Here is a 1,121,167-nt window from a genome sequence, read left to right as displayed (position 1 = left end):
AAAGCTGATAAACAAGATGAAAGTAAGCGATATTCAAAATTATTGCGTTGGAAATATTGAGGCAGCAGTAAAAACTGGCCGCTGTATGAAATCAGTGGGAAGAAAACGTGGCATAGGACAAGGCAAGATGTATGCAGTGAAACATGAGCAGGGTGATGACATCAGAAATTTCGCTGATATAATAAAAACAGAATTATTCTATACTGACCTGTACAGTACCTAGAGCGGCGACGCAACCTTCATTGTAAGTAGTGATGAACAGGGTACAGTGGGGGGCTCATACTGTAACTAGCTATGAAAGGTTTTGCAATATGTGTTCCAGTGAAAAGACACAGGAGAAAACGGAATAACAGTCGATTTAACCAAAATTAAGGATATATTATGCTTGAAAAGCTTGCGGCCTTTTATATACAGTGTTTCATGACTTGGCACCAGCGAGCTGGAAGAATGCGAACATTATGATAATTGATATGAAGGGAGACGTTAAAGAATTTAGGAATCATAGGCAAATTAGCTTGGTTTCAGTATTCTATACCATATTCACAAATGTTGAATAGAAGCAGAATAACACTTGACTTCAATCAACCAAGATAACAGACTGGTTTCAGGAAAGGATATTCTACATTGGACCACGTCCATATCATCAATCATGTAATCGAGAAATATGCAGAGTACAATCAACTTCTCTGTAGGGCTTTGCGGTAAATTATGAAAATGAATTTGATTCAATAGAGGTTCCAGCAGTCATAGATGCATTGAGTAATTAACAGAACAAGAGGCATACGTGAATATCTTGGAAATTATCTGCAAAGATTCCATGGCTACCTTCGCCCTTCACAAGAAAGGTAGAAAGATACCTATAAATAAAAGGGTCAGGCAAGGAGAAGCAATCTCTCCAATGCTATATACTGCATGCTTAGAAGAAGCGTTCAAGCTATTAAGCTGGGAAGGCTTAGCAGTGAATGAACGGCGAATATCTCAGCAAACTTTGGTTTACAGATGGCACTGTCCTGTTCAGCAACGTTGGGAACGAGTTACAACAAATGATTGAGGACATTAACAGGGAGGGCGTAAGAGTGGGATTGAAGATTAATGTGCAGAAGACAAAGATAATTATCAATAGCCGGGCAAAGGAACAAGAGTTCAGGATCGCCAGTCAGCCTCTAGAGTCTGTGAAGTAGTACGTCTACCTAGGTCAACTAATCACAGAGTACCCTAACCATGAGAAGGAAATTCACAGAAAAATAAAAATGGGTTGGATCGCATACGGCAGACATCGTGAGCTCCTGACTGTGAGCTTATCGTTATCATTGAAAAGTATACAATCAGTGTATTTTACCGGTGCTGACATATGGGGCAGAGGCTTGGAGACTGACAAATAAGCTTGAGAAAAAGTTAAGGACCACGCAAAGAGCGATGGAACGAAGAATGCTAGGCATACCTTTGAGAGACAGAAAAAGAGCGGTTTGGATCAGAGAGCAAACGGGTATAGACGATATTCTAGCTAATAGACACTAAGATTTAAAAAATGGAGCTGGGTAGACCTTGTGATGCGTAGGGCAGATAACCAGTGGACCATTAGAGTTACAGTATGGGTGCCAAGAGAAGGAAAGCGCAGTCGAGGACGGCCGAAAACTACGTGGGGGGATTAAATTATGAAATTTGTTGGCGCAAGTTGTAATCAGCTAGTGCAATAGGGATAATTGGAGGGCGCTGGGAGAGAACTTCGCCCTGCAGTTACTTGATCTTAAAAAATAGAATGATCATGATGGTGATGGTTTGTGTCTTGTAGTATACATATATGGCAGGGGGGGTATAAACCGCCAGCATGCTTCCTTTATTAAAGCTCTTCAGTGAACCAACCAAATACGTAACCTCACAATGTTTCATATAAAGTAAATCAGTGCTTTGTCGGCTCACCATGTTCGTGTGCGAAGACGAGTTTTATTCATAAGCTCCTTCCAAAAAAGTAGCAAGAGCAAAAGATAGCAGATATAGACTAGTGTGGTTTAAAATCTTAAAGCCACGTGTGGTTATACATGATTGTCATGTGTGCGGGGAGCTGCGAATTCATTTTAAGCGCTTGTAGCATTTCAGCAGCAAGGCTTTTTATTTACCCGCCACGGTAGCTTAGCGGCTGTGATTTCGGCTGTGATTTCGGTCACGGGAAATACCGGCCATGGTGACCGCCTTTCTATATAGGGCGAAATGCATAAAGCGCCCGTATCTCGCGCATTGGGGGCCAGCTAAAGGTCCCTTGGTGGTCGAAATTCATCCGACGTCCACAACTATGGCGAGCCTCATAATCAAATCGTGGTTTTGGAACGTAAAACCCCAGGATTCAGGCTTTTTATTTTATTGCGCACGCATTCGAAGAGATCGCCTGACTCTTCTACGTTGACTCTCTAGTATTCTGCGGAAAGATAAGGCAGTGATGGTGGCTTATTTTGTGATGGCCGGCGAATTTGTGGCGATTTCATCATCTACGATCAGGGGCATGCGTACACTACGAATGCCAAGAGCGAATTTGATTGATAAATGGAGTACTTGAAGAAATTGATAATCTATTGAAGAAAACAGCCAATCTCAAAAGTTTTCTCATCATCAGTTTTTTCAATCTCATTTTCCCTTTCTTAAAAGTTTACCCTATTATCAATGGTTGGTTATGCACGTGCACGAATAAGTTATTTGAATTTGATTGTTTAGGCTAGCCTTCTGACTTGTGCTCTGTGGGAATGCAGGTATATAACGCGCTGGGTACATGTAGAGGAGGGACAGTTAGTTCCTTCCATCTGGCAGCGCATTTTGCTGTACGTCATGCTGAAACTTTCTTTCTGCCGCAGATTACTTCAGTTGCCCTCTTTGGGCGAGGCAGTTGACGGTGTCGGCGGCACGCAATTGTAAACTAACGAAAGCACGTGGGATTTTGTCCCCTATACGGGAAAAAATCCCACGTGGCCATCGAGCGCAATCTTTCTTTTATGCAACTAGGAAAATATATCTGTGTTTTCACGTTAAATTACGCTGTATTGTGGTAGTGCAACATGATTAACTGCTGTATTTCTTGACGTCGCTTACCTGACCATGTCGCGCAGGTGGCACGATGCAGCCGCCACTTCTCCTTTCTCTACTTCTGACCTCCCCAACTGACTTTGGGCTCAGTGGTAGATGAGGAGCCTAGACGTTAGTGGCACATACCCACTCTGGGGAATTGGCCAGGAACCGGGTGGTTGCATATAATAATAAGAAATAGTAATTATAAAGTAACTGTAAACAAAATCGGTGAATAAATATATGGAAAGTAATAGATTTTAGCTTATTATTTCAGTAGAATGGGGGTATAACTTAAAAGAAAAGCGCAGCTAATGTAATGGATTTTGAAAAATATAAGGCAACCTCAAGTTATGATTTTATAGTCGAAATCTTTCTGATCCTGCAATAAAATCATGGATGGCATCGCCAGCCTTCTTATCGCTGTGCGCAAGGGTCGAGGCCCCCAGAGTTAGTAAATATTTTAACATTTCAATCTAATATAAGAAGGCGGAACGACGTTCTTAATGTTCTTTTTTGCAATTCAGAATATCTTTCACAATCAATGAAAAAATGTTCTATTGTTTCATGTTCCCCGCAAGAGGGGAACATGAAACATGAACATGAGTGAGGGAGCCAGATCATCTCTGCGTAAGTAAAAATTTAGAAATGGAATTCGGCAGCGTAGTTTAGTGATTGTGACTTCATGTGCTCGCGTGTGACAGAGTTTACTATCACAATAATGTGAGAAGTGCTGAAAATCTGTAGAGTTTGTTCAAGAAGGGGCATGAAATTCACGCAGCCTCATTTGCCTTCGGAGTCTCGCCCCTGTGATGAAAGCTGATGCCGGTAGGATTTCAATGACTGGGTCCATTCAGGTTCGCTTTCACTAAAAAATCTGCCATTTCGTTTAGAAATAGACCCTTATGTCCTGGTACCCAAACTAATCTAATCAAAGCTGAATAAGGAGGCACTAACGATTTCAAAACTTGTAAAACCTGGGAGTCATCGGAAGCAGTCAAGGAGGAGCACAGCTATAGAGAATCCGCAACGACCACTGTGGAACGTGTAAGTGTATTTAGTTTAGGAAGGGCTAGAGTTACGGCTAAAAATTCTGCTATAAGAATCGGCAGGAACTCTGGAGGCTGAAGAGAAACCGACCAATATAGAATAGGAGAAAATGATCTGATTCCACACTTTTCTTCATTTTGGGAAGGGTCAGTAGCAATAACTGTCTTGATAGGTATGTGCAGAAAATAATCATTTAAAACAGAGCTGAGCATGTGGTAAGATGGTAAGAAACCTTTCCGTTTTTAGGGAACATATCATCGAACTGAATTTTCATTCTTTTCAGGCACTTCTGTTACTTTTGCAGTTTGTTTGCATGCGCGTTTTTGGGGCATATTAACCTTTCTGCCTTCTAGCTTGCGCTTTACGTTGTCTTTCCCTTGCTTCAGGGCATTCTAGCCAACCAGGCGTGCCACCTTATAGTTCATTGTTTTGTTTACAAACAATAGGTTAGTGCACCACAGGGATCAGGGATATGCCAGCAGGCAGGCGTCTTTACAAGTGCTTTATTATTATTATTATTATTATTATTATTATTATTATTATTATTATTATTATTATTATTATTATTATTATTATTATTATTATTATTATTGCCAACTAAAGCATAGAATGTTGAGAATGTTTGAGGCGTAAAAATATGTGAGACTAACAAGGTCAAATAAATTTTATCTTCATTTGGTCTCGGTGGTGCGCATGGGGTTTTCGCTTAATTTGACAATATTGTTCCTTCAATAGTCATATTCAATCATTTCCTGCTACCTTTTATTTTGGTTACTGCGGAAATGGTTTTTCTCAAGGTATCCCGCAAATTTCCGTTTCACGGAAACATCGTCATCGCCCTACACACTCAACAGCCGACAGCGCATGCACATCGAGTCGGCATGTACACTCCTTCCCCTCGGAGGAGACCCGCCTCACCACTTATAAGGCGCTCGCCTTGACCGCGATCTTGGCAAAATTGCTCCTCGCGTCGCCTTTGTTTCGCGGTGGTTCGACGGTCGGGCAGCCAAGGAGCCCGATGTGTTGCGTGGTGAACTGCAACAGCAGCCACAAAAAACACCCGGAGTACCTGGAGCCGCCAGAGAAGTTGCACAATTTCCCGGGTAAATGGCATCAAAAAGAAAGCAGGCAGAAATAGATAACCGCCGTCCGCAAACTCAAGTCGAAATGCGAAAGTTTGCCGTTTTACCTAACGACTGCCATATTTTTTTTTTTTTCGCGGCAGCGTTATCGCTTCGCCCTGTAGCTCAGTCATGACAGTTTGCGCGTGACGATGAGAATGTCGCTGCAGCTCCACCTCGACCTGCTTTGAGGGACGCATTGAGCGTCGGCTGATTTGCGCCGTCGACGCACATTGTTCTTTCTCGTGTTTTGTCTGGTACAGCGCTCGCTTGATCGGTAACATTTTCGTATAGCGGCAAGTTGCAACCTATGGAGCATTTGTCACAGGTGTAAGATTAGGTAGGCCGTTTCTGAAAAGAATGCGCTCCGCCCTGTGTGGCATCTTGACTCGGCGAGTTGTGCTACGGGCGGAGGGCAGCGGCGGTTTGAATGGTTTTGGCTCTCGGTCGTTCTTTAGTACTGGTCCAACACAGGCACTTTCGATCGCGATCAAGCCCGATAGGGGAGAAATATTTCGGCGGCGATCAGGAATGGTAGTTGTTGGACGGCCAAACAATCCGGACCGAAGTTAGTTGAACTCCCCCAGCACTACAGTGCAGACGACAGCCTACGATCGTGGTCTACTGGATCCGGATCACGCAAAATTTTGATGGGAAGTGCCCGTGTATAGAAGCACCCGATCCAGATTGGACTCAAGAGCGCTCCCAAGTGCCGGAGTGGCAAGGGCTCATTATGGATTCAGACACATCACGTACGTCATAGTCGTGTCGCGCAACGCGATTGTAAAACTCTCTCTCTTGGTACTTGTGAGGCGGCTTTCCACCGCGTGTTTATTCGTGATTTTTTTGTAGTGTTTGACGAATTATTTGCCTCTTTCTTCGTTTTCGTTTTTAACATGCAATGATATCGCATCACATCACGCCACGCGCTTCACCGGCTAAAGCTGCCGCTCCTGCCGTCTCTCAGCGGCGGCTGTGAGCCCCCAGTGTCCCCTTTAATAATGGAGTCCAGTTGCATGCGAGAGCCCCATCGATTGACCGCGCGACACGGGTAAAAAAGTATCGCATACACAAACGTTAAAAAATATCGGCATGCGAAAGCAAACAAGCGCGACTTACTTGACTGTGCCAACAGCAGCAGCGGTGCACGTTTCATTGTCTCCCTCTCTTTATTGCACTATAACTGCCCGGAAGTGTGTGGAATTTCACGGGATGGTGCCGGCGCTTCGTATCTTCGAGGCTGTTGTGGTGGCACCGAAAGGCAGGCTTGCGCGGACAAATACACGGGAGTAAGCAACTGGCAGTCCGTGCTCCTGGACACAATGCGCCTATATATATACGCAACCGCGCTGACTGGCGACGTTTTCTTTTTTTTTTCATTTGCTACCGCCAGCGGCGCTGCTCGGCAGCATCAGCAGTGCCACCAAGCGCAGGTTGGGTAAACTGTAGCAATCTGTGCTAACCCTGGCTTCTGCCAGGTCTGTACTCTGCCGAACTGCACAATGATGCAACCCCCCATGTGGAATCCCAGTGGCTAGTATATATACGGGTCGCGCGTGAGGTCTCCGGTTAAATGCAGGCAGCGGCGACCGCATTTCGATGTGGGCGAAATGCAAGAACCTTGGTGCACTTAGATTTGGGGGCACTTTAACGAACTCAAGTTGGTCTAAATAATTCTCGATCACCCCACCCACAAGTTTTACTGCGGCGCGTGCTGTATAATCAAATCTTGTTATTGCACGTAAAACCCCGAAACATTTTAAATAGCACAACACTAACTAAACATCCTCCATGCAAGCAATGTCAGCATTTAATGCATTTCTTTATTAAACAATATCATTTCTTCGAATTTTCAAGCCGTTATAAATTGAATAGCTTTGTTATTTGGCTGGTTTACGTGCTCAAAGGTGCACGTTCGTTGCCGAACTCTCCCGTTCTTGAATAAGTTAATAATATGATAACAATCGAAATAAACCAATTGTAAAGCTGCCAGCTTGGTCAGTCCCCTTCAGTGGGCAAGTAAAGTAAAAGTCATTGTGGGGTACAAAACGACGCATGCGCAGGTCTCGCTGAGAATGATTTACTTGCATTCTTAGTGGCGTTAGCTGATTCACGAAGACAAAGTGTAAACTGTTATCAATGTACAAAGCATAAAGGTATAATCCGCGACATTGTATTTTTTTTCTCACTACCTTGCTTTCTGCACTCGTGAACCAGTTTATCTCATTCGATGCATCTATATGCTTCTCACTCCTGCGTTTGCCTTCTCTTCGTCGCCATTCTAATCACTTCACACACCACCATCTATCTGATCTACGGTCCACATGACACACCTAACCCCCACTCCATGTTCTAAATTTAGTTATCAGTTGCCACAATCCAGAGTTCTTTCGACTACAAGCACAGATTGAGGCCATAGGCTAGTAGTCTCTCGAGTTACCAATAGCTTTCGCTGTAGGATGTGGAGCTGCCGTCCACAAGCGCCGAAATACCACAATTTCATGAAATTTCGTCACATTATCGAGATGAATTGTCAGTTTCCGACATGTTGTGGTCACTACCGCTTCAATTACTCCAACTACGGTGGCAGAATCAGTTATATCCCTGTAAAACAGGTCTTAAACGAGGAGGACACTTTCTGGCTTCAAACGGCCATCACGGCTAAATTATGTAATTGTTTGCATACGGACGTACTTTGCTAGAACTTGGCTATTGCAAAATGTATTTTTCCCAGCAATGTTGAGCTGTGGATCTTTCTACCTGTGTATGTTGTATATATATGGTGTGTCAATGTTTCGTTTGTTTGAAAAGGGCTTACCAATGTACTCTGTGTAACCTCTCCTGCTTGGACAGCGTAGCTGCCTGCCAGTATATTAGAATAAATAAGCCAATCGGGAAATTCGCAGGAAATTCGCAGTGGCGTCTACTATCGGTTATTGGCCTCAGGCTAAGACACTGTGCATCGATTTTTGCGAGAGCAGTCAATATCAGTTTTCTCTGTGAATTGGTTTGGCCGTAGGACATGTGCCTGTACACACACAAGCGCTAAGGTCGGCAGTGCGGTCCTCAACGCCACGGCTATATCCATTCGGCGATGGCCTGCCTGGCGGCCTCCCTCGCGTTCCGGTACGAGCGAAGCTCATCGCGGTGCGAGAACTGTAGGTCCACGTGGTGCGCCGCGCCCTTGATGAGCAGGTATCTGGTTTCCGGTGTGGGAGCCCATTTCAAGCTGTGCACAGCCCATGGATCTAGGTCGCCGTCACTGCAGTGCAAAGAAGAAAACACAAAAAGTACGGTTATCCTCCTGAGACGACTTGTACATTTTATTTCACAATGTGATATTAATCCTTTTTAAAATTAACTCGAAAGCGACACCGTAAGCTATACATCTCCCATACGAAGGCAAACGCTGTGTTAAACGCTTGGAAATAGTTGCCATACTCGTGCATTCCAGCGCATTTGGGACAATTCACATTTATTTGATCTAGACTGTTCTGTTGCCACAGGCGATGAGAAACATCCCCGAGGTTCATTCCGAATACGATGAAATGACGTGGAAATCCAGGATGCATTGTCAACACGGAAATTCACAGCGCGTTGTTGCGTCTTAATCTTTCCTTTTTCTTTTTTGTTCCGGCAAAGAAAACCAGTTATTATAGTTAACATGAAGAGACGATTGCTTTACCCGCCTACATGGGAATGTTGCTTTCCGGTACTAATCGTGTTACTTAAGTCAATAAAAAATTATTTTTCGCGTTCGTAACGTATTAGTCGGGACTCAATAGTAAGGACCAGTATAAAAAGTGGTCGCGCCTTCGTAGTTGCCACCGCTTTTCGAGAAGAAAAAGCATGGTTTTATAAACGCTATAACTTAAGGGCCCCGTGTCGTAGAAAATGCGGTGTCGGTGTCAGCGTCCGACGCCGCCGTCCCCGTGAACGAAAATTCCCGTTTGCATTTAGGTATCTGTATATTCCACGCCTTGCTATAGAAGATGCCCTATATGTAGGTTATAGTGCCACACCATTCTATCGCTAAAGTTGCTCATACCTTGTCTTACATTCTTGATAAACTTATTCCTCGGAATTTTCAGAATGGCAGCCCAGATACAAAAAGAAATATGTCGTGAAACGAAACGCCGACAGCGCATGCCTTTTATGTTAAATCTGCTCAGACTGAAATATTAAAAATGCGATAAAATAGCAGCATAGTTATCATTAAACCTCAAAACGAAGGAATTTCGTTGGCGCGGCTGTGTACTACCTTCAAGATCGACCCACGTAAGAGGCCGCGTTTCTACCACAAAGCTCGCCTTCGTGCATCGCGTTCGCTGCCAGCGTTTCCCGGTAAACACAACGGTTACATAAGCTGAAGTTCTCGGAAAGCGTGAGAAACAGTCACGCATCTTTGAATGCTATCGCGTTCCACTCTTAAAGGCGAAGCTTAAGCGTCCTCCGACGTTTTGCTTTATTTGCAGTGGACAAGGTTACCCTGTGGACAGTGATCGGTGTCGCGGACAGTGTGCAGTAATAATAGACACAGCTTCGTTTGTTGCGAAGTTCTGTTGTGCTGTACCTTGAATTATTAAAGTAGCCTTCCAACCACAGCCATACCGCCTCCCACAGTTGCCTGTTTCTTGTGAAGCGAACCATACACATAGAAGCGAATTCGTCTGGGCCTTCGCGCTTCTTTTTTTCTATGAGAAAGAAGGGAGTAAACTCTTCCGGAGAACGCAGTCATGTCCGACGCGGTGCATTTTTGGAGCATACGTTTCTTTTTTTGTATATGAACGGGAATCTGTGCACTAGCTGATATAACGTATACCTGAAAAATATCTTGGACGCCATCTCGAAGTTTGGGATCGGGTACTTTTTGAGCATCCCATCGAATTCAGGCGTAACCCCGAACCTCTTTCGGCACCGTTCGGCAAATTTCTCGGGATCCCACTCTTGAGGATAGAACATGTCTTTCACACCGTCACTACACGTCGGGTGTATGAGCTCGGTGCACTCCTGCGCAGAGGGTTAAGAGCAAGCTTCGCATCGGGGGGCTCCTATACAAGCGCACGGGAACAGAGAGTTCTTTTTTTTTTCTCGGCATCCACAGCACCAAATTAGATGGTGCTTGTTCATTTAAATGAAAGATATTATTATCTCCAGGCAGTATTTACTTATTCACGTACAATACTGCCGAACGTCTTCATTTGAGGCTATCACATAGAAGTGGGAGGGGGGAGGGGCAATAAAACAAACACAAAAGCGACAACGATGTAGTAGTCGCAAAAAACTATAGGACGAAGTTCAGGTTTCTTTATTTAGGCATTCGATCTCTTTGAACAAACGTTTTTGAATATTGCAAAACAAAAAATACAAAAGAAGACTGAAACGTACGTCAACTTCAAAACTTTGTTACTCAACAACAGAAAACAATATCAGAATTTTGTTAGCTGCGGCTATTCAGACATCTAAAGCGAGCAAAATTTCTGCATTGTATCCCACTCTGATATATATCACTAATCTGCGAGTAGGGCTTTCTCCAAACCCTCATCATCATTGATAAAAGTTCACAGGGTGTAAGCTCCTATATCAAATCTGTCCAGTACAGATGCGCTAACAGAAGGAATTTGCAGAATAGCGATATCTGTTTTTATTGCGCAGTCACCAATTTCTAAACTATATGCTTCAATGATTGCTTGCTTGCTTGCTTGTTTGTTTCGTTTTTAAACTTGGCAATCTGTGGCAACGTTCGCGAGAAGTTTCAGGCTCTAGATCAAAATCATAATTATTTTTCGTACAGTCGGTAAAGCTCTGCTTTCTGTCTTAAAGACCAAGCGCAATTAAAAGATTTTGGACAACGTAAGAAAGCGCAGTTTAAGAAAATGTAGATAAAAGCGTATGCGTCAACAGCAGAAAATGCCGCTATTAGAGTGTTTCAGTTGAGCGTCCTTACGGTACGCTCCGCTCCAAGTGGCCCCGCTAAGCCAAAGCGAAGCGGCGGGCGATTTTCACGTTTTAGTTATACGTTTAGCGTAGCGGAGCGGACCTTTCGTAGTTGCAGCGCCCTCTGGCCAAATTCAGGGTAATAAAAGAAAATAAAAACACCTATTGATCAGTTTTACACAGTAAAACGTATATATGTGTATATATAACTTATTTCTCCATGAAGTATCTAGACGTGCGCTTGTAATGCGTTACCGGCCCACTTTGCCTAATGGAATATGAAGCGCCGTCTCGGTGAACGCCACGTGATAGCCAGTGTGCTTGCTTTTTGTATCCAATCCAATCCTTTCTGACGCCAACGCTAGCCAAAGCACTGCGCAGCGCGCTCCGCTCAGGCAGCTTCTCAGCGGACCGTGTTCCTCGCTCCGCTATCCCGCTTAAGGCTAAGCGGACGCCGCATGCGCATTCGCGCTTCCGCTCCGCTTAGCTGCTTAGCGGAGCATAAACACGCTCAACTAAAACACTCTATTACCACTCGCCGAATATGACGCAGAACGTGGGACGTTGAGAACCAGCGAGGCTCATGGACACGACCTTAGCGTGCAATAAATATCGGAGGTGTTGTGCGAAGATTTACGTCGCGTCCACTAACCAACCAGGTGCAAGCGTCGTCGGCTTCGCGCGTCGTCTGCTGTGGTGGTATGTAAAGCTTGTCAATGAGAAAATTAGACACCTACAAGCTTTGTAGCTTTGTGGCAGTTGCTTTAATACTGCTCATTTATTACCGATTCAGCTGTGTGAGAGTCGGTTTCGTGGTATTTAACCTTATTTTAATCATTTCTATTTGTTGTTTATTCCCACGAAAGAAAGCTGGCATGTTTGCACCAATTCTATGAACACCAAAGCCACAGGCTAGTTCTGAACCAGTGTTCTAAATGAATTCAAACAATTAAGACATGCCAAAGACAGAAAAAAATGTCATCCGCAACAGGAGGTACGTATACAGTGATATGCGCGCACTAATGTAGCTCAACATGGTCTAGGCCAGAATGTATATCCCCCAAGAAAAATCATCATAATCTAAAAATTATCATAATTAAAAAGTCCGAAATTCAGTGGATAGTGAAGTGTTATACCTGAATCACTAAATATTTTGAAGAATCAGTAGGTCTACTGATATTTGCCTGTAGCACCACTGGCATGACTACAGCAGTATTTGGGCACCCTCGGCAACGCAATCTTTGGAATTAAACCCCTCCACTACCTAAATTTTAATTTCTTAAATCCTCATAATCTCCAAAGCGAAAGTTGTATAAAGAGCGTTCAAGTGTGTGCACTTCAGTGTCAAATGACAGCTCACCTGGAACCGGTAGGCATGCATGTTTGCCATGAGGTAAACGTTGCTGCACGGGCTCTTTCCGGTGCCGTTGTACATCAAATTCATCACTTTGGCGACTGCATCTACCATGTTTTCGTCAGATTTGGCCCCGCTGCGCAAGATATTGCACGCCGCCTGTAAGGTACACGGCAGCAACAAAAAATTACAAAAACAAATCACTAGTGCAAGTCTAGAGCACAATACGATACTCTGAGAAGCTACGTTCGTTATACGCTAGGGGATCTGACTGAATTAGCGTCGAGACGAGTTCAGTTAGTTTGCCTACAAACCTGCTTTGGCGAGTTACATGTAAACGCGGTCCGGTCAGGACGGGCCAGCTTGGCTTCGGAATCCCCCCCCCCCCTGCCCGCTTCATCTTCTAGTAATTGCTTGCAATGCTAGTGCCAGTGTGAGCAAATCAGTAACTAGAGCCGGCTAGTCTTCCAGAGGAGACGAGAGTGCTCGCAAATCGACTGCACTAAACTTTTCATGGTGGTTCCATTCAACCAGCGTCATGCGGAGTGCAATCACGTGTGTTTAATGGAGGAGCACTTCTGGTTCTCTCTTCTGATTGGCTAACGTAAACCATAGCTTTGGCTGCACTGCATGAGGTTTCTAAGATTAGGCATGCGGGTACGGTAGGCGTGCCTGAGCAGAAACGCCATCGTGTTTATTAATGAACGCTTCAGTCTGATACTGGAAAGGCAATAGTCATGCTGTTTATTTACATTCTTCCTTGCGGAGCGTTCGATGGGTGAAGTGTTCAGGAAGCAGTATCCATAGCACTTTGTTATTTTTGTATGTATGTCTTGCGGACGCAGTGAGTAGCATTTGTCCCCGTATTTTTGAATTCGTGTTACACAACTTACTATGAGTGGTTATTGGACGAGGGACTAAATTCAACTTCTTTAATCATATGACATGAACAATGCGCCCTGAAAGATTTCGTTGATATTCCGTTGTTGTCTCAGAGAGATACGTGTTGTTGGTATCGTAACATCAGCCATTGACGGCTTACCAGCGGAAAACTAACGGAGACAAAGCAGACATTGAGACATGGACAAAAGCCACACAAGTTACAGTCCAAGCCATTCCATTTCTTAGGGTTGATTGCTTGAAGGAACGAGTATTGAATCATTTCTGTGGTTTTACGTGCCAAAACCACGATTTTGTTATGAGGCACGCCATAGTGTGCGATTCCGGACTAATTTGACCACCAGTGGATCTTTAACGTGCCCCAAACGCCACGGCAGTTTTTGCATTTCACCATCATTGAAATGTGACCAACGCGACCAGGATTTGATCCCACGACCTCGTGCTTAGTAGCGCCGCACCATAGCCTCTAAGCCACCAAGGTTGATGAAGGGTCGAGTACTAGTTTCATGACAGCAAAGGGTGTGTAGTTCGATGTTACAGAATTCCACTATTATTTATGTAGGTATTTCAGGAGACAAAACAATTTTAATGCCGAAGTTACGGTGTAATAAGACGAGAAAATAATTAAAGCAAGACCAAGATAGGAAAGATATCTTTCTTCTTCTGGTCTTATTTGGCATTGTTTCGCGCGCTATCGTACCATCGTAAATATAACAATGATGTTTATTTTCGCATCAGTACAGTGTAATGACACGAAGGGGCGTGCGGGAAAAGCTATCATGTCAACAGTTTGACAAAGCCGCAGGCCCCCGCATTGGTGGTTACAGCAACAACCAACACAATCAGTTTATAACTTTTGAAAAATTATGCTGAAGAACTACGCAAATAACAAAATGAAGTTGTGTAGCCAAATTCAAACTTACACAATCTTACAGGTATACATGAAATATAAGCATATATTCCTACAGAGACAAATGCATTTTTATATAGAGATGCAAAAGAAGAAAAAAGAAAGCCGAAGGTTTACATTATTATGCAAATATATTTTGCTTGATGCCGAGCAAGAACGAACAAAGCAAACATGCTGCTCTTGTCCAAAAAAATATGAACCAGCTAGCCCAGTGACAAGTAGCGATATGTTACATTTAGTACAGAAATTTCAGTCAACGTTGGTCAAGCTAAGTCCGGAGCCCTCGTCTATGCGTCTCTGATAACCGTTTTGTTACTTTCGAACGTTAAAACGCGTCATCCAGTCAATCAATCAATTTGTAAGCAGACCTTGCAACTTAGCCTCTCCCTGAGCGACGCAGCATTGGCCACTAAATATATCTGAGCTCTGCGAGAAGACGCAAGAAAGCTGCAACCACTGGCGGCATGCGGTACAATTACCTTGACCGGATGAGCAGGGATGGGCCCGAGGAAGGTTGCGGCGAACGGGTAATTTATGATGGCCAGTATCGAGTACGTGTCTCTGATCCAGTCACGGAATTCTGGGTAATTGCTGGGCTCCAGGGCGTGACAGGTACAAAACTTGGCTTGCAGCGTCTTGCAGCCCTCCGCTGTATCACACGTCCCGTAAGAGACACATAGGGCATCGAATGAGAGGTCAGTTAATATTTATTTATTTATTTATTTATTTATTTATTTATTTATTTATTTATTTGTACATACCGCAGCGCAATGAGCGCTATAGCAGGAGTGGATTAACAGAGAAAAATTATACACAGAAAAGTACGAAACAACGATGAGGCTGATCCGCTAGGACCATTCAGCTTGGATGGCAGATGCAAAACTTCGGGGCGAGCATGAGCGAATAGACCCTGGTAAGGAATTCCAGTCTTCTATGGAAAGAGAAAAAAAGCTGAATTTAAACATATTAGTGGCGTGCAAAGTAGGACAAGTTGTGATGTCGTCTCGTCGATGATTCTGGTGCGAGGTTAGTATTGTTGTTTGTCGAAATTCTAAAGGAAGAATTGACGATGCTGTGCAATAAATCTAAGGATGCTGTGCGGCGACGTGAATTGAGCGCAGTTAAACTAAAGGAACGAAGTGCAGAAGAGGGTGAAAAGTCATGATCATAACGGTGACATATAAATCTTACAGCTTTATTCTGAAGTGCTTCTAGCCTGATAATCTCACACTGCTTATGAAGGTTCCAAACGACACATGCGTAGTCAACTAAAGGACGGATTAGCGATTTATGTAACATTAACTTAGTATCTTTCGGAGAGTTAGATAGAGTACGATGTATGTAACCTAAGTTGTTCAGTGCTCTGTTACAAATGTAATCAATGTGATTAGACCATGACATGTTATGCGTAAAAATTGCACCGAGATACTTATACTCAGATACCTTACACACAGCGCAGTTATTCAAAGAGTAATGAAAAAGAGGAGAAGATCTTTTACAGAAGGACATAAGGACGGTTTTATCAAAGTTAATGTTCATTTGCGAGATGCTGCACCAAATGCGAAACCTAGAAAATGACTTTTGAAGGCGATAATGATCATCAGAAGAGTTATTGGCTGGATATAACACAGTCATCGACATAAAGACGAATGTTAGAAGAGATGCTAACAGGCAAATCATTTATGCAAATTAAAAGAGCAGTGGCCCATGAACGGAGCCCTGGGGCACTCCTGATGTCACATCAATAGCAGTAGAGTCGGTTGAGCTATAAGAAATGAACTGGGAACGAAGTGAAGGATCATGGGACTGTTAAAATAGCGTTACAATGGATCGAGTTTGTTTACAGGTATGATTATGATGGCGTGTCTGTTGAACATCGAACCGCTTAAAGCACTCATCAGCGTGGTCCTTTTCTTTCACCCGCCTGAGCACTCTGGAGCAGAAACATTATTGAAGATGGAAGCTGCTGCTATTAACCTGAAACGGCCAAGTGTCACGAGGTAAGCAGTAAAAGAATAAAATGGATCAACTGGAAGTAGAACGGACCATAAAAAGTGAAAAAATATACAGAAATAAAACATTTCAGGAAGAAGTTAGGCTGAAGTAAGGCATGTTGTTGGGCTAGTTGGTTCATGGATTCAGCAAAGTGTGTGCACGTCTACGTTTCTGTTCATCTCCTGTCTTCCTCGCGCAGTTTAACATTTTGCTGAAGTTAGACTGTTTAGAGCGTATACTCTAGAATTGCGCTGTATTTATATATGCCTCAAGAAATGTTGAAGAAATATCATATTGCACTGAGAAGAATGAACTGCAGGGAATGTAAATGCAAGTTAAAGGTAAAAAGAATGGCAGACTAAAGTGGTAGCCGAGAACACAGCTATGCGCAGCACCAATCAGCCACTGATGTTGAGGAAGAATGGTGACAGTCGTCTTGGACAGTACAAGGCCTTAGAGATCCGTTGGAGCAAGTCTTCGGGTGGCTCAAAAGCAATAGTTTTGTACGCAAGAAGATGTGCGCGTACGCCAACATGTTGTTTTCTCGTGTTTCTTGTTCCGGAAGAATATCAGGCAGACAAATTTTTCTGGTCATCCTGCAGGCAGCCATGTGACTCCTCAAAGCAGGCATGGAGGGGGGGGGGGGGGGGGGGCGGAGTATCATGTAAGTGTCCACATGTTCATTTCGTCCACTGCTGAAGTTCTGATTGGCTGGGCTAGGGCACGACGCGTGAGAAGGTGACGGGCGTCCCCAGCCAATCACCACTTCGATAGCAGGCGAAATGGCACTACGTGGACGCTTACAGAATACCCCCCTTCCCCCCTGATCTCGCATCACGCCCAAAATTCACCGAGTCTCAGCTGTGGCGCTTCCCTCCTTGAGTGGAAATGAGCAGGCATATCAACCGTCTGGTTTCCACTGGGTTTATCTTCGTACATCCACTAAATCATTAAAGCCTTTCAAGAGACACTGTCGAGAAACACCAGTTTTGACTATTACATTGACCTCTCCAAACTCTATTGTGGCGTGTTTCATGGGTATATGTTGATAATTAAAGACAATTCTAGTCAAAGTTTCTTTCTTTTTTAATTTCGCGCCGGAACTCCCGCACATGTTCGTCATTGCTACACCATGGATTTCGGAACAAGAGAGTGGTTCACAGGAGTATGAAGGCCTGAAGTGATTAGCGTTGGTATAAAGAGGAATGTCGCTAAATTTACCATTTAGACAAGAGCGCTACGGGGCTGTCCTGACGAAAACAAGTCCCCTTGTCGTAACGTTGGTTTAGCAACATTTCTTGTTCTACGACTATTAATTATGTCATGGATTTGAAAAGTTTTTTTTTATTTGGGCTCTTATTCTGGCACTGTAGACATTCTTAAAACTTGCTAACTTCACTCTTCTGTGTGTTTAATGTAATTCATCATCAGCGGTGAAAAATTAACTAGGTCCGAGAAGATGCCTTTGGAAAACTCGCTTTCCAAACATTCATTTTGCCACAGTTAGAATTCTCCTCCCCAATTTGGTCCCCTCATCAAAATTGCCTAATAAATATGACGGAAATGATACAAAATAGAGCAGCCCGGTTCATATCCCGTAACTACGGTATAAACTCAAGCATTACACAAATTAAAACTAGACCTACTGTTGCCGCCATTAGATGTCCGCCGCAACATCGCTCTTCTGTGCTTATTCCACAAATATATTTACACTAATAAACGAACCCGGTTACAACTACAAATATCCCACTCTTTTTCACGCAGATTACATGATCAGTTCAGTTTCATGCGCATATACGGTAAAACAAATGCATTTAATTCATCTGCACTACCACGTGCCATTCGTCTCTGGAATGACCTCTCTGATAACATAGCCTCCATATTTAATCCCGACACGTTCCGCTCTCAGTTACTCATGCTTTTCCCATTTAACACCGTTCACGAGTGGCCAATCTAGTGTATGTTATCGTGCATTTTTGCCATGTTGTATATCATTTTCACAAACGGTATTCCTTTGCTCTGTTAACAGTAACAAGTGTTCGTGTGCCGTCAGATATTGCTTTGTATTCCTTGTGCCTTCAATATTGTGCAACACGGTAATCTTTTTATAGCACTGTTCTTGTTAGAAATTTGTACTTTTTATACCTTTACTGTTTAATATGCCCCCCCCCCTACTTTATGCCCTGTCATAGGGCCTGTAAGGTTCTTTTGAGTAAATAAATAAATAATTAAATAAATAATCTGTGACACCACCGCGGGCTAGTGTGGGAACTTGAACGTGGCGTCATCGCTACCATTCTTTTGTTTTTGCGTTTTTTCTGCCCTATTAAGTTTCCTCTCTCGGGAAGAGTGGCTTTGTGGAAGGGTAATGTACTAATACAGCTGAAGTTAATTTTCTCTTCAGTGATTATTTTTAACGTCACTATACTTGCGTACACTGGCTTGAGCTGCTCGTCGAATTAAGATGAGCGCTAAAACCGAGTTCCATTGTGGACAGTGATGTATTGCTTCCCTAGAGAGACTTGGGAGCGTGTCCGGGATGTTATAGTGCCTAGTCGGGGAACATAGTTAACTTCGTGCGGATCAGTGTCCTATATTTGTTCGTACAGTTGAGGACCTACGTTTTGTAACTTCGCTAATGATCAGGCTTTTAGTGCGCATAAGTGCACTTTTGTTCCCTCTTCGTAATTTGCACAGTTCTTATAGTCGCTCGAACAGGTTGAGCTCATCCAGAAGCGAGTGACGCGTGTATATCCGCTTAATTTTTCGACTGGAGCTGCAAAGAGCGCTCGCCATGTCCCACTGTTTTGAGGGGCCTCGAGGAGACAGGGAAAAAGAATGCGACTCGGACGCAGTCACTAGCCCTAAGCACATGTTCTGAAGTCTACGCTAAAGATGTGCTTACCTAGAACGAAAACTTCGCCCTAGCCTTAGCCACCAAGAATTCGTTGTAAAAATGTATTGCAAGATTTTTCTCCAACCAGAGCCTCAACAGGATATCAACTGGCACGGTATTCCGACATTCTTAGGTTTTACCGCTAAGCCTAACGGGCTGTCTCGAAAAGCGAATGAGAGAAGCGTATACATTCGCGATACAAATTTCTTTGCGCCGGAGTTACTGCTTTTTCTGTGACTAACTCAATTTCCGAAACTTCTCGTACTTCTCCCTTCACCCCCCTGCCCCCAAACAAATCGGACACGCTTACGCAGTTTGGCCCCAAGCAGAGTAAGCGTACTCTTTAAGGCCGATCCACACGACGGACCAAATTGCTCTTTTGGAACGCGGTCCGCGTTTCCCGTGATAGGACGTCACCAGTTCGTGCGGACCGACGTTGGCCCGAGCAAGACTGCGGCCCTCGCGGTCTTGCCTCGCCGAGGCTCTTCCCGCTTCACTTTTGGCGGCGGACCGCATGCAAACCGCAGCGATTTTGGCGTGGCCAACGAATGTTGTCCGACAACAGAGTGTCTTCAGACAAATCTAATCTAGTTTTCGGTTCAGCAAAAGCCAGTAGTTTCATGTCCGCCTACACGTGCGTGCAACAAATATATTTTTTAAACACCATGTCCATTTAGAGTGACGAGGAGGTTTTTTTATTTTGTATCCCTCGTTGAGCAGTTCCCGGCTTTGTGGGACTCGAGCCGGAATGATTACAATGATAACGCGAAAAAGCGCTAGTGTAGCTGGTTGGTCTGATCTGCCGTCTACTATGGCGGTCCGCCGTGTGGATGGGCTCCGAGCCGGACCGGACCGCGGCGGGCGGTGACGTCGCATCACGTGACCGATCTGCCCGCAGATTTGGTCCGTCGTGTGGATCGGCCTTTAGAGGAGTGTCAGGACCGTCGTAAACTTACTCCAGCACGGAATTACGAGGAAACGAAGTTACCTCCGAATAAGTTACTCCACCACACTTGGAAGTTCCCGTCGTTCTTTAAGTGCGTATATCTTCGTGGAAATGTGGAGCGCTTTCTCGGCATCATGTCGTTTCCAGCGTCACGCTGTTTATCATGCAGTCGGCAATATGTGACTAGCGGGCTTGTTAAATCGACAGTCTCACGTGTCGATCCGAGCTTGTCCAGCACGGGCCAGGTGCGGGACACGGCCTTTTTGCATCCCCAGGACGACTTCTCGAATGCCTGCGTCACGCCTATGTAGTACCGGTCGCAGGAACCGAGACCGGGAAACATCCTGAACGGGGCGCTGCTGGCCAGAGCGCTGAGAAAGGGCAACGACGACGTTGGCAAAGTGACCCCTTTCTGTGCATATAATTAAGCAGATAAATGATTTAGAAAATATTCGCAGCAGTGAACACAACCAGAAAGTGAAACACCCAAAGACGAGCGCTTACTGAGGTCTGTTTATTTCCAGGATGGCACCACTTTCGAGAAATTATTTCCCAAAGTGGTGGGGCGAAATACATGGGCGTTCTAGTTACATTTTGTGTTTCAATGCATAGCAGAGCGTTTTGTTAAAAAGTAAACGGAGCAACAGTGCATTATTACGGTGAATTTCATGGCGTTTATCTCCAAACTGGTGTCATTCTGGAAATACATTCTAAGTGCATACGCCTTCAGAACTCACCCGCTACGGTTTGTAAATTACAATATGTGCCGTAATGTAAATAATTGAGCCATTAATTATTACATTTTCGCAATTATTTGAATAGGTGTCTCTAGTTCTCGTGCAGCAGCGGGCTATTTTTAAAAATTATGTAAAGGTTAAAAATGATTCCCCTGTGTATGTATCAGGCCAGTTTCCAACCACAGTGATCGCTGTGTAGAACAACGTCGTCGACCTCATACAGGAGGCCAGCTTAGATATAGCATAGTAGTTTCAAGCCTACTAGACTTGAAATGTGTGAGGGTGATAGCGGCAACTTCACACAAATATTTTATGGCGACTAGCTCTAATATGTTTCGTCTATATGCAAGCGACGAGGAGAAAAGAATGACAACAAAAGCGTTGAAAAAAATGCTGAGGCACTTGCTAGAAGCAATACGCGTTATCTGCGGTCACAAGACTCCGTCCGTTAAAAGCGCCTTGCAGGCCCTCACCGTACTGGAGCCGCTTATCGCAGCTCTTTAATTAGTATTGTGAAGTGTTTCATCGGCGACTACGCTGCTCACGCAGAATCCCTTATACGAGACTCTTCTTTGCGCCTTTTTTTGTGAAATTTCTAAACCCCATGCCTTCTGGGAATACGTTTGAGAAAGTCATTTTTGGAAATCTTTTTGATAATCATTAGAAGGGTGAACTTGCCTTCACCGCTGTGCATCCCTCTTCTGCGTCATCGTCATCCCTCGTCACAGCTTTACGTCCCCATTCTCCTGTGCAAAGTAGCAGCGTAGAGTGCGCTGGCTCAGGCCAACGTTTCTATGTTCCTTCGAACATTTACGTGCAGGAGCCTATCTTATCTAACCTGTAACCTACACGATGAAGTTTTTTTCTGCAATGACAACGGCTCTTATAAGAGCTTTGTCGGACTACTAAGGTGTCCGAATATTGATTTTTGTTGTTCTCTCACAACTGGAAGAGGGCTCATAAAGGCCGATCCATACGACGGACCAAATTGCTCTTTTGGACCGCGGTCCGCGCATATGGTGATAGAACGACACCAGTTCGTGCGGACCGCCGTGGGCCCGCGCAAGACCACGGCCCTCGCGGCCCAACAAATCGCCGAGGCTTTTCCCGCTTCAGTTTTGGCGGCGGACCGCATGCAAACCGCAGCAGTTTTGGCGTAGCCAACGAATGTTGTCCGGCAACAGAGTGTCTTCAGCCGAATCCAATCTAGCTTTCGGCTCTGCGAAAGCCAGTTGTTTCATGTCTGCCGTTCCGCCTACACGTGCGTACAGCAGATACATTTTTTTTAAGCACCATGTCCATTTAGAGTGACAAGGAAGTTTTTTATTTTGTATCCCTCGTTGAGCAGTTCCCGGCTTTGAGGGACTCGAGCCGGAATGATTACAATGATAACGCGAAAAAGCGTTAGTGTGTAGCTGGTTGGTCTGCTCTGCCGCCTGCTATGGCAGTCCGCCGTGTGGATGTGCCCTGCGCCGGACCGGACCGCAGCGGGCCGTGACGTCGCATCACGTGACTGATCTGCCCGCACACTTGGTCCGTCGTGTGGATCGGCCTTAAGGAGTGCTGGCAATAACAAAAGTATTTGGCCTCGTGGGGCCTCAGAGCCTATTTCATATGGCGCTAGTAAAGACACTATAGGGCATCTAGAAATTGACCAAGTCATAAGTGAATTGACGTTCCGGAACCCCTATCGGTTCGTTGTTCCCACCACCATAGCCATAAGTTCGTCGTCTCTCGGTTGCGACGCCTTGTGAATATGCATTTCCGCAGTTCACCTAGTCAAGAGTTCGACGAAAACTCATCTGGTCAGGTAACGTATAAGAAAAAAAACAAAGCATTCTGGTTGCCAAAAAAGTCAAAAGCGATATTAGGAACTCATGTGGATTCTTTCTTCAAATTGCAGTAGACGTTTGTTCACCAGCATATGACGTCGTTGTCATAAAGTCGTCATACGACACTGTTGTAGCCTTGAAGAGAGAAGAATATGACTCAGTCAATCATGTCCCCAGCGCAGTAGAACTAAGGACGTTGTTAGAATATTGTCACATGACACTATATGTATGTCTGTGAAAGATATAACTCAGTCAATCATGTCCTACGACCTCAGTAACGGATAATCGAGGAGGCACCTACGCTGTGACAACGTGGGGATACTTCATCCGCATCCACGCAGCCAGCATGGCTCCGTAAGAGCCGCCAAAAGTGACCACTTTGCTGTGCTTGGCTCCTGGAAGGTTCCCCTTGAGCCATGTCAACAGATCGACGTAGTCAGCCATGGCCTGCTCACTGGCCAGATACGCCATGTGATCCAGATCCTATGAAATGAGGACGAGACGTTTAAAGGTGGACAACACGACATGGTTATACTTTATCACGATGGAAATTTAAGTATCATCTTCAGTTATGGCCAACAAATTATGGTGTTGTGCAGATATGGTGCAAAAATAAGTGTTTGAATTCTTCCGTTAAACCTTAGTTATGTGACTAGCGCTTCGGCTATGCGTTTCCTTCGTCTCATGTCACGTGTCACGTTTCCTGCTGACTAAATAATTTCCTCAGTGGAGCACTTTTGCGTTGAGCGTGTATTCTGACAGGATAATCGGTGCTGATACGAATATACACTTTTCGGCAGCAGTAGGAGCGCCCACCACTGCGGTCATCTGATCTGTTCGCTCACCTTCGATTCGTGATAACGCTTTATGCCGTACCCTATGGGATATACAATTTGTGCTATCTTTGACAAGCACATTTAATTTCACATTATTGCGACTACCTATTAGAAATTACGCACTCTAAGCTACTCATGGTAACAAGGAGTAATATAGCATATTTAAATATGAAACAAAATACCCTCAGGATCAAAAGTTTTGATGCTTGCACAAAGAATGTTACCATGATAGGAGGGTGGTAGTCGCCGCATGCGACGTATCTGCCATGTGCTGCCGACCTCACGAATTTATAACTAACCATTACTGACCATGTTCGATATGCCAGACTTAGGTTAATATGAGTGAAACAAGCTAAACAGCGTCGTAGTCACTCTTCAAGAATGTGAGAATTGGGAGCAAACAACGTTGAAATTGAAGTTTAATATTGGTCATAAACACCCATTGGCACTTTGTTCATTGTGCCTATATGTTATCCTTCAGCGGATTACAGCCATTTCTTTTACCTTAAATGAGTCTTTTCCGAAGGGAAGAGACAGGCCGTGGTAGCGATGCTCAGCGAACACCAGAAGAGCCTTGAATCGTGGTGCCCATTCCCACATAATGCCCTGGTATCAACATAAGCGAGAAGGAGGTTATGTTATAAAGTGCCACTTCAGGAAATGTAATAGTGTAAGCGCTCCTTAAGCTCATTAGGCTCCTTCTATATTGTATTGCACGTCACTTTCGATCCCTCTCAAAACTAACTAGGAAGCGATTCCGTAACGCATACACCACGTATAGGTATGATCTCAGATGCGTGCGAAACTGTACGGTAGGTGGTTTAACCATGTTATGGTCACCAGCTTTCGAGACGATAATCGACACTTAATTTACATAGGCCGTTGTGCCCTCACAGATGAAGAGAGGTCAACGCGAAGTGCGCATCTGATACCGCGAAATAACGAAAATTCATGACACAACGTAAATATGCCAACCCACTGCAACCCGGCTTAAAGCTGCGAAACGAGAAACTTTCTGAAGAACTCCTACGGGTTTCTCAGTAAGAAAGCCTCGCAGTTAAAGAATAATTTGTCCTAGTGCAGGGTATTGAACGCTGGACCAACGTTTTTCTGGGTCTGTCACTCTGCCATCTGTGCTGACCAGGAGGCTAGCAGATCGCAATGCAGGCCGAATTAATCGACAACTCTAAGCAGAGGAACGCTGTACATAGAAAATATGTGCTCTGGAAGCGTGTCAGGCGGAGAAAAGTTTCGTAACCAGGGAGTCGCAGGACTAGTCAAGCTGCTAAAATGCAGTTGTTTTTTTTTTTTCACGATATATCCTCACCATTTATGTACATTCTGCTCTGTACAGATGTGCCGACGTGTTGAAATGAACCAAATCTCAAAGGGAAAATTGTCAACCACCCTGCACGAATCTACAAAGGAGGTGGATGATAAGAAATCCTCATTAGATTTCGCTTTTGATTATTTTTGCATAAAGAAAAAGGTCGATCTTCGGTTAAAGCAGCGTGTTTCCTCTAATTACGACGTTAAGTTCGCAAGCGCGTGCATTTATCCTGGTCTCAAGCGTTGCAGTTTCGTAAGCCGTCTATCTTTACGCACTCTTCGTGAGGCATTCTCACTGATTAGTGCGGCCTAAGTGTTTCAGTAGAAGAGCTTGATTTTGCTTTTTCCAAAGCTGAGCGGGGCTAACACACGCGCAACCTCTTTCCATACTCTCGCGAAAGCGTACCGTGCTCTGCACGAGGGGTTCAATTCTCATCTCGTTTCCGGAGTAGAAGAATATCGGCCCTTTCGTTTTGTCCCAAAACTTATCCGCCATGATGTACCTCATCTGGAACGTGGCGTTGTTGCCGTACGAGAAGTGGTCAATCTGAAACAGGGAACCAGGCGCAACGGCGCACGTTTAGTGTATGTAAATTATTTGCATAAGCATCTTTGTCTATGAGTCTATATGCTTATACGTTCAATGTCTACATGTCTTGAGGTATGTGTCTATACCACGCTATATTTGTTCTGTTTTTGTTGTTGTTATTGTTGTTGTTTTCTATTTCTCCATGTGTCTTCCATTGTGGTCGTGCCCTTGAGCTGCGATATGTCTTTAAGCAAACTCCAACTTGCCCAACATGTCCTCCCGCGCATGCATATTTTGCGTCCAGAACATTAAAATAATATGCGCGCCCCGCCCCAATATTAGGTAGTGTATAAAAGGCTTCAAAAGCATATATCAAAGTTGCCTCAGTTCAGGAAAGGGCAGTCCACTGTCAAGTAAATATTCTCAATAATTTCCTTCTCAGTGACTTTGTCAAATACTCAGAATACTTCCGTTGTTCTCCTTGCGCAACAGTCGTACATCAAAATTGTGTTGTAACTCGGCCTTATTTAATGGAATTTATCTAATGAACACACGAGAAGGTGTCCAAGGCATAGAGGCGTGGCATATGGATCACTCCAACATTACTGCGCCCAGAATATGTTGAAACAAGCGGGCTCGATTTATAATTTAGCGAAGCTATTAAAATTCTTACGCACATAGTTTACCTCCCTTAGTGGGCTGAATGCGAAACACGTTAATTGACAAATTGAACGTTGTTGGCGTACTTGCTTCTATGATTATGCGCTTTAATCGAGTGGTATCAGTGTCCGCGCGTAAAACGACATGCACCCTTTCTTTAATTAAAATAATTAGGATCAGCGATTGTAGGTGAGGCAGCGCTCCTGTTCTCTTTCTTTGTCAAGGCCCTATTAATTCGCGGCAAGGTTCCCTGAGATATTCTCACCCTGAAATCATGCACCGACGCTGTGGTGAGGTTTTCCTGCCATATATTAAGCATCAAAGCAGGCACTTCGTTCCTCAAAGATTCACCAGAGGGAGCTACAAAACTACGGCGATAAGAAAGTTGGCCATAAGGTACAGATGTAAACAGTCGTCATTGAAAAGAAAGTGAAAGAAATAGAGCAGTGAAGTGGGTGCAAATGATGGCTATAGAGAGTTAAAGTAACGGCAAGAAAGAAACTGGAACGAAAATTTGTGTGATAACACACGGGCAGTGCCTTGCTATTGGAGGCTCGAGCTGGTTGCCTTTAGACAAAAACAAACGGGCGCAAATATTCGCAACAAGGTGAGGCATGTGTGTGATGCAGCAATAGCAAATACGTTCAGAGTATCACAAGAACGTTTTCGCAAGAAACGTTTAGAATATTGGGGGAATAAAACTGGCGAAGAAATTCGTAGGACCGGATTGGTTGCAGGCACTGACGAGGTAGACATAGGGCTATTAAAGTAGTGTGAAAAAAGGTTGGGGAGACAGACAAAATGCTCGACTGATAAATACCTATGGATAACTTTATTAGTTCAAGCACACTAGGCAACTATTTTTCGTCGCCCAGTTTCAAAGGTGATGCCAAATATCATTATCATCGAGACATTAGACATGTCTGCGCGAATATGCGTCGCACCCTTCCGATTTTGCTGCACCCGATCTCCAGGCTGTGTGCTCCTACAGCTGTCACCGTGGAAAGGTTCAGCGCAATATGTCTGCAGGCGAACTGTGTGCTCGTAACAAAGGACAGCGATGGGGTGACGAAGGGTTCCGTACCTAACGTCGTTTTTTTTTTCTTTTTTCAGAATCTTGACGCTCAGCCAACTAGGCCAATCTCGCAGTCTTGTATATGTTGAGCATACCTTCGTAGTAAAGTTGTACAGTTCGTAAGGAAGCGCTCTCTGCTGGGCAGCCACGTCGAGTGGAGCCAATGTGAAGATCAATAACCCCACCGCCGCGGCCACCCGCAGGCTTGTCATTTTCGAAATCTGAAAAAGATAAATTTGTGAACATGAATGTTTGCTTTGTCTCTTCTATTTGACTTTATTTAGTAACACTTACGTTTGAATTAATACATGTTGGTTTTTTGTTGTTTGAGCCCATTTCATCAAATTTATGCTGCCCCTATACGTGCTTATTAACAAAGTTAATCATCCAGCCATTCTAACTGGCGTCACTCGATGGTTGTCACTTCACCGCTTCGGCCACGCAGTAAGATATACAGGAGTGCCGAATCTGGAGCACTCGCCGATACGTTTGTTCGGTTCCCTTACCGATGCCGAGAACCAACTCTCTCTCAATGCACTCTGCACGCAGTCGTACTCTCTCCCTCCGCTGCTGGTCCTGCCTTCGCTAGTGTTTATTCCCGCCTCCTCTTTTCCAGGCTGCTAGCATAACTACAGCACCCTACGTGCCGTCGAAATTAGATATTAAACAGCCAGCTTGATAAGCGGCTTTTACGCAGTCAATGGGAGCAGCAGCAGCAATGAGGTCAGTCCGATTGCAAAAACGAGCTGTATATGGCACGGTTCTGCGATAAGTTTTGCAAACTCAAATATGCTGCTTACGTTAGATAGCGATTTGTCTCGACCGGCTGTCATGCTGCGTATAGTCGCGGTACGCTGTTTGGTTTCATTTGTGGTTTGTGTTTGTGTTTGTGGATTGTGGATTGTCATTTGTGGATTGTGTTTTCAGTCGGCACATGTTGACTTTCCTGTGTTTTGTTGGACGCAAAGTGATTTCTCGTCGCGCGTGTAATGACATTATGTTGTTAAGCTAGTTCGACGGTGTATTAGCGAAGTCATGAACTGTTCCGTTCCCTGACGGCGGTGCGGATACGGCAAAGGCGACGAAAAATTTCCTCTTCGCGCCACCTACGGTTCGACAGTTTTTCAGTGAGTAGAGCACGAACATTTCTGAGAGCTCCTCCTATGTTCCTAACAACACAGCTGTCAAACGGAGGGCACATGAAGGATTAGTTTCCGGTCATATAGATTTTCTGGTCCCGTTTCTTTGCTCTTTTAAGTGTTTTCGCCTACGAAGTTAAAGATTTGTACCGTTGTTTCAAATAATCATTGTGCCATGAAATCATGCGCAACAGTTACGCATTCCCATTCAAAACGCATTCAAATTTTATAGCAGTTGTCGAGCGACAACATTTATCTCAAGGCCTTTAGGCGCGATGACACAGAAGCAAAAGAAATGCGCCAAATCTAGCGGCTGGCGCAGATGGAAGGATGGTGGATGGATGTTATGAGCGTTCCTTTGGAACAGGTAGGTGGGTTGCGCCACGAAACTCTTGCTATTATACTGCCTAATGCCCTACCTAGGTTAAAGAAGAAAAAAAAACAGTAAGAAAGGAAAACGCACAATTAATTCACATAACCAAATTTTCTGACCCCCTATTGTGAACTTTGTTTTTTTACGTCTCCGTTTTCTGTCGTTTCTCTACTTTTCTTCCATCAATGTTCCAATCGCCTCGTACTAATCTCTATTGCGGACTTGTTTACTTTTCCCCTACTCTCGCTGATCCCAAGGGCTTCAAGGAGTCCAGTGGTGGCTAAATTCACATTCTAATAAAACATGCTCTATCGTTTCCCTAGCTTTACCGCAACAAGCAGATGTTTCGTCTTCGTTCTTATATCTCGCTTTATAGCTGCCTGTTCTAAGGAATTCTGATCTCGCTTCGAAAAGTAATGCGCTTCCTTTTGAGTTATCATAAATTGTTTCTTTTTTCACTTCGTTTTTTCCTCTTAAGTAGTTACTCATGGCAGGTTTCTTTTCCCTTGCCGCCATCTATGAGACTATTTCAACCTCCCCGACTTTCAGCTTGATGTTCTTTGTTGCTGTGTTGCCCACCCTACAGGCCGCATACTTGCTGGTAAGCTTCGTAGTTCTTTTTCTCCACTGTGAATCAATGTTTTTCATGTACAGATACAACGACGCTCTCCCAGTCCATTTACTTTCTTCCATATTTCTCAGTCGTTCTTCATACTCAATTTTACTGCGAGCTTCCCTCACTTCAAAACTAGTCCAGTCCATATCACCCTGCGCAGCTTCATTTGTAGTCTTCCCGTAAGCGCCCAATGCGAGGCGACCCCCTGACCTTTTGTTCCTATCGAGTCCGGATTGTACCCCTGATTTAAAGCAAACAACCGCATTCCCAAAAGTAAGTCCTGGAACCATTACACCTTTCCACATACCCCGGAGCACCTCGTGTCTATTGTATCTCCCTAGCGCTCTGTGCTTCATTGTGGCTGCATTTCGCTTCCCTTTTACTGTTATTGTTTTTTCCTGTGTTCCCATATAGCTATTGCCTTCGTTTATCCATATGCCAAGATATTTATATTCTTTTACCTGGGGTATTTCCTGACCCTGTATTGCCACTGTATGTTCACTGTTTTCATTGAATACCATAACACCTGATTTTCTAACGCTAAATTTCAAACATAATTTCTCGCCTTCCTGTCCACGCATATTAGCCAGACGTTGCAAATCACTTTGCTTGTTAGCTAGCAACACAATGTCGTCCGCATAAAATAAACCTGGAAGCTGCTGCTCTACTACTGTACCCGCCTGTTTGTAGGAGAGATTAAACCCGATATTACTTCCTTCTAGCGCCCTCTCCATCCTCCCCATGTACATCATAAACAGCAGTGGGGATAAGGGCATCCCTGCCTCTGTCCCTTGTTGATATCAACTTTCTCCTCGCTCCTCATCCCTTCCCATTCAACGCAAACGGTATTTTCTCGGTAAATCTCTCTCAAAAGCTGTAGACAATCGTCGCCTAAGCCTTCACCTTCCAGAATATCCCACAGAATGTTGCGGTCTACATTGTGATACGCTCCTGTAATGTCTGAAAAGGCCACATATAGCGGTCTGCTTTCTACTCTTGACATTTCAATGCACTGAGTAAGAAAAAATAAGTTATCACCCAAACGCTTACCTATTCTGAAGCTATTCTAAAGTTCTCCCAAAATGCCATTATTCTCTGTCCATGCTTGCAGTTTTAATTTGATTGCCTGCACTGCTAATCTGTATATCATCGATGTAATGGTTAACGGTCTATACGAGTGAATTCTGTCTTTCTTCCCCTTACCTTTATAAATTAAATTCATTCCACTATGTCGCCAACTGTCTGGTATTCTTCTATCTTTTGAAGTTTTTTCCACTGCTTTCACCCGACCTTCCTTACTTTTAGTCCTAGTTCATTAAGCAGCCTAATGGGAACCTCGTCTAGCCCTGTGGCTGTGTGCTTAGGAATTTTCTCTTCGGCTTTCTTCCAGTTGAAATTTGTCAGCACCAGCTCCTTTTTCATATGGTTCTCTTTCATGCTCTTTTTTTCTTCAAATACAACCTCGTCAATGCCTTGGAACCATTCGGGTGCTATTTTTCGGATGTAACTTATTGCCGCTTCCCCTTCCAGTTTGTTTCCATCCTCGTCTAGGATATGTTGTTGTATTGTTGTTGACTTCCTGCCTAATAATTTTATGTGGTTCAAAAATATTCGAGGTGCGGCGTTCTTCTTCTCACGTATTTCTGACAACCTACGTTCACTTTCACTTTTTATCTTTTCTTGCACCAGTATTTGAGCCAAAGAATTTTTCTCTAGGCATATTTCCCATTTACTGGTCACTTCATCTTCCGGCAACTGCGCCTTCTTTGCCTGCCTGTGCTCTCGGGATGCTTTCTGTCGTTCGGCGATCGCTTCTCGTATCTCCCTGTTACACTAACTTTTCGGTTTCTTTTTTCCTTTCCAACGAACATGTTGTTTCTCTTTCCCTATTTCTGTCGTTATTACACTTAGAAGCTCACTACATTCCCACTCTTTACTTGGCCATTTGCAAAGTTCTTCCTCGACTCTTGTGAATATATTTGCTATTTGTTCAGCGTTCAAATTTGGACTGGTCATTTCGCACTCCGTGCTCTCTTTCCCAACTACGTATCCCATTTTAGATATGATGCATTTATGGTCATTCCCTATGCTGCTATACCCTTCCTCGCCAATGACCATTTCTCTCAACTTATCTCGAATTCCTTCTGTCATCAATGGTCGATTGCCGATTTCTTGGTCTTCGCGGAACAACACCGAGTGTCGCCATCTGTACAACGTACAAGTGGCAAAACTGCCCTTCCACAGCATAAAAAAGGGACACCATTATCAGAAAAGCGGCGCTACTGTTTACATTACTCCGTGGTTGGGACATATCGCTATGGCAAGCTAGACGCTCACGTCATTGCTTACAAAGCTGCACTTAGTGACAGTGCAGCTTTCTAAGCAAAGCTGCACTAAACAAAGCAAACAAACAAACAAAGCGCATCGGAAGTACATCAAAGCAACTTCTCTTTAATAACGCTTCAGCACCGAGGGTGTTCGCAATATAGTTAGAGCCTGCGTACTCAATAAAGCCCCAGTCCACCTGCACCTAACAAGGCATTCGACGTGTAACGAGGCAACGATGAAAAAAAGATTCGGTCTCAAGCAATGCCACTAAGATAATATCATGGCTATGATGTCCGAAGCTCACGAACCCCTATCGAAAAGGTTTTTTTTGGTCATTTGGTCAGCAGCGAGGTGATCCCCCCTAACTCTCCTTTTTTACTTTTGAAAACTTAACGGCAAGGCGCACTGTTTGTGGCACAGAGGGACACACGGAACTATGCGATTCTATGCGTCCACTAGTTATACACGTGTGCTCGCGTTTCCGAGTGCCTCGAGTAGCGTGCTTTACCATGAAATATGGCCAGCTAGTCTCGTTTGTAGGCTTGACAACTAATTACACAGGCTTCGTTAGGAATGCAAAACTTGGTTTCGGTGAACGCACATTTGCGTGCGGCATCTGGAAACGGCCTACTCACACGTCCGAGTGAATTTCCGGTCTCCTAGAAAGAAAGAGCGAAAACATTCATCTAATATGCCTAGCCCTGCGTTTAGGCCCAGAACCGCCTTGGGCATTCTCGCCAGCGCTTTCTGGTAGAGGCAGCGATGGAGTGAGCGAGTCCACGTTCGCCTCAAAGCACGGTGCGAACGTCGCTCCTGGAGAAAGGAGGAACACGCGTGACTCTGGCGCGACACGTCCAAAACACTGTAACCGCTGAGTCAGACCATTCTGGGTGGCGCTAGCTAGACTATAGCGAAGGAGGTTCAAAACAGGATTTCAAAGCGAAGCTTACTTTGCGAACCCTCTGCGCCTCTATTGCTGACCATGGCTGCCGCCTCCTGCTGCTCCTGTTCATGCGTTCTTGCCGAATAGCTCACATACGGCTGCGGGACGGCGGCGCCATCTTGGAGCGATAGCTAACACTACTTCGCCCGCAGCAGTATAAGTTAGAGGGTAGATGCCGGCCTGCGCATGCTGGTCGTTGGCCGCTGGTGAAGTGGGCGAGTGAGCCGCGGCGCGGAGAGCCGCGATGACACGGGAGAGAGGACGTCACGGAAATGGCCTCGCGTTGTGATTGCAAAGCGCAACGTGGCAACCGCGTGGACGGTCGCATCTGCGCCTCCAAGGGGAGGTCGGGTAGTCCGAACAAATGGCGCAGAAAGTCAACTTGCCTCTTTCAGCCCCTATAAGACTGGTTGCGTTCCAAGGTGCATTGCATTGCAGGGCTTGTCGTTCGGGTAATCCTTGAGCGAGGTGAGAAGGTGCGCGTGAACTAGTGCCTCGTAAGCTTCGCTATATATAGGTTCCAACAGCACACGTGGGATATGTTAAATTTTTTAAACCTCCTCCACTATAGCGGAGGCATGCTGTATAAAGGGCTTCAAAAATAGTGCATCTTTCTCTCCACAATTTCTCTCTCTCTCATTCAGAACACAGCTACGCAGTGTCGATGGGCAGCTGCCTTGGCTAGGATGTGTCGCATTGCCTTGGTGCTCCACGGGAATGGCAACACTTTGAGGACGAATCGGGGACGTCTTATGTCTTTCGGACCATTAGACGTGAACAAAACACGCTGTAACCTGCATGTGAAACTATGGGGCGGTCCTCGCACCTTTTGGGACGACCACAAAGCAGACAATTCTATAGTTGCAGCCCGTTAGAATGAAGGGTATTGTAATTGTAATTGTAATTGGTAATGTAATTGTACAAAACAGCGCCGCCAGTACCTCCGTTCGCAAGACTTCCTACGCTTCGCTCACTAGACGTGAATCAAACAGAATGCAACGCGCACTTCGAACTATAGGGAGGGCCTTACATATTTCGAAGCGGCCACATAGGAAACAATAAATTCAAAAGCTACAACTTGTTTGGAAAGGTAGGTGCAGGAGAAAACAGTGTCGAGAGTACAATCGTTCGTAGATTTAAAGAAGCTGATTACTTTTGCAGATTGCAATACGAAAAATTCTGCTCTCTCGTACAATTATTTGTGGGTATAATTTTACAAAGTTCATTTTCCCGCATATGCCATTGTCGGCTACAATTTCCCTGTGGCCTTAATAACCGGGTGCTTCTTTAACGTTAAAATTTTTAATTGCCTGTGGCATATAGCAAAAATCTACTCGTTGATCAGGATTACTCGAAGATGCGGACATCATTTACACTAAATGCATAACTGACTATTTAGCAAAATCTCACTAATAAACTTTCTGACTAGTTAGTTTACCGCACGTATTTATATGTACGAATTGAACACATCGATTTCACAAGCCTCAATCATTTTCAACGAATTTTGAAACTAGCACCAGTTTTTGTATCAGCGCTGTCAAACTTGCGATAACAATGCACTATTGTTCCACTTACTTCTTTAACAAAATGGATTTTTGTACATTGAAGCCCACAAGTTATTGAAACACTAATGCATTTCGCCGCAAATTTCGGGAACAAATAACTCGAAACTGGTATCATCCTCAGAATTCGTTCTGAGTGGATATGACTTTTGAAGTCGCCAGCCGCAATTCGTGAATTGCAATGGGTGCGGTAAAGTAATTAGCTTAGACAGTAATAAGAAACACTTCTTTAATTAGACAAATATTAATTTTCATTGTAGTACAAATATCCGCCTCTGTGAGTAATCTATCTTACAAGTAGAAATTGCGCTACATGCAACGGGTGATCTTTAATCTTTAAATAAAAGAACACTCCGTATCATACACTCCAGCAAAATAAGAAGGTAATCTGTTCCTCACATTGGAGGCATTTCTTTTGCAACACGAAAGAAGCGACAATTGTGTTCATCTGATATGCTGCAGTCACGCTTTTGTTTTGTGTGATGGATTATTCCAGAACACCAAACTGGTGCCGTGACTAAACCAGTTTCGTATATATGCTCTTACAAAAAAAATTATACATGTCTAAACGGAGTGCCTTTGGTCAATATTACCGGGTTTATCATACCAGAATCTTTCTAGAATGTTTTTATTTGATAGTCACCTACCAGGCCTCAAATAAGAAATCGGCAGAACAGCAAGCATAGGTTATGCTTACCCCTTTTGAGTCGCAAGGGGAATGCCAATTCCCCCCGAATTCACGGTCCACTTCTCGAATGTACCTGAGCGACATGAAACAAACACTTAGGGCAATACGTTTTTGTCTTGTAGTGTCTTTATATACATATATAAAAACGTTATAAAAGGATATTACACACTCGTGAGAGAACCAGAGATATACACAACCTCACAGAGCTTCATGCAGAGCAGATCAGCGTTTTATCGGCTCACCATTTACGTGTGCAGAGACGAGTTTCATTCCTTAATTCCTCTAAAAAAAGAGCAATAACAAAAGATAGCAGATAGACTGGTGTTGCTTAACGTCGTAAAGCGACGTGTGGCTACAGACGGCCACTGCGCTTGTGGGGATTTCGCAATAAATTTTAACTACGTGTGGTACTTGAGCACCAAGGCTTTCTTTAATTCCGCGCGCATCGCAGTACGGCCGCTTCAGCCTTCTCCATCGATCCTCGAGTTATGTAGCCGTAATAGATAAGGTGGTGTTCTTGATTATTCTGTGATGTCTGGTAAAACTGTCGCGATTTGGTTACCTATATGGCCCAGGGCGAGCAGATACTCTTAAAGGGGCAAGAGCCAAATGATTCACAAGTGGAGCAAATGAAGGAATCACTTGATCATCGATCGCAGGAGACAACCGATCTCAAGAAGGTTTTCCCTATTATCAATGGTTGCTTATGTACGTGGACGAACCAGCTAACCTGTACCTGGCAGCTTAGGCACGCCTTCCAATGTGTGCCAGCAAAAATCGTATTCAGACGTTGGGCACAGGTAGGCAACGGCATGCAGTGTTGTGCACACAGAAGTGGCACCTCGTTCCTACTTTCTCGCAAAGCATCTTGTCCTACGTCATGCCGAAACGTTCTGCCCTTGCACACGGATTAGTGCAGCTGTGCACCGGGGACGAAGCAGTTAATGGTGCATGGTTGCCTACTAATATTAGCAACAACTTTGTCCTCTTCCTCCATACTAACACGTTTGGCTGCGGACCGAAAAAAAGCCGCGTCCCCTAGATTCCCAACGCCGGTGACTTTAGCGTGGGGCTACAATTTACCGTTTCCGTTGCCACGCAGCCACCTACAAGCATTTGCATACGCTAGCAGAACTGTGCCCCGCTTTGCGTGGGAATAACTGCAAGCTGCTCGAGTTGGTACAGTAACTGCAAACGGTGAAAAAGATTCACGCAGAAACTCCTCTGGTAGTTTCCTAAATGTGCGTAAGCATTGTACCGCTTGCTGAACTCCACGCGTAGCCCGGTGTCATTATTAATGTTATGGAACTTGATCCGACCAGTACAAACGACAGCGCTGCGGCGACACTAACTGGTGTGGACGGAGGCGCAAGGTGAATTGATGACGCAAGCAGACTACTACAGGTGGCGGCGCCAGGTGCACTGATGACATTCCGATCAGTACAAGTCGTTATCGCTCTTGAGCGCCTTATCCATCGACGTCGAACCATTATCAACCGTGATCAGCCGTACTCCGGCGGCTGCTGCGTATGGCGCGGCCGCGCGGGTCCTATCTTGAAAGTGATCTGCGATGGGGACACAGTGCACCGATTGCTGATAGCTTCGTGTGCGCTGTGTCCTCCCCGCTTACTTCGAGTTGAAGCGAGAGACATGAAGATCAATTCGCTCGCTGCCGCGCGCCTTATCTTGAAAGCGATCGTTTTACGTGACGGATGGACAGACGGACGGATGGAGGCTTTTTCGTCGGGTAGGCATAGAAATGTCTAAGCTTTTATAAAAACGGTAGTTTTACCCCACTGCGCATTCTCACGTGAAAACATCCGGGGATACTTTGACTTTCGCGAGGTTTTGTACGACTATAGCGCCCGGCGCGTCGGCTTCAACGGTCGACAGCGTCTCTATAGCGCGGTTCTAAGGCAGCGTGCTTGGCACTGAGTAAAGAATGCAGTCGCTCGTAAATGCCGCTCCATCCGAGGCTAGCCACCCGCAATCTCGCAAAAGTACCCGCAAAGGTGACCGCCCAAGACTACGGCCCCAGGTACATGACGCCGCATGATTTTATTGCGACAGCAATTATACAGACGCTCGATGCGCGTTCGTGCGCCATTGACGTTCTCGTGCTGTCATGTACGATATCGACATCCATGCAAAGCCCACAGGTAGCGCATTAGGAGTTCTCCGGAGGAGCGCAGTGTGTATGGTCACAAATGTGACGGTTAAGCTGCGCTCAATCGACTTTGCCGGAGCCAGTGCAGCGATTTGTGGCTTCCATTGCTGGCATGAGCGCTATGTGCAAGCCACACCGTGGTTTGAAGATTGGTCCGAGTAGAACGGACAGTAAACGTCAAGGTGTCGAACATGCCTATCTACTTATCTCTTTTGGCGCTGACGAAGACCGGTGGTATTTATTACGTCAAGGCATCGGTGTGCCACGCCCGCAACATCATTGCGGATGCTGCTCGTCACGCCACCGTTCCGAGAGGCCGTCGGCACAACAGTAAACGAGCCACCACCTTCAATGCATCGTCTTCGTACGACATTCACCGATTCTTTATGCAAATAAGAAACTGTCACCGTTTGTTCGTGTACAATTATGCTATATTCCAGAGGCGCAACAGAATAACATACGGAAATTCCTGTCATCGCTTACCTGTGCCATGTCGACCTGCGCTCCCATGGTGGTGCCGCCACTTCTGTTTCTTCTTCTTCTGTTCTCTCCTAATGGCTTAGAATTTCGTGATGACAGTGAATTTTTTTTTTTTGCACTTGGGTTACTTTCTTGACTTCGTGCTTTACGGTTGTATTGTTTATTGCTTCAGCACATTGTAACCAACCGCAGGTACGTCCTTACGGTTGAGCTACCAGCCACTCCTCTTACCACTTGTCATATTTGTTTGATTTACAATTCATAGTAATATTCTTCTGACAGTCATTTTTGTAATGGTGATTCACCAAGTTTTCTTTACATTCAATTACTTTGACGATGTTAGAATAGTTGACAATGCTCGTCGCCTACTTTTCCACGGGTGTTCTTCGAAGGAACACTTTAGATGCGACGATATGAAATGACGCATTCACCTGAAAGACGTTTGCTGAAATGTCCGGTTTTAAATAGAGGTGCTTCAAGTGAATTCCTTGCAAAAATGCATTATAGTCGTTTTTCTTCTGAACTCAAATTTTCTTTCCCTTTCATTTTGTAACCTTCAAGTGACATCAGTGACCGTCTCTGCAAACGTACCTAGTCAGTACCAAGAATGGCCAGAACGCAGTAAATAAGGTCCCTTAGCAATAGATGAAGTACAGAACCGCCTGTGCACTGAATTGGACGCAACGCTCCGGTAACGGTTGCTTCCGACTATTCCTGAGCACTAGTTTTTTAAGTATGCTCCCTTTTATACATAACGTGCAACGCTGTGGTGTCTACGCAAGAAATTCGGTTATAAAAAAAGTGTCACTCCGCGCGGTTTGTTGTCAAGTGGTTTAGAGATCCAGCTCAGAATGAAAAGGGCGTGGCCTCGACACCTCACTTCGGCTATTTCCTTGGTCTTTCTTTCTTTATGGACAATTGAAAAGTTGCCTCGCCTGAATTTTGCCCAGCGTCTTTTGAGCATCATACCATATCTGTGAGATGAAGCACAAGACCGCGAAGCAGGAGTATACTTATCGGCCAGTCTGTCAGGGCGTTTACATAAACCCAACAGAAGTGAGTCGAGTCGGCTTATTGGATTGGAAACGGCCTGTCGAATTCCTGTAAACGCGAGCCGGTCGGGCTGAACGAGCGTCGAGTTGGACTGAGCCAGCCCGACTACATGGAGTAGGTGGATCCAGCCCGACCCGTTTGCAGCGCGCATGCAAACGCGGACGAATGGGGCCAGTTAGCGCTGACACTTGGACAGGACCAGTAACGTGGGAGCGTCTAATGCGCCGGCAGATGGAATGGTATCATGACAAGTCAAAGACAAGCAATCCGCAGTGCAAGATCACGGTAACGACAATATTCTATGAAACAGAGCTGCTGCAGAAGGCGGCATGAACCGGAAGCCCTCTTAGACGCGTTGATGTATCGGCTCGACGCTGCGTGTCGCCGTAGTCCAACCTCGGCAGCAATCAGATTATGTAAATGCGGTCTCACTGAGACCGACTTCTGACTCGATTCGCACGCGGTGGGTTCATGTACACGTAGACTATGCTTCGCTGCGCTCCAATAGCGTACTCTCACGCGAGCATAAGCACGAGTCTGCAGCGACGTGCTGCCAACGAAGAACCCCAAAAGTTAGACAACAAAAAGCACATTGATCTAAAACAACGTACTCGCATCCCTGTAGCACAGTTTGTCAGCTTTTAAAGATAAAAATTTTTTCTCGCTTAATACTTCGCCTACATAAAGAAGAGTTTCACACACCTGCTGCAAGAAACCCCGAACTATTTGTGTGTGTGTGTGTGTGTGTGTGTGTGTGTGTGTGTGTGTGTGTGTGTGTGTGTGTGTGTGTGTGTGTGTGTGTGTGTGTGTGTGTGTGTGTGTGTGTGTGTGTGTGTGTGTGTGTGTGTGTGTGTGTGTGTGTGTGTGTGCGAACGCAGCCACTGTAAAAAATATATGTAGCCTCGACAGTGTTCCACCCGATCTGTAAAACGGAGCATAGGCACTTTCATTGTCTGCATAAAGGCCGCGAAATGCAGGGGGTGTTTTTAAAGCAAACCGTTTATCGCAAATATCACCGAGGAGCGAAGTGACTATTATTAAAGAATTTCCAGCGCTTGCTGGAAAAGAACAAGGAAGGCAAAACGATAGAAAGCAGCTGGACAGAAGGAGCACTAGACGTCCGGTTGCTTTCTCTGGTACACAGGTCTGACTAGCTCAACTTTATGTGTTGTCGTATTGACTACTTCAGCCTTTGAGGCGCCTTTCGGCGGCTACTGAAGGAACAACTACCCCAGGCACAGGACGCGGCCCCGATCTTTGGTGCGTGCGCTCGGAACTATCGGCCCAGGTTTCCTACAAAAATTGCTCGAGGGAGCTCTGGCGCTGATGTGTACAGAAGTGACAAGCATGGCGATCCACATAGAAATTATGGGTAACAAAGGAATTTGCCTAATCTTCATTCTTCTAGCATGAAATGGCGTTCTGACTTCGGAAATTTATAATTTTCAATAAAATATTGCGTTACCAATGCAACAATTCTCAATAGTTAGGCATATCTGCAGATGCTTACATTGTGTTTGTCTCAAGATTGTCTCAATATTCCAGTAATATAAAGCGCAAAATATTGCGCTAATTATGCTTGGGCGCTGAGATTTATTCTATGTAGAGAACTATGACTGCATGGAAATTTTAGAAAAGTAAAGCGTAAATAACGATACAAGAACGCTTGAAGCCCCAATCACGAATATTGAGCAAATCCATAGACTTTCCATCTATCCCATGGTGGCAGAACGACCGAACAGAGCTCCCTGAAGTAATTTTTGTATGTGCCCAGTGGTCAGAGCTGTCTGGACATCGTCGACCCTTTGCGCTTTCGGCGTCTTTCTTGGGGGTAGCTGTTGAATCCTGGAACCCACGACCTTATATAGGAGCCCAACGGGCCTATGTGGCACTTCGCTCTACTCGACTATAGGTACACGTTTACACAAACATGACGCGAGCGGGTCGTGTCAGGACTCAGAAGACGAGCTGATCCAGTCTGACCTGACCGCATTTACATGCATCTTGCGAAGCGGGTTAGGCGAATCGGCCGACCCATTGCAGGCGGGTTGACCGAACTTGCCCCGACGCTAGCTCCGTCCGACCAGCTAGCGGTGACATGAGCCCGACAGCTGGACTTCGGCGCGAAAAACCGACTTGACTCGGCTTTATCAGGTGCCCGTTTAAAAAAACATTTAACACACCCTTGTGTAAAATAAAGAAGATTCCCAGGGAATTTTCTTCTGTTCACTACAGTTACTTTATGTAGCAGCAGAGCACGCCCAATTGTTCACATGGCATATTTGTACACTCGATAGAAACAATACGGCAGTTATATCACTTAGCGAAATGATCAACGCAATCACAGCATGATCAACACAACCAACTGCTATGAGGGAGGCCATGTCTGTACCAACTATCAGCTGAAGCTAAAAATAGGTGAACAATTAACGAGTAATATTAAGAACGCACTGCCTCAGAACGATGACACAAATAACACAGAAAGAAGCACAATTGAACAAGATTGCTTTGCTGTCATTAAACGAGCTTGCTAAAACCGACTCCCTGATTCCACAGCAACAAAATGAATACAATCCAATGCAGATTGCGCCTATACATTGTCTTCTGGTGAACTTAGACACAGGAATAGTAGCACAGATGCTGGCACACACCTGAATGTAGTGTTAGCCGCCCATCCAATGTTCTTCCCGCCGAAAGACATTACGCCTCTGTAGTAGCTGGGCCGAATGCCACATTTCCTCTCGCATTCTTTGGCGAACTTCGTGCTGTTTCACTCCCGAGTGTAGAGCATGTCCATGACACCAACAAATGTACCAACGCTCTTACACTGATACCGTAAACTGCGCGAGACCATTGTTTGAGGTCTGGCCCTTGCGTATACTTCATCAACCAGTCAACTGCGTACTCCCTGCAATAAATATAACAAGGTTTGAAACGGTGGTGTCTGAAGGCACAGCGGCCTTTCCCGTCCTTTCCCAGTGTATTCACGGTTGTGTTCCTAAACACCGCTTGGCAGTTGCCCGCCGAGACAGAGAGGAAGAGGGGATAGAATAATTTTTGCAGAAACGTTGACGATGACTGTCAGTGTTAGCGAATAACCAAACGCTTCCAGAAAGCTATTCTCTTTGTTAAAGGAATGGCGCGCTTGATGACGTATATTGGTCGCAGTGAGGCTATTTAGGTTGCGTTTGTTTTATTGCGTCATTTCGTAGAGATCAGAACCGTTAGCCAGCCCATTGTTAGCGATAGTGCAGGGGAAGAGCAAGGGCGTCTAAAAAAAAGGTTGACTCGCCATCCCGAGCTTGTCAAAGCGAAGCTGTTGCAAAACCTCCACTACCACTGCTGAGGGGGTTATGCAATGCTCTATTGATCGTTCTGACGCTTGTTTTGAGCTTGTTCTTTATTGAAGCGTACGCTGTTTTGTACGTTGTACGCGTGATTCCGATGAGTGTATGCACTGTTCGCTTCACTTTGCTGAGCGCTTGTACCCTCTGCCTTGCGAGCGGGATGAGTCATTGCATTTTTGCTTGCTCAGGAGTGTATGAGCCATTACTGGTGATTATAATTTTTGTTCACGGGCGGGCACGAAAAATGCCGACCACCGAGAGTCTAACAGCATCGCTGTAAAAGTTGGAATAATTGGTGTTTGGCAAATAGCTTGCCCTGCGGGACGCGATAGTTACAGTAGGTGCCACCTGGGCTCGCTCTGCGTATGCTCCACCGAGTCATGAAAATGAACTTCAATATAACCTCCAAACTGATATTTTGCACTAAGGCAAAGTGTCGTTCACACTTTAAATAAAGGAACGCGTCATTATTTATTGGTCCCTTCATCAGCTGCCCTTTCTGCCATCCTGTGAAGCACGCAAAGCCGGATTCTGTTTACGAAAATAAAAACATGTAACTCTTTCTTCCCTCACGTCGCAGTGTAACTCAAATTTCTCCTTTCGTCATCAGATATTCCTGGTGTCGAAATTTTATTTGTGACATTATCGAAACATGTTTATTTCGTACAGTCAAGTGTAGTCCACGTCCGCATACAGCTACTACCTTCTCAATATCGCTGTTGTTTCGGAATCAACTGCGGCATGCGATACTGCGAACTCCTCCGCGAACAGTAAATACTCAAACTGCGGCACGTGAACTGGCACTGTACTCATAAGGGAACACAAATATAAAGAACTTTTCAGATATGGATATGCCTTCTGTGATATGGATGTGGATCTTCTGCTGCGATGTGGATATACCTTTGGAAGAGGCAACTGCCTCTTCGCAAGGCATTTGACAACCTTCCTCTTCGTGTTTTCCGCGTCGAACAAAAACAACTGGCTATGCTTCAAGTGATTACTCGACTGCGGCTTTTGATATACTACCGCTTATTAAGCTGGCACAAGTTATCCGCTATTCCACAAGACGTCGCCCACAGTGGCAAAGCTGTTTCTAGCTGTCAAGGTTGCAGTATTACGAGTCGCAATATTACTGGAGGTCCTGTGTTCGAATTATGCCTTCGGACAATATTAATAGTGATTATTTATTTATTTATTTATTTATTTATTTATTTATTTATTTATTTATTTATTTATTTATTTATTTATTTATTTATTTATTTATTTATAACGAAGTGCTTAGATTAAAATGATGAGCTTAAAAAGTAACGAAGCCGTTTGAAGGCCGAAGGAAGAAGTTTAGACAAATCCATGTACTAACCGTCATTCTCATGCTGGCTGCCCCAACCCGCTTGCAGCTCCCGCAGACACTAGCATCGGAGTTCCGTACGAAACTCTATGGTCTGGACTTTGGGCGCATGTGTGTCGGCACGTGGTGGCTTTCTGACTAAATGTCGCCTCGGGCGCTCGTGCACCCCCAACGAGGTGACGGCAACAGCACACAGAAGTTTGTGTATTCGGAGAAATTCGCCTGTTTGAGCGACCCGACCGCTCTCGCTCGTGTTTGTTTTGTTTGCTTGGTTTGGTCTCCTTCGCGCTTGTTTCGACTGTCATGGTTTGCGGTTGCTTTGTGATCTAATTGTATGCGCGACGCGAATGGTGTAGTACTTTCTGGAAGCCACGCGGCGCCAGCGGCTACACTGGAACCTTCGATGAGTAATGTATAACAGCCGACGCGCTTTACCCGTAGATCAGATTTTTGACGATTGCCAACTCTGCTGCAACTCTCTCTCAAATTCTTTGCCTCAATATATCGCGAAATAAAAACACGTGTAGAGCTGCGCTCATTTCGACCTAGGCAGTATCGTAATCGTCGGTGAATGTTGTTCTTTCTTTATTGCACCAAAAGTGTAACAGCACCCTTAGGAGACGCTGAACAGAAACAAGTCACGTTTGACCTAACACAACGTTCCTTTAAATCTAGTTTAAACTTCTTAGGAAGACGGCTGATCGTGAGCGGGAATAATTGGAGTTAATCATATTTTTCACACGGCGCCTAAAGCGTGTCGCCGTAGCGTCATAGTAGCTCACGGTATTTTCGCGTCTTCGGTGGCTTTCCTAAAGACCATCGAATATTAACAGGTTGTGCATTTCATAGTTCATTACTCTTCAATGCAGTTTAATCGTTTTGGGTTGGTATTGTTGATGACGTAATGGCAGTAATGATGATGATGATGATGACGACGACGTTAAGCATCTGCCAAACTCGGAGTAGACGTTCCCAAAATAAATTACGCGAAGCAAGCGCTTTCTACCTCTCCAACTGATCACCGGGTTCTCTTGGTGTTTACGTCATAGGTAAAATTGAGTGGGAATTTCAAAGTAGCGTCTCTGGGCCGTCTTTTGTTACTCGCGTGATTTTTGACTTGCCAATTTTCGCTTCCAATAGGATTAACTTATTCGCGATCGTAGTGCAATATGTTAACCAAGGTTAGCTTGATATACCTCTTATGTGCACCGACATGTGTGCACCGTCATCACATTTCGTTCACAAAACTGATGAACCTGTGCATAATTCGACCGGCGCATTAAGAAAAGAATTGCGCCAACATGCAGGAAAGCCAACACAAATACCTTCCACTTGCCTTCAACTTTCGGGTTCATTTACCCGTCTCTCGTAAAAAATTATGTTCGTTGACGCAAACCGAGAACTGGAGGCACGCCTGAGTAAATGCAGGAGTCGAAAATGAGAGCTCTGTGTCGTGTTCATCTGATTTCTATGTATTTTCCTTAACTCGCTGTTGTATTCAATAGCATGCCAGACGGCGTCAAGTTTTGTGTCAGACAAAAGCGTCCGGGATGATAGGGCATCAAACGAAGCCGTGTATTTGGAATGGACGACAATGGGCTATCAGATGGGCACGTCAGTGGCCGTAGGCCTCCTTGATCCACTTGACGATGTATTCCGCCTCGATCTTCCTCGCATTGACGACGGACTCCGGGTCGGCTGGGTTTGACCCGCGCAAGTCTAGGTGGTGGGCAGCTCCTTCCATATATAACGCAATCACGCTGTCCGAGATGGTGTTGAGAACCCCGCCCGCTGACCACGGGTCCAAGTCTCCGTTACTGCGTATGACATAGTAAGAATAGACGCAATGATCAACAAAAGTGAAAATGTGATATCCATTAACGAGTTTCTTTTGGCTATAAAAACTTGTGGGAGTCACAAACGATTTCAGGCATTAACTGGTCTTGGGTGTCATTGGTGAGCATGTTAAACAAAGTTCACAGAGGAAACATTATGTAGTAGTGGTATAGCAACCTGTAGTTTGTGGAGGCTTTGCCGGACAGATAGCAGGCATAGTACTCACAGAGTCCGAATTATTGACCTTATGCATGGGATGCATGCACAATGCAGTAGATGCTCGGTCTTTTGTTGACATCTACTTCATCCGCGCTTCCATCTACTATCAGCAGCATTAATTTTGTCGGGAAAGCGAAAATGTACTGAATTAACTGGTCCGAATATAGGAATCGACTTGTTACGTTTAAGTATATCATTCTCGCCGTATGGGTATTCGTGGAATTAAACAGCCAAGAAGAAAGCGCCATCGATGCTGGATGACACAGAATTTACCAAGTCCAGGTGTCACTAACCATACTCTCCCTTAGTGTCTTTTGGTTAATAATAGTAACGTTGTTCATTTGGAAGCAGGGCTACACCATTAACATACTACGTGTCACTATTTTATGCCGTCGTCCAGGAGTATCTCATTCTCCACTAACTACTTGCCTCGTAGCACTCAATTCTGTTGTCCACAATACCTGTGATTGTTGTCTAGGATATTTCCAAAATAATGTCACCTTCACGCAGGCAGTTTCAATGCTCGTTCAAGTCACTGTGCACTGAATTTATCGGGCGCAGTCGATGCTCAGAACACGGTTGATTACAGGAAGAACGAAATGACGCGCGAAAGTGTGCTGAAGAATGAATACGGCAGCGCAAGTTCTTGGTTAAGTTATATCCACATGGACGTTCAGAAATGTCCATGTCACAAGGATATTACAGTTCGTTACTTAAATGGCGACACTGCCAACCTGAAGATGATGTTGGACGCTGCCGAAATATTCCTGCCGCCAAACATGAGCGCAGCCTTGTAGACATCGGGAGTGACGTGGAAGTCTTTCTCGCACTTTTTCCGGAACTCGTTCAGGTCCCAGTCGTTCTTGTAGAACATGTCGTTGACGCCGTCACTGCACATGGGCATCACCATCTCGTTGCAGGACTGAAAACAGAGACGCAAACAGGGAAAACAGCGTTCACTTTTTTAGCATGCTTTTCGCACCACACAAATTGAGAGATGCCAGTGTGGTTGTTTAAGGAAAACTGTGTCCTGCTTCGAGTCTCTTTTTTTTGTGCAGCGGCCGTGCTTTAGTTAGTTAGACCTGATTGCGTAACGGCGATGTTAGCGTGAGGGTGGTGTTTTATTCTTTGTATTTTGTCGAAGTAATTCAGTGTGTAGAACAAGCGTCACGATCATTTATGCATTCATTTTGGTGAGTCAGCAATAAAACAACGAAGTAGTGAGAGAATAGAGAGATATATTTAGTAAAAGAAACGTAGAGAGGTCGGCCTGAGCTAATTTGCCAAAGCGTGTTTTCTTTCTTTTACACTTTAACTTAGTCTTCAAGTCCTAGCCACTGACTTCTTAAGGTTATTGTACCTTAAAAGCCAACTTCAACAAAATTTTGAACCACGTAACAGGCTTAGTTCCAGGTAATATAAATACACAGCAGCCTTCGAGAAAATTTTTACGTATAAAATATGAGTGGATTGGTGGCGATAAGGCCCCAAAAATAGACGTTTTGCACAACGAGACTGAAAAAAAAACGCCATTAGCACTGGCCGGAAGTGACGCATGACCCAGTAGATTGAGAATCCACTGCGTCTCCTTGAGATGACCACCGAGATCAGGCACCGATCGCGGATGTCCGCGGCTCTATGCGAAAATCTCGCAGGCAACGTGCTGGGACTTGCATCTCATTCGCCAGCCACAAAGTGCTCGCGTCTTTCGCTGAGGTGCTACTTGAAGGCTGCTAATAAGAACATTAGACAATTATCAGATCTTCAGCATTGCCGCGATTTCTTCAATATTATAAGCTACTCATTTATACAGTAAGGCTGAAACTTGGGCTAGTTGGTTGAAAAGCATATTAAAACGGCAGTGCAAACGAGACAGGCAACATAGAGGAGAAGCACCGCAAAACACGGCGCTGAACTATCAACTAATCTATTCTGAGATGAAGCTGACTTTTCACTATCATATGTTATTTATTTCATCATAGAGTATTCGTCATCAGTTCATCTGTTTACCTGCTCATCAGAGACTGCATCGCGGCCTCTCGTGTGCGTATGTCCGTGACTATGCATTCACGTAGTGTACAAACTCACTGGGGTGTCACTTCCCTTCGCCTTTTATATCTATATCATCATCTGTATCATCTGTGTACAGGACTCTATGCTGTGGATTTTAGGCCTAGGACGTTGTTTCTCTTCCTTCATATATATATATATATATATATATATATATATATATATATATATATATATATATATATATATATATATATATATATATATATATATATATATATATATATATAGAATACAGGGAGTTTCTTTAGCTGCACCGGATGTTTAAATATTGCCCGTGGCAAATAACCCAATCCCAACCCTTAATCTAAATTACCCGATCAGGTGGTCATTACTTCTACTTACTTCAATCATTACTTCATCCTTAACTATTACTATTACTTCAATCCTTAACTAGATAATTAACATAAATACGTTAATTAAACGTTCACTTATTTGCTTTTACGCCCCATATTTCAGTCTGCCAATAGTAGCTAGTCAGTTTGCAAGGCATATGACTTGTAATGAATTCTGACGATGACACTGGATTCGAGATATGTGCCGTCAGAATTGCGGCAAAAATTCACTTGTTCCACTCACTTTATAAAGAAAACGGCTGTTTTATAGATTGTAGCACGAAATTAACTGGAATGCCGACGCATCTCATTGGACATGTTGAAAATTAATATCTCGAAACTGGTGGAGCCCTTAGAATTCATTCCAAGTGGATATGCCTTGCGACCTCACCGGCTATGATTCTTAGTTCTGCCGTAAATAATTAAAACTATATTTAGCGTAATTATATTAATTATTCAATTAGGAATTGTCATTTCTTCTAGAAGTAATGGCCACCTCGTTGAGGAAATTTATATCGAAGGTTAGAATTATACTAACTGCCACAGGCAATTTTTAATAGTGTGGCGAAACTAAACACCCATCAATATATATATATATATATATATATATATATATATATATATATATATATATATATATATATATATATATATATAGTTTTTTTGGTTTTTGTTAACCTTTTAACCATATATATATACGAATAAAGAAAATCGTTATTGGAGAGGAGACAATGAAAATGCTCACCTAGCACAACATTGAGCCGTTGAAGGTGTGCCCCTAACTTCAGTGAGGCATCAGTATTCAAACAGGATAAAGATCAGTTAACGAGAGAGCTGATTTTTTTTTTCTAAAGGTAAAAGAAGGATATGTCTATTACCATCAATCACGCTTTTCGACTACGAGTGCGACGTCCGCCGAGACACCAGGCTACACCGTCTTTTCTTTTTTTTTTTTTGTCATGTTTGATTGTGTTTTTTTTTTCTGTCATACTTCAGTGCATGCGTGATTCTAACCTTAGGTGCACTTATATTTTTCACTTCTTTCAATAAAGATTAGTTGCAACTTCACCGCCGTGTTTTGTGGTCCTTCTCATCCGCGTCGTGTGTGATTTGCGCCAGTGTAAACTTATACGATCAATTTAGCCAACGTGAAATGTGGTTGCAGTTGGCTTTTAAATGTGATTGCTTACGTCATTGCACTCATTTAGTGAAGCTACGTGAGACATGCAAAATTTGAAAGAGCTCACCTGAAAGTTCCAGCCATCCGCGTCCAAAGTTCCCGAACCCTTGGAGAGGTCGTTACATTGTGTCTGCCCCGTGTAATTTTGAAAGACGCTTATTGCCTGGTATATACCGTCCAACAGTATGTCGTCGTTATCAAACGTCTTGTTCAAGAACTTGCAGGCCTCCTGCAATTATCGAAAACATCATATTTGCCATTGTCGTTAACGCTTAGTCTCAAAATGTGATTTAGCAAAATTAGTACCTGTGCTTTATTTTGCTGTTTATTCTACTGCAAGAAATGAAATGTTCGCTCTAATTACTTGCAACGATCCGTGTCTAAGCAGAGTGTCGCTGTAGATGGTTTAAATATTCCGAGTCTCTTTACTTTGATGCCCTTCCTTAGGCAGTCGCGAACCAACTTGTCTCAAATTTGTTTGCCTCTAACACAGTATTTTTCCGGGCTAGTTGATGCATATTGTTTGGTTGGGCCAGATGAGCATCACGCCGGGAACAACATAATGAAAACAACTACCCCCACCACTGGGTAACAATAAAGTTCAGTTGTTAGTCAGCGCTGTTCTCGTTTTCAGTGAAATTTTGCCGTTAGTCAGCCGTATAGTTGTTTTCTTCACGTCGTCAAAGTGTAACGTTATGCTGACTGAAACAGTACTTCCAAGAGTAAAACCAACAGTAGAAATATAACGATACTTTATTAACACGCAGGTATTCAGGCCCGACCTATAGAGCCACCAATGACTGGACCGTCAGTTTTTGACCGACAGGTAAGCTGTTACCGAGCACGAACGATGCCTTCAGCACTTCCCCCAGCCCCTCGGAATATGTTAACGAGCAGGAATTGAAGGTATAAAGATTGAAACAGAATTGTTAGCGTATTGCGCGTCTCGATTTACTGGCGTAACAAGTAGTGCGGGAGTGCTACCAGCAGTTGCTTTCGGCTTAGCAAATGTTCTAAAGTTCGAGTGCTATATCAATAACTCTGCAAATTATCGTTAACGTTCACAAGCTATAAAGAAAACCCATGCGGGTTTCTCCGAACGAAAGCTTCACAGTTAATGAAAAGAATGTTTCATGGACCGAAGCCGGGACCACCACCTTTCCGTGACGGTCGCTCTACCGTCTGGGCTAACCGGGAGGCTATGGCAGATTGCCGGGCGAGGCTGAACTGATCGACAACTCGACGTGTAAAAGCACTGAATATGGCAAAGCGGTTCTGTGGAAGCCCACAAGGTGGGGGAAACTTCAGGAAAGGGAAGAACTGGCACCCACCTAAACAACCACCTGTTACGAAGCTACAAAGGGAACCCATGCTGAATTCTCCTAAAGGAAGCTTCGCGCTACAGCCATCCTCCTGGACTGCAGCATCTGCTATACCCTAGTGGTTGCCTATCTTTTCTTTTAATAAACTTACTCTACCGTGCGGGCATCCGCAGAACTGATTTTCCATATTTATAATTAAATAATACCTACCGCATATCCTTTGAACCAATACATCAACGCGCTGACTCACCCTGACTGGGTGACCCGGTACTGGGGCCAGAAAGCTGTTGTCGTACGGGTAGTTAACCATGGCAAGGTTCGTGTACAGATCAGTCATCCAGTCCCGCAGAATCGTGAAGTTCCTTGGCGTGTAGTTGCCGCAAATGTGGAAGCGTTCGCCGATGGCTTGAGCGCCTTCCGCTGTTCGTTGGAGGAAGAAAAGGATGCGAAATGTAAATCGTCGGATGTTTCTGTCTCCTGAGCGCATGGCGCATGGACGTAGCACACAAGGCCATTTCGGCATGGTCATAAAGCAATTTTCGACTACGTCGGTTATTAGAGTTCCGTAATGTTCTGTCCTATAGGCTAAGCAGGAGACCGTAAGTTTCAGTAGAGTGTTCTTGAATTACGAGCGTTAAAAGCGCGTAATGATTATACGCAATATAGAAACATGCCATTACTGGGATTTTCAAAATTTTCGTACACCGGGAGTCTTCTGATACACTAAATGCATTGAAAATATATGGTTATCCAAAACACAAGTTTACAGGGGCGTGCTTGGTTTTCAACAGAATTGTAGTGGCTGCAAAAGTGCATTTTAGCCACCAGACGTCGCCAGTATTCGAGGAGCTCTGGGCCTTCTGAAGCGTTTTTTGCCCTTATGTCATTGTGTTGGAGAGGGTACTTTTTTATATCTCTACAAAACAACTATTTGTTCATTATCGATGGTCACCTGTAGAAGACATGTTTTTGATGACGTCCCATGACTTTCTGATGGCCTCAACGCACAGCTCAGATTCCTTCCTGAAGGCTTTTGTGACGACAGCGTTCAGGGCACCGCAGGGTGTGATGCCTTGGAACTGCAGAATCGGAGCGCTGGCTGCCAGTGCTCTGCAGAAAGAAAAAAAAGTAGTGGGCGTTATGAGCTGAACGCGACACACAATAAGACATGCACTAATGAGTGATTTATCTGATGACCGAACCCCGTAAGCCTTGTTATCGAATTGTGTATCTTGTTTTTTTTTTCTAATCTTTGCTTTTCGTTGAACAGCTTGGCTAACGCAAGCCAGGACATACGGTATAATAAACATTTTGTAAGCAATCGGCTACGGGGACAGAGAGTGGACGCTAACAAATGCGCACGAAATGAGAGAGCGTAACTAGCAATGGAATGAGAACTGATCGGTGCAGAGGGCAAGAAGATAAACGTCGCCGTACCAATTGCAGATTGAATGCGAGTATAATAATAATATTTGGGGTTTTACGTGCCAAAACCACTTTCTGATTATGAGGCACGCCGTAGTGGAGGACTCCGGAAATTTTGACCACCTGGGGTTCTTTAACGTGCACCTAAATCTAAGCACACGGGTGTTTTCGCATTTCGCCCCCATCGAAATACGGCCGCCGTGGCCGGGATTCGATCCCGCGACCTCGTGCTCAGCAGCCCAACACCATAGCCACTGAGCAACCACGGCGGGTGAATGCGAGTATACGATATTGTCGTTGAGACGAACTCTCGTCCGCTCAAAAACCACTTCCCTTCTCCGATTCTTCGAAATTGAATTGTAGTATTTAACTTCCCCAAACTGCACAGCGGATTATGAGGGATGCCGTCGTGGAGGGCTCCAGATTGCGGCCACCTGTGTTTTTCTTTTCTTCTTTCTTTTTATCGTGCGCCTAACTCTAAGCACACAAGCATTTTTTTTTCTTTTCCTTTCCTTTTCATCTCGCTCCCATCGAAATGTGGCTACTGTGGCCCGGATTTGAAAACCATGACCTCGTCGTGTTCGGCAGCAAAGAATGGCGTTTGCAAATAAATATCGCTCGTCGTCGATTTGTGGAAAACAGCGCCTGTCGACTCAAGTTGCTGACGCTTACTCCACGCCAAACGTCAGAAAAGTGTTTATACACTCACGCCACGGTCACGTGCGGGTACTTCATTCGGAACCAGGCAGCGAGCATGCCACCGTAAGAACCTCCGAACGAAACCACTGGGCTGTCTCCGGCTCCGGGCAACGTCTCACGTACGTGCCGCAGCAAATCCGCGTAGTCGGCCAACGCCTGCTCCACTGTGAGATAGCCTAGATGGGCGGGACTCTGCAAAAAGTAAAGCAGCCCTTTACAGCTGAAGGATGCACCGCCTTGGTGTTACCGAACAATCATTCGCAAGGTGTGTGTCAATCCGAGCAAACTGATACGTCAAAGACTGCGAAGCTTTGTAAGCGACTTCTCACTCTCTCCGGAAGTGTTTTAAGCGTCTGCTTGCGCGCGATTGGTCGCGGACGTCCTGGTCAATCGGCCGCTTCGGAAATTCCAAGCAGCCGGTGTTGCTGGACAACGCCATCTGCTTCCCCCTCCGCAGCCGTACAAACTCCTATATATATATATATATATATATATATATATATATATATATATATATATATATATATATATATATATATATGAGAAGAAAGGGGAGTTAACCGAGGGGCCCGATTTTTATTAGTCATATCATAAGAAGCCAACAAACACTGACACCGAGGACAACATAGGGGAAATTACTTGTGCTTAATAAATGAAATAAAGAAACGATAAATTAATGGAAATTAAAGTGGATGAAAAAACAACTTGCCGCAGGTGGGAACCGAACCCACAACCTTCGCATTTCGCGTGCGATGCTCTACCAATTGAGCTACCGCGGCGCTGTTTCCCCATCCACTTTGTTGGGTATTTGTGTCCTAGTGGAACCTTGGGAGTGTTTTTCATCCACTTTAATTTCCATTAATTTATCGTTTCTTTATTTCATTTATTAAGCACAAGTAATTTCCCCTGTGATGTCCTCGGTGTCAGTGTTTGTTGGCTTCTTATGATATGACTATATATATATATATATATATATATATATATATATATATATATATATATATATATATATATATATATATATATATATACACGATCGATTTTTTAAAATAATATCTTTAGTTGAGAGTCAGCGCTCGTCCTGTGTATCTCGTCAACTTCTTCATCTCTTTCACGCTACAACAAAACTATGTTACCCCACTAACTCGCCCGAATGCCGCCGGGCCGTGAGAGTATGAAAATGAATAAATCAATAAATAAAACATCAACGCTAGTGCTTCAATAAGCTTCAAATTAATTTCGACCATCCCGCGTTCCTTAATGTGCACCCAGAAACAGAGTATAGGCGAGCGTTTGTGCGTTCTATAACTGCCCCCCCCCCTCCCTCATCAGAATGCTGCCGCCACAAAAGGGAATCGCACCAGAATGGGATCTCAAACGCTCGACAGAAGAATGCATGGCCACTGAGCCACCGCGGCCACTTATATCGGTAACTATTTATTTCGAACAACAGCATAATACACTATAACGGTGATGCAGCCTCAAACAGCGACAGCCTCCGCGCGCGCTGGGAGTCTGCGTTGCTCAGCTCGGACCTGCAGCTGGGCCGTCCAGCTAGCCGAGGAAGCCTCAAGGGCCAACAACCCTTGGCCGAAACCTATATGCGGGGTCCAGGCCCACTCCGCCAAATCGCAGGGCACTCAATAAATTTAGCTGAATTAATTCATTAAATAATGAACAGCAGAAAATGTGTTCACTTAATAAAAGAAAGGCTGGCACGACACTGAAGCACAGCCTGCTGGCCTCCAGATCGCGGTAAAAGGGTCGCGGTAAACTTTGGAACTTTGGATGCCGTACCTCGAACGAGCGTGCTCCGTACGGCATCGATTTACCGTAGTACCGGTGCTCGGCAAAAATCAGCAGTGCTTTTAACTCCTCAGCCCACTCCCACATCAGCCCCTGGAAGAAAAAGAAAATATGGCAGTATAAGCATGTACCCTTATTTTGTTTCGGTACGGCACACTTCCATTTTCGCCGTACAGCAACGCAAATTGGAGCGAATGCAGCGGATCTACGTGCGCTTTGTCCCTTTTGAAACTTACGGTGTTGTTCGCGAACGTCGTGATGCTGCCTTCGTTTCCCGTGTAGAAAAATATGGGGCCTCCCTTGAGCCAGTACTGGTCGGCAAACAGGTAGCGCATCTTGTAGGTGTCATTGTTGGCGTAACCGAAGTGGTCCACCTGAAAATAGAATGCACGTGACGTTTGCAGTCTTGTACAAGTAGAGCGGCTGAAATGAACAAGACCATTACGAGCAGATCACGCTGTATTCCTTCACGTTTGCTTGCAGATTGCACAAACTGACTTATCCTTTCTCACAAGCTTACTCCTGTACAATGCAACTTTATTAGACATAAATTGACATTATGCGCCAAATAGCCTAACCTAACAGAGATCTAATGACACTCCGCAACTTGAATTGCGCGTGAAAAAAATTACGGCTCGAATTTATTTCCCGACTACTCAATAACAATATAACGCTCGACCCCTCAATGTACATAAATTCGCAGTTAACGAGACCAACTCGTCACCGTCATCAAGATGCTTTAACGCCATATTTTGCCCGAACTAACACATTTAAATGCTCTTTTTTTCCCCGCGCAGAGTTGCTCACTGGGACTGCTTAGGTCAATCGCTTAATTAGATAACTTTGTGACAATTGTATTCACACCTATGAAAATTTTGTGTATGTATGCACATGTTTGTGCATTGATCTCTCTCATATATTGTGACCTCGCTGCATAGACCTCGAGTCAGCATTGTGTATTATATGAATTAATGAATTATTAATGCTTTGGTTTTCCTCTGTCCGTCTCATGTGGTTGCATGCTGTAGTGCATTTTGTAACTCAGCAGTATGTGTTGCTGCGCTAGTCGGTTCATCTTGACCAGTTTCGGACCATAAGACCTATGGCCACTCAGGGCAAAATAAAGAAGTAAAGGTGGGGGGGACAAGGTAAGCGCTCTCGCGTTTTTTCTTCGCTAGATATCACATGTGCACTTCACTTTTCTTTCCGTCGAAAACACTTTAACAGTGGAGGTGCGTATGATGCCTGGATACGTGCCTTCTTTCCATGCGACATTTTCCAACTTCAGAAAATGGTTTTCTTTTTCTTAAACACCCTGCGCAGCTTCCCGCTAGAGACATTACCTTCAGCGCGTGGTCGACAAGTAATATCATAATAAACGCGATAACTTAGAGGGAGGGAGGTTCTGGGTGGGGAGAGGGGGTGGGAGGGGGTGAAAGAAGAACCACGGGATATATTTTTGGAGGGTCACGTACTTTCGGTGATGTCACTTTCAGTGCACGCTTATTGGTTGGTTGAACAAAATCGGATGAGCTGATTGGCTGGTCGAGCACTATACGTCCCGCGAAAGCGCCAGCATCGCCGCAATAATCGTGTGAGAATACGTCCCCGGGCACGCGAAGGGGCACTCCCGGCATTTCAAGTGGCGATATATTCAAACCTTATTGAAACCTACGCTGTTCTGTACGTTGCTTGCGTGATTCCAATGAATGTATGCACTGTTCGCTTCACTTTGCTGAGTGCTTGTACCCTCTACATTACGAGGGTGGTGATCCATTGCATTTTTTACTTGCTTATAGGGGTATGAGCCACGTGGTTTGAACTTGAATCAAGTTTAAACCACGTGGGAAGAGCAGGTGTTGCTGTATAGCGATGATCCCTTCGATTTGGAGCGGCAGGTATTGAGGCAGTTTTAACAAGCGCCTTTGTACACACGCAAGAAAAGATGGAGAACCACACTGCCAGTTCTCGTCTGCGGCGTCTCGCCTCTGCGTATTTCACGCTATAGGTAAGTACGTCTCCATCCTGAAATGCTCACCAACAAGCCCAAGTTTCTTCTCTAACCGACTGGTAGTTTCGTGTTCTCGGTAAATGAAAGCCCTCCGTAAGCAGCTCGTCTTTATCGTCGCTATTTGTTCTGTCTTTATCACTACGTGGCTGCGTATGTACATACGCACTTGATTAAGTACGATTCGGAAGGCCATAATCGATCCGATAACTTGCTTGAGCTGGTTTCCCTCTCTATATTCCGTGCTACACGTTTTGTAGATCTCGAACTTAAATCCATTCACCCTGCCTGTGCGACAATAGTTGACGCGCTGTGTCGATATCGATAGATGCAATTGAGTGCGATGACTCCCAAACGGAACATATGAGCTAAAACAAGAAAAAGCAATAGAAAATTAAAGTGTTTCTGATATTGAGCCGATGATGCAGAAGACAAGAAATATGGAAGATACGACGCCACTCTTGCGGAATGAACTCACGAGCGGATTACGGATACATGTGTGACTGATAATCATTAAGAAATCATAGGTCTATTTAGTTCTGAAAATTTAGTTTTATAATTTTTTTCCATCTTTGTCATCTTTAAAGACAGCCAGCACGAAAAGGTAATATTTCTTATGTCATATTATCTCTAGAACTGTGAACACACCGCCTGAATTTCGAACACTATTTCAGAGGAGGGAGATCGACTGTTTCGTGTGCAATGTTCTTAGAAGTAGTAAGTAAATTCAGAAGTTCGTGCGATGTAAATAACAACTGTCAAAAGCAAGAAAAGAAAACGTAAGAAAACTCGCTGAATGACCGCGTACATGGCCTCATTTGAAAGCACTCAAACGTCAATTTTTCAGCGCCTTTATTACAGCGAAGCTGTTAGCCTCTCGGTCGTAGGCATTTTTCGTGTACGTCCGTGAAAAAGAATTATCATCATCAGCAATGGCTCATACCCGTCTAAGCAAACGAAAAATGCAATGGCTCATCCCCCTCGTAATGTAGAGGCTACAAGCACTCAGCAAAGTGAAGCGAAAAGTGCATACATTCATTGAAATCACCCATACAACACACAGAACAGCATATGTTTCAATAAAGAACAAGCTAAAAACGAGCATCCGAGCCATCAATAAAGCATTGCATACCACCCTCAGCAGCTGTAGAGGTGGTTTTGCAACAGCCTCGCCGGGCATCCACTTTCACAGGGCCGGAATGGCGTCATTATTTTTTTTTTTTTAGTCGACCTGACGTATAATAACGAATCTTTAAGAAGTGGTCTGCTAAGGAGCTTAGCTTAGCAGAGCAGTTCATGATTAACTGAAAATAACTTTTGGTGTCATAATTTTTTGCTAATCCTTGTGATTGCTATAGGTACTATGCTGGACAGTAATATTGCGGACGAGGTGTCATAAATGAATAAACGAATTGGCAGCCTGCCTCAGCCAATAATCTTCGCCATCTCACCTTTGTCTCGAAGAATCGGACCTCGTAGGTGTAATCCGAAGAAACAGACGCCACGCAGACAGCTGTTGCGAGCAAGACGATCCTCCAGGACGTTTGCATCGTTTACCGTCGTACACGAACACTACTTTGGAACAAGATGCGAGCCAACACGAACCACCAATGTCTCTCTATAAAAGAAAAGTGGCCAAACGTTTCCGCCAATGTGATCCCGAGACAGAAGGAAGGCTGAGCACAGCCTCGGACTCTGGGTGAAGTGAAAGAGTGCCGTGTATCACCTCGCAAGCAGTTCGGCGGCTCAGGAACGGACAACAATGGCCTCTCCACGACGCTGATACGATAGCCGTGTCTCTCGTTTCGGCGAGGAAGCGAAAGATTACAGGTCCCGCCTGTACGTTGTCTCTCCCCGCCGTCGCTAAACCTGTGCAGTACTGTCAAAGCTAGAACTTCGCCGCGGCCAATAAGGACAGCAAGTTCGATGTCGCGCTTTCATTGCACCCCGACGTACACATCTCGAATAGATGTGTATGCACATCGTCTGCTCTGTAGGGCACACTAAGCAGGCGACACGCTTCAAACGCTAGAAGCATGACGACAATGTGCTTATAAGAGCAAGATCTTGTGCTTTGGACATTCCCAAAAATGCAGCGCAAGTGCTGTCGAAGCACGGTGATGTATACTTTATCCAGAGTACTGTCGACCTGCTCTAGACGCCACGCAGCTTTCCCTCGCACTGCATGGCTCAACGACATATACCACTAGAGTTTGCCATCGGGAGCGACTCCGCTGCATAAGTGCCGCGCCCTGTGAAGCGCAAGCGTTTAATGGAATCATGCCAGATACTCGACGACATCTGACGCTTTCTCCGAACGCTTCCGCGAGACACAATGATTACCGTGGATAGCCGGACTCTTATTTTTTTTTTTTCATGGGTTACCGACATACGATCAGGTCGATAGAACAATTTCCAGATCAATCATGGGGGTCCCTGTGTCGTTCACATTGCTGCATGCGTAACATTCGTTTTCTTGTTTGCATTGTGAACGGGTCACAGCGACGAGGGACATAAGGAAGCGGATGCTAAGGATGCAGTGAGGGGCGTTCAGCTAATTAAGTGATCACTCAAAACATATAAATCGACTTCTCGGAACCTATATACCACTTGCGCTGGTATGTAATAAAGACAAAATTCATGGAAGCCAAGGAAAGTACAGCGTATTCGAGTGTGTTTGTTTGCCTAATATATAGGAAGAAATTTTATGCGCTTATAGTCGGACGGGCTTGGCTTGCCCAGTGGCGTATTGTCGTCTATTCTTCCTATCACTCAGCTTTTTCCCTACATCTCAAATGTGAGCCAAATTGTAAAATAACCCTTTTCCCCTACTCTTTACAAGTAATGACCCACGAAACAGACTAAGAGCTAAGGGACCTCCGAAATACGTCTTTAAAAGATAAACGAAACGTATAAAGGAAGTCTGAGCTTAAACTTTATTTAAATGTACACTTCCCGAAAACCTCATGCAGCTGTGCTAACGCCAATTTAGTAGAGGTCTAAAAAACTCCTGGTGACATTCTTAGAACATTATTTGCCCATAAATTCGACATCAATAAACGCAAATAGTTTATATCAGGACCAACAAGAGTAGTCATTCATGCGATCATAAAAAAAAAAAAGCACTGAGAAGAAAAAAAAAATGTCTGCCACGGCAGGATGGGACTCGCAGCCTTGCGATGCCGAATCATATGCTTTCACCACTACACCATGTCAGCTCTGTTCTGTAAATAGAAGAGCGGAAGCATACCATACAGTCCAACGCGCGTACGTATCTGCGCATGCCATGCCAGCGGGAAGTCTGGCGTCGCACGTAGTTGCGCCCCCCCCCCCCCATATGCAACTGAAAAAAAAATAAGGACAGCTGCCTGGTTTGTCCTAGAAGGACTAAACATTTGACATACAAGCGTATTGCGTAGCGAAAACGGGGCATCTAAAGGTCAAACTACATGTACGCTTGCCGGCGCGTAAGCTCGCGCCCACGCGCCCCGCGCATGCGCGGATGGTGCGGTACAGATCGTGCGCGTCGTAGCTCGGCGCAAGCACAGGTATCTTCTCGAGACAAATATGGCCGATCTGGCTCCCTCATAGAGTTTCCTATAATTTTTGTAGGAAACTCTATGGGCTCCCTCACAAAAATACGAAACGATGTCTACCGAAGCGAAAATAGTGATCCCAGTGGGCGCAGCGCTGGCGCGCTTCCATGCAGCTTCCACTCGTGAGGCGCAGCGAACACAAGGCGCGTGAACCGCGAGCTTTCACGCGTACGTGTAGTTTGGCCTTAAGGCGAAAGGCCAAGGCTATTTTGTTGTCATAACTCTTGCGTGCCCCTTTTGCGCTACACATTGCGTAATGCAGTATATGCTACAGTTCATCAGTCTGTTCGGCTAAGGCTATGTTACAAGAAGTGTTAGCAAATGAACAGGCTCTGCACATATATCTACGTGTGGAACGGCATAACAGCTTTGTTTTGTGTATAGACACATCGATCTCGGAAAACGTAATTTTATTTGTTTTATTTATTTATAACGGTTAGTTTTCTTTTTTCACCTCCACGGCCCTATATTCATGCGATTCGCGAATTCTATTTTGCTGAGCCTATTTAAACGCATGTGATTCACTCTTTGTGGAGGATTGAGGACAATGCAGCCTTTCAGGAACCAAATTACACTTTTTAATTATAAACTTTAAGATACAATGTACGACACGGTCTAGAAAAATAATACCTAAATGTGGTCTTCGATACAGACATTCTGAAAACGTTTTCAAAAACCTACAAACGTTTATTCAACATTTTGTTTATTCAACGCTTCTTGCGCCTCTCGTGATCGCTGGGTTGCCAAATGCAGTCACAATGCCCAAGAAAAAACTGCCTCTTTTAAATGGTACAAAAAAAAAAAAAAGAACGCGTCAGCCCACTATGCCGAATGCGCCCACCTGTGGCACAGAAAGTGCCGGCAGCCACGCGCTCCGAGTGTCGCGTTTCAAACGTTGAGCGCTGCCCACAGTTCGTCTGTTGTTTGACGCTAAGCGAGCAAATGCGTTGCAGAGAGCAACTCGCTCAAAACTATACGCGGCCAGCTCGACCAGGAAATTTGTCACTCGTCCTCGCGTTCCCCCTTTGGTGCATTAGCTCTCATGCTAAATCCAACACGCAGCCTGGGGACGTATTCTGCGACGATCACTTTCGGCGATAGCATCTCCTCAGCGACAGTATCGCCATCAGCCGCGCGCTAATTGGCTGTTTGAGCAAAATCGGATGAGCCGATTGAGCCCGACGTCACGCGAAGGCGATAGTATCGCCGAGGCGATCGTCGCAGAATACATCCCCTATTTATGCGCTCCATTTACCCCCTCGTCGTTTGCGGCCTCGATAAGAAAAATAACGCTTTCAATCACGAATTACGATCGACTGTCGATAAATGCACGAAATTTTGATAATTTCATGCCAAGGTGCTGCAGTCTCCATTAAGAGCAAGTCAAGGTGGTAGAATAACTCTTTCTGCATTTTACGTTGAGTCACCATAAATACAGAGGGATTAAGCATCTAATTATTGTGCATGATACTCTTATGTCTCTTAATACGTCTTTGTGATGATACGTGTCTTCATAAAAAAGAACTGAATCATTAGTGTGAATTACCTGCACAAGTTGATTATTGATTGCAAGCTTTACTAGAGAGAGAAAAAAAAATATTCTGCAAATGCTGCAGAAACGTCCCACATTACACCTCCCATCAAAGACTGCAGTGCCTTTCCAAGGCAATATGCGGTAGCGATAGATTTCCCTCGGAAGTAAAATGAAGGAACTTTAGGTTAGCAGAACGTTTATTTACCCTAAGATCAGTCTTTGTAGTCTATTCCTTTCCACAACTGCATAGAAATAAAAACAAATGGCGTACAAAAGTGTGTACACCGTGACTGAAGGGGATAAAGGGAACAAGCAAACCGTCGAGGTGGCCCAGCTCAGTTGTGGCGTCCTGCTACTAAGTGTGATGTTGAAGTTTTCTCAACTTGAACCTCATGGACTCTGAAAAAGGTGCTCAACTGGCGCCGTATTCTGAAACGGTCCCCTTCAGCAGTATTATCACCTCGGAGATAGTATCGCTGTCAGGCGCGAGCTGATTGTCTGGTTGAGCAAAATCGGATGATGTGAATCATACGATTTTGCTAAAGGAACCAATCAGTGCGCACAGTTGGCGAAGGTGTGGCCGAGACGATAGTATCGCCGAAGTGGATCATTTCAGAATACGACCCCTGTATGCGTCGTGGGAGACACCGTGTGCACACAGCTGCCAGAAGCGTCTCTCGCGCTTCGACACACACCGTTCACTACGGGCACCACTGCCATAGTGACCTTACGGGTGCGACGTCAGCAATAATGAAATGGAGCAGCGGCAAAAAATGTGCGTTGCTGTAAGCTGTAGCTGCGTTACTATGACTGCCATACCTGAAGTTCGCTGCTTTCGCTTAGCGCCTAACACCGCCATTTTCTTCCTAAGTTGTTCAATTTGAGCGTTCATGTTTAGTCCACGTCAGTGATCGTAGAACGCGAGAATGAGCGCTCTTCAAAGGAAATAAGTTTGATAGTTATCCCTTCTAATATAAAAAAAACTTAATACTTAGCAATTCTGAATGGTGAATTCTTGAACAGCATAGACTATTCCATACATATCCCAAATTTTGAATATTCGTACATCACTAGTTAAAACTATAGTTCGTAAAATAACTTCAGTTTCATTATTTTTGTGTTTTACGGGAAAATGCTGAGCCATGCACATAGCAGCATGTGCAAAGAAAATGCGAAATAATTCAATGGACACACTTTTGAAAAATAATGTTTTTATTGTAGAAGTAGCGGATGTCACAAGTATGAGCAGCACTAAATGGGACAAGGCAGTGTTCTGTGAGTGAGTTCCCTTTGTTGCTTTTGCCCCACTTATTAGTGCTCGTTCTGTTACATACCAGCACACACCAACTACTTTCGTCAGCAGATGTCATGATGTGGAAGCCACACTTTCGACGAAAGGGGGAGGTTCCTCTTCGTCACTGTCAAACTCAACATTCTCGTCTTTGACCCATTTGCCATCTCTGTCCAGCTTCCAGCCAGACCTGTGGACAAATGAACACAAGGGCAGTTCAAGATATGGCTGGCCCTTATCTCTGCTACACGCTTACACGCTTGCCTGATAATCAGTGAAGAGCACAATGGGTACAGCATGTGCTCTCGTTAATTCACGAGTTTTGCCCTCAAAATTTTCCATCAGCGTAACGAAACAGTTGTTTCGGAACACTATGCCTACAAACCACACTCACATGTTTGACTTGCAAGCTAGCAAGATGACAGCTGTGGAGTTAAGCTGCATATATTATTACTAATATAAAAACAAAAGTATTGTTGAAGTTCCTGCAGGACACCAAGCTTGACGAGCGGCTCTAGCGAGGCAACTGTCTCATGTACATAAGCACTCACCACCTCTCTTATCATCATCATCCATCCCAATACTTTCACTCTCCTTCCCTCTTCCCCAGTGCAGAGTAGCAGACTAGAGCGCACTAGCTCAGGTCGACCTCTCTGTCTTTCCTATCAATAAATTTTATTCATTACTAATATAAAATTATATTCTCTAAACTTGCACGCCGCAACCACAATATGATTATGTGGCTGGCTATAGTGGGCACTTGAGATAAATTTTCACCACCTCAGACTTTCTTTAATATGCATATAAATCTAAGTACATGAGCATTCTTGCATTAGCCCCCACAGAAATGCAGCTTCCGCAGCCGGGACCAAGACCAAGACCTCGAGCTTAGCAATGGAACACCACAGTCACAAAGCTACTGAAGCTGGTTATTACTACTATATTACTTGATACATATACCATATAACACTACTACAACCAGGCAGGACAGTACTACTCTAATGGCTATACATTGTGTGAGAAAAATTTGAGGAACTGAGAAGTGCGGTCTTTAGTTTATTAACAACCAAATAAAGCCGAAAGTGAAGTCAAGGAAAGCTATGTAAAAATTTTTTTTTGACATCATATCCATTAGACCTTTTTTGGCTATACTGTCTATACCTTAATACACCTGCAAACACACAGATGGTGTTTAATTAGTGCTATGGATTTAAGTGCATAAAGATGCTCTCACATATTGCTGCACATTCAGAAAGGAAAAGTCTAAAGGAAAAATTGTCATCCGCACAACTGTAACATCTGCGTAAAAAGAAAACCCAGACGGGCTTTTCAGACAGAGGGCTTTGCAGTTGAAAAAAAGTCATCCTAACCCGAGCACTGAACCCAGGATGAACACCTTTCCGAAGTGGTCACTCTACTATCTGAGCTAACCAGTAGGCTAGAAGATTCCAGAGAAAGGTTCAATTAACCAACAACTCGAAGCAAAGGAACACTGAACCCAGTGGTCACCCGCAGAACTGATTTGACATGCAATGACGTTGTTTGCAATGAGCCAACGCTTAAGTAACATATTATTCCAGGTTGTGAAAGAAACCTGCAATGTATAAGATGTCACTGCATGCTTCTGCAGCCAGATTGAAGCGAATTGAAGCTCTTTTAACAGTGGTTTAAGCAAATTAAGTCCTTGTTTTGACCAAATTGATGTGAATAAGAGAGATTCCATTAGCTTTTCTCAAAATCCTGTCATGTATTAGCTGCTGCAGTTGATGCTTTCCATCATAACGTTGTTGAAAGCTACCTACGCTCGATGCTGTGGTCTATTGCTACTTTTCTGCTTCCATGGACACTTTGTTTATTGAATGGATGCATGAGAGCACTGCATTTCAATTGCACACGTACAAATTGAAATTATTTTATCCTATTTTGCAGCACCCATCCAGAACTTAGAAAGAAACTATGCAAGCAGCAGCTTTCTGCAAATACAGTCGCCGACCGATTTTCCGGACTCCGAAAATTCGGACATGCCCGATTATTCGGTCAGCTTCGCGGCACCGCCATTCTCCCCATAAACCATAATGTATAACAACTGCCGAAAGTTCGGACACCTTGCAACCTCTCGTCTGATTTTTCGGACACTCCTTGAGCGAACTCGATCGAGAGCACCATGCACCGACTCTGACCGGCTCATGGCTCGACTTGCTAAACGCCATTTTTGTTTTGAACGGAGCCTCCTTGCTGCCCCACGAAGTGGCGCTACTGGAAATCCCCGCTCATCATCATCGTTTCTACTGGTTCGATAGAGTGGCTCTACAGCAGTTCCGGTTTCAGCTTAGTAAGCCATGTCAAGACAATCCAGCAGCTGATTTGTTTCTTCGCGCACGACGCTGCGAGTAGGCCGCGTTTTTCGTTTGTGCGACTGGTCTCGGCACGGTGGTGTTTGCTTTGTGCGCTGTGCCGAGGTTTCGGTGATCCAACACGGCATACGGAAACATCGCGTCAAGTGTCTAATGGCGCCGACAGTGCCCGCGCAGACTGCGCTGGGGAATGCCGGCAAGCGGGTGCCGGGAGGCCTAAGATTTGTCGCCTTCCGATGTGCTCCCTACTGACGCGGAAAATGTTGTGCCGAGACCTGCGCAGTGGTTGCATTGCGACTCCGGACACCGTCTCATTTGACAGTTTCACAGGTGCCGACACAGCTGTACTGACGTGCGCAGAACTCGACGACGGCGAGATCATTCGTCAGATTTCTGCTGCACCGCTGGACGATGACTCTTGAGTCGGAAGATGACGCACCATGTGCTACGCTGCCGTCGCATGCGGAGCGTGTACAAGCAGTGACTGTGCTTTCAGCCACCTATAGTGATCGTACGACCCTCTCCGAGATCAGGCTTATCCGATTGCACGTAAACGGAACGGCGTGCTACGGCGCATTCACGATTTCTTCAAGCCTACTGCCGAGCCCGAATAAGTGCGTGGAAATAAAGGATTTCATTTTTTTTTTTCATAATCTGCTTTTTCGGACACCTGTTTATTCGGACATTTTCGCTGTCCCCGCGAGGTCCGAATAAACGGTCGGCGACTGTAGCTGAACATGCTCTAAATGTGCTAAGAAACTTTTCAAGTAACTCTAGCCTAGCAATAAAACAATTTAGTTTGTTATTTATGCTCACAGCAAACAAAGGAGGACTGGCTGGTGAAAAGCTACCAGCTTACAATACACCACTGGTCTCATTAATGTATGACACACTGTGTTTGCATAACACTGCACGAGCTGGTTGAAACTAATACAAAATACAAACATGTATTGAAAACTATTGGTATTAACAGCTCATACTGTGGATGCGATCGTAGACACATTGAAATTTTGTTTCAATAGCTTTGGGTTGAGATTGAGGCTGCAGCTATTTAAAAAAAGAATGCAAGCTTGTTTATTATCCTTCATGAAAAAATGCACAAGTTCATATAGTTCAGATTAATTTCAACTAAAGGTTGCTTTGCTTTTTTCTGCACAGTGCTACCAAAATTCAAAAAACTGCATATTGTTGGCATGGCTTGAACATGTGTGATATCTCGTAGTGTCTGTATTTTTCATTGATATACACAAAACTGAAATACTAGATCATACTAGCCAGGTAAATTCTGCGAAAACTGGCAAGGTAGAGGATGACTCAACAAGGTAAAACCTACAATCCATCTGAAACTAGCATGAAGCAACAACAAAAAAAGTTTTCTCTTGGAAAAAAAGCTGCAGAGTATGTAATTTTCACAATTAAGATGCAAATTGCCAGTCCTCAGTTAGCTGTTTAACACATTTCCAAATGTCTTAACAGTCTGCATTGCCCCACTGTACATTCATGATTAGTTGGGGCATAAACTGCCACTCCGGAAAAGCGTGGTCCATCACACACATGATCATGTATACAGGCTTTGTAGTGTGTAAATATCACATAGCTCAGTATGGAGAGGGTTAAGGGAACAGATTTATTTATCTATTTATTTATTTATTTATTTATATTTATATAATACTGCGGACTCATGGCCTAAGAAGGGTGGTCGATACAAATGCAAGAAATACAAAAGAAACAGCAACGAAAAAAGCAATGATAACACAGGCTCAGAAAGGTTATTTCACAGTTGGACCACTTGTTTTGATAAGGCAGTTCCATTCACTAATGGTTCTCAGGAAATAAGAAAACTTAAATATGTCTGTGCGAGCAAAATATGGTGTTAGGGCGTTTTCATTGTGGTGTCGGGTGGGCCTGCTAGTTAAGGGTGACAAATATGTTGATCCATCTAGTGCTAGTTTGTTTTCCAAAAGTTGGGAAAGAAATTCTAATCTAAATTTTTGCCTTCGTGCCTGTAATACAGGAATGCCATTTGCCTGTATTAAATCAGAAGGTGAATCTAATGCCGAAAATTTGTTAAAAATAAACCTTACGGCCTTTCTCTGAATACGTTCAAGACAAACAATGTTGCGTTTAGTGTGGGGATCCCATATAATGCACGCATATTCCAGTCTTGGCCGCACAAGAGCAGTATAGCAGAGCAGCTTAACATTAGTGGGAGCAGTTTTAAGTTTATGTTTAAGAACACAAAGCTTGCGGAAGGCGGATGAACAAGCATTATATATGAAGATTCCAAGACAGGTTTGAAGTGAGTGTTACCCCGAGATATTTACAGCAATTTACTTCTTGTAATGGTGAAGGCCCTAATATGGAGGTATAGCACAGCGGATTTTTTTGGCGAGTTACTGGAAGGGAGACACATTTGCTCGTGTTAAGGGTCATTCCCCATTTTATACACCATTCATGTATATTGTCCAGACTAGTGTTGAGATCATTGTAATCGTTAGTGGAACTAATTTCTTTAAACAAAACACAATCATCAGCAAACAGCCTTCAGCAATCAGCACCAGGGCAGACAACATCAACAATATCATAAATATACAGTATAAAGAGCAAAGGCCCTAACACGCTGCCCTGAGGTACACCAGATGTGAGTAGAAGACAGCCCGAGTGTTGACCCGCTACATCAACGTACGGTATTGTTTGCGATTACTCAAATAGTCTGAAATACAGTCAACAAGTATTTGTGGAATGCCTGTTGCTTCAAGTTTGACAAGAGTTTACTATGGCGAACTTTATCGAAGGCTTTGCAAAAATCTAAGAAAAGCATGTCTATCCTACCGTGCCTATCAAGGGTCAATGCCAGAGAATGAAATAATGTGACGAGTTGAGTTACGGTTGATAATCCTTTCCGAAATCCGTGCTGATATTTGGTCAATATGCAGCGTTCCTCGAGGAAGTTTGTTATACTAGTAGCTATGGATATCGGTACTCTCATGGCCAGAGGCATTGCAGAGAGGAGGGGCATACAAAATCGACGGCAGTTTTCTTAAATTTGTTGACATCAGTGATGGCAGCGATGAAGGCAGGGAGATGGTTCCAGTCGTAAGGATGGTGCAGGCACTAACTTCCAATTAAAATTTACTGTGCAGTGATGAAAAATGTTGTCACTAACGTAATAGAAAGATTGCCTCTGACATAATGTCTTTGTTTTCCTTTAGCTTCTGCAAACATTTTCCTCTGCCTATATCTTCTACCACCGCACAATAAACTTTACTTGAACGTCCATGCCAGTGTCACCCGTTTCCTTAATATGCGTCCTGCTTTTGCACTGTCTGCTGTATCATGTTGCCATACTAACCAGCCCAACTAACAACCATATTTATGTACATGAGCATTTCTGCATTTCGCCACCCTCAAAATGCTGATGCTGTGGATGGGAATCAAGCAGGCAACATCACACTCAGTAGGGGAATGCCATTGTAAGAGTCACTGCGAGAGGTAATTAAGGCTGCTCTACTCACATTCGTAAGTTGAGAAAGTAATGAGCTTTCGCCTTCTCCTTGGCCTCTTCTTCAGTAAGATCTTTTTTGACTCCCTTGGAAACAGGCTTCTTACGCTGTGCTATGCTTTCGTCAACGTCGCACCATTGACTACTGCCACCTAGCCGCAGACTTGTAGATGGCATCGTACTGCTGCGCTTGTTTTGTTCGACAACGGTGGCAAAGCTGTTCTTTTGTTGGGTTTTCTTGATGTATGCCTTGACTAGAGGGTTCTCTGCATTCTGCGATATGGCTGGCATCTTCACCTCTTCCAGTCCTAAGTATTGAAGAAGAATGATACGCAAAATCAATTACTGCTGTTGCAAGTGTTGTTGCCATGTTTATTACACAAATTTCACTAAAAGACATTTATGTGGTATTTTGTCTCATGCTTTGGCGTGCCAGGTTGCTGCAACGTAATGCCGATGCATTTAAAGAAAGCCTAAAGAGAAAAATTAATTTGGTTTAGACTGATAAGGTATCCTTTCAAAGCTCTATTTTAGTTGATTTTGCGGTAGCAGGCTAACTATTAGAAAAGAAAAGGAAGGTCAAAGTTCCATTTCTTTAACTTTAAGCCAAATCCCCAGCACAGCTTTGTTGAAGTTCATAGCCTTCACAAAAGCAATTATAACAGAAAAAAGAAAAGGGAGTGTGGGCAGAGAGAGGGAGGAGAAAAAGAAAAGAGTTTTGTACGTTTGCACAAGTTCTTGCTATAGTACCATTTTCTAATTTGCGAGTGCACTTCTTGGCCCTGCCTATTTGCCTTCCTAATGGCACCACAGTCATGGTTGAAATGAACATGAGGTGCTAGCTGCACATGCTGAAGCTTGTCTCTTGCGCATGGTTTCATAACAAGAGCCACGCCTACATTTTCCATGACATAGCACGAACAAGTTGTGCTTGAGAGCACTGTCTGAAAAGATTACTAGGCCAGCATTTTTTAGGCAATCTGCCTTGCAAGAAAACTAGCTTTACAAGCTCAAAAAGGATCTGTTGTGTTCGCACTGACGTCTGACATTGCTCTGTGTGCATTACAGTGAACTAATACATCACCCAGGTGCACAAATGCATTGTTGTCCCACCAGGTTATTAACTGCTGAATGACTGGCTGGTTTAAAATTCTGATAACTATTTCTGCTGATAACTTACAATAATTTTCAAAAACATTTAGGCCATGCTTTGCCCACACAACAAAGCTTCAAAGAGAATCTGCTACATCACCAGTACAGCCAGAGATGCAGATTGCTGTTGATGGCACTGAGCTAGCAAAAAGTCTAACAACATTCCTTACTTGAGAAGGCTTCAAAATAAATACAGTCGAAACCCGCAATAACGAAATCGCCGGGGAAAGCAAAACATTTCGCTTTTGCGGGAATTTCGTTAGCGCGAGAATAAGGCAGAAAAGACAGGGAAGGGAATTGGCTTCCAAAAAAAAAAACAATTTATTGCCAAAATTCAGTCAGCTTACTTTGCCAAGCCTTGCCTTGCAGCAATTTTACTGCTCTCGACTCGCACTGCAAAAAGTGGTCTATTGCCACGTCGTCATCATGCTCACTGAAAAATGAACGAATTACTTCGAAGGAATTCAACACATCCCGCGGGTTCGCAGTCCTCTCATGATTAGGTGTCTGGTGGTCGTCGGCGTCGTCGGCACCTAGGCAAACGCTACTTATGATGACCTCATTGGTCATATCTTCATGCACGACAACACCTTCATCCACATGAACGAACTCATCAATGCTGAGGCCATCCGGAACACCATCTGTCCCGGCAGAAAGTGAATCCCATGCGTGGGCCAGCGATTGGCGGCACTACGCCGTCAGCACTGTCAACTAGTGCACCTTCAGGCGAATCTTCTTGCAATGCCACTGGATCAGCACATGATGCTTGCCGAGTGGCAATGAAGTCGGCATGGTTAATACAATTAGCTATCACGGCTGGCGACGTCGCAAGCCATGCGGCGGCCACCATCTCACGCGGCATGAACATGTCCACTACGGTGGGACGCTTCAACTGGAGGTTCACCAGCAGACGCTGACTCAGCCTTGCCCTGTAGGCGCACTTGACGCTACGAATGACGCCTTGATCAAGCGGCTGCAGCACGGAAGTGCAGTTTGGTGGAAAAAAACCAAGCGCACGTTTCCAAGTTCCACGTCATCAACATGAAGGGCACTGAAATTGTCCAAAAAAAGGCAGACCGATCTGCCTGCCTTCCGCATGTCCGTATCGAAGGCCTTGAGCCAGCTGCCAAATATGGCCCGGGTCATCCATGCCTTCAGGTTCGCGGTGTATTGTACAGGCAGCTGACGATTTCCCTTGAAGCAGCGGGACTTCTTACTTCTGCCGATTACAAGCAGTGGCCGTTTATCTGTGCTGTCCATGTTAGTGCACAACAAAATTGTTACATGCCACTTGCTGTGTTTCCCCCCGCGGCATTTCTGGCCTTATCAGTTCAGGGTCTTCAATGGCAGCATCTCATAGAATAAGGCCGTCTCATCTGCATTATAAATGTCCCAGGGCTTGTACTGGTCCAATACTCTTTGTTGGTCAGCAGCCATGACGATGTTGTCACAGGGTCGATGGCTGCTGCTTCCCTGGAAATGACTTTGGCCACTATATCGTGGCGGGCTTTGAAATGGCTCAACCAACCAGGGCTAGCCTTAAAATCAGCGTGCCCGAGAATGCACGCGAAGTCCAGCGCTTTCTGCTGAAGAACTCTGCCAGACAGCGGCACTTTGTTGGCACGCTGTTCACAAAACCATGCAAACACCACCTTGTCTACGTCTGGAAATGCCGCAGCGCTCACCGTTTTGTTCTTCGCACTCACACCACTTCCGAGTGCGTCGAGAATGGGGGCCTTGTTTTTCAGAATCGTAGATATTGAACTGCATGCAATTCCAAACTCTTCAGCGATATCTATTTTCTTCCTGCCCTTTTCAGCTTGGGCAATAATTGCAGCCTTATCCTGCAGTGTCATAAGTTTCCTCTTTTTGGCTGGAGGCGGCATCTTAGCAGGTTGTCAAAGCAAATGGCCCGATTGGCACACAGACACACAATTGACGCACTCTAGCACCAATGACACTGAGCACACGACCATGTGCGGTGGTACACAAAGCCCACTGATAAAGCGTCATCCGGGTTATCCGAGCCTTCACGTGTAGTAGATGTCGATTTGGCTGCCACGCACGCAGGCATTTCGTTCTGCATTTAGCACATGCTGTGATGGCACACAGGATTAAATAAAATGTGTTCACTGCAAGATCGCCTACGGTTCTTGTCTTTTTTTTTTTATTTGTATCATTTAAATACTAATAATTGCATTTTTGGCTTAGACACTGCGCAGTCACCCGTTGCGAAGGGCGAACGACCACCATCTTCATCATCGCTGTCGCCTGCCACGAGGTGGTGCGAGGCTTTTTTTTATTGTAAACAGTGATGGCGGTGGCCACGCAAGTGTGCTGTGGTGGTAGTTAATGCAATTTAAGCGCACAACGAATGCATTTGAGCAGTTTCCGAACATAATTAGTGTTACGTGAGTAGATTATTTGCGGACTGTCGTTTCAGAAAATTTCATTAATGAGGGATTGCTATAGAAAAAAGTTTCGTTGTCGCGAGATAGGAAATGCATTGACTCCTATGGCTGTTCGCCGGGGATCCAAAAATATTTCGTTGCGGCGAGAATTTCGTTCCCTCGGGATTTCGTTACCGTGGGTTTCGGCTGTAATGTGAATAGGTAATTTTGCAGAATATTGAATTATTTACACCAGAATGACATGCAAGGTGGCTTTTTCATTATAGGAGCCAACATCACTGACTTTTTCTAAACATTATTATGAGCCACCCATTCTGCAGACGAAGAGGAAGAAGGTGCAGTATAGCAGACGAGAAAGAGGACGAACTGTCCCGGCCTGCCATCTTTGTTGTAGTGGCACCATTCGCTGTCGCTGTGTAAATATGCGTACAAACCCTTTTTGACATGTCCCCATATCATCTTTGGTGGAGGTGCGAGGTACAAAAGAAAGTTTCAGCTGTAGAAGGCCAGATGAGCAGAGTCATCACAGTCCCTCAGAATGATATCCCCTTAACAATATTTGTAACTATTTTGGAGGAATCTCTGTCATGCTAAGTGCCAAAGTGACAATCATGAATGAACTACACTCATTCAAAAATGAGAATAGATTTTCACATATGACCGGGGTATAAGCGTTGCCTGTGAGTTCTTCTCATGTACCCAGTAATGGCAAAATGTCACCTGTAAAAATTTTCCCGCAGAGGTATTAGCATTAGTATAAATATCATTGTCTACTTCCTGCAAGCCTGTGCACCTGTTAGCTTGAATGACTCTGCAAGTAAATGCAAACCACACAAAAAAGACTTGGACAGGCAGAGTGCCTGTGCTGTTCATGTTTCCTTGTGCTTATTTGCACAGTCACTCAGTGCTAACAGAAATGCATCATCTAGCTCACCAGGGTATCGTAGTGAAGCTTACATGTGTGCTATGCTTCTATTTTTCTGGTCTATGCTACGAGCTCCAAGTGTGATAAAATTTAGAAAAAAAATAGAGCAGCCATACAGTGAAACAACTTGTCTTGATACATTGTTACCAGGAAGCAGTAAACACGCTGGAATAAGGTTACATGAAAGACTGAGTGACTGTACTTTACATCCCAGAGTAACAGCTGGTCTATGAGACACATTGTAGAGGCGAGCCATGGACTTTCATGACCTGAGGCTCTTTAACCCGTACCTAAATCTACGCACAGCGTGCACCAAAATCTCACTACACAAGTGTTTCATTGCGATGGCAATTATACATATGCTCAAGGCACATTTTCACTGTTGTAGCGGGCATTGTCATGCTGTCATGGTATCGAAACACATGTGCAGCCCACTCATGCAAGGTTAGGTCTCCAGAGACACGCATTACATGTGATTGCAAAAGCGTGAAAGCCAAGTGGCTGCACCATTACAGTCTGCCCAATCAGCTCTGCCAGAGTCAGGGCTGCAATATGGCTTCCGCTGCTGGCATGAGTGCTTTGGGCACACACATTAGCATTCCTATTAAGCAGCTGTATGCATACAGTGGTCTGAGCAATGCCGACAGTAAACCTCAAGCGAAATTTATGTACTAATCCTTTCTTTGGATTCTGACAAACACCGGCAATTTTTCTTCAATGTCATCTCATGCACCATCGAGGTGCAACACTTGCAATGCTGCTGGTGGTGCTCTTCGTCATGCCAGCTTTCTGAGATGCCTTCAGTGCAACAATAAACCTTGCTATCGCCTGTTTAATGGTCTGCCTTCATGCAAAATTGCCAGTTTTTGCCTTTTGTTCAGATCGGAGTGCAAAATTACTGTCTGGGAATCGAACCCACATCCTCATGATCAGCAGTGAAATGCCACTGCTACAAGATGTGTGAAAGAAAAGAAGGGTTAAAAACAGGGCTCACCACTGGAACCAGTGGCTCCTTGGTCACCTCCTTTCTTTTTACAACAGCTGCTATAAGGTGCTGCCTTCATAAGCTTGAGGCGTGGTGCCTTCTTTGTGGCCTTCACTGGCGCAGAACCTAAAAGCTGCGAGCAAGGTAGCACCAGACAATAAGGGTCCCATCCAAATTTTTTAAAAAGTGGTAGTAGTACACAGTTCAAAAAGTGAAAATGCATGTATACACATTAGATGTTTTTTCAAAAGTAAAAGATCTTATCTAGCATTTCACATTGAGTTGTAAAAGTTTACGTCCTTGAGCACAGCCTCAGTGTTACCACAGCAACAACACATCATTGCAAATATAGTCCGCAACAAGTCAATAATGCAGCGGCAAGTGCCCCTCAACGGGAACATATATATGCATGTGCCAGAGAATCCCTTCCTCATCCATGTCTTGCTGTCTTTCCCAATCCTATGTATTCAGGTCCATACCTGCCAACCTGTGAACTTTAAGAGCACATGCCTTTTCAGGAATAGATTCATAGGAATAGATTTTTAGGAATCTAAGGATGATTTATCCTTAGACACAGCACACAAGCTGCAAACTAGGGACAGCACAGTGACTTTTTCAGCAACCTTGAAGCTTCCAATGTCGCATGCTTCAAGAACTTAATTATTTTAACCTTTGTGTGATGTCCTTTCTAACGTGATGAAGCTTTCAAAGAAAGACTCGGAAACCAGCGAGTGAAGCTTTTTTGCGGACAGAATATACATTTCGATAAAGTTCACACAAGATTGGTAAAATAAAACAATCGGAAGAGTTGGCACATATGCATGTCCTCACATTTGCTTCATTCAAGCAATTTCTTATCATAAGACACCCATGTCCATGAGATCAGCTGGGCCATTCCTTTTTTGTGCAACTCCTAGATGGATCACACACAATGCATGGGGAAGTGGCAGTGGCAAGAAAGCACTTTGGACAGAAGAGAAACCAATCTCTAATCCCGTTTCAAACTGCACATTTGTGCTGAGAGCTGTTTTATTCCTCCCCACACATGACAATTGGGGCTGTTATACATGTGCCATTATCACAGCATTACAACTGTTTGCTTATTTATTTAGTATACCTGAAACATTCCATACTAAGGCCATTACATGAGGTGTGGGAATAGAAATGTACCAGTTACGTGGCATGACCTGACTTGTGGTTTTCCAAGATAGTAAAAAAAAAACAATAGTGGGGTTTAAGAGCCTGGAACTTCACAGTGGATTATGAGGAAGGCTGTAGTGGAAGACTTTTGATATATTTTGATGACCTGGGGATTTTTAGTGTGCACTTGAAGCACAGTACATGAGTGTTTCAGCATTCTGCCTTAATTGGAATGCGTTAAACATGACCAGAAATTAAACCCCAACCTACCTTTTGCTAAACAGCACAATGCCAAATCCACTCAGCCAGCATGACAGTTCTTTATATTATTTTATCGAACAAGTGGGTCATCTTCTCTTCATGTCAATGGTATTTTAATGAAACTACTACTTGAAGCTAACACTATGACTTGGAAGTTAACAAAGAAGCTTGAGAACAAGTTAAGGACTATGCAAAAAGTGATGGAACGAAAAATGTGTGGCATAACGTTAAGAAACGAGAAGAGAACAGTGTGGATTAGAAAGCAAATGGGGATAGCCAATATTCTAGTAGACATTAAGAGAAAGAAATGGAGTTGGGCAGGCCATGTAATGCGTAGGGCAGATAACCGGTGGACCATTAGAGTTACAGAATGGGTGCCAAGGGAAGTGAAGCGCAATCGAGGATGGCAGAAAACTAGGTGGGGTGACGAAATTAGGAAATTAGCAGGCATAAGTTGTAACCAGCTAGCGCAAGACAGGGGTAATTGGAGATCGCAGGGTGATGCCTTCCTCCTGCAGTGGACACAAAGATAGGCTGGTGATGATGATGGTGACTTGAAGCATGAAAGGACAGGCTTGTTGTGGTTATTTAGAAAGAGTTTTTCCTGCAAGCTTGACCAACTGGTTAGAGGAACTCTGATCATAACAGGCCCTGTTCAGATCTGGTTCTGGGATTCGTGGTTCGGAGTCAGGCGTCACACAGAGAAGCACTTGCCTAAATCCCGGAATGCCTAAAATGTGGTAGCTGGCCTGGCCTATACAGAGGCATCGCATTAAGCTGGCTAAGCACACCTATACTATCATCCATTTCTATCGCCAAGAGTTGCATGTTGGCAAGGAGATGAGGTCGGGAAGTTGAAGGAAACGAGAAATGGGTTTATTCTACATATTGACAACTGGCTCCATCGCTCTAGGAGTCGATTGTACCTGAGTGGTCTACATGATTGAATCAAAGCACACTGAATGCCGGAGCACACTACTACAAGCCTGAGCAATTTACTTGGCTGAGCATGCACTGCACAAAGCATTCAAGATGTCCACTTTTAAGCAGTCGTTTACTATAGATCACTGGACGAGGAAATGGCCATATCCTGACCAATCAAAATGGTCTTAATGTTCGCAGCGCTATGCCCACTTTGTCGCATCTCCTCCCCAGACTTCGCCTCTGATGGTGTGTGTTCGCCCCCACATATGACACAATGACGAGGCACTCGGAAAGCAGCAGTCAACACCGTACTCGCGGTCTGATGCTGGCTCCTTTCAGCAATTAGCTGGCTCTCTGTGATGGCCAGCTTGGGCTGCTTGCAGCAATTTCGGTTTCTCACGAACATCTCCAGATGACAGCTGTTTGACATTTGACAAACGCACAGCTTTCAGCAGACAAGTTTCACAATGACGGCAACATCAGGTTGCTTGAACAGAGAGAGGCTCGTGACCGCATTGCAAAGCTGAGCACCCTCCTGCTGGAATGCTGGGCTTGTCAGCAGATCTATGACACCCGCAACTAGTGGTAACAGCCCCTGTAAACTGCAACAGCTGAAGCATGTTCACATGATGCCCTTTGTTCAACATTCGTGTGGGTGTCAACAGACAGATGTAACAATGTACATCTATGTACATGTATGCAGGAGAGTGCAATAATGCAGGAGAAGCTGCTTCCACAAAAGTATATTTCCACTTGCTCTTCGTCCCTTTGTTATCCAAGAAACAGTCTCTTACTATTCTTGAGGAGGACTTTGATGATGAGTGAAGCAACTGGTTATCTTGATGTTGCTTCCAAGTCTGCCTCGTTTTGGAATAGTGAACACCAAGCTTGTGAGCTGCAACCAAGATGACATGCTACTGGAAGCCTAGTCGACACTTCACAGACGATGAACACACCAGAAAATATATTTTTTTCTTGACGAGTTTCGGTTTTGAGCATGGTATTTCAAGTTGAGTGTCTTTGGCCAACCTTGACCAACAGGCAGCAAGTGCCGCTTGTTGGATTAGAGCAGGAACAGAGAATGAAAAAGAAACTTTGGCACACGACTCACTTTCTTTTGAAAACGCCTTCAGATGAGAAAGGTCAGTGCAAGGTCACTGGCTGCAATGGTATCATACAGGTAATGTAGAGGAAATGCAATGTACAGCTGTGTTTCCCATTCAATGAGAGCTGTCTGTACGAATTCCATATGAAGCCATAGGTTTCGTGGGATGAAGCTTTCTTCCAGCGTTGCCCACCGATTGCAGAAAAAATTTCTGCAAAATACTTTTTCCATTCGTTAAATATCTCTATTATCAGTGCATTTTGCACATTTAATAAAATTCACACATTTTCTTCTGGCATTCTTGTCCTTAAAGGGTTAATACTATGGGCGGTGGAATATTCGAAGTTTCAAGTACGAATTGAATATTATACACTAATTAGCCGCATTTGTATTTGAAAATAAACTATTCGGTAGTTTAGAATATCAAAATTAACCAAATACTTCACAACAACCAGCTGTTAAATTTCAGTTACTATTCTGCATCTGCTAAACAAGGTATCGCAAATTACAATAAGTGAAACGACATCAGTTTCCAAAGCAGTGCAAAATAAAAAGAGAACTGCACACTTTGTTTTTTGGTTTCATGACGGAAACCTACAAACAGATGGTGACTTACACTTGTAGTCTATCCATTGGTGTTTTTGCAGTATAGTCATGTAGCAGTAGCTTTATCTTTCATGCTACAACCAGTCATGTTTTCCTTGCAACGAGCCTTTCTACATGTGTCTAAGGCACGTATGTCCTTCAGCAGCTTTTACTTTTCCTTTTCCAGAACTTCTGATCATTCTTCAATTACTATTACTTAGCATTGTCAGAAAACTAGTCATACAGTAGCCATTTATTCTTGTAAAGCTTGTTTGCAAACCAAGTTCTAAAGATGCTGAGAGAGGAGTTCTGCAGTTGTTTTAATGAAAATCAAAGGAAACCATTAAATCAGTGATACTGTGTTTAAACCTTGTGTTCATTGTGCGTGATAGTTTGCAGTTTTTTTTTCACTAGTCAGTCCATGCATGGTACCTAATAACACCTATATATTGCTGCTGCAAATATATGTGTCTGCTTGTGACCACTATTCAATACTCAATTTGATATTCTATACTTGCTATTTGTAATTCAATTCATATTCAAGAAAGCTGATATTGTCCTACCTCTAGTTCATACCTTTTCAGCAATTTTTTTTTTCTTTTTTAGCATATCTGATAAAAAGCTGCATCCCCTAGTACCACAGTGGTGCATGAAAAAGCTGGAGTCATTGATTGCAGCATTAGGTGGCAAAATTTGAGAACTGCCTAGCCTCTGTACACAAATTCCCTTTGAGCTGCATTTACCGCTGCATTCCTGAGTTGTTAGCAATATACGCAGAAAGGCTGCACCAGGCATGACAAATCATGCTCAAAGAGAAAGCATGCTTTAAGAAAAAGCTTCCACTCCTGCAGCATTTATGCATGACTGGTAACAACTATGCATGTCACAATATACTCAGGCTAAAACCCGTTGAAGAAAAATAATGACACAAGAATTTGTGCCAACGTGCAAGCTTTGCTGTTTCTTTTTTTTTTTTCTAATTTTCTGGTTTGATCTACTGCTCATTCCAGTTACACTCCTACGTGTCTGGTTGCCAAGATGATGAGCATGTAATTTCCAAGCAGCGAATTTCTGTCATATCACAAACTTACATTTTGTTAAATTTTACTATCACTGTCATTTAGTTTTTAAAGCAGTTGCCCAAATCTTAGTCATAGTTTACTACTGTCTTATAATGCATCTGCTTAAGCACAACATTGACTTCATACATTTTTATTCATGGAGCCACACAATGCCTCCCATCTTACTCCTACTTTGTGACATAAAAGTCGCAGAACAATGTTTAACTAAATCTTTTTCTTGACCCCTTCAGGTGCTGTGTACACAACTGCACATGCCAAGACAGCGCGTAAAAAACAAAAGTACTGATGAATTAATGATGTTTAGAATGTGAGGCACACCGCAGTAGGGGACTCTAGATTAATTTTTACCACCTCAGGAAATTTAACGTGCATCCTATGCATATTGTACACATGTGCCTGGCCCATTGAAATGTAGCCACCATGGCCAAATCGAACCCGCGTCCTCAACCTCAGCAGTGCAATGCCAAAGACACTGTCTTAGAATAGCAGGTCATGCTGCAAGTTTCAATAGTATGTGTAAAGTTTTTTAGTAAAACAAGTTAGAAGACAGACGGCTTAATGTTCACTCGCGGTGTTGGTGTGTCATCATGTAGTAAATTTGCATCCTATGTTTTTCACTATGTTCCACACATGGCACCTGGCGCATTATTTAAGTGTTTGGATAGTGCTTTCCAAGTGTGTTAGAGATGAAATAGTCGATATTCTCACATCTGACATTCCTGTAGCAAATTCTCCCATTTAGTCCATGTACTGTAAACTTCACAAAACTCGCTGAAGAAATGAAAATTCTTGAACTGTTGTGCAGCTGTATCCTTTTCACAAGTCTGTAGATGCAAAAAATGTTGCAATATTCAATGGAAAAAATTAATTGGCACCTCAAGGGTGTTTACTGCCACTGACAAAACCTCCATCGGTTTTGCTAATGCAGTGTGTCTTACTTTTGTACGATCAAAGCTGGTTGCCATTGCTCCTGACACTGCATTCGCCTCCTGTAGCCTTTTTTGCAGCTCCTGCTCCTTCCATTTCGTATGTGACAAGTGCCGAGTCAAATCTGAAAGAAAACAAAAAAAAACCATTTGACAACACATACACACATATTAGGTGTTCCGCCTAATGTTCAGACAGGAAGGTAGCGGTGTGAATTAGAGAGCAGATGGGGGTATCCATTATTGTAGCTGACATTAAGAGGAAAAGCTGGAGCTGGGCAGACCATGTAATAAGTAGGGCAAATAACCAACAGTCTATTAGAGTGCCAAGGGAAGCGAAGCAATGTCGAGGACAGCAGACAGTTATGTGGTGTGATGAAATATTAAAAATTTGCAGGCATAAGATGGAATCAGCTAGTGCAAGAAGGGGGTATTGGAGATCGCTGGGAGAGGCCTTTGTCCTGCAATGGACATAAATAGGCTGATGATGATCAGGCACATGCAAATGTTCTTCACTTATGCCTAAAGTTAATCGTTCTTTGTAATTTCGCAACACAAGAACATCAATATTCTTCACTTATAATTAAAGTAGTTGGCCTCTGATGATTCTCTGATAAACAGAGGCTGGGTCAGTATAATGTAGCAATTTCGCTCGATTTTATTCCTTTCTGAACATCCACCACTCATGGCTGGATGACTGTGGTGGTAAAGTAGGTGGAGCCCTGCTTCTGCTACTGACAAAGTGCAGAAAGGAAGTTAATTGTAATCGAATCGCTACATTATCCTAGCCCTGGTTTCTTTAGGACTTTCTTGCGGAATGTGATCGAAATGGCTTCTTGTGAATTGTACAATATCAATCAATGAATCAATGCAATTGTTATCCCATTCCAAAAAAACTGGAGCAAGGCAAGGGGTGAAGAAAATGTGCTCACTTAATCAGTGAGCCCTCGTTTACTAGCAGCCGTCATCAGCATACGACAGTGGTGCGCAACACACATAACAATACAAAAATTTAAACACAGAAAAGTGTGACGCTCCAGATAAAATCACAAATACAATAATTAAATACAAACTCACAATGTGAATACCATGGCTGTACATGTACAATTAATCGTCCTCACAGACAAAGCAGAAGTAAAAAAAGGACAAGGCACACTTCAGCAGTATTGTCGGCTTTGAACTACTTTACTGTTACAACAGCAGGTTCTCACTGCGCACACAGCCATCTTCCCAAGAACAACTTCCTTGTGACACACATAACATTGCCCTTGTCTGAAACCATACTGCCTGCCATGGCCTGTGAAATACATGCACAGACAACAACAATTTTCCTCACTTACGAAGTCACACTGTTATACTTTGAAGCAATTTCAAGCTTTTAACTGCTGTGGCAGTAAAAGAAAATGTGGGGGGTGGGGAAGGGGGGCAGTGATAAAATTCATGTTTAGTAAATTAGTTTATGAGCATGGCATCCATCTCACAGAAGAGGAAGGGCATGTGAAGCAAAAAAAATTCAGTGTTATTAATGTAATAGTTGCATTTCCACTATTATTTATTCTAAATTTTAATTAATCCGGATTATGAAAGAATCTGTAGAATACCCCTCCCCCCTCCACCACCAAATAAAGTTAAATATGTTAGTACTCGTATCTCTGTACTCGGTTTAGCAAATCCACACCATGTCATCTGCTCAGCATCTGCTTGCCATCCTGTTACATGCTCCATGGTTGGTGAATTGACGCAAAAATCTTTTCACGCTGTAACCATAGGCTGCATTTACATGCATGTAACCGCAGGGCTTCACTTTACCTGTATGCTTTCCCTGCAGTTACCCTACAGCCTCCTTAGCAAATAGTACAGGTGAATGCCCTTACAAATTGCGCCACAGCATCTGCTCAGCATCTACTAGGCATTTGCTCGTTACCGTAATCAAGTACCATGCTAGAGCAGGGTAGTGAATTAATGATGCAGTGAACAACTAGGCTTTTATAGCGTTCCGCTTCGTCAACACATCACTAATGCTAATGCTGCGGTGCGGTCTGCTAAATAGAAATCAAACCAGTTTTACGGCTCAGTGCCGTGCCTGTAGGCCCAGCAGCGTGAAAACAAACAGCTGATCTCAATAATTACGACATAACATGCCTAATTATTCGACTTCAGCTTGAGATGAGACTTAGCGATGATGAATTTTGCAGCTTGTTTCTTGCTGATAGGGCACAGGGCCAGTAATAGGCGTGAATTCGGATTTAAGTGAGTGGTCAGCGCAGTATGGACGCTGCCATGTTGCCACAGTTAGGGTGGCTATTATGGTTAGCGGCGGTGACAAAACATACCTAATGATTTGACCTCAGCTTGAGTTGAGACTTAGCAACACAGGTGGAAGGAAAAATATAGGAGGAAGCATTACTTCACGCAGCCAGCCTTGGCAATCCCACACTCTGTGAAGCCACTGTGGTGGTCCAATACGTGGTCTCTTTAGTCGAGATCACGGAGCAAGAATTGATAGATTTGCTGAGACATTTTGTTTCCAGTAGCTATGCCAGTAGTTTTTATTCTGTGCGCGCTTTTTTCAGCTGCCTCACCGTGGCTCTGCCTGCAGAGCGGGAACACTAAAACCAACCGCGCTCTCTGACGTGCGATCACGTGTTGGGCCACCAGGTTTGGCTCCAATCGAGTTGAAGTGTGCTCCCCCATATCTTTTCCTTCCTCCATGTTTAGCGATGACGGATTTTGCAACTTGTTTCATGCTAACAGGGCAGAGAGCCAGTAACAAGCGCGAATTCGTATTGAAGCGAGTGGTCGGCGCTCTATGGACGTTGCCATATTGCCACGGTTAGGGTAGCTATTACGGTTACCGGCGGTAACTACGGTATACGACAGCAGACGGCGGTATACGACATACAAGAGCAAAGGTCCTAACGTGTCATGTATCGCTGTACCGTATCATGTAGCGAGCAAAAATAACAGTCTCTAGTGTAGCCAATAGAGACTTTTAGCCTGTCCGCTATTCCGGCAAATGGGGGTGGTTTGGGCGGATTGCCGGATTTGCGGGGGCGTAAACGTGAGCAGCCAGAGCAGAGCAGCTGCCTGGTGGCGTAGAGTTCAACCAGACAAACACAGAGCTAAAACTGCAGTAACCCACTATACCCTGCTTTGCTGCTGGTGCAAATTTTTGGCAGCGGTATAATTGTGAACACGATTACGCCGCTGTCGAAAATTTGCACCAGTAGCTAAGCAGAATATAGTATTTTACTTTGTGTTTGTGTGGTTGAGCTTTGCGCCACCAGCTCGCGCCACCAATCTGGCCAGTCACGTTTACGCCACCGCCAAACCGGCAAACCGCCCGCGCTTGCCGGGATACCGGACGCACTAAAATTCTCTAATAATCAGCCAGTTACGCCCGGAACTATATAGCGCTACGCAAGCATATTGTCCGTGTATGCCTCGTACCTTCGGCAGTGCTACAACCAGCTTGTGAGATGGAGCATCGATGGAGTATAGACACGTGAACTCTCGTGAAAGTGACCTTATCCGCGAAAGTTGCCCCATTTCGCAAGATGTGGGACTAATGAACAACAGCAACGAATATTGAGGAAAATACCTTACTTATCAAGTGTCGTTTGCCCTTTCTGTGCATGGCAAGCATTTCAATGGTGTCGAGGACTGGTCGATGCGAGCACAGTGTACATGCGTATCTGAAATATAAAGCAGGTTCTCAGGCTCGATAACGATGAGCATCACTGAGAGAACCTTGTCTGAACTTACTTTCCATTCTTGAGTAGAAGAGCTTCATCCTCCGGTATGTGGCTGACAAGAATTTCGCTAACTCGTCGTTTCTAAATATAGAATAAAGCAAGGAATCACTGATCAGTAGCCTGAAAGCTAATGCTCATCTGCTTTAACTAGTTTCGCTGTGCGAGTGCGCTTGTGCGATTAAGTGCCCCAAACAGAACAAAACGATCGGTTATGAAGGACTTGTATATATAGAGCTAGTTAACATCAATTTTATAAAGTAGAGAACGCTCACCTGCAAATCTTGCAACAGCGCTGTGTCCGTGCCCTCTCGTTTAAACGCCATTTCTTGTTTACAAAACGCGCATGGTGGATTGTCTGAGGATCAGCTCGTGGTGACTACGTTGTAGTCTTGTTACTGACGGTTCTGCTTCTGGCATAAAGATTTCTACAATATTTCGGTAATTACTGATGCTGTATGTATAGTACAGGTTTTACATCTCGGTTTTATAATTAAATAACAGCGAAATTGTGGTCTATGAGATTGGCTGAAACATGTCAATGCATATACGCAAATGCATTGCCTTCGAGATTTATATTTGCTACTTCGAAGAAGCTGTCGCTGGAAGTCGTGATGTCGACACAACTTATTGTAAAATTCATTCTCTATTTTTTTTAGTTTTAGTGTGTGCGATGAAACTTTTATACGGTTACGTTTCTGAGAAAGCGAAAGTAAAGCGCAGCAAAGTACTCCGAGCATAGAGTTTCTAAATAAATACCATAGAGGGAAATGTGGCGCTAGTGTCTACTTTAATCTTTAGATTAGTGGCGTTTGCTTGCGGCACAGTAAACAAAGCTATACTCAAATATTATCGCATAAAACTTAATTTTATTTCTGCAGTATGTTATATAATCTACAACACGCTACATAAACTTTGCATCACTTTGAAATGGAAGCATGGTTTACTATGGTTTATCACCAGGACACACCAGGGTATGCATTCTTGTGCCATTCTGTTCCGGATTTAACGTCAAAGAATAATTATTTATTTGTTTTTGCAACAGCAATAACAACCGTGCATGTACTTATACAAAGATACTCATCAAGTATTTATGGAAATAAACATGATGTATTGTGAGAAAGTGTTGCGCCCTTGAGCGGAATGTTACAAGTGTCGTCTGCTACGACACCTGCTCGCAGCAAACGCAAGACTTTTCTCGCAGATGACAGGCACTTGCGAACTATCTCACTCTTTCGAAAGGTTGCGTCGGCTGTCACGATTGCTGAACGTCTTCAAGTACTTTTAAGCACATCTGCTGCAGTGCTAACTAGGACGCTTGTGGCCTCCTACGAGTATGCTTCATTATATATTATATTGACGTACCGCTTCCGAAGCGTGGCTTTGCACTTACCTATTTTGCGACACTAGACTACAGCCAGGAAGCAGCAACCTTTCCTACCACAAGTAAGTTTGTGTTCTCAAAGTCCTAAAACACGCATTTCCATGAGCACATAAACGAGCAGTGCATAATGAAGCCCTCAATAAAACTTGATTGTGAAGCCACTAGAAGTACAACTGTAGATGTCTTGTATCAGTAGTGTCTTCTTTTTCCTATTCTGAAGTTTCATAAAGCACGTAACGCTACAGGGCCAACCTAACACACTTAACAAACTATGGTCCAAACGCTCAAAACATGTTCTTTCAACGTTTACGATGCCGTCGCTTTCTCGTCAGGACTTCGACACCACACCGCGACACAAACATCGTCCCAGTGGCTGGCCCAGCACGCTATCGCCACTTCGAGCAACATAACAAAGGCAGAGAGCTTTGCGTTGCACTGTCCCACTGCAGGTTATAGCAATTGCGCTTGAAGCGAAACCAAAACTGCCAAAAAATACTTGTATACTAGTTTTCCAGTCAACAGAATGCCAACGCAGCACCAGATTTCCCTCTAGGTATACTGATATGAAACTCTATGGTACACAGTTTTAAGGGAGACTACGCTGATCTGTAAATTCTGCTTTGAAAATTTCTACTACCTTATTAAAGAAACCACTGCACTTTTAGGTACTTCGAATGGTATGCTTTCTATTGAGCTACAAAATAGAAGGTCCTTGAAAAACGATAGACAGTCTCTTTAAAACTGTAACGAATTTTAGACCGCATAAAATAATTTTAGTCTAAGATATTGTAAATAAAAAGAACACTCCGCGCAAATTTTGACATTTCAAATACTAAGGGAAGCGTCACAACAAGCTCGCAAAAATAGTCGATTTTGGTATCGAAATTAAAAAAAAAAAAACGCCGCCCTAACTGCTCGCCGGTTGTGACGCAAGACCCAAGATGCGCGGCTACTCAGCATGACCTCCGAGATCCGGCGGTGCCCATCAGCGTGCTGAAAAATCTCGGAGCCAAAGTAAAATTTCGTTGAAGTAGGTCCCCAAGAAATGTTCTAAGAGCAACAATATCTTGAAGTCCCGTGTTCCCTCAATACGGCTTCTCCGGCGAATGTGAATTTTGACTCTGGTCGCCTGTCACCAAAAGCGGAGGCGGCACGAATGAGCCCGCGACAAAAGTGAATTTTGTTCTCCAGTTTCTTCTTTGACCCCGTGGTTGACCGACGGAAAGCGCCGCGTCACTGTTGCGTCTTTCAGACGCTGTTTGGTGGTCGTCGTCAGCAAGAGGGAACGCGGGGTGGATGTCAGTGCGCCTGCGCAGGTTTACTTATTCGGGGCGCAGTCATACTAGCGTTCCGGAGAGCGCGACAATACAGTCACTACCAGTGACCTTAACGGCCACCCTCTTGCGTTCCCCGCGATATTTTGTGGGCGAGTGTGCGTTCATACAAAAAATAATGAAATGGTATCCGAGTAATAAATTGTGACCGTAGTTACTATAACTGAATTGGTAATTGTTTGCTGGGATATCCACAGCTGAAAAACTTTGCTCTTGAGCATGTCAACAACGCTACTGAGGGTTTTGCGTTTAGCTTCCCGCGGATTTCGAGGTGTATCGTTTAGAACGTGTGAGAATCGCGTGTTGTCAATCGCATCGAGTTTCCTACAAAAGTAATTTGTAGGAAACTCTATGGTCAATCGTTCACAAGGTGTTCCGACTTTCATTTCCAATCGAACGTTGGTCCTTCCTTGCCGACTGAACTCTATCGTCATGTCAGTGCGCTTCGGCGAGAGCATTTTTAATTCGCGAAATAATTGAAGAACCGGGAAAAATCCAGCTTCCGGTGGGGACAGAGATAGTTATAAAATTGGCAGACGAAGAAGCAGACATAGCAGGCCAGGATGGGTGCGATGCCGCCCAGAACGATGATAATGCGACACCACTGCGACATCGGCGCCTGCTTGTGCAGTCGTCGCACGAAGAATGCGGTGCTGGAAGGGCTCGGCGGACTGCCGGGACGCCGCCGATCCCGGAGTCTTCGTCGCGCCTCGTACACGGCAGTCTCGAGCGCGTCTCTGTTCCGGTCCCGCTGGGACGCTGCGTGCGTGAAGGCTAGCACGAGGCGACAGTGGCGGCCCCTTGCTTTCGAGACCGGCAGGTAGCCGTGGGGCTGATCGCTGGCTGCGATCACGGCACGACCACACTTGGAAGGAACTACAGCCTGCGTGGAGATGATGGAGTGTCTGGAAATTTCATAGAGATCGGGCTGCTTTGCACAAACGTTGCCTTCCGACCCCTTCGGCACTCGAATGAGGTCGTAATGGGAATATAAAGCAAATTATATACAAGAAAACACACACGCAATAAAAAAAGTGGGGGGGGGAGGATTGGGGGGGGGGGGGTTGGGGTGGAGGCGGACGACACGGCGCTGATTTTCAGCAATGTGCCCTGTAGCAATCTACATGATGACGCTGAGGCGGCTTGAACATGGTTTGGGTGCCAAATCAATACCAGCCAAATCATCGCCGTCAACTTCTTCCGTTCCTTCAGAGACGACGCAGCGCGTGTGTAAATGAGTAGTTGCGACTTCGCTAGCTTGTCGGTTTGACGTGGTTTCGTGTATAGTCTCTTCAAAATTTAATATTTCCACATGCCATCTGTGAGTATTCTGCGCTAGAAAGGCTCACGCTTGGCACAGAAGAAAAAGCTAGATGATACTTTTTTTTATGCCAAGCGCGTGCGTTTCTAGCCCAGAAGGTTCACAGATGGCACTTGTCTATGTATCTATACATCGATACCGGCCTTCCTCCGCAACACTGCAAGAATTCCACCCGACGCAGTGACTTCCTGGCTGTCGGGTTCTGTTCCTGATCATGGCGTCGCGAGTTCGACTCCCAACCGCAGATGCCGCCATTCGATATAGGGGCAGAATGCAAAATCACTGGCGTACTTGGAAAATCAGTTCTGCGGAATCCCGTAAGGTGGAAGAAGTATCATGAAAGGGGAAAAATTGTAATCCACCCATCCCGGACCAGGACAAATTTTTCATCAACTGCGAAGCGTTCTTTCTGAGAAACCCGTATGGGTTTCCTTTGTAGGTTCATGCTACGTTCGGGTTGATGGCAATTGTCTCCCTTTCACTGGCGTACTTGTTTTGCATGCATGTTGAAGAACATGTCGGCAAGCCCGGAATAGCGATATCTAGGTGTTCTCCTTTTGCATGGGGGCAAGTGAGATTAATTCACTTCACTTCAGAGTCTTCACAGACTCACCTCGCAGATTCACCCGGATAACCTTGTAGGAGAGTTGCAAACCCAAGATGAAAGCCAATTTAAAGGGCAATGCTTTTAATGCGCCAGAGCAGTGTGGTTTTTCTGCGCCTGGAAAATATTTTTTGACAGTTTTATACACTGCTAACGGATATTGCATCACTTTGAAATTTGACCAACCAGCTTTATGGCTACAATTCTGAAACTCTCTTTAAACATTTGATACTTTTTGAACGGGTGACCCTAATGACAGTTTTCGTAGCGATACCCGATGGTTCATGCATGTCGGTATGCTATACGAGAGATGACCCGTGCACTTAGAAACGCTGTTTTTCTGTTGAGTATTGTCCTTTGACGTCTTGAAGGTTCCTAACATGTGTAATTATTTTATAAGGATAGCTTATATTAACGTTCGTATTTGGCTTTGCTAAAGCCATGAAAATTACTGAACTAAATTTCCCTTAGAGTCGCTTTAAAACAACCATCTTACTCGTAAAATCAATTCTTACTCGTATTTTGGATCCAGATTTGCCGATGAACACGAGGTGGCCGCCTTTTGAATCGTCATTCAGGAATAGGGTAGCGCTGCAAGGATAAAATAGAATGTTGACTTGTGTCGATTTCCCCTTTCGAGATCTGAACGATGACATCATCAAAGGTCACATGACGAGGGCATTGATGTGGATCCGAGCGTGGCAGTACATCATCATTATCTTGTGACATGAGTTTTTTGGCGTTGACAAGCTGAGGACGCGTGCCGGCTAATGTGCTCTACGCATTAGGAGGAGAGACTTGAATACGAACAGTAAGAGTTCAATAATGCACACAGAGATGTAGTGTATGAACACGGCGAAGGTGACGGGTGCGCGTATCGACAGACAAGTTATTCTCCTGACTGCGCGGTGACTTCACCGACATAGTTCAGCAGGCAAGTCTTACATAATTGGAGATTCATGCACAAATAATCATAGAGAGGCATATATTCAGAAGCACGTATTAATTTCCATAGAACCAGTCACTGAATAAACGGTCGATGCCGGGCATTATACCTCAGTCAACACGCCCCATGACATGGCGTCAGATGTGATGTGGTTTCCTGACGGGGTACTGAAACCTCCTTGTTCAATTATATACAGATGTGTATCTTGATGTTTCGAACAGCCATACGCGGTGCACGCGTATGGCTGTTCCATCGCAATGGCAGACTGCCCATGGGCAGTCCGCCATTGACACAGAGTTGTCGCGGCCCCAGGTTAAGACTATTTACACACGAACACTGGTCGAGGTTAGGAGAACAGGAGAGTCACCCGCCGTGGTGACTCAGGGGGCAAAGGTCGCGGGGTCGGTCGCAGGCCGAAACGTTTGCAATCCGACGCGGGCCGTAACCAAGCTGTACAAGTGCACGTCAAAGAGCAGCGCGTGGTCCGAATTAGTCCGGAAACCTACACTACGGTGTCTTTTACACGGGCCCTCCTGAGTTGCTTTCTAATGTTAAGCCCCGTGATTCAATCAGAGGCAACTAACGGCATAAAGGTGCTGTCATATTGCACTTGCAGCACTGATACTGCGTAGACCTGGCATCCTGTTTTTCCGAACGCGAAGCAGCAAATTCGACATATGACCACAGCAGCCGCCGATGAGAGGCGCAGTATACAGGTTAACGCTCGTGCATTTTGATCTTTAGGCACGCTGTTGAACGCGAGGCGGAAAAAAGTTCACCCGGAACCACTTAGATATACGGCTTCTGTTCAGGTGTAACCCATGGCGTAGCTTTTAAACGTTAAATGTTACAAATTACAAATATACACTGCACGTCTACGTCACATCACCGTTCCCCTGTTCTTGCTTAAAAAAGATATCTGTCACAAAACTACCACTTTGATCCGTAAATTTAAGCAGACTTGTGAGTGGAAGTTTGTGAGAGAATAAATCGCGGAAGAATATTGGATAGTTCGAGGAGGTGCCGACTGACCTGTAGTTTTGCGATTTAGCATTGGAGTCCCGTTGAAGACACGCACCGTTTGGTTGAGGCTCGCAGCTGGCCGCTTTACTTGATTCACGCTCGCTTTTCTCAGTGGATGGCGCTGTGTTGGAATGCGTATGTATTACAAGAGGTGAAAAGCTGCACATTCATTCGCGCATTCCTACATTCAAACGCTTGGAAGAACGACCTATTTCCCGTAAGTCGATGAGACATCTGTACGAAATCTAAAACGCAATAGAAAGAGAAGGAAAGCAGACCCTCCCTGCTCAGAGAGTACGTGACTGCCAATAAATTATATATGACTGCTAATTTGATGCAGCTGTACACTCTGAATGGGAACCATCTTAATGGGAAAATCAATCTGAATGGGACCTTACTTATACTCTGAATCTACACTCTGAATGGGGCATCAATCTGAATGGTAAAACAACGTTTGTTTAACCAGTGATTCCTGCAAATGTGACAACTAGTTTTCGTGTTGAAGTATTCCTCTGCCATGGTGGTACCTTTTCTTCTTTTTCACGGCATAGGAGAAGGAAAATTACCGGCTATAAATATTGATTTGGTGCTCGCTTTTCATTGGTTCACTGAGTATATAAGTACAAAAGCAAAATCGCAGAGGCTGTGGCAGAATGGAGAACTTCACTAATAATGGCAACATTATTTGCTGTACACCGTTAACAATGACAGTGACTACCAAAGCTGACACGGCAGACACGCGTGTAATAGTAGCCTGGTCTATCAAGTGTTGCTACGCGTCGGTGCTTTAAAATTTGCGGATGTTCATTTTCACTGATTATCGCTGTCATCAAGTGGTCGCTTGGCAGAAGACGCGCCTGCAGTATCAGAACTTCCTTGAACGTTGTGTCTGTTGAGATTGCGCTCGCTTCGCGAATAATGCACTTTCTCCAATATATGCGAGCGCCAGCGATTAAGCGGGAATATGCGCGGTGAGGTACGTATAAACTGTGGGCGGCTGACTTGGGAATATGTGCGGTGAGATACGTATAAACTGTGGGCGGCTGACATGACCCTTGACCCGTGAATTTAGGTTCGACGGCCGACGATTGTTCGCCGCTTCGCAGTTTTGTTAACTTTTGTTAAACAGCTACCTTACACTCTTGTGGTTGCCGGGTTCTTCAAATTGACTATTTCATTCTTTGTTTTTGTCTTTCGCCGTTTATTTTGTTCTGAACAGCACTACAACTTATGGGGAACTGCAGATAGTTTGCCTTATAACGGTACAGGAAACAATTAAATGGCTTAGCATGTTCTTGGGTTGATCTAATTTCGATACGTTAATTGACTGACTAGGTGGATGTTAGGGAAGTGTGTGTTCTCGAATGTCACTTAGCACTACGTGGCTCTTCTTCCTTTCTTTCTTTCTTTCTTTCTTTCTTTCTTTCTTTCTTTCTTTCTTTCTTTCTTTCTTTCTTTCTTTCTTTCTTTCAGGTATGCAGCAGTGTTTGCGTACAAGACAGGCTTGCCTGCCTTCACAGGGGAGCCTAAAGGTGCAAAGCAGCGTGTGTATGACAGAGGAGAGACAAGGCAAGTTTTTGTGACAATTATTGAACGCTCACTTTTCGAGGTCACGTGACACTCGAGGCGAGTCGTGTGAAAATGAAGAGGCGAGCGTAACGCGAAGTAGGCTTCCACGTAGCGACGAATTTTGCTCGACGAAGTCAGGATGAGGCTTGCGACCCCTCGAGCGCTGGGCGAATTCTGCAGTGCCTGAAGGGATAAATAACAAAGAACAAAGAAAAACAAAATTGACCGGAATGATACGCGGCGGACGTGTTGTAGACACCTAAGACAAGGAAGTTGCTCGACATACGAAAAATAAAATGCCAGAAGTGCCAAAAGTGCAAATGCTAAAAGTTGAGAGTGTCATGTTAGTCATTGTTCCGAGCAAACATGAAAATATATTTTTATCACCAACACTGCTCTAGCAATTTATGTTTGCCCTTCACTACTATTATATCTTTAATGTTTCGCGGGCTCACGGATTACTTTATTCTTGATGACTGTTGCATATGCCGAGGTTCTTAACAGGACGCCGGAATGGTATACAGATGTAGGTGACGAGAAGTGTCGCTTGGTGAATATGTGCCATAGTGTCATATCGTCCGTGGTGACAACTGTTACAGTGCTCCGCACAGTTGAGCACATCGTAGAAGTCTATATTCAGTGACAACACAAACATTTTGTACAAGCTCTGCCCGCGAAACCACACTGAATTTGCCCTCCATGCCTCGATCCGCGCTCCGAAACAGTTCCCGAGAGACGTTAATACGCACTGAAAGTAGTTCGCCTCCACAGTGACGTCACCGAAATAAGTGAGCCTAACTGGCTGGCTTATTTACCCGAATTCTCGTTGAGTTGGACGACGCTGTATTTTCCACTACATTCTTAGGTTTTCTCGGACTATATAGGGTTCGCTTAATTTATTTTCGACGTCAGAATTTCTTGCTGGTCCGGCGTGTCTAGGCGTGTCTGCCCTTAAGGACCATGAGTCTTACCACTCTGGTGTTACGTCACATGGTGGCAGTATAGGATGCAGAAATCAAGTGTTTTGATTTGATGCGCCTTGATGCGAGCACCAAGACTCGATAATCTGGTGCCATGAGGCAGGGTCTTTTACTAAGGCCTAAATAACATGCTGCGCCTATTGCAAAGAGTGACTCCAATCTAAAGAGTGACTCCAATCCAAGAAGTGACTCTTGTTTTAGTTAATTTATTTCCAGAAAACATATTGATACGGAACATGGGCTAACAGCTAAATCAACAGCTTGACTAGGATAGAGGAGTTGAATAAAAGAAAATAACATGACAACTATCGGGAAGTAGGCTGTAACGTTTGCACAAATATTGTAAGTGATCACAACTATAGATTACCTGATAAACGGTAAATAATATACACCACGGTCATGCAGATCATCAAGAAAATTATTTTAAAATTTGTGAGGCTTACCTCAGTGAGCCACTTTATGTCAGCGCTCCTGACTTGGTAGTCTCGAGACTCGAAAAGAGCTCTGTTTCCTTGACCTTTGCTGTGCAAAGCTGTCACCTGCGTCTCCTTCAGATGAAAACAGGCTTGCCAAAAGAAATGTCTCTATCCAGCCGTGAGAAAACAGTAACATACGTCCATGGGCAGTACGACAGGCGCGAAACCCATATTTGCATACAAGATGTCATAGCGGCCCAGCAACTATGCTGTAGGCTTCCCTTCCCCTTTGAAAAAAGTACCAGGTGCCTTGGTAACAGAGCTGTGCCTTTTCACCATTAAACGTTTTCAACATTTTCGAAAAGACAGAATGTTTGGTGGAAAAGGCAGACTTTACGTTACGTGTTACGTTTGAATCCATTTATCACGAGTAATTGTCGTCCAGAAATTCTGTTAAGTTATGTTAGGTTCACTTTCAATGTTCGCTATCACTTTTTTCACCGCTGTATATACGTGCAGTTGGCACGAATTAAAGGTGAACGAGGTGAACGCTTGTCTGATCTTTCGTGTTCCTGAACGTGGGTTCACCGCCCACCCAGAAAGTGACGAAAAGTGTCTATGGATGATCCAAGAACAACGTGTATGAAATGAAATGAAGTATTCTGTAACACAAAACACTGCTGCCGGGGAAGGTTCTTTTTAGCTGTTAGCAAGAACGGCGACATCCAACAGCTGAAATTTTTACGCTAGCATTCGCAGCGTATATGTGACTGTTGTAAGAAACTGTTGTAAAATACAGGTACAGCTTAAGAGACTATCAGAGACAGGCTTAGGAGTGTTGCGAAGGCTACGTGATATTTCTGCCATAGAACAAAGAATTTGCTGCACTGAAAAGGGAGCTGGCCAGTGAAAAGCGTTTACTAGCGCATGCAGGTCGAATTTGCGCGCGCTTTCTCCAGTCATGTGAGGCCGCCTATAGGGTAAACCACGAACCGCATCTCCGTTCAGTACCGTCTTTGCAAAAGAGGTGTCGCTTCAAGCGTCATGGCCGTCAAGATGGCCGGTCGAGCTATGCAGCCGAACGATAGTGCACTGTCCATATAAAAGTCTTCGCCATTGTGCAAAAAATTATCGCTTATTATAACCTCCACATCAGACCATGTTTCACGTGGCACCTCGTGTAGTGGATGTGCTTTTATGTTTAGTACTTGAAGTCTAAAATCTGTAATATGAAAAAAAAAAAAAAATGTGAAGCCCTGCTGGCGTTCTTCACTATCGTCTGAGACGTATTTTATAGGATGCTGCCAGAATGGTCTAGACGTACCATTGGCGGAACGAGTTTATCACGTTACTATTCCTAATCCTTTGCAGTGCTGTGTCGACAACAATTCGTCGTTCTCTGCACATTCCTTCGAATGTAACTTCGCCTAACTAGCAATGGCATTTATGCACCCGACAATTGGCAATGCTAGAAAATTGTTCCCGAAAATAGCTCCTGCGCTAAAATACGGCAAGCACGCGAGAGTGCATCGCTGCAGAAATTCTGTCACCGAAATAGTATATCCGTTAACCGTTACATATCCCGTACACTACTTTATCGGAATTACTTACATTCTCGAGTCTGTATAAAGTTAGGATCGCTGTATAGAACATAGCTGCAGTTAAAGACAAGGGCGTGATGATATTCGCTGTAAGTGTTATTTCGCAATTTCCGTACTGATGGACAGTAGGAAGTTTCTTACAGATAATTTAGGTATTCACAATATCAATGGCATTTGCCAGAATATATATTCGTCACTAACATGCCAGTAGCGACGCAGAAAGGTCGATCCCGTCCTGGTTCGTTTCGGTGAATTTTTGTTGTTTCTGATACCGTTTCCTTACAACCTGTCGCCTATAAGAATTCTGCCACAAAGGAAATTTCCTTCTGCACTTACAAACAACCTCGTAATCTGGCTGCAGTCATGAGGCGAGAGAAATCCTTCGGCCACCAGCCTCTTCGGTCCGTTCAGGCAGTATTCGTCCCTGGTCAGCCTGATGCCTTCGCCAAGGAACTCTGCGTCGCAATGCTGCCTCTGTCCCTGGATCATTGAAGTAAGTGAAACCGCATAACAATATTCTGTGCGGTATTCACTGCAAGCTACTCTTCAAGAAAGCTTAGTAAATCTGTAGTCAAGCTTTGCCTTGTCACAAGAAGTTCGACAATCACGTTGTTTCCCATTTGGCGGCGTCAGCCCATGTCTCGTTAATCTTTTACCGGTAAAGATGGCCTTCATAGTATTCTGAGATAGTCAAAGACTGAATTTGGCAGGCTTCGTGAATCCTAACTGCTCTAGAAAGGTTGCTTGCTGGGCTAGTTGGTTCGTCATATCTTATGTAGCAGCGCGAAACGTGAGGAAAGGACAACGAATGCTCTCTTTTCACTCAGTCTCTATCGTCGTCCCTTCCCTATGTTTCGCGCTGTAACATAAGTTGTTCTATAAAGCACCAAATACGAAAAAATAAATACTTTCGAATTCGTCACCTAACATACCAATGCGAGGGTTTCGGTGCGTAATTATAACGAGAAATTAACTAAAACAGAGTTTTGAAAGAATGCTATGTATGAACCGGTTGCATTGATACGTACGTCCTTTCTCTTTAGTGTCCTTTTATACGAAGTGAATGAATGAATAAAACATTCATTCATTCATTCATTCATTCATTCATTCATTCATTCATTCAAATCAATGAAGCAATCAATGAACGGTCGAAATGCATACCTTCAGGCAGACTACCGCGGCCGCGGTACTGTTGAGAAGAGGCGAGGAGGGCAGGGGGAACCGCTTCGTCTGTGGGCTCTTGTCGGGGCAGCCCGAGTTTACGACGTCTTCGAGTAGCTGGAGGCCGTCGGCGCAGAACTTTTCACGCCGGCCACGGTGCGAACACGGCGACGTCTCTGCGACGTCCTTGCGTCGGCGTGAAATGGACGACTCGTGGTACTCGACGTTGTCCAATGTGGGAAGCTGCGCTGGCGAACGTGGAACAACGCTGGTTGCCGATGAAATGGGTAGGAGGAGGATCGCCAGTCCGGGTAACAGGGTTCGAGCCATGTGTCGATGTTGATGCAGAGCCCGTTACTAACGACACGTACCCACAAGGTTGACTGATTCGTCGAGTCTAAATAAAATGGTCCGACCCACTACGAGGGCTAGGCCAAGAAACATGTAGTAGGAGATAAAGAAATGTAAAGAGAGTTCTTTAAAAGAAAATAATGGCAACAATAGTCAATGAATAAAGAAGTAAATAGAGCGAAGGAGGAAAATTAACACGTTGAGCTGTTAAAACTCCAGGGACGAACAAAAGGAGATGTCAGTGACCGCGTTTACTGTTCTTCGTCAATGAATAGAAAAATGGCTACAGGGATGCTTGCGCCATAGTCCAGGATTTTCTATAGTAACAAACGACTGCCTCTTAAATTTGTTTTTGCTGTTATTATTTTTAAGTTTATGTTACCCGACTCACTTTGTTTTTCTTTTTACTCACGTTGTTTTCCAGTAACATTAGATTTTGCGCTATATTTTACGCAGATGCGTTTCCTGTCTGAGCTTGCTACTTGTTGATGACGATGATTCCTTGAACGGTGCATTGCACAAATCCACTGTGGGGGATAGGCCATTAACAGGGTGGCAATATGATAAAATAGAGAACAACGGAAAATAAATCAATAATCAAAAATGAGAAAGACACCTATAGTAAATGAAATAAAATAGTGTATAATAGGCCTGTGAGAATCGTAAGTGCGGTCTGCAATCTTTATTCTTCTGCAGCTTCTGCTTCTTCTCCTTGTCATTATTTTTCTTCGACTCCGGAAGGGAGCGCATGTTCATCTCTTCAAGCATTACTTGATGAGGCGAACACCGAGCTTGCTCGATAAATTGCAAAGTTCACTCAGTCATTCATACGATTAGATTTAATACACTTTCGGTAGCTTGTCGGAACTGCGTACAGGAATATGAACAGTGCTCTAGGCATGCTCATTTAGTTAGAATCCTAAATCTATCATTCGCTTCAGTTACCCACGCCACCACGTGCCGCGAAATGCATTTGTTCTCCAGTGCTTATTCTACTGCTGGTAACTATAGCGGCGTGCGAACATTCGAAATTTCGAGTACGAATCAAACAGTGTTTGCTATTCTGTACGTGTTCCACTTGTGAATTCGCTACTCGAATTTGTCGAATATTCATTTCGTTCGAATACCCTATGGGACAACAACAGTTCTTGCAGCCTACAGGGAGAAACACTTGCAGATGAAGACGTCTCAAAGATTCTTGTGCAGTGGAGCCACGGTTGTGGCGCAGACGTTGAAATTTGTGACTGATAGCATGTTCACTTGAGCGCAATGCAGTTACCAGCAGTTCAGTAAGCATGTCTTGCCTTAAGCAGCCTAAGAATTCGCTATCCCTCTTGAAATAAAGCGGTTTATTACTTGACCAATATCACCATGCGTGTTTGCATATGGTTCTTAGTTCTTTCAACGAGCTCTATATGCATGCATGCGTGAGGGGATCTGCTCTTTCTTTCCTTATTTTTTTTTAAAGGTCATTCGCTCAATGCACCAGATATGATCATATTTTCCGTACTTTCTCATTTACAAGTTTCTCATTTGGCCGAACGTGCCGCTATTAATGGTATTAAATGTATCAAATAATGTAAACAAACCTTTACTGCCGAACAGACGCTATGGAAATTCTAATTTCACTTTTTTTTAGGCATTTGGGTATTCAACGGTCGTTTGTTACTCGAATATTTATATTCGATTTGTTTCAATACTTTCCCTGTTTCAAACTTCCCTATTTTAAATTTAGTTTCATCGCGCAGGGAATAAGGGAGATTTTTATTTGTCTGTTTGTCTGTATGCTGCTTAGGGGTGGGAAAATATTTTGATGTCAGTTGTACCTTAGCGTATGTTGTGAGGATAAATATTGCGTATACATATTGTTGGAGTCAATTTTTTTATTGGTTTCTTGCAAACGGGCGTGACCGTGGCACCGGCTGATTTCACTTGTGCAGTTGTAGCATGCAGCTTAATACGTATAAAAAAGTCACTTTACTGATGCGTATTATCAAAATGCTCACCGTGATTTATTCTGCTGATGTCCGCTACTTTAATCACTTCGCATGAAGAGGCCGACTTGCGGAGCCAGCCACAGGGGATCTCTTTTAAAATATGTACAGCAGTGACGTATGTTTCGTTACATCGACTGATTCCGAGACGTGTATAATGTGAGGTGGTATAACTGAACTTACCTCGCCGCAAGTGGACGCTTGAAGCCCTGTGCTCATTTACATTTGCGCGCTGCAGAATGCCCGTCGCGTCCGTCTTCACCTAATTAGCTCCTTAATAGTCTTATAATGTATTTTTCAACAAGACCACATGCACTCATACCACAGTGTCTATGTGCTTGTCGCATGCGCGCCAGTGATCTTTGACTGCCCCTGAATGACGCAAGCCACACAGAGCAGGGAAATTCTAAAAAGTCGCCTTTATTTGGTAGTGAGATCCAGTCTACAGGTACAGAATAATTGTTTTTTTTTTTTCAATACAATCGCGCGACGGCAGCGGCATCTACAAAAAAGAAGAAACAGCACCCTGACGATAGCATCTGCATAGAAACTGCAATTATCGGCGCAAGAAGACAGAGAGACCGCACCCCTGCGTGCGGCACGATTACAGTAGTTATACACAACGCCTGCCAGGTTACTAGTAATATTATTACTATTATACGTCTCCTCGAGGTACGCTACGAGAGTACCGTGAGCATTACTTAGTGCTTGATCCAAGAGCGTGAAATGTGAACACACCCTGCAGTGACAAACAGATGATGTACGGAGCTAACGGAGCTCCATGGTGGCCTTCCGCCGCCATATTGGCAATGCCCGTGGCGACATCTGTTGCCGGCGCGGCGAAGCAAAACGACGTCACGGCGCAATTCAGCACGTTCACGAAACGTTTAACTCTGCCTTCGACGAGCGTTCTCTTCTGATCACTATCAACTAGCAACTATTTACTAACAGCTCTTCTGATCACTATTATTGGCGTGCTATCTGTGGAATCGCGGGTATTGCATACCCCCAAAGCACGGCCTCCGAGATATGTGTTCTGCTTTAAACTCGGAGGACATAAGCAGAGTCACTCTGCAACAATTAGCTGCAGTCGACGGTACTCGCGCTGTCAAATGCGGTGCTCGTATATTCTGGTCCATGAACAACGCTACAAAACTGGAAATGTCTGGTAGTCTTTGTGAGTGCACAGACGTCTCGCTGCACATTTATGTGACAACGTTCGTCGAACACAGCAAAATTAACGTACATCACAATCTGTCAAAAAAGATGTCCCAATGATGGACCACCGCCAATGTAAGTTTTAGCAGACACACATCTTCGCGGCACAACTGTTCAGCAAACGATGAATGTCTTACCGCGAAAATCGCATCAAAAATAATGTGTTGGTTTTTAACAGCGCCAATATGAAGTAAGAAGAGCGAGTGTATAAGGTCGAACTGTTGCGCAAGCCCATCACATTCTTCAACTGCTTAAAGTTTATGAACACAAATATCTCTGAAATTGTATTTCAGGGATGGCAGCCACGCTAAATCTAATCCAGTTCTGTAGCGTCGGCGGTTTGAAACCACAACTTATGTTTTACATTCTTTGACATTTTTCCTTTGACAGCGCTGACTTTCTTCGACAGTGCTGGCCAATGCCAGAACTTTCAGCATCCTCACGTCAACACTGCAGTGTACCAATGTACAGTTACGCTCCAGTGTAAATTTTGCAGTTGTGCTGTTCATCGCATGACTACTGGCTGTTTAAAAAGAAAAGAAAATGTCATGCAACGATTACCATAGCTCCGCTGTATACTTTTGTACCATTTTGTTACTTATTTTCAACAGAATCGTAAAAGTTCTTTTTTTTTTTTATCTTTCATCAAGACAATGCAATACTTTCAATGATTTGAGCCTGCGAATATTGACTTGCATTCGCATTTGTACTGGGATACTCGGTCCTGTTGAATTCGGCAAGCCACGGCAGCTTTCTGATTACGTACCTTGCAGCAGCTCCTCACGTTCTGAACGACAAAACTATCTCGAACGGATTTCTGTTCAGTACCGTGGTAATTGATACCGCCGTCGGCCATATTATGAAGTCATTTATAAACACAAACATATATAGAAAACACGGCACATCGACTTAACTTTGATCTTTAGTTTGGAAGTGAGCGTTTCGCACGCCATACTGCTATATGTTTACAGCAAGTGTGCATACATCTCTGAGAAGATTATTTTTAGCACAACGTTACCGTTCCACCGCTACCGATATTGTCTGCTGCGAACTGCACATGCGCATTTGTTAGTACGCGCTAGCGCTAACACTAGAATGCTAACGCTATCGTGGAGTAGTGTGAGACTGCATATGCAAGGTTTCCACAGAAATAAATTAATAGGAAAGCTCTGTGAATCACAGGAATAAGGAAGAGCTGACGTATATTTGAAATGTTGCCGTCGCAAGTAATTTGTCAAACGAGCGAGAAATGCCAGCGTCATTCTCGAGAGCTGAAAAATCATTGCCAGAGCTCAGCGTTTGGGAAAGCTGTAAACCTGGAACTAACTATAGAATCTGCATAACACTGATGTTTTCTGAGCAATGACATGTGCTCTATGAACTATGGCATATGTAACTGAATGCAATTGCTGAAGAAGGAGGTGCGACTATGCTATCAGGAACCGTTGAGTTTGATATTGCTCAAAAAAGTATATGGCAGTTTCCCGCGGGTAATATTTGGCGCCTTTGGATTAGAGCAAGTCCATTACGGATGTAGTCCACATTGCTCCTGCTGTGTCCATTCCTGCTTGAGCAATATTTTCGGAAGAGGCTTTTACAACAGAGAACGTATTAGTGCCTAAATGGCACTACTAATAAATATTAAATTAGGCAATTTACCACGGTTGGCATTGATAATAAATCAACCAGGCCGTGAGTGGTGGCCTGGTAAGCTGTAAAGAATACAAAAACAAAACACTATCGGCTGACGCCATCTTGAAGCTTCCGCACAAGCTCCCTGTGACGTCATATTTTTGACAGCACCTACTGGCGGGTAGTTAATACTTTATCGTACGACGAATTGCATGCGAAAGTCCGCAAAGACATCATGTGCCATGACTTCATGACTTGCAACCAAAGAAATGAACCAGGACACTTATGATGCTTTTCGTGAACAAAAAGGAACCCGATATGCGTACATGTTGTCGATAAGCGAGGTGGCAAGATGTAATCGGCGACGTCGTTAGTGGGCTAAAATTGAAAAGGAAGCTTTTGTCTTTGGTTTCACCGCTATAATCGAATCCATCTCGGCTGAGGAACTGCAAATAAAGTTTTCCGTAACTACCGTACCAAGCTAAATTGATTTAGCGTTCCCCTTTATAGCGTGCTCCTGATTCGCTCATTTCCGTTCTGGAAATGATGTGCCTTCGCTCAGATTGAAGATAAACTGTGCCTTGGAATGCGAGCACATTAAATGCAGGCTATCTGTCCTGATATTCGAACAATACGCGGCCGTCGTTGGCGTTAATAACATGGTACAGTTTTGGTTACCAAGCGTTAAGGTTGCGGTATAGCAGCCGGCTCAACAGATGCGGATATCTTAACACATGCTCGCATTTAGCGCTTGTATTTTGCGCGTAACCGCTCGCCAAACAGCTGGCGCCTCGTAACATTCCGAGTAGTGCATTTACAAAATGTAATTTCGTGCCAACCAATGTGGATTGAGCGCATTCTTGTGCAAGGCATTCATTGTGAATTACTGCGGCACCATATGACCAATGTTCTGCCAATTTCAAAATTGAACGTGAAATACGAATTACAAATGGTTAGTGAGCAAAACGACTGTGAAAGTTAGGTGCCTCACGATTACGTTCCTACATTTACCGTTTATCCGTTCTGTGTCTCTTCGCCGTAATATAGGTTGTATTGAGTCGTAGTCTTGCAGAACGTAACAAGGGTTATTACATATGCCCATTTTCGCTTATTCAACTGTTCTGAACGCTGTTGATTGGTCTTGCCGTCGGTGTATATTAAAGCAAGAAAAAGATGATGCGATTCGGTGTCCGATCCGACGTACTAGTTGTACCAACGACCGGATCCTACATGTTTCTTTCAAGTTCCCTCATGGTTCGTCAAATTCCACTAGGTTCGATCCACCAGTACGAGCTGACATGCACATGTCAGGCCCGTCGCACATCGCGTCGGACGCCGCTTCGGACCATGCGTCTCCTGAGTAACGCACGCAGCATCATTTAATGAAGACACCCAAAACTTCTGCGCATGAAATGCCATTGTGAGTGCGTTGGCACATGTAATTGAGTTTGAGCACCTCTTGTGTACGTTATTGCGAGTACTCAGAGAAAATACTGACTTCGTGGAGAGCATGTAGACGCGAAAAAAAATGTTTTACGAAATGTTTCAAAAGTTCGTTTGGCAGATTGTAAAGCTTGTCTCACGTTGCGCTAATTCGCTAGTCACGAGAAAAGTACCGTGCTGTTCTCGCCGCTGATCCCTCGCACCTGCAACGACGGGTCAGTACTTTGTCGGGTCGCAAAAGAAATGCGCTACTCAGGTTTTTAACGTAACCGGAACATTTTGTAAGAGTTAACGCTATAACAGCCTCAGTGATGGCCCTTGCGTCCATCAAGTGGAAACGCTCAGCTGTTCTGAGCCTCGGCATCCATCCAGATCTCTGGCTGAACTTCGCTTCAGGGAAAACGGTCCTTTGACTTTCTCCGTATGTTGCATGTGACCTACGAGGGAAGAAGCAGTTGCCATTAGAGATCTGCCGATGGGACAGGAAAACAATTTTCATCGTTAACTTTTTCAGCGCAAGGATATTAACAAGGAATAAAGGGACACCGCGCGACACGAGCGCTGACTGCTAAGTGAACGTTCATTTTGAAAGAAGGTTTAAATAAAACAATGAAACAGAAGATGCGCATTTGTATTGCGGACGAGTTAATTCAGTGGAAGGGCAAACGTTGCTTTAGGGAAAATCAGGATAAACTGCATTGGCGAAAAAAAAGAGTAAACCACGGATTCATTGCTATCTCTTGTCATCTAGAAAAGGGTACCTCTTTGGCATGATGTGATAATGCGTGCTGGTTGAGACACGTCGCAAAGACAAGTGCGCTTCTTTTGTTTTGTTGCTTTCTTTAACCCTTCGTTGAAAATGATCGTTATGTTGATAGTCAGCGCTCGCGTGGTGTAGTCTCCCTTTAGCCCTTGTGTATTTTCGAGTTGAAATACTTGATGACAATCACCTACCCACTCTCTCAGCTCACCATACTTCTATGTGGCTTTCGTAAGGAGATAATGACGCTCAGGAGCGGAACTAAGGGACCATCGGTGACGACTTCATGTAGATGCTGTTTATTGTTTTCTCGGCATTCAACTACGAAACAGCGCGAGCAGTACTTCCCTATTTCTAAACTGCTATCTGATTAAGAGAATGTTTCACTTCAGAGAAACGAAAACACGCACACACACGAATGACACAGCACAGTCTCTTCGGTATGACAATTTCATGTATAGCTTCCGATTTCCACCTCTGGCATGAGCAAACCTGAGCTCCTTGTCTAACACACAACCAACTGGCCATCCTTGCACCGCAAATTGAATGTAAAGAAATCTTCCTACAAAGCACCCAACGTTCATATATAGTATACTCTTCTTCAAAACTGTCACTACCACATGCTTTCCTTCTTTAGCACTCGCTTCCCCCCGTAAAATGCATCGCCGATGACGTTACAACCACGAAATATATCCTAATATTCATTCTGCTGTAACGCCGACATACTACGCCTATAGTTTCGATTTCATCGCTATACTGCACCTGTAGTCTTGACGCACCTGGCCAGCTGGCCAGACACTGCTGTAGAGAACGTTTCCTGCTAGTTTCTTGCAGTGTGTTGCGGTGGTGGGGGCCTGCGAATATAAAAATAAAATACAGTGAGGAAATTTTCGTTTCTGCTATTACTCCTTTTTTTTATTGCTGATCGATGTAACTGTTACATGTGCTGCCGTTTCTGGAAGCGCATCAACACGCGAACAGTTCAGCAGTGGCCTGAGCGTTGAAATTTACACTGCCACGCTACGCCGGGCCAAGCCCAAAGCAGAGCAGCAGGGGGGCACTGGACTAGGCCCTCTCTCAGTCAAACGATTGGGGAAAATAATGTATTTTTCTCTGCCGTTTCTCATCTGCTACTTGACTGTGTACTTCGAATAAGGAATACTTGATTTTGTAGCTGAAGAAGGAACCTTGCGCTTGTTTTCTTTTTTTTTTTTTTTTTTTTTGACGCATTCGATTCTGTTCAGCGGCGCCTGTCGGTGGCAACACATTTCTCGGAAGCTGTTGGAGTCGTTCGAACAACGATTTCATTCGCTAATGTAGATGCTTCAGTGACCGTGTGAAGAAGGTGAACAGTAAGCGCAGTCATCTCCGCAAGGTGGCGCAGCAGGCCAGAGGCAAAGCTCCGCCGGGTGCACCCACCGCCTTTCAATCATACTAAAATGAAACTATTAAAGTAGTTACGTTAATATTCAATCGAAGATGTTTCTGCATTCTGCAACGGCCACATTAGAAACAAAGTACTATACAAATAAAAAAAACTGCCTTGCAGTGCTGTCTACGATAGTTGGCGACTTGCGCATGATAAAAGGTACCATATATGTTCCGGTTTCAATGGAAAATCTTCGTCGTGGCTAGGTCCCACAGCAACCTCCTGCTCAAAACCGCAATGGAAGTTTCACCGTAATAGCCGCAGTTTGATCGTAAGGATTAGGAAGGCAAAAAAAAAAAAAAAAAAAGAAGGAAGGAAAAGCCTACAAGGACGCATTCTCAGCTTCGGGCCCCCTTCCTTTTATTACTGTGCTGCTACCAAGGAATATTTTCTCCTTCGTTCTCCCCATTTGGCTATGTGTTAGCATCGTTATCTTCACTGTTTCTTAACTACTACAGGTCTCGTTCAGGCCATATTTTTTTAATCCCTGAAGCACTTCCTGGCCAGGTTTCCTTTAGCTCTCTATAAAATTCTGTAACAAAATTTATGTCACCACTGGTACGAACTTAGAACGGCAGTGCTCGTTTTGATTGACACACTGCCGAATTAGTTAATGAATGTACACTAGAAACTTCGCTTGCACGTGGCTTGCGCCTTGGCCAATAAGCTTTGATCTTGAAGGCATACCAGCTAGCCCCACAGCTTTTTCACGAAACGTCGAATAAGCACGCGTGTAAAACCATCGTAAGCTGATACAATATTCCCTACGATCTCTTTCTGGGATTTAAATTTAAATGCGCATTGATTTTATCGGCAAACGGAAATGAATGCGACGAAGGAAACGGTACTATTAGCACAATCGTCATTTTCACGCCGCCTAGTTATTTTTTCTTTACATAACCGTTATTTTCACGTGGCATAATCGTTACACCACACCGCATAGTCCTGACACAGTGACACCATGCACTGGCACCGACAGGCATCACGTCAATGCGACGTATTCACCGCCAATTGCTTTTGAAGGGCACACTCTTGCGGGACGTGCCTGAAACCCGACAGGCGTCATGTCGACGCGACGAAGTGTGTGGGCCCAAAAGTGACTCGAGGGCGAATACGATCCGTGGTCCGCGACACTTTATGCACGCATGCGTGTATCTTCCTGAAAGCATGCACCTGTGAAACATGGACAAACCGGGCGTTCCTTACTTTTGGCACGTGTCGCCAGGAGCACTGCACTTCCAGTGGCCACAAATCACGCGACAGCGTCAATATGCAGTTTCTTGCTACGAGTCTACCACCGTTGCCGAGCGAAATTACAAAGATGAAGGCTTCCTCGGGGCCTCGACAACTACACGAAACACGCCTCTACACTGCTGTTGCGGAATGCGACCGCCACGCCGTCGCTCGGCCGGCTCTATCCGACGATTGACACCGCGCGCCGCAAGCTATAATAACGATTCACGAGACGACTCTAACGGGCTCTCTGCTGCTGCTTGGAGGTTATTGAGCGTGTGTGTGCTGATCGACGACACGGACGTCTCGACTGACGTCCCACGTGGACAAACTACAAAACGTATAGCGCCGGGCGAGCACTTCGAGGCAGGCACGCCTCGTTTCGATTCAGTCGACCATCTTCCGGCGCCTCTTTTTCCGCTTGGGATCTGTCGTCGCGCACTTCAGCATCGACGCCGAGTGACCCGCTCGCCGAATGGCGTTCACTTGGTCGACGAGTAGCTCAGCACCCACCGAACGAATACGAGCAAGCACAGGCCTATGGCGCACCATATCACGAACAGCACGAAGTAGTAGAAGCCGCTCTTGAAGCTCATCGAAGACGGCAGGAGAGTGCGCCGAGGAGCCAGTTGGGAAGCGATGAACGGCGACGATCTTGTCGCCCCGTTCGAAAACGGAAGAGTCTCCTTTTTCCTATGAGCACGCAAGGAAAACGAGGCGTGCTTTATGCGCGACTCTTGGTGAACCTCCGCACGGCGCCTCTCGCTTTTTTTTTTTCCTGGTGGAACGTGCGGCAGTCTCGGCTGCAGGCCTAGTGCCGACCCATCCAGGTTTCCCATGATGCAATGCGAGCACGAGCGCGCCATCGATTTCTGTGGAGAAGACTACCGCCGCTTTTTAGTTCAGCCTTCTCAGTTCTTTTTTTAAAATCGTGCCTGTCACGTGGTAGAGAGCCACGTGACCACATAGCCTCCTCTTTCCCTAATGTTCCCGAATTGTTTTCGTTGGGATATTTTGCCCTCTCTTCTGCAGGGCCTTCTCTCGCTGCGCTGTTTTCTCCTCGGGATAGGGGAGGCTTTGCGGGACGATCGAGCGAATTCAGGTTTCTCAGCTCGCAGTCAAAACGTCTTCCAGTCACCGATTTTTCGGAAGCTGGCAGACTCACGCGCCACCTATAAGCGAGAAACAAATAAACTTTTGCGCACGCTCTTGGCGATTCTACGAACGACCGTTTGTTCAGCAATTCACCTCACGGTGGCGCAACGTTCTGTAATCCCGAAATTTTGTCACAATTTGCGCATTGGCTATTGGGAAAACTACTGTCCGAGGCATGTTTCTAGAACGAATGGGAGGTATTCGTTCGTTCCCCTCTCTCTGCTTGCATTGCCGACGCTTCCCCGTGCGCTCGATCAGGATTTCCGCGGTTGCGTTTTTCGGAATTCAAGAACCTGTCGACTGCGCCAGCGCTGCGGTGTCCGTTTGTAGGCGCCGCTGCTTCATTGCTCTCGTCTCTCGTTCTCGCAATATTTCTCGGTGCGTTTGACGGGGTTCACATGCACGAAAACCACCCCCACCGTTGTCGTCTCAGAAGTGCGGGAAACACGGCGGTGGGGGCATCTTATCCGTCGCCCTCACTTCTCTCTCTCTGAAGCTGTGCAATTTCAGGTTTCCCGGCGCGGCGCGGACAGAGGGAGGGGAGATGATTGAAAGAGAGATATAAAGGAGAGGGTTGTCGTCCTCCCCCCCCCCTCTTAGCCGCTCTTTTCCTTTCGAGACGACGATGAGAGCCTCCGGCGAGCGGCGGAGAAGAGCGGCAAAGCGAAGCCTGCCGGCCGCACTGTAGAAAGGGGGGAGAACCCGAGACCCGGTCAGGGCGTTCGTTCGTTCGACTGCGGCGCTGAAAAAAAGAACACTCCCGCATCCCAGAGCGGCCGAAGGCAGCAGCTGTCCGGCAGGCAAGGGCGGGTTCTCTTCTGGTCGTGGTGGCGCTTGGTGCGTTGGGAATCGCCCGTGCCGTACGGCTAGATCGCACTTGAGCTTCGCGCAGCGGAGCCGCGGAGGCTACAACAGACGACGCAGCGCGCGCACTGGTGCGCGCGCGCGGGTGTGTGCGTGTTTGTGAACTGCGGAGACGCCGCGCTCCTGCTCTCTCGCAAGCCCCACTGGTGTAGCGCGAGTGTCGTGGTTCTGTTCACTGTGGCGGCAGTGCCGCTTGGTTGGTGTTCGTTGTCGAGGTCAGCGGTGTTGACGTTTTCGTGAAAACCGACGAGCGGAGCGCACTCTCGCGCTGCGCGCGCGTCTCGCGCAGCGTGCAAGTAGCGTGTTTGCGCGACGACTGTGTTTCCGTCGCGGACTGTTGTAACGCACATCGGGCTGTTATTTGTGATCGCCAGCCTGGATCAGGTGCCGACAACGTGTCGCCGTTTGTGAGAGCATCGCGTCCATCTCGCTGTCACGCCAAAAGAGGAAGAACGGATAAAAGTGTTGCTTTCGCCCAGAAGAAAACGTTTTTTGGCTCCTCTCGGTCGCCTTTCCCGTTCAGTCAGCAGTCTGTAATCCTGACCGCCACCAGCTGACGACCCCTCTCCGCAGTTCTACATCGTGATTTGTGACATCTTCCTGCGTTCATCTGATTGGCGCTGTGGGAAACGAGAAATAGTTTCAGTGAGTGTTGCTTTCGGCGACGAAGACGTTTCGGGTCGGCTCCTTGCTCTCCGCGTCGCATGCAGACGCGTCGTCGTCGTTCAACGACTACTGCCTGTGACGGTACCAGCTAGCAGCCTCTCTCTTCCCACACTTACGGCGACCACGCGGCCGCGGTGCCATTAGGTGAGTGGAATCACTAATTCATTAATTACGTGTCTTTCGTCGTTCTACGTGCGACGCAGGATATTTTTCTCATTCGCGTCCGGGGTTGTCGTACCCTGACCTTCCGGAAGGACGTGAGAAGAAGCGAATGGGATATGCGTTTCGCTTTGCCCTTGTGTACACAGGCGTGTGTACGTGCGTGTGTGTCGCTGGATCTTTGTGCGTCCGTTTCGCATTTCTCCCGCGCTGTTTGCCTCGCTTCGCGCCCATTTCACGGCCGAGCGCGCTGTGACAATGTTGTCCTCACCCTGGGAAGCGCGCGAGCTGCGCGGTAATATAGCGGTAGCATGGCTGACCTTTGCCATCTTCCGGAGTCGAGCGTTCGCGCTGCTGTTGCGCGCGAGTTTCTGGCGGGACGTCGGGATGACAGTTTACGAGGCCGGCGTCGCGTTGGAATGCAGCTTTCGCCTGCTCACATACTCAGGATCATTGGTGAAATTGGTCGCTTCGAAGCCGTTCGGTGCGAGCAACGACTTCCTTTGACAACTTATCAGAGGGTCGACGCTATGGTCACGTAGCTGCAAGAGCTTTGGCAGGCCGGAGGCATATTTCACGCATGCACGATGCAGATTCCAGTGTTACCGAGGTTGCCTAGCTGTGCTTGTCGTTGCAAAGCTTGTAATAGGCTACCTTGAAATGTATATTTTATGTCCTATTACTTCGACCTGCACTCTGGAAGCACCTGAACCGCTAGTTGCGGTGGCTTCTGCACATTGAACCATAAAATAGCAGTAATTGAAAATATTTTACATGACTAGCCTTTAGATAAACTTTCTGTATACTGTGCTAACTTCATAAAGACATTTTAGACATTTAGTCCCATATTTGTGCTCCCAGCTATGCCCCGTAGACTTCTAGCTGGGCTCTGTACATCTTGTCGACCACTCTATACCACCCTATCTTGTGCCGTCTTCTCAATCCTTGCTTAGGATAAATGCGTTTTTTGGCGTTTTTTGATCCCCGATGCCCTTGCGGCGTAAAACCCCATCAATCATCACCAGTTCCGGCAGGCGGCGAAAAAATACGTCTCAACACAGGAATTAAACCCTACCTCTGCCTCTTAGCCCAGTCGTACAGCAAAGTGTTAATGCCAACTTTCCCTTAACACGGTGAGTGCCTGCGCATGGAAACAATGTGGGACGGAAGTTGGATGAACCAGGATAACGTGGCTCAGACAGGTTAGCCGACATTTCATTAGGTGGGCCTATCTTTGTGAAGGGTGGCAGCCTTTGACAAAGGTAGGTTCTCCGGTCCGCACATCGGCCAGCCTGTGTCAAGTGCTTTAGCTTGGTGCATCCAACTTCTATCCAACTTACCCTTTTCGTAGAACTCATACGGTTCATTATTTAGAGTTTAAGCTTGCGTTTGGTGCCCGTACCAGGGCGAATTATTCGTGATGTCCATGATTGTGCAGCACACACAAATGAGTGACGGATGAAGAAGGTCGAAATCGCTATGTAATCAGGAAACAACACTTGACAGATATTTTCTTTCACTCATCTCATTGATTCCGAGATGGGTCAGCGATAGCAACAGTTTCGTCACAAATTTCGACGGCAAACTTGTGGAGGGTTCCGCCATGGAATAGTTCTGCCTTATAATGTACCACGCTCGTTACAGCGTCGGGTGAGTGCTTCAACGAAGATGACTAAAATCAACGAATGTGCGCCTCTGTATGTGCCGGTAAGTGGCGCGCGGCTTTTTGTTTACATTCGCTGCGAACGACTTCAGAAGTGCGCTGTCGGTTTCGTCGCCTCGCGGAAACAAACAAAACAGAGAGAATGACAGAGTGATCCAGCGTTAGAACCCGCTTTTCCTGCGTCTCCGTATGTTATTTTATTTTGTACAGGGTGTGTGACCATGTTTCGCCGTCTTTGTACCCGTCACCATATGTTGTCCGAAATAAGCAAGGCAGACGTTCACGGGAAGATGAATGTTTGAAGTGACCGACGGTGACCGAACAAGCAACGTCGCTGGAGCCGATGTTTCGACGAGCGGACTTGGTCAAGGCGTCAGTTGATTCCCTGGCGAACGCTAGTCCCTTTGTCGGAATGTCGGCTCTAGCGACATTCGTTCACTGTCCAAAGAAAAACAGAAATGCCGCTGTAGTTACTACCTAGTTGTTACAGGATTTGCTACATCGCTATAACTGCAGTTGATAACGGTAGAGTTAGTAACATTACTGATTAAACAAGGTAGTCGTTGTTATTAGTGGGCCTCAGCTGCCAATTCGAAATGCAGTTAGCACTATCGGATAAATGGTCCTAACCTTTAGCGCATATATCGGACCCACTCTGGAATATGTCAGTAACATTACTGACTATAAACAAGGTAGTCCGACATCGTTTATACAGTAGTGTTGCTAACTCTACCGATATAAACTGCTGTTATATCGTGATAATGTGTGCTGTGACAACCAGGTAGTTAACTATGACGACGTCCCCCTCCCCCATTTTTTTCATTTTAAATATTTTCTTTAAGAACGTTGTTCGGCCACTAGCTGTTAATCAAACCCTTGTTCGACTGTTGTTGATAACATCTATACTATAGACAGCCATATTGTGACGCGCTGTGTGGCGACACTTTTACACTCCACTCTTTTGAAGAGCCTCTGAAGAATAAACGACTAAGAGCAGTGCGAACACGGTGAGGCAGTGCGGTTCGGCCGCTTTGTTATGGTGGGGAGGCGACCTACAGGAGGGCATGACTGCTCTGATTGCCTCAATTTAATCGCGCTCTGCGAGCAAGTACCGCCCATGCACCCGAAAAAAAAAAAGTGGCTTGCGGCGTAATTTAGTAGCGACGCCAGCTCCCTACCGCCGACGTCGCCGTCTCCGCCATACCTTGCGAGAACTGAGCGCACTGGAACGAACGGCGCACTGTTGGCCGATTTAACGGGGCCGCCTCAAGGACGATCGATCGAGCCAAGGTCTGTTCTCTTTCCTCCTCCTCCTCCTCCTCCTCCTCCTCCTCCTACTCCTCCTCCCCCCTCTCTCTCTCTCTTTCGCCGCATCGGGCTTCGTGCGGCCCGGTGCATCTTCTCCTCATAACGTTTTGTAGGGCATACCAAAAGAAATAAAGTGGAGGGGGTCGAGGAAGGGGTTTGAAAACAACATCCTTTCTCTTCTCGCCACCTCGGTACAAATGGCCGGCCGTTCTCCCCGAGATCACGTGGGCTGTTCATCTTCATTTAGCGGCACTCCGAGGAGTCAGCGCGCACTCGGTGTAAATGTATTAACGCGGATTCGTTTGTTATTGACTGCTGGTGCTAGCAGCGCCACGACAAGAGCACAAAGAGGGAAACTTACACTTCCCTAATTACGACGCTATCGTGTCGTGAGGTTTTGTAGCAGCGCAAGCGGGGAACATAAACGCTGGAGATAGAGATAGAACCTAAAATATGAAACACGGGGAGGTTAGGTAACCGGAGTAATTGTTCAGTTCGCTACGTCGCACTGGGGGACGGCAAGGGGTAGAAAAGAAGATGAGAGAAGAGGGTGTGAAAGAAATATGCCCGCACCAGCACGATCGAGGGAGGCAACTGGAAAGGGATACAGTCTTTCATTTCATTCCGCCCTCACGTTTAGACACGCATGTACGCACACGCACTTGCGCATTTAGAGGATCTCAAGTTGACGTCGGCCGGTACCAGAGCCCAATATCTTTGTTTGCCGTGAGGGGGCGATTGGCAAGGTTGTCGAACGGGGTGCAGACACATGGCGGACACAGGAAGACACGTCAACACTTGTTGCTAGCTGGGCTTGTTGGTTTCTACTTATTGCAGTGTGTAATAGGAAAGGAAACACGAATACGCGCATACACGGATGCTGTTTGTGTCTTTTTGCGTCTGTATTGCCGCTTGCGCCACTGACTGCCTTACGATGTAACAGTTCTAACGCCATTCTGGAAACGATTTTAACTGCGCGTCACAAGCCTGAATTCTGACTCTCTCAAATTGCAATGCGTACAGTCAGCGTCCTCTATCATTTGTCCTTGTGAAAGAGATATAGAGAAAGCGTATATACGAGGACAAGAAAGTTAACCACAGGTAGTTTCTGTGCACGGGCGGAAGGGGCAGGGGGACAGAGAGAGAAGCACGAAAAAAGTAAACTGCGTACACAATCGCGAGCGACGTACCCTGCTTTACTGAAAGGCTTCCAAACAACCAATGTAAAAAAATAACTTTAATGAAACTAAGACTGACAGGTGAGCGAGTTGGAATGACTTCATGGTGCAAATAACATCGCAAAAGTTACGGCATGGACAGTACAAGAAGAGACCGAACAGTACAAGCGCGTAGAAAACGGCTACTATTCCTATGGATTGCATTTTGCGCTGACATCGATGCTAATTATGCAGACGTATGTTCGTCCTTCCTGCACTGCGCAGGCTGTGTCATTCAAGAACAGACACGCGTCTACAAACAAAGCATTTCGTCTGACTGCTAGCTTCTAAAGTAGCCAACCTAAACTGCAGGCGTAACAGAGGAAACGCAGACGGTGGGCACGTAGTATACGCCATCTCCAGGATCAACAAACAGCAGGACACGCGCTATCGGAGATAGGAGAGTCCGCGCTGGGTGTGACCGACATATTCAAACCCTTTATCATCTCGCAGACGCCGAGAGAGAAGTGCCTTCTTCTTTGTCCGCGGAAGCGCCTCTTAATCCATCAGGCGCGAGTCGCCTCTGGCGCCGCGGCGGCACCATCGACTTGTTGTTATGGCTTTCTTTTTCCTTGTAGCGCTTTGCGTAGGGGGCTCCTGTGACAAATTGCTCGCACACTTCGCAGGCGCCGTTCTCGACGTCGGTATGTGTGTGGCGGAGACTGAGCGTGCCTCTGCAGTGTCGCGAAAGCGTACCGTCCACTTCTCGCATTAACCTTGTTCATTTGGTTCGCAGTTCTTTGTCTACGCTTATGAGTTTCCTTCTATTGACTTTGGCCGACGCGCCGTGTCTAATGTCACGTTCGCATCCGCGCGTTCTTCTCGTTCGTACAGCGAAGCTTAGCCACGGCTGCTCTCGATCCCGTAGTGCACCGCGCGCTGCCCTTGACGCGGGTCTGTGGCATAGACGGCGCTGTGCATATGGGAAGGACGGGACATCTATAACGAGCCTTGTATAAGCAAACATGTCTCGACATCGTTCGGGCAACGTTATTTCAAAAGGGGTGAACGTACGACAAGCAATGCGAGGCTAAAGGTTACGTCTCCACAGGGACGACGTTCTGTCGGCGCCGAGTCTGGACCGATTAGGTTTTTCCTTTTCTTTTTTCCTCAGTCGGGTCGGAAATCTTAGGCTCGCCCTGTGCCTCTTCGAATACCGGGCGAGCGGCGCTGCGCGTTTGTGTATGACGCAGTTGTTTATTCGAGGCCGCTTATAGCTGCGGGTTACAGAGATAGCCTGGCGGCGCATGGCAGCCTCGGCGCTCGAGCCTGACTCCGTGTCCCGCGACGCCTCTTTCTTTCGAGCGGAATGTCCCGACCGTATAGAGCGGGGCGAGGTTTGTTTGGCCTGGAGACGCGCGAAGGAAACCAGCCGCCACGTCGATGCAGGGAGTCACCGCCCGCTGCATGAAGCGGGAACGAGCACAAGCGGCGTCATTATCGGAGCCAGAGCGATTAGTTGCGGTTATTGTAGATACAGATTCGAGCATCCTGATTTCCCTTTTTTTTTTTTTTGCGAGACGCTTGTAAAACTATCTGTAGTGTTTAACCGAGCAGAAGCGAGTGACGCTGGGCTAATTGGTTCAACACGCTTGCGACAGCAATAATTAAAAAAAAGAAAGAAAGAACAAAAAGCAGAAACGCAGGACACGAAGGCAGACACCCGGAACCGTGGCACACACCACAAAGCGCTTTGTGGTGGGTGTGGTTTTTTTCTCCCGCATCTTCGTCTTTTGAGCTGTTTTACCGTCACAAACGTCGTCGAGCACGGATAGCATGCATGAACCGGGCTCCGTGCATCATAATCATCATAATTGCCAGTCTGTTCATGTCTTGAGCAGGATTAACGATGGCGCTCTCTCGCAACGGGGGGTCTGCATTTACACTTACCCTCCGCCAACTGAACCTGCCTTATGCGTATGCAGATTCCCTCCGATGTAATCGTTCCAACTTATCCTCCGCCGTTCTCGAGTGATTCACACTTTCCGCGGCGCTAATTTTGTTACTACGTTGACATACCTGCCAACTCCCTCCAATTTCCCGTAATATTTACGTGTTTGGGCTCGTCCTAAGGTTTTACGAATGTCTCGTCAAGTTTTATGAAAAATATTTTGTTCGCGGAAAAGTTGATCTCGTCGGTCACCAGGTGGGCACCTGTTCCGAACTATAGTTGGTTCAGACAAGTTTCAGCAGCAGGTAAATTGGCAGCAGCAATGTCGCAGAAAAAAGTCAGTGTGACCTAAAAACTGTGTGCTGCTTGTCTGCTTGTGCTGTTCCATGTTTGCTGCTTAATTCTGCGCGTGTGATGCGTCTGAAACTAAATCATCGTAGATAAAGTGGGTATCTATCCTGCAAAAGGTGCGTGTTTGCAGCAAGCTTTAAGACGTGCATGCTATCCCCCCTCTCCTCTTCCGGTGTTGTGTGCGACAGATTTCTCACGAATTTCGAATTTCGCAGATTTGCAGAGGTGCTGCGATAGAGCCCCTCTATTCGGTTCCACGCGTTTCATGACCAGCACGACTCCTGTGCTTCCCCATAATATCACCTAAAAATGAAAAAAGAAAAACCAGCACGCACACAAAAACAACAACAAAACAAATCTATACATACAACGTGTCCCAACTATCGTGCGTCAACATTTAAAAAAAAATGAATATTCCACGTAGCGGGACGGAACCCAGGGAATGTTGTTTGCCGTCGCTTGTAGATACTCAGATTATCTTATGCATACCGCCCACTTACATAATCAGTCTTAATTAATTAATCGATTTCGCAAATATTATAATTAGGTGAAAAGCGTCAATTAGAAAATTGTATAGCAACATGAACAACTCCAGATACAACTTTCTGTTGATCAATACGTGGTACATAAAAGTGGTTTTCAGGTCGAACCCCGGCCAAAACGTAAAAAATAAAGCATCGTTTTTCTCGTACGTGCGTCCTCAACCTGAAAATGCTTATATATATATATATATATATATATATAATATGATGTAGATCCAAACCATCGTGATTGTCAATAATAGAGCTCGTTTCCTTGAAATCTGCCGGCATTCGTTGAGCGGCAGTTATACCACCTTAAGGACGAAACAAGGACAACCGCGCCACACATCCAGGAACACGTCGAGTTGATGATCAAGTGGACGCGGTGATTCCACCTCGTTACCCCGCCACGTGACCCACGTGACCGCGGGTTATCTCCGGCATATAGACCTAGTTTCGATTATACCATCTCCGCGATCAGCCCACTTTGAAATTAAACTGTCTCCAGGATCAGCCCAGGGATCAACCCAGGGAAAGAAGGCACCGAAAACATCGCTCTAGTACAGGAATGATTCGTGGGAAGCCCTATGTTCGTTGCAGCGAGATTATTTAGTTGCCGTTTGCTGTTTCATTGCGTAATCCCCGAGAGAACAGAGCCAGTCGTCAGAACATGGGTAGGGGTATAGTAGAGATGGCTCCGTGAGGCTATTTGTTGCACGTGTGCCACATCCCGCCTCTTACAGCGTTCATAGTCAGCGACCAAACAACTTGAAGGATTTTGAAGGAAATTGAAGGATTTTGTAGTCGCAAAAGAAGTCAATGCTTCACGTGAACTGCGCGCTTGTCTGCCCTCTAAGCTGGGGCGGTATTCTCGAGCGATCACTTTCAGAGACGCTTTCAACAGCGACAGAGTTCTTGCGCAACTGTCTTAGCACAGTCTGTTTTGTATCTGCCCAGCCACTACAGGCCTCCTCTGTCCCTACGGTTGGAAGCACTGTCGGAAGAAACAAGCGCCCCTCTTTTAGAGAATGTCCTAATGATTCCTACTCGGCTTCTACCCCCTCGGGAGTGGCAGATTATCTAGTATGGCGTCTCTTTCGTAGAAATATGAAAACGAACACCTGAGGCACATATACATTCACATTTTCTTGAACTTCAGGAGAAGTGTTACTGTACTGAATTTAGTACCGATGCTTCGAAGTCTCCCACTGGTGTTGCTTACGCGCAGGTCTATGACCATCGTTTTTAATATCTGGTGCATTGAATCCACATACATGTATTCTTACGACGCAAGTGTACGCGATACTTTCTGCAGTTAAGCGCTTCAAGCAAACGAATACGACTAGGGTTATTGTCTTCACGGATTCATTGAGAATCGTCCGAGCTCCAATGAATGTACGAAACATAAAAACGCTGTCTTTAACGAGCTATGTGCATCGCTGAGCTCAACTTATAGGGGTGAACCTGTCATCGTAGTAGGTTGGGTACCTGGCCACAGCGACATAAAAGGCAATGAAGCTGCCGACGACAATGCTACCTCAGTAGCTTTTAGCGACACCGACACAGGCATACCATTTCCAGTCACCGACATTAAACCGTACTTACTTGCAGAAGTTGAAGAAGCACTGGCAGAAACAGTGTCCAATAGGTCACAGGTGTCCAATAAGCTGAACTACACTTGATAAAACCTAAACCAGCCGCTGCATATCGGAGAAAACAGCACGATAAAAGGAAGTGATTGTTTGCGGATTAAGAATAGGACACAGTTACGGTACTCACTCTTACCTCTTGACGGGAAGCAATCCTCCGACATCTAGTGAGTGTGGCACTACTCTAACAGTTATACATGTTCTTATCCAATGCCCTACTATAGGTTCTATGGAAGCAGAAAGAAAGAAGTTTTTCCCTTCCGCATATCGTGAACACACCCCTCTGCAATGAAAACTGTTTCAAGCTTTTTAGCCGAAACAAACATCCTGGAAATCATTCGGTCAGGATATTTCTAGCATGTGCCTCTAAGAGCACTCTTGTAGCAATGTTGCTACTGTCAGTGATATGTTTTCTTGCATCACCTATTCTTAATGGAATTCTGTTTGTTATAGCCGTACTAGTCATTGTCATTATTTTATTAGCTATACATTTCACGCTGTTTACAGCGACATATCTTTAGGCATTTTACACTAATGTTATTCCAACCGTTAGCACTCAACTTTTTTCCCCCATTTCATTCAGAATTCAATGACAACACATAATCGTGTGTCGTGGCGCTCTTTGCATATCTGGCCCTTGCTCCATTAAACACCGCGCATCATCAGTGTCACCACAGCCAGCGTCACCTATGATATTGACATGGATTTAGGAAACGAGGACCTGCCTACGCTTATAACGCCTGATACCGAAGGTGTTGACATCGTGCACATAGGCCGCCTTATGTGAACACGCGCTGTGTTGAGGTTACATTTAACGGCGACTCCATCCCCGCATGTGTCGAGGTCTGCCGTGCACTTACGACGCATACAGTTCGCCCATTGCAAGCCCACTTCAGCGCCGCAAGTGCCTGAAGCTTGGTCGCGTGAAGGTCTTGTGTACAAGCTCAGTAGTGTGTGTGCCCGGGTGCACTGAGAACCACACAAAAGACACTTGACGCGGAACCGGGGCTCTCGTGATGCACTGTCCTCAAATTAAGCTTCAGTTCGGGACCAAGTTCGATGCCGCCGATTCAAGTACATGCAGAAAAGCTTTTCCGAGATAACTTCTTGACCGGTTTAAAAAAAAATGTACTGCATTTAAAGAGATAAATTTCAATTCCAGTGGCAGTGGCAAGCAGAATTGCGATTTATTACCCAAATTTTTTTTTACCAAGATTGCTGAAAACTGGGAAGCTTGAAAAAAAAAGAAAAGAAAAGGAACCACAAAGTCTACACTTTTGCTGCTCCGCCCCAAAAAAAGATGTCGCAGTTCTATGAACTGCATTCGTTGGAACGTCTAAAGCAGACAAATTTGGTTTATTAATTTGCGGTTACAGTTACAGTAGTTTGCAGCAATTTGCAGTTACAATGTTTACAAGAGCCTTGCAAAAGTAATGTGCACTAATTAGCGATACATTTAACAGTTGTGTATAATATATTAATTATGTCCGCTTCATTGAGTTGAAAACTGCATTATTAAATGCAGTTTTGAAAATGTTTATATCGTTATTCATTGCCGAGTTCCAGACTTGCAAACTTAAGACTTTCTTTTTTAGGAATTTTGCAATTTTTAACAATTGTTATTAAAGACTCGATGGCGCAATAATAAAAGAAAATTCGCTCCCTGCGCTATATCTCAAGTGGCCATCTCCCCTACTGGTATAGTGCCGTCGTTTGTTTTACTTTCTTCGCTTGACGTGTGATATATGCATGCTACGCCGAGTGTGATGCGCCGAACGTCTGATCGAAGCGCGGGAAACTCAATTCAAAGCCCATAGTTCCGTTTTTGATATGCTGGAGTGAAGTGTTCGCTGTGGATAATTCAACAAATCAATTACTATATAATGAATTAGTACTCGAATTAACTTATAACTGAAAAAAAATTATTGCTTTCTTTTTCTGCTAATGTGATCCCCATGACCAGAAATAAATGTCAAGAATTTGTTCGGATTTGCTTGATCTGTAACTGTTTGGGCATCACAGGGTTATTATTATTCTTTTTTGTGGCAGAAATTACAATTTCACGAGCATTACAGAGCTTGCATGCCGAGGCAGGAGCACCTAGCGCTTACGAGACGACTCGCGCCATATTCCCAGGCGCATAAATCCATCGTGAAGGAACTTGGGTCGCACCGTATATACGTACCGTTTGACATGGGGTGATGAATTTATCGTTACTCGCTGACGGAACAACGTGTTCTGTGCCAGTGTCGTGCCGTGCATCGCCTCTGTCCGATACCCTCCCCGCTGGCAGATGCCGGCGAGCCTCCCAGTGCACGATGAAGAAGCGGCTGCGGTTGTGTTCGAGACGTTATTCATCTACTTAGTGCTAGAAACCCCGCGTCTTGCCCGCGGGTATTTCAGTGGAGCGACAACCCTCTCGTGGCAGATTCTGGGCGTAGATATCTGGCTCGGTGCCTCGCGCACGCGGTGCAGTTTCCTACGAGGAAACGCGTCGATTTATGCATCCAAGGCGCGAATGCGTCCATATATTTGAAGCCAGGCGTCGCCTGAGGACGGATATAGCATGTTTCCCATAGTACCTGCATGGTTTCCCCCCTCAATAAGAGATTCCAATCAGGAGCCGTGACGCTATCGAGAAAGTGCATGGCCATCGGGATGAACACTGGAAGAGCTTATTGAATTCGTCCTTTCAAGGCGGAAATCTGTGCTCCCCGATGAGTGCTAGGTATCAGAAGTCCGCGCACGTGTTGATACTTCCTCCAGTGTGGTGTTTTCCCGCGGAGGGAGGAGAGTCGGAACTGCAGGAGCTTGACATCGCTGATTTGGCTGCACGATGCGGCACATTTGCAGCCCTGTGCGACGCATTGCAAACGGGAGTGTCCGCAACTCGAGAAACTCGGAAGCGAATATGGAACCGACACGGCTAGTCATACCGTTTAGAGAACGAGAAAGCACTGTTGCTTGCTCTTATGAAGAACGCGGCAGCATTCGCCGTCGTTATCCAGAACGAGCACGGAACGTGGTAGCCATTTCTGCGTCGTTACTCAGAACGAGCTATACTTTGAATCGTGGCCTAGTAGCGAAAAAATAGCAGTTTCGCCCGAAGGCGAATCATTTGAAAGGGATAGCCAGGTTTAGCGTAGCGGTAAAGGCGTCTCGGAAAGCTGGCGTGATCAGGTGCACCGGCCGACGGCATTGCAGCCGTCGCATGCCGATGGCGCGCGAGACCAGACCGATCGAACACCGTCGGGGTTCGTCAAAAGGTCTAGATTATAGGCTGACGTCTACTGTTTGTTCCGCTCAGATCTGTGTGCACGCACCACGGTGTAGGTAGCATGACGCATAACTGCTCAGCACGATTGCTGTTATGTGTACGTGCAGCGGTCATGCTAGTAGCGGAAGCCACAGCGCTACCTTGTGGTTAGATCCGACTGAGCGCAGCGTGAAGCTGCGGCCCCTTGGCTTCGTCGCTCTTGCACGATGATGACTTGTGGGCATCCCCTTCGAAATGGGGTGGTGACAAATGGTCAGCTAGCCTGCCTTAGATAATCAGGTATGCTATACGGGCTTCTTATTCTGGCATTTTGCATACATCTTAATCTTTTATCTCTTCCTCAAAACTTCTCCGTCTACCTTCTACCGCGACCTATATATATATATGTTTATCTATCAATCACTCTATCAATCGCTTCCCCGCTTTTCTTTCCACCAATTGCCTAAACGTCTCTTCAAGGTGTACGTTACTTACGGGTTTTACTAGTTGGCACTGGTCTCACTTTCGCGTTCCGGTAAGATGTGCTGAGTGGTCTCCGGATTTTTGCTGCAATGAACGCATGCCTAATCTAGTTTCGAATATTTACTCCGGCGTGTTTTTGTCCTTAGGCAACCAGCTCCAGCCTCAAATAGCCATTCACTGCCCATTGTGTTATCGTACACTAATTTATTTCTTCTAATACTCGTAAATCTTCATGGTCATTTTTGTTTCCATTCTTTGCATCCAATTCGCTGTCTCTCTTTCTCCCACTTTCTTTCTGATTACTGCTGGTTGTCTGTCTACGCTTTCAATTACCCTGCACTTGGTTGACGACTTTCTTGACCTCTTCCTCCGTTCTGTGTCCACGATTTTCAAGTACAGATACTTGTGCACTTTAGCTGTCCAATTGTTTTCATCCGTATTCCCGAGTCTTCCTTCAAAACCAGTTCCTAAGTCCCCAACGACGAAACAGTTCCCAAATTTTCCCCTAAAGCTAAACTTCCATCAAAAATAGGCGCGCTGCCAAACGCACTGCGCCCCTCTAGAGATCTCACCCTCCACACGTGGGCCGCGCATGCGCGTAGACCTCGTATCAACAACAACGGCGAAGGCGCAGCGTCCGTGTAATTGCTATTGGAAAAAAAAAAAAAAGATTGTCAGTCGCTTCAGTATCCTTACGTGATTTGAATGCGAAAGCATTAGAGCTTGTCTAATTTATCACCTTACATTAATACTCCACCTTAATCTAGCTTAATCCACCTTGCTCTAACTTGTAACAACCCATTTTAATCCAATTTTGGGAGTGGGCCACGGCGTCCGTCCGACGCCGTGGCTGTTCACTTTCGCAGTGCGAGCAAGCAGCAGGTCCAGCGCCGGGAACGTGATGTCATTTGGTCACTTGAGTTGTCCAGCCATCGGATATCAACGCCGGAAGCTCGCCGGATTTCCCGATTCACGGGTGATGGGGGAAGGCATATGAGGCTTTCGCCTTAAGAAAGCTAGACGCCCGTGTAGGCCTATGTCGGTACACGGCTGAAAGTTCTGTAATGTTAGCTTGCGTGCAGTGTGCAGAGAGCGCAACAAGGCACGTTCGGCGACCAGCTAGGAAAAAAGCTGTTATTCCGTTCCCACGCTTCCGGCGCTCCCAGCGTGAAGTCTCCGTTGCGCGGTGTCGTCTTGTGGGCAATGCTTGCTCTGCCGGCTGCTGGAGCGTCGCCTCCTCTTTCGCCGTCGTTGGCGCCGAGGGTCACGTGACTCGCAGCATGCAACACAATTCACGGGGGGGTTCGCAGTTGACCGGGGACCACGTATAGCGCATGTTCGCGTTGACGTCAAACGCTGCCAAGATGACAGCGTTGACGCTTTGGGGCTAAAATTTAGATTAGTTTGCGCGTATTCTAGGCTGTTATATAGAATTGTCTGCGATGTCGCATTAGTTTAGAACGATAAGCTGAGTTGAAGTGAACAGTTTCTAATTCCGAAGAACAAAACTTGTTCTTCCATCATAGAGAAAAATTGCCAATGCATAGCGAATGTTCTGTGGAAAATTGCAGATTTGTGTATATGGACTGTAACATAGTCGCGGCCGTTAGGCCACGGCAGGAAGGAAACGTACGCATACGCCTCGGAACGAGACAGGTAAAAAACCAGCGTTTCTTGTCAACAGCAGGGTGGTTATAGAGTAATCCAGGAGAGAGGGGGAATGGAAAGGGAACATAGCGACATGACACAGCGGCCGATACAACACTTCTCCCTCCTAAAATCGGTCAACCGGTCTCCTCGTCCTCGTCGAACGTCGTAGGACTTGAGCGGGTTCGCTTGGCACTACTGCTCCGGATGACGGAAGTGCCGGGAAGGCGCGGTCAGCATGATGATCCCCAACTGCAGGCGGCAAGGCAGATGCTTCCAGTCTCACATCGAGCTGTGGCGCGGATTCCTATGGCCTGACTGTAGCGCCGTCCGGGCATGCGCCTTCCGCAGTGTCGGGTGACTGGGCTTCTGTAGGCCGACAACGCACCTGGTCCACGTGCCGCCGGACAATTGCTCCAGGTGTTTCTACTGTAACCATTCGGGTCCCAGATGTAGATGTCACATGTCTTGGTATCCATTTGTCTCCTGCCCCATAGTTGCGAACGTGCACACGGCTCTCTAGTTGGGGCAGCCACTCCTGGTTATCAAACGGTGCGTCTCCACTACCCTTCGGGAAACACGTATCCAGGCGCGATCTAATCTGGTATCCGAGAAGCATCTGTGATGGCGACTTCCCGCTCTTCTGGGGCGTCGTTCTGTAAGTGAGCAGTAGCCGCATTAGTTTGTGCTCCAATTTTCCTTCCTTCAACTTCCGAAGACCATCTTTCACTGTTCGGACAACTCTTTCGGCAGCCCCATTAGATTGCGGGTGGAAGGGGGCGGTCCTAACGTGCGACATTCACGACTAGTGAATTGTGTTCCGTTATCGGAAACTATCGTTCTGGGCACGCCAAATCTGCTGAATATGTCCCGCAAACTGAATTGTAGCTGTCGTGGTAGCTTGCTTCAGAGGAAGCGGTTCTATCCACTTGGTATGCGAATCGATTAGCACAAGCACCATCTTGCCTTCTATCGGTCCGGCAAAATCCACATGGATGCGCGACCACTTCTCAAACGTTTGTGGCCAGCTTGCTGGTGGAGCGGCTGGCGGCATGGGCAAATTGTCGATGCAATTCTTGCACTGAGCCGGTGGTCTGTAACCAAGGTGAATTCACGGCCCAACAGATAGTCTCGGAATCTCGTGACCCCAAAAACGAGCGCCAGCGTCTCACGCTCCAGCTGAGAGTAATTCCGTTCGGCTTTCGTGAGAGTGTGTGAAACAGTACTGCGCCAATGCCGTGTGGGGAAGCGTCGCACTCCAGTTTCAGCTCCTTTAACGGGTCAAAATGGGCAAGCACTTCGGCATTCTTGCGACACTGTTTGGCCTTGGCGAACGCAGTTTCCTGGGGCTGGTTCCACTGCCATCGCGCATTCTTTTCTAGTAACTGATACAACGGGGACAACACGCTTGACATGTTCGGCAAAAACCTTGAATAAAATGTTAGCATTCCGACAAACGAACGCAGCTCGCTCACGTTACGAGGGCTCGGTGCTTTCATGATAGCTTCCAGGTTCTTTTCCGTCGGGTGAAGACCGATACGATCGATACGGTGTCCCAGATAAGTAACCGATAGCTGGCTGAAATTGCATTTGTCGTATCGCAGCTTTACGCCATGCTCTCGAAACCGCTGCAACACTTTTCAGCCGAGCTCCGTTGTCTGCCGCCTTTTCAGACACAAGCACATCATCTAAGTATGCCTGAACTCCAGGCAGGCCCGCTAGAATGGTATCCATCTTCCTTTGAAATATAGCAGGAGCAGAGGAAATGCCGAACGGCAGCCTGTTGTAACAGAATAGGCCTTGGTGCGTGTTAATGACGCACAGCTTGCGTGAAGCTTCGTCTAGTGGCACCTGGTTGTAGGCATCTTTCAAGTCGAGTGTACTAAAAACTTCACCACCGCTTAAAGACGCGAACATGCCTTCAATCACCGGAAGGGGATACTGCTCAAGTGCACAAGCATGATTCAAGGTGGCCTTAAAATCCCCGCAAATCCGGACTGTGCCATCTTTAAGCACTGGTACTATGGGGGTCGCCCAGTCGGAATATTTTATGGGCGATATTATGCCTAGCGACACTAGCCGATCCAGCTCTTTTGCCACCTTGTCGCGGAGCGCGTACGGAAGCGGTCTCGCTTTGCAAAGCTTGTTTACCGCACCGTCCTTGAGCACCAAGCTGGCTGGGGGTCCCTTCATCAGGCCCAATTCCTCCGAGAAGACATCTTCGTAGTTACTGCGTAAGGCGTTGATGTGGCTGATGGCTTCTCCCGTCACCGGCACTTCTTTTTTACTGACTTGCAGTACCGGAACTCCAGCCCTATCCAGCAGGGTTAACAGGTCTCGACCGCACAGGCTTGGTCCGGTGCAGTCTAGTACTATGAGCGCGCATTCAACTGACACCTCGGTGCGCAACAGCTAACCGAAGCTAGCCTAACACAGGCAGCCTTCCAGCGTAGCACGAAAGTTTCAGATGTGAAGGCTTCAAATTTGGCCAGTGTTTGCAATGCTTATCGAAAACCTGTCGCGCTATGACGCATACTGGTGATCCTGTGTCTACTTCCATTGCCAGTTCTACGCCTCCCCAATTGAATGTGCGGCGAATTGGCGGCTCGAGACACCTCGCTCGCGCCGACAGCAAAGTCCAGATATGAGCATTTTCATAGCAATCTTCCGATGTGGTTTCCTGCACTGTTAATGTTTGGCCACGAGGCGCAGGTGCAGCAACCGCGAGTTGCTTGTCGCGGCGATTGGGACACATTTTTGCGAGAAGTACACGTTGACCACAGTGATAACAGCGCGCTTTGGTCCAGCTGCAGCTGTTAGCGTCATGTTTGAAGCTTCCACATCTACTGCATTGCCGACACGCTGCATTTTCGGCGCTTTTTCTGGGTGTTGGCCGGCGTCGCGCTCGCACTTTCAATAGTGGCGTGACTTCTGAGGAAATCTTTAGCGCATCGTTTTCCGCGGCTTCAGCCGCTATTGCTGTCGCTTCGGCTTCTTCTAGCTTGAGCTCTTTCTTTGGCAAGAGCTGTTTCCGTACTGCACTTGAGCGTACCCCGCAGACAATCCTGTCTCTGATCATCCTGTCAAGGCAACTGCCGAAGTTGCAGTTGTCTCCGATGCGGCGGATCTCGACGAGGAAAGCCTGAATAGATTCTCCTTCCAGTTGGCAATGACTGAAGAATTTGTAGCTCTCCGAAATTTCGTTCCGTTTAGGGTCATAGTATTCATTCAAGGCTTTGATAACTTCGTCATAACTCAACGAGTTTGGCGCGCGGGGAGCCACCCTTCCGGCAAGGATTTGAATAGTCTGCGTGCTCAGTGCAGCCACAAGAAGTGCTCTCTTCTTACGTCACTCAACAATGCCATTTGCTTCGAAATATGCCTCGACTTTGATCAAGTACGGCTTCCACTTATCTGTGCTTTCGTCGAAGCTCGGGAGCATCTGGAAAGCCATGGAAATCGCTGGCACGGCTGTCTTCAGGGCCGGGGTGTCTGGGTCTGCCTTGACTGCGTAGGTGTCGTCTTGACTCGTCGCCACTGTAACATAGTCGCGGCCGTTAGGCCACGGCAGGAACGAAATGTACGTACACGCTTGGGAACGATACAGGTAAAAAACCAGCGTTTATTGTCAACAGCAGGGTGGTTATATAGTAATCCAGGAGAGAGGGGGAATGGAAAGGGAACATAGCGATTTAGAAAGAAAACTTCACGCTTGCGCAGTGTGTAGCCCGCACTATGACACAGCGGCCGATACAACATGGACTATCTTATATTCAATCGATGGGCTTAATGGCCCGTCATAGCATGCTAAAATATTGGTCGCTGAGCTGAAATGCTTTGTAGACCCTTAAATGACCTACTGACGGGCACGGCCATTTTTGAAAAAGAAAGGAAACAGCTTGTATTGTTTTCTCAGTTTAGTTTTAACTAGCGCTAGCCTCACCGCGCTTGCGCAGTATACGCTCCGTCTATACTAGTACTTTGCTTTCCCTCAATACGGAAGGAAAGCTTCCATAAGTGCACTTTATTCGTTCATTCAGGCAGACATGCAATTCATACAGGGTGGTTGTATTGCAGGGAATGACAAAAAAAAAGGCAACTTGATCGAAGCGCCCCCGTAAGAAGCTTTGTATACGCGGAGCAGTGTTTATCCTTGTCTTGACTTTAAGGGGTCGGACCCTGTACCCGACTTCTTTCTTTCTCACGCTGCTTAGAATGGAGAAAGTCGTCGTTGTATAAAGACACTAGTACAGGAGAATCTCCTTGCAGTCCCTTAGGACGTAAGAAAAAAAAAAAAGAAACTCCTCGATATGATGAAACAACGGCGCCTCTGTCCCGATCGAATTCTCAATTCATATGAGGAAGAGAGGAGAGAAAAATCGCGTATGAAAAACTAGATGAATTTGTTACTAGGACGGTCGTAATAAGTACATAATAAGTAGTAAGGACCCTCTTTACCGACAGAACGCGTTATATCGGAACGATAACAGGGCCGAACTTCCATCGGCCCGTGCAAGGTATACCAATGCGTCACTGAGTTGATGGTGGATTTTGGCTAATCTTCGTATCGCCTACCGACACAACCTATCGTTTCCGATTAACGCTGTTGAAGTTTCGGTTTAAGCGCTGGCGCGGCGCGACAAAAGATCTTTGTTTACCAAGTTCCTTACTGCAACATAATTTAGGTTTCTGCCACGTCTTTGTCCTGTATTGATGAGCTAATAATCAGTTTTGCGAACGTTTAGAGCAACTTTTCTGGCTATATACCGAATCTTCGGAATAACTCGCATGACTCCCATTATAAGGAAACTCTCGATGTAGCACCTATCTTTCTAAGGCCACCGATTGGTCTACTGTAACGGGCTTCGATGACGCTTGGGAACGTCGGCTAACGGATGTCGTTCGGTCGGCCACTCTAAATATGCCGACGAACCTCCATCCCTGACCACTGTCCTGGCCGCTCTAAAGTCCTGATGGGTGAGTGTGCCTTGTTGTCTCGGTCCGTCACTTATTTCGTGCGTCCTTTCTCCGGTCCTTTCTTCTATTACCAAACGGTTTATTCGGCTATTACGAGATGCATCTGCTTGGGTCTGGGCGGGCTGTTCACATTGATGCTATTGTTGCGGTCCTCAAGAGAAATGGCGCAAACACAGCAAGTGAGCGTCGGGGTAGGGAAAGGGGCAATTAGGGAATAATCAGGCGGGAACCAGCAACTATAACGAAGCGTTGAGAAAGCTAGCATTCAGCACCGCAAATCGATCGCTTATGAAAGTGGAAAGCACGTTACTACAGCAGATTGCACGTATACCGATGTACACGTACTTAGCGTGCCCCTCAATGTGCGCATATAAAAAAGTATATCTCTCAGGTTCGTTCTGATAAAAACTTTCATTTATCTAAGCACCGAAATACCCGCCACAGAGTGGTTCGTTATTGTGGACATAATTTATGCTACCTTCCAGCTTAATCTTGTAGCGTTTGAAACATAACTCAAGGGTGTTTTTCGTCTTTGGGATTTTCGTTAAAATCACACAAAGTAGGAAAAATTTCCCTGAAAAGCCTGTGCTGTGAGACGATTAGACCACTTACACACCGCTCTTTTCTACGTTTCTATATATTACCTGTTTAGAAACGTTTTCGAAATGTGCTGTTTTGCCAGGATGTCTTTCGTATCACCGGATGTCAACATGCTTTTATCATTGAACATTTTATTCCTTATGGAGAAGCTAGTAAAGTATAATAGTTGCGATAATTCCCGAATTAATAAAAAAAAAATTCTCCCCCACTCACAAGTGACACACAGTGCTGCATGAATTTGGCTCTGAGTTAAACAAGTTCTGTCTCTGTTTTTTTTTTTTTTTGCTTGCCTCTTTTGGTTTAAAGGAACAATAAGAGAAAATTTTAAGTATAGCTAGATTGAAAGATTTGGCTTCAGCAATAACGAATTCGTCATTCACCGTTACAACAGAGCTTTTGTAAGCGAGAAAATGGCGAAAATGGAATATCGCAGTGGCACCACTTGCAGTGGACGATGATACCTCTCATGTGACGACAGAACTGATTGATTCACAGAGAGTGACATAGAGGGAGGTCGCGTGAATATTACGTCAACTCGTCCGTTTTCGCGCGGGCAGCAGCTGGGACATTGGACAGCAATTTTCTACGCAAAAAACAAAAAACAAAAAAAGAGGGGGGGGGGGAGGTATTGGCGCACACAAAACGGGGATAGGCTCATAAACGAACAATTTATCGATATAGCGTGACCTAACATTTTCCTCTAGTGTCACTTTAATAGTGAGTACGATGGAAGACGATGTACGCGGGAATACACTCGATGCTAAAACGAAGGGGGCGTGGGATGAGCAACTCGGAAGTCGCCTCCTTTTCATCTTTCGTACTTTAGCGCGCGTCTCGGATCCTCTCTCTTAGTTGAACGCTCGTGTGATTCCTCCAGCACCTGGAAAGCGTACACCTCTTACTCGAAAGAAAACCTCGCCTAGGCTGTTTCGTTGTTTTGCAGTGGGGGAGGGAGGAGGGGGTTTCATTGTTGTTGTAACCCCGCCCCTTAAAGGATACTTCTTTTCCTTCCTCTTTTTCAGTTTAAATGTCCCTGCGCCCTTACCCCGCTTCTCATCGTTTTCTGTTATTGTTTTGCCACTCTTGTCGATCTTTGGTCTTACACCCGCCTCTGTACTCTCGTTCTTTTGCTGCTTCGTGCTTTTCTCGTATAGCCTTTACTATATACAACGCCGCTCTTCCCCTTCGATTCAACTGTTCTCTTACGCTTCGCGTCCTCCGTACAGTTTACTTACGCTTTGTTGTTGTTTTCTTACTGTATTTCAGCTTATAAGAAGTCGATCTCCGCTCGACAATCCTCCCGCTGGAAGGAAGCTCAGGGGGAGCGGTAAGGTTGAACTCTTTCTTTCTGCGTTCCTGCCCTCCCGTCTCCTCGCGTCCTCCACGCCACCGTTATTACCGTGCCACGATACGACCTTCAGTACAAGCGGAGACGCTGTATAGGTTCAGCCTCCCAAGAAACCACTTAGGCATCTGGATATCGTTCGACGCTCTCATTTTTCTTTTCTATTTCTTTCCGTTTTCGCGTCTTTTCCTCGATACCTTGCGCCCGATCGGCGGTCTGGCTTCCTCGTCTCTCAAAGACGATTGCTTTTTCAAGGTTGCCCGGCCTGGTCCGTGCTTGCCCAGGCCGGACTCGGAAGAGGCGGCGTTTAAAGAGCGGTAGGGCGGAAACGCATTTCGACGGGGTCCGAATTGATTTCCGCTTTTTGTACGCAACACGGACGGCAGTGTACGAAGCGCATTTTTGAACTTCAGGTTTCTGCGCGGCTATTGTTCCTGTGCGGGCAGTGACGTTCAAGCTTGCAACGCATGGGCGGTCTGCGATTAGGTTTGCCTCCTTTTGAACTGCAGGTCAAGGATAACATCGACGCGCTGCTGTCGCAGGGTGCCTCAGAGCAATGCGTTCGGCGTGTTGCGATCCAGGAACAATGCCAAAGCGTGTTCGCTTTCCGGTAAGCAGAAAAGAGAAAGAAAGAAAAAGAGGACCCCTCTTTTCAAAAGTCAAATTGGACAGCCTTGGTTACTGGGATGAACGCGAACACTCCATATCAGAATGTGCGTTTGGATGCGAGTATACGCGGTGCTAAAAGGTATGGCCGCACCATAACCGATATGACGTCCTGTCTTCTTGCCCAGTCTGTGTTACTCTGTATACTGTAGAAGTCTCAGTAAAACGAGCTTCGAAGAACCTGAAAGAAACTGCTCCCTTAGGTGAAAGTTCGTTGAAGTGAGACGTAAATGAGGGGATGGTGTGGAAGACGACGTGCTCGGTCTTTTTTTTTTTTAATTCGTGTAGTTCGTTGAAGGCATATGTTGACGCAAGTGGCATTTCCATGTATGGCGATCTTCGACAACACTGTGCAGCAAGCAATTTGACCGCAGGTCTTTCCTCCACGAAGATTATGGTTGAAGAGTTCGCGCGGCAAGTGTCACCCACCACAACCTAGAGGCTAAGCGAAATCAACGATTCTGTGAAAGTAGATATTGAAGTTCTGAGTAAAGACTAATGTGACAGCTTGACAGTCTCTCTCTCTCTCTCTCTCTCTCTCTCTCTCTCTCTCTCTCTCTCTCTCTCTCTCTCTCTCTCTCTCTCTCTCTCTCACACACATTTTTTGTTGTTTTTTTGTCACGCAGAACGATTAGTGATTTTCCTTGATGTGTCGTGTTAGCTCAGTGATCTTACCTGTTCGAAATGCTATACAAATGAGCATTAAGGTACACTGCGATAAAGTAATTCATCGTTTGAAAAGTCAGGAGTAGAAAACACGGGCCCAAGAGCAACGAAAAGGACGATCGGCACAAACGTGCCGTCCGTATTTCCTACGCTCGAACTTTTCAAACCATGGATACTTAGCCACTCCCTCAGCTTGCTGTCAGATGTTCTGTGATATACGAAATCGCACAAAGGTAAATTTAGGGAACCCTTTCTTTTGGTGGGAGTAGAGTTTGCGGTGGGAGGCCTTTTAAACCGGCAAGACTGCCTTTTCTACCGTGCGTACAGGACGCAATGGTATCGCGGGTTGGTCGGAGGTGGTGGATAAATCTTGTCATCGTCAGCCCAGATAAGTCTAACGCTGGACATAGGCCTTTCCCAGAGACGTTTAATCAAAGCTACTACTCATAAACCGAAGACAGCATCCACGGCAAAATTGCTTTCTTGTTAACCGATCTAACCGTCTTCCACTTTTCATTGCGTCCCTCCCCTTGGAACCCATGCTGTTGCCCTATATAGTACATCGCTTAACAATGCACACCCCACTGAGATAGTACCTATTCGTCGTTTTATTAGCGCTTAGAATTCACTGCTACTTAGCATTATGTTTCAAGTCTCGGAAGGCTCTGGTCGAACAGTCACACACAGTAAACGTTAGGGAAGACCAAGCGAAAATACGCAGTGGTGAAACTAAATGTATTCGCGATCGTCCTGCCGGGAACGTTTGTAGCGCTAAGCGACCGTGATCGAGATGCCCGCTGTCAACCAAATGGTTACGCTACGCCGCAACGGAAGGGGATCATATGCGCGTTGTACTGGCGGCCTCGCGCACTTGAAGCACGCCCTTTCACGAGGCCATGGGAAAGAAAACCCGCATGCCGGACGTATTACGAGTTGTTCTAGTACGCAGCGAGGCATTCTGCATTTCTCCGGGAACGATAAACGTAATGGTCGGAACGTAGGGCGATATATTTCTTATTGCTCTTTGGTTACGATTGGGTAGCGCAGTATGCAGTCCTCGTGCACTTCGACTTTATATTTGCGGTATATTTGGGATCTATAGCGCAAGGAGGCCCATGCTCTGTCACAATCGTCGGGCTATCTCGACAAGTTGCCTTTAAGGTCGTGTCTGTAAAACATTGCAAGCCATTACGTGCGCAGAGTACACTAACGGCAACTGCTGGGCTTTCCCGACTGCCTGATTCTTTGTCGCAGTAAATGTGTGCAATCATTAAAAAGCTGTAGCTGGCGCCTACCGATGGCGCGCCAAATACACAGAATTGGTGGTACTTGAAAACATTTCTCGATTCGCTCGCACTCAGCTGTAGCCAATCTATTGATTAGTAGGTTCAGTTCATCCGGTCAGTCCAGCTGGCAGAGGGATAGTAGTTCGGTCGCTTAATTAGTAAGCTGACCACTCGGCCAGCCACTAAGTCTTCACTCAGTTGGTCAAAGTCAGACTGCCATTCATTCATTCATTCATTCATTCATTCATTCATTCATTCATTCATTCATTCATTCATTCATTCATTCATTCGCAATCAATAAATTTTTGTTTCACACGTACGAACAGTTTCGAGAAGTCTCCATGTGACTGGCCTGCGCCAGCTGTAGCTTTCATGTCATTGCACGCTTTTAGTCTTGCGCAGAGGCTCACCTGCCCTTGGTGCTGCCTAGATAATACGTGGTTTCTTATGATAGCCACTGACAAATGCGCTACCGCCAGCCATCTATATGCAAATGCGCAGTGAGTCAGACTGTGGGGATTTTCTCCCGTAGCGCTTAGCCGAGCTAGGGGTATCCGGGAATGCATTAAATTTAGAGAGGTTCATTGCTCGCGCCCTTGGACGGCGGCGGTGGAGACCTGGTAATCTGAATATTTAGGCTTCATGAATGCCTTCATGCGTTAACTCGTTGGGGTAGGTTGAAGGTGGACGCATTTCGTCTCTCTCCGCTGTATCTTTTGCAGCTTCGGCATTCTTTGAAACTTGAAACGCGCTGCATCTTAGGCGTTAGCGCGACTCGTCTGAAATTCCGCGGCCCGTTCAGTTTAGTCACGGAAGGCGCTTGAGCAGGCATTCTCTACGAGTGATGACGGAATTCTCAGACGTCATCTTTGTTTACTTTCTGGAATCGTAACCACGGGTGGAGTCAACCCCTTTAAACTGTATCTTGTTTTATTGGTGACTGTGGCACATATATATTTACTTGCCGGCCAAGCGCGACTATTAAACTATTGAATTACACCTGTCTTACTATATTACTTTGCTTGCTTTAATTCGTGTCTCCTGGTGGGTGTCAACGTCTTAATGGAAAATAGTTATTACCATGTGTGTACGTTGCGGCCAAATAACTGTCGGGAGGAAATGTGCACATCTTCTAAGCATCATTATATCGTCGCTCCAGGCGCTGTACTTGCAACGAGGCTGACCTCTCTGGCGCTCTTAGAACCATCTTTCTTGCTTCACCGGTGAACCCAACAACGCGATTTACGCGTCAAATTTACGGTGTAAGGTTAAGTCGAGGTACAGTTGCATCTTCTTGCTCCTTTGGCGCGACGATCGTTCAGCGAAGGAGTGGGTGCTCGCTCTTCCGATTCAATTAGCTCCTCCTCCACTTGCACTTTATCGCGACCGACTTACTAGCGATCCCATTGCTCGGTATACACCTACGAAAGATAGGGATTCCTCCCGTCACCACATTCGTGGTAACCCAAAAGACACGCGCAGTGCAGCTTCCTTGATGAGACGACGGTTATTTGCGGCGCGCAACAACAACAACGGCCGGCATGCCTGGACGTCAGCCTGTCCTCTCGTGATAAACAACCTTTTTCCTTATATTTATTTTCTTTCCTTCTGATCGGCCGCCTTCCTGCTCACGGCTTCGCGAGACTCTCTCCGTGGCGCTCCAACCCCGCAGTGGAGCCGCCCAGCACAGACAACAAACACTCGCCACTGACAAGCGCTCTAGACTATGGACAACACCCTTTCCCGCGTCTTTTGGAAGTGGCAATATCCGTCCAGTAGTATGGGTGGCAGGGAATCCTCCCCCTTCCATTGGACGGGCGGCTGCGTGACACAAAAGCCATAACACGGGCGATGTCAGGGGTGTCAAGAGATCGTGACGCGAAGAGAGGATAGAGAGAGAGTGAAAGGGATGAAACCGGCGAAGGGGATGCAATGGAGGCGTTGTGCGTGCGTTGACCCTTCTCACTTCGGCGACGAAAGAAAAAGCTGTCGTCGCCGGCGGTGCACGTTCCAGCGTCTCCAGTCCAGTCGCTTGTTGTCTTTGGATCCACCGACACAAAGGGCGCTCCGGCTGTATCAACAAGATTCCTTTTGTGCTCACTTCTTAGTTCCGCTGTGGTCGCTAAAGCCCTGCGTAGAGCCGACTTTGCTTATACTAGTGTACGAGTATGTCGGAGTTGCTTCGGCTTCGGGGAAGCCAGCAATTGTGGAATAACAGTTCGGCTAATCAAAACTGATGGGCAGAAGTTAAGAGAAAATGATAAGAAGACAGGGAGGTTAATATCCAAAGTCACACATGGTTGGTTACCCTACACGTGGGGAAAGGGAAAGAGGGAAAGAAAGGTAAGAAGTTTTAGGCGGCTATAGAAGAGCGCGAGTTACCTGTTGAAAATTGAGAGCAAGAACACGGTTATTTATTGGGTGAGCTAATGATGATTCACCTTCTTGGAAGGCAGCGCAAATAGATGGCAATATGTTTGTCACCGTGTGTACGTCCTTTTTCATAAAGAACGAGTAACAGCGCCAGGGACAGGGCATTCAAAGGAGACGCACGAAGCGCTCTCCGTATCCTGCTGATCTCCAATGCCTGGCGCAGTTACTCGTTTTTTATGCAGCGTGTGCCAACCGGTCCAAAATCACACTTCATTATTTTTGCCTACGTTGACTTATTTTTCAATGATCTGTGTGTAACTGGAAATCGTCGCTATTGTTTTATCACTGGATTCTCCAATAACAATAATATTCTAATTGATTAAACGACGATACCGTCAGGTGAAATGAGAGCCCTCATTGAGGGAGTTATTTTTGTCATCTCGGTGAAGTGCTCACACCCAAGTTAATAACTGACCGTCTCGTTCCATTCGATGTCAGCCTGACTGCACCCACAGGTGAAACTACCAGCGGCGAGATAGGGCCAGAATTCGGAAAAATTTAATTGTCCGAGGGTTCATTAAACTTCGCGGATTCTTCAATAGCATGCGATCTTTTTTTTACTAGCAGAAATTACCACCGCCATGGTTATGAGAGCTGAACGGGTGACCTCAATGACCGTTCAGCCACCTCACTTGTCCTACCTGATTTCTATTTCATTTCATTCATTTTATTTATTTTTGCAGTTGACCATATATTGGGTAGATATTTATGTCAGAAGTGAAGTCATTCTATCTCAACAAGCACTACCAAAGGCATAAAAGTAATAGTAGAAAGCATGCTTAACAATACAACGCAGTACAAAACTGAAATGTTATGTCATGCAGTATAATACAATAAAACACTTATAATTATACTTCAACTGGTACAAGTAATCATAGGGGCGGAATTTCTGGTAGAATAGCGAAAGTCGTTTATGTTTAATTCAATTAAGTTCTAGGGTTTTGTGAGCCAAAACCACGATATTATTATAAGACTCGCCGTAGTGGGGGACAGCGGATATGTTTAGACCACCTGGCGTTCTTAAATGCGCAGCCAATGCATGGTAAACGGGCGTTTTTGTATTTCGCCTCCATCGAAATAAGGCCTTCGTAGCCTGGATTTGAACCCGCGACTTCGTGCTTAGCAGCGCAACGCCAAAGCCCTTAAGCTACCTCACGGTGGTTGAGTTGTTACTGTTGAAAGGGTTACTTAATTCAAATGAATTTTTAATCATAAATGAACGCCACCAGGAAGCAGCTTCATCCGAGCAGGGAACGGAAAGATTCCAGTTCAATGATTGCCGCCAAGCGTGCTCGCCTCGCTTATAGGAAAAGCAGCAATGACTTGAAAATTAGGCGCCATCTCTCGGAGGTGGAGGGAGAAGAGGGCGATGAAGTGGGGGTGGGGGAAGTGCACTAGTTACTTCTTCTGCCAGTTCTATGAACCCTAGAGCAGGGACAAACTTCGGCGTGCCTCTTGGCTTTTATTTCTTTTTCCATTCTGTTTGCCGAGAAAACCCTAACCATTAAACACGACCGCGACGGACTCGTGACTCGCGACTTTGCGGTGGCTTCGTATCGGTTAATACGGGTTTGGCGAGTCTCCAGGATGGAGGAAAGAAGCAGGAGGTCTTCGGAGATCGAGGAGGGGAAGTGTTCCTCTCGCATTTAGCTCGAGACCTGATGTGGTCCAAGCTTACGCGCTCGGTCTAGTTCGTGCACTACGCTTTGGAACACGATTTGCTATAGTCATCTGCCTGCCGCGCTGTTGGGTTGTAATATTATTTGTTTCGCTTTGCGTATTACGACCTTCTTTTTTCTGTTCTCTTATTGTCGATCTTCTACGTAGAGGTCTCGCGCCATCGTGTTGGACGAGGAAAGAAGGGTCGATAGCTCGATCTATTTATGCTTTCGCTGTGTTTCCGCCTCAGAAAGTAGAAAGTAGAGGAAAGCGTAGACGCGGAAAGAAGGTACAGCGAAGACACGAAGACGAAGAACGAATAGAAGACAAAAAACATCGAGAGAAAGAAAGAAAAGAAGGGAAGAAAGGGGAAGATAAGCGCTGGTCTACAAGCACCCGGATTTAGACCGCGTGATGTAAACAGCACACAGAACGACCGTCTGCATGCAGCGGAGCGGAGCAGTAGTGCAATGGAGAACAGTGACTTCGGCGACCTTCAAGGTATACGACAGACGTCGCGCGTGGAAAACCGTGACACAAGGAAACAAAGCAAAAACAGAAAGACACGGAGCTTTCTATAAAAGAAAAGTATAGGCGAGGTTGGCAGAAAGCACCACGTACATGTACTGACGCGTGGTTAAGCACTGGTGTCCGTGCATAGCTTGTCCGGTGTGTGTGTGTGCGTGTGCGTGCGTGCGTGCGTGCGTGTGTGTGTGTGTGCGTGTGTGTGTGTGTGTGTGCGTGCGCGTGTGTGTGTGTGTGTGTGTGTGTGTGTGTGTGTGTGTGTGTGTGTGTGTGTGTGTGTGTGTGTGTGTGTGTGTGTGTGTGTGTGTGTGTGTTTTAGTCGTTGTCGTTGTTGTTTTTGTTAACATCGTTGTCCTGGATTTGGTTGGGTAGTTTGAGTGTGAGAAGACCTCGGTCAACTGATTTTACTCAACTGACCACGGTTTCGCAGTGCGTTACGGCACTTCGAGCCAAAATAACCTCGTCGCAGCGGGCGACTGCTACGGGAGAGTCGCTTCGCGGCGGACTTGAAAGCGTGCTTTGTGGATTTTGCGGGAGAGTTCTCGCTCAGTGCACGGGCGCACCGACACCGCGGATCTGCCGCTGACCATTACTGCTTGGTCAAACGATGTTTCGGTCTGATAGCACGTGTGCTCGAAAAATACAGGACCACCGTCAGGCTTCGAGGGTCGATCGTTAGAGGGACATTAAGGGTGAACACTGAACCTATATCTGCACTGATGCATTGCTTCTTTGGAAACAAGAACAAGATATATTTCCAAAGAAGCACAGTGGGACGCCTCCACAATTAACAACGAAATGACCTGTGTAACGTAGGACTGATTGCGTCCCGGCCAAATTCCTATCCTTTATAAGTATTGTGAACGCCTCTACAACAAAGACCACTGCAGCAAATTTGCCTGTACAACGAAGGAACCTAGGCATCCCCGGTGGCTGATTTGTTGCTTTGCAAAAAACGCCACGTCAAACAGCGTACGCGGCAGCGCTGAAGACGCATTCGACGATTGTTCCGATGCCATATAGCGAGTATTGCAGTCTTGCTGCTCTGCTCTACCAGTCGCTCAACTCGTATGCTGTTTGCTGTAACGCACCAGTGCGTACAAACGTCTGAGGAATACGTCGCAGTTGATGACGACGTGATGATGTAACCGTAACTGATTACTGACGACGTCATCGAAGCCATCGAGAGCGGAAAGGACGTGAATGTCACGAAGGCACAGCATTGAATAGCTGGTAAACGAACGAATAATTCTGACATAGAGGAGATTTGATAGCGACATTCGACTACCACAATCTTTACCTTTCTTCGCTTTCGCGTTTCGTTGCGAAGCATGCCGTGAACCTCTGTGGAATAATGTCAGTTAAAGTCGCATATTCCGTCAAACAAAGTGTGCACAAAAAAGTAGCTACTGATTTCACGAAGTCCCCCTTGAGTGCAAGCGAAATATTATGTTCCTTCTTTTCGAATGTGCTTAACCTGCTCTAACGGTGTGCATTCTTTATAACGAAATGACCTACGTAAGCAAGAATTGCAAGATTCCAAGCACTTCGTTATAAAGGCGTCTGACTGTAACATCAATGGATAAAATCAACGAGGTATTAGCAGATCAAGGCTGTCGTTACAACTTCGCTTCTAAAGAAACTGTACTTTTGTTGACTTGAAAAAGATCTACTCTGTGCCTGTCCGTCTGGCGTTATACCCTTAATAACCTATAATTACAATTAGTACACTCAATCTTGTACCTTTAATGTCGGGGAAGCGACCCGAACATCGGATAACGCCCAGCATGACATGCGGAGGTCTTAATCTTTCTTTTTTTTCTTTTTTTGAGCTCTGCTGCCGCACCTGATAGCATAAAGGCATGAATGTTAAAAGGTAGAAAAATTCAGGTGTTTCGGTTGCAAAATGTTTAGCATGAAGTTCTGTAGTTCACCGTAACGATGACAAATTAGTATGCTTCTTGTAATTTTACGTATACGTATTTCGTGTGCGAATCGAGTTGATCGTGTTTGCACCAAAAATTAACACAAGAAGCCATGAGGCGAAATCGCTGACGCGGCACCGTATCAATTTTAACTCTCTGTGGTTTTTTAAAAGGCACCAGCGAAATATTTCTGCGGCAACACATAGCGAAGGCATGTGTGAACACTCTCGTACACAGCGCCGGCCGTTTTATCTCACTTTTGAGTCTCATATAGTCATTGCGATGTATAGTGACCTGTCACAGGGTACATGTCATTTCTATTCATTTATATTATACTGGTGTTATTCATTTATTTTATACTGGTGTTATTATGTTATTTTATTTTATTATACTGGTGTTATTCTTCCAGTCGACAATTTTGGCATCCTGACTTCGCAATATGAGCGAATTTGGACTCGGTATACTTAGATAGCAGTACAGTGCATGTACAGCATAAGCAACGTAGTTTTTTCTCATTAGATTAGGATATGATGTCACTCACCTAAAATTTACATAAGGCTCTAGTTCTTACAGTCTTCAATGTTGTGGAGTGGCAAATAGCATGCGCGGGCCTAATTCAGGTCCGACTGAGGCGAGAGCCCGACCCGGACCCGAGTCAACAATTGCTTACCCAGTCCGACCGCAGGCCGGGCCCGGACTTTCGGACCAGGCCGGGGACTTGCAGTGCTCTACGCTGCGGTGCCGCGGTGGTTCACGATGCAGCTGTGTTCAAATGCGCAGCAAATGAAGAGACACATCCACTGTCTTTACCGCGAGTGTGTTGTCAAACAATACAGGACACCAGTTATGTTAATTCTAGTTAAGGCATAAATCCTGTATACGTGGGCTCTGCGTAGTTTTTAACAGCGATTAAGCATTCAAGTAAAAGATTAACCATCAAAAGCGGCTCCCAATACTTGAGTCTCGATAACGCCGTGTACAGGATGACCAACTTCACTGCGGAAATATGCGATAACAGGAAATTTATTCTACGCAGAAGCACTGGAACTGGAACTTTCGTCATGGATCAAGTCGCGGCACTTTAGCTTCACTTTTTGTGACCTTAAGATGCAGCCCCAAGCTAGTTTGTTTGTTTGTTTGTTGGTTTGTTGGTTTGTATTGTGTTTTTAAGGTATATTCTTGCTCTGGACTGGTATTTCTCAGCCGGAATGGTGATGTAGCTAGGTTCCTATAAGGGTGACGCCGGAGTTAGGTTTCTCTGCTGTTGTCCTGATGATGATGGAGCTATCCTCACTGCTCGAAATTCCAGAAGGGTTCTCGCGCTCCCGAATCGCAATCGTGTATGCAGGAAAAGTAGGCCACCACCTTTTCTTTCTTTCTTTTTTTTTTTTGTCAATGGTCTTCAGAAAGAGCGGGCGTAAGCCGCATACAAATACTGGCATATACCTTATAGCAGTAGCGTCAGTGGCATTGCGCATCCTCGGAACCTAAACTCGGCTCAGACTAATTCCTGCGCAGGACCTGACAGCGTCGACTAGCTTTCGGTCCGCCATTTCCAAAGTCCTCTGACAGCAGCTGGTCCTTAACTCAGCAGGCATCAACAACCACTGATTGATTCCGCCGGGGCACATCAAGCCGGCCTCGAGGCGTGCCCGAGAGAAGGTCTTTATCTGTCATCGCCGCTGCAATCTGTACGGCGCTGGCGAAAGGAATCCATCTCGTTGACAGAGCGGGACTCGAAAGTCGACGACACTGGGGCGCTCTTTCTCCCTTAATGGATTACATCCGCACGTGCGCGTAGGCGGGGACCAGCGGAAGAGGAGAGAGTGAAGGAAGAGTCCAGCGCAGGGGGGTCGGAAGTGAGGCAGAAGGACGAACCGCTGGGTTAACGGCACCGCGCGCATACCGTACTACGTATACCGCAGGATGAAAGGCTTTTCTTCTCTGGCTGGAGTGCTTGGCTTGGCTCGTCGTCGCCAGTCGGGGCGGCGTTCAGTGTCGTTCCGCGGAAGCGGGTTGACGCCCGGCGCGCCCCCGGGAAATCTGGGTCGACTGCCCGTCGTTTCGGGAGCGACCGCACTTGGCGCTGCTGTCGCGCGTCTGGAAAATTGCGTGGAAATGGCGCAGTAACCATATGGTGTTTTGTTAGCATGTGGTCAGCATTCATCCAGAGGTAAATGAGGGCTTAGTCACCCTGCCCGAGGTCATGCACTTTAATTTATTATAATTAAAGCCCGCAGACAGAGTAATGACGAGGAGGGGTTAATGAATCTGCGGTGGAGAATAGTAAAACATGGCAGGAGCGTTGGCGGGCGTTAAGGCGGGAAACACGAATACGTAAAAGACATTACTTTTCAGTGCGCTTCACTTCTCGTCAAGTTCGATTGTTTACCGCGAACCATATGGACTTAAGAACGTATAGTAAGCTCAGAAGAAAAGTAAAAATAACGAGCTTGGCGGCACCAGCCACCACCCCGTTTCAAATGGTATGCTCGTGATGTCCATCCATCTAACAATGATCATCAATTCATTCATCGGTTTCTAAAAGAGGCATCGCAACCACAGACGTAACACGAAGCAAACAGACGATCAGACCGGACGAAAGCTCTAGAAAATAACTGTTTCCTCCAACAGAAACGCAATTCTGTATAGTGAAATTTACGACAAGCTTCACATCCTCAATACAGGAAAGCCGGTGCTGCCATGGCCTTGGGAGCAGGGATGATGACAATTATTTCCTTTCGTAAAACTTCTTCATTCATCTTGCGTATTTCTGCAGAATTGATTTGCTTATTCAGTGCTCCGGCACTTGGAGGTGTCGAATAATTTGGCCTTGTGTTGCCATCTGTCGTCCTGGGTAACCTAATTTAAGATTATGGGATTTTACGCTCCAAAACCACGATCTGGTTATGAGGCACACCGTAGTGGGAGACTCTGGGAATTTGGACCAGCTGGGGTTCTATAATGTGCGCCTAAATCTAAGTACACGGCTGTTTTCTCCCCCATCGCAATGCGACCATTTTGGCCGGGATTCGATCCCGCGACCTCGTGCTTAGCAGCCCAACACCAAAACCACTAAGCAACCGCGGCGGGTCGGGATAACCTAGGTGAGACAGCAAAAGTCTCGGAAAAGTGTTTTTCCCAGGTTTGTCCCTTGGGCCAATACGATATTTTCTTCAGCTGTGAATTTCTGTATATATATATCGTCTTAGTAGGTTTGTGCTACATGCTTTCTGTTGGCTGCCAGTTTTATTTTTTTTTTTTCGAAGCGAGGCTTTCTTTGCCTACTCTCACGCGTTTGGCGTGGGCGCTGCAGGGCCGGTCCGTATCTCGGCGGATATATTTCTGAATATATAGGGTGTCCCAGCTAACTTTAGCCAAGCTGTTCACCGAGAAAACAGAAGAGATTTACAAAATACGGCGCAAGATTCGATCTTAAGATCTATGGTGTTCGGTCGTTAGACCTCTAACGACTGAGCGCCGTAAGTCTTTTATAATTGTATCTTCCTTTCTAAATATTCTTTCGATTTTGACATTTTGGCTAACATTAGCTGGGACACACTGTATACATGAAGGTTATACCTGCGTCGAACCCAAGCACTAGCAAAGGGGCTTATATAACACCCGTATGCTGACCGACAAAGTATTGCCAGAAAGGGCATCGTAATTGTTTAGCATAATAAATAAAAGTAAATAAATAAATAAATAAATAAATAAATAAATAAATAAATGCAGCGCTATATAATATCTGAACATCTCATAGGCTCATAGGCATCTTGAAAGCACATCGAGGTCTTAATCACGTTCTTTGATATACTTATTTTCTTCGATTTATTTGATATCATTCGGTCGGTGCCGCCGGGTGTGTGCCAATGCTCTCGAATGCGTATGTGCCACTGTGAAGCAAGAGTTACAGAATCCTTAAATGTAGCCGGATATGTGTCGTACTTTTCTGTGCCCCTGCACCTGTCGTCACCATTCTTCTCTCGACAGGCGGCGTACGTCGCCTTCGTCCTCCTGACATCGTTGCGTAGACGTCTCACACTTTTCATCTGCCTGACTTGGAGTTTGCATTGCGGCATAGCTTCTGAGCGGTGTAGTGCATAAATATACAAATTTTACGTCATTAATGTCGTGACCATTGTGAAGGATAAGCAGAAACATTGCTCGAGGTTGCACACCGCATAGGATAGAAATAATCAAAATTGTACGCACCGCCCTTGGTTATATAGGATTTAATAAACAACACTCGCGTTGGACTAAAGCTCCGCTTTCCATAGATTCCAACGTGCGCGTCGGATCTGCATGTGTATTTTTTCTGTTCATCTGTTTGACCACTCAATCGCTCGCATGTTGTGTTTCTGTTGAGGTAGCTAGCCGCCTTTGCCCGAACCCACCGTGTCACTCTGCCGCCGGCAGTGTTCTAACTCGGCCGGCTGGCACTTGGGCGAAGAAAGAGCGCTTTTCAAAGGAACAAGAGCAGACGACAGACCCTAACGCTGACTAGCAACTGCAATGTTCGTTCGTATAGTGGAAGGCTGCTCATATGCGGTATCAGCGCAAGCAAGTGGCCGCTTATAAGTAGCCTGCCTGTCGTTTCCTGTCTTACCGTTCCAAAAGCGTCTGTTTCATCGCATAAGTCTGCCCTCGCTGACGTGTCTGCATGAGATCCATATCCATCACACTGTTCCTCGAAAGCGAATCGCACTCCGTTTGTTGTTCTCCTCGGCCCGATCGAGTTCGGCTATCGCCCTGGAGGTCCGACGCACGCTAGCCTGCTTCTTCGTATGGCCTGAAGGACGTTCGCCGATGGGCCGAACCGCCGGCACGCCATGTGCCGTGCGCAAGTGGGGAGGGATCGAGATTGGGAGGGATCGAGAGTTACTTGGAACAAGCTCTTCCGCGGCCCAGCAGCGGCCTTGCACGATCGTGCATAGCGAACGGGCACGTTATTATTCGGTCCTGTATGTGCCAGTGCGTCGTCTTTCGGCAGCGTCCGTGAGTCGTCGTGCTGTTGTACGTTTAATGAGAATGGGTAACCAATCAAAGAATGACCACTGCCGTTTATGCGCTACAGTCTACAGGCCACGGCTCTTCCATTCGCAACCTCCTCCATCGTTTGTGCAGGCCTGCCTTCGGTTGCTGCGCAATACACGTTACCGTTGTGACCCCAACTTAGCTAGGTACCCTTTTCTCATATCATTATTTTTTTAAATATCGAGATCCTAGACCGTTGAACTAGAGCACGGCGTTTAGAGTCGAATCGCTTTTGCACTGAATAACATACATGCTTCTTTTTAAACATTTTTCTGAAATTTGGTTACGTAAAGACGGGAGTGCGTTGCGTCACGGCGGCATAAATTTAGCGTTAATATAGCGCTAAAATTCTACAGCCTTCATGTAGGTTTCATTAGGCTTTGTTATTTGAATCCATTAGGTTCACCCTAGGAAAAGGATTAGAAAAACGAGTATGGTGGCCCCAAGACGCGGCCTTACATCATCGTACGCCCGAGGGGTCACGTCCATAGTCATATTGCTAAATCTCGACTCTCGTGAGGGGCGTAAGTGATTGCGCTGATTCATCTAAGTAGGATCATCAGCCAGATAAGGGCCAAACACAGCCCTGTGGCTGTTGCAAAGGATCGATACTTCTTCACAGCCGTTGTTGTTTAGATACCTCTGCCTTCGAACACCAACAATGGTGTTCGAAGTGGAAAATGTACTTAAATCCAAAAAGAGTGTCAGATTATCTCTTTCACGCGCAGGCATCATCCTTTCCTGGCCGAATATGGATTAGATTCTGTCCAACTCTCAAGAGTATCTGATTACAAATACCTTGGCGTTTGCTTCTCCTCCGACCTCACATGCAATAAGCACGTTGAGCACGTTTCATCTAAAGCTTGTGGAATGCTGCATTTTTTATGACGAAATTTTAAAACGGCACCGCTAAAAGTTATGAAGAGCTTCTACATTTAACTTATGTTCGGCCTATATTGGAGTATGCTTGTGTTGTTGGGATCCCGCGAACTTTATATTTAACCGACATGCTTGAACGTATACGAAACTGTGCCGCTCGATTTGTATCAAGAGATTATAACTTCCGTAGTAGTGTTACTAACATTAAACTAACGTTTGGATGGGAACTATTATGTACTTGCGGAAGGAACGTTCAGTTGGAAATGTATAAAATCTATCACGGCAAAATAAATATAGAGAAAGATATTTATTTCCTTCCACCGATTTCATGTCGAATAGACTTGACGGATGGAAAATAAGAGAAATTAAATGTAAAGCTAACACTTATCAAAGAACATTTTTTCCACTTACAGTTCGTGAATGGAACCGGTTGCCCAAACAAATTGTCGAGTGCCGATCTGAACCAATGTTTCGGGCCTTGTTATCAGATGTATGAACGAGTGCAGCTGTCTTCATTTAGTACTTGCTTGTCATGCCTTGTAGTCATGTAGTCAGTTGCTTGTCATGCCTTGCGCTTGTCGCCTTTCGGTTAGTTATGTATCCTCCCCTCTCCCCCCCCCTGCAATAATGCCTTTGGGCGCTGCAGGTATTTGGAATAAATAAATAAATAAATAAATAAATAAATAAATAAATAAATAAATAAATAAATAAATAAATAAATAAATTACTAGCGTCGCCATGGGTCAGCATGTAGGATTAATATATGACGTTTGTCATGCTGCCTTTAGATATTGAATATTAAGAGATTACATTGATTACCATTACTTGTGAAGGGATTAAACGTACATGACCGTGATTGAGGCCGCGGAGTTGCATTCTCATAGAACGGAACGTCATTGCCCAGCATTCCTGAGCGTGTCCTTGCTCTCTCTTCACCTTTCGGAGTTGCTTGCAGTTCGATATTTCGGGAACACCGTCGACTCGTTTAGAAGTGGTGTGTCGTCGTGGGGGATTTCATAACTATAAGTCGACGACCGCAGCTTTCGTCACTGACGTATTACCTCGAAAAGAACCCAGTATAGACATTCCGTAGCTGCTATCCACGACAACGTATACTTTAAACGAATTTTCTAAATTCCTTATAGGACGGTGGCCTGTGCAACTTCGCGTGTTGATACCATCGCCGCCACGGTTAGGGCTGCGAAGAGAAAAGTGGCAAGTGGAAGTTCAGCTTTACACTGCGATTTTATATATATATAGAGAAAGCAAGGACAGGAAAGGCAGAGAGGTCAACCAAAAGAGCACCCGGTTTGCTACCCTACACTGGGGGTGGGGGAAAGGGGAATAGAAAGAGAAAAAATGAGCCTAATATGTCGCCTTCATGCACGTGAAGGCTACACGTAGCTACAAGCAGAGGTAACGTTTGACTTGTTCGAGAAGGCCTGTTTCATCGGCGCAATTCATCTTCGCGACACAGCGTCGAGAATCTCTAGAGACCCGGAGCGGCGGCGGTCCGCCGGTCTCCCGCTTCCTCGCAGACAGCCCCTTCGCGACACGTTCGTTCCGAGCTCAACGACGCCTTGGCCGCCGCTTTTAGAATCCATCAACGCCTTCTATAGGAAAAGCAATGCGCCCTGTACAGTATAACGCCGTCCTTAAGGCTGCAAAGACGCCGTGCGGCGAACACACACAAAGCAAAGAGGCCTCGAAGCATGATGATGATGATTATTATTATGATGATGATGATGATGATGTGATTTCATAACGTGGCTCGCACCGACATGGAGGATGGGCCAAGAATCGGGTGGCTGTACGCGCTGTTAATGAATTCAGAAAAGTACGCTTAAAAAAGTAAAACTGCGAATAAAGGAGTAGTGTGTAATTGAGGAGTGATGATGACACTTTATCTATTGGCCCAAACCCACTGTGCACGGTGGATAGGCCATCGACCTGGTGGTAATATGATATTTAAAAAAATAATGGAAATAGGTGTAATCGACGATGTGAACGAAACCGATAATAAGCAAAATAACATAGGATATAGTAAGGTAGTCAGCCTTGCATAAACAGGTAGAGTAACAATAACTCAATATTGAAGATACTTAAGGTAACTAGTCGACGTAAAGAATAAGTAAGTTAACTTTTGAATAATTATATTATAAACGTTATTATTTTGAATTTGTCTTCTTCATATTTTAATTTTGTATTTATTCAGTTTATTGAAGGAGAAATAAATCAATCATGGTAGTGTCGCAGAGGCAACTATAGATGGCTCGGCAAACGTTCCTGTGGCTGTATCTTAATAGCGATGCTCGAAGTGAGAGTAGAACAGTACTGTATAAATGGCAGTCCTTGATTACAAACGGAATTTCCAAACATCGTTTTCGTTGAGTATAAAACCGCCGGCACGATGATAAAAATGTGATCGATGGATTCCGGCTCATTGCACAGATAGCGCAAAGAAGATATCGCCAGACCAAATCTTTGCAAGCAAAAATTAAGCGGTGGGATACGGCAACGCATCCTTGTAAATGACACTTTGAATTGAGAAGTGAGATCCAGTGGATGGACTCTCGCCTGTCTCCTACTTTCCTTGCCCCTGTGCTTTTATTAATGTACTTTGGGTGTGGGTATGTGTTTGTCTGGAGTCGCCTATGTAGGCTCTGTTTACAAACAGGGACACTCACACACATAATGTGGGAATGCACCTCGCTCCCGTTTTCTCATCGTCAGCAACGAGACTGACTGGACAGCCGTCGACCGACAGCTTGAACTGGTGGACTGGGCGGAGAAGGCCAAGCAGGCCCAGGGCCTTACTTGAGCCAAATCCCTCAGTCACCTCCCCTTTCCACTTCCCCTTTTCAATAAAGTTTACCACCACCACCTCCTACTTCTTCTTGATGATGATGATGATGATGATGACCGTAGCATCAGTGGCACCTACGCACTCAGGGCGGTTAGCCAATAAATCAGGCGGATTTCAGAAATGTGCTAGAACTACGAATTTAGAAATATCCAATTATGACAGTTAAGTGGAAGCGAGCGGATTATGGCATATTTTTCTAGAACAGTCATTGCGATTGAACGAAAAAAAAAATATTTCTTTTCTTTCTTCCTGTGGCAGCTAATGATGCCCTCCGCAGGAGCGGCGTATCTTTGACACCGGGCTCGGAACTCGCCACTGATCACTGCCGCCCAGACATACCCGCTTTTGCTCTCTGTTTTTTCTTCTTCTCTCTTTCGTACACTGCTAAAACGAACGTTAAATACATGATACTAACTATCATTTTTACTGCGTTTCATTAGCGTGCCAATCTAGATTGTAAGCCAGTTTTTTCTTACTTGAACTAACACAAATTTTATGTACTTGACCCCCTACTAGCCTTTTGCTATGGGTTTAGATAAATTTTGTGTATTTTCCTATGATTTAAAAAGATGGAGTAAATTGAATTCAATACCCGTTTTCATAACATGACAATTTTTTCACTCTCTATGGCGATGCACATGTGCTGTGGAAGGGTCACGCCGAGAACCGCGCCATCATTCGAGCGCAGCTCAGATGGAAGTCGGTGCATTTTCTCGATGAAAAGGTCCCGGCCGTACAACCGTTATCAATATATTTTCTGCCTGTCTCCTCCCTTTTTCAAGGACCAGAAAACTATGCCTCAGTAACCCTAGAACAGATTATGCTATGTCAATGAACTAGTGTGCATCGAACCATATACAACGGCGTATTCCTAACCGGGACTGATGCTTGACAAACTGGAGGTTGAGACACGTGATGATTTGCAAATCTCGGTTTCAGCAGTGCAACGCTATATCCCCGTGGCTATATAGCGTCGCGCTGCCGAGCTTGGGGTTGCTGGTTCAAACTCGGCCGCGGTCGGCCACGTTTAGGTGAACGTTAAAGAAGCACAGGTGGTCAGAATTTATCCGGAGACCCGCACTACGGCGTGCTTCATAATACTATCGTGATTTTGGAACGGAACTGTACGTGCCTTGCAGCGGACACTATAAGGGTCCCGTTGGGGCAGACACATCAGCTTCTTGCCGGTAGGACGGTTACCATGGAATGATTGAGAGGTGGACAAGTTGGGGTGGATTCTTAGCTATAGCATGGACAGCGTAGGTAAGGCGGAAAAAAGGATATAAAGGAGGTGATAAAAATACAAGGGTAGCGCACGGCCCTGTCTAATTTCATCGTCCCTCCTGTCCGTTTTCCGTGGCGCTGCCCAGCTATAACAATATATGATAGTTACTCTTCATTCGGCGATCACAAGTGGTGTCTCTCCCAATAACTGACCATGGCGAATGCGGGTTATAGCGTTTGTGACCCGACCAAAACCCGCACCCTCAGCACGGAGTGGCTGATACGGCCTTATTCTGAACACACTTCCGCTGTCTATTTCACCATCTCGCACTTTCAGATTGGCTAAGAAGGCCGTTATTCACTCCCTCGTTGACTCGAAAAGTACAGAAACTCGGACTACTTGGGGAACTCGCCGATGTCCAGAATAAGCGCCTCCTGTTGTCTTTCGGGGCTTGAATAAATTTTGATCTCCTTCTCTCCCTATGAAGACGACGCATAGCCCTTAACGGCGCAAGGGTCCAGGTATGGCCAAAGAGCGCCAATCTCTCCCTATACCTGCCTCGAGACAAGCGCTTCGCGACAGGGACTTCGTTTTCCCTCGCGCCCCCCGAGCTCACGACGACGTGGTGGTGTCTCCGCTTTTAGGACCCATCAACGCCTCGAAGAAGGAAAAGTAATGCCTCCTCCGCATATACGCCGTCCTCCACGGGGTGCGAAGGGGACGGCGAGCCTAGGACGCACCACAAAGCAAAGAGGCCTCGAAGGACCTCTCCCGCCTTCTTTCTTTCGCTGTCCTCTCTGTGCCGGCAGTTGATGATGTTTCCAGCCGAAGCGGCGCTGTGTCCTCGATCTACACCGCCACCACCACCACGAGACCTGGCAACGACTGCGGCGCGCTCGGATCACGCGTTCGACTGCCTAGACGGCTGCCATGCGTGTGGACGTCCCGTGCATTTGCCGCGCGTGCTTACTTTCTGCGTGTGTTTATTTCGGTTCACTTGTGTTTTCTTTAGACGCGATATTGCCAGGAAGAAAAAGGAAGCAACGAGGAGGAGGCCGCGTCTCGCAGCGCTGCGTCCTCGGTGCTCTTGCGTGCAGTGTACTTGGGACAGGGTGTCTGCCATCGGAGAAAGCGGGAAATTTTTTTGAAGGAATTGGTCAGTTCTGCGGAATTCGGGGGAGAAACACTGCGAACTTTCACCCCGGCTGCTCTGAATCGGAGAAATCGGTGCCTACATTGGTTATATGATGTAGCTAGAGGTACGCCAGGAGGAAGCGAAGTTTTCGACTGAACCTATATACGCAATCCGTGAATAAATATCGGTGTCTTTCGCTTGTTTCGTGAATGTGAGCGTGGCTGTAATATCGTTAAAGGCATGACCCAGTCAAATCCGACAGAGCATCCAATCTGATTTGCAGCTTACTAGTAGTAGTTGTTCAAAATGATGAGCTGGCATAGTAACTTGGCTAGCTATAAACCACCAGTTCTTGCTCGCGCCTGTACCTCTAAAGCGGTCAGCTATATATATATTGTAGTACACCTTTCAGTAGCTGCTCTACGATCAGTCACTTGGGTTGTTCACCAGTGATGATGACAATGTGCTGTAGGACAGCAATGCAAATAAGGTTGAGATCATGCACTCGCACTTCGAATCTCTCAAAGCGCATTTCATACGAAACTGGACATTTCCGTAACGCGCTTTTGGCATCACCGATATGAACAAATGTTTCTGTGTATTTTTGTATGGTGTCGCATATCCACCGGGTCTTCTTTTCTAATGCGTTAGTAGTGCACGCACTCGGGAACCCATATCTAACGAAAACCCAGCTTGATACCAAAAAATAATGGTTACACGACAAATTTCTATCATGGTTCGGTATCCGCTGTATATTCGGTCGAACGACGGCCTCTCTTTCATTAAAGTCCAAGTCTCGCTTTTTCTGTGCTCTCACTGCGTGAGATGAAGGGGTATTGATTCCATAACAACACAATTTCGCGCAAGGTCTCGCACACTGCTTTTTCTCACCCTTAGCTTTGGCGACGTTGCCTGGAACTAAGTCGAAACTGAACGCGCGTCCTCGCTTGAGGAGCTGTCTGCGGTGCCCGGCCTGGTCACGGCCGACGCGTTTGCCGACGTCGCTGTCTTTCGGGGTGTGATCTTCATCGCCGCCTCAGACATCTCTCTCTTTTCAGAGCCCAATGATTATTTTTATATATATATGTTTTCAGTCGTCTTTCTTTCCCTTGGACGTGCCCGTCGTGCTGGTTTATTATGTGCTTTGCTGCGGCCACTTTCCCTCTCGGCCCCTTGCGCTCTGTATTCTTTTTTTTCACGCCGAAGCCAATGAAGGATGTCATTTTCCCTCCTCACACATACTTCAGCATTCAGTTTCCTGCCATAGTTTTCTGCCGATGGTTGTGCCCCGTTTCTTCATTCGCTCGCATCTTGGTCGTGCGCTATATGGACTCCGTCTGGGTCACCAAACGTATACAAAGGTCACCAGCCTCGAGTCTGGAAGGAAGCGCAGACGATGATCGCCTGCCTTCCCTGAAGCAGGCAGTGCTCTTCGAATGAAGAAGACGACACGCACCCCTCTCGTGAGGATGACGAAACAAAGTATCAAAATTATGAGATTTTTGTTCTTCTCTTTTTTTTAATAGCTGAATAGTGCGCATTTTTCCATTGAGGCTCGCATTATGACTCACGCGAAGCTGAATCCACTGCTATACGCAAATAATATGATGACAGGTTCCGACAGCGCAAAGCTTCTCGTAATCTACAACACCGTGACGTCACAGTATGCCGTCACATGGCTGAAAAAAAATTCACGCAGAAAGTCTTCTGGGAGTTGAGCAAGTGATACAATGTTTACGCATACTTATATAACTCCACGTAGCCCAGTGTCGTTATCAATGTCATGAAAATCGACACAACTGGTATAAACGACAACGCTGCGGCAACACGAACTGCTGCGGACGGCGGCGCAAGGTGATTTGATGAGGCAAGCAAACTGCTGCAGGTGGCGACGCCAGGTGCGCTGATGGCTTTCCTATCATTATAAGCTGGTATCGCTCTTGAACACCTCATCCATCCGCGTCGAACCATAATGCGCCGCGCGCACCATATCTTGAACGCGATCAGCGATGCAGTCAGATTGTGCCGACTGCTGATAGCTTCGCGCGCTGTGTTTTCGTCGCTTCGCGTCGAAGACAGACGCGCGGGCGCATATCTTGAAAGTGATCTGCGAATGGGGCAGGGTGAGGCGTGTGTAGATACATTTGTAAACGCTGTGTTCTCGCCGTTTCGTTCGCGTGGAAGCGACAGGCAGCACGAAGGAAAATTCACTCGCTGCTGCGGGCTCCATCTATATAGTATGCGTGATCCGAAAGAATTTATGCACTTTTCGCTTCACTTTGTTGAGTGATTGAAGATTGCTTCACCACTGGCGTGGATCGGCCCGGTATTGCGCTATCTCCGGGATCGGCCTACATTTTCGTCTTGCGTGACGGATGGTTTTCGCGTTAGATAAGCATATAAATGCTTGCGCATTTAAAAAAAGTATATGCTGTAGTGCGTACATGAAACGAAAATGCGCCACGGACTAAAGGTAAGCTTGGTCTCCGTTATGAGGCTAGGCCCATCAGCCCCAACGCTACCTGCACCTGCGCAGTTTTGATGTACTTATCCTATTTTGCAATTTATATGTGCGTGTCGCGATGATTGTGTGCTCTGCCCTATACGTTTAATTTGATTTCATTTGCCTGTAACAATGGCACATCCCCACAGTGAGGTACTGCATTTTGTTCATGATGTCTTGCGTATTTCTTCCTTTTTTTCGACCCGGAACTGACGCTGGGTAACCTCCCCGCGCATACTTGTGGGCATTCTACCGTAGTCCTTTGAGCTGTCCACCTTTGACCGTATGCATTGGAGCCCGTGTGGCTCACGAACCAAGGTGACGTCATCGTCTCAGCGTGCAACGTTTTGCCGTCTGGCAGCGCCGTAGGGGAGGCATGCATCGTAGTGCGGGAGTCCGGATTAACTTTCGCCAGCTGGTGTACTGGTTTAAGCGCCCAATGCACGTGGTACATGAATGCTTTTTCATTTCGCCCCCATTTGGGAATTCGGCGAATTCGGCCTAGTATCGAACCGTAGACCGGCACGTTAAGGAACCATAGGTCCTCGAAATTAATCCAGAATCCCCCCATTACGGCGTACCTCATAATCGTATCGTTGTTTTGGCACGTATGACACAAGAACCTGGTACCTCGAGTTCAACGGCTGAACGCCATAGCCACTTAGCCGCCCCCACAGGTCCACACTGTGACGTCATCGGTGCCGTGTTTAAGTTTAGTTTACACGTGCAGTTGAGAAAGGAGGTGTCTTGCTCTCTTATTATGATTTTTTTTTCTCGCCAGTAAGCCAGCTCTTCACTGGGAGCAAACGCCGGCAACTATGATGAGTCATTCACCTTTAGGTTACCTTCAACTCTCGCTCTTCTTTCTTTCGACATGAAGCCGATGATGGTTGTTTGCGCAGTCGATTCCGCCGTCTTGACCCGTGCTGCTCGGTTCGTGTCATCCCTTTACCTCGGTCTACCGGGCGCTAGCTTTCTGGCCGTGCGCTGTGGAGCCTGACTGGGTCACCGTGCGCAAAGGTGGCTGTAGAGCCTTCGGCGTGGAACGCAACGGATACGATCGTCTGTCACGCCTGCGCGAGGAAGACGGCGCCATTGAAGCGGAGTAGGCGAAGCTCCTCTCTCTCCGAACATTAAACAACGCTCCGATGTTTGAATCATTGCTTCGATGCGTTCAATGAGCCACGCAGCCTAACTGCACTTGGTTGCTTTACTTGGAGGCATGAAATGCGGGGTAAATCTGGTAATATTTCAATTCAATTTCAATTTTATTTACAGACATGAAACTTGCAAAGTTGTCAAAACCGGTTGAACCCATCGCCTAACGCTTATTGCGGATTGGTTGGAACAGTAACAGTCAGGCAAGTACTGGCATCGATTATATACAATATGGTATGGGCATATCACTACATAGGAGGCTTTATGGAGGGCTCCACAGCCACCGTAGTCCTCCATAAAGCAAGCAACAAAATCCCAATAAAGAAAGGCGTCAGGCAGGGACATACGATATCTCCAATGCTATTCACAGCGTGTTTACAGGAGGTATTCAGAGACCTGGATTGGGAAGAATTGGGGATAAAAGTTAATGGAGAATACCTTAGTAACTTGCGATTCGCTGATGATATTGCCTTGCTTAGTAACTCAGGGGACCAATTGCAATGCATGCTCACTGACCTGGAGAGGCAAAGCAGAAGAGTGGGTCTAAAAATTAATCTGCAGAAAACTAAAGTAATGCTTAACAGTCTCGGGAGAGAACAGCAATTTACAATAGGCAGCGAGGCACTGGAAGTCGTAAGGGAATACATCTACTTAGGGCAGGTAGTGACGGCGGATCCGGATCATGAGACGGAAATAATCCGAAGAATAAGAATGGGCTGGGGTGCGTTTGGCAGGCATTCCCAAATCATGAACAGCAGGTTACCATTATCCCTCAAGAGAAAAGTATATAATAGCTGTGTCTTACCAGTACTCACCTACGGGGCAGAAACCTGGAGGCTTACTAAAAGGGTTCTACTCAAATTGAGGACGACACAACGAGCTATGGAAAGAAGAATGATAGGTGTAACGTTAAGGGATAAGAAAAGAGCAGATTGGGTGAGGGAACAAACGCGAGTTAATGACATCTTAGTTGAAATCAAGAAAAAGAAGTGGGCATGGGCAGGACATGTAATGAGGAGGGAAGATAACCGATGGTCATTAAGGGTTACGGACTGGATCCCAAGGGAAGGGAAGCGTAGCAGGGGGCGGCAGAAAGTTAGGTGGGCGGATGAGATTAAGAAGTTTGCAGGGACGGCATGGCCACAATTAGTACATGACCGGGGTTGTTGGAGAAGTATGGGAGAGGCCTTTGCCCTGCAGTGGGCGTAACCAGGCTGATGATGATGATGATGATGATATCACTACATGTCACAAGTAAATACTTCACATGAACACATATATCATTTACACTTTGCAGTATTAACAAGTCAGGCATATGTTGGAAACGCATCATAATTTAACATAGCACATAAATACACGGTTAACAGGCAAATATAAACACAAGCACTAAAAACATCAAAGCATCAATATACCTTTGGAACCATCGTTCCTTTGCGGGCTTCAATATCGTATTATATGACAGTAGCACGACATGATAGTTGTACTACAAGATAGTTGTACGACATATTATTACATGACACAACATTTTGTCGCCTTCTTTGAAATAGCCTTCGTGCTTGTAAATATATGTGCTATCAGCGTAAATTGAAGAACGAATTGATCTGAGCGCCTATGACGCGCATAATTAAGTGAAAGTGTGACTTGAAATCACACCTTCGTCGGTTTCTAAGCTCCGTACAGACGCAGATGTGTGTTTTGGGGACAGAAATAAGCCACTGGGACAGCTGCAGTAACTGATCGAGTCAAAATTTAGCCATTGACGAATGCTGGTAAATATGGAAGCGTCAGAGTGCATATTACGCGCTTTCGAAGTGTTCGCGTTTGAATTTAGTACGTATAAGGTGTCTTTGCCGCTGGTTTTCAGTTCACTAAGGTTTATTCCCCCTCATAGGGGACGCCGTCGTCATCGTCGTCGTCGTCGTCGTCGTCGTCGTCATCATCATCATCATCATCATCATCATCATCATAATTTATTTATTTAATTATTTGATTATTTCGCCTTTGGAAGGCAGCTTTCGAGGTTTACATAATGGGGCGGGAGGGTGAGAGAATACTAAGAACAATTGATATATTGAAGCATGGTTGCATAACATGTAAAACAACTACTCTTGCTAGGCATACATATATACGTATACACTTCTGCCTCCCCCCCCCCCCCCCCACACACGCATAACTACACACATACTCGTTCCTTGCTGCTCCAATGTTGGCGTCACGAAGAAGGCCAGATATCTCTCCCCCCGATCGGTGCGCACATTTATGCCTCGTCTTTCAGTGTGTTTCCACATGCACTGTCCGCTATCGTGTCTTATATTTCTTATATATTGTTAGTGTCGACCTTGTTTCTTTGTCCGCGATCTGGCTTTGCGAAGTCTACGTACTGTCGGTCCGCGCGGTTAGGCGCTCTATCCGTTAACCGTGGTCTACACACGACTTGTGTGAAAGCTCGTCACGAACATGGTTCGCCTTATTTATCTAGACTTCTGACGCGGCGGCATTCATCGCATCCCTCACCTTCGTCAGTCTGGAAGCTCGTGCAGCGAAGCTTTCGGTACACGGTAAAGCTCATGATTGTATTGCACTTGGTATTACACTGACGGAAGAACTGAAGAACGAACATAAAAGAACGCAAAGTGTACGTCCGTCAGTACAATACTATGTGCAATGCTAATCGCAATACAATCATGAACGTCCACCAAATAGCGCCGTTCAAGAGAACAGGCTGGTTGGCTAGTTGGTACTTCATAACTTGAGGTGAAGCGCAAGAGAGCATGTAGGACAACAGAAGGGAATGGTCAGTCTTCGTTGTATTGTCCTACGCGTTCTGTTGCACTTTACCTCAAGTTAGCCCCGTTCATTGCTTTACTACACGGTAAAGGGCTGTCGACTACGTACGCACCGTGCGTACGTCTTTAAAAGGAGCCCGGTGCACTTGCAATAATGCCCATACAAATTGCAGCATTTGTTTATATATCACAGTAAAAAGGGCCCGGTATGAAGGGTTTTAGAATACAGAACACCATCCCGTGACGAGCACTAAGAGCACATTAAAAAGCTATTTTAGGACAACCTTCACTTATGGTACACCGCAAACGCGGAATCGCTTAAGAACCGCAAATCCAAAATTAATCTCTTGATTTCCTGCGTTCATACGCACACATGATTTCGCTGTATTAAATATAGAAACTACAGTGCAACTCAATGTCATTTCTTGCTTATTTTTGTGTTGTCGTTTTTATATGAAGAAGCTTGTGCAATTGACTGCCCTGCCATGTTGCCGTTCGACAATGGTAAGTGCAGCATTAAAATGAGGAAGGGTGTTTATTTGCAACCTGCGAGGAAACCCCGTGCTACATTCAGTTTTTATCGCAGCTTCTGTGCTCGGGAAACATTCCGGAGCAAGTGCGTATGTGCAGTGGCGTAGCTAGGTCGTCTGGCACCCGGGGCCCATAGGTCTTCTGTCACCCCCCTCCCCGGGTGTAGCCGGCGGAAAGAGGGGTGTCTTCAGACGTATATGACCCTCCCCCCCCCCTCACTGGCCCCTTGCACCCGGGGCCCACGGCCCCCCGGCCCCCCTGTTGCTACGCCACTGCGTATGTTGCGAATAACTTTCATTTCTTCCGAAGCTTACGGCGTCATGCATGTGAAAAGTTTGTTCCGCAGTGGTTTACACAATGCCTCACGAACATCAATTCTAGAAAGAGCTTGAAAAACCCCGTTGTCACGAGGAAAAACGAAAACCAGAAATAAAGAAAATGAATTTTGTGAAAACTGTCCGGCTACAAAGATTCGACATGCCTCCAAGGTTTCGACATACCGCCAAAATAGGCGCAAGCCACGGCTTATGAGATGTGGAAGCCACCTCTACTTGTGTTGCTCGTAAATTTCTGTTCGCGTGTCTGGCTTCTCGAACAGAAAACTCGGTAGTTGGTGCCTATAGCGTTATTCCCTGCCTGTTTCTTCATTGTCTGCTACATTTCTCTTTCTTTGCGCCCTCTGCAACGGAAGCACCGGCCTAGTCTACCTTTCCTCTTCAACTATTCACTCGGCCTGGCCGGCTATACGTTGAAAAATTCACCACCCTGCGCCCGCTGCGCTCCGTCTCACGGAACACTGTCACTGCTGCTCGCTTTTCGAGGCGCCTTCATTCTCTCGACGCGGTGCTGCGTCGTCCATCCTCATTTTGTGCTCGGCTCCTGTGTCGCTGTTAGTGAATTTTACGGACCTAATTTGTTCTGCTCTCGACCTCGAGTCTGTCCCGCAACTCTTCCGAGGCTTGAAAAGCGCCAGAACCTAACGCGTTCTAGATACTAGCTCGCATTGTTTGCTTTTACGTATAACCTGCACTGGACGGGCCAGGCTTTCTTTCTTTCTTTCTTTCTTTCTTTCTTTCTTTCTTTCTTTCTTTCTTTCTTTCTTTCTTTCTTTCTTTCTTTCTTTCTTTCTTTCTTTCTTTCTTTCTTTCTTTCTTTTGTGCAGCTGACCAGCGTCACGCTCATCCTTATTGAGATTAATGAGCAAGCTTGGTGTTGACCTCTGAACTTTGCCGGCCGGCTTTCTTTGTGCCGGTCTGGAATTCAGCGGTAGCAAGGCAGTTGTGGAGTTACAGCCATTCAGCACTTGCTCGTTATGCGCACTGACTTGGGCTGCAGTGGCTTCATGAGCGTTCTTTCGTCTTCTTTTGCTATGTGGAAGTGGGCTGAAAAAATGTAAAAACTTGCAAAGTGGCGTTCGCACGTTTTAAAGGATAACGAATGAAAAAAAAAAAAACGGGGGCGCGAGTGGGGAGGACTGTACGATCCTGTAAAAAAAAAACTCGAGGTCTCCTCTTTTTTTCTCTCTCTCTTTGTCAATTCGCTTATTTCTTTCCTTGAATTTTTGGTCCGTATATTTGAATGTTGTATAAGAACTCATTGTGGATACCATTGACCATGCGAGTTTTCTGAGCCTGGGTTCGCAGGGCGCTTGTCGTAACTGTCGCAAAAGTTTTCACGTCAAATGACCAGCAGTAAGACGCGACACAGAAGCCTTTTAGAGGCTCTGCGGTTTATCGAAATTTCGTTGACCTCGTACAGTAAAAAGAAGCCCGTGATTCGTACCGAAAAAGTCTAACCAAGCTAACGACTGCAGCGCCGTCACGCGGTTTTATGTGGACCACTGAATCCGTGAGCTTTTTTTGATGTGCGAATATGTCCGACGCGCCGAACTTCTGTTTACGTGCTCCAGTGTGCGTGAGTGTGAATGAGATACAGGTAGATGGCGTGAGACGTTGTAATATACCTTTTCATATCTCTCAAACCTCGTAAGGGATTACGCGAGGAAACACTCGTCGTTTATTTTGTTTACGCAGCCCTGCACTGGCCTCAACCCATTTAGGGCTGGTGGGTAAGTTTTAGTTTTCGTCCTTTTCTTTTTCATTAAGACACGGCCGCCGTTTGCTCCATGCCACAACGCTTTTGTTGTAAAGCGCCATTCCCCTTCCTTTTTATTCTTTGTTCACCGCGTTTGAAAAGCCGTTCTTCAAGCTCGCTTTTCTTACGCTGGGCGAGCGTGAATTCACCGGAACTTTGTTGTCATGCTTCCGCTTTTCAGTGTTACATAGGATTAAAAAAAAAAAGCTACGATTAAAACTCTATTTTACGCATGAAATGCAATGGAAGTTCGGGTTTCCCCTTTTGCACGTTACCCCTGATATGCGTGCTCATCCCTCGGGTGCAGCCTGACGAACCTGTGCTAACAAGGCGCAGACACATCGGGCCTCGACGAAGCCTCTGTTGTTTTAATTTTTTTTTTTTTTTTGGTGCGACTAGGCATACTGCGCCACCTAGCATGCACGCGGCGATCGATGACTGTTGCCTTCGGAGATGTTTGTGCATATATTTTTCTACGAGCGTTTCATATACGAAATCGCGTGGATGTTGCGATACTTCCTATCCAATACATAGGTTAATAACCGAGATACCGAAACACATTTGCCGGATTGTCGCTAGTGCATCCGTCCGGCGAGCAATTCACTTCGTGTCGAATTATCACGTGCGCAGCTGCGCCAACTCGTCGGAAGGCAGTGTGGTATATAACCTATTCTCACATGTCGTGCTTGTGGGCAACCTTCTCGGTGCTTTTTAAGCCATGCCAGACTTCCCGCACCGCAGCACGACTTATCGGCTCACGTCCTTCTTCACTCGCGCAGAGTGTGCAAAGAACCGAGTAATATATTTAGTCTCCAAGAATGCTCAGACGAGCTCGAAAAGCTGCTGAAGGGCATCTTGACCAGATGCTTTGCCATTAACGCCGCAGCACGAGCTGTAGACGGAACGACTTCACCCATCTTGTATGCAGTAATTTCACATGCATCCAGTCATCCTGAGAGTATACGCCAAAGATAAAGAAAGAGAAAAAAAATGGAGGAGCTCACTCAAAACGGCTGCCTGAAAGCAACACTAAAAAGACGAACACTGAATCAGTTTATACTGTTTAAATAGTGTTTAAAATCTCTACTTTCGTTAACTTCGCGATGATATGTTGATTACTAGTAGAGAAAATGAAAGTCGAAGTTCCGCTTTCTTTTGTTGCGCACCGAAATCGTAACGACGCTATGCCAGTGGGACTTCCCTGATTTCGAAGTACGAGTATACTTACCTATTTGGAGCAGGGTTGGGGCTCAGTGAAAGTTCCACAAAACCTGCCGAGTTCAGTATTTTGTTCCTTTAGTATACAACGTAGTTAATGTTTATCGATAAGCAGTTAACTATAGGCCCTAGCAGGTGCTGTCAAGATCCGTGGCGTCACGGCGTGCTGGTGCGGGAACTTCAAGAAGGCATCGCCACCTGTATTTTGTTTTTGCGTCCTTTCTGGCTTATCATGCCTCCACTCTTGGTAAGAGAGCGGCCTTTTTTTTTATTGTATTGTAGACGGGTGATTTACTAGCTGAAATCGTTTTCCTCTTTAGTGTCCCTTTAAAGTTTGGTGTGATGCAGCTGCCAGAACAAGGCTTTGGCGCTTTCGATACTGCTTGAACTGCAGTAGATTCCGCATAATGCGCTTGCTTGCAAAGAGATAGTTTAACTACGTTGTGCGGTTTGCTACCCTACACTTGGGGAGGGTGGATGAGGAAGTGGTCGAGAGAGAGAGAGAGGTTGGGGGGGGGGGCAGGAGTTCGGACCATTCACGCGCGCTAGACAAGGCGCAGCATGTCCACTGCCGGACACTAAAGTCGGTCTCCTTCAGGTACTGTAGTGTGGTGCTCTGTGCTGACGAGATTTGAGATCACGCTCCCAGAGCCTTTGCTTCTGTAAAAGACGGATCGTGCAGTGTATACTCAAGGCACACTGGAGAGTCTGGTGTTGTTTGTCGAAGCGGAAACAGTGGCTGAGATGATCGATAGTCTCTTCACGTCTGCACTGAGCGCAAATAGGTAAGTCAGCCATTCTGACGCGATAGTTGAATGGGTTAGCGAAGGCTACTTCGACCTACAGACGACACAGCAATGTTGTGGAGTATCGTGAAAGCTTTGGTGGTAACTTTCTTCGCCCATGTTCTCGAAGGGGCAGCTAACACGCGCCAGTATACCTGACGCTTTCAATATTAGTCCTAGCGTCTCCTGTTGTATATCGGACCACAAGCTTGTGCTGGTCAGTAGTAGGCTTGATAGTTGTGAAAGGAAGCACGTTAAGCCCTGCAAAACTGTTAAAGACTTTATTAATGCCAATGATCAATCTATCCTTGATGAACTTTGGAAGCTGGTCGATAACTTACCAAAAACTGATGTTACTTCACTATGGCTTGCGTTTGTGACCTGCGTTAACTACTGTATTGATGCCTTCGTGCCGACAAAACTTATTAAACCACAACGAAGAAACCCATGGATTGACAGAAAAATTATGCATACAAAACGCAGGTTGAAACGCGCCAAAAAACGCCGGAACAAAAATCCTGAAGTTATTAGCCACCTGCAAGTCCAGCTTTCAGACGCATTGTCTTTTGCCCGTCAAAAATATTTTTCCACTACTTTGCCTAATTACATAAAAACCAGTCCCGATAAATTTTGGCGATATCTTAGCAGCGCTAACACACATTTGCAAGAAATAAAGCAACGCGACATTGTGATCACCGATCCTCAGGAAATATCTAACATAATGAATGAATATTTCCATTCTGTGTTCACCCGCGCTGATAGAGCCATGGAGGCTCCTTCTTCTCTGTGCCAAGTGTCAGACTTCATATCTTTTGAAGGCGTGTTTTCCTTATTGCTTAATGTTAAAGAAAAATCTTCCGGGGGACCGGATGGCATACCAAATTCTTTTCTTCGCCGTTACGCCGAGCCTGTTGCACACATCTTAACAGCTGTCTTTGCTTTATCTATGACCACAGCGATTTTACCTGATGACTGGCGTGTGGCTCGTGTCATTGCAGTTCACAAGAAGGGTGATCGCCTAAGCATTGAAAACTATCGCCCCATTTCGTTGACATCCACGTGCTGTAAAACACTAGAACACATCATCGCTCATTATATAACTAATTTTCTTGAAAGTAACAACTTGCTCTCCCCATTTCAGCATGGCTTTCGAAAGAAACTGTCGACATCTACGCAACTTTTAACAACTATTCACGAAATCGCTCTAACGCTTGATTCTTCCGGACAAGTTGATCTTATCTTCCTTGATTTCAGTAAAGCGTTTGATCGCGTCCCTCATGGTAAACTTCTTGAAAAACTTACTAAGCTCGGCCTTCCTGCATTTATCATCAATTGGATAAGAGCCTACCTTTCAAACCGTAGCCAGTTCGTAGACGTTAACGGCCATGCTTCTACTGTATTACCAGTTCCGTCCGGAGTACCTCAAGGAAGCGTACTCGGCCCGATCCTATTCCTAATCTATGTTAATGATATAACTAGCACAATTCATCCACACGTTAACATCAGATTGTTCGCAGATGATTGTCTTGTCTTTAAAGAGATTACTTGCCGTGATGATCAAGTTCACTTAAGCACTAGCTTAGCCAGACTTAATGAATGGTGCACCACCTGGTCTATGACCCTAAATGCTGACAAAACTGTCTTACTTCGTGTCACGAACAAAAAGCAACCTATCGCATTTCCATATTACATCAATAGTACACTAATAAAGGAGGTCTCTGAATATAAATATCTAGGCGTAACGATTACCAACACTCTATCGTGGTCGAAACACATTGCGAACGTTTGTGCATCTGCCTCTCGAAAGCTTGGCTTTCTGCGTCATAAACTGAAAAGAGCACCTTCAAATTTAAAACTTCTAGCATACAGGACTTATATATTGCCAAAACTAGAATACGCCTCAATAGTATGGGACCCGTATTACATGAAGGATAAGCATAAGCTTGAAATGGTTCAGAGGCGAGCAGTACGGTTCATTTTCAACAAGTTTAGGTCTACTGATTCGCCGTCAAAACTAATGACCGAAAACGATATCCCTACCTTAGAAGCACGAAGAACTGTGGCACGACTAAAATTTCTTTTCACGATGTACGACAAGTCGCTTGAATTTAATGGACGAACATACATTCAACCTTACCTGTCACGCGCGTCTCGACACCGTCACGCTCACAACTTGCTCCCTTTCCGCGCACGCACTAACCTCTTTAAAAATTCATTCTTTCCTCGTACAGTTGTTCAGTGGAATGATCTACCCTCAGAAATTTTCTCTGCTGATAATTTTGAGCAGGCACTACTCATGTATTTTGCACAATGATATGGAATGTTATTTTTTCCCCTCTTTTATTCATGTTATCACCTATGCAAGTGCATTTTGTTCTGACAAGAACTTTTTATTTTGATGCGATATTGACTATCCCAGTGCATTTTTATGATAGTGTGAATATCGTCCTTTGCAATACAAAAATGCCAACTTGTTACTTTTTTTCTTCGCTCTCTTCCTTTTCCTGTTCCATATGTCTAACACAAGAGCATATATTATTCTTGTCCTACATGATTGTTTGCGGAAATACGCCCACCTGCTTGGTCTGTATAGACTGCAGTATGTACAAATAAATAAATAAATAAATACACTAGACTCTGCTTATGAACACAATTTGAAGGCACAGAAGAATGTGTCTCGTTTATTCGAAGTTTCATTTAAGCGAAGGACACAGAAATTACCAACGACAGTTTTATTCGAAAAGCGTCCGAATGTTTTGATATTACTCAGTGGGGACAAAAAAAAAAAAGACATTACTGCGCTCTGCTTCTAATATTGTAGCTTCTTTTGCGCAAGATTGTGTTCATGCGCAAAAGATTTCCAAATAACTCTGCGCAGTCCTCGCGTTCAAGATAGCGCTGCAGACTTTTAACTACATCTGTTTCCTCTGGTACGTCTGTTTCGTCGCCTCAGAGCAGGTGACAAGGGCATCCTTATTCCTCTCTGTGGGAACGAAGCAGAAGGGGTAGTCTGACTGCAAGATCCTATAAGTACTCAGTAGTGCTCTCTTCTTCTTTAAGGATCATTACTTGCCTTGCAAGTCTTCATGATGGAAAGAAACACTGTTGCAACTTCGACACCTTTAATTTACATATAAACGTCCTGCAGCTGCCCAGTGGATTAGATTTTCTAGACTGCTGTAGCATCACCATTCGACATGCTTGTCGGACTTTTCCTATTCCATAGGCCCATAGATGCAAGCGGTAGTTTTGGTTAAAGTTTCATTTAACCGGAGTTCACAAAATCATGTGTTCCGTTTAACCTAAGCTTGCCACGACTGTACCTATGGGCCGCCAGCCAAAGTTAATACTGTCGTTCTGTTTATCGGGCACTTGCGTTTATCCGGAGTCCACTGTATTGCGGCGCTGCAGCGGCAGCGAATGTTCGGAAACCTTCACACGCCATGGCGTAGTCCTAAATGACCCCGCGTGAGAATATTAGCTATTGCCGCTTTACTCGGTGCCTATTAAACCTCTCTCAGACCGTTTCACGGGTCAGCGGAGGCAGTAACGTGCCTCCCCAAGACTTCGAGGCTTCGCCGACGCCCTTCTGTGCACCGTGTAACGTATTCTTGCATACCTCGGTGCGTCTGCTAACAGGCCTCATCTTGCAAGACGGCCCGCGAAACAATCACAGTCTCGCGAGGCAATGAGGAAAACTTCGTTCGCAAGTGCACGCACGGGCCACTCTCTTATTGATCACTGATCGAGACACCGGCCGCGGCGCCTCCGCTTTTACGGTTTCCTTCCTGCTGCTCGCAAGATCGCGTGTGTGCGGTTTCGGGCTACGTCGGAAGCAGCAGTTAGTGCGCACGCGTTAGGATTAATCTTACATCCGGGGTGGTAAAACCAAGCCCCCCTCTGATCAAAACAAAAGTGCCTCTCTCCGGTGACGTTGACTGAGCCAGGATCTCACTGCGTACGATGTCTCTGGGCGTCGCTGTATCTGTAGGAATTAAGTGCCAATCAAGGAGATGACCGAAACGCGCTTCGATTCGTGCACTTATATGCGCTTCGGTCATCAAGTAGGAGAAACCTTGGTAGCGATGCAAAACAGGCTGACGTATAATACTGACGTATACTGACAGTACTGTCATAGTACTAACGTATAGTATAACGCACATTTGTACTGGTATAGCACGTTAGTACATAAAAGCGCACAAAGAAACAGAAACGCTGATGGTGATGTCTCTTGGCTCTTGCGCGAAAGTGGGCCGAATGTTTGTCACTGTAATGACTCAATTTATAACTGTATACCACTGATCTGCATGCTATGGTGCGTTAGCAGTAGTCTAGCTGTGTGTCTTGAAATATTACGACATACGTCTATCTTGAACGTTTCCTTTGTGCTGAAACTTTGTAATAACGGGGCGCCGAAATGTCATGTCCATTGTTCATTTAATTACCATCCAAACTGCGGATTTTATGTGCAGAAAGCTAGCTTACATAGCACCTACTACAACGATCCTTATATTTCATCGGGTACTGGTAGCGACGGCGAACGTGCGTTAAAGTATTATGGTAGGAATTATCGTTGAAGTGCATTAATTCGTGCCACCTCAAGAGATCACAGCCGTGCGTTGCTCCAAATACGCATTGTTTGCACCCATTGTAGTGGTTCTTCTCTATGGCAAATTAAAAAGTACAAGTTGAGTTTGGCAGCACATGCGGCTATGACCAGACAGAATAAAATAAAACACAATGAGAAAAGCGTACAGACACATTACAACAGGCATTTCATGTGAACGTTGCTGCAACGACTGGTCGGTATTAACCCTGTGGCTAAGAACAGCAGGTGGTGGTGTAACGATTGAACAGAGGGGGAATGGAAAGGGAAGGTAAATACAGTCGTTCACAGGCAATGAGGCGGTGCGATGAGATAAGAAAATTCCCAAATTTAAGCTGACGGGGCTCTCCAATAACAGGGATTACCGGAGAAGAAGAATTGAAGTGGAGTTAATTAGGCGGGTATGGTGGCAGCAGCTTATAACACGCGCTGAAGGACCGGTCACATGCTGGAGGGCCGTTAGATCAGGTATCCTTCTCTAAGAAGCTACGCAGGTTTTTTTCGTAATATGGCACGAAAAGAATGAAAAATATCGAAAACTTTGGAAGTGATGAGTGAAGGCTACTTCGTTGGAAAGCCACTACGCTCTTCCGCCCTTCGTGCACCCCGCCCCACGCAGTCAGACACTGCCTCCCTTGGGGTGTCCCTTAAATCCACACTCCCTTGGTAGCCCACTCATACATGAGGCCTGTCAACAAAGGTCGCGATGACGCGTCGTTTGTTAACGATTTTTACAAGGGCTTTCACTTGCATCCGAACATTAACGCCCGAATCTCATCAATTCTCGCACTTCGCTCGGGGAGCACGCGTGACTTCGTTCCTTCCTTCCCTTTTAAGCGAGGTCTTGCATTCCCAACCGGGAAGTAGTCCCGCGGGCCGCCCTCGAACGGGAGTCTACCGTGTAACGGGGCGGATCGATAGTGTGTCTGGCAGCACCGCCAACAAGGTCGTTCCCCTTGTATTCCCGGCACAGCACGGGAAGAGGGAAACAACACCTTATTTGGGTAGGCCGCTCCCCATCTTCCGCGCCTGCGTGCTCCGGGGCCGCTCCCCGGGGAGTGTCGCCCCGTCGTTGTCGTGGCAACCGCGCCGCGACCAGATGGGCCCAGGGAACCACCTTCCCTATTGAGGACGATGAGTCCCCATATTTTAGGTAAGAATTTGTGGCGCAGCTCTCACAGTTGTCGTTTGCTCAACGCTGGTTTCAGGCGGCTGTTCTCGATAGAAATAGTGTCGTAATTGGTGCGTCATAGTTATTATATATAGTTGTTTTCCAGGATTCGCCTTCATAATGAGTACCGTTATGACTGGGATTATGTAATAGGTCTCTGCGTGGGTGGCATTCAAGCACCCTAAGTAATTTTCTTGATAGTAAGAAAGGATTTCTCGCATCGAAGGCAGTATTATTCTCACTGAAGGCGAATTAATTGGTGCCTTGACCACTGACGTGGTTTTGGATTTCCTTTTATTTAATCGCGATTCCTAGGGAGTAATGGAGTTCGTCTTTGCTGTTGAGAAAAATCAAGCGACTGTAATTCATTCGAACATGTTTCCGTCTGCTACCTGTAAGCGACCATGACAGACTAGGAGGAAATAAAAGGCGAATGATCAACAGGCAGACGTTTCGAGGTTAGCCCATTCCCCACCGACTGCCGACAGAAGCGCCGTCGGCCCTTCCCCGTTTCCCTAGACTTGGGGAGATGGCTTCCCCCGCTAGGGAGGCCTCAGCCGTAGGTGGCGGCTCGCGTGATTCACGGCGATCGAAGTGGCTAGCGCGTATACGTTCGCCAGGCCTCTTCGTTGACGTGCGTGCCTCCGCGCGGTACCAGTGCGCGGGGTCTGCGCACACACCCGTGTGTTTTTGGCCTCCATAACGTTCCGAGAATTCGGAGCAACCGGGCAGCTGCTCGGGGTTCAAGTGCAGAAAGGTTGTCGGGGAAGACTTGAAAAGGCCCGCCGAGCAACAGTCGAGTTTTTTTTTTTTTTAATCATCGGAAGGTGTGTTGTGCGGTAACAAGTCCTGATGGAATAGGAATCCGTGCGGGGTTGTGCCGAGGGCTGCGGCTGCCGATTCCAGCAAAGGCGTTCTTCCTCTTCGGATCAGTGAGGCTCGGTGTCATTGCCCTCGGCGCCGGGCTCGCTGGCCCCGGGCTTCTCGGAGAGATCGATCGAGGGAGCCGCATCGCGTGTGCTTCGAGCGGGGCCCCTGTGCTGGACGGTTGTATAAGAACCACCATGGAGCACCGGTCGGCATTCGTCTTTCTGGTGAGAATTGTAAGATTACTCGCTGGTCGGCGTTTACTTCTAAAATTCTACAGTTATCTCTGACATAGACACGTAATAAATGTCACGACTGGGCTCAATTGCCGACGAAGTTTTATTTACATTATAAATTCGGGTGTGTAAATCCAGAATGTAGATTACATTTGCAGTGACAGAATTAGTCTAAAGCCGATATGAACACAGTATCAGCATCAGAGTATCTTGCTTTCTTCCCTTCTCTAGATTCCGTATGTGATCTTCAAGTTCTTCATAAATACTTTAGTTTACAGGTCGGCACTCTGTTTTCTTTTGTTTACTTTTCGTTCAATTCAGGTATGGACAATATTTTAGAAAGAACTGATGACTATTATACCGTACGCCTTTTTTTATTACATATTGTAGTTTGTTAAAACCGATTATTAGCGAAATACCTATATATTCATGTCTGCGCTGCCCACTTGTGATCCTCACCTTGTGAGGATCACAAATCACAGCTCGTCCGCGGAAAGTGATCCTCACCTTGCCACGTTTCTCCTTCTCTATAAAAAAAATGGTTTTAGCAAGCCGGCGCATGTATTAAGGGTTGCAGACCGCTCCAGATATCCTACGCGAACTGCGAACAGCTTTTTCTGAATACATGTTCTGTGGTTCGCCACTGACTTGGTGCAGTGCCGCAGAAAGGCACTCGTGAAGTTACTGTCAGCAACCTACAAAGATGGACTTGACATTTGTCTTTATTGAAAGAATATTGCGCGTGCTTTTAAACCCAAATCGTTAGCCGATAAATGAAGAAGTATTGGTGAAAATTTTGGAGGTCGTACTGTCGATCGGCAATATATGTCAGCACACCCTGTTGCAGGGCTTCTGCTGTAAGCCCAGGCTGTCCGAAAGTGAAGAGTCTGGAAAGTACTGTCCCTTTTAGGCTTCTGCGGCTTCAAAACGAGGAAAGCATTTACATGGCTTGCAGCACGTGGGCGTACGGTGCATCCGTTCACGCTTGCGTGGCTGCGACACTTTTGAGAAAGGCCGTACATTGTGAGAGAGCTGCCCATACCCAGTGATGCGAGTATCCTGCCTTCTGGCGCATTGTTTAGCATCTTAGTGGCTGCAGCTGCACTGCGCTTCCGATAAATGTACGGTAGAGAAGGTTAACTAGACTTTGTCCAGTTTGCTACCCTACACGTGGGGAGGGGGAAGGAGGAGTGAAAATTTGTTGGGGCACACGTGCTGCGAAATAAGGGGGAAGAAAAGTAAATTGATCCGCACGTATTACGACAAAAAATGCCTTGATTGTTCCGAAAAAAAAATTCCTAGCAGCTTCTGTGCTCGAGCGTAATAGAAGAAGCAAATATAACGTGCGGTGCCGGGAAAAAAATAAAGTTAAAGTGGCACTAATATATTTAGAAGGTTTGGGCACTGCAGCGTTGAACTTTATCTCCAGTTCATATATGTTGGCGAGAATATATATATGCATTGCTTTCCAAGAGGACGTTTTAAAAATCCGGCAAGCTGTTCCTAAAGCGTGGCGAAGCGTTGAGGAAATTTGACATGCACACGGCACTCGCCATATATGCTGGAACTTACGCGCCCGCCGGACGATGATGTCAGATGAGCTTACCTGTCATTCAGGTACGTATAACGATGATGACGGTTATTAAACGCGACAGTTTGGAGTAGAGGAATATGAAGCAAAATTGCCTTCCCGAGTGGACGCGGCTGTCGTTTCGGCGTAGGAAATTATGCCCAAAACATACAGCTATAATAAATTCTTGGACCATTCGATATACTGCGTTCAGACCATTATTACTTTTCTCGTGGCTTTCTCTTCCAGTTTTCGTTTTGTTACCTTTGAAAAAAGAAGTAAGGAGATGCGGTTGAGTCGCGATTATAAGCCGACGCCCGATAAGCACTCAGGTCGTGGCCAGTCACGCATTTCCCACTGCGGGTATGTGCCACGAACATTCGAGACAACGACGACCCGATAGTGATGTTTCTCGAACAACGATCGAACGATGTGCCACTGACATCTAGGCTCTACACCTTCATCTATGATCGAACGTGCGGAGTTGCTTCCAGTTAAGGGTTCCCACACTCGGAAAACGGAGAGACCAGTAGTAGTGGTACATTCCGATGCAACATGTGGCTTTACGCCCTTCTGGCTGTACCTTTCATTTTTTTGCCTCTCCTCTCGGGGCAAGAGTAACCTATCGCTTTTGATTGGAGCGCGTCTTACTAACACAGCTTAACATGACGTTCCCCTTTAACGTCCCTTTAACAGTGTTTTCATCGTTGGCGTGAGAGCACGTAACGAGGACACATAACGACCAACCTTGGCAGCTATTACGACGACATACTGCGACACCTCGACTTCAGCTGCGGCGTCTATACAGCATCTACCAGCCGTACTAAACCAGCGGGCCATCCCGCACGCTCACCGGCGTGCATACTGTTATCGCACAGCGAGACTCGTACACACCGCCCCGCGACTCGGCGACCGCCGCCGCCGTGCGACCACAAAAGACTAGCCTGCCGGCGCGCGGAGAAGCATGAGCATTCGAGGCACGCACCACACACGGTTCGGGAAAATGCATCGGCGGCAGTGGCGCTGCTGCTGGCTGGCAGTGCCGGTAGTGCAAGCCCGTGCCCTGAATCACGCCCTTAACCAGAATAGAAGGGGACGTGGACGGACGAGCGGCGATTCTGCCTCGCTCGTCCATCGCGCGTGACTCATTCTCTCTCTATGGCATGCGAAGGAGCTTGTGCGCGAGCAGCCGCTCGCGCAGCACTGAATAAGGGAAGGCGTAGACTGGCGAAACCCTCTCTCTCTCTCTCGGTCCTTAGCGTGTGCGATGCTGGCCTGGGAGCCCCAGACGGTAATGAACCGTTAGAAGGGGAGTGGGCGGTCGTTCGGACCACCGTCCGCGTGTGCTTGTGCGCGCACGATCGAACAAAAGCGCTCCTGCGGGGAGTAGTAGCGGAGTAGTAACGGCGTCTACGCTCTTGGCCCGTTGCTTTTGGTGCGGATGGTGAATGCTTCGGCGGAGAGCAGAAGACTAATGTGACCACGTCTCTATTCGGGGTTCTATGGGGCCGCGACGGTGTGTGTTGAGCGCAGAATCGGCACTCGTGAAAACTTGTGCGTGGTTGAACAGACCCCTATATACGTGGTCTCGTGGCGAACGCGCTGCCGCATGAGCGCTGTGCAGTATTTCTGCGCGTGAAAGAGACCAGTGAGTTTCGGCTGCTAACTATTCTAAGAGCTCAGACAGACTCGAGGTTTGTTGAAGGACGTCTCCGAAGCTATCTGCACGGCGCTTTTTGGTGACCGGAAGCAGCAAATTATCCGCGTCTCTCCATATTTATGGAACGGTGCGCGGCGTGGTGGGGTTAAGCAAATATAGTTCTCCAATCATCTTTGGCAAATGTGTGATTGCAGTGACAGTACACCATCTGTTACTTGAAGACATCATTACTGTATGTTTGGAACTTGACATGCGTATACATGCAGGTATTATGCTAGCTTTGAGATTTGAACACCTGAGACGATTTTTGATACATAGCTTTTCATTGGTGAGTGCTCTTTGCTAGCGTAATATGTTCAACGTCACGATTGGCTGCCTTCTGCTTTTACGAACGATTCTATAGCGTGAGAACTTTTTTTCCTGAATGCTTGATCTGATAACACGTCGAAGTGGCCTGTACCGCATAATTTGTACTGCCGCATACTGCGACACATCTCGTGTTCGACGCAGACGAGTCTCTAGTCGTTGGGTTTCTACACGTCTGAGGTTTTATTTGTCAAGCCTCTGGGTGGGTTGCATATCTATACTGGCAGCGCTTGTTGGCCACTCTACAAGATGTGGTAGGACTTAATCTTTCGATACACTGCACATCTACAATCGTAGGCTGATTCGTTATGCATACTTGTCCAGAGAAAATGACACTACTAAAACGGAAAGTGAGCTTTCCAGGAGGGATCGTCTGATTTCGAATATGCACGATCAGCAGATAGTCTGTAAAATGCTCTTGGAATGACACATTCGTGTAAAGGCGCGTCTGCGTTGGTCATGCGCCCTTATTGAACTAGCCCGCAGGAATCGCGCCACTGGCAAGTATGCACAGAACCGCAACACGTACATTGTTCACCATCAGTGGCCACGTAGTCACTACTCTCCTTAGTCGAGAGCCCAAGGGACTCTGCAACTGTCCGAACTAACCACGGCGTCCGCTTTCTCGCAACGAAACACCTCCGCGAAGTCGCTGCTCTGTTTGAGCGCCGCGTTGCAGGAGCGCTTCGCCATGCCGGGCTCGTCGGTGGAGCACAGTACGTGACACCACGTCACGAAGAAGGTCTTCTCCGCGCTGTAGCCGTCGAAGTTCTTCAGTCGCACGTCTTCTCCTCCGCCGCCCTGTAAGGCTTCGGCGCGAAACGCGCGCCACGAACTTTCGAGCGCGAACGCTCGGGAGATGTGGTCGAGCTCTGGCGTAGCGACGCGGTTGTCAGTGTTCGGCTCGGCGTACGAAGCCCTGAGGCAGGCGACGAAATCGGCCAGCAAAGCTGGCAGCTGGCCTCCGTGCGAGGACCTGTACGCCGAAGTAGCGTTCCTAAATATGGCGTCGGCGATCTTGGAACCGAGGCCGGCAAACTTGACGCTCGCGACGATTCCGTCTTCGTAAAGGGGAGAAGTCAGCGCGAACGGAAACATGATCAGTTTGCGCTCTTGAGAATCGTAGACTTCGACCGGCGCCGCGGCCATCGACATCCTGGAAGAGAAAGAGACCGTCTCTCGGTTGAATTGCGAGCGCAGCGAGTGACGCGTCCTCATCGCTTTCATAAAGTTCTCCGCGAAGCTGGCCTTCGTCATGGCGGGATACTGCTCGTAGAGCGACACCATCTTCTCGACTGTTTTCTGAGTTACGAAGTGTGCAGCGGGTGGCGATTCTGGTACGAGCATCGACAATCCGTCATTACCGTTGGATGCGCTGCCGAATGGGGTAGCTTTCCAGACGGCACGAACAACGTGCGTGACGTCATCCACGACGTCGGTGGGAGTTGAGACCGGTGCCCACGCTATCACGCCCATGTATCGCTCCACGAGTCCGAGGCACTGTCGCGCGCGCAGGTCGTGCGAGTGCCTCGAGCCGCCGTACTCTAACGCCGCCAACTCCCCGTGGAACCAGGGTCCCAGGTCCTGCACTATCCACCACTCGAGGCAGCGAAATAGGGACGCGCTGCCCAAAGCAGCCGCTAGTGTGCCTAGAACTTTGAGCGCTTGCCAGTGCGTGACGTTGATACTCCTGACGACACCCACGTGACGGTTTGTAGCCTCCAACCACTCTTCGATACCGAAGCCTCCCATCTCTGCAACCATGTTGTCCAGCGAATCAAAGAAGCGTGTCACCGGCCTGCCTGTCCGGTACGCATCGTCTATATATGGAATGGCAGCCGACTCTAGCGCGTCTAACTCATCAAAGACACTCTTTCGGGGTGAGGTCATTCCGAAGACGGAGCAGTACACTACGTAGTAGCTCCAGTACTTCCCTATGTCTCTCTGCGTGGCCCTCATATCGAATATGCGCTTTAGCTGGTAAATTGGTTCGATGCATAGCTGGTGGCTACTCGCGTTGTAACGCAATTCGAAGACTGGAGCGTATCCTTTCTCCGCTGCCAGATTGATTAGGATGTCCAGTAGCTTCGGCTGTCCGGTCTCTCGCGGCCATCGCAGGTTAACGGCGTCCAGTATATTTCGAAACTGTGGCAGTTCGTCCCTTCCGTGACGAACCACAGCCTCGCATGTCTGGTAGAGTATGGCCGCCTTCATCACTGCCGTCTGGTTTCCGTCACTCCCCGCGGACAACTCGCGGAGGTTCGCGACCAGCTGGTCGAGAAAGGCGTCGGCCATCACTGTGAGCGCTGACGTGCCATCGTGCACTTGACTCCAGCCACCGCAGGCGAACTCGTAAAAGTCCCGACAGGGCTCGCTCGACTCGTTCACCGAAGTCGAGAGACGCAGGCCGTACAGGGCGCAAATCGGCGAGGCGCACACCGCGGTGCCCGGGTCCATGGCCATCGGCTCTGTGAAGAACGGCAGGACCACTACCAGCACAGCGAACAGGACGACGAGGGCACCCAGCGATCCCATGAAGTAACGGACGCGCTTTCCCGCGGCCTCGATGGCTGCGAGGTCGATGTCGTCGTCGTCGTCGTCGTCGTCGTCGTAGCCCTGGCCCGATGGAAGGTTCCGTCGTCGCCTAGTGCTAAGCTCTGGCGTTGCCTGCGCTTTCGCAAGAGAAACGCCAATGTATCCCCCTGAGGCACGTTTCACTTGTTGATTGCACAGTGCATTCAATCCATCTCCAGATGAGCTGGGAAGCGATCATATAACGTATTCGCCCCATGCACCATTCACCCCACTTATGCAGCAATATGATTTTTAAAAGAACGCATGCAGAACTTTGTGGCAGTGGTCTAATCGTATTCTTGGCGCCAGCTTTGGAGGAAATTGGCGCCAATTTTGACATAAGCCGTTGTCTCACTACATACGATGAAAATTGAGAACCATGAAGAGTGTCTGGAGAACCGAAAATGTGACATGAAAAATCTAGGGACGCAGCGCCAACATGGCAACCATGCAACCACAGGATGTTGCACCTTTATCTTTGTGCTTATGCATAGGAAACAGTGTTTACCATAACACACGTGAGGCAGATAAGGTTACTTTGTTCACGCACATGAATATGCTGCTTCTAGCATCGCAACAGTGGTATTTTAAGGAAACTGATTTTTCGCGGTAGTAAAGTACCAGGCGGCAATGAGTATCAACTCTAAAAGAGATTATGTCCCTGAGCTATCTTCAGGTCTCATGAGCATACAATCATTTTTATTGCTTTCGAAAAAGTGTAAACTTCCACGTGTTATAAGGAACCGGTACTTTTTACCTAAAGTATTGATTTTATTCGAGAGTGTTTTATGTTCTGAATATTTTTCTTTGTGCCCGAAATTGACATCCATCTAAGCAAAATTTACAGGAGTGAAGCACACGTAACTGCTGTTCCAGAGCTCATGTTACTACATGCATAACATGATGTCTGGTGTCAAAGTTGTGCTCTTGTTCCTCCTAAAAATTTTAGTAACATGAATGCAATCTTGCAACCGAAGAAAAAATATCCAAGACGTCCAATCCCGCGTGGTTGTTTTTAATGTTTAAGCTGAAGAGCGCTGGTTTAAGATATTAAGATGTACACCTTCATGAAAGTTACCGTGTTTAGATTGAGCATGTCATTACATGCTGACCGTAGACATAAAGTAGCAATTCCACTTTCTAACACAATTCTCCAATTTATAATCAAACTGTCTGCAAAACCGATTATTCCTAAAGCTATCAGGGTTTAGGATTACATCACTGCTCGGGCTCGGGCTTGCTCAAGAGTCTGGGCTCGGCCAGGTGCACGTCCCGGGCTTGAACGGGGCTCGGACCTGACCTGGACCCAAGCCCAGGAGCTACGGGCCCAGATAAGGCCGGCGCTGGAGCGACCCCTTAATAAGCACCGTTATGCTATTTGTAGCTGTGCAAAAATGTCGACTGTGAAAATTGGCTCCCTTACAGAATTTTGGTTCGGTGGCGCCTTCTGGCCAACGGGAAAGCAGGGGCAGGCAGGTCAAGGCACAGCACTGATCATCATCATCACCATCATCATCATCATCATCATCATAAGCCTGGTTACGCCCACTGCAGGGCAAAGGCCTCTCCCATACTTCTCCAACTACCCCGGTCATGTGTTAATTGTGGCTATGTTGTCCCTGCACACTTCTGAATCTCATCCGCCCTCCTAACTTTCTGCCGCCCCCTGCTACGCTTCCCTTCTCTTCGAATACAGTCCGTAACCCTTAATGACCACCGGTTATCTTCCCTCCTCATTACATGTCCTGCCCATGCCACCCCCCCCCCCCCATTTCTTTTTCTTGATTTCAACTAAGGTGTCATTAACTCGCGTTTGTCCTCTCACCAAATCTGCTCTTTTCTTATCCCTTAACGTTACACCCATCATTCTTCTTTCCATAGCTCGTTGCGTTGTCCTCAATTTAAGTAGAACCCTTTTCGTGAGCCTCCAGGTTTCTGCCCCGTAGGTGAGTACTGGTAAGACACAGCACTGGTATACTCCATCAAATCGTTTTAGCGGAGCACTTCGGTCTTCAACAAAATGTCAACCGTACCCACGCGCGCCCAGCTCAACTACCACTGGCATGCGCGCCGACCGCGCCCTCCTTTTCTGCCTCTCGTCGTCACATACTGAGCAACTGTAGTCGGTGTAGCTCCCAGGTTAATACGATCTCGTATTCCCTGAGGTGAGTTTCGTGCTCAGACGAAACACGCACGTTTCGGTCTGTCGTTGCGTGATCAGTGACAAGACATAAATGACCAACTTTAGTATCAAATTAAAATACCTTGTACGCGTTTCCCAATCTTTATACTAGCTGAGTGTCATTGTATTGCCCGCGTGAGGCACGCGGTAGTGTTCCTACGGCTTCTAAATTACGTGCCAGTTCCACACCTTCACGTTCGCACTCAGCTTCTGGAAGGCAGCCTTCTCAGCCATCTCGAACGCTGTCAGGCAGGTTCCGGACGTGTCCGGTGCCGTGGCGGGGATGTCCGGCTCGCCTTGCAAGCGCGTTTCGGTCAATTTCGGAGTGACCGCCGACCACCAAGATGGCGTCTTCCACTGGCTCGACGTCGACGGCGTAGCCTGTGACGTCACCTGAGACGTGGCCCCTGCAGAAGTCCTCTGAGACTTGACCCCTTTCGACGTCCGCGGAGAGCTTCGGTACGGCGTCTGAGACGAAGTAGCTTGTGACACGGAGTCGCTTTCCGGCTTGTTTACCTGCAGAACAACTCACAAATGTTTGTATAGGGGCCATTCTCGGGAGCTTTAGTTCGAGTTCAACTGGATATTTTCCTATTCTATGTCACCTAAAATAAGGAAATGATTTCAATACACAACATAACGGAAGAACCGACTTGCATGAAGTACTTCCATTTGAGAGAGAAAGCGAAGTTTTAGTGACGTTGGAAAGTGAATTTCGATTAGGCCTCAAGATTTCTTTTTCTACATATATTACCGTGAACCTGTAAATTTCAAAAATGGTAAAGCGGGAACTTTACATGCTACGGAGCCCTGCACCAAAAGCTTTTTTGGTATTACCGTTATCTGTGGAATTCTCTTTATCTTTTAAAGGAAATAAAGAAATGCGGCAAGCTCGCTGCAAATACAAGGCCTTTTCTCTTCGGCGTAATCACTTTAGACTATTTTTGCTAGTACGAACACGTGTAAAGAGCAAGGTAGCCTTCTTACATTCAGTTTAGAGAAGTTCTTGCACTTCGTATGCAAGAACTCTAGGTAGTCAAAGTGAACTCACAGCTATCCACTACGACGCCTCATAGCCGCAATATCAATCAATCAATCAATCAATCAATCAATCAATCAATCAATCAATCAATCAATCAATCAATCAATCAGATTTATCAAGGGTGACGCAGCGCCCTTGCCACAGATTACGAAGGCACGCCCGCCGCCTCTGCTGAAGCAGTACAGCCGTCAACTTCGTATTACATCCTGGGCATTTCATGTAGCTTTTTGTCCGAGTGGCAGGCATATAATGAAGTGGATTCAGGATACAAGCGTACTACTTACAAGGCGTTCTCTAAATCCCGTCGGCTTCATCGCTTGAAACTGTGGCAGGCCAAAATAAAGAAGTCACTTTCACCCAGTTCCCACTTTCTTCTTCTCCTTCGTCTTCGTCTTCGCTTCTAGAAATCATGTTGCGGCTATTGTCATGCCCACTTACGGGAAGTTATCCTGCCAGCCTCTGAAACTACTGCACAAATTCATCTATGCCATCTGTACATACTGTCTAGATAATTTCGTCATTTGCATAATGTCCATAGTCTGTTCCTCACCGCCTGGAAACCTATAGCTGTGCAATGCTAATGACCACTATTTATGCGAAGCGTAGAGGCTAAATGTAGGCCATGTAGAGGCCAAATGTAGGCTAAAAGTACTATATATAAAACTCCTCGTGAGTCGTTACTGCCTAAATATTTGTTTTTTAATTGTGGCACATAGCTTTCACATTCCTACAAAGAATATTGAGTAAAAGTTACCATGAAATCTCAAATAGATTTTCCATTTTGTGACCTGCTGGTGTCACTGTAGAAACCGCAAAGTATAAAGCGCGCCGACTGCTGTGAGAGTTGTAGTGAACAGAGAACAGTAATAGCAATACTTTTTTGCTTTAATAATGGCCTAATGGTGGGTATTCTGCAGTAATCTAATTTTGCCTACCTTATGCAGTATTGTAGCATGTCTTAGCTATTTTTCGTCTTCACTCATTGGCACATACGACCGAAATATCAGCGTTATTTTAATATGCCAACCGCGTTTGCGCATCACTTCTTATATTTGTGATGACGATGTCCATTATCTTTACTAGCGCGGGTTTTGGTCCACTTGTCTGTTCTATTACCGTAATTACTGTGTACATGCGAAAGTGGAGAAAGCATCTAAAGTTGAGTAGGGCGGGAAACTGAAATAATGTAATGAATGAATCCATTGAAGGGACTTCGATTGAATACGTACACACGGTCGTGGTCTCCGCCTTCCGGCTGGCCAAATACGTCGCCCATAACTTGGAACGGTGACCCTTTGAAAAACCGCTATGCATTGTATTTGCGAAAAAGTTAAATGATTTCTGAACCACGTGTTGTTGTTGTTGTTGTTGTTGTTGTTGTTGTTGTTGTTGTTGTTGTTGTTGTTGTTGTTGTTGTTGTTGTTGTTGTTGTTGTTGTTGTTGTTGTTGTTGTTCGACGCTAAACGGCCTCGACTGCCGCGGAAGGAGGCTCGATGGGACAGGAAAGATGCGAAAACGAAAGAAGAAAAAAAGAAAGAGGGGACGCGACGCCGGCTTCAAGTTTCCCCAACCAGCTGGGCGTGATGGATTTTGAGAGCGCAGTTGCGTAGGCGTGGTCAACTTTCTATCAATACATAGAAGAAATGCGCAGTTTTCCTGCACCAAAATGGCCTAAGTACGAGCGAACATTAAAAAAATTTTAAATAAATAAAAGGCAAGCTCGTCTTTCGTTTTCTAAACCAGAAATCGTCCCCCTTCCGGCAAACTGAAATACACTTTTGAAATATTACCTCGTGCCAGGCTCTAATTGATGTGGTGCTGCTCTTTAATTGAAGCACTAAAGCTGACTGTGCACCCATGGCTGCAAATTTCCTGTAATGTGTTCGGACGCAAATGGGTTAAATGAACGCTAGTGGCCGATATTTCGAGTGACTTGTCATTTACGTACCAGGTTGTCTCATGAGTAACCTTTATTTCTTTTTTTCTTTTTCTCTCTTTCAGATCGGTGAGTGTTACTCTTGGCTTCTCTGCGGATCTTTGTGGGGGCTGTCGCTTGCGGATTGTCCATACAGGTATGTGGCAGTCATTGTCAAGGCGTTGACCTATGCTTGCATGCGAGCCTTGTCATATTTTTTTTTTTTTTTTTGCCGAGGTTCCTAAACATTGAAGTATCAAAACATGCGTGTCGTGCCACCGTATGCAACTGAGAAGAATCTCTCGGCGAGGTATAGGATGGTGGTTCGGAGATTTATGGCTAGAGAATGCCGCGCTAGAGATGCAAATTTAAGAAGCGCAGAAGGATTCGGCCTAACGTTACAAGCTAAGACAATATACGGTGAAATAACGGGACATTTGTATATTGCGAGTTTTCTTAATTCTTGTACATTCCTCACGCCCCAGGGTCTCCTCAAACGCCAGTGACAAGAACAAAAAAATAAATGGCAGAACACAAGGAACATGTCTAGTGGTGCCAAGCGCGATCTTCATCTTTTGGTTGTGTTGGGATTCGTTTGGAAGCTTTTCTAGCACAATACCCACAGAATACGTACGAAAATCTCAGTCCAGCTCATCGCATATGTTACTTAAACCCTGGAGCAGTGTTGGTAATTTTTTCTCGGACAATGTCGCCAGGTCGCCGCCCAAGGCACTCTTACTTTAGCGAAATGTCGCGAAGTAACGATGGCTTGCTCAGAATTTTGTTTTTGTGCTTTAGTTAGGGGCGTACGAGTATTCGAAACTTTAGAATAGCGAATCGAATAGCGCCCCTTTCGATTTGGTCTTCAAATCGAATAATCCCTTCGTAAATACGGATATTGCTTGGATAGTTTTCGCAGAGGTCAGGACGTCAATTGTGTGCAATCAAGCATAGTATTCGAGCACAAGTACGATAAAAAATCAGCCCCGCGGGTGGAGTACAGTCACAAAACACGAGAACTTAAGTAGTGGGGCAGGTTACGTCGCTCAGGGAGCCAGACTTTACCGGATTTGCAGCGATTATTGGCTCTCTCAAAACGGCTGCGTTGTGCGAACAAACTGCTTATTTGTTCCTGGTGCTCCATTCGGGTTTTTAATGAACAGCCCTTCATATAACACGCATTATAACGACAGGAATTTGTCAACGTTACGAATACTGGGATGTGAAAATTTTTTTCTATATTAATTGTGGCAACGGCTGTTCATTATTCGGAAACTATTCGAAAAGCATTCGATATTCGATTCGATTCGCTTCTGGCGCTATTCGATCCATAATGTATTCGGTCTCAAAAATTCGTATCTGCGCGCCCCCATATTTTTTATGTTTCAATTGCTGAAATATGCATAAATGGGAGAGGGTTAAGAGACGCAAAGAGACGAGAGAAAGCGCCGAGGGTGTCGCTTCATTCTTAGTTGCGCATCAAGAGTAAAGTCGGTCACTGAGGTTAGTCGACTTCAGGAATCTATTCCCTCACAGCCTGTGTAGCTGTCATGAACCCACGAAAGTGTCGAAATAAGGTCGGGTAAACAAAAGCGAACTTCGCCTCCGAGTTTTCCGTGGCCATTGAGTCATTTGAGCGGGAAAGCTCCCCTTCAAAGGAGGCGGGCGCATGACAGCACTTTCACATGTGGGGTCCCTTCCCTGGATCTCGTGAGCGTCGCCAAAAAAAAAGTGACGTTCCTTTATCTTTGTTTCTTTGACGATATACTTTTTTTTTCTCCCTCTCTTTAGCGATCTTCGTTTAAAGTTAGCGTTAAACGACTATCTGCCTTTTTTCTTTTCTTTCCTTTTTTGCGATCGTCGCCTTCCCAGCCAGAAAGGAACTGGTTGATTCACGGGTTGGGACTTTTCTCTCGCGTTTCTCAGCTTTTCGTACTCTCCTCAGCCTCTCTATTTTGCTTTTTTCCTCCGGCTAGCTCCGCGGTGGTCTGTGGTGGCATCCTTCTCCTCTCTCGCCTTCCTCCTCGCCGCTCCTTCATCGGCGGTCGACGTGCGAGGAATGCGCCTGACGTGGCTCCGCGGTCCGGTTACAGGTGTGCGTGCCCGCGCTGGTTGCACCTCGGCGCCGTGGAGCTGTGCGTATATGGAGCCGACGCTCCGCGCTGGGTCACCGTTCTGCAGGAATTCGGAGCAAAAGCTTTCTAGAAGGGACTACCCCATGTTAGGTGAATGTGAAACATTCTATAATCGTTACCGTCATCATTACCATCGTCATTATTGTTATTTTCTTTGTCGTTTCTGCAAGTGTTGGCAAGCAAAAGAGCTGCGGCCGGTTTCACAAAACTTCTCGTAACGACGCCGCCTTCGACTGGCCAGCCACTGCGATCGCATCGGGATCACATCGAGCGCTATCATGAGTAGGACTTCTTGCGGACCTATTACAGGCTCAGCGTGGTAGAAATAGCACAAAGCAAAAGACGACAAATAAGAGTAGACGAGAGTACAGGCGCCAGTCCTGTCGAATACTCTTATTTGTCGTCTTAGTTTTGTGCCGTTTCTACCAAGTTGAATACTATCGTCGTAAGCCCGAGATGGGTACCCGAATGCCGGCACATCAGAATAAATCGTCACTGCTCGTCTTGTCCGTCCTACTTTCTGTATTCAAACAATACAAACGATTCAAAGGATGACGAAAACTTGCATCGATCACCAGTGACCGAACGAGGAAAGCCTCAGGCTGGAGGCAGCCTGTCAACGAAAGGCTGGCTCTTCAGAAACGACCAGGCAGTTACGTACGAAGACAATAGAAAAGAAAGAAAGGAAGCACACGTGGTTGTAACTCGAAACAAGTTCACTGCGACAAGTGTGGTTAGTAGCGCCGCGTGTGTATTTCTCCTGTCGTGCTCTCTCTCTCTCTTTTTTTTTCTTTTTTGTCCATAACGCGTTAACGTAGTCAGCACTAATGGTACTCCAACAGGTCTACATAAGAACCTTAGTTAATTATCGTTTCCTGTGAAAAGAAAATACTTATCGCGCACTCAGTGACGGTCATGATGCCTCTCGTCAAGATGCACGCGATTAGAGGGAGGCGCGGCCGCGGACCCTCTCTGAGTGACACCCAGCGCGTTGCGTGTGCCGCAGTACGACGCCGCAAGACGCACTGCTGTCTCCTTCGTCACCGTTGCTTCGTTGCATAACATCGCTGTCACCTGCAGCTTTGCCTCTTCGAAACCAAAAACTAAACTGCACTGCGCGGACGTAATGCGTGCGTCGCTCAGTGCGGTATTTTTTTTTTTTTTCGTACCCGTCAAAAAATAGGCTCCGCGCACACTTTTGGACGACCCCCGCGGCGAGTCATCATTACGTAACAGCCGAAGAATCGTGCAGCAGTGCTTCGTTTTACCGAGACTGCTCTCAGCACTGCGGCGACGTCGGTGTTCCTTTCTGATGCTCCTTCGGCCTTTCTTTCTTTCTTTCTTCCTTTCTTTCTTTCTTTCTTTCTTTCTTTCTTGCAAGTTTTCCCCGGAAAACGCTCGAAATAGTGCAGCGTTCATTCGCGGTCTGCTAGACGCAAACGCTTACGCCGAACTTGTCTCCGCACGGCGCTGTTCTTTAGATGCACCGCGCTTTCAACGAAGCGTGGAGGTCGTATTAGCTTTGCTGAACAAACAAACAACGGTGTGCGAGCGTACGTACGTCGTGCCTCGAAATCAGTGCAGCGCTGTTATGGGGCTCAGCTCGCCTTCACTTGAGTTGGGGACTCAATTCGCAGTCCTGCTCGATCCCGATGACACTGCATACGCGAAATCGCGAGTACGCCGGCCAAGCGTACGGGAACGCAACAAAGCGTATCGCGTCATGTTTCTTGGCGCGTCGCTTACACGTGGGCAAAACGATGCGCGTGGGAAGGTGCATCGCGTGCGTTTCATCATCGGCCGCTATAGTGAGTTGACTGCATGACGAAGGTCCTTCCCAGAGATCTCCTGGGCAATTTCAATCTTCCGATCTCTAAAATCGGGTGCCTTATCCATTAGACCACTCACTCTCCTATGCGAACCTAATCCGTCACATATACTTGATTCCCTAATCTCGTTAATACATTTAACCCGAGATCTAGTGGATGACACCTCTGGAACCTTGTGTGCGCGCGCTAGCATCTTTGCGCTTTCGCTCGTTAGCCGCCAGAGAGGTTATGACGGCTCCACAAGAGAGCAGCATGTGCGTTTGTGCGCGCGCGTAATTTGGTTCTAGCCCATGCATCTTCGTCATAAGCGTTTCTTTCTCAAAACATGTTTCTTTACGTCTCATATTGAATGCCCTCGAACACTAGCTTGTACCCTATCTTCCTCAGAAGTGCACAGTTCTGGTGAGACGAACTGCCGACGACCACCCGGTGTTCAGGAAATACTCTTTTTAGGAAAAGGTTGTCGCCCTTGGTGACAGCGACGAATGTCCCTGTGTGCTTTCCAAAACGCGCAGCTTTGAGAGCGCATACCTTTCATGTTCGTTGCTTGCCTCAGAGGGTCAATAAACGGGAGGGTAAAAATTCTTCCCACTTGACAGATTGCTCTTGGCAAGTAACTCTTCCACAAGCGCCCGTGGCAGCGGGTGCTTCCGCAAAACAAGACCATGGAGCGGAATCCAAGAACAGAAGCCGATGTCCTTCTATTCCTCCCCGAAGTCGGTGACTGGGCACCAGGGCTTGGAGTGCGCTGGTTGATTTAAAGGGACTATATTAGGTCAAGCTAAAGTGATATTAGTACTCGAGAATATCTAATGCATCATTACTATTGTGAACAGAGCTTTAATAATCGAGAAATTGAGGTAAATACAGGACATGATTAGAGACTACCCCGGGAGATTCAAATACTTGCCCGATGACGAAAGCACTCCTCAGTTAAATTCTTTCACTAGTACTCGACCACTCGTTGCAGAAAAACATCCTTGTATTGTATTATAAGACGAAGTAAAACGCTACTTGTCCACTTCTATTTAATTTTTAGAAGAAATAACTATTTGAAACCACCCTTGACAACGACGCTGGCGGTCGAAAGGTTTTCTTTTCGCTCGACTCCGCGCCACCCACACTTTCGCGTTTCAGTATAGTTTCGTTATCGCGTAGTGCTGCGCTGGTTCTGCTGGCTCGCGAAACTCGCACAAACTGCAAGTAGCAGATAATTCAACTTCCATGCGGTGTAAAGGGATGCCCGAACGGTCTACGCCCACTTGACCAGGAAGCAGCTGCGGCGGCGAATCCGCCGCTCTGTCATGACTCGGTACCGCCGTCTGTCGGGCGCCGTTTTACTCACCGACGGCAGCAAAGGGTGGTGATGGCGTATGCAACGTCACCGCTCCCCCAGTTGGGTGGCGGGAGATTTGAATTTCGAAAGAGGTATTCGGACTCTTCAGATGGACTTTTCTCGTGAACTAAGTATTTTATTGGCACAGAACAAGCGTTGGGAGGTTTCTAGAATGGTATTTGAACAGTCCACGTCGACTTAGTATTTTTAGTGTTCCCTTAAAGCATTAGACATGTCCCAATGAAATGACGATTTTAGTGTCTAAAGCTCTCCACTTAATAAGATAATGATATACAATAAACTCTGCAAACATTCCATATAGCTAGGTTTGGTGACTAAAAGTCTATTATACGCCGCCAGAAGTGCTGTTGTTGGGGGTGGCGATGTTCTCAGTTTTTATTTCCCTTTTCTCTATTGGGGGGGGGGGGGGGGTGATTGAAAGGCGGGAGGTGTCAGGCACAATTTCGCTGTTGTTGATACGAATTATACGTCGTTGTACAATTCGAAGTGTCTGGTAGCCGGCGCGTTTAACGTTTTACGGGAAGATGTGGCATCGTATGTACGCGTTGTGAGTGAGGGAGTGAAACTTTATATTTTAACGGATGACGCTCTGGTCTTGGGAGTTGTGTGCGGATTAAACTGATTGTCTTTGCATAAAAGCAAGCTTCCTCAAATGTTTACGAGGAGTGTTCACAGCCGAACGACGGTAGGAGACCATGAAGAAATGGATCCGTTTATGGCGAGTTGTAATTCGCTTAGTCCTTTTAAAAAATTCTCATCATGGAAACGTCTTTGAATTCCAAAACGTTGTGTTTTTGTGCACGTAAGCGGTAGTTCTTGCTCAAAAGGGTCTGCAGGATCGTTCTATTGAGTTGACATCAAAGGATACTCACCAACATTGATCACCATTTGTATGAGGAATCACGATAGGATGGGCGTTTTGATCTGAGTAAATCAGGTTTCTAAAGCTATGGCATTGTGAATTCCTGGAGAAACCGACCCCCCCCCCTCCCCCACACACGCCGCTGTTTTCATCCTGACAAGTTACGACTACCTCAGAAAGTCTTAGGTCTTCAAACGACCCTTCAAGGTGATTCCTAAATGATCGCGTCGCTCGAAACAGAAAACAAGAAGAGATAGGGATAAAGGAACTGTGTACAAGAGCGCTTGACTTCGTGGCATCTCTCACGACTTCCGCAATCGGACCGTTGTTCGGTCACGTTCCGAGTGACCGACACGTGTGGATCCACCTCGTAGGTGCTGACGAGGAATGTTCTGAACGCCGATTCATATTTATGTTGCTTTCATCATCGAGATCACACCGCCAGATACCTGAAGGGCGATACCGAACAGTCTCGGTCCACACCCACGCTCGAATCGCACGTGGTCCCACGCCGTCGTCGACGTTGGCTAACAGTGCGTGTCGGCAAGGCGGCTCTCACCGTCTCGGACTCGGCGTCGTGCGTCATATCGGCACACACGCTCCGACGAACATCGAGGGCTGGCCGTCGTCTATACAGCCGCCTATAAATCTTTCCTTCCGTGCAGATTGAGAGATCAACGATCGCCGTGTCGTGACGCGAAAGAGCGGCCTCCGTTCACTCCCCCTTTCCCCTTCGTTATTGTCGTCCTCCGACCTTCGTTGTGTAGGAAACAGCCTATAAAGCCGCCACCGCATGATGATGCAACGCGAGAAGCAGCCATGAAAGAAATAATAATAATAAGATATAATAATAATAAGATATAATAATAATAACTAAAATAAATAAAATGTGGCAACTTTCTCTTTCGCCTTCGCGGCTCCATATACTTTTTCTTTCTTGTTTCTACGCGGTCTAGAGGCTCCGAGAGCTCAGTATGTACGACACTACAGCCAGAGACAACCTAAGAATTAAAATCTCTGCTCACAAAACTGAGTTTGATTTGCTTGTACCTCCTCGTTTTACAAAACATATAGTTCCCGAAAGACGACAATATCTGTTTTTCTTTTTCGATTCTGGGAGCTTTCAACGCGACACAATCACAAATGTTTCCTGCATCGAAAGATAATTACCGGGACTCTAACCGAAGTATGCGTTCGGACAACTCAGCGAAGTAACGTATTCTAGTGGACGCAAATATCACGGGACTCTAGGCGGCTGTTGGTGTCGAGTCGGCGATAATGACGCCACACTGAATTTGCCGTGGTTCTCCTTCGCCGTGAAGTCATGAAAATGAGCGAAAGTAATAGCAGAAGGGTTGAAAGTTGACCTTGTTCGGGGCGCAATGGGCTGGCACGTTTATGCAAGTGGGACAGCGGCGGATTTGCTCTGTAATTCTTAGGTTGACACTGTCTATATATAGCGTTCACGTATATCCAAGACGCAGCTGTGTGTGATGGTCGAGGGGGAAGACTTTTGGCTACGGCCATTTGGTATTGAGCGCTTAGTCATTTGTTAGATTACCGGGTTACGGCGCCCGCTATCCGACGGAAGTGGAAGGCAAAAAAAGAAAAAAAAAGAACGCGTTGTACCGTGCACGGTTTGTTTGCTTGTTAAAGAACCCCAGGTGGTGTTAATTGATTTGGAGCTTTCCACATAGGGCATCGAACTTGTGTGTTTGTGTTGTTTGTGACGTTAAACGCAATAAATTAATAAATAAATAAAAAAATTGGAGGACGCTTAAGCTTCGCCTTCAAGAGTGGAACGCGACAGCGTTCCCGTCGACCCGCCAAGGGGTATTGGGCTACGGCGCAGCGACTACGCTCCCCGCATCGGACGCGGTGAGCGTCGAGCAACGCAGCGTTCGGCGCGACAACGAAATGTGCGCCTCAGCAAGCGACGAACGCCTGAGCCTTAGAAACAGCTCGTTTCTAAGGTGACACCGCGTTCACGAGAGACGCTACCTGGGCAACGGAGGATGCACATCGCGTCGCAGCGGGCTCTGCTAATCCACCCTCAACCACCCGGAATCTTTCACCATCAGCACGAAATCGTACAACCATCGTCACTGGCAAGTCACCAGCTTTTACTTGACACCAGTATTTCCGGGCTCGACTCTTTTCTTAGCCCGAGACGGCCGTTTGAAATCCCTAAGCGGCGGTCACCGCGTTAAGCCTAAACGCGCCACCGCGACAGCGGCACGGCGGACGTGGACGCCGCGTCGGCATCCGACGCACCCTGCAACGCGGCTCCCAGGGTAGGGGCCCGAGCCGCGGAGATGTCCACCAGCAATTCCGACCCGGCAGGCCAACTGGACTGCATGGATGCAGACGACTTGGAGCCCGAGCGCGACATCGACTTCTGCGATTACCGCCCCGGCCGGAGCGGAGCAGCCGACATGCCCAATGATACACATCCTCAGCCACCCGTGCCTCACACTCCATGGTACCGGGTGGTCGACGCTCGCCGACGGAGGGTTGTCGCCGAGGTGTCCTTCAAGACTCCACCCGCCCCATTTGACTCACGCGAACGTCGACACGGACCCGGCTGGCCTCGACTGCCGCGCCTCCCCGCAGGGGACCACAAGGTGGTTCTCCGAATAAGAGGAGGTATATCACTACAACAAGAAGCGGTCTTACCTCTGCGAGACGCGATACAAACCGCACTCCGAGCCCCGCTGCCTCCGACGGCGCGCATACGAGTACGCAAGGAACAGAACATCGCACTAGTCAGCACCCCGGATCCTGACCTGGCGGAACAGCTTTGCCACATTCAGACGCTCCTGCTCGCAAACAAATCGTATCAAGTCTCCGCGTACGTGGCTTCCCCGGACAACTCCTGCAAGGGGATAATCACAGGCGCCCTACCTATACCTACCGAGGAAGCCCTCATGAACGATACGGTCACCTACCCCCATGATATCAACATAATCCAAGCCAGACCCTTCGGAACGAACGGAGCATGCCTCTACACCTTCGAGGGCAGGCGAGTTCCCAGCTACGTGTACTTTCAAGGAGTAGAATTTCGATGCAGACCTTTCCGCCCAGTCACCCAAGTGTGCCACAGCTGCCTCCGAACCGGACATCGGCACGACATCTGCCCATACCCACAAGAACGGCGGTGCGGGAACTGTGGCTCGCTTAACCCAGATGAACACCACGAAGGTTGCCTTCCACGCTGTCTTACTTGCGGATCCGATGACCATCCCACCATCGACCTGAGTTGCCCGGCTCGTCAGAGGAGACTCGGGCCCCGATCGGTGAAAGAGCGGCGCCAGCGCCCAAAGGGACCCGATACGACTCCACCGAGGCGGAGTACCGAGATATCAACGACAAACCAACAACCTGACGACATTCCTAAGAATGCCTGCAGCCAAGCACCTCACAGCACAGCCCGACCGAAGGAACCGGAAATATCATACCACGAAAAGAAAACCAAACAAGCACATGTTCAACCCCGAGTACCTCCTGCCATACGGACACCTGCGACCCCACTCACGAACCACCCGCCACGCCCTCCTGTGCAGCGCGGCACGAGAAGCGACGCCACGTGGCCGGCACTCCCGCAACGATTGCCCACCCATGCGCCTGGCTCGGCGGCAAGAGGGGGTCTGAAGATTTCATCTGGTTTGGCAACCGGGGGGCGCCTGGATCCAGACTCACAGCTGCAGCAACGGCAGGACCCCCTGGCCGACACTGGTAAGTCACCCGTTGAGCAGGCCTCCCCAATACCTCCCCATCCAGCACCGCCCCATGCCCCAGTCCTCTCACAACAGACCTGTGCACAATATTTCCAAACTCCAGAATTCACACAAGGCCTCACGCAACTAGTTCTGAAATTTGTAAGCGACAGCCTCGAGGCTGTCAAAACACAAATGGTTAAAGAACAAGAGCAGGCCTTACAAAGAGTGCAGACCGTGTTTAATCAACGCATCGACAAAATAGAATCTGCAATTAATCACCTCTTCGATTTGCATGCCCAATCATCACCCACCCGTAAGCATAAACAGCCCAAACCTGCCGCCGCCGCTCACTCCCCTCAGCCCACGGAGGAGATGACCAGCCCACAGTTGGGGGTTTCGACCCCCGTAACGACTCAACATGGCCAACTCCAATAAGCGACAGAATTCGGGCAGAGTGGGCTTAACTCCTCCGCCCGGAAACCAAACTTTATCTGACCTAATCATATGGCAATGGAATTGTAGAAGCATCAAAAAGAAACTCGCCCAATTGGCCGCATACATTCAACTTTTTCCGAAGCCGCCAGATATACTGGCCCTGCAGGAAACGGGGTCCGCGTCTCTATCCTTGCAGGGATATCACGTGGCATCCGTAACATCGCGTACCGCTATTCTTATTAATAAAACCCTCCCCTTCATAGACCGAACCCCTACCGGGGGTCCTTCAGAAGGAGGAACCGAGTACACCGCTCTGGAGATTATCCCGTCCAACCCCACATCGGGAAAAGGACTGTTGGTTGTCAACATATACAGTCCCCCTAAAGATAAGGGCACAAGGATACCGGAAATTTTTGCTCAAACACGCTATACACATCGAATCATAGTGGGCGACTTTAACGCCCGCCATACAGCATGGGGTTATATAAATAACACGCCGAAGGGCAACCTTACACATAACACTATGATGCACCACACACTTACTTTAATCACAGATCCCACTATACCAACAAGAGTGGGCACCAGTACGGCAAGAGACACCACGCCAGACCTCACGATGACAAGCACACATGTGATGGTGAAAGCACACGAGGTCCTGCCGGACACATTAGGCAGCGATCACCACGTGATACAAACAATCCTAACGCAAAATTCCAAAATTTTTCGGCCCAAAATTCAGACCCTCGTTGACTGGGATAAACTCCGCTCGTACATCGCCGTGGAGGATACCACACCGCAGACCTTAGAGTCTTGGACTCAAAAGATACAACATGCCCTCGACAGAGCTGGAAGAAAGATTAAGAACACCAAGAATGCCCCCCAAGTAGACCCCCACCTCCTCCATCTGTGGGAGGCTCGTCGAAGCCTCTCCAAACGATGGAAGCGCCAGAGATTAAACCGCAAACTTCGCCTTCGTATCGCTGCAGTCACGGAGGAGGCTGCACAATATGCCACCCAGCTTGCTCAAACAAACTGGGCCAACTTTTGCGGCACACTGAAAGGAACGCTGGGCACAAAACGCACTTGGAACCTCCTGAGGGCTCTTCTCGATCCCACTTCCACCAAAACCCATGCGGACACTACTACTCAAAAGCTGATTTACTTAGAGGAGCAAAAGGGCACTGATATTATGGCACACATCAAAAATCTGTATATTCCACAGCCCATACCTACACATCCGAACGCAGCCCCTTTAACACCCCCTGATCCAGACGAAAACCTGGATTCAGATGTCACACTGCCGGAGGTGAAACAGGCCCTTGGCTATATTACCAGGGACACTGCACCAGGGCCCGACCGGATAACGTACAAAGTCCTCCGAAATTTAGATGACATATCTTTGCAGGAGCTCACGGATCTCTTTAACGAACACTGGCGAAAGGGCACACTGCCTGGCGATTGGAAACACGCCCAGATTAATCTTATTCCGAAACAGAATAAATCGTTACTGCTTCAGAATTTACGACCTATCTCTCTCACGAGTTGTGTAGGCAAACTTTTTGAGCATGTGATTGTCCGGCGACTACAACCGCACTTAGAAGCTAAGCATTTCTTCCCCAACACTCAGTTTGGCTTCCGCCCCAACCTATCGGCGCAGGATGTCCTCTTGCATATTAAAGAGACCTTATTAAATCCCAAACGACGGACAGCCCGCACCAGAGCCATCCTAGCATTAGACATACAAAAGGCCTTTGACAATGTAGGACACGACCATATCCTCAGGACCCTTGCCACCACAGGTTGCGGCCGTAGGATCTGGCACTATGTCAAAGCTTTTTTGGAAAATCGTACCGCTGAGATTAGATTAGGTCCACTCACATCGGCCGCCTTTGCCCTTCCAAACAGGGGCACACCCCAGGGAGCAGTCCTATCACCACTATTATTTAACGTAGCCATGGCCCCACTCGCCAGAGAGCTCGCAGGTATCACTAAATTGCACCACGCTTTGTATGCTGATGATATGACTCTATGGGTGTCACAAGGCTCTATTGGGGAGGCCCAAGATGTCCTACAAACAGCTATCAACGTTATCGAACGGCATGTTCGCATAATGGGGCTCTTCTGCTCGCCAGAAAAGTCTGAATTGCTCACTATTAAACCCCACAAAGGCGACCCAGGCATACATCTGTTCATACACGGTCAACAAGTGCCTAAGGTACATAGAATCAGGATCCTTGGTCTGCACATCCAATCTAACCTAGATGCGGGTTTTACACTGAACCTCCTCGATAAACAAATAAAACAAATCTCAGGACTGGTTCGCCGGATTGCGTCACGCAATCACGGCCTGTCTGAAAAGGACACCATGCAAATGATTGAAGCCTTAGTGGTCAGCCGCCTTGCCTACCACCTCCCGTATCACCACCTCACTCAGAAACAAATGGATCAGGCTAATTGTCTAATCAGACGGGCGGTTAAGACCGCACTGAGGCTGCCGATGCGCGCTAGCACTACCCGCCTCCTACAGACTGGTCTCTATAATACCGTCCAGGAAATCATAGAGGCACAGAGGAGTAATCAGCTTCTACGCCTCACCCGAACACCCACTGGGCGAAACCTACTCCGAACTCTGGGGTGTGAGCCAAGCGGCACGATCCCGATGGAAGAGCCGTGGTTCCCCATTCCTGTAAGACTCACAGCTAACATGCAACTCAAACCGTTGCCACGAAACATGAATTCGCACCGCTATCCGGGTCGACGTAAGGCGCGGGCTGATTACTACACCCGACGTTACCAAGATCGCGAAGACGTCCTTTATGTCGACGCCGCGGTCGGTCCGCTCAGAGGAACGGTCACGGCCGCTGCCATGACGGAGGACGGACGCATTAACATCTCTGCCTCGATTAAAACAGCGCGCACCGATGTGGCTGAGGGGGTCGCATTAGCCCTAGCAGTGGCGTATGCGGCTGGGGATTCTGCCATTACAGAAATCTGCACCGATTCCCAAAGTGCATACCGTTACTTCCTTCAAGGCGTAGCACCTAAGACAGTCACACACATTTTGCAAAACATTCCTTCGCTTCCCCACCAGGTGACTATCACGTGGGTACCTGGGCATGAGCGTGTCCCCGGGAACGAGCGCGTTAATGCGCATGTCCGAGGTCTTTCCCTCCGGACCCTGGACGACCACTCACCCAACCCCATGGAAAATCCAGGAGAGGGGATCTGCACCTACCACCAGATTACCACGTATTACAGGGATGGCAGACGAGATTTACCTCCCCCTCACCATTCCCTTACCGCTCATCAGAGTTCAATCTGGCGCCAGATCCAGACCAAAGCATTTATTTCTCCCTATCTGGCACATTTATTTCACCCTGGTCTCCATAATCCACAATGTACCACCTGCCGAGCGCCCCGGGCAGATCTTTTCCACTGTCTGTGGAGCTGCCCCACGCCCATGGCGGTAGAGCCTATTCCCAACCCTTCCTTTTCCTCGTGGGAGGCCGCTCTTCGGGCCACTTGCTCGGATGACCAGCTCTGGCTGGTGGACCGCGCTTGCCTAGAGATGTCGGCCAGGGGGCTCCCGGACGTCTAGGAGCCCAACCACATTCAAATAGATTCAATAAAGTTTTATCCATCCATCCATCCGCGTTCACTAGAGGCGCTTTTGTACCGCTTTGAAGCATGGAACTCGTGGCTCAGTGGTAACGTCTCCGTCTCACACTCCGGAGACCCTGGTTCGATTCCCACCCAGCCCATCTTGGAAGTTGCTTTTTATTTATGAAGTGCCTGCCGTGATTTATCGCTCACGGCCAACGCCGCGGACGCCGACACCGGCTTTTCTGCGACACGAGCTCCTTAACGCTATCGCGTTAATATCGCAGTGAACGAATCAGTAAGCGCCACTGTAGATGTCCAGAATTAATCTGTAATACATAGCACACCAGACCCCTCTTTCCCGCTACGGCGTTTCTTAAAGAGCCAACTTTTCCAGTGCTATTTAAATCTCAGTTAATTATTAGTTTAAGTAGCCGGCTCTAGATTAGTCTACATGTCCACTTTAGTATAACTTCTGTAATAAACAACTGCATTGTTTCGAAACGTGATGTAGTCGTTGCCTGCCACTCAGCGCCAACTATTTGTGCCGAGTCCATCTGTTTGAGAGCGTGTTTCATTTGTGTCCGACGAATGGGGTTCCCAGTGTGAACAGGCCAATAGGGAAAAGAAACTCGATTTTTTCCTCCTAAGGAACAGCAGCGTCCTTACACAACGACGCTACAACGCTCTTGTTTACAAACGAGAAGCAGGTCCGTGGGCGTTGCTGTGAAAAGCGAGGCGGGGGACATGCTTTAATTGTGCGGACAGCCCCGATTTGTCACGTGTGCGGAGAAACGGCGTTTGTCACGAAAGTATACACACGCGACCTACATATGCTCCCTTCGCAGCGCATTCTCTCTCGGAGTCATATGGGGCCGGCCGTTCCTTATACCGCAGGGCTCTCCACTCCTTCAACCTAAATTAGGAAGGAAAGAAAAGCGGACAGGGACAGCGTTAGTACACTCGACCGAGCGACTCGAATTGCTTGCGTAATCCATTCACTGTTTCGCAAGGACCAGCGGTCGCCCACCAGTGCGCGACCTTGGCAATGCATCATCCGGGGCTATACACGAAAGCTTTGAAAGAGGATTCGTCGTTTCTTTTCTGTAGGATGCGGAAGGGTCTATTTGGAGAGCCGCCCTATAGCTGGTGTTCCCGAAGATGCTCTCCATCTGACCGTGCTCTGAATCGAATTCGCCGTCTTCGTTTTCCAGGAGGGCGGGTCTGGAGAGCTTCACTTATGGCGAGGCTTAGCGGCTCAGCCCTCGTCAGTACAAAACGCCTTACAACACCATCTGCGGAAGGAAATCTTGCGCCACTATATGCGAGTTACTCAAACGAGGAGTGAATGCGAGATAGTTGTGAGGGCAGATCGAGGGTGTCATCGAGGCAGGGGTGCTCATAAATTGATAGCGGACGGGGTAAGACGGCAGAGAAGTGGGGGACACTCCTGTTGACGGCGGTATATGTTGTGCTTTCGTGATATACCTAAGGGCACACGCCTCAGTGGACGCTCTATTTTGTCGGCGCACGAATTCGCTGCGCCGCATATATACATAAATTAAGACCAAACTCATGGCTCAAAAGTGCCGGCAATGTCGAGGGAGAAGGGGGGTCTCCGGATCCCCCAGTGGATAGTTGTAACAGACTTCAAGGATGTATGTAGCGCTGCAGAGGTATATTGAACTTAATGACTAACCCCGACAAAAAACACCGGACGAATGAAATCGCCTTTAAAAACTCTGTTGTTAAAAGTGCCATTTAATTTACACCTGTCCATGAAACAAGACTGTCTTGCACCAGCCATGTTCACCGAATAATTATAACCTCATTGAATAATATTCATGCATGTTTTGTAACTTGGGTTATGTACTTTAAGAACATAATTATTTTATTGACTTCCTATTGAATGGTGTTTCTAAAAAGTTAAAATAGTGTGTCTTAACTTTCTAGTAACTTTCTTTTTACATACTGAAGTTAGAAAAGAAGTAACCAACTTTCTTTTGACAAACGTTACTAAACAGTAAAAGTCAATAGGATGTTATTAAAGTCGACAGGATGTTGATAAAAGTTCTAAAGAAAGTAAGGAAGCATTTTTGTATGGGTTAGCCGCCTTAGTGGGTGCGGCGCCCTGATGCTGAGCTCGAGGTCCTGGGTTCGATTCCCGGCTGCAGCGGGTCTACTTCTATTGGTGCGAAATCCAAAACTGATCGGGCACTTAGATATAGGTTTACGTTAAATAACCTCAGGCGGTCACTATTAAGCCGAAGACACCCGCCTCCTTTCTAAAAGAATGCTTCGAGAATTTCAGGCAACTAATAAACGGCGTATCAAGTGAAATCCCTTCGACCCTGCAGTGGCACGTGCAGTAAATGCTGCCTTTAGAGACTGTAACGTGGCCATGTCGTTGTCGTCTCTTCGAATACACAAAAACCACGCGAGGGGATGAGTACAGTGCTGTCAGTTCTGATTTATTTTTAGCAGCTAGTGTGCTATAGGGAATCAGCATATGCGCATGCTTAGTAAACACGTACGCATCTATATAGGAGCAATTTTGATTTTTATTGTTAATCACGGAGACCTATAAACACCGCGCTGTGAGAAAGAGTAGCCGCAGGCCTGGAGCTAGGACACCACGCCCACCGGTTTGAAGAGCAGAAAAGAAAAAGAAGTAAAAGTGGTGAAGGATATGCAAAACAAAACACTTGACGGATGACGACGAAACGTTGCGCCTGCGCGCGCAGGCATTGGGTTCTATACCGCATACGGTATACTGTGAGAGACTGGTGAAAGGCCGTTGCCCCAGGATCCGCTCTGCAGACAGCGCACGAGCCTTCCCGAGCGTGTTGCAAAGCAACCAGCGAAGCTAGAGCTGACGTATTGGTGCGCTCCCCTGGAATCTGAGACGATGCATTCTATAATTGCAGCATGTATGTACGTACGTGGTCTTGCGCTGCACACCGTGCGTTGAAATTTTACGCGACTGCCCTGACTAAACGTAGTCCAACCAGCCGCAGCGAGTTCAGCGCGGCCATGCACACAGATCACTTACTGTAGTTCCGGCGCGCCGCAGGCCTGGACTGAGACCTGAGACGTAAGCTATACGGCCTCACCTATATTGCCGAGTACCGCACAGACGACAGGGCGTGCTCACGCGATCACATGGTGCGCAGAGGAGAACAGTGCAGCATTACCAGTCATACTTACATAATCTCATGTTTCACACAACAAAGGATTCCGTGTTCTTGTGTGTCGCGGACGAACCATTTTCCATGAACTCCGACGATACACTGTTTCACGCAAGAACGCGCGTCACGCGCTTTTGTGACGTCATGCTTGGTTCTCGAGAGCAGGCGGTATAATGGCCATGCCCACATTGTGCCGTGCAGTGATCCGCGTGGCTCTTTTAATTGCGCGACGCAAGTTTGAGCTTCTGTAGTACTGCTCGCTTTTACAGCGAGACAGCGCATGCTCGTATAGGATCTCGGTGGTGTCCGGGTCGTATACGTCCGGTGGGCACGGCGCGTGAACGCTTCTGCGCCGACAAACGCGGCTCTGCGATTCCCGTCTCCGTCGAAACCCCGTCTTTTATGGAGATTGGCGGCCGGCCGGGCTCGCGCGTGGACAAGTGCTTGGTTGGGTGGCGCGTCGGCCTGGCCCAAAATGAACGATCGGACGGCCGCTGTCCGCGAAGCTTGAAGACAGGGGAGGGTCATTGTCTGGCGCGAAGCCTCGCCGCGGTCGCCCGCCGTCGCTCTTCTCCAAGTGCAGGACGGGACAGGCGCAGCCACTGCAGCCGGGGCGTGATCGCCATCGAAATGAGCGCGGCGTCCTCTCCCGTACAAGCTCCCTCTTAATGCGGTTATATATATTTATCCGGGTGTGTGCACGTGCTCGTCTCTGGCTCTTTCTTTGTTTCCTTTGTCTTCAGTCGGTGCTATACCAGTTGTGGCGGGGAAAGCGGGATGGTAAAGGGGCACATAGCATCCGCAACGATTGCACTTTAGAACTGTTTAGCGCAACAGAACACGCAGCATATAGAAAGGCGCGCGCGCACACACCACGGTGGAGTTGCAGTTGGCAACACGGTGCATGATACGGCTTCAAGACCTGCAGTTTTTCGGTCGTTGGACCTCTGGCGACCAAACACCGTAGGTCTTATAGTTCCATGCATTCTTAATCTCGTTTTTATTTTCTTTGAACAGTTTGGCTTTAGCGTTAGAGCTCGGGCACACGGTATGCCTTTCGGAAGGCGACCCTTGCGTTACCGGAAAGCATCCCCAACTCGCTTCAGAAGCATTTCGTTAGCAATACCGGTGTATCTACTGGCGCATTTCGGGTAAGCTATCCCAAAGCTGGTACTAGTCTCATAGCTTTTGTTCAGAGAAATGCTAGCTAATTTTAAGGCTCTAGAGAGCGAGCGCGCGAGAGAGAGAGAGATACAAGACTTAATGACTGGCTGGTCGCCTAGCCGACATGCCTGCAGGTCATAATCAACACACAGTTCCTGTATGGCTTAAGCTCACTGACTAGAACATCTGTCGAACAGTTATGAATTAAGAAATTATTTGATTTCATTATTTAGCAACTTTTTCTTTATTGCAAAAATGCTGACGACCATTAGTACATAATGTGTCGCCGGCAGAAAAGAATCGCCCCTAGAATGTACACGCCGTGTTTCTTGTGTATTGTTGGCATTTCCTTGTTTAAATTAAATTGAATAGTTTCATTTTCTAAGGCTTTCATGAGTGCTTTCGACCAGCCACGCTAGCTATTGAGGAAGTAGTTGTGTTCACAGTCTCTTCCTTTACGAGTTGCCTGAAAGGTTGTCCGTATTGCTCGTCTTCGTACATACACACACCTACACGCACGCATACAAAGAGAGAGAGAGACAGACAGACAGAGCTGATTCCATTTTATGCCTGCAATTTCGTAATTTCGTCACACCATCTAATTCCGGGTCATCTTCGAATGCGCTTCCCTTCCTTTGGCGCCCTTTGCGTGACTTTGATAAGTCAAGGTTTATCTGGCATACGCATTACATCGCCTGCCCAGCTGAATTTTTCCCTTCCCAATGTCAACTTCAATATTGGCATTGCATATGCGATGAGACTAAGAAAGAAGGCCGATATACAAAGAAAGCCGATAGCATACCCGCCTTCGCACGTGAATGTAAGAAAATTATGGGGTTTTACGCGACCACGATCTGATTGGGAGGCGCGCCGTAGTAGTGGAGTGTGGAATACTCTTGGCCGCCTATTGGGTTCTTTAACGTGCACCTAAAAATCAAAGTACACGAGTGTTCCTGCATTTCGGCCCAATCGAAATGCGGCCGCCGATGCGGTGGGGAATCGAGCCCCCGACCCCGAGCTTAACAGTGCAACGACATTACCACTAAGCTATACCGTGGCAAGCCACGCGTGAATTTGAGCAAATTCACGTTTTCGGAAGCGAAAGACTGTGCCGCAGCTGTCAGTTTCTCGCCTCTCGATTCACTGGGCAAGGTGAAAATAATAATAATAATAATAATAATAATAATAATAATAATAATAATAATAATAATAATAATAATAATAATAATAATAATAATAATAAAGGTTCAGCTATATGCGATCCATGTTTTGCTACACTCATTTCCAATGCTACGATCGAGCTGGATTTGGGTCGCACGGAAGAAGAGGCAAAATGCGACCAGCTCCTGCATGCGCCCGTCCTCTTTCGTGCTTCCGTGGACTTCCGCGGCGATTTTTCTTGTCTTTCTTTTTATTTTTCTTCCCTCCGTAATCTGCAGTGCTCGGCTGCTGAGATAGATCATAGCGTCGTCGACGCACTAGCCGTTATATGTATACACTGTAGTCACGCGCGTGGTAATGAAAGCCGGTATCCAGGAAAATTGCTACCTGACGCTGTGATGACTTCCGAGACTACGTCTTTCTTTGCCTTATTCGTTTTCCTGCATGCGTCGTTCCTTCCTCCTTTAGTTGAAATTGTTATCGCTGTAAATAAAAGCAGCAGGGTTTACTGCAAAAGGCCGCAGTGTATACCTGCGCTTCGTCCGACAGATAAATGCGATAGTGTCTTTTCGCGTATCTCATTTCGGTTTCTGCTATCGCAGGCAGTAAATTAAAAGACGCGCGCGCAGCATGCAAAACGGCTTGTGACTGTGCCTTCAAATTTATGCGCGTAAACAGGGCTTGCGAAATATTTCAATGAAACGAGCACAACCATCTGGAGTGGTAATTAGTGTTGTGTGGAATGTCATAGGCTACAGCGATGTGGACTAGAACGGCTCCATTCGAGGCAGTGTATTGCATGCTTCTTGAAACGCTTTGGATTGGACCAACGTTGCAAGTTTGAATAAAATTTTGAAAACACTTACATTTCGCCTTTAAGAGTGGCACGCGATGGCATTCAGAGATCCCTGACTGCTTCTCACGCTTCCCGTCAACTGCAGTTTATGTAATCGCAATGTTTACCGGGAAACTTTGGTGGCACGCACACTATGCGCAAAGGCGATTTTTTCTTTTTTTTTTTGTATAAACGCGGTCTCTTGTGTGCACCGATGCCGGATAAAGTGTCCAGCCGCACCAAGAAATTACATAGTTTTCAGGTTTCTATTATTGTTTCGCACTTTTAACATTTGAGTCTCAGAAGCTTTAACATAAAAGCCATACGCTGTCGGTGTTTTGTTTCGTGACATTTGTCTGTGGGCTGTCATTCTTAAATCTTCGAGGAGTAACCTTGTCAAGAATCTAAGACAAGGTATGCGCAACACATATATAGTGCTGGGGTCGACTTATGGGGCCGAATAGATACTCAGTCTTGCGCTTCCAACACTTCATTAGTACAATGGCCGTGTTTTCTTTATGTGGGGCATCGCCGTCATGCGGCTAGGCTAGCGCGCTGTCTTGCGGGAGCCAACAGCACATTTGGACGGGTTTCTCCGAACCCCCGAGTCGCCGACGTGCACGGGATTCGATATCATCGGAGGGCAAAGGGAGAGGTCGCGGGACGGGAGCTCTTCCGTCATCTAAATTTAGCTGACTCAGAGACCCGATTCCTTCTCGGTGCTCGGCCATGTCGGCCATGAGGTCTAGGCGAGTGAAAAAGAAAAAGCAAGAAAACGGGGTCTTTTTACGTCCCCGAACGCGACATGTATACGGCCGGCAGCATCGTCCGCCGAAAGAGGCGACTGCAGCGCACGGGCTCGGATTCAGTCGTTAGATGGACATTCACTAAAGATAAAAATTACTGTAGCCTTGTTAGTACATCACCCGTCAATACGTGTTAGTTCTGCTGAGATTCGTAACGTGGAGAGAAGTAATTAATAACGGGAAATGAGACGTCCACCCAAACGTAGCTATGTTTCCTGATTAAGTTCCCCCGCTCCTCCCCATTTCCCGTTTTTAATCACCCGTCTGTACTGCGAGGGTGTTGTTTTTTCCGGTATACATGCCGAGGAGAATACGAATCTCTTCTTCAATACATCTCTACATTGTTATTATTAACTGAGGGTCCCGTTGTAGTCTTTGACTTTAGGATCCTCTTCTGTATATTGTCTCTCATCAATTCATTGTATTTAAAGAATAATAAACTGAAACTGAAACTGAAGACTGACGGGTCACGCTGTCTGCCGCAGCGTTTGTATAAGTACACCAGCGTAGCTCGCATACAGCGTAATATTTGGTGATGGTTTGGGCTAGTTGGTTTTCCATTTTTTAGACTGTATAGTACAGCGCGAAGCGGGACAGGGAACACAGTGAAAAAAAAAAGAAAAACGCGTGTCCTCGTTTTTTCCTGTGTCCCCTGTACCGCTCCTCGTTGTACCACACAGTCTAAAAATTTGGTGGAGGTGTGAGGTAGCTCGCTACTACTTGGTACAGGATCCCTCCGTAGCGAACGCCTCATCGGCTCCGCCACGTTGAACACGATGACAGACCCGCTGCGGTGGCTTAGCGGCTATGGTGTTGCGCTGCTAAGCACGAGGTCGCGGGATCGAAGCCCGGCCGCAACGGTCGCATTTCGATGGAGGCTAAATGTAATGAAGAAAAAAGCAACCGTTGTCCCGTGCATTGGGGGCACGTTAAAAATCCGCCTGGTAGTCAAAATTAATCCAGAGTGCCCCCCCCCCCCCCTTTGTTGCGGTGTGCCTAATAACCGAATAGTTGTTTCGGCACGTAAAACCCTAGAATTCAATTAATTTCAAAGCCACGGTGACCAACAACGCCACCACGTTCCATCCAGGCATCATCACCGGTGGTTCTGTTGCATCCTCGTAACCCATTGAGTTTCACCGGCAGAAACCACACTGTCACAATATTACCACAAAAATAAAAGCCTGTCTTACCGTGAGATGAGTCTTGGTAAGAGAGGAAACACGCAAGAAAGCAGGAGACTGGTGGCTACGCCCCCGTCAAGTTCCCGGACCAACTCTCAGTGACGTCATGAACCTTGGTGGGCTCTGATCATGCATACCTAGTCTCTTACCAGCAAAGCTGCTACAGAGTATTCTAAAGGAGATAAAGACTTAATTTGGCAAGTTTATAGAGAACTTCTACGTGCGGCTTCATAACGGCCAATGCACGAAGTGATACTTTGAAAACCCTTGACGTTTTACTAACGTGCCAGCGTTGAGGTGACGGCTCGAAATAAAAAAAAAAATTAAACTTCATTTTATCGTCTAATAATCAGCCTACTACCTTGAAATTACGAAAATATAGTTTCCTGCGCATGCTTTATCGATCTAAACTGATTTAATGTTTCACTTTAGTGGTCTTTACTAACAGGGATGTAGGCCTCCTAGTCAGGAAACATGATTTGTCTGTTTCCTTTTGCCTCATCTCGTTGGCATTATACATTGTTCTGTGTGTACACATGTCAGAATAAACACTATTTAATATTTTTTTTAAAGTTGGCTTTGCTGACTAACACTGCTCAGTGTTGAAGCATTTCTTTATTTCTCAGTACAAATTCGGTTCCCTATGTTCTATTTGCTTTGTAAACACAATTTGATGCCTGTACTACATAGGCATTTTCCTTTCGACCCATTACTAGCTTATGTCTATGGGTCTAACGTGTTTGCCTATTTTCGTGGGTGGTCGGCGGCATTCGCAGAGCCTTTCGTTTGTAAGGTCTTCACCTAAGTAGCCGACTCGTTTTTTTCCCCCCTAATTTATTTAGTTTGCTAGATTGGTTGGCAGTGGCTATAGCGAACATCGCTAGTGAATGAATTGTACGTTTTGAGCGTCACCATTTTCTGCACGCGCAAACATCTTCGTGGACTGTACCTCATAATTTGTGGCTGCGATCTCTGCGATACTGCACGGTATTTGCGCCGCAGAGTCTAGCCACAGCCATTCTTTCTTCCATTTTGCTCTGCTTCTCTCCAAGTGTGACCCACCAAGCCTGGGGGGCTTGCTTGTGTGTGTGTGACAGTGTCTAGCCCGGAAGGAATCTACAGTAGACACGTACCTATCCGCGTGAAGGACTGCGCGACGCGTATTGCGACGTCTCGCGAGGTGATACCCTTGCGGCCCTCCCTCTTTCCCTGTCCCCTCCTTTCGCTCTCGCTTTCACGTGTCGTCGCTACAGCAGCAGCAGCAGCAGCAGCAGCAGCAGTCCCGGGGTGAATGGTATATTTACACCGCGGAGTCGCGCTCATCGTTATGCCCTCCTCCTCCTCCAACCAACACCCCGCCCCCTCAGGAACCCACCGTCCTCCCTCACGGTTGAACTGAACCCTCCGTGGCGCTCTCTCTCCCTCCGCTACCGCAGCGTTGCATGTTCTGCGGTGGAGCGAAGCCGCTGGCTCGGGGGATGCCCGCTATTTTCGAACCACCTAGCGTCGTTTCCGTCCGTCCGCTGGAACCTCTCCACCACCCACCACCACCTCCCTCCCCCTGTTCCTCCGCCCAACCAACCCTCCAAGGTCTCCACAGCGCATGCGTTTCGGGCGCACCTACACTTGTTGTTGCTTCTGCTGCCGCAACCAGCACACGGTCCCTGCGACGTATAACCCCCATGACTCTCTCTCTCCTTATTTTTTTCTTTTTCTGTTCGTGTCTCGTTCAAACCCTGGTTTGTTTGGTTGGCGGCCCCGAGTTCGGACTCCCCTCACGCGGCGGCAGCGGCGGGACGCGTGTAGTGTGCAGCGGTCTGCGCCAGGGGGACTCTGGGAGGCGAGAGGTGTACGTAGTTGCGCGATCCCCGCTTGGGTTGGTTCGTCGCTCGGTGCGGCTTCGCTGGCAGGCTGGCTAACTGACTGGCTGGGAGTTTCCGAAACGCAATTCGTTGCTGGACCTCCGCACTGCGAGCAGCCTTTTTGGCTCCGGACCCTGCGCCGCCCATCGGCTTGCGTCTTTTGCGCGTCGTCAACTCGTCCCGCTTTCCCTTCTCGTGCCGCCGACCGACCCGCGCTCCTGGCCACGTGAGCCCCCCGCGCTCCCTTCGCCGTTTTCGCGTGGGCATAATTTTTCGAGCGAGTTCGTCTCTTCTTCGGTCTATCCCTTCGCCAGTCCCTTGGGAGTTTGTGCCAAGCGCTTCAGCGGGGCCTCAGACAGCGATCGCACCGTCGTCCGCCAGTTGCCACCGGTTGTGCGCGCAGTGCAGTGCGGTTGTCGACGGTACCTCGGGTGTGGAACCGAACCCTGTGCGTAGATTTGGAGCCGTTTCCGGTCGACCGGCGCTGATCTGATCGGAGCCATGGTACTCTCAACGCCGCCCCCGAAGAAGGTGAGGCTCCCCTTGCTGCTTGCAATGTGAAACGAAGGTAGCTGAAAAAAACCGGGACGCCGAATTGTTCGAAATGATGGAAGGTGCAATGCCCGACGTAGTACTCATAGTTGTTCAACCAGTATTTGAGTACGGTGAAGCGGGCTAGACGAGACAATGTAAGGCGAGAGAGGCGGGACAAGCGCTTGTCCCGTCGGTCTCGCCTTACTTTGTCCCATCTGTCGCGCTTCCCCGCATTCAGGTGTGCACAACCAACTGACCCAAAATTGTGTTCTTCTGATGTTCAACCAGTGTATATCCAACCAGTTTATACAGACGTATCGCAGGTGACAGGATGCTCGGGGTAACCCCAGTTAGTCGCCTAGCAGATGTAAAGGCAAGGATTCTCCCTATACATACGGTTAGCTATCGCCGGTCACCTCAGTAGCGTAATTGCAAATGAGCTTCGTCTCGAAGCTGCTCACGCTCACGAAAGTGTGCAATGTTACACTGTGGTCTCCTAGGAATGTTCGGTTTTCTTGCTCGCGCCATACTGCGTGTTGGTGCCTTCTCTTCGTTGACTGTTTGAAAACGACGGCTCATGGTTTCGCACTCTCTTTTCTTCGACGTCCCGCAGCATTTTAGGGAATCGGGGTGAGTGCGCGATAGTAATAGATGAAAGGTTTCGACAAGGCTAAATCTTCTACAGAAGCTTGTGAGTATAAGCACTCGTATCGCCTTCACATCTTCACCTGGCAACAGGGACGTGGCATAGACAGGCTAGCCGGGTCCGCGTAGCCCCATTTACCCGAAGCCTCGTCACGAAACTTACTTGAAATTTTCTTTGAGAAAGTTACTTGGAAATGATTAAGCAACTTCGCATTTTCTTTTAGTTATTGCCTAATTTAGCTTTTTGCAAGAGCTGTTTGTGGTTCCTACTGCGGAGCTCCCGTTAGCTGCGTCGAAAATGCGTGGATTTTTCTCATATTTGTACGAGCGGCAATGCTATGAGCCTTTTGATGCATTTGTCTCACGTCTTATTCCCCGACGGGGCCGTCAGTGTTTTTACGACTGATACAGTAGACGTGCCACCACCTTCCAGCGTTTCTGTCGGAGAAATAAAGCTGACCTTACTTGACCTGACTTGACACCCCTTTCTCCTTTTGGGAAATCAATGACGCTTTTGGTCCCCACGTACTGATTGCTTCACGGCACTGACAAGCATATTTCGGTCATTTCTTTTTTTTTTCTGTTAGCTAGGCCCGCCTCGGCATGCAGAGGCATTACTATATGAAAATGACGCAGCAGTTAAGGGGGGTGCGTTTGCCCACTCATCGCAACTACAACGCTTGCCAGAGCCGAGTCTTTATAGAGACCGTGATTTTGTAGGTCTCAGAAACGACAGCCGATGTACACGCGATACCGTTTAGGTTTCAGTCGCTCTCGTCTTCACCTTTTTCTGGTCGTTCAACCTGACCTTTCTATGAATAGTCGGCGGCGACGCCTGGCCGCGTCGTCTCAAGTGTTGTTTTCTCGACTTGGAGAAAAAAAAAAGGAGAAAGCGAGAGAAACGGTGTTCTCCCTCGACCGTCACGAGGTGAGAGAAATATGCCGGCAGAAAGAGAGCAAAAGAACATTCTTAAAGACAAACAGAGCAGCAAGACGCGGAGTTGCGGACGTTCCTAGAATAAGCCGATGAGTGATGGCGGCTAGGTACTAGCAACGATGCTCTCAGTTTTTTTTTCAAATATTCTTTTTTTAAACTGTTAAGGTATGAGTTGGATGCCGTCCGGAGAAGATCATTGTTGGCTGGACTTGCCATGGAGCAAAACGTGCGCAGTTCTGCCCCTGTTCGCGTTTTTTACTTTTTTTTTCACAGACGTGAAAGGTTAGGTGAAGGCAGGTCTTGCTACTTAAGCTGATAGCATGACCAGATCTTCGAGCATGGAGTGGCCCAGCTTAGTCGCCATTCACAGCGTGAGCCTGTCGATGGTTGGACATCGTCGACATTAAAAAAACGAAACTGGAAACATTGTGGCAGTTGTAAAGCTTATCTGCTCTGTACGAATATTTAAAAGGGAATAACGAACAGGTCTATAAATGAAAATAAAAAAAGCTATAATACGAAAAGAATCCTTGGAGCCGAATAAATTACATAAAGTGTTCTTAACGAATTCGTTCCGGGGGTCTGACAGAGCGTGACATCACAGGCTGGCTGCCAACATCAGGCCTTGGCTTCTCGATTCTTCTTATTGCATTCCTTTCTCATCCTCAAAAGATGTCGGAGGCCTGCATCTTCAAAAAAATTGGAGGTAATTTTAAGTTCCGTTCTATATCGTCATTTCTTATAGACACGGTTGATGGCGTTTCGGTTATGCGCGTTTACGTGTTGTTATTGAGCGTCGCACGAATACTGATTTATCTCCAACGACTCTTTATAAACTGGTCCATTAGCCACTTAGGTGTAATATTTGATTACTCGATCTCAGGTGGAGCGTCTACAGCGCCGAACGATCAAATTTATGTTTCTCGAGAAAAAAGAAGGCCCTTGCTACTGCAAGGCGTACAGACATTTCTGCACAGTTCATTAGACTTTCTAGTGACCATTTCTATAAGTTCCCCGAGATTGTAAATTGTTTACATTCTTGAAGAAGAGCTAATCGTCTGCAAGGCCATAATTACATGCATTGGGTGTATTCCATAGTCTTTTCTCTCAAGTTATTTATGACGTCAACCGTATTTTAATACTCTCCACTCGAGACTACACTACAGCCTGCTTGTCTGGGGCACCACTACTAGGTCTGACATGGAAAGCGTCCATCGATTACAGAAAAAAAAAGTGTGCGCTTTATTGAAAACCTACCGCAACGTGAATCAACATCAATATACCTTACGTAGAATCGCATCTTGGACATTGAATCACTATATAAACTGCGATTATCAGTTTGCAATTGATCCACAACTCTTCAGTTCTGAGGTATACCAAATATGAATCCCATTAAGAATTTAGGAGAACCAATTTCATCAAGTTTAAATGTAGGGCGAATTATGGAACACAGCTATTAAATTGGCAAATTCCTAATCTGTTGTTAAACCTTTATCCGGATCTGATTGATATCATGGAAGCCTGTTTCTCTTTGCCTGCTTTCCGAAAACAGGCGAAGAGTGTTTTCTTGAATCGTGTATAAGCCAGTTGGGATTTCTTCCTTTGGTTGTTTTCTTTTTTTTTTTTCGTCAAGTGAACATGTTTTTCAAGTTAACATTTTTTTGTTGTTGTTGTTTTGGAGATCCAGTTAGGATTCCTTGCTTTGTTTCTTGTTTTTGTTTTTGTCAAGTGAACACGTTTGTAGTGTTTATAAATGTTTAATTTGATTGATTTTAATGTACGGTGTACTTAATTTTTCATATGTATATTGCTGTATGTGAATTGTTGCAGTCTTCCTGTAAGAATTTGTTTGTACTTCGTCACTCACCATGTCGAAGCTGTGCCTGCGTGAGTGCAGGGTGTCTAGGGCCTAGTCAGGTGACCACGTGTGTTACCTTTATCCCTCTTCACCTGGACAATTGTATATTGTCCAAATTTAAATAAAGTCAAAGTCATAAGTCGATAAAGATAATCTACGGATGTTCCGCGTTCTTGCATATACGCATACAATACAGCGAAAAATATAATTATGGGCAAGGAAAGTATCCTATTACATTACCATGAACTGCCTAATCTATTGTTGCTGCATGTCCAAACCAGCCTATGAACACATATTCAAAGCCTATACAAATACGTGAACTAAACTCAATTTAAGACCGCAGGACTTGGATTCTACATGGAGATTGAACTCAGGTCTTATGTACTTAAAACCATTTATTCCGCGATTACCTGCAGAATGTCTGTGCATTCTGCCTGCAATAAGGAAAGGCTATAAAGAGGTGAAGTAGTTCATGAAGTAGGTGAAGAAGTTCATAAGATGTCTATAAACTCTGTTGATCGGTTCTTGTAATGGATATTACGGAGTACGGAGCGTTGTCAACCTCGTCGGTTTCTCAGGGCATGGCTTCGCTTCTTTGGCGGTTTGAGGCGTGCGCCCCCCCCCCCTTCCCCCACACACAGGAATATTCCACGGAGGATTTCTGGCGAGCGCAGTCACACACTTGGAGGTCGACGAACCGCCGACACCTCGGTCGTCGCGTAAACCACCGATGACACCGCGCAATGCTCCTAACTCCATCGCCATTCCTGCTCTGAGCCTGCGCCAAGACCTTCTATTTAGTGATGGTGCTGACCTGGGTGAAGTGGCCTTTTTTTTCTCGTGTTCCCTGAATAGCCGAAGAAAAGAAGAAGAAAAATAAAACTATAATAAAATAGGCAGGGATTCCTTTGTTTCTCGAACTAGGCGGCAGCGGCTATTTCGGTCCAAAACGATGGCTTCTGCCGGGCGCGTCTGTAAAGATTTTTCACCCCGCCGCGGCACCTTTTCTGTTGTCTCGTTTGCCTGCCTTATTATTCGCTCACTTACACGCGTCGTCGGGAGCCGCTTGCCACACCAGACGACAGCTGCCACTGCTTTTAGCCCGTACTTGTTTTATATCTACCCAGCTGTCGGCTTAGGCTCCACTAGTCTCCTTGAAGCCCTTGGGTTTGAGGATAAGTGAACATGTCCACGATAAAGAATAGTAAAAAGTGGTTGGAGGTTTGGCGACAGAAAAGTAGGGAGACGACAAACAACGGAGGCATACAAAGACAACGTTCCCAATAATGGTTCAGAAACTTGGCGCTGCGAAATCTTTATCTGTTAGAAATAAATATGTTCAAGGCATTACGCAAAAAAATAAAGTACCTTGGTGCCCCAACCGACCGCCCCCTTTCAAAGGGGAAGCTCGTAGCATCCATCCATGCATCGATTCATCCATACTTGGGTATGGGATGCTGAAGGGCATCACCGTATACTAGAAGATTCGTAGTTTCCGGGTGTTCACGCTTGCGTATTGCTTTATTTGAGTGTTTTAATCTTGAATTTACGCTCCGTGGAGGCATTCCAGAAGGAGAACGTTAAAGCACAGACCGTAAGCTCGAGTCTTTTACAAAGTCGCGCGTACGTGTAAGCGTGTTTCCGTCTTTAGTATTGACGCCTGTAGTTTTCGTCAGTCCTGCTGACTTTCTTGTCATTTTCTTTCTAAAAGGCGCTGCCTGCTCCAGCTTTTAAACGACGTGCAACCACTCACACGGCTTGTCTGCGATTATTCATGATCGAGTAGTGTTCCCCTGTCTTTGCTGCGATAGCTAGTGCAACCAGACAAGCGTGACGGTTAGACGGACTTCGTGAGAAAAAAAAAGGGGGGGGGGGGAGAAACGGTTGTCGCAAGTACTCGAAAAACAAACAGAACCGCCGGCTGCGGAGGCCTCTGTGGCTCGAAAAACAACTTTCGTCGAACGCGATTGCGTCATCATCAAGTATACCTTGCACGTACTGCCGTCGTCCACAGTGTCTGTATAGGATGTAATTCCAAGTCTCAGACATTTCCATGGATCTCTAGACCTCGAATGCTTTAGCTGGCTCGCGATGTTCCACAAGTTATCGCGTTGAGCTAAAGTGATGGTTAATGCGGAATCAGCTTAAGCTGACGTTAATTTATTCGCGGCAAGCGTCTTTGACGAGTCCATTAAGCTGAAAACTGTAAATGAATTTGAGTGTCCTCGGCGGGTGGGCCTAGTCCTGTAGTGAGCGATGGTTTCTTGTCCAATGAAGTTGCCGTTCGCAAACACGGGCGCATCTCTGAACCGTCCGTGTTTGTGTTGCCGCTTTCTTACTGTATACGAAATGAATTGGAGTCTAAGTTACCCTGTGATCACCAGCTGCTAGTCCGATGACTCTTGTTTTTGTTACCCGCCACAGTATATATCCCAGCTGCTACGTTGCTGAGCTTGAGGTCGCCGTTTCGAACCCGGCCGCGGCGGCCGTATTCCTATGGAGGAAGAATGAAAAAAAAAAAGAATAAAAAAGAACGCTCGTTGTGACCGCACTTTGGGCGCACGTTAAAGAACTACAGTGGGTCAAAATGAATATGGGCATGCCTCATAATCACATCGTGATTTCGACACGTAAAGCCCCGGAATTGAATCAACTAATCTAATTCTTTTGCCCCTTCGCGTGAGGTCTCGCCAAGCGCACTTATAGGCCCCTCGTAACCCGACCTCACCAGCCCCGAGAAAAACGCCAGCTGGGTCAGCTTGAACGGCTTTGCTCGCGCCGCGCTGCGCACGAAGACGTGCAACGCTCGCGTCGTGTCTGCGAGGCGCTGCATGCGCCGCGGCAGCGCGACTACTTCAAAGGCGGGGCGGGGCCGAGAGCCCGCCGGCTATTACGAGCCGTAGTGGCCCGCCAGGCGGCCACTCGCATCAAGACGCATCCTTGATTTGCGCCGTTGGCAGGGCGTCGCGCACACGCCAGAGTGCGGGACTGTGACCCATTGGGATGGATGCCAGCAGTTCCCTCCGCTGCATCTCCTGCTGTGATGCACCTGGCGTAGCTTTCTTCTGAGTATGCTGTGTACTTCTCGCTGCACTACTTTTCTACCGCTCTATGCCCCCTTCTTTGTGCTTTCTCTACCTCTGTCTCTCTTCCTCTATATTACTTCTGTCCTCCCCGCAGTTTTCTATCTCTTCCTCTATATTACTTTTGTCCTCGCCGCAGTCTGTCCCTCCGTGTAGTGTTTTTGCTCCCAGCAAGAAGTTTCGGGTTCGACTCCCGGTTGCGTTAGCCGTATTCCAGTATAGTGCTTGAATCTGTCCCGCCTTATGCGGCATGTTAGAATTCGCAATGTATGGCAAAAAAGGAGAAGATTCATATTATCTAGTGCCAGTAAAGTTAAGCCAAATAATATGGTCCTTTAGCCGCGACAGACGCTATCGCTCCACAAAGCGGCGAGCCCAATCCGGTAACACTTTCCAGAACTTTCCGGAACTTTCCATGCGGGAAACAGGAAACATTGTTCTTGAAGTGTTCTGATGCGTGGAGGATGTCAATTCAAGAACGAATTGTGTGAAACGTGACACGTACAACACACTCTTAGACGTCTTTCAATGCACCGTTGCTGCACGAAGCTATCAAGTCCGAAGCATTCACTTCCAAGCGGGAATAAACAAAGCCCCCGTACAAGCCGTCTGTTTCTCGGTGTTTATGAGCACGTCATTCACAGAATCGGTTTCATTCTTTTTTTTTTCTTTTGCTAAGCTACTCTGTTGCCTTTCTGTGTTTCGCTTTCTCCCGCTTACGAAACCCCTGGCGACATGACGTCCCGCGCAACGTCAGCGGCGCGAATGACGTCATCCCCGGCTTAGAGGTGGAGAGGCGACGAGGGGACGGCCGTCTCGAGTAGGAGCTTTATTTTGACTACCCGATGTACGCGTTTCTTGCGCATGCGCTCGCGAAATGGGGAGAGGGATACGGATATCGCAGTTCGGATGATACGTAGGACATGAATCGTAAGGAACTTAACTGCCCAAAGCAACACTAGGCCTATGAGAGACTCAGAAGTTGAGCGCTTCGGGTAAATTTGGACCACCCGGGTATTTTAACCTGCACGCAGCGCACGGTACACGAGCGTTTTGGCAGGCACTGCACGACGCTTGGGTCTGATACGCGTTACCTGTGCGTATTTACTTGTTCCTGCCCGAGCTCCCGAAAGAGGCTCAGGGGTGGCCTAAAAAGAAAAAAGAAAGAAGAAAATGGAAAAAAGAAAGAAAGAGAAGAAATAAGACGAAAAGAGGGTCGGTTTCCCTTGCTGGAGAAATTGCAGAACACACGTTCGTTGGCGCGTCTGTCAATGAGGTCTTCAGCGCTTTTTTGCTTGGCTGCCTCGGGGAATTTTAAGAAAACATCGAGAAAAGAGAGCGGTTCGTTTTCGTCATGCGGAAGTGCGAAGCTTGGCACGCTCCAGCAGCCATGCGTCTGGGGGGGTTTAAATATATATTTGTCTAGCGCATACCTGCCTGACACCCCTGTGCATTTCATGGGTGTAGTCGTATGTACGCCTACACAAGAGTACCCGTCGGTGAGGCGCTACGTCGGCGTGTTAGTTTATAGCGTTATAGCATTTTCTTGCCTCCTCTTTTTTTCCTGTGTATGAGAGAGACAGAGCATGTATGTGTGTAACCGGGGAGGGGTGAGGGTTCTTAAGATATTCAGCTGCCTATATATACTTCGCCAGAAGCCGTGGCCAGAGCAAACAAGGATCTGCTCCAAGAAGTGTGAGAGGCCCACCTTTGTTTGGTACTCACCACGTCTTCTCTGTGTGCGACAAGTGTTATTGATTGATTGATTGATTGATTGATTGATTGATTGATTGATTGATTGATTGATTGATTGATTGATTGATTGATTGATATTGTTGAACGTTCCAAAGCTACAGAGGGATACGAAAGGCGCCTTAGTAAGAGAGACCGAAGTAATTCTGACCACCTGGGGTTTTTCATTGTGTGCTCAAAGCTAGTTCACGAGCGCATTTACATTCCGCCTCCGTCGTAATGTGGTTGTCGCGGCCGTGAGTCGAACCGGCGACCTTTTGCTGCTGAAGCAGAACGCTATCGACACTGAGCCACGGTGAGGGGCGACGATTATTTCTAAAGAAGTTGTACCGCTTCGCACAGAGTGAGGAGCATAGCTATGCAGCGATGACTATAACCTATACAGTAACTGGCAGCACACGATAAGTACTTTCTGCCCCGTCTTCGTAGAACGCAATCTCAACAACTTCTGCGCGAAGAGTTGCGCAACTACAAGTCGAGCCCGGTGCGGAGTGCGTGCCATCTTCATAGTACGCAACCTATGAGAACGTTGTCGCCGCACTTGTCGAAGGATATACGAGTTTCTAAACTGTTTTGAAGTCCTTGTACCTACAGGGGTTGTTAGTGCGTGTTGGTTTCGCAAGTTGCAGGCGGAAGACGTTATTACCCGCATAACTCCCTCCTAACACTTCCACTTCACCTACCTGGCGGGAGATATCCTGCTTTCGTCATCCACCGTTGAATCAAGGTACTTGCACCTTCGTTCTCGTCCCATTATATCTGAGGTGTTCGCATCGACGGTTTTCGTAATCTGTGTCGAATGCGTTTATCTTCAAACGATCTTTTTCCCCGACGGACTTCCACCATTGAATCTGAAGTTTGCTAAATTTCCTTCGACGCTTTCTTTTAGACGTAGCGCAAAAGGCAACGCAATATGGGCTGACGGTGACGCTCTCTGCTTACCGTGTGCCGCCAGAATATTGAAGACCACCCGCCGTGGTTGCTCAGTGGCTATGGTGTTAGGCTGCTGAGCACGAGGTCGCGGGATCGAATCCCGGTCCACGGCGGCCGCATTTCCATGGGGGCGAAATGCGAAAACACTCGTGTACTTAGATTTAGGCGCACGTTGAAGAACCGCAGGTGGTCGAAATCTCCGGAGTCCTCCACTACGGCGTGCCTCATAACCAGAAAGTGGTTTTGGCACGTAAAACCCCATAATTTAATATTGAAGGCCGCGTTGACAGCTAAGAGACACTAGAAATATCAAGCATATGAATAACTGTTGCAATGAAAGTTCTCGTATAAGTGCTTTTAGATAATAGGCTCCGATCTCTCGCTTGCGGAGTCATCGCCAGGCAAGCTGCCGCTGTTCGCCCCCCGCCCATTTCCTTTTTCTTTCTAAGAAACGCAGGGTGCACATTGTTTTTTCTTGCTTCGGCGGAGCTCTCGTCAGCCTCAACGCTGCAACCAAACGCATTGCGCGCCGTTCAGCGCTGCGCTGCAGCCTCAAACAGGCGCTTCCGCTCCCTCGCGCGTCCTTCGGACGGGCACGGGTTCCTGCGCGTCGCCTGATTCAGCGGAGTCGGCAACAGTGCAATAATGGTGGCGGCTGGAGAAGGGAATTCGGCGGCCCTTTAACGCGGCCCAGGGGAGAAAGGCATTGAACCGCGCGCCGGCGAGGCCTGGTGTCTTTTATCAGCAGAACTGGTCTCGTCGTCGCCACGTGCGGGACCCAACGACGAGAGAGAAGGAGAATAAGGAGGGGGGGGGGGGGAGGGGATCCTCTATTTTGAACTTCGCCGACTAGGCCCCGCTCGGGGTCGCGTTTTACCGGAGCGACAGGACCCTGCACCGTGGAGCCAACATCGCTCACCCATCCGCTTTCCGTGTACATATATATATATGGCTCTCGCGCGACATCCGAACTTTCCAGTCATTTCTTTCTTGCAGCCCAGAACAGACCTGACCACCATCTGTGGATCTATGGTCCACGCCATAGATTTCTGTTGGACTTGAGTTATTTGAACCGACTATGCGTGTACATATATAAAACGCATGCTTTGCGCATTTTATGGCGCAGGGCAAACATTCAAATAACTTAAAGGGTCGCCATAAAGAAGCACACACATAACAGGCGTTAATTCTTACGCTACAAGCAGAACGGACCTTGAGCAAGAAGAGATTTTCCAGCCAGCGTAATATTGTTCCTGTGGACTCTTTCTACCTATGTAGACCTTGTCGCTGTTATAGAATAAATGTATTGAAGAAAAGAAGCGCGCTACATAATTTCTTTAGAAAAATATTATTTCGAAAGATCGTGAGCTGCGATGACGACACAATACCGCAGGACGACACAATACAAGCAAATGCGCACTATACACACTGCTCGTGTTCACAGAAATGTTCGAGTCTACGCGCTTTATACTACAGATTTATTTAAGCCGACAGAAAATTCGTACACTGTTGCACACGAAAAAATATTGTTACATAGGAAGACATGATGTTCTATGTATATGCACACAAGACGGTTATGTACAATTCACGATGTACCAGTGGAAATGTACATATTAATGCAGTGACGGCATAACATGGTTTGCCTTCAAAAATTCACGTGCCGTACATATTACATTGCATATATATTTAGTAGATGCATTGTTGATAAGCAATTAAGCTGGCCTGGAAAGGAATTTACCCGTCTATTCGACAGGTAAGCCTGACAACCCGTCGCCCATGGTCGCATTGTGGGAAACAGGGGCTCGCCAAGGTGCTCAGCTATTCCCCGATTTCCGTGTATAATGTATATATATGCATTATACATAAACATGCCTGGGAATTTTGTACACTGCCCCTTCGGCAATCTGGTGCACTTCATCGCAGTACACCACCGTAGCTTTTTGTTTTTTATTTCTTGTCCGAACGCATGTGCAACATGCGCACGGCTAATGTCGGAACGCTTGTGATGACAAAAGCCTTTCTGGACCGAGTACTGATCACTATACTTCGCCTGCCTCACGGAGCCACACCTTGCTTTTGTATACGGACCACGGCGAGGCTCCCTCGGTGGCCTTCTACTTCAGTCAGGTCCATGAGGAGCTTCTGGGTGCGCTGCTTGAAGCTTCGAAGAATTCGGCCCTTGTCCTTCTTCCAAAGAAATACAGATGGTCCTTGCTCCTCGATAGTCCTCTTTATAGAATCCGAAAGGTGTGAGGAAATCTTGCCATGCACTGTTCGACGTCCTTAGGCGGACGTAGTCACCGGCGGTGAAGTGTCTTTTCCCTCACTGCGCAGTTTAGTTTGCGTAACGCTTTGAAGAAGGTTCTTTCTCTATGACTGAAACACTTCTGTTTTTTTTCTTTGTGCGTGCGTGTGTGTGTGTGTGCGTGTGTGTGTGTGCGCGTGTGTGTGTGTGTGTGTGTGTGTGTGTGTGCGTGTGTGTGTGTGCGTGTGCGTGTGTGTGTGTGTGTGTGTGTGTGCGTGCGTGCGTGTGTGTGTGTGTGTGTGTGTGTGTGTGTGCGCGTGTGTGTGTGTGTGTGTGTGTGTGTGTGCGTGCGTGCGTGCGTGCGTGCGTGCGTGTGTGTGTGTGTGTGTGTGTGTGTGTGTGTGTGTGTGTGTGTGTGTGTGTGTGTGTGTGTGTGTGTGTGTGTGTGTGTGTGTGTGTGTGTGTGTGTGTGTGTGTGGCATCTTGTCATTTCTTGCACCTCTGACGTGGTCTGTGCGAAGCAAGCTATAGTTACGCAATTCCTCTCAGCAGTGAGGCATATACTAATACATCCCAAAGAGCAGACGCGAAAGAAATAGTCGCGGTACATTGGCCACGGCCTGACGAAATGAGCCTTCTGTGCGTGAGGAGGATTCAGGGTCCTGCTTTTCGTACTTTTTTTTTTCCTGCGAGGATCAGTGAGTGCGAGCGAAGAGCGTGGCGGTAACGTCCACGGCGCTCGGCGTTTCGTGACGCACTGCCGTGCGCCGCTGGAAGGCTCTAACTATACACAGCGGGCTGTCAGGTTTAATTTTGGATGTGCAGCAGGCGCAGTTCCGACCTCCAGAGCCCAGACGTGTGGCTGCAGCGCGGCCCAGACGCGCTCCGCCGACTGAAACTAATGTCCGTAGCTCGCCCGCTGCCAAGACCTTCAACTATGCCGAGTGCTAGAGAGCGGTGTTTGCGCCACGATCGCGCTGCCAATGTAAGCGCGCGTTCGGCGTGAAAGAAGGGCTTTCTTCGCTCCACTGAGTGCGCGGACATCGTGATGGACAACTGGCCAGAAGAGATGGCTGGCGAGGTAACGCTTTGCGCGCACCCTGGACACTCCTCTTTTTGTGCCCAGTTCATCCGTCTCTATTGATACTATTCATAGATGCGATGGCGTCTGAACCAATAGGCTGGTGATAGATTGGACTTTCCGCGTTACTTTTGCAGCTTATCTACATTACTTACGCGACGTGTTTAGCAGCAGCATAAGAATGGCTATGAAAGCTATGCTTTCTTTGCCTACCATCCCATGATTTCGTCTGGGTCGATCTGTCGATTGGTCGGTCGGTCAGTCGCTGTGGTCGGGTTCTCGCCGAGTAGATTCCTCCTCATTTTTATCCCAAAAAGAAAAGATCCGCAAACACACTTATACTTCTCTCGTGCCAACAGCAACTAGATCTTACAGATGATTGCCACGTGTTATTTATGATGCTAATTTCTATATTAAAGCACGTATCCATAACGGGGAATCGGCCAAGAAGCGGCCGGCACATTTAAAGTGAACAAGAAGAAATGGAGAATAACAATACACCAATATAAGATTAGTCACATTGCGTGGCACTGGTGCGCGAGAGCGCATGCGCGCGCCACTGTTTGCTTTACGTGAAAGACGCAGGAATGAAATGGGGCATATTTATAGGATTTCGTTAATCACTGCGCGAGAGCTTCGCTCCACATTGATTCCAGCATGCATGTTGGATCTGCTAGCTTTGCTTTTTTTTTAATGTTCGCTTCTACGATTACTGAGAGAATCACAGGCATAACAAAACTATTAGTTCGTATTGGGTGGGTCTGCTTGCTTTATTTCAACTGGAATAGGAATCTATTTTAGTGCCATTGTATATTTGCCGAGATTTTGTTCCGTTGAGGCTGATATTAAACATCTTTAAATATTAGTTGTGATGTACTTGTAATAAATATGGTCCATATTAACGATTTACCTTAACCAGAGTGCCGCTAGCTGTATGCTGGAAACCAGAACCGCGCGAATTAACAGATATCGCGATACTCATCCGTTCGACAGCTAAGCGCTCCCGTGGGAGACAGGTTTCATGCGAATAGATGTGCCTTCATGATGCAGCAGTTTGGGACAAACGGTTGCGCAGCGGTTCGTTCTAATTCCGTAACGCGCACACGTGCCTTTCCCTGGCACTCAATTTGCGCACCCTCCGTCACGTGCAGTGGACACTTTGGCGTTCTGAAACATTGTTGTATCCACACGCGCGCGGACATCACGCGAGCACTAGGGCCGTCGCCTTGTCATCCTCAGCGTCCCCTCCTGCAGAACGCACGGCGTCATCAGAGTGCACAACGTCGCGCGACGCGGTGACAGGTCGAAGGTCGCCCGCTAACTCGCCTTGCGAGATCAACGGTAGCGCGGCGAGGGGAAGCCAGCGTACACAATGGGACGGAAGCGGTGACGCTTCTTCTCCCTTCACCGGGCGAGGCCCGTGCGACGACCGTGCGTGCCATTATAAGCGCGGCGTGTCTGGCCATGTGTGTGTGCGTGTGTGTACCCCGAGGGGAGAGGAACAATGTCCGGTTTCCGTGTCCACCACCCGCCGCGATTCTCGCTGGACCATGTCCACAGAGCCCCCACTCTCCGCACTACAGCTCGCAAACTTCTCTGGCGTAGGCACGACGTCCCCTTCGAAATCAGCCCTCACACAGGGAGCGGATGTGAAGCGATCCGGTGTGAATGGCTCCTCTCTGAATGCCAGTGTCAAAGCTACCAACATACCTCAGATATGTAAATAAATAAATAAATAAGTAAATAAATAAATAAGTAAATAAATAAATAAATAAATAGTGGTGTTGTATATAAAACGACATTACAGTCGCAGCGATAGCTGTGGCGCGTTATGAAACCAACGTATCCTTAAGATGAAAGTAAAGACAGAAACGTTAACCACAGGATATTTACTGTTGGCTACCCTGTACTTGAGGATGGGAAACAACGGGAGTGCGAACTTCGAGGAAAAAAGAGTATCTTGTGCTAAACCTCTCATCGTGTGAAGCTACTGTGTGGGAACCTTGTGACACATCTGGCACGTCTTTTGTTTGATTTCGCCAACAGTTGGCTTGGGGGCACAAGAACACTTACAATTGGTAGTATCATCACACGTCGTCCCTAGATGTCGCTACTGGCGCTCCAGTATAATAGCAAGAGCTTGGTGGCGCAACCCACCGCCCCATTCCAAAGGGGATACTCATAACATCCATCTATACATCCATTCCCGCCGCGCGGCTGTTTAACGTCGCGAGCGATGCCACAAGAAGCAGTTCGCTGAGCTGCGCGGCAAACCTTCCATGTAGCGTGCGTTTTTTCCTTGCTAATTTTTAATATTAAGGGTGTCCGAATATTCCAAACTTTCGAATAATGAATCGAATACTGCCCTATTTCATTCGGTTTTGGAATCATATAGCCAGTATTCGTGGATGCGAATATTTCGGAGTGATGAACTCTGCCTAAAGAAGCATAAAATTGGAGCAAAAGTACGATGACTTTCAGCATTGCGGCCATAGTAGGCATAAAACATGAGAAGTTCCGTAGCGTAGCAGGCTACTACGCTCCGGCAGCCAGACTTGACCGGCTAAGCCACGGTCATTCGTACTCTCCGAAGATTTCTGGGTAAGCGAACAAGCTGCGTATATTGCTGCTAATGCTTTATTTGTGCATTTAATAAGCAAGGTGGGCCTTAATATCGCCCAGTGTAGTGACAGAAACGCTCTAATGTTATTAATAGTGGGATGTGAACATTGGTTTGTAGTAACGGTGAAAACCGCCGTTTATTACTGGGAAACTATTCGAAAAGCATTCGATATCAGCTTCTGTTCGCTTCGCTTCTCACACGATTCTATTCGTACTCGATTCAACCTCACCACTAAATTCACACATCCCTAAAAATTCCATTTTACGCCTGATAGGAAGCACCGGGATACTTAAAACGATTACCTCTCTGGCTTGATGAAAACAGCCATTCTTCTGAAGAGAGAGATAGAGATAGCAAAGAGAGGAAAGGCAGGGTGGTCAACCAGACGAGCGTCCCGTTTGCTACCCTACACTAGGTGTGAGGGAAAGGAGGAATAGAAAAAAGGAGAGAGGAAAGAGGACAGCAATGTGGGTAATCGAGTCACTCAGTCCTATTCTTTAAGCTGCAGCCGTTACGGCGGCCTGACAGTGAAAACTGAAGTGAAACCCCGCATAATCGTAGCACGCACGTTGGTAGCCTACTTCAGGGCCCGTGGTCGGACCCCATCGCGTACTAACGCCTCATCTAAGTGGCTTCCGCGCTCTACGCGGTACATTTTGCTGCAGCGAAATGTGAACGTCTCGCCACATCCGTTCCGTGCGACGGTCCGTCCCCGAGATGCAATGCTCTCCCCGTGCGAAACGGCCATCCCTTTTGTTGCGCTGCAACGCGGCCCGGAGAGGTTAACGACTGCACGCATCATAGATGGGCGCCTCTCTCTAACTTTGAGCACGTGCCGCTCGCGACGGACGCCAGGGCGGCGGCGTCTGCGCACGCATGCGTCACGTGCTCCCCTCTGCGTGTGCGTTCGCGTTTCTCTGGGATCGTGCGCGAGCGCAAACATGGCGGGTCATGCGACTCCTTTGCAAAAGGTTGGCCGGCACGCTGCTTTCCACGTCAAGCCTAGGCTTTGCGCTGGCGTCGGTGTGACGGAAGAGAAAGATGCCTGCTTGTCACGCGAGATACGACGCACCGCTGTTCACCTTCTAGGTCCATTATACGTGCCGCCTCTGCTCTGACAGCACCGGTGCATGTGCTGTGTCGAGCTGCCTGTCTTTGATCTGCGGATACGGCATCGCAGCGAAACGCACGTACTTCTGTAGTTCTCATTTCTTGAACATCGACGGAACCTAACGTCGCATTAAGAGGCCGTGCAAGCGCCACTCAGATCCACCGGTCTGTGTCAACACCTCTAATTGGAACGCGCTTCCTGTTACCCGTTTTCTTTTATTTATGTTTTACATCTCTCTCTCTCTCTCTCTCTCTCTGTGTCCTCTTTCTAACCCCTATTTCCCTTACCCCAGTGCAGGGTAGCAAACTGGAAACTAGCATCTAGTTAAACTCCACGCCTTCTCTCTCTCTCTCACTCCCTCTCTCTGTAGTTCGCATGGTTAGTGTTTTATGAACAGAAGATGGTTATTCCGTCGTTGTCGTCACCGTGAGCCCCATTTTCTTCAACATCTTCTTAACCGACCATATACCCGAAATCCTCGTAATTAAGAAATTAGGATGGTTAATTGTCACGAAGTAACACGATACTGGCTTGTCTTCTGTGAAGGCTCCTCTGATTAGCAGTCAGGATTCTAACCTCAACCGCCACGAACGCGCATTGAAACTTTCATAACGAGCACCTGCCGAATTCTCGAGCGTTGATAGGCATATTTCGCAGGGAAAAAAGGAGAAAGGTACAGTTTAAATAACCTAGAAAAAAAGATTCCTTGGAGATCTGATCAACAGCGTGACAGCCTCATCAGCGTTTGATTCTTTTCTACTTTTAGCACCTCCATCATCCAGGCTCACTTGTGTTCATTACAACATGAATCAACTTTTTCGCATTATGCAATTCTAACATTTCCGCTTGAAGCGTTCCAAAAGCTCTGTTGTTGTGCATGCAACTATCCTAGCACCCATTGCCGACCTTGGTGTGCGAGGCCATCTTTGCTGGAACTTACAACTCGGCAAAAATACAAGCTATTGAGAAAGGGAGCAAACGTAAACTTCTGTCGATTAATTTTTTATGGGTGTTAGTAACCGTCTAAGTGTTATTGCGCATTCTTAAGTGACGAATGTCAGTGGTTCATTCATATGAGGGAAGTTCGCTTTGCGATGTTCCCCGACAAAGACCGCATTGATAAATGCGCGCTGTGCACTTGCGGCGTCAACCCTTACAACCAGCTATCTGACCGCTTTCTTTATGACGGAAGTCAACGGCGATGTCGCTATCTTGGCAGTTTGACAGTGCGTCAGGCCATCCCATAAGCTGACGGCCTCGCCTGTCGTAGGGATGTCGACTGTGTTCCTTGTTTGCCAGGCTAACAGGGACAGGAGTGTTAGAGGCACTGGATCAGAAATTCCAGCGGCACAGCTCACTTGAACGACATTCCCAGTCACTGTCTTGTCAGTCATGCTGTTGTGTTACAGAATTGTATCTAAAAGCGAGGTCGAAGTACCGAGGTCGCCAGGTGACAGCTTCTTTTGGCATCCTGTACTAATTCTGATATGACCTAATATCTACCAGCTTGAAAAACAAGATATCTCCGTGCTAATCGTATCTTCTACGCACCTTCCGATATATCGAAAAGGTCGGGACGCAATCATCTGTTTTCTAACCGCTAAATGCTATCAAGCTGTGCTGTAGTGACTTGCTTGGTGCGCTCCCGGGGAATCAGCGTCGTCGTCTCACATGAAGTTGCGGGAGCATGAACATTATTGCTTGCGCCTATGCACCGAAGCTTAAGGACGAAGGGCAAAGTAAGCGTTCGTCTTTGTTTCTACTATGTTATGTGTATTATGCGCGATTTGCATTCTTTCTCATCAACTTCGTCTGTGGGACGATCAATTTTTAAGACCCAAATAATGCTAACAGCATTCGGCTGTGTTGTCGCTTGTGCTTTCGTGAATTCTCGGACACAACGTTAGCACTTCAGGTTTTCCATCCCCAGGTGCGACCACCAAAATTGTGGCAGGCGCACTTTTTAGCCCAGTTGATATCTCCCCGGCTAAAGCGACGCGTTTTCGGAGACGAAAGGCCAGCCCGAAGTTTTGAAAACTTGAGCCGCCCAACGGTAGGGTTCCAGCCTTTTCACAGCTACGGATGCAGTTTTCTTTATGGTCTTGTTCGAAAACGCATGGGCGCCACCGAAAATACCCGCTTCTTTCCAGCGCCGCCGGAAGGAGGCCACCGCCACTAGAGAGCCCTTGCCTACGCGTCCAAAACGGGCAGCACGCCGGGAGCAACGGTTAGCGAGCCTGGACGCATTCTTCGCCTTTGAAATGCACACCGCGCCAACGGCGAAAAAGAGAAAAAAAAATCATGGAGGGCGCTTTTGTTTTGGCACGCTCCTGCACGTTCACGCCGTCCGCGTACGTGTTTATTGTTCCTTCGCGAGCAGGCTTTCTCGCTGAGTAGTTGCCTTGTGCTGTTTTTCAGATTTTCTCTGAAATACACACGCGCGCGCTCTGCACGTGCCTGTTTCTTCATCCGCTCGCAGGGTATACACACACCACCCGTTTACGTCTACCTGATGTGTCCTCCCAGTCTTATCTGATGGAAGGATTCTCCCGATGTTTGCTGTCCTTGCGAGCCTGCGCTCTTAAGGTCGTGATATCAGCAAATGTGATAGGCGTAATTTAATAGGTCTTGTTTCTAAGCTAGCCAACCAACGACCGCTCGGTCTTGAAATATGTATACGCTATTGACCTGAGATGCAGACACGGAAAGGGAGTAGGCGTGATTTGAGTAATGCTTCCGTGCAGCGCTTCTCAGTCATTGTCTGAAATAATTGCCTCGTGCGAAAATGAGGCATATATAGCTCATCAGGAACTAGTTTGTCGATTTTTGCTTTATGGACTCTCTGTATGAAACGGCTCATTACACCTTGTATAGTAGTCCAGCTATCGCCCGAAGGTGGTTTTCATAACGATGTCAGTTCTGCTTGAAATTCTGGGAGCTAGACACGCTCGGCACCTTTAATGGAAAGAAAACATTAGGCAGCAAAGAACCAATGGGCGATATAACCGAAATTTTAAAAGGGGCGTCGGTTTCCTTCGCGTATGCGTTCATATGAAAGAGGCGCTCAAGCGTGCTTTACTAAAAGCGCGCGCCCTGTTCAAATACGATAGCAGCGGCGCCTGTATGTGGGTCTCTGCAGCAGCAGCAGCAGCAGCAGCAGCTCGAAACGGCGTGAAAAGTAGGGCTGCCAAGGTAACCACCGCAACTACAGGCTGGCGGACATAATGAACGCTGCCTTCTACGCGAAATTAGCCACGGTCGTGTTCAGTCCTCGGGGATAAGAGAGCTATCACCTCTAATTGTTTCCCAACGGGCATTACTCACGGGCCCGCGCATTGAACGTTGGCTTCCAGCGAGGGCTTCGCAAAATGGGTCTCGCCGTACGCGAAGCTTGGCCGAATAGGCCGAATCCATCCACGATGCGCGCGAAGGCCTCGTTTTCTTCTCCAGTGAGCTTGGTAATGCGCATTTGTGAGTCTCTGCTACCTGTCTGCCCGCTTCTGCCGTGGCATGAGCTGCTACGCGTTTATGGGGACGAAATTTCGAGCGTTCGACGTCATGCTTGAACGAGCGCCGTACTTTACCGTGTCTTCTCGGATGCAAGAGCACCACGCCGCACGCGTCGCGAGCAGGTGACATGAAAGAGTATGCGCGCATTCACAAATTGGATTTGATTCGAAATTCTTCCTATGTTTCGTAAACGAGGACAGACAGATGGATGTTATGAGCATGCACATTGAGATGGGGCGGTGGCAGGTGCCACCTATACTTCGTTTTTTTTTTTTTTTACTTTGGCGCTCCATCCTGTCACGTTATCAAAGATCCGTGGTTCATGGATTAAGCATCTTTAGTAGATGGGAGCCCTAATGTAGAAAAAAGTGGGGGGTATTAAAGGTATGATGGTTTGTTTCCATTCGTGGTGTATGAAAGTATTTAGGATATTGAAGGTTACGTGGTAACTATCATGCCTTCAGTATCTCAAATATTTTTATACGCTATATATGGGCGAAGAAAATACATATTGGCATTGCTTCTTGACCTGCGCCAGTGCAGGACTTTGTGGCGTCTTTCGATCATTAGTGGCTCTCCCGTCGTTCTCTCAGGTGAGGTTTTGCGAACCATCAGCCTTCGTGCTTTATAGAAAACACACACAAACGCGAAATAAAACGCACTGCGAAGTTGTCTTACCACCGCACGTCGCGTGTTAGCGCTGAAAATATCGAGTTCTTCGGCTCCCAGTGACCCTTCCGTAGGTAGCAAAGGGTTGCTTGCTCGAGATGCTCCGGCGCGTTTAGGCAGATTCGATCACATCAATATGGGTCCATCCCCTCACTTCCTCCCCTTTTGACACTGGCGACAATCTTACCGAGGTAGGTATCTGCTGTCACTACTTCTGCTGGGTGTCCGCAAAGTAACTGTGCAGCAAGAATGGCGGTCTTAAAGTTTGCGAAGCTTTATTTACCTCAGTGCAGCGGTCACTACAGCAGATGCTGAAAATGCCCACCGCTGGCTCGAATACACGTCTGCACACGACGCGCTGCATATTGTTAAGCATTCGGTGGAGGGCTGCTGAAGTCATCTGAGCAATGTGCTGAGTAATGGCTGCCTGTAGCTCCTGCAGTGTGGGAGGATCGTTCTCGTATACACCCGTCCTTTGAGCGCAGCCCACAGAAGTTATCAGACCAACTATAGGTCTTGCGCTATCACATTGCACGTGAAACTGGGACGTCGTTCCGCAATTATCGTCGTACTTTTTTTTAATTTTTCCTCAACGCACAGTTACTTTCTCGTGTATGCCTGCGTGATCCCCTGTTTCAAACTCGGCACCAAATGCGCCTTACAACCGGGAAGTGACAGCCCACTCCCAGGTATATGTACGCCTACCACGAGAAAAGCAGCAGTGCGGCGTGCCACTCCGGGGTGGCACAGAAGAAAAATAAAACCGTCTCCGTCGCGCTCGAGTTGGCACCGCCGTTGTTTGCACGGGGGCTGCACTGCTGTGAGCTATTTGTCGTCGTCTTACGTAACACGAGGCGGGACGCGCGCCGGGGTGTAGTGCAATGTTGGCGGCGTGCTTTCTGCGAGGGTGGTTTTTCTTTTCTTTTTTTTTTTTTTGCTTGTCGTCTCTGCTCGTTTGTATACGGTCGGCGTCGTGTTGTCGGTTGTCCCGGTGAATTTTTTTCGCGCACGCTTAGTTATACGCGGTGCCCGCACTTTGGCTGGCGCTGCAGCACAGCCAGCACTCGTCAGGCTTCTTTCTTGCCAGTGCTGACTGACTTGGGCGCGATTTGTTTTCGTAGCGGGCTTGTCGTTACGTATGTGGGTAGCCGCGGAAACACAGAGTCTGTGCTTGGTAATAGCTCTCCCGGCCAACGTGGCTTTTGTCCGCGCCATCGTCAAGGGAATCTTGTTCGCGGTGGTGCTGCAGCGAGCGGGGACGTACCTATTGATCCACCGTATTTGCAAAATTATGTTAAACGCCACGACGTCGACGAGCTTCTTTTGTCAATATTGCCAGTATTGCGTAAATAAGTACGTACGTAAAGTACGCAAGTACGTAAATGTTAAGATGAATGGAAAAGAAAGGCGCAGATTCACACTTATTGTTCCGAACAAGTAAACGCACACTGACTTCCTCCCCGCTCTCACTTCGCTTTCTATTTCCTTGGAGGCTTCACGTACAGGGGGCTACATAAGGGGTGGGGTTTACGTTTACAGTGGTAGACGAGGCTTTATCTTGAGTGACCACCTCTAATCTGTCAAGATATTAGTCACTGCTGAAAAATAATCTTGCGGGACGCTATACGCAATACGAAAATCGATTATTTTCTCTTACTCGTTTCTTTATTATTATTTATCCAGCGAAACCTTGACAAAGTCCCTGTTTCCTGCATTTTCGATACTTAGTCTTTCTGTTCTGCTGCTCGCGCTCGCTGAACCGTCAGTATGTGTTTGTGAACACTACTGTTTACTGGCGGGCTGATTGCTTCTGTAGAAAAGCTTTTTCGCATCGGCGCATGCGCCTTCCATCCTCCCTTTGTGTGTGCCTGTGTTGCACGGAAACGCAGGCCACGGCATGCGATTCCTTTGAAAAGGCTATACTATTCTTAAAGAAACAAAAAAAAATGCTTGTCACACTGCAGATAGCTTTCTTGCGTGAGCGTGCACAGTTGCCACTACGACGTGTAGCGAGGACCTTTTACCATTTGCAACCAGTGGCAGTCCTGACCAGGTATTTGCACCTTGAAAGGGAAATGTTGTCATCGGGAGAGATAAGATGCGTGGATATTTTTTTTTGTTTAGTTGTAATTATGTCAAACCAACATTAACATATAACACTTCATTTGTGCGATCACATGATCTAATAGGTTGTACTGCATACGACTGCATACTAACCAATTATCAAAGCAATGGGACGATGCTCGAAATACATTCGTTAAATGTTCTCTTAGGGATGATTCTCGGCTTCTGTGTGGGTTCAATGTTCGTTAGGTTTATGGTGTTATGGATCGTTCACTCTTTATTTTTTGTTAAAGTAAGTCTCAGCATACTTCCATCATAAAAGGTTCAACAGCAATAAAATTTGTATTGACCTCATTAGCGATATCGATAGCTCTTTATTGAAGGAAGTGCCACCGATGTGTATTTCTTTAACAACCTTGCGACCAGCCTTCTCACAAACCCACCCGCCAGAGGCGCCACGCGCAATCTCGTACGGAATTTCTGCTCTACAATGGTACTGTCGCGCCAGCCCTTACAATTTCTTTATAGAAAGTCTATAGACAGTCTATAGACGTCTATAGACTGCCTATAGATTTTCTATTTAAAAATTTTTAAGGGAGTGTACATGAATTTGAACCTATGCAAAGAAAACGTTTTAACGATTGCGTGAATATTGCATGTCGTCATCACACCGTGGAACATTCGTCACCAACCATGCTCTCTGGTTCTCAAACAGGACTACGCATTCACGCCGTAAGAATGCGCTGCTGCTGCGAACACTTGAGCCATTGCCGTTCCACTCGCCCTAGGCTCAGTCCTTGAAGTCCTGGTTGCTTGCTCTGAACAAGGCTTGCTATTCTTCTCCAAAGTCATCGCTCATACTGGGCGGTGATGGTGTCCTTGCAGGCCAAGGAGGGCTTGCCTGTTCCCTACAACCACATGAAGCCAACAGGCAATGAAAACTAAGGAAAGCACGGGAAAAACTATAACTAGTCTTTTAATTGAAATGTAGAATTAAGGCTGAAAGGACATTCCACATCTGCCGCCACGCCCGCCATTGGCGCGGGATAACATTATCCCAAGATTAGATCTTGTGCACCGATACACAGTAAAGTGTATGAAGAGGCAGCTGTCGCCGTAACTCAATTTTTTTAGAGCATCGCACTGGTAACGCGGCGGTTCGGATTCGGCTCGCGCCGGCGTAAGTTGTCGTTTCAACTACTTTCATTTCACTGTGTTTCATTTCTACGTTCCAAGGGAAAGAACAGTTAGTTTCCCCTTGGCTTTCCTTAACTTCCTTGTGTGCGGCCTTCAGCTCCTTGTCACTAACGAAAAATCGAGCCCCTCGATCTGCCTTATTCATCTTACTTAATAGGTACTAACGGGCTAGTAGGGGATCCATGGTTTTGTTGAAGCAGCGCACTTGGAAGAAAAGAAAAAGACATTCATACCAACTTGAATCACGAACAAACATTTATTCTTCTTGCTAATCAGCTGTTTATGACACTCTGGGATATTCAACTAACGTTACTGAGGGACACTGATGACGCAGATCCCCTTGAGCCATGTTGTGCATGCCAGCCTCGTTTCAAACAGCGTGTCAGCCTCGAATGCTTGAGCGTATGCCAACCATGCAAGAAACCCTCGTTTGAGAATCAGCGCAGCACTACGATGAACCAAACGCAATCAAAAGTTCCGCCACTCAGATGCATTCGCCAATCGCGTCGTCAACGCAGTATTTGTTTACATGGCCGAAGGCCGTTACCCGAGCTGATGGAACTCGCCCTCCCGCCGAGGCTTGTGAGATCGGCACCCCGTTCGTTCAGTTTGCGGGCCTCCTTTTTTAGACGCCGGTAGCTTCATCTTCGAACAACGGTTTCGTTGTTCTCCGAAGCCACTGTTTACGTTGCATGGGTGGCTTCTGTCTCTCGAGGAGTCGGCCCCCGTCACCCCAGCGTTTCGTGACATCGTCGCGACGCGCGCTGCTGGAGATTGTCGTCGAGCGAAGGACCGAGGCTCAATAGTCGCGCCGGCGGTGGCGCGACCCTGGCCTGAATTTCCGGCTCTGACATTTGAAGGAGGGATGCGCGCCCGCCTAGTCGGGCGCGTGTGGCAAGCGACGCGAGGCAATGCGAGATCCCCGCCGGTTGCGAAGATCACGAGCACACGCAGCGCGCGTGTCACGACGTGATAAACGGGGTCGCTTTGTGTATTGGGTTACGCGAAGAATGCGTGCGGGGCGCTGAGTCGAACGACTCTTCGCCCGAGTGAACGGGCGGGCGAACGCAGCGATTCCTCGACGTGGTTCGCTGCGCCTCCCTTGGGCTCGCGGGATCGAGGGCTTCGAGACTTTGACGCGCGTGGCGCCGGCGGCAGGAAGAGGGTTGGAGGTGTCATCGTGCACATTTCACTGACGCGTACGTCGCGGTTGGTTGCGCGAGCGCTGATGAGTAAGCGAAAGCGGGGACGGGACTATCGGGCATTTAGCATCTGTAACACGCAGGCTTACCACACTCGTTTTATATCTTCGGAGTTTTGTAGCTTACTTGTTTCGACACCAATCTCTCTACTGCCATGGTATTTTTTCTTCTTCTTCGTTTTCTCTTATTCAAGATGGGGAGACTTCGCATCAACATATAGGTGCTCCACAGAAGACTGTAAATGTGCGTTCCTCGTATGCTGTTTAGCTAGAGCTTGTCGGTTTTGAACGAAGGCCATGTATGGCATTTGGCCATTTGAACTTGAGCACAAGCAGTACTTGTCAAACTGAATGACGCGAAAACATAGAGTGTGAATGAGAGGAGAGCGTCCTGCATGGTAAACTGAAATTTATGCACTGGGGAATGCAAGCCTAAAGATGGAAGCGACTGCGAAGTTCAACGCTCAAGAATGGGATGATTGGGGCGAGAGCGTTCAGCTCGAAACAGCAAATGGTGCTTGTGCTCAGAAAGGCCGGTGCTAGGAAGGCGCCGAAGAGAGTTCGTGATGCAGAGGATATGATGGGGCGGCCGACGGTGAGATTATGAGTGCGTTAAAAACGTGTAACGAAGGCGTTGAGATGATACCCTTTTCCTTGCCATGACACAACAATCCGAGCGAAGAACATCGGCACTGGCCACGTATATGTGTCCCGCACTTAATGCGCCTAGCTTACAATTCGAAGCGCAACGTTAATAGCTCACAAGAGGTTTATGAAGTTTTTAGGAGTAACATGGCTGTCTATGGTTCGTAATAATCTGCTGATATATGTATGTGGTCATTATTGAGGTTACAGCGCTTACATTGAATTGAACCGTGCGCTTGTGCGGCCTGCGTTTCCAAGCCCGGAGTATATCGCACAAATTACGCGGGGTTTGCAGGGTTTAAGCTGTCGCATAGTCATCCTTCCTATACCGCAAAAGCCTTGCAACTCCTACACACTATCTCAAATGCAAACCAGGCAAGTACTTAGCGTGCATAGACTGTCAACCCGCCGCGGTGGCTCAGTGGCTATGCGGCTGGGTTGCTGAGTACGAGGTAGCGGGTTCGAATCCCTGCCGCGGTGGCCGCATTTATATGTGGGCAGAATCTAAAAAAAAAAACACTCATGCACTGTTCTTTGAATGCACGTTAAACAACCCCAGGTGGTCAAACTTTATCTCTATACCACTGCATTAGGTCACTTCTCTCACAACGTATTGTACAAACTCGGGCCGTTAAACTCCTTAATTTAAGACATTGTCGCTGCCTATTCTTTCAAGTGCGCTTAGCGTCAACATCGTTCTAAGGACTGCCCATATCTGGTCTTGCTTGAACAAGGAAAGCACCAGATATTAGCATAACGTTAAATAAAAAGAAAGGCTGAAAACGACACAACTTGAGAAAGACAGACGGACGGAGTAGGCAGCGGTTTGTTTTTCTCGTGCTTCCATAACGGGAACACCACACCATCGTCCCGCGCCTTGCGACGCCCCCTGGAGGGAGCGGCCAGCTCTTGACGAATGCCAGACCCTCGAGCAAAGGAAGCGGGCTTGAGTTCCGAGTTGCTTAGGGGTGCAACATGTCGCAGGCATGCAGCATATGCAGACGAGGCGCACCCGCGCGTATCCATCTCTTCGACAGTGCGCTCGCCTTCTTCGCTGCTTGCGACAGCGCGCGTTCCGCGCTCGCTGAACGAAGCTGCGACGTCAAGGCGGTGTCGATTCCGCGTCCCGGAATGCCGAGATCCGCCGCTAGCTCGATTTTCGCTGTTTATTTAGTTTTTTGCCAACGCAGAAGGGTTCCGTTATTCGTGCGCCGTTGGCGTAAAGCGGTAACCGGTCAAACGGCTAATCATGCAAACGATGGGATTAGTGGCGCAGAAATGGATTATCCCGGCTGCAGAGCACAGGAAAAGACATAAGGTGTATAGTTTCGGTAAGGTCATATATGGAGGAGCGCTTGTGTAACAGTGATACAACGGAATCTCGTTGATACGATTCTGCATATGTTATTTCGGGAATTTTCAGGCGGTTGTTGCGATCGCATTTTCACCTGAAACTGGATAATACTGCTGCAGAAGGGGGTTGTTACTGGCATTTCTAAAGCTCATAGCTTTATATTCTAGTGTACTAGCTAAAATAACATTCCAACGACTCAAGAACAACGTGTTAAGCCCCAGCCACGGTGAAGTAAAAACACGCGAGGTACGCCGCCGGCTGTGAAACGTTGTTGCAGCAGTGCGGCCACACCGACTGGCTGTGCGCTGCTGCTCAGTTGAGTGAGGAAATGGCGGCTTCTTCTTTTTTAACTTCCAGAAGAACTTCTTTACGGACATTGAAAAGAAGTAAGTTCAGCACTAACTGACGAGCTATTTCAACCTTGCTGAATAAAAGTGTGCTGCTTGCGGTTCGCGGGGCATCGAGTGATGCTGCTCCGCATAACGTGTTATGCGGAGCAGTATCACTCGACGCCGTACAAACCTTTGCTATTGAGGTTTACGCCTATGTCCATACTGTTTGCTGTTTTGGATAACACGATTTTCGAAAGATACGTTTTATTTTCCGGTTCCCGTGAAGATCGCATCAACGAGATTCCACTGCATTTCACTTCTCCGTGGAGGCAGGACGCACTGCGAATAAACAATAGCTCCGGATCAGTGTCCATAGTTCAGATATACGAACATTTTCTGCGACGACCGCGGTTTAAGTTTCTGGCTATAACGAATAACGACATGTTGCTGGACTTAAGCTTCTCTAAGCGCCTTACCATGCGCATGCTACGTTTATACAAACGAAGCGCAAACCCTTTGAAATGCCGGAACTTTCCAAAAGTCGGCCGCGGATTCCTAGATTGATAAGCAGCGCGGAATAACTAAAAAAAGAAAGTGTCTTCTTGCTAATTTTTCCAAGCGTCCTAGCCGTATTTCCGGAGCCCTCGTCATTTCATTCGCACTAGGATCAACGTGGTCATTTCATTCGCACTATAGAGCAACGTGAGAAACGGCATACATAATGCCCCTTAAATAATTTAACGGCAATCCGCCGCTATATAGCCTCCAAGAGCCATAACCGGCTCACCTTATGCAGCACCGCGCTTCCGTGTGATTTATCCTATACAGCTCACGCTGCTGGGAGAGCTCATTGCCTTCGCGAGCCGGGCGTTCCGTATGCGTTGCTCATTGTCCACCTTCTCAGACGCGATCCGGCTGCGTGAGAATGACCCCCAGGTTGGCCACCCCCCTCCGAGCGCGTGGCGCTCGGTCAACGCACCTGACCCGCTGTGCGGCTCGCGCACACAACTCGTTCCAGCATTCCCGGGCGTTCAATTGCGAGCGTGGGACGACAACTCGCGGAGCGCCGCTTCTCGTCAAGGTTAATCACGCCGACAGCCGAATTGCGAGCACTGTTAACATCCGGACATGTACGCGCCGTCGAGATGCATACAGTCAGGCCTTTCCTTTTCCCGGCCTTTATACACGAGCCCGCGCCGTGTCTGGCAGCCCGATCACTCTTGGGTGACGGGCCTTGGGCTCCTGTAGTTACGTGCAGTGGAACCGAGAGCCAGCACCCGGGGCTGATCGAATCGAGAGGAAATTGCATGTAACAGGGGTGCGTCACTGGGCGTTCTCCGCCTCCTATCGATCTTCGAATCACTTAGCGCCAATCTTTTGCCCCATGACGGCCAGGAGGTCTACAAACGTGGGTGTCCCCTCGACCGCGCGGTGCGTTTATGAGCAGAGCTGTTTGCAAAACACGCAGGTGTAATGCGGAACTACGTTTAAACGTGACAGTCATCGACATTCTTTATTTTACTTTTCTAACTCGGTTCTTTCCTATGTGCACTCGAGGAATGTCGGATCATCATGATTGAGGACTGAGAACTCAGTGAGTGATAAGCGCCGCCGTTTGTGCGTCAAACTACCTTTATTAACGGCAGAAGAAGAGAAACGAATTGGAGTGGGAGCCAGGTCATCATTTTCTCCTCTAACAAGCCGATTCTTCTTGTTTCTTGGCTAACAAATATGGAGTGTGTTTAGCAAGCATAATGAGTATCGTTTAACTTAGAGTTCCCCACATCCTTCACAGAAAATTTGCTTAAGCTGTCTACGAAGAGAACGTAGACGTTTGGGGGAGGGGGGGTCTGTCAGGTCAATGGTTAACTACAGCGCTAAATTTTCTGCAAACAACCAATTCGAAACCATAAGACCATAATAGACAAAATAATGTAATAGATTTGCTGGCAACCTTTGTTTTTTAGGCAGGGCCTAGGCTTTGCTTTTATAGGGACTTTTGGGGTTAGGCGTGGGTTTTTATTCCTATCGGTTATAGGATGTCCGTGACAAGGTAAACTGGTCTACTAGGTTTCTACAGACAATCTACAGACTGTCTTAACGAATTTGTGAAAGGGTATTGCGCCTTTTCTCTCGTTTGCTGACTTAGCGAGACAGAGGAGGAAAGGAATGCCGACGTATTCCAGGCCCGTTCGCTGCTCATTCGCAGTCGCCACGCACTACCGGCTACGCCTGCCTGGCGCAGAGGTCTATAAAAAGAGCACCGGCGCCGACGAGTCGTAATCGAATGCGACTCAGCGTACGGGCGGCCATGTTTGCTCCAGTACGCACGCCAACACCAAACATCCGGTCCTTTACCGATCGGCCGTCGCGCCAGTGTCGAGACCGACTACAAGGTCATGGTCTTCTTTTTTTTTTTTTTCTGTTTTCCCCGAGCATCGCGGCAGGCAGGTTTAACGCACCGCTGCGCCTATTAGAGACGCATGGTTTGTTCCGAGAACGGTATGTTCCCGCTCGTATATTGATCCTTCGTTCCTTTTGATCTCACCGTGTTGTGCGTGACGCCAGTCAGTGCATTTACCGGCTATAGACCGGAGCCTGTGCAGCGAGGTTGTCGGCAGCATGACATTGTGGCCTGCGGAGCAGAAGACGTGCATTTTCTGTTCAACAATGGTAGGTAAGCTTGCAACATACGAGCATTGGAGAATCTTGCTGTATCATCGTATGGTGAAAATATACGGGGCTAGGCTAGTTGGTTTACGATTATGCTTTCACGCTTGACGCACCGCATGAAAAGCAGAACAGTGATAGAAGAAAACGACACACAAAGGCATTCTTTCACTGGGACGGGTTGTTGTTCACCGGTGTGCACGCGTGTAGTGTTTTCGTTTATTAGCCTTCGCTCGGCGATCTGCGATTTTTGGACGGGGTTCAGTGAACGTGAGTACCAGCCGCTGTTTTGCAATGTCATGCAAATATTCAATTGCGAAAAGCTTCAAAACCATTTCCACTGCTGAGTGCAGACTACGACTACGTGTTTCGTACAGCCTCCACTCTTATACAAAAGAAAAGAAAACATACTATCACTTTTAGAACGTGGGCTCTATGTGACCAAACCTGTCCACGTAGTAAATCTCCCTGTGGAACTTTCGCTGCTTCAAATCTTCTGAAGGTGAATAAACCGTTCTGCTTACTTCCCGAAACTAAGCAGCGTCGGGCGTCAAACAGGAGCACTGTGTCAGGGCCTCACGCGCAACTGGCTCGCGGAATGGCTTCAAAAAACGTTTAAGAAGTCCTTTACGTTTGCTATGCTCACCATTGTCATCTGGGGTTTTTACTGCGATCGAATGAGTTAGCCGTCCTCGCTGGCATCTGCTTTTCCGGTGTCTTGAGAAACCACTTCTGACCATCAGCACTGTTGCCGTCTTTGTTGCTACATCTGTGTTCAATGATTCTTGTGTTATTAGAAGCTGTACATTCTTCCTCTTAGTCGTATTCAGAATTGTAGGTGGTCTTTTAACGTGTGCCATGGTTTTTGCAAGCAGGAGTATCTTGTTGGGACAATTTTTGTCTCTGATACGCTCACTGACATTTCTTTCTCTTCTTCTCGTGCGTAGAAGTCCTCGGCTGGGTACTTGGCTAGACTGAACAGAATTTTTCGGGTCTAGCAGAAAGAAAGAAAGAAAGAAAGAAAGAAAGAAAGAAAGAAAGATAGAAAGAAAGAAAGATAGAAAGAAAGAAAGGAAGAAAGGAGTGGACAGACAGACAGACAGACAGACAGACAGACAGACAGACAGACAGACACAGACAGACAGACAGACAGACAGACAGACAGACAGACAGACAGACAGACAGACAGACAGACAGACAGACAGACAGACAGACAGACAGACAGACAGACAGACAGACAGACAGACAGACAGACAGACAGACAGACAGACAGACAGACAGACAGACAGACAGACAGACAGACAGACAGACAGACAGACAGACAGACAGACAGACAGACAGACAGACAGACAGACAGACAGACAGACAGACAGACAGACAGACAGACAGACAGACAGACAGACAGACAGACAGACAGACAGACAGACAGACAGACAGACAGACAGACAGACAGACAGACAGACAGACAGACAGACAGACAGACAGACAGACAGACAGACAGACAGACAGACAGACAGACAGACAGACAGACAGACAGACAGACAGACAGACAGACAGACAGACAGACAGACAGACAGACAGACAGACAGACAGACAGACAGACAGACAGACAGACAGACAGACAGACAGACAGACAGACAGACAGACAGACAGACAGACAGACAGACAGACAGACAGACAGACAGACAGACAGACAGACAGACAGACAGACAGACAGACAGACAGACAGACAGACAGACAGACAGACAGACAGACAGACAGACAGACAGACAGACAGACAGACAGACAGACAGACAGACAGACAGACAGACAGACAGACAGACAGACAGACAGACAGACAGACAGACAGACAGACAGACAGACAGACAGACAGACAGACAGACAGACAGACAGACAGACAGACAGACAGACAGACAGACAGACAGACAGACAGACAGACAGACAGACAGACAGACAGACAGACAGACAGACAGACAGACAGACAGACAGACAGACAGACAGACAGACAGACAGACAGACAGACAGACAGACAGACAGACAGACAGACAGACAGACAGACAGACAGACAGACAGACAGACAGACAGACAGACAGACAGACAGACAGACAGACAGACAGACAGACAGACAGACAGACAGACAGACAGACAGACAGACAGACAGACAGACAGACAGACAGACAGACAGACAGACAGACAGACAGACAGACAGACAGACAGACAGACAGACAGACAGACAGACAGACAGACAGACAGACAGACAGACAGACAGACAGACAGACAGACAGACAGACAGACAGACAGACAGACAGACAGACAGACAGATAGACAGATAGATAGATAGATAGATAGATAGATAGATAGATAGATAGATAGATAGATAGATAGATAGATAGATAGATAGATAGATAGATAGATAGATAGATAGATACTAAAAATTTGAAGCGGTATGAGCCTATCGATAGAAGATGAAGAAGCGCAAGAGCCTCGGGAGGGAAGGAAAGGAAGATGAAGTTGGAATAAATGTAGACAATATTCTTTGTTTTTTTTTCTAAATCACATTTCTTTACTCTCATGCTCTGCTATTCAAATGTAGTTTCGTTTGAACTCTAAACGTGCTGCAAACCATCTGCTTCTTAGCCAATTCCCAATAGTGGGTGCGCGAGAGCGTTTAGAAACTAGACTAGACAATGGACTCCAGTTTCACAGCGGTGCTTTGATTCTGTTGTGTACTTTTAACTGGGAACGCTACATTATACTAGAGCAGCCAACAATCGACTCCAACGTGTGGGTGACATTTTTCCTTGCGGAGACCTCCGCAGAGAAGATAATCTTTTCGAAATACCATGCTCAAGATGAACCAGCGGTGCAACTACCTCGCGAACTCAACTCGGCAGAACTTGTGAAACTGATTTTCGAGAAGGCTTCTGTGGACACTGCTGAACTACGCACAGGGAGGGTGCTGTGAAAGTAAACTTGTGCCTGGCCGCCTTCGACAAACTAGTACCCATAACGGTGACGCCGAAGAAAGGTGGAACTTTCAGATTGGGCACGTACTACAGGGTTCTCAATCGCCAGACAAAACTTATACCATTTCCCATGCCGAAGATAGACACGATAGATGAGACAGGCGGTTGCCGACGTTTCTCGCTTATTGACTTGTGCAAAGGTTTCTGGAATTATACGAGCGAAAGGCAAGATCTGATTATGAAACACGTCGTAGTGGGGGACTCCGGATTAATTTTGACCCCCTGCGTTGAACTGCCATGAACGCTATGGCGATTGACTTTGATGAGCGGAGAGGTGCAAAGACAGTAATAAAGGAGCTTCCAACATCCAGAAGATAAAGAAACAATGCACTGGACTAATAAATGCGAACAACTCGTCAAAGACAGGAACCTCATAAAGAAGCGCATCGTAGGCGACAGAATACGAAACTTGCCTTTGTTCATGACCGCCCCTGAACAGTGGATAGGGAGACATTGCGAGACTGAAGAAGCTTGGCACGGGCCCTGTTCGTGGTCTCTACAAGTATTTTACGGCTATTATTCATGCGTGCGTACAGCATGTAGTGTTTCAAGAAGTGTGACAAATGCCAAAGGAGGTCTCGGGTTCGATTATCCCATTTTTACGTGGCTGCGAACTCAAGGCTGAGTGGTAGTGGATTTGGTGCTCTGAACTCTGTAATTGTTCAGGTGGAGCTATAACTGGCACTGAGTCTCAGGCTTGTGCCGTCTGTAGCAGCCACCGCCAGACTGCCCCTTAATAGTTCTTTTTGCGCCATGGTTCCGTTTACTGATTCTGCATCGTGGGTTTTGGAACGTAAAACCTGCAGAATGTCCTTTGTGTTGTTGTTTCTGAATAAGCAAGTCGTAAAGTCCTGCAGACTTCTTTCTCTGACAACGTCGGGGCTTGCGTACAGCAGGCAGCTGTGTCTCTGTGAGCGTCCGATACAGACCGTTCAGCGCAAGTGATGTCGGATTCCCTGATGCGCGACAAAGTGTCGTGTCTTTGCATATGCGCTGTCGTTGCGTTCCTTGCGAAATCCTCCATTTTTTTTTTCATTGCGACATTGCTGTGTGCGTCGATGTGTGCCAAGTTCTTCCGCTTGGCTTCCAACTTGCCGCGATGGAGGCCGATGCCCCGATTTCGCTTCGCAGCGGCCCCGCGTCGGTAAAGTAGCGTATTGGCTCTTGCGGAGGCGCTTAGGACAGGACGCACAGTTCTCATCAAAAGTCAACAGGCCAAGTACTGGTGGCACCGGAGTCGCCGCGGGGGCGTACACGTGCGGAGGGACCGCTCAACGAAATCCCCAGCCGCCGCCCAGAGGCAACTTTATCTGGCCAGAAGACGAAGACAACGGTTGCCTCATTTGGAAGCTTCCCTGAATTTGCTCAGTGCCGTCGCTAATCCAGTATCTTCTTTCTTTCTTTTAACGAAACGACGACCACAGCATGAAGACGACGATATGACGACAGTGGTATAATGACAGTGAAAGGAGTACTACAGAGTTAACTATGGAACAACAACAATGACCTGAGGACAACGCACTGACAATGACAGAACCACGGCGACAGCATGTCGACAACGGACGAAGCGCCAGTAAAACATGGTTCATCCATGCGTCTATACCAGGCGCGCGTAGCAAGGAATATGAATAAGCTTTCTGTATTAGTTTCCTTGCGGATCTTGATATTGCTGTTGGTGTTTTAACGTGGCGAGACGTAACTTAAATGCATGCGCGAGCAAAACGACAGGAACAACAACAAAAAAAAAAAGAAAAATAAACTTGGTGCCGGCTTAAAATAAATGGACACAGTTGTGAGGGACGTGATAAGCCTTCACAAAAACTGCTGCAGCGTTTAACTAAACTCGAGAGTAAAAAAAATACGAAAAGGGTGGGCGCAATAATGAATTAGGACCGTTTTCACACAGCGAAGCCAGTGCGCAAGAGAACCCGCGTTGTCAGCGCTGCTGGTTATACGTAAGACACTAGCGCGAACGGACAGCGATAAACAACAGGCCACCGATGGAGGCTCTGGCCCTGCGGTTTGTCTTAAGGCGTGTGGCCGCTCGAGCTATAAGTTGGTTATGTATAACCGCGCAACACCCTTTAACTCGCCCATAGCGGTGTTATCCCCGCACAGCGCGCGCTCTAGATTAATGGGGACAGATGTCTTGTCGCTGGAGGGCTGCAGTATCTCAGCCAGTCTGTGGTGTTCTTTTCTTTTATTTATTTCTCTCCTAACCTTGACTAATACGCTGCCAACATAACCAATTTGGAAGGTACGACGTACATCAGGAGCGTCGCCGTTTACTTGTTCGTGGCTATAGGATGGTTAGGAGTCGAACGAACCCCCTGATCAAAGTCGCCAACAATCGGAGAAGCTTTCCGTTGTGAAGTGAGAATTTGGAGATAAGTTCAGATTAGAGGTGCACACGGACCCTGGCCTGCCCGAAGGCCCGTATCCGGCTCGGCCCACGGGCTAGGCTGGGGCAGTCAGTGAGTGAGAGAGAAATAAAAAGAATGCAAAGAGGTTAACCAGTCAAGAGTCTGGTTGGCTACCTTACGCTCGGGGAAGGGAACAGGGGAATAGAAGGAAGGGAGAGAGAGGGTCAAAGGAATGCGGTGAATGTGAGCACGCGCACTGACATGCACAACTGCGACCCGTGCATATGTCAAGTTTAGACGTTCACGGCAGAGAATTTAGCTGTAGCACTTCTCTCCGTGCGTATATACCCCAACTCACGGAAGCACGCCCGCAGGCGCGAACCTCAATAACGGACAGGCACGCACGCACACGTAAATACGCACGTAAACACACACATACACTCTCACACACACACAGTGTTTTAACATATTTCACCTATGCTGCCGTCCACGTCTCTTGTTGTTGGTCTTTCATCTATCTTTCCGTCTCGGCTCTTCGTCTTTCTTGGCAGTCCTTATTTTTTCTGCCGCTCCGCTCTGTCCATTGCAGCAACAGTCTGCGCCGCCGCCGGCGTTTGCAGCAGCGAATACATCCCCCTCGCATGCTCTTTTTTTTTTTTCTATAATTATACGCGCAGGCGACCTGGCCCTCCTGGCTGCTTTCGCCATCACGCGCCTACTAGCCACCGCGGTTCTCGAAGGCAGCTCGCCAGCAAGCTCCGCACGCGTGCGTTTCTCGCGACCACAGGAAAGCTAGAAACGACGGTGGCTGTGCTGTGAGTGTTGTCGACCTCTGGCAAAGAGTGCAGTACTTCGGGCCAGGCCGCTCAAGTCGTACTTCGAATTTAGCAAGTGCAGAAACGTTTGGTCGGGTTTGTCGGTTTTTCCGCGAGGCGATGCATGCTCAGTGTCATCGCGCTTTACTCGACTCAACGTTCAAAGGTGATCAACAAGCAACTTTCGTCGGGCGTGCACGCCGTACATACATCCGGCATTAGGAGTAGCCCCGTTGGCTTGATGGGCAAGTAGTTGGAAGGTCGCTTGCTGCAGGTGGACCTTGCAAAAAATTGTCGGAAATTGCACCCCTGGAGCGCCGCTTATCAACTGCGCTAGGGTCATGAAGTCCTTCGCGATACATGGGTAACACGAGGGAACACGAATGACGAGGATGAATTTGAGCCGATCCGCCAGAGGGTGCGCGCAATCCATTCCCAAGTCAACCGACTATAGACTCACCGTTGGCGCTCTGAGAGCGAGTATCAGGGAAAAGTTTTAAGAGTCAAATCGCTTCTCTCCTAAACAACCAGCAATCACCTAGCATTGACGACCGCCTCTTACCGTCGTTCAATCATCGCAACGTCGAAGATTATTATGATGCACTATGAAAGTGTCGCTCCGTGCTTCCCTCCTATTGTATATACATATTTTTCTCTTTTTGGTCCCTTTGTTTCTCTCCTTCTTTGCTAGTAGACGGGCCTATAATAAGATAAACTTCGAAAAAAAAGAAGTCAGTGTCGATTTAGCGGCAAATGCGAGAGAAATGCGTTGGTATCACGTTGCACTTCTTTGAGGTCCCGTATTTATGGTTTAAACCACGTTCGCTACATTGCAAAGTGTTGTTGACACTTTCATGTATATATATATATATATATATATATATATATATATATATATATATATATATATATATATATTATATACACGCTCTTCTAAGTTCTTCCATCTCTACCACTTGACCGGCTTCCCACGCTTAACATCCATACAATTTTTTACACTTTTACATTCCGAATGCTAGCGCACTAGAAAGGAAAAATGAGTTCTCTCGTCTCTCAAACGTATTGCGCATACTTTTGCAGGAAACTTGTAGCGTTGAACGGTACATCTCGGACGTCAAAATTGCTTAGTTTCTAAATAAAGCCTGGAAGCGCTGAAAAGGCTTCCAGAGTTTATCCCTTGACCTAGGGATACCTACCTAGCCCTGGCATCACTGGCTACCCGCTGGGGTCGAAGGCAACTCGCCAGCTCTCTCCGCTCCTGCGAAACCTCACCGCCGATGGAAAGCGGGAGCGGTGGCGTGGCGGGCAGGGAAAGCGTTGAGAAAGGCCCTTCTGGCTTCGTCCGCGCCGCTTTGGCGGCGTCCACCAACAGCTCTGTGACGGCAACGGGCGAGCGAGGAAGGAAGGAAACCTAAAGAGAGAGAGAGAGAGAGAGCCCCTGGGATCCTGGCCGGCCCGGCCCGACGCGCCTCGGGCAACTCGGGTTTTACGTTTCAGTTCGTGTCAAGAGTCGAGACCGGCCGGCTGGGCTGGGCTGGGCTCGGTTGCTCGCGGTAGTGTTTCGCGCGCTGCCCTTGCTGCTATACATTGCACTTCCGTTGCTGCGGTCGCTGCACGATCCACAAGTACCACCCACGCCATCAGTTACGCTTGGATTCAGCTGGCATTGAGTGTTTCTTATCGACCCTGTCTGTGTCTGCCCGGTTTCGCCCGATCGTGCTGTGTCCGGTCGTTGTTTTAGGCGATTGAAAGCAAATACGCCACTGTGAGGGTTTCGCAAGAACTGTAGCCGCCATCTGTGTCGTCCGTTCATTCGTCTGAACTGTTTGAAATCTGGATTAATCGTACCTTGCTTCGATTGTGCCCCAGGATTTGTAAAGCCTCTAAGTGTGAAGAAACTTCGATCTCGCTTGGGTACATCCCAACACTTCGGGTACTCTTCGAACCCTACAAGAACTGTCTTTTTTGGAGTCGCCCGAGGTCCACGAAGGCTGTATCTTTCATTGACGCGCTCACATCGGTAATTTCGGTAGCTCAAAATATCCACACTCGGCATGAATCTTCTGGAAGCCCGATAAAGTCACGCGTTATTGGTGACGGCTGTACGACCCAGCTGTTCCAAGCGTGCAGGAACCGTGTCATCCATCGGCGCTTCCGTACTGCTGGAGAGAACTGTTAGCCTACACAGTGGGCGTCCGATTAACGGCCCTGTATAATACAGCCAACGATCAAGAGCGTTCTATTCGCAGCGAACGCCTGTCAAGCGCCGTCAGCGCACTCCCTGCAGCCGCACACCTTCGACGGCAGCTCGTGTCGGCGGCAGTGTGGCATCTTTCGAGACAGGCGAGTGTTGGCCGGACCACCGATGACTCCCGCCCGGCTGTGAGTTCGTCAGTGAACCGTGTGAAGTACCAAGAGAGAACATCCGCCTTCCGTGGAGGAGGAAAGAAGTCCGCGCTTTCGTTTCTCCCGCAGTCAAGAACCCTCTTGCCGACGGACGAGGCAATCGAGGGCACGAGTTTTAAAGCTTGTTTACGGCGTCTTCAAGTCCCTGTTCACCTGAACCATCCCGGTTACTGCGCACGTGCCGTCTCGCCGCTTCCGAAAACGCGCCTGGAGCTCGGCCGAGTTCTTCGACCCTCGTAGAACCCCGAGCACACGTAGTGAAGACAAGTTAAATTTTCCCGCCATCTCACTTGCGCGAACAACAGTGACACAACAGTTTCCCCTCTCTCTCATCCGGACTTCGCTCGGTGCCCGTAAGGTGGAAGTCCCGCGGAGGACGTAAGTATAGCGCCGGTATGCGGCTTTGTTGATTCTAGCGTTTGTTTCGCGATGTAAGGGGAGGGGGGGATCGATTTCTTCTTTCTTTTCTTTAGAAGAACCGGAGGAAATATCCGGTTAGCTACCCTGTACTCGACGAAGGGAGGAATGGTAAAAGCAAAGGGGAAGACCGAAAGGAGGATTACACGATGGGCGCGTTGGTGATTTGCAAATTCAGTACAGGTCAAAGTACATTCAACACAGGCGAAGCCGGACGAAGTCACTGTCGCATCCTCTATCTTTGTTCGTTTTGAAAAAGGCGCGCTGGTCTAATGAAGTAAAAACAGGAACAGCCCGAGCACTCAAGCAGTGAAGCGGATAACAGTGATCGTAGTCTTATCACGTAATCCATGGCGCCGTGTTTCTGTAAAAATCCATAATCCATTTCATTTTCCATTCGCATCTGATTATCCGCTGCGCCTAGTGGCCAATATTGGTGATAACGGGTGGTGCGCAAACGATCGAATCTATCTATCTATCTATCTATCTATCTATCTATCTATCTATCTATCTATCTATCTATCTATCTATCTATCTATCTATCTATCTATCTATCTATCTATCTATCTATCTATCTATCTATCTATCTATCTATCTATCTATCTATCTATCTATCTATCTATCTATCTATCTATCTATCTATCTATCTATCTATCTATCTATCTATCTATCTATCTATCTATCTATCTATCTATCTATCTATCTATCTATCTATCTATCTATCTATCTATCTATCTATCTATCTATCTATCTATCTATCTATCTATCTATCTATCTATCTATCTATCTATCTATCTATCTATCTATCTATCTATCTATCTATCTATCTATCTATCTATCTATCTATCTATCTATCTATCTATCTATCTATCTATCTATCTATCTATCTATCTATCTATCTATCTATCTATCTATCTATCTATCTATCTATCTATCTATCTATCTATCTATCTATCTATCTATTTTTATTTCCAGTTTGCACAAAAACAGCGGTTGCAAGAGTCAAGGGCCAAAACTCCTTTATGCGTAGTACAGCGAGTGTAGCGCATCTATAGCCATTCGGATTTATTGTAGTTAGAACCATTTTCCAGAGCTTCAGGGACAGAATTTGCAAAAGCGTTTCGTTCGCAAATGATGTTGGCCACTGGCCGGCCAACTTCGCTAATTTTCTCTTATGAACAACTAAACGTTAGAGTGTTTTCTGAATACGGGCCCAAAGTTCTAAGAGTGGACGTTCGGTGCATTGCAAAGCTGTACTATTTGAATGTCCTCACCTTAGCGCACGAACAATAGCGCTCGACAGCGCACTAGGCATGCATGCGTGCGGAATTTTCCGTCCTCTTGCATTCCTGCAGCAGAATCTCGCGAATTGGCCCGGCCTCTTTCGCACCGTTCAAGCTCCTTCCTTCTTTTTTTTTTTCTTGTGCCAAAAATCCGAAGCGCCGGCTGGCCCATATGAGTCACGACTAACGGCATGAGTACACGCCTGCCGTTTACGGCGTCTTTCCTGTGTAAGAGCATTCTTCTATGTCGACGAGTCAGCGGTGTATACGAGGAATCCTCAATCCACGCAGCGACTCTTCTTTGACCGGAACGACTTGATGTGTCTTTTTTTCCTACCCTCTCTCGGGCTTTGTAACGTTTTTTTGGCGTGGCGAGTGGCGCGCCATCTATTTGGCTTGACTCGTGCTTCCCGGAACACCACTTCTCGTTTCCCTGGGAGCTTATCACGCAGAGTGACAGCCTGCGGACGTTTGTAAACGCTCTTGCGTCTCTGCGTTCAACGAGCTCGACGCATAGAATTTCGCCGCAACGGCACGCTTCGTGTGTCGCGTGTAGGGTGGTGCAGCCCACACCTATCGTATATAGCTGGATAGGACGTGGACAGCGCTATTTTTAAACACTGGATGTCCGTTTCAAGCCGCACGGGCTGGTCCTAACTGGCAGCGCGGAGCGTTGCGTGCGTGACAGGCTTGCACGTTCTTATTCGCGAGAACGACGCGACATGAATAAGCTGCGAATACGTAACGTCCGTGGCTCGTTCAGGGACGTTTCGGCTAGGCGTCTGCACTTCGTCGGTCGATGGTGCAAACTCGTCGCGGCTGCAAGATCCGCGCGCCGCGCAATCATAATTCGGTACGTGCAGTTACGATTGGCTTTGAGATTGTTGACAGTAGCCTTGCGTTAAATCTTCGCCGACAGTGGGTGAAGCGTATGCTTAATATTTAGTTCATTCCAGCCGAAGATTATACAGCACTATGAGCTGCTTTTTGTTTATTTCACAAAGGAGGAGGGGGGGGGGATAGTCCACTGTTGCACGCATCTGATTTATCGCTCAGTTCCTTTTAGAGCGGCATGCCCTTACCGATTACCTGTGCAGATTACGTAGCGCGTTATGGACAACGATGACATTCACTTATGGCTAATTGCAGAAAGTGCAAAATGCGTCATTTTTCTTACTGTTTCTTTTTCTTCTGTGTTGCCTGTTTAAGCACGTTCACGAAATGCGATTTATTGCCAAATCGTTTTTCATATTTATTTATTTATTTATTTATTTATTTATTTATTTATTTATTTACCCTCAGGGCCGAAGCATGACAGAGGGGAGTGGGTAGAGAATAAACATAGTGCACAATACTATGACAAAGCATGGCAAGGCATGTTAACTCTTAATCATACAATTTTAGCTAAGGCAGATTTAAATCGGGCAGGAAGGAAGGAAGGAAAAAGTGGAGAAGGAAAGGCAGGGAGGTTAACCAGTTTAGCTTAACCGGTTTGCTACCCTACACATGGGAGAGGGATGGGGGTGATGAATGATAGGGAAGGGGAAGAGAGAGAGAGGGCACATAGCACAGCACACACACATCGTCCGTTAGAGTCCATCAATCTGGCATGGTACGTGATATCACTGTCACAGCCGCTTGTCCAATCCCGTCTCTTTCAAAAGCCGAAGTAGTCCCTTCGTCGCCTTCACCTGCGATGTCTTCTGTCGGCGGCATGTGAAAATCGTGTCGAGGGACAATGGTTTAGTGTCAAGGTGCGCTAGAACGGATGCCAGGCACTATCGCTGAACATTATATTCAGGACAGTCGCACAGGATGTGTTCCAGCGTCTCCTCGCAAAGACAGGCATTGCAGAGAGCGTTGTCGGCCATTCCAATGCGAAATGAGTACGATTTCGTGAAAGCCACCCCTAGCCATAAGCGATAAAGCAGAGTCGCCTCTCTTCGGCGGAGTCCAGTTGGCATATAGATATGCATCAAAGAGGGCAGGTGGTATTGACGGTTGCTCCAGTTGGTCTGGCTGTTTGGTGTGCCCCATAGAGAGAGCGTGATCTCCTGTGCAAGCACTCGAAGTCTGCTAGCTGCGTCGGATCATGAAAGCGGTATGGCCTCTTCTTGTGCGTCTTCAAGAGCTGCCCGAGCGGCATTATCGGCGTCTTCGTTTCCAGTGACGCCGCAGTGACTTGGCAGCCACTGAAACGTCACGTGGTGTCCTTTCTCCTGTGATGTATGGAGTAGGCATCTAATATCGAATACGAGCTGTTCGAATGGCCCGCGACGCAGAGCTGATAGTACAGATTGTAGGGCTGCCTTTGAGTCGTTGAAGATTGACCATTGTCGAGGTGGCTCCCGATTGACGAAACAAAGTGCAGCGCGAAGAGCACCTAGTTCAGCAGATGTCGATGTTTTAGGGTTTTCAGTCCTAAAGCTGATGGTAATAGCTTTTGCTGGGACAACAACAGCACCGGGCGAACACTGGATGTTTGTGGAACCATCAGTATAAATGTGTTCACTGCCCGCGTACCTCTCGTGCAGAAGAAGCAGGGACGGTTTCAGCACAGGCGACGACAGTTCAGAATTTTTCCCGATTCCTGGTACACTGAGGTGGACTGTGGGGCTGATAGGACACCAAGGGGGTATCGATGGTTTAGATGCAGCGATGAAGCCCGAGGGAAGTTTGTCGTTGTACTTGAAGATAGTTTTAGAGAATGATGATTGGTGCCTGTCTGAAGGTAGTGTTGCAAGGTGGTGATAGGGGGCACGTGCAAAATGTCTGATGTACGTTCTCAGGGCTTCCACCGTAATGTGAGTTCGCATTGGATGGTCCCGAGCAATCGCAAGAGTGGCTTCTGTTGACGTGCATCTGGGCAAACTCTGAGCGCTTGAGCTTGTGCTGCCTGCAGAACACGAATATTTGTCTTGCAGGTGTTGGTCAGTACAGGTAGACTATATCTTAAAAAATCGAGAAAGAGAGCTCTGTAGAGTTTAAGCATTGCGTCTACTGACATCCCCCACGTCTTTCCTGTCAAGTATTTAAACTGGGAAGTTGCTGTCAGGCGCCGTTTCATGTAGGCCACGTGCGGGCTCCAACAGAGGTCTCGGTCAATAATTACGCCATGAAATCTGTGGGTTCGGACATAGAAAATGGTCCGCCCATTGATTGAGATGACATAAGCCGTCATCGGTTTGCGAGTAAATGCTACTAGTGCGCATTTTTCTGGTGATATGCTGAGACCCTGTTTACACAAGTAGTTCGCTGTCAAAGTGGCCGCTCTTTGAAGTCGCGCACGTATCTGAGGACGTGTGACTGCCGAAGTCCAGACACAAATGTCGTCAGCGTATATTGAAATTTTGATGGTAGTTGGCAAGTATTCAGCAAGTCCAACAAGAGCGAGGTTGAATAGCGTCGGGCTGAGAGCACCGCCTTGAGGAACGCCCCTGCTGGTATAGCGTGGCGTAGTTGGGCCATCTCCAGTTAACACATAGAGTGGTCTTGCAGATAGGTAACTTGCAATCCACAAAAAAACTCGACCACCTAGGCCAACCGTCGCAAGAGCGTCGAGAATGGCCTCATGTAATACGTTATCGTATGCCCCTTTCATATCTAAGAATAAAGCTGCAGATAAACGCTTACGGGACCTTTCGTGCTGGACATTAGAAACGAGATCAACTACATTGTCGATGGAAGAGTGGTCACTTCGGAAACCAGCCATGGGAATCGGATAAATGTTGTAGTATTCAAGGTACCATTCCAGGCGGCCAAGGATCATCCGTTCCATTATCTTTCCTACACAGCTGGCCAGTGCTATTGGGCGGTAAGAGGTGAGTTCTAGTGGGGATTTGCCCTGCTTTAAGAGTGGCACCAGGCGGCTTACTTTCCATTCGTCTGGAACATTTCCCTCCTGCCATGAGGAGTTGTAAAGGCTCAACAATTCTATCCGTGCGGACTCTCCGAGATAGCACAAGGCCCGGTATGATATACCATCGGGTGTTAAATCGGGTGTTATCATTAATGGAAACAATGTCGGAAGGAAGGCGACTCCAATCTTGTGAAGTTCGAGGTAAAAAAGAGTAAACAAAGGTTTTAGTGTGACATGGCTCGACACCAACCTTAAAGCGATGGTCAGCACCATCAGATATAGAATGTGGCTGAAGAATGAATTCGTCACGGAGGGTCGGGTGATAGTAAAGCCAATGAAAAAAGTTCAAGCGAAAATTTTTTCGGCGGGATGCTAGAGATGGAAGAGAGATATCAGATTTCATAGAAGTTATACTGGCAGTGCGGTTATAACAGGTACAGATGAAGCGAGTAGAGCCATTGTGCACCATTTCTAGTGACGCAACCAAATTGTGAGTGCTTGGATCCCAGACTGGAGTGGCGTATTCTAATTTAGATCGAAGGAGTGTTTTATATAACAAGAGCTTTAAAGATGAAGGGGCTGCTGAAAAGCTACGCCGTAAGTAACCGAACATGCTATTAACGTTGTTTTTGATCTTCTCAATATGCAAAGACCAACTTAGATTAGATGTGATATGAACGCCTAAATATTTATAGGATAAAACCGCGGCTAAGGGACAGTTGTTTAGGTAATATGGAAAAGGACTACTAGATGCACGAGAGACACGCGTCACTTTGCACTTGTTAATATTTAATTCCATTAGCCAAGTATTGCACCAGTTAGATATAGAATTTAGATCTGTCTGAAGAATGTTAGCGTCGTTATCAGTAACTATTTCATGTCGTCCCATGTTACCATCTTTTGCTCACTAAAGAATTTATTGTTTGTGGAGAAGCCAGCCGCACTATAGTTTTCAACATTTCCAATTTCATCGAAATAAATAAGCCACTCATTCATAGAAATAGAAAAAAATCATTAAACGAGTTTCATAGCGTCTGTTACGGGCACCATTAATAACATCATCATGCTTGTCGTCTGCATTCTCCTTTGGTATAAAAGCCGTCAAAAACGAAAACTCCCCCCCTCGAATTCATTCATTCATTCATTCATTCATTCATTCATTCATTCATTCATTCATTCATTCATTCATTCAGCTAAGGCTTGAACTTAGGCACACGATGTGTGAGACATCGTACCATTATTATTGTTGTCTGCGCCATTGCGCCTTCGCTATCATTGTCGTCGCCGCGCCTTGTCGTCTAAGGCCAGCTGTAGATGTTTTCCACATGCCACGGTGACTCAGTGAGTAGATAGAGAGAGAGAGAGAGAAAGAAGGAAGGAAAGGCAGGGAGGTGAACCAGACCGAGTCCACTTTGCTACCCTACACGTGGGGAAGGGGATGGGAGAATGAAAGAAGGGGAGATAGAAGAAATGAGTCGGTATTGCACTTCCACATGGATTAAGCTAGGTGCAGCATATCTACAGTCGGGCACTCAGGTCTGTTGCCTTCAGCTACTGAAGAAGCGCTCGAATGGCTTTCTGGGCTAATGAACTGAGGCCAGGCTCCCAAGACCTTTGCTTCTGTAAATGACCTGAGTTCCAGTCTATTCAAGGAACACTGGAGGGAGTGACGTTGATTATCGAAGCGAGTACAGTGGCACAGAAGATGATTGATGGTCTTTTCACACTTGCACTGAGCGCACATCGGTGAGTCAGCTATTGCAATACGGTAGTTGTTGGAGTTAATGAATGCTGTTCCTACCCACAGCCGACATAGCAGTGTTGCGTCACGGCTCAGTGGTAAGGCTTTCTGTTGCTCAGCACGAGGTCTCGGGTTCGCATCCCGACGTCCCCATTTCAGTTAAGAAAAAAAACACGCGTTTATCTTTAGGTGTGCGTGTAAAGAAATTCAGGTGGTCAAAATGAACTTGTCTTTCATAATTATTGTGTTGCTTTTGAGGCATCCCACCCTGAAAACTCAATCATTGTTCTTTTTGCTTTGAAATCACGTAGTTCCTTGCAAAGTCATAGCTTGGCTAACGCCGTAGTTCTTCTTTCGCGCCAAGTCGTGCGAAGTATACCGCTCAATGTTCTCACCCGCACTGACACTGGCATTAGCAAAATAAAATATTACTTCAACGTTATGGTTTGTCGGTGAATCATCTTAAGATATGAATGACGGAGCTCGGGCGAAACACAAGAACCTATACTTACACAGAGTTAATAATAATGGAGCGATAACTGTGTCCGTCCTACCCTTGCCGATCATCTGAGTTGACACTCTTCATTTCTCCGGATGAAACATATATCAGCTTTCTCACATCTATTTTATTTTGTTTGGAGAAACGTTCAGTACAGAAAAGGTTTAACGTAGGTTCGTTCCCTGCCGCTTCTAATGCACGGGCACACATTTAATACGAAGGGCACACACTGTATAAGTTTTGGAGCGAGGCAGAAACTCCGTAATGCCTCAGGAATCCGCGCTATGCGAAGCACAAAGCTTGTTTACGTTTCAGGAGAAGGAAGAGGCAGTGATCCCAGAGGCAGTCTGGGTTTCGTTGGTTATAATAAATGGCCCCACGCCTTTCCCCCCAAGTCGACTCATCGCTATGGTAGGCGCATTCCAGCTCGCAGGCGGTCTTACTTAATTCTCGTTTTCTTTTTTTCTTTTTTTTTTCCCTGTGTGTCCCTGGATTACGCGTGCTTTCCCGATCGGCGGAAACGCACGTGTGTTATTGCTTGGACCAACTTTCTTTGTACCTTTCTTTTTATTTTCCTTTAAAGCTGCCAGCCGTTTAGCTTTTACTGCCCTGGAAGCACTACTCTGTCGTTTGTCTAAGCGCTCGCACCTAGGACGCGGTTATAAAAGCCTATGTTTCTTTTTTCTGTCTTCCCTTTCTGTCTTTGTTTCTTTTTTCTGGCCGTGCTGTTTCCTTTTCGTTATTAATGTTGGCCCGCCTTAGTAGATTTTTACACCATAACTGCACACGAAGCTGTTTCTGGTGTGAATTATAGGGTTCCAGATGTGACACAAATATTTATGTGCTATAGGACTTAATATATGTACTTCTGGGGTGGTCAACACGCCTTTTTAGCAGTTGTACCTTTAGCGTTTATCCGTCCATGCACTTCCTTTTTATACATAGAAAATACACGTTTCAGTTTATATCAAAGCTTTTATGGCCTGTGGTGTAGTTAAAAATTACCGAACGTTAAGATGTCTTGAATTCTTGATCTCTCTCTCTGTCTCTCTCTCTCTCTCTCTCTCTGTGTGTGTGTGTGTGTGTGTGTGTGTGTGTGTGTGTGTGTGTGTGTGTGTGTGTGTGTGTGTGTGTGTGTGTGTGTGTGTTTCCTGATGTCAGATTTAACTTACATATTTTGACTTAAGTACGTATCATGCTCTGGAATCGTTTAAAAGTTTCGGATTGGTCAACTGCGAAATGAGATGTCGGCCTTTAGGTTCTTAAATAATTCGCCCCTTTCTCACCATGCTCAACTATTGAAACTTAGATTTTGTGGTTGGACTTCAAATAACTTATATCAGTATAGACCGCTTACTGCTGCAGCAACATAAGCTTATATTAAACGACCTCTCGTCCTTCTCTATAGGCACCTTGCGTTGAAACTTTCCACAGAATATAGTCGCACCAGAATAGACAACCTATAGCGAGCTTTATGCAAACACGATGGGAGGAACGATATGAACATTAGCCGTGACATTTCCGATCGCTTACCAAGAAGCAAGCGCTTCCGAGTTCTGAAAATGTACAAGTTCGCATATTCCTCACCACTCGGAATACATGCGACGGAAATCAGATGCACGAACATTGCCGAGCTTCGTCTGTGCAAAGCTTTGTGTCTAACGCTCAGACGAACGATAAAACATGCGTCTTCTTCGTTTCTAATGACGCCTGCTTTTCTCCGCATCCCTAGCGGCTGGTGTCGATGACACTGGGTTGATAAGTGAGGGCGTCGTAGTGCCCATTGGCCAGAGCGCGGTGATTATACATAAGGGGTCGTGAGGCTTAGGCGACAAGTCGGACGTTGTCCCTATAGCAAATTTCGAGTCAGCCCACTTTTATTGTTCGTGTAACTTTCTATTGCGCAATTTAGATAGATAGATAGATAGATAGATAGATAGATAGATAGATAGATAGATAGATAGATAGATAGATAGATAGATAGATAGATAGATAGATAGATAGATAGATAGATAGATAGATAGATAGATCATCTATGTGCTTTACTTACTTTACAGTACGTAATAAAATTAATAGAATGCAGTGGATAGCGGTGCTGTCCTATTTGTCCCCTTGTCTCGCCGCCAGCACTATTCGCGATGTTGCAGATCCCTCTGCCCTCTCCTCCCCCTCCCTCCTTCCCCCTCCGAGTAGTCATTGCTGGTGAAATACTAGCATATCGATTCTTTTTTTTCAAGTTTGCGTCTCGTAGCACAGTGTCAGTGATGCGCTGAATCATGAAGCGACGCCGCCGTTCTTTTCCCTCGTTTTCTTTTTTTTCTTCGGTCTTATCGCGTTCATCCTCGACGTGTTGCCATGTCTTTGCTGACACTTTCACGCTTCCTTATCAGATAGGGTAGTGCTCGCGCTGATGACATAAATTTATCAGCTCTCGACGGCACATATATGTAGTACTCATGGAAGGATAAGGCGCGGTGGGCAGGGACACCACCGAGAAGGCAGTACAGCACAGAGCTGTATTAACGGTAGATGTGTCTCCACCCGCCGTGGTTGCTCAGTGGCTATGGTGTTGGGCTGCTGAGCACGAGGTCGCGGGATCGAATCCCGGCCACGGCGGCCGCATTTCGATGGGGGCGAAATGCGAAAACACCCGTGTGCTTAGATTCAGGTGCACGTTAAAGAACCCCAGGTGGTCAAAATTTCCGGAGTCCTCCACTACGGCGTGCCTCATAATCAGAAAGTGGTTTTGGCACGTAAAACCCCAAATATTATTATTATTATTAGATGTGTCTCTGTACATTTAAAGGCGTTGGATTATTGGTAAACGTGTCTCTGTACATTTAAAGATGCTTTTACGCTGCTTTTGAATAAGTTAAATTCATAAGACATGTTACAGGCGTGTGTCACATTTGTAAGTAACGAAGTCAGCTCCATATTTACGAGCACTTAGTTAGGTAATGAAAGTTCCTCCGCACTCTTGTAAGTATGCTACATACATTACTGATGGTCACCGTATGTACTTGCGGTAAACGCCGCACCTTTTATTGCAGTCTTTGCAGCTATGGGCTTTTTTTCAGCTGTAGATATTTTTCCTGCATGGTCCATAAAATCTTTAGGACAGACTAAAAAGAAAAGTTTCCTTACAGGTTGCAGTGGGAATCGAACCCACACCACGGCTGCAAATGTAGCTGATAAACCAATGCGCTAGCCAATGAAACATTTTTGTGGCCGTTAGACTGAAAACTCACTTTGTTGAGCTTGTTTGCCGCTATTTGTGAAATATTTGTATGCCGTATTTTCATGTTCACTCAATGCATCTGAGAATATTTTCGTTTTCTATTTTTTAACTTCTTGCTACCGCTAATTTGCTTTCTGCAGGTTAACTTATGTTTACTGTAAGATCCCCTACCACAGCTTTTACGTTATGCGATCTAACTTTATATACTTGAAATCTATCGCTTTATCCACAATAATAATAAACTGTATTGACCTGTGTCTCTCAGTGACGTTAGTGGTGACACTCAAAAACTAAGAGAGAGAGATAGAGAGAGAGAGATAACTGTACAAAGCGAATCTCAAGCACCGAGGCTTAGTTTATGTAGCTTGCTTTCTTTCTTTTTTTGCCCCTTGCTTCGTGTTATGTACTAATAGCATCTCTGCTTATCCATTCCTTCTCAGCAGTTTCTCCGTTAACGCTAACTACCGTTGACTACCACTCTGACATCGTTACAGGTGCATCTAGCGATAAAACACGCGTTTTGTTTTTCGCTTACTTCATTTTTCCGTGCTTGCTGTTGCACATTTGTTTGCTCAATAGAAGGTGATAACGTTCGTGTCAACACCGTTTGCGCAGATGTCGAGCAACAGCACGTCTCGCGCATTCCATTAGAAGCGCCGAGCGCTTCGTAACGGGCACTCCCGTCCCAGGCTTTCACGCGTAGTACGCTCACGTGGGCTCTTCGGTTCGCTCTGACAGCACTTTACACGCTAATGCGCTGGTCGCGCATTAATTATTCCTCTTGTTTGTTTTTTTGTTTTCTTCTTCTTCTATCGCCGCGAGCTCTGTTTGCGTTGCAGACTCGGGACAGCAGCCGCTTGCGTCGTCGTACGCGCTCCCACTTCTCATCCGCTCCGAGCGCATAAACGTAATTACGAAGAGTACCACGTGACTCGGCTCCCGCCTCAAGCGTACACATTCGATGCTGCGACGCCGCTGTTCGTCGACAAACATGACCAGTCGTTGCGCGTAGGCATAGTCTGCGTGCGAGACTGATCGATCCGTTTCGTGATCGTATTGCAACGTTCGTCTCAATGTTCTCTTGGGCAAACCTGAGTGATCATTTGGCGACGTAACAAGTGTAGGCTTCGCGCATAGATGCCGCTGCTCTGGAAGCGCGTCGAATGAGAAAACGGGCAGAGAAATAATTAGATAGGGAAAGTTTAAATATCATTCAACGAACAGTTCGAAGCCAGATCACGCTGGCTGGGCACGCGTATAGCTGTAGGAGAAAATTATCACGTGAAGACGACTCGTGCATAGCGCGTGGAAACGGTACATAACGGTGAACCTATTTCGTTATAATGTCAGTGTATCCATAAAGCGATACATGTTGAAGCAGTTGGCTTGACTGAAGCGCTAGGCTTGGAGAGCAGTAAGGAAAACGAATCAAAGAGCGCTGAAGACTATAGTAAAGGATAACTTTATGATTGGCGGCCAAAAGGAAAGGGTAACACGAAATGAATCAAACTTCCCACTGTGAATAATGCAGCCTTAAGTGTAAATATATGTGTTGCATATATGTATTGCAATTTCGATATTCAAAGATGCAAGACTCAGTTTGTCATCTTCATGTATTGTGACTCGGGGAGAATGCGGTTCACAAATTATCCTCGCCTGCTTATTTCTCTTCGTGGTGTAATTTTAGAATATTCCTCACGCCGTAACATGATCGGAGTAGGACCTTGAAGAATTGCACGGAAGTGCTTGGAAAAATAGATGAATATCAACTGTAAAATTAAAGTGTCCGATTGCCAGCATGGTCTCACAGTTCCGCGCTTTTTGTAAGACCAGCCTGCACATTTACTCCACTTAAACCTTTCTTTAGCCGTTGTTTCTTTCTTTTGCCTAAAGGCTGTACCACCCGGAGCCGGTTCAGTGGCGAGTGTACGTGAGATAAGACGGCGCAGTCGCCGATGCATTCTCGGCGTTTCTCGGAGGTTATTCACCCCGCAGGGTTCGTTTCGATCGCGTGGGCTAGTCGCAGTTTACTGACGCACGACGTCGCTCGCAATTAAGCGAAATCGTCCTTGCTTATCTGCCCCGTCGTCTCGAATTCTTGCCGTCGTAAACCTCGCTGCTTTATGACGCTTCCCTGAGAACGGCTCTCTGGACGTGTGCCGTACAGGAGTATTTCGTCACAACATTTTTGAGTCGCTATTAACAGTCCTAAGCATTCGAACTTTTGTGAGCAGCCCTATGAAAAGGCAATTAAAGGTATCAAAAAGCACGTGGTTATATATACATAAATCATTGTCATCATAATCGCCGTTGTCCTACATTAAGCCCACCGCCGTAGCAGTGTCCCGCAAAGTTCGCTAACTGCCCATCCTGCGTCAACCGAACCTACCTCATGGCTGAACAGTCCATATTTCCCTACGCTATCGCTGCGTCTAACCGTCGGTCGCCATAAAGCATGACAGCATGCGAGAGGATGAGGAAATAACGTTGAACCAGAGGTTAAGCGGTTGTCTTCAGCCTGAGCTGAGAGGGGGGGCGGGGGGGGGGGTCTCAGTCCGGAGCTCCTGTGGCCTTTGCTGAGGCCTTTGCTGAGATTGACGCTTTTTAAAGAATAGTTCATTGTAACCATTTTCTACCTTGGTATAACTGCAGTTGGTGACGGCAGAGTTAGTAACATTACTGGCTAAACAAGGTATTGATTACTGTTACAGATGGGTCACAGCTACCAATTCCAAATGCACTTAGCACCACCGGATACCAAGCTTCTACCCGATAACGCATTTATCGGACCGGCGGTGGAATATCGCAGAGTAGTGAATGCTGTGACAACTAGGTGGTTAATACAACGGCCCCCTATTTTTAAGAGCGCCTGTTTTAACAACCGTGGCTGGTCGTTCGGATCCTAGCTTATTAGCACGGCCTCCCCCGGCTCAGGTGTAGGGTTGGGGTCTTGAGGGCAGCTTCTACCTTTGGGGCAAGCTTATATGGTAACAAAGGGCACGCCGTAAAAAGTACCTTTTGTATTTTTCATTGTATGAAGGCTCGCGCCGTCTCGTTTAATGGATTGCGTGTTTGCCCGCAGGGTAATGCGTTGCACATTGTTTGAAGAAGCTACCGTAGTTTCAGAAAGCTTATGTATAAATCTTATAGAGCCATTACGAGGTGCAGATTACTAACTACACCTAGTTACGGTAGGCTATGGTCGCCACTACGTTTGTAATACAGTGAGAGCACACTTGCTAAATATACATGTCGTGCCTATTACACCGTTTTGCCGTGACAGGCGTCGCTTAATGCCCTTCCGCAAGAACGTTAGCCCACACACATCTGCATCTCTCACAGAAAGTAGGAGTCGGTCCTACGAGGCCAAATAGCCGGGAGTTAAGAGACGGAGATGCGTATGCTCCCACTCAGCGTTCCCAAAACTTTTTAAGGCAGTCTACTGAAATTCAATACATCTTTTTTTCCTACGAAATCTATTGATAGCCTACATGTCTCATGTGGCACTATTGACTTGCACTTCTCGCGAATAATATGTGCGGACTTTCTGTAATCCCACTCTGGAGCGTGTAGTTCACAGCAGGCATGAGGAAATAGACTTGTTGACAACAGTTGTCTATAGCTGTGTATAGACTTCGTGTGGCTAAAGGAACACGTATACCAGAGGGCAAAGTGGCATTTGAGAAGTCTAGAATCTACCGACTATCTAAATTATTTTGTATAATGCAAGCTCAATATGCGCACACGCGCGCACACACACACACACACACGCACACACACACGCACGCACGCACACGCACGCACGCACGCACACACACACACACACACGCACGCACGCACACACACACACACACGCACGCACGCACACACGCACGCACACACACACACACACACACACACACACACACACACACACACACACACACACACACACACACACACACACACACGCACGCAGTGTGAGTGCCTATATTCGTGCGTGAATGCGCGCGCAAGCTCCTGCTTTTTCATTTTTCCCCCGCTTTGTCGTGCTCACATACACTTCCTGGTAGTACAGTGGTGGCGGCAGTGCCCCGTCGACGCGCTGAATATGCGCATCGGCAAGGCCCTTGGCCAAGTGCGCTTCCGGTCTCCACTGGCGCGGTTCCGCTCTGCCACTGGAAGGGCAGCCGGCGGCCGGAAGTGGAGCGTGCACGCGGCACGTATGACCCGCTATGCGCTCGCCCGCCGGGGATGTGCCCGGGCACAGCCCAGAGAGAACCCGTGCGGTGGCCCTCTGTGCCCGTTACCTGCGAGCACTGCATGGGCTGTGCCACGTCTCGCGGAAGCGCTAATCGCCCACTGAAAGCGTGCGTCAAAGGCAATGACGCTGTGCTTAGCGCTTCAGCGATGTTTAATTTAGACGTGCTGCGCAGGGGACGAGATGGGGCACACGCACACGCTGCGCAGACTTACAAGAAATGCATTGCAAGTCAGTTACTTGCCGCGGTGGCTTAGTTACTATGGCGTTTGGCTGCTGAAATTGTGGTTGCGGGTTCGAATCCCGGCCTGGACGGCCGCATTTCGATGAGGGGACGAAATGTGAAGGCGCTCGCGTACTTAGACTGAGGTGCACGTTTCAAGAAGCCCAGCTGGTCGAAATTAATCCGCAGCCCCCCACTGAAGATTTGTGTCAAACCTTCAATCCAGAGGAAGAGTTACGAAGAGAACAAAAAAAATAAAAAGAAATGTCATCCATATAAGGTCAGCAGCACGAAGCTACAAAAAAGACTCATGCGCCTTTCTCGGAAAGAATGAAGTCTCGCAGTTGAATAAACATTTGTCTTGGTCCAGGAAGGAGCGAACCCGGCATCATGGTCTTTCTGGTATGGTTGCTTTACTGTCTGAGCTAAGCCGGAAGCTAGTAAGCTGGAGAGCGAGGCCGACTTAACGTGTAAATAGGATGGAGAAATGTGCTAGTTGGTGTCTAAACGAGCGAGTATTAACGATAAATATGTAAACAGGTGGTAGGGTAAAATACAAGCAGTCAGCTGTTTAGCATAAACTCATTACAAATTACAGATTTGTACATTCTGACATCTTCAATGAGAATGACAATTCGTAACGCAGATCCCCTCATGAAGCTGTAATCCTAACATTGTCTCGATGGTCAGATGGTGGGGCGTAACTAGGACTCATAAAAGCTGTTTCGTGTCAAATCTTCGTTAGCAGAAATATATTCGGCGCAACTGACACGGCTGAGGTTGTTTAATTAACGAAAATTGTCTAATCATCATCTAATAATACTCTTGGGACAGTCATTGCAATTTGGAGACTGAAGACAAATCCCGAAGCGTAACATATGAATGTATAGGATTCCTGTGACCGGTTATAGCAGTTAGACGGTCCAAACCTAGCTTGTCATGTTCATTCTACCTTGCAAGCCGTCGCGTGGTCGACGTCGTGAAGCTCCTCATTGTTGCCACATGGCAAAGAAAAAAGAAACTTGGTGCGTCCCTGGGTATCGAGACTTCTTGCTCGAAGTAGACGCAGACAGCGGTAAAGCGAGTCCGGGAAGCACCGGAGCATTAGCTAGCAGTTGCTGTAAGGTAACGGTTGTGTGATGCAAATGCGAACGACGAGTCGGTGCGCCGCATTCTGCTCGGGACGCTCCAGTGACATCCTTTGCAGGCCTCGCAACACGCACGGTGCTGTGCGCAATGAACAGAAACAAGGATGGCCCGCCCATTCACTCTTAAACTGCGCGAAGGAACGGTCGCTCTTAAAGAGACCTCGGAAGGGGTGGTCCCTCGAATGGGAGGACGCCGCGGACGACCGTTAATGGTGGTTGTCTTTGCAAGTGAAACCACTGAAGACCAAACCGCACGTGGACACGCAAGAGAGCGAGGGGAGTGTGTGTGCGCTGTTGGCGTTCTTGAAGACGATGCGCTGTAGCTGCAATGCAACTGTGCCGCGTGATTCAGAAGCGAAAGCGGGCCTGCCTTTTTAGCCCGCACCGTGCCTCTCTCTCTCTCTCTGACCTCTGCTTTCGCTGGAGCTCGGCCTTCAGATTCTCTTCGGCTCGTCCTGTTCACGTTTGTGTTGTTCTTCTCGTAACGCATTACGAGCAGCGTCTTCGCTTTCGCAAAAGACACTGTCGAAGCTGTTGGCGTGTGGCGTACCTTGGGTTCCTCTTGTTCGCTCGCGCACTTTTGTTTCCTACATCCATTGTGTACAGTAAATGGCACGGCGAAGCAGTTAAAGGAAAGTTCCGCAGCGGTTTTCGTGCGCCGGTGAAGGCCGACGTGGTCGATATCAAATGTAAATTGTGTGGCACAATGCTCCCTCCTAGTTCTTTTCTTCATTCGTCATATTTTGTGAGGTCCAGCATGACTATAGAGATAAGGAAGGTACTAAATTTAACACCCCATTAGCACACGCCCCATTTTTGCGTGCTGCAGAATTTTATTGATGCGAATGGTGCTAATACAAACGTGTGGAGAGAAAATCGAGAATATAACGGTGAAAAAAAACTGACTGCAAGAAAGCGATGAAAACCACAATGTGATATTCAGGTCATCATAATCAGAACCTATGTTTGTCAACCTTCACCCTTTGTTCCATGTCGCGTTGTGTTACATACCACGCACGTTCCTCACAGCTAGCAATAAATAAATAAAGCAAGATAAGCGCTAGCTTCAGCAGCGCCGCATGGTTTCCGCAAGGATATTAAAGACGCATAGACACACACACACACACACACACACACACACACACACACACACACACACTGTCGTGCTGATCACGTGATTGGCGAAAGCGCGGGCACGCTCCACAGTTTTGGACGTACACCGCGTCGTCGGCGGCGACGTGCCGTCTTTATTTTCGCAACGCTGTGCCTCCCTCCCCCCCCCCCCCCCCCCCCCCCCCCACTCCGGGCGGCCATTAGAAACGGCTTTGACCCCATCGCCGGCGGGACGACGTCGTCGTCGGCGCAGCGGCGATCGTTTGAGCGAGGCGGCCCGCATCGTCGTCTCTGGGCGGCCGCAGCTCGGCGGGGGTCACGTGGCGTCACGCTGGGGCCGCCGAGACGCTGCATGCGCTGCAGGGGCAGCCAGCAGCGGATCTACAGCGCCTCACGCGGAGCGGACGTCCGCCTGCAGTCGCACATTCGCGAGGCGAAAGGCGTGACGACTGGAACGTGCCGGCCCTCGGAGGCCCAGCGGCTTCGCGTCGCGGCTTTGCCACGTGTGCCCTCCAATGAGTTCGTTCGAGCGTAATAGTTCCGATCGCCGGCCAACTTTTGAGTTGCGCCACATTTCCACTCCGACGACGGTTAAGAGCCGAAAGACTCGCTCCTTCCGTCCGCGCGTTTCGTTATCCGTTGTCGTCGTTCCGCCGTCGTTGCCGCTGTGACGTCGTCATCTTCGTTGTCGTGACGTCATCGCCATCATGCGCCACAGTAGTAGTCGTCATCGTGACGTTATCTTTGCGTTGTATAGTGCCGCCGTTGTCGTTGCGTACGTCTGAGGCAGCTGGCGCCGGATTGCGTAAGGTTTGCAAAAAAAAATGTTGGGAGCGTTGGAGGTATAGTTGGGGCAATTTGTTGTGTTTCCGTCTGGCCTGTTAATCGTCAGCCACATCCAACTTTTCTTTCCCGATGTTTTCTCTACGCGTTCCGCGCTACGAAGACATTCTCAACTTTTGTGAGAGACGCCAGTCTCAGCTAGGTGTTTTAATATTGTCTATTGTGTTATGTGTGTTTAGTGTCGTACGTCCTGTTCGTGTCATTTCATTTATCATCGAATTCATATAGATTAGTGTGCTAGTCCTGCCGCCAGGCAAACCTCACAAGTTTGTTTTGTTAAACTATCTCACTCATTCATTCATTCATTCATTCATTCATTCATTCATTCATTCATTCATTCATTCATTCATTCAAATGGAAGCTAAGCGATCACACCTCGATGCAATCTCGGCTGGAAGTGTTCTCTGTGGTCGCGTACCAAGAACATACACCAAATGGTGCGTATGGTGCGTAGGTGCGTATTGTAGCGTTATCAGGAGTCCAAATGGAGAGTTCGAAAGCAGCATGCTGCCAGCTTTCTGCTTAAATGAGAGAAACAGCATGATTATCACACGGCGTAAAGCATACGCGCTGCCGCCGAGACAGGCCACGTCAAAAATGCGACCAAAACTCTTTTTTGAGTGTCTTTCGTCGCTCTGATTACCAATCATTAGGCGCTTGTCCTGTCTTTAATCCTTTGTGTTTCACGTTGCTTACGGGGAGCCTAGTGGAATGACTTAAACCCAACCCAAGCATAAACTTGCCCTAGACGAAATATCTTTGATTAACTTGTCCACAAAAAAACTATGCATATAAATAAAATTATGTCAAGCATAAGGTTTGTTGGCCACTGATTTTCGCTTAATACCAACACAGGAGCTCTCAAATAAAAGTTCTTGCGGCATAAGAAATTCAAAGCCTTAATGACTGGTTATTTCCCGGACCACACAGTAGAGAAAACAAAACTTGGCAATTAATAAAAAGAAGAAATAAAGATCGGGTAGTAAAAAAGCGGTGTCTGACTGTTATAACGTCATAACTGATAAAATTTGACTTAGTTCTGAATGAAAAGCACTTTGTTGCACTGAAGAAACGCTGCGAACTAGGCATACCAAAAATTGAACCTTACAGATCAGTGATGAAACTGAAACTTGACGAACTAACCTATGCCAACTTAGAGAAGCTCATGTACTATATCCGTGACTTCCGCGGTGATCGAGCGATTGCAGCGCCTCATTATCCCCTAGTGGTCTTAGTACGAAACACTAGAGGAAGCACCCTCTCGAAAGCGGCAGTGTTTTTGTTTTGTTTTCATATAAACACGAAGGAAAGGGGGGAAAGTAATCGTTCAGCTGCAAGCGCTTCGTACGCAACAGGTGGCTCAACTCGGGGCAATGCACTACAGCTGTGCGGGGACACAGTTTGTAAATAGATCAGTCGAAAAAGATTAAAACCGTTGATGTTTTATATATATTTGATATCCTTGTCATGGAGAACAACCGCTGCTATTAATCCTCATTTATCGTATAATATGTCGTCCAGGAGGCATCTTACTTTAGCGTCGTTGGCTTTCTATTTCGGCCTGACTCCTTCCTGTACGGTTTATTGCTGAAAGCTTCCACTTTGTAATAGAGAAATAATGATAATGAAGAAGGAGCAGCAACAAGCATTTGAACAGGTAACGCCGTGGACGACATAAGCAGGAAACAGAAGTGCCTTATAAAGCGAAAGACTGAGGGCGCAACTCACTTCTCTCTCCATGCTGGCTTTCGCTTTCTCTCTTCTCCGCATTTAATATTTGGTTGACGTAAAGCGAAACTGATTGCTCCATTATCTCTTGTACATTGTTTGATGAAGCATATCTTTGTTAACCTCATTCAATTCGACCGTTTGTTCATTGTTAGCTCTTTCCCTTTCTTTGAGTTTAATTGTTGCGACGTTCGTTCCGCAAGCCATGAGTGGGGGCTGAAAGGATAGACAACAAACAGACTGACGGGCAGACGACAGGAAAGCATAGCGAAGGGATGGACAGGTGATGCCGACTCGCTTCCACCTATCCAGTCACTCCCTCGCCCTCGTTCTTCTTCCTCGCTCTCCCACCGGTGTGCTCTGAGGCGTGAGCTCTTTCACTTTCCTCTGCGATGGGTCGCAGCGATTCCACTGAGCGTGGTGGACGCCCGGCTCTGTCGTTATTGTTATATCTTCCGTGCCCTGCGGCCTCCTTTCCACTCGTCACGACCGGTTGGCCCGCCACAACCTGATGCAGGCCTCCTCCTAAGCCCCCCCGTGCCAAGCGAGCAGTGCCACGCGATGCTGCTTTCCGGGCGAGCCGACTCACTGCCTGGATAGCCGCCGCTGGCATGTATGTGTATCCCCGAGGCGTGTAACCCCTCGCTCTTTTCTGTGTGTCGTGTATGGCCCCGCGGCAGTACGAATTGTGCCTTAGCGCTACGTCGAACGCGCACGCGTCTTCGTGAAGCCCTGTGGACGTGTGCGTTTGTATAGAGCGGATTGTGCGACTTCTACTTCTTCGGTGCCTTGCGTATCTCCTACCGAGTTCGCAGTATCGCGGTCTGTGCCGTATATAGTGTTACTGAGTCGAAACACGTATCACTGGATTGCGAAAAGGATTGCGCGTTTGCTCCAAGCTCCAAGGCGACCACGACGCGTCGATGGCCGCAGTGATATCGGATCTTCACTTTTACGTGCGTCCCGATTTTTCGGCTGTTCCGTGAACACCGCAGTCTCTGATCTCGCGCAGCATCACTTCGGTCGACTGTGCCTGAGTGTGACGTCGATGCTACGTGAGCTGTTCGGAGTTTAGTGATGTGTGAGGAATGTGGCTGTGGCTTGTAAAGCGAAGTATACGGTAGTCCGTTCATGAGGAGTGCCACAGTAGCCCGCCTCCCATCTTGACGTCTACTCATCTGTTTCTTTTGTTGTCTGGAGTGAAGTTACAAGTGTCGCTTCATCAACGAGCATTTTCACCCCATTATGTGAGGAGCTTGTGAAGGATCCTCGTTACAGTTGTCAGCTTACGGCAACCTACGACAGCGTTGTCGCGTTTGTTAGCACAAGACGAAGCGTCGTGCGCTTGACTTTCAAAACAGAAGCGAAGTTGTATTTTTGAAGCTATCCAGTAACCCGTTCTCTTTCGACAGTTCGTGCTGTCGATGCAGTCACTTTTGCCGGAAAGTAAAATCTTCTTTAAGAGACGTGCTTTCGCGAAGCTACGAGCTTTCCTTCGAGTGAGTCCTACAAGCAAATAGTCAACTGTCCTTCCACTCTTCCACAATCTCCGCTGGATTATACGCCTGACAAGGTGCGTCTAAATACAAGAGATACCGCCAAGGACCTCAACGATCGGATATCCTCCCTGACGTGTTGTTTTCCGTTTGTCGAAAAAGTGTCCTCGTGTGTGCGTCCTCCGCAATACCCGTGAGGGTTTGGTGTCAAAATAGAAAGAAAAAAAAACTAAAGAAAGAAGATGGAGATGTGTCGACGTGTCATTCACAAACGTGAGTATGCTGTATTAACTTCTCATACGCCTGTGTTGCAGGGGCAAACAGCCTGCGGAGAACGTAATGTCTGTCGCGCAGGACTCCCGGAATGAGATTTATTCAACATCTGGAGAAACGGCGTATGTAGCCAGACGGATCGTAATGTCTGAATACCGCCCATGTACATTCGTTTAGGTGAACTCAGGTTTGTGCCTGAAGCCCAAGAAAGGAATTGAACCTTTCCTTTGCGATGAATTTAGCTGTCATCCACTGACAACTACTGGATTCCTGCCTGCTCTGGTTAATATGTCGGTTTAGTGTTTGATTCGCCGATGTTCTCGCAGCAGAACAGAGGTTTCTTACTGTTAAAGGAAAAAAAACACCTGAACCAGTAAGACAGTTCTTCAACTTCAAGACTTACGTTCTGTAGCACCATTCCTATCTCTATTTTATATTTCCTTTTTCCTTCTTTCTTTCGCTCTTCTTTTCGTTTTCGTTTTGCAGCGTTACGCTGCTCTAAATTGAAAGGAGACTCCCTCTCACAAACCGACGCCCACTTCTGTGATTAAACAGAAGTCGTTTGTTTAAACAGAGTTTTTGTTTTTGCTGGAAAGGAAGTGAGCTCGACTCGTCGTCAGACGCAATGTCTATGTTTGCTAACACCACGAACCCGATGCTTACGTGTGAGCTAGGTGCAACCGTGATCAGTTTCCTTGCCCTACTCTCTGTCTGTCTGTCTCTATGAGTGAATGCCTCCGCGTTTGTTTCTTATTCATTGTGACAATATGAACAAGTGAAGTGAACGATAAATATGGACAGTAGGTCAAACATTGGACAGATAACGCAACACTTGGCAACCCTATCACGTTCGCAGCCTGCGATCAAGCGAACACACCGGGCTGCACGTCAGACGTTCTACGCGCCGCAGAACGTGACCTCGTTACGCATGTAAAATACGGAAGCGTCTTCTTTGTTCCCGAGCACAGCAATATGAAAGCCACAACTCAAGCCTGTGGCGTACTCCTTACAGGCGATGCATCCAGTAGTCGGCCGATACGTCCATAGAATGTGCGACCTTCGTACGATTGTACCTCGGGTTTGACAAATGACGGCGACGTCCTTTTTTGCTTCGGAATGGCGCTTACATTACTGGGGAACCACTCAATTTATTCCCTGCAGAGTCGCAGCTCCTTCGGCTGAGCAGTAAGCCCGTATGTGCTCTACCGAGAGAAACAACATGGTCGTCGCGCGCCCTCTGTATGTTGATGCATAACTGCTTGGGGGCATTGAACGTGCAAGGTTATGATTCTTATTGCATGTTATATTCAGCTAAAGCTATGAAAACACGTGGCAGCAACTCTGAATATTCTGGTCTTCAGTTGGTGCTTCACCTCTTCACTGACCTCAGTTTGCAGTCCCTGATAAATTGGCAATCGTCCACTTTCACTACAAAAATTTACAGCCCAGTATTCGTAAACGAACATCGCGAAAATGGCTACCTCTTCGTTGAACTTTCTGCGATCCACGGCCCTGCACAATAGACCTTGGGAACTCTGTTTGATTCTGTTTGGTTCTGTACCACTGAATTGTGTGTGAGATGTACTTCGCTTATGCTCTTTCTTTCTTTTTTTTATCGCCCACTGAAGGCTAGCTAACAAGAAATTCCCCTGCTTAACCTCCCTATTTTTCTATACATTTTTTCTCCCTGATTTTCCTCTCATTAAAGCTTCTTCTCTTTCTCCTTCTCTTAAAGGCTTACCTCAAGAAGGTTTATTGGAACCATTGAACTATATATAGAAACTTCACAGTTGTTTTGCTACTGTGCCTATAGAATTACTAAAGACATGCAGGGGAACATGACGCCACGGTTCTTTATCGACGAATTAGTTTCGCAAGCAATCTCTTTCGAAACATGCGGACCATAATTGGACCAAAGGAAATGTAGACTTGTTAAGCTTTCTCGCTGTAGTCCTTAAATTGTCATGTCAATAGGCCGCTAAACAGGTAAGCAGTATACTTATTAATCACGTTAACATATACAGTTACCGCACAGAGCGAAAACGATCGGGGCTAGCAGTTGTTTCAGTTAAGGACATCAGGCGCACCCACTTGAAAATGGGAAGAAAAAAAAAGAAGCCGAGCAGGAAGGCGCACCACAACGGATCACATAGAACGCAGAGTACGAACATTACAGACTAGATTAGTAAACCCGTGGTTGAGAATAATTCTAGCACAGCTCTCTGAGCCTCGTACCAAGTTGAAGCACGACAGTTAGAAAAAAAAAATTCATTGAGCGCAGTTCAAGAAAGGTCATGTTGCTGAAACTTGCTCACCACCACAAAGCGACAGTTGTTGGTAGTTATAGGCATTCTAAAAGCAAGTGCTTAAGCGTTTCGCTCTAGCGCCCACGAGCCGGGCGCGAAAGGCTGTACTTCAAACTATATACACGATTTGCATACGGCATGGGCTAATCCCTCTTGTTTTTCTTTTTCGTTGTTAATAGTTCGCCCGTTTGTTAGAGGAACTGTGCATTTCTTGTCAGGTTACGGGACATCAGTGGAACTCACTTCTTTCGGGGAGTCGAAGCGCAGCGCAGAAATACAGCCGACCGCGATGACCGCGATCGCAGAGAGATTAGTTTAGCTGCGCTTGGAGAGACGACGCGTGAGAGCACATGCCAAGTCGTGTGGCCAGTCTCGTAAAGTAGAGCGCGCCGGTGACGCCATGGGTGTCGCCGTTGTGAGCGCCGCGAAGTAATTTATTGTGTCAATCCGGTAATCCGCGCCTTATCCAAGGACGCTTCGGAACCTCCTATATGTTGGATTCTCGGTATTTCACCGTATGAGGGCGACAGCATATCGATAAGTCGAGGACGCGGTTTCTTATGTTAGCCTGAATTGAATGCAAAGCTCTCCCAGCTCGAACAGCGCTGTGAAGCTTCTGCGTTGGGAAGTGTTCCTGCCTTATTGGCTTTCGCGCTTTCGCGCTTCTTTGCACTCAACGAAAATCTCGAGCCTAATCTTGGCGTACGTCGGCGTTGTAGTTACCAGCCTAAATTTGACAAATGTTGGGGTCTATCGTCCTATAACAACAGCACAGTGAGGGAGGCCGTTGGGGAGGGCTACGATTTAATTTCGACCATCTGGGCTTGTGTGACGTGCACACAAAATACGGTAAACGAGCGTTTCTGCATTCCACCTAAGACGGACGGCTGGGAGTCGAACTAGCGTCATCGTGCTAAGAAGAGCACCACCATAGCCGCTGAGCCACCACGGCCGCTGTCAACAGCCTAACTACGCCTTCCAATGGTCGCGCTCTACGAGTATACCTAGTATGTCTCGGTGTGCTGCAACTGTAATTTCCCTAAGCTTATCTCTCATCTGATACCTTGCCACCTATTTGTTATTGATACTAACCGGCTTACTCGAAAATATTTCAAGCTATCTCTTCTGTGCGTCACCGCAAATCGCATTTGTTCTGAAGTCCAAACTGTTTGCGTTCGGTTTTACAAACGTCACAAATTTTCTTTCAAGGGCTTTCGCTGAACTCAAAGGCTCGGTTGCCTGGGTGGCAACTACATTTTAAACCGCCATAAATTCTGTTCGTCGCAGTTGCTTTGAGCGGCCGCAGTGATGACGGAACCAAGCCCTCCCCCCACCCCCACCCCTACTGCGTATAGCAATTCAATTTACAATGAAGAAAGCCGCTATCATATAGATAGTGTTTTTACCTATTCGCTGTGTGCGCTCTGCAGCCTTCTGTGCAGTGCTGTATTCATATGTTGCTTAGCTTCACAAATAAAAGTGAAGCCTCTTTCATTTTTATGGTGTAATGGCGCCCATATTTCTTCATTAATATTAGCTACAAGATTCCAGTCTCTGACTTCACGTTCGTGAACTTCTTTCGATTGTGTAGTTTTCAAGAGACTTCAACGGCCTCGTCTTTAATATGTAGGCTTCTGCTATATTCACGCCTCTCCCCGACGTTACTGCGCTTTGTCCATGCACGGTCCATGCAAAAGCTGCTGTGACTTCTTCGTGCGTAGAACTTGGAACACCCTTTCTTGCTTCTTTTTCGAGCTAACGGGAAAACCGTGCCATCATTTGCATAAAGCAAGCCTCCACTCTTTCGCATTGAGCCAGAAGTTGCGTGCGGCCTCCGACTGATGTAGCCACGAAAAGAAACGTTGTTGAAAAAAAAATCTGACAGGGATAAGCAACCTGCGGCCACCAAGAAGGCAATGCGCTACATATTTTACTCTACGGGGACTTTACTTGCAATCGTCCTTGCGGAACGCGAGGAAAAACGCGAAAAACCAGTTTGCATGTATATGCGAAGCGAAACGCAGTTTTGTTCATACGCGTCCCATACCAGTCGCGCAGACGTGGTCGACGCACGCGATGTGCTAAGCCACTTGGTAAGAGACGCCAACAACCCGCTGTGGTGGCAGCTATGGCGTAGCCCTGCCGTGCTCGAGGTCGCCGGTTCGATCCCTACCGCGGTGGCAGCGTTTCGATGGGGACGAAATTCAAAAAGAACTCGTGTGTATCTTGGATTTAAATGCGCGTTAAAAAACTCCGGATGCTAAAAATTATTTCGGTGTCCCACACTATGGCTTGTCTCATAACGAGGTGGTAGTATTGGAACGTAAAGCTCTACAATTCAAGCTTTCTGTCTCCTATTCTTCTTTATCTTCTGCCTTTTATTATTGTTCTTTCGAAGCCCGCTGCACGAAAGGAATAATCGAAAGTGTAGGGCGTATATTTTGTACCCTCTGTCCTCTTGTGCTCCGTAAAGCCGGCGACACTACTTATGCAAGCGAGAAGATGGAAATGATGAGAACGAAAGCGTCGACAAATTGCTGAGGCATCTGCCAGAGTCGATGTGCACGATTCTATGCGGTCTCCAGACTCCGGCCGCTAAAAGCGCCGTGCAAGTGCTCGCCGTACTGTAACCGCTCATGGCAGCTCTTCAAATAGTGTGAAGCCCTTTCTTGGCGCCTTTTTTTATGGATTCGCATTTGAATTAGTGACCCCAGCCAAGACCTAGATCGCGGTGGCTTCTTGGATGACATTTCCGAGTTACATTCTTGAACTATCTTGACAATCAATGAACGGCTGAACTTGCCATCGCCGTTGTGCATCCCTTGTCTGTGCCATCATCACATTTTTACGTCCCTGTTCACCCTTTTCCTGGGCAGAGTAGCAGGTTATAGAAAGAGCGCGGTCGCTCAGCCGACCTCTCTGCCTTCCTTCAAATAAATCATATATATCACTTGTGCTCCATCTTCCTTTCGCGCTGCTGTGTACCCTGCTTTGGTAAGCAGTATACGGACACCTAAAGGACTAGCCATGACGGCCGCGCGGTTCAGTTTCGGCGTGTCGTGAGCACCCTTGACGCGACCTCGGTGACCTTCATTTCCATTTGCGCGCAGCATGAAGTGCGACGAAAGGAACGAGGCCCGAAACCCAGAGCTACTAAGGAAAAGTATGTCTTGACCTCAGAAGTCCTCGGGTTTTCGACGCTTTCACCCCTTTTCGTGCTTCCGGCATTCGCCTGGGATTTTTCTTCTTTTTTCTTTTTTTTTTTCAAGCTATTGTGATTCTCCATCCGATGTTTCCTCTTCTTCCTTTTCCGTTGCAATTTCGAGACCGGTGGTCAATGTGTCTTCGGCTGACCCCGGCGGTCAGAGAGGAGATGAATAGAAGCTCGTTGCGGTGGTCCTGATCCCAAAGTGGAAGCAGTCGTTTCTGTGACTTACGAGAAAAAGCGAAGAATAAGAAGAAATACAGATCCTTCACACTGCGTTGCGAGATCCATGTGTTGACCCAACAGCAACGGCCTGTTGTCTTTTACCACTTCCGCGCACCCTACTTTAACGCTGCTTTGGGATGCCTTCGATAACCATTGTCCGACCTTTGGCTAACTAACGCGTCTTTGGCTCTCTAACTATAAGCTTTGGCTCTCTAACGCATCTTTGAGGCATCACTGGTAGATTTTTTTGGCAATCGTAGAATGCCATTGGCCCTGAGGGAACGCTATAAATAAGTTCTCCATTTCGTTTCACACCATTGCGGGCAGTCTAGTGATCCTCACATATGGTAATTGTTGGTGTTGTCTTGTGGAACAAGGGCCATAAAGCCAAAGTACGCCAGGAACTTGCCTCAAGACTTCGACGGAGCCTGTGTTCCGTCCCGACTCCTGTGTAGTCAACTTTCATTGGACATGAGTACTTACAATACCGGGTACTAAACGACACGTAGTTCCAGCGCGCAATTAGTGTTTTGTTTGAAAAATAACATTTACACGTGTTCCCTCTAGCAGGTTCCCACCTAATGAACCTATTCTAGTTACCGTAAGAACGAGTAAAGCGCACGTAAAACGCCAAAAAATCCGGCCAAAGAACGCATTTGTATACTTTATGGCCGTCAAAAACGACATCTCGACAACAAAAGTAAATACGGAAAGAGGACCCGAAGGGAAGCCACTCTGCTGGGACCTCTCATAATGTTAACTAACAAGTAATCAGCACTGAAATAACGATGGTTATTTCCTATCAATACGAAAATTATGATGGATGGGGGGGAATAAAAGTGACAATCCGCTTGACGGAATTCAAACTCCCATAACAGCAGGCAGCAGCAGTGGGGGCGTACAGTGCAGAAATCGTTGGGAACACATACGTGATATTTGTTCTGCTGTTGAACCAACGAAATTGAAATAACAATGAAAACTGCAACCGTAAATTCAATTTCGGAAGACAATAGAAAGCAATGCATTATTACGTGACACTGTATTGGATCGCCCAAAAATAAAAGAAATGCACGGATATAATACATCAATTGCTGCGTTTCAATAATTTGTTAGTCGTACGCGAAAAGTTTCCACGACCACTGTGATGGATTAACATGGGTTAACTATGGTACCTCGACTAAAATAGTTAGAACATCGATGTTATACATTTTTAAAAGCTTTTCTGTATGTTTTAACATTCATTCTATGATCAATGGCTATCGTTCGTAAATCGAAGGTAACGCGTGAAGTGGGCTTTCCCCAATAAGCCTTTGTAATGCGGTAAAGCCAGCTTTGACGAAGGCTCTTTAGGGCGTGGCTCAAGCAACCATGAAACAACATAGAAACCACGTTGAGCTCTCACATACGGATAAAGTTTCACCTATCAGAATACAATAAAAAAATATAGAACATCTGATCACGGAGCGCGCTTACTTTTGTAAGCCGAAGGCGTATTTTTCGTTACCCACCGTGCGCCCTTGTTATCATTATGTTAATTACCGCGTTATTTTTTATGCACTGTTTCAGCTGACCAACTGTACACTTCTTTATACAAAAAAGCTCAATAAAAAACCTCGCTCTCGATCCGCTTCGCGGGAGCTTGGTTGTTTTGATCCGCATGCAATCCGCATAACTTCCACGTCCCCGTTATCACGGAGTGCTTAATTTTCTCGCCAACGATCCTCGTTTTCTCGCCAAGATCGTGTCCAACAATTAAATGCGTTCGGGTGTTTCGGAGTGTCTCGGCGTGTTCCATGGTATGGTCACGTCCTTTACCCGCTTTCCGAGTCGTCGTTGCTATATTTCTTTTTTTTTCTGCTCTCATACTACAGGAAAAATCCTGCACGCCGCTCGCCGGGCACGTATTGTACTGCTTCTTACCACGCCCGTCAATAAATCCCACTGAATCCGCGGGAGGGGCAGCTGTGGTAGTTGCAAGAAACGCGGCTACACGCCCCGTCTCATTAATTGCGTGCAGTAAGGCGATGCCTGTGGAGTTGGCACGAGCTAATCGGTGGTCATACTGGACTACCAGCGGTGGGCGGCCGGGCGGCCGGTGACATAAGAACGGTCAAGCGAGCAACCACAACACTATCTGTTCTTATTTCGCAACTGGGATTTCTACAGCTGTCACCACAAGCTGTATGCAGGTGCGATCGCATGACATTGGTTTGGCATCGTGGTACGCACATGATCTTGCTGTCGACATGTTAAAAAAGCTTCCCGCGCGTGAGATCTGTTTGTAATTGACTGTTTTCATTGAAATATAGTGGTTATCTGTCAAGGTGACCTAGAGAGCGCCTCTGTGCTGATGAGTAATTCTTTTTAGGGGTGAGCACCACTTTGAACTCCGTTTCTGGGCCCAATGTATTCACCAATTTGCAATAGACGTGCTTCTGAGAGTCGTAATTCAATGAAAAACAAAGGAACTTCCAGCCAAAAAAGAAACAGTTCTTACGAGCGAAGATCTAAGCGAACGTGGTTCCGTATGTGCTGATGTTAGGCTCACCCTGTCCAACTCCGCAGTGCTTGCAGATCCAATGTGGGACGTAGTCACCGTTATACTTAAACCCTGACAGTTCTTCAGAAAGCCGCATCGCAGCGTATTCTTCGTGTTCAGGCTTGTAAAGAAAAAAAGAAAGCAGTGACACCACTACGTTGCCCAACGCATACTGCCGGTTAGGTTCGTTGTGCCGGAGTGGCACGTTATGGTGGACATTACGCTGAGATTGACCACGGCGGTTGAGACACTTCCAGGCGGGCCCCGGCATAAAACGAGGCGAAGTATGGAACGGCCATTGCACGCAATTTCGCGACACAACCAGAGCGCGGCGCTGGGCACAAGGTGCGCACGAGCGTGCCCGCGACCGGCTTTCCCGCGGCCCTGGCCAGCGATGAAGTTGTCCGGAAACTGTTTCCGCTGCAACCAAGAAAATCACTGACGCGGAAACGTCGTTACTTGCCAGTTTCTTCGCCCTGTCTCCCTCGCCTTCGTACTTACGCTACCGTGCGTGCGTTCCTGGCTCTCACGTTCTGTATTGAGCGGACGCACCATCAGAGTACGAAGGGAGGCTCGCTTTGTCTTGTGTGTCGAGGCAACTGCACTGGATGCATCGCCAGAAGCGTGCAAGAAGCTTGCGACGGTTCAACTTAACCCTGCGGATCCCAATGTTTCCATTAGGTTAGGTTAGATTAGATTAGATTATGGAGTTTTACGTGCCAAAACCACGATATGATTGAGGCACGCCGTAGTGGGGCACACCGGAAATTTGGATTGGACCACCTGGGGTGCTTTAGCGTACTGCCAAATCTAAGTACCATGGGTGTTTTCGCATTTCGCCCCCATCGAGATGCGACCGCGGTGGCCGACATTCGATCCCGCGGCCTTGTGCTTAGCAGCCCAACACCATAGCCACTGAGCAACCACGGCGGGTTCCCAATGTTTCATTTATGCTATGCGCTGATTTTGATACCTCGAGGTTATTAGTTAGGCACGCGCAACTCAAAGCATCAAAAAATAAAATTCTGAGGTTTTACGTGCTAAAATCACGATTCGATTGTGAGGCACGCCGTAGTGGGCGACTCCAGAGTAATTTTTACCGCCTGGAATCTTTTTAACGTGCAACGCACTTCACGGTACGCGAGCTTTCTTTCCTTTTTTTTTTTTTTTTTTGAATTTTGTCCCATCGAAATGCGGCCGCCACGGCCAGGATTCGATCCCACGCCCTTGAGGGGGGGATGCAAATGAGAGAAAGGCAGGGAGGTTAACCAGACTTAAAACCTTGAAGCACTGCATATAGTAACGTTCTTGATATCTGGAGTGAAATCTGCAATTGTCAATAGCGCCGAAAACTAATTAATAGATAATTATGCTTAATAATTACTAGCAATTAACAGATATGCTAATTACCTTATAACTCAACATTTCGTGTTTTTTATGTGTTCTCCATGGCCAGAAATAAATGCGAATTTTTTTAATTTTGCGTCATGTGTAACTTTGTTTTGGTGCTACAGGATTAATCTCATTCGGAAGATACTAGAGAAAACTGAAAAGCGGAAATTTGTTTGAGCGAATCATAGGTTCATGGTACACAAAAGGTCAAGTGCCCATCTTATAATGTCCTAATTATGCTTATCTATGGTCTTAAAGACGACTTTACATTGAAGTTACATTTAAGGGACCCTTAAAGCATCTCAGAGAGTGGAAGCAGCTTTTTCATGACGTTCACAAAACTACGTTCGCGTGCCTTTTTGCAGGACGGCTGCATGGTGCGCTTCAACTGTAGTACTTAGATTTTATGGCCAGTTCAGTTGCAGCAGGCATCGTTCCGGCGGAGCCGCTAAAAACTAGATTACGGGAAGCCGTTCATGTTAACTTCTAACACTGAGGGCAAGACGCGCATATATGAACTGAATGCGCTTTAGGCACTCTATTGTATACTGTCACACTTCGTGCGGGGACGACGGATATCCAGCCTAGAGCTGCACAAGGTTCACAGCACATCGACAAACTTGTCCATAACGTCGGCTGAACACAAGCGGGGAGCTATTTTGCATGCTTGTTTCAAGTTCGAGACGCAGCTCTACTTGCGAACTTGGTTGACTAAGCCTAACGGTTTAACCAGACGATGAAAGTCTTCACAGCGAGCATGCACGCTGCGTTTCGCGTACTTTTTTTTTTTTTTTTTTTGTCATGGGGTGTCACAATGCATGTCACTAAGAAAGGCCCTGGATTGATGGTGGTTCAGGATTTCGCTGTCCGGCAGGCCTATTTCAGTCACGTGCGCACTAGTGCACGTAAACAGGCACAACAAAGAGCGTGCTCCAGACGTCAGGAGTGCCTAGTACAAAGTATAAATAACTGTTTCATTCTCGTGACAGCCTCACTGAACTCAAAGCGTAACCCAAGGTTGCACTTCCGTTTTTCCGCTCGTCATCGTCTCGCTACGCAAAGCAACGCGCCAAGAGACCAAACGCTTCGGAAGTGTAACCCATAATTAGCTCCTAAGCCGGCAGGGCGAGTGACGATGGCCCATCTCCTACGGTAACGGTTGCAGCGCGTCGACTAAGCTGTGTCATCCTGAAATACTGCTGTTACGTGCACACTACGTGGTGGCAGCCGTTACACCTCCCCCCAAGACGTGCGTCATTCGTGACGTCTATAGTTGCGTTCCGCGAAAAGGCGATGACCAAGATATCCTAAGGTTGCTACGAAGCCTCCTGTGACGTCTTCAGATCCGTGCCGGAAGCAGACGACTAATAAATCGAAAGTCGGCTGCGAAGCCATCACCTGACGTCTAATAACTTGAAGTCAGCTGCGGAGTTTCCGTGGTTTACCTATAGCTGCGTGGCCCGTATCATGGATAATTCGACGCCGACGAATTTTGCGATGTGGTTTCTTGCATCGCGTCAAGAAAGAAATCGCAATTTTGACGCGGGGGAATTTTTGAGGGCGTGGCTGCCTGAACGTGATTGACAGAAATTTGTGAACATGCGAGTCCCACCATCCCTATGTCTCTCTACATACGCGCACATTTGGTGGAACTCCTATAAGTGTTACCACTAAACTGTAATTCTGCCACTAAACTGTACTGCGGCCCTCCGGATTGTAGCGGCAGTGGTATTAGAGCAACTAATTTACGGGCCCGTTTAGCGCTGAAATGCCTGTCCGTGTCTTGATCCTGACACAGTGGTTTGTCTATCATGAAATATGACAAGATTTGGAAATTTGGCGTTTAATAACTCTCAGCTCGTGCGTCATTGGGAAGCAGATCACTAAGCAGGCGTCCACGAAAGACTAAAGCTAGAACTTGAGGGAAACAAAGCATACTTCAAGTAGCGCTGGGAAAATCAGTGTTGCTGGTGGCCGTTCCTAATATACACTTATATATATGGACGTCATAGGACTACTACATCAAACGGCTACGGCGAATTGATTCGTGATGTCTGCACTTGTGTGTATTTCGACTGGTGCTTCCTCAGAAGACGGCCTGCGAAGCCGTTTATGACGTCACCAGTGGCGCATCGGATCCAGACGACAAATAATTCAGAAAAGCGTGCACGCACACAAAGCCAGGGAGAGAGAAGCATGCCGCAAGGGGCCTGAAGTCTTCGAGATCGGTGAGCGCAGGCACAGCAGAGAGGCTGCGCGGGCAAAAAAAAATAATAAATAAAGCGTTGGGGCGTGTGCTCTAATTTTATCCTCGCACAGGATCCGGACAGCAGAAAGGTCTCGAAGCTCCGGCTTACGGCACACCCTCCTTCCTTCCACTTCACCCCCAACGGCCCGTTTGTGTTGCATGCTCGGGGCCTCTTCCACTGACAGAGCGGCGGGTCTTCTTCTTGGCAACGATTTCCTCCCCTGGAGTCTGCTAACTCTCTCTCTCTCTCTCTCTCTCTCTCTCTCTCTCTCTCTCTCTCTCTCTCTCTCTCTCTCTCTCTCTGGCTCTTGTTAACCGGTAGGCGAGGCGCTCCTTCGGTGCGAGCCTCTTTCTTCTCTCGCGAGCGGAAGAATTGAGCCTTTTGTCCGAAGCGCCTTCGCCCACTGTTGGTCGTCGCTGTTTCAGCTGGGAACATTGTGAACGCCTCTCCGCGACGTTTATATCCTGAGGGTCGCGGTTAATTGGCGTCTCTATTCGTCTCAAGGCTAGAACTCGGCACGGACGTATGGCTTTCCCTGCCGTATTTTCGTCACTTACGATCTACGGTATAGCTCTCTCTTTCTAATCATTGATTATTGTCACTGTTCTTTAAAACCTCCGACTTTCTGACATGTGTCGTGCAATCACCCTCCAAGTATTGGCTCAGAACTAAACTTAGGACTTCAAAAGTAGCCGCGTGTTAAGTGAAACAACGTGTAACCTTTCTGCTGTAAGCTGATGCTTATCAGCAAAACACATGCGCACCAGCAGCAGAAATGCATATCAGTACGGCTAAATGACACTGTCGTAGTACATGGAGACGATAGCTATACAAAATGGTTTGGGTGGTGGATATCTGTCGTCGAATACAAAGGCAGCTCAATCAGCTGCGTGCTGTGATAGACGCCGCAACAACTGAAAATGTACCATTGCGTTGGCGCTTTGTGTCCCTTCATTTATTTTGACGTGAACATTCCGTATGTGAATTCTTGCTAATCTTCCTAAAGCGCCTGCGTATATGTCCTTTCTATGTGTACGTGTACGTGTCAGATGTAAGCGCGCTGCTTCCATATCATGGCTCACCAACTAGCCCATCAGTATCGTTTGAGTAATGTTGCTCTCTTCTTTCTGTGTCGTTGCAGGTGACCATGTCAGACGTGGCCGATTCTGTGAGTAACCCACAGTCTCCGGTGAATGGCATCTTGCTGGATGAACCCCTGACGCTTGACTTTGATCCAATGAGTTTCCAGCTGTCTTCCCCTACCGAGGCAAAACCCCCTGTCGACCTTGTCGACTCGTCCCCCGAGGACCCTCCCTTTGCTAACGAACCCCCAGAGATTGCTAACGATACTAACTACAAATACAACCCAAAGTCCTACCTCCTGGACCTAGAATCGCTGCAGGAACTGCAGGATAACGTGCAATCGACGTCGTCTACGGTTCAAGACGACGACGCGATGGCAGAGGACGAAAGAGGCGAGACGACGTTGAACGACTCCATTGCGCGCGATGGCGCGGACCAGAGGCCGGACCTTCTCGTCGGAGTGACGGTGACTACGTCACCCGGAGGGCACCAAGCCTACATACTCGAGGAGGATGAGGACGAGTTTGACCTCACCGACCCCAAATCGGAGGACGACTCTCGGGAGGTCGATCTCTCCGTGGACGCGTCCGAGTCATCGTCCAGTCTCAACCCGGAGAGTTCGAGTCCGCTGAACGGCGGGCCACCCGGTAGTAGCCCTCCCGAACATCAGGAGGACGTGGTCGGCTCTCCATTGGCTAACCTTCCAGAGGATGGAGTTGACGAGGAAGAAACGCCTACGCCACCCCTGAGAGATGAGAGTCGGCGGGGCGGGAGTTCGGTGCAAATCGTTGACCTCTCTACTTCATCTTTGGACGAAGGCTTGGGCAGTTCCGAAGCACGGGTTAACGGCACGGCAGGAGGACAGCCCATAGCAGTAAGCTTCGCTTACCATGTGACCACACCAGAGGAAAGTGAATCCCGACCGGAAGCAATACCGGAGGAGGAAGAGGAAGTAAATGATGACGGCTTTGGCGGAGTCAGTAGCGCCGTTCAGGAGCTGGCCAGCTTCGTTGGGGAAGGCGCCGACCTGCCACAGGATGGTCAGTTTGTAGATTACGTGGTCAGCACGCCGGAGGACGAAGAGGACTCTGTTTGCAACGTCGAGGACAACAGTTTCACCAGCCCCGTGCCCGAGATGTCCAGAGAGACGTCGTCGGCCATGAGTTCGGACATGGACACGTCGTCGAGGACGACTAGCGTGGAGACGGTGGCGTGTGCCAGCCCGCTGAATGCTCAACAGGACGCCAACATCTTGAGAAGTCCCCAAGGACGGAACAGCACCCCGCTGTCTCCCGAGCGTCACGACGAGGCGTTTGACCCCGCGCGTAGCCCTAACAATCTTTGCACGACCCCCGTGTTGGCTTGCTCACCCACTGACACGGCAGAGGTGGCTGACTCGCCAGAGCTTGAGAGCAGTGAAGATGAGTTTGAGTATACGCCTGTAAGTGCACCAGTTCCTGGCTCAATGCTTCTTGCCCGCTTAATCGGCTCAGCTTGCTCATTTTCTAATGTGCGTTACCCCGCTTCTGCACGAACGCCGCTGTTGATGGTGTGTGACTGAGATGCTTCTAATATCATTGTTGAGAGAGTTCAATGACGGTCCTCTTCTGTACACGAACGGCAGCAGTTAGTGGCTACTCCGAACAGGCTCTCGTGAGTTCTCGCTATGATCTCGGTGGTACAACCGAGATTGGCGTTAGCTATGGCGATACAAGTTTTCAGAGAGTTCCATGTGCCTAACTGCAGTGAAGCATGAGACGATAACAAGTAATTTCTTAAACCCTGTCCAATGTGTAAGGGTGAACTACCATAGAAGTGCTCGATCAATGGTCTATTGTGTAGCGCGGGCGTCAGTTGTCAATATTTGCAATATAGCTTTCCTCTCCAAGCAGCCTCCTGTTGAAGCCATGTAGTTTTCCTCTCGTAGATGGCGTGCCATCGGCCGCCATGTGAAAGTATGAATAACACTAAACATCTGAGCCCCTGTTCTAATCTCATATACAGCAAGACTGCCCGAGCTGCGCATTGAGCTCCACTTTGGCGTGTGGCGCGTCACGTCAAGCTGTCTGTACCGCCACAGCCAGAAATATATACGTCGGCGATCCTGGTAATGCAGAAATTTTTCGATGCACCCAGGCTTAGCTGTGACCAAGAGTCTCAAATTATGTGGACCGTCGCGAAATTCCTATGCCTCAGTGCTATAAATCCTCCCAAGGCATCCGTTCGTTTGGGAATAATTGTTTTTCCTATTTGTTAAGAGCCCAGAAAGTAGTTAACCGAAAACTATGCAGTGGTGCAAGCTGATATTTATCCCTATTTGTTGAAAAAGAAAGCGGAGAGGGAGATCATCAAGAAGTGTGAAAACATGTCGCTCGATAAGAGTGTCGCCAGTTACGTCCTAGGAGAGCCTCACCAGCGGCCGTTTACAACTGTTGTGTAAACGGAGAAATCATATGATTTCAGCTTATCTGCTTTCAGCAGTGACAAATGGTCCTTCCGGGGACATAGAGCTCAGTTCGGTGGCCTAATTCTTCCTCCACGCTTCAGCAGTGATGGTGACCTCGTCGGGCAACCGTCTTGATTTTTGGCAGACCTCTTTTGGCTTATACAGATGGCGCTGAAGGTCGGGTCGTAACGCATTTCCTTTTCGGCTTGTCATACCCAGGCAAAAGAAATAGGGTACAATATATCATGGATATCTCAAAGGGACACTAAAGATTAAATTTAATCTGCGGCAGTAAATTACGCTTGTGCAATCGACAAACAGCCGTTGTTACCGCAATAAAGGGCTTTTCAAGCTAAGAAAAAAATAACTAGAAACTTAAAAACGAAATTCGGGTGGCGACGCCGTACTGAAGTTCTCGCACCAGGATGCCATGACGTCACTGCTATAGCTAACCGCTTATCGGTAGAGAAGGACTACACCACATTCCGAGAATCTGTAGAAGGGGCCTAGAAATATTTCGATAACCTTGTTCTCCATCAAAACGACCCAAAATGCGGGAAAGAGCTTTAAAATACATGACGGCACACTGGCTGACATGCCGCGGCGCCTCATTCGAAGAAGGGCATTTAGAAGACACCACTTACTGTAGCAAATTATTTGGGGAACTCGTACGCTTGCCAGCATTTATTCTGCGAGTTACAAGGTTTCACTTATCGCCAAACTTCACTTCACGCCGATGAAAAGTGACAGGTTTATAAACTGTCCTGTCGGTACTCCTTTAAAGTGTTCGCGATAAATTTCAACCAACTGGCCTTCCTGGTCAGCTTACTACACCATCTTGAGTGTCACAGTAGCGTTCGTCGTGTGGGTGCTCTGTGATGTTGAGTCGTGGACGCGCGCACTGCGACGCAGGCGGGCGTTACAAAGTCCTCGGTCACCAAGAGCAAGCGAGTGGTGGCCAGCGCCCGAACGAGCAGCAAGGACGGCATCACGCTGCAGCAGTCCAGCGTCACCTCGACCACCAGCCTGGACTCGCACACCGAGGTGGTCACTGGCAAGGGTGCCTACGATGGGCTCAACGGCGTGACCGATAAGACCGAGGTAAGCTATGGCTGTGTTTTGGGCGTGCCTTGTACTCCGGTTTAGTCCGCTCTCTATAACACCTGTCGAGGATTATATGAAAGTTCGACAGCAGAGGTGACCATCTCACTCCGCTGGAAAGCCTTCGAGAAAACACAACCTTGTTTTCTTCCCCATCTTGCATGTTTAGCAAAACAGACGCCACGCTTATCCGTACAGCGCAAACACCCTCTCCCCACTGCCCACATTATAGAGCGTTTACAAAACTTTCTGGGAAGTCCCCGCTGCTCTCACTGCCAGAGCTATCCTAACACATAGCATCAGCTGTGAGCCAATTTCCACACCCATTGTATGCTACAGGACATCGTCACCGCCCTATCAGTCCGACCCTGCTTCTGGAACGAATGGTTAAGGCACAAAGTTGGGCTAGTTGTTAGCGAATGGATCGCTTCGCCCTAACAGCTTACGACAAACAAGGTGGAGTCTTGTGGTACAGCCTATGAAGAATTCTTGATCCGGACGACTCCACCAATATGTAGACTCCGGACCTGCAGCCTAATAAATGTGTATCCCTATCTCTCTCACCATAGCACAGCAATCTGATATCTGGTTGGAACATTCAAAGCGATAGCGGTTGTATAGATTATTCACTCATTTCCCTCTCCGATCTGCGTCCGTGCCTTACCAATATCATCTTGCGCGTTAGCAGCAGCATCGCTTTACGAGTTGCGCGATGCAGGACATGTAACAAGCTGCTGTCATTTCAAACATACTCGATGAAATAATACTACTGACAAGATAATACTCGCAGACCTTTTTTGCTAGAATGTCACGGAATCGCATGACCTCATTTAGCGTGCACTTTGATTGGTCGGCGAGAGAATCGAAGCCGTCTTACGTCGTCATCATGACGTACGGCTTTAGAACTCCACTTATTCGATCACGAAACAGCCAGGCGTCAAAACGTCACCGATGCAATAGCCCACAATGAGCGCTATGCGCGACCGATATCAGCGAGAACTGTAGCTATCAGAAAGGGCAGAAAGTCGAGCCGTTTTCATTGACAGCAGTCACGCCTTGACACCACGTACAGTATCCCACCTGGTATTATAGTGTAACGGCGCCAGAAATGCGGAACTTGTGAATGCATTACCTACGTTTTCTCTCTTTTCTCTACTTTTCTCTTTCTTTCTTTCTTTCTTTCTTGTACTATCGCCAAGCTTGACTTGAAGCAGGCAGCCTGTTGCGTGTATACTTCAACAGAAAGCGCCGCTTCACGAAGGCGTGATTGCTGTCTTCCCACGATTGACGTTCGGCGAGGCGCGAGAAAACGTTACACGGAGTGAATGGAAGTGGCGCGGGCGTTCGGCTGTGCCCGGCCGGCGTGATGGCCTGACACGAGCGGTGTATCCGACGCCGCGTGCTAAAACACCAATTTCCCCACGCTCCGGTCTATCGAAAATGCCCGCGAACTTCTCAACGCGCGCGAGCGCGCCAGGTGATGGCAGTGAGGAAAAAAACGCCCGCAAGCATTGCTCGAGCAATGCGGGAAAGTCTCGCGCGCGGCGCTCTCTCTACAAGCCGATCTACGAAAGCGTGCAGTACTGCGAAAGCTTCTGCTGACACCCACAGAGTTTTCAACTAATATTGCTAGAAATAGTACTAGAAATAGAAATAGGATAGTGTTCCCTCTATTCCGCTTTCCTCTTTCTGTTCCCCCTTTTCCTTCCCCCAGTGTAGGGTAGCAAACCGGACGCTCGTCTGGTTGACCTCCCTGCCTTTCCTCTCTTTGCTATCGCTCTCTCTCTCTCTCTCTCTCTTGCTAGAAATACATGCAGCATTGCAATCATACTGCTGCAGTGAAAATCGCGAGTAGCGCAGGCGTATTTCTTCTACGATTTAGCGCGGATGCATGGAGAAAGCACATTGCATCTTCGTTAACTGTCTATTGCAGTTCGGCTGTGCCTTCAGATAGTCTAAGAATTCCTCGAAAGACAAGAAAACGACACATTACGTGCCAAAATTGTAATAGGGCTGACGTCACTCAGAAGCCCCTGTTATGGAGTTTTCGTGGTAGTTATATACGGCTGCCTACCGTAGTTGGCTTGGTTTTGGCCCTTAAAACCTCATTATGTTTTTTTTTTTACCTCTCGTGACCAACTTAACGAGCAGTATAAATTGAAACGCGAAGTGGAAACAAGCGATCACGACACCTATTACGCGTGATCACGTACATGTAGGTGTGACCTGTCATCGCGCTGTGGCCTATTTCTAAGCGTCGAGTAGGCCCAAGTGTACGTTTTGATGTATATGAATGGAGCCACTGTTACAAATGCAGACGAATTTGGCGACTGAACAAGGCATAGGGATAGCTTCGAAATTCTTTGCCTTCGAATATATGCTGATGGTACGTGCCCATACACTCTAAGAAAAAAGAGAGTAAAAAGTGAGTCACGGCAACTTGACTCTCTTTTTTCTTACGAAGACCCATTTTCGCGCGGGTAGAGTCACAAAACAAGAGTCAACATTTGTGTATGGGTCGTTTGACTCTTAATAACACGCGAAGAGTCGTCGTGGAAGATCGCGACTCCTCTGATATTCGAGATGAGTCTGGCGAGAGAAAGATTAAAATGCAGGAAAAGAAATACCAGATAACGTCTTCTGTTTTAGGCAGGCCCTCGGGTTCCTGTCCTGGTTGTAATGCGGTGTATCATTCTTTCGTCCTTGTCATGTTCTGCAATTACATCGAACTCCAAATATCGATTTTCCTTGAACATGTTTGTTAATATCTCACACACTTAAGTGATAGCTGGCTTCTATACTAAGGAATACCCGAATTTGTCACACTGGATTCTGACCATAAGTAAATCTAAAAAAAAAAAGCATTGGCTACTAAAGAGAGCACTGCAACGAGATAACAAGTTCAGTAGGCGCACTCAGCAGTGCCGATTGTAAATGTAATTGCGCTGCGTAAAATTAAATTTTGAGGATTTAGGTTCCAAAATCAAGATCTTGTTATGAGGCGCACGGTAATGGAAAACTGCAGATTTATTTTCAGCAGCTCGGGTTATTTAAATGTGCACGGAATGCACAGTATACGCGCGTTTTCGCATTATGCCCCCATTGGAATGCGACTGCTGCGGTTGTGATTGGACCCGCGACCTCGAGCTGGGCCACCGCAGCCACTGGGCTACCGCAGTGCGTTGCGTTCCGCGACCAGAAACAAACATTAGCGTACGCAGCACTGCTTTTGAACCCCCTAGAAATGTAAAAACAAAAGTGTAGCAGTTTCCCCCCAATGCTGCATGAACCACTGCACGAACAACTGCACGAACCAAGGTTCGTAGTTTCATCGCCTGAATAAAGTGCGGTAAACAATCGCTTACTCCGTAAATTAGCAAGCATGGGGTCACGCGCGCGCGTGCAAACATGAATAGATCTCATTCAATGACCGCGAACACTCGCTGTCACAGCGTCGGCGTGATGAAGGGCGCGAACAGAGCGGACAGAACGCTTCTGCTGCCTCGTCCTTCAAAGCGTCTCCGAAACTTGAAATGGCGCTATAAAAGCGCCCTCCCCCTCTCCCCCCCTCTCCCCCGCTTTGCACCCATCGGAAATTATCGCCAAGACAGAGCGAGAGTGGCGCCAGGCCGGGCTAGAGCAACGGCCAGAGGAGGAGCGTGCTAAACCAGCGCCTCCTTTCCCCGGCTTGCGCGCGTTTTATCACGTGACCACCTATAGATACTTGGGACACCCATCCAGGCACTATACGTCTCGGCTCACTCTCGTACACTTCCTTTAACGCGCACAGCCAACGGCGCAGGATAGGATCTTATCGCACTTGACTATATACGTAAGCTCACGGCAACACCGACAGATATATTTCGGCGGTTGTATCCATATAATTGCTATCGCAAAATTCGCAATAAATAAAAAATTTTACTAAGTACCAACCACGCTGCTTCTCCATGTCGTGATAGAGCGGTGAACTATAGTTCTAGAAAATGTGTTGCTAAATCTCCGCCAAATGACTACGCTCGCATTTGGTGACAGCGGCACACAGTAGCAAGAACTTGTGGAGGAAATACCGGAGTTCTGGCAGCTTCAGGTGCACTAGATCATTCAGTAACATGGGCGGCTTTGTAGTTCTACCTTACATCAGAGCAAACTGCACTCGACAGAAATCAAGGGCAGCCGCACCGTTATATCTAAGCAAATTAAGGACAATTACGCCGCGTCTTCACTTCGATCACGCTCCGACAGCCCAACGATAGATTTCATACGCAACCACACTCGGAAGAGCAAATTTTGCTTCTGCCAAGTGAACGTAGCGGGTATTTCAAGACGCGTGTTAAATTCATGACTGTTTCATTCGTGAACATTACTTAAGTGACGTAAAATTATCAGAGCAAAACAGTTTTTATCTCAACGCGAGGAAACAGAACCGAAACTAGCGCAACTGTTTTGCTCAGTTGTGCAGATACAAAATGATCCAAAGCCGAAGCCGTCAGTAGCATGACGCCATTTTACAGTTGCGCTGCATCACGCGCGAGTACGTTGTCGTTGAGTGGTTCTGAAATCGCTGCGTTAGGGGCGACTGCAACCAGGCGTTGCGGCAAGTTACGGTGGGAGCTTCTGTCCGTGCTGTGTGATTTCAACGAGGGGGACCGCCGCCAGCAGCAGCGTGTCGCCGATGTCGTCTTTGCCGACATCGAGCAAGCGATGCTCGCCGGACCGTTACAAGCGCCCGAAGTGCTGCAGTTTGCATTGCATCTTTCATTGTGATATGGGAGATCGCAAAGGACAGAGACGACCAGATGCATACGAACGACTACCAGCGGGGAGTGACCTGTGCCATATTTCTCTTAACGTCTCAGGTAAGCATATCAGCTTTTGTTCCGAGTTTACAAACGGCGCGTACTCTGCCCTTCCGGTATGGCTACATTTTGCGCCACGTTTCTCATGGCAGTTCACAGACGTTTCTTAGGCATGCGTGCGCGTATGTATGCGAAAATACTACTGGCAGACGGAAGCCTCAGGAGAGCGTCTGAAATTATTGCAAGGCTGTACTGCCAGGAGAAACACCGTTCTTAACGACTCTAGTGACGAGTGGCCTGTCGCATCGAAAAATCCGTAGAATATCAAGTACTGCGTAACTGGATGTGTAGATACAATACTCGCACCAGTGTGACTTTCGCTGGCGAAGACAGGTAGTCGAAAAGACAGCTTGTGTATTCTGAAGATTTACTAGCGCTTTAGGTATATTACGGCGAATAATAAAAGCGCTACAACGCTGTATGGCAGTGTCAGGCGATGTGGGAGCACAGATAATTTAAGAGCGGTAAAGCGGCTGCCTGCTCAAGAGAACAGACACAGCGCTTTAAAAGCGCTGAAACAGAACAAATTTTATGTGCATTTGGCTGCAAGTAGAAAACACATTAGCTCACAATCTAAGCCTATATATAATGTATTATGTTTACGTAATCTTTATTTTCACGCTTGTAAATATTTAAAAGCATGAACTTGCTGCAACATTTATATAGTAAATCCTACTAGGCTTACAAAACCTGGCTGTGTTATGTGGTGAAATTGTAATATTGCTACTGGATTTTTTATATCGAGTCCGGTGTTTTATGAAAAAAGGTTCCTTTTATTTGTAGTTTTATGTTAGTGCGTATATTTGCCAAGCAGAAATGAGTTGATTGCAAAGTTGTACCTTCCAGTGAGCTGCATATGAACCCAAGGTTATCCTGTCTTGGCTATTGTAATGTGCATACAACAATTTTAAGTATATACAGCTGTAGTTGGCTTAATCGCTGCAGCATATTTTGTAAAACTAGAAGGCCATTTATTATTTTGCTGCTTCCATGCAGAAATACCTTTTTTTATACGAAGAAATGCTGACAGTATTGAATGAAATGAAGTGTGGTGTATTTTTCTACTAACTTAATAAAGGAAATTTCGTCTGCTGTGTATCAGAGTTTAGTTTCACTTGTTGTACTAAACAATGCGTTATGTCCTCGGCTACTGCTGTTGTCCTGTGTATTTTTATAATTTTGATATGTATCTTATTTTAGGTATTCAAGAAATGGCAACAGCCAGAAGTTGCCATCTTATCCAGCACGTTATGGGTGAGACAAATTGTAGCAGGCACTTTTGCATATCTCATTAGCATATGATGCTATCTGTTGTAATTTTTGTGTCCACTTTCCTGCCTTTATGCATTTTAGTATTATTGTGCAAAGGGTAATAGTTATACATTGAGACAGAGTAATTGCCAAAAGGGGAGACATGGTTGGAGAAGACAACACACACAAGCCTCCTTTGTCCGTATCTCTATGTTGCGCAGTTACTCTGTTATCTACCAACAAGCCCAAATTCCTCAGCAGCTACACTTACTAATGATCTGTTATTACAATTTCATTGACATAACATTGAAAGTACAGAGGTACACAGGAAGACAGACTTGACATGATGAAGAGCCGTAGAACAAGGAGCATCGCTGGAGCCAATGTTTCGACAAAAAGGAGATCTTTCTCAAAACGTTGGCTCCAGTGTATTTTCTTGTTCTATCACTATTTACGGTTAAAAGAAAGCAGTATTGCTCTTGCTCAAGTATTATGCATTATGGAATAGAAATTAGCAGGGTGAAATATCAGGAATGTCAAAATTCTTGTATATTCCAACGCTAGAGCAAAAGCCAGAAAAACAAGATGTAGAGAACCACATTGTTATTTTTCACTGCCCAGTTTGGCCAGCTTCATTCCGAGCTTGCACTTTGTTGCATTAACGACCACTGGAATTCGTTAACTGAATTAGCTTGGTGATTTACTTATGTTAAGAGATTTTAAACTTGTATTAATGCAGGTTACATAATGCATGTAAAGAAATTTACAATGACATTTTAAGGTGGCAGGCTTGCAGTTGACTAGCAGATCACTTCAACCAAGCTTCCATGCACAAATCGGTTGCACATCTTTTTTCATTGTTTGGATTTTCATAAACTTAAAGGGACGCTAAAGTGTTAAATGATTTCTTCTGCATCAGTAAATTACCGTTCTACAACACCAAAAACACCACTCTTACAACGATAAGACGTTTGGCAAGCCATGAAAAGCGCAGGAACGAAATACAGGTGGCGACGCCTACTTAAGTTCCCGCACCTGGGGGCTGTGATGTCTTGGATTTTGATGGCATCTTCTAGGGCCTACTAATTATATATAGCGGTACAGATTGACTACATTGGGTTCTAAAGGAACCAAATAATAAACGTGGGAAGTTTCGGGAACCTTTATTCAGCCAACACAGCCCAAATGCGAAAAGATGCTTTAGAATCCCTGACGTCACGCTGACGTACCGGCGCTGGGGTTTCGGCGCAAAATTCATATACTGATACTTGGACCTTCATGTTCTCATCTAATAAACTATTTTTTTGAAATGACTGCCTGCAGGGTTCTCAAACAATGCTTCATTAGTCTAAACTGTTTTATTGTTTCACTTTAGTGTCCCTATAAGTACCGTTTCTTTTTTGTCGGGGTTATAGTTGTCTAGTAGGACCTAACTGTTTGCCTTTATTTGTATTGGTGGTCATGTTACACAGACAGCAAAATTTTTATTGTAAATCATGACGTGGTAGAACGAAGAACATTTGTGCAAATTTGTTGCAGGTACACTCTGGCGGCTTCTACCCCTGCGTCCTACCACCACCCTTTCCCGACTACGTCCACTAGGGAGTTGGGAGCCTTTGGCGGCTTCTGCCACTGCATCGTGCCACCACCATGCCCTGAACACGTCCACTAGAGAGTTAGCAGCCTTAGTGATGATGCCAAGTAGGCTGACAGCAGACAGAAATATTCAGGTAAATACCTACAATTAAGCGGCGTCCTTTTGAGTGAAGTGGCTTGTAGCCACTCAGCAATGAAAGAAGTAACTTCGAAGCAGTTTAGACTCGCCTTCTGTCTGTGCAGGGATGCTCAAGTCTATGCATTTTGTCTTAGCTTCCAAGAGGCTGTGTGTATTAGACGAAACGCGATGCAAATTTTCAAACTACAAGGGACCAATTGTAAAATTGTTTTCTTGCGTAACACAAAAACTACTTTGATAAAGCTTTACCAATTTAAAAACAATTCAGTGTACTCTCATACATGGTATTTGGCATAAATTTACTAGGGCTGCCTCAATGGTAAGTAGGCCGATTAACGTACACCAAAACTGACTTCTTTCCCAAGTTCATCCTCCTCTCTCTGCTCTGCTGCATAATGTATCTTTCTGAAACCAGTTCTTGCACACAGCACAAGTGCTAAACACATGGATTACATAAATTTACAGCTTTTGCTGTAGGTCACTTTTGTGAAAATAAAGTTAATAAGCCATTTGGTCCATTTTAATCGGCCATAATAAAGTGAGCAGTGGCTAATAAGCAGTCAAGTTCTTGGTGTAAGGCCTCTCTTCAATGTCGTTAAAAATTTGGCCCTCTTAATGAAGGAACCAATTTTTTGGGCTATGCCATTTTATCATGCATAGTTTGGTGCGTTACACAAAATGTGACAGTGTTTACGCCAGTAAAATTTTTTTTGCTTTAAGTATTGCGTGAAATTGACATTTGTTCTATATTGAAGGGCCCCCAGTTTTCAAAAAGAAATTCCAAGTGGTCGTGTGCCAGGTTGGAACAGCTGGCATGGGATAGCCTACTGACACAAATAGGGAGGGTCGTGTACACTTGACTTTATGTTAAGATACTATTATTGATCTAGAAAAGACAAAATGAAGGATTCCATCCTACAAGCAGCTCTTCAAATTCATTTACACTTTTGCACGTTTATATACCTTGAGTCTGGTGACTTGTATCTGTTTTCATCATCTGCTATGTGCAGATGGTAAACTTCAGATTTGCCCTATGGTGCAGAATATTTTGGTGCTTATATATTTGGATCTGTGTTTTTCAGGTTGCCTTGAAATTTTACCCAAGCCATGCCACGTACTCGGGCCAGGCCTCTTGCGAACTACATATAACCAGGCTCAATGCATCAGTGTCGAGTGAGTCCAGAGATCAAGGAAACCTGCTGTGCAACCAGCGCGCAACACTTGGTGACCCCTCTACGTGTTCCGTCTATTTCACAGCTGTACCTCAGTTTCCATCTATCCAAACAGCATCACCAGCTGTTTCTTATCTTATCGATCACTTATCGAACCATGGATGAATGTTGGGGTGGAGTGATTTGAACAGACATTCTATTTGTCTCTTCAAATTCTTTGCAAATATTTCTATTATTATAATTCATATGTTTCTTACACCTAGTTTTTAATAGTTCCTTTCTCGCAGAGTTCTCACCATCAACTCCTGCTATTATAATGTATACCTGTCTTTATGCCCCGTTTCTCATAGTTCTTTTGTACTTGTGGATGTAATTGATAGGTTCTTGATTCTTGTTGTACAGAAGGCTAAAATGCAAACTTACGGTATTTTTTCTTCCTTTGATAACCTACAGCACTGCAATGTGTTCAAGAAATTTAACATAACATGGGCTCTGGTGCAGGATAAATTTAAGAGCAATATGGAGTACTTATTTCAAGCACCCGTTATTTTTGAAAAACTCAAGGATATAAGAGCACAAGAAAGAAAATATTAAACTAGAGAAACATGGGTTCCCCTCAAAAGTCTGGTAGTAATGTGACTTTTTTTCGCTGCAAAGATACCAGTGGTACTCGCATGCAAAGTTTGAGACATAAAAGCTATGATACCCTTGCCATTTCTCAGTGCTTATTTGCCACACTGACGAATGTCAAAGGCAGCATAGGTTTCATGCATACATTGGTTAAATTACACCTTTTGAGTATTGCATTTTTCAAACACACAGGTTTACAGCAGTGCTTTAAATAGCAGATGTATTTCCTAATTTTCAGAATTTGTTAATGCAAGATTAACGCTACAGATCATGTATAAATAATTTTACAGGCTATATGTCCATGGATGCATGCTTCTTCTGATAACGAAGCAGTGCCATGGTGTCGGGGGACGAATGTCTTTATTTCAGATTTAAACATTGGCTTCCAGGTCTTGGTTAGTCTCCTACACTGAGTATTCTAGGTCAGAGCCCATTTACTAGAGGTAAGTGAATTAAACTAGGAATTGTAAACACCAAAAGATCTTGTTCGGGACAATAATGTGACAGTCAGCAAGGTTCTTTGCGCATTCATTTCCAAATTTGTGAGATTATATTTTGACTGGTTTCACTAACGCGAGAACAAATATTTGTTTGTTCTCACACTAGAGTTGGCTGCCCCCATTGCCACGCAACCCCTTTACAGGCTAAAAATTCAGTGTATTAATAGGCTGTTTTTTGGTTTTGCGCACTCAGTGTTAAGGGATCCGAACGGTGACATACAACAGAATGCAGAAAAATGACTAAGGAATACAAGCAGGGCGTGGGGATTTTTAGGCAGATGCGTGCATGTGCTATTTATAAAACTCCCTATGGTATGCCTGAAGGCATTTTCTAACCCTTTTGTAGAAACACTAACACCCACTTATTAAGGGGAAATGCTTCTGGAAACAACTCTTTTTAATTATTTGTACTAGAGGTTTGAATATACTGCCATTCATGGGGAGTTTTATGTAGATTTGAATTGTCATTGGTTTTTGTATAGCTGGTGTTTTTTAGTTATGTCCTACATAGTGGCAAAATATTTTTATGTGCACTTTCTTGTAAATATTTCCCAATTATTTTTTCAGGCTACAATTTTTGGTAATAATGGTATTCGTTGCAGAAAGGGCTAGTACATGGCATTTAATAAAAAAGGTATTGGTCTGTAGATTTTCTGTCCTCGGCATTTGTTCTGTTCCACAGCTCTTTCTTGAAATCTGAAATGATGTACCCATCTCTTTGTTAGCGATAAACAGGGAAATCTGTCAGTATGTTTTCTTTAAAATGGAGCTGATCAACCTAATAGTTAGGCTATTTGCTAATTATAAATTACAACAATAATAGTACAGGACCATAAAAACAGATTGATGCTGATTAACAGCTGTGCCCAGCTACATCCACACAGCTGTGCCACACAATGTGCATGTGTTCAAAAGAGCCAAATGCCCCAGAGAGAAAGCAAGAGTAACTTGTTGTTTGTCATCTTGTACAAGCAGATTATGCGCCAGATGTAATTTATGCTCAGTAAATACATAAATCAGTCATGTGAGGTGTCTCACCTCAGGTTGCAAGTTCGAACTTCTTGTAATCTTGCTTGTTTTTATTTTGTTTCCTTTGTGAGCATGAGTGACCTAGTTGCCTTGGTACATATTGTCAAAACTGTTTCTTCACTGGGAATGGCAAAATTTCAATTACATACAATATTCCCAGTTACTGATATGGTAGACTTGTATCATTCATTGAAACATATCCATGCAATGCACAGTGGGAACCCAAATTATAAATATCTGTTCTTGCTTTCTACCCTGCTCTACAACATAATGAAGATACAAAGCAAAACTGTAAGTTTGCAATTGTCCCCCATAACCTGAGTTTCGCTTAGAATTTGAAAAAGAAAATTTACATCATGCTATGGTGTGAGAGTTGCTTTGGGCATCAAGTGAACTGCGTAGCACCTGTGCTAGAGTACACAACAAAGCAGAAAATCGCACCAGATTGGAATGACAGTGGTAAGTTAAGAACAGATGTGTTATTTCGCGCAGCATTAATGTGGCCTATCATCTGCTCCTGTTTTGTTTTGTGGGAACCCATACCTTGGGAAGACAATTTTTTGCACCAATCTTACCTTAGCGGGACACCAGAGAAAGGTAGATATCAAGAACAGGTATTCACACTTTGTTGCCCACAGCGTATTATCTGGATGTGTTTCACTCTACAAAAGCCTACTGTGGTAGATAATCATAAAGACAAAGACAAAAGAATTAAAAGAGGTATGTGTCAGTCATCCTTCCATGACCTCCAGTGTTTATAGAAACACTTCTTTCTGTATATGTGCCAAGCCGTTGGGAGGCTTTACGTAACTCAGTCATGCTTTCCAAGTTAAAAATCGGAATAACGACAATCACAAGAACATCATATGAGTGATTTGTAAATGTGGCACCTAATGTAACTTATTTACGTATGTGCTGAGGGTAGATTACAGCCAGTGCATAATCTGCTCTTACAGGATAACTTGTGATGAGTAAAAAAAGCCTTCCTCAGATCTTCCTCTTTGTTTCTTTTGGATCTTGGTGCACAGTGTGTATTGTTACAGCTGCGTGCATGCAGCTGGGTATAGTTTGTTTATGTGTTCTGCTTCCTCCCTTGTCCTCATTATTCATGTGCTATCTTTGCCGTAACAAAATACAGCGGCCTGTGTTACATATTTTGTCAGCGTGTTTGCATTATGGCAAGTTTTGTATTAGTGGTTATTGCAATCTGTGAAATTGTCTGTGTCAGCTGTTAAGCTTCGTCTTGGAAAAGTATGTTTGTCAACATAAATAAACAATTAGTATAAATGTTGCTGTATCTATTTTTGTAATATTATCTGTTGTGAAGCTTTTATACACTGTTGCATGTTGTATGACAGAATAAAATTGATGCACAACTTTTTAATGTGGTATTTTTCAGATCAGTTTTCAACTGACGCTAACACGCACATGTTGTGGGGGAAAAGTGCCAACAAGAGTACCATAAGGTAAGACAGCTCTTTTTACTGTTAGATTGGATTATCAATTGCCAACCAGTTGTTTTCAGCAAGCATAGTATAATGCATAGATTATGTAATCTAAGTTGGAATATTGTTTTTATTGCACTTGATTATCTGGGTCTCCTTTGTACATAAGTGCAGCCTTTTTTATTTATTATGTGTAGCTTGCGTGCTTAAAATGTTAAAAAGTTCTAAATAAAAACACGTCTCGAAGAACAGTGAAATAGGTTTAACTTATAAATGTTTTGACAGAGACTTGTGCAGTACTGAATTGAGCTTCTACATGAGTTACATAATATTTTGGGGTCTCATTATGGTTCCGAGTTGCATTGCAGTGTCATGCATATGCACCTGCAGGCTACATATTGGATGTTTATTTAAGACTGTTTTGCATGGTTGGCTATTGATTCCAGTTTAGTAGTAATGAGAACTGTCTTGCTTTCATGGTGGTTCTGTGCTAATACATTTGAATTTTCCAGAAGACGACAAACGGTGATGAAATGTTAACTTTTTGTTGCTAATCTGCCATGTCCTTTTTGGCAAGTTTGCTATGGGTTCTTTCTTATATGTTGTCTTTTTACAGTAGTCATCTTGAGAACTAGCTGTAGTCGTGTGTACTTACAGCAAAAGTTGGTGACACATTTTGAAAAGCGGCTCGACACTGCCATCCGAGAGTCAAACAACTTACATGGATTAGTTATTTTACTCTATCTGCAAGAGTCCTGCACCACGCACTAAGGGTAACTTGACACACACTGCTGGAGTCATCAGACTCATCAAGAATTGTTACCCGAATCCTTCAGCAGCGGTCATGTGACCCTTTATCTTGAGTCGTCTGACTCATGCAGAATAGTTAACGGACTCACTCAGCAATAGTCGTGTGACCCTTTTGAGAGGGTTAGGAGACTACTACAAGAGAGTGTGCATGACTATTGGGTGTGGAGTCACGTAACCACCTTGTATCGAGCACAGATAGTCTCGGGACTCTCTTGCGAAAGAGTGTTCGCGTGTCTCCCACAAAGTGTGTCGTATACGTGGCGAGTCCAGACTCTCCGAAAAGAGTAAGAGATACTCCTTTTTTTCTTAGTGTGTACCTACATACGAAAAAAAGCTCGCTATCATTTGTTGACGAGACGTCGTGTTGTCCGCCGTTCAATTTATTCTTCCATTCACAGACGGCAAAACAATTTTACGTAATGTAGCGTTTCTCTCGTTCCAATTTCTTATCCGCAATAACGTAAAAACATTAATGCGTGCTTCGTGTTTCACAGATTTCACGAGTGTTACGAAAGCAGAAGTACCGATGTGCTTCCTTTTTTTTGTTTCATGCAATGCTTTGGCGGTGCTGCACCGTTTCTTTAACGGAGCCTCACAGACGCGCTCAACAAAGCGTCGCCAAGCGCGCGCCACCGAGCAACGTGGTCGGCACTCGGCGCGCGTTTTGTTGCCGCCGAGTGCTCGCCTTTGTTCGAGTAGACGTGCAACTTGATGGATCGCTGTTGTCGGCCGACTGGCGCCCGACGTTTTCCGAGCCAGTGAGCCGCGGCGCGAAGCCAAAGCCAAGCCAAAATCGAGCGGATAATGGGGCAAAAAAAGAAGAGAAAATCTCGGAGAGCCCCTGTTTGAGCGCCGTGTTTCGCTCCGTAATCGGTTTCGATGCGACAGGCCCTTTCCACCCCCCACCCCCTCTCCCAATCTATATAGCTCACTGTCTTCATTCTCTCTTTCCCCGCATTTCGACGCCACATGCGAAACCTATCACGTTATGATAGAATACGCTTTCCTTTCTTTTCTTTTTTAATTGGCATCGCGACCTGTTATGAGCTGTGCTTTGATCGCGTGTTCCCCTCCTATCATGGGCGTCAGGCCGGGAGTAGGGACGACCATGCGCGACGTAAGTGAGTGTCTGTCCGTACCTGCTTGACCATCAGTTACTCATTTTCTAAATCTCCATTTCGAGCATGGGTTTGTGTGTTTACGGTGTGTGCATGAGAGTGCTTCCCTTTCTGTGTTGGTTGTCGCGTGTGGCAGTGACGACACAAGTTGGAATAGCGTTTGGCATTTTGCTACGCGGCAACCTTTCAGCGTTTCATGCGTGATCGGAATGTGAGCTCTGAGCAGGCGTGACGCTGGGGTTGAGAGTGAAAAAAAAAGCGAAAGCATTGGCCTGCGAGTGTGGCTTCCCTGCACGTCGCCCGTATAATATTTCCAGAACGCGTCAAGGGTCCTGGGTTTATAACGTGTGCAGGACCGCTCACGTGCATGGTAGTGTAGCATTTGTTTGTTTGTTTGTTTATTTATTTGTTTGTTTGTTTGTTTGCCTTTGTTCATGTCGCCTAAACAGTAAGTCACTGAACGCAACCGAAGAGGGTGGCGATGGGGGCTTGTTGGTCGGTCATCATTGAAAAGTATCTGTATAGCGCAAGAAAACAGACACAAGAAAAAACGAAGACGAAGACAAGCGCTTCTCTTCGTATTCGTTTCTTCTTGTGTCTTTGTTTTCTTGCGCTATACAGATACCTTTCACTGAACGCATACTGCTACTGAACATGTTATTACAGTATGCAAAATCGGAGAATGTCTCTCTACGTAATTCAATTAAGAGGAAGCTTTGGCGCTAATTACCTTCCCCGTTCACGCGCATGTGAAACGCAGAAATGTTGTCATTCATAATCCACAACCACTTAACGGAATAAAGCAATGGTTCCTTTATTTAAAAGGAAACGTTAGATTCTAGCGATTATTGGTTACATGCTTTCTTTTTTTTTTTTGAGTGGGCACATAAACTATGCTAATATTGGCTCATAATCGGTAAAATTAAGCTAATCTCCTAGTATACAGATCCATAACTCCTCAAGGAAAACAGATACGAGAATTATGCATAGTGAAACTTTTAGGACCACTACAACTGACGAAATCGACATGTAATCGTTGCTTATAACATAGAAGAATAATTTTGCACTGCGGCTATTCTTAAGCCTATGTTTACAAAGCGACAATATTACACGAACTGGAAAATGTTGCACTTCGTCCGTTTTAGACACTTTCATACATAAACTTTGTAGAATTATGTCATGTATTTATCCATGTTTCAAAGTGCTAAGTTCTTCTTGTTTCTTTTTGTTCTGAATAATTGTCTGCATTTTTTGGAAAATACATGTATCCCTAACCTTTAAAAAAACTTCTAACAGTCCCTACAATTTAAGCGAAACGCTACAAATGTCATTCGAATTCCTTGAACTGTTGCCTGGCGGGAACATTTCTCCGTATCGCATATGCGTTTGAATGTGGAATTACGGTTTGGCTGAGTAAGCAAAGCTTGCTCTTATCGAACCCTCGAGAGAAAAACGTGATACCGTGTTCCCCGTGTCATCTCTTCGGAACATTCGCAAGCCACGATCGTTTAGTCATGTGTCATTCCCAGGAATATATATAAAAAAATAATGCACTGACGCATGCTTATACTCTTTGACCTTTCGTTTCTAACAGCTTACTAATGGCACAGACGACGATTATTACCGACCCGAAATCGAATGCCCCGTGTCAGTATCGAAGCTGGTAAGCACGGCCTTTTCTTTTGTTCTGTTTTGCTTTGTATTTTGTCTTTTGGCGCTAAGTTCACCTCGCTAATTTGCCTGTTTTTTTTTTTTCTTGTATTGTCCCACGAATTGTTTGTGCTCCCTGCTCGTGATTTGAACGCATGTACGTCGGGATTTTTTCAGTCCTTTCGCACTAGACCCTTTCCATAAATGTAATAACTTGCTTTCTTGCTAGACAGTTTGCCCAACCAATGGCGGTGTAGTAGTATTTCTTTTTCCCCGAACAGCAAGTACATGACGTAGGCGTGTCTCTCGTGGTGAAACTATGTGCGAGAAACAAGCCCCAGCATATGCAGCGAGCACTTCGCCGTCATCTCAACCGTGCCCGGTGGCGCCGTTAGTGGAACAAACTTGCTGTCCCAAGAAGCGCACCTGCTAATTGGGAACAAAGTCTCTTAATATTTTGATGTTAACATCGCCTAAAAAAGCTTTCGGTGCTTATTTAACTTCTACCACGCTTTTTTTCATTGTCCTAATACTCCCCTCACGAAGTCGGAGTGACTTTTACTTCTCGAATAGCAAGTAATGCAAAAACTAACATTGTCGCGTCCAAGGTAAAATTATTCCTTGAAATGTTAGACAGTGGAAGCCAAATCTATTGAAGTTGAGGGTTCGCCATTATGCTTCACCCGGCGCATGCCCAGTTATATATTATGGGAAATCAGACGTTAAGGCGTTTGTTGTACACCTAGGATAAGAACACGCGGCGCTACGGAGTCAGTGCGCAATAGGAATACGACTGGTTGCACGATTCTGGTGTTGAACATGCCAAGGAAGCACAGACAGAAAAGTCGTTAGTGTCGCTTAGACGAGAACTGTTGCTCTAGCTGAACTCTTTAGCTCCCGTGCCGGATACTGAGTGCTATTTTTTTCGGCTATTCATGCGCCTCATCAACTGCCGTACCGCACGCAGAAGGACGTTTACATATCGTCCGGAAAAGACACTGTGGACGCCGAAGCCTTCAGAGAGATCGCCGTCACTGGAATTGACATCAAGTCTCTGGTACGACCTCGTTGTCTCACATTGAAACCCAGTGTTATGTGCTGACATTAGAGAAACCAGGACGGATCCAGAGACTACTTACTATCATGGTAATACCAGCCAAATAATGTTGTCATAGGCCAGGAATGAAGGATCCTTTGTGAAGTCTAGCGATTTTCGAAATTATTCAAAAGCTTTAGAACTTATTAGTGATGTGAGCCTTCGTTGTCCTAACTTTGCTCTATCAGCCATTTCCTGTCTCCCCGGCGACGGTAAATGAAACTTCTGAAGTGCTGTGGTCGGTGTGACAGCAAGAGTTGCGATGTACTTGAAAAGTACAGTAAACCTAAATTGTCGCATATCCCTTTGGCGTGCAGCGTTCTAATACGCCGCCACCAAGTAGTTACCTAAACGCACATGCTGACCACTCCCTAAGAATGCATTCAAATGCTCTTGCTGAGGCACTTACACAGTTGATTTACTTTATTCCCTGCGCACATGACAGAATGGACGGGGATAAAACCGCATGATGGTTTGCTGGTTTTGTTTGACATGTTGGTTGTGCATGCTACTGTGTGCACATTGATTTCCAAGTCGCTCGTTTCACCTGCATCCCCCAATGCACTGCATGAATGGCTTCCAATAGTTCAAGCAAAGCTAAGCTCTGCATTGGCTTATCGTGATAAAATCAAGTTGAAGATTTCGTTATCTTATTTCCGCCACATATCTTCCGTTCAAGGCGATAGTCCAGCATTAGCATGGGACAGACTTAACCGATTCATTGTTTTTTGATGAGCGTGGGAACTTGTCTTGAAGATTTACTTTAACCTTGGGCAAAGCTATGACGTTCTTGTAAGTTCAAAAACAATGACGCGTTACGGAAGCTATTAGCACAATGTATTCACTGCAGATTTATTAATATCAGTCATTTGCTCAACACTTTGAGAAGTATCACGTGCTCCAATGGCTCTTCTAATCTTAATTAATTAGCTTCAAACGAAATCGCAAGCCAAGTAGGTATTATGGTTCAGAGTCTGTAGTAAGTATCTTCGTGCAAAAGCACAGAATAGCTTTTCGCGATAGGTATTCATGGACGGAAGCTTGCCCGCGTTCAACTGCACTTTCGAATGAAGTAAAAGCGCCCATCGGTTTGTGTATTGACACTTTCGGTTCACTTATTGTTGCGTGTTTTTCTGCAATGACTTTTTTTTGTCTTGGCATGAAACGTTTGTGTTTTCTGTGGCATGCGGACCGCCCGATAGAAATGTCAGTACGAACGGACAATCAAGGAGAACGGAATACTGTCGCCGTCACGCGAGGTGATTAACACTGGCATCGACTTCGAGTCTTTGGTAAGTACCGCATGTTCGAGCGCTTTTTCGCTACCTGAGGGCAACAGACTTGAGTGCCCGACTATAGACATCCTACACCTAAGTTCTCTCTCTCCCTCTTTCACTCCCTATTCCCCTCTCCACGTGTAGGGTAGCAAACTGGACTCAGTCTGGTTAATCTCCCTGCCTTTCCGTCTTCCCTTCTCTCTCTCTCTCGTCAGCGAACTGTCTTATGCAGACAAATGTGTAATTCCTATACAGATACGTGTGAGGTCGTCGTGCACGGGCTCGTCTTGTTTGCATGGGCACATATTCTTGTTTTATTTTGTTAGTTTGTTTGTTTGTATGCTTGCTTGCTTCTGTATTTTTAAGTGTCTACTGATTCTTTTTACTGCCTCTGCTTTTCATGCTTGAAAAGTCCTTGTCGCCTTTCCTTACAATGTTAATGTTGTTAGCAAATGTACAATAAGCATACGCGATACTGGCTAATGTAAGTTGTCCTTGCCAATACTAGCACGAATTGGTAGTAGTCGCTTTAAGGCCTGGAAATTTGGTTGTGAAAAGCTTAAATAAACGCGTGTGACTTCCTTATCTGCCGGAATTCTTCGATGTACCTGACTTTGAAATATACATTCAGGATTCGCGCAGCTCAATGGTACAAGGTCGAGATACTAGCAGGACAGCGCAGACACATACGTGACTACCTTGGCGAAAATCATTTTATTAGCATAACAAAAGTTGCACATTCTCAGTGAACGCCAAGGTATTTTCACTTAAAATATCCCTTTCTATATGTATCTTCAGTAGATATACTTGTGAAAAAGACGATGTTCAGCAGCCTGTTTTCAGCACTTGCCCTCTGCGCCATAAGAGTTAAAATTGCATTTTCATAACCTTTCCCAAACTCTGTGCCCGTGTCTACTAACGACAGCTGGCTGTAGCTAACTAATTTGCCTCGCAGCTCGCTCTCAACCGCTCGGTCTGAATCACTTTGTGGAATATAATTCGTAATATACGTTTGTTTCGCAAACATTAACCTGATAAAACGAAACAAGCTTTCGCTTCAGCATTGTCCTTTGTCATTAGAGCTTGTCCATTTTAAAGATGTGTCGAGCGGACTGCTTTTTTTCTTCGTGACTTTGGAGGCTTGTCTAAACCATGCTGTATTTTGAAAGCTAAAGCTGGCGACAGCCACGCAATCTGATTGGAGGCCTCCTGATTCTATGAAATGTTCACACTTAGGAACTCGTGGCGAACTTTAGATGACCTTTGGCTACCGCTTATAGGGTCAGACTTTACGTCGTTAAATTTTTCGGAAATGCATAGCTGCGTCGGTGTGGATAATTAACGAAAAGTTCGTTTCCATGGGCTGGCAACTATTTTGTCACAGCTTCTGCATTGTTCAGCGGTTCTACAATCCATGACCTGTGTGCTTGCTCGCGAGAAGGCAAAAAGCAGGGACGCAAGGACCAGCGGTTCATTTGCCGCGTTCGCTCAAGCGTGTACTAATCATTCTGAAATATCCTAAATAGATAGTCTCTGATTTACGTACTCTGCAACGTCAAGAAACGTCCCAAGATGTCTTGCCTTCTGCAATGTCTTAAATACATCGTAAGTGCATCTTTAAGAACGTCTTAAAACGTCTCGTAAACATCTTAAGCACGTTCTGTAGGCGTTTTACAGATGCTTTAACATCTCAAAGGAGCACGTCGGCTATGAGAGGCGCCGTAGTGGAGAGCTCCAGGTTAATTTCGAGCACAGCGGGTTCTTTAACGCGCACTTTTGCGTTCAGCTTCCCTTAGTAATGTGGCCGTCTGAGCCCGGAGTCGAACACACGACCTTGTGCTGAGCAGCATAACAGTGTAACCGCTGTGCACTTAGTGTCAATAAATGGCTAATATTAGCACGGTTTAACTCGTTGGCGCGTACGGCGAGCGCCGTTACAGCCATCAACCACTAAACAGCGATACTCTGAATCTCCGCACTTCCTGAAAATATTTGTTTTCTTTTGTAGTTTATTGCGATCTTAACTGCTCACAAAATTCGCACCAGATCATTTCTTTTTCCATTTGTAAGTGGAAAGCTGTTTTGAAGCGAGAAGTGCTCGCATTATTTGTAACCACCAACGGTGGCTCGGAGAAAAGTCGCGGGTGGGCCTCACGTCCTCGTTTTGCAAAATGGGGCCACAATAGAGAAAAATGCCCGTATTATGCAAACTGAAATGCTCGTTAAAGATCCCGCGGCGATCGGACGCTTCCTGGAGCCCTTCGCTATGGCCTTTCTTGTATCGCTACGGTAGTTCCCGTGGACTAACTTAATCTTTTTCGACTATCGTAATTGACCAACGTCCTTTTCTCCGACCAACGAGGAACTGCTCTCACTGCTAAATGTTTTATTATTACTTTTTGCCGATTACCAGCCGGCACGGACGCAAGACTCGACTAGTTTTCACGAAGCACGGTTTTTTTCAGAAAAAAAGGCTAGCTCGTTTCTCCCGTTAGTCACGGTCTAATTTTTTTTCTTCTTACGCTTTGTAACGCGTAGTCGCTGCCTCAGGTAACGTCGCGGCACGTTGTATGTAGGACAGTTTATGCCACAAACCGTAGCCTCGTTATCTTTTGCTTTGTTCACGACACTGCCGTTGACCCTGATTGCACGATTCCTTTGTTTTGATTTGATTTTCACTTGATAACGTTGATTGTATGTGCTCATGGCCTGCTGTGCTCTCGGCGCACTTGCACTGGCTGCCGCACGTCCTTTGGCTTCGTTGACATTTATGTTCCCGGCGCCTGTTTTCTTCCTTGCCTCCCCCCTTTTTGTTTTCCCCCCGCTAGAAGCACAGCTACATCTCACCCCTGAATAACAAAAATCAAGTGCTCAACCACCGTTTTGCCGAAGACATCGTGCCGATTGACATAAAGTCACTAGTAAGTTCACTCACTTCACCCATAACCGATGCTACATTCGAAGCCCCTTTTTGTCTCGTTATTTGCCATAGAGAACGCATTGGTGCGATGTGCATATAACTGTCGTCAAAGTTGCTATCCAGCACCGGCTCAATACCACGTAAATTAAAGCTGTGTACACATCCGGATGTGTATGTCATAGAACAGCTGCCGTATTCTCACTACACTGTGTTTACTCCTAGCTTTTATTCACGCATCCTAGTATGTTGTATTTCAATGTGTTGCTATTATTGTTGTATGCCACCACCACTAGCGGCTCTCGAGGTTGCCACCTCAATTTTCCCCGCCTATCTCTACTTTGGGATTTGCTAATGGTGCTATTATTATATGCGTACTGAAGAGTTTGGCATCCCCACAGTAGCTGTTGCACCGCGATTGTTATCTAGTTCAAAGAGGGGTGCCTTTGCTTCGATTGTTCACCACACGAAGACTCACGAACCACGCTGCTATATAGCCGAAAAATAAACCACTCTAGTCGTGTTATTTCAATGTATAGTAGCTGTCCCCAGCCCCTTGCTGGTTGCCTCCATCGCGGCACAAATCTGTTCTATTTATAAGTCGTTGCATTTAGTACATCAAGTCGCGGAGACCACCTGCGTTAGTGGCAAATAGTGGCGAGACTGTTGCTTTTATGCGCAGGGCAGCTCGCTGCGAGATGGTGGTTGCTGTAGTAGATATAAAATCGATTGCGTCCTCTTCATTTTGTGCATGCGGAATCGCTGATCATCAACAGAAACGCAGACTTCGCCAATATACCGATCTTTTTTTTTTTTTCGCAGTATGTTGGCACTGTTCTTTCGGTTGCTAGACTTGCAGCACATAATATTCTGCAGCGTGTAACGTGGCGTCATGTCATGAATGCTCAACATGGAATACTTGAAGGCAGTATACCCTGTCTTTATCACCTGTGTTGCAGGAGATGTTGGGCCCTGTAGGTGGCGCTCCAAAACGATGCAAAATATCGATGTGTATTAGTAGTTAAGTAAAAAAAAATCCCTGCCAAGCATTTCTTCTTCTCTACACTCTCTAACTAGGGCACTACGCGACTGGACAAATGAGAACCATCAGTGCGCCCTTTTTTTCAGAGCTTAGAGAGATGCTTCGCATAGGAAGATGTTTTCACATTCCTATGCCTGTTGAAAGAAATATCACGAGAAACCTAACCCGTGCAAAGAATAACTGCGCAGCTCGTACTACCTACGCAGTGTGCTGCTTCAGATACTTGCACCCTCCTCACGACGTAGTTCAGCGCTTATCGCGAGTTGCGTGTTGCGAAAGAAAAGAAAAAAGGCTGCCCTTACCGTTAGCATAACTTCAAACGCGAACAGGAAAACCAAAACTAATCGCAACACATGTTACGCCTTTTTCAAATAGCGTCCCAATGCAATGTGATGTCACCCCGTATTCCGAACAGTCCCGTATAGCTACGCACCATAGCCCAGAATGAGGACAATATGACATGCGCGAGCCACCCTGAAAACGGAAAGCCTCTTTGCTGTCGATGGTGATGCTGGTGGCGAAGTTGTAGCAACAGGCGGATTTAGCCTGGCGATCAAGGCCGGCGATTGCTCCGCCCGAGCGTCCCTTATAGAATCACTGCGGTGTTCCACTCTCGATTTCTTTGGTTTCGTTGGATGTTGCGGGCACAGCAGGCCACGAATTACCTTCGTCAGCTCCGACGTCACAATCTGCTTGTGGCTTCCAGTAACTGAAAAGCTACCGAGCACGAAAGCTGTCTTAACTACAACCACATGATGCCAACAGACAGTGAAGCCAGAGGAAACAAAAGGAAAATTCACTGTTCCTTTAATCATGGCACGAGCAATAATGATGAACCAACTAGCGCAATGTCGCACACTTCCGTTCTTTTCAATTAAAGTACAGAAATAATGAGGAAAACGGCAATGAAAGTGGGGGAAGAGACAACTTGGCTCAGGTGCGAGTCTCACCCGTATGTTCCGTATTAGGCGGGCGATGCTGTGCCACCGCGCTATCGTCGCGTCCGCTTTGTCGGGTACTTGTGTACTATATACAAATGTTGCCCTGGAAGTCTTAACCAGCGCCACTCGCACCTGTAAAGGAACGCATCCCGCTGTTTGTGTTGCGTTAAATACCACGAGCAGGAAGAGGGGGGGGGGGTTCCATAGCGGCGATTGCGTCGCGTTTAATAAGAGCGGACGAGTGAATTACGTGACTCACATCTCGCAGTCCTCGACTGACAGTGACAGATCGAGAATGCGAGAGGAGCCCCCCCTTCCAACGCTCCCTCGGGCAGCAAGTGGCTAACAGCTGCTCGGGTGAATACCGAGCCTCGCCCTGCAGCGCGCATACGGCCCCAGGCCAGCTGTGGTGCGCACTAAATCCGGTTTCGGAGGGGGCTCGGGTGGTTTTTTTCGCCCGTTGTCATTTGGCCGCTGCTCGATATTGGGCTCATCCGCGTATTCTTGCTCCCTGCAGAAGTCCAGCTTCACGAGCGTCCAGGAACAGGAGAGCCGTCACAGCGAGAGCGGCGTCATCGAAGAGGTCAAGATAGACAAACAGAGGCTGCAGAACAAGTTCAACAAGGTGATGGTTCTACTAAAGCATGTGCTGGCGGGCAGATTCACAATTACAATGTGCAGCGCGGTCTGGTCGAAGACACTGTGAAAGAACACAGAAAGTGCCGTGTGTGTGTCGGCGTCTTTCTATGTCTTCGTCCAGTCGCGCTACATATTGTAATCGCAATGGTTTGAATCTTTTTTTTCCCCTTTTGCTCGCGAATGTTTCTAACTCAGTGTGGTGGCGTAGCGGCTCTGGCGTTGCGCTGCTAAGGCCGATGTCGCGGGATCTAATCCCAGCCGCGGCGGCCGTATGTCGATGAGGGGCGAAATGCAAAAAATGCCTGTGTACTAACACGCACTGGGCGCACATTAAAGATTGATATTAATCCGAAGTCCCCCACTACGGCGTGCCTCATAATCAAATCGTTGTTTCGGCACGTGAACTAAACGCCCAGAATTAATTTTTCTGCTTCATGCGTCACCTCATCCACCAGAGGTGAACTGTGCGTCACAACCCGACAATGAGTCATAGACACGTGCTCATCTATCCGCTACCGCAGCACAGAGCTGACGACCGCACAAAGAAAGCACTGGAAAACGACAATGCTGGCTGTGACTACCGCTAGCAAACTACGTGGTCATCTCTATTATCCTGCGGTCAAGAATGTGTTTAGGTGAGGTATCCAAGACATTTAGCCAAGGCTCAGGTAGATAACTCTGCCACCGTAACGAAGGTAGGTGGACTTAACCTCCGAAATTTTCGGTGGCTGCCTGCCTGCGGCATAAATCCAAACTATGTTAACTACGTCGCAGCCCTATTTAAAGGTTGTCAAAGACAAATGTTTAAATGTGATATCCAGGAATATTCTTCAAATTTGATTATTGTGACCTGCGAAAGAGAGAACGCTGGGAAAAACGCAGGACAGGTGCAGGGATCATTTCTCCATTGCCTTTTATCATACTTTGAATAGACGCAGCTGCCGTCTTTCCGTTAAACGTGATTGAACCACGCCTTGAGCCACGAACCACCCGACGAGAAATAAAGATCTACGACACACGACACTACTTCAATGGCCTCAAGAACCGGGTTTCGAACGCAGACGAGAATGTAGCGGCGGTCACGGTAAAACACTCTCGACGTTACACGTGAAGGGCTCACCGACAAAACGCTTGTGACAGCTCGCATCCAGCAGGAAGCTAGAGTTCACAGTGCGTTAGGAGTTACAACTGCTCAGGAAGCCAAAGGCACGCTGACTGCAGGAACCTTGCTGGCTGTAGGATGGTTCTTCCGAACACATTCCAGTGCGTCGACTGGCGCGTTGACCATCGCTACCCTTTGCAACCCAGGGCCCGATGCCCAGGGGTAGAGCGGTAGGCGTTGGCTTTCCCGATATTTTTCCCACTGTTGTAGCTCGCTTGCAGCGGCACTGCCCTAGCCTGGCACATTGGTAGAAGCGGCTTCCCGTAGTTTCGACATACTGCGGTGTGAAAAGGCGTACATTCCCGACGGCCCGCGCTGACTGCGGCTGCCCCCGCCAGGGTATTCGGCCATCAGTTTCTACGGCGCAGCTTTGACCAGCCTGTGACCGAACATCAACTTTTGCTCGCGCAAATATGCGATGGTCGAGCGCCCTTCATCACAATGCAATATGTGAGCCGACTCTCATAGCAGCCAGGACCGCTTGAGGCGCACAGCCGCGTTCCAGGGAGTGGCTCGAAAGGGAAGTCCTCCTGGATGAGGCGAGTCTTACGTGCAATCTCCTAGGATCGAACTTTGTCGGTCCTTCAAGTACCGATGGCGTCTATATTCGAATTGTGGCCATTGGTTCTGGTTCTAAAGTTCGCTTGCTAGCTCTACAATGGCTTGTGCCAGTCCCATGATACGATCTCGACCACGTGAGGTGGGTCTTCACCGCAAGAATCAGGAAATGACGACGAAGGTGGGCATCGTGATGATGAAAAAAAAAAAGTTGCAAAGATTGTATTCACTTCATTGGTACATTGCTGTGGCTCTCATCCGAGTATCGAGCGATTATGACTAACATAGGGGCCAGGTCGGCCTTAAATAACCCCTGGCGGTCTTCTGGTCGTCGAAGTTTTCTTCAGGAGCCTGTGGAAGTATTGGTGCTTTCGTCAGCTTCTGCCGTTGAGCTCCTGACCTTCGGTTTGTCTCCTTATCGTCCATCCTTTTGTGTCAGCTCCGGGAATAGGGGTGACGCCGTTTCAGAGAAGATGGCAATTATGTTGACATGGGGACACTCGTTTCAACGCTTCTCACACTTGACAGGTCGAGGTCCAGGCTTACCGCAACAGCCTTTTCTGGGACGAGGCAAATCATCTTGTCATGGGAACGTACGCCTGAATATCTCTCACTCTTGACAGGTCGATCATAACACCCATCAGACCTTCAGTGAGAAGCAAAGTATGCTTCGAGAACAATGCAAGACTCGTACCTCGAGTCCGGAACTGTTCCCAGATCTGAAGGACAGCAATGCCTACTACAGCCGCCACCAAGCATACTACGGATCCTTGAAAAGAAAGTCGCAATACCCGGCTCAACATGCGCACCTACAATGTCTTAACGGCTGCTATGCCAACTTGTCAATGACGTCTATGACTTTTGGTCATCATGTTAGTCATTCCTGCAAAACAAGAACCTAAGGCAAGAGCAAGGTTAGGTGTCACTCGGGTAAATGTTCAGTATAATAACGTCTTGCCGCTACCCACGAATGCAAATTGTACTAAAATATACCTTCGTAAAAGCGGCACCAGCGGTTCAGTTACCTCGCTGAACAGAACAGCACGTCATTTTCGAGTGTGCACACGGTAACCACTCCGCCGATAACGTGACGCCGTCGCCGCTTTTGTAGAGAACGCCTGCAATGTGCGCATGCGTGTTCTATCTCGTAGAGCACCGCTTATTGACTTGATAGCGTGGCTGGTCCGTGACACATGGGTCCACATGAGAAGGCACGGTCAAACTGTGCTTGCATTATTACCTCTTGACACGGCGTTGTATACGTTACTTCGCGCTGAATACATCAATCATGATAGAAGAGGAAGAAACAAAACCGCATTGGCCCGCGCTCTCTCGTTCTCCGGCCTAGCCTAAACAAAAACAAAAGCGGAGCGCTTATGACAACGTTTGCTCTGGAGCGCTGTGATTGCCCGTTCTCTCGGCAATTGTGATAACGTGCCGAGTTAAGCCAGAGCTCAAGTTGATAGCGCGCATTCAGTGGAACGTGTGTGATAGTTTGCGCGTCATCAGCCTTGCGATAAGCAACGACACATTTGTGTATAAATGCATCTATATGACTGAATACGCATACTCGTGCACAAATCGTTGATGCGTCGTTGATGCGTTGACAGCACTCTGAGATAAAAGGTGGTGTTTGCAGTGTTTTATTTTTATGTACGGCCTGCCTCATGTTGAACTACATGTTATAGCTTTCTGTTTCTTGGTCGTCTAGGTCCTTGTGGAGTGCACTCAGTCTACTGAGAGTGAACGACTCCATAAAAAAGTAGTGTGGCTCTGAAACGTGGTGTCATGCATGACAGGTGAAGTTTCACTTACAAAAAAAGGAACTTACCAACACCCTCTGTGTTCATAAAATTTCCCTCAGGCGTTGATAGATAACCTTCGGAGACAAACTGCACCAATGAACGCTCCAGGGCGTTTCCATGCAGATATAGCTTACAGTACTCTGATTCATCTTTGCTGACATCATCATCATCATCGATTCTGCCCTTTACGTGCCCAACGCCTCGCATTATGTTCCTCTGTGGGACCTTTGATTCATAAGTAAAAATAGTTTGGTTCCAGGAAAAATGAAGCTTCCTAGAACATTCGCGCTACTCTCGGAAGTGCGATCGACGCACACCTCATATTTCAACATGGTATTTCTTTTATTTATTTGTTGAGAGGTCACATTTCTTGTGCACTTAAACTAGTGGCAAAGCGATCAATCTCCGCACTACAACCGTCCCACTTAAGAACTCAACATTTTAGCACACGGATTCCCAATGCGACTTTCGGCGCGAACGCGTGCGCAGCTCGACCCTGCGCCAAAAGCACGCAGAGCGTCTGTGAGAGGCGTTGTCTCGGTCCAACGGCCGGATGCACCCGCCGTCTCGTCTCGTCTCGTCAAGAGTAAAACCCCGTGGGCATCCGGAAACACGTACAGGGCACAAACCGTTTGCGTAGAGACAAGAGTGCACACGCTTTCTTTTTCGGCCCCGCTAAACACACGTCGCGCACGCCTAGGAAGGAAGGGTGAATGTAAACCGGTGCACGGCCCAAAACAAGCTCGCGACTACACCGTCGGCGGCGACCGCAACGGCAAACGGGCGACCGAGCGCGAAAGGCGAGCGCCGCGTAGCTGCTGCGAGCCACGGCATGCCCCGAGGCACGTCTGGTTTCCGTCGCGTGCTGGGGCTTGCGTTACCGTGTCACTTTCGCCCGCAAGGAACGGCTCGCTTCCGCACGCCTCTACAACGGCGGAGGCCGCCGTCGTGACTGGGCATACAGATACATCGGCTGTCTTGCCGGGCGATCGCGCCTGGCTCTCTCTACCAGTCTGTTCGCCTTGTCCCTCGGCGCTTTCTGGAGTAGCCGCCGTCGAAAGTGGACCGACATCGGCTGCCGTGTCGAACGGCAGAACTCGTTCGAGCGAGTCGGGTCGTCGTTCTATCGCGCGGTGGACCTTCTTTTTTTGAGGATCAGTGGCATGAGCGGCCGACGAAGTTAGACCGGTGTGGGACAGTGCGGAGTCGCGCCCGCGTTTTTGACAGCGGTGCGTGTTCGTTGTGTTCGGTGAGGACGTTTCGTAGAGCAGCCGTCGAAGCGCGGGACGTGTACCATACGCCAGCGATGTCGAGCTGCACCTCTTCTTGTTGACGGTTGTCGTTCGTCTCTTGTGTTCGTTGGGCTTCGACTGATCAAGCAGCCGAAGTCACCTGTCTCGAACGGGACCTGCTTTTACCGCGCTCAGTTTTGGTCGCGACTTTTGAAGAAAAAGGAGCGGAATCGTCGTTGTGTCAAAATCGGTGTAGGCGGCTTTCACCTGCACTGGCCGTTTACTACTGGCCTATTCGCGGCGTCGCTTGAAGGCTGCTCTCGAAGAAGAACCGACGTCCGGTGTCTGAAACTGGACCCTTTCGGGCTAGTTGTCGCCTGTGTAAAATGCCCGCCGGGGACATGTTGAAGGAGGCGGTAGACATGGACGACGTGTGGGTGATGGCCATTTCCTTGGCGTTTGGGTGCGTAGCCCTGTTGTGGGTGGTTCTGTACGCTCGGCTCGGCAAGTCGACGGGCCGGAAGGGTGGAGAGACGAGTGCCGTGAAAGGCAGGCGTCTCTCTTCGGGTACGACGTGGCCCAGGAAAGGAACGTGCAAGTCACCGTCGGCCAACGGCCTCCACTGCGCTCAGGCAAGTGAGTAGTCCGGCGTGTGCGAAATGTAACTCTCGATTCAATGTCGTCGCTGTTCCTACTTTGGAGTAATTCTTTTAGCGATAATCAAGCCGTATAATATGTCTAAATTGACATGCTGGAGAGCACTCCTGGGGCGTTTTCTTACACATGTATGCGGATACCTTCTTTCTACATTTCTCAGTCAAATATCAGACTCGCTCTGTGCGGAGAAATTTCTACAACATCGCCTTAACGCTTGTTCTTCTTTTCTACTTTAATAAAAGACATATATGGCTTTCATGATTGTCGTTAAAATCGACAAGGCAATACGTCTGGCTCCTTTTCACTTTCGGAATAAGGGAGCAGCTTTTTTTAAAAACACAGGAACACAAGAGAGAAGCTAGAAACACGTCTTATAGCTCATTTATTTTGTCAATCGGTTTCTTTGACCATAAACAGCCTTCTAATTCTTCGTTAAACTTTGAAGTGCCGACGGTACTTGTGGTTGAAGTATTTGCGTGCTAAATCGAAAGCCAAACCTATTCTTGATCTTGCTTTTAATTACGAACGACACTTGTAAATAAAAATAAGAAGAAATACTTGGGGGAGCCTAGATATATTTGCTGAGGACGCCAGCCTGTTTTTAAATGCGTAAGCATTTTCATGCTTGCCCAACGAGAAAACCGCCCGTACGCGTCACGTAACACAAAATGTGGGCCGATCCCGGATAATACTGGGCCAACACGCCGCGGAGACGATGCCGGCCTCCAGCACTCAGCAAAGTGAAGCGAAAAGGGTATGCATGCTTTGGAACCACGCATACAATATAGGTAGAGCGCGCAGCAGCGAGCGACTTTACCTTCGTGTTGCCTGTCGCTTCCACGCGAACGAAGCGGCGAGAACACAGCGCTCACAAAGCTCTCAGCACACTCCGCTCACTCCCCCTTTCGCAGATCGCTTTCAAGATGTGCGCCCGCGCGTCTGTCTTCGACGCGAAGCAGCGAGTACACAACGCACGAAGCTATCAGCAGTCGGCACTCTGTCGGCATCGCAGTTTGCTTTCATGATATCGTCCGTGCGGCTCATTATGGTTCGACGTGGATGGACAAGGCGCTAAAGAGCGATGCCAGCTTATAATGATAAGAAAGTAATCAGCGCACCTGGCGCCGCCACTTGCAGTATATTTGCTTGCTTCTACAATTCACCTTGCGCCGCCGTCCGCAGCCGTCCGTCCGTATCAAGTTTATAACATCGATAATGAAATCAGGCTGCGTGGAGATGAACAAGTGGTGCAGTGCTTACGCATAGTTAGACAAGTCCCAGAGCAAGTTAGACAACTCCCAGAGTAGTCTCTGCGTGAGTTTGTATCGCTCGTAACTACGTGGGTTGTAAGCCCACTGAGTTGTTATATTTCACCCTATGCTTGACATTGGGCTTGCAAGTACGCACACACGTCATTTTTGCTTGCCAGTATGGTTCGTTATACGAGCTTCGCCGAGTTGTTGTTGCACTACGTCGTGCCCCCACTGCACTCGCGCGCAGCTCCACTTTGCATCGAATTTCCTTTTCGCAAGTGTTAGTCCCTGCTGAACACTGGACTGTTTCTGTCAGTGTCGGACGCCCTTGAACCGTCCTCTCTGGGGCGTGCGCGCCTTGATTAACAGAGGAGAGTTAACAGAGCATGCGCGCCTTGATAAACAGGGTTGTGTCGAGCGGCAGAGCCTCACCACCGTGGCTGCACTCCGGGGACACAGGATGTGGCGTTGTGCTCCGATCTACTTATTCCAGCGTCGGCGTCGTCTTTCGACGAGCGGGTCGACCTAATTCCTCACCGGAGAGTTATCTCTGGAAAGAGAGGCCCCGCTTTGACGCGGAGACAGTGCAGGAGACCCTGCCTGTCTTGGCGTCTGTGGCACGCTTGCTCGCTGGTGCGACGCTGGCTCCAGCGCTGGGGTTTAGAAGCTGCTGTCTCGCCTTTAGCGACACCCCTGACGGATATGCCCGCGACACCCGTTCGCTGTGGACCGCGGGTTCCTTTCTTGGCCGTCTTCCAGCCATCGAGTTTCACTCCTGGGCCCTGCTTCGGCCCCTCTTTGTGCTGTTGCAACACGTCCGTCCCGTTGCAACTCTTCAATGACGCCTGCACCGTGCTCGTGTCCCTCTACTGGCTTCCTGTCTTTAGCTTTCTCGTGTTTGTGTCTGGCAATGCGTAAATAAAGCGATCGGGAGACAGAGTGACGCACGTGATGTTGTCTCTTCGGACGCTTTGAAGCCACACATCCGTTGCAATTCCGACAGTTATGTGTGAAATGGATAGGTGTAATTGCTTGTAGCTGAGGGTCTTGTAGGCGTCGTTGCAGTGTTGTGTTAGGTCTGTTCATCTGCTACAATGGAATAATCGCTTATGCTTACTTAATCCGGAACAATGCGCCGCGCACTCTCGCCTACGTACGTAGCTCGACAGAACAACGTATGTCAAACCAGGCCCTCCCTATTCAAGTACACTTAAAACACAAAAGGTTAAATGTAATACATGTGCTTCCATATAAATAGGTATAATATACTTTCTACTAGAATGTAGCTGAGAAATACGCTCTGACTATTCACTAGTGAATAGTCGAAGCATATTTTTAAACTACTTCTTTTGCAAGAATAGTCGGAAATAATATCATTATAATAAGTAATACAGAAAAATATTTAAACCCGCCGTGGTTGCTTAGTGGCTATGGTGTTGGGCTGCTGAGCACAAGGTCGCGGGATCTAATCGCGGCCACGGCGGCCGCATTTCGATGGGGGCGAAATGCGAAAACATTTGTGTACTTAGATTTAGGCGCACGTTAAAGAACCCCGGGTGGTCCAAATTTCCGGAGTCGCCCACTACCGCGTGCCTCTTAATCAGAAAGTGCTTTTGGCACGTAAAACCCCATAATTTTTAAGAAATAATGAAGTACCAAGCTTATAACATCGTGACTATTCCACCAAAATAGATGCACTATAATTGTATAAGGTGCAGATATTAGAACAGCGAAGCGTCGAAAGCAACACATCGGTTCCGAAAACTTTTGTCAATGCGACTTCCGAAAAGCTGGCGCACAGGAATTTCACATAAATTGAAATCTAGATTTGTCCGCTTTGGTAGGCTAGTTGAATTAAATACTTCGATGCGTGAATAAGTGCATAAGTGGCGTGGCTTATAATATCTGACGAAAAAATAGATGAGAACATTATTATATTGCAACATCAGCATCAGCAAGATAATTTCATATATGCAGCGGCTTATTCAGGTCGCCGTTGCTATTCAATTTTCATGCGCACTCATTCATATCGTGTCACATTTCTATGAAGCACATTCTTGCCTCGTAGAAGTCAGCATTCTGAAAGTTTTAAAGCCTTTGCATCCTCTTCAAGCGCACTACAATACCATCAAGTGCGTGCCCAAATTGTCAATTGTTTCCTTTCTTTTCGTCCGGATTTTTCTTGCAGGTCACACGTGTTCTCGTATTTTTTTTAAATTTGATATGTGTTCTTTTTATTTTCCACGTGCCCTTGGGTTAAGCCGGCTGTTAGCTTGCCTTGACATACGGTTACCACGTAATAATATCAATAATGGCGTACAGTCAAGTGACCCGGTATGTTACCCATCATGTTACCCGTCGTGCTCATGTTACCCGTCATGTTCGTTCTTCACAGCTTGGTACGAACAGTTTCTGTCTTTTTCTGTTTCTAGTGTTGCTTTTTTTTTTTTTCTTGTACGGGTGTACGACATACACTGCTGTTCTGCCGCTGTTGCCGCTGCCTGTAGGGCCCCAGACCTCGTCAAGCTGCTCAATGAGCCGCTTTTTGTCTGGGGTCCATTTTTCCATGAGGAAAATAAAAACTGATTCTGATTCTGAAGGGGGTTGCGCACGTGAGGACAGTCCAAATTTACCGTGTTTAACATCTGACACCTCATAGCAAGGAAGTTCGCTGTAAAATTATTTTCCGCAGAATAAAATATTGGCCTGCAGAACTCTAATAGACATATCTGCCTTCTTGTAGACCTGTTCTTTTGTCTGCGAAATCTATCTATTGACTAATGCTCGTAGTCATTTAACGTCCTCGTTCATTTTTGTATGCTCTGTGGTTAATACCAAACTTCTAAATGGCTACGGTTTTTCTACAGGCCGTCTTAAGAAAAATATTAGGAGCTACTGATGGCACTTTCTCACTGCCGTAGTTGCAGTCTGCCGTGGTGAATATAAAAACGTAATAGAAATGACATGTGTACGATGCATCTCTGGTTTATATGCTTCCAAATGGTTGCTTTTAGGGAACTGTACCTAATTGTAGAAGAAAAATTTCACGCCGTAACTTCACAGAATGTGTGTAGATATCCTGTAGACTTCGTGGAATCATGCGTATAAAACTTCTACATCACCATTTGCTTAGAAGAGCTGCTACAGTCGTGCGGCTATTTTTGTCCTCTGTGTATATGAGGATCGCATAGCGCCAGCATCTCTGGTTTATAGATTGCGAAATAACTGTTCGAAGACCATCTATCCGCTGTAGTCGAGAAAAAAATGTAATGTCGACAGGTTCCACAGGACGTACGTCTGTCTGTAGATGTCCTGAAGACTTCGTAGACTGATGTTTAGAGAACGTGTGGCGAGCAATTACTGCCGCTGTCTCATCGCTCTGCTCGTCCTCTTTGTAGACCATGATCGACGAGAGCTAGGTGCTTCTGCTGCTGTAGATGTTCAAATGGTTGTTCTTAGACAGTTATGCTCAGCAATCATCAAGCAGTTTCGATTTGACGTCTGCCGCACAACGTCGGCCTGTAGATATCCTGTACGTTTCACAGAATGTCGTCTACAAAACGTCTACAGACGATTCTTTTGCGAGGAGTTGCAGCCGCCCTCATACCGCTCTCTTCGTCCTCCGCGCAGATCAAGATCGACGAAAGCAAGTGCTTCTGCCGCAAGTGCGGGACCCACGTGTATCCCGTGGAGCGCATCATCGCCGAGAAGAACTTCTACCACAAGAACTGCTTCAGATGCAAAGAATGCAACAAGCTGCTCTCGTGAGTGCACCGCCTAGCATTCTATATGTCTACGCATATCTCTGTGCCGTATTTTACCACGTAGTAAGTCACAACACCGAGCTAGTGGGTTCGGAAGCTTTAATTTCAAATATGTCTTTCATTAATCATGAGTATGACGGAAAATAAGAGTCAAAGCATAGACTCAAGGTTGACGTATCGGTATCGGAACGCTTCGATGCACTGACGCGAATTCACACAAAAGTCACGTGAGGATAGTGTTTGCCTGAGTTCGTTGGATGCACATTGTAAACGAAGGTTTCGAGCAGAAAATCCTGACATGGACAGCATGGATGAAGACACGGCCAGTTTAAATTCGGACATGCTTCTTGGGAAGCGGCAAGCACACATTCCCTGCATTTGGTTAGTTTTTGCTCTATGAGGACGCCGTCCTATGAAAGAAGTCGTGATTAATTGATTGGGTTTATCGTGCAAAACCACACGGGGGCGATATATCGGGTGTTTCCTTTTGTTGTTTTCTTTAGGAGGTTCAAAATTTGTAAAGGTGGCCTGTGGCAGACAGCACAATTCTAGTCCGTGAGCTCGCCTACTCGAAAATGTGGGCATGGCGGGGACAAAAAATCGAAATGCGGAGTCGACTAATTCATAAAAATTCACTAGTTCAGTTTTTAACCAATTACTTTATGGCACAAATCGCACTTATAGAGTGAGACTGCAAGGCATATCTACTTGGAACGAATTCGCAGTATATCAGTTTCCAGACAATAATTCCCGAAATTTTCCGGGAAATGCATTGGCGTTCCAGTTAATTTTGTGCTTCAATGCATGAAACAACGTTTTGTTTGAAAACTAAGTGGAACGACAATTCATTTTTACCGCAAGTTCGACGGTGCTTATCTCGTGAGTGGTTTCATCCACATAAATCTTTTCAAGTAGATATGCCTTTCAATCTCACCCGCTAGACTTTGTAAATCGCAATACTGTGCCATAACGTAACTTGGTAAAAATTCATTAGTGAATTCTTTGTTAGTTGGTCGATCATGCATTTCAGTCTTTTTGTTGAAGTAGTGTCCGCCTCGTCGAGTAGACCAGCTCAGCGACTAGAATTGTGCAATCTGCCGCAGGTAATGTAAAAAAAATTTTGGACCTTCTAAAATAGAGACAGACGGTGTAGTAGACGCCACTGCGGACGACTCCGGATAAATTGTGACCACCTTGAAGCCCCTAAACGTGCACCTAAGGTACTGTAAAGTACGGTAAGCGAACCGGCAACCTTGTGCGCGGCAGTACAGCGTAATAGCCATTGACCCACCGCAGTGGCTAACGAAGAAAAGCTTACCAACATGCCGAAAACACCTTTAGAAATAGGCTCTGGCTACGTCTAAAAGCAGACTTATTTACGGGTAGGTTCATTTTGCGTTAATTTGCCTACATCATGACCAGCAGCGTAAGCGAGGAAGAAAGGCAAAGGGATCTTATTTTACCAAGTGTAGTCTTAGCGGATACTTTTCCTCTGAGCGCTCCGGCAATGCCGTGAAGCACGCCGCTCAGGTGCACACTGTTTTCTCAAAGCACCACTAGATGGCGAAGCGGTCTCCTCGGCCGCCTTGGCCACAAAACCTCTCGGCTGGCCTTCGAGGCGCGCGCGTCGGTTAAAATGCAAGCGGCGAATAGTGTTTCGTTTCCGCCTGTAATAACAGCTACGTCATGGCGGCAAATTATAACCAAGCTAAAAAAGATATATTAATTTCCGCAGCGTGTTCTGCTTAATCATATGTTTTCTTATCCTGCATGTTCACTAATCCTACTGTCTGCAAATCAACTCGAATCAATTTAGTATTAGAATTTTATGTTCTGCGGAACGTGGTTGCGACATGTACCTAGATCTAAAACCACAGTTCTTTTTTTTTATTGGTATCTGTGTTCAAGGAGTGGTTAAGAGGAAGCTTTAGCTCGGGTGCTCCTATGTGTATACATGCAAAAGGAGAATTTGTTTTTTTCGGCAACCACTGCACCAAATTTGACGAGTTTTGTTGCATATAAAAGAACTTAAATTCTAGTGACTGTTGGTTTCGAATTTTCGATTTAGGTCGTCAGTATTTTATTAAAAATTGGCAATAATCGAAAATTTTCAGAAAACGAAACTATCAAGTTTACAACTCTGTAACTCGGCAACGAAAAATGATATCACGATTCCGTGAATTGCACCTGATAGTAAATCTAAAGCGGACAAAACTGGTATGTCACATATGAATTTGAAAAAAAATTGTAATATGGAAATACAGCTTTTCCCAACAATCGTACACAACGTAACAAATTCACCTAAGATGCAAAATGACATATGGAGTTTGTCCGCTTTCAATGATCTAAGGATGCTGTTTACAGAACCGCGATGTATGTTCTTGATGCAGAGCTATGAATTTGTAAACTTCGCGGTTCGATATTTTTCAAACGTACAAATTTTTGAAAACCTTTCCGACAAAATTCCGGCCCTAAATCGAAATTCCGCTTCCAGCAGTCACTATAATTTGACTTTCTCTCTCAAATACAGCAAATTTCATTAAAATCGGTCCAGCGGTTATCTCAGAAAAACGTTTTTGCGTTTTACATGTATTTGAATGGGCCGCGTTAGAGTTGGGGCCGAGCTAAAGCTTCCTCTTGAGATCTATGCAAGCAACACCAATATACAAGAACGAGACTTCGAAACAGTAACACAATTATATGCAGCTTTTTACGACCGCAAGAAAACAAATAGAGAGAGTGGTACGGTGTATAAAACATACTTGAGGGTGAGCTTCAATGATTGAACATACAAGTTTGTACGGTTAAGAAAGCAATGTGTGATAGTGTGCCTACAGCGATCAAGCAAAATTTTCACCTCTAAAAAAAAGAAAAAAAAGAAAACAAGGAAGTGGCTTTTGTCTATTCGTTTATTTAACAAAGAACAAACAAAGGCCATGAATAAAAGGCCAGCAAGGGAAGAAGCAACACATGCGAGAATATCTCTGGCCACCTGGAACGCACATTTCGTCCTGTCACGTTTGCGCAAGTGACAAACGCACACATATTTAATGCGGAGCTGTCCTGCGCATGTCTTCCCCGCCGGCAGTGTGGACGGATACATGTCCCATGAGGCGGAGATCTACTGCAAGATCCACTTCAAGCAGCTGTTCCAACCGAAGGCTCGCTTCGACAACGACACCGGACCACGTAAGCAATCTTACCACCGTCCCCTTTGTTTGCCCGGAATGTGTCGCCAAACGGTAACCGTGTGTGTGTTTGTGTGTCGTAATTTAATAACGTTGCACGCAGCCATTAGCTTGCATGCTTAATTAACGAAACTGAGCGGAGCGACGATTTTGTCGTGAATTTCACTTGTTTTACTGAAACTACTATGTTACTTTGTTATATGTAATCACTGAAATAGCTGCTAATGAACAGTCGGACGCGTTTATGTTCGTTTGCTTAGTTGCACGAAATCGTAACATTTTTATGTAAGCACTCCCCTCTGTAATGTCTTTTTACTGTAAGGGTACAATTAAATAATTAGTTAATTAATTAATTAATTAATATAGCGCGTCTGTGTAAACCACGTACTCGGTGCTGTTTATTTTTCTTTCTGCTACAAGTATTGCAGTGCTAACGCTCGGAGTTCGTTACAAGGCATTCTTCTGGCTTACTTTCGTTATTATTCCTATGTTTCATTGATGCGGGAAAAAGCATCACTGGCCAGTAAAGTTGAAGCCTATAAGGTAAAATGAGGACTGCTCGATTCGTGGCGCTAAAGTCGCGGCATTGACGAAGACGTTTGACGCAGTGTCAAAGATAATCATACATGTGAAAAGTAATTATGCAACTGAGCTCAACTTAAATCACATCTTGCAGTTCTGCACATCTGTTATGGCTACCTAACTTTATGCTACTGTCAGAAGTATCCCCTGCAAAGGCAATATTGAGAATAGACACAACAGAGGGGTTGATGCCCTAATGCATGCTGCATGCATATAGTCGGTGCTAGAACTACCTGCGTCACGACTCACTTGCGAAGGAAGTGTGTTTACAGCAATGGGCGTTGCAAAAGGCAGAGTTATGATGTTTACATTGCAGCAAGGACGAAATTATCCTTAAATTGTGCAGTTCAGAGGCTCTGAATGCTCTTCATAGTTACCGGAAAACGGTAACTATGACGGACACACAAATTCTTGTGTGTCCGTCAGCGACGACTGCGCAGAAGCCATTTCGAACGCTTAATAGCTCAAGCTCCGACGCGCCCTTATCGTTTCCTGCTGGTATCCCACTTTTAATGCGCCTGTCGACCTACAGCATCGCTTGCTGGGTGGAACGGTCGCGCTGAAATTCGCGCTGCTCTTTCAAATAGCAGCTGCTGTAAAAGTGATATTCAGGCCCGTAAGGCTTCTTTTTTTTTTTCTATCTCTCTCTTTTCTTTCTTTTGTTTTTAGTGGTAGCTATCTTCGCTTTTTGTAATGCTTCTACGGCCGGGTATAGATGTGAGAAGGAATACAAAGCGCAGGAGAGCGGTGATTCAATCTCCAAAATCCCACTAGTCTGCACTGGAGGTTTGCATAGACTGCGTGGAAGCACGCCTTTTGTATTAGTATCTGGCTTAGCGAATAGCGATAAACTCTCTTCACCAATTGCGGCATGTGTTACTACCTACGGAATGGCCTGGTGTTTTCTTGTTTTTGTTTTTTGCATAATTACCCATAGTTGAAGTATCCAGTGATTACGAGCGTCAAGTACTCTGCAGTAAAAAAAAAGAAGAAACAGAAAGCATGCACCTTTGCTATAATCTCGCAAGATGATATGGGTTTAATTAAAAATGTGCCCTACGTTCATGGTCATTGCTATCTAAAAGCCTCAAAGCTCAAAGCCTGTTACTCGGGGCTGGCGTAGATCAACGTAGCCGCACGTGATCGTAGTTAAAACCATCAATGACGTCTCCGTAAAAGGCTCAAGCCCGAGACACATGGCGCGATTTCGGGTGCGATCGGTCAAGCGACCATTGGCATCGGAAGCCGCACTCAACAGGTTCTCAACCAAATCCGCCGCATGCGGCGCCGAATCGCATGCCGCGCGTGCGACCAACTTGCTGAATATTGTCGTGCGAATGCCGCATCGGTAGGACGACCACAGCCAATGACAGCGCCGGTAGCGTGAACGTCATGGCCACGTAGTAGACTCGGCGGGGCGGGGCCGGCGAGCGAGTGCCTCGCCGCTACGATCATGTCTGTATCTTTTTTTTTTCTCCCTGGTCGAAACGCGGGCGTCTTTCGCCGCTGATGGCGGCACATAATTTGGCAACAATTTGTTTCTGACACGAAATAACTTATAGAATAAAGTGAACTCGAACGAGTGCGTGTTATAAGACATTGTGCGAAATAGTAAATCGTTGGCGTGATTTCTACTCGGACACGGTCAGCGCAGAGGCGCTAGCAATCGTCCATATGAAGCGGCTCGCCTGACTGGTGGGCTTACTCATCCTTACTAACGGCGCCGGTAAAACTAACCACATTTTCACGTAAGAGAAACATAAATGTTCAGCCATTGATTGTGCTGACGAATTTAGGGGCTTTATTGTGAGCTGCGGACGCATTGCAAGGGCCCTCGACCCCGGATAGACAGGCGGCAAGCTAGGCCTACGCCGTCTCCCAGCGATCGCAAGCTCGCCTGGCATGCTCGTTCGCTTCCGTCGGCGCCAATGAAATCAAATGGGCTGCAGTTTAAGCATGACATAACTGTGTACACGTTGTGCCGACTAACATAGGCGTTTCGTTATACGAGCTGCAAGCGATCGTGTCACAAGCGCCACCGGCGTCAGATTCGATGGCCGAGTGAGATAGGTATGCCTGCCGGCTCCTAGCCGTCGGTGGCTGTCCACGGAGCCGATACTGCTAACGCGGCCTTGCGGAAACACATCTACAGGGCTCGCATAGACGTCTTTATATTGTCATCGTTTGTTTCAAACAAGAGAGCTGTGCAAATACGTTTGCTTTCACTTTCTGTTCGAAATTACGCAGCATTCCGAGCTTCCACGCAGGGGCGCTGGTTCTGGGCGGAGCTACCCGCCGCTCGCTCATTCGTACCATGTGTCCCGAATCGCCGCATGCTGCAAGTCGCACACGACGCGCCGTACGACAGATCGCACGGAAAATCGCACCATGTGTCTCGCGCTTCACGCCGGCATGTCGACGAGCTTGAAGCAATGGGGGCTGAACAACTGTTCAAAGCAACTTCGAGAAGAAAAAGAACTTGCTGTAATAGTTCGTGCACTCTGAGCAAAACTTCGCGTTTCATTTTGTGTTTCTTAGCTGCTCGACGTTGCCCTTTGTGGATGCTGACCTATAATGTGCTGCCTTAAGGGTTCAGTGTTCTGAGAGCAACAGGTCGCGTCAGCAGTTGAGGTGAATGAGCGTTCGCGTTTGGCGATGCGTTCTTCCGCGGCGTATACACAGTCTTTGCCACGTCTTCTGCTATCCGGGGTGGCTAGCAGGCGGCAGCAGGTCAGCGTTACAATAATAGGTCTTCGCAACACTGAAAATTCTTATCGAACGTGGAAAGGCGGCCGCTTTGCTAGCCTCTTCAGGAATTTTTATACGAGTTCTTTGTATCATTATTATTATCAGGCGAGTCACCAAAAGTCAAAGGAGGCTTCCGTTTCGAGGCTTCCTTTTATTCTCCCTAAAGGGGAGTTTTAGCGTAGCGTTTCAGCTGATTTCATTGTCGCGCGCAGAACGGCTGCTGCCCGCTGCAACTGTGTCCACGGATTGGCTTTTAGTATAAAGTTTGGCATCTCCACCGCATAGCTTGCGCTAAGCGCCATCGCGTAGACAGGAATCGAAGCGTTTCCATGGCAACAATGGCGTATTCTGTTAAGCCTGATAGACAGATCTCATCGAAAACAGCAGTAAATCGTCCCTAGCACGCAGTCATCGATGTGAGAAGAGACTATGCAAAAGCAGATTTGCCGTTTATGTATCTCAAGAGCACAGCAGCAGCAGTTCTTTTTTTTCCCTAGAAGCGGGCTTCCTGCGCTTCGCTATGTTATCGTGCTATAGCTGCAAAGACGACTCAAACGCATCAGCGCAAAAAACCAGAACGTAAGGACGCGCCTGTAATTAGCAAAGCTCCATTCTGCTAACGGGGGGGGGGGGGGGGGGGGTTGCGAAAAAAAAAAGAACGCCTGTGTTCCGTGTACTGGAACCGCCACGGTAAAGATCCCCTGGTCGTCTCGTCAAAATTACGTTAAAACACTATGGCGTGCATCATACTCAAATAGGGGTTTTGGCACGTGAAACCCTAGAATTCAATTCAAGGCTGAACACGTGTGTGTTTCGTACGAAATCAGAGCCAGTCGTCATCGCGTTCCGCCAGTCTCGGGAAGCACAGCTCTCCGCTGCGATTGCAGTTGCTGGTGGCTATGCTTTGAGGTGCCAGTCAGGATGAGGAATCAGGATATGGACACACGTGTGCAGAAGTGATGCAGCAGGAACTGTGAAAGCTTTAGCAACGCCGTATCCAAAACAGTCAAACATGTACGCGCGTCCATCTACACTTATCGCTTGCAAATAAAGTAAACAGTGTGCATAGTAAAAACATTACAGGCATATCTTCCGAATGCAATCCCTTTGCTCTCAGTGCAAGTAATGAATCTGGCCAGAAAACACGGATAACAGTGCAATCAAGGGCCACAACTATTCCTATCCGCCATTCAGCCGTTTACGCCTAAAAATTAAAAAGAAAACAGTAAATAATGTCTACTATTATTTCTATTATTTCTGTTCTACGACTTGTCGTGGCTGTTCTAAATTGTTGCCCTGTCATGAGCGCTCCACGTTGGTGGTAGCTTGAACTTAGAACCACACCTAGTGCGCAATTTTTGCCTGCGCTCCTGGCGCCTGCAGAGCTTTCTGAATCGCTGCTAACGCTCGTTCGCTAGTCTGGGCAGACCTACAAGATTTCTTGGAGAATGTGTTCCGGGCCGCCATTCCGGGCGCGATAACGTTGCCCTTAGAAGTGCGATTCGCTCTAGCATGCGCTTGTGTTGCCATGTACCGTGCGCTAACACTTGTCCTTGATGTCCTTCAAGTGCTGGCCACGCCCGAAGAGGACGATCCCCAAGAAGGTAGGAGGGCCCCGTTACGCACGTTTGGTTTCTGGTCGCGTGTGCATGCGATACGCCTGCATGTATTTCGCATGAGCTTTTTTTTAACACTAGCTGTACCTTTGCGTGTTTCTTTACCCTGTAATGCCCGACGTGTCCCGTACGGTACGCTGAGTTTGTTGCTCTAAAAGGCTGATTTAAGCGAGGGAAACGCGTGAATTCTATATAGTTGCCTTTTTGAGATGCTGGAATGAAGTTTCAGTTGATGGATAGATCAAGAAACCAATTACCAATTAAATTACTATATACTATATACTATATACTAATTAAGCTCCAACTCGAAAAACATTATTTTTCTTTTACACAAATGTACTGTCAATAGCCAGAAATAAATATGATTAAGTTTTTCCGATTTTCCTTGATGCAAAGCTGTGACTGGGCATTGCAAGGTGAACGTGAACGACACATGTCTGCATTCAGCTTACTTTTGTGTCTGCTTGCACGAAGGTCATGTTGACTATCTGATACCCGAGAATGAACACGTGCTCTGTTCTCCAATTATGACTTGTAACAAACTAATTAGCGTTCGAGCAACGAAAGCGGTAAAAGAAAGGTATGGAAATGGTGGTGCCGATGTTTCTCATCGCTTTTGTCACTCGCGTTCAGGGCTAGCCAGTTAGTTGATTAGCTTTCCGATTAAGTTATCGACACCTTAATGAGTCTAATGCCACCGGATGCTAACGATAGCTATTGATACGCCCGGGTGGACGTTGGGATTAGCCTTGATTTGAACACTTGCTGCCATATTTTAACAAAATTGAGGGCTTTTCTAGCTGCGGTATAGCTAAAAGTGACCGCTATGCTTGTCGCTGAAACCCAAGGATTCGTACTCGTGTTGTTCTGCAGGGATAACTGGCACCAGCGTGTACTGCAACTATGGCGTTTAAGCCAACCTGTTAACTGAGCACTACATGGATTTGGCTGAACTTGTGGCGAATTCGGCAAATCTCGCCGGGGTGACCTGACACGCCGTTTCGTCCAATCGTCGTCGCCCCAGGATGTGCACCCCGGCGTTTTGCCGAATTCGCCATTATTCATATGTGTCTACTCCTACTAACGCTCTTGAAACTAGTATGTCATCACCAAGTCGTAGTGCGGCTGACGTTTGTGTCTGTTATTTAAATGCTACTGTATTTAACCGTTTCAACCACCCTTTCTATAGAAAACGAATCGTTTGAAACCATTTCTCCTTTGTTTTTTGTTTTTTTTCTTTTGCAAGCGCTTTTAAGTATTCGTGTATTGGACAGCAAATGAACGCCGGCGCAAAATCATAATTTATTCAGTGGTGACTGTTGTCCAAATATCGTCTAGGTTTAGCGTCACACGTACGGAGGATCAAGTGATGTGAATGATTCCTTCGCCAGAAATTACGTTAAATAAAGGAACGAGCTTGGAGCGCGAAACGCTTAACGACGCTAAAGTTCCAGAGCCCACGCGCAGCACACCCTGACCTGAAAGAAAAGTCAGAGATGAAGAAAGCAAAATTGAGCATCTGTGCCCCCTTGGTCATTGTGAAAAGAGACCCTCAGAATGGCACTTAAGGCGTCATAACTGTTCAACAGCTACGCAAAAAACTTAGACTTCTACGCGTCTGAAAGCTATGTGCTCTGTGTTGGCATATTAGCTCAGCATTAAGATAATCGTTCCTTGAAAATGTATTTTACGGCAGTGTCTATTCTTCCGGCAGGTGGGGGATCTCTGAAACGAATTTCTCCCGGCACTCACCTCCTATTGGCTCTCGGAAGGTTAGGTTAGGTTGTCGGTTGTTGTTCTTCTAGGTTAGGTTGGGAAACACCTGCAAGCAATTCTTCTCGGCAGTTTGACACGTGACTTCCGAGCGCCAATAGGCGGCGAGTGCTGGGAGAAATTCGTTTCATAAATACCCCCGGCAGCCGGGAGAATAGACGCTCCCGTATTTTACGTACATCGCCGCGTTGGCGCCGTGGGTATAGCGTTTGGCTGCTGAGTACGATGTCGCCGTTATGAGAACAGAATGCAAAGCGCTCTTGTACTTCGATTTAGGTGCATGTTAGAGAACCTGAGGTGGTCGTAATTAATTACATCCCCTCCCCCCCACTACGCGGCCTCCCTCACAACCTACGGCGCCCTTTCGGGACGCTATACCTCACAATTTATTAATTTTTAAATTCGGTTTTTCCCCTCTGCATTGATCGCGCGGGCGCTACCCGTTACTTCCGTTGCGACTGAGAAATTTCAGTGCCTAATTTCCCTCTCACCATTTTAGCAAGAAATCTTATGTCCGAGAGCGAGAACATCCGCCCCTTTCAGCTACACTAGAGCTCTTTCAAACGCTATACTTGTTTGTCTTCGTGTAAACTCCCAATCTTATCCTCGCGCAAATCTGCAACGGGTCCACCGTTCAACCCTCGCAGTCGCATTAATCTCCCTCGTCGTCTGCACGCCGTAGACAATGAACTGTCGCCACAGCGGACGATAGCGCAGGGTCAGACGCCTGGCCAGCCGTTAAGATTCAGTTTAGATTTGAACGGAACGGTCTTCTCACGTGACCTTGAGATTGTATACAGCCTTTGCAGCCGTCTGCAAGCGGTGGTGCATTTCGCGGGTTGTTTTTCGCAGCTGTAGAGCGGGTGCTGCCATAAAGTACGCTTCAACCGCAGCTATATATCTTGTAAAGTTTTCTTGTCCACCTCGCTGTTATCGTGGCGGGCGATAAGGTCATTTTGGCATTAGAAATAATGATGTCGAACAGCCGGCTCAGGCGCACATAAGTGATTTTTGGCGAGTTTCACGTTGCCCGTCTGCGTCGTGACACCGTTTCCTCGTATAATTCTCTCTTCTCTTTCCGCACAGGTCGCCAGCGCCGTCACGAAATGATAATCCGCGAGAACATACCCGAGGAGCTTCCCCCGGATGTCGTCAGATGTGAGTGGTGTGCCCGCCTTCTCGATATAATACCGCGCGCGTGCGCGCCCACGACATCCGTCTTTGTTTCGTTTGTTTGTCGTTTCCTCTCACAGCACTCGACGGTCGTTAAGACTTCTTCGCCACTGTCGCGGCCGTGGTGGTTCCGCGGCACTTGTCCCTGCGAGCTGTAGACCTACACACTGACGGGCTAAGGGTAGGGTACACGGTGTGTATACCGCCGCGTCGGTCCGCGTTTTACGTATCTCCATTGGGTCACGGAGGTGTACGGACAGGGGCGCCGCGGCTCGCTTATATATCGCGATCCATTTTGCCGCGTCCACCCAATGTCGCGGTGGAGCCTGGCTTTCGACGGTGCTCCCGTGTATACCGCTCGTCTGCTCTCCGCTGCGCGCCTGTGTTTCACCGCTTATTGTTAGCACTAAGCGCCGTAAACTGACCGTACAGCACTAGCTGCAACAAAAGAAAAAAATCTTGTAACATGATTAGAGTGCGAGGACGAACGGTTGCGCGTTGGCCAGTTGGACCGTACCGACATGGCGAACCAAGACAGCGATTGCGTGAAACGCACAGCCACGAGTTTGCAGACCACAGCATCTGAGCGAGAACAAAATACATAGGCTACCTGGGAAATCAGACTGGCATTCGGATTTCTAGCTTTCGCTACAGTATATGCGAACAACACTAATGCTGTACGGTTTTACCGGCTTCGGTCTCAAACTACTCGGAAGTTCAGCCTATTCTCAGATCCCATGGTCAGCAAAATTTTGCGGTTGACTGTGCGTGTGTCATCCGAGTTTGTAGACTTGCGAGATGCAGCTGCACTAAGGCGAGATGTTACTGCACTAAGAGCTGGCAATTGTCGGCTTACCGTGGCTCATGCTAGAGGGAGTGCTCAATTTGAAAGCTGGGTTACTTTATGAAGCTTGAATTGCGAGGACGTCGGTTGGATGGTCTTATCATCGGGAGCGTCGACGCTCCTGTCTACCTTCCCCGTGGCTCGGGCAGTGCTTCCGTTTGAAATAACAGGGCATCGTAATACAGCGTGCTACGTACGAATCGTGCCGAAGCCATCATTCCTGCGAGTGCGCGCCACGACCTAAATATTCTTACGTTGTTGCTAGTGATTTCTACTATTCGTCATCTTAATCCAGTCCAAGGCTTGATGGCCAGTTCTTGATGTGACCACTATTGTCTGTTGCTTCATCCCCGTCCCGGTTCACGGTGAACTAGTATAAGTCCACCCAAAACTGATAGGGACTTTTTAGATAGTCTCCAGGGTTATCTGAGTTTTTGAAGCTGATGGCAATATCACCGATCGTTGCGAAATGTTTTACTGCATTTTAATGGTTCAGGCAGTCTCGAATACTCGTATGGAGTACCCAAACAATGTTAAAGCTAATGAAACCTCATTAGCGGGACTCATTTGTCATTTAATGTTTTTTTTTTTTTTTTTTTTTTACGAGCGGGAAACATTCTTTCTTCTTTTCATGCTGTCCGCTTCTTTTCGTTCCGTATCACTGATATAGCAGGCAAATTATTTGTTAACGTTTCTCGCCCTTTTGATTTCTTGTTTTTTAGACACACGCATTAAAGGGAAATAAAAAAAAACCCACACACACAGACAAGCCGGAAGCTTTGATCATAAAATAACATCTGAAATCCCGTGGTAGACAGCTTCTATAATGGCGCTCATATTTCGAAACTCGCCAGTCGCCAAGTGCTCGGAATGCAATAGACGCTTTATCAAAATGCCAAACTGAATTTCCCGCAATGCACAATTGCCCAAAATGTGTGGGCACATACGCTGTTAAATTGCAATTCCCGGGAAGCTGCTGTACTGTTATTGCTTTCGTGCGTTAAATAGAATGAGCAGTGGAAAAGTGCAAGAGCAAGGACGATGCACTGCCTTCGTGTTAATCGGCGTAATAGGAATGCGTGAGCCGCCATATTTTGGGGAATAAGCAATGCGGGAGAGTCATCTTTAGTGCCAATTTATCTGTGTTGATAGCTGCGCTTGCCAAAAGAGCTTCAAGAAGACCCACTGGGTGCATCATGCTAGAACAGGTAGGGTACAAACTGCATTCATCGATTAAAAAAAAAAAGAAAAGGAACGAAAACCACAGACGATAAAACAAATGAAATGCTGGCGTCCGCGCTCTGTACTTGGATGTTTGCTTGAACTGTTGGTTCACTGTTTTGTTACAAGCTGCTCACGAGGAAAGCCCTCCCGAAGGTAAGTTTTGTACGTCAACGCCTGCTTTCTTGACAACACTTTGTCGCACGAACCTTTCGTCACCTGTTCTGCATAGCGTCGCGGCCGAGGCTGACGTGCCGTGACAAATGAACGCAGGTGCGCCGAGCGTTCCGCAGAAATAGCAGACGTCGAACGTGTCAAGAGTTATTCGTACGCAACGTGTTATAACGCACGTTCTCTGACGTCATAGATACCCGTGGTGACGATGATTGCTATACGAAAATACGGTAGTTACGAGATTGGTGCTTGAACCTCAGAAGAAGAAGAAACTTTACTAAAGAATAGTCACACAATTTTTTTTTTCACGAATCTTCTCAAAGATGCGACGTCATTTGGCAATAGCTTCAAGCGTGGTTTCAAGGATATTAGCAGGTGTGTCACGCATTAACTTGTATTACACTGAACACGTTGCTGGGTGCCAGCGTTCAAAGTTGCGCTTAACCAACGGAACATCCTTTGAAAAATCTTACGCTTTAGAAGGCGCACCTTCATATTTCGAGTGCGATATTGTTTCGTGTGGTTGTTCTCTTTATCGCGCGTGTTTTGTAATTGGACCCGCTGCCTTACGAGTTGGTAGCTCGAAACCGTCTTATCGATCATTGTCATTTCTGTATTAACTATACGAAATATCAACCATACCGTATCGCTAGTTGCCTCGGCGGCATACAAAGGCTGCATTATTCGTTATTTTCGTTTCTACTTTCGCGTCATCGACGCGCTTAGGCTTCAGCTCACGAACAGACCATGGAAGAAATGATACCGAGACAAAACGATCGTTGAAAAAGATTACGTTTAATGAGAGCTATCACTGACACGCAGAAGCACAGAATCGATTACCGTGCTCCGTTTGGCGCGACACTGACGTACATGCGTGAACAAAGGAAACTTCAGTCGAGGCAGCTGAGTTGTAAGCGACCCACGTCGCGTGCGCATGAAATCATGAACCGATTTATCATCTCACTTCTCTGGCCCAGTAACAACCAGCCCTTCACTCAAGAAACCTAGCTTGTACGAGAGCACTGCCATTGAAATGCGAGTCACTTATCCCATGTGATCCGGTTATCTGTGGTGATATACGAATTCGATGGCTCTTGATGCACGGACTACAAACCAATTATTTTTATCCACTAGCTGGAAGCTCGAAAAACCCGGAGTCGAAGACCTGCTTATGCGGACGTAAGCTGTGATGCCACTGACGTATAGCAATGCCTATTGCCAGGTGTCCGATAGTCAACGAGGCAGCCATCGGCCGTGTCTCGCTGAATACGCTGGCGCTGAGCAACACTGTCTTCACTCTTTCCTCGGGAGGGAGACGCACTGGGAACGTAAAGCGCTGATGGTTAAATTGTTCACGTGCCCACCGTAACCGAAAGAGTCATGATCTCTGGGTCAGGCAGCTGCTACCTTTGATCAAGCGGTCATGCTACTAGGCCCCTTCCTATAGTTGTGGCTCCAAGATCTAGGTCCTATAGTGCGACTGTTGGCTCACGGATGGTGCCACGAATGCAAGAGTTGCCTCGTGAATGGTTATCCTGTCATAATGTATTGCCTGCCTGCGCTGGTGCACGGAGAAACGTGCGCTTTAAGTTAGCGCCTATCCTGTCCAACATTGGCCAGTTGGCACACACAAAAGACGCTCTTCGATGGGCACTCTACCGATAGATGGGGCACGGATGGTGATGACGACAAGCCGCCATGGTTTCGTCCATGCTTTTATAGGGTTCCCAGCTAACGTTAGTCAAGCTGTTCTAAGAAAAAAAAGGATTTAGAAAACATGGTGTGAGATGCGATTTTAACAACATATCTGGCAACGTGGTTTTATTTTTTATCTTGAGCTTGGATACACGGCACATTGCACGCTATGATTGTGGCAGCAGAAGTGTGTATGTCTCGCCAGTCAACACCATTTTAAGGAATATTAGCATGTCCGCACTTCCACCACGCAGCACAAGGGATCGGAGGTCGACGTCGCACCCGTGACTGGAAGCACGACCGGAAGGGACGGACACCTGTCTTTGTTCATTCGTTTCCTTTTTCCGCCATCGATGCTTCTTCTCAAGTGTCTTGCTTACACAGTTCTTGAGCAAGAGGATCCCTGTATCTGCCCTTCGGTAAGATAGAACAAAACAAAAAACGGGGTCGCGAACCGGCAGCGGGCGACGCCCCGTCGACTTCCTCCGCGTGGTCGCAGCGGACGTCCCGTTAGGCGACGACGCTTGGAGCGATAGCCCAGTCTCGCGGGCGAGTGTTTTTTGTGAGGCATCCGATTCCGCCGGCGCGCTAGCGCGTGTTCTATCTCGCTCGACCTGCATCCGAAACGACTGCGGGCAAGAGGCACAAATCATCGCCTACTTGAAATTCGGGTGAACCGAAACCCCCGTGTTTGTGTCCTGCTCGCAATTGGTCGCCAGGGCATGCAAACGTACAGTCTTTGTCGAAAGGTTCGAATCCGTATCGCTGGGCGGGGATCCTATTGCGCGTCCGGCTGCCCTCAGCTCGGGGGAAGGAGGGACACTGTACCCGTTACTTGAGATCTGACAGCGCGACACCCCGGGAGGAAGCGACAGCGGTGGCGATTGTACGCGTCGTCGCTTCTTTATGCGTCCCTTGTGTGTTTCACAATGCCACAGCGTTTGTACTGTAGTACCAACTCACGCAGGATTTCGTCCTCCTAAATGTATCGGTTATTCGTTGGAACTGTGAACAGAAACGCAGGGACATCAACCCAACGAGAGGCCCTGCCACGCGGTCACTGGCGTAGACCTGCACAACATAGGGTGAAACCGGACACCGTGCTCTGTGGCGACTCAATTCATTTTCGGTTTTCATCAGAAGCGAATAATATGGAAAAATAAGTACCCCGTTAGGAATTGCAAACGTATGCAGTGCCTCAACCTCTTTGCAGATTACGAGTCGTTCACAGGACAGACGAAGTTAAACGAACTTAAAAGCTGTCGCATTTATGCTAAACGTTCCGTCTAAACGAGCACGCGCTCTAACCAGTAGAACAAAGAAAGGCAGTTTAAGAAATCTAACTCTGGAGTGTAATGACCTTGTAACGCATATAACGAGCTCCTTTAGGCAATGTTCTTTAGCATGTCCAGGGTCACGAGTTAATTGACCGACATTTGACGGATCGGCACCCGTCTGCCGTCCCCGAGTCATTTTTCATGCTTAACAAGGAGCTGTCTGGTAAGACATTATGACTAAGTATGCGCCTATGCCGTTGTACTTTTCGCCGTAGTAATTTGAAAAATAATAAGAAAGCAGCAAACAACCTGCGTAACGTTAATTGCCTTTGAATGTAAGTGAGGGTAGTGCCGCAGGAGGCGGTGCTCGCAGCGTTTACGAAAAATTAACACATGTCTGGGCGTTAAAACAAAGCATACGAAACAGGTGTTTCAGTTCCCAAGTGCGGAGCAGTGACGGCGATGTAAACTTATTAAATCCCTAGTAACTTAGAGTAATTAACTCCAGACAGCTTGATCGTGTTCATTTCTGATTTATCGGTTTGATCTCGTGATTTGACTTTAATCGCGATACTGTGTCTGCACGCGACAACACTATGGCGAGGTAACGATTTCGCATCTTCGTGAGTACCGTTGCTACAGTGCGCCTGTAAAGAACTGTCAACCGCACTAATCAGAGGAGAATACCGGTATACACTGGGGGGGGGGGGGGGGGGGGCGGCTCAGACCGTCCTCAGCATAGAGGGCGATGAACGCGTTGCCATGCGTTGCTGCGCTTTTTCAAGACGTATGAACTGCGTGACAGACTCTGAAAAAGAGTTGTCGTGCGCTACATCGCACTTATGCGCACTTTGTTATTCCCATCTCTCATATTATTTAATTCCTTGCGCTAGCGCAAGAGACTGACCCCATATGGCGAAGACGCTGCATGCCAGAACGCGGTTAAACAGCGTGTGCAGAGTCCGCTAACAAGACGCGGGCGCTTACTGTAACGATGACACTTCGATTCTCGACGCACCGTAGAGATGGCGCGGTCGTCTGGCGATCGCGCTGGCGGCGGCACATAGCGGCACTGCTGCGTCGTTGCTTTCGCTTCTCGTCTTGATCGAAAGGTGGCACGCTGTGTTGGCCCTCCACGTTTCGTCGTCGTCGTCATTTAGTCGAGGTGGATTGCCGGGTGGGGGGACGTTCTTTATATACAACACGGTTGTCAGAGTTTTGACGCCTTCATTCATATGGCACTCGGTGTTGCTAATTGCATTCCGGCTGCTTGCTTTATTTGGGCAGCTGACGTCTGCAGATACCATAATACGCAATCCGCACACGTCTTGGGCACTTTTTCCTTCTTTCCGGAATGGTGCTGGGGATTTCTTGTTGGGACGCCTCGAAACGGTTATCTTAATGTATCTTCGTCCCAAGGCCTTCGATGTTTGGTCCGTACGGCTTGCGTGTGTTAGAATTAAACAGCTTAACTTTGGAGTGTCTTGATTGTTCGAATTAAATTTTAACGGCCGCTGTAAATCAGGCTCAATCCTCTTTACTATGAAACGTTCTTACTGTGCCGTCTGACGCCACCCCGCTTTGACATGTGACGTTTGCCGAAGACCGGTCGTTGTTGTTGTTGTTGTTTGTTTATTAAATGACGAAGTTCCGCGAGAATAGCCCATCGAAGGGCCGGCCATCCCACTCATTAATAATGAACTCCAGCGACTAAGGAATGTAGAAATTAACAAACAGGCGAAATAATAAAGGCAAAAAGGAAAAATAGCGAAGCAATAAAATATCGCTTAACTCAGACATAGCCTGCTATGCATATGCATAGTCAAAGCGCGTTGTATCGTCGACATGCGGAGGTACACTCACCCCGTGCGTAACTGTATAGAACAATCTTTATGTGTACAGTCGTTTCATGAAAAAGAAAACAGACGACAATCGTGCACACGCCGAGGAATGAAGCCCGTGAAAAAAATTAAAAAACATAGCGCAAGTTTACGTAAAGATGCACGAAGTCGGATACTAAGCACATTCGCGATTTATCGTTGCTCAAGGAGACTGCATCAGGTCACTATCCATCACGAAGTGCTGAGACAGCATGCCTTTGTTTGTCTGGCCACGACCAGGGACGAAGAACCTACAGGGACCGGTCTCCTCCTTGCTTTCCGCGATTACTGCGATGATCCCCGGAGTTATTTCGTTTTTCGTTTTATTTTTGCGACGAAACAGTACAAGGGGAGGGGGTGCTTGTCTGAAGCAGGCTACGTAACAAGCGAGACGGCCTACGTACCCGCTCGCTGGACCCAATACGTGCTACGCCCCCCCCCCTCCCCCCACCCCCGTCCGAAGTGGAGCAACTCCACGGTAACACGTCCGTTGTTGAGTGAAGAACGCCATCTTTCCGAGGAAGAAGACAGAGGCGGCAGATGCCGAAGAAAATAAAAAGAAAGAAAGAAATGAAAAGAAACGAGATGAAATGTGAAAGGAAATAAGAAAACAAGTGATTCGCACCAGGAAAGTTGCAAGAAAACGAGAAAAATCAAAGCGGCAGAAGGAATGTGCCGAAAGCGGGCAAGAAGCGTGCACGCGCGGTAAAGAGGGAGAGAGCGTTGCACGCGGCTGCTGGAACGTGTGAAAGACGGGCCGCCGACAGGGAACAAGGCAAGACGAACTTGACCCTGATGTCTTTCTTTCTTTTTATCTCTTTCCTCTCTGCGCTATATACATATTCCTTTCTTATTCTTCGTGTTGCTACAAAGCCGTGCAACGTTACCGAAGCTGAGAGGTTTGCAGAGGGCGGTCATTGTTGCGAAGATCCACCTGGTGCCGCACTTTGATTGATCAATTACTTCATGCAGGCACGTTCTGCTGCCAACGCTGAAGATTTCTGACTGCGTATACCCACAGCTAGGAGCGTGCAGCTTACGCACAGTTGGCGAGCAGGAAAAAAAAATGTGTTTCGTGTTTCACGCCTGCATTAACTTTCTGGCGCAGAATAGTTAAGTGTACGGTGCAAGGACGGTCGCAATAGTGACTATGCCTGTCGAGGAACACTGACGTCAGTACGAAACTAAAATGGCCTCTCGCTCACGTGTGTCGCTGGTCAAAGCTTACGCGGTAGTTGACCTGCCCGTTATAGCGGCAGATGTTATAAAAGTAAAACCTCCGCACCGCATTCAGGGATTTTTCATTTGATCTCCGTCTCAAGTGAAGCTACGACCTACGACGCGCATCGCGGGATCGAATTCCGGCCACGGCGGCCGCATTTCGATGGAGGCGAAATGCGAAAACGCCCGTGTACTTAGATTTAGGTGCACGTTAAAGAACCCCAGGTGATCAAAATTTCCGGAGTCCTCCACTACGGCGTGCCTCATAATCAGAAAGTGGTTTTAACACGTAAAATCCCATAATTCGATTTTTTACAACGAGCATTCGGTAACCAGCTATAGATAGAACATATTATGCTGGAATATCCGAGATACTCTCCGATCGCATCTGTCGCGAAGTGCGGCGAAAAATAAGGCCAAGGGCAATATCGGATGCATAACAGACTGATCGATCAGCAGCGCATTTCCTGCTTCTGGTCCAACTCGCCGAATTCGTCTGCGAAGGAAGACGAGAAGAGCCGTCGCCTCAGACGTGATTGTGTTGGAACTATGAGGAAGCAGATCCCCGTAATACGCCTCTCGAATGTTTTAGCGCAATTGAAGCAATACCTCGAGTACACCAAAGATGTTACAGGTGGAAAATTGCGCTTACATCTTGCAGTGACGTTTGATGCTCGTGATTCTTTCCTTAGGAAGCACGAACGTCGATGTCTGCACATCGACCGCGGAAGAGCTACCTACGCTCGTGTGTTCTTTTCTAAAAAGCTCTCTCTCTCTCTCTCTCTCTCTCTCTCTCTCTCTCTCTCTCGCTGTGTGTGTGTGTGTGTGTGTGTGTGTGTGTGTGTGTGTGTGTGTGTGTGTGTGTGTGTGTGTGTGTGTGTGTGTGTGTGTGTGTGTGTGTGTGTGTGTGTGTGTGTGTGTGTGTGCGTGTGTGTGTGTGTTTTGTTCTCTACAGCAGCACACGATGGATTCATGGGCATTCACATAAGCTGACGCGAAAACTCCTGCCATAAGGTCGTTTTCTTTTTTTAACTTAGTATAGCGCGTTCCTCTGGCTGAGTTACTTTTGCTGCCTCGCGGATTTTGATGCTGGGTCCTTAAAGAACACATGGCACATACCCGCGAGGTGGATTTGCAACGCAACGAGAAATTAAATTCAACTTAAACTGACGCTAAATTACACACACACACACACACACACACACACACACACACACAAAGAAAAGAAATACAGATCGAAAAAGAAAATTTTCTTTTTCTTTCTTTCCTTTTTTTTCTCGGTCATCCCAATTGCATGCTGGTCGCATGACTGCCAGTCAAGGCGGGCTCTGACGCCCTCTGAGGGCTCTACCGTGGCTCCCGAAATACGTTTCCTTTTTTTTCTGTTTTTGCTCGTCACTAAGGCACGCCGTAATTTCTACGCTTTTTCGTCTTCTTCCTCCTCTTCCTGTCCTGCTCCTACGTTTTCTGCTGCGTTTCCCAAGGGCTTTGTCATAAAAGCATTGCGATGCCAGGACGGTTTTCGTAATTGTTTTTGTATTTCAGGTAGATGAAGCTTTTTTTTTTTTCTTCATAGGCTTCACAGGCTTTTTTTCTTTTCCCCAAGGTCTTCAAACGTGTGTTGCGGGCATTTTCTTTTTTTCTCTCGAAGCACGCAGACGTGCGAACGTCTCGTCACTTTTCTGTTAGAGTCTTTATTTATTTATTGTTTTGTGCCTATACGAGTAGCGTAAGGAGCAAAGTGCTGATTTCACGCTCCCCTTTCGGGTGAGTCGTTGCCAGCACTTAGATCATCTCCGCCTTTCTTTCTTCCTTTTCTTCTTTCTTTCAAACTTTCGCGTTGCTCTGTTTGCGACTAGACGCCGTTCGTTCCTTCTGGTAGTTAGTTTCTACGTGTTCCGTTCTGGTTGCCTGTCCGACTTAATCCCAAGTTAACTCTTTCGTGACGCCAGCTGAGGAATGGTCAGCCGTATTCACTGGACCGGTTTTTCTCTCGTTCTCAAGGCGAGTCTGGAGTCATTACAGTGCTAGCTCCTCAACGTGATACGCGTTACCGTTATATACCGGGCCACTAGGACAGCAACGGTATAGTGGTGAGCTCCAATTGAACGACTCGTAATTAGGCCGACGGTTGGACATGGAACTAGGCCATCCAATCGCTCATCTTATGTGAACTTTGTCTCCATAGCCCCGTGTGCAGCCATACATGATCACCTGGTGTTCCCATTGGAACACGTACGTGTTCTTATGCGTGACCGCGTGGGATCACGTGAGATTATTGGGTTTGAGAGTTATGGTGCATATGGGGGTTTATAAAAGTGGGGAACGCAGTCGGACTGGAGTAGTCAATAGTAGCTCAGAGGAGTCCAATCATATCGGTCGGCTTCAGAGAGGTCGGCACTATCCGAGATCTGTTTATCTTCTCGTTACCCCTCGCCCAGTGTAGTGCAGCGAACCGGGCTCATTCCTGGTTAACCTCCTCGCCTCTTCTTTGTCTCTCTCGCCTTCTTTATTTATTTATTCAAAATACCCTCAATGTTACTGTGGCACTACAGAAGACCGCCACGTTTGTGGCACATTGTTACGGATGCAGCTATTGAACGCAGACTGATCCGGGTTGCCGATAAAGCAGGGCGGGTGATTGTATTCCGAAGTCGTCTGTGGCACGAACGAATGAAAGTACAAGCTGGCGCGGCAGCTTGGCACCTCTACTTTTAAACTGTGATCAACACGTGACGAGATGCAGGACGGCGCAGCGAGAAGGGGGCGTCACGTGTTCCTGCGCCTCGTGTCGGTGCGGTAAACCGCCTCGGAGCAAAACATCCGCTAAAAGTGAACGTTAGCTACCGGTTGCAAGCACGGGCGCGGTGACTCTCGTCCCATCTCGCGGAGTGGTGGTTACCTTGGGCGTTAGCGCACCACCGGGCGTCGCGGGCGTGAGTCATGCGTCTAGATCCGCTGCCTCGGCACTCCGCACGGCGTCGTCCCACCGCGCCCCTTCCTCCGTAACCCCGCGTGTCGCGACCTCGGCCAAGATGGCGGCGGCGACCCTGACAAGACCGAGCGACGCCGGACTCTCTCGCACACGGCGCTCTTTTGCGCGCGCATAATGACAGCGACCCGCGACCTCTTTTAGGCGTGACTGACCCGTAAAGAAAGAGAACTGCCGCGTCTCGGCGCCTCGCCCTTTCCGTCGGCGTCCTTGACTCAGCCAGCGCGCAAGGGGAGAGAGGAGGCTGCGCACGCACGCACGTGCTTGTGCATTCACCTGCCAAGCCTCACGAATTTTTCCTAAAGTACGCGAATTTGGTACTCCTTCTACAGTGTCGGGGATGATAATTGCGCCAATTCGTACAAATAATAAACTCTGTTCGCCGAAAAAAAAATTCTTTTTGAAGGGACGATGAGGACAAAGATTTCATCACTTTAAACTAATAAAATAATCTTTTGCAACTTTATCTCCGTTGATTTCGCAGCAGTAGGTTCACTATTAAAGTGAAAATCAATCATAGTTCTTTTTTTTAATTTCGCGCCGACACCTGAGCGCCTGTATGTCAGTGTGACGTCACGGATTTCGAAGTATATTCTTCGTACTTAGTGGCTTGAAAATGACTGTTTCAGAACACAACGCAGCCCATCTTCAGCAATGAAATGTGAATTTTTGGCCCGAGCAGACGCTGGCAAAAGCCTATGACGTCACGATGAGCTGGTGCAGGAACTTCAAGGCGGCAGCGCGACCCGTCTCTCGTTCTTGATGTCTGTCCTTGCTTACCAAGGCTTCCCTCGTTGTTGCAGAAGGGTACTTTACTAAACAGCTCAAGTTACTTCTTTTTTTCTTTAGTGTCTCATTAAAGGAATTGAAAGAGAAGAGGTGCAACTTCAAAAACATTAAAGAGACATTGCTGTGGTACCTGTGCCTCCCTCTTGCGACAGCATAAGCATAACCTCCCGAGTACTGTTCTGTGTTCGTGCCTGAGGTGCCACAGGATTGCAGTGATAGTGCTGGGGGATGGTGTCAATTCCAGACACTAATGGCTGAATGCGAACGGACATTTGGTTCTCCTAAAAAGACGTGAATGGCGTTTCGATGGTTGTTTTCCAACCATATCGCTGAACGTTTTCTGATAGTAAAAAGACCCCAAATGGGTACTCGCATCGAGCAAGCTTATCAAGCTCTGAAGCAGGCGAAATCGGCCACAACGAGGGAGGGCGATTTATTAGGAGGAAACGCAAAGGAGGCCGCCCTGAGGTCATAGTCCTTGAGCCGGCTACTCCAGCTCCTCAACTCAGAGGGAAAGGGATGAGGTGAACCAGATGGAAAGTCCCTGAAAATAGTCACTGATCCAAAAACAATCTGTTGCTTGCCAACCTCTGCTGTTACAAGTTTGTTGCTGCTTGTGCGTTCCATTGAAAGGCAAATAATCGATAATGAAGTGCATATCTATCCCACAAATGGTGTTTGTGCGCTCGAGCAAACTTAAAGGGGGAAAAAGCAATGCGGTGAATCGTTGATATTGAAAATTCCGAGGCATGTACACGCCAGAGCGCGTGCGCAGATATCTACAGAAGCGCGCACTCGCATGCACTCCCACAAATGAACAGAATCGCGCACGCGAGCAGGAGCTGCACATATGGAGGGGAGAAAAGGGAGCGCGCAGGAGCTGTTGCAACAACGGAGCCTGCGCGGCATTGCACAGGCCTCTCACTTGGAAGCCTTTTGTTTGCTCGCCTCTCATTCGCAAGCCATTCGGACTCGCTGGAAAGCGTTCGGGTCGGCCCGTTTGTTCGTCGTGGCAGTGCAATTGGCTTGCGATATACGCGAGCACCTTCAATGGCTTTCCGTCGCACCTAATGGATAGCGGCGTATGGCGCTCCCAGGTCACCCGCGCCTCGCGTGAGGTGCTAAAGCGTGCGTCAGTATCTGGCGAGGCATCGGCCGGCTATAGAGCGCCGTATACAACACCCGTTGCGTTTACCACGCAATGCGTTCCACCGGGACGTGTCTTAACGCCTGCGGTTTGCGAAGCCACAGAGCCAGAAGCACTGCAGAGGTATGCTGCGAGGCATTTGCACGTAGCTTTGAAAAGTCGCATATAAGAGAGTGATGCAAGCGGTAAATGGCTTCGGAAAAGTAGTTACAACGGGGTAGGGGTCCGTATAGGCCGTTTGCTCTGACGGTTATTGTCATCAGCCGCGTACATTGTCGCCCCCAGAAAACAACGGCCTGCCATTCCATTCTTGGGTAAGTTTCTCCTGACTTTGAAACCAGAGATGCCTCGAACCATAGATAGCTTTGAAAGCAAAGATGTGCGAGTTTAAATCGAAATAGCATATTCGCGGAAACTTTGCTCCAGTATGAAACTAGAGGCAATTCAGAACCTTATACTCGTGACTATTCTGTATGTGGCTCTCGCCTTAAAAATCCCACTTACATAAATTGTAGTTAAGCCCAGTAACGAGGCCAATCGCGCGCTCTGAGCGCAGTTCTGGTGTTGCTTTTCGCATTGGCCTACCGCGCGCATGCGGACGCTATCCGCGAAGGCGCATCCGAACAGCATTGCGCAACGCGCCGTTGGCATGCCACTTAAACCAGTCAAGCGACACCGATTTGTTTATTTAGAAGGACGACCCGTTTCGCCGGCCGACGCAACACAGAGCCGTAGGCGCCGGCGAGCACGTGGACAAAAAAGGAAGCCCTGCCTGTCTGCCTGCCGGCCTTTCGCGTCTAGTGTGACGTCACCGGACGCATCGCGCCGCAACGCATGATTAAAAGCCCGCAGATCCAATTCCGCGTCGCCCGTAAGAGGACTCCGCGTCCGCCACGAGCGCACGATCAAGTTCTGTGCAACATCCGACGACGACGACCGAGGCACGTGCATGCAAAAGCCACCGCTTTGTCTGGCCGCGACTGTCATCCCTCTATGGGTTTGGTCGCTCGAAGCTCACGCACTGACGCATCTCCGACGGAATGTTCGCCTGTTCCCCGACACCGCGACACGAGCCTTCTCGTGACGTCTCTAGGGCGCGTGCGTGCGTGCATGTGGTTAACGCTTCTTTTCGTCGCAGCTCGTTTTGCCGAGTGCTCGTTCCTGCTATCACGTGACCGCTCCCGCAGTCAACGAGCGAGTCGTGGAGAGCCGAAATCGTTCATCATGTCTCTCGTGCGTTCCTCTCGCCGGCTGCGGCCGGTTGGCCCTCTCGAGACGTAGTCGCTCTCTGTCTTGTCCCCTTGTCGCCGTCCTTACTTTGTCCCGTTAAACAACCGTGCAACGTTGCGCGTGGTACAGCTCGAATCAGCCAAGCGGGCGTACGAAAGCACTGTATTTCGATGTTCGGTGGTGACGAACTATTCCTCGAATTCGCGCATAAGGCGCGAAGGGGGAACCAAAAACAGCGCTCGTTAACAATCGTCAGGAACGCCACTGTGCTGTCACATCACACCTGCTTAGTGCTTACTATATTTCAGTTCTCTTTTTTCTTTTTTTTTTTTTTGACACAGAGCGATAGCAACGACTTAAAAGGCATTATGTGGTTTTGCGTGCCAAAACCGCGATTTGATTACCAGGCAGGCGTAGTGGGGAAATCGAGAATAATTTGGACCACCGGGGGTTCTTTAACATGCATCTAAATCTAAGTACACCGGTGTTAATTTTCGCATTTCGCCCCCATCGAAGTGCGGCCGCCGTTGGCCGGGATTCGATCCCTTGACGGCGTGCTTGCAACGAGTTCAGTAACGAGATCGTGGGCGCTATCCTGCAAGTGTCCACCTATATAGTGGGCACGTCCGCTTCGTCTGCTGCTGATTGGCTGGGGGCGCCTGTCTCCTTCTGGCGCGTACCCCAGCCCAGTCCAGCAGCAGACACGTGGATCAGAAACGTGAAGAGCGTGTTGCAGAACAGGGCACCTACGAAGAATATGCAGTTATACCTACACTACCCCCAATGTATCGGTTACCGGCTCTGTTCTCTACGAAATTACGTGAAGCAACAGCAAACGGTACCCAAACAGTGAGATCTGCTGTCGCTTTCCGTTATCGGACTACGAGCCTAGGGTGCCTCGTGCGTTGTTGATTGACCAGACTTGGCACAGACTCTTCATTATCGCAACTCCCTGACACTCTTGTGTCAAGTCCATTATTTTACTTGCTGCCCAGAACAGCCAACCCTGCGTTTTCTCGCGCTTGTCTTATCGTGCGGCAACCGTTTTCGTTCGGACGCTCAAAAATCAAGATAAATGTTGGGAAAATCCTATAATTAATTCATTAATTACGCGAGTATGAAAAGAGAAACTCAATTTTTCGATGTAAGGGCCACTTTGTGTCCTTTCTGATTAAGCCGGTAGGTGTTTACGATCTATGCCTTTCCGAACTCGGGCACAACTTAAATCTGCACATTTATTTATTTATTTATTTATTTATTTATTTATTTATTTATTTATTTATTTATTTTAACGTCTCAAAGCAAGACCTAGGACGTGAGAGACGCTGTAGAGGGAGAATATGATTAACTTTGATGATTTAAGTTTCCTTAACTACAGCACCTATATCAGAGTGAATGAGCGCTCTTTGTGTTCCTCCTCCATTCGGAACGCGCCAGCCAGGGCCGGGAATCGAACCCTCGGCGACCTGCTCAGCAGCAGGTCGTCAATCACTGAGCCGTATACCGGCGAAAACGTTGTACTCTGTTGAATAATAATAATAATAATAATAATAATAATAATAATAATAATAATAATAATAATAATAATAATAATAATAATAATCGTAGGGTTTAACACCGCGAAGCTGCACAGTGAGTTACGACGAGGGACGCCGTGGTGGAAGGCACCGATTAATTTCAATCACCTAGCTAGGTTTGTTTAACGTGCATTCGAAGCACGCGAAACACGAACGCTTTCGCGTCCCGCCCGCACCGTAATGCAGCTGCAGCCGCGGCCGACAGTCGAACCGGCGACCTCGTACTCTACAGGTACAACGTCGTAGCCGCTGAGCTGCCTCTGCACGGCCTTTCGGCTTTTAGTGTGCTGCGCGGTACTGAGACAGAGTACACCCTATTTGGTTTGCGCATCCATTTCCTTTTTTCTTTGGTCGGGGCACGGGTGTATCCTTCGTCCGCGCTGCTCCTCCTAGTTTCTTTTAAAAAGAAGGAGTAGAAGAAAGCCCCCGTTTCGTCTTGTTTTGCTATTGTTCGGAAGCCCTGTGCATGCGAGGCAGGTATAGCATTGGACACAAAAGGTCTCGCAGCGAGGACGAACGGGGTGGCGGCCGCCTATCTGCCCCCTTCGGTCTCGCGTCTGAGCACACGCCAAAAAAGTCACGTCACAAGGCGGATAGCGGTGCAGCCGAGAGCACTGCATGGCCTCCGCGTGCACTGCGGTCTTGGATCTTCTGAGATGGCCCAGAAAGATCGCAGCGCGCGACGATGGCGGCTGTGGTGGTTCCCCGCAGTGTATAGAGAAGCGGCATGGCAAATTCTCGTCGCCATCTGCTTCTTCTGCTAGTCGGGACGCGTATATATTTACAGCGCATCTCATTTTATTTTTGTCCCGTCGTTTTCTCGAAGCAGTGTGGCGGTGTGCTCGGCGCAGGTGCACGACAGGCTTCGCGAAACGGCGCCCACACCACAGGATGAACCGATGTATAGCCTAAATTAAGATAAAATGAGATTCTGGAGTTGCACGGCGTGCCATAAGCACTATATATATATATATATATATATATATATATATATATATATATATATATATATATATATATATATATATATATATATATATATATATATATGAGAGAGAGAGAAAGATAAAAGGAACTCAGGGATGTTAACCATACAAGAGTCCGGTTGGCTACCCTGCGCTGGGGGAAGGGAGAAAAAAAGCCACGATATAATTATGAAGCCTTCGTAGTGGGGCGACCACAGACTATGTTCGGCCACCTGGAGCCCCCGTCTAAATGTAGCCAGGAGTGGAACCCGTGACCCCGAGCTGAGCAGCGCAATGTCATAGCCATTGGGTAACCGCCGCGGGTGAAACGTCATGGTACATTCCGTTCTTGCAGTCACAGTTCGCATAGGCATAGGCTTCGTCTAAAGGTACGTACTCGAATCTTAGGAGGCGCCCAAGCCCCGTAAGGCATTGAGGGCCTGATACGCCACTAGCAGGTGCCCAAGTTGGCTCCAGAGAGGTTCACTGAAGAGAGGTTCACTGCCCAGTGGCTTTAAATTTTAGACAGCACCATGTTCCGTACCAGCCCACATTTCTTAGTTGGATAGCCGGAAAGAAAACTGCCCTGGCAATGTCAAGAATGCTATTTGCATTAGAACACTTTGCCATCCGCAAACAAAGAAAGAGGAAACATAAGCATCAAAAGCTAGACGCTGCATAGAACAGTCCGTCTAGTATTATGAGCACACGCCGATACTTGTTTAATTCAGTTTTGAGTGCTTCCGTTGTTGTAAGCCCTGACGAAAGATTGAAAGGCGTACAGCTCTGCTGCATTTCGTCGTCATAGCTCTTCCTCTTCGCCTTTATTTGAAATGCGATACAAATCTTCAAACCGATGAGAGAATGTAACTCGATCTGCTGCGAAGGCTTTGTCACATTCTGTTACGAACCTTGGGAGACTGCCCGACTTTCACAGCTATCTATTATAGTCTACGTCTTGTATGTATAACTGTTGCATAGAACTGTTATTGGTTTTAATCGCTTGAAGTAATAATCCTTTTTTGAACAAACATGCGTTCGACATTGGTGCCTGTCACTGTGTTCGTGTGCTCGTTGATTTGTTAAGTTATAGCGCATCAACTCTATGTAGTACATAGCGTTATCCTCCTGGTTGTTTTCTGTCGTCGGCAGCCCTCATAAAGTTCGTGTCGCCATTTCTCTAAAAAAAAATTTTTTTCTATACCGAGACGCTGACGGGGGAGTGATATTGCGTTTGAAAGTGTATAGTTCAGCTGCCTTCATCGAAGCGACACATTACCCGCGACTTCGTAAGCGTTTGTATGGCACTGAGGCTGTGCACGCCGTTTGCAACGCCAAAAGTGCGTCTTGCACGTGACTCTCGCAATGTCGCAACCCCCCCCCTCGCCTTCCCCCTCTCCTCCGTGTCCTACCGAAAGGAATAATAACGAACAAGAAAACGAAAGAAAAAAAAAAGGAACTGTCGCTCTGGAAAGGAGACTGTTTGCGCGTACGGTGCGGGTCTGCGGTCCCCCAGTTCTATTTTAAGGGAGTCGGGTTAACTCGTTCCTCATCCCTTTCTCTCTCTCTCTCTCTCTCTCTCTCTCTCTCTCTCTGCTCGTCGCGCCCACAAGTCGGGCACCTAGGACACTGGAAGCATGAGGCCAGCACGACCAGCTAGCTGTATCTGTCAGCCGTAGCAGCGTGCGCGTTCGTACGGCGTGATAAGTGATTCGAGAAAAGAAAAAGGAACAGCGGAGACCTAAAAAAAAGGGGGGGGGCGGGGGGGGCGGGGGGGGGGGCGACCGGCAGGACTGCATTTCACGGCGCGCGCAGCGAGTTGTCTCGCGACAAATGGATACGCCTCCTAGATTTGGAAGTCAAAAAAGGGGAGGGGTGGGTAGTCGTCTGAGCGTGAGATGGTGTTGTTTAGAAACTGTGATATAGTGTACGTATGCATACTGAACGCGGTGTGTTTACTTTTTTGCCTCTTCGTCTAGCTAGCGGATCGCGCTGTTTTCTGGTCACCGATGTGTTGATGCGCCTTTTTTTTTTTAACGCGAACTGATAACTGTCCACGCAGTTTTCTGATTGCGTGTAGACTATGAAGCAGCGCCCGATTCGGGGAGGCGTGCGACGCAGTACATGCAAGGCGCGCGTTTTGGGAACCCGCGCGCAGGCTTTCTCGTTTCTCCCTTTTGTAGGTCGAACGAGTTTGAACGTGCTCGCCTAATCGGTGCGGAGTTTCCTTTGACGTTTGGCGAGGGAGCGGTTCTGTAACCTTGTGAAACGGCGACCTTAAAGACCGTCCCATTGTGCGGCGCCGAACGTTTCTTTGCGTCGTTTTCTCAGCTAAAGGGGTCGTCGCTGAGTCTATACCGCCATATACCGCGTGCTCTGTGTTCCAGATCAGCACAGTGAACAGAGCGATATGTGGTCCTTCTGGTTCGTTTAAGCCGGTGTTAAGTCACATATCCTTTAGTGATTTGTGCTACCTAGAAACAACTCCGCAAGGACCAGCTGTCTGACCGCCTGAAGGAAGACCTTATTTTTTTTTTTCCAAGTTTACATACAAGAGGAACGGCTGCCCAGATAATGTTGTATACATCTCGCACCCGCGAGAGCTGCTTACGAGTTAGTTTACTGGCTTATCGCATGGCCCCGGCGCAAATAACGTCGTTATCCCTGTTTCCACCTCTTCACGTGACCCTAGACCCAGAAAGCATGTAGCTACTGTAAACTTGTCTAGTTTCCGTAGGCCTTTGTTTTCTTGCAGGGTACATCTCAGTTACGAGAGGTCACTGATGCAGTTCCGTGATAGGTCACTATTCGCTGACCCATATTTATTCACGTTGCTTGCAAGAGTTTTCTTTGTCGCTCCGTGGGCCGTCGACTAGATTTCAGTAAAGCCAGATTCATTGAGATTACAAATTGGCAGCCTTAATCAGGCGGTTACGACTCATTTTACACGGCGGTAGCTACACCATTCGGGATCGCTGAGCAATTGATAACTACGAGCGATCCATGAGCTTGCTTTGTTAGTGTTTTGTCATTTTGTTATAGACTTTTGACAGGGCTTTGTCATTTCATTGCCTGTCTGTCTTTTGTTTTTCTTATGTGTCTGTTATTTTTCTTACCTAAGTTTATGGAACAGCCGGCCCTTCTTCCCGTATTTCAGAGCTACTAAAGCAGCAAATTTACCTCCTCTTCCTTGCAGAGGAGTCAGTTGGGACATAACATGCAGGAATCGCCCGAGTTGGTTTAAGAGCCGGCACTTCAAGCAGCTATACCATAGAGTCACCGTTTGCACGGGTGTTCCTTTCCAAAGACTGCAGTAGCCGTATAGGTTTTAGGCCAGATCCTTGGACCTTAACGAATTATCTTCGTGAAATTCTAATATAGAACTATCGATTCGTATGAATTGGTGGGCTAATTAGTTTGTCGAGCATTCTTCGTGTTTAAGCACAGGATTGACGAGGACACACGAACACGCGGCCGGGATTTGATCACGCGACCTCGTATTTTGCAGCGTAACGCGAAAGCCACGAAGAAACCACGGCAGGTTAATACGCGAAATAACTGAAACCTTCCATGTCAGAAAGTGCGCAGATATCTGCGTTATTGAGATATTTTTAGCTTTCGCAAATCAGTTCTGCGGAAGTCCGCAAGGAGAAGGATATTTCGTGAAGGGTAAGAAATTGTCAGTCGGGTGGATGCCAATTTATGCCCTTCATATCTGTTGCACTCACTGAGAAAGAATTCTCTTTCCTAAACGCCACGTGACCTGCATACATTTGTTTATCCCTGTTTCTAACTTCTTTAACTGAGTTGTGAGCTCACCGCTTGTTTGTTCACAGTTCCTGTATGCTTCGTCCTTTGTGCTTTCGCAACAATGAACAATTACAAACTCGCCCAACTTTCAGTTCTCTCGCAGTGACAAATGCTAGCCTTGACGTGCACCTATGGGTGAAACGCCAACCCGCTTGTTTGTCCTTTCTTTCTTCCTTCCTTTCCTTCAATCCGTTAACCCCCTTTCCCGTTGTATAGGGTAGCAAACGGCACGTGTGTCTTGATGACCTCACTGCTTTTCTTTGTATGTATCGGCGTTTCGCTCGCGTCCTCCAGACTGTCCCTGCCCTAGAAGGTCACGGTCAGTCGATTTTAAACTCCAGCGAACGGCCTTGTGAGTAACGCGGATGGTAATATACGGCACGGCCTCTCGGAGGGACCCAGGTCGCCGAGCGTAACAAGCGGCCGTCGCCTGCTCTTGTCCCGTGTAGATTGATCTCCTGACGGCAGGGCCAACGAGCGATTCGGCGGCACAGGGCGCAGCGCTCGAGACCACCGAGCCTCCATTCGGCTGTCCGCTGGGCTAAGCCTGGCCCCCATTAGTCACGCTGTCCTTCGCCGGAACGGAAGACCTATATAACTCGCCGTGCGCTCTTGACCGGCGCGAAACTGCAGCGGCCTGGTCCCTGCACCGTACGTTGCGTCTCCTGTAGTAATGTGCAGTACGCTGAGAGCCACGGCCGTCGTCAGCTGATCGTGGATGGTGCTGGCCAGTAATACAGTGCCAGTAAGAGCACGTCAGGGTTTTACAGACGGCGTTCCCGGGTACTAATTTCGCAGTGTTGTCGAATTCCGCCATGTTGGCGTTTTGAGCCAATCAGAGAGCCCGTTCAAAAGGGTGTTTAACTGAGCTATGGGATCATTCTTCGAGCATTGTAGCAGCAGAACTTATGGAACGCGGACACTGACACTCAAGTACGCACGTGCACTCCCAAATTTCATGATGTACAAGTCCTGCAAAGGAACGATGGTAGGTTAACTCGGGAGATTCTTAAAGGATTTGAGATTAGTCAAACAGGAGTGCGATGTGTAAGCACACCGTCAGTGACCTTGACAAGAAGTCACCTTCTTGAGAGAAGCCTCAAGTAGATAAGAGACGAGATGTGGCGACGAAATAAAAAGCGTGGGAATTTGAATAAAGAAATAGGTTGACAGTACAGTTGCGTCCAAGTCTAGTCGTTCCTTCAGTGTCCGTGTTACATGAGTTCTGCTGCTGCAATCCTTGAAGAGAGATCCTTGAAGAGAGCCCGTATCAGGCATTTGAACCAATCAGACGGCGAATTTGACAGTGGGCAGATTAGTACCTCCGTACGATATACGTCTGGTGAGCCGTGCATCTTACAGCCTCCACTGCCCTGCTGGACATATATATACAGATTAATTTGCAGCTTTTGTCCGTGATATTGGTTCGACCTCATGGCGGGTCGTTTCGACGTCTGTGCAAGCAAGCAAGCAAGCCACAGAAACTTTTCAATAATTGTTTTTTTTTTCCTTTTCAACCAGTTTTCACTCCATTCTTGTGTTGTTACTTCTTTAACACAGCGTGATGTGCCTTGACTGCTGATCATACATACGAATTAAGACCGTGGTTAGACAGCGCGATCAGCCAATCAAGAACAGTCCCTGCGCGTGAGGGCCTTTGTCCATCGTGCATCTTGTCAGTTGACACCAGCGCCGACTGAATAAGTGGTTTTTATCTGCGAGGGTTACATGGCAGCTCTATGAAGGGAAGGCCCGTGGTAGATCTTTCCGGACACTCGTTTCAACCCTGTGGCAAACCTCGCCACCTGAATGCCCATGTTCCACCGCCATCTAAATGCGTTCCACTGGGAGCGGGACTCGAACTCGCTACTTCGCTATCTGCTTCGGAGCCTTATTGACCTCGAAGTCATAGTTTACTTTTTAAAAATTACTAACGAGAACACTGGCGTTTCAGTTCCACGGGAACTACGAATATGGTGGATTTGCCTAAACTTCGTTCTTCGGGCTTCAAACGACGTTGCGACTTCGCAGACTGATCATGTTCCACAGTATGTCGCGTTATATACGCAACTACTTGCACTGATTATGGAACCGTTCAAGGACTTATTGCCTTTGTGCGTTTAGAAAAGTATGTTTTCTTAGAAATTTAGACAAGTAAAGCATAATAGATATCACGCATCAAGAACGCCTGAAGCCACAAGTCTGAAGATTAAACAATTAATGCACTACCCGTCATTCCCCTGGTTGCGTAACGAACACAGTTGCACAGTTTTTTGTTAGTTTTTGTGGAAAGCTGTGCTCGAAACTTGGCATCCGGGATCGCAAAGTCGATCTCGGAGGCCGCGCGGAGCTACATTGGTCTTATAGGGATGCCACAACTGACTCCTTAGATGCTGCACGCATTTGAGTGAGACAGTAGTGTATAGATAGAGAGGGGGGGATGGGGGGAAGGAGGAATGGGCCGTTGGCGTAGGCTCCATTCAGACGCGTCGCCGGCGGCCATTGCGCTCTCGCCTAGAGGGACGTCCACAATCGTGCAACGAGGCGCCGAAGACGCTGTCGAAAACCGATCATTACGGTGCGCCGAAGGGCGACGACGTCGGGCGACGAAGTGGCGTTAGGTGGAGGGAAGCTTGTCGCCCGCCCTGTGCATCCATTCGGAACAACGGCAGACGACGCGAAGTGGGCGTGCGTATATACCGTTCGTATAGTCCGCTTCTTCTTCCTCGTCTCCTCTGTAAAGAGGGGAGAGGAGGAGTTACACTAGCCAACGACAGCAGCGTCGTCGGGTGTTGTCTCTTCGTGCTGTGGTTGTCTGGGCGCAATCGCCACATCGCGTGCACCGCGGCGCGAACGTCCTTCACGCGGAGGCTTTCGAAGAGTCTGGGGCCGGAGCAGATGACAGGTCTTCGAAGCTCCGAGTTGAGGGAGCTGCCGTACGCTAACTCGGTTGGGGTAAGGAGCGGCGTTGACGCGCGGAATGCCGGCTTTAGTTCGACCCGTGCTTTATTTTTTTTTTTTCGAATGCGTTCCAAATTTCGATACGCGTATACATGGGCTCAACGCGAAACGCTCTTCTGTGCGTCACACTTGTCCCTGGTCACCGTCGATACCGACAGCCAGCTATCGGTGGCTGACGGAGGAGCACATTGCAGGATCACGAATGAACCGAAGTTGCTCGAAAAGGGAACCACCGAGACATTGTATAGCACGCAGTGTTAGATAAAGAGACGAATTCCTCAGGATTAAACGCAGAGAGCCTGGTCTTCTTGAGATAACTCTTCCAGTCGGCTACTCTGATCAGAAGGACGGGGAACAGGTGAACAGGAGGGATGCGAGGAGTGATAGGCGATGAAGATAGGCAGCAGTATACGTGACTATACGGTATGCACATTCCTGTCAAAAGGGCCCGTTCACACCTTCGAATCTTAGCCTGTGGGAACCAAATATTCTAAGAGCACACAGGAAGAGCGGCGGACAAGGAGATGGCTGCGTCTGGGCAGAGCAGCACTATAACGGCAGGCTGTCTATACTCAAGGTGGTATAGCGTTTCAATAAGTGAACGTGTGCGCGTCAGTAATCTAGCCCGTGAGTGGCTTCAGTGCTGCCGAGCAGAGGATTTACTTGCGACTGTGTGTACGCTCCAGCTCGCTGGCTCCTCGGTAGCTCAGTGTGAATGTAGTCTCGTACACCTGAGCACAAGGTTACGGGTTTGATTCGAAGTTGCCTCGCACGACGAGTTAAAAAAATAAAAACTGGGCGGCAGTCGAGAACATAACTTAGGGAGCGAGGTAGCGCAGGCATCAGTTGCCAGAACTCTGCTGTTCCAATATGGCGCGGAGAGCTAGTGGCCTCGCGGCATCCATAGCTCCAATCGGCAACGCCGCTGCCGACGACGCTCCGCGCTCCGTCCTCGAAGTTGAGCTATACGTCACGAGGAGTGAAGTGTCGGCGCAGCAAGCCAGAGAAAAATAAAAGCAGGGACAGCGAGAACCGCTCGCTACCCCAGCCAGTACAGACACGGAATGGAAAAAGAGAAGCACGGGGTCGCCGCTCTGCTCTTGTTTCCACACCGGTGCAGACACGGAGCGGGACTGCGTTCTCTCAAACGGAGCATGTCGGCACGAGCAGGCACGCGCTGTTACACGGCGAAGGCGTGGAGAAAACTCACGAGCGTGAAGAAGAAGTGACCCCCCTCTCCTCCACCTCGTCCTCCTCCTCGATGGAGGAAGGGAGGCCACCGCTATGACTGGGCGCATCTCGACTCGACTCTCGTTCGGCGAGCGCGCGCGCGGCCTTGCGCGTTCACGCTTTTGCATCGTGGCCCGCGCGCTCGTTGCGTCCGTTGCGTCATGCCCGCAGATTCACCTTCGTGTTGTCGGTCCTTTTTTGCCTGCCTTGCTTTTTTTGAGGTGCCTCGCTCGCATCGGTGCCAGAAGGTGGGCTTCGCGGGTTGGGTGATGGCGTGAGGGGCAGGAAAAAGTCTGGGCCAGCATTTCGTTGAAACGTGTTTCGAGAAACCGTTGCGGGCTTGTTGACATTCCTGTAATTCGTTTTCAGTTCTTCTTTGCCGCTTCTTCTCTTCTGTGGAAGCAGATACCAGACTGAGGAGTGGTGTGGGGGAGGGGGGGGTGCGTTGTTGCCTAAAAAGCTACAGTGTGAAGCCGTGCATGTTTGCGTTTTCGTCTTAATTCGTTTTTATCGCTGTGACAACTTATGGCAACTCTGAGGGAAGCTCTTTTCGAAGCGAGATGAGGATTTTTCAGAACCCGTACTTATAAAGCGAGGTACAACAAGGAAGAAGCATGCGCACGCTGCGGTAACGCTACGGAAACGATTTACTGTCAGTACTATTTTTTTTATGAACGGTAAAGCTACGGAGTCGGTTTAGGCTCCTCTGGCCTCCTTGAAGTCCTTGGGTTCAGCGATAGCTGGGGCAAACATGTCCACTATAGAAATTACTAAGACGCGATTGGAAGTTTGGTACGTGGTACAAAAGTAGGGAGGTCACGAACAACAGAGGCGCAGAATGACAAATTTTCCAATAGTGGTTAAGAAAGTTTGATGTTAGGAATTCTCTTTTTTTTTCTTTCTTTAATATAGCTGGGACATTAGGCAAAATAATAAGAGCCTGGTGGCGCCACCCACCGCCCCCTTTGAAAGCGGACGCTCACAGAATTCATTCATTCATCCATCTGGTGTGTTCGATCTATGATTTTCAGATACATTACAAGCTCACCTACTATATTATATCCTTCGAAGGATACGTGAGCTAGATGTCGTATATCGCGTTATTTGGATCTCGACATGTGTACGCTTACAACGAAGCGCTATGGGAGGCAAACTATATAGGGCAGAGTGAACGCGATCCAGGGATACAGCTAAGTGCCATTCACCGGGGTATATGCAAAGTCATACCAGAGAAATCAGTCTTTGACACTTCGCGCTCACGTCGACCGTACAACGACGTGCACGAGTGCGCTCGAATATGAAATGAAACGCTTTATAATTAAGGCCCTCTTTGATATTTCGTTCTTTTTCTCGCCTGTCTTCCGTCGTACTGAGCTGACACTCCTGTCGTCGGAGTCTGTGCCGTTCCGTACCAGCTGCCGTCGCGACCCGGGTGAATTGACACGTCGCCGCCGACGCCTCGCTGCGGCGCGGTGTCTGAGGAAACGGTCGCCGAGGCATCGGCTTTCGCTGGAAACTTAGTGCGCGTTCGAGCGCCGCATTGCGCTTCGCGGCCCGCAAAACACCCGCAGAAAAAGAAGCAAATGATTATTAAGAAAAACGCCCTCAATGACAAAAGTTGGGAAATCAGGACGGCGCATCCTTCTTGCATGACACTTCCTGTGCAGACCTGATATAGGCATGCCGCACGGAGACCCGTGTGTCACCCTCGGGTGCGAAGTTACACCGAAGGAGAGCGTGTTATGGGGTCACGGTGCGTTTTGGGCTTTGGTTGAACACCCTAGTTTTGAGTACAAACCGAATTCATTTATTTAATTATCGTTCTTGGTTATTTTCTTTCGACGCGAGGCATTCGATTCGATAACGACCATTATTCGATTACGGCTGAATATGATGGTTCGTTAATTACGGCAGGCTTGTCGACGACGAAGAAAAGGCTAGCGCCCATGGCGCGTGTCCTCTTCTAATGCTCGTTATCAACTAGGGAATTTAATTAGCGTTGAAGCAAGGTATTCAATTCACTACACTCTGTAGACATTTAAATAACGGCGCCGCACCATAATGCCAATTTCAATCTTGCGATATCTGTATCGCGGCCCCTTCCGCTATAGGGGTGCTCCTTATTTCGCGGACGATCGATCGCCGGAACCACTTGAGCGATACGAACAACACCCGTCGCCCTTCATAATTAGGATCGGTCTTGGTTTGAGTGCGGCCGCTCGAGATGTCGTCCACCCCTCGGGATATTGTGACGCGCGAGTACCGGTAATCGATTGCCCTTGCCACGCGCAATGACCGCTGCCAGCTGTTATTTGTTCTTGCGCATTGCTGGCGCACACACGCGCCCTATCGCGGGAAAGTTCCGGCCTTGCCGTGTCAAGGGCATTCGGTCATCCGTCATCCAACGGTGTTTATTCTCTCGAGGCGCGACGCGTGCTCTGGGCGGGTCACCTCCGGTTCGGGACAAACTCGTCGGTTGCTAACAATGCTGTCAAACGGACCAGTTGGGTTCTTGATTATTTATTCGTTACCAGCGCCACATTAAACGTGACTCAAACAGGAGACACACACCACAAACGCCGATCTACAACGGAAATTTATATTGAACGCAGGGCTATAGCCCTGCGTTCAATATAAATACAGAGCAGGCAATACAATACAGAGCAGGCAAGAACCAAACAGCATTGCCATCACACATGCTTGCTTCTCTTGGCGTCACAGTGTATTTCAGTATCTCATTGGTGTATCTCTGACTCAGTCAGAGGATGATTGACACGAGTCTTATCATTTTTCATTCTTCTTATACTTCGTGAACGGCTCAGACGATGGCGCGCCGACGCCGCTATCGCCCTAATCGATTACTTTGGCGAGGCGGGTGATAAAACATGAATTGGTGGAAACGAATCCAGTATACCTTCCCGGTACTGATTACCTATCGAGCGGCATATGATTTTCCGATTCCTTCTGTCACAACGGTTCCGAGGATAGGTGCAAAATGAAGGAACACGCGCAATCGAGGGTTACAGGAAATTAGATGGTGTTGCGGAGGTCGCATCTTCTCCAGGAAGTTACGCTCACCTAACGTAGGACTTGGGTAATTAGGGGCCTCTGGCAGAGACCTCTGTCATGCACTGCACCTAATTAGTCTGACAGTGACTTACTTTCACGTTTTCCTGCGATCAGAGGGCCTCCCTAACAGTGTACGTGTAGGGTTTTGAACCGCAGTGCTCATCTTGGGGGAACGCCCACCTCATAAAATTGGTTTGCCATACCCCCCGCCCCCCAATTGCGCACGCACGTTTCACAGTAAGAAAGAACAAAAGATCCCCACGGACTACCGATCTCTCGCCCATCCCGACTATCTGGCAAGTGCAAAAACCGCAAGCGCCAGCTCGAAGAGGAGGGTTCATTCCGGTTTTGTCGATATGTGCGCCCTGTGAGCTACTAGCCAGACCGCCTTTCCGACGCCAAGAAAGATCGAAGTCTAAACAGTGGTATACACAGCGGTCACAGGCTTTGCGCCGAGCGTTTATAATAAGCGAAAGAAGCCGAGTCTCGCCTTCGCTTTGTGGAACCGGCGTCGTCGCGACGCGCGTTTCTCTCTCTCTCTTCTTTTTTTTTTACATTGAGGCTCGGCGGTGCGGTGACTAGTATTGAAATCCGTGCTGAGTAACAGCGCATGCGAGAGAGCGTGGTTTCTCTTTCCATTGCGGCAACCTCTTACTCCCTCAGCCCTGGTTACGTGCAAGAAAATGCAAAATGGAATTGCGAGAGAAGAAAGTCTGCGGTTTTTGTGTCGGTCGCGCTCTCGGAGCGCGCACGCGCAGGTTTCTTATCACAACTGTGCCCTTTTTTTGCGCCGCCTTTTTATGCTTATGAAACCCCGCTCGCGCCCACCGCTGCTTCTCGTTTTATCGCTCGCGGCCCCGGCTTTATTTATTATAGTAGCATGTTTCATACGTCTCTTACCCGCACATCACCCTTTCCCCTGTACGCCACTGCCAAAGCCTGTTGCAGAGCGCTGTAGCGGCAGCGGCGGCAGCAGTTACGGCGGGTGCGTTCCTCCTCCCCGGGCTCCCTCGGCGCGTCCTATGTCTCTTCTCCTTTTACTCTCTCTTTACCACGCGCTCTCTCCTCCCGCCATCCTCTCTCACTACCCTCTGCAACCCGCCTCCCCTTATATGGTCAAATGCGAACGTCCCGAAACTTCCTGTCTAGCTCAAGAAACTGCAGCCGGCCTGCTCTCTCGCGACGCTCTCTCATCTGGGGGGAGTAGACAAGCGGCGGCTGCAGCCAGGCATCAGCAGCAGCGCGCTGTGTTTTCCGAAAGCCAGACGCGGCGCTGGCCCCTGCGCTCGCGTGAGTGAGTGTGCGCGGGTGTGGGTCTGTGGTGTGTTTTTCGGCGGGCCTGCCGCTGTCACATAGCGCCTCGCAGCTGCCGCGTTCGAGCAACCCTTTCAGCACCGGACTGCCTGGCTCAGTCAGTCGCCGGCTTCCTCTCGGCGATCTAGTGCCTTCTTCGCCCCGTCGACCTCGTATCTTTTTCTCGGCTGACAGCAGTCCAGCGGTCACCGGTTCGTAACCATCCTCCTCCTCCGGCAAATCCTGCGGAGTTAAAGCATTCGGCGATGGAAGAACACCCGGTTGTAGGCTCGGAGCTGGGCTTCTCGGACTCTAAATCCGCCGGCTCCGAGCCTAGCACGCCGATAACGAAGCCGGAGTGCTATCTCGAAAGCGCGGAAGACTCGGAGAAGCAGGCGCTGGCCCTTGACGTCGTGGACAAAGCGTGGACGGCAACAGAAAACGGCCACCACATCGCGCAACCGGCGCGAACTGTACTGGACGAGAAGCAGGCCGAAGCTTTTGCTTCGAGCGAGGCGGACGCGGACCGTTCGCTGAACTTCACGAACGGAGGATGCTGCGAGCGCCTGGAAATCGTCGAAACGTCGTCGCCGGCGGAAGACCAGCGCGTGTTGGAATCCGATTGCCCGGCAGAGGCTCAAGATGTGGTCGCAGCGGTGCCGCCTAATGACAACGGAATGACAGCTGCTCCGTCGGACTCTGCCGGTGAGGGTACGCCGGGCATCGTTGAGTGCTGTTCGCCGTCTCTGGATAACGGCACTACCGACGGCGGCTTCCCTGACTCGGCTGTGCCATCGGATAATTCACACGGCCGAGACGACACCGGCTCCCCTAGCACGAACGACCGAGAACCGGCAGATTTCGCCGTCGCCGACGAGGAGGTTGACGTCCGCGGAATGCAGCTTTCCGAGAACGACGCCGCCGCCGAGTCGTCGGCAACGGCCGAATGTGAGTGGACTCGACGGGTTCTTCGGTTTATTTTTCTGGCCTTGTTTCTTTTTTCTTCCTCGAGTGGTTGTTCATCTCTCGCGGGGAGTTGTTAGTGGCGGCTACACCATGTCGTGTCCGTGCCGTGCGGCCGGCTAGAAATAGCGTTGGCTCTCGTGCGTTTAAGCGGAGTGGCGGTTTCTTCGAATGAGGTGTTCTCCCCCTCCCTTATCGCCGTGTCTCCGGTTCTTGCGCGCGCTTGTCGTGGAGTGGAAAATTAATTCCGAGACGTTTGGACAGCGCGTTCATTTGCGCGGCCACGCCCCTTTTTGTTCAGGTGCACCGCGGGAGATGCGAAAGACGGGAGAAAGACGAAAACGCGGTTCGGCGCTCGACGGAAAATGGTCATTAGACTCTTGTCCGCGAATTGCATTCGAAGACTGCGACAGGATGCGCGATCTCCCCCTCCATATCCACGAGACGCGTACGAGTTATTCGCGGAAATTGTAGTACTTATGGCACCGTTCAAGTGACACGCTTCTTTCGCTGTAATGATTTTGTACGTTGCCGTATCTTACTTGAGTGGCACGGTGTTGCCCACCCCCTCTGATTCAAGTCTGACGCCCGATTTACTGGTTCCGTATGCCGTCACTTGACAATGGCTACACGACACTCATTGCTATCCCGGTCGGCCTGCGCGAAACCATATCTACTTCCAAACGTGATGATGATGATTAGAATCATCTTAGTGGCCCTCTCCTTTGGAACGCGTGGTCACTCAACGTGTCCTGGCTGAAAAGTTTCAAGATTGAAAGAGAGGGTATGGAGGGATGGATGGATGTTACGAGCGTCCCTTTTGAAACGGGTAGGTGGGTTGCGCCACCATGCTCTTATTATACTGCTTAATGACCTACTTAGGTTAAACAATAAAAAAAACTTTATGAACTCCCACAACCAAATTTTCTGATCCCCTAATGCGAACTGCGCTTTTGTACTTCTCCATTTCTTGTCGTTTTCCTACTTCCACCAATCCTCCAATCGCCTCTTACTAATCCCTATTACGGACATGTTTACTCTTCCACTGCTCTCGCTGAACCCAAGTGCTGCAAGAAGGCCAGTGGTATCTTCACATGCTTATAAAACATGCTCCTTAGTTTCCCTAGCTTTACCGCAACAAGCACAGCTTCTTGTTCCTTCTTGTATCTCGCTTTATAGGTGCGTGTTCTAAGGGGTCCCGACCTCGCTTCGAAAAGTAATGAGCTTCCCTTTGAGTTATCATTGTTTCTTTCCTGATTTCGTTTTTCTGGTCATCTGCTGGGGGCGTCCCACCTCGTGGCGAAAATCAGAACCAGTTTGCGGCCTTCTAAAAGTCCGGGATTCTCAGACTCTGCTGTAGCTAACAGTATTGAGACTGGAAGCCTCTCTCTGCCTTCGTTTACCCCGGCCATTGTGCGTTGGCAGTTAAACGGGTAAAATCCCCCTGTGGGAATATGGGCAACATTCTGTTGTTACGGCGCAACATCGCTTACTTATGAAGCAGTGCAACTGCATGGCGTTGCTGTGACCCCACTGGAATGTGCTTGTGTTTTTTCTTCTTGCCGACATTTCCGTGCAGTTTAGTCATCGGTGGCCGCTTCCTTTCTGCGGGTGCACTGTTCGCTGGGGCTCAATTTCGTGAGCTATAAACGCACCAATTTCGGTTCCAAAGCTGTTGCAGATATACACACGAAAAAAAAAAAAAACACTGTTAAATGCGGCCATTCGACCGTGCCTCTAATCATTAATTGCTTTCCACGAATGTCGGCTGCAAACTCGGTACAGAGTGAGCACAGCCACCTACCTTCGCCGTTAATATGGTCGTTCGGCCGTGCCTCTAATCCTTGATTGCCGTTTTTTTTTCTTTACTTGGCCTCTCGGAACTCGTACCTACAGAGCAAGCGCCCTGCCTTTCGTAGGTGCTCCATTTATTTCATTTTTTCCTTCACCCTCGTACGTTGCCTGTTCTGCACCGCCCTTGTGTGCGGCTTGCATGACCAGTTAATCATTCCGTCCCGTCTTTTCAGCTCGTTCTATTCTATTTCGCATGGTTTCGCTGCTGTAATTGCTTTGACTCGTTTCTTCCAAACTGCATGTCTTACTGAAGTCGGCTTTCATCGTTTTCTGCTGCAATGACTTTGTCGCGCCGTTTCATTCATAGAGCCTTGTGTAGAAAAAGTGGCCGGCGAAACTGGCCGGTTCTCGTATGATCTGGTATCCTCGCTACACGCTACTTTGGACATTAAGATATAGTTTAACGATAACCAGTGCGCGGCTCTTGTCAGATATTATTCGCACTGTTTCACGCTACACTGATAAAACCTTAGATAAAATAAATAATACCAATATGCTTTAACACATGCTACTGAAAAGCTTTTTGTTCCTTTTGCTTGCATCGCCACGGGGACCTACACACACGTGGTAGCACACAGAACATTTGCTGGTTGCACAATAAATACCGTTGAAAGAATGAACTGTGGGCAGCTAGCTGGGTGATACAGCTGGGTGATATATATAGCTGGGTGTTCGGTGCTATAACTTTCAAGTGCTCCTAAAACGTGCAAGTTGTGCACGGTATGCTCGACTTGTGTAGGCATGTTAGGATGCTCAGTATAGTCTAGAAATTTCGTGCAGAACATTGTAGGGGATAATAAGGTGGCACACGGAGGCTTGACATGATCCCTTGGGGGTTTTTCGCTAAGCACACTCCAGTCGTGTAATATAGGGGATACTTTTGTGCGTCGTGCATAGTGTCCCGTTCAAGGGCGGTTGTTTCCTCATTGCAGTGGCCTCGTCTTCTGCTCTGCCACATTGCGACGCCATGTACTGACTCAGTTGTCTTTCAGTCGTGACTTCCAAGACTGTACATGTAGATGCGAGCTAACACTGGCGATCTTGAAATCGAAGGCGCAAGGAAGGTAGGGCTCGGGAATTTACAAGCACACTCCTCGGTGGTTCCAGAGATCTTGCGGAAATGAACTGCGGAGAAGTGAAAATTCAAGCCGTGCCTCGTATGAACACTTGACGCGTGCGGTTGTCGAACGTTAACTTCAATCTTCTAAACGAAATTTATATCCGCTTATGCAGTTGTCTGTTGCCTTGGGATTTCAGTTGCGTGTTATCACAGAAGTGCTTCCGGCCACCTGCACGCCAACGGCCTTTCATTAAAGCGTGAACGTACTCTCGAAAAAAAAAAAAATACCTTGTCAATTTTACGACGAGATGGCCGCGAGATTCAAGGACGTCGAGGCTGACGTGTTTGCACCCACTGCTGGCGAGCTACAAATGTTTTCTCTGGAGAGAGGGCGGCGAAGCGTTTCGACAGTGAGCGCCTTCCTCGCGTCAAGATTCGCATCGATTTCACATTAACTCTTTTCGTTCTCAATGATGCCGAATGACAACCCACAGAGCAAGCATGTGGCAGCCGCAACATTTCCTGTCGCAGCTACGAACGCGGGCAATGATGGCGACATCGATGCGAGACCATGGAGTGATCTCGCTGTCGACCTTTTCAATTAGCGCCCTTATCCATTTGTGGGCCGGCGAATATTCGTGAATGCAGCCCTGCTTAAACTTCGATCATTTTATTTATCACTTTACCCACAGCGCTACGAATGTCATGGGTCGGGGGGATACAGTGAAGGGGGGCAAAATACAGGTGAATTGTCATGGGCATAAAACATTGCGATAACATACACAGACGAAAACAAACACTGCAAGAATAAACCACAGGAATTGAAAGCAATAATTTTAGCATAAACATACGTCACGGCGCCTAGTAATTACGTTGCAATTACAGGGCCTAGAATACATTCTTCGTACTCCATAGAATTGTCCGCGAAATAAATGACATGTTAAATCTTACAGGGCACCTGTCTAGCGCTGGTGCACATTTGCTCTCGTCCGAATTACTTCAGTCACAGTAGTTGCACAACACTGTTTCTTTCAAAAACCTATTTCCGAATCTGCTTCATATTGTTCCTGAAATAGTTGCTATGTTCGTTGTTCATTTCGCCTGTCGGCCGTGGCCTACGCCAGAGGACACACGGCCGCATTACGGCCCAGTCGAAGTGCCACAGCTTTTTGAGCGGGGTTCCTGCTTGCATTTTAGCAACATGGAAGAAAGCGGCTCGGTTCTTATTATATCCCGCTTTTGGCGTCGCAATCCGTTATCGATTAACGCGTTTTCCAGAGGAGGGGGTATACGGTCTTGTCTTATGCGGTCAACGCCATTGCTTGCGGCCATCCCAGCCACAAAAGCACGTATTGGGCCAGCGCGGTATACGACGTGGCAGTGCTGGCCTGTTTGCTCGTCGAATAGCCCGTTTCGTGCCACAGCTCTTCAGGCCTATATCGACGATTTTACTATAGTGTGTCACCGTCCCGTGAATACGGGATACTCGAGAACTGGTCGAGATTGCGATCGCCCTCGTTTTTTTACTGGATCTTCATCAGGAAACCGGCGACGCATCTTGTGATCCGACCTAACTTCATCTTGCCGTATCTTTTTGTGCGCTGCAGCGGCCATAGATAGGCGGAGAGCCTCTGCATGGAGGTCGTCGCAGTAACCGGCACCGGTTGGCAACGATGTGGAGACGGATGATACAGCCGCTTCTGCAGGAGGCATTTCGGCCCTGGGCGGTTTAGGCAAAGCCCCCCGCGCCTTGGTGGCGCAGCGTTATGCGCGTTGCAGCAAGTTCCGACGGCTGCCGCTGTTGGAAGTTGCTCACAAGCGCTGTTGTGTCTACAGCAAACGGGTCTCACCCAGAAATGTAAATACCTTTTTTTTCCTAATGGTTAATCTGCCAGTCTCTATTTGGTCTTCCCCCCTTTCGCGTCCTTTCAATCGAGAAAAGCCGGCGCCTAATTGCACGACCTTGCGCCCGTGGCATCCGAGCGACGTCGTCCTTTGTGATCCGACCTGACTTCACCTTGCCGGATCTTAGGCGACCGCGCTCCGCCCTTATCAAGGTCGTCCAAGTAGCGGACACCTGTTGGAAGCGACGCCAATATACGGAAGGAAAACGAGAGAAAAACAAAAACGCGCAAAAATCCGCCTCGGGAGGAGGGAGTGTGCAGGGCTGGTTTCAGTGGCCCGTTGACGCCACGCTGCCGCGGCAGCTGCTGCTGCCGCTGCGTGAAGACCTTGGCCTGGCTCCGGCTTGCATGCAGTCTCGCTCGCGGACCGACGAGCTTGAAAGCGTCTCGGCAGCTGCGCCTGCGCATATATACACTCGCGCAGAGCGCCTTTTCAGAACGCAATTTTTTTTTCTTCTCTCTTGCGCATGGTCATTTTGCGGCAACGGTCATTTGCGAATCTTGTCACGCTCACGAGCACCGGAGATGATCAATTTGGCCGCTTCCTATGCATTGCCACTCGGTAACTGTGCGCAGTCCACCCGCTTCAGTATGGCTTAGTAGCTGTCGCGCTGCGCTAAGCTCGAGGTCGCGGGTTCGATCCCGACCGCTTTTCGATGTGGGGCGAAGCCACAGGTGGCGCAAAATTATGCGTTTTGATTTCTCGCGTAAATAATGCCCGCTTCTTTATAGTAAACGAGTCCAAGGACTCGAATTGTGCTATCTGCCACATGTAATACTTAAATTTCTAGATGCACAAATTTTCGAGACCTCGCAGAAAAACCCAGCATATCTTCAGGCAAGGATATTGCGCGCAATACTAGTTTTCGCGAATGTCTTTTATCTTTCGTGAATAACAGAGCAGCAAACTACATATATTTCGATGGTTTCCTCTCGGTAAAAACCTATAGTTTACTCCCCTGTCGCCTTGCACTTACCTGGTGTAAATCTACTGCTAAAGAAAATCTCATACGCAAACACATCCCTAGCGCCGGCAACATGTTATCACCCTGAATGAGACAGACATCTTCTGGCGCATGTTTTGCTGTTCTCGCTTTACGCACATTCGCCGACATTGCAGCACAATTACCGCGATGTTTGTTTCGCTTGCGGTGATCGCATTGTATTGATTGTTCAGAGAAGGTCCTGCTTTTTGGTCTCCCACTCAATGTTGCTACGTCCTGTTCAAGGCAGCCGCTGGTTCGTCCCAACGTTCCGGTCCCAACTTCTTGTATCCGTCCCCTGATTGCGCGTCGGCCGCTTTCCTGCAAAGCGCCGCAAGGTTTAAAGCTCACGGAGCCTAATCACGGCCGTTTCAGGAAGCCATGACATCTTTCCTGCGTCCCCGGTCACGTTTTTCTTCTCCCTTGTGCAGTGAAGTCGGCAGGCTTCGCGTTGTAAATGACTTCCTCTGCATTTATCGGCGTCTCCTCTTGATTTTGCGCAATATGACGTCCCCGCGGTTTCCGGGCGCGCTTAAACGTTTTCTCCTCATCTGCCGACTTCGACACCGGTATGTTTCTCGCCTTTTGTTGCCCGATTTATTGCCCGCTTCAACTTTGTGCACTGCCGTAGAAATTTCCGGGTCTGGCCGTCCTTCGGTGGCAACATACTCGGTCGTGTGGCGACTACATATCATACGGTACACGGGCTTTACAATCCTAAGTATAGTTCATTATTGCTTTAAATTGCCGTGGCAACGTGTGCGCTGTTTATATACGCTCACAATGAGACTATAGACGTATGCCTGACAGGCTAGCACAGACGTTCAAGGTGGACCATCTAAAAGCGTATATTGGGCGTTTCTGCGCAGGCTGCCGAAAATAAGTTTCGCATTTTAGTATTTAGTGAGTTGTGGATTTCTGTTTCCCATGCAAATGTCGCCTGTTCGAGTAATCCAGCCGAAGGACGACAATTGTGCAATCTGCTAAAGGTGATCCCTAAATACTATTGGCCATGTCTCTGGAGAGAAACACCCAGTATAGTGTTCTGCTAAAAAGATTGAACGTGCGTTTAACACATGGTCAAAGCAGGTATGTTTATATAACCTCGCGCTATAAACACCACCTATTTCTCAACGCACAGAACGCCTGGTTAAGCACCGCGTCATTCCCATTCTTACACCTGTCTTTTGTCTCTGTAAGCATTTTGTTCCCGCGAGAACGCTGGATATTCGGGAGCTGCTTCGGCTCATCAGTTTCCTCTGCGCGAGCTGGCGTCAGTGGCGAACCTCGCGGTTAGACGTCGGATAGATGAGCGCGCAGCCTGTATATTGCGACCGGGTTCAAATCCGTCCTCGCTATTAGTGTTCCCTTGTGTTACGAGATGTAGTGTCACGGGCTTCAGACCCCACATACCGCGCTTGATGAATGGCGCTCGGGCGGACCAATAGCAGGCAACATTTTGCAAGGATATATATATATATATATATATATATATATATATATATATATATAGGCCCGCCTGAAGCGAGAACGATGTCGTTTTATTGCTTCTCTTGTGTTTCGAACGCTCCTCGCTCTCTTGGCCACTTGAAGGCGTTGTTCTGCGACGTTACACCCCATAAATTACATTCACTCAACCAGCACCTTTGTTGGCTGTTCTGCGGCGTGCCATTGTTTCTAAGGGCGCCTCCGTGGTATAATACCTTGTACCGAAATAGATCGTTAATATCGCGAAAAGTAAGGACGCGAGGTTGCCCCAGTCTCCTATACAGCCGTTCTAGGCCATCGCCTGCGGCGGTGGAAGCAGGTTCCGTGCAGTCTTTCGCGTAATCGCCATAACTGCTCGAGCCGCATAAAACTGTTCCCGCCCAGCGCGCAACACGGCTTTGCGTGTATGATCAATCGGGCATATAGCAATTAGTGATTGTTACCGCGGCCTTGGCGGCACTGTGTATTATGTGTGCAGCTTGGCGTATTGTCGAATCGAACTTCTCCGGCAACTTGGAAATCGGGCGGTAGATCGGCGCTCTCGCTTTGTATATCGGAAGGAAAACGAAAGAAAAAGGCGCCTCTGCGACGCGAGGGACAAATTCTTTTCGACGTGCCAATGGGTTTGTTTTATTCTTCGCGCTGTCACTTGGGTAATTTACACGCGTAGGTTAACTCCGCTAAGTAACGAAATGAGATCGGTCAGCCCTTCGCTACCCGACCGCGTGTAGTGTGGGACGCCGGTTGCGGGGGCAGCGAGTGAAAATTTTATCGCGGCCACAATTTGGGTGGCCCAAATATTTCCACTAAGCTGGCGCCCTGCCGACACGCACGTAGACGACGTTGCGGAATTTCGAATTCGATAAGGCTTCCTGGCGAAGGTTCCGCGCGCTGGCATATATCTTGGAATTTGTCGCACTCCTTGAAAAGCGCTGGCGTTCTCGCTGTTTTTTTGTGTTACGTGCGTTCATCGACAGTGAAGCAAGACTTGCGTGTACGTTGATGTACTGCATATCGACGCGTTATTAAGACGCAATACATACGAGGCCTGTTTTCCTGGCGCGCGCGGCCCCCAAGTCGAATCGACTCGAGTTGGCAAATTTGATGAGTCTAGCGCATTCGTTAATTCGCGTGTTGGTGGCTCTCATTCTGGCACCTTGCTGCAACGCCATTTAGAGGTGGCACAAAACCTGAGCCTTTGAAGCCCGCAACTTCGAGCAGGTGGACCCAGGCTGCGGCGAGACGTGGCGTGACGAAAGTACGAGCGCGATATAGGTACAGTCCGTTTCTTGCCGTTCTCCATTGCCTGGGCTGTCGCTGCACACGGAGACGTCATGGCTGAGAGCTCCACGCGTTCTGTTTGCTGTTTCAGGACAGTGTGGCGATACAGATCCAGCGCACATGTTTGATCTGTGAAGCGGTTAATTACGCTGTACTATTAACAGCGATGCGTACACTTGTTCGCTTTCATGCGTTGTGTCACGTAATATCGTGCCGTGTAATATATCACAAGCCACGCCGAAACGGGAAGAGAAATTGATGTGGATGCAATACTGTGAGACGCCCACGCAGCGATGTCGCGAGAATAAATGCGATATACCATGCATGTCGGGGGAATAACATTGCAAGCCTTGAATGCTGTAAAATATGTATAAAACTGTGTGGAATTCGACGGCGTTATCATGTGCTGTCTTATCGAGACGTCTGTGTGCTTTAGAGCTGTGCCGACATGTACAGAATCTATGTAAAGGTCAACTAAACAGACCTTCGCTGTAATCTTTTCGCTGCAGCAAAGAAATACCACCTCACTGCGGCGCGCTTGGCGTTGCTTCTGCTGACATGGATTCAAGATATGCGGTGGCGCTTGAGCTGTCAGCGCTATGCCACTTTGAACATGCAATATTGTAGATAAGACCATCAGGCATAAGCTGCTCGTGACGTTGTTAGGCATAATGTACGCGTCGTATCGCGAGTTTTATTCATCCACCTCTCACGCACTCGTTCCGGTTCGGACGGCGTCGGGAGCTGCTTTCCAAGGATCCGGGCTTGACATATCAGCCCCGTTTGCTTTCGCGACCGATACGTCTCGAGGCTCTAGTTCTATCTAATCTGTCTTCTGCTGGCGTATTGCGACCCCGACCGTTCGACGTGCCAAGTGGCTGCTGCGGTCGTGATATTCGGAGGCGGCCTGTTACCGAGATTCTGGAGGGCGCATTAGATTTACCCCCTTTCGCCCGACGTCCTGCCTCTCGTGTCGCTGGGTTCCCAAAAAGTGTTTCATCATCCTTTGCATTGTGTTTAATGGGACACTGAGGTGCATATGAAGTTGCATTAGTAATTCACGCTTTCGCAATATTATAAGCCCTACACTGGAGGTAAGGGAAAGGGCGGACAGTAAGAGGAAGAGAGTGAACACTTCGTGTAAGAGAGAATGCGCGGGACTATAATCGGTCACTCAGGCAGGTGCACTTAATGGTACGCTTGCAGAGACTCAGATACGAGACGCGCGATGCTGCCTACCCGCAGTTCCAGAGCCAGTGTCCCGTGACGTCATCGATTTGGAGAGTCCGCTCGGTGTCTGGCCGAAAGTTTCTCCATGTGAAAAAGAAAAGCTCGATATTGGATAAAGTGGAAAAGACTGTCCGGAATCGGCATCATGGTGGAAAGCGCCCACCGAAATCGAGTCCCGGCCGCGCTACTGTTGTACTGCTCTTGCAAAAACAAAGTTCGCCTGCGCAGTTCATTCTCAGTGTCCCTGTGTAATACGTGATTACATCCACATCTCGTAAGATCGTCCATATAGTAGTGGGCAGTTCTCTTCGCTTTGAGTGATTAGGTTAGAGAAACGTAAGGTCCTTCTGTTGTGGTGTTGTCGTAAGTGTCTCTAACGATTCAGGGATTGCACTTCGTTTTGCCCCACAAGCTTGGTGAAAACGTATTCGCAATTAACACTTACATGTAGTTACAACTGTTTATTGAATTTTGCGCAATAGCAGACTTGCTTCCACTTTGTTAGTGTTCTCAACTATATTGCATTAACGGTGCCGTGCTGGCTTCTGTAATGGAGGAAAAACAGGCCTGCACGGCCAGTTTGCCTTTACAGAGTTACCACCATTTCGAGGCTGATGTAGGCTCATATTTACAAGCTGATCGAATGGTGGCAGCAAGAAATTCCTGCAGTCTTACATTGCGTTCAATGGGACACTCCCTGCGTTGACGTTATTGCGTCCCGTCCTGCTCCTTGCCCCATGTGTATCGCGCTATTTTAACCGTACACATATGCACCAACTGGCTCATGCATGTACCCTTCTTACATTCTCAAATTTCGCTCGCGGCTCTAGAAGTAGCTGAATCTGTTCAACGAAAGCAGATATCGAGATTCAAAAGATTAGAGTGTATCCTCGCCTCTCGAATGCCGTGTATTCTGATGGATGCAGGGTTTATCGGTGATGCAGCTGGCTTCAATGGGCAGTCCCGTTTCAATTCTGGCCCGCCAATCTACCGAATCTAGGCACCTCGAAGGAGGCACTACACAGAACCTCGAATTTTTTTTACGCAATTTTTTTTACTGACAAAGGAAGAACTCCCACATGGTACAAATGCCGCGAACCGCTAACAGTAACATCTCAACTAAATCTCCACGTATCGCAACAAAGCTCCGCTAGTGCCCCTTACGAAAGTGATGAACTGGTTAAGCGAAACTGGTTTTTTTGAATAAGCTTTAAGGTAAAGCAGCTGTCGCTGCATTTATTTTAAATATTTAACACCCTGTGACTGGCGCAGCATCGCCTCAATAAACCCGATTTAAGTAACTCTCTCTACTAGCCAAGTGGCATGGTACCCGGTCTGCACCGACGTGTCTATCATATCTGCTGCAAACGGATGTATATTGTACACCGATTTGAAGCGTTCGTTGCCTCCGGGCGAAGCCCACCTTTCCGTGTTCTACTAGCTGTAAAATAGGGGCGCGGCCTTGTTACCCACACTTATATGCCGGCTGATGCTTTTCTCTTTTATTTCATTTTGTTCATTCCACTCGGGGCCGCGCCTTGGCTGATTCACGGGCGCGCCGCTACTGCCCCGAGGCGGATACAGCTTGCTTCCTCGCAACTGGCTAGTATCGTGCAGTACTACCGAGGCTGTAACCACCGACAGCCCGGCGGAGTAGCGCGCTACCGACGCCCAGGGCAGAATTGTTCCTTCTCATCGTTGCCTCCCGGTAATTAAGTAAGGAAGTCTTTTTACTTGCCAAACCACGATATGATTAGGAGACACGCCGCAGTTGAGGACCCCGGACTAATCTTCACCCTCCTGAGGTTCTTTATGGTGCACCTAATCTAACACGAGCGTTGCGTTCCTTCCCCATCGAAGTGCAGCCGTCGTGGTCTGCAGCTCAACGCCATAGCCTAAGCCACCACGGAGGGTTAGAAAGTGGCTGAACCATTCTAGTGATACACCATTCTTCCAAAACACTGTCATTTTCCGGGTAATGGGTAATAGGTTGATTATTAAGAGAATCAATTTCAGATTTCCACTTTTTGAATTTCCCGCGCTATGCCAGGGTTCCCCCCTCCCCCTCTTCAAGATTTGAGCCTGTGTGGCTCAGTGAAAGTTCTCAACTCGCTAACTTCAGTCTTGGGCATCCTTTAGAGTACGATGCCGCCCATTTTTACAGAGGAAAGTTTAGTGGTCCCGAACAGATGCCGTCAAAGTCCATGACGTCGCGGTGAACTGATGCTGGAATTTCAAGCCGTCGCCGCCGCCCATCTTCCCTATTCAAGTCTGCTGTTTTTCTCGTCGTTTCTGTTCGATTTCAGCACTTGGTTCCAATATGCACAACCTACAGCGGCACATGAGCAGGAACACACTCGACTTTTGACCCCTCTAGAATAGCTTCTGGGGAAATAACAGCGCGCCTTTGTGATCCACTTCCCGACTATATACTCAGAACTTCATTCTGCCGACATCAATTCGTCTAGGGTGCATTGTTCTTTACAGTAGTTGCTGTACTGAGCTTTTCGGCCTCCGAGTTGCAGCACAGTCACTTACCGAAGTACCTGGCCAACCAAGGCACTATCTGGAGAGCGCAGTACTGAACACTTCGTGGCTTCCACAGCAGTGCACAGCTCTCTAGTCCGATGCGTGGCACCTCCTACCGCGCCTTCCCAGAACGCCGCTTCCACCGCTCATTACTGCAGTCTGCTGGCCTATATTACGCAAGACGCTCAGCGAATGGCATCGAGAATGTGGAGCACGTACGTGGGTACTTTTCTTGGACATATGGTGTTGCGGTTCACACGTGGAGAGTTGCATCTTAACGGAAAATGTACACCTGGATTTGATGGTCTATATATCTGCATTCCCATCACCGCGTCTAGCACCTTTAGTAGCACCCTTGGCGCGTGGTTTGCCACAAAGGTCGCTAGGGGGGAATATGCGCAATAGTGCCTTCGGGAGCTACAAGCATAGCGGTTCAGCCATCTTGAGGTTGTTGGGGGAACACATGGATTTACCTAAACCTCGTCCTTCTGGCTTGAAACGGCTTTGTGACTTTGCAGATTGATCATACGCGACATGTTTCCTTATAGATGTATGCCAATCCGCAGTGGTTATGCATGTGCGCAATCTTATTGCCTTTGTGCCTTTAGAAAAAACGTTCGTTCCGAAATTTAGCCAGCACAAGCAGGTAAAACGTAATAGCACGAAGATTAGACAAAGCCATGTAGTCGTGGTGAAATCCGGTGAGCTTGTGGTGAACCAGATGACACCTCACATATTCATGCCTAGCAGAGGCGAGAACTGTGCTTCAATCTAGAGTAATTGGAACCACGCGATCACTTTAGGCATAATTCTTGGCACTGTGGCCTTATCCAGGCATTGCAGGGGGGGGGGGGGGGCATTGTGCGCTACGCGGAATTTTTTGTGCTGCCTAAAAGACATCAAGACACGCATGCGACGTTCGCAGTTTCTCATGCGGGCACATTCGTTCCATGTGTTCTCGTGTGGTCATACGAGGTTATTGGATATGTGCCATATGTCTCAACAGATATTTTTTTTTTATACTATACACACATACCATCATTTCTGGGGTAGCGCTACCTCGGCAGAGCTAGGCCAAGTGTGTTTGTACATGGAACGTGTACATTATTCGCCTACGTCGAAACTTCCGAGTGCGGCAGCTGCGTATTGCTGTCGGGTACATTGTCCTTTCGGAAGAGCGTGCGCTTTGCGCGCCAAGCGCGGCGGCGGTAGACGCTAATCTTACCGCGACATGACCACGCGTCGCGGGCGACTTTTCTTGGCTTCAATGCTGTTGCGTAACGCTTCCACCTAGTTTCCCTTCTCAAATGGTTGAACCGTTCGGTCCCCATTGTCGCAATCTCCGCCACTCTCGTCCTCCCATCCCTCTCAATTACTCGGCGCCCGCACGCCGCCCATTCAGCCGCTATATACAGCGCTCGTCGCGCCCGGTCTGTGCCTCGCACGGAACCCCGAGCTGCGCGTTTGGCGCGACAGCTTCGGAGACGCTCCGCTACTCAACAGGCGGGCCTTCGTGACAGCCGCACGCGGCAAGCGCGCGCCCCCGTGTTTGTTCGATGCTCCGCAGCGGCGGCTGACTCATGGCGCCGGAATGCGAGCTGCCCCAGCGCGCCGCAGCAGACGTTGCGAGCGTGTGTGGTAAGTGTGTGGAGGGGGCCCATTCGCGTCGCTATTTTCCTCCAAATTTCTGATACAAATTCTCGCCGAGGGATCTAAGGTGGCGACGAAAACTACAGTTGCCCCTAGAATCCTGACGTTAAACATTAACGGATTTTGCGACTGAAAGCTAAGCCAAGCCGTAGGAATCCGTGATGCGGTAAGGCAGGCGTACAGAAGGCGGTGCGCAAGTACGATTATCAACTGAGAGGTTTTGCCTGCCTCATTTTCGGTCACCGTACCACTTACCTGCGCATGCTCGAAGAGCGCAAGCGCCAACCCGTCGATCATGGACGCGCTTGAAACCGTTACAATAACCGTTACCGGTTCGCAAACTTCGGTGCTCCAGAGTTCCTCGCGGACACCTTGGAGCTTTCTTGAAGGAAGCTTGAGGAAAGGGGGTGTCTGCGAACCAGTTCGTGTAACGCTTGCTACAGCGTGCGCGTGTACCTTAACGTGTTCCGCGCGCTCTACGCGCAATGCTTTAACTTGAGTGGCACGTGTCTTGTTGTTTCCCAGGTGACACTAAGACTGACGACGGACTCCACAACATCAACTTGGATTTAGGGAACATCAGGCAGCGCTTCGAGTCGCCGCAGGAGTCGGTGCCATCCGTTGCCGACAGATCTGCCTTAGGACGTTCCGAGAGTCTGCTCCAGAGGCTAGAGAAGTACGTATACACTCTGCCACATTGCGTTATGTTATTAATCGCTCTTGACTCGAGAAGCTATCGTTAATGTGGGCGCTGAACCCCTCCCTACTTCTCCTCACCTTCCCGGTCCTCGGTCAACTGCGTGTACCCCCCTGCCTCCGGAAAAACATTTCTGGCTACTCCACTGTTTGCCGTAATGACGTGTTTTGGCAACAACTGTTCTTAACGGTTCTTAACCTTCGTAAAGCTGGAAGATGCTAGGCATATGCAACTTCTACAATGAATTTCTTTCTTTTTCTGCATCACCCAGATACCAGTCAGTTGCGGCTGGAGAAAGGAACGGAGATGCCCACTCGCCCGCAGAAAGCGAGGACGAAGATCCGTCCGTTGTCAGAGAGACAAGGACAAAGGAAAAGGTAACTGTTATCAACTTTCCCATCGATGTCTCGCATTAAGAGGCGGTACCCATGTCCGTAATGCACTACGCAGCGTGTAGGCGAAGGTCACTCGGGCCGGCGAAGCGCCAGCAGGTTAAGCTTTTGCTTCATGGACAGTGACTGCATGTTGGTCGTCATGCTGTTAAACCGGGCTCGTTTGGCGTGGTAGCCAGTTCAAAGCGTAAATGCAGCAGCTCCGTCAGGGACGCAAACTAGTTACCACTCGTCCAAAGTCATGGCGAAAGATAACCGGAAGGGAAGATTTAACTTCGTTGAGGTACCTTGCGGCCTTTAGGTGACTGCAGCTGCTGCATGCCGTGCGTGAACATTCTCCTCAAAGTATGAACGCCTTTGGCTGCGCAATACAGCTCTAGCATGAACGAAGTGCTGCACATTGCCCAGCTCGTGACAGTCTGCAGCTAAAGTGCAACTTTGGGTGCATTTAGGTCTAAAACTGTGTGTGTTTAATTTACGACAAACCTGTAATTTACGATATTGGTTCGTTCGCTAACTACAGTCTAATGCCTCGTCACCGCGAAAAATAAAGTGTACTCATGCATAAGCCCGGCTCAGCTTTCGCAATGTTGTGTTGTTCGTGCACAGTTTGGGCGTAGGCAAAAAAACAAAAAAGTGGTTAGAGCTGCAGCAGTGCCAGATACTTCGGAGGCGATGTGGCACCTACCTAACTGGTACATATCAACGTGTGCAGTGCTTTCGGTGATGAGGTGCTGAATTGCCTTCAAGATAAAATGCTCGTCTCCCATTTGGAGAACTGAGGTTCGGTTCCAGGCCGGCGCAAGTTCAGTATGTCGCTATCTTGCGATGAGCCACGTACGTTTTGTTGCTGTATACATGGCACCTTCGTACAGGACCGTTTACCCTTGTCCAAAACTATTTACGCATTTGTTGACTTTCCGCGACCTCAGTTCATCACAAATTGTAAAACTAAGAATTCATAATGTAAAATTTCGTGAACATATACACTTGCACACGTCGTTTCCTCGTTAAGGGGCGTCGTTTTCCAGTGTCGTTGAGTTGCAGTGTGCGAACCTTTTTGTCGCGTTCTTATAGGTCGTCTACGAAGGGCTCTCGTCGCTGAAGAGCCAGTGGGAGAGCGGCGCAGTCAACAGCCACCAGGAGCGCACAGAGGAGACTAAAGAAGAGCTGGCCAAGCTGCGCAAGAAAATGTGTCTGGGCCGCTCAGAGTCCATGCGACAGGTCAGTGCCTGCACGCCAATCACTTTCACAATTAAAGCGCTAATTTAAAGGGGCACTAAAGGCAAATACTAAGTCAAGCTAAAGTGATAGATTAATGCTCGAGAATCTCTAAGGCGTCAATGCTATCGCGAACAGAGCCTGGATAATCGAGAAATCGAGGTAAATGCAGGACATGACTACCCCGGGAAGTATCAGAGAATTCAATTTCCGTGTGATGTTGCGGGATGCCCGAACGGTCTACGCCACTTGACCAAAAGCAGTTGCAGCGGTGAATACGCCGCTCTGTCTTGGTATGGTGCCGCCATCTGTCGGGCGCCGTCTTACTCACTGACGGCAGCAAAGGGCTTGCTGGCGTATGCGACGTCACCACTCCCGGTTGACTGGCGGGAGATTTGAATTTCGAAAACGGTATTCGGACCCTTCAAATACAGTTCTCGCAAACTGTCTTTTCTTCGCACAAAAAAAGCGTTGCGAGGTTTCTGGAAAGGTATTTAAACTGCTCACGTCGCGACTTAGTATTTTCCTTTAGTGTCCCTTTAAAACGCGCTTTAAAGTGCCAGTTTGTTTCTCACTCGCAAATAAGGGCTAGTCTTCATTGCACTCGACCTACTTACTCCAAGGACATCGTGACGTCAAACCTCCCATTTCGCGTTGTCATCCGTCTGCTTTCCTCTGCCCTCTCACGAATGCATGTGTATTTCATGAATGACCAGCGACTGCCCAAGTGTCAACGCTCCCCGGCAGCGAACGAATCAACGGGTACCCGAACAAAGCCTGTAGCCACAGTTTCATCAAGGCAGAGATAAGTTGCCTTGTTGAGGCATTGGCTCCGAGCGCAGAGTTCTCTTCGTTCAACCACTGCTCATTAGCGGAACGGGTAGGACGATGCGGCAGCAAGTATATGGTGCTGGCGATTTCACCATAGTGCTGTCTTTCGCGGTGTTCCAGTTTTCCAATGATGAACAGATTCTAAATAGCCTATCCGGCTGCCGTTGCGCACGTGAAGTAGCCGAGCCATCTACCACGAGCAGTACACCTTGAATCTAGTCTTCCTCAGTAAAATTCAGTTCACTGCAACCTTTGCTTCCGAGGTTGCGCGCAATCTGAGGTCATACTGCAACAAAATTGTTACAAGGGTGCTCAACATCATTTTGCTATCATGACGGAACAATAACGTGGGTACATTTCCGAACCTTCATATTTATTAAAGGGACACTAAAGCGAAACAATAAATCAGTTTAGACTAATGAAGCATTGCTTGAGAACCCTGCAGGCAGTCATTTAAAAAAAAATTGTTTGATTATTAGATGAGAAAATGAAGGTCCAAGTATCAGTATTTGAATTTCGCGCCGAAATCCCAGCGTACGTCAGCGTGACGTCAGGGATTCCAAAGTATGTTTTCGCATTTGGGCCGCGTTCGCTGAATAAAGGTTCCCGAAACTTGCAATGTTTAATATTTGGTTCCTTTAGAACACAATGTAGTCAATCTGTACCGCTATATATAATTAGTAGGCCCTAGAAGATGCCATCAAAATCCAAGATGTCACAGCCCTCAGGTGCGGGAACTTAAGTAGGCGTCGCCACCCGTATTTCGTTCTTGCGCTTTTTCTGGCTTACCAAACGTCTTCTCGATGTAAGAGTGGTGTTTTTGGTGTTGTAGAACGATAATTTACTGATGCAGAAAAAATCGTTTTTCACTTTAGTGTCCCTTTAAGTATCTTTTCCCGTGCATCTGCATCGCAGGTGTGTAGGTACTTAGTTTCGTTATGCACTTCGTGTTAAATAAAAGCACATGAGCTCTTGACTTAAATTTTCGTCATTGTATCTATTCATCGGAAACGAAATCGCTGCGCTGGTGTTGAACAGAGCGCGCGTTTGTGCCTCGAATCGCAGGTGTACCAGAAGGCCGTGGAGGACGCCAACCGTATCCAGGCCGGGCGGGCCGAACAGATCAGCGTGGAGGGCCAGGAGGCTCGTGCCACCTCCATCAAGGAAAAGTTTGAGGCCGGTGTGGTGACCCAAGAGACCGAGGCCGAAAAGATTGAGCGCCTCCAGCGCGAGAAGCAGGAGGAGCTCAGTGTTTTCAACGAGACAGGTGAGTCTGAGGCGCGCCTGCGATTCACTTAGCTATGACCAGCTGTTCAGCAGTTTTAAATTCGAATGCGCCAGCCTCACTTGTCCGCAATCACTAGGCTTGACTTCATTTCCCGCTCGCCCTTCGGTTTCCACATACCACTTCGATTGATGGCTCGCTGAAAACACTATGGTTGTGACGTCTGTTGCTTCGAAGCAGATAGATCACGAGAAACGGGCCCTGTTGCGACTTTGGGCCCCAAAGCCTTGCCGCCATGTAGAGGACCAGCGCGGTGACAGTGTGTCCGTGATGGTACGTGGACCCTATTCATGGCGTCCACGTACATACACGGTCATGGCGTGTGAACGGCGAGTGAAGTGTTTTTATTGCGATAGCAAGTATAGGGCCACACCAGGCGAATCTCCGCCGTCGTCGTGATGTCCCATATAAAGCTCGAATGCGATAAAATCCTACCGCACCTCGCGGCACCGTTTGCTGTAGGTGCGAGGAAAAATGTTGGAGGGTGAGCCAAGAAGGATGGTGGCTTCTCTTCTCTCTCCTGGGCCCCTCGCCCAGGGGAGATTATTGGTTTGAGGTAGGTGAAAGGTTGGGTAATATGCAGCACAGTAACTAACCGTGGAGGACGCTTGAACCGCGCTGCACAAGGGAGCGGGAATAGAAATATGGGAAAGAGCAGCAGCAGAAACGCTTCAGGCGTGCAAAGGAGATGTGTTCACGAGGCCGGCGTGGTCAGTGAATATTAGTAGCGCACGGAAAAGTACCCCACTCGCCCAGTGTCGTGCATGATAGGGGAAGGGGAGGTGAGCGCGAAGGGGGAGGAATGGAGGAAGTTGAGCATGCCAGCCCAGCCGTTGCGTGCGCCCTATCATGGTATTATGCGGCGGTACAGAGTACTAGTGCCGAGATAGCGTGTGGCTTCGTGTGCGCTTTGTCCTCGCGTGCCTAGTAGCGGAGACCGCGTAATCTGGTGTCCTCGCGTGGCTAGTGGTGGAGACCGCGTGATCTCTCGTTTCGAAGGCTCGTTGAACTTGAAGGCAACACGAAACGTTTTTGTTTAGTTTGTGAGCGAATGTTTACTGCAAATTTTACAGGGGACAAAACTAACCTTGATTTGTACAGCTGTCCAACGATTTGCTATTGGAATCGAATCTTCGCTTTTTTTTTTTTTTTAGGCGAAACTGACTTTTTCTTGCTTCGAACTTCATGGAGAGCTTGGAAAATCTCAGTATAGTTTGTTATTACTCTTGCGCGCATGTCCTGTCAGATACATTAGCACCATCTCGTTGTACTTACCAGCGTTCACCGCTCCTTTGCAGGGATCGCCCACGAGGCCAAAAACATTTTCAAACAACTTGACGCCGAGGTGGCCCGCCAGTCTGGCGCTCCCTCCGCTTCACTGGCCCGCTCCCCTAGCAACCGCTGGAGTGTTACACGGCCTCAGGAGAATGCAGTCTCACCGGGCGACGTCGTCCGTTCCAGTGACCCCGTCCGGGACGTCGAGGTCGCCACCACAGAGGTGTCCGAACGCTTCAAGTTCTTCGAGAACTTCAAGGACGACCCGAACAAGCAGCGCAAGCGTTTCGAGATGACGCCGCCCCGCGAGAGTGCGAAGGAGCCATCACCCGAGTTCCAGCCCCCGCGCGACCCCAACGTTGTCCGGGCCGCCGACCCGGCAGAGGAGGTCATCGTCACGGACACCGCACGACGCATGCGCGAGCGGTTCCGCGAGCTCGAGGTTAACGCGAGCCGCGAGGAGCCGCCCCAGGGTCCCAAGCCGCTCAAGAGGATCACGCCTCCGCGCGAGTATACGCGAGACAACGTGCACGAGCCGTCGCCCGAGGTCCAGCGCGATCCTGACATCGTGCAGTGTTCGTACCGCGTCGAGGACGACATTGTCGTCGAGGCCGACCGTGCCAAGAGCATGCGGGCGCGCTTCGAGAACTGGGACGCCGAGCGCGAGGCCCGCGAGAGCCGGCGGAATGGCGAGAACGCTGACGAGGAGTGCCTGCCCATGGCCGACACGGCCAAGACCCTGAGGGCCAAATTCGAGGCAATTCGGGACGAGTCCGAGCGCCAGGAGGCACACAGGCCCAAGCCCAAGGTCAACAGATTTGTGGTGAGTGAGCGTTGCCTCCTTCGCTGTGTCGAATGATGCAATGGCTGAGCCTGTTTCTCCACATGGCCGATGCATACAAGGTTTCCAATGTTGGAAAGGCTGCGAGGCTTTCGGTGCATTCCTTGCCAGACTGGGCTAGGCCATGGAGCTTACTAATGAATTATCCAAGTAATTGCTCCTTCTAATCCCCTTACTTTACACTGCAAATTTGAACTCTGCCCCCTGCTTCTGTGCCACTTTTAGTTTACAAATCTCGATCTATTCATTCATGAACGTGAGGACTCATTTCATTTATTTGAATCTCGTCCTTTTAAATGATCGCCGTTATCTACTGCAGCATTAACTTCGATCACTCATAGAAGTGGCAATGTATTAAAGAAAGGGGCATAAGTTGAGGGAGTTTCTCAGTTTGATATTCTGCGACATTGCAAAGCCGGTATTTTATCTATGCACCTCTAGAACATCTCCTGAATGTCCCAATCTTGTTGACCGCAGTCTCAGTTGAGCAGCTGGCTTCTAGTGTCATTAGTGTAATAAGCGAGTTTAAATGTTCTATTAAACCCTAATGTGCGTTGTGATAGCTCCAGGCATCTGTAACAAAAGTAGCGTGACAACATATTTCTTGCAATTGTTTTGTTTCAACTTTCTGCAACTTGTACCTTCGTTATTGCAATACAATTGACTTCTGTTAATTCGACCCTGATGGGACCGATGGAATTGATCGATGCAGAAAAGCCAGAACACGCCGCTGATCCATTTGGCAGTATTTTCTATAGTTTAACACGCCTCCAAATTAAACGAGCACAAACTTTGTGTCCAAAGCCGGAAACTAAGGTAGAAATGATTCAGGGCTTCTAACCAAAGCAATAATCTAAGGCTCACCCGATTTTTTCGAATGGCAGCCGGTTTCTTAGTCTGCTTCGCTGCATGGCTATTGAAATCAGCTTTGCTGCAGTACCATTGTTATGAGGTGAAGCGTGCGAACGGCGCGAACGCAGTTTGTTTCGTATCCGCTTGCACCGCGCAGGCAATGTTCAGCCCAATTTCCTTCGGAAAACCAAAAGGTGCCTGTTAGAATCGGGTAATTACTGTAATCGGATATTGTGAGCTGCCATTCCTGCTTGAAAATATTGGGGCAAATAGAAAATAGGCATTTTTTGACGAGAGAAGACGTTCAATGCATTCACTCACCGCCGATACAGATGCTGCCACTAGAGGTTGGTATTGGGGACTCCATATGGGTCAGGCGCGTGCGTGCAGACTGAAGTTCGAATTATCCGGCAAATTTTAATTTTGGAATCGAAATAACGAGCGTTTGGTTTCCTGGAAATGCATGGGTGCCGGTTGGGTCCTTCGGTCGGGATTGAATTAACAAAAAAATATTGAATTAACCGTAGTCGAATTAAGAGAAGTCTATGGTATCACCTTAACAGGAAGCTTTAGCTTCTGGTCTCTTACCTAAATAAATTGGAAAGGAACAGTTTCGTCTCGAGAACTACTGCACTGAATTTGATATTTGTTGCATTCAAAATAAAATTAAAATCTGGTTTTTTTAAAATGTTTAACCATTATAAATGAGAATTTTTATCACAGTAACTCGGCGATGATAAATGTATCACTATTCTGCATAATACATCTAATAGTACGTCTAAGGCGAGCAAAATTGGTGTATTATACATGGCTTTCAAATACACTATTATGTGAACACTTCTGAAAAACCCTCATAAACATAAGAGATCCACATAAGATGAAAATGTATCAAATCTGTCTGCTTCAGATGTTCAGAAAATAGAAGTGCAAAATTTACAAATCCATAACTGCAGTAACAGATACTGCAGTTCTGCAAACTGCATCTGTTAGTGCAGAATTACGGATTTGTAAACTTTGTGCTTCTATTTTCTTATCGATTCCCGGCAATCTTTGTAAAAACATTAGTCATACATGAGTTGTACTCCCAAAAGTCACTAACATTGGATTTTCTGTCTAAAATGCATCAGATTTCGTTAAAATTGGTCCAGGTTTTATACGAGCATTTCTGTGATTTACATGTATTTAAAACGTGGCAGTGGATTTGAGCCCGAGCTAAAGCTTTGTATTAAGTTCAGCATGTTAACAATATTTGCACATTTTTGAATAGTGTAAGGTAGAATAGCACAGCTGCCATAAAAGAAGTGTTGCACATTGTTACTGACATTCCTGTTTGTGTTTCTAATTGGCAAAGACGGTGAAATGTATGCCAGGCGTTTTTTTTTTTTCAACTAAAATCGCATGTGCAGAGTTAAGCACAGGAAGGCACTATAGAACCTAATTGCTTCTGTGGGGAAGTGCTATTTGAAAGCCAGTTTTTCATGAGTGGATCCATGTTGCTGCTTGTAAACTAACCAGTTCAATGGGGAGTATGCAGAAGTGTTCTTGCCTAAAATGCATAATGTTGAAAGGCTGTGGGTGATAAGCATTTCAGCACAAACTGCATGCCACTGTTTGTTTGTCAGCTGTTTGCAGGCTTGGGAGCTGCTTTGTTATCATTTAAGGCTGATTGCAGCGTGCTTGTTCATAGTGCAGCACCACTTAAATTTTGGTTGCTTAAATGATGCTAAGCAAGTATTGATGCTCAGCCGTACTCTCTCTGACCACTTTTTTGACCAGCATTTCATCCACATCGCATGTAAGAGCAGTGTGCTGATATGCTGTAATGCGGCTGCAAGTTATTTAGCACTAAATTTTCTGCATGGTTTTGATTCCGTGTGTTTATCCCAGGCATCTTGTTTGGTTTAATTCTGTCCATGCATTCCTGCATATTCTAAGTGACAAAGTACAGAGCCACTAATGCAAAATTGTATTACACTTGTCTCGCAAGCAAATCATGCAGTTGTGATGAAAGAAGTCACACGCATTTTTTTAGTGCCTAATATAGTGAAGTTCACTCACAAAGCATACCTTAACTTATTCAGTTATTAGCAATTTGTTTATTGCCACATCTGAATGCAGTCTTGGTGCTGTGGCTTCTTTTTTTTTGTTGCTTTCCGCCAGCAAATGCATTTGCCCCCACTGCTTTGATGCATGGTTTGGAAGATGTGCAGTTGTGCACTAATGCCAGAGTGGAAAAAAATATGAAGCTGGTGAGTATCTTTCTCCCCACAAGCATGTGCACTAACCAGCATGTAGGCTCACGGCATTAACTACATAAGGAACCAGCCCTAGATAAGGGGTGTGGACTTTTAAATAACACTGAGAACTGCCCCTGAATAGCAGCTGCTAGACATTGACAAACATGAGGAGTCATTCTGAAGATGTGCAGGCAAGCCCATTTCTGGAGGGAACACACATTAGCATAGCACAAATTTTCATCTGACAAGTCTGGAAACGTCCAGCCTTGTGTCAGATGACATACAAGGTGGCACTGACTCATGTACCTCCATAATGCATAGTCGATAGCACTCTCATTGCAGCTTCCAGCTGCATGTTCTATTTAGCAATGGACTTGCCTTGCCCTGTTTAGAGCAAGGACCATCTTTTTGCCAATTTGCATTGGGCATGCCCCACATCACTGAACATGCATCTCAATTGATGCCTAGTTTTGGACAACCGTAGTGTATTCTGCTGAATCTTTTCAACTTAGTTTCTGTTATGGCGTCTGGTCTGGTGCTGGTTCCTTTCTTTAGTTGCATGAAGCATTATGATGACTCTATGCATTGCAGTGTGCCTTGTGCAATGAAATACTGGTCTATTCTCAAAACCGCAGTCACTGTCAGTGAATTGTCAGCAAATTTTTGTTGCATGCCTTATTTTTAACCGAATTAGAGCAATCAGGACTTAATGCAGCAGTAATTGAGATATTTGGGGTATTGAAACTACATAAAAATACTTTCTTCTATTTCTTACTTCTCGTAACACGGCAGTTAAGGCAAGCGCATGTTCTCTTACAGAAGGCAGCTGCCAGTTTGTCGTGTCTAATAGCTGTGATCGAATATTTGTGTTTTGCAGTAAATGACCTGAAAGAGTTCGAGGCCTCCATGGACAGCATCAACACAATGGATTGGAGGACATCGCCACCAGTTTGAATGAAAATGAATATTTTGCTATGTCTGAAAAAAACTTATCTGCAGGACTGCTCTAGCAGCTTTCTTGCTGCTCTATTATGCCATGTCTCATGTACATAGTTTGTGTAGTAGCAAGAATTGTCTTGCCCATACTGGCTATCCTGCAGTCCTTGCAACTGGCAAGTTTGTCTCGTAATTCTCGTATCACTTGTATAAAAATGTTTGTTACAGAGGATGCCCTATTGGCTTTGCCGTTTTTCAGGTTTTGCTGTTCTATGTTCCGAGAGGCTAGTCTGTGTGGTTGGTAAATTCTGTGCCTGGTTCAGCTTCATGTGTGTGCACTTACATGTAGCCATCGCTACACATGATTTATTAGAACCTTACTGTGCTAGCTGAAGTTGCTTGTCATTTGGAGGAGCACGTGCAAGGTGTTTTTTTGTCAATTAGTGTCGACCAGGATTCTTTCCTACCTTGCAAAACACTTGAGAGAAGCTACTTGCAGTCTGGCGATTTAAAGGGCTACGTATTTTAGATATCTTAAAGCAAAATATTGAGTCTAGCTAGACTAAAAAAGTAGGCTTCCTAAATTATGAAATTGTCATTCCTAGCGAGAACAGCGCTGTTGAAAGCAAGAACATTTTAGAAATTGAGAATTGGAAAGGCACCAAATTGGGGGCAATGTTACCTCTCCTGTGACCTCTGCCCTGGTTGATTCAAAGATCACCGTAGAGGAAGGTCACGTGAAGGTTATGTCAACTTGTCCATTTTGTCACGGGTGATTCAAATAGGAGCACTAGTGGCATCTTCGATCACAATATTCTGTGCAACAAAGTGACATTGACACACAACAGTGATATACTTCTAGACTAATAATTTATCAATCTAACTATACTTCATATTTTTGTTTAGTCTCCCTTCATGTCAAATGCTTAAGGCCATGCCTACTTAAAGGCCTGTGAAAGGCTGCGAGCCTTCTTTTTTAGTCAATTCAAAGGGACCGCAGGTCTCTATCCAGCTGTCTTTTACCATCTTTGTATGTTTTCTGATGTTATGACTAACCCTGTTTGAATGTGCATTTGATGCTGTGTGTTTCTATTGAAGGGTTATTTTTATGTACTCGTCATACCTGCTGTTGTGGTTCACTTTGATAGTAAGGTACACTCAACAGAGCTTGATCTTTGTGCCTTATAGCTGCCAGTTCCTGGCAGTTTACATTTTTTTACCAACTGTCGTACTGTGGGGTTATGTTCTTAATTAGCAGCAGTTGTATTACAGTTCTTCAGTCACTTGATTTCCATCAAATTCTATGAATCTCTTCTCTACTTGGTGAAAATTTGAGTGCAATATGACTGATGCTGTAGCTTGTTTTAGGTGAAATAAAATTTGTACCTCTAACTTTGTCCTGTTTCATCATTCCTGTTGCTGTTCATATATGCTGCAGTCACTGAGGCTGCAGGCTACTGACAACAGCAGAAGCCTCCTTGCATTGATCGCTAATTACATATTAATTCAATGCATGCTTCTCGCGCTCTTGCTTGCAGGAGTTTCCAGGAACTCCAAACTCTGAGGCGTGTGCTATATGCAACAAGAAACTCTACCCCATGGAGCGAATGGAGGTGAGCGGACTGCGGATGCACAAGAACTGCTTTCGCTGCAGCCACTGCAGTTGCCATCTCAGGTAAGCTCTTAAGATGTGCAGTTGTCTGCTTGTGTGAAGAAACTATGCATTCAGGGCAACCTAAACAGTCCCCAATGTGTACAGCAAAGGTATTAAGGGGAGTTGTGCAACAGTTTTTGTGCAAGGATGTGGTTGACGTCAAAATACAATGAAACGGGTGTTGGGGCCCCTAATTCACTTTGAAACATAATGATCAATGATAATAAAATGAGTTGCCTTGTGCATATTGCATTCGTATCGACAGGAATTTATATGCGCTGTTTGAGCAGCAGTTTTTTTTCTTTCACGTCGCATTATACTGGCTCCACGTTGAAGTTCAACCAGGAGTTTGTATGGCTGAGGTTGTGGTGCTGCAACTCTGCTTGTGTAGGAGCTTGTGTAAGACCACGAAGCCTATAGAGCTTCGTGGTCTTTGATGTATCACATTTATGTGCAAGATTTATTAAGCATGGCAAATGAACTTAATATTGCTATGTAGAGAATAAGTACTTCTATATTGTGCAGGTAGGAGCTCGTAGTTTTGCACCTTGGCCTGTGCTTCCGTTTTTCAGAACATCCACCAAATTTACCCTGTAGGTAATAGACAGCTGCTATTTGACAGATTTTCTTAAACGTTATGACTAAAAGCAATGCCTCTGCTAAAAATTCTCATCACTGATTGGGTGGTGACCCCATCTCGTGGCAGCGACATTCATTCGTGTATATAATGTGGCTTCCAGGGAACAGGCTTTAGCGAGTGTCATGCTGCATTGCTTTAAGTTAAAGCATTCCAAAATGAGTGTGAAACAGTTTTGAGTTTAGTGAGAATAAACAGGAGGCTTGTGAGTGTGGCAGACGCAGCATTATTACAAAGAACACATTTATTGGACGAGTACTTGCCATTAACGTGACATTCCATAATTTTCATAAGGAATTGCAAGGCCTCTTGGAGTTGCATGTGATGTATGTGCGACATTCGCTACAAGCTGCAACAATGGTGGTGCACAATCCTAAGAACCTGCATGCTGTGGAGGCTTGTGAAGTACTGGAAATGTTCTAGCGTACGGACATCCCATGCCTCAGATTGTCCCTGGACTAGCTTTCACGCAGCATGTTTGCATATAGGGATCAATATTAGTTGACAGAAAGTCAAAACTCTGCTGTAGTTTTTTTAAGTGTCGCCTAATATTTGATCTCTGACCGTTTCTGTTCAGTCAGATTCAGAAAACTAAGGCCTGGAGTTCCTGTCACTTTTCTTACTGTGCTCTGGTTTTTGTTCTCTGTGCAGGCTGGAGAGCTACACAATCAGCGGAGGGAAGCTGTACTGCGGACCTCACTTCAAGCAATTTTTCATAGCCAAAGGCAATTACGACGAGGGCTTTGGTCGTGAAAAATGGTCCAGGTCCGCTTCGCCCGCATCCCGGGAAAGCAACGAGGAGTACACGAATGGCGACCGGGATCACATTAGCATCCTCGACCAGCCAGTGATAGCGTAGTTGCCACAACCCGTGCCCATAGCTTTCAGCCACAACCCGTGCATCGTTGCTGTTGCCGCCACTTCATTCTGCCCTGGCTTTTCCTATATCTGTATAATCGGCATGCTCAATGTAAGATACACTTCGTGTCCAGCATGTTCTTTCCTGGTACCTACTCGATCCCTCAACTGTTTTTTTCTATTGCTGCCTGAGCCTGTCATGAAGGCACTGTCATGTGGCCACGTGTTTGTCATATCGGACAGCCTTTGATTCCAACAAGTCCTTGTTGCAATCTAGCTGGAACGCCAGTGTCCGGCAAGCTGATTGGTGCGTGACACTAAGGGGTGTGTGTGAATGAGCATAAGAACAAACTCAATGTGGTTGTATCCAACCAGCGAGCACTGTGGCAGAGAAGTGACATGCTGAGCTGTGTGTAGTCAGCGTGTTTGTCCCGGTATATCTAGAATCGCCCTTAGTTAGTCGGCTTTCCCCAGTGATCGTGTGACATAGTGCAACAGTGATATAGTAAGACGAGTATATTATTTCTCTGTACTTTTAGCCATGTTGGTTTTCATGTGATGCAATATCTCTACATGCTCATTGCATCTGTTTTATGTCCCAAGATTGCATGCAGTTAGCTGGGCTCTTTAATTCGTAAATTCTTGATTTACGTAGCATCAAAATAAGGACAATTGTATGCACTGCATTTAGTTTCATGAAGTGGTTCTGTTGCATTTCGTGAAGCCGTTCTGTTTCATTAAGCTAAGTTCTTAATTCTAGTTTTCATTCCAGTTAATGTAGAATCTGCTTACAACGCGTTTACTGCAGACAACAACCGAGATCAAGTTCGCAACTTTTTTTATTGCGTCTGAATAAAGCGAAGTAGAAAAAAAGTAACATTGGGCAGAAAAGTTTCTCTTTTTGTCCACAATCGGATCAAATATATAAATTATCAATATTAAGCGCTTTTTCAGCGACGTCGAAGCGCGGAAACGTGTTTCTTTGCTGGAGTGGCTTGATTTAAGCTCGCTGCTATCGATGACCCCAAAGATTTCCATCGTGCTGATCTTGTGAACAACATGCTCGGGCAGCGTGTAACTGCATTTACCGTTTCTTTTAAGACCAGCGTGCACGGTAAGGATGGAATTTGCTATCTCAGTGGACAACGTGCAACTTAAACCCAATCGCATTCAGATGGCTGAAGACACTCTGGACATCCGCGTCGGACCACGGCAGCACCAGTACTGATAAAGCAAACTTGATCAGCTGAATGTTTTTATACCTATCAGCAGGGCCATTTCACGAGACACACTCCCATAAAGCTCGTCAGCGAAAATGGCGAAGAGTGAAAGTGAGTCTCCTCGACTCTGCTAAACAAGTTTGCGAGGTGTTGCATCCCACTATTCGTTCCAGCGGCGTAGCAATGGCGCCCGCTGCACCGCGCCGTTCGTTTCAAAAGGTGAAGAGCTGGTTCACGATTTTGCTGCGCCCTTTCAGTGCCCACTCAGTGCAGGCGTACGTGTGTGAAGCAGCAGCGCACGGGCGCAAGTGCCGTTAAAACCCCGCTTACGCATGGCTGATGTGTCACGCAAGTGTGGGGTGTAGTTACGCCTCCGAAGCCGACCACAACTGCAGTTGGAAACAGTCAAACTTGCGCACTCGATGACCATTAGGCGGCCAAAACATCTGTTCGTCGGCATTAGTTTTGAGTGCCGCGTTTTTCCTGCACCTAGGGAATCTATTCTGGACTGTCATATTCCGCCATGTTGTGAAAATGTTATGGCGGCATTTCGAGCCAATTGGAGGCCGTAGCAGCCCTCACACTCTGCGCGTATCAGAGCTTACGATATGGCAAATTCGACAATGTGGTATCGTTAGGGGTGCTATTCTTGGCCTTAGTTTCTTACCATAAAACTCGGTGCTCTGAAGCTGCGATCGTTCAGCCACCAGGGGGAATGATGGCTAGTTAATTTTTCTGGTCGTTGTGCTTGTGGATTCAGAAATTCTTGTGGCTTCGTTTATTGCGATTTGTCTGCCTTCATTGCCCTAAATTTGCACTATTTGCAGCCTCGTGGAGAAACAGTGCCTGGCGGATATGAGGGCGTGGGCGGGGCTTCACTGCAGACTTAAGTTGCATCCGACTGCAGTTGCAGTGGTTCATCCTGGCGAGGTGGCCAAATCGAAACTCGCTGGCTTGCCCGTGAGAAATTCATGTCTGCGTTCTTAGCGTAATGGTTTCAATATCGGGCTTCTGTGCTAGAGGTTTTGTTTGAATCCTGACGTTAGACAGCTTTCATAATTACTATTTAATTTATAACGCCATACCTTACCGAAGACAATGAGTTCAGAAAGTCACGAAGCCGTTTGAAACCAGAAGGACCAAGTTTAGGCAGATGCATGCACTAACCAACATTCCCATGCTGTCTGAAGCGCCGTGCTTGCAGCCCCCGTAGACAGTTGCGCCACAGTTCCGTCGAGCAATTGTACGAAACAATGTTACGGATATTGTCAAGTGCTGCCATATTGTGAAATTTGGCTCAAATTGCTGCCACTACCAATCAGAGACTTCTGATTGGTTCAGAATGGTGCCATTACGGAATTGTCAGAATAACACCGCTGAATACCACCTATGGAGGAAGAAACGCGGGGCACACTGTTTGCGGATGGTGATGATTGTTCACTCTTTGTCTTGGGGGCATGGGTAAGCAGAATGTTTGCGACACGTGGAGCATAAATTGTCAAAGAAACGAAGCCAGCAGTGTATAAACACTGCTGAAAACCCGCCAGCCGCAAGCGAGGAATTTCCCTCTTCACAGCGCAAAAAAAAAAAAAACTAAATATGACAAAACAGTGAAATTGGCAACACTGATCATAACACAATGACTCCAAATATAACTGCTTTTACTAGTTTTAAGAGACTTGTGTTTAAAGGTGACTAGATTACCCTGTATATTCTTGAATGAACAAAGAATGCTTATTAAGTATTTATGCGGTTGATTCATCTTTACCCACTCTGCGATCTTCCTGTCGTGGTGTTTCCTCCTCCTGTATTTTGATGCTCTGGAGATACTCCTAAATATAACTCAAAATTTTTTTTTGTTTTATTTTCAGTGCTGCAAAAGCATGACTTGTAAATAAAAGCCTGATGTCAATGTCAACCGTTCTCGTGGTCGGGGTTTTTCATCGTAATCCACGTAAGCGCCTGCTGTACAGTAATCTCGAGCACACAACTGTACCCTTTCTGTGTGCTCTTTTCTTTGAACAAGTGGAGTCGACTTCTAGGATGACACCGAGGCCATGTCTGAGTACAGTTACAAATCTGTAAACCCGAGGTCGATCACTACTCGTTAGAGTAGGTTGGGCCTCAGCGCTAATAAACTGAAAAAATAAGTAAATATTCAGCTGGAACTGTACCAACGAAACGCTCTTTTTCGGGACGAAGATTTCATCTTCATCGTTAGAAGAAATAGGTAAGTAGTAGGAGGAAAAAAGCAGCGACGAAGCAAGCTGTGTTGCGGTTGAGTACACAAAGGGAAAGGCAAAGAAGTGAAATGCTATGCGAGGTGAACTAACGGATTCACGTGTTGCGCTCATGGCCGCATAATACAGTGCGGCATGTCGGAGGGCGTGCGTTTTGCATCCGTTCTCCCTTGGGCCAAAAGAGGAGGCACTGCAGGCAGTTCGCGCTACTTTTAGAAGAACCAGAAGTTTTAGTGCTTACGGGAGCTGCAAACATCGCAAACACACATGCCTCCGTACATGCAGTGAGCAAAAGCATGGTCTTCGAGATCAGTTTCAGCTGCTTGGTGGGAGCCACCACGGAGGCGCAGATTTGGACATCACCAATTTAGCCAGCATGCGAATGATAGGTTATGCATGGGCAACGATTGTGCATACGCGCAGAGTCTTTATGCTTATTTTTCTTCGGAAAAATACGATTGCATTATTAGGCCAACAAAGGCTGATAAGGCGTCATAAATGGCGACAGAAGAACATTCGAAGACTCGAGAAGAAGAAAACTGAAACCAGTCATTGCCGTGATACATAAGCTCTCGCAGCGACAGAACTATATCTAGTGCAGCTGACTGACGTCATATTTCCTTCTTTTTTTTTTGTTGAAGGGGGAGGGAGTGCCGATTTTCGCGAATGATTACAACCTTTGTCCGTAAAGTTCCGAGACTGAGTCCATTAAAAATTGCGTTTAAAATTGAAATCATTTGTGCAGCACCCCTTCAAAATGGTCTCCCTTGCAGTCTATACACAGCTTCCAAAGCTTCTTGAGGTCTTGGGAACCGTTGGATAACGCTTATTTTGGCAGGGCTGTCAGCTCCTTTGTCGTGGCGTCTCGAATGGCCTCCACGCTCCCCATCCAGCGACCTTTTAGGGCTCTCTTCACACGAGGGAACAGGAAAAAATCGCATGGGGAGAGGTCAGGCGAGTATGGCGGATGGGGAAGTACAGTAATGCTGTGCGGCCTTGCGTTATCGTGGAGAAGGCTCCATTGTCAAAATGCCCATAAGTCAGGGCGACGGCGTCGCAGTGCATCACGCATGTGTTGGAGCACGCAGATGTAAAACTCCTGATTCACCGTCTGCCATTGTGGGACGAACTCGTGGTGCGTGACACCTCTGGTATCGAAAAAAACTATCAGCATCGTCTTTGTTTTGGTCTTCTGTCGCCGCACCTTTCTCGACACCGGAGAGCTTGTAGACCGCCATCCGGCGCTCTGCCTCTTTGTTTGAGAATCGTGTTGAAAACGCCATGTTTCGTCTTCAGCAATGATGCTGTCGACGAATGCAGCATCCTTCTCTGCTTCGGAGACCAAATCAGCGCTCAGTGATGCCTGCGTGTCCTTCTGGTCCTGCGTGAGGGAGTGCGGCGCAAGTCTGGCATTCAGCTTTCGTTTCCCCAACTTCTCACGCAAAATTTGGTGGCATGTTGTCTTACCAATGACAAGAGCATCCGATAGCATGCGGACTGTAATGGTGCGGTCTTGGTGCGGACCTGAGCCACGTTGTTTTCATTCCGTGAGGTTACAGGGCGCCCCTGCGTTGTATCGTCTTCCACCGACGTTCTCCCCGAAAGAAACCTCTTGTGCCACTCGAAAACACGCGCCCGCGATAATGTGTCGTTGCCGTAAGCGTCACGAAGGAGGTCATACGTCTGTGTCGCTGTCTTGCCAAGCTTCACACATAATTTTATGCTTACACGCTGTTCGAAATGGACGTCCATCTCTCCACATTCACTCACAGTAGAATGCGCAGACTAGTGACAACGTATGGATGGATGGGTGTTGTGAGCGTCCCCCTTTGGGTTGCGCCACCAAGCTCTTGCTATTATACTGCTTAATGTCCTACCAAGGTCAATCAATAAAAAAAGAAAAAAAAACTACAACGCCCAAATTTTCTGATCCCCTATTGCGAACTGTGCTTTTGTACGTCTCCGTATTTTGTCGTTTCCCCACTTTTCTTCCACCAATCCTCCAATCGCCTCTTACTAATCCCTACTGCGGACATGTTTGCTTTTCTACACTCTTAGGCAAAGTTACACCCTTTGGCTTGCCCCTTCTGCCACACAACAATAATCGTTATCTGCCTTGACGCGTTTCCTTTCTTTTAACGCTGCGAGCCCGGAACTTTCCAGTAACGAACGGCACGCGCGTTATCAGAAGCGGCACTCCAAAGGATGTAAACTGTTCTATGCCGATAACGCGCGTGCCGTTCGTTACTGGAAAGTACCCGGCTCGCAGCGTTAAATAAAGGAAACGCATCAAGGCAGATAACGATTATCGTTGTGTGGCAGAAGGGGCAAGCCAAAGGGTGTAACTGCCTAAGAGTGTACTGCTCTCTCTGAACCCAAGGGCTTCAAGGAGGCCAGTGGTATCTAAATCGACTGCTGGGAAGACGTCTTCACATTCTAATAAAGTATACTCCATAGTTTCCCTAGCTTTGCCGCAGCAAGTACATGCTTCTTCCTTCTTACATCTCGCTTTATAGGTGCGTGTTCTAAGGTATCCAGATCTCGCTTCGAAAAGTAATAAGCTTCCCTTTGACGTATTTTTTTACATGTAGTGCCATCTAGCGGCTGCCACAGCAACTAACAAAGAGCTCAGGTTAGCCCGTAAAGATGGCGCTACACATACGCACCAACCTTTGTTTTCCGAAATCCATTTCTAGAGAAGAAAATAAGCCTCGAGACTTTACGGACAAAGGCTGTACTTGCTGGGACTGTCACTACACTCTAAAAAAAGTTTGCACCCTTTGGGGTGCACCTCTGCCACACAACAATAATCCTCATCTGCCTTGCTTGCGTTTCCTTTCTTGAAAACGCCGCGCCCGCTACTTTCCTGTCGGGAATGCTATGTCATGCTGATAACGCGCATGCCGTTCGTTAATGGAAAGTACCGGGATCGCAGCGTTGAAGAAAGGAAATGCGGACAAGACAGATAACGATTATTGTGTGGCAATAGGGTGTAATTTTGCTTAAGAGTGTGTAGATATTAGCCTGCTGGTGTTCCGGAAGTTCTGGTCAGGCCATGGCCTCGTGGTTTCGATGTCTGTGGAGTCGCTGGTTAGGCGTAGGCGAGTCTAATGGTTCGATACCGGCGCATCGTTCTTTTCTTTTTCTTTTTTTGGCGTAGCTTGGCTCAGTTCATTTAATGGCAGCACAAGCCAGTGGCTGTACAGTCAGACCAGTGTCAGTGCGTTAACCTCAAATGCCATGCACCGATTTGCATGACGTAGCAACTCAATTCTACAGTGTGTCCCAGCTAACTTTAGCTATAGTTTATATGTATGCAAATGCCACGTAGCTGGACAGAACAAACGTAATGTTGTTTGCCGTCGCTCGGAGATACTCAAACTATTTTTTTTCATCCCACCTAACTAGATAATTATTCTTAATTAATTAACCAACTGCTCAAATATTATAATTAGATTAAAAGTGTCAATCAGAAAACTGTAGAGCGACATAAAAAAATCTCGATACAGCTTTCTGTTCTTCGATACGTGCTACATAAAATTGTTTTTTTTTTTCGAGCGCGAAAGGAGCCCGCGAATACACGCAAAGTGTCTCGAGCGCCCCTTCGCGAGGCAATTTTGCGTGAATTTGCGGGCTTCTTTCACGCTGTTACCACACAGCATCCCGATGCGCTACCCATTGGACCACGGACTGCCTAGCGACCCAGGTAGGTGGGAAAACGGATAGATACAAACATGGATATCACCCTGAAAGTGCATGGAGTACCCTAAGGATGCCAACGCCTTAAAACGGCGGTTGAATACAATTTCATCCTTGAGGAGTTACTGCCACATTTCTTTATCGGGCATATCTGTTTTTGTTCTGTTTCTAGCTTCTTTCGTGGCCCGATCCCGAAGATAGTGCAGTTTAAAACACGCACCACTGCGCATGCGCCAGAGGGTATGTGCCCCTGGTGTTACTTTGTATGTGATGACATTGCGTATGGAGCGCCATGGTTACTGGCGCTGCGCCTCTCGATATGTGCTACAAGAATCACTGCGAATGTGATGATATGATGATGATTATGATGACAATGACAATAAGTGGGGACAAAAACTTGGAATGCGATTGAACCTCTAGTTCACGTCGCTCAAACGCTGTCGTTCCAGCGCAGGCCTCACAGTAAATCATATGGTCCTTACACTCGACTATCTCCCACAACTCGCACAAGAAAACATTTGTCTTTCATCGACTTCAGCTGGACATTGAATCGCCTTTCAACTTCTTGGTTGTCAAATAGAACGTTCTTGCAGTACGAAAAATGTTAATATTATTATAAGTATAAACAGCAAGCAAAAGCCGCGGACATTTCAAATGAGCATATTACAACTTGGGCACGAAAGTAATGAAGGAGGCTATGATCGTGTACAATATATGCGAGCAAACACTGCAGGTTACAGAGGGGAATATTCCCGCGACCTCACCCTAAATTGACAAAAAAGCAGTCTGTCGCATGGCGGCAGTTACAAACTAGGACATATCTGAATCCTGCGCTCTTGCACATCGTACATCCGGATATATATCAAACGGACAAATGCAACACATGTGAATCCAGAGCCACTCTGGAGCATATATTATGGGAATGCCGAGGGATACACAACAATAACAAGAACGCGGCCTCTAGCAACAGCCTTCGCATGCGCTGGGAAGCCGCGCTGCTCAGCCCCGACCTCGAGGATCAACTATGGGCCGTCCAGCGGGCCGAGGATGCCGCCAGGACCCACGAACTCCTGGCCGTCACCTAGGCGGGGCCTTTGGCCCTCCCCACCAACTCGCACGACACGCAATAAAATTATTTCCTCCTCCTCCATCACAAAGAGATCGACAACTCTAAGCGACAGAAGTGGAACAAAATTTGCTTCTATATAAAAAAAAAAAAACTTAAACCGTTTCTTTTATTGAGGTAACTTCCAGACAGTCTTTCCAACTTTTTACATAGCTTTCCACAGAATGCCTCGGATCTATGCAGAACGCCCGCGTTTGCTAACATTTAATTTAACATCCGTTTATCTGTGTAATTTATGGCACAATGAATGAACAAAAATCGATGAGCGCTATACAATTTAAGGGGATTGCAGAGTGCCGCGAAAAAAGCCAGCAGATATTCAGTGTAAGCTTGCAAGTTTGAATAGCGTCCGGCATCAAGGTCTAAAAATGTCCATGCGTACCACGAAGTGCTGCGTCCGTGAACGCATCGATGAATTGCAGTTTGCAGCGATAGCATATGCGATAACGGCATAACGATAGCAAAACGAAGACCGCAGTGGAAGGGAACCAAAGAGTGACCGAGACCTATGCTACTCTGGTTAACTCTGCTCGGTCACCTAGGAAACGGTCGCGCATGCGCAATGCAGTTGTGACAGCGGCAGAACGCTGTCGGGGCCTGGCTGCGGACGACGTGGCTGCAAGCGTGGTAAGTGGCATAGGATTGTTTGTACTAATAAGCTGTAAATTGTGTTGCGAGCATGGTTACTATATTTCGGTCATCATAAGAGTAACTATACGTTGGTGGAAAGGAAGGCCACAGTCTAATTTGTTTAGAAAAGCTGAAGAACGCTTTCGCTTGTTCTTGCTGAAACTAATGACAGCCTTGCCACCAAACACACACGTACTCTCTTCTAGCCGATGGCATTCTCTTGTTAGCGCGCAATGGAACACGTGTGTTTTTCGGAAGCCGCAGGTTTTTCACCGACACTTGCCTTTCTACCTAAAAAGCTTGCATCTAAAAACCGTGTAAACCAACGAGTTCTATCAAACTGACATAATTTGTTTTGTTAGTGCCTACACTGGTTTGCGCTGTCTCCTATGCCTACAATTTCCGGCCATCATATTTTGAGCTTGTGTTGGGGTTTGTTGGAATAGCATAATTCGAATACAGCGATGTCATATGTTATGCAATATTGAAGCTGTGCACAAGCTTTACGTGCATTTCTGCTTCTTATGCGGATGGTGCTGGGCATTCTGGCTCGAATGCTTTCAATGGTGCTAGCTGAATGCGTCTTCCTTCCAAAGCACTCAGTTTTGGGCGCTGTAGGCGTGGCTTCATTGTTAGAATTGATTCTGGTGGCGGCTGCACTTGTGGCGATTTGACATGAGGCTTGAATGCCACCGCCGTGATAAGCCGCGAGAACTGGACTGGTACGCTATATTTTGGCTCGCTGGTCGTGATGCCATGCCTTCAGGTCACGGTGCCACCTTGACACGGTGTTTATTCCGCGATTCCTTAAACTTAATTCTCACGTGGCGTCATGTACAAGCTCACAAATGAAAACGCGGTTAGCCGTGATCTGGGAGCAACCGACATTTCGGGATCTTCTTATCAGAACCGCTTGATATACTATGCTGGCCGGAATATTTATCTGGGGGCGAGTTAATGAAACAGGGCATGAAGATGGCGTTCTATCGATCATATTGTTATGTTTAGCTAAGCATTATTTCACGCAAATTTCTTCGCATTTCTCGCAGCTATCAGAATCGCCATGCACGGTACATTGTTTCCCCTTTTACCAGTTATCGCTTCTGCAGAAATGTCACTCTTATCAGATCATTCGCTCAGGCACGACGTGCTTTTGCTGCATTCTAACTTCGTGAGCGTTGTCGCCAATTCGATAGCAAGACAGGCTTATAAGACTGCATTTACATACAGTCGACCGATTAACAGTGCCGCGCGAGCGGCGACTGGCCAGCCGGTCAGCGCCTTCTAACCGCGCCAAGAGACGAGATCAGCAAGCGTTGCGCATGCGCACCAAGTTCACTGGAAGCCGTGACCTCCGCTAAGCCGGAGAGCTTGCATCGAGTTAATCGTGCCAGAGGCTGTGCCATGCTGGTATGGAAAGAACCTAGCAGACGAAACTTGCACTTCCAGGGCAGTCGGTGTGCATGCGCTACGCTTGCCGATCTCGTCGCTTCGCGTTGTTGGAAGGCGCTGACCGGCCGGCCAGTCGACGCTAGCGCGCTACTGTTAAAGAATCGATTGACTGTGCTATCGCGACGGAATGGCGGAACGCGCAACTTTTGGCGTAACCTTGCGCCGTGTAGCCGCACCCGCTGGCAGGCATTCGTCGACAAACGTCGGGCGCAGAATTTGACGCAAGGGAGACTTCTCCGGTGTGGGTGCTGTGTGAAGACGCTGGATAAACACACCCGGGCGCGAACGCATCGTGTAAGGTGCCCCTAGTGTAAAAGCTGGGTAGGAAAAGGCCGGCCACATCGTTTAGCATTATGTCCAGTATCCGCCAATCATGTAAGACAAGAGACGCTAAATATGCGAAAAAAGGAAGGAAAACTTAGGTTAAAGAAAACCATCCTTACGCCATGACTTACAAAACGCGGAACGTCCAACATCCGCTCAAATATGGTATAGAAGTGCATTCCGCGATGTAGTCGTGTGTAGAAATAATGTAATGCCTGAACCCTTACTAACTACTCCGAAATGAAATCTTGTCCTATTGAGTACGCTGAGGATTCAAGCTACCCGTAGCTCAATGCAGTTTTTTTCTCTCGCCACCGCAAGACATAAATGGCGAGAAAAAGTGGCTGACACAAAAACGGGCACCTTGACTGAAGCAGATCGCGGCGATTGAAACCATCGGATATTCAATGTAAGATTGCAAGTTTGAAAAAGGTCTTCGTGCGAACCAGGAATGTTGCTGATAGCGTGAAAGTGTCCATGCATTGTACGCAGTGCGGCATGTGTGATAGACGATGACGTCAGAAACGGCGACCGCGCTGGAAGAAAAATGATGACGAGCCGTACGCTGCGCAGGTTAACTCGGCTCGGTTGCCTAGGAAACGGCTCCGCGTGTGCCGCGCCTTGTGAGAGTGGCAGAACGCGATCGGCGGCTGTCTGCGGACGACGTGGCTGCAAGTGGGGTAAGAGGCGCCGATATTATTATTTGTAATAATAAGCTGAAAATTGTGTTCGCGAGCACGGTCACTGTATTTATGCTATCGCAAGAATAGGTAGACGTTTGTGTAAAGGTGACAATTTATTGCGCTTAGAGTAAAACGCGAGAAAAGGCATTTTGAGGCCAGAAATATTCAATATCGGCACCAACATGATATTAGGCACGATAAAGCGGCCATTAAGATGTCTCTACAGACCCATAGCTCGTGCTTACTTTAAATAAGTAAGGTAATAACGTGAAGAACAAAATTGACGTTGTAACTAAAGTTCCGGTCTCTGTTAATGAAAAAAACGCATGAAGATCGTGTTCACTTGGTTATATTGTTTGGTTGTGGTATTCGTGCAGGATTGGTAGCATTTGTCGCGGGTATCGATATTGCCAGGGTAAATAGTTTTAATTTTCATATCTCGTGATTTTTTGCACCGAGACGACGCTCTTACCGGATAATCACTTTACACAATCCGCGAACTTAGGGCACATTCGGGTGGTCATTTCAGAGGCCTCCAGAGGTAGGCATGTTGTTCGGGTAGTCGAAAAAGGGTGCGATATTTTAGGTTGCCCGCGCGGTGTGCAGGTTCTGTCAGCATGCTCTTTCCGCTCTGTGCTCGGCCGTTTAGGTGTTTTTGTAATGGTGCTGTCATGCTTGTGTGCACCACGTCGATGATGGCGACGCGACAAGTTTTGAGTTTATTAGTAGTACGTTCAATGCTTCTTTTGAGTCGATAGGCGAGCAGTGACAGGCGCCTCATTATTGCGCTGAAGAGTAGATGTGCTTGCGTAAGGACTATCTTGCGAGCGACTGCAACTTTAGCCATCGCTTTGGTATGACACCATCTTTGTCTGGCTTTACTCTCGCTCACCGTGACGCGTAGGCATGCCGTCGGTCATCACGGTAAATTTCTCTCGTCCCTTGCTTGCTTCCTCTCAATGCTCCGGAAAGTGACTCGCGTTCATGTGGCGCGTGATTTAAATGACACGGATGTGGAGCGTCTGGTAATCCTGTTCAGACAAGGAAATCGATCCGGCGAATTCACCACCAGTGAACGTGGCCGTCAATTCGAAGGCGAGGGAGGCCTGTCTACAACGTTGCGTGTACTATCACGTCTAGCATGAGCCACAACGCACGAGCAGTAGCGGCAGCGCTCAACGTGTCGTGCTGGTGCCGCCATTATGCGAAGCTAGCTCAAGAAAAAATAATTAAGGTTTGGCCATGATAGCAGTTCGCGTACTCTTTCGCTTTACGGCTTCGGCCTATCACTCTATCACAGAGAGAGAGCGCGCGCGCGAGAGAGAGAGACTAGTTACGAAGCCGAGAAGAGCGGGGAGCCATGACGCAGCACGCTGAGCTGACGTCTAATGACGGCGAGCTGCATGCTTTGCGGGCCAGTGTATTATCTCTTCGCGAAGAAAGTAGACGACACGGGCATACGCCAATTTTTGGAATGACGCAACCGTCTGCACTTCTGTCTCGAGAGCGTCGCGTGTTAGCCTTAACTGCTCAACCAGCAGAGCGCAAGGCCCACCGGTTTCAGCTCATGCTTTTGTAGCACAATCTGCAAACTACCTGATGAGACTGATCTACGGCAGTGCATAAATGTTTCGCGAACCGGCTTGAAGCGTGTAAATGTAGTTGGCAATTGCATGCCCGCTGTCATTATCGTCAGTAGTGTGTCGCTTTGCTTCCTGCGCAAAAAAAAAAAAAAGCGACGCATTTGGTTCTTTTTTTATTCTTCGAGGGGGATGACGGCCGCCCGAGATGGTAGAGCCTTTATTCATTCCTTCTATTAGTGCTGTCAGTTTGTTCACCGCCACTACTGTATGAAAATTTTGTATGTGCGTACGCACGCTTTATTTCAACAACACAAAAGTACAGTATTGCGGCTGGCGTGTGCAAAATAAAGCTGCTCGTGGCAGCTTGAGCAGCCCCAACATAAATTATAATCAGTCCGAGCAGGCAAGCCTTTATTCACGGCAAATATTTGTTTCCTGTTCGGGCAAATGTAAGCCAGTTGTCATAATCGTCTGCTTTCAGCAGCATTTAACTATTCTGTTTGTGTTACTTTCTGCAGTTTTCTCTTGCGGACAGTTACCAGGCGTAGGTGCAAACAGTTGAGGCACCGTGTTTGACTTAATGGTGCTTCCTCTTTTTGTAGATCTTGACAAAATATCAAGAAACATTTATTTTGAGGATTTTCTCCCAACCGCCACAATAATGAAACAAGCAATGCACGAATATTTAAAACCTGGTATGACGCTGATAGTGCAAATTTGTCTTAGTGGCAAAGTGCTCACCCGATTGTCAACGCCCGCCCGTCTGTCCGGCGACCGAGTGAAAACGGTCATTCATGCAAGATAGCAGTGTTGGTCAATGTAGTACTAGACAATACAGTTGCACTAAAGAAAGGGAGCTCGTGTCATGCTTTTCGTGCACGGTAAATGACCCCGTTAAACAACCCTCCATGAACTATGAGATGGACCTCATACCACTTCGTGCAGTTTTCATGACGGTTAACATTAGTTCATGTAATGGGACAATAAAGGAATTAAAAACTATTTCAGCTTTTTTAGTAAGTTACCCTTGTTAAACACAACAAAAGCCTCTCCTGCTACAAGGGGAGGTTTAATTAATTTGATAGATTTTGATGGCGCCGGCTTCGGTCTAGGTAATTTCTTTATAGACAAACTTGGAATACATCCCGAAAGGGAGAAATATTAAAGCTAGGAAGTTTGAGTAACTTCTATACCACAGCAGCAAAAAAAAAAAAAAAAGAAAAGAAATGCTGGCTCTTCCATAATCGAGAGTAGGTGCAAGCATGGAATGGCTTCCGGCAAAGTAGATTGGTTGGAGTAATTACGACGTTCGCTCGCAAACATTTCGCAACCATCACAAGCATCTCACAACCATCCGCCTCGCTCCGGACGCTGCCGGCCTGGTCTCGCAGGGTGGCGCTATCTCTGCCCGCGGAAGTCGCGGGGCCCCTGGCGTTGAATAGAGCACAGACAACCCTGTCTCAACGCCAGACGAAGAAAGTCAACTGTGTGGAGCACTGTATCTGCTTTTTGAGCGCTGCTTTTGGAAACAAATTAAACTGCAGCGTACAAGAAGTTACAGCTTGACTGATATGCGAACAAACATTACGAAGAAATCGGAAGCCATATTTTTGTAACTTGTTTTGGCAGCTGCTAGCTTATGTAATGCGGCCTTGTAGAAGGGGTTGGGGGCCAGAAAACGCATTTTCTTCCGTTTTGACTGATTTCCCAGATAATCTCGTTTCGTTCTCCTCTCATTCTCGTCCCATTCTCCTCTTGCGTACCCGTATAACGGCTATGGATTTTGGCGTAAGGTCTCTTGAAGGTCGCCGACAACGGGAGCTAAAAGCATTTCATGCTTAAAATAAAAGAAAAGCATAATTGTCATCTCTGACGTCACACTGACGTAGATGCGCATGTTCTGGTTGCGTAATGGTGTTGAGCTGCTGAGCACAGTCGCGAGATCGAATCACGGCCACGGTGACCGAATTTCGATGGGGCGAAATGCGAAGACACCCGTAAACATAGATTTAGGTGCACGTTAAGGAACCCCAGATAGCTCACATTGCCGGAGACCGCCACGAGGGCGTGCCCCGTTATCAGATCGTGGTTTCTCACGTAATATCCCTAAATATAAATACCTGTTTTTTGACGTACATTCCCCCAAACATTTGGTGTGTTATTAAGGTTTGCTGTCCATTTGGTTTTATTTTGTCCCAGTAAATTCAAAGCGGTAAATTCAAGTGGATCCGACATTTACTATATAACATCGTTTTTCGCGAGTTAGAGCCCTAGAGGTTGATGTACATAGAAAATTATAGATTTTTTTCCTGTCAATGCAATAAGTGTGACATTATTTTGGCAGCCTTTATGTTGTTCAGAAGCATATACTCATGAAGTAGTTAGCGGTCTCGCACGACCGCGAGACTGCGGTGCATGGCTGTAACGCATTGTATATCATGGTGTAATACTCCCCGTATCTTGCAAACCATGGGCTGCATTATATTTAGGCTAAATAATATACACAGAAGCCTACGTTATGAAACCATGCATAATGGTGTGCTTTAAGTAGCGTTTGAATCTGCAGATCGGTTTTAGTTTATGTATCTTATTTGTTTCATTTCAAAAATACTGCGAGCCATCCATCTGGCTCAAGCGGTAGGGACTACAATAACAAAATCGCAGACAACCGATAGACAAGTATACAACGACAAATACAACTTGCAAGCTATCATTACAGATAAAACTAGTAACACTATACGTGCATTTCTGTTTAAAAATAAGTGAATGACTCAGTTTCAGCAACAAAATCGCGTGGTGCAACAGTAGTAGCAGGAAGAAAGTTCCAGTTCTCAACAGTTCTCGGGAAAAAAATTACTTAGAGCTGTATGTGTCGGAAATTTTAATCATCATCAGCCTATTTTATCTCTACTGCCAGATGAAGGCCTCTACCGGCGATCTTCTATTACTCCTGTCCTCAGCTAACCGATACCAACTTGCGCCCGCGAATTTTATAATTTCTTCACTCCACCTAGTTTTCTTCCGTCTTCGACTGCGCTTCCCTTCTCTTGGCACGCATACTGTAACTCTCGTGGTCAGTCGATTACCTAACCTGCGCATTACATCACCTGCTCAGCTCCGTTCTTTTTCTCTTAATGTCAATTAGGCTATCGCCTATCCCCGTTTCCTCTCTAATCCACACCGCTCTCTTCCCATTTCTTAAGCTTGTGCCTATCATTCTTCGTTCCATCGCTCCTTGCGCGGTCCTTAACATCTTGTCGAGCTCCTTTGTCAACCTCCATGTTTCTGCCCCACATGTTAGCACCGGTAGAATGCATTTATTTTTTACCTCTCTTTTCAATGATAGTGGTAAGCTTTCAGTCAGGATCTGGCACTCTCTCGTACGCACTGCAACCCTTTTTTATTAACTTGTAAATTTCCTTCTCCTGATAAGTAATTGACCTAGGTAAACGTACTATTTCAGAGAATCTAGAGGCTCTTGTGCTAGAACTAGAACTGTTCTAGAATCTAGAACTCTTGTTCGCTTGTCCGGCTATTCATCGTTATCTTTGTCTTCCGCATATTAGCCTTCAAACCTACCCTTGCACTCTCTCTGTTAAGGTCTTCAATGATTTGTTGTAAGGAGTCTGCAGTGTTGCTGAGTGGAATAATGTCATCTCTAAGCCGAAGGTTGCTGAGATATTCGCCGTCGATCCTTACTCCTAAGCCTTCCCAATTTAACAGCTTGAATACTTCTTCCAAGCACGCACTGAATAGCATTGGAGAGATTGTGTGACCTTGTGTGATCCTTTTCTTTATAGGTATGCCCCTACTTTTGTAGAATTAAGGCAGCTGTTGAAAGTCTATAGATATTTTCCATGATATTTACATAAGCGGTCTGTACACATTGATTACGTAATGCCTCAATGCCTGCTGTTATCTCCACTCAATCAATTGCCTTTTCGTAATCTATAAAAGCCACATAGAGAAGCTGATTGTACCCTGCGGATTTCTCGATTACCTGATTATTGACGTGGATGTGATCCACTGTAGAGTATGCTTTTCTGAAGCCAGCCTGTTCCCTTGGTTGACTAAAGTCCACTTGTGCCGCTATTCTCTTGGAGATAATCTTGAATATTTTATACTGTACTCGGAGTAAGCTAATGGGCCTATAATTTTTTAATTGAATTAACGTCTCCGTGATTGTGGATTAGTAGAATGTTTGCATTTTTCCAGTTTTCTGGGACCTTTGTAGTCAATAGACACTTCCTATAGAGAGCCGCAAGTTTTCCAAGCATTGTCTCCTCCATCTTTGATTGCATTGACTCTTATTCAATCTTTTCCCGCTGCTCTTCCCCGTTTCATGTCTTGCAAGATCCTTCAGACCTCATCGCTAGTTATAGGAGTAGTTCCTGCAACCTGGTCATTACTGGTTCGAATGGAGGTGTGGGGGCTCCTCTGGGCTCTGTACAGGTCTGTATAAAATAATTCCACTGCTTTTACTATAGCTTCGAGATAGCAGATGATATTACCCTGCTTATCCTTCAGTTCACATGCCTTGGTTCTTCCTATGCGGAGTTTCCTTCTCACTGATTTCAGGCCTCGCCCATTTTTTACGGCTTTTTCAGTCTTTCTGAAGTTCTAATTTCGAATAACTCTAGGAGTGCTAACACGAACTTATTAAGAGAATACACAAAGGATATACGTAAAAATGAGCAAGTTAAATTTTCAGTACAGAGTACTTTTCATTTCGCCATTGCTTACTTCAACTGCCTCCAGCGCGCTTATATTAAGAAACATCGTCACTGATATGATTTAACTTGCCTTGCGAATCTTACATTACCGATACACATGTATAATACAAGAAATTGGGAGTGCTGTACTGTGCCACTAAACCCTACTTATTACGGAGAGCAGATGCTCAAAGGTACCATTCCAAAATGGCTAAATTACATTTATGATCGTGGTATTGAGTTAGAAAATCTAACAGCGCTAGAACTTAAGCGGGCTTTTTTATAGTTTGTTCGTTTGTGTCGTTTTTCTCTATATAACCGTTTCGATAAAGTTGAACATGGCTGACAAACTGGCAGTTTGCTTCAACATCGTATAAACCACAATTCAAGTATTTTTTGTCTTCTACTTGATATTATTATTGTAACTGTACAAGTTGAGCAAAATCTTGTACAGGCAATTTTTTACGACTTCCTTTTTGCTCGCTGTAAACGGTCGCTGTTCAAACGTGGCGAGGTGAGAACTCCTGAAGCTGCGTTGTCGGCAGCCTTTTCTGTTCACCTTGCCAGGTACTTTGATACACGAATAAATTGATCGATTCATGATCGATTCTAACCGTAAGCTGCTGTTTGTATTTGTTCGTCATTGAAATCCAGCTCGGTGCTTTCCTTTAGCTCTGCTCATTGTTTCTCTGTCGGATGTCCAAAATGAGGATATGTTAATGGCGTCTCCTCAACCTGCTAGTTTTCTCCCTCATATATTAGCCAACTTTCTGTATTTCTTCCGACATGAGAGGCAATGAGTAGTTCACTATTTCCCAATTTCCAAGGTGTTTTACCCCCACACTTAGGTTTTCTGTTGACAAACACCACAATCTGCCGTCTCATGTCAAGCCACTGTTTGCCACTGTAGTCCGTGTTTCTATCCAAGTTCCTGTAAACTGGAGGTGCTGCTAAAATGCAGACCTAATTTTCCGTAAACCTGCCTTGACAGTAATAAATTTGCCTACTTTACATCATTGAGGATCTCCCGCGGTTCCTCGAAAAACATTATAGCTACCAAATCTTCAAGATAAGTTTCTAAACATTTCCGACTAATTTATCCGCCCTTTCTTTACTTTCCTAATATTTAACCACTTCTATTATGCCTTCTTGGGAGTTATTTATAGCTGATCGCTCTACTCACGTGTGCTTCTCATTATTTAACGTGATCTCTGTTGTTTTCCTAGCACTGGCCATGCATATTGAATGCATATTAAAATGCATTTCATGGTGGTGGGCTATACAAGGCAAAGGATTGAAATATTTGTTACAAGTAGATGTGCCTGTTATCATTGAGCTGAACGTCTCCATGTGCAAGAAGGGATACGAAATAACAGCAGCGATATACAGATCAACACGTCAAACCTGTTAGTGCACATCTTAAGTTACCTTGCTGGTGTATTACTTTTCGTATCAGATGGCCTTGTCTTGGTCGAAAACTGGCAAGCGAAAGGGATCAAAAGAAAGGGAAGAGAGATTAAGGCAAGGGATCAAGAGAAAGAAAATCACAGAAGAATAAAATGTGTTGGAGTGCATACGGCAGGCATTGCGGGATCCTGACAGGGAGCTTACCAGTATCATTGAAAAGAAAGGCGTACAGTCAGTGCATTCTGCTGGTGCTAATACATGGGGTGGAAACTTGGAGGCTAACAAAAAAGCTCGAAAGCAAGTTGAGGACCGCGCAAGGAGCAACGGAACAAAATATGTTCGGCGTAACGCTAAGAGACAGGAAAAGAGCGGTGTGGATCAGCGAGCAAATGGGGGTAGGCGATATTCTAATTGACATTAAGAGAAAAAAAATATGGAACTGGCCGAACCATGTAATGCACAGGATGGGTCACCGCTGGACGGTTAGAGTTACAGAATGGGCGCCAAGAGAATGCAAGCCCAGTCGAGGGCTGCAGAAAACTAGGTGAGGTGATGAAATTAGGAAATTCGCAGGCGGAAGTTTGAGTCAGTTGGTGCAGGGCAGGGATATTTGGAGATCGCAGAAAAAGGCCTTCGTCTTGCACTGGACATTAAAATAGGCTGGTGATGAAATGGCCTCTGACAATTCTTAGGGGTTTGCTAATAGTGATTTTTGAGACAGAATCAAATACGAATCGAATAATGCCGAATCGATTATCGAGAAAATCGTGAATAGTTTTGGAATAATGAACAGGCCATTATCGCAATGTTCACATCCTAGTATTTTTAAAGTTAGGAAGTTTCTGCCATTACATAATATGTTATGAAGTATTGTATACTAAAAGCACAACTGGAGCATTAGGAGCAAACCGTTAGTGTGTTCTCATGCAGATGACTTTTAAGAGAGCACAAATGATCGCTTTACAGCCCGTAAAGTATTGTTACCTAAGTGACCTAGCCTGCTCCAGTACGAAAGTTCTCATGTTTGATATCTATAGTCTATATTATGCCCGCGGGGGTCAAAATGTACCCTAGCTTTCCTCCAAATTTATGTTTAATTAGGTGCAGTTGACGGTTTGAAATATACGAAAGGTATTAAAAAAATTTTGGCATGTACGAATACTGGCTATTTGATTCGAAGCCCGAATCCAATAGGAGACTATTCTATTCCTTGTTCCACAGTTTCTTATATTCGGACACCCCTAACATGTTTTATACACCAAGACACATGCAGTGAATTCTACGTTTAACTTTTTAACTTTAGCTTTTAGTTTAACTTTATAATTTTTTTAAAGACCTTAATGTTCGGTTTTTGTTCTGCTGGCGTTTTTGTCCTTCAGTGTAACACGTAGTGCAGTGTGATCACAGTCAAGAAAAAAAAAGTGTATTGCAGGGAAAAATGTTTCTCGACTTTACAGAGACTGTTTCTTGTTGTTCTGTTAGAATTAGGTGTACGTGAAAGAATCTCATGCGACTGGTCTTGGTGGCGTGGTGGTTAGCGGGTTGCGCTGCCAAGCCGAAGGGCGCGGGATCGAGTCACGGCCGCGCCGGCGGTGTTCATTGCACAACAGTCAGCACGTTCATTGCATTCATTGCACAACAAAATACCACAGGGGTTTGAAAAAAAAGTTGGCAGTCAGTTTATCCAACGCTAAAGGGGATTAAGACGAAAGCCTGCGCACTCACGAGAGATTCATTAAATTGCTTGACATATTAATTCGAATGCGTTGCTACTTCCTATTGTTTTCTCCCACCAAAGGTCGTTGGTACGTGTGCCTTAATGAACTGTGCCTTAATTTCGCCCTAATTAACACCAAAAGTCGAGGGTTCGAGTAACATAATTAACTCTATCTTAATTAACTAACTTAATCAAGTTCGCCATAGTTAACACCAAAGGTAGTGGGTTCGACCCTAAACCTTAACGATGGCAATATGAATTCAACTTGGAGATATGGCCAGTTCGCTAATATGTCCAGTTGGTTCACTTGATTTTTAGTGTCTTAAAGCCGGACAAAGGATTTTTCGACACATGAAGCAACTAAGGCTTTCGCCTTAATAATCCAGAGTCCCCACTACGGCATGCCTCATAAATAGATTGTGGTTTAGAACGGCAATGCCCCAGAGGAGGAGGAATAAACTTTATTTGTAGAAGGGAGCTGACGGTGGGGGAGTCCTCCGGGGTGGGCGGTGTCCCTAGTCCAGGATGGCGCGGTCCTGAGCGGATAGCTTGGCCCAGCACACCAGACGATGCTGGTCTTCAGGGCTTGGGCTTGTCAGCTGCGCCTCCCACTCCTCGACGGGTTGTCCGGCTATGTGTGGTCTCGATGGGTTGTCCCTACACTCCCATACCATGTGGTAGAGGGTACTGGGCGTAGAGGGGAAGGCACACCTGTACGTGTAGCTCACAGGAAACATGGCGTGCAACAGGGTGCCGTGCGGTAATGTGCCGCTCTGTAGTTTGCGGAAGATCATCGCCTCTTCTCCAGTCAGCTTGGGATGCCGGGCTGGTTAGGTCCTACTACCGAGTCTGTAGTGGCTCATGATGTCGATGAATGTTTCAGGACACCGTCGTGTAGACCTATTGGGGCTCGTTGACCCGGTGGGATAGCCCGGATAGTGCGATCTCGGGCATTGGCGCGAGCCGCTTAGTTACCCGCCAGGGACTCCTGTACCGGGGCCGAGACAATGTATATTTCCTGAAAATTGTCCAATTTTTTTGAAGTTGCTCAGGGCTTCTTTAGAAATGCGGCCCTTTTGGTAGTTTCCCCAGAATTCTTTTTTTATGAGAATCATTCTTTGCGATCATATTGTCTTTTTATCAATCTCTTGGACTATGCAATGCATGATGTTCGCGTGTGCTCGAAAGCACGACTTCGGCCCTTTAATTACCGGGCCCGATTCCGGCCCCGGCGCCCGGCCTCATGCCAGAGCCCGGACCGGGCACGCCGAAAAACGCTTTGGACCATCCCGGGCTTCCAGGTCGGCCCGGGCCGGTGCAGTGCTCTAGCGTGTATTTCCGCGCTAAGTGTGTAATCACTCGTCTTTTCAGCAGTTCACTGACATAACTTCAGGCGGTATCTGCCGCTTGAGCGCCAGCGAAGTGAAAACCGCACATTAGGGTGTTTCATTCAGTTAAGAATAGACTGCACTCTACGTGCCCTAATGTGTATTTCGCGGTAAATTCGAAAAGCAGGGCTCCGTCTTTACCGAGCTTCTCAGTGGGTGATGAAACGCCGTGACGCAATAAATGTTTTGGGAATGCATGCTGTGGCGGCTTGTACGATGGATTTAACCCGGAAGCAACTTCTACCACGTCTGAACGAAATTTATATGGCGCAGTGGATTCCTGCCTGCTGAATGGTTTTAGCCATGGAAGCATTTTCTCACGGTTGAACAGCATCGTGCAGGTCGCCCATGAGTGCGTTAACGGTAGAAGTGTCGCAGCACTTGCAAAAAAACCAGGTGTCGGGAGGCATATTAAACCTGGATGCCAAGGGGAACAGTGAGAGTGGGCAATATGTCCGAAAAGGCAGAAAGCTCCATCCTGTCTTCTGCACTCCTGTGGCCGAATGTGCAGTCGGGTAGTGCTCCCTGCATGGCGGGGACGGCTCTCTAACATCCCTCCTTTCTGCAGGTGTGCGTGGAGCAGGGCACTCGAGCCGTCTGCTGTGTCAGTCTCTGGCGCCACCACACGTCCTCCTATAGCCAGGCCATTCGGGTGTATGTAAGCACCTTTCTCCACGTTTCACGGGCGATTTGCGCGATGCTTTCACCATATATGAACACGCTTCACGCTAGTGATATCGTAATGCCTGCCGAGCAAGTTGTGGAGTCGCAACAAACATGGTTTACTGTGTGGTAGCACATTGTCGCTAGCGCGAAGACCCGGGCGCAAACGCGTCCTGTCAGGTGCCCCTAGTGTAAAAGCTGAGTAGGAAAAGGCCGGCCACATCGTTTAGCATTATGTCCAGTATCCGCTAATCATGCAAGACAAGAGACGCTAAATATGCGAAAAAAGGAAGGAAAACTTAGGTTAAAAAAAACTATCCTTACGCCATGACTTACAAAACGCGGCACATCCAACGTCCGCTCAAATATGGTATAGAAGTGCATTCCGCGATGTAGTCGTGTGTAGAAATAATGTAATGCCTGTATCATTACTAACTACTCCAAAATAAAATCTTGTTCAATTGAGTACGCTGAGGATTCAAGCTACCCGTAGCTCAATGTAGTTTTTTTTTTCTCTCGCCACCGCAAGACAGAAATGGCGAGAACAAGTGGCTGACACAAAAACGGGCACCTTGACTGAAGCAGATCGCGGCAATTGAAACCATCGGATATTCAATGTAAGATTGCAAGTTTGAAAAAGGTCTTCGTGCGAACCACGAATGTTGCTGATAGCGTGAAAGTGTCCATGCATTGTACGCAGTGCGGCATGTATGCTAGGCGATGACGTCAGAAACGGCGACCGCGCTGGGAGAAAAATGATGACGAGCCGTACGCTGCGCTGGTTAACTCGGCTCGGTTGCCTAGGAAACGGCTCCGCTTGCGCCGTGCCGTGCGAGAGTGGCAGAACGCGACCGGCGGCTGTCTGCGGACGACGTGGCTGCAAGTGGGGTAAGAGGCGCCGATATTATTATTTGTAATAATAAGCTGAAAATTGTGTTCGCGAGCACGGTCACTGTATTTATGCTATCGCAAGAATAGGTAGACGTTTGTGTAAAGGTGACAATTTATTGCGCTTAGAATAAAACGCGAGAAAAGGCATTTTGAGGCCAGAAATATCCGATATCGGCACCAACATCATATTAGGCACTATAAATGTGCTATTGAGACGTCTCTACAGACCCATAGTTCGTGCTTACTTCAAATAAGCAAGGTATTAACGTGAAGAACAAAATTGACATTGTAACTAAAGTTCCGGTCTCTATTAATGAAACAAGGCATGAAGATGGTGTTCACTTGGTTATACTGTTTGGTTGTGGTGTTAACTTTTACCGGTTTGGTCACATTTATCGCTGGTGTCAATGTTGTCCAGGGTACATCGTTTTCATTTTCATATCTGGTGACTCTTTGTATCGAGAAGACACTCTTACCGGATAATCACTTTACGCAATACGCGAACCTAGGGCACATTCGGGCGCTCATTTCAGAGGGCTCCAGAGGTAGGCATGATGTTCGGGTAGTCGAAAAAGGGTGCGATATTTTAGGTTGCCCGGGCGGTGTGCAGCTTCTGTCAGCATGCTTTTTCCGCTCTGTGCTCGGCCGTTTAGGTGTTTTCGTAATGGTGCTGTCATGCTTGTGTGCACCACGTCGATGATGGCGACGCGACAATTTTGAGTTTACTAGTGGTACGTTCAGTGCTTCTTTTGAGTCGATAGGCGAGCAGTGACAGGCGCCTCATTATTGCGCTTAAGAGTAGATGTGCTTGCGTAAGGACTATCTTGCGAGCGACTGCAACTTTAGCCATCGCTTTGGTAGGACACCATCTTTATCTGGCTTTACTCTCGCTCACCGTGACGCGTAGGCATGCAGTCGGTCATCGCCGAAAATTTCTCTCGTCCCTTGCTTGCTTCCCTCTCTCCGCTCCGGGAACTGGCCTTCGTTCATGTGGCGCGTGATTTAAATGACACGGATGTGGAGCGTCTTCTAATCCTGTTCCGACAAGGAGATCGACCCGGCGAGTTTACCACTAGTCAAAGTGGTCGTCTATTCGAAGGCGAGGGGGGACCAGCCTACAAAGCTGCATGCACTATCACGTCCAGCATGAGCCGCAACGCACAAGCAGTGGCCGGAGTGCTCAACGTGTCGGGCTGGTGCCGCCATTATGCGAAGGTAGCTCGAGAAAAAAAAGTGATGGTATGGCCACGATATCAGTTCGCGTACTCTTGCGCTCTACGACGACGACCGTTCCTTCTGTCACACAGAAAGAGAGAGAAAGAGAGAGAAACGAGTTACGAAGCCGAGAAGGTGATGTGCCGTGACGCAGCACGCTGCGCTGATGTCTAAGGACGGCAAGCTGCATGCTCTGCGGGCCAGTGTATTGCTTCGTGAAGAAAGTAGATAACGCCAAGCACGGGTATACATCAGTTCTTGGTATGACGCGACCGTCTACATTTGTCTCGGGAGCGTCGCATATTAGCCCCAACTGCTCAACCCGCACGGCGCGAGGCTCGCCCGTTGCAGCTCATGCTTTTGTAGTAAAATCTAGAAACTGCCGGACGGGACAGATCTGCGGCAGCGCATAAACGATTCGCGAATCGGCTTGAAGCGTGTAAATGTAGACAGTTGCATGCATGCCGTCATATTCGTCAGCTGTATGTCGCTTTAATTGCTTCCTGCACAAAAAAGGACAAGAAGTGGTTGTGCTTTCATTCTGCGAGGGGAATGGAGGCCGTGCGAGATGGTAGAGACTTTATTAATTCGTTCTATTTGTGCATCTTTTAGTTCCCCACCACTACGGCGTCACAGCGCTTACCAACTCTTTATATCAACAATACAAAAGTACAGTATTTTGGTTGGCATGTGCAAAACAAAGCGGTTCGTGTCAGCTTGAGCAGCCCCAAATAGGAAGCATAGATAATCAGTTAGATGAAGGACATCTTTATCTCCAGCAAACATTTGATCCTGTTCGGGGAAGTGTAAGCCAGCTTTCATAATCGTCGATATATGTTGCCCAGCTATCGCTGCTTTCAGCAGCATCTAACTTTTCTGTTTGTGTTACTTTCTGCAGTTTTCTCTTGCGGGCAGTTACCAGGCGTAGGCGCAAACAGTTGAGGCACCGTGTTTGACTTAATGGTGCTTCCTCTGTTTGAAGATCGAGAGAAAACATAAGGAAACGTTTATTTTGAGGATTTTCTCCCAACTGACACAAAAAGCAAGGAAACAAACAACGTGCGAATGTTTCAGACATGATATAATGCTAATACTGTAAATTTGTCTCAGTGGCCATGTGCTCGCCTGAACGTCAACGCCCGCCAGTCAGGCGGCCGAGTGAATATGGTCGCTCATGCCAACACAGTTCCACTACAGAAAAAGTGCGCGCTAGTCATTCTTTTCCTGCACGTTAAATAACCCTCCGTGAATTATGAGATGGGTCGCATACTAGATTGCGCACTTTTCCAGGCGGTTAACATTACGGTTCATTTGATGGGAGAATAAAGAAAATAAAAACTATTTTAGCTATGTTAGTAAGTTACTCTTGTTCAACACAAAACCTCAAGGGGAGGCTTAATAATTTGATGTATTTTGATGGCGCCGGCTTCGGTCTAGGTAATTTTTTTATAGAAAAACCTGGAATACATCCGGAAAGAGAAAAATATAGCTAGCAAGTTCGAGTAATTTCTACACCACAGCGGCCGAATACAAAAAGAAAAATGCTGGCATATAATTGATGATACATGTAAGCATGAAATGGCTTCCGGCAAAGTAGATCGGTTGGAGTAATTACGACGATCACTCGCGAACATTTCTCAATCATCCGCCTCGCGCCGGACGCTGCCGGCCTGGTCACGCAGTGTAGCGCTATCCCTCGAAGGGGGTGGCACAAAACCCTCACCGCGGAACCCACGGGCCGCTGACACTGAATAGAGCACAGACAACCCTGTCTCAGCGTCAAACGATGCCAGTCACGTGTGTGGTGCACTGTATCTGCTTTTTGAATGTCGTTATTGGAAATGAAAAATTAAACTTCAGTGTACAACAAGTTACAGCTTGAGTGATATGTGAGGAAACATTAGGAAGAAATCGGAAGCAATATTTTTATAACTTGTTTGGGCAGTAAATAGCTTATGTAATGTTGTACTGGAAAGGGGGTTGCGAACCAGAGACCGCATTTTCCTAATTTTTGACTGGTTGCCCGGATGATCTCGTTTCGCTATCGCCCCATTCTCGTCCCATTCTCCTCTTGAGCGTCCTCTTGGCTATGGATTTTGGCTCAAGGTTTCTTCAAGGTCGCCTACAACGGGACCTAAAAGCGTGTTACGCTTAAAATAAACAAAAATTGACACGTCTGGCGTCATACTGACATACATGCACCCGCCGTGGTTGCTTAGTGGCTCTGGTGTTGGGCTGCCAAGCACGAGGTCGCGGGATCGAATCCCGGCCATGGCGACCCCATTTCGATAGGGGCGAAATGCGAAGACACCTGTGTGCACAGATTTAGGTTCACGTTAACATTAACATAACAAGATAATTAACATAAATAGAACTAACAATGCTTTGTCAGCCTAAAGTGATTTACTGTCCATTTAGTTTTATTTTGTCCCAGTAATTGCAAAGCGGTAAATGCAAGTGGATCCGACATTTACCATATAACATCGTTTTACGCGTGTTACCGCCCTTGAGGTTAATATACATAGGAAATCTTTCATTTTCGTCTTGTCAATGCGAAAACTGCCTGAAATTATTTTTGCAGTCTTTATTTTGTTGTCTCATTATGTGGTCAGCGGTCTCGAACGACCGCGAGACTGCATAGCGTGGCTGTAACGCCATGCATGCCTTGGAATAATGCTCTCCGTATTTAGCAAACTATAGGGTGCTATATATTTATCATAAATAATATACACAGAAGCCTACGTTATGAAACTATGCATAATGGTGCGTTTTAAGTAGCGTGTGAATGTGCAGGTTGATTTTATTTTATGTATTTGTTTCATTTCAATAGTACCGCGAACCATCAATCTGGCCCAAGCGGGAGGGACTGCAATAAGAAAATTGCAGACAACCGATGTACAAGTATACAACGACAAATACAACTTGCAAGCTAATATTACAGATGACACTAGTAACACTATGTGTGCATTTATGTTTAAAAAGAAAAGGAATTACTCAATTGCAGGAAAACACTGGATGCAACAGTTGTGGCCTGAAGAAAGTTCCAGTTCTGAAGGGTTCTTGGGAGCTGTATGTGTTGGACATTTTAATCATCACCATCAGCTTATTTTAATGCCACTGCCGGACGAAGGCCTTTCCCTGCGGTCTTCTATTACACCTGTCCTTAGCTAACCGATACGAACTTGGGCCAAGGGGGAATAAAGTTCATTCGTTCATTCTAATTTCATCACTCCACCTAGTTGTCTGCCGCCCTCGACTCCGCTTCCCTTCTTTCGGCACCCATTCGATAACTCTCGTGGTCCGCCGATTATCTAACATGCGAATTACATGACCTGCGCAGCTCCACTTTTGTCGCTTAATGTCAATTAGAATATCGGCTATCCCCGTTTGCTCTTTGATACACACTGCGCTCTTCCTATCTTTTAAGCGTTACGTCTATAATTCTTAGTTCCATCGCTTTTTGCGCCGTCCTTGTTCTCGAGCTTTGTCAACCTCCTTGTTTCTGCTCCATCTAGCATCGGTGGAATATATTGTTTGCCTTTCTTTTCTATGATAGTGGTAAGCTTCCAGTCAGGATCTGGCACTGTCTGCCGTATGCACTACAACCCATTTTTATTATTTCTTTAAAATTTACATTTCCTGATCGGGGTCCCCTGTGAGTAATCGACCTAGGTAAACGTACAGACACTAGAGGCTGACTGGGGATCCTCAACTCTTGCTCGGCTATTGACCATTATCTTTGTATTCTGCACAGTTATCTTCAATCCCACTCTTACACTCTCTCTGTTAAGGTCCTCAATAATTTGTTGTAACTCGTCTTCAGTGCTGCTGAATATAACAATGTCATCTGCAAACCGAAGGTTGCTGAGATATTGGCCGTTGAGCCTCAATCCTTCGTTTTCCCACTTTAATAGCTTGAATATTTTTTCCAAGCATGCATTGAATAGTATTGCAGAGATTGTCTCATTGTCTGACCTCTTTCTTTATAGGTACCTTTCTACTTGTGGAGAATCAAGGTAGGATCCGGCAGGAATCAAGATAGGATCCAGTAGGAATCAAGATAGGAAGCCGTGACGCGTTCTTCGAGCGTTGAGAGGACGAACACAACTTGGTCGAGTGACGTATTTTCCTTTCAGGCTTATGCAAAGCCAAACGATTGATTATCATTAGTTTAATTCTGATATGTGGTTTGCTGACATAACGAGGGAAGATTAACCTTGCTTTGTTGCAGGCCCGTTAATAGACCAGCGCGAACATGGAGGAAGGAAATAAACTAGGAAGTAGTATTACGTCACGCAGTCAGCATAGAGTAATTTCAGTGACCTATGGCAACCTAAATATTCATTGTATTCATTGCAAACTGCAACTGCGGCAGCAATAACCACTGTCTTTCCGGAAGAGCGTACACTGGAAGACACTAAAACATGCTGTGACATGACCCCGTTTTGGGCCGACTCTTTCTGGCTTCAAATTATTCCCATTATGCTCCTTCTTAACGAATTCTTTACTCCATGCAGAGTCACAATGTTGCCATATCTGGCTACGTTGTGCCAGATAGGGGGAATTTTCGGGAAAGCTGAGTTACAAGATGTTTGACCTTTTTGACACGAGCAGTTTTAGCCGCTTTGGTTACATAGTGTCTATGGTGTTGGGCTGCTAAGCATGGGGTCGCGGGAGGGAATCCAGTCCACGGCGGCCGCATTTCGATGGAGGCGAAATGCGAAAACAGCCGTGTACTTAAATTCAGGGGGACACTCAAGAGAAAAATTATTTCTACAGCATCAGTAAATTACCTTTCTGCAACACCAAAAGCACCTTTCTTACCGCGATGAGACGCTTGGTAAGCCGGAAAAAGCGCAAGAACGAAAGACGTGTGGCGACGCCTCCTTGAAGTTCCCGCACCTAGTCGCTGTGACGTCATGGATTTTGATGTCATCTTCTGAGGCCTACTTAAAATTATATAGTGGTACAGATTGACATTGTGTTCTAAAAGAACCAAACATTAAACATGGCAAGTTTCGGGAACCTTTACTCAGCCAAAGTGGCCCAAATGCGAAAATATACTTCGGAAACCCTGACGTCACACTGACGTAACGACGTTGGGGTTTTGGCACGAAATTCGAATACTTATATTTCGGCCTTCGTTTTCTCATCTAATAATCAAAATATTTTTTTGAAATGACTGCCTGCAGGGTTCTCGAACAATGCTTTATTAGTCTAAACTGATTTATTGTTTCGCTTTAGTGTCCCTTTAAGTCATATTAAGGAACACCATGTGTCCCAAGTCAATTATTCCGGAGGCGCCCACTACGGCATGCCTCATAATCGCATCGTGGTTTTGGCAGGTAATGCGCCGCATAACTGAATTTCGCGTAGTCAAATCATACGGCACCGGTAGTGAGTTAAAACATGACACTTCCACATTTCTCCGAAAGGTCCAGCTTGAACTCGACTTGAGGCTGTGAAAGCTGTGTGAAATATTGTATCAACTGCGAGATTTTAACTCTCATGTTCTGTGTATGATGTGATGTGCCTTCCTCATCTTTTCATTCGGGTATGCATGGTGCCTCATTGAGGAGACAACTTTATGCCTGCTTCTCTGTGTGCCAGTGTATGTCTGGTGTGAAATATAGAAGTCAGTATTTGCAATATTGTGTGGGCATAAACAGCTGAATTTACTAGCGTAGGGGAGAAGGGAGTTACTAGTATGTGAAGTGGGCATACTGTTAAGGATGGAAACATCAGAACGGAAGCAGGAAGACCGCCTTATACAAGTGCTCAGAATCAGTAAAATGAATTAAAGAAGCACGACGTGCTAATTGTGGTGTAATAGTAGACTAAACAACGCGACGTAATATCAGGTTAGGAAAAAGCGTCACCTGTAACGTCAGGGATTTGCATCAGAGAAGTCACCTTATGCTACGCGCACTACTGTAGATCTGAATACCGCAAAAACACCCAGTGGTGCCTTTTCTTATTTAATTAAGTGCCTACCTTTCTAATACTTCCTAACATCGATCGCTTTCAAACTGCGTTCTCAGCAAAGCAATGGACTTTTTCCACTATTTTATTCTTTGTTCAAAGCTCTTGTGAAACTCTTGCAGACTCGTCATCCTCATCGCTTCCTACGCATCATCTCCATCTTCCACATCCTGACCGTGAAGTTATCGCGCCAGTTTGGAGACGAGAATTCGCAAGAAGCGAATTAAGTGGAGCAGACAGGGTGAGGTAAGTCAGCTTTGTCATCCCATGTTTGTCGGGTTGTGCTGCACACTGAGTGCGTTGTCAGTGGGCATAAGCCACTTACCCGATTCCACACACTGTAGCGTTTTCTTAGAGATATATCACGCAAACGTTAAAAATGCTCTTCAACTATTTTAGCTTGCGATACAGAGAATTTGAAAGGTCTTTATTAAAACTTTTTTTGAATAAATGTATTTCAGGAGAGGTTGGAACCTATGTGTGGCGCCGGCTACTCCTCTTCTCTAGCGTGACAGTTATCGTCGGAAAGCTGTCATCACCAAACTGGACAAATAAACACATGAACAAACATTCACGTACTAAGTATCAGTATGCAATGTAAATAAATAACCGCACAATAAGATAGGTCACATAGCATACACGCTCACAAAACCGAAATGTGCATACGCAACACATGAGTTCACACAGCATGAATGTTCAAAAAACCAAGACATTCACGCATAAGATGTTGGACATTTGCATACCGCACTCTAAATGCAATACGAATGCTTCATGAACACGAATACACAATGAACATGTAATTAAGGGTGCCTGTCAATATGAACAATGCGAGCTATAACTGCTGTTTGACAGTATTTTTTGCGATGTTTGATTCCTCCAAAAATTGTACAAGGCGCACGCAGCGATGGAATAAAGTTTTTCTGTTAGCAATGGAGCTAAAATTTTTCCTAGGCACGTAATTTTTTCGAGAGATTCTTGCGGCGAGAATCGTGATTTTTACAGTGTACAAGAAGGTGTTCTATATCTTCAGCCTCTTCACATGAGCATCTAGCACTGTTAGTTTATTTATCCTATACAGGAAGATTTTAGTATAAACAGTGGCTATTCAAAGCCCATGAACTGTTGTTTCAGCAGATAGACTAATTTTAAACGGAATATTCAATTCTATTCCAGGATCTATATTATACAGTTGAGAGTTCTGCGCATCATTTATGAACCAAGTTTCCTTGGACAATCTACCCCATAGTTTGTTCAGTAGACATCGCGCTTCACTCGCCGCTTGACGAATTAATGATTATTCATTCTCTTGATGTGCTGCACGTGCCGTGCTATCAGCTGTTACATTTCCCATGATTTCACAGTGACTTGGAATCCACTGGAAAGTTATGTCGTGTCGTAGATCTTTCGTTATGGCATATGTCTTCTGTATTTCGTATGTCAATGGGCTGTTAGCTTTTCTCAACCGGATTTCTTTTAAGCACAGCAATGAGGCTTGTGAGTCACTTAGAATTAGCCAACGAAGGGGTTCTGATTGCTGACATATGTAACGTAAAGCAGAAAGTATTGCGTAAAGTTCTGCAGTTGTCGACGTTGTAGAGTGGCAAAGTTTATATGCTCCTTTTCTCTTGGTATGCAGGTACATAAAACGCAGATGTAGAGCTTTGTTTTCAGCATGAGCCATCGGTATACACGTGAATGCGATCTACGTACTTAGTGTAAAGACGTGATAAAGTTAATTGCTTTATCGCAACTATGGGCATTTCACATCTGCAACCTACTCCAGGAATTGAAGTGACTATTTCTGGAATTGTTAGTCGCCATGGGGGATGAGTTGCGCAAGTAGGCCATCATTTGTAAGCAGGCAGGAAGTTTTTGCACCGCCGTATTTCTTCATGTATGCGTGCAGCGGTTCTATCCTGAAGGTCCTGGCGTAGTGTATGATTAGCGTGTTGTGTAGCCAAACGAAAAAAGTGACGACACGCTTCCGTAAATCTTAGTGCATGAAAAGTTGGTTGACGAGACTCGGCAATTACCAAAGCACAGCAGATGCACGCGGAACACCAATACATATGCGAAGGCTTCTGGCCAGCAATCTTTGAATTGTTTCCTCTAGATTACAGGATATTCCATGCAGCAGAGGAGCAGCGTATGCTATTCTTTGTCTAATGATTGCCGAGTGAATGCGTAATAAGGAAGAGGTTGAACTAACCCATCTCACTCCAGCAAATAGACGGAGAATGTTGATTAGAGGGTTGGCTTTCCCCTCTAATGCTTTTATTTGGGGAGCCCGTGGTAGCCGTCGGTCTATGATAATACCCAAGAATTTGTGTTGTCGCACGAGTTGCAGACGCTGAGAGTCTAGCACGAGCTGGCATCTCTTGAGGCATTTCCCTGTAAAAGAAAGTATAGCAGTTTTCTCATGTGAAATCATACTTCTGCCTTTCAAAAATCATTAATTAGTGCTAGCCCAGGTGATAGCTTTTGCTGAACGGCTTGAGCACTCGAATCAGATGCCCATATGCACAAGTCGCCTGCATATAGTGAATAAGTAAAGGTATAGCAGGCAGGATATGGGATAATTCAGCCATAACGTAGTTACACAGAAATGGACTGAGCACACTACCCTGCGGATCACCTTGATTCACTTTATCATCATCATCATCATCATCATCATCATCATCATCATCATCATCATCATCATCATCATCATCATCATCATCATCATCATCATCATCATCCTGGTTATGCCCACTGCAGGGCAAAGGCATCTCCCATACTTCTCCAACTACCCCGGTCATGTACTAATTGTGGCCATGTTGTCCCTGCAAACTTCTTAATCTCATCCGCCCACCTAACTTTCTGCCGCCCTCTGCTACGCTTCCCTTCCCTTGGGATCCATTCCGTAACTCTTAATGACCATCGGTTATCTTTCCTCCTCATTACGTGTCCTGCCTATGCCCATTTCTTTTTCTTGATTTCAACTAAGATATCATTAACTCGCGTTTGTTCCCTCACCCAATCTGCTCTTTTCTTATCCCTTAAAGTCACACCTATCATTCTTCTTTCCATATCTCGTTGCGTCGTCCTCAATTTAAGGAGAACCCTGTTCGTAAGCCTCCAGGTTTCTGCCCCGTACGTGAGTACTGGTAAGACACAGCTGTTATAAACTTTTCTCTTGAGGGATAACGGCAACCTGCTGTTCATGACCTGAGAATGCCTGCCAAACGCACCCCAGCCCATTCTTATTCTTCTGATTATTTCAGTCTCATGATCCCGATCCACAGTCACTACCTGTCCTAAGTAGATGTATTCCCTTACCACTTCCAGTGCCTCACTACCTATTGTAAACTGCTGTTCTCTTCCGAGACTGTTAAACATTACTTTAGTTTTCTGCAGATTAATTTTTAGACCCACTCTTCGGCTTTGCCTCTCCAGGTCAGTGAGCATGCATTGCAGTTCGTCCCCTGAGTTACTAAGCAAGGCAATATCATCGGCGAATCGCAAGTTACTAAGGTGTTCTCCATTAACTCTTATCCCCAATTCTTCCGAATCCAGGTCTCTGAATACCACCTGTAAACACGCTGTGAAGAGCATTGGAGAGATCGCATCTCCCTGCCTGACACCTTTCTTTAATGGGATTTTGTTGCTTTCTCTACGGTGGCTGTGGAGCCGCTATAGATATCATTCAGTATTTTTACATACGGCTCGTCTACACCCTGATTCCGCAATGCCTCCATGACTGCTGAGGCTTCGACTGAATCAAACGCTTTCTCGTAATCAATGAAAGCTATATATAAAGGTTGGTTATATTCTGCACATTTTTCTATCACCTGATTGATAGTGTGAATATGGTCTATTGTTGAGTAGCCTTTACGGAATCCTGCCGGGTCCTTTGGTTGACGGAAGTCTAAGGTGTTCCTGATTTTATTTGCAATTACCTTAGTAAATACTTTGTAGGCAACGGACAGTAAACTGATCGGTCTATAATTTTTCAATTCTTTGGCGTCCCCTTTCTTATGGATTAGGATTATGTTAGCATTCTTCCAAGATTCCGGTACACTCGAACTCATGAAGCATTGCGTATACACGGTGGCCAGTTTCTCTAGAACAATCTGCCCACCATCCTTCAACAAATCTGCTGTTACCTGATCCTCCCCAGCTGCCTTCCCCCTTTGCATAGCTCCCAAGGCTTTATTTACTTCTTCCGCGGCGTTACCTGTGGGATTTCGAATTCCTCTAGACTATTCTCCCTTCCATTATCGTCGCGGGTGCCATTGGTACTGTATAAATCTCTATAGAACTCCTCAGCTACTTGAACTAGCTTATCTATATTAGTAATAATATTGCCGGCTTTGTCTCTTAACCTATACATCTGATTCTTGCCAATTCCTAGTTTCTTCACTGTTTTTAGGCTTCCTCCGTTCCTGAGAGCATGTTCAATTCTATCCATATTATACTTCCTTATGTCAGCTGTCTTACGCTTGTTGATTAACTTCGAAAGTTCTGCGAGTTCTATTCTAGCTGTAGGGTTAGAGGCTTTCATACATTGGCGTTTCTTGATCAGATCTTTCGTCTCCTGCGATAGCTTACTGGTTTCCTGTCTAACGGTGTTACAACCGACTTCTATTGCACACTCCTTAATGATGCCAACAAGATTGTCGTTCATTGCTTGAACACTAAGGTCCTCTTCCTGAGTTAAAGCCAAATACCTGTTCTGTAGCTTGATCTGGAATTCCTCTATTTTCCCTCTTACCGCTAACTCATTGATCGGCTTCTTATATACCAGTTTCTTCCGTTCCCTCCTCAGGTCTAGGCTAATTCGAGTTCTTACCATCCTATGGTCACTGCAGCGCACCTTGCTGAGCACGTCCGCATCTTGTATGATGCTTCACTTTATGCTCTGTGCTTTTGCCATCAACTGTTTCAATGAAGACTTTCCTGTCTCTTAAGAAATCCGCAATTCATCTCAGTGTTTGGCCAACTATGCCCAACTGAATTAACCCATGGAGTACGGGAGCGTGGCAGGCTGTGTCAAATGCGCGCTTTATGTCTAGAAACACTGTACTAGTGATTCTTCCACAGGTCTTCTCATGATCTACGTGTGTGACAAGATCTAAAACAGCATCCATCGTACACCGGCGCCTGCGGAAGCCCACCATATTTTCGGGTAGTGCATTGGTGCATTCTGTCCACGACTGCAGCCTAGCGTCTTTCATTTTTTTCATATGCTTACATAAGCAACTTGTCAGACTTACAGGGTGGAAAGAATCTAGCGATATAGTTCTGCATGGTTTTATTATCGGAACCACTCGTGCAATTTTCCAGGAAGGAGGAAGACATTCCGGTATACGCATAGTTCAGTAATTTCAACAAAGTTTTTGTGGCCGTAGGACCCAGGCTTTTCAGTGCAGTATATGTGACCCCGTCAGGTCCAGCTGCTGTCCTCTGGCGGCACGATAAAATTGCTTTCTTTAGTTCTAATGAAAACGGCTGATCTAGGTTATGATGATGTCTATTGATAGAAAAATTGATTGCTGCTTTGACTTCTTAGACAGAGTTACTGTATTCAGGTGTGTTTACTGCTGCACTTGGGCGTGTAATAAGGTGAGAGAACTCGTTTGCAACGGTCGTTTCCGGTACTTTCTGGACTGAAGCTAGAGCTCTGAATGGTTGTTGGTGCATTACTCGCCCATTAAAAGAGCACATAACATTCGATAATTTTGATTCGGGTGTAAGGGGAGTAAGTGAAGTGCAGAATTCCTGCCAGCGCTTTCTATCTAGGTGCTCCAGCTGCCGACCCATACGATTATGCATCTTTTGACGTTCTCGGTAATCGTTCTCGGTAATCAGTAAGGCCTGTTCGTCGATATTTCAGCTCTGCGCCGTATAGCTTTGAGCCTTTCGCATTCAGAGACTACACAAGCGCAACCTTCAGGAATCTGAACAAACTTTGAACAGAGGTTTAATTTCTCTTCTATAAGCAATAATAGACTGTACCACTGACCGAATCAGCTTGACGTGTAATGTGATATCCAAATGCCTGCCAATTTGTTATCATTGCAGAGTGCAAGTCGAAAATCGTAGTCTGGAATGCTGTATTACAATGAGAAAATGATCGCGACCCCTTGTTTCAATGTCTGTTCTCCGTGTCACTCCGCATGCAATATCGTTTGAGCAGAACGCGAGGTCCTGGCAGCTGGAGTAATCAAAGTCCCGTAGGAACGTCACAGCCGTCATTCAACAAACACAAACCACTCTTATGAATTGCCTTTTCTAAGTCATTTCTACGACGGTCACAGTAGGCGTTTTCCCACGTGGCATGGTGCGCATTGAAATCCTCGCAAAATATTACATCTTTTGTGTATTTCTGAAGGAGGCTCGTCAATGTGTAAAGTGAAATATTTGTAGAGGGTTCTAGATGAGCACTGACTACAGTGATATTTACTCGGCCAAATCGACACATGCTACGTATTCTGGGATTTCTGACGCTGCGGCACTTAAGTCTGACGGCAGGTCTCTTCGAACACAGTGATCGCTCTGCTTACTCTTGAAGATCGAGAGGACGTATAAACAACGTAGTTAGCTAGTCTTAAAGTGTTTTCTACACCGGCCTCTGTAATACGTAACACTGGAAAGAACTGAGCCACCAGTTTTCTAAAATTCGCACACTCAGAGCGAAGATTATTCGCATTCCACTGGAATATGACATTTTTTTAGCAATAATTGATGCCCCGCCTGCGCAGTGGCTGATGTAGTGCTTTGCAATATCACTTGTTCCATCGACAATACGGCCTTGACCTCGGGGAGGTTACTGGCCTCTGGAATCGCGGCAAGTATCCCAATGTTCCCTGCTTTAAAAAGCAGGGAACATTGGGACGACAAGTTCAGCACTAGCCACAGAGGATTTCGTCTGTTTCGTTACTTACTGGTTTTGGGTGCTTGTATTCCGTCGCATGTTAGCCATGTGGTTGCTATTCTGACGAGATCCCTCCTGAACTTCTGGAGCTTGATGTTGGCTTGGTGATGTCCCACAACTTTGCCCTCGGTGTTGTGGCGCCCCTGCAACTGTTGCATATTGCCTAGAAGTGTCCTGATGCTTAGCCGCTTGCGGTCGAGGTGGTTGCGCTGGGTTCATCGTACTCACTTTTGCTTCCGGTGCACCCCGCTGTTGTGTGCGGCCATGGATAATGTCGTGTTGGTATTGAAGAGAGGCCGCTTGGTTCTGCGGGCATCCAGAAAATGATGCAGTGTGGGGCCCGTTGCAATTCGCGCACTTCGGTTGTCTTATAGACTTGCAGTCATTGTGATGGTGGTCTTCTGCACATATTTGGCAGCGCCTTGTTCCTCCGCAGTTTTTCGCTAAGTGACCAAATCTCTGGCAGTTGTAGCAGCGTCTGGCTGGCCCCAGATATTCCTCGACTGGATGGCTAGTGAATTCAAGATACACTCGCTCTGGTATTGGTCGGTCATAGTGAAATTGCAAAATTACACTTTTAACAGGGCCCGCTTCCACGGTGCCATCTTCTTGACGTATGTAACGGGTCTGGCGTCTAGCTGATGTCACTCCTGCCTATCTTAAATATTTTGTTAACTGTCTTTCTGTATATTCTAGAGGTACGCTTATGATTTTTCCAACATTTCGTATGTATAACTCCGGAATAAATGGCTTCACTAGTACGCCAGCCACCTGTACATATAACAAACACTTGGCTGAGGCGAGTGAACTCAGTGACCGAGAAACTTACGTCTTTGTTCACTGGGAAAAAACCTACTTTCTCTTTTGCTAGCGCAACGATTTCTGAGGCTACAACATTTGGGCTCACTTTCCAAAACGTTTTCACTTGTTCAGTCGGTCGGAATACCGCAGGAATTCCCTCAAACCTCCCTTTATGTCACAAGAGTGAAAGGATCACCCTCCTCAACACATTCAGTGTCCTCCTCTTCGCTAAGGGTCGATGTTCTCTCATTCATGCGGTCAATCTGATCTTCCACTTTAACCTTCTTCGCACAGCTTGCTTCGTCCGCCATGCTCCCTGCTTTCCTCGCCGCTTCCAGGACCAGTGTTGGTGGTCGCATGTAAGATACCCTGGCGGCTCCAGGCTGGCTCCCAGGCTCGTCGGTTCCGAAGCCATGCTGCGGTAATCGCGGCCCTTGCCACGATTGCACATCCCCGTTGCTGCCTTGCCCCTCCGCCACGATGGCAGTCGAACGACAGCGCTTGGTGCCGTCGCGCCGCCCATCGGTATCAGTGATCGCTGCTGATGTCTTCGAAGCCGTAAAAAGTTTCCGCGATAGCCGTTCTTGTACCTGATTTGCCTCGGCAGCTACACTTCTTCCTCTTCCAAAAGAATATTTACTAGAAGGGAACGAAATTCGATGCTGCATACACGTTGTTTGACGACCCCCTTGCAATGTTGTCGCAAAGGTAGCACAGATGCTGAATAGCAAGCGAAGCAGTGAGCAGACAAGGGCACTACTTGGCCAACTGACGTGCACGGCAGTATTGTTAGCATGCCTTGCGGAACGTGTCAGTATTGCTTGCACTAACGCATCAGTGACAAATGTTTTGGTTATTTCTGACTGTCGTTGCCGTTTTCTAGAACAAGCATCTATTGTGACAATTTTACCTGCGTGATCCGATTGCAGTGCGCGTACATGTTTGCATACGCTGGCACATTCACTATAATAATGAAGCTGTCTGGTATTTAGACACTTGTTTCCTGTACTTGGGGGTCTTACTTCGCAATCTTCTGCGTCTGATTACGTTGTAATAAGTATGAACCAACTAGGCCGGCAACAAGTAGCGATACTAATTATGGCCCATGTATTATACTACTTTGAGTGTATTGTGGGTTTTTAGGATACCCTGACAGAGAACTTGAGATGGTGAATTTCAGAAGAATTTGATAACCAAAAAATACAATCTTCATCATGCGCGCCACCTTGATCGCTGACGTTAATGCCTCAGCACGATCTGTGCGCTTACCTGATCATTTCATATTCAGAAAATGATGACGATGATGCTTCTCTGCTGTGACACGTGTAACCTTAGAAGCACTATTTCGTATGCCTGCTTCGTATACCATGGGTCACATTTCCTCCATTTCTTTGGGATGCAGCGCACTGCAAACGAGGATACCAGAGTGCAAGAACCAGCCCACATACCGTGATCGACAAGGATACGGCGAAAACACGCAGTTCATCGCAGCCGTGACAGATGGTTCCATCCGTTCCCTAGGAGTTGAATCAACATGTTTTGAGTGGCGTCACCGCAGACGACACCGACTTCAGATTTATTGTGGACGAAACTGGTAAGCATAATGTCCGCAAACGTGGCTTGAAACTTATATCACTGCAAACCTTAACTTTAAGTAAAGTTTGTGCGCGAATGGTTTACTACGAAGAGCGCTCCCATTTTGCAACAAACACGCAGTGTACGTTGATAAGGGCCATCCACAAAATGTACTTTCATTTAAAGTTTTGTCGTTGCAAAGTTAGCCAGATAACAAATATACTGTAACCGGAGGCAGTATGCAGGCACTTTTACGTGTGTATTGATAGCTGGCTAGAAGAGGGCACTAACACGACTGGTATAAAGATAAGTTTATGTCTAAAACGCCAGAGAGCTTAAAAGCGTGTGGTAAGACGGGGGCCGCATAAGGACAAATTTAAATCTTTAACAAAAGCATGCCGAGTAGAAAGCGCATTTAGAAGAGGAAGTCGATAAATCTGTTCTTGCGTATACAGTCATAGCGATACAAATGCGCCTACAATAATGCTACAAAATCTTAAGTCACGCTATGAAAAAGAAAAGATAAACAGTGTTACTGGCCTGTGTGAACGAAATCTGTTAGGCTCCGAAGGCTCTGCAGACCGATGTGAAATAAATAAATCACGTGTCATTGTAGATTAGCGTAAATCAAACGAAATAAGTGACAGGTAGAGGCGAGGCCGTGTAATAGCGCTGGCCTACAAAGAGAATTACAAGATGTAGGAAAGCTGCGCTGAAAACTTAAGCAAGAAAAATGTGAGGCTTGAAAAATTAGGCAGAGCTCCAGGACAGAATGCGACGCGAAAACCTTTTTTTTTCTTGTGGGGCTGCCGATACCCCTCCAGAATCTCGGAATAATAAGCTGCTCCATGTAACCGCTGAGGCTCTAGACCTTCCCATTTGCAAAAGTATAAATCGAAGAAGCGCACATGAGATGGGGACAGAGCACGCCAGTTTTGAAACTTCAAGGCAGGTGTTGGGCATTATAGAGTCCTGAATATAGTCACACGGCAACGATAGCCGAGCCGCAGTATAGGCAGCCCAGCTTGTAGGCGGTTCATCACTGCGTTGCATTGCATTGGAAGCACCAGTGAAATATAGCGTTATCTGATTCCAAAATTGTTATGCTGTGAGCGTGCTTTATTCTCGATACAAGACAGAACCGTTAAAGAAAACTTGATAGACTAAGTTATGATCATTGATATAAGAAAAAAACGAGCTTAGCACCTATTTGATACGTTACATATTGCTGGAATTACAAATGGAATGCAATGATTACAGACTTGTATTTTCAAAGACATTGATAAGCACCCCTCAGGATTTGGCAATTGCCGCCGTACACACTCCAACCCATTCTTATTCCGTAAATTTCTAGGATTTGACTTGCGATCATGAATTTTTGTCTTTCCAGGCTATTTATTATTACCTTTGTCGGCTATATAATGTTCAACCCTACTCTTACACTTTCTCGCTTAACGTGCTCAATCATTTGTTTCATCTCCTGTGTTGCTGAACAAGATAATATGATCTGCAAAGCTGAGGTTGAGATATTCCCTATTATTCCTCACTCCTAAGGCTTTCGTCTAATAGCTTAAATACTTCTCTTGAGCATGCAGTGAATAGCACTGCAGAAATTGTCTCCTTGCTTGACGCCTTTAAGGAACTATCAGACATGGTTTGGGATATCATTGGCCGTAGTGAGAGTAGAACTGGTGAGGCTTATACAGTGCTGACTAACGGCCATGTCTTTTGCTATAAAGGTCTCCCAGATAAGAAACAATACGGGGTAGGATTCCTAATCCATAAGGATAGCGGGAAACATTGAAGAATTCTACAGTATAATGAGCGGGTAGCTGTAGTCGTAATCAAACTTAATGAGTGGTATAGATTAAAGGTAGTACAAGCCTACGCTACAACATCCAGTCACGATGATGACGAAGTAGATCACTTTTATGAAGATGTTGAATTAGCGATGAGAAAAGTGCAAACTGAGTATACCATAGTAATGGGTGACTTCAATGCAAAAGTGGGGAAAAAGCAAGCTGGTGAACAAGCAATTGGCAACTACGGCGTCGATTCTAGGAATGCTAGAGGAGAGATGCTGGTAGAATTCACACAAAGGAATGAGCGTCGAATAATGAACAACTTTTTCAGGAAGCGTAGCAACAGAAAGTGGACCTGGAGAAGCCCTAATGGCGAAACAAGAAATGAAATTGACTTCATACTTTCTGCTGATCCCAGCATAGTGCAGGATGCAGAAGTGATAGGTAGGTAAAGTGCAGTGATCATAGGTTAGTGAGGGCTAGGATTCACCTCAATTTGAAGAAAGAGCAAAATTGGTCAAGAAGAAGCAGATCAGTCCAGAGGCAGTAAAGGTAAAAGCAGACAAATTCAGGCTGGTACTTGCAAACAAATATGCAGCCTTAGAACAGAGAAATGAAGATGACATATAGATAATGTATGAAACCGTAACTTGGCTTGCTCCAGAGGTAGCAATTGAAGTGGGAGGCAAGGCGCCAAGGCAACCAGTAGGCACTCTCCCAAGTAAGAAAGGATCTAATAAAGAAGCAACAAAGAATGAAAGTGTCGAACTCACGAGATAAGATGGAATTCGTGGAAGTGTGAAAACTGACCAACAAGGCGAAAATAACTGATATTCGTAACTATAACATGAGAAAGACTGAAGAAGCCATAAAGAATGGATGCAGCCTGAAATCAGAAGGAAACTTGGCATAGGACAAACTATGATGTATGCACTGAAAGATAATCAGGGTAATATCAGCAATTTCGAAGGTATAGTAAAAGCAGCGGAAGAATTCTATACTGACCTGTACAGTACCCAGAGGAGTCAGGATACCTCCATTCGGAGCAGTAAAGATCATGTTCCAGAAACTCCTCCTGTAACTAGCGATTATAGGTCAGAAGGGCCTTGCAAGACATGAAACGGGGAAAAGCGGCAGAAGAAGAGGGAATAACAGCCTGTTTAATAAAAGATGGAGGGGATATAATGCTTGAAAAACTGGCGGCTCTCTACCAAATGTCTATAGACTTCAAGGGCCCCAGAAAGCTGGAAGAAGGTAAACATTATACTAATCCACAAAAAGAGAGACGTTAAAGAATTTAAAAAATTATATGCCCATTAGCTTACTCCCAGTATTATATAAAATATTCAGGATAACTGGCATTAGAATAAGGGCGACACTGGACTTTAGCCAACCAAGGGAACAAGCTGGCTTCAGGAAGATATACTTTACAATGGATCGCATCCATGTCATTAATCAGGTAATCGACAAACCCGCACAGTACAATCAACCTCTCTATATGGCTTTCATAGATTACGAAAAGGCATTTAATTCAGTATAGATACCAGCAGTCAGAGGCATTACGTAACCAAGGAGTACAGACCGTTTACGTAATTGTCTTGCAAAATGTCTACAGAGCTTTCACAGCTACCTTAATTCTACACAAGTAGGAACATACCTATAAAGAAAGAGGTCAGACAGGGAGACACAATCTATTCGCTGCGAGGTTGTAAGAAGTATTTAAGCTCTAAAAGTGGTAAGGCATAAGAGCAAAGATCGACGGCGAATATCTCAGAAACCATCGGTTTCCCAGTGACATTGTTTGATTCAGCAACACTGCAGACCAGTTACAACAAATGATTGAAGACCTTAACATAGAGAGTGTAAGAGTTGGGTTGAAGAAAATTGTGCCGAAGAGAACGATAGTAATTAATAGCCGAGCAAGGGGACGACAGTTCAGGATCGCCAGTCACCTAGGTCAATTTACCTATGTCAATTAGTCACAGGGAACCCTGATCCTGAAAGGAAATTCATAGAAGATTAAAGATGGGTTGGATCGGATACGGCATACATTGTCAGCTCCTGACTGGAAGCTTACCATTACCATTGAAAAGGAAAGTGTACAATAAGTGCATTTTACCGGTGCTGACATATGGGGCACAGACTTGGAGCCTGACAAAAAAGCTTGAGAACAAGTTAAAGCCCCGCAAAGAGCGATGGAACGAAGAATGCTAGGCATAACGTTAAGAGAAAGAAATAGAGCGGTTTGGATCAGAGAGCAAATGGTTATAGCCGATATTCAAATTGACATTGAGAGAAAAGAATTTAATGGTCATTTAATGAACAGGTTAGATAACCGTCGGACCATTAGTGTTACACAATAGGTGGCAAGAGCAGGGAAGCGCGCTCGAAGGTAGCAGAAAACTAGGTGGGGCAATGAAATGAGGCAATTCGTGGGCGCTATAGTTTGAATCGGTTGGTGCAGGACAGGGGTAACTGGAGATCGCAGGGATAGGCCTTCGTCCTGCAGTAAACCTAAAATAGGCTGATGATGATGATGATGTTGATGATGACGAACGTAAGAAAGACTGAGGAAGCAGTAAAAAATTGATGCAGAATGAAATCAGACAGATAACTTGGCATAGGAGAAGCCAAGATGTATGCACTGAAAGATAAGCAGGATAATATCACCAGCAATTTTGAAGACACAGTAAAAACAGCGGAGGAATTCTACACTGACCTGTACTGTACCCAGAGGAGACTGGATACCTCTATTCAAAGTAGCAAAGAACGGGTAATAGAGGCTCCTTCTATAAATAGCGATGAAGTTAGGAGCTCTTTGCAAGACATGAAACGGGGAAAAGCGGCAGGAGATGATGGAATAACAGTCGATTTAATCAACGATGGAGGCGACATCATGCTTGTGAAGCTGGCGGCCCTTTATACGAAATCTCTCACGACTTCAAAGGTCCCAGATAACTGGAAGAATGCCATCATCATCATCATCATCAGCAGCAGCAGCAGCTTGCTTTATGTCCACTACAGGACGAAGGCCTCTCCCTGCGATCTCCAATTACCCCTGTCCTGCGCCAACTTATTCTAAGTAGCGGCCACGAATTTCCTAATTTCATCGCTCCACCTTGTCTTCTGCCGTCCTCGACTGCGTTTCCCTTCTCTTGGTAACCATTTTGTAACCCTAATGGTCCAGCGGTTATCTAATGTGCGCATTACATGACCTGCCCAGTGCCATTGTTTTCTCCTAAAGTGAATTAGAATAGCGTCTATACCCGTTTGCTCCCTGAAAAAAACCGCTTTCTTTGTTTCCTAAAGTTATGCCTAGCATTCTTCGTTTCATTGCTCTTTGCGTGGTCCCTAACTTGTTGTCAAGCTCCTTTGTCATTCACCAAGTATCTGCCCCATATTTCAGCACCTGTAAAATGCACTGATTGTATATCTTCCTTTTCAGTGATAACGGTAAGCTTTCAGTCAGGAGCTGACAGTGTCAGCCGTATGCGATCCAAGCTATTTTGATTCTATGAATTTCTTTCTCATGATCAGGGTTTCTTGTGATTAATTGACTTTGGTAAACGTACTCCTTCAGACTCTAGAGGCTGGCTTGCGATCTTGAATTCTTCTTCCCTTGCCCGGCTATTCATCATTACCATCGTCTTCTGTATATTACTCTTCAACTCCACTGTCGCACTCTCTCTACTCCTAAGCCTTCCCACTTTAATAGCTTGAATACTTCTTCCCGCCTCGCAGTGAATAGATTGTCTCCCTGTCTGACCTCATTTTCTATAGGTATGTACCTACTTGTGTAGAATTAAGGTAGCTGTGAAATCTCTGTAAACATTTTCAAGATATTTACGTAAGCGTTCTGTACTCGTTGATTACGTAATGCCTCTATGACTGCTGGTATCTCTACTGAATCAAATGCATTTTCGTAATCTATGAAAGCCATATAGAGAGGTTGATCGTACTCTGCGGATTTGTCAATTACCTGATTAATGACATGGATTCGACACATTGTAGAGTATGTTGCCTCGATTGGCTAAAGTCCAGTGTTGCCTTTATTCTATTAAAATGCATCTTGGTAAATATTTTATATAATACTGGGAGTAAGCTAATGGGTCCATAATTTTTTAATTCTTTAACGCCTACCTTAATGTGGATTAGTATTATGTTTCCATTCTTCCAGTTTTCTGGGACCCTTGCAGTCGATAGACACTTCGTATAAATAGCCGCCCGTTTTCCAAGCATTGTGTTTCCTCCATCTTTGATTAAATCGACTGTTATTTCATCTTCTCCTGCCGCTCTTCCTCGTTCCATGTCTTGCAACGCCCTTCTGACCTCATCTCTGGTTATAGGAGGAGTTTCTGGATACTATTCATTATTGTTTCGAATGAAGTTCTCCTGAGTCCTCTGGGTACTGTACAGATGAGTAGAGAATTATTCCGTTGCATTTACTATAACTTCGAGATTGCTGATGATGTTATCCTGCTTTTCTTTCAGTGCATACAACTTGATTTGTCCTATTGCAAGCTTTCTTCTCTCTGATTTCAGGTTGCGTCCATTTTTTATGGCTTCTTAAGTCTTGCTCATGTTAGTTTTGAATATCACTTATTTTCGCTTTGTTGATCAGTTTCGATACTCCTGTGAATTCTATGTTACTCTTCAGTTGGACGCTTTCATTCTTTGTGGTTTCTTTATTAGGTCCTTAGTTACTTGGGAGAGCTTGCCTACTGGTTGCCTTGGTGCCTTGCCTCCCACTCCAATTGCTGCCTCTGAAGCCAGCCTTGTTACGGTATCATTCGTTTCCGCAATGTCATCTTCATCTCTCTGTTCTAAGGCTGCATATTTGTTTGCAAGTACCAGCCTGAATTTGTCTGCTTTTACGCTTACTGCCTCTAGGTTGACTTGTTCCTTCTTGACCAGTTTAATCTTTCTCTCTTCAAATTAAGGTGAATCCTAGCCCTCACTATCCTATGATTTGCAATTATTTGCAGCCTCGCGGAAATACAGAGGATCAGTACTCACGTACGGGGCAGAAACCTGGAGGCTTACGAAAAGGGTTCTACTTAAATTGAGGACGACGTAACGAGCTATGGAAAGAAGAATGATGGGTGTAACATTTAAGGGAGGGAGATAAGAAGAGAGCAAATTGGGTGAGGGAACGAACGCGAGTTAATGACATCTTAGTTGAAATCAAGAAAACGAAATGGGGGGGGGGGGGCATGGGCAGGACATGTAATGAGGAGGGAAGATAACCGATTGTCATTAAGGGTTACGGACTGGTTAAGTATGGACAGCTGGGCTAGTTGATTGTGATTAGAATTATGAAACATCGTTCGTGTCGTCTTTCTCTTCTTGCCTTTGTTCACTGGCGTTCGTGTTGTCTTTCTTTTCTTGTCCTTGTTCATTTGTGCGCTGGAACGATGTTTCATAACTCTAATCACAACCAACTAGCCCAGCTGTCCATACTTAGCGATATACTTTCTACTGGCGTTCATGTTGTCTTTCTCTTCTTGTCCTTGTTCATTTGTGCGCTGGAACGATGTTTCATAATTGTAGTTACGGACTGGATTGCAATGGGAGGGAAACATAGCAGGGGGCGGCAGAAAGTTAGATGGGCGGATGAGATTAGGAAGTTTGCAGGGACAACATGGCGAGAATTATGTTGAATTCCAATGGCGGAGTCGGAGCAAGTTTTTCTGCTCGTTTCGGAGCAAGTTTGTTCCAATATTTAACATGGATAAGCGGGCTAGTTGGTGGTCGTTATTGGAATGCATCATGTAACCGCACAAAAACAAGGGACAAAGAAGGAACACACAGGACAGGCGCCGCGCCTGTCCTGTGTGTTCCTTCTTTGTCCCTTGTTTTTGTGCGGTTACGTGATGCATTTGTTCCCATGACCGAGTGAGGGCGGCAGTAAGGTGTTCCAATGAGAGAGTCGGAGTGGATTCAGAGCGGGAGTCACTCCGTGGAGCAGGAAAAGATGCTCCGCCAAAATCGGCGGAGTGCTGACAACTGAACGCATCTCGAGTTAATCGCGTGGGCACCGAATCTATGAGAAAGCTGGTCTTAACACCCCAAGAGATGCCGATAACTGGCGCCTTTGAAAAGGCATAAAAAAGGAAACCAAATGTTGACCGCTAAATAGCTGTCAAGCCTCAACATTGATTTGACGGCGCTTTAGAAATGTGTGTGAGGACTGGTGGCGTGGGCGGGGAGGGAGGGGGGGGTATGCTGCTTTATTTTGGGGGAGGAGGGCGGTTCCCCCCCCCTCCCCTCCTGGGTACGTGCCTTGCCGACACAATAGCGTGCACATTGACCGAAGCAGAGCGCGGCGATTGAAGCCATCAGATATTCAGTGTAAGATTCAAAGTTTGAAGAACGACTTCATGCGATCTACGAAGATTGCTGATAGCACGAAAGCGTCAATGAATTGTACGAAATGCGGCGTTTATGATAGGTGATAACGATTTCAGAAACGACGACCACTCTGGTAGAAAAATGAGGAGGCGTATGCTATATGCAGGTTAACTGTGCTCGGTCGCCAAGGCAACGGCTGGTCATGAGCAATGCCGTGTAAAAGTGGCAGAATGCTGTCGGGGCCTCGCTGCGGACGACGTGGCTGAAAGTGCGGTAAGTGGCACGAATATTATTTTTTGTACTAAGACACCGAAAATTGTGTACGCGATCACGTGCAAATTATTGCAGTTAAAGCAATATTATTGTGCTTATAAATGCCAAAAAGAATTGTGGTTTGACGTGCGAAAACTATGATCTGATCATTAGGCATTCTGTAGTGGGTGACTCCGGATTAATTTTGACCATCTGGGGTTCCTTAACGTGCACCCAAATTTAAGTACACGGGTGTTTTTGCGTTTTGACCTCATCGAAATGCGGCCGCTGTGGCCGGGATTCGATGCCGTGACTTCATGCTCAGCAGCGCAAAACTAAAGCCATTAAGCAACCACGGCGGTTAGAAATGGCGAAAAAATAATTTTCGCTACTGATCTTCGTAAAAACATTTCCGGACCAGTTTCTCGATGATGTCACCTTCAAGTGTATCATCGCGTAGAGCAGTTTGAGCCCTTACTACAGCGTTGCTCTAGTCTGCTGCAATGATGTTAAGGACATTAGCCCTTCTTTTTAGCCCTTCTCACAGCGATGCTTTAGTTTGCTGCAGTGCTATTAAGAACATTTACACTGGCAAAGTATTCCTTGTACTAACAGCATTTCTTCAGCCAAGTACCCGAGCGGGTTATAGCATTATAGACGAAGTTAGCGTGGCACAAACGAAGCGAAAATACATTTTTAGGCCGTGCAAATTCAGTATGGGCTAAGCTTCATAATATCCACCATAACGGTGGCACTGAAATGTTTCTAGGCCCAGCACATCACCCCCCCCCCCCCCCGATCCGCTCATGCTTAATGCACATTTCGTCTTTTCGGGGCGCTCCAGAGGTAGTCACTTTGTTCGGGTGGTCTAAAAAGGTCGCTCTCAGTACATTCCGTTCATCTGCTGTAGCGAATGAACGACTCCCGAACCGTCTTGAAGCGTCCAATGTATTTGACGATTGCCGATCTTTCTCGCCATCATTGTTGTCAGATGAGTGTTGCTTTAATTTCTTCCTTCACAAGAAAAGGTTTGGTTCTTTCATTCTTAGAGCGCATGAAACTCGGGCAAGATGGTAGGGACTTCATTAATTTGTTCTATTATACAGTGGTTCCTGCTTGTTCACCACTACAGGGTGTCAATTTGTATGCATGCATGTATGTATGCTTTATTGCCACAAACGTACAGTATTGCTGAGGGAAAGAGGGAAATGAAGCTGCTGGTAGGCAGCTTGACCAGGCCCAATATAATGTACTCTAAAAATTTTAGTGTTTGTTTATCCAATGGGTGACACCCTTACGGTCAAGGGTTTTAAAAAATTGAAAGAACAGCACGTTGCAACGAAAACTATGCTCTGCAGCTCTCATCAGCATCGCGTTCCCTATGCCACCACCCTCCTTCCTCTTCGCATTTAATGATCTTTCTTATTTCCCCAAACCCCTTCCCCAGCGTTAAGTAGCAGGCTAGTGGCGCCATACTCAGGGCGACCTCTCTGCCTTTCTGCCAATAGAAATTATCTATGTATAGCACAGGATAACGAGATCCATCTAGATGTGCGACGAGAAAAAGCTGGTTGAAACTACAATAATTATGACAGCCTTGGCACCAACAAAATATCCGACAGGACAATTTGAAAGCGAAAGCTCCGAATGTTTTTTCCAAAGGGCGGTCCGTGTTCTTTGTCACAGCAATCATCATTCTTGCCAGAAAAAGTCCGCTAACAGGATACTTTCATTGGTCCATACGCACGATTTGTTCTTGCTCCTTAAACGTGAAGGTAAAGGGACAACCGAACGCCTTCTGTAAAACCGTAAAGCTGAAAATTTTTACAGTGCGATCCTTACTTTTTTAATTGCTTAAGTCTCTATAGCAGAGAAATCTTTATCCCCAGCAAGCATTTTATTCCTCTTCGGGGAAGTGTAAGCGTAGGAAGCACAGCATTATTTAACGTAAGTCAGCTCTCATCACCATCGATATAAGTGCCCAGTTGTCGCTGCTTTTAGTTGTTTTTAATCTTTCGTTCGTGAATTTTTCTAGTTTTATTTCGTGGACGGTGACCGTGATGAGATGCCAATGGATGCACCGCTGCGTTTGTGACCTAATGCAGCTGCCTCTATATTATTGTCTTCACAGCTCATCAATAAATTTTTATTTGAGGCTATTCATGCAACCGATTCAACTAATTAGAATATCAGTAAGTAAATGCCTATCAAGAAGTTAGCTATCAAGAAAGGGATGAAACAAGGAGACATACTCTCCAATAATATTAACTGCATGCTTATAAGTATTCAAGCTATTAAACTGGAACAGCTTAGGAGTGAGGATCAACGGCGACAATGTCAGAAACTTTAGGTTTGTAGATGACGTTGTCTTGTTGAGCAACACTGGGGACGAATTACAATAAATATTGAGAACATTAACCGAGAAAGTGTAAGAGTGGGGTGTAAGATTAATATGCAGACCACAAAGGTAATGTTCAATAGCCTGGCAAGTGAAGAAGAATTAAGGTAAAACTCTTGCTTGGACTAGTTGGTTCATGCTTGAATTAGTAAAGGCAAGGCGCAGAAGACCGGGACTCAAGAGAAGCTCGGCTTGCCAGTCTCGAGTGGCGCCGGTCCTGTCGTTTGTGTTCTTCTTCTTGAGTCCTGGTCTTCTGCGCCTTGCCTTTACTAATTCAAGAATTAAGGACCGCCAGTCAGCCTCTTGAGTCTGAAGGAGTACGTTTGCCTAGGTCAACTAATCACAGGGGAGTCGGATCATGAGAAGGAAATTCATAGAATAAAAATGGGTTGGGGCACATACAGAATGCATTACCAAATACTGCCATCGAGCTTGCCACTTACATTGAAAGGAAAAGTGTACAACCATTACATTCTGCCTGTGCTAACATATGGGACAGGAACTTGGAGCTCAAGAACAACTTCATTACCGCGCAAAGAGCGATGGAACGAAAAATGTTAGATGTAGCGTTAAGAGACGGGAAGAGAACGGTGTGAATTAGTGAACAAACGAGGATGGCCGATATTCTAGTTAACAATAGGTGAAAAAAATTCACGCAGAAACTACTTTGGGCGTTGTATAATTATGCGTAAGCATTGTACCACTCGCTCATCTTCACACAGCCCATTGTAATTATCAATGTTATGAAACTTGATCCGAAAAGGATAAACCCTTATCAACCCTCATCGGTCATCAGTCTTATCGAACTTGATCCGACGTTTATCAACTAATATTGGTCCATATCAACCTGGGTATCCAACGAAGCTGTTGCAAAAACCACCACTACATTTGCTGAGGGGGGTATCCAATACCTTAGTGACGGTTCGTATCCTTGTTTTGAGCTTGTTCTTTCATCATCATTATCAGTCTATTTTATGTCCACTGCAGGACGAAGGCCTTTTCCCGCGATCTCCAATTACCCTTGTCCTGCGCCAACCGATTCGAACCAGAACCAGTTTCATCGCCCCACATAGTCTTCTGCCGTCCTCGACTACGTTTCCCTTCTCTTGGTACCGATTCTGTAACCCGAATTGTCCAACAACTATCTAACCGGCGCATTACATGACCTGCCCAGCTCCATGTTTTTCTCCTACTGTCAATTAGCATATCTGCTATACCTGTTTGCTCCCTGATCCAGACCGCTATCTTTTTTTCTCTTAACGTTATGCCTAGCAATCTTGGTTCCATCGCTCCTTGCGCGGTCCTTAACTTGTTCTCAGGCTTTTTTGTCGACCTCCATGTTTCTGCCCCATGTGTTAGCAGCGGTAGAATGCATTTATTGTTTACCTTTCTTTTCAGTAATAGTGGTAAGGTTCCAGTCAGGCGCTGACAATGTGTGCCGTATGCGGTCCAACACATTTTTATTCTTCTATAAATTTCCTTCTCATGATCATGGTTCCCTGTGATTAATTGACCTAGGTAAAAGTACTCCTTCACAGACTCTAGAGGCTGACTGGCGGTCTCGAACTCCTGTTCGCTTGCTCGGGTATTCATGATTATTATTGTCTTCTGCATATTAATCTTCAACCCCACTCTTACTCTCTCTATTAAGGTACTCAATCATTTGTTGTAACTCGTCTGCATTATTGCTGAATCGAACAATGTCATCGGCAAATCGAAGGTTGCTGAGATATTCGCCGTCGATCTTCACTCCTCAGCCTTCCCAGTTTAATAGCTTGAATACTTCTTCCAAGCACGCAGTGAATAGCTTTGGAGAGATTGGGTCTCCTTGTGTGACCCATTTATAAGTATCGCCGTGCTTTTCTTGGGTAGAAAGAAGGCAGCTGTGAAACCTCTGCAGATATTCTCCAAGGTATTTACGCAAGCGGTCTGTAATCCTTGATTACGTAATGCCTCTATGACTACTGGTATCTCTATTAAACCAAATGCCTTTTCGTAATCTATGAAAGCCACAGAGAGAGGCTTATTGTACTCTGCGGATTTCTCAATAAACTGATTAATGACATGGATGTGATCCATTGTTGAGTATTCCTTCCTGAAGCCAGCCTGTTCCCTTGGTTGACTAAAGTCCAGTGTTGTCTTTATTTTATTGGAGGTTATTTTGGTAACTATTTGTACAGTACCGGGAGTAAGCTAACGGGCCTATAATGTTCCAGTTCTTCAATGTCTCCTTTTTTGTGGATTAGTATAATGTTTGCATACTTCCAGTTTTCTGGGACCATTGTAGTTGATAGACAGTTCCTATAGAGAGCCACCAGCTTTTCATCTTCGATCAAATCGGCTGTTATTCAATCTTCTCCTGCCGCTTTTCCCCGTTTCATGTCTTGCAAGGCCTTTCTGACCTCTACACTAGTTATTGAAGTTCCTGTATCCTGTTCATTACTGTTTGTAATGGAGGTATCCTGACTCTTCTGGGTAGAGGAGGAGAAGTAAAAAGTTTATTTGCTCTAATTGGTTAGAAATTAGCACTGTACAGGTCAGTATAGAATTCTTCTGCTGCTTTTACTATACCTTCAAGATTGCTGATATTACCCTGCTTATCTTTCAGTGCATAGATCTTGGTTTGCCCTATGCCAAGTTTCCTTCTCATTGATTTCCATTTCTTTACGGCATCTTCAGTCTTTCTCACGTTATAGTCTTGAATATTACTTATTTTTGTTTTGTTGATCAGTTTTGATAGTTCCTCGAAGTCTATCTTATCTCTTGAGTTGGACACTTTCATTCTTTGTCGTTTATTTATTAGGTCTTTTGTAAATTGGTTGCCTTGATACCTGACCTGCAACTTCAGTTGCTGCCTCTGAAGCCAGCCTACTTACGGTTTCATTCATCATCTCTACGTCCTGTTCATCACTCTATTCTAAGGCTGCATATTTGTTTGTAAGTACCAGCCTGAATTTCTCTGCTTATACCCTTACTGCCTCCAGGTTGAGGTGTTTCTTCTTGACCAATTTTACTCTTTCTCTCTTGAGATTGAGGTGAATGCTGGCGCTCACTAACTTATGATCACTGCAGTTTACCCTACCTATCACTTGTACATCCTGCACTATGCTGGGATCAATAGAAAATATGAAATCAATTTCATTTCTTCTTTCACCATTAGGGCTTTTCCAGGTACACTTTCTACGCTTCCTGAAAAAGGTGTTTATTATTGGAAGATTGTTCCTTTCTGCAAATTCTACCAGCATCTATTCTCTAGCGTTTCTAGTATCGACGCCGTAGCTGCCAACTGCTTGTTCACCAACCTCCTTTATCCCCAATTTTGCATTGAAGTCACCCATTACTACAGTATACTGAGTTTGCACTTTTCTCATTGCTAATTCAACATCTTCATAAAACCGACCTAGTTCATCATCATCGTGACTGGATGTAGGCGCTTAGGCTTGTACTACCTTTAATCTATACCTCTGATTAAGTTTGATTTCGACTACAGCTACCGTCTCATTAATACTGCAGAATTCGTCAATGTTGCCTGCTATGTTCTTATGGATTAGGAATCCTACCCCGTATTGCTTCTTACGTGGGAGACGACCTCTATAGCAGATGACATGGCCGTTACTCAGCAATGTATAAGCCTCACCAGTTCTTCAAATCTCACTATGGCCGATGATATCCCAATGTCTGATAGTTCCTCAGAGTCCTGCTAAGCTAGCCTCACTCGACAGAGTTCGGCTGTTAAAGGTTGACAGGGTCAGTTTCCATTGGCGGCCTGTCCGGACGCAGATATTCTTAGCACCCTCTGCTGCATTACAGGTCTGACCGCCGCCTTGGTCAGATGCTCTGCAGCTGCTGGGGACGGAGGGCCATGGGTTAATTGTAGCAATCATGTTGTTTATTGAAACGTATGGGTGGCTGTTCTTTGTGTTGTATAGGTGATTTTAATGGATGTATGCAGTGTTTGCTTCACTTTTATGAGCGCTTGTAGTGACTGCCTTACGTGGTATAAGCCATTTCATTTCTTCCTTGCTTACGGAGTTATGAGCCATTGCTCTCGGATTGGGTCTGCAGTGTTGAGTGATATTTTGGTATGTTGCCACTGATCTCTTCTTTGTCTTCCGGTGCCTGGTCGATAAGTTCTCGGGCCTTGTAGTGGGCGAGGTTCTTGCTCTCCAGAGAGGCGTGTGCAGGTGTCGGCACTATTTCAACATTTATTTCTAGTACTGTGCTGTTCTTATACGTATAGTCGTTGGTGCCACCCAGCCCGACGTAAAGCTGCTGCACATTTCTGTAGAACCAGTTATAATGGATGTTGCCGTAGTCTGTGTTAGGGCTAATGCCACGCTTAGTTCCTCTCCTTCCTGTGTTGTTGCATATGACATGGTGGCGCTGACGAGGAGATCCGTCTTTGTCGGCACCACGACTGCTTTGGCTCTTCCCCACGGTATGCGGCTGCGTCTGTATAGCCTACCTCGTGTCGAAACCCGTAAGTCCGGCCCAGGGCCTTGGCTCTTGCTTCGCGCCGCCCTTGGTGGCAGGCAGTGTTTATATTTTCCCGTAAGTGATGGATCATGCCGTGACGTCCCCAATCTTATGGGCGTAGTCTGGGTGGTTTAGCATATGTTAGGGAGTTCCACTTGATTTGTTTTAGAACTTTCCTCCCTGTTTGGGTCGTAGCCAGACGCATTTTCTGACTGGAGAAGTGGCCTTCTATTAGGTCTTCAACCGTGTTATGGAGACCAATACTCAGAATGCTGTCTGCGGTCATGCTCATAGGGATGCCAAGTGCTTGCTTTGTAGTTTTTCGAATGAGTATGTTTAGTTTGTCTTTGTTTTCGTCAGTGCCACGTACGGTGCTGCGTACGTCACCCTAGCCGGGATGAAGGCTCGAACGAGGTGGATGGGTTCGTTCTCTTTCATGCCTCGGTGTCTGTTTGTTATTGTACGAATCATCAGTAAGACCAGCTGCTTTGTCCTGGTGAGGTGTTGGAGCATCTGGTCGCATTTTGCGTTAGCTTGTATGAGGAGTCCGAGGATTGTGAAGGTTTTGGACGGCTTTATAACCTGTCCCTTTAGGATGATCTGCATACTAGCTTCATCCTTCTGGGTGCGACGCCGCCGGACCACAAGAAGCTCTAACTTCTGTGGCGAGCAGACAAGTCCGATCTCTTTTGCATCTTGGTTTACCGTGTCCGCTGCCATTTGCAGGGTGTCTTACACGCCGCCGAGCGAGTCCGCACCCGTCCATAGGGTCGCATCATCTGCTTATAGTGCATGGCGTAGGTTCGGTATGCCCCCCAGCCGCCCCGGGAGCCCCAGGAGCGCCATGCTGAAGAGAATCGCGCGAAGAACCGAGCCCTGGGGAGTGCCTTTGCTTTTGAGTGTGATGGTGACAGGCTGCATCCCCGATCTTGGTGATGGCTGTGCGGTGAGATAGAAAATCAGCAACGTAATTCTGTGTTCCCTCCCGGCATCCTGTGTTGCTAATTCCGTAGGATAGCCTCGTGTGCTACTTTATGAAATGCCCCCTTCAGGCCTATCCATGAATGTATGCACTGTACGCTTCTCTTTGCGCTTGTATACTCTGCCTTACGTGGGTATGAGCCATTGCATTCGTCTGCCGTGACGGACGTACAGGATTATCGTTGGTGGTATCGAAATAATTACGCATATAAAAAAGGAGCTGGGGAGGCCATGTAATGCGTAGGGTAGATAACTGGTGGATGATTAGAACGACAGAATAGGTGTCATGGGAAGGGAAGCGCAGTCGAGCGCAGCACAGAACTAGGTGGGTTGCTGAAATTATGGAATTTGCAAGTGCAAGTTGGAATCGGCTAGTGTAAGACAGGGGTAATTTGCGATCGCGGGTAGAGGCCCTTGTCCTGCAGTGAACATAAAAAAATATAAGTATTCCCACATGAAAAAACAACGCAATCAAAAACATCGCTAGGAAGTTTTAGGAAGATAAATTGCGCCACAAATAAAAAGAAATGCAAGCAACAGTTAAAACAGTATTGCAGCGCAGTATGTGAAGCATGAACTGCACAGTTGAACCACAAAATGCATGTGAAAAGTGCCATTATTCAGTGGTAAGATAACCAAAAGTGTTTTTTCTTAAATCCTAATTTTTTAGGTATTACCAAAATTGACCGTAGCCGATTCCACTCGGATGACGTTTCGGAATTGAAGGAATTTCGATGGGAAAATATCCGGCGCTGAGGGGGGAGGAGGTGTGGATTCCTAACTTGCGTGCTTAATATTTGGCTGATGAAAGGGGCGTCGGTGTAATAATGAATGTCTGTTACTACCATGTTCATGATACATATTTTGAAAACAAAAGTACAATGGTATCGGTATGCTCCCCCCGCGAGACCCAAGAGCGCGATGCTAAAGAAAAGCGGGTAGTGAACAGGACCTTTCTGGCATAATGAAAGGGATGCGAGCGAGAAGTTGTTTGTGATTAGTGTTACTCTGGATGAATGCTTGATCATAAAGAATGAAACGTGCTGCGCGTTTTTGAAGAGCTCTAATATCATCAAGGAGAGTTTTGGTATGAGGGTACCATATCGATGGCGCGTTGTCATATTTCCTTCTATGTATTCCAGTATGGGATTTGTGTTAGCCATGATGAAAGTGACATGCGTGTTTCAGACGAGATCGCTTGTTGGATGAACGCCTTGATACTGAAAAGACGACGTTAACCAAAACAAGGGTGTATCGTTAATGCTGTACGCATGAGGCAATGGGGCACTGTGGCGGGAGAATTGTTTAGCATTTTTGAAACATTCGAAGCCATCTTGCATTGCAAGCACCTGTGAGAGATAGCGTTAATATCTGCTTGCAGAAACATCACGCCGTCAGCGTTCTTTATTGTCGATACAGGACGCAATCGTTCAAAAAAGCTCGATAGCCGACGTTAGGTTGTTGAAGAACCCCAGGGCGTCGAAATGATACTGGCGTCCCCTCTACTACCGTGTACCTCGTGATCATATCTTGGTTTTCGCACGTAAAATTCCCAATTTAATTTATATTTCAAGCGTGATCGGAAAGCTGATACGAAAAAAAAAAAAAAAGGGAAGGCCGTGGCCTCCAGTGGCAGGAAAATTGGAGCGCGAGGCAGACGAGGAGCAAGTGCCATGGCGCCAATTTTAAAATGATGGCACTACGATTACTGTACATCGCGAGGCTTAGGTATGGCCAAAAAGAGCCTGTACAGTTTTACCCAACGTCTGTGTAACGGTGAATTCAAATTCTTCGACCGTTTCATCTACAGGGAAGCCGATGAATAACCTCCATGAACGGCAATACGCTGTTCGCCGCGTTCGCTGTTCTCATGCATGTACTTTCACGCATACATCCGTATTCGCATTTTCTTTACGTCAAGTTGTTGTTTACCCGCCGGTATCGAGAGCCAACGAATAAAGTCAAACGTAAATAACCACTGCTGCTGAATGTCCACTGCTTGCATGCGCATTCAGCAGCAGTGGCTAATTACGTTCGACTACACAGAGACAGCGAAAAATCGCTGTCTGTGTGTATCCGTTTCTTTCCACGTCCTCGTTCAGTCGCGCGTCCGCACTCTGCTATGGATTCTAACCAACTAGCCAGCCAACGTGTTTTAACTAAGGTCATCTACGAAGCATTACGCCGTTGCCAATACTTGACTGTTGTTTGCTGGTGCTGTCATACCCACTGATCAAAGTTGTTGACAAAAAAGCATAAATGAAGCGCGTACATATCCAGCGGCCTCTGGTGCACATGCCTAAATTGCCGTCGACGAGGTTCATTGTTAAAGAGCAGCACGTACCGACGGAGTGGAGCATATACAGTGAAACATACCCATGAGAGCGGCCCACATTTTAAGCTTCTCTACTTTCGGGATCGGCCCACATTTTTAGTCCGAACTGTGTTCGGGATCTGCCATGAAAAATGGCCAAACATCCGTTACAGAAAGCTGGGTTGAACTCGTCAAAAATGCTTCGCGTTAAAAACGGCCGTCGAAGACAACATAATTCACTCACTCATTCTCATCTGTACTACTGCTTATTGATCTGAGGCACGGGAAGCAATGTTAGGTAGGCTAACAGACCTTCAAAAACAAGCTGTCCGCCACATAGAAAACCTTGCATGGCTCGATCGCACAGCGCAGGTCTTCTAAAAAAATGCAATACCAAATCTTGATCAGCTATATAACCTCAATCTAGCTACATACTTACACGGCTAAACACAGAAAAAAATGAGTCTGAATTTGTGGACACATATCGAATAGCAAACAAATCAAACTAAGCAACCCAATTTTAAGTTCCACTCTGTCGAACCAAATATGGCACTCAACAATTGAAGTACCTAATACCTACGTTTTTAAATCAACACACGCAAGTTCTAATTAATGTGATAGAATGTATGTCTACGTCTCCTTTCACTAATGTTTTTAAATCTTATTTGTCGTCCTATACATCTGTATAGAATACGTAGGACTTCAAGCACAAAGTCGTTTACGATGTATGTAAAATGATTTTTGTTTTGTGTATTAATAATTGTCGCTAATCTTGCTGTACCAAGTTCTTTTCTCGTACAACGTATTCGCTATTTACTGTTTAATTTCTTATAGCACGTTCTTATAGCCCATGCTGGACAGCGCATGGGCGGTAGGGCTATTGTCAGTCTTCTCTGCCTTTAGCCGTGGTCCGAGTATCTTTGACACGGAGAATGGTCTCGAGTCCAGCCGGTTTAAAATTTAAAGGGCAGGTACACAGTAGGTGCACTAGCACACTACTTGAAGTGCGCCGGCTTAAGTGCGCCGCTTATAGTGTCGAAGTGCATCCTCCCACACGCACTCAGTCCTCATTCTCTTTCTACTCCCCTTCTCGTCACCCCTGGTGTAGGTTAGCAAACCGGGTGCTCGTCTGGTTGACCTCCCTGCCTTTCCTGTCCTTTACCTCTCCCTCTCTCTCTCTGCCTTTAGCTGTTCGTTCTCCTCACCTGTACTGTTAGGGAATTACGAGTTACCCCATTTCCGTATCGGGCATTTATTTATTTTATTTATTTATTTATTTATTTATTTATTTATTTATTTATTTATTTATTTATTTATTTATTTAACATACTTTCAAGGCCCGAAGGCTTTATTAAAGAAAAGAGTAAGTGAACATAGCAAGAAACTTGCGCAAGATACGAAGACATATTCAACGTGGAGTTTCATGAATGGTGGTTTTGAAGGTGTAGGTATCCTGCAGGATGGCTGCGACGTTGGCGGGAAGGTGGTTCCAATATTTATTGCTACACAGTTTAGTAGTGTAGACGGCACACCAGCTTTGAAGCAGTGGTCAGAGTGAGATGATACGTATGACTGTCGGGTGATAAGCTGTTCTTTCAACCAAGGGTTATGGGGGTCGATAATATAAAAACCGAAAGCCGGAAGCATCTACGACTGAAAGAAAGTTCTGTCAAGTGTTGTTTTCATTGAAGTAACGCTAGCATATCGGAAGTAGTTTGATAAGATGAAACGCGCTGCACGATTTCGAATGGCTTCTATGCTGTTTGAGTGTGATGTCAGCCGGGTTCCAAATGGCGCATGCGTATTCTAGTTTGGAGTGAACTAATGATTTGTAGAGAGTTTCAGTGACTATGGTGCAGATGAGAAGTTTCGTATTTGTTTTTGAGTTTGTTTCTAGTATCTTTCGTGAGCTAATCCAAAAGATCGTACAATCTAAATACAAGTGCCACTGTGTATTCGCCGCAGGGTATGTCCCCTTGGTGTTAATACTTATCCGACGACCTCGCGTATGGGCCGCGGTAGTTGCTGGGGCTGTGCCACAGGGTGTCTTACTAGAATCACTGGCAATGAGATCATGATTACAACGACGATGACGATAAATGGCGACAAGAAGTTGAAAGGTGATTCAACCGCTAGTTTACGTCGTTCAAAAGTTTTCGTTCTCAGCGCGGCCTTCACAATAAATCATGCGATTCATGCACCCAATTCTTACCGTCAACTCGCTAAGGAAGACAGCGTCTTCCATAGACTCCGACTGGACGTTAAATCGCCTTCCAGCTTTTGTTTATTAAGTTTTTACAGTAACCAAGATGTTAACGTTATAATAGCCCGCCGCGGTGGTGTAGCGTTATGATACTCTGCTGCTAAGCATGAAGTCGCCGAATCACAACCCGGTTGTTCGGCCGCATTTCTGTGGGGGCGAAATGCAAAACACCCGTGTTCCGCGGGCGCATGTTAAAGATCGCGTGTTGGTCAGAATTAATTAGGAGTCCCCCACTATGGCGTGCCTAATCAAATCGTGTTATGGCACGTAAAAACTAATAATTCAATTAAATATTATAATAGGTAAAGAGCTAGCAGAAGCGCTGGAAATTTAAAACATGCATATTATAACATGGATACAAAATAATGGACACTATCATCGTTTACGATATAATCTCGCCATCAGAAGCTGGTCTCCAACTGACATAATCGTATAGAAGGTTGTGACGTAATGCAATCGCAGTAGTCGTACCAGCCAACAGCGGGTTTACTGTACTATTCTATAATAGAACAAAGATGTTTTTTTTGTAGAAACACGAGAAAATTGCAAATTAAATCGTTTCCTTTCTTTGTTTGCCACCGTAATTTAAAGTTTTTCCAACTTTTCCTAATAGCTTCACACAGAATGCCTCAATTCTATGCAGAAAGCCCGCATAGGCGTACATTTAATCATGTCATGCATATATTTGTGCAGATGCCTCTGTAAATTATGACGCAAGTGTCGCATTAAAAGGTTGATGAGCAGCGTATACTTTAGGGTCCAGGAATGCGCAGCGAATGAAGCCGCAGCTATTCAGTGTAAGGTTGCAAGTTTGAATCAAGGAGGTTAAAGAAAAAAAACTGCTGGAGTGGAGGGAGCGCCCAACAAGTGAAGCCGCCAGGTCGCCATCTTTCGGGAGGCAAGAGCACGCCAGTCGCCGCAGCCTGTGTGTTTCGGGTCGTCGTATCTTGCTGTACGCGGTGCTGTGCAGATCCCAAAATGTGCTAGTGCGCTCGGGTGTTTTTAGGAAAGTTGGCGTACAAGCAGTTGACGTGTTAGCGTTATCCTTCTCATTTCAACAAAGTAGCAGGTTAACACTGCCTTCCTCTAAAATGGAGAATTTTTTATATTAAAGGTCGAAAGAAAACGGCCACCACCAAAGTTCCGTGACTCTGTATGCTGTGAGGATGCTAAAGCACCGGCAACACCGGATGATTATGAAGATAACGAATACTTGCGCTTGTTGCATGTACTGTTATTTTTCATGCTACGTTTTTGTTCTTGTTTTTGTTCTGAGAGCTTTCATGATTGATCAATTATTATGCCGCATTAAAGAAGGAGAATAAGACTAATAATTGCGCGAATGTTATACTTTGCGGCAGCAGCATATTCATGCCCATAAAATATATGAAAGAATGTCCCAGTCTCGCGATCCGTAGACGTCCGATATGGCTCACCTCATCGCCCACAGTGTTGCATTATAACTTGAAAATCCGTTAAGCAATTGAAAACCGCTTGAAAAGTCGGCGAACAGCGCTGCGAAGCTCTCGGCAGGCCGCTTCATGCCCCCCCCCCTTCCTCCCCCTAAAGATGGCAGCCGCCGGCTTCACCCGAGCAGCCATAGGCCACTATACGCGACTTCCACTGCATCCGTCTTCTTTGGTTTGAATATCGTCCGCCATCGACGTCTAAAAATGTTCATGCGAACCAAGGCAGAGCTGATAGTGCGAACGCGTCGATGACTTGCAAGCTGCAGGGTGCGCGATAGATGATAACGATAGCCGCAAGGAAGGCCCCGACGGAAGAACAACGAAGCCTGAGGAGACCTGCGCTGCTCGGGTTAACTCTCCTCGGTTGCCTAGGAAACGGTCTCGCATGCGCCAGACAGGCATAGACGTTACCGCGGCAGAACGCTGTCCGGGCCTGGCTGCGGTCGACGTGTCTGGGAGTGCGGTAAGTGGCACGGATAATATTTTTCGCGCTAGTAAGCTGAAAATTGTGTTGCGAGCGTGGTTACTCTAGTTCGGCGATAAGAAGAGTAACTGTACGTTTCTTGAAAAGAACGCCACAATCTAATTTCGTTTGCAAAATCTCAAAAAACACTTTCGTTTAATTTTGTCGAAACTAATGAAAACCCGGCCATAACACATACGTTGTCGTGACATTCTCCCGTTAGCGCGAACTAACAGCACGCGTTTGTTGTTCGGAAGTAGGAAGATTTTAATGCGACACTTGCCTTCCGGCATTCAAGGTTTGCATGTGAACCTGTAGACCAACGAATTTTTGGAAACTGATATGAGTTTGTTTTATTAGTGCCTGCAGCGGTTTATGCTGACACCTACAATTACAATTTACCGAGGTCGTTATATTTACGACTTGCGTTGGGGCTAGTGGAAATAGTATAACACAGCGCTGTCATATGCTATGCCATGTTTAAGCCGCGCACACGCCTTACGAGCATTTCTCCCCCTTGTGCCCACGGTGCTGGATATTTATGGCTCGAATGCTATCAATGGTGCTAGCTTAATGCCTCTTCCTTCCAAAGCATTCAGTTTTGACCGTTGTAGGTGTGGCTTCATTGTTAGAAATAATTGTGATTGCAGCTGCACTTATGGTGGTCTGACATGAGGTTTGAATGCCACCGCCGTGATGAGCCGCGAGAGCTGGACTTGTACGCTCAATTTTGGTTCGCTAGTCGTGATGACATGCCTTCAGGTCGCGGTGGCACCATGACACATTGTTTATTCGGCGACTCCTTCAACTTAATTCCCACGTGATGTCATGTCTAAGCTAACAATTGAAAGCACGGTTAGCCTGATCTTGGGGCAACGGACGTTTCGAAATATCCTTACAAGAAGCGCTTGATATACTATGTTGGCCGGAGTGTTTATCTGCGGCGAGCTTAATGAAACAAAACATAATATGTTGTTCATTCGATTATGCTGTTTTGTTTTCTAATAATTCGCGCAAATTCGCATTTCTCGCAGCTATCACGATAACCATTCACCATACATTGTTTCTCCCTTTACCGGTTATCGCTTCTACAGAAATATCGCTCTTTATCAGATCATTCGCTCAGGCACAACGTGCTTTTTCTGCATTCGAACTTTGTGAACGTTGTCGCCAATTCGATAGCAGCCTCAGGCTTGCCTTAGAAAATTGCATGTAGTACAGTCGACTGGTTAATTAACAGTACCGCACGAGCGGCGACTCGCCGGCCGGTCGGCGCCGACGAACCGCGGGAAGCGACGAGATCAAGAGCAGCGTATGCGCACCGAGATTACTGGAAGCCGTTATCTCCGATAAGCCGGGCAGCTTCCACAGAGTTAGCCGTGCCATGGGCTGTGTCATGCTGGTATGGAAAGAGGCTAGCAGATGGAACTTGCGCTTCCAGTGTATTTGGTGCCCATGCGCTACTGTTGCAGGTCTCGTCGCTTCGCGCGGTTAGAAGACTGGCCGGCCAGCCAGTCGATGCTTGCGCGCTTTCTGTTAAACAATGGGCTGACTGTATTTTCCCGACGGAATGAAACGCGGTCAGCGTAACGCACGCTTTTTGGCGTAACCCTGCGCCGTGTGCTTGCGCCCGTCGGCAGACATTCGTGGGCCAACGTCGTGCACAAAATTTGACTCGAGAGACTAAACGGGAGTGCGTGCTGCGCGAGGAGGAGGAGGAGGAGTAGATTTTAATGAGGAGAAAGGAGGAGAGGTCGGCCTGGAGAGCGTGTCTCTAGCCTGCTACTCCTCACTAGGGAAAGAAGTGGGAAATACAGGGAAAGGTAGGTGGCTGGTGATTATGTTATGGTACAATGAGATATGTACATACACGTTGTCCAAGATGCAGGTGCGCACTGAAGACTGAAACCGGCTGCGCGAGGATGCGGCATAAGCTATACCACATGCTTAAGAGCTGTTAGGAAAACAGGTCCTGGATATTTAGAGGGGAGAAATAAGTTTAAATGTTTTGAGATTTTACAAAGAAATTGTTGCCGTTTCTTCTCTTAGATTAAGGACTAAGTTAAAGAACCTTATGCGGCCCGTCGTGGTGGCGTAGTGGCTTTGCCGTTGCCCTTCTAAGCCCGAGGGCGCGGTGTCGAATTCCGGCCGCGGCGGCCGCATTTCAATGGGGACGAAATGGGAGAGCGCCCGGGTACCGTGCATTGAATGCCCGTTAAAGAAACCCCATGCGGTTAAAATTATTCCGGAGTCGCCCACTACTGCGTGCCACATAATCAGATCTTCGTTTTGGCACGCGATTCTCCAGATTTAAATTTTTCGTTTCTCCTAAGAACGATTCACTCAAGATTTTAAATTTGTACTAATATGGGGACGTATCTCGCGAGAAAAATCGATCCTGAGATGGTTGGAGAGAGCCGTGTACGCATTCCATGTCACGTACTGACCTGCAACGTTGGATCTGCTTAAGTAGTCAACTGCTTCGGCGCCCCCGCGTGCTTCGGTTTCCGTCGAACTGTTAGCAATTTTAGGTTGGTTGTGGTAGCTTTTGGGGAGAAATTAAAATTCCAACAGTCTAGCTTTTTGCTCGTTTAGAGGGGTTATGTAAAACGTTTACAAAGTTCTGCCATTCTTGAGAAAGTATAACAGGTGTTATTAATGTTAGTCGGCAGCTCTCGCCAGCCGATCAAGCCGCATGTAGACAGATTAAAGAAAAATAATTGATAGTGACAGTTAGGGAATGATAACGTTATATTAGAGATTGGTAGAGGTTAATAATGACAAGTAATGACTAATGACCACTAATGACTTGTAATGACTACTGATTACTCCGAAATGCCCGTTATCTCTTACGAAGTCTTGTAATGACCACATTTGATTAGAAATGACTAGAAATGTCTAGTAATTAGCATTGATGACTAAAATGACTACTAATAAATTGTAATGACTACTGATGACTACGAAATGACCAATATGTCTAACGAGGGCTTCTAATGACCACAATTGATTAGAACTGACTAAAAATGCTTACTAATGACCAGTAATGACTAATGACAACTGAAAACACTTGTAATGACTACTGATGAATATTATATGACCAACATGTCTAACGACGGATCATAATGATAAGAGGAGGAAGAGTAGGCTTTAGCCGTTCACCTCCTACGAGAGATATTGTGAGACCCTGCGATTTTGTAAATTTTTAATGAACATGTTTAAATATATTTCATGAATAGGTGATGCGCTCTGCAGTGCAAAGGATTGAAATAGTTGTTAAAAGTACATCTGCCTGTTATTGACTTGAACGTCTCCAGGTGCAAGAAAGGATACGAAGTAGCAGCAATATACAGAGCAACTCGTCAAACCTGTTAGCGTACATCTTGGATTACCTTGCTGGTGCATTACGTTTTGTACTTAAATTCCCTTTGACTTTTTTTCCATGTGTGGCTTGCGTTATCACTCAAGCGACGTGTTCAGGTGCCTTGTTCCATATACCACATTTTCGAACAAACCCGGCAAACAATGATCGGGAAGCTTAAATTCAACAACATGCGAGATTATTTACAAAAAAGAACCGAGGCCGGTGCGCCGTACGCAGATCGGTGTGTATACAGGGTGTAATGCCGAGCAGATGAGCAGGTACGCGGTTTCCCCTCCGGTAAACTTGTAACCGCTCGTCTTTGCAGCAGTGCGCTGACATGACTTCAGCCGGCACTTGTCGTTCGAGCGCAAGCAAAACGAAAACCACACATTACAGCGTTCCCTTGAAGAGTGGACCACACTGTTCGTGCCGTAATGCGTGTTTCGTTGCAAATTTCAAAATCAGCGCTTTGTGTTAACTTATCCGGCGCGGCGGTTTAGCGGCTATGGTGTCGAGCTGCCAAGTACGACGTCGCCTGATCAAATCCCGGCCGCGGTGGGTGCATTTAGATGGTGGCGGGATGCAAAAACACCAGTGGCCCTTGCATTCGGGGAACGTTAAAGATCACCTGGTGTTCGAAATTTATTCGGAATATTCCACTACGCCGTGCCTGATAACCGAATCGTGGTTTTGGCACGTAAAACACCAGAATCTAATTCAATTAGCCAACTTGTCAATGGCCCAGGGAACGCTATGACGCAGTACAAGTTTTGAAAACGCATACTGTGCTGGCTTGCACGACGGGTTCTAATCTAGAGCAAACTCTCCCACTGCTGTCAAAAGAATTTGCGGTGCGCAGCCGATGCCTGCGTTGCAAATGGACTGTGCGGAATGGTTTTAACACAGGGAACATTTGCGCGCAGGTAAATCGCATCGTGCAGGTCGCCCATGAGCGCGCTAAGGGTGGAATTGCCCTCACTGCAAGTAAAGAACAAGGCGTCGGTAAGTATCTGAAAGCCAGAAGTCTGGGATAAAGCGAGATGAGTGTGTTCGGTAAAGCGAGAGGAGACTGTGTGTCCAAGAGACAATTCCCAATGACTTCGTCTCTCCGGAGGCCGAGGTACTTGTACCCGAAGCGACCCACGTGGGATGTTGGTACCCAGGCGCGTGAAAAGAGGCGGCTCGATGTTGTTTGCTGCTTCGAGCATCACGGGAACTACACTGTAATATATCAAATTTCTGCAGGTGAGCCTGCAGTGGGATTCCCGAGCTGTCTTCCGGGTCAGTTTCCGGAGCCACCATACGTCCTCCTATAGCCAGGCCATTGGGAGGTGGGCAGCCTCGTTCTTCACGCTTCGCGGGCGGTTTGAGCGGTGCATTTACCCTCGGTGAAATAACTTCATGCCAGTGACATTGTAATCCCTGCACAGTGCAGGTGAGTCATGGTGTACTGAGCAGTAGCACGTTGTCGCTATAGGGCGAAAATCCGGGCGCAGTGGATGGATGGATGGATGTTATGAGCGACCCCTTTGGAATGGGGCGGTGGGTTGCGCCACCAAGCTCTTGCTATTATACTGCGTAATGTCCCACCTAGGAAAAAAAAGAAAAAGAAAAGAACGCAAGATGAATTCTCATAAACAAATTTTATGACCCCCTATTGTGAACTTAGTTTTTGTACGTCTCCGTTTTTTGTTCTTTCCCTACTTCCGCCAAGCTTCGAATCGCCTCTTACTAATCTTCATTGCGGCCATGTTTACTTTCCCCCGGCTCTCGCTTAACCCAAGTGCTTCAAGGAGTCAATTGGTGCCTAAATCGACAGATGGGAATCCTTACATTCCAATAAAACATGCTCCATCGCTTCCCTAGCTTTACCGCAGCAAGCATATGCTTCTTTTTCCTTCTTATATATTGTTTTATGGGCCGGGGTTCTAAGGCATCCTGATCTCGCTTCGAAAAGTAATGAGCTTCCCTTTGAGTTATCATCAGTTGTTTCTTTCCTGATTTCGTTTTTTTCTCTTGAACGCGTCGTATGAGGCGCACCTAGTGGCAAAATTGGGCATGGAAGGGGCGGCCGCATCGGTTTGCTCTATGTCCGACAATCGTGCGAGATAAGCAGACAGCACTCGCTAAGTGGGGGGAGAGGCAAAGAAAGCTTAGTAATAAAAAAATTCTGACGCCATGGCGCGACCTCAATGAAGTCAATCATGGTGCAAGTGCTTTCAGCACTATGGTGGTGTGCAGCAGTACTATAGTACCTGTACCAATACTAAGCACTCTGAAATGAAATGATCTCCTATTGAGTACGCTAGGGATTCTATTTACCGGAAGATAAATGTTGGTGTCTTTTCCTTCGCCGAGGCCAGAGAGAAATGGCGAGAATAGGTGGTCTACACAATAGCGCGCACATTGACCGGAGCAGAACGCGGCGATCGAAGCCAGCAGATATTCAGTGTAACATTGCAAATTTGAAGAACGTCTTCTTGCGAACTACGAACATTGCTGATAGCGTGAAAGCGTCGATGAATTGTACGAAGTGCGGCGTTTATGAAAGGCGCTAACGACTTTAGAAACGACGACCGCGCTGGTAGAAAAATGATGCGTATGGCTATATGCAGGTTAACTCTGCTCGGTCGCCTAGGAAGCGGCTGGTCATGAGCAATGTCGTGTGAAAGTGGCAGAATGCTGTCGGGGGCCTGGCTGCGGACGACGTGGCTGCGAGTGCGGTAAGTGGCAGGGATATTATTTTTTGTGCTAATAAGCTGAGAATTGTGTTCGCGAGCTCGGGCAATATAATGCAATAAAAACAATTGCGCTTAGACATGCTATATATTATGTGGTTTCACGGACCAAAACAATGATCTGATTATGAAGAACTCCGTAGTGGGTAACTCCAGATTAATTTTGACCACCTGGGGTTCTTTAACGCGCAGTTAAATATAAATACAGGGAGTGTTTTTGCATTTCGTCCTGGTTGAAATGCAGCCTCCGTGGCCGAGATTTGATCCCGCGTTCTTGTGCGGCATGTAGAAATGCCGAAAAAAAAAGAGAACACCTTTCACTACTGATCTTGGTAAAAATATGTCCTGACCAAAGTTCTCGATGATGTCATCTTCAAGTTTATCGTCGCGTAGAGCATTTTCAGCCCTTCTCACAGCGATGCTTTAGTTTGCTGCAGTGCTATTAAGAACATTTACACTGACAAAGTATTTCTTGTACTAACAGCCTTTCTTCAGCCAAGTACCCGAGCGGGTTATGGCATTATTGACGAAGTTAGCGTTGCACAAAAGAAGCGAAAATACATTTTTAGGCCGTCAAAATTCAACATGGGCACTAGCTTCATAGCGTGTACGATAAAAGGTGGCACTAAAACGCTTATAGGCCCAGCATGCACATCCCGCTGGATCCGCTCTTAATGCACGTTCGGGTCGTCTTTTCGGAGCCTTCAGAGGTAGTCACCTTGTTCAGGTGTCGAAGGAGGTCGCTCTGAGTGCATTCGGTTCGTCTGCGGTAGCGCATGAACGGCTCCCAAACTGGCTTGAAGCGCCCAGTGCATTTGACGATTGCCGATCGTGCTCGCCATCATTCTTGTCAGATAAGTATTGCTCTAATTTCTTCCTTCACAAGAGTGTTTGGTTCTTTCATCCTTAGAGGACATGAAACTCGGGCAAGATGGTAGTGACTTTATTAATTATATGGTGTTTCTGCTTGTTCACCATTACAGTGTGCCAATTTGTATGCATGTATGCATGCTTTCTTTCCACAAAAGCACAGTACTGCAGAGGGAAAGTGGGAAATAAAGCTGCTCGTACCAGCTTGACCGGCCCCAATATAGTGTACACTCTAAATATTTTAGTGTTTGTCCAATGAGTGGGACACTTACAGTCAAGGATTAAAAAAAAATTTGACCACAGCACGTTGCACAGGAAAGTATTCTCTGCAGCTGTCATCAGCGTCCCGTTCCCTATGCCACCACCCTCCTTCCTCTTCGCATGATATCATCTTTCTTATCTCTTCCCCAGCGTTGAGTAGAAGGCTGCTGGCACCATACTCAGGCCGACCTCTGTGACTTTCTGCCAATTGAAATTATCTATGTATAGCACAGGATAACCAGCTTCATCTAGGTGTGCGACGAGAGAAAGCTGGTTGAAACTGTACAATAATTATGACAGCCTTGGCACCAACAAAATTTCCGACAGGACAATTTGACAGCGAAAGCTTCGAATGTTTTTTCGATGAGCGGTTCGTGTTCTTTGTCACAGCTGTCATCATTCTTGCCAGAAAAAGTCGGAAAACAGGATACCTTCATTGGTCCATAACAACGATTTGGTATTGCTCCTTAAACGTGAGCGTTTTAGCCATGGGACAACCGAACACCCTTTGTAACCCCGTAAAGGTGAGCATTTTTAGTCTGTATCCCCGGCAAGCATTGTATTCCTGTTCGGGGAAGTGTAAGTCTAGGAACTATGGTATTAGTAAATGTAAGACAGCTCTCAACACCGTCGTTATGAGTGCGCAGTCATCGCTGCTTTCAGTAGTTTTTAAACTTTCGTTTGTGAATCTTTCTACAGTTTTATCTCGTGGACGGTGACCGTGCTCAGACGCCAACAAGTGCACCGCTGCGTTTCTGACCTAATGCAGCTGCCTCTATGTTATTGTCTTCACAGCTCATCAATAAATTTTTATTTGAGACCATTCATGCAACCGATTCAACTAATTAGAGTATACGTAAGTAGATGCCTATCAAGAAGTTAGCTATCAAGAAAGGGGTGAAACAAAGAGACATAATCTCTCCAATAATATTTACTGCATGCTTAGAAGTATTCAAGCTATTAAACTGGAAAGGCCTAGGATTGAGGATCAACGGTGACAATCTCAGAAACTTTAGGTTTGTAGATGACATTGTTTTCTTGAGCAACAATGCAGACGAATTACAAAAAGTGATTGAGGACCTTAACAGAGAGTGTGAGAGTGTGGTTGAAGATTAATATGCAGAATAAAAAGATAATGATGAATAGCCGGGCAAGTGAACAAGAATTAAGGACCGCGAGTCAGCCTGTAGAGTCTGAAGGAGCACATTTACCTAGGTCAACTAATCACAGGAAAGTGTGATCATGAGAAAGAAATTCATAGAATAAAAATGGGCTGAAGCACATACAGAATGCATTACCAAATACTGTCATGAAGCTTACCACTCACATTGAAAGAAGTGTACAACCATTGCACTCTACTTGTGCTAACATAAGGGACAGGGACTTGGAGGTTAACAAAGAATCTCAAGAACAACTTAATTACCGTGCAAAGAGCCATGGAACTAAAAATGTTAGATGTAGCCTTAAGAGACGAGAAGAGAGCGGCGTGGATTAGTGAGCAAACAAGGATAGCCGATGTTCTAGTTGACATTAAGAGAAAAATTCACGCAGAAAAAACTCTGGGCGTTGCATATTTATTTATTTATTCAAAAGAACCTTACAGGCCCTATGGCAGGGCATACAGTAAGGGGGGCATATTAAACAGTAAAGTACAAATTTCCAACAAGAACAGTGCTATAAAAAGATTACCATGTTACACAATATTGAAGGCACTAGGAATACAAAGCAATATCTGAACGCACACGAACACTTGTTACTGTTAACAGAGCAAAGGAATACCGTTTATAAAAATGATATACAACATGGAAAAAATGCACGATAACATACACTAGATTGGTCACTCGTGAACGGTAAATGGAAAAAGCACGAGTAACTGAGAGCGGAACGTGTCGGGATTAGATATGGAGGCTATGTTATCAGGGAGGTCATTCCAGAGACGAATGGTACGTGGTAGTGCAGATGAATTAAATGCATTTGTTTTACCGTATATGCGCATAAAACTGAATTGATTATGTAATATGCGTGAAAAAGAGTCGGGTATTTGCAGTTGTAACCGGGTACACTTATAAGTGTAAATATATTTGTGGAATAAGCACAGAAGAGCGATGTTGCGGCGGATATGTAATGGTGGCAACAGTAGGTCTAGTTTACTTTGTGTAATGCTTGAGTTCATACTCTAGTTACGGGATATGAACCGGGTTGCTCTGTTTTGTATCATTTCCGTCATATTTATTAAGTAATTTTGATGAGGGCACCAAATTGGGGAGGCGAATTCTAACTGTGGCAAAATGAATGTTTGGAAAGCGAGATTTCGAATGTTTGGCGGGGCATTTCGCAAGTTGCGTCGTAGATAGCCAAGAGAACGTGATGCTTTGGCGCATATAGAAGTGATGTGTGGGGCCCATGAAAGATTCTCTGTAAGAACAACACCAAGGTACTTATATGACGAAGTGTGGGAAAGCATAGTGTTATTAAGATAATACGAATATTTAGAATTTACACATTTTCGGCTGAAGCACATCACCTGGCACTTTGTAATGTTTAGTGTCATGAGCCATTTGTTACACCAGTTAGCGATAAGGTAAAGATCTGCTTGAAGTTTCAAGTGATCGTCAGTCGTGTGAATAGGACGGTAGACTATGCAGTCATCGGCAAAAAGGCGCATGCAGGAAGTAAGCTAAGTTGGTAAGTCGTTAATGTAGATTAAGAAGAGTAAGGGGCCGAGGACGCTGCCTTGTGGCACACCAGAGCTAACAGAAGAAGGCGGGGAAGAGAAATCGTTAACAACAGTAAACTGTTCTCGAAAAGAAAGAAAATTACGAATCCAGGATAATGTTCGAGTCAAGTCGTAGGGCAGATAATTTGGAAATTAGGCGACAGTGGGGCACGCGGTCAAAAGCTTTAGAGAAGTCAAGAAAGATAGTCAGTTTGAAGGTTGCAGTTCATGTTAAAGTGCAAGTCAGTCGTTAGTTCAAACAATTGCGTATCACAAGAAAATCCCTTCCTAAAACCATGCTGATTAGAAAAAAAGTTGTGAGCTTCTAGGTGGCTGTACACGTGGGAAGTGATTATATGCTCGAGAATTTTGCACCATATGCAGGTTAAAGATATGGGCCGATAGTTGTCAGGTGTATGAACATCTCCAGATTTGTGAATTGGTATTATTTTTACTTTTAACCAATCGGTGGGTAACATTCCAGATGCTAGGGAGTGTTGAAAAATATCGCATAAGATCTTGCTTGATCCAGCGATGGTGTTCTTTAAAATCTTAGAATTAATGTTGTCAATACCGGCGGAAGTAGATATTTTGGGGTTACTAATGAGTAATTTAACGCCTTCAACAGTGATATCGATTGGTTCAATGTATGCGGCATCAAGTTCCGGAAAAGTTGGAACATTGGAAAAGTCCTCCTGAGTGAAAACAGATGAAAAAAGAAAGTGTTGAATACGGTGGGGCAATCGGGGCCAGAAATAGGTATGTTTTCTGTTCCTTGCAAAGTTATGGTGTTAGTATCTCTTGTCGGAGATATGGTTTGCCAAAATTTTTTAGGATTGGAAGTTAGCAGCGATGGTAGGTCTTGAGAGTAATATTTATCTTTGGCGGAAGATATCGCTGAGCAGTAATTGTTTAAACTGTCTTCGTATATCTGCCAAGCCTCAGCACTGCGCACGCGTTTAGCCCTGTTATAAGAACGCTTTTTCCTATTCCTTAGTTTGCGAAGAGGCTTGTTGAACCAAGGGCTGGATTTGTCATTAGTTATGGAGACTATCGGGACGTAACGGTCTACTAATGCAGTTAATTTGACCCTGAAGAGAACTCAGTTGTTGTTGACGGATCGACAATGAAATAAAGGTAGTAGCACTTGGCAAAAAAATTCTTCTAGTTGGGAGTTAATCTCGTCGTAATTTGCTCTGTTATAATCGCGAATTTGTTTAGTTGTTATGCCAGACACGGGCTTCGGGATGCTAACAGCTAGTTGGATGAGGTTATGATCACTAAAGCCGTATGCGTATGTATGCGTAAGCATTGTGGCATTTGCTCATCTTCACACAGCCCATTGTAATTATCAATGTTACGAAACTTGATCCGAAAAGTATAAACCCTTATCAACCCTTGTTGATCGTTATTAGTTTTATCGAACTTGATCCGACCTTTATTAACTAATATTGGTCCATATCAGCCTGGGTATCCAACGCAGCTGTTGTAAAACCACCACATTTGCTGAGGGGGGTATCCAATACTTTAGTGTTGGTTCGTTTGGTTGTTTTGAGCTTGTTCTTTCATCATCAGTATATTTTATGTCCACTGCAGGACGAAGGCCTCTTCCCGCGATCTCCGATTACCATTATGCAAAACTGAGGCGAGGCGTGCAGACAGGACACAAGAGTACTTAATGTGCTTAATCTCTTCTTTATGTAAAGTTGACTCACGCACGCACTTCCACCATTATAGACATGCCATGCCTCTACCATAAGACGCGTATCTTCATTCTTATGCTTGTGCAATATCGCGCATTCATTTAACTCTGGCGTGTATTTAAATAGACCGGCACATGTACCCGACTGACACGTGGCATTCATGAGCTTGCGCAGGTGAGTTTTGTCTTCTTTCTTTTTTCGCCTCAGTGCTCCCTTCAGTTGATAGTCGGCGTTCGTGTTGTCCAGTTCTCTACTGTTGTGTCCTGTCTGCACGCCTCACCTCTTTTTTGCATAATGAATCCTTACCAACTAGCCCAGCTTTCTGTCGTTCTAAGCTCCGATTACCCTTGTCCTGCGCCAACAGATCCGAACCAGAACCCACAAATTTCCTAATTTTATCGCTCCACCTAGTCTTCTGCCGTCCTCGATTGCGTTTCCCTTCTCTTGGTACCCATTCTGTAACCCTAATGGTCCAACGGTTATCTAACCGGCGCATCACATGACCTGCCCAGCTACATTTTTCTCTCTTAATGTCAGTTAGAATATCGGCTATGCCCGTTTGCTCTCTGATCCGAACCGCTCTCTGTCTGTCTCTTAACGTTATGCCTAGCATTCTTCGTTCCATCGCTCTTTGCGCGGTCCTTGTTCTCAAGCGTCTGTGTCATTCTCCAAGACTCTGCCCCATATGTTAGCACTGGTAACCACGCTGTTGTGTGCGGCCATGGATAATGTGGTGTTGGTATTGAAGAGAGGCTGCTTTTTTCTACGGGCATCCAGAAAATGATCCAGTGTGGGGCCCGTCGCAATTCGCGCACTAAGGTTGTCTTATAGACTTGCAGTCTTTGTGATGGTGGTCTTCTGCACATATTTGGCAGCGCCTTGGTCCTCGGCAGTTTTTCGCTAAGTGACCAAATCTCTAGCAGTTGTAGCAGCGTCTGGCTGGCCCCAGGTATTGCTCGACTGGATGGCCAGTGAAGCCAAGATACACACACTCTGGAATTGGTCGGTCATAGCGAAATTGAAAAATTACACTTCTAACGGGGTGCGATTCCACGGTGCAATCTTAACGTATGTAATGTGTCTTACGTCTGGCTGATGTCACTCCTGCCTGTCTTAAATATTCTGTTAACTGTGTATGTTGTAGAGGTACGTTTCGTATGTATGACTCCGGAATAAATGGCTTCAGTAGTACGCCAGCCACCTGTACACATGACAACAAACACTTGGCTGAGGCGAGTGAACTCAGTGACCGAGAAACTTACGTCTTTGTTCACTGGGAAAGAACCTACTTTCGCTTTTGCTAGCGCAACGATTTCTTAGGCTACAACATTTGGGTTCACTTTCCAAAACGTTTTCACTTGTTCAATCGGTCGGAATACCGCATAAATTCCCTCGAACCTCCCATAATTCCCTCGAACCTCCCTCATCACATTCAATGTCCTCTCCTTCGCTAAGGAAGTAGGTCGATGTTTTCGTATTCATGTGGTCAATGTAATCTTCAACTCTGATCTTTTTCGCACGGCTTGCTTCATCCGCCATGCTCCCTGCTTTCCTCGCCGCTTCCAGTACTAGTGTTGGTGGTCGCATGTAAGAGACCCTGGCGGCTTCAGGCTGGCTCCCAGGCTCGTCGGTTCCGAAGCCATGCTGCGGTAATCGCGGCCCTTGCCACGCTTGCACATCCCCGTTGCTGCCTTGCCCCTCCGCCACGGTGGCAGTCGAACGACAGCGCTTGGTGCCGTCGCGCCGCTCATCGGTATCGGTGATCGCTGCTGATGTCTTCGAAGCCGTAAAAAGTTTCCACGATAGCCGCTCTAGTGCCTGATTTGCCTCGGCAGCTACACTTCTTCCTCTTCCACAAGAATATTTACCACAAGAGAACGAAATTCGATGCTGCATAGACGTTGCTTGACGACCGCCATTGCAATGTCGACGCAGAGGTAGGACAGATGCTGAATAGCAAGCGATGCAGTGAGCAGACAAGGGCACTACTTGGCCAACTGACGTACAGGATAGTATTGTTAGCATGCCTTGCAGCACGCGTCCGTATTACTTGCGCTAAAGCTTCAGTGACAAATGTTTTGGTTATTTCTGGTTGTCGTTAATGTTTACTAGAATAAGCATACATTTTGACAATCTTACCTGCGTGATCCGATTGTGGCGCGCTGATATGTTTGCACACGCTGTCACATTGACTATAATAATTAAGCTGTCTATTATTAAGACCCTTAATTCCTTTATTTGGGGGGGGGGGGTGTTCACAATATTCTGCGCCTGATTACGTTGTGATAAGTATGAACCAACCAGGCCGGCAACAAGTAACGATACTAATAACGGCCCATGTATTATACTACTTTGAGTGTATTGTGGGAAAATCAAACCCTGACGGAGAAACTGAAATCGTGAATTTCTGAAGAATTCGATAACCGAAAAATACAATCTCCTTCATGCGGGCCACCTTGATCGCTGACGTTAATGCGTCAGCACCAGGGGTGCGATCGGAGATGGTTGTTCGGCGCGTTCGTTCGGTTACCGGCGCGCGCGATTGGCCTACTCCGCGCCGACGTCGCCAGCCGCGGGGCGCCGCCCCGTTTTTGGTGACGTCAAAATGACGACATGCTCCTGTCAATCATCCGCCCACCGAGCATTTCGTCCGAACGCGACGGGAGTTGAGAAGTTTGGAGCGATCATACGGCTTCGCATGGCGCGTCTGGTGGATTGGATTGGATCCAACAGGCGGCCTTTTCAGCTGCGGAATGGCACGTTTGAATCCAATTCATAGTTTAATTCTAGAAAATGGCGCTTCCGTTGGAAACTTAGGTTGTTGCGCTGGCTTTTCTAGAGGAAGGAGGAGAGCGGGTGGCGGTGCGAAACGCGTTTGAAGAGATGGCAGAAAGTGAATTCCGGCGTCGTTTTTGTTTCTCGAAACAAATAATTCGTTGGTTGTACAGAGAAATCGACAAGACCATCGGTGCCAGCGAGCCACTGGGATGTTGTCGCTGCCTCTTGAAAAGTGCGCCAATCTTCCCGTCGTTTTTTTTTTCTTTTTCCTTCTCGCTGTGCGCGACACCACCTAGGGACGACGCAAAGAACCTAATAGTTATAAATTGCAGTAGTCACACGTACTACTATTTGAAAACGTGTTTGGGCTTGAGAAGAAAAAATACATTTTTTTAGATAAAGATTTCATTCAATTGGAAGACGAGAAACATTTGGCTTTGTAGTATACTGTTTGCAAGCAGACGACAAACGACGGAGATAAACTTCCGGGGAGGTCACCGCTTCCTGATTGGCTGCTCTCTCCGCCCCGCTGTCACAAATTTTGCATACTGCAACTTTGTGACGTTGCAGCAACTGAACAGAACGCGTATCGAACAAAATATCTCCGATCGCGCCCCAGCTGCGTGCTTACGTGATCATTCTATATTCAGAAAATGATGAAGATGATGCTTCTATCTTGTTACACGTGTAACCTTGGAAGAATCACAACTTCGTCTTCATGCTTCGTATACCATGAGTCACATTTCGTACCTTTCTTTGGGATGCAGCGCACTGCAAAGGAGGACACCAGAGTGCAAGAACAAGCCCACGTACGGTGATAGGCAAGGATACGGTGAAAACACGCAGTTCATCGCAGCCGTGGCAGATGGTTCCATCCGTTCCCTAGGAGTGGAATCAACATGTTTTGAGTGGCGTCACCGCAGACGACACCGGCATCAGATTTATTGTGGACGACACTGGTAAGCATAATGTCCGCAAACGTGGCTTGAAACTTATATCACTGCAAAGCCTAACACTAAACAAAGTTTGTGGACGAACGGTTTACTACGAAGAGCGCTCCCATTTCGCAACAAACACGCAGTGTACGTTAATTAGTGCCATCCACAAAATATACTTTGATTTAAGGTTTTGTCGTTGCAACCTACGTTAGCCACATAACTACTATGCTGTAACCGGAGACAGTATATAGGCACTTTTACGTCTGTATTGATAGCTGGCTATAAGAGTGCACTGTCACAACCGGTATAAAGATAGGTTTGTGTTTAAAATGCTAGATAGCTTAAAAGCGTGGGGAAGGGAAAGAAAGGGGCCGCATAAGGACAAATTTAAATCTAACGATGGCATGTCGAGTAGAAAACGCATTTAGAAGAGGAAGTCAGTATATCTGTTCTTGCGTATATTGTCATAGCGATACAAGTGCGCATACAATAATGCTACAAAATCTTAAGTCACGTTCGGAAAAAAAAGAATGGTGGAAGAACAAACAGCGTTACCGGCCTGTGTGAACGAAATCGATTAGGCTCCGAAGGCTCTGCAGACCGATGGGAAATAAATGATAATAAATCACGTGTAATTGTATATCAGTGTAAATTAAACGAAATAAGAGACAGGTAGAGGCAAGACCCTGTAATATCCCTCGCGTTCAAAGAAAATTACAAGATATAGGAAAGCTGCGCTGAAAACCTAAGCAAGAAAAATGTGAGGCTGATGAAAAATCAGGCAGAGCTCCAGGACAGAATGCATCGCGAAAACTTTTTTTTTTTCTTGTAGTGCTGCCGATTCCCCTTCAGAATCTTGGAATAATAAACTGCTCCATGTAACCTCTGAGGCTCTAGACCTTCCCATTTGCAAAAGTATAAATCTAAGAAGCGCAGATGAGATGCGCACATAGCAGACATGCATATGCACGCCAGTTGTGGTGAAATTTCAAGGCAGGTGTTGCACATTATGGAGTCCTGAAATAGCCACACGGCGAGGGTAGCCGAGCCGCAGTAGAGGCTACTCAACTTGCAGGCGGTTTGCCACGGCGTATCGGGGCAGATGGCGGATGAGACCAATGTTGCCAGATGACTTTGCATTTTAATATCTCCTATTATTCAAACAATTATTGCCACGAGCATATTATTTGTACATGATACAGAACACACACAAAAACACTATTAGGCGGTTTGAAGAAGATTGATTCAATTGGCGCGCAAATGCAAAAAGAAACACAACCAACAAATAGTACAGTAGTGCGAAACAAATGTGGAACACGAACTACGCAATCGAGCCATCAAGTAGACGCGATAAGTACCATTATTCAATGGTAAAGAATAAAAAAATACTTTTCTTAAAATCTTGTGGTTTGTTAATTACCAAAGTGAATGGTAGCCGATTCTACTCGGATGATATTGCGGGATTGGACGAATTATGATGGCAAAGTGTACGGCAGGGGTGGGGGGGTGCACTTCGCGCTTGCTTGGGCGATTTGTGCGTGAAGAAATGGTTGTTGGCGGTATAATGAACATGTCTGTGACTACAGTGCTCATGTTACGCCTTCTGCGTAACGAAAGGTATGTGATCGACAACTTGTTTTTCATTAGTGTTACGCGGGATGGATGCTTATAGTCATGAAGAATAAATTGTGATGCGCGTTTCGAACACATCTGATAACATCCATGGAAACTTGGTATAAGGGTCCAGTATCGATGTCGCCTTTTCAATTTTCGTTTTACGTACTGCAGCATGCGATTCGTGCTAGCGATGTTCGAAGTGACATGCGTATTTCATGCAAGATCACGTGTTAGCTGAACGCCTTCACACTAACGGAAACAACGCATTTCCGAAAGCAAAGTTATATCGTTATTGCTGTAGTATGAGCGAATGACGCATGCCGTCGGGATGAGGCACATTGTACTGCGTTTTTGAAGGATTAAAAGCCATTTTGCATTGCAAGCACCAGTGAAACAAAGCGTTAAGATCTCCTTCCAAAATTGTTATGCCATTAGCGTGCTTTATTCTCGATAGAAGACAGAACCGTTCAGAAAAGCTTGATAGACTAAGTTATGATCATGGATATAAGAAAAAACAACGGGTGCAGCACCTATTCGATACGCCGTGTATTACTGGAATTATAAATGGAATGCAATGATTATACACTTATCCATTTCAACGACATTGATAAGCTCCCCGTCAGGATTCGGCAATTGCTGCCGTACGCACTCCAACCCATTCTTATTCCGTAAATTTCCCTCTCATGATCATGGGCCCTTTTGAGTAATTGCTCTAGATACACGTACTGCTGCACGGCCTCTAGGCTTTGGCTTGCGATCACAAATTTTTGTTGTCTTTCCGGGCTATGAGCGAATGAGCGTATGAGTACGTATGAGCGAATGACGCATTCCGTCGGGAGAAACACATTGTACTGCGTTTTTGAAGGATTAAAATACATTTTTGCATTGGAAGCACCAGCGAAATATAGCGTTATGATTCCAAAATTCTTATGCCGGGAGCGTGCTTTAATCTCGATACAAGACAGAACCGTTAGAGAAAACTCGATAGACTAAGTTATGATCATTGATATAAGAAAAAAACGAGCCTAGCACCTATTTGATACGTTACATATTGCTGGAATTACAAATGGAATGCAATGATTACACACTTGTATTTTCAAAGACATTGATAAGCACCCCTCAGCATTTGGCAATTGCCGCCGTACACACTCCAACCCATTCTTATTCCGTAAATTTCTCTCTCATGATTATCGGCCTTCTTGAGTAATTGCTCTAGATACACGTACTCCTACACAGCCTCTAGGCTCTGACTTGCGATCATGAATTTTTGTTGTCTTTCCAGGCTACTTATTATTACCTTTGTCAGCTACATATTATTCAACCCTACTCTTAAACTACCTTGGTTAACGAGGTCAATCATTTGTTGCAATTCATCTCCAGTGTTGCTGAACAAGATAATGTGATCTGCAAAGCGGAGGTTCCTAAGATGTTCCCCATTTATCCTCACTCATAAGGCTTCCTCTGATAACTTAAGTACTTCACTTGAGCAAGCAGTGAATAGCACTGCAGGGATGGGTCTCCTTGCTTGACGCCTTTAAGGAACTAACAGACATTGTTTGGGATTTCATTGGCCTTAGTGAGATTAGAACTGGTGAGGCTTATACAGTGCTGACTAACGGCCATGTCTTTTGCTATAAAGGTCTCCCATGATAAACAATACGGGGTACTATTCCTAATACATAAGGATAGCCGGCAACATTGACGAATTCTAAAGCAAAAAAGAAAGAATAAAGAAAAGTGAAAACTCAGTATACTGTAGTAATGGGTGACTTCAATGCAAAAGTAGGGAAAAAGCAGGCTGGTGAACAAGCAATTTGCTACTACGGTGTCGATTCTAGGAACGCTAGAGGAGATATGCTGGTAGAATTCGCAGAAAGGAATAAGCTTCGAATAATGAATTTTTTTTATGAAGCGTAGCAACAGAAAGTGGACCTGGAAAATCCCTAAGGTGAATGAAACAAGAAATAAAATTGATTTCATACTTTCTGCCGACTTCAGCTTAGTGCGGGATGTAGAGGTAATAGGTAGGGTAAGATGCATTGATCATAGGTTAGTGAGGGCTAGGATTCACATCAGTTTGGAGAAAGAGTAAAATTGGTAAGCAACAAACAGGTCAGCCTAACAGCAGTAAGGGTAAAAGCATACAAATTTTTAGCCTGGTACTTGTAAAGAAATTTGCAGCCTTAGAACAGAGAAATGAAGATTACATATAGATAATGAATGAAACCGTATCCTGGTCGGCTCCAGAGGCAGCAATTGAAGTGGGAGGCAAGGTGCCAAGGCAACGAGTAGGCAAACTCTCCCAAGTAAGAAAGGATCTAAGAAGCGAGAAAGAATGAAAGTGTCCAACTCAAGAGATTAGATAGAATTCACGGAACTGTGAAAACTGACCAACAAGGCGAAAATAACTGATATTCGAAACTATAACATGAGAAAGACTGAAGAAGCCATAAAGAATGGATGCAGCCTGAAATCAGTGAGAAGGAAACTTGGCATAGGACAAACTATGATGTATGCACTGAAAGATAATCAGGGTAATATCAGCAATCTCGAAGGTATAGTAAAAGCAGCGGAAGAATTCTATACTGACCTGTACAGTACCCAGAGGAGTCAGGATACCTCCATTCGGAGCAGTAAAGAACATGTTCCAGAAACTCCGCCTATAGCTTGCGATTAGGCCAGAAGCGCCTTGCGAGACATGAAACTGGGAAAAGCGGCAGGAGAAGAGGGAATAACAGCCTCTTTAATGAAAGATGGAGGGGACATAATGCTTGAAAAACTGGCCGCTCTCTATGAAATGTCTATAGACTTCAAGGGCCCCAGAAAGCTTGGAAGAAGGTAAACATTATACTAATCCACAAAAAAGGGAGACGTTAAAGAATTTAAAAAAATATATGCCCATTAGCTTACTCCCAGTATTATATAGAATGTTCAGGATAACTTGCATTAGAATAAGGGCGACACTGGACTTTAGCCAACCAAGGGAACAAGCTGGCTTCAGGAAGATATACTTTACGACGGATCGCATCCATGTCATTAATCAGGTAATCGACAAACCCGCAGAGTACAATCAACCTCTCTATATGGCTTTCATAGATTACGAAAAGGCATTTTATTCAGTATAGATACCAGCACTCATAGAGGCATTACGTAACCAAGGAGTACACGCGGTTTACGTAATTATCTTGCAAAATGTCTACAGAGATTTCACAGCTACCTTAATTCTACACAAGTAGGAACATACCTATAAAGAAAGAGATCAGACAGGGAGACACAATCTATTCGCTGAGAGGTTGTAAGAAGTATTTAAGCTCTTAAAGTGGGAAGGCTTAGGAGCAAAGATCGACGGCGAATATCTAAGCAACCTTTGGTTTGCCAGTGACATTGTTCAATTCAGCAACACTGCAGACCAGTTACAACAAATGATTGAAGACCTTAACATAGAGAGTGTAAGAGTGGGGTTGAAGACAATTGTGCCGTAGAGAACGATAATAATCAATAGCCAAGCAAGGGAACGACAGTTCAGGACCGCCAGTCGGCCTCTAGAGTCTGTGAACGAGTACATTTGGCTAGGTCAAGTAGTCAAGGGGAACCCTGATCATCAGAACGAAATTCATAGAAGTTAAAATATGGGTTGGATCGGATACGGCAGACATTGTCAGTTCCTGACTGGAAGCTTACCATTACCATTGAAAAGGAAAGTGTACAATCAGTGCATTTTACCAGTGCTGACATATGGGGCACAGACTTGTAGACTGACAAAGAAGCTTGAGAACAAGTTTAAGACCGCGCAAAGAGCGATGGAAAGAAGAATGCTAGGCATAACGTTAAGAGAAAGAAATAGAGCGGTTTGGATCAGAGAGCGAACGGTTATAGCCGATATTCTAATTAACATTGAGAGAAAAAATTTAATGGTCATTCAATGAACAGGTTAGATAACCGTCGGACCATTAGAGTTACACAATGGGCGGCAGAGCAGGAAAGCGCACTCGAGGGTAGCAGAAAACTAAGTGGGGCAATGAAATTAGGAAATTCGTGGGCGCTAGTTTGAATCGGTTGGTGCAGGACAGGGGTAACAAGGACAGGGGACAGGGGTAACCCGCCGCGACAGCGGCGGGTTAATATAACGGTAAGCTATAGCGTTAAGCGTAACGTTAGCTTTAGCGTTAGCGTAACGTTAAGCTATAACGTTAAGCTATGATATTGCGCTGCTAAGCATGAAGTTGCCTGATCACAACCCGGCCGTTCGGCCGCATTTCTGTGGGGGCGAAATGCAAAACACCCGCGTTGAGCGGGCGCACGTTAAAGATCCTGGGGTCATCCGAATTAATTAGCCGTCCCCCACTATCGCGTGCCTCATAAAATGGTGTTATGGCACGTAAAACCTAATAATTCAATTAAATATTATAATAGGTAAACAGCAAGCAGAAGCGCCGGACATTTCAAACACGCACATTATAACTTGGACACAAAATAATGGACGATATCATCGTTTACAATTTAATCAAGCCATCAGAAGGTGACCTCCAACTGACATAATCGTATAAAAGGTTGTGACGTAATGCAATCGCAGTGGTCGTACCAGTCAACGGCGGGTTTACTGTACTATTCTATAATATTTAATTACCTGAGAACAAAGATGTTTTTTATAGAAACACGAGAAAATTACAACTTAAATCGTTTCCTTTCTTTGTTTGCTAAGGTAACTTACAGTTTTTCCAACTTTTCCTAATAGCTTCACACAGAATGCCTCGGATATATGCAGAAAGCCCGCATATGCGTACATTCAATCATCTCATGCATTTATATTGTTACGGTGGAAAAGGAGGACAAGGTTGTTGACGGTGAAGACGATGAAGTGGCAACAGCCTCTCGGTATTCTGGGCTGCTGTATATATACGCATCGTCTAAATACATCGTGTAAATAGTATTATACCCGTGACATGTTGGTGGAGGTGCGCGGTGAGGTGCAGATGGCTCTGCAAATTATGACGCAAGTGTCGAATTAAAAAGTTGATGAGCACCGTACACTTTAGGCGACAGGAATGCGCATCGAATGAAGCCGCAGCTATTCAGTGTAAGGTTGCAAGTTTGAATCAAGGAGGTTAACGAAAAACTGCTGGAGTAGAGGGAGCGCCCGACAAGTGAAGCCGCCGCGTCGCCATCTTTCGGGAGGCAAGAGCACGCCAGTCGCCGCAGCCTGTGTGTTTCGGGTCGTCGTATCTTGCTGTACGCGGTGCTGTGCAGATCCCAAAATGTGCTAGCGCGCTCGGCTGTTTTTAGGAAAGTTGGCGTACAAGCAGTTGACGTGTTAGCGTTATCCTTCTCATTTAAACAAAGTAGCAGGTTAACACTGCCTTCCTCTAAAATGGAGAATTTTTTATATTAAAGGTCGAAAGAAAACGGCCGCCACCAAAGTTCCGTGACTCTCTATGCTGTGAGGATGCTAAAGCACCGGCAACACTGGATGATTATGAAGATAACGAATACTTGCGCTTGTTGCATGTACTGTTATTTTTCATGCTACGTTTTTGTTCTTGTTCTGAGAGCTTTCATGATTGATCAATTATTATGCTGCATTAAAGAAGGCGAATAAGACTAATAATTGCGCGAATGTTATACTTTGCGGCAGCAGCATATTCATGCCGATAAAATATATAAAAGAATGTCCCAGTCTCGCGATCCGTAGACCTCCGATATGGCTCACCTCATGGCCCACAGTGTTGCATTATAACTTGAAAATCCGTTAAGCAATTGAAAACCGCTTGAAAAGTCGGCGAACAGCGCTGCGAAGCTCTCGGCAGGCCGCTTCATGCCCCCCCCCCCCTTCCTCCCCCTAAAGATGGCAGCCGCCGGCTTCACCCGAGCAGCCATAGGCCACTATACGCGACTTCCACTGCAGCCGTCTTCTTTGGTTTGAATAGCGTCCGCCATCAACGTCTAAAAATGTTCATGCGAACCAAGGCAGAGCTGATAGTGCGAACGCGTCGATGACTTGCAAGCTGCAGGGTGTGCGATAGATAACGATAGCCGCAAGGAAGGCCCCGACGGAAGAACAACGAAGCCTGAGGAGACCTGCGCTGCTCGGGTTAACTCTCCTCGGTTGCCTAGGAAACGGTCTCGCATGCGCCAGACAGGCATACACGTTACCGCGGCAGAACGCTGTCGGGGCCTGGCTGCGGTCGACGTGTCTGGGAGTGCGGTAAGTGGCACGGATAATATTTTTCGCGCTAGTAAGCTGAAAATTGTGTTGCGAGCGTGGTTACTCTAGTTCGGCGATAAGAAGAGTAACTGTACGTTTCTTGAAAAGAACGCCGCAATCTAATTTCGTTTGCAAAATCTCAAAAAACACTTTCGTTTAATTTTGTCGAAACTAATGAAAACCCGGCCATAACACATACGTTGTCGTTTCCAGCAGATGACATTCTCCCGTTAGCGCGAACTAACAGCACGCGTTTGTTGTTCGGAAGTAGGAAGATTTTAATGCGACACTTGCCTTCCGGCATTCAAGGTTTGCATGTGAACCTGTAGACCAACGAATTTTTGGAAACTGATATGAGTATGTTTTATTAGTGCCTACAGTGGTTTATGCTGACACCTACAATTACAATTTACCGAGGTCGTTATATTTACAACTTGCGTTGGGGTAGTGGAAATAGTATAATTATAACACAGCGCTGTCATATGTTATACCATGTTTAAGCCGCGCACACGCCTTACGAGCATTTCTACCTCTTAGGCGCACGGTGCTGGACATTTGTGGCTCGAATGCTTTCAATGGTGCTAGCTTAATGCGTCTTCCTTCCAAAGCATTCAGTTTTGGCCGCTGTAGGTGTGGCTTCATTGTTAGAAATAATTGTGATTGCAGCTGCACTTATGGTGGTCTGACATGAGGTTTGAATGCCACCGCCGTGATGAGCCGCGAGAGCTGGACTTGTACGCTCAATTTTGGTTCGCTAGTCGTGAAAACATTGCCTTCAGGGCGCGGTGGCACCATGACACATCGTTTATTCGGCGACTCCTTCAACTTAATTCTCACGTAATGTCATGTCTAAGCTAACAATTGAAAGCACGGTTAGCCTGATCTTGGGGCAACGGACGTTTCGAAATATCCTTACCAGAAGCGCTTGATATACTATGTTGGCCGGAGTGTTTATCTGCGGCGAGCTTAATGAAACAAAACATAATATGTTGTTCATTCGATTATACTGTTTTGTTTTCTAATAATTGGCGCAAATTCGCATTTCTCGCAGCTATCACGATAACCATTCACCATACATTGTTTCTCCCTTTACCGGTTATCGCTTCTACAGAAATATCGCTCTTTATCAGATCATTCGCTCAGGCACAACGTGCTTTTTCTGCATTCGAACTTTGTGAACGTTGTCGCCAATTCGATAGCAGCCTCAGGCTTGCCTTAGAAAATCGCATGTAGTACAGTCGACTGGTTAATTAACAGTACCGCACGAGCGGCGACTCGCCGGCCGGTCGGCGCCGACGAACCGAGGCAAGCGACGAGATCAAGAGCAGCGTATGCGCACCGAGATTACTGGAAGCCGTTATCTCCGATAAGCCGGGCAGCTTCCACCGAGTTAGCCGTGCCATGGGCTGTGTCATGCTGGTATGGAAAGAGGCTAGCAGATGGAACTTGCGCTTCCAGTGTATTTGGTGCCCATGCGCTGCTGCTGCCGGTCTCGTCGCTTCGCTCGGTTAGAAGACTGACCGGCCGGCCAGTCGATGCTAGCGCGCTTTCAGTGAAATAATCGGTCGACTGTGCTATCATAACGGAATGAAACGCGGTCAGCGGAACGCACGCTTTTTGGCGTAACCCTGCGCCGTGAGCCTGCGCCTGTCAGCAGACATCCGTGGGCCAACGTCGTGCACAAAATTTGACTCGAGAGACTTAACGGGAGTGCGTGCTGCGCGAGGAGGAGGAGGAGGAGGAGGAGATTTATACGAGGAGAAAGGAGGAGAGCTCGGCCTGGAGAGCGTCTCTCTAGCTTGCCACTCCTCACTGGGGAAAGAAGTGGGAAATACAGGGAAAGGTAGGTGGCGGGTGATTATGTTATGGTACAATGAGATACTATGTACACGTTGTCCAAGATGCAGATGCGCACTGAAGACTGAAACCGGCTGCGCGAGGATGCGGCATAAGCTATACCACATACTTAAGAGCTGTTAGGAAAACAGGTCCTGGATATTTAGAGGGGAGAAATAAGTTTAAATGTTTTGAGATTTTATAAAGAAATTGTTGCCGTTTCTTCTCTTAGATTAAGGACTAAGTTAAAGAACCTTATGCGGCCCGTCGTGGTGGCGTAGTGGCTTTGCCGTTGCCCTTCTAAGCCCGAGAGCGCGGTGTCGAATTCCGGCCGCGGCGGCCGCATTTCAATGGGGACGAAATGGGAGAGCGCCCGGGTACTGTGCATTGAATGCACGTTAAAGAAACCCCATGCGGTTAAAATTATTTAAATTAGTCAACTGCTTCGGCGCCCCCGCGTGCTTCGGTTTCCGTCGAACTGTTAGCGATTTTAGGTTGGTTGTGGTAGCTTTTGGGGAGAAATTAAAATTCCTACAGTCTAGCTTTTTGCTCGTTTAGAGGCGTTATGTAAAACGTTTACAAAGTTCTCCTGCCATTCTTGAGAAAGTATAACAGGTGTTATTAATGTTAGTCGACAGCTCTCGCCAGCCGATCAAGCCGCATGTAGACAGATTAAAGAAAAATAATTGATAGTGACAGTTAGGGAATGATAACGTTATAATAGAGATTGGTAGAGGTTAATTATGACAAGTAATGACTAATGACCACTAATGACTTGTAATGAGTACTGATTACTCCGAAATGCCCGTTATCTCTTACGACGTCTTGTAATGACCACAATTGATTAGAAATGACTAGAAATGTCTAGTAATTAGCATTGATGACTAAAATGACTACTAATAACTTGTAATGACTACTGATGACTACGAAATGACCAATATGTCTAACGACGGCTTGTAATGACCACAATTGATTAGAAATGACTAAAAATGCTTACTAATGACCAGTAATTACTAATAACTGAAAACACTTGTAATGACTACTGATGAATATTATATGACCAACATGTCTAACGACAGATCATAATGATAAGAGGAGGAAGAGTAGGCTTTAGCCGTTCACCTCCTATGAGAGATATTGTGAGACCCTGCGATTATGTAAATTTTTAATGAACATGTTTAAATATATTTCATGAATAGGTGATGCGCTCTGCAGTGCAAAGGATTGAAATAGTTGTTAAAAGTACATCTGCCTGTTATTGACTTGAACGTCTCCAGGTGCAAGAAAGGATACGAAGTAGCAGCAATATACAGAGCAACTCGTCAAACCTGTTAGCGCACATCTTGGATTACCTTGCTGGTGCATTACCTTTTGTACTTAAATTCCCTTTGACTTTTTTCCATACGTGGGTTGCGTTATCACTCAAGCGACGTGTTCAGGTGCCTTGTTGCATATTCCACATTTTCAAACAAACCCGGCAAACAATGATCGGGAAGCTTAAATTCAACAACATGCGAGATTATTTACAAAAAAGAACCGAGGCCGGTGCGCCGTACGCAGATCGGTGTGTATACAGGGTCTAATGCCGAGCAGATGAGCAGGTGCGCGGTTCCCCCTCCGGTAAACTTGTAATCGCTCGTCTTTGCAACGGTGTGCTGACATGACTTCAGCCGTCACTTGTCGCTTGAGCGCAAGCAAAGCGAAAACCACACATTACAGCGTTCCCTTGAAGAGTGGACCACACTGTTCGTGCCGTAATGCGATGTTTCGTTGCAAATTTCAAAATCAGCGCTTTGTGTTAACTTACCCGGCGCGGCGGTTTAGCGGCTATGGTGTCGAGCTGCCAAGCACGACGTCGCCTGATCATATCCCGGCCGCGGTGGGTGCATTTAGATGGTTGCGGGATGCAAAAACGCCAGTGGCCCTTGCATTCGGGGAACGTTAAAGATCACCTGGTGTTCGAAATTAATTCGGAATATTCCACTACGCCGCGCCTGATAACCGAATCGTGGTTTTGGCACGTAAAACACCAAAATCTAATTCAATTAGCCAACTTTTCAATGGCCCAGGGAACGCTATGACGCAGTAGAAGTTTTGAAAACGCATACTGTGCTGGCTTGCACGACGGATTCTAATCTCTAGCAAACTCTCCCACTGCTGTCAAAAGAATTTGCGGTGCGCAGCCGATGCCTGCGTAGCAAGTGGACTGTGCGGAATGGTTTTAACAGAGGGAAAATTTGCGCGCAGGTAAATCGCATCGTGCAGGTCGCCCATGAGCGCGCTAAGGGTGGAATTGCCCTCACTGCAAGTAAAGAACAAGGCGTCGGTAAGTATCTGAAAGCCAGAAGTCTGGGATAAAGCGAGATGAGAGTGTTCGGTAAAGCGAGAGGAGACTGTGTGTCCAAGAGACAATTCCCAATGACTTCGTCTCTCCGGAGGCCGAGGTACTTGTACCCGAAGCGACCCACGTGGGATGTTGGTACCCAGGCGCGTGAAAAGAGGCGGCTCGATGTTGTTTGCTGCTTCGAGCATCACGGGAACTACACTGTAATATATCAAATTTCTGCAGGTGTGCCTGCAGTGGGATTCCCGAGCTGTCTTCCGGGTCAGTTTCCGGAGCCACCATACGTCCTCCTATAGCCAGGCCATCGGGAGGTGGGCAGCCTCGTTCTTCACGCTTCGCGGGCGGTTTGAGCGGTGCATTTACCCTCGGTGAAATAACTTCATGCCAGTGACATTGTAATCCCTGCACAGTACAGGTGAGTCATGGTGTACTGAGCAGTAGCACGTTGTCGCTATAGGGCGAAAATCCGGGCGCAGTGGATGGATGGATGGATGTTATGAGCGACCCCTTTGGAATGGGGCGGTGGGTTGCGCCACCAAGCTCTTGCTATTATACTGCATAATGTCCCACCTACGAAAAAAAAAGAAAAAAAAGAACGCAAGATGAATTCTCATAAACAAATTTTATGACCCCCTATTGTGAACTTAGTTTTTGTACGTCTCCGTTTTTGTTGTTTCCCTACTTCCGCGAAGCTTCGAATCGCCTCTTACTAATCTTTATTGCGGCCATGTTTACTTTCCCCCAGCTCTCGCTTAACCCAAGTGCTTCAAGGACTCAACTGGTGCCTAAATCGACAGATGGGAATCTTTACATTCTAATAAAACATGCTCCATCGCTTCCCTAGCTTTACCGCAGCAAGCACATGCTTCTTTTTCCTTCTTATATATTGTTTTATGGGCCGGGGTTCTAAGGCATCCTGATCTCGCTTCGAAAAGTAATGAGCTTCCCTTTGAGTTATCATCAGTTGTTTCTTTCCTGATTTCGTTTTTTTCTCTTGAACGCGTCGTATGAGGCACACCTAGTGGCAAAATTGGGCATGGAAGGGGCGGCCGCATCGGTTTGCACTATGTCCGACAATCGTGCGATATTAGCAGACAGCACTCGCTAAGTGGGGGGAGAGGCAAAGAAAGCTTAGTAATAAAAAAATTATGATGCCATGGCGCGACCTCAATGAAGTCAGTCATGGTGCAAGTGCTTTCAGCACTATGGTGGTGTGCAGCAGTACTATAGTACCTGTACCAATACTAAGCACTCTGAAATGAAATGATCTCCTATTGAGTACGCTAGGGATTCTATTTACCGGAAGATAAATGTTGGTGTCTCTTCCTTCGCCGATGCCAGAGAGAAATGGCGAGAATAGGTGGTCTACACAATAGCGCGCACATTGACCGGAGCAGAACGCGGCGATTGAAGCCAGCAGATATTCAGTGTAACATTGCAAGTTTGAAGAACGTCTTCTTGCGAACTACGAACATTGCTGATAGCGTGAAAGCGTCGATGAATTTTACGAAGTGCGGCGTTTATGAAAGGCGCTAACGACTTTAGAAACGACGACCGCGCTGGTAGAAAAATGATGCGTATGGCTATATGCAGGTTAACTCTGCTCGGTCGCCTAGGAAGCGGCTGGTCATGAGCAATGTCGTGTGAAAGTGGCAGAATGCTGTCGGGGGCCTGGCTGCAGACGGCGTGGCTGCGAGTGCGGTAAGTGGCAGGGATATTATTTTTTGTGCTAATAAGCTGAAAATTGTGTTCGCGAGCTCGGGCAATATAATGCAATAAAAACAATTGCGCGTAGACATGCAATATATTATGTGGTTTCACGGACCAAAACAATGATTTGATTATGAGGCGCTCCGTAGTGGGTAACTCCGGATTAATTTTGACCACCTGGGGTTCTTTAACACGCAGTTAAATATAAATACAGGGGGTGTTCTTGCATTTGCTCCTGATTTAAATGCGGCCTCCGTGGCCAAAATTTGATCCCGCGAACTTGTGCGGCATGTAGAAATGCCGAAAAAAGAAAGAGAACACCTTTCGCTACTGATCTTGGTAAAAATATGTCCTGACCAAAGTTGTCGATGATGTCATCAAGTTTATCGTTGCGTAGAGCATTTTTAGCCCTTCTCACAGCGATGCTTTAGTTTGCTGCAGTGCTATTAAGAACATTTACACTGGCAAAGTATTTCTTGTACTAACAGCCTTTCTTCAGCCAAGTACCCGAGCGGGTTATGGTATTATTGAAGAAGTTAGCGTTGCACAAAAGAAGCGAAAATACATTTTTAGGCCGTCAAAATTCAACATGGGCACTAGCTTCATACCATGTACGATAAAAGGTGGCACTAAAACGCTTATAGGCCCAGCATGCACATCCCGCTGGATCCGCTCTTAATGCACGTTCGGGTCGTCTTTTCGGAGCCTTCAGAGGTAGTCACCTTGTTCAGGTGTCGAAGGAGGTCGCTCTGAGTGCATTCGGTTCGTCTGCGGTAGCGCATGAACGGCTCCCAAACTGGCTTGAAGCGCCCAGTGCATTTGACGATTGCCGATCGTGCTCGCCATCATTCTTGTCAGATAAGTATTGCTCTAATTTCTTCCTTCACAAGAGTGTTCGGTTCTTTCATCCTTAGAGGACATGAAACTCGGGCAAGATGGTAGTGACTTTATTAATTATATGGTGTTTCTGCTTGTTCACCATTACAGTGTGCCAATTTGTATGCATGTATGCATGCTTTCTTTCCACAAAAGCACAGTATTGCAGAGAGAAAGTGGGAAATAAAGCTGCTCGTACCAGCTTGACCGGCCCCAATATTGGTACACTCCAAAAAGTTTAGTGTTTGTGCAATGGGTGACACTCTTACAGTCAAGGATTAAAAAAAAATTTTACCACCGCACGTTGCACAGAAAAGTATTCTCTGCAGCTGTCATCAGCGTCGCGTTCCCTATGCCACCACCCTCCTTCCTCTTCGCATGCTATCATCTTCCTTATCTCTTCCCCAGCGTTGAGTAGAAGGCTGCTGGCACCATACTCAGGCCGACCTCTGCGACTTTCTGCCAATTGAAATTATCTATGTATAGCACAGGATAACGAGCTTCATCTAGGTGTGCGACGAGAAAAAGCTGGTTGAAACTGTACAATAATTATGACAGCCTTGGCACCAACAAAATTTCCGACAGGACAATTTGACAGCGAAAGCTTCGAATGTTCTTTCGATGAGCGGTTCGTGTTCTTTGTCACAGCTGTCATCATTCTTGCCAGAAAATGTCGGAAAACAGGATACCTTCATTGGTCCATAACAACGATTTGGTCTTGCTCCTTAAACGTGAACGTTTTAGCCATGGGACAACCAAACACCCTTTCTAACCCCATAAAGGTGAGAATTTTTAGTCTTTATCCCCGACAAACATTGGTATTCCTGTTCGGGGAAGTGAAAGTGTAGGAACTATGGTATTAGTAAATGTAAGACAGCTCTCATCACCGTCGATATGAGTGCGCAGTCATCGCTGCTTTCAGTAGTTTTTAAACTTTCGTTTGTGAATCTTTCTACAGTTTTATCTCGTGGACGGTGACCCTGATCAGATGCCAACAAGTGCACCGCTGCGTTTCTGACCTAATGCAGCTGCCTCTATGTTATTGTCTTCACAGCTCATCAATAAATTTTTATTTGAGACCATTCATGCAACCGATTCAACTGATTAGAGTATACGTAAGTAGATGCCTATCAAGAAGTTAGCTATCAAGAAAGGGGTGAAACAAAAGGACACAATCTCTCCAATAGTATTCACTGCATGCTTAGAAGTATTCAAGCTATTAAACTGGAAAGGCGTAGGATTGAGGATCAACGGCGACAATCTCAGAAACTTTAGGTTTGTAGATGACATTGTTTTCTTGAGCAACAATGCAGACGAATTACAAGAAGTGATTGAGGACCTTAGCAGAGAGTGTGAGAGTGGGGTTGAAGATTAATATGCAGAAGAAAAAGATAATGATGAATAGCCGGGCAAGTGAACAAGAATTAAGGACCGCGAGTCAGCCTCTAGAGTCTAAAGGAGCACATTTACCTAGGTCAACTAATCACAGGAAAGTCTGATTATGAGAAGGAAATTCATAGAATAAGAATGGGCTGGAGCACATACAGAATGCATTTCTAAATACTGCCATGAAGCTTACCACTCGCATTGAGAGGAGAAGTGTACAACCATTGCACTCTACTTATGCTAACATAAGCGACAGGAACTTGGAGGTTAACAAAGAATCTCAAGAACAACTTAATTACCGCGCAAAGAGCCATGGAACTAAAATATGTTAGATGTAGCCTTAAGAGACGAGAAGAGAGCGGCGGGTATTACTGAGCAAACAAGGATAGCCGATGTTCTTGTTGACATTAACAGAAGAATTCACGCAGTGACAACTCTGGGCGTTGCATAAGTATACGTAAGCATTGTGGCACTTGCTCATCTTCACACAGCCCTTTGTAATTATCAATGTTATGAAACTTGATCCGAAAAGTATAAATCCTTATCAACCCTTGTTGATCGTTATTAGTTTTATCGAACTTGATCCGACCTTTATCAACTAATATTGGTCCATATCAGCCTGGGTATCCAACGAAGCTGTTGCAAAACCACCGCTACATTTGCTGAGGGGGGTATCCAATACTTTGGTGTTGGTTCGTATGGTTGTTTTGAGCTTGTTCTTTCATCATCATCAGTCTATTTTATATCCACTGCAGGACGAAGCCCTCTTCCCGCGATCCCCGATTACAATTAAGCAAAAAAGAGGTGAGGCGTGCAGACATGACACAAGAGTACTTAATGTGCTTAATCTCTTCCTTATGTAAAGTAATCGAAGGCTGACTCACGCACGCACTTCCACCATTATAGACATGCCATGCCTCTACCATAAGACGCGTATCTTCATTCTTATGCCTGTGCAATATCGCGCATTCATTTAACTCTGGCGTGCATTTAAATAGACCGGCACATGTACCCGACTGACACGTGGCATTCATGAGCTTGCGCAGATGAGTTTTGTGTCTTTTTCCTCTTTTGGCCTCAGTGCTCCCTTCAGTTGATAGTCGGCGTTCCTATTGTCTAGTTCTCTACTGTTGTGTCCTGTCTGCACGCCTCACCTCTTTTTTGCATAATGAATCCTTACCAACTAGCCCAGCTTTCTGTCGTTCTAAGCTCCGATTACCCTTGTCCTGCGCCAACACATTCGAACCAGCACCCGCAATTTCCTAATTTCATCGCTCCACCTAGTCTTCTGCCGTCCTCGATTGCGTTTCCCTTCTCTTGGTACCCATTCTGTAACCCTGATGGTCCAACGGTTATCTAACCGGCGCATCACATGACCTGCTCAGCTACATTTTTCTGTATTAATGTCAATTAGAATATCGGCTATGCCCGTTTGCTCTCTGATCCGAACCGCTCTCTGTCTGTCTCTTAACGTTATGCCTAGCATTCTTCGTTCCATCGCTCTTTGCGCGGTCCTTGTTCTCAAGCGTCTGTGTCATTCTCCAAGACTCTGCCCCATATGTTAGCACTGGTAACCACGCTGTTGTGTGCGGCCATGGATAATGTCGTGTTGGTATTGAAGAGAGGCTGCTTTTTTCTACGGGCATCCAGAAAATGATGCAATGTGGGGCCCGTCGCAATTCGCGCACTAAGGTTGTCTTATAGACTTGCAGTCTTTGTGATGGTGGTCTTCTGCACATATTTGGCAGCGCCTTGTTCCTCGGCAGTTTTTCGCTAAGTGACCAAATCTCTAGCAGTTGTAGCAGCGTCTGGCTGGCCCCAGGTATTGCTCGACTGGATGGCCAGTGAAGCCAAGATACACTCACTCTGGAATTGGTCGGTCATAGCGAAATTGAAAAATTACACTTCTAACGGGGTGCGATTCCACGGTGCCATCTTCTTGACGTATGTAACGGGTCTGGCGTCTAGCTGATGTCACTCCTGCCTATCTTAAATATTTTGTTAACTGTCTTTCTGTATATTCTAGAGGTACGCTTCTGATTTGTCCAACATTTCGTATGTATAACTCCGGAATAAATGGCTTAACGAGTACGCCAGCCACCTGTACATATAACAAACACTTGGCTGAGGCGAGTGAACTCAGTGACTGAGAAACTTGCGTCTTTGTTCACTGGGAAAGAACCTACTTTCGCTTTTGCTAGCGCAATGATTTCTTAGGCTACAACATTTGGGTTCACTTTCCAAAACGTTTTCACTTGTTCAATCGGTCAGAATACCGCATAAATTCCCTCGAACCTCCCTTTATGTCACAGGACTGAAAGGATCTGCCTCCTCATCACATTCAATGTCCTCTCCTTCGCTAAGGAAGTAGGTCGATGTTTTCGTATTCATGTGGTCAATGTAATCTTCAACTCTGATCTTTTTCGCACGGCTTGCTTCATCCGCCATGCTCCCTGCTTTCCTCGCCGCTTCCAGTACTAGTGTTGGTGGTCGCATGTAAGAGACCCTGGCGGCTCCAGGCTGGCTCCCAGGCTCGTCGGTTCCGAAGCCATGTTGTGGTAATCGCGGCCCTTGCCACGCTTGCACATCCCCGTTGCTGCCTTGCCCCTCCGCCATGGTGGCAGTCGAACGACAGCGCTTGGTGCCGTCGCGCCGCCCATCGGTATCAGTGATCGCTGCTGATGTCTTCGAAGCCGTAAAAAGTTTCCACGATAGCCCCTCTAGTGCCTGATTTGCCTCGGCAGCTACACTGCTTCCTCTTCCACAAGAATATTTACCACAATAGAACGAAATTCGATGCTGCATAGACGTTGTTTGACGACCGCCATTGCAATGTCGACGCAGAGGTAGGACAGATGCTGGATAGCAAGCGATGCAGTGAGCAGACAAGGGCACTACTTGGCCAACTGACGTGCAGGATAGTATTGTTAGCATGCCTTGCAGCACGCGTCCGTATTACTTGCGCTAAAGCTTCAGTGACAAATGTTTTGGTTATTTCTGGTTGTCGTTACTGTTTACTAGAATAAGCATCCATTATGACAATTTTGCCTTCATGATCGACAACCAGAAATTCATTCATTTTGACAATCTTACCTGCGTGATCCGATTGTGGCGCGCTAATATGTTTGCACACGCTGTCACATTGACTGTAATAATTAAGCTGTCTATTATTAAGACCCTTAATTCCTGTACTTGGGGGGGAGGGGTGTTCACAATATTCTGCGCCTGATTACGTTGTGATAAGTATGAACCAACCAGGCCGGCAACAAGTAACGATACTAATAACGGCCTATGTATTATACTACTTTGAGCGTATTGTGGGTTTTTAGGACACCCTGACGGAGAAACTGAAATCGTGAATTTCAGAATTCGATAACCGAAAAATACAATCTTCCCCTTCATGCGGGCCACCTTGATCGCTGACGTTAATGCCTCAGCACCAGCTGCGTCCTTACGTGATCATTCTATATTCAGAAAATGATGACGATGATGCTTCTCTGCTGTGACACGTGTAACCTTAGCACTACTTCGTATGCCTGCTTCGTATACCATGCATGGGTCACATTTCCTACCTTTCTTTGGGATGCAGCGCACTGCAAAGGAGGACACCAGAGTGCAAGAACAAGCCCACGTACGGTGATAGGCAAGGATACGGTGAAAACACGCAGTTCATCGCAGCCGTGGCAGATGGTTCCATCCGTTCCCTAGGAGTCGAATCAACATGTTTTGATTGGCGTCACCGCAGACGACACCGGCATCAGATTTATTGTGGACGAAACTGGTAAGCATAATGTCCGCAAACGTGGCTTGAAACTTATATCACTGCAAAGCCTAACACAAAACAAAGTTTGCGGGCGAACGGTTTACTACGAAGAGCACTCTCATTTCGCAACAAACACGCAGTGTACGTTAATTAGTGCCATCCACAAAATGTACTTTGATTTCAAGTTTTGTCGTTGCAACGTACGTTAGCCACATAACTACTATGCTGTAACCGGAGGCAGTATATAGGCACTTTTACGTCTGTATTGATAGCTGGCTAGAAGAGTGCACTGTCACGACCGGTATAATGATAGGTTTGTGTTTAAAATGCTAGATAGCTTAAAAGCGTGGGGAAAGAAAGGGGCCGCATGAGGACAAATTTAAATGTTTAACGATGGCATGTCGAGTAGAAAATGCATTTAGAAGAGGAAGTCAGTATATCTGTTCTTGCGTATACAGTCATAGCGATACAAGTGCGCATACAATAATGCTACAAAATCTTAAGTCACGTTCGGAAAAAAAGAATGGTGAAAGAACAAACAGCATTACTGGCCTGTGTGAACGAAATCTATTAGGTTCCGAAGGCTCTGCAGACCGATGTGAAATAAATAAATCACGTGTCATTGTAGATTAGCGTAAATCAAACGAAATAAGAGACAGGTAGAGGCAAGACCGTGCGATATCCTTGGCGTACAAAGAAAATTACAAGATATAGGAAAGCTGGGCTGAAAACCTAAGCAAGAAAAATGCGAGGCTGATGAAAAATCAGGCAGTGCTCCAGGACAGAATGCGACGCGAAAACTTTTTTTTTTCTTGTGGTGCTGCCGATTCCCCTCAGAATCTTGGGATAATAAGCTGCTCCATGTAACCTCTGAGGCTCTAGACCTTCCCATTTGCAAAAGTATAAATCGAAGAAGCGCAGATGAGATGCGCACATATCAGACGTGCATATACACGCCAGTTGTGGTGAAATTTCAAGGCAGGTGTTGCACACTATGGAGTCCTGAATATAGCCACACGGCGAGGGTAGCCGAGCCGCAGTAGAGGCCACTCAACTTGCAGGCGGTTTGCCACGGCGTATCGGGGAAGATGGCGGATGAGACCAATGTTGCCAGATGACTTTGCATTTTGATATCTCCTATTATTCAAACAATTATTGCCACGAACATATTATTTGTACATGATACAGAACACACACAAAAACACTATTAGGCGGTTTGAAGATGCAAATGCAAAAAGAAATACAACCAACAAATAGTACAGTAGTGCGAAACAAATGTGGAACAGGAACTACGCAATCGAGCCATCAAATACACGCGCTAAGTACCATTATTCAATGGTAAAGAACAAAAAAATACTTTTCTTAAAATCTTGTGGTTTGTTAATTACCAAAATGAATGGTAGCCGATTCTACTCGGATGATATTGCGGGATTGCACGAATTATGATGGCAAAGTGTGCGGCAGGGGTGGGAGCTGCACTTCGCGCTTGCTTGGGCGATTTGTGCGTGAAGAAATGGTTGTTGGCGGTATAATGAACATGTCTGTGACTACAGTGCTCATGTTACGCCTACTGCGTAACGAAAGGTATGTGATCGACAACTTGTTTTTCATTAGTGTTACGCGGGATGGATGCTTATAGTCATGAAGAATAAATTGTGATGCGCGTTTTGAACACATCTGATAACATCCATGGAAATTTGGTATAAGGGTCCAGTATCGATGTCGCCTTTTCAATTTTCGTTTTACGTACTGCAGCATGCGATTCGTGCTAGCGATGTTCGAAGTGACATGCGTATTTCATGCAAGATCACGTGTTAGCTGAACGCCTTCACACTAACGGAAACAACGCATTTCCGAAAGCAAAGTTATATCGTTATTGCTGTAGTATGAGCGAATGACGCATGCCGTCGGGATGAGGCACATTGTACTGCGTTTTTGAAGGATTAAAAGCCATTTTGCATTGCAAGCACCAGTGAAACAAAGCGTTAAGATCTCCTTCCAAAATTGTTATGCCATTAGCGTGCTTTATTCTCGATAGAAGACAGAACCGTTCAGAAAAGCTTGATAGACTAAGTTATGATCATGGATATAAGAAAAAACAACGGGTGCAGCACCTATTCGATACGCCGTGTATTACTGGAATTATAAATGGAATGCAATGATTATACACTTATCCATTTCAACGACATTGATAAGCTCCCCGTCAGGATTCGGCAATTGCTGCCGTACGCACTCCAACCCATTCTTATTCCGTAAATTTCCCTCTCATGATCATGGGCCCTTTTGAGTAATTGCTCTAGATACACGTACTGCTGCACGGCCTCTAGGCTTTGGCTTGCGATCACAAATTTTTGTTGTCTTTCCGGGCTATGAGCGAATGAGCGTATGAGTACGTATGAGCGAATGACGCATTCCGTCGGGAGAAACACATTGTACTGCGTTTTTGAAGGATTAAAATACATTTTTGCATTGGAAGCACCAGCGAAATATAGCGTTATGATTCCAAAATTCTTATGCCGGGAGCGTGCTTTAATCTCGATACAAGACAGAACCGTTAGAGAAAACTCGATAGACTAAGTTATGATCATTGATATAAGAAAAAAACGAGCCTAGCACCTATTTGATACGTTACATATTGCTGGAATTACAAATGGAATGCAATGATTACACACTTGTATTTTCAAAGACATTGATAAGCACCCCTCAGCATTTGGCAATTGCCGCCGTACACACTCCAACCCATTCTTATTCCGTAAATTTCTCTCTCATGATTATCGGCCTTCTTGAGTAATTGCTCTAGATACACGTACTCCTACACAGCCTCTAGGCTCTGACTTGCGATCATGAATTTTTGTTGTCTTTCCAGGCTACTTATTATTACCTTTGTCAGCTACATATTATTCAACCCTACTCTTAAACTACCTTGGTTAACGAGGTCAATCATTTGTTGCAATTCATCTCCAGTGTTGCTGAACAAGATAATGTGATCTGCAAAGCGGAGGTTCCTAAGATGTTCCCCATTTATCCTCACTCATAAGGCTTCCTCTGATAACTTAAGTACTTCACTTGAGCAAGCAGTGAATAGCACTGCAGGGATGGGTCTCCTTGCTTGACGCCTTTAAGGAACTAACAGACATTGTTTGGGATTTCATTGGCCTTAGTGAGATTAGAACTGGTGAGGCTTATACAGTGCTGACTAACGGCCATGTCTTTTGCTATAAAGGTCTCCCATGATAAACAATACGGGGTACTATTCCTAATACATAAGGGTAGCCGGCAACATTGACGAATTCTAAAGCAAAAAAGAAAGAATAAAGAAAAGTGAAAACTCAGTATACTGTAGTAATGGGTGACTTCAATGCAAAAGTAGGGAAAAAGCAGGCTGGTGAACAAGCAATTTGCTACTACGGTGTCGATTCTAGGAACGCTAGAGGAGATATGCTGGTAGAATTCGCAGAAAGGAATAAGCTTCGAATAATGAATTTTTTTTTATGAAGCGTAGCAACAGAAAGTGGACCTGGAAAATCCCTAAGGTGAATGAAACAAGAAATAAAATTGATTTCATACTTTCTGCCGACTTCAGCTTAGTGCGGGATGTAGAGGTAATAGGTAGGGTAAGATGCATTGATCATAGGTTAGTGAGGGCTAGGCTTCACATCAGTTTGGAGAAAGAGTAAAATTGGTAAGCCACAAACAGGTCAGCCTAACAGCAGTAAGGGTAAAAGCATACAAATTTTCAGCCTGGTACTTGTAAAGAAATTTGCAGCCTTAGAACAGAGAAATGAAGATTACATATAGATAATGAATGAAACCGTATCCTGGTCGGCTCCAGAGGCAGCAATTGAAGTGGGAGGCAAGGTGCCAAGGCAACCAGTAGGCAAACTCTCCCAAGTAAGAAAGGATCTAAGAAGCGACAAAGAATGAAAGTGTCCAACTCAAGAGATTAGATAGAATTCACGGAACTGTAAAAACTGACCAACAAGGCGAAAATAACTGATATTCGAAACTATAACATGAGAAAGACTGAAGAAGCCATAAAGAATGGATGCAGCCTGAAATCAGTGAGAAGGAAACTTGGCATAGGACAAACTATGATGTATGCACTGAAAGATAATCAGGGTAATATCAGCAATCTCGAAGGTATAGTAAAAGCAGCGGAAGAATTCTATACTGACCTGTACAGCACCCAGAGGAGTCAGGATACCTCCATTCAGAGCAGTAAAGAACATGTTCCAGAAACTCCGCCTATAGCTTGCGATTAGGCCAGAAGCGCCTTGCGAGACATGAAACGGGGAAAAGCGGCAGGAGAAGAGGGAATAACAGCCTGTTTAATGAAAGATGGAGGGGACATAATGCTTGAAAAACTGGCCGCTCTCTATGAAATGTCTATAGACTTCAAGGGCCCCAGAAAGCTTGGAAGAAGGTAAACATTATACTAATCCACAAAAAAGGGAGACGTTAAAGAATTTAAAAAAATATATGCCCATTAGCTTACTCCCAGTATTATATAGAATGTTCAGGATAACTTGCATTAGAATAAGGGCGACACTGGACTTTAGCCAACCAAGGGAACAAGCTGGCTTCAGGAAGATATACTTTACGACGGATCGCATCCATGTCATTAATCAGGTAATCGACAAACCCGCAGAGTACAATCAACCTCTCTATATGGCTTTCATAGATTACGAAAAGGCATTTTATTCAGTATAGATACCAGCACTCATAGAGGCATTACGTAACCAAGGAGTACACGCGGTTTACGTAATTATCTTGCAAAATGTCTACAGAGATTTCACAGCTACCTTAATTCTACACAAGTAGGAACATACCTATAAAGAAAGAGATCAGACAGGGAGACACAATCTATTCGCTGAGAGGTTGTAAGAAGTATTTAAGCTCTTAAAGTGGGAAGGCTTAGGAGCAAAGATCGACGGCGAATATCTAAGCAACCTTTGGTTTGCCAGTGACATTGTTCAATTCAGCAACACTGCAGACCAGTTACAACAAATGATTGAAGACCTTAACATAGAGAGTGTAAGAGTGGGGTTGAAGACAATTGTGCCGTAGAGAACGATAATAATCAATAGCCAAGCAAGGGAACGACAGTTCAGGACCGCCAGTCGGCCTCTAGAGTCTGTGAACGAGTACATTTGGCTAGGTCAAGTAGTCAAGGGGAACCCTGATCATCAGAACGAAATTCATAGAAGTTAAAATATGGGTTGGATCGGATACGGCAGACATTGTCAGTTCCTGACTGGAAGCTTACCATTACCATTGAAAAGGAAAGTGTACAATCAGTGCATTTTACCAGTGCTGACATATGGGGCACAGACTTGTAGACTGACAAAGAAGCTTGAGAACAAGTTTAAGACCGCGCAAAGAGCGATGGAAAGAAGAATGCTAGGCATAACGTTAAGAGAAAGAAATAGAGCGGTTTGGATCAGAGAGCGAACGGTTATAGCCGATATTCTAATTAACATTGAGAGAAAAAATTTAATGGTCATTCAATGAACAGGTTAGATAACCGTCGGACCATTAGAGTTACACAATGGGCGGCAGAGCAGGAAAGCGCACTCGAGGGTAGCAGAAAACTAAGTGGGGCAATGAAATTAGGAAATTCGTGGGCGCTAGTTTGAATCGGTTGGTGCAGGACAGGGGTAACAAGGACAGGGGACAGGGGTAACCCGCCGCGACAGCGGCGGGTTAATATAACGGTAAGCTATAGCGTTAAGCGTAACGTTAGCTTTAGCGTTAGCGTAACGTTAAGCTATAACGTTAAGCTATGATATTGCGCTGCTAAGCATGAAGTTGCCTGATCACAACCCGGCCGTTCGGCCGCATTTCTGTGGGGGCGAAATGCAAAACACCCGCGTTGAGCGGGCGCACGTTAAAGATCCTGTGGTCATCCGAATTAATTAGCCGTCCCCCACTATCGCGTGCCTCATAAAATGGTGTTATGGCACGTAAAACCTAATAATTCAATTAAATATTATAATAGGTAAACAGCAAGCAGAAGCGCCGGACATTTCAAACACGCACATTATAACTTGGACACAAAATAATGGACGATATCATCGTTTACAATTTAATCAAGCCATCAGAAGGTGACCTCCAACTGACATAATCGTATAAAAGGTTGTGACGTAATGCAATCGCAGTGGTCGTACCAGTCAACGGCGGGTTTACTGTACTATTCTATAATATTTAATTACCTGAGAACAAAGATGTTTTTTATAGAAACACGAGAAAATTACAACTTAAATCGTTTCCTTTCTTTGTTTGCTAAGGTAACTTACAGTTTTTCCAACTTTTCCTAAGAGCTTCACACAGAATGCCTCGGATATATGCAGAAAGCCCGCATATGCGTACATTCAATCATCTCATGCATTTATATTGTTACGGTGGAAAAGGAGGACAAGGTTGTTGACGGTGAAGACGATGAAGTGGCAACAGCCTCTCGGTATTCTGGGCTGCTGTATATATACGCATCGTCTAAATACATCGTGTAAATAGTATTATACCCGTGACATGTTGGTGGAGGTGCGCGGTGAGGTGCAGATGGCTCTGCAAATTATGACGCAAGTGTCGAATTAAAAAGTTGATGAGCACCGTACACTTTAGGCGACAGGAATGCGCATCGAATGAAGCCGCAGCTATTCAGTGTAAGGTTGCAAGTTTGAATCAAGGAGGTTAACGAAAAACTGCTGGAGTAGAGGGAGCGCCCGACAAGTGAAGCCGCCGCGTCGCCATCTTGCCGGGGCTAAGAGCACGCCAGTCGCCGCAGCCTGTGTGTTTCGGGTCGTCGTATCTTGCCGTACGCGGTGCTGTGCAGATCCCAAAATGTGCTAGCGCGCTCGGGTGTTTTTAGGAAAGTTGGCGTACAAGCAGTTGGACGTGTTAGCGTTATCCTTCTCATTTAAACAAAGTAGCAGGTTAGCATTGCCTTCCTCTAAAATGAAGGAGAATTTTTTATATTAAAGGCCGAAAGAAAACGGCCGCCACCAAAGTTCCGAGACTCTCAATGCTGTGAGGATGCTAAAGCACCGGCAACACCGGGTGATTATGAAGATAACGAATACTTATGTTTGTTGCATCTACTGCTATTTCTCACGCTACGTTTCCAGTTAATTGTTTTTGTTCTGACAGCTTTCATGATTGATCAATTATTACGCTGCATTAAAGAAGGCGAATAAGACTAATAATTGCGCGAATGTTTTTAGACTTTGCGGCAGCTGCATATTCATGCCGACAAAATGGAAACCGTGTTGCATTATAACTTGAAAATACGCTAAGCAATTGAAAACCGCTTGAAAAGTCGGCGAACAGCGCTGCGAAGCTCTCCGCAGGCCGCTTCTTGCCCCCCCCCCCCCCCCCCCCCTCACACATGGCAGCCGCCGGCTTCACCCGAGCAGCCATAGGCCACTGTACGCGACTTCCACTGCAGCCGTCTTCTTTGGTTTGAACAGCGTCCGCCATCGACGTCTAAAAATTTTCATGCGAACCTAGGCAGAGCTGATAGGGCGAACGCGTCGATGACTTGCAAGCTGCAGGGTGTGCGATAGATGATAACGATAGCCGCAAGGAAGGCCCCGACGGAAGAACAACGAAGCCTGAGGAGACCTGCGCTGCTCGGGTTAACTCTCCTCGGTTGCCTAGGAAACGGTCCCGCATGCGCCAGACAGGCATAGACGTTAGCGCGGCAGAACGCTGTCGGGGCCCGGCTGCGGTCGACGTGTCTGGGAGTGCGGTAAGCGGCACGGATATTATTTTTCGCGCTAGTAAGCTGAAAATTGTGTTGCGAGCGTGGTTACGCTAGTTCGGCGATAAGAAGAGTAACTGTACGTTGCTGGAAAAGAACGCCACAATCTAATTTCGTTTGCAAAACCTCAAAAAACGCTTTCGTTTAATTTTGTCGAAACTAATGAAAGCCCGGCCATAACACATACCTTGTCGTTTCTAGCAGATGGAATTCTCCGGTTAGCGGGAACTAATAGCACGTGTGTTGTTCGGAAGTAGGAAGATTTTAATGCAACACTTGCCTTCCGGCATTCAAGGTTTGCATGTGAACCTGTTGACCAATGAATTTTTGGAAACTGATATAAGTATGTTTTATTAGTGCCTACAGTGGTTTATGCTGACACCTACAATTACAATTTACCGAGGTCGTTATATTTACGACTTGCGTAGGGGCTAGTCGAAATAATATAACACAGCGCTGTCACATGTTATGCCATGTTTAAGTTGCGCACACGCCTTACGAGCATTTCTACCTCTTAGGCGCACGGTGCTGGACATTTATGGCTCGAATGCTTTCAATGGTGCTAGCTTAATGCGTCTTCCTTCCAAAACATTGTTTTGGCCGCTGTAGGTGTGGCTTCATTGTTAGAAATAATTGTGATTGCAGCTGCACCTATGGTGGTCTGACATGAGGCTTGAATGCCACCGCCGTGATATGCAGCGAGAACTGGACTTGTACGCTCAGTTTTGGTTCGCTAGTCGTGATGACATGCCTTCAGGTTTGATGACACCTTTATTCGGCGACTCCTTCAACTTAATTCCGACGTGATGTCATGTCTAAGCTAACAATTTGAAAGCACGATTAGCCTGATCTTGGAGCAACGGACGTTTCGAAATATCCTTACCAGAAAGCGCTTGATATACTATGTTGGTCGGAGTGTTTATCTGCGGCGAGCTTAATGAAACAAAACAGGAATATGTGGTACATTCGATTATACTGTTTTGTTTTCTAATAATTCGCGCAAATTCGCATTTCTCACAGCTATCATAATCACCATTCACCGTACGTTGTTTCTCCCTTTACTGGTTATCGCTGCTACAGAAATATCGCTCTTTATCAGATCATTCGCTCAGGCACGACGTGCTTTTGCTGCATTTGAACTTTGTGAACGTTGTCGCCAATTCGATAGCAGCCTCAGGCTTGCCTTAGAAGATTGCATGTACAGTCGACCGGTTAATTAACAGTACCGCACGAGCGGCGACTCGCCGGCCGGTCGGAGCCGACGAACCGCGCGAAGCGACGAGATCAAGAGCAGCGTATGCGCACCGAGATCACTGGAAGCTGTTATCTCCGATAAGCCGGACAGCTTCTACCGAGTTAGTCGTGCCAGGGCCTGTGTCATGCTGGTATGGAAAGGAGGCTAGCAGACGGAACTTGCGCTCCCAGTGTATTTGGTGCCCATGCGCTACTGTTGCCGGTCTCGTTGCTTCGCGCGGTTAGAAGACTGGCCGGCCTGCCAGTCGATGCTAGCGCGCTTTCAGTTAGTCTGTCGACTGTGTTATCCCGACGGAATGATACGCGGTCCGCGGAACGCACAGCTATTGGCATACACTGTAAAATAATTTACACCCTAAAAGTGAAGGGGGTGTAAATATGTCTAACTCACACCCTTAGGGTGTTATCTATATAACGGACACCCTAAGGGTGTGAGTTAGACATATTTACACCCTTTCTTCACTTTTTAGGGTGTAAATTATTTTACAGTGTACCCTGCGCCGTGTGGCTGCGCCCATCGGCAGACATTCGTCGACGAACGTTGTGCACAAAATTTGTTTCGAGAGACTTAACGGTGGTGCGTGCTGCGCGAGGATGCGGCATAAGCTATACAACACGCTTAAGAGCTGTTAGGAAAACGGGTCCTGGCTATATCGAGGGGAGAAATAAGTTTAAATGTTATGAGATTTTATAAAGAAATTGTTGCAGTTTCTTCTCATAGATTAAGGACTAAGTTAAAGAACCTTATGCGGCCCGTCGTGGTGGCGTAGTGGCTTTGCCGTTGCCCCATAGAGGTTGCCCTTCGAAGCCCGAGGGCGCGGTGTCGAATTCCGGCCGCTGCGGCCGCATCTCAATGGGGACGAAATGGGAGAGCGCCCGGGTACCGTGCATTGAATGCCCGGTAAAAAAACGCCATGCGGTCAAAATTATTTCGGAGTCGCCCACTACTGCGTGCCACATGATCAGATCGTCGTTTTGGCACGGGATACCCCAGAGAAAAATCGATCCTGAGATGGTTGGAGAGAGCAGGGTACGCATTCCATGTCACGTACTGACGTGCAGCGTTGTATCTCATTAAGTAGTGAACTGCTTCGGCGCCCCGCGTGCTTCGGTTTCCGTCGAAGTGTTAGCGATTTTAGGTTGGTTGTGGTAGTTTTTGGGGGAGAAATTAAAATTCCTATGGCTTAGCTTTTTGCTCGTTTAGAGGCATTATGTAAAACGTTTACAAAGTTCTCCTGCCATTCTAGAGGAAGTATAACAGGTGTTATTAATGTTAGTCGGCAGCTCTCGCCACCCGATCAAGCCGCATGTAGACAGATTAAAGAAAAATGATTGATAGTGACAGTTCGTGAATGATAACGTTATAATAGAGATTGGTAGAGGTTAATTATGACAAGTAATGAATAATTGCTTGTAATGAATACTAATGACTCCGAAATGCCCATTATGTCTAACGTCTTGTAATGACCACAATTGATTAGAAATGACTAGAAATGCCTAGTAATTTGCAGCAATTACTAAAATGACTACTAATAACTTGTAATGACTACTGATGACTACGAAATGACCAATATGTCTAACGACTGCTTGTAATGGATCACAATTGGTTAGAAATGACTAAAAATGTTTACTAATGACCAGTAATAACAAATAACGACTGAAAACACTTATAATGACTACTGATGAATATGATATGACCAACATGTCTAACGACGGCCCGTAATGATCAGAGGAGGAATAGTAGGCTTTAGCCGTTCACCTTCTACGTGATATAGTGTGAGACCCTGCAATTTTCTTTTGAATTTTTAATGAACATGTTTATTTCATGAATAGGTGATGCGCTCTGCAGTGCAAAGGATTGGAATAGTTAAAAGTAGATGTGCCTGTTATCATTGACTTGAACGTCTCTAGGTGCAAGAAAAGATACGAAATAGCAGCGAAATACAGAGCAACTCGTCAAACCTGTTAGCGCACATCTTGGATTACCTTGCTGGATTACCTTTTGTACTTGAATTCCCTCTGACTTTTTTTTTTCGATATGTGGGTTGCGTTATCACTCAAGCGACGCGTTCAGGTGCCTTGTTTCATATTCCACATTTTCTAACAAACCTGGCAAACAATGATCGCGGATCTTAAATTCAACAACATGCGAAATTATTTACAAATAAGAACCGAGGCCGGTGCGCCGTACGCAGATCGGTGTGTACGCAGGGCGTAATGCCGGGTAGATGAGCCGGTGCGCGGTTTCCCCTCCGGTAAACTTGTAAGCGCTCGTCTTTGCAACGGTGCGCTGACATGACTTCAGCCGGCACTTGTAGTTTGAGCGCAAGCAAAGCGAAAACGGCACATTACAGCGTTTCCTTTAAGAGTGGACCACATTGTTCGTTCCGTAACGCGTGTTTCGTTGCAAATTTCAAAATCGGCGCTTTGTGTTAACTTACCCGGCGCGGCGGTTTAGCGGCTATGGTGTCGCGCTGCCAAGCACGACGTCGCCGGATCAAATCCCGGCCGTGGTACGTGGGCGCATTTAGATGGTGGCGGGGTGCAAAAACGCCTGTGGCCCTTGCATTCGGGGAACGTTAAAGATCAGCTGGTGTTCGAAATTAACTCGGAATATTCCACTACGCCGTGCCTGATAACCGAATCGTGGTTTTGGCACGTAAGACACCAGAATCTAATTCAATTAGCCAACTTGTCAATGGTCCACGGAACGCTATGGCGCAGTACAAGTTTTGAAAGCGCATACTGTGGTAGCTTGCACGATGGATTCTAATCTATAGAGCAAACTCTCCCGCTGCTGTCAAACGAATTTGCGGTGCGCAGCCGATGCCTGCGTAGCAAATGGACTGTGCGGAATGGTTTTAGCAGAGGGAAAACTTGCGCGCGGCTAAATCGCATCGTGCAGGTCGCCCATGAGCACGCTAAGGGTAGAGTTGCCCTCACTGCAAGTAAAAAACAAGGCGTCGGTAAGTATCTGAAAGCCAGAAGTCTGGGATAAAGCGAGATGAGACAGTTTTCGGTAAAGCGAGAGGAGACAGTGTGTCCAAAAGACAATTCCTAGTGAACTCGTCTCTCCGGAGGCCGAGGTATCCGAAGCGACCCACGTGGGATGCTGGTACCCAGGCGCGTGAAACGAGGCAGCTCGATGTTGTGTGCTGCTTCGAGCATCACGGGAACTGCTCTCTAATATCTCGAATTTTTGCAGGTGTGCCTGCTGTGGGATCCCCGAGCTGCATTCCGTGTCTGTTTCCGGCGCCACCAGAAGTCCTCCTATAGCCAGGTCATCGGGAGGTGGGCAGCCTCGTTCTTCACGTTTCGCGGGGGGCTTGAGCGGTGCATTTACCCTCGGTGAAATAACTTTGTGCCATTGACATTGTAATCCCTGCACAGTACAGTTGAGTAATGGTGTACTGAGCAATAGCACATAATCGCTGTAGGGCGAAGATTCGGGCTCAAACGCGTCGTATTAGGCGCCCTATAGTGGCAAAACAGGCATGAAAGGGGCGGCCGCATCTGTTTGCACTATGTCCGACAATTGTGCAAGGCAAGCAGACAACACTGGTTAAATGGGGAAGAGGCAAAGAAAGATTAGCTATAAAAAAAAACATTCTGACGCCATGGGACGTTCAAAATCCAGTCAAACATAGCGCAAGTGCATTCAGAACTGTGATCGCGTGAAGCAGTACTATAGTACCTGTGCCAATACTAAGCACTCTGAAATGATATGGTGTCATATTGAGTAGGCCGAGGATTCAATTTATCCGAAGAAAAAAGTTGGTGTCTTTTCTTTAGCCCAGGCCAGAGAGAAATGGCGAGAATAGGTGGTCTACACAATAGCGCGTGCATTGACCGGAGCAGAACGCGGCGATTGAAGCCGGCAGATATTCAGTGTAACATTGCAAGCTTGAAGAGCGTCTTGCGAACTACGAACATTGCTGATAGCGTGAAAGTGTCGAGGAATTGTACAAAGTGCAGCGTTTATGATAGGCGATAACGAGTTTAGAAATGACGACCGCGCTGGTAGAAAAATGAGGCGTATGGCTATATGCAGGTTAACTCTGCTCGGTCGCCTAGGAAACGGCTGGTCATGAGCAATGCCGTGTGAAAGTGGGAGAATGCTGTTGGGGGCCTGGCTGCGGACGACGTGGCTGCAAGTGCGGTAAGTTGCAGGTATATTTTGTGCTAATAAGCTGAAAATTGTGTTCGCGAGCTCGTGCAATATAATGCAATAAAAACAATTGCGCATAGACGTGCTATATATTATGTGGTTTCACGGACCAAAACAATGATCTGATTATGAGGAACTCTGTAGTGGGTAACTCCGGATGAATTTTGACCACCTGGGGTTCTTTAACATGCAGTTAAATATAAATATAGGGGTGTTTTTGCATTTCCTTCTAATTGAAATGCACCTTCCGTGGCCGGGATTTGATCCCGCGAACTTGTGCGGCTGTTAGAAATGTCGAAAAAAGAGAACACCTTTCGCTATTGATCTTTGTAAAAATATGTCCTGAACAAAGTTCTCGATGATGTCACCTTCAAGTTTATCGTCGCGTAGAGAATTTTTAGCCCTTCTCACAGCGATGCTTTAGTTTGCTGCAGTGCCATTAAAAACATTTACGTTGGCAAACTATTTCTTGTACTAACAACTTTTTTTCAGCCAAGTACCAGAGCGGGTTGTGGCATTATTGGCGAAGTTAGCGTTGCACAGAAGAAGCGAAAATACATTTTTGGGCCATCAAAATTCAATATGGGCACTAGCTTCATACCCTGTACGATAAAAGGGGGCACTAAAACGTTTATAGGCCCAGCATGCATATCCCCCCTGGATCCGCTCTTAATGCACGTTCGGGTCGTCTTTTCGGAACCTTCAGAGGTAGTCACCTTGTTCAGGTGTCGAAGGATGTCGCTCTGAGTGCATTCGGTTCGTCTGCGGTAGCGCATGAACGACTCCCGAACTGGCTTGAAGCGCCCAATGCAGTTGACGATTGCCGATCGTGCTCGCCATCATTCTTGTCAGATAAGTATTGCTCTAATTTCTTCCTTCACAGGAGTGTTTGGTTCTTTCTTTCTTAGAGGACATGAAACTCAGGCAAGATGGTAGGGACTTTATTAATTATCTTGTGTTTCTGCTTGTTCACGATTACAGTGTGCCAATTTGTATGCATGTATATACGCTTTGTTTCCACAAAAGCACAGTATTGCAGAGGGAAAGTGGGAAATAAAGCTGCTCGTACCAGCTTGACCTGCCCCAATATAGTGTACACTCTAAAAATTTTAGTGTTTGTCCAATGGGTGACGCTCTTACAGTCAAGGATTAAAAAAAAGATTTGACCACAGCACGTTGCACAGAAAAGTATTCTCTGCAGCTGTCATCAGCGTCGCGTTCCCTATGCCACCACCCTCCTTCCTCTTCGCATGCTATCATCTTTCTTATTCCCCCAAACCCCATCCCCAGCGTTGAGTAGAAGGCTGGTGGCTCCATACTCAGGGCGACTTCTCTGACTTTCTGCCAATTGAAATTATCTATGTATAGCACAGGATAACGAGCTTCATCTAGGTGTGCGACGAGAGAAAGCTGGTTGAAACTGTACAATAATTATGACAGCCTTGGCACCAACAAAATTTCCGACAGGACAATTTGACAGCGAAAGCTTCGAATGTTTTTTCGATGAGCGGTTCGTGTTCTTTGTCACAGCTGTCATTCTTGCCAGAAAAAGTCGGAAAATAGTATACCTTCATTGGTCCATAGCAACGATTTGGTCTTGCTCCTTAAACGCGAACGTTTTAGCCATGGGACGACCGAACACCCTTTGTAAACCCATAAAGGTGAGCATTTGTAGTCTTTATCCCCGGCAAGCATTGTATTCCTGTTCGGGGAAGTGTAAGTGTAGGAACTATGGTATTAGTAAATGTAAGACAGCTCTCATCACCGTCGATATGAGTGCGCAGACATCGCTGCTTTCAGTAGTTTTTAAACTTTCGTTTTTGAATCTTTCTACAGTTTTATCTCGTGGACGGTGACCGTGCTCAGATGCCAACAAGTGCACCGCTGCGTTTCTGACCTAATGCAGCTGCCTCTATGTTATTGTCTTTACAGCTCATCAATAAATTTTTATTTGAGGCCATTCATGCAACCGATTCAACTAAGAGTATATGTAAGTAGATTCCTATCAAGAAGTTAGCTATCAAGAAAGGGATGAAACAAGGAGACATAATCTCTCCAATAATATTCACTGCATGCTTAGAAGTATTCAAGCTATTAAACTGGAAAGGAAAGACAATCTCAGAAACTTTAGGTTTGTAGATGACGTCTTCTTGAGCAACGATGCAGACGAATTAGAACAAGTGACTGAGGACCTTAACAGAGTGTGAGAGTGGGGTTGTAGATTAATATGCAGAAGAAAAAGATGATGATGAATAGCCGGGCAAGTGAAGAAGAATTAAGGACCGCCAGTCAGCCTCTAGAGTCTGAAGGAGTACGTTTACCTAGGTCAACTAATCACAGGGAAGTCTGATCATGAGAAGGAAATTCATAGAATAAAAAGGGGCTGGAGCACAAACAGAATGCATTACCAAATACTGCCATCGAGCTTACCACTCACATTGAAAGAAGTGTACAACCATTGCACTCTACCTGTGCTAGCATATGGGACAGGAACTTGGAGGTTAACAAAGAGGCTCAAGAAAAACTTAATTACCGCGCAAAGAGCCATGGAACTAAAGATGTTAGATGTAACGTTAAGAGACTAGAAGAGAGCGGCGTGGATTAGTGAGCAAACAAGGATAGCCGATGTTCTAGTCGACATTAAGAGAAAAATTCACGCAGAAACAACTCTGGGCGTTGCATAAGTATGCGTAAACATTGTGGCACTTGCTCATCTTCACACAGCACATTGTAATTATCAATGTTTGAAACTTGATCCGAAAAGTATAAACCCGTATCAACCCTTGTTGATCGTTATTAGTTTTATCGAACTTGGTCCGGCCTTTATCAACTAATATTGGTCCATATCAGCCTGGGTATCCAACGAAGCTGTTGCAAAACCACCACTACATTTGCTGAGGGGGGTACCCAGTACTTCAGTGATGGTTCGTATGGTCGTCTTGAGCTTGTTCTTTCATCATCATCAGTCTATTTTATGTCCACTGCAGGACGAAGGCCTCTTCCCGCGATCTCCGATTACCATTTGCAAAAAAGAGGTGAGGCATGCAGACAGGACACAAGAGTACTTAATGTACTTAATCTCTTCCTTATGTGAAGTAATCGAAGGCTGACTCACGCACGCACTTCCACCATTATAGACATGCCATGCCTCTCCCATAAGACGCGCATCTTCATTCTTATGCCTGTGCAATATCGCGCACTGATTTAACTCTGGCGTGCAGTTAAATAGACCGGCACATGTACCCGACTGACACGTGGCATTCATGAGCTTGCGCAGATAAGTTTTGTGTCGTCTTTCTTCTTTCCCCTCAGTGCTCCCTTCAGTTGATATTCGGCGTTCGCGTTGTCCAGTTCTCTACTCTTGTGTCCTGTCTGCACGCCCCACCTCTTTCTTGCATAATGAATCTTTACCAACTAGCCCAGCTTTCTGTCGTTCTAAGCTCCGATTACCCTTGTCCTGCGCCAACCGATCCGAACCAGCACCCGCAAATTTCCCAATTCCATCGCTCCACTTAGTCTTCTGCATGCCGTCCTCGACTGCGTTTCCCTTCTCTTGGTACCCATTCTGTAATCCTGATGGTCCAACGGTTATCTAACCGGCGCATCACATGACCTGCCCAGCTACATTTTTCTCCCTTAATGTCAATTAGAATATCGGCTATGCCCGTTTGCTCTCTGATCCGAATCGCTCTCTGTCTGTCTTCGTTCCATCGCTCTTTGCGCGGTTCTTGTTCTCATGCGTCTGTTTCGTTCTCCAAGACTCTGCCCCATATGTTAGCACTGGTAACCACGCTGTTGTGTGCGGTCGTGGATAATGCCGTGTTGGTATTGAAGAGAGGCTGCTTTTTTCTGCGGGCATCCAGAAAATGATGCAGTGTGGGGCCCGTCGCAATTCGCGCACTTAGGTTGTCTTATAGACTCGCAGTCTTTGTGATGGTGGTCTTCTGCACATATTTGGCAGCGCCTTGTTCCTCGGCAGTTATTCGCTAAGTGACCAAATCTCTGGCAGTTGTAGCAGCGTCTGGCTGGCCCCAGATATTGCTCGACTGGATGGCTAGTGAAGCCAAGACACTCACTCTGGAATTGGTCGGTCATAGCGAAATTGAAAAATTACACTTCTAACGGGGTGCGATTCCACGGTGCAATCTTCTTGACGTATGTAATGGGTCTTACGTCTGGCTGATGTCACTCCTGCCTGTCTTAAATATTCTGTTAACTGCGTATATTCTAGAGGTACGTTTCGTATGTATGACTCCGGAATAAATAGCTTCACTAGTACGCCAGCCACCTGTACACATGACAACAAACACTTGGCTGAGGCGAGTGAACTCACTGAGAAACTTACGCCTTTGTTCACTGGGAAAGAACCTGCTTTCTCTTTTGCTAGCGCAACGATTTTCGAGGCTACAACATTTGGGTTCACTTTCCAAAACGTTTTCACTTCTTCAATCGGTCGGAATACCGCAGGAATTGAACCTCCCTTTATGTCACAAGAGTGAAAGGATCTGCCTCCTCATCACATTCAATGACCTCTTCTTCGCTAAGGAAGTAGGTCGATGTTTTCTCATTCATGTGATCAATGTAATCTTCCACTCTGACCTTTTTCGCACGGCTTGCTTCGTCCGCCATGCTTCCTGCTTTCCTCGCCGCTTCCAGGACTAGTGTTGGTGGTCACATGTAAGAGACCCTGGCGGCTCCAGGCTGGCTCCCAGGCTCGTCAGTTCCGAAGCCGTGCTGCGGTAATCGCGGCCCTTGCCACGCTTGCACATCCCCGTTGCTGCCTTGCCTCTCCGCCACGGTGGCAGTCAAACGACAGTGCTTGGTGCCGTCGCGCCGCTCATCATTATCAGTGATCGCTGCTGATGTCGTCGAAGCCGTAAAAAGTTTCCACGATAGCCGCTCTTGTGCCTGGTTTGCCTCGGCAGCTACACTTCTTCCTCTTCCACAAGAATATTTACCAGAAGAGAACGAAATTTGATGCTCCATAGACCTTGTTGTTTGACGACCGCCATTGCAATGTTGACGCAGAGGTAGGACAGATGCTGAATAGCAAGTGATGCAGTGAGCAGCAAGGACACTACTTGGCCAACTGACGTACAGGACAGTATTGTTAGCATGCCTTGCAGCACGCGTCCGTATTACTTGCACTAAAGCTTCAGTGACAAATGTTTTGGTTGTTTCTGGTTGTCGTTACTGTTTAGTAGAATAAGCATCCATTTTGACAATTTTACCTGCGTGATCCGATTGTGGTGCGCTGATATGTTTGCACACGCTGGCACATTGACTATAATAATTAAGCTGTCTATTATCAAGACCCTTAATTCCTGTACTTGGAGGGGGGGGGGGTCTTCACAATATTCTGCGCCTGATTACGTTGTGATAAGTATGAACCAACTAGGCCGGCAACAAGTAACGATACTAATAACGGCCCATGTATTATACTACTTTGAGTGTATTGTGGGAAACTCAAACCCTGACGGAGAAACTGAAATCGTGAATTTCAGAAGAATTCGATAACCGAAAAATACAATCTTCTCCTTCATGCGGGCCACCTTGATCGCTGACGTTAATGCGTCAGCACCAGCTGCGTGCTTACGTGATCATTCTATATTCAGAAAATGATGAGGATGATGCTTCTCTGCTTTGACTCGTGTAACCTTAGAAGAATCGCTACTTCGTCTTCATGCTTCGTATACCATGGGTCACATTTCGTACCTTTCTTTGGGATGCAGCGCACTGCAAAGGAGGACACCAGTGTGCAAGAACAAGCCCACGTACGGTGATAGGGAAGAATACGGTGAAAACACGCAGTTCATCGCAGCCGTGGCAGATGGTTCCATCCGTTCCCTAGGAGTGGAATCAACATGTCTTGAGTGACGTCACCGCAGACGACACCGGCATCAGATTTATTGTGGACGAAACTGGTAAGCATAATGTCCGCAAACGTGGCTTGAAACTTATATCACTGCAAACCTTAACTTTAAGTAAATTTTGTGCGCGAATGGTTTACTACGAAGAGCGCTCCCATTTAGCAACAAACACGCAGTGTACGTTAATTAGTGCCATCCACAAAACGTACTTTGATTTAAAGTTTTGTCTTTGCAACGTACGTTAGCCAGATAACTACTATGCTGTAACCGGAGGCAGTATACAGGCACTTTTACGTCTGTATTGATAGCTGGCTAGAAGAGTGCACTGTCACGACCGGTATAAAGATAGGTTTGTGTTTAAAATGCTAGATAGCTTAAAAGCGTGGGGAAAGAAAGGGGCCGCATAAGGACAAATTTAAATCTTTAACGATCGCATGTCGAGTACAAAACGCATTTAGAATAGGAAGTCAGTACATCTGTTCTTTCGTATACAGTCATAGCGATACAAGTGCACATACAATAATGCTACGAAATCTTAAGTCACGTTCGGAAAAAAAGAATGGTGAAAGAACAAACAGCGTTACTGGCCTCTGTGAACGAAATCGATTAGGCTCCGAAGGCTCTGCAGACCGATGGGAAATAAATGATAATAAATCACGTGTAAATTCAGTGTAAAGATCAGTGTAAATTAAACGAAATAAGAGGCAGGTAGAGGCAAGACCGTGTAATAGAGCTGGCGTACAAAGAGAATTACAAGATATAGGAAAGCTGCGCTGAAAACCTAAGCAAGAAATATGTGAGGCTGATGAAAAATCGGGCAGAGTTACAGGACAGAATGCGACGCGAAAACTTTTTTTTTCTTGTGGTGCTGCCGATTCCCCTTCAGAATCTTTGAACAATAAGCTGCTCCATGTAACCTCTGAGGTTCTAGACCTTCCCATTTGCAAAAGTATAAATCGAAGATGCGCAGATGAGATGCGCACATAGCAGACGTGCATATGCACTCCATTTGTCGTGAAATTTCAAGGCAGGTGTTGCACATTATGGAGTCCTGAATATAGTCGCACGGCGAGGGTAGCCGAGCCGCAGTAGAGGTCACTCAACTTGCAGGCGGTTTGCCACGGCGTATCGGGGAAGATGGCGGATGAGACGAATGTTGCCAGAAGACTTTGCATTTTTAATATATCCTATTATTCAAGCAGTTATTGCCACGAACATATTTGTACATGATCAAGAACACACGGAAAAGCACTATTAGGAAGTTTGAAGAAGATTGATTCAATCGGCGCACAAATGAAAAAAGAAATACAACCAAAAAATAGTGCAGTAGTGCGAAACAATGTATATGGAACACGAACTACACATTCGAGCCATCAAGTACTCGCGGAAAGTACCGTTATTCAATGGTAAAGAAAAAAATATTTTCACGAAATCTTGTATATTGTTAATTACCAAAATGGACGGTAGCCGATTCTACTCGGATGATATTGCGGGATTGCACGAATCATGATGGCAAAGTGTGCGGCAGGGGTGGGAGCTGCACTTCGCGCTTGCTTAGGCGATTTGTACGTGACGAAATGGGTGTTGGCGGAATGATCAACATGTCTGTCACTACAGTGCTCATGTTACGCTTTCTGTGTAGTGAAATGTATGTGATAGAAAACTTATTTTTCATTAGTGTTACGTGGGATGGATGCTTATAGTCATGAAGAAGAATAATATGTGATGCGCGTTTTGAACACATCTGATAACATCCATGCGACTTTGGTATAAGATCCAATATTGATGTCGCCTTTTCAATTTTCGTTTTATGTACGCCAGCACGCGATTCGTGCAGGCGATGATCGAAGTGACATGCGTATTTCATGCGAGATCGCGTGTTAGCTGAACGCCTTCATACTCACGAAAACACGACATTGCCGAAAGGAAAGTTATATCGTTAATGCTGTACGTATGAGCGAATGACGCATTCCGCCGGAAGAGGCACATTGTATTGCGTTTTTGAAGGATTAAAATCCATTTTTCCATTGCAAGCGCCAGTGAAATATAGCGTTAAGATCTGATTCCAATATTATGCCGTAAGCGTGCTTTATTCTCGATACAAGACAGAACCGTTCAAAAAAGCTCGATTGACTAAGTTATGATCATTGATATAGGAAAAAAAAACAACGGGTGCAGCACTTACTTGATACGCCGTGTATTACTGGAATTATAAATGAAATGCAATGATTATACACTTATCATTTCGACGACATTGATAAGCTCCCCGTCAGGATTCGGCAATTGCTCCCGTACGCACTCCAACCCATTCTTATTCCGTAAATTTCCCTCTTATGATCATGGGCCCTTTTGAGTAATTGCTCTAGATAAACATACTCCCACACAGCCTCTAGGCTTTGACTTGCGATCATGAATTTTTGTTGTCTTTCCAGGCTATTTATTATTACCTTTGTCAGCTACATATTATTCAACCCTACTCTTACACTTTCTCGGTTAACGTGGTCAATCATTTGTTGCAATTAATCTCCAGTATTGCTGAACAGGATGATCTGATCTGCAAAGCGGAGGTTGCTAAGATGTTCCCCATTTATCCTCACTCATAAGGCTTCCTCTAATAACTGAAGTACTTCTCTTGAGCAAGCAGTGAATTATAGGAACGCTAGAGGAGAGATTCTGGTAGAATTCGCAGAAAGGAATAAGCTTCGAATAATGAATTTTTTTATGAAGCGTAGCAACAGAAAGTGGACCTGGAAAATCCCTAATGCTGAATGAAACAATCAAATTGATTTCATACTTTCTGCCAACTTCAGCATAGTGCAGGATGTAGACGTAATAGGTTGGGTAAGATGCATCGATCATAGGTTAGTGAGGTCTATGATTCATGTGAATTCGCAGAAAGAGTAAAATTGGTAAGCAACAAACAGGTCACTCTAACAGCAGTAAGGGTAAAAGCATACAAATTTTTAGCCTGGTACTTGTAAAGAAATTTGCAGCCTTAGAACAGAGAACACAGAGATTACATATATTTAATGAATGAAACCGTAACTTGGCTGGCTCCAGAGGCAGCAATTGAAGTGGGAGGCAAGGTGCCAAGGCAACCAGTAGGCAAACTCTCCCAAGTAAGAAAGGGTCTAACAAAGAAGCAACAAAGAATGAAAGTGTCCAACCCAGCAGATTAGATAGAATTCGCGGAACTGTGAAAACTGACCAACAAGGCGAAAATAACTGATATTCGAAACTATAACATGAGAAAGACTAAAGAAGCCATAAAGAATGGATGCAGCCTGAAATTGGTGAAAAGGAAACTTGGCATAGGACAAACTATGATGTATGCACTGAAAGATGAGCAGGTTAATATAGGCAATCTCGAAGGTATAGTAAAAGCAGCGGAAGAATTCTATATTGACCTGTACAGTGCCCAGAGGAGTCAGGATGCCTCTATTCGGAGCAGTAAAGAACATGTTCCAGAAACTCCGCCTATAGCTAGCGATTAGGATAGAAGGGCCTTGCAAGACATGAAACGGGGAAAAGCGGCAGGAGAAGAGGGAATAAGTCTGTTTAATGAAAGATGGAGGGGACATAATGCTTGAAAAACTGGTGGCTCTCAACAAAATGTCTATAGACTTCAAGGGCCCCAGAAAGCTGGAAGAAGGCAAACATTATACTAATCCACAAAAAGGGAACGTAAAAGAATTAAAAAATTATAGAGCCATTAGCTTACTCCCAGTATTATATAGAATGTTCAGGATAACTTGCATTAGAATAAGGGCAACACTGGACTTTAGCCAACCAAGGGAACAGGCTGGCTTCAGGAAGACATACTCTACAATGTATCGAATCCATGAAATTAATCAGGTAATCGACAAATCCGCAGAGTACGATCAGCCTCTCTATATGGCTTTCATAGATTATGAAAAGGCATTTGATTCAGTAGAGAGATCAGCAGTCATAGAGGCATTACGTAATAAGGAGTACAGACCGTTTACGTAAATCTCTTGCAAAATGTCTACAGAGATTTCACAGCTACCTTAATTCTACACAAGTAGGAACGTACCTATAAAGAAAGAGGTCAGACAGGGAGACACAATCTATTCACTGCGAGGCGGGGAACAAGTATTTAAGCTCTTAAAGTGGGAAGGCTTAGGAGCGAAGATCGACGGCGAATATCTAAGCAACCTTTGGTTTGCCAGTGACATTGTTCTATTCAGCAACACTGCAGACCAATTACAAGAAATGATTGAAGAGCTTAACATGGAGAGTGTAAGACTGGGGTTGAAGACAATTGTGCCGATGAGAGCGATAATCATCAATAGCCGAGCAAGGGAACGACATTTCAGGATCGCCAGTCAGCCTCTAGAGTCTGTGAACGAGTACATTTACCTTCGTGAAAGTCACAGGGAACCCTGATCATGAGAAGGAAATTCATAGAAGATAAAAATGGGTTGGATCGGATACGGCAGACATTGCCAGCTCCTGACTGGAAGCTTACCATTACCATTGAAAAGTGTACAATCAGTGCATTTTACCGGTGCTGACATGGGGGCACAGACTTGGAGACTGACAAAGAAGCTTGAGAACAAGTTAAAGACCGCGCAAAGAGCGATGGAACGAAGAATGCTAGGCATAACGTTAAGTGAAAGAAATAGAGCGCTTTGTATCAGAGAGCAAGCGGTTATAGCCGATATTCTAATTGATATTGAGAGAATTTTTTAATGGTCATTTAATGAACAGGTTAGATAACCGTCGGACCAGTAGGGTTACACAATGGGCGGCAGAGCAGGGAAGCGCACTCGAGGGTAGCATAAAACTAGGTGGGGCAATGAAATTAGGAAATTCGTGGGCGCTAGTTGGAATTGGTTGGTGCAGGACAGGGGTAATTGGAGATCGCATGGGTAGGCCTTCGTCCTGCAGTGAACATAAAATAGACTGATGATGATGATATTGTTCTTGATGATGACGAACGTAAGAAAGACTGAGGAAGCAGTAAAAAATTGATGCAGAATGAAATCAGTGAGAAAACTTGACATAGGAGACGCCAAGATGTATCCACTGAAAGATAAGCAGGATAATATCAGCAGCAATTTTGAAGATACAGTAAAAACAGCGGAAGAATTCTACACTGACCTGTACAGTACCCAGAGGAGATAGGATACCTCTATTCAATGTAGCAAAGAACGGGTAATAGAGGCTCCTTCTATAAATATCGATGAAGTTAGGAGCTCCTTGCAAGACATGAAACGGGGTGAAGCGGCGGGAGAAGACGCAATAACAGTCCATTTAATAAACAATGGAGGCGACATCATGCTTGTGAAGCTGGCGGCGCTTTATACAAAATCTCTTACGACTTCAAAGGTCGCAGATAACTGGAAGAATGCCAACACTATCATCATCAGCAGCAGCCTGCTTTATGTCCACTACAGGACGAAGACCTCTCCCTGCGATCTCCAATTACTCCTGTCCTGCGCCAACCTATTCGAACTAGCGGCTGCGAATTTCCTAATTTCATCGCTCCACCTTGTCTTCTGCCGTCCTTGACTGCGTTTCCCTTCTCTTGGTAACCATTTTGTAACCCTAATTGTCCAGCTGTTATCTAATTTGCACATTACATGACCTGCCCAGTGCCATTGTTTTCTCCTAAAGTGAATTAGAATTGCGTCTATACCCGTTTGCTCTCTGATCAAAACCGCTTTCTTTGTGTCCTAAAGTTATGCCTAGCATTCTTCGTTTCATCGCTCTTTGCGCGGTCCTTAACTTGTTCTCAAGCTCCTTTGTCATTCACCAAGTATCTGCGCCATATGTCAGCACCAGTAAAATGCACTGATTGTATACCTTCTTTTTCAGTGATAACGGTAAGCTTTCAGTCAGGAGCTCACAGTGTCTGCCATGTGCGATCCAACCTATTTTGATTCTATGAATTTCTTTCTCATGATTACGGTTTCCTGTGATTAATTGACCTAGGTAAACGTGCTCCTTCAGACTCTAGAGGCTGGCTTGCGATCTTGAACTCTTGTTCCCTTGCCCGGCTGTTCATCCTTACCTTCGTCTTCTGTATATTAATCTTCAACTCCACTGTCACACTCTCTATTAAGGGCCTCAATAATTTCTTGTAATTAGTCTGCATTGTTGCTGAATAGAACAATGTCACCGGGAAACCGAAGGTTGCTTATATATTCGCCGTCGATCCTTGCTCCTAAGCCTTCCCACTTTAATAGCTTGAATACTTCTTCCCCGCTTCGCAGCGAATAGATTGTGTCTCTCTGTCAGACCTTTTTTTATAGGTATGTTCCTACTTGTGTAGAATTAAGGTAGCTGTGAAACCTCTGTAAACATTTTCAAGATATTTACGTAAGCGGTCTGTACTCGTTGATTACGTAATGCCTCTATGACTGCTGGTATCTCTACTGAATCAAATGCCTTTTCGTAATCTATGAAAGCCATATAGAGAGGCTGATCGTACTCTGCGGATTTGTCGATTACCTGATTAATTTCATGGATTCGATACAGTGTAGAGTATGTCTTCCTGAAGCCAGCCTGTTGCCCTGGTTGGCTAAAGTCCAGTGTTGCCCTTATTCTAATACAATGTATCTCGGTAAATATTTTATATAATACTGGGAGTAAGCTAATGGGTCTATAATTTTTTAATTCTTTAACGCCTCCCTTTATGTGGATTAGTATAATGTTTCCATTCTTCCAGTTTTCTGGGACCCTTGAAGTCGATAGACACTTCGTATAAATAGCCGCCCGTTTTCCAAGCGTTATGTGTCCTCTTTGATTAAATGGACTGTTATTTCATCCTCTCCTGCCGCTCTTCCTCGTTCCATGTCTTGCAACGCCCTTCTGACCTCATATCTAGTTATAGGATGAGTTTCTGGATCCTGTTCATTATTGTTTGGAATGGAGTTCTTCTGAGTCCTCTGGCTACTGTAGGGATCAGTAGAGAATTCTTCCGTTGCATTTACTATAACTTCGAGATTGCTGATGATGTTATCCTGCTTTTATTTCAGTGCATCCATCTTGATTTGTCCTATCCCAAGCTTTCTTCTCACTGATTTCAGGTTGCCTCCATTTTTTACGGCTTCTTAAGTCTTGCTCATGTTATACTTTCGAATATCACTTATTTTCGCTTTGTTGATCAGTTTTGATAGTCCTGTGAATTCTATCTATCTCTTGAGTTCGACACTTTCATTGTTTGTCGTTTATTTATTAGGTCCTTAGTTAATTGGGAGAGCTTGCCTACAGGTTGCCTTCTTGCCTTGCCTCCCACTTCAATTGCTGCCTCTGAATTCAGCGCAGCTGCGGTATCATCCATTACCGCTATGTCATCTTCATCTGTGTTCTAAGTCTGCATCATTGTTTGCAAGTACCAGCCTGAATTTGTCTGCTTTTACCCTTACTGCCTGTATGTTGACTTATTTCTTGTTGACCAGTTTTACTCTTGTTCTCTTCAACTTCAACTTGCAACATCCTGCACTATGCTGGGATCAGCAGAAAGTATGAAATAATTTTCATTTCTAGTTTCACCATTAGGGCTTTTCCACATACACTTTCTGTTGCTGCGCTTCCTGAAAAAAGGTATTCATTATTCGAAGCTTATTCCTTTCTGCGAATTCTACTAGCATCTCTCCTCTAGCTTTCCTAGAATCGACGCCGTGGTGGCCAATTGCTTGTTCACCAGCCTGCTTTTCCCCCTTCTGCATTGCAGTCGCCCATTACTACGCCATACTGAGTTTGCCCTATTCTCATCGCTAATTCAACAACTTCATAAAACTGATCAACTCTATCATAATCGTGACTGGATGTTGGAGCGTAGGCTTGTACTACATTTAATCTATAACTCTTATGAGGTTTGATTACGACTACAGCTACCCTCTCAGTAATGCCGTAGAATTCAATGTTGCCCGGTATGTACTTATCGATTACAAATCCTACCTCGTATTCCTTCTTGTCTGGGAGACTTCTATAGCAGAGGACATGTCCGTTAATTAGGAATGTAGAAGCCTCACCAGTTTTTCTAATCTCACTGAGGCCGATGATATCCCAAACAATGTCTGATAGTTCCTCGAAGAGTCCTGCGAAACTAGCCTCATTCAAGAGCTCGACAATTAGTTTGACAGGGTCAGTTTCCATTGGCAGCCAGTGGAGACCCAGAGTTTTTCAGCACCCTCTCCTGCGTTACAGCTCTGACCGCAGCCTTGATCAGGTGCTCCGCAGCTGCTGGGGACTGAGGGCCGTAAGTTAATTGTAGATATCATTGGGGAGGCTGTGGCCGAATACTGTATCAGGGAGGCCAATGCCTGTTCAGTTGAGGGAGTGTCTTTGTTTAAGCTTAGTGGGCCTTCCTAATTTGGTTGTACCTTGATTAGTATTGCCTCACTCGCTCTAGGCATCTTTTGCCGGTGTCGGGCGTCACTCCAAGCCTGCAGATGTGCACTGGAGGAGGTGAATTTCAAGCTCACCATCGACAAAATAAAAAGTATTATAGAAGGATTCCAGCTTCCGACTATGGCAACCGAGCATTCGACATAGCTCAGTCTGATAATCCCGTAGGCGGCGAGGCCACCTTATCTCCGGCAAGTACAGCCCAGAGGGCCCTGCGTGCCAAAAAACTTCATTTAATCCGCGATAGATGGTAGCTCAGTATAGAACAACTTCTAAACGGTTCTGGCCTTGTAGTTCCGGAATCTCTAGTGTGCAGGTGGCCGTGAATTCGGCTAGAGGAACATAAACCGTACGCGGCAGCTGCAAACGAAACGCTCGACCTCCCGCTAACAACAACGGTGTCGGTGAGGGGAGCCATACAGGAGCTGCGTACCAAATCTGCCCCGGGACTGGACGGTATTACTAATAAAATACTGAGAAACCTAGACGAGGACTCTGTTGAGGCTCTCACCGAATACATGAATCAATGTTGGAGGGTAGCTAGCATCCACAGACAATAGAAGACCGCCAAAGTCGTTATGATGCCGAAGCCGGGAAAAATTACATTTGGAGAACTTGCGACCCATCTCACTTACCTCGTGCCTGGGAAAGCTAATAGAGCAAGTAGTGCTGAACAGACTCAACAGGAGCATGAATGACAAGGGGCTTTTTCCTCGTACCAGGTTTAGATTTAGATCCAAGCTATCGACTCAGGACGTGATCCTAATCATTATTAGCCTGGTTATGCCCACTGCAGGGCAAATGGCTCTCCCATACTTCTCCAACTACCCCGGTCATGTACTAGTTGTGGCCATGTTGTCCCTGCAAACTGCAATCTCATCCGCCCACCTAATTTTCTGCTGCCCCCTGCTGCGCTTCCCTTCCATTGTACGGTCCGTAACTCTTAGTGACCATCGGTTATGCTCCCTCTTCATTACATGTCCTGCCCATGCCCATTTCTTTTTCTTGATTTGAACTAAGATGTCATTAACTCGCGTTTGTTCCCTCACCCAATCTGCTCTTTTCTTATCCCTTAACGTTGTATACCCATCGTTCTTCTTTCCATAGCTCGTTGCGTCGTCCTCAATTTAAGTAGAACCCTTTTCGTAGACCTCCAGGTTTCTGCCCCATACGTGAGTACTGGTAAGACACAGCTGTTATACACTTTTCTCTTGAGGGATAATGGCAACCTGCTGTGCATGATATGAGAATGCCTACCAAACGCAGCTCAGCCCATTCTTATTCTTCCGATTATGTCATTCTCATAATCCGCATCCACGGTCACTACCTGCCCTAAGTAGATGTGTTCCCTCGCCACTTCCAGTGCCTCGCTACCTATCGTAAACAGCTGTTCTCTTTCGAGACTGTTAAACATTACCTTAGTTTTCTAAAGATTAATTTTTAGACCCACCCTTCTGCTTTGCCTGTCTAGGTCAGTGAGCATGCATTGCAGTTGGTCTCCTGAGTTACTAAGCAGGGCAATATCATCAGCGAATCGCAAGTTACTAAGGTATTCTCCATTAAATCTTATCCCGAATTCTTCCCAATCCAGGTCTCGGAATACCTCCTGTAAACACGCTGTGAATAGCGTTGAAGAGATCGTATCACCCTGCCTGACGCCCTTCTTTAGTGGAATTTCGTTGCTTTATTTATGGGGGACTACGGTGGCTGTACACACACACGCACACACACACGCACGCACGCACACGCACGCACACGCACACGCACACGCACACGCACACACACGCACACACACACACACTCATATATATATATATATATATATATATATACACACATTTCTCTTTCACCTGATTGATAGTGTGAATATGGTCTATTGAGTAGCCTTTACGGAATCCTGCCTGGTATTTTGGTTGCCAGAAGTTTAAGGTGTTCCTGATTCTATTTGCGATTACCTTAGTAAATACTTTGTAGGCAACGGACAGTAAGCTGATCGGTCTATAATTTTTTCAAGTCTTTGGCGTCCCCTTTCTTATGGATTAGGATTATGTTAGCGTTCTTCCAAGATTCCGGTACGCTCGAGGTCATGAGGTATTGCGTATACAGGGTGGCCAGTTTTTCTAGAACAATCTGCCCACCATCCTTCAACAAATCTACTGTTACCTGATCCTCCCCAGCTGCCTTTCCCCTTTGCATAGCTCCCAAGGCTTTCTTTACTTCTTCCGGCGTTACTTGTGGGATTTCAAATTCCTCTAGACTATTCTCTCTTCCATTATTGTTGTAGGTGCCACTGGTACTGTATGAATCTCTATAGAACTCCTCAGCCGCTTGAACTATCTCATCCATATTAGTAATGCTATTGCCGGCTTTGTCTCTTAACGCATACATCTGATTCTTGCGTATTACTAGTTTCTTCTTCACTGCATTGAGGCCTCCTACGTTCCTGAGAGCATGTTCAATTCTATCCATATCATACTTCCTTATGTCAGCTGTCTTACGCTTGTTGATTAACTTCGAAAGTTCTGTCAGTTCTGTTCTAGCTGTAGGGTTAGAAGCTTTCATACATTCGCGTTTCTTGATCAGGACGTGATGCTGAGGCTCAAACATCAGATTGTCGATGGATGCGGCTATTCTACTCTAGACACCAGGGCAATACTGAGGTTGAATTGGCTAAAGCCTTTGAAAACGTGAGGCACGAAGCAGTGATGGAAAACCTAGCAAACCTAGGCGTGGGCCCTCGAACCTAGGACTGCGTTAAAGCATTTTTGACGAATCGCACTGCCGTCCTAACGATCGCGGGGATTTAGTTAGCCGACTTGGAGTTGGGGAGCAGGGGCACGCCCCAAGGCTCGGTCCTTTCAACCTTCCTCTTCAACGTCACCATGCTCGGCCTCCCTGAAATATTAGGAAACATAGAGTGCCTGCATCATTAGTCTCTATGCGGACGAGGTTACCCTCTGGGTGGCGGGGGGCAGCGACGTACACATACAAGTCCTGCAGAGAGGCATAGACGCGGTGTAGGTGTACGTCAAGCCGAGGGGCTTGGGTTGCGCAACGCAAAATTTAGTGCTCCTGCTCTATCAACCAGCCCGGAGGAGATGCAAGTCGGCAACTATAACGCCACCAATCCAACTCTACACCAGCGGGAGGCAGCTCATTCCGACAGTACCCAGCATCAGGGTCCTTGACCTGCCAATCCAGACTAACGAGTACAACACGGGAACCATAAGAGCACTCGAAAAGAGCGCATATCTATCAGACGACCCGTCTCATCTCGCGAATCGCCAACCTGCACCACGAGATGAAAGTGGGTCTCCTTAGTAGACTAGTTCAGGCATTCGCCCTGAGTCACGTGGTGTACGTCGCCCCGTTACTAAATCACAAGACAGACGAAAAGGACACAATAGACGCCATAATCAGGAACGCCTTCAAACAGGCATTAGGCATACCCGTCACAGCCTCGAATGAACGGTTCGAAGCACCTGGGCTGCACAATAACCTAGACGAGCTGATGGAAGTTCAGAGAACCGCTCAACTGGAAAGGCTATCCAAGAGCCGGACAGGGCGGCCCATTTTGCAGTCCCTAAACATTAATCATGAATCCCGATCCGGAGCCAAATTGGACATCCCAGCGGACATGAGGACAAACATCTACGTTCCACCACTACCCCAAAACACGGACTGGTATATAATGCGGAACGGAGACGGGTAAGAGTACAGACAATACAGAAAAGATTCGAGAGGTCTGAGGACGTGGTCTACGTGAACGCCGCTTATAATGACGATGGCGACGCCATGGCCATAGCAATAGTAAATCAACAGGGCGATTCAATCGCGTCCGGCACGAATTGGGAGTTGGGGAAGAGGTGGCCATTGCCCTGGCAATGAAGGTATCCTCTAATTACAAATTCATTGTGAGCCACTCAAGTCGGGCATCCTAAATTTCGCAAGGGGGCATGTGTCGTCCGAAGCACCCAACATCCTGCTGACCGGTGTTCGTGGCAACCTAGTCAAGAGGGTCCAAATCGTCTCGACGCCGGCCCATTCCGGCCTCTCGGGGAACGAGAACGCGCACGACGCCGCTCGAGGTCTAACCAACCGAGTCGACGCCGACCATTCCACCGCTGACGCTCACTCGTTTCGCCGGTCGCGGCGGGACAGGCTGGTGTCCCATCAGGACATCCTTAATCATTATAAACGTGACGGCCAAGTATCCTGCAGCACACAACTAAGTGGCGATCGGTGGCATGGCGTTTGCTCCAGACCAACACCTTCCCTAACCCTGTAGCCTACAGCCGCTGTTACCCAGGGTTGTATACAGCCGAATGCAAAATCTGCAAAGGAAGGGCAGAACTTCAGCACATGGTTTGGTCGTGCCCCCTCAAACGTAGTCACGTTCAATAGAAAGGTCAATCTTTAGAAATCAGGTATTTGGGGCAGTGGGAGACAGTGCTGCTCAGCCCCGATCCGGAAGTGCAAGGCCGACTCGTCCAGATGGCTGAAGATGCCGCCAGGGTCCAAGGGCTCCTGGCTGCTGCCTAAAGGCGGAAGAAGACACAAGACGATCTATCACCTATTTCCCTTCCCTTGAGTCCATCCCGAGCAAACAATAAAGTTGTTATCTCTCTCTCTCTCTCTCTCTCTCTCTCTCTCGCTCTCATGTGCAGGCGGCCGTGAACACGGCCAGGCAAACCATACAGGCGTACTGACGACCTTTCACCGTTGCCAATGCATGCTCTTGACCTACAGGAGTACAAACGTAAACCCGTGAAACGAATATAAATACAAATCTAGAAGAAATAAATGGATGCAAACTAAGACGTTTTTTTTTACTTGACGAAGATCTGTAAACATTATACTAATCCACAAAAAGGGAGAGTTAAATAACTGAACAATTGTAGGCATATTAGCTTACTTCCAGTATTATATATAATCAAGATAATCTCCTATAGAATAAGGGCAGCACTTCAGTGTTGCAAGGAATGTTAGGCGTAATGTCAAGAGACCGGAAGACAGTGGTGTGGATCGGACAGCAATCTGGAAGAGACTTATTCTTGTTGTCATTGAGAAAAAAAATGTAGCTGGGGAGGTCATGTAATGCGTAGGTTAGATAATCGGTGGACCATTAGGGTTGCAGAATGGGCGCCAAGAGAAGGAAGGTGCAGTCGAGGACTGCAGATAGGTGGGCTGATAAAATTCGGAGGCGCTAGTTGGATTCGGTCGGAGCAGGACAGGGTTAATTGGAGATCGCAGGGACAGGTCTTCGCCCTGCAGTGGACATAAGCAGGCTGATGATGATGATGATGATGATGGTGGTGGTGGTGGTGGTGGTGGTGGTGGTGGTGGTGGTGGTGGTGGTGGTGAAAAAAAGGTAGCTGTGGGATTTTTGTACGGTATTTCTCAAGATATTTACGTATGCTGCCTGAACTACTTGGCTACGGAATGCCTCCATTACTGCTGGTGTGTCTACTGAATCAAATACCTTTTCGTTATCAGTGAATGCCATACAGAGGGGTTGATCGTATAGCACATTCCTCAGTTACGTTATTGATGACATTGACATGATTCATTGTAGGATATTCTCTCCTGAAGCCAGTCTGTTTAAGTCATGTGGTGCCATGATTCCAGTGGAAATTATCTTAGTGAATATTTTATGTAAGATAATGGCCATATAATTCTTCAAACCTGTAACGTCCCTTCTTGAGGGTTACTTTAATGCATCAGAGATTATCTAGGCGGTCGAGATTGCTCGTGCAGAAGAGGGGTATGTAAGCATACCACACTTACATTGACCAAAAAGGAGCTAAGATTTTTAGATGGTGATTAGGAGCATGGTGATATCACCTTGTGCCACTCATGCTGATTGTTCTTTTCCTTTCTCCCGTTTCTATTCCCTTCCTGCTGGAGCTTCGTATGTATACATATGTATAACATCGACAGTAACAAACAGTTGAAGTCAGCGCTCTTTTGACTCGGTTTCTATCGTCGTCCCTTCCTCATGTTTCGCTCTGTTACGTAAGTTATAATGAACGAACCAGCCCAGCAAGCAACCATTAATGTTGGTATTATTATTATTATTATTATTATTATTATTATTATTATTATTATTATTATTATTATTATTATTATTATTGGCAGGATAGATGGCCGCAAGGTTTCCAAGCGTAATATCTCCTTCATCTTTGATTAAATCGACTCTTATTCCATCGTCTCCTGCCGTCTTTCCCCGGGACATGTCTTACAAGGCCCATCTAACATCATCGCTAATTATGGAAGGAGCCACTGTATCCTGTTCATCACTGCTTACAATGAAGTTTCTCTGGCTGCTCTAGGTACTGTACAGGTCCGTGTAGAATTCATCTGATGCTTTTAATACGAGTATTTCACCAAAACTGCTGATGGCATCACCCTGGCTTTTTTCATTGCTCGCACCTTGTCCTGTGCTATGCCAAGTATTCTTCTCAGATTTCACGCTGCGGCAATTTTTTACTGCTTCCTCAATCTTTTTGACGTTATGTTATCGAATAGGGCTTACTTTCTTCTTGTTTATCAGATTTGACTGTCAACGAATTCTATCTGATCTGTTGAGTAATACACTTGCATCAGTGACGTCGCCAGAAATTTTGTTCGGGGGTCGGGGGGGGGGGGGTTTACTTTGCAGCTCGGCCTCCTCCTTATAGAAATTGTCGAGGGATCAAATACATTACACATCAATAATAACTGCGTTGCCATTGCCAAAGATGCTGCAAATGAATTAAACGCTACGCACTGTCAAGACAAGTAAAATATGTACTTTTCCATAAAGGAATATGCTCATATGTCCTCCACCTACAACGAGATTACTAAACACTACTATCTCAGCTGTAGAACCTACTTTGTTCCTCATCCGCGGCTCAATAGAGCTCAAGCATTAACGCTCAGTGTACTCCGTGTAAGCAGTGATGAATACAACATTCAAACCCCGGCCCTCAGTCCCCAGCAGCCGCGAAGCAACTGACCACGGCGGCGGTCAGATCTGTGACGCTGCAGAGGGTGCTAAAAATACCTGGCTCCGGACAGGCCGCCATTGGAATCCGAACCTGGCTACGTTTAACGTTAGATATCTAGTGAGGCGAGTCTAGCAGTGTTGTTGGAGGAATTAGAGGGTAGTAAATGGGATATAATAGGGCTCAGTGAGGTTAGGAGGACAAAAGAAGCATATACAGTGCTAAAAAGCGGGCACGTACTGTGCTACCGGGGCTTAGCGGAGAGACGAGAACTAGGAGTCGGATTCCTGATTAATAAGGAAATAGCTGGTAACATACAGGAATTCTATAGCATTAACGAGAGGGTGGCAGGTCTTGTTGTGAAGCTTAATAAGAGGTACAAATTGAAGGTGGTACAAGTCTATGCCCCTACATGCAGTCATGATGACCAGGAAGTCGAAACCTTTTATGAAGACGTGGAATCGGCGATGGGTAAAGTCAAAACAAAATACACTATACTGATGGGCGACTTCAATGCCAGGGTAGGCAAGAAGCAGGCTGGAGACAAGCCAGTGGGGGAATATGGCATAGGCTCTAGGAATAGCAGAGGAGAGTTATTAGTAGAGTTTGCAGAACAGAATAATATGCGGATAATGAATACCTTTTTCCGCAAGCGGGTTAGCCGAAAGTGGACGTGGAGGAGCCCGAATGGTGAGACTAGAAATGAAATCGACTTCACACTCTGCGCGAACACTGGCATCATACAAGATGTAGACGTGCTCGGCAAGGTACGCTGCAGTGACCATAGGATGGTAAGAACTCGAATTAGCCTAGACTTGAGGAGGGAACGAAAGAAACTGGTACACAAAAAGTCAATGAGTTAGCGGTAAGAGGGAAACTAGAGGAAATTCCGGATCAAGCTACAGAACAGGTATTCGGCTTTAACTCAGGAAGAGGACCTTAGTGTTGAAGCAATGAACGACAATCTCATGGGCATCATTAAGGAGTGCGCAATAGAAGTCGGTGGTAACGCCGTTAGACAGGAAACCAGTAAGCTATCGCAGGAGACGAAAGATCTGATCAAGAAACGCCAATGTATGAAAGCCTCTAACCCTACAGCTAGAATAGAACTGGCAGAACTTTCTAAGCTAATCAACAAGCGTAAGACTGCGGACATCAGGAACTATAATATGGATAGAATTGAACAGGCTCTCAGGAACGGAGGAAGCCCAAAAACAGTGAAGAAGAAACTAGGAATAGGCAAGAATCAGATGTGTGCGTTAAGAGACGAAGCCGGCAATATCGTTACAAATACGGATGAGATAATTCAAGTGGCTGAGGAGTTCTATAGAGATTTATACAGTACCAGTGGCACCCACGACGATAGTGGAAGAGAGAATAGTCTTAAGGAATTCGAAATCCCACAGGTAACGCCAGAAGAAGTAGAGAAAGCCTTAGGAGCTATGCAAAGGGGGAAGGCAGCCGGGGAGGATCAGGTAACATCAGATTTGTTGAAGGATGGTGGTCAGATTGTTCTAGAGAAACTGGCCACCCTGTATACGCAATGCCTCATAACCTCGAGCGTACCGGAATCTTGGAAGAACGCTAACATAATCCTAATCCATAAGAAAGGGGACGCCAAAGACTTGAAAAATTATAGACCGATCAGCTTACTGTCCGTTGCCTACAAAGTATTTACTAAGATAATCGCAAATAGAATCAGGAACACCTTAGACTTCTGTCAACCAAAGGACCAGGCAGGATTCCGTAAAAGCTACTCAACAATACATCATATTCACACTATCAGTCAAGTGATAGAGAAATGTGCAGAATATAACCAACCCTTATATATAGCTTTCATTGATTACGAGAAAACGTTTGATTCAGTGGAAACCTCAGCAGTCATGGAGGCATTACGGAATCAGGGTGTAGATGAGCCATATGTAAAGATACTGGAAGATGTCTATAGCGGCTCCATAGCCACCGTAGTCCTCCACAAAGAAAGCAACAAAATCCCAATAAAGAAAGGCGTCAGACAGGGAGATACGATCTCTCCAATGCTATTCACAGCATGTTTAGAGGAGGTATTCAGAGACCTGGAGTGGGAAGAATCGGGGATAAAAGTTGATGGAGAATACCTTAGCAACTTGCGATTCGCTGATGGTATTGCCTTGCTTAGTAACTCAGGAGACCAATTGCAATGCATGCTCACTAACCTGGAGAGGCAAAGCAGAAGAGTGGGTCTGAAAATTAATCTGCAGAAAACTAATGTTTACCAGTCTCGGAAGAGAACAGCAGTTTACGATAGGATGCGAGGCACTGGAAGTGGTAAGGGAATACATCAACTTAGGGCAGGTAGTGACCACGGATCCGGATCATGAGACTGAAATAACCAGAAGAATAAGAATGGGCTGGGGTGCGTTTGGCAGGCATTCTCAAATCATGAACAGCAGGTTGCCATTAGCCCTCAAGAGAAAAGTATATAATAGCTGTGTCTTACCAGTACTCACCTACGGGGCAGAAACCTGGAGGCTTACGAAAAGGGTTCTACTCAAATTGAGGACGACGCAACGAGCTATCGAAAGAAGAATGATAGGTGTAACGTTAAGGGATAAGAAAAGAGCAGATTGGGTGAGGGAACAAACACGAGTTAATGACATCTTAGTTGAAATCAAGAAAAAAGAAATGGACATTGGCAGGACATGTAATGAGAAGGGAAGATAACCGATCGTCATTAAGGGTTACGGACTGGATCCCAAGGGAAGGGAAGCGTAGCAGGCGGCGGCAGAAAGTTAGATGGGCGGATGAGATTAAGAAGTTTGCAGGCACGGCATGGCCACAATTAGTACATGACCGGGGTTGTTGGAGAGGTATGGGAAGAGGCCTTTGCCCTGCAGTGGGCGTAACCAGGCTAATGATGATGATGATGGTCACTTCCTATGCGGCTATGCCCTTCCACATCAATGACCATTTCTCTCAACTTATCGTGAATTCCTTCTGTCATCAGACAGTAATCAATGGTCGATTGCCGGTTTCCCACTTCCCACGTCATCTGCCCTTCACACTTAGGTCCTGTGTTCACGATAACGAGGTTGTGTTGCCCACAAAGGTCTAGCATTGACTTCCCTTTTTTGTCGGTATAGCCATCTAAATCCTGTACGTGCGCATTCATGTCCCCTAATAGGAGAATTTCAGCACCATTCCCGAAACCCTTAATACCAGCGCTTATGCATTCCACTAACTCTTTATTCTTCTCTGTGCAATTATTTCCGGTCCACAAATAGCAAGCCTAATAGCAAGTCTAAAGCAAGTCCACGAGTATCAAGTCTAAAGCTCCTCCTAGCGTGTAGTTAAATGTATCCCATCGCGAGCAATGCCATTTCTGTTGAAAAGACCATCGGCCCCCCTCAGGGCAAACTTGATGGTACATTTACTAATAAAGAAACAAATAAAAGGAACCATTCTGGTATTGAGCACACATTGTTTCTACGATTTGTTTAGCTTTCTTTGCCTGTGAGCTTGGTTAGTTTTAAAGCGAAGTTATTCGTGCGACTAGAAATGCTCTAAAATATTACGTGCGTGTTTTCGTGGTGTCCTGAAAGAAGTAGATCATTCATAGCTAATGCATTTTGCAAAAGGGGAGGGAGCGCATTATGGGTGATGTGCAGGCAAATTTTAAAGTGTGGTGGTTAAGTAAAGGATAAATTAAAATGACTACTCCACTGTTTTCTACCTTCCTGGAGACGTTATATGAAACGTTGAGAAAGTTATCCCTCTGAGCTGGAGTAACTCTGATAACCGCTGTGGACACATAGGGAGCTCTTGAAAGACACGTATTTCATAAAACGCACGAGCTTAAGTCCGCATGGTGTGTTGCCTGTCCGTATACTCGGACTGACGAGCGTAAAAATAAAGCACGTGCGTAGTGAAAGTGCAATCTAGTAAATTCATGCAGCTATCACAAGAACCAGGAGTTGCAGCGATCTTATGTACCAAGCGTTTAAAGTGTGTAGCTTCGCTTTGTACTTTGCAAATTGTCACTGGATACTTGTTTCGTCCTATTTTCATGCGTTGATGGTTTTTCCCAATCTCCTCAGCGAACTGGGAACTTTGTTTACTATCCATTGAAGTAGGTTGCTTTAAAATCCAGACTGTGTAGGTTAACTACAGCCTTTGCAGACAAAAAACACTTATTCGAGCGTACTTTACGAGCCGCGTAGGAATTAACTAAATGTCTGGCAATGTTATCCTTTCTGTTAAATAAGGTTGGTATTATGGCTTTTGTGAGGGGAATGTTCCTCCAGCGTCATTTAATTGCGGGCTTTGTAAAGAATTATTAAAAATAAGTGCTCGACAGAGTGATACGGCGGTTTCAGTCTCAGTTTATTATTTTTTAAATGCAATGAATTGGTAAGAGACAATATACAGACGAGGGTGTCAAAGTCAATGACTGCAACGGCACCCTTGGTTAATAGCAACAATGTAGAGATGTATTAAAGAGGCGCACGCTAAACTAAAACAAACAAACACAATCGCGAAAATACAACATAGAGAAATAAAATCAATTAAAACAAATTGTATGTGTAACAAGCTATAGTGCATAAAAAACTCCATTCATAAAAATTGCAAATGTAGTGTAATAAATGAGGTAAACTTAGTTACACATATAAAACAGCTTAAGGGCATGACTTAATGTATGAAAGGATGAAGGTACGATGCTGACTGGTAAACCATTCCACAGTTTTATAGCAGCGTATGATGATGCCATTTATTCCATAGTTAGAATGAACCATGGGTAGTAGAAAATTAGAGTTACGTGCAAACCTGGTATTGTTATTGATGAGGTGCCTGGAATCAATGAATTGGTATGAGAGCTGTTTAGCAAGTGATCTATAAAACGTAATTATTAGATGATAGTTGAACAAGTTCGTTACAACAAGGATGTTATTTTCACGAAGTAGTGGAGTAGCACTCGTGAAAAACCCGCTGTTAGTGATAGTGCGTATTGCCTGGTTTTGTAAATGCTGAATAGACGAGATATCACAATTATGTTTTTCCCCAGGAAACAATGCCATAATTAATGTGACTGTGAATGAAGGCAAAGTATAATGCTAATAATGCGTCTTTACATAAGTATGTTCTTGATTTCATTAATGCTCTAATACCGAAGGTACACTTTTGCTTAATGAAGGCAATGTGTTGAGAAAACTTAGGGTTACATTCTAATTTGATTCCCAAAAATGATACACAGTTGCAGACAGGAATGGGATGACCATCTAGGGTTATTTATTTATTTGCAGGATACTGCCGGCCTTAGTCTTAGGCCTTGAGCAGGAGTGGACAGTGCGATATACAGATGAACAAAACATGAACAGCAAAAATCATTACAAAAATTCAATACATTGCAATAGAGATATTCCCTGATCCGCACGAGCCGTACAGAGCATTCGAACGAAAAAAACATCACAAAAGTTCAAGATATCTTAGAATACGGATGTTTGCTGAACCGCACAAGCTGTACAGAGCATATTGATAACTCGATATTGATAAGAAGGAGTGGCATTCATACTGGTATGGTGAAAGACATCGCGCATGCTCGGTTGGTTGGGCAGCAAAAAATCTACAAATAGTAATAACAAGCAAGCGAAAATAGCACTTGCGTGTAATGTAAATCAAAAAGGAAAAAGAGAAATTACATTTATACATACATATGTATACATATGCATACATATAACATCGTCTAAATGCTATTCAGCATGTTGAAAAATGACTGGACGGTCGGGCATTCCACTGTACTGGCAAAGAGCGCATTCCACTCACCTGTACCAACTATGTACCGTGTACCAACCAGCCCAACAAGCCACTCTCATGAACTCATTTTCTTGTTCTTTGGGCTGTTTCCTAGATCGGTTTCCTTCTACTGTCCGTACTAACGTGCGTGTGGACGGCATAGTTTACTACACTATCAAGGCACGGTCCAGCCACCTTACTGTCTCTTCGTCTAAGTCGGCTTCTCGATTTCTTCTACTTTCAAGTTTGCTGGCATTCTCCTAGTATAACCATGTACCAACTAGCCCAACAAGCCACTCTCATGAACTCATTTTCTTGTTCCTTGGGCTCTTTCCTAGAACGGTTTCCTTCTACAGTCTGTACTAACGTGCGTGTGGACGGCATAGTTTACTACACTATCGAGGCACGGTCCAGCCACCTTACTGTCTCTTTGTCTATGCCTGCTTCTCGATTTCTTCTACTTTCAAGTTTGCTGGCATTCTCCTAGTATAACCATGTACCAACTAGCCCAACAAGCCACTCTCATGAACTCGTTTTCTTGTTCCTTGGGCTCTTTCCTAGATCGGTTTCCTTCTACTGTCCGTACTAACGTGTGTGTGGACGGCATAGTTTACTACACTATCAAGGCACGGTCCAGCCACCTTACTGTCTCTTTGTCTATGTCTGCTTCTCGATTTCTTCTACTTTCAAGTTTGCTGGCATTCTCCTAGTATAACCATGTACCAACTAGCCCAACAAGCCACTCTCATGAACTCGTTTTCTTGTTCCTTGGGCTCTTTCCTAGATCGGTTTCCTTCTACTGTCCGTACTAACGTGCGTGTGGACGGCATAGTTTACTACACTAACAAGGCACGGTCCAGCCACCTTACTGTCTCTTTGTCTATGTCTGCTTCTCGATTTCTTCTACTTTCAAGTTTGCTGGCATTCTCCTAGTATAACCATGTACCAACTAGCCCAACAAGCCACTCTCATGAATTCATTTTCTTGTTCCTTGGGCTCTTTCCTAGAACGGTTTCCTTCTACAGTCTGTACTAACGTGCGTGTGGACGACATAGTTTACTACACTATCGAGGCACGGTCCAGCCACCTTACTGTCTCTTCGTCTATGTCTGCTTCTCGATTTCTTCTACTTTCAAGTTTGCTGGCATTCTCCTAGTATAACCATGTACCAACTAGCCCAACAAGCCACTCTCATGAACTCGTTTTCTTGTTCCTTGGGCTCTTTCCTAGATCGGTTTCCTTCTACAGTCCGTGCTAACGTGTGTGTTGACGGCATAGTTTACTACTCTATCAAGGCACGGTCCAGCCACCCTACTGTCTCTTTGTGTCTGCTTCTCGATTTCTTCTACTTCCAAGTTTGCTGACATTCTCCTAGTATAACCAAGTAGTATTCTTTGGCTAGAACGGAAAATCATGAATTGAGTTTTTCACGGATTGATAAATAAATGATTGGACGAACACCAAGCAACAATATGTTCAAGCTCATTATTTAGTTTAAGAATTATGGTTGTTAAAGAATTGTCACGCAACGATATAGTAGTATCATCTGCGTATAGTACACAATATGATGACTTAAGACACGGGAGTGAATCATTAATATAGAGAATAGTAAGGGACCTAGGATGGGAACCTTCTGGTACACACTGCTTAATAAATTTATTATCAGAATAATCACCTCTAAAAAAACTGTTTTTTCTCTATCATGTAGGTAACCTTTTAGGAGGTTTAGTACTGAACTGGTAATTCCCAGGGCTTCTAGCTTAGTAAAAAGCATGTTATGATTAATTGTATCAAAACCTTTAGTGAAGTCTCAGAATACCGAACCAACTAAGTTACCCGTATCAATCAAGTGACGAATGTAGTCGGTTAGGGATAGTAAAGCTAAGTTAGTCGAATTGCCAGCACGAAAACGAAATTGAGAAGATTGCAATAAATTAATTTTTAAGTGATTATTCAGGCGCTTACAAAACAACCTCTCGACAACTTTACTAATCGGTGGTAGAATAGAAATAAGACGATAGTTAAATACCTCGGTTTTATCACCTTTCTTACGTACAGGAATAATCTTAGTCCTTATCGATTATTTACTCGCCTTATTTCCCAGGCGACCTGTACGTGACGTTGAGTTCTCAACTAATATAAACGGAAGGAATCTGTGGAGCAAGCTTTCAACGTGTCTTGTCTGATTACGCACATTGTAAATCATTTTTAAACTTTCGTTTCCATCGCACTTCCATACGTGATATGCGGGGCTTATAGCAGATCTCTCCGGTGTCGGTTGTGATCTCGCTTATCCCCTTGAGTCACAAATTGCGATTCAGTGTTTAAAGGGTCATGGCACGGTCCTTCAACTACATTGAGTTTATTATTGTAACTGAGAGCAGAGAGGCTAATATAGTTATGCATCACTGGCTTTAAGCCCCTTCCACCGATAGCGACCGCCATTTCGGTCAGATACTGTGGGCTACCTCTGTGTCGACCGTTTCGAAACCACATTGCTCCACACGCCTTGGTGCCCAACGGCGTCGCTGTTGAATTGTGCCCGCAATTTTTTCACTCGCGTGATAAAAGCAACGCAAACACCGCAGCACGCCTGCATAAACTGTCTCGAGCTTACTGGTGAAATACACATGCGAAGACAAACTAACGCATGGGGCCCATGACGTATTTCCGCCTCTGACAATCGCTTCCGCTGCTAGCAGTACACAACAGCATGGCGTCCGTGATAAGTTTGTTACTCCGAGGGAGCCATAGCTGGTGGTGCGAGTCAATTCGTTATATATATGCCAGGAGGCCCCATGCCTCCACGCCAGCAGGCCCCAGTCCTGGCCGGCCGCGCCCAAGGGCGCCCAGGCGAGCCTCGAACCGCCGCTCCGCTCACGAGTCCCGTTCGTCCTCTGCCTCTTGGCTGCTGGCTCCGATGCCGGAGTTCCGATGATGCTGGTGGCGCCGTTGATAATGAAGCGTAGTTCCCATAATATATTTCTTTTTTTCATTTCATTTATTATACCCCTCATGGACAGAGGGGAGTGGTAAATACAAAAGAATGAAGAAGACAAATACAGTTGGTTACATGAGTGTTTAAATGGCACCTGTACATACCATATTAGCTAAGGCTTCACGGAACTGTTCATAATTGATAAGGCCTACAACTTCGGCGGGAAGATGGTTCCAGTCACGTGAGGTTCGCGGCAGGAATGATTGTGAAAAACTGTTAGTGTTGCATGACAAAATTCCGACTTTGTACTGATGATCAATGCGACGGGATACATAAATTGGATGGGGGATAAGGTGATCTCGTAGAGTATGATGATGGTACAACTTGTGGAAGAGGCCAATATGAGACACTTTTCTGCGAGATGCCAGCGATGGGAGGTAAAGATTAAATTTCATGTTAGTTATACTCACTGTGCGGTTGTAGTTAGCAAGAATAAAACGTACCGAATATTTTGAGCCATCTCGAGGTCAGTGATTAGGTTTTCATGAGCAGGGTCCCATACCGGAGTCGCGTATTCGAGTTTGGGTCGTATTAAAGTTTTATATAACAAAAGTTTCAAATTTGTAGGTACGTTGAAAAAGTTGCGACGTAGGTAGTCAAGCATGCGATTAGCGTTTTTATTTATGTTCTCAGTATGAAGAGACCAGCTTAGGTTAGAAGTGATGTAAACACCAAGATATTTATATGAAGATACTGATTCCAACGACATGGTGTTAATGTAGTACGACGGTATTGTAGATGTTTTCCTAGAAACACACATGACTTTGCATTTGTTAGTATTTAGCTCCATTAACCATTCATTGCACCAGTTCCCTATAGTGGTAAGGTCCGACTGAAGTAATTCAATATCGTTAGCATTGGCAACTTCTCTGAACATGACGCAATCATCAGCGAACAGATGGATTTGGGAATTGATAAGGGAGGGAAGATCATTAATGTAAATTAGGAACAGTAGGGGTCCAAGGACGGAACCCTGTGGAACACCTGAACGGACCCCTGTAAAACCGGAGTTAGCACAAACAAATTGCGAGCGGTTGAGAAGAAAACACTCAATCCATTTCAAAAGGTTATCGCCTATGTTAAGTTGTTTTAGTTTATGAAGTAATAGTCTGTGACACACCTTGTCGAATGTTTTTGAAAAATCTAAGAATATACAATGCTGACGTAAAAAATGAGTTCAATGCAAGGAAATTAATCAGGTTGGTAAAAATAATACGTTCAAGCATTTTACAGCATGCACTGGTGAAAGAGATGGGACAATAATTATTAGGGGATGCTTTGCTGCCGGATTTATACACTGGAATCACTTCGCCTATTTTCCACTCATTAGGTAGCGTACAATGGTCAAGGGATTGCTGGAAAAGTTCGGATAGTATGATAGAAGAATAATAGGAAGTGTTTTTTAAGAATTTCGAGTGAATACAATCGTATCCGGGAGCAGAATGAATGTATAGTCCATCAATAAGCTTACCGACACCGGATGGAGCAACAATTATGGAGGGCATGGTAACATAGTGCTGTGTACTTGGCATATGTGTGCTGGATGTGGCTGTGAAATTTTCTGAAAATGTATGGTTTAGTATGGTGGCAGAAAGGTCGGAAGGAATTGGAACAGCGGAAGAGTCGGTTAAGACAAGGCTGTTGTCAGTCGAAGGAATAATTGCACGCCAACATTTTTTAACATTAGTGGTATAAGCATTGAAGGGGGAGAACCTGTGATTCGAAATGCTTTTTGGCGCCTTTGAGCGCTTGCGCGTATGCGTTTGACGCCGCAGTATACGATGCCCAGCGTTCAATTGTGGCTGAAAGCTTTGCAATGCGGTAGAGACGCTTCTTTTTATTTGATAAACGCTTAATGTGATTGTTGTACCAGGGAGAGTCTGTGTGAGTTGTAATGGTGCGTTGAAGAATGTACTGTTCAGTTAGATGGTTGACTATATAGCTGTGAACATGTTACAATTAGTTTGTACACTACGGTGTTCAAAGACATCAAGGAAAACGCGGATAAAAGTGGATAGTGCATTATTTATGGCCTGATAATTTGCTCTGTAGTAGTCTCGTATTATTTTTTTTTCTTCTTAGTTTTCGGACGCTCTAGTTTAATATCAAACTAGACCATCAAATATCAAAGCAAGTGGTCGCTAATTCCTGGCAGGTACGTTACAGGCGATACTATACCGGGTTGATTCATCATCATCATCATCATCAGCCTAGTTACGCCCACTGCAGGGCAAAGGCCTCTCCCATACTTCTCCAACTACCCCGGTCATGTACTAATTGTGGCCATGTTGTCCCTGCAAACGTCTTAATTTCATCCGCCCACCTAACTTTCTGCCGCCCCCTGCTACGCTTCCCTTCCCTTGGAATCCAGTCCGTAACCCTTAATGACCATCGGTTATCTTCCCTCCTCATTACATGTCCTGCCCATGCCCATTTCTTTTTCTTGATTTTAACTAAGATGTCGTTTACCCGCGTTTGTTGCCTCACCCAATTTGCTCTTTTCTTATCCCTTAACGTTACACCCATCATTCTTCTTTTCATAGCTCGTTGCGTCGTCCTCAATTTCAGCAGAACCCTTTTCGTAAGCCTCCAGGTTTCTGCCCCATATGTGAGTACTGTTAACACACAGCTGTTATACACTTTCCTTTTGAGGGATAGTGGCAACCTGCTGTTCATGATTTGAGAATGCCTGCCAAACGCACCCCAGCCCATTCTTATTCTTCTGGTTATTTCAGTCTCATGATCCGGATCCGTGGTCACTACCTGCCCTAAGTAGATGTATTCCCTTACCGCTTCCAGTGCTTCGCTACCTATCGTAAACTGCTGGTCTCTTCCGAGAATGTTAAACAATACTTTAGTTTTCTGCAGATTAATTTTCAGACCCACCCTTCTGCTTTGCCTCTCCGGGTCAGTGAGCATGCATTGCAATTGGTCTCCTGAGTTATTAAGCAAGGCAATATCATCCGCGAATCGCAAGTTCATAAGGTATTCTCCATCAACTTTTATCCCCAATTCTTCCCACTCCAGGCTTCTGAATACCTCCTGTAAACATGCTGTGAATAGCATTGGAGATATCGTATCTCCCTGTCTGACGCCGGGTTGATTAGTGAAGACTAAATCTGGTGTATTCGCCGTGGTAGCTGTTATTCTAGTTGCCTGAGCGCAGATCTGCACGAGTGAGAATACTGAACAGACATCTAAAAGGTCACGAGCTTGAGGTGAGAGTGGGAATATTAAAGGGGGGTCGGTATTCCATGTAATGTTTGGTAAATTAAAATCGCCAAGTAGGAACAGCAGTGATGAAGGAGAGCGTGTTGCAACGACGTTAACCGCGTCTTAAAGTTCGTTACTAAAGTTTGGTGACGACGAAGGTGGACGGTAGCGTAGCCCTATTACAACTTCCTGATGATTAAGTGCTATTGCTGACCATACTAATTCTAGTTCAGTCTGCACGTGTATACATGATGATGGTATATCATCGGAAATTGCGAGAAGCATGCCACCGCCTCTCTGCGTGCTACGATCACAGCGATAGAATGAGAAGCGATGAGCATTGAAGAAGATATCCGCGTCGCTGACATAAGCAGTGAGCCATGTTTCCGTTAGCGCGATTATTTTAGCAGAACATATATCGATTGCTGATGTGAGTGAGTTGTACTTGTTAAGGACGCTTCTGATATCAGTATAAAGAAGCGATACTGAAGCCGAGGATGTCTGGCCGCTACCCCTCACTCGTCCCTAGGAAGTGTTGGCAGAGATAGCGGCAGAGAGCGAGCTGGCATGTGCGCTTCTCGTATCAATGGAAATGACAGTGGCAGTGATAGGGTCATACATGTGAGATTTCTTGTTCATAAGTAACTTGTTGTGGCGCAACTTATGGGTTGGGGATCCAGGTTGGGTTTTCGCAAAGTCGAGCAACTTTTTTCGTGCCAGACGTGTTGCGACTGAGTAATCTTCACTGATGGTGACCTTACTTTCCTTCAGGCTGTTGCGTTTGGCGAATATTAGGTCTTTCTTTTTGAAGTTTAAACATTTTGCAATGATAGGACGGCATTTGTTAGGTGCGAACCTTCCTAAGCGGTGCGCGTGTTCGATTTCGTGAGGGGAAAGGGGGTCAGTTAGGCAATCACTAAGAATAGAAGTCAATTTTTCCTCAGTCGCCTGCCAGGTTTCATCGGAATCTGGGATGCCATAGAAAATTGAATTGTTACTGCATGACCGGTCGTCAAGGTCATCCTGCCGTGATTGCAAAGTGGTGACCAGTGCAGAAAGTTCGTCTGTTTGAGTGTGAATGGTGGCAATATTCTGGCTGAGTTCGTCTAACCTTCTACAGTTTTCCTCTTGCTCATCTAACCGGTTTTGAATCACTGTGATTTTGGTTTCAATGGATTTCTGTCCAGTTTTAATAGCTTCAACGTCAGCTGCCAATTCCGTTTGTGTTTTACAACTATGCAGCGAACGGGTGTGCACGTCCTTTAGCAAGTGAAAAATAACTTTCATCTGTTCAGTGGGATCCGAAGGTAAAGATTCGGTGTCTAAAAAGGCTTCCGAGCGGGTGTTCGTGGGCCCAGGGTTGCTTTCAACATCACCCGCGCGCAACAGTAAAAGGGTCATAGAGAAACATTCGCAACAAATTTCGCACACCTGTGGGCACTGGAACAGCAATAAGCAGACGTTATTGCTCTTCTTAGCATACAAGGGAAGATTTGTACGCACATGCATAGCAAACGGAAAGCAGTTCTGTGCTGTGTCAAAGATACTGTCCCCGTGTCCACTGAAGCAGCTGTTGCAGGGCCGGCTTCTTAAGTACTGGGCCGATGATGATGTTGCTGTCGATCCGAGGGGTGTTTTAAGGTCGAGTTTAAGGTCGAGTAGGTCGAGCAGAATGAGTCGACGAAGGGTGCGAAAGCAAGATGCGATGAAGGCACCTCGTCAGTCGCGCAGGCGTAGCTATGGTCAATGGTTACGGGTGACGGAAGCTGGCATATAAGGTCGCATGATGGGGCCGATAGCCAGGGCATGAAGGATGCAAGCAGGGCCTGCATAGCAAACGGAAAGCAGTTCATTGCTCTGTCAAAGATACTGTCCCTGTGTCCGCTCAAGTCACATAAGTTCGTCATATATAAAGTCATATAAAAGAAGCCAACAAGGACACCAATGACATCATAGGGGTAGTTACTTGTACGTATGAATTGAAGAAATTCTACCTTAATGGAAATGATAATGGCTAAAAAAACTGGCCGCAAGTCCACCATATTCCATTATTTCTACCATCATTTCCATTAAAATATCATTTCTTTAATTCAATTCATGTGTACAAGTAATTTCCCCTATGCTTTCCTTGGTGTCCTTTTTGGCTTCTTTGATATGACTAATAAAAATCGGGCCCCTCACATAAGTTTTCCATGGCACCTAATACGCTCAATATGCGCCAGCATTGGGTTATACGCGCACTGTTTAACATGCAGTGCATAACTGCAGTGTGCACTAAAAGATAAGCAGGGTAATATCATTAGCATTATCGAAGATATAGTAAAAGCAGCGGAAGAATTTTATACTGACCTGTACAATACCCAGCGGAGTCAGGATACCTCAATTACAAACGGTAATGAACAGGATACTGAAACTCCTATAACTAGCGATGAGGTCACATGGTCCCTGCAAGACATGAAACGAGCAAGAGCGGCAGTAGAAGATGGAATAACAGTTGATTTAATCAAAGATGGGGGAGACATAATGCTTGGGAAACTGGCGACTCTTTATTTGAAGTGTCTATCGACTGCAAAGGTCCCTGAAAACTGGAAGAATGCGAATATTATACCGATCCACAAAAAGGGAGACGTTAAAGAATTGAAAATTATAGGCCCATTAGCTTACTCCGAGTATTATATGAAATATTCACCAAAATAATCTCCAATAGAATATGGTCAACACTGGAATTTAGTCAATCAAGGGAACAGGCTGGCTTCATGAAGGGATACTCTACAATAGATCACATCCATGTCATCAATCAGGTAATCGACAAATCCGCAGAGTACAATAAGCCTCTCTATATGGATTTCATAGATTACAAAAAGGCATTTGATTCAGTAGATACCAGCAGTCATAGAGGCATTACATAATCAAGGAGTACAGAACGCTTACAAATACCTTGGAAAATATCTACAGAGGTTCTACAGCTACCTCAATTCTACATAAGAAAAGCAGGAAGATACCTATAAAGAAAGGGGTCAGACAGGGAGACACAATTTATCCAATGCTATCCACACCGTGCTTACAAGAAGTATTTAAGCTATTAAACTGGGAAGGCTTAGGAGTAAAGATCGACGGCGAATATCTCGGGAACCTTCGGTTTGCCAAAGACATTGTCAGCAACAATGCAGACGAGTTACAACAATATGAGAACAAAGAAAAACTGCGCAAAAAGAACAAGACAGAGAAAGAACCACACGACACAGGCGCAGTTCTTCTCTGGTTATTTCTCTGTCTTGTTCTTTTTTGCGCAGTTTTTCTTTGTTCTCATAATGTCATACCAACTAGCCCCTCACCGTACGCTTCTAGGGTTACAACAAGTGATTGAGGACCTTAACAGAGAGAGTGTAAGAGTGGGGTTGGAGGAACATTAATATGCAGAAGACAAAGATAATGATAAATAGCCGCGGGCAAAGGAACAAGGGTTCAAGATCGCCAGTCGGCCTCTAGAGTCTGTAAGGAGTACGTTTACATGGCTCAAATAATCACAGGGAACACTGATCACGAGAAGGAAATTCACAGACAAAGAATGGGTTGGATCGCATACGGCAGACATTGCCAGCTCCTGACTGGAAGCTTACCATTATCATTGAAAAGGAAGGTGTACAATCAGTGCATTTTAGCAGTGCTGACATATGGGGCAGAGACTTGGAGACTGACAAAGAAGCTTGAGAATAAGTTAAAGACCACGCAAAGAGCGATAGAACGAAGATTGCCAGGCATAACGTTAAGAGACAGAAAGAGAGCGGTTTGGATCAAAAAGCAAACGAGTATAGACGATATCATAATTGACATCAAGATGAAAAAATGGAGCTGGGCAGGTCATGTAATGCGCCTGTTAGATAACCATTGGACCATTAGGGTTACAGAATGGGTACCAAGAGAAGGAAAACGCAATCGAGGACGACAAAAGACTAGGTGGAGCGATGAAATTAGGAAATTCGCGGGCGCTAGTTAAAATCGGTTGGCGCAGGACAGAGGTAATTGGAGATCGCAGGGAGAGGCCTTCGTCCTGCAGTGGACACAAAACAGGCTGATGAGGGTGATGATGATGCATAACTGAAGCTCGAATATTCGGTGTCATGACCACTTTAATAAATGTCGAAGTCACAGATATGCTACTCACATGTTCTGCGGACACTCTTGAAAAAAAAAAAAGCAAATGTGATAGGAATATCCTTTCTGCGTTATTTACAGTATCCTCGGAATCACAGAGTGACCATATGTTGACTTGATCTACAACCAGTACTGTCACATTATTTCATGGAAAGTTTTTAATAAGAACATTCAAACTCGCCAGAAATCGCTGGAAACATGGTAGCGCCTTTAGTAATATGTAGATATGAAAGTAAACTCTGCACTCTGAAGTAAACAGGACTTACGAACACATACCTACATGTCGCTGTTAAAAGGTTCATGACTCGGTGTTGCAACTATATTCAGTGTATCGTATGTGAGAGCTTAGGTGCCATGGAGTTTTATACACACGCACACACACACGCGCACACACACGCACGCACACACACACACACACACACACGCGCGCACGCGCACACAGAGAGAGAGAGAGAGAGAGAATCTGAGCTCTCAGCGTACATTCTAACTGCGGGAATTACAGCAGGTTGGGGGAATTGACAATTAGCATCCTGTGTGCATGAAACAAGAATAGAGATAAGCATAAGACACAACACGTAATGAACGTGCAGCAAGTTCAGCAAACGAGACCTACGACATCCTAAAAAAAGTTTGCACCTCTTGTGGCGTATTTTTGCCTCACAACAGTGATAATCCATTTTGCGTGCCCGGTACCTCTAGGGATAAGCGGGTGCACGTTCACGGCTGTTTTCGCAATCTCCGTACTCGGTTGCACTCACGTTCCAATGCTCACTAACACTTGCTCGCGGTCATGATCACTTCCATAAACGCTAACCTGCACCCACTTTCACTCACACTCGCCGACAGTAACTCGCATCCAATTAAAATCGCGGTCAGTGACTCGTTCGTATCAACATTAACAGGCGCCAGTTAATTACACGCCCTGGTAGAGCATTCAGGATGGCCGAATTCATAAACTCTGTGTAAGAGGTTAAAACTCTTTCATCATAGGTATCTTCCTGTTTTTCTTTGTAGAATTAAGGTAGCTGTGTAATCTCTGTAGATACTTTCCAAGGTATTTACGTAAGCGGTCTGTACTCCTCGATCACGTAATGCCTCTATGAGTACTGGTATCTCTACTCAATCAAGTGCCTTTTGGTAATCTACGAAAGCCATATAGAGAGGTTGATCGTACACTGCGGATTTGTCGATTACCTGATTAATGACATGGATGTGATCCATTGTAGAGTATCCCTTCCTGAAGCCAGCCTGTTCCCTTGGTTGACTAAAGTCCGGTGTTGTCCTTATTTTATTGGAGATTATTGTGGTAAATATTTTATACAATACTGGGAGTAAGCTAATGGGCCCATAATTTTCCAATTCTTTAACGTCTTCCTTTTTCTGGATTAGTATAATATTTGCATTCTTCGAGTTTTCTGGGAACCTTGCAGTCGATAGACACTTCGTATAAGGAGCCGCCAGTTTTCCTAGCATTATGTCTCTTCCATCTATGATTAAATCGACTGTTATTCCATCTTGTCCTGCCGCTCTACCGCGTTTCATGTCTCGCAGGGCCCTTTTGACCTCATCGCTAGTTATAGGAGGAGTTTCTGTGTCCTGTTCTGATCCCAGCATAGTGCAGGATGTAGAAGTGATAGGTAAGGTAAAGTTCAGTGATCATACGTCAGTGAGGGCTAGGATTCACCTCAATTTGAAGAGAGAAAGAGCAAAATTTTGTCAAGAAGAAACAGCTCGACCTTGACGCAGTAAGGGTAAAAGCAGACAAATTCACGCTGGTACTTGCAAACAAATATGCAGCCTTTGAACAGAGAGATGGTGATGACATAGAGCTAATGAATGAAACTGTAACTAAATTGGCTTTAGAGGCAGCAATTGAAGCGGGAGGCCAGGCACCAAGGCAACCAGTAGGCAAGCTCTCCCAAATAGCAAAGGACCTGATAATGGAACGACAAAAAATAAGTGCGCAACTCAAGAGAAGGTAGAATTAGCGGAACTGCCAACACTGATCAACAAGGGGAAAATAAGTGATATTCGAAACTATAACGTGAGAAAGACTGAAGAAACCGTAAAAAATGGACGCAGGCTGAAATCAGTGAGAAAGAAACTTGGCATAGGACAAACTAGTATGTGTGCACAGAAAGATAAGCAGGGTAATATCATCAGCAATCTCGAAGACATAGTAAAAGCAGCGGAAGAATTCTATACTGACCTGTACAGTGCCCAGAGAAGTCAGGATACCTCAATTACAAACAGTAAACGAGACCTACGACATTCTAAAAGAAGTTTGCACCTTTTGTGGCGTATTTTTGCCTCACAGCAGGGATAACCCATCTTGCGTGGCAGGTACCTCTAGGGATAAGCGGGTGCACGTTCACGGCTATTTTCGCAATCTCCGTACTCAGTTGCACTCACGTTCCAATGCTCGCTAACACTCGCTCGCGCTCACGGTCACTTCGATAAACGCTAACCTGCACCCACTTTCACTCGCGCTCGCCGGCAGTAACTCGCATCCAATTAAAATCACGGTCAGTGACTTTCGTTCGTACCAGTATTAACAGGCGCCAGTTAATTCACACGCCCTGGTAGAGCATTGAGAACGGCCGAATTCATAAAATCTATGTAAGAGGTTAAAACTCTATTATCAGTCGGTAACATCCCCAATTAGGTTAACCATTTTCAATGGTTGAATTGAAGAACGCACTTGTAGTGTTCTTGTGACACGATGAAACAGGAACTGACGGGTTTACCTACTTACCCAAAGATTACCTAATAATCTGTGGATCGCAGAATGCCTTCCTGTCTATGAAAATTGCACGGGTGGTTGTTGTACTTTAACCTGGCAAGTGTCCGCTATCCCCGCATTAATTTCGACCTGTAGGTCTTGCGAATGGCCTGTGAAAACTAATCGAGAAGGTGCGAGATGGCAGTGGTAGTCGGAATGCTACGGTGTGCTACCTGCATGGCAGGCTACAATGGATGCTATAGTAAATCTTGTGGCATATTTAGAACAGGAGCGAAACTACGGTAGGATCACCGTTGCTGTGTTTCTGAACAATAAGCGAGCATTGGATACAATGAGCCACATACACGTGCTTTATAGAATGATTGAATCAAGCGGATCGCCCAGTTCTTAAGATACAGGAAAATGTTCATGGAAACAGTTGATTGTAAAAAGCAGGGGCCAACAAGTGAGTCAAGGCGTTCCGTACGGAAGTGTACTCAGTCCATATTTTTCTAACATTGTAATGACCTAGCTGCCTCTTATCTAGCGTACTTTGCACTATTCACTCAGAAGACTTGTGTGTATCTGGCCCCAGTGCTCAAATTATTTCAATCAAATTTCAAGAAAGATCAAGCACTTAATGAGTTCTAAATAAGCCGACGGAAGATCCGCTCTAATGCAAAAAAAAAGCTGCTGTTCTTCCTTTCACAAAAAAAAATTGAAAAAAGTTTCAGGTAGAGGTTTTATCAACGTTTTCTGTCGTTCTGCTGGAATCAGGTGGGATGGGACAGTATCAGCCTTAATACGCGTTCCTACACGACAAAGGATAAAATTTTTCCCTCCGGTGCTTCATGGGCTATTTCGAACACTGCGAGACACTCTTCAAAGACTGCTGGCTGGAAGCCTCGGCACTTGTCAGTGTTCTTTATTTCTAGGTCTCGCCGGCCACCTTTTCAGATTATAATATTTGTCGAAACAATTCGCCACTAGTTTTCCTTTGGAAATTCAACATGCCAATCATCTTCTTTATCAAGCCATTCAAGATCGAAAGAAGGCGCGCTTGGGTAAAATAATGCTAGTGCCGAAACCTTCCGCGTGCTCATAACTATCTTCCAAGCAACCGTTTGGCATCCTCCATGACTACTTCCAAAAATCATCACTTCCACTCGCGGTCTAACTCGTGAGTGGACCATTCCATGCGCGCGAAACGTCCCAGACCCCAATAGTGGCCGTCGCCGATCCTTTAGGAGAAAGTTAGGCCAGTTGGCGATTGGCTGTATGAATGATAGTTCCCTAAAGTAACTTTCGCGAAAAGAGAAGCTTTTGGCGTTTTCAGAAATGCGCTGCTTAAAATTCATTAGCGTTTCAGCCATAATATTTTTTTTTCATATTTCTTCTCTGCTATACTTAATGGTAAAGGAAAGGATCGATAAGGAAACAAGTATGTTTCAGGAAAATTACTTCCAAATTCGGCAAAAGGTCACTTCTCGACGATGTTTGGACATAAATTGTTAAGGCCCTCGGGAGAAAAGGAAAATCATAGTTTCACCATAAGGGCGAAGCAATGAACGCGATACCAACATGTGACAATATTACACAAAGTGTAAGACTCGTAGCTGCACTAGCAGTGTGAATTGATGTACACGCAATCTGGACAAGCAAAAACGAGCTGTTGTGCTAGGGGTCCTCTCTTAGAATCCTGTCATGGGGCGATTTCATTTATGAATATTAATTAAAGCCAACGTCCTTTTTAGAGACTTTACCACCACCTCTCCCCATCGGCTATGCGTAGATCCCCGTTCCTGGGCCGATCCCGGAGACAGTGCGCAGCCGCGCCAATAAAATTGCACCATTTTCAGGTTGGAGCTTTGTTATTGTTTCGCACTTTTAATATCTAAGTCTGAGAAGATTCAAGATAAGAGGCACGCGCTGTCAGTGTATTTTTCATGACATTGGTTTGCGGGCTGCCATTCTGAACATACTGAGGAATAACTTTTTCAAGAATGTAATACCTGGTATGAGCAACTTTATGAGAGAATGCGCCTCCTGCGATGTATCTACATTGATGTCAAATGACGCAGCACGCGTTCGCTTGTCAAATAGCCACACTGAATATGCGTGCACGAGAAATAGCCGGCAGTTCGTACTTGTTCTTTAGTGAGGACATAGTTCCGAACTGCCTACCGGGGAGATTGGTTGTGCAGTTCAAAATATTTTTTTCTCACCTAAAACAAAATTTACGCGAATTAAGATCTCTAGATCATAAGCTGTAAGGTTGGTGCGTGTAAAGAGCTACCTGATTGATTATTATCTGGAGGGCCGTCGTGCTTGCTTTAGGTGTGAACATCGTCGAAAAGTTCCTTTTTGATAAGTTTGGAAGTAATTTGCTAGAGAAGTACATGATTCTGCACTTAACTGAGCCAGTTATACGCGGGAAATACTAAATGAGTTCACCTATGATGTCACATGAAACAACCACACCAGCAGAATATTCTAAAATAGGATTTGTTATTGTACCTAGTTTCACACTGCATTTAAAAAATTACCTCAAACAAGCTTCTCCTGCTTCGCGAAAACTTCAAACGCTTACGTCACCAAAGAAATTTTTACGACAAACGCACTCTTGTGAAACCTCATTCACACAGTCACCAGCTATCCCAATGACTATCCCAATTTTTTTTTTTTTTTTTTGAAGACAATCGGCGATGGTCACTTCTGAGGTCCGGGACAGTTCGCGCGGAACGACCCAGCTGCGACACGCCAGTAATTGCAAGAAATCAGTTAACCTTGTCGCACCTCTACACTACATATACAACGATCGTATTCAAGTATACGCAGACGGATCGTGTAAGAACGATGGCACAGCGCTGTGCTTTACTTTCCGCATTGCACTTCATGTCTTCACACTCGGGATCATTTCGACAGGTCATGCTAAAGGATTCGCAAGCTTCGCTGTCGTACAAAGAGGAAATAAGCTTGGGGAGAGTAAACGTTCGTATTTCATATATTAACGTAAAGACTTACATATATATCGAATTATGATGGATACGAAGCCGTTGAGAAATTGCAGACAGGTTGACTGCGGATGACACAAGGTGTTGCTATTGCTGCTACCTCGGGCGACGAGTGATGCGCGTCGTCCTTCAGGCAAACGCTGTGGTCGGCTTTCCAGAGAAACTTGGTTCACAAATGGTGTGGAAAGCTATAACTTACACGCGTTAAACACTACCATACAATTCACTGTATCTATAAAAACCAGCCGCTCAAAAAAAAAAAAAACATTAATAGACAATGGAGCGGCACAGAGTTTAATAAGTGCTTGTTGTACAACATAGGAGAAACCTATAGTGCTGTGTGTCCCCAACGAGACGACCGATGAAGACAAAGAACACCTGCTGTTGCACTAAAAGTTATGATACCGTGAAAGACTTTTCGCGAATATACGTGCTGTGCATATATAGGAGGTCAATATCACTAAATACAATCGTGGGGGGGACGATCATCAGATCACTTTCAACACAGCGCAGCTAGCGCTTTAGTACAGTTTCTTGAATCGGGAATATCTGAAAGTTAAGAATTATTATTTTTGTAACTTTGATCACAACACTGAATTTGTAGAAGTGATTCATATGTACGTGTTTCAGGTATTCGGTCATAGTATCGTGCGCTGTTTTTTGCACCAAGAACCACCGTGGGTAACGTCAGCCTGAACAGTCGAACGCTTCTGAACAGCTCAGAAACTGGTTGCGTGTATCATCATCATCGTAATCATCATCATCATCATTTATTGGACCCGTTACAGGGTATTACATAAGGGGGGAGGAGTCATCGTAGACATGCACAAGTCAAAGATGTTACAACAAGAATGAATTGAAATAACGCAGGTTAAAAAGACACTAAAGGCAAATACTAAGTCAAGCTAAAGTGATTAGTGCACGAGAATCTCTAAGGCGTCAATATTATCGCGAACAGAGCCTTAACCGACAAATTTAGGTAAATGCAGGACATGATTAGAGACTCCCCCTGGACATTCAAGCACTTGTCCGATGACGAAAGCACTCCTCAGTTAAATTATGTCATTAGTGCTCAACTACTAGCTCCAAAAAACATCCTTGTGTTGTATTGTAAGATGAACTAAAATCTACTTGTTCAATTTCATTTCATTTTAAGAAAAAAAAAAGAACTCATTGAAATTGCCGTTGACAACGACGCGGGCGGTCGAACGGTTTCGTTCACGTTCGACTCTGCGCCGCCGACGCTTTCGCGTTTCAGTAGTTGTCGCGTAGTGCAGCGCTGGTTTTGCTGGCTTGAGAAACTCGCACAAACTGGAAGTAGCAGAGAATTCAACTTCCATGTGATGTCGCGGGATGCCCGAACGGTCCACGCCACTTGACCAAAAAGCAGCTGCAGCGGCGAATCCACCGCTCTGTCTTGACTGCATGGGTACTGCCGTCTGTCGGGCGCCGCTTTACTCATCGACGGCAGGCACCAAAGGGTGGTGATGGCGTATGCAACGTCACCACACCCCCGTTTGGGTGGGGCGGGAGATTTGAATTTAGAAGAAGGCATTCGGACCCTTCAGATGCAATTTTCTCGTAAACTAAGTCTTTTCTTGTCACTAAACAAACGTTGCGAGGTTTCTGGGATGGTATTTAAACAGTCCACGTCGACTTAGTGTTTGCCTTTAGCGTCCCTTTAAGTAATGCAGCGAAATAAGATATGAGTACAGGCGACTTCAAATGCAACAACACTTGGAATGCACAGAGAAATCGCACAATTCTAATTTCCAAAATGTGAAAGCAACCGCTCTTTCAATTCTTCAGGATCATGCTCCATTGCAATTGCATCTGGGAGTTCATTCCATTCCTGGATTGCTGTGGGCAAAAATGATTTATTGAAGGCAGAAGTTGGGGGGGGGGCACTGTAAACTGAGTGAATTGAACAGGCGTCATGACTAACGTGCTGGTGGTAGAAATGATTCGCGCAGATGTTGAAAATAGTAGTACAACTTGTGGAATAAGCAAAGACGGGATATCTTGCGTCGATAGACTAATGTGGGTAGATTTAGCGATGGCTTAATACTACTGATACTAGTTTCGTAGTCATATATTGAAGATATGAGTAGAGCAGCATGGTTCTGGACCGATTCTATTGCATTAATTACATATGCTTGATGTGGGCACCAAATCGCGGAAGCGTATTCAAGGTTTGTTCGAACAAAAGTTTCGTATGCCAGCTTACGGACGGAAGGAGGTGTCAACGATGACGTTCTTCTGATGAAGCCTAGTGTTTTAGAGCTGTCGGCGATCAGTTTCGGGATGTGTTCGACCAGTTTAGATTGCTAGCGATTAGGATACCTATTAGGATACTTGCGAGATGTTGACTGTGTGTAATGAGTACGTATGGGTGATGTTAGCGTGCTCTCGGGAAATTTGAATAAATTGACACTTAGAAATGTTAAGCTGCATCAACCATTTGGTACACCAGTTATCTATTAAATGCAGTTCGTTCTGAAGAAGCGCCTGGTCGGACTCAGTAGAAATTCGACGATAAATGGCACAGTCGTCCGCGAAGAGGCGTATAGATGATGAAATACCATAAGGGAGGTAATTAATATAGATGAGAAAGAGACCCAGGACTGATCCTTGTGGAACTTCAGAATATACATTGCTTGAGGCTGGACGATATCCTCCCATAACAGTGCATTGAAGGCGGTCGGTGAGGAAGCATTTAATCCAGGCAAAAATTTGCGGGTGTAGGCTGAGAGAAGAGAGTTTGCAGATTACTTGTAGATGGGTAACACGATGGAATGCCTTTGAGAAGTCTAAGAACATTACATCAGTTTGAAACAATGAATCTAGGTTTAAATGAAGCTCGGTCGCAAATTCAAAAAGTTGCGTTTCGCAAGAAAGACCAGACCTGAAGCCGTGTTGATTGGCGAAAAAGAAGCCGTTGTTATCAAGGTGCAGGGCGACTTGAGAATAAATTATATGTTCCATCAGTTTGCATGCAATGCACGTTAAAGAGATTGGACGATAATTTGAAGGACCAGACCGGTTACCACTTTTGAATACCGGAACTACTTTGCTGATCTTCCAGTCATCTGGAAGCGCGTCTTCATTGAGGGATTGAGTAAAGATTATTTGTAATAAACGACTTGATGGGACTACGGTTGCTTTGAGCACTTTAGCAGATTTGTTATCGGGGCCGGGACTGCTTGATAATGTCAACTTGTCGATCAGCTTTTTGATGCCTTCCGCCGTAACTGTAATGGGCAGCATCTGATAAAATTTGGGACCAGGAAGGTTCGGGATGTTATGATGTGGTTCATGAGTGAATATCGAAGAAAAATAAGAGTTCATAACATCTGATCGTTCGTCAGGCGACACATGTGAACCATCCGGGTTAGAAAGCGATATGTTGTGTGATTGATAGCTAGAAGGGGAAATCAGATTCCAGAATTTTTGTGGATTTTTGCTTATTATGTTCAGTAGATCCTGATGAAAGAACTTCTTTTTGGAGGTCTTCAAGAGACTTGTATACTATTTCAGACATGTGAAGTATTTTTCTCACCTGAAGGCTGAACTAGAACGCCTAGATATGCGAAAAAGACGTTTTTTCTTCCGGGATAGCTTCGTTAGGGCACTGAACCACGGTTTGCCAGCGTCGATGCGAATATACATGACTGGAACACAGGCTTCAATTAGTGCCAAGAGTTTTAGCTTGAATATTAATCAGTTCTGGTTAACAGTCCTGGAAGGAGCGAGCTGCCTAAAGGTGGGAAAAAAATTCATGAGTTCAGTGTTTATAGTAGTGAAATCTGCTTTGTTATAATCACGGATAGCTTTACTGGAAGGGTTACGGGGAGGCTTCGGCAATGATAGGCTAAATAAAATTATTCTGGGATCGCTGAGATTGTTAGCACGAGACATTAAGTGGACTAGGTCAAGGGTGTTGTTGATCCTAGTTGGCATATTGACTGTCCGTGTAAGATTATACATAAGTACAAGATCGAGGAATTCTTCCGATTGGCCAGAAGTAGCGCATAAAGTATCCCAGACTATATCAGGGTAATTAAAATCACCGCAGAGAATAACGTTGGCTCTAGGAAAGCGGTTGTGCAAACCGAGAAGGACAGTGTGTAGTTCTTTCACAAAGGAAATGGCACAGTCAGGCGCGCGATAGTAAGTGATGAGTATGTTAGTGTTTCCAGGGAGAGGTATGTTCACGCGGAGAATTTCGTGATGGCATTTAATATTGAGTGCAGAGGAAGGTAGGTTGGGATTCACAAGAACTAGAACACCACCGCCTTTCCGTCCGACCCTGTCGCGTCCGTGCACAGAAAATGGCATGTTATTCTGTAGTCCATCGGCTGAGAGTATGTCAACAAATGGACGTGATTTCACTTTCCGGGCATTGCCTGTCCCAGTGGTTTCCAATGTGGTGCTGCTTCCGGCATCGCGAGAACTGTCCTTTGACCTCCTCCCTCCTAATGGAGCTGGGTCCTCGAGCTGTCTTCGTGCCGTTCCCGGCTCCGCCAGCACATCCAGGTGTGTGTAGCTTTGTTCGTCCCGTTGCACGAGTGGCTTGCACGCTCAGCAAAGAGCTTAGTACTAGTAAAAATTAATACCACGAATCATGGAGTCATGGAGATCGCTTACAGTGTGCGGTAGTTCGTTTGCGCGAGTGCGAAAATGTGGAGAGGTTGTCCCCAATTTGACAGCGAGAAAGGCTTGTTTACGGTGTAAGAGTTGGGGTCAGGCGTGTGAGAAGGGCTAGGCTGGCCCACGCCGGCGTCACTCATCCACCCTAAGGACATTGTTGAAGGGAGGAACGTGTTCTCATCGAGAACGAGGAGTACTCGGTTTGTCTACAATAGCAACATGAGGAGTGGAGAACGTTACCTCTCTGAAGTCTTGCATGACTGAATTGAAGCACATCGAGGAGCAGAAAAAGTCCGCTTAAACACCTTCCGTCCTCCCCGGTTCCCTAAGCCAACGAAATATGCCGTCATACTTTCGTCCAGTCGGAGCTTTCAAAGTCGTCGAAGGGACCCACCTTTCGGGGCGAGGGTTCACACCGCCGCACCTTTGTTCACTGGACACTCGAAAAGGAGGTAGACGGGGATTGCCACGCTAGACTCAAGCTGGCGCGTCTTGGTTCTCGGGATGACCCCGAAGCTACCTGGAGCGTCTGTCAAACGGACCGGGGTGGTTACCGGGATCTGTAACGGGACGCCGTAGAACACCCTTTTCCAGGAGTACCTTCCTCCCATTAGTCCGTGACGGCGACAGTAAACACTCGATGCGCCAAACGTGTCTCGCCTTCAGGCCGCCGCAATTCTGTCCGAGGATGACGCGTCGTTGGCTTCACGAAGCGATTCGTCAGAGTAGCGCAGGGGTGGCTAAAAGGTCGTTACACCTGCTGGCCGATCGCAACACCGGGTCGAACTGGGTGGGATACCCTCGTGCTATCCGTCGCCTGCCTTCTTTGCGAACCAATTCGCTGGCTCTCCGGGCAGCTAGCGGGCTATTGCAGAAATAGAAAATTCGTCCCGAACTTATTTGTGACGATTACCCAAGTATTGTAGCTAAGCTCCCGTCTCGCTTCCCTCTGGACACGTCGTGCACGAGGAGCCCGTGTGACACGGGTTCGAATCTTGCTTCAGCGAAAGTGTGAATGATCTTGAGATCGATCACTGCCTTTGAGATAGGCCCACAGTAACGTTGAGATAGGTTAGATAGCGGGAAAGAAAACTAGCCGGACGTTCCCTATTCGCATTAAAGTTACAGATGACTACAAGCACGGGTATGGGTATGTGTAAATTGCTTTACACTGCTATATCGAGAGCGTCGCACTACCAGCTCGACTTGGAGAGGGTAAGGGTCGTGCGTTGCAGCTTAAACTGTGCCGTTTGCATCGCAGTGGCAAACGATCAGAAGCCATTTGTGAAGCATTACTTTTCCTTACAAGAGTATGAGAAATTAGAGGTGATCGAATATCAGAATTTCTGAATACCAATGGCCAAATGCAGACGTTTATATTGCTCCATTACTTCGTAAGACGGCGACATTGACTACCGCAAAAAGAAAAACTACAGGAAGTACAAATGATCAATTTAAAACACAATATTGCCCATTCTTCATTTAAAAAGCTTTACGTAAGCTCCCATAGAAAGAACGTCTACTGTACGACCAGCTTTGGAAGAACGTCAAATCAATTGTTGCTGAAAAATGTTGTCGAAAGGGTCCGTTGTAAAGAAAACATCACTGGTTGTAGCGTCAAATGTAGAACTGTTACATGACTAGTCTGCCAAAACGACTAAATGAGAGGATACAAGCAAAAAACAGCGTGCCAGGCAGGCTTCTGCTGCAAAAACGTATAATAAGGGTTGAATACCCATTTTCTTTCGATTATGCGCGGCCGTTTAACAGTAGGTTGACACTATGTATTTGGTGATTTATTAATATTCGAAAACTTACCGCATATTTACTGTAGAATACTCACGCACCCTTAATAAAGTTATTCGCTTATTTAAAAGGACAGGTGCAGGAAGGTGTGCTACTTGTGGCATCGCGGGAACTGGAGCCGTGTTCCGTGTCGGCGCCACCAGGTGTCCTCCTCGCCAGTTCAACAAGACAAGGTTACAGCTTTTTATAATTATTATTATTAATATGATTTATACACGTCTGCCATCTGGAATGGCAGACGTGTATTCTAGTTTAGGATGGATTAATGTAGTGTATGCTAGTTTTTTAACATGATTTGGGGCTTCTTTTAAGTTATGTTTAATAAGTCCGAGAGTACGGTTTGAAGAGGCAAGGGTAAGATTAATATGATTATTCCATGATAAGTTAGACTGAAGATTAATGCCAAGGTACTTGTAAGTAGTTGCGAGTTCCACAGCATTGTTATCAAGGTGGTGGTTGGAATTCGTGGCCTGTTGGTGAAAGACATGAGTTTAGTTTTGGAAATATTTATTGGCATTAACCATGCACTTATTGCGTCCAGGTCAGTTTATAGTAAGTGGCTATCAGTGTTACTTGTTACACATCGATAAACTACACAATCGTCTGCAAAAAATAGTCTGATTTTGGATGACACGCAACTGGGTAAATCATTAATATAAATTAGAAAGAGTAAAGGTCCAAGTACGCTGCCTTGTGGAACTGCAGACGTAACATCAGCATAACATGAGTTGGAGCTGTTAAGCTGTTAAGCTGTGAAACAACCTATGGTGTGGAACACGGTGAAGTGCCTTAGAAAAATCTGAAAATATTGCGTCAACTTGGAACCCGGCGTCTATTAGTGCGTGTAAGTCATTAATAAATCCGGCAAGTTGGGTGTCGCATGAGTATCCCTTGCGAAAACCGTGCTGATGCTTAAAAATAATGTTAATGTTATGTTGAGAGAGATTTACCTAGAAAATACCGTCTGCGTTGAATGGGAAGGGATGAGGAGCGAGGAGAAAGTTCATATCAACAAGGAACTGAGGCAGGGGTGCCCTTTATCCCCATTGCTGTTTATGATGTACATGGTGAGGATGGAGAGGGTGCTAGAAGTAATATCGGTTTTGATCTCTCATACAAAGAGGCGGGTACAGTAGTAGAGCAACAGCTCGCAGGTTTATTTTATGCGGACGACATTGTGTTGCTAGCTAACAAGCAAAGTGATTGGCAACGTCTGGCTAATATCTGTGGTCAGGAAGGCAACAATTTAGGTTTGAAATTTAGTGTTACAAAATCAGGTGTTATGGTATTCAATGACAACAGTGAACAGACAGTGGAGATACAGGGCAGGAAATACCTCGGGTAACAGAATATAAATACCTTCGTATATGTATAAACGAAGGCAATAGATATATGGAAACACAGGAAAAAACAATAACAGTGAAGGGGAAGAGAAACGCAGCCATAATGGAAGCACAGAGCGCTATGGGAATACAATAGGTACGAGGTCCTCCTAGGTACGTGGAAAGGTGTAATGATTGCAGGACATACTTTTGGAAATGCGGTTGTTTGCTTTAAATCAGGGGTACAAACAGTACTCGACGGGAACCAAAGGTCAGTGGGTCGCCTCGCATTGGGCGCTCACTGGAAGACTACAAATGAAGCTGTGCAGGGTGATATGGGCTGGACCAGTTTTGAAGTGAGGGAAGCTCGCAGTAAAATTTAGTATGAAGAACGGCTGAGGAATATGGAAGAAAGTAAATGGGCTGGGAGAGTGTTCAGGTATCTGTACAGAAAAAACATTGATTCACAGTGGAGGAAAAGAACTAGGAAGCTTACCAGCAAGCATGCGGCCTGTATGGTGGGCAACACAGCAACAAAGAAGGTCAAGCGGATAGTCGGAGAGGCTGAAATAATCTCATGGGTGGCGGCAATGGAAAATAGACGTGCCATGAGTAACTACATAAGAGGAAAAAACGAAATCAGGAAAGAATTATGATAACTCAAAGGGAAGCTCAATACTTTTCGAAGCGATATCGGGATGCCTTAGAACACGCACCTATAAAGCGAGATATAGGAAGGAAGAAGAAGCATGTGCTTGCTGCGGTAAAGCTTGGGAAACGACAGAGCATGTTTAATTAGAATGTGAAGACGTCTACCCAGCGGTCGATTTAGGCACCACTGGCCTCCTTGAAGCCCTTCGGTTCAGTGGGAGCAGTGGTAAAGCAAACACGTCCGCAATAAGCAATAGTGAGAGGCGATTGGAGGAAGAAAAGTAGGGAAACGACAAAAGACGGAGACGTACAAAAGCACAGTTCGCAATAGGATATCAGAAAATTTCGGCGCGGTAGTTCATAATGTTTTTTTTTTCTTTTTTCATTGCTTAACCTAAGTAGGACATTAAGCAAGATAGCAAGAGCTTGGTGGCGCAACCCACCGCCCCGTTATAAAGCGGACGTTCGTAACATCCATCCATCCAAGGTGCGTGGAGCGTCAGTTATCGCGGGCGGCTTGCCAGGCGTGTTTCCCTTCGCGCTAGCGAATTCAATAGCGCACAGTTGGCCACGAACGTGGCTCGCTATGCGGTACTTCAACGTCGCTAGGGTGCACGCGCGCGGCGCATCGCACAAGTCGTCCCGATCGGTATGCAAGTGACAGCGATGTAGCAAGAAAAGCTAAACACTCTGTAAGTCGCTGCAGCAGTATCTGCTGGAAACTGGCCAGCATGATTGTTTCTAATAATTTAAGCAATAATATCATACTGAGCTTGTGCCGCGTGACCACCCAAGCAAAACCCTTTGTACGGCACTCTCCCTTTTTTCTGAATGTGAGCCAAAATAAATGTTTGCTGCGTTATATAACACATTGGCCACGCACTTCGCACAGATATTTCTAAATAACCCAAGGAGGACGGCATACTACCCCGCCAAAGAGAAGATTACTTTGGTGAACTGCCACTTCACAAACAGTACCAGCATACAAGCGGGCATGTAACTAACACCCGGAGTGACCCAGGGAGCTACACAAAATGTTTGCTCTCAACCTGCGCAGGAGTGCGTGAAGCCGACTACCGTGCGAGTCCCGGCGCTGACAGACGTCCTCCTGGACAGCTGAAGCAGGCGAGTGCAGCCGTGTTCTTCACGTTTGAAGGTGCGTCGCGCTAGGTTTAAACAAAAACAAAAAACTACCGCACAGCTATTCTTGAGCCAGTAGCTCTATCTGAAGGCTTCTTTCTTCCGATTTATACTGAACGAATACCTATGCGCTAGCGACATGCAACTATTTCATGGTGAACGAATAACAGCGCGAAAAGACAAGGCGTGTGTTTGTCGCCTCCTTGTCTTTTCGCGCTGTTTTTTCGTCCACCGTGAAGGAGTTGCATGGCGCTAGCGCAAAAGCCGGGGTCGTCGCGATAAATGGAGGATGCATGAAAAAAAAATTGAATTGAATACCGCACAGTTGGCCCCGAATGTGGCTCAATGTGCGGTACTTGAATGATCCCTAGCGCGAAGGAGCGGGGCGCATCGCGCAAGTCGTCTCGTTGGATATGTAAGAGATAGCGATCCAGGCAAAAAAAAAAAAAAAAGAAATAGCAAAAAGCAAACATTCTATTAGTCGCTGCAGCAGTATTTGCAGCAGACCGGCCAGCATGGTTTTGTCAAAAAAATTAAGAATAATTTCGTACTGAGCTTATGCCGCGTGAGCACCTAAGCAAAACCCTTTGTATGACACTATCCCCTTTCCTGAATATGAGCGAAAATAAATTATTTTGCTGCCTTAGAAGATATTACCCAGGCACATCATAAAGAACTTTCTAAATAACCTAAGGAGCACTAGATACCCCGCCAGAAAAAAAAAAAAAATTCGTTTAGTGAATATGCACTTGCCATTTCAAGGAGGGACCTACGGCGCTGAAAAAAAAAATAAACTTTGAATTTCAACCTGTGCAGAAGTGCGTGGAGCTGTGTTCTTCACGTATCAAAGTGCGTCGCGCTCGGTAAAAAAAAAAAAAAAAAAATAACGTATATCATGAACGAGTTATGAACATGGCCAGTAGTTGTATATGAAGGGTCATTTGTTGTGAACGAATGAATACCTTTGCGCTAGCGACATGCAACTCTTTCATGGTGAACGAATAACAGCGCGAAAAAACAAGGCGTGTGTTTGTCGCCTCCTTGTCTTTTCGCGCTGTTTTTTCGTCCACCGCGAAGGAGTTGCATGGCGCTAGCGCGAAAGCCGGGGTCGTCCCGATAAATGGAGGATGCATGAAAAAAAGAATTAAGGGCACCCTGCCCGACTTGGGTACCCCCGGGGACGCGAGAGGAGACTTTGTGCGAAAAAGCACAAAGAATCCCCTGTCCCCCGCCCCGTCCGAGTGGCGGACCACGCCGAAACCCTTCTGCTCTCCAGCTCGTCGCTGCCTGACTCCAGGAATCGAACGTGGGCCCTTGCGAGTGCGAGCTCGACACTCTATCCACTCGGCTAACGGAGCGGCACGATTATCGCTTTACGAAAGGCGACCAGATGGGTGACGCGAACGCCGCTATCGCCCAGATCGCGCGGGTGAGGAGGTCGGCGAGGGCGCGCGACTGGTGTTCGTTCATCGTAGATGGGAGCACGCCCGCGTTATCTGCGTTACACTCGCAGCAAGGAACGCGACAGTTCTCGCATGTGCGAGCCGCCTTTTCGTTTCCGCTGTGCTTTATCGGCTACACAAGTACGAATGACGGTTAAGCAAGAGTTCGTCAATGAAGAAAGAGGAACAGGTTAAATTTCTTCGGGCCCTATAAACACACGGGAAGACAGGAGATGAAAAATCAAGGCGATGGGCAAAACGAGAAGGTATAAGCTGGAGCACTCCCGCATTTACCTTGTTCTCGTTTTGCTCATCGTTTCGGGCCCAGTATATGCACAGCTGTAGTGCGTACAAGATGCTTTTCTTTTTTCTGTAAGCGCATAATGTGAAATGGAAAGAAATATTGCACCAATATGGACACTTGCGACCCAGCAGTGGCAGTTTCCTGCTACTGTTTCGCCGAGTGCATGTTAAGTAGGCAGCATCGTAGTTACGCGGCGCTATTGTGATTTGTAGGGGTGTAGCGGACAAATGGAGTCTGCTCACTATGCGACACAAGCGACCCACATGGACATCGCGTCTTTACCATCGTCGTGCATGGCGTTCAGGATCGAATGCAATCAATCAAAATGCGTCGAACTGAGACGACGCACCGGGTTAGGGCGGGGTGACAGAGCCAGCGTCGAAGAGCAGAAGCGACGTGGACGTCCTCTTAATACGAATACATCTGGCGTCCGTAGTAGTTGGATGACATGGCACTCTGAAATTAAAGTATTGCAAATACGTGGAACTTACTGCCAGTTGTGGTTATGAGCCATGGTATATATCAGGGACGAATATCGACTGTCGGTTTTTTTCTTCCCAAATTATACTTTAATGTAGTCCGACAAGTGGCGTAACCATAAGCAAGCAGTGTTGGAACTGCAGAGTTGGAGCTATGAAAGCGCGATAGTACGAATAATTACATTCGTAGAGGGTCGTTGCACTTACATGCTTGCAATGCTGCTTGTCACTTCGAGGATGCATGGGCGTGTGGCAGTTCCTACCTCTAGCTGGAATTCCAATGCGAACTGCGACCCGATACATGCACCCTTTGGCAGTGCTGCCAGGGATTGCGAAGTGCGGTTTTACAGGGGCATTCAATTCTCAGAGGTACGATTAGGTGTAGCAATCGCAGGTACGGCGGAAAGAGTATGACATATGAGGTGGCTTACTGAAGCCGGTCGAGGTTTTCTGGACGTTACCGCGGATGACACTGTGGAGGTAAACAAACTCTTATAAAGAGAGATGTAACCTGCACACCTGTTCGACATCGAGATAGCGTACTACGTGCTATTCATTCAACGTGGCAGAAATTGAATACCGCGTGGAAAGCTTTGTTTCATTCCTTTATTAAATGTCCATGAGTGCATTCCTAATAATTCCGCCGGTTATGGCCGCTCTATAGAAAGTCACGGCGAACTGTTGTAAGTCCTGCGTGAACATTGGTGCTCCTCGGTGGCAGGACAGGGCTTGCTTGGGTGCGCTGTTGCTTGATCTTGTCAGCACCTCCCACGTACGAGTATCACGTCTGCAAAGACACATGGACACGGGCTCGGCATTTTTTTTCTCTTATTCTCCGTGGAATAAACAAAACAGTCGATGTCAGCGCTGTGTGAAATTTGCAGCTCAATAAATGCACTTAAGTATTTGCGCAGAAAGGCTAAGGCTGGCAAGGTGTGACGCCCAACTTGCGCAGGTGTGCGTGGCGTTGGATCCTCAAGCCGGCCTCCCGTCAGTCCCGGCGCCAGCAGACGTTCTCCTACCGGCCAATCGAGGTGTGTGTGTAGCCTTGTTTGTCACGGTTCACGGGCGGCTTGCGCGATGCCTTATGGCTACGTGCAAGAGCGCTAAGAAAAATATGCTGCACATCGTAAAATGTGCACTAGTTGTCGCGGGACGCACCTTGCCCCGATTTGCAAACATCAAGCGAATGTATTCCGTAGGGGTGCGATCGCATTGCAGGCCTGTCGGGTGGTGTGCATCTTCTGCGACGGCCTGTAATGAAAGGAAAATGACCTGGATGCAGTTCTATACGCACAGCACTAATTTTTCGCGTTGTGACGCAAACACACAGCCTTTGCGAGATATGACGGATAACGTTTAGAAGCGCCCTGAGTAGTATAGTTCTTCTTCATTGTGTAAAGAACAGCGAAGAGGTAATGAAAGCAGTCGTGGTTACTGTAATTAAGATATAGGTCAACGATTGCATGAAACTGGCAGCCATTGCAGTTATGTACATTTCGACGGAACTCTGTCATGTCCGGCTTACTGTGCAACTCAACATCCTATCGCCTTATACGTAGCCAATTACGGGTCACATATACACGTACCACACGAAACCTCCGCTATGTTTTCCATAGTTACACATGTCATTAACCCCATGCGGATGTATGACAAGACAACAAATACGCACGACCAGTTCAGATGTAGATGAGTCGACGCTGGCCAATGGAGTATAGCTGTTTGCATCCTGGCTCCTGAATAACACTGACGTCGAAAGTTCCGACACAGCCAGCTACTTTCCTGATAACACGTATGTAGTTCGTTACTGGGAAGTACCGGGCTCGCAGCGTTAACGAAAGGAAATGTGGACACGACAGACGACGTCTATTGTTATGTGGCAAGATGGGACTCAAAGGGTGTGAACTTAGTTTATAGTGGCAGATGTGTACCATGAAGGGGGGGGGGGGGGGCAAATTACACACAGGTCCTATCACCGTATACAACGCTGAAGCCTTCGTACCCGGCAAACCAAAATCGCGTGCATTGCTTAACACATACTGCCGTTTTGTACAGTAGTTCCGTTTCGTAGACCGATTATATACCCGGCATCGAATGACTTCGATTCTTTGCTCATGCGTGTCTTTCCAGAGGAGATTACAGCATGCCGGAGATCGCAAGATGCAGCAACTAGGCACTCAAGCTTCATCCACCAAGGGGGCTGCTCCGCACATACCGGACACATTTGTGAAAACATGTTCTGCACCAGGGAGTACTTCCAAAAGTTGCGCATGATTTGGTCTACGATGCCCATGACCGCCGGAATTCTCCGGGACGATAATAAAGCAATGAAACGAAGCCTTCTATGCGGCGCAAACAAGCATAAAAGCCTTGGCGCACGCAATGAGCACTTCCAGTTGTCGAACGGTTATTGCACGGCGTGAATTTCCTACTGTCCGTCACTGCACCGCAACAGTGGCATTGAATTAGCCACAGTGGAAGCTAAAGAGAGACTGTCGCTACAGTGGCAGTTAGACTAGAGAGACTAAATAGCCACAGTGGCAATTAAAGAGACACTAAATAGCCACAGTGGCAATGAAAGAGACACTGTCACTACACTAAATAGCCACAGTGGCAATTAAAGAGACACTAAAGAGACACTGTCACTACACTAAATAGCCACAGTGGCAATTAAAGAGACACTGTCACGACACTAAATAGCCACAGTGGCAATTAAAGAGACACTGTCACTACACTAAATAGCCACAGTGGCAATTAAAGAGACTGTCACTGCACTAAATAGCCACAGTGGCAATTAAAGAGACACTGTCACTACACTAAATAGCCACAGTGGCAATTAAAGAGACACTAAATAGCCACAGTGGCAATTAAAGAGACACTAAATAGCCACAGTGGCAATGAAAGAGAGACTGTCACTACACTAAATAGCCACAGTGGCAATTAAAGAGACACTGTCACTACACTAAATAGCCACAGTGGCAGTTAGAGAGACTAAAGAGACACTAAATAGCCACAGTGGCAGTTAAAGAGAGACTAAAGAGACACTGTCACTAAATAGCCACAGTGGCAATTAAAGAGACACTAAATAGCCACAGTGGCAATTAAAGAGACACTAAATAGCCACAGTGGCAATTAGAGACACTAAAGAGACACTGTCACTACACTAAATAGCCACAGTGGCAATTAAAGAGACAATGTCACTACACTAAATAGCCACAGTGGCAATTAAAGAGACACTAGACAGCCACAGTGGCAATTAAAGAGAGAGACTAAAGAGGCACTAAATAGCCACAGTGGCAGTTAGAGACACTAAATAGCCACAGTGGCAATTAAAGAGACAATGTCACTACACTAAATAACCACAGTGGCAATTAAAGAGAGAGACTAAAGAGACACTAAATAACCACAGTGGCAATTAAAGAGACAATGTCACTACACTAAATAGCCACCGTGGCAATTAAAGAGAGACACTAAATAGCCACAGTGGCAATTAAAGAGACACTAAATAGCCACAGTGGCAATGAAAGAGAGACTGTCACTACACTAAATAGCCACAGTGGCAATTAAAGAGACACTGTCACTACACTAAATAGCCACAGTGGCAGTTAGAGAGACTAAAGAGACACTAAATAGCCACAGTGGCAGTTAAAGAGAGACTAAAGAGACACTGTCACTAAATAGCCACAGTGGCAATTAAAGAGACACTAAATAGCCACAGTGGCAATTAAAGAGACACTAAACAGCCACAGTGGCAATTAAAGAGACACTAAATAGCCACAGTGGCAATTAGAGACACTAAAGAGACACAGTGGCAATTAAAGAGACAATGTCACTACACTAAATAACCACAGTGGCAATTAGAGAGACTAAAGAGACACTAAATAGCCACAGTGGCAGTTAAAGAGACACTAAAGAGACACTGTCACTACACTAAATAGCCACAGTGGCAATTAAAGAGACACTAAAGAGACACTGTCACTACACTAAATAGCCACAGTGGCAATTAAAGAGACACTAAAGAGACACTGTCACTACACTAAATAGCCACAGTGGCAATTAAAGAGACACTGTCACTACACTAAATAGCCACAGTGGCAAATTAAAGAGACACTGTCACTACACTAAATAGCCACAGTGGCAATTAAAGAGACACTAAATAGCCACAGTGGCAATAAAAGAGACACTGTCACTACACTAAATAGCCACAGTGGCAATTAAAGAGACACTAAATAGCCACAGTGGGAATTAAAGAGACACTGTCACTACACTAAATAGCCACAGTGGCAGTTAAAGAGAGAGACTAAAGAGACACTAAATAGCCACAGTGGGAATTAAAGAGACAATGTCACTACACTAAATAGCCACCGTGGCAATTAAAGAGAGAGAGACTAAACAGACACTAAATAGCCACAGTGGCAATTAAAGAGAGAGACTAAAGAGCCACAGTGGCAGTTAAAGAGAGACTAAAGAGACACTGTCACTACACTACATAGCCACAGTGGCAGTTAAAGAGAGACTAAATAGCCACAGTGGCAATTAGAGAGACACTAAATAGGCACAGTGGCAGTTAAAGAGAGACTAAGGAGACACTGTCACTACACTACATAGCCACAGTGGCAGTTAAAGAGACATTGTCACTACACTAAATAGCCACAGTGGCAGTTAAAGAGAGAGACACTGTCACTACAGTGGCAGTTGAAATAGACACTAAAGAGACACTGTCACTACACTAAATAGCCACAGTGGCAGAGAGTCTAAAGAGACAATGTCACTACACTAATTATCCACAGTGGCAGTTAAAAAGACCCTACAGAGACACTGTCACTACAGTAATTAGCCACCGTGGCGGTTAAAGAGACTAAAGAGACACTATATATCCCCTAGCATACGGATCCGGCGCTCGGTGAAGCACATAGGAGGGTATTTACAATTGTCCACGGACAGCTGAAGTGCCACACTGCGGGGCCGTCGTGGGCTCTGGTTCCGTCACCACGCCGGCTGTCTGGAGCGAAGGCAGGAAATCCGGCAGGAATTCTGTGAAGTTACATCGTCCAATATAGCCAACAAGCGCATTTCCACAAGTTCCGTTCGATAACAAATGCGATGCATTACGATGTTAAAGAGAATTGCGCCATCAACATATATTCGGCAGCACAGTAGCACAAGACCACATAACGCAATGGTGCACGCTAACTACTTCTATCGCACGTTACGCTCCAATAGAACACAATGAAACCCATCTTCGACGCACTGCTGCTGTGCAACTACAAGGCCTAAACATCTCCAGTGCTGGTTCCAGTTTCTCTTTCATGAAGTCTTCCTCAACCGCCATTCGCCCATGTATAGCCGATAGGCGCAAAACGAGCGTCCACCGTTTAACGCAGATAACGCTCCCACCTTCCATGAACGAACACCAGTCGCGCGCCGGCGCTGGCCCCCTCGCCCTCGCCGACCTCCTCACCCGCGTGATCTGGGCGATAGCGGCGTTCGCGTCACCCATCTGGTCGCCTTTCGTAAAGCGATAATCGTGCCGCTCCGTTAGCCGAGTGGATAGAGTGTCGAGCTCGCACTCGCAAGGGCCCACGTTCGATTCCTGGAGTCAGGCAGCGACGAGCTGGAGAGCAGAAGGGTTTCGGCGTGGTCCGCCACTCGGACGGGGCGGGGGACAGGGGATTCTTTGTGCTTTTTCGCACAAAGTCTCCTCTCGCGTCCCCGGGGGTACCCAAGTCGGGCAGGGTGCCCTTAATTCTTTTTTTCATGCATCCTCCATTTATCGGGACGACCCCGGCTTTCGCGCTAGCGCCATGCAACTCCTTCACGGTGGACGAAAAAACAGCGCGAAAAGACGAGGCGGCGACAAACACACGCCTTGTCTTTTCGCGCTGTTATTCGTTCACCATGAAAGAGTTGCATGTCGCTAGCGCAAACGTATTCATTCGTTCACAACAAATAACCCTTCATATACAACTACTTGCCATGTTCATAACTCGTTCATGAGTTCATGATATACGTTTTTTTTTTTTTTTTTTTTTTTTTACCGAGCGCGACGCACTTTGATACGTGAAGAACACAGCTCCACGCACTTCTGCACGGGTTGAAATTCAAAGTTTTTTTTTTTTTTTCAGCGCCGTAGGTCCCTCCTTGAAATGGCAAGTTGGCAAGTGCATGTTCACTGAACGAATTTTTTTTTTCTGGCGGGGTATCTAGTGCTCCTTAGGTTATTTAGAAAGTTCAAAAGGCAAGAAGGCGAGAAACACACGCCTTATCTTTTCGCGCTGTGCTGTTATTCCTTCACCAAGAGTTGCATGTCGCTAGCGCGAAGGCATTCGTATAAATAAGAACAAAGAAGCCTTCATATACAACGACCGGCCATAATCGTGAATCGCTGTACATTTTACCTAGCGCGTACTTTTTCACTCTTTCACTGACGGTGCACGTACCAATAAAACTACACAGCTGCACTCCATCGGTTAAAACCATGGTGGAACATTGGTTAAAACTACACATTTTGGACAGCGCCGTGGGTCACTCCGCGTGGTAGTTCAATATCCGCTGTATGCTGGTAGTGTTCTTTTAAATGGCAGTTACCACTGTTCAATGTTTTTTTTTTCAGTATCTTGCATTTGTCGGTTTATTTAAACATTTCTACATGAACTGCCCGGGCAATAGGTTATAACGGAGCTAACAGTTACTTTGGCTTCCAATTTTCGAATATTATAGAATTACGAACTATTTTCAAACAACCTTATGTTAAAGCATCGCACGTTATCAAAAGTGAAGGAAAATGGTTATTCAAGCTGTCTTTTAGGTTTTCCGGTAGAAGCCTAGGTAACAAGCCGCTATTTTTTTGCTTGTATTCTGTTATTTTAGTGTTTCTGGCCGTCCAGTCCTGCAGCACTTTTATATTTCACGTTATATATGTATGCAACCAGTGCTTCTTTCTTTGTAGCGATTTATCTGTCGTTCTTCGGAGGTATTGCGCATTCTTCTACATAATGAATCTGCGATTCTTTTTTTGTTTAAAATTGATCATCGGTGCCTAAATTGCTTAGCCGTTTTTTTTTTCTTTTTTGCCCTAGACAGACTCACCGTGGTACCCAATAACACACGTATAAATACACCTGCGTTTGACTATTCGAATTCGCAGATTCTTGTTACTCGCCCACTTCTAATTTTTCTCATGTTCTAAAAACGAAAAGTAGTGTTTCACAAACGGCTTCTGATCGTCTGCCACTGCGATGCAGGCTGTACAATGTCAGCTGCAACGCCGGACATTTCGCGTCTCGAAGTCGGGCTGGTGGTGTGACGCTCTCGAGGCAGCAGTGCAGTCATCTGCCTTCTAACTCTTTCATTTCATGCGACCAGCATTGTCCGACTTTTCTTTCCCGTTCTCTAACGTATCTCAACATTTTTCTGTGCGCCGATCCACTGGCATCCCATTCGAGCTACAAGTTTCCGTATCCGTAAGAACTGCCACAGGTCCTTGCATCCTCGGGGGCGATATACCGCTAAAGCACAGGTGGGGACAGGCAGTCCCGCAGGTGCACGAGTGCAACGACTCCCCTAGAACGTGATACACCTGTTCATCCTGCAGCACTCTGATGGTTTGAATTCTGCAGTTCCAATAACCCATGCTTGACCGCACATTAGGATACAATTATCCATCCCTAATATATTGCGGCTAATAGCCGCAACTCATTGCCGGTTGAAAGCACCACGAGGGCATTTACAATGATTTCATGTCAGAGTGCAGTATCATAGAAGTACTGTACAATTCATGGCGTAAGTATCTTGCTATCCACCGCCTACATACAGGCAGCTGAGTTGCAACGTGTTAAGCCACGTCGTGACTCGGTGCGTCTTCTTCACATATGCAGGCTCTGGAGCCGTCAGAAGCATTTTCACTCGTTGCGTTCGATTACGTAACGCATTGCATTACGATGATGAAGGCACCATCGCGGGCCGACATTCGCATGGGCTGCAATATGGCAAACCAGGCAATCTTGCAGTCCATGGCGTAACTACGACATTCGTCTACGTATCGAACAGGCATTTGAGCGAAACAGTAGCAGCGAACTTCCACTGGCGTGTAGCACAAGACATGTGAACACGACGCCATGGTGCAGCCTGACTATTTCTTTCCATTTCGCATCTCAGACGCACAGCTCCTGTGCATCTATAGGGCACGAAGAAATGTGTCCTGTCGCAGTTTAAAAACCTCTCCTGTGCTGGCTGCAGTGTCTTTCTTCATAGACGAACTCATGCCCAATCGCCATTCGTACAATGTCGTGCCTTATGTAAGGGAGCATACGAACGCGTGGCCTGCGCTCTGTGGCAGCTGCCTACGACGCCATCAAGCAACAGCTAAAGAAACCACGTCCGCTTCTGGCGTTATCTATTGGCAAACCAAATGACGACAGTGCTCGCACACCACACTCGATTTATTAGCGGCCGACGACGCGCTGCAGGCATCGCCCGTTGTGCGAGCGGAGAGAGCGTAATCTAGCAGCCATCATGTCCATCATCATCATCATCAGCCTGGTTACGACCACTGCAGGGCAAAGGCCTCTCCCATAATTCTCCAACTACGCCGGTCATGTACTAATTGTGGCCATGTTGTCCCTGCAAACTTCATAATCTCACCCGCCCATCTAACCTTCTGCCAGCACCTACGCTACGCTTCCCTCGTAATCTTCGCCTCTATCACCCGTCGACGAGGTCCCTGAATTCAAACCGGCAATCACCTTTAAAGAAATCGTACAGCTGTATCAGCTTAATCACGGCCGATACTTCCCCCCCCGCAAAGGCCTCAATAAGACGGAGGAGCGCTGGCTTCTCCGTCTCTACACAAATACCGTACTGTGCCAGGCGGTGCTGAAACACTTCAACCCGGCATTTTCGGGCGAGTGCCCGCACTGTGGGGAGGTGTTTGCGGACACATACCACATGGTGTGGGCATGCCCCTCTAACCCTGCTTTCCCCCCTAACCCCCACCCTACCCGAGAGGACTGGGAGGCCACCCTGCTCGGCTGCTCAACCCTCCAGGAACAACGTGCCCTGGTGGCCCGAGCCAAAGCCGCTGCAGAAGCCACGGGGGTCCCGGACTAGGGACCGCCCCCTAGACTTTGTAAGGGCTGGGCCCTTAGGGCTCAGCTCGCGGCTCTCTTGTAAATAGAAATAAAGTTTGTAACCAACCAACCATCCCTCCTCATTACATGTCCTGTCCATTTCTCTTTCTTGATTTCAACTAAGATGTCATGAACTCGCGTTTGTTCCTTCACCCAATCTGCTCTTTTCTTATCCCTTAACGTTACACCCATCATTCTTCTTTCCACAGCTCGTTGCGTCGTCCTCAATTTAAGCAGAACCGCTTTCGTAAACCTCCACGTTTCTGCCCCGTACGTGAGTACTGGTAAGACACAGCCTTTATACACTTTTCTCTTGAGGGATAATGGCAACCTGCTGTTCATAATCTGATATTGCCTACCAAAGGCACCCCAGCCCATCCTTATTCTTCTGATTATTCCTGATCCGGATCCGCGCTGACTACCTGCCTTAAGTAGATGTATTCCCCTACTACTTCCAGTGCCTCGCTACCTATCGTAAACTGCTGATCTTTTCTGAGACTGTTAAACATTACTTTAGTTTTCTGCACATAAATTTTTAGACCCACCCTTCTGCTTTGCCTCTCCCTTCAGCATGCATTGTATGCATTACAATTGGTCCCCTGAGTTACTAAGCAAGGCAATATCATCAGCGAATCGCAAGTTACTGAGGTATTCTTCCCAATCCAGGTCTCTGAATACCTCCTGTAAACACGCTGTGAATAGCATTGGAGAGATCGTATCTCCCTGCCTGACTATTTTTTTTATTGGGATTTTGATGCTTTCTTTATGGAAAACTACGGTGGCTGGTGGAGCCGCTAAAGATATCTTTCAGTATTTCTCAACGCTTGTCCGCCGGCGTATAACTGGTTATTTCGTTTGCCAATAGATGACGCCGAAAGCGGACGTGCTTTCTCAAGCTGTCGGTTGATGGCGCTGTAAGCAGCCGCCACAGAGCGCAGGCCACGCGCTCGCGTATATTCCCTTTAATAAGGGACGACAGTCAGTGTGCATGTGTAGCCGATAGAGCGCAGCGGTAACGCAAAGGCGGCTCGCAGATGCGGAAACTGCCCCCTTTCTTGCTGCGAGTTTAACGTGCGTCCACCGTTTAACGCAGATAACGCTCCCACCTTCCATGAGCGAACACCAGTCGCGCGCCGGCGCTGGCCTCCTCGCCCTCGCCGACCTCCTCACCCGCGCGATCTGGGCGATAGCGGCGTTCGCGTCACCCATCTGGTCGCCTTTCGTAAAGCGATAAACGTGCCGCTCCGTTAGCCGAGTGGATAGAGTGTCGAGCTCGCACTCGCAAGGGCCCACGTTCGATTCCTGGAGTCAGGCAGCGACGAGCTGGAGAGCAGAAGGGTTTCGGCGTGGTCCGCCACTCGGACGGGGCGGGGGACAGGGGATTCTTTGTGCTTTTTCGCACAAAGTCTCCTCTCGCGTCCCCGGGGGTACCCAAGTCGGGCAGGGTGCCCTTAATTCTTTTTTTCATGCATCCTCCATTTATCGGGACGGCCCCGGCTTTCGCGCTAGCGCCATGCAACTCCTTCACGGTGGACGAAAAAACAGCGCGAAAAGACAAGGAGGCGACAAACACACGCCTTGTCTTTTCGCGCTGTTATTCGTTCACCATGAAATAGTTGCATGTCGCTAGCGCAAAAGTATTCATTCGTTCACAACAAATGACCTTTCATATACAACTACTGGCCATGTTCATAACTCGCTGTGCGGTAGTTTATATATGTTTTTTTTCTGTGTTTTTTTTTTTTACCGAGCGCGACGCACTTTGACTGATACGTGAAGAACACAGCTCCACGCACTTCTGCACAGGTTCAAATTCAACGTTTTTTTTTTTTTTTTTTTACAGCGCCGTGGGTCCCTCCTTGAAATGGCAAGTGTTCACTAAACGAATTTTTTTTTTTTTTCTGCCGGGGTATCTAGTGCTCCTTAGGTTATTTAGAAAGTTCTTTATGATGTGCCTGGGGAATATCTTCTAAGGCAGCAAACTAATTTATTTTGGCTCACATTCAGGAAAGGGGATAGTGTCCTTATTCATACAAAGGGTTTGGCTTAGGTGCTCACGCGGCCTTAAATCAGTCTTAAATTTTTTGACAAAGCCATGCTGGCCGGTCTCCTGCAAATACTGCTGCAGCGACTAATAGAATGATTGCTTTTTGCTATTTTTTTTTTTTTTGCCTTGATCGCTATCTCTTACATATCCACCAGGACGACTTGCACGATGCGCCCCGCTCCTTCGCGCTAGAGATCATTCAAGTACCGCACATTGAGCCACATTCGGGGCCGACTGCGCGGTATTCAATTCGCTAGCGCGAAGGGAAGCGCACCTGGCAAGCCGCCCGCCACACGTGACGGAGAAGGCTGCACACACCTGGGTGAGCTGGCGAGAAGGACACCTGGTGGCGACGACACGAAACATGGTGCCAGTTTCCGCGATGCCACAAGCAGCACACCTTCCTGCACATTAAAATAAGAGAATAACTTTATTAAGGATGCGCGAACGTTCTACACTAAATGCTCGACAAATTCATGAATATTGATAAACCACCAAATATTTAGCAACAACCTACAGCTAAACGGTCGCACATTGTCGAAAGTGAAATAAAACGGTTATTCAACCCTTGTTCTAGGTTTTTGGCGCGGAAGCCTGCATGAGAAGCTGATATTTTATTGCTTGTTGCTGTCATTTAGTGTTCTTGGCAGGCTGGTCATGCAATAGTTTTATATCTTCCCTACATCTTCCTCAAATTCGATCTTTCTCTTTTGTGAGGTCAAGTAGGAGGGCTAAATTTTTTCTATTTTCGTCAAACACACTGGTAATGCTACAGAGTACTTGCATGCGTTATTTTTTCGAAGGCCACAGTTCACCTACACACTTTACAATTTGCCTACGCATTACCCAAGTGCCTGGCCCTTAATTTCACCAAACATAAATGAGGTGCCTCATTGATTTCAATGAGAACGCCGGTAAAACGTTCTATAACGCCTGGAAATTGTAAAAAAAAGAGGGTTCGCAAATTATTTGTACAGCTCCTATTGAAGACAGAATCGCTTTACTTTCGCGACACATTGCACAAAACATTCCTGCCATTTGTGTAACCAGAGACATCTCGCGACATAGCAGCTGTTCATGGGAGTGAGGCACTTGCGAACAGGTTAACTTGTGCTTGGGTAGTTGGTTAATATTTCACGAAGCACAAAGAGACAACTGGACATCACGAACACTTGTTTAAGAATTTCTTTGCAAACATCTCTATATGATGCATGCATTTAACTTTGCACAGAGAATTGCCATATAATGCTCCCCACTGTTGCTAAGTTTCATCCTGAGGATGATGGTGTACGATTTTTTTTTTCGTGCAAGGGCCACTGATGGCCAAAGAGCGCCAAGAAGTGGTGTGTGGAAGTCGATGATGCGGTGAATGACAAATTTCAGATGTAGCGATGGTGTATACAGGCCTAAAATATTCCCTGTAATGTATGTGAAATGTGCAAGTATTAAAGTACTGTTAACACGAGTGATGTGAACGATGACTATAAGATATATTCTAAAATGAAATAACACGAAAAAAATGTATCGGTTCACTAGCAGTACTGCCTCACTAAGACCCTTGAGCACAAAAGTCTCGAGCCACGTACTGAACAATAACTCATACCTTACTAGTAAGCTACTGGTAACAGTAAGTTCGCAGCTCCATTACAAGTCTCTCGGGCTAATAATATGCACCACAACATCACTTAAATATTTAAGCACTTCCTTCGTTTCACGTGAAGGTTCTAGGCCAAGAAACAGTACCGGACATAAGGGAATGTGTTGTTTGTACGCCAAAGGAAAATTCCTTATTCAATCGCTGGAGTTCCGCTTCCCGGAACTCCAGCGAGATGTGCAGTACGGTCAGGCTTCCACAACATCTGCCACAAAGGGGGGTTAATCACCAGCTAAAAGGTATTAATGAGTACCATATGTATACGCCCTATTCTGAGGGACCAAAATAACTTCAGATCATTGCGGCTTAATTCCGTGGAGCGTATTCAGTGTTTGGTCATCTCACAAGTGTTGCTAAAGTTCCTGAGCCTTTTTTACGTAGGAATGGCTTCAAGTATGTAGCAGAAACGGGTATGAATGGATTCCTAGGTTTCGTTGCTACTTTATGTGCGAGTTAGTCACCCCTTATACACTTGTTTCCACGCACCCAACATATTACAACCTGTTGGTTAGATGCACACGTATTGCACAGCAGTGAATAGAAGTCGCTTGTTACAGGATTTTTCCGTTTTCGTGACGATTGTAAAGTTTTCACCATACTCAAGGAATCTACGAATATGATGGCCTTTGGGAGCTTTGCTTTCTTAATGTGTTTAGTAGCCGACAGTACTGCATAGGCCTCTGCCATGAAGATGCTGGTTTCGAGAAGCAGAACGTCGGATTCCGAAAACGATGGGCCGACAACAGCGAAAGAGAGGCCGGCTTGTGACTTTGACGCATCTGTGTAAAACTCTGGGCAGGTCTACTTCGACTGGAGCTCTGCAAAGTGCATATGTATGTGCGCATCTGGAACGTGTTTGGTAACATCTACAAATGATGTGTCCAATACAATGATTTGCCATTGCCATGGCGGTACATTAGGCGACGTTGGAGGGTTGGGACGCAGATTTCATCACTAAATCTTCTGACCCACATTGAAAAAAATATCTCACTGAGGATATATTATGGAATAGTGCAGCACATTCCACATCGTTAACGTATGTGTAGAAAGTATGTCGGGGGTTGTACTGCACTTTGATGATGATGATGATATGTGGTTTTTAATGGCGCAAGGGCCAGTTATGGCCAAAGAGCGCCATGTCCATGTTAATGAGTTTGCAATGAAATCATGAGTTCGATGAAGTTGGTGTGACGTGGCTGTAAAGGGGCCTTAAAAATGTTCGCGCTAAAGTGCGCAAAATCTGTACAATAAGATTATGGCGATGTCTATGACGTGTACTATGAACATTTAAGGTGGATTTAAAAAGAATGATACGATGCGTAAAAATATATAAGGTTATAAGATATGCTAGAGCACTGCTGCCTCCTTAGAGCCCTTGAAGAACAAGGGCCTGGAGGCATGTGCTATGCAAAACTTATCGCAGTGGCATCCTCTGGAGCGAGGATGCTCTACGAATTTAATGGGCATATAACGTGTAGTACGACATCATTTAAATAGTTGAGGATTGCCTTGGTGTCAAAAAGCGGTTCCTTGCCGAGAAACATAGCCGGGTGTAGAGGGATGTTGTAATGGTAAGCAAGCGGAAAATGTTTCTTTCTCTCCGTTTCGGCTTCCCGACACTCCAGGAGCACGTGGAGGACGGTAAGCCTCTCGCCGCATCTACCACAGATTGGAGGTTCACTTCCAGTAAGCAGATAATTATGGGTGCCAAATGTGTGTCCTATTCTGAGGCGACAGAATAGGACATCTGTTCGCCGAGATTTTGTTGGGGAGGGCCAAAAACCTAACTGTGGCTTTATAACGTGCAGTTTATTATCTATCTCTTCGTCCCACATGCGTTGCCAGTGGTTTCGCAGTTTTTTTCGTATGTAAGGTTTCAGATCTGTGAAGGGTACCAAAGCAGTATTATTAACGGCAGGGAGTGCAATTGACGTAGCCATCTGGTCTGCCAAAGCGTTACCTTCGATTCCCCTGTGGCCGGGTACCCAGCATATGATGATTTGCTGGTTAGATAGATAAGCTTTGCACATGTCGGAATAGACCTCAGTAAGTACTGGATTTTTATGTTTGTAGGGTGACGTTAAGGCCTTCACCACACTTAGGGAGTCTGTATATATAACGGCTTTTTGGAGTTTTGCTTTCTTTATATGCTTTACAGCCGACCATACAGCGTAGGCCTCTGCCGTAAATATACTTATTTCTGGATGTAGTACATCGGATTCCGAAAAAGAAGGACCAACGGCTGCATATGATACTCCGCCATGTGACTTGGAAGCGTCTGTGTAGAACTCTGTGCATGAGTGTTTGTACTGAAGTTCTAGGAAATGCATTCGAATTTCAACCTCTGGAGCATGCTTTGAAACTTTTACAAAGGATACGTCGCATTCTATGACCTGCCAGTCCCAAGGAGGTAATAGCTTGGGTGGGCGCATTAAGCGGTGCTCCAGGAGTGGGACATGCATTTCATCGCTAAGCTCCTTCACGCGCAGCGAGAAAGGCTGTCTTATGGACTTTGAGGAAATATGTGAAACTACTGTATGTTCCGTGTAGGTGGAGTGACCACTCGTCAGATTCAACGCATAGGCTCTCCATAGGCTTTCTTCTGAAGGCGCATGTGGCTAGGCGCATACCCAGATGGTAGACGGTATCCAGAGCCTAAGCGTGCTCGACGTTTCAGGGTGACATACCACGGAACCGCAATGAAAATGTGATCGAAAAAGGCTCTTCTAGAGGTTTAATGAGCACTGCCTGTCACTTCCCCACGTAGTATGAGACATAATCTTCAGAAAATTTATTGCTTTTCGTCATTTTGCCTTGAGATATTTGATATGTGGAATGAAGGTTCATTTCAAATCAAGCAAGATGCCTCAAATTATGCAGATCCCACGCACTGTGGCAATCGATGTAAGCGAAGCTTTCCATGCTGAATGCTTGATTGACGATAATTAGCGGTGATGTTGACGGCTAAAGCTCAATTTCTTCAACGTTTAGGCTAATATACGGGAGTGGTGAGTTGATGTTAAACGTTATCTTGCGTGCACCACTGCTGTTTGTCTGCGTAGTACAGAGAACATACAGGGAGAGGTGTTCGCTTGAGTTGTGCACTCTATCAGTTGTGCACCCTATTTTATAAACTCTGAGAGGGTTGAGCGTTGTCATTTACTCACATGGCACATCGCACTGTGGCAGAAGTATTAAACTTGAATTGGATAATGGGGCTGTACACCGAACCACATTCGATCGTCTGGTAAAGGCTGGTTATCCCAAGCAGTTGCTAGTGTCAGTGTAGTGTCAGTGCACTTGTGGCCTTGGTACTGGATGCAACACATCCTTCTACCCACAGGTGTCATGTATTATGTGAGCCCCAGTTCTTTTGAATTCATGTAACCAACAAAAGTTCCACTTGAAAGGATATTCGCCACCATTACCATGAGTACAGGGCAAGGCATTGATTAACCTTGCTCAGCTATTATGCAAAACTATTTTACATACAAATGCGGTAATTAGTATACACGCTAAAAGCTTCATGGAATAACATTTTTGATCTGCATCTAACAATGATTGTTATCTTGCTTTAACTCAAGATGCCTTTCAACCTGCGCTGCATTCTGTGACTGACCACTCCAACGATCACAGCAGAATCGCTACACAGGTGTGTTCTTTTTGTGGTTCTGAGTACTGATGTTTTTGCAGTTTATGTTTGATGTAAGTGCACAGATCCACTGAAAAACAGGTTAAAAGATGAGCTGACAGGCATTGTCTCCAAACGTTTGTTGGGAAGGACAGGTTTTGTTACAATTTGTCATTATAGGACTACAAGAGAGTGTGCGGTACAGCATTGTACCGTAGAAGAATCCGAGACATCATACGAAAACCTGTACTAAACTAGGGACTGTACTGAAATGTTATGAGTGAGACCATTTTTTAAGAGTGACAATTGTCTTTTGGAGGATAAAACTATTCCTTTGGTTACTCTGCCTCATTGCTTGAACTCAACTGATGTGTCCTGCGAAACAGTTTGCATTCATATTTGATACAATGTGCAGCAAAATGTGAAGATAGGGCTGCAAATCTGTAAGGGCCTACTATTTAAGTAGCAACCAGTCTGCCCAGTGTATTGCAGCCTTAGGAAAATGAAACGTGGTACACTGCACCACATGCACACACAACTAACCTTTAATTCGTGGGCATTTGTAGACAGTGCTTGTGCAGGACTGGGCAACTGGCTGTTTTGTTCGTGATTGAAATAACTAGGTATGTACATCAAGACTGTTTGGGAAGCCACTATTTTTTTCATTCAGTGTAATAGTCCATAAATGTAGGGGATTCTCATGATCAACGTTTTCTCTGCCACACTTTCGTTTTTCGTTTCTTGCACTCCTGCCTTGCCGGCTGCGAGACGCTTCAGGCCGGCTGAAGAGATAGTGGTAGCCTAGTAGCTGGCCTTGGAAAGTTATTTTTTTTTATTTATTAAGAGCCAACTGGCCTTGGCCCCTGCTGAACGGGCACATCAAAAGGCACGGGATATTTGACAAGGTTCGAATGACTTCGAAAGAAGTATATGAGGGTTCTTTTTAACTCATCTCTGTCTGCTGAGACCAAATCATGTGAGATTTTAATGAAGCAACGCTCAGGTTGGAAAACTGCAAGGCTCTGTGGGTACTCAAACACCATCATTGCTTCAGCTAGCTGAAGTGCCTCCATGACATTAAAGCAAAAGCGAAAGACATGGGAAAGGAAAGGTTGGTGGACAAACGGCTCTTTGTGTTAACTATGTAGGTTCAAGGGCTACCATACTTAGTAAGAAAATGTGTTCCTGATACAGCGTGAACATAGCGTTAATGCTGAAGAACAAACTGGCCCCATATGCCTAGTCCTACACAAGCACACGCACAGAAAAAGGATGCTTGTTGGCCTTGAGGGCCACCACTGGAGATATCGACTGCTATCGCTATGACATAGAATGTGCCGTCACATGACAGCTTTGCTGCAGTTCGCTGGCTGGGCAATTGAAATCTCGAATGTAAGGTTGTAAATAATGTATCAATCATAACACAAGGCAGCAACTGAGTAGTCCACTCTTACAACATGGATAACTGCTCAGTGCTGCAGTGCCAGATGTATTCAACCAAGCCTGGTGTGAGTTCTTATGCGTACCCCAAATTCATGCCGCCGCTATATGATTAGTTCATAAAGTTACTAAATATGAAATGATATGGTCATCGAAAGAGTCGTGCAAGCCATGCACACAGGGCTTGTATAGTGCTCATTTGGTATGACATCAGTCGAAACACCCTGTCCAGAGGTTCTGGCAGAAGTATGGATTGAGAAGACAAAAATATAAGCTGTTCAAGTTGCACATGTAATAAACCGAGTTTAAAACTTAATCAGTGAATTTCTGTTAATTAGTCGACTGCGCATTTCAATTTTTTGTGCAAGTACTGTCCACCTCTTAAAGTAGATCAGCCCATGAATTAGAATTGTGCTACGTGCCGCAGAACACCTTTCAAAATTTTTGAAAAAGTATGCTGGAACATCCAGTATTTATATTGACGAGATCTTCGCCCTTTGTTTCATAAGGTTTAGATATTTCATCTATGTTGTCCATCCATTTGTTCAAATCTGGGAATTTTAATTTCATACCTTTTTGGCTACTTTTAATCGCTTGAATATTGGTGGATCGCTCATCTGATGTTTTGGGGGATTGCAATAGGCATATGTGCATTTCTTTGATAAAGCGAAACGTGACCTTCAATTGCCCTGCAGCATCCTCAGGCAGTGTTTTGATATCTGGAAGGTTATCCGATCTATTGTTGGGCCCAGTGTTTGTCTGAACAAAGCCGGAAAATAAGGCCAGTGAAGAAGTTAATTATTCGTACTAGTCAAATATTCTCGCCAAAGACCTGCGGGCATGGGAACCGCAATAGCAACTGGTCATCACTGTTTTCTAGCGTGGAACGAAATTTTATTACACACCTGCATGGCACAGACGGCAATAGAGCGGGCCACGTCAATTCTATTGGAGAATTTAATTTTCCTAATATCGATTGGTCAAGCCGGCTTACAAGCAACGGCTACATCAAGGGAATGGAACAACTTCCTTGACGTCTGCCTCAACATTAACTTGCCTCAAGTGCTCACAGAACCAACCCGTGTCACCGATAACTGCCAAAATATTCTAGACCTTCTCTTAACAAGTAATCCCGAGGGCGTGTCATCCATTGCGTATCTTCCCGAAATCAGTGACCATAAAGTCATTCATGTCGACTTCGTAATTAAACCCGTTTTGACCCCGACTGTTAAAAAGACGATTCGTTTGTATGAAAATTTAAGGGAAATTATGAAGCAAATAATGATGAACTAACGCAATTTCACCCTAGTTTTGCAAGTACCTTTACGTACAAAATGGGTGAAACCATGGGTGAAAATTGGCTCATTGTCAAAGAGAAACTAAATCTAAGTTGGCAAATACATTCCCCAAATTAACATTCATTCCAATTCAGCACAACCTTGGTTCAATAAAGCACTGAAGCGATTAGAAAACAAGAAAGAACTTCTTTTCCGCGCAGCTAAGTCCCGTAGCACTCCTGACGCATGGAATAAATACAAAGACGCTGAAACTGCCCATCTGGAAGCCATATATCATGCCAAACGCTCATTCTTTTATTTTGATGTGCCGAACATGCTTAAGAACGACCCAAAAAACTTTGGCAAGTCTTAAGTCCACAGGACACGCGAACTATTACCCTACCAAATGAATCAGGTGATGCCCTAACCGACGCTTAATGTGCTCTCTTCTTCAACACAACCCTTGCATCAGTTTTTACTCAAGAAACTGTACTGTCATTTTATATTCCCCATGCGAACTTTCAACGTACCATGCCATGCACTTCGTACGCACTTCGAGGCCCGTGGTAGCCGAACAGGTTGCAATCGCGCTGGCTGTGCTCGATGGTCGCAGAGAGGCAATATATAGTGATTCCAAGGCAGCCATTAAGGCCTACCAAACCGGCATGGTCTCCCCCCAGGCCCTCCGCATTCTCCAAAGCGCCAAAAGTATCTCTCCGCATTCTCTCATTTGGTTTCCCGCTCCCTTGGGGTCGATTGAGGGTTCTCCCTCTAACCCTAACGAGGGCGCACACGAGGCCGCGCGAGGACTCACTGACCGCGCCGCCTCAGCAGTCGCCCAGCCCCGCGGGGAACCCTTGCTTACGTTTAATGAGATCACCACGCACTACTATCTGTCACGACGGGTCTTCCCCCTCCCGCACCCCGCCTTATGTAGGGCGCGGGCGGTTACCCTTCGACTTCTACAAGCCCGTGCATACCCTAACCTCGCGGTTCTTCATGACATATACCCCGAAAGATATACCAGTGCGGACTGCCCTGCCTGTGGACTAAGGGCAACATTGGACCATGTGTTGTGGGAGTGTGAAGCCATCGGCTCCTCCTTCAGCGAGGATAGGTGGGCTGCGCTCTTGGGCAGCCCCGAACTCAACGACCAAACCCTGGCCGTCCAGATTGCCCGCGATCGGGCCGTCAAGCTGGGCTTGGCGGTCCCTACGTGGGACTAGCCGGGTGGCGCGGGGTCTTCCCTGCGTCTTCTCTGGACCAAAATAAAGTTACTTCACTCACTCACTCATATTTGTGCAGTATATTTCTGTCTTCTATTTTCACCGTCAGTTTTAACGGGCGTGCTGCCTCCAGGTTGGAAACACGGAAAGGTCGTTCCAGTTCATAAATCGTGCAACAAGCAAAATTAACTTATCGCCCCATCTCATTAACCAGTGTACCCTGAAAAATCCTTCAACATATCATCTGCACACATATCATGGACTTTCTTGATGCCAACCATTTTTTTTCATCCTTCGCAGCATGGCTTCAGGAAAGGTTTTTCCTGCGAAACGCCGCTAGCTATGTTCGTTCACGACCTGCATGTAAACCTTGACTCTAACTGCCAGACTGACGCCATCTTCCTAGATTTCGCCAAAGCTTTTGACAAGGTTGCGCATGAGCGTCTACTACTAAAACTTGCCGCATTACATCTTAATAACGATATCTTATCATGGATTAAAGAATTCTTAAGTAACCGTTCACAATCAGTCTTTGTCAACAATCAAGCATCTAACTGTCCCCTGTTAAGAACGGCCAGCTGCAGTGCAACTTTGCCAGCCATTTACGCCAGCGGTGGCAACCTCATCTTGGAACACCGCCGCCAACCTCTAGCCACGGCGTGACTAAGATTGTGTCGGGAATAATACGCACGTCCTCCACTCTCCGTCGCTTCAGCTAGGATGCGTTTGAAGAAGCAGGCTTTGTGCTGACAGCTGCAATTATCCCTGATCGCCCACAAAAGCACTGTAGAAATTGCGGCGCTTACTTTTCTATTACCGTGCACGTCCAGAGCGAAGCTAGATAGAAAGGTAGAGAGAATGGCTAGAACCGGTCGCGAAGAAAATTAACAACAGCCTTGCCAATTTTCGCTCGCAGTTCCCGCACTATAAACTCAAATTAGCCCATATAGGCGTTTTAACAGCTGACATGCCATCCTCCCCCCTCCCCCCCCCCCCAACTTAACATGAGTACTCCCACGAGAAGAAGTAAAGTAAGCTAGAACCATTATTTTACCCCCGACCTCATTTTAAAGGGCATTGCGATTGTAAAATGGGGGTGTTAAAAAAAAAAACGGTGGCGTACGGTAAATTGGGAGTGTTGAAATACGCCCATACCTGACACGAGTCAAAGAGAGAAAGGAATAACTCAGCCGTGACCAACAAGGCTGTCAGCGCCATCGACAATTTCAGTAGAATTATTTCTGCAGTCAGATTCGAAATATCGCGCCCAATGCATTTCCGCCCTGTTTTTCTGGTCGGAGTAGCCGCGCCTTGGCGCTGCAGAGGACGCCGTAAGTCGAAAGTACGCGCGGAGGGGCACAGGTCCTTCACGCGCACGCGCGCGTTAAAAGCGCCGAAGGAGCAGCCGTTACTAGCGACGGCGCATTCTTCTACCGTTGTTTATGTCTCACAGTATTGAAACCTCAAGACTCCACGGTAAGTGACTTTCAACGCCCATTGCACGTTCTATGAGTGTGTATGTGTTCTAAGTGAGGACACGCGCTGATAGGACTTATTGGATGCCTCAATGCAACATGGCGCAACAGTTGGCCGTCCAGAACCATTTTGCACGTGTTTGTTCGAGCTTTGTCGTATTCGAGGCGACTTGAGTGCTCAGAGTGAAGCGAGAGTGCTTAATCAGGATTTTAGATGATGAGGGGCATTGCCGCATCTTGGATGGCTCCGAGCGTTCGACATATGTTCCCCGAAGCGAAAGCCACCACCAGAATAGTTACGTGCAGTGCGAAGTGAGTTGATTGTTTCGCCGCCTAAGCGCAGCCTGAAAACGTGTCGACTCGTTAAGGTTTACTGTGGTGCGCATATGTGCGTGTTTGTACAGCGATCACTTGAGCGAGAACCGGCGGAGCTTCTTTTTGTGCGGTATCTACTAGCTGCCGCCTACGTGGCGCTAATCCCCTGGCTCGTGCGATTGTGTGCAGTAGGTCGCTAATTACTAAGCGTGCACTCTGCAGATTTGCCGGTATGCTCCGTGCTATCGTCTGTCTCTCTTCGCGCCCACGCTGCTGATTGTGCAGGCAGTGCGCGATTTCCGCGCCTAGCTTGGAGAGTCTGCGCCCGTCGACTTTAGTCTGCGGGCGAGAAATATCGGCGGCGCTTTTGTGTTAATAAAAGCGTGTGGTGAGCTTCCAACGGCACTACGGGTCAACGCCGCACGAGCTGCCGATCAGAGTAACTGAGATGGTTGTGTTACGACTTGAAGAAACTCTTCATAGTTAGCGTATTGCTTGGCGGCAACAGGTGTTCTGCTTGGGTTCAGATTACTGGATACGCCGTCCCTTGATTATCGGCGGCCTCAGCAAGCGAGTGCCAGTGATGCCTCGACTTGTTTATTGCTTATTACTTGGCTGATATGCCATTGAGTACAAATATTCAGTTTTGATTTCTAGATGCCAAATTCCCACAAAAAAGCTGCGCTTTTCAACTCAAGATTATATCACACTTCACAGCTTTATCTCTCTCTCTCTCTCTCACACACACACACACACACACACACACACACACACACACACACACACACACACACACACACACACACACACACACACACACACACACACACACACACACACACACACACACACACACACACACATCTATATATTGCACGAGTATTAATAACAAAATTTCTGTTGCTGGTCACAAAAAAAAAAAAAAAGAGAGGGAAAGGCTGCCCAATCAACCCATATCTATAAGAAAGAAGTGCTTTCAGTCCGCCATTGTCTGTTGTAAACAGAGATATACTACCATGGTATTCAATGTCAGTAACACTCATTAATTCTGCATCCTTTTGTCTCCAATAATTTGTCTTAGAAGTCATTCATTGTAGGAGTAAACATTTCATAGCTTAAGTGCACGAGTTGGGCAAAGGTTTTAGTTTGCAATGCCATTAAGATATAAAATTTTCGCAAGGTTACTTTAACAATAATCTAAGCTGAACAACATGCAAAACTCAGTGTAGCAGCAGAAGTAATCAAAGATAAACTCGCGACCACCTTTTGCGTGTTCTGTGTAATCATTGTCATGTCTAATTTTCCCCTTTTCTTTCAGGACTGCGGCCTTTTCATTGCCAGCTGTGAGGAAGAAGCAGCTTCACAGCCGGACATCAGGCACCTTCCAGCAGTTTCCCTTCTCAGCAACAGAGGCCTTGGCATGCTCTTAACCTAGTGTTAATTTTTTTCCCCTGTAGGTATTACGTGCAATGGCTAGTTCAGCGGCTTCACTTAAAGTGATTGATGTTACACCTGTTCCATGAGACAACGTATACAGGTTGTCCCACGCAACGATAGCAAACGTTAGAAATATGCAAATGCCACCTAGCTGCACAGAACCTAGGTAATATTATTTGCTGTCGATTGGAGCAACTTGGATTTCTTTGCATTTTGTGTAATTACACAATTAGGCTTACAGTAATTAATCAACTTCTCAAATATTATAATTAGATGAAAACTGTCAATGAGAAAATTGTAGGGCAACATGAAAAATTAGCGGTACAGCTTTCTGTGGCTCAATATGTGCTACATGATGTGTTTTTTTGAGCATGAAAAAAGCCAGAGAACACCCGCGAAGTGGCTCGAGCGGCTGGTCTCGCGGCAATTTTTTATGTATTTGAGGGCTTGCCTTGTATACAAATGCCCTGTATAGGCATGTGTGTACCAGTAAGAAAATAAAAATACTGGAGGAGCCCAACATGATTAGTTCAGGACTGGTGTATCATGTAATTTACTATGTGGTAAAAGAGTAAATAATCCGAAACAACAAGACTGTGCAAAGTAGAGGTGTGCAGGTGTGTGCATAAGCATAATGACGAAAACCTCGTGCCAGTTCATAAAGATATTCATTAGGTTGGTTTCTGTAACATTATTGTCATCGTTTGCCCAGCTGTTTAAAAAGGTATCATAGACACCCTCTAGGGTTTACAGGCAGCTTGAGTACATTGTGCCAGACTGTGGAGGAGCTGAAGAGGTGGTAGTGTCTATAGTGGTGTCCAATAAATGCAAGTTTATTGCATGATGCATTATGCTTAGTACCAGTTAGATTAAGTTATCATTTGAGCATAATCTTTGTTTTCCAGATATATGTCATTCAATGTGTGTTCAAAGGACTGCACATTTTCAAAGAGTTGCTCATTCTTTAAGTCCATTGTTTGGTGTTGTGAAATGCATGTACGTTGGAAAGCATAGTGTTTGGCTTATGCTGTGTTTGGCTGAAGGTAGTATTGGCCCATCTGCATGCACATAAAGTACCATTAAGACAAATGTGAAAAGACAAGTGAAAATACGATACAGCCATGTAGCAAAATTTACACATAGGCAAATTGTTTGATGCCATCCCTAGGAATGTAGGCAAAAATACAAGAATGTGCTTAGGTGATAAACAGTACCTATGTTTCAGGCATATTGCCTTTTACCGCCATGTACCTTAACAGTTCGTTATTTAACACTGTAAAACTATTTGCCTTATTTATGTCTAACTGCTCTGAATTCGAAAATTTTCATTGATTGGAATATGAAGGTTATGGCAGTGTCTTCAGTCACTGCCAGAATTAAGTTTATAGTTGTAGCCGTCGTATGTGCGATGCCAAAAAAGCATTTTGGAACCAGGTGACTTAAGCAGTATGCTAAGTGTGCATATTAGAACAGCCACTTACATTTTCATTGTAAACGTGTATAGTGTGTGTGCACATCTCCAAGCCATAGACTGTGCAGTCTTAATCAAAGGTATAATTTTCTGGATATGGGTTTTTCTGTAAGCATTGACCAGAATTAGCAGTATGTTAAGGTGTAGTGAAGCCGAGAGAAAAATATTGTTTAAACAAAATGGTTAAAGTACATCCTGGAGCGTCTTAAGCACATTTGGATGACTTTAATGCATAGAGTAAAACAAGAATGGGAAGTGAGGTGGTTCATTTTTGTTTGTTATTAGCAGATGGCACCAACAAACAATGAAGACAAAAGAAAAGAGTAAGGGAAGTGAAATGGCCCGAAGGGCAACTCGCTGCTTATGGGAGCTGCATTCACATCGGCATGATGCGTGCAATCTTTAAGTTATAGGAGCAGCTATCCTCTTGTTCACTTTGTTGCACATTTGTGTTGTATGCGTAGTAAGTCTGGCCCTGGAAGTGATAGGCAGTGCCACTTGTGGCCTTGCTGCTGTACGAAACACATGCTTCTAACCAAAGGCATCATACATTAAATGAACCTAAGTTCTTTTGAATTCATCTAACCAACAAAAGTTCCACTTGAAACGATGTGCCATATTCGCCGCCATTGCCATGAGTAGCACTGGCTGACAGTTACAGGGCGAGACATTGATTAACCTTGCTCAGCTATTATGCTAAACTATTTTACATATAAATGTGGTAATTAGTATACACGCTAAAAGCTTCACGGAATAAAAGTTTTGATCTGCATGTAACAATGGTTATTACTTTGCTCTAACTCAGGCTGCCTTTCTACCTGTGCTGCATTCTGTGGCTGACCAGTCCAATGATCCCAGCAGAATCGTTACACAGGTGGGTTCTTTTGTGATTCTGAGTACTGATATTTTTGTAGTTTATGTTTGATGTAAGTGCACAGATCCAATGAAAAACAGGTTAAAAGATGAGCTGACAGGCATTGTCTCCAAACGTTTGTTAGGAAGGAAAACTTTTGTTACAAGTTGTCATTATAGCAATACATGAGGGTGTGGTACAGCATTATACCGTAGAAGAATCCGAGACATCATACGAAAACCTGTACTAACTAGGGACTGTACTGAAATGTTATGAGAGAGACCATTTTTTAAGAGTGACAATTTGTCTTTTGGAGGATAAAACTATTCCTTTGGTTACTCTGCCTCATTGCTTGAACTCAACTGATGTGTCCTGCGAAACAGTTTGCATTCATATTTGATACAATGTGCAGCAAAATGTGAAGATAGGGCTGCAAATCTGTAAGGGCCTACTATTTAAGTAGCAACCAGTCTGCCCAGTGTATTGCAGCCTTAGGAAAATGAAATGTGGTACACTGCACCACATGCACACACAACTAACCTTTAATTCGTGGGCATTTGTAGACAGTGCTTGTGCAGGACTGGGCAACTGGCTGTTTTGTTCGTGATTGAAACAACTAGGTATGTACATCAAGACTGTTTGGGAAGCCACTATTTTTTTCATTCAGTGTAATAGTCCATAAATGTAGGGGATTCTCATGATCAACGTTTTCTCTGCCACACTTTCGTTTTTCGTTTCTTGCACTCCTGCCTTGCCGGCTGCGAGACGCTTCAGGCCGGCTGAAGAGATAGTGGTAGCCTAGTAGCTGGCCTTGGAAAGTTATTTTTTTTATTTATTAAGAGCCAACTGGCCTTGGCCCCTGCTGAACGGGCACATCAAAAGGCACAGGATATTTGACAAGGTTCGAATGACTTCGAAAGAAGTATATGAGGGTTCTTTTTAACTCATCTCTGTCTGCTGAGACCAAATCATGTGAGATTTTAATGAAGCAACACTCAGGTTGGAAAACTGCAAGGCTCTGTGGGTACTCAAACACCATCATTGCTTCAGCTAGCTGAAGTGCCTCCATGACATTAAAGCAAAAGTGAAAGACATGGGAAAGGAAAGGTTGGTGGACAAACGGCTCTTTGTGTTAACTATGTAGGTTCAAGGGCTACCATACTTAGTAAGAAAATGTGTTCCAGATACAGCGTGAACATAGAGTTAATGCTGAAGAACAAACTGGCCCCATAAGCCTACTCCTACACAAACACAAACACAGAAAATAGATTCCTGTTGGCCTTGAGCCTTGGAAGCAAACACTTGGAAATAATTGTGATTGAACTGCTGCTGTGATTAAACCGCTGATTAAACCGATTAAAACTTCACAGCTACTATCACACAATGTTGTTTTCTACGCCACGGAAAGATTCCAGCAGATGGGTGCCACAATGTCTCCTCGAGGCCAACACAGACACAGGGTGCCAGTAAGCAAGGACTAAAAATTTTTGCATGTGCATTGATGCAGTATACCACATTTGTATACAATTTTGTGTAGTGCCAAAAGGAGAAATGCAAATTCAAATAATTTTTTGAGCCTCCATGGGTCACCATGTGGGATCGATAAATATGTATATGTCTTCTGCTACATTTAAAAATGTTAAACAAACGGATGTTCAGGCTTTTTCTATAGTTGTGCTAATCAAACGTTTCGGCTGGTAAGCCAGCCAACACACACACACATCCAGAGCAACAGAGAGGAAGTGTGAAAAGTTTTGATAGTATGATATATATATATATACTATCATTAATTAAAATATGAAAATATGCAAATGCAACTCAGCTGGACAGAACCAAGGCAGTGTTGTTTCCCGTCGCTCGGAGATACTCAGATTATTTTTTGCATTCCGTCTAATTAGATAATTAACCTTAATTATTTAATAAACTTTTCAAATATTATAATTAGATTAAAGGTGAGAAAATTGTAGAGTCACATGAGAAACTCCTAATGCAGCTTTCTCGCTCAATAAATGCTATGTAAAAGTGTTTTTTCCTTCGAGCGTGAAAGCAGCCTGCGCATACACCGAAATTTCCAGCGTCTGGCCACTCAAGGCGCCTATATATATATATAGTCATGTCATAAGAATCCGACGAACACTAACACCAAGGCCAACATAGGGGAAATTATTTGTGCCTAATCAATCAAATAAAGAAGCGATAAATTAATGGAAATTAAAGTGGATGAAAAAACAACTTGCAGCGGGGAAGCGATTGCACAACCTTCGCTTTTCGCATGCGATGCTCTATCAATTGAGCTTTCGCGACGCCGTTTCTCCATGCACCTTCTTGGGTATTTATGCATCCTAGTAGAACATTGGGAGTGTTAGCCATCGCAACCACTCACAGACCTTGGCGGTGGATGTGAACATCCTTTCTGCCCCATGAATCACGAGAACGTGATCTTTTTGGGGGAAGGCAACCGGTAAATAAGTCCACACACGCTACCTGAAGGCATCAATGTTTCCGGATTAGGGACCCTCGTTATGCGATGAAAGAGAAAAAAGGGGGTGAACGGAGGGGCCCGATTTTTATTAGTCATATCATTAGAAGACAACAAACATGATGAGACAACAAACATTAGAGACAACAAACAAACCGAGATGGAGAGAGTGATTGCTCGTGGTTTGCCTTCTCGTTCGCTCTCAAAAATAGCTGGTGCACCACAGCACGTTTCCCACTATGTTTATCGCTAACTGTGTGAAGCCTTCTAAAAAAGTAAATTATCTTGCACGAAGTTAGCTGTATGACGGCAAATGACGTGTTACATGATTCTGCATGCTACACTGACGACCTATGCTGTTCAATAATTAATACGAGAATTATGAGAATGTTTGTCAGCGAAATATAAAAAAAGCAGGAATACTTTTTTGCACATTCCAATCATCAGAAATACAGGTCAATTTCAGGAGAGAAAATTCTGGAGCTGCGTACTTTAAGTATTACTAAGAACCTTAGAATTGTTGTGCACACCAGCTGATGAGAATTTTTTAAGGTTTTCAATTAATATAACCATCACTATCATCACCATCAGCCTATTCTATATCCACTGCAGGGCGAAGGCCTCTCCGTGCGGTTGGCGATTACCTTTCTCCTACGCCAACCGATTGCAACTAGCGCCCGCGAATTTCCCAATTTTGTCGTCCTACCTAGTCTTTTCCCGTCCTCGCGTGCGCATCCCTTTCCTTGGCACCCATTCTGTGAACCTAATGACCCACCCTTTATTTGATCTACGCATTAAATGACCTGCCCAGCTCCATTTTTTTCTCTTAATGTCAATTAGGATATCAGATATCCCTTTTTGCTTTCTGATTTGCACCGTTCTCTTCCTGTCCCTTATTATTAGAGGTGTATTAACATTACGCCTAACATTCTTCATTCCATCGCACGTTGCGCAATCCTTAACTTGCTTTGGAGTTTCTTTGTCAGTCTGCAAGTTTCTGCCCCGTAAGTCAGCGCCGGCAGAATGCATTGATGGTACACCTTTCTTCTTAATGATAATGGTAAGCTACCAGTCACAATCTGACAATGTCTACAGAATGCGGTTCAACTTGTTAATATTCTGTAAATTATCTTCTCATGATCAGGTTTCCCTGTGAGTAATTGACCTAGCTAAACATACTCCTTCATAGACACTACAGGCTGACTTGCAATCTTGAACTCTTATTCCCTTGCCCGGTTACTGATCATTATCTTTGTCTTCTGCATATTAATCTTCAACCCCACTCTTACACTCTCTCTGTTAGGGCACTGAATAATTTGTTGTAACTCGTCCTCAGTGTTGCTGGACAGGACAGTGTCATCTGCAAATCGAAGGTTGCTAAGATATTCGCCGTGGATCCTTGCCCCTATTTTCCCAGTTTAATAGCTTGAATACTTCTTCCAAGCACGCAGTGAATAGAATTGGAGAGATTGTGTGTCCTTGTCTGACCCCTTTCTTGATAGGTATCATCGCTTTTCTTGTGGAGAATTAAGGTAGCCGTGCAATATCTGTAGATATTTTCGAAGATATTCACGTAATAGGCCTATACTCCTTGATTATGTAATTCCTCTATGACTGCTGGTATCTCTACAGAGTCAAATTCCTTTTCGTAATCTATGAAAGCCATATAGAGACGATGACAGTACTCTGTAGATTTCTGAATTACCTGATTAATGATCTGGATGTAATCCATTGCAAAGTATTCTCTGCTGAAGCAAGCCTATTCCCTTGATTGACTAAAGTACAGTGTTGCTCTTATTCTATTGCAAATCATTTTGGCGAATATTTTATATAATACTGAGAGTAAGGTAATAGGCCTATAATTTTTCAATCTTTTAACATCTCCCTCTTTGTAGATTAGTATAAAATTTGCATTCTTCCAGTTTTCTGGGACCCTTGAAGTCTGAAGACACTTTGTATAGAGAGCCGCCACTTCTTCAAGGATTATGCCTCCTGCATCTTTAATTAAATCGACTGTTATTCCATCTTCTCCTGCCAGTTTTCCCTGTTTGATGTCTTGCAAAGCCCTTCCAATTTCATTTCTACTTGTAGAAGGAACCTTTGTGATGTGTAATTTTTGTTTCAAATGGAGATATCGTGACTACTCTGGGTGCTGCACAAGCCAGTACAGAATTCATCCTCAGGTTTTACTATATCTTCAAGATTGCTGATGATATTGGCCTGCTTATATTTAAGCGTTCTTCTGCCTTTTATCGCGATACCGTCGACGTCGCTGCTTGACCTGTTGGGATCTCGGGCCACGAGCTTCGTACTGCGGCTGTGATCAGCGCATCGTAAACCACGGTGCATCGATGCAGCTGTTTACTGTCACCGCTACGGACGGCGCTTGCGTCGACTTCTGGCTCCCGTGATACCTGATTCGGTACCTGCCGACGGCGATCAGCTATAAAAGGGCCCTGTGGATTGTGCATCGTTGGGATTTGCGGCGTTTGTGAAAAGCGCTAAACATCGTTCTTCTGCCTTTTATAGGTGAGTGCAGGTTCATAGCGTTGTAAACTGTACTTCAGTGCACGCCGCAAATCCCAAGCCCAGTGCCTATGATTATATGTGTACAGTATGGGTGTTGACATTGTTACATATCGAGCGTGGATAGGTAGCCATAGCCAACCACTACAGTGTAGCTGCAGTGAAGGGCTTCGTTTTCATGCCGCTGTCGGTTTCTTTGCTACATGGTGCCCGAGAGGGCGACTGATCGTTCTTATGTTTTCTGCGGCTCACCTCCTAATCTGCTGCGGTGACATTGAAGTCAATCCTGGCCCTGACAAGATAGAGAAGGTTCTTGATGCGCTAAAGGATGCCGAGTCTGCGCGTGAAAAATTTCAAAAGGAAATTAGCAGTAAGATGAAGGACATTTTATTAGGTATAACTGACCTTAAGAAACGCCTTTCGAAAGTGGAAGCTTCGCTAGACGATTCTTTGGGAAATGCCACAGCGTTATCCGAAGTCAAAAAAGGTGTCGAGGACATCAAAAGCGATCTTTCATCCTTTTCTGATAGGCGAGATTCTGAACCTAACATAGTTGAAATCGTTGATGACATCAACAATCGCATGCGCAGAAAAAATTTGATATTTAAAGGCTTGCCCGAGACAGAGAAAGAAGGCTATGAGGCTTCTCAAGTGGTCATTGAAAGCTTCTGCAGAGATCACCTTGGCCTTGAGATAACGGATATTGAACGTGCACATCGCATTGGATCTCGCAGGCAAGGGCAGCACCGGTCAATAATAGTGAAGTTGCTGCACTACAAGACAAAGTGCAGCATTCTGGCTAATTCGTTCAAGCTAAAAAATTTGAAATTAAACGTTTGGATCGATGAGGACGTTTCACCTCGAATACAATTCGTGCGCAAACAGCTTGGCGACTTTGCTCGAGCGAATTGTCAACCAGATGAAAGGTTCAAGCTCTCTTTCGATAAGCTAAAGATAGGCAGGAGATTATATTGGTACCAGCATTCCGAGGGCAGGGTCGTGGAATGTGTCCAGCGAAATGCAAACCCATGACGCAGTCGCCACGTGCTGAAAGACAGTGGGACACCTACATTCTCTATAATTTCCGCCAACTTTCGTAGCATCCTTAACAAACAAGATCAGCTTACTTCCCTGATTCACGCTTGTAATACAGATGTTATAATCGGAACGGAAACGTGGTTAACTCCTGAAGTTAGCAATTCTGAGTTACAAATTTCAAATTCATTCACCGTTTTTCGTAAAACCGTGTGGATAGAAAAGGAGGCGGTGTCGTAATAGCCATCAGAAAGCATATAAAGGTAAAACACATACCTACTGACAGCATTCTTAAAACTGTTTAGGTTGCATGCTATTTACCAGCTGTAACTTTGGTTATTGGAGCATGCTATAGGCCACCTGACTTTCTACAAGATTTTTCTGAGGAACTGCAATCTGTATTAGGCTCCATCCAATCCGAATACAATAACTCTCTCATAATTTTGGCCGGCGATTTTAACTTTCCAAGCATAGAGTGGTCTGGTTTAAAATTCCCTAGCACGCGTCAGACACGCGATTGTGCAGATTTTGTTGACCTTTTAGAATATTTTCAGTTGTCTCAACTTGTCGAAATCCCTACTCGGAACAATGCTATTCTTGATCTGCTTCTATCTACACACCCCGAACGTGTTACCGTGGATGTAATACAGTATATCAGTGACCATCGTGTCATACATTGTACCTTTAAAACGCAGACCGTGAAGAAACCGCGACGAAAAAAGATTTATGACTATTCTAAAGCAGATCGCGAAAGCTTCAACTCTGAGCTTTTTGAATTTTACCTGTCATTCATGCAAACGTATGAAAACTGTTCGCTGCAGGATAACTGGATTTGTTTTCGTGACGAGTTGTTAAGACTCTGGGAGAAATACATTCCAAAAAAATGGATCTATGAAACAGCAGACAAGCCATGGTTTACTCGTGAGATTAAACGATACCTGAATAAAAAGAGTTCGAAAGGCAAGAAGCGCAAAATCTGTTGAAGCTAAGTCAGAATATTTATCGTTTTCTAAAGAATGTGCAATACATATTGAGGCTGCCAAATATAAGTTTTTCAACCAGGATATTTTGCAATTTCTAAAAACAGATCCAAAAAAATTTTGGACAGTCATTTCTCCCGCACCTACAAAAGAGTTACCTGTTTTTGACACTGAGTCTGGTGCTGCAATTGATGTCATGTATGTTGTTGAACGGTTTAATTTATTCTTTTGTAGTGTATTTAGTGACGAAAAGCCCCTAGATAAGTCTACACATTTTTCTGATAGTTCTCCATTTATGGAATGTATAACTGTGACAAGTGACGGTATTGTGAAAGCTATTGAGCGTTTACCATCGTTTTCTAGTCCAGGTCCTGATGGTATTTGTACTAAGCTACTAAAAATGACAAAGCACAATTCTGCTCTCATACTTACACTATTGTTTCAACAGTCTCTCGACACCACCGAAATTCCAGACGACTGGAAATTGGCACATGTCATACCAATATATAAAACCGGCGACAAAAACAAGCTAACAAACTATAGGCCTATATCCCTTACGTCTGTTGTATGCAAACTATTTGAACACGTATTATCTTCTCAAATCATGCAGTACATGGCTAGCAACCACATTCTATTTGCAAACCAGCATGGTTTTCAACGAGGCCGGTCATGTGAATCCCAGCTTCTTGAACTAACTACAGACATTCACCTTAACCTTCACGAACTTACACAAACTGACGCCATATTTATAGATTTTGCTAAAGCCTTTGACCGTGTGGCTCATAACCGCCTCATATATAAAATGAAGCTGATTAATGTTGACGAAAAAGTAATAAACTGGGTTAAAGAATATTTAAGAAACAGACGACAAGCTGTCGTAATCAATAATGTCCGTTCTTCATTTCAACCTGTTCAGTCCGGTGTGCCTCAAGGTTCCGTTTTGGGACCCACTCTATTTTTAATTTATATAAATGATATTCATCAGGGTATAGACTCAGAAATCCGGTTATATGCCGACGATTGCGTTCTGTATCGGCCATTAAAATGTAAGGGTGATTGTGATAAATTACAAAATGACTTGAACAGGATTGAAAGATGGTGCTCAGACTGGCAAATGAGCGTAAATACCTCCAAAACTAAACTTATGAGATTTACTACTTGCAGTGAAATTACGAAACACACATACTTTCTTAATGGTGAGGCTCTAGAAACTACAGAATCATTTGAATATCTAGGTGTTCATCTTTCTCCGACTTTGTCTTGGCATAATCACGTGGGTTGTATTGTTTCCGCTGCATGCAAATCTCTTGGCTTCATTCGTCGAACGCTTCGTCAGGCTAATAGTGATACTAAGCTTCTTGCATATACCACCGTACTTCGTTCAAAGATTGAGTATGTTTCATTTATATAGAACCCGCACCAAACGCATCTTATTAACAAATTAGAATCTTTTCAGAACAAGGCAGTGCGATTTATTACAGGTAACTATTCACAACATTCAAGTATCACCAAAATAAAACATGACCTAGGACTCATCCCATTGCAGACTAGAAGAAAGATATCTCGGCTAACTTTCTTCCATCAGCTTTTTCATAACCCAAATATATTCTCTCAGCGACACATCTTACCAGCCAAAAGAAAATTCTCACGAATTGATCACGAATTTAAGGTCGAACAACCATTTGCACGTACTAAACTATTGAAGTTTTCATGTCTGCACTTAGCCATTTCGGAATGGAATCATCTCCCAAGTAATATAGCTGAAATAACTGACCATATTATATTCAAACAAGCACTTAATGAAACATTCATGAATTAATAACATTAACATTTCTTCCTGCCTTTCTTCAGATGTCATATTATTGTTTGTATAATTTAATAATTATTGGCGTATGATGTCGAATTAGAAGTGATGTAAAGGTTGTATAGCATGTACTATACTTCATATAAGGATATTCGACTTACAATGTATATTGTATATTGACACGTGTGCTTATCTTTATCGGGCGACCACGTTTCGCCGCTTAACAACTGTAATCGCACAGCGAGGGACGCGCCTGCATGTATCCGACGTTTCTGGAAAGTTATCGATGCTTCTACCCGGCTATCTGTTGTCGCCGAACCTTGTGTTATCTGATTTCATTGCGTAACGCGAATGGTGTAGAACTTTGTGGAAGGCACGCGGGTCCAAACGATTAGTCTGGAACTAAAAGAAAATAAAGGAAAAAAAAGGAAATAAAAAGAAATCGAATGCATCTGGCAAAACACAAATGTACCATAATCAGGATTACCAAAACGGTCCTCATAAGAGGACGACAAAATATAGCGTTTACGACACTGGCACTTTCTTCGCTATGGATAAATGTTCAGCGCTGTGCCTGAAGTGTAACATGGAAAGTACACATTTTATAAGTAACATTGGTAAATTGTCTCGGATTGCGAGTCAACATAAAACTGAGCGTATTATTAAAGAATATACCCTCTGGTGATCTCAGCTCTATTGCATTCGGCTAAAGTTGATAACTTTAGCCGAATGAAGCATTCGTTTACACTTGATCGTTGATTAAACCAAACACATGCTTATTAGAGTTTACCAGTCTTAGTGTATAGCAAGCGCTTGTGAGGGACACAGCTATTGAAATAGTTTCCAGTTGGCGTTCACATAGCGCTTTGAGAAACCCTGCCAGATTTCATCGATGACAACACATAACTTATGATTAATATCATCAAATTCAGCAGCTCCACAATTTGTTACATGCTTAGTGTGAATACGCGGATGCTTGATCAACTGGTACACTTAACATGAAGGGAAAAACACAGTGGTCCTCACTCCAGGAAGATTATAGATGAAATTACAAAGAGCTGCTGCTGCAGTAAGCAGATATAGCACGAAGATATAGCCCGATGCAGTTTGCGTTGATGCACGGTATAAACAATTTGTTCATGGTGCAAATCATAACAGAGGCTCCATACTCTTTGTACAAAACAAACCAATTGAGTGACAGCAGTATGCCAAACAATATTCCGGTAGTTAAAATCACCTGCAAGTAATACAGGAACGTTTGGCTAACATATTAGAATGGTATAAATGGTGTCGCGAGGCTCATTAGCCAAACTACTACTGCTGCACGAATAAGGATAACAATTACCGAATATCAGCTTTCTGGACGGTACATAAAGATGAGCCTGTACGAATTCCCAGTCGCTAACGGTACAAACACACAACAAAAGAGTGCGGAATTGTGTGACCTTGCAGAATTGCAACCCAATTTCCAGCGAAGCTGTTTCTTTTCAGCAGCTGCAATAAACATTTCAGTGGCCTATAATTAAATCCCACACTTTAAAACGTTGCCCCTATCTCACTGGTCTGTTTGAAACCTTCCAGCATGTACGCTTTGCGGGACTTTATGAAGAAATTACTCATAATATCCCCGCCCCCCCCCCCCCCCCCCCCCGCCGTTTCATTATGTCTGATCTTTTTGATGTTTACAGTTCTAGGGTAGCATGTTAAATTCGGCGCTGTTTCTAAAACACAGTAATAACGCTTCCGATACCCTACATATGTAATTACTGTCAAAAGGGCGGTTTAACTGAGCTAGTAGGTTCATTCTTCGAGGATTGTAACCGCAGAAATTGTAGAACAGAGGCAGAGAAACGAACGAACAAACGTCAACGTAGCTTCACTGTCAAGTGATTTCTTTATTGAAATTCCCGCGCTTTTTATTTCGCCGCCAAATCTCGTCCTTTTAACCACAAGCAGATAAGAGAGGCCAGATTTTGCGAGTAAATAAAAAACACGTGAATTTCAATAAAGAAATCAGTTGACAGTGCGGCTACTTTCATGTCTATTGTTTCGTTTCTGTGTCTGCGTACTACAATTTCTGCTGCTACAATCCTCAATGAACGTAATTACTGCTAAGGCGTGCAAAAAGTTTACACACTTTGAACTGTTAGCCATGGCCTACATGTGATATTAAATATATATAAACAATGTGCCTTACGTATTTCATCGATGTAGTTCGCCCCTTGTTTAAGTGTGGGGACAACAATAGCTTCTTTTCAAGCAGATGGAATGTATCGGGCTCCCAACACAGTTCGAGTTCGAGTAAATATTAAGAGTGCTCAATGTAAGTAAGAGTAAGTTATGTGAAACAGCACGAAAAGCTTTGCAAAGTCAAGAAAAATGCTGTCAAAAATAGTTTCCTATGAAGAGCTTGAACAAGATCATTAGAATCAAAAGCTGTGTTGCTGAACAACAACATCAGCTTTCACCGACGCAGCCGTACAAACTACTAGCTGGCCTCCATTGTGGAGACAGCGAAATGAGACGTTACAGAAAGCAAAAACGGTTTTGCAATAATTACGGATTACTGGTTAAACAAATGCGCAATTAAGGACTGTATATACTAGTGAGGTATACGCAAGAAAACTTTTATTACGCAATCATTCATTTAACGTTTTAAACCAAATTCGTAGTGACGTCCCGCCACGCAGGCTGCGTTGCAGCATCGTGCAAAAGGCTCTAATCCAATTCTTGGATGACAGCGGCCTGGACGTAAGATTGCGCTCTCCACTGTTCAAGCAGAGAACACTTATAACCAACTTGGTTCAAGTTTATTCACCACCATTTCTGTCCTCATAGTCAACAATTCTCTCTGTCTCTCTTTACTCGATTTTCCTTTCACAATGCTTTCCTATCCGAATAAATTATATCTCTCTCTAGCTCTCCCTCGCGGCGTCAGCTTTTACCTCCGCCTTGCCCAAACTCCTAGCTGACCTCCAAAGTGGAGCCTGTATGACGGAACGTGAGAAGCGAAAAGAACTAATTAACGAAAGAAAAAAAAACTTGGTACGACAAATTTAAAATGCAGAACTGGGTTTAAAGGGAAAAATTAAAGAAAACCGATTTTCTGGTTTGCAATACAGTAGCACAAAGCAAACATTGCAACGTGAGATGAAACGTCTGCTCTGTCAGGTCTCTATGGAGCGTATCGTGTCTCTCTCTGAATGGCACGCGAGTTATCAGTGTGACGTTGAATTCTCGACAGGAAAGTAGCGAGCGCTGCACTTTAAAGAAAGGAAACGGAAGATGTGCAGATGGAGATTATTGTTGTGGGACAAATATACACCTAAAGGGTGCAAATGTTTTAAGACTGTATTCAATTCGTTATCAATTGCTTGTACCGCCCCCCCCCCCCCTTCGCCCCCAAGTAATACCCTCAGCCGTGAGGGCCTTTAGGGGTGTCTTTAGGGGTATATATACATATAAATAAATGTCGATTTCGTGTCAAGCATTATGCCTGAAAACATGTGCTCCTTGTTCACAGATATTTGCTGCTCAGGCATATGGATACTGGGATCTGGAACTAGTCCTCGCTTTCTTGTCAAAAGAACACAGGAACTTCTCAGCGGCTTAAGTTGAAATCCCTTTGCTTCTGTTCGTTAAGACACTCTGTTTAGGCGTTGCTGTTTCTGGAGCTCATAAAGTGCGAGGTTACAAGATTTTAAGCCTAATTATACGTCATCTACATAGAAAGAATAGATAAGTGCGTGGAGGTAGGAATCTACGGAGCGATGCCTTCCTAACAATGAAGAGCGTGCAGCTGAAAACGCCTCCTTTAGGTACACCAGTTTCTTGTGTAAATGGACGGGGCAATGCATTGTCAATTCTGAGCCGGAAAGTACAGTTGGACAGGTAGCTTTATATAGTGTTTAGCGTATCTCCACGAATGCCCATCTGTGACAGGTCTCGTAATATACCGCACCGCCAGTCGTTTCGTACACTTTTGGCATTTCGAGGAATATAGACCAGTACTGCTTCTGTACAAATGCATCACGGACGTTTCCTTCGATGCGCAAGGGATGATCAGTTGTAGATTGACCTTCCCTAAAGCCACATTGAAATGAGTCGCGCATTTTGCTCGACTCTAGGAAATGCACAAGACGGCGATTGATCATTTTCTCAAAACCTTACAAAAGCAGCTCGTAAGCGCTATAGGACTGTTTCAGGTCACTCTTGAACACAGAACAATTCCGGATTATCCTTGTATAGGAGTTCTCTAATATCGTCAAGGTTATGAAGAAGCCCTCTAATATTCTATTGTAGTATTTTTGTGTTGATAATGAGAACAGTCTTTCTGCTGTGTCTTTAAGAGATGAAGATTAGCTCACGGGGTGCTTTCCATGCAACATGACACCACATTTTTCTTTTTTGGAGTGGTCAAGAGAATCCCGCCGCTCCTTAGGTGCTAGCGGCGCCGTCTTAATGGTTATGTCCATCGCCTCTTGCATTGGGGCGGACACGTGTTTGACGTAAAGGCCTCGACACGTCGGACGATACCGTTGAGGCCACCAGCACCGAGGTCGATGGCCCCTTCTGCTGGGGTGGCGGACCATCGCCAGCGGCAGCGCGTGGGCCGGACAGCCGCTGGAAGCACTTGTGACCCTGCCGCCTGACGCGTGACTTTGGCAAAGCTGTTGTTTGGCAGGCAGAACACCCGCATCCGCGCTTCCTTGAATGAAAGGTCTTCTCTTTTTTTAATTGCTAAGATTTCTTTGTCTATTTTCCAGTATGGCCGGGACCGCGAGTGTGCGCCATGCTACCCGTCACAGTTTACACAGTGTAGAGCGTTTTCACAGGGTTCAGCTGGATGTTCGTGTGCAATGCATTCAGCCAGGTCAGTCGGCCTCAGCAGTTCTGGGAACTGCAGCCGAATCTTTGGCATTTGAAGCAACCGAGATGGCTGGGGAAGTAGGGCCTTACTCGCATCTTAACTTAGCCTGCCTTCATGGTTTCTGGCGGCTCAGTGGAAACAAATGTGAGAATTACGTGCTCAGTGTCAACTTCTTTTCCATCACGCCTTATTTTGATTTGTTTTACGTTGAGAACATTTTATTTTTCCATTCTTCTTGAAGTTCAGCCTCTGTCAGCTCCATCAAATAATCATCGGAAATCACGTCGCGGATGACGTTCATGCTGCGGTGTGGGGTCACTGAAAGTGGTAAGCCTCAAAGGACACTAGGTTACTTATTTTTTACATATTCCTTTTTGTCATGAAGTTCAAATATGAGGTCGCGACTTGTGAGTATTGGTGCGTTATAGCCTGGGCCAATAGTTTGAGTAAGACATTTGGAAACGAGGAAAGGCGAGATCATTCTCGTTGCATTCCCTGGTTTCTGAGAGTGAATTACTTCGTAGCGGGGGAAGTTTTCTGTGTTTTGGACAAAAAAGTTATATACTTCTTCGGCAAGCGCGCATTTTTGAAACTGATCAGGGAGTTTTGGAAAGGAAATATCCATAGGACATTTTCACTTTTCGGCAGCAATGCGAGCCGTCCAGAGTGTAGCCGAACAAGGGGACGCCACAGGTCTTACTAAAGTAAGTCCTGCGGACGCGAACTGTTCCTTTCCGCTATAACCAAATATGTACAATCAAGCTTAGTTTTTCCATACAAGGTTAATCCTTGCTGCCGGGAAGATCGGAAGTAAAAAGTGCAGAGAAGTCTGGAAAGATTTTAAGTGAGAGAAAACGACGAAGGTTGAAGAGAGAAGTTGGAAGAGGCAACTGTCGGTAGGTTTCATCTTGTTCGCATATGTATTTATGCCATGGCAGCGGGGTAAATTTCGTGCCGGCCGTAAAGCACACGGTACTCAGAACCCGCCTGACCACTTCCATACGTATTTTATTGCAAACACCACAATTAACCCCCATATTTTCAACTTTGCGTATGTAATAGCCATAACATTTTCGCTATTTTCAAGAAATATAAACATTGTGCCCCGTCCAGTTCAGGAAGGCCACCGGAAACACTAACTACAGACCTGGTATGACACATTAAAATCAGGAAGAAATGAAGATTCAGTAATTATTTGCAACGCGTATATTTAAACAAGAAACGCGAAAGTTTCCACAGAGATTACACTACACATTACCACTGTTTTCATCGAATTTGAAGTTGTTGTCTAGCGTAGTTGTTTTAAGACTTTGGGAACATATGTGAATAATGGCAGCTGGGCACTCTGGAATGCTTCTATAACTCAAAGTTCTACGAAGGCTGTATTTAGGCTACAAATTACTTGGAACGTTTATCGCTCGTCGCACGACGTGCTTCATACTTCAATTAAATACAAATACCGTGCCTTGCATACTTCACCAAATTGACGAATATTCAGTAATTTTCCAAGCACAGTATTGCTCAAGGCACTTCTAACTTTCGGTATACGTCAGGCATATGATGGCTCCAGATTCACTGTAAATGTGAAATCTCTTCCATTTATAGTCCACCTGCAGAGGAGGGGGAGTTTTTTAGGCGGCTCTTATAACACTTGCAAACAAGCCGGGAACGAGGTTTTACCAAAATTTACTTAACCACTAATCAAGACAGTCATTTCAGAAGTTGCCTTCCTATTAGTTTCAAGAATCACCAAATACCATAAAATTATAGACTTTGTGTGGCCATTGACTTTTTTCGTGAAACCGTGAAAACAGGCATATAATGTTTTTGTTTTTCATTTTTTCTTCTGTAGATCAGCGTCGCTGTAATAAAGTGAACATTTAGCGAAATATTATAGATTCTCACCCCCAGGATACGAAAACCATAGTTTAAACGTGATAAGTAACCGCAAGTTGCTTAAATTAAGCAAAAAAAAAAGATGCTGCAGAAATGCGCGACAAAACCCAGTAAAGGTGTGTTTTTTTTACTGTTACACTAAGAATATCTGTTGGCTGTAATTAAATCACGTATCTTGAATTGTTGTTTCTGTATAACTTGCTAATCGTCTGGTCTGTTTGAAACATCGGTCGCATATAATGCTGTCTAGCGCTCGTTAAGGAATATCAACGCAGACCCCAGTTAGTTATTCATTTCACATTTCAGTTCTTCAGCACATTGCCTGCATGGTCCTTCCCCATTTTCACTATACACCTGTATTTGCTCTCATTTGCGTCCGAAGTTGCCTCAGAGTAATGACAAATTCTGCGTTGTTTGTAAAACAGACATAGAGCGCTCCGTATCGCTTCCACGCGTCATTTACTACAAAGGCCGTATTAGGATACACACTTCGAACTTCGCTTATGCGTCACACATTATCTACTCCCAATATTTAAAAAAAATATAAACGAGCTGCTTTTCTCAATTCACTGAGGACGTAAGAGAAACCTGCTACGAACATCGTATGAAGCACAAAAAGAGATAGAGAAAAAATGGCGCGCAGTGATTAGCTGCAATAACGCGCTCTGCTAAGTTTAGTAGGCACAGACTTTGAAAGTAAATAGAAAGACACGTGGTGGAGCACCGGTTACCAACTGAAGGCTTATTTCGCGCAAGGTGGCTTTTAAAGCCTTTATAAAAAGCGGTATGGACAGAAGGATCCCTATATAGTAAAAAAACAAAACTAAAAACCACAATTAAGCCAGGAGCGCTAAAGTTTCTCCAAACAAAGAACTTGACATCACTTTGGTTTCCGCAATATATAAACTTATTATAACACCCCCCCTCCCCACCCCATCTCGGCACATTGAAAAAATATTTGAAAACGGCTGTGTGAAACTTTTGAAGAATTCATAAGAATTCTTTTGTAAAGGCTGCAGTTCCTTCACAGGCACTTAACTTTGGACAGATTTTCTGTAGCGTTCCCGCTGTTATTGTTAAATTTGATTTCGGTGGCATTTGTGGTTTTGCCAGAGAAAGTAGATAATTTCTTCGTCGCTCCTAAGTCTAGTATCATACCGATTGGGAGCGCTTGCTAATTGGAAATGCAACAAATAATCCATTTCATTTTGATCTTTGCCTACACATCACCCATTACCTAGACCTTGCATTCACCGAACGTGAACAAGGTGGCTCGTTTAGTTCATCAAGCACACTGAAAAAGAAGCATAACACAAGGAAATATCAAAACCACCAGATTTTGATACTTACTTGTAACGTTCCTAATTAAACCAGAATGGTTAAAGATTCGCGACACACTGCGCTTAAGACGGCTTCCATTTCTACAGAATCTAAACTTTCTCTAACACAGTTCTCTGGGTACTGTGGTAAAGGTAGTTCAAAACGTCTGCGTGACAATTTCTAATGCTTCATGGAATTCTTCGCAAAAGCTGTATTTGACCCATACCATCATCATCATCAGCCTGGTTACGCCCACAGCAGGGCAAAGGCCTCTCCCATACATCTCCAACTACCCCGGTCATGCACTAATTGTGGCCATGTTGTCCCTGCAAACTTCTTAATCTCATCCACCCATCTAACTTTCTGCCGCCCTCTGCAACGCTTCCCTTCCCTTGGAATCCAGTCCTAACCCTTAATGACCATCGGTTATCTTCTCTCATTACATGTCCGCCCATGCCAATCCCTTTTTCTTGATTTCGACTAAAATATCATTAACTCGCGTTTATTCCCTCACCCAATCTGCTCTGTTCTTATCCCTTAACGTTACACCTATCATTCTTCTTTCCATAGCTCGTTGCGTCGTCCTCAATTTAAGTAGAACCCTTTTCGTAAGCTTCCAGGTTTCTGCCCCGTACGTGAGTACTGGTAAGACACAGCTGTTACATACGTTTCTCTTGAGGGATAATGGCAACCTGCTGTTCATGATCTGAGAATGCCTGCCAAACGCACCCCAGCCCATTCTTATTCTTCTGATTATTTCAGTCACATGATCGGTATCCGCACTCACTACCTGTCCTAAGTAGATGTATTCCCTTACCACTTACAGTGCCTCGCTACCTATTCTAAATTGCTGTTCTGAGACTGTTAAACATTACTTTAGTTTTCTGCAGATTAATTTTTAGACCCACCCTTCGGCTTTGCCTCTCCAGGTCACTGAGCATGCATTGCAGTTGATCCCCTTAGTTACTAAGCAAGGCAATATCATCAGCGAATCGCAAGTTACTAAGGTATTCTCCATTAACTCTTATCCCCAATTCTTCCAATCCAGGTCTCTGAATACCTCCTGTAAACACGCTGTGAATAGCATTGGAGAGTCTCCCTGCCTGACGCCTTTCTTTATTGGGATTTTGTTGCTTTCTTTATGGAGGACTACGGTGTCTGTGGAGCCGCTATAGATATCTTTCAGTATTTTTACATGCTACTCGCCTGCACCCTGATTCCGCAATGCCTTCAATTCTGCTGAGGTTTCGACTGAATCAAACGCTTTCTCGTAATCAATGAAAGCTATATATAAGGGTTGGTGATATTCCGCACATTTCTGTATCACCTAATTCATAGTGTGAATATGGTCTATTGTTGAGTAGCCTTTACGGAATCCTGCCTGGTCCTTTGGTTGACAGAAGTCTAAGGTGTTCCTGATTCTATTTGCAATTACCTTAGTAAATACTTTGTAGGCAACGAACAGCAAGCTGATTGGTCTATAATTTATCAAGTCTTTGGCGTCCCCTTTCTTATGGATTAGGATTATGTTAGCGTTTTTCCAAGATTCCGCTAGAAGTCATGATGCATTAAGTATGTGTATTGGAAATCTGTATTGACCCATACACATTTCCCATATTACTACACCTCCTTTGCTAAGTTTCATCTTTATGGTGTTTGTATTTATGCCAGGGCAGCGTATTCAACTTCGTAACACTCAAATTTTACTCACAAGGCTCCGCGCCCCTTGGTTATACATTTTATTCCAATGGACCCAATTAATTCCCATGCGTTTAACTTTGCCGACATATTACTCATAATGTTCTATATGTTGGACTATTATAAAGAAGGTGCCTTTTTTATTTCACTGAGGACCGTTTATTTTCTTGTTCTGTGTTTTTTTTTTCACCGAGGATAAACCAACTGCGAACCCCTTATGACACATGAATATTTAAAAAACAGATCTTCAATAACTATTTGCAAGGTTCTAATCAGGCAAGAAACGGGACAGTTTCGGCACAGATGAAACATAAAATTGCGCATATGAGTGATTACAAGTGGATGTCTTGCACAGTTGTTTTGGTATTCTGGAAATTATAACGGATAACGGTAGTATGACAGTTTCAAACACTTGATTAGCAATTTTTTTTTCTGCAAGAGCAGTATCTGATCTGCACGCATTTAAATTCCCACAGAGGCTGGCGATTAACGTCCATCCATTCTTGCTGAATCTGACATCGGTTACGTTTGTAGTTATGCCACGGCTGCCAGCTAAATGTTGCGCAGCTCAAGAAACTCGACTACGTACGCTTACGAGCGCTAGCATGCATAACTTATTGCACATACCGTAATAATCCCCAAAAATTTGAATTTCGCCCAAGCCCAACTCACACCACTCTCCTCATTTTCGCAAAATTTGAACTTTGTGTAAAATATAGTTTCCACAGGATGCTGAGAAGCATGGCGTCAAATTGCCATATAAGCCTGTTGAGAACTTGCCCGCACTGCAGTGCCAAGAGGTAAGTGATGTTGTACCAACTGAACAATCATGCACTACCAGAACTAAAAGTTCTAGGCCAGTGTTCCCAAAGAACCTCCGTGCAGAAGGCTTTGTTTGTGCTACTGAGTATCCTGGGGTCTACGGGGCTTCATGATATATTTTGAGAACACCACTCCCTACCGCTCTAAATGCATGTGGTGTGTTTATATTCGTCTCTCTCTCTCTCTCTCTCTCTCTCTCTCTCTCTCTCTCTCTCTCTCTCTCTCTCTCTCTCTCTCTCTCTCTCTCATTTTTTTTTATTTCCCTTCCCTCCGTACATAGTAGCAAACCGGAACTACCTCGCTTGAAACAACACAAATCGAATGAGCCCATCGACTTGGTCACCATAAATCCGAGAAATGTAGGCCGATAATCGTAAAGTTTCTGAACATTAAGGAAAAACAGCTTATCCTCGATAAAGCGTGTAAGTTTAAAGACATGAGATATCATGTGCACAAAGATTTTTCCCATGAAGCGCGTCTGGCCAGACAAAAAGCTTTTAGTCTTTGCAAAGACTAACCCCTATATTCAGAAATGCGAAGTCCCTCCCTGACTTGATTTATATGACGCCTGGCAGCAACGTGTTCAAGACACTCATTGCGTTTCCTTAAGCGGGTTCACGACAGGCGTTACTTAAGTCAAGCAAGGGCTTCAAGTTAAGATACATTGATTAATACGGGGATAAGGGCGGGTTCCGCAAGCTCCGCGTCAGTAACCTGAGTATGAATGATACTCTATGCACGTATGAACCTGTTTCTGACACAGTCACAGAATGGTCGCGATACGAGAAATAGTAGGGCAGTTCCACACAAGTCGGACAATCATCCCCAGCATTACTGTGCTGGTACTACGCATCCTCGGCTTTCCAAATCATTCGCCAACATACGCAGCATTTTCCCCAACCCTACCAAACTTTGCTCATATCTGCAAGATAGTAACTAACTCGGACATCCAAACGTCGACTGAAACATGGCTGCATGCAGGTATAACAGATGCCGGAATTTTACCCGATTCCTGCGATTTTGTTTTTTATCGGAATGACAGACCAAACAAAAGGTGTGGTGGGAGATTGATGGCCATAAAAAATATATCACCTCTTCTTATGTTAACACTTCATCACCCCTAGACATCTTACGGGTCCGCATCGTTCTTGGAATCTTACCAGACACACGCCAGATCTGCATGCTGACCTCAGAGATATCAGGGTAAACATCCCAAAAGACGAATTTTTTATTTGGTGATTTCAGTTAACCAGACATCAACTGCAGTTGCTTAACTGCACCGGCTCGTGACTTGATTGATTTTGTTGAACAAATCCTTAGACTTTTCATTAACTAATAGTTCCCAAACCTGCGCGTCGTCTTAACATATTAGATCTTGTTCTGACGTCGGCTCCGGACAATGTAAGCACAGTCAGCCTCACAGACGGTTTCAGTAATCACAAACTACTTCATTTCACCATAACAATACCCTCTCGCCAACGCAGCATAACATCCAAACATATCTTCGATTATAACAGGACAAACTACGGCGCAGTTAACCTTAATTTGAAGGAACATCTCCTGCTATTTTCTGCAATCCTATTCCCAGTAATCCTGTTAATGATAGCTGGAGTCAGTTTGAAGAAGAATTGACTCAGTTGATTAACATTTATATATCTCGCATACGTTTTTTTGCCAGCTCATCTAAACCATGGTACCACCGAAACCTTCGTACTTTAATTGATCTTAAATAATAATGAACCTTAACGAACCCTCCTTATACACAATAATCCGAAAGAATTTTCGAAAACAGTCTTAGCTGCTCGAACATCTGCGTATTTTTCACTGGTTGATGAGGCTGGTGACCCTATTGCCTAAGATGAACGGTGTCGGATTTTTAACAACTTTTTCACCAATATGCTCATGGAGGAAGACTATTCCAATATTGAATGGGCACCTGATTATGACGTTGTGTACATGACCCGATGGACGTTACTGTGACAGTCATTGCATCATTGATTATTAATTTAAAACTAACTACTTCACGTGGTGTCGATGGCATGAACTAAAGAATTCTGAAACATGCCGTGGTTCCTTCCAGCATCATATCCAGTCATATTTTTGATAATATATTTCTACAGGTTAGATACCATACAAATGGCAAACTGGAAAAGTCATTCCAATTTTTAGATCTGCTGACCGAACTTGCGTTGCTAACTATTGCTTATTATCATTGGCATGCATAGCTTGCAAGCTTTTCGAACATATTATTGCATCTAACATGGCACTACATTTAGAAAGCAACGGTTTATTTTTCTCAAAACAGCATGGGTATAGGAAGAAACTATTATGCGAGGCACAAATACTTGAGTTTGCTCACGAACTACTTCTTGGAATGAACGAAAGTATTCAAAACTACTGTTTATTCCCCGACTTTGCTAAAGCCTTCGATCGCGTTCCACATTGTCGTATAATATCAAAACTATCTTCTTTACGCCTTGATTCCTTAACAATTTCTTGGATAAGAAGTTTCTTATCTTTTCGTAAACAGTTCACTTCAGTTCATGATTATTCATCTTCCCTTAATGATGCATCATCTGGCGCGCCTCAAAGTAGTGTAATCGTCACATTATTATTTCTCATCTTCATCAATGACATACGATTGCACGTCAGCTCGACAATCAGATTGTTCACCAACGACTGCGTTATTTATCGTAAAATCCGCTCTACTGACTACCATGAAGATCTTGACGGCATTACTACCTGGTGCTCATCATGGCAACTGTTCCTTAGCACTGATGAATGCCGATCAACGACGTTTAGCCACAAACAATCCAACTATTTATATATTTCTTCACCTTATAACAGTCCAGTCACCCTCGCGTCACCATATAAGTACCTCGGCATTCATTTTTTGCCTAATCTCTCATGAGCAACCCACGTAGAAAAAATTGCTGCTAAAGCTAACCGCACATTAGGTTATTTAAAACGCCACCTCAACGGTGTGCCCCGTTCGACTTGGCAACTTGCCTATCCAACATTTGTTTGCCCTGAACTTGAAAATGCAATTTCCGTTTGGTCACCTCATCAACAATACCTAGCTTGTTCCCCAGAATGCGTACAAAATCGTGCAATGGCACAAGACTACAGCCGGAGTCCCAGCATAGCTAACATTAGTCCTTGTCCCTACCACCCTGAGAATTTCGAAGAACAATCACACTTATATGCCTTTTCCATAAACATGTTTATAGCCATCATACACTTAGTTTACCTCTTAGGCAACCGGATCACACGTCGTACCGATTGCATAGTTACGTCACCTTGAAACAACATTTAGAAAGAACCACTGCCTTCAAGTCATGAGAATTGTCATGTGCAATCATGTATTGGAATGGTCTTCCGGACGACATTGCTCACATCTCTGTCCGCATTAATTCCAAATATATGCAGCATTTTGTTATGAAATTTTTCTATTTCACTCCATTTTATAGTTCATCAATTTACTATTTCATCATCATCATCATCATCATCAGCCTAGTTACGCCCACTGCAGGGCAAAGGCCTCTCCCATACTTCTCCAACTACCCCGGTCATGTACTAATTGTGGCCATGTTGTCCCTGCAAACGTCTTAATTTCATCCGCCCACCTAACTTTCTGCCGCCCCCTGCTTTGCTTCCCTTCCCTTGGAATCCAGTCCGTAATCCTTAATGACCATCGGTTATCTTCCCTCCTCATTACATGTCCTGCCAGTGCCCATTTCTTTTTCTTGATTTCAACTAAGATGGCATTAACTCGCGTTTGTTCCCTCGCCCAATCTGCTCTTTTCTTATCCCTTAACGTTACACCCATCATTCTTCTTTCCATAGCTCGTTGCGTCGTCGTGAATTCAAGTAGAACCCTTTTCGTAAGACTCCAGGTTTCTGCCCTGTACGTGAGTACTGGTAAGACACAGCTGTTATACACTTTCCTTTTGAGGGATAGTGGCAACCTGCTGTTCATGATTTGAGAATGCCTGCCAAACGCACCCCAGCCCATTCTTATTCTTCTGGTTATTTCAGTCTCATGATCCGGATCCGTTGTCACTACCTGCCCTAAGTAGATGTATTCCCTTACCACTTCCAGTGCTTCGCTACCTATCGTAAACTGCTGTTCTCTTCCGAGACTGTTAAACAATACTTTAGTTTTCTGCAAATTAATTTTCAGACCCACCCTTCTGCTTTGCCTCTCCAGGTCAGTGAGCATGCATTGCAATTGGTCTCCTGAGTTACTAAGCAAGGCAATATCATCAGCGAATCGCAAGTTGCTAAGGTATTCTCCAGCAACTTTTATCCCCAATTCTTCCCACTCCAGGCCTCTGAATACCTCCTGTAAACATGCTGTGAATAGCATTGGAGATATCATATCTCCCTGTCTGACGCCTTTCTTTATAGGGATTTTGTTACTTTCTTTGTGGAGGACTACGGTGGCTGTGGAGCCGCTATAGATATCTTTCAGTATTTTTACATACGGCTCGTCTACACCCTGATTCCGTAATGCCTCCATGACTGCTGAGGTTTCGACTGAATCAAACGCTTTCTCGTAATCAATGAAAGCTATATATAAGGGTTGGTTATATTCTGCACATTTCTCTATCACTTGATTGACAGTGTGAATATGGTCTATTGTTGAGTAGCCTTTACAGAATCCTGCCTGGTCCTTTGGTTGACAGAAGTCTAAGGGGTTCCTGATTCTATTTGCGATTACCTTAGTAAATACTTTGTAGGCAACGGACAGTAAGCTGATCGGCCTATAATTTTTCAAGTCTTTGGCGTCCCCTTTCTTATGGATTAGGATTATGTTAGCGTTCTTCCAAGATTCCGGTACGCTCGAGGTTATGAGGCATTGCGTATACAGGGTGGCCAGTTTCTCTAGAACAATCTGACCACCATCCTTCAACAAATCTGCTGTTACCTGATCCTCCCCAGCTGCCTTCCCCCTTTGCATAGCTCCTAAGGCTTTCTTTACTTCTTCTGGCGTTACCTGTGGGATTTCGAATTCCTCTAGGCTATTCTCTCTTCCACTATCGTCGTGGGTACCACTGGTACTGTATAAATCTCTATAGAACTCCTCAGCCACTTGAACTATCTCATCCATATTGGTAACGATATTGCCGGCTTTGTCTCTTAACGCACACGTCTGATTCTTGCCTATTCCTAGTTTCTTCTTCACTGTTTTTAGGCTTCCTCCGTTCCTGAGAGCCTGTTCAATTCTATCCATATTATAGTTTCTGATATCCGCTGTCTTACGCTTGTTGATTAACTTAGAAAGTTCTGCCAGTTCTATTCTAGCTGTAGGGTTAGAGGCTTTCATACATTGGAGTTTCTTGATCAGATCTTTCGTCTCCTGCGATAGTTTACTGGTTTCCTGTATAACGGCGTTACCATCGATTTCTATTGCAGACTCCTTAATGATGCCCATAAGAATGTCGTTCATTGCTTCAACACTAAGATCCTCTTCCTGAGTTAAAGCCGAGTACCTGTTCTGTAGCTTGATCCGGAATTCCTCTAGTTTCCCTCTTACCGCTAACTCATTGATTGGCTTCTTGTGTACCAGTTTCTTCCGTTCCCTCCTCAAGTCTAGGCTAATTCGAGTTCTTACCATTCTATGGTCACTGCAGCGTACCTTGCCGAGCACGTCTACATCTTGTATGATGCCAGGGTTCGCGCAGAGTATGAAGTCGATTTCATTTCTAGTCTCACCATTCGGGCTCCTCCACGTCCACTTTCGACTAACCCGCTTGCGGAAAAAGGTGTTCATTATCCGCATATTATTCTGTTCTGCAAACTCTACTAATAATTCTCCTCTGCTATTCCTAGAGCCTATGCCATATTCCCCCACTGACTTGTCTCCAGCCTGCTTCTTGCCTACCCTGGCATTGAAGTCGCCCATCAGTATAGTGTATTTTGTTTTGACTTTACCCATCGCCGATTCCACGTCTTCATAAAAGCTTTCGACTTCCTGGTCATCATGACTGCATGTAGGGGCATAGACTTGTACCACCTTCAATTTGTACCTCTTATTAAGCTTCACAACAAGACCTGCCACCCTCTCGTTAATGCTATAGAATTCCTGTATGTTACCAGCTATTTCCTTATTAATCAGGAATCCGACTCCTAGTTCTCGTCTCTCTGCTAAGCCCCGGTAACACAGTACATGCCCGCTTTTTAGCACTGTATATGCTTCTTTTGTCCTCCTAACCTCACTGAGCCCTATTATATCCCATTTACTACCCTCTAATTCCTCCAATAACACTGCTAGACTCGCCTCGCTAGATAGCGTTCTAGCGTTAAACGTTGCCAGGTTCAGATTCCAATGGCGGCCTGTCCGGAGCCAGGTATTCTTAGCACCCTCTGCAGCGTCACAGATCTGACCGCCGCCGTGGTCAGTTGCTTCGACTCAAATATGAATGTCCAAACTGCATCTGTTCGCACCCAAATTTGTAACGCCACTCACACAATACTGCAGTTGGAGGCTGTAAGGCACCGAAATAAATAAATAAATAAATAAATAAAAAATTGTTTTCTACGGTGTCCATGGTCAGCCAGACAAGGCATCTTGTTTATATCTGGGAGAAATTAGGGGCATGGTATAGGCAATATGTAGGCAGTGTTTCAAACGAGTGGGCTAATTTCGGCTTTTCCAATAGAATATACAGCTACGCCATAGTAGTTACAACTACAACAGAGCTAAACTTTTGAGAACATAGCGGAGATAATACGCCAAGCTTATGTGCGATGGTGAATGCGTGTTCGTCAAATACAGCTTAAAAAAACTGTAAGCAAGTATTAGAAAGTATCCCGTTGTTGTAAATAGCTAGGTTTTCCAATGTCCCAACGGAACTCTGCGTTTCAGATATTTCATACTTTGACGGAATAGGCAGCAGTTTAAGTACAATGTGTTGCGAAGTTCTAACGGGTCTGGCTTATTTACAAGTGTTACAAATAATTATTGAATCTTCATTTCTTACGCCTTTTTTTTACTTTTTCATACGTGATATTGTGGGTTCGCCTGTGTCCCCACTGAACTAAAAGAAGCAGCTTCTTTACAGCTTCTGGCTCTGAGGGCCAGGTGATGTTTGATGTCCAGGTAAAGATCGAAGTAGATGGGTAATTGCGACTTTTGCACTAAATTATGTATGCAAGCACTGTAATGTGTTATGAGCCTGTGTAACGAGCAAGGCTGAATTGAAACTACTGCCCTGACAGAATTATAACCCCCATAAAGACAAAACTTAGCGAAAGTTAGTGGTGCACTGTGAGAAGTTATATGAAGTTGGATCAAACGTCTTTAAAGAAGTCTCTATTCAAGTGTTATAACGTGTGATATGGCCACTTTCTGTTATGCTTCCCACTGTTCCGACGTAGCTGTTGGTTACAACAGGTTAATATTTCGTGGAAAGAGTGGGAGGTTCATGACAAGTGCAATTTACGCCAAAAATGTTTAAGTTCCTGGCCTAGCTACAAGCGTCGCAGATAATGATTGAGCCCTAGTTTTTTACCTCATATTTTTTTGCGTGATAAAGCGTTCCCAGTTGCTTTATGCGATGTCCTCGGCGAACTAAATGAGATATATTGCTTATATTTGGCGAAATTAAAGGGCGCAATATGGACACTAGGTCAGTAAACTTTAAAGACGGGCGACTAATTATGACATTTGCAGTAAATTATGCAAGCAAGCGATCTGGAGCTTTAAGAATGAGTTTTGCTAAACAAAGCAGAATTTATCCCGCAGCTCTGAGAGAACTGTGAACTCAACCGATATCATATCTCGAGAAACTTGAGTGGGCTGGGAGAAGGGGGGGGGAAGCAGGGAGTGCACCATGATAAATATTATGGTGAAGTAACATGTATTTTAATGAATTACTGTTCTTTTTCAAAAAAACTCAAAAAGAAGTGCTCCAAAGCACTATTAGTGGGCAAGGTTTCAAACGGAACAGACATATACGGGAAACTTTTTAAACTATGTGATATAATTACAGGAAACGGAACCTTTTAATGAACCTGTTCGGAAGGAACATCTCCCCTGGAAATTTCGTTCTAATTCTCCAAGGTCGCACACATCTGTTGTCGTTGTTTTTGTGAATGTTGCAAGCCATGTATGTTGATTATACTTCGATGTGTATAACCAAGACCACACTATTACCTTAACTAGCCATACATTTGTGCTGTGTGTAGACTGAAACATCAATTACAATTTGTTTATATTTAGAAAAATTGTCTGTACCCATATTTTTTATGTACGCTGCAGTGCTGCTACTGGGCAAGGTCAGACACCTCTGGGCACTCACTTCTTTTTTGGCCCTGTATCATTTATACACTTTTGTGTAGTGTCAAAAAAATTAGTGCAAATTCAAATGATTTTTCGGGCCTTCATGGTTCACCTTGTGTGATCAATAAATACGTATGTGCCTTGTGTTAAATTTAGAAATGTCAGAAAAACGCATTTCAAGGCTTTTTCACTGCTTGTACTAGTAACTCAACATATATATATAGTATATATATATCACGAAGAAATAAACAGCACGTAAGTGACAACGCATTCTTTTTTACAGTCAAACATTTCGGCTGGTAAGCCAGCCTTCGTCAATGACACACACACACACACACACAGACACACACACACACACACACACACACACATATATATCATCATCAGCAGCAGCAGCCTGGTTACGCCCATTGCAGGGCAAAGGCCTCTCCTACACTTCAACTACCGCTGTCGTGTACTACCTTCACAAGATTGGACAAGCACGGGACCCTGAATGTAGCGTCTGTCACACTCTCGAGACAATAGCTCACGTAATTTGCGTGTGCCCTCAATATGCGGCCGAACGAAGAACAATCAAATCTACTGTTGATAGCTTGGACTCCCGCCCCTTTTCAGAAGAAAAGCTTTTGGGTGCGTGGAGGAGTGTTGACTGTGCCCAACGTGCCATAAAATCACTTTTTAACTTTTTAAGTGAGACTGTTTTAGACGATCGCCTCTAGAAGCTGTGAGACGTGCAGTCAGTGCGAAATGTGTTTGTGCAATAACTTTTTGTGACAAGATTACTTTTTGTATGGACAAGATTACTCTTACGTGTAATGCGTCTACAGTGCGTATCCGCATATTGGACAACGTGTATATAGTATCTCACTGTACCATAACATAATCACCCGCCACCTACCTTTCCCTGTATTTCCCACTTCCCCTTTCTTGTTGAGGAGTAGCAGGCTAGAGACATGCTCTCCAGGCCTACCTCTCCTCCTTTCTCTTCATTAAAATGTACTCCTGCTCCTCCGGTCATGTACTAATTCCTTGCTACGCTTCCCTTCCATTGGAATCCAGTTCGTAATCCTTAATGACCATCGGTTATCTTCCCTTGTCATTAGATGTCCTGCCAATGCCCATTTCTTTTTATTCATTTCAACTAGGATGTCATTAACTCGCGTTTGTTCCCTCATCCGATCTGCTCTTTTCTTATCCCTTAACGTTACACCTATCATTCTTCTTTCCACAGCTCGTTGCGTCGTCCTCAATTTAAGTAGAGCCCTCTTAGTAAGCCTTCAGGTTTCTGCCCCGTACGTGAGTACTGGTAAGATGCAGCTGTTATACACTTTTCTCTTGAGGCATACTTGCAAATTGCTGTTCATTATCTGAGAATGCCTGCCAAACTCACCCCAGCCCATTCTTATTCTTCTGATTATTTCAGTCTCATGATCCGGATCTGCGGTCACTATCTGTCCTAAGTAGACGTATTCCCTAACCACTTCTAGTGCCTCGCTATCTATCGTAAACTGCTGTCCTCTTCCGAGGCTGTTAAACATTAGTTTTCTGCAGATTAATTTTTAGACCCACCCTTCTGCTTTGCCTCTCCAGGTTAGTGAGCATGCATTGCAATTGGTCCCCTGAGCTACTAAGCAAGGCAATATAAATATCATAAGCAAATCACAAGTTATTAAGGTATTCCCGAATAACTCTTGTCCCCAATTTTCCCCAATCCATGTCTCTGAATACCTCCTGTAAACACGCTGTGAAAAACCGATTTTTATAACCTGATTAATCAGCTTCCTGACCCCTACGTACTTGTAGGAGATTTTAATGCCCGCAACACGATGTGGGGAGATTCGCGATGCGACGCGTGAGGCAGATTAATTGAAAATTTTCTTATGACCTCTAGTGCGTGCCTGTTTAATAAGAAGGAGCCGACGTATTACAGTGTCCAACACAATTCATATTCAGCAATATATCTAGCAATCGTTTCTTCTTCTCTTCTGCCTCACCTAGAATGGTCCGTGATCAATAACTTGTATGGAAGTGACCACTTCGCTGTAATTTTAAACCTGATAACTCTGCATGAGAACCGTCCGCATATTCCTCGATGGAAATTAGCATCGGCGGATTGGGACCATTTTAAAGAATCATCTGATTTACCACCAGATTTTATAAATAATATTACTATAGATGCCGTTGCATATTTTACGGCTTTTATTATTGATTCAACCGAAAAGTTTATCCCGCAGACGAATGGTTGTTCACTAAGAAGACTCCTTTCCTAGTTTTATTTTTCTTTGTGTGTTCAACTGCAGACACTACTGCAAGGACTTTCGCAGTAAAGACACTTGTGTAAGGGTTCAATGGGTCTCATTCGAAGAAACGGGGACCAACAGCCACGTAAGATACGTCAGCATGCGAATTTGATGCATCGGTGTAGAATTCTGAGCAAGAGTATTTTGACTGGCATTCATCAAAATGCATTCGAATTTCGAGATTTGGTGTGTGCACTTTGTAACTTTTACAAAAGATATATCACATTCTATCAGCTGCCACTCACAAGGCGGTAGCAGCTTAGCTTCACACATTAAGCGATGTTCGACGAGTAGGACATCGATTTCCACGCTAAGCTCCCTCACACGGAGTGAAAAAGGGTGTCTCATACAGGGTCGATTATGGAAAAGTGTAGTCCACCTCAAATCTTTAACGGCTTTAGAACACAGATGTTCATGGTTGGAGTGTACTTTGAGATATGCGAAGCAGATGTACAATCTCTGTAGAGGGAGTGACCACTCTCGTTTCTACGTACAAGCTTTCAACACGGCTTGTTCTGAATGCTCTGATGGCCAGGCGGATACCTAGATCATCAATGTAAACTAGCGCCTTCAGCGCGTTCGGGGAGGCAGAGTGATATACTATTGCACCATAATCTAGTCGCGATTGAATTTAGGCGCTTGTAAATGTTCATTAAACACTTCCTGTTGCTGCCCCATGTTGTGTAAGATAGAATTTTCATTAGGTTCATTGTTTTTCTTCATTTCGTTTTGATATATATTGTGTGTGGAATGCAAGTAAGCTTAGAGTCAAGAAGGATGTCTAAAATCTCATGTTCTTTCTTCACAGGTATCTGTTGTCCTTTCATGTAAAACGAACACAAGAACTTTTGTAGGGATTAACTTTAAACCAGTTTTCGTCTGCCCACATAGAGACTTTGTTCAAGCCCTGCTGTACTTGTCTCTCGCACACTGAGAGGTTACAGCATTTAAAACCTATTTTTATGTCCTCTACATAGACAGAATAAAATATATCTGGTGCTAATGAAGCCCGCAGCGTATTCATCTTAATGATAAAGAGTGCAACTTAGCACGCCACCTGAGGTACTACAGTTTTTCGTATAAATGAACGTGGCAATACACTGTCGATTTTAACACGGAAGATACGATTAGACAGATACTTTTCTATTAGGTTTACTACATTGCCACGGATGCTCCATCCCGGCATGTCCCTCTTGATTGTGTAACGCCACGCTGTGTTGTGCGCCTTTGCCATATCGGGGATATCGATAACAAAAACTGTTTATGTAGAAATGCGTCCCGGATATTTCTTTCAATAAGTGGAAGATGACCAGTTGTGGACCGCGCTTCTCTGAAGCCAGACTGATAGGTATCAAGCACTTTGTTCAGTTCAAAGAAATGTATGAGTCGCCGATTAATCATTTTTTTTCAACTACTTTACAAAGGCAACTGGTGAGAGCTATAGGGCGTTAACTTGCCGCCGAGGCAAGTTAACCAGTTCCAGCTCAGGCAGAAGAGAAGCAGAGCCTATTGCTAGATCTATCGATGAATAAGACTTGTATGGGAGGTTGTAATAGGCGGGCTCTTTATTGTTAAAAAGGCACACACCAGAGGTCAGAAGTAAATTTTCCGTGATTCGACCTCTCGTGTCACAACGGGGTCTCCCCACAAAGTGTCGTGAGCGTTAAAATCACCCACGAGTAAGTAGTGTTCTGGCAGTTGATCTACAAGGTTATGCAAATCTGTTTTTATGAGCTGATAGCTGGGCGGTATGTATGTACAGGATGTCCCACATAACTTGAGCCAAGAATTTAAAAATCAAAGGCACGTCGGAAGCAAATTGAACCGAACGCATACTATTCGCAATAGCCTATAATAACTCAGACAATTTCTTTGTTTTCCCCATCACTAATTAAATAAGCTTAAATACCCAAACTTTTCAATTACTGGCTGAGGACCCCAACTAGGATCTGCAAATTAGTAGACCACCTTCAGAAACAACCGATCGAGTTGTTTCTTTCATGACACGTCTCACGTAGTCTTTTCCGGGTTGCAAAGAAAGGCCACGAAATACGAAATAAAGGAACAACCACGTGACGGAGTGAGTGAGTGAGTGAGTGAGTGAGTGAGTGAGTGAGTGAGTGAGTGAGTGAGTGAGTGAGTAAACATTTATTGGGTCCTGCAAAACGCGATAAAACGCGCAGCCGGCTAATCCCACAATGGGACTGACAGATCTAGACAGCCGGCCCGATGGCGAGCGCGCTGGACGGCCAGGATTTGGTCCTCAAAGAGGGAACTTCGCAGTAGCGCATCCCACTCTACCTTGGTGAACTTCGGGCCCAACGACCCGCACTCCCAGAGCATATGATGCAAAGTAGCAACCTCACCACAGGTCATGCAACAACAATTCAGGTAAATCTCGGGATATATGCTGTTAAGGGACGCCAGATTTAGGCAGGAGTTCGTTTGCAAGAGTCTGAGCGTGAATGTTGGCGGCCTGCTTAGCTTGAAGTAAGGCGGCGGGAAAACCCTTCTCTAGAGAGAATTTAGTAATTCATTTTGCATGATAGAAACATCTCTGTGTCCGGGGAGAGAGTCGCCTGATCCGAGGGCAGGAGACAGTCGATTGGAAAGTATGGTTCCGAATCACAAACAGGGGTTACGGAGTTATCAGTCGTAAAGACAGAGTGGAAGTAGGCGTTAAAAGAACATATTGTCAGTGAATCAGAAACTGCAACATTGTTAATTATTAATGTGTCCTAGGATGAGCCAGGTGGTAAGATAGCCTTCCAAAATTTACGGGGATTAGTCATCATTAATTTCGGCAAGGTTACCTTAATAAAATTCTTTTTCAGCAACCAATTTAGAACAAAGTTCCTTGTTAGCACTATGGAAATGCATGAGTTTGATTGAGTCACCAGATCGTTTCGATTGACAGAAGCTGGCCACACAACATGATAAATGCAAAAGGTCCCTAGTCATCCAAGGAATTTCAATGTTTGTTTTCTTTTTTTTTTTAAAGGAGTGAGAAGGTTCATGAAGAAATTGCACCTGATTCCTGTGATTTTGTTGTTTACTGGAATGACGGACCTAACAATAGGTGTGGTGGAGCAATGATGCCCATAAAAAATTAGATTTACTATTTTTGTGCTAACATTTTATCACTTCTAGAATTTATGGGTTTGCATCATTCTTGGTATCTGTTACCGAGCAGCGGTTAGTTCAGAACAAAAACAGGAACAGCGCAACACAGGACGAGCTCCAACAGAAGTCAGTACAGTTGCAACATAGTTGCAATTCCAATTCAGGCACGCCGCCGCTTCTACCATGATCACGAATACAACCTTTCTAAAGCAAGTTAGTTATTTACTGCACACGTGTAGTTACTGTTCTAGTGACCCTTGCGTGGTGGCAGTGTTGTGCCCCTTGAACTTCTTGAATCATGGTGTCGGTTTCTGTTTGTATCAATCGGTTGCATTTTGCATCTATGCTTATGTTACCTCCCTCCTGCTGATGCTATTGGGAGACAATGAACTAAACCCGGTACCCACCGCTTGAGTCTATTGCCAACACACTGTCAGGTCTGCAAACAAGACAAAATACTGTGTTGACGGAGCGCAGCCTCATTCGTTCAGCTCAGTCAAATATAGAGAATCTTGTTGACCACCTTTCTAACCGCGCTAATGCGCTGGAGAAAACTGTCAAGGCTAACAGGGAGCGAGAACCTGCCTCTCATGCTGAGACTCATTTCCAAACTTTCTTGTGAAATTAAAGCACTAAAGGAAAAATGTGAAGACGTAGAGAACCATCTCCGTGTATGCAACCTTTTTCTTAGTGCACAAGACACGAAAGGTGAAATGTGGGCTTAGTCCGAGTCATCCATACTTCCTTTTTGCAGGGAAAAGCTTGATGTTTCACTCGAATTCAACGCTACCGAAAGAGCGCACAGGCTTGGCCGCTTCTACAGCGGTAAAAATTGTCTTATAATTGTTAAGCTTGCGCATTCTGAAGATAAATTGAAAAAAGTCTTGTTGCAGGATCGAAACTTTAGGGTTTCTCGTTTTCAATACGGGAAGACTACTCCGCTCGTGTGCGACAGGCGAGAAGCAAACTTTACTTGCATGCTCAACAGAAAAAGGTTCCCTTCAAAATCCGGTTTGATAGGCTCCTTCTCGATAACAAGCAGTTTAACTACAATTCCGACTCTGACTTAGTCACTGAATTGAAGGCATAGCTTTTACGACAAGTTCTTGCAACAGCACACTCTCTGCCTTCCTTGTCACCACCCACCCAGGTCATTTCACTGCGTGCTTACGGCACTTCTTGCATGCTAACAAATACCCAGAGCTGTCTGCCTAAAAAAGACATTGTTGAAGGCCTCCTCAATTACAGATGCACTGACATAGCCGTGATAACTGAATCACACCTTACTCCGCAAATAGCTGACGAACTTTTGCACGATAAATAACTTTTTACACCTTACAAACTTGACAGGAGGAGGCGCAGAGATGTTGGTGTGTTGCTCTTCATGACATCTAACTTGCCTTCTTATCTACTAACGTTTAATTATAACAACGAAATTATTTGTGCAAAACTGTGCGTTGCCTAGAGCAGACATACTACTAGCCATTCACCGCCTACATGAATCCGTTCCCTTTTTCTTCGACAAGCTGCACTCTGCGTTACTGGAATTCTTTTCTGACTTTCCTCGTGCCGAATACGTTTTTTTTTTTTTGCGGTGAATTTTACCTTCCTTATATTGACTGGGACAATTCAACTACAGAGTCACGGTAGCCTAACGACTTTATTGGTCTCATCCAACTGTTCAATTTTACCGAGTCTGTTAACGCACCAACGCACGGTAATAATTCACTTCACCTCGTCTTTGTATCAAAGCCACAGCTGGATCATTCAACGTCTTTTGTCGTTGGTATTAGCAACCACATGATTATATTATTCAAAATATCCCCTAATCTTCCTGCGTGTCGATAGTCCGAAAAGTAAATTCGCGACTACCGAAGCGTTGATATTGTGGCCTATAATTCGGAACTTGAAAGAATTTGCATTTTTCTCAGTCTACCCTAGCTAAAGCGGTTGACCAACACTGGTTGCACTACAAACAATGAATACTAACTTTAATACACAAGCACGTATCCCTGGTTCGCATTCGCAGTGCTTCAGGTAAGCCCAGGTATTCAAACATAATAAGAAGATTATAAAAAAAATCGTCTTTACCGTACAATCGAAGTGTCATTCTCGATGAATAAATAGAAAATATATTTCGCATGTCTACACTAATATACTAAACTCGTAAAACACTCTAAAGAGATATGTTTTGGCAAAGACATGTTATATATTGTCCACGTTCACCCCTGAACATTTTGGAATATTTTAACCCACAAAAATTGCTCATCAATTATGTCTTTAACCAATCTTGATGGGTCACATTTTCTTCATGAGGAACGCTCAGATGTAATGAATGCGCATTTTACATCAGTTTTTATTCGCCAGCCAAATGGTGGTCCACCTGTAGGACCGAGATCGTGATTTACCCAGATGCCTACTGCCACTTTCGTTTCCACTGGTCGATGTCGAATTGTCCTACTCCGTTTATTTCACAGAATATACATTTCCGCATTCACATGGAAAGCTCCCTCGGAGGCCGATCTGTACTTCTCGCCGTCTTTTCAATTCTTTGAGCGTTCAGCGTCTTCACGGCTCTACTAACGCCTTTAATCAACTCGTTCTTGCCTATTGCTTTAGCGGAATGGAATAAACTGTCCGAAGTGGTTGGCCTCAAACGTGATTGGGCAAAATTTTGTCATTTATTATGCACATAACCTATGCAATCCTTGTATTAACTACAGTTCACCTTTCCTTTTGTTTGTTTCAATCATGCTTTGTTTTTCAATTTAGCTTCTCTGTATCCCGTGTTCTGGAGTTGTCCTCCCCTCTGCCATGTGTATGCTGCGTAATATTGTTTTTCTAGTATCTCTTAGTGATCCCTGTTTGACCATGTGTACCGCGTTATTTTTTTACTGCTTTTGATTCAATAAATCATCTCTCATATTTTTCCCCACTTTATATTAGAGACCAATTTTAGTGTATCTTGTAAAGTTACTCCCACCCCATCCTTTGTGTAATACCCCAAGGAGGGACCTTTAAGGTAATAATAAATAATGGTGATGCTAATAATGATGATAATGATCATAATAAAGTTAGCACTGATTGCGTCATGCGCTGCGCTGCAACGGCGCCATCTGTGCTCGCGACCCATGCACAACTGAGTAGTGGCTTTTTCCTCTACACAACGCTAATAAATTAAGACGCGTGGATAGTACGGTTGCAAAGATATAAGCAGTAATAGTATTACACGTTTGCTTTACATGCGATTTGGCAAGCGACCCCCTCTCCTTATCGAACCGAAAGACGTTTCGTGTCAGAAAATCCTGCCCTGACTTATGCCAAACTGAGCGACTGATGCCTCAAAGCCAGCGAAACTGACTAAGCGACTTCGCACACTCCTCAGAAGTACTAAGCGTCTGTTTGTTCGTTGGCGGTTCTTATGATTATTAGGCACCGACGGCCTAGTCATATACGGCAGCTTGAGGGCTCCCATCCAGCAGGCGTTTATTTATTTATTTATTTATTTATTTATTTATTTATTTATTTATTTATTTATTTATTTATTTACATACTCTCAAGGCCTGAAGGCTTTCTAGACAGGAGTGGGCGAATAGAACAAATTCTCAACAAAACAAAGCGGTGACAGCTTTCTTGAAGGCGATGTTATTGGTGAAGGCAGCGACGGAGGCATGAAGGTGGTTCTAATGACTACTTGTGTGCGGCAACAATGAATTGGAGTGGATGTCAGTACGATACGAGAAAACACCTTCTTCAAACATGCCATCACCACGTGATGAAATGTATGATGGAGGAAGGAATAACTGATGCGTCATACTGAAATTGTGAAAGCTCCTACAGAATATACACAGTCTTAGGCACTTGCGGCAAAAATCCAAGACAGCTAACCTGAAAGAACGTTTCATGGCTGAAATGCTTGAGTAACGAGAATAATGAGACAAGCTAAAACGAATAGCACTATTTTGGATAGTTTCTAGAGCCTATCTAAGTAACTCATTGTGAGGATTCCAGATTACGCATGATTGCGCATTGACTAATGTTAGATTCATGTTACTGAAAGAATAACTATAATTGCCATAATTGGCAGAATGTTAAGACATCCTTATTAACTTGCATTTGGAAGCGTTAAGTTTCATTGATCATGTTTGACACCACATTGAAGCGTTATCAAGATCCGGTGGGGTGTAATGACATCATTATTGTTAGAAATTACTTGATATAAGATGCAGTCGTCGGCAAAAAAGCGTATGGAAGAACTAACGGATGCAGACAAAGGGTTCATATAAATAAGGAACAGCAGTGGACCTAAGACAGAGCCCTGCGGTACACAAGAAGTTATTGAAGTTGTCGGGGGATCAAACCCATTAGGAGACACATATTGTGAGCGGTGACATAAGAAGCATTCAATACAGCCAAGCACGTTCGAGTAAATATTATGAGTGCTTAATCTAAATAAGAATAAGTTATGTGAAACAGCACGAAAAGCTTTAGCAAAGTCAAGCAAAATGCTGTCAAAAATTAGTTTCCTATGAAGAGCTTGAACAAGATCCTTAGAATCAAAAGTTGTGTTGCTGAACAACAAGATCAGCTTTCACCGACGAAGCTGTACAAAACTACTAGCTGGCCTCCAATGTGGAGACAGTGAAATGAGACGTTACAGAAAGCAAAAACGGTTTTGCAATAATTACGGATTACTGGATAAACAAATGCGCAATTAAGGTCTGTATACACTAGTGAGGTATACGCAAGAAAACTTTTATTACGCAATCATTCATAACGTTTTAAACCAAATTTGTAGTGACGTCCTACCACGCAGGATGCGTTGCAGCATCATGCAAAAGGCTCTAATCCAATTGTTGGACGACAGCGGCCTGGACTTAAGATTGCGCTCTTTGCTGTTCAAGCAGAGAACACTTATAACCAACTTGGTTCAAGTTTATTCACCACCATTTCTGTCCTCATAGTCAACAATTCTCTCTGTCTCTCTTTACCCCACTTTGCTTTCACAATGCTTTTCTATCCTAATAAATGTATCTCTCTCTCTCTCTGCCTCTCTCTCATGACGTCAGCTTTCACTACCGCATTTGCCCAAACTCCTAGCTGACCTCCAAAGTGGAGCCGGTATGACAACGTGAGAAGCGAAAATAGCCAATTACTGTTAAAAAAAAAGAAACTTGGCAACACAAATTGAAAACGCAGAACTTGGTTTAAAGGGAAAAACTTAAAACTTATTTTCTGGCTTGCAGTGCACTAGCAGAAAGCAAACATTGCATCGTAAGATGGAACATCTGCTCTGTCAGGTCTCTATGGAGCGTATCGTCTATGAATGGCACGCGAGTTATCAGTGTGACGTAGCATTCTCGATAGGAAAGTAGCCAGCGCAGCATTTTAAAGAAAGGAAACGCAAGATGGGCAGATGGAGATTATTGTTGTGGGACAAATATACACCACAAAGGGTGCAAATATTTTAAGAATGTATTCAATTCTTTATCAATTGCCTGTACCGCCCGCCTCCCCCCAAATAATACCCTCAGCCGTGAGGGCCTTTAGGGGTATTTTGTATATATACATAAAAATAAATGTCAATTTCGTGTCAAGCATTATGCATGAAAACATATTCTCCTTGTTCACAGATATTTGTTGCTCAGGCATTTGGATACTGAGATCTGGAACTAGTGCTCGCTTTCTTGTGAAAAGAACACAGGAACTTCTCTGCGGGTTAAGTTGAAATCCCTTTGCTTCTGCTCGTTAAGACACTGTTTAGGCATTGCTGTTCGTGCAGTTCATAAAGCGCGAGGTTACAAGATTTTAAGCCTAATTGTAGATCATATACATAGACAGAATAGATAAGTGCATGGAGGTAGGAATATACGGAGCGAGGTCTTCCTAACAATGAAGAACGTGCAGCTGAACACACCTCTTTTAGGTACACCAGTTTCTTGTGTAAATGGACGGGGCAATGCATTGTCAATTCTCACCCGGAAATTACGGTTTGACAGGTAGCTTTATATAGTGTTAAGACTATTTCCACGAATGCCCATGTGTGACAGGTCTCGTGATATGCCTCACCGCCAGTCGTTTCGTAAACCTTTGCCATTTCGAGGAATTTAGACAAGTACTGCTTGTGTACAAATGGATCACGGACGTTTGCTTCGACGCGCAAAGTATGGCCGGTTGTAGATTGACCTTCCGCTAAAGCCACATTGTAATGGCCAGATGGAGGTTATTGTTGTGGGACAAATATACACCCCTAAGGGTGCAAATGCTTTATGACTGTATTCAATTCTTTATCAATTGCCTGTACTATAGCTGGACTTTAGGAAATGTACAACACGGCGATTGATGATTTTCTCAAAAGCCTACAGAGGCAGCTCGTAAGTGCTATGTGACTGTTTCAGGTATGTCTCTTGAACACAGAACAATTTTAGATTACCTTTGTATAGGAGTTCTCTAATATCGTCGAGGTTATGAAGAAGTCCTGTAACATTCTATTGTATTTTTGTCTCGATAATGAGCAAAGTATTTTTGCTGTGTGTTTAAGCGATGAAGATTAGCTCACGGGGCACTTTCCATGCACCATGACACAACATGTTTTTAAGGGGGTCAAGAGAATCCTGCCGCTCCTTTGGTGCTAGCGGCGCCGTCAAAATGGGTGTTATGTCGATCGCCTCTTGTATGGGGCCGGACACGTGTTTGACGTGGAGGCCTCGACATATCGGACGATACCGTTGAGGCCACCAGCCCCGAGGTCGATGGCCTCTGCTGCTGGGGTGGCGGACCACCGCCAGCGGCAGCCGGCTAACTGCGCGTGGGCCGGACAGCCGCCGGAAACCGTTCTGAACCTGCCGCCCGAAGCGCCACTTTGGCAAAGCTGTTCTTTGGCAGATACAATACCCGCGTCCCTGCTTCCGTGAATGACAGGTTCTCTTTTGCCTTAAGGGGGGACGCGGCCCTTGAAAACCGAAAAATAGCGAAAAAGTCGATTTTTGAAAAACCATATTTTTGGTTTGTATGTCTCATAAACTACCTGTTCTGTAATTATCAGCACCTAATTCAACCGTAAAGTACCAAAAATAACGCTACTTTTGAGGCCACCGCGGCCCAAAAAACGCGCAAATGCCGAAATGAAGTCAAACTTCGCGGGCGCGCCATTCCCGGCCCATGCGGCCTGCCCGCGCCATCTTGGTGTCGTTTTGACCGTGGATTCTTTGTCTATATTTTGCCGCCTTGCAAAATGGCATCGTCGGCGCGGTTGAGACGCTATTGGCGTTTTCCTGCGATGTGATGCGGAGCGCTGATTGGCCGGAGCAGTGCATTCAAATCTCGCGGGCTAAGGCACGCCTGCCATTGGCTGCTGCGCGGGCAGCGGCTGCTGCTCAAATCTCGCGGGCTAAAGCGCGCCTGCCATTGGCTGCTGCGCGGGCGGCGGCGGCTGCTCCCTTTGTTGCCGCGCTCGCGTCGTTGTTGCCCCTTGCTCTGTCGGCCTCAACATGAGCTTGCGCGCTGCTCATCGCCTTGCGCTATCTTTTAGATTATTTGTTCAGCTTTTCTTTTTTCGCTAGTTCTTCGCTGCACGCGATGCCGGCAAAGCCCAAGACAGTGCAGATGTTCGGTGCACGGGAGCGCGATATGCGTCTTGTACGAGCATCGAACTTCCTATCTCTCGCAGCGAGTGCCGACTGCGTAGACGCTTTTCAGCGGCGGAACTGTGCTTTCGGCTGTCGCCAGTCGAAAATCCGACACACTGAGTGTGCCTGGAGCCGCAAGAGCTAATTAGAAGCTCCGCAGGAGCTTTCTAATAAAGAAACACATGTGTTCAACTTTAAGGCCTGTTTTCTCGGAATGGATTTTTTCGCTAGTAGTGGTGCTGGGGAAGGCGATATCTCAAGAACCGCTCTTCAGATTTGTATGCCGTTTTTTTTATTCTGTTCCTGAATGACTTTGCCAGGGGGTAACAGGCTTCTTTTTTTGAAAGCTGGTGCAGTTAATTTATAATAAGCAATTAATTTTTGATGGATGTGGTCATTACTGGCTACATCAAATTCAAAGTTGTCTTAAAAATTTTTGGAGGGGAAATTAAAGAAAAGGGCTCTTTAGCCCCCTGGGATATCTATCAAGGGATCATCACAGTGAATTTCAGCTTCCTACGATGTCCTGGCATTTCTCCAGGCTCTTCCTCAGGCATATACATGAATCACCTAGTTAGACCTCAATAACTCTGGAACCAATAAACATATCTTCATGAAACTTTGCAGTTCCTCATAGTTCAGTGGTGTGAACGTACCCTGAAAGTTTCATCTGGATATCTTAAAAAATAAGAAAGTTCGGTCTCCAGGGTAGCCTCCCCCCTTAACTGCTAAGATTTTTTTGTCTATTTTCCAGTATGGGCGGGACCACGAGTGGGTGCCATGCTAGCCGTCACAGTTTACACAGTGTGGAGAGTTCTCGCAGGGTTCAGCTTAATGTTTGTGGGTACTGCATTTAGCACAAGTCTGTCGGCCTCGACAGTTCTGGGAACTGTGGCAGAATCTTTGACATTTAAAACAACAGAGACGGTTGGGGATGTATGGCCTTACTCACATTTTAACTTAGCCTGCCTCCATGGTTTATGGCAGCTCACTGGAACCGAATGTGAGAATAACGTGTTCAGTGTCAACTTCTTTTCAATCACGCCTTATTTTGATTTGTTTTACGTTGATAACATTTTATTTTTCCATTCTTCCTGAAGTCCAGCCTCTGTCAGCTCCAGCAAATGATCATCGGAAATCACATCGCGGATGGTGTTCATGCTGCGGTGTGGGGTCACTGAAAGTGGTACGCCCCAAAGGACACTAGGTTACTTACTTTTTCATATTGCTTTTTGTCATGAAGTTCAAATATGAGCTCGCCACTTGTGAGTATTGGTGCTTTATAGCCTGGGCCAATAGTTTGAGTAAGACATTTGTAAACGAGGAAAGGCGAGAGAATTCTCGTTGCCTTCCCTGGTTCGGGCATTTCGGCCAAAATTTACATACTTCTTCGGCACGCCCTCGTTTTTGAAGGCGATCAGGGAGCTTTGGAAAGGAAATATGCATAGAACATTTTCAGTTTTCGGCAGCAATGCCAGCCGCCCACAGGGGAGCCCAGCAAAGGGGACGCCACAGGTCTTACAAAAATAGGTTCTGCGGACGCGAACTGTACTTTCCGCTTTAACCAAACATTTACAGCCAAGGTTGACTGTTCCATACAAGGTTAATCCTTGCTGCCGGGAAGATCGCAAGTACAAAGGTCAGAAAAGTCAGGAAAGATCTTAAGCGAGAGAAAACGACGAAGGTTGGAGAGAGAGGTCGGAACAGGCAACTACCGGTAGGTTTGATCTTTGTCGCATATGTATTGATGCCATGGCAGCGGGGTGAATTTTGTGCCGGCCATAAAACACATCATACTCAGAACCCGCTTGAGCACTCCCATACGTATTTTATTGCAAATACCGCAATTAACCCACATATATTCAACTTTGCGTATGTATTAGCCATAACATTCTCTCTATTTTCATGAAATATAAACAATGTGCCCCGTATAGTTCAGCAAGGGCACTGGAGAAACTGGCAGCAGACCTGGTATGACACATTAAAATCAGGAAGAAACGTGGGCTCAGTAACTATTTACAACGCGTCTATTTAAACAAGAAATGCGAAAGTTTCCAGAGCGATTACACTACACATTCCCACTGTTTTCAGCAAACTTGAAGTTGGTGTCCAGCGTGGTTGTTTTAAGAATTTGGGAAGATGTGTGAATAGCAGCAGCAGGGCACTCTCGAATGTTCATATTGCTCAAAGTTCTACGAAAGCTCTAATTAGGCGACAAATTACTTGAAACGTTTATTGCTCGATGCACGACGTGCTTCGTACTTCAATTAAATACAAACACCGTGCCTTGCATTCTTCACCAAATAGACAAGCATTCAGTAATTTTCAAAGCCCTGTATTGATCCAGGCATATTTAACTTTCGGTACACGTCACCCATATAATGGCTGCAGATTCACTGTAAATATGAAATCTGTGCCATTTATAGACCTCCTGCAGAGGAGGGGGAGTTTTATTAGGCAGCTTTTTGTAACCCTTGCAAACAAGCTGGAAATGAGGTTTTACCAAAATTTCTTCAACCACTAATTAAATCAGCCATTTCAAAAGTTGCCTTCCTATAACCTTTGAGAATCACCACATTCCATAAAATTATAGATCTGTCCCATTAACTTTTTTTATGAAACCGTGAAAACTGGCCTACAACGTTTTTCTTTTTCATTTTGCTTCTGCCAATCAGCGCCGTTGTAATAAAGTTAACATTTAGCGAAATATTATAGTTTCTCACCCCCAGCATATGAAAACCATACTTCAAACCTGATAAGTAACCACAAGTCGCTTAAACTTATGGAAAAAAAGATGCAGCAGACATCGGCGACAAAAACCAGCAAAGGTGTTTTTTTTTTAGTGTTACACTACGAATATCTGTTGGCTGCAATTAAATCACCTACATTGAATTGTTGCCTCTATATAACCTGTTAATCGTCTGGTCGGTTTGAAACATCGGTCGCATACAATGCTGTCTAGCGCTCGTTAAGGAAATTTAACAAAGGCTTTTAGTTATTCATTTCACATTTCACTAGTTCAGAACATTGCCTGCACGATCCTTCCCCATTTTCACTATACACCTGTATTTGCTCTAGTTTGCATTCGAAGTTGTCCCAGAGAAAGGACAAATTCTGCGTTGTATGTATAACAGACATACAACGGTCCATATCTCTTCCTCGCGTCATTTACAGCAAACGACGTATTATTCCACACACTTAGAAATGCGCTTACGCATCACACATTATCTACTCCCAATATAAAAAAAATATAAACAAGCTAACTTTGTTAATTCACCGAGGACGTGAGAGAAACCTGCTACGAACATCGTATGAAGCATAAATGGAGAGAGAAAAAAAAATGCGCGCCCAGTGATTTAGTGCAATAACAAGCTCTGCTGAGTAGACACAGACTTTGAAAATAAATAGAAAGACACGTGGTAGAGCGCCGACTACCATCTGAAGGTTTATTTAGCGCAAGGCAGCTTTTAAAGCCTTTATAAAACGCGGTATGGAGAGACTAAACACCATATAGTAAAAGAATAAAACTGAATACCACAATTAAACCAGGAACGCTAATGTTTCTCCAAACGAAGAACTTAACATGACTTCGGTTTCCACGAAAGATAAACTTGTTATAACGTATCTCGGCACATTGCAAACATAGCTGAAAACGGCTGCGTGAAACTTTTGAACAATTGATAAGAATTCTTTTGTAAAGGCTGCAGTCCATTCACAGGCACTTAACATTGGACAGAGATTTTCCGTAGCGTTCCCCCTGTTTTTGTTAAATTTGATTTCGGTGGCATTTATAGTTTTGCCAGAGAAATTAGATAATTCCTTCGTCGCTCCTAAGTCTAATTCATAACGTTCGAGAGCGCTTGCTAATTGGAAATGCAGCAAATAATCCATTTTTATGTTTGCCTGCACATCACCCATTACCTAGACCTTGCATTCACCAAACGTGAACAAAGTGGCTCGTTTACTTCATCAAGCACCATGGAATAAAAGTTGTATAACGCAAGGAAACAACAAAACCACCTGACTTCAATACTAATTTGTAACGTTCTTAATTAGGCCAGAATGGTCAAAGATTCGCGGCACACTGCGTTAAAGACTGCCCCCATTTCTACAGAATCCAAAGTTTGTGTAACAAACAGTTCTCTAGGTGAAGTGGGAAGCATAGTTCAAAACGGCTGCGTGACACTTTCTAACACTAGTTTAGGGAATTCTTCGCAAAAGCTGTATTTAACCCACACACATTTGCCATATTTCTTCACCATACTTTGGTAAGTTTCATCTTTGTGGTGTTTGTATTTATGCCAGGGCAGCGGACTGAACATTGTGCAACTCAAATTTTACTCATAAGGCTCCGCATCCCTTTGTTATGCTTTCTATTCGAACGGACCCAATTAACTCACATATATTTAACTTTGCCCACGTTTTACTCATAATGCCGCCTATATGTTCGACTATTATATGCAAGGCGCCTTGTTTATTTCACTGAGGACCGTTTATTTTCTTGTTTTGTGAATTTTTTCACCGAGGTTAAACCAAATTATTTGCAAGAATCTAATTAGGCATAATCGTGACAGTTTCGCCACAGATAAAACATAAAGTTGCCCATACGATTGTTTAATTCCAAGTTGATGTCTTGTATAGTTGTGTTGGTATTCTGGGAAATATACGGGACAACGGTAGTATGACACTTTCAAACACTTGATTAGGAATTTTTTTCTCCAAGAGTAGTATCTGATCCACACGCATTTAAATTTCCATAGAGGTTGGCGACAAATGTCCATCCACTCTTGCAAAATTTGATCTCGGTTACGTTTGTAGTTATGCCATGGCTGCCTGCTGTTAAGAACGGCCCGATGAAGTGCAAGTTTTGCCTGCCAGTTGAACCAACGGGCGTCATCTTTTCCTGGAGCGCCGCCGCGAGCCTCTAGCCATGGCGTCACCTCGTCGTCATTGTAACTGAACGGCCTCGTCCTCATTGGGACTGAATGAGTTCGATGAAGCAGGCTTTGTGCTGCAACACGACACCGCCAACCGGGTTGGCCGCGAGCGGGGGAGTTGCCGCGAAAACGTCGTCGAGGACCTCTTCCCACGCGCCGACCAAGACGCAGGACAATGGCTACCCTGGGGCGCTACCCGGGTCAGCTTCGAGTTCTACGAAACCCCTCTGACGTCGGCTCCGGACCGTGCACCTGTGTGTGTGCGTGTGTGTGTGTGTGTGTGTGTGTGTGTGTGTGTGTGCGTGTGTGTGTGTGTGTGTGTGTGTGTGTGTGTGTGTGTGTGTGTGTGTGTGTGTGTGTGTGTGTGTGTGTGTGTGTGTGTGTGTGTGTGTGTGTGTGTGTGTGTGTGTGTGTGTAAGCCGTCCCAGGGAGAGGCGGCGTGTTTACAATGCCTGGACGAACGCTTCCGTCCCTTTGGAATCAAGGGAGGACCGAGTGTTTATAGAACGCTGTTGTGCGGATGCTCGACACTTTCTTAAGCAGTCATGTTAGACTGAGAAACTCTCTCAAGCAGTCGTACTTTCTCAAGAGTCGTACTGACGTACTTTCTCTGGCAGTCATGCTAGACTGATGAACTGCATGTAAATACTGTAAATAAACCCATATTCCTCGTTCTCAATAAGAAGTAGTCCTTCCCTTCATTAACGTCCTCAGCGTGGATAAGTTGGACAACGGCATGGGCCAGCTACCTTCTAATTCATGCCAGACTCCAATCTTGCCAACAGATAACGAGCGATGGGATTGAGCCCCCAATCCTGACACTGCTCCATTTTGCGCCGCACAAAAAAATCGACTACATACGCTTACAAGCGCTTACATGCATAATTTATTGCGCAGGCCGTAACAATCCCCCAAAGTTTGAATTTCGCCCAAGCACAACTCAAACAATATAATGGTGAGTATGAAATGATCCCCAAGCCTGGACAGAAAACTTCAATTCCTTTTTTTCCTCCGTGTTCACCAATGAGGATGACACACTTCCGTACTTTCTTGACACCTCTGACCGACCTTCAGCATCTGACCTTTTCATCAACGAGGAAGGAGTCCACAACCTTCTTCTGTGCATTAACATTAAGAAATCCCCAGGCCCTGATAGCATGCCAAATCAGTTCCTATATAGGTATGCTCCATGGGTTGCTAAATATCTTACCGTATAGTCTTTCAATCTTCGCTCACCCAGGTAACATTTCCTACAGCCTCCAAGCAAGCTAAAATAATTCCAGTTCACAAAAGTGGGAGCACATCTGAGGTAGGAAACTACAGGTCTATTTCTCTGACGAGTCGTCGTCGTCGTCGTCGTTGTCGTCGTCGTCGTCGTCGTCGTCATCATCATCATCATCATCATCATCATCATCATCAGCCAGGTTAAGCCCACTGCAGGGCAAAGGCCTCTCCCATATTTCTCCAACTACCCCGGTCATGTACAAATTGTGGCCATGTCGTCCCTGCAAACTTCTTAATCTCATCCGCCCACCTAACTTTCTGCCACCCCCTGCTACGCTTCACTTCCCTTGGAATCCAGTCCGCAATCCTTAATGACCATCGGTTATCTTCCCTCCTCATTACATGTCCTGCCAGTGCCCATTTCTTTTTCTTGATTTCAACTAAGATGGCATTAACTCGCGTTTGTTCCCTCGCCCAATCTGCTCTTTTCTTATCCCTTAACGTTACACCCACCATTCTTCTTTCCATAGCTCGTTGCGTCGTCGTGAATTCAAGTAGAACCCTTTTCGTAAGACTCCAGGTTTCTGCCCTGTACGTGAGTACTGGTAAGACACAGCTGTTATACACTTTCCTTTTGAGGGATAGTGGCAACCTGCTGTTCATGATTTGAGAATGCCTGCCAAACGCACCCCAGCCCATTCTTATTCTTCTGATTATTTCAGTCTTATGATCTGGATCCGCGGTCACTACCTGCCCTTAGTATATGTATTCCCTTACCACTTGCAGTGCCTCGCTACCTATCGTAAACTATTGTTCTCTTCCGAGACTGTTAAACATTACTTTAGTTTTCTGCAGATTATATTTTTAGACCCACCCTTCTGCTTTGCCTCTCCAGGAAAGTGAGCATGCCAGGCAATTGGTCCCCTAAGTTACTAAGCAAGGCAATTCATCAGCGAATATCAAGTTACTAAGGAATTCTCCATTAATTCTTATCCCCAATTCTTCCCAATCCAGGTCTTTGAATACCTCCTGTAAACACGCTGTGAATAGCATTGGAAGGATCGTAACTCCCTGCCTGACGCCTTTCTTTATTGGGATTTTATTGCTTTCTTTATGGAGGACTAAGGTGGCTGTGGAGCCGCTACAGATATCTTTCAGTATTTTTACATACGGCTCGTCTACACCCTGATTCCGTAATAGCTCCATGACTGCTGAGGTTTCGACTGAATCAAACGCTTTCTCGTAATCAATAAAAGCTATATATAAGGGTTGGTTATATTCTGCACATTTCTCTATCACCTGATTGATAGTGTGAATATGGTCTATTGTTGAGTAGTCTTTACGGAATCCTGCCTGGTCGTTTGGTTGACAGAAGTCTAAGGTGTTCCTGATTATATTTGAGATTACCTTAGTAAATACTTTGCAGGCAACGGACAGTAAGCTGATCGGTCTATAATTTTTCAAGTCTTTGGCATGCCCTTTCTTATGGATTAGGATTATGTTAGCGTTCTTCCAAGATTCCGGTACGCTCGAAGTCATGAGGCATTGCGTATGCAGGGTGGCCAGTTTTTCTAGAACAATCTGCCCACCATCCTTCAATAAATCTGCTGTCACCTGATCTTCCCCAGCTGCCTTCCCCCTTTGCATAGCTCCCAAAGCTTTCTTTACTTGTTTCCGCATTACTTGTGGGATTTCAAATTCCTCTAGAGTTTTCTCTCTTCCATTATCATCGTGGGTGCCAGTGGTACTCTATAAATCTCTATAGAACTCCTCAGCTGCTTGAACTATCTCATCCATATTAGTAATGATATCTGGCTTTGTCGGTTAACGCATATATCTGATTCCTGCCAATTCCTAGTTTCTTCTTCACTGCTTTTAGGCTTCCTCCGTTCCTGAGAGCCCCATTGTTCAATTCTATCCATACTATAGATCCTGAGGTCAGCTGTCTTGCGCTTGTTGATTAACTTGAAAGTTCTGCCAGTTCTATTCTAGCTGTAGAGTTAGAGGCTTTCATACATTGGCGTTTCTTGATCAGATCTTTTGTCTCCTGCGATAGCTTACTGGTTTCCTGTATAACGGCGTTACCACCGACTTCTGTTGCACACTCCTTAATGATGTCCATAAGATTGTCGTTCATTGCTTCAACATTAAGGTCCTCTTCCTGAGTTAAAGCCGAATACCTGTTCTGTAGCTTGATCCGGAATTCCTCTATTTTCCCTCTTACCGCTAATTCATTGATCGGCTTCTTATGTACCAGTTTCTTCCGTTCCCTCCGCAAGTTTAGCATATAGGCTAATTCGAGTTCTTACCGTCCTATGGTCACTGCAGCGCACCTTGCCGAGCACGTCCACATCTTGTATGATGCCAGGTTTAGCGCAGAGTATAAGGTCTATTTCATTTCTAGTCTCGTCATTCGGGCTCCTCCACGTCCACTTTCAGCTATCCCGCTTGCGGAAGAAGGTATTCATTATCCGCATATTCTTCTGTTCCGCAAAGTCGACTAATACCTTTCCCCTGCTATTCCTAGTTCCTCTTATGAGCACCTGCTCCCAACTGCTTGAGCATATAGTTTGTAAACGTTTGTCAAATTAACTAGAAGCTTACCGTTTATTATCACCAGCACAACATGGTTTTTGCAAGAGGTTGTCTACAATAACGCAGCTTGCTCAACCTGTTCATGATCTTTCACAAACATTAAATTGCCGAGGACAGGTCGACCTAATTTTATTAGGTTTCGCCAAAGCGTTTGATTAAGTACTGCATCCTAAACACCTGCTAAAAATCAATGAAATATTTAGAAATCCAAATATTACTAAGTGGTCTACATCCTACTTTCAGTCTCGAGAGCAGTATGTCGAAATAAATAACATTAAATCCATGTCCAAACCGGTTTTGTCTGGAGTACCCCAAGGCAGTGTCTTGGGTTCTCTTTTATTTCTTATATTTATTAATGATTTGCCTTCTGATATAACTGTTCCTCTAAGGTTGTTTGCAGACGACTGCATTATTTAAAATAGGATCAAATCTTTCAGTGACCAGTTAGACCTTAACAAGAATTTACAAAGAATATTAAAATGGTGTAATGAATGGCAAATGTCACTGAACCCAGTAAAATCAGTTTGTATTACCAAAACAAGAAAGAAGGTGACTTTGCGGTACAAATACAGTATCGGTCCACACGAACTAAAAAGAGTAGCAGAATACATATATCTAGGACTAATATTTACTCAAGATTTGAGGTGGAATACGCATCTCAATCCGGTGTGTAGCAGGGCAAATAAAGTCTTATGGGGTCTCAGGCAAAGACTGTACAGCGCAACTCCTGAAGTGAAAAGCTTGGCATATAAGATATTACTAAGGCCAACTATTGAATACGCTATGATTGTATGGGACCCGCACACTGCAACCAACTGTCATAAATTGGACAGAGTTCAACGACTTGCCTCCAGATTCATATTTAATAAGTATCAGCGCGTGCACTCTCCTACTGAACTATGCAGACATGCAAACCTATCCACTTTAGAACTAAAGACTAAGAATGATGGACTGAAATTTTTATACCTAATTATTCATAACCAGGTTAAAATTAATTTAGCTGATTTCTGTGTAATTTCACCAGATTAATGCTCCAGACACAAGCACAGTTTACACATACAGCCGCCGGTTACATTGAATGATATATTCAAGTATAGTTTTTTTTTTCGAGGGTGGTCAAAAAATGGAATGAATTGCCAAATCCATTTGTCACATGTTCTTTTGTCAGTGCTTTTACTGCTGGTTTGGAGAATCTTGTTTTCCCGGATATGTATGCGTCATAGAAACTGTTTATGCTTCTGATGCGCATAATGAGAGTGTTTTGTTTTTGATCACCGCATGTCACTTTTTACAGAAACTGCTATTGTATGGTTTTCTGATCTACATGTACCGATATTTTGTATCTTTTCTGTTGTATTTCTATCCACTAATGTAATGGTCCATTCTTGGACTCACAATATAAATAAATAAACAAACAAACGCTGCTCTCATTATTTTCGCAAAATACAAGCTTTGTGTAAAATTCTTTGTGTAAGTTCTTGCAGGCACATTGAGAAGCATAGCGTCAAATGGCCATATAAGGCTGTTGAGCATTTGCCCACGCTGTAGTGCCAAGAGGAAAGTGATGTTGGACCAACTGAACAATCATCCACTATCGGAACTAAAAGCTCTAGACTAGTGCTCCCAAAGAACCTCCGTGCAGAAGTCATTGTTTGTGCTACTAAGTGTCCTGGGGTCTACGGGGCATCGCGATATACTTTGAAAACACTGCTCCCTACTGCTCTAAAGTGCATGTGGTCTCTCTCATAGGCAACCCAGATAAAAAAAACTACTGCTAAAGCTAACCGCACATCAGGCTATCTAAAGCGCCACCTCAATGGTGTGCTCCATTCGACTTGGCAACTTGCCTATCAAAGTTTTCCCTCAGCTTGAATATGAAATTTCCATTTGGTCACCTCATCGAAAATGCCTCATTCATTCCACTGAATGCGTACAAAATCGTGCGGCTCGTTTCATGGCATGAGACTACAGCCGGAATTCCAGCATAACTAACATTAGTCCTTGTCCCGTCCGTCCTTAGAATCTCGCAAAAGCATCGCACTTATATGTCTTTTAAACATACATGTTCATAGCCATCATACGCTTAGTCTATCTCTTAGGCAGCGGGATCGCACGTCGTACCGATTGCATAGTTACCTCACGTTGAAACAACTTTTAGGAAAAACCACCGCCTTCAAGTCATCAGCAATGTCACATGCAAACATGTATTGGAATGGTCTTCCGGACGACATTGCTCACATCTCTGACCCCGTTAACTCCAAAGCAAAAATATGCAGCATTTTGTTCTGAAATGTTCCTATTTCGTTCCATATTATAGTTTATCAATTTACTATTTCATAATGAGACTCAAATATGAATGTCCAAACTGCTTCTGGTCGCACCCAAATTTGTAAGGCCACTCACACCATACTGCAGTTGGAAGCTGTAAGGCACCAGAATAAATAAATAAATAAATAAATAAATAAATAAATAAATAAATATATTAATAAATAAATAAATAAGTACCAGATGCGTAGTTTGTTTCTACGATGTCCATTCTCAGCCAAACAAGGCATCTTTATATCTGCGGGAAATTGGGGCCTTGGTATAAGCAATATGTGCGCAATGTTTCAAACAAGTGGGTTAGTTTCGGCTTTTCTAACAGAATATATGGTTACACTGTAGTAGCGGCAACTACAACAGCTAAACTTTTGCGAATATAGCGGAGATATTACGCCAAGCTTATGTGCGATGGTGAATGCGTGTTCATCAGATACAGCTTTAAAAAGGAAACTGTAAGCAAGTATTTGAGAGTATCACCTTGTTGTAATTCGCTAGGTTTTCCTATGTCCCAAGGGAACTCTGCGTTTCAGATATTTTATACTTTGACAGTATAGGAAGCAGTTTAAATACAATGTGTTGCGAAGTTTTAACGTGCCTGGCTTATTTAGAAGGGTTAAAAAAAATTATTGAATGGTCATTTCTTTCGTTTTTCTTTCACTTTTACATGCGTGATATTCTGGGTTCGCCTGTGAACTAAAAGCAGCAGCTTCTTTACAGCTTGTGACTCTGAGGACCAGGTAATGTCTGATGTGCAGGCAAAGATCAAAGTAAATGGGTAATTGGGACTTTTGCACTAAATTATATATGCAAGCACTGTAATGTGTTATGAGTCTTTGTAACGAGCAAGGTAGAATTGAAACCACTGCCCTGACAGAATTATAACCACCCCAAAGACAAAACTTAGAGAAAATTAGTGGTGCGCTATGAGAAGTTATATGAAGTTGGATCAAATGTCTTTATTAATCTTTATTCAAGTGTTAGAGTGTGTGATATCGCCAATTTCTATTATGCTTCCCCCTGTTCCGTCGTAGCTGTTAGTTACAACAGGTTAATATTTCGTGGAAAGGGTAGAGGGTTGATAGTGCAATGTACGACAAAAATGTTTAAGTTCCTGGTCTAGCTACAAGCGTCGCAGATAATGATTGAGCCGTAGTTTTCTACCCCGTTTTTTTTTTTTTTTTTTGCGTCATAAAGCGTTCCCAGTTGCTTATGCGATGTCCTCGGTGAACACAATGAGACACATTGCTTATATTTGGTGAAATTAAAGGGCGCAGTATGGACACTATGTAATTAAACTTTAAAGACGGGCGACTAATTATGATATTTGCAGTAAATTATGCAAGCAAGCGATCTGGAGCTTTATGAATGAGTTTTGCTAAACAAAGCAGAATTTATCCCGCAGTTCTGAGAGAACTGTGAACTCAAATAATATCAGATCTCGAGAAACTTGAGTGGGCCGGCCGAAGGAGGGCGGGATAAGTAGGGAGTGCACCATAATAAATGTTATGGTGAAGTAACATGTATGTTAATGAATTACTGTTTTGTTCAAAAAATTTCAAAGAGAAGTGCTCCAAAGCACTATTAGTGGGCAAGGTTTCAAACGGAACAAACATTTACGAGAAGCTTTTTAAACTATGTGATATAATTACAGGAAACGGAACCTTTTATTGAACCTGTTCGAAAGGAACATCTTCCGTGGAAATTTCGTTCTAATTCTCCAAGGTCGCACACATCTGTTGTCTTTGTTTTTGTAAATATTACAAGCCAATTATGTTGATTATACTTCGATGTGTATAACCACGACCACACTATTACCTTAACTAGCCATACATTTGTCCTGTGTGTAGACTTAAACATCAATTGCAATTTGTTTATTTAGGAAAATAGTCTGTACCCGTATTTTTTTTATGTGCGCTGCAGTACTGTTACTGGGCGAGATCAGGCACCTCTGGGCACTCACTTCTTTTTTGGCCCTGTATCATTTATACACTTTTGTGTAGAGTCAAAAAATTAGTACAAATTCAGATAATTTTTCGGGCCGCCATGGTTCTCCTTGTGTGATCGATAAATACGTATGTGCCTTGTGTTAAATTTAGAAATGTCAGAAAAACGCATTTCAAGGCTTTTTCACTGCTTGTACTAGTAACTCAACATATATATATATATATATCACAAAGAAATAAAAACGTTTCAAAATATGCAAATTCAATTTCAAATTTGCAAATTCAACGTAGCTGGACAGAACCAAGGTAGTGTTGTATGCCGTCGGTCAGAGACAGATTATTTCTTGCATACCGTTTAGTTAGATAATTAGCCTTAATTATTTCTTAAGCTTCTCAAATATTATAATTAGATGAAAAGTGTCACTGAGAAAAATTGTAGAGCGACATGAGAAACTCCCGATGTAGCTTTCTGTAGCTGAATACGCGCTACGTAAAAGTGTTTTTCCGAGCGTGAAAGCAGCACACGCATACAAGCCACTTATAAGCCATCATCATCATCATCATCAGCCTGGTTACGCCCACTGCAGGGCAAAGGCCTCTCCCATATTTCTCCAACAGCCCCGGTCATGTACTAATTGTGGCCATGCCGTCCCTGCAAACTTCTTAATCTCATCCGCCCACCTAACTTTCTGCCGCCCCCTGCTACGCTTCCCTTCCCTTGGAATCCAGTCCGTAACCCTTAATGACCATCGGTTATCTTCCCTCCTCATTACATGTCCTGCCCATGCCCATTTCTTTTTCTTGATTTCAACTAAGATGTCATTAACTCGCGTTTGTTCCCTCACCCAATCTGCTCTTTTCTTATCCCTTAACGTTACACCTATCATTCTTCTTTCCATAGCTCGTTGCGTCATCCTCAATTTGAGTAGAAACCTTTTCGTAAGCCCCCATGTTTCTGCCCCGTAGGTGAGTACTGGTAAGACAAAGCTATTATACACTTTTCTCTTGAGGGATAATGGGAACCTGCTGTTCATGATCTGAGAATGCCTGCCAAACGCAGCCCAGCCCATTCTTATTCTTCTGATTATTTCCGTCTCATGATCCGGATCCGCAGTCACTACCTGCCCTAAGTAGATGTATTCCCTTACGACTTCCAGTGCCTCGCTGCCTATTGTAAATTGCTGTTCTCTTCCGAGACTGTTAAACATTACTTTAGTTTTCTGCAGATTAATTTTTAGACCCACTCTTCTGCTTTGCCTCTCCAGGTCAGTCGGCATGCATTGCAGTTGGTCCCCTGAGTTACTAAGTAAGGCAATATCATCAGCGAATTGCAAGTTACTAAGGTATTCTCCATTAACTTTTATCTCCATTTCTTCCCAATCCAGGTCTCTGAATACCTCCTGTAAACACGCTGTGAATAGCATTGGAGAGTCTCCCTGCCTGACGCCTTTCTTTATTGGGATTTTGTTGCTTTCTTTATGGAGGACTACGGTGGCTGTGGAGCCGCTATATATATCTTTCAGTATTTTTACATACGGCTCGTCTACACCCTGATTCCGTAATGCCTGCATGACTGCTGAGGTTTCGACAGAATCAAATGCTTTCTCGTAATCAATGAAAGCTATATGTAAGGGTTGGTTATATTCCGCACATTTCTCTATCACCTGATTGATAGTGTGAATATGATCTATTGTTGAGTAGCCTTTACGGAATCCTGCCTGGTCCTTTGCTTGGCAGAAGTCGAAGGTGTTCCTGATTCTATTTGCGATTACCTTAGTAAATAGTTTGTAGGCAACGGACAGTAAGCTGATCGGTCTATAATTTTTCAAGTCTTTGGCATCCCCTTTCTTATGGATTAGGATTATGTTAGCGTATTTCCAAGTTTGCGGTACGCTCGACGTCATGAGGCATTGCGTATACAGGGTGGCCAGTTTCTCTAGAACAATCTGCCCACTATCCTTCAACAAATCTGCTGTTACCTGATCCTCCCCAGCTGCCTTCCCCCTTTGCATATCTCCCAAGGCTTTCTTTACTTCTTCCGGCGTTACCTGTGGGATTTCGAGTTCCTCTAGACTATTTTCTCTTCCATTATCGTCGTGGGTGCCATTGGTACTGTATAAATCTCTATAGAACTCCTCAGCCACTTGAACTATCTCATCCATATTAGTAATGATATTGCCGGTTTTGTCTCTTAACGCATACATCTGATTCTTGCCAATTCCTAGTTTCTTCTTGACTGTTTTTAGGCTTCCTCCGTTCCTGAGAGCATGTTCAATTCTACCCATATTATACTTCCTTATGTCTGCTGTCTTACGCTTGTTGATTAACTTCGAAAGTTCTGCCAGTTCTATTCTAGCTGTAGGGTTAGAGGCTTTCATACATTGGCGTTTATTGATCAGATCTTTCGTCTCCTGCGATAGCTTACTGGTATCCTGCCTAACGGAGTTACTACCGACTTCCATTGCACACTCCTTAATGATGCCCACAAGATTGTCATTCATTGCTTCAACACTAAGGTCCTCTTCCTGAGTTAAAGCCGAATACCTGTTCTGTAGCTTGATCTGGAATTCCTCTATTTTCCCTCTTACCGCTAACTCATTGATCGGCTTCTTATGTATCAGTTTCTTCCGTTCCCTTCTCAGGTCTAGGTTAATTCGAGTTCTTACCATCCTGTGGTCACTGCAGCGCACCTTGCCGAGCACGTCCACATCTTGTATGATGCCAGGGTTAGCGCAGAGTATGATATGTATAAGCCAATTATACATATATATAATCTCATCACTAACCTTGTAGGTACAGTACCCAGGCGACTCAGGAGTACTCCATTCGAAACAATAATGGACAGGATGCTGACAATTCTGATATAACTAGAGATGAGGTCAGAAGTGCCTTGCAAGACATCAAACAGGGAAAAGCGGCAGAAGATGGAATAATAGTCGATTCAATCAAAGATGGAGCAATCATAATGCTCGAAAAACTGGCGGCTCTCTACAGGAAGTGTCTATCAACTGCAAGGGTCCCAGAAAACTGGAAGAAAGTCAAGATTATACTAATCCACAAAACGGGAGACGTTAAAGAATTGCAAATTTATGGGCACATTTAGTTTCTGCCAGTATTTTACAATGTATTCACCAAGATAATCGCCAATAGAATAACGGCCACACTGGACTTTAGTCAACGAAGAGAAAGGGCTGGGTTCAGGAAGGGATACTCTAAAATTGATCACATGCATGTCATTAATTGGATTATCGAGAAATCCACAGAGCGCACTAAGCCTCTCTATATGGCTTTCATAGATTTAGAAAAAGCATTTGATTCAGTGGAGATACCGGTATTCATAGAGGCATTGCGTAATCAAGGAGTACAGACCGCTTACGTAAATACCCTGGAAGATATCTACAGAGATCCCACAGCCACCTTAATTCTGCACAAGTGGGAAGATACCTATAAAGAAAGGGATCAGCCAAGGAGACACAATATCTCCAATGCGATTCACTGCGTGCTTGGAAGAAGTATTCAAGCTATTAAGCTGGAAGATGTCTGCATTCTTCCAGTTTTCTAGGACCACTGAAGTCGATAGACAATTCGTATAGAGAGCTGCCAGTTTTTAAAGCATTATGTCTTCTCCATCTTTGATTAATTTCACTGTTATTCCATCTTCTCCTGCAGCTCTTCCCCGGTTGATGTCGTGCAACGCCCTTATAATTTCATTGCTAGTTGTAGAAGGATCGTTTGTTATCTGTTCACTACTACATCGAATGGAAATATCGTGGCTGTGCCGGGTACTGTACAAGCCAATACAGAATTCTGCTGCTGCTTTTACTATATCTTCGAGAGTGCTGATGATATTACCCTGCTTATATTCAAGTGCATGCATCTTGGTTTGTCCTACGCCAAGGTTCCTTCCCACAGATTTCATGCTGCGTCCATATTTTTTACTCCTTCCTCCGTCTTTCTCACGTTATAATTTCGAATATTCCTTATATTCTCCTTGTTGATCAGTTTTGATAGTTCTGTGAATTCTGTCTGATCTCTTGAGTTGGACATTTTTATTCTTTGTTGTTTCTTTATTAAGTTCTTTGTTACTTGGGAGAGATTACCTGCTGTTTGCCTTATTGAGTTACCTCCCACTTCAATCGCTGCTTCTGAAGCCAGCCTAGATACGGTTTAAATTACTACCTCTGTGTCATCTTCATTTATCTGTTCTAAGGCTGTATATCTGTTTGCAAGAACCAGCCCGCATTGGTTTGCTTTTACCCTTACTATGTCGTGGGTGTCCTGTTTCTTCTTGACCTATTATACTCTTTCTTCAAATTGAGGTGAATCCTAGACCTCGCTAACCTATGATGATTGCATGTTACGCTAACACTTCTACATCTAGCAATATGCCGGGATTGGCAGAAATTATGAAATCTGTTTCTTTTCTTGTTTGACTGTTGCGGCACCATTGGGGCTTTTGCTGGTCCATTTTCTGCATCTACGCTTCTTGAAGAACGTCTTTATTTTTCGCTGCTTATTTTTTTCGGGGAATGCTACCAGCATCTCTCCTCTAGTGTTCCTAGAATGGACGCCTGTTGTTCGCTAGCCTGTTTTTCCCCACTTTTGCATTGAAGTCCCCCATGACTACAGTATAATGAGTTTGCACTTTTCTCATGGCTAATTCAACATGTTCATTAAACTGATCTATCTGCCAAATAAAAAAAAACAAATTGAATACATCGGGCAAAACACAAAGCTATCATAATTAGGGTTACCAAAACGGTCGTCATACGAGAACGACAAAGAAAACAACCTTTACGGCACTGGTACTTTCTTCGTTAAAGATAAATGTTCAGTCCGGTGTTTGAAGTGTAGCATAGCATGTGCGCATTTTATAAATAACCTTCGGAAATTGTCTTGAATTGCTAGTGAACCTAAAGCTGAGGGTAACAATAAACAATATACCCTCTTGTCATCTCAGCTCTTCTTTAGTGTATGCAATTAATCATCATCATCAGCCTATTTTATGTCCACTGGAGGATGAAGGTCTCTCTCTGTGATCTCCAATTACCCTTGTCCTGCACCAACCGATTCCAAATAGCACTCGCCAATTTCCTAACTTCATCGCACCACCTAGTCTTGTGCCATCTTCTGCTGCGCTTCTCTTTTCTTGGTACCCATTCTGTAACCTTAAAGGTCCAACGCTTATCTAACCTGCGCATTACATGTCCTGCCCAACGCCATGTTTTTTTTCTCGCAATGCCAATTAGAATATCTTCTATACCCATTAAGTCTCTGATCCAAACCGCTATCTTTCCGTCTCAACGTTATCCCTAGCATTTTTCGTTGCATCGCTCTTTGCATGCTCCTTAACTTGTTCTCAAGCTTCTTTGTCAGTCTCCAAATCTCTGCCCCATATGTCAGCACCGGTAAAATGCACTGATTGTACACCTTTCTTTTCTATGATAATGGTAAGCTTCCAGTCAGGAGCTGACAATGTCTGCCATATGCGATCCAACGCATTTTTCTTCTTTGAATTTCCTTCTCATGATCAGGGTTCCCTGTGATTAATTGACCTAGGTAAATTTACTACTTCACAAACACTAGAAGCTGACTGGTGATCCTGAAAGCTTGTTCCCTTGCCCGGTTATTCATCATTATCTTTGTATTTGCAGCTTAATTTTCAACCCCACTCTCACAATCTCTCTGTTAAGGTCCTCAATCAATAACGAGCGGTAGTTATCCCAACGTGATGTAGAGTTGATAACTTTAGCAGAACGAAACAATCGATTACACTTGATCGTTGAATAAACAAAGCATGTGCCTATTAGACGTTACCAGTGTTAGTGCATGAAACGCTTGTGAGGGATGCAGCTATTTGAATAGTTTCCAGTTAGCGTTCGCATACCAATTTCCGAAACTCTGCCAAATTTCATCAATCACAACACATAACTTACGATTAGCATCACCAAATTCAGCAGCTCCAGAATTTGTTATATGCTTAGTGGGATTAAACTGATGCTTGGTCAACTGCTACATTTACCGTCAAACGAAAAACAGAGTGGTCATTCACTTCAGGAACATCATAAAATGTAACTACAAAGACCTGGTGCTGCAGTAAGCAGATATAGCACAAAGGAAGTAGATGATGCAGTCCGCGCTGATGCGTGGTATAAACAATTTGTTCATAGTGTAAATAATAACGGAGGCTCCGTACACTTAGCCCAAAACAAACTCAATTGAGTAAGAGCTGTATACCAAACAATATTCCGATGCTTAATATCACCTGCAAGTAATACAGGAATGTTTGGCTAACATATTGAAATTGCATAAGTGGTATCACGAGCGTCATTAGCCAAACTACACGAATGATGATAACAAACACCAAAGATCGCCTTTCTAAATGGCACACAAAGTTCAGCCTATACGAGATCCCAGTCGCTAACGATACAATACACAACAAAAGAGTGCAGAATTGTATGACCTTTCAGAATAGCAACCCAATTTCTGGCGAAGCTGTTTCTTTTGAGCAGCGGCAATAAACATTTCAGTGGCCTATAATTAAATCCCACACTTTAGAACGTTGCCCCTATCTGAACGGTCTGTTTGAAACCTTCCAAGAAATACGCTTTCCGGGACTTGCTAAAGAAATTACCCATATTATTCCCCCAGTTTCAATAGGTGTGATTTTTTTATGTTTACAGTTCTCCCAGGGTAGCATGTTAAATTCGGCGCTGTTTTTAAAACACATTTATAAGGCTGCAGGTACCCTGCATACGTAATTGCTGTCAAAAGGGGGGTTTAACTGAGCTAGTTGATTCATCCTTTGAGGATTGTAGCTGCAGAAACTGAAGAACACAGACACAGAAACGAACAGACATGGATGTAGCCGCACCCTGAAGTGATTTTTTTATTGAAATGCCTGCACTTTTTATTTCGTCGCCAAATCTCGTCTCTTTTAGCCACAAGTGTACTCCATTTCATAGATCCGGTGAAGCGCTATGGAGGCTAAAGATATTTCTTGCAGTGGTTGCATTCACACTTAGAAATAGTTCGGTGTCCTTTGGCTGATTTTTGCGAAAATGTCCTTTATGTAAAGGTCAGTTCTGAATCAAAATAAGAATTTGCTCTTAGAAGCAGACAAACCATGCGCTCATTCGGCTGCTAGCACATGGTTTTGTATCAGTTTGCTTTTCGTTGTTTCTTATTTGCATCCCTTCGGGGCAACTTGACGTGCTTGCTCGCGCGGGCAAACTCCACTGGCGCCCCGCGAAGTATAGACTGAACGCGTGGAGTGATCAAATTTAAAGGCCGCACTACTTACGCAGCTGCCATAGCACTGCACCTGATATATGAAACGGAGTGTGGATAAAAGAGATGACATTTGGCGACTAAATAGAAAGCGCGGTAATTTCAATCAAGAAAACAGTTGACAGTGTAACTACATCCAAGTCTGTTCTTTCCTTTCTGTGTCTGTGTTCTACAATTTCTGCTGCTAGAATCCTCGAAGAATGTAATTGCTGCTAAAACGGGGAAAAATTCTACACACTTTGAACTGCTTACACATTAGCTAAAGGCTGCATCTGATATTAAATAAATATAAACAATGTGCCTTATGTAGTTCGTCAATGTAGTTCGTCCCTTGTTTAAGTATGGGGACCACAATAGCTTCTTTCCAAGCAGATGGAATGTATCCAGCTGCCCGCATAGCATTGAAAAGAGAAGTGTTTTTAGAATATGTGAGTGTACGTGTTTGATCATTTCATAAATGCTGTGATCACTACCTGGCGCCGAGTCTGCAACAATTCAGAGATGTCTGAAGTTAGGCTAAGCTGAAAGGGCAATTGTACACTTCATTTCTTCCACATTTGCGCTCAAGCCGCTGTCATTCTGCGTTTTCTTTGGACCGCAGGAAAGTATGTGTTGTGTGATGCACTGTAGATTTGGTGAGCGTGCTCACTTAGAAAATCTGCTTCATTTTCCAGGCCTTCTCCTTCTATATTTACTTTCTAAAATCTCTTCAGCTCCTCTTCAAAGGTGGAAGGAAGGTAAGGATAGAAGTGAAAGTACGCTGAGTAGTAAGTACTAGATCGAGAGCGTTTAAGGCATATGACGTATCCCTGGTACGTTGTGCTATCGCTTACCACAAAAAAAAGAAAAAAAAAAAGAAAAAACAGAAAAACATATTCAAGAACAAACAAAAAATAATGGAACATTTTGTCAGGGGCAGCGATACTAAAGTCTGAGTGTTCTATTTAATGTTATGGATCTTTAAACTGCCTAGTAAATAAAGCGGTGATGACGGAAAATATGTGGATACGTATTTTTCGCATTAAGCATTTCGCTAATGAAGCTGAATGAGGGAGAACCAGGGCATAAAAGAGACTTATAATTACTTTCTGATAATTTATCGTAAATGAAGCCCAGATGATTTCGAGATCAGTAGTAACAAATTCTAGACAAACTAGACGTACGCAAGCTCACACCCTTTAACCGCACTTTGCCCGCACTAATATTTTCATGTATTCCTTTTTTTCTTAGACTATCAAAGGATGGAACGCTTACCATCTGAAGCCTTTTTCAAAATGAATAGGCTTGAATTTGAAAATTATGTATTGTTTCCTTGATGACCACATGATTCAAATTATGATGACTGTCAAATGAATGTCTGTGACTAGTGCTTTACTGTATTGCATGACTTTTACTTGTATATAGTTATTATAGTGTGTCTACTACTCAACCATGTGTTCAATACTTCTATTCTTGTGTATTGTTTGAATTTATTTGTTAGTTTTTAGGTATTATGCCAACCCTGCTTGGTCTACGGACTGCAGTGTGTTCTAAATTTAAAAAATGAAAAAATGCGGGAGGAAGGATTGTCATTAGAAATGCCGGAAATGCTGCTTCCACGACAGATAGCCAACTCCCGCCGATCAATTTGAAGCGATTGGCATATTCAAAGATTTCGGAATCCTTAACATTAGTCAAATGTCATGTTTTTGTCAAGGCGACAATGTGTGGCCAGCAGCGGCCAACATTGAAGGCACGGAAGAAGAATGGTTCAGCATTCCTCTAATGATAGTAAACAGGATGTATACATGATGTGGCAATGACTGTGCGCTTCCCCTCTCGCTTCACTAAGCCGAATTACCTGCAGATACTTCGATAAGGGAAATTCAGAACATCTTGCACGTTGTGCTTGATGTTCGTTTACTTTTACGCATTAGATTTAGCATCAAGATTACAGCACTCATCGTTCCCGAGTAGTTTGCCGTATGTCTGTTTAGTTGCAGGTGCTCCAGGTTGGCTTTTCCCTACGAGTGATACACCTTGTGGAAGAAGAATATTCACCACGAGTAATATGACCTGACTTGAGCTGACTGCTCAGTGAAATTTGTCTTTCTCTTTGAGTTTGAAAATTTTACAATTATAAGTTGGTATATTCCTGATAAAAAAAAGAAAGGTCTAAGCAATAAGCATGTTCGATCGAATCGGCTGAAAAATATGGAACTGTGGTTTTCTGGGCAGGTATAACCTTGGTCTCAGTTTGATTCTATGTTTATTTAGGATCTGAAATGTTGTGAATGAATATTGCAGCAACTGCTCTTCCAGTTCGCTGATGCATGACAGAAAAAAAAGCACTTTTGCCTATCATTTCCAGGATAGTGCTCTACAGAGTGTTTCATTGAACACGTTAAGTTTTTTTTTAAGTTGCCTGTGGGAAATAACACAATTCTATTTCATGAGAGGCGCACTTGCACAAAAAATTTAAATGCATAATAGAATAATCGTCGAAAATTATCTAATTAAGTTTCCGACCAATTACCTAATTGTCCACATTGCAATTTACAAAGTTCGCAAGGCGGATCCACCTGGGACGAATTCTCAGGATGACAGCAGTTTTGAGATAACGTTGTCCGAATTTCGCGGAGAAATACATTTGCATTCAAGCTATTTTTGTGTTGCAATGCATAAAACTATGTTTTGTTAAGAAAGTAACTGGAACATCAATTCATTTCTCCACTAAATTCTGGTATTAATATCTTGAAACTGGTGTCATCTTAAGAATTCCTACCAAGCGGATTCGTCTTTCAAATGGGTAGAATCTGTAAATTGTATATGGGCCATTAGGTAATTAGTTAAAAACTTATTCAGTGAATTTCTGTTAATTAGTCGATTACGCTTTTCAGTTTCTTGTGTGCAAGTAACGTCCACCTCGTGAAGTAGACATCATGAACTAGAATACTGCTATCTGCACAGGCCACCCTTAAAAATATTCGACAGTCTTCGCTGAAACATGATCATCATGAGCGTATCTTATGTCCAGTGAAGGACGAAGGCCTCTCTCTGTAATCTGCAATTACTCCTGTCCAGCGCCAATCGATTCCAACTAGCACCCCCGAATTTCAATATTTCATCGACCCACCTAATCTTCTGTCATCCTCAACTGCGCTTCCCTTCTCTTGGTACGCGTTCTGCAACCGTAATAGTCCAACGGTTACCTAACCTGCACATTACATGACCTGCCCAACTCCATTTTTTTCTCTTAATGTCAATCAGAATATCGGCTATACCCATTTGCTCTGTGATCCAAACCGCTCTCTTTCTGTCTCTTAACATTACGCCTAGCATTATTTCTTCCATCGCTGTTTGCGCGGTCCTCAACTTGTTCTCAAGCTTCTTTGTCCGTCTCCAAGTTTTTGCCCCTTATGTCAGCACCGGTAAAATGAACTGATGTACACCTTCCTTTTCAACGCCGGGACAAACGCCGGGACAAAAAGGCCCTTAAAGATTAATGAGTTTAGTGGCGCTAGGGCCAGTTCTGGCCAAGTTGCGCCAAATGCATGGCATAATGATGTATTAATGGCAACAAGGAATGAAAGATGGTTGTAAAGGGGCCTAAAATAAGTCTGTAAAGTGCATAAAGTATAAATATGGTTACGAAAAGAAAGTCCAACGCACAAACGTATGCATGACTGTTTACATAGGAAAAAGTTAATGGTGAATGCGCAGGCTGGTATAAAGATCACAGCTTCAGTAGACAGTCTTCACCTTCCTCTTCGTTTCCCTCCTGCGTGCACGGTCCTTTTCAAATGCCCCGTAACATAACCCCCAGGGACTGGGGTGGCGTCCTGACGCTTGTTAGAATGGTAGCGAACTAGATGAACAGTATGGCTTGCAACAGTATGGAACAGTATGGAACGTGGGCGGCATGAGTTCGTAGTTAGGATGCCGATGGCGTGTCTGGAACAGGGCCGATTTCGTAGTTTGTCACTTAATCGTTGTAATACTCGATAAGGTCCAGTATGGCGTGACAGGACATGCCAACGTGGCGAATTGGAGTACACAGAAGAACGAGATTTCTGGGAAAGAAGTCAAGGTTCCGGTGGCGACTGCCCTTTGTGATGCCTGAGCCGCCGTAAGTCGATCATAGGCCAAAAACGTGGCAGTTTGGGCGAGTTGATGTCAGCACTTTTTTCGGCTCGTAGCGAAGATCAGAACGAACAAAAAGGAAGGTGGAAGGGGTAATGAAAAGGAATGGCGAACAGAGTGAACGCTGACTCTGTTCTCTGTTCCTTTCATTACCCTTTCCACCTTCCTTTTTGCTCGTTCTGAGCGGCGCCACAAGCTTAAAAAAGTCACGGCCATAGGTAATCTGGTGGGCCATGCGAGCCACACGAGCGCGACGAACGGCGTTATGGGCGTATTCCGTGGTGCGTCGTGACACCGAAAGTAGCAGGGTCTCAGAGGGCAGAGTGGGACGGCGACCAAACAAGAGGCTGAAACGCAAGAAACCTGTGGTATCCTGTCATGACGATTTGCATGCAAATGCCACGCAGGGCAAAGTGCTGTCCCAATCACTACGGTCTGCCAAAACGTACATAGGCAACATCTCTCTAAAGGTGTGATTTAGTCGTTCAGTCAGTCCGTTCGTTTGTGCGTGATAATGTATACATTGTTGCTCCAAAAGGAAAATAAAGACTTTGGAGGGAGAGTAAGAAACGACAGGTCAAGCGCTGATAAGCGGCTGTGAGCTTGTGTTCGGTGGAGCAGGAACGAAGTACGTCTTCGACAACATGGGACAGGAAGTAGCTGCCATGATCCGTTAGCAGCGGCTCTGCGTGCCATGGTGAAGAATCACGTCCTGAAGCGAAACGTCTGCTACATCTGTAGCACAGCTGGTGGGCAGGGCACGTGTAATAGCATAGCGGGGCGCATAGTCCATCGGAAAGGCTACCCATTTGTTTCCTTTTATAGATGTGGAGAAGGGGACAAGAAGGTCCATGCCGACACGGGAGAAAGGCTCCGTGGGCACATCAATTGTATGAAGGTGGCCAGCAGGTAGCACACATCGCCTCTTTCGACGCTGGCAGGGGTCGCAAACCACAACGTAACGTCGCACAGAGTGGTAAAGGCCTGGCCAGAAGAAGCGACGTCGAACTCAGTTGTGAGTGCAGGAGGTGCCAAGGTGTCCGGCAGTGGGTGCGTCGATGAGCTCAGCAGAACGGAGACGGCGAGGGACAACTTGCAGTAAACCTTGCTTTACAACTAGCAGTAAAGTGGTTGTTGCATAGAGAAAGAATGTTGTCATGGAGCACAAACATAGTGGTTGAGCGATCTGATTGTCCTGAAGTCAAGCGCTGAATGATCGACCGGAGAGAGAAGTCCTTTCGCTGTTCAGTAACGATGTTGCGGAAGTCAGAAATGACCAGAAAGCAAGTATCGGCATCCTGGTCGTCGTTGTCAAGAGGACCGACGAGATGACGAGACAAGTAGTCGGTGCCCAGATGTAAGCGGCCGGACTTGTACGTCACAACGAAAGAAAACTCCTGAAGTACGAGCGCCCAGTGACCAAGGCGGCCAGTCCGGTATTTCCTTGACGATACCCAGCATCTCCACCAAATATTAAGAGGAAGCCCGATGCACAAACGTATGTATAAATATTTACATAGGAAAAAGGAACTGGTAAACGTGCAGGCTGGTACAAAAGTCGCAGCTCCAGTACACAGTCTACCACCAATTCCTCCTCGTCTCCCTCATGTGCGCGTGGTCCTGTCGAAATGCACCGTAACCATATACGAAAGTAACGGTATTGGTTAGGGATGTGTGCTATGATCATAAAATCTTTGCGACGAAGTGTGACAAAACCAGGTGTATGGGCTACAGCAGCACTAGTGCCTCAACACAGCCCTTGGACGCAAGGGCACCGAGGCACGTACGTGCTCTGCTGATATTTCTGTATTGCAGCTACAACCTCCAAGGAGGAGGCAGTGCTACAAATAACCTGGCCAAATGATTTTTAAGGTGCCGGTTTCTCTAAAAAAATTTAAACCCTTGTTAAAATTGAAAAGCGATTGCCAAGAAAAAATGCTAGATTGAAGGGCCTAACGATTGAAGGGTATAACGAAGGATTGAACGTGGACAAATGTACGGCGATTGCCGCATCTACTACATGTTGGAGGATCACTTCCAGTTAGTAGGTGAGAATGAGTGCCATGGTTATGGCCTGTCCTTAATCTGCAAAGAAACCCTTCCTTGAGTCTTTGTGTCCTTTCGGTTATACAGTTCCTTAATTTTTGGTTTATGATGGGCAGCTTCTTTAATATTTCAGTATCCCACTGGCTTTGCTAATACTTCCTCAGCTGATGCCGTATGCAGGGTTTGAATTCTGTGGCTGCTATGGGTATATTTCTGTCTGCATAACTGAAGGCTACTGACGCAGCAGTTTCGTCAGCAGCTACATTGCCTTTTATGCCTATGTGGCCTGGTACCCAGCAAAGAACAATAATTTAGTTGCACACATACGGTGCACACAGGAATGGGTACTGTAAGTAGAAACATTGTTCTTGTATTTTAGGAAGCTCATTAGTGCCTTAACGATGCTCAATGAGTCCACGGACACAGCATTGTTATTGATATTTGTCTGCTTTATATGTTTGACAACTGTGAGTATTGCGTATGCCTTCGCAGTGGATATAATGGTATGTGGATTTAGCGCACCCGATATTGAACATGACGCAACCACAGCTGGATAAACAACATCAAAGGAAGACTTGGAAGCATCTGTGTAAAATTTTTCGCAGCAGTACTTCCTTTGAAGTTCTAGGAAATGAGAATGTGTATTCGTTTCAGGTGCGTGGTTTGATACTTCTACAAAAGAGATATCGCACTCTGTGGTCTACCATTCCTAGGCTGGTGGAATGAGAGTGGGAGCCATAAGAACACTGTATCTAAGAGGGACAACCGTTTTTCTCTGCCACTGCTTCCAAACGCAGGGAGAAAGGAGTCCTCAGAGCCGGACGGTTGCGATAAAGCCTGGCCGTGGATGCGTCGGAAATAATTGAGTGGCATGAATGTTGAACATTTACTTCTACCTTCAGGAAATAGCAAAAACTTAAATATGTCTTCCGAATATGTAAGGATCATTCATTGGATTCTACAGACAGGCTTTCTACAGGACTAGTCCTGAGGGCACCTGTAGCCAGGTGGATACCCAGATGGTGAACAGGATCTAGAATCTTTAATGCACTAGGCGCATCAAAGTGATAAACTATATTGCGCTATAGTTGAGGCGTGATCGTATCAGACTCTTATACATGTTCAGGAGGCATCTTCTGTTACTACCCCAGGACGTGTGTTAGAGGATCATCAGTAGACTCAGTGTTTGGAGACATTTCTCTAAGATATTTCGGATGAGAGACGGAAGTTAGTTTAGAACCTAATATTATACCTAAAATTTACGCTGAGAGCTCACAGATAGACTTTCTCCATTCAGATAAATATCAGGACCCGTGATATTCCTCTCCTGTTTAATGCAGGTACTTAGGATTTTGTATAAAAACATCTTCATCCATTCACTCGCACAATTTGTTTAGGCCAAGCTGCACCTGTCGGTCGCATAATTGCAAGATTACATGGTCTAAATCCAATCTGTACATCGTCCACACATACAGAATCAAACATAGAGTGCGGCATAACTATATGAACTTTTACAATGAAGTGAGTACACCTCAGCGCACTATCCTGGTGCACGCCTGTCTCCTGATCGAATGGCTGAGATAGGACGCTACCAACTGTCACACGAAAGGTTCTATCTAGGGGTGTGCGAATATTCGAAATTTCGAATACGAATCGAATATTTTCCTTATTAGAAGCTTATTCGATTCGAGAAATGCATATTCGTAAATTCCCGAATATTCGAGGACGGCCGAATAATGGTCCAAACGGCGAATATTCGGACAGACTGTGAATAATTTAGCAATTAACGAATTATATGCTTGCTCCACATTCTCCTAAGAACATGTTTATTCACTGAGAGCTTCACATGATCCGCTCATTATCTGTATGCTCTGCATCAAGATGGCAAGTTGGGCCAGTTGGTTGGGATTCATAGTTAGGTTCGTTACAGCGCAACACAGAACAAGGACAAAATCAGGTACCAAACGACGACACAGCGTTACAGCACTGTGATCTTAAGTGCTGTAACGAACCTTAATTACTATGAATGTGTACGCTCTGTTCCAGTCTATCTGCGTCAGGCCCGTGAGACGTGATCAGTTTCGATTTTTTTTTTACCAAGCTTTATTCCAGGGCTCTTTCATAACAATATATGATGTACTTTCGGGCTTTGTGAGTATGCGCAATAAAATATGCACCTAGAAAATGTTACCTGGACAAATGCTGTCACAGTGCATAGAGAGCCCTTGCTTTCTGAACATGTTGAGCAGTCAATTTTCCTTCGCGATAATCTGTAACAAGCGTTTACCTGACAGAGCATTACCTGACATTACCTGAGTGCATTATCTATAATGAGTGCCTCTTTAACCTCAAGCAACCTCGTAAAATGCAATATTATATTTAAAAGGGTAATAAAGCTATTGTTACCTCGTTTTGCAATGTTTTAATACTACACATATATTCGATATTCGATTCGATATTCGAACGCAGTTTTTCGCCTTATTCGTATTCGATTCGTATTCGAAAATTTCAATATTCGCACACCCCTAGTTCTATCTGTTAGACAATTTATGATAACGCTCAGCAAGTTGCCGGAATAACCATTTCATAGAAATCATGCGGAATTCCAAAGTGCCACATAGTATCGTAGGCTTTCTCCGTGTCATGAAATAGCGACAGGAAAAAATTGCTTTTGCATATAAAAATCCCGTACATTTGCCTCCGTGCATAAAAGGTGGCCTACAGTAAATCCACTTTCCCCGAATCCACATTGTAGGGATCTAGTGTATCGTTATTTTCAGAATAATGGACGAGGCCCGGTTTACAAATTTCTCCGTGAGTTTGCAGAGACAGCTTGTCAATGCTGTGGGTCTGTTGCATATGGCTAAAGAGACAGGTTCTTGCTCTCTTTGAGAAATGGAATTATGATTGTTTGTTTCGAAGTGTTTAATAATGTCGTCAACTGTTCTGTCGGTTCCTGAGCAGACTTCCTGCAACAGTTCAGCGAAGTCTGAAATTCAGCGTTGTGAAATTGGCGGTTGTATGGTTCATCTCACGGGCTTTTTCGATCCAAAGGCATTCGGACTGCTTGTCGTTGATATCTTACGAAAGTGTCAGAATAGTGGGATGGACTTGATATATGTTCGAAGTATGTGCCTGGAAAAATAGCTCGACCTTCGAGGGTATCTCCCTACGTATTTACTAATGGTCGAGGATAATATTGTCGGCCTTTTAACTTGTTAACTCTGTTCCGATCTTTTCTTTCATCGGTATAAGAAATAATGCTGCTGATGTATTTTTGTCCAATTTCTCATTTACCAAGGTGCATGCTCTTCCTTGTGACCTAATCACTTTGAAGTTAATTAGATTCTGTCTGGTTGGGGAGTTACGCAGGAGATTCCAAGTCTTCTTTTGCTTCTTCCGGGTGTCTTTGCACTCCTTATTTCCACAATGGAATACGTCTTTTCGAAGGCGACGTGTTTCTTCAATACATATTGATGCTGCATTAATTACAAATGCTCTGAAGTATGCTACTGCACCATCAATACTAAGTGCACGGACATCATTCTAGGTCATGTGTGTTAGCTCATGAAACCGTGTCTCGTTGGCTGAATTGACTTTCCACTGGATAACATGTGTAGAGCATTCAGCGTGGTTTGTAAGGTTTCAAACGATATGAAAGTGGTCACTTCCATAAGCGTTATTAATCACGTACCAACTTATTACCAATATCTGATAGCACTAAGTTTCTTGGCGTAGATTTAGACAGGCATCTGAAATTCACTCTTCATGCGCAGTAACTTGTCCGTAAGATATCGTTTGGAATACGCATCATAATCAAAACCCGCTCATATTTTCATCCACACATTATACATTTCCTTTATCATGCACACATTCAAAAGCATTTATCTTACTGCATAACAGCCTGGGGAAACACAGACCTCGCTCACCTCAGCCAACTTCAATGCCTGCAGAATCAGGCAATTTGCCTCATGACTTTCAGCCATTTCCTATCGAATGCAACGCCACTTTATTGCAGTTTATACATTCATCCTCTTCATCAGCTCTTTCAGTTAAAATTAACAATCGTGATCTATAAGTTATTTCGGAATATTGCACACATAGATGGCTTTGTTATTGAAACTTTAAATACTAACACTATTAGGTTTTCTGTACTCGATAATCGTCTTTTGCCTAAAGTGCACAAGAACTATGGTAAGTTCACTACCACATTTGCAGGAATAAAACTATGGAATTCTATTCCACATACCATTGAATCATCCCCCACAGAGCATATATTCAAGAATCAAGTTAAGAAATATTTTGTGCAGCAACTCTCTTCATCCTAACCACTGGCTTTTTGATTGTAATCATAATTGACATAGATATTTTACTACATGTTATATTACTCCTATTTTTATTGTATTATACATTTGCATTGCTTGTTCACTCCGTAAGTCTTCTTCGCAATTCTTTTGTCTTACTGAACAGTTTTATATTCTTGTTTTTTTGCGCTGTTTCCTATTTTATCATATTGTCTGTAAAGCCACCGTAACCAATGTTTTATCTGTATCTTTCTTTTTCATTTTGTTCATGTATGGGAGTCCCCCTGACAGTTTGTAATGTTGGGACTCCCTGTGTAGTGCTAATTTTGCATACAATTCTTGTAAAACTGACATCGTTGAAGAATAAACTTGAATTTGAACTTGAGATACCTCACAATTTTACTGGATGTTTTGCTTAAGACTATGGAAGATAATGTTTTGTGTGTAGGGCTGTACTATGTTCGCTCCTTCTTGTTAATGAAGCAAGCACTTGATGAGAACAGGAAGTTTTCTACCAGCTGCCCTCTCGCATCATGAGTTCCCACATAGCGTACTCTGCGCAATTATTTCACCGGAGGCTATGTAAGGGTGATGAAGCTCATCAATAAAGTAAGGAAATTCTGTTCTAGAGAGTTGATCCCTCAGGGGGATGTATATTGGCGTGATGGTGACTAGCTTATCGAACGGCACCGCTTGGACAGCAACTGCATCAAGGGGGGTTAGGAGTTGTAGTTACCGGCTGGAAACACCTATTTCGATATAGCTAGACACCTATAGCTGCACCACCCGACGACGCAGAAGCGTCGTCTCGGACTTTCCGGAAAATACCGTACCGCCCGGGAAAGTTTGTGTAGTTAGATTTAAGGTGTGTGCCTTAAAGAAACAGGACCTGTGGATTAAATTTATCTAGGAGTAATTTGCCGTCATCAAGTTTCCAAGGAAGACCCCCGACGTTCCGTTGCATTATTTCAGTATCCATGTTAAGAAGTTAGTGCTGTGTGCTTAAGAGATGGATGTTAAGGTCGCTTAGCCTATAGGACCCTTTCCCAGTCCCGTAATGCGGGGTTTGTCTTTCTTGCCGCAGTCCTTCCGCAGTGGCTGCGCCCGTCTGCCCTGGAGTAGCATCTGTTGCCTCGTACGACGCGCTGGACGCCCGCTTTTCTGAGCGGTGTGTCCGTCGGGAAGGCGTCGCCTCAAGAGACGAAGCCTGTCAATTCGGAGCTCGGTTGACCTGCTTCAAAGACAACGAAGCAGCACTGGCTGCTGCTGCCGAAGAGGCTGATGGCAAGGCACTTTCTTTCTGGACTAGGTAGATGCCGCAGTCTGCCGCGGTGTTGCCCCTTTAAGTGCCGCATCAGCATACCTTGTGGTATGAAGAAATGAAACACGCTTTCGTGCTTCTTGGAAGGGAATGATTTCTTTTACTTTGATAGTTATTACGTACTTTTCTTTCTCCCACATAACACATGATCGCAAGTATGGTGAATATTCATTGTCGCAGTTCGGATAACGGAACATACTACTACATCTGTCAGAGTTGTGTTCGTGGTCTCCATATTTCCCACAGGTCAGTAGGCCCGGGCACTGTTCTTTGCTTCTCTTCTGTACAGGAACAGAAAGAGGAGCAAAAGCAAAAGGCATAAGTAGCCTGACAGACACCTTTGCTCCAAATAAAGTGCGGCACGCAGACCAGCGTGCACACTTCTAGAAAAATCACATATAGGAGCTTTTTTCAACATAGGAAAAAATCGCTTAAAAAGAATAAACAGTTTTGTAAGTTCGTATGTGTTTCCCGGATATGTATAATGTATAAATGTAGGTAGCATTGCGGCCTTAATTACAGGCACAAGTAATTTTTCGATACCACACTGGTACTATGAAACTATTCATAATACACCAGTTAAGGTTGCACAACACACGTAATTGAACACAAACAACAGAACAGACGCGAAGCACGCGTTATCAGAGGAAAGTACATGCAATTCTAGCGTCACGTAATGTTTTCTCGTTTGACATTTCAAGAGTAAACGCAACACCATTAAAAAAATTTAGAAAGGCTATCTGTGCTATCTATGTCTAAGAGGCAGTGTATATTATTTAGTAAGATAGGCACCTGATATTTTGTGTTTCCATCCATAAATATTCGAATCTTTGGAGACTTTCGAACGTGGAGTTTTTCTAATGTCTTGTGAGCCATGGTTAAATCAAGGGCACTAGGAACATCTACGTGAATTGGGAATGTATGCCCAAGGTTTGTGTCTGTGTGCACCCAGTTTCATGAGAATCTGGCAGTACAGTCGTCGCAACGACGAGTATCAAATACTTTATTGTATTTTTTTGTTTTCAAGTCTGATGGTTATTCTCTGCCTCCTGATAACATTCTGGCCCTTCCAGCCTTCTAGAAGCACCTCTTAAGTTGAAGAAATGATAATCTGAAATGACCTGTCTGGATGTATTCATTGATCGATGCGCTGTCGCTGTGATTTGAATGTCGGTACCCAAACGCCACTAGTTTCGAGATATTTCCATGCTGAGGTTTGTAGCAAAAGGTCGCAGCTGCCCATTTTTGTGACTTTGTACCCGGGACCCAGTGTGTCGGAGAGATACTTAGCTACGACCAATTAATTGACAGAAATCTGACAGGTTGTTAGGAACTGCTGCAAAACGTGAAATAGAATCTTTCTTGAAAACGAAACTGTATTTTTTAGTATTGGTGAAATGCTTCCTACAGCCTTTTTGGTGCTTGAGCTATGTATTATAGTGAGGGATGTTTTCTTCCCTCACTATCAAATTTCAATGTTTCCTCAGTGCGTTCCCTTTTAAAAACAGGACGATCATGTAGTTTGGGGAATGAAGCTGATGTTAAAAAGCGTTACTGAAGTTCGGTTGCGATGACAGCCGTCCACCTCCGAGCTCAACAAGGGGTCAAGACAGCAGTTCTTGCAAGGGAAGCCCTGCCGATGCAAGCTGTACACTACTGCTATAACGAAATACACCATTATCAAGCCAGGTTGGCCATTCAAGGTTAACCCTTGCCGGAAGGAAAAGGTAGTAAACACAAGACAAATAAAGACAAGACAGGTATGACACAGGAATGTAACAGAAAAAAGCATGGAGACGAGGACCAGAAAATGTGACTGCCCATTTTCCCCGGATGGGTCAGTCCGAGGCTACCATCTACGTGAAGCGGTGGCCAAAGAAGTGTGTTACCTCCGCCGAGGGGCCTTAAAGGTCCAAACAACCGGCATCGGCTCAACTCCTAGGATCAGACAGGACGGTCCAACTGCCATGTCTGTAGTGTTGTTCGCAAGGATCTTATGCAAGTCATGCGCAAAAGTCAAAAGTTCTGTTTCACACTATGATATTTTACGGGAACTATGTTGAGCATTCTATAAAGATAAATTTTGTTCCAGGAAGTTAGCTGTATGACAGAAAATGACATGTTCCATGATTTTCGATGGTCAATTGGTACTTGATACTAGTCGGTAATTATTACGAGACTGCTTGTCACCGAACTTGAAAAAAAAAAGAACAATCATCAGCCCTTCCACTCTCTGAAGAAGGGCGAGAAGCGAAGCTGTGATGTGTTCATGCATCTATGAATTCATGCATCTATGTATATATTATTATTATTATTATAATAAGGCCGCCTAGGCGACTATGACTTTGGATGAATAGACGGCTGCTATAAGCGTCCCCTCTGGAATGGGGTGGTGCGTTGCGCCACTAAGCTCTTACTATATATACTAATGTCCTACCTATGTTAAAAAAATGAAAGGGAAAAAAGCCACGATGATTTCCAATAATTAAACTTTCGGGGCCCCTATTGTGAACTTTCCTTTTGTACGCCTCCATTGTTTGTGGTTTCCCTACTTTTCTTCTACCAGTCTTCCTATCGCCTCTTACTAATCTCTATTGTGGACATGTTTAATTTCCCCCTGCTCTCGCTGAACCCAAGTGCTTCAAGAATGCCTAACTGGACAGCTGGGCAGATATCTTCATATTCCAATAAAACGTGCACCATCGTTTCCCTAGCGTTACCGCAGGAAGCACATGCTTATTTTTCCTTGCTGTTTCTCGCTTTATAAGTACTTATTCTAAGGCATCCTGATCTAGCTTCGAAAAGCAAAAAAAAAAACTTTCCCTTTAAATCATCATAAATTGTTTCTTTCTTGATTTCGTTTTTTTTTTTTGTTAACATATACTCATAGCAGGTTTCTTTTCCATTGCCGCCACCCATTAGATTATCTCAACCTCTCTGATTTTCCGCTTGGCGTTCTTTGTTGCAATGTTGCTCAATATACCGGTCGCATATTGGCCGGTAGGCTTCCTAGCTCTTCTGCTCCGCTGTGAATCAATCTTTTTCCTGTACAAATACTTGAACACTCTCCCAGCCAATTTACTTCCATATTCCCCAGTCATTCTTCATAATAAATTGTACTGTGAACTTCTCTCATTTCAAAATTTGTCCCGCCCATATCACCCTGCCCAACTTCATTTGTAGTCTTCATGTGAGCACCCAGTGCCATACCTCCCACTGACCTTCGGTTGTCATCGAGTCCTGATTGTATCCCTGATTTCAAGCAAATAACCGCATTTCCAAATGTAAGTCCGGGAACCATTACACCTTTAGACATACCTTGGAGCAACTCGTACCTATTGTATCCCCATAGCGTTCCGTGTTTCATTATGGCCGCATTTCTCTTCCCCTTTACTGTTATTGTATTTTCCTGTGTTTCCGTATATCTATTGCCTTCGTTTATCCATATACTAAGGTATTTATATTCTTTGACGCGACGTATTTCCTGGCCCTGTAATGACACTGTATATTCACTGTATTAATTGAACATCATAACACCTGATTTTTAACGCTGAAATTTCAGACCTAAATTCCCGCCTTCCTGTCCACAGATATTTGCCAGACACTGCATATCACTTTGTTTATTGAGTGGAAACACAATGTCGTCCGTATATAACAAACCTGGAAGCTGCTGCTCTACTACTGCACCTGCCTGTTTGTATGAGAGAATAAACCTCATATTACTTCCCTCTAGCGCCCTTTCCATCCTCATCATGTGCATCATAAACAGCAGTGGGGATTAAAGGGCGCCCCTGCCTCAATCCCTTGCTGATATCAATTTTCTCCTCGCTCCTCATCGCTTCCCATTCAACGCAAACAGTATTTTCTAGGCAAATGTTTCTCAAATGCTGTAGACAAATGTCGCCTAAGCCTTCCTCGTCCAAAATATTCCTCAAAATGTTGTGGTATATGTTATCATCATCATCATAATCATAATCATCATCAGCCTGGCCACGCCAAGTGCAGGGCCCAAGGGCCTCTCCAATATTTCACTAACTACCCCGGCCATGTGCTGATTGTGGCCATTCTGTCCCTGCAAACTTCTCATTCGCCCAGCTAACTTTCTGCCATCCCCTGCTACGCTTCCCTTCCCTTGGAATCCAGTCCGTAACCCTTAATGACCATCGGTTATCTTCCCTCCTCATTACATGTCCTGACCATGCCCCCCCCCCCCCCCCCATTTCTTTTTCTTGATTTCAACTAATATGTCATTAACTCGCGCTTGTTCCCTCACGCAATCTGCTCTCTTCTTATCCCGTAACTTTACACCCATCATTATTCTTTCCATAGCTCGTTGAGTCGTCCTTAATTTAAGTAGATCCCTTTTCGTAAGCCTCCAGGTCTCTGCCCCGTAGGTGACTACTGGTAAGACACAGCTGTTATACACTTTTCTCTCGAGGGATAAGGGCAACCTACTGTTCATGACGTTGCCATACGCTTCGGTAATTTCTAAAATGGCCACATGTAACGGTCTTCTTTCTACTCTGGATATTTCAATACACTGAGTAAGGACAAATAAGTTACTATCCAGACGCCTACCTATTCTGAAGCCAACTTGAATTTCTCCCAAAATTCTAGATAAGCACAACACACTGTTGTTAACAATGTGTATAGGACACAGGCGGCTGTTAAACCGAGGCTCGACGCGAGCAAGGATATGCGTCGACCAGGGCGTAGTCAAAGGAGTGCACAAAACAAAATGTGCTTACACGTAATTTGCGATTGAGCATACTACCTAGTTAATTAGCTGAATGAAGCTAGGGAGGACCAGAGTTTTATTCCAGTGGACATACAAGGGGCTGTCCGTTTCCCTCCCGTAGAAGCCCATGTATTGATAGCGGACGGGAATTACACAAGATTTACAACTTCACTGTTAACTACGCAATTATGAAATGTAGATGCAACTCGGAGTTTTGTTAGAGGCGTCTTAGCTGCTAATTGTCATATAGTTCCATATAAAAAAGGATTAAAAATAAATAGCTTTTTCCCCATTTCAATAATCAGGAATTCAGTCAGTTTCAACCGAGATAATAATGGAGCTGCATACTTTAGTATTAATCACAAAGTTAGAATTGACATTGTTCAATTGCCGAGCTGGCGAGGATGTTTTTAGGTTTTCAATTATTTTAAAACAATTTCGAATGCATCCGGAAAAACACAAATGTAGCAAAATCAGGATACCAAGGATTTCTCATACAAGAATGACAGAAAAAATGTAGCGTTTGCTACAGTGGCACCTAATTCGCAAAAGATAAATGCTTTGCACGGTATCTCAAGTGTAGCATCGCCACTTCAGTTTTTATAAATAACCTTCGGAAATTGTCTCGGATTGCTAGTCACAAAAAACTGAGGGTATTATAAAACAATGTACGCTCAGGTGATCTCAGCTCTTGCTTTTAGTCTGCAATTAACGAGCGGTAGTTATTCCAACGTGGTGGACAGCTGGTAACTTTAGCATAACGAAAAATCCGTTTACAGTTGATGGCTGAGAAAACCAAGGCACATGCGTATTAGACGCTACCAGTCTTAGTGGAACAAATGTTTCTAAGAGACGTAACATTTTAAATAGTTTCCAGCTAGCTTTCACATGCCGCTTTGAGAAACTTTGCAAGATTTCATCCAAGAAAGCCCATAACTTAAGATTAACATCGACAAATTCGGAGTACTCACTAAGACCAGGAAGATAAATGGAAGTACACGGAGCAGGCTCCGTGGTGAGTAGGTCTAGCAAACCGGAAGTAGATAATGCAGTGAGCATTGATGAGCGGTATAGACGATTTCTTCATAGTTTAAATGGTGACACTGACTCAGAAAACACTAGCCTTAGTACAAAACAAGCCTAACTGAGCAAAAGCCGCAGACCAAAGAGTATTCTAGTAGATAAAATCACCTGCAAGTAAAACAAGAATGTTTGGCTAACATACTGTAATCCCATTAATAACATCACGAAGGCCAGTAACCAAACTGCTATTGTAAGTCGAGGAACGATAACAAACACCCAGTATCATCTTTCTTAATGGTACACAAAGTTCAAACAATACGAGTTCTAAGTAGCTAACGGTACAAACACAAGACATAGGAGACTTGGGCGACCTTACGAATCACAAGCCAATTTCCAGAGAAGCTGTTCTTTTCTAGCAGATGAAATAAAACTTTCAGTGGCCAGTAATTAAAACACACCCTTTAAAAGAGGAGAACACACGTATGCAGGCCATGTTCCTCGCTCGCGCACGCAATATTGAACCACGTTCGCCGGCTCACCCTCGCATGCTTTCACCACTCATGCAGAACCTCACGGCCACGGCGACGGCAGAAATGCACCTGGAGTGTCCATATAATTGCTACCCCAATAAAAGCTCACATTGTTCTGCCACAGAGAATCCAGAGAATGCAGTGCTGTGGCAGAACACTGCGAGCTTTTTGATCACCAGATTAGCCGCGATGGCGCTGTCTTCTTCGAGAGAGACAACGACCACCGGTGGCTGCTCCTATTGGAATCCTGGCATATCCAGAAGACGCCGGGTAACATCAATTGTTCGTCAGGAACACTTCCCGCCGCTTACTCTCAAAGTCTGAAAAGTGTCTGCATGCCTGTCAAAGGACCTTTCAAACCGCCCAAAAACGCATAAAAAGCACTGCTACACCTCACGCCAGCTCACGCTTGAAGGTCGGCCTCTGTACGTCAGATTTTAAAATAAATTTTCGTTAGAGTTTTCCTCCCTTTAATTCAGTGGTGGGTGCCTGTACGTTATCACGAATGCGGTCTTCAAATTTGCTGCTGCTAGTTTCTTTTGCAAAGTGTGATGGCAACAGGTTCCCATCCTTTAGTTTGCGCGGTATGAAATATTCAGTGTACTGTTATGAGCCGTACATTACCTGTTTGACTTTGTTAAGATAGTCCATGCAGGCGAGAGAAGATAGGTGCTGGTTGCAGGAAAAAGTCCTCATGGATGGATGGATGATGATAAAGTTTACGGAGGAAGTGATAAGAGAGAGCTCTTGCAATTCCGACTCTTTAAACCAGTGAAGCTACTAAAGAATGCGACTCTAAACCATTGAAGCTAGCGAAAGGTCAGTATTCAGAGTTGATGAAGCGAACAGTACGGTTTCTAACGGCTTTGATGACATTAATAATGCAGTGTGTATAAGCATCCAAGACAGAAGAAGCATTTAAGGTAGGATTAACGTGGCATAAGCAAGTTTACGAAGGTGAATGAGCGCTTGTCTAATGTTAGGTCTAAAAACAGCCGAGAGGTGGACGACTAGCGGAAGCAACGTTGTGTTAATACGGTAGTCCCGTGATAAGTCAGATTGCAAATGAAGGCCAAGGTACTTGTAATGTAAGAATGACGTAATGACAAAGCTACTTTTACCTCACCCTTATCCACTCCTAGTATATACCCCTGGCGACTTAGAGACCTTGAAGACTGACACAAAAGCTTGAAAGTAAGCGTTTTCAAATGTTAAGGAGCTAAAAGAAGAAAACGACGGAAGCACTACGAGTGGCGAGTTTGCAAGAGTTTCAAAACAGTTTTGAACAAAGCTTGAAAGTGGCACAAGTTCTTTGTGTTTCTGAGAGTGCACTTTAAAGATGATCAATGTTTGGGAATGTTTCAAGAAATAGGCGAAACAAAAAAAATGGTTAGGCCATGGGTAGGTTGTATCGGGGCTGCAGCCGCAGTCGTGTACGTGAAACGTCTCAGTGTGCTGAGGGTGAATGGGCACTACGGCATAGAAATGACACAATAAAATGCACAAGTTACATTTATTCACGCATTAGAAAACTAACATGTCCAACATTTATGCTACAAGTAACGGTGGTCTTGCCGTCTAATTCTGTACTCATGCTCCCTCGCTCAGTATTAGCAGTGGGTCCATTTGTTTTGCAAGGGGTGCACACAGTGGCTGGCGAAGACCTTCATAACAAAGGAGACTTACGAAGGCCTGGTGATGACAACCCGTTCTGATTTGCGTGTTATCAATATCTTTTTGGCGAGATGTGCTTTCACTTTGTTTTAAGGGGGCAGATACCTTATGATCCAATCGAGTCGTTTTTTGGCTGGCTGGCTGGCTGGCTGGCTGTGGAAGTACGCAGAGTCAAATTATCAAACGGATGCCCCATCTGTTCTCTCGGTTATTCAGAACAGGCCGAAGACCATCATCGTGTTGGGGTCGCAATGCAACCTATTGAGCAATATAATGGCTGCAGAATGGAGTCGCTCCTCATAGAAGCTGCGCAACAGAAAAGCGTGATGGAAGAATTCCCTGCTGAAGCACGTAGAGAGCTCACAGGTCGCCTCAACCGAGAACAGCCTCAGTTTCTTACTCCAGAGTCCGCACATTATTGGCTATGGTCAGCGGTTACCTGACAAGAGCTGCGCAAGAATACATCGAATGTGGCGAGAACGTCAGCGTTTTTAGCAACGGCAAACGCATCGGCGCCCTTCGACTCGCTCATAAAACAGCAAGATCGTGGTTGACTTCTCTACCTGTCTTGACAGCTTTTAGTTTTCTGTAAGCATTGCAGGCGTTGATCAGAGTTATGCTCGCAAGAAGGAGACACATGAAGCACCTTTTGAAAAAGGCTGCAAATAATGCAGATGCAATATTATGCGAGCGCAAAGGATTGATGTGTGCGATGCCGGCACACCACAGCGATTTGTTGCAGCTGTTTTTTACAAAGTTGTTTCGCACAATATTTACAAATTCTGCAATGAAGGCGACTCACAAACATGACAATGTCAAAGTTTCCTTTTTATATAAAACCATGGTAATGAGGGTTCTTTCATATCAGTATGGAAAGTCAGTTCTACGGAATCCCTCAAGCTGGAGGAAGGATCATGAAAGTGAAAATTATCATTCACCCGAACGTAGCACCGTGTGTTCCATGCCGATGGACTATGCCGATGACACTCCAGACTCCAGGCATTGCACTGAAGCACCGACCAGCAAAGGCTGCATGCCCCCGATTACGTCCACTCACCCTTTCTGCAACATCGAGCAAAGTGAACTGTGGCCCACTGGAGGTGCCATAAACCTTCATAAGAAACCCATAGGGGTTTCTCAGAAAGAAAGCGCCACAGCTGAGGAAAAACTCGTCCTGGTCTGGGATTCGAACTGGCGACCAACACCTTTCTGCAGTGGTCGCTCTACCGTCTGAGTTAACCAGGGCTAACAGATCGCCGTGCGAGGACGAATTAATGGACAACTCGATGCAAAGGGTCAAAAAATATTGTGAGGCTATTAAAAGAATACAAAAGACAAGCCTCGCCTGTGCCACCGGAGTATAAAGGGACAGAAAGTGAGAGAGGCAGAAAGAAGAGATGCCTCTACCTGCCCCACTAAGTATAAAGGGAAAGAAAGTGAGAGAGACAGAAGAGATGCTTCTACCTGCACCACTAGTATAAAAGGACAGTATGTGAGAGGGGTTGAATGTACCCCACCTGCACCACTAAAGTTTCGCAGGTAGTATAAGGGAACAGAAAATGAGAGAGGCAGAAAGAAGAGATGCCTCTACCTGCCCCACTATTGTATCGCAGGTGAGTATGAAGGGACAATGAATATGGCAAATCAGTTCTGCGGAATCCCTCAATCATGAATGTGATGTTTTGTGTAGTAAGGGCCAAGTATGACCAAAGAGCGCCAGGCAAGTGTCAATGAGTTTGCAGTGAAGCGATTTATTAGGAGAGGTAGATATGTTGTGGTTGTAAAGGGGCTTAAAATGGTCGCAGTAAAGTGCGTAAAATCTGTATGTAATAAATTATGGCAGTGGCTATAAAGTGTCCTATGGACACGAAAGATGCATTGTGGAAGAATTACGATATACTAGAATATGTCAGAGGTAAAATTTTCAAAAAGCACTGCTGTCTTGTTAGAGCCCTTAAAACGTAAGGACTTGAAGGCGTGTACTATACAAGGGCTACTATCACAGCGGTATCTTCTGGAGAGAGCATGCGCTACGAAATGATTACGCTAGTAACATGTAAGACCACATCGTTCCAGAAATCTAGGACAGCTTTGGAGTTAAAAAACGGTTATTCGCCAAGAGACATAGCAGGATGGAGAGGTACGCAATAGCGGTATGCTAGAGGAATATGTTTCTTCATCTCCCTTTCAGCTTCCCGACACTCCACGAGGACCTGGAGGATGGTGGCCTCTCACGACATCTGCCACAGGTTGGAGGTTTATTACCAGTGAATAGAAAATTGTGAGGTTCATATTTGTGTCTTATTCTGAGACGACAGAACAGGACATCAGTTTCTCATGTTTTCGTAACGGATGGCCAGAAACGTAACCGTGGCTTAATCAAGTGAAGCTTATTATTTGATTCGCCGTAGCACAAGCGTTGCCAGTGGCTTCACAGTTTCTTTCGTGAAAAAGGCTTGAGATTTGTGCCGGGAATAACAGTGGTAGGATTAATGGCTTGTGATGCAGTTGATGTGGCCATTTGATCTGCTAGCAAATTAGCCTTGATTCATCTATGAACAAGAGCCCAGCAAATTGTCACATGTCTACGAGATGAATAAATGTTATACAAGTATGAGTAAAGCTCAACGAGAACAGGATTTTTGTGCTTCCTTAAGGGCATAAGCGCTTTGACCACACTTAAGGAGTCCGTGAATAGTATTGCCTTCCCTAATTTTGAATGAATGAATGAATGTTGTTTAGTGGCGCAAGGGCCAGGTATGGCCAAAGAACGCCAAGACAGTGATGACGAGTTCTGCCAATGATGAGTTCTGTGAAGTTGATGTGACGTGGCTGTAAAGGGCCCTAAAAATAGTTGCTGTAAAGTGCGTAATATCTGCGTGCAATAAGATTATGGCGAGGACTAATGATGAGTACTATGGACCTTACACTGCATTGCGGAAGAATGATATGATATAAAGAAGATGTAAGATGCAAAAATTAGCTACAGCACAACTGCCTCACCAGAACCCTTGAAACACAAGGGCCTGGAGGTATGTGCTCTACAGCACGACTGTCTCAGCGGCGTCCTCTAAAAAGAGGAAGCGCTACAAATGGATGGGACTAATAATTTGTAAGACTACATCTCTGAGGAAACCTAGGACTGTGTCTGTATTAACAAGCTGTTCTGGAACGAGAAACACTGCAGAATGAAGAGGAATGTGCTGCCGGTATGCTAATGAAAAATGTCTTTCTCTCAGATTCGGCTTCCCGACACTCCAGGAGGACGGAGTATGGTCAGCCTCTCCCCGCATCTACCAGTTTGGAGGCTCGCTTCCAGTGAGTAGAAAATTATGGGTGCCAAATGTGTGTCCTATTCTGAGACGGCAGAATAGGACATCTGTTCGTCGCGATGTTGTAGTAGAGGGCCAGAATCCTAATTGTGGTTTTATCAGGTGGAGCTTATTTGTTTGCGCGTCCCACACATGTTGCCAGTGGTTTCGCAGTTTATTTCGTAAGAAAGGCCTCAGATCTGTGACAGGCACCTCAGCGGTAAGCAATGGACACAAGGACCAGCCAGACGGCGCCACCAGTGCCTCAGGAGAGGCGAGGTTCTCTCGACCGCTTCAAGAAAGACAAAACTCTTGTCCTGGTGCCTCGAAAGGGCCCGTGAGCTAATCTTAATCTCTTCAACACACAACACCCGTCACATTTATCAAAATGGAAAGATCAATACTACAGTGGAATGTACAAGGACTACTACATAACCTCGACGACATTAGAGAACTAATACGCAAACACAATCCCAAGTTGCTATGTGTTAAAGAGACACATCTTAAACCCACACAAACTTTTTACGTCAGTACATAATCTATCGCAAAGACCGCAATGAGGCTAACACCTCCAGCAGTGTTGCAATAGTTGCGGATAAATCTGTAGCTTGTCAACAGATCGCCCTCCAGACGCCTCTTGAGGCCGTGTAGGTTCGGGCAGTCCTTTTTAACAAACTGGTGACTGTGTGCACATTATACATACCGCCTAACCATAACCTGAAAAAAAAAACGATTTCCATAACCTAATTAATCAGCTTCCTGACCCTTACATACTCGTAGGTGATTTTAATGCCCGCAACACGATATGGGGAGGTTCGCGATGCGATGCGAGAGGTAGATTAATTGAAAATTTTCTTTTGATCTCTAGTGCGTGCCTGTTTAATAAGAAGGAGCCGATGTATTACAGTGTCCAACACAACTCATATTCAGCAATAGATCTAGCAATCGTTTCTTCTTCTCTTCTGCCTCACATAGAATTGTCCGTGATCAATATATTGCATGGAAGTGACCACTTCACAGTAATTTTAAACCTGATAACTCTGCATGAGAACCCTCCGCATATTCCTCGATGGAAATTAGCATCGGCGGATTGGGAGCATTTTAAAGAATCATCTAATTTCCCACCAGATTTTATAAATAATATTACTATAAGTGCCGTTGCATATTTTACCGCTTTTATTATCGATTCAAACGAAAAGTTTATCCCGCAGACGAATGGTTGTTCACTAAGAAGACGCCTTCCCTAGTTTTATCTTTATTTGTGTGTTCAACTGCAGACACTAGTGCAAGGACTTTCGCAGTAAAGATACTTGTGTAAGGGTTCAATTGGGTCTCATTCGAAGAAACGGGGACCAACAGCCACGTAAGATACGCCAGCATGCGAATTTGATGCATCGGTGTAGAATTCAGAGCAAGAGTATTTTGACTGGCGTTCATCAAAATGCATTCGAATTTCGAGATTTAGCGTGTGTACTTTGTAACTTTTACAAAAGATATATTGCATTCTATCAGCTGCCACTCACAAGGCGGTAGCAGCTTAGCTTCACACATTAAGCGATGTTCGACGAGTAGGACATCGATTTCCACGCTAAGCTCCCTCACACAGAGTGAAAAAGGCTGTCTCGCATAGGGTCAATCATGAAAAGGTATAGTCCACCTCAAATCTTTAACGGCTTTAGAACACAGATGTTCACGGTTGGAGTGTACTTTGAGATATGTGAAGCAGATGTATGACCTCTGTACAGGGAGTGACCACTCTCATTTCTACGTATAAGCTTTCAATAGAGCTTGTTCTGAATGCTCCATCGGCCAGGTGGATTCCTAGGTCATGAATGGAAACTAGCGCATTCAGCGCGTTCGGGGAGGCAGCGTGATATACTATTGCACAATAATCTAGTCGCGATCGAATTTAGGCGCATTTAAATGTTCATTAAACACTTCCTGTTGCTGCCCCATGTTGTGCAAGATAGAATTTTCATTAGGTTCATTGTTTTTATTCATTTGGTTTTGATATATTTTGTACGTGGAATGCATGAAGCTTAGAGTTAAGAATGATGCCTAAAAGCTCGTGTTCTTTCTTCACAGGTAGCTGTTGTTCACACAGTTCTACACTAGGATCGGGAAGTAGGTCTCTCTTTCTTGTAAATGAACACAAGAACTTTTGTGGGGGTTAATTTTAACCAGTTTTCGTCTGCCCACATAGAGACTTTGATCAAGCCCTGCTGTACTTGTCTCTCGCACACTGCGAGGTTAAAGGATTTAACCCATATTTGTATGTCCTCTACATAGACAGAATAAAATATAGCTGGTACTAATGAAGCCCGCAGCGTATTCATCTTAATGATAAAGAGTGCAACTTAGCACGCCACCTGAGGTACTACAGTTTTTCGTATAAATGAACGTGGCAATACATTGTCGATTTTAACACGGAAGGTACTATTAGACAGATAGTTTTCTATTAGGTTTACTACATTGCCACGGATGCCCATTCCCGGTAAGTCCCTCTAGATTGTGTAACGCCATGCTGTGTCGTACACCTGTTCCATATCGGGGAGATCGATAAGAAAAACTGTTTATGTAGAAATGCGTCCCGGATATTTCTTTCAATAAATGGAAGATGACCAGTTGTGGAGCGCACTTCTCTGAAGCCACCCTGATAGGGATCAAGCACTATGTTCAGTTAAAAGAAATGTACGAGTCGCCGATTAATCATTTTTTTCAACTACTTTACAAAGGCAACTGGTGAGAGCTATAGGGCGTTAACTTGCCGCCGAGGAAGGGTCTTTATCCTGCTTCAAAACAGGAACCACAATCGCTTATTTCCATGCGGATGGAAGGTATCCGACAGCCCAAATAATGTTGAAAAGTGCGAGTAGTGTCTCTTGTGTGCAATCAAGACAGCTCTCAACTCGGCAATACTAAAAGACAGTTATATGGCTCATATTGTAGGGATTTATGGATAAATCTCTTTAATTTTTCTATTTGTTTGCACTTCAGAAAGGATTGTGAATAATGAATTGAGCTTCACACACGTTCAAAGTGCTCCCGAAGAGAGTCTGCCTGCTCTTCTAAGGTTTTCCCTTGGTCGTTCACCAGTGACTTTTAGATTTCTTAGGCCATTCCACACTTTCGACTCCAGTGAGTTTGAATTTTTACCTGATAGGAGCCTAACCCAGCTTTCTCTATTTGCGTGACTACATGTACGCCTTCCCTGCGATTTCATGTGTTGAAATGCTCCGAGATTTCCCGCATTTGGCGATCTACACAGTACGCCCCATGCTTGATTATGTCTCTTTCGTACTTCCATTCAGCCTTCGTTCCACCAGAGAACACGCCTGTCATGTGAAACACCATTTGTGGGATAAACTGATCGAGTTGTTTCTTTTATGATACGTCTCACGTAGTCTTTTCCAGGTTGCAAAGAAAGCCCGCGAAATATGAAAAAAAAACCACGTGACGGAGCGAGTGAGTGAATAAACTTTTATTGGGTCCAGCAAAACGCGATAAAACGCACACCCGGTTAATCCCATGACGGGACTGAAAGATCTAGCATACCGGCCCGATCGCGGGCACGCTGGACGGCCAGGATTTGGTCCTCAAAGACGGGACTTCGCAGGAGCGCATCCCACTCTACCTTGGTGAACTTCGGGCCCAGCGACCCGCACTCCCAGAGCATATGATGCAAAGTAGCGACCTCACCACAGGCCAAGCAGGAGCAATCTGGATAAATCTCGGGATATATGCTGTTAAGGGATGCCGGATGTGGGCAGCAGTTCGTTTGCAAAGAGTCTGAGCGTGAACGCGTGCGGCCTGCTTAGCTTGAAGTGAGGCGGCGGGAACACCCTTCTCTTGAAGTAAAAGAATTTTGTAATTCATTTTGCATGATAGGAGCGTCTCTGTGTCCGGGGAGAGAGTCACCCGATCCGAGGGCAGCGCGGTTGGTAAAGCCACGCGCAGCCTCGTGGGCAAACTCGTTGAGTTTCCGAGGAACCCCTTCAATCGCCCCGACGTGGGCAGGGAACGAAAGGATGGAGTATATGGAGGTGTCACCGTGTTTGGCGCCTTTCAGAATTTGAATTACCTGCCGGGCTACCCGGCCTTTCTGGAATGCTCTGACGGCCACTTTCGAATAGCTATACATCCTGTCTCTCCCACCGTCTTGCATGGCGAGTGCAATGGCCACTTGCTCGGCTACCTCGGGGTTCGTCGTCCGGACGGAAGCACAGTTGATGATTTTGCCCAGCGTGTCCACGACGGAAACAGCAAAAGCCTTGCAGTCTCGTTATGCAGCTGCGTCCACAAAGCTTGTTTCGATCTTGTCCTTGTTTATTTGTTTCAGTATATTCAATGCTCTTGCCTTCTCCCCTATCGATCTTCTCCCCTATTTCTCTGGGGATTTGGCCGTTTTCAGCCAAGTTGTTGGTGGGTGCGAGTCCGATCTGCTCGAGGATACGCCTGCCGGCCGGCGTGGTGGACAGCCGAGTCAGCTGGGCCCGTTCCTGAGCCTCGGCTGTGTCCTCCATGGTGGTGTGTATGCCGAGCCGAAGGAGGTCGTCGTTATGCGTTCTGACGGGCAGCCCGAGGGCTCTCTTGAATTTTCTAATGAGGGCATTAAGCTTTTCCCTCTCCGCTCTTCTCTTCTCTAGAGAGAATTTAGTAATTCATTTTGCATGATAGAAACATCTCTGTGTCCGGGGAGAGAGTCGCCCGATACGAGGGCAGGAGACAGTCGATTGGAGGGTATGGTTCGGAATCACAACCAGGGATTAGAGTTATCAGTCGTAAAGACAGAGTGGAAGTAGGTGTTAAAAGAAAAAGCTATTGTCAGTGAATTAGAAACTGCAATATTGTTAATTATTGATGTGTCCTAGGATGAGCCAGGTGGTAGGATAGCTTTCCAAAATTTACGGGGATTAGTCATCATGAATTTCGGCAAGGTTACCTTGTAATAAAATTCTTTTTCAGCAACCAATTTAGAACAAAGTTCCTTTTTAGCACTATGGAAATGCATGAGCTTTATTGAGTCACCAGATTGTTTCGATCGACGTAATCTGGCCACATGACGTGATAAATGCAAAAGGTCCCTAGTAATCCAAGGAATTTCAGTGTTTGTTTTCTTTGTTTTTAAAGGGATGAAAATGTTCATGAAGAAATGTCACCTGATTCCTGCTATTTTGTTGTTTATTAGAATGACAGACCTAACTATAGGTGTGGTGGGGCAATGATAGCCATAAAATTTATATTTCCTCTTTTTGTGCTAACATTTTATCGCTTCTAGAATTTATAGGTTTGTATCGTTCTTGAAAGCTGTTACCGCATAAGCGCTAGTTGAGAATAAAAACAGGAACACAGCAACACAGGACGAGCTACGACAGAAGTCAGTACAGTTGCAATTCCAGTTCCGGCACGCTGCCGCTTCTACCCTCATTACGAATACGCCCTTTCTAACGCAAGTTAGTTATTTACTGCACACGTGTAGTTACCGTTCTAGTTGACCCTTGTGTAGTGGCAGTGTCGTGCCCCTGATCTTCTTGATTCATGGCATCGGTTTCTGTTTGTATCAATCGGTTGCATATTGCATCAATGCTTATGTTGCCTCCCTCCTGCTGATGCTATTGGGAGACAATGAACTAAACCCGGTACCCACCGCTTGAGTTTATTGCCAACGCACTGTCAGGTCTGCAAACAAGCCAAAATACTGTGTTGACGGAGCGCAGCCTCATTCGTTTCCACCACCTTTCCAACCACGCTGATGCGCTGGAGAAAATTGTCGAGCCTAACAGGGAACGAGAAGCTGCTTCTCCATGCTGAGACTCATTTTCAAACTTTCATGTGAAATTAGAGCACTAACGAAAAAATGTGAAGACGTAGAGAACCATCTCCGTATGTGGAACCTATTTTTTTTAGTGCACAAGACACAAAAGGTGAAATGTGGGCTTAGTACGAGTCACCCATACCTTCTTTTTGCAAGGAAGATCTTGATGTTTCACTCGAATCCAACGCTATCGAAAGAGCGCACAGGCTTGGCCGCTTCTACAGCGGTAAAAGTTGTCTTATAATTGTTAAGCTTGCGCATATTGAAGATAAATTGTAAGAAGTCTTGTTGCAGGATCGAAACTTCAGGGTTTCTCGTTTTCAATACGGGAAGACTACTGCTCTCGTGTGCGACAGGCGAGAAGCAAACTTTACTTGTATGCTCAACAGAAAAAGGTTCCCTTCAAAATTCGGTTTGATAGGCTCCTTCTCGGTAACAAGTAGTTTAACCACAATTCCGACTCCGACTTAGTCACTGAATTGAAGGCGTAGTTTTTACGACATGTTCTTGCAACAGCACGCTCTCTGCCTTCCTTGTCACCACCCGCCCAGGTCATTTCACTGCGTTCTCGCGGCACTTCTTGCATGCTAACAAATACCCAGAGCTATCTGCCTAAAAAACACATTGTTGAAGGCTTCCTGAATTACAGATGCACTGACATAGCCATGATAGCTGAATCACGGCTTACTCCGCAAATAGCTGACGAACTTTTGCACGATAAATAACTTTTTACACCGTACAAATTTGACAGGAGGGGGCGCAGAGATGTTGGTGTGTTGCTCTTCATGACATCTAACTTGCCTTCTTATCTATTAACGTTTAATTGTAACAACGAAATTATTTGCGCGAAACTGTGCGTTGCCTCGAGCAGACATACTACTAGCCATTCACCGCCTACATGAATCCGTTCCCTTTTTCTTCGACAAGCTGCACTCTGCGTTACTGCAATTCTTTTCTGACTTTCCTCGTGCCGAATAAGTTTTCTCGCGGTGAATTTTACCTTCCTTATATTGACTGGGACAATTCAACTACAGAGTCACGGTAGCCTAACGACTTTATTGGTCTCAACCAACTGTTCAATTTTACCGAGTCTGTTAACGCACCAACGCACGGTAATAATTCACTTGACCTCTCGTCGTTGTATCAAAGCCACAGCTGGTTCATTCAACGTCTTATGTCGATGGTATTAGCGACCACAGGATTATTTTATTCTACATATCCCCTAATCTTCCTGTGTGTCGATAGTCCGAAAAGTAAATTCGCGACTACCGAAACGTTGATATTGTGGCCTATAATTCGGAACTTGAAAAAATTTGCATTTTTCTCAGTCTGCCCTAGCTAAAGCGGTTGACCAACACTGGTTGCCCTACGAACAAAGAATACTAACTTTAATACGCAAGCACGTATCCCTGGTCTACATTCGCAGTGCTTTAGGTAAGCCCAGGTATTCAAACATAATAAGAAGATTATAAAAAAAGTCGTCTTTACCGTACAATCAAAGTGTAATTCTCGATGAATAAATAGAAAATATATTTCGCATGTCTACACTTATATACTAAACTCGTAAAACACTCTAAAGACAATGTTTTGGCAAAGGCATGTTACATATTGTCCACGTTCACCTCTGAACATTTTGCAATATTTTAACGCACAAAAATCGCTCATCAATTATGTCTTTAACCAATCTTGATGGGTCACATTTTCTTCATGAGGAACGCTCAGATGTAATGAATGCGGATTTTATATCAGTTTTTATTAGCCAGCCAAATGGTGGTCCACCTGTAGGACCGAGATAGGGATTTACCCAGATGCCTACTGTCACTTTCATTTCCACTGGTCGACGTCGAACTGTCCTACTCCGTTTATTTCACAAAATATACATTTCCGCATTCACATGGAAAGCTCCCTCGGAGGCCGATCTGTACTTCTCGCCGTCTTTTCAATTCATTGAGCGTTCAGCGTCTTCACGGCTCTACTACCGCCTTTAAACAACTCGTTCTTGCCTATTTCTTTAGCGGAATGGAATAAACTGTCTGAAGTGGTTGGCCTCAAACGTGATTGGGCAAAATTTCGTCATTTATTATGCACATAACCTATGCAATCCTTTTATTAACTACAGTTCACCTTTCCTTTTGTTTGTTTCAATCATGCTTTGTTTTTCAATTCAGCTTCTCTGTATCCCGTGTTCTTGAGTTGTCCTCCCCTCTGCCATGTGTATGCTGCGTAATATTGTTTTTTTCTAGTATCTCTTAGTGATCCCTGTTATTTTTTACTGCTTTGATTTGATAAATCATCTCTCATATTTTTCCCCACTTTATATTACTGACCAATTTTAGTGTTTCTTGTAACGTTACTCCCCCCCACCCGTTGTGTAATACCCCAAGGAGGGACCTTTAAGGTCATAATAAATAATGATGATGGTGATGCTAATAATGATGATAATGATCATAATAAAGTTAGCTCTGATTGCGTCATGCGCAGCGCTGCAACGGCGCCATCTGTGCTCGCGACCCATGCACAATTGAGTAGCGGCCTTTTTCCTCTACACAACGCTAATAAATTAAGATGCGTGGATAGTACGGTTGCAAAGATATAAGTAGTAATAGTATTATATGTTTGCTTTACATGCGATTTGGCAAGCGACCCCCTCTCCTTATCGAACCGAAAGACGTTTCGTGTCAGAAAATCCTGCCCTGACTTATGCCAAACTGAGCGACTGATGCCTCAAAGCCAGCGAAACTGACTAAGCGACTTCGCACACTCCTCAGAAGTACTAAGCGTCTGTTTGTTTGTTGGCGATTCTTATGATTATTAGGCACCGACGGCCTAGTCATATATGGCAGCTTGAGGGCTCCCATCCAGCAGGCGTTTATTTATTTATTTATTTATTTATTTATTTACATACTCTCAAGGCCTGAAGGCTTTATAGACAGGAGTGGGCGAATAGAACAAATTCTTAATAAAACAAAGCGGTGAAAGCTTTCTTGAAGGCGATGTTATTGGTGACGGCAGCGACGGAGGCATGAAGATGGTTCTAATGACTACTGGTGTGCGGCAACAATGAATTGGAGTGGATGTCAGTACCATACGAGAAAACACCTTCTTGAAACATGCCATCGCCACGTGATGAAATGTATGATGGAGGAATGAATAACTGATGCATCATACTGGAATTGTGAAAGCTTTCACAGAAAAGACACAGCCTTAGGCACTTGCGGCAAAAATCCAAGACAGCTAAACTGAGGGAACGTTTCATGGCTGAAATGCTTGAGTAACGAGAATAATGAGACAAGCTAAAACGAATAGCACGATTTTGGATAGTTTCTAGAACCTATCTAAGTAACTCGTCGTGAGGATTCCAGATTACGCATGATTACGCATCGACTAATGTTAGATTCATGTTACTGAAAGAATAGCTATAATTGGCATAATTGGCAGAATGTTGAGTCATCCTTATTAACTTGCATTTGGAAGTGTTAAGTTTCATTCATCGTGTTTGACACCACATTGAAGCGTCATCAAGATCCGGTGGGGTGTAATGACATCATTATTGTTAGAAATTACTTGATATAAGATGCAGTCGTCGGCAAAAAAGCCTATGGAAGAACTAATGGATGCAGACAAAGGGTTCATATAAATAAGGAACAGCAGTGGACCTAAGACAGAGCCCTGCGGTACACAAGAAGTTATTGAAGTTGTCGGGGAATCAAACCCATTAGGAGACACATATTGTGAGCGGTGACATAAGAAGCATTCAATACAACCAAGCACGTTCGAGTAAATATTATGAATGCTTAATCTAAATAAGAATAAGTTATGTGAAACAGCACGAAAAGCTTTAGCAAAGTCAAGCGAAATGCTGTCAAAAATTAGTTTCCTATGAAGAGCTTGAACAAGATCCTTAGAATCAAAAGTTGTGTTGCTGAACAACAAGATCAGCTTTCACCGACGAAGCCGTACAAACTACTAGCTGGCTTCCAATGTGGAGACAGTGAAATGAGACGTTACAGAAAGCAAAAACGGTTTTGCAATAATTACGGATTACTGGATAAACAAATTCGCAATTAAGGTCTGCATAGACTAGTGAGGTATACGCAAGAAAACATTTATTACGCAATCATTCATAACGTTTTAAACCAAATTTGTAGTGACGTCCTACCACGCAGGATGCGTTGCAGCATCGTGCAAAAGGCTCTAATCCAATTGTTGGATGACAGCGGCCTGGACTTAAGATTGCGCTGTTCGCTGTTCAAGCAGAGAACACTTATAACCAACTTGGTTCAAGTTTATTTACCACCATTTCTGTCCTCATAGTCAATAATTTTCTCTCTCTCTCTTTACTCCACCTTGCTTGCACAATGCTTCTCTATCCTAATAAATGTATCTCTCTTTCTCTCCCTCTCTCTCACGTCGTGAACTTTCACCTCCACAGATGCCCAAACTCCTAGCTGACCTCCAAAGTGGAGCTGGTATGACGCCACGTGAGAAGCGAAAATAACCAATTACTGTTAAAAAAAAACAGGGAAAAAATTGAAAACGCAGAACTGGGTTTAAAAGGAAAAACTTAAACTGGTTTTCTGGTTTGCAATACTCTAGCACAGAGCAAACATTGCAACGTAAGATGGAACGTGTGCTATGACAGGTCTCTACGGAGCGTATCGTGTCTCTCTCTGAATGGCACGCGAGTTATCAGTGTGACGTAGCATTCTCGACAAGAAAGTAGTGAGCGCAACATTTTAAAGAAAGGAAACGCAAGATGGGCAGATGGAGATTATTGTTGTGGGACAAATATACACCCCAAAGGGTGCAAATGCTTTATGACTGTATTCAATTCTTTATCAATTGCCTGTACCACCCCCCCCTCCCCCCAAGTAATACCCTCAGCCGTGAGTGCCTTTAGGGGTATTTTGTATATATACATAAAAATAAATGTCAATTTCGTGTCAAGCATTATGAATGAAAACATGTGCTCCTTGTTCACAGATATTTGTTGCTCAGGCATTTGGATACTGAGATCTGGAACTAGTGCTCGCTTTCTTGTGAAAAGAACACAGGAACTTCTCAGCGGGTTAAGTTGAAATCCCTTTGCTTCTTCTCATTAAGACACTGTTTATGCGTTGCTGTTCGTGCAGTTCATAAAGCGCGAGGTTACAAGATTTTAAGCCTAATTGTAGATCATATACATAGACAGAATAGATAAGTGCATGGAGGTAGGAATATACGGAGCGAGGTCTTCCTAACAATGAAGAACGTGCAGCTGAACACACCTCTTTTAGGTACACCAGTTTCTTGTGTAAATGGACGGGGCAATGCATTGTCAATTCTCACCCAGAAAGTACGGTTTGACAGGTAGCTTTTATAATGTTAAGAATATATCCACGAATGCCCATGTGTGACAGGTCTCGTGATATGCCTCACCGCCAGTCGTTTCGTAAACCTTTGCCATTTCGAGGAATTTAGACAAGTACTGCTTGTGTACAAATGCATCACGGACGTTTGTTTCGACGCGCAAAGGATAGCCGGTTGTAGATTGACCTTCCGCTAAAGCCACTTTGAAATGAGCCGTGCATTTTGCTGGACTCTAGGAAATGCACAAGACGGCGATTGATCATTTTCTCAAAAGCTTACAAAAGGAGCTCGTAATTGCTATATGACTATTTCAGGTATGTCTCTTGAACACAGAACAACTTTGGATTACCTTTGTATAGGAGTTCTCTAATATCGTCGAGGTTATGACGAAGTCCTCTAACATTCTATAGTAGTATTTTTGTCTCGATAATGAGCAAAGTCTTTCTGCTGTGTGTTTAAGTGATAAGATTAGCTCACGGGGCACTTTCCATGCACCATGACACCACATTTTTCTTTCTTAAGGGGGTCAAGAGAATCCCGCCACTCCTTAGGTGCCAGCGGCACCGTCAAAATGGGTGTTATGTCGATCGCCTCTTGTATGGGGCCGGACACGTGTTTGACGTGGAGGCCTCGACACGTCGGACGATACCGTGGAGGCCACCAGACCCGAGGTCGATGGCCCCTTCTTCTGGGGTGGCGGACCACCGCCAGCGGCGGCCGGCTCACTGCGCGTGGGCCGGACAGCCGCCAGAAACCGTTCTGAACCTGCCGCCCGACGCGCCACTTTGGCAAAGCTGTTCTTTGGCAGGTACAACACCCGCGTCCCTGCTTCCGTGAATGACAGGTTCTCTTTTGCCTTAACTGCTAAGATTTCTTTGTCTATTTTCCAGTATGGGCGGGACCACGAGTGGGTGCCATGCTAGCCGTCACAGTTTACACAGTGTGGAGCGTTCTCGCAGGGTTCAGCTTAATGTTCGTGGGTACTGCATTTAGCACAAGTCTGTCGGCCTCGACAGTTCTGGGAACTGTGGCAGAATCTTTGACATTTAAAACAACAGAGACGGTTGGGGATGTATGGCCTTACTCACATAATAACTTAGCCTGCCTCCATGGTTTCTGGCAGCTCACTGGAACCGAATGTGAGAATAACGTGTTCAGTGTCAACTTCTTTTCCATCACGCCTTATTTTGATTTGTTTTACGTTGAGAACATTTTATTTTTCCATTCTTCCTGAAGTTCAGCCTCTGTCAGCTCGATCAAATAATCATCGGAAATCACATCGCGGATAATATTCATGCTGCGGTGTGGGGTCACTGAAAGTGGTACGCCCCAAAGGACACTAGGTTACTTATTTTTTTCATATTCCTTTTTGTCATGAAGTTCAAATATGAGGTCGCCACTTGTGAGTATTGGTGCGTTATAGCCTGGGCCAATAGTTTGAGTAAGACATTTGGAAACGAGGAAAGGCGAGACAATTCTCGTTGCCTTCCCTGGTTTCTCAGAGTGAATTACTCGGTAGCTAGGGAAGCTTTCGGGCATTTCGGCCAAAAATTTACATACTTCTTCGGCGCGCCCTCGTTTTTGAAGGCGATCAGGGAGCTTTGGAAAGGAAATATGCATAGAACATTTTCAGTTTTCGGCAGCAATGCCAGCCGCCCACAGGGGAGCCCAGCAAAGGGGACGCCACAGGTCTTACAAAAATAGGTTCTGCGGACGTGAACTGTACTTTCCGCTTTAACCAAACATTTACAGCCAAGGTTGGCTGTTCCATACAAGGTTAATCCTTGCTGCCGGGAAGATCGCAAGTAAAAAGGTCAGAAAAGTCAGGAAAGATCTTAAGTGAGAGAAAACGACAAAGGTTGGCGAGAGAGGTTGGAACAGGCAACTACCGGTAGGTTTCATCTTAGTCGCATATGTATTGATGCCATGGCAGCGGGGTAAATTTTGTGCCGGCCATAAAACACATCATACTCAGAACCCGCTTGAGCACTCCCATACGTATATTATTGCAAATACCGCAATTAACCTACATATTTTCAACTTTGCGTATGTATTAGCCATAACATTTTCATAACATAACATAACAAATATAAACAATGTGCCCCGTATAGTTCAGCAAGGGTACTGGAGAAACTAGCAGCAGACCTGGTATGACACATTAAAATCAGGAAGAAACGCGGGCTCAGTAACTATTTACAACGAGTCTATTTAAACAAGAAATGCGAAAGTTTCCAGAGCGATTACACTACACATTCCCACTGTTTTCAGCAAACTTGAAGTTGGTGTCCAGCGTGGTTGTTTTAAGAATTTGGGAAGATCTGTGAATGGCAGCAGCAGGGCACTCTCGAATGCTCATATAACTGAAAGTTCTACGAAAGCTCTAATTAGGCTACAAATTACTTGAAACGTTTATTGCTTGTTGCACGAAGTGCTTCGTACTTCAATTAAATACAAACACCGTGCCTTGTATACTTCACCAAATAGACAAGTATTCAGTAATTTTCAAAGCCCAGTATTGATCCAGGCACATTTCACTTTCGGTACACGTCACCCATATAATGGCTCCAGATTCACTGTAAATATGAAATCTGTGCCATTTATAGACCTCCTGCAGAGGAGGGGGAGTTTTTTTAGGCAGCTTTTGTAACCCTTGCAAACAAGCTGGAAATGAGGTTTTACCAAAATTTCTTCAACCACTAATTAAATCAGCCATTTCAAAAGTTGCCTTCCTATAACTTTTGAGAATCACCACATTCCATAAAATTATAGATCTGTCCCATTAACTTTTTTTATGAAACCGTGAAAACTGGCCTACAACGTTTTTCTTTTTCACTTTGCTTCTGCCAATCAGCGCCGTTGTAATAAAGTTAACATTTAGCGAAATATTATAGTTTCTCACCCCCAGCATATGAAAACCATACTTCAAACCTGATAAGTAACCACAAGTCGTTTAAACTTATGGAAAAAAAGATGCAGCAGACATCGGCGACAAAAACCAGCAAAGGTGTTTTTTTTTTTAGTGTTACACTACGAATATCTGTTGGCTGCAATTAAATCACCTACATTGAATTGTTGCCTCTATATAACCTGTTAATCGTCTGGTCCGTTTGAAACATCGGTCGCATACAATGCTGTCTAGCGCTCGTTAAGGAAATTTAACAAAGGCTTTTAGTTATTCATTTCACATTTCACTAGTTCAGAACATTGCCTGCACGATCCTTCCCAATTTCACTATACACCTGTATTTGCTCTAGTTTGCATTCGAAGTTGTCCCAGAGAAAGGACAAATTCTGCGTTGTATGTATAACAGACATACAACGGTCCATATCTCTTCCTCGCGTCATTTACAGCAAACGACGTATTATTCCACACACTTAGAAATGCGCTTACGCATCACACATTATCTACTCCCAATATAAAAAAAATATAAACAAGCTAATTTTGTTAATTCACCGAGGACGTGAGAGAAACCTGCTACGAACATCGTATGAAGCATAAACGGAGAGAGAAAAAAAAATGCGCACCCAGTGATTTAGTGCAATAACAAGCTCTGCTGAGTAGACACAGACTTTGAAAATAAATAGAAAGACACGTGGTAGAGCGCCGACTACCATCTGAAGGTTTATTTAGCGCAAGGCAGCTTTTAAAGCCTTTATAAAAAGCGGTATGGAGAGACTAAACACCATATAGTAAAAGAATAAAACTGAATACCACAATTAAACCAGGAACGCTAATGTTTCTCCAAACGAAGAACTTAACATGACTTCGGTTTCCACAAAAGATAAACTTGTTATAACGTATCTCGGCAGATTGCAAACATAGCTGACAACGGCTGCGTGAAACTTTTGAACAATTGATAAGAATTCTTTTGTAAAGGCTGCAGTCCATTCACAGGCACTTAACATTGGACAGAGATTTTCCGTAGCGTTCCCCCTGTTTTTGTTAAATTTGATTTCGGTGGCATTTATAGTTTTGCCAGAGAAATTAGATAATTCCTTCGTCGCTCCTAAGTCTAATTCATAACGTTCGAGAGCGCTTGCTAATTGGAAATGCAGCAAATAATCCATTTTTATGTTTGCCTGCACATCACCCATTACCTAGACCTTGCATTCACCAAACGTGAACAAAGTGGCTCGTTTACTTCATCAAGCACCATGGAATAAAAGTTGTATAACGCAAGGAAACAACAAAACCACCTGACTTCAATACTAATTTGTAACGTTCTTAATTAGGCCAGAATGGTCAAAGATTCGCGGCACACTGCGTTAAAGACTGCCCCCATTTCTACAGAATCCAAAGTTTGTGTAACAAACAGTTCTCTAGGTGAAGTGGGAAGCATAGTTCAAAACGGCTGCGTGACACTTTCTAACACTAGTTTAGGGAATTCTTCGCAAAAGCTGTATTTAACCCACACACATTTGCCATATTTCTTCACCATACTTTGGTAAGTTTCATCTTTGTGGTGTTTGTATTTATGCCAGGGCAGCGGACTGAACATTGTGCAACTCAAATTTTACTCATAAGGCTCCGCATCCCTTTGTTATGCTTTCTATTCGAACGGACCCAATTAACTCACATATATTTAACTTTGCCCACGTTTTACTCATAATGCCGCCTATATGTTCGACTATTATATGCAAGGCGCCTTGTTTATTTCACTGAGGACCGTTTATTTTCTTGTTTTGTGAATTTTTTCACCGAGGTTAAACCAAATTATTTGCAAGAATCTAATTAGGCATAATCGTGACAGTTTCGCCACAGATAAAACATAAAGTTGCCCATACGATTGTTTAATTCCAAGTTGATGTCTTGTATAGTTGTGTTGGTATTCTGGGAAATATACGGGACAACGGTAGTATGACACTTTCAAACACTTGATTAGGAATTTTTTTCTCCAAGAGTAGTATCTGATCCACACGCATTTAAATTTCCATAGAGGTTGGCGACAAATGTCCATCCACTCTTGCAAAATTTGATCTCGGTTACGTTTGTAGTTATGCCATGGCTGCCTGCTGTTAAGAACGGCCCGATGAAGTGCAAGTTTTACCTGCCAGTTGAACCAACGGGCGTCATCTTTTCCTGGAGCGCCGCCGCAAACCTCTAGCCATGGTGTCACCTCGTCGTCATTGTAACTAAACGGCCTCGTCCTGATTGGGACTGAATGAGTTCGACGAAGCAGGCTTTGTGCCACAACACGACACCGCCAACCGGGTCGGCCGCGAGCGGGGGAGTTCCTGAAGAAATACCGCCTTTCTGCCGAAGCTTTTCGGCAAACGTTTACGAGCACAGGCAAGAAAGATAGCGAGGGGTATCCGGAGTTTGCATACGGCTCAAAGGCCAACCTAGTCGAGTGGCTGAAAAGCGCGGAAGCGTACGACAGCAGAGACTTGATCATTGAATGTATGTGTCTAGAGCAGTTTTACAATAGCATCCCCCAAGCTGTGAAACTCTGGGTGCAAGACAGAGGGAATGTAAACACTGTGGAAAGGGCGGCTGAATTAGCCGAAGAGTACGCAACGCATAGAAAGTTGAACGCCGATGACGGAAACTGGGACGGTCGAAATGGACCGCGGAGACCTTTTCCGTTCAAAAAGGGTTTGCAGACTAGACGATTGGAGCCTGTAGACGTCGAGGAAAACCCCGCAGAAAAGAGCGAGGAGAAGCTTAACGGGGAAAGCGCACAAAAGGAACAGAAAAGAAAATTCTAATCTTTTAGGTCGATCCACTGTTATAAATGCCGCAAACTGGGACATATAGCTGTAAACAGCGGGAAGCCTAGCGTAGTTTTCTCCTACGTGGAGGAAAAAGACGAGAGTATGGAACTTTTGAGCCCATATCTTCACGACCTGCAAGTTAATGGCAACCCATGCCGACTGCTAAGAGACAGTGCCGCCACGATGGACATTGTCCATCCGTCTTACGTGACGGTAGATGATTTCACCGGAGAAGTAGCATGGATCAAACAGGTTGTAGAAGAACAGGTTGTGAAAATCAAACAGGTTGTGTGTCCGCCCATGGCCAAAGTCAAAATCAGTGGACCATTCGGGGAACTAGAGACAGAGGCTTCCGTTTCCAAATTTCTGTCACTGCAGTACCCTTACATCTTTTCGAATCGTTCGAATCAGTTTCTGTGTGACAAAGGGCTTGAACTGGGAGAGGGCATGGTACAGGCATTGACCAGAGGCCAAGCTCATAACATCGCGTCGCTTTCGGCTGAAAATGCAGAAGCTGCTCCAGTGGAAGCAGAAAAGGAGATAAATTCAATACCCGAATCCGAGCTAGGCTCGAGGGATGAAAAATCAGTCGAGGAGAGCCTGCCAGCTGACCAGCTCAATGAGAGCGTATCACTAGAGTGTCGAAGTTCAAACCTGCAGGAAGAGCAAGCTGACGCAAACGCAAGCGAGACAGGGTCGTTATTATCACCGGCCTCAAAGAACTTTGATCAGCTCTTACGTGTGGCTAAAGAGTCACTGGCAGCCGAGCAAAAGAATGATGAGAGCTTAGCTAAATTACATCACACAGCTAAAGAAGGCATTGTTAGGCGCAACGTGACGATACACGAGAGAGGAGGATTGTTGTATCGGCACTACAGAGATCGAAAGGGTAGGATTTTAGATCAGTTAGTCGTACCTACTAAGTATAGGGAGGACCTTTTGAGTCTCTGTCATGGAAATGGGTGGTCCGGTCACCTAGGCATAAACAAATAAAAGGAAAAATTGCTTATGGAATACTACTGGCCTGGCTGTTTCAAAGACATAGAAAATTTTGTAAGATCATGCGACACCTGCCAGCGCTCTGGTAAACCAGGAGAGACACGGAAAGCTCCACTGAAGGTAGTGCCCTTAATAACAGAGCCTTTCAGACGACTTGTAATAGACACGGTAGAGCATCTTCCAAAAACAAAATCGGGCTACAGGTACTTGTTTACCATGCTGTGTCCGGCTACAAAGTTTCCAGAAGCAATCCCTCTGTAAGAGCTCAGCTCCACCGAAGTCGTAGACGCGCTTTTGACAGTGTTTGCACGAGTTGGGTTTCCAGCCGAAATTCAGGCAGATCAAGGGTCAGTACTCACGAGCGCACTGACTTCCACATTCTTGCAAAAGTGATGGGTAAAGTTAATACACAGTTCTGTCTATCACCCTCAGTCAAACAGTGTAGAGAGGCGGAATTCAGTGCTTAAGCGAGTTTTGCGTGCGCTCTGTTACGAGCACAAGGAGGACTGGGAGAACTGTATGCCGGCAACTTTGCTTGCTTTGCGAACGGTTCCACATGAAGCGACAGGGTTCTCGCCAGCAGAACTAGTGTATGGGAGGACACTCCGTTCTCCACTGAGAATGCTAAGAGAGATGTGGGAAGAACGAGGAGAGAGTCCAACAGTGGTTGAATACGTGCTAAATTTGCTGGAACGGCTAAGCGCAACCCAAGAACTAGTCGGAAAGAACATGGGAGTAGCTCAAAAGAACGCCAAATTCTATTACGACAAGAATGCGAGGCTTTGTACGTTTAACGCCGGAGACTAGGTAATGATCCTCAAACCTTCAAGAAAGAACAAGCTTGAAGTTCACTGGGAGGGGCCTGTTAAAGTGTTGCACAAACTTTCATATACTAACTATGCTCTGAAAATGCCCGGTCGCAGGGAAGAGGTGAGGATATATCACTGCAATTTGATGAAGCCGTATATAGAGCGGAGCAGAGGCGTTAACTATACTATCAAAAAGCAGGATGGCATTAGTACCAAGTTTAAGGAGTATAGGGCGACCTCCAACTCTGAAATCGGCCTAGAAGAAGTAGTAAAACATTTGGTAAGCTCGTACGCTCTAAGACCCGAGCAGCTAGATGAGCTAAAAGAGGTGTTAGGGGAATATCTCGGCAGATTCAGCGATCGGCCGGGTAGAACCGAACTAATAACGCATGAAATAGAGCTGACATCAACCGAACCCGTAAGATCAAAGCCTTACAGGGTGTCTCCAAGACAGAGAGAGATTATACAGCGCATGCTAGAGTTGGGAGTTATTGAGCCCGCTGAGAGTGACTACACGTCACCGCTAATACTCGTAGAAACCCCTAACAAGGACCCTCGTCCGTGTGTTGACTACAGGAAGTTAAATGCCATCACTAGGGATCAGCTGTACCCGACACCCAACATTGAGGAACGAATTGAAAGAGTTAGCGCTGCTAAATACATTTCAACTATAGATCTCGTGCGGGGGTACTGGCAAGTTCCCCTTTGAGGAAGTGCCAGCCGCTATGCCGCATTCATCTCACCTGTAGGCACTTTTCGCCCTCTCGCACTCAGCTTCGGGCTGAAGAACGCACCGTTTAGCTTCTCTAAGTTAATGGATATTGTCCTAAAAGGCTTGCAGGAGTTCGCCTTGCCATATCTTGATGATGTAGCAATGTTTTCGGACAGCTGGGAACAACAGGTATCGCACGTGTTCTCACGGTTGAGGGAAGCCGGCTTAACGATGAAAGCGGAAAAGTGTAGGTTTGGTTGTTCGCAGGTTGCTTATCTAGGCCATGTTGTCGGAAAGGCCACGAGACGGCCGGCCGAGCTGAAAATAGCTACGATTGGAGAATTTTCTCAGCCGCGCACGAAAACAGACCTTCGTTCATTTTTGGGACTTGTGGGGTACTATCAACGGTACATTCCGAATTACTCGCAAATGGCAAGCCCATTAACAGACGCCCTTCGAAAGGAAGCCCCAAGTAGCATACACTGGGATACGGACAAAGAGAACGCTTTCCAAAGTTTGAAAACGCTATTGGTTTCTCGTCCTGTGCTTCGCGCGCCAGACTACACAAAGGAATTCATAGTTCAATGCGACGCAAGCGACAGAGGTATGGGCGTGGTACTTAGGTCGGCGACGATAACGAGGAGCATCCTATCCTCTATGCCAGCCGTAAACTAAATGTAAGAGAGGAAACCTACAGCGCTTCAGAGAAGGAATGCGCTTGTTTAGGTTGGGCCACCCAGAAGTTGTCGTGTTACTTGTACGGAGCGAAGTTCACCTTCGAGACCGACCACTGTCCTCTGATGTGGCTCAATCATATGTCACACAAAAATGACCGCTTGCTCCGATGGAGCCTCACAATCCTAGAGTAGAACTTCTCCGCTAGATATAAGAAGGGAAAGTTGCATAGCAATGCGGATGGTTTGAGCAGGCTAATTTGAATTCTGTGTTTGAGGGTCCCGCCTAAATTTTAGGGTTATTATTGTTAATTTTGTTTAGCCAAGAAGACCCCTCTCATTTAGCAGGATTCCTTCCATGATTGCTGAATTTGTCAGTGCGAAATTGCTACAAAAATTGGCATAGCGAAATGCAACATTTTTTTGTATTTGCACTTATGTTTTCTTTGAAGCCTAGCGGGTCTAAAGTGAGAGCCAAGGTACGTCATCTCGGCGCAGAGCCGTGTTCTGGGGTTCGTTTTGCAGTTGCCTGTCCTTGTTGGATGTTTTGGGGCGGTGACATGATTACACAACTGGTCGCTGCAAGCCAAGGCATCACACTCTGGCCACCAGCCGTTCTCATCCTGCCCAGCGGTTGACAGCGCTGGACAGTTGAGATTTTCCGGGCCATGGAGGCGCTGTTAAGAACGGCCCGATGACGTGCAAGCTTTGCCTGCCAGTTGCGCCAACGGGCGCCATCTGTTTCTGGAGCGCCGCCGCAAACCTCTAGCCACGGCGTCACCTCGTCGCCATTGTAAATAAACGGCCTCGTCGTGATTGGGATTGAATGAGTTCAACGAAGCAGGCTTTGTGCCGCAACACGACTCCGCCAACCGGGTCGGCCGCGAGCGGGGGAGTTGCCGCGAAAACGTCGTTGAGGACCCCTTCCCACGCGCCGACCAAGACGCAGGACAATGGCTACCTGGGGGTGCTACCCGGGTCAGCTCCGAGTTCTACGAAGCCCCTCTGACGTCGGCTCTGGACCGTGTACCTGTGTGTGTGCGTGTGCGTGTGCGTGCGTGCGTGTGTGTGTGCGCGTGTGTAAGCCGTCCCGGGGAGAGGCGGCGTGTTTACAATGGCTGGACGAACGCTTCCGTCCCTTTGGAATCAAGGGGGGACCGAGTGTTTATAGAACGCTGTTGTGCGGATGCTCGACACTTTCTTAAGCAGTCATGCTAGACTGAGAAACTCTCTCAAGCAGTCGTGTTAGACTGATGTACTTTCTCTCGCAGTCATGCTAGACTGATGAACTGCATGTAAATACTGTAAACAAACCCATATTCCTCGTTCTCGATGAGAAGTAGCCCTTCCCTTCATTAACGTCTTCAGCGTGGATAAGTTGGACGACGCCATGGGCCAGCTACCTTCTAATTCATGCCGGACTCCAATCTTGACAACGGATCACGAGCGATGGGATTGAGCCCCCAATACTGACACAGCTACATTTTGCGCCGCTCAAGAAACTCGACTACATACGCTTACGAGCGCTTACATGCATAATTTATTGCGCAGGCCGTAACGATCCCCCAAAGTTTGAATTTCGCCCAAGCACAACTCAAACAATATAATGGTGAGGATGAAATGATCCCCCAAGCCCGGACAGAAAACTTCAATTCCTTTTTTTCCTCCGTGTTCACCAATGAGGATGACACACTTCCGTACTTTCTTGACACCTCTGACCGACCTTCAGCATCTGACCTTTTCATCAACGAGGAAGGAGTCCACAACCTTCTTCTGTGCATTAACATTAAGAAATCCCCTGGCCCTGATAGCATGCCGAATCAGTTCCTATATAGGTATGCTCCGTGGGTTGCTAAATATCTTACCGTATAGTCTTTCAATCTTCGCTCACCCAGGGAACATTTCCTACAGCCTCCAAGCAAGCTAAAATAATTCCAGTTCACAAAAGTGGGAGCACATCTGAGGTAGGAAACTACAGGTCTATTTCTCTGACGAGTCGTCGTCGTCGTCGTCATCATCATCATCATCATCATCATCATCAGCCTGGTTAAGCCCACTGCAGGGCAAAGGCCTCTCCCATATTTCTCCAACTACCCCGGTCACGTACAAATTGTGGCCATGTCGTCCCTGCAAACTTCTTAATCTCATCCGCCCACCTAATTTTCTGCCACCCCCTGCTACGCTTCCCTTCCCTTGGAATCCAGTCCGCAATCCTTAATGACCATCGGTTATCTTCCCTCCTCATCACATGTCCTGCCAGTGCCCACTTCTTTTTCCTGATTTCAACTAAGATGGCATTAACTCGCGTTTGTTCCCTCGCCCAATCTGCTCTTTTCTTATCCCTTAACGTTACACCCATCATTCTTCTTTCCATAGCTCGTTGCGTCGTCGTGAATTGAAGTAGAACCCTTTTCGTAAGACTCCAGACTTCTGCCCTGTACGTGAGTACTGGTAAGACACAGCTCTTATACACTTTCCTTTTGAGGGATAGTGACAACCTGCTGTTCATGATTTGAGAATGCCTGCCAAACGCACCTCATCCCATTCTTATTCTTCTGATTATTTCAGTCTTATGATCCGGATCCGCGGTCACTACCTGCCCTTAGTATATGTATTCCCTTACCACTTCCAGTGCCTCGATACCTATCGTAAACTGCTGTTCTCTTCCGAGACGGTTAAACATTACTTTAGTTTTCTGCAGATTAATTTTTAGACCCACCCTTCTGCTTTGCCTCTCCAGGAAAGTGAGCATGCCAGGCAATTGGTCCCCTAAGTTACTAAGCAAGGCAATATCATCAGCGAATATCAAGTTACTAAGGAATTCTCCATTAATTCTTATCCCCAATTCTTACCAATCCAGGTCTTTGAATACCTCCTGTAAACACGCTGTGAATAGCATTGGAGGGATGGTATCTCCCTGCCTGACGCCTTTCTTTATTGGGATTTTATTGCTTTCTTTATGGAGGACTACGGTGGCTGTGGAGCCGCTACAGATATCTTTCAGTATTTTTACATACGGCTCGTCTACACCCTGATTCCGTAATGCCTCCATGACTGCTGAGGTTTCGACTGAATCAAACGCTTTCTCGTAATCAATGAAAGCTATATATAAGGGTTGGTTATATTCCGCACATTTCTCTATCACCAGATTGATAGCGTGAATATGGTCGATTGTTGAGTAGTCTTTACGGAATCCTGCCTGGTCGTTTGGTTGACAGAAGTATAAGGTGTTCCTGATTCTATTTGAGATTACCTTAGTAAATACTTTGCAGGCAACGGACAGTAAGCTGATCGGTCTATGATTTTTCAAGTCTTTGGTGTCTCCTTTCTTATGGATTAGGATTATGTTAGCGTTCTTCCAAGATTCCGGTACGCTCGAAGTCATGAGGCATTGCGTATACAGGGTGGCCAGTTTTTCTAGAACAATCTGCCTACCATCCTTCAATAAATCTGCTGTCACCTGATCTTCCCCAGCTGCCTTCCCCCTTTGCATAGCTTCCAAAGCTTTCTTTACTTGTTCCCGCGTTACTTGTGGGATTTCAAATTCCTCTAGACTTTTCTCTCTTCCATTATCGTCGTGGGTGCCAGTGGTACTGTATAAATCTCTATAGAACTCCTCAGCCACTTGAACTATCTCATCCATATTAGTAATGATATTGCAGGCTTTGTCTGTTAACGCATATATCTGATTCCTGCCAATTCCTAGTTTCTTCTTCACTGCTTTTAGGCTTCCTCCGTTCCTGAGAGCATGTTCAATTCTATCCATATTGTAGTTCCTGAGGTCAGCTGTCTTACGCTTGTTGATTAACTTGAAAGTTCTGCCAGTTCTATTCTTGCTGTAGGGTTAGAGGCTTTCATACATTGGCGTTTCTTGATGAGATTTTTCGTCTCCTGTGATAGCTTACTGGTATCCTGTCTAACCAAGTTAACACCGACTTCTGTTGCACACTCCTTAATGATGCCCATAAGATTGTAGTTCATTGCTTCAACATTAAGGTCCTCTTCCTGAGTTAAAGCCGAATACCTGTTCTGTAGCTTGATCCGGAATTCCTCTATTTTCCCTCTTATCGCTAATTCATTGATCGGCTTCTTGTGTACCAGTTTCTTCCGTTCCCTCCGCAAGTTTAGGCTATAGGGTAATTCGAGTTCTTACCATCCTATGGTCACTGTAGCGCAGCTTGCCGAGAACGTCCACATCTTGTATGATGCCAGGTTTAGCGCAGAGTATAAGGTCTATTTCATTTCTAGTCTCGTCATTCGGGCTCCCCCACATCCACTTTCAGCTATCCCGCTTGCGTAAGAAGGTATTCATTATCCGCATATTATTCTGTTCCGCAAAGTCGACTAATACCTTTCGCCTGCTATTCCTAGTTCCTCTTACGAGCACCTGCTCCCAACTGCTTGAGCATATAGTTTGTAAGCGTTTGTCAAATTAACTAGAAGCTTACCATTTATTATCACCAGCACAACATGGTTTTTGCAAGAGGTTGTCTACAATAACGCAGCTTGTTCAAACTGTTCATGATCTTTCACAAACATTAAATTGCCGAGGACAGGTCGACCTAATTTTATTACGCTTCGCCTAAGCGTTTGATAAAGTACTGCATCCTAAACACCTGCTAAAAATTAATGAAATATTTAGAAATCCAAATATTACTAAGTGGTCTACATCCTACTTTCAGTCTCGTGAGCAGTATGTCGAAATAAATAACATTAAATCCATGTCCAAACCGGTTTTGTCTGGAGTACTCCAAGGCAGTGTCTTGGGTCCTCTTTTATTTCTTATATTTATTAATCATTTGCCTTTTGATATAACTGTTCCTCTAAGGTTGTTTGCAGACGACTGCGTTATTTAAAATAGGATCGAATCTTTAAGTGACCAGTTAGACCTTAACAAGAATTTACAAAGAATATTAAAATGGTGTAAGGAATGGCAAATGTCACTGAACCCAGTAAAATCTGTTTGTATTACCATAACCAGAAAGAAGGTGACTTTGCGGTACAAATACAGTATCGGTCCACACGAACTAAATGGAGTAACCGAATATATATATCTAGGACTAATATTTACTCAAGATTTGAGGTGGAATACGCATCTCAATCCGGTGTGTAGCAGGGCAAATAAAGTCTTATGGGGTCTCAGGCAAAGACTGTACAGCGCAACTCCTGAAGTGAAAAGCTTGGCATATAAGATATTACCAAGGCCAATTATTGAATACGCTATGATTGTATGGGACCCGCACACTGCAACCAACTGTCATAAATTGGACAGAGTTCAACGACTTGCCTCCAGATTCATATTTAATAAGTATCAGCACGTGCACTCTCCTACTGAACTATGCAGACGTGCAAACCTCTCCGCTTTAAAACTAAAGACTAAGTTTGATGGACTGAAATTTTTATACCTAATTATTCATAACCAGGTTAAAATTAATTTGGTAGCTGATTTCTGTGTAATTTCACCAGAATAACGCTCCGGACACCAGCACAGTTTATACATACAGCCGCCGGTTACACAGAATGATATATTCTAGTATAGTTTTTTTTTCGAGGGTGATCAAAAAATGGTATGAATTACCAAATCCATTTGTCACATGTTCTTCTGTCAGTGCTTTTACTGCCGGTTTGGAGAACCTTGTTTTCCCGGATATGTATGCGTCATAGAAACTGTTTATGTTTCTGATGCGCATAATGCGAGTGTTTTGTTTTTGATCACCGCATGTCACTTTTTACAGAAACTGCTATTTTATGGTTTTTTGATCTACATGTACCGATATTTTGTATCTTTTCTGTTGTATTTCTATCCACTCCTGTAATGGTCCATTCTTGGACTCACAATATAGATAAACAAACAAACAAACAATCGCGGCTCTCATTATTTTCGCAAAATACAAGCTTTGTGTAAAATTCTTTGCGTAAGTTCTTGCAGGCACATTGAGAAGCATAGCGTCAAATGGCCATATAAGGCTGTTGAGAACTTGCCCACGCTGTAGTGCCAAGAGGAAAGTGATGTTGGACCAACTGAACAATCATCCACTATCGGAACTAAAAGCTCTAGACTAGTGCTCCCAAAGAACCTCCGTGCAGAAGTCTTTGTTTGTGCTACTAAGTGTCCTGGGGTCTACGGGGCATCGTGATATACTTTGAAAACACTGCTCCCTACTGCTCTAAAGTGCACGTGGTCTCTCTCATAGGCAACCCAGATAAAAAAACTGCTGCTAAAGCTAACCGCACATTAGGTTATCTAAAGCGCCACCTCAATGGTGTGCCCCGTTCGACTTGGCAACTTGCCTATCAAAGTTTTCCCTCAGCTTGAAAATGAAATTTCCATTTGGTCACCTCATCAAAAATGCCTCATTCATTCCACTGAATGCAAACAAAATCGTGCGGCTCGTTTCATTGCATGAGACTACAGCCGGAATTCCAGCATAACTAACATTAGTCCTTGTCCCTTCCATCCTTAGAATCTCACAGAAGCATCGCACTTATATGTCTTTTAAACAAACGTGTTCATAGCCATCATACGCTTAGTGTATCTCTTAGGCAGCGGGATCGCACGTCGTACCGATTGCATAGTTACTTCACGTTGAAACAACTTTTAGGAAAAACCACCGCCTTCAAGTCATCAGCAATGCCACGTGCAAACATGTATTGGAATGGTCTTCCGGACGACATTGCTCACATCTCTGACCCCGTTAACTCCAAAGCAAAAATATGCAGCATTTTGTTCTGAAATGTTCCTATTTCGTTCCATTTTCTAGTTTATCAATTTACTATTTCATAAAGAAATTCAAATATGAAGGTCCAAACTGCTTCTGGTCGCACCCAACTTTGTAAGGCCACTCACATCATACTGCAGTTGGAAGCTGTAAGGCACCAGAATAAATAAATAAATAAATAAATAAATACGAGATGCGTAGTTTGTTTCTAAGATGTCCATTCTCAGCCAAACAATGCATCTTTATATCTGCGGGAAATTGGGGCCTTCGTATAAGCAATATGTACGCAATGTTTCAAACGAGTGGGTTAGTTTCGGCTTTTCTAACAGAATATACGGCTACGCTGTAGTAGCGGCAACTACCACAGCTAAGCTTTTGCGAACATAGCGGAGATATTACGCCAAGCTTATGTGCGATGGTGAATGCGTGTTCATCAGATACAGCTTTAAAAAAGAAACTGTAAGCAAGTATTTGAGAGTATCACCTTGTTGTAATTTGCTAGGTTTTCCTATGTCCCAAGGGAACTCTGCGTTTCAGATATTTTATACTTTGACAGTATAGGAAGCAGTTTAAATACAATGTGTTGCGAAGTTTTAACGTGCCTGGCTTATTTAGAAGGGTTAAAAAAAATTATTGAATGGTCATTTCTTTCGTTTTTCTTTCACTTTTACATGCGTGATATTCTGGGTTCGGCTGTGAACTAAAAGCAGCAGCTTCTTTACAGCTTGTGACTCTGAGGACCAGGTAATGTCTGATGTGCAGGCAAAGATCAAAATAAATGGGTAATTGGGATTTTTGCACTAATTTATATATGCAAGCACTGTAATGTGTTATGAGTCTCTGTAACGAGCAAGGCAGAATTGAAACCACTGCCCTGACAGAATTATAACCACCCCAAAGACAAAACTTAGCGAAAATTAGTGGTGCGCTATGAGAAGTTATATGAAGTTGGATCAAATGTCTTTAATAATCTCTATTCAAGTGTTAGAGTGTGTGATATGGCCAATTTCTATTATGCTTCCCCCTGTTCCGTCGTAGCTGTTAGTTACAACAGGTTAATATTTCGTGGAAAGGGTAGAGGGTTGATAGTGCAATGTACGACAAAAATGTTTAAGTTCCTGGTCTAGCTACAAGCGTCGCAGATCATGATTGAGCCGTAGTTTTTTACCCCGTATATATATATTTTTTTTTGCATCATAAAGCATTCCCAGTTGCTTATGCGATGTCCTCGGTGAACTAAATGAGACACATTGCTTATATTTGGCGAAATTAAAGGGCACAGTATGGACACTATGTAATTAAAGTTTAAAGACGGGCGACTAATTATGATATTTGCAGTAAATTATGCAAGCAAGCGATCTGGAGCTTTATGAATGAGTTTTGCTAAACAAAGCAGAATTTATCCCGCAGCTCTGAGAGAACTGTGAACTCAAATAATATCAGATCTCGAGAAACTTGAGTGGGCTGGCCGAAGGAGGGCGGGATGAGTAGGGAGTGCACCATAATAAATGTTATGGTGAAGTAACATGTATGTTAATGAATTACTGTTTTTTTCAAAAAACTTAACAAAGAAGTGCTCCAAAGCACTATTAGTGGGCAAGGTTTCAAACGGAACAAACATTTACGGGAAAATATTTAAACTATGTGATATAATTACAGGAAACGGAACCTTTTATTGAACCTGTTCGAATGGAACATCTTCCCTGGAAATTTCGTTCTAATTCTCCAAGGTCGCACACATCTGTTGTCTTTGTTTTTGTGAATATTACAAGCGAATTATGTTGATTATACTTCGATGTGTATAACCACGACCACACTATTACCTTAACTAGCCATACATTTGTCCTGTGTGTAGACTGAAAGATCAATTACAATTTGCTTATTTAGGAAAATTGTCTGTACCCATATTTTTTTATGTACGCTGCAGTACTGCTACTGGGCGAGATCAGACACCTCTGGGCACTCACTTCTTTTTTGGCCCTGTATCATTTATACACTTTTGTGTAGTGTCAAAAAATTAGTACAAATTCAGATAATTTTTCGGGCCTCCATGGTTCACCTTGTGTGATCGATAAATAGGTATATGCCTTCTCTTAAATTGGAAATGTCAGAAAAACGCATTTCAAGGCTTTTTCACTGCTTGTACTAGTAACTCAATATATATATATATATATATATATATATATATATATATATATATATCACAAAGAAATAAAGACGTTTAAAAATATGCAAATTCAATTTCAAAATTTGCAAATTCAACGTAGCTGGACAGAACCAAGGTAGTGTTATATGCCGTCGGTTAGAGACAGGTTATTTCTTGCATACCGTTTAGTTAGATAATTAGCCCTTATTATTTATTAAGCTTCTCAAATATTATAAATAGATGAAAAGTGTAACTGAGAAAAATTGTAAAGCGACATGAGAAACTCCCGATATAGCTTTCTGTAGCTCAATACGCGCTACGTAAAAGTGTTTTTCCGAGCGTGAAAGCAGCACAAGCATACAAGCCACTTATAAGCCACTTATACATATATATAATTTCATCACTAATCTTGTAGGTACAGTACCCAGACGACTCAGGAGTACTCCATTCGAAACAATAATGGACAGGATGCTGACAATTCTGATATAACTAGAGATGAGGTCAGAAGTGCCTTGCAAAATATCAAACAGGGAAAAGCGGCAGAAGATGGAATAATAGTCGATTTAATCAAAGATGGAGGAGTCATAACGCTCGAAAAACTGGCGGCTCTCTATAGGAAGTGTCTATCGACTGCAAGGGTCCCAGAAAACTGGAAGAAAGTCAAGATTATACTAATCCACAAAACGGGAGACGTTAAAGAATTGAAAATTTATGGGCACATTTAGTTTCTCCCAGTATTTTACAAAGTATTCACCAAGATAATCTCCAATAGAATAACGGCCACACTGGACTTTAGTCAACAAAGAGAAAGGGCTGGGTTCAGGAAGGGATACTCTAAAATTGACCACATGCATGTCATTAATTGGTATATTGAGAAATCCACAGAGTGCACTAAGCCTCTCTATATGGATTTCATAGATTTAGAAAAAGCATTTGATTCAGTGGAGATACCGGTATTCATAGAGGCATTGCGTAATCAAGGAGTACAGACCGCTTACGTAAATACCCTGGAAAATATCTACAGAGATCCCACAGCCACCTTAATTCTGCACAAGGGTAAGATACCTATAAAGAAAGGGATCAGCCAAGGTGACACAATATCTCCAATGCGATTCACTGCATGCTTGGAAGAAGTATTCAAGCTATTAAGCTGGAAGATGTCTGCGTTCTTCTAGTTTTCTAGGACCACTGAAGTCGATAGACAATTCGTATAGTGAGCTGCCAGTTTTTAAAGCATTATGTCTTCTCCATCTTTGATTAAATTCACTGTTATTCCATCTTCTCCTGCAGATCTTCCCCGTTTGATGTCGTGCAACGCCCTTATAATTTCATTGCTAGTTGTAGAAGGATCGTTTGTTATCTGTTCACTACTACATCGAATGGAAATATCGTGGCTGTGCCGGGTACTGTACAAGCCAATACAGAATTCTGCTGCTGCTTTTACTATATCTTCGAGAGTGCTGATGATATTACCCTGCTTATATTCAAGTGCATGCATCTTGGTTTGTCCTATGCCAAGTTTCCTTCCCACAGATTTCATGCCGCGTCCATATTTTTTACTCCTTCCTCCGTCTTTCTCACGTTATAATTTCGAATATTCCTTATTTTCTCATTGTTGATCAGCTTTGATAGTTCTGTGAATTCTGTCTGATCTCTTGAGTTGGACATTTTCATTCTTTGTTGTTTCTTTGTTACTTGGGAGAGATTACCTGCTGTTTGCCTTATTGCGTTACCTCCCACTTCAATCGCTGCTTCTGAAGCCAGCCTAGATACGGTTTAAATTATTACCTCTATGTCATCTTCATTTACCTGTTCTAAGGCTGCATATCTGTTTGCAAGAACCAGCCCGCATTGGTTTGCTTTTACCCTTACTATGTCGTGGGTGTCCTGTTTCTTCTTGACCTATTTTACTCTTTCTTCAAATTGAGGTGAATCCTAGACCTCGCTAACCTATGATGATTGCATGTTACGCTAACACTTCTACATCCAGCAATATGCCGGGATTGGCAGAAATTATGAAATCTATTTCATTTCTTGTTTGACCGTTGCGGCACCATTGGGGCTTTTGCTGGTCCATTTTCTGCATCTACGCTTCATGAAGAACGTCGTTATTTTTCGCAGCTTATTTTTTTCGGGGAATGCTACCAGCATCTCTCCTCTAGTGTTTCTAGAATGGACGCCGTAGTTGCCAGTTGATTGTTCGCTAGCCTGTTTTTCCCCACTTTTGCATTGAAGTCCCCCATGACTACAGTATAATGAGTTTGCACTTTTCTCATGGCTAATTCAACGTGTTCATTAAACTGATCTATCTGCCGAATAAAAGACAATACATTGGGAGAAACACAAAGCTACCATAATTAGGGTTACCAAAACGGTCGTCATATGAGAACGACAAAGAAAACAACGTTCACGGCACTGGTACTTTCTTCGTTAAAGATAAATGTTCGGTCCGGTGTTCGAAGTGTAGCATGGCAAGTACGCATTTTATAAATAACCTTCGGAAATTGTCTTGAATTGCTAGTGAACCTAAAACTGAGGGTAACAATAAACAATATACCCTCTTGTCATCTGAGATGTTCTTTAGTGTCTGCAATTAATCATCATCATCAGCCTATTTTATGTCCACTGCAGGATGAAGGCCTCTCTCTGTGATCTCCAATTACCCTTGTCCTGCACCAACCGATTCCAAATAGCACCCGCCAATTTCCTAACTTCATCGCACCACCTAGTCTTGTGCCATCTTCTACTGCGCTTCTCTTTTCTTGGTACCCATTCTGTAACCTTAAAGGTCCAACGCTTATCTAACCTGCGCATTACATGTCCTGCCCAACGCCATTTTTTTTCTCGCAATGCCAATTAGAATATCGTCTATACCCATTAAGTCTCTGATCCAAACCGCTATCTTTCCGTCTCTTAACGTTATCCCTAGCATTTTTCGTTGCATCGCTCTTTGCATGCTCCTTAACTTGTTCTCAAGCTTCTTTGTCAGTCTCCAAATCTCTGGCCCACATGTCAGCACCGGTAAAACATACTGATTCTACACCTTTCTTTTCTACGATAATGGTAAGCTTCCAGTCAGGAGCTGACAATGTCTGCCATATGCGATCCAACGCATTTTTCTTCTTTGAATTTCCTTCTCATGATCAGGGTTCCCTGTGATTAATTGACCTAGGTAAATGTACTACTTCACAGACACTAGAAGCTGACTGGTGATCCTCAAAGCTTGTTCCCTTGCCCGGTTATTCATCATTATCTTTGTATTTGCAGCTTAATTTTCAACCCCACTCTTACAGTCTCTCTGTTAAGGTCCTCAATCAATTAACGAGCGGTAGTTATCCCAACGTGATGTAGAGTTGATAACTTTAGCAGAACGAAACAATCGATTACACTTGATCGTTGAATAAACCAAGCATGTGCCTATTAGACGTTACCAGTATTAGTGGATCAAACGCTTGTGAGGGATGCAGCTATTCAAATTGTTTCCAGTTAGCGTTCGCATACCGCTTTCCGAAACCCTGCCAAATTTCATTAATGACAACACATACCTTACGTTTGACATCATCAAATTCAGCAGCTCCACAATTTGTTATATGCTTAGTGGGATTAAACTGATGCTTGGTCAACTGCTACATTTACCGTCAAACGAAAAACAAAGTGGTCATTCACTCCAGGAACATCATAAAATGTAACTACAAAGAGCTGGTACTTTAGTAAGCAGATATAGCACAAAGGAAGTAGATGGCGCAGTCCGCGCTGATGCGTAGTATAAACAATTTGTTCATAGTGTAAATAATAACGGAGGCTCCATACACTTAGCCCAAAACAAGCTCAATTGAGTAAGAGCTGTATACCAAACAATATTCCGGTGCTTAATATCACCTGCAAGTAATACAGGAATGTTTGGCTAACATATTGAAATTGCATAAGTGGTATCACGAGCGTCATTAGCCAAACTACACGAATGATGATAACAAACACCAAAGATCGCCTTTCTAAACGGCACACAAAGTTCAGCCTATACGAGATCCCAGTCGCTAACGATACAATACACAACAAAAGAGTGCAGAATTGTATGACCTTTCAGAATAGCAACCCAATTTCTGGCGAAGCTGTTTCTTTTGAGCAGCGGCAATAAACATTTCAGTGGCCTATAATTAAATCCCACACTTTAGAACGTTGCCCCTATCTGAACGGTCTGTTCGAAACCTTCCAAAAAATAAGCTTTCCGGGACTTGCTAAAGAAATTACCCATATTATTCCCCCAGTTTCAATAGATGTGATTTTTTTTATGTTTACAGTTCTCCCAGGGTAGCATGTTAAATTCGGCGCTGTTTTTAAAACACAGTTATAAGGCTGCAGGTACCCTGCATACGTAATTGCTGTCAAAAGGGGTGTTTAACTGAGCTAGTTGATTCATCCTTCGAGAATTGCAGCAGCAGAAACTGAAGAACACAGTAACAAACAGACGTGGACGTAGCCGCACCCTGAAGTGATTTTTTTTATTGAAATGCCTGCACTTTTTACTTCGTCGCCAAATCTCGTCTCTTTTAGCCACAAGTGTACTCCATTTCATAGGTCCGGTGAAGCGCTATGGAGGCTAAAGATACTTCTTGCAGTGGTTGCGTTCACACTTAGAAATAGTTCGGTGTCCTTTGGCTGATTTTTGCGAAAATGTCCTTTATGTAAAGGTCAGTTCTGAATCAAAATGAGAATTTGCTCTTAGAAGCAGACAAACCATGCGCTCATTCGGCTTCTAGCACATGGTTTTGTATCAGTTTGCTTTTCGTTGTTTCTTATTTGCATCCCTTCGGGGCAACTTCACGTGCTTGCTCACGCGGGCAAACTCTACTGGCGCCCCGCGAAGTATAGACGGAACGCGTGGAGTGATCAAATTTAAAGGCCGCACTACTTACGCCGTTGCCATAGCACTGCACCTGATATATGAAACGGAGTGTGGATAAAAGAGATGACATTTGGCGACTAAATAGAAAGCACGGTAATTTCAATCCAGAAAACACTTGACAGTGTAACTACATCCAAGTCTGTTCTTTCCTTTCTGTGTCTGTGTTCTACAATTTCTGCTGCTAGAATCCTCGAAGAATGTAATTACTGCTAAGACGGGGAAAAATTCTAAACACTTTGAACTGCTTACACATTAGCTAAAGGCTGCATCTGATTTTAAATAAATATAAACAACGTGCCTTATGTAGTTCGTCAATGTAGTTCGTCCCTTGTTTAAGTATGGGGACCACAATAGCTTCTTTCCAAGCAGATGGAATGTATCCAGCTGCCCGCATAGCATTGAAAAGAGAAGTGTTTTTAGAATATGTGAGTGTACGTGTTTGATCATTTCATAAATGCTGTGATCACTACCTGGCGCCGAGTCTGCAACAATTCAGAGATGTCTGAAGTTAGGCTAAGCTGAAAGGGCAATTATACACTTCATTTCTTCCACATTTGCGCTCAAGCCGCTGTCATTCTGCGTTTTCTTTGGACCGCAGGAAAGTATGTGTTGTGTGATGCACTGTAGATTTGGTGAGCGTGCTCACTTAGAAAATCTGCTTCATTTTCCAGACCTTCTCCTTCTATATTTACTTTCTAAAATCTCTTCAGCTCCTTTTCAAAGGTGGAAGGAAGGTAAGGATAGAAGTGAAGGTACGCTGAGTAGTAAGTACTAGGTCGAGAGCGTTTAAGGCATAAGACGTATCCCTGGTACGCCGTGCTACCGCTTACCAAAAAAAAAACAAATTAAAGAACAAACAAAAAATAATGGAACATTTCGTCACGGGCAGCGATACTAAAGTCTGAGTGTTCTATTTAATGTTATGGATATTTAAACTGCCTAGTAAATAAAGTGGTGATGACCGAAAATATGTGGATACGTATTTTTCGCATTAAGCATTTCGCTAATGAAGCTGCATGAGGGAGAACCAGGGCATAAAAGAGACTTATAATTACTTTCTGATAATTTATCGTAAATGAAGCCCAGACGATTTCGAGATCAGTAGTAACAAATTCTAGACAAACTAGACGTACGCAAGCTCACACCCTTTAACCGCACTTCGCCCGCACTAATATTTTCATGTATTCCTTCTTTTTCTCAGGCTATCACTGGATGGAACGCTTACCATTTGAAGCCTTTTTCGAAATGAATAGGCCTGAATTTGAAAATTTTGTATAGTTTTCTTGATGACCACATGATTCAAATTATGATGACTGTCAAATGAATGTCTGTGACTAGTGCTTTACTGTGTTGCATGAATTTTACTCGCATATAGTTATTATTGTGAGTCTACTACTGAACCATGTGTTCAATACTTCTATTCTTGTGTATTGTTTGAATTTATTTGTTAGTTTTTAGGTATTATGCCAACCCTGCTTGGTCTACGGACTGCAGTGTGTTCTAAATTTAAAAAATGAAAAAATGCGGGAGGAAGGATTGTCATTAGAAATGCCGGAAATGCTGCTTCCACGACAGATAGCCAACTCCCGCTGATCAATTTGAAGCGATTGGCATATTCAAAGATTTCGGAATCCTTAACATTAGTCAAATGTCATGTTTTTGTCAAGGCGACAATGTGTGGCCAGCAGCGGCCAACATTGAAGACACGGAAGAAGAATTGTTCAGCATTCCTCTAATGATATTAAACAGTATGTATACATGATGTGTCAACGACTGTGCACTTCCCCTCTCGCTTCACTAAGCCGAATTACCTGCAGATACTTCGTTAAGGGAAATTCTGAACATCTTGCGCATTGTGTTTGATGTTCTTTTACTTTTACGCATTAGATTTAGCATCGAGATCACAGCACTCATCGTTCCCGAGTAGTTTGCCGTATGTCTGTTTAGTTGCAGGTGCTCCAGGTTGGCTTTTCTTTACGAGTGATACACCTTGTGGAAGAAGAATATTCACCATGAGTAATATGGCCTGACTTGAGCTGACTGCTCAGTGAAATAACTTTGTCTTTCACTATAAGATTGAAAATTTTACAATTATACGTTGGTATATTCCTGATAAAAATAGAAAGGTCTAAGCAATAAGCACGTTCAATGAAATCGGCTGAAAAACATGGAACTGGGCTTTTTAGGGCAGGTATAACCTTGGTCTCAGTTTGATTCTATGTTTATTTAGCATCTGAAATGTTGCGAATGAATATTGCATCAACAACTGCTCTTCGAGTTACACTGACGCACGACAGCGAAAAAAGCAACTTTGTCTATCATATACAGGTTGTTTCAGTGAACACGTTCAAATTTTTTTAAGGTTGCTCGTGGCATATAACACAAGTTTATTTCTTCAACTGGTCTGATCGAAGAGGCGGACTTGCAAATAAATTGAAATGCATAATTGAATAATTACCAAAAATTCTCTAATTAAGTTTCTGGCTAATTACATCATTGTCCACATTGCAATTTACAAATTCTAGCCGTTGAGTTCGCAAGGCAGATCCACTTGGAACGAATTCTCAGGATGACAGCAGTTCTGAAATATTATTCGGCGAATTTAGCAGAGAAATGCATTGGCGTTCAAGCTACTTTTGTGTTTCTCAATGCATAAACCGATGTTTTGTTAAGAAAGTAACTGGAACATCAATGCATTTCTCCATTAAGTTCAGGAATTAATATATTGAAACTGGTGTCATCTTAAGAATTCTTACCAAGTGGATTCGTCTTGCAAATGGATAGAATCTGTAAATTGTAATATGGGTCATTAGGCAATTAGTTAAAACTAAATCAGTGAATTTCTGTTAATTAGTCAATTACACTTGCCAGTTTTTTTTTTCTTTGTGCGAGTAACGTCCACGTCTTGAAGCAGACCTCATGAATTAGAATTGTGCTATCTGCACAGGCCACCCTTAAAGATATTTGACAGTCTTCGCTGAAACATGATCATCATCAGTGTATCTTATGTCCAGTGCAGGACGAAGGCCTCTCCCGGTGATCTGCAATTACTCCTGTCGTGCGCCAACCGATTCCAACTAGCACCCACGAATTTCCAAATTTCATCGACCCACCTAATCTTCTGTCGTCCTGAACTGCGCTTCCCTTCTATTGGTACTCGTTCTGTAACCGTAGTGATCCAACGGTTATCAAACCTGCACATTACATGACCTGCCCAGCTCCATTTTTTTTCTCTTAATGTCATTTTTAATATCGGCTATACCCGCTTGCTCTCTGATCCAAACCGCTCTCTTTCTGTCTCTGAACGTTAAGCCCAAGATTCTTCGTTCCATCGATCTTTGCGCGGTCCTTGTTCTCAATCTTCTTTGTCATTCTCCTAGTCTCTCCCCCATATGTCAGCACCGGTAAAATGAACTGATGTACACCTTCCTTTTCAACGCAGGGACAAACGGAGGGACAAAAAGGTCCTTAAAGATTAATGAATTTAGTGGCGCAAGTGCCAGTTTTGCCCAAACAGCGCCAAATTCATGGTGTAATGATGTAATAATGACAACAAGGAATGAAAGATTGTCGTAAAGGGGCCTAAAATATGTCTGTAAAGTGCATAAAGTATAAACATTGTTACAAAAAGGAAGCCCAACGCACAAAAATTTGTATGACTATTTACACAGTAAAAAGTTAATGGTGAATGCGCAGGCTGGTACAAAGGTCACAGCTTCAGTAGACAGTCTACACCTTTCTCTTCGTTACCCTCCTCCGCGCACGGTCCTTTTCAAATGCCCCGTTACATAACTCCCAGGGACTGGGTTGGCGTCCTGGCGCTTGTTAGAATGATAGTGAACTACATGAACAGTACGGCTTTAAGCGGGACACGTGGGCGGCATCAGTTCGTAGCCGGGATGACGATGGCGGCTCTTGCACAGGGCCCATTTCATAGTTTGTCACTTAATCATTGTAATACCCGGTACGGTCCAGTATAGCGTGACAGCAATTTTTTGGACATGCCAACGTGGCGAATTGGAGTGCACAGAAGAACGAGATTTCTGGGAGAGAAGTCAATGTTCCGTTGGAGACTGTCGTAGCGAGTCTTTTGTGATGCCTGCGCCGCTGTAAGTAGATCATAGGCCAGAAGCGTGGTAGTTAGGGCGAGTTTGTATGTCATGACTTTTTTAGGCTTGTGGCGCCGCTCAGAACGAGCAAAAAAGGAAGGTGGAAGGGGTAATGAGAAGGAACGAAGAACAGAGTGAGCGCTCACTCTGTTATCTGTTCCTTTTCATTACCCGTTCCACTTTCTTTTTTTGTTCGTTCTGAGCTGCACCACAAGCCTAAAAAATCATGATCATAGGCAATCCCGCAAGCCATGCGAGCCATACGAGCGCGACGAACGGCGTTATGGGCGTATACCGTGGTGCGTCGCACCACCGAAAGTAGCAGGGTGTCAAAAGGCAGAGTGGGATGGCGGCCAAACAAGAGGTTGAAAGGCAAGAAACCGTTGTTATCCTGACATGACGAACTGTATGCAAATGCCACGTAGGGCAAAGTGCTGTCCCAATAGCTATGGTCTGCCAAAACGTACATAGACAACATCTCTGTAGGGGTGCGATTAGTCGTTCCGTCAATTCGTTCGTTTCTGGGTGATAATGAATACATTGGTGCTCCAAAAGGAAAATGAAGACTCAGGAGGGAGAGCAAGAAACGACACGGTCAAGCACAGGTAAGCGGCTGGAAGCTTGTGTTCGGTGGAACAGGAACGAAGTACGTCTTCGATAACATGGAACAGGAAGTAGTGGCCATGATCTGTCAGCAGCTGGCTTGGCGTGCCATGGTGAAGAATCACGTCCTGAAGCCAAACGTCTGCTCCATCTGTAGCACAGCTGGTGGGCAGGGAACGTGTAATAGCAGAATGGGTCGCATACTCCCTTGGAACGGCTATCCACTTGTTCCCTTTTATCGATGTGGAGAAGGGGCCAAGAAGGTCCATGCTGACACGGAGGAAAGGCTCCGTGGGAACATCAATTGGATGAAAGTGTCCAGCAGGCTGCGCACATCGCCTCTTTCGACGCTGGCAGGGGTCGCTAGCCACAACGTAACGTCGCAAAAGGTGGTAAAGGCCTGGCCAGAAGGAGCGACGTTGAACTCTGTCGTAAGTGCGGGAGCTGCCAAGGTGTCCGGCTGTGGGTGCGTCGTGGAGCTCAGCAAGAACAGCAGAATGGAGATGGCGACTGACAGCTAGCAGTAAATCTGGCTTTACAACTAGTAGTAAAGCTGTTGTTGCGTAGAGAAAGAATGTTGTCATGGAGCACAACCATAGTGGTTGAGCGACCTGATTGTCCTGAACTCAAGCGCTGAATGATCGACCGGAGAGAGTCGTCCTTTCGCTGCTCAGTAACGATGTCGCGAAAGTCAGAAATGACCAGAAAGCAAGTATCGGCATCCTGCTCGTTAGTTGTCAGGAGGCTCGACGAGATGACGAGACAAGCAGTCAGCGCCCAGATGTTAGCGACCGGACTTGTACGTCACAACGAAAGAAAACTCCTGAAGTACGAGTGCCCAGCGACCAAGGCGGCCAGTCGGGTCTTTCAGTGACGATACCCAGCATCTCCACCAAATATTATGAAGAGGAAGCCCGACGCACAAACGTATGTATAATTATTTACATAGGAAAAAGTTAGTGGTAAACGCGCCGGCTGGTACAAAGGTCACAGCTCCAGTAGGCAGTCTACAACTTCCTCTTCGTCTCCCTCCTGTGCGCTTGGTCCGGTCCAAATTCACCATAACAATATACTAAAGTCACGGTATCGGTCAGTGATGTGTGCTATGATCATAAAATCTTTGCAACGAAGTATGATAAAACGAGGTGTATGGGCTACAGCAGCACTAGTGCCCCAGCAGAGCCCTTGGACGGAAGGGCACCGAGGCACGCATGTGCTCTACAGATATTTTCGCATTGCAGTCACACCTTCAAGGAGGAGGCAGTGCTACAAATAACCTGGCCAAATGATATTTAAGGTGCCGGTTTCTCTAAAAAAATTTAAACCCTTGTTAAAATTGAAAAGCGACTCATTGCTAAGAAAAAATGCTAGATTGAAGGGTATAACCATTGAAAGGTATAACCATTGAAGGGTATAACGAAGGATTGAACGTGGATAAATGTAGGGCTGTTGCCGCATCTACTGCATTTGAAAGATCACTTCCAGTTAGTAGGTGAGAGTGAGTGCCGTGGGTATGGCCTGTCCTTAATCTGCAAAGAAACCCGTCCATGAGTCTTTGTGTCCTTTCGGTTATACAGTTCCTTAATTTTTGTTTTGTGATGTGCAGCTTCTTGAATATTTCAGTATCCCACTGGCTTTGCCAATACTTCCTCAGCTTATGCCGTATGGAGGGTTTGAGGTCTGTGGCTGCTATGGGTATATTTTGTCTGTATAACTGAAGGCTACTGACGTAGCAGTTTCGTCAGCAGCTACATTGCCTTTTATGCCTATGTGGCCTGTTACCCAGCAAAGAACAATAACTTAGTTGCACACATACGGTGCGCACAGCAATGGGTACTGTAAATAGAAACATTGTTCTTGGATTTTAGGAAGCTCATTAGGGCCTTAACGATGCTCAATGAGTCCGCGAACACAATATTGTTATTGATATTTGTCTGCTTTATGTGTTTGACAACCGTGAGTATTGCGTATGCTTTCGCAGTGGATATAATGGTATGTGGATTTAACGCACTCCATGTTCAACATGACGCCCCCAACGCTGCATAAACCGCATCAAAGGGAGACTTGGAAGCATCTGTGTAAAAGTTTTCGGAACAGTACTTCGCTTGAAGTTCTCGGAAATGAGAATGTGTATCCGTTTCAGGTGCGTGGTTTGATACTTCTACAAAAGAGATAGCACACTCTGTGGTCTACCATGTATAGGGTGGTGGAAGGCGAGTGGGAGCCATTAGAACACTTTATCGAAGTGGGACACCCGTTTTTCTCTGCCACTGCTTCCAAATGCAGGGACAAAGGAGTCCTCAAAGCTGGACGGTTGCGATAAAGCATGGCCGTGGATACGTCGCATATAATTGAGTGGAAGGGATGTTGAACATTTTATTCTACCTTCAGGAAGTAGGAGAAACAAATATTTCTTTTGAATATGTATGCATCATTCATTGTATTCTACAAACAGGCTTTCTACAGGACTAGTCCTGCGGGCACCTGTAGCCAGGCGGATACCCAGATGGCAAATAGGATCCAGAATCTTTAATGCACTAGGCGCATCAGAATGATAAACTATATTGCGCCGTAGTTAAGGCGTGATCGCATCAGACTCTTATACATGCTCAGGAGGCATCGTCTGTCACTTCCCCAGAATGTGAGTTAGAGGATCGTCAGTAGATTCAGTGTTTTGATACATTTCTGTTTAAGATATTACAAATGAGAGACGGAAGTTAGTTAGGAACCTAATATTATACCTAAAATATATGCTGAGAGCTCACATATAGACTTTCTTCATTCAGATAAATATTAGGACCCGTGATATTCCTCTCCTGTTTAATGCAGGTACTTAGGACTTTGTATAAAAACAACCTCATCCGTTCACTCGCAGAATTTGTTTAGGCCAAGCTGCACCTGTCGGTCACATAATTGCTAGATTACACGATCTAAATCCAATCTGTACATCGTTCACACATACAGAACCAAACATAGAGCCCCGCCTAACTATATAAATTTTTACAATGAAGAGAGTACACCTCAGCACACTATACTGGTGCACGCCTGTCTCCTGATCGTATGGTCGAGATAGGACGCTACCAACTGTCACACGAACGGTTCTATCGGTTAGATAATTTATGATAACGCTCAGCAAGTTGCCGGAATAACCATTTCATACACATCATGGGGAATTCCAAAGTGCCACATAGTATCGTAGGCCTTCTCCGTGTCAAGAAATAGGGATAGGAAAAAATTGCTTTTGTATACAGAAATTGTGTACAGTTGCCTAAGTGCGTACGAGGTGGTCTACAGTAAATCTACCTTCCCTGAATCCACAGTGTAGGGGTATACTGTATTATTTTCAGAATAATGGACGAGGCGCCGGTTTGCAAGTTTCTCCATGAGTTTGCAGAGACAGCTTGTCAATGCTGTGGGTCTGTAGCTGACGGCTAAAGAGACGGGTTCTTGCGCTCTTTGAGAAACGGAATTATGATTGCTTGTTTCCAAGTGTTTAATAATGTCAACTGTTCTGTCGGTTCCTGAGCAGACATGCTGCAACAATTCAGTGAAGTCTGAAATTCAGCCATGTGAAATTGGCGGTTGTATGGTTCATTTCACGGGCTTTTTCGATCCAAAGGCAGTCGCGCTGCTTGTCGCTGATGTCTTACGAAATGGTCGAGGATAATATTGTCGGCCTTTCAATTTGTTAATTCAGTTCCGATCTTTCCTTTAATCTGTATAAGTAATAATGCTACTCATGTATTTTGTCAAATTTCTCGTTTACCACGGCGCATGTTCTACCTTGTGACACAATCGCTTTGAAGCTAATTAGAGTCTGTGTGGTTGGGGAGTCACGCAGGAGATTCCAAGTCTTGTTTTGCTCCTTCCGGGCTTCCTTGTGCTCCTTATTTCCACAATGGAATACGTCGTTTCGAAGGCGACCTGTTTGTTTGGTGAATATATATTGATGCTGCATTATTTACAAATGTTCTTAAGTATGCTACTGCACCATCAATACTAAGTCCACGGACATCATTCTAGGTCATGTGTGTTAGTTCACGAAACTAAGTCTCGTCGACTGATTTGACTTTCGACTGGATAACATGTGTAGAGCATTCAGCCTATTTCGTAAGGTTTCAAACCATATGAAAATGGTCACTTCCATAAGCGTTATTAATGACATCCCCCTCCAGATACCTCACAATTTTACTGGATGCTATGCTTAAGACTATAGAAGATAATGTTTTATGTGTAGGGCTGTATTATGTTCGCTATTTCTTTTTAATGAAGCACGCACTTGAGGAAAACCGGACGTTTTCTATCAGCTGCCCTCTCGCTTCACGAATTACCACACAGCGTACTTTGCGCATTTATATCTTCGTTATATCTTTTATATCGTTATGAAATTCTGCTCTAGAGAGTTCATCCCTCGGGGGAATGTATATAGGCGTGATGGTGACTAGTTTATCAAACGGCACCGCTGGGACAGCAACAGCCTCAAGAGGGTTAGGAGTTGTAGTTACTGGCAGGCAACACCTATTTCGATATAGCTAGACACCTAAAGCTGCACCACCAGACGACGCGGAAGCATCGTCTCGGCCTTTCCGAAAAATACCGTACTGCCGGGGAAAGTTTCTGTGGTTAGATTTAAGGTGTGTGCCTTGAACACACAGCCCCTGTGGATTAAATCCTAGATCTAGGAGTAATTTAACGTCATGAAGCTTCCAAGGAAGACCCGTGACGTTCCGTTGTATTATTTCGGTATCCATGTTAGGGCGTTAGTGTTGCGTGTCTAAGAGATGGATGTTAAGGTCGCTTAGCTTACAGGACCCTTTCCCGGTCCCGTAATGCAGGGTTTGTCATTCTTGCCGCGGTCCTTCCGCGCTGGCTGCGCCCGTCTGCCACTATTACTAATGGGTTCCTTCCGCAAATGTAAGGTTTTACGTACCGCCGTTACTAGCGGGGATGCAGGGCCGTCGGGGGGGGGGGGGATGTTGAGCACAAACAGATTGGTGTCGTGTCTGTGTTGGGGAAGGAGTTCTATGAGCGCTCCATCAATGTCCGTAATATCAAGTGGAAGGAGCTCAGAACCACATCCGCTCCAGGGGACGATAACATCACGAACAAAGCCCTTCAAAACCTTGATGACAGGTCGATACAGGCGATAACCCAACTCCAACTCGCACTGGGCCGCAGGAACCCTCCCAACACAGTGGACCCATGCAAAGATAACCTTTATTCCCAAGCCAGACAAGCCGCTAGATCTAAAAAACCTACGTCCGATTTCACTCACTTCTTGTCTAGGTAAGCTCTTCGAATATGTCATACTAGAAAGACTCCAACAGCATATGCAAACGCATAATCTCTTCCCTCACCACAATGATTGGCTTTCGCGGGCATCTATCCACGCAAGACGTCATGCTTCAGCTCTCTGAAGAAGTCCTGCACCCCCGGCATGCCAAGCGCACAAGAGCCATACTAGCACTCGACCTGACCAAGGCATTTGACAATGTGGAACATACCGCAGTGCTGAACGCCTTATCCGATCTACACGTAGGCGGGAGAACTCACGCCTATGTCACAGCCTTCCTACAGGCCAGGACTGCGGTCCTTACTGTGGGAGAACTGACAACAAACAAGGTCCAACTGGGTAGCAGAGGCACACCGCAAGGGTCAGTGCTCTCGCCACTCCTCTTCAACCTTACTCTATTTCCCATGGCCAGAGACCTGGCAAATATTCCCAACCTCTCGCACTCCCTGTATGCAGATGATATTACCTCGAGGACCACTACAGGCAGCATAGGCGACATGGAGGCGACCTTACAAGCAGGGGCCGATGAGGTGGTGGAGCGGGCTATGGCAATAGGTCTCGCGTGCTCCCCCACCAAGTCGGAACTTCTTGTTCTTCACCCCCCGAAGAGTCGCACAGACCCAACTCCAAACCTCAGCATCCGCATCCACATGAGGACGTACTCCATTCCAGAGGTGACACAGCTACGAGTGCTTGGCATGGTCATGCAGAACAACCGCAGACATACGGCGACCTTGAACAAACTCACCACCACAGTACATCACACTATGCGCCTGATTAAGCGGATAGCCAATAGACACAATGGGATGAGAGAGCATGACTTGAGAAAGTTAGTGCAGGCCTTTGTCATAAGCAGAGTACTATACTCGCTCCCATACCTACATCTCAACCGGGCGGAAACAGAAAAAGTGGATGCCCTTATACGTCAAGCGTATAAGACAGCACTTAACCTCCTCAGGCACACGCCAAACGAGCGCCTCCTTCACATGGGGGTACATAACACATTTGATGAGCTCACGGAAGCCCATCGCACAGCCCAAATTGAGAGGCTGTACTCTACCACCTCAGGTCGGCATATCCTGGACAAACTAGGACTAATCCCGACTTCCAAGGCCCATCAGACATGTCCTTTACCATCGGACATACAAAACTGCATCACTATTCTCCCCCTGTCTAAAAACATGCATCACGAAGCATGCAGGCAGACCAGGGAAAAAGCCCTTTACAAACGACACCAACACGACCACCTCACTGTGTGTGTCGACGCCACTAGCTACCCACAGAAACCAGCCTATGCCGTAAGTGCAGTGTCACATCAACTTGGTTACATCACAGCTGCCACAATACAGGCACGCACGCCCATAGAGGCGGAGGAGGCTGCCATAGCGCTGGCCATCTCAACCACCGCTGCCGAGGTTATCCTTAGCGATTCCAAAACTGCAATCCGCAACTACTCAAAAGGCCGAGTTCATGCACCGGCACTTAATATTCTCAATCATCAGACCCCCCTCAGACCAATTAAGCTCATCTGGGTGCCCGCGCACGCAGGCCATCCAGGCGATGAGATGGCCCATTCTATCACTCGAGTAGCCGTCAACCGAGCCACGCCGTCCGATGACCTGGATAACGCCAGAGACCGATTGGTCGAATATCACGAGATCACTCCCCACTACCGCGAAATGCGGTTGAGATATCCTCCCCCAGATAAATCCTTAACAAAATTCCAACAAAGTACCTGGCGCCAGCTTCAGGCACAAACTTTTTTTCTCCAGCTTTTCTCGCCCTGGTTCCTCCAGGCCTATATCGACAGGAATGTACGCTCTGCGGCGCGCCTAGAGCCAACTTCCATCACATAATGTTCTTATGCCCTGAGCTTCAGCCACCCTGGCAACTCACCGACGTCGAGGGATGGGAGACTGTGGTGTCTCGCTCCAACCCAGCCGACCAAATACGGCTGGTGGACTGGGCTCTGAGGGTCGCCGAGGATCACGAACTCCCGGACACCCTACGCGCTCCTGAGCCCCCTCACAAGTAATGTTCTAAAAAGGCTCAAGTAATAAATGTTTACCACCACCACCACCCGTCTGCCCTGGAGTAGCGTCTATTGCCTCGTATGACGCGCTGGACGCCCGCTTTTGTGAGCGGTGTGTTCGTCGTGAAGGCGTCGTCCCAAGAGACGAAGCCTACCAATTCGGAGGTCTGTTGACCTGCTTCAAGGACGGCGAAGCAGCACTGGCTGCTGTTGTCCAAGAGGCTGATGGCAAGGCACACTCTTTCTGGACCAGGTAGATGCCGCAGTCTGCCGCGACCGTGCCCATTTAAGTGCCGCATCAGCATACCTTGTGGTATGAAGAAATGAAACACGCTTTCGTGCTTCTTGGAAGGGAATGATTTCTTTTACTTTGATAGTTATTATATACTGTTCTTTTTCCCACATAGCATATGATCGCAAGTATGGTGAATATTCATTGACGCAGTTCGGATAATGGAACGTACTACTACAGCCGCCAGAGTTGCGTTCGTGGTCTCCATATTTCGCACAGGTCAGTAGGCCCGGGCACTGTTCTTTACTTCTCTTCTGTACAGGAACAGAAAGAGGAGCAAAAGCAAAAGGCGTAAGTAGCCTGACAGACACCCTTGCTCCAAATAAAGTGCGGCACGCAGACCAGCGTGCACACTTCCAGAAAAATCACGTATAGGAGCTTTCTTCAACATAGGAAAAAATCGCTTAAGAAGAATAAACAGTTTGGTAAGTTCGTATGTGTTTCCCGGATATGTATAATGTATAAATGCAGGTAGCATTGCGGCCTTAATTACAGACACAAGTAATTTTTCAATACCGCACTGGTACTATGAAACTATTCATAATACACCAGTTAAGGTTGCACAACACACGTAATTGAACACAAACAACAGAACGGACGCGAAGCACGCGTCATCAAAGGAAAGTATATGCAAGTCTAGCGTCACGTAATGTTTTCTCGTTTGACATTTCAAGAGTAAACGCAACACCATTAAAAAAATTTTAAAATGCTCTCTTTGCTATCTATGTCTAAGAGGCAGTGTATATTAGCAAGACAGGCACCTGATATTTTGCGTTTCCATCCATAAATATTCGAATCTTTGGAAACTTTCGAACGTGGAGTTTTTCTAACGTCTCGTGAGCCATGGTTAAATCTTTGGCACTTGGAACATCTGCGTGAACTGGGAATGTATGCCCAAGGTTTGTGTCTGTGTGCACCCAGTTTCATGAGAATCTGGCAGTACAGTCGTCGCAACGACGAGTATCAAATACTTTATTGTATTTTTTTGTTTTCAAATCTGATGGTTATTCTCTGCCTCCTGATAACATTCTGGCCCTTCCAGTCTTCTAGAAGCACCTCTTAAGTTGAAGAAATGATAATCTGAAATGACCCGTCTGGATGCATTCATTGATCGATGCGCTGTCACTGTGATTTCAATGTCGGTACCCAAACGCCACTAGTTTCGAGATCTTTCCATACTGACGTTTGTCGCAAAAGGTCGTCGCTGCCCATTTTTCCGACTTTGTAGCCGGGACCCAGTGTGTCGGAAAGATACTTAGCCAGGACCAATTTATTTATTTGAACGTATCTTACACGGCCCGATGGGGCATTGAGTAAGGGTGGCATAGTAGAAGTTATATAAACAACAGGTGGCAAGATTCCATTAAAAATATACATAAGCAATGGTAAACAAGCAAAGCATGCTACAACTGAGAAGTAGGAACAATATTGAAAATACGATATGTGGTAACCGGTGGAAGGGAGTGATGATTAAAGAAATCAGTAACATGTAACACAAAAGAAGATAACATCAAAAGCGTAGATATAAATAAAATGTTCAATCGTGAAAAAAAAGAAACTGATGAGTTAACACTGGTAAAAAATTTACTACGGGAACACCATGTGCACACGTGTAGCTGCGCAGACAACGGAACAACCTCATAGAGCAATTCACTATACGTGGTGACTTAAGAGGATCAAGGGTTAGGTGGCGATATGAGCAATAACGGACTGTCGAAATTTCACCGGGTTAGCTTCTGTGACAGTGCTATCAGGAAGGCTATTCCACAGCCGCATGCGTCAGTATGCGTTAGTATTACCGCAAACGCTCGTGAAGCTTAAGTTGTGTTGTTTACGTGATGTGTGGGGTTCCGTTTCAATGCCTAAAAAGACTAAGTAAACTGAAACACGCATTTATGAAATAAGCAGAAGAGGGTTATATGTCATGACGATTAATGGTGGTAGAGAAAGAGAACTTAATTTGCGTCACGCTTGAGTGGTGATTATAATTCAGAGAAATGAAGCGAGCGGCTCTATTTTACAAAGCTTCTAACATGGTAGTTAAATAGCTTTTATAGGAGCAGCAGATCGAAGAGGGAAATTCGAGATGTGGGCGGACCAACGCATGGAAAGCAAGCTTACGAAAGGGAAAAGGCGAGTTTCAAAGGTTTCGACGTAAACTCCCCAATGACCTGGCTGATTTGGCGAACACGTTACTAATATGGGAGTCCAGGAGAGGCTTGGAGTGAGGGTGATGCCGATATATTTAATTGAAGAGACCTCAAATAATCTACTGCTTCTTATACTGCAGGAAAAGTCAGAATTTGAACGCTTTCTGCTAAAAGGGATTATCTGCATTTAGCAGAGTTTAATTTCATTAACCATTTGTCACACCAATCGGTAATTAGGTTGGGGTCATTTTGAAGAGTCTGGTGGTCTCTAGAACTGACAATGAGTCTATATATAATGCGATCACGAGCAAATATGGCAATGCATGATATGTTATTGGGCAGGTCGTTAATATATATAAGAAGCAGAAAAGGACCAAATACGCTCCCAAGTGGCACACCTGGGAAAACATTGCAAAGGGACAAAGAGGAATTGCTAACTACAGTGAATTGCTGCCCGTTAGAAAGAAATTTTCGAAGACAAGGTAGAGTCAGTGAACCCAGTTTTAATGCAGATAATTCTATACAGAGGCGACAATGGGCTACGGTGAAATGCTTTTGAAAAATCGAGAAAGATGCAGTCAGTCTGTAAGTTAGAGTCCATGTAAAAGTGCAGATCTGTTGTTAATACCAGTAGTTGTGTTTCGCATGTCAAACCTCTTCTGAACCCATGCTGCTTAGTGAAAAAAAGTTATTAAATTCCAGGTGATGATAAACATGGGACGCGATAATGCATTCTATCATTTTACTACAAGTGCACGTTAGTGATGTGGGTGGATGGTATCCAACTAGGTTTCCATCGCCGTTTTGAAATATAGGTACCACTTTGGCAGTTTTCCAAGCAGTAGTAATCTGACCGGTTGTTAGTGACTGCTGCAAAACGTGATATAGAATCTTTCTTGAAAACGAAACTGTAATTTTTAGTATTGGTGAAATGCTTCCTACAGCCTTTTCGGTGCTTTCGCTATGTATGATAGTGAGGGATGTTTTCTTCACATTCGACAAAAAAATTCAAAGTTTCTTCGGTGCGTTCCCTTTCGAAAACAGGATGATCGTGTAGTTTTGGGAATGAAGCTGATGTTACAAAGCCTTACTGAAGTTAGGCTACCATGCCAGCCGCCCACCTCCGAGCCCAGCAAGGGGTCGATACAGCAGTTCTTGCAAGGGAAGTCCTGCCCATGCCAGCTGTACACTAGTGTTATAACCAAATACATTACCAAGCCACGTTGGCCATTCAAGGTTAACCCTTGCCAGGAGGAAACAGAAGTAAACACAAGACAAAGACAAGACAGATATGAAAGAGGAATGTAACAGGAAAGAAAGAGCGTGGAGATGAGGACAGGAAAATGTGACTGCCGATTTCCCCCGGGTAGGTCAGTCCGAGGCTACCATCTACCTGAAGCGGAGGCCAAAGAAGTGTGTTACCTCCGCCGAGGGGCCTTAAAGGTCCAAACAACCCGCATCGGCTAAACTCTTAGGATCAGACAGGAGGGTCGACCTGCCATGTCTGTAGTGTTGTTCGCAAGGATCTTATGCAAGTCATGCGCAAAAGTCAAAAGTTCTGTTCCACACTATGATATTTTACGGAAACTATGTTGAGCATTCTATAAAGATGAATTTTGTTCCAGGAAGTTAGCTGTACGACAGCAAATGACATGTTCTGTGATTTTCGATGGTCAATTGGTACTTGATACGGGTCGGTAATTATTACGAGACTGCTTGTCACCGAACTTGAAAAAAAAAAGAACAATCATCAGCCCTTCCACTCTCTGAAGAAGGGCGAGAAGCGAAGCTGTGATGTGTTTTGCCTGAATTCATGCATCTATTTATATATTATTATTATTATTATAATAAGGCCGCCTAGGCGATTATGACGTTGGATGGATGAACGGCTGCTATGAGCGTCCCCTTAGGAACGGGGTGGTGCACTTCGCCACCAAGCTCTTATATTTTCTAATGTCCTACCTATGTTAAAAAAATGAAAGGGAAAAGAGCCACGATGATTTCCAATAACTTTCGGAACCCCTATTGTGAACATTGTTTTTGTACGCCTCCGTTGTTTGTGGTTTCCCTACTTCTACCAGTCTTCCAATCGCCTCTTACTAATCTACGTTGCGGACATGTTTAATTTCCCCCTGCTTTCGCTGAACCCAAGGGCTTCAAGGAGGCCTAACTGGACAGCTGCGCAGATATCTTCATATTCCAATAAAACATGCTCCATCGTTTCCGTACCGTTACCGCAGCAAGCACATGTTTATTTTTCCTTGCTGTTTCTCGCTTTATAAGTACGCATGCGAAGGTATGTTGATCTCACTTCGAAAAGTAAAAACATTCCCTTTGAATTATCGTAAATTGTTTCTTGATTTCGTTTTTTTTTGTTAATTATCTATTCATAGCAGGCTTCTTTTCCATTGCCGCCACCCATTAGATTATCTCAACCTCTCTGATTTTCCGCTTGGCGTTCATTGTTGCAATGTTGCTCAAAATACCGGTCGCATACTTGCCGGTAGGCTTCCTAGCTCTTTTGCTCCACTGTGAATCAAAGATTTTCCTGTACAAATACTTGAACACTCTTTAGATTCTACGTATAAGCTTTCAATAGGGCCTGTTCTGAATGCTCCGGTGGCCAGGCGGATACCTAGATGGTGAATGGAAACTAGCGCCTTCAGCGCATTCAGGAAGGCATAGTGATATACTATAGCACCATAATCTAGTCGCGATTGAATTAGGCGCTTGTAAATGTTCATTAAACACTTCTTGTTGCTGCCCCATGTTGTGTAAGTTAGAATTTTCATTAGGTTCATTGTTTTCATTCATTTAGTTTTGATATATTTTGTATGTGGAATGCAAGTACGCTTAGAGTCAAGAATGATGCCTATAAGCTCGTGTTCTTTCTTCACAGGTAGCTGTTGTTCACACAGTTCTACACTAGGATTGGGAAGTAGGTCTCTCGTTCTTGTAAATGAACACAAGAACTTTTGTGGGGGTTAATTTTAACCAGTTTTCGTCTGCACACATAGAGACTTTGATCAAGCCCTGCTGTACTTGTCTCTCGCACACTGCGAGGTTACAGGATTTAAACCATATTTGTATGTCCTCTACATAGACAGAATAAAATATAGCTGGTACTAATGAAGCCCGCAGCGTATTCATCTTAATGATAAAGAGTGCAACTTAGCACGCCACCTGAGGTACTACAGTTTTTCGTATAAATGAACGTGGCAATATATTTTCGATTTTAACACGGAAGGTACTATTAGACAGATAGGTTCTATTAGGTTTACTACATTGCCTCGGATGCCCATTCTAGATTCCCTCTAGATTGTGTAACGCCACGCTGTGTCGTGCGCCTCTTCCATATCGGGGATGTCGATAAGAAAAACTGTTTATGTAGAAATGCGCCACGGATATTTCTTTCAATGAGTGGAAGATGATCAGTTGTGGACCGCCCTTCTCTGAAGCCACACTGATAGGGATCAAGCAGTATGTTCAGTTCAAAGAAATGTATGAGTCGCCGATTAACCATTTTTTCAACTACTTTGCAAAGGCAACTTGTGAGAGTTACAGGGCGTTAACTTGCCGCCGAGGAAGGGTATTTATCTTTCTTCAAAACAGGGACCAAAATCGCTTATTTCCCTGCGGATGGAAGGCATCTGACAGCCCAAATAATGTTGAAAAGTGCGAGTAGTGTCTCTTGTGTGTCAGTGCGTAAGTTTTTATCGTGTTGTACATGGCTCTCTCAGGTCCCGGTGCAGAGCCTATGCATGCGATCAGGACAACCCTCATCTCAGCAATACTAAAAGACAGTTATATGGCTCATATTGTAGGGATTTATGGATAAATCTCTTTGATTTTTCTATTTGTTTGCACTTCAGAAAAGATTGTGGATAATGAATTGAGCTTGACACATGTTCAAAGTGCTCCCGAAGAGAGTCTGCCTGCTCTTCTAAGGTTTTCCCTTGGTCGTTCACCAGTGACTTTTAGATTTCTTAGGCCATTCCACACTTTCGACTCCAGTGAGTTTGAATTTTTACCTGATAGGAGCCTAACCCAGCTTTCTCTATTTGCGTGACTACATGTACGCCTTCCCTGCGATTTCATGTGTTGAAATGCTACGAGATTTCCCGCATTTGGCGATCTGCACAGTACGCCCCATGCTTGATTATGTCTCTTTCGCACTTCCATTCAGCCTTCGTTCCACCAGAGAACACGCCTGTCATGTGAAACACCATTTGCGGCAAAAACTTTTCAGCTGCATCAATAAAATAAAAGCGGTAAAATATGCGCCAGGGTCACGTATGATAGAATAATTTATAAATATCGTGGTAAATAAGTTGATTCATTAAAATGTTTCCAGTCAGCCGATGGTAATTTCCATCGAAGAATATGGGGAGGGTCGTCATGCTGCGTTATTAAGTTTAATGTTACAGGGAAGTGGTCACTTCCAAAAGGATTGTTCATGTCATTCCATTCCAGCTCAGGCAGAAGAGAAGCAGAGCCTATTGCTAGATCTATCGATGAATAAGAGTTGTGTGGGAGGTTGTAATAGGTGGGCTCTTTATTATTAAACAGGCACACACCAGAAGTCAGAAAAAAATTTTCCGTGATTTGACCTCTCGTGTCACAATGGGGTCTCCCCACAAAGTGTCGTGAGCGTTAAAATCACCCACGAGTAAGTATATAGTGTTCCAGCAGTTGATCTACAAGGTTGTATAAATCTGTTTTTATGAGTTCATAGCTGTGTGTGTGTGTGTGTGTGTGTTTGTGTCACATAACTTAAGCCAAGAATTTAAAAATGAAAGGCACGTCGGAAGCAAATTGAACCGAACGCACACTATTCGAAATAGCCTATAGTAACTGAGACAATTCTTTATGTTTTCCCCATGACTCACTCATTAATTAAGTTTAAAGGGACACTAAAGTAAAAAATGGTTTCTTCTGCATCAGTAAATCACCGTTCTACAACACCAAAAAACACCACTCTTACAACAATAAGACGTTTGGTAAGCCAGAAAAAGCGCAAGAACGAAATACGGGTGGCGACGCCTACGTAAGTTCCCGCACCTGGGGGCTGTGACGTCTTGGATTTTGATGGCGTCTTTTAGGGCCTACTAAATATATATAGCGGTACAGATTGACTACATTGTGTTCTAAAGGAACCAAATATTAAACATGGCAAGTTTCGGAGACCTTTATTCAGCCAACGCGGCCCAAATGCGAAAACATACTTTGGAATCCCTGACGTCACGCTGACGTAGTGGACCTGGCGTTTCGGCGTGAAATTCAAATACTGATACTTGGACCTTCATTTTCTCATCTAGTAATCAAACTATTTTTCTGAAATGACAGCCTGCAGGGTTCTGAAACATTGCTTCATTAGTCTAAACTGATCTATTGCTTCGCTTTAGTGTCCCTTTAAATACCCAACTTTTTAATTATTTCTGGCTGAGGACCCCAAGTATGAGGCGCAGATTAGTAGAGCACCTTCAGAAACAACCAATGGAGTTGTTTCTTTTATGATACGTCTCATGTAGTCTTTTCCGGATTGCAAAGAAAGCCCGCGAAATATGAAAAAAGCCACTTGACGGAGTGAGTGAGTGAGTGAGTGAATAGACTTTTATTGGGTCCAGCAAAACGCGAGAAAATGCGCACCGGGCTAATCCCACGACGGAACTGACAGATCTAGCCAGCCGGCCCGATCGTGGGCGCGCTGGACGGCCAGGATTTGGTCCTCAAAGACGGGACTTCGCAGGAATGCGTCCCACTCTTCCTTGGTGAACTTCGGGCACAGCGACCGGCACTCCCAAGCATATGAAGCAAAGTACCGACCTCACCACAGGCCAAGCAAGAGCAATCCGGATAAATCTCGGGATATATTCTGTTAAGGGATGCCGGATGTGGGTAGGAGTTCGTTTGCAAGAGTCTGAGCGTGACCGCCTGCGGCCTGCTTAGCTTGAAGTGAGGCGGCGGGAACACCCTTCTTTCGAAGTAAAAGAATTCAGTCATTCATGGTGCATGATAGGAGCGTCTCTGTGTCCGGGGAGGGAGTCACCCGATCCGAGGGCAGCGCGGTCGGTAAAGCCACGCGCAGCCTCGTGGGCAAACTCGTTGAGTTTCAGAGGAACCCCTTCAATCGCCCCGACGTGGGCAGGGAACGAAAGGATGGAGTATATGGAGGTGTCACCGTGTTTGGCGCCTTTCAGAATTTGAATTACCTGCCGGGCTACCCGGCCTTTCTGGAATGCTCTGACGGCCACTTTCGAATAGCTATACATCCTGTCTCTCCCACCGTCTTGCATGGCGAGTGCAATGGCCACTTGCTCGGCTACCTCGGGGTTCGTCGTCCGGACGGAAGCACAGTTGATGACTTTGCCCAGCGTGTCCACGACGGAAACAGCAAAAGCCTTGCAGTCTCATTATGCAGCTGCGTCCACAAAGCTTGTTTCGATCTTGTCCTTGTTTATTTGTTTCAGTATATTCAATGCTCTTGCCTTCTCCCCTATCGATCTTCTCCCCTATCGATCTTCTCCCCTATTTCTCTGGGGATTTGGCCGTTTTCAGCCAAGTTGTTGGTGGGTGCGAGTCCGATCTGCTCGAGGATACACCTGCCGGCCGGCGTGGTGGACAGCCGAGTCAGCTGGGCCCGTTCCTGAGCCTCGGCTGTGTCCTCCATGGTGGTGTGTATGCCGAGCCGAAGGAGGTCGTCGTTATGCGTTCTGACGGGCAGCCCGAGGGCTCTCTTGAATTTTCTAATGAGGGCATTAAGCTTTTCCCTCTCCGCTCTGAGCAAGCTGCGCATGGCCACTGTGTAGGTGAAGTGACAGAGCACAAAAGCGTTGATGAGCCGAAGCAGGTTGTCCTCCTTGAGGCCACGATGTCTGTTCGTGACCCTTCGTGCGAAGCGAAAAGCATTGTATGTCTTCGCAATGATCTCCCGCAAGGCAGTGCCGTTGCCGTCACGTGATTCGGTGAACATACCCAGGATTCTGATGGTGTCGATCCTGGGTATCGGGTCACCGCTCCGAGTGAACAGGTGAATGTAACTTTCCAAGACCGGTTTCCAGCCCTTGGGTCTGCCGCCTTTTGCTTTTCTATAAAGCAGAAGCTCAGATTTGGTCGGGGAGCATCTGAGTCCAGTGGGTAGCAGGTACTGCTCCATGAAGTCTACCGCCTCTTTCATGGCGCTTTGCACTTGCCCTTCGCTACCGCCGGTGCACCAGTTCGTCATGTGGTCGGCATAGATGGTCTGTTTGATACATTCAACTTGGGGCAGATTCCTTGAGAGGCCGACCACGCAGATGTTGAAGAGAGCAGGCGAAATGACAGAGCCTTGCGGCGTGCCACGTGGGCCCAGTAGCACTTCGTCGGATACAAAGTCGCCGATCCGCAGCTTCGCTTTCCTCCCCGTCAAGAACGAACGGACGTAGTTATATAGTCTGGGGCCCAGCTCGAGGTCTGCGACGGAGGCCAGAATGTATTCGTGGAGAACGTTGTCAAGCGCTTTCTCGAGGTCGAGTCCGGGCAGGGTCCTGGTGTCCCTGGTACTGCCGCCGAAGATTTGATGTTTGATCATCTTCATGGCGCCCTGCGACGAGAGGCCGGCACGGAAGCCAATCATGTTGTGAGTATAGATGTTCTCTTCAAGATATCTGTTTAGTCTGTTGAGGACAACATGCTCCGCCACTTTCCCGACTCAGGAGGCGAGAGAGATGGATGGGAGGCTGGAATACAGAGCCTTGCCAGGTTTGGGAATCAGGACGACGTTGGCGGTTTTTCATTGCTCTGGGATGCTGCCATTTGTCCACGTCTTGTTGATCTTCTCAGTGAGGTATCCGATCAAACGGTCGTCAAGGTACGTTACGCAGTATCTTGTTGGTGATTCTGTCGGCACCTGGCGCACACTTGCCGTTGAGCGCAAAAATGACTAGTGTAATTTCCCCCACGGTGTAGTCTTCGTCCAATTCCGGACGGGCTGGGCCGATGTAGTCAGGAAACTGGTCTTCCTCGTCTCCGTGTTTTACGGGAAGGTACTTCTCCATGAGCTTGGCCACCAGCTCGTCCCCAGAACAGTGTGTGATAGCTTCATGCAGAGCTCTGGCGAGCGTGTGTCTCTGACTGGATCTGGTGCTGCCCTAGTTGAAATGTTTTAGCATGCCCCAGGACTTGCCGCTACGCATCTGCCCGTCGATAGAGTCACAGACCTCGTCACAATGCTGCTTGTCGAGGGTCCGACAGTGATCTTCGATGGTCTTGTTAAGCTCTGAGATCTTCGGTTAAACCTTTGTCCCTTCCATCGGAGCGACTGCGCCGTGGTATCTTGCTGCTCTCAAGTGTGCGTTCGGTGAACAACGTCGGCTCCCTACGAATGACGGCGAAAATGCATGCTGCTGGCCAAGTGCAGCCGATGAGATAAAAAACGCCCTGCCGCTTCCACGTCGGGACCTTGTTCACCGAACGCACGCTTGACAGCAGCACGATACCACTGCGCAAACGCTCGATGACGTGGCTTTTTTCTTATTTCGCGGGCTTTCTTTCCAACTCGGGAAAAATGAATACGTGAGACGTATCGCAAACGAAACAAATCGATCGGTGGTTTCTGAAGGTGCTCTACAAAACTGCGTATCATACTTCCGGTCCTCAGCCAATAATTATAAAGTTGGGTAATTAAACTTAATTAGTGATTTATGGGGAAAACAAAAAAATGTCTGAGTTGATATACGCTATTGCGAATAGTATGCGTTCGGTTCAATTCGCTTCCGACGCGCCTTTCATTTTTAAATTCTCGGCTCAAATTATGTGGGACACTGTGTGTGTGTGTGTGTGTGTGTGTGTGTGTGTGTGTGTGTGTGTGTGTGTGTGTGTGTGTGTGTGTGTGTGTGTGTGTGTGTGTGTGTGTGTGTGTGTGTGTGTGTGTGTGCGTGCGTGCGTGCGTGCGTGCGTGCGTGCGCGTGTGTGTGTGTGTGTGTGTGTGTGTGTGCGCGCGCGAGCTGGACGATGCAGTTGAGGGTAGTTCTCAGGATTGCGAGCTGCGTAGCTCAAGAGAAGACAACTGCATTGTTCAGGGATCAGTGCAGCTCTACGCCAGTATAGGTAGCCAAGAGAGGGATGATTTAGTTAAGAATCATTCGGACTGTGCGGGAGAGGCAGCGATCGAGACCAACGAGCTGTGTGCCGATGCACAGCGTGAGCTCGACAATGCAGTAGAGGGCAGTTCACAAGAGCACGAGTTGCATAGCTCGAGTAAAGACTGCTGCATTGTTCCAGAGTAGGTTGAGCTGTCCGCCAGTCGAGGCAGAGAGAGAGTAGATTTAAATTAAAATCACTCAGACTCCGCGGCTAAGAGACTGATCTGGGCCGACGAGATGTGTACCGGCCAGCACGAGGCGCTAGAAGGCGACATGAAAGAAAGTTCGAGGAAAAAGCGCCGTAGAAAGAAGCGCGCTAAAGATCGGAATGCGGTGGCTAATGTAGCGCAGCCAAAGACGGCGAAAGACGCGAAAAGCCAGGGCGCAAGGAAAAGAAAGGTGCGGTCGTCGTTGACGATATTGGCGCATCAAACACGTTCGGGCCACCGGTCAACAAGAGACCGAGAAGCATGTTCCGCACAAACGCGGACAAAGGCCACGGGAAAGTTACGCACCTCGCCGTTCCGTCATTCTTTTCGGAGTGAGCATGTAGTGCGAAGGAGCGCAAGGTGGCAAGACGAGGCGAGATGATAGAGTGTCGCGACGCGGTCAGTCGAGTTCGTGATGAAAGCGTGGCGCCAGGACGCAAATTGGCAGGAGACTGTAACGTCTTGAAAGAGCTTATAGTGTATCAGCCCTTTTGTTGTCCCTGGGTAGCCAGAATAGCTTTCGAACCGCGACCACCTCGAGTACGGCTCAAAAGTATGAGTCAGTTGTAAACGTTTGAAATGGGAGGCCAAGGGAGCTTCCGTAGAAGGAACACGTGTTGTCTTGTTTTATTTTTGAACATTTTGAAAATTTTTGCGATTTGAGGCCAGAGTTTCTTTCAATAGGTAAGGTATGAGCTTTCTGTTTTCGTTAAGAGAAGCTCCGAGATTTGAAAGATGCGTTTTATGTAAACGTGTAGTTTCGCGAGGTGTTTACTAATGAGTAGATAGGCTTTCTTTCTTGTGTGTGAGTAAAGTGAAGTTCGAGGTTATCGTTGAGAGGCCTATGGTAACGCGCGTGTGTGTTAACTTTCCTTTTCTGTATTAGTGTTTTTTTAATTTTCTAAGTTGAAGCGCGTAGATTTTCAGTTAGTGCATAATTTGCACTAAGAAGCGTTCTTAGCTCCTTTAGCGCGTGTCCTGTACGGACCGAAGGAAGCAGAACGTTTATGACTGGGTTTCTCGTGTTTGTTGAGGTTGGCCGTATCCTGACTTCTCTGGTGAGCGTGCGTGGAACTAGTTATTAACAGACGCATTTCTTTTAAAGGGTTCTGCAGAGTGCCTAAGTTACGCAAGTTTAATTGTTCGTTTCAGGTACGTGTCCTGTATGGACGAAAGGTACAAATGTGAGTAAGCGTGATGAAATGCTTGCGTACGACGCAAGTACGCGTTCGGAATAGGGACCACAAAGCTAGCGCGATTGTAATTACGTACCTTTGGAGTTCACCAGACTGTTTAGTGGCACCAGTATGTGCGATAAATACGCCACTACGATAGGGTAAGAACATTTAGTAAAGCAATGAAGGGGCTAGTTGGTGAACGTTCATGGTTATATTGCGGTTAATTTCGTCTGTGTAAAACTGAGCTCAATACAACCATGAGGGTAAGAACAGGCTGTTCGTGAAGTTAGGCTGCTTACGTTCGGGTATTGGTGGTCGAGAGCCTTCGGTTTAGTTCTGCGTAAACCTTTACTCTTATGCAGCGCGACGGTCAGGTTTGGTCGAACTCAAGGGGAACGTGAACGCTCGCTTTGGCGGCACGAAGTTTTGGGGCAAAATTTGGGGTTCCCAGTTGAGTGGCTTGCATTGAAATTTTGATAGGAAGCCTGGTAGGTTAACAGCTGATCCCGGGTGTTTGAACGCTGAGCGGTATTGTGTTACCGGGATCGACTCTTCTGTGCCAATTGTTGTGAGATGGTGTAAGGTCTTCCAAGTGCGCAGGGGTTGCATAGAGCAAAGCTATCTTCTTGCTCGCCAACCATTCTCTTCCTGCCCAGCTGCTGTCAGCACTGGCCAGGCGAGATTTTCCGGGCCACGGAGGAGCTGTTAGGATCGGCCTGAAGGGGCACTGCTCTGCAAAGCTATTTCAGCCCGCTGCACGTGGTTCGATCGACCCGCGGTGCTGGCGCCCTTCGGAGAACCAGCGAGGACGACAGCGCTAATCCACCATGCGCCTCATTCGGAGAATCGGTGACGACAGCAGGGCGGGCCACGTTTGGCACCCAACGTATCGCTGGTTGATTTTCCGGGTCGTCATGGTCTCTGCAGCAAAAAGAGGTTTCCCTAACAAAAGGGGGCTTTGCGGTACGGGGGCCCCAAGATTCGTCACAGTCTGCTGACACTCGGCGCGACTACAGGAGAAAGGCAGCTCTGGAATTTAGAGGCGCAAGTCAATGGGCACCCGGCAGCCGCGCTGCGGGGGTCAGCTCGGGGAACCGACGCGCCTTTCAAGACTCAAGATAATGGACAACCGGTGGGTCAACTTCAATGACTGGTCGAACGGTTCTCTCACCTAGGGAACCAGGCACCAATGGAGTGTTTATAAGCGGCTGTTGTCGGCTGCTAGTGTATGCTCGTAGTGTGCTCGTCGTCGTGCTCTGAGCTCGTGAGCGTGTTCGTGAGCTGTGTTCTCGCAAGCTGTTGCTGTATGCTCGTCTTGCGTGCTCCATTTGGGAGCCACGCTTAAACTGTCGAATGTATAACTTGTTTAAATGTATTAAATTGGTTAAATGTATCTCTTGTTTATGCTCGTCTGTCTCTTTCTCTCTCTTTTTATTTTGCTTCCATTCGTACATGGTAGCCAACCGGAACTACCTCGCTTGAAACAACACAAATCAACAATACTTTAGATCTGTTTATAAGCAATTTTCATTCTTCCTTCGTTAAGCCTGACACTTTAGTTCATAATATTAGCGACCATTTGCCTATATTTATGTTAGTCAGTCAATTCACTAACGCACCTAAACGACTGTATTCGGAATTTTCATACAGACTAATTACTCCTGAAACACTATCCGCTTTTAGAGACCGCTTAGGCAGAACAAACTGGAACGAAGTATTCGCAACGAGCGACCGATTTGTTTGTGAGGAAGTTCTCTGAATTATACTTTGCATGTTTTCCCGTCAAGACTTTTAAAACATGCAAAGAAAGTCGAAAACATTGGATAAATAAAGAATGCCTCAAGCTTATAAGAATGCGGGACCATTTGTTTACGGCATCTATAGTGAGTAAATCCTCCGAAGCCCTCAATGCTTTCAAGAAATACAGAAATTTTGTCACTAAACACCTTCGTGATGCAAAAAAAACAATATTATTCTAACCCGTTCAACTTGACAGACGGACGCACAGAAAATGTTTGGAAGGCACTTAACACTGTAATTAGTATAGTGCATTTGAGGCAGCAACCAAAATTGTAGGAGATGGAATAGAAATTCAAGGCCCTGAGCTAGCTAATGCACTTAACGACTCCTTCCTGCCAGTTGGTAACGCTACCACTAGCAGCGCTGACCTAAGATATATGAATGATCGAACTAACCAAACCATATTTCTAGAGCCAGTTTCAGATGATGAGCTTGTAGCTACATTTCTAACTCCCAGCAATAGCAAAGCCACTGACGCGGAGAATATTCAAATGAAACCAGTAAAATATGTCATTGACATACTTGCACCCTGCCTTACCTACATCTTTATTATGTGTTTATCTACGGGATTTATTCCTCGAAATATGCAGACAGCAAAAACAACAGTTGTATATAGAAAAGGTAGTAGAAAGGACATGTCCAACTACCGCCCTACATCAGTTCTGCCTGTATGTTCCAAAGGTCTGGAGAGAAAATTTTGAAACGCCTCACCTCTTTCACTGGCCGCTTCAACTTGATAAGTTCTGCACAGTTTGGTTTTCGCAGAAACAAGTCTACAGACCTCGCACTATTGGCCCAAAAGGAATTCATTCTACAAAATTTCAAGTGCAGAAATATGGTACTTGGGATTTTTTTTAGACTTTTCAAAAGCTTTCGACCTCAATAACCATGATATCCTGCTTCAACAACTGGATCACTATGACATAAGAGGTATCGCGCACAAGCTAATCAAGTCGTATTTACTATGCCGTACTATATTTGTTGTCATTGAAGGAAAACATTCCCCAATAAAATCTATTAAAACAGGTGTCCCTCAGGGAAGCATCCTGGGACCGTTTCTGTTATACTTTCTATTAATGAAATTATCCACACTGATGAAGCACCTCATTATATAATCAATGCTGATGACAAGAGTTTATATTTTGCAGGCAAATCGTGTGCCGATTTTGGTAGTCGAGTGAATAGCGCACTGTCTGAAATTAGTGCATGGGCTCAAATGAACTCCCCAAAACTAAACATCAGTAAAACGGAGGCTGTTTTACTTCACCCTCGCCGTACATATGTCGAGTTAATTACCCCACATTTCGTTAAATAACTCTAAAAATTGAAGTGGTAAAAAGCTTCAAATCACTGGGCGTGTATTTTTCACAAAATATGACATGGGATAATCACGTGAACTACAATAATAATGAACTATCTAGGACAACCGGGATCATGCGCCGCCACTGCTACTACTTTCCTACCTCTGTTAATATACTCATATATAACTCTTTATTTTCTTCTCTGTTGAATTACCCGTTTCTTGTATAATGAGCAACAACAGCTGCAAACATGAGCAAACTTTCCGTCCTGCGAAAAAGTGCTTTACGCCTAACCTGTAAAGTTCCATATCGCTACCGCACTGCAGACTTGTTTAAGAAGCATCACATCATTCAGGTTCCATCAATGTATGATTACAAGCTATGCTGTTTATAGAAACTCGGTTTGTTGAAAAATAATGATGCCATGACAAACCCAGCAAGGCTACAGAAAAACTTCCTTGCTTATAATGTACGCCATTCTAAAGTGTGGTATGTAGCCAAATGAAGAACCAATTACGCAAATCAAATGTTAAAATTGCAATTGCCTACACTTCTAAACCACATAATAAAAGAAAATAAGATTGACATATTTAGTACGTCACCAAAACAACTGTGTTTAATGTTTGTATAATGATGTGACACGATGATTTCCTTTTTCTTTATGACTACTGTACAATCCCCTTTTCAAGTAAAGTTTTATCACTCCTGTATGTGTTTCCTCTTAGTAGGTCGTACTCCCTTAGCCGCACGTTTTTATGCTTCCCCGTGTACTAGGGAATAAACATTAATTCAGCTCAATTCAATTTGCTCGCTATAAATCCGAGAAATTTAGGCTGATAATAATTAAGTTTGTGAACTTTAAAGAAAAACAGCTTATCCTCGATTAAGGGCGTCAGTTTAAACACATGCAATACCCAGTGCGCAAAATTTTTTTTCTTCAACCACATCTGGCACAGGAAAAAAAAGCTTCTAGTCTTTGTGAAGACTAATCCCCATATTCGAAAATGCATCTTAACTTGAAGTCAATGCCCGACTTGATTTATATGACGCCTGGCAGGAACGTGCGCCAGACACTCATTGCGTTTCCTTCGGCGGGTGCACGACAGGCGTCAGTTAAGCAAGGGCTTCAAGTTAAGATACATTGATTAATACGGGGATAAGGGCGGGTTCCGCAAGCTCCACGTCAGTAACCTGAGTATGAACGATACTCTATGCACGTATGAACCTGTTTCTGACACAGTCACAGAATGGTCCCGATACGAGAAATAGTAGGGCAGTTCCACACAAGTCGGACAATCATCCCCAGCCTTACTGTGCTGGTACTATGCATCCTCGGCTTTCCAAATCATTCGCCAACATACGCAGCATTTTCCCCAAGCCTACCGAACTTTGCTCATATCTGCAAGATAGTAACTAACTCGGACATCACAACGTCTACTGAAACGTGGATGCATGCAGGTATAACAGATGCCGGAATTTTACCTGATTCCTGCGATTTTGTTGTTCATCGGAATGACAGACCAAACAAAAGGTGTGGTGGGGGAATGATGGCCATAACAAAGTATATTACCTCTTACGTTAACACTTCATCACCCCTAGACACCTTATTGGTCCACATCGTTCTTGGAATCTGTTACCAGACACCCGTTAGTTCAGACACTTTCGTGACTGGTCTGCATGCTGACCTCAAAGATATCTGGGTAAACATCCCAAAAGACGATTTTTTTTATTTGGTGATTTCAGTTAACCAGATATCAACTGGAGTTGCTTAACTGCACCGGCTCGTGACTTGATTGATTTTGTTGAACTATCCTTAGACTTTTCCTTAAGTCAAACAGGTCACGGACCTATCCATGCTCTTAACATATAAGATTTCCTTCTCACATCGGTTCCCGACAAGATAAGCCTGATCACCCTCACAAGCGGTTTCAGTGAACACAAAGTATTTTATTTTACCCTAAAAATGCCCTCTCGGCAACACAGCGCAACGTCGAAACACGTGTTCGATTATAACAGGGCAAGCTACGATGCAATTTCCCTGGTTTAAAGGAACTTCTGTTATTATTTTCTGCAATCCTTTTCAAAGCAATTGTTAATGAAATCTGGAGTTAGTTTAATGAGGAATTGACTCAGTTGATGAACACTTACATACGTAGCATATGTTTTCTTGCTAGCTCATCTAAACCGTGGTACCACAGGAACCTTCCTAGTTTAATCTATCTTAAATCTTAATGAACCTTAAGGAACCCTGCTTAAACGCGAACCCAAAAAATTTGGAAAACAATTTTAGCTGCTCAACTGTCTGCATATATTTGCTGGTTGATGAGGCTGGTGACCCTATCGCCCAAGATGAACGCTGTCAGACTTTTAAGAACTTTTTCACTAATATGTTCATGAAGGAATAGTATTCCATTATTCAATGGGCACCTGATTATGACCTTGCGTACATGAGCCCTATGGACGTTACTGTGACATCCACTGCATTATTCATTAATAATTTGAAAGTAACTACTTCATGTGGTGTCGATGGCATCAACTAAAAAATTCTGAAACATGCCGTGGTTCATTCCAGGAACATAGTCATATTTTTTGACAATCTCTTTCTACATGCAAGTGGAAAACTGGAAAAGTCATTACAATGTTCAAATATGGTGACCGGACTTACCTTGCTAACTATCGCCCATTATCACTGACATGCATATCTTGCAAACTTCTCGAACATATTATTGCATCTAACATGTCACTACATTTAGAAAGCACCGGTTTATTTTTCCCAAAGCAGCACAGGTTTAGGACGAAGCTATTATGTGAGACACAAATACTTGAGTTTACTCACGAACTACTTCTTGGAATGAACGAAAGTATACAAAACGACTGTTTATTCCTCGACTTTGCTAAAGCCTTCGATCGCGTTCCACATTGTCTTCTAATATCAAAACTATCTTCTTTGCAGCTTGATTCCTTAACAATTTCTTGGATAAGAAGCTTCTCATGTTTTCGTAAACAGTTCACTTCAGTTGATAATTAATTATCTTCCCGTAAAGATGCATCATCTGGCGGGCCCCAAAGCAGTGTAATCGGCCCATTATTGTTTCCCATCTCCATTAATGACATAAGATTACACGTAGCTCGACAATCAGATTGTTCACCAACGACTGCGTTATTTATCGCAAAATCCGTTCTCTTAACCACCATGAAGATCTTGACCGCATTACTACCTGGTGCTCGTCATGGCAGATGTCCCTTAGCACTGATATATGCCGATTAACGACATTTAGCCGCAAACCGATCCAATTCTTTATATATTTCTTCACTTAATAACAGTCCAGTCACCCTTACGTCATCATGTAAGTACCTAGGCGTTAATGTTTTGCCTAATCTCTCATGGGCAACCCACATAGTAAAAAATCGATGCTAAAGCTAACCGCACATTAGGTTATTTAAAGCGCCGCCTCACAGGCGTGCCCAGTTCGACTCGACAACTCAACTATCATACATTTGTTCGCCCTCAACTTGAATATGCAATTTCAATTTGGCCACCTCATCAAGAATACCTAACTTATTCCCTGGAATGCGTACAAAATCGTGTGGCTCGTTTTATTGCACGAGACTACAGCCGGCATCCCAGTGTAACTGACATTAGTCCTTGTCCTTTATGTCCTTAGAATCTCGCAGAACAATCGCACTTATATGCCTCTTCCATAAACTTGTTTATAGCCAACATACACTTAGTCTACCTCTGAGGCAGCCGCATCGCACGTCGTACCGATTGCATAGTTACCTCACCTGGAAACAACTTTCAGGAAAAACCACAGCCTTCAACTCATCAGCATTGTCATGTGCAATCATGTATTGCAGTGGTCTTCCCGACGACATTGTTCACATCTCTATCCCTGTTAACTTCAAAGAAAAAATATGCAGCATTTTGTTCTGAAATGTTTCTATTTCGTTCCCTTTCCCAGTTTGTTCATTTAGTATTTAATAACGACATTCAAATAAGAATGTCCGAACTGCTTCTGTTCGCACCCAAATTTTTAACACCAATCATATAATACTCCAGTTGTAGGCCGTAAGCTACCAGAATAAATAAATTAATCAATCAATCAAATAATTAATTAATACGCGACGCGTGGTTTGTTTCTAGGATGTCCTTGGTGAGCCAAACAAGGCATCTTGTTTATATCTGAGGGAAATTAGAGGCATGGTATGGGCAATATGTAGGCAATGTTCCAAACGAGTGGGTTAATTTCACCTTTTCCTATAGAATAGAACGCTATGCCGTCATAGTTACAAATACAACTGAGCTGAAATTTTGCGAACGTAGTGTAAACAATACGCCAAGTTTATGTGCGATGGTAAATGCGTGTTGATCAAATACAGCTTAAAAAAACTGTAAGCAAGTATTCGAAAGTATCACATTGTTGTAGTTAGCTAGGTTTTCGAATGTCCCAAGGGAACCCAGCATTTCAGATATTTTATACTTTGACGGAATATGCAGCGTTTTAAGTACAATCTGTTGCGAAGTTGTAACAGGTCAGGCTTATTTACAAGTGTTGAGAATAATTATTGAATCTTCATTTCTTTCGTTCATTTTTTTTTACTTTTTCATGCGTGATATTTTGGGTTTGCCTGTGTCCCCACTGAGCTAAAGGAAGCAGCATTTTTATAGATTGTGACTCTGAGGACCTGGTAATGTTTGATGTGCAGGCAAAGATCAATATGGATATGGTCCTCGGTGAACCAAATGCAAGCAAGCGATCCGAAGTTTTATGAATGAGTTTTACTAAACAAAGCAGAAAATATCCGGCCGCTCTGGCAGAACTGTGAACTCAAGCGATATCGGATCTCGAGAAACTTGAGTGGGCCGGAGGAATGGGGGAAAGAAAGGAGGAAAGAAGTACACCATGGCAAATGTTGTGGTGAAGTAACATGCATGGTAATGAATCACTGTCTGTTTAAAAAAATTCCAAAAAGAAGTGCTCCATAGCACTATGTGTGGGCAAGGTTTCAAACGGAACAGACATATAGGGGCAGCTTTTTAAACTATGTGATTTAATTACAGAAAACGGAAACTTTCATTGAAAATGTTCGAAAGGAACAGCTTCTCTGGAAATTTCGTTCTAATTCTCCAGGGTCGCACACATCTGCTGTCTTTTTTTTTTCTTGTGAATATTGCAAGCCATGTATTTTGATTATACTTCGTTGTGTATAACCACGACCACACTATTACCTTAACTAGTGATACATTTGTGCTGTATGTAGACAAACACCAAGTACAATTCCTTGTCTATTTAGCAAAATTGCCTATAACAATATTTTTTCTTATGTACGCTGCAGTGCTGCTACTGGGCGAGATCAGAGACCTCTGGGCACTCACTGCTTTTTGGCCCTGTATCATATATACAATATTCAGAAGTGCCCAAGAAATAAATCCAAATTCAAGTACTTTTTCGGACCTGCATGGATCATCATGCGCGGTCGATAAATACGTATATTTCTTCTAATATATTCGAGAATAACAGGCAAACTTATTTCCAGGCTTTTTATCTTCTTCTTCTTCTTCTTCTTCTTCTTCTTCTTCATAATCGTCATCATAATCATCATCATCATCGTGACTACGCCCACTGCAGGACAAAGGCCTCTCCCATACTTATCCAACTACCCCGACCATGTGTTAATTATGGCCATGTTGTCTCTGCAAGCTTCTTTATCTCATCTGCCCACCTAACTTTCTGCCACCACCTGCTACGCTTCCCTTCTCTTGGAATCTAGTCCGTAATCATTAATGACCATCGGTTATCTTCCCTCCTCATTACATGTCCTGCCCATGTCCATTTCTTTTTCTTGATTTCAACTAGGATGTCATTAACTCGCGTTTGTTCTCTCACCAATCTGCTATTTTCTGATCCCTTAACGTTACACCCATTATTCTTCTTTCCATAGCTCATTGCCTCGTCCTCAATTTAAGTAGAACCCTTTTCCTAAGCCTCCAGGTTTCTGCCCCATAGGTGAGTACTGGTAAGACACAGTTGTTATAAACTTTTCTTTTGAGGGATAATGGCAACCTGCTGTTCATGATCTGAGAATTCCTGCTCCATTCTTATTCTTCTGATTATTTCAGTCTCATGATCCGGATCCGCAGTCACTACCTGTCCTAAGTAGATGTATTCCCTTACCACTTCCAGTGCCTCGCTACCTATCATAAACTGCTGTTCTCTTCCGAGACTGTTAAACATTAGTTTTCTGCAGATTAATTTTAACCCCCCCCCCCCTTTGTGCTTTGCCTGTGCAGGTCAGTGAGCATGCATTGCAATTGGTCCCCTGAGTTACTAAGCAAGGCAATATCATCAGCGAGTCGCAAGTTACTAAAGTATTATCCATTAACTCTTATCCCCACTTCTTCCTAATCCAGGTCTCTGAATACCTCCTGTAAACACGCTGTGAATAGCATTGGAGAGATCGTATCTCCTTGCCTGACGCCTTTCTTTATTGGGATTTTGTTCCTTTATGGAGGACTACGGTGGCTCTGGGGCCGCCATAGATATCTTTCAGTATTTTTACATACGGCTCGTTTACACCCTGATTCCGTAATGCCTGCATGGCTACTCAGGTTTTCGACTGAATCAAACGCTTTCTCGTAATCAATGAAAGCTATATATAGGGGTTGGTTATATTCCGCGCATTTCTCTACCACCTGATTGATAGTGTGAATATGGTCTATTGTTGAGTAGCCTTTACGGAATCCTGCCTGGTCCTTTGCTTGACAGAAGTCTAAGGTGTTCCTGATTCTATTTGCGATTACCTTAGTAAATACTTTGTAGGCAACGGACAGCAAGTAGATCGGTCTATCATTTTGCAAGTCTTTGGCGTCCCCTTTCCTATGGATTAAGATTAAGTTGGCATTCTTCCAAGATTCCGTCATGTCATGAGGCATTGCGTATACAGGATGGCCAGCATTTCTAGAACAATCTGCCCACCATCCTTCAACAAATCTGCTGTTACCCTATCCTCCCCAGCTGCCTTCCCCCTTTGCATAGCTCCCAAGGCTTTCTTTACTTCTTCTGGCGTTTCTTGTGGAATTTCGAATTCCTCTAGACTATTCTCTCTTCGATTATCGTTGTGGGTGCCACTGGTACTGTATAAATCTCCATAGAACTCCTCAGCCACTTGAACTACCTCATCCATATTAGTAATGATATTGCCGGCTTTGTCTCTTAACGCATACATCTGATTCTTGCCAATTCCTAGTTTCTTCTTCACTGTTTTTAGGCTTCCTCCGTTCCTGAGAGCATGTTCAATTCTATCCATATTATACTTCCTTATGTCAGCTGTCTTACGCTCGTTGATTAACTTAGAAAATTCTGCCAGTTCTATTCTAGCTGTAGGGTTAGAGGCTTTCATACACTGGTGTTTCTTAATCAGATCTTTCGTCTCCTGCGATTGCTTACTGGTATCCTGTCTAACGAAATTACCACCGACTTCCATTGCACATTCCTTAATGATGCCCATAAGATTGTCGTTCATTGCTTCAACACGAAGGTCCTCTTCCTGAGTTAAAGCCGAATACCTGTTCTGTTGCTTGATCCGGAATTTTTCTACTTTCCTTCTTACCGCTAACTCATCGATCGGCTTCTTATGTACCAGTTTCTTCTGTTCCCTTCTCAAGTCTAGGCTAATTCGAGTTCTTACCATTCTATGGTCACTGCAACGCCCCTTGCCGAGCACGTCGGCATGTTGTATGATGCCAGGGTTAGCGCAGAGTATGAAGTCCATCTCGTTCGTAGTCTCACCATTCGGGCTACTACACGTTCATTATCGGCTATCCCGCTTACGGAAGAAGGTATTCATTAGCCGCATATTATCCCTTTCTGCTGCCGTTCCGTTTTTCCCTTATCGTAATAGTAATTATATATATATATATATATATATATATATATATATATATATATATATATATATATAGGGTGTTTCAGTTGAGCAAAACATTAAAAGTGTGCAAATGCTACGTATTGCGACAGAACCAAGTGCCAAGGTTGTTCGCCGTCCTTTGCAGATACTGAGGTTATTTTTTCTATTCCGTCTAATTAGATTAATCTTACTTATTTACCCAACTTCTCAAATATTATAATTAGATGAAAGGTGTCAATGAGAGAATTGTAGAGTGACACGAGAAACTCCCGGTACAGCATTCTGTTGCTCAATACGTGTTTCGTAAAAATGGTTTCGCGAGTGCAAATGAAGCCCGTGAATACAAGCGAAATTGCCACGCGTCTGCCTGCTCGAGGCGCTTTGCGTGCATTCGTGGGCTTCTTTCACGCTCGGAAAAACACTTTTACGATGCCCGCATTGAGCAACAGAATGCTGTATCGGGAGTTTTTAATGTTGGTGTGCAATAATCATTGATACTCTTCATCGAATTATAATGTTTAAGAAGTTGATTATTGTTTAGACTATGTAGTTAGGCAAAGCGCAAAAATAATCTATCTCCTAGCAAAGGCAAACAACATTACCTTGCTTCTGTCCTGCTACGTGGCACATTTGCATATGTTTAATCTTTGGCTCAAGTTACCTGAAACAATCTGTATATATATATACCAGGAGAAGGGAAGCGCAGTAGAGGACGACAGAAAACTAGGTTGTGCGACGAAATTAGGAAATTAGCGGGTGCTAGTTAAATAGCATTTGCTATTTAACTAGCAAAATAGCAAAATAAATAGCATTCCCTATTTATTTTCTGAAACCTATTCCGGACCTCTTCAAAGGTGGGAAGAAGGTAATGACAGAAATGAAGTTACGTTGAGTAGTAAGTACTAGATCGAGAGCATTTAAGGCATAAGACGTATCCCTAGTACGTAGCACTACCACTTGCGAAAAATAATCCACAAAATAATGGAGCATATTGTTACGGGTGGCGATCCTAAAGTCTGAGTGTTCTATTTATTGTTTGGAAGGTTTAAATTGCCTAGTAAATGAAGCGATGATGGAAAATGTGGGGATACGTATTAATCGCACTGAACATTTCGCTAATGAAGCTGGATGAGGGAGAACGAGGGCATAAAATACACTTATAATTACTTTCTGATAATTTATCATAAATGAAGCGCAGACGATTTCGAGATCAGTAGTAACAGAAATTCTATACAAACTAGACGTACGCAAGCTCACACCCTTGAACCGTACTTCGTGCGCACCTATATTTTTATGTATATCCTGTTTTTTTTTCTCAGGCTATCAATGGATGAAACGCTTACCATCTGAAGCCTTTTTGGAATTGAATAACCCTGAATTTGAAAATTATGTATATTTTTCGTCATGACCACAGGATTCAAACTATTATGGCTGTCAAATGAATGTCCGAGACTAGCACTTTGCAGTGTTGCATGGCTTTTACCTTTATATAGTTATTACAGTGTGTCTACTACTGAAACATGTTTTCACTACTTCTATTTTTGTGTATTGATTGAATTTATTTTTTAGCTTTCATAGTATTATGCCACCCCTGCTTGGTCTGTGGACTGCAGTTTGATCTAAGTAAAAAAAAAAAAAAAATGCGTGAAGAAGGATTGTCACTACAAAAGTCGAAAACGCTGCCTCCAGGACGCACAGCCCGGTCCTGACGATCAATTTCGAAGTGATTGTCATCTTCAAAGATTTCGGAAGCCTTAAGATTAGTCAAAAGTAATGTTTTCTTCAAGGCGACAATGTGTGGAGAGCAAGGTTTAATTGTTCAAGACAAAAAAGAAGAATTGTTCAGCACTCCTCTTATGATGGTAAATAGGATATATACATGATGTGGCAAAGACATTCCACTTCCCCTCTCGCTTCGCTAAGCCGAATAACCTGCAGGTTCTTCGATAACGGAAATTCAGAACTTATTGTACGTTGTCCTTGATCTTCTTTCTTTGTCACACACTTAGCTTTATCATCATGAACATAGCGCATGTCGTTCACGAGCAGTTTCCCGTATATCAGTTTAACTGCAGGTGTTCCAGGCTGCCTTTTTTCCTACGAGCGATACGCATTGTGGAAGAAGCATATTCATCATGAGTAATATGGCCTGACTTGAGTTGAGCGCTCAATGAAATAACTTTGTCTTTCAGTTTAAGTTTGAAAATTTTACAATCATATGTCGGTATTTTCACGCTTAAAAAGAAAGGTCAAAGCAGTAAGCACATTCCATCAAATCTGCTGAAAGGAGTGGAATTGTGGTTTTCAGGGCAGGTATAACCTTGGACTCAATTTGCTCCTATGTTAATTTAGCACCTGAAATGTTGCGAATGAATAGGTTGTTGCGTCAACGAGTGCTCTTGAAGTTGGCTGACGCACGACAGCAAAAAAAGCGCTTTTGTATATCATTGCCCGGGTATGCTATACAAGATGTTTCAGTGAACACGTTCAAATTTTTTTAAAGGTTGCCTGTGGCAGATAACACAATTATATTCCATGAGCTGGTCTAATCAAAGAGGCGGATTTGCACAAATGATTGGAATGCATAATTGGATAACCACCGAAAATTCTCTCTTTGAATTTCCGACTAATTATATAATTGTCCACATTGAAGTTTACAAATTCTAGCGGTTGAGCTCGCAAGGCGGATCCACTTGGAACGAATTCTAAGGATGACACCAGTTTCGAGATGGAAATTTCCGCATTTTGCCCAGAAATGCATTGGCGTTCAAGCTACTTTTGTGCTTCTATGCATAAAACGATGTTTTGTTAAGAAAGTAAATAGAACATCAACGCATTTCTCCACTAAGTTATGGATTTATTATCTTGAAAAAGGTGTCATCCTGCGAATTCTTTCCAAGTGGATTTGGCTTGCGAATGGCAAGAATGTATAAATTATAATATGGTACATTAGGGAATTGGTTAACAACTTAATCAGTGAATTTCTAGTAATTAGCGGATTACGCATTTCAATTTTTCGGGCAAGTAATGTCCACCTCTTCAAGTATACCACCTCATGAACTACAATTGTGCTAGCTGTCACAGGCCACATTTAAAAAATTTTGAAAGTGTGCGTTGATATACCCGATATGTATATTGACCAGATCTTTGTCCTTTGTCTCATAAGGTGTACATCTTTCTTGTATATTGTCCATCCATTTGCTCAAACCCGTGAATTTTAAATTCATACCTTTCTAGCTATATATGATGGCTTTAATATCGGTGGATTGTTTAGCTGATGTTTTCGGGGATTGCAATAGCCATATGTGCATTTCTCTGATAAAGCGAAACGTGATCTTCAATTGCCCTGCAGGATCCTCAGGCAGTGTTTTGACATATGGAAGTTAATTCGATTTATTATTGGACCCAGTGTTTGTCTCGACAGCGCCCGAAAAGTAAGGACAGTGAAGAAGTTAATTATTCGTAGTAGTCAAACATTCTTGCAAAACACCTGCGAGCATGGGACCGGCAATAGGAACTGGTTATCACTATTTTCTAGCGTGTAACAAAATTTTAGTACACACCTGCGTGGGACATATCCCAGTAGAACGGGCCATGTCGAAAGTTCTGTTCGCGTGCCCACTGAAGGTGAAGTGCGTAGAGAGGCTCTTGCGATGTGCCTGGCTGGATGACGCAACAGTCAATGTTTATGGATCACCGAAGACGAGCTTTGCCAATCACACCACGGCAGCAAAACACACGTTGATAACCACAGGCGGAGCTTGCATCACGAATACGCGTGGAGACGCATTCCAAGTCGAAGAGAGTGTCCGTTGACAGCACCAACAGGATTACGTCTGCATAGGGCAAAAGCTGGGCTTACAGGCCACGAAAAATGTGCTGTTCGCATTCTCAGTGAACGTGTGTACTATTCCTGAAATTGAACAGTTGGTACATTATTTGCTGTTAGAGCTGTACTTCACACCTCTCTGCGTCGACTGCTATTCTTCCACGTTTCGAACCTCGCTGTTATTTATTTACCCTTAAGGTGTTACAGAGACGACATAATTAATAACGCCATTAAATACAACGAAACTACAGCAGAATTTGAAAATAAAAGATGAACCTTTGACTGCCGTAACTACAATGACGCGTCAGTCGCGCAGCCATTTACAAAAAAAAAAAAAAAGGCACAGTCAAGCGTGCAACTTCACGGAACATGAGATCTGAGAGAAAGCTGAATATATGCGCAGCTTCACAAAGCCGCCTAGTATTCGCATTTACAGCCTCTACTAGTATATGTGAAAAAGATTTTGATGTTCGGTTTTAATGACTACTGTTACAGGCTGCCCGGAAATCAAAGGTTTTCCTAGATGCCATGCTCCATAAACTTTTGCGGTTGACTGTACATAGCAGCACCTTCATAGTAATTAATGTCTGTGCAACAGCTATGGGGAAGGCAATTATAACACAAATATGTATTCGGAATATATGAGTCATTATAGCACTTTACGTTTGAAAACAAAATACATATTTTATGACCGAGATAAATGTGTCTGGAAATGAACTGTTATAATAAAAGTTAAAAAGCAAAAAAGGTGACATATTTTCCTACGATGAGAAAGTCTGGGTAAAGAAAAGTGTTTCATAGCATTAACTTTGGCAGCGCAATAATAGCTGGAAATAATTAAACGTGATGTACGGTTTTGCTCCGCCTCTAAGCCTGCTTTGAGTGATTCGAGACCGGCATTCTTCATACAGGTACTGCATGTTCTAGTTTAATTCGAATCAATGTTCTAAATACCAGTAATTTGAGCTATACACCAGCGTGAAAAATACTTCTTGGGAGGTAGGCTAAGATGTGACTAGCACTGTCGGCTACATAATGAGCGCCCCCCCCCCCCCCCCCCCTAATATCATACGACGTATTTATACGAGTGCTCAGATTCCCAAACAGTGTTATTAATGTGACAGGTAGGAAGACTAATATGTTGCCAACAAACACGCATACATTTCCATCTATTGTTTAATTTTCCATACCTGACATTATTCATAAATCTGACTAACGTCAAAGTGCGGGTTAGCCACATCTAAGTCCCTGTTAATTTGTCTACAAAACACTCAATCAACAGCAGTAAGACTCGTTGAGGATGTTGGCGTTATGCAAATGGTCAAGTCCTATATTAAAATGAGAAAAGGCGGAGGTCTTACTAGACATCCATGAGCCAACTTAAAACGCAGAGGAGCAATTGCTGTGACTGATGCAAACTGGTAATGATTTGTGAAAAATGATCGCAACCAAGCAAAAGCTTTAGAATACAGATTGTGACTACGCAATTAAGAAAGAGCAAATCGAGAGCTGCTTTTTCAAGTCTTCTAGGAGCACCTAAACTATGTTGTTTATAAGGAATGCCGTTTGAAGGATAATTGATTGATTAATGGGTTTTAATGGGGTAAGTGCCAGTTCCGGCCAATGAGCGCCAAGCACACGCTGTAACACGTGACCAATGGTACATGGAGACAAAGATGTAACATGATTGTAAAGGGGCCTTGAATCAGTCGGTGTAAATTGCTTAAAATGAATATATCAAGATAATGACAATGATTAGTGATGTGTGCTATGATCACAAAAGTGTAGCGACGAAGGTTCCTTAAGTGAGATGTATACAGTACAAGGGACAGTAACACTAGTACCTCAACAGAGCCTTTGGACGCAGGGGCTTGGAGCACGTGCCCTGCAAGTGTGCTTGCGTTTCATCTGTAACCTCTAAGGGGAGCTCGTACTACAAAAAACCTGGTCGAATTATTTTTAAAACGTCGGTTCCTGTTAAAAAGTTTAACACCACTTTGAAGTTTAAAATCGGTTCATTATATTGAGATAAAATGCTGAGTGGGGACATATGTGCTCAAGATACAGGGAACGGAAGTACTTTTTCTCTATCTGCTTCTATATCAGGGCATTGAAGAAGAATGTGGATAACTGTAAAGCGATATTATTGCCAAACCTACTACATGTTGGAGGATCAACTGCAATCGGTAGGTAAGAGAGAATGCCGTAGCTATGCCCTATTCTTAATCTACAAAGGAGCACTTCCTTGTGTCTTTGTCCTTTCTCATATCCAGTTCCACTATTTTGATTGCATCATATGCTGTGTATATGATACTTCAGTACCCCTCTGCCTTTTAAATACTTCCTCAACTTATGCCATAAGAAGCGTTTAAGATCTGTTGCCTCTATGCGTACACGAGTATATATATATATATATGTATCACCCAAGGCTACTGACGTAGCATTTTCTTCAACAGCTACATTGCATTTTATGCCTCTGTGGCCAAGTGCCCAGCAAAGGACCATGACTTGGTTATATTTACTGGGACAACCTTCCGTATATTTACTGGGACAATTCAACTACAGCGTCGCGATAGCCAAAAGACTTTATTGATCTCATCCAACTGTTCAATTTTACCCAGTCTGTTAACACACCAACTCGCAGTAATAATACACTTGACCTCGTCTTTGTTTCAAAGCCAGAGCTGGTTCATTCAATGTCTTAGGTCGATGGTACTAGCGATCGCAGGATGGTTCCATTCAGCATATCGCCTAATGTTCCCGCACGCCAACCATCCAAAAAGTAAATTCGCGACTACCGAAACGTTGATATAGTGGCCTATAATTTAGAACGTGATACATTTTGTATTTTTCTCAATCTGCCGTAACTGAATCGGTTAACCAAAACTAGTTGCACTAAAACAAAGAATACTAGATTTAATAGACAAGCATGTATCCCTGGTACGGATTCGAAGTGCTTCAGGTAAGCTCAGCTATTCAAACATGATTAGAAGATTTAAAAAAAAATCGTCTTTACCGTGCAACCAAAGTGCCACCTCGATAAATAAATAGAAAATATATTTTGCATGTCTACACGAATATACTAAACTCGTAAAATGCTCTAAAAAGAATTTTTGACAAAGACATGTTACATATTGTGCGCGTTCACCCCACCAGAAAATGGACTATTTGAACCTTAAAAATCCCTCATCAATTATGTCTTTAAGCACTCCTGATGAATCAGATTTTCCTTGTGAGGAAAACTCATATGTATAGAAGGTGCATTTTACATCAGTTTTTATTCGCCAGCCAAATGGTGGTCCACCTGTATGACCGAGATCGGGGTTTACCCAGATGCCTCCTGTCACTCTCACTTCCACTGGTATATCTAATCTAATTAACTTAAAATACTGTGTGCTTCCGGACCTGACAATGTTCCTGCCAAAATTCTAAAGGCTGCTAATTGCGTTTCTAGTATCATTATGCAGGTAATATTTACGCAGTCTATCTCTGAGGGTTCTGTTCCAATGAACTGGATCACTGCGAAGATTGTACCAGTATTCAAGACCGTAAATCATACTAACCTTTTAACTACAGCCCCATTTCACTAACTAGTAAATCCTGCAAGCTTCTGGTAAACTTCATATATCCACACATGGCGCAACACCACCTCGATGATAACTCATTTTCTTTAATCTAAAGCAACATGGTTTTCGTCCTGTGCTATCCTGTGAAACTCACCTTTCTGAATTTACTACTGACCTTTATCTGAACTTAGATTCTTTGTTTCAGATTGGCATCATATATATCGATTTCTCGGAAGCATTTGATCGCATCGCTCACAAATGGCTTATCACTAAAATCATGGCACTCTGTATCGACTAATTAATCTTATCGTGGATAAACTGCTTCTTAACAGACCTAGTGCAGTTTACTGCGATAGGAGCTCATCATTCTTCAGCAACAAAAGTAACATTCGGTATCCCCTAAGGCTCGATTTTTGAGCGGCTGCTTTTCTTAATATTTATCAACGACATACCTAACTGAATTCCATCTCCTATCCGTCTATTCGCAGATGACTGCGTACTTTACCACCGGATAAATAACCACAAAGATCATGTGCATCAGGAGAATGACATAAACCTAATTTAAAGCAGATGATGAAGCTTTATGTTTCGGTTTCTCTCCATTCATACATACTCGTTGCACTTGGCACTGGTATTACAAGTACAGGAATACCTGTACCTTGGCGTCTTAATTACTACAAACCTAACCTGGGCAGAACGCATAATAAAGGTTGCAATAGATGCATCGAGGCCCCTGGGATTCATCAGAAGGAATCTATCTTTGGCACCACCCTCTGTAAGACAGCTGGCTCTACGAAACGTGTATACGCACAAAGCTTCAATATTCTGCGTGTATATGGAATCTCCATCAAATTTGCCTCATTAACACCTTTGAAGCAGTCCAAAACTGTGCCGCACAAATTATGTGTTTTCATTATAACTACGTACAAGCACCAGTATTAGTAAAATAAAAAACTCCCTCAGTCTCTCCTTGGCATACCGACGTCGAATTACCCTACTCTGTTTATGTCACAGAATATACATTTCCGCATTCACATGGAATGTTCCTTCTCCCGCCGAACTGTACTTTTTGCCATCTTTTCAGTTCATTGAGGTTTCAGCGTCTTCACGGCTCTACTAACGCCTTTAACAACTCATTCTTGCCTATTGCTATAGCGGAATGAAATAAAGTGCCGGAATTGGTCGTCCTCAAACCTGAATGTGCAAAATTTCGTCATTTATTATCCACATAACCTATGCAATCCTTTTATTAACTACAGTTCACCTTCGTTTTTTTTTCACTCATGCTTTGTTCTTAAATTTAGCTTCTTTGTATCATGTGTTCTTGAGTTGTCCTCCCCTCTGCCATGTGTATGCTGCGTAATATTGTTTTTTTTCTAGTATCTCTTAGTGATCCCTGTTTGACCATGTGTATCTCGTTATTTTTTACTGCTTTTGATTGATTAAACGACTTCTCACGTTTTTCCCCATAATATATTACTGAGCAATTTTAGTGCAAAATCAAGAAAGGGGCTGACAGATGCAATAGCACACTATGGTATGAAGTTTGTAAACAGGGATGAGGTGCCTCAGAAAGGCTGGCCAACGTTTCGATAGGAGGACCTATCTTCGTCAAAAGAGGCCTTGTCATCCTCGGCATGTTAGTTTTAAAGGGTTAGTGTCGTGACGTCACATGCGGGTGTTGTCGCTGGCGGCTGGTTTTAAAGGGAGAGACTTCAGAGGTAATGAGCGCTGTCGTCCGACGTCTGTGAGCTTCGTTCCCAAGACGAGCGGACAAGAGCTGGAGAGTGGGGACGCGGGAAGAAAAGAAGAGAAAGAAAAGCAGAAAAAAAAAAACCAGGGCGACACCAAGACAAAAAGAAAGAGAAAGAACAAGAAAGAAAAATAATTAAAGAAAAACGGGGGCATGAGAGGGCGTTGGGGAGGCGAGAGGTTAAGGAGCGTTCAGGGGTGTCGTTGGCGGAATCTTTTTGTGGCATTAGAAGAGCCGGTCAGGGTGTCAGTGCGCAAGTAACACAAAGGACAAAAAAACATGAGTTGAAAGAGTGACTGGAGTAGCATAGCAGCAATACATCGAATAATATTGAAGTAGTTAACATGGCGACGAGGAGTCTGCGGTGCAATTATGGGGTGACTGAAAGGCAGCAGCATGGTCTTTCAAGGCGCATTGCCCCAGTCGCTTAACGTAGGTGTCGCTGCGGCGGCATCCAGAAATGGCGATACCCCGGGTTGAGGCGCCGAAAAAGGCATATTGACTTCGGAATGTGTTGGTGAGGGTGTTTCAATAAATATATAAAAATGAAAAGAGAGGGGGGGAACCGAAACCGGAATAACAAATAGGAGGGTGACGTGCGCAGAAGTGGATGAGGGCAAGTGTACATTAGAGAAGGGGGTCTTACAGTTGATATAAAGGTAAAAACCTGAAAGAGTGTGTTAAATTGAGTAGTAGGCAGGAAAAAAATTTTTTTTTCGGAATGGAAGAGTAGGTGAGGTTAAGAATTAAGGTTAGCTGGTGGCATAATGTGTTTTGTGTCTTGCTTGATGATATGATAATTTCAGATTTAAGTTACCACTTTTAAAGATTCTAAGTTGCCACGTGCCAAATTAATTCCCGTCGGGTGTAGGCAATCAAACGAATTTCCGTTCCCCCCGCCAAAGGAAATATACGGAATCATACCTAATACACAATTGTTTTTCTTTCTTGTTCTTTCTATCTTTTTTTCGTTTGGTGTCGTGCTGGGTTTTTTTTCTCCGCTTTTCTTTCTTTTCTTTTCTCCCCGCATTCCCACTCTCCCAGTCTTGTCCCCTCGTCTTGGGAACGAAGCTCACAGACATCGGACGACAGCACTCATTACCGCTGAAGTCTCTCCCTTTAAAACCAGCCGCCAGCGACAACACCCACACGTGACGTCACTGCATTAACCCTTTAAAACTAACATGCCGAGCTTGACGAGACCGCCTTTGACGAAGATAGGTCCTCCTATCGAAACGTTGGCCAGCCTTTCTGAGTCACCTTACCCTGTTTACAAGCTTTATAGCACAGTGAGCAATTTTAGTGTATTTTGTAAATTTACTCCCCCCCTGCCCCCTTATGTAATACCCCAACGAGGGACCTTCAAGGTATAAATAAATCATTACGATGATGATAATAATGATGATAATGATCATAATAAAGTTAGCTGTTATTGTGTGATGCACCGCGCTAGAACGGCGCCATCTGTGCTCGCGACCCATGCACAATTGAGTAGCGGCCTTTTTCCTCTACACAGCGCTTATAAATTAAGATGAGTGGATAGTACGTTTGCAAAGATATAAGCGGTGATAGTATTACATGTTTGGTTACATGCGGTTTTGTTAAGCGACCTCCTCTGCTTACCGAATCGAAAGATGTTTCGTGTGAGAAAATCCTGCGCTGACATGCCATACTGAGTGACTGATACCTCAAAGCCAGCGAAACTGACTAAGCGACTTTGCAGACTCCTCAGAAGTAGTAAGCGTCTGTTTGTTTGTTGGCGATTCTTATGAATCTTAGGCACCGACGGCCTAGTCATATACGGCAGCTTGAGGGCTCCCATCCAGCAGGCGTTTATTTATTTATTTATTTATTTATTTATTTATTTATTTATTTATTTATTTATTTATTTATTTATTTATTTATTTATTTATTTACTCTCAAGGCCTGAAGGCATTATAGACAGGAGTGGGCGAACAGAACAAATTATTAACAAAACAAATAGGTGACAGCTTTCTTGAAGGCGATGTTATTGGTGACGGCAGGGACGGAGGCATGAACGTGGTTCTAATCATTACTTGTGTGCGGCAACAATGAATTGGAGTGCATGTCAGTATGACATGAGAGAACACCTACCTTAAACATGTCGTAGCCATGTGATGAAATGTATGATGTAGGAAGGAATAACTTCTGTGTCATACTGGGATTATTGTGGAAGCTTTTATAGAAATGACACAGTCTAAGGCACTTGCGGCAAGAAGCCAAGTCAGGTAAACTGAGGGAACGTTTCATGGCTGAAATGCTTGAGTAACGAGAATAATGAGACGATAAAATGAGAAGCACGATCTTGGATCTTTTCTAGAGCCTGTCTTAGTAACTCGTTGTGAGGATTCCAGATTACGCATGCATGTTCAAGTTTAGGTTGAACTAGAGATTTATAAAATGTAAGTTTAAGAGGAGTTGTAACAGATGAACAATAGCTACGCATATAGTGTAGTTCAAAGATACAAAGTCAAACTCAAAGATACAAAGTCAACATGCTTGTCCCATGTGAGGAACTGCTTTAAATTAATTACGAGACACTTATATGAATCGACTAATGTTAGATTCGTGCTACTGAAACAATAACTATAAATGCCGTAATTAACAGAATGTCGTCATATCTTTATTAACTTGCATTTGAAAGCGTTAAGTTTCATTGACCATGTTTGACACCAGATTGAAATTTTATGAAGATTGGGTTGCAGTGTAATGACATCATTATTGTTAGAAATTACTAGATATAAAACCCAGTCATCGGCGAAAAAGCATATGGAAGAGTTAATCGAAGCATAAAAAGGGTACTATAAATAAGAAACAGCAGTGGACTTATGACAGAGCCCTGTGATACACCAGAGGTTACTGAAGTTGTCGGGGAATCAAAGCCATTCGGAGACACATATTGTGAATGTAGATATAAGAAACTTACAATCCAGCCAGGCACGTTCGAGCAAGTATTAAGAGTGCTCAAGCTAAGTAGGAGTAAGTTATGTGAAACAGCATGAAAAGCTTCAACAAAGTCAACAAAAATGCAGTCAACAATTAGTTTCCTATGAAGAGCTTGAACAAGATCATTAGAATCAAGAGTTGTGTTGCTGGACAACAAGATCAGCTTTTACCGACGCAGACGTACAAATTATTAGCTGGCCTCTGAAGTGGAGATGGTGAAATGCGATGTTACAGAAAGCAAAAACGGATTTGGAATAATTATGGATTACTGGCTAAACAAATGTGTAATGAAGACCTGTGTATTCTAGTGAGGTATACGCAAGAAAACGTTTGTTTTGCAATCATTATAACGTTTTAAACCAAATTTGTAACGATGTCCCACCACACAGGCTGCGTTGTAGCATCGTGCAAAAGGCTCTAATCAAATTCTTGGACGACAGCGGACTGGACTTAAGATTTTGCTCTTCATTGTTCAAGCAGAGAACACTTATAACCAACTTCCTTCAAGTTTATTCACCAATATTTCTGTCCTCATAGTCAACACTTCTCTCTGTCTCTCTTCTATACTCCATTTTCCTTTCACAATGCTTTTCTATGTTATAAATGTATCTCTCTCTCTCTCTGCCTCTCTCTCATGACGTCAGCTTTCACTACCGCATTTGCCCAAACTCCTAGCTGACCTCCAAAGTGGAGCCGGTATGACGACGTGAGAAACGAAAATAACCAATTACTGTTAAAAAAGAAAAAAAGAAACTTGGCAGCACAAATTGAAAATGCAGAACTTAGTTTAAAGGGAAAAACTTAAAGAAAACTTATTTTCTGGTTTGCAATGCACTAGCAGAAAGCAAACATTGCAACGTAAGATGGAACATCTGCTCTGTCAAGTCTCTATGGAGTGTATCGTCTGTCTCTCTATGAATGGCACGCGAGTTATCAGTGTGACGTAGCATTCTCGATAGGAAAGTAGCCAGCGCAGCATTTTAAAGAAAGGAAACGCAAGATGGGCAGATGGAGATTATTGTTGTGGGACAAATATACACCACAAAGGGTGCAAATATTTTAAGAATGTATTCAATTCTTTATCAATTGCCTGTACCGCCCCCCTCCCCCCAAGTAATACCCTCAGCTTTGAGGGCCTTTAGGGGTATTTTGTATATATACATAAAAATAAATGTCAATTTCGTGTCAAGCATTATGCCTGAAAACATGTGCTCCTTGTTCACAGATATTTGTTGCTCAGGCATTTGGATACTAGGATCTGGAACTAGCCCACACTTTCTTGTTAAAAGAACACAGGAACTTCTCAGCGGGTTAAGTTGAAATCCCTTTGCTTCTTCTCGTTAAGACACTGTTTATGCGTTGCTGTTCGTGCAGTTCATAAAGTGCGAGGTTACAAGATTTTAAGCCTAATTGTAGATCATATACATAGACAGAATAGATAAGTGCATGGAGGCAGTAATGTACGGAGCGAGGTCTTCCTAACAAAGAAGAGCATGCAGCTGAACACGCCTCCTTTAGGTACACCAGTTTCTTGTGTAAATGGATGGGGCAATGCATTGTCAATTCTGACCGGTAAAGTACAGTTGAACAGGTAGCTTTCTATAGTGTTAAGCCTATATCCACGAATGCCCATGTGTGACAGGTCTCGAGATATGCCGCACCGTCAGTCGTTTCTTCCACTTTTGCCATTTCGAGGAATATAGAAAAGTACTGCTTGTGTACAAATACATCACGGACGTTTGCTTCGATGCGCAAAATTGACCTTCCCTAAAGCCACATTGAAATGAGTCGCGAATTTTGCTGGACTCTAGAAAATGTAAAAGACAGCGATTGATCATTTTCTCAAAAGCTTCCAAAAGCAGCTCGTAAGCGCTATAGGACTGTTTCAGGTGAACAAAGTGAGCAAAGTGAAACAAGGCGAACAAAGAGCAATTTTGGATTACCTTTGTATAGGAGTTCTCTAATATCGTCGAGTTTGTTAAGAAGTCCTGTAACATTCTATTGTAGTATTTTGTCTTGCTAATGAGAAAAGTCTTTCTGCTGTGTGTTTAAGAGATGAAGATCATGGCGCTTTCCATGCACCATGACACCACATTTTCTTTTTTCGAGTGGTCAAGAGAATCCCGCCCCTCCTTAGGTGCTAGCGGCGCCTTCTAAATGGGTGTTGTGTCCATCGCTTCTTGTGGGGGGTTGGACACGTGTTTGACGTGAAGGCCACGAAACGTCGGACGATACCATTGAGGCCACCAGCCCGAAGGTCGATGGCCCCTTCTGCTGGGGCGGCGGACCACCGCCAGCGGCAGCAGGCTCACTGCGCGTGGGCCGGACAGTCGCCGGAAGCCGTTGTGACCCTGCCGCCTGACGCGCTACTTTGGCAAAGCTGTTGTTTGGCAGGTACGACACCCGCGTCCGTGCTTCCTTGAATGAAAGGTTCTCTCTTTATTTAATTGCTAAGATTTCTTTCTCTATTTGCGGGCGGGACCGCGAGTGCGCGCCATGCTACCCGCCACAGTTTACACAGTGTAAAGCGTTTTCGCAGAGTTCAGCTGGATGTTCGTGGGTACTGCATTTAGCACAGGTCAGTCGGCCTCGGCAGTTCTGGGAACTGTGGCAGAATCGTTGGCATTTGAAGCAACGGAGACGGTTGGGGATGTAGGGCCTTACTCGCATTTTAACTTAGCCTGCCTCCATGGTTGCTGGCAGCTCAGTGGAGCCGAATGTGAGAATTACGTGCTTAGTGTCGACTTCTTTTCCGTCACGCCTTATTTTGATTTGTTTTTCGTTGATAAAATTTTTTGCATTCTTCCAGAAGTTCAGCCTTTGTCAACTTCATCAAATCATCATCGGAAATCACATCGCGGATGGTGTTCATGGTGTGGTGTGGGGTCACTGAAACTGGTGAGCCCCGAAGGACACTAGGTTACGTAGTTTTTCGTATTGCTTTTGGTCATGAAGTTCAAATATGAGGTCGCCACTTCTGAGCATTGATGCGTTATAGCCTGGGCCAACAATTTGAGTTCAACATTTGGAAACGAGGAAATGCAAGGCCATTCTCGTTGTCTATCCAATTTTCTCAGATTGAATTACTTGGTACGGTGAAGTTCTCTGTGTATAGGCCCAAAAAATTTATGTACTTCTTCGACACGCACTCATTCTAGAAGGCGATCAGGGAGTTTTAAGAAGGAAATATCCATAGGACATTTTCAATTTTCGGCAGCAATGCCAGCAGTCCACAGTGGTAGTGGAGCCCAACAAGGGGCCGCGACAGGTCTTACAAAAATAAGTCCAGCGCACGCGAACTGATCATTTCCACTATTACCAAATATGTACAATCGAGGCTAGTTGTTCCATACAAGGTTAATCCTTGCTGCCGGGAAGATCGGAAGTAAAAAGTGCAGAGAAGTCGGGAAAGATTGTATGTGAGAAAACGACGAAGGTTAAAGCGAGAGGTTGGAACAGGCAACTGCCGGTAGGTCTCATTTTAGTTGCATATCTATTTATGCCATGGCAGCGGGGTAAATTTTGTACCGGCCGTAAAACACATGATACTCAGAACCCTCCTGAGCACTCCCCATACGTACTTGATTTCGAACACTGCCATTAACCCACATACTTTCAACTTTGCGTATGTATTAGTCATAACATTTTCGCTATTTTCATGAAATATAAACAATGTGCCTCGTCTAGTTCAGCAAGGGCACCGGAAACACTAATTACAGACCTGGTATTACACATCAAAATCAGGAAGAAATGAGGGTTCAGTAATTATTTCCAACGCGTCTATATAAACAAGAAACGCGAAGGTTTCCACAGAAATTACATTACACATTGCCACTGTTTTCATCGAATTTGAAGTTGGTGTTTCGTGTAGTTGTTTTATGACCTTGGGAAGATATGCGAATAATGACAGCAGGGCACTCTCGAATGCTTCTATAACTCAAATTTCTACGAAGGCGGTAAATAGGCTGCAAATTACTTGGCACGTTTATCGCTCATTGCACGACGTGCTTCGTACTTCAATTAAATACAAACACCAGGCCTTGCATACTTCACCAAATAGATGAGCATTCAGTAATTTTTAAAGCACAGTATTGCTCCAGGCACTTCTAAGTTTCGGTACACGTCACCCATATAAGGGCTTCGCATTCACTCTAAATATGAAATCTCTGCCATTTATAGTCTTCCTGCAGAGGAGGGGAATATTTTTAGGCGGCTCATATAACACTTGTAAACAGGCCGGAAACGGGGTTTCACCAAAATTTATTTACCCACTAATTAAAACAACCATTTAAAAACTTGCTTTCCTTTTACTTTTAAGAATCGGCACATCCCATAAGATTATAGACTTTGTGTGCCATTGACTTTTTTCAAGAAACCGTGAAAACTGGCTTATAACTTTATTCTTTTTCATTTCTTCTGTCAAACAGCGTCGCTGTAATAAAGCGAAAATTTAGCGAAACCTAGTTTCTCATCCCAGGATATCAATGGAAGGATGGATACAACTTTCTTGTACGTCCTGCAAGGTTTAACGCGACCCGGGCTCCAGTCTTCCACGGAGGAACGTCAAGGCCCTGCCTCAACGCCGCCTCACGGGCTTGCTGGACTGCCCACGTCTGGATTCCAAGGTCTGAGCTGTGCAGAGCGGCGACCCCAGGATATGAAGACAATAGTTTAAACGCGGTATGTAACCGCAAGTCGCTTCAAGTTAGCAAAAAAAATTACCAAGATGCCGGAAGAAAACCGCCAGGGGGCCGAGGAGCACAGTCGTACCTCACATGGGCTCCTGCTTTTCTCGCTATTTTGTGTGAACATTGCTTGGAAACTCAGCTAATTTGGTAACCTCGGATTCCTGAAGTTGCAAGGCATCGTTTGACACCAGCCACGACGCAGTGAGTAGACCTTCACTCGAATAAACGAACCCTAAACATTCTGTGACCGTGCGCTACAAAGTAACCCTAACGCCGGAGCACCCGTGGCACGAGCGGGAGACCAGCGGCTCGCGCCTGCAGGCCCGCGGTGCACGTGCACGGCGCTCTCGCAGCAGGAGTGAACACAGAACCAGCATCTGAGGCGAAGCCCACCCGGTTTTCTGAAAACACAGATGGCGAACGCTTTACAAGAACAGCCGTCAACGGCGCCAATGGAGGTGACCGGGGCTAACTCCGATACCATACCACAGTGCACATACGACGCGAACAGCGGTAAAACGACGGGTAAAGCCCACATCGAGTGGCTACAAGTTGGTCGTAAAGGCAGAGCAGCAAAAGAAGGCAATAAATCTGCCGAGGAAAGAGCCATGGAAGTCCTGAAAACCAGACCCCAAACCTCAAGCACAAGCACTGCCGCAGCGTCAACGCATTCTGAGGATGCGACCCTTCCCTACTGACGACTTCAAAATCGTCTTCCGCCCTCAAGCAGGACTTGACCTCTCGAAGCACACACACATCGCAGTGACACATGCCATCGGAAGATTCAGCGGTTTGGTCCAGCAAGACTTTCACGATAACGACAGTGTACAAGTGCAGAAACTAGAGAATGTGATCATCGCGAGCACGGCAAGTACGGAACGAGCTTCCAAATTGCAGCATATCAACACCATACAACTCGGCGGAACCTTATATGAATTAAATCCCCACATTCGACACCCATACGATGTGTGCGGCGGAGTGATATACGGCCTCGAACCGGGTACAAGTCCCGCGAAGATTGCTGCCGGCCTTCGAGTGGACTCAAGATACACGGTTGTCGGCGCGCGAATGCTAGGATCTTCAACAGCCCCGGTTATCACCTTCGACGGACAGCACGTGCCTTATTACGTTACGTACCAGAGCGGTGACTACAGATGCAAGCCCTACCGAAAATCCGTCCAATACTGCAGAACCTGAGGCTCCATCGGACAGCGACAGGATATCTGTCCTCAGCCGAGAGCCAACTTCTGCTACACATGCGGGCGCGATGGAGTCACGGAAGGACACGATTGTCACCCAAAGTGCAAGATTTGCGGCGGAGACCACGAAACGGCCAGCAAGGAATGCAAGAAGAAGCTCCGTAACAACCCGCCCCCCTACCAAGTAAGAAGACAGCAGCTTGACAACGCTCGCGCTCGAGAGAATCACTGGAGCTCGAGCATCGAAGACTTCCCCGCGCTGGTTACCACCTCGGACAGCTCCACGGGGGCCCTCGCCTCGACCAAGACGTTGCCGGAGACGCTCTCCCTCTATCCGAAAATCGGGCTCTACATCCCGCTCTCGGTCAACGTCTCGCTCCGTTAGGCGAATCACTTACATTGCCGCGGCGAACGGAAGCAGCGCCTCGAATTCCTCACGCAACCCGAGCAGTTCGGGCGAGACAGCGACGATACGGACTCTCGAACGTAAAGTACAGGACCTACAGAGGACGATACAACAACAACCGGTAGCCAAGTGCAACACGCCAGACCTTGGGGAAAAAGTAGCGAAGAGAGTAGAAGAAAGCATACTAAAACAGGTTGAAGCCAGAATAATGAAGCGGGTAGACGAACGGCTGCAAGTACATGAAGCGAAGATTCTTGACCTTGTTGAACGTCGCCTTCAAGTCTTCGAGGAAATCCTCACTACAAAATTTCTCGCATCAGCAGACAGAACCATACAGACAGTGGTAACTAAAATCATAGAAAAGGTAGAGCCACTAACCCGTACGGTCACCACACTCGACACCAAACTGGATGGCTTCATATGGTACAACAACACAACTTGACATATGCTTACAAGAATTTCGTGACTCATGAACATCTGGCAAAGCAGTTAGAAACCAAACGCAAAGGACAAAAGACAGCACTAGTGGAATCCGCGGAGGATTCTAGCTCGACAACACCAAACCGCCTACTCCAGGTGGAGGACAACCACCAAAATGGCAGCTCCCAAACGTAGACACACCGAGCCATACCCACCCTCCGCATTTGGCACTGGAATTGCAGATCCTATAGACCTCGCTCGGCCAACCTGCAAGAATATCTCAAAGCAAACAATCCTGACATAATCGCTCTACAGGAAACCAACTCCAAGAAAATAAAGCTCCCCGGCTACAACACTATGAGACACACTGCCCGCACCGCAATTCTTGTGAAGACACGAACCGCACAGACTTACGAAATTGAAGACACTGAAATCGAACACACCATAGTGGAGGTGTTGCCGACTCGAAAGAATCAACAGAGCCTATACCTGGCCAATCTTTACAGCCCGCCGCGGGAGCAGCTACTCCACTACGACCACTTCGTCCGGGACCTTCGCAAGAATGTTAACGGCAACCGGCTTGTTGTGGCAGGGGACTTTAACGCTCCACATGCGGCCTGGGGCTACCACAATACCACCAAGAAAGGGGCACGGGTTCACGACGCCGCACAGCAGCACGGTCTTACGTTATGGAATGACCTGCTCCAACCAACCCGAGTGGGCCAGCGTGTCGAGGGACATCAATCCTGATCTCACGTTCACTTGAGACGTGCGAAAGGCCACGTGGACCCGACTCCCGGACACGCTCGAGTGCGATCACCACATAATTCAAATCGAGGTTGAACAATCCCACCGCGCGCCCAAGACAGGAAAGGTACGACTCACTGACTGGAACGCGTATAGGAATGAGCTTGACAACGATTCGGACATCAAAGACATTGAAGCTTGGCTGAACGGTATTGTAGGGGCGGCTGACGGCCCCACCAGGACGATTCAACTAGACGAGGACAATCCGGCGGTCGATAATCACCTGCTGCACTTATGGGAGGCTCGGCGATCGCTCCTCAAACGATGGCGACGCCAAAAGCTCAACCGCAAGCTCCAGCGCAGAAATGCCCTATTAAGCGTGCAAACACAGGAGTACGCTGAACAGCTAGCGAGTCAGAAGTGGCGATCCTTCTGCGACCAACTTCAAGGAAGCCTCAGCACAAAGAAGACTTGGCATATACTTCGAGCCCTGGTTGACGACATCCACACCAAAACCCAACAAAGACATACAATTCACCGACTAATCCGCAACTATGGCGGCACAGAGGATCAGCTACTCCAAGAACTTCAGACGAAGCTACAAACCACTGCCACCAACCTTTCCACCCACAGAGAGTACCAAGGTGCGTCGAACGAAGAGGTAGATCGGCCTTTCACACAGGCGGAGTTACAGGTGGCCCTCTCTAGGCTAACACGCAATACGAGCCCGGGCAAAGACAGAGTCACCAACAAGCACCTTCGACAGCTACCCCCTCGGGTGCTGACGGCTCTCCTTCGGTACTATAACGACTGCTGGATAAAGGGCGAGCTACCAACAGCCTGGAAACAATCGGAGGTAACCATGGTAAACAAAACCAAACAAACCCATCTCCATCTCAAATCTCCGCCCCATCTCACTTACATCCTGCGCCAGGAAACTGCTTGAACACATAGTCAACGAGCGGCTCACCACACATCTCGAGGAAAATATTCGCTATCCGCACACCATGTTCGGCTTCCGCCAGATCCTCTCCAGGCAGGACGTCCTCTTCCAGCTAAAGGAAGATATTCTTGGCCATTTGAGCAAACACAGCAAGTCTTCCATTCTAGCTCTAGACGTAAAGGGCGTCTTTGATAACGTGAGCCATGAAACCATTCTCCGTAACCTAGAATATATCGGCTGCAGTGCCAAAACATACGCCTACATGAGCGCTTTCCTCACCAACCGTACGGCCACGGTGGGGATTGCCAACCTCCGGAACAAAACACTTCACCTACCTAACAGGGGTACGCCACAAGGTTCGGTAGTCTCGCCACTACTCTTCAACGTGGCCCTCCTTAAACATCCCCGCCTCCTAGACACCGCCCAGGGATATTCCATGCTCTATATGCAGATGATATCATACTGTGGACGACAGGCGCGGACACGGGCGAACAGGAGACCCGTCTTCAGGAGGCGGTCAACATCATCGAACGGTACCTCAACACCTGCGGCCTCTATTGTGCCCCGGATAAATCTGAACTGTTAGTACTCGGGGCACGCACCCGGGGCCGGCCCCCAATCCACGACGCACCGGACCCACAAGTCCTTCTTCAGGGAGTCCCGATACCGAAGGTCGACTCACTTCGAATTCTTGGAGTCCATATACACAAGGACGGGTCCGGCTCCGCCACACTCTCCAGGCTACACAACACCGTGGCACAGCTTACTCATCTGATACGACGGGTGGCCAATCGCCGCAATGGCCTCAAAGAGCACGACACCTTCCAAATGGTACAAGCCCTCCTTTACAGCTGCATTACATACGGAACTCCTTACCTCAACCTGAAGACAGCTGAGAAACAAAAGCTAAACCTCCTAATACGAAAGGCCACGAAGCTCGCTCTAGGACTGCCGACAACAGTCTCCACTGACCGATTGCTTCGCATGGGAGTTCACAACTCCTCGGAAGAACTCGCGGAAGCGCACCTCATCAACCAGATCGAGAGACAAGCTCACAACCACAGGCCGAGCAGTCCTCCGACGCACAGGATACGTAACCAACCTTGAACACGATGGCGAACGTAAGGAAAAGATCGCGTCGAAGCTCCGAGAATGTCTACAAGTTCTTCAAATACCTCGAAACATGCATCCAGAACACCATCGAGGCAGACGGCTCGCCAGGGTAAACGCCATCAGACACAAGCACCGTAACGACCCACAGGCGCGCTACGTGGACGCAGCCAAGTATCCAGGCCGAAGTGCCTTCGCCATCAGCGTCACAGACCACAAGGGTACGACACTGGCGTTGGCGACCATTCTCGCCAAACGCGCCGACACAGCTGAGGAGGCCACTATAGCACTCGCCACCCATACAAGCGAGGATGCCATAGTGGTCTTCACCGACTCTCAAACAGCGGCACGTAACTACATGAAGAGCAGGATCTCCATAAAAGCGATCAACATACTGAAACGTGGCGACACTCCTCCCCCCTACACATGCATCATGTGGGTTCCGGGACACGAGGGACTGGAGGGGAATGAAGCGGCACACACCGCGGCCCGCGCAAGCGTCAACCGGGCCTCCCCGCACGAGGTTCTAGGCATGTCCCACCCACCCAAATCAGCAGAGGAAACGGAAACAATACCGCTAACTTATCAAGCGCTACTGCAGCACTATCGCCTTGGACGCAGGGTATACCCGCCACCACATCCAAAACTAACGAGAAACGAAGGCACTGACTGCAGGCGACAACAGAGCAATACCTTTACCCATGAAAGCTTGCTGCATCATTTCCACCCGACGCTATACAGCTACACCTGTCCACACTGCAACGTGCCAGACAGTCTGGCGCACCTCCTACTGCAATGCAAGAAAACGCGAGAAACCATCACAGCGGCACAACTAGTAGCAGGAGACGCAGACCCAAACTTCCTCGCTGAAACGTGGGAGGCTGCGATCTCCAAGCCGGACCTGGTCGAACTTGTCGCCCGAGCCCGGAGGGCGATCCAAGCCAGAGGGTTCCTGGAATAAGGGACCCTCCCACCTCTACTGACAAGTCACTACTTCAAATAAAGGTTTCATTCTCTCTCTCTCACCAAGATGCCGCAGAGTTATGCGACGCAACCCAGCAAATGTGTTTCTTTTGAGTGTTAAAGCAAGAATATCTGTTGGCTTTCATTAAGTCATGTACCTTGAATTGTTGCCTCTGTATAATTTCTTAATCGTCTGGTCTGTTTGAAACATTGATCGCATATAATGCTGTCTAGAGCTCGTCATGGAATATTAACAAATGATGTTAGTTATTCATTTCACATTTCAGTTCGGAACATTGCTTGCAAAGTCCTTCCCGATTTTCACTATACACCTCTATTTGTTTTCGTTTGCGTTCGAAGTTGTCCCAGAGAATTGACCCATTCTGCGTTTTTTGTATAACAGAGAGACAACGCTCGGTATCGCTTCCATGCATCATTTACTACAAAAGATGTATTAGGCCACACAGTTAGAACTTTGCTTCCGCATCACACATTATCTACTCCCAATATTAAAAAAATATAAACAAGCTGCTTTTGTTAATTCAATGAGGACGTGAGAGAAACCTGCTACAAACATCGTATGAAGCATAAGAAGAGAGAAAGAAAAATGAGGCCCACTGATTACGTGCAATAACGCGCTCTGCTCAGTTTAGTAGGCACAAACTTTGAAAGTAAATAGAAAGACTACCAACTGAAGGTTTATTTAGCGCAAAGCAGCTTTTAAAGCCTTTATAAAAAGTGGTATGGAGAGACTAAACCCCATATAGTAAAAGAACAAAACTAAAAACCACAATTAAACCAGGAACGCTAATGTTTCTCCAAACGAAGAACTTAACGTGACTTCGGTTTCCGCGAAAGCTAAGCTTGTTATAACATATCTCGGCACATTGCAAACATAGCTCAAAACGGCTGTGTCAAATTTTGAACAATTGATAATTTTTGTAAAGGCTGCAGTTCATTTACAGGCACATAACATTGGACAGAGATTTGCCGTAGCGTTCCCCCTGTTATTGCTACATTTGATTTCGGTGGCATTTGTAGCTTTGCCAGAGAAATGAGATAATTTCTTAGTCGCTCCTAAGTCTAATTCATAACGTTCAGGAGCGCTTGCTAATTGGAAATGCAGCAAATAATCCATTTTATTTTAATCTTTGCCTGCACATCACTCATTACCTAGACCTTGCATTCACCAAACGTGAACAAGGTGGATCGTTTAGTTCATCAAGGACACTGGAAAAAAAGTTGTTTAACGCAAGGAAATATCAAAACCACCAGTTTTTATTGGTAATTTGTAACATTCCTAATTAAGCCGAAATGCTTAAAGATTCGCGACACACTGCGCTTAAGACGGCCCCCATTTCAACAGAATCTAAAGTTTCTGTAACACAGTTCTCTCGATACGGTAGGACAGATAGTTCAGAATGGCTGCGTGACACTTTCTAACACTAAGGAATTCGTCTCAAAAGCTGTATTTGACCCACACACATTTGCCATATTTCTTCACTCTATTTTGCTAAGTTTGATCTTTGTGGTGTTTGCATTTATGCCAGGGCAGCGGGCTCAACTTAGTGCCACTCAAATTTTTCTCATAAGGCTCCACACCCATTGGTTATGCATTCTATTCCAATGGACCCAATTAACTCACATATTTTTAACTTTGCCTACGTTTTACTGATATTGCCATTGATATGTTCGACTATTATAAACAAGGTGCCTTATTTATTTCACTGAGGACCGCTTATTTTCTTGTTTTGTGTTTTCTTTTTCACCGAGGATAAACCAACTGCGAACACCTTATGATGCACGAATATTTAAGACATTTTCAATAATTATTTGCAAGGTTCTAATTAGGCCAAAAACATGGCAGTTAAGTTGATGTCTCGCACAGTTGTCTCGCACAGTTGTAGTGCCTAGAGGTAAGTGATGTTGTAGCAACTGAACAATCATCCGCTACCAGAACTAAAAGCTCTAGGCCAGTGCTCCCAAAGAACCTCCGTGCAGAAGCCTTTGTTTGTGCTACTAAGTATCCTGGGGTCTACGGGGCTTCATGATATACTTTGAGAACACCACTCCCTACTGCTCTAAAGTGCATGTGGTGTGTTTATACTCGTCTCTCTTTCTATTTTTTTCTTCCCTCCGTACATAGTAGCCAACCGGAACTACGTCACTTGAAACAACACAAATCAAAAGAGCCCATCGACTTGGTCAGTATAAATCCGAGAAATGTGGGCCGATAATCCTAAGGTTTGCAAACTTTAAAGAAAAACAGCTTTTCCTCGAGAACAGGTATCAGTTTAAAGACATGCAATATGCTTTGCGCAAATATTTTTCCTTTCAAACACGTCGGGCAGAAAAAAAAGCTTCTAGTCTTTGCGAAGACTAACCCCCATATTCAGAAATGCATCTTAACTTCAAGTCCATGCCTGACTTGATTTATATGACGCCTGGCATGAACGCGCCCGAGACACTCATTTTGTTTCTTTAGGCACGTTCATGACAGGCGTCAGTTAAAAAAAGTCGGGCAAGGGCCTCAAATTAAGATACATTGATGTATACGGGGGTAAGGACGGGTTCCTCAGGCTTCGCGTCAATAACCTGTGCATTGTTAAGAACGGCCCGCTGAGATGCAAGTTTTGCCAGCCAGTTGCGACAGCAGCGGCAACCTTGTCTCGGAACGCCACCATTACGCTCTAGCCTCGTAGCCATTGTGACTAAACGGGCTCGGCGGACCAACTATTGTTACTGAGCCCACGGGAACGTCTACTGAGACCCCTTCCCACGCGCCGACCAAGACGCCAGATAATGGGCAGCGGCGGAGGCCACTGTGCGAGGTCCGCTCTGGAATTTAGAGGCGCCGGCTTGCGTCGGGTGTGACCACCTGTCTGCGGGGAATCAGGACAATGGACAACACGACGGCCGCATTGCGAATGTCAGCTCCGAGTGCAGTGAAAGTGCGTACGTGTGTGTGTAAACCGTCCCGCGGAGAGGCGGCTTGTTTACTATGACGTCGAACGTTTTGCCTATCCTAGGGAACTAGGGAACACGAAGTGTTTAAAAACTGCTGTTGTGCGGCTGCTCAGGACACTCTCGCTCAAGCAGTCATGTTAGACTGATGTACTTTCGCTCGCAGTTATGCTAGACTGATGTAGACACTGTAAATAAACCCATATTCCTCGTTTTCGATGAGAAACAGTCCTTCCCTTCATCAACGTCCTCAGCGTGGATAAGTTGGACGACGGCATGGGCCAGCTACTTTCTAATTCATGCCCGACTCCAATCTTGACAACGGATCATGAGCGATGGGATTGAACCCCCAGTCATAACAGCTGGCTGACAGCGGTGAGATGGACTTTGCGACGTGGTGCTGTGTCTGTGGTGAGTGCTTAGTTCTTGCTGTGACTCTCTAGGCTTCATTTTGTGGTTGTTCTCATTAGAACAGTAGGGAAGCTAGATTGTTGAGTGTTAGCTAGGTTGTGTTTTCCTAGCTAGATTTAGCGAGCAGGACCAAGGCACTAAACCAGCAATCATGGAGTTAAAGAAACTGCTGAGAGACGAATTGCTGATTGTTGGTGAGGAACTAGGCCTAGATGTACACAAAGAAATGCTAAAAGCGGAATTATTGGAGATAATTTCCGAACAGGCCAGTGAGGAAGAAATTGAAATGGGATTGGAACTTCCGAAAAAGAGATAGAAATGGGAAAGAGAAAGAGAAGAATGGGACAGAGAAAAACGAGAGAGAGAGGAACGCGATAAAGATAGCGAGTCAAGAAAAATGCAACTTGAACTTGAAAGCAAACGTTTAAAGTTGTCTCAAGGAAGTGAAGGGGCTTTGGGACGATCAAGTGAGGCAGAATCATACCGCATGGACAGGCTATTAAAGCCATTTGATGTCGGGACCGACATAGGCTTGTTCCTATGCAATTTTGAAAGGACGTACAAGAAGATGAACTTCGGTCCGAGTACATGGCCACAGCTGTTGCAGTCTATGTTGCCGTGTGAGGCGGCGGAAGTAATCGCCAGACTCAGTGCACAGCATGCATATGATTATGCGAAAGTTAAGGCTAGTCTCCTGAAGAAATACTGAAATACCGCCTTTTAGCCGAAGCTTTTTGGCAAAGGTTTAGGAGCACAGGCAAGAAAGATAGCGAGGGGTATCCGGAGTTTGCATATAGCTTAAAGACAAACCTAGTCTAGAGGCTGAAAAGCGCGGAAGCGTACGAGAGCAAAGACAGGATCATTGAATGCATGCGTCTAGAGCAGTTTTACAAAAGCATCCCACCATCTGTGAAGCTGTGGGTGCAAGACAGAGGAAATGTAAACAATGTGTAAAGGGCGGCGGAATTAGCCAAAGAGCACGCAACGCGTAGAAAGCTGAACACCGAGGAAAGTAATTGGAACGGTCGTAATGGACCGCGGAAACCATTTCCGTTCAAAAGGGGTTCGCAGACTAGACGATCAAAGCCTGTAGACGTGGAGGAAAAGCCCTCAGAAAAGAGCGAGGAGAAACCTAACGGGGAAAGCGTACAAAAAGAGCAGAAAACATAATTTGAATTTTTTAGACCGATCCGCTGCTATAAGTGCCACAAACTGGGACATATCGCTGTGAACTGCGGAATGCCTAGCGTAGTTTTTTCCTACGTAGATGAAAAAGACGAGAATATGGAACTTTTAAGCCCATATCTTCACGACCTGCAAGTTAATGGCAAACCATGCAGGGTGCTAAGAGACAGTGCCGCCACGATGGACATTGTCCATCCGTCTTACGTAACGGTAGATACTTCACCGGAGAAGTAGCATGGATCAAATAGGTTGTAGAAGAACACAACGTGTGTCTGCCCATGGTCAAAGTCAAAATCAGTGGACCATTCGGGGAGCTAGTGACCGAAGCTGCAGTTTCCAAATTTTTGTCACTGCAGTACCCTTACATTTTTTTGAATCATTCGAATCAATTACTGCGTGGCAAAGGGTTTAAACTAGGAGAGGGCATAATACAGGCATTGACCCGAGGCCAAGCTCGTAAAATCGCGTCGCTTTCGGCGGAAAATGCGCAAGCTGCTCCAGCGGAAGCAGAAAAGGGGATAACTTCAATACCCGAATCCGAGCTAGGCCTGAGGGACAAAAAACAGTTGAGGAGAGCCTGCCAGCTGACCAGCTCAGTGAGAGCGTAGCACTAGAGTGTCAAAGTTCAAGGCTGCAGGAAGAGCAAGCTGACGCACTCCGAAGCGAGACAGGGTCGTTATTATCACCGGCATCAAAGAACTTTGATAAACTCTTACGTGTGGACAGATAGTCACTGGCAGCGGAGCAAAAGAAGGATGACAGCTTAGCTAAATTACACCACACAGCTAAAGAAGGCATTGCTAGGCACAACCTGACGATACAAGAGAGAGGAAGATTGTTGTATCGGCACTACAGAGATCGAAAGGGTAGGATTCTAGATCAATTAGTCGTACCTACTAAGTACAGGGAGGACCTTTTTGAGTCTCTGCCATGGAAATGGGTGGTCCAGCCACCTAGGCATATACAAATCAAAGGAAAGATTGCTTGTGGAATATTAATGGTTCTTGGAATCTGTTACCGAACACCCGCTAGTTCAGACACTTTCGTGACCGATCTGCATGCCGACCTCAGAGATATCTAGGTAAACTTCCCAAAGGCCGAATTTTTTTTATTTCGTGATTTCAGTTAACCAGATATCAACTGAAGTTGCTTAACTGCACGGGCTCGTGACTCGATTAATTTTGTTGAACTATCCTTAGACTTTTCCTTAACTCAACCAGATTACGAATCTATGTGAGGTCTTAACATATAAGACCTTGTTCACAAGTCGGCTCTCAACAATGCAAGCCCGATCCCCCTCACAGACGCTTTCAGTGGTCACAAACTACTTCATTTCACCATAAAAATGCCCTCTCGCCAACGCAATGTAACGTCCAAACACATCTTTGATTATAACGGAAAACTACGATGCAATTAACCTTGGTTTAAAGAAATTTCTGAGATCATTTTCTGCTATCCTTTTCCCAGCAATATGGTAATGAAATCTGGAGTCAGGTTAAAGAGGAATTGACTTGGTTGATGAACACTTACATACCTCGCATATGTTTTCTTGCTTATCTAAACCGGGGTACCAAAGGAACCAAAGCACCTGCACAGACCCAGCAGAACCAGGCACCGTAAGTGCCAAAACCACTAACAGCCCAAGACTCGGCGTATGCGCAGATGCTGAGCATCCTAAGGCAGGGAAGACACACTGAGACTCAGCGCCTCGAAAAAACCCTACGGGAGGAATTTCAGACAGTAAAGTAACGAATGCAATACAAACTCAGATGCAGGCGATATTCACGGAAATTCAGAGAAATATTCAGAAGCAACATGACGAACCTAAAAGGCGTAAGCCAGCAGATGAAAGATGACGGCACGGCCTATATGCATCCGATGGGACTGCGGAAGTTTTACGCAGAATGGATCCACACTAAGATAGCAAATTAAAAAATTCAAACCCCTTGTCGTACTTCTACAGGAGACAAGGGGCCAATGCACTATTCGAGGTTACCGAACCTTTCAGCAGGCTACGATACTACACCAGGGCAAAGGGAACAAACAAGCGCTAGACCAAGCAGCTCTTTTAGTAAGACATGATTGCACCGCAACCCAACTACAAATACCAGATTTGTATAATGATTTTCGAGAAATTGTGGCAGTAAAGCTATGTCCATGCGGCCACCGGCCAATGGTTGCAGTCTCCACGTACTACAGACCCATAACGGGCAAGCACCGGAATTACTCCTACCAATGGCTCAGTAAGGTGCAGGCACAAGCCGGAGGCCTTCCCATTCTAGTGGGAGGAGATTTTAACGCCAAGCACCAAATATGGGGCTACGCCAAAGCTGACCCGAGAGGACGCATACTGCACGATGCAATAGAAATGTCAACTCTGGACATATGCAACACACCAGAAACACCAACCCGCATAGGGCTACACGCGCGACAACAGGACACAACGCCCGATCTCACGCTAGCCACTCCAGGGCTCATAAGGCAATGGAACGTAGAATCGACGACATGGGGAAGCGACCATTTATCAATAATTATCACGCTCAATCGCAAAAAGATCCGAGAGAGGAGAGAAACGGTGTTTCTGACTGGAAAAAATTTAGAATTTCTACAGGGGACTCTTTTGCGGACTTTGAACAATTCAGCGTTATGATGGCGGAGGCACGGCCGGAGGCCAGAGAAACTATCCCATGCGATGACACTGCAACTCGCATGGATATGCACCTTGCAAATCTATGGCGGAAGGTCAACCGCCTCACACAGCAATACCGGTATAAAGGAAAGAGTCACAAACATCTAATGCACCTTAAACATCAATACCAACTCATCAAGGAATACCAACAACAACTCGAAGCAGACACGTGGCACAATACGTGCGCGAAGCTTGGCCGGGAACCCGGCCTAAAAAGGCTATGGCATATTTTAAGGAGCCTGCTTGGGAGCAAGAAAGGCACACCTCCTCTCGCGGAGCTCTTTTTGAGAGAAGAGCCTGCCGTGCTGGAGGACCGCGTCATCCACACTTTCTTCCCACATGCTGCCAAGGCGCCTCCTGAACCGCTACCTTCTGCAACGATAGACAACGCGAAAGAGGAGCTAGACACGCCCTTTACGCTGGGTGAACTCGTAGCGGACCTTGCACAAGGCAAAACGAAGTCAGCTCCCGGGCACGATGGAGTTACTTGGCAAGAACTTCGAAACCTCAGCAATGAAGCTCAAGAACAGCTCTTAACAATTATCAATGAATCCTGGGAATCCGTAATAGTGCCAGATTCACTAAAACTATCTCTCATCTACCCTATACCGAAGCCGGGCAAAGACCTCACAAAACCAGCTAACCTACGCCCCATAGCTCTAACGTCAACTGTCTGCAAATTGATAGTAAGAATCCTACACACAAGAATGCAGCACTACATCGAATATGTACAGCCGGGTTTGCATCCTGCGCAGGCAGGTTTTCGGCCGAACATGGGCACACATGACTGCCTCTGGTTGCTCCGCAGAGTGATTAACCCTAAGTCTCGCAAACAGATGCCTGACTATATTCTTGCAGCCAATATGAGTCAAGCATTCGATAACGTGAAACAAGAGGCCATCTTACACGAATTGGCAACCAGGTACCCTAGCCAAAGAACATACAATTGGATACGTAGCTTCCTCCAAAGCAGACCAATCTAGCTCCATTAAGGCACCGGGATGGAGTCCGAAGACCTATTACTTGGATAGGGGAGTGCCCCAGGGCTCCATCCACAGACCTATGCTATTCAATCTGGCCATGACACGTGTGGCAGAAAGTCTTGAGCGAGACATTTCAGCCCGTTTTACTATTTACGCCGACGATATAACAATATGGACGGAAGCGGCGGATTATTCCGACATACAGAGCATGCAAACTGAACTACAAGCAGCGATCCTGAGCCTTAGCAACACTTTAGATAACCTCGGACTGCAACTCTCGCTAGAGAAGACAGAATTGATCAGGGTAGACCGAAAGAAAGCAACCAATGTAAACAAGCAGATCACTTTACGCATCGGCCAAAGCGACATTACGTCCGCCAATGGACAAATTAGGATTCTTGGAGCACAGATTGCTAACTGCAACAGCCCCCAGCCATTGATTCGCACTAAAGCGCTGTTGCACATGGTTAGACGAATATCGAGCAAGTATGGCGGACCGCGTCAGAAAGCGTGCCAAACGCTTGCAAAAGCGGTCGCGGTTGGAAGGATTCTTTACGGGGCACCCGTGTACGAATTCTCTGAACGAAACCTCGGCGACATCGAAAAGTTACACAGGGCCACCCTCCATACGAGTACTGGGCTACCGAAGCACACGAGGAACGAGGACCTGCTCAGGCTCGTAGCGATTCCACCCATACGGGACATAATCTCTGAAGCACGAATTCGAATGCGATCCCGGTTGGAAAACACGACCCAAGGAAAACAGATAATGGCATGGGATAAACAAGTCCATGCGAAGCCAGAGCCCGCGGAAGCGACCATAACGCCACCATGGGAAGCACCACTGGGCATACGGAAGCAACAACGCCTTATCGCCAGACGAAACGCGGAAGCTAGAAAAATATTTGAAAAGAGATTGGAATTAAGAAAGCCGCAGCACACCATTGACATCTATACGGACGCTGCAATCAAAAACGACATAGCAAGCATGGCCTGGGTTAGCACATCTGCACCCCAACACAATGGCTATCACACATGTCAACTTCCTGGGGGTGCAACCTTGCACGCTGAGCTCTTAGCCATATGGGCAGTGGTCAACACCATTCCCATTGACAGGGGAGACATTGTAGAGCAGAGTGTGCGAAATAATTATCGGATCCTTACTGATTCGTACGAAGCAGTGGCCGAATTAACGGGGCCTACGACAGATGATGCAGTGGCCAACGACACCAGAAAAAAGCTAAAGAGAATACACAACAATGGGACAAATGTTGAAATCCTATGGACACTGGGGCACACCGGCACGGATGGGGGAAATGCAGCCGCTCACGCAGCTGCCGCGCAAGCGGGTGGGCTTGATTACGCGTACAGCTCCCTACACTCCATTTCCTCGCCAAACCCCGCGGACCAAAATCCATACCTAAAGATATTGGCCGAAGGCTCTCCTAGCAGAGCACTGATGCATTACATTCGTACTAAAATAAGAGCAGACAGTAAACGGAGATTATTAGAAGCTACACCAGTACATGTGTTTGACGACAAGGGCGGGCTTACTCGCACGGAACAGGTTTTTTTGAATAAGGTTATGGCCAACGCTGCATACACACCACACATACTTGACAAATGGCACCAACCCAGACAGGCTACGATTGCGAAGACTTATAACCGATGCACACATTGCCAGGAGTCATGCCGAGCAGATTTGCAACACCTCATTTGGAGCTGTGCAGCTTTCTCACAAGGGAGATCCAACATTCAGCATTTACTACACGGAGACATTAGAATACTAGGAATTGCAACACAAGCTAACCCTGAAACACAGAAAGCCATTGCGACATATGGCAGACAAAGTGGCCTGTTTCGAGTAGTGTAGAAGGGGTCGATCAGCCCGTGTGAGAGCGGCGGAACTGCACATGCGCCTGAGCCTGCATAAAGCGGAAGATCCAAGACTGAGATGATGTGCTTCAGCCAACAATCTGGGAACCCACATTCCCTTCCCTCCTAATCCCCATCAGCGGCCTAGAGCCGTCCCCTTCCTTAAAATAAAGGCTTCATTCATTCGAACCCTCCTTAAACACAATCCAAAAAAGGTTTTGGAAAAAATTTTGGAAAACAATTTCAGCTGCTAAAATGTCTGCATATTTTTGCTGCTTGTTGACGCTGTTGACCCTATCGCCCAAGGCTCAACTTTTTCACAAATATGTTCACGAAGGAAGATTATTCCAATATTCAATGCGCACCTGATTATGACCTTGAGTACATGAGCCCCATGTGACAGTCATTGCATCGTTCATTAATAATTTAGAACTAACTACTTCATGTGGTGTCGATGGCATTAACTGAAAAATTCTGAAGCATGCTGTGGATTATTCCAGCGTCATACTCAGTCATATTTTTCGACAATCTCTTTCTATACGTGAGATACCATAAGAGTGGAAAACTGGAAAAATCCTGATTTTAATATCTGTTGACCGAACTACCGCTGCTAACTATCGCCCATTATCACTGACATGCATATCTTGCAAACTTCTTGAACATACTATTGCATCTAACATGGCACGACATTTAGAAAGCAACGGTTTATTTTTTCTCAAAACAGCATTGGTTTAGGAAGAGGCTATTATGTGAGACACAAATACTTGAGTTTACTCACGAACTACTTCTTGGAATGAACGAAAGTATTCAAAACGACTGTTTATTCCTCGACTGTGCTAAAGCCTTCCATCACGTTCCACATTGTGGTCCAATATCAAAACTGTCTTCTTTGCACCTTGATTCCTTAACAATTTCTTGGATAAGAAGTTTCTTATCTTTTTGTACACAGTTCACTTCAGTTCATGATTATTCATCTTCCCTTAATGATGCATCACCTGGCGTGCCCCAAAGCAGTGTAATAGGCCCATTATTGTTTCCCATCTTCATTTATGACATACGATTACACATCAGCTCGATAATCAGATTGTTCACCAATGACTGCTCTATTTATCGCAAAATCCACTCTATATATCATGAAGATCTTAGCCGCATTACTACCTGGTGCTCATCATAGCAACTGTTCCTTAGCACTGATAAATGCCGATTAACGACATTTAGCTACACACAATCCAATCTATTATATATTGGTTCACATACGAACAGTCCATTCACCCTCGCGTCACCATATAAGTACCTCGGCGTTAATGTTTTGCCTAATCTCTCATGGGCAACCCACACAGAAAAAAAAATCAATGCTAAAGCTAACCGCAGATTAGGTGATTAAAAGCGCCGCCTCACAGGCGTGCTCAGTTCGACTCGCCAACTCACCTATCAAACATTTGTTCGCCCTAAACTTGAAAATGTGATTTCCCTTTGGTCACCTCATCAAAAATTCTTCATTCATTCCCTTGAATGCGTACAAAATCGTGCGACCCGTTTTAATTCACGAGACTACAGCCGGAATTCCAGCATAACTAGAATTACGTCCTTAGAATTACGCAGAACAATCACACGTGCATGCCTTTCCGATAAACTTGTTTATAGCCATCATACACTTAGTGTACCTGTTAGGCAGCCAAATCGCACGTCGTACGGATCGCATAGTTGCCTCACCTGGAAACAACTTTCAGGAAAAACCACCCATGATGTCGCTGAAAGGCTTGGCCTGACAGTGCCAACGTGGGAGCGGCCTGCCTTGGCTTAAGAAGTCAAGCCTCTGGACCTCATTACAATAAATGTTTTCACACACACACACACCTTCAAGTCATCAGCATTGTCGCGTCCAATCATGTATTGGAATGTTCTTCGGACGACATTGTTCACATCTCTGACCCTGTTAACTTCAAAGAAAAAAAAAATATGGAGCATTTTGTTCTGAAATGTTTCTATTTCGTTCCATTTTCTCGTTTATTTACTATTACATAACGACATTCAAATAATGTCCAAACTGCTTCTGTTCGCACCCAAATTTGTAACACCACTCACATAATACTCCAGTTGGAGGCCGTAAGGTACCAGAATAAATAAATAAATAAATAAATAAATAAATAAATAAATAAATAAATATGAGATGCGTTGTTTGTTTCTACGATGTCCTTGGTGAGCCAAACAAGGCATATTGTTTATATCTGGGGGAAATTAGGGGCATAGTATAGGCAATATGTAGGCAATGTTCCAAACGAGTGGGTTAAGTTTGCCTTTTCCAATAGAATAGACAGATACGCCGTCATAGTTACAATTCCAACTGAGCTAAAATTTTGCGGACATAGCGAAAATATTACGCCAAAGTTTATGTGCGATGGTAAATGCGTATTGATCAAATACAGCTTCAAAAAAACTATAAGGAAGTGTTCGAAAGTATCACATTGTTCTAATTGGCCAGGTTTTCCAATGTCCCAAGGGGACTCTGCGTTTCAGATATTTCATACTTTGACAGAATAGGCAGCCTTTTGGGTACAATGTGTTGCGAAGTTTTAACGGGTCTGGCTTATTTACAAGCGTTACGAATAATTACTCAATCCTCATTTCTTTCGTTCTTTTTACTTCTTTTTCATGCGCGATATTTTGGTTTCGCCTGTGTCTCCACTGAACTGAAGGAAGCACCTTCTTTATAGCTTGCGACTCTGAAGACCAGGTAATGTTTGATGTGCAAGATCAAAATAGATGGGTAATTGGGACTTTTGCCCTAATTTATGTATGCAAGCGTGTTATGCAAACGTGTTATGAGCCTGTGTAACGAGCGAGGCAGGATGGAAACCACTGCCCTGACAGAATTATAACCACCACAAAGACAAAAGTGAAAATTAGTCATTTGCTGTGCGAAGTTATATGAGGTTGTATCAAACGTCTTTCAAAAAATCTCTATTCAAGTGTTAGAACGTGCGATATGGCCACTTTTTGTTATGCTTCCCAGTGATCCGACATAGTTGTTGGTTACAACAGGCTAATATTTCGTGGAAAGGGTAACGACGTCATTGTAACTGCAATGTACGATAAACATGTTCAAGTTCCTGGTCTAGCTACAAGCATTGCAGATAATGACTGAGCCGTTGTTTTTTACCCCCTAATTTTTCATGCGTCATAAGGCATTGCCAGTTGCTTTATGCGATGTCCTCAGTGAACCAAAGAAGCATTGCTTATATTTGGCGAAATCAAAGGGCGCGGTATGGACACTATGTAAGTAAACTTTAAAGACAGGCGACTAATTATGATATTTGCAGTAAATTATGCAAGCTAGCAATCCGGAGCTTTATGAATGAGTTTTGCTAAACGAAGCAGAATTTATCCCGCCGCTCTGGGAGAACTGTGAACTCCACCGATATCAGATCTTGAGAAAATTGAGGGGGCCGGGGCAAATGGGGGGGGGGGGGGGGGCAATAAGGAGGAAAGAAGTACTGTCTCTTTAAAAAAAATTCCGAAAAGAAGTGCTCCATAGCATTATATGTGGGCAAGATTTCAAACGGAACAGACATTTGGGGGCAACTTTTTAAACTATGTGATATAATTACATGAAACGAAAATTTTCATTGACACTGCTCGAAAGGAACAGCTAGCCTGGAAATTTTGTTATAATTCTCCAAGGTCGCACACATCTGCTGTCTCTTTTTTCTTGTGGATATTGCAAGCCATATAAGTTTACTATACTTCGTTGTGTATAACCGCGACCACACTTTTACCTTAACTAGCGATACATTTGTGCTGTATGTATATTGAAACATGAAGTACAATTTAGCTAAATTGTCTGCAACAACATTGTTTTTCTTATGTACGCCGCAGTGCTGCTACTGGGCGAGATCAGAGACCTCTGGGTACTCACTGCTTTTTGGCCCTGTATCATATATACAATTTTGTGTAATGTCAAAAAAATAAATGCAAATTCAAATTCTTTTTTAGCCCCCATGGTTCATCATGTGTGATCGATAAGTACGTATATTTCTTCTTTTCAATTCAAAAATAACAGGCAAACGCCCGTGAATACATGCGAAATTGCCACGCGTCTGCCTGCTCGAGGCGCTTTGCGTGCATTCGCGGGCTTCTTTCACGCTCGGAAAAACACTTTTACGTAGCCCGCATTGAGCAACAGAAAGCTCTATCGGGAGTTTTTAATGTTGGCGTACAATAATCATTGACACTCTTCATCGAATTATAATATTTGAGATTAATTACCTAAGACTAATTATGTCGTTAGGCAGAACGCAAAAATAATCCATCTCCTAGCGACGGCAAACAAGATTACCTTGCTTCTATCCTCCTACGTGGCATTTGCATATGTTTAATGTTGGGCTCAAGTTACATGAAACAATCTGCACACACACGCACACACACACACACACACACACAAATTTATATATATATATATATATATATATATATATATATATATAGAGAGAGAGAGAGAGAGAGAGAGAGAGAGAGAGAGAGTCAGATCGCACGTGGTTTGCCAACTGCCCGGCCCCCTACTCGCAAAATCGTTGGTACGCGACTGTACGTTTCCCACGATAATGTTTTTCGCGAACGGTTTTAAGCCTTCTAAAAAAATGCGTCATCTTCTAGCTGTATGACAACAAATGGCAAGTTCCATGATTCTGCTTGGTTCACTCGCAATCTATGCGCTTCGAAATTTAATATGACATTTACGAGAATGCTCGCCACAAAACTAGAAAAAGAAGGAATAGCTTTTCGCACATTCCAATCATCCGGAAGACAGTTTCAAGAGAGAGACTTCTGGAGCTGCATACTTTAGTATTAATAAGAACCTTAGAATTGCTGTTCGCAACAGCTGAAGTGATTGTTTTAAGATTTTCAATCATATTAACGATCATCATCATTATCAGTGTTTTTTATGTCCACTGCCGGATGAAGGCCTCGGCCCGCGATCTTTAATTACCCCTGTCCTGCACCAACCGATTCCAACTAGCGCCTGCGAATTTTCTTATTTCATCCCCCCACCTAATCTTCTGCCGTGCTTGACTGCACTTCCCTTCTCTTGGCAACCATGCTGTAATCCTTATGGTCCACCTGTTATCTAACCTATGCATTACATGACCTGTCCAGATCCATTTTTTTTTTTTTGCTAATATCAATTAAGATATCGGCTGTACCCATTTGCTCTCTGATCCCCCACACTGCTCTTTTACTATCTCTTAACGTTATGCCTGACATTTTTTGTTCCATCACATTTTTCCAGGACATTAACTTGTTCTCGAGCTCTTTTGTCAGTCGCCAAGTTTCTGCCCCTTATGTTAGCACCATTAAAATCCACTGACTGTACACGTTTCTTTTCAATTATATTGGTAAGCTTCCAGTCAGCTGTATCCGCTCCAACTCATATTTGTTCATCTGTAAATTTCCTTCTCATGATAAGGGTCCCCTGTGAGTAATTGACCTAGCTAAACGTACTCCTTCACAGACACTAGAGGCTGACTGGCGATCCTTAGCTTTTATTCCCTTGCCTGGCTATTGATCATTATCATTGACTTCTGCATATTAATCAAACCCACTCTAACATCCTCTCTGTTAACGTCCGCAATCATTTGTTGTAACTCGTCCTCGGTGTTGCTGAACAGAACAATGTCACCTGCAAACCAAAGGTTGCTGAGATAATCGCCGTTGATCCTCACTCCTAAGCCTTCCCAGTTTACTAGTTTGAATACTTCTTCCAAGCACTCAGTGAATAGCATTGGAGAGATTGTGTCTCCTTGTCCAACCCCTTTCTTTATAAGTACCTTCCTACTTGTGGACTATTACGGTAGGTGTGGAATGTATATAGATACTTTCCATATTTACGTAAGCTGCCTGTACTCCTTCATTACGTAATGTCTCACTGCTGAAATCTCTAGCCAATCAAATGGAGTTTCGTAATCTATGAAGGCCATTAGAGAGGCTGATTGTACTCTGCGGACTTCTCGTTTACCTGACTGATGACATGGATCTGATACATTGTAGAGTATCCCTTCCTGCAGCCAACCTGTTTCCTTAGTTAGTTGAAGTCCAGTGTTGCCCTTATCCTATAGGAAATTGTCTTGGTGAATGTTTTATACAATACTTGAAGTAAGTAATGAGCCTATAATTTTACAACTCTTTAATGTCTTACTTTTTGTGGATTATCATAAGAAGCCAACAAACACTGACACCAAGGACAACATAGGGAAAATTACTTGTGCTTAATAAATGAAATAAAGAAACGATTAATTATTGGAAATGAAAGTGGATGAAAAAACAACTTGCCGCAGGTGGGAACCGAACCCACAACCTTCGCATTTCGCGTGCGCTGCTCTACCAATTGAGCTGCCGCGGCGCCGTTTCCCCATCCCCTTTCTTGGGTATTTATGTGTCCTAGTAGAACCCTGGGAGTGTTAGCCAGCGCCACCACTCACAGAGCTTGGCGGCGGACGTGGAACGTCCTTTCTGCCGCAGGCGTCACGAGAACATGATTCTTCTTTCTTTCTTTTTGGGGGGGAGGGGGGTGAAAGCAACTGGTCAGTAAACCCACACATGCTACCTGAAGGCATCAATGTTGCTGGATTCGATACCCTCGTTATGTAATAAACGAGAAGAAAGGGGGTTAATCGAGGGGCCCGATTGTTATTAGTCATATTATAAGAAGCCAACAAACACTGACACCAAGGACAACAAAGGGGAAATTACTTGTGCGTAATAAATTAAATAAAGAAACGATAAATTATTGGGAATGGAAGTGCTTTAAAACCAACTTGCCGCACGTGGGAACCGAACCAACAACGCACGCAAAATGCGAAGGTTGTGGGTGCGGTTCCCTCCTCTCGAGTGAAACTAGCTTAGCAGGACTCTTCAAAGAACTATCAGACATTTTTTGGGATATTATCGGCCTTAGTGAGATTAGAAGAACTGGTGAGGCTTACACATTGCTGAATAACGGCCATGTCCTTTGCTATAGAGGTGTCCCGGATAAGAAGCAATACGGGGTAGGATTGCTAATCCATAAGGACATAGCAGGCAACAATGACGAATTCTAGAGCATCAACAAGAGAGTAGCAGCAGTCGTAATCAAACTCAATAAGAGGTATACATTAAAGGTCGTACAAACCTACGCTCCAACGTCCAGTCAGGACGGTGAGGAAGTAGGTCAGTTTTATGAAGATGTTGAATTAGCGATGAAAAAAGTGCAAACACGGTATACAGTAGTAATGAGTGACTTCAATGCAAAAGTGGTGAAAACGCAGGCGGATGAACAGGCATTTGGCAACTACGGTGTCGATTCTAGAAACGCTAGAGGAGAGATGTTGGTAGAGTTATCCGAAAGGAATAAGCTGAGAATAATGAACGCCTTTTTCAGGAAACGTAGCAAAAGAAAATGGACCTGGAAAAGCCCTAATGGTGAAACAAGAAATGAAATTCATTTCACACTTTCTGCTGATCCCAGCCTAGTGCAGGATGTAGAAGTAATAGTTAGGATAAAGTGCAGTGACCATAGGTCAGTGAGGGCCAGTATTCACCTCAATCTCAAGAGAGAAAGAGTAAAATTGGTCCAGAAGAAACACCTCAACCTGGAGGCAGTAAGGCAGTAATTTGAATAGAGAATGAGTAAAACTTGTCAAGAAAAAACAGGTCAACTTAGCGGCAGTAAGGCTAAAAGCAGTCAAATTTAGGTTGCTACTTGCAAACAAATATGCAGCCTTATAACAGAGAGATGATGATGATCACATAGAGGTAATGAACGAAACCGTAAAGTGGCTGGCTTCAGAGGCAGCAATTGAAGTGGGAGGCGAGGCACCAAAACAACCAGTAGGCAAGCTCTCCCAACAAATCTCCTAATAAAGAAACGACAAAGAATGAGAGTGTCCAACTCAAGAGACAAGATAGAATTCGCGGAACTGTCAAAACTGATGGACAAAGCGAAAATAAGCTATATTAGAAATTATAATGTGAGAAAGACTGAAGAAGCTGTAAAAAATGGATGCAGCCTGAAATCAGCGAGAAGGAAACTTGGCATAGGACAAACCAAGATGTATGCACTTAAAGATAAGCAAGGTAACACCATCAGCAATATCGAAGGTATAATAAACACAGCGGAAAAATTCTATACTGACCTGTACAGTACCCAGAGGACTCAGGAGTACTCTATTCGAAACAATAATGAACAGTATACAGAAACTCCTCCTATAACTAGAGATGAGGTCAGAAGGAACTTGCAAGGCATGAAACGGGGAAAAGTGGCAGAAGAGGATGGAATAACAGTCGATTTAATCAAAGATAGAGGAGACATAATGCTAGGAAAACTGGCGGCTCTCTATATGAAGTGTCTATCGACTGCAATGGTCCCAAGAAACTGGAAGAATGCAAACATTGTACTAATCCACAAAAAGGGCGACGTTAAAGAACTGAAAAATTATAGGCCCATTAGCTTACTACCAGTATTGTATAAAATGTTTACCAAAATAATCTCCAACAGAATAAGGGCAACATTGGACTTTAGCCAACCAAGGGAGCAGGTTGGCTTCAGCAAAGGATACTCTACAATGGATCACATCCATGGCATTAATCAGGTTATCGAGAAATCCGCAGAGTACAATAAGCCTCTCTATATGGCTTTCATAGATTACGAAAAAGCATTTGGTTCAGTAGAGATACCAGCAGTCATAGAGGCATTGCGTAATCAAGGAGTACAGAACGCTTACGTAAATACCTGGGAAAATATCTACAGAGGTCCCACAGCTACCTTAATTCTACACAAGAAAAGCAGGAACATACCTATTAAGAAAGGGGTCAGACAGGGAGACACAATCTCTCCAATGCTATTCACTGCGTGCTTAGAAGAAGTATTCAAGCTATTAAACTGGGAAGGCTTAGGATCGACTGCGAATACCTCAGCAACCTTAGGTTTGCCGATGACATTGTTCTATTCAGCAACACTGCGGAGGAGTTACAACGTACGATTAAGGACCTTAACAGAGAGAGTGTAAGAGTGGGGCTGAAGGTTAATATGTAGAAGACAAAGATAACGATGAATAACCGGGCAAGGGAACAAGAATTAAGGATCGCCAGTTAGCCTCTAGAGTCTGTGAAGGAGTACGTTTACCTAGGTCAACTAATCACAGGGAACCCTGACCATGAGACGGAAATTCACAGAAGAATAAAAATGGGTTGGATCGCTTACGGTAGACATCGTGAGCTCCCGGCGGGGAGCTTACCGTTAGTATTCATTGAATAGGAAAATATACAATCAGTGCATTTTACCGGTGCTGACATATAGCGCAGAGACTTGTAGACTGGCAAAGAAGCTTCAGAACAAGTTAAGGACCGCGTTAAGGGTGATGGAGCGAAGAATGCTAGGCATAACTTTAAGAGACAGAAAGAGAGCGGTTTGGATTTGAGAGCAAATGGCTACAGACGATATTCTAATAGACATTATGAGAGAAAAAATGGCGCTGGGCAGGTCATGTAAGGCGCAGATTAGATAACCGTTTGACCATTCGGGTGACAGAATGGGTACCAAGAGAAGTGAAGCGCAGTAGAGGACAGCAGAAGACTAGGTGATGCGGCGAAATTAGGAAATTTGCGGGTGCTTGTTGGAATCGGTTGGCGCAAGGCGAAGGTAACTGGAGATTGAAGGAGATCGTCCTGCAGTGGATATAAATAGGCTGGTGATGATGATTCCCCCCGTTTTAATCAATGTGATTTTTTGATGTTTACAGTTCTCCCAAGGTAGCATGTTAAATTAGGCGCTGTTTCTAAAACACAGTTATAATGCTCCAGATATCCTGCTTATGCAATTACTGTCGAAAGGGGGGAATTAACTGAGCTAGTAGGTTCATTCTTCGAGGATTGTAATAGCAGAAATTGTAGAACAGACACAGAAACGAGTGAACAGACGTGGGCATAGCTACACTGTCAAGTGATTTGTTTATTAAAATTCCCGCGTTTCTTTATTTCGTCGCCAAATCTCGTCTTTTTTAGCCACAAGTAGATAAAATGGGCCAGATTTGGCGACTAAATAGAAAACGCGAAGATTTTAATCAAGAAATCAGTTGACAGTGCGGCTACTTTCACGTCTGTTCTTTCGTTTCTTTGTCTCTTCTACAATTTCCGCTGCTACAATCCTCGAAGAACGTAATTACTGGTAAGACGTGCAAATCTTTTACACACTTTGAACTGTTAGCCATAGCCTACATCTGATTTTTAATATATATAAACAATGTGCTTCACGCATTTCGTCGATGTAGTTCGCCCCTTGTTTAAGTATGGGGATAACAATAGCTTCTATTCAAGCAGATGTAATGTATCCAGCTCGCAACATAGCATTCAAAAAAGATAGAAGTGTTTTTAGAATTTCTGTATGCGCATGTTTGATCACTTCCGAAGTGATGCGATGACTTCCTAGCGCCGAGTCGTTGCAACAATTTAGAGATGTCTGAAGCTAAGCTAAGCTGAACGGGCGATTGTTCGCTTCATTTCTTCCACATTTACGTTGAAGGTGCTGTCACTCTGTGTTTTCTTAGAACCTCGGGAAAGTGTGTGTGTAGTGTGATGCACTGTAGATTTGGCCAGAGTGCTCACTTGGAAAATCTTCCTCATTTTACAGGCATTTGGTATTTACTTTCTAAAACCTGTTCAGCTCCTCTTCGAAGGTGGAAAGAAGGTAATGATAGAAGTGAAGTTACGTTGAGCATTAAGTACTAGATCGAGGGCATTTGAGGAATAAGACGTATCCCTGGTACGTTGTGCTATCGCTTACGAGAAAAAAAGAAAGAAATGAAAAACAAAACACAAAATAATGGAACATATTGCCACGGGCGGCTATCATAAAGTCTGAGTGTTCTATTTAATGTTATGGAGGTTTAAACTGCCTAGTAAATAAAGTGGTGATGATGAAAAATATGTAGATACGTATTTTTCGCATTGAGAATTTCGCTAATGAAGCTGGGAAAGGGAGGAGGGCATAAAATACACTTACAGTTACTTTCTGCTAATTTATCGTAAATGAGGCCCAGATGCTTTTGAGATCAGTAGCAACAGAAATTCTAGACAAACTAGACGTACGAATGCTGGCACTCCTGAACCGCACTTCGCGCGCACTAATATTTTATTTTTTTACTAATTTTTTAGACGGACTTGCACAAATGATTGAAATGCATAATTGAATAATTACCGAAAATTTTCTTCTAATTAAGTTTTTAAATAATTACCCAATTGTCCATATTGCAATTTACAAATTCTAGTAATTGAGTTCACAAGACAGATCCACTTGGAACGAATTCTCAGGATGACACCAGTTTTGAGGTATTAATCCCCGAACTTTGCGGAGAAATGCATTGGTGTTCCAGCTACTTATGTGCTTCAGTGCCTAAAACAGCGTTTTTTTTTTTTAGAAAGTAACTGGAACGTCAATGATTTCTCTCCTAGGTTCTGGATTTAATATCTTGAAACTGGTGTCATCTTGCGAATGCTTTCCAAGTGGATTTGGCTTGCGAATGGCAAGAATGTATAAATTGTAATATGACCCATTAGGTAATTAGTTAACAACTTAATCAGTGACTTTCTAGTAATTAGTCAATTACGCATTTCAATCTTTTGGGCAAGTAACGTCCACCTCTTCAAGTAGACCAGCTCATGAACTAGAATTGTGCTAGCTGTCACAGGCCACCTTCAAAAAATGTTGAAAGTGTTCCCTGAAACACTCGGTATTTATATTGACCAGATCTTCGCCCTTTGTCTGTTAAGGTTTACATCTTCTATATTGTCCATCCATTTGCTCAAACCTGTGAATTTTAATTCCGTACCTTTCTAGCTATATCAGATGGCTTTAATATCGGTGGATTGTTCAGCTGATGTTTTCGGGGATTGCAATAGCCATATGGGCATTTCTATGACAAAGCGAAACGTGATCTACAATTGCCCTGCAGCATCCTCAGGCAGTCTTTTGACATATGGAAGTTAATTCGATTTATTATTCGACCCAGTGTTTGTCTCGACAACGCCCGAAAAGTAAGGACAGTGAAGAAGTTAATTATTCGTAGTAGTCAAATATTCTCGCAAAACACCTGCGAGAATGGGAACAGCAATAGGAACTGGTTATCACTATTTTCTAGCGTGTAACAAAATTTTAGTACACACCTGTGTGGGACATATCCCAGTAAAACGGGCCATGTCGAAAGTTCTGTTCGCGTGCCCACTGAAGGTGAAGTGCGCAGAGAGGCTCTTTCGATGTGCCTGGCTGGATGACGCAACAGTCAATGTTGCTTGATCACCGAAGACGAACTTTGCTAATCACACCACGGCAGCAAAACACACGTTGATAGCGACAGGCGGAGCTTGCATCCCGAATACGCGTGGAGACGCATTCCAAGTCGAAGAGAGTGTCCGTTGATAGCACCAACAGGATTACGTCTGCATAGGGCAAAAGCTGGGGTTACAGGCCACGAAAAATGTGCTGTTCGCATTCTCAGTGAACGTGCGTACTATTCTTGGAATTAAACAGTAGGCACATTCATTGCTGTTTGCGCTGTTCTTCAAACCTCCCTGCGTTTACTGCTGTTCTTCCATGCTTCGAACCTCACTGTCATTACTTATTTACCCTTAAGGTCTTAAAGAGACAGGATAGTTAATAATGCAATTAAATACAAGGAAACTAGAGCAGCATTAGAAAATAAAATAAGGACATTTGACTGCCGTAACTACAATCACGCGTCAGTCGCGTAGCTATCTACAAAAAAAAAAAAGGCACAGTCAAGCGTGCAATTTCACGGAACATGAGATCTGAGAAAAAGCTGAATATATGCGCAGCTTCACAAAGCCGCCTAGTATTCGCATTTACAGCCTCTACTAGTATATGTGAAAAAGATTTTGATGTTCGGTTTTATTCCCTACTGTTACAGGCTGCCCGGAAATCGAAGGTTTTCCGAGATACCATGCTCCATAAACTTTTGCCGTTGACTGTACATAGCAGCACCTCCAAAGTAATTAATGACTGTAATGGCGGCAACGCTATGGGGAAGGCAATTATAACAAATATGTATTCGGAATATATGAGTCATTATAACACTTTACGTTTGAAAACAAAATACATATTTTATGACCGAGATCAATGTGTCTGGAAATGAACTGTTATAATGAAAGTTAAGAAGCAAAAAAGGTAACATATTTTCCTACGATGAGAAAGACTGGGTAAAGAAAAGTGTTTCATAGCATTAAAGTTGGCAGCGCAATAATAGCTGGAAATAATTAAACGTGATGTACGGTTTTGCACCGCCTCTAAGCCTGCTTTGAGTGATTCAACACCGGCATTCTCCACACAGGTACTGCATATTCTAGCTTAGCTCCAACAATTGTTCCAAATAGCAGTAATTTGAGCTATACACCAACATGAAAAATTCTTGGGAGGTAGGCTAAGATGTGACTAGCACTGTCGGCTACATAATGAGCGCCCCCCTCCTCCCTAATATCATACGACATATTTATACGAGTGCTCCAATTCCCAAACAGTGTTATTAATGTGACAGGTAGGACGACTAATATGTTGCCAACAAACACGCATACATTTCTATCTATTGTTTAATTGTCCATACCTGACATTATTCATAAATTTGATTAACGTCAAAGTGCGGGTTAGCCACATCTAAGTCCCTGTTAATTTGTCTACAATACACTCAATCAACAGCAGTAAGACTCGTCGAGGATGTTGGCGTTATGCAAATGGTCAAGTCCTATATTATGAGAAAAGGCGGAGGTCTTACTAGACATCCATGAGCCAACTTAAAACGCAGAGGAGCAAATGCTGCGACTGATGCAAACTGGTAAAGATTTGTGAGTAATGATCGCAACTAAGCAAAAACTTTAGAATCCAGATTGTGACTACGTAATTAAAAAAGAGCAAATCGAGGGCTGCTTTTTGAAGCCTTCTAGGAGCACCTAAACTATGTAGCTTATAAGGAACGCCGTTTGAAGGATAATTGATTGATTAATGGGTTTTAATGGCGTAAGTGCCAGTTCCAGCCAATGAGCGCCAAGCACACGCTATAACACGTGACCAATGGTACATGGAGACAAAGATGTAACATGATTGTAAAGGGGCCTTGAATCAGTCGGTGTAAATTGCTTAAAATGAATATATCAAGATAATGACAATGATTAGTGATGTGTGCTATGATCACAAAAGTGTAGCGACGAAGGTTCCTTAAGTGAGATGTATACAGTACAAGGGACAGTAACACTAGTACCTCAACAGAGCCTTTGGACGCAGGGGCTTGGAGCACGTGCCCTGCAAGTGTGCTTGCGTTTCATCTGTAACCTCTAAGGGGAGCTCGTACTACAAAAAACCTGGTCGAATTATTTTTAAAACGTCGGTTCCTGTTAAAAAGTTTAACACCACTTTGAAGTTTAAAATCGGTTCATTATATTGAGATAAAATGCTGAGTGGGGACATATGTGCTCATGATACAGGTAAAATGCTGAGTGGGGACATATGTGCTCAAGATACAGGGAACGGAAGTACTTTTTCTCTATCTGCTTCTATATCAGGGCATTGAAGAAGAATGTGGATAACTGTAAAGCGATATTATTGCCAAACCTACTACATGTTGGAGGATCAACTGCAATCGGTAGGTAAGAGAGAATGCCGTAGCTATGCCCTATTCTTAATCTACAAAGGAGCACTTCCTTGTGTCTTTGTCCTTTCTCATATCCAGTTCCACTATTTTGATTGCATCATATGCAGCATACGAGTACAGTATATGATACTTCAGTACCCCACTGCCTTTTCAAAAAAACTTCCTCAACTTATGCCATAAGTACAGGGTTTAAGATCTGTTACCGCTATAGGTACGCGTATATATATATATATATATATCACTCAAGGATACTGACATAGCGTTTTCTTCAGCAGCTAAATTGCCTTATACGCCTCTGTACGCCAGCAAAGGCCAATGACTTGGTTGCATATGTACGCTTCATAACAATGGGTATAGTTTATTAAAAACGATGGGTAAAGTTCTTATGTTTACAAAAGCTTGTTAGGGCCCTAACGACGCTCAGTGAGTATGTGAACACAATAACGACATTTGTCTGCTTTCTACGTTTAACGGCTTCGAGTATCGCGTAATGCTTCCGCGGGAAATATACAGTGAATTTCCAGAGTCCCTCTCTACGGTGTGCTTCATAATCAGATCGTGGTTTTGGAACGTAAAACCTCATATTTTCCTTTTTTTTTTTTAAGACAGCTTGAAAGCCGTCTTGTACGGCATTCGTAGCACTACTCGTAACGATTAGTCGAATGTGCAGTTACTGGAGATTAAAGCACAGCCTAGCTACAGCAGAAACGTGCAACGCTCAGATTCACGTACAATATTATATTACTTTGTATTAGTGCCTGAAGTCTTGCGAATGTAGCCATGTTGCACAGAAGTTAACGTAGCGTTTCATACAGTAATTCTATGGAAGTCAAGCTTGTTAACGCCCTTAGAGTCTATCTATAGAGCACCGCTCTTAGGGGCCCCTTCCTGCGGAGAGCGTCGGCGTTGTGCCTTGTAACCGAGCGAACGAGCACAGTGAAAGATGAGAGTGAACGCCGAGTGCAGCGGGAGACGAAAGATTAGCATACCGAAGACAGCGAGAGAAGGAAATCGGAGGAGGAGGGTACGCAGAAAGCGTGAGAAGCGTAGTGCTGCACAAGAAGGGCTTTGCAGCCACGACGGCTACAAATGCCGCAAGAATAGCACGCGTCGTCTCTATGAAAATAAAGCACTGTATGAGCGGAGGTCTGTCTGCGGCGACTGCCGTGAATCGCGCCCACGTGACACCCATGCGCTTGCCTCTCGTGATCTCCCTATTAGCGAGGCAGTAGGGTTACTCTTCGCTGCGTTTTCGAAGCACTGCATGAGACAGATTGCCCGCGCGAGCCACTATTTCGCGAAACCTGTACATGCGGCCGTATTCTGCAACAGTTCGTTTTGGAACCGGTTCGCTCTGATTGTTACGTCTGCGTTACGTCACTTGGAGAAAGAGTGGAACGTCGCCGCGCGAGGGACACCAATGAACAATTGGTGTTCTGTAGCAAGGTGACGTCAGTATTTTTGTTTGTACTTTGAGGATGATATAGTAGTTGAAGGATGTTTCTTCTTTGGTAAAAAAATATTGATTTCTATACAACAATTGCACATTTAATTACCACTAATAACTAAGAGCTTCAGATGCGGAGAGTGCGTGGTTTAATTTTATATGCGTTATATATATATATATTTTTTTTTTGCTCTAGGTAATGCGCCATACGTTCCGTCCACCATACACCACCACACACCATTCCCCAAAGTTCCGTCCACACATCCCACAACTTCGAAAATCTTGCCACGGTCAAGGAAGCGTTCTTGACTGCGGCTTTTTCCTGCACCATGGAGAAATATTTCACACCCCTTTTTTACTTTCCCTCAACCGTAACGACCCTTGCAACGGCGGTAATGATGCGACTGACCGACGGTTGCGACAATCCAATAGCTTCTACATTCCAGACGCACTGCTGAAAACGACCAATTACAAGAAAAGTCAGCGCCCTTCCAGTCTGTAAAGAAGGATGAAAAGTGAAGCTGTGTATGTGGGGCCCTTAATGGCGAACTGCGCCATTAAGGGGCCCTGTTGTCATTAAGGAGCTTTCTGTTGTATTTCTGTTATACAGCGGTACAGATTGACACTGCGAAGCAAATGACCACGGTGGCGGTCCGACCTGTGACGCAGCAGAGGGTGCTAAGAATCTCTGGATCCGGAGAGGCCGCCATCGTAATTTTAACCTGGCAACGCTTAACGCTGAAACGTTATCTAGTGAGGCGAGTCTAGCAGTGCTATTCGAGGTATTAGCGGGTATTAAAGGGACACTAAAGGTTACCAGAAACTCAAGTTAAAGTGGTAGAGCAATGTTCTAGAACGTCTAAGGTGTCAATATAATCGTGAACAGAGCTTTAGTAACCGAGAAATTGAGGTAAATGCATGACACGATTTGAGACCCCCAGCGACATTCCGGTACTAGCCCGATGACGAAAGGACTCCTCATAATTTGTGTTACTAATACTCAACTACTCGTATTAAAAATATCATTTCATTCGATTATAAGACGGAAAAAAATGCTACTTGTCTACGTCTATTCGATTCTAAGAAAAAATAACATTTTGACGTTACCCTTCAGTAATATGGGTGTTCGAAAGGTTTCGTTTTCGCTCGACTCTGCGCGCTCGACTCTGCGCCGCGCACGCTTTGGAGTTTCAGTAGTTTCGTTATCGCGTCGTGCTGTGAGGGTTCTGCTGGCTCGCGAAACTTTCATTTGGAACAAGCAGCGAGAATGCCACGTCCATGTGATGTCGTGGGAAGCCCTCGTTGCTTTCCCGCTCCGGAGAGCCGGTGTCGAGGCCGCCGTCGTAGTACGCAACGACGCCGGTAGTGCGAGCCCTCAGCAGCAGGTCGCGCTCGTCGGTGCTCAAATCGCTGAAGTTGAGCCCACCATCGCCAGCCAATCTGTCGGTGTCAGGGTCCATTGCGACGAGCGTCGAAGTTAGCGTCATAGAATGAAGTACCAGCTTATGGGCGTCTTGCGCTGGAGTTTGAGGTATAGTAGCGGCGCCTGGTGGCGGTGCGGGAAACGACATCTGGGTCGTGCCAGCTTGGGTCGTATTGAGCCCTGGCTGTCGCGAAGCACGTTTCTAGGCCGAGTTTTGCGTCGATTCGCACATTTTTATGCCCTGTTGCGAGTGCGAAAAGGCTCGTCGCTTCTCATAGACCACGCCGACCACGCTGCGAGCTCGCCGCAGCCTATAGTTTAACGAAAACGGACTCTCCGTGTGTCGTGGGACGTAATGTGGGACGTAATTCGCTTCTCCTTCCGCTAGCCACCATACTCCCGCTTTCGCTCTGCTGTCGGCTCTGTCTTGGCTCTGTTTCTGGCCGCGCGTTCGCGTTTTGCGCAGAAAAGCCGTAGCGCCGTCTGCGGACGCCGTTCTACTCATCGATGGCGCAACGTCACTATGAGACCATGATGTCAGTACTCCTCGATCGGAGGGCGGGCGATTTGAACTGCGCTAGAGGTACGCGGACGCTTCAGAACGCATTTTCTCTTAAAGTAAGTCTCTCCTTGGCACGAAACAAGCGTTTCGAGGTTTCTGTGATGGTATTTCAACAGTCCACGTTGACTTAATAGTAACCTTTAGTGTCCCTTTAAATGGGATATAATAGGGCTCAGTGAGGTTAGGAGGACAAATAAAGCATTTACAGTGCTAAAAAGCGGGCACGTCCTGTGCTACCGGTGCTTAGCGGAGAGACGACAACTGAGTCGGATTCCTGATTAATAAGGATATAGCTGGTAACGTACAGGAATTCTATCTCATTAACGAGAGCGTGGCAGGTCTTGTTGTGAAACATAAGAGGTACAAATTGAAGGTCACACAGGCCTACGCGCCTACATCCAGTCATAAAGACCAGGAATTCGAAAGCTTCTATGAATACGTGGAATCGGTTAATGAACAAGCTAATGAACAAGCGTTAATGAACAAGTTAATGAACAAGCGTAAAACAGCTGACATAAGGAAGTATAATATGGATAGAATTGAACATGCTCTCAGGAACGGAAGAAGCCTAAAAGCAGTAAAGAAGGAACTAGGAATAGGCAAGAACCAGATGTATGCGTTAAGAGACAAAGCCGGCAATATCATTACTAATATGGACAAGATAGTTCAAGAGGCCGAGGAGTTCTATAGAGATTTGTACAGTACCAGTGGCACCCACGACGATAATAAAAGAGGTAATAGTCTCGAGGAATTTGACATCCCACAAGTAACGCCGGAAGAAGTAAAGACAGCCTTGGGAGCAGTGGCGTAGCTAGGTCGTCTGGCACCCGGGGCCCTTAGCTCTTCTGTCACCCCCCCCCCCCCCCCCCATTCCCCGGGTGTAGTCGAGGAAGGCGAGGATATCGACAATTTTTGGGTGTCTTCAGACGTATATGACACCCCCCCCCCCCCCCCGGCTGGCCCCATGCACCCGGGGCCCACGGCCCCCCCTGTTGCTACGCCACTGCTTGGGAGCTATGCAAAGGGGCAAGGCGGCTGGGGAGGATCAGGTAACAGCAGATATTCTGAAGGATGGGGGGCAGATTGTTCTAGGAAAACTGGCCACCTTGTATACGCAGTGCATCATGACCTGGGGCGTACCGGAATCTTGGAATTATTATTATTATTTGTTTTGAACACATATACACATCTACACAGTTAACAGGAAAGGGGAAGCGACGAGCAGGCTGTCAACTGCCACTGGAAGGGGCACAACGCCTGCCTACTCTTCTGAAGGGAAGTGACAGCAACACAGAAATGGAAGATAGGAAGGAGGGGAGAAGAGAGGAAAGGAAGAGCAACAGGACAAATCTAAAGACTAAAGTAGAACACAGTACACTACGCACGTTGTTCCGCCGAGTTTCGACTCTGCAGCGGAATTAAAGTGACGCCACGTCGAACAGCCTCCACAATTTTCAATCACATCCATGGCTAGTTCGCTATGCGGCTAATTGTGCGCTCCACGATGAGGCTCCAAGCACAGCTGCACGCAATCACGGTTTCACCGGTAGTCTGTTCACAATATACACTACAAGGTGTTGGAAGAACGCCAACATAATCCTAATCCATAGGAAAGGGGACGCCAAAGACTTGAAAAATTATAGACCGATCAGCTTACTGCCCGTTGCCTACAAAGTATTTACTAAGGTAATCGCAAATAGAATCAGGAACATTTTAGACTTCTGTTAACCAAAGGGCCAGGCAGTATTTCGTAAAGGCTACTCAACAATAGACCATATTCGCACTATCAATCAGCTGATAGAGAACTGTGCGGAATATAACCAACCTTTACATATGGCTTTCATTGATTACGAGAAAGCGTTTGATTCACTCGAAACCTCAGCAATCACGGAGGCATTACGGAATCAGGGTGTAGACGAGCCGTATGTAAAAATACTGAAATATATCTATAGCGGCTCCACAGGTACCGTAGTCCTCCACAAAGAAAGCAACAAAATCCCAATAAAGAAAGGTGTCAGACAGGGAGATACGATCTCTCCAATGCTATTCACAGCATGTTTACAGGAGGTGCTCAGAGACCTGAATTGGGAAGAATTTGGGATAAGAGTTAATGGAGAATACCTTAGTAACTTGCGTGTTATTGTTTTATTAGGCTCAACTGATTTGTTGTTCCGATTTAGAGTCCCTTTAACGTTTGTTTCTCCTTCACCGCGGGTTGGCCCGGCATTGCACTATCTTTGCGATTGGCTCACGTACGGGAAGTGTTTAACGCCTGCGTGACCTCTGCCGCGGGTCGGCCCGGTATTGGAATATTTGCGGAATTATTTTCTACATGTGGACACAATAGCGGGGAAAGTATCCTTAACAGTTTCGCTGTAAAGCAACGTAGCGCGCACAGCACTTACACCGCAGTGTAAACGCTCGTGGTAAATCTATCGCACTGTGTCTTTGTTGAGCCTAAAATGCCTTCGGAACTCTCCTTCGCTAATGTCGAATGCATCGTGGCATTGCCTCCATTCGCCTTTCGCCAACGCCAAAACATGCTGCACGGGCCGCACACGGTGCGTCTCTCGTCGCGCCGGCCATGCGGCGGCCACGTTGCCTTGGCAACCCTCGATATCATGATCGCGGCCGAGCGCAACGCTCGAGCGATCTCCCATCTTCTGCAGCCCTTGCGAAAGCACGCCTCAGCGCCAACAGGGTCGCGGGGAGAGTGGGCGCGGGGTATGCGCATCGCCGGAAAGTCGAAACCCTCTCCACTTTTTTTATTGGCACCGTCACGCTAGTCACGCGCTAGCACCACGATCAGCTCGACTCGGTGAGCGCCGTGGGCACGGCTGGCGGGTTGCCGGTCATACTGAACGCGACGGTACGCGCAATCTTACTAGACAAGCCTGTCTCGCTGCATCGAAATGGCGACGACGTTTCCGAAGTTCAGAAGGCAGCGAAGTGCGTCTAGCCTAGAACGATAATCTGGGAAGAAGGACATTTCGGTAGAAGCGGTCAACGGTAAAGCGCGAAGCAAGTAGTACGCGTAGAAATACACAGAGCTGTGAAAAATGCGAACAAATTTAGACTATATACTTACTGCAGCAGAATAATATGAACAACCAAACATTTTCGTGCCTTGTTTCGTGGAACTCACTCGCAAATAAACATCGCGGTCAGCCTATATCAGGTGCCTCCGATAAGAACAACCCGTAATGTCGGTTGCTAAAAGTTTACGGCAACTCGCATTTTGCTTTCTTTGCTAGTAGCTGACGCTAGATAGGAATGTCGCTGTAGTAATTACAGAATAAATCATGACATCACGCCCAAAATCAGCGTACGATTCCCGCTGTCTGCGCTGGTCACAGCTGTGGCATCGAGGCCACATGTAAAATCGTCAAGACGAATACAGCCGCCGTCACAATTCGAACAATGAAGCCTCATCTAAAGTGGCTGTAACAAACGCTCGGGTTAAAGGAGCAAATCTTGAATGCTTAGGAAGGAAGACGCATTAAGCTAGCACCATTCAAGGCACCCTAAGCAGACATCTGCAGCATCCTCCGCAAGAGAAGCACAATATGCGTGTGAGGCGTGTTCGAGTTTATTATGACGACGACCGCATACGTTGTTTGGGTTTATTGCTACCAAGCGCTGCAGGCACCAGAAAAACAGCCTCAACTGGATCAGTTTCCTAATATACCTTGCTTTATATGGTTTAGCACCGCGTTTCGTAAAGCAGGAAAATTATAACGCAGTTTATGAAAAGGACACATTCGGGCAATTTTTCGACGCAACTCTATCGATGAGTTCAAGAGATAGTTGTATGGCTGTGCTACTGTGATACGGGTCGTAAATTAATGCAGTAATCCGAGTAGCACAGTTCCTAAATTATTCAAGGGGGTTAAGTAATGATTTTTGATGCGGTTTCAACATAGCTTATGTATATTGCAGTTCAGTGCGTATGGAAGTTTCTTAAGCTAGTTTCCCGACAGGTCCGGGACAGAAAGAAAGGGGCCGCTTGATGTTGCCAAGTGACTGACAAGGCCGCGACATATCGCTTGAGATGATAATGAGCGGGGAACCACATTTGCGAACCCAATTTTCAGCTTATTAGCGCAAAATATAATAGCAGTGCCACTTACCGCACTTGCAGCCACGTCGTCCGCAGCCAAGCTCCGACGGGGTTCTGCCGCTGTCACACGGCGTTGCGCATGCGCGGCCGTTCCCTAGGCGACCGAACCACGGAGCAGAGTTACCGCGCCTAACGCGGGTTATCGTCGCCATCTGTTTCGTTGTTCCATTTCGGTCTTCTTTCCTGCTATCGATGTTATCGTCTGTCACAGGCTGCATTTCGTCGACGCGTTTGCACATACAGCACTTCGTGGTTCGTATCAAGAAGATTCTGAGGCATCGATGTCCGACGCTATATTCGAAATTACAGTCGTACATTGAATAGATGCCGTCTTCTTTCGTGGCCCTCGGCTATTCCCTTCCGTCAGCGTCTACAGTGTTAAGCGATTGAAACGCTATGCTCGGAGCATGTGGCTACGAACTGTTCTTTATTTTTTTTTGAGAAACTGCTGACTTCTGGGTACACCGCGTTGATAAAATTTTGTATCGCATGTGAGCCTTTCTGATACATTGTAACTGCACGAGTGGCCAATATACCGAATATATAGTACGCCATACACTAATATTATATATATATATATATATATATATATATATATATATATATATATATATATATATATATATATATGGTGTCTCAGCTAATCGTAGCCAAGCTGTTACATGAAAATGATGTTTTAATATCTTGATTCAAGATTAAACTGTAAGGCTACGGCCTTCGGTTGTCAGGCCTCGTATGAGCGAACACCGTAGGTCTTATAATTTTACCTTGCAGTGTGTTTTACAAATATTATTTTTCGTTAAACAGCTTGGTCAACATTATCCGGGACACGCAGCATGGGCAGGGTGAGCAAGACGCCACTGTTGACCTCGCAGCCAATGAAGAAAAAGCATTCGACAGCACTCAGAGTCTCTGACTGCTTATTGTTTCTGCTTGTGAATTAAAGAAGTTTCAGTTAAAGCTACATCTGCAGCGTCCCGCTGGTCAGTTTTGTTTCGTTGAACGTTTTCACTGAACTTCTTTTGCGATTCTGTGAGCTGCCTCTTGCCAGTCAGTTCACAGCAGCGCTAACAGGACGGTACGCTCGAACCACGGTTTAGAGCACAGCGATACGATAGCTCATGAGCGCATCCACGCGTCTTTTATCTTTATATTTCGTGGGCTTTCTTCAGATGCAAGAATAAAGCACCGCACAAGAGGTACGCTGCCACAAAATAAAATGTATCCGTTTTTCCTGAACCCCCTCTACAATGTAAAAAAAACGCACTAGACCCTAAATGAATATAACTTTTCATAACCCTCCTTTCTTATTTTCTGATTAAGTGGAATATAAGAATACTCCGAGGAGCGCCACCTGAGGGCAGGAAGTGCGACTGTAAAAACTAGTTCGTCGGCGGTTCTGCATCGATGCTGTACCATAGTCTTTCATCCAGGCGCTCCAGGTTTCGGTCGCGAAGAATGCGTTTCAAGACGATGCTGCCAAGGGGCTAGTGTATAATAAGCCTCAGGTGCACCATTCTCGGATCTTGGATCGCATCTCTTCCTCTTGCCCGTTGGTGAAATGGTGCACACTGAGACTTGCTGCAGTACGAATCGTAGTGCTCTACCACATTCTCTACGCTAAGCGCCATCACTGAGTCGCCGTTTGAGACATTGTGCTCCATCTACTTAATGACTATAAAAGTGGAGCTGCCTCTCGCCAGGAAACGACGTCCGAGATGTGCAGGTTTGCTCGAAGCGTCCATGCCAGCTTTCGTTAACGGTCGGTGGTGTTTGGATCGCACCGCTGGTACGATCTGTTGGGAACTCGGCGCTGACGCCCGTGGTTGTACCTGGGTCGCAAGCCCCAAGGGTAGCGTTGGCCTGGCGGCCTGGGGTACAACTGGAAGCATCCGAAGGTCCCGGCAAAGCATGAGTCGACTGGTAACAACGAAACAACTTGTTTATTTTAACATCGCAAAGAGTTGGCGGTCAGGTTGACCGAAGTAGAGAGACGGGAGAGCACTTTACTCAACAGAAGAAATCGGAGCCCTCCTTTTGGCGTCCGGGGGCAGCTGTTTTTATACTCTCGCAGTTGAGGGCAAGAAGGAACCCCTCAAAAGACGAGCACGTGAATGTACAATGGGCTAATGGTGACGCACACTGTCGTAGCGCTGCCGTAGCACCATGTCGAGCACGATCTCGTAGCACCCTGTCGTAGCGCTACCGTAGCACCATGTCGAACACGATCTCGTAGCACCCTGTCGTAGCGCTGCCGGTCGGGCACAATGACTGTAATGAGAAGATGATCCCTGCTTTCGCATCGCCTGGTTCGGGCACAATGACTGGAATGAGAGGGTGATCCTTTGCGGTCGCATCGCCGCAGTCGCGCCTGGAAACACCTGCCGATGAGTGTTGCGGCGACGACGATCGGGCCAAAATGTCTGCCGCCCCGCCGCAGTCGCGCCGGCAAAACCACGTGTCGCAGGCGAAACGCAACAGACCGCCCCGCCGGGGGAAGGAGATCCCGATGGACAGGGGACTGCATCCGCTGTCCGGAGGGATGTCGCTCGATGATGCTCATAACCGAAGTCGGGCGTCCCTCGACGTTTCTTGAGCGCAGCGCACAGAGAAGGCCTCGTTCTCTCGTTCAGGTTCGCACGGGACACTGCAAAGTGACTTCGGGAGAGTTCACATTTTTGTTCTCGTTCCCGGCAAGCGTTAGAACTACGCTGAAACTCAACCGCTCAGTCAGCAAGCACGGCACAACCCTCACTAAGCCCTGCCAGGCTCTTTCCCCTTTTTATACCACTGCCTAGTTCCTTACAGTAGTCTAGCATCACTCAGAACGCGTCCACAAATTGAAAAATTGCACTAGAAAGCATATCATCACTTTGAAACACTAAACAAAAGCAATATGTTAAAAAAAAATCCTGCCTCAGGAAGAAAAACATCAGTAACAAACAATTTTGAGGCTGATTCCTACGTTAGGGGCTTCGACTTAAGCCATCGGCGTTACCGTTGAGACTCCCCTTTTTGTAACGCACCTCAAAGGAATATTGTTGTAAAGCGAGGCTCCAGCGCAGGAGGCGGCCATTTTTGGGAGAGATGGTCTGCAGCCATTGGAGAGGGCAGTGATCCGTCTCAATGATAAACCTCGAGCCGGCTAGATAGCATGACAATTTCTGAACGGCCCACACGAGACACGCACACTCTTTCTCGGTGGCGCTATACGCCTGCTCACGACTGGACAGCTTACGACTAGCATACAGGACGGGGTGTTCTACTTCTCCATTTTCCCGTTGGCACAGTACAACGCCCATGCCTCGCTCACTAGCATCGCACTGAACAACGAACCCTTTTGTATAGTCTGGCGATCGTAGCACAGGCTGGTTTGTTAGGGTACTCTTTAGGGCGCTAAAAGCTCTTTCCTTTGTCTCGTCCCAGACGACTGTTTGAGGCTCTGTTTTTCTTAGAGCATCCGTCAGGGGAGCCGCGATATCAGAGTACCTAGGGATGTACCTCTGATAGTAGCCGGCGACACCCAAGAACGACCGAATATCGGTCTTGGTGCGCGGTTGCGGAAAGTCTCGCACAGCGGCCACTTTTATTTCAGAGGGGCGGCGACGACCCTGACCAATCACGTGACCGAGGTAGACAACCTCGGCCTGTGCTAACTGGCACTTAGGAGCCTTGACTGTCAAGCCCGCTTCGCGCAGGCGGGTTAGCACTGCCCGCAAGTGTGTCATATGCTCAGACCAGGATGCGGAGAATATCGCTACGTCGTCTAGATACGGTAAAGCGAATTCTTGCTGTCCCCGCAACACTTTATCCATGAGACTTGAAAAACAGTATCGCGCGTTCTTCAAACCAAAACTCAACACTTTAGGACGGAATGTTCCCATTGGTGAAATGAACGCCGCATACCTACTAGCCTCTTCTGTAAGTGGAACCTGCCAATAACCCCTGACAAGATCTAGGGTGGAAATAAACTGAGCGCTACTAACTTTCTCAAGGCGCTCCTCGATGTTAGGGATCGGATAAATTTGATCCTTAGTGATGGAATTAAGCCTGCGGTAGTCGACGCAAGGACGAGGTTCCTTGCCCGGTACCTCAACTAAAATCAAAGGGGAGGTATAATCACTCTCACCTGCCTCAATAACACCGAGCTGTAGCATTTTCTTTACCTCAGCCTCCATAATATCGCTCTGGCGGGGTGACACCCGATACGCCTTGGATCGTACTGGCTCTGTGGAGGTAAGTTCTATATCATGAGTAAGTACAGAAGTCCTACCAGGCCTCTCAGAGAACAGACCTTGAAACTCTTGTAATAGCTGGTGTAGTTCGGTTTTCTGCTCGGGCGACAGCGGTGCTTTACTGATAAGGTCACTAATGACTTGACCGGTGTCTTCCCTGTTCGTCACTGAGCCTAGTCCCGGAAGCTCGACCGGAAGCTCTTCAGGAACGTTTACCATCATGCACACCACTGCTTCCCTTTGTCTATAAGGTTTGAGCAGATTACAGTGGTAAACTTGCTGTGCTTTCCGCTTTCCTGGCAGACTTACCACGTAGTTAACGTCCGACAGTTTCTGAACAATTCGCGCTGGGCCCTCCCACTGCACGTCTAGTTTGTTGTTTAGCGATGTGCGCAATATCATGACCTCATCGCCCACCTCAAAACGACGGGCCCTGGCTGTCCGATCATAATAAACCTTGGCCCTCTGCTGGGCCTTTGTCATTGCTTCACCTGACAACTCCTGTGCCCTTCTTAAGCGTTCGAGGAGCTTAAGCACGTACTCCACCACGACTGGGTCGTCGCCCCTACCTTCCCACGATTCTCGAAGCATGCGAAGCGGAGATCGAAGCGAGCGACCGTACACCAGTTCAGCTGGCGAAAACCCCGTAGCCGCATGCGGCGCGGTCCTTAAAGCAAACATCACCCCAGGCAGACACAGCTCCCAGTCAGTTCGATGTTCAAAACACAACGCTCTCAACACGCGCTTCATGACGGAGTGGAGCTTCTCAACGGAATTCGACTGTGGGTGGTACACTGAGCTGTGTAACAGCTTTACCCCACACCTTTCGAGAAAAGTTGTCGTCAAAGCGCTAGTAAACACTGTGCCCTGATCTGATTGGATTTCCGCAGGGAAACCAACTCGCGCAAATATGGACAGTAGTGCATTAACTATCTCAACTGAGCTGAGTTCTTTAAGCGGCACTGCTTCAGGGAACTTTGTCGCTGGGCAGATCACAGTCAAAATGTGTCTGTACCCCGTGGCTGTTACCGGCAGAGGTCCCACAGTATCAATAACGAGCCGTCTAAAAGGCTCCGTAATGATAGGTACCAATTTCAACGGCGCCCTCGATTTGTCCCCTGGTTTGCCCACCCGCTGACAAGTGTCACATGTCCTCACGAAATGGTCTGCGTCCCGAAAACACCCTGGCCAATAGTACTCTTGCAAGAGACGGTCCTTAGTTTTCTTAACTCCAAGGTGTCCGGACCACGAACCCCCGTGTGACAAGCGCAACAGATCCTGACGATAGCATTGAGGCACGATCAGCTGATCGAACTCCACTCCTCTGCGGTCTAGATACTTCCGGTACAGGACTCCACCTCTTTCCACAAAACGCGCAGTTTTCCTGGCGATACCTTCTTTGACATTGCAGCGCACGTTTTCCAGGCTGCCATCCTTTTTTTGCTCGGCTATCAAAGCCGACCGGCTGACTTTCAGCAACCTATCAAGTCCGTCTGACGTAGGCGCGATGAGCAAATCAGTAGATAGCTCTTCTAACTTTCCCGTGTCGGGCGTTTCCTCTCCAGTATCTGGCGCCTTTAACGTTACAGACTCAAGTTTATTCAGTTCGGGCGTGCTCTGAATATCAGCTTGCTGCGCCTCTGACCCTTTTTCGTTGTTTGATAACGTCGGCCCCGCAACTACCGCCTTTGCAGCGAGCTCCCGAACCTTCGATCTGGTTAAGGCCTGAACACTAGCTTCACCAAACAAAAGCCCCTTCTCGCGCAGGAGGTGATCGGACCTGTTTGAAAATAGGTACGGGTACTGGGGGGGCAGCATAGATGACACTGCCGCCTCCGTCTCAAGCGCTCCGAAAGGTCCTTCAATAAGCACTTTTGCTACCGGCAGACACACGCTATGAGCTTCCACGGCTTGCTTGATCCATGCGCACTCGCCCGTGAACATATGGGGTTCTACGTAAGACGGGTGAACTACATCCATCGTAGCTGCGGAATCGCGAAGCACTCGGCACTCTTTCCCGTTCACGAGGAGGTCTCGCATGTAAGGCTCGAGAAGCTTCATGTTCTCGTCAGTGCTGCCTATTGAAAAAAACACAACTTTTGGTGTTGTTTCCGGACACTGCGCCGAAAAGTGACCCGGCTTCTGGCACGTATAACACAAGCGCGCTCGCCTCATCTCGAACCGCTTTCTGCGTTTGGCTGCCGCCGTCTCTTTACGTTTGGTCGGACTGCTTTCGCTCGCATCCGCACTACGCGTGTCCCCCTTTAATCTCATGGGTGTGAACTTTGGCCTCTCAAACTTCGAGCCAAATTCACCCTTTTGACCGTCCTTAGCTCCGCGAGCCCGACGCGTCACAAACTCCTCGGCTAGCTCAGCGGCTTTAGCCACCGTACAAACGTCTGGCCTATCCAAGACCCAGTATCGCACGTTCTCCGGTAACCGACTATAAAACTGTTCTAGCCCAAAACACTGCAGAACTTTATCGTGGTCACCAAACGCTTTCTCTTCTTTGAGCCACTCCTGCATGTTCGACATAAGCCTATACGCAAACTCTGTATATGACTCACTTCTGCCTTTCTCATTTTCCCGAAACTTCCGACGGAACGCCTCCGCAGACAGCCGGTACTTTTTTAGCAGACTCGATTTTACTTTGTCGAAATCCTCTGCTTCCTCTCTATCCAAGCGAGCGACTACGTCGGCCGCCTCGCCGGGTAACAAAGTGAGCAAGCGCTGTGGCCACGTTTCCCGAGAGAACCCCTGCTTCTCGCACGTTCGCTCAAAGTTAACCAGGAACAAACCAATGTCCTCTCCAAGCTTAAACGGCCGCATCAGGTCAGTCATTTTGAACAATACGCGTTCTCCTGCACCGTGTGCCTGACTTCCATTACGAGCGCGTTTCATTTCTACCTCAAGACGCTTCATTTCCAAAGCGTGTTGACGGTCACGCTCTTGTTGCTCTCGCTCTTTCTGTTCTTTACGTTCACGCTCTTCTTTTTCTTTTGCAGTCTCCCTCTCTTCAATAGTCTCAAGGCATTCCGACAGCTCGTCATCCTCAGCCTCTAACTCAAGAATAGCCTTTAGCAGTTCTGGTTTTCTGAGTTTGTCCGAGACATCCAGACCCAACTCTCTTGCAAGCTCCAACAATTTCGGTTTGCGCAACGACTTCAAATCCATGGCTGCTCTGAATGCTGCTTTCTCTACTGCTTACTATTGTCTTGCCGCAAACTAACCCGGCAGCAACGACAACCACAATTACCAGCTCTGTTTCTGACACTAACAAAAAGCCTGGCAAAGCTCAGAAGAAGAAAGTCCCGCACTCACCAAACCTCGCAGGCAGGAATTCCGCGCAGTCGTTCCGCTGCAGGCAACCAGTCGTCACACAGGGCTCGTTGCACTGCTCCCGGATCGTCGTTGAGCTGCTCAGCATACAGTCAACTGCATCTCTTCGCTGCTGGCCTCCGTTGTCGCGATCTCACCGCTGGCAGACAGTTGTTTGAAGTCGGAGGCGATCTCACCGCTGCCAACCAGATGTTTGGATCGCACCGCTGGTACGATCTGTTGGGAACTCGGCGCTGACGCCCGTGGTTGTACCTGGGTCGCAAGCCCCAAGGGTAGCGTTGGCCTGGCGGCCTGGGGTACAACTGGAAGCATCCGAAGGTCCCGGCAAAGCATGAGTCGACTGGTAACAACGAAACAACTTGTTTATTTTAACATCGCAAAGAGTTGGCGGTCAGGTTGACCGAAGTAGAGAGACGGGAGAGCACTTTACTCAACAGAAGAAATCGGAGCCCTCCTTTTGGCGTCCGGGGGCAGCTGTTTTTATACTCTCGCAGTTGAGGGCAAGAAGGAACCCCTCAAAAGACGAGCACGTGAATGTACAATGGGCTAATGGTGACGCACACTGTCGTAGCGCTGCCGTAGCACCATGTCGAGCACGATCTCGTAGCACCCTGTCGTAGCGCTACCGTAGCACCATGTCGAACACGATCTCGTAGCACCCTGTCGTAGCGCTGCCGGTCGGGCACAATGACTGTAATGAGAAGATGATCCCTGCTTTCGCATCGCCTGGTTCGGGCACAATGACTGGAATGAGAGGGTGATCCTTTGCGGTCGCATCGCCGCAGTCGCGCCTGGAAACACCTGCCGATGAGTGTTGCGGCGACGACGATCGGGCCAAAATGTCTGCCGCCCCGCCGCAGTCGCGCCGGCAAAACCACGTGTCGCAGGCGAAACGCAACAGTGGCCATCATGTCTAATGCGTTGCGCTTATTTACACTTGCATCCAACCGCACATATCAGCGTCCTGGAAAAACCGTGAAAGAAATGCGCTGTAGTCTTTGATGACTATTCAAGAATGTGGCTCGTGTGTCGGTGCTTAAAAGCAAGTCCAGATGGGCATAAATGCTTTCTTTTCAGCCACGTCTGTATTCTTGACACGTACGTGCTTGAATTACATTGTAGAAGTGGCCAAAGGGTCTTGCGTCTGGCCCTCTGTCTAAAGCGTTCTCTTGGTCAGAAGCACGACTGCTTCATGTTGCTTTATCTTTGCCTTTCTCCTTTTGTGTTGTCGAATCTTCCTTCGAAGCTTCTTCCTATATCCTCGAAGGGGTGCACTGCAGGCAATGATTGCTGTGCGCCACCTTGCTTTAGTTCTTCTAGTCGGTGTCTTGATCGGGACGTAACTTTCGCCTTTTCTTCCAATTGTCTTGTGTTATTGTTTGTGGGGTCAGGCATCAGGCCTTTCAAGCGCTGAGGTGTTCGGGTGACGGTTCCACCTCTTGCATAGGGCGCATTTCACTGGCTCACTCGACTTGGCAACAGGGGTGTGTGAATAGGGATGTTTGAGAACAAATCCAATACGAATCGAATAGTGCCAGAAGCGAATCGAATATTGAATAGTTTTGAATGTTTTTCGTGTATTTAGAAGTAATTATCCCAATTAATATAGAACGATTTTCACATCCCACTATTCTTAAAAGCAACAAGCTTCTGTTATTGCGTAGTACGTTATGAAGCGTTCTTTAAAAGCAGAAATGGAGCATTAGAAGCAAACAAGCACTTTCTTCACATGCACAAAACTCTCTAGAGTGTGCGAGTGATCGCTGTACAGCCTGTAAGGTATAACTTCCTAGCTGATGTAGCCTGCTTCGGTACGCAAGTTGTCAAAGTTTGTCTATACAATGCCATCGGGGTCATATTTTACCGCATTTTTGCTCCAGTGTTAAGTTTACTTGAGCACAGTTAACGTTCTGAAGTATTCGAAAAATATTCCCTCTTTTGAAGTGACTATACATTGGAAGATGATACTTTGTTTATTGGTTATTCGAAATTTCCGAATATTCGCACACCCCTACTTTTCAACAAGTGACCGTTCCTACGGCAGTGAGTAAGCGACCTGAGTCCTGTTGGTTGTGTCTGTTGCTGCAGCTGCCTCCTCAATGTCTTCAAAACAAGTCTGCCACTGATATTGCTGAAGCGAGCTTTAGATCCCTTTCTTTGTGCCAGCTGCACGTCAAGGTTCTCGTAGACAATACTGTTTTGATGTTGCTTCTGTGACCGCCGTCATAGATAACTATTCAGAGGGGAGCTGCTTAGGTGCTGCCTTCGTCCCGGGGAGCTTCTCCGGGACGAGAGAATGTGCTCTGGTGACGAAGTCAACGCAGCAGCTCTCTAACTTCGGAATTAATTATTTCGGGGGCTTGTACGTTCTGGCCACGAGTCGAATTAAAGGAAGGTTATAGGTCACCTGCTTGTGAAATTTTAATGCTTCATGGAAATTTTTTTGTACTCTGCTGTACTCGTGAATTAGTCGTAGTCGTGAAACCCGTCGACGTTCTTCTGGGCGATCTGTTGATGTGATAGTGCGTCCTTGGCCGGAAGCAACTGTGACGGAGCTGGTTCCAGAATTCCCAGGTGCTCCGCCGCCTCCACGATAATGCGAATGCCTTTGAGGCGGAAACTCGTGCGCGTCTCTGCCAGGGTCACCAACGGCTGCTCCATGTCAGGCGGCGATTTCGACCAGCGTGTCATGTTCTCCGTCGTCAGCGACCCGAGATGGCACGAAAATCTTGGGTTTCACGGCACCAGATGTAGTGGATGGGACAACACTTACCAGACGTGAAATCCGGTCGAAGACCCTCCAGGCCATTACTCATCTTATTCTAGACGTAAAGCCTAGATGATGAAAAACTTTAACCCTCTTTAAGGGGAAGAGGTAGAGTGAGTGAGTGAAGTAACTTTATTTTGGTCCAGAGAAGACGCAGGGGAGATCCCGCGCCACCCGGCTAGTCCCACGTAGGGACCGCCAAGCCGAGCTTGACGGCCCGATCGCGGGCACTCTGGACGGCCAGGGTTTGGTCGTTGAGTTCGGGGCTGCCCAAGAGCGCAGCCCACCTATCCTCGCTGAAGGAGGAGCCGATGGCGTCACACTCCCACAACACATGGTCCAATGTTGCCCTTAGTCCACAGGCAGGGCAGTCCGCACTGGGATATCTTTCGGGGTATATGGCATGAAAAACCGCGAGGTTAGGGTACGCACGGGCTTGTAAAAGTCGAAGGGTAACCGCCCGCGCCCTACATAAGGCGGGGTGCGGGAGGGGGAAGACCCGTCTTGACAGATAGTAGTGCGTAGTGATCTCATTAAACGTAAGCAAGGGTTCCCCGCGGGGCTGAGGGACTGCTGAGGCGGCGCGGTCAGTGAGTCCTCGCGCGGCCTCGTGTGCACCCTCGTTAGGGTTAGAGGGAGAACCCTCAATCGACCCCAAGTGAGCGGGAAACCAAAATAAAGAAGATGTTTTATTTTAATCCAAGATTGTCATGCACGTGCCCGCTGCCTTCGTTCTCTTTCTCTTCGCATTTGTAACGCTCGCCATCTCTAAAATGCGAGCCCGTTTATACAGTACTTGTGCACATTTTCCCACTGAAATTAAAGTGACCACTCACGGTGAGTCGTATCAGTTGGCTACCTGCTGTATCACGCAAAATGACAAATTAAAGCACTTTTTACCGGTAGCAACTTATCAGCACACCGCACATGTGCTTGGGCTTTGATCTTTCCGCTATACTCAGCTTCAGTGACACCGACTTCAGTGAAAACATCATCGAGACGGCATGCGAGCCTGTTTGCGAGCACAGGCCGACGACGCCCATTGCGTCGTCTTTTGTTTTACGCCAACAACCACAAAACGCTTGACCAAGGCAAAGCGTTCGTCTTCGACAAACCATCGGGGTTTAATTACAAAATCGAGAAACAGAGCTCAAGCTGAGCTTCGCCGCAATCCAGGATCCAGCCGCCGTTTTCGCCCGACTGCGGCACCCCCTCAAGGCCGTGAGAATCACGTATAATGGATCGTGGCCTCCGAGGTTGGCCGTGCACCTCACGTAATCTCGGAGGATGCGATAATTGTCAGCTTGACGAATAGGCCTTACGCCGGCGGCTGCCCTGCACTCATAGAGTTTCCTACAGAAATTACTAGAGGGAACTCTGGTGCTGCAGTCGTTGTCCTACCATGGGAATGATAGGAAGTACATGGATTTGTCTGATCTTCGTGCTTGTGGATTCAAACGTTCTTGTGGCTTTGTATATTACGCTATACAAATCTTATTGTCGTATATTTCAGCGCAATCTATATTCTTCGAAGTGCACAAGACGCCGGGAACGCGTACAATTGCTATTAATTGCAACGATTGAGCTTGTCCAGGTGGCCAAATAGGAACGCGTCAAGCGTCTCAAGGCACTGGCATGCCCGCAATAAATTGATAAGGGCGTTTCATTCGCTTGTCGATACATGCGTCCGTGGCTTAATGGTTTCGATAACAGGCTTCTGTGCTAGGGTCCCTGTGTTGGAATCCTGCCGTCGGGCAATTTTAATGACGTTTATTTAATTATTTATTACGCAATACACTGTTGAAAATGACGAGTTTGCAAAGTCGCAAAGCCGTTTGAAGCCAAAAGGACGAAGTTTAGGCAAATCCATGTACTTCCCATAAGACAACCGATCGCATTGCAGCCCCCGTAGACACTAGTGCCAGAGTACCCTCTAGTAATTTTTGTTGGAAACTCTATACCTGCACGCGCTCTCGTCCCTTCTGTGGGCGCGTCCAGCAGCACCTGGCGATCCCTGGCCGTTCTCTCTTCAAGCAGAATGCTCGTTGAGCGTCCCAGCGGTAAGCGCCTCATCGGGGTCCACCCTGCCGGGAGCGCTCTGCGCGCACCTGGGCCTCGCCGGGCGCTGATGCTTCGTGGTCTTCGTGAAGTGGTCACTGACAAGTGTCCTGCTGGCCGGATGGCCTATCATGCCGCACGTCCGGCCGTCGTCGCAGCTGGCCTAGCAGGCTCCGGACTCGAAGGCCTCGTAGCTGTCGCACGAGCTCGTCGGGAAGTCGCAATTTCGCACCGATTCGGCGAAGAACTCGACCGCGATCGAGTGCGAGCAGGCTGCAAAGGGAACGCGCAGTACGGTTGCATCAATACATTGTCGTGTTCGACAGCTAAGAACGGGTGTTTTAATTTTAGACTGGACATTCTCCGCCGCATCTAAGCACAATAGAAGCACCATATCTAGGCAACTAAAAACAGAACACCGACCCAAGTTGCACGGTCAAAGCGGTTAGAAGAGTTCTGACTTCAACGCAGGAGCCGTATTCACTAACTTAATGTGGAAGCCAAAAAGTCTTTAACTTCTTTGATCACACTTTTTTGGTCGACGTTCTGTCTTTCGTTTTTATGCTTGATCTGTTACTGCGGCTGAGACTACAGTCAGCCCTTTCCGGGTGTGGCACTACATAGCTGCGCCACGTACGACTCGTGGCTTCAGAAATTCGTACCCCATTCTCATTGGAACGGCTGACTTCCCCGTACGCGACCCCAGCATCTGCGTTGAATCCAGGAAAGATGCTTTTAGAAGCAGTGCAGCACAGCAGCAGACACCTTGCATCTAGCTGGGTACTACTGTGCGTGCGAGCTGTCTCTCTCCTTTTGCATTGTCGTTTCAATCCATCCTCGTTCCATCTCCCCCGGGCAAGGTAGCCAACACGACGTGCGCTTGGTCAACCTCCCTGCCTTCACGGGTTCCTCTCGCTCGCTGTCTTTCGCTTCCTTAAGGTGAATGTCATTACCGACCCGATGAGATGTCGTCCTATTAATGGTAAAAAAATTATGGGGCTTTACGTGCAAAACTAATGCCGTAGTGGAGGGCTTCGAGTTAAATTTGACCGTAGTCCTGAATTGGAGCTTTTTTACCATGCACCTAAATTCAAGTGCATTAATGTCTTTTGTTTGCATTTTGACCCCTTCGAATTGCCTCCGCCATGGCCGAAACCGAACCTGTGACCACAAGCTGAGAAGCACTACTCTATAGATCTACTGAGCCACCCAAACGGGCAATGATCGATTTGAACAGCAGCTTCGTTACAATGGCGGATGGCCTTAATCACGATCTATGTATACTTGAAACCACACAGTAAAATGACTTGCTCGTTTAAGTACAACAAACCTCATTCAAATCAGTTCAGCGGTTGCCTCGCGAGAGCGCTACTGTTCTTTGTGTCACTTGGGATAGGTGATAACTCACTATATTTAACATCTGAAGGCAATGGTGGTGTTGTGAGAAACGCTTTCGCAATACGGCTCATGTTTATTTTTGGCCCGCTGCGGTTAACGCGCACCTAAATCAAAGTACAGGGATTTTTTTTTTTTTTTTGCGGAGCATGTTAATCTAAATCCCGCGCTGCGGCCGATAAATCGACCCCGCGACGTCGAACTCAGCATGCAGCCTATAAAAGTTTCCTACGAAAGAGGGCTCTTGTGTCTCCTGTAGCTGCGGATAATGGTTGAGCCTGCATAGAAATGATAATTATCAGACAGATTTGCCTTAACTTCTTCATCACTCTGGCTTCAAGTGGCTTTGCGACATTGCAAATGCATCGTCTTCTACAAAATTTCGCACTAAGAATGCAACATTTTGCAGTTGGTGTGCACGTCCGCAAAAACCTAGTACCTTCGTGCGTTTAGAAAAGAAAATTATTGCTGGGTTGGTGAGTAGTACAAGGCGTAAAATGCCACAAGAACGAAGATTAGACAAATTCATCCCCTATACCTGTATCCTTCCCATGGCGTAGCTGAACGATCGCCGCCCTTGAGTTCGCTATAGTTATTCGGAATTTCGCGAATCGTTTGCAAGGACGAATTTTCGCGATCACGCCATATCGTGAATCGCTCGAAAGCAGCCGCATGCACACAATTTGCCGGTACTATACTCACAGCACAGCCGCCATAGTTGCTCAGTGGCTATGGTGTTAGGCTGCTGAGCACGAGGTCGCGGGATCGAATCCCGGCCCCGGCGGCCGCATTTCGATGGGGGCGAAGTGCGAAAACACCCGTGTACTTAGGTTTAGGCGCACGTTAAAGAACCCCAGGTGTTCGAAATTTCCGGAGTCCCTCACTACGGCGTGCCTCATGATCAGAAAGGGGTTTTGGCACGTAAAACCCCATAATTTAATTTATACTCTCAGCTAAATTTCCAGCATCCGCGCTGATCTACGCCAAGATTGGGATAGAAGTGCACGCAGCTGGTGCGCATTCCGAGCCGGCCCTGGACTACGTCCGTCCAGCCGCTGCCAACGCCTGTGTGCAGCACGTCGGCGTCGTCGACACTCAAGTGGACGCCGCGGGACTCGAACAACGGACCCGCAAGTGATACATGTTCACTGACCCATTCAAAGCGAATACTATTTTTTGGCTTTTGGCCGTTTTCGTGGTTGTCGAGGGTCAGACCCGGCGAGGAAAACGTTCGTTCGTTCGCTCGCTCGCTCAGGCTATTCGCTTGCGTTTACGAGCCTCATGAATGGCTCCTGCAGATTTTTTTTGATCAACAACAGGAAAGAGCAAGCGAATTGTCTCGAATGCTGTTCATCGACGGTGAGGTGTAAAGGCTCAGGTCACACGTTGTCGTGTTGGTCGTGTGCTGAGGGTGCGACCTTCGCGCTCTTTGCTGTTCTCCAAATTTTCGGATAAAGAATCCACCATTGTCTTGCGAAATTCGATCTTCGAATCAAATAGTCAGTATTCGTTAATTCATTTTTTCTTTTAATATTTCAGAATCGTGAACGGTGCTCAGTCAAAAAGAAAATCTGAGCAAAAGCACCACAAAATTAATCCATGTTGTCATAGTAGGCATAACACATCGGAAATTACACAGTGAAGCAGCATACGTTACTCAGGGAGCAAGATTTCACCAGCTAAACCGAAATCGCTCACATTCTCGAAGAGCCGTGTGGATGCGACAGAACTAAAAAGAAATTAAATTGGGGTTTTACGTGCCAAAACCACTTTCTGATCATAAGGCACGCCGTAGTGGAGGACTCCGGAAATTTCGACCACTTGGCGTTCTTTAGCGTCCACCTATATCTAAGCACACGGGTTTTTGCGCATTTCGCCCCCATCGAAATGCGGCCGCCGTGGCCGGAATTCGATTCCGCGACCGCGTGCTCAGCACCCCGACACAATAGCCACTGAGCAACCACGGCGGGTGCGCCAAAGCTACGTATTTGGTCGTTAATGCTCTATTCGTGTATTATTAAGCAAAGCTTCCTAACATGCAGCGCAGTGACAGAAGCTTACTAACGTACTAATGATCATAACGTTGCTTTATTAATTACGGTGAAGATAGCTGTTCATTATTCGGAAAGTATTCGATAAGCGATTCGCTTGTGGCGCTTGATTCGTATTCGCTTTGGCCTCAAGAATTACTGTTCGCCCACCCCTACAATATTTTTCTGAAAGTTTTGCTTTTCTCGCTGGTCGGAATCCGAAACTGCAGAAATTAAAATAAAAGCCGCAGTGGTTTGCACATGTGGAACCGGTTATGACTTTCTCTTATATGATGGGCATGTAGTCTTGCATTAGGATCATTCGCTTGGCTCTTTCGGTTAATTAACCGAAAGAGCCAAGCGAATGATCCTATACTAATTATCCTTTAAAGGATAATTAGTCTATCTTTCAAATTATTTATCTAATTACTTCCGCCAGTCATCTTTCAATATGTGCGCCTCTAGATTACAAGCAATCCCGAGAAATTTACTTTTTTATCGCGTTCGCCCGTTCATCCAATTCCACCCATTCATTCATCCATATCTATTCATTGCATTCATTTCACTTATCCAATTCAATTCATTGAGTTATTTCATTGAATCCATCCGCCCTGGTGGTTCTGATATCATTAGTCGCCTTCCTCACCTGTGATGCGTGCGACAGACCGCCCCGCGAGCTCCCTTACGTCCTTGCCGAAGAAGCCTCCCGTCTAGGTGCTCAAGCTGTGGCCGAGGTAGTGGGCGCGCTCCGGTCCCACCGCGCCGGCGTCCGCCAGCGTTTTGACCAGCAGCGCCAACGACCGGGCCACAGTACGCGTGTTGGCCGCCGCCGCGCTGGAGCCCAGCACCGAGCCGCAGCCTTTGCTCCAGTCCACGAGAACCACGGACGCGTTCTCCTGCTCGCACACCACGGAAGCCAATACAAAGTCAAGCGATACGAAACACCAGCGCGCTAGCAGAAAACGGTAAACCAGGCAACATCGAACTACGAGCGGCACTGTTAAACCTGTACCGCCTGCGGGTAACCTGTGAGACCTAGATACCGCGAAGCATCTCGTTAAGGACTGTGAAACCCACGATATGAGACGCAAATGGCACCTTCGGCAGCAAGAGGTCGCCGGCCCTTGGCCGTCTGGAGGTCCTTCACGTGGCTTATGGCTCTCTCTTGGCTTCCGACTTCGAGTAGGGATTACTGCACCACCTGTGGATTCCGCTCCTGGTAGCCACCCCCATCCCATTGTCGCCTCAAAACAGTAGGCGAAAGCTCTATATCCTTTCTCAATAGACATTTTATTATCATCAAATCAATACAAGAACTGGGCAGCTCCGTTTTCCGTGTTAACATACCCGTGCAACTCAATATAGCGGTCTGATTAGACAAATACTCAACCGACTTGATGACATTTCTTTAATTGAAAGGTTTGAGTGGCAGTACTCCTACTCCCCTTCGAATTGACGATAAATGAAGTGATGTGCAGTGCACGTAACATATACATCATCATAATCATCATCAGCCTATTTTTGTGTCAACTGTCAACTGCAGAACGAAGGCCTCTCCCTGCGATCTCCAATTACTCCTGTCTTGCGCTAGCTCATTCCCACTTGCGCCTGCAAATTTCCTCATTCCATCACCCCACCTAGATTTCTGCCGTCCTCGACTGCGCCTCCCTTCCCCTTGGCACCCATTGTTACGCTTGGCGTGTAGCACCCCGGGCAAAGAGGGGTTGCTCGACCACCATGCCTTATCGAAACGAAGGGTGAATTCCCAATTTGTTGTGGCTGTCTAAAGTGGATGACCGGTGTTCGCAGTGTTCACAGGCCCCTTTGTGTGTATGCGTGAAAACCCTTTCGGCGAACCAGACAGGACCCCCGGGCTGCCGCCAGCGGAGGCACGCTCGTGAAGACGTCAATTGGGAGAATGGATCAGTCGCCCAACTGGGAGAATGGATCAGTCGCCCTTCCGCAACTAGACGCCTGTCCGCGAACCAACGTCGCCTAGAAGAAACGATAAGCGCCTACTATCCCGGACCAGCGGTTTTCCATCTGCGGAGGCGCGCTCGTGAAGACGTCAACTGGGAGAATGGATCAGGCGCCATTTCGCAACTAGACGCCCTTTCCGCGAACTGTCAAGCTATACAGAACTTCCGCGAACCAACATCGCCTCAAGCCGCCCCTCCCTGACCTACAGGCACACCGAAAGTGAGAGCAGCTGCAAAGCCACGACGAGGACTTACAACGTCACCTGCAGGGTTGTCACCTGTAGAGGCGGGGCCGTGCAAGCTCATCGGGGAGGAGAGATCAGCTGCCCATTCACAACCAGACTCAGGGCCTGTCACGTGACGTTGACGTGAGCAAAGATACCACCTACGACTTTGGTGGGCCTATTCAAAGGGCCCCGCAATCTACTTTTTCACTTCATTCTATTCTTCTGACCTTTCGCCAACCATTGAATAAACCGTGCAAGCTTCGCACTAGAAATCGTCTCGTCCTTGCCTGGTCGCCATGGTCTACCGGATGCCTGCAGTCCGACGACAACGCCACGCTACCCAATAGTAACGTCGGTCGAGCTTCGATAAACAGGCGTCACAACAACTCGGCAGCGGTGGGGTACGCAACCCTGGAGAACGCAATACCAGTCTGTAGCTAATGGCCCGCCGGTTATATACCTTATACATTATATGGCCTATAACGGTTTCCAGCAACTACGGACGCGAGTACAAGAAGTAGAAACGCACAGGACAACGCTGGACTTACAACTGAAGTTTATTGTGAATACATTCCACAAATCTCCTCCACGCATGCGTATACACCCAAGAACGAAAACAAGGTTTTTAGTCAAATATCAAAAAAAGATATACACGAACACAAAATCCATGTCACAACCCTTCCAGACAAGCGCAACAACACTTGGATTAACATGATAAATTTAGAAATTGAAGTTCTTTATCATTGATACGAACCGAAGGTTCACTCACACATGTATGCGCGCCCAACTTTTTCATGTGGAACGCTTCGCTAATTTCTCTTTCCAGTTTACTGCGCTCGCTCTCCACTATCGATACACTATCAAAAACTGGTCGGCAATCGTGCGTTTTCCAATACAAAGGCAAGTTCCCTCCTGTACCTGTAGGTAGTAAATAGCGATGCTCACGCATGCGGTCATTAATGCAAGCGACCTGTCTGGCCAATATAGGACAGTCTGCAGGAGAGAGGTATGCGATGCCCAACCGAAGATGCACACTTCTTATGAAAAAAAGTGGTGTGCTTTTTTCCACAGTCACTAGTCGCATCTTTCTTCTCTCCTGTGGTGCTTTTGCACAACCTGACCAGTTTTCTCGCCACCGAAAACACTAGTGTGAAGCCATTTATGCTTTCTACTTGTGTTCTCGTCCGTACTTGCTGGAAACCGTTATACGTTCACTATGCACCAACTGGCCCAGCAAACTACCCTACTAAACTATTATATGGCCTGTCTAGCACCATTCATTCTGTTAATGTCAACTAGAAAATCGGCTACCCCCGTTTGCTTTCTGATCCACAAAGCTATCTTCCTGTCTCATAACGTTACGCCTAACATTTTTCGTTCAATCGTTCTTTGCGTGGTCGTTAACTTGTTCTCGAGCTTCTTTGTAAACATCCTTGTTTCTGCCCCATATATTAGCACCGGTAGAATGCAGTGACTGCTCACTTCTCTTTTCTACGACAGTGATAAGCTCTCAGTCAGGATTTGGTAATGCCTGCCCTATGCACTGCAACCCATTTTTATGCTTCTGCAAATTTCCTTCTCACAATCAGGGTCCCCTGTGAGTAATTGACCTAGATAAACGTACTCCTGTACAGACTCTGTACCTTGGCAGACTATTGAACAATATCTTTGTCTTTTGAATTATAATCTTCAACCTCATGCACTCTTACACTTTCTTGGTTAAAGTGTTCAATAATTTGAAGATTTTACCACAACATACCTGTGGGACCACAGGTATGTTGCGTACTTTCTCAAATAAATTGATGCGCAATAAAGAAATCAGAACTTTATCGTCGTTTCTTGACTAGCTGCTACAGGGAGCTAAAAACGAATTCAACGAAGTTCGCAAAATCCCTTCAACATTCCTATCGGCAGAGAAGTTCGTTCAAAAGTCAGCTTCCTTATATTCATTTACTGAATAATAAAGACATGTCTCCTTGCACGAAATACATCTGCATGTGCATCAAATACAGAAGTTCACCTGGAGCCCACACTCACCCACCACGCGAACTGCAGCAACACCACCCATTGTTGCCGCGAATTATTCCATGCGGTGATCGCGGGCCGCTTCTCTCCGTGCTCGATGCGCCGGTCTGGGTCCTGTTGTTGGAGTTGGCGTCGGATGGTGAGCAGCATGTCTTCGCTGTTCGCGAGAACGTCGGTGGGACGTCGGAGAACGTCGGTGCGCGCGCGCGTGTGTGTGTGTGTGTGCGTGTGTGTGTGTGTGTGCGTGTGTGTGTGTGTGTGCGTGTGTGTGCGTGTGTGTGCGTGTGTGTGTGTGCGTGTGTGTGTGTGCGTGTGTGTGTGTGGGTGGGTGTGTGGGTGGGTGGGTGCGTGCGTGCGTGCGTGCGTGCGTGCGCGCGCGCGCCTGTGTCAGGAAAGCTAGTTCCGGTATGGATAGCAATAGGAAAGCAGTGCTCACACACTTCTGCTAAATTTTGAATATTAGCCACACCCGTTACCTGCCTGGGTGTCGCTGTCGGCGTGAGAACAAAAACTGCCGGCAAGAACAGGCGAAGACGCAGTTTAAGTGGAAGCGAAGGCGCGAAAATTGCCAACGCTAATCGCAGGGTATTGCTGCTCACAGGCACTTCGCATCGACTGCACTGCAAGACAAGACACTGCAAGTAGTGGGCAGCAGCGCACACCATGAGAAAAACGGTTAGGCCAGTTTGGTCAAAAGCAAAGCCTCGCAATGGATAAATATCTCCTCTCGGCTATTCCATATATCCCAGTCCTTTCACTCCTCTACCTGCCACTCTGGTGACAGTCTTTCAGGGGTCAGCAGCCTCGCGGTAGATGATTACAGCGTGGGCTCCAGTAATTTCCCTCTCTCCCTCTCTTTTATTTTATTTTTATATTTCAATAGACAATACATGTACGTACATAGTATGCTAGACATTGGCTTCACTGTAAGACAAAACGTTGTAAGTAGTCGGCTTCTCTACGAGACAGATCGTGTGAAAAAAATTTTGGCTCGATTTCGCGGAAGATAAGCTTCGCACTGCGTAAGTAAGGCCACTGTTTAAAGTTTCGCGCCACTAAACTGTTTCCCCGTCTTTCTCCTTTCCTCGGGCCTCACCCTCATCGCTCGCCTCCTTCCTATTCGACTATACGTCACGTGACGCCACTCCTATCTTTTTTAAATCGCCTCTCCGATAGAGGGCGCTGCTTAATTTTACCCAGCATTGGCTTCACTGTAAGACAAGACGTTGTAAGTAGTCGGCTTCACTTCATTCGTTCGTTCTTATGGCAATCATCGTCGGTAGCAACTGCAAATTTTTTTCCTGAGACATCACTTAAGTAATCATGCCACCGACGTCGTCATATCGTCGTCATATTACTGTCGTTTTGTAATCGTGTGGTTGTCGTGCTCAGCTTGTTGGGGTCATCATCTACGCCTAACTGTATCCATGACTTAATTGTTGTCTTTTCCGTTTTTCAATGTCCTCGTTATTGTGCCGTCTTTTTCACGCCCTTGTATTTACGACATCGCCGTCTTGTTGGTGCCAGAGTCATGCTTGTTCGCGTTCATCACCGTTGCGGCCATATCGTCGTTTTGCAGACGTCGTCTTCGCGTCACCGTCGCAGTGTTCGTGTTATAGCTGGCACCATGACCTCCGCGGCATTTTGTCGTGAATCAACCTTGAGCAGTCGTCATCGTGCCGTTGTCCTCTCATTGTCTCTTTTGCACGCACTCCCACAAGCCCACGAACGGACACGCGCACAGTTTCTTTTGCCTGGCAATGGCGCTGAAACATCTGATAACACCGTGCGGTATATATAAATATGCATGTGTGTGTTAACGTTACATGTGCTTCGAGTGAAAGTACGAGCTAATGGAACCTCCGTATGCATACCGTCAAAGTAATGCCAGTGCCCACCTCTGTTCTGCCGAATAGAGAATACATATATTGCTACATTAAATATTAACATATTGTCACGATTCCCAAGCAGCAGGAACTGATAAAAAAGGGCAGGACACTTTAATTGCAGGCCAACTGAAAAACGATCGCGCAGGGACCTCTTCTTCTCTTCCGCAATGCGCGAGACGCAGCAGTTGCTTACATCGACGAGATTGCGGAATTGCGAGATTGCGGCGTGGTCTGCAGTAATTTCGCGCTCCCCCTCCTTATAATTTTATTCTTATATTTATAAACAACACAAATACGGTCATTTTATACTATGCATTGGCTTCACTGCAAAACAACACACTGCAAGTAGTCGGCTTCACTACAGCACAGACCGTGGGAAAAAAATTTCAGACTTGATTTCGAGAAAGATAAGCCTCGCACTGCACAAGTAGCGCTAACGTTTCAAGTTTCGCGCCGCCAAACTTTCTCCCCGTCTTTCTCCTTTCCTCGGGGCTCACCCTCCCGTTCGCCTCCTTCCTATTGGACTACACTTTACGTTTACGTCACGTGTCGCCCTTTTTTTTACTACTATACAATGCGTCGACATGATTCATCGTACTCCCGGCCGTAAGTCGGGCGTAAAGGGGGTGCAACGTCATGTGACCATTGTAGTGCAATAGGAAGGAGCAAAATAGTAACACGTGCGGCAGGCGCATGAGAAAGAAAGAAGGTGCATTGGCGCCAAGTTTAAAAGAATGGAACTGCGTGCGTACTGAGGCGTTTCAGATGGGCCCTAATTGGCCTGACAAAATTTTCCCACGGTCTGTGCTGTGGTGACACCTATTTCTTGTGGCGCTTCGTATTGCGGTGCAGCCAACGTACAGAAGCGTACTTTTCGCACAAATTTTTACGCAGCCTTTATGATAGACATTGTGGTGAGGCCTACGCGTGCTCTGACATGTCGTTGGTATTATTGTGACGTCAGTCAGAATACTATGATCCGCAACTATTTTACGTGAATACACGTTTTAAGCTTCAGCTCTTGATATTTTAAAGCGATAACCCGAACCAGCACTTGGCGTATGTATTTGTCCGCTTGCAGGCAAACTTAGTGATAACAGTTATTCAATGTTGCTACAGTGCGTTCAAGGGAAGGACAATTGTGAGCGTTACTTTCGTTAACATTTGAGCGGTCCTGGGAAATGAGGGAGTTTTGCGTGGCTTTAGAGCTTCCTTGCGCTATCATTGACCCGGAACTTTTGGTACTGCTATTGCCCTATATAGCCATTAAATAAATATGGGCGGAACAACATAAATACCGTAACAGTAAAAACCAAAGCGCCGGAATCGAGACAGTGACCTCGTCTTCATCTTATCTGAGAGTATGATCAAGGCTCGTCGAAACCACTCGTTCACGAGCTGTATTGATACCTGTGCTCACCAACAGGCTCATACCGATTATCTTGCGCTTGATATTGCGACCGAGTTACCACAACAACAATGTTAATGCGAAAGCATTACATGGTGCATTACGCGGTAATGCGGTGTTTTCGGCAGCGTGACCGTAAGATGGTACCAAAAACGGCCGACGGCGCAAAGAGTAAAAACACGTCAAAAATGTTCGGAGCGACGTCAAACTTGTCAGGCAGCTTTCTGTGAACAAAGTCAATTAATAGAGCTGAAAAGAAAATTTCGTGCGCTTCGGTTGGGAGTCGAACCCGGGCCTCCGCGGTGCGAGACGAGGCGCTTATCCGACACCATGGTGGCTCCACGGGTACGGCTGATTAAAGTTGTGATTAAAGTCGTGATTAAAGTTGTGACTAGTGCGTCCGTCATTGCACACGTCACGCCACTGCCTCTCACGTGTCACTTGCTCTTCAGATTTCGTCGGCGCTGTGGCTACTACGATGCACTGTAGACGCCAAATCAAGCGTGTGTAAAATGAAGTGTACACCTAGTGCGTCCGTCATTGCTCACGTCACGACACTGCGTCTCACGTCTCACTTGCTCTTCGGATTTCATCGGTGCTGCGATTCACTTGGAAGCGTCTACCTCGGCGGCATCTGTAAAACGTGGTCGGCATTGGAAGCACGCGCAGAAGACGAAGCAAGGGAACGTTTCCCCAAAGCAACTACAATGCTTTTGCATTCCCACGTAAGCAGTCTTAGGTGTCTCTGCCGAAGTTATTGAACAAGTTTTCATTCGTTTCGTGAGTAGCTGTTGCAGCGAGCTGAAAGTGGACCAATTTGAAGTGCCTGAAGACCAACAACATTGCGATCGGTGGAGTAGTTCGCTCGAAATTTGTCTGTCTATTTTTTTGCTCGCAATGCTTGTGAATACCGATGCACTCTTTTCGCAGACCCTCCGCATTTCAAATTTCGTAAGCCAATTTGAAATAAATGTTTATTCGGAAAGAACAGTGCGGCTCATTTGGAATGCGGGGATGGACACGGAAGTATTAGTTACCTGTGACGCCCCCCTTTTACCAGAAAAAAAAAAAAGTGGGAAGAAACACATGGGGAATAGGATGTCTGGCAGCTAATCTCCGCAAGTCAGCCTTTGATGACGATACACCAGCTCTAGATTCCGCTATAGTGGGTTTTGTAGGAAACTTTGTTTCGTGGTAGCTCTTATAGCGACGCCCGTGTCAGGCTTTTTTTTTTCTAAGGCCATTCGTTTACATTTTTCACGGCCGGCCTTTCAGATTGTTTCATGATGCTTCATCACAAAGTGACACACTAAGACTCTAGTGGCAAGGACACCACTGCCCTAGTTGCATGCAGGGTGTTTCACGTAACTTGGAAGAAGGATTTTACAAAAACTGGTTAACCGCAGCTGCATGAAAGCAAAGGCATATGGTTTGCCTTCGTGTGGTGCTCTTTAGAATATTTTTTTTATATTCCGCTTGATTAGTTGACTAAGATGAGATTTGCAATTTTATATTCATATTCACTCAAGTGCGTTTCGCTCCGCTGTAGAGGACGTTCAGAAACGACCACACCAATTTCATGTGGCAACGTAAGTGTTGCGTGACGATTTTCTTCGGCGTATAAAGAAAGCCCGCGAAATTTTAAATAAAACCACGTGACTTCGCCTATGTGCTATCATCGTATGCAGCGCTTTCAACCGCACTTCGTGCAAAAGAACCGTGCGCGCGGACCATGCTGAAGTGAGCGGCTGTGGCTATTGTCTTTACAGTGCGTCTGCACCTTTTCAGCGGTGGCACACGGAAAGGAAGCGCCGTCGTCCCTGATAAGCGATTGGTACGACGCACGGTTCAGAGCGCTCCAATACGATAGCGCACGAGCGCAGTCACGTGGTTTTAATTCATGTTGCGCGGGCTTTCTTTAAACACCGAAAAAAAAAAAAAAACACCACGCAGCATGTACGTTGCCACAAAAAATCGGATGGGTCGTTTCTGAACCCCCTCTACAACGCAACGAAACGCACTCTGCCCATAGTGAACAATAAAGACATTTCATAATTGATGTTAGTTAATTAATTACACGGAATATAAAAAATGCTCTAAAGAGCACGACATGACGGCAAACCATATGTCATGGTTTTATTCTTCTGCGGTTAACCGCTTTCTTAAAATGCTTAGTTCAATGTACGTGAAACACCCTGTATATGCCCCAGCCATTTACGTTCGCTCATTTAAGTGACGTCATGGTGGACGCGCGCTTTCGTTGTCCAGTGTCCAAGAGTTAAAATCCTCTGGAGCATTCGGCCTGGTCTCCTTGAGAATCTCGTGCATGATCTCTCGAGGACCTTGTCACAGTCGCAATGTGTGATGAATGCTTGCCGTATAGAGGCGCTGTAGCTTTTTTTCTTACCTTTCTCCGTGGAGGCTCGTCTAATTTGTCTTACCGTTCTACGGAGGTTGCAGTATGCGTCGCGCTTGCTCGGGTGTCCGTCGCTATTTTAGGGTGATCTTGTACTTACCTTGTTTTTAGTCTTGCTTGAAATGGCGGCTTTCGTTTCCTTGATAATAAGGACGTGTGTTCATAAGTTCTCGTGACGATCTTATTGTACACTCTGAATAACACTTGTCTAGTGTGGCCAATCGGTCTGTTTTGCCATCGTTTATAAAAGAAATGAAAGCACAGGCCGACGCCACGATGAGGTCACACATGGCCAGTGTGCATGCTAGGTCCACGTGCTGTAGGACGAACATAAGTGGAACCTTGAAATTACTTCAAAGTAATTACTGCGGACGCTGGCGGCCACTCGACCACTCTATTCAAGTGCTATTCAGATAGTAGTGCTATAGTGACTCCCTACACTGACTTCCCCTTTTCTCTTGCAATTATGTGCGCGTGCTGGAAAGTGGCAAAGTGAGCATTTTCGCACTAATGTTAATTCTGTGCGAAATACCATAACGTTTAGTCTTAAAGTAAGTGGAGGTTCCTAAGCAAGGAAAAATTCAAACAGTAAACACTCGTGGAAATGCTCCTTTGGAAATCCATCAGTAGCTCAAGGTTGCTTCATGGGTTTGAGAGTGCCTGCTTGGGAATACTTGTTTACTAATGAGCAACTGGGTTACATTTCTTCCTAACAAAGTCAGATACTTGTACTGACAACTTTCGTAAATCTCTGGATCAGAAAAAACAAACAAATAAAAGGCCGAGATATGAGAAAATAGTGAAATTCATGAGCTTCCCAAGATATTGTGTATATATATGTATATATATATATATATATATATATATATATATATATATATATATATATATATATATATATATATATAAATGAAGCTGGCCTTTCAGTTTATCTGCTGTAATAATCATCATTCATCTTTTGCAAATTAAATAGAATCAATGGGCTGGAAGAACACTCTATTAGCACAATTTGACTACGTGTTTCTCTTCTTCTCCTAAATGAAATCACAGTGCTTGAAGGACATTCTATAGCAGTTCAATTGGAGGGAGCGTTTTCTCTTTGTTTCCTTAAAATCAAGATTGTGGCACTACGTGCCAGTGAGGCGACTGGCGCCTTGTACGCTGTCTGCCTTCTTTTTCCTCTCTCAGCGCTGTCCACAGATTTCCCGATTTTCCTCGGCCATGGTGTACCGGTACAGGACCTCGGCTGGAGCCGTTGATGTGGGTCTGGATCTCTGCGGGCGCTGCGGCTTTGTGTCCTTCGTGAAGTTGTCGCCGACCAGCGTCTAGTAATAGTATGTGAGTTTGAAATGAAAAAAAATGGAAGATATAAGTGCAGAGCTGTAACTGCCTCTCACTAGGAAGTCACCTCAACAGTACTCCACGCGCAGAGGATATTGGGAATGCAAGAAGTGGGGAGAGAAAAGAGGGAAAGAGTAGAGCGTAAAGGCTGTCGAGAGGTAGAAGTAGTTGAAGCGAAACGTGACTTATATTCGTGTAAATGGGCTATTGAATTTGAAAACTCAAATAAGGCTGCGAAAGCTCGCTCGAGGAAGGATCAATACCTACTTGGGAAAAGAAAAGCCTCAGGGTTGCCAGTGCGGAGCTCAGGGTGCAAGCACACGAATGCGAACTACGAAATCCAGCAAGTCGTGGCTTCTCTAGAGTCTCGATAATAAATTGAAATATTTCGTTGCATTCATTCATTCATTCATTCATTCGGCGTGCTGTTATAGGCGTTTCTCCCATTTGCACAACACGCGGTGGAAGCAGATGGAGGGTGGGTGTAGCCACGATCAACTATCACGCAATCGAGTGTGCAGGTGTTACGACCTACGCTTTACGATAACTATATTAAAATTGAGTGGCGGTAGATGCAGTGCGAGCATGCATGCATAAATGAAACTCAGATGTGGCCCGACGGCACGAAGATCTCGAACGCGTACGCGCGATGTGGCAACGTCGTTATTATTTTTGAGACGTACTCGGCGATTTCTACTCCCGCCCACTTGCCGATCCTTACCATTTTCTTTTACAGTAAACTGAGATTGCGACGATCCAGTTTAAAGCAAAACTTTCGGGTATGAGGAACACGGTACATTTGGTTGGTTTCAAGTAGGCCCAACGCGGAAGAAATCTGCTTAAAACGAAGCGCTAGTTCGGATAAATTGAACTTCCGCAATCGTCCCTGACACCTGCTATCCGGTCTAGCAAGAGGATCTTATCGGCACTCTTGGAGTAAGTGATGCTAGCTACGTAAGAAGCAAATGGTGATTCTGTAGACGCAAACAGCTACGCAAATGTCGACGAGCAGGTGCAACGCGCAGGGCTGACACCGAAAAGGATGATTAAAAAAACCCTCGATGTCCACCTGCAGTCAAGCAATTGTGGTGAGGACACCACCCAGTCGTGCTCTCATATTATGTAGCTGATAACGGCCTGGATCCTTTGGTGCATTTTTTTAGCAACATGAGGAGAATGAGGACACTTTTTGCAAGCTCAGTAAAATTTCAGCTTCTGTGACAGAGCAGGTTTGCCAAATGCCGGCAAGTAACAGTTACTGCATGGCCTAAGCGTTATTAAAGCAACGTATAGCATCGTGAAATGTTAACGAGTGACTTACTTTTTTACACGTGCTTTTTTTCTTTTTGGTGCAGTTTCATTCGTTTATTTGTAGGGTTTGCCAGGAACAATGAGTTCTGTTATTTACATCTTTTCTGTTAAGATGAACTTTCCGTACGGCGAGCAGCTATCGACGGTTACTTCGGCTGAGTTTTAAACGGGAACCTACTGTATTTAACATTTAGCATATCCAGGCGCGGCGCCGACTTGACGAATCTGAGGGCGAAAATGGTCAAATCAACATACCTGCACTCAACTGTTTTCCTATGAAGGGTCTCTGAATTCAACAGCCTATTGTATACAGGGCAACTATGGCAGCTGGTATCAAACACCAGTAATGTCTTGAGCGGCAGTTCGAGCCAGGAAGGAGCCGATTCCGCGACTGGCGATTTTTCTTGCTGCGTATGCGACACAGTTTAGTACAGAGGTACGAGGCATATAGTTTTACTTACGTGACTGGTCAGAGCCATGAATGTGTTCACATCACCACTTGTAGTGTCGCTTGAAAGAGGCGTGAATGGTGGAACGCTCATCCCCTCGGACCTGTGTTGAGTGAGCTAGGCAGTGTCAAACAAAACCGTAAACAGATGCACACTTAACTACGGTACTAAGCAGCATCGATGCACATTGGTGAGCACTTGGGCAAATCTTGCGAACGTATTTCCATTGCATGCGCTGTCGTGAGTAAGAAGCATAAATTGTCACGTGAAGTCGAAAAGGCTGCAGACATTTCTAGGCTAAGTAGCGATTGTGTGAGGAAGACATTTATGTTTCTGAAAGTGACCGAAGGGTCGTCGGTGAAGGCACGTCAAGGGTCGTCGGTGAAGTGTATAAATAGCTGCGCTCTTGGGATAAATACGCTCGCGGAAGTGCCGCCTGGGCCGTGAGAGGCTGCGGGTAACACTCCCCGGGGACCAACCCTGTGCACGCATAAAAAAACTGAAAGAAAGCGAACGAGATGATGCTCGGTCGCGTTATCTCCATCGACAAAGTGCCGCATGCGTATTAGGAAAGACGTGGGGTCAACTCCTACCTAAAGCGAGTTAGCTAATCGTACACTTTCTCTTCCCTTTATCTTGTTAGGGCGATAACCCTATGTGGCTCATTGGTCGAAAAATTCGATGTCAGGCGTCATCAAAAAATGTACCGTCTGGTGTTGTGGCACCAAAATTTATTGGCACCAAAACTTATCCGCACCAAAATTGAACGGCACCAAAATTAATGGGAATCGAACCCTCAACCTTTGGGGGGACTGAAGTTCAATGGCGCCAAAATTGGTGCTGCCACCATTGATGGTGGAACCGACGACCATTGCTAGGGGTCAAATCCACGAGCTTTGGTGTTAAGGCTAAGTTAATTTGGTGGGAGAACACAAGTAATGGGAAGTAACAGCGCCTTCGATCGAGAATTTCAAGTAATTTAATGAATGTCTCATAAGCGCGCGGGCTTTCGCCTCTTCTCTTTCAAATATGCTAAAGTGACTTAACCTTTGCTGTTACATTACAGTTAGGCGTAACAATAACATTCCCTTACACTTTATCTGGCCTCATTGTTCGTTACATCAAATGGTTATGAGTAGCAGAACACCGAGCCCCTTCGATCCTCTTATGATTCTCGCTCTAACACACTTTTGTGTTCTATCTTGCATTTTCTTTCTTAATTTGTGGCGTACCTGCGCTGGTATTGTCGTCTTCACAATCGGTTCCATCAGCGCGCCTGGAAAGGAGACCTCTTGGAAACTAACGGCTCCCTTTACGTCTTGTGTACGCCTCCACTAGTTGTTCAGGTTCGAAAAGAAAAGAAAGCAACTTTTGGATTTTCACGTGCCAAAACCAGGATCTGATTGTTGAAACATATGGGTGATAGAGCGAACAGACGACCACAAGAAAGGAGACACGTACACCAACTCGCCCAAAAAGAAGTCTTGATGAAGTTCTGATTGTTGGGCATGCCATAGTTGGGAGTCTCCGGAATTATTTTGGCCACCTGGGATTATTTAACGTGTAACAAAATCTAAGTACATGAGCGTTTTTTGTTTGTGCATTTCGCCACATTGAAGGGCGGCAGCCGCTTCTGGGATCGAACCCTCGAGCACTGAAGGGCAATGCCATAGCCACCAAGCTACCGCGGCGTGTAGTAAAGGTTTTCATGGGGGACAATACCGCCCAGCATTACCAATTTTTCTTTGAAAAATTTTCGCTTACCAATGCTAAATATCCGCTAGAATCCGCTAAATGTATGTGAGCATTGGCTAAACATCCGTTTAGTGAAATGTGAGCGAGAAACTGGGTAGAAAATAGTGAACAGATATTTTTATAAGTATCTGTATAGTATCAGTTACAATGACAACCAAACTGCGATTGCTAGGAAGACATATCCAGATTTCCGAATTTTCATGGTGGGGCGCTTGAACCTTTCACAAAGTGGTTAATAAATACTTTCACAAAGAAAAAAATTGTGGCTCTACGAAGTGAACTGGGTTGGATTAGTTGCACGAACCAAGAATTCATTGTAACATTCGAAAGTATACCGTCTCAAAGAGAAACACTCTGAAGAAGAAGTTTTTTTGACTGGAACGAAGAAACGCCTCCGGATACATCTCGGCGAGCATGGTCATACATCTCCAACTGTGCTTTGAGGCTGCTCGTTGAACAGGCTGAACAATCCTCTGGTAAACATTCCAAATCAGTTTCAAAAGTTCGTTGTCCTCTCGTTCATGGTTCGTAGGGAGATAAATCTTAGAATCACTGCTAGCGGGAAACTTCAGGAATGAGAGGCTTATTTAAAAACAGAATACGTGCCAACTCTTCCAGTCGAGCTTTAGCCTCTTAGAAAAGGGAAACTTTCTTTAAAGTTTCCCAGCTTGCAACTTCCCGAGGATATAGCGCCTACCTTGTGGAAACTTCAGCTTCTAGTCCTGCCGGTGCCGTCAAGATACGCCATCTACTTGTCAAAACGCTGAAGGCTGCCGCCATTGCAGAGCTCGAGCAGGTCCGCGACGTCGGCCGTGCAAAGCTTGGGCGCCCGGACGTCAAGCAGATCACGTGGAAGCTGGTCGGTCGCATCGCTGGCGACATATACGAGACCAATGACGTACAACGTGGGATAAAACGTGGTGTCATGGCTCCGCATGTTGCAAATGAAGGGAAGATCAACGATAAGGGAAATGCATGAAAGTTGGCTGAGTTGGCAGGCTGAGCCCGGTTGGTCACCTTGCATTGGGGAAGGGAGAAAAGGGACTAGAAGATGAGTACAGGTCGTGTCTATAGAAGGTGCACCTACGCTTGTGCATTCATTATCACGATCATTCTCTCTGTCATCGACAGTACATCACCAATTTACGGTGCTTTGTAACAATAATGGCAATTTGAGACGTCTGCCACCGCTCTTATTGGAATGTATTGATCTGCCGCCCTTCTTTGATGATGTCACTGCTTGAAATCGAGTAGTGCTGCTATCTAAAGCTCTTTGTCTGGCACCGAGGCTCTATGGAGGACGAGTGTGAGAACGAGGATAAATACCCGAGGACGCTCTCGGAAATGCTGCTCGTGAAAGAAAAAAGTACTGTGCCAGCAGAAATATGGTCTGCATCCGGGACTAAACGTGAACAGGAAACGCTGTGTTGCCGTAAGTATCACAATCCATGTCAACACCGTAGCAAAGGTCACGTTCGTGACGCAAACGCCAGCTGCTCTCGTTGACAGAGCGCCATCTGTGTGAAACAGGCGCTGTGATTTCTTTCACTCTTTACCTTGCCCGGAGACTTGCTAAGCCTTGTTTTTGGCGCATACCCACAATGGGGAGATAGCCTTAAGTATGATGGTTAAGACGGACGGGAGAAAGACGGTGAATTAGCGTTTCGTAAATTATAGCAAACAGACAATAAAATCCTGTAGAAGAAAGATATAAATAGAAGGAAATCGACCTACAGGCCGACTTCCTTCTATAATCTATAAAAATAAGTCTATCAGCTCCCTCCACCTATTCTGTTTCTAAAAGTTTTCTTTTTATTTTCTGTAACGATAGCTGTTAAGGGGTAGGACGTATTGATATTGTTGCATCTGTGGCGGGTGCCACCATCATGTTTTGTTACCAGGAGAACTAAAGAGAACAAAAGGAAGAAAAAAAAAGAGGAGGCGTGCTGGAGGCGTGCCGAACGACCTTGATCCCTGCGGGATCTCATCCGGTCAGTGATCAGGAAAGAGCTTAGCAAGTTGCAGACACCTCAGACTCCAACTGCACTATCATCGACGTTGTCCGGGACGAACTTAGGCGGGTCATACGGGATCCAGAGCGCGAGCCACAGTCGATGCAGCGCATCCTAGTGTACGCTGACGTGCTCGGGCAAACCGGGGTACAAAGTAGCGCAGCAGTTGAGACGGCCGTTCCCTACCCGCCGACAGCACGCAGCGCACCTCGTCTGCTGGAACCAATGGCTGCCTATCCGCCTACAGCGCGCAGTGCAACTCGTTTTGTGGAGCAAATGCCCCGGAAAAGTGACGTCTGGCGTCACCACGAGCGCAGGCCTCTGTGTTTTCACTGTGGAGAAGCGGGTCACCTGTATAGGTTCTGCCCGTACTGTCAAGCTAGATTAAGATATTCTCCCTTAAGTGCTCCATGCCCCCGAAACGGTGAACGACCAGCCGAGATTGAAGAATACTTGTCCACGCGCCAAGGCTCCATGCATTACTCCACGCCAACGTCAACCACGGTCACCGTCGCCTACGCGCGTCTCCGAGATTGCCTAGGCATCGTTCACCAAGCCCGCACCAGGAAAACTGAAGCAGGCGACCTGTAAAGGTGAGGCCACTGATAACCACAATTATGAAGATCCTCCGACACAATTTCAATGCGATGATGAGATAATTCTAGTAAATAGGTGCAGTAACGAAAAGATTGCGTCAGATTTGCGGTTGATAATACATGGATGCGAGTAGAATGCCTTAGTCGACGCCGGCGCTGATTTAAATGGAGACGAAACTGAAAAAAAAAGTTGTGATGCAGTGGACTGGCCCGCAGATACGCATGGGGCTGGTCATCTTATTATGCCCCTTGGCAGATTCACCGAAAGACTTAAAATAAGAGGCTTCATTTGAGTTTCTGACTTTATTGTACGGCCATAATGGTTCAAGGAAACTTATACTAGGATTTTCTAAAAGCTAATCGCACCATAATTAAACTACGTAGATGAATTTGAATTTTTAAAACCGCCTCACAGTGTAGCATTAGATTACAGGATTTTGCGTTTTTGCTTGCGCACTGAGAATGACGCCATCGATGGGAGAGCATGTGGCTGTGGGTTGCAGTACATAAGTTTGTGTATGCTTTCGAGAAAAGTTAGTTGTGAGTTCAGCGCTGTCCTCTGTGTTCCTGCCTTCTGTCTTCGTCGTCTTGTGCTGCCCCTTTCAAGATGTTCAACGTACATCCAGTGCGTCATTCTCGACAGGACAAGCTGTATCTGTGCAGCAATCGGAGCAGCGACGTCTTGCTGCATGGTGCGTCGTTGAGGATGATGTAACTGTGCCACTACGCTGCAGTGTAATGGTTCATGTGGAGAATGAAACATTCTACGACCGCGAAGGCATAGCGAATGGAAACATAGGGGTTGTTTTGAACAAAGGTATTTGGTAACCTAACGACAACGTCAACTGCTCTGTCTGGAACCTGCAGTGTCGGCAGATCAGTTACCGTCAACCAGACTCCCGGAAGCACAAAAGAAACGGATATATGCCCTGATAAAGGATTTTTCTGACTGCTTCTCCACTTCCTCGAAGACAAGGCTCACGTCTGTTGCAAAGCTCAGAATTATAACAGAGGACGCCACGAGACCGGAATACCAGCCCCCGTATCGAGTTTCACCAAAAGAAAGGGAGATAATCAAAAAACAAGTAGAGGAGATGCTTTCAGGTGACGTTATTCAGCCTTCCAACAGTCCGTGGGCAGCTACCGTGGTGCTCGTTAGGAAAAATATAACACATTTCAATTCCCTGTTGACTACCATGAGCTGAACAGCGTAACTAAACGGGGCGAATACCCCCTTCCGCGTATCGATGAAAGGTTAGGTCGGCTCCAATGTGCAAAGTTTTCTCCCCCTTTGACCTCAAGAGTGGATATTGGCAAAGATAGGTGGATGAGCGGGACCGTGAGCTCTGGGCAAGACTTGCTTAAAGAACTAGACAGGCAAGTCTTGCCCAGAGCTCATGGCTGACAGCTTCTCTGATCAGGCACTTCGCCTCATGAACACGGGATAACCCACACTTGTCCTCGTTAGCGTTGCTGAAGCCCTGTTGAAGCGCATCTCACCACAGATAACTAATGCCTCTCAGTCTTCCACGCTTTACAAAAGTCGCGGTTATTCCTTATATCCACGGCATATCGCATTGATCGAAAAGGATTGGCCAGTGGGCTAATGTAGAAGTGGTTTTCCCGCTCCCGATAAACTGCGATCTTTGCGCAGATTGATTGATAGCTTATAATATGCCTTTGAACTGTGGGTGTAACTATGTTGGTCAGAGCGGACTATGCCTTAATGACAGGCCACAGGAGCATCGCTACATTGTGATAGCATTGAAAGATAGAATGCTCGCTGTAGAAATTGTACGCGTGATCAGGGCAGACGCCACAAATACGGTCACATGTAAACCAGTATATAATGCATGCTCAATTGTCAGCAAAAATCGTAATCAATTAACCCGAGAAATCATCGAAGCGGAATTGATTGACAGGTAAGGTGACACTTGTGAGTCAAAACCGTTCATCGCACTTCCCAGCAAGGAGCTATCCATCTTGCGTAGAGATAGGTATTTTCTGCGGGTGGCGCACATGTGATGTGTCACAGATTCTGCTATAAATGTGGTCATTTACTTCAATATAAAACAATGTTGTAAGTCTACGCTCATGTGGCTCAGCCTCTCCTTCGTCCTCGTCTTGTGCGCAAAAGGTTGCACTCATGTCTTACCAACATGCTCAAACAGACACCTTAATGTCTCGCAGTATCAACAGCAAAGAAAAAAAAAGAAATGCATAGTGATGTTCGGCTGAGGTTCAACTGATAAATATGCCATTGCAAAATATAACACCTTAGTATAAGCATGGTCATAAAGAATTACACAGGAACTGCCTAAATAAAAGCACAACGAGCCATCAATTATCACCAACTTACGAGGGTGCAACCTAAATAGGGAACGGCGCCTTCATCGAGTTTTGAACTTCGCACCTCGCCGTGGCGCCGCATAGCATGTGATCCCAGAGGCTGTTTGCGACGCAATCGTGCGTTTCCTTTCCCAAAGATGATGATCGTACGTACTGCAAAAAAAAAAAAAAAAAAAAAAAAAAACTCAGATAAGGCCTACGTTTCTCCTGCTGGTGCTCCCGAGGTCAGCAGAAGCTAAAGAATCGCAGGCAGCAACCGTTTGTTTCCTCCTCTCTCTTTCTTTCTATCGAAATTTCTGCATCAGAACGGCAAGTTGGTCGGCTAACATCATCCTAATCGGAGTCTTTGTTACCGTTTATTTCACGTCATTTGATTTCGACCCGTTCTGCGCATTTGAACGTTGCCTTCGTCGCGATAGCAAGCGATGTAGCCTGCACCGATGTCGGGACTTTCTTTGACCCATGTTGCCATTTTGCCATACGTCGGTGCGTGTGGTTGCGTTCAAGAGTGCTCACATGATTTCGTGAGTATCTTTGGCTTCTGGCCTCAAGCTGCAATTAACGTCGCTTTTTCGAAGGGACCACGGAGTCACCGAAAGAATGCTGGCTGCTCATTTTTGTAGGACATTCCCGTGGCTCGTGGTTAGAACAACGCTGGAATGGATAGCAGGGTCAAGCTACGTTTCCCCGCAGACGAGAGGTGAGGCTAATTCTTGAATAAGTTCTGAAATAATTCAGCACAAGCAACATTTCGGGTAGCTGCTATGCTGAATGCCCGGCCCTCATTTTTGTTGCTGCAAAACGCTTTCTTTTGACTGCTCGCGAAGTAGGCGTATCAACCGTTAAATACAATACCATTGCTTGTCCAGCGCAGCACGCCACTGTACTTCATGTCGCTGGGTTGAAAAAAAAAATTATTTCCTATCACGCTGTATGACTTCGGCCATATCCTCGCAATTAAACGTTGCTTTTGCTGCAGTAGAAGGCGAGGTAGTCGGCACTGATAACGCGGCCTGTTTTAACGTTGGTGGTCATTTTGCCATTAGTCGGTGCATGTGACTGAGCGCAAGAGCATTCACGTGTTTTCGTGAATTATTTTGGCTTGTGCCGTGAGGCCGCAACCTTTTCGAATGCGTCAAAATTTGACTGAAAGAATGCTGGCTGCTTGCGCACGCAGGACTTCACCGTCGCTCATGGTTCGAAAAACAACGGGGGGACGAACAGCCGGGCCGAGTTACGCTTCCCAAGAACAAGGTGAGCGCAATTCTTCCGTTAGAAGCGTTAGAATTAGAAGTGTAGTAATTACGCTGAATGAACTTATTGTGTAGTAGCTATGCGATATGTACCTCTTCGCTGTAAAACGCGTTCTTTTTCCTGCTCTCTAAATGTACGCGTGTCAACAGTTCGACAAATGCACGACAGCTGTCACAATAGCGCAGCATGTCGCCGAATTGGATGTCGGCGGGATGAAAACATAACCTATTCGTTATATATATTCCGAAACTCCATTCAAAACTTGCTAAAAGTGTATTTAAGGATTCTTGCCGACTTTGCGTTTTACAATGTTTTTGCTGGTTTCTATTGCGGCACCATCGGTGGAAAACTTGCCGGATCAGGGATACGCCGCGAGCCAATAATTCTGCGGAAAGATAAATTTTACGCAGCTCCAAGGCACACGTTGGAATCTACTTGAAGCGAAACTTTATATTGAAATCCTATACAACTGATAGTGACGTGTAGTTTATTGCGACCTTATGCATTGAGTAAATTCAGTGTTTGTGCACAACTTTAATTTCGTGCAATTTTTACACTCGTGCTCTACGCCCTTCCGAAGCTATTCCTAAATGCAAACACCAAATCAGGCGGATGCACAGTGTGACAGCACAGCTGCTGGATGTGGACGCTCCGGCTGTGACTATACGTAGACGTCTCTGGAGTGTTGGACAACGAAGTTCTGTGGCTGCGCCAAATCCTGTCTTCACATGCTTGAAACAAGCCGTCTCGAGTGCAATTTGCCGAAGCGAACGGCTCGTGGCCTTCCGATGACTGGGGTCAAGTAATCTTTTCGGACGAGTCGACTTTTTCAACACGTCGAAACCAACGCGTGCGAGTGCGGCGAGCAAGAGGGACACGGTAAGAGTTCTTTTTCCGACCGGTCTTTATTTTCTGCGAACGACTAAATATAATATGATTTCCATGCATGCAGTTGCGAGCCAGCCAATGTGCAGGTAGTCGCCGCGAGCCGACGCACCTGCGTGGACGTGTGGGGCATGGTGTTCAAGGCACGGTCTCGGGCCTCCACACCCCATCGAGGGCGCTCTCCTGGCCTGCCAATGACACCGACAACATCTACGAGAATATCTGGGGGCGCGTGAGAGCAGCCATGGTGCGACACCCGATTTATTCGGCGACTTGTGGACGAGTTGTTGGTAGCTGTTTGCCAAGAGTGGGAGCATCTTAGAGCAAGTAGCCTTGTGCCCGCCCTGTATTCTTCAATACTGTCTGGAATGGCAGCAGTTGTTGCTGAGAAAGGAGATATGACAAGATACTAAAGTAAATCAAGCAGCGAATAATTGCAATTTACATCTGTCGCTTCTCAGTGTTCCAACATTTCTTGAAAAGTGCACAAAATAAAAGTTTGGATGTTTGCGTTTCTTCGCTTTTCTGCATAGTGTGACTAAAAGAACCCTGGAGAAAACAACAAAAGGTAACTCGGTAACGATTTCCTGGTAATTAAGGAGGAAGCATGAATAGATGGAAAGACAGGGAGCTTAGTAATTAGGGTAAAGCTAAGGAGTAGGAATACAGTCTTACCTGTAAGCATCCCAATTTTGTTTAGTCATAATGCGGTCACCGCCGAGGAAAATAACGGCTAGCAGACGACAAGCGAGCGCTCCGTTGACTTGATGCGCTTGAAAGGAAGATGTCGCGTAAGGGCACAGATGTTGAGACACCGGATAACTGCGTCCGTAGTGCAGAAAGTCACTTGCTCCCTTGTTCACGTTCAAAAAGATGGCGACTGTACTGCTCCGTCTACTATCGGAGGGAATACGCGAGCGCTTGGCTCACGTTCCGCGCAGCGCCTTGTACAGGAAGCGGCCAGAACCATGCGCAAAACGACGCAGGGCCGGCGCGTGCCGCGCGCCGTCTGCTACCGAGCCACCCCTTCGCTTTCCTCGCACGCAGTCACCCTGCACTGCAGTAACGTCAAGAGCCCACGCAGCCCAACGCGTAACAGATAAACGTTTCGTGTACTGCGACGCGTGAGACAGAGAGCAGACAAATACTCACTTCTACTGCAGTGGTGTAGCATGCGAATAAGCAGCAGCAGAGCTATGTTTTACACGGTATTTTTGGAGAAGTCGGATGACGTCGCTATGCTGCGTCTCGAGTGAGCATTCCGCAGACGGAAACGTTCCCAACACCGTCGGCTACGACGAATTCTCAGTTTGCTTCTGTACGTTAGTGTCTACCCCACAATACTTCACGCGTTTCGGTAAAGCTATATCTTCGAAGGCCTAAGGCCTTCGAAGTTTGATTCAAGAACGCTAGGTGTACACGGCGCTTCCCACCTTTGAGCAACTCGACAGACAGCACGACGTAGCCAAGCACCACTGAAACATGCCGTGCACAACGGTGCGGCAAAGAAACTGTAGTGCAAGTCGTTTCGTTGAGTCATATGCCACGCTCCATCCACGAAATGAATGCGTGTTTCGGTCTGTCGCGCGATAACGTCCGAACGCGAAGCTTCTTACAGAAAAGCGGGCTGTCAAGACAAGCGATTTTTTTTATCCTTCAAATCAGGTTCATCGCAACCGCGGCTCGAGAGGTGAGGGCGAACGCTGCGCGTTGGCGAAGCGAAGGGGTAGTGCGGAAACAGACGACGCGCGGCATGTGACGTGTCGCGTATGCGCTGGGTTTTCGCCGCTTCCTGTGCCTGATGCTGCGTGGATCATGAGCCACGCGCTCTCGTCTTCTCTCCAACAGTGGACCCACCTGTACTCTTCGCTGTTGCAACTACGTGCTTATGTGCGTGAGTATCTTTGAAGAACGACATCAATCAGTATGGCGAATAACAATTACGATGTTTTTGTTAATAAACAGGAGCGCGGGACGCATACTGATACGTAATAGGGATTCGACGATCTTAACTTTTATCTTTCAGTCTTTTGTTCTGTATCACTTGCGGTGCTATGTATAACGTTCATTCATTGCTTTTTTTTTCAGTCCCATTGTAATGCCTATAAAAGGGCCTTTAGGTTACGTGAATAAAAAAAAAAGCTATTGATGTGCGCACGGCCAGTGGTTCGGGAGCAGCATCTAGGGCAATGACTTTCGCAGGGGATCACGCTGGTACTGTGACAGTATACCGAGTATATGGCTGAAAGCGTTTCTCGCCTTGTACTAAGATTGCTGTCTGAAGGTGTACAAAATAGTTAAAGGTTTCGCGTCGTTATAACCTTTCGCCGTGGTTCTCACATGCACGTGCGATGTCTTTTCTTTTTCATTGGTGCCGAGAACGAACGGCACGAGATATCGGCGTGTTCGGGTCGTGCTCGCATCTGCCGGGCAAAGGCGATGCTGGCCTTTCGTGCGTCATCACCGGCTCAAGCATGGGAGGCAGCACGGTGGCCCACTGTACGAGTCGGGCCAGCAGGGTAAGCGCATCCAAGACGTGACGTGTTGCGTCGTAATATTTCCATTACCTTTGGCTCTGCCAGTTCCCTATAAAACTATTTCACACACACTACTCTATACGAAAGTTAGTCGTTTTATTAGTCGCATGAACTGCTGTGAACATTCGCTTACTAACTGAATTAACAAGCACGTTATCACGCGCGCGCAGGCAAACGCGAAGGCATCTCTCTCGATGGCCGCGGACGTCCGCTATGTAGATTCTAATTCTTGAAGTGGCAATTCCTTCTGAACTTCACTCGGTTTGCGGTATGTTTGCCTCGATACTGGTTTGTGGGTTTATCCGAATCTAACCTATTCCACGCGGACTTGGCTCACAGTGTAGTGCGTAGTCTAATGGGTAGACGATCAGGCTGCTGTACTGTGAGAAGGGGGTTCGAAACCATCATTTAGACCAACTTGGGTAACTGGCTATGCGATGATACGTGCTGCTCCTCAATGAACTTCTTTCGCGCCATTCTCGGTCAGAGTGTATGTTCTGCTCATTAGTGAACCTATTTTACACCAACTTTAGTCACTGGTTATGGACCATATCAGCCGACCTGGTGGCGTAGTGGATTTGGCGTTTTCCTACTATAGTCCCGAAGGCGCGGGATCAAATCGCCGGCAGCGGTGTCCGCATTTCGATGGGAAACGAAGTGCAAGAACGTACACGTACCGTGATGTGGGTGCACGCTAAAGAACCCTTGGTGGTCAAAATTATGCTGAGGCGCCCCACTACGGCGTGCCTCATGATCCCGTCGTGGGTCTGGCACGTAAATGCCCAGAAAATTTTTGTTATGCGACATAGGGTACGTAGTGCCCGGGTAAGCGGTAGTGCTATGCGAAAAGCAAAATTTTCGGTGCGAAAAGAATTCGAATATTACAGCCTGAGTGCGAATCGATTCAAATATTTTTTCGAATTCTTCCAAGTACCGAGGAAGTGAAATGGAAAACATTTAAAAAAGAAGCAAATTTATTGCACAACTCGTGTACTCCCACATGGTTGTCCCTAGAATGGATGAATACTACCGCACCAACAGGCGCTGCGAAGCAACTGAGGGCACTAGCCCACTAACCACGAGATGGGGACGGTGGCTCCGTGGAGAAATGCGGCTCTTGCGCTGTCCGGTGCGCTCCTGCCGGCCTTTGAATATCCGAGTGAAGGAGTGTGATTTTCGTGCCGAACGTTACCCACATTGCCAGCAAGTCTCCAAGGTGAACAGCCTCTAGTCGATAGACCAATGTAGCTAAGGGAAGTCGGCAAAACGGATTTGTAACCTTGGGAAAAGGATTAGCTCTGAGGGCTCAGCCGGTCGGGCTGGGATCCAGAAGCAGCAACGGCACTGTACTGGAATTGCGCGGAGCTCGCCACCGTAGAAAGCGGTGGGGGCCGAGCCGGACCATCGTCGGGACCTTCCCGGGGAAAGCCACTGCTGTTTCCGTGGTTTTCCGTGGGCTTCGCGCATGAGGTTTTTGCTTCAGCCGGCAGAAAACAGTCAACTCAGAACTGCCATGGACCGGGGGAATCCGACTGTCTAATTAAAACAAAGCATTGCGAGGGCCATTGACAGGGTTGACGAAATGTGATTTCTACTTAGTGCTCTGTGATGAAATCCAAAGAAGCGCGTATAAACGGCTGAAGTAACTATGACACATTTGTGCCCTCTTAATGGGTTAATATACTGTCTTAACTAATTAGGTGTAGATAGTCCACTACTAGATACTTCCATGTCAGCAACGGCGTTTGCCGATCACTTGCTTCTCATGTCACATACCCTTGAAGGGCTTCAACTACTGGTAGATAAAACTGTGTCCTTACTCAAGAATGTTAGTTTTAAGATTTATCTTCTAAAGTCTCAGTATTTTAGATGGCGTCCTAACCATTCCAGCAAAGGTTTTGATTATAATATTCCTCCGTTATATATATTAGGTCATACAGAGAGAGACAGAGGAAAGGGGAAAGGCAGGGAGCTTAACCAGAGGGGAAGATCCGGTTTGCTACCCTACGCTGGGGAGAGAGGGGAGGGGAGGTAAAGTGATAACAAAGTAGAGATAAAGAAAGAAAGGATCATAGACATACAATCACAGTCAGCCACTATCGCCGCATACTGTCACCACACAGCACAGTCGCACTTGCAGCACTATAAACATCTGTTCAGGCTACAGCCGCTTGTCCAATTCTTTTGCCTTTAAAAACTGCAACACTGCCCTCGTCGCCTTCCGCTGCGACGGCTTGTGATGGGGGCATTTTAATATAAGTTCCTCTGTTAGAGCTCTTCGGTCAAAGTGCGCTATCGCGATTGCAAGCGATTGTCTCTGTAAATTGTAGCGAGGGCAGTCACAGAGAAGGTGTTGAAGAGTCTCCTCGTTACCACAGTCTTCACACGGGGCGTCGTCGGCCCATCCGATTCGGAAAGCAAAATGCTTGGTGAAGGCCACCCATAGCCACGTTCGAAAAAGCAGGGTGGCTTCGCGACGGCAGAGTCCAGTTGGAATGCAAAAGCGTAGAAAGGAGTCTAGGTTGTGCAGCCGGTTGTTTTGAAAACTTCCTGCGTTGCACAAGGAGAACGTGATATCACGGTTGAGCATTCGAAGTTTTCTAGCGGCATCTGACCTTGCTAATGGTATCGGCTCCTCTTCGTCGCCTTGAAGAGCCGATTGAGCAGCGTTATCGGCGTGTTCGTTCCCTATGACGCCGTAGTGACTTGGAAGCCGTTGAAATGCCACGTGGTGTCCTTTCTCAGTCAAGGTATAGATTAGTTCTCTAATCTCGTATACCACTTGTTCGTGTGGTCCACGCCGCAGGGCTGATAGCAAAGACTGTAGTGCTGCATTCGAGTCACTGAATATTGGCCATCTTCGAGGTTGTTCTTAGCTGACGAGACGAAGCGCAGCGCGAAGAGCTGCAAGTTCCGCAGCCATCGGTGTCGTCGGGTGACATACCTTGGAACTGATGGTGTTGGATTTCGCTGGGAAAACCACGGCTCCAGTGGAACACGGCTCCAGAGGTCATGATATCCTATCAAAGCGCAGAGATAAGCCGATCTAGTATCTCAGTTTAGGCACCTTCATTAACAAGAACTCCATTAATTCAGCTAAAGCTTTGAAACTTCATCTTACTGCTAGAGCCTCGCTGAAATCGCCCCAGAAGGTTAATTGCCTGAGACAACTGGTTATCTAAAAGTTTTTGTGCAGTTCTTCTAATACATTAGGTGCTTCTTCAGAATCCTGCAGGTTAGACGGGCTTATCCGCAGGTGGATCAAGAAAGTTCTTCACTTTCTTCCAGACTTCGGTAATATTCACATTTGGTTACCTTCAGAAAGCGGGGGTTTGGAGTTTATCCAGGTGCAAGGAATGCTAGAGGTTGCTCAATTTGGAAGCCTTGCGCATCTTTTAGACTAAGAGACACATCCGTTGACTATTTTTTCAACACTATAAATAATAACTGCCTAAGAATTCCTGAACTTATCCAAGTCCCTTCTGGAATCACTTCATCGAAAGCAGTTGAAGTGGCATTAAAGAGAGGATCACACAACTGGTGGTCCGACCTTAAGTCTAAGTATACCAATCAGGATATTCTGGCACATCATGACCGGGTCGTTGCAAACACTTGGCTTTATCATAACTCCAGCTTATTGAAGGAGGGTGATCGTCTTAAGACACTACGCCTCAACACGAATCTTTTTTCTACGAGGTCTCTGACCAACAAACAAAGTAGCGATCCGACATAACGGCTTTGCCATATATAGATGCCACGAAAAACCTGAAACCACCTTCCACATTCTTCAAGAATGCGAGTCCGTTCACTTTTCACCAACCGAGCGTCACAACTTCGTCGCTATGCAGGTGGCCCGCGTAGTCAGGGAAAAGAATGCGAGCGTCGTAGTTCGTGAAGAGCGTCGTCTGACGACACGCGAAGGTACTAAGTTGAAACCTCATCTCGTCATTGAAACTGATGATGAGGATGTTGTAGTTGACTTGGCCGTTGTTTTGGACGCTAATGAAGGGGCTATAAAGGACAAAGCGCGTGAAAAGGCATCAAAGTATGCTGCTCTGAAGAGCTGCTTCGACGTGCGTAAGAGTTTTTCCTCGCAGGGTATCGTTTTTGGGGTTAGGAGCATGGTCTGCCGATAAAGTTTGGAATTAGTGGGACCCTGGGTTTGTGTCGAACAGATATGTCATGGTTCAGTGCTTGTGTGAAGCCTAATTTTTGTGAATAGATTTAGAAGACGAGTGTAGATTCCCCTTATAGTTCCACATCGCGTTCCTTTTAGATTTATTTGTGGGTTTAATGTGTTAATAAACTTTGTTGTCCTTTGTGGGTTCCATCTTTTTTAGTTTTTGAATTTATATGATGCTATACTTTGGAGTCATAAGTGTTGCTCTTACGACGTATCCAGTTGGGCGATGGCCATCGCATTAAAGGCAAATAATTTACATAATACCCGATAGCTTTTCCTTAGATAGTTCGAATACTTTCGATGTCTTGGGGAGGCCAGTATCGGACTGTAAGGGCAAACTTTAGGTGGGATTTTCCCGCCGGTCCTGGTCCTTCCCAAACGTCCTTCCCATTAAGTTTTGATGTGGCCACCGGCACACGGCGACAGGCTAGGAGAACCAGGTGGGAGAGGTTTCTGTCGGGAATAAATTTTATACACAAAGAAAAAAGTGTGAAGTGGGCTGACAAGGCTAAAGGGGCAGGAACTGCATCCGCTACATTCGTTAAATAGCCAAGGTAGCAGGTTAGAAGTGGCCGACGCTCTTGGAAAACATTTTCGTTGTGTGTATAGCTCCGCGTTGAATACACAGACATTCCTTAAACAAAGAAAAAGAAGAACGCAAGAGACTCGACCGCAAACGCACAGGAATCGATTTATAGAACTGTCCATTCAACATTGCTGAGCATTGAACACAAAGAAATAGAAGAACGCAAGAGACTCGACCGCAAACGCATAGGAAACGATTTATAGAACTGTCCATTCAACATTGCTGAGCATTGAACACCTGCAAAGGCTCTGCGAGCAGACAATATCATGTATGACATTATCAAGAACATGCACACGTACACACAAATTACATTGCTCGCACTTTACACTTGGGCAGCGTGACACCTTCCAGTGGCATGGAAATAAGCTATTGTCCCAGTTTTGAAACAGGATAAAGGCCCACCCTTGGTAACAAGCTACCGTCCCATAGCTCTTCAATCTGCCTATGTAAGCTTTTCAAAAAACGATAAACCGCCGTCTCTTGCGTTTCTTTATAGAATCAAACAACATGCTTGACCCCTACCAATGTGGTTTTCGAGAAGGTCGGCCCACAACCCACCATCATGTGCACATTGAGGCGAACATGCACGAAGTATTTGCCCATAAACAATATTTCTTGTCAGTTTTTCTAGACATGTAGAAAAAAAACTATGACACCCCATTCTGCTGTAGCATTATCAGAGATCTATCGGAAATAGGTATCAGTGGCAACATGCTTAGCGTAATAGAAAGCTATCTCTCACACCATACTACCCGTGTTAGAATTGGTAATGCTCTGTCTAGGTCATTTGCACAGGAAACTGGGGTGCCACAGGGCGACGTACTTAACTTTACCATTTTTATTGTTAAAATGAACTTTTTACGTTCGTATATTCCTCAAAGTATATTCTATACAGCATAGGTTGATGATGTACAGATTGGATTTAAATCGTGTAACATCGCAGTCCGCTGGCGAGACGTTAATTTTAGGCTCAACAATATCTTAGCATGGGCAAATCAGAACGACTACGATCTGAATCCGCAGAAAAGCTCCTGTCTCCTCTTTAGAAGGAAGAGTGACCTTTACCAGAGCCTCGTATCCAGCTCCATGGGCAGTGCTGGCCTTTGAACACACCGCACAAGTTTCTTGGCGTCATACTTGAATTTAAACTTACATTCATACCCCATATAAACTATCTGAAAGCGAAATCCTTGAAAACAATGAGCATGCTTAAAATTCTGGCGCTCACGACATGGGGCAGTGATAGGGGCTGCTTAATCAACCTGCACAGGAGCCTCATACGGTTACGTCTGGATTATGGTCCCGTGGTGTGCCAAACTGCCGCTCCAAGCTCATTAACGATTTTGTATCCCGTTCACAACTTAGGTATTTGCATGCCCACAAGCGTCTTCAGAACAAGTCCTTTGCAGAGTTAATACGTAGAATCGAATGAGTGGTCACTATACCTGCAAAGAATATATCTAAGCTTCGCGTACTTTTTCAAAGTACGGTCTAATTCTTAACACCCTTGTTATAAAACCTTTAATGATTCGAAGTCTTCCGCACTATTTCAAAACCGGCCTTCAATTAGAAAACCTTTCTCACTGCACGTGAGGAAGCTGAGCGAGAAAATGAGCGTCCCGCTGATTACTCCAACTACGCTGTCGCCACAGTGGCTGCGGCAACTGATAGAATGCGACACGACCTTTGCCGAACTCACAAAGGCTCCAGAGATGCACATCCGCCTGCACTTTCTGGAGGTCCAGTGAAAGTACTTCTGTCCAGAATTTTATACCGACGCATCAAAGTCAGCTAATGTCCTATCTTACGCGGCAGTCAGACCATCTTTCTCGGAATTCAATGTTCAACACGCAGAAACGAGCATCTTTACGGCAAAGGCTTATGCATAACTCTCGGCTGTAAAACACATGAAGGCTTCAAAAGTACAAAAGCTGTCGTATATACGGACTACCTAAGTATATATATATATATATATATATATATATATATATATATATATATATATATATATATATATATATATATATAGTAAGAGCTATGGCGTCTTTACTGAAATATAAGAATCCAGTAGTCAATGACCTTTACTCACGTCTGGGTGCTATGTATACATCTAACCAACATATCGTAGTATGTTGGGTGCCAGGCCAGAGAGGCATAGTGGCCAATATGCTTGCAGACGAATTGGCTACAATATTAACAAGGGGAGCCTGCAGCACTACCATAGCTATCCCTCTCCCGTACTTGAAGTCTTTCCTGGGCTGAACGCTGAGAAACATTTAGCAATCCATCTGGGACCACAAAACCTCTAATAAACTTCATTTAATTAAACCGCACGTACAGAATTGGCCTTGGCTAACAAAAGCGCGAGAAACTGATGTCTTGTTCTGTCAACTGAGAATAGGACAGCCATACGGTACTCCTTTTTACTTGCTGACTGGAAGTGAACCTCCCTTCTGCAATAGGTGTGGTGGGAGGCTGACCGTACTGCACGTCTTGGTGGAGTGTCGGAAAGCAGAAGCTGAAAAAAAAAAAGCACTTTCCTCTAGCGTACCGATGTCACATTCCCGTTCATCCGCTTTTTTTTTTTTTGGAACAGATCTAATTTGTGATCATGAATCTGTTTTCAATTTTTTAACAAGATGTAGATTTATCGCGCGTTAAAAGCCCACAATATTCGCAGCACATCCTCTCACGAGAGGCTGATGCTGCGATTGTAGCGACCTGTATGGCACATGCCTCCGGGCCCTTGTGCTTAAATGCCTTGGTGAGGCAGTAATGCTATTTGTAGCGACATATTTTAGTACACCACCTCTTCGTGGTACATAGTTTTTCCACAGCATGTGCCATGTATCATTGTCTAGTTTTATTACGAATATATTTACGCATGTTCCAATGAATATTTTTAGGCCTCTACTCAGCCGTGTTTCATCCACATCTCGATATCCTATATTATTTTACCAATGACAGTCTGTTATTATAGCCTTGGCACGCTTTGGCCACTTTTGGGGCAATTGCGGTGCATAGACAGGTATTGTGTGACATTACACGATGTACACAAAGTTAAGAGAAATGCATGCGTCGCCGTTGGTTGCACAGGATTTCATTACATATGTTCATAAACTTCACTGCGTACTTAGAATCCTCATATTTTTGCATTCATGTGACATGCAACAGACATTCCGAAATGACAAATTGGGCCATCTTGTGCATTGCTGGCTGGTTATACAACAGTGTGACTGTGCAGGAATAAAAACTTTACTCCAGACCGTCTATTCAGATTTTGTGCTTAATTACTTTTCTTTTGCCTTGTTGGTTATCGATAAGTCAGTTATGTATACGCTGCACCGTTTTGGACAACACCATCTGTTGATATGGAGCACAAGCACTTACTCTGCCCGTCGCCTTGCGACTCCAGAGACTACGTTATAAACTATTCAATTCTTGACTGCGTATTCTTGCAATGAGGGAACCTGAGCGAGAGCAGTCGCAACAGTGACAGGGCCTACGCATAGAAATGTATCAAGTGAATAAAGCATGAATGAAAACGTGCCTTTCACTTTTTGGGATAATGAAACAAGAAAGGATTTTTTCGTTAGAGCGGTTTATATGGTTTACGACAAATATCTTGATGTCGTCCAACACTGGGCTCTATTACCCGAAATTTTATTGCGGTCCTATCACCTTAAAGCTGCTGTTGAAAACGTTACGGCTTCGACTCGTTGGTAATAAAATACTGTTGTACAGTTAGGCAGCAATGAAGGAATACGACACACTCAAGCCAAAAAAAGCGCCATCTTCTGACAAATGAACTCAATAATAGGAGAAATATAATGCTATGACATCCGTTCCACATTACCATGATTCCTTATGCAAGAGCGCAACTAATAACATGCTCGCGCACGACTAAACCAAAGGGTATATCGCCTGCTCGAGTATTTGTCTCTTTAGTTATCTATTACCCAAACTGACCAACTCCATTCATCTGGTTACCCATTGCACCTCATAGTCAGCCCCAAAGGGAAAAAATACAATAGTAGTCACTATCAACCTACTATCATCTCCCGGCGATTTCCATAACCCTTGACGTGCGCCTGTTGATTCAATCTCATGCCGGCCTACTATGTACCACCCAATTCTTTGCCGTGCTCGATTGCTCTTCACTTCCCTTGGCACTCATTATGCAAATGTAACGCAACTCCTCCTATCGGCGTTTTGCATGACACGGCCCGCTCAGCTTCATCTTTTCTTCTTAAGAGGAAGCTTTAGCTCGGGCCCAACTCCGACGCGGCCTATTCAAATACATGTAAAACGCAAAAACGTTTTTATGAGATAACTCCTGGATCGATTTTGATGAAATTTGTTGCATTTGAAAGAGAAAGTTAAATTCTAGTGACTGTTGGAAGCGGAATTTCGATTTAGGGCTTCAATTTTCTTAAAACGTTTTTCAAATATTTGACCGTTTGAAAAAAATAGAAGCACGAAGTTTACAAATTCATAGCTCTGCATCAAGAACTGATATCGCGGTTCTCTAAACGGCATCCATTAGATCATTCAAAGCGGACAAATTCAGTAGGTCATTTTACATCTTACGTGAATTTGTTACTTTGGTTACAACGGTTTTGCAAAAGTTGTATTTCCCTATGATTAAATTTTTTTATATTCATGTATAACATATCCATTTTGTCCGCTTTAGATGTACTTTTAGATGCCATTCACAGAATTGTAGTATCGTTTTTAGTGGTTGAGTTACAGAGTTGTAAACTTGATAGTTTCGTTTTCTGAAAATTTTCGATTTTTGGCAATTTTTAATAAAAAATTGACGACCTAACTCAAAAATTCGAAACCAACAGTCATTAGATTTTAAGTGTGTCTTTTAAATACAACAAACCTCGTCAAATTCGGTGCAGTGGTTGCCGAGAAAAACGAATTCTCCTTTTACATGTATTTAGATAGGAGCACTCGAGCTAAAGCTTCCTCTTAATGTCAATTAGCATATCGGCTACCCCTGTTTGCTCTCTAATCCACATCGCTGTATTCCTGCCTCTAACCGTTACTCCTTACATTTTTTTTTCTTCTAAAGCTTCTTTGTTAGTCGGCGAATGTGTGCTGCATATATTGGTACCCGCAGAATACAATGATTGTACTGCTGAGCACGAGGTCGCGGGATCGAATCCCGGCCACGGCGGCCGCATTTCGATGGGGGCGAAATGCGAAAACACCCGTGTGCTTAGATTTAGGTGCACGTTAAAGAACCCCAGGTGGTCAAAATTTCCGGAGTCCTCCACTACGGCGTGCCTCATAATCAGAAAGTGGTTTTGGCACGTAAAACCCCAAATATTAAAACAAATTATTATTATTATTACAATGATTGTACACTTTTCAAGGTTAGCGGCAAGCTGCCAGTTGTGATTTCGTAATATGTAACGTATGATGGCGAACCGATTTTATATTCCTGTTAATTTGCTTGCTGTGATCAGTTATCTTAGCTAGGATATGAAGCATTACTTAAATATTGTGCATATTATTCTCCAACCTTACTTGTAAACTCTGTCCGCGCAGTCATATAATAGCAGTTACATTTACGTTCCTTACGAATTCCCATAGTCGAAAAAAATATGTGCGATGTAATGAAGGGCATGTTATAATTAATGCACCAATACTCTGTTAGGGTCCTAACCCAGAATTCAACCTTCTAGCAAAACTCATCACAAGCACCGCAATCCTTATGTGGCATGGGCGGAAGGTGAACTCTGATAGTCGGCAGTCAGTCATTAGACATCACGTAGACAAATATGCACGCGGCGTTAAGCATAGGTCGAATGAGCATAAGCCAAATGGCAGAAGAATACGCTGTTGGCATCGACCTTCCAGGCATACAGCCCTCGCCAAAAGTTGAAAGAAACTTGTATGTTGCATAAACAAAATCATGTAAGATAATTGAAGTAAAAAGCTATGGCGGTTGGGTTTGTCATGCGCTAGCAGCGCATGGCTTCGGTTGTTGTCTACCGCCAGGAATAGCTGAATCATGGCCTAGTCTGTTCTGCACAGCCTGCTGTGGTGTCCTCTTGTTTTGCTTTCTCTCTCAGATAAGACATAGCATTTATCTTCTCCTTCTCCGGAATGATTCATTTCTAGTCAGTTGGCACTTTGTGTGCTTCGCATGCGTTCGCCTTTTTTTTTCTTTTTTCTTTTTTTGTAAACGACCTAGAGTGTTTCTGGCGCTGTGCCAAGCTCGATCTCATTGAGTCCGTTGCCGAGTCTCGTGAAATCTCGCGAAAGTAGAACCATCTCCGTGAGTGATCTCCCAAGAATACCCGCCTACTTTTGCAAAACGGCGAAAACAGAAAAATAGAGACATACTACCAATGGCGGGTACAAGCCAGGCTGGTTGTCCTCTCGTTTGATTTACTTGAACCTCACGCAATGACAGACGAGCGAAACACCAATAGAAGTGTCGATCTGTTTCCCTCCCGCACAAGAACGCGTCGTATATTGTAATGAGTTATATTTCTTGGAGTATTCGAGGCCGTTGAGAAGTTACAATTTTCGATATATCCTAGCGGCGTTAGAGGGGGTCTGTGATAGAACTGCAAGGCTTCGCGTCCACATTTATATCTCCGTGCTTCTCACATACGCGTGGGATGTTCTTTCTTATTTTTCAACGGCACCGTCAACGAACGGCACGAGATCGACGTCTTCCTGTCGGACACCCACCTGTCAACTAAAGACGATGCCGGCCTTTCGTGCATCGTCACTAGGACCAGACTGGGAGGCAGTAGGGTGGCCGACTACAGCAGCCAGACCACCAAGGTAAGTGCATTGAAGACGTGACTTATTCCATCTTAATATTTCCATTGCCTCTCGCTCTGCAACGGTAATTGCGTGAAAATAATTTCATTCTCATTAAACTCGAGTATGTCAACGTTTCTTATAACGCTTAGCAATCCAGTGTGAAGAAGACGATATTATAAGTGAAAAAATATAATTAGCGCAGCCACAGTTATGCTACGTGACTAATGCTATCTCTGCAAAAAATAAGTAAACTGGGTAAATTGGAACTTATCCACTGGAGAATCGCATGAGGAACACGTTACGAATAAAATAGCAGACGTGCGTTGCCTCATAATTGAAAGTTCAATGAAAAATTGCCCGAAAGAATCTGCGTTATTCACAGCATGCGGGCGCATTCGATGCTGCTTTTCAACAAAAATGAACTTTGGTTTATCACGGATGATCCGTGTGCGCTGCTCCAATAGTTACATTTTCCACTCCAGCATCCCAGCAGTGACATCTGTCTTCTCGACGTACTTCGCTTTCTTGCCGTATAATCACAGGTATCTACCCATTATGGCGTCCCTCACATTGCCGGAGTGACTTGGGAATATCTATTATACCCCATAATTTAAAGCTGCAACAAAAGATGCACATAACCGTTTTCCACGAGTCTTTCTGATGGATGGTGACGCATGCCTAACCGGCGTAAAGCGGCTGCCCATGCTTACCATTGGCCATAAAGCCGCACATTTTGAAACGAGAACTAGAGAGACATAACTAGGTTTGGTCTAGATTCGTTTTCAGTTAACGAAACGGAAATTATTGAGTCCACAGTCTCAATAGTGAGAGCATTTTTGAAAGATTGCGACACAACCCAAAGCCTGCAATGATATTTTACATAGTTCTCTGCACTCTAGTGTGTTAAGATTGTGGCTTTCGATTACAGCGCTTAGCGTTCTTTGGAGACTTCACGAACGTGACGTTATGTTCGTTTGTCTGTTGATTTGCTGATCCGAGTTTGACCTATGTCTCGCCAATTAGGGTCATTGGGTATTCCGAGGTCTAATCTATACAACTTCTGGCTGCTGGGCTGAGAGAACACGGTTCGTTACCAACCTTCAGGCCAACTATTGACCCTGAGTTTGTCACGGTAGGTGCTACTGCTCAATGACATTCTTTTACGCCATCTTGGGTCAATGTGTATATGCCATTTGGTACGCGCCACTGTCCAATGAACCTATTTCACGCCAACTAGACTTACTGGGCGGTTCTAGCGGCTCGATGTCTTGGTCCCCACCATGCGGTCCTTAGGGCCAGCACTTTTTACGTACTTGTGTCTTGTTGCTGGCTCCGTCCACCTCGTTGCCAGTTCAAGTGGCCTGGTGTCTTGCTTGCCACCCTGCAGACTTGGTGACCACCAGCTCTCTTGCGGCCTGATGCACTGTTATCCATACGGCGGACGTTGTTGTCCGCTGTCCTTAATTTAGGCCTGGTGACTTGCCCTTCCTGTGGACCTGGTGGCCAGCTGTTCTAGCGACCTGACATAATTCTGGCGTTTCTGCGCACCTGGTGGTAAGATCTTCTAGTGGCTTGCTGCCTTGTTGCCCGACCTGTCAATCTTGTAGCTGGCTGTTATAGCGACCTGTATGTTCCTGCCCGCTTTAAAGACGTGATGGCCAGTTGTATTAGAGCCCTGGTAACTCTCTAATCACCCTGTGGTCGTGGTTGCAAGGTCTTCTAACGGCCTGGTATGTTGCTGCATGCCTGCCTTGCGGAACAAGTGGATGACAGTTCTGGAGGCCTGGTGTCTTGCTGCCTGTCCTGCGGACGTTGTGGAAAGCTACTATGGCGACCTGGTCTGCTGCTGATAAGTCTCTTCCTTTCTATCACTATTTATTTATAGAAACACCTTGTTGGCCAGTTGGTGAGTTGGAATCTTTAAAATGAGCGCGTGTGCTAACTACGTTCATTTTTTATTTATACGTTTCTTTGCATTTAAACGTCGCCTTCACCGCTATAACAGATGTAGGCAGTGCCGATATCGCGGCTTGCTTTCGCCTAAGCCACCATTTTGGCATTGTCTGTGTCTTACGTTGCACGCAAGAGCGCTCATCTGCTTTCGCAAATAACTTGAGCTTACACTGCCCAAACAAAAATCCAAAGTGGGGGACTGGAAGGATCCATGGTAGCTAGTTTATCCCCATGGCTCTTGGTTCAAGCAAAGCGCTAGCGAACAGTGGGGCGAAGTTTCGCTTGCCAGTGTGCGAGGTGAGCAGAATTCTTGCAAGTGTTTTGAAGTAACTACGATCTGTCTATTTTTGAAGTAGAAGCTATAGGCGACTTGCTTTCCGCTGCTTATTTCTGTAAACGCTTTCCCCTTGGAAGCTGCGAATTAGGCATATCGACAAATGCACTACACCTGCTTTTTCAGTGCAGCACGTCGCTGAATTTAATGTCGACGCATTGAAAAAATAATCTATTGGTTCGCTATTGCGGAACGTAATTTAATATCTGCTGATAGTGCATTCGAGGATTACTGCTGGCAGATTTGTTTGACGACATTTTTGCCGTTTTTCTTGATTTCTGTCTCGACGCCGTCAGAGGAAAACAAAATCCGAATTCTCCAAGAGCAAAAAGTTTCGCACAACGAAAAATCACCCCGGTGTCCAACGCACATGGTTGAACATATTTGCAGCGAAGCTTTTTATTTAAATACTATGTACCACTAAAGGAGATGTGCAGAATTGATTTATTTCACCCCATGGGTGCAGCGAGTAAATTGGTACATTGTTTGTGCATAACCTTCACCTCATACATTTGTTATATTTGTGAACTACTATGTTCAAAAGGTCTTTATAAGTGCAAACACAAGATCAGGCGGATGCACAATGTGACACATCTGCGTAGCGACGTCCTGACGACGAATTCGGTACGTGATGTTTGTTGAGTCAAAAATCCTGATGACATGCGTATGGCATAGATAAGTAAGACACACTTGCAATCAGATGTATTTGAGACGTATTTGAGGTAGTTGTGATCTTGAGAAAGCGCTGTTCGGCAGCTATGCGCAGACGGTAACATAGGGCCACCATGTAGTACTCTCCATTGTTGTGTCTCTGATAACATGTCCCTGAGAATATTTTTGAGGTGCGAACTTACCATTACGGGAAAGAATTTCCTTTGCGTAGGTCAACGCACCCGGGTAAAATAAGAAACAATCGCGTTTACCTTGCCCAAGCTGCATTATTAGTGTGACCAGCGCACAGTGCAATATTGTTTCTGCCCCTGACTGTTTTCCTTGATCTTAGCTTTTGTCTATGGCTGCAATGTGCACCTTTTGTGTCACATTCACGTCTATTTGTAGCATCTGTGGACACCACTCATTTTGGTATATCACTCAATTAATTACCGTTACCAGGAACAACCTGGTGGCCTTGAATAATGATAATAATAATAATAATAATAATAATAATAATAATAATAATAATAATAATAATAATAATAATAATAATAATAATAATAATAAACGATACGGACATTGTAAGGACGACGACAATATTACAGCAGAACGACATTAACATGACGACGTTTACACGACGTGATAGTGACTGTCATCGGTGGCGCGCCTACTTAATTGCTTTGGCAGGAAAAAGTACCAGCTCTGAACACGTACAACGTGTTCGTCGTCATTGACCATGATGCTTAAGCAGCGCCGCTGGCGATAGCAGCAATGTACGCTGTACGATGTTTATGGTTTATGCTTCTATGTAAACATAAATGGCTCGTTCACTCATTTCTTCGTATTTTAGTTCTTTCGCTCTTTCAGACATTCCAATATTGGCTCGTTCGTTCATTCGACCATTGCTTAGTGTCTTCCTTCTTTCGTTGGTGGGTTCGTTTGGTTAGTTCATTTGCTTAGATCGTTCGTTTAGTTCGTTTGGTTCGTTCGCTTGATTCGTACGTTTGGTCATGCTATTGGCTTGCGTTCGCACTCATCATCGGTGGTTCCTGCAGGATTTTTTTCCTGCCACAGAACTTAAGTACTCCTGCCATCTGAGTCGTAGCGCCATTACATAGCCGTCATATCGCTGCCGTTTTGTAAAATGGTGGTTGTCGTGCTCTGCATGTCGGTGTCGTCGTACTCCACGTGTCACTGTCGCCTTGCCCTCGTCGTCGTTTTCTGACTTCATCGCCGTCATTTTGGTGTCCTGCTCGAGCGTCGTCGCAGTCATCAGCGTCGAGGCCGTGTCGTCGTACCGTCGCGGTCGTCTTCGTGACATCATCGCAGTATTTCGTGCTCCAACATCGTTTTTTTTATTCTTGACATTGGATGGTCGTCGTCGTGGTACCATTGTAACTTCATTGTCTCCCCCCCTAGCACACATGCAAGCACGCATTTTTTCGCCAGACGGATATGAAGTATCTGGTAAGATGGTGCGGGGAGCTAGTAAGGGTGCAAGACAGACAGACAGGTAGGCGGTTATACGCATAGTGAAGGATAGCGTAGCCATACATAAGGCACCGACTCAGTGCAGTAGCAGTAGCAGCAGCAGCTTTTATGTTGAGCTTCCACGTGTTTGCAATTGTTTATATACATGTGTGTGTTTCTTTTCTTTAATATATGGTTTTACCTGCCAAAATCCAATATGATTGAGGCAAGCCGTTGTAGGGCACTCCGGAATAATTTGAAGTACCTAGGTTCTTTAACGTGTAAATAAATCTAAATACACGGGTGTTTTCGAATTTCGCCAACAGCGAAAATGCGCCCACCGTGGCCGGGATTCGATGCCGTGACTTCGTGCTTACCGGCCGAACACCCTAAGCAACCACAGCGAGTCTGTGTGCATTAAAGCAAGGCTTTCGTGGCCTACCTTCCTGGGTTCTGCATGGCTGCTGCTTCTGGTTCAGTTGGTACCTTGGCGGATATATTTGCGAATATAAATGTGCGAAGGTTATTTGTGAGTGTAACGGGCTCGTGTGACCCCGGCATGCTTAACCGGCGAACTAGCGTCAGTCTGTACGCGTTTTGAGTAATAAAAGAACGCGCTTTCTACACAGAACCGTATACCATAAAAATTTTGCGTAGGTATCTCTGAAGAACAGACATCCTAAAGAATTACGACATTATAGTATATTGATTCTCTATAGCACTTCATTTTCTAGCCTCTAACTATAATAGTTTAACTATAATGACTTTAAGGGATAACTTGTCATTATGAGTAATCCTCCTGACTCAAATCACGCGATGAACTTAAACCAACTCGCCCAATTCCCCATAATCCAAATGCTATGAGGCGGAATCTAGTACGTCTAACAAAAAATTTGGAGGACGCTAAAGCTTTGCCTTTAGGAATGGAACGCGGCAACAATCAAATATATCTGACTGCTCCTCATGTTTCCTAGCAGCTGCAGCTTAAGTAACCTTTATGTTTGCCGGGAAACGCTTGCGATGAAGCCTATGCACGAAGGCGAGCATTCTGATAGAAACGCGGCCTTTTGCGCGGGCCGGTCCTGAAGGTAGTGCACAGCCGCGTTAAAACAATTACCATATTTTGAGGTTTCTGTTCTTCTTCGCACTTTTAATATATGTCTGAGAATATTTAGCATAAGAGACATGTTCTGCCGGTGTTTGTCTCGTGACATCTGTTTGTCGGCTGTCATTCTCAAAATTCTCAGGAATAACTTTGTCAAGAATGTAGTACAAGGTATGAGCAACTGTGGTGATAGAATGGTTTGGCAATATTACCCTCATATAGCGTATGTAATACGGTAAGGCGTGGCATACACATATACCTAGATATATACGGAAATTTTGCATCACGGACAACTCCACCGACACCGGATCTTCTCCGACACGGGCACTTAACTCCATGGCGTTAAAATAGCCACGAGATTAACGCACATGGAACTTAGTTCCTGCAAGTAATTTTACATCGGAGCGAGAGGGGAAGTGAACAGTCTTTAGAGCCACATGTACTTACCTTTACTGATATTAGAAGCGTGCTGAACAAGCTTTTTTTTTCTTTGCCTCTGGTGATTGACACTTGCGCTCCATTTATTGTCGTTCTATCATAAGCATGACTTTCGGCTAATCTAGTGATTCCAAAATATTTGAATCTGTTGGTAGCTTCACAATTTATAGGAAGGATCGGGCTGTCCATCGCGGAGTCGCCGTTCTTTTCGCCACTTCTTAAGACAATCATTCTATAATCTTTGTTTCACTGTCTTCCTTTCTTCTGGCGCTTTTCAAGAAATGTATTTTGCGCCACAAAGTATACCTAAGGATCAAATATGTTCACAGCCATACAATAATTTTCATCTCACATGTATATCGCAGGTATATCACGAAATAAGCGCATTTACCGCTAAGCCAAGTTGTCCTCCAGTGTTTGTCGTTGGAAGGCATAGAAGGCGCCATCGAACGAATACATTCAGCTATTAACGTGTGGTTACTGCTACTCTAACTTTTTTTACTGTTACTTTCCCACCCATTCTTAAATCTAGTAATAAAATACTGACAAGTAATTAAATCTCTTTCTGATAACCTTATTAGACTACTCTTCTGCTTAACCATATTGCAAAAATGATTCCGAAACTCACCTTGACAAAGCTTTCTTCAAAACCCTTTAGGTAACTCTTAAAAGTGTTCATAATTTACATAACTTTGAGTATTCAATTACTTTCATTGTGACAGTCGACAAATCGGCTCTTGCTAAACCTTTCTACCTACTTGATGACCATTCTTCCCCTTGCTTCGATTATATTCACACTAAATTCTTCAAAAACACTTTCGGCTACAAAAATTACGAATGGTCACTCGGTACAGGACTTTTTCCTGATAAAATACAGGTAGGGAAAGTCCCCCCCCCCCCCCACACACAAATCTGGGAAACTAAATTTACCAACTACCGCCCCATTTCTCTTAGAAGCACATGTTGCAAGCCTTTAGAACAGTGTAGTGAGAAACCTTGTCAATTTTTTTGATAACCCTTTGTTTTGTTCATTTACACAGCTTCGCTTCAGTATTTAAAAATGCGAGACCCAACTAGTGTCTTTCACTACTAAAATGTGCGGAATTTTGATTGTTAATCGTACATATACGCTGAATGACTTTTCTTGGATTTCTAGGAAGGGCTAAATAGTATCATCAGCTTTTATGTCACAAAACAAACACTTGAATATTTGCGATTATCTTTTAAAATGGATGTAATGTTTTCTGCTTCATCACTCGAAATACGTTACTACTAACGGTTATAATTTATGGATGTGCTCTGTTGATTCAGGTATGCCCAAAGCGTCGGTTCTCTGTTCCTTGTTGTTCATGATACACATGAACGGCCTAATTTGATACGTATCCCCTGACATTAATCTCCTTACTGAGGAGTGTAACAATTGTAGAGAAATTACTACCGATTCTGATACTAGATGTCTTCTGTCCGACCTGACTATGATATCCAACTGGTTCAGTCTCTGGACCGTGGAAGAAAGATTTATTTATTAAATTTATTTATTTATTCTTTCTTTGTTATTTATTTATTTATTTATTTTACCTAAAGGGTCCCGTGACAGGCATTAAATGAGGGCTGTGTACAGGGAATACAATGACGTAATTACAGCGAAGAAAAAGAGGGGAATGCAGGTCAAAATATAAACAACTCAGTTAGTCACTATAGCACACAATGAATAAAGTAACCTAATAAAACGCAGCAGCATATGCGATAATCCTATGTGTTATCGTTGGTGCACGTGATTTCTTCGGTGACGGATTTGAATTCTACAGGGTCGGTGATTGTAGCGATATGAATCGAAAGGCAATTCCAGTCACGAACCCACCATGGTGGCTTAGCTGCTATGGTTTTGCGCTGCTATGCACGAGGTCGCTGTATAAAATGTTGTCCGCGGCGGTCGCATTTCGATGGGGGCGACGTGCAAAAACGCCCGTGTACTCTCCACTGGATGTCCGTTAAAGGACTCCAGGTGGTCAGTTATTCCAGAGTGGTCCAATACGGTGTGCCTCATAATCATAACGTGATTGTGGCATCTAAAAGCCCAGAAATAAATTTTTATGTGCCATTGGGTACGTACTACCCTTCAGTAAGTATTCTTGACGGGAACTTGACGGTGTCCGTTACATTTCAATCAACCTTTCACGCTAACTTGGGTCGCTGTTCTGTTCTAGTTGTCTTGCTGCTTTCACCGCGGACCTGGTGGCCAGGCTCTTCTTCTACGATGGTGTCTGGCAGCCCGCGACAAACTTGGTGGCCAGCTGTTTTAGCAGCCTGGTGTCTCGATGTCCACCTCCGTGTGCTGTGGATCTGGTGGCCAGCTGTTCTCGTGGCTTCTTCGGCTGCTGATCAGAAGATCGTGCATGCGTTGAGGAATCACAGGTGGCAAAATTTTTTTTTCTGTAGGAACTTTAATCTAAAAACAAGTTGGCGGAGGTGTTAGTTAACATGTACAAAGTCATCGTTTGTTCTAAGTTCGTTCTGTTCACGTTCTTTGATTTCGTTTATTTATTTATTTATTTATTTATTTATAGAATCCTGCGGACTCATTTTCCAAGTTGCGTGGTCGATACAAATACGAAAGAAATAAAAAAAAAACAGTAACCAAGAATAAGCAACAATAATACAGGCTCAGAGAGGTTATTTCACAGTTTGATCACTTGCTTTGATAAGGCAGTTCCATTCACTAATCCTTCTCGGGAAATTAGAAAACTTGAATAGGTCCGTCCGAGCAAAATATGGGGTTAGGGCATTTTCATTGTGGTGTTGGGTGGGCCTGCTAGTTAAGGGCGTCAAATATGTTGATTCATCTATCGCTAGTTTGTTTTCCAAGAGTGGGGAAAGAAATTCTAATCTGAAATTTTGCCTTCGTGCCTGTAATAGAGGAATTTAATTTTCTTGCATTAAATCAGAAGGTGAGTGAGAGAAGGAAGAGGTGCTCAAACAAAAGGACGAACACAGCAAAAAACGTAGTCTGCGGAAAAAAGCGCTCAAGTAATCAAATACATTATCTCAATGAATTGTTCGCGGTAGAGTTGTTTCCTGCATGTCACGCATTTGTATAACCAGCAATGTACCAGTTGGTGCAAATTATCCCTTCGAAATATCTTATGCATGTCACCCGAAAGCAAAATCCCTGCCCTATATGTCAGCACCGGTAGAATGCATTGATTGTACAGCTTTCTTTTCAATGATGATAAGCTTCTAGTTAAAATCTGGCAATGTGTGCCGTCGTACGCGCTCCAACCCATTTTTATTCTTCTGTAAATTTCCTTCTCATGATCAGGGTCCCCCATGAGTAATTGACCTAGATAAACGTACTCCTTCAGACTCTAGTGGCTGACTGGCATCTCCCTGCAATCACCAATTACCCCCGTGCTGCGCCAGCCGATTTGAACTTGTGCCTGCAAATTTCCCAATTTCATCACCCCACCTAGTCTTCTGCCGTCCTCAAGTGCGCTTCCCTTCTCTTCTCTTCACTAGCACTCATTCTGTAACCCTAATGGTCCACTGGTTATATAGCCTACGCATTAAATGGCCTGCACAGCTCCATTTTTTCTCTTAATGTAAATAAGGATATCGGCTATCTGCGTTTGCTCTCTGATCCACACCACTCTCTTGCTGTCTCTTATAGCATTCTTCGTTCCATTGCTCTTTGTGCTGTCCTTAGCTTGTTCTCGAGCTTCTTTGTCACTCTCCAAGTTTCTGCCCTATATGTTAGCACCGGTAGAATGCATTGATTGTACAGCTCTCTTTTCAATGATGATAAGCTTCTAGTTAGGATCTGGCAATTTGTGCCGTCGTACGCGCTCCAACCATTTTTATTCTTCTGTAAATTTCCTTCTCATGATCAGGGCCCCCTATGAGTAATTTACCTAGGTAAACGTACTCCTTCAGACTCTAGTGGCTGAATGGCAATCCTGAACTCTTGTTCCGTTGCCAGGCTATTGATTATTATCTTTGTCTTCTGCATATCAATATATAACCCTTCTCTCTCTCTCTCTCTGTTAAGGTCCTCAATCATTTGTTTTAGCTTGTCCCCAGTGTTGCTGAACAGGAGAATGTTATCTAAAAACCGAAAGTTGCTAAGATATTCACCATGGATCCTAACTCCTCAGCCTTACCAGTGTAATAGCCTAAATAAATAGCTTAAATACGTACTTCTCCCAAGCATGCGATGATAGCATTGGAGAGATCGTGTCTCCGTGCTTAACCTCTTTCTTTAAAGATATCTTCCTACTTGTGGAGAATCAAGGTAGCTGTGGAACCTTTGTATATCTTTTCCATAATATTCACGAATGCCTCCTGTACTCCTTGATTACATAATGCCTATATGACTGCTGGTATCTCTACTGAATCAAATGCCTTTGCATAGTCTATATGAAAGCCATATAGAGGTTGATTGTACTCTGCAGATGTATCGATTACCTGATTGATGACATTGCTGGGAGTCATTGTAGAGTATCCCTGCCTGAAGCCAGCCTGTTCTCTTGGTTGACTGAAGTCAAGTGTTGCTCTTATTGGAAGTTATTAGATACTAATCCAGCAAACCACGTTATATCCTAGTTCATTCTAGACTCCTTGTCCTTACAATTAGTGAAGCCACAGCAGTCGTGACAGTCAGACAGCCGAACGTATAGAAATGTATCAGGTGAATAAAGGACGAGTGCGAATGTGCCTATCACCATTTGGGATAATGAAACAAGAAACACCTATTACATCTGAGCGGTTTACAGGACGTACATCTATCTTGGTGCTATCCAATGCTTGGCTCTGCTATTGGAATTTTGTGAACACCCGATCACGTTAAAGCTCCTTGATGAAAAATTTTACTCCGCCTTGTTGGTAATTAAATAGAGATACGGATAATGCAAAAATGGACGAAAACAAGCGAAGCACGTGAACCAAGTGAGATCGTGTGACAAAATCAGGTATAGGAGAAATATAATTTCATGTTATCCATTCCGATATACCATAACCCCTTATGCGACAGAGCAACTGATTCCACGCTCGAGCACGACAAAACTAACGGATATGTCTCCTAACTTCTCAAGTATTTGTCGTTTTTACTGATTTTTGTCCAAACTGACCTAGTCGGCTCATCTGCTTACCCAATGCGTCTCATAGCATCTGTCGGCGAATTGGAGCATAAAAAAAAAGCTTTGTAAAGAAATAATAGGAGGCCAACCCGAAGGAAAAGAACTATATAGCAATCACCACAATCAGCATACTCTCCCAGCGATTTTCATAACCCTTGACTGGTGCCAGCATATTGAATCTTAAGCCTGTCAAAGTTCTAATTTTATCACGCCAACTAATTGTCTGCCGTCCTCAAGCTTCCCTTCACTTGGCACGTATTCTGTAACTGTAACGCACCTCCCGTTATCTGCCCTACGCAATACACAGCCCACCCAGCTCAATCTTTTCCTCTCTATGTCAACTAGAATACTGGCTACCCCTGTTTGCTCTCTAATCCGCATCACTGTCTATTTATCTCTGAACGTTACTTTTAACACTTTCTTCTCAGGGTTATTTGTTAATGCGCAAGTGTCTGCCCCAGATATTTGTACCCGTAGAATGCAATGATTGTACACTCTTCAAGGGTAGCGGTAAGCTGCCGGTCATGATTTTATAATGCGTACGGTATAGGATCCAACCGTTTCTATTTTTCTGTAAGCTCCCTTGCCATGATTAGACACCATAGCTAGGCTGTCAAACATTACCTTTCTCTTATGCATAATATTATCCAGCCTTACTTTCACTTCGTTCGCTCAGTCATACCACAGCAGCCTTAGTTACGAATTCCCACAATCTAAAAAAAAAAACATATTGCACAGGGAATGATACACGCGTTATAATTTCGGTAAAACTAACCTGGTACGGTTATAACCAAGAATTGATTTTTCTAGCAAAGCTCATCACAAGAACCGCATTATTCCACGAGCGGAAGGTGAAATATAACATTCGACAATCCTCCATCAGGCATCACGTAGGCAGATCTGCAAGCTGCGTTAAGCGAAGGTCGAGTGAGCATGAGCGAAGTGTAAGAAGAATGTGATATTGGCGTCCGGCTTCCAGGCATACAGTCATCCCCGAAACTTGAAAGAAACGCACCACCTGCTTATACGTAATCAGGTTAGGCGAGATAGATTGAGGTAAGCTTGAGGTAAGACTATGGCGGTTGGGTTTGTCATGTGTTAGCATCGCATGGCTCTGCTTGTACTGCTCTGCATTATACCGCCATTCCATCATGAATGGCGGTGTAATGACACTTGTTGTATCATGGCCTTTGCGGTATCATCTCCTAGGCTCTTCTGTGCAACCTACTACATTGAATGTAAAGAGCAGGGCGCAAAGATCAGGATCCTGATCGTTGCGCCCCACTTTTTACCTTCAAGCATGAACCAACTAGCCCAAGCAAGAGTTTTACTTGAGCATACTATACTACTTTGCACCTTGTACCTATGTTTTGATTTTTCGCTCTGGTCAAGCATAGCATTCTTGCCTTTTCAAGAATGATTCATTTGTTGGGAGTTGGTCCTGTGTCCATGTGCTTAGCTTGCGTTCGCCTGTTTCTTTATGTATATATATATACACGCGACAGACCGAGTTTGTGCTGCTGTGCCAAGCTCGTTATCTTTGTGCAGTGCCCAGAACGCTGTTGGCCGTATCCTTCAATGAGCCCTGTGCAGAGTCTCGCGAAAGTGAATCTCCGTTAGAGATCGCACAAAGTAACGCACCTCCTTTTGGAAGTTGGAACAACAACAACAAAAATAAGTAAAAGAAACTACTACCGAATGTGAGCACAAATTGGGCTTATTCTGTCGTTTTTGTTGCTAGATTGCACCTGACGCAGTCATGGCACGATACAAACGCCAGTAGAACTGGCGATGTCCTTCTCTCCCCAGTAAAATGCGTCGGATGCCATAGTGAGTAACACTGCGCGGGAGTACTAAGGACTGCTGATGACTTAAATTTTGTGTGAGATTATGACGGCGTTAGATGTTCATAATACAACCCCGAGGTTTTCGTGTGTCCTCCTTGGCCTCAGTGTGCCTCAAGTACACGTGTGATGTCTTTCTTTTTTCAACGCTGCCGTGAACGAACGGCGCGAGATCGACCTGGTTGGACAGGGACGATTCTGGCCTTTCGTGGCTCGTCACAAGCTCCCGAGTGGGAGGCAGCACGGTGGCCTAACATAAGAGCCAGCCAAGGTGAGCTCATCTTCTTTTCGCTCTGCAAAGGAAATCGCGTAAAAGACAGTTACACGCACTATAAGTACGAGTACGGCAACGTTTCTTATAACGCTTAGCAGTCAAGCGTAAACAAGACGCAATAATAATAATTATTTGTTTTGAACACGTATATACAATTAACATCATAATTAAAGCAGCCACAGTGATCCCACCTGACTGATTTTATGGCAAAAAGAAAATTCAACTTGTGAAGTTGGAAGCTATCCAGTGAATCATCGTATGGAGGACGCGGTACGTATAGCAGACGTGCGTTGCCGACAATCGTGGTATCATAGAAAAATAGCAGTAGAGTATTTGCGTTCACAGTACGCATTTGACGCTGCTTTCCAGCAAACTTTCATTTATAAGGCATGATTCGTGTGAGCTGCTGCAATGGCTACATTTTTCACTCCAGCATCCCAGTAACGAAATCTGTCTTGTCGACGTACTTCGCTTTGCTGTCCTATAATTGCTGGTACAAATTAGTCAGGAGCTGTCCACGTCGTCTTCCCTCAGAATTCTCGAGACACCTTGTAATATATAACCCCACAATATCAAGCTGGAGCAAAAGAAAGCACAGTACGCTTTTCCAGGTTTCTTCATGCTTTGTGGTGATGCAAGGCCATTCCGCGTAAATCTACTACCCGTACTTGCCACTGGCCACTAAAATACGAGGATATTTTAATTCAAGCGAAGCTCCTAGGCTCCCATTCCTGCGTTCCGCGATGGATGAAAAACTTTATTAGGGTCCTTTAGGACGCGCACTAGCGCGCAGCGGGCCGCTCCCACGTCGGGACAGAGAGGCCGAGCCTCTCCGCCGCGTCGCGGGCCCGTTGGACAGCCCATAACTGTTCTTCGATGTGACTATAGCAAATAGAGTGCGAGGACGAACGCGGAGGAGGAGGGTATGACGAAAGCGTGATAATAAAGGTACAGTGCTGCGCAAGGCGGGCTCTGCCGCGACGACCACAACGAGATGGCGCCAGAGTAGCGCCCCCTCGTCTGGCATGCGGTGAGCGCGTCCACCGATATCATATATCGAAACAAAGCGCTGCATGAGCGGAGGTCTGTTTGCGGCGGCTGCTATGAATCGCGCCCACGCGTCAACCACGCGCTGCCTCTCGCCATCTCGTGTTTAGCCAGAAAGTCGCGCTACACTTCGTTCTATTTGCAACGTGCCGCACGAGAAAGACTCCGCTTAGACCGATATATCGCGAAATGAAAACGCGTGCAGAGCGGCGCTCAAATTTCGCACTAGGTAGTAGCGTAATCGTCGGTGAATTTTTTAAACGAGAATAGCAGACTACATGTTTGTCATGAGGTTGGACTAACTCAAGTTTTAAGTTTCCCACTCAGAAGTTAATGAGCCCACCCACTGAACTGAAACTCAATGCTGATAGTATTATAAATGATAACGGCACAGAACCAATCGTGCAACGAGAATAATGCAGTTATGTGTGCTGTCGTGTGCTGCAAGTGTAATTCCGAATTAGTTCGGTTTGCATTCTTTGGAAAATTCACCCAGGTTGCGTTACGTTTGTTCGTATGTTGGTTTTTAATTCCCATTAAACTGTTTTACGCCAATAATGTGTAGTGCATAAGGTTTCTCTGCCGAGGGAACAGGGGTTACGAGCCTTCAAGCCAACTTGTCTTGCTGAGCTTGTGATGGTATGTGCCCCTATTCAATGAACTTCTTTTACTCCATCTTGGCTTACTGTTTACTTATTTGCCACTATCGGTATGCGCCGCTCTTCAATAAAACTTTTTTCGCCCCAACTAAGATCAATAGGTTGTTCTAGCGGCCCGGTGCCTTGGTCCTCGCCTTGCGAACCTGGTAGTCATCTCTTCAATTGTCCTGGTGTCTTGCTATCCCCTCTTCAGGCTTGGTGACCACATATTTTCTTGCGGCCTAGCGTATTGGTATCCACGCTGCGGACCTTGTGGCCAATTGTTCTATCGACCTGGCATGTTGCAGCTCGGCCTGTGGACCTGGCGACCACTTCTAACAGCCTAGCGTCTTGCTGCCCGCACTGCAGACCTGGTGGCCAGCTGGACTAGCGGCTTGGTATCATGCTGGCTGCTCTGCACACCTTGTGGCAAGATCTTCTAGCAGCCTGCTGCCTTGCTACCTGGCTTGCGGACCTTGTGGCTGGCTGGCCTAGGGATCTGGTATGTTCCTGTCCGCACTACAGACCCAATAGTCAGTTGTGTTAGAGGCCTGGTGACTCTCTGTCCAGCCTGCAGTCATGGTGGCCAGGTCTTCTAACAGCCTGGTATCTTGCTACCTAACGTGTCCACCAAGTGCATGGCAGTTCCGGAGGCCTGGTGTCTTTCTGCCTTCTCTGCGGACCTGGTGACCAGCTGTTATAGAGGCCTGGTGTGCTGCTGATCAGAAGATAGCGCCCGCGGAATAGTCACAGGAGGGGAAATTCTGTTTTGTATCACAATCTCTTCATAAACATGGCTAGTTAAGCGAGTTTGCGAGTTAGTATAATTCAAATGAGCGTCTGTGCTGACTTACTTCCTTTGTTTGATTTCGGCCATTTCCTTGCATTTAAATGTAGCCTTCGGTGCCGTAACAGGCGCTGTATAAAGCACTAATATGGCGGCTTGCTTTCGCCTTGAGTTTGCACGCAAACGGTGATTATCTGACTTCGTGGGTAGCTTTAGATTATGCCGTCCGAACGAAACTCACGCTGCTTTTCTGAAGACACAAAAAGTAACTGAAAGGTTCCTGGCTGCTAGTTTATATCCGTGGCTATTGCTTCAAGCGATGCAGGGACGAGCAGTCAGGCAATGTTTCGCTTCCCAAATGAGGTGAACGGAGTCCGCAAGTATTTGTTAAATAATTACACTCTGTCAGCTTTTGGGGTACAACCCATGCTCGACGTGCTTTCCGCTGCTTCATGCTGTAACCACTTTGTTTTTCGTGCCTGTTATCTGGGCGCATCAGTGGTTAGACAAGTGCACTGCAGCTGCTTTTCAGTGCAGTACGTCGCTGAATTTGATGTTGACGCGTTGAAACAAATAACCTGTTGTTTTGTTTTTGTTTTTGCGGAACGCAATTGAACTTGATGATAATGTATTCGGAGATCACTTCCCTTCTGACAGCTTCCTGTTTGCAGGCGCTTCACTTTGTTGTTGATTTCTGTCGCGGCACCATCAGAGAAAAAAAAATTCTTAATCGCTATCGCTTAACGGAAAATCACACCACTGTCCCTCGCACATGTTCGAACATATTAGAAGCGAAGCTTTTATTTTAGAGCCATGTACCATTAACGCTGATGTGCAGGATTGTTTCTCACGCTAAGCGACGAGTGAATTGATGAATCGTTCGTACACAACCTTCACCTCGTTCAATTTTTACATTTCCGAACTTCAACTTTCAGAGGGGGTTTAGAAATAGAGCCACAAAATCAGGCGGGTGCACTGTGTCACACATGTGCGTAGTGATGTCACGAGGACGAACACAACGTGTAATGCTTGAGGGAAGAGTGCTGATGACAGGTGTTCGGACATAGAAGTAGGACATATTCCTCATCACACGTATTTGGGACATATTCAAGATAGTTGTAACCTTGAGAAAGCGCGGTTCGACAGCTTTTCTCAGACAGTCAGATACGGCCTTTAACGCTGTGATGTGGCAACTAGGTGCTCCTGTCCCTGAGAATACTTGAGGAGCGACCATACCATTATGGGAAAGAATTTCTTCTGCTTAGGTCAGCGCACCTGGGTAAAATGAGAGAAAATGGCGTTTCCGTTGCCTATGCTGAAGTATTAGTGAGACCAATGCATAGTATACCATTCTGTTTCTACCCTTACCAGTTTTCTTTGGGGACGATCCTTGAAACTTGTTTTTGTGCAGTATGGATGTTCTGTCTTCTGTTCACTTCTGAACTCTGTTTTCACTATCCACGTCATTCTTTAAAAGGTAAAGTGGAGCCTAGTGATTTTGTCACATTCATTTAACAATGTATAATAATACCACAACTATTACTACGGCTAGTAAGAATAATCAGCGCCAGCGACATTCTGAGCACAGCGACAGGATTGCGACACAACAATGTTGATTTGACGACGTGATGGTGGCTATGTCATCGGGGACATGAATACTTACGTGGCAGGAAGAAGTAGCAACTCAACGTGTATCGCGCGTGCGTTGTCATTGACGATGATGCCTAAACAGCGGCGGTGACGACAGTAGCAGCGCGCGCTGTCACATGTTGATGGTTGCAACTTCTAAGCGAATAATTTTCTTGCCTCTTCAGCAAGTTTTCGTGGTTAGTCTGTGGTGAATGGTCAGTGGTAGGACTCGGCGAGGAAAATGATCGTTCTTTGGTTTGTTAATTTGTTTGTTAGTTCAATTCGTCCGCGGGTTACTTTATTTGCTAGTTGAATTTGTTCGTTCGCTTTGTTGATTGCTCGTTCAAGTGCTTCGTTCACGAAATAGCTTGGTAGTTCAATTCATTAGTTCATACTTTCTTTCGCTCTTTCAGTCGTTCGTGTATTGGATCGTTACACCATTCGTTAGGTCGATGGTTAGTGTGTCCCTTCTTTCGTTGGCGTGTTCGTTTGTCCATTCGTGTATTTGTATGGGTTATTGGCTTGCATTGGTAATCATTGTCGATGGTTTATGCACAAATTTTTTCCTGCCAAAGAACCAAGTATTCACGCCAACCACGTCATAGCCACCATCACATAGTCGTCATATCACTTGTGACTTGTGACACTTGTGACACTTGATCACTTGTGACACTTGTGACTGCCATGCTCAGCATTTCGATTGTCTCAGCACACATCGAAGGCAACCAGACCTACGTTTAGAATAAACAAACTTGTTTAGAGTAGTTATCTCGGGTTACTGAGAAGCATTGCTAACGGCCGTGTGCCGCTTTTGAACACACACTGAATTTTTTTTAACAGGGGAAGCAGTTATTTCACACGCATCTAACTTTGTGAAAGCATTTGCCAGAGCGCTTCCCCCATTTGCGTTAAATTTTATCTCGGTGGCATTTGTTGTTTTACCAGCGAAACGCGCTAAATTCTGAGCTCTAGCAAAACACGCGTACCACTCCGAAATGCTTGCATATGTAACTCATTGTAAAATCCAGAATAAACCCACCAACTTATAACTGTATGCACATTACCGATTACCTTGTTCTTACTTTCACCAAGCAGAAAGACGGCACACCCTCATTATTACGGAGGACAGTGGTCGAACGTCTTATCATGGATCAAAACCACCGTAAAAAAGAGGACTGAATATTTGTTCTAAGGTTCCAAATAAAAGCAGTAGCATTAACATTTCTGTTTGCACTGTACGTAACGTACCCATCATTTATGATGAATAGGGACATTCTGCGACACAGTTCTTCCCGGGATGCATTCGGAAACGTAGTTAATAACGGGAGCGCGAAATATAGAAAGACATTGTAAATATTTTTTTTTTGCAGAAGTTCTTTTTGATCCCCATGTATTTATCTTCAAATGCCAGTTTTACATACTAGTCCGTCTTTTGTTGCTAACTTTGATGATGGTGACATTTGTATTTATGCATCTGCTGCGTGCAAAATTTCGTTCTGCTGTCAAAGTTAACTATACATTCTCTGTATCGTTCCATTAGACAATTTATTTCAAACGGTGCAGTAAACCCTCATATTTCAAGCTTTGCGTACGCATTAGCCATAACATGTTCCTTGTTTTAACAAAATCTGGAAAACTTGCGTTGTCTAGTTTACCGAGGACTCCGAAGAAACAAACTGCAAACTATCCATGGCACATGAAAGTAAGGAAAAAGGAAACGAAGTTTCCGTAATTGATACTAATTATTTTATAAAAACTAGGAAAACAATAGTTTTGCCACGCACTGCATTTAACATTGCAACTAAATTATAACAATTTGGAGCTAGTGTCTCGTGTATTTGTCTTGCTACATTGGTAAATATAGCGAATTGCGGCAGTACGACGCCCTGGAACGCTTGGATAAGTATACCTTGCTACATATGTTGAAATGAGGCTGTACACATGAACAATTTAGCATTCGTCGCTCACGAAACGCTTTCTACTTCAACGAAACGTAGGCGCTGTGCTTGGAGTAGTTCGAAGAGGGCAAGGCAGCGCGTGGTGTGTCAGCTGTCGGCCGAGTCTCTAGCGGCCCCCAAGAATCGCCGTGCCGCACGTGCCGCTGTAGCAGCTGCCCTGAGTGCGCAACACGTGACCGCTGCTGGGCGCTTTTCTTTTTCCTCCAATGGAGTTTGAGGCCAGCTTATACAGTGGGTGGACCGTGGGGCTACTTTCGGCATCGGCAATGAAGCGCCACTGGCAGCCACAGGAAACCAGTACCTTCTGCGCAAGCGGCTTTATCTCTTCAACCTACGAAGTAATTAAGCAAGCTGATGCAATCATCTGCTAAAGTAAAGTGCGTTTTCAGTTGGTTTCCCTTTCGCCGACCTAAGTGTTTATTTAGCCGCTTCATTTGTTGAGATAAAAGGCGGCGCTTTCGTTCTTAATACTTAGGTTGCCACTCAGTTCGTCTCCTCCTGTCGCTTTCATTGCACGTGCGTGTTTTTTTGTTTTTTTCGCGTGTTCTGCATTACAAAATTTTCTGTCTGTGCACGCGAACGTTCCCGCAGCGTCAGAAAAACTGACGAAAGGACAACAGGCGAGTGCGCGGCTGTGTGGCGCGGAATCCTGGGGAGCAACACAAGCGCGAAATATCTCCATTTCACAGCGGACGAGAGGTAAGTACACTCTTACTGCAGTCATTATGAAGAAACAAGCGCTATTTTTACCAAACAGCTACAGGACGAAACGAAAGTTCTTCCGCGGCTGCTTCTTAGTGACTATCATTTCGGCTTGGCGCGGCACATTTTTCTGAAGTGTTCTACCAAACGGAAGCCACTTGTTAACAGTTGCCCATGAGCCGATTGGTGCCAGCTGACGAGCAGACAGAAATTTCATCTACGAGAAGAAAGCTTGCGATTTATAGTTCACAAAGGTATATTAATGCTTCCGGCAAAAACTGGTTACGTTGCAGAGCATTCCGGGGACCACTTTCTTGTTATGACATACCCGCCTTTAAATGCTCATGAACACAGCAGAAGCAAATTAAGAAAATCATTTCCACCGCAGTCATCGTATCCATAGTGCGCTTTAATTTTCAACCTGTGCCTAGCCCAAATAGTTTCGTCGCTTCTTCATACACTCAATTTTCGTTTCGATTTTATGTGATCTTTAACCATGGCCACGAGCTATCCTAACGGGCTATACGTTTATGTTTAAAAAAAAAAACACTTTTGGGAAATTCGTGTATTCACCCAAAATAGTGCCACTATACCTGCATTTCCAAAGGTAGACATATGGGAGTCCAATTACAGCTTTTCAGGGAAGTGTGAGCAGGGATAAGCGCACATTCCAAGGAGCTTTGAGATTATGCTTCTAACAAAAACAGATTTTCTCAAATTCGTGTATTTCACGTTTAAATTATAGTCAGTGTATTCGCATTTCTTGAAACAGCTTTTTAGAGAAGGGAGAACAAGGCTAAGCGGACATTCTAAGGGGCTGAGGGATTGTGCTTTTCCATAAAAAGATTTTCTTGAAATTCGTGTATTTTCCTGTTAAATTATGGTCAGTATATGCGCCTTTGCATAGGTAGTAATAGGTGCGTAAAGTAACAGCTATTTCAGAGAACTGAGAACTGGGCTGGGCTGACATTCTAAGGGGCCATCGGAATAGGCTTTCCCAAAAAAGAAATTTTCGCAAATTCCTGTATTTTCCGGTTAAATTAGCGCAAGATTATGCGCGTTTGCAGGCGTATTAATATGTGCGTCCAGTAACACCTCTTTAGTGAAAGGAGAAAAGGGCTGGGTGGACATCCTAAGGGGCTGTGCAAGGGGCTATGGGATTGTGCTTTTCAACAAAAGATATTGTCCCGAATTTGTGCATATTAAGCTTAAATTATTATCAGTATATGCGCTTTTGCAGAGGTTGTGATATGCGCGCCCAGTAACAGCTTTTTAGAGACGGGAGAGCAGGGCTGAGTGGACATTCTAGTGGCTATGAGATTATGCTTTCCCACAAGAAAATATTCTTGAAAATTTTCTTATTTTATCGTCAAGTTAGTATAAGGATATGCATATTCGCAGATGCAGTGATATGTGTGTCAAATAACAGCTTTTCAAAGGAGGGAGAGCAGGGCTGGGTGGACATTGGAAGAGGCTATGGGATTACGGATGGGATGGGATTACGATGGGATTTATACAGTACCAGTGGCACCCACGACGATAATGGAAGAGAAAATAGTCTAGAGGAACTCGAAATCCCACAGGTAACGCCGGAAGAAGTAAAGAAAGCCTTGGGAGATATGCAAAGGGGGAGGGCAGCTGGGGAGGATCAGGTAACAGCAGATTTGTTGAAGGATGGTGGGCAGATTGTTCTAGAGAAACTGGCCACCCTGTATACGCAATGCCTCATGACGTCGAGCGTACCGCAATCTTGGAAAAACGCTAACATAATCCTAATTCATAAGAAAGGGGATGCCAAAGACTTGAAAAATTATAGACCGATCAGCTTACTGTCCGTTGCCTACAAACTATTTACTAAGGTAATCGCAAATAGAATCAGGAACACCTTAGACTTCTGCCAAGCAAAGGACCAGGCAGGATTCCGTAAAGGCTACTCAACAATAGATCATATTCACACTATCAATCAGGTGATAGAAAAATGTGCGGAATATAACCAACCCTTATATATAGCTTTCATTGATTACGAGAAAGCACTTGATTCTGTCGAAACCTCAGCAGTCATGGAGGCATTACGGAATCAGGGTGTAGACGAGCCGTATGTAAAAATACTGAAAGATATCTATAGCGGCTCCACACCCACCATGGTCCTCCATAAAGAAAGCAACAAAATCCCAATAAAGAAAGGCGTCAGACAGGGAGATACGATCTCTCCAATGCTATTCACAGCATGTTTACAGGAGGTATTCAGAGACCTGGATTGGGAAGAAAGGGGGTAAAAGTTCATGGAGAATACCTTAGTAACTTGCGATTCGCTGATGATATTGCCTTACTTAGTAACTCAGGGGACCAACTGCAATGCATGCTCACTGACCTGGAGAGGCAAAGCAGAAGAGCGGGTCTAAAAATTAATCTGCAGAAAACTAAAGTAATGTTTAACAGTCTCGGAAGAGAACAGCAGTTTACGATAGGCAGCGAGGCACTGGAAGTCGTAAGGGAATACATCTACTTAGGGCAGGTAGTGACTGCGGATCCGGATCATGAGACGGAAATAATCAGAAGAATAAGGATGGGCTGGGCTGCGTTTGGCAGGCATTCTCAGATCATGAACAGCAGGTTGCCATTATCCCTCAAGAGAAAAGTGTATAATAGCTGTGTCTTACCAGTACTCACCTACGGAACAGAAACATGGAGGCTTACGAAAAGGGTTCTACTCAAATTGAGGACGACACAACGAGCTATGGAAAGAAGAATGATAGGTGTAACGTTAAGGGATAAGAAAAGCGTCTCGTCCACCTCGACCCTTCGTGGACGACACTTCGAGACCCGGCATCCGCATCGCTGCCTTTTTTTTTTCAACGATGCAGACACCGGGATTCGAACTGCCGTCCTCAGGATAGCTCGAGCCTCGACAACCGCATCGCTGTGATTTTTTTTTTCCACAGCGATGCAGGTAGCGGGAATCGAACCACCGTCTTGAAGGATGCGAGTTGAACACTCAAGCCACTCGGCTACCGGAACGGCACATCGAATACTGTTTATTTGTCGACCAGTAGCTTGGCCAGCCAGGACGTTATCGCGTCCCACACTCTCGCAGTTCGTTTTGAGGACATCCCCGCTCTGGCAACGCTCATGCGCACGTGAAGCCGCCAGTCACGCTGGCTGTGCGGCGACGCTTCACTCTGCGTCGTCCACTGTGCAGCGGCGTAGCGTAACTGCGCCGAGTCTTTATAATGCCGCCGAATCATTAGGCGCGCTTCAATTACATTTACATCCGTCACCCGGTTTGATAGGTCGGTGACGCGCTGCGATGTGCGGTGATAAGACGCCGTTCAGTTGCTCTGTCCATGGGGCGCCTGGGGCTAGCTAATAAAACGAATTGATTTAGTTGCCAGCTGATTAGTCTTATTTCAGCGTGGACAAGCAGCAGAATACCACTAATCTACACGGCAACGTAAGTACGGATGTAGGTAGTTATGTACGAATTTTGTAGGTAGTGGTGGCATCATTCGTACGCGGTACAAGCCATTCATGAGGAAAACAAAGTGAGACTAGACACGCACGGAGTTCATTCAATGGAAAGTTTATTTTGAAGCTCGTTAACGGTCTTACACGAGGTCAAGCATTTCTTTGGGTGGGTAAAGCAGCACACACACACAACGAATAAAATCAAGAGTAAACAGTCTATAGAGTGATCACCTCAACTGTTATGCACTCGCAATTACGAAAATACGATGAAATTATTTTGAATCTGAACAAAAAAATATGGAATTCATCATTGACCCCACAATATCTGCCAGGAATCGGAAGTATATTTCAAGTATACAGGTCAGAATTAACGCTGGCCGGGAAATGAAAAGTTTCAGGACCTCTTAGCTGTTACTCGTGAATTGTCAAAAACTTTTGTAAAAGCCGAAAGCCGGTAGCCGCGCGAGAGAACGCAATTTCGACTCTAGAGGCCGAATATTTGGAACAGCTTTAAGGAAGCGTTTGGCTAAGCGCACAGCTGTTCGTTCCAAGAGAGGGTGGAGCACTTAAGTACGCGATAAAATCAGAACAGCACGAAAGTACATGCGACATTTAAATGGCTCGGCAATCATTTTCTACTCAGATGCTCCGACTCTCTCCCCCTGTTCATCTGAATTATCTGCAGGAGAACGAGATTGCAATAGAACATGTAAATAAAACATCTTACGCTCATTTATGCAACTGTAGCAAACGTAGATTTGTTGTATATATTTTGCATAATTCTCTCAAATTACTCCGGTTCATTGTTATATGCTTCACATTCTTTTTTTTGCATCCCCCTTATATTACTCACACCTGTGCTTGTATCACTCTCATATTGTGACTGAATTATATTACTAAGTGCATTTCTTTCCTCGGCTGTCTGTCATGTAAACGGCGGCCTGAACCTTCAGGTGAACTAGTTTTCACGTTTTTGTTCAGGCCTCCCTACATTTTCTTATGGAAAAACAAACTTGATTTGATATACGACGGTTGCTGAGCTTACGCAAGATGCCAACTGCACGGGTAACTTTCCCTGCTGCCCATCAATACTCAGGCGCCAGTTAAGGTGCGCATCACAAGTCATTACGATATCTTTTCTTTTATCGTACTCAACCTCTGGTCGCCGAGATGCGCTGTGAAAAGCAGTAGAAGTGACTTGTCAGTTCAGGCTGCGTTGTCCGCTAACGAGGCCGCTGTTTGCTGAAGTTCTCGCATACTTACTTTGCATAGTTTGCTGTTCGAAACATGAAACACTAACACCACTAGTATTGGGGAGAATTTAACCATGTAATGCATAAACAGTTCTACATCAAAGAAAATTCCTATAATTTCCTTCATTTGTCGCCATGGAGGGCACATTTGTACTGAAAGTAATAGATTGTATGAGTAGAGCTAGCTAGCACTGTAGTTTGTAATTAGATTGCTTAGCTAATTGCTAATCCCAACTGCAATTGGCTCCAACCAATTCACGAAGATAATTTCCAATAAGGGCCACACTTCAGTGAACCAAGAAAACAGGCTTGCTTCAGGAAGGGTTGTTCTGCGATACATCACCCCCTTGTCATCAATAACGTGGAGAAATGCGCAGACTACAATAAGCCCCTCTAAAATGCCTTCGATTCAGTAGATACACCAGCAGTCATAGAGGCATCAAGTAATCAAGTACAGGAGGCACGCGTCAATATCTTCGGAAATATTTAAAAAGATTCCGCAGCTACCTTTGTTCTCCACAAGCAGAAACGTACGTATAAAGAAAGTGGTCAGGCAAGGAGACACCATCTCTCCAGTGCTATTCACTGCATGCTTGGGAGGAGTACTGAAGATATTAAAATGAGAAGGCTTAGGAGTGAGGATAAACGGCGAACATCTCAGCAACGTTCCGCTTGCAGATGAGCCGTGCAGCAGTACTGGGGCGGAATTACGACAAATGATTGAGGACCTTAACAAGGAAAGTATAAGAGTGAGGTTGAAGATTATGCAGAACACGAGGATCCTGATCAATAGTCTGGCAATGGAATAAACTTTCAGGATCACCACTCTTACTGTAGTCCGTGAAGGAGCCCGTTTAACTAGGTCAAAAGTCATATAGGACACTGACCAAGAGAAGGAAATTGACACAAGAATAAAAATAGGTTAGAATGCATACGGCAGGCATTGCCAGATCCTGACTGGGAGCTTAACACTATCACAGAAAAAGGTCTACAATCGGTGCATTTTATCGGTGCTGACATATGGGGCAGAGACGTGGAGACTCGCAAAGAAGCTCGAGAACAACACCGCGAGAAGAGCGATGGGACGAAGTATGTTAGGCGTACCGTAACGAGACAGGAAAAGAGCAGTTTGGATCGAAGGGTAAACAGGAATAGCCGATGTTCTAATCGACATAATTGAAAATATACAGCTGGGCAGGCTATGTAATGCGTAGGATGGATAACCGGTAGACAATTAGAGTTACCAAATGGGTGCCAAGAAAAGGGAAGTGAAGTAGAGGTGGGATGATGAGAAAATTCGCAGGTGCAGGTTGGAAATTGTTGGCACAGGATAGCTGTAATTGGAGATCGTTGGGAGAGGTCTGAGTCATGTTGTGGACGTAAAAATAGGCTGATGAATTAATATCGCCACTTGTGTTCCGCACGCGCACATTTAAATTACGACGTAACAAACGGCGTGCTATATAGATTGTGCGTTGTGCATTACAGGGCTAAAAGGGTCCCGAACAACCTTCGTGGCTTGGTGGAAAACACAGTACGCAAATAGAATACGCTGCTGTGAACATCACCACATTTTGCTGCCGTGCGTGGTTTTCCATATTTTGGGCTATTCATGCCATCCACCAACATTACCCTCCTTGTGTTTCCTCAGCCATTACCAACTCGTTAACTCGGTACGCCTCCGTGTTATCTATGCTCTATTTTGATTACCCACCCCAAAACTCTCCTTAGGCTATCCAGGAACTACCCCGCAAACACTTATTAGTTCGACTAGTGGTACACGAAGAACGAGTCGTCTTGCACGTCGTCGGCGTTACACGCCGCCATCGTCGTCCTCTTCTGGCCCTATGGCCAGCGCTGTGTTGAGCCTTCTTATTTTTGTGTTTGCGTAACCACGAGTTTCGTGGAATTTTCAGCAATGGTGCCAATTGCATCGTCGTCGTGACGATAAATGTGGCCACTCAGAGACAGGTTCGAGACCTGACGTTCGAGCTGAACCTCTCCATCCTGAGTCAGCGGCTGTTCGGTGGTATCACACCAAGTTGCTCCCAGTCGAGGGGTTGTCATTCAAACTCCGTGGTGGGGAAATCCTCGCCACCATCACCACTTCAGGTGAGCACGCTGCTATAGAAACCTAAAAGAAAATAAGAGAAAAAATGAAAGGGCAGGCAACATCTTCAGGGAGAAAGAAATGCTTGTGGCATGTTTTGCCCAGTTGTCAGGAACTCGCATAGGGTTCGATAGACAGGCGGTGCTATCGACAGTGGGAAAAGAAAAGTTACGGGCTACAATTCCTAGCGCCGCTTAGCGGTGCATTGACCACATAATGTAAACTATAGAACAATTAATTAATTAATTAATTATTCATAGCACTTTACAGGCTACTCATCGGAACAATGTGTAAGGGGGCTTTACATTGTTAATGAGGTGTGATGCGTGCGTGTGTGTGTGAAAACTTTTATTGAAATGAGGTCCGGAGGCTTGTCTTTTTCAAGCCAAGGTGGGCCGCTCCCACGTTAGCAATGTCAGGTGGAGCTCTTCAGCGACATCATGGGCCCTCTGGACGGCCCTTAGTTGGTCCTGAAACAATGGGCTTTGAATCCTTTAGCTCACTGTCTCCATTCTTCAACGAGGTTGGGGACAGTCGCGCGACACCCCGCCGGCATATGTCTGATTCCGATGATGTCATTGTAATGGTTATAGTCCATCTTAATCTCCCTCTCTGGATAAAATTTATTAATTTGGTACGGCATGAGATATGTACCTGTCTGCAATAAGCGCAGTGACACTTCGTGAGCCCTGTTCAGTTTCGAATGTGGCAATGGGAATTGCCTGCGTCCTAGATAGTAATGCATGGTAATGTCATTGAAAGTAATTAATGATCTCTGTTTTCCCCGGCTTGATGGTGAACGGCTCGGTTGTGGCTGTCACTGTCAGGAAGTCCTCGTGCCAAGTCATGCGCAACCTCATTGAGGTTTACCCGTCTCGCCCACTTTCCCCATATGCGCAGGAAACCAGCGGATTTCAGTCTGCACAACCCCAATGTTTTGAAGAAGTTTAGCTTTCGTGTGTATATTTGCTACACAACAATAATCGTCACTTGCCTTACTTGCGTTTCCTTTCTTGAAAACGCTGGGCTCGTTACTTTCCTCTCGAGAATGCTGTCATGCTGATAACGCGCATGCCGTTCGTCATTTGGACGTTCCAGGCTAGCATCGTTAAAGAAAAGAAATTCGGGCAAGGCAGACGACGATCATTGTTGTGTGGCAAGATACGACCCAAAGGGTGGAGTAATTTGGTTTAAGAGTGTACGTAGCCTTTATCAAAACCTTTCTCAGTACTTACTCTCTCCCTTTCTTCCTCTTTCTTTTCCCCTTTCCCCCATCCCCAGTGTAGGGTAGCCAACCGGATGCTGTTCTGGTTGACCTCCCTGCCTTTCCTACCCTTGTTTTCTCTCTCTCTCTCTTTAAAGCGGCTTTTGCATCACTGTAAATACAGGCCCACTTATTACTCCTGATGGCAAGAGCAATTGCCGCTTGTTCCGCCACCATGGGGTCCTTGGTAAAAAGTGAAAGCGTCTTGCACCTTCCGTTGAGAATTTGACACAATGACCGTATATGCTTCTGTACCTTTCACCGAGGTAGCATAAACTATACCTGCCATTTGGTTCTGCTGCTCTATTTACTACAAGAGTGATTTAGCTCTTGCCTTTCTACTTTTCATATATATTCTGGATGCATGTTTCTGGAGAGAGGGTTGGTTCTGCTGTTATCCCTAACTTCAGTCCTGAATTGTACTTCAGCCTCTATTGGGCTCCTTGATCTATTCAGCTCTGGGTGATAAGTACAAAAAAAAAACATATGATACAGAATGTACGGTAAAAAACAAGGTGACACTCAAATTACAACGCATCATAACATGCCAAAAATTAGTAATAGCATGCCCGAATCTGTCTACGAAAAAATACTCAATCAGATTGCTCATCGGCAAGCAAGGATGAAAATAGCAGAGTTCATATAAACTAGACAAAGAGACTACCTAAACTTTCCAACACTACAACCCACATGGTCCATGCGGGACAATTCTAGCCTGGAAATATAGGCCATATTTTTGCCCGTCTTATTAATTGGAAAGAACTCTGAATATTTAAAATATTGACTTGTCAATGGCATACTTCAGCTTTGTGAAGGAAGCCGAAGTGTGTCAAAAGCATGAGCCCAAGTAATAAAACCGCACAGTATGTAAATTCTGATGCAGAGACGAGTGCTTCTTATCTACTCCGATTGCAAGGCGCACATCAAACTAGCTTAACGAAGCGTTTCATAGGCGGTCGTGAAATTCCACGCTGTTAGAACGAATGCCTATTTTTTCTAAATTGGCTATATTTCCCATTTGAATCCCTGTACCATCAGCATAAATAGAAACATGACCAAAAAATAACCGACTGCAATACCTGTTAACAATATTGCATGGAATCTAATTACTAGGCAGACTGTTGTTAAGCATGGAGTAGAAGTCGCGAGCGTTCATATTAGAATCCTAGTTTAAAGCACATTTATAAGTGCAGGCGAACTTTGAAACGGAACATGTTTGAATATTTTCAGAATAGGTCACGTTTGAATTTACGTTGATGCTGCCCTTGATAGTGCTGAAGTGCTATGAAATTATTATGAAGCTCAGAATTAGAACGAAAATGTCTAGCTCACAAAAGAAAAGTAGCTTACAGCATGCTTTTGTAACTAATCTGCCTCTTTTCACGTTGCTGTGCTGTCCTCTGTCGCATGCCGCTGGAAACGCTTTGAAACGGAGCTGGGGACTTCGCTCGTTGATTTGTGCAGCTGCGCCCACTTCGAGTGTGCGTCGGTTATGCGTTTCGTAGATCGCGATTGGTTTCTCCGGGGAAGTATCTCGCACCTGGAAGCCATGTCGCACTCACCTACTACTGGATGAGCAAGCCTGAGCACGCGGCTGTGCCTGCATTGCGGTGTTTAAAGGCGCGCTGAGTTCCGTCTGCGGAAGCGCCTGCCTTGTAGTTTGTTGGTGCTGATATCCGCGCCTGAAGCTCGCTTTTTGTATCCCTCTTACACATTGTTCAGACATATCGCATATCCAATAAGTCTTAAAGCGCAGCCTTGCGCGTCGGATTAACCAAAGCGGTGCATTTGCTTACATCGACATGTGCAGCCAGAGATCGTTAATTGTTAGCTTCAAATATTGTGGAAACGGCGTATCATTCGCATAAGATAATGTCGAAACGTTACAAAACGTGCATATCGGCGCATATGAGTGGACGAGTCACTCATATGAGCACTCTTCGCACTTGAAAATTCAGAGCAAGAAGGTTCTACCCTGCTGGACATCCTGACCAAGCAACATCCAAATTGGAGCATCCGGCTTCGGGGAGACATCGCGGAGTGTTCGTACCACCGGCAAGACTGGGGGACTATGCCGCCTCCGTTGCTGGCAACTGGCACCCGTGGCCTCACATGAGCGCGTGGCAGCGGATACATTTCACGTCACTGCTACAGAGGCCAGGTGGACCTAGGACGATACCAAGGCCACAGTGAGAATCGCAGCCTACGTGTCTTCCTGAGCTTATTGATTCATTGACCGCGCTACACAATTACAGCCACGTTAAGGTGCAGTCAGCAGTAACGTCGTGCCATTCATTACGTTATTTCAATAAGCAACCAGTTACCGCTGCGGTACGACATGAACTGGCAAACAGTGCAGCATGGGCCCATATAGAAGCTAGTGCGAAAGAGCTTCACCTCTAGGCTTCTCTTTCACATTAGTATCCTAACTTTTTGCAGTCGTCATTAGTGTTCTATGGCATAACCAGTATGAAACATGCGATGCCCTTGCCCCTACCATACTAAGCGAGAGGTGCGACGCCTGTGGGCAGTCTATGCAAGCCACCTATCCGCTGTACTCCACACGGCGTGACTCCATGCAAGACAATCCCACGAGCTCTGCGCAAAACTGTCACCGCTAATGAGCATTCAATGACATTCAATGGCACCGTACGTTCTCTTTTACTCTAACTGCTAACAGTCCTTCACGGCCTTACGCATTGCATTTCAAATCTGGGCGCAATTTTGTCTACTGATGATGCTTGCTGATAACACATTTAACTTCAGTGATGTTTATATCTTTCATGCAGCCACTTCTCATTTGTTAAAGCAGATATGGTATTGCCAGACACGCCAATTTCTGGCATGGACATCCTCGACAGCTTCTTGCTCATCGACTATGACTTCTTACTCATCACTATGTGTATCGTGATATTGACGATGCACATAAGGGGTGAGATGTGACGATACACCCACTATATGACGATCCACCCACTATTACGATCCAACCACAATATGACGATCAACATATGTGGATCGCCATATTGACAATCCACCCACCCACCTTATAACATCGTCGCCATATTGACACGAGGTAGATCGCCATCTCCAGGATACAGCCGTGTAAACCATCTGAAATGTGAGAATACGGTAATATACTGCCGATTATGCTGGCAACTGGGCGAATAAAGTGTATTGCATAACATGCACAGAGAAGGCTGCGGATACGATTAAAGCAAAGAAATCAAGTTGGACGACTTTTATCGAAGAACTACATGTCATTATGATTTTCTAACTTAATTATTCTCTGGCAAACGGGCGAATACCCAAGTATGGATAGTCAGTCATTCGATCTGCTCTTGTTGCGTGGATGCACCAGACTTGGTGTAAATACGAAGCCTTCCCTTAATGTAACTAGAACTTTTGGTTACCATGTCAGATTTGCCTATCAGCAAAGTTTCGTCCTAAATTTAATTTTAGGTTCGTCTTGCAGCACATGCAAATCAAACAGTACATATAGATTGCGGGCTGTATTACAACTAGTACTGATTGCAACTATATTTCAGTGAAGAAAGGAGCCTTGAATATTTGGATGGGTGCGAAGTGCTTTCATAGTGTGCATCTGGACACGTGTATAAATAAAGAAGTGTCAAGTTCTACATCGCTATCTTTCTTTTTCCTTCCAGTGGCCATCCTATCGACGGGCCGGATGGTCTACCACAGCAAGCAACGTGGACTGCTCCCGTACTTCTCCCACATCCACTATCCTTATCCGGCTTTCTAGAACCGCTTCGACAGCAACGTGAGCCTACGTTGCTTCCGGCTATTAAAATATATGCCTCTGAAAACTAGCGCCCCTGAAAGTTAATTGCACGCCAGGTCACAGGCAGTCGTTGCACCTGCTTTGAACGAGCACGATGGGAGTCTGCTATATTTTGGGGACAATCATGAGACCCACCTTCATCTTTCTCATTCACAATTTCGCTTGTACGTGATTTTCACTCGGCGTGTGTGAGTAGTAATTTTAAAAACCGAATAATTTATAAATCGCATAGTGTCAGAAGCGAAAGTAATTGATTATAGAATAGATTTCGAATAGTTCTCGTGTGAGGAACTTCCCTTCTCATCATTAAAATAGAGCGGTCTTCAAATCCAAATATATTCACATTACTAAATTCCGGTGATTAGATTGTACGCTTTGAAATGCAGTTTATTAAATGCACAAATGAAGCATTCGGAGCACATAAGTAGTTTATTCGCTTACTGTGACTCACTGAGGAGCGTGAATGATAGCAGCAAAGCCAAAAAAGGGTAAGAAAGGCGAAGGAAGAACAAATTAAGGAGGATAAAGTAGAACAATGACGCACAAAGAATTCTACAGTGTACCTTGCACATCGCAGTCGACCTGGACACGCTGGACAACATATCTCCAAAGTCGATGCTCGACTCCAGTCAGCGAGTCCAGAACTTGGTCGAGGTGTTACGGCGCTGACAAGGGGCGCTCTCCGACCCGGGTCCTCCGGGAAACGCCCCCATGGACATCAAAAGGCCGGGATTCTTTGGACAGACGTTGGCCCTGTGGATGTGAGTGCATGCTTTGTAACGACAATCTTTCTATGATCTCCCAGTCTCAGATATTTATGACAATCCTTGTTAACTTTTCCGTAAAACCTACCTTCCAAACGCTTTGCGTCACCGTACATAAAAAATCAATGAAGGATCGTCAAGAGATGTTTTTTTCTTTTTCAAAAGATAATTACTTTCTACATACGCGTATCTGCACTGGGGTGACAAGGATTGTTCCTTATTTTGGTAGCCAAGAGATACTTGTCTGCATTATTTCGTCATCACGCAGCTCACCCAACCACCTTAACATACAATAGACGCATCCCACTTTCCAATTGCAAGTGCTTCTAAAACCATGAACAATAAATCCTTCAACTCTGCTACTTCAATTCTTCAAGCACTTGTTTTTATTGCGCGAGCTCACGAACAATAGAAATTTTGAATCTAAATTGAATGTAATATTGTGTGGTAAGAAATTATCCAAGAATTTGATGTTCAAATTATTTTGAATATTTCATTATGATGGAATTCACGAGTCTACAAGGAATATTGGAGCCAGTCTTCAATAAACATTGCCCGTTTCTGCTGCTCACTGGACACTTCTATAGCCATTTCCAAGTCAACGATGTGTAGTGGAAAGCTCACTTTTTGCTCATATATGGACTGCCTATTTGAACAGATTTAGTTTTAAATGAAATTTATTGGCGTTTACTTTTCACGTTGAAATTAATGAGGTCTCAATTGACCCATTATTCTTCACAATGATAGCTTAGTAACCGTCAGGAAGTTCTGTTCGAACTCACACTTTTGCTACCAGTTCTTTAAATTGAAGTAGGTGTGCGCTTTCATACTGAATAAATTATCTGTACGTGTTTGTATCCCTCACATAGCATCTAGGTTAACACAGCTTGTAAACATGCTAATTATTTATGCGCGAGTGAAGGTTGTGCTACATGTGTTATTAAGAACAAAAGGATATGCAAAGAAAGCGCACTTCCTTTTCGTTCAATACGTTCTTTACGCATATTTTCCCTAGTAATTTGCGTGGTCTAACCTTTGCTCTGACACCTATGATTGAGACAATATCAAGTGACAAACATAATATTTACATTTGCACCCTGTGGTAATATCAAGTAACAAGCCTAGTACTTTTTTGTTCTTTTCGTCCTTCATCATTGGCTGGCATGGCCTTAAGCCTTTCTTACTAGCACTATCGAGCACTTGCTGTGAAAAAACGGTCTTCGATCCACGCTGTGAAGGTATAGTTGGACCGCGAAGCTGTAAACGACAACTAGAACGATTACCTATTGCGACGTAGATTCAAGTTATTCACGTGGCGACATTAATATGTACTTTATCTAATTATTAACCTAAGACGTTTTTCACCGACCTGCGACTTGGCTTGCGCGGCTACTTCGGGCATCTGCTGTGACTGGACCAGATAGAAGAGGAATTCGCCGCGCCTCACATGCGCGCTGCTCTTCAGGAGTCCTCACTTACGTGGCCTTTCCATAGCACTGTCACAATACAAATCAATTGCAAGAAGGGTTGTTTTAGGTACGAAAGTGTATTTACATCATTCCCTTATTCGTATGCTACAGCCAAGTTACCGTCGCCACGGCACCTTGCGCAACACTAATCTCTACCGGCAAACACATGCGGAGAGCGCTACGTGCTTCCATAAGGCACTGACGCGCCTTATCAATTATGTGGGTCTAATGTTAGTTTTGACCTTGCTATTTATGGAAACGTATGCTCTTCTGTATGTTGCACGCGTAATTCCAAAGAATGCAAACGCTGTTCACTCCACTTCGCCGAGTGCTTGTAGCGTCTGCATTACGGAGGTATGAGGCATTGCATTTGGGGGTATGAGCCATAGATGATTGTTTTCTGTCAGAAACTCCGGTATCCTAGGCGTAGAGCTTTGCTGTAAAAAATGAATTGTGGAGTTTAATTTGTCGTGACCAGCATATTATTATGAAGCACACCGTAGGCGGAGACTCGGGGTTAATTTAACGAGCTGGGGATCTCTAGCGTGCACCTAAGCCTAAGTACACGAGAGTCTAAATTTCGTCTTTGTCGAAATATCACTGCCACAGGTATCTAACGTATAACCTCGAGCACAGAAGCACAATGCCGTAGCCACTAGTCATACAATTAAACTACTTGCCACACTGGATTATGCTGATTATACATAAAATTAGAAATAAATTCGAAGGCAAAGAAACATGGCATAGTATAGCCTGTGGTGTTCTCCCTTGTTTTCTTGTCTGCACAGACGGGCACTGATCTACACTTTCTCATATATAACGTTGCATAGAGTTTCTCACTATAACACTTAGAGGGAAATCTGGCGCCACCATCTATGGGAGTTTCTTAAGGGGCGCCGTGCCGTCATGGGAATGACGGTATATGTGTCTGCGAGGCTTGTGTTGGCTAGCGTTGTAAGAGGCTTCGTCTAAAACGTGGATATGGCTACACAAATAACGCGTTCTTAAAGTAAAATATTCATAAAATGCCTCCATTCACGCATATTGCATCTTTACTCACCTACAATGCATGACCAAGCGAAGAAAAGCAAGAACAGACGACAAACTCAAAGAGAACGCGAATCTTGTCGTCTGTCCTCCAACTTTAGCGGCCCGCTGGCACTTTTTACGTTTCATATAATTGTGCATGCAATAACAAATTCTTATAGTCAAATAAAACATGTTTTTGTGTAACAATAAAGCTAAAGCAGCTTCTTACGTCCTTTTTTAGTAGAAAATTGTTCATTGTAACAGACGCAACGGGGCTTGCCTGGCTCTCTGAGAACGATGCCAATCCGAAGTCACAATATGCCAGCACTCCCATCCGCGACTCTGCGAGCCATCTTCTGGAATGTAAGGGCAAGGCTCGACCAGGATCACGTCTCGTATTGGCTCGGCTTTCACTATCAACTTCTATTTGGCGATATCATAGACTGTAAGAAGACTACCCGTGTCAGCTATCCTGATGCTACGTGACAGGTGTGGCATTATCAGGAAACATTTCTTCAGGTTATAACTATTACTGAGCCTCCATTTAGTACATTGTTCAGTTGGATGTTGAATATATGGCAGCAGGTTTATATCCATACTAATATCCTGGACTTGAAAGTATAGGAATTAAATATCTGAGAGACCTAGTTGGTTATACAGGATTACCTATTTTAATACAAGCTGACCTAAAAGTCTCCTGTGGTAAATATCTCAATTTGACCACGTCAGCTAGATAACTTAAAGAGGCGGACAATACTTGCAACACAAATTACAAAGTGACGTTAACTCAGTAACAAAAGCCTACTTTTTAACTTCGTAATTAGTGAATTTAGCTTGGTAACTTTAGTATTGTAATTAGTGAGGTTAGTGGACTTCACATGATTGTGAGGTTAGTAATTCACATGAGGTTCTTGCACATGATTGAAGTGAGAAATTGAAGCTGAAGAGGAACAAAGCAATATTTGAACAAAAAAATTCTTTCTTAGCAATCTGCGGTGAAATGCATTGGTGCTTCAGTTCTCACTGTAAACAGTGCAGAAAATGGACTGCTTACAAATTTCAAGCAGATAATCAATGCATTTGACCGAAGATATTTCTTAATTCTAGTGCGAACCTAAGAGGTTATTGTTAAAGTAATGTTACTTCATTACATGCATTGATTCAATTCCACGATTAGGACATGTACTCCAACATGATTAATTACTTTAAATATGGCATTTTGTTAGCTAATTGTGTTTTGCTATAGTGTCTGCCTCTTTAACATAGCCGTTGTGACAGAACTGCAGTATCTACCAGAGGAGACCTTTAATGAACTCCTTTACATTAAAATATATAACTAGGCATACTACGGTGCTATATGTGGTTCTCAGAGAGCAGCACGATGATGGGAAATGAAACAAATTGTTTATTTCAACAACTCTATTTACAATACTTTCCCACCATTCTGTCACAAGCTGTGTAAATTGACTCGGGTGTCCATCACCTACAGCTACGGTGGCTCCGACCAATGTCTTTCTCATACCAGTTTGGCGAGAAGAGGAGCACGTGTCACGAAATTTCAACGAAAAGTTGTACATTAGCAATGTATACATCAAATCCAAGGCAAAATATATTTTTTATCAGCTTTTACAATATTAAGTTGTCAAAGGTGGTAAAATCTGGCTTCTCGAGATACGTAGCCTGCTTCATTGCGTGACTTCAATTGTATGCCTTACGTGGCTGCAGGGAGACATTACAGTACTGTCGCTGGATTATTATATTTCAACACACAGTTGACGATTAAAAATGGTCGAGAAATATTCGAAAAATATTCTTGCTTACAAAGAGCGATAGTTCGATTTGAAGACTGGATTGAATAGGGCATTATGCAATTTGTTATTCGAAATTTTCGAATATTCGCACACCAGTAGTAGCGTGTGCTTACGATTCAATCCGTGATGCAAATTATACTATTATGTTATTAGTCGACAAGCAATTGTTTGCACGTATCTTACCTTTGTACATCTCACGGACATACCAGTTTGTAACAAATACGCCAGCTGCTTCCTCCGGCATGACAGAAAGGATCCTGCCTTCTCCACAAAAGATCTGCAAACTAGTTCATTTAAATCAACACTGCATTAAAACTCTGGAAAAAGAATAAGCTAATTCATTTTGCCTTCCTGCCAGACTCCATCAGTGTTAATGCACACCTCAAGTATGCTGCATTCTGACAGTTGTGGCCGTCCCAGTGCTGTGCATGTCCCTGATTTGTTCAGTGATATTGACTGCTCTACATTTAGGTGAACGCTTCACTAAAATTTCCTATGCAACACCTTGGTCGTCCTTTGCTTTGCCTCGTTGTTCCTCACCAACACTGGAACTCAATGTGCAGGTGAACTTAGCCTCCCAGTGGCCTATGCCATGCTACCGTCCTTTAATTAATTATGGGGTTTTACGTGCCAAAACCACTTTCTGATTATGAGGCACACCGCAGTGGAGGACTCCGGATATTTCGACCACCTGGGGTTCTTTAACGTGCACCCGATTCTAAGCACACGGGTGTTTTCGCATTTCGCCCCCATCGACATGCGGCCGCCGTGGCCGGGATTCGATTCCGCGACCTCGTGCTCAGCAGCCCAACACCATAGCCACTGAGCAACCAGGGCGGGTTTATCGTCCTTTCCTCAACTATGATGATGATATTATTATTATTATTATTATTATTATTATTATTATTATTATTATTATTATTATTATTATTATTATTATTATTATTATTATTATTAACAATAATAATAACAATAATAATAATAACTATATTGCTGAGTGAAGTGTGAATTCAGACAAATTGAGTTCCATATGTTCCATATTTGTTCCATATTTCCTTGTTGGCACTATTTCTGAAATTCCAAGTGCAGCATTTCAAAAGCCGTCGCAATTCCCACTAGGACGAACCTGGTTCAGTTGAATTTTTGAATGTCAGAAACAATGAATAATTCTTTAGTTGGTTTGCCACATACTCTAAACAAGAAGAAAAGCCTGCTTGACGTGATCTAACTTGGTTAAGCCTAACTATTACAGTCGCTATTGGTGCCTGCTGCTCAAGCCTGCTATAGCTACATGAGATGCAAATGGCGTTTCTGTGGACATAAACAGCGAATACTGCATTCACAACAACAAGCAAATGTGCAGGGCTGATGCCATGGCAACAATAATTGGGTAGTTCCTCAAGGCGCCTTTGCACATTGATAATTATGGCGAGGACACTAGTGAGGACGAGCACGAAACAACGGTTTTCACACGTAGTAAAATGGAGCAATGAAGCGCTACATTACATTACAGGTCGTTCAGAATGGCCTAAGCCATCCGCTCCATGATAACTATTCCTCACGTGAGACGAGAACCAATGTCATGTGACGCTAACACATAAACCTACAACCGTTTTTTTTTTTTTTTTGCCTGGGGTATCTCTCTAATGTAATGAGGAGGGAAGATAACCGATGGTCATTAAGGGTTACGGAGTGGATCCCAAGGGAAGGGAAGCGTAGCAGGGGGCGGCAGAAAGTTAGGTGGGCGGATGAGATTAAGAAGTTTGCAGGGACGGCATGGCTACAATTAGTACATGACCGGGGTTGTTGGAGAAGTATGGGAGAGGCCTTTGCCCTGCAGTGGGCGTAACCAGGCTGATGATGATGATGATGATCGCTCTAGCCGTAGTTGATTCTTAAAAGCATGCAGCATTTGAGTTTCCTTGCATTGTCGTTAACTACCGTATGCCTGAAAGTTGGACGCCACGAGCACATTCTTCTTACGTTTGACTTATGCTTATTCGACCTTTGCTTAACACGATACGCAGTTTTCCCTACGCAATGTCTGTGGTATAATTGCCGAATGTCAGACTTCACCTTTTACCCATGCCGCCTAAGTACCGCGGTGCATGCGATGAGCTTTGCTACAAGGGTCAGTACTTGGTTATAACATTCTACCTTTTTGGTGCGGACATTCTCAGATGTATATAATATTTTCTTTCTAATATGGCAATTGGTTTTAAAGGTATTACTGTATGGTATGACTGAGCCAACGGAAGGAAAGAGTAAGCTTGAATAATAACGTACAGAAGCCTAAAGTAATGTTGAATTGCTTATGCAGAGAACGATGAGCAAAACCCGAACAAGGTGAAAGCAGAAGCCAACGTTTCGACTACTGGACTTGTCTTCTTCAAGGTGCCTTGAAGAAGACAAGTCCACTAGTCGAAACGTTGGCGTCTGCTTTCACCTTGTTCGGGTTTTGCTCATCATATTGAATTTCCATCTCCCGCCTTCCCCGTGTTTTCCCTATCCAGAGAACGGAATTCGTGAATATAAGTAAGCATCTAGAATATCAGATACCAAGTCAAATTTTGCCAAATGTGGTCATGACGAAAGGAAGGACTTTTACAGGAAAGTAGAATTGGTTGGATTGCATACGGCATACACTACCCAATTATGATCGGCAGCTTACCGCCATCCTTCAAATGGTACAATTATTGCATTGTAAGGGTACTAATATAAGGACTAGATACTTCGAAAATAAAAAGAAATATTGAGATGAGAAATCTTAGACCTCGCGTTCAGATGCAGGAATGCAGCGCTGTGGATTAGAGCATAGGCGTGTTGCCTATGTTTTGCTGACATTAAAAATTATGGGGCTGGTCGCGCCATGTAATGAATAGGAGAGATACACGGTTATTTATTAGAGTTACAGCCCAGGTGCGAAAGGAACGAAAGTTCAGTCGAGTACAGCAGGAATTTAGATAATGTGATAAAATTGGTAAGATCGCTGGCATAACCTAAAACCAGCTCAAGCTAGACAACGGTTATTGGAAATTGCTGATAGAGGACATAAATACGCTACTGATTTTGATGATGACTGGTTCATTTTTTCCCTCTGTGTTAGCTTCCTTTTTCATTGATTATCTTTTTAACGGTCGTCTTCATTTATAGACGCAATGAGGTGAAATGGGTTGCCAGACGAACCAACACGGTTAGCTTGGGTAATAAGCAACAAAGTTAAGCGATAAATGCTGAAGAAATCCAGTGAAAACAGGGGGGGAAGGCGGGAGACGGAAATTCAAGACGATGAGCAAAACCAGAACAAGGTGAAAGCGGGAGCCAACGTTTCGACAAGTGGACTTGTCTTTTTCAAAGCGAGATATGCTTTGCTCGGCACAGTATATATAGGCATGGTTCTTCTAAAGGGAAGAGTGGTAAAGCGGGTGGGTGCGGCAACGAGTGAAGGTGTGCTAACGGCGAGGGTGCGGAAGTGAGAATAAAGGAGTGCTTAGCACAAGGCCGGTGACTGTCATTCACATGTCAACGGCCGTGTGTCAGCCGGCATGTCAATGGTGTGCACAGCACCCCTCTGTTACCTGCCTCGATGGTGGTCATGGGTTATCCTGTCTCTGAAGGAGATAATAGAAGGAGCGGCAGAAACTGGTGCTCGTGAAGAAAAAAAAAGAACATTAATTAAAAGAACATGAATGAATGAATGAATGAATGAATGAATGAATGAAAGCAAAGGCGAAGAAAAAAACGAAAGAAGAAACAATAGAAAAGAAAGAAAATGAAACAGAAAAAACAAACCGAGCAACCAAACTAAGTGTTGTTGCCTATAGCTTGAAATTTAGCATAGCGAATATATTCTAATGTTCCCTTTGAAACGTTTATGCCTATTGGTTGCAGTGTCTTGAACTTATGGATAAGCTATGATTCTCTGTATATTGTTTCTCGTTTAGAACGGTAATTTGACTGTAAGATGTAGAGATTAAGTCCATCAAAGTTATGACCTGGTTGGTTGGAATGCTCGGCGATGGCTTTGGGAAGCTTTTTGGCTGTGTCTGCGCGATGTCCGTTTAATCTGACGTTCATTAATTGTCCTGTTTCTAAGATATATTGCATCTTACAGAAGGAACATTCAAACATATAAATCACATACGAACTTGTACCTGTATCTTTGTTCTTGGGCATCATGAAGCGCCATGAAGCGTCATCATAAAGCATCGGAAGCAGGCCGCTTTTATCGTCTTCCTAAAATACATAAAGTTCCCGTCGAAGGAATATTTGCAGCAGAAATCCCAGGTCATCCTGTTGTGTCTAATAACACACCTACCGAGTCGCTATCTAAATTCTTAAATCACCACTTGTCAAACATCACCACCACCCTCCCATCTTTTGTTCAAGGCACGCCGCACTTCCTTCAAATTATCGACGGCATCAACGCCAGCCAAACCTTTTCCGACCACACTATATTCTAGTCACTTTGGATGTTGTTGCACTTTACACTAACATACCCATGAGTGAAGGAATTGAAGTCGTATCGAAATCCCTCGCAATCAATCCCCAAGCGCATGATCCTGAAGTTTACCTGTCGCTCCTTAGGTTAGTTCTCACGCTCAACTATCGAATTCAATTCTATTCACTTCCAGCAAACGTTCGGCGCTAGCATGGGAACACGATTGGCTCCCACGTATGCGAACATTTTCATGGTACAGCTTGAAGCAGACCTGTTGAAATCCTGCCCTTTAAAACCCCACACCTGTCTTCGCTACATCGACGGCATATGTATAATATGGCAACATGGCACAAGCGCGTTAACCGACTTAATTAGCGATTTGAATCGATTTCGCCCAAGTATTAAATTTACTGCTCACCAGTCTCCTATTCAAATACACTTCCTCGACACGACGGTCTACATAGCGCACGGAAAAACGAGAACGACATTTTACCGGAAGCCAACAGACAGCCAGCAATATTTACACTACAACTGTCATCACCCGCGACACTGAAAACAAACAATTTTCGTCGGACAAGCGAAACGAATAAGAGGAATCTGCAGCGAAGATAACCATTATATCCACCACCTAAATGACCTCAAAACAACGCTACCAGAAAGAAACTATCCACAAGTTGTTCTCGATAGAGCCTATGATGCTGCGTCAAGATTGGAGAGACAGTCGGAATTAGCTAAGAAACAGCCTACACCAGAATCTGACGGACCATCCGCCTTTATAACCAAATATTCTAATGCACTCCTAAACGTAAAGAACATCCTACGAAGATACCACCCTATATTATCTAGTAACGAGCGTCTGAGAAAAGTGTTCTCGGATGTACCAAGGGTTACCTTTCGCCGCAACATAAAATTTAAAGTCATGTTAGAGCGCGCAAAAGTCAGCCAACATCACTCCTCAGTAATAAAAACATGTTGTAGCCCCAGCTGCCAAACCTGCAGGAAACTTCAAAGTGACACTAAAATTAAAAGTACCGCAAATAGTTATGCACACAAAGTCAAAACTAGCTTTAATTGTAAGGTTAGGATGTGATTTATATGCTTGAATGTTCCTTCTGTAAGAAACAATATATCGGCGAAATAGGACAATGTCAAAAAGCTTCCCTAAGCCGTCGCCGAGCATTTCAAACAACCAGGTCACAAGTTTGATGAACTTAAACTCTACATCTTACAGTCAAATTTTCGTTCTGAACGAGAAAGAAAATACAGAGAAACATGCCTTATCCATAAGTTCAAGACATTGCAATCATTAGGCATGGACGTTTCAAAGGAAACTTTACAATCTATTCGCTATGCTAAATTTGAAGCTATAGGCAACAACACTTAGTTTGGTTGCTTAGTGTATCTTTTTCTTTTTTTGCCTCCTTTCTTTCTTTTTTCATTTTGTTTATTTATTTACTCATTTATTCCATTTCAGTAGTATATATATATATATACACATATATACATATATATACATATACATACATATATATACATATATACATATATATATACATATATACATATATATATATACATATATATATATACATATATATATATATATATATATATATATATATATATATATATATATATATATATATATATATATATATATATATATATATATATGATTCCGCCAATGGAAACTGACCATGGCAACTTTTAACAGCCGAACTCTGTCGAGCGAGGCTAGCTTAGCAAGACTCTTTGAGGAACTATCAGATTTTGTTTGAGATATCATTGGCCTTAACGAGATTAGATGAACTGGTGAGGCTTATACAGTGCTGACTAACGGTCATGTCCTCTGCTATAGAAGTCTCCCAGATAAGAAGCAATACGGGATAGGATTCCTAATCCATAAGGACATAGCGGGCAACATCGATGAAATCTACAGCATTAATGATAGGGTACCAGTAGTCGTAATTAAACTTAATAAGAGGTATAGATTAAAGGTGGTACAAGCCTACGCTCCAACATCCAGTCACGATGATGATAAAGTACTTCAATTTTATGAAGATCTGGAATTAGCGATGAGAAAAGTGCGAACTCAGTATACTGTAGTAATGGGCGACCTCAATGCAAAAATGGGGGAAAAGCAGGCTGGTAACAAGTAATTGGCAACTATGTCATCGATTCTAGGAACGCCAGAGGAAAGATGCTGGTAGCAGTGGCGTAGCTAGGTCGTCTGGCACCCAGGGCCCATAGGTCTTCTGTCACCCCCCTTCCCGGGTGTAGCTGGCGGAAAGAGGGGTGTCTTCAGACGCATATGACACCCCCCCCCCCTCTCTGGCCCCTTGCACCCGGGGCCCACGGCCCCCCGGCCCCCCCTGTTGCTACGCCACTGGCTGGTAGAATTCGCAGAAATGATTCAGCTGAGAATAATGAAAACCTTTTTCAAGAAGCATAGCAACAGAAAGTGGACCTGGAAAAGCCGTAATGGTGAAACAAGAAATGAAATTAATTTCATACTTTCTGCCGATCCCAGCATAGTGCAGAAATCAAAAGTGATAGGTAGAGTAAAGTTAAGTGATCATAAGTTAGTGAGGGCTAGGATTCACCTCAATTTGAAGAGAAAGAGTAAAATTGGTCAAGAAGAAACAGATCAACCTTGAGGCAGTAAGGGTAAAAGCAGATAATTTCAGCCTGGCGCTTGCAAACAAATATGCAGCCTTAGGACAGAGATATGAAGGTGACATAGAGGTAATGAAGGAAACCGTAATTAGGCTGGCTTCCAAGGCAGCAATTGAAGTGGGAGGCAGGGCACCAAGGCAACCAGTAGGCAAGGACCTAATAAAGAAACGACAAAGAATGAATCTGTTCAACTCAAGAGATAAGATAGAATTCGTGGAACTGTCAAAACTGATCAACAAAGTATAGTACAGGATGTAGAAGTGATAGCTGGGGTAGCTGGGATAGCTGATAGCTGGTAGCTGGGGGTGCAGTGATCATAGCTTAGTGAGGGCTAGGATTCGCCTCAATTTGGAGAGAAAGAGTAAAATTGGTGAAGAAGAAACAGATCAACCTAGAGGCAGTAAGGGTATAAGCAGACAAAATCAGTCTGGTGCTTGCAAACAAATATTCAGCTTTAGAACAGAGAGATGAAGACGACATAGAGATAATGAATGAAACCGTAACTAGGCTGGCTTCAGAGGAAGAAATTGAAGTGCGAGGCAAGGCACAAAGGCAACCACTAGGCAAGCTCTCCCAAGTAACAAAGGACCTAATAAGAAAAGACAAAGAATCCAAGTGTCCAACTCAAGAGAAGTTAGGATTCGCGGAGCTGTCAAAACTGATCAACAAGGCGAAAATAAGTGATATTCGAAATCATAACGGGAGAAAGACTGAAGAAGCCGTCAGAAATGGACGCTGCCTGAAATCAGTGAGAAGGAAATTTGGCATAGGCCAAACCGAGATCTATGCACTGAAAGATAAGCAGGGTAATATCATCTGCAATCTCGAAAGTATAGTAAAAACAGCGGAGGACTCAGGAGAACTCCATTCGAAACAGTAATGAACAAGATACAGACACTCCTCCTATAACTAGCGATGAGGCCAGAATGGCCTTCCAAGACATGAAACGGGGAAGAGCGGCAGGAGAAGATGGAATAACAGTCGATTTAATCAAAGCTGGAGGAGACATAATGCTTGGAAAACAGGCGGCTTTCTATACGAAGTGTCTATCGACTGCAAAGGTCCCAGAAAACTGGAAGAATGCAAACATTATACTAATCCACGAAAAGGGATGTGTTAAAGAATTGAAAAATTATAGGCCTATTAAGCTTACTCCCAGTATTATATAATATATTCACTAAGATAATCTCCAATAGAATAAAGGCAACACTGGACTTCAGTCAACCAAGGGAACAGGCACGTTGCAGGAAGGGATGCTCTACAATGAATAACATCCATGTCATCAATCAGGTAATAGAGAAATCCGCACAGGACAATCAGCCTCCATGTATGGCTTTCATATATTACGCAAAGGCATTTGATAGAGTAGAGCTACCAGCAGTCATAGAGGCATTACGCAATCAAAAAGTACAGACCGCTTATCTCTATATTATGGAAATTATCTGCAGAGATTCCCCAGCTAACTTAATTATCCACGAAAAAAGGAGGAAGATACCTATAAAGAAAGTCGTCAGACAAGGAGACAATCTCTTCAATGCTATTCACTGCGTGCTTGGAAGAAATATTCAAGCTTTTAAAATGGGAAGCCTTAGGAGTAAGGCGAATATCTCAGCAACCTTCGGTTTGCTGATGACATTGCTCTGTTCAGCAACACTGCAGACGAGTTACAACAAATTATTGAGGACCTTCACAGAGAGAGTGTAAGAGTGGGGTTGAAGAATAATATGCAGAAGACAAATATAATGATGAATAGCCCGGCCAGGGAACAAGAGTTCAGGATCGCCAGTCAGCCTCTGAAGTCTGTGAAGGAGTACGTTTACCTAGGTCAATCAATCAATCACAGGGAACCCTGATCATGAGAAGGAAGTTCACAGAAGAATAAAAATGGGTTGGATCGCATACGGCATACATTGTCAGCTCCTGACTGGAAGCTTACCATTATCATTGAAAAGGAAGGTGTACAGTCAGTGCATCATACCGGTGCTGACATATGGGACAGAGACTTGGAGTCTGACAAAGAAGCTTGAGAAGCTTGCTAGGCATAACCTTGAGACAGAAAGGAAGTGGTTTGGATGCGAGAGCAAACGGGTATAGCCGATATTCTAATTGACAGTAAGTGAAAGAAATGGCGCTGGGCAGGTGATGTGATGCGCAGGTTAGATGACCGCTGGACCATTAGGGTTACAGAAAGGGTACCAAGAGAAGGGAAGCGCAGTAGAAGATGGCAGAAGACTAGGTGGTGCGATGAAATTAGTAAATTCGTAGGGTGTTAGTTAGAATTGTTTGGTGCAGGACAAGGGTAACTGGAGATAGCAAGGAGAGTCCTTCGACCTGCAGCGGTCATAAAGTAGGCTGATGATGAAAATGGTGACGATATTTTTTCACGAGTACCAGTTTCTGCCGCTCCTCCTACTATCTCTTTCACAGACAGGATAGCTCACGACCACCAGTGAGGCAGTGATAAATGGGTGCTGTGCACGCCGGTGACATGCCGACTGACACGCGGCTGTTGAAATTTGACTGACAGGCGGCCATGTCACCGGCCTTGTGCAGGGCATTCCGTTATTCTCGATTCTACACCCTCGCCGTTAAAACACATTCGTTAAAAAACATCAGTTAAAACACAACGAGTGTTAAAACACGCTCGTTGCCGCACCCACCCGCTTTATCCCCTCCCTCCTTTAAGAGAAGCATACCTATTTATGCCATACCACACCGAGGAAAGCATATGTCACCTTGAAAAAGGCAAGTCCACTTGTCGAAACGTTGGCTCTCGCTTTCACCTTGTTCTCTTTTTGCTCAAATGCTCAAGAAGGAAAATATCATCTATTTTCCTTTAAAGACACCGATGGGGTATTGCATTACAAGTGTGCCGGTTGGTTTTTCTCCTGCGTGAGTGTGACATTAGTTGTGCCTGCGCATGAAATGTTATGGTATCTCGGGATGGATAAATATTTAGCCTACGTTTAAATTTATTTGTTAGAATTTCGTGCTATGGTTGCGCGTCTAGGCTCTATCATTCCACTCACGCACTATGAGTATGTCTTTATTATATTATCAAGAAGCCGAAATAGTAATTTTTTATCAGCAGTTTATACTTGCGAGAAGGTAAGTACAAGTAAATTGTAAGTACAAGGAGTCAAAAATTGAGTACGATAACGTGGTTTATAGTGTAGCAAGGTGAAGAGCAAGACTATATGCTTGCGCTGCCTATCAACTGATGATCTTGCTCAAAACGATGCACCATATATATGATTGACTTATAAAGAACGAACAGTATGAAAAGTACATAAAAAATAATGTAGTGCAACATATCAATGGATGGACTGGAGTAGAATTTTTTTTCCCATTTTGTCGCGCTATTGTACAACCTGCAATGTCTCACTTGCCCCGAATAAGTACTTCGAAATGTCTGATGCATGGCACATGAAAACGAGATCTTGCAAATTCTAAGCATACGTTGGAATTTATGTGCAGTGAACTAAATATTAGAGCGCAAACACCGATCGACAGCGCAAGACACGATCCACACTGGCGCCAGTGTGTGTTGTGTCTTTCTTTTTGTGGATCGTCTTAGGTGTTTGCGCTCTAACGTTTAGTTCAGAATTATGTACCAACTAGGCTCAAATGAAGTGTTATGTGAAGTGAAGCTTAAGCTAAGCATGCACCCGAACGCTATACAACTTATGGCGCTGCCTAGAATTTTGTTTTCTTTCATCCTGTGGAGCGTTTAGTCCCATGCAATGCATTTTTATCTTCCAAAAAGGTCAACTTTAACCTCGTCAAATTCTTTTTATCTGCGGAATGGACCATTCGTAAGCTATGCCGAAATTCAAACACTAAATCAGGCCTGTGCGCATTGTCAGACGTATACGCAGCGATGTCACGAGGACAAAGGCAACTTATGATCCTTGTCGATGCAAGAATGGCGATGACAGGCATGTACAGAGAAGTGTGACACACAAGTATGGCGCCTCATATTTTCATGCGACGCGCATGTAACGTTCACATATACACATATTCACAAAGATCCGCCGAGGTGCCGATCGACCCAGCAGCAGCTACTGCCACGCTGAATCCGGGAGGCAAACAAAGCTTCGCTTAAGATATACACATGTCTAAACAATTGAGCAACCTGTGCACTGCGCATATCGAAGCTGATCCTACCGCACTGTTTACGGTGTTTGCGTGGTGAATACTTTATCTTCCATTGTGCGGGCTTTGAATGCCTACCTATCTCGCACCCTAAGCTGAAGCCCAGCGTCGTGTTCCTATAGATGATTTAAACTCTTCGCGTGGGTCGAATAATTAATGTATGATTGCGTGTGCGTGTCTAAGCGTGCGCTTGTGTGAAATCGAGAGAGAGAGAAACGCAGCGTGAGAAGACAAAAACAACGACTACGACACAATGGGAAGGATAAAGAAGGCGCCGAAGAATGACGAGGGCGTCATGATGGCAGTGTTAGCATGAAATTTGCGATGAAGTCATGAACACGACTGTGGCAAAACGACGGCACGGCAGCAACGGACAAGGGCGACGACGCTTGACTGGGACGCAAACGGGACGTTGATTACAAAGCCACCACAGTGGTGTGACGAAGACAACACAATAACGACGACGGCATAGCGACATTGACAAGTAGACGACGACGACATCGACATGCTAGCACCGACAACCACGAGATTTCAAAACGATGGCGATGTGACGGCTATGTGATGGCGACTATGACGTCGGTGGCACACTCACGTAAGTGCTGTGGCGGGAATAAGTTTTAGAGAAATCATCGACAGTGAACGTCAATGTGAACTAATTGCCTGAACGAACCAAACAACTAATGACTGGACGAATGAGCAAGCTAGCAAGCTAGCTAGCGAACGAACGAACGAACGAACGAACGAACGAACGAACTAGCCAGCCAGCCAGCCTTTTTCTTCCCCAGTCCGACCACAGGCCCTCAACCACCCACGAAAATGGGCGAAAGGCGCAAAAAAAGCTATTCGCTAAAGATTTTCAACCGTAAACAGTCAGCAGTCATGCAACTAAGTAGTCATGCAAGCGACGATATAGTCATCGTGGCGTCGTCATGCCAACGTCATTTTGTCGTAATCGTGGTGTTCTCATCACGTCGATTATTATTATTATTATTAAATAAAATATATCTAATAATGGAGATATATAAAGATGGAGTTCCCGAAAGCTGCAAACACAACTGAAGATAAGTAAGGCTGCACAAAAAGTTTTAAAAAATTGTAAAAAGAAGAACGAGCACAGGCAAAAAAATAAAAATATGCAATGCCTCGGTCTCGCTAATAAGGCACCATCGGTAACGTAAGCTCGGTTGTTCCTCATTTTGACCTAGTGCGTTCACCAACATATTGATAAGTTCCCATATTGATAAGATTGCTGTTCAAGAATACTCATAGACATAAGCACGTTGGTGCAACAGCAGAGAGAACATGGCCGTCTGGGACCGTCTACTCTGAGCTGCTGAACCGCGCTTTCTTTCAAGATTACGACTGTCTCGAATATGTCCCGAATACGCGTGATTCCAAATGCGGCCTAATACTCTGTACATACATCTGCAATCGGCATTCTTCCCTAGTCGAGTATCACACATGCACTTCGACTTCGAGACATAGCTACGCAGAAGTTTCACACAGTGCATCCATCGGATTTGGTGTTTGCATTACAAAAGAGCTTCTGAACGTGGTAGTACACAATATAAAGATTGTGCGCTGCGAAGATCGTGCATAACCATTGAATAGGTTTGCTTGTTTCAAAGGATGCAATTAAACAATTGTACGCATCGCTCTTAGTTGTTTAGGATTAAAAAATAAATCTTCGCTTCTAATGGTTTCCAACGTGTGCCTCGGATCCGCATAACGTTTTTTCTTCCAGTATAATTTTCCGTTCTTGGCGTATCGCTGATTCGGCATGCTTTCCGCCAATATAGCCACGACATAAACCAGCAAAAACATGGTAAAGCGCCAACGAACGTAAAGCTGCTTGCAATAGTCCTTGAACGCACCTTTAGCATGTATTGAACGACGTTTCGGAATATGGAATGACAAGAATATGCTTTCAGCGTACCAACAGCAACTTTAGCGCATTTATGTAATGGTTAATCTGTCATTTCGCCAGCAGAAGACAAAAAAGCGTTTTACAGCTAAAATCAGAGGAAAGCACACATCTTGTAATAATCCGGAAAGGGGTTGACAGGATTGCGAAATAAATAAATATCGAATACTTGCAAGATTAAAAGTTTACTGAGCGGAATTACGTAACTATGAAAGCAACAGCGAAGTTTGTGCTCACTTCGTCTGCTGGGTAGCGGAGCTTGGTCCGTGGCCCTTTTGTCCGAACAACGACCCACCGGAATGTCCTGCATGCACGAGCAGTCAGCTTTCTTTCAGTCACTCTGTTGTCTTTTCGAAAAAGCGGCGAGTATTTTAGCGTTCATCTAAAGCCATTCACGAAAGCAGGTGAGGTCTCTTGCAGGCAACCACATGCACTGACACAAGGCAAAATGGCAACCGAGGTCAAATCACCTGATATTTTCGCGAAGGCAACTGCTCAGTGCAAAGAAATTACTGAAATCAAACAGCGCCAAAGGAGTAAAGACAAATACGCTGGTTTGGACGATATTAGCCTACCAATTCGCTCCACTTGACGTTTTGATGAAGAAATTGCGACAGAAAGAAAGAGATGGAAACAAACTTCTGCTGCCTGTGATTCTCTAGCGCGCGCGTTACCAGTTTATCATTAGCAGAACGAAATACGTGAACCTTATTGACCTTGATTAAGACAAATCCACTTGTCAAAACGTTGGCTCCTGCATCCATCTTGTTCTCGTTTTGCTCATAGGCCTTATTTGTATATTGAAGTACACACTTGCTGTATATATAGTTGAACTTAAACCAACGTACTTATTTAATATTACCGAAACCAAGTAGATTCAAGAAACCGGTTCTTGCTAAAACTTTGCACGCGTCTTGCCGTTTTTAAGCCAGTATTTCACAGGCCGGGAAGCTAACGAAGACGTTCGAGTTGGCCGAAGGAGGCTGAAGTCCTGGCGTGAAAGTTTTTACTGTCGCGCACCTGACGTCCTACTTTTGCCGCAAGAGCGAATTAAATTACGCGCGTATTGTTAACGCCTCTTAGGTGGTCATGAATGTTGCTATGCTAAGGAAAGCGGAACACAGCTGCAAGCGAGACATCACGGACAGCGCCGCCTGCCGTCTATGTTCTTCGTGAGATACTGCACTCCGAATATACGTGGATGGCTCACATTTACAATGACTACCTGCCTATCAGGGTGAACGAAGAAGACATGCGCTCTGATATACAAGTAAAATATAACTTTAACAGTCCTGTCCAATGTGTTTTTCGTCTCGCTGGCGTCTTTGTTCAGTTTCGCGCTGAAAGTACACTGCAGACAAACTCGTTGCCGTGCAGAACGCGTGAGCAGGCAGTTCTGATTCCTGTTCGTGGGCGACGCTTGGAGGCACTTGCTGGGTTCGATATTGTGAACTAGGTTCAAGCGAGGCCACGCATATGTGTAAGATTGCGCCGTTGCTCTTCCCGAGCGGAAATGCTTGATCCGTGTTTGTTTTGCCCTGGCGCGCTGCTCTGGCTATGAATGTATGAGTCGGTATACATGTACCAGACCACCCACTAATTACACCAGCCTTACTAGGCACTAAAATGGTCGGATAACTCTCATGAAGTTCAGCCGCTCTTCGAGTAAATTTCTCGAATCACCATTGTTTTTCCGCGTTTTAAGAGTCACGCTCGAACAATAAAGACGCACCTACTCCGAGATGTGGCTTTCACAGGCGTTGCAGTGGATGTTATCGCTGGCTCGGTGATATTGAGAAAGGTTGTCTCCTACAACGTTTCTGCAATGCCGCCTTTTATGACCTATAGTTCACCCATCAGCTGTGAACAAAGAGCAATGCTTTGTATCCGCCTGACGTGATTCGCGCGGTTATTCCGTCCTGCCAATCGCGTCTGTCGGGCCACACAAGTGTGCGCTCGTACGCGTCGGTGCTAATAAAACTTGCTTATATTTGTCATCCACATAAGATGAGCATTAACGCTGAAATTCCAGACGCATCCTTTTGGATACGCTTATATATAGTTCCAGAGCTCAATAACTTACATTAAGCAAGGGAAATTCAACCTACACTAGCGTTTTTAATATGCTGGAGCAAGTTTTCAGCTCCGGATGGTATAAAAACAAATAATTCTATTCTAATTGAGCTTTTGTCAAAACAACATTTAACTAATTTTTTATTACAAATGTACATGTGCGTACAAAAGTAACTGTAACACGTGGGCTTCGACCGACCGCATTCCAATGCTCTCGCAGCTTCAAAGCTGCTAGAGGGCATATCGATTGGCATACTATGATCGCCGCCCTGCGAGCGAGCGTAATGGAATTTATTGTTTTCCCTTGAGTCTCCTAGAGGGCACTGCGATGCAGTTCGACCCCAGGTCCCGTGTTCCAGTTGCTTTTGTTCGCACCTGCCCTCTCCATGGTCAAAATACATGTGAGCAATTTGTTTAATTTTCTTTGATGAGAACATATGTTCGGGCATTCCATGGTTAATTAAATGGCAAGACATTGCTTATATGCAATATGTATTGAGGAAGCAACCCTGGCCAGTTGGAGTCGGGGGAAAATCAAGAGAATAAATACGCACTGCAATGCATTTGAGCGAGAGGCCCACTAATCCTAACAGTTCCTGCGTAAGAGTTGAAATACATATACAACGTGTTTCTACGATGACTCTCAAAGCGAACCTTAACTAACAAATTAACTAGCAAAATTATATGACATTTACGACAGCTTACGAAGTTTTTTACAACAATTATACAACATATTATACGACAGGAAAGCGAAGTGCATAGACAAAATTGATTTAACTGCTGGGATTCAGTCGTGATAAATGTTGCCATTGACGCACGGTGCGGTGCGGTGCGCATGAAACAGGAAGGCGATCGTTTGATGATAACAGAAAGTTAATTGGACAACAGCGCCACATACTTGATGTGAACGACGCAGATGATTTCACGTTATTTTCCGATACACTAGCACTTCTAGACAGCGCATATCTGCTGTATTCTTCGCACCGTGTTCTTGATGCGCTGCTTCATTGGTCAAGTTTCTTTTCGCCAATTTGCATTTTTCTCTTGTGATATTTGTCAGGTAGACTAATTGTTGCCACTATAGTTATAAATTGTCATTTCATTATGTTTCTATAAAAAAACAATGAAATCAAATTTCACAGCGTCTTGCTCGCACACCATTGCTAAGGATTGCAAGCATTCGCATATACTCGAGTGTGCGCAAAATCGTTTTATAGGCGATTACTTTGCTAGTGCGGGAGGCAACGGAAAGATTACGAGGCAACACGTATTCGAAGCGCTCACCTAGCTCGCTTGACTCGTGCAGTCGGCCCACGTGCTGCCTCACTGGCTTGACCAGGTGATGGCGCGCACGAAAGGCCGGCACCGTCTTGGCCCGACAGATACGTGCACGACACGAACACGTCGATGTCGTGCCGTTGGTTCCCGGTGCCGATGGTAAAAAAAGGCAACGCACACGTATATGAGAAGCGCGGTGAAAGATATGAGGGCACAAAACCTCGACCTGTTCTATACGCAAGCAGATAGTGAGCTTGGCAAAGAGCCAGAAACACTTTCGGCCGTATACTGGCACAGATACGGCGTGATCGCCTCCAAAATTGATCACCCGAAAAGTGATCGCCTCAAATGTTGCTTCCGAACCACTGGCCGTCCGCGCCTCAATGATATAGTTATCTACCTACATAGCGTACCTTTGCATTTCAGCAACGCCAGCTGAAATGCAAAGGTACGGGCCGTGGTGTTTTATGGCAAGACCTTAATAGGCTGATGGGCAGTACATGATGGACTGTAAGAGAAAAGGCAAACGCAAGCGAAGCACACGAACATAGCGCCAACTTCCAACAAATGAATCAGTCTGAAAAATGCGAGGATAAATAATGTGTCTCATCAGAGGGGAGAAGCGAAACTAAAGAACCGCAATTGCAGGCCTTGGCCATCCACTCCATAATACCGTAATTCCTCACGTGACATCAGAAGCGATGCCATGCGCTGCTAACGCATGACAAACCCAGCCGTCGTACGTTTTTTTACCTCATCTTTCTCGTCTGAATTTATTCGTATGAATATGCAAGATTTCAGTTTCCTTTATCTTTCTCCGACTGCTGTAAGCCTGAAAATTGGACGCCAATAGTATATTCTAACATTTGGCTCAGGCTCATTGGACCTTTGCTTAACGCGGCGTGCAGTTTTGCCGACGTCATGTCTGATGACGGGTTGCCGAATGCGATAGACTGCATCTATACATATGTACCCCGTAAGGAATGCGGTGCTTGAGACGAGTTTTGCTAGAAGGATCAATTATTCGTCATAGCCCTACCAGAATTTAGGTTCAGATTACCACCTCTATATCACTGGGCTGTATAACTTTTTTTATAAGATTTCGTGTTACTAGCAAAGTATGACCTCTGTGGTAAGACCGAGTCGACAACACGCAAGAGTAAAATTGAATATTCATATGCAGAAGACTAAGTTACTGTTACGTTGCTTAGCAACAGCATATCAATTCGCGATTGGTAGTCAGTCTCAACAATCGGTGAGGAAAAACGCATATAAAAGGCCAATTCAGTCAAAGGCAGCCGTGACTATGGGAAGACAATTTACAGGAAAATAAGATAGGCTGGAACGCGTACGGCACGAATTACGAAATCATGACCGGCAGCTTACCGGTACCTTGAAACTGTGTTCATCATTGTTTTCTGCTGATGCTAACATATTGGGATCAAAAAAGAACCTTGAGAAGAAAAATGTTCGACCTCTCGTTCAGTGACAGGAAGACAGCCGAGTGGATTTTTAGGGCTAACCGTTATTCTGGTTGACATTAAGAGGAAAACATACTGCTGGCTGGCCACGTAATAAGTTGTACAGATAACCGGTGGTTAATTTGAGTTACACAATGGGTACCAAGTAAAATGCTATCGAGGACGGTAGGCAATTACGTGAATTGTTAAATGTACAAGTTTGGCAGGTATAAGTTAAATCAGTTCCCGAAAGGCAAGGGAACTATAGCAAATTATAGCAAATTGCTGGTAGATGTTCTGGGAAACTGCTGGTGATAATGATGATGAGTTTTTTTTCGTGAGGTTAGCTTTTTTTTTCGTTAACTCTTTAGGGTCACATTCACTCAGACGCAATGAAGTGCAACATGTAAACAAGCGAAAAAAACGCGGTAAGTTGGAGCAATAACCAAAAAAATTAAGCGATACACACTCGAGAAGAAAGGACATATCATTTGCTATAATTTAGTGACCCCGATAGGGCACCACATTACAGATATTTCGGTTGGTTTTTATCGAGCTTGAGCGCTGCATTAGTTGCGCTACCGCGTAAAGAGTTATGATATCTCGGAATGGATGACATATAGCATGGTGTTTGCATTTTTTACTTATCTTGATAGAAGATCCAGCTATGCTTGCGTACTTCGCTTCTATTAGTTCATTTATGCACTTTCTTTATATTTACTTACATGTACTTGCATTTATTAGTCGTAAATATCTTTAGCAGCAGTTTTATACTTGCAAGAAGGCAAGTACTAGTACATTGTAAATACAAGGAGTGAAAAATTTACCAAGTTAACGTGGTATCTGGAATAGCAAGGTGAAGAGAAGATGCTAAATGCCTGCACACCTCATCAGCTGATGCTGTTGTTCAAAACGGTGCAGCATATATATAATTGACTTAGAAAGAACGAACACGGTATATGACAAATAATGAAGCACAAGATGTCAATGGATGGACTGGAGAACAGTTTTGCCTCCCATATCGCCACGCTGTTGTACAACCTATAATGTCTCAGTTCGCCCAAATTAGCAATTAGAAAACTGACGTAGGCCACATGAAAACAAATTTATGCAAACCCCACGCATACGTTGGAATTTTCGAACCTTAAATGAAGCGTGCATTCAAGTTCTGTACAACTAAGAGCTACAAATGTTTATATTCATGGTGTGGAGCGTCTAAATCCAAACGACGTTTATCCACCACAAAGGTCATACATTTTCTGTATTTGCAATTTCTCGTATTTGTAAACTACACAATTCATAAGCGATGTTATGAGGGCAAAGGCAACTTATGTTTAGCGATGCATGAATGGCGATGACAAGTATATGCACAGAGAAGTACGATATGTGTTTAGATAACATTTAGGATTTCGTAACCCTGGTGCTTAACCCTTCTGCAGAATCGGCGAAGAATAGGCGCACACCCAGTGGAACACGCAGGATGGCTATGAACGTTTTAATTCCTAGGACGCGTCTGCGCTTCAGAGGTACTTATTTTCACATATGATACGCATGAATTGTTTTTTTTATTACGCACAAGACAGGTGCGCCTACTGGCACTACTTCGTCGATCAGTGTACAAGTGTTATAACAAGCGCAGTCACAGGTACTTGCATTCGGAGTGCATATATCCCTCGCATATACATCCACAAATGCATCCACTGAGATAATGGCCGACCCAGAAGCAGTAGTGGTCACGCCAAGCATGGCAAGGCATGTGAGGAAAGCTTCGAATTAAATCATACAGTTATCTTAAGAATTGAGAAACCAGTAGCATGTGCTCATCAAAGCTGCTCCTGTTATATTGGTTATGTGGCTTACGCTAATGTTACGCTAGTCTCCACTCTGCCGGAGGCTACCTATCTGGCTACCCATCTCGCACCCTAATCACTAGCTCCGCACCGTCTTACGACATACTTCATCCTTTTTTGTCAGGTAAATGTGTGTGTGCGCGTGTGCATGCAAAGGAAAGATACAATCACAAGGCAATGGTACCACAACTGATGTTCTTTCCCCAATTATTGCGCAAATCCGTTTATTAGTCAGTTAAGCTAGTATCTGTAAACATGCTTTGCAGGGGAAGTGATGAATGGGTGGTATTTGAGCTTCACATGGAACTATACAATTATAGGCTGATGTTCTTTCCCCTATAATTTACTTGCGCAAATTCATTTATTAATCAGTTAAGCTAGTATCTGTAAACATGCTTTGCAGGGGCAGTGATGGATGGGTGGAATTTGGGCTTCACATGGAACTATACTATGATAGGCTGATGTTCTTTCCTGTATAATTTACTTGCGCAACTTCGTTTATTAATCAGTTAAGCTAGTATCTGTAACCAAGGTTTTCAGGGGAAGTGACGAATGGGTGGTGTTTGAGCTTCACATGGAACTGTACTATTATAGGTTCATGTTCTTTCGCCTATAATTTACTTGCGCACATTTGTTTATTAATCAGTTAAGCTAGTATCTGTAAACATGCTTTGCAGGGGCAGTGATGGATGGGTGGAATTTCAGCTTCACATGGAACTATACTATTATAGGCTGATGTTCTTTCCTCTATAATTTACTTGCCCAAATTTGTTTATTAAACAGTTATGCTAATGTCGGTAAACGTGCTTTGCAGGGGCAGTGATGGATGGGTGGAATTTGAGCTTCACATGGAACTATACTATTATTAGCTGATGTAGTTTCCCCTATAATTTACTTGCGTAAATTCGTTTATTAATCAGTTAAGCTAGTATCTGTAAACGTGCTTTGCAGGGGAAGTGATAAATGGGTGGTATTTGAGCTTCACTTGGAACTATACTATTATAGGCTGATGTTCTTTCCTCTATAATTTACTTGCCCAAATTCGTTTATTAATCAGTTAAGCTAGTATCTGTAAACGTGCTTTGCAGGGGCAGTGATGGATGGGTGGAACTTGAGCTTCACATGGAACTATACTATTATAGGCTGATGTTCTTTCCGCTATAATTTATTTGCGCAAATTAGTTCCTTAATGAAATAACTTAGTGTGTGTAAGCGGGCATTTGCAGGGGGAGTGATAAATGGGCAGAAGTTTAGCTTCACAAGGATTGATACTATTATAGGCTGATGTTTGCTTCTGCTATAAGTTATTTTCAGAAATTCGTTTCTGAAAATCTAGTAAGTTAGAGTGTGTAAGTGGGCATTTGGGGGGGGGGGGGCAAGGAGAGATGTGGATGTGTGGAATTTGAGCTTCACATAGAGCTATACTGTAAGAGGCTGATGTTTTCTACCATTTTAAATTATTTGCGCAGATTCCTTCATTAATCAAGAAAGTGTCTCTTAGCGTGCATTTGCAGGGGCAGTGACTGATAGATCCAATTTGAGCGTGACATGGATCTGAGCTAACACTACTGAGCATAGGTTCTAACATATTAATATAGGCTGCTGTTTTTTCCGCTATAATTTTTTTCGCAACTTCGTTTTTAATCAAGTAATCAAGCAAGTTTGTGTCTGTAAACGGGCATTTGCAGGATCAGTAATGGATAGATCGAATTTGAGCGTGACTTAGATCTCAGCTTACACCAATGTGGGCAGTTTCTAACATACTATTATAGGCTGATGTTTTTTCCACTATAATATATTTGCGGAAATTAATTTATTAATCAAGTGAGTTTGTCTGTAAGCGGGAGATTTGCTGAGGAAGTGTTGGATGCGTCAAATTTGAGCATCACATAAAACTGAGCCAACACGACTTAGCTGAGGTTCTAACATGCTATATGCTCATGCGTTTTCCGCAATATGTAATTTGCGCAAAACCGCTTCATTATCATGTATTTATTGCCTTTGTGCGGGCGTTCAAGCGGTGGGATGGATGCATCAAGTTTCAGCTTCAGAGAAAAATAGGTTAGCACGATTACGCAGAGGTTCTATGGGTTATGAACTGATGTTCTTTCCTCGAACAGAAATTTGTGCATATTCGTTTAATATTAACGGATGTCAGTGTAAGCATACGGGCTTTTGAAGGGGGAGTGATAGATGCGTCGAAGTTGAGGTTTTCAGGGATTTGGGTCAGACAACGTGGCTGACGTTCTGTCGGGCTCTATATTTTTTTTCCGAAATTAGTCATTTTTGCAAATTTATATAATAGTCATGTAATTTAGTAACTGCGTACGTGTGTTTGCGGAAGGAGTGATGGATACGTCGAGATTCAGCTTTTAATGGAGGTGATTTACCACAAATGAGCTGGTTGCAGTTTTCCGCGACAACTATAATTTCTTGAAATTCGCTTAATAATCGTGCAGTTAGCTGTGCAGCGGGAGTGAAATATGTGTGAAATTTGAGCTTTATATATAAGTAATTCCGACAGCGCAGACGTTCTATCGGGCTATAGACATACGTTCTTTCCGCGATGACGTACTGCGCATATTCGTTTAATATTGGTGCAAGTTTGTATACGCGCATTTGCAGGGGTTGTGATGGATGGTTCGAATTTAAGCTTTACGGTGAAGTGAGTTAACACGACGTTGCTGAGGTTCTGACATGCTGTAGGCTGGTGTTTCTTCTGCGAATTGATTTATCTATCATTTACGTGTCTGGACACGTGCATTTGTAGGGGGCGTGATGGATGCGTTGAGCTTGAGCGTTACAGAGAACTGAGTTAGCACGACGTAGCGTAGGTTCTAACGGGCTAAATGCTTGTATTTTGCTCTATAAGTAATTTGCGCAAATGAGTTTAATGACCGTATAAGTTAGTTTCTATATAGGTGCATTTGGTGCCAGCGATATTAATAATGCTCATGTACTGTCTACATAAATGTTACCGCAATTAAAAGAAAGGGGATGGCGGAATCTGAGAACAAGTTCGAGTTTGATGGTGTCTAGGCTAGCAACCCAGTGTCTCGTATCACGAAATATTTTTCCCGTTCCTGTCACATACGCAAACCACGTTTTCTTTTGTTTGCTTTCGTCCATCGCTGCCGAGAACGGCCGGCACGACATGGACCCGGTCGTGTTGTGCAATCATCTGCTGCCCGAGGAAGATGCCGGGTTTTGCGGCTTCGTCACCAGGTGAAGCGTGGGAGGCAGCACCGGGGGCATCTATACGAGTCAGGGCAACAAGGTGAGCTCATCGAGCAGTTTTCTTGCGTCGTAATTTTTCCAATACCTCTCGCTCTGCACGGTGAATTGCCTGTAAAATTATTTCGGTAGCTCTATATTCGAGCAGCGCAGTGTCACAAGGTCGACTGCGGTGTGCAAGGATACTGCAAAGGCCGTTATGCATAATTTTTTTTTAAATTCATCCTTTTTAATGTATTTTGTCGTTGCATCCCGCTATCACTCGCTTTTCTTTTCTAGCTAGAATGCTATAGTTGGCACTGATCAATCAGTTCTAAACGTGCGAAAAAACTGCTTATCGGCTCCTATTCCATCATTTGTGCTTTTAATAAGCTTTACTTTGAAACTTGCATTATAATCACAGAAATTTCGGTATTGTTTCGAGTATACTGGGATGTGAAGACCTCTTTATATTCATGGAGAGATCGGTAGTTCCTCGTTCGAGAACTATTCGAAAAGTATTCGATATTCAATTCGTTTCGCTTTTGACACTATTCGATTTGTATTTGATTCAGTTTTGTCATATTGCACTCACACACCCTCAGCAAAATTCATATACAAGCAAACTAGCTAATGGGAGGAATTGCGGTGGGTGTTATGATGGTCCTCAAAGGATAGGAGGCGCCCAGCGTGCTCGTTCAAAGTTGGTGGAAAAAGTCCTTGTGACTGGTGCGCGATTTGGTTTCAGTGGCGGTGGTTTTTAGAGGCACATAATTTAATAGCGGGAAGCAATGTAGGCGTTCTGTTTAGTCAGAGGGCTTCCTGAAAGTCGGACAAAGTATGCCCCTGTAGGAGAAGTACTGAAGCAGGTCCCGTCGCTTGCGGTGGTACAACATGCAGCCAGTCGACGTGATCGCCACTGGAGTAAGGAAGAAGGAAGATAGCTGCTATGAATCCCATTCAGATAGAAAAGTCTGATGACATGGAGGCTTTTTGTAAAGCTGGTGGAACGTGATTTGGTCGTTTAATCACAGCCGCAGCCTCATCTGCGTCTGTGATCCAGTGAGGTGGTCAGCTTTCTTTGCATATTCGCCAACACGGTTGGCGGCATATTACCACAATTTCCCGAATTCGAGATTCACAAAGGACTGCGATAAAGCAATCGAGCTTAGGCTCTAACATAGCTGATGTTTTTTTTTCGCTATAAGTTATTTGCGCAAAATCCTTTATGACTCAAGTTAGTGTGTGTAAGCATTTGCAGTGGGAGTGATGGATGGGTCGAACTTGATCTTCACATAGAACTATACTATTGTAGGCTGGCGTTTTTGTCCGCTATAATTTATTTGCGCAAGTTCCTTTATCAATCAAGTAAGCATCTGTGAACATGCTTTGCGGGGGGATTCATGAATGGGGGGAGTTTGTGCTTCACATAGAACTATACTATTATAGGCTGAGGATTTCTCCCATTATAACTTATTTACTGAAATTCGTTCATTAATCAAGTAAGTTAGTGTCTCTAAGCGGGTATTTGCACGGGGAGCGATGGCTGGGTCTAATTTGAGCCCCACATAACACTGAGCTAACACGACTGAGCTGAGGTTCTTACATACTCGTCTAAGCTAATGTATTTTTGTTTCGCTATAAGTTATTTACGCAAACTTGTTTATGAATCAAGTTAGTGTCTCTAACGAGTTGCAGGGGGAGTCATGAATGGATCGAATTTGTGCTTCACATATAACTATACTATTGTGGGCAGGTGTTTTTGTCCGCTATAAGTTATTTGCGCAGATTCGTTTATTATTCAAGTAAGTATCTGTAAACGTGCATTTACAGGGGAAGTGATGGATGGGTGGTATTTGAGCTTCACATAGAACTATAATATCATAGGCTGATGTTCTTTCCCAATTATTGCGCAAATCCGTTTATTAGTCAGTTAAGCTAACATCTGGAAACATGCTTTGCAGGGGCAGTGATGGATGGGTGGAATTTGACCTTCACATAGAACTATACTATTATAGGCTGATGTTCTTTCTCCTATAATTTACTTGCGCAAATTTGTTTATTAATCAGTTAATCTAGTATCTGTAAACATGCTTTGCAGGGGCAGTGATGCATGGGTGGAACTTGAGCTTCACATAGAACTATACTATTATAAGCTGATGTTCTTTCCCTTTAATTTACTTGCGGAAATTCGTTTATTAAGCAAAAAAGCTAGTATCTGTAAACGAGCTTTGCATAGGCAGTGGTGGATGGCTGGAACTTGAGCTTCACATGGAACTATACTATTACAGGCTGATGTTCTTTCCCCTATAGTTTACTTGCGTAACTTCGTTTATTAATCAGTTAAGCTAGTCTCTGTAACCATGTTTGCAGGGGCAGTGATGGATGGGTGGAATTTGAGCTTCACATGGAGCTATACTATTATAGGCTGATGTTCTTTCCCCTATAAGTTACATGCGCAAATTCGTTTAATAATCAGTTAAGCTAGTATCTGTAAACATGCTGTGCAGGGGAGTGATGAATGGGTGGTATTTGAGCTTCACATGGAACTATACTATTATAGGCTGATGTTCTGTCCCCTATAATTTACTTGCGCAAATTCGTTTATTAATCAGTTAAGCTAGTTTATGTAAACATGCTCGTGCTTTGCAGAGGCTGTGATGGATGGGTGGAATTTGAGCTTCACATGGAACTATGCCATTATAGGCTGATGTTCTTTCCCCTATAAGTTACATGCGCAGATTGGTTTACTAATCAGTTAATCTAGTATCTGTAAACATGCTTTGCAGGGGCAGTGATGCATGGGTGGAACTTGAGCTTCACATAGAACTATACTATTATAAGCTGATGTTCTTTCCCTTTAATTTACTTGCGGAAATTCGTTTATTAAGCAAAAAAAGCTAGTATCTGTAAACGAGCTTTGCATAGGCAGTGGTGGATGGCTGGAACTTGAGCTTCACATGGAACTATACTATTACAGGCTGATGTTCTTTCCCCTATAATTTACTTGCGTAACTTCGTTTATTAATCAGTTAAGCTAGTATCTGTAAACACGCTTTGCAGGGGAAGTGATGAATGGGTGGTATTTGAGCTTCACATGAAACTATACCATTATAGGCTGATGTTCTTTCCCCTATAAGTTACATGCGCAGATTGGTTTATTAATCAGTCAAGCTAGTATCTGTAAACATGCTTGGCAGCGGCAGTGATGGATGGGTGGAATTTGAGCTTCACATAGAACTATACTATTATAAGCTGATGTTCTTTTCCTTATAATTTACTTGCGCTAATTTGTTTATGAATCATTTAATCTAGTAGCTGTAAACACGCTTTGCAGGGGCAGTGATGGAGGGGTGGAAATTGAGCTTCACATAGAACTATACTATTATAAGCTGATGTTCTTTCCCCTATAATTTACTTGCGCAAATTCGTTTATTAATCAGTTAAGCTAGTATCTGTAAACATGTTTGCAGGGGTAGTGATGGATGTGTAGAATTTGAGATTGACACAGAAATATACTATTGTAGGCTGATGTTTTTGTCCGTTATAAGTTGTCTGCGTAAATTTGTTTTTTAATCAAGTAAGTTATTGTCCGTAATCGTGCATTTGAGGGTTGAGTGACGGATGGGTGGAACTTGAGCCTCATATTAAAGTGTACTATTATAAGCTGAGGTTTTTGTACGCTATAATGACGCGAAATAAGTTTGCACGTGTTGTCACGGGACCCTTAAGGCGAGAACGACGAAGTTTGTGGTTGCGCGCTTGCTCTCCGAGGACCAGCCATCGCTAAAGGCAGACGTTTCTTCCCAATCTGTCGGTGGTCAACTGTTTTAGTTGCAATAGCTGGGTGACAATATGTTATTTGCAGAAATTCGTTAATAATCAAGTTAGTATCTATAAACGCGCATTTCTAGGGAGAGTGATGGATGGGTTGAATGTGAGCTTCACATAGAATTGAGCTAACACGACTGAGCTGAGGTTCTAACACACTATCATAGGCTGATGTTTTTTCGACGATAAGATATTTGCGCAAATTCGTTTAATAATCAAGTAAGTTAGTGTCTGTAAGCGTGCATTTGCAGGAGCAGTGAGGGGTGGGCGAAATTTGAGCTTCACATACAACTGAGTTAACAGGATTGAGCTGAGATTCTAACATACTATTAGAGGCTGATGTTTTTTCCGCAATATGTAATTTGCGCAAATTCCCTTAGTAATCATGCACTTATTGTCTATGTACGTGCATTGAGGTGAAGTGATGGATGCGTCAAATTTCAGGTTGAGAGAAAAGTGAGTTAGCACGACTGCGCAAGGGTTCTATGGGGCTATAGACTTACGTTCTTTCCGCGAATATAAATTTGTGCATATTCGTTTAATGTTAATGTATACTAGTGTCTGCATACGGCCTTTTGCATGCGGAGTGATGGATGTGTCGAATTTGACCCTTTCAGAGATTTTGTTTCAGACGACATGGCTGAGGTTCTAACTGGCTCTAGTTTACGTTTTTTTCCCAAGAAAAGTAATTTGCGGAAATTTAGCTTATCGGCATGTAATTTAGTAACTGCGTGCGTTTGTTTGGAGGGGGAGTGATGGATAACATGAATGGGCTGAGAATGCCCTTTTCCGCGACAACAAATGTCTTCAAATTCGCCTAATAATCGTGTAGTTAGCGTCTGTGTATGTGCATTTGCAGAGGGAGTGATTGATGTGTGCAATTTCAGCTTTACAGATAAGTTAACACGACAGCGCAGACGTTCTGTCGGGCTGTAGACTGCCGTGGTTTCCGTGATGGCGTACTTGCGCATATTCTTTTGATATTGATGCAAGTTTGTGTACGTGCATGTGCAGGGGTAGTGTTGGATGGATCGAATTTAAGCTTTACAGTGGAGTTAACGCGACGTCGCTGCGGTTTTGGCATGCTACAGGCTGATATTTCTTCTTCGATAAGTAATTTGCGCAAATTGATTTATCATTCATGTGTCTGCACACGTGTAGTTGTAAGGGGCGTGATGGATGCGTTGAGTTTGAGTGTTACGGAGAACTGAGTTAGCACGACGTAGCGTAGGTTTTAACTGGCTGAATGCTTGTTTTTTTTGCTCTGTAAGTAATTTGCGTAAATGAGTTTAATAACTATGTAAGTTAGTATCTATATACGTACATTTGTGCCACCGATGGCAATACTTCTGTTGTAGAGTCCATGTAATTGCTGTCGCAATTAAAAGAAAGGAGATGACGGAACCTGAGAACAAGCTTGAGTTTGATGGTGACCAGGCTAGCAACCCAGTGTCTCATATCATGAAACATTTTTCCCCGTTCCTGTCACATACGCAAACCACGTTTTCTTTTGTTTGCTTTCGTTCATCACTGCCGTTATCGGCCGTCACGACATGGACCCGGTCGTGTTGTGCACCTATCTGTCGGGCAAAGGCGACGCCGGGGTTTCGTGCTTCGTCACCAGGTCAAGAGGCACCACTTGGGGCAGCTGTGCGAGTCAGAACAACAAGGTGAGCTCCTCGAACACATTTGTTGCGTCGAAATCTTTCCAATACCTCTCGCTTGGCACGGCAAATTGCCTGTAAAATTAGTTCGGAACCTCTATACTCGAGCAGCCCAGCTTCACAAGGTCGACCGCGTAGGTCGACTGCAAAGTCTGTTACGCATCATTTTTTAACTTTAGCCTCTTTAATGGATCTTGTCGTTTATTCCCTCTTTCACTCGCTTTTTTTTCCTGGCTTGAGTGCTATAGTTCGCACTCATCAACGAATCCTGAGCATGCGAATAAACTGCTTATTTGCTCCGATTCGATCATTTGTGCTTTTAATAAGCGTCACTTCGAAACTTGCATTATAATCACTGAAATTTCAATGTTTCGAGAATTTTGGGATGTGCAGAATGCTTTATATTAATAGAGAGAACGGCAGTTCCTCGTTCGAGAACTACTCGAAAATTATTCCATATTCAATTCGTTTCGCTTTTGACACTTTTCGATTCGTATTTAATACAGTTTTGTAGTATTGCTACTCACACACCGTGAGATTGAAATACAAGCAAAATATTGAATGAGAAGAATTACGGTGGGTGTTATGTTCATCCTCAAAGGATAGGAGGCGCCCAGCGTGCTCGTTCAACGTTCGTGCAAAGACTCCTTGTGACTGGTGCGCCATTTGCTTTTAGTGGCGGTGGTTTTCGGAGGCATATATTTTAATAGCGGGAAGCAACGTAGGCGTACTGTTGTAGTCAGAGGGGTTCTTGAAAGACGGAGAAGGTATGTCCCTGTAGGAGAAGTACTGAAGGAGGTCCCGTCACTTGCCCTGGTACACCATGCGACGTGTCGATGTGATCGCCACTGGATTAAGGGAGAAGGAAGATAACTGCTATGAATCCCATTCAGATAGAAAAGTCTGATGACATGGAGGCTTTTTGTAAAGCTGGTGCAACGTGATTTGGCCGTTTAATCACAGCCGCAGCCTCATCTGCGTCTGTGATCCAGTGAGGTGGTCAGCTTTCTTTGCATATTCGCCAACACAGTTGGCGGCATATTACCACAATCTCCCGATATCGCGTGTAGGGGATAGTCCACACGGCTGTATACTGCAAACGACGATCTATCTCGTGTCATAATGAAGATCTCATTGGTGAGTGGATGAGTGGATGGTCATGATGACGATGCTACTCGTGGCGGTCCGCCATCGGACATAGTGGATGAGGAAGAAGCTGAGGAGGATGTACATGCCAGAGACGGGCTTGTCAAGCAATATAATATCTGCATTAAGAAGTAAAAAGTTCCTGCATGAACGTTATAAATATCACTGCAGTTGTTAAATATGTTGTGAGCAGCGGACATTATCAGTAGGCAGCATTGCTTCCCAGACTGGAAAAGCAAAGCCTAATGTTGTGGCAAGTGCTCTGAGCAGTGGCCACAGCATATACGAGTATATGCTGCATATAAGATTATATGAGAACACACGGTGCCCGTGAATGACAACGAATGTGCAGTAGCGTTGACAGCTTTGCCCAGAGCTCGTAGGATTGTCTTCCATGGAGTTCGCTTGAATAGTGCCCATTGTACAGTGAATAGGTAGGTTGCATATACTGCCCACAGGCGTCGCACCTCTCGTATTGCAGGGGCAAGGGGCCCAGAACCTTCATACTGGTTATTCTATAGAACACTAATGGACGATACGTTTATTTAAACAAACGTGTAGAGGAATGAAGGGCAGGAAATTGCGGCCGACTGCGCTGTAACGTCGGTGCAACTGTTTAGCGCAGCCAATGAATCATGAGCTCAGGAAGACACGAAGGCTGAGATCCCCGCTCTGGCGTCCGTGTCCCTCCCAGGTCCACCTGGCTCCTGGAGCAGCAAGGTGAACAGCATCCGTTGCGGCACGCTCATGTCAGGCCACATGTGCCAGGCGAGCGACCTAGGCGACGCAGTGCTTCAGCTTCGCCGGTGGCATGAACAGCCCGCCGAACATGATGTCTACGCGCAGCGGGCTACTCCACGTTTGACGTCGGTTGGCAGGGATGTTCGACAGGGCGCAACCTTCATGTTCTGCATGTCAAAGTGCAAATACACATAACGAGTCATCAGCTAGAACTTAATATTTGATATAAGGAATCACGAAAAAAGTTGCTCTAAACTTTTTCGAAGCTATGAACGCTTATAGCGATTATCATATGTATAACAATTGTGTTGTAGTGTCAGGTGGTGGTTTGGTAGGACGAGGTTCGACTGTAATTTACGACCACATTATTTGTGGCCGGGATCATACTGTATAACGTTGCTGTATCGATCATACACCGACATTGTTGCCATTGTTCTACTGCACGGAGTCTACTAAAAAATTCCAAAACCTGTTAAAACCGATCAATAATTCCTTTGAATATAATAAAAGCTGTTATATTAGCATGTATGCTATAGCATACATGCCAATAGTGCACTTTTAGTGCACATTTGACTTGCTTCATCATATTCAATACAATAAAACCCAGTTATTGCAAAGTTGGAAGGGGAAGAAATTACTTCCTTAAATCCATTACAACGTCATATCGATTGTTACGTGTACTGCACTACGAATCTCCTGGGTATTTGAAGGGGAATTTGACCAACTTTGTTATATCCATCATTTCGTTATGCCCCGTTTCGTCATAACACAGTTTTGCTAATTCCTTATACCTCTGCAGCAGAACCCCCATTCATTGTATTGAGGTTCAAAGGTGTATGCTGAGCTCCTAACTAGCACATTTTCACTTGTTGTGCATGCTACTACCGTCAAACTGATCGTGTTCATCATCGTATTTTTATGTCCACTGGGCAGGGCGACTGCCTCTTCGGATGATCTCCGATTAGCCCTGTCTTGCGCTAGCTAATTCCAGCATGCGCATGCAAATTTCCTAATGTCATCATTCCACCTAATTTTCTGCCGTCCTCTACTGCGCTTCTCTACCCTGGAACTCATTCTGTAACTCTAATATTCCAGCTGTAATTTTTTTCTCAGATTGCCAACTAGAATGTTGGCTGTCCCTTTTTGCTCTCTGATTCACACCGCTCTCTTGCTGTGCCTTAACGTTGCGCCTAAGATATTCCGTTCCATCGCTTTGCGCGGTCCTTAACTTCTTCTCGAGCTTCCTTGTTAACCTTCAAGTTTCTGCCTCACGTGTTAGCACCCGTACAATTCAGTGATTCTGCATATTTTCTTATATTTAACGACAGTGGTAAGCTCCCAGTAAGTATTTGATAATGCATACCATATACACTACAACCCACTTTTATTTTTGTGTAAGTTTCCTTCCCACGGTAAGGCTCACCTGTCAATAACTGACCTGGATAAACGGAACCCAGTGCAGACTCTAAAAAAATAAATTATGTGGTTTTACGTGCCAAAACCACTTTATGATTATGAGGCACACCGTAGTGCAGGACTCCGGAAATTTTGACCACCTGGGGTTCTTTAACGTGCACCTAAATCTAAGTACACGGGTGTTTTCGCATTTCGCCCCCATCGAAATGCGGCCGCCGTGGCCGGGATTCGATCCCGCGACCTCGTGCTCAGCAGCCCAACACCATAGCCACTGAGCAACCACGGCGGGTCTAAAACTATCATCCAGGCGTGAAACAGCCAGTGGTTAGAAATCATCGTGAGGGACGATCACACCGGATGTGTAAGCGTATATGGCCGAAAGCGTTTCTGCCTTCGTACCAAGCTCAGTATCTGATGATGTACAGAATAGGAGGTCAACGTTTCACGTCTTCATCTATTTCAACGCGCTTCTCACATACACGTGCGATGTCTTTTCTTTTTTCGTTCGTGCCGAGCACGACCAGCACGAGATCGACGTGGTCGTGCCGTGCTTACGTCAGTCGGGCAAAGACGATGCTGGCCTTTGGTGCGTCGTGGGAGGCAGCGCTACGCGGGTGGCCAGACTGTACGAACTGCTCAGAAAGGTGAGCGCATGGAAATATATAAATAATATCTTGCATCGTAATCTTTCCATTGCCTTTCGCAGTGCCAGTTGCCTATAACACAATTTCACGGCTAACTCGAGTACGCCAATGCTTCTGTAATTATGATCAACGATAGCTTTTTTTTGCAGTTTTGTGGGTGCGGCTTCAATGGCTACATGTGTAATTGCAGAATTCCAGCAGTGAAATGACTTTCGTCTACCTGCTTCGCTTTCCCGCCTTAAAATATCTGGTAAAATTAGCCCTTATCCAGGCAATAAGGCGTCGCTCATAATCTCCGAGTTCATTTCGTCTACTAAAGGCATATGTAAAGTACAGCAAAAGTAAACACCTCCGGTTTTTCGGGAACTTCCCTGATAAGCGATAACGCAAGCCCATTCCGCGTAAATCTGCCACCCACGCTTGCCATTGGCCAATATATTCAATAAAGCCGCACATTTTCGATCAAGAAAAATAATGAAGATTACATGACTGCAGTAAATTGGGTCCCAGAGTCGTTTTCAGTTAGACTCGGAAGTCGCTTACCCGCCTACTCAATACTGATGGCATTCTAAGAGATAACGACACAAGGCAAAGCCTTAACATGACAATATTACAGTTGCACTCTTGCGCGTTACAATTGTACCTTTTAGTTGTTGCGCTTAGTATTCCTTAACTTCAACGTGTTTGTGGTATGTTTATCTGTCTGTTGTTTTTTATCCGTATCTAACCTGTTCCACGCTTACTTGTGTCACGGGGTAGTCCTAGGTCTGATGGGTAGAACATCGGGTAGAGAGCTGCGGTGCCAACTTGGATAACTGGCTATGTGACGGTATGTGACACACCTCAATCAACTTCTTTCGTGCTATTTTGGGTCACTGTGTACATGCCCCTCATCACTAAACCTATTTTACAGCAACTTTGCTCACTGTAAAGGCACTGAAAAGTACGTTTAGATGGGGACGATATGCATTCGCGATAACCGTGCATTGGGTGCACAGTTATTAACCCCAGGTGGTCAAAATTAATTCGAACCCCCCCCCCCCCCCCCTACGGCGTACCTCACAATCATATGGTTGTTTCCGCACGAAAACGCCGAGGCTTCAATTTGTTTTATGTGCCGCTGCGTGCGTGCTGCCATTCAATCAATATGCTTAAGGCCAAACTTCGGTAACTTGGTATGTACCCCTGTGTAGACGCCGCATTACAATGATTCTCTTTCACACTGTCTTGGGTCGTTGGGCTGTTCTATAGCAGCCCGTTGTCATGCTGCCTCCCTGCGGACCTGGTGGCCAGGCCTTCCAGCATGATGGTGTCTGGCAGCCCGCCCTGATGACCTTTTGCAAGCTGTTTGAGCAGCCTGGTGTCTTGATGCCCATCCTGTGGATCTACTGACCTAGCGACATGGTACCTCGGTGTCCGCCTTGCGGACCTGGTGTCCAGCTATTCTAGATGCGTGATGTCCTGCTGTGCACCCTGTAGACCTGGTAGCCAGCTGCTCTTGTCGCCTCCTCAGCTGCTAATCATAAGATCACTGGTGCATGAAGGAATCACTGGTAGCAAATTTTTTCCCCATCACAGTTTGTTTCGTAAACTGGGATACACAGCGCAAAAACCGACACAAGGACGAAGCAGGAACACGGCACGAGTGCTCGTCCCGTGTTCCTGCTTCGTCCTTGTGTCGGTTTTTGCGCTAGGTATCCCAGTTTACGAGTGAACTACCAACACGCCCAAACTTCTTCCGTGCTACAGTTTATCAAAGAGACAAGATGAGCGACTTGTTTAACGAACGCAAAACGAACGTCTGTGTTAACTTCGTTCTTTTTGCCCTGTCTGATATTTGCGATTACTTTGTCTTTAAATATTGGATTCGCTGCAATAGCGGGTGATTTAGCCGGAAAGATGTCCCTGGTTTACTTCGCGTCGGTTGCCATTATGCCACTGACTGTGCACTTGGTTTCGCGAATAAGTGCTCACATGCTGTCGTGAATAGCTTTAGCCATTAACGCGTTGATGCAACTCACGCCGCGTTTTTGCAGACACCACGAACTGGAAGAAACAATGATCGCTGCTCTTTTATGTAGGAGATCTCCGGGGCTTTTGGTTCGAGCAACGCGGGGACGAAGTGTCGGGCGAAGTTCCTCTTCCTGGAAGACGAGGTAATCCCAATTCTCCCGACTGTTTTGAATTAGTTTCGCTTTATCAATTTTTGGTGTGTCAACCACACTAAGTACCTCCCACTGCTTTTTGTTGTGACCGCTCTCTATTTTGTGCTCGGGAAGTTGGCGTCCATGTGTGGGTTGACAAAAACCCTACATGTATTGTTCAAGGCAGCACGCCCTTCAATTTGTTGCCGCGCAGTTTAAAGAAATACTCTGTTCGTTCCTTGTCACAAAACAGAATTCAAAACTTGGCGGTACAGTATTCTAGAAATACTGCAGCCAGCTTTACATTTGCTAATGTTTCACTTTGTTTTTGAATGTTTCTCTCGTGGCACCATAAGTGGCGAATAATGTTGACCACATGCAGATCGTATATTCTATTCGAGGCGAAGCTTCCTTTAATAGACGTTACAATGGCGATCCGCACAATTGTTTGATTGGATATGAAGTATGCAATGCTATTGTACAGCCTTTCCTCGATATCTCATGACACGTACACCTTTTCTCGCCAAACTGGAATTAAACAGACATTTGTCTGAGACACTGCAGCTATAGGTGATGGACATGGAAGTCAATTTTCAGAGCTTGTGTCAGAATGGCGGGAAAGTATTGTAAATGTAGTCGTTACAACAAACAATTTGTGTCCTTTTCTTCGTGATGCGCGCTGCACTCTGACTGCCGCATACAGCGCCGTAGTATGCCAGGTTGCCTGTTGTAATGTAAACAAGTTCATTAACGATCCCACCTGGTGGATATTTGACCTGTGTGACATGGGCGATGTTTCTTGAAGAGGTGCATACTACTTCCAAACAAATTTCAAAGTGGTATTAACTGACCAAATTGGATAACTGAAGTTAAATAATTATGTTAGCATATATGTCCTATTTGTGGAATTTAATCAGTGGAAGTAATGAAGTATGAAGTAACTTCAGTTTAGTGTGAACGCGAGTGGTTAGTCCTAGTCTTAAGAAATATCTGTGGTGAAATGCAATGATTGTCTGGTTGAAACTTGTAAACAGTCCGTTTTATGCAGTGTTTACAGTGTCAACTGGAGCACCAGTTCATTTAACAACAGATTGCTAAGCAACGAAGTTTCGCTCAAATATTGCTTATTCCAGTTAAGCTCGAATCTCTCATTTTAAACTGTGTACTAAAGTTCACCAACCTGACTAATGGCAATCCCAACATTATCAACAAAACTTCACAACTTAAAAGTCAGGAAGTGAAGTATTGGTAATGAGTTAACATCCCTTTTAAATTTGTATTGCAAGTATTGTCCACCTATGAAATAATCTAAGCTGATTTGGTAAAATTGAGACCTCAAGGGACCTTTAATTATGCTTCTATTAAAATAGACGATCCTATATATCCAAACAGGTTTCTCAGATACCTTTATATCTACAGATTTAAGGCCTAAAATATCAGTACGAGTGCTTAACAAAATGAAGTTTTGTTTCCTTGCATATCATTTTCCATATTAAAAGACACAGCAGCGCCTTCACTAAATCTTAAATAAATGACCAGCACGTTAACAAGCCAACTTAGCTTAGATGTGGTGTAAGCGATATGACGCCGGCCAGGTGGTTTCAATGTCAAAGCGGACACGTACTCAGATTTAAAGAACTGGTTGTTGCAGAAGTGTCGAGTTTGAACAGAACTTTCTGATGACTACTAAGCGATCACCCTTAAGAAGGATGGAGTAGGTGAAACTTGAATAATTTCAATGTGAAAAGTAAATGTCCACAAATTTCATTGCAGAGTACGTATGTTAAAGGCAGATCATGTAAGAGCAAAAAGAGAGCTCTTCAATATATATGGATGGCTTGGAAATGGTTGTACGTACAAAACTCTAGGAGACCGCAGGCATGGACCATAGTTTTATGGAAGTCGGACTCCGATATTCTAAGTGCACTGTTGCATTAGAACGACAGCAAGCTGATATAGTTGGTAAGGATTCATAAGCAAAAAAGGCGTAAGGCGTGCAGACAAGGCATTCGTGTGCAGATACGGCGTTCATGTTGTCCACTTCTTTGCACTGTTGCATTGGATCCTAACGAAACATTTAAAGAAATTTTCAATACCCAATTCTCGTATTGCTTAATTTGTTTCGGCACAGTATTACATGCAACTTGGATTCAAAATTTGGGCTTCATGCACTTGCACAATATAAACATGTACTTGAAAAACTAGAGGAGTATAGCTGAAATGGTTATTGTCCTTGACTTTAATAGCACTTGTATTTCCAAACTGTGATGAGTCTATGGTAGGTTAAGGTGGTTGCCGGAGTGGTCTGATGGCACAATAATGCACACATTAATAACACACTAATAACACATTATAATAGATGGAATTAATAACTTCATTGCCTCACTTCACCATGTCTTCACTTTTATCTGCATATCGGAGACTTGGCTTTCCGATTCCGACAACAACATGAGCGATTTTCCATCTTATCAACCCGAGTATTGTCATCGTCCAACTAACAGTCATGTTGGCGCTGCCATTTTTGTTTCACAAGCTGTCACCTACGCTCGCAGATTTGATCTAGCAGTTAACGTGAATTATTGTGAGTCAGTGTGGACAGCAGTCGACCGGTCATTCCTTAATAACAATAAGAACTTGATCCTTGGTTGCATTTATCGCTCACCGTCATCTTCCCTTAACGATTTCTTGCTTTCTCTTGATGCAGTATTGTCCAAGCTAGCTTTTGAAAATAAGAATGTCGTGATTGTAGGTGATATTAATATTAACTGACTTGACACATAAGCTACCTCGTACACAACTTACACAGATTGTTTTGCTGGATTCAGTTTTGAATCACTCATTGACTGCCCAACTAGGGTAGCCTCTCGTGGGAGCAGTACGTTTATTGATCCCGTGTTATCTAACATATCACCATCGCCTTGCTCCCGGGTTATTAACACTGACATAACCGATCATTTTCCTGTTTTTCTTACATTTAGCAATGAAATACAAGAGAACGATAATAGCTACTTTACTTCCGTATTTAGTGCAGATACCTTTATTGAAGCCATCAGTCAAACTGATTGGTCGCCAATTTATTCTATGTCTGATCCCGAAGAAGCACTAAACAAATTCTGCACTTTATTTTTACTGGCCGTTTCGAGTAACACACGCACTGTAAAATGTGGGAATAGTATAAATATCCGCGCAACCCATGGATGACGGACGGTCTTCTAGAAAGTTTAAGAAAGAAGGAAAACATGTACAAGAAAACTAAACGTCAGCCCTTTAATACTAGACTAGCTAGGCGCTATAGTAGGTACTGTAAATTACTGAATGTTTTACTTAAACAGGCGAAAAATAAGTAATACGAAAATAAATTTTATCAGAATAAGGATGACCCCAAAAAGCAATGGCCGTTACTGAACTCTTTTCTTAACAAATGGTCTGTTGATGCCTCTATAACCAAAATAAATTACAATGGTCTCACTCTTTCTGAGCCCAGCGAAATTGCTAATGCTTTTTCGGACTACTTTTCTTCTGTTTACGCTAATAACAACGTACATGCGCAGTTGCATAATGCTTTGAGACGTACGACACAATCATTCTTCTTGTTACCAGCTACACCAAATGAAGTGTGCTCCACGATTGCTAACCTTAAAAATACAGGGCCTGGCTTAGACAATATTTTTGTCAGGCATTTAAAACTGGTTGCGCATTTAGTTTGCGACACGCTCTGTAATATTATCAACCTTATGTTCAAAGAAGGTGCATTCCCTTCATTTAAAAAAAAAATTCCAAGATTATTCCCGTTTTTAAAAAAAGGCGACAAACACACAGTTAATAATTACCGACCAATTGCAATTATTTCCTGCCTTAGTAAACTCATTGAGAAATTATTTGTTAAATGTCTTAATAACTACTTAACAAAGTTTAAATTGCTAAAGAACAATCAATTTGGTTTCCGCCCAGGAAGTTCCACCAATCTAGCTGTTCTATCTCTAATTGACTACATAAAAAAATGTATTGATTCGGGAAACTTAGTCGGATCTGTATTTTTAGACTTCAGTAAAGCTTATGACACAGTTAACCATCAAGTCCTGTTTAATAAACTTGATGGTATAACCGGTCCTGTGCTAACATTCTTAAAAATTATTTACTTGACCGGCCATACACAGTACATGCAGCAAATACTTTCTCAGTAACAAAATGTATTAACCAAGGTGTACCACAATGATCAGTTCTGGGCCCTTTGCTTTTCCTTTGATATATTAATGATCTTCCGGATTCTCTTAACTCCACCAACTACGTTCATTGCATTTTATACGCAGATGACACAACCACATCTTCATCTGACAAATATGTTAGTACTCTTACTTCTAAGTTAAATATTGCATCAAGTAAGATTATAAAATGGTGTAGCAACAATTACTTAGTTCTTAATCATTTAAAAACTAAATTTATGTTATTCAAAAGTGCTCAAAGGGCCTTAACTTCTAATCCTGAAGTAAAGCTTGGAATTCATTCAATTCCCGTTAGCACCGATGTCACTTTTCTTGGCATACATCTTGACCCTAACCTTACATTTTGCTCTCACTTCCAACATCTCAAGCGCAAGACTGCGTTTGGTATACGTGCATTAATCAAAGCTCGCCTTTTTTTTTCTCGTGAGGCTCTGCTAGCGTTGTATTATGCGTTCATTCATAGTCACATTAATTACGGCATTGTTTCATGGGGCAACACGTATGCTTGTCACTTATCATCAATTCAACATATCCAAAATCAGTCAATACGCATTATCACTTCTAGCTCCATGCAATCCAATGCCTCTTTGTTACTTCGCGCGTATAATATCTTGCCTATTAATAATTTGTTCCAGTTTAACACACTCGTCTTACTCCACAAGTTGCTTCATAATAACCTTACGTTCCCGTTCATTGCAACTGACCTTTTGCAGAATAAAAGTATGACCAGATTTGAGGCTAACAACAATTTCTTGTTACCCATGGTTCATACCAATTACGGCAAAAAAAAAGCATCTTCCTTCGCTGCAATTTCTCTTTGGAATTAATTACCATGAACCATAAAATCCTGTACTTCTCTTGCAATTTTTAAACATCCCCTTAAGCATAATTTCCTGCGATAACTTAACTAAGATCTGGCGGTGTACCTTTGACTTTTATCTCGCATGACATTTCTTGTATTTCATCCATGCTTTCTTCCGACTTTCTTTTATAACGTGCTTTTTCGTATTTGATTGTAAATGACATGTATAATGATGTATTTAATCTGTAGATGTTGTTTATAATACGCTAATTTGCTGACTGTCGATATCACCATCAATGTTGTTATTAACCGAGGATCCCACTACAGTTCTTTCACTTTGGGACCCTCGTCTGTATATTTGTCATGTAATTACTTCTTTTTTTTTTTTGGAACCAATAAATCTGAATCTGAATCTGAAGTGTCCTAGGTGACTAAAAGTATTAACAATCTTTGTCACCCTTGTGCTGACGCACGCCAGCAGCAACCAAACATCTTTCTCACACAAAAAGCTTTCGACAATCCTTTATAGATTTTTTATAGAAGATAATTTAATATGTTCAGGAAGGCAGGCTTTACGGAAAGGTTAACGAGGGTTCTCATAAAGATCAGAGAGCAGAAGATCATAGAAAGATTGTGATTATGAAAGCGTGCACTGATAACCACAGGGCCAGCAGCTGTCCAAAGAACCCCGCCCTGGAGACGTCCATGGGCACATTGCCATGAAGATCCGGGTGGGAAAGCGTCCCTTGCCGGCGCCTCAACACATTTCTCGGCTCGCTGGCTGGACTCGAACACCGCCTCTGGTGGCATGTTGTCCAGCGTCACAAGGTCGACTGCGGTGTGTAAGGTATAGCGTAAAATTCTTTATGCATCATTGTTTTACTTTAGCCTCTTTAATGTGTCTTGTGCTTTCTTTCCGCTTTCCTTCCCTTTTTGTTGTGGTAGACTGCTATCTTCCCCACTTATCTAAGAGTCCTGAGTATGATAATAAACTGCCTATGTGACCTTGTTGCTTTATTTGTGCTTTTAATAAACTGCAATTCGAAACATGCAATCTGTTCACACAAATTTAGTAATGGCGTGAATATATTGCGATGTCAAGACTACTACATATTAATGCTGAAAACGGAAGTTTTCATCGTTAATATAGAACTGTTCATAAAGTTCTCTATTATTAGTTTTATTATTATAATATTAGGTATCTATTAATAATTATTTATTATTCATAGAGAATTATTCGTAATGTATTCTATATTAAATTACTTTCAACTCTGACGCTATTCGATTAGTATTTGATTCGGGTTTGAAAATCATTACTCACACACTCCGATTGAAAGTTAAATACAGGCAAAATAGTGAATGAGAAAGATGAAGGCTGATGTTATGATTGTCCCCAAAATATAGGAGGCACCTATTGTGCTCTTTAAAATCACGTTCAACGACTGCCTGTGACCTGGTGTGCCATTAGCTTTCAGTGGCACTAGTTTTGATAGGCATATATTTTAATAGCCAGGAAGCAACGTAGGCTCATGTTGTTGTCGGAGGGGTTCTAGAAAGCCGGACAAGGATAGTCAATGTAGTAAAACTACGGCAGTAAACCACGTTGCTTGCCGTGGTACACCATGCGACCCCTCAACATAATGCCTCTGGAGAGAAGAAAGAGAAGGTACTGATGTAGAACTGGACACTTCTTTATTTATACACGCGATTAGATGCAAATTAGGTGAACACTTAGTACCCATCCAAATATTCTTGGCTGCTTGCGTCACGGAACTACAGTTCGCAATTAGTACTGGTTGTAATACTACACGCAATGTAAATATACTGTTTGCCTTGCGTGTGCTGCAAGACAAGCCTAAAATGACGTCTACGAGAAAACTTTGCTGGCAAACATGACATGACAAACAAAAGTAATAGTGACATTGAGCGAAGACTTCGTATTTACACGAGATCTGGCGCATCGAGGTAACAAAAGCAGATCGAGTCACTGACTATCCATACTCGGGTATCCGCTGTTCTGCGAGAGATTAGTTAACAGACAGAGAAGGCTAATGACATGAAGTCTTTCTATAAAAGTCGTCCAACTGCATATAATTGCTTTATTCGTTGCCGCAGCCTGTGATGCACTCAACTTTCTTTGCCCATTCACCAGCACAGTTGGCAGTATATTACCTCACTCTCCCGTTATCGCACACTCCAGACATTCAACACGGCTTACTGCACACGGCGACCTACCTCGTGTCATCATGGTAAAGATATCATAGGTGGGTTGGTGGATGGTCATGATGACGATTCGCGTCCTGGCGGCCTGTCGCACATACTTGATGAGCATGAAGCCGCCTAGGATGTTCAAGACAGAAATCGGCTGTTCTAGCAATACCATATCTGCATTAACAAACGAAACGTGGCTGCTTGACCGATATAAACATCACTGAAGTTAAATGTGTTATTAGCAGCAGGCTTCATCAGTAGGTAACATTGCGCCCAGAAATGCAATGCATAAGGCTGTGGAAAGTGCTTTTAGCAGTTAGGAGTAGACGACAACATATGGTGCCATTTAATCTCATTGAATGCCACATACATTTTCGCCCAAAGGTCGGAGGTTTGCCTCGCATCGAGTCATGTCGTATGGAGTGCAGCGGATAGCTGGTTTGCATAGACTGCCCAAAGGCGTCGCACCTATTGCCTGGTATGGTAGGGGCAAGGTGGTTTCACATGGTTCATGCTGGTTATGCTATAGAACACTAATGACGACTGCAGAAGTTTATGACACTCATGTGAAAGACAAACCTAAGGCGACGCTATTTTGCACTTCCCTTTATGTGGACCCATGCTATAGTATTTGTCAGTTTATAGTAACCCTGTGGTAATCGATTTTTTATTGAAATAAAGGAATGAACGGTACGAAATTACTCCTGATTGCAGTTTAACGTGGCTGTAACTGTTTAACCTGGTCAAATAGTCAATAAACTCAGAAAGACGAGTATATGTCATTCTCACTGTTGCCTCTGCATTATCCCAGGTCGACCTGACTTCCGTAGCAGCGAGGTGAATAACATCCCTTGCAGTACGCTTATGTCGGGCCACATGTGCCATTTGCGAGCAACGTAGGCGACACAGTGCTCCAGCCTTGCCGGTGACATGAACACTCTGTTGTCATCGTGCAGCCGGCTGCTCCACTTTGGATGTTGGTTGGCCAGGATGTCCAGCAGGGTCGAACCTTCTTACCCTGCATCCTGAAGTGCAAAAATATATTGTTTATGTGTCTCGGCCACTCATATTTGCAGATATGTATCTTTTGCTACCTTTTGACAATATTTTATGCCAGCGATGCGCCGTTTCCAGGATATTTGAAGCTAACAATTAACGATCTCTGGATGTAGATGTGGATGCAAACAAATGCACCACTTTGGTTAATCCGACACGCAAGGCTGCGCGCTAAGACTTATTGGAAATGCAAAATGCCTTAAGTATGTACAAAAGTGATACAAAGAGCGAGTTTCAAGTGCGGAAATCAGCGACAACAAACTCCAAGGCAGCCGCGTTCGCGGACAGAGCTCGGTGCGCCTTTAATGGCCGCACTGCTGGCACAACCGAGCGCTCAGGCTTGCTCATCCAGTGGTCGGTGGGTGCAACGCAGCTTCCAGGTACGGCATTGCTAAAACAAAGATGCCAGCCGCGATCGACGAAACGCGTAACCGACGCACATTCAACATGGGTGCAGGTGCACAAATCAACGGGTTTAAGCCCCGGCTCCCTTCCAAAAAGTTTCCAGCGGCATGGAACAGAGTGCAGCCCATAAAACTGAGAAAGGTGGATTAGTAACGAAAGAATGATGTAAACTGCTTTTCTTTCGTAGGCTGGACATTCTCGGTCGAATCATGAGCATGGGAATAATTTGCTAATAGCGAGCTTAATAAAGCACAATTGGGGGCAGCATCAGCGCAAATCCAAACGAGAACAATCCTGAAATTATTCAAACATTGTTCCGTTTCCAAGTTCACCTGCATTTGTAAATGTGTTTTTCATAAGAGTCCGAAACGTACACTAGGTACTACTAATCCATGTTTAAAACTGACTGCGTAGTAATTAGATTCCATAATTACCTTAACAGGCATGGCAATCGGTTATATTGTGTCTCGGTTTCTATTTATGCTGATGGTGCAATGATTCAGATGTGAAGCGTTGCACAGTAGTAAAAATTGGGTCTTCATGCTAATTTTATGGATTTATTGCACTGGCTAGGAAACGTTTCATTGAACTAGCTTGATGTGTGTCTTGTGATTGGAGCAGACAACAAGCACTCGTCTCTGTATCACAATTTACATACTGTGCCGATTCATTACTTGTACTCATGCTTTTGACACACTTCGGCTGCCTTGACAAAGCACAAGTATGCCATTGACAGGGAAATATATGAAATATTTCGAGTTGTCCGTTAATAAGTCGGGCAATAAAATGGCCTGTCTTTCCATGCTAGAATTGTCCGGCGTGGAGCACGTGGGTTGCAGCGTTCGAAGATTTTTATAATGTCTAGTCTAGTTGATACGCACTGTTCTATTTGCATCCTTGCTTGACGATGAGCATTCTGATTATAAATATTTTTTTTTTCGTAGACAGCCTAGGGGACGTTCTTGCTTATTTTTCGCGTGTTGTGATGCGTTGTGGTTTGAGTATCACTTGGCTTTTTACCGCCCATTGTGTATCATGTTATCTTTTTTCTGTACCTTTCACCATACCTTCTCATTAACAATGTAATGGCCCCTTACACATCACTCCGGTGAGGAGCCTGTAAGGTACTGTAAATAAATAAATAAATATAGAAAGAAAGGAAAGACGAGAAATAAATTAGTCAATTATACTGAGGTTAGATACGACTTTAGCTGCGCTAGGAAGCGGGGTCCGTAAATTTCTTCTCGCTCTCCGCAGCACAGACTGTCAGTCGAGCAGTATGCAAATTGCTGATAATTGAGGAAAACGCGAAGCAAGCATTTATTTCTGCCTGAAGGAGTTTCCAGCCCTCTCCATTTTTCTTTTCTTTTTTTGTTACAGTTCCAGAGCAGCGTGGCTCACTGGAAGTGGCGATGATGGCGAACATATCCACACCACGAACTTCGGAGAATCCCTCGATTTGGAGCAACCTGATGCGCGGGCCACCGAACAGTCGCTGACCCAGTCTGGAGAGGTTCAGCTCGAACGCCAGGACTCGAACCTGCGTCACAGCAGCCACATTCACTGTCACGACGACGTGGCCATTCGCACCGTTGCTGAAAATTACGACAAACGCGTGGCTCCGCACACAAAAATAAAGTTTGAAAACACCGCTGACCAGAAGCCCAGAAGAGGACGACTACGACGATGACGACGTGTAACGCCCATGACGTGCAAGATCGCTCACACTTCACGCACCACGGCTCGAACTAATAAGTGTCTGCGGGGTAGGTCCTGACTAGGCTGAGCAGAGTTTGGGGTGGGTCATCGAAGTAGAGCACCGATAACGGCGGCTTACAGAGTTATACAGTGGGTAGAGGGAGAGGAACGACAAGGAGTGGAATGTTGGTGGAATGCATGATAATCTGAACGGAAAACCACGTACGACTGCAAAGCTTGGCGATGTTCACAGCAGCGCATGCTATTCGCCTGCTGTGTTTTTTGCAAACCCACCAAGGTGGTTCAGGACCATTTTAAACCTGTGATACATAACGCACCTTCTGTATACTGCGCCGTTTGCGGCTTCTAAATTCAAATTTGTGCAGGTAAAACTTTATAATCTATATTCGTGGAAGCCAAGTTTCGGTTTTGAATAGCTCAGGAATGTAATTACCAACTACAGCGCTAATTATCTTTACTCACAAATTCTACTATCTTTAGTAAAAGTTTGCACTACATAGCGTGAAACCAAAATTCGACGAATGTAGAACCGTTTTTGAGAAGTGCAGGTTTAAGTACTCCCAAGTACTGTTCGTTTCAGTGGTTGGTGCTTTGAACAGCAAACTCGTCAAAGTAGGTATCTGAAAACAGCAGCCATGGACAACGAAGCCTGGAGTGAGACACGTGACTTCCACTGCAGTATTTACGGTGTCCCTTCACATGGCACAGGATGGGTACGTTAGAGAAAATGAGGGATGCCTTATGAGCGTGCTGCTCCAAACTGGCGTATGTGCAATCGCCGTATAACAGTCAGTCGGTCAGTCAATCAAACATGCTTGTCTTGCAGGAAGTACACACAATTTCCCTGCGGGAGGCAGACTAAAGGCGAGAAAGCCTGACGAGGTCTTGGCCCCCTGAAGGTTCAGCCACTCGAATGCACGAATTTCATTGCATGTACTTTCGGGCTGTCTTGTGGTTTTATCGCGTGCTTTTCTTTTGGGTGCTCCACCCTCTTGGTAAGAACAGGTGTGCGTGGTGATTAGCCCAACGCTTCGCTAATGCTGTTTGAAGTTTCTGCCTCTAGAATCGCTGCTTCCTTCCCTCGTGCAGCTACCGTCTTTATGCTCTTACGGACGCTCTTCACGATTTACGAGTCTCCGCTAAGACGTTCTGAAAGTGTTTCGATTTCCGTGCCATTGTTAATTTCGACGTACGTGACGCAAAATCACATCCATAACGTATTTTCGTACTCGCTGCGTCGTGTGCGCATGTGCACTGCATTAAGTAAAGGGTGAGAAGATTCGTTTGCTTATAGGCGGCCTCCTCTTCGCTTTGTGTGTGCATGTGTCCAAACGATACATTTAAGAGCTTGGAAATAAAATTTCGTTGAATGAAGGCCGTGCGTGTCCATTCTCACTTCGTTTTCCGCACGAATAGTATCTCATACGAAGGACCCGTTCACTACCTACAAAATAGCACGTTCATATTTACGTTTCCGTGTGGAGTTTTCTTTAAGCGTGGACAAAATGGCACCAGCCAAGCGGAGAGGGCAAACAAATGAATTGTTCTGTCAAAGGGATACCTGTTCTAACACCTTATCACCGAACATGGCAGCATGCCACAGCACTTCAATGTAGGAACACTTGCACCCTTTGGTGTGTATATTTTCCACACAATAATAATCATCATCGGCCTTGGTTGCGTTTCCTTTTCTTGAAAACGCTGCGCTCGTTACTTTCCAGTCCAGAACGCTCTGGCAGGCTGACAACGCGCATGCAGTTCGTAACTTGCAAGTACTGGGCTCGCAGCGCTAAAGAAAACAAATGCGGGAAATACAAATGATGGTAATTCTTGTGTGGCAAACATACACCGCAATAGGTGCAACTGTTTGTGGAGTGTGCCAAACCGGATCACAAATTGCAACATAATTCAAGCGTGTATAATGGTTCGGCTGCATGCCAGGCGCGGCGCTATTACTCTCAGCCACTGCAATGTGGACGCAGAGTCTAGCATCGCAGCGCAGCCAACGTGACTGACCGCGGCCGGTGCGCATGAGCGGGTGCCAGCACGCGGATAGAGCACGCGTTATCTCGTCGGCAGAACGGACTATGTGAGCGTAGGCCGCGACAGCGGCCCAGCTGGCCAAGCTACTGGTCGACAAATAAACAGGGTTCGATGTGCCGTTCCGGTAGCCGAGCGGCTTGAGTGTTGAACTCGTATCCTTCAGGACGGTGGTTCGATTCCCGCTGCCTGCATCGCTGAAAAAAAAAAAAGGCAGCGATGCGGATGCCGGGGCTCGAAGTGCCATCCATGAAGGTTCGAGGTGGACCGTTAAGGCTGGGTCTCGGACCCCAGAGGACCTCCTGCATCGTAGTACCGGCGTACGCATGGCCAGTGCGCGGATTGAAGGCGGTGCGGACGTCGGCACTATGAGGCAGGTGACCCCCTGGGAGTCACGGTGCCGTACAACTGGGTGCCGGAACTCCAAGTGCCGGAACTGGGAGTTCCGGCACCCAGCTGTACTCTCGGCCGCCGGAATGTGGCGGATAAGAGGGAGTTTTGTGTCATGGTGCACACTATTTCCTCTCGCTATCCCCCGGGTATCCTAAGAGGGTGGATACCTGTTGCTTTTGTGGGAAGTGCGAAGCGCACCCCACGGAGTACAACAGAAGAACACCCCTAGAGGAAAAACCCACCTGTAAGAGACCCCCCCCCCCCCAATAGAGAAAACCGACCCGGCTCACCTTTCGGATACCTTCGGAGACCCCACCCCCTAGAGAAACCGCCGACCCGGCCCGACCGAACCCCCCCCCTAGAGAAAGCCGACCCGGCTCCCACTTCTAAGAGAACCCCGGCTTCGCTCTTTTGCCGCGAGAGGAGCCCACCTCTATAGAGATCACGCGGCAAAAGAGGTCGGCTCCTCTCGCGGCAAAAGAGCGAAGCAGAGGTTCTCTTAGAAGTGGGCCGGGTCGGCTTTCTCTGGGGGGGGGGGGGGGGTTCCGTCGGGTCGGCGCTTTCTCTAGGGGGTGGGGTCTGTTAAAGGTGGGCCGGGTCGGTTTTCTCTATTGGGGGTCTCTTACAGGTGGGTTTTTCCTCTAGGGGTGTTCTTCTGTTGTACTCCGTGGGGTGCGCTTCGCACTTCCCACAAAAGCAACAGGTATCCACCCTCTTAGGATACCCGGGGGATAGCGAGAGGAAATAGTGTGCACCATGACACAAAACTCCCTCTTATCCGCCACATTCCGGCGGCCGAGAGTACAGCTGGGTGCCGGAACTCCCAGTTCCGGCACTTGGAGTTCCGGCACCCAGTTGTACGGCACCGTGACTCCCAGGGGGTCACCTGCCTCATAGTGCCGACGTCCGCACCGCCTTCAATCCGCGCACTGGCCATGCGTACGCCGGTACTACGATGCAGGAGGTCCTCTGGGGTCCGAGACCCAGCCTTAACGGTCCACCTCGAACCTTCATGGATGGCACTTCGAGCCCCGGCATCCGCATCGCTGCCTTTTTTTTTTTTCAGCGATGCAGGCAGCGGGAATCGAACCACCGTCCTGAAGGATACGAGTTCAACACTCAAGCCGCTCGGCTACCGGAACGGCACATCGAACCCTGTTTATTTGTCGACCAGTAGCTTGGCCAGCTGGGCCGCTGTCGCGGCCTACGCTCACATAGTCCGTTCTGCCGACAACATACCACATGCTCTATCCGCGTGCTCATGTGCGCATTACGCTACTCTCTGTGTACACTTTGCAGCAGCGTAGCGGAACTGTATTCGGCGTCACTGAACACGCTGTAGTTATTTGAATCCTTGACCCGGTTTAGTAGCACTGCGAGGAGCGGTTATAGCAAGCTGTTCAATTCCTTTTATGAGAAGACCCACGTCCCCCTTTGACAGAATTAGTTGTCGATTGACTGGCCACACTCGGACGCTTGTCCACGCTGAAAGAAAATGCTAGCGAAGAGACCAGACACGCACGGGCGTTAATTCCACACACCGTAACTTTATTTCGAAGCTCTTAACCATTCGTACACCAGCAAAAAGCATTCCTCCGGCCCTGTAAAAACAAAATTGAGGCACGATAAAAAACCGAACATTCTCACCTTAATTTACGCCGTATACATGCGCGCACATGACGCCGAAAGTGCAAATTTCTCACAAATATGACATCGAATTCACTACTAGGACGACAGGTGCCGGGAATAGAAAGTAACGCTGGCAGGGGAAAACAAATACTATCACAAATTCTTAGTGGCAATTCCGAAGTCCTGGAGATCGTAAAACCCAGAAGGCTGTATCTGTGCGAGAAAACGAAATCCATTCTAGAGGTACGTTTGGAACAGCTTAACGGAAACCTCCGGCCATAGAGTTTCTCACTACATTACCTAGAGGGAAATCTGGCGCTGCTGCGCTGTGGTATGCATGGGAATGACGGTATATTGTGGATTCAGATTGGCATCGTTCTCGTAGAGGCAAGACACTTTGAAGATGCGCTTGGCAAGTACCGTTCAGTCTGTCACGATTGATTTTCTACTAGAACAGCACGTGAAAAGCTGTTTTAGCTTTATTATTACGCGAAAACATGTCTTGTTTAACTATGAGAACTTGTTATTGTGCGTACGACTACATGTTCCGTAAAAAAGTATCAGCGGGCCGCAAAAGTTGGACAGACAAGGTTCGCGCTCGCTTGGAAACAGTTCGTCGTCTGTTCTTGCTTTTCTTCGCTTGGTCATGCATCGTGGGAGAGTACAGATGTAATATGCGTGAATGGAAACATTTTGAAGATTTTACTTGGAGAACGCGTTATTTGCGCAGCCATATCCACGTTTTAGACGAAGCCTCTTACAACACCAGCCAACACCAGCCTCGCAGACGGCACGGTGCCCCTTTAAGAAACTCCCATAGACGGTGGCGCCAGATCACCCTCTAGGTGTTATAGTGAGAAACTCTGCCTCCGGCTAATAAGCCCGGCGCACGGCTATTCGCGAGGATTGTGGAACGCGAGACACAAGTACGCGAAAAACTACAGAACAGCACGAAAGTACTTCCGATGCTCAACAAGCTTTTTCGTTCTTATACGGCGATTGCTTAACATCCTAATGTCACGCGTAAGTTTGCCTGCTACACAACACAGGCGCCAGTTCAGAGTGATAAATTATCCCGACGTCTTCTATTCTACTCAACCTGCGGTATGCCTCCCAGACGAACTCCAAATTTTGCAGTAGCGTGGTGTGGTGTCCTTTCAGGCTTCGCTATCCATTGCTACAGTTTTTCAAGTACTTACTTCGACGAGTTCGCTGTTCAGAGCATCCAACAACACCGACACCAAACGTATTTGGGCGCACTAAACCCTGCAATGCCCAAACAGCGCTTTACACGAAATAAGTACAACTTGATTTCTCGCCATGGAGCGCAAAGTTATACTGAAGATAGCTTCAGCAAACATAACGAGCACTGCAGCTAGTAGTTACATTCCTAAGCTGTTCACGTGTGAAACTAGCGCTGCAATATATGTCGCTACTTCTCTTTCACGTGCAGAAATTTGAAATTCAGTCTCGAACGGCGCAGTAATCATTGCATTGCGTTATGTATTGCAGGGTTAAAAAGGATCCTGAACGAAGCTCTTCGCTTATTGAATAACAGTAGGCGACTAACATACGCCACCGCGAAAGTCTCCGGCAAATTTTGCAGTCGTACGTGGGTGTTTCGTTATTTCAGCTAGTCATGCACTCCACCAACATTCCACTCCTTGTCTTCCCCTCCCCCCTTCACCAACTAGATAACTCGGTAAGCCGCCGTGCTATCGGTGCTCTATTTCGAAGACCCGCCCGTAACTCACCTCAAGCTACCCAGGACGTACCCCGGAAACACTTATTAGCTCGAGTCGTGGTACGTGAAGTGTAAGACATCTTGCACGTCATGGGCGTTAAACGTCGCCATCGTCGTCGTCTTCTGGCCTTTTGGCCTGCGGTGTTTTCAGACTTTATTTTTGTGTGTGCGGAACCAAGCGCTTGTCGTACTTTTCAGCAACGGTGCGAATGGCCACGTCATCGTGACAGTGAAACTGGACTCGCTGACGCGAGTTCGAGACCTGGCGTTCGAGCTGAACCTCTCCAGTCTGGGTCAGCGGCTGCTCGGTGGCTCGCGCACCAGGTTGCTTCAGATTGAGGGATTCTCCGAAGTCTGTGGTGGGGAGATCCTCGCCATCATCGCCACTTCCGGTGAGCACGCTGCTCTGGAACTAACAAAAAAAAAAAGAAAAATTGAGTGGGCTGGCAACTTCTTCAGGCAGAAATCAATGCTTCCCGCGTGTTTTCCTCAGTTGTCAGGAATTCGCATACTGTTCGATGCCAAGTTAGTGCTATGGAAAGTGGAAGGGCGAAATTTACAGACCCTGCTTCCTAGCGCCGCTTACGCAGGATATAGCCCAATTATAGTCCGTTTTATTTATGTATTTAATTTTTTATTTATTTGCAGTATCTAACAGGCTGCTGATCGGATCAATATGTAAGGGGGCTTTACGTGGTTAGTAATATGGTGACGAGTATTGAAAGAAACATACATATATTGGCTATGTACGAAAAATAATACAATCCCAATGCTCTTCATAAAGCGAATACACAACAGAGTTCATATAAACTAGACGACTGGACATTATCTAAACTTTTGAACGCCACAACGTTCTCGTGCTGTTGCGCATGCATCTAGTCGGCGTTTCGCTTCAAAAGCACAGATCGACCCACGTGCTACATAGGGGACAATTCCAGCCAGAATATATACGCCATTTCATGGCCCGCCTTATTAATTGCAAAGAACTGAATATTTCAAATAGGAACCTGTCAGTGGCACGCTGCTCATTTGTGAAGCGAGCCAGTGTGTGTCAAAAGCACGAGTCCAAGTAATGAATCGGCGGAGTACGAATTCCGATACAGAAACGAGTGCTTCTTATCCGCTCCGATTGGAAGGCTCACATTAAGCTAGCTGAAGATGTTTCATACGCAGACCCGCAATTACGCACTGTTAACTTGAGGGCCTAAGTTTAGCCAATGGGCTTTAACTAGATTTTAATGCGGAACCACTGTACCATCAGCATAAATACAAACCTGATCAGAAAATAACCGAATCGAATTTCTGGTGAGGTAGGTACATGGAATATAATTGCTATGTAGCCTCTGTTTAAGCATGTAGCAGTAGTCTTTAGTGTAGGTTTTGGTGTCTTAATTCAAATCGCATAAACAAATACAGGTGAACTTGGGAACGGGACGATATGCCCGAGTATTTTCAGAATTGTTCACGTTTGAAACTACGCTGATGCTGCCCCCAATTGTGATTTACTTGCTTCAGTACTAGCAAATTATTCCGAAGCTCAGGATTAGACCGAAAATGTTCAGCTCACCAAGGAAAAGTAGTTTACAGCATGCGTTCGTTTCTAATCCGACTTTTTCACTTTTCTGTGCTGCGCTCTGTCGCATGCCGCTGGCAACGCTTTGGAAGGGAGCCGGGGCTTTCGCCCTTCGATTTGTGGAGCTGCACGCATGTTGAGTCTGCATTGGTTACGCGTTTCGTCGATCGCGACTGGCTTCTTCATGGAAGCAATGTCGTACCTGGAAGCCACGTCGCAATCATCGACCACCGGATGAGCAATCCTGAGCGCGCTCTCGTGCCAGCAATGCGGCCGTTAAAGGCGTGCCGAGTTCCGTCTGTGGACGCGGCTGCCTTAGAGTTTGTTGTCGCTGATTTCACCAGTTGGAACTCGCTCTGTATAATTTTTACACATACTTTAGACCTTTCGCATATTGAATAAGTCTTAGCGCGCAGCCTTGCGAGTCAGATTAACCGAAGCGGTGCATTTGTTTACATTGACATCTACATCCACGGGTCGTTGATTGTTAGCGTGAAATGTAGAAACGGTGCATCGCTGACATGAAATGTGAAAACGTAGCAAAACGTACACATCTGCAAATATCAGCGGCCGAGTCAATTAAACAAAATACTTTTGCACTTAAAAACGCTGAGCAAGAAGGTTCAACCTTGCTGGACATCCTGGCCAACCGACGTCCAAAGTGGAGCATCCGGCTGCGCAAGGACAGCAGAGTGTGCTCCAGCTTTGCCAGTGGCGTGAACACTGTGGCACCTACGTTGCTCGCAACTGCAACATGTGGCTTGAGATGAGCATGCTGCAGGAGATGTTCAACTCGCTGCTGCAGAAGTCAGGTCGACCTGGGATGATGCCAAGGCAACAGTGAGAATGACATATACTCGTCTTTCTGAGTTTATTGAATAATTGACCAGGCTAAACAGTTACCGCCTCATTAGAGAGCAATCAGGAGTAATTTTGCGTCGTTCATTCCTTTATTTCAATAAACAACGGATTACCACAGGGGTACTGTATGGTCTGGCAAACACTACAGTATGTGTCCATATAAAAGCTAGTGCAAAAGAGCGATACCTTTAGGTTTGTCTTTCACATGACTGTCAAAACCTTTCGCAGTCGTTATTAGTGTTATATAGCATAACCAGCATGAAACATTTGAAACAACTTTGGCCCTACAATACACCAGGTAATAGGTGCGACGCCTGTGGGCAGTCTATGCAAACCACCTACCCGCTGTTCTTTATACGACATGACTCGATGCGAGGCAAACCCCCGACCTCTGTGCAGAGCTGTCAGTGGCATTCCATGACAATAAATGGCACCATATGTTCTCGCCTATTCTTAACTGCTAATAGCACTTGCCAATGCCTATTGGATTGCATTTCCGGGCGAAATGTCTACTGATGATGATGCCTGCTGCTGATGACACATTTAACTTCAGTGATGTTTATCTCCTTCATGCAGATGTAGCCTTGATAAACCAACCCATTTTTGACTGACGTTCTAAACTGATTTTGTCCAACAGGCCACCAGGGCGGGCATCGTCATCATGACGGTCCATCCATCCAACTATGACATCTTCACCATAACGACGCGAGGTAGATCGCCGTCTGCAGTAAACAGCCGTGTCGATAGGCACACTACTTTAATATACTGCCAACTGCGTTGGTGGATAGGCGAAGAAAGTTGACGGCATCACATGCTCCCATAAAGCTAGGGCTAAAATTAAACAATTAAATCTAGCTGGACGATTTTTATCGAAAGAATAATTCACAGACAGAGAAGTCAGATGACATGCAATGTCACTCATTCATTCATGAGTGAATGTCATTCCCCCTAAAGATAGAGAGAGCAAATGATAAATGAAAGGTAGGGAGGTTAACCAGGACTGAGCCCGGTTGGCTACTCTACACTGGGGAAAGGGAAAAGGGGACGGAAAGATTAAAAGAAGAGAAAGTCTACTGGGGATATCGTTTCTACACTTTTAGTGACTTTTAATTACGTGATGAATAAACTTGTTTGTGTACATTACATTGCGCTTTAACATCAGAAGCATATAGCCCTTAAAATAATCTCTCCGGTTGCTTTATAAAATCAAACAGCTCAGATTCAACGCATAGATCATTACTCCTGGAAAAAAATTTTATTGACAATGATTTACGCGATGAATTAACGAATTTGCGTAAGTTACTTTCCGCGTTAAAAGCAAAAGCCTATAAGCATTTAAATATTCTCTCCGCCTTACTTTATAATTTCTCACAGCTAAATTCCATACATAAATAATTCCACCAGCAAATGCCTTTTTAATGACAATTATTTACGTGACGAATAAACGCTTCTGCGTAAATTACTTTCCGTTTAGAAGCAGAGGCCTATAACACTTGAGAATATTTTCTTCGCCGTGTTTTATAACTTCTAACAGCTAAGATTCAAAGCATAGATCATTCCACCAGCAAATGCACTTTTACTGACAATTACCTACGCGATAAAAAAAACAAATTTCCATAGGTTACCTTCCACGTTAAAGCCAGAAGCCTATAGCCCTTATAGAATAATATTTACGCTTACTTTAAAAGTTCCATCATCTCAGATTCTACGCATAGATCATTCCCCAGGAAATAATCTATTACTGACAATTATTTACTCGATGAATAACCGAATTTCTGTAAATAACTTTCCGCGTTAAAACAAGAAGCTAATAGCCCCTTAGAAGCTTTAAAACACGGTGGAGAGATTATTCTAACAGATCAGATTCAACGCATAGATCATTCCTCCAGTAAATGCACTTTCACTGAAAATTACGCGATAAAAAAACGAATTTGCAGATATTACTTTCCGTGTTAAAAGCAGAATCCTATAGCCCTTTAGAGTAATCTCTCCATTTGCTTTATAACTTCTAACAACTAAGATTGACAGCATAGATCATTCCCCCAGATAATAAACTTTTACTGACAAATATTTAGGCGACAATTAAACGAAATTGCATAAATTGGCTTCCCCTTTAAAAGCATACGCCTATAGCCTTTAGAATAGTCCTTTATCACTTTTCCTAACAACTCAAATTCAACGCATAAAGTATTTCCACGTGAAAGTCACTTTTTCAGACAATTATTCACGCGATGAATAAACGAATTTGCGCAAATTAGTTTCCCCGCTAGAAGTAGAACGCGTTAGCCCTTTAGAATATTAGCGCCAATGTGTTCTATCGCTTTTCCTAAGAAGCTAAGATTCAACGCATAGATCAATCCCACCTGAAATTCACTTTCTGAGACGATTATTTACTCGACTAACAAACGAATTTCCACAAAATATTTGCCACGTAAAAAGGAGAAGCCTCTAGCCCTTTAGAAAATTAACGCTACCTCTTTATCACTTTTCCTAACAGCGCCCAATCAACGCATAGATCATTCCCACCCTCAAGTCCCCTTTTCAGACAATTATTTAAGCGATGAGTAAACGAATTTGCGCAAATTAGTTTCCCCGTTAGAAGCAGAACGCATTAGCCCTTTCGAATATTAGTGCCACTGTGTTCTATCGCTTTTCCTATCAGCTCAGATTCAACTCATAGATCAATCCCACCTGAAAGTCACTTTCTGAGACAACTATTTACTCGACTAACAAACGAATTTCCAAAAATAGTTTACCACGTAAAAAGGAGAAGCCTCTAGCCCTATTGAATATTAACGCGACCTCTATCACTTTTCCTAACAGCGCCGAATCAACGCATAGATCATTCCTACCCTCAGGTCCCTTTTTCAAGCAATTATTTAAGCGAAGGAAAAACGAATTTGCGCAAATTAGTTTCCCCGTTAGGAGCAGAACGCATTAGCTCTTTAGAATATTAACGCCAATGTGTTCTATCGCTTTTCCTAACAGCTCTGATTCAATGCATAGATCAATCCCAGCTTAAAGTCACTTTCTGAGACAACTATTTACTCGACTAACAAACGAATTTACAAAAATAATTTGCCACGTAAAAAGGAGAAGCCTCTAGCCCTATAGAATATTAATGCGACCTCTATCACTTTTCCTAACAGAGCCGAATCAACGCATAGATCATTCCTACCCTAAGGTCCCTTTTTCAAGCAATTATTTAAGCGAAGGAAAAACGAATTTGCGCAAATTAGTTTCCCCGTTAGGAGCAGAACGCATTAGCTCTTTAGAATATTAACGCCAATGTGTTCTATCGCTTTTCCTAACAGCTCTGATTCAACGCATACATCAATCCCAGCTTAAAGTCACTTTCTGAGAAAATTATTTACTCGACTAACAAACGAATTTCCAGAAATAATTTGCCACGTAATAAGGAGAAGGATCTAGCCGTTAAGAATATTACCGCCACCTCTTTATCACTTTCCCTAACAGCGCCGAATCAAGGCACAGATCATTCCCACCCTCAAGTCCCTTTTTCAGAAAATTATTCAGGCGATGAATAAACGACTTTCCGCAATTTAGTTTACCCGTTAAAAGCAGAAGGCGTTAGCCCTTTAAATAGTAGCGCCGTTGTGTTCTATCGCTTTTCCTAACAGCTCAGATTCAACGCATAGATCAAGACCACATGAAAGTCACTTTGTGAGACAATTATTTACTCGACTAACAAACGAATTTCCACAAATATATTTGCCACGTAAAAAGGAGGAGCTTCTAGCCCTATAGAATATTAATGCGACCTCTATCACTTTTCCTAACAGCGCCGAATCAACGCATAGATCATTCCTACCCTAAGGTCCCTTTTTCAAGCAATTATTTAAGCGAAGGAAAAACGAATTTGCGCAAAAAAGTTTCCCCGTTAGGAGCAGAACGCATTAGCTCTTTAGAATATTAGCGCCAATGTGTTCTATCGCTTTTCCTAACAGCTCTGATTCAACGCATAGATCAATCCCACCTGAAAGTCACTTTCTGAGACAAATATTTACTCGACTAACAAACGAATTTCCAAAAATAATTTGCCACGTAAAAAGGAGAAGCCTCTAGCCCTATAGAATATTAATGCGACCTCTATCACTTTTCCTAACAGCGCCGAATCAACGCATAGATCATTCCTACCCTAAGGTCCCTTTTTCAAGCAATTATTTAAGCGAAGAAAAAACGAATTTGCGCAAGTTAGTTTCCCCGTTAGGAGCAGAACGCATTAGCTCTTTAGAATATTAGCGCCAATGTGTTCTATCGCTATCCCTAACAGCTCTGATTCAACGCATATATCAATCCCACCTGAAAGTCACTTTCTGAGACAAATATTTACTCGACTAACAAACGAATTTCCAAAAATAATTTGCCACGTAAAAAGGAGAAGCCTCTAGCGCTATAGAATATTAATGCGACCTCTATCACTTTACCTAACAGCGCCGAATCAACGCAAATATCATTCCCACCTTCAAGTCCCGAATTCAGACAATTATTTAAGCGATGAAAAAACGAATTTGCGCAAATTGGTTTCCCCGTTATGATCAGAACGCATTAGCTTTTTAGAATATTACCGGGAATGTGTTCTATCGCTATCCCTAACAGCTCAGATTCAACGCATAGATCAATCCCACCTGACAGTCACTTTCTGAGACAATTATTTACTCGACTAACAAACGAATTTCCACAAATGATTTGCCACGTAAAAAGGAGAAGCCTCTAGCCCTTTAGGAAATTAAGGCCACCTCTTTATCACTTTTCCGAACAGCGCCGGATCAACGCAAATATCATTCCCACCTTCAAGTCCCGAATTCAGACAATTATTTAAGCGATGAAAAAACGAATTTGCGCAAATTGGTTTCCCCGTTATGATCAGAACGCATTAGCTTTTTAGAATATTACCGGGAATGTGTTCTATCGCTATCCCTAACAGCTCAGATTCAACGCATAGATCAATCCCACCTGACAGTCACTTTCTGAGACAATTATTTACTCGACTAACAAACGAATTTCCACAAATGATTTGCCACGTAAAAAGGAGAAGCCTCTAGCCCTTTAGGAAATTAAGGCCACCTCTTTATCACTTTTCCGAACAGCGCCGAATCAACGCAAATATCATTCCCACCTTCAAGTCCCTATTTCAGACAATTATTTAAGCGATGAAAAAACGAATTTCCGCAAATTAGTTTCCCCGTTATGAGGAGAACACATTAGCCTTTTAGAATATTAGCGCCAATGTGTTCTATCGCTATCCCTAACAGCTCAGATTCAACGCATAGATCAATCCCACCTGAAAGTCACTTTCTGAGACAATTATTTACTCGACTAACAAACGAATTTCCACAAAGAATTTGACACGTAAAACGGAGAAGCCTCTAGCCCTTTGGAAATTAAGGCCACCTCTTTATCACTTTTCCTAAGAGCGCCGAATCAACGCAAAGATCATTCCAATCTTCAAGTCCCTTTTTCAGACAATTATTTAAGCGATGAAAAAGCGAATTTGCGCAAATTGGTTTCCCCGTTATGAGCAGAACGCATTAGCCTTTTAGAATATTAGCGGGAATGTGTTCTATCGCTATCCCTAACAGCTCAGACTCAACGCATAGATCAATCCCACCTGAAAGTCACTTTACGAGACAAATATTTACTCGAATAACAAACGAATTTCTACAAAGAATTTGCCACGTAAAAAGGAGAAGCCTCCAGTCCCTTAGGAAATTACCGCCACCTCTTTATCACTTTTCCGATAAGCGCTGAATCAACGCAAAGATCATTCCCACCTTCAAGTACCTTTTTCAGACAATTATTTAAGCGATGAAAAAACGAATTTCCGCAAATTAGTTTCCCCGTTGTGAGCAGAACGCATTAGCCTTTTAGAATATTAGCGCTAATGTGTTCTATCGCTTTTCCTAACAGCTCAGATTCAACGCATAGATCAATCCCAGCTTAAAGTCACTTTCTGAGAAAATTATTTACTCGACTAACAAACGAATTTCCACAAGTAATTTGCCACGTAAAAAGGAGAAGCCTCTAGCCCAATAGAATACTAACGCGACCTCTATCACTTTTCCTACCAGCGCCGAATCAAACCAAAGATCATTCCCACCTTCAAGTCTCTTGTTCAGGCAATTATTTACGCGATGAAGAAACGAATTTGCGCAATTTAGTTTCCCCGTTACAAGTAGAACACGTTCGCCCTTTAGAATATTAGCGCCAATGTGTTCTATCGCTTTTCCTAACAGCTCCGATTCAACGCATAGATTGATCCCACCTGAAAGTCACTTTCTGAGACAAATATTTACTCGACTAACGAACTAATTTCCAAAAATAATTTGCGACGTAAAAAGGAGAAGCCTCTAGCCCTATAGAATATTAATGCGACCTCTATCACTTTTCCTAACAGCGCCGAATCAACGCATAGATCATTCCTACCCTAAGGTCCCTTTTTCAAGCAATTATTTAAGCGAAGGAAAAACGAATTTGCGCAAAAAAGTTTCCCCGTTAGGAGCAGAACGCATTAGCTCTTTACAATATTAGCGCCAATGTGTTCTATCGCTTTTCCTAACAGCTCTGATTCAACGCATAGATCAATCCCACCTGAAAGTCACTTTCTGAGACAAATATTTACTCGACTAACAAACGAATTTCCAAAAATAACTTGCCACGTAAAAAGGAGAAGCCTCTAGCCCTACAGAATATTAATGCGACCTCTATCACTTTTCCTAACAGCGCCGAATCAACGCAAAGATCATGCCTACCCTAAGGTCCCTTTTTCAAGCAATTATTTAAGCGATGAAAAAACGAATTTGCGCAAGTTAGTTTCCCCGTTAGGAGCACAACGCATTAGCTCTTTAGAATATTAGCGCCAATGTGTTCTATCGCTATCCCTAACAGCTCTGATTCAACGCATAGATCAATCCCACCTGAAAGTCACTTTCTGAGACAAATATTTACTCGAATAACAAACGAATTTCCAAAAATAATTTGCCACGTAAAAAGGAGAAGCCTCTAGCCCTATAGAATATTAATGTGACCTCTATCACTTTTCCTAACAGCGCCGAATCAACGCATAGATCATTCCTACCCTAAGGTCCCTTTTTCAAGCAATTATTTAAGCGAAGAAAAAACGAATTTGCGCAAAAAAGTTTCCCCGTTAGGAGCAGAACGCATTAGCTCTTTAGAATATTAGCGCCAATGTGTTCTATCGCTTTTCCTAACAGCTCTGATTCAACGCATAGATCAATCCCACCTGAAAGTCACTTTCTGAGACAACTATTTACTCGTCTAACAAACGAATTTCCAAAAATCATTTACCACGTAAAAAGGAGAAGCCTCTAGACCTATAGAATATTAACGCGACCTCTATCACTTTTCCTAACATCGCCGAATCAACGCATAGATCATTCCTTCCCTCAGGTTCCTTTTTCAAGCAAATATTTAAGCGATGAAAAAACGAATTTGCGCAAATTACTTTCCCCGTTAGGAGCAGAACGCATTAGCCCTTTTGAATATTAGCGCCAATGTGTTCTATCGCTTTTCCTAACAGCTCAGATTCAACGCTTAGATCAATCCCACCTGGAAGTCACTTTCTGAGGCAATTATTTACTCGACTAACAAAGGAATTTCCACAAATAATTTGCCACGTAAAAAGGAGAAGCCTCTAGCCCTTTAGAATATTACCGCAACCTCTATCACTTTACCTAACAGCGCCGAATCAACGCAAATATCATTCCCACCTTCAAGTCCCGAATTCAGACAATTATTTAAGCGATGAAAAAACGAATTTGCGCAAATTGGTTTCCCCGTTATGATCAGAACGCATTAGCTTTTTAGAATATTACAGGGAATGTGTTCTATCGCTATCCCTAACAGCTAAGATTCAACGCATAGATCAATCCCACCTGACAGTCACTTTCTGAGACAATTATTTACTCGACTAACAAACGAATTTCCACAAATAATTTGCCACGTAAAAAGGAGAAGCCTCTAGCCCTTTAGGAAATTAAGGCCACCTCTTTATCACTTTTCCGAACAGCGCCGAATCAACGCAAATATCATTCCCACCTTCAAGTCCCTTTTTCAGACAATTATTTAAGCGATGAAAAAGCGAATTTGCGCAAATTGGTTTCCCCGTTATGAGCAGAACGCATTAGCCTTTTAGAATATTAGCGGGAATGTGTTCTATCGCTATCCCTAACAGCTCAGACTCAACGCATAGATCAATCCCACCTGAAAGTCACTTTACGAGACAAATATTTACTCGAATAACAAACGAATTTCCAAAAATAATTTGCCACGTAAAAAGGAGAAGCCTCTAGCCCTATAGAATATTAACGCGACCTCTATCACTTTTCCTAACAGCGCCGAATCAACGCATAGATCATTCCTACCCTAAGGTCCCTTTTTCAAGCAATTATTTAGGCGAAGGAAAAACGAATTTGCGCAAAAAAGTTTCCCCGTTAGGTGCAGAACGCATTAGCTCTTTAGAATATTAGCGCCAATGTGTTCTATCGCTTTTCCTAACAGCTCAGATTCAACGCATAGATCAATCCCACCTGAAAGTCACTTTCTGAGACAAATATTTACTCGACTAACAAACGAATTTCCAAAAATAATTTACCACGTAAAAAGGAGAAGCCTCTAGCCCTATAGAATATTAACGCGACCTCTATCACTTTTCCTAACAGCGCCGAATCAACGCATAGATCATTCCTACCCTCAGGTCCCTTTTTCAAGCAATTATTTAAGCGATGAAACAACGAATTTGCGGAAATTAGTTTCCCCGTTAGGAGCAGAACGCATTAGCCCTTTAGAATATTAGCGCCAATGTGTTCTATCGCTTTTCCTAACAGCTCAGATTCAACGCATAGATAAATCCCACCTGAAAGTCACTTTCTGAGACAACTATTTACTCGACTAACAAACGAATTTCCAAAAATAATTTGCCACGTAAAAAGGAGAAGCCTCTAGCCCTATAGAATATTAATGCGGCCTCTATAACTTTTCCTAACAGCGCCGAATCAACGCATAGATCATTCCTACCCTCACTTCCCTTTTTCAAGCAATTATTTAAGCGATGAAAAAACGAATTTGCGCAAATTACTTTCCCCGTTAGGAGCAGAACACATTAGCCCTTTAGAATATTAGCGCCAATGTGTTCTATCGCTTTTCCTAACAGCTCAGATTCAACTCGTAGATCAATCCCACCTGAAAGTCACTTTCTGAGACAACTATTTACTCGACTAACAAAGGAATTTCCAAAAATAGTTTACCACGTAAAAAGGAGAAGCCTCTAGCCCTATAGAATATTAACGCGACCTCTATCACTTTTCCTAACAGCGCCGAATCAACGCATAGATCATTCCTACCCTCAGGTCCTTTTTTCAAACAATTATTTAAGCGATGAAAAAACGAATTTGCGCAAATTAGTTTCCCCGTTAGAAGCAGAACGCATTAGCCCTTTAGAATATTAGCGCCAATGTGTTCTATCGCTTTTCCTAACAGCTCTGATTCAACGCATAGATCAATCCAACCTGAAAGTCACTTTCTGAGACAACTATTTACTCGACTAACAAACGAATTTCGAAAAATAATTTGCCACGTAAAAAGGAGAAGCCTCTAGCCCTATAGAATATTAATGCGACCTCTATCACTTCTCCTAACAGCGCCGAATCAACTCATAGATCATTCCTACCCTAAGGTCCCTTTTTCAAGCAATTATTTAAGCGAAGGAAAAACGAATTTGCGAAAATTAGTTTCCCCGTTAGGAGCAGAACGCATTAGCCTTTTAGAATATTAGCGCCAATGTGTTCTATCGCTATCCCTAACAGCTCAGATTCAACGCATAGATCAATCCCACCTGAAAGTCACTTTCTGAGACAACTATTTACTCGACTAAAAACGAATTTCCAAAAGTAAGTTACCACGTAAAAAGGAGAAGCCTCTAGCCCTATAGAATATTAACGCGACCTCTATCACTTTTCCTAACAGCGCCGAATCAACGCATAGATCATTCCTACCCTCAGGTCCCTTTTTCAAGCAATTATTTAAGCGATGAAAAAACGAATTTGCGCAAATTAGTTTCCCCGTTAGAAGCAGAACGCGTTAGCCCTTTCGAATATTAGTGCCACTGTGTTCTATCGCTTTTCCTAACAGCTCAGATTCAACGCATAGATCATTCCCATCTGAAAGTCACTTTCTGAGAATTATTTACTCGACTAACAAACAAATTTCCACTAATATTTTGCCACGTAAGAAGGAGAAGCCTCTAGCCCTATAGAATATTAACGCGACCTCTATCACTTTTCCTAACAGCGCCGAATCAACGCATAGATCATTACTACCCTCAAGTCCCTTTTTTAAGCAATTTTTAAGCGATAAAAAATGTATTTGCGCAATTTAGTTTCCCCGTTAGGAGCAGAACGCATTAGCCCTTTAGAATATTAGCGCCAATGTGTTCTATCGCTTTTCCTAACAGCTCCGATTCAACGCATAGATCAATCCCATTTGAAAGTCACTTTCTGAGACAAATATTTACTCGACTAACAAACATATTTCCAGAAATAATTTGCCACGTAAAAAGGAGAAGCCTCTAGCCCTATAGAATATTAACTCGACCTCTATCACTTTACCTAACAGCGCCGAATCAATGCATAGATCACTCCTACACTCGGGTCCCTTTTTCAAACAATTATTTAAGCGATGAAAAAACGAATTTACGCAAATTAGTTTCCCCGTTAGGAGCAGAACGCATTAGCCCTTTAGAATATTAGTGCCACTGTGTTCTATCGCTTTTCCTAACAGCCCAGATTTAACGCATAGATCAATCCCACCTGAAAGTCACTTTCTGAGACAAATATTCACTCGACTAACAATCGAATTTCCACAAAGAATTTGCCACGTAAAAAGGAGAAGCCTCTAGCCCTTTAGGAAATTACCGCCACCTCTTTATCTTCTTTCCGAACAGCGCCGAATCAACGCAAAGATCATTCCCACCTTGAAGTTCCTTTTTCAAACAATTATTTAAGCGATGAAAAAGCGAATTTGCGCAAATTAGTTTCCCCGTTAGGAGCAGAACGCATTAGCCCTTTAGAATATTAGCGCCAATGTGTTCTATCGCTTTTCCTAACAGCTCATATTCAACGCATAGATCAATCCCACCTGAAAGTCACTTTCTGAGACAACTATTTACTCGACTAACAAACGAATTTCCAAAAATAATTTGCCACGTAAAAAGGAGAAGCCTCTAGCCCTATAGAATATTAACGCGACCTCTATCACTTTTCCTAACAGCGCCGAATCAACGCATAGATCATTCCTACCCTAAGGTCCCTTTTTCAAGCAATTATTTAGGCGAAGGAAAAACGAATTTGCGCAAAAAAGTTTCCCCGTTAGGTGCAGAACGCATTAGCTCTTTAGAATATTAGCGCCAATGTGTTCTATCGCTTTTCCTAACAGCTCAGATTCAACGCATAGATCAATCCCACCTGAAAGTCACTTTCTGAGACAAATATTTACTCGACTAACAAACGAATTTCCAAAAATAATTTACCACGTAAAAAGGAGAAGCCTCTAGCCCTATAGAATATTAACGCGACCTCTATCACTTTTCCTAACAGCGCCGAATCAACGCATAGATCATTCCTACCCTCAGGTCCCTTTTTCAAGCAATTATTTAAGCGATGAAACAACGAATTTGCGGAAATTAGTTTCCCCGTTAGGAGCAGAACGCATTAGCCCTTTAGAATATTAGCGCCAATGTGTTCTATCGCTTTTCCTAACAGCTCAGATTCAACGCATAGATCAATCCCACCTGAAAGTCACTTTCTGAGACAACTATTTACTCGACTAACAAACGAATTTCCAAAAATAATTTGCCACGTAAAAAGGAGAAGCCTCTAGCCCTATAGAATATTAATGCGGCCTCTATAACTTTTCCTAACAGCGCCGAATCAACGCATAGATCATTCCTACCCTCACTTCCCTTTTTCAAGCAATTATTTAAGCGATGAAAAAACGAATTTGCGCAAATTACTTTCCCCGTTAGGAGCAGAACACATTAGCCCTTTAGAATATTAGCGCCAATGTGTTCTATCGCTTTTCCTAACAGCTCAGATTCAACTCGTAGATCAATCCCACCTGAAAGTCACTTTCTGAGACAACTATTTACTCGACTAACACAGGAATTTCCAAAAATAGTTTACCACGTAAAAAGGAGAAGCCTCTAGCCCTATAGAATATTAACGCGACCTCTATCACTTTTCCTAACAGCGCCGAATCAACGCATAGATCATTCCTACCCTCAGGTCCTTTTTTCAAACAATTATTTAAGCGATGAAAAAACGAATTTGCGCAAATTAGTTTCCCCGTTAGGAGCAGAACGCATTAGCCCTTTAGAATATTAGCGCCAATGTGTTCTATCGCTTTTCCTAACAGCTCTGATTCAACGCATAGATCAATCCCACCTGAAAGTCACTTTCTGAGACAACTATTTACTCGACTAACAAACGAATTTCGAAAAATAATTTGCCACGTAAAAAGGAGAAGCCTCTAGCCCTATAGAATATTAACGCGACCTCTATCACTTTTCCTAACAGCGCCGAATCAACGCATAGATCATTCCTACCCTAAGGTCCCTTTTTCAAGCAATTATTTAGGCGAAGGAAAAACGAATTTACGCAAAAAAGTTTCCCCGTTAGAAGAAAAACGCGTTAGCCCTTTCGAATATTAGCGCCACTGTGTTCTATCGCTTTTCCTACTAGCTCAGATTCAACGCATAGATCATTCCCATCTGAAAGTCACTTTCTGAGACAATTATTTACTCGACTAACAAACGAATTTCGAAAAATAATTTGCCACGTAAAAAGGAGAAGCCTCTAGCCCTACAGAATATTAACGCGACCTCTATCACTTTTCCTAACAGCGCCGAATCAACGCATAGATCATTCCTACCCTCAGGTCCCTTTTTCAAACAAATATTTAAGCGATGAAAAAACGAATTTGCGCAAATTAGTTTCCCGGTTAGGAGCAGAACGCATTAGCTCTTTAGAATATTAGCGCCAATGTGTTCTATCGCTTTTCCTAACAGCTCTGATTCAAGGCATAGATCAATCCCACCTGAAAGTCACTTTCTGAGACAACTATTTACTCGACTAAAAACGAATTTCCAAAAATAAGTTACCACGTAAAAAGGAGAAGCCTCTAGCCCTATAGAATATTAACGCGACCTGTATCACTTTTCCTAACAGCGCCGAATCAACGCATAGATCATTCCTACCCTAAGGTCCCTTTTTCAAGCAATTATTTAGGCGAAGGAAAAACGAATTTGCGCAAAAAAGTTTCGTCGTTAGGTGCACAACGCATTAGGTCTTTAGAATATTAGCGCCAATGTGTTCTATCGCTTTTCCTAACAGCTCTGATTCAACGCATAGATCAATCCCACCTGAAAGTCACTTTCTGAGACAACTATTTACTCGACTAAAAACGAATTTCCAAAAATAAGTTACCACGTAAAAAGGAGAAGCCTCTAGCCCTATAGAATATTAACGCGACCTCTATCACTTTTCCTAACAGCGCCGAATCAACGCATAGATCATTCCTACCCTAAGGTCCCTTTTTCAAGCAATTATTTAGGCGAAGGAAAAACGAATTTGCGCAAAAAAGTTTCCCCGTTAGAAGAAAAACGCGTTAGCCTTTTCGAATATTAGCGCCACTGTGTTCTATCGCTTTTCCTAACAGCTCTGATTCAACGCATAGATCAATCCCACCTGAAAGTCACTTTCTCAGACAACTATTTACTCGACTAACAAACGAATTTCGAAAAATAATTTGCCACGTAAAAAGGAGAAGCCTCTAGCCCTATAGAATATTAACGCGACCTCTATCACTTTTCCTAACAGCGCCGAATCAACGCATAGATCATTCCTACCCTCAGGTCCCTTTTTCAAACAAATATTTAAGCGATGAAAAAACGAATTTGCGCAAATTAGTTTCCCCGTTAGGAGCAGAACGCATTAGCTCTTTAGAATATTAGCGCCAATGTGTTCTATCGCTTTTCCTAACAGCTCTGATTCAACGCATAGATCAATCCCACCTGAAAGTCACTTTCTGAGACAACTATTTACTCGACTAAAAACGAATTTCCAAAAATAAGTTACCACGTAAAAAGGAGAAGCCTCTAGCCCTATAGAATATTAACGCGACCTCTATCACTTTTCCTAACAGCGCCGAATCAACGCATAGATCATTCCTACCCTAAGGTCCCTTTTTCAAGCAATTATTTAAGCGAAGGAAAAACGAATTTGCGCAAAAACGTTTCCCCGTTAGGAGCAGAACGCATTAGCTCTTTAGAATATTAGCGCCAATGTGTTCTATCGCTTTTCCTAACAGCTCTGATTCAACGCATAGATCAATCCCACCTGAAAGTCACTTTCTCAGACAACTATTTACTCGACTAAAAACGAATTTCCAAAAATAAGTTACCACGTAAAAAGGAGAAGCCTCTAGCCCTATAGAATATTAACGCGACCTCTATCACTATTCCTAACAGCGCCGAATCAACGCATAGATCATTCCTACCCTAAGGTCCCTTTTTCAAGCAATTATTTAGGCGAAGGAAAAACGAATTTGCGCAAAAAAGTTTCCCCGTTAGGTGCAGAACGCATTAGCTCTTTAGAATATTAGCGCCAATGTGTTCTATCGCTTTTCCTAACAGCTCTGATTCAACGCATAGATCAATCCCACCTGAAAGTCACTTTCTCAGACAACTATTTACTCGACTAAAAACGAATTTCCAAACATAAGATACCACGTAAAAAGGAGAAGCCTCTAGCCCTATAGAATATTAACTCGACCTCTATCACTTTTCCTAACAGCGCCGAATCAACGCATAGATCATTCTTACCCTAAGGTCCCTTTTTCAAGCAATTATTTAAGCGATGAAAAAACGAATTTGCGCAAATTAGTTTCCCCGTTAGGAGCAGAACGCATTAGCCCTTTAGAATATTAGCGCCAATGTGTTCTATCGCTTTTCCTAACAGCTCTGGTTCAACGCATAGATCAATCCCACCTGAAAGTCACTTTCTGAGACAACTATTTACTCGACTAAAAACGAATTTCCAAAAATAAGTTACCACGTAAAAAGGAGAAGCCTCTAGCCCTATAGAATATTAACGCGACCTGTATCACTTTTCCTAACAGCGCCGAATCAACGCATAGATCATTCCTACCCTCAGGTCCCTTTTTCAAACAAATATTTAAGCGATGAAAAAACGAATTTGCGCAAATTAGTTTCCCGGTTAGGAGCAGAACGCATTAGCTCTTTAGAATATTAGCGCCAATGTGTTCTATCGCTTTTCCTAACAGCTCTGATTCAAGGCATAGATCAATCCCACCTGAAAGTCACTTTCTGAGACAACTATTTACTCGACTAAAAACGAATTTCCAAAAATAAGTTACCACGTAAAAAGGAGAAGCCTCTAGCCCTATAGAATATTAACGCGACCTGTATCACTTTTCCTAACAGCGCCGAATCAACGCATAGATCATTCCTACCCTAAGGTCCCTTTTTCAAGCAATTATTTAAGCGAAGGAAAAACGAATTTGCGCAAAAAAGTTTCCCCGTTAGGAGCAGAACGCATTAGCTCTTTAGAATATTAGCGCCAATGTGTTCTATCGCTTTTCCTAACAGCTCTGATTCAACGCATAGATCAATCCCACCTGAAAGTCACTTTCTCAGACAACTATTTACTCGACTAAAAACGAATTTCCAAAAATAAGTTACCACGTAAAAAGGAGAAGCCTCTAGCCCTATAGAATATTAACGCGACCTCTATCACTTTTCCTAACAGCGCCGAATCAACGCATAGATCATTCCTACCCTAAGGTCCCTTTTTCAAGCAATTATTTAGGCGAAGGAAAAACGAATTTGCGCAAAAAAGTTTCGTCGTTAGGTGCACAACGCATTAGGTCTTTAGAATATTAGCGCCAATGTGTTCTATCGCTTTTCCTAACAGCTCTGATTCAACGCATAGATCAATCCCACCTGAAAGTCACTTTCTGAGACAACTATTTACTCGACTAAAACGAATTTCCAAAAAAGAGTTACCACGTAAAAAGGAGAAGCCTCTAGCCCTATAGAATATTAACTCGACCTCTATCACTTTTCCTAACAGCGCCGAATCAACGCTTAGATCATTCCTACCCTACGGTCCCTTTTTCAAGCAATTATTTAAGCGATGAAAAAACGAATTTCCGCAAATTATTTACCCCGTTAGGAGCAGAACGCATTGGCCCTTTAGAATATTTGCGCCAATGTGTTCTATGGCTTTTCCTAACAGCTCTGATTCAACGCATAGATCAATCCCACCTGAAAGTCACTTTCTGAGACAACTATTTACTCGACTAAAAACGAATTTCCAAAAAAGAGTTACCACGTAAAAAGGAGAAGCCTCTAGCCCTATAGAATATTAACGTGACCTCTATCACTTTTCCTAACAGCGCAGAATCAACACATAGATCATTCCTACCCTAAGGTCCCTTTTTCAAGCAATTATTTAAGCGAAGCAAAAACGAATTTGCGCAAAAAAGTTTCCCCGTTAGGAGCAGAACGCATTAGCTCTTTAGAATATTAGCGCCAATGTGTTCTATCGCTTTTCCTAACAGCTCTGATTCAACGCATAGATCAATCCCACCTGAAAGTCACTTTCTGAGACAACTATTTACTCGACTAAAAACGAATTTCCAAAAATAAGTTACCACGTAAAAAGGAGAAGCCTCTAGCCCTATAGAATATTAACGCGACCTCTATCACTTTTCCTAACAGCGCCGAATCAACGCATAGATCATTCCTACCCTAAGGTCCCTTTTTCAAGCAATTATTTAGGCGAAGGAAAAACGAATTTGCGCAAAAAAGTTTCCCCGTTAGAAGAAAAACGCGTTAGCCTTTTCGAATATTAGCGCCACTGTGTTCTATCGCTTTTCCTAACAGCTCTGATTCAACGCATAGATCAATCCCACCTGAAAGTCACTTTCTCAGACAACTATTTACTCGACTAACAAACGAATTTCGAAAAATAATTTGCCACGTAAAAAGGAGAAGCCTCTAGCCCTATAGAATATTAACGCGACCTCTATCACTTTTCCTAACAGCGCCGAATCAACGCATAGATCATTCCTACCCTCAGGTCCCTTTTTCAAACAAATATTTAAGCGATGAAAAAACGAATTTGCGCAAATTAGTTTCCCCGTTAGGAGCAGAACGCATTAGCTCTTTAGAATATTAGCGCCAATGTGTTCTATCGCTTTTCCTAACAGCTCTGATTCAACGCATAGATCAATCCCACCTGAAAGTCACTTTCTGAGACAACTATTTACTCGACTAAAAACGAATTTCCAAAAATAAGTTACCACGTAAAAAGGAGAAGCCTCTAGCCCTATAGAATATTAACGCGACCTCTATCACTTTTCCTAACAGCGCCGAATCAACGCATAGATCATTCCTACCCTAAGGTCCCTTTTTCAAGCAATTATTTAAGCGAAGGAAAAACGAATTTGCGCAAAAACGTTTCCCCGTTAGGAGCAGAACGCATTAGCTCTTTAGAATATTAGCGCCAATGTGTTCTATCGCTTTTCCTAACAGCTCTGATTCAACGCATAGATCAATCCCACCTGAAAGTCACTTTCTCAGACAACTATTTACTCGACTAAAAACGAATTTCCAAAAATAAGTTACCACGTAAAAAGGAGAAGCCTCTAGCCCTATAGAATATTAACGCGACCTCTATCACTTTTCCTAACAGCGCCGAATCAACGCATAGATCATTCCTACCCTAAGGTCCCTTTTTCAAGCAATTATTTAGGCGAAGGAAAAACGAATTTGCGCAAAAAAGTTTCCCCGTTAGGTGCAGAACGCATTAGCTCTTTAGAATAATAGCGCCAATGTGTTCTATCGCTTTTCCTAACAGCTCTGATTCAACGCATAGATCAATCCCACCTGAAAGTCACTTTCTCAGACAACTATTTACTCGACTAAAAACGAATTTCCAAACATAAGATACCACGTAAAAAGGAGAAGCCTCTAGCCCTATAGAATATTAACTCGACCTCTATCACTTTTTTTAACAGCGCCGAATCAACGCATAGATCATTCTTACCCTAAGGTCCCTTTTTCAAGCAATTATTTAAGCGATGAAAAAACGAATTTGCGCAAATTAGTTTCCCCGTTAGGAGCAGAACGCATTAGCCCTTTAGAATATTAGCGCCAATGTGTTCTATGGCTTTTCCTAACAGCTCTGATTTAACGCATAGATCAATCCCACCTGAAAGTCACTTTCTGAGACAAATATTTACTCGACTAACAAACGAATTTCGAAAAATAATATGCCACGTAAAAAGGAGAAGCCTCTAGCCCTATAGAATATTAACGCGACCTCTATCACTTTTCCTAACAGCGCAGAATCAACACATAGATCATTCCTACCCTAAGGTCCCTTTTTCAAGCAATTATTTAAGCGAAGCAAAAACGAATTTGCGCAAAAAAGTTTCCCCGTTAGGAGCAGAACGCATTAGCTCTTTAGAATATTAGCGCCAATGTGTTCTATCGCTTTTCCTAACAGCTCTGGTTCAACGCATAGATCAATCCCACCTGAAAGTCACTTTCTGAGACAACTATTTACTCGACTAAAAACGAATTTCCAAAAATAAGTTACCACGTCAAAAGGAGAAGCCTCTAGCCCTATAGAATATTAACGCGACCTCTATCACTTTTCCTAACAGCGCCGAATCAACGCATAGATCATTCCTACCCTCAGGTCACTTTTTCAAACAATTATTTAAGCGATGAAAAAACGAATTTGCGCAAATTAGTTTCCCCGCTAGGAGCAGAACGCATTAGCCCTTTAGAATATCAGCGCCAATGTGTTCTATCGCTTTTCCTAACAGCTCTGATTTAACGCATAGATCAATCCCACCTGAAAGTCACTTTCTGAGACAAATATTTAGTCGACTAACAAACGAATTTCGAAAAATAATTTGCCACGTAAAAAGGAGAAGCCTCTAGCCCTATAGAATATTAATGCGACCTCTATCACTTTTCCTAACAGCGCCGAATCAACGCATAGATCATTCCTACCCTAAGGTCCCTTTTTCAAGCAATTATTTAAGCGAAGGAAAAACGAATTTGCGCAAAAAAGTTTCCCCGTTAGGAGCAGAACGTATTAGCTTTTTAGAATATTAGCGCCACATGACTGAAAAACCAATTTGCCCAAATTAGTTGTTGTGGTTAAAGGCATCAGCCTATAACCCATTGGAACATCGACGCGCTCCTGTTCGCTGCTGAAAAGCTGAATTTCTACGCAATCTTTACGCCCCGTGGAAATGAACATATGCTGACACTAACCTAAACGATTGATAATCGAACATGCACATATTAGTTATGGCGCAAAAATAACATCAAGCTATAGCCTGTTCGTATCTGAACGCACTGTTGTTCACTCATATCTCTGAAAAGCTAACTTACATGACTGAAAAACCAATTTGCCCAAATGAGTTGTTGTGGTTAAAAGCATCAGCCTATAACCCATTAGAACCTCGACGCGCTCCTGTTCCCTGCTGAAAAGCTGAATTTCTACGCAATCTTTACGCCCCGTGGAAATGAACATATGCTGACACTAACCTAAACGATCGATAAACGAACATGCACATATTAGTTATCGCGTAAAAACACATTAAGCTGTAGCCTGTTCGTATCTCAACGAATTGATGTTCACTCATATAACTGAAAAGCTCAAATTGGTCTCATAAAACATTGCCTCAGCAAACGCAATAACACTCACGCTAACTGACATCACTGAAAAACCAATTTTCCCAAATGAGTTATTGTGGTTTAAAGCATAAGCCTATAGCCCATTAGAACCTCGACGCGGTCCTGTTCCCTCACTTCTCTGAAAAGCTGAATTTCTACGCAAACTTCACGCCCCGTGGAAATGAACATATACTGACACTAACCTAAACGACCGATCAACGAACATGCACATATTAGTTCTCGCGTAAAAAAACATCAAGCTATAGCCTGTTCGTACCTCAACGCATTGATGTTCACTCATAGCTCTGAAACGCTCAAATTGGTCTCATAAAACACTGCCTCAGCAGACGGAATTACACTCACGCTGACTGACATCACTGAAAAACCAATTTGCCCAAATGAGTTGTTGTGGTTAAAAGCAACAGCCTATAGCCCTTTAGAACCTCGACGCGGTCCTGTTACCTCACTTCTCTGAAAAGCTGAATTTCTACGCAATCTTTACGCCCCGTGGAAATGAACATATACTGACACTAACCTAAACGACCGATCAACGAACATGCACATATTAGTTATCGCGTAAAAACACATTAGGCTGTAGCCTGTTCTTATCTCAACGAATTGATGTTCACTGATATCACTGAAAAGCTCAAATTGGTCTCATAAAACACTGCCTCAACAAACGCAATAACACTCACGCTAACTGACATCACTGAAAAACCAATTTGCCCAAGTGAGTTATTGTGGTTTAAAGCATCAGCCTATAGCCCATTAGAACCTCGACGCGGTCCTATTCCCTCACTTCTCTGAAAAGCTGAATTTCTACGCAATCTTTACGCCCCGTGGATATGAACATATACTGACACTAACCTAAACGACCGATCAACGAACATGCACATATTAGTTATCGCGTAAAAAACACATTAAGCTGTAGCCTGTTCGTATCTCAACGAATTGATGTTCAGTCATATCACAGAAAAGCTCAAATTGGTCTCATAAAACACTGCCTCAGCAAACGCAATAACACTCACGCTAACTGACCTCACTGAAAAACCAATTTTCCCAAATGAGTTATTGTGGTTTAAAGCATCAGCCTATAGCCCATTAGAACGTCGACGCGGTCCTGTTCCCTCATTTCTCTGAAAAGCTGAATTTCTACGCATTCTTTACGCCCCGTGGAAATGAACATATGCTGACACTAAATTAAAAGACTGGTAAACGAAAACGCACATATTACTTATCACGTAAAAATATACATCAATGCGTATCTTAACGCATTGATGTTCACTCATAGCCCTGAAACGCTCAAATTGGACGCATAAAACACTGCCTCGGCAAACACAAGAACACTCCCGCTAACTGACATCACTGAAAAACCAATTTGCCCAAATGGGTTGTTCTGGTTAAAAGCATCAGCCTACAGCCCATTAGAAACTTGACGCTGTCCTGTTCCCTCACTTCTCTGAAAAGCTGAATTTCTACGCAATCTTTACGCCCCGTTTTAATGAACAAATGCTGACACTAAATTAAACGACCGATAACGAAACATGCACATATTAGTTATCGCGTGAAAAAAACATCAATGCGTATCTCAACGCATTGATGTTTACTCATAGCTCTGAAAAGCTCAAATTGGACGCATAAAACACTGCCTCAGCAAACGCGATAACACTCACGCTAACTAACATAGCTGAAAAACCAATTTGACCAAATGAGTTGTGGTTAAAAGCATCAGCCTATAGCCCATTAGAACATCGACGCGCTCCTGTTCCCTCAATTATGTGAAAAGCTGAATTTCTACGTAACCTTTACGTCCCGTGGAAATGAACATATGCTGATACTAACCTAAACGATTGATAAACGAACATGCACATATTAGTTATGGCGCAAAAATAACATCAAGCTATAGCCTGTTCGTATCTACACGCACTGCTGTTCACTCATATCTCTGAAAAGCTAACTTACATGACTGAAAAACGAATTTGCCCAAATGAGTTGTTGTGGTTAAAAGCATCAGCCTATAACCCATTAGAACCTCGACGCGCTCCTGTTCCCTGCTGAAGAGCTGAATTTCTACGCAATCTTTACGCCCCGTGGAAATGAACATATGCTGACACTAACCTAAACGATTGATAAACGAACATGCACATATTAGTTATGGCGCAAAAATAACATCAAGCTATAGCCTGCTCGTATATCAACGCACTGCTGTTCACTCATATCTCTGAAAAGCTAACTTACATGACTGAAAAACCAATTTGCCCAAATGAGTAGTTGTGGTTAAAGGTATCAGCCTATAACCCATTAGAACCTCGACGCGCTCCTGTTCCCTGCTGGAAAACTGAATTTCTACGCAATCTTTACGCCCCGTGGAAATGAACATATCCCGACACTAACCAATACGATTGATAAAAGAACATGCACATATTAGTTATGGCGCAAAAATAACATCATGCTATAGCCTGTTCGTATCTCAACGCACTGCTGTTCACTCATATCTCTGAAAAGCTAACTTACATGACTGAAAAACCAATTTGCCCAAATGAGTTGTTGTGGTTAAAAGCATCAGCCTATAACCCATTAGAACCTCGACGCGCTCCTGTTCCCTGCTGAAAAGCTGAATTTCTACGCAACCTTTACGCCCCGTCGAAATGAACATATGCTGACACTAACCTAAACGATTGATAAACGAACATGCACATATTAGTTATGGCGCAAAAATAACATCAAGCTATAGCCTGTTCGTATCTCAACGCACTGCTGTTCACTCATATCTCTGAAAAGCTAACTTACATGACTGAAAAACCAATTTGCCCAAATTAGGTGTTGTGGTTAAAGGCATCAGCCTATAACCCATCGGAACCTCGACGCGCTCCTGTTTCCTGCTGAAAAGCTGAATTTCTACGCAATCTTTACGCCCCGTGGAAATGAACATATGCTGACACTAACCTAAACGATTGATAAACGAACATGCACATATTAGTTATGGCGCTAAAATAACATCAAGCTATAGCCTGTTCGTATCTACACGCACTGCTGTTCACTCATATCTCTGAAAAGCTAACTTACATGACTGAAAAACCAATTTGCCCAAATTAGTTGTTGTGGTTAAAGGCACCAGCCTATAACCCATTGGAACCTCGACGCGTTCCTGTTTCCTGCTGAAAAGCTGAATTTCTACGCAACCTTTACGCCCCGTGGAAATGAACATATGCTGACACTAACCTAAACGATTGATAAACGAACATGCACATATTAGTTATGGCGCAAAAATAACATCAAGCTATAGCCTGTTCGTATCTACACGCACTGGTGTTCACTCATATCTCTGAAATGCTAACTTACATGACTGAATAACCAATTTGCCCAAATGAGTTGTTGTGGTTAAAGGCATCAGCCTATAACCCATTAGAACCTCGACGCGCTCCTGTTCCCTGCTGGAAAGCTGAATTTCTACGCAATCTTTACGCCCCGTGGAAATGAACATATGCTGACACTAACCTAAACGATTGATAAACGAACATGCACATATTAGTTATGGCGCAAAAATAACATCAAGCTATAGCCTGTTCGTATCTCAACGCACTGCTGTTCACTCATATCTCTGAAAAGCTAACTTACATGACTGAAAACCAATTTGCCCAAATGAGTTGTTGTGGTAAAAGCATCAGCCTATAACCCATTAGAACCTCGACGCGCTAATGTTCCCTGCTGAAAAGCTGAATTTCTATGCAATCTTTACGCCCCGTGGAAATGAACATATGCTGACACTAACCTAAACGATTGATAAACGAACATGCACATATTGGTTATGGCGCAAAAATAACAGCAAGCTATAGCCTGCTCGTATTTCGACGCACTGCTGTTCACTCATATCTCTGAAAAGCTAACTTAAATGACTGAAAAACCAATTTGCCCAAATTAGTTGTTGTGGTTAAAGGCATCAGCCTATAACCCATTGGAACCTCGACACGCTCCTGTTTCCTGCTGAAAAGCTGAATTTCTACGCAATCTTTACGCCCCGTGGAAATGAACATATGCTGACATTAACCTAAACGATTGATAAACGAACATGCACATATTAGTTATGGCGCAAAAATAACATCAAGCTATAGCCTGTTCGTATCTACACGCACTGCTGTTCACTCATATCTCTGAAATGCTAACTTACATGACTGAATAACCAATTTGCCCAAATGAGTTGTTGTGGTTAAAGGCATCAGCCTATAACGCATTAGAACCTCGACGCGCTCCTGTTCCCTGCTGAAAAGCTGAATTTCTACGCAACCTCTACGCCCCGTGGAAATCAACATATGCTGACACTAACCTTAACGATTGATAAACGAACATGCACATATTAGTTATGGCGCAAAAATAACATCAAGCTATAGGCTGTTCGTATCTCAACGCACTGCTGTTCACTCATATATCTGAAAAGCTAACTTACATGACTGAAAAACCAATTTGCCCAAATGAGTTGTTGTGGTTAAAGGCATCAGCCTATAACCCATTAGAACCTCGACGCGCTCCTGTTCCCTGCTGGAAAGCTGAATTTCTACGCAATCTTTACGCCCCGTGGAACTGAACATATGCTGACACTAACCTAAACGATTGATAAACGAACATGCACATATTAGTTATGGCGCAAAAATAACATCAAGCTATAGCCTGTTCGTATCTCAACGCACTGCTGTTCACTCATATCTCTGAAAAGCTAACTTACATGACTGAAAAACCAATTTGCCCAAATGAGTTGTTGTGATAAAAGCATCAGCCTATAACCCATTAGAACCTCGACGCGCTCCTGTTCCCTGCTGAAAAGCTGAATTTCTACGCAATCTTTACGCCCCGTGGAAATGAACATATGCTGACACTAACCTAAACGATTGATAAACGAACATGCAAATATTAGTTATGGCGCAAAAATAACATCAAGCTATAGCCTGTTCGTATCTACACGCACTGCTGTTCACTCATATCTCTGAAAAGCTAACTTACATGACTGAAAAACCAATTTGCCCAAATGAGTAGTTGTGGTTAAAGGCATCAGCCTATAACCCATTAGAACCTCGACGCGCTCCTGTTCCCTGCTGGAAAGCGAAATTTCTACGCAATCTTTACGACCCGTGGAAATGAACATATGCTGACACTAACCTAAACGATTGATAAACGAACATGCACATACTAGTTATGGCGCAAAAATGACATCAAGCTATAGCCTGTTCGTATCTCAACGCACTGCTGTTCACTCATATCTCTGAAAAGCTAACTTACATGACTGAAAAACCAATTTGCCCAAATGAGTTGTTGTGGTTAAAAGCATCAGCCTATAACCCATTAGAACCTCGACGCGCTCCTGTTCCCTGCTGAAAAGCTGAATTTCTACGCAACCTTTACGCCCCGTGGAAATGAACATATGCTGACAGTAACCTCAACGATTGATAAACGAACATGCACATATTTGTTATGGTGCAAAAATAACATCAAGCTATAGCCTGTTCGTATCTCAACGCACCGCTGTTCACTCATATATCCGAAAAGGTAACTTACATGACTGAAAAACCAATTTGCCCAAATGAGTTGTTGTGGTTAAAGGCATCAGCCTATAACCCATTGGAACCTCGACGCGCTCCTGTTCGCTGCTGAAAAGCTGAATTTCTACGCAATCTTTACGCCCCGTGGAAATGAACATATGCTGACACTAACCTAAACGATTGATAAACGAACATGCACATATTTGTTATGGTGCAAAAATAACATCAAGCTATAGCCTGTTCGTATCTCAACGCACCGCTGTTCACTCATATATCCGAAAAGGTAACTTACATGGCTGAAAAACCAATTTGCCCAAATGAGTTGTTGTGGTTAAAGGCATCAGCCTATAACCCATTGGAACCTCGACGCGCTCCTGTTCGCTGCTGAAAAGCTGAATTTCTACGCAATCTTTACGCCCCGTGGAAATGAACATATGCACACACTAACCTAAACGATTGATAAACGAACATGCACATATTAGTTATGGCGCAAAAATAACATCAAGCTATAGCCTGTTCGTATCTCAACGCACTGTTGTTCACTCATATCTCTGAAAAGCTAACTTACATGACTTAAAAACCAATTTGCCCAAATGAGTTGTGGTTAAAAGCATCAGCCTATAACCCATTAGAACCTCGACGCGCACCTGTTCCCCGCTGAAAAGCTGAATTTCTACGCAATCTTTACGCCCCGTGGAAATGAACATATGCTGACACTAACCTAAACGATCGATAAACGAACATGCACATATTAGTTATGGCGCAAAAATACCATCAAGCTATAGCCTGTTCGTATCTCAACGCACTGCTGCTCACTCATATCTCTGAAAAGCTAACTTACATGACTGAAAAACCAATTTACCCAAATGAGTAGTTGTGGTTAAAGGCATCAGCCTATAACCCATTAGAACCTCGACGCGCTCCTGTTCCCTGCTGGAAAGCTGAATTTCTACGCAATCTTTACGCCCCGTGGAAATGAACATATTCTGACACTAACCTAAACGATTGATAAACGAACATGCACACATTAGTTATGGCGCAAAAATAACATCAAGCTATAGCCTGTTCGTATCTCAACGCACTGCTGTTCACTCATATCTCTGAAAAGCTAACTTACATGACTGAAAAACCAATTTTCCCAAATGAGTTGTTGTGGTTAAAAGCATCAGCCTATAACCCATTAGAACCTCGACGCGCTCCTGTTCCCTGCTGAAAAGCTGTATTTCTACGCAATCTTTACGCCCCGTGGAAATGAACATATGCTGACACTAACCTAAACGATTGATAAACGAACATGCACATAATAGTTATGGCGCAAAAATAATATCAAGCTATAGCCTGTTCGTATCTCATCGCACTGCTGTTCACTCATATCTCTGAAAAGCTAACTTACATGACTGAAAAACCAATTTGCCCAAATGAGTTGTTGTGGTTAAAGGCATCAGCCTATAACCCATTAGAACCTCGACGCGCTCCTGTTCCCTGCTGGAAAGCTGAATTTCTACGGAATCTTTACGCCCCGTGAAAATGAACATATGCTGACACTAACCTAAACGATTGATAAACGAACATGCACATATTAGTTATGGCGCAAAAATGACATCAAGCTATAGCCTGTTCGTATCTCAACGCACCGCTGTTCACTCATATCTCCGAAAAGCTAACTTACATGACTGAAAAACCAATTTGCCCAAATAAGTTGTTGTGGTTAAAAGCATCAGCCTATAACCCATTATAACCTCGACGCGCTCCTGTTCCCTGCTGGAAAGCTGAATTTCTACGCAACCTTTACGCGCCGTGGAAATGAACATATGCTGACAGTAACCTCAACGATTGATAAACGAACATGCACATATTAGTTATGGCGCAAAAATAACATCAAGCTATAGACTGTTCGTATCTCAACCGCACTGCTGTTCGCTCATATATCTGAAAAGCTAACTTACATGACTGAAAAACCAATTTGCCCAAATGAGTTGTTGTGGTTAAAGGCATCAGCCTATAACCCATTAGAACCTCGACGCGCTCCTGTTCCCTGCTGGAAAGCTGAATTTCTACGCAATCTTTACGCCCCGTGGAAATGAACATATGCTGACACTAACCTAAACGATTGACAAACGAACATGCAAATATTAGTTATGGCGCAAAAATAACATCAAGCTATAGCCTGTTCGTATCTCAACGCACTGCTGTTCACTCATATATCTTAAAAGCTAACTTACATGACTGAAAAACCATTTTGCCCAAATGAGTTGTTGTGGTTAAAGGCATCAGCCTATAACCCATTAGAACCTCGACGCGCTCCTGTTCCCTGCTGGAAAGCTGAATTTCTACGCAATCTTTACGCCCCGTGGAAATGAACATATGCTGACACTAACCTAAACGATTGATAAACGAACATGCACATATTAGTTATGGCGCAAAAATAACATCAAGCTATAGCCTGTTCGTATCTACACGCACTGCTGTTCACTCATATCTCTGAAAAGCTAACTTACATGACTGAAAAACCAATTTGCCCAACTGAGTAGTTGCGGTTAAAGGCATCAGCCTATAACCCATTAGAACCTCGACGCGCTCCTGTTCCCTGCTGGAAAGCTGAATTTCTACGCAACCTTTACGCGCCGTGGAAATGAACATATGCTGACAGTAACCTCAACGATTGATAAACGAACATGCACATATTTGTTATGGCGCAAAAATAACATCAAGCAATAGCCTGTTCGTATCTCAACGCACTGCTGTTCACTCATATATCTGAAAAGCTAACTTACATGACTGAAAAACCAATTTGCCCAAATGAGTTGTTGTGGTTAAAAGCATCAGCCTATAACCCATTAGAACCTCGACGCGCTCCTGTTCCCTGCTGAAAAGCTGAATTTCTGCGCAACCTTTACGCCCCGTGGAAATGAACATATGCTGACACTAACCTAAACGATTGATAAACGAACATGCACATATTAGTTATGGCGCAAAAATAACATCAAGCTATAGGCTGTTCGTATCTCAACGCACTGCTGTTCACTCATATATCTTAAAAGCTAACTTACATGACTGAAAAAAGCATTTTGCCCAAATGAGTTGTTGTGGTTAAAGGCATCAGCCTATAACCCATTAGAACCTCGACGCGCTCCTGTTCCCTGCTGGAAAGCTGAATTTCTACGCAATCTTTACGCCCCGTGGAAATGAACATATGCTGACACTAACCTAAACGATTGATAAACGAACATGCACATATTAGTTATGGCGCAAAAATAACATCAAGCTATAGCCTGTTCGTATCTACACGCACTGCTGTTCACTCATATCTCTGAAAAGCTAACTTACATGACTGAAAAACCAATTTGCCCAAATGAGTTGTTGTGGTTAAAGGCATCAGCCTATAACCCATTAGAACCTCGACGCGCTCCTGTTCCCTGCTGGAAAGCTGAATTTCTACGCAATCTTTACGCCCCGTGGAAATGAGCACATGCTGACACTAACCTAAACGATTGACAAACGAACATGCAAATATTAGTTATGGCGCAAAAATAACATCAAGCTATAGCCTGTTCGTATCTACACGCACTGCTGTTCACTCATATCTCTGATAAGCTAACTTACATGACTGAAAAACCAATTTGCCCAAATGAGTTGTTGTGGTTAAAGGCATCAGCCTATAACCCATTAGAACCTCGACGCGCTACTGTTCCCTGCTGAAAAGCTGAATTTCTACGCAATCTTTACGCCCCGTGGAAATGAACATATGCTGACACTAACCTAAACTATTGATAAACGAACATGCACATATTAGTTATGGCGCAAAAATAACATCAAGCTATAGCCTGTTCGTATCTCAACGCACTGCTGTTCACTCATATCTCTGAAAAGCTAACTTACATGACTGAAAAACCAATTTGCCCAAATGAGTTGTTGTGGTTAAAGGCATCAGCCTATAACCCATTAGAACCTCGATGCGCTCCTGTTCCCTGCTGGAAAGCTAAATTTCTACGCAATCTTTATGCCCCGTGGAAATGAACACATGCTGACACTAACCTAAACGATTGACAAACGAACATGCAAATATTAGTTATGGCGCAAAAATAACATCAAGCTATAGCCTGTTCGTATCTACACGCACTGCTGTTCACTCATATCTCTGAAAAGCTAACTTACATGACTGAAAAACGAATTTGCCCAAATGAGTTGTTGTGGTTAAAAGCATCAGCCTATAAGCCATTAGAACCTCGATGCGCTCCTGTTCCCTGCTGAAAAGCTGAATTTCTACGCAATCTTTACGCCCCGTGGAAATGAACATATTCTGACACTAACCTAAACGATTGATAAATGAACATGCACATATTAGTTATGGCGCAAAAATAACATCAAGCTATAGCCTGTTCGTATCTACACGCACTGCTGTTCACTCATATCTCTGAAAAGCTAACTTACATGACTGAAAAACCAATTTGCCCAAATGAGTTGTTGTGGTTAAAGGCATCAGCCTATAACCCATTGGAACCTCGACGCGCTCCTGTTTCCTGCTGAAAAGCTGAATTTCTACGCAATCTTTACGCCCCGTGGAAATGAACATATGTTGACACTAACCTAAACGATTGATAAACGAACATGCACATATTAGTTATGGCGCAAAAATAACATCAAGCTATAGCCTGTTTGTATCTACACGCACTGCTGTTCACTCATATCTCTGAAATGCTAACTTACATGACTGAATAACCAATTTGCCCAAATGAGTTGTTGTGGTTAAAGGCATCAGCCTATAACCCATTAGAACCTCGAGGCGCTCCTGTTCCCTGCTGGAAAGCTGAATTTCTACGCAATCTTTACGCCCCGTGGAAATGAACATATGCTGACACTAACCTAAACGATTGATAAACGAACATGCACATATTAGTTATGGCGCAAAAATAACATCAAGCTATAGCCTGTTCGTATCTACACGCACTGCTGTTCACTCATATCTCTGAAAAGCTAACTTACATGACTGAAAAACCAATTTGCCCAAATGAGTTGTTGTGGTTAAAGGCATCAGCCTATAACCCATTGGAACCTCGACGCGCTCCTGTTTCCTGCTGAAAAGCTGAATTTCTACGCAATCTTTACGTCCCGTGGAAATGAACATATGTTGACACTAACCTAAACGATTGATAAACGAACATGCACATATTAGTTATGGCGCAAAAATAACATCAAGCTATAGCCTGCTCGTATCTCAACGCACTGCTGTTCACTCATATCTCTGAAAAGCTAACTCACATAACTGAAAAACCAATTTGCCCAAATGAGTTGTTGTGGTTAAAGGCATCAGCCTATAACCCATTAGAACCTCGACGCGCTCCTGTTGCCTGCTGGAAAGCTGAATTTCTACGCAATCTTTACGCCCCGTGGAAATGAACATATTCTGACACTAACCTAAACGATTGATAAATGAACATGCACATATTAGTTATGGCGCAAAAATAACATCAAGCTATAGCCTGTTCGTATCTACACGCACTGCTGTTCACTCATATCTCTGAAAAGCTAACTTACATGACTGAAAAACCAATTTGCCCAAATGAGTTGTTGTGGTTAAAAGCATCAGCCTATAACCCATTAGAACCTCGACGCGCTCCTGTTCCCTGCTGAAAAGCTGAATTTCTACGCAATCTTTACGTCCCGTGGAAATGAACATATGCTGACACTAACCTAAACGATTGATAAACGAACATGCACATATTAGTTATGGCGCAAAAATAACATCAAGCTATAGCCTGTTCGTATCTACACGCACTGCTGTTCACTCATATCTCAGAAATGCTAACTTACATGACTGAATAACCAATTTGCCCAAATGAGTTGTTGTGGTTAAAGGCATCAGCCTATAACCCATTAGAACCTCGACGCGCTCCTGTTCCCTGCTGAAAAGCTGTATTTCTACGCAATCTTTACGCCCCGTGGAAATGAACATATGCTGACACTTACCTAAACGATTGATAAACGAACATGCACAAATTAGTTATGGCGCAAAAATAACATCAAGCTATAGCCTGCTCGTATTTCAACGCACTGCTGTTCACTCATATCTCTGAAAAGCTAACTTACATGACTGAAAAACCAATTTGCCCAAATGAGTTGTTGTGGTTAAAAGCATCAGCCTATAAGCCATTAGAACCTCGACGCGCTCCTGTTCCCTGCTGGAAAGCTGAATTTCTACGCAATCTTTACGCCCCGTGGAAATGAACATATGCTGAAACTAACCTAAACGATTGATAAACGAACATGCACATATTAGTTATGGCGCAAAAATAACATCAAGCTATAGCCTGTTCGTATCTACACGCACTGCTGTTCACTCATATCTCTGAAATGCTAACTTACATGACTGAATAACCAATTTGCCCAAATGAGTTGTGGTTAAAGGCATCAGCCTATAACCCATTAGAACCTCGACGCGCTCCTGTTCCCTGCTGGAAACCTGAATTTGTACGTAATCTTTACGCCCCGTGGAAATGAACATATGCTGACACTAACCTAAACGATTGATAAACGAACATGCACATATTAATTATGGCGCAAAAATAACATCAAGCTATAACCTGTTCGTATCTCAACGCACTGCTGTTCACTCATATCTCTGAAAAGCTAACTTACATGACTGAAAAACCAATTTGCCCAAATGAGTTGTTGTGATAAAAGCATCAGCCTATAACCCATTAGAACCTCGACGCGCTCCTGTTCCCTGCTGAAAAGCTGAATTTCTACGCAATCTTTACGCCCCGTGGAAATGAACATATGCTGACACTAACCTAAACGATTGATAAACGAACATGCACATATTAGTTATGGCGCAAAAATAACTTCAAGCTATAGCCTGTTCGTATCTACACACACGGCTGTTCACTCATATCTCTGAAAAGCTAACTTACATGACTGAAAAACCAATTTGCCCAAATGAGTAGTTGTGGTTAAAGGCATCAGCCTTTAACCCATTAGAACCTCGATGCGCTCCTGTTCCCTGCTGGAAAGCTGAATTTCTACGCAATCTTTACGCCCTGTGGAAATGAACATATGCTGACACTAACCTAAACGATTGATACACGAACATGCACATATTAGTTATGGCGCAAAAGTACCATCAAGCTATAGCCTGTTCGTATCTACACGCACTGCTGTTCACTCATATCTCTGAAAAGCTTACATGACTGAAAAACCAATTTGCCCAAATGAGTTGTTGTGGTTAAAAGCATCAGCCTATAACCCACTAGAACCTCGACGCGGTCCTGTTCCCTGCTGAAAAGCTGAATTTCTACGCAATCTTTACGCACCGTGGACATGAACATATGCTGACACTAACCTAAACGATTGATAAACGAACATGCACATATTTGTTATGGCGCAAAAATAACATCAAGCTATAGCCTTTTCGTATCTCAACGCATTGCTGTTCACTCATATATCTGAAAAGCTAACTTACATGACTGAAAAAACAATTTGCCCAAATGAGTTGTTGTGGTTAAAGGCATCAGCCTATAACCCATTAGAACCTCGACGCGCTCCTGTTCCCTGCTGGAAAGCTGAATTTCTACGCAATCTTTACGCCTCGTGGAAATGAACATATGCTGACACTAACCTAAACGATTGACAAACGAACATGCAAATATTAGTTATGGCGCAAAAATAACATCAAGCTATAGCCTGTTCGTATCTACACGCACTGCTGTTCACTCATATCTCTGAAAAGCTAACTTACATGACTGAAAAACCAATTTGCCCAAATTAGTTGGGGTTAAAGGCATCAGCCTATATCCCATTGGAACCTCGACGCGCTCCTGTTTCCTGCTGAAAAACTGAATTTTTACGCAATCTTTACGCCCCGTGGAAATGAACATATGCTGACACTAACCTAAACGATTGATAAACGAACATGCACATATTAGTTATGGCGCAAAAATAACATCAAGCTATAGCCTGTTCGTATCTCAACGCACTGCTGTTCACTCATATCTCTGAAAAGCTAACTTACATGACTGAAAAACCAATTTGCCCAAATTAGTTGTGGTTAAAGGCATCAGCCTATATCCCATTGGAACCTCGACGCGCTCCTGTTTCCTGCTGAAAAGCTGAATTTTTACGCAATCTTTACGCCCCGTGGAAATGAAAATATGCTGACACTAACCTAAACGATTGATAAACGAACATGCACATATTAGTTATGGCGCAAAAATAACATCAAGCTATAGCCTGTTTGTATCTACACGCACTGCTGTTCACTCATATCTCTGAAATGCTAACTTACATGACTGAATAACCAATTTGCCCAAATGAGTTGTTGTGGTTAAAGGCATCAGCCTATAACCCATTAGAACCTCGACGCGCTCCTGTTCCCTGCTGGAAAGCTGAATTTCTACGCAATCTTTACGCCCCGTGGAAATGAACATATGCTGAAACTAACCTAAACGATTGATAAACGAACATGCACATATTAGTTATGGCGCAAAAATAACATCAAGCTATAGCCTGTTCGTATCTACACGCACTGCTGTTCACTCATATCTCTGAAAAGCTAACTTACATGACTGAAAAACCAATTTGCCCAAATGAGTAGTTGTGGTTAAAGGCATCAGCCTATAACCCATTAGAACCTCGACGCGCTCCTGTTCCCTGCTGGAAAGCGAAATTTCTACGCAATCTTTACGCCCCGTGGAAATGAACATATGCTGACACTAACCTAAACGATTGATAAACGAACATGCACATATTAGTTATGGCGCAAAAATAACATCAAGCTATAGCCTGTTCGTATCTCAACGCACTGCTGTTCACTCATATCTCTGAAAAGCTAACTTACATGACTGAAAAACCAATTTGCCCAAATGAGTTGTGATAAAAGCATCAGCCTATAACCTCATTAGAACCTCGACGCGCTCCTGTTCCCTGCTGAAAAGGTGAATTTCTACGCAATCTTTACGCCCCGTGGAAATGAACATATGCTGACACTTACCTAAACGATTGATAAACGAACATGCACAAATTAGTTATGGCGCAAAAATAACATCAAGCTATAGCCTGCTCGTATTTCAACGCACTGCTGTTCACTCATATCTCTGAAAAGCTAACTTACATGACTGAAAAACCAATTTGCCCAAATGAGTTGTTGTGGTTAAAAGCATCAGCCTATAAGCCATTAGAACCTCGACGCGCTCCTGTTCCCTGCTGGAAAGCTGAATTTCTACGCAATCTTTACGCCCCGTGGAAATGAACATATGCTGAAACTAACCTAAACGATTGATAAACGAACATGCACATATTAGTTATGGCGCAAAAATAACATCAAGCTATAGCCTGTTCGTATCTACACGCACTGCTGTTCACTCATATCTCTGAAATGCTAACTTACATGACTGAATAACCAATTTGCCCAAATGAGTTGTGGTTAAAGGCATCAGCCTATAACCCATTAGAACCTCGACGCGCTCCTGTTCCCTGCTGGAAACCTGAATTTGTACGTAATCTTTACGCCCCGTGGAAATGAACATATGCTGACACTAACCTAAACGATTGATAAACGAACATGCACATATTAATTATGGCGCAAAAATAACATCAAGCTATAACCTGTTCGTATCTCAACGCACTGCTGTTCACTCATATCTCTGAAAAGCTAACTTACATGACTGAAAAACCAATTTGCCCAAATGAGTTGTTGTGATAAAAGCATCAGCCTATAACCCATTAGAACCTCGACGCGCTCCTGTTCCCTGCTGAAAAGCTGAATTTCTACGCAATCTTTACGCCCCGTGGAAATGAACATATGCTGACACTAACCTAAACGATTGATAAACGAACATGCACATATTAGTTATGGCGCAAAAATAACTTCAAGCTATAGCCTGTTCGTATCTACACGCACGGCTGTTCACTCATATCTCTGAAAAGCTAACTTACATGACTGAAAAACCAATTTGCCCAAATGAGTAGTTGTGGTTAAAGGCATCAGCCTTTAACCCATTAGAACCTCGATGCGCTCCTGTTCCCTGCTGGAAAGCTGAATTTCTACGCAATCTTTACGCCCTGTGGAAATGAACATATGCTGACACTAACCTAAACGATTGATACACGAACATGCACATATTAGTTATGGCGCAAAAGTACCATCAAGCTATAGCCTGTTCGTATCTACACGCACTGCTGTTCACTCATATCTCTGAAAAGCTTACATGACTGAAAAACCAATTTGCCCAAATGAGTTGTTGTGGTTAAAAGCATCAGCCTATAACCCACTAGAACCTCGACGCGGTCCTGTTCCCTGCTGAAAAGCTGAATTTCTACGCAATCTTTACGCACCGCGGACATGAACATATGCTGACACTAACCTAAACGATTGATAAACGAACATGCAGATATTAGTTATGGCTCAAAAATAACATCAAGCTATAGCCTGTTCGTATCTCAACGTACTGCTGTTCACTCATATCTCTGAAAAGCTAACTTACATGACTGAAAAACCAATTTGCCCAAATGAGTTGTTGTGGTTAAAAGCATCAGCCCATAACCCATTAGAATCTCGACGCGCTCCTGTTCGCTCACTTTTCTGAGAAGCTGAGCTTCTAAGCATATATTATGCACCGTGCTAATGAACATATGGTTACACTAACCTAAACGATTGATAAACAAATGTGCACATATTAGTTATCGCGCAAAAATAACATCAAGCTATAGCCTGTTCGTATCTCAACGCACTGCTGTTCCCTCATATCTCTGAAAAGCTAACTTACATGACTGAAAAACCAATTTGCCCAAATGAGTTGTTGTGGTTAAAAGCATCAGCCCATAACCCATTAGAATCTCGACGCGCTCCTGTTCGATCATTTTTCTGAAAAGCTGAGCTTCTAGGCATACATTATGCACCGTGTTAATGAACATACGGTTACACTAACCTAAACGATTGATAAACGAACAAGCACATATTAGTTATGGCGCAAAAATAACATCAAGCTATAGCCTGCTCGTATCTCAACGTACTGCTGTTCACTCATATCTCTGAAAAGCTAACTTACATGACCGAAAAACCAATTTGCCCAAATGAGTTGTAGTGGTTAAAAGCATCAGCCCATAACCCATTAGAATCTCGACGCGCTCCTGTTCGCTCACTTTTCTGAAAAGCTGAGTTTCTAAGCATACATTATGCACCGTGCTAATGAACATACGGTTACACTAACCTAAACGATTGATAAACGAACGTGCACATATTAGTTATGGCGTAAAAATAACATCAAGCTATAGCCTGTTCGTATCTCAACGTACTGCTGTTCACTCATATCTCTGAAAAGCTAACTTACATGACTGAAAAACCAATTTGCCCAAATGAGTTGTTGTGGTTAAAAGCATCAGCCCATAACCCATTAGAATCTCGACGCGCTCCTGTTCGCTCACTTTTCTGAAAAGCTGAGTTTCTAAGCATACATTATGCACCGTGCTAATGAACATACGGTTACACTAACCTAAACGATTGATAAACGAACGTGCACATATTAGTTATGGCGTAAAAATAACATCAAGCTATAGCCTGTTCGTATCTCAACGCACTGCTGTTCACTCATATCTCTGAAAAGCTAACTTACATGACTGAAAACCAATTTGCCCAAATGAGTTGTTGTGGTTAAAGGCATCAGCCTATAACCCATTAGAACCTCGACGCGCTCCTGTTCCCTGATGGAAAGCTGAATTTCTACGCAATCTTTACGCCATGTGGAAATGAACATATGCTGACACTAACCTAAACGATTGATAAACGAACATGCACATATTAGCTATGGCGCAAAAATAACATCAAGCTATAGCCTGCTCGTATTTCAACGCACTGCTGTTCACTCATATCTCTGAAAAGCTAACTTACGTGACTGAAAAACCAATTTGCCCAAATGAGTTGTTGTGGTTAAAGGCATCAGCCTATAACCCATTGGAACTTCGACGCGCTCCTGTTCCCTGCTGAAAAGCTGAATTTCTACGCAATCTTTACGCCCCGTGGAAATGAACATATGCTGACACTAACCTAAACGATTGATAAACGAACATGCACATATTAGTTATGGCGCAAAAATAACATCAAGCTATAGCCTGTTCGTATCTCAACGCACTGCTGTTCACTCATATATCTGAAAAGCTAACTTACATGACTGAAAAACCAATTTGCCCAAATGAGTTGTTGTGGTTAAAGGCATCAGCCTATAACCCATTAGAATCTCGACGCGCTCCTGTTCCCTGCTGAAAAGCTGAATTTCTACGCAATCTTTACGCCCCGTGGAAATGAACATATGCTTACACTAACCTAAACGATTGATAAACGAACATGCACATATTAGATATGGCGCAAAAATAACATCAAGCTATAGCCTGCTCGTATTTCAACCCACTGCTGTTCACTCATATCTCTGAAAAGCTAACTTACATGACTGAAAAACCAATTTGCCCAAATGAGTTGTTGTGGTTAAAGGCATCAGCCCATAACCCATTGGAACCTCGACGCGGTCCTGTTCCCTGCTGAAAAGCTGAATTTCTACGCAATCTTTACGCCCCGTGGAAATGAACATATGCTGAAACTAACCTAAACGATTGATAAACGAACATGCACATATTAGTTATGGCGCAAAAATAACTTCAAGCTATAGCCTGTTCGTATCTACACGCACGGCTGTTCACTCATATCTCTGAAAAGCTAACTTACATGACTGAAAAACCAATTTGCCCAAATGAGTAGTTGTGGTTAAAGGCATCAGCCTTTAACCCATTAGAACCTCGATGCGCTCCTGTTCCCTGCTGGAAAGCTGAATTTCTACGCAATCTTTACGCCCTGTGGAAATGAACATATGCTGACACTAACCTAAACGATTGATACACGAACATGCACATATTAGTTATGGCGCAAAAGTACCATCAAGCTATAGCCTGTTCGTATCTACACGCACTTCTGTTCACTCATATCTCTGAAAAGCTTACATGACTGAAAAACCAATTTGCCCAAATGAGTTGTTGTGGTTAAAAGCATCAGCCTATAACCCACTAGAACCTCGACGCGGTCCTGTTCCCTGCTGAAAAGCTGAATTTCTACGCAATCTTTACGCACCGTGGAAATGAACATATGCTGACACTAACCTAAACGATTGATAAACGAACATGCAGATATTAGTTATGGCTCAAAAATAACATCAAGCTATAGCCTGTTCGTATCTCAACGTACTGCTGTTCACTCATATCTCTGAAAAGCTAACTTACATGACTGAAAAACCAATTTGCCCAAATGAGTTGTTGTGGTTAAAAGCATCAGCCCATAACCCATTAGAATCTCGACGCGCTCCTGTTCGCTCACTTTTCTGAGAAGCTGAGCTTCTAAGCATATATTATGCACCGTGCTAATGAACATATGGTTACACTAACCTAAACGATTGATAAACAAATGTGCACATATTAGTTATCGCGCAAAAATAACATCAAGCTATAGCCTGTTCGTATCTCAACGCACTGCTGTTCCCTCATATCTCTGAAAAGCTAACTTACATGACTGAAAAACCAATTTGCCCAAATGAGTTGTTGTGGTTAAAAGCATCAGCCCATAACCCATTAGAATCTCGACGCGCTCCTGTTCGATCATTTTTCTGAAAAGCTGAGCTTCTAGGCATACATTATGCACCGTGTTAATGAACATACGGTTACACTAACCTAAACGATTGATAAACGAACAAGCACATATTAGTTATGGCGCAAAAATAACATCAAGCTATAGCCTGCTCGTATCTCAACGTACTGCTGTTCACTCATATCTCTGAAAAGCTAACTTACATGACCGAAAAACCAATTTGCCCAAATGAGTTGTAGTGGTTAAAAGCATCAGCCCATAACCCATTAGAATCTCGACGCGCTCCTGTTCGCTCACTTTTCTGAAAAGCTGAGTTTCTAAGCATACATTATGCACCGTGCTAATGAACATACGGTTACACTAACCTAAACGATTGATAAACGAACGTGCACATATTAGTTATGGCGTAAAAATAACATCAAGCTATAGCCTGTTCGTATCTCAACGTACTGCTGTTCACTCATATCTCTGAAAAGCTAACTTACATGACTGAAAAACCAATTTGCCCAAATGAGTTGTTGTGGTTAAAAGCATCAGCCCATAACCCATTAGAATCTCGACGCGCTCCTGTTCGCTCACTTTTCTGAAAAGCTGAGTTTCTAAGCATACATTATGCACCGTGCTAATGAACATACGGTTACACTAACCTAAACGATTGATAAACGAACGTGCACATATTAGTTATGGCGTAAAAATAACATCAAGCTATAGCCTGTTCGTATCTCAACGCACTGCTGTTCACTCATATCTCTGAAAAGCTAACTTACATGACTGAAAACCAATTTGCCCAAATGAGTTGTTGTGGTTAAAGGCATCAGCCTATAACCCATTAGAACCTCGACGCGCTCCTGTTCCCTGATGGAAAGCTGAATTTCTACGCAATCTTTACGCCATGTGGAAATGAACATATGCTGACACTAACCTAAACGATTGATAAACGAACATGCACATATTAGTTATGGCGCAAAAATAACATCAACCTATAGCCTGTTCGTATCTCAACGCACTGCTGTTCACTCATATCTCTGAAAAGCTAACTTACATGACTGAAAAACCAATTTGCCCAAATGAGTTGTTGTGGTTAAAGGCATCAGCCTATAACCCATTGGAACTTCGACGCGCTCCTGTTCCCTGCTGAAAAGCTGAATTTCTACGCAATCTTTACGCCCCGTGGAAATGAACATATGCTGACACTAACCTAAACGATTGATAAACGAACATGCACATATTAGTTATGGCGCAAAAATAACATCAAGCTATAGCCTGTTCGTATCTCAACGCACTGCTGTTCACTCATATATCTGAAAAGCTAACTTACATGACTGAAAAACCAATTTGCCCAAATGAGTTGTTGTGGTTAAAGGCATCAGCCTATAACCCATTAGAATCTCGACGCGCTCCTGTTCCCTGCTGAAAAGCTGAATTTCTACGCAATCTTTACGCCCCGTGGAAATGAACATATGCTTACACTAACCTAAACGATTGATAAACGAACATGCACATATTAGATATGGCGCAAAAATAACATCAAGCTATAGCCTGCTCGTATTTCAACCCACTGCTGTTCACTCATATCTCTGAAAAGCTAACTTACATGACTGAAAAACCAATTTGCCCAAATGAGTTGTTGTGGTTAAAGGCATCAGCCCATAACCCATTGGAACCTCGACGCGGTCCTGTTCCCTGCTGAAAAGCTGAATTTCTACGCAATCTTTACGCCCCGTGGAAATGAACATATGCTGAAACTAACCTAAACGATTGATAAACGAACATGCACATATTAGTTATGGCGCAAAAATAACTTCAAGCTATAGCCTGTTCGTATCTACACGCACGGCTGTTCACTCATATCTCTGAAAAGCTAACTTACATGACTGAAAAACCAATTTGCCCAAATGAGTAGTTGTGGTTAAAGGCATCAGCCTTTAACCCATTAGAACCTCGATGCGCTCCTGTTCCCTGCTGGAAAGCTGAATTTCTACGCAATCTTTACGCCCTGTGGAAATGAACATATGCTGACACTAACCTAAACGATTGATACACGAACATGCACATATTAGTTATGGCGCAAAAGTACCATCAAGCTATAGCCTGTTCGTATCTACACGCACTTCTGTTCACTCATATCTCTGAAAAGCTTACATGACTGAAAAACCAATTTGCCCAAATGAGTTGTTGTGGTTAAAAGCATCAGCCTATAACCCACTAGAACCTCGACGCGGTCCTGTTCCCTGCTGAAAAGCTGAATTTCTACGCAATCTTTACGCACCGTGGAAATGAACATATGCTGACACTAACCTAAACGATTGATAAACGAACATGCAGATATTAGTTATGGCTCAAAAATAACATCAAGCTATAGCCTGTTCGTATCTCAACGTACTGCTGTTCACTCATATCTCTGAAAAGCTAACTTACATGACTGAAAAACCAATTTGCCCAAATGAGTTGTTGTGGTTAAAAGCATCAGCCCATAACCCATTAGAATCTCGACGCGCTCCTGTTCGCTCACTTTTCTGAGAAGCTGAGCTTCTAAGCATATATTATGCACCGTGCTAATGAACATATGGTTACACTAACCTAAACGATTGATAAACAAATGTGCACATATTAGTTATCGCGCAAAAATAACATCAAGCTATAGCCTGTTCGTATCTCAACGCACTGCTGTTCCCTCATATCTCTGAAAAGCTAACTTACATGACTGAAAAACCAATTTGCCCAAATGAGTTGTTGTGGTTAAAAGCATCAGCCCATAACCCATTAGAATCTCGACGCGCTCCTGTTCGATCATTTTTCTGAAAAGCTGAGCTTCTAGGCATACATTATGCACCGTGTTAATGAACATACGGTTACACTAACCTAAACGATTGATAAACGAACAAGCACATATTAGTTATGGCGCAAAAATAACATCAAGCTATAGCCTGCTCGTATCTCAACGTACTGCTGTTCACTCATATCTCTGAAAAGCTAACTTACATGACCGAAAAACCAATTTGCCCAAATGAGTTGTAGTGGTTAAAAGCATCAGCCCATAACCCATTAGAATCTCGACGCGCTCCTGTTCGCTCACTTTTCTGAAAAGCTGAGTTTCTAAGCATACATTATGCACCGTGCTAATGAACATACGGTTACACTAACCTAAACGATTGATAAACGAACGTGCACATATTAGTTATGGCGTAAAAATAACATCAAGCTATAGCCTGTTCGTATCTCAACGTACTGCTGTTCACTCATATCTCTGAAAAGCTAACTTACATGACTGAAAAACCAATTTGCCCAAATGAGTTGTTGTGGTTAAAAGCATCAGCCCATAACCCATTAGAATCTCGACGCGCTCCTGTTCGCTCACTTTTCTGAAAAGCTGAGTTTCTAAGCATACATTATGCACCGTGCTAATGAACATACGGTTACACTAACCTAAACGATTGATAAACGAACGTGCACATATTAGTTATGGCGTAAAAATAACATCAAGCTATAGCCTGTTCGTATCTCAACGCACTGCTGTTCACTCATATCTCTGAAAAGCTAACTTACATGACTGAAAACCAATTTGCCCAAATGAGTTGTTGTGGTTAAAGGCATCAGCCTATAACCCATTAGAACCTCGACGCGCTCCTGTTCCCTGATGGAAAGCTGAATTTCTACGCAATCTTTACGCCATGTGGAAATGAACATATGCTGACACTAACCTAAACGATTGATAAACGAACATGCACATATTAGTTATGGCGCAAAAATAACATCAACCTATAGCCTGTTCGTATCTCAACGCACTGCTGTTCACTCATATCTCTGAAAAGCTAACTTACATGACTGAAAAACCAATTTGCCCAAATGAGTTGTTGTGGTTAAAGGCATCAGCCTATAACCCATTGGAACTTCGACGCGCTCCTGTTCCCTGCTGAAAAGCTGAATTTCTACGCAATCTTTACGCCCCGTGGAAATGAACATATGCTGACACTAACCTAAACGATTGATAAACGAACATGCACATATTAGTTATGGCGCAAAAATAACATCAAGCTATAGCCTGTTCGTATCTCAACGCACTGCTGTTCACTCATATATCTGAAAAGCTAACTTACATGACTGAAAAACCAATTTGCCCAAATGAGTTGTTGTGGTTAAAGGCATCAGCCTATAACCCATTAGAATCTCGACGCGCTCCTGTTCCCTGCTGAAACGCTGAATTTCTACGCAATCTTTACGCCCCGTGGAAATGAACATATGCTTACACTAACCTAAACGATTGATAAACGAACATGCACATATTAGATATGGCGCAAAAATAACATCAAGCTATAGCCTGCTCGTATTTCAACCCACTGCTGTTCACTCATATCTCTGAAAAGCTAACTTACATGACTGAAAAACCAATTTGCCCAAATGAGTTGTTGTGGTTAAAGGCATCAGCCCATAACCCATTGGAACCTCGACGCGGTCCTGTTCCCTGCTGAAAAGCTGAATTTCTACGCAATCTTTACGCCCCGTGGAAATGAACATATGCTGAAACTAACCTAAACGATTGATAAACGAACATGCACATATTAGATATGGCACAAAAACAAAATCAAGCTATAGCCTGCTCGTATTTCAACCCACTGCTGTTCACTCATATCTTTGAAAAGCTAACTTACATGACTGAAAAACCAATTTGCCCAAATGAGTTGTTGTGGTTAAAGGCATCAGCCTATAACCCATTGGAACCTCGACGCGCTCCTGTTCCCTGCTGAAAAGCTGAATTTCTACGCAATCTTTACGCCCCGTGGAAATGAACATATGCTGACACTAACCTAAACGATTGATAAACGAACATGCACATATTAGTTATGGCGCAAAAATAACATCAAGCTATAGCCTGTTCGTATCTCAACGCACTGCTGTTCACTCATATCTCTGAAAAGCTAACTTACATGACTGAAAAACCAATTTGCCCAAATGAGTTGTTGTGGTTAAAAGCATCAGCCTATAACCCACTAGAACCTCGACGCGGTCCTGGTCCCTGCTGAAAAGCTGAATTTCTACGCAATCTTTACGCCCCGTGGAAATGAACATATGCTGACACTAACCTAAACGATTGATAAACGAACATGCACATATTAGCTATGGCGAAAAATAACATCAAGCTATAGCCTGCTCGTATTTCAACGCACTGCTGTTCACTCATATCTCTGAAAAGCTAACTTACATGACTGAAAAACCAATTTGCCCAAATGAGTTGTTGTGGTTAAAGGCATCAGCCTATAACCCATTGGAACCTCGACGCGCTCCTGTTCCCTGCTGAAAAGCTGAATTTCTACGCAATCTTTACGCCCCGTGGAAATGAACATACGGTTACACTAACCTAAACGATTGATAAACGAACAAGCACATATTAGTTATGGCGCAAAAATAACATCAAGCTATAGCCTGTTCGTATCTCAACGCACTGCTGTTTACTCATATCTCTGAAAAGCTAACTTACATGACCGAAAAACCAATTTGCCCAAATGAGTTGTTGTGGTTAAAAGCATCAGCCTATAACCCACTAGAACCTCGACGCGGTCCTGGTCCCTGCTGAAAAGCTGAATTTCTACGCAATCTTTACGCCCCGTGGAAATGAACATATGCTGACACTAACCTAAACAATTGATAAACGAACATGCACATATTAGTTATGGCGCAAAAATAACATCAAGCTATAGCCTGTTCGTATCTCAACGCACTGCTGTTCACTCATATCTCTGAAAAGCTAACTTACATGACTGAAAAACCAATTTGCCCAAATGAGTTGTTGTGGTTAAAAGCATCAGCCTATAACCCATTAGAACCTCGACGCGCTCCTGTTCCCTGCTGAAAAGCTGGATTTCTACGCAATCTTTACGCCCCGTGGAAATGAACATATGATGACACTAACCTAAACGATTGATAAACGAACATTCACATATTAGTTATGGCGCAAAAATAACATCAAGTTATAGGCTGTTCGTATCTCAACGCACTGCTGTTCACTCATATATCTGAAAAGCTAACTTACAGGACTGAAAAACTAATTTGCCCAAATGAGTTGTTGTGGTTAAAGGCATCAGCCTATAACCCATTAGAACCTCGACGCGCTCCTGTTGCCTGTTGGAAAGCTGAATTTCTACGCAATCTTTACGCCCCGTGGAAATGAACATATTCTGACACTAACCTAAACGATTGATAAATGAACATGCACATATTAGTTATGGCGCAAAAATAACATCAAGCTATAGCCTGTTCGTATCTACACGCACTGCTGTTCACTCATATGTCTGAAAAGCTAACTTACATGACTGAAAAACCAATTTGCCCAAATGAGTTGTTGTGGTTAAAGGCATCAGCCTATAACCCATTAGAACCTCGACGCGCTCCTGTTCCCTGCTGGAAAGCTGAATTTCTACGCAATCTTTACGCCCCGTGGAAATGAACATATGCTGACACTAACCTAAACGATTGATAAACGAACATGCACATATTAGTTATGGCGCAAAAATAACATCAAGCTATAGCCTGTTCGTATCTCAACGCACTGCTGTTCACTCATGTCTCTGAAAAGCTAACTTACATGACTGAAAAACCAATTTGCCCAAATGAGTTGTTGTGGTTAAAGGCATCAGCCTATAACCCATTAGAACCTCGATGCGCTCCTGTTCGCTGCTGGAAAGCTGAATTTCTACGCAATCTTTACGCCCCGTGGAAATGAACATATGCTGACACTAACCTAAACGATTGATAAACGAACATGCACATATTAGTTATGGCGCAAAAATACCATCAAGCTATAGCCTGTTCGTATCTACACGCACGGCTGTTCACTCATATCTCTGAAAAGCTTACATGACTGAAAAACCAATTTGCCCAAATGAGTTGTTGTGGTTAAAAGCATCAGCCCATAACCCATTAGAATCTCGACGCGCTCCTGTTCGCTCACTTTTCTGAGAAGCTGAGCTTCTAAGCATATATTATGCACCGTGCTAATGAACATATGGTTACACTAACCCAAACGATTGATAATCAAATGTGCACATATTAGTTATCGCGCAAAAATAACATCAAGCTATAGCCTGTTCGTATCTCAACGCACTGCTGTTCGCTCATATCTCTGAAAAGCTAACTTACATGACTGAAAAACCAATTTGCCCAAATGAGTTGTTGTGGTTAAAAGCATCAGCCCATAACCCATTAGAATCTCGACGCGCTCCTGTTCGATCACTTTTCTGAAAAGCTGAGCTTCTAGGCATACATTATGCACCGTGCTAATGAACATACGGTTACACTAACCTAAACGATTGATAAACGAACAAGCACATATTAGTTATGGCGCAAAAATAACATCAAGCTATAGCCTGTTCGTATCTCAACGTACTGCTGTTCACTCATATCTCTGAAAAGCTAACTTACATGACCGAAAAACCAATTTGCCCAAATGAGTTGTTGTGGTTAAAAGCATCAGCCCATAACCCATTAGAGTCTCGACGCGCTCCTGTTCGCTCACTTTTCTGAAAAGCTGAGTTTCTAAGCATACATTATGCACCGTGCTAATGAACATACGGTTACACTAACCTAAACGATTGATAAACGAATGTGCACATCTTAGTTTTCGCGCAAAAATAACATCAAGCTATAGCCTGTTCGTATCTCAACGCACTGCTGTTCGCTCATATCTCTGAAAAGCTAACTTACATGACTGAAAAACCAATTTGCCCAAATGAGTTGTTGTGGTTAAAGGCATCAGCCTATAACCCATTAGAACCTCGACGCGCTCCTGTTGCCTGTTGGAAAGCTGAATTTCTACGCAATCTTTACGCCCCGTGGAAATGAACATATTCTGACACTAACCTAAACGATTGATAAATGAACATGCACATATTAGTTATGGCGCAAAAATAACATCAAGCTATAGCCTGTTCGTATCTACACGTACTGCTGTTCACTCATATCTCTGAAAAGCTAACTTACATGACTGAAAAACCAATTTGCCCAAATGAGTTGTTGTGATAAAAGCATTAGCCTATAACCCATTAGAACCTCGACGCGCTCCTGTTCCCTGCTGAAAAGCTGAATTTCTACGCAATCTTTACGTCCCGTGGAAATGAACAAATGCTGACACTAACCTAAACGATTGATAAATGAACATGCACATATTAGTTATGGCGCAAAAATAACATCAAGCTATAGCCTGTTCGTATCTACACGCACTGCTGTTCACTCATATCTCTGAAAAGCTAACTTACATGACTGAAAAACCAATTTGCCCAAATGAGTTGTTGTGATAAAAGCATCAGCCTATAACCCATTAGAACCTCGACGCGCTCCTGTTCCCTGCTGAAAAGCTGAATTTCTACGCAATCTTTACGTCCCGTGGAAATGAACATATGCTGACACTAACCTAAACGATTGATAAACGAACATGCACATATTAGTTATGGCGCAAAAATAACATCAAGCTATAGCCTGTTCGTATCTCAACGCACTGCTGTTCACTCATGTCTCTGAAAAGCTAACTTACATGACTGAAAAACCAATTTGCCCAAATGAGTTGTTGTGGTTAAAGGCATCAACCTATAACCCATTAGAACCTCGATGCGCTCCTGTTCCCTGCTGGAAAGCTGAATTTCTACGCAATCTTTACGCCCCGTGGAAATGAACATATGCTGACACTAACCTAAACGATTGATAAACGAACATGCACATATTAGTTATGGCGCAAAAATACCATCAAGCTATAGCCTGTTCGTATCTACACGCACTGCTGTTCACTCATATCTCTGAAAAGCTTACATGACTGAAAAACCAATTTGCCCAAATGAGTTGTTGTGGTTAAAAGCATCAGCCCATAACCCATTAGAATCTCGACGCGCTCCTGTTCGCTCACTTTTCTGAGAAGCTGAGCTTCTAAGCATATATTATGCACCGTGCTAATGAACATATGGTTACACTAACCCAAACGATTGATAATCAAATGTGCACATATTAGTTATCGCGCAAAAATAACATCAAGCTATAGCCTGTTCGTATCTCAACGCACTGCTGTTCCCTCATATCTCTGAAAAGCTAACTTACATGACTGAAAAACCAATTTGCCCAAATGAGTTGTTGTGGTTAAAAGCATCCGCCCATAACCCATTAGAATCTCGACGCGCTCCTGTTTGATCACTTTTCTGAAAAGCTGAGCTTCTAGGCATACATTATGCACCGTGCTAATGAACATACGGTTACACTAACCTAAACGATTGATAAACGAACAAGCACATATTAGTTATGGCGCAAAAATAACATCAAGCTATAGCCTGTTCGTATCTCAACGTACTGCTGTTCACTCATATCTCTGAAAAGCTAACTTACATAACCGAAAAACCAATTTGCCCAAATGAGTTGTTGTGGTTAAAGGCATCAGCCTATAACCCATTAGAACCGCGACGCGCTCTTGTTCCCTGCTGGAAAGCTGAATTTCTACGGAATCTTTACGCCATGTGGAAATGAACATATGCTGACACTAACCTAAACGATTGATAAATGAACATGCACATATTAGTTATGGCGCAAAAATAACATCAACCTATAGCCTGTTCGTATCTCAACGCACTGTTGTTCACTCATATCTCTGAAAAGCTAACTTACATGACTGAAAAACCAATTTGCCCAAATGAGTTGTTGTGGTTAAAAGCATCAGCCTATAACCCACTAGAACCTCGACGCGGTCCTGGTCCCTGCTGAAAAGCTGAATTTCTACGCAATCTTTACGCCCCGTGGAAATGAACATATGCTGACACTAACCTAAACGATTGATAAACGAACATGCACATATTAGCTATGGCGAAAAATAACATCAAGCTATAGCCTGCTCGTATTTCAACGCACTGCTGTTCACTCATATCTCTGAAAAGCTAACTTACATGACTGAAAAACCAATTTGCCCAAATGAGTTGTTGTGGTTAAAAGCATCAGCCTATAACCCACTAGAACCTCGACGCGGTCCTGGTCCCTGCTGAAAAGCTGAATTTCTACGCAATCTTTACGCCCCGTGGAAATGAACATATGCTGACACTAACCTAAACGATTGATAAACGAACATGCACATATTAGGTATGGCTCAAAAATAAAATCAAGCTATAGCCTGTTCGTATCTCAACGTACTGCTGTTCGCTCATATCTCTGAAAAGCTAACTTACATGACTGAAAAACCAATTTGCCCAAATGAGTTGTTGTGGTTAAAAGCATCAGCCCATAACCCATTAGAATCTCGACGCGCTCCTGTTCGCTCACTTTTCTGAAAAGCTGAGCTTCTAAGCATACATTATGCACCGTGCTAATGAACATACGGTTACACTAACCTAAACAATTGATAAACGAACATGCACATATTAGTTATGGCGCAAAAATAACATCAAGCTATAGCCTGTTCGTATCTCAACGCACTGCTGTTCACTCATATCTCTGAAAAGCTAACTTACATGACTGAAAAACCAATTTGCCCAAATGAGTTGTTGTGGTTAAAAGCATCAGCCTATAACCCATTAGAACCTCGACGCGCTCCTGTTCCCTGCTGAAAAGCTGGATTTCTACGCAATCTTTACGCCCCGTGGAAATGAACATATGATGACACTAACCTAAACGATTGATAAACGAACATTCCCATATTAGTTATGGCGCAAAAATAACATCAAGCTATAGGCTGTTCGTATCTCAACGCACTGCTGTTCACTCATATATCTGAAAAGCTAACTTACAGGACTGAAAAACTAATTTGCCCAAATGAGTTGTTGTGGTTAAAGGCATCAGCCTATAACCCATTAGAACCTCGACGCGCTCCTGTTGCCTGTTGGAAAGCTGAATTTCTACGCAATCTTTACGCCCCGTGGAAATGAACATATTCTGACACTAACCTAAACGATTGATAAATGAACATGCACATATTAGTTATGGCGCAAAAATAACATCAAGCTATAGCCTGTTCGTATCTACACGCACTGCTGTTCACTCATATGTCTGAAAAGCTAACTTACATGACTGAAAAACCAATTTGCCCAAATGAGTTGTTGTGGTTAAAGGCATCAGCCTATAACCCATTAGAACCTCGACGCGCTCCTGTTCCCTGCTGGAAAGCTGAATTTCTACGCAATCTTTACGCCCCGTGGAAATGAACATATGCTGACACTAACCTAAACGATTGATAAACGAACATGCACATATTAGTTATGGCGCAAAAATAACATCAAGCTATAGCCTGTTCGTATCTCAACGCACTGCTGTTCACTCATGTCTCTGAAAAGCTAACTTACATGACTGAAAAACCAATTTGCCCAAATGAGTTGTTGTGGTTAAAGGCATCAGCCTATAACCCATTAGAACCTCGATGCGCTCCTGTTCCCTGCTGGAAAGCTGAATTTCTACGCAATCTTTACGCCCCGTGGAAATGAACATATGCTGACACTAACCTAAACGATTGATAAACGAACATGCACATATTAGTTATGGCGCAAAAATACCATCAAGCTATAGCCTGTTCGTATCTACACGCACGGCTGTTCACTCATATCTCTGAAAAGCTTACATGACTGAAAAACCAATTTGCCCAAATGAGTTGTTGTGGTTAAAAGCATCAGCCCATAACCCATTAGAATCTCGACGCGCTCCTGTTCGCTCACTTTTCTGAGAAGCTGAGCTTCTAAGCATATATTATGCACCGTGCTAATGAACATATGGTTACACTAACCCAAACGATTGATAATCAAATGTGCACATATTAGTTATCGCGCAAAAATAACATCAAGCTATAGCCTGTTCGTATCTCAACGCACTGCTCTTCCCTCATATCTCTGAAAAGCTAACTTACATGACTGAAAAACCAATTTGCCCAAATGAGTTGTTGTGGTTAAAAGCATCAGCCCATAACCCATTATAATCTCGACGCGCTCCTGTTCGATCACTTTTCTGAAAAGCTGAGCTTCTAGGCATACATTATGCACCGTGCTAATGAACATACGGTTACACTAACCTAAACGATTGATAAACGAACAAGCACATAGTAGTTATGGCGCAAAAATAACATCAAGCTATAGCCTGTTCGTATCTCAACGTACTGCTGTTCACTCATATCTCTGAAAAGCTAACTTACATGACCGAAAAACCAATTTGCCCAAATGAGTTGTTGTGGTTAAAAGCATCAGCCCATAACCCATTGGAGTCTCGACGCGCTCCTGTTCGCTCACTTTTCTGAAAAGCTGAGTTTCTAAGCATACATTATTCACCGTGCTAATGAACATACGGTTACACTAACCTAAACGATTGATAAACGAATGTGCACATCTTAGTTTTCGCGCAAAAATAACATCAAGCTATAGCCTGTTCGTATCTCAACGCACTGCTGTTCACTCATATCTCTGAAAAGCTAACTTACATGACTGAAAAACCAATTTGCCCAAATGAGTTGTTGTGGTTAAAGGCATCAGCCTATAACCCATTAGAACCTCGACGCGCTGCTGTTGCCTGTTGGAAAGCTGAATTTCTACGCAATCTTTACGCCCCGTGGAAATGAACATATTCTGACACTAACCTAAACGATTGATAAATGAACATGCACATATTAGTTATGGCGCAAAAATAACATCAAGCTATAGCCTGTTCGTATCTACACGCACTGCTGTTCACTCATATCTCTGAAAAGCTAACTTACATGACTGAAAAACCAATTTGCCCAAATGAGTTGTTGTGATAAAAGCATCAGCCTATAACCCATTAGAACCTCGACGCGCTCCTGTTCCCTGCTGAAAAGCTGAATTTCTACGCTATCTTTACGTCCCGTGGAAATGAACATATGCTGACACTAACCTAAACGATTGATAAATGTACATGCACATATTAGTTATGGCGCAAAAATAACATCAAGCTATAGCCTGTTCGTATCTACACGCACTGCTGTTCACTCATATCTCTGAAAAGCTAACTTACATGACTGAAAAACCAATTTGCCCAAATGAGTTGTTGTGATAAAAGCATCAGCCTATAACCCATTAGAACCTCGACGCGCTCCTGTTCCCTGCTGAAAAGCTGAATTTCTACGCAATCTTTACGTCCCGTGGAAATGAACATATGCTGACACTAACCTAAACGATTGATAAACGAACATGCACATATTAGTTATGGCGCAAAAATAACATCAAGCTATAGCCTGCTCGTATTTCAACGCACTGCTGTTCACTCATATCTCTGAAAAGCTAACTTACATGACTGAAAAACCAATTTGCCCAAATGAGTTGTTGTGGTTAAAGGCATCAGCCTATAACCCATTAGAACCTCGACGCGCTCCTGTTCCCTGCTGGAAAGCTGAATTTCTACGCAATCTTTACGCCCCGTGGAAATGAACATATGCTGACACTAACCTAAACGATTGATAAACGAACATGCACATATTAGTTATGGCGCAAAAATAACATCAAGCTATAGCCTGTTCGTATCTCAACGCACTGCTGTTCACTCATGTCTCTGAAAAGCTAACTTACATGACTGAAAAACCAATTTGCCCAAATGAGTTGTTGTGGTTAAAGGCATCAGCCTATAACCCATTAGAACCTCGACGCGCTCCTGTTCCCTGCTGGAAAGCTGAATTTCTACGCAATCTTTACGCCCCGTGGAAATGAACATATGCTGACACTAACCTAAACGATTGATAAACGAACATGCACATATTAGTTATGGCGCAAAAATAACATCAAGCTATAGCCTGTTCGTATCTACACGCACTGCTGTTCACTCATATCTCTGAAAAGCTTACATGACTGAAAAACCAATTTGCCCAAATGAGTTGTTGTGGTTAAAAGCATCAGCCCATAACCCATTAGAATCTCGACGCGCTCCTGTTCGCTCACTTTTCTGAGAAGCTGAGCTTCTAAGCATATATTATGCACCGTGCTAATGAACATATGGTTACACTAACCCAAACTATTGATAATCAAATGTGCACATATTAGTTATCGCGCAAAAATAACATCAAGCTATAGCCTGTTCGTATCTCAACGCACTGCTGTTCCCTCATATCTCTGAAAAGCTAACTTACATGACTGAAAAACCAATTTGCCCAAATGAGTTGTTGTGGTTAAAAGCATCCGCCCATAACCCATTAGAATCTCGACGCGCTCCTGTTCGATCACTTTTCTGAAAAGCTGAGCTTCTAGGCATACATTATGCACCGTGCTAATGAACATACGGTTACACTAACCTAAACGATTGATAAACGAACAAGCACATATTAGTTATGGCGCAAAAATAACATCAAGCTATAGCCTGTTCGTATCTCAACGTACTGCTGTTCACTCATATCTCTGAAAAGCTAACTTACATAACCGAAAAACCAATTTGCCCAAATGAGTTGTTGTGGTTAAAAGCATCAGCCCATAACCCATTAGAGTCTCGACGCGCTCCTGTTCGCTCACTTTTCTGAAAAGCTGAGTTTCTAAGCATACATTATGCACCGTGCTAATGAACATACGGTTACACTAACCTAAACGATTGATAAACGAACGTGCACATATTAGTTATGGCGTAAAAATAACATCAAGCTATAGCCTGTTCGTATCTCAACGTACTGCTGTTCACTCATATCTCTGAAAAGCTAACTTACATGACTGAAAAACCAATTTGCCCAAATGAGTTATTGTGGTTAAAAGCATCAGCCCATAAACCATTAGAATCTCGAGGCGCTCCTGTTCGCTCACTTTTCTGATAAGCTGAGCTTCTAAGCATACATTATGCACCGTGCTAATGAACATACGGTTACACTAACCTAAACGATTGATAAACGAATGTGCACATATTAGTTTTCGCGCAAAAATAACATCAAGCTATAGCCTGTTCGTATCTCAACGCACTGCTGTTCACTCATATCTCTGAAAAGCTAACTTACATGACTGAAAAACCAATTTGCCCAAATGAGTTGTTGTGGTTAAAAGCATCAGCCTATAACCCTCTAGAACCTCGACGCGGTCCTGGTCCCTGCTGAAAAGCTGAATTTCTACGCAATCTTTACACCCCGTGGAAATGAACATATGCTGACACTAACCTAGACGATTGATAAACGAACATGCACATATTAGTTATGGCGCAAAAATAACATCAAGCTATAGCCTGTTCGTAACTCAACGCACTGCAGTTCCCTCATATCTCTGAAAAGCTAACTTACATGACTGAAAAACGAATTTGCCGAAATGAGTTGTTGTGGTTAAAAGCATCAGCCTATAACCCATTAGAACATCAACGCGCTCCTGTTCCCTCAGTTCTGTGAAAAGCTGAATTTCTACGTAACCTTTACGTCCCGTGGAAATGAAAATATCCTGACACCAACCTAAACGACCGATAAACGAACATGCACATATTAGTTATGGCGCAAAAATAACATCAAGCTATAGCCTGTTCGTATCTCAACGCACTGCTGTTCCCTCATACCTCGGAAAAGCTAACTTACATGACTGAAAAACCAATTTGCCCAAATGAGTTGTTGTGGTTAAAATCATCAGCCCATAACCCATTAGAATCTCGACGCGCTCCTGTTCGCTCACTTTTCTGAGAAGCTGAGCTTCTAAGCATATATTATGCACCCTGCTAATGAACATACGGTTACACTAACCTAAACGATTGATAAACAAATGTGCACATATTAGTTATCGCGCAAAAATAACATCAAGCTATAGCCTGTTCGTATCTCAACGCACTGCTGTTCCCTTATATCTCTGAAAAGCTAACTTACATGACTGAAAAACCAATTTGCCCAAATGAGTTGTTGTGGTTAAAAGCATCAGCCCATAACCCACTAGAATCTCGACGCGCTCCTGTTCGCTCACTTTTCTGAAAAGCTGAGCTTCTAAGCTTACATTATGCACCGTGCTAATGAACATACGGTTACACTAACCTAAACGATTGATAAACGAACATGCACATATTAGTTATGGCGCAAAAATAACATCAAGCTATAGCCTGTTCGTATCTCAACGTACTGCTTTTCACTCATATCTCTGAAAAGCTAACTTACATGACCGAAAAACCTATTTGCCCAAATGAGTTGTTGTGGTTAAAAGCATCAGCCCATAACCCATTAAAATCTCGACGCGCTCCTGTTCGCTCACTTTTCTGAAAAGCTGAGCTTCTAAGCATACATTATGCACCGTGCTAATGAACATACGGTTACACTAACCTAAACGATTGATAAACGAACATGCACATATTAGTTATGGCGCAAAAATAACATCAAGCTATAGCCTGTTCGTATCTCAACGTACTGCTGTTCACTCATATCTCTGAAAAGCTAGCTTACATGACTGAAAAACCAATTTGCCCAAATGAGTTGTTGTGGTTAAAAGCATCAGCCCATAACCCATTAGAATCTCGACGCGCTCCTGTTCGCTCACTTTTATGAAAAGCTGAGCTTCTAAGCATACATTATGCACCGTGCTAATGAACATACGGTTACACTAACCTAAACGATTGATAAACGAACGTGCACATATTAGTTATGGCGTAAAAATAACATCAAGCTATAGCCTGTTCGTATCTCAACGTACTGCTGTTCACTCATATCTCTGAAAAGCTAACTTACATGACTGAAAAACCAATTTGCCCAAATGAGTTGTTGTGGTTAAAAGCATCAGCCCATAACCCATTAGAATCTCGACGCGCTCCTGTTCGCTCACTTTTCTGAAAAGCTGAGCTTCTAAGCATACATTATGCACCGTGCTAATCAACATACGGTTACACTAACCTAAACGATTGATAAACGAATGTGCACATATTAGTTATCGCGCAAAAATAACATCAAGCTATAGCCTGTTCGTATCTCAACGCACTGCTGTTCCCTCATATCTCTGAAAAGCTCAAGTTGGACGCATAAAACCCTGCCTCAGGAAACCCAATTACACTCACGCTAACTGACATCACTGAGAGACGAATTTGCCCAAATGAGTTGTTGTGGTTAAAAGCATCAGCCTATAACTCGTTAGAACCTCGACGCGCTCCTGTGGCCTCACTTCTCTGAAAAGCTGAATTTCTAAGCATACATTATGCAATGTGCAAATGAACATACGGTGACACTAACTTAAACGATTGATAAACGAATCTGGACAAATTAGTTCAAAACAGTCGCAAGGCTTGCGCTTACCTCGTACGCTAGGAAATGGAACTTTGCCCGGGATTACGTCCCGTGCTCTCGGAACCAAAAACCATGGGGATATCCTATGTTAATGAGCAGTGAGAATTTATCGATCAAATTCTTGGTGTCTTCAGAAAAGTGGGGCGAGTTGCGTTCACGCGTTAAAGGCTAAAGTTATTCAGGAAAACTTGTGACCACTCACTCGCGCAACCCCATGCACTGTTATTGGTCCAATGGCAGCCAATGCGAAATCAACCCGCAATATCGAGTCAGACTACATCTCCCGTGATTGCACTGAAGACAATCTTTAAATACAAAGTAATGGGTGAAATTAAACAGCGAGTAAAAAACGAAGTATACACAGGCGCTAAACTTGTGTATGTGAACTCGCCCAACTTTTGTTTTGTGTTTTTCACGAAGAAATTGTGCTTGAAGAAAGCTTTTACCTCTTGTGATTCCGTAACGCACGCGTGATCTTCTCATCAGATGCCTCGGCGGCCACAAGAGCTCCCACCGTGTTAGCAGGGCCTGTATCGAAATACCAGCTCGCTAGGTGAGCTGGTCAGTGGATCCACCGGGTAGGCATCAAGACACCAGGCTGCTGGAAAATCTGGCCAGCAAGACAGCACGGAGCTTCCAGACCCCATCGTACTAGACGGGTTTATTACCAGGTTCGCAGGGCAGGCTGCAACACCCCAGGCTGCTATAACTTCAGCTGCAACATCAAGCTAGCTTAACGAAGCATTTCATATGCGGTCTAGCAATTCTATACTGTAAATATGAGGGCCTAATTTTTGCAAATGGTCTACACAAATTCACATTTGAATCACTGTTGTGTCAGCATAAATAAAAAGGTGACCCGGGAATACCCGACTAGAATGCCTGTTACGGGTATGAATTTTCACTGCCTTAAGGATGCGACTTCATGAATTATTCATGCATTCTAATTGCGCTGTAGCCAGTTTTTAAGCATATACTAGCAGTCTCCAGTGTACGTTCTGGAACCTCATTTACACATTTACATACAGGTGCATTACATGCATTTACATTACAGACGACATTTATAAATGCAGATGAACTTGGCAACAGAATAATAAGTCGTAATATTTTCAGGATGGTTGATGCTTCAATTTACGCTGATGATACCTCCAGTTGTGCTTTATGGTGTTCAGTACTTGCAAAATATGCCCAGGGTAATACCGGAAATGTTTACCTCAAAAAAGAAAAGTAATTTACAGCATGATTTCCTTACTAATTCTTACAGGAATATCCAGATCAGAAGCACAACCCTCATAAATTCTGTAGGAGTGGTTCTGTAAGAGTGAAAACAGTTGCAAACTTTTCCTGCCACAGCTAACCCAAAACGAACAAAATGAAACTGCATATTCACGTGTAGGCACCATGAGCGCAGAAGACACAGGCATGTTATACAGATTGATATAGTTACGCAAGTTTTTCACACTGGTTGCATGAAGATGACGAGGAAGCAATAAGACATCTTTATCAGTTTGAGTGCAAGAGTGGGTTTGAAGATTAATAATAAGAAGAGAAAGGTAATGTTAAAAAGCCTGGCAAAGAAACAAGAACTTATGATCGGCAGTCAGCCTTTAGAGTCTGTGAAGGAGTACATTTATCTTGATCAATTACTCACAGGTGACACTAACGACGAGACGAGAACTTACACAAGAATAAAAATGTGTTGGAGTGCATACGGTACACATTATCCAATGGTGAAAAATAGCCTATCCCTGTCGTTGAAAAGTGTACAATCATTGAATTGTATCGGCGCCAATATATGTGTTAGAAACTTGGAGGTAAGCAAAGAACCTTGAGAACAAGTTAAGGACCACGCGAAACAATCGAACGGAAAATGTTAGGCGTAACGTTAAGACACAGGATGAGAGCGGTGCGAATCAGAGAGCAACAGGGGATAGCCGATATTTTAGTTGACATTAAGAAAAAAAATGCATCTAAGGAGGCCATGTAATGAGTGGGGTTGATAACTGGCGGACCATTAGAGTTACAGAATGGGTGCCAACGGAAGGAAAGCGAAGTCGAGGACAACAGAAAAGTATGTGGGCTGGTGACATTAGGAAATTTGCATGCGCAAGTTCGAATCAGCTAGTTTAAGACAGGGCTAATCTGAGATCGATGGGAGAGGCCTTCGCCCTGCCCAGTGGACACAAAACAAGCGACAATGTGCTAGTTAGTGGCTCAGCATGTGCGGCTGAACCTCGATACAATGAATAACGGCATAAGGAAATTGTAAAATTTTGTTATAGCGAAACGAGATATTACAAAATAATGGATGTGACGAACTCAGTGAAATTTCCCTTGAAATCCCCTAAAGATTCATAGTGCAGTACATGTAATAATTGATATGACTAAGTAATGGATATGAGAAAGTAATCCTTGTCTCCCCTCCAGCTTTGCTATGAGGGGTTCTTATTTTATTGAATATGACGAAGCAAGCCTAAAATTCACTGATCATTTTTGTCAATATTTGCATTTGTGCTATAGCATGCATGCTAACCTTTCTATAGGCCTTGATTTTTAGCCAATTTATAGGGATTATTTATGATTTACAACATGTTTTTGATTGTTTTATTAGAGTCCTTTAGTAAAACAACGCAATAATGATGGTGGCCAGAGTTGTGACTGATACAACTTCGTAGCACAGTATGAACACCTCTACAATTATTGTGGTCATATATTACCGCCGAATCTCGTCATAACAAAGTACCACCAGATAACACAATGCATTCGTTATAAGCGTACACGTCGATAATGTTGAAGAAACTTCGAACATTTTTTCCCTACTTCGTCATATCCAATAATTTGTTATAACTGATGATTCATTATATATATTTGCACTTCGACAGGCAGTGCTAGAAGGTTCCGCCCTGCTGGATATCCTGGCCAACAGGCACCCAAAGTGGGGTAGCCGGCTGCGCGGCGACATGATGTTCAACGGAATGTTCATTCCCCCGGAAAGTCTGAAACACTGTGTCCCCAAAGTTGCACGCCTGTTACCTGTGACCTGACAGGAGCGTGCGGCAATAGCTGCTGTTCACCCCGCCGCTCCAGGAGCCATGTGGACCTGGGAGAGACACCAAGGCCAGACTGAGAATTGGATCCTTCGTGTCGTCATGAGCTTATTGATTCGTTGACCGCGCAAAACACTTTGGGTCACGTTACATCGCAGTGAACAGCGATTTCGCGCCCTTCATTATATTTATATGCATTACTTTCTTAACAAAACGCCTTTTTTGGATTTAAAGCACAGAAGTAACTGGTCTCATCCTGAGAATTCGCTCCAAGTGGATCCGCCTCACGAACTCCACGGCTAGAATTTGTTAATTGCAATGTGGGTCATAAGGCAACTACTTCGAAATTTAATTAGTTAATTTGGTTAACGAGATGATTATGCATTTCATTCTTTTTGCTCAAGCAGTGTCCACCGCTTCGAGTAGACCACCTCATGAACCAGAATTGCGCCATCTTCCACAGGTAAACTTCAAAAATTATTGAATGCGTTCGATGAAACAGCCTGTATACATTACGCGCAGTTTTACAACTAGTACTAATTGAAAAGTGTAGCTGAGTGACGCAAGCAGCCATCAATATTTAGATAGGTAATACGTGCTTTCGTAGTTTGCATCTATCCAACGGGCTCAAAAAAAGTTCTACATCAGAACTTTCTCTTTTTCTTATTGCAGTGGTCGAGTGATCGGCGGGTCTCATGGTGTACCATGGAAAGCCACGTCACTTGCTTCCGTATTTTTCCTACATGGACTTTCGTTGTCCGGTTTTCAAGAACCCCTGTGGATGATAAACCCTACGCAAACGTTGCTTCCCACTTTTAAAGTATATTCCTCTGAAAGCTAGCACGACTGCAAGTTAATGGCGAATCATATCACAAGGAATCGTTGCACGAGCTTTGAAATAAGCACCGTGGGCACTTCCTATCGTTCGGTGAGAATCATAACGCCAACGTTGATCTTTCTCATTGGCTATTTTGCTTGTATTTGAGTTTCATTAGGGGTGTGCGAGTAGTAATTTTCATAACCAAATCAAATGCCAATCGAACAGTGTCAGAAGCAAAACAACTTGACTATAGCATAATTTTCGAATAGTTCTCGAACCAGGAACTTCCGTTCTCACCACCTATAGAAAGCGGCCTTCACATGCAAATATATTCACAACATTACTAAACTGTCATTGGATTGCACGTTTTGAAGAGCAGTTTATGAATAGCAGAAATGAAACAATATGCAAATAAGCAGTTCATTCGCAAGCTCAGTATTAATTCATCACTGCGAATGACAGCAGCCTAGAAAAAAAGGACGGAAAGTGGGAAGGAACGACATGACACATTAAAGATGCTGAAGTAAAGAAATGATAAATAACGGACTTCGCAGTGCATCTTGCATACAGCAGTCGACCTGGTGACGATATGCTGCTCGAGTGTAGAGCTTGTGAAATAATTTTACAGGCAATTTACCTTGCAGAGCGAAAGGCATTGGATAGATTAGAACGCAAGAAAAGTCTCCTCTTGATGACCTCACCTTGCTGCTCTGGCTCGTACAGTTGGCCACGGTGCTGCCTCCCACGCTTGACCCGGTGACGAAGCACTAAACTCCGCCGTCGTCCTTGTCCGACAGATGGATGCTCGACACGACCGGGTCCACCTCGTGCCGGCCATTCATGGCCGTGATGAACGAAAGAAAACAAAAGAAAACGTGATTTGCGTATGTGACAGGAACGGCGAAAAAAAAATGTGATGATACGAGACACTGGGCTGCTAGTCTGGACACCATCAAACACCACAATATTCCTTTTTTTCTCGGCCAATCGGAGAGGGCTTAGTTCCCCTATGAGCCAATCGCGCAAGGAAAAATGGCGAATGTGATAATATAGCGTAACTTCTGAATGACCAGAACATCTCTAGCTTGTCTTCATAAGGGACTCGGCCATTGCATAAACCAATGTCAAAAGCACAGCCCTGGACACGAAAATAAGTCTAACACGTGGTGCCGTTCGGCGTGTCTTAACGCGACCGGGAAAAACATCGCTACATTTATTGGTGTCTCCAGCGTGATTGTTTGCGTAAAGAGCTATTATAGCTGCAGCAGCGACAGGGCAATAATCCTCGCGATTGAAGGCTGTTCTTTTATCATTCAGCTTTCAATGTCAACAACTTGCGTTTGTTCGGAAGCTTCCACATTTCCTTCCGCATTTAGGTGACAGTAATTCACCCCCGCGCTCAGCACGCAAATTGTTAAAGCACTTGCGGAAAGAAATGATGTTGTAATAAAAGAAGCAGGCAAAAAACGGCAGTATGGTAATCTGACCTGTAGAATACAAGAATGAGGCGTCAAAACAACAGATTAACCACATATATTACACGAAGCACGTCTCTAAGCCAACTTCAGACTACAGCAATATTGTGCAAAGAACAATAGCGGAGCTCCTGTCCAGCGCACTCATCACCCAGTCTGAATATCGCTTCACGATGCCGAAGAACAAAGAAACAGGCCGTTTTTATCTCCTTCCTAAAACACGCAATGTTCCCGCAGAAGGAATATATAGAGCACAAATCGCAGGTCGGCCTATCGGATCTAATAACAACACGCCTATGTAGTCACTATCTAAATTCCTAAATCACCACCTGTCAAACTTCCCCACCACCCTCCCATCTTTCGTTCAAGACACGCCACGCTTACATAGAATTATCCGCGACATTAATGCGAACCAAATCCTTCCCGACCGCGCTATTCTAGTCACTTTACATGTTTCTGCCCTTTACACCAACCTGAGTGAAGGAATTGAAGCTGTATAGAAATCCCTCGCAGTCAATCCCCAAGCGCACACTCCTGAAGTTTACCTGTCACTCCTTAGGTTAGTTCTCACGCTCAAATATTTCGCCACCCACCACCCTCCCATCGGCGTGAATTCTATTTTATTCACTACCTGCAAACTTCAGGACTAGCATGGGAACACTATTCACTCCCACGTATACGAATATTTTCATGGGACAGTTTGAAGCAGACCTGTTGAAATCCTACCATTTAAAATTGCACACCTATCTTCGTTACATTGACGATATAATTATAATATGGGAACACGGCATAAGCATTTCAACCGCTTTCAATCGAGTATTAAACTTACTGCTCACCACTTTCCCAGACAAATCAACTTCTTCAACACGACGGTCTACGAAGAAAATGGAAAACTGAGAACGACACTTTCTACGCATAGCCAGAAATCTTTAGACTAACACAGTCATAACCCGCGACACTGCATGCGAGGAATTTTTGTCGGTCAAACGAAATGACTAAGACAAATCTGCAGCGAAGATAACGACTATATCCACCACCTAAATGACCTTAAAGCAACGCTAGCAAAAAGAAACTATCAACAATTTCCTTCAGACAGAGCTTATGACATCGCGTCAAGATTGGAGAGGCCGTCAGAAATAGCTAAGAAACAGGATACACCAGAATATGAAAGACCACCAGCTTTTATAACCAAATATTGTAATGCACTCCCAACATAAACATCCTACGAAAATACCACCCAATATTTTAAGGTAACGAACATCCGAGAAAAGCGTTCCCGGTGGGGCCAAGGGTGACCTACCGCACCAACAGAAACCTTAGACATGTTAGTGCAGGAAATAGTCAGCCAACATCGTTCCCCCATAATAAAAGCATGTTGTCCCAGGTTCAAAAAATGCAGGCACCTTCAATGTGACATTACAATTAAAAGCACCGCAAAAAATCATATACACTAAGTGAAAACTATTTTTAACTGTACTAGTTCGGATGTTTTATATGCTTGAATGTTCCCTCTCCTAGAAACAATTCATCGGTGAAACGGGAAAAAGAATGAACGTCAGATTAAATGGACATCAAACGGACAAAGCTAAAAAGCTTCCCAAAACCGTCGCCCAACATTTCAACCAACAAGGTCATAACTTAGATGAACTTAAGCGCCACATCTTACAGGTTCCCTTCTGCGTGAGAAGGAAAATGCAGCGAGTCATACCTCACCCATAATTAATTTCAGGACATTGTAACTAATAGGTATAACATTTTCAAAGGGATCGTTAGAATCTTATTGCTATGCAAAATGCAAAGCTATAGGTAACAATAGTTATTTTTATTTGGTTGCTTAGTGTTTCGATATTTTTTGTTTTTTTCTTTTCTTCCCAACTTTTATATTTTAATTTATATATTCATTCCATTTCAGAAATTTTCGTCCCACGAGCACAATTTTTTGCCCCTGCTGTTAATCTCTTTCAGAGAGACGATAGCTAACTGACCTCCAGCGAAGCAGTCAGTCCCCCCACCCCCCCCCTCCTTCGCGCTAACACACCTTTGGTCGGTACCTCAGCCACCCCCTTACCCCCTCTCCCCTTTAGAAGAACCCTCCCCATAAATATGGTGCCAAGGAAAGCGTAAAGGGCCCCTCACCAGGTCCGGCCATCTTGAGCTGACTAGAGCAGTGCATACAATGCGCGCTAACAATTGTGTTTGTAAAGTACTACATCGTTAAGCGCCGTGGAAAAGTCTGAAATTTTAATCCGAACGCCGTTTTCCGTTTCCCTTGCGGCCTCCGCGCTCCAAGCCGGACGGCGACATACTCGTGTCCCTGCGCCTACGTACTCGTCTCCGCCGTGTGACGTCGCTCGTGGTAACACGTGACTTCGAGAATTATTGAAGGCAACATCTGTTATTCGTGTGATCTGTTGCTTGATTTGGTGAACTCAAGTACAGAGAAATAATAAAACACACAAGCGGAATGTCTCCATGTTTTTTTTTTTGTTTTACTTCGCACCGAAGCGAGAGAGATGTACTTCCGCTTCGTCTGTTTGTTCCCAAGGTCATGCAGTCACGTGCGCAAGTACCGAAACTGCCATTTTCTAGCGTGTTCCAGCGCGTGATCATGCTCTGCGATCCGCTTGTTCTGCGTCAGTATTCGTGTAGCACCGAACTATACCAGTAATCATGTGTCGTTGTGCACAGCGCGCAAAATCATGTGCTGCGCGAAACGAGGTAATCAAAACCGCACGCGCGCAACTAACTCCATCAGCGGAAGTGTGCAACGCCGCAAAAAAAAAAAGAGAAAAAGAAGAAAGAAGGAGGAAAAAAAGGAAGGATGGGAACGTGACGTGTGCGTCACGCGATCTTCCAGGCCCGGTATGGGAAAACGCATGGGAAGGAATTCCGTTGGCGGAGGCTAGACGGGGCGAGTGGAGAGAGTGTCTCACTTGGTAGTGGAGCTCGCCTCCTGAAATCATGGGTTCGCGGCACTGAAATACATCTATCTCGGCTATTATAGCACCGAATTTATTATTATTATTATTATTATTATTATTATTATTATTATTATTATTATTATTATTATTATTATTATTATTATTATTATTGTTATTGTTATTATTATTATTATAATTATTATTATTATAATAATTATTATTATTATTATTATTGGTTGCTAGGAGAATGCATTAAAGAATTGTGGTCTACAATTGACTTTTAAAGTATGAGGTGAATCCAAACTCCCGAATGCTACGAACGGAAGTTACCATAGCCCCTTCAGTCATGGCGTACACGTTGGTGGACGCGACTTAGTTTTGCCATTACTGTGCACTAGTTGCAAGTAATTGACAAACAACATTAAGTTTTGAGTGTATTGGACATTCCGGTTTCCTAAGGTACACCCATTTCACTTCTGAGAGAATTTTATTGCTTCAGACGACCGCTTTGGCGAAGGCACTAGCCTGTTTGACGGGACATATGAAGTGGGGCGTTTTGGTAGTGATTGCAAAAGATTTTTCCTCGTTGCAATCCTTCCACCCAACAACTAACCTGTGCTTGTAATTCGGGCGGCTGATTCATGGTTTTTAATGAAGAAACGCAGCATGACTGAGTGTGCAATAAATGAATAATTAATTACTATGTAACTATGGTGGCTGTCTATAAAATGCACAGTTATTCGTATCCCACCTTGGATTGCTTTCTATGGAGTCTTCAGCACCTTGGCATAAAATTATGTTAATTTCACACATTTATCGAAAGTCAAACGTAATTCGTTACTGAAGGGGATATACCAATACTACAGCCAAAGAGAGACAGCGTAACCAATTACTCCGGGTATCCGGTTTTCGTATTCCAATAACCGCTTTTGCAGCAACACCGGCTTAGTGTTGCTACACTAAAGAAAGAAGAAGAAAAAAAAACGCTTATAGTAAGCACCTGCGAAGAAAAACTGGCGCATCGCCAACGCAATGCTTTTTGACGTACGGACCTGAACTACTGTTGCTTTAGCCTCTGGTGCTGCGCTGAGAAATTGATAAGGCAGCGACGCAGGTTGGGGCTGCGAAATCCGCACTCGCGATGGGTCTCGCTCGCTCACTGAAATAATACGCGCGTTGGTTCACGATAGCAACATGCAGACTGAACAAGCCCAAATCATCGCCGCCCTAGCTAGCTGTCAGCGTATCGTTTCACGATGACCGTGCGATAACCGGCGCGCGCGGTGACGCCTTCCGATGCCCAGTCGCTAGCAAAACGTGGCGCAGACATTGCGCGTACGACCTGTTCGAACTGGAACGCTTTGGCCACTGTAGCCTAAGAAAGGGCAAGTGGTTCGTGTTCGCACATCCCCACACCTTTGTTGTAAATCGGCATCTAAGTATTGTATACACTTTCGCGATAAATTACATAGCGATGCGCCATAGTTTGGCCAAATATTACAACACCAACTTATGGTCGGACAAACTGGAGTAGATGCCTGAATGCAGCCTATGTATGCGAATCAGTCACTAGTGATGAAATTTAGAAGCGGTGAAGCCTCACTACCAGGCACATTTCGTTCTGTGGAACGAGTGCAAATGGGCCAAGACGAAACTAATTTGTTTTGAAAATTGGCGATGAAATGAGTACATTGTAAGATGTCCTAAGAAGACACTAACGAGGTTGCTACTTGCTTTAACTCGGTGTGCGCGTTTGAGTATTTTGTTTTGTTAATCAGCTAAATGACATTGCGTCATCATGCATAGTGGAACTACACGCGTACGTAGTGATACATTTGTCAAAACATCGTCGCTAGAAACGTGTTGGCTTACAGGCAACGGCATCCATGACCACATTCTCGTAAAAGAGTTTGCACCCATCGCGGCTTGCCTTGTCCCACAGCAAGAATCGCCATGCCTTGCGCGCATTTCTTTTCTTTAATGCTTTCTTTAATGACCGGCAGCTTACCGGTACCTTGAAACTGTGTTCATCATTGTTTTCTGCTGATGCTAACATATTGGGATCAAAAAAGAACCTTGAGAAGAAAAATGTTCGACCTCTCGTTCAGTGACAGGAAGACAGCCGAGTGGATTTTTAGGGCTAACCGTTATTCTGGTTGACATTAAGAGGAAAACATACTGCTGGCTGGCCACGTAATAAGTTGTACAGATAACCGGTGGTTAATTCGAGTTACACAATGGGTTCCAAGTAAAATGCTATCGAGGACGGTAGGCAATTACGTGAATTGTTAAATATACAAGTTTGGCAGGCATAAGTTAAATCAGTTCCCGAAAGGCAAGGGAACTATAGCAAATTATAGCAAATTGCTGGTATATGTTCTGGGAAACTGCTGGTGATAATGATGATGAGTTTTTTTTCGTGAGGTTAGCTTTTTTTTTCGTTAACTCTTTAGGGTCACATTCACTCATAGACGCAATGAAGTGCAACATGTAAACAAGCGAAAAAAACGCGGTAAGTTGGAGCAATAACCAAAAAAATTAAGCGATACACACTCGAGAAGAAAGGACATATCATTTGCTATAATTTAGTGACCCCGATAGGGCACCACATTACAGATATTTCGGTTGGTTTTTATCGAGCTTGAGCGCTGCATTAGTTGCGCTACTGCGTAAGGAGTTATGATATCTCGGAATGGATGACATATAGCATGGTGTTTGCATTTTTTACTTATGTTGATAGAAGATCCAGCTATGCTTGCGTACTTCGCTTCTATTAGTTCATTTATGCACTTTCTTTATATTTACTTACATGTACTTGCATTTATTAGTCGTAAATATCTTTAGCAGCAGTTTTATACTTGCAAGAAGGCAAGTACAAGTACATTGTAAATACATGGAGTGAAAAATTTACCAAGTTAACGTGGTATCTGGAATAGCAAGGTGAAGAGAAGATGCTAAATGCCTGCACACCTCATCAGCTGATGCTGTTGTTCAAAACGGTGCAGCATATATATAATTGACTTAGAAAGAACGAACACGGTATATGACAAATAATGAAGCACAATATGTCAATGGATGGACTGGAGAACAGTTTTGCATCCCATATCGCCACGCTGTTGTACAACCTATAATGTCTCAGTTCGCCCAAATTAGCAATTAGAAAACTGACGTAGGCCACATGAAAACAAATTTATGCAAACCCCACGCACACGTTGGAATTTTCGAACCTTAAATGAAGCGTGCATTCAAGTTCTATACAACTAAGAGCTACAAATGTTTATATTCATGGTTTGGAGCGTCTAAATCCATACGACGTTTATCCACCACAAAGGTCATACATTTTCTGTATTTGCAATTTCTCGTATTTGTAAACTACACAATTCATAAGCGATGTTATGAGGGCAAAGGCAACCTATGTTTAGCGATGCATGAATGGCGATGACAAGTATATGCACAGAGAAGTACGATATGTGTTTAGATAACATTTAGGATTTCGTAACCCTGGTGCTTAACCCTTCTGCAGAATCGGCGAAGAATAGGCGCACACCCAGTGGAACACGCAGGATGGCTATGAACGTTTTAATTCCTAGGACGCCTCTGCGCTTCAGAGGTACTTATTTTCACATATGATACGCATGGATTGTTTTTTTTTTATTACGCACAAGACAGGTGCGCCTACTGGCACTACTTCGTCGATCAGTGTACAAGTGCTATAACAAGCGCAGTCACAGGTACTTGCATTCGGAGTGCATATATCCCTCGCATATACATCCACAAATGCATCCACCGAGATAATGGCCGACCCAGAAGCAGTAGTGGTCACGCCAAGCATGGCAAGGCAGGTGAGCAAAGCTTCGAATTAAATCATACAGGTATCTTAAGAATTGAGAAACCAGGGGCGTGTACTCATCAAAGCTGCCCCTGTTATTTGGTTATGTGGCTTACGCTAATGTTACGCTATTCTCCACTCTGCCGGAGGCTACCTATCTGGCTACCCATCTCGCACCCTAATCACTAGCTCCGCACCGTCTTACGACATACTTCATCCTTTTTTGTCAGGTAAATGTGTGTGTGCGCGTGTGCATGCAAAGGAAAGATACAATCACAAGGCAATGGTACCACAACTAGACCACGTTGAATAGCGACAAAAAAGACGAGGACGTAATGCTGCCAGCGACGACACGAACACTACGATGATGTTGCGAAGACGACCGTGGTAAAACGGCGACACGGCCGTGAAGGTGATGACTGCGGTGAAGCTGACTTGGCTGTGACGAAGAAGCCCTACAGGCCTGCGATGAAGACAGGACAATAACTAGGACAGTCAGATACGACAACGATGACGACATGGCAACAGTGGCAGGTGGATAACGACGACACCGACATGCTCAGCCCGACAAGCACAAGACTGAAAACTAAAGCGATACGACGACTGTTTAATGGTGAACTATGACATTGGTGGCATGACTACTTAAGGGCTGTCGCAAAAAAATTGTACGAGTCTCAATGTAAGCCAATAGCAAAAACGAACGAACGAATGCCTGAACGAGCGGAAGAACGAAGGAATATACGATTTCACCGAGAATTAACTAACGAATGAGCCAACGAACGACAATTGAACGAAAAAACGAAGAATTCCTTGCCGAGCGGGACCACCGACCAACGACGAAAACAGACGAAAAAACCCAAGAAGCTATTCGCTCAGAAGTTTGCAACCATGAGCATTGCACAGCGCGCTGCTGCATCAACTTCAAAGACGACGCACGCGCCGAACATGTTTAGAGTTCCAGCTCTAACCTCCCAAAGCAGTTAAGTAGTCATGCCAGCATTGACATGGTTATAATCACTTCTTCATGTCAAGGTCGTTGTGTCGTAACCTTGTCCTTCGAATGACACTGTCATTATTATGAAATTCTTAGTCCACATTTAACCTCTAAAGCATGAAGCAAAAGTAGAAGTGAAAACGGAGTTCTACAAAGCCACAAACAGAAGCGGTGAAATTACAGATTGTACATGTCACACACAAAGAAAACTTTTAAGGATCGCCCACAAAGAAAGACAAAAACATACACGGGAAGTAACAATGATAGAAGATACACTGGTCTCACTAATAATGCAGCGTGGGCACGGCAAACGCGATTGTTTCTTAATTTTATTAAGTTCCTTGGCCAACGCCGAGGAAATCCTATGCTCCCGTATTATACCATCGCTCTTCAGATACTCAGGGACATAAGGTTGTAGACGCCACAGCAGAGAGTACATGGCCCTCGGTGACTGTCTTTACAAAGCTCCCTAACTGCGCTTTCTAAAGATTGCAATTTCCACGGATATGTAAAGAATACATATTATCAATTCGTCCTGCTTGCACGTGAACACAACTGTCATCAGAATTTTCCTTAAGTAAACATCACACATCGTCTTCGTACTCGTCACATCGCTACACAGGTGTCTCATGCTGCGCATTCGCCTTATTTGCGTTTGCATTCCGCTATGATTTTGAACGGTGTAGCGCAATATTCTAAAAATTTAAGGAGAAGGCTGGGCGTAAATATTGCATCGATATAGCGTTCCATAGGAAGAAATAAAATAATTGTGCAGATCGCCCCTAATTGCATATCGTCATTTAAAAAAAAGCTTCGCTTCAAATCGATTACAACATCTGCGTGCTGTCAGCATTATTCTCCACTGATGCTACCACGAGAGAAACAATCACAAACAATGTTAAACCCCAGCAAATTTAAACCTGCCTGAAATATTCCTATAATAATGTATCAACAAGTTTTGAATTGTGTTTTCGAACAAGGAACAAACCGATTATTTCTTTAAACAACGAGAGAGAGAGAGAAAACTTTAATGTCCACTGTTGTGGACTGCAAGCTTAGATGCAGGCCACACCATAGGACCAGGCACGGCCCCACTGCGCAACATCTTATTCAAGGACGTGCTGCACTGAGAAAACAGGTGTAGTCCATTTGTCTAATCACAGATACGCCAACTTCACGAGCACAAAAAAGAAAGCAGTTACAGCAACGGAAAGTATTTTGCGCGATTGCCGCAAAACAGACGCATGGATGGTGCTTACGTTGTCTGCTAGGAAGAGGAACTTGGCATGGCTCTACGTCCTCGTGTAGTGTAAACAAAAAGCCACGGATGTGTCCTAGATAACAAATAAATGAGAATCGATGCACCCAGTTCATGGTGTCTTCAAAAACACGGCGTGAGTTACGTCAACGCATTAAAGGCTAAACCTTTTCATGACAAGATGTGAGCACTCATTCGCGCAACCACATGCACGGTCAATGGCAAAATGACAGCCAACGCGAAATCAACGCCCGATATCGATTGCAGCTACATCGCCCGCATTGCAATGAAGACATTCTTTAAATACAAAGTAATGGCAGAAATCAAACAGCGCGTAAAGAATGAAGTGAACACAGATGTTGATTTTTCGTATGTTCAACAACTCGCCCAAATTGTCAAATTGTCTTTTTGACAATGAAATTGTAGTAGAAAAAAACCTTTGCCAACTGTGATTCCTCCACGCACGCGTGATCTTATGATCAGCAGCCTAGCAGGCGAGAAGAACAGCTAACCACCAGGTCTACAGGCTGCGCAGCAAGACATTGCGCAGATAGAATAGCTGGACACCAGTTCAGCAGGTCGGGAAGCGAGGTACCATGTCACTAGATGGTGACAAAAAAAATGTTGGGCGTACCGTCAAGTTGGTCAGTAGGACCACAAGGTGGGCACCAGGACACCAGGCCACCAGGTTGGCAGGGCAGGTCGCCAGACACCATCGTGCTAGATGGCCTGGCCTCCATGTCCGCAGGGGAGTCAGCAAGACAGCGGGCCGCGTTTTCCAAGAATGCCAAGAAACGCCAAGGTACGCGTTTGCCAAGAATTGCGGGCAATGGACCCAATGGCTACGTCGTCATGATGACAATGTGGCTGCTCTGACGCAGGTTCGAGACCTGAAGTTAGGGCTCAAGCTCTACAGCCTGGGTCAGCGGCTGTGGGTCTGAACGCGCACCAAGTTGCTCCTACTCTAGGGAGTCTCGTCCGAAGTCCGCGATGGGGACATCCTCGCCATCATCGCCACTTTCGGCGAACACGTCGCCCTGGAATAGTCGAAAAAGAAAAAAAGCAACAAATATATGAGAGGGCTGGCAACTCCTTCAGGCAGAAATACGTAGTTGTCGCATGTTTGACTCGCTTTTCAGCAACTTGCATGCTGTTCGAAAGACAGTCGCTGCTACAGACAGCGGGAAGACGAAATTTACAGACCTCGGTTTCTAAAGCTACTTACGGAACGCCGACAACAGCATCTCAACTATACTACAATTTATTTATTTATTTATTTATTTATTTGCAGATTACATGCTCTTTATCGGAGGGTAGTGTAAGGGAGGCTTTTTGTTGTTAAGGATAACATAGGGTCAAGTGCAGAAGAACACATATATGATACATGTGTGCTGTAAAAAGCAAAGTGACAGTGAACTAATAACGGCTATAACGAAGGAAAATTTGCTTTGAAATTTCTTGTAGATTCATACTGAAGTACATGCTATCATTGATATGACCAAATAGTGGATATGACAAATTAATTCTGCTTTTTCCTCCGCCTTTGCTATTGAAAGGTTTTATTGTATTGAATATGACTAAGAAAGTCTAAAATTTACTTATTTTGCTTATATGAGCGTATATGCTATGGAATACGTACTAATATTTTTGTGAGCCTTGACTTTTATCATATTCAAAGAAATTCATTATAAGTTCTAATGGTTTTGGATTGTTTTAATAGAATCCCCGCAGGAAAACAATGACAATGTGTGTGGCAAAAATTATGATTGACAATGTCGTATTACAGTATTGTGACGACTTCTACAAATAATGTGGTCGTATGATATAGTCGAACCTCGTCATAATGTACCACCCGACATAACACATTTATGTGATATTTGTTATAAGCATACACGTTGATAACGCCGAAAAAATTTGAGAATTTTAATCACTTCGTTATATCCAATTAGTTGTTATATCCGATAGTTCGTTACATATCTTTGCACTTGGACATGCAGAGCAAGAAGTTTCCGCCCATCTGGACATCTTCGCCAACTGACATCCCAGCTAGTGTGGTCGGCTGCGCGGAGACATCTTCAACGGACTGTTCATGCCACCGGCAAGGCACTGTGCCACCTGCATTGCTCGCAACTGGCACCTGTGGCATGACATGAGCGTGAGGCTGCGGATGCTGTTTACCTCGCTGCTCCAGGAACCAGCTTGACCTGGGAGGGACACCAAAGGCCGAGTGAGAATCGCAGCCTACGTGTCTTAATGTGTTTATTGATTCATTGGTAAACAGTTACAGCCGTTTTACAGCGCAGTCAGCAGTAATTTCGTGCCCTTCATTCCTTTATTCATTTGACCAAACAACAAATTGTCACTGCGCTAATACGTTGACTGGCAAACGGTGCAAGAAGGGCACATATAAAAATTGGTGCAAAAGAGCTTCACCTTTAGTTTTGTCTTTCACATGATTATCCTATGCCATTGGAATCGGCATTAGTGTTCTATAGCATAACCGGTATGAAAAGTGTCAGCCCCTGGTGCCCACCATGATGATGATGACGTTTATTTGGCATCCGCTTTAAAACGGGGGGCGGGGGAAGAGAAATACAATTCTACACGTAAAGTGGGACACCTGCGGGTAGCCTATGCAACCCACATATCCGCTGTGCAATGGGAGCCGTACGACAGGAGTCCATGCTAGACAATCGCACGAGCTATGGGCCAATCACCCCTGTCTTGCGCCAACCCATTCCAACTAGCGCCCGCGAATTTCCAGTTTCATCCTTGAGTGCGCTTTCCTTCTCTTCGTCTGCACTGTTGCTGAATAGAACCGTGTCATCGGCAAACCGAAGGTTGCTGTGATATTCACCGTCGATCCTTACTCCTACGCCTTTCCAGTTTAATAGCTTGAATACTTCTAAGCACGCAGTGAATAGCATTGGAGAGATTGTGTCTTTTTGCCTGACTCCTTTCTTTATAGGTATCTTCCTACTTTTTTGTGTAGTATAAGGTAGCTATGGAATCTGTGTAGATATTTTCCAAGGTATTTACATATGCGGTCTCTACTCCTCGATTACGTAATGCATGTATGACTGCTGGTATCTCTACTGAATCAAATGCCTTTTCATAATCTCTGAAAGCCATATGGAGAGGCTGATTGTACTCTGCGGATTTCTCGATTACCTGATTAATGATAGGAACGCGACCCATTGTAGAGGATCCCTTCCTGAAGCCAGCCTGTTCCCTTGTTTGGCTAAAGTCCAGTGTTGGCTTTCTTCTATTGGAAATTACCTTGGTGAATATTTTATATTATACTGGGAGTAAGATAATGGGTCTATTATTTTTCCATTCTTTAACGCCTCCCTTTTTGTGGATTAGCGTAATGATTGCATTCTTCCAGTTTTCTGGGACCCTTACCGTCGATGGACACTTCGTATGCAGTGCCGCCGGTTTTCAAAGCACTGTCTTCATGTTTGATTAAAGCGACTGTTATTCCATCTTCTCCTACCGCTCTTCCCCGTTTCATGTCTTGCAAGGCCCTTCTGACCTGATCGCTAGTTATAGGAGGAGTCTCTGTATGCTGTTCATTACAGTTTCGAGTGGAGTTATCCTGAGTCCTCTGGGTACTGTACAGGTCAATATAGACTTCTTCCGCTGCTTTTACTATACCTTCGAGATTGCTGATGATATTACCCTGCTTATCTTTCAGTGTATACATTTGGTTTGCCCTAGGCCAAGTTTCCTTCTCCCTGATTTCAGGCTGCGTCCATTTTTTACGGCTGCTTCTGTTTTTCTTACGTTATAATTTAGAATATCACTTATTTTCGCCTTGTTGATCAGTTCTGACAGTTCCGCAAATTCTATCTTACCTCTTGAGTTAGACACTTTCATTCTTTCTCGTTTCTTTATTTATTATGTCCTTTGTTCATTGCGAGAGCTTGCCTACTGGTTGTCTTGATGCCTTGCATCCCACTTCTATTACTGCCTCGAAAGCCAGCCTAGTTACGGTTTCATTCATTATCTCGATGTCATCTTAATCTCTCCGTTCTAAGGCAGCATATTTGTTTGCAAGTACCAGCCTGAATTTGTCTGCTTTTACCCTTACTGCCTCTAGGTTGACCTGTTTCTTCTTGACCAATTTTACTATTTTTCTCTTGAAATTGAGGTGAATCCTAGCCCTCACTAGCCTATTATCACTGCACTTTACCCTCCCTATCTCTTCTACATCCTGCACTATGCTGGGGACGGCAGAAATTATGAAATCAATTTTATTTCTTGCTACACCTTTACGGCTTTTCCAGGTCCACTTTCTGTTGCTACACTTCCTGAATAATGTATTCATTATTCGCAGCTTATTCCTTTCTGCGAATTCTACCATAATCTTTCTTCTAGTGTTCCTATAATCGACGCCGTAGTTGCGAATTGCTTGTTCACCAGCCTGCTTTTTCCACACTTATGCATTAAAGTTCCCATTACTACAGTATACTGAGTTTGTACTTTTCTCATTGCTAATTCAAAATCGTCATAAAACTAATCTACTACGTCATCGTGATTGGATGTTGGAGCGTAGGCTTGTACTACCTTTAATCTATACCTCTTATTAAGTTTTATTACGACTACTGCTACAATCATTAATGCTGTAGAATTCGTCAATGCTTCCCGCTATGTCCTTATGGATTAGGAATCCTACCCCGTAATGCTTCTTATCTGGAAGAGCTCTATAGAAGAGGACATGGCCGTTAGTCAGTACTGTATAAACCTCACCAGTTCTAACCTCGCTAAGGCCAATGATATCCCAAATAATGTCTGACAGTTCCCCAAGGAGTCCTGCTAAGCTAGCCTCACTTGACAGAGTTCGGCTGTTAAAGGTTGCCAGGATCAGTTTCCATCGGCGGCCTGACCGTGTTCAGAGATTGTAAGCACCCTCTGCTGCGTTACAGGTCTGACCACCGCCTTGGTCAGGTGCTCCGAAGCTGCTTTGGACTGAGGGCCATGGTTTACTTGTAGGAATCATGAAGGAGGGAGTGGCCGAATACCGCACCAGTGAGGCCAATTTCTGTTCTGGTGAGGGAGTGTCTTGTTGAAGCTTAGTGGGCCATCCTAATTTGGGTGTACCTGGATAAGTATAGTTCCACTCGCTCTCGGCATCTTTTGCGGGTGTGGGGCGTCGCTCCAAGCCTGCAGATGTGTAGTGCACAGGAAGAGGACAAATTCAGGCTCACCATCGACAGATTAAATAAAATGTCATAGATGGCCTCGAGCTTTCTACTACCGCAACCGAGGATTCGACATAGTTCAATCAGATAATCCCGCAGGCGTCGAGGCTACCTTATCGCCGAAACGTACAGCCCAGAGGGGTCTGCATGCCTAAGAGATCCTTTGATTTATCCGCCATCGGCGGATAAATCAACGTTGCACGATATGTTGCCCGATATAGTGTCAAATTTAAGTGGTCCTAATACCGTGGGTCCCGAACCTCACGCACGCCAGCGGCCAGTGAAAGCGCTTAGGTGCACGATATATTTTCGCCGGATTTGAACAGCACTTAAAACTTTTGTGAAAAAAAGTAAGAAAAGGGGGAAAGGTTTCAACGCCTACCGACATACACGATATGCGAACTCGAACAGCACTTAGAACCGCACTCAGGCGTCGCAGAAGTCTTTCCGAACGAAACGGAACTGATACCGAAGCGCCGCCCAAGGCTGAGGCGCCGCATGAGAGTAGGGTGCATTGGCAGCGACTTCGCTCAAAGGGCGAATCCTCAGAGTGACGAGACGGGCCCCCAAACAATATGGTTCGGAGCCACGCGTAATATAGGCGACCTTGGAAGTGGCCTTGCAATATGGTTGGAAAGCGCTTACACGACGCCTGCTTTAAGCTACAGTGTATGCGTCTGCGCTCAGTTATGCATTGTTTGTACACTTCGCGCGGGGAAGCTATCGGCATGTCTCTTGCCACCGCACTTGCAATACTTGCAACTTAGCAGTAATGAATACATGCTCGTGATCTACAGGAGCACAAAGCGAAACCCGCGAAAACATATATAGGTGCAAGAGTAGAAGAAATAAATGGGCACAACCCACGACTTTTTTACTTGATGAAAATCTTTATGTAAACTTTGCAAATGTCGCTACGTTATTTTTTTTCTTATTGTTTCTTATTGTTCCCATCTTGGGGGGCTTAGGCCCAGCCGACTAAACTGCTGGTTTTCATTAAAGTTCACTCTCTTATTGTTTGCGCGACACTGAAAACCTTCTCATCACTTTTTTCTCTTTCTTTTGCGCGAGAACTTATCCTTTTTTAGGGGGGGGGGGGGAGCCTTTGACTGGAAAGTCAGCGCAAGGCATGTCAGTAGAGTCAGTGTAAGTTAATTTCGTCTATCTCAAATTTCTGAAAACATGCTTGAATTACCCGCGGTATACGGGTTTTGCTGATTGCGGCTGGTGGTACGGCATATAATTTCTGAATGGTTCTAACATCGTGATTTCGTAGTCTCCTGTACCCATGCGGTCATGAACGCGGCTAGATACAGGATATATTTCCGGCGAATTAAAACAGCACCTAAAGTAATGTGAAAAAGGAAATGAGAAATAGATGGGGAAAAAAACTTTCAGTGCTTACCGGAAATTCACTGGTCGTGTTGGATGGAGGTACACCAAGCAGCTCACAGTCTGGGCTGCCTGCCTGGCAATATACGTACTCCAGTCTCAGGAAGAGCACACCCAAACGAAATACGAGAAAGGGATCAAAAGAAGAGATCACGTCCAGTTATCGCTCCTGAGAGTATGATGATTTTTTACATTTCATCCATGTTGAGTATATAACCTTTTTCTTGGAATGAACCCTTTCAATCGTTAGACTTGCCCTGTCTACTTTCTCGTACTTCGCTTGTGTGTTCGATGGCCAAGATTGGACAGGTCCTAACTCGCCCACTTTTCAATCTGCAATGTTGTCCACTGAAGATGACTGCGGATAGAGCACACATATCAACTGCAATGTCTATATCGTCCACGCAGCAACATTTCATTTCTTAATGCAGATGTGTTGCTAGACCAGTTCATTTTCGGCATAGACATCCACGACAGCTTCTTCCTCATTGACTGTCTATGACAGTGGGCCGCCAGAGGTCGCATCGTCATCATGACCATGTCCACCCACCCACCTAAGAGATCTTCATCAAGAACGCACAAGGTAGATCGCCGTCTGCAGCATACAGCCGTGTAGATTACCTGCAATATGCGATATCGGGAGAAGGCGGTAATGCTCTGCCAACTGTGTTGCCGATTGGGCAAAGAACCTTGACTGCATCGTATGCAGAGATAAGGCTGCGGCTATGAATAAAGCAATTAAATTCAGTTGGACGAGTTTTATTGAAAGACTGCAAGTCATGAGATGTTGCTGTCTGAAGTATTGTAACTCGTAGCGGCGATTACTCAAGAATGGGTAGTCGTTGAATCAATCTGTTGTTGACGCCAAAAAAAAAAACCAGTACATGTTTCACCCATTGATGTTTAGTTGCAGAAACAAATGGTCTTTTTCTTGAGCGCCAACCAGCTATGCGCAGAAAAGAATTGCTATATAAACCCAGAACAATTGTATGCGAGGATCTCCTGTTTCATTGGTACATACTGCAAAGGATACAAAAAAATAAAGAAAGGAAATTTCCTGGTTCTGCCAATGCAAATCGGTTTTTAATTTTAGAAAATGAAGAAATCAGAACAAGTAATTTATTCATGGTTCTCGGCTTTCACAGTATTTGCAATTATTATTATTTGTTTTGAACACATATACACATATACACAGTTAACAGGAAAGGGAAAGCGAGGAGCAGGCTGGCAACTGCCACCGAAAGGGGCACAACGCCTGCCTGCTCTTCTGAAGGGAGGTGACAGCAACACAGAAATGGAAGACCAGAATGCAATAACACCATAATGACGTAACACACAGTGTGTGAACATTTCATTCAAAGTATAAGGTACTATTCTGACATTTTACATGTCATAGCCCATGGTCAACTTCATTTGCAAAAGACCTGATTGCACGAAATGTAGGATGGCGCATTAGTGAAGTGCGGCTAATATGATTTTACAAGATTACTTTTATCTGACGTGGAAACGAGAAATCGCACAATAAAACAAAAAGAAACACTCTTATGCGCCATTTGCATCAATTCCCTTTTTGTTTACATACGTATTGGCTATCTGTAAGTAGCCTTGCGAGTTCAACGATGGGCTGACCAGTCATAGTGAGCATTCGATTTTACAATGCACCCGAGTTGGTGTATACATGATGTATTCCCCAAACGTCATTATAAAGTTTGGTTACCATGTCATGTTTCTCTGCCAGCAAAGTTTCTACATAGTGTAATTGCAGTCTTGTCTTGCAGCACATGCAAGGCGAACAGTATATATAATTGCGCACAGTATTACAACTAGTACTAACGCCAAATGTAATTCAGTGACGCAAGCAGCCATCAATATTTAGATGGCTACTCAGTGCTCAGTTTGAATCTAGCCATTTCACAAAATAAAAAAGTCAAGTTCTACATCGCTACCGTCTCTGATATTCCAGTGGCCCCAATATCGACCGGTTGCATGATGTACCACGGTCAAGCGACGTTGCCTGCTCCCGTACTTCTCCTACATCGACTTTCCTTGCCCGGCTTTCAAGAACCCCTCCGGCTATTACTGTGAGCCTACGTTGCTCCCCGCTATTAAAGTATGTATCTCTGGAAATTAGGGCCACTAAAACCTAAGGGCGCCCCACGTCATAGGCAGTCGTTGCACGAGCTTTGAATGAACACGATGGATGCCTCCTATATCTTGGGGACAAGCATAACACCCACCTTCTTTCTCATTCACTATTTTCCTTGTATTCGACTTTCACTGGGGTGTGTGAGCAGTAATTTTCAAAACCGAGTCAAATACGAATCAGATAGCGTCAGAAGCGAAAGGAATTGAATATGGACTAATTTTCGAATAGTTCTCGAATGAGGAACTCCTGTTCTCACCATTATTAGAGAGCGGGCTTCAAATCCAAATACATTCCAAACAGTCCTAAATTTCTGCGATTGCATTGCACTCTTTAGATTTCTGATTACTAAATGCTGAACTGAAGCAATTTGAGAACATAAGCAGTTTATTCGCCTACTCAGGGCTCACTGATGAGTGCGAATGATAGCAGTAAAGCCAAAAAAGAAAAGGAAGGAAAGAGGGGAGAACTGAGAAGACTTATTAACGAGGCTAAAGTAAAACCGTGATGCACAAAAGATTTTCCAGCATACCTTGCACACCGCAGTCCACCTGGCCACGCTGGACAATATGTCTCCAGATGCGATGCTGGAGTACAGGCAGCGAGTCCAGAACTTGGTCGAGGCGTTCCGGTGCCGACAATGGGGGCTCTCCGACCAGGACCCTCCGACCAACGCGCCCACGGACGTGTACAGGGCGGGATTCTTTGGACAGATGCTGGCGCTGCGGACGTGAGTGAATGCTTTCATAATGAAAATCTTTCTGCGATCTCCGACTCTCAGATCTTTGTGACAATCCTTGTTAACGTTTCCGTAAAACCTACCTTCACGAACACTTTGCATGATCTTGTATAGAGAATCTATGAATTGTCAGGATACGCTTTTTTGCGTGTGCGTGATAAAGATATTTACTTCCCACATACGCGCATCAGTACTGGGTCGACAAAGATCGTAGTTATTTTAGCCGCCAAGAGACTTCTCTGCACTACTGTGCGATTACACAGCTACGGCAACCACCTTCATATAAGATAGAGTCACCTACTTTTGAATTGCAAGTGCTTCCAAAGCAATAGACAATAAACAATTCAACTTTACTCCTTTAGTGTTCCAAGCACTTGTTCATATTGTGCGAGTGCATGAACAATCAAAATTTCGAATCCAAGTTGAATGTAGTAGTGCGTGGAAAGAAATTATCCGAGAATTTGATATTCAAATTTCTTTGAATAATTCATTATGATCGGATGCACCAGTCTACACAGAATATCGCAGCCAGGCTTCAATGAGAAATGGCCCATGCCTGCGGTCCACTGGCCACTTGTAAAATGAAAAGTACAAAAAATAAGTACAATAAGTAAAAATAATTACAAGTATAATCTAAGAACAAGCAGCCGAGAATTGAGTATGATAATTTGCCTTCTTGAATAGCAAGGCGAAGAGCAGAGACTACATGCTTCCGATGCCTGTCAACTGATAGTATTGTTCAAAACGGTGCACCGTATATACAGGGTGTTTCAGCGAACACTTTCAAAAATCTTTAAAAGTTATCTTTGGCAGATATCACAATTCAAGTTCATGAGCAACCACTCAGAAACGAAGGTTGCTTTCAAACCCTGTTCCCTCAGCACCGATTTATTGTAACTGTTAGACTACGGACTGTCGGGACAGAAGGAAGTGTAAAACAGCTTATATATGGATAAACAAACGAACAGAGAAACAAACATATCCAAAACTGTGGTGAAGTTACCGAGGAATTCTAACTTCAATCATTAGACAGTACAATTGTAGCCAACTAGAGGGCAATAACTGGAATATTCTCGCGGTTGTGCCGTTATCCTTTAGAATACTATCAGTGTTAAGTCGGTGGGCTCAATTACTTGCGAGCCATTAAGTTGAAACTACTCTGGGCCTCAATTCCCCACAGTCATGTACTCTTAATTCTTCTCTCATTTGAATATGTGCAGCTTCGTTCGGTATAAATGCCGATGGCAAGCACGTGCGGCAGATTTACGCCGAATGAGCTTACGTTACCGCCGATCAGACACGAGCCGGGAATATCTTGAGGTGTTACCTTTTTGCTGCCGCTTTAAATTAAACTATAATATACAAAAAACTCGGGAATTATTAGGAGTGCCACGTTTGGTAGATATGGACTAATTTTGACTAGAGGTTCTACGACATGAAAGCGGATTGGGTGGGCAATGGAGATTTCACTGCTGGGACTCTCCATGGAGTGATAAATGTAGTCATTGAAGCGGCGCACACGGAACAGTTGATCGTTTGCTGGTAACCGAAAGTTAACCGTACACCAGCACCACATATATGCTGTAAACGACGCGGATGCTTTCACGCTATTTTTCAATTAACATTCATTTATTAGGCAGCGCACATCTACTTTCTTCATGTCCTGTTCTTGATGCGCTGCTTCACTGGATGAGCTCAAGCTCACCCTGTCTGCAATTTTTGGTATTAATAGCAGTATTCACGTGGATCGATTGTGGCATCGCTAGTTATACATATTTATTTGATCAATGTTTGTATAGAAATTAGAAAATTATTATTTAGAGCGTCTTGTTCACACTTCATTCCTAAGAAATACAAGAAGCATTGGCGTACTCAATTTTAGTGTATGTGAAAGTGTTTTATAGGCAATCGGCAGAGCGAAAGGCAATGGAAAGATTACGATGCAATACGTCACGTCTTGGTAGCGCTCACCTTGGCGAGCCGACCCGAGCAGTAGGTCACCGTGTTGCACTGACGCTTGGCCCGGTGATGACGCGTGAAAGGCCAGCACCGTCTTTGCCCGAAAGATGAGTGCACGACACGACCACGTCGATCTCGTGCGGTTCGTTTTCAGCACCGATGACACAAAAAGAAAGACATCGCATGCCTATGTGAGAAGCACGGTGAAAGAGATGAGGACACGAAACTCGACCATCTTAACCAGACGAACCGAGGGAGTCAGTTTGAACAAGATCTAGCAAAAAGCGACCAATGCTCACTAAGAAATGAGATATGCAGGTTGGTTTTGTCGTACATGAGTGTGGAATACGTGGCTCTATCGCATAACTAGTTATGGCAACCCAGAATGATGACATGGGCTTATTTATACATTTTCAATTATTTGTCTTAAAATTGCGCTGTGTTCGCACGCATCGTTTGTATTAGCCCATTTTTTGCCCTGTCAAAATATTTCTGTTACATAGCCAACTAGAAATATCGTAACGTTTTTATTCGACCAATTTAGAACGGCGACGCGCTTTACAATGTTGCAAGAGGTGAAAAGCACAACTAGTCTTCTGTTTCCTTGTGTCTAGTCTAGCGACCCAGCAGCAGCAGCCGCACCAAACATGGCGTGGAAGGCGAAGAAAGTGCCACTTTAACACACACACTTATGTATGTAGTACACTACTCAAATATGGGAAGACGCGTGTACAGAGTGCGTAAGAACCGGTTTCCTGCATCCATTCTACTTCGATTATCTGAAACAAGCTCGTTGGCCTATATTCAACAAGATGCGGCGACTATGTACTGCAAAATAGAAATAAGACGTGTCTTTTGTTTGCTGGTCATCACAAAGTCACGTACACGCTAAGGAATCGAACGTTACAAAAGATACTTTCATTCTCTTTTTCTATTGCAATTTCTTTCTCAAAACGGCACACCGTGTGCGTTGTTAGACTAAAATCATACACATCAGCGTATTTCTCTTCATCCTTTTCGCGCTGTTTGATTTCGGCAATTTCTTTGTATATTTACAAAATGAAGTGTACACATGTTTTTATTTCCTAGGTATACTTTGTGGCGCAAAATACATTTCTTGAAAAGGGACAGAAGAAAGGAAGACAGCGAAGTGTTCTTATATTTGCAAACTGCGCCCATGTTTATGCGTGGCCAGGCAGTTGTGTAAGTTTGTTTGAATGCAAGCTGCTCGCGCTTTATACACTTAGGTGAATGGGTCTGCATACTTATTCAGGACCAGTCACTAACAGAATACACAAACCTTACTAGGCATTCGGTTGGCCATTACGAAGAAAAACAATTTATTTGTTTCTTCAAATTAAGAGCAGCCTGCAATTAATAGCTGTCCCTATACGAGCAAATTTTGCAAATCGCCACCTCTCTTCCACATTTCAAGGCGAAAGCCTTAAGTGCCTCTCTGAAATGGCATATATCCGAAAAAAGCGGCGTGTAGTCCAGCGAGACAAAGGCTACCCAAGCAGACAGGTAATTCTATCGAAATGTTTAGCTTCAAGTGAGACAAAGAATATCTTCAGGAATGGCTCATAGCGCCTTAAGCAAGCTAAGATGCAATGACTGAATATGAATGAAGAAACGAAAGAATGAAGGAAAGAAAGACCCGAAGAAAGAAAGGACAGGCGGAAAGAAAGAGCGATAGAAAGAATGAAAGAACTTTAGTTATTGCATTAGGTGCTCGCATGTGTCGTTGGGGAGGTCGACCTACAGCGCCGTACGTTTACTTCACATTGGGGCTCATTGTGTCTGGCAAGAAGTCTCACCCCTTCGATTGCATAACTTAATGCACTACCACGTAAGCAACAGGCTTTCACCCTTACGTGTTACAGAAGTGTAACATACTGCCAAACCTTTTTGAGGCGGGCTCAAACCATAAAGATGCACCTCACAGACGCACTTGCCGGCTGGTTGCTCTTGAGAAAAAATCGTTCTCTACAGTGTTTCGGCGGGTGCCGTTTTAAAGCGACAGCGTTGAGGGCCCCCTGTCGCAGAAAATCGGGCGTAGGCGTCGGCGCCGACGTCCGCGGCCGAAAAAGTCATCCCGAACCACGCATATTTTATACGGAACTAAAGTTGTCCATATCTTGTCTTACGTTGTTTAAGGCTCATTCATACTAGGCTAACACGACACCGTTTTTGGTCTCCCGACTGTCGGCGACGGCGTCTTTTGCTTCATGTCGACGCCTCTGTCACACTATACCGACGCCAACAATCTGCGGACAGTCAGCGTCGGCACAATGTGACAAAGACGCCGTCAGGAAGGAAAAACCGCTGTCGCCGACAGTCGGTAGACCGAAATCAGTGTCGTGTTTGCCTAGTGAGAATGAGTGTGAATGAGCCCTTACAAAGTTATTCCTCGGAATTTTGATAATGGCAGCCTACAAATTCCAAGAAACAAAACACCGACAGCGCATCCCTTTTACGTTAAATCTTCTCAGACGGAAATATCAAAAGTGCGGAACAACAACAGAATATCGGCCTGTGCAAGAGACCGCGCTTCCACCAGAAAGCTCGCCTTCGTGTATAGATTTCGCCACCAGCGTTTCTCGGTAAACATCACGGTTACGTATAACCTGCACTTACCCGTTAGCGTAAGAAGCAGTCAGGGATCTTTGAAGGCTATCGCGTTCCACTCTCAAAGGCGAAGCTTAAGCGTCCTCTTTTTTTTCTGTCCTACAGTTCACACGGAGGCACTAGGCGTCCGCAAGAAGCAAATTTTCCTGCCGCCACATTACCAAGTCGCTCACGATTTTCTATGCCCTCCTCGTGCTTAGGGCGTGGTTACTATAAAGGTCTCGAACTTTCTCGAAGACAACGAGATTACGCGACACCTTCCATCAGCGTCATCTGACAAACGTGCTTGAACCTAGGGCGTTCCCGAGAAGGGGGCCACACATAATTGTATATGCATATAACGAAAAACACCCTCGCGGGTTTCGCTTGCGTGTCAGCCGGCCGCTGTCACAATCTTATATACGTGCACGGTTCGCGCCGTTCACCCCATCTTATCAATCGCTCCAATGCGAGCGCGTCGGTGCTCGCGAGACTTGCCTATATTATTTATTTATTTATTTATTTATTTATTTATTTATTTAAAAATAACTTACAGGCATCAAAGTGAGGCATTGAGTAAGAGGGGCAGTACATAGAAAATACATATAAAACAAGACATCTATAAACCGTATCTGTTTACAACCTACAACCGCAAGTGCAACCGAGATGAAAAAATGATTTAGTTCGCGATTCACTAGGGAAAAGAGGAAAACATAATATAATAACAAGGAATAAATCCCACAGATTGTTTTCAGTTAATTAGTGTAATTAACATGAGAGTGTTAAACAGTAATAATGAAAAGAAACAACAGAAAAGTTACGGACGCGACATTCCAACGGAACGGTAACATAGCGACATAACGGTAACAATGCAACAATAAGCTGTTAAAGATAGTGCAAGTATAGAAAGCATTGTGCGACAAAGTAAAACTTCACATTTCTTTAGTCATGCATTCAGTCAAGGCATCACGGAATGAATCGTAGTTGTACTGGCATGCAATGCTGTCCGGGAGCGAATTCCATATTCTGATAGCACGAGGAAGAGCAAAATAATGGAATGCTTTTGTAGAACCGTAAAGGCGGGCATAGCTGAAATGATTATGAAGCCTATGTGACGTGGAGTAGGGTCATTTCAAGCATGCATTTCAAGCAGTTCGAGTGGAGTGAAGGAATTTGTGGAACAGTGATAAAATGGCAATGTCTCGACGAGTGTTCAAGGGTTGTAATGGAAGCTTAAGTTTTATTTGTGTTACACTAGACTGGTAACTGTAATCGTTTATGATGAAGCGGCTTGCTCCGTTCTGGATCCGTTCTAGTGTTTCAATTAGGTATTTCTGGCGAGGGGACCAAATGGGAGATGCATACTCGAGCTTGGGACGAACGAGAGTTAGGTAGGCTAGCTTGCGAACATTTGAAGGATCATTTCTTAAGTTGCGTCGCAAGTACGCCAACGATTGGGAGGCATTAGCTGAAATTAACGTTATATGCTCTGTCCAAGAAAGATTCGATGTGAATAGACCTCCTAGATCCTACACTCCTACAGAAGGTGAGCCTGAACGCTGCAATACCCAATGCATTTTTTATAGTACGTCGAGTTTCGGAGGTCAAATTTTTAATTTAGGCAAGGGAAACTTATCTTATAGTCTATAGTAGCGTATTTAATCATTCCAAAGGTTTTTTAAAAATTCGCTGGAGCAAGGTTGCAGCTGCAGGAAGCGCAAAAGCAAATTACTGACAAATAATTCTATACCAAGTGGGATTTTGCAGGAACAACATTTCATTGTAATCTTTTTGTACAAGCGTGCATGTGCGGACAAAACTAATTGAAACACAGGAGCTGCAGCCGACTGCATTGCAATGCCTAACACCTCCCGGCAGCCTCAAAGCTGCTAGAGGGAACTGGGATTGAATTATTACGATCGCCGCGAGCATGCGTGATGCAATTTCTTGCTTTCCCATGAGTCTGCTAGAGAGCATTGAGACGCAGTTCGACCACAGGTCCCGTGTTTCAATTACTTTTGTCCGCACCTGTACTCTCCATGGCCAGAAATAAATGAGAACAAGTTGTTTGATTTTCCTTGATGTGAAACTGCTCGGGAATTATATGTTTCTTTAAAAGGCAAGACATGAAAAGCCAGCATCGTCTTCGCCCGAAAGATGCGTGCAGGACACGACCATGTACATCTCGCTCGGTTCGTTTTCAGCGCCGATGAAAAAAAAAAAGAAATCGCATGCATGCGTGAGAAGCACGGTGGAAGAGATGAGGACACGACGCGTCTTTTCTGTACACCACCAGACAGAGAACTCGGCACAAATTCAGAAACGCTTTCAACCGTGCATTCGCACAGAGTCGGTGTTCCCGCCTCTGAAAGTGATCGCTCGAGTAGTGCTCATCCCAGATGTCGCTCCGGTACCACTGGCTGTCCGCGCCTCGAGGATAGTCATTCACACCTTGTCCCATATACAATCAGGTAACATCTTGAAGGGGCAGCGCAAAAAAACGACGACAGAAGGCAGGAACACACAGGCCTTCTGTCGTCGTTTTTTTGCGCTGCCCCTTCAAGATGTTCAACCAGTACCAACTCGCCCAAATGTCGATCCTTCTACAATCAGGTAAGCTTAAATGCAAATGTATGGACCGTGGTGTTTTCTGGCAAGACTTTACACATTAATATGCTGCTGGACAGTTAATGAAGAACTGCGAAACAATCACAGGTAAACGCAAGTGAAGCAGAGAAACATGGCGCCAACTCCGACCAAATGAATCACTCAGGAATAGGCCAGGATAAGTACTATGTCACATCAAAGAAAAAATGAAAACGGAGGAATAGAGCGCGAAATAGTAGGTTGTATCGAAGGGCCAAGGCCATTCATTCCATGACACCGCAATTCCTGACGTGACAGTATAACCGAACTCATGCGATACTAACCCACGACAAACCCAACCGCGACACGTCTTTTACTGCAGAGAATTAGGGCTGTAAGGAAGTTTGCAAACATAAGACGTAATCAGACGGCGCCAGATAAGGGTTATGGGAAGACGCTGGTAGAACAATGTAAACACGCTCATAGCGATGTTGATGATGACAGCTATAAATATATATCTGGGGACTCGCTTCCTATATTGATTCCATTCTTTAAGGTCACATTCGGCAACTGACGCTAAGAAGTGTAATGGGTAACCAGACGAACCGACGGAGTCCGTTAAAGAAAAAACTAAGAAAAGCGATAATTGCTCATAAAGAAAGGAGATATGCAGGTTGGTTTTGTCGTGCGTGAGCGTGGAAGATGTGGCTCTATTGCATAACTAGTTATGGTAACCCATAATCAGGACGTAGGCTCATTTTACATTTTCTATTATTTGCCTCGAAATTGCGCTGTGTTAATTAGTCCGCATCGCTTGCATTTGTCCATTTTTGCACTGCCAGAATATTTGTATTTCATAGCCAACCTGCAAAGTCGTAACGTTTTTATTCAAGAAAATGGCGACAGCGTCATTCCATTTCGACTAATAGAGACCCCAGTGTTGCATGACTATCAGGAAAACTCTAATGCATCGTATAAACCGCTCCAAATGTATAGAACAAAATTTCTGCTTTACAATATCGCAAGAGGTGAAAAGCGCAACTAGACTTCTGTTTCATTCCCCTGACAAATTTCTATGCTTTCGACAGTCAATTTCGCAACTGCGATCACTTGGCTAATAATAATAATAATAATTGGGATTTTACGTGCCAAAACCACTTTCTGATTATGAGGCACGCCGTAGTGGAGGACTCCGGAAATTTTGACCACCTGGGGTTCTTTAACGTGCACCTAAATCTAAGCACACGGGTGTTTTCGCATTTCGCCCCCATCGATCACTTGGCTGCGCTGATAGTATGAATAATGAGCCATGAATTAAGTACGATAACGTGGTTTCTCGTGTGGCGAGATGAACAGCAAGAAATGAAAGAATGTTCTGACTAGGCATTGGTGGTTTTGCTCAGAACGGTGCAGAATAAATGTCATTGGGTTATAAATAAACAAAACACGGCAGATGAAAAGTCAGAAAGTACAAAAAAAGGTAAATCAATATTTTGGAGGCAAAATTTGTTTCCTGAATTGTCACGCTGTTGTACAACCTGAGTTGAACCAATCGGCCCAGATTCACGCCCCAAAATGTCTGATGCATGAGAGACGAAAAAAAAATGCAGATCCGATGTACATCTTGGAATCTATGTCAAGCGAAGCTGAAGTGAAGCATGTAATTAAATGCTATAGATGGAACGGCGATGTATAAAACTTCATACTTTTATCCTGTGCGGCATTTAATCCCATATACTTTATGTTTATCGACCACAATGGTCACAATTTCAATCTCGTGCAATATTTTATTTTTATAGACAACACCATTCAGAAGCTATGACCAAACTCAAACATCGAATCAGGCTGCTACGGAGTATTAGAAATTTACGCTGAGATGTCACGTGGACAAATGCAACTTATGATGCTTGTCGATGCAAGAATGGCGATGACAGGTGTATGCACAGAAAAGTATGGCGCATGTCTAGATACGTTTAGTATTCTGCACTGCTAGTGTCAGTGACATACGCAGTGGAACATACCGAACGGCTAATTCAAAGAAAATCAAGTGCAGTAAAGAATCAGTTTATCATTATGGGCTCATTCATTAGGACGTCTGTGTTATATATATATAAACACACACACACAGAGTAGCCGAACGACCCAGCAGCAGCAGCCGCACCAAACACGGCATGGAAGGCGAAGAAAGCTCCACTTTAATTCACACTCCTATCTACACACACTTATCGTGGATTGCGCATGTAAAGGTTGGTCTTACTACACTATTGAGGTTGTTCACGTGATCGTTACACTAGTCTCCACTGTGCGGATAGCCGTCTGCATGTCTACCTGTCTCGCACCTAGGTAGGTAGACATTCGCCGTGTTACTAGATGATTCAACTTCTTAGAGTAAGGTGAATTTGTGTATGCATGTGCACGTGTGTGCGTGTGAGAGAGAAAGAGATAAGGAAACACAAATTGAGATGACAAAGGTTTAACGAAGACCACACATATTAAACGATGACAACAGCATCGAACTATGGCACAAATGGCGAGGACGTATTGTTGACATTGATAGCCCGAACACTGCGATGATGTCAACAAGACGACCTCGATAAGACGAATTTTAATCTGTACGTCTGTGTCTCTGTTCAATTCCTGTCTTCATCGCGCAGTGTAAAATTTTGCTGAAGCATGTAATAGTTGATGCTATTGCCAGATAAGCTAATTTGCAAAGAGCAGATAACAGAGTTTGTGCATTAGCAAGTACGAGCTTTCTATCTTGTTTTGTTCTACTTCTCGTGGTTCTGACTAAAAAAAGAAACTTCGAACCCAACGTGTTACTGTTTCGTTTGTCATCAAGCGGCTTTAAAAGCAAGTCAGCTTGTATTTCACATTTTAAGATTTCCTCTCGGTACGACAAAAAAAACTGTAGACTGCTTCTTTCCTCATCTTGCAAATTTGCAAGGTGGTGGTGCAAACTTGCACTCTTTTAAACTTGCAAACATTTCATGTTGAGGCACAGTTCAAGAGGACCCGTTGTCATTATGGTGACCCTTAAGCTTCTTATGGATTGGCGTGGGCAGCTGGCACACCAATCATCTCTCTTTTGTCAGTCTTCCTGAAAAATAATGAAGCCATGACAAATATGCAAGCAAAAAAATTATGAAACAAATGTGTTTCCAATAAATGAACAAATCACGGTTCTAGGTGAAGTGTACAGAAACGCACCTTGTCAGGATTTAGGCCCTTGTTAATTCCAGTGGTTACACATTCTCAGTTGTATGTCCGGAGACAATAAAATCCAAAGGGGTGAACAAATATCAGCAGCGACTTGGAGGCTGGTGTTGGAAGGAAAAGCTTCAATTGCTATAGTGGAAGTGTGGGTGAGTTTGTGATCCATGTATCCCTGAGAGCGATGAAGAAAACGCTCCATGACAGAAAAGCACACGCACACAAAACACTGTTTTGCGCGTACATTTCTTTTAAAGGTGCACTTGATTCGGCTGCGCTTAGTCAAGCCTCTATCAGATTAGAATTGTTTCTGCCAGATACCAGTAATATTTAATTATGTATAAAATGCAATCAATCTAACTCTTCTACCAGAAGTACATTTTCCACTAATGCGCATTGAATTTATCGTTGTGTAACATTTATGAAGAAACATCCTAACTATCTATTATTTACACTGTACTCCATGTTAGAAATTTTAGCAATCTTGCAAAATAACAAAAGCCTCATTTGAATTACTTTTGGAAAGCAATAATTAAGTAATTATTATTATCTCGCACTTTTAAGAAATGACTACAGCCATCTGTTTTATCCGTCTCTCCTCTCGCATATCCTCTCGCATACAAAGAAATTCAAGGTTGAAAAAGCGAAGCACTGCTTTTTTACTCACCGATGCACACGGCCAAAGGCTGCAAGGTTAATCCGCTTTCGTCTCCAAGGTAGTCTCCAAGCAAATTGCGTTCGGTTCCAGTGATGAACTTCTGCACTAGCTAGCGTGTTTTTTTCGATCAATATGTCATTATGCCGCCAGACGCGGCAGATGAATAACCATGGAAAACGTGTGGCCGTTATGTCAGTGAAACGCCGCAGCTGATAATATTCACATTCTTTGAAATGGTGGCGGCTATCGCTTGGTGGCGGCTATCGAATGCTAGACGCATTAACTGACTGAGGTATTACTCTCATCTACAGAAAACTTCTTTCAAACGAGCCTGCATTATGCTGCTCAAGGGAAACGAACATCCCGTTCACAAATATTACTGCCGTGCGATTTGAATCCATAAGCGTCCCGGACTGCAATCGATACCAATTGGCTGCTGCTTATCACACGCCAGTGAGGTATCAAAACCTTTATTCAAGTAATAAGCCATAGACTATAATAACAGAACTCTAACAAAATCAGTAGCCTGCTTATTTTGCAAAAAATGGCATGTTAACTATGGTTGTCAGTTTTTGTATGCGCATTTATAGATCAAATATGGATGGATGGATGGATGGATATTATTAACATCCCCTTTGGAACGGGGCAGTGGGCTGCACTCCCAATCTCTTGCTATTATACGGCCTAATGTCCTACCGAAGTTAAAAAAGAAAAAAAAACACTATCAACACCCACAACCACATTTTCTGGCCCCCTATTGAGAACTTTACTTTTGTACGTCTCCCGTTTTTTGTCGTTTCCCTACTTATCTTCCGCCCCTCTTCCAATTGTCTCTTACTAATCTCTATTGCGGATATCTTTACTTTCCCCCTGCTCTCACTGAACCCAAGGGCTTCAAGGAGGCCAGGGGTGCCTTAATCGACAGCAGGGCAGATATCTTCACAATCTGATAAAAAATGCTCCATCGTTTCCTTAGCTTTACCACCGCCAAGCACATGCTTCTTCGTCCTTCTTATATCTCTTCATAGGTGCGCGTTCTAAGGCATCCTGATCTTGCTTCGAAAAGTAATGAGCGTCCCTTTCAGTTATTATAAACTGTTTCTTTCCTAATTTCATTTTTTTCCTCAAGCAATTACTCATGGCAGGCTTCTTTTCCATTGCCGCCACCCATGACATTATTTCAGCCTCCCTGTCTTTCAGCTTCACGTTCTTTGTTACCATGTTGCTCACCCTACAGGCAGCCTATTTGCTGGTAAGCTTCCTAGTTCTTTTTCTCCACTATGAATCAATGTTATTCTCTGGAAATATCTGAACACTATCCCAGCCCATTTACTTTCTTCCATATTCCTCAGTCACTCTTCACAATTAATTTTACTGTGAGCTTACCTCACTTCAAAACTTGTCCAGACCATATCACCCTGTACAGCTTCATTTTTAGTCTTCCCGTGAGCGCCCAATGCGAGGCGTCCCACTGATCTTTGGTTTCCACCGAGTCCTGATTGTCTGATTTCAAGCAAACAACCGCATTTCCAAAGGTTAGTCCTGGAACCATTACACCTTTCCACATACCCCTGAGCACCTCGTACCTATTGTATCCCTATAGCGATCTATGCTTCATTAGGGCTGCGTTTCTCTTCCTCTTTGCTGTTATTGTTTTTTCCTGTGTTTTTATACAACTATTGTCTTCGTTTATTCACATACCAAGGTATTTATATTCTTTTACCCAAGGTATTTCCTGGATCGCCACTGTCTGTTCACTGTTTTGATTGAATACCATAACACCTGATTTTCTAACACTAATTTTCAAACCTAAATTGTTGCCTACCTGCCCACAGATATTAGCCAGACGTTTCAAATCACTTTGCTTGATAGGTAGCAACACAATATCGTACGCATAAAATAAACCTGGAAGCTGCTGCTCTACTACTGTACCCGCCTGTTTGTATGAGAGATTAAACCCGATATTACTTCCTTCTAGCGCACTCTCCATCCTCACCATGTACATCATAAACAGCAGCGACGATAAAGGGCACCCCTGCCTCAGTCCCTTGTTGATATGAAGTTTCTCCTCGCGCCTCATCCCTTCCCATTCAACGCAAACGGTATGTTCTAGGTAAATCTCTCTCAAACGCTGTAGACAATCGTTACCTAAGCCTTTCCCTTCCAGAATATCCCACAACATGTTGCGGTCTACGTTGTCATACGCTCCTGCAATGTCTAAAAAGGCCACATGTAACGGTCTGCTTTCTACTCCTGATATTTCAATACACTGAGTAGTCCGTGAAAGGTTCCAAGGCCCTGAAAAGCTTTTCGCTAGAAGGCGCAACCACAGACACATCACGGTGCGCGCTGCTGCGCCGATGCTTCAATGACGACGCACGCTCTGTACAAATTTAAATTTGCAACGTTTCCCTGCATCAGCAGTTAAGTGGTCATGCCACCTTGTCACGTCGTTATGTCAACGTCGTTGCGTTGTAATCTTGTCGTTGCCGGGCACCGCATGTCGCTATCACTGATTATTATTATTATTATTATTATTATTATTATTATTATTATTATTATTATTATTATTATTATTATTATTATTATTATTATTATTATTATTATTATTATTATTATTATTATTACATGTTTATAATTAAATGTAACAAGAATACCTGCAGTCCACAATTAACTTACAAAAATTACGTGATGAGAGAAGTGTAAACAGAGTTCCCCAAAGCCACAAACAGAAGTGAACGTAAGACAGAAGTTACATATCGCACAAGGAAGAAATGTTTCAAGGATCGCCCACGAGGGAAACAGACACAGGTGGAAACAGTATATTTACGATACACTGGTCTCACTAATAATGCAGCATGGGGAACGTAATCTCCACTGTTCATAACTTTGCTTCTTTCCCATAATACATAACTTTGGTTCTTTCCCATACTGCATGCAGAATTATCCTGGCAGCTACCTCAGTGCAAAAAATCAAAAAAGAAAATAACACTCTACGATAAAGGTGATTACATCAGCATCAACAATGCACTAACCGAGTTTTACAACTGGTACATTATAGATTTCCCGAAGCGCACAGTAGACGCCAACTGGACGCTTTTTAAAAATAAAATGATCGAACTCACTACGACTTACATACCAACTATCATTTTAACAGAGCGACCTTCGTTTCCATGTTTCAACAACACATTAAAACGACTAAACAATAAAAAGAAAAGATTGTTTCGTAAAGCAAAGCGTTCCAATACCGCTCCGGCCTGGGCAAAATATTACGTCACTAAAAAGGAGTTTGATTCCTTGGCCGCCACAGCTAAACGAACCTTCTACTCAACTACACTCCCTAACATGCTGCAAAACAATCCCAAACAATTCTGGAAATACATTACCCCAAATAACCGTAAACCATTATTATTATATGATAACGATAATAACCGTGTTCCAGACCATAAAGTATCTGAAGTACTAAACTCTGTCATTTCTTCGGTGTTCACTTCTGAACTTAACGCTGACCTCCCAGACTGTCCTTACCTCAACAACCCAACGATGCCAGACATAACAATCGAAGCACATGGTATCACCAAGCTAATTGAATCCCTCAAATTAACATCCTCAGCCGGCACCGATGGAATCAATTCCAAAATGCTTAAGAACACTGCGCACATCTCTAGTGTATTTTTATGCCACATCTTTCAGCAATCATTACCATCTGGAGTGGTGCCGCAAGACTGGAAAATAGGTAAGATAATTCCAGTACCAAAAAAAGGATCATCGTCATCATGCCACAATTACCGTCCAATTTGCCTCATCAGTGTTTGTTCTAAACTAATGGCGCATATAATTTATTCTCATATTGAAAACTTCCTAACATCCTCTAATTTCTTTAGTCCTAATCAACACGGTTTTAAGAAATGCTTGTCCTGCGAGACTCAACCAGCTCTATTCGTTAATGACATCAGCTCGCATCTTGATCAAAACATACCCATAGACGCCCTCTTTCTAGATTTCCAAAAGGCTTTCGACAAGGTTCCTCATGAACGGCTCTTTCTAAAACTATCATATCTTAATCTTAACCCTTGTGTTCTCCAGTGGATACGCAACTTTCTCACTAACCGTCAGCAGTTCGTTTACGCTAACCAATGCTCGTCTACCTTATCACCAGTCATCTCCGGCGTGCCACGAGGCACAGTCCTGGGGCCACTACACTTCTTAATATACATTAACGACTTACCGATAGGTTGTTCTTCCAAAATTCGTTTATTTGCTGATGATTGTGTAATCTATCGTCCTATTACTGACGACGCTGATTCTCGCGCTCTCCAGTCCGACCTTAACGTCATTGAAACTTGGTGTAATAATTGGCTAATGTCCCTCAACGTCAAAAAAACGTCACTACTTACTTTCCATCGTCGCCACTCATTTATTTCAGCTAATTACATTATAGCCGGTTCGGAAATATGTGCTGTGACTTCATATAAGTACCTAGGAGTTAACTTGTCCAATAACCTCAGTTGGTCCTCACACATTTGCAACATTAGCAATGATGCCAATCGTGTACTATGCTACCTGCGCCGTAATCTACGTCTTGTTCCGCACTCAGTAAAACTACTCGCATACTTAACAATCGTTCGACCCAAACTGGAATACGCATACTCAGTGTGGGACCCACACCAATATAACCTGGCAACAGCACTAGAATCCATACAGAATCGTGCAGCAAGGTTCATTCATTCTGACTACTCTTACCACACTAGCATTACTAAACTTAAATCATCTCTGAACCTTCGAACCCTCGAGCAGCGCCGCAAAACAGCAAGACTGTCCCTCTTTTACAAATTTTATCACTCACTACTTCATCAGACCGACATCACGCCTACGCATCGCACTTCATCCCGTCATAGCCATTCAAAGGCTGTTTATCCCCCTCCAGCTCGCACCTCCGCTCATCTTAACTCTTTGTTCGTTCAAACAGCTAAAGACTGGAATCATCTACCTGCTGAAGCGGTGCACCACTCCAGTCATTCATCGTTCAAGGCATTCATTGAATATATTATCTAAATATGCCCACCCCTCATGTAAAACCCCAAATGGGGTATTTGAGGTACCAATAAATAAATAAATAAATAAATAAATAAGATCGCTCTTTGGATACTGTGGGGCGAGCATCAAGGCACGTAGCCCCAACAACCGAGGGCACGTGGCCCTCTGCAACTATCCACGCAAAGCTGCCGAACTGCACCTTCTGCAGATAACAGGTGTCTCACTGCGACCACATTTCACGTCACTACAAATGTGTCCTAGCTCTCTGTGCGCACACCTGTCATCATCATTCTTCCGTCGACAAGCACCACACGTCGCCTTCGTCTTCGTGACGTCACTACGAAGACTTATTTCACTGGGCATCCGCCTGATCTGGTTTTTGCATTTCGGTGTAGATTCTAAACGACGTGGGGAACAGATGCACAAAAAATGTGTGAGGTGAAAGTTGTGACTTTCGATTTGCATAAACATTCATGAAATTACCCGTTGCATGATCCAACTCGTTGCATAGTCCAAGCTTTATATTTATATGTAATACAACTAACGGCCTACGCGTACATTTGCCTATAAAGTTTCACTTCAAAGAAGTTTGGACATGTGCACTGGACTTACTTATAATATTTTCTTCTGGGTATTTTATTGTTGTTCTTTGCATATCCTGATTCGTAATTTCTTTTTTGACACCGATGGTGCCGCAACAGAAACGAACAAATATAGGGTGAAGTTTTGGCAAAACTAAAGCTGCCTGAAACAATCCTTGAATGCACTGTCAAGTTTTAAATTGCGTTTCGGAATAAAGAACGAACAAGTTATATTTTTACCGCACTGACATCAATATTATTGGCGTGCTGCATTGAAGTTGCAGTTTAGTGCATTTGTCTAACAATTCGACTTCGCGAGCAGGAAAAAGAAAGTGATTTACAGAAAAATTTGCCGATCGCACATATCGCATGGATGCTACACGAAGAGTTCGTTGATCTTAACTAGTTATATTGAGCGTAACTAGTTGGGCGTACCTAGTTAATTGTTGTCATCGTGTTTCCTGGGAAGTGGCAAATTGTCCCGGCTGTCAATCATCCCTTGTTTGCATCATGAGCGGTGCGAAAGGTTTACATGCACGAGCAACCAACAGTCTTTCAGTCCCGGTATGGTATCTTCCAAAAAGTTGTGGCCTGACGGCAGAAGCTACAGGCATTCACGCAAATAGGTGGCCCCTCTTGCACGCGACCACATGCATCGAGATAAGGCAAAATGGCAGCGAAGGCGAAAGCAAGCCGCGACATCAATGCCGGCTACATCCCCGTTCAAGAACAAAGAACTTGCCGAAATCAAACAGTGCGAAAAGAATGAAGAGAAATACGCTGATGTGTATGATTTTCGCCTACCAACCCGCTCAGTGTTCCGTTTTGATAAAGAAATTGCGATAGAAAAAAAGAAGGAAACAATCTTTTGCAACCTGTGATTCTTAAGCGTGTTCGTGACCTTGTGATCACCAACAGAACAAAAGACAGGTCTTATTTCTAGTTTGCAGTAAATAGTCGCCGCATCCTGTTGAATGTAGGCCAACAAGCTTGTTCAAGATAATCGAAGTAGAATGGACGCAAGAAACCGGTTCTTACGCAATATTTGCGCGTGTCTTGCCATTTTTATTTGAGCAGTGCACTACAAGCCGGGAATCGACGATTACGCTCGAATCGGAAGACAACGACTGAAGGTCCTGCGTAGGCGCTTTTAATGTCCCACTACTTTGCGGCAAGAGCGAATTAAGTTACATGCTATTGTTAACGCCTTATATGGTTCTGCACGTTGCTGTGCAGCAGAAAGTGGAACATAAAATGGAAGCGAGACAACATGGCAGCGCTGCCTGCAGGTGTCAACGTTACGCTTCTCATTTTAGAATGCCCTCATCACAAGCCACAGCATAGATGCGGTGGCTTGTGATGAGGGCATTCTAAAATGAGTTCCTCTGTTAGAGATCTTGGGAACTAACGAACTACTGGAAGAACCAGCGAGGCTTCTTGCCCAGTTCGGCCACAAACCATCGACCATCCACCAAAACAGGCGACAGAGGCAAAAAGAGCTAGCTATTCGCTTAAGTGTGGCAACCGTAAATATTCGACAACCCACATCGCAACTTTTTCCAGCCACAGCAGTTAAGTAGTGCCACTGATGACAGACATCACGTCGTCACGACAGCGTCGCGGTGTCGTAGCCTTGTTCTCGTGCTCAGCGTATCACTACTAAGTGACATGCCGACGTAACAGGTTCTTATTATAATGTAACACAAATCCCGGGGATCCACTAATAACTCTTAAACAATAACGCTACAAGTGAAAACAGAGTTGCCGAAAGCTACTAACAGGCAAAAACTAACGGGCAAGAACAAAGTATGGACAACGTGAACTTAATTGTTCCTAATTTTAGCGTAGTGCATCCTCGAACACCGATGACACTCTTTCCCAAAACGATACGATCGCTCGATCTTCAGTGGTACTCAGGGACATAAGCAACTAACCGCCACAGCAGGGCGTAGATGGCCGTCTGCGACTGCCTACGCAGAACTGCCGAACCAAGGTTTTTTTTTTTTTTTTAAGGTTACAGCTATCCCGAATACGTGTGACTTCAAATGTGTTCTCGTTCTCTGTGCGTACACGTGCCAGCAGCATTCTTATCCCTCGACGAGCATCACACATCGTCCACGTGACATCGCTACGCAGGTGTGTCAGACTGGGTGCATCCACCTGATTGGCTGCTTGCATTTCGTAATAGTTTCGGAACGGTGTAGTGCAGTTATAAAAATTGTCCGAGGTTAACTTTTTCCATAAACATTGCATAAATTGACCCGCTGCATAGGATGAAATTAAACGATGGTACGCATCGCCGTTATTCATATGGCATTTATCAAAAAAAGCTTTGCTTCAAATAGGTTGCAGCATGTGCCTTGGAGCTGCGTAACATTTCTCTTGCGCCATAATTTTACCGTTATTGGCGTGCACCCGATTCGGCATGTTTTCCACCGATGGTGCAACGGCAGAAACCGGTAAATATCAGAATACGTGGGCCAACGCAAAGTGGCCTGTAATAATGTTTTAATGTGCCTTTAGCAATTTTTTAATTGTGTTTCCAAATATGGAACGAACAGGGTATCTTTTCAACATGCCGACAACACATTCAGCGAGATGCTGCGCTGAACTGGCAGCTCCAGTGCACTGGTCTAATGGTTGATAAAGCAGGAAAAAAGTGCTTTACAGCAAAAATCAACCAAAGGTACGCACCGCATAGCTGCTACACAAAGATTTCATTAACCGTAATTGCTTCACTTCAAAGCAATAGAAACGATTGCGCTCACCTTGTCTCCTAGGAAACAGAACTTGGCCCGGCTGTCCATCCCCCCGTTATTCGAACCATGAGCCGCGGGGTAGTCCTACACACACAAGCAGCCAGCATTCTTTCAGTCAATTTGCGGCGCCTTCGAAAAAGTTGAGGCCTGGCGTCACAAGCTAAAGTTATTCACTAAAACAGGTAAACCTTCTTGCGCTCAGTCACATGCACACACGAATGGAAAAATGACTGCCAACGCGAAATCAAGCCGCGCTATTAGTACCGGCTACATCGCAGGCTACGGTGGCAAAGAAAACGCTGAAGTACGCAGAAATTGCCGCAATCAGAAAACGCGATAGGAACAAATTTATATTTTCAACTCGTCGACATCATATTCAGTGGAACTCCGCACAAGAGTGGCAGCTGTATCAGTTTCGTCTAATAGCTGGTAAGCCTACTACACAACCAGGAAAAAGAAAAAGCTTTACAGCAAACGGAGTGGAAGGCATTTAGCATAGGTGGTACGCCGAAATGTTTAATGTGCGTAATTATTTCAAAACAGTTGCAAGAGTTGGTCTCACCTCGTCTCCTGGGAAACGTAGCTCGACCCGGCTGTTCATCCCCACGTTGTTCGAGCCGCCGGAATGCCTTACACACATGAATAGCCAGCCTTCTTTCAGTTGTTCTGTGGTACCTTCAAAAAAAGCGGTGTGAATTGCGGCTTGACGTCAGAAGCTAAAGCTACTCGCGAAATCAGGTGAGCACTCTCGCACACAACCACATGCACAGACATATTGCAAAATAGCAGGAAAGCACGAAGCATGCTGCGATATCAGTGCAGGCGACATCGCCTACTTTCGCGGCGAAGGCAACGTCCCAGTGCAAATAAATTGCCGAAATAAAACGGCGCCAAAGGAATGCAGATAAAAATGCCGATTTGGGCGATGGTGGGCTACCAAGTCGCCCAAATTGTCTTGAGAAAGAAATTGCGATAGAAAGATAGAGAGGGAAACAATCTTTCGCCACCTTCGATTCTTTATCGTGCACGTTATTTTGCAATTACCAGCACAACTAAAAGCATAGGCCTGATTTGTATATTTCAGCACGTACTTGCAGTATGTGTATAGTTGAATAAATACCATGGTACCCAAAGCATAATGGGTTCAAGAAACCGGCTCTTACTAAAGCTTTGCATCCGTCTTTAACGCCGTTGACTCTTCTTATCAATCGTGCCAATGTGCCGCACAACCGTGCGCTCGCGCGTGTCGTAGCTCACAAGATTTGCCGGTGTAATTATCTCGTAAAGGTGAGCCTTATACCTGTAACGCCCAGCGTATCCTTTACGTTAGACGCTGAGTTTTAGAGCTCAAAAATTATATTTAAGCAAATGATACTAACTTCTAGCGCACACCAGCGTCTTTAATACGCTGGAGCGAGATCTCAGCAGTGGATAGCGCAAAACAATAAATAGCAAATAAATCGTTACTACACGAAAACATTTTAATCAGCCTTTCTTTTGTTTATTTGTGCGAACGTACTCTCCATGACCAGAAAAGAAGGCGAACAAGTTGCCTTCATTTACTTTAACATGTAACTGCGTTTGGGCATTATGGGGTTAATTAGATGGCAATATATTGCTTGCATATAGTGAGTTTTTATTGAGTAACAACTAATTTACAAAATTTTATTCACTCAATATATAATAGCTGTTTGACTGACTAAGCGGAAGTTCTAATTTCGCAATAGAAGTATGCCAGTACTTAAAGCGTAACAGTTTATTAGAAGCATTGTGTCTTGCACTGCTTCGCGAAATTCGGTTTTTAAAGTATGCAACGACATGCATTGCTGCCCCAGCAACGTTTCCGTAGTGTGTATATACGCTGGCTGCGGGAACGCATTTACTGCAACACCAAAGCGTTTCCCTGCAAAAGGATAGAAAGTTGGGCGAGTTCGTACGGTAACGCATTCTTGGACTGTGCTTGGACTGCGGTGCGAAGTGACAGACTAGAAGCAGACAGGACGAGCGCTAACTCTCAACTAAATCTTTATTGAAACTATCAACGTATATAAATGATTGCAAATACCGCAGCATATGAACATGAACAAGTGTAAAGACTATCAGTTAAACATATCAAGAGGTAGGGAAGCTAAAAAGGCAAAGTCACTACTTGAGATTAACACACCTGCTGAGAAGACAGTGAAATTGGCTTTCTAACAGAGATATCCATGCGTGGCTAACGCAAGAGTCTCCTAATCTTTTAATGTAAAATGCGTGAATTGTTTCCCGTGTGGTTTGGCATCTGTGCCTTGAAAGGATTTTTCTGTCTTCAAACAAAGGTTTACAACCGCTATTGAAGCAATTAGAAGCTAGATGTGAAGCATTAGGGTTGTTAAGGGATTGTTTGTGTTCTTTTAGTCTGATATTGATACACCTGCCGCTCTGTCCAATGTAAGTTTTCCCGCATTTGCGTGGAATCTAAAACTATACCAGTGTTACACGGCACTAAAGGGGACACCTGCCTAACGTCGCAGTCATTGTTTCTTATTTTGCCCCTCTGTTCAAGTTTCCAAGTTATCATAGGGCCCATCATGGACAATTTGCGGGGGACCGAGAAAAGTGTATCGAGGTCATATCTATTGGCCACGTTCCATAAACCGTGTGACAACCTATGTGCATAGGGCACCACAGTAAACCATTTTCTTTCCTTTTTCTGTTTTTCTTGTTTTCTAGCAGCACTTTTTTTACCCATTTCGGAAGCTTTTCCCCGCTAAGTGATAACAAATGAACAGGATAACCAGCCTTCTCGTGCCTATCTGTCTGTTGCGAAAAACTTTGAGAGTTGTGAAAGTTGAGAGTTAGCGCTCGTCCTGTCTGCGTCTTGTCTCTGTGTCACTTCGTGCTACAATCCAAGAATACGTTGCGTTTCCTTGCACATTGCGATTCTCGAAGCTGGCACGAGCCACAGAATTTCTGGTAGAGGATAGAACCTTCAGTCGTAGCTGACATCTACTCTGCATGTACACCCTTGCAATTTTTTAACAATATCGCGCGAGCGTCGACCGCACGGCATGTCAGTGGCCCTGTAGCGGTGAGGTGCAACCCTACAGCGAACAGCGCCGCAGTATACATTCGAACTAGAATTCGTCTTGCACGACCGCACATAAAGTTGCCAATCCTGCAGCCCTCGCCGCTACAAAGCCGTTGACACGCCTTGCGGTCGATACTCGCATGATATTGTTAAAAAATTGCGAGGCTGTACACCATATATTATGAAAGAAGTCTTTGTCACCGAAATTCAGTTTCTCTAGTTATCCTCCCTGCACTAAATTAACAACTTATTCTACACATGCCGTATACTTGTATTGCTTTGTCTTACGCTGTAGTTATTGCATCAACAGTTATTGCGTAAATTAGAATTTCCACCACTTCTATGAAGTGTGGCCAGGAATTTATTTTATGAGGAACGTCCGTTTTTCTTTTTTCGCTTTTCGTATGGTTGCGAATAACACGGAAATAACGTAGCGAACAATTTCTGTTCGATAAATATGCAATTTGTTTTTAACCACCGCACTGTCTCTCTTGCATTCATTTCACGCCACACTCGTTTGAGTGGTCCGCAAACTTTAACTGAGCACACGTACGCAGTAAATTCCTCGAATTTACGTGTGTTTGCTTCCGCGGAACTCGCCAAAACTTAGAGGTGCCGAATGCTTGGGGCTGATACTCCTACGTCGAGTGGAATAACAACTGGCAAAGCTTAGCAACTGCATTATAAAAATTGGGACACGACAAAATTAAAGGGGGAAAATGGAGTGGTACTCGCCGTCGACTGCTGGTTCCCCGCCCATGGCCGGTAGTGCTCGGGCCCTTACGCAAACGCCGGCTAGAATCCGCAGCTTTTCTAATGCGTTTCTTTTCCGTTAATGCTGCCGGTTTGTCTTCTCGTAAAACACCGTTAAAACACAGACAAAGAAAAAAGTTCTTACATTCCTGAAGGCAAGGCAGCGGAGCGACGCCCTCCGCTGTTCGAACGCCATTTGCAAACTGAGGGGACGGATGTTGTCAAGCAAATCCTTCCGGTATACTTCCGGTAAGATTACTCACAATAAAAAAAAGCGCATATTTTACGCGCTATCTGGTTGTGATGGACGCCGTGGCCGAGTTCCCCAAATTTGTTTTTTCACCACAGTCGACGTGCGCGCAATGCTATCGCCCCCATCTGGAGGGCAGCGGGGATCGAACCCGCGACCTCACGCACAACAGCGTAGTGCCTTAATCACTGCGCCACGGCCTCTTTTTTATTATTATTATTACCAGCTTGGCTACAAGCGTCAAAAGAGTTTGTGACGATAGATCACACTCGTTTTTTATGTTCTAAAGCGTCAAGCATTGAAACCGCAGCTTCATCCCAGCCATTCGTCTTGTACACGTCACGTACTTTCACAACCATTTCCACAAAATATGCACACACAGATCGGCCTTTAATATCACAATGTCTATAAACAGACTAAGCCTGACTGCGTGCAGCCCAAGTAAAAAGATAACATCCATCTGTTTAAAATCGCGTTCAGGTGGTAAAAAACGAATGCCATGTGGATTGATGGGTAGGACGATCTTTAAAGTTCTCTGTAATATATCCCAAAAGAATATGGCGTTATTACAATCAATCAAAACATGTTCTATTGTTTCAGCTTTGCTGCACAGAAAGCATCTGCTTCCCCATGGCACATAAGTACTTCTTTCCTCCAACCACGCCCCTTCGCCCTTTATTAATGTCAAACGTACTAATTAATGTCATTATGACGCTAAAGCCAACCAACCACACGCGAACGCTCGCAAACGCACCCCGAGGCCGTATTAATAATGCCATATCTCACACAAGCAATTCGAGCTTTGTTAGCAAATTACCTTTCTAGGGTAAATAAAAGACAAAGGAACACTGTCTGTGTGAGCCTGCTAAGCCAGAAAAGACGTGAAGACAAATGACGGGTGCCTCGGGCCAGCTCTCCGTGACGTAACGACTTTTTAATGGCGTCCGCTCGGGCTTCGTTAATTTTCCATCGCTAATTATGGAACATATCGGATTCCAAAATAGGCAAAAAGTGAACTCGGCAAGCTTTAAGACCTCTTAATGAGCCAGAACGGCCCAAATAGCAAAACTATAGCAAAAAGCAAATCCATGACGTCACAATGATGTTCGCGAAATTTGATTTAAATAATAATAAACGAACTTATAACTTCATTTCCCTTCAAGAGATCGAGATAACAGCGCGAAAGTAAATAAAATATAGTTTATGGAAATGCTTTGCTTGTTTAAACTTATTCAGCGCTAGCGTGTAGCGTCCCTTTAAACATGGTTGGTTAATGTACGCCAGACAGACATTATGACTAAATATTTAGGGCCTTGTCGCTATGTACTGAAAATGGACTTTGAATAAAATGACATGTTTAATCACACACCACCCTGTGAAATTAAAAAAAAAAGCAAGAGAGAAGCGCGTAAGTTTCCTTGGGCTTGAACCACGATCCTGCGAATTACCAGCGAGGAACGTGCCCACGGCGCCATGAAAGCAAACGCCGGTGAGGCCTTTAGCATTGCTGATATAGGGGCGCTTTCTTTTTTGTTAAAAAAAATTATAATCCCCAAGCACAGCCGCAATCTGGCTTTCCAAGGTTCCGCAGCGGATGGACTTTCTCAGCATGTTTACTATAGCTCTTTAACATTCTTGCAACGTCAAATACACTTTTTTTGCATTCTGAACCCAGTGTGTAATGCGGTCCTGAACCTAACACGCGACCTTGTGGTTCGGGGGGAAACAGCGTAGCTGCTACACTACGGACACGGATGAAAGAAGCCGTACTCATTTAGGACATTTGGTGGCAGTTTACGGTTGGCTTAGGCGCAGCTACGCCGCAAAGAGTAATGGGAAGGGAGGCTCTCGACTTGAATATTCTTTTGTTGACGTGATACAAAGAGACGTTGGCGCACAAGCATGGTGCAGGCGACTTCTTCGCTCTTGAATACAACATACAGTTGCAACCTACAACACATAAAAATTAACACGCACTTAAGAAAAAGTTGCCTTATCACATACAACTCAACTAGCACCACGACATTACAAAGACACGCTTAAGGCAGTAATGCCAACAACAGTATCACATAAACCCTCAAGCAACGATGCCAGTTAATTTAGGCCACCTTCATGAGGTCGACCCAAAACACGGATACGTGCGTTCTCTCGCCAAGCCCCCAAACGGAATGCGGCCCGCGCAGTTGGGAATCGAACGGGCGACCTCGTGCTCAGCTGCAGCCACTCGATTAACATAAATGTTTACTCGTAAAGGCTATCCTGAGCTGGAGGAATTATTTGTCGGTGCAGAACCTGCGGTCCTGGCCACCTCAAGGAGTGCGGTCTTGAACGAGTTGCACCGAAGATCGTAGCCGAGTGATTTAATACGCACTCACTTTTTTTCCCTGCTCTCATGTGTAGCCTGTGCGGCTTTGCTGCTGTCCACTGACTGCCAGCATTCGACAGTCACATCCAGGATAATGGCGAAAATAATTCTATAAAAACATAGAAGGTTAAAGGAAATACGGCATCTTGCGCTATTTCTACATTGAGCACAAATATGCCCACGAATTTTTTGTTCCTTTCTTAGAACGATGTGGTATGCGTACGCATTATAGTCTGCGTAGCCTATCGCAAGTGTGTGTGTTTGAAAGCAATCCTCAAAAAATAAAAAAAACGCGTGCACACATACTGGCAGACGTCATTGACTTTTTGATTCCATTAACTCAATTACAGCGCACAGCAGTCGTGCGAAGGCAAACGCCTGTGGTCCGCCATTGGTGGCGTGCGGCAGCGATAGCGCGAGCTGGCGCGAAGCTTCTGTCTCTTTTTACGCCTGAGCGTGTATTCCCCTCTTTGAAGATTCGCTATAAATGTTGGCACAGCTGTCACGGCGGATGATGTATGGCCTAGGTAAGAACAGGCGAGTGGCACTGCTGATGACGTCATCGGCACTGCTGGCTTGGTGCCAACTCACACACGTAGCGTCGCGGGGATCTGATGCTTTCATCGCCCGGCATAATTCGACGTTCGAACGGTGAGACGCGTAATCAGCTCTGTATCGGTGCTTGGTAAGAAATGAAAGTACGCTCATGCGCAATAGAGTTTCGCTTGATGATATCTTTTTTTTCTTTTATGCTCGTCTCTGGCATCGCAGTCACCACGTCGAAGTCCTTTCGTACTGAGTATCGTTCTGCGCATACCGTTAAATCCTCTCAGCCGAGAATGGCACATTGAGCTTATCTCGCGGCTAGCAACGCCTGATTAGGTATGCACGTAGTAGTGGTTATAGTGCACAGCTTCGAGTCACGTTACCGCTGGTTTGGTTCATCATGCCAACGCGCGTTCTTCAATTTTTTTTATTGTTTAATGAATATCGTTCAAAATGTGTTCGAATGGGCGAAACGACAAAGCGCATTCATTAGCTAATAAGGCGGTTGCTCTCAGGAACACTGGTGGGCTTTTACCGCGAACGACAGTTATGAGCTGCGAAATGGGCCGATCATGTTTACCCGTTTCCGATAGCCATGGTCTGAGCCTAGCTCGGCACGCCCGTTACCTGAAGTAAGAAAAAAAGAATGATAGTATCGAACATATACCCACGTCTACGAAAAATTCGCGACGCGCTGAAATCGAACCAGTAACCTCGCCTTCACTTTATCAAGTAATTTGATCAACGTTCGCCGAAACCACTCGGCTACAGCTGAAACAATTACTCCGCACCATGAGTAGGCATCGTGAGTTTGATCAGGTGGCCACGTTACGAAAACAGCAATTTTGAAACAAGCGTGCGACGAGTGCAAGGACGAGCAATACGCATACTAACCTTTCCTCGCCTTGTTATGTACAAAGTAAGCCCCTGATTTCCAAGTTAAATTTGGACTTCCCATTGCTTACGGGAGTTACGGTGAGCCATTCGCGTTAATAACGTTATAACACACAGCCAGTCATTTCATGTATCATTACTTTACACTCCAAATTATCTGATTAGGAAACATACTTTTGATAATGTGACTATCCCGCCAGCAAAATGTACATATGGAAAACGTCTGCTAGTGTTTATTAGAATTAAACTACATAATAGCATACTACGTAAAATTATGAGGATCCCACAGAATTCTTTAAGAGAACTGAAAAATTATTATTTTTAGCTAATGTTTTCTGCTTCGTGATGTGATGGGTTGTTGTGTTTTCACTTTGTCAATTCCTGTGTAATTCTTTTTTACGCTGTAGTCTTCTGTTTATTTTCAAGTGTTTTGTACTACCATTCTATTATATTTATCAGCCGAAGAGCCTCAACGCAACGTCTGTGCTGAACCGTGCTCCCTCAAGGGCAGCCGAAGGCAGTGCCAACCATTCCCTTCTTCATAAATGAACATTTGTATCTCTCTCTCTCTCTCTCTCTCTCTAACGTATCTCTTTTCTTCTTTTTTGTTTTGTTCTCTATTGTGCTTCGTTTTTCTGTATCTCCTCAGAATTAACGCCAGTTTCCGTGTTCGCTGTATTACTGTACTGAGAGCTTTCTAAATGTATTTTTGTACCCGCACTAGCCATTGGCTATGGGACCACAGGTATGTTATGTACTTTCTCGAATAAAGTGATGCACAATAAAGAATTCGGGACTTTATCGTCGTTTCTTGACTACCTGCTCCAGCGAGGTGAAAGCGAATTCAATGAAATTCGCAAAATCCCTTCAACATTCCTACCGTCAGAGTAGTTCGTTCAAAGGTCGACTTTCTTATAATCATTTACTGAATAATGCAGACATGTGTCCTTGCGCGAACTACACCAGCATATGCATCACAGACAGAAGTTCACCTGGAGTTCACCCAACAAGCGAACTGCAGCAACATCACCCGTTGTTTCCGCTGATTATTCCACGCGGTGACCGCGGGTCGCTTCTCTCCGTGCCCGATACGCGGGTCTGGGTGCTGTTGCAGTTGGCGTCGGATGGTGAGCAACATGTCTTCGCTGTTCGCGAGAAAGTCTGTGGGACGCAGCTGGTGGGTACTCGTCGGCGTTCTCGTTGCTGAAGTATTTTGTCACAAACGTGAAACGGAGTGATCACAAAGGTGACAGTTAATGGACGGTAGCATCGCGTCCACACGAAAATGGCTACATTCAAAAGATGTCTTCATGTCGGTGACACGCGTGGTCACTTGACAAAATGGACTGAAGAATTGTAAGTACGTGAATTGGCTTCGGTATGCAATGTCCCGTGGCCGCTATGTTAGGCTCAACAGATAAAGTGAGCAAAGATGTCATGGACGTTGAATAAAGTGTGTGTGTGTGTGCGTGCGTGCGTGCGTGCGTGCGTGCGTGCGTGAGTGAGTGAGTGAGTGTGTGTGTGTGTGTGTGTGTGTGTGTGTGTGTGTGTGTGTGTGTGTGTGTGTGTGTGTGTGTGTGTGTGTGTGTGTGTGTGTGTGTGTGTGTGTGTGTGTGTGTGTGTGTGTGTGTGTGTGTGTGTGTGTGTGTGTGTGTGTGTGTGTGTGTGTGTGTGTGTGTGTGTGTGTGTGTGTGTGTGTGTGTGTGTGTGTGTGTGTTAGGAAAGCTAGTTGCGTTATGGATAGCAATAGAAAAGCAGTGCTCACACACTTCAGCTAATTTTTGAATATTAGCCACTTCCATTACCTGCCTGGGTGTCGCTGTCGGCGTGGGAACAAAAACTGGCGGCAAGGACAGGCGAACAGGCAGCTTAAGTGGAAGCGAAGGCGCGAAAATTACCAACGCGAATCGCAGGGCAGTGCTGCTCACTGGGACTGCACATCGACTGCACTGCAAGACAAGACACTACAAGTAGTGGGCAGCAGCACACACCATGGGAAAAACAGTTAAGCCAGTTTGGTCAAAAGATTAGCCTCGCAATGGATAAGTATGTCCTCTCTGCTATTACATATATCCCAGTCCTTTCACTCCTCTACCTTCCACTCTGGTGGCATTCTTTCAGGGGTCAGCAGCCTCGCGGTAGATGATTACAGCATGGTCTGCAGTAATTTTCCTCTTTTATTTTATTTTTATATCTTAATAGAAAAGCACGTACATTTTATACTACACATTGGCTTCACTGCAAGACAAGACACTGTATATAGTCGGCTTCACTACAGGACAGACTGTGGGAAAAAATTTTTGGCTTGATTTTGCAAAAGATAAGCTTCGCACTGCGTAAGTAAGGCCACCGTTTAAAGTTTCGCGCCACTAAACTGTTTCCCCGTCTTTCTCCTTTCCTCGGGCCTCACCCTCCCACTCGCCTTCTTCCTATTCGACTATACGTCACGTGACGCCACTCCTATCTTATTTTTTTTAATCGCATCTCCGGTAGAGGGCGCTGCTTAACTTTACTAACCATTGGCTTCACTGTAAGACAAGACGTTGTAAGTGGTCGGCTTCACTACAAGACAGACCGTGGGAAAAAATTTTTGGCTTGATTCTGCAAAAGATAAGCTTCGCACTGCGTAAGTAAGGCCACCGTTTAAAGTTTCGCGCCACTAAACTGTTTCCCCGTCTTTCTCCTTTCCTCGGGCCTCACCCTCCCGCTCGCCTTCTTCCTATTCGACTATACGTCACGTGACGCCACTCCTATCTTATTTTTTTTAATCGCCTCTCCGGTAGAGGGCGCTGCTTAACTTTACCAAGCAAGATGTGATTGGAGGATTGGTGGAAGAAAAGTAGGGAAACGACAAAAAACGGAGACGCACAAAACCACAGTTCGCAATAGGGGATCCGAAAATTTGGGTCTGGTAGTTGATAGTTTTTTTCCCTTTTTTTATTGTTTAACCTAGGTAGGACATTAGGCAGTATAATAGCAAGAGCTTGGTGGCGCAACCCACCGCCACGTTCCAAAGGGGACGCTCATAACGTCCATCCATCCATCCATCCAAGCATTGGCTTCACTGTAAGACAAGACGTTGTAAGTAGTCGGCTTCACTACGAGACAGACCGTGGGAAAAATTTTTTGGCTTGATTTCGCGAAAGATAAGCTTCGCACTGCGTAAGTAAGGCCACCGCTTAAAATTTGGCGCGACTAAACTGTTTCCCCGTCTTTCTCCTTTCCTCGGGCCTCACCCTCCCGCTCGCCTTCTTCCTATTGGACTTTACATCACGTATCGCCACTTCTTTCTTTTTTTTTAATCGCCTCTCCAGTAGAGGGCGCTGCTTAACCTTACTAAAGCGTCGGCATGATTCGTCGTACTGCCTTGCAACGGGCTTTGCCGGTCACAAGGGCGTAAAAGCATGCGTATAGGGTGCTACATCACGTGATGGGTGTAGTCCAATAGGAAGGAGCGAAATAGGAGCACGTGTGGAGGGTACATAAATAAGGAAGAGGTACTTTGGCGCCAAATTTAAAAGGATGTAACTGCGTACGCACTGAGGGGCTTCAGATCGGCCTAAAACGGCGTAAAAAATTTCCCACGGTCTGTGCTGCGATGAAGCCCACTTGTGGCGCTTTGTATTGCGATGCAGCCGACGTACCGAAGCGTATTTTTCCCGCAGCCTTTAGGATAGATATTGCGGTGAGGACGACGCACGTTCTCACATATCCTTGGAATCTTTGTGACGTCAGTCGGTATACTCTAATCAGCATTAATTGTAACGGGAATAGACGTTTTTAAACCTGAGGCATTGATATTTTAAGCGATATCCCGAACCACCACTTGGTGTATGTATTTGTCCGCTTGGAGGCACAATTAGAGACAACAGTTATTCAATGCCATTAGAGTGCGTTCAAAGAGAGGACAATTGTGAGCTTTACTTTCGTTAACATTTGAGTGGTGGTATGAAATGGCGAAGCGTTGCATGGCCTTGGAGCTTCTTTACGCAATAATTGACCCGGAACTGATGGTGCATCTGTTGCCCTGTGTAGCCACTAATTAAATATGAGCGGAACTACATTTTAAAAAAGTAGGAATGAAAAATGCAAAGCGCCGGAATCGAGCCCGTGACCTCGCCCTCATCTTATATGAGAGCATGGCCAACATTCGTCGAAACGACTTGTCCACGACCTGATTGGATACTTCCGCTCAGCAACAGGCTCACATGGTTAATGTTGCGTTTGATTTAGCGAGCACGCTATTAAGACAACATTTTTTGCGCACGCTTTCTATCGTTCCTCGAGTAGCTGTTGCAGCGAGTAGAAAGCGGACCCATTCGAATTGCGTGAAGACCTTGCAACATTACAATCGGCGCTGTAGCTCGCTCGGAAGTAATTATTTTCTTTGCTCAGAATGCTTCTAAATACCCACGCCCCTTTTTCCTAAACCCTCGTTACTTCGAACTTCTCAAGAGAATTTCGAACAATTTTTTATTCGTAAAGAACAGTGCGGCTCATTTCAAGTGCGGGGATAAACAAAGGAGTATCAATTACTTCTGACTCTCCCCCTTTACTAAAACAAAAAAGGAGGGAGAAAGGGAGCATGACGTCAGGCAGATTATTTCCGCAAGTCAACCTTCGATACACCAGCTCTAGATTTCTCTATAGAGAGTTTTGCAGCTAACTTCATGGTTCGTGGTAACTCTTACAGCGACACCTGTGTCACGCTGTACGCACTCTCTGGAATGCGTGCCTATCTTGTGGCACTTTCTTCTTTTTCCAAATCGATTCCTTTACATTTTTCCCGACCAGCCTTCGGAATTGTTTGGTGACACTCTGTCACAAAGTGACATACTAAGACTGTTCTGGTAAGGACACTACTGCCCGACTTGTATATATGCATATATGCGCCGACCAATTATGTTCGTTCATTTAAGTGACGTCATGGCGGAGGTGCCATTTCGCTGTTTTTTATCCAACAGTTGAAATTGTCTGGAACATACGAGCTGACCTCTTTGAGAATCTTATACATGACATCCTGATTATCAAGGGACAGCAATAAATACCATGAATGTGTGCCGTATAAAGACGCCGTATTTTTTTTTTTTTTGTTACCTTTCTCCGCGGTTCGGCCTCTCCTGAAAGATCGTGGAGCTTCGTCTAATTTGTCTTACCATTGTACGGAGGTTGCAGTCTGCGCTGCCTTTGCTCAGGTGTCCATCGCTGTTTCTAGATGATCTTGTACTTACTTTGTTTCATGTCTTTCCTTGAAATGACCGCTTTCATTTGCATGGTGTTTCTTTGTTAGTAACGACGGGTCTTCGTAAGTCTCAGGGACCATTTTGATGTACAGTCGGAGCCGCACTTGTCTAGAGTGGTCAATCTGTCTATTTGACTGTCGTTTACAAATATAAAGGCACAGGCCAACGCCGCAACGAGGCCGCGCGTGGTCAGTTCGCATGCTATAGGTCCATGCGCTATAGTACCAACATAAGTGTAACCTTGCACCTACGTCTAGGTAGTAACTGCGGATGCTGGCGGCCACTCGGCCACTCTATACAAGTGCGATTCAGTGCTATAATGGCTCCCTAGAATGACTTCCCCTTTTCCTTTGCAATTACGTGCAACCGCTGGAGAGTGGCAAAATGAACATTTTCTTACTATTGTTATTTTATGGAATTCCTTAAACATTAGTCTAAAATTGAGTGCAGGTTCCTATGCAATGAAAGATGCAAGAGCAAATACTGGTGGAAATGCTTCCCTGGAGATACTGTAGTTTGTATGGTTGCTTCATGGGTTTGAGAGTGCCTGCTTGGGGATATTTTTTTATCGATAAACAATTGCATTACATTCCCTCCAAATGCAGCCAGAGACTACTACTGACAACTTTCGTAAATGTCTGCACAAGAAAAAGAAAGAGCTAATGACGCGAAAATAGTGAAATTTATGAAGTTTGCAGCGCTGTTTAAAAATAAAAGGAAGCTGGGCCTTCAGGTCTCTCGCTCTAATATTCATCCTTCATCCCCTAAATAAATAAAATCAGCAGGAAGAAAACTTTACCAGTACAATTTCACTCTGCGTTTCTCTTTATTTGTACTGTTAAATGAAATCACAGTGATTGAAGGACCCTCTATACCAGTATAATTTGTGTGGGTGCTTTCTTTTTATTTGTTTCTTTAAAATCAAGATTGTGTCACTACGTGTGAGTGGGGCGACTGGCACCTTGTATGCCGTCTGCCTTTTGTCTCCTCCCTGAGCGCTGTCCACAGATTTCCCGGCATTCCTCGGCCGTGGTGAATTGGTACGGGACCTCGGCTGTAGCCTTCGGCGCGGATCTGGTCCTCGGTGGGTACTGCTGCTTCGGGGTGTTCGGGAAGTCGTCCCCGACCAGCATCTAGATGAGCTGCAAGCATACGGATGCAAACTAACAAAATCCACTTAAGTTGGGGCTTCTCTAGAGTGTCTCACGAATAAACTGAGGTATTTCGTTGCATTCATTCATTCATTCATTCATTCATTCATTCATTCATTCATTCATTCATTCATTCATTCATTCATTCATTCGGCGTACTACTAAAGGCCATTCTCCCATTTGCAGAACACACGGGGAGGGGAGAGGGGGGGAGTGAGTCACTATCAATTATCACGCATTCCGGTTGGCAGGCGTTACGACTTTTGTTTTAAGACAATGAACTGTGATATTAAAGAGAAGTAGCGGTAGATGTAGTACAAGCGTGCATGCAGAAATGGCACCGAGATGTGGCCCGACGCCACGAAGACCTCGAGCGCGTCCGCGCCATGTGGCAACGTCGTTATTTTTTTAGACATATTCGGTGTTTTCTGCTTCTACCCGCATGACAACCCTTACCATTTTCTCTTACAGTAAGCTGCTGTTAAGACGATCCCGGTTAAGGCGAATTTGGGGGTATGCGGAACACTGTACATTTGGTTGGTTTCACACAGGTCCGACGAAAAAGCAATCCGCTTAAAACGAAACGCTAATTCGGTTAAATCGAACTTCCGCAGTCGGTCGTTCCTGACACCTGCTCTCAGTCTAGCGAGATGTTCTGATCGTCAAACTTTGCGGAAGTGATGCTAGCTACCTAAGAAGCAAATGGTGATTCTGTAGACAAAGAAAGCTACGCACATGTCGACGAGGATGTGGAAACCCGCAAAGCTGATCCCAAAAAGGGTGATTAAGGAAGTCCTCGATGTGGCCCTGCAGTCTATAAAGTTACGGTGAGGACATCGTCCTGCAGTGCTCACACATTATCTAGCTGATAATGGCCTGGATCCTTTGGCGTATTTTTTCAGCAACAAGAGGAGAACGAAGAAATTTTTCGCAAACTAAGTGAAATTCCAGATTTCGTGACAGCGCAGAGGTTTGCGAAATGCCTGTAAGCAACATTTACTCGTGAGCTTAAGTGTTCTTAAAGCAACGTCTTGCATGACAAAATCTAACTCATTACTATTTTACATCTGCCTTTTGATTTTGGTCCAGTTTCATTCGTTGGTTTGTGTGGCTTGCCAGGAATAATGCGTTCTGTCAGTCAGATCCTTTCTCTTAAGGCGAACTTTTCATGCGGTGAGCAGATATTCACGCTTCTTTCGAGTTAGTTTTAACGGGAACCTACTGCATATAGTATTTATTATACCCAGGCGCGGCACTGGATTCATGAATATGAAGGCGAACTTGGCATAATTAAAGAGACCTGCAGTCAACTGTTTTCCCAAGAAGTATCTCGGCATTCAACAGCCCATTGCGTACAGGGGCCATTATGCGCCGCTGGGAGCAGACACCAATAATGTCTTCAGCGGCGTTTCGAGCCGGGAAGAAGCCAATTCTGCGATAGGAACTTTTTCTTGTTGTGTACGCGACACAGTTTAGTTAAGATGTACGAGGCATAGGGTCGTATACTTACGTGACTGGAGGAACACGGAAGCCACGAACGTGTTGACATCATCCCTTGTGTCGCTTGAAGGAGGCGTGATTAAGCTCGACTGGTGGGAAGGCTGGGCCTGCTCTGACCTGCGTGGTGGGAGCGAGACAGTGTCAAACGAAACAGTAAACACACTCATAGAGAACGCCGACATTAAGCAGCGTTGGGTTCGATGTACATTGGTGAGCACTTGGGCAAATATTGCGAACATATTTCCACTGCATGCGCTGTCTTGAGTAAGAAGCTTAAGCTGCCGCGTTAAGTTATAAACGCTGCACACATTTCTAGGCTACGTTCTGACTATGTGAGCAAGAATATTAGGTTTATGAAAGTGACAGAAGCATGCATGTCAAGGCTGTTGCGGAAGTGTGTAAATAACTGTGCTCCCGGAATAAATATGTTCACGGAAGTGCCGCCTCGGCCGTGAGAGGCGCTGGCGAACACTCCCAGTGCCTAACCTTGGACCCAAGAAGGTGGACGAGAGGATGGCCGCCGCGCTTTCTTAAGCTATAAAGTACCCGCATGCCTAATGCGAAAGACGTGGGTTCGACTCCCACCTGCGGCGAGTTACCTTTTCGTCCACTTTCACTTCCCTTTATCTTATTACTTCTACATTTAAATTAGACAAAACAATTACCTTCCTCTGCGCTTCATCTGGCTACATCGTCTGTTACATCGTACGGTTGTGACTAACAAAACACCGAGCCCCTCGCAGCCTCTAATCATTCTCGCTCTAGCGGACATTAATGCACGGTCTCGGATGTTGTTTATTCTCTCTTGCGGCGCATCTGTGCTAGAACTGCCTTCATAATGGCTTCCATCAGCGCCCTTGAAAGGAGGCCTCCTGGAAACTGGCAGCCGCCTTTACGGTTTGTGTATGCCTTCACTGATAGCTAATGTTTGCAAAACAATTAATAAATTCATTAGTTTTACAGTCAGGTGCATTGATGTAAATTGAGGAGGAATGAAGTGTTTTAAGGTTCCTACAAATTAGAGCAAGGGGGGTTAAGTTGGTATAAAGTGTATTACGGTGGAATAAAGTAATTAAGGTTTTATAAAGTGGAGTAAGACTGGTGCAGATTAGAATAAAGTGGATTACGGTTGGTACGAATTAGAGCAAGGTGAACAAAAATGGATTTAAGTGGAATAAGGTGTATTAAGAGTGTATAAATAAAGTAAGGTGGATTAAAGTTGATAAAATCTGTTACAAATTAGAGCAAGATCCACCTTACTTTATGTATACACTCTTAATACACCTTATTCCACTTAAATCCATCTTCGTTCACCTTGCTCTAATTCGTACCAATCTTAATCCACTTTATTCTAATCTGCACCAGTCTTACTCCGCTTTACAAGAACACAATCTCTCAACCCACAAGAATTAGAGCAACCTCAGCCACAATCATCGACCATATTCTATGCAATCATAATAATATTCTCGCAGGTGTATACAATACGAGTATAACAGATCACTCTCCTGTCTTCGCATTGATGCCTAATGATGGAAGCATTACTAGGAATGAACTAAATTCACGCACAGGTCGAATAAATTACTCGCTGTTTCGTGATAAAATTAAGAAGATAAATTTCTCCGACGTTCTCACTGCAGACAACAATACCGAATGTGACAAGCTACTGAAAACCCTCTCCCGTGTCATCTCTGAATGCAAAACAACCAATCATCACAGGTACGAGCAGCCGTTGTGTCCATGGATGACTAAGACTATATTAAGCGCCATTAAGGAAAGAGACACTTGGTATCAGAAGTGGAAACAGCAGACATAATATCTACTATTTACAGCAGTTTCGTAGCTCCCGCAATTTTGTCTGGGCGTGCCTGCGTGTGCGCGCCTGTGCGTATGTGTGCGTGCGTGTGTGCGTCTGCGTGTCAGTACGTGTGCACGTCTGTGCGTATGTGTGCGTGCGTGTGCGCATCTGTGCGCGTACGCGACTGCGTGTATGTGCGTCTGTGCGTACGTGCGTGCGTGCGCGTGTCTGTGCGTGCGTGCGTGAGCTCGTCTGTGCGTGTGTGCGTATGTGTGCGTGCCTGAGTGTGCGCGTGTGTGCGTCTGTGCGTATGTGTGTGGGTGTGTGCGTGCGCGCGTCTGTGTGCATGTGTGTGCGTGTGCGCGTCTGTGCGTATATGTGCGTGTGCGCGTCTGTGCGTATATGTGCGTGTGCGCGTCTGTGCGTATATGTGCGTGCGCGAGTTTGTGTGCGCGCGCGTGTGTGTGTGTGTGTGTGTGTGTGTGTGTGTGTGTGTGTGTGTGTGTGTGTGTGTGTGTGTGTGTGTGTGTGTGTGTGTGTGTGTGTGTGTGTGTGTGTGTGTGTGCGTGCGTGCGTGCGTGCGTGCGTGCGTGTTCGCAGCACTCGACTGCACTACACTATGTTTCCGAGTTGTCCCGAGGGAACTCATGTGCCGGCAAAATCGAAAGTGTTTTGGTTAATCACTTGTTTCGCAATAAGTTGCGCAATCAAGCGCTCCGGAGTATACGTGAGTGACTTTTACGAGCGCCACAAAATTTCGTAGAGACCGTTTCATTACACAATTTCTATATTTAACACAAATGGGAGGCACCCTATGTGCAGTGTGTTCGGAAAGTTTAGCGTTACTGGATAAATTACGAGCCATGAAAACTGTTACTAAAACCTGGCTTTTATTATTTTTCTTGCACGACACAAGGCTAGCCGGCTGTCCTCGATGACTGAGGGAGACAACTTTCTCTTGTTCGGCGACAGTAAAGGACGCGTAATGGATGATGTGTAAGCCAAGTTGGCAATGGCTTGGTTTATTGAGGCTTTTGCAATAAATCACGTATGCATAAGCTCCGGAACGTTAAGAGTGTTTTACGAGTGGTTGAGAATAGATCCTGCTTCCCTGCCTGGACAAAAACAGTTGTTCCCCAGCAAAACAATTGGCGAAACCGGATGGAAGGCTATGGGAAAGATGTGTGTTAAGGTAAATGCGTCTGGAATAAATACTGGCCTTGCAAAAAGGGTAAGTAAGGCTTCGAAAGTGTCATTGTGCCGTTATCAGCTAAGCTACTCAATAACCCGAGATAACTATCTGACAACAAGTATATGTTTGTTTGAAAGCGGGGGTCATAATCAGTGCAATGTATGACGAAACGTAAACATTATATGCCGGACTAGAAGCCTTGTGACAAATAATGAACCATGTTTTTTCTCAATATTGCGTTATACGAGATTTGTAGTAGGCTTACCCAGTGTCTTCTATGAAATAAACATATGTATTTATATTTTCTAAACTTAGAGGCTGTTTATAAGTAGTGTGTGAACGAAATTCAGGGCGTGTGAAAAAAAAAACAGCCTTAGGAGTAAATGACTTATACAGGCTATCCGGAGCGTAATACCTGTGTTTTAGGAACAGCGCAGAATTTATAATCCTGCTGTCCTGGGGCAACTATAAACACCAACAAGATAACATGTGGTGGAAATGGAGGAACATTATGACCAATAATCACGCAAAGTAAGATGCGCGTAGATGAATTACTGCGTATGTAACATCTTCTAAACATCTTCTAAACTAAAGTTCTTCTAAACTCTACCAAGTGCTCGAAGACGTTATAGGTTGGAATATGTTGTTATTGCAAGTGTGAAAGAAACAACTTCGCTGGTAATTGCGTTGTGATTCTGCAAGGCCACACAAGTCTGCACTGCTTTTTTTTTTCAAAGGTGAATGTGTGTAGAAAGTGCCGACATACCTTATTAGCAGCCAGCTCGTTGTCGAAGGTCCCCTCCTGCTTGCTGATGTCGGTTACGAACCTCGTCAGAAACTATGGTCTTGTGCTTGGACGACGTGTGTAGCCACAGTACTGCTCGATGGAAGGTTCTCGTCCCTGCAAAGCTGGGACAAATGAAGGATCATGGAAGATCATCGTCACGGCGTTCTGCACATGCTCTGTCATTCTGATCACGTGCCCCCAATGACGTTTTACCCAAACGTTATTGTTTAGCTAACAATCACATGACACGCGCAAGTCAGCTGCCTGCGCTAAGCAGTTTGTCAACAATGCTAAATGACTTGAGTCAATCGTTCAAAACAAAAGCAGCTTAATTACTGTCGATCAAGTGTCTCCTATGGTCTACAACCATAGTAGGCGAGGCCATAGACGGAAATTTTTCATGTTTCCGAGCACCAGCTTTCTGAAAACCATTATATATATATATATATATATATATCCTGACAGGCTGCCACTGGATACTGACCCTGGCAACGTATAATACACGAATCCTCTCGAGTGAAGCTAGCTTAGCAAGACTGAGGAGCTATCAGTCCTTGTTTGGGATATTATTGGCCTAGTGAGGTTAGAAGAACTGGTGAGGCTTATACAGTACTAACGGCTACGTACCCTCCTATAGAGGACTCCCAAATAAGAAGCAGCGGTTGCAGCGGTGGCGTAGAGGTAGAACACCCGCCTCGCGTGCAAGAGGTCCGTGGTTCGAATCCCGGTGCCGGCAATTTTCCACCGGATTAAAAAAAAAATGCGCGTGTTGATAAAAATTGCACAAACAGGCCTGGAGTGTGGCCTGATCCCGGTGACCAGAACCGGTAACGCACTCCCTCACCAGAGCAGGATTGGCCACCCTGGTGCAGTACTTGGCCACAACCTCCTATATGAATACAACAATCAAACCCCGGCCCTCAGTCCCCAGCAGCCGCGAAGCAACTGACCACGGCGGCGGTCAGACCTGCGACGCAGCAGAGGGTGCTAAGAATCACTGGCTCCGGACAGGCCGCCATTGGAATATGAACCTGGCAACGTTTAACGCTAGAACGTTATCTACTGAGGCGAGTCTAGCAGTGCTATTGGAGGAATTAGAGGGCAGTAAATGGGATATAATAGGGCTCAGTGAAGTTAGGAGGCCAAAAGAAGCATATACAGTGCTAAATAGCGGGCACGTCCTGTGCTACCGGGGCTTAGCGGAGAGAAGAGAACTAGGAGTCGGATTCCTGGTTAATAAGAATATAGCTGGTAACATACAGGAATTCTATAGCATTAACGAGAGGGTGGCAGGTCTTGTTGTGAAACTTAATAAGAGGTACAAAATGAAGATTGTACAGGTCTACGCCCCTACATCCAGTCATGATGACCAGGAAGTCGAAAGCTTCTATGAAGACGTGCAATCGGCGATGGGCAGAGTGAAAACTAAATACACTATACTAATGGGCGACTTTAATGCCAAGGTAGGCAAGAAGCAGGCTGGAGACAAGGCAGTGGGTGAATATGGCATAGGCACTAGGAATAGCAGGGGAGAGTTATTAGTAGAGTTTGCGGAACAGAATAATATGAGGATAATGAATACCTTCTTCCGCAAGCGGGATAGCCGAAAGTGGACGTGGAGGAGCCCGAACGGCGAGACTAGAAACGAAATAGACCTCATACTCTGCGCTAGCCCTGGCATCATACAAGATGTGGACGTGCTCGGCAAGGTGCGCTGCAGTGACCACAGGATGGTAAGAACTCGAATTAGCCTAGACCTGAGGAGGGAACGGAAGAAACTGGTACATAAGAAGCCGATCAATGAGTTAGCTGTAAGAGGGAAAATAGAGGAATTCCAGATCAAGCTACAGAACAGGTATTCAGCTTTAACTCAGGAAGAGGACCTTAGTGTTGAAGCAATAAACGACAATCTTGTGGGCATCATTAAGGAGTGTGCAATGGAAGTCGGTGGTAACTCCGTTAGGCAGGATATCAGCAAACTATCGCAGGAGACGAAAAATCTGATCAAGAAACGCCAATGTATGAAAGCATCTAACCCTACAGCTAGAATAGAACTTGCAGAACTTTCGAAGTTAATTAACAAGCGTAAGACAGCCGACATAAGGAAGTATAATATGGATAGAATTGAACATGCTCTCAGGAACGGAGGAAGCCTAAAAACAGTGAAGAAGAAACTAGGAATAGGCAAGAATCAGACGTGTGCGTTAAGAGACAAAGCCGGCAATATCGTTACCAATATGGATGAGATAGTTCAAGTGGCTGAGGAGTTCTATAGAGATTTATACAGTACCAGTGGTACCCACGACGATAGTGGAAGAGAGAATAGCCTAGAGGAATTCGAAATCCCGAAGGTAACGCCGGAAGAAGTAAAGAAAGCCTTAGGAGATATGCAAAGGGGGAAGGCAGCTGGGGAGGATCAAGTAACAGCAGATTTATTGAAGGATGGTGGACAGATTGTTCTAGAGAAACTGGCCACCCTGTATACGCAATGCCTCATGACCTCGAGCGTACCGGAATTTTGGAAGAACGCTAACATAATCCTAATCCATAAGAAAGGGGACGCCAAAGACTTGAAAAATTATAGACCGATCAGCTTACTGTCCGTTGCCTACAAAGTATTTACTAAGGTAATTGCAAATAGAATCAGGAACACCTTAGACTTCTGTCAACCAAAGGACCAGGCAGGATTCCGTAAAGGCTACTCAACAATAGACCATATTCACACTATCAATCAAGTGATAGAGAAATGTGCAGAATATAACCAACCCTTATATATAGCTTTCATTGATTACGAGAAAGCGTTTGATTCAGTCGAAACCTCAGCAGTCATGGAGGCATTACGGAATCAGGGTGTAGATGAGCCATATGTAAAAATACTGGAAGATATCTATAGCGGTTCCACAGCCACCGTAGTCCTCCATAAAGCAAGCAACAAAATCCCAATAAAGAAAGGCGTCAGGCAGGGAGATACAATATCTCCAATGCTATTCACAGCGTGTTTACAGGAGGTATTCAGAGACCTGGATTGGGAAGAATTGGGGATAAAAGTTAATGGAGAATACCTTAGTAACTTGCGATTCGCTGATGATATTGCCTTGCTTAGTAACTCAGGGGACCAATTGCAATGCATGCTCACTGACCTGGAGAGGCAAAGCAGAAGAGTGGGTCTTAAAATTAATATGCAGAAAACTAAAGTAATGCTTAACAGTCTCGGGAGAGAACAGCAATTTACAATAGGCAGCGAGGCACTGGAAGTCGTAAGGGAATACATCTACTTAGGGCAGGTAGTGACGGCGGATCCGGATCATGAGACGGAAATAATCAGAAGAATAAGAATGGGCTGGGGTGCGTTTGGCAGGCATTCCCAAATCATGAACAGCAGGTTGCCATTATCCCTCAAGAGAAAAGTATATAATAGCTGTGTCTTACCAGTACTTACTTACGGGGCAGAAACCTGGAGGCTTACTAAAAGGGTTCTACTCAAATTGAGGACGACACAACGAGCTATGGAAAGAAGAATGATAGGTGTAACGTTAAGGGATAAGAAAAGAGCAGATTGGGTGAGGGAACAAACGCGAGTTAATGACATCTTAGTTGAAATCAAGAAAAAGAAATGGGCATGGGCAGGACATGTAATGAGGAGGGAAGATAACCGATGGTCATTAAGGGTTACGGACTGGATCCCAAGGGAAGGGAAGCGTAGCAGGGGGCGGCAGAAAGTTAGGTGGGCGGATGAGATTAAGAAGTTTGCAGGGACGGCATGGCCACAATTAGTACATGACCGGGGTTGTTGGAGAAGTATGGGAGAGGCCTTTGCCCTGCAGTGGGCGTAACCAGGCTGATGATGATGATGATGATGATGAAATAAGAAGCACGACGGGGTAGGATTCCTAATCCACAAGGACATAGCGGGCAACATTGACAAATTCTGCAGCAATAATCGCCCAAAACAGATATCGCAGTTCTGTGAACTGCACGCGTTAGGGAATCTAAGGACAAACTTAATATACAAATTTACGGCCTGCATGAATATACAGCTTACGTTGCAATGCTTACGAGGGTTTTGCAAAGGTCATACTCACAAACTAATTTCATTTCAGAGCGGTGCGCAGAAGGTTTATTTTGCCCGCTTAAGATGTATTATTAGGTGCAGTTTACAGAATTGTGATGTCATTCTTCATTGCTGAGTTTGTTTATTTATTTATTTATTTATTTATTTATTTATTTATTTATTTATTTATTTATTATAACCTCAGGGCCAAAGGCATTGCAGAGGGGAGCGGTGTTAATATACAAGCAAAACGTAAAAGAACTATACAATATTCGCTCATAATACAACGTTAGCGATATCGGAAAAAAATACATAAAATATTAACACAATAACATAAAAATCCAACATTACAAAGACCCTGTTTATACACTCTTAGGTAGAAAATTTCGGAAGTGTTGGTTATCACTGATAGATACAGCATCAGAAGGAAGGTGATTCCAATCGCGACTAGCCCTGGGCAAGAAAGAACGAAATAAATTCTTAGTGTTGCAAATTTCAAGTCCAACATTGTGGCTGTGGTCGATGCGATGACATCGGTAATTTGGCCTAGAGATAAATTGGTCGCGCAGAACAGGACGATAATACAACTTATGAAAAAGAGTTGGGAAATTTGGCGGCGCGCAGACAGGGATGGGACGGCAAGATTAGACTTCATGGCAGTAACACTAGTGGTTCGATTGTAGTTCCACAGAATAAACCTAACGGAGTTATTTTCAACCAGTTCTAGTGCCGTTACAAGTTTATCCTGACTGGAATCCCATATCGATCATTCGTATTCTAGCTTGGAACGTACGTATTAGTGTTTTGTACAGCCATAGTTTAAGTTACGACGTAAGTAACCTAACATGCGGTTTGCTTTGCTAATTATACGTTCGGTGTGAAGGTTCCAGGTTAAATTAGTGGTAATGTGAATGCCAAGGTATTTGTACGAGGTGTCTGATTCTAATTGAACATTGTTAAGGTAAAAAGAAGATGTGTAGATCTTAGTGCGAGAGATATGCGCTGTTTTACATTTGCTAGTGCTAAGTTCCATTAACGATGCTTTGGACTACGTAGTAACAGCATCAAGATCGGACTGTAAGTGGGTAGTGTCATTAACAGTTCTTATTTCGCAAAAGATAACACAGTCATCAGCAAATAAAATAACGTTAGATTTTAAGAGAGACGCCAAGTCATTGATCCGAGAACCGATGCCTGCGGAACGCCTGAAGAATCGTGGCTAAAAGCAGAGCAGTACTGATTCGCGACAACAAACTGTGAACAATATGTAAGAAAAAGTTCAATCAATTTTGACAAACTAGGGTCTAAATTTAGTTGATTTAGTTTATGAAGCAGTAATCTACGTGTTAGTGTTGTAAACTCCGTAGTTTCTTTATTTGAAATGTTCAAAAATATTTTATAAGAAATTGACGATCTATAAATAACATTTGCTTCCTACCATCACTTGATTTTAAATTAATACTTCACCATATATGCACATCCCATTTATGCGCCTGACATGACGCAGACATGTCAGTGCAGACGAGCTGACGCGGCATCAACTTGTTCGCCGTCTGTTGCCGACAATGAGCCACCGAGATCGGAACAGACGTCACTGTCTGTTCCGATCACTGACACACGGCTAACAAAAGACGGGTTCACAATGTGCAACATGTGAACACATCTTCCCATTGTGAAAACGATGTGCAAGGGGACAACGCGCTATCTCGGTCGTACGGGTGAAAGCTCCAGACAAGTGTCACGTAAATAACGTTTGACTTTGCCTTTCCTGTCAGGGAACCCACGGACGCGGGTCCAACTGGAAAACCCTATCACGTGATATTCTATCGTGTTTCCTGCACGCTGGTGTATTTGCACGGTCAACTCTCGTCGCGCTTCCTAAGTAGACAAACAGATAAAACAGCGATTGCGATTAGCTCACGCCCAGTACATTTAGGTATCGCGTTAACGGAGGCAAAAAATAAAATAAAAAAAATGATATCGCTACGGCCCTGTTTCATTGAAGCATCCCATTGTCCCTTATCTCTCGTGTCTAGTTTCGACTGAAACCTATTTGTGCTCACTTGGTGTTCGATACTGAAATACAGCGTTTTCGCATGGCTGAAATCGATTTGCGGTCCAAATGTATTGTTTTCATTACCAACGTTAAATAACACTAGCGATAAATCTGGAGACTATAGGTGCCGCGATTTTCTTACCTTCACAGCCTTGGCATGCAGACTGAAATCAAGTGGTGCAACTTCAGTGCGCCTGTTCGACCAACGTAATTCGAAAAATGTGTAGCGACCTCCAGCGTCGGGATTCGGGACCTCGCTTCCCGCCATGTGGTCAGGAAACAAGTGTTTCCGGCAGTAGTGTTGGCTATGCGCTAAGCGGCACCGAGACAGCTTGCTGGTGCACCGCGTCCTTAGTAGAAGTCTCTATGAGTTGTTGGCTTGCTGCAGTTAGTGTCCTCTTAGCGTTTTGGCATGCTGCAGTTGGACTTTGGTCGTCGAGCATTTAGAAGGCTGTCCCCCCCAACCCCGTCCTGTCTTATTGCGGTAGCCGTCGCAGCAGCCATCGGAGTCAGAGTTTTCGTGTTGTCTTTCTACGGACGACACATGCGCAGTCACGCGTGAAGGATTCGAAGATCTCCAGAGCCGCGGAAGTGCGCCTGGCTCCGAAGGCGACGAAGCCAAGTCATAGCCAAGTGGACGCAACGTGACGATCCAATGAAACGGCTCTGCCGGAGCCAGGGCAGCGTTCTGGCTTCAACTCAAGCGTTGTGCACAAACACATTGTTCTCGCTGAGCAGCTGCATGCATTTCTCGCCGCGTGCACACGCTGCAGTGGGCGGCACGTTCGAGCCCATTCCACGTGGACCTCTCTCCGGGTGCTGACAAGCCTTTTTCCATCGGTCTTTGTCGACGACTACAACGCTGCTCATGATGACAGACGCCTTCAGCAAAACGCCAGACCTTGCTATAGCTTTTGATTCCTTGCCTTTCGGGTTAACCTGCTCTATATAAGCATACACACACACATTATACACACACATACATACATATACACACACATTATACACACACATACGTACATAAACACACTCATTATACACACACACGCAGACAGACAGACAGACACACACATACGCACGCACACACATACATACATACATGAAAGAGATGAACTCATGGCTTAATTTCCGAATAAAATTGAAGAGCCATTTCAACCTGTGAAGTTGGATGACCAGAGAAGCTATAGCAGATCGCACAGGGTCAGTCAAGGGTAAATATACTTATTTTCATCATTTGGTAACGTCAGTGACGATAGCTTTGTGATTAATGTGATACGCTGATTGGTTCGGTTACAACCTTACACAAAATCTTTATCGAAGTTAAGTATACGCACGACCGTTGTTGAGTGACTTGGATTAGTGTGGCACTTCGAATCGAAGTTTTCGAGCACTAACTGAGTGAACCATTTCTTGCTGGTTTTGAAATGTCCACATTGAAGTTGTTGGCAGCTCGGTTTAGCGAAGGCAAGGAATACATCTTTTGACAGTTTGAGAACGGAGAGTCGACTGGCATTATTCAAAAGTAATAGCAGGTTTGCCCAGTGGCAGTAGTGGCGCCACAGTCAGGCAGCCGCTTTGGTTCCAAGGAAGGGCAGGGGGCAATGACCCCCACGGCGGGGACAACGGTCACTACAAGGAAATGCCGAAAAACTGGCCTGAACGTGGATTGCTGACCCGTACATCTCGGCTGCGCTGACTCCGAAGTCATCCTTGATTGCTGTGCGCAGCCCCAGCAGTACTATATGGGTAGCCTTTCCACCCTCTGCTGTCTATCGAGCGTGACAGTCAATGACGCCTTCACAGCGAGGCAAACTGGATTTCCGGAGCAAGGGGCAATGACCCCCACTACGGAGACACAGTATCCAACGATGATCCCAGAGACACTGCCATCACGGCTAACCCGTGCAAAGTGCGTGGTCATGAACTTCTCGATATCACACTTGGGTCTGCCTGGAGATATATGCACAGTGGATATCGCAATTCCGTCTTTTGTTTGTACGGCACAAGCATCAATCCCCACAGTCACCGGCATTGTCCTCTTGCCATTCAAGAGGACAATTGTACATATATTTTGTCCTTTGCGTATATGGCAACGCCTCCTTCTCGGGAGTTCATGTGCTGTTCACAAATGACTAGAACCTTACGGGGCTATGAGCCATAGCATTTTCTGGTTGCTTCCGGGAGTATGAGCCACTGATGATGACAGTTTTCGACATGCTGTTATCTATGCTGTATGCGTGACTAGAATGAATGTAAGCACTGTTCACTTCACTTTGCTGAGCGCTTGTATCCTCTGCCTTACAGGGGTATGTGTGCTTACCGGGCCATGACGCTGGGCAAAACGAGAAAAAGGTAAAAGCGGGAGCCAACATTCCGACAAGTGCACCTGTCCTTTTGAAAAAAAGAAAAAGAAAATACAAGTCCACATGAAACGTTGGCTCCCGCTTTTACCTTGTTCTCATTTTGCTAATAGTCTTCAATTTCCCTCTACCGCCTTGCCAGTATTTTCCCTGGATTTCTACCGGGGTATAAGCCATTTATGATGATAGCTTTTGTTGACGCACACGAAAAATACACGGAACCCTAGCCATATACAGCTTCGCTATAAAATATAATTTGATTGCCCTGCAATGTGCTCTTCCAACCAAAGAACGAAACTTCCTGACTACAATTCAGCTCATAAGCGCGTTGAAATAGTGGAGCGGAAATTCCAGGTGCGACGGTGCATATGGCGCGGAACGGAGGAATTTCAGAGAAAGAGGGATGAACAACGACAACAAAAAATGTCCACGCTGTTTTAAATAGTAGCGCCCACCAGAAGCAGAACACGCCCATCGGCGCTGCAATCCTGGCCGATTATTTTAACTAATTGCGACCAGTTATTTCGGCGGACATAGGTGTCGGTAACTTTACTGCGCCTATAGCGGGCGAGCTCGATCGCTCGGAGCACGGAAACGCTGTGAGACGAAATTCGGGGTTTCACAGGCGCGTGCAATACTCGCACTCGCTGACGATGGGCTTGCCGCACACGTGTTCGCGGACGCATGAGTCAGCCGCGTTGCGATGAGAAAAGAAAAAAAAAAGAAAGAGAGAATCAAACCGGACGCCACTCGACACGCATCAGAACCGTTGTTCGCCGTACGAACATCTATCTCCCTATACACCTACACTGCACCCTCAGAGAGCGTGGGCCTAAATTTGCGCGCACCCCTTGTGCGCGCAAAACCGCTGATCGCGATGACTGCTGCGACGACTGGACAGCACTACACGTGTTGCCTGCGCCTGCTCTATGTAGCTCGACGGCCTTCGAAACGCGATAGAGTTAGGCGTCAGCCGTTTCGTAGCTGTCATTCAAACGGCAACGAATACACAACAAAAGGCCGCCACTCGATTTTCATCATTCCAACGGATACTGGTTACAGAGCACGTCGAAATACGAATGGATAGCCGTGTTTCTTCACTGTTCCCTAGCTAGCTGTTCGTGTACCGCGCGCCGCCGCGCGGAAAAGCGTCAGCCAAGCCACCTCGCTTTCTCTCGTACCTCCGAACAATGCTGCATCCCGCGTCGCGAAATCCACGCAGCACTGCCGGAAGCTAAGAATTGCCTAAACCTTACGAAGCTAGTCCAGATAGTTTATAGAAGGCGCACAGACATTTAACTGTAAAATGAATTAGATACTCGTAAACTTGTAGCCTGTAATTAACTACTGCGTATGACTGTACGTGGTAGACGTATGTTATGTGTACATTGGTCAGTAATATAAAATGGAGCACCAACATTTTTGCAAAAGTCGGCAGTAGCTAAACGAACATGCACTTCCTAAAATTGTTCATGTAGACTAAATGTTCAACAGGAAAACTAATTGTTATGTATCTAGTCCCTAAATTTGAAACCGCTCATCACGAGTTACTGTCATTCAATATAAAAATTGTTGCTGCCTTTTACATTTGCTCACCACTGTATACGTGCGTGTGCGTATGTGTGTGCGCGCGCGTTCAGTTCCGAGCTTGCATGCTATCATTAGGTTGTTTACGTGGTTTTTGAAACGATCCTAGTCATAAGTTATATTCTTCAGAGCTGTCTATAAACTAAGTTGTTCCGCATTAGATATCCCAGTAGAGGCAGTATAAATAATACTTACCTCATTGTTTTATTACTGAGTTACAGTTACATGAATGAGTAAAGGCAAGGCGCAAAAGACCAGGACTGAAGAAGGACACAAGCGACAGGACCGGCGCTACTCACAACTAAGTTCATTTCCGCAACAAGCCTGCCTTATGTAGGTCAATCAAGCCGAATCACACACGAAACATTAGAAGTACAATACAGCAATCCATCGACCATTCAGGAATCATATCTGGCACAAAAGATCAAATGAGCAACCAAGAAGCACACGTGGAGCAGCACGGGAAGCAATTCATCGAACAGAGTCTTTTCCAAGCCAACGGGGAGAAAAAACGAGGCATAAAAAGTACCGTGTACGCTTCACTATCAACTATCCAAAACATAACACCACTCAAACGCCTAAGGCCCAGTCAGTGATAAAACCCGCACGACTATCGGAATAATGACAAACGAATAACACGGAAGAACATGAAGAAAGGGCGTCTAGGTACAACGTCTGCGTCAAAACTAAGATCTCTAATAGTCACTCACCTAAAATATTGAGAAAACGTGTGACCGCGCGAAAAATGAACCATGTGACCAACAATGAAATGGACAGAACAGTTGAACGATAAAGTATCTAAAGAACAGCGTCTGCACCAACAAAAAAACGAAAAAAAAAGACGAAAAACCTGTAAGAGCCACTAGAAAATCGTCAACAAAATAAAAACTAGATAAATAAAAGAAAGAAAGACGGAAAAAACCTAAATGAAATCACTCTAACATGCGGCCTAAATGAAACCTTCTAAAAAAGTAGTTTCCTTGTCACTAAGCACAATGGACGGCCTACTGACGCATTCGTTTCCCTCTTCCTTGATAAAATAGGCTTCGATAATCTCCCACTCGAACCTGTCTTTTCCAAACTTCAAAAATTTAGTTTTGTCGAACTGAGGGTGGCAATTAGTGCATTCTCTGCAATGCTTTGCAACGAAGCTCCCTTCGTTGTTGCGCAGATTACGACAATGTTCCATTGCACGCTCATTGAAACATCGACCTGTTCGTCCGATATAGCAGCGACCATAGCTTAGAGGGATTTGGTACACGACACGTGTCCTGCATTCAGTGAACTTCTTCTGATGCTGAATTGAACAAACAGGGCGTTTCTCTCGGTTCATGGCACAAAGCTTAGACAACTTGCAAGGCACCGGGAAGAAAACCTGAACATTTACAGTTTATTAGTGAGTTGACGCTTCAGCATAAAGGCCGTTTTTTTTAATTTTTGGTAGCTGTCGTAAATAAACTGTGGCACAGACCAACGGAGGAGGAGGAGGAGGGGAAAGGTAGGGAGGTCAACCAGACGCACGTCTGGTTTGCTACCCTACACAAGGGAAGGGGTTTTAAGGGAAGAAAAGAAAGGAGATCATTGTCAAATTCAGTGACAATTTCTTTTTTGATCTGCTGCATATCCTTATGCCATCACTTAATCGCGAACCCTTATGGGCACAACGGCTGACACACGAAGTGGAAATATCTCGCTGCTAACCACAATGCCAAATAATACCAGAACATAGTATATCTTTCTTTAACCTCGGCACTCTAGTTGGCACTCAGTAGCAACCCCGACTATCCCTAGTATCCTGAGCGCAAACTCGTTGTGATGGCTGTTCATCAAGCGGCCGCGCTCCACAGGGAAGTGCCTGTTGAGAATTGGACGCTATGGATATTTAATATACTCAGCGCTGCATAGCATTTGTATCGCCTTGGCACATTCATTACGGGGGATTGGCCTAGGATGGGCACGTACCAACATCACGTACTCAGTGCCGACCTTGTTCGGGCACATACCCAGTGAGCCAGTCATCTGCTAGGCCAGACAGCAGCCAGCAGCAAGTTGTCTATTCGGGCACGTACCCAGCAGCCCATGTCTGCTCGGCAAGGCAGACCGCATCTAGCTGCCCCAAGTTGACACTATTTCCATAAGCGGCCAGAAGCATACAAACAACAAAGTGTGTGTGTATGAAGGGAGGATAAGAGCAAAAGAAAGGCTATTGTTTTAAAAAATGGAGGCCCGAATAAAAATTAATGCGACCAGTAGATTTAATCTTTCTCCTCTTAACTGCGACAAACCTCACCAAGTTAGGCGCAGCGGATTCTGAGCAAAACGAAGTTTCCGTTTCCCATGTATTCAGATAGGAGCACGCGATCGAGGCACATGTTTCGCTTAATGGGGAAAGAGTGTGTGACGGAGGCAGTGGGTCGATGAGATGGCAGCCACGCATGGGACGACACATGGAAACCGACAGCGCGCAGCTGCGCCCCCATCCGACTACAGCCGCCGATAAGCGGCTTGCCCAGGTATATGAGAGCGCGCCGACGTCTCCCGACAGGTAGTACGCATTCGCTTTGTTGCAGCCGTACTCGTGGCACGCTAAAACTACAGATTCGAGATGCGTCACCACGCATTCCTGGCTCACCTGCTTCTGCTAGTGGCCGCGTGCGCAGCGCAGAAGCTACTTACTCTAGAAGAATGCAAAGGTAAGTTCACTTTATTTCACTCGCTTTACTTACAAATGCTCTCGCCACACTTATGATATCCCGTACATCGTCTTGTACAGGGGGCTTCGCGTAAATTGAACGAATGATTTAAAAAGAAGTGGTTGGCCGCAGACGAGTGAAATCAGTGACGTATGGTTTGCCGTCGCGTTGCACTCATCAAATGTTTTTTTAATATTCCGCTTAATTCGTTAATTAACTGTTATGAATTATTCAAAGAACATTAGTATTCACTTTAGGGCCACGTTCCTTTGGTTACGTTGTACAGGGGGTTCAGAAACGACCGATCCAATTTTGTGGCAACGTACCTGCGGCGTGATGATTTTTTTCGGCGTTTAAGGAAAGCCCGCGAAATATGAATTATAACCACGTGACTGCGCTCATGCGCCGTCGCATTAGAACGCTCCCAACCGTGCTTCGAGCCTATCGCCTATAAGGGACGACGGCGCTTCGTCTCCGTGTGCCACCGTCAAAGATGCTGACGCACTGTGAAGCCGGTGCCTATGCAGACGCGGCCGCTCAATTCGCGCACGAGCGCAATCCCGTAGTTTTATTTCATATTTCGCGGGCTTTCTTTAAACGCCGAAAAAAATTGCCACGCAGCATGTACGCTGCCACAAAAAAATTCGACCGGTCATTTCTGAACCCACGAACGAAACGCACTTGGCCCTAAAGTGAATGTTAAAGATTTTGCATAATTGATCTTAGTTAATTAACTACTAAATCGAGATATTAAAAATATAGTCTAAGAAGCGCCCCATGACGGCAGACCATATGTCGTTGGTTTTATTCAGCTACGCTCAACCATGTTTTAAATCCTTGGTTCAAGTTACGTGAAACGCCCTGTATATATAGCACATCTTTTCAAGCTAAGAAAGAAACGGGGACTGCAGCGCGATTTAGGCGGGTTTCTTGAAATACGTGCACGATAAATTGCAAAGAGCAAGCAACTAGTTACTTATCAACTTTTTCGTTCGTGAGCGCTCTTTCCCATCGGCCGGTCAGCTTCGCTTTGATATGCCTGCAGCGCCACGATTCAATTGGTGGCGCTTTTATTTTTCTACGAACAATTCTAGTGTAAGTGATTTTCGCGAATAGGGGCCTTGAATAGTAGCGGTAGTGAATTCATGATCCCTTAGCAGAAATCCTACGACTAGCACAAATTTTCGAAATGTCTGACGTTAAAGTGGGCTACGCAATGCGCTCCAGTCGAGTTTCTCGAAATCGATGCAATTGAAGCGTCTTCTGCAACACTACAGTCAAATCGGATTCCATATATTTGACGTAATTGCTTCAGAGTTAATTCTGAAGAGAATAGAAGGCAATGAGCGCAACAAAGTGCAAGCAGGCTCACGAGGGTGTAGTTTATTAGCGGTGTAGCTAAGCCGAGTTCATCAAGATTCAGCTCGCTTGCAGCGCAAGAGACGATGTAAACGCAGGAAGAAAAGCCCACAGGACCAGCGCTGTTGTTTAACGTTAAATTATAGACATACGAGAGCATAGGCTACATTCGAGCAGGCTATTACAGAATGCATCCAATAAATCAAGGCTCACATAACGCTCTCATACACACGACAGAGGCACAGACATACTAAGCTTTAATTACGGAACTAATACAATAAAGAAAGTAAAGCTAAGTTGGGCACACCATGTGTACTACCGATAATGTATGTCTTTAAAGCTAAAATAATTACACTACTCTTTTCGTCTCGTTCCACATAATTACCGCTAAATAACTGGAACATACTGTATACGTGGATGGAACCTGCGTGGAAGGAACGTCATTGAGCGTCGGCGCTTCCTTCAGTCAAACTTCTCGCCACTGTTAATACATGTCACTCTTAAGCATTGTTTCACGTAAGTTTCATTTATTGAATAGAACATCTTAATCTCGTTTCACTTAGCAAATTGAACATTTATGCACATATGTTGCATTGCTTAGTGGCACTTATGCGGAACGGAATTGGTGGCTGTATCATACCTGCATACGCGAATGTCATGTAGAAATAAACCAGACGCAAAGGCTGAGTGCAAGTATAGAGTTCGAAACTAAATCGCGAAATCAAATCGAATTAATTAGTTTGCTGTTCCCAACTAAGTGGGGCATGACCGTGCACCAAAAACGTTGGTTACAAGAAACGCGTCTGTCCGAGCGCTGCAATTTGGCGTAAATGGGCTCACCGTTCACGTTGTAGACGGTCCTTGAGACAGCGCTGCACATAAGTCTGGGACGTGACGTTATACGGGGAGCTTGTCTTGCGCGCTTTTATTGCGTTTGCACCCTGTTTTCAGCTGCAAGCAAAGTGGACAGAACTGTTGGGCGAACGTTATGGGTCGTCGACCCTCAACAGTTCAATGCGGGAGAGTTAGGACATTTCGTTAACAGCAAGTGCAATTATCGAAAAGAATCTCTGAATAATAAGCGTGTGACGTTTCGTCCACGAGATCTCGGCATACAAGTGTTTTTGTATTGTGTCCCCGTCGGAATGCAACCGCTGAAGCCCGCAACTGAACCGGCGACATTTTGTACGCAGTAACAGAGCGCTAGCCACTCGGCCAATGCATCAGGTACTAAAAGGTCCGTCGCTAGTCCGCCTTTAGATTCCGCTATGCCTTTTTTTTTTTTTGATCATAGCAAAGCTAGAATTGACAAGGAGCTACTGATCCCGTGTTTACTTATTCGCCAGCCGCTTGTTCGTCAGCTACCTGGCATAATATATCTCGAAGGAAGGCAGGCTTAGCTCCAGGACAAGTCCTGACAAAATGATTGTTAAACGCAGAAGTGCTCTCTTTAACTAACCGCTCAACTGATATGAATAAAACCGCTAAAGAATTAGCTAGGCCCATGAATTTAAAACGATGAAAAGAAATTATAGTGACTGTTCCGAGCTGCTTTGGACTCAAATATGTGGTGAGAAATACCGAAGTATTGCGATTTATTCAGTAAAGAGAAAGTATATCCTCCACGCATTAAATGTGATTGCGCTTCATCGGTTGCGTTCCAATGAAATGAGTGAAATGCAAATAGTTCCTGCTAACCGCCTGGTGCGGCAAACTACTTGGGTGGTCCTGAGCGTCCATCCAAATTCTTTCATGCGCTCCTACTTTCTTGCTGCAGAAAAGAGCCCCGCTTTCAAGAATGTCACCATTTCGCCTTGCGACAAAGATCCTTGCGTGATCAAGAGAGGCGAGAAATACAACGTCAGCTTCAGCTTCGAAGCGAGTGAGTATGGTTGCACATTCGGAATGACGTAACCATTGTGGTATGTACAGAATTTTGCGTCGAAGAGACACTAAAAAGCAGTACACTAAATCAGTTTAGACGGATAAAACGCTCTTTGAAAACTCTGTTGTCGTTAATTTCGAAACGATAGGTTGATTATTATAAGAAAAAAATCAAAGTTCGTTCGTTTGTTTTTTCAATTTCGCACCGAATCTTCAACGCTGGTACGTCACTGTGACATCACAGATTTTAAAGCATTGCTTTCGTATTTATGCTAACGTTACCTTAGTTAAAATTCTCATAACTCGCCGTGTTGAATCTTTGGCTCCTACAGAACACGATGTGGTCTATCTTTACCGCTAAAGAATTAACTATGCCCTAAAATACATTGTCAAAATCCTTGACGTCACAGTGAGCTTGTGCGGGAACTTCAAGGAGGCGTCGATAGCCGTCTTTTGTGATTGCGCTTACTCTGGCTCATCAGGCATCTCACCGTGGTAAGAGTGGTGTTTTTGATAGCGTAGAAGGGTAGTTCGCTGATAGAGCAGACATAATTTTTCTCTTTGGTGCCCCTTTTATTAGAAGCGCCAGGCATAAACAACTGACTTTTTTGTGCGCAGCGCACTCAAACACCATTGAACCCACATCAGTATTGTTTAAGGGTTCCAAATAAAAAAAAATTCAATCAGCATACAAAAATATTTGTAACAACATCGGCGGCAATTAGCATGATCAACATGTTAGTACAACGTAGGGCTAATAAGTGACTTTTTTTAGATTTTGTTTCAAACAAGTGCAAAGAAGGAACACGTGTAATAATCGAATTCAGGTTATTCAAGATCCTGCCTCAAAATTGCTAACTGAGTATAATTAGAGCGCACTCGCGCTAATAGAAAAAGCTGCCAAGAGCGCTAATTATCCCTCTGACAATCACGCAATATCGCAGTAGTTAACTTACTTCCAAATAAGTTCGAACAGGAAGGAAACAACCATGTGTGCCTATGTTGCATACTTTCGGTATACCGTTTGTTTTAAACAGGCGTGCTGCGTTTGTAATAGGCAGGGAGTGCGTTGATATACGAAGAAACCCCTCACCCCTTAAACTTAATTCGCACTCAAGATTTGCGCAAATGCGGCAATTCATCGTGGATGATTTTTCTTTTTTTTTTTCTAAACACTTTTGGGTGCACTGCTCCCTCATTTAGTCAGCATAAGAAACACTCGTTATCCAGTTGACCTACAAAAGATGGCCGACCTTCCGCTTACGGCAACACTGAGTCAAGGGTAGATTTGCAAATAGCGAGGATGTGATATAGAAAGACGCAAGCTTTAACCATATGATAGAGAAATGTGGCGAGGAAGAGATGGCGGCAAGCATAGCGGCACCAGCTTGTGTGCCCCTACTTTATCTCTACTTTTCGGGGCGACGTCCGCCATCTTGCGCAAGTCGAACTAGATGTGTGGAGAAACGCACTTGCGGAATGCTGCATATCGCCCGTGCATCTGACATTGCTAGGGCTCAGCAAGAACAGTCGTGCACCAACTTAAGCAAAGTTCCAATCAAAAGAACTTTTTGTACAGGCGGATTTACGCTGGTGACCTAAACCAGCCATTTTTCAGCCTGATCGCTTATTACACAAATGCAGAGGAAAGTCTCCAACATACGAATAAAGTGGTGTCATGTAGAAGGATTGGACTTTGGGCAAACTTGTATTTGGCAATGTCGAAAACGGCACTCGCAAAACACGCACTATACTAAAAAGGGCAGGAGCAATAGGCGCTGCTTGCTGACAAAAAAAAGATTGAAAATGAGTCCCACCGCACTATTAAAGTCAGATAAAGGAAGTAAATTTAACAGATCTATTATTTGTTCATGCTTGACGAAATACGAATTCATAAAATTAAATTCTGATTCACCAGAAAGTGACACAGAGTAACGAAAGGAACCAATACAGGTGCTTCTCATTAGAAATGGCTATTTTTGTCATATTTGAGAAAATACCCGCTTTCGCTAGTTAGTACTTGTCTTGATCTGAACTGACGTCAGGATATAAACTGTGGGCTCCCAAACGTCTGTTTCGTCGCATTGACTATAGGTCAGTGTCCGCAGTTTCTTCAGTGTTTCACACGAACAACTACGGCTATGTTTATATATATATATATATATATATATATATATATATATATATCTCAAGGAAAAGTTCTGTAGGTCCGGTGCATAGATAGTTGAAGAAACGAAGGAGCACACTTACGAAAATTCCATTTTTAATGTTGTAACGTTTCGGCCGTGGCACGGCCGAAACGTTACATTAAAAATGGAATTTTCGTAAGTGTGCTCCTTCGTTTCTTCAACTATATATATATATATATATATATATATATATATATATATATATATATATGTTATGCTACCTTTATGATTCATTACAGGATTTGTTAGCTGATTTGAGATCTTTTCTCTTTTTTTCAATTCAGTGTTCAGTTTCAATTAAGGCACCTTACTTCTATATTCCCTTCAGTTTATTTTGCCCATTTATCGTATTATCACGCACACTGCTCGCCAATGTTCGGAGGTGCAGGCCCCGTCGAACCCTATACAGGGATTTTCGCCAGTACCCACCAAGTGTCAGTGATGCTGAAATGGTTTATTTATTTATTTATTTATTTATTTATTTATTTATTTATTTATTTTAGTCTAATGTAATGCTAACGTCATGCTACGCGCGGCCATGCAGCTAGCGACGCAGACTTCGTGATGCTGACCACGGTGGACCAACAGCAAACCAACACGACAAGCGTTCAGTCCGCGCGCTCGATGAGCTGCCACTTCATCGACCTGCCCTGCAACTTGACCAAGGGGGAGGTCGTCCAAGGATCAACGACACTGAGACTGTACGGTGCATTCATGCCCGTAAGTCAACCATCGCATTCGCATTGTTAAAAAGCCTCGGCTCAGGCTGGTTAATTGCTGATGAGGTCGAGCACCCAGGAACTTAACTTTTGCCTCTGATAAGAGTCAGTCATCAACTGCAGAAACTTGCGACTGCTCTGATGACTTTCCTAGAATCAACGGATCTGAGAAGATCCACTTTATCTACTTTCAATCTCTCATGCTCTCTCCCCCGTCCAAGGTGGCCAAACGGACATCAGTCTGGTTAACCTCCCTGCATTCATTTGTTTCTCTCTCTCTCTCTGACACTTTGCTCGGGAGATCCTCTGTGAATGCACGAAAGCGGAGAAATCATTTCGTTGAATCTCAAGTGAACAAGTTATGACGTGTTTTTGTGTGCTTAAAAGCTTCACTAATTTATGGCGTGGGACATCCCAACAATGGGGCTGCGAGACGCACCGTAGTAAAGAGATACCGATTTAGATCAAGTAGAGGTTCCTTGACATGCACCTAAAATACCTACCATGGCGGGAGTTCTCTGAGCATTATTAGGATGCTTGGTCCGGAAACTATTTAAATAAATGGAAACATAATCCTGGTCAGCATCAACTAAACCAACTTTAACGTTTTTCGGCGTGATATCTGTTTTGTGTGGTAAGCTGCAGATATTTAAATTGTGTTGCAATATTTCTTTACGAATTTTTCACATCTCTCGCACTACATTTCAGGATCAAGATAAAAAAAAAAGATTATTTCATCAGTCTGTAGAATTAGGCTTTCTATGTTAAATACGAGAAATGTTAGATTGGTTCTGCTATTCTCGAGAACGGGATCATTTCTGCTTTTCACTTGCATTTAAATAGGGCTCATTCTGAGCTAAAGATGTAAACGTTAGTTTGAAATCAGGAAATCGCCTTAATTTCACTACTCAAACGCCACGCGCAACGCGAGGATGTCTTTGACAGCGTCTAGACGAATTTGAACTCGCTGTACCTAAGTGATACCTAAATTCTGCTGGAATCAGCATCTTGGGGGGCCGGAGGTTTGTACAGTCTTAGAGGAAAAAACTGGTCAACCGAAATAAATCACTATGCTTAGAACTTCGTAAATTTGGCATCAAAAACAAATAGCGATTTTGTAAACCTCTAAAGCGTGCAACTATAGCAATTAAGTATCACGTGGAGTGGTCACACCGTGTGTAAACTGTAAAGTTCATGAAACTCGTACTGACTGACCAATCAGCGCATTTTTGATGGCTGAATTGGTCTATTTTTGCCGTCTTCAGTGATGCAGTTCACACTGCACAGATATTTATCCTGTGCTGAGTTGTAGTTTCAAACATATGGAGGTGAGCGATAGGTTGAGGGTCCAGTTTCAGGCCGCATTCCGATGGGGACGGAATGCAAATACGATTGTGGAGCATGATTTGGATGCATGCAAAGAAAGAAAGAAAGAAAGAAAGAAAGAAAGAAAGAAAGAAAGAAAGAAAGAAAGAAAGAAAGAAAGAAAGAAAGAAAGAAAGAAAGAAAGAAAGAAAGAAAGAAAGAAAGAAAGAAAGAAAGAAAGAAAGAAAGAAAGAAAGAAAGAAAGAAAGAAAGAAAGAAAGAAAGAAAGAAAGAAAGAAAGAAAGAAAGAAAGAAAGAAAGAAAGAAAGAAAGAAAGATGTGGTCAAAATTAATCCAGAGTTTTCCATGCGGCGTCCCGGATTGGCAATTTTCTAACGTTAAGCAACGCAACTGGCATAAACATGTAGCATAAATTTCAATTTCTTTCGACTGTGGGAAATTTTTGCACTGAATCAAATGTTTACGAAGAAAATTGTAATAACTTTGGTAATGGACCAATGCTGTCTGTCTGGGTGACTTTCTAAATATTGCTGAAGCTACATTTCGGAGAAGCTGGCGGTTTTTTACGCGCGACTGACTGTGCTCATGTGCCGTGCTTGGGATTTTCAAGCTGCTGTTTGCAATAACTCAGACAACCCCTTTTAAGACGCAATATAATTCTATCTGACGAAGATGCAGTTTGGAGACATTTCTTGTGTTTTGAGCACCATTTACAAAATACCATTCTTCGAACTATTTTTTTTTCAGAGGATGTTATTACGTCCACAGATGTGGGCTCCAAGTCCTAGCTCGAAAACTACTTCAGACTGGGAATCGCAATCGGCTACCTCACGTGCAGTGTACTTAAAGAAACCGCCTAGACACCTGAGAAGTTTACCTGAAGGAAACCATTGCGGCCAAAGTTAGCGAAACGGAAGAACTCAATATGGTCGCACGGTGACGCCGCCAACAAACACCGATAGCAGGTCCATATTCCAACTCTGTCTCACATATTTTGCGCATAACACCAAATGATCACAAGAAAGTGGAGAAAAAGGGTTAAATAGTGTGGTGCTATAGAGCAAGATATGTCCGTTGTGGCCAACGTTTCAACGTGCGTGCTTTAACACTGACTCGAATTGACGAAGACAGGTCCACCTTTCCAAACGTAGGCTGCAGAGCCATATCTCGTTCAACCCCTGTTTGCCACTTTGAACGTGTCTGTGAACCTTGAAAACAAGGACGAATGCACTGTTCGGCGCAGCACGCTGTAACTATTTTTCTTTGGTAATTCCGATTCTAGGTATTCGTGTTGGCGTGTAAAATTGTGTTTGCAGCACCCTAAATAGATTACGGCACTCCATCCTTTACTAAAATTTGAGGTTCTTGAACAAACCGAGCCGTGATGCCCATTTCTTCTATAAACAGGGCAACATGACCTACGAGCTTGATGTCGCCGGGGACAAGGAAACCCTCGCATGCGGAGTCGCCCACCTGACCGTCGAATGAACGGTTCCATCGAAGACGAGTCACGTGACATAGAGAAGAAACGCGCAGGCCCAGCTTACCATGCTTGCACGAGCAGACTGCTGCCAAGCTGCTTTCGCCGAGGGACGTGAAGCCGAACTGCCGCTCATTTCTACACTCAGCATTCATCGGTGGTGTGACCTGGAATCAACGTGCACATTTAATGCTGTGTCGTCTTTAATGTCTGTTTTCGATCTAGCCGCTCAAGCTTGCGAAAATGTACGCAACTAAATTGTTGATGTGCAGTGCGCCCTTCGACACGCGCTGAATATGGCAGTTTATCATGACAATGCTTAAGTGAATAAAGGTAGCAGCATGAATGGATTTGCATGTTATTTTGTTATTGCTTTCTTTATGCCAAGGTATTGCTGGTAAAGTGAAAAGCAAAGCTACGGGGTTTCGTTCGCTGTTATCCTCTGCTCGCTAAGTGTTCTTGCTTATTTCCTTAATGCTTTTTAAATAATTTCTATGCTTGCTGATTTTGGGTTCATCTGCCTTATAATCTAATCTTGTAGCACTTGTACACCAACACACTTCTGTATTTTTACGCTGTTACAATAAATGTCAAATACCAAAATATATTCGAGACGATTCCGAAAACTCAAAGCAGTTGGAACTGCGAACATTCATTCATTTACAATACAAAAAAGGCTCCAGTGATGGGGTTTTACATGAGGGGAGGGGGCTATTGCAGATGTGTTAAATGTTATACAATTTTCAATCCTTGTCTTGTAGTCAGTGCTACTGGGGTGGAGCACAACGTCAGAGGGAAAGCCATTCTAATATTGACTAAAAAAATGAAGAAGGGTGTGCAGTGGTTCGAGCAGGTGGCAAGTACAAATCATTTGCCGAATATTGCCTATTGGCGGCGAGCTCTACCACTGGAAAAGCTAGCGCCAGCGTCGGCGTGACGTGGCATGAGGGATCACGTGGACACAGCGGCCGCGCCGGCTGCTTCGGAAGCGCCGAAGCGAGCTGAAAACGAAAGTTTAAAGTCCCACCTGCGCCGCGGTTCTGATTAAGTTGTGAGGCTTTACCGCCTTGGGTGTCTGCTTGACAACATTTGAAAGTACTATAATAGGTAGTGGCTGCCTTTAGAGGCGTGCAGCATGGTAGGCTACTGCTCGGTGCCGAAGTGCCGGACGCGCGCAACGAAGCCCGGTGTCAGCCTTATTCACACGTAGCCTCAGGGCAAGGAGCTGCGTGAAGCTTGGCTCGCGAAGCTTAGAACCGGCAGACAGCCGTCGGCTACAACTCGGGTATGCAGCAAGCACAGACGCGAGGAACATTTCTGCTACGGCGCCGGGACTGCGCGATGTTCGGTGAGTAGCAGAAAACGCGCACTGAGACACTCGCCCGCGCCCGCTGCCCGGCTAATGTCATAAGGGTTCGGTCTTTGAACTTGTTGATGCTAGATACTGGCAAGTTCACTGGAACGAAAAGGGAGCGGTTATAAGACGGACATTAAAAAAAGGCACGGCATGTTGTGTTATGAATTAATGCACTGGATTACGAAAATCAAGCAGAGGGAAATCGCACGCTGAGAAGACCGATAAACATACACTGCGACGCAACTTGAGAAATAATATTGAAATGTCCAAGAATTCAGAAGACAAAAAAAAGATTGAATCGTCGCGACGGTACATCACAGTTGCCGTAGCTAGGCGTCGAAGTCTCTATAACGGAAATACTTTTGAACAGTTCTGATAGCGTCCACGTAACAATGGTTGCTAGTGTACTGTCAAATGATCATATGCTATAAAACACGCTCACAGCGAAAGCAAAACATTGTGCGCGCACATGCATGCAGACGCACAGTCAGTCGCTGCGAACCCGTGCGATCGATGGATTGAGGCTCCATTCTGTTAAGCCCCCTTGGTTATACAGAGAGCCCACTATAAGAACATATTTCACACAGTTTACTCTCAGCGCTTGCCTACCTTTTACGCAAAAAGCCGGTTCGGGAGAGTCCATCGCGGCGACCACGCGCAGTGGCGTTCACGTACTGTACGTATTTGGTAAAAAGATAGCGTCTGTAAACGATTCTGTGCTTTCAGTTTGCCCAAGGTTAATATATCGAAAGTCAAAAACTTCCCTCGTTTTGAGAGCGACTGCATAAATGTCCAGAAGGGCTGCCGCGTGGCGTTTTTATTGAGCGCCGTAAGCGAAACCTATGAGAAGCGTCCCGCGTGATCCCTCATGCATACTACGCAAGTGAGGCGCTTCCGATAGATGGAGACTCCGTAACTCCTCGCCGCCAATGTTGTCATAATCCCTTTCGTTTCTCCAACACCTTCGGTACGCACCGCCACACTGAGCAGTGATGAATGAACTCGCATCTCTTACAACGACCAGACCAAATATTGCATTGCAGGAGCGTCCCTGTGGCCTGACAACGAGGTTATGACATTCTTCTACATGTCTAGATGGGTCTTTCCACCCATTAACCCCAAGTTGAACAGGGCGGAAGCCGTTTCGCTTAGACTTCTACAGACCAGCACATATCTATGTCTGTCCCCTTCTACACGAAGCTTACCCCGACGCATATTGCCACGACGCCTGCCCCTCCTGCGGGCAGACCTTCACTCTAGCGCACATGCTCTGGGAGCGCGGGTCGACATACCCCAAGTTCATCAAGGAGGAGTGGCACTCGCTTCTGCGTAGCCCCGCTCTGGACAAGAAAAACCTGGCTGTCCGGCGTGCCCGCGACCGGGCTGGTGGGCTAGGCCTTCCGGTACCGACGTGGGACTAGCCGGGTGCGCGACGAGTTCGCGTCCTCGCCGGACCTGCAATAAAGTTTCATCACTCACTCACTCAAAGATTGCATTGCGCCCAATGGGAATCTTTAGCGGTTGCGAATTTTCAAACGGAAATTTACCTGATGTGACACACCCATTCCTACATTCCAATTCCCGTTAAAAGCAGAAACTGATTATGTAATCACTACACTGACATGAGTGAAACTTGTTGCATAGATAAAGAAGAAAATGCGAGTGTCGAGAGCATACTGTTATACACCCAGCTTCGCGGTACTTCGACGCTTCGCAAGACTCGGTAAGGGGGCGAACTTGGGCCTCACAAAGAAACTGTAGCGGCAGCGCAGCGGAATGCCACAGTCGACGGTAAGCGCGGGGTTGCTGTGCCGATTCGGAGACAAACATTTATACCGAGTGTTTCATTTTAACGTTAGCATAGTATTTTTTTTTCCATCGCCTGTGGCATATAGTGGAAATCTGCTTACTGAGCTGTATTACTCGAGAAGGTCGACATTGCTTACACTGAAAACCAATGTCCATGATTGGCTAATCACTTGGAACGAATTGTGAAACTAGCACACATTTTGGGACAAGCACGGTTGAGCGTGTGGTAAAAATGCAGTGTTCCGTTTGCTCTTTCAACAAAACCCTCTTTTAGGCATTGGAGCTCGAAAATTACTGGGACGCCAAAGCATTTCCTCGCTAACTTCCGAACGTACATCTCGAAACTGGTGTCGTCCTCAGAGTTCGTTCAAAGTGGGTATGACTTTAGAAGTCACCAGCTGCAATTCGCAAATCGTAACTGCGCCACAAATCAATTAGTTAATCAGGTAATTAACTATAGATTTATTATTCAATTATTCCCTTTCATTTTTCGTGTAAATATTGTGCACCTCTGAGGGCAATCTCGATCAAGAAGTAGCACTGCGCTACATGCGGTGATTTCCAAAAAATGTGTAAATTGAATAAAACATCCCGCATATGGCCACAAGTTCGCACTTCCCTGAGGAAATAGATACGGAGGAGGTATCGCGCGATGAAGCCGATTTTTTTCGCTGCCTATGAATGCAACTTGAAATAGAGGACTCCATTATAACTTCAGTTTTTTTAGCAATACTGCGGTCCGTATACTTTTGATCACGGGTATTTCAGATGTTACAAGATTCCAAGATGCCTTTGAGTTTCTGTGCGTTCGATGCGGTGTACTTTCCATTGCGAAGCGCACGCGGCTAAGGTTGATGAGCAAGAGCAATGGCCCCGGTGCGGGAAGAATACGCGATAACTCAGTTATATGGGTTTCCTTAACAACAGTCAAAAGAGATTTTCATGAGACTTTCATAAAAACTGAAGTAGCATGTTTGCAAGTGACTCCACCGCGAAAACAGGTGCCGCAATTATGTAGAGTGAGTTGGAGCTGGTGAAGCGGAGAAGCAGACAAAGCGATTTAGTTTCTGTGAAATTATTCCCTCAAGTTTCGATAAAACTGTGCATAAATTAATTGTCTGATTTAGGGAAAACAGGGGGAACGCGGGAGATGAAAATTCAAAATGATGAGCAAAACGAGAACAAGGTGAAAGCAGGAGCCAACGTTTCGACAAGTGGAAGGAGACAAGTCCACTTATCGAAACATTGGCTCATGCTTTCACCTTGTTCTCGTTTTGCTCAGTCTGATTTAGCTATCGTAATGATTAGGTTCCTCAATAGTGATTCGTCTTTTTTTTTTTGTGAAACTAGTTGTAACCTTCACGCATTGGCTTTTTTTTTTTAATCAGAAAGCGTGTCGCATGCTTGAATCTACAGAGGCAGAAAACGGAACTTTTTTTTTATAATTGGATATCATCTCCAACTGCGTTGCTGTCAACACATTGAAAAGTGAACTTTCCCTGTTTTCACAGATGTTTTTTTTTTTGAAGAGCCATCAAAAGGTGCCCGATACTAAATGACCATCTCTGTCGGCAGCGTTGCCTCACTGCCACGTGCACAACGTCATGGTACGTACCGGAAAGACCTGATGTTGCACAGCTGCTCGTGCAATGGCACTAGCTGGTACGACGTCGTGAACAAAAAAAAATACCTGGTAGAATAGCGTCATAGGACGAATATGAGACATAAATCTTTGCGGAGGATTCTGCTTGTACATCTGCACAAGTTTCTGCGGCAGGCACCTGCACACATAAATATTTTCGCAAGAAGCTAAACATCGTTTCTTTTTTTTCACTTACGCAACACCAGCGCGTGTGGTTCTTACATCACATAGGCTGAACTCCCGCCATATGCAAGTAAATATAAATAAATTCTTGGGTTTTGCGTGCCAGAACCACTATATGATCATGAGGCACGCCATAGTGTTGGACAGCGGATTAATGATTACCATCTGGGGTTCCGTTAACGTGCACCCAGTGCACCGTACACGACCACTTTTGCAATTCGTCCCCATCGAACTGTGGCCGCTGTGGCATTTCAGCCCACGCCATCGGGCTTAGCAGCGCAGCGCCTTGGTCACTACGCCACCGCGGTGGCTCATATATGTAGGCAGACTTATGCCGAGCTTGTTCCGAAAAAAGAAAGGGGGGGGGATAGGTATTGGAGGAAGCTGGGGGGGATTCGAATAAAAAAAATGGGTAGCCATTTTCTAGCACCTCAGTTCTATTTTTTTTTAATTAGCTAAGACCTTAAGAAATCTTCACCTCAGCTCGTCATGAGCGATCGCCACCTGTGGCTTATGACGCATCATTTTCTTGAGCATTTCACCCCTTTCAGAAATTTTATAAGCGCTAGAAGACGTAAAACCATGTTTGTTTTTTTCTTGACAGGGGCGACATCTTATCATCCCTTTTGAGTGAAATAGATTTTTCACACTATTTGCAGCCTTACTTCTGTTACTGATGCCTATCACTTCCAAAAAAAGAAAAACAAGATTATGGTAGCCTGAGCCATTCGGAGGTCATAAACCACAATGTATTTTGCTGACCTATCTTTACGTACAACCATATCCTAACCGATACTCGCCGACAGCAATATCTCGCTGAGCGCAGCAACAAACACTCTTGCGTTTTTGTATTTACGACTTGCATGAAGTGGCTCGGCATAAAAAAATGACCTTGAAATATTGTAACGGGAGCCTCTGTGGCAAGAAAACGCAGTACTAGCCGTTTCTATGAAGTCGCACACAACAGTTTCGAAGACCGTTTTCATGCACCCTCGCTTACTCGCCGATCGTGGTGCGAGCTTGAATGGAAAAGGCGGCTGTGTCCACACCGACCGCGGAGGTCTCGGCAATACCGCGAACCGGCTCACCGGCACGAGGCGGCGTCCCTCCCTTTGTGGCTCGATGGCCCCACCGGCCAGGCTCGTCTCACTCGAAGGCGGTTCTGCTTCGCCAGTACTGACGACTACGATGTGCTGCCTGGTAAAGTGTCTGTGGACACCGGTGTTGTTCGCCACTTTGTGCGCGGCGCAGAGCCTGGTTTCTACGGAAGAATGTGCGCGTAAGTCTGGCGCGACGCCCTCGTTGAGTATGCTCTACACTGTGCTTGGCTAATTCTCGAGAGCTGTTCATTACACCCAAGATTTAATGCAATCAACATTCTTAGAATACTTCGCTCACTTTCCAGTCGGCACGTTCGTGTTTGTCTAACAGCTCTTACCGACCATCTCCTTGATCAAAAATGCCTAATCTACGGTGCTGGGCGGAGTCGTTAAAAAATAATAAATTATGGGGTTTTACGTGTCGAAACTACGAACTGATTATGAGGCACGCCGTAGAGGGGGACTCCGGAAATTTGGACCACCTGGGTTTCTTTAACGTGCTCCTAAATCTGAGTACACGAGTGTTGTCGCATCTCGCCCCCATCGAAATGCGGCCTCCGGGGCCGAGATACGATCCCGCGACCTCGTGCTTAGCAGCCCAACACCATAGCCACTAAGCAACCACGGCCGAGTACTGGGCGGAGTCGTACTCTCTGCGCACGGGTTGCTCAAGTATATACAGTAGTGGTCACACAGTAGGGACTTGAACAAGTGGAAAATCGATAGCCATAGTCAATGCACTATATGAGAACAGATAAAAGAACACAAAACACGTTGTGCACCTGTCTTGCAATTTTGTTTTGTAAGCAACTTCACCGCAGAGGTCTAGCCAGAAGTGTTCTTGCAGGCGTTTTAAACCACTGAATCTTCCCTGCACTCTTTGTACAGTCCAACGCTTCTTAGGAGGCGATGGCGTTCCCGGATTCAGGAACTTCACCATCTATCCCTGCGACAGTGACCCATGCGTGATCAAGAGGGGTGAAACTTATAACGTCACATTCTTCGCTGAAGCCAGTGAGTGTACTGCCCCTGTAAGGATGGCAGATCTAAATCTACGTGGCTGTACACAGCATGACCGACTCCGTGCAGTGAAGCAGACGTTATGGCTCATGTCCGCCAACCAGAAACGAGAGCCGTGTAGGTTATGTAGAAAAAGAAATGGTGCATGGATCGCCCTTTGCGCTCAGCGAGTCGTTCTGTTACGCTTCTACTCAGTCGGCGTCGTATGCTAGGAGGAGGACATTGGAGGAGCCCATGTCGTTCTTCTCCATGGTGGTCTGACGCGATCTGTAGCCTATGCTGCACTGCACAGAATAGCGAGATAGCACATAAGAATACAGTGGTAGCTCGGTTTACGAACGCTTTTGTTCACGAGCAATTCGGTTCACGAACAGCGGCGTTCGCAGAATTTTGCCTCGCTTCACGAACCTCGTACTAGGATTACGGAGATCGCTCCTGTGACGTTTATATTACGTCATTTTCTGAATTTTAAATAAAAACAACCTTAATATCAACAACATTATCTAATATTTACTTTTTAGGTGCAAGTGTAATTTGGCTTAAATATAAACACCTTTGCCATAACTCACATTGCAGCCGAAGGACCAAAAAGAGAAAAAAAAAGAAACGCTGAAGAATTGGCTCTCCAAGCAATAACCGCCTGCCCCATGCCCACTACCCTGTAGCTCCCAGCAGAAGTTTCCGGGTGTTTTCTCTCTTCATAAGCAGTGAACAGTGCATTTGTTTTAAAAGAGTTTAAATAAATTTTGCTTAAATCCCTATAGAGCCCGAACAGAGTTATCACATTTACATTGTTTCCTATGAAAAAGTGCTTCAGTCTACCACCAATTCCGTTCGCGCGACTACAGACACGGAACGAATTAATTTCTTGAACTCAGACGCCACTTTATTAGACGGGCTCTAATAACGATTGTACATAGATTTGTCTGAACCTGCTACTTCTGGTTTCAAACTAGACTCTTGAAGCTGATTTGTCAGCGAAAATTTGCTTATGACAACGGCCTGTTTAGGTTTTTATTCATACCCCCGAACATCTCAAAGAAAAAAATCTTTTAAGAGTCAATTTTCCGTAGCCCCCATGTTGAGCGTTAGTGTTCGAACATCTAGACTTTAGCGACACCAGTAAGCTAAAGAGTCAGGATTAATTTATTTTCAGGACCCTAAGGATTAGGACTAATGCGCTAAAAATTTAGTGAAGAATGAATTAGAACATCAACTGCCTAGGAGCTCTAAATAAAGGTAGCGGAGCTAAGATAGCATCTAACTAATATGCAAAAAACATTCAAGTGTAAAGATTTATAAGCGTAGCCGTACCATATGGCAAAAACGCATGTCTAAGCACAAATTAATATGCTGCGAGCTCTTGTCAAACCTTCAAGCAGTAGAGCTTAACCATACAAGTAACACAATCAAGACATTTCTTTTGGACAAAAAAAAAAGAAACTAAGCGGAAATACTGACACTGGCCCTCTACGTCATTCACACGCACACTTGCAGCCGCGAACGCGAATGTCATCATGCTGAGCGCCAGCGTCCGCCAGCAGTCCAACGCCACCCTGGTCCAGGTTGGTCAGACGGTCAGCTGCCACTTCCGGGACTTCCCCTGCAACGTGACAAAGGGAGAGCTTTTCCGTGGCAGTTACCACTTCGGCATCAGCTTCGGCACTTTCGCTCCTGTACGTATGGGCGCACCTAAAGTGAACAGAACACAAAAGACGGTGAGCTACAGATAACAGCTTTAGGGGCGCCAACTGAGGCTTCATTGCTCAAACAAGGATTGGGGTTCCGACTAAGTTTCGCAAGGCCAGCAGCGATTATAAAACGCGGAATGCAAGGACACCGGTCACAGTCCAACTTCAAAAAAGAAAAAGAAACAAGAAATTTGGCTGTGTTCAGTGTCCAAGATTTTCTTGTGCGAATTCAGATTTCAAATGCGTGTGAAATGCGAAATATACCCCAGTAGGGATCTTCCTTGACCAATGAAATAAAATCGTTGCACTTAGGGGAAAATTATACGAACTGCTAAAACTGTAATCTTGATTTAAAGCATAACTTTTTAAATAAATATTGCCTAACAGCAGAACATTTCAAGTAAGTTGTTATTATAAAAATTCATATCCAAAATTCGGTCTAAAGACAGACACATACGCACAGTTCCGCAAACTGCATGCATGCGTTGAAAGCAGACAAATATATCAGTTTCCAGCACGGAAGAATTAAGCTGTTTACGTAAGTTTTTAGAAACTCACTACGTAGTGATTTATTTCAGGCTGGCATGTAACAAGTTTTATGTGCTTCGGACGTTCTAAAGTTTGAATTTTTAAGGAATTTAAAATTTTTCCCTTAAACAGAGACCTCAAAGCCTAAATATCAAAAACCTGTTTCCAGCAATCATCCGCGGTGGTTGCTCAGTGGCTATGGTGTTAGGCTGCTGAGCATGAGATCTCGGGATCGTATCCCGGTCACGGCGGCCGCATTTCGATGGGGGTGAAATGCGAAAACACCCGTGTACTTAGATTTAGGTGCACGTTAAAGAACCCCAGGTGGTCGAAATTTCCGGAGTCCACTACTACGGCGTGCCTCACGATCAGAAAGTGGTTTTGGCACGTCAAACCCCATAATCTAATCTAAGCTGTTCCCAGCAATGCCTAGATTGAATAGCGCATAATACGGGACAAAGAATAGAAATTCATGCACCCAACGCTTTATACGTCACTGTAATATTGTTCCGTCTATTGTGCTTTTCAAGACATGTGAAATTTGCGTACCTTCTGTTGTGACCGCTACATAAATATCAATTTGATGGATGTCGAGTATTCGAACGATTACATTTTTTTTTTCTTTTCACTAACAGGTGGAGGTTATGTATTGGATCCAAGTCGGCACCTACAACGCTACGTGCGCGTGCGGCCGGGCCAAGCTGATCGTCGAGTGACGAAGTCATGTGTTATGCTTCTCCTGTGTTGCTTTTACGGATTTACAACGTATTATTATTATTATTATTATTATTATTATTATTATTATTATTATTATTATTATTATTATTATTATTATTATTATTATTATTCAAAAGTTGTTTTTCCATCGCGATCAGGAAAACACTTCTGTCGCGGACAAATCAAAGAAGTTTTTAGGCATGTAGGGCCCTCGGGGCTGTACTTGTCGGCGATAAGATAGTTTCCCCGCCTGTGGGATTATCTGACTGAGCTATGGCGAATGCGCGGTTGCCATAGTCGGAAGTTTGAATCCCGCTATAAGTTTTTTTAAATATATATGCGATGGTGAGCTTCAAATTCAGCTCCTCCAGTGCACAATTTCTGCCGGCTTGGAGTGACGCCTGTCACCGGCAAAAGATGCCGAGAGCGAGTGGGGCTATACTAATCCAGGTACAACCAAATTAGGAAGGCCCACAAAGCTTCAACAAGACACTCCTTCATCGGATCAGGAAATGACCTCCCTGGTGCACTATTAGACCACCCTCTCCTAAATGGCTAACTCAATTACCCAATGGCCCTCAGCCCCCAGCAGCTGCGGAGCACCTGACTAAGGCGGTGGTCAGACCTGTAACACAGCAGAAGGTGCTAAGAATATCTGGGTCCGGACAGGCCGCAAATGGGAACTGACCTTTGCAACGTTCAACATCCGAACCCTCTCGAGTGAAGCTATATAGCTTAGTAGGACTCTTTGAGGAATTATCAGACATTGTTTGTGATATCGTCGGCCTTAGTGAGGTTAGAAGAACTAGTGACGCTTATACATTGCTGAATAACGGACATGTCCTCTGCTATAGAGGTCTCCAAGATAAGAAGCAATACGGGATAGGATTTCTAATCAATAAGGATATAGCGGGCATCCTATGATATATAGGATCCTACGCATATACCAGCTTCCCGCAGAAAAAACCGCTGGTCAAACATTATAAAAGTAGACTCCTGGTAAAACTTTAAAAGGGTTAAAAAGTCGTCAATAGAAACACCGGCAGAGTTCTGAAAAGAAATAGGATCATTCCTTTCAATGCACTCCCTAACCGCAAAGAACAGAGCATCATGGGGAACAGAACAAGATCCGTTTTTAACGAAGAGATCGGATGAAGTGTGTAAATTCCTGAAAACTGAAGCTAGTGTGGGCTTTGCCTTTTCTGTGGCTATTGTTAATTTATTTTATTTATTACATTGCTACTTTCTCTTAAAGTTAAGCACATTCAATGCGTAGCCTTTTCTTTATTATTACGGTTATTGCCATATCAATTATATGGACACTCCAAACTAATTCTCGCCGTCAGCGTTGCCGTGAGGTTTCGCATGTATTTGTTTCTTAACCTTTTCAACTACGATTCTAGGCTTATCCCTTGTAGTGGGTTGCGGCATCTTACTGACGACCAAGCAATCGAACGCGCTGGAATTGGCAGGCGCTAATCTTCGCTGCGGCAGCTTCGCTGTCGCCTAAACAGCGTATTGTATTCTACACCTGCTTACGTCTCAAGTCGGCGGCGTCCTGCATCGTCTCACAATGCGTCCCGACCCGGTCATGGACTTGGTTACGCTGATCGCCATCATGCTGGGGGCGATCATGCTGTTCGTGCTTCTCTGGCTACTGGTGCGCAAATACAGCGTCGCTCCGGTCGCGGAGCCGCCCAGGGGCGACGAGACCCTGGCCGACGGCGCCTCTTCGCACAGGCGCGCCAGCAAGACGTCGCAGCAGCGCCTGCCCGTCGGAACGGGTGCGGACGGACCGCGGGGCGCGTCTTCGGCCCCCGAACGAGGCCTCCCCGACGCCGCGCGCAAGCCGTCCATTGCCACAGGGCGCACGGCCCCGGTGGCGCCCAGTTCGGGACCGGATGCGGTGCCGCCTCCCGGCGTCCAGTGTTCGGGTGCGACGGACCTTCCGGCGACTCCCGACGAGCGTCCGAAAAAAGATGGCGCTAAGGCGGCGGCGGCTGCGGTCGCCGCTTCGGTCCCTAAGCAAGCTGGGAACGCTGCAGCGGGAGAAAAGAGGCCCGAGAGTTCGGCGCCTGAGAGCCTAGACCACAGCGTCGTTCAGAACAAGCCGAAGGCGTCGTCCGGATGGGACTTCGCCGTCACAGGGGACAAGGTTCCAGATCAGCCTTCGAGAACGAAGAGCGTGGAGGACGCAAATGCTGCAGCTACTGACACAGGTGAACCATCGTCAATGGCCTTTTTTCAGAAATGCATTCGCACCGGCAGCGGCGGCCGCAAGGCGCTATGGGAAGTCTCCGACGACAGGTGCTCCGACTTCCCACGTTGCATAAGAATAGCTGTGTGACCGAGTTGGTCTAAGTTCGTGGCGCGTTTTTTTGCAGCACGAAGCACTGAAGTGCGTAAAGAAAAAAAAAGAACGAAAGGTTGGAGAAAGGATACACGAGCGCTTCTTTCGCTAAACCTTCGTTCTTTCTCGTTTCTTTCCGCACTCCAGTGCTTCGCGCGGCAGAAAATCGCGCCATGAACTTTCCCGTATTGCGGCTGCCGCTGAATGTGCGCATGTATTTACGGAAAGATCGATTGCTTTCAACACAATGAAAAGGGTACTTAGTGAGAGTTGGATGTGGAAGGCAGGGGCGTTCCTTTTGGAGCCTGATAGTTTTGGTCAAGACAGGCGCCAGAACCATCGTCCAATGAGTGTGAGGGTGCGCAGGCGAGCAAGCAAGCAACCAAGCACACGGGCGAAAACGAGGACTATAAACCGTTTATCGGGTGAACTTTGTGTCCACTAAACCACGATGCAACTCGATGCGCCGATAACAAGTGCCGCTGGTTGTCGTCGAACTCAATCGCGGCGCTTGCGTGCGACCGTTTCTCGTAAATGCGGCATCGGCTCTTCCAGGCATGTTCGCAGTGACCACGTCAATTCTATAACATGCCCCGAAAGAAGCAGCACGTTAAAAATTGGATACGACAGGTGGGTCTTGCTAGAAAAGAGTGCTGTAGTCGAAATGTACGAGTCCCCTATCATCGCGAGTGTAACTTATGTGACAGCACAATTTATAGCTTTCGCCCCATCAAAATGCGACCGCCGTGGCCGGTTAACTTGCACACTATATCCGGTTACTTCTCTCAGATAGTCACATTACGGGTTACACAGAAATCATTCACATGCACTCTCTTAAGAGTACTGTATATGCCAACAAGCTGCTGATTTCTTGCTAACACTTATTTTTTTTTTCATGAGGAATACCTCCTTACGCAAAGTGTAATGACGAGCAGTTGCTAACGTTATGAATAAAAAAATGCGAGCACCGTTTTATATTAATTGCGATAACGGCTTATCACTCTACGAAAACTATCCGAAAAATATTCGGCATTAATTCGCTCCTGGCACTATTCGATTCGTATTCGATTCGGTCTCAAGAATTATTCTCATAATATCATATGCTATCAATGAAGCAGGTCACTGAATATAGCGGAAACAAAATGAAGTTTCCGGAGGACGGTGTTGCATATTACATACCTGCCACATCATGTTATAAGCGACGCATATCGTTGCGTGATTAACGTAGGTACAGCGCAACAATTTTATGAGAAGGAGAAACGAAGAGACAGGAAAGAACGGTGTACCACTTGTCCCTGCCTATCGCTACCACTTATCCACCACTTATCGTACCACTTATTGTTACACTTATCACTTATCCCTGCGTGCTGCTCCGGCTCTACCAACGGCGGGATCTGACCCCGTGTTCCAACGCGTCCAGGTAGGGCTGCCTTGCCGACCGTTCGAGATCACCATCGGTACCGGCGCCTGGCTGCGCGTTCTCACCAATGCCCTTTAATATAATGCCTCTTAACACCGTCGCTGTGAGAAAAAAATAATTGACAGTCACTTTAGTATCCTGACGTGATTTCGATACGAAAGAAAGCGTAATGACTTCTCTAATACGCCCATGATATTCGACGTCACACGTTGTTACGTCTGCTTCAAAACTCTACCTTAATCCACCTTGCTCTAATCTGTCCAACAATCACCCACTTTAATCCGCCGTAATCCACCTTCATTATTTCGCCTACCTTAATTCACTTTACTCCATCATAAGTCAACTTACTATAATTTGTTCTAACTTTTATTCCTTTACGTGACTTTATTCACTTTTATTCATTTGCTTTCCTCATAATTTCATAATTACCATTAATCAACGCCGGATTTTCTGCCTCATGAGACATACAGTGCTTTCGCATTAAAGAGAGAACTCGGCGGGAACGTAGCGCCGCTGACTCTTCAGTTAGACAGCAATGATTGTGAACAGCTGCGCGCGCGTGCGTCGCGGGCAAGGTAGCACGCTCATTTACAAATTAACTCGCATCCTCTGCGATTTCGTACACACTGCGACGCGATCGCACACGCTCCAACGCACCTGGAGTGTTCGGTTATATACCGAAGCCCTGCCTTCCAGCACAGCAGCCGAATGCTGGAACCACGACCGCGCGCATGCCTTCTCTCGCGCCAAAGTCTCTCGTTGAAGCACGGCGTCAGCTGCCAGTTTCTCACATTGTTCCCTACGCGATAGCTAGCGCTTTGAGCTAGACTCCACTGCCTTCGGGATCGGGCCACATTTTCCGTCAGCCGGATAGCTACAAAGCATGCGAGGTCCGCCTTCGATGCCATTCAAATTTTTAAAAAAATAGCGACGTACGTCGTTCACCGTTAAGCTTCTTCTTCCGCCGGCGTCGGCGACTGTGCAGGGAAGCGTTCGTCGTACGAAGAGGAACCGGATACAGCCGGCACCGGGAGGACGTCTGGAGGCCAGGCGGCGGACCAGACGACGCGCGAGGAGACCAGCGGCATGGCGTCGGCGGAGCTGACGACGACCAAGGAACACCGGCGTCACAGGAAGAAGTCCAAGAAGAAGCAGCGCGAGGGCAGCGGCGTAGACAGCGCAAGCGCCGGGAGCCCGCCCGAAGGCGGTACCGACGCCGACACCACGACCACCGCCAGACGGAAGCACAAATCCCGGCGCGGAAAGGACTCCAAGTGCGTTGGCGTCGCGTGCGTGACCACAGGAGCAAACTTTAGCTAGAGGCCAACTTTGATTTTCCCTATTCAGATAAACGTAATACGCAGAAATGCTATAATTCAGCAAGGCTCGATGTTCGAGTAAAACGCGTCAGGCGAGTGGTCGAAATAAAACGAGCACTCGGGGCCGCCACGGGTCTCTTGTTAACAACGGCAAGACGGAATATTGGGCAAGTTTGGCATGCTTTCGTGATTGCTAGCCCAAAATGAGATACACGCACAAGTCGGGAGACGAAGGATGCGCTTGGTAACTGTCCCTAGTTTGTGAACAAGAGTACCGTAGCTGTCCCTAATCATCAATTATGTTTTTCTTTCACGCTTAAGCGAGTGCTCGTTTTATTTCGACCATCTAATTCGACAAGAGCGATTTCAACTTCAGTTTGTTGTGTTTAAGAATAATAATAATTGGGGTTTTACGTGCCAAAACCACTTTCTGATTATGAGGCACGCCGTAGTGGAGGACTCCGGAAATTTTGACCACCTGGGGTTCTTTAACGTGCACCTAAATCTAAGCACACGGTTGTTTTCGCATTTCGCCCCCATCGAAATGCGGCCGCCGTGGCCGGGATTCGATCCCGCGACCTCGTGCTCAGCAGCCCAACACCATAGCCACTGAGCAAACACGGCGGGTTGTGTTTAAGAAAGGTGTACCGCAAGTGCTGCAGTATATGCCGAACATGAATATAGGTCTGCCCCTATATATTGAGCTCGCCGAGAAATGACAATAGTTCGAATATAACTCAACCGATATATTTTGAGCAAAAGGAAGAAGCTTTTGAAAATAACACAAATTTACTTACCGCGAGCTCGGCTACTAAATCTGGCGGTCAGTCGATGTCACAAGCTGCGTCCTCTTCACAACTGCTATAGAGTATTCGTACTCGTCGGATGCTTCTCAGGCGTCATCGGCGTCCCAAACAACGTCGTCCTCTGTGCCATCGCGTGCGTTGGCTATGCAGTATTAATTAAAGCTAGTCTGTTGATTACAACGAGCGAAATGAAAGAACTCCATTAGCTCGGTGCTATTTCTAGCTTTGTTCACGAAAGTAGTTCGAGATTTTTAGGTCCCGAATATAGGTCGATAGTTCATTCTGGGTAGCATTTAAAAGTAATAATAATAATGATAGTATTGCCTAAAATCGCTAAGTTAAAGGAAAAGGTGAAGCCTTATAAATTCCGAACTACATATCGTAGTTCTGTAAACTGCATCTGTTGGTGTATCAAAAGCGGTCAAGTGCAATATGCGAGTTCCCCGTATACGTGAAGTTCTCAACGCTCACGAGGACTTCGGATAATTCCTACTCACAAATTAATGACATACTTCAGAGTGCATAATCTATAGCGGCGTATAATCTATTGATTTCGTCCATTTTAAATATGTGAATAGGTATCGGTTATTGTTGCCAATTTACAGGGTTGTGAACTTGATTCTTGAGGTTCTTCTTAAGCTTCACATATGTGACAGTATTTGCATAGTGAACTTGATCCTTGAGGTTCTTCTTAAGCTTCACATCTGTGACAGTATTTGCTTAAAATTGGCGCCTAAATAAAGTTTTCTACATTCTGTCTTTCAAATGCAGCAAACCTAATCAAATTTGGTGCAATGGAAGCTGACTGAAACAATTTCTCCATCGCCGTGTATTCAGGTCGTAGCTCCTGAGGCAAAGCTTCCTCTTGACCGAAGAGTAAAAGACTAGAGTAACTTATCCTCGCCCCGCTTCCCGTTGCTACGCCGCTGTTTACCGATAAACGGATAATCTAAATCCAAGGACTGGAAATTAAACTAAATTTTGGGATTTCTGCCTCTCGAACTCACGATCTCATTAGGAGGCACGCCGTGGTGATAGACTCCGGATTCATTTTATCAGTTGTGGTTCTCTAATGTGGCTCAATGCACGGTTTACACGAGCGTTCTTTCCCCTTCACCCCCATTGATATGTGGCCGCCGGGGTTGTCATCGAACCCGCCACCTCATGCTCAGAAACGCAACGCCAAAGCCACTTAGCTAACGCAGCGGCTGGATTCGAAACTAACGACATCACGTGACTGAAGTTCACGTCGCTACCAGTCTTATACCCCTGTCACACGGCACGTGTACTGTCATTTGCAGCCAATGAGATTACGTCTTTGTTGCTTCTACACAGGCATAGTGAATAACACTCACAGCTAACGGCATTCGGCCATTGAATGAGTTTCCCGAACTCATGAAAGCGCGACTTGTGTAATCTCGACGACAAAGGGTTGGCAAAAAATTACAAAATCGATATATTAAAACGAAATGTAATCGGAGTAGAGGTTGTCATAGTAGCTGTTATGAACTTTTTAATAATTTTATGACGTACAGCACGATAGATGAATTAGTTTGTGCAACTATATTCTGGTTCCCAGTCTTGACTGGACGCTGGCACCTCTTGTCGGCCATGTTTACAAACGCTCGTTTGTTTGTTTTTCACATTTCTGCATATTGCTTTCCAAGTGGTGCCGCGCTAAGGCCTATCCACCAACCACGGAAGCAAACTCTGCAGCTTCGCCAGCGGAGAGCGAGAAGCGAAAGGCGCACTGGACCGACGACGAGACGCGCGCGCTGCTGAAAGGGTGGCCAGACCACCTCACCGCACTGCGCAGTCCGAAGCGCAGCCTGAAAGTGTGCATGTCGATTGCAGAGTGACTGCGTGCGCAACCTGCCGATAAACATCGGCATCAATTGCGAATGCCATCTTGTATACCCGTTTAGACAGGAAATAACGCAAAGCCGCAATGACATTCGGCATGAAGGTTAGTTAGTGTGAATGACATTACACGTGCCGTGTGACAGAGGCATTACTTTAGCGACTTTTCCGCCATATCGAGCATTCTGTCACGGTGAAATTGTTTTGTTACCGCGAAAGCTTAAATCGGCCCTTAAGTAAAAGAATGAGTTGAGCTTTGTTAGTTTTCCTACAGTAGCAAAAAAAAAAAACTCTCACCCGGAGAGCAGGCTTTGAGAAGGCGCAAAAACGACGAACGAAGGGTGGCCACGCCGCATTGAAGTTCCCTGACCCCGTCACCACGACGTCATGAACTCTAGAAGCGACCTGCTCGGCCCTGTTAACTTTTGTCGGTAAAGATGGACTACATTGTATTTCAGGGGATCGAAAGAGTGAACTTAGGAAGCTTATGCAATTGTTAGTGCGCTACATCGGCCTCAACAAGACAAAGGTACTTAAATTCATGACGTCATAGTCTCGTATATATAGCGGAGCTGGGGTTGCAGAGCGAGAACTATTTTGTAATAGGGCAATTAGTGACAGTAGAGTTTACAGAATGCTATATCAATCTAAACTGATAAAGTGTTCCATTTTAGTTTCCCACTCGTACCGCTTAACTGCTTTGTGAGTCTCTTAAACCACTCCGCGCATTACGCGCGCGAGCAGTGCACGCGTCAGCATCGGTCAGGCAAGGCGGGAATGTCATTATACTCTCTACCGGCTTGTTCACGGCCGTCTGCACGCTGCAGTTGGAACAAAACATGCGGACAATTTTCGCGAAAAGCGAGAAGCGGCCGTCGGTAAGGCGTAGACTGTGAGCTCGTGCGTTGTCCCCTTGAGATGCTCTAACAGAGGCAGTGCACAGAACTGAGACATCAGCGTATCAGAACTGAGGCGCATCGGCATCGCTTATTTTACCGTTAAGGGCCTACCACAGGGCATTACATAATTGGGGGGGGTGGGGGGGGAGGAACAATAACAAAATAGACATGTCATAAAACGAATGCAATAACTAACAGAACAGCAGGTATTTTCCAGACAAGTATGCTAGAATTCCTGCGTGTACATGTTACTCACCATTATTTTAGACACGTGCGTTGAAATAATGAAGCTAACTTTCGTCTGACATTGTATCCATTAATATTAAGTAGAACTTTCGGAAAGCATTACCTAATATTGCATAATATAGCGAGCATTTGCGCGTACGCGCGCACTGCAGGCATTTTACCTCGACGGCCGATGGCTTCCTAAACAGCGGGTTGTCATCCCCACAAGAGCGCTCGCAACCGGACACACTCGTTCCGAAGTCGCCGCTGAGCACTCGTCGTTCCTCGACCAAGTCCAAGACGTCGCGCAAGTCCGGCATGATCGAGGACGCCAAGTCGGACGCCGCGGCGTACCCACCGGCGGGCTGGACCATCGGCCAGGCTCCCGCCAACGACCTCGTCGTCGCCGCAGCAAAACCCCCGGCGACCGCTGAAACCGCCGACGCCCACATCGCCGACGACGACTTCTTCCTGCCCGAACTGCCGGACCTGGGCGGCAAGGAGTAGGAACCGTCGAGCCTGTGCACCCCAACCTGGACGTCTACTCCCGGGAGCATTCGTCGACGGTCGTCGTCGAACCGCCCGCTGGCGCCCACCGTCGAGGGCCCCTCGGGGGAGCGCACGCCCAACGCGGTGGCCTCCGCCCCGAGCGACGTGCCGGCGCTGAGCGGCGTCCGCCTGGCGCCCACTCCGATGAAGCCGAACCTGGACGTCTTCCCCCGCGAGCGGTCGCCCTACGTGCCAGCCACGCCGCACAAGCCTCCGTCTGCGCCGCTGGAGCCGCCGCAGGACTAGCGCTGACTCTTTCGAATAAGCGACGCGAAGACGAAAAGTCGGCGAGGACGGGATGGCAGAGCCTGCCTACCGTGACGAAGCAGGCGCGGGTGGGCACGCGTAGACGCTCCGGACTATCGCCACGGCCATGACTGACTTTGCGCGTACCGCGAAAACAAAAATAATTGCGGCTTTTTTTTTTTTTCTGATAAGCACGATAAGAAACGAATTGGCTTACCGGTTCGTGTAGTCGTATAAGCTTATTCGTGCGAATTTAAACGTGAGATCGAATCACCTGCTTTCTTTTTGGGACGTAACTTATTTTTCACTCTCTCTCTCTTGCTTTGCTGTCTGATTTTGCACGAGCATGTTTACCGGCGTCTTCTCATTGGAAATTTCATATGTGTATGAATGTTGATCGTTTTTACATTGTTTGCTTGCCATGTACTTACGTGTTATTCAAACATCTTCTGGTGTGCTTTTACACCCGCCGTGGTTGCTCAGTGGCTATGGTGTTGGGCTGCTGAGCACGAGGTCGCGGGACCGAATCCCGGCCACGGCGGCCGCATTTCGATGGAGGCGAAATGCGAAAACACCCGTGTGCTTAGATTTAGGTGCACGTTAAAGAACCCCAGGGGTCAAAATTTCCGGAGTCCTCCACTACGGCGTGCCTCACAATCAGAAAGTGGTTTTGGCAGGTAAAACCCCAAATATTATTGCTCTTTTAGGACGCAGTAGAACGTAAATGCGCATTGAATGAAGGTAAACGTTCTCGTGCGCAATGCTCTCGTGTGTTATTTGTCCGACGCTGTGTTCGGACCAGCAGTGCCTACGACGACACAGGGCGCGGGGATTCGCCGCCCATTTTTATTCTTGCAGATTTTCCTGTGCACCGGCTCGTCGCAGGACTGGCATACTTGCATTTGTAAACATGTTCTCTGCCACTTTAGATGCAAACATCTTCCGTTGGTAATTCTTCAAAACCATTTATAAACAAGTCGTTCTCGTCACAACCGCTTATTTCACCTTTAACGGCACGGATGGGGTAATGTTTAACGGGGGAGAAGTAAAACAAAATCGAACATTTCTTTTCGTGCGAAAATAAGTACAGTTAAATCTGAAACAGTAAGCAAAGAAAGTACGAACGCAGCAGCGTTTCGACAGTCGTTTTCTTAAGTAGTAGACTGAACACTAGCGTAAGCAAAATATTTAAACTTGCGGAACGAGGATTAGACACAGATTGCAGCAAAAAGTTTATAGTTATCAGTTCACGAATGTTTTTAGCATCACGCTCAAAGACAATTTGTAGACTGTTGCTAGAGTGTTCATGGCTCACGCCCAACGTTCCACTGTTTCCTCCTCGGTGGCGTACGTGAACTTCGTTTTGCCCGCCGGCATTCATAACCAATAATTTTGCCTGTCGTCGAAGCCTCAATGATCTTCGTGATGTTTTTTTTGTGTGTGTGTCTAATCCAGCTGCATAGCTGCGAGGCGACTCGCCGGATCCCTTTGTTTTGTGCTCTGCCGACGAAGACAAACTAGCTTCGTTCAGGGAGGCTCCTCTGTTTCGCTCTACGCGCTGGTGCTGAAATTGCGTTTATGTATTGCGCGAGAAAATAAACACCACTGAAGAAATTACACCTATGTGGGTGGGTTGGTTATCAAACACCCTCACAGCACCCTTGTTCATTTGGTATAGTTGTCGCTTCTTTGTTGGATAGTCGTCGACCCAGCAATTACGCTACTGCGTCGCTATACACCTCGACAGCGCGACCAGTCGAAAACGCGCGCCCATAGAAGTGCTGCTTCGGACGTCAGAAATGAGACCATTCATGACACCGAAACCTGACGCGACACTCTCGTGGTTCCACACAGATCTGACGCGTGCCGTGTTGCCGAAAGCCAAGTATGCGTTCAGCACTCGACGGCGCAAGAGAGTGGGTTGCCCTGCGTTTATTTGGCAGCTGTCTGCGACGCCGACGTTGCGTGGCCTTCAACCACCGTACTTGCGGCTTACTGGGGCGCTCATGAGTTGTTTGCGAGAGCACGTGACCACCACCTCAGCTTTCCACACGTGTTTGGGCGGGCGGCACACAAAAGTGCTGTAATCATTATAGTGGCGCTATCGAGTAATTGCGGCTTCGCACCGTAATTATAGAGATGACAGCTACCTCAAGAAGCGGGACACGAAAATATGGTGCCAGTGCCACTTTAATGTGAAACCTTCGGCGCGCACATTGAGGTAGTTTTCAGTGTTCCTGCACACGTCTTCGCAAGAAACCGGGGTAATATTATCGAGTGAGTGTGTGAGCGAGTGAGTGAAAACCTTATAGAGCTCTAGTAATTGTATTTTTCTGCGGCTGGGGCGGATTCTTCAGGGGAGTCTTCGTCCTTGCGTCTTCCCCGGAGGTCTTCACCCGCTGCTTCGTTCGTCCGCTCTCGAAATGGTCGGCTGCCCTCAGTTTAGGGCTCCGCTTTCCCCTGCTATCCGTCGTGCACGCTGCACTACACCTAAAAAAAAAAATTTTGAACAGCCATTCTTAGTGAAGATAACGTGTGAAGGGCTGCAGAAGGAGCGTTGAAAAAGCCACGCCATCTCGCGTTACTTCCTGTATTAAAATTAAATTAAATTATGGGGTTTTACGTGCCAAAACAACTTTCTGATTATGAGGCACGCCGTAGTGGAGGTCTCCGGAAATTTCGACCACCTGTGGTTCTTTGACGTGCACCTAAATCTAAGGAAACGGGTGTTTTCGCACCCATCGAGATGCGGCCGCCTAGGCCGGGATTCGATCCCGCGACCTCGTGCTCAGCAGCCCAACACCATATCCACTGAGCAACCACGGCTGGTATTTCCTGTATTCATGCAGTAAAGCAATTAATTACTGTTTTAGTAATTGCTCAATTACATTCGCGGGTCCCTAATCGGTAACCATAATAAATAATATTCATGAAAGAAGCAATTTTACTCATAATCGATTACTCTTTTTCTGTGCAAGACTGGCCAAGACCGGCCACAGGATGCAAATCATAATCATCATCAAAACGCGGCAATCATCTCAAAAAGCTTGTTAGCATTGGCGCGATATGCGCCGCCCTGCTCTTGCCAATCCCTCATTGTGGTTGTGTGCCACAATATGGAAATCATCATCGTAATCAACACGCGGACACACTTTTTAGGCGATCCCCCGTAGTTGGTATGTGCCACAGTATGGAAAGAAGGAAATCAACTTTATTCGAGGTCCTGCAGGCCACGAGAGCTTTGGGCTCTCATGGAGTGGGCGTCTCCCACGACGGAACCGGGAGGTTGAGTTTCCTGGCGGCGGCGTGGACCTGCTGGACGGCCCAGAGTTGGGAAGCGAGTTCTTCGCTCCGGATTGCCTCTTCAAACTTGCGCTTGTCCTGTTCGTAGTTTACGTGAGCTTGCGAGCACGGCCAGAGTAAATGATAAACGTTAAGGGATGTATTGCAATTGGTGCAATAAGACTTGTCGTAGAGCTCAGGCATGTAATGGTGTAGTCTGTTCTGCGTGGGGTATGTGTCTGTTTGTAGCATTCTGAGTGTAACCGCTTGAGCTCGAGTGAGCGTGCGGTGTGGTGTGCCATACTCTCTACGTTGTAGGTAGTAGTGTTTAGTGATTTCATTGTATGTAGTGGGGGCGTCCTTGTTCTCCGAGTGATCGGGTGAAGCAGCGCGGTCTGTAAGCGCGCGCGCAGCCTCGTGTGCCACTTCGTTAAGGTTGGGGACGTCGCCGATCTTTGGTCCTAAGTGTGCCGGAAACCAGTATATGACGTGTTTCTTAATCTTTTTTTCTTTTGTAACAATTCTGAGAGCCTCTGCGCAGACCGTGCCCTTTTGGAAAGCTCTGATAGCGGCTATGGAGTCGCTGTAGGTATGGCAAAGATTGTCGTCGGTGAGCGCAACAGCGATCGCAACCTGTTCGGCCTGTTCAGGCTTCCTTGCGATTACCGTGGCTGCATGTCTTGTTGATCCGCGGCCGTCCACAACCGCCACTGCGAAAGCTTTGTTTCCCGCGTATGCAGCCGCGTCCACAAAAGCTGAGCGTTCGCGGTTCGCCGAGGCTTGGTTAAGGAGAAATTGTCCTCTCGCTTGTCGTCTGCCCCTGTTGCTTTCGGGGTGTACATTTCTGGGCACAGGTCGTACCGTGATCTTGGCACGGATGTCCCGTGGGAGGTCCGCAAAGTCTTTTTCTATGTTTCCTTGAGCAAAGCCTGGCTTCCCTATGATCGTGCGCCCCGGAGGCGTCTTCGAAAGCCTAGCAAGCTGGGCGCGCTGCTGGGCTTCGGCAATTTCTTCCAGGGAGTTGTGCATGCCCAGGCGCTCCAGCTTCTCGTTGCTGGTGCTGGTCGGAATGCCGAGGGCTTGCTTGGTGACCTTTCTGATTTGGGCATTAAGTCTGTCTCTTTCGGATCGTGACCAATTGAGCATTGCCGCAACGTATGCGAAGTGACAGGTGACGAACGCGTGTATGAGTTTGATGAGATTATGTTCCCTGAGGCCTCTGTGTCTACTTGAAATTCTTCTGATGAGCCCGATAGCGTTGTTGGTCTTGGTGATGAGCTTCTGAACCGTAGAGGCATTGACGTCTTTAGTCTCTACGATCATACCCAGGACTCTGATTTTGTCGACGCACGGTATGGCGTGTCCCGAATTGGTTCGTACGGTAATTTCTTGATTATAATCGAAGTATGACGAGTATGGCCTGCGGCCCTTCTGCGTGGGTCTGCGTACGAGCAGTGCCGACTTGGTAGGCGAGCATCTTAGTCCTGTAGGAATTAGAAATTCTTCTATGGCGTTCACTGCTTCTTGCAAGATGTCCTGCACCATGCCTGGGGTTCCTTTGGAGACCCACATGGTGATATCATCTGCGTATATCGTGTGCTCGAGCCCGTGGATCTGTCCCGAGTTTCTCAGCAAGCCCCGCCATGGTAAGGTTGAAAAGCATAGGGGAGATGACCGAGCCTTGGGGGGTGCCGCTGCTCCCCAGCGAGAGTGTCTTCGTGGAGAGGTCGGCAAATCGGAGCGTAGCCGTCCTGTTATCCAAGAATGACTTGACTAGATTCCACGCCACAGTATGGGACTCATAATTATAAATGCGGGGCGATCATCGCAAAGAGCTAATTGGTGTTGGCACGAGGAATGTGTATGTGCGGTTGTGGCCTAATTATCAAATCACACAAGCCCAACAAGAGCTGAGGAGAGAAACAATCAAAACTCTGACATGCGCATCAGCCCTTCTTACATAGGAAGCCAGCCTGGTTCCGGTTCTTGCAGCTCACACACTTGAACCATTCTGCTTAGAGATTCGCGAAAGTAACTCCTTATTGGCTTCACATCCGGATCGGCATGACCGCAATCGGCCGTTATTGACATCCAAATACTATGTAGTCTCAAAAACATTTATCATTTCAAATGGCATGCCACCGTCATTATCGAATGGTAAATATCTAATGCCACAGCTACCTATGGGTAAGTAATTTTTTAAAGGTCTTTGAAGCATATACAAAAAACAATGTAGCATCCCCAAGAGTGTATCAAAACGTCTTCAATTGTCTCAGCTAGGTTTCAAGCAAATAGAACAGTGATTGTCCCAAAGTATCACCATTCCCTTTTTCTTCCTTTCTTTCTTTTTTTTTCAGTGTATGTCTTTACTTCTGGCGTATTAGTACGGAATTTGTATATTGGATTTCTGTGTGAATTGAGTAAATGCAATAAATTTAAGAAAGAAAGAATGGAGGACGTCTAAGCTTTGCCTCTCAAAATGAAACGAGATAGCATTCGAAGGTCCTTGATCGCTTCTCACGCTTCCCGACAACTGCAGCGTATGTAACCGTAATGTTTACCGGTAAATACTGGCAGCGGACGCTAAACACAACGGCGAGCTTCCCGGTAGAAACACGGCCTCTTGCGTGGGCCGATCCCAGAGGTAGTGCACAGCCGCGCCAAAAAGATTACATAACTTTCAGGTATTTGTCTAAGAAGATTTAACATAAAAGACGTGCGCTGCTGGTTTTTTGTTTCGTGACGTTTGTTTGTGGGCTGTCATTCTCAAAATTCTCAAGGGGGGGGGGGGGGGGGGAGGTGACACCGGCTTTGACCTTGTGAACAGCGTTCCTTTACTCTCAATTCGACACGCTAACACACCTTCCCTCGTTTCCGCACCCTTCCGCCTCACACCCTCTGCCCTTTAGAAGAACCCCACCTACATATACTGTGGTGAGGAAAGCGTTTGTCGCCTTGAAGAACACAAGTCCACTTGTCGAAACGTTGGCTCCTACATTCATTTTGTTGACGTTTTGCTCTTTGTCAAGAATGTAAGACAAAGTATGAGCAACTTTCATGTTAGAATGGTGTGGCAATATAATCTGCATATACCGCATGTCATATGGCAAGGCGTAGCATATACATATTCTTACGGAGAGAAGAGAGGCTTAAGTATATTTACAGGGCATTTACAAAGCATTCACTGGCACACAAGGTGGAAGACAGTACGCGCGACATCAGCGACCGTCGTCGTCTTCTGTACTGTACTCGGCTTCGTCTCTGAGTGTGCTTGGTAACATGACCCCCGGTGGCGATCGTCTGAGTGGTATTTCTTAAGGCGGTTGACGTGGACGACATTGGTGGAAGGTCGAGACATGGTGTAATCGAGAGGCGTGATTTCATATGTGACGTCGGTCATTTGTGTCAAGACACGGTGCGGGCCAGAGTAAGGCGAAATCAGCTTATCGTAAAGGGAACTTGCGGTGACGGTGTCCAACCATATCACCAGGGTTGAAGTGGGCATCACGGTGGCGGGCATTATAAAAGCGTCGTTGCTTTTCCTGCAAAGCGATAAGGCATGCACAGGTGGGTAATCTGGCGTGCCTCTACAGCTTTGAAGATGGCGTCACGGGCGTATTCTGGCGATTTGTAAAGAACGGCGGGAAGGAGCGTGTCAAACGGCAGCCTGGGGTTTTTTTTTTTTTTCGTGCAAGAGATAAAACGGACAAAAACCATAAGAGTAATGTCGGGAGGAATTGTAGGCAAATGGTACGAATAATAATATTTGGGGTTTTACGTGCCAAAACCACTTTCTGATTATGAGGCACGCCGTAGTGGAGGACTCCGGAAATTTTGACCACCTGGGGTTCTTTAACGTGCACCTAAATCTAAGCACACGGGTGTTTTCGCATTTCGCCCCCACCGAAATGCGGCCGCCGTGGCCGGGATTCGATCCCGCGACCTCGTGCTCAGCAGCCCAACACCATAGCCACTGAGCAACCACGGCGGGTAAAAATGGTACGAAGGGCAGAGCGACGTCCCAGTCATGATGGTCGACAGCAACATACATAGCAAGCATGTCTTTGATAGTTCTGTGAGGCCGTTGGTCTGATGGTGGTACACCATTGTCAGCTTGTGATGTGTAGCGCAGGAGTGCAAGATGTCCTGAAGAAACTTTGATAATAAAATAGCGGTCCCAGTCTGTGAGGAGCTGTCGAGAAGCGCCGTGGTGAAGTATAACGTCTTCGAGGAGAAGTTGGCGACGTCGGCAGCACGGCTGGTTGGGAAAACCCGAGTGATCACGTACCGAGTCCTGTATTCGGTACCGAGTCACATACCGAGTCCTGTATCCACTTATTGCCGCAGACAGACAGCAGGAAAGGGCCAAGGAAGTCAAGACCAACCCTAAAGAATGACTCGGATGGTATATCAAGGGGTTGAAGGCGGCCAACTGAGAGTGCTGCTGGTTTCTTGTGGCGCTGGCATTGTTCACAGGAAGCGGCGTAACGGCAGACGGAAAGGTAAATACCGGGCCGAAAGCGATGCTGAACACGGTCATAGATCCTAGAGACTCTGAGGTGAGCTGCGGTAGGAACATCGTGTGCACAACCGTGTATGAGTACACGTGGAGTCGTAGAGCCCACCGAGCGAGACGTCCCGTAGGATCCTTTAGGGATGAAAGCCAGCATATGGCATGATGGTCGGTGATAACTGTGACTGGCCGGCCGTACAAGTAGGGGCGAAATTTACCTACTACCCAAAGGAGGGCAAGCGACTCGCGTTTAGTAATAGAGTAATTGCACTCTGCTTGGGACAGAAGACGGCTACCGTACGCAATAACATGGTCGCAATCTTGCTAGCACTGAGCGAAAACAGCGCCGATTTCATGACCACTGGCATCGGTGCGACCTTCCGTTGGTGCGGTCACATTAGAATGGGCGAGAACTGGTGGTGAAGTGAGCCGCACGCTAAGGTCAGCAAACGCAGTAAAACTGCGTCTTTCTTGAGAAGTTCTGTGAGAGGACGTGCAACGTTAGCGAAATTGCGTACGAACCGACGGAAGTATGAGCAGAGACACACAAACCTTCGAACGTCGTTGGCATAAGTCAGCACGGGGAAATTCTTGACGACGCGAACTTTCCCGGGTTCGATGCGGTCGCCGGAAGAATCGACGAGGTGTCCAAGCACAGTAAGTTACCGGCGGCCGAAGTGACATTTTGATGAATTGAGCGGATGCGCAGCCTTGCCGAAAATATAAAAAATTGTCGAAAGGCGATCGAGGTGCGTGGCAGAAGTTAGTGAAAATGCATTAAGGTCATCGACGTAGCACAGGCAGATTGACCCCTGAAACCCGTGAAAGAGAGTGTCCATCATACGTTCAAATGTAGCTGGGACATTAAATAACCAGAACGGCAACGCATCAAACTGACAAAAGCAATCAGGTGCAATAAAAGCGGTCTTCTCACGGTCCATGTCGTAAACTCTAAACCGCCTGTACCCGGTGCGAAAGCCTATCGAAGAAAAATATTTTGCACCATATACACAATCGAGTAAATAACCAGAACGGCAACACATCAAACTGACAAAAGCAATCAGGTGCAATAAAAGCGGTCTTCTCACGGTCCATGTCGTAAACTATAAACCGCCTGTACCCGGTGCGAAAGCCTATCGAAGAAAAATATTTTGCACCATATACACAATCGAGGGCATCACCTATCCACGGCAGCAGAAACACGTCCTTTTTTCTAACTTTGTTGAGATGACGATAGTCGACACAAGCGACAGCTGTCGCCCTTCATTCTGACGAGCACGACCGGGGAAGCCCAAGGGCTACAAGAAGGCTCAATGGTATCTCGGGCAAGCATCTTGTCGACTTCCTTCCGTATGACTTGGTGCTCTACGAGTACGGGAGGCTCGGTAGGGCCGTCGGTAACTCGGGCTATCGTCGCCGGCGCGTATCCGATGTTTCATAACGGACGTTTGACCCAATGGCCGGTCATCGAGATCGAAAATGTCCCGGTACGAGGCCAGAAGGCAACGAAGTGCGTACGCATGGTGGGTAGGAAGGTATGGAGCGATCATTGTCGTGAAAGGTTCTAATACTTGGGTTGTAGGGCCCGAACCAACAGATGTAGGCGACGCAGTATCACTAGTTTGTGCAGAAATGTGGTAGTCGCAAGTCGGAGCCAAGGTTGCAAGACATATATGCCCTGAGGTAGCACTTGTGGGCATAGGCCGATATTAACCACAGGAAGACATGTGGCATTGTCTCTTATACGGATGACCGTGTGTGGGAATGCGACGTTCCGCGACGGGACAGGGGCGTTGGGCAACTCGATGTAATCGCCGTCGGCAATAGGTGTATCGGGTGAAACAGAAACATAGATCACGGCTCGGTGAGGCAGGCGAACGTAATCGGTGGAACATAGTCGACTCGGCGTAGGATCAGGAGGATCAATGGTATGCGGTGGGGCGAGTTGGACAACAGCCGCATAGCAGTCAATAACGGCAGAATTTGCCGACAGAAAATCAAGGCATAAGACAATTTCGTGCGGACACTGCTCCAAGACGTGAAACAAAACACAAGTACGGCGTCCGGCCGCAGTGGCACGGGTGGAACACATCTCAGTGACCACTGGAATTCCACCGTTGGCCACGTGGACGACAGCGAGCCGGGCAGGAGTTAGGTGTTTCTTTAGGCGCGTACGGAGGTTCGAGTTCCTAGCCGATATGTCTGCTCCTGTGTCAGTCAGTGCTATTACAGGTATACCGTCCACGTCCAAGTTGATCAGGTTGTGATGGCTAGGTAACGTAAGCAGATGAATTTCGGGTCGGGTCGTCATGGCAGGCTCACTTCTCGGTGCTGCGCCCGTTAGTTTTCCAAGGATCGACGGGAGCAAGAAGCAGACGGCGAGCCACAGGGCATAGGCGAGCAGGAAAGACGTGGGCGTGGCGAAGGGGAGCGGTTTGGTTATACGGGCAGAGATGTTGGAACAGTGTCTTCGATGTGTGCCAGCGGGTGGGGACTACCAGGCGGGCGGCTAGTATTTCGAAAGTTCGGCCAAGGCTGCGAGTTCCAAGAACTGCGACAATGGCGGGAATTGTGTTCAACACGTCCACAGCAGAAGCAAACGGGCCTGTCATCAGAAGTGCGCCATTCTTCCGAGTTTCGATAACGAGTACGAGCGTACCAGCGTACGAGCGTATTAATATATGCGGGGATTTGCGTTCTCGGGGACGCCGGGGCCGGACGCCGGATTTTCTGCGACACGGGGTCCTCAACGTCCTCGCGTTAAAAGCGGTTGTGGCCTAAGGGCTAGAGCAGCGGGTTGATGCGCGGGTGGCCGGGCTTCGAATCCTGCCTTCCGGACGCGCGAATCTACTCTACGAGAACCCGACCAGCGACCGAATGACCGACCCGGAGCAACCATGGAACCGTAGGCAAAGAAAGTTTCGCTTTAAAATGATTGGTCTTACAAAGAGAAACGCTAACTTTGTATCAGTGGACTGCGCGAGATGTGCAAGATGGCTCTAAAAGATGTTCCATTTGCTCGTTGAGCCGATAAATTTGAAAATGATAGTCCCGAGGCATTTCCTACGCAGTGAGAGTAACGGAAGATTTACATTTTGTTTCAGAGATGATACACTTGACGTGCAGAGTTAATTGGCTTTTGTGCAAGGCCGCCAGCAGCCTTTCCCTGTGCTGGAACCGTATCGTTTAAATTATAACAGCAGACCTACTGGCGTTCTGGAAGCCCTCTAAAGCCTGCTTCACTGTCTGGGATGATAAATTTTTAATAGATAGTCCCGACAAATTTTCTACGCAGTGAGTACGAAGGAATATTTACAGTTAGTTTCATAGATGATATACTATACGTTCGATGATAACCGACTTCCGTGACAAGTTCGCCAACGACCTTTCCCCATACCAGTATTCATCGTCTGATATAACAGCACAAACCACTGGTGTGCCGGAAATTTTTTAAGTTTAACCCACTACCTGAGAGGATAAGATTTAAAGAGACAGCCTCGAGGCATTTTCTACGCAGTAGGCGTAGTGAATTGCTTAAATACTAGTTTCATAGATGGCACACCAGCCGCGCGATAATAAGGGACATCATTGTGCAAATATGCCAACTCCTTTTCCTTATATACTAGAACCATATCCTCTAATTTCAAAATAGCGGTACTTTCGGTGTTCGCCTGAAAACACAGAATGGTAAAATAACGTTATCAGTCATCGTACCGCGCGCATAAGGCGTCTGCTCAGAGCAGGTGACCCTGCCCTCGTTTTCGCTCCTCTGGCTGAGAGGCGCCTTTACGCGCCTTCTCCCCCAGGGTCAACATCGCATCGATGCGTCGCGCAATGTCCGAGCTCAAACTGCAGGCGGGAAGACTGATGATCGTTGGCTCCGAGCAAATGCTTGCCCAGTCGCCAGGAGAGCTTGCCCGGACTCGTGCGCTAGAAGAGGCATAGACAGCGCATTCTAATAGTATATGGCAGGAATCGTGCTTTTCGAGAAACTTAATCAGAGATGTTCCAGGCTGTTCCCGCGAGGACGTTGGCCGTTGGCCTTTCACCGCTGCTATGCGTAAGTCTTCGACGGCCTTGAAAAGCTTAGAGGAAAACTTTTACATTTGGGCCGAATTCGAGATCCCTGCTCAAATTGATGTGAAACGCAGAAAAGCAGTTACTATTTATGAGCAATTCATTAACCGACTTCAGGTTCATTGTACTTGAAGGGGCTATGTACCAGGAACACTTAATCTTAAATTTAGACTTATAAGATACTTTCTCACAATTATTTTCATTATTCTTGCGGTAATCGGTTGATTAGTATTAAAAGCTACAACTAAGGTCAAAGTTCCGTTACACCCCGTCGCTGGTGCGTCATCGTGACGTCACAGAAATCAAAGAATACTTTCGTACTGGTCTGTTGTGACTCCCTGAAAGTTGACTCCCTGAAGCTTGCTGAGCTCAGTCTCTGGCTCTTTTAGAATGAGATGTAGTCCGATAAGAATATAACTAGGCTCGAAGAGATGCCGCCAATATTCATGACGTCAGCGCGAGCTGATGAGAATACTTCAAAGCGATGTTGGCACCCATTTCGTTTTTGCGACTCCTTTATCTCATCAAGCCTCTCACGGTAAGAATACCTTTTTTTTTTTTTTTTTTGCTATTGAAGAAGGGTGATTTAGTAATGAAGCTTAACTTCTTTTTCTGTTTAGCGTCCCTTGAATAACACAAAAGCTACTTTGGTGACAGTTGCGCGGAAACGATTTATTTATACGTTTATTTGTTCTCTTGTCCAAGTTGGAGCTTCAGAAAAAGTCGCAGTTTCGCCCGAAAGCCGAAGCATGGATTGCGGTAGCAGATTAGCAGACAGCTATGCGAAGTAAGGATTGTAGTTTTATCGGCCGTATAAACTTCGAAACTTTCGCTTAATTGAATTAACAAGCATGGTGTCAGCGCGCACAAGCAAACATCAACAGATCCCACTCGATAAGCGCGGGCAGTCGCTGTCAAAACGCTGATGTGAGCAAGAGCGGCAGCAGCAGCAGCGAGCGAAGTGATTTCCGAGCGGTTTATCGCTTCAACGCAAGAGCGGCGAGAACAGAGTGCGCACAAAGGTGGCACTAACGTTAAATCTTGCTAGACAGGCGTCACTTCAGTATGTTCGACTTCGCTTGTGCAATTAGAGCGTGTACCTTAAAGCGAATGTTTAGAAAAGTAAATTACTGAACATATTTCTTTCGCCACCTGAGAATTACTATTTGTCGCACAAGTAGCGTCCACCCCTTCTAAGTATCCCCACAGGCCGATCTGCGCTGCATCAACTGTGCCTTGTCTTTATCCGCTCGAGCCAATAAAAGAAAGACAACGTACACGTCTACTAGCATTTCTCGTCAGCGTTTACCTGAACTGGCTCGTGTAGCCGGGCTGCAGTGATGGGTGTGTGTTGCGCTCGTGCAGGAACGCCGTGCTCGTGTTTCTGGTCGGCGGCACGCTTCCCTCTTGGCCGACAGGGGGCGCCAGCGCTCGCTTGCTGCCCAAGGACGCTGACGCCGAGAAAAGCATTGTGAGACACCTTTTATGTTTACATTTTCTAAAAGAGACAGGGAGAGAGAGAGAAAGAGAGAGAGACAAAAGGGAATGAGAGACAGGGAGGTTAGCCAGTGTGTGTACCGGCTGGCTACTCTGTGATGGAGAAAGGGTTAAATTGAATAAAAGGTGAGAGAAGAAACAAACAAAAGAGAATGAAGTGAGAAAATTTGCACAATAATGCGATGCTACGCGTTACACCGTTCAAAGCCTGTCGCACAATTCAAAAGCCTTTAGGTCGGGCTCAACTCTGACGCGGCCTATTCAAATACATATAAAAGGCAGGAGCGCTTTTCTGAGATAACCCATGGACCGATTTTAATGAAATTGGTTGCATTTGCGAGAGAAAGTTAAGTTCTAGTGATTGTTTGAAGCGGAACTTAGATTTAGGGCCTGAATTTCGATTTTTCGATTTTCGATGATTTCGATTTCGATTCGATTTAGATTCGATTTAAGGCCGCACCACTGCCAGTCGGTGCGGTGATTTTGGTTTCAAATTTTCTGTCTCAGTATATCGCGAAATGAAAACACGAATGCATACAACGAATTTATAACACGAATGAACGCAAATGTGTAAAAATAAATGTCTGTGCTTACCTTTCGTCACAATGAGCACCGATCAAGAGAATAAATGTGTTCGCACCTTTGTTCAAGATTCTGCGTCACCTAATAAAATTTGTGTCGATAGACCCTGTGTCACATCTTTGTCGTTTGCTACACAGTTATGCTGGCCTTTCAGCTTTACAGAGTGGAATGGCTCATGATTTTTTTACGCTGCCTCGATATATGGGAGCCCACTATATGTAGGAGCACTTTAAATGTCTCAGCTCACTATATGTCTGAGCTTGTAGTCAAGAGTTCTACGAAAGTTCGTCTGGTCAGGTAACATGATGATGAAGACATTGCGGTCACTGACCAAGTCAAGGTGAAAATAACACAGAGACGTTTCGGGACCCGTACGGGTTCCTTGATAACACTAACGTCTCTGTGTTATTTTCACCTTGACTTGGTCAGTGACTGCAATTTTGTCAAGTCTGAGCTTGCACAAGTCAGCACACGTCAGAACACACTCATTGCACCAAAGGTGTCGGTTTTGAAAAAAGAACAGACGTCTTCCCCAGGTGACTAGACCAAGGAATCTGATGACTGTGTCTCGGGCAATCACAACTGTCGAACCGTTGACAAAATCCCACCCATGACGTCCGCCGGGCTACGCCTACAATGTTGCAGGATCGCCCCCGGCATACGAGGCAACCACGTGGCAAGTTGGGAACCTGAAGTCGACGCAGTTCCTAAGGAAGTCCTGGTCGTTGGCCCCTTGCATCATTTAGTAGGCTCCTCACGACGGTCAGCTTGCAGTGAGCTTGGAAGCCTGGCCTTACGGTTGTTACCGCGTCTACAGAATCCGTTGGTCTTGGAGCTTCTTTGTTGACCCGTCAACAGGCAGCGCTAGGGCTGCGTCGCCGTCTGGGCTGGCGCTGATGAAGGCGCTGCCTTGGGCGAAGCGCACAAGGAATGCCCTTTACCGTTTCGAGGCGTAACTCCCCATCGAAATGCGGCCGCCGCGGCAGGGGTTCGATCCCGCCACCTCGCGCTTACCAGCGCTAGAACATAGGCGCTAAGCCACCCAGGTGGATTAGATACAAACAAACTTGCATAGATAGATAACCCCCCGAGAAGTGCATGAAGTACCATAAGAATGCTAACGCATAATTATAATGACTTTATTACGGCAAAATTATGTAGTAAATTCATTGCGACCTTGTACACTGTACGACGTTTTCTCTCATTTCTTACATTGCTAGACTTTGCTTCTTCGATGTGCTGTGTTAATACTATGGTGCCATAAATGGTGCATATAACTGATGACCGGACAATACAAGCAGGGTACACTAAGAGGAGCAAGGGCACGGAAACACGGAAAAACACAGGCACACCGCGGTGTCTGCTGCATTTCTGCCTCCTCGTCATATGCAATCCAATATTTACGAAGCAGCATTCATTTAATTTCAAGTAAATTTTCAACCAACCTTTGTTGGTTACGCTTTTGCGCAGGAAGAACTTATTGAGGCCCGGGGCTACCCCGTCGAGTCCCACCAGGTGGCGACCCACGACGGCTACGTACTCGGCCTGTACAGGATACCGCGCGGCAGAGTGGATATCGAAGAGGCTACAAAGACCAGTACTGGCTCGACCACCCCTGGCTGCGATGGCGCCAGCAGAGCCCCCATGCTGCTCATGCACGGGCTATTAGGCTCGGCGATCACGTGGGTGGCCAACTACGCAGACCAGAGCCTCGGTACGGTGCACCTATGAAGTGTTTTGCATTTTGGCGCGGAAATCAAAGCTCTTTCAAGTTGTAGAACTGTCCATAGACCACTTTTTTTATGGGGGGGGGGAGGAAAACGGGGACAATGGGTGAACAGCGTTTAGGTCTACTTACGGTCGCGTCATCTAAAGACCGTAAAATTAATTACAACGAGCCCCTTTCCCGAGCGCAATAAGATCAGAGCTAAGCGCCAGAGTATCGAACCAGAAATGAAACGAAAACGGAAATCCGTTTATTTTTCCTCCAACCGGAACTGAATCAGAATCTTACTATGCTTTTTCCCTCTCGAACGAAACCGAGAAAAAAATTTGTTTTCAGGTTTAGGTGGGTGCATCCATGCACTGTAGTACTCGTGTTTCAACCACGTTACCTCATTTGTAAATGAACGCGAGGCCTGCCGTCAGTTTAAAAATTGCTGCGACGTTCGTGCGGTTTTCAACGTGTGACAGTGGGGAGGCATGCACGTTAGTAATACGCTCGTGAGTGCCTGATATTGGCGACTGTGGGACGGTCCTCCAATGGTGGAGGACCGCGGAAACGAAGCACGTTCTAGTTGGTCGGTTGCTTATGATCACACTGGTATGTAAACTGAATTAGGTGAGAGGGAAATTATCTGCTGACTCCGACGTACTGCTTTTGAGGTGTGGTTCCACATTGTGATTCATTTGTAAATAATTATGGCGAGAAGAACAGAACACGTACTTTTTTCGAGTCTTTTTCGTGCAGCTAGGGAGCACCATCCAATTCGAGCAAGATAATGTTATGCCATTTACCGGTAGTTAAGCTTTACAACAGAACAAACTGATTTCGTTAAACCGGCACAGAAAAACGGAACAATAATGTTGCCGTTCAGTACTCTGCTAAGTACGCACTGTGAACTGTGCTAAGCAAGCAGGCGACAGGTAGCAACTTTCTTCTTGTCGCTCACTGGTGGGGTGTCAGTTGTGGGGAGGCTCGACATTCTCCCGGCCGGTGGTGATGTTTTCCTCGCATGGATTTTGCGACTCCTGGAATCCGTCTTCCCCGCGGAGCAGGTGCAATGGCAGCAGTCGGTAGTTGCGCCGTAGCACGAGAGATGGCGCGAGTGTTCCGCTGCTGATGTAATCTGACGCCGGGGATACAGGGGCGCAAGAAGAGCTAGCGTCGCTTTTTTTTTTTTTTTCTATGTAAACTGGTGCGTGCTCGCCGTCGACGGGGCGCTCCGCGTGACCGTCCCGCGGATGCCTTCCTGTTCACTCGTATGCGCTAGCTAGCTTGCCGATTTTATGGAAGCTGCAATAAATGCCCCTTGATTTGTTTCTGCTACCGTGTTGCCATTCCTTTGAGTCAAAAGCACGCTCGCGAGCCCAGAGAGTCACGTACCTCACCCTAGAAAGGTAGCAGGCCATTCTCAAAGCGTGAAGCGTGAATTTCAAAACTGGTACGATTGAAGCACTCCGGTGAAAACATAACGAAATTCCTTGCCTCCCGGCGAAATTTTGCTGCGCAAACTAATCGTGTCCTGGCGAAGAGTTTGAGCGTCATGATCAGTGCACAATTTGAATGTTTCTCACGGGAAAGCTAAAACACAGTAGAGTTTTGGTAGAGACAGTCGAGGAACTGGAGAAGAAGACTGTGGGATGCTTAGAATAATTATAGTTGAAGAAAAGAATAACAGGAGAGATATTGCAGTCACAGGCGGTGGTTGCTAATGGCCATTGAAGACAAAGATAATTCATTCCACGAACTCCCACAAAGGAGCCAATTAAGCCAATTATCACGATAAATTTATGTTTCTATCCATTTCCGAAATATGGAATTAATTTATCAGGGCGTATTATATATTGCCCTGCGTGTTGTGTTTGTTTCTTTTTTCCGATATAAGGCAGTGCTGCTGTACTGCTGTCAAGTACATGGGGGCCTGCGGCTTTGCCAAACTGTCATTTATGACAGCTTTACTACCGGCCTCCAGTGACGTGTACCCTACATGTACACAAAAGCACTATTATTATTATTATTATTATTATTATTATTATTATTATTATTATTATTATTATTATTATTATTATTATTATTATTATTATTATTATTATTATTGCCTTCGGTTTGAATGGTCGGTGAAAGCGAACAAGCGACCGCCGTTCCAAACATGACATTGTCGGAATGAATTCGACGCGGCTGTTGACGACAACGTTCCCCTTACGAGAGCCGTTCTTCGATATTTTCGATGCCAGTCAGCCAAGCACCGTCGTTATGCCGTCGTCGTCGTGCCGTTATGCAGCTGCACTGCGCCGTAAATTGTTTAAGGATACCCAGCTGTTTTTAAGTCTTTCTTTGGCCTATACATGATCCAGAACCAACCTCTGCAGACATTTGGTTTATCGATCAGGCAGGAAAAGTCCCCTTTGCGGCTTTTTCAGCGTTTTGTTTTGCGTCGTTTTGTATACAGGACGCGCCAGATTACTTGCGATAATTGTACCACTGATTTTTGTTTACATTTCTCCACACAGTTTCGTCAAAAATATTTTTCAATCTTTCTTCTGCATTTCGACCGTGTTTATTTGTTTATTTTTCGAAAATTGGCACATCCTAGGTCACATCGACCCGCAATCTTGTCATAGAGAGGGGCCAGACGCTCCTTGCGATGTCGCCGAAATTCTAAAAATTCACCCCAAGATTGTCCAATGGGCTCTCAAACGCGGTACACTTAAGGACGCAACCTGCACTAGTCATTCTGTCTCTGCAGCTGCTCCCCACTTTAATAAAATTGTGAGAAAGAGAATCCGATACCAGTCACGGAGAAGCACCAGAAGGCTGGCCTTGGAGATTAATGTGCCGGTTAAAACGAAAGAACCTTGCGAAAGGACCTCAAGATGTTCCAGAGAAGTTCCGGAGAAGACATTGGACTGACAGAATCGCTGAGAAAGGGATGATGGGGAACATGCCAGCTGCTGTTGGCACGGGCCGCGAAGGGGGAACACTTGGCAAACGTCTCCACCGACGAGAAAGCTTTCGTGGTAGTGGCCCGTCACAACACTCAGAATTCTCGTGTACTTGTTCCGACGTCTTAGCTTGTTAATGTAGCCAGTCGGACAAGCTTTAGAAATTCCCGTGGCGGTGTCCGGTCTGTCATGGTTTTCGCCGGGGTAACAACCACTGGCACCGTTCCTTTTGCTCATATGACAAAAGGCGCAAAACTCGGCACTCACACGTACTTTAAACATGGGCTATTCTAGAGCCTCGTTCGCTACCCTCATCTCTGTCACACTTCGACGAGTAGTCTTGGACTTTGCAGCAGGGCGGCGCCCCCGGCACAACAATGAAAGAGCGAATTAGCACCACAGCTGTGGTGCCGCGCTCTCGGGCCCTACTTACTTCCAGCTGAAGAGTGGCCGGCGAGCTAACGTGAACTAAACCCAATAGACTTCTCTGTGCGCGGGCTATTCTTGAAAAGGAGGCCCGCGCCCTTCAGAACACCAGCGTGGTGGCCCTGAAAGCATCGCTGGAGCGAGCATGGAAAATAGGTTCTCCTGGGTATACTTTGTAGGCCACGACTAAAGCGTACCCAGAACGTTTAGTGGCCTTCATCGAGGCCAAGAGCGGAAACACAGATTAAAATTATTTGTGTTATATTCCTAATATATCGTGTATATGTCATACAAAAGATTTACTGAGATATTTCTTTTATTCTCAGTGAAAATATTCTGCATAACCCTTGTGAAGATATTTGTGGCGCATCCTTTAATTAGACATATGAAATGCAAGAAGCTTGAGACAAGATCACTCGAACTAGTGCAAACACTGATTTAATTCCAAGTGACATTTTGTGCGACTGCTCCTCTCAGAGACGCATGATATACACAAGATACGGCAGACAAGACTCCTCGCGAATTGCGACCCACTGCAAACACTAATAAACTTCTCGAGCGTAAAATACCCAACGAAAAACATATCCAGCAAGCGCTGCTGTTCGCGCGTTTGTCTCGGTGTTCCACAAAAACTAATGCTAAAACTGTGGGCCTCTGCTACAACCGTTAACATGCAAATTACATAGACAGTGAGTACCTTGATGGTCACGTGACTGCAGGGTTCATACTGGCCGACGCCGGCTACGACGTCTGGCTCGCCAACCTTCGCGGAAGCACGCTTTCCCGCAAGCACGTCAACATCGACCCCGACAGAGACGCCAGCTTCTGGAACTTCTCGTGAGTTGGCCTCTGGTTAGGTGGAGTACGCAGCAAATGAAACGAAACCACCGTGTATTCAACGTTGTCGGTTAGCTGGTGAAATAGTATTTACTACGCAGATCACTAGTGCCAGAACCATGAACATACGTTTTCTCTTGTTCAGTGAAGCCACAAACCATTGAAACAAATAACCAGTGTAGCTCGCCTACCAATCAATTCAAGGCCTAAATGTCAACGTTTCACCGTTTCCTAACAGGTTATGAATTACCCGGTCTTCCAGCCTGAGCAAAAAGGCATTACAGATTATCCATAATTCGTTCGATCATGGTTGCGCGAGGCGTTCCAATCGTTCCCCTTAATATTCGTCGTGACCAAAGAACGTCTAAAACAACTTGTCACTGTGATCCCGTCAATATTCGGGGTGATACGTTCGCCATATCTGAAGCATAATTACTGAAGTTCATGGACAGTACGTACAACTGTTGAAAATCCTTCCGTACGGCGCCACCTAAAGCCCATTATGCTTGCTCCTTTGATTACTGCAGTTCTTCGCGCCAATGAAAAAGCGAAGGCCAGGAATCGCACATGAACCCCAACTAGAAATACCACTAATATTACTGAAGCTAATGCCCCCATGGAAAAAAACACACAGAGAAAAAGAAAAGTATGCGCGTATGTACTAGAAAACACACATTAAAACTATCCACCGCTAGCTTTCAATCGAGGGACATTGACGCCAAAAAAAAAGAAAAACGAAAATCTTTTTTGTTAGAAACACTCAATAAAGCACGCCGACTGAAATATTGCAAACGAAAACTCCGACCCTAATTATACAACCAATATATTTTGCTTAAACAAGCCAAAATGTAATTGCGGTTAGTTCGAATCATCTTTCGGTTCGCGACTCCCATCACGAGAAACCCCAGCTGCCCTTTCTTTCACACCTATTCTTCCTGCTTTTGAATTTGCATTACGTTCCCAATCTTTTCACGCGTGGTTGAATCCGTACGCGCTTGCATTCAGGTTCCAGGAGATGATCGAATACGACGTTCCCGCCACGATCGACTACATCCTCCGGGAGACCGGGAAATCCAGGCTCGGCTACGTCGGCCACTCCCAGGGGACGCTCGTCATGTTCGGGCTCCTGTCGGCGGCGCCCGCCTACAACGACAAGGTCACGCCACACGACGATTGTCCGCCTAGTCTAACAATGAACCAGTTCTGATAAATCCTGGTGTTGCTGTAATTAAGAGGAAACTTTTTTCTTGATGCCAGCCGCCGACTTACTGTTCAAATACGATTTACTATTCGACTTACTACTTTCCTTACACACCGCTGAACTGATTTGGACTTTTTTGTTGTTGTTGCGTTTCAGAGAAAAAAATTCTAGCGACAGCAGGAATTGTAATATTGATCTAGAGCCTCAAAATGTTGTACAAAAGTGTCAGTAAACTTGTGGTGCTTCAAAAATAGAAAAAAAAAGCGAAGCACGAAGCTTACAAATTTGTAACTCCGCACCAAAAACGGATATCGCCGTTGTGTAAACTACATCCCTTAAACAGTGTAAATTGGCCAAATTTGATATGTGTTTATAACTTACATGAATTTGTGACAGCGTTTGCGAAGGTATCGCTCAAGTTCAACTAAAAAATTTGTGATACTTTAGAGCGTTGTTCTATAATACCTCGAGTTTATCCGCTTCAGATGTTCCAATAAGTGCAACTTAGACAAAACTCTGATATAGGTATTATTGTTAGGTTAGAGTGTCAACAACTTGTTGCTTCTTCTTCTTTCGGTTCTCACGAATCTTTTCTTCTTTTTCATTTGGGAGCGGGAATAATATCTGTTCGAACCGCGGGTGCGTTTTAACATTTTCATTTAGACGCGACAGATTATAGGATTCGGTTCAATGAATGCCGAGAAAAAAACTATTTCTCCGTTGCCGTGTATTTATTTAGGCGAGGTAAATTTTCGTCGTAATTCAAAGTCAGCCCCTGACGATCGCACTAACCAAGCCCAGCACCGATGTCTTCATTTAATGAAAGGGGCCCTGCAAGAATTTTCAACATAGTCGTGAAACGTATTTGTCAATAACGGCGCTATTTTGCTATTATTTTGCAGAAAAAAGGGTTTGAATGCGTCTAGTAGGAGCGGAGTTACTGGCTATAAAATATCGTCTTTCATCCCCGTCCACAGTGATACCGTATTGATGGAAGAAGACAAAGAGATTGATAGAATCGGAGTCATTGAAAGCGTATAATGGTACACGATAGCTGTTTTAAATAAGAAAGTTAAGATCGAGATCAGATAAGCAAAAGGCTAGATAGCGATATATGTAGTAAAACCTGATTATGTCAAGCAGGCTAGGTTACTCTTTGCCTCCGCCTCGTTTTAAAGCGGATGTTAATAAACTGCGGGACTGTGCCACCGGAACGCTTCGCCCATAGCACAACACCGTGGCGCGCAATTAGGTTTCTTTTCGAGTATTTACACGAACGACGTAAATAAATAACATATTGAAAACACAGCGCGAACTTTATGCACGTGCTCAGGATCGTCCTTGTGGGTGTTGGAAGTACTACAAAGGGGACGCTCTTGCTCCAAACTGGTTTGACGCGACATAACACTATCCCGCAGGTGGCCCTTTTCGTGGCGCTGGCTCCGGTAACCACACCGGTTCACTCGATTTTGATTGCAAAGCAGCTGTTGTTATCGATGTCCGAAAGGCCAGTGGTGAGTATTTTCAGCACTATATACTCGTAGTTGGGTTGCTTGGTTGAAGGTTATAATCTCGCAGGAATGACGAGCCAAGAGAACAGGTCTGGATCGCAAGTTGGCGCGAAACCATTCTTGTTTGAATGAAATATCGCTGAGGCAAATACAGAGGCCCATGAATGAGAGGTATCTAAAAGCCATGACGGAGCCAGTATGAAACATGTACGGAAATATAAGAGGAGGTTGGGTGATTGGAGGAAAGTGCGACTAACAGAGAGGACAAAAAAAATGAGGTCTTTCTGTTTTACCCCTTTCACTACCGCGATACAGATAGGCATCTCTCTATGTAGATGTTATATTTCTACGAGGAATACTGTCCTGTAACGGCAGTGTGTCATGAGGGACGCTGTATTGGAGGGCTCCCGAATAATTCCGAACACCTCAGATTATCTTATGTTAACCCAAATCATGATGATGGTTTGATGCTTTTATGTTGAGGACGGGAGGAACGAGGGGGGGGGGGGGATGCTAGGATCAGGTCTGCGCAAAGAGGGCAAAGTCCGTGGTAATGAGTTTTCAATGAAGCGATGGATTGCGAAGTGTGGATGCAACGTGGGTGTTGAAGCCTAAAACAGTCGCTGTAAAGTGCATAAAATTTATATTTATTAAAATTATGACAATAACTAGCAATGTGCACGTGTTATGAAAAAAAGAAATGTGTCACTAAAGAGTGGTGTGCTAAAACGTGTCAGTGCCAGCAGCACTACTACCTCACCAGGGCTCTTGAACGCAGGGGTCTGGACTATGGAGGCCTCTATGTGACATACAGAAGGCTACCATCGCAACCGCGGCCTCTCACGAGAAGCCGTGCTACGAGTCTCTTAGGCTGATACAGTGCGGTGTGTGAATATCACACACTAAATTTAAAACTGATGTTGTGTAAAATAAGCGTTCTCGCGGGTATTTCCCCCGAGTAATAGCACTGGAGAGACTGACCCACTAGAAAGCGCTGGAGAGGATGGCCCACTATAGCGTCCCTCTCCTTCGCTAAAGTTACCCCCGGGAACGAAAAGGGAGCCGTCCGGCGACCTAACAGTACCTTACTACGAGTGGATCATAGTAAGGCATGAGGCGCTCGACATTGACAATGTCTCGTCCACGACGGCGCATGTCCGAAGACGGTTCAACGGGTTCCACCACGTAGTTGACTGGGGATGCGCGTTCGACGATGCGGTGGGGCCCTTCATAGTTGGGCAGTAGACTTGAAGAGAGATCAGGTGCAGCGGAAGGAACCGGGAGCCACACAAGCGCTCCAGGAAGGAAGGTGGGCGCAGAAGTGGTGTCACCGCGAATGCTCTTCTGGCGCTCTCGGTCAGTGGAGGTAAAGGCCCGTGCGAGATCGCGACACTCTTCGGTATATCTTGCGTAGCAGAAATGGGCGCACATTCAGAGGCATACCCTGCCGGTATGGTAGAATTGTGTCGATGGTACAGTAAGAAAAAATTACCGACGATTACGTTACTTCCTAATGCGAAATTTGAGCGCAGCAAATAAGCTGTTTCACCTTTTCGATAGATTGAGGCAAAGAAATCGAGCAACACATGTATGCGCTATCACAGAATTTTTTTTTTATATTTCCCGTACTCCTGGATCATCTCGACGGCGGCGACGGTAAGCTTCTGCTTCGGCGGCACGCACCTCTGGATTCTGACGGCGACGGCGCTGGGCCTCTGCTCTGGCAGCTCGTTTAGCAGCAGCAGCAGCAGCAGCAGACGGAGGACTTCCATCGGTCGTCTCGCTCATGGCTCAGAAAGAACTGGCAGATAATTTCGCAGTGGCGAACGGCAGCGGCAATTTCGGCTCGGGCGGTGCACATATACAGATCCGCCGCCACCGATCTGGCTCTCTGATTGCCACCGCACATGGCGAACGGCAGCGGCAATTTCGGCTCGGGCGGTGCACATATACAGATCCGCCGCCACCGATCTGGCTCTCTGATTGCCACCGCACAGGGGTTGCATTGGAGGAGGAGCGAAGAAAGGAATTAAGTTCGAGCCGGCGCTTTGACAACCGGAGACTCGCAGGAAGAGGGGGGAGGGGGGCGGCGTGTACACCCAGCGGCAAACGATGGGGGCAGAAGCGCGCGCAGCAAGCGGACAACACGATAAAGGGAGGAGGGAAGAGATAGCAGCGACTGACTGATGCCGCTGACGCCGATACAGGGGGGGGGGACCCTTTCCTCCTCTTTCTGCATGGCGGCGACGGTGTTCTATGCAGTCACGTTATCTTGACTCTCTAGCGGCGTCAGCGGCATCCAGCGGTATCAGTCGGTCGCTGCTAGCGCTGGGGGGATGAAAGGGGGGCGGAGCTGGTTACGAGGCCGACGACGACGCGAAACCCAGGAACGGACGCCAAAGAGCTGCGCTCTAAAAAGGGTGAAAAGCCGGCGGTGCTCTGAGTAGAGGTGTTGTACGCGTAGGTTGCTAAGGGCAGAGCGACGTGCCAATTTGTCTGGTTAGAGGTGGTAGCCAAACCAGCCATGTGTTCGTCGCGCGATGAAGGGCGACGCGAGAACGAGCGCTGCCGGCGTAGCTCCTCGTAGCTTTGGCATAGAGTGACGATGTCGGTCACGGAGAGAAGATTCTTTGCAAGAAGCCTGTTCAAAGCGTCGTCCTCGATCGCTCTCACGGCATGTCGGATTTTGTCGGACTCCGACCTCGTCGCGTTGATTTTCTTACACAAGTCCAGAACATCTTCAACGTCATCATCATCATCATCATCATAATCAGCCTGGTTACGCCCACTGCAGGGCAAAGGTCTCTCCCACACTTCTCCAACAACCCCGGTCATGTACTAATTGTGGCCATGTCGTCCCTGCAAACTTCTTAATCTCATCCGCCCACCTAACTTTCTGCCGCCCCCTGCTACGCTTCCCTTCCCTTGGAATCCAGTCCGTAACCCTTAATGACCATCGGTTATCTTCCCTCCTTATTACATGTCCTGCCCATGCCCATTTCTTGATTTCAACTAAGATGTCATTAACTCGCGTTTATTCCCTCACCCAATCTGCTCTTTTCTTATCCCTTAACGTTACGCCCATGATTCTTCTTTCCATAGCTCGTTGCGTCGTCCTCAATTTGAGTAGAACCATTTTTGTAAGCCTCCAGGTTTCTGCCTCGTAGGTGAGTACTGGTAAGACACAGCTATTATACACTTTTCTCTTGAAGGATAACGGCAACCTGCTGTTCATGATCTGAGAATGCCTGCCAAACGCACCCCAACCCATTCTTATTCTTCTGATTATTTCCGTCTCATGATCCGGATCCGCCGTCACTACCTGCGCTAAGTAGATGTATTCCCTTACCACTTCCAGTGCTTCGCTACCTCTTGTAAATTGCTGTTCTCTTCCGAGACTGTTAAACATTACTTTAGTTTTCTGCAGATTAATTTTTAGACCCACTCTTCTGCTTTGCCTCTCCAAGTCAGTGAGCATGCATTGCAATTGGTCCCCTGAGTTTAAGCAAGGCAATATCATCAGCGAATCGCAAGTTACTAAGGTATTCTCCATTAACGTTTATCCCCAATTCTTCCCACCGCTTCCCAGAGGGCAGCGGTGGCGTAGAGGTAGAACACCCGCCTCGCGTGCAAGAGGTCCGTGGTTCGAATCCTGGTGCCGGCAATTTGCCACCGGATTTTTAAAAAAAATCCGCATGTTGATAAAATTGCATAAACAGGCCTGGAGTTGTGGCCTGATCCCGGTAACCAGAATCGGTAACGCACTCCCTCACCAGAGCAGGATTGGCCACCCAGGTGCAGTACTTGGCCACAACCTTCTATATGAACACAACAATCTTCAACGTATACCTGGTAAATTATTCGGCCGGTTGATGTGCATGTTCTCGCTCGTTCTCGAAGCTTGCGCGGACAGCAGGGCGGCCAAACACAGCCACTAAAGAGGCCTTGAACAAGGACCACATCGGAAAATCTGACTCACGGTTGTTGTACCAGAGACTGGCCACACCAGCGAGATATAAGAGCACATTGCTCAGTTTTGAGGGGTCGTCCCATTTGTTGTGGGCGCTTACCCTCTCATATGTCGTCATCCAGTCCTCCACGTCGGTGTCGTCCGTGCCGCTGAAAATGACAGGGTTCCTGCGGCGAGGCACATCAGAAGCACATGACTGAATGAGGAGGCGCTTGCTGTGATGGAGTAGGAGGTGTTTGCTGGGTTGCGTCTTCGGGCATGGTTGACGAAGGGAACGAAATCCAGGAATGATTTTGTAGGCCGAAGCACCCTCCAACACTTGTAAAGGTGCTTATTAGTTACTTAACTAATAAGTTATTTAACGTGCCGCAGGCTGCCGCGGGCGCCCCGTAATCTCAGAGGTCATGCCGGGAAGCCGGGCGTTCAGAGTCATGCGTCACTTGCAGCGGACGATGTTGACGCCATTTCTTTTTTTCTTTAGTTTTGTTATCGGAAGAGTCATTTTCCTTTCATACCCTTTCGTGACGTGCCCTTTCGTATTTTAAATGGAGAATTTTGCACAGAGGTAGCTGCATATCTAGGCTACTTGAAATTATACCTTTAACGCTGACCAAAATTTCGATGCAATGTTCACCTTTCCATGAAGTCCAGGTGGAGAAATTAATCCAGTGTCCCTTACTGCCTCATAACCAGATCGTGCTTTTGTCAGGTAGAAAGCTGGAACCTCTAACTGTGCACTTCATGTGACGCATGTGTTGGAACGTAGGTGCGAAGCACGGTGCTTAAGATGGGCGAAATAGGCGAGTACGGACCCATGTGGAAGCGGATCGCCGACAAACTCTGCCGCGCGGAGGAGTCAGTGTCTTTCTGCGAGACTATGTGGAACATCTTCTTCGGCCCGTCCGTAATGGTCAATAAGGTAAGTGTCAATTGACGATGGAGAAGCTAGGACGGCAAAATGATGAACCTTTGTTCCCTTACTGTATGGTTATGCATTAATGTATTGAAGTTTGAAGGTTATTATTTCCCGTAGCACGTTTTTTTTTTCAAAGTTATGATCAGGCCGCCTAAGCCCAAGTGCTTGTGTGCGAGGCTGTGCAGTGCAACGTCGTACAGGCGTCATACCCAAGCCTTAGAACATATCCATCTTGTCAGATATGTATGCTGTTAATAATTCTTTAATATTCCTTTCTTTATTTAAAGAAGAATAATTTGTAGTTTTTCTTTTCTTTTCTTTTATTTCTTTTACTACTACAGCCCTATTTTTATGGCATATTCCTCGTATACAGGTAGAACCATCACCTGTGACCAATCAATGAATTCCGTTCTTTTATACGTGAGTTGGTCTGGGGAGATTGAGGTAGACAGTACCTCTTTTACTATATTTCTTTATGAATAAATAAATTGGTTAATTAATGAGCAAGTAATTCAATAAATGAATGAGTAAATAAATAAACAAGTAGAAATGACAACGAAACACAGGTTATATAACGCCGCAACCGAGCGGTCACTTGACGTCTGTACCGCACCGTTAACCGGACAATACACAAACTTGGTGCAGCAGCCTTCCATATACTATATGGATGATAGGTATAAACACAGCTCCGTTTAATCTAATTCTGCGGTGTAATCAACTCACACTACTAAGTGTGAATCATTCAACTCAAACAACCAAGTACGCGAAAACCGATGACACGTGAAAGGAAGCAATATACACCCTTTCACGCTCGGTCTGTCGTCACAATGAACTCATAATACTGCTGCTTGTTCGGGGTGTGTTTTCGCATACACTTGAAAAAAACAAAACAACAAAGGAAGTGGGAGGTTTTGCTCCTACGCTCACAATCTGTCACCTTTCGCCAAAAACGGAATACAGAACACACTTCGAAAAACAAGGAGACGTAGAAAAGACGTACATAACACAAGAGCTCGCGTTATTCACACCTTTTCTAGGCGTTCCTGTCTTTGGCGCTGATTTTCCCTTAAGTGTAGATCCGTGCCAACACGCCCAGCTTTCAGCCTCCCTACATATATACAGATTGAGCTTTGTGTTTTATAACATATATATATATCGCAGTAAACTTGGATATTTTGCGCGCATTCCATTAATGAATTACGAGAGATCACTATTTCGATCCTACTTCGCAGAGCCGCTTTCACGTCTACCTGCGCCAGGTACCCGCTGGAACGTCGTGGAAGAACCTTCTGCACTTCGCTCAGGCAAGATTATACAGCTTTTGCTGGCTGCTCTGGAGGTCCAACATTCATTTAAGGATATCTATACTTGCATACCTGTTTGTGAATACTGTCATTGTCACTAAGGTAATCAGCGGCCTCAGTTTCTGCGGTGACCTAGCTTTGTTCAGAAATCAAATAGTCATATCTCTCTCTCTCTCGTTCACTTCCGTTGTGCAGCTCGTCAAGACCGGTCGTTTCTGCAAGTACGACTACGGTGCAGCGAAGAACAAGCGACTTTATGGTCAGGTAAGCATCAGTCATATTACTTGTTTCACAGCTTTCCTGTAGTTTTCTTAAAATCGGTTAAAATTCTTCCTTCTGCGCGTTTTCTTACGAGACTCGGCAATAAATTTCGAGCGTGCCTTGAAATCTACCCTGTAGGTGCGGGTACGCGTGCCAACTTCCTGCTACATTTTTCTGTTTCCTTCTCGATTGTTGAAAACTATCGCTGAGCGAGTCGTCGTTCTCTGATCGCTTCGTTCTTTATGCTTGAGTGTCTGCGACCGTTTGTTCTGTTTATTCGTGTCTTTATATATATGAACTAGTACTCCTAGTTGTTTCTTTCTTCGTGTGAGTATTCTTGTGTATTTGTGTGTTTTGTGTTTGACAGTCCATTAGCCGCGGAGGGCATGCATGTAAAGGTCTACGTTGTCGAGTGCCTGCACATAGTTAAGATTTATGAAGATTGATTATTCTAAACAACGTGAGTGATTGTTCGCTTTGTGTAAACTGCATTTATTCTTCCTTCCAACAAGCTACCATGCTAAGACCTGTGCGCACCGACTTGATTGGCCTTTTCATTAGGCAGCAGTATGCTTGTAGGTAAAAAGAAAAAAAAATTAATTTCGTCCAGAAGTCATGTTACAAGACAAACAATTAGTATAATTTCTCCCGTAGGTAAGCGCACAAGAAATCCCTCCATCCTTCCCCTTCTTCTCGTTCCCTATGCAGAGTAGCATGTACGCACTTACACGGGGCAGGGTTAACATTTCATGAAAGGGCATTCCCTCTCTCCTTACTCGCAGACCGTGCCCCCTTGCTATCCCTTGGAGGACATACGCACACCTGTCGCCATATTCTGGGGACACGGGGACACGCTCTCCAGGCCGCAGGACATCGACCTGATACGTTCCCGCGTCTCCAGCGTCGTTGTCGACGAGCGTGTCGGTTCGGGCCCGTTCAACCACAATGACTTCATCTACGGCGTTGACGCCAAGCGCGTCCTCCACGACAGGATCGTCCAAATGCTTCGACAGTTCTACAGCTTGTGCCGACCGCAATCATCAGGGTAGACATCTGCGCCGCTCCGCGGCGATGCCGAATCCCGATGTCGGATCGCAAACGCCGTCGCATTGAGAAGTCGGCGACGGCGATTTCTCAATGCGACGTCGAATTGAATATACCGAGTTCTGAATATACCGAGTTCGCGTATAGATCGGCAGGCTAACTTTCACAATTCCAAATAGTTCACCGTGTCGAGGCTGGGCAAAGCGCATAACGCCCAAAGTGAACAGAGGTTTGGGCCCCGTATTTCCTAAAATTCTTTATCGTGACTGCTACGATTGGCCATCAGAGCGGTGATCATCTCGTCGAGCATGTCACTGTCATCAGTGGCGGCCACTCAAACAGCGGTCCATAAGAAAGTGATGTCACGCATTCGAATTTTGCGAATACAGGTCCGTTAGATCCTGTAAGGTTATGCACACAGCTTTGAAATGCCAAAGAAAAGTGCACTGAATTCAATAGAAAGTTAGCCCAGAGTCCATGGGATCACAGAAAGCCTTTGGGATGACAGGATGGAGGCAAGAAAACGCAAGGCGGGTAGCGGCGCCACTTCTGCTCATCAGCATCAGCTGCCTGTGACGACGTGGAGTTTATTGACAGCGCCTGCTCGGTGCTACCCAATGTTTGTCACTAAAGAAAGGTTACATTGTGCGCGAAAGACTAAACATCGAAGTTTTCGGGAACATCACCAGATATAAGATATCGCAAAATATGGGGACGCACACAGTGAAATCCCCGCACAGCAGAATTTTTACTTAGAGCCTCAATTATTTGTACAAACATCGCCGAAGGTCGTTGAACTTAAAAAGAACGAACTGAAACACAAAGTTTACAAATCTTTAACTGCACACCATACAGATAAGGAAGTTCTGTAAACTGAAACTAGCAGGACATCTGAAGCGGATAGTTTTGATATATTAGATTGTGACTTAAGTAAAATTACTACGATGTTTACGAGGGTATTGCAAAAGTCCTGCTCAAATATTTGTGCTATAGTTCATTGAGAGCGGAGTCTATTCATCAATTTCGTTTACTTTATATGTCTCGATAGGTATATTTTATTGATCTTACGTTGTTGAGTTGTTGTAAACTTGGGACTTCAGTTTACTTAAATTTAGCAGCTTTTAGTAGTTGCAGAAGATTGATGACCTAAATCATATTTAAGAGGAAGCTTTAGCTCGAGTGCTCCTATCTAAATACATGTAAAAGGAGACTTCGTTTTTCTCAGCAACCACTGCACCAAATTTGACTAGGTTTGTTGCACTTAAAAGACAAACCTAAAATCTAGTGACTTTTGGTTTCGAATTTTTGAGTTAGGTCGTCAATTGTTTATTAAAAATTGGCAAAAATCGAACATTTTCAAAAAACGAAACTATCAAGTTTACAACTCTGTAACTCAACAACTAAAAATGATAATACAATTCTGTGAACTGCATCTAATAGTACATCTAAAGCGGACAAAATTGATATGTTACACATGAATATAAAAAAAGTTATTCATAGGAAAATACAACTTTTGCAAAACCGTTGTAACCAACGTAACAAATTCACGTAAGATGTAAAATGACATATTGAATTTGTCCGCTTTGAATGATCTAATAGATGCCGTTTACAGAACCGCGATATCAGTTCTTGATACAGAGCTATAAATTTGTAAACTTCGTGCTTCTATTTTTTTCTAACGGTCAAATATTTGAAAATCGTTTTAAGAAAATTCAATCCCTAAATCAAAATTCGGCTTCCAACAGTCACTAGAATTTAACTTTCTCTTTCAAATGCAACAAATTTCATCAAAATCGGTACAGGGGTTATCTCACAAAAACGTTTTTGCGTTTTACATGTATTTGAATAGGCCGCGTCGGAGTTGGGCCCGAGCTAAAGCTTCCTCTTAAGGCGAAAACCTTACATCGCTCATGGTCCAGCGTGGATTGGTCCGGCGAGCTCACTGGACAGCAGTCCTCAGCGGAGCCCTGGACTAGGGGAGCCGACCCTGTCTGAAGAAGACGGAATACGCCATCAGAAGATGGAAGAAGCCGTCTGAAGACCGCGAAAATTACATCAATTTAGAGCACAGTAAATGTTTTCCTCCTCCACCTCCTCCGTTGTGCGGCGTTATGGCACCAAAAGGCAAGCCAACTTGGAGCCGCAAGTTGGCTCCAAGATCCAAAACATGGTCGAGAGTATAACCCGTGACCTCTGGTGCGAGTCGAACGTGCGACTTAAGGTGTTAACTAAAGCGAAGTTGATTAAGGCACTCGAACGTACGACCCAACTTGGAGACATGAGCCGGCCATAGCTCCGAGTTGGATTGCAATTGACATCGTGAAGGTCGAGAGTCAAACCCACTACCTTCGGACACAGTTCATTAAGATAAAGCTAATTAAGGCACTCGAACCTACATTTAGTGTTGTTTAAGGCGAGGTTAATTAAGACACAGTTAATTAAGTTAGAGTTAAATAAGGTTCTCGAACTCATGACCTTTGGTGGGAGAAAAGCCAGTAATAGGAAGTAACAACGCATTCGAATGAAAATGTCAAGTAATGTAAGGAATGTCTCGTGAGCACCTATGCTCTCTGCTATCAATATGATATTGATGACGTCACAGTCGATTAACTAACTTTCTTATTTTAAATGCAACAAACCCAATCAACGCCGGTGCATGTATGTATGTATGTATGTATGTATGTATGTATGTATGTATGTATGTATGTATGTATGTATGTATGTATGTATGCATGTATGTATGTATGTATGTATGTACGTATGTATGTATGTATGTATGTATGTATGTATGTATGTATGTATGTATGTATGTATGTATTAACATTTAAT

General features: G+C 45.1%; 13 protein-coding genes and 5 long non-coding RNA genes across 61 annotated transcripts; 9 read left to right on the top strand and 9 right to left on the bottom strand.

Annotated features, from left to right (window-relative positions):
- Window positions 1–8,300: 8,300 nt before the first annotated feature.
- Window positions 8,301–20,556, bottom strand: LOC142559905 (lysosomal Pro-X carboxypeptidase-like). Its single transcript, XM_075671593.1, has 5 exons — window positions 20,374–20,556; window positions 14,803–14,972; window positions 12,520–12,672; window positions 10,045–10,232; window positions 8,301–8,484 (listed from the first exon to the last, which is right to left on the bottom strand). Exons 1-5 carry the CDS (start codon window positions 20,501–20,503, stop codon window positions 8,301–8,303), a joined length of 825 nt encoding a protein of 274 aa, XP_075527708.1. The 5' UTR covers window positions 20,504–20,556.
- Window positions 20,557–23,026: 2,470 nt separating this feature from the next.
- LOC142559902 (lysosomal Pro-X carboxypeptidase-like) lies at window positions 23,027–37,484 on the bottom strand. Its single transcript, XM_075671590.1, has 5 exons — window positions 37,458–37,484; window positions 27,254–27,379; window positions 25,301–25,441; window positions 24,070–24,171; window positions 23,027–23,212 (listed from the first exon to the last, which is right to left on the bottom strand). The coding sequence occupies exons 1-5, from the start codon at window positions 37,482–37,484 to the stop codon at window positions 23,027–23,029; spliced, it is 582 nt and encodes a 193-aa protein (XP_075527705.1).
- A 7,262-nt stretch (window positions 37,485–44,746) lies between these two features.
- LOC142560014 (lysosomal Pro-X carboxypeptidase-like) lies at window positions 44,747–57,872 on the bottom strand. The gene is made up of 9 exons (XM_075671759.1): window positions 57,554–57,872; window positions 54,331–54,468; window positions 54,086–54,187; window positions 52,299–52,480; window positions 51,117–51,274; window positions 50,415–50,584; window positions 48,910–49,071; window positions 45,992–46,179; window positions 44,747–45,019 (listed from the first exon to the last, which is right to left on the bottom strand). The coding sequence occupies exons 1-9, from the start codon at window positions 57,650–57,652 to the stop codon at window positions 44,818–44,820; spliced, it is 1,401 nt and encodes a 466-aa protein (XP_075527874.1). The 5' UTR covers window positions 57,653–57,872; the 3' UTR covers window positions 44,747–44,817.
- Window positions 57,873–62,426: 4,554 nt separating this feature from the next.
- Window positions 62,427–84,010, bottom strand: LOC142560013 (sodium channel modifier 1-like). The gene is made up of 7 exons (XM_075671758.1): window positions 83,903–84,010; window positions 83,641–83,711; window positions 83,482–83,570; window positions 79,888–80,000; window positions 73,862–73,985; window positions 68,393–68,687; window positions 62,427–62,713 (listed from the first exon to the last, which is right to left on the bottom strand). Exons 1-7 carry the CDS (start codon window positions 83,951–83,953, stop codon window positions 62,599–62,601), a joined length of 858 nt encoding a protein of 285 aa, XP_075527873.1. The 5' UTR covers window positions 83,954–84,010; the 3' UTR covers window positions 62,427–62,598.
- Window positions 84,011–98,711: 14,701 nt separating this feature from the next.
- LOC142560012 (uncharacterized) lies at window positions 98,712–106,832 on the bottom strand. The gene is made up of 3 exons (XR_012823298.1): window positions 106,000–106,832; window positions 104,127–104,218; window positions 98,712–103,041 (listed from the first exon to the last, which is right to left on the bottom strand). It is a non-coding gene; the product is annotated as an uncharacterized LOC142560012 (long non-coding RNA).
- Window positions 106,833–172,198: 65,366 nt separating this feature from the next.
- LOC142559901 (neprilysin-1-like) lies at window positions 172,199–186,113 on the bottom strand. The gene is made up of 3 exons (XM_075671589.1): window positions 186,087–186,113; window positions 176,577–176,903; window positions 172,199–174,298 (listed from the first exon to the last, which is right to left on the bottom strand). Exons 1-3 carry the CDS (start codon window positions 186,111–186,113, stop codon window positions 172,199–172,201), a joined length of 2,454 nt encoding a protein of 817 aa, XP_075527704.1.
- A 17,322-nt stretch (window positions 186,114–203,435) lies between these two features.
- On the top strand, window positions 203,436–387,972 carry LOC142560010 (uncharacterized). 10 transcript variants are annotated; one of them, XM_075671756.1, is made up of 19 exons: window positions 203,436–204,012; window positions 277,694–277,720; window positions 280,994–281,182; window positions 297,323–297,391; window positions 298,346–298,435; window positions 299,677–299,766; window positions 302,580–302,672; window positions 305,169–305,276; window positions 315,588–315,721; window positions 318,810–318,910; window positions 323,808–323,843; window positions 326,715–326,786; window positions 371,644–371,794; window positions 372,087–372,192; window positions 373,285–373,431; window positions 375,325–375,526; window positions 376,843–377,642; window positions 383,224–383,360; window positions 384,628–387,972. In XM_075671756.1, the coding sequence occupies exons 1-19, from the start codon at window positions 203,983–203,985 to the stop codon at window positions 384,833–384,835; spliced, it is 2,790 nt and encodes a 929-aa protein (XP_075527871.1). In that variant the 5' UTR covers window positions 203,436–203,982; the 3' UTR covers window positions 384,836–387,972. The 10 variants fall into 10 exon arrangements, 9 of the variants coding, with proteins under 9 accessions (XP_075527871.1, XP_075527872.1, XP_075527864.1 ...); XM_075671757.1 differs by lacking the exon at window positions 203,436–204,012 and adding an exon at window positions 241,642–242,913; XR_012823296.1 differs by lacking the exons at window positions 203,436–204,012; window positions 277,694–277,720; window positions 383,224–383,360; window positions 384,628–387,972 and adding exons at window positions 277,727–279,076; window positions 380,673–380,761; window positions 381,627–383,077.
- On the top strand, window positions 288,973–293,739 carry LOC142560009 (uncharacterized). Its single transcript, XR_012823295.1, has 2 exons — window positions 288,973–289,019; window positions 290,107–293,739. It is a non-coding gene; the product is annotated as an uncharacterized LOC142560009 (long non-coding RNA).
- A 4,057-nt stretch (window positions 387,973–392,029) lies between the features above and the next one.
- Window positions 392,030–553,470, top strand: LOC142560005 (uncharacterized). Of its 30 annotated transcripts, XR_012823285.1 has the most exons (17): window positions 393,011–393,746; window positions 407,584–407,673; window positions 413,774–413,900; window positions 415,889–416,012; window positions 424,886–425,077; window positions 452,112–452,190; window positions 452,434–452,623; window positions 453,804–453,911; window positions 463,022–463,213; window positions 482,753–482,944; window positions 495,145–495,230; window positions 495,991–496,098; window positions 501,840–502,031; window positions 545,741–545,842; window positions 548,700–548,767; window positions 551,963–552,041; window positions 553,138–553,411. XR_012823285.1 is itself a non-coding variant. In XM_075671746.1 (14 exons), the coding sequence occupies exons 10-14, from the start codon at window positions 543,638–543,640 to the stop codon at window positions 553,178–553,180; spliced, it is 435 nt and encodes a 144-aa protein (XP_075527861.1). In that variant the 5' UTR covers window positions 393,645–393,746; window positions 407,584–407,673; window positions 413,774–413,900; window positions 415,889–416,012; window positions 424,886–425,077; window positions 433,378–433,484; window positions 475,417–475,606; window positions 495,991–496,098; window positions 501,840–502,031; window positions 543,629–543,637; the 3' UTR covers window positions 553,181–553,411. The 30 variants fall into 30 exon arrangements, 7 of the variants coding, with proteins under 7 accessions (XP_075527856.1, XP_075527861.1, XP_075527860.1 ...); XM_075671746.1 differs by lacking the exons at window positions 452,112–452,190; window positions 452,434–452,623; window positions 453,804–453,911; ... (1 more) ...; window positions 482,753–482,944; window positions 495,145–495,230 and adding exons at window positions 433,378–433,484; window positions 475,417–475,606; window positions 543,629–543,749 and having other exon boundaries at window positions 393,645–393,746; window positions 548,700–548,798; XM_075671741.1 differs by lacking the exons at window positions 413,774–413,900; window positions 452,112–452,190; window positions 452,434–452,623; ... (2 more) ...; window positions 482,753–482,944; window positions 495,145–495,230 and adding exons at window positions 433,378–433,484; window positions 475,417–475,606; window positions 543,629–543,749 and having other exon boundaries at window positions 392,030–393,746; window positions 553,138–553,470.
- LOC142560008 (uncharacterized) lies at window positions 551,604–786,209 on the bottom strand. Of its 2 annotated transcripts, XM_075671747.1 has the most exons (7): window positions 785,891–785,996; window positions 775,837–776,109; window positions 734,510–734,782; window positions 562,501–562,586; window positions 555,936–556,041; window positions 552,169–552,261; window positions 551,604–551,794 (listed from the first exon to the last, which is right to left on the bottom strand). In XM_075671747.1, the coding sequence occupies exons 3-7, from the start codon at window positions 734,540–734,542 to the stop codon at window positions 551,789–551,791; spliced, it is 324 nt and encodes a 107-aa protein (XP_075527862.1). In that variant the 5' UTR covers window positions 734,543–734,782; window positions 775,837–776,109; window positions 785,891–785,996; the 3' UTR covers window positions 551,604–551,788. The 2 variants fall into 2 exon arrangements, with proteins under 2 accessions (XP_075527862.1, XP_075527863.1); XM_075671748.1 differs by lacking the exon at window positions 734,510–734,782 and having other exon boundaries at window positions 785,891–786,209.
- Window positions 678,171–679,130, top strand: LOC142559618 (uncharacterized). Its single transcript, XM_075671190.1, has one exon. The coding sequence runs from the start codon at window positions 678,171–678,173 to the stop codon at window positions 678,978–678,980; it is 810 nt and encodes a 269-aa protein (XP_075527305.1). The 3' UTR covers window positions 678,981–679,130.
- A 35,594-nt stretch (window positions 786,210–821,803) lies between the features above and the next one.
- On the top strand, window positions 821,804–823,152 carry LOC142559444 (uncharacterized). Its single transcript, XR_012823113.1, has 3 exons — window positions 821,804–821,985; window positions 822,085–822,161; window positions 822,639–823,152. It is a non-coding gene; the product is annotated as an uncharacterized LOC142559444 (long non-coding RNA).
- A 73,335-nt stretch (window positions 823,153–896,487) lies between these two features.
- On the top strand, window positions 896,488–921,240 carry LOC142560001 (uncharacterized). 5 transcript variants are annotated; one of them, XM_075671732.1, is made up of 6 exons: window positions 896,488–897,764; window positions 903,125–903,201; window positions 905,036–907,142; window positions 909,224–909,298; window positions 914,977–915,158; window positions 919,364–921,240. In XM_075671732.1, exons 3-6 carry the CDS (start codon window positions 906,870–906,872, stop codon window positions 919,671–919,673), a joined length of 840 nt encoding a protein of 279 aa, XP_075527847.1. In that variant the 5' UTR covers window positions 896,488–897,764; window positions 903,125–903,201; window positions 905,036–906,869; the 3' UTR covers window positions 919,674–921,240. The 5 variants fall into 5 exon arrangements, with proteins under 5 accessions (XP_075527847.1, XP_075527848.1, XP_075527849.1 ...); XM_075671734.1 differs by lacking the exons at window positions 896,488–897,764; window positions 903,125–903,201 and adding an exon at window positions 908,394–908,546 and having other exon boundaries at window positions 907,053–907,142; XM_075671736.1 differs by lacking the exons at window positions 896,488–897,764; window positions 903,125–903,201 and adding an exon at window positions 908,397–908,546 and having other exon boundaries at window positions 907,069–907,142.
- Window positions 921,241–1,041,222: 119,982 nt separating this feature from the next.
- LOC142560000 (uncharacterized) lies at window positions 1,041,223–1,062,021 on the bottom strand. Its single transcript, XR_012823269.1, has 4 exons — window positions 1,061,774–1,062,021; window positions 1,046,807–1,046,949; window positions 1,043,064–1,043,170; window positions 1,041,223–1,041,544 (listed from the first exon to the last, which is right to left on the bottom strand). It is a non-coding gene; the product is annotated as an uncharacterized LOC142560000 (long non-coding RNA).
- On the top strand, window positions 1,059,399–1,069,138 carry LOC142559999 (mite group 2 allergen Lep d 2-like). The gene is made up of 4 exons (XM_075671731.1): window positions 1,059,399–1,059,574; window positions 1,062,711–1,062,815; window positions 1,065,551–1,065,726; window positions 1,068,459–1,069,138. The coding sequence occupies exons 1-4, from the start codon at window positions 1,059,487–1,059,489 to the stop codon at window positions 1,068,537–1,068,539; spliced, it is 450 nt and encodes a 149-aa protein (XP_075527846.1). The 5' UTR covers window positions 1,059,399–1,059,486; the 3' UTR covers window positions 1,068,540–1,069,138.
- A 5,393-nt stretch (window positions 1,069,139–1,074,531) lies between these two features.
- On the bottom strand, window positions 1,074,532–1,083,366 carry LOC142559998 (uncharacterized). Its single transcript, XR_012823268.1, has 3 exons — window positions 1,083,285–1,083,366; window positions 1,077,104–1,077,334; window positions 1,074,532–1,074,783 (listed from the first exon to the last, which is right to left on the bottom strand). It is a non-coding gene; the product is annotated as an uncharacterized LOC142559998 (long non-coding RNA).
- Window positions 1,079,230–1,088,269, top strand: LOC142559997 (uncharacterized). Its single transcript, XM_075671730.1, has 3 exons — window positions 1,079,230–1,080,797; window positions 1,083,334–1,083,622; window positions 1,087,631–1,088,269. The coding sequence occupies exons 1-3, from the start codon at window positions 1,080,152–1,080,154 to the stop codon at window positions 1,087,962–1,087,964; spliced, it is 1,269 nt and encodes a 422-aa protein (XP_075527845.1). The 5' UTR covers window positions 1,079,230–1,080,151; the 3' UTR covers window positions 1,087,965–1,088,269.
- Window positions 1,088,270–1,099,797: 11,528 nt separating this feature from the next.
- On the top strand, window positions 1,099,798–1,118,415 carry LOC142559443 (gastric triacylglycerol lipase-like). The gene is made up of 10 exons (XM_075671034.1): window positions 1,099,798–1,100,107; window positions 1,101,490–1,101,595; window positions 1,103,674–1,103,917; window positions 1,108,014–1,108,131; window positions 1,109,137–1,109,287; window positions 1,110,751–1,110,846; window positions 1,115,580–1,115,732; window positions 1,116,962–1,117,033; window positions 1,117,229–1,117,297; window positions 1,118,077–1,118,415. The coding sequence occupies exons 1-10, from the start codon at window positions 1,100,013–1,100,015 to the stop codon at window positions 1,118,341–1,118,343; spliced, it is 1,371 nt and encodes a 456-aa protein (XP_075527149.1). The 5' UTR covers window positions 1,099,798–1,100,012; the 3' UTR covers window positions 1,118,344–1,118,415.
- The last annotated feature ends 2,752 nt before the right edge of the window (window positions 1,118,416–1,121,167 follow it).

Source organism: Dermacentor variabilis, chromosome 10 (assembly GCF_050947875.1).
Source record: "Dermacentor variabilis isolate Ectoservices chromosome 10, ASM5094787v1, whole genome shotgun sequence".
NCBI lineage: Eukaryota > Metazoa > Arthropoda > Arachnida > Ixodida > Ixodidae > Dermacentor > Dermacentor variabilis.
The sequence above is the reverse complement of the archived record's forward strand: the minus strand, read 5'-3'. Positions and strand labels throughout refer to the sequence as shown.

Excerpts from the sequence above, each read along its gene's own strand:
- LOC142559905 (XM_075671593.1), bottom strand. The coding sequence starts at position 20,503 with ATGTTTCCCGGTCTCGGTTCCTGCGACCGGTACTACATAGGCGTGACG. Across the intron at positions 12,673-14,802 it reads TCCCTGCTCATCCGGTCAAG|GCGGCGTGCAATATCTTGCG; the intron begins GTAATTGTACCG and ends TGTACCTTACAG. Across the intron at positions 10,233-12,519 it reads TGCATGCCTACCGGTTCCAG|GAGTGCACCGAGCTCATACA; the intron begins GTGAGCTGTCAT and ends CCCTCTGCGCAG.
- LOC142559902 (XM_075671590.1), bottom strand. The coding sequence starts at position 37,484 with ATGGGAGCGCAGGTCGACATGGCACAG. Across the intron at positions 27,380-37,457 it reads CGCAGGTCGACATGGCACAG|ATTTCGAAAATGACAAGCCT; the intron begins GTAAGCGATGAC and ends TATCTTTTTCAG. Across the intron at positions 23,213-24,069 it reads TCGGAAAAGACTCATTTAAG|GATCTGGATCACATGGCGTA; the intron begins GTAAAAGAAATG and ends CTCATTTCATAG.
- LOC142560014 (XM_075671759.1), bottom strand. The coding sequence starts at position 57,652 with ATGCAAACGTCCTGGAGGATCGTCTTGCTCGCAACAGCTGTCTGCGTG. Across the intron at positions 54,188-54,330 it reads CGACGTTCGCGAACAACACC|GGGCTGATGTGGGAGTGGGC; the intron begins GTAAGTTTCAAA and ends TTTTTCTTCCAG. Across the intron at positions 52,481-54,085 it reads ACGGAGCACGCTCGTTCGAG|AGTCCCGCCCATCTAGGCTA; the intron begins GTACGGCATCCA and ends TACTTTTTGCAG.
- LOC142560013 (XM_075671758.1), bottom strand. The coding sequence starts at position 83,953 with ATGGCGTTTAAACGAGAGGGCACGGACACAGCGCTGTTGCAAGATTTG. Across the intron at positions 73,986-79,887 it reads CCAGCTTTGATCGTACAAAA|CTTTTAGGTTCTGCGCCAGT; the intron begins GTAAGACACACT and ends CCTTGCTCGCAG. Across the intron at positions 68,688-73,861 it reads AGGAGCCACTGGTTCCAGTG|GACTGGAAGAGGTGAAGATG; the intron begins GTGAGCCCTGTT and ends TTCAATACTTAG.
- LOC142559901 (XM_075671589.1), bottom strand. The coding sequence starts at position 186,113 with ATGACGCACGACGCCGAGTCCGAGACG. Across the intron at positions 176,904-186,086 it reads ACGACGCCGAGTCCGAGACG|GTAAACAAGCCGGAAAGCGA; the intron begins GTGAGAGCCGCC and ends GTTGTTCTGCAG. Across the intron at positions 174,299-176,576 it reads AGCTGAGTGCGAACGTGAAG|GCAACGCCAGAGCTTAGCAC; the intron begins GTGTGGAACTGG and ends GCGAAAGCGCAG.
- LOC142560010 (XM_075671749.1), top strand. The coding sequence starts at position 277,790 with ATGAGTTTCCAGCTGTCTTCCCCTACCGAGGCAAAACCCCCTGTCGAC. Across the intron at positions 279,077-280,993 it reads ATGAGTTTGAGTATACGCCT|GCGGGCGTTACAAAGTCCTC; the intron begins GTAAGTGCACCA and ends ACTGCGACGCAG. Across the intron at positions 297,392-298,345 it reads CCGTGTCAGTATCGAAGCTG|AAGGACGTTTACATATCGTC; the intron begins GTAAGCACGGCC and ends TACCGCACGCAG.
- LOC142560005 (XM_075671741.1), top strand. The coding sequence starts at position 543,638 with ATGTGGTGCTGCTTCCGGCATCGCGAGAACTGTCCTTTGACCTCCTCC. Across the intron at positions 545,843-548,699 it reads CGCCAGTTCAACAAGACAAG|GAGTGCGTGAAGCCGACTAC; the intron begins GTTACAGCTTTT and ends CAACCTGCGCAG. Across the intron at positions 548,768-551,962 it reads CTCCTGGACAGCTGAAGCAG|GTGTGCGTGGCGTTGGATCC; the intron begins GCGAGTGCAGCC and ends CAACTTGCGCAG.
- LOC142559618 (XM_075671190.1), top strand. The coding sequence starts at position 678,171 with ATGGACATTGTCCATCCGTCTTACGTGACGGTAGATGATTTCACCGGA.
- LOC142560008 (XM_075671748.1), bottom strand. The coding sequence starts at position 775,869 with ATGGCCCGTTTTACTGGGATATGTCCCACACAG. Across the intron at positions 562,587-775,836 it reads CTGGGATATGTCCCACACAG|GAAGGTGTGCTGCTTGTGGC; the intron begins GTGTGTACTAAA and ends TTTAATGTGCAG. Across the intron at positions 556,042-562,500 it reads CTTCTCGCCAGCTCACCCAG|AATTCCTGCCGGATTTCCTG; the intron begins GTGTGTGCAGCC and ends GTAACTTCACAG.
- LOC142560001 (XM_075671732.1), top strand. The coding sequence starts at position 906,870 with ATGGCCGAAAGCGTTTCTGCCTTCGTACCAAGCTCAGTATCTGATGAT. Across the intron at positions 909,299-914,976 it reads TCCTCTTCCTGGAAGACGAG|GGCCAGCAGCTGTCCAAAGA; the intron begins GTAATCCCAATT and ends TGATAACCACAG. Across the intron at positions 915,159-919,363 it reads GGTCGACTGCGGTGTGTAAG|TTCCAGAGCAGCGTGGCTCA; the intron begins GTATAGCGTAAA and ends TTTTTGTTACAG.
- LOC142559999 (XM_075671731.1), top strand. The coding sequence starts at position 1,059,487 with ATGCGTCACCACGCATTCCTGGCTCACCTGCTTCTGCTAGTGGCCGCG. Across the intron at positions 1,059,575-1,062,710 it reads TACTCTAGAAGAATGCAAAG|AAAAGAGCCCCGCTTTCAAG; the intron begins GTAAGTTCACTT and ends TTCTTGCTGCAG. Across the intron at positions 1,065,727-1,068,458 it reads TGTACGGTGCATTCATGCCC|GGCAACATGACCTACGAGCT; the intron begins GTAAGTCAACCA and ends TTCTATAAACAG.
- LOC142559997 (XM_075671730.1), top strand. The coding sequence starts at position 1,080,152 with ATGCGTCCCGACCCGGTCATGGACTTGGTTACGCTGATCGCCATCATG. Across the intron at positions 1,080,798-1,083,333 it reads TGCTGCAGCTACTGACACAG|GGAAGCGTTCGTCGTACGAA; the intron begins GTGAACCATCGT and ends GCGACTGTGCAG. Across the intron at positions 1,083,623-1,087,630 it reads CGGCGCGGAAAGGACTCCAA|GCATTTTACCTCGACGGCCG; the intron begins GTGCGTTGGCGT and ends CGCGCACTGCAG.
- LOC142559443 (XM_075671034.1), top strand. The coding sequence starts at position 1,100,013 with ATGGCAGGAATCGTGCTTTTCGAGAAACTTAATCAGAGATGTTCCAGG. Across the intron at positions 1,101,596-1,103,673 it reads CTGACGCCGAGAAAAGCATT|GAAGAACTTATTGAGGCCCG; the intron begins GTGAGACACCTT and ends GCTTTTGCGCAG. Across the intron at positions 1,115,733-1,116,961 it reads CGTCCGTAATGGTCAATAAG|AGCCGCTTTCACGTCTACCT; the intron begins GTAAGTGTCAAT and ends CCTACTTCGCAG.